This window comes from Typopeltis vanoorti, chromosome 9, assembly GCF_054136105.1.
Source record: "Typopeltis vanoorti isolate ZY-2024b chromosome 9, IOZ_Tvanoo_1.0, whole genome shotgun sequence".
NCBI lineage: Eukaryota > Metazoa > Arthropoda > Arachnida > Uropygi > Thelyphonidae > Typopeltis > Typopeltis vanoorti.
Window position 1 is genome coordinate 56763468 of NC_143557.1, and position 1153433 is coordinate 57916900.

Consider the following 1153433-nt stretch of genomic DNA (forward strand, 5'->3'; position numbering starts at 1 on the left):
AAATGCGGCTGGTAAGGCAATAACTGTTAATGGTGCTCGCTATCGCGACATGATAATCCATTTTTTTGTGCCTAAATTGCAAGATATGGATGTGGATGACATGTGGTTTCAACAAGACAGTGCCACATGCCATACAGCCCGAGAAACAATTCAATTACTGCACGAGTCATTTCCTGGTCGTGTAATTTCCCGTTTTGGTGATCAGAATTGGCCGCCGAGATCATGTGACGTAACGCCGTTGGAGTTTTTTCTTTGGGGTATTTTTGAAGTCTAAGGTTTATGCCTACAAGCCCACAACTACCCACGCCTTGAAGGAAAAAATTGAGAGCTGAATCAACGAAGTTCAGCCACATTTATGCAAAACGGTCATGTAAAATTTCGACAAAAGTGTGCGTATGTGCCAGCAAAGCCGTGGAGGCCATTTACCCGATATGCTATTCCATGCATAACCCTATACTGTATACTTTATGAATCAATAAGAAATTACAATTTTTAATTAAAAACCTGTATTTTCTATCAAAATTACTTCTTCCGTGAATTTTGGGACACCCTGTATATATATATATATATATATATATATATATATATATATATATATATATATATATATATATATATATATATATATATATAAAAAGAGAGAGAGAGAGAGAGAGAGAGAGAGAGAGAGAGAGAGAGAGAGAGAGAGTATGTAGCGCAATTGGAAGAACGACGGTACATTGCGCTTGCGCCCTTCGACTGGAATAGGTCTAAGTTTGACTCTCGTCGCGACGGGAGGAATCTTTATCTGGACGATTTTCAATCGAAGGTGAGTTAGCCGATCTCATACGGAGTTGTAGCAGGGTTTTTTCTCCCGGAAACTCGAGTTTTTCATCATGATTCGTAGTAGAGGTTCGGTGTAGTGGTTGAGAGAGTTGTGTACTCCCGCGATGAGTCTTCAGACTCCTTGGAGGTGTCAGGAATAATAATAATATACATATATATATATAATTTATTAAGTAATAAAAGATAATCAAAAACAAAATAAATAAATGCAATAATCCATTAGCGTATTTTTGTTAGCAAAATTAAGTTGTCTAGTGGGGGAAATTACTGGTGGAACTTTTCTAAGCCTTTCTTCGACCAGTTCCCGAATTAGTCAATATTTGGCATGGGGAAGCGGTTTTTTTTTTTTTTTTGAAAACTCGGGTTTTTCGTCTCGTAAACTCAAGAAAATCGACCATAGAACCCACACTATTTCAAACAAGAACATATCATATTAGAGTTAAATACCAAGAGATGGCAGAACCTCTTTGCCAGTCTCTTCATTGGTTGTGGCTTATAATCAGTGATTGTCTTGGGCCAGCTATCTCTGGCTACCAGTAGATATTGAAGTGTCCACTTAGTCTGCAACAGCTAGACAGGGTTAAAAAAGACCCTCGCATTCTCCCTAAAAGGGAGTATGTATATATATATCTTTTTTTTTTTTTTTTTTTTTTTTCTAAGGAGATTTTTCTAAGCATTTCTTTTACAGGATCCGGAGTTAGTCCATTTCGGAGGCGGGTTAGCGATTTTTTCCTTTTGAAACTCGGGTTTTTCTTACGGTAAACTCAAGAAAATTGACCGCAGAACTATTTCAGATAATAATATTGCCTTAAACTTAGAGACTGAGAGACAGTGGCACTTATCTGCGACTCTTCGCCGGTTGCCATTTAAAATCAGAAATAGCCTTACTCTAGCTATCTCTGATTGGCTACGATGGAGACTAACGGCCTCTCAGTATTCAAAAGTTACGGTTAAAACGGCCTCGCCTACTTTCTATGGAAAATAAAATATGTTAGCAGATTCACACACCCATCCATCCCTACACACATACACACAATGAGAGAGAGAGAGGGAGAGAGCATTAATTTACTCAAAACCCGATTGTTTAATTCTCCTGTTTATTTTGAAAGTGATTAAATATGGAAAATCCAATAATAATTGTTCAATAGCCAAGGTATTCTTCGGTTAATCAGAAAAGAATAAAAAAAAAATTAAAAAGAAAAAAATCTGGGAAAGTTAGAGAAGACGAGAAACAAGAAATGTAGAACGACATCTAGTTGCAGTGGGTGTCATGAATGGCGTGAATTTTGATTTCTGTTTCTCTTCAAACTAATAAATTTAGCGCTATTTTAAAAATGGACGAGGCTAAAACAAAGTTAGAAAAGGTTCGTCATATGTGTAATTCGGTATTATGAAAAGAAAATTATTTTTATGCTACCATAATAGAGTTACTTGCAATGCAACTCGGTACACTAACAGCGTTTTTGACTATACAATGTCGGGAATCTCATAATTTCACGAATATAATCAAAATTTGGGCTCTGTGTAATGGTATATATGCGGTATACTCCATGCATAGTTAATCAAAATTAATGTCACAATTAATTATCTAGGCTTTGACTTCAGACAATATTTGTAGTGATGATAACAATAATAATATGACATTTCAAGTAGATCACGATGCTGATGTGTTGTGATGGCGTGTGAGTTGCCAATATTATTATTATTACCCCAAGACCTCATGGAGTCAAAGACTCATCTGGGAATCGGGGAATATTAACAGGGAACAATTCAAATCTCTCAGCACTGTAAATAAAATGTAATAAAGCTGCTGCAGTATTACCTTTTAGGAGATACACACAACAGAAACACTACAACTATCATTGAGAACAGTTGCTAGACTTTTTTTTTTTTTTTTTTAAATATAGAATTATTGCATATAGCAAATAATACTGTTGAGAATTTTACTTGAATGAGCTTCTTGATATTATTATCAGGATATTTACACCCAGGAAATATTATATAGTAGGAATGTGAATTTAAAGTAGCATCCTGCAATACTCATTTGTAGCAGGCTACTTTTGTATCACACAGCCTGCAGTACAGTTTCATGATTGCATCATCTTTATCATTAGTAGTATTTTTTGTGGGATAATTGCATGTGTTCTCTGGCCATTTTTTTAGTTAATTTATGAAAAACCAAAGTCTCTAGAAAGGAAGTGATTGGCTAACTCATCTTCAATTGAAATAATGGTAATTTATTTGAAACTAACAACACTCTAAAACAATTAAATAAATGATGGAATGTTACTTTTAGCATTTGGTTTATAGTAGAAAAATGTAAATTGGTACTTGCTAGAGAGAAGAGCACAAAAGGTAAATTTGAGTACCTTGATTGAGAAATCATTTTTGAGTTGATATATGTTGTGTTGTTGCACTTGTGACAGTTTTTGCATATTCTGGAGTTTTGTATATCTACTCTTCCTAAAGTTACATTTTTAATTCTGATTGTTCTGCCTGGATGAAGGTCCAGTAACTCAGAGCTTGTTTTCTGATAATGATTAGGCAGTTATAATGGAAAGATTCATAAAGAAGGTGTGTTTTATGTTTGGGATCATTATCTTAATAAAATTTAAATGTATTCAAAATCCCAAATTTGTCACCCTTGTGTGAATTTTCTTCAGGAGGTTCGAGTTTGTAGCATGGTTATATTTCCTTCATTGAACACTAGCTCACTTAAACCTACTAATACACATCAGCACATCATGCTGCTTCCTCCAAATGAATAAAGTCACATCAAATCATGAGTTTCTTAACTTTAATCATTTGTATATTTAATTACGTCTGAACTCTATCAGTGTATATATTCACTGGAATACATTTCACTTCATGTAATATCTTAAATTGTTTTTTATACATTACTGAAAATTAATCAGATCTTATAGTTATCTACTGTATGTCTAAATAAAACTTTTCTTTGTCTACTTTACTTTCTAGATTCTTTTAGCAGTCAGTTTGCTGTTGGTAGCAATGACATGAAATGATAAACAAAAGAATTCAAGCTGAAAAGAGTAAAAGTACCTCAGGAAACAGGGATGCAGAGGGCAATTCATTTGAGGCTGTCTGGTGTGAGATAGAAGCCAAGAGGATGAAATGTATAATTGGTTGCTGCTATAATCCAGGGAATATAATGGAGAGCATAGATGAACTCATTGACAAAGTGGAGCAGCATAGTTTTGTGAAGGGTTGGTCTTCCCTTGGTAATTTGCTTACTATTTATAAAGAAGTGATAATGGAGTTGGATAAAGGAAATGGCTACCCAGTGGTTGCTGGACTTTGCATAGGCCTTTAACAAGATTCCACATAATACTCTGTTGCATAAATTGGAATAAATTGAAAGATATGAATGTGGTGATTTGGATTAAAGGGTGGCTGATGGACAGATATCAAAGAACAGTTTATGGCAGAGTTTAGTCCAGGAGAAGGCAGGTGACTAGTGGTGTAATCATAGGACTGAGTACTTGTCCTCTGTTATATTATTATTATTATTATTAAACAAGACCTCATGGAGTCAAAGACTCATCTAGGAGGTCCTTTTAGCTCACACACATCTCATCATACCGTGTCTTAAACACATTCAAACTCCTTGCAGACACCACACTCTCAGGCAAGGCATTCCAATCACTCACAACTCTGCAAGAAAAAAATCTGCCTCTCACTCCCCTACTCACACCCTCTTTATACAGTTTCCAGGGATGACCTCTGGTTCTCCCCTGATCTCCCACTATTCTCTGTAGAACTTCTCCACCATTGATCCTATAACAACCCCTTACCAACTTGTAGGTCTCTATCATATCTCCCCTCTTCCTTCTCTCCACTAGACTCTGCAAATTACATCTTTCCTCATACTTGACATTCCAGAGGTCAGAAACTACCTTAGTCAGTCGGCGTTGTTTAATTTGTACATCAGTGATACGATATAGGGAATGATGTGATGGGAAATAATCACTTGTTTGCTGATGATGAAAAACAGTTAACTGCAGTTACAAAATACATTACATCCTATTCTCACTTTTTGTAGCTTATGCAATTTAATATTTCAGTTTTCAGTGAACTGTGTATTATATTATTTTAAAAAAAAGTGAAGAATATTTAATTAAAGTTTGTTATATTTATAGTGCAGATTTTATTTTTTTAAATTTCCTATTTCCATGTTGAATTAACTCTTATCATCTTATTATTATTTTTTTTTAACATCATGGCTGTTCAGAAAAAAAGAATTATACTTATAAACTGCCATAAAAATCAGTCTGCATTTCTTAAAAGTGTATTAATATTACAATATAAAAAATTATTAAAGTTTTGTGTATGGAATCAGAGTAAAAAACATGATAAAAGTCAGCCATCAAACTGCCATCTTTTGGCTCTTTGGGTATTAAATTTCCCAGCAGTGGGAATTGCTGGGTGACTTGATCAATACCATCTCAGAAAGAGTTAGTGGGTGAAAATCGGTGAGTGCCAACTTGTAAATGCAAGTAGCATGTTAGAAAGTAAAGAGAACGAGGTGTCTATGGATTTGGCCTTGAACAGTGTGGCTGAGGGAGATGTTTAGTTACCGTAGACTTATAGCTGAAGCAACCAGCTCAAGGCTATGAAACCAGCGTGTTATGCCTGTAACTGCATGTGTTCTTCTGGCTGGTTTGCCTATTTTGCGGGGGTGAGAAACCTGAGTTTCTGGGAGGAAAAGCCCTTCCACCACTGTATGAGACTGGGCTAGTGTAAGGCGATTGACAGTAGATGTTGAGAGATGGACATGACAGACAAGGGACAGAAGAAGATATGAGAATCAGAGAGAGAGGGGAAAGAGGAATAAAGGAAGTTGAGTGTGGAAACAAGCAATAGAGAGAGATGAGGGGAAAGTGGATGGGGAAAGCAGAAGCTAAAGGGTCAGGAATGCCAGTAAGAGAAGAATGAAGATGTAAGGAGTCCTATATTTGGAGACTCAATGATTTAGAGCATGTAACTGGTGCTAAGAGTTATGAAGAGATAAAAAGGAAGTCACAAGACAGGATGTTGTGATGTGCTGCTATATTTACCAATTTTCGGATTGATACACCAAAGAAGAGAAGAGGGTAGAGGGTAGAGCTAGAGGAATGCTTGCATTGGGGAAGGATAGATAAAGTGGAAGTGAAGTGAGGTACATGGAAGATATAATATTGGTTGGTACAAATGACCAGAGATTAGGGATTGTGTATCAGAAATCTGTGAGAAATAAGATAGTGTGATTGTTGCCTTGGTATGATAATGCAGAGTTAAGGAAAAGAGCAGTGATAATGAATAAGTTGATAGTGATAACATGTAGGAGAAGAGATCTGGAATATGTGGATACTTGGAGTACATTTGTGGATGAGCTATATGCAAGAGATGCATTATATTCAAACACAGAAGGGCATAGGCATTTAGAGAGACTGTTGTTTTCTGGGTGAGTGTGTTAGATCAGGTGGAAACTAAGTGTTGTAAGGGGTGGAAGGTAGCAAGCATGGCCTCGTGAGATTGCGGGTTGAGAAAAGAGGGAGTGTATACTATATGCAAAGTCAAGTGGAGTCTGTAGAAAGTAATAACTATGGAAATACTGACAGTGCACTGATTTTTCTGTATACAAATGCTAGATGCACTCATAAAGAGAATGAGTGTGTGATATTGAGTGACTTATTCTTTCCAAAGATTATTGGTAACATTGAAACTTTGTTGACTGAGGAGGATGTCTTTACTGGGATAGAAATTGAATATTTTTGCAGGATAGAGAAGGTAAATGAGGTAGTGGAGTGTTATTCATTATTTTATGAGACAAACTGTATCTTCTTGGCATAGAGAATAAGAAGGGAAATCACCCTGACATCTTTGAGAATATATGGTGTGAGGTGAGAGTGTATAGGACAAGATATTGAATGGAATGTTGCTATAGACCAGGAAGGTGACTAGGAAGAAAGATTAGTTTGGTAAGCGCAAAGGGAGTGATCGTTATAGGGGCATCAACTATAGCAATATAAACTGGACATGAAGCAGCATACAGTAATAAGGGAAAACTGAATTTTTGCACTTCTTGAGGGATAGCTGTCTTGGCAGCATGTGGTGGAGAGGACACAAGGATCAAGAGTTTTGGAGTTGGTCATAGCCTCTGAGGATCTGATTGTGAGAACTGTAGCTCAGTTGATATCGACAGTGTCCCTTGGTTGGAAAGACCTGGGTTCAAATCATTCTGTGTAGTATGCAAAGAATCTTTATAAGAGCTTTTCAGGTGTAGGTTAGTTAGCTGGTTTCATACAGAAGTGGCATGGTTTTTGTTCTTTTGTTTCATTCTCCAAAACAGGCCAACTATCCATAAGAACACATTCAATTATACACAATATACATAATAGACATAATATTCAATTAACAGACATAATATACTTGGGCAGCAAGAGGATGGAAATCAATATTAGATTATTTTATACTAAATGAAAAGACATCAAAATTTTCACTAGATGTTAGAGTTCACAGAGGATATGAAATAAGCAGTGACCACTTCCTTGTTAAAATAAAATTAAGATTACCACCTAAATGGCTACAAGTAACAAGAACAGAAAGAAAAATTGAAACATTTGTTTATAAAACTAGACTATTGAATGACACAAATGTACAATGGCTATATGAACAAAGAATTAACCAATATCTAGACAAAATAAAACACAATGAAGAAATAGAAATAGAATGGCTTAATATAAAAATGATACTAAATGCAGCAGCAAATGAAAGCTCAGGAGAGACCAACAAATTCAATAAAAGGAAAAAACTGAAGATCTGGAACAATACAATGAAAGAAATAATCAAAAAGAAAAAAGAAGCCTATCACAAATGGTTAAGCAGTAAAAGATAAGAAGATGAAATAGAATATAAAAGAACAAGAGGCCATAGCTAAAAGAGAAGTCAGAAAAAGACATAGAGAATCATGGAATAAATTTGTTTCTAATTTAGAACATGATTTATATAAAATAAGACCCAATGTATATAAAATTTTGAAACACTTAAATGCAGATACCAAGGAAAACATAAAATTAAACACTGAATTGAAATTAGAAGAATTTCTAAATTACTGCACAGAATTGTGAACAGACAAATATTTTAAAAAAGACAACTGGCAAACAACAAAAATGAAAAGGAAATAACTAAAGAAGAATTAAAAATCAGCCTGAAAGAAACAAGAAATGGAAAATCACCTGGAGAAGATAAACTAGGTTCAGAACTATATAAATATGCAGGAACTAGATTCAAAGAAAGACTTATTATTTTTAAATAAAATTTATTCAACTGGTATCCCCCCAATAGAATGGAAAAAAGCAATTGTGATTCCATTCTTTAAAAAAGGTAATAGAGATGACTCTAAAAACTATAGAGGTATCATTATACTAAATTCCTGTTACAAAATATATAGCAGAATCTTAAATAGCAAACTAATGAAATATTCCGAAAACTTTATTTTAGAAGTACAGAATGGATTTAGAAAAGGACGATCATGTATAGACCCAGCCTTTTGCCTAAAATTAATAATAGAGAGAAGAAGAGAATACAATTTAGAAACACATATTGCATTTATTGACTTTGAAAAAGCATTTGACAAAGTTAAAAGAAACATATTATTTAACATATTAAAAGAAAGACAAATACTAGGTAATATCCTAAAAGCTATCACAAGTATATATGAAAATAATCAAATACAAATAAGATTAAATCACGAGCTATTATATACAAGAGAGATAAACCAAGGGGTCTGACAGGGATGTCCCCTCTCAGCAACTCTTTTTAATATCTACTTAAATGAAATAATAATAAAATGGAATAAAAATTTACATCAAGGAATTAAACTTTCTCCTACAGTAAACTTGAAACACTCTCCTCTTTGCCGATGACCAAATAATAATTACAAATTCTGAAGATAAACTACAGAAAGCTATTTTAGATCTAAATGAGATATCCAAATATTATGGTATGATAATATTAACAGAAAAGTCAAAAACTATGGCCTTTAAAGGACAGGATTCAGCAAGAACTAAAATAGTAATAGATAACAAGATCTTAGAACAGGTGAATTCATTTAACTACCTAGGATGTACGATCACATATGAAAATGAAAAAGATATAAACGTAAAAATTGCAAAATATTTAAAAATAACAGGTGTAATTAACTCTATATTTAAACCAAACCTAGTTCAAAAACAAACCAGACTAAAAGTATACAATACATTAGCCCTACAAGTCTTAATGTATGGAAGCAAAATCTGGACAATAAAACAAAAAGACAAACAAAGATTAACAACAGTAGAAATGAAGTTTATGAGAAAAACTGCAAAGTATACCCAATTTGATCACAAAAGAAATGAAGAAGTTATGAAAGAATTAAACCAAGAACCAATAATAGAAAAAATTAAAAAATATAAACATAAATGGATGGAACACGTTCAAAGAATGAAAAACAGAAAGATTACCAAAACAAGCCTTAAAGTACAAGCCATTAGGAAAAAGAAAACCAGGACGTCCTCTTAAACGATTCAACGATGACTTCTAAGGCTGGAACAGGCCATGCTAGGCCTAAATCCTTGATTTGCATGATGATGATGAATATACTGGTCTCATAGCATGGGATGCTGTGACCTTAAATCCAAAACAATCAACCAATCTGATTGTGAATGTGATACTTTCTGCCTAGTTGGTGAGGGTGACCATGTAGTCCTGACTTGGAGGATGAATAGACATGACAATTATATGTAATTATAAGGAATACAACTATAATAGAAAATATCTTGGAGCAGTATGACATATGAAAATTTGAAGAGAGGTAGGTAGTTCGTGGGAAACAATTAAGAAAACATTGCTAACCGTAACAGCAGATTGTATACTTCAGGTGAAGAAGATAAAATGATTTGGAATAAAATGGATAGCTAGGAAATCAAACAGGAATTGCAGACGAAAAAAGATTATTGAAGGCATATAAAGGGAGAGGTGGAGAACATTAAGAATATGAGGTGCAGACTAGGATATTGACCAGTATAGTAAGGAGAGAAAAATTAGAATATCAGAGGAGACTAGTGCTGCAATCCAATCAGAATCCCAAGGAGTTTTTTATATTTTTTTTTGCTGTGTGTACAGTAGGATGAAAAATTATTGTGGATGGATTACCTTGCTGGTTGGCGATGTTAGTTGGGTGACCAAGCAGATGACACTTGAGCTATGTAATGAGCAGACATAATATGTCTTCCACTAATGTTCCATCCTGGTAAAGCAGGCTTTATTCTTAGAGGGATAACATTGGGTGATTTGGAATAAGGGAATGTATTCCAAATACTGATCATACTAGATGTCAGTAAGGCAGGGAAGGGAGGAACTAGGTGAAATTTTATGATGTGGTTTAAAGGAAAGTGGTAAGGAACTCACTATGCTATTAACATGGCAGTTTAATGTCTTGCAACAACATGTGCTCCTGAGGAGTGGAAAGAGGGTAAGATAGTGTCATAGCATAAGAGTGATGGTAGAATGGAGGTATTTCTTCTGTGATTGTTAAAATTTGGAAAAATTGTTTTAAGAACTTATAGAGAGAATTGGGCAGGATAATATTATTTATACAGACTATTATGGATTTATTAAAGGGTGTTCTTGTTTTACTTATCTCTTTTGCCTTTTATAATAATGGAGCAAGAGCAGTGGATGAAGGTAAGGCATACATTGTGATTTTTTTTGGATTTTGCAAAGCCATCGAAAGAATGCCACATAAGTTACTTAAGTTGCAACATATGGATTTGATTAGTTGATAACTGGTTTTGTGATAGATGTATATGAAGGAGCAATATCAGGTAGTAGGACCTTTACTGTTTGATCTTTATGTCACTGAGATTTTCATTAGACTGAGGAGATATTCAGTTGTGTGTAGATGATGTTAAGTTTGGGGGGGGGGAAAATTAATACTAATAGTACTGATGTTTTGACTCTTCAAGAGGAATTGAATAATCTGGAAAGGTGGGCAAATGAATGTGGATGTCATTTTAATGCAGCTAAATGCTAGGTTTTGAAATTTGGGATCCATAGATGGAATGCTTCAAACTCACTTGGTGGGATTATACTGGCAGATGTGGAGGATCTAGAGATCTTGGGGGTCATAGTAGATAGAAATTTGAAATTCACAGGACATATAACAATAGTTGTGAAGACAATTCAGATCTAGTCACTGGGGTTCAAAGGAGACAAAGTAACTTTGGAGAGGGTGTAAAGGCAGATAGCAAAAATGATATCAGGACTGTACATGTTGGATATGAGGATGCGCTGAAAACACATGCAAACTACAGAGTTTGGTGGATAGAAGATGAGGGGGTGGGGGAGATATGATTGAGACATTTAAGCTGTTGTTTACTAGATTGACACCAATGAGATTTTTCATATGGTAGAAAGAGAGGAGGGAACACAGACATGGAACCATCTCTGGAAGTTGCAGAAGAGGTAATAAGTAAGAAGGTAAGAAATAAGTTTTTGTATGGAGAGCATAGGAATATGGAATGCATTGCCTGAAAAGTGGTTATATTTCAAATAGTGGATGAATTTAAGCAGTGGTGTGATAAACTGTGTTGTTTTATCAGATGGACCTTCTGCAATCAGTCTTATGACTGTATGGAAGTTGAGAATAATAATAATAAGCTCACTTGGTCACTCATGACATTTTTCTGGTTGTTCATTGCATGTCAGGATTGATGACTTCCCACAAATTTCCATTGGCAATGCTAGTGTACTACAAGGTCCTGTACTTTCTTTTACTCTTTGCCCTGTACATAAATGACCTCTCTCACCGACCTCATCCTGCCCATATCTTTACTGGTGACATTTTGTTCCATATCATTTGACAACCTTCTAATGCAATCATCAGAAGTTTCACAATCTTCCAATAATAAGTGGCTTATAATCTGATTTCCTTGCTATTTTTCTGTGGATCAACTCTATGACTTTAATGACACCGAAGCTTTATCCCTTGCCAGAAAGAGATTATTTCACTTCTCTTAATTCTTTAGAAGTTAATCAGTATCAAACTGGAAGAGTTTTTTTTTTTTTTTTTTTTTTTTTTTTAATAATCCACAATAGACAAACTGGCCAGAACACATGCAATTAATAGATATAATACACTGGCCCTAGTCACTTCATTTATAATTCAAAATAACATCAACCCTTACTCCTGATAATATGCATATCTCTGTAAATATATGTCGTCAGCTGCACCATTGTAAAATATTCTATTATCCAAATTAAGTGGATATTGAATCCAACATTATTTCAAAGCCGAATAGAGAAACTACAAGAGTTTCATGCTGAATATAGAAACTATATATATATATAAAAATTTCGGCATATTCAAGCGTAAGCAAACTTTTCATGACGGGGCAACTCGTAGTAAAGGTAGAGTAAGCTCTGATCACAATCCTTAGTATTTCCCATAATGTAAAACACATCTCCTAGCAGACATGTATGATGTTATACATTATGGGGGGGGGAGAGACATATATATATATATATACACACACATATACATATATAGTTTCTATATTTGGCATGGAACTCTTGTAGTTTCTCTATTCGGCTTTGAAATAATGTTGGATTCAATATCCATTTAATTTGAATAATTTTGCATCACCGAAGTGAAGCCTTTTTTTGGCTCTCTTTTTCAGTGATCTATTATCAATATTCTATCCTCAACTTTATATTGCTATCAACCGCACCTTTTATTCCTTTTACACGTGTACTTTAGGCCTAACTCATTTCTTCTACTTTACTCAAATAAAACTAAAATCTGCTTAATATAGACCTCGCTATTAATCCTTTATAATCTTCATTATGTCTGCACTGCTAGTGAGTGACCTTTGTTATTAGTCTATCCACGATAAACAGGTTACCAACTCTCAAACTATGCAATTTAGAAAAATTTATTTGTTTAATGACTGCGCTATTCTAAATTATATATATAGCTTGAGAATTTAACTATGGATCTTGCATATGTTCCATAGTTAAATTCAAATTTAAAATCAAATTTAACATACACAATCCTTTATAGCTAGTTGTGGCATTTCTTAATTAAACAGGCTCGCTGGTTTGCTCATTTTTTTGGAAGCAGTGCATTGGCAAATAGATCATTAAAGATAGTTACACAAACAAAACATTTTATTTTAACCTAGTAAAATATTGCAATGCACAAACAAATAGGAGACATTAACTCTCTAAGGCCTATTACATACACAGTAGACAAAATATGCGACTGAACATTACACACACAACACTTAGTTAACCCTTTCACACTGCTTAGATATCTAAATTAGACATGTAGATACTTCTTATGTTACACTTAGCTAAATTAGACATATAGGTTAACATCTGTTTTCCCTTTCATTACCGCAACTTGTTAACTAACTAAATACTAACAAATTCCTGTAAGCACACATACAGTTCTCAAGTGCAAGCTTTTAATTAAGACATCAATAAAGTAGTGCTTACTTACATTTTCTTTTACAACCACAGCTCAATCAACTTGGATAAATCTCAGCTAGTTTAGCTTGATGTTGAGTCTTCTTCCTGGGTACTGGATGATCCTGGCGGTTCTGCTATAGAAGTTTTCCGGGAAAGCATAGGTTGATTTTCTGTCAGGAAACTGGAACTGCCAAGGTCACTGCAATTTCTAATGAGCCACGCTCTCATAGCACATCCTTACATCCACAAGAAATGCATCGAAATAATGGCCTCCCCTCCCCCACACCTGGGGTCATGTACCTCGAACCAAAATTTGGAGATGACAAAAAAAAACCAAGCGCCTTGAACCGAAAGCCCTTTTATATCGTCACTAATCCTTTGTTCTTTTGATGTAGTTTCCAGGATTACCCACGAGCTTGATGACGTCACTTCAACTCCCTCCATTTTTGGGGGCGTATTTCTATATTTGCATAACCTTGAGAACTTTTGTTTTTACTTTCATCACTATAATCTGGGTTAATCCCTTACTTTCATTATTATTATTATTATTATTTCCCAAGATCTCATGGAGTCAAAGACTCATCTGGGAGGTTCTTTTATCACACACACATCTCGTCATACCGTGTCTTAAACACACTCAAACTCCTTGCAGACACCACACTCTCAGGCAAGGCATTCCAATCATTCACAACTCTGCAAGAAAAAAACCTGCCTCTCACTTCATTATATGTATACTTCAGTATACATTAATTTATGCATTTTAACAGTAGAGGTATAACATTCATTTTAATACATTATAATTTCTAACTTCTGTATGTTCAGAAACCTCTGTAAAATTGATCTCGAAAATTTAATCAATAAAATTTCTCGTGAGAGATTTTATATTTCCAAACATGACTGCACAAACACATATTAGTCACAGCAACTTTTCTGTTCAAGGTCACTTGTACAATTCCTAACATTGTATAAATCTCAAATCTACCCATCCTCCTCCTCATCATCATCAAATTCCTGCCATGTACCCTTAAGGGGTGTACAGGATATGATAGTATACTACATGAAAAATTTACATCATTACTAACTTCCTATCTACAATTTTCCTCCAAATCAGTCTGTTACATGTGAAGACTCCAACATTATCAGATCTTATATTTCTATTGTCAAAGGCACTTTGTACCGTATCAATCCACCTATATCTTGGTCTTCCTCTGGGTCGTTTTGCTGTCAACCTGGCAGTGAACACTGGTTTTGCTAATCTTTCCTCGCCCATTCTGTTTAAGTGACCATACCACCTGAGATTAACTCTGCTTACGCATTTCTGGATGCTGACAATGTCAAGTTCTTTCCTAATATCCTCGTTTTTAATATGATATTGCCATTGATGCCATCTGTTCACGCCTCTAATCGTTCTCAGGACTCTCGTATCTGGGGTCTCTAGCCTTTGGTCAAGTGTTTTACTTCTGACCCAGCTCTCAGATCCATAAGTTAAAACTGGTTTGAGCACTGTCTTGTATACAGCTAATTTAGTGTTCTGACTAATTTCTCTCTTATTCCATATGAATTTATTCAATTGACTTCCTACCATACCAGCTTTGTTGATTCTGTTGTCTATTTCTATATTTAATTTACCATCTTCACTAAAAATCATGCCTAAGTAACTGAAATGTTTTACTTGTTCTATAGGTTCTCCATTCAAAATATTGATATTTTCAATGCTTCTGCCTATTTTCATTGTCTTTGTCTTGTTATTGCTGACTTTCATAACATATCTTTACAACAGTTATTCAATTTAGTCAGAGAATCTTGCAGACTTGTAGCAGATTTATTTAGAAGTATAACATGGTACGCATAAAGCAGAGAGCTGACATTAACATCTCCAATTCTGATATTATGTTTAATACCACTTTCCTTCATGATGTGATCCATATAGATAATGAATAGCAGAGGGGATAATGTACAACTTTGTCTCACACCAGATTTAACATTAAACCATCTTCCTGTACTTCCTTCAATTCTAACTGCTGACTTACAACTCAAATAAAGACTAAGCAGTGCGTGATATAATGCCCCATTGACACCATATAACTGTAGTGTATTGAATAGCTGTTCTCTTGGCACCTTGTTGTATGCCTTTTCCAGATCGACAAAACTTAAGTACAGATCTTTGTTATATTCCCATGCTTTCTCAACTACTTGTCTTAAAGTGAAGATCTGATCCTGACAGCCTCTATTTGGCCTGAATCCAGCTTGTTCTTCACCCAGCTTTTCTTCCACAATTCTTCTCAACCGTTTCTCAAGTATACTGGCATAAATCTTGCCCGGAACACTCGATAGGGAAATACCTCTGTAATTCTCAAATTCAGTTTTATTTCCCTTTTTATATATGGATACTATGAGAGCTCTACTCCAATCATCGGGAATTCGTTCCTCTGTCCAGGCTGTCTGAACTATGCAGTGCAGCCACTATAAGACTTTTATACCATCATACTTCAACATTTGTGGTCGAATACATCTACTCCTGCTGCCTTTCCACATTTCAAGCCTTTGAGGGCTTTTTCTACTTCAAGTATGGATATGTCTGTTGAATGTTTTTTGCCGCTGTGCTATCATTGCTTGTTTCATTTAGCAATTTTTCGAAGTGGTTACAAAGGATATATTTTTCTGCTGTTTTCGTGTCACCTTTATCACCTCTTACTCCTTTTACAGCACTCTTTCCTCCATTTCTAAGCTTCTTCAACAACCTCCAAAATATCTTACCACCTTCTTGATATTTATTTTCTATGTTCTTGCCAAACTCCTCCCATGACTTTTGTTTAGCTAGCTTTACACAGTGTTTAGCTTTCTTACATTTGTCTCTGTATTCTCTAAGAGCACAAGCTGACTTATTTGCCAGGAACTTTTGATATGCTTTCTTCTTTTCCTTCACTGCCTCTTTATTCTTGTGTCCACCATGGAGTTCTGATTTTTCTATCCTTGCAGACAACCTCACCACATGCCTCTCTAGCTGAATCAGTCAGGGTTTTCTTCAAGGTTTGTCACTGAATCTCCAAGGTTTGTCACTGAATCTCCAAGGTTTGATTCCTGTTCTCAAATTCTTTTATTTTTTCTTCAATAATCTTTGCGTATTTTAGTCTATAGTTCACATCTGAGAGCTGCTCAACTGTTATTCGCTCTAAAACTTTCTTATATGTTATTCTTTTCAATATGAAATTCAATTTTATCCTGCTCAAGACTAAATAGTGATCACTTCCAATTTCAAATCCTCTGTACACTCTAGTGTCCTGCACCAGGGAGAAAACATCACTATCGACAATAACATAGTCAATGAGACTTTTCTTAATCCTTGCCTCTTCTCTCCATGTGAATTTGTGGACATTTTTATGTTGGAACATGATGTTAGTAATAACCAGTCCATGTCTGAGCAGAAATCCAACAGATATTTGCCATTATTATTAGCTTTGCTCTTTTCTACAAATTTTCCCAAAATATTTTTGTATGTCTCACAATCACTTCATACTCTGCTATTTAGATCCCCAACAAGGACCAACTTTTCCTCTTTCATTGTGTCAGTAGCTTTCTCTACAGCCTCAAAAAATTCCTCCACTTCTACCTTAGCCTTCTGTTGTCCAGTTCCCCATTCTAATATTTGCCCACATCACTCTACTTGTGACTGTCTGCCATTCAAGAAGATTAGCCTCGTATTTAGTGTTGAATACTATGGCTACTCCTTCTTTTCCTTGATTGTCATTGCCTGAATATAACATTTTGTATTTATTGCTCAGAACGATCTCACCAGTTTTTGTCTTTTTTGTTTCAGTCACCTGTATTATGTCGATCTGGTACTTATCTAATTCCTCAGCTAGCTCCATTTCTTTGCATTCAAGCTTCTTATGTTGATAGTACCGATCTTTAACTCTGGTGATGTTGAGTTGGGGTGTGCTTTAAGATTTGGTCCAGTAGCTGACTTTCCGCTGTTCGCCGTGGTTCCCTGGCGAAAACAACGGGGTATTTTTTTTAACCGGGCGACGCCCCAGCCGGCATGAAATTTTGTAATGTTGTACCATCATTTTGTATATTGGTTTAAGCCAGTAAGGGTACAATTTGTTCAGCTGAATCCCAAATTGCCAGCTCATTCTCATTCGTTCAGTAACCAGGTAGATACCCAACAGGGTGCACCACGAGAAGGTGAAGATTGGACATTAGGTCAGAAACCCTGGTCGGTTATCCGCATTCCTTTAAAGGCTATGTGGAGGTCTCCTCTCAGTTATACAGCTTTGATCCTTAAGCATCCCCTCCCTGGTGCTGGACACCAGAGTGTACAGAGGATTTGAAATTGGAAGTGATCACTATTTCGTCTTGAGCAGGATAAAATTGAATTTCATATTGAAAAGAATAACATGTAAGAAAATTTTAAAGCATATAAAAAACCTGTGCAGCTCTCAAATGTGAACTGTAGACTAAAATACACAAAGTTGATTGAAAAAAAAAATGAAAGAGTTTGAGAACAGGAATCAAACCTTGGAGTTTGATTTCAGTGGCAAGCCTTGAAGAAAGCCCTGATTGATTCAGCTAGAGAGGCATGTGGTGAAGTTGTCTGCAAGGACAGAAAAATTAGAACTCCATGGTGGACACAGGAGGTTAAAGAGGCAGTGAAGGAAAAGAAGAAAGCATATCAAAAGTTTCTGGCAAATAAGTCAGCCTGTGCTCTTAGAGAATACAGAGTCAAATGCAGGAATGCTAAACACTGTGTAAAACTAGCTAAACAAAAGTCATTGGAGGATTTTGGCAAGAATATAGAAAATAAATATCAAGAAGGTGGCAAAATATTCTGGAGGTTGTTGAAGAAGCTTAGAAATGGAGGAAAGAGTGCTGTAAAAGGAGTTAGAGATGATAAAGGTGACATGAAAAACAGGAGAAAAAGATATCCTTGAAGTATGGAGTAATTACTTTGAAAAACTGCTAAATGAAACAAGCAGTGATGACAGCACAGTAGTAAAAAACACTGACCAGGCATGCAGTCAGGAATTCATATTCATACTTGAAGTAGAAAAAGCCATCAGAGGCTTGAAATGTGGAAAGGCAGCAGGAGTAGATGATATTCAACCAGAAATGCTGAAGTATGGTGGTATAAAAGTCTTACAGTGGCTGCACTGCATAGTTCAGAAAGCCTGGACAGAGGGACGAATTCCCGATGATTGGAGTAGAGCTCTCATAGTACCCATATATAAAAAGGGAAATAAAACTGAATGTGAGAATTACAGAGGTATTTCCCTACTGAGTGTTCCTGGCAAGATCTATGCAAGTATACTTGCGAAATGGTTGAGAAGAATTGTGGAAGAAAAGCTGGGTGAAGAACAAGCTGGATTCAGGCCAAATAGAGGCTATCAGGATCAGATGTTCACTTGACAACAAATAGTCGAGAAAGCATGGGAATATTACAAAGATCTGTATTTAAGTTTCGTTGATTTGGAAAAGGCATGTGACATGGTGCCAAGAGAGAAGCTATTCAATATGCTACAGTTATATGGTGTCAATGGGGCATTATATCAAGCACTACTTAGTCTTTATTTGAGTTGTAAGTCAGCAGTTAGAATTGAAGGAAGTACAAGAACATGGTTTAATGTTAAATCTGGTGTGAGACAAGGATGTACATTATCCCCTCTGTTATTCATTATCTATATGGATCACATCATGAAGGAAAGTGACATTAAACATGATATCAAAATTTGAGATGTTAATGTCAGCTCTTTGCTTTGTGCGGATGATGTTATACTTCTATATAAATCCGCTACAAGTCTGTAAGATTCTCTGACTAAATTGAATAACTGTTGTATTAGATATGGTATGGAGGTCAGCAATAAAAAGACAAGGACAACGAAAATAGGCAGAATCATTGAAAATGTCAACTGTGTTGTGAATGGAGAACCTGTGGAACAGGTAAGACATTTCATTTTACTTAGGCTTGATTTTTAGTGAAGATGGTAAATTAAATATAGAAATAGACAACAGAATCAGCAAAACTGGTATGGTGGGAAGTCAATTGAATAGATTCATATGGAATAAGAGAGAAATTGGTCGGAACACTAAATTAGCTGTATACAAGACAGTGTTCAAACCAGTTTTAACTTATAGATCTGAGAGCTGGTTTAGAAGTAAAACACTTGACCAAAGAATAGAGACTGCAGATATGAGAGTCCTGAGAAAGATTATAGGTGTGAACAGATGGCATCAATGGCAATATCATGTTAAAAACGAGGATATTAGGAAAGAACTTGACATTGTCAGCATCCAGGAATGCTTTAGCAGAGCTAATCTCAGGTGGTATGGTCACTTAAACAGAATGGGCGAAGAAAGATTAGCAAAACAAGTGTTCTCTGCCAGGTTAGCAGCAAAACCACCCAGAGGAAGACCAAGATATAGGTGGATTGATACGGTACAAAGCGTCTTTGATAATGTTGGAGTCTTGACAAGTAACAAACTGATTTGGTGGAAAATTGTAGATAGGAAGTTAGTAATGATGTAATTTTTTTATGTAGTACTATCATATCCTGTGCACCCCTTGAGGGTACATGGCAGGAATTTGATGATGATGATGATGATCAATACCTTCCTATATTTCGGTAATGTTATATTGCCATCTTCTTGGAACATAAAACTATGATATGTGCATGCATGCACTAACAACGAGCAGATGAGACTGCTGAAGGCAACTAAAGTTTGTCCTAGAGTCCTAAAGGTGCCCTAGCAGGCTAAATTGGGTTGCCTTGGCTGTTGGGCTGATATTTTTAGGATGCAAGCTATCGAAATTTGGGGCAGTCTCATGCACACTTCCCAAACCTCAACAAATTTGTAGAGGTTTGGGAAGTTTTTTAGAGCTGAGGCTGATTCCAGGAATAATCTTTCATACTTATATTAGCTGTAGTGTAGTAAAGTGGCTTTCTTCCAGCATATTCTGTGGTGGCTATCTAGGGCATGGTCAGCAAGTCCTGAGTGGTGAAACTAGATGGTGAAATTCTATTGGTGAAACTGGATGTACTCCAACACCTTTACTACAATTGCAGTTATACAGACTGCTCAGTAATTGGAAATTTCTCTCCTAGAACCATGCTTTCAACTGCAAGACTTTCATTAAATAACCAGGTTGAGGGCATAGCTAACTGTTGTGCACATTCCGTAATGTGGTGATATGTCATCCATTCACACAGCTTATTAACATCTAATGCAATTAACACCTGATACACCTCTGATTCTTTTATTTCCAATTCTCCTAATACTTGCCTCCCGTCTACATATTGCACAGCATCATTTACACGGTATGATATATGCTGATAAAATGCTCATTCAGGAATTCCACTATATCCTTTGCAATGGTCACTGCTGCAATGACTATCCACTAGTGTCAACTGGCCATAATTATTATTCCTGTTGCTTGTAATATAGCAGAAGAATTCCGTTGAATTAATCTTGGCCTGACCAGCTGGTCTCCTCTCATACTGCATCTTTTCTTTCTTTACCATGCTCGTTGCTTTATGCTCTTCTTGGATTCAATTGCCATCATCTGTCTTGTATCCCTTCCATAGCATTTTCTTTTCTAACGCAGCTTGCTTGATTTCACTGTTCATCCATTTCACTCCTATTCTATTTTTGCTTACTTAACCTTTGGTATGCAGTTATTATTATTATTGTTATATATTGCTGTGTCTGGTACTGCCTTATGAATTTCTATACACTGTCATCATCTTTTCTGCACAACTCAAGTCTACCCAATGTAGTGATTCTAGTTGACTACAGAGCCTCCCACAATCACCCACCTTATAATTCCACATATAACCCTTCTGACCTGATTAAAGGTTTGGGCAAATATCCAATTTGCCCAAACCTTTGGCATTCAGTATTCTCTACACTCCCTTACCTATAAGAGCATCCTATCAGATTTAGTTGCCTGTTAATTTCAACTTCACACCACAGATTCGAAATCTGCACATGTACTGTCAACTTCCACATTTTGTGGACACAATTCCTCAGCAATCATTGACACACTCACTCTCAATCACTCCCTCTTCTCTTTTCACCTTCCTATCCTTCCAATTCTATTCCTGAGCTCACATCATCCTCAGACAACAACATTTCACTTATACCAATTACTCTTATCTTTGAACATACTGACTCAATCAATGCAACAAATTCAGCTCTGTTAATTTGAATACTCCATATATTTGTATACAAACATAATAATCCTTGTGTCTTTGAGGCCAGCTACCAGCATCAACATTCTCTACTCTAGCTGCTGTACCATGCCTATCTCTTTAGCATGACCATTCCTTTCATTCATACCTTGCTCATCCTCAGTTTTTTTCATTCCATTACCTTGTGCTGCCATAACCACATCTTCAACCTCGTATCCATCTTCCTCCTGTTGTACAATCTGTTTAGCTATGCTATCGTTCTTCACAAGTACCATTTGTTCATTAACTACATTAAGTTCTTGTAATACTCCTCCACATCAAAAATTTCCAAATTTGGAGTGTTAAAAAATAAAATAAGTGGAACACTTTAAAAGTATTGAAAATATTCAAAAAATAGTAGTTTTTCTTCTTCATCTTCTCCTCTGTCTTCTTTTATAGACACTTTTACATCTATGGATTGCTTCATTCAGCTGATTCCAAGCAAATTTGGAATATAGTTTAAAACAAAGTTCAAAAGGGTACTTTCTATACACATGTATGTCACATTGTTCCACCAAATTTTGATCATATTTGTTTATGGCCCTGTTGAAAGCATAATCAATATAATGTCTTGTTTGTTGATAATTTGAAACCATTAGGACAAAAATGAAATCACATGCCTTGCATCACTCAAGCAATTTTAATCATATTTAGAATGTAGGTTTTTTCTGGCATTACTTAAGGTATTCTAAAAAAATCAGAGCAGCTAAAGAGAATTAAAAGAGAATAAGAGAATTAAAATGAAGAGAAATTTTAATGGGAGATTACTTCCTTCTCATACCTGTCTAAGCTACATTATCAACCATTTTCTAACCAGATTTAAAATATAGTAATTTCTTATATTTTAGAAGTCTGCTGGGAAATTCATCCTAATCCCAATATCAGCAGCCACATCTCCAGGTCACATTGTACAACCATTTTCAATCAGAATTTTCATATAGTTGTTCCCTATTACTTAAAGTCATATGGGAAATTAAGCCTAGTTATGCCTGAATGAAGGAGTTTGTTAAGGAGATGACATCTTTCTAAAGGAACTGTACAGTTACAAAAACATCAAAATTTGATAAATTTTGATGTTTTTATTTGCATTTAGTTCTGAAAAGAAATAAAGTAAGCTATATAGATGAAAATAAAATAACATGTATATCATTAAGACTTGCATTATACAAGTCAGATATGTTAAATTTGAATAGATTAACTGTTGAGTGTTATAATAAGAAGAAATGAACACTCAGCCTATGTTCTTTTTATAATGTTAAATGGTCTTATCATATTTTAGTTGTGGTTATAATTTGATTAATAAGAATTTACTAATTTTTTTCAGGAATTATATAATTTAAACTTGTTAGAGGAGACTGTGAATAAAAGTGGTCAGTTAACTAAAGGAATGTGCAATATTCTTACATCTTTTGATGAACATCTGATGAGGTTAGAACAGACTATATTACCAGTGTATCAGGAAACTGGGAATCTTCAACGAAGACAAGAAAGTATCCTGTCATGTTTGTAACAAACATGGTTTACTTTTTCTTAAATATTAAATGTTTGTCTTTTATATGTACATTATGAGAATCCATTTTTAATTATTTCTATGTGTGCCTTATTGGAATCCTTTAAAATCATATATTTTACTTCTGCTCATAATATGATTTAGTGGATAAATTTAAGTAGAGGTTGATAGTATGAAATATTTTGTTGAATGTTGTTATAGGGAATGAAGCAATAGCATCAGGGAACAATGGGAAAATAAATTTCTTGAGGGACATCCAAGGCCATATTCATGGGTGTGCCACCTGTGCGATGGCACAGGGTCCTGCAAAGCGCAAAAAATTAAAAAAAAAAAGAAAATCAATTATTTTATTAATTATTATATAAATTAATATTGTAATTATTATATAAAAAATATTATTATATAGAATTAAATATATGTATATTTAATTCTATATAATTAAATATATTTATATAATTTTAGAACCAACTATTGTTGTTATAGTAAGTGAAATAAGATCATAGCGCTAGAGCGGTAGTATTTGAAACTACTCTAAGATATATAACAATATCGTACAACATAGTTAAATAGGGAAAAGTGCATTTTAAAACAGGTGTTTTAATAATTTTAAGGATTTTTTTTATTTTAGTTTATGATTTTATGAACAAGTAAGTATACACATGTACTGTCATGGCAGTTTTTTTATGTGACATTACTTGCAATACATCTTAAAAAATATATTTTGTAAACTGGTTTTAGGTTATCTGACCTCAGAATTTTTCTTCAATAGCAGTTTTCAATCTATGTTAGATTTATTTATTTTCTAATATTATCTATTTTAGATATAATTTATTTATCAGGTAAGTAATTTTGTTTTAATTTATTTACTTATTTTATAATTAAATCTATCGTATTTAATTCTAGAGTATGACTAGTCCTGAGAGAGCTTATTATGGGAGAAAATACCCAAGTGGGCATGAAAAACGAAAGTGAAAACAAGAAAAAGAAGTGGCTAAGGAATGTCAAAGAAATTCACTGTTTAAATTTATGAAGTTGAACTCATATATATCAGTTGATAACAGGAGTTCTGAAATAACTACAAACAGTTCTTCGGCTTCAACATTAATTAATTAATTAATAATGAGAGTTCTGAAATACTCAAAGGAAGCGGAGAACATGACGCGTTTGGTCAGACAATAAGTATTGAAGACCCTAAAACTGAGACACCAGAGGAAGGTGAACTATTTACTATTGATGTAACGGTATGATGATCCAGCAACATGGCCCAAAATTTTGAACAACGCAACACTAACACAAATTGTACAACGTGGTCCACCGTCTCCTCCGACTGAAAATGATTTTCCAAAAGATGACAACAAGAGATGTTTTTCCACAGCTCACTATGTTAGGACAATTGCAAACGGAGAGAAGCAAAACAGAAGATGACTTATATATTCAAACTCTTCCAACTCTATTTTTTGTTTTTGGTGCAAATTATTTTCTTCTGATGATAATTTTTTATCTAATAATGGCTTTTCTGACTGGCGACATGTAAGTGAAAGATTAAAGTCGCATGAACGAAATCCAGTGTACATCAAATGCATGTATTCATGGACACAAATGGAATGTAATTTAAAAAATCACAATACAATTGATCAGGCAAATCAAAATATCATAAAATTTGAAGCAGAACGGTTAAGAAATGTTTTAAGACGAATAGTAGCAGCAATTCTTTATTTATGTGAACATAATTTAGCTTTTAGAGGTAATTTTGATACTTTGTACACAGCCCATAATGGTAATTTTTTTTGGAATCATGGAATTAATTGCAGAATTTGATCCACTTTTAAAAGATCATTTAATGCGATGCTCAGAAAAAAAATTATAGGTAGTAAACAAAATTCGTATCTATCACCCATTGTGCAAAATGAATGAATTGTTGATATGGGAACCAAAATTCAACAAAATATTGTAAATATGATACAACAGGCAATGTACTATTCAATAATTCTCGATTGTACTCCTGATGTTAGTCATCAGGAGCAAATTTCAGTAATTTTTAGATTTTTACATATGTTTGAAGCAGATATTGAAATTCGTGAACACTTCTTGACATTTTTAACAACTAATGACACTACTGGTAAAGGTATATCTGAAAATATAAAATCACTTTTGAATAAATTAAATCTTAAATTTTCAGATTGTAGAGGGCAACGGTATGATAACAGAGTGAATATGAAAGGAGTATATAAGGGAGTCTGTGCTTACATTTTAAATGAAAACGAAAAGGCATTTTATACTCCTTGTGCCTGTTATAATTTAAATTTGATTTTAGGGGATGTCGCAAAATCATCAGTTATAGCAATAAATTTTTTTTAATGTTATACAAAAAATATATACATTATTTGCTGCCTCAACTTCACGTTGGGACATATTAAAGAAATTTGTTAAACAATTTACTCCAAAACCGTTATGTGATACAAGATGGGAATGCAGAATAGAATCAATTAGAGCTGTATGTTTTCAAATTCCAGAATTTTTAAATGCACTAAAAGAATTATTTAAAACTGCATCAGATAATACTATCAAAGTAGAAGTGGTTTCAATATATGAACAAATAGATTCATTTGAGTTTATACTAAGCCTTGTAATTTGGTATGAGCTTTTGTCGAAAGTTAATTTAGTAAGTAAAGTATTACAAAATGCAAAAATTCCCATAGACGTAGCAACTAAGCATATTAAAGAGTTAGGGCAGTACTTTGAAGTGCAGAGAATGTCAGGATTTAATAGTTGTTTTGAGATTGCTAAAGAACTGTCAAATCTATTAGAAATAGAAATTAAATTTAAAGAAAGTCGAGTACGTCGAAGAAAAGTATTTTTTGATTATGAAATGCCTAATGAATCACACATAGGTGATAACAAAGATCATTTTAGGATAAATTTCTTTTTTGTAATTTTAGATACTGCTCTACAATCTGTCAAAAAAAGATTTGAATTGTATGAAATGTACGAAAAATCATTTGGATTTCTTTATGATATGAAATTAATAAGAAAAATGGCAGAAAATGAATTAAAATTTTGCTGCAAACAGCTGTATCAAAAATTAAATATAGATATTGATGAATCTGAATTTTACAGTGAATTAATTATTTTTAGAAATATTGTTCCAGACCATGCACCCATTAATATTTTAAAATTCATAATTGCAAATAATTGTCGGATATTTATCCAAATATTATTACAGCATTTAAAATATTATTGACCAGTCCAGTTATGGTCGCATCAGCAGAAAGGTCATTTTCCAAATTAAAATGAATAAAAACCTATTTACATCTTCTATGTCTCAAGAATGTTTGTCATCCCTGGCAATAATATCTATAGAGCATGAAATTGCAAAAAATTTGAATTTTGATAGCGTTATAAGTGATTTTATTGATAAGCGCATTGGGTTAAATAAAATTTAATATATTAAGATTTCTTTTAAATCTTATAAGTTGTTATACATATATTTCATTCTTTATATCCATTTTATAAAAATGGATATAAAGTGGATATAAATGGATATAAAAATGGATATTTTTTTCACATTTTTAGATTATTATTTATATTATTAAATAAATCATTGTTCTGGTGTATTTTTATGATAATGTGTACTTACATAATAAAAGAATATATCATGTACATAAAAACACATTTATTATTTAACTAAATTTTTCCCTTTACTTAAATCGATGCTAAAGAGCACATGCTTGTTTATTTATGTGCATAAATATTTTTCATATTTGATTTAATTAATTAATTAACAAGATATTCTTCCATTTAAAATTTCCATAAATGTTTTGTCCATTGTGTTTTCCAAAATAATACATATTTGATATAACCATTGGCATTATATTATAATATGACTTGTTTTTAATTTATGTTTGTTGAGTAAGACTATTGTTAGATCGTAACTTCTTTTTAATCATGTCTTATCGTCTTATAGTTCTCTCTCGTTAGTATCTAATTAGTTGTAGGCTGATATATCATCTGAACATGAAGAAAATTTATATTATACTGCACCACTCCAAGTTCTGAATTGCATGAGTAACTTTCATAAATCAACCATCAACTGTAACTAGGTTATTATAAAGCTGATTTTAGGCCGAGGTTTCCTTTATTGTATAGAGTTCCTGCTAAGATTCGAATTATTTTAATGAACGGTGCAATGAAACAATCCGGCAAATACAAGATTCAATTCAAACAAAATTATTTAATGCAGAGTCACAAATTACATTATAACACAATATTCCAACAAGAACATTATGATTGAGCGAATATAGAGCTCTCATTAAGTCACTAGTATACTATTCAGCTGAGCTTAAACTTTATAATTAAAGATTATATTATACTGATCTTATCCTTCTTATTACAAAGAGCTTATATCATAACTCTACTCCGATTAAGGTTACATTTCAAAACAATTTTAAATATCAAATCAGTTCAAGATATTCAGCAGAATACAACTCATGAACATTCAGACATTCAATTTGTAATTCTCTAGGCTCAGTTAATCAGTTTTAGTTCATGTAAGTTCGAGATTCCTAAATCACAAAGAATAGGCTTCACAGTATTCTCATTCAGTTAATGAATACTTAATTCAATAACATAGCATTTATCATTTGAAGAGGGAAAAGTCTTAGCACATCACATATTAAATCTTGACTCGCTGAATACTGCAACTAGGAACGATTTACTTTCAGAGGAATTAATTTTCGTTACTTCTCGCTAAGTATAGTATAGGTAATCTTACCAGGATATATCTTCAACACATCATAAGTAGATCGAACAATTTTTAAGTCCTTACTGACTTTCACTATATAGTAGCACAAACTTAAAAGAATCTTCCATTTCCACGACTGATTTATAGACTCGGGAGAGTATAATCTTTATGCACTTGGTTTAGCTTATCTACTTATTTCTTCGTTTTCTCATATGTATTAACCTATTTCTTGCACTATTTCTCTGCTAGGCGTTGGGAAGTTTTGGTAAAAATCCAGCTCAGAAAAAGGTAAGTTAAAATACCAAGCAATTCCCGGTCCTTTAAATACTGTTTTCAGGATATATCTTCAACACATCATAAGTAGATCGAACAATTTTTAAGTCCTTATTGACTTTCACTATATAGTAGCACAAACTTAAAAGAATCTTCCATTTCCACGACTGATTTATAGACTCGGGAGAGTATAGTAGATCGAACAATTTTTAAGTCCTTACTGACTTTCACTATATAGTAGCACAAACTTAAAAGAATCTTCCATTTCCACGACTGATTTATAGACTCGGGAGAGTATAATCTTTATGCACTTGGTTTAGCTTATCTACTTATTTCTTCGTTTTCTCATTGTATTAACCCATTTCTTGCACTATTTCTCTGCTAGGCGTTGGGAAGTTTTGGTAAAAATCCAGCTCAGAAAAAGGTAAGTTAAAATACCAAGCAATTCCCGGTCCTTTAAATACCGTTTTCAGCACGTCAAAATTCCTCTCCAGTCTCCAGCTACCATTCTCTATACTTCCATCTTCGATTCTGTTTTTACTTACATTTTCGTATCTACTCCTTCCTTTTTCCCCACCCAAAACTGGTTCTCACTGGTTTAGCTCACATCAACTTCGCCTTGGGCATAGTATAGAGTAAGCACGCACTAACTAAAAATAACATAATTTCTCATAGCAACCAATCAAGTGATACCACAAAGAATCTTCTGAATATATCAAAATTACATATATTACAGTTTCTAACATTATATTAAAGGAATTAAATTAACAAAATTAATGATATTTTAATACATAGCTTTTCATAACTGTAATTTATCCCAAACATATATAAATAAATAAATATCGATTAACATAACTTGAAGAAATTACATAAATAGCAAATTATGAGCATCAGACTATTAGGTTAAAAAAAACAAATGTTGCTCAGGGAATGGTAGATTATGTTGGACTCTGAATGATATATTAACAATTTCCATTTCTCTTCATTCGGAATCCAACACTATCCTTGTATTCAAAATTTAAAAAACAAAATCCCATTGCATGGTTGATATGAATGAAAAGAAAAGTCTTCTTCTTCCTAACATGGAATTTAGGCCATGTGGCCTGTTCCGGTCTCATGCCATCTCTTTCTTGGTCTTCCGATTCTTCTTTTTCCACTTATTTTGTATCTGTATAATATTTTTGGTAGTCTGCTGTTGTCCATTCGATTTAAGTGTTCTAGCCATTTTTGTTTATACTGTCTTATGTAGTAATTAATTGGTTTTATTTTCAGGGATTGTAAGATTTCTTCATTTGTTTTGTGGTCCCACCTGGTATATCCAGCTGTTTTTCTGAGGAACTTCATTTCTGCTGTTTGAATTCGTTTTTCATCTTTCCTTTTCATGGTCCATGTTTCGCTTCCGTATAGTAGAGTTGGTTTTGACAAGACATTATATAGTCTGATTCTAGTGTGTTTTTGTACCAGGGATGGCTTAAATATATTATTTATTATGCCGTTTACTTTGACAAAGTTTGATATTTTAGTGTCTATATCTTTTTCTTCTTCATATGATAGATCACATCCCAAGTATCTGAAAGTGTTTACTTGTTCTAGTATTTTATTATCTATCACTATTTTACTTCTTATTGGGTTTTCTCCTTTGAATGCCATTATTTTTGTTTTTCTCTGGATATTGTCATATTATATTGCTTTGAGATATTTAATGATTTTAATGATCTTTGTAAGTCATCTTCTGATGTAGCTAATACTATTTGATCATCTGCAAATAGTAGTGTATCTATCTTCATTTGTGGGGTCATTTGTATACCAAATGGGTTATGCTGCTTCCAGATTGTTAATATTTCATTTATATATATATTGAAAAGCAGAGGTGAGAGGGTACATCCTTGTCGTACTCCTCTTGATATATCTTTCCATTCTGAGGTGTGTTCTAATTTAACTGCTATTTTATTTCCTGTATATATTTCTTGAATAGATTGTAAAAGTTGGTTTGGTATGTTTAAATCGGTTAATATTTTAAACAATTTTTGTCTACTAATTTTGTCAAAGGTTTTCATAATCAATAAAGGCCACGTGTGTTTCTTTTTGAAATTCTCTTCTCTTTTCTATTAATAATTTTAAAGTAAAAATTGGATCTATGCAGGATCGGCCTTTTCAGAAACCATTTTGTTCTTCTAGTAATTTGTCTTCTACAATGCTGCTTAGTTTCTCTTTTAATATTCCTGCATATATTTTATATATCCTGTATTCAGCAGGCTAATTCCCCTATAATTATTGCAATTGTCTTTATTTCCTTTTTTATAGATTGGGAAAACCAGTGCTTTTTTCCAAGAGTTAGGGGTTTTTTCGGACATCCAAACCATATTAAAAAATTTCATAAGTCTTTCATTAAATTTTTCACCTGCATTTTTGTATAGTTCTATATTTATATCATCTTCTCCTGGCATTTTCCTATTTTTCATCTTCTTTATTATATTTTTCAGTTCTAACATTGTGATATTTTCTATTAGGTCATTCTTTGTTTTATAAAATTTTAATTCATTGTTCTTATCTTATCGAAAAGAAAAGTAAATGTATAAATTTCAAGTAGTGGGGAAAAAAGGAAAATATTGATCTTAAATTTCACAAAACAGTAGTCTGTTTTTGAATTTTTAGAGGTGTTATTCCATATGTTTTCTGCTCATTTTTTAAAAGTTTTTAATTTTGTTTTAATACTAAAATGCAGAATAAATTTAGTTTAATCCTTTATCCAAGTGTGTGCAAACAAAGTTTGCGCCTGAAAGTATCTTCAGGACTGGGGTAAAGTGGTACAACACTGGGCAACTCCTTGCAAAGGTGGAGCACGCTACCAACACTCCTATCTCAGTATCTCCCATAATGCAAAACACATCTTCTTGCAGATATGTATAATGTTATGCATTAAGGGAAAGGCCACTGCCCAGATTAGTTTCGACCTTTATTGGGGTCTCTTTAGTGGGAGCCAGGCTAAAGTGGAGATACCAAGGCAGAAGCATTGGCAAGGTCATCTCCTCCTATAGGAGCTGCCAAACAGTGTGCCACCTTTTTATTAAATTACTCTAGATGTAGAGAAAGATGTTGAAAGTTTATTTTTCACTTGGTCATTATGGGAGATACTGAGATAGGAGTGTTGGTAGCTTGCTCCATCTTTGCAAGGAGTCGCCCGGTGTTGTACCACTTTACCCCAGTCCTGAAGATACTTTCAGGCACAAACTTTGTTTGCACACACACACTTGGATAAAGGATTAAACTAAATTTATTATAGTCTGACCAAGTGAAAAATAAACTTTCAACATCTTTCTCTAAATCCAGAGTAATTTTTAAAAAAAAAAAAGAGGTGCCACCCTGTTTGGCAACTCCTATAGGAGGAGATGACCTTGCTAATGCTTCTGCCTTGGTATCTCCACTTGGGCCTGGCTCCCACTGAAGAGAACTCAATAAAGGTCGAAACTAATCTGGGTAGTGGCCCTTCCCTTAATGCATAACATTATACATATCTGCAAGGAGATGTGTTTTGCATTATGGGAGATACTGAGATAGGAGTGTTGGTAGCTTGCTCCACCTTTGCAAGGAGTTGCCTGGTGTTGTACCACTTTACCCCAGTCCTGAAGATACTTTCAGGCGCAAACTTTGTTTGCACACACTTGGATAAAGGATTAAACTAAATTTAGTATAGTCTGACCAAGTGAAAAATAAACTTTCAACACTAAAATGCAGACTTGGTAATCACCTCTCTTCAGCATAATATTAGTTCATACAGTTCACTAGATTTATGCTATACAATTTGTTTTAATTATTGTAAATATTATATGTTTGATAATAATGAAACTTTTTTCTATCTTAATCATTAAGAAGTTAATATTATACCATAGAATGCTAACCGAGTTCAATTAATGCGTGAAATCATATCAGTTGCTTTGTCAATTGGGTCAGTTTAATTAGTTTAATTTAGTATTTAGTATGGATATAATTTAATTATAATAAAAAATATGTCTTAGTAATAGGTAAATAACAATTTCAGAGTTTCTTCTACAGAACATTTTCTTTTCTAAGTATAAGTTGACATCTAAGGATGTTGTACTTCGGTGTTTTTTGGCGGATTCTCCAATCATAGATCAGATACTGTAAAAGTATCTGACTTATTAGAAATGCTCTTCAATGAAATGTATATAAATTGCTGATTATTATAATTATTTCATTTATTATTATTATTATTGTTTATTTAATTTTTGCATATAAATTTGCCTTTTGTTTTGCTCACATAGGATGACACTGTAACTATATTATGCTATGCTATGCTATACTATACTATTCAAGGCTTCTAGGTTAGTGTATTGATATCAGTTAGCCATCTTGATGAAATCATAATGTGTTTACTAACTTGCAAAGTGCTAATGTTCCAGTGTAAAGGTTATACTTTGATCATAATTGCTCATAAATTTGATGACTCCTCTGTTTTAACAAATACTTTCAAAGTACTATAATAGAAAAGTATTGTTTTTCACAATAACCAGAATGCCATATGATACTACCAGTTTCAGCTAAAAAAAAATAAATAAATAGCAGAAGTATTAAGAAATTCACATATATATATATATATATATATATATATATATAAAATTTAAAAAAAATCATAATTTTACAACTGTTTAGTGTTTTATAGTGAGTAAGCAAAAATTCTTTTCTTAACTGAACTGCTAATACTATTAATATTCATCACTATTATATGTTGCAATGTTATTATTATTGGACCTCCATAATCATTTTGGTTAGTCAAATCGAAATGTGATTGTGTCATTAATACTTTTCTTTAAATTAATTCAATGAAATGTATCTACATGCTTTCTCTAGTAATGCATTTCACTTCTTCACATTTTTCTGAAATGTTTTGTATATAGTCTTTTCTATAGCCATAGAAGTAGTAGATAGTATTAATAAGAAGGAAACGAATTATAATTTAAGTTTAAAGCCTTGGAAAATTTCCACATGATAATTTATTTTTTGTTCCTAAATATGAAAAAGATATTGAAAAAACTCTCGAAAAGCTAGATTATGTCATTCAGTTCTACAATGTTTCTAAGGAAGTTGATCCAGTTATTCATGATGGGTAAGTAATAATCAAATAGATAATGTCACATTTCAGTTTTTTTGTCCATAAACAAACACTCTTTTTTACTTGATCATTTTTTCATGTAGAAATGTAATTATTTGCTGCTTAACACTGAATAAAATTTCCATTTTAGCATTTATTATTATTATAATTATTATGTGACACTTCCAAGGACTTATCGCAGGAGGGCACTGTACTCAACTACGACAATTACACACAGCACCATTCCATCACCAAAAACAGTAGCATTTTTTGTCTGTATACTACCTGTGTTCTCATGGCTAACTTTCCTGTATATGGGATGTAAAACCTCAGTTTCCAGGAAGAAAAAACCCTTTTACCTCTGTATGAGATTGGCTAACTCACCTTCAATTATAAAAGAGCTTATATAAAGATTCCTCTTGTTGTGACAAGAAAAGAACTCAGGTTTTTTCTAATTGAAGGGAGCAATGTCCCAATAATTATATTAAATTAAAATGAGCTTGTTTGCCTGTATTTAAATATATATTAGTAGGCACATTGAAGATAATACTTAATGTAAAATTATAATTGGAATTATTGCACCTGACATTGGAAATTCCACTGGTCTGTGTTGAGATCTAAACTGTAAGGAGAATACCACCATCATCATCAATTCCTGCCATGTACCATCAAGGGGTGTACAGGATATGATAGTACTACATGAAAAATTTACATCATTACTAACTTTCTATCTACAATTTTCCTCCAAATCAGTCTGTTACTTGCCAAGACACCAACATTATCAGATCTTATATTTCTGTCGTCTAAGGCACTTTGTACCATATCAATCCACCTATATCTTGGTCTTCCTCTGGGTCATTTTACTGCCAACCTAGCAGAGAACACTTGTTTTGCTAATCTTTCCTCGCTCATTCTGTTTAAGTGACCATACCACCTGAGATTAGCTCTGCTAACACATTCCTGGATGCTGGCAATGTCAAGGTCTTTCCTAATATCCTCATTTTTAATATGATATTGCCATTGATGCCATCTGTTCACGCCTCTAATCTTTCTCAGGACGCTCGTATCTGGGGTCTCTAGTCTTTGGTCAAGTGTTTTACTTCTGACCCAGCTCTCAGATCTATAAGTTAAAACTGGTTCTGACTAATTTCTCTCTTATTCCATATGAATTTATTCAATTGACTTCCCAACTTGCCAGCTTTGCTGATTCTGTTGTCTATTTCTATATTTAATTTATTATCTTCACTAAAAATCGAGCCTAAGTAAAATGAAATGTCTTACCTGTTCCACAGGTTCTTTCATTCACAACACAGTTGACATTTTCAATGATTCTGCCTATTTTCGTTGTCCTTGTCTTTTTATTGCTGACCTTCATACCATATCTAATACAACAGTTATTCAATTTAGTCAGAGAATCTGGCAGACTTGTAGCGGATTTATTTAGAAGTATAACATCATCCGCATAAAGCAAAGAGCTGACATTAACATCTCCAATTTTGATATCATGTTTAATACCACTTTCCTTCATAATGTGATCCATATAGATAATGAATAACAGAGGGGATAATGTACATCCTTGTCTCACACCAGATTTAACATTAAACCATCTTCCTGTACTTCCTTAAATTCTAACTGCTGACTTACAACTCAAATGAAGACTAAGTAGTGCTTGATATAATGCCCCATTGACACCATATAACTGTAGTATATTGAATAGCTTCTCTCCCTTGGCACCTTGTCATATGACTTTTCCAGATCGACAAAACTTAAATACAGATCTTTGTTATATTCCCATGATTTTTCAGCTATTGGTCGTAAAGTGAAGATACAATCCTGACAGCCTCTATTTGGCCTGAATCCAGCTTGTTCTTCACCAAGCTTTTCTTCCACAATTCTTCTCAACCATTTCTCAAGTATACTTGCATAGATCTTGCCCGGAACACTCAATAGAGAAATACCTCTGTAATTCTCGCATTCAGATTTATTTCCCTTTTTATATATGAGAGCTCTACTCCAATCATCGGGAATTCATCCCTCTGTCCAGGCCTTTTGAACTATGCAGTGCAGCCACTGTAACATTTTTATACCATCATACTTCAACATTTCTGGTCAAATATCATCTACTCCTGCTTCCTTTCCACGTTTCAAGAGCTTGATGGCTTTTTCTACTTCAAGTATGGATATGTATTCATGACTGGATGCCTGGTCAGTGTTTTTTGCCACTGTGCTGTCATCACTGCTTGTTTCATTTAGCAGTTTATCAAATTAATTACTCCATACTTCAAGGATATCTTTTTCTCCCGTTTTAATGTCACCTTTATCATCTCTAATTCCTTTTATAGCACTCTTTTCTCCATTTCTAAGCTTCTTCAGCAACCTCCAGAATATCTTACCACCTTCTTGATATTTATTTTCTATGTTCTTGCCAAAGTCCTCCCATGAGTTTTGTTTAGCTAGTTTTACACAGTGTTTAGCATTCTTGCATTTGACTCTGTATTCTCTAAGAGCACAGGCTGACTTATTTGCCAGAAACTTTTGATATGCTTTCTTCTTTTCCTTCACTGCCTCTTTAACCTCCTGTGTCCACCATGGAGTTCTAATTTTTCTGTCCTTGCAGACAACTTCACCACATGCCTCTCTAGCTGAATCAATCAAGGTTTGGTTCATGTTCTCAAACTCTTTCATTTTTTCTTCAATAAACTTTGTGTATTTTAGTCTGTGGTTCACATCTGAGAGCTGCTCAACATTTATTCGCTTTAAAATTTTCCTACATGTCATTCTTTTCAATATGAAATTCAATTTTATCCTGCTCATGACTAAATAGTGATCACTTCCAATTTGAAATCCTCTGTACACTCTGGTGTCCTGCACCAGGGAGACCACATCGTTATCAACAATAACATAGTCAATGAGACTTTTCTTATTCTTGCCTCTTCTCTCCATGTGAATTTGTGCACATTTTTATGTTGGAACATGGTGTTAGTAATAACCAATCCATATCCTGAGAAGAAATCCAACAGATATTTGCCATTATTATTAGCTTTGCTCTTTTTTCCAAATTTTTCCAAAATATTTTTGATTGTCTGATACTTGCAAAATTTATGTTCCGAATATTGACTAGTCATTATAACATCATACTGGATAAAAATGAGCATAAATTTGCTTAGAGAGGAACACATTAAATTAACTTTGCTATTGTTTTGGCAGGGATATCTTAATGCTTGTTCAGGATACAAAGTGTTCAGAAATTTGAAATAGGAAGTGATCATCACCATTTAGTTTTCAGTGAGATAAAAATGAATATCATACTGAAAGCATAAATACGTATAATTTTAAAAACATTCAAACTTCTTTGGTTTTCAAGCTGAACTCCTGACTCAAATATACAAATATTATTGGAGAAAAAAAAATGAAAGAACTAAAAAAACAAGAACCAAAGCTTGGAAACTTAATGACATAATCTGAAAAAAAAAAAAAAAAAAAGAAAACGAGTTATTCCTCTAGAAAGGCATGTAGTAAAGTTGTTTGCAACATTAGAAAAATCAGAATATCTGGGTGGATTCAAGAACTTAAAGCAGTAGGCCTGGAAAAGAAGAAATTGTGAAAGGTCCTAGCAAATAACTCAGTAAGTATCTTCAGAAAATATAGAGAAAAATGTAGGAAAGCTAAGCAAACTGTAAATATGGCTAAAGTTAAAAGACTTTGGCAGAAATGTAGAACGTGGCTTGGTTTCAAGTATATTTGCCTTCGAGGTTTAATGCTCCTGTTAAACAGGTGATTTTTATCTGTTTTATTTTGCTTTTTCTTTCTTAGAATAATTAGTGTTTTATAGTTTTCATTATTAGAGATTTTCTTGTTTTTATTGTATTTGGTGTATTTCCTAATGTATTTGTTGAGATATTGCAGTATTAAAGTAATGCCTCAAAATGGTTACAAAGACACACAAAAACAGCAGCAACAAAAATGAACACTAAACTTTGAATACTGATGTTGAGAACAAGAAAGCTTTTCTTACTGAACAGAAACATGTCTATATTGATACAAATGAATTAACTTTCAAAATCTCAGAACCAAACAAATTATTAGATGTACAGTGCAGAAGTAGAAAAAAAAGTTGAGAAGCATAACATAGACAGGAAAGATAAGAGGCAGGCGAAAGACAGACAAAGCACAGAGATAAGATATTGTCAAGTAATGATAATCAGGTAAGTAGAATATCAAAAAGAAGGATGTAATATGTATAATGATTCATTTATAAAAACATGCCATCAGTGACCCTGTTATTACTTCAAGTTTTCTGGGAACAAAACTGAATGCACTTGAAAAACAGAAAATAAAAGTGAATAAGATGGTAGTTCTCACAGATACAAATGATTTTAACTAGTGATAAATACATTATGAGTGAAAATGTGAAAGGACTGGAAGAAACGAGAGAGAGAAAAATTATTGGTCTGTTATTAAGATATGATAGTGCTGAATTAAGAAGGTTTGATGACAAATGATTCACTGTAGAAGGAATTGTTGTGAGTTTTTGTATGTGTAGAGTAAGTTTGAGGGAAGAATGGATTTATATAAGAGGGATGACCTACACTCAAATGTGTTTGATATTAGGAGCTGAAGAAATGATTTATTGGTATGAAACCTAATATGGAGAATGAGAAACTAGATTATGCTGGAAGGAATAATGAGAGATATGTTTAAGAGTGACTAAGTTATGTGACTATGTAAATAATATGAATGTGTTTAATCATGAAGGTGATAATGATGAAAGGATGATTGTGTATTGGTTTGATTTGGACTTATTAAGTATGTGTAAGGATGTCTGCAAAAGTGAAGCATTAGATGTGGATAGATATGCATGTTGTCCAGCTGAGTCATGCAGACTACAGAGGTAAGTATACAAAAAAAGGCATGGAGGTAACTTGTTTTATGTCTGTATACGAACACCAGGAATATCAGGAACAGAGGGAAAAAACTTGTCTTTCTCTTCTCCTTTTCCCTCTGCCATGGAATGGGATCTCAATAATACATTTGATCTTATTGAGATCCCATTCCATGGTATTGGTTACTGGATGTGAAGCATTAAAAATACTTACATGATGCAATATCAGAATGTGTCCCTAGAGTTCAAAGAGTAAATAGGTAAGAGTGAAATTGATGTGCAATTTTACTAACCTTATCACCACTAAACTCAAGTTATCTTGAGCAGTTTATAAATGATCCTTGCTAAGATTGGTATTTGCAACCTCATTTTTGCATTTAAAAACACCACCAAAACAACTCTTAAAACACCTTTGAATTTCATAAGCGTATGGAGTTATATTATGAACATAATTCAGTTAAATTCATTTCATCTGCTATCTTAGAGGAAAATATTTGCATGTTTGCTTATAGCAGAAGAAATCTACTTGACCATGTGTCACATAGTCATTGTCTTCCCAGGGATAGTAAAAATAGTGAAAAATGTGCATGCTGACAATAAATCAAAAATTGCTTGATGTCACAAGGAGAGAGAGAGATAGACTAATCAGCCTATAATGAAGCCCCATTGTAACAGAATACCATAAGAATAACACAGGTATTTAAAAGGTCACACATGATGAGTAGTTTTGCTGAATATTTGTGTGAGAACTTGAAGTAATATAGAATCTGTTTTCACTTCCTGTACATAACCATTCTAAATTCTTAGACATTGTATGAAGTAAATATAGGGAAAAACATATTTACAGGTTTTAAAAGGACTCTCATAGTAGAGATTTTTTGAATAATCTTTAATATGGCAAGAGCTTTGGTAAACTAAAATGGGATGTGCATCACATGGTGACCCACCAGATTGAAAGGAAGACACTTTCCGATGATGATTCTTCCTGCTTTTAAATTTAAAAAAAAAAAAATCCTACTAAGTATTGTGATGTTTGTCCAAACACCTCATTTGAAGAGAAGAAAAAGGTAGGGTGGTGATGATGACACTAAGTTAGCAGGAATTGCTGACTTACAACTAAAGTATCATCATGATCATCATGGTAGGAATTGCAAAACGTATAGTGAGATGGTTTGATGTATAACCGTTTCCATTCAAGATTACATGCTGTTGTTCGTTATCCATATAGATTGCATTAGATTCCTAAACAGATTTGATAAAAGTCCTCAGAATTCTTTAAGTAAATCAACACTGAACTGATATTCTCATTTATCTGCCAAAAGTATCAACCTATTCAAATATTGTACCCCAGCTTCCTGAAATTGCTCTTCTTGATTTAGGATCATCAGACAACTGAATGTCTTACCTCAAACCTTTAAGCTGTATCACTGATACAGCTTAAAGGTTTTAGGTAAGACATTCACTTTTCTTTTCACTTTTCCCTTTTGAGACGTTGCACACTCCCATAATTAACTCATTGGCTTCTATTGACCATCTATCTTGTAACCAGGTTACCAACTCATTCATCATTCATTCCCATTCTGCTCAATTTCAACAGTTTATATATTATTATTATTGTTGTTATTGTTATGATTACACTGATATCTTCATTTAGTTAGAGGACTCGTTGTGGAAGACACACTTAATATATTAGCAAGCACTAACCATAAGTCACACAATACCTATCATATATTTGAAGGTACTTATGGCTAATTCTGGCAACCGATTTCTGTTCCTTTACCATTTGATTGTGGTGAAGGAGTAGAACAAGTTTTCCTTGCTAACAACACTCTTACTTAATATCCATGGATGACCCCTTGTTTTCTCTCTCCAAACACAAGTCATCCACTGAAAAATTTCCTATGTATCAATCCTTTAAAACCCTTTTAATAACTTATGTGTTTGAAATATCCTACTTTTCCACCTATTAACTACTTTCTGTAACCCACATATTTTCAGTTATTCTCATAAGGAGCATTCCATCAACTTGCTGCATCTTGATCATTGAAACCCAGATGACAAATGTGTTCCCAGTAGTAAAACGTGGACATATCAAAGCATAATAAAAATGTATAATAATGTCTTTATCTTTTCTAGTCAGTCTGTTCTTTAGTAACTAGGTAATCCTATGTCACTTTCAGAATATGTCCTTGAACTTCCACTCCCTATCCACCAACACCCTCAAATCCTCAGTCTCATCAATTTTCCTCCACTCACTTCCATCAGTATAGGATCCATATGTTCACTGGGCATCCACAGATGCTGTATGATTACTTTGATTCTTGGTGATGTGCCACACCAGGTCTCACCATGCAGTCCTGTTGTATGCTTTTCTGGAGGCTTCAACTCTCTGAACATCAGTCACTCCACACATACACCATCCATCCATCTCATTGACGGTCTATCCCTTCCTCTTTTTCCAGGAACTTTACCTTCTATTACAGTTCTGAGAAGTCCTCTTTCCATCCTTTCAATGTGTCCAAAATATTTTAACTTTCTTCTGTTTGTCAATAACCTTGAGGATCCTTGAAGTTCTACTGAGCTTTTCTAACACCCATTCATTTGTACACCTTTCAGTATATGATATCCTCAACAGCCTTCGCACATCTCAAAAGCAGCTATCCTTTTTTTATCTGACTTCTTTAGGTTCCAAGTCTCACATCCATAAGTCATTGTTGAAAAAACAGCTGCATTCAAAATCTTCAACTTTGTTCCCATGGAGATCTCATTTTAGAGCAGATTTTAGACAAGTCTCTGATGTTGTTTTAGCCATTCCTAATCTTCTTCTGATGTATTCTGAACTGTAATTCTTCACATTAATAATGGATCTCAGGTACACAAACTTGCTGACTTCCTCAGTTCTTTCTCCATTAATGTGCACTCGTTTCTCAAGAGGTTCTCTGTTTGAATTTCCTTTGAGAACCATAATCTTTGTCTTGCTAGGATTGAGTTGAGGTCCTCTGTTATTACTGATCTTGTTAAATTTGTCAAGAATTTGTCCTAGTTCTTCCTTGTCATTAGAAAGGAGTACTGTATCATCAGCATACCTCCGATTACTGATCAATCTTCCCCTATCCTAATTCCTGTCTTGAGCTTAACCAATGCTTCATGCTTGATGTCCTCCACACACACACACACACACACACACACACACATATATATATATATATATATATATACCAAACAAGTGAGGAGAAAGTAAACATCCTTGCCTAACTCCTTTCCCAACTTGAAGCCAATCAGTCAATCCAGTACCTGTTCTTACTGTGACTTCTTGTACAAATTGGCTTTCAACTTGATAGTGTGTTGTGGAAAACCCATTATTTTCATTACTTCCCACAGTTTCACATGCTGAACACAGTCAAAAGCTTTAGAGTAATCTAAGAAACATATTACCAGAGGAAGTCTGAATTCTTTATTTTTTTCTATAATCTGGCTAAGGCAAAGGATCTGATCTCTGCTGCCCTTACCTTTCCTAAAACCTGCTTGTTTGTCAATGTAGTAAGTATAAATCAGTATAGTGAACAGTTGATTTATACATAGATTATACGTTTTTTCATTCCAAAATGTATAATCTTATACTTTGCCACATTAAAGTGACATCCATTCTCCTATTCCAAACTGTCTGTTTGTTTAAATCAGTGTGCAACATCTTTACTAACTAATTGTTTTGGATCAAACAACTGAACATTTCCCCTCAGGTCATTTCCAGATACAGAGTCCTGTGGTGGCACACCACTAGCCATTACAAGAGTGGTCTGAAAAGTTCTCAGCCTAACAATGAAAAAACGAATTTATAATTTCAAAATTATTTTTATTTTTCAACATAATTCACCTTAAGACTAATACATTTATTCCAGTGATGCTCTAGCACCATTATCCCATCCCTGCAGTGGTTCTCATAAGATCTGCAAAATACCCCTCTACAGCTGCAATCACGTCTTGATTTGAAGAAAAACACTGACCAGCAAGGAAGAGTTTTAGTTTTGGGAAGAGATAGAAGTCATATGGAACCAAATCTGGGGAAATAGGGTAGATGTTCTGAGAGTTCATAGTGCAGATCCCATAATTTTCCCATTGCCAAAACACCTTTGTGGGCAGGTGCATTGTACTGATGAAAGATGATGTTTTCTTCTGCAAACTGGGTCTTTTCTCATGAATTTTTTTTGTCTGGTCTAGTTAAAAGATCGGAATAATATTCCCTGGTTATTGTTTTACCCTTTTCAAAATAATTAATAAACAAAATGCCTTTAGCATCCCAAAACACCGATACTGTGACCTTTCCTGTTGATGGAACCGACTTTGTCTTCTTTGGAATGGACAACTGGCTTCTGTCCATTGTTTTGACTGCTATTTGGATTCTGGTGTGTAATGGAGAATCCAAGTCTTATCCATAGTAATAAATTGACACACAAAATCAATTTTATTCTTGTTAAAATGCTCCAAGCCCTGTTCAGAGATTTTCATGCGAGTGCGTTTTTGATCTGCTATTAGCAAGCATGGCACATCTTGTGCAAAGCTTTTTAATTTACAATACTTCATGCAAAATATATCCTACACGTTCTTTTGAAATGCATATAGTCTCAGCAATTTTATGCACTTTGACTCACCATTCATCCAATACCATATCGTGCACTTGATCAATGATTTCTGGTTATAATAAATTTAGTTTAATCCTTTATCCAAGTGTGAGCAAACAAAGTTTGCGCCTGAAAGTATCTTCAGGACTGAGGTAAGGTGGTACACACCAGGGCAACTCGTTGCAAAGGTGGAGCAAGCTACCAATACTCCTGTCTTAGTATCTCCTATAATGCAAAACACATCTCCTTGCGGATATGTCTAATGTTATGCATTAAGGGAAGGGCCACTACCCAGACTAGTTTCGACCTTTATTGAGGTCTCTTCAGTGGGAGCGAGGCCCAAGCTGAGATACCAGGCAGAAGCATTCGCAGGTCATCTCTACCTATAGAAGTTGCCAAATGGTGTGCCACCCATTTTTAATAAATTACTCTGGATTTAGAGAAAGATGTTGAAAGTTTATTTTTCACTTGGTTAGAATATAATAAATTTAGTTTAATCCTTTATCCAAGTGTGAGCAAACAAAGTTTGCGCCTGAAAGTATCTTCAGGACTGAGGTAAGGTGGTACACACCAGGGCAACTCGTTGCAAAGGTGGAGCAAGCTACCAATACTCCTGTCTCAGTATCTCCTATAATGCAAAACACATCTCCTTGCGGATATGTCTAATGTTATGCATTAAGGGAAGGGCCACTACCCAGACTAGTTTCGACCTTTATTGAGGTCGTTGTTACACTTTTTTGGACGTCCTTCATATGTATTATCTTCAAGGCTGGTACGGCCATATTTAAACTTGGCAGCCCATTTCTTAATTGTCGAAAACAAAGAAGAAGAGTGCCCATAAACTTTCATGACTTAGAATGAATTTCTTTTGGCATTAAACCTTCTTTTACAAAGAATTTTATAACTGCACGATACTCAATTTTATCGATTTCAAGGGATACCGACAACACTTTTGCTTCGGATAGCTGTATAAAGCAAACTACTTGATAGAATGACTTGCAATTTCAGATGGATGCTTATGACAGATGTACCAACTTAGAAAAAAAAAATCTTGCCGATAGTGTTGCCATCTGTGGTCGAGGCCGAGAACTTTTCAGACCACTCTCGTATGTCTTATCCTGGAGCCTACTCCTTCATAATTACCCTCTGACATCTATTCATCAGCAATCCTCTTATCCATAGTCACTAGCTTTATGTTCATTCACATTTGCTCCAGTTTATGTAAGAGATTTCTGTGCAATATTTCTCAAATGTTGGGCATTTGATGCATCATATTTGACAAATTGGAAAAGTCATTCATTGTGTAGGTATTCCCTTCATCCAACTCATTTGTTACTCATATAAAAAGTGAGTTAATTACTTAGGCATGGCCTGTCCTTTAGAAAACCATCCTGTTCCCCATACAGTATTTTATTCTTATTCATTTGTTTCTAAATTTTTCCCTTAACCAACCTTGACCATTCCCTTGCAATACTGATATTGGTCTATAATTTACTATATCTGTCTTGTGGCCGCCTCTATCCACTGGAACTTTTTTTCCTCCTTGGTACTCAACCAGAACTAAGGCTGAAATTAAATAGTCTAGTTAAAGGCTCTGCCAGTTCCCCTGGTACATTCTCATAATATTGTACATGATCTGATATCCTGTGTATTTTCATGAAGGTTCTGTAATGTCAAAAGAAGCATCTCTAATTCAGCTTATATCTCTGCCACATCAGCTCATGTCACATCTGTTACAGTAATATCTCCAAGTGAAGTTACACCCATACAAAGTGATCAGTTGGCAATTCGACTATTTCGTTTACCTCCCCCACCTTCCTATGAAAGCCTTCATTATAATTATCCAACCACCACAGTCATTTTTGCTTTTATTTGCCACATTACAAAAGAACTCTTTGGGATTTTAAATACCTCCTTATCATGCATAACTTCCTTTTTTTTTTTTTTTTTTTTTAAGCTTCTACTATTAAATGATGCTGCTGTTCATGTATCATTTAATTCCCACTTAATTTATTCTACTGACTCTAGATATGCAATCTGCTACTACATTCTTCAAACACCTCTTAACCATTTCTCATGCATTACTAATATGCTTCCTCTGTAGTTTTTTCCATGATACTGCACTAATCAGTTTCCTGATCTTGTAATTACCAGTTTGTAATTCTACATAGAACTCTTCTTACCTGAAACTTCTGCATATTTTGCTACATTCCAAGTCAAGGCTGCATGATTACTTCCTTGAATTTGTGGTAATGTGACCATCTTGGTTACATATAGATCTTTTGATGCAGTTTCTAGATCCATCACTCTCAAATCCTTTGTTACTTATGATGCCTTAAGTAATTATTCCTTAGTAGCTGGATAAATTCCATTTCCTTCTGCCCATGTGTCCTTTTCTCCTTCCAGTCTGTGTCCCATAGTTGAAGTCCCCTAATAATTACTCATCTTCCACTCCAAGTTTATTTGCTGATTCATACCATCCACATCATCCTATGCATTTCATGACTTATAGCAACAACTAGCTATGTTCTGTTGGCTTCTATCTCACACTACATAGCATTGAATGCTATTCTCTACTTTGACTTCCTCTAAACTCTTACATTTTTTGGCTTGAGTTCATCTGCTGTCATCCTATTCTCTCTACCCTCCCTAAAAATACTACTACCCTCACATTCTATCCAATAACTATCATTATCTGTTGGTCACATTTCACTATTCTATCAAATGGCTTTTCAAAATCTAGAAAAATTATTGTATCAATATTTCCCCTATCTAGTACACTTATCACCCTATTATAAAATTTGACAAGGTTACTGACACAAAACCTCCCCTTAACAAAAACATGCTGTGCTCTAGAAAGATGTCTGCTCTCATCAGCACATTATCACTATAACATCTGTAATAAATGATGAAATAGCTCTTGCTAGAGGAAGGTTTGTTTTGATAAATTTCTTTTAGCCTAGAATTTATGTTTTCTGGAGCTTTAGCAGTGACTTTTCAGTAGTTTGTCATAGTAAGCAAATTTGCTATAGTGGTGGTGGTGGTGTTTACTATAGTGAGAGTTGACTCTATTAATGGGAAAAATTACTCAGTGTATTCACTATAGGCATTTCTGAAACGTGATTTGATGTGGAAGACTGACAACAGAATTGTAGTGTTGTTAGAAAAACTAAATAGGAGAGAAGAAAAAGATTCATTGTTCATGTCAGAGAACATTTAGACTATGAGAATGATGTTTATGATGAATTCCTATTTATTCAAGAGAGAGAAAACCCTGTGTTGCTTATGAAGCATGCATAGTTAAGGGTTGTATAGTGTCTGACAAAGCAGAGGAGGTAGTGATAACAATTTGGGCCAGTTATTTAGGACGACAGAGAAAAGCAAAATATTTATTGGTGATTTAAATATGGAGGATATCACAAAAAAAAAGTTTTCATGAGGAAAGGGAACTTTTTCCCCTTTTTCCTTCCACAGATAAATTAATCAGAACATACTTAACAAACATTATCTACTTGTCTTGTTTGTCTAAACTGCATTCCAGTCAGCCTATGTCTTTTCCTGTTCCTATTTGGATAACATTACTCTATTGTTGCATTTCTCTCTAAATGATTTTTTTGTTCCCAAATAATCACCAGCTCCTTGAGTAGTACTAATTCCTAAACAGCAGTATTGCTTAGGCTAAAATTACTGATTCAGGCTGGCTATTGAACTATATATAACTTTTCCATCACCTCCGTTATTTAAATAAAATTCAAGTTTTCTTGATATAATGGTGTCGCATCCTCATGTAATATCTTTTTTAGCTTTAACATTCATTAATGGCAATTTTTTGGTGCTATAGATTTTTAAATCAGTTTTTCAGTCTATTTTGTCAGTTATATAGAGGAGAATAATCTCAGTTTCCAGGAGCAGAACCTTCCCTCCTCACTTCCATTTGAAACTAGGTAAACTCATCTTCATATGAAAAGTGAGCTAGCTGTAAACATTTATGATTCTTCACTTGAAAAGCTGTTATAAATTTTTTTCTCCACATCATATAAGGTATTTGAAGTTGAGCCTTTCCAACTAAAGGATGTCATTTCTACAGAGATACTACAGAATTAAATTATTTTATTATCTGCAGTAATTATTGTCTGAAAAAGTTTGTGTGTTAGGAATAATTTTCACGTTTTTCTTTGTACTCAAAAAAGATCTGTTTGTCACAATCTGCAACCCATTTGGTAATCCAGTTTATTATGAGAGGTACAAAAATTTGAAACAAATCTACACATGCACAAACAGGTATTCATTGTTTATCTTTCTTATTTATTTTTTAATTGTTACTTTTTTGTTAACATGTATTAAAGTTACTGTGAACAAATAATTTTGATTAGTGCACTTTTGCTTATAGGCCTAGTGAATGCTTAGGAACATATCTAGACAGTATGAATAAAGTTCAGAGTGCCATTACATTTTTCGAAAAGAATAATCCCCACAGTGAAGAGCTGGATATTTTAGTAAGTTTTTCATTATTAAATGGTGATTAACACTTTATGACTAAATAAACATTGAATTATTGAATCTTGAATCATATACAACACGGTTAGAATCATCTTGTGAGTTAATGTCAGAACATACTTAACAAACATTATCTGTTGTCTTGTCTGTTCATATGACTGCAGCAACTAACACGAATAGATACCCCAACAAAAAATTATACATTGTTGGAATCATTGCCTCATATCCTGCTTTGTGGGATGGGTTTCCTGTCACTTCATCTCATGTGGAGGTGATGAGAATTTTTTGTCACTTTTGTACGAGGAGTCTCCATAGCTCAGTCAGTAATGACATTGCCCTTTAGTTGGAAATACTTGGGCTTAAATCCCATTTTGGTTCTCTTAGGTGAGTTAGCTGGTCTCATACAGAAGTTGCAGGTTTTTCTTCCAGAACTTGGATTTTTCCTGCAAAATAGGCATTCCATCCCCCCCCCCCCCTATGAAAAAAAATAAAACATTACCTGACATAATAAAATGGTCCCATAGTCTTAGTTGCTTCAGCCATAATTCTAAACAAGCCAGCCCAATTCATGTGAGATCAGAGTTAACTTTCTAGATGAAATTTTCACTCAGGTATTTCTACTGAAATATATATATGCCTTGACATCCTTGCGACTGCTCTACGGAGGCACTAAAAATAAAAATAATAATAATAAATAATTTAAGTATTATGCATTATCAGGTTAGATCACATCATGTTCTGTAATTAAAGTTGCTATGCATTGTAGTGTGGAATTAAGAGGTGAGCACAGTACCTACAGTTTGTTTATGCCACTTATTTGTTAGGTTTGTGCATGAGATTCTTCTCGCTTCACACTTAAATCTTGGGTCTGAGTTAACCATTGATTATTAGTATTAGTTTTCCTCAGTTACTTGAATCATGTTTAAACTCTCTAAACCAGGAATTGATAAACTTTTTCTGAGAAGGATAAGACAGAAAATATTTTAGGCTTCATGGGACAACAGGTAAAATCGAGGATATCATGTACTTATAAAATAGAAAACAAAATTTACATAACATTTTAATTAACAAGTAGAATAGTATTGTGTATTACTCTATAGTGTCATTGCATAGATAAGCACAATGCTTGCTATTTAATTCAGGAATAAAATAATACACATTCCACCAGTCAATCAAAAATGCAACATTCGGAGTGAACTTTTTTTCTTCTTCACTTCTTCCTTTCCTCCTCTTTTACCTTGCGGTGTCGAAGATTTTCTATTCACTTAACTGCTACCATATCGAGGATAAGGTGGTTAGTCGTATGCCTCCTGGTGAGTCCTATGTCTGTAGATGTGTGCATTTGCGGGCCGGTTTACGTGTTCTGAGGGACAAAAAACCCCAATTTCCAGGTGAAAAAACTCTCTACCTCCATATGAGACCAGCTAACCTTTATCTGGTCTCTTTTGAGACCAGATAAAGGTTCCTCACATCACTGATGGGAATCAAACCCAGGTCTTTCCGACCAAAGGGCTTTGTCTATTATGACTGAGCTACGAGGCTCTCTTTTTTTCTTATTCACTTGTTGTGGCATAATGGATGCCTACTGGTAATTAAAAAAAAGACTTTTGCTCAACATTGATCAGACTGTCTCTCAAAACTTCCAAGCTACCGAATTTGAATATAAATAAATACACTCGGTGAAAAACATTACAGATGGGGTGATGGGAAGTTGATATTTACACCCCCCCCCATGCAGAATGAAATGTGCCCAAACCAAATGCAGACGGTAAATAGGTAGACATCAGGGCTTCCGAACAGTGTATTGCAATCAATGAACATGGGTAAACGTGGCAATCTTAGTGACTTTGATTGTGGACGTATTATCAGTGCAAGACAGATGGGTCATTGTATCGCCCAAGTGGTAAGAACCCTAGGGTTCTCAAAAACAACTGTATCAAAGGTCTACATCGAGTATTCCATCAACAAATGTATACTAGTGCTCAGCGAGCAAGCGGTGGCTGACCACATGCCTTTGATGACTGTGTCGACGTATACTGTCCAGGCTCATACAGATCAACTGCAGGGCAATGGCAGCACAAATATCACATTCAATTTCAATGCATACCATGGGCTACAGGAGCTGATGCCCTAATCGTGTACCACTGTTGACAGCTCATCATTAGGCCTTGCTCTTCACCTAGTGCTGGGACCATTAAAACTGGACTTCTGCAGAGTGGACCAGAGTCGTGTGGTCTGATGAATCCCATTATTAGTTGTACTCAGCTGTCAGAAGGGTGCAGTTTCAGCAGCATGAGGTCATGGTCCTGTTGTGCCAGGTCTGCCCTGTTCAAGGATATGATGCTCTGTGATGGTTTGGGAAGCCTTCTCATGTGACACTTTAGGTCCTTTCTGTTTAGGACATAACTAGTCATTACTAACAGTATGTTTCAGCATAAAGACATGAACAAATTCACATTGGGAGAAAGAAACACAAGAAATAAGAAACATCTCATTGACTATGGTGTTGTTGATAGTAGGACTTACATGCTTTCTGAACATAAGAGTACACATTTGAAATATAAGTGATGAAATTTATTTTTGTGCAGGATATAATTAAAGATCATGTTGACAATAAAAGTGTGTAAGAAAGTTTTAAAAAGAATGAAAGCTGAGCAGATTTCAGACTCAAAATGTACAAATATTATTCAAGAAAAAATGAAAGAGTTTAAAAACAAGTTTTAAAAACAAGAACAACCTTGGCGATTCATTGGTAGAATCTGAAGAATTTTCAGTTAACATGAAAAAACACAAGGGGTAAGTAATACTGTTTATTTAAGGCCTCCTGTACGACAGGAAGAAATGGATATGAGGTTGAAAACATGGTTGCAACAGCAGCAGCACAAGATGATGAAATGCATAAAGGTGAGGATGAGACAGGTTGAAATGAAAATCAATGTCAGGATCAGGAAAGCAGGAGTGGTCAGACTGAAGAGAGAGAGAGAGGTGTGGTATAGCAGCTAGAATAGAGAATGTTGGTGCTGGTAGAATGACCTCAAGGACACAGGGACTGTTATGTTTGTTCACAAATGTAAGGAGTATTCAAAACAAGAGAGCTTAGTTTGTTGCGTTGATTGAGTCAGCATGCCCAAAGATAATTGGAATAAGTGAAACTTGGTTGTCTTAGGAGGATGTGGTGTTGTGAATAGAAATAGAAGGGTATATAATTTTCTGGAAGGATAGAAATGTGAAAAGAGGAGTGTGTTTATGTGTGTGTGTGGGGGGGGAAGTGCTGTTAATCATCACAGAGGAATCGTGTCTGCAAAGTATGGAAGTTGATAGTGCATACAATATTTGGAATCTGTGTGGTGGTGTGAAGGTGAAATAAACAGATTAGTTTATCTAATAGGATGCTGTTATAGGCTAGGAAATGCAGAGAATACCAATTGTGAAATGTTTAGGTAAATTAGTTGGGCATGTAAAATGAAGATGATCCTGATGGGAAACTTTAATTACAGGAATATAGAATGGAAGGAGGAGATAGTGTATGGGAACAAGGAGAATGCGTTTGTGGAATTTCTGAGAGATAAGTATCTTAGGCAGTATTTGGAAAGTGATGAAACAAAAAAGGTTACTGCCAAATATAGATAGACGTGGAAGTATAAAGCAGGTGATTATAGGAAGCTCTGCAGTCAGGTAGCATCAGCTGAGCAGATGGGTAGATGAGCTAAGCAGAAAAGATGTTGACAATGCATGTAAACTCAAGGCAGTATCTGAACAAAAGCAATGTATAACTGCATACCAAGTGTTAAGCAAATAAATAGAGTAGGATTGAAATGGGTGAATAGAGAAATCAAGCAAGCTATGCTGGAAAAGAAAATGTTATAGAGGAGGTACAAGAAAGTTGGTGATGATCGGATCCATGAAGAGTAAGTATAAAGTGCAGGCTAGAAAGGTGATGAGCATGGTAAAGAAAGAAAAGGTGCAGTATGAGAGGAGAGTAGCTGGTCAGATTAACTTAAAGAAATTTTTCCACTATATGGCAAGCAAGAGAAAGAATAATTATGTCAGGTTAACACTGGTGGTTAGTCATGGCAGCAGAATAACAGCTGCATTATAGAATGAGCCGTTTATCAGCATGTATCATACTCGTGTAAACGTTGGCATGCAATATATAGAAGAGAGACAAGTATTAGAAGTAAAAGAATCAGAGATGTATCAGATGTTGGTTTTGTTAGTAAGCTGGGGGAATGGATGACATATCACCAGATTAAGGAATGTGCACAACAGTTAGCTATGCCCTTGACCTGGTTATTTAATGAAAGTCTTGCAGTGGCTAGGGTCCCTAAGGAGTGGAAAGAAAGTAAAATAGTATTACTCCAGAACCATGAGACTTCTAGGACAGAAGTTTCTAACTATAGACCAGTCTGATAGACCTGCAAACTGTCTTACTTTGGCCAAACAGGCAGGACAGCAAATATCAGAATTTCAGAACATGGGACTAGTTTTCACAAATACAGTGGAAGAAAGCTACAATAATACACCGTAGCAAGTTCAAATTCGAAAGACTATTCATGGAATTAGCCTCAGCCCTAAGAAACTCTCCAAACCTCAACAAATTTGGTTGCATGAGACTGCCCCAAATTTGGGAGGCTTACATCAGCAGACCTTCAGCCCAACAGCCAAGAACACCTACATAGCTTGCTAGGTGGGGGAGGGGGGGGCACCATTAGGACTTTTAGGAGAACAATATCTTCCTCACTTCATTCTCAGTTACTGTGTTGCAGTGCTATGTGCACGTGCCTTTTTTTGTAAGTTCCTTTTGAAGGTGGCAATGTGACGTTGCCGCGATATCGGAAATATTTATTAAAGTATAATTTCATTTATATTCTTTTGTATGCTGTCAATTCCTTAAGTGATTTAGTAACGCATTACCAACGTATAAGCTTGTCTATGAGAATTACCATCATCCATGGTGATTCCATTGCACGGAAGGTCCACCAGTACAGTAAAATGAAGTTGAAGTTATCAAGACAACTAAATCGTCTGACTTTCCTAAAATGCTACCGGGATAATCAAGTAATCCCAAATTCTGTAAAATTCAAGCACCGTTTCGTTTTAAAAAAAGCTCTTCGTATCTATAACTACGCCAGCTATGCGTTGCTTCGGGAACAAATTGTCGCCTTGTGTACCGCATCAGACAAAGAATTTGAGAAAATATGGGGTCGACATATCAGAAAATTTGAAAAATTAAAAAAGAACTCTACCGTCAATCCAAAACTTCCTACCAACACCATAATCAACCTTTCTTTGGTCACCCTGAAGCCTGAAGCACTCAACGCGCTTTCTCGTAGCCACAACTTCGGCACTGCTCCCAGAAAAATACCTAGTGAGGATATTATGATCCAGATCGAACGTGGAATCCATCGCCTTCCGATTCAAATTGCCAATGTAAGACCAGATGTAGCTTGTGTCCTCTCCAAAGCAAGACCACCAGAAACCAACATATCCAATAAGGAGTATAAAGCTCTGCAGGAAATGAGGAATAATAAAGAAATAGTTATCACCAAAGCAGATAAGGTGTTATGTCGGAAGACATAACGTTATTATCGCTTAAATAAAAAACTAATAATTTACCAGAAAAGAAGGAAAATGTATAATATTGTAATATAGTCTAGTATAATTTTATTTTAGTATTGTGGAATTTCAGTATTTAAAAAAATATAGTAGTTACTTAGTCAGAAATTTGTATGTGAACAACTAACCATTTGCTGGAAAAGAGAAAATCAAAATACTATACCAAATGTGAAACGGCCAACTTCGGTATATCTGTTGTGTAGGACGGTGCTCCCCCCATTCATTCAATGTAAAGTTACGAGAGTTTCGGTAGGTTGCCGCGAGTGGCGCTATGTGCTGGGAGAAGCAAGGAGAATGTGACGCATGCGTGATTGACGACAGCAGGAAATGGCGCGTAGTTTAAAAGCAAGTGTATCGCTACGCACGGAGCTTTTTGAGACATTTTCCTGCTGCTGATTACCTGTGCCATGGAATATCCGGCTGGTAGTAAGCTTCCATGTGGATCCCTTTGTTAGTGGAAAGTATGGTCATGTGACAAAGAGGAACTATCAGCCGTAGACAAAAGAAAGCCCAGCAGACTTAATGGTGAAAAACAAGAGTGAAGAATTCCAATCGAAGTAACAGAGGGAAATTCAAGGTAGAATTCTGATATGATCTGAAGTGGCCCAGAGAGAAAATGCTGTAAACCGGTAAGGTGAACTTTATGTCTACTATTTAGTGAATTAAATGTGAAGATCTGAATTGTGTGATGAAAGACATTCCTAGAACTGTGGCCAATTATAATGAAAGAAAATATGTCAGTAGACTCGAGATATGTGTTTGAATGAGAATAATTTAAGTTTTGTTAACTTCAGATTTAGGAAAGAGATAAATGTGTAAATTGGATAGGACTGTTAAGGAAAGTTTTGAATGAATTCTTGTGTAATTAATAGTGAGATGAAACTAAGTAACTAAACTTTTAAGATTTAGTATTCTGTGATATTCTGTGATATATAATTTAGATTTAGTATTCTGAAACATGAATTTTCAAGAGTGTTTTATCTAGCTTTGTGCATGAGAGTGTGATGATATATATATGTGTTTTTTATTTGAATGATTAACTAAGCTTATATAAATGTATTTGTATGATATATTTAGTGAAATTAAATTGCTTTGTTATTATTATGAAATTTGTCTTCTCTGTGTCTAGAACTACTGCACTTGCTCATAAAGTAAAACGAACCACATAAAGGCAGGAAACAGTTTAAGTTAAGGTCACGATTGCAAGTTATAAAATTTTGCTGAGAAGAGTGAACGCTGACTGGTTTCTAACTCCCTGGTCATATTTTCAGTATATCCTAGGATTCAGAGTGGCACAGCTAAAACAAATAAATTTCTCTGAGTTTGAAAAGGGAGATAGAGCCAGAGTTGAGAGAAAGAAATTGGCATCTGCCATTTGCAATTCTTTGTCTCACAAGACCTCAGTTTCACTCTTGTCAGAGATATGGCCAGAAGAGGTTATTGAGAGTTAAGAAAGGTAATTTTAGAGAAAAGACGACACGACAAAATTTTATTACTTGCAATCGTGACCTTAACTTAAACTGTTTCCCGCCTTTATGTGGTTCGTTTTACTTTAGAAACCAGTCAGCGTTCACTCTTCTCAGTAAATATTATTATTAAAAAAAAAAAAATTACTGAGAAGAGTGAACGCCGACTGGTTTCTAACTCCCTGGTCATATTTTCAGTATATCCTAGGATATACTGAAAATATGATGATATACACACTAGTCACCCGCCAGCCTGATGGAACCTTGGTTTTCTCAGTTTATAGAAAACCCACCCATACAGGCAGATACTAATCTGTTAAAACAACAAGACCCTACTAAACACTGAATTCAATCACATCCTGAACACTTTGTCAGCCAATGGCTACCCCCCCCCCCCATAAAATTCAAAAAATATTGAAACCAACAAACTACAACCCCTCTCCCCACCTTCACAACAAGGAAGTTGAGTAATTACTCTAAATTCATCACTCATTTTAAAAATTTATGGAATTTACAGCCGTGTTAAAAAAAAACTTTTTTATTATCCCAACGTTTTGATCTTCACATCAAGATTATCATCTGGAGCATATATTAATATACAAGACAAGCTGAGTTACATTATTAACTGTAAGCTAAAGAAACAATGATTTGATCACATGTTATTCTACTGGCATGACCTCTAGTGAAAAAAAAAAAAAATTACATCAATCTAAATTCTATTTCCGATGACAGGAATAAACATTCTTTCAGATGGTTTTCTTTCAGAAACAATGATGTCCTATTTACAATTTTTATTTTTGCTTTTAAGATACTGGATTTTCTACAGTCCTGTTTATAGTTGTTCTTAGTGAGGAACGTTCTGTTGGTTGAATATATACGTTCCATATATTTGGGATTTTTAGACCATCATTGTTGTTCAGATTGGGGTGCTTGATAATTATCTCACATGCTTCCTTAAATTTCTGTTCATACCATGTTTTAGTGCGATGTAGACAGCTAGCTCTTTTCCAGTCAATTCTGTGTAAGGAATTCAGGACATGATCAGAAAGGCCAGCTTCACCATAATTATTATATTTAATGTGTCGTTTATGTTCTTTTTGTCTGATAGGAATTGTGTGTCCTGTTTCTCCTATATATGGTATGTTGCAAGTACAATAAATTCAGTATACTCCAGGGTGGGCTAGTGGAGGGAGTGGGTCTTTGGATGAGTTGAGTAAGCTTTTTAATTTTGCCGGAGGTTTAGAGGTGGCTTTGAGGTTGTATTTTCGTAGTACTCTGTTTATTTTGTCTGATATTCCTTTAATGTAGGGAATGGCTATAGTTTTACTGTAGTCTGGTTTGTCTTTGTTTCTTATTGAGGTTTTGTAGAGAATTTTGTTAATAGTGTTTTGGCTGTATCCATTTTTTTGGAAAGTATTAAAAATAATTTTAAATTCGTCTTTTAGTCCTGTTCGTTGGAACAGATCGTCTGTGCCCTGTTTTTTAGTGTGTTGATGACATGATGACATCAACACAAAAACTAGGTGTCATTTTAACAGGATAAAATATATGGTAGAATGTTAATACAGACCTGGTGGTTCATTAACTGGGAATGAAGAAATGTATTGCCAAATTACCCTGAAGGTACTAAATGAGTAATTATTATGAGTGACTTAAATTATCTGAATATTAATTGGGTAACAGAGAAAACTCATATAGGAACAAGGGAGAATATAGTGAGGTGTTCTGAGACAACTTTTTCAAGAAGTATGTGAAATAAAGAACTCGAGAACAATGAGTGTTAGATTTTATCATAGCATCAAAAGGTGTCTCAGTTAAGGATGTGACTGTTTTGCTGCCAGTTGGTGACAGTGATCATGCCATACTGATCTGGTAAGTAGCCAACTATATGGATATTCCAATCATGACAGCTTACATACTGAACTACAAATCTGGAAATTTATTAAACTCAAGGGAAGATTATTTTCCATTGTATCAGTTACTGAATAGGAAGGATATCAGCAGCATATGGGATGCTTAGCATTGAAAAGATATCTAAATTATGCAGTATCTAAATCAGACTAGAAAAAAAAAGTTCACTTCTGTCTAGGTGTTGACTTCATTGGTACTACTTTACATTGCATTAATACTTATAACAAATATTTCTTGTTTTCTCAAGGACATCAAAATGATGGCAGCATAACGTTTTAAAATTAGAATAAAATGTTAATATTTATTTTGAACATTTTTTTATTTTATTTATTTATTTATTTATTTTTTGTTCAGCATAAAAGACAGCTGTTAAATAATCACCTATCGAATTTTTCCAAGCTTTTTTGAACTATGGAATAAACCACACAAACAGCACTTTGCTGCTGATAAAAATAGTTTAAATGGTGTTTGCATTCTGTGATTTTTTTTCAGTGGTTTGTATTGTCTTTCTCTGTATGGTGTTCCAAGTTGAATTATATGGCAATGAAACATCTTATGCATGATCAGATCCTGTTTCCACTTTGTATGGAAGCAATTTACACCCACCACTGGAAGAAGTAGACAAATTTTATAGATCTGAAGTGGTTTGAAAAAGTTTCATATTTGTTCTCTAAAGTTGCAGAACTGAATTAGCAGACCTTAGCTTGCTTATGGAACTAAATGCATGAAAGGTTTACAAGCTCTCATAAAAAGGGGATTCATTTTTTGTTAAAAAAAACAATTCTCTGACTTGCATGCTATCATTCAGTGCACAGCTGTTTTGTCTGAAGTTATGATAATTCCATCCGTAAAAGGTTTATTGTTCAATATACTGTATTTTTATGAGAAGATTGTCTGTTACGACTTGTAGCATTGGCAATGCTCAATACCATTGTTTGTAAAAAATAACGTACTCCAAAATTCTTATTATGAATGCTCCTCCAAGGAGTCAAAGGACTCGTCAAGAAAGGATCCATTTTGATATGCACGCTTAAATACCTGTCATAATTCTCCTTGAATACATTCACTGAAGTCATGCTCACAACATCCAAAACTTGTCAAAATGTGGTATACAAATTTTGTATACCACATTTCATGAGAAGAACATAGACCTCTGACTAACCATAGCCTATGATTGACCATGACTTTCTTGTACTCAAACGGATTGATGCTTCTAAACAGTTATGTGTATGATGCTATACATTGACCTGCTCCAGATAGTGCCTATGATTTAATGAATATTTGAAATAATCTGTTGTTAGCATAGTGTTAATTTATATTTTGTATATACAGCAGTTAGATTAGAGCATTATTATTTCCCCCCCCCCTCATTTAGACCTCTATTTTCGAGTCTGGTGGCAATGCTTTGGAAAGAGAATTTAGATCCCTCTTGTCTCGTCATAGTCATCCTGTCAATCCAATTACTATTTTAGACCTAGTAGGAATGGATGATGGTATGTCAGTTATGTTTATTTTTTAAAAAAACATGACCTTGTGTTTGTTAATGATTTTCTACTGTATATTCTGTAGTAATTATTATATCTTAATAGTTTTTATTTCCTAAAAGGAAGTATTAATCAGATTCTAAACTATCTGAAATTTTTGTATTATGTTATTGATTAGTTATGATTGTTTGGAAGCATACTTACACACTTCTTGAAAAACAGTATTCTTATAAACAGACATATCTTTGGAAGCAGTTACCAATCCAGAGATCCGGGAGAAGATTTCTAACTTAATCTGATGTTATGTCACAATGGGAAATTGCCGCACTAATGAAGGAGATCTTCCTTACAAGAGCACATAAGGCAGCCAGCTTTATTTCTTTAAAGTTTTGACTATTATAGTGATCCTGTTACTAATCACACTGTCATCCCCCAGATATAGGAATTAGCAATAGTATTATTATAATCTGTATGTTGAGATGGATATAATGTGGTCATAGGAAGAACAATTATTTCTTTCAATCTTTTTTTTTTTATATCCTATCAATTAATAGGAAAGTATGGTGAATAAAGACCAGTTCAATATGAGGTTGAAGGCTCTATTAACAAGGATTTCTATGGTACCATATCAGTGGGATGATAGGTAAGTTTTCTATAAAGCAAGCAAGAAAGAAAGAGTGTTGTTGGGAATATGTGTAACTAGAGTGTCTAGAAAAGAGAGACTAGTGTTATTTTCTTTTTCTATAGTGATCTAGATTCTGAGTTCTGGTTATTGAGGAGGAGGAGTCTGATTTGTCTGAGCTATGTGGCCAAATCAACATCATCATCAATGTATCTTAGTCAGATAGATTTCAAAACAGGAATAACAAGAGCATGTTTTTTGAAATGCTGCATATAGAGATTGACTAGGGAGGAGAATTCATGGCTGTGCTTTTTGTTTCAAGGGGCCAGTTTTTGTTTCAAGTAGGTGATATTTTTAAGCAGTCTTTTTGATGTTTTCTTTTGTAAATTAGTGGGGTCATAATGTAAAGATTTTAAGTAGTGCAATCTCTAAGCAACACATTCATTTTTCAATTCTATTCTGAGCAATGCATTCATTTTTCAATTTTATTGGTAGGGATGACTACAGTAGCATTGCCCTTATTGGCTGTGCGAATTATTATATTTTTGCCTTTGCATAATTTATAAAGAACATGGAATTGGCTGTTGGGGACATCATTAAATGTTAGGAAACATTAAAAAAGGCTGCTTAAAAATGTCACCTGTTGGTCCCATGAATTGGTTGAAAAACTCAAACCTTTTAATCCTTTTCCTCTTCCCTTCTGGATAAAATTCATAAACCCAATAACCCTCTTCATCCTATAGTAGATGCTATGGAATCCCCCACCTTCTTGAAACTAGCTAAACAGTTAACTAAATCTTAACCTCACTTTATCTTATATTAAAAATTCCACCCACTTCAAATCTTTTAATCTGTAATTTAGTTCTAAGTAGGACTGATACCATGGTTAGTTTGACATCACTTCTTTATTCACCACCACCATCTCCTTTTCTGGCACCTTAACTTTACTTAAAAATGTTTTATCCCAAACACACTGATATCTTCAATTTTGCATTCTACTGGTTACTTCACTGGAAAAGACACTGTATACTCATATATGGTGTCTTTTCCAGTGGTGTTTATATATACTTATATAAACAAATAGAGAGGATACAGCTATGAGCTCTCCCCATAGCCAATTTCTATGTGAAGAATTTCGAAAAACATGCTCTTGATACTACTGTTTTTTTAAACATTATCTCTGGCTTAAGATAAATGGATGATGTGTTTTCCATTTGGCCACATGGCTTAAACACATTAAACTCTTTCTCCTCCTCCATCTCAACAGCCAGCACTCCAGAATCCAGATCATTATAGTAAAATGAAAACAAAAGTAGTCTGTTTCTTCTAGACATGCTGATCACACATCTTCTTAATGACACTCTTTCTTTCTCAGTTTATAGAAAACCTACCTACACAAGGAGATATGTACACTAACTGCAAACTTTCCCATCATCCCCTCCTCTCCCCCACCAATATAATATCACAGTAGAAAGTTTTTTCACTTGGTTCAAAAGTAAATTATACTTACAAAGAAATTATATGCTTGTTTAATAATTCAAATGTAAGTAAACAAAATTTGTGTGAAATATATCTTTACAACTAGAGTACTTGTATATAGAAGCTGATGACTTCAAATCAGATGACTTAGTATCCCATAATGCAAAACACACTTCCTTTTAGATGTGCATGATGCTATGTGTTAAGGAATGCACATCTGAAAGGAAGTGGGCTTTGCATTATAGGATACCAAGACATCTTATGTGAGGTTATCAGCTTCTATCTAGTTGTAAAGATATATTTCATGCACAAATTTTGTTTACTTATGTAAACTTGGATAAAGGATAAAAAAAAAAGATATAATTTCTTAGCAAGTGTAATTTAATTTAACATGATTTCATAAAAATTCTTGTTAAGAGTCTCCTCCAATCTGTCTCTTCTAACCAACCTCCTTTATCCACCATACTTTCCTATCTGATGGTTACAGTGCCAAAAAAGATTAATGAAATAATTGTTCCTACCACTTCTTTTTTTTTTTTTTTTAAATCTAAATAAATATGGTTGTATGAAACAAGACTTGGCGAAATAGTAATTCTTGGACCACCTACTCAACAGCCAAGGCTAGTTAAGACAAGCTAGCTTCTAGTCTAACATCTTCCGTTTATTGTTTGTGTTTTTTTGTGTATGTAATTAGAAGTTTTATGTTGTATCCCAGATATTTACTCTGTAACAAAGATGAAATATTGGAACTATTAAACCTATGTTTAATTATTTCATGGTGCTGTATTCAAGTTGACAAAATGTACTGTAGAATGAAGATGGCAGAAACCATATTGGTAATAACTGATTAATTGGTGGATTTCCAAGAATTAAAAAGGTTATCTATTAATGACCTTTTTCATTACTTTCTCAAAAAAAATATGAGACGATATTTTCATGACTTGCTTTTATCTCCTTTTTTTTTTTGACATGCTGGATAAAGCTTAATGTCATTCTGTTTGGTAAATAACCAGATGAGTATGACACCTTGTATAGGCAATATCAGATGGGTCTTAATTCTGGAGAACAGGTTTAGCATGTCAGAGGGATACTACATAGACAAGGGAACTTATTAATATGCTGCTGATGTTTTTTTGGGAAGTAAACTTGGATAAACTTGGTAAACTTGGACAAGGCATGCTGAGAATAGTTCATGGCATATCAAGAGGAGATTTTATGGTCATCTGTGTGTGAACTGGAGGTAAAGATTGATATCAAAAGGTCTGCCTTATGTAGGAAGTGATAGGAAGGATGACTTTAATCAATGCTGATGGTAGAAAGGTGATAGAATCAAAAGAAATAGTTGAGCTAATGAGTAATCACCTTGCAAAGATGTATTATCAGGGTGGAAATTTTGTAGTTACTAATGTGATAGAGACTGATATCAAAACTGAGGTAAATGAACAGGTGATGCTCAGTACAATGAGAATACAGCAGTGGGCCTAGATGTTATGTTGGCCATGTGCTATGTGAATGTTTAAGAGAACTGGCAGTGCCTCTGATGAAGTTGTTCAATCTAAGTTTCAGCTTTGACAAGGTTCCAGTGGAGTGGAAAGGAGATAACATAGTTCCATTAAATAAAGGTGGCTTAAAGTAGTAGTAGTAGTAGGTTATAAGCTAATTAATATCTCATGTGTGGTGGTTAAATATTGGAATAGATGGAGTTAAAATCCCATAGTGGGTGGATAGGAATATAATAAAATATAAGGGGGGAGAGAATATTGTTGTTTACTGATGATGCAAAACTAGGGAGGGCAATAGTTGATAAAAGTTGATGTAGATATCCTGTAGGATTATTTAAATAAATTGACATTGTTGGTAAAGGATAATGATTGGCAATTTAATATTTCCAAATGTAAGATTATGCACTTCGGGTTGAAAAAGTTACATACTATTTATCACGCTGATTGTACAAAATGGTAAGAAATTGATGAGGCTTGGGACTTTAGAATGTGAAAGAGTGGAACAATTTGCCTGTTTAAGTAGAAGTAGTGAGTGCATCCAGTGTGAATGAGTTTAAGAGAAGGTATGACATCTGGTGTGGGTGATGTATGGCCTCCCTCAATAAGTCTTGAACTTCCTGGAGATCTTGTAATAATGATAATAATATTTTTCCATTGTATATTTTATGTGGACGTATGTGTCAAGTTCTTCATTTTTTTTTTTTTTTTACAAATGTTCATTTCAATATCTATGGGTATATTGTGTATTTTACATAATATGGGGGGGAGGGATTATGTAAAGAATAATATTTACTTGAGACCAAACGTGTACCTTTTCCAGTCACTTACGTTAGGGCTTCATATATATTTCTTATATATATATAAGGAATGAAATAAAATCTTTCCATCTTGAATGAAAAGTATTTATAACACTTTTCATTCTTCAGTTTTATTTTCAGTGCTTAGACTGTAGTTCATGGTACATTAACAAAATTTTTTATCTAGAGATAAATCAACCTCTACACCATGAAGTAGCATGGACAATTACAGAATAATATTTTAAAATACATCAAAATAATTATTACAAGTCTCAATGACCACCTATGTATGTTGCCTGCATCTTTGGTAATGTTAGCTATTGATACCGAACATTTGAACAATATTTTGCAAGAAAAGGACTCTTTCGATGAATTATTTTCATAATTCATCCAAAAATTATTCACGAACTACTTTTTGATCAATTATTTTGCAGCAAATTGTTGTTCAATTATTTGTTTATTTGATGAGTTGCCAGTCGTACAGTTGTTGTTCAATTAATTGTTTATTCGATAAACTGTGGTACGATTAACCATTTTTAATGAATTTCATGGAATCATTGGAAAGGCACCAAGTCCCTATACCATACCAAAACTTGGTATGAAAGAAAATTCAAAGAGGCTTGTGAGATTCTGATTTATCATACCAATTTCAACAAGAATGATGGATTAGCAGTTCCAAGAATCAGGATGACCCATCTGCATAGCATTCAAATATAGAACATCATAAGATGGCAGAACTCCAACACAAGAAAACTTGATCAGTAGACAGAACTTAAAGATAACAGGACTGCAGAGAAGATAACAAGTAGAAAATGATATAGTTTCACATTTCCAATGTTAATTTTTTTTATTTATAATTTTTATTTTATTTTATTAAAATTTTTATTATTTAACTTTTTTTTAAAAATATAAATTTTACTCTTCCCTCTTTCTTTTCTTCACCAGTCAGGCTAGTGCAAATGATTAACATTAACATAATATTGTGGCTTACTTATGTGTATTGTGATGTAGCCTGTGTTTTAGTTCATTTTTACGTACTCTTGATGATAATCTTGATACAGAGGTTGAAACACTGATGGTTATTTTTCTTAAATGTAAGTAAAGTCATAGTTCTAATACATGTTTTGTCTCCATAATTTCTACACAATGAAATTGTCAGTGTTATGCAACTAATTACAGAGAATCTATTGAATGCCATTTAAACTATAATGTTGGATACATTTTTTATAAAATGAAAATAATTGATTATGTCATCATCATCAAATTCCTGCCATGTACCCTCAAGGGGTGTACAGGATATGATAGTACTACATGAAAAATTTACATCATTACTAACTTCCTATCTACAATTTTCTTCTAAATCAGATTGTTACTTGTCAAATTTCCGACATTATCAGATCTAATATTGCTATCGTTTAAGGCACTTTGTTCCTTACCAATACCAATCCATCTATATCTGGGTTCTTTTCCTGCCAACCTGCTAGAGAACATTTATTTTGCTAATCTTTCCTCGCCCATTCTGTTTAAGTGACCATACCATCTGAGATTAGCTCTGCTAACACATTCCTGGATGCTGACAGTGTCAAGTTCTTTCCTAATATCGTCGTTTTTTAATATGATATTGCCATTGATGCCATCTGTTCACACCTCTAATCTTTCTCAGGACTCTCATATCTGCAGTCTCTAGTTTTTGGTTAAATGCTTTGCTTATGACGCAGCTTCAGATCCATAAGTTAAAACTGGTTTGAACACTGTCTTGTATAGCTAATTTAGTGTTCTGACTAATTTCTCTCTTATTCCATATGAATTTATTCAATTGACTTCCCACCATACCAGCTCTGTTGTCTATTTCCATATTTAATTTACCATCTTCACTAAAAATCGTGCCTAAGCTAAAATGTTTTATATGTTCGACAGGTTCTCCGTTCACAACACAGTTGACATTTTCAATGATTCTTCTTATTTTCATTGTTTTTGTCTTTTTATTGCTGACCTTCATACCATATCTATTACAACAGTTATTCAATTTAGTCAGTGAATCTTGCAGACTTGTAGCAGATTTATTTAGAAGTATAACATTGTCTGCAAAAGCAAAGAGCTGACATTAACATCTCCAATTTTGATATCATGTTTAATCCACTTTCCTTCATAATGTGATCCATATAGATAATGAATAACAGAGGGGATAATGATGTAGACAAGAATGTACAGTCTCACCAGATTTAACATTAAACCATCTTCCTGTACTTCCTTCAATTCTAACTGCAGACTTAAAACTCAAATAAAGAAAGTATTGCTTGATATAATGCCCATTGACACCATATAACTAGCGTAATGAATAGCTTCTCTCTCTCTCTCTCTCTTGGCACCTTCTCATATGCCTTTTCCAAATCGACAAAACTTTAATACAGATCTTTGTTATATTCCCATGCTTTCTCGACTATTTATCATAAAGTGAAGATCTGATCCTGACAGCCTCTATTTGACCTGAATCCAGCATGTTCTTCACCAAGCTTTTCTTCCACAATTCTTCTCAACCGTTTCTCAAGTATACTTGCATAGATCTTGCCAGAAACACTCGATAGGGAAATACCTCTGTAATTATCACATTCAGTTTTATTTCCCTTTTTATATATGGGTACTATGAGAGCTCTATTCCAATCATCGGGAATTCATCCATCTGTCCAGCTTTCTGAACTATGCAGTGCAGCCACTGTAAGACTCTTATATCATCATACTTCAGCATTTCTGGTCGAATATCATCTACTCCTGCCGTCTTTCCACATTTCAAGCCTTTGATGGCTTTTTCTACTTCAAGTATGGATATGTATTCCTGACTGTATGCCTGTTGAGTGTTTTTTTACCACTGTGCTATCACTGCTTGTTTCATTTAGTAATTTTTTGAAGTAATTACTTCATACTTCTTTTTCTTTATAGTATATCTTTTTTTTTCTTATGTTTTTCATATCACCTTTAGCATTTCTAATTCCTTTTACAGTACCCTTTCCTCCATTTCTGAGCTTCTTCAACAATCCCAGAATATTTTGCCACCTTTTTGGTGTTTATTTTGTACTTCTTGGCAAAGTCCTCCCATGACTTTTGTTTAGCTAGTTTCACACTGTGTTTAGCTTTCTTACATTTGTCTCTGTATTCTCTAAGAGCACAAGCTGACTTATTTGCCAGGAACTGTTGATATGCCTTCTTCTTTTCTTTCACTGCTTCAATAACTTCCTGTGTCCACCATGGAGTTCTAATTTTTCTATCCTTGCAGACAACTTCATCACATGCCTCTCTAGCTGAATGAATCAGGGTTTTCTTTATGGCTTGCCACTGAATCTCCAAGGTTTGATTCCTGTTCTCAAATTCTTTTTTATTTTTTCTTGAATAATCTTTGAGTATTTTTGTCTACAGTTCACATCTGAGAGCTGCGCAGGTTTTATTCGCTTTAAAACTATCTTACATGTTATTCTTTTCAATATGAAATTCAATTTTATCCTGCTCAAGACTAAACAGTGATCACTTCCCATTTCAAATCCTCTGTACACTCTGGTGTCCTGCACCAGGGAGAAAACATCACTATCAACAATAACATAGTCAATGAGACTTTTCTTATTCCTTGCCTCTTCTCTCCATGTGAATTTGTGCACATTTTTATGTTGGAACATGGTGTTAGTGACAACCAGTCCATGTCCTGAGCAGAAATCTAATAGATATTTGCCATTATTATTAGCTTTGCTCTTTTCTCCAAATTTTCCCAAAATATTTTTGTATGTCTGACAATCATTTCCTACTCTGCTATTTAAATCCCCAACAAGGACCAACTTTTCCTTTTTCATTGTGTCAGTTGCTTTCTCTAAAGCCTCGAAAAATTCCTCCACTTCTACCTTAGTAGAACCTTCTCTGGGACCATAGGCACAAATAAGTCTCATTGTCCAGTTCCCCATTCTCATGTTTGCCCACATCACTCTACTTCTGACTGCCTGCCATTCAAGAAGATTAGCCTCATATTTAGTGTTGAATACTATGCCTTCTTTTCCTTGATTATCATTACCTGAATATAACATTTTGTATTTATTGCTCAGAAAGATCTCACCAGTTTTTGTCTTTTTCGTTTCAGTCACCCCTAATATGTCATTCTGGTCCTTATCTAATTCCTCAGCTAGCTCCATTTCTTTGCCATTCAGGCTTCTTATGTTGATAGTACCGATCTTTAACTCTGGTGATGTTGAGTTGGGGTGTGTTTTTAGATTTGTAGCTGTCGCCTTGGTTCCTCTGGTGAAAACAGCGGGGGGGGGGGGGCTTGTTTAACCAGGCAATGCTCCATCTGGCATTAAATTTTGTCATGTTGTACCATCATTTTTTATTTTGGTTTAACCAATAAGAATACAATTTGGTCTGCTAAATCCCAAATTGCCAGCTCATCCTCGTTCGTTCAGTATCCAAGTAGATACCCAACAGGGTGCACCACGAGAAGGTGAGGAGTGGACATTAGGTCAGAAGCCCTGGTCGGTTCTCCGCATTCCTTTAAAGACTATGTGGAGGTCTCCTCTCAGTTATACAGCTTTGACCCTTAAGCATCCCTTTTTATTTATTTTTATTTTTATTTTTTTATTATTAAAAATTTATATATATTATATATTAATATTATTAATTAATATTATTATGTATATGTTATATTTTCTAAAATTATGATTTTTTAAAATAAATTAATTAAATATTGCTTTGAGAAAGATGAAACAGGATGCCATCTCCATAGAAAAATTTCTGTTTTTTAAAGTTGCAATAAGTTTATATACATGCAGTGAATACAGATGTCAAACTGAGAGCATCCATTCTGATCTATCTGAAAACCATTGAAAAATACAGTCAAACATTGACTATATTTTATATACTTTCTTTGATTTCATTTACCATAGAAAATTCTGTATTGTGTAATATGACATCTCAGAAATTCTCTATTAAATAGTCACTGGCGTAATGGCCTTTGAAGTGTATATTTTGCATACATTTCACAATTTCTTATGTCCACTTTTTTTTTTATTTTCAAAAAATAAAAAATAGATGATAAGATTAGTAAGTCTTTTCTGAGGTTGCCTATGGTTGAAAGCTAGATCACTGAGAAGAGACTCCATATTGCCTTTTAAAGAATGCAGAGACCTGACCAGGACAGTTCTCTGCATTCTTTAACATTAACCCAGGACATCTGAGTTAATGTCTGATCCTCAATCCTGCACATATGTAGTAAGTTTCTCCTGGATCTGAGCAAAAGAGACTAGCAATTTGTGATTTAGCCAACTAAATTGTATTCTGTATTGGCTTAAACCAAAACAAAATGATAACATGATGAAATTTCTTGCCAGCTGCAGTGTCACCTAATTAAACAAGGTCTGTACTCTTTTCATCAGGAAACCACAGTAAACAGTAAAATTTCTGCTAGTGGAACAACTCCAACTTGACATGAACAGAATTCAAGATAACCACCATTACAGAAGTGAAGTGAAATTGGCAAGAGATTTAGAGTAGTAGTACAATGTTGATCCAATTGGCATTATGGTAAAAGAAAGACAAATAAAAAAACAGGTCATGTTCTTCTAAACGACCGTTACAAGATGTCATAGGCAGTAATGATTAGAGAAAGAAAGGAGTACCTATAGTAGTCAACACCAAACACAAGCATAAGATTCTTGAATGGCAGGCAGTATCAAGTAGAGTGATGTGGGCAAACATCAAAATGAAGAATTGGACAGTGAGTCTTATTTGGGCCTGTGGTTTCATGGAAGGTTTTACTAAGGAAGAACGAAGAACTTTTTTGTGTGAGAAGACAGCTCACATAAAGAGGAACTTCTTTATAAAGATGTCTCTTGTTGGAAGCCTAAATAGCAGAGTATAAAGTGAATACCAGACATACAGAAACATTTTGGGAAAATTTGGAGAAAGGAGCAAAGCTAATAATGATAAGTATCTGCTGGATTTCTGTTCAGGAACATGACTAGTCATTACTTTCAGCATGTTCCAGCATAAAAGCATGCACAGATTCACATGAGGAGAAAACTCAAGAAATAAGAAATGTTCTCATTGACTATATTATTCTTGATAGTGATATCTTAATGGTGGTTCAAGACACAAGAGTATAAAGAGAATTTAAAATAGGAAGTGATCACTGTTTTGTTTTGAGTAGGATGAAATTGAATATCAATTGAAAAGAAATGTATATCAGAAAGTTTTAAAAATAATTAAGTTGATCAGATTTCAGATGTGAACTGTAGAACTCAGATGTATGAATATTATTCAAGAAAAAAATGAAAGAGTTTGAAAACAAGAACCTAATTTTGGCAATTCTTTGGTAGATTCTGAAGAAAACATTGATTCGTTCAGAGTGGTATATGATGAAGTGGTCTGCAAGAATAGAAAATTCAGAACTCCATGTCAGACTCAGGAAATTAAAAGGGCAATCATGGAAAAGAAGAAAGCATATTGAAAATATAGCAACTAAGCATGTGCTCTGAGAGAGTATAGATAAAAATGTAAGAAAGTGAAGCATATGCTGTGAGAGAGTATAGATAAAAATGTAAGAAAGTGAAGCAATGAACGAAAATCATAGAAGATTTTGGTAAAAAATATAGAAGGTAGCTGCCCTGCTTATTGGAGGTGTAAAGTGGCTTGAAAAAGTTCATGCTTGGTCTCTAGAGTAGGGTTTCCAGACAAAGTAAAAAAAAAAAGGAATAAAAATACAAATAAAATAAAAATAGAGAAAAAAAAACCTTTCCCTATTCATGGTACAAATGTTTTGTAGGTTTACAAATAAATCTTGTGTGGATGGGAACCATATTAAAGTATATAAATTTAAATCAAGAAGGTGGCAGGCAAAATGTCCTGGAGGCTATTAAAAATGCTTAGAAATGGAGAATGTGTGCTATAAAAATAATTGAAGATGATAAAGGTGACATGAAAACTAGATATTTTAGATGTGTAAAGCAATTACTTTGAAAGATTGTTAAACAAAACAAGCAATGAACAGAATGGCGACTTAAGTATACAAAAGGTATAGTCACCTGACTGTATAGCTCTTGTATACTTAAAAAAGCAACAATGCTTAAGGTAAAAAAATCATCAGAAAATCTGAAACGTGGAATGAGATGTGGAGTATATAATATTTGACTCAATTATGAAGATATAAATGCATTGCATGATTCAGAAGCTTGAATTCCAGATTATTATTTTTTTATTGGAGTAAAGCTCTCATAGTACACATCCATCAAAAATCAAAATAGAAATAATGTAAAAATTACAGAGGAATTTTCCTATTAAGAAAAACAAGCTTGTTTTAGACTAAACAGGAATTATCAGGAGCAGTTTTTTACTTTAAGACCAATTGTTGAGGAAAACATGGGAATATAACAAGAAAACTTAAACTTTTATGGATCTAGAAAATACATATAACAAGCTGCCAAGAGAAAAGCTGTTAAAAAATTCTAGAATTATATGGTGTAGACACAACAATAAATTGAGCAATATACATGCTATATTTGGGTTGTAATTTATCAGTTAAAATTGAAGAAGGTACAGGAAGGTGGTGTGATTTTAAAATGAGGGATAAGACAAGGACACACATAATCTTTACTGTTATTCATCATCATCTATTTAGATTGTATTATGAAGGAAAGTGGCATTAAATTTGGTATGAAACTTGCACGTTAATCACAACGTTCTATTTTATGCAAATGAAGTTATACTCTTAAATAAATGCAATGTATGTTTATAGAATTCCTTGACTAAACTAAATAACTGCTGTAACAAAGTTGCTATGAAAATCAGCAATAAAAATAAAATAAAATAAAGACTGTGGAAACATGCAGGAACATTGAAAATGTCAGCTGAATTCTGAATGGACAACTACTTATAGAATGAGTAAACCATTTCAGCTATTTGGGCACAATTTTTAGTGAAGATGGCAAATTAAATAGACAACAGAAGTAGCAAAGCTGGTAAGGAGTCAGTTGAAGAAATTTTATGGTGTATATATATTATTATTATTATTATTATTACGGGTATCTCCATGGAGTCAGTAGACTCATCGCGGGAGACCCAAACTAGCAAAACAATATCTGTCATATCTCTTCTTGAATTCATTTACAGACGAAGAGCTCACAACTAAGTCAGGCAATGAATTCCACTCATTCACCACCCTCCAGGCAAAAAACCTTGTTCTGACACCTTTGTTAACCACACTCTTCTTTAATTTCCAGAGATGACCTCTTGTTCTTCCATCACTTTCACACAGCTGAAACATTTCCCCTGCATCAATCCTATAAAAACCTTTTAGTAATTTGAATGTTTCTATCATATCCCCTCTTCTTCGCCTATCAACCAATCTCTGCAATCCACAAGCTCTCAATCTATCAATGTAGGGAGCATTTTTTATATCACTCACCAACTTGGTCACTCTTCTCTGAACCCTCTCCACAGCCTCCTCATCTCCAAGGAATCCAGGTGACCAGACCTGAGCACAGTAATCCAAATGTGGAAGTATCAATGCTTTATAAAGGGGAATAATAACCTCTTTATCTCTGGATGTCAGTGTGTTCCTCAACAACCAAGTAATCCTATGTGCAATCTTGGACACCTTAGCAATGTGTCCTCTGAACTTCATCTCCCTATCAACCAATACCCCTAAGTCCCTAGCCTCATCAATCTCTTGGAGTACCTTTCCATCGATGTAGTACACAGCTGGTAATCTTTTAATCCCAAAATGCATGACTTTACACTTTTCCACATTGAACTGACATCCATTTTCTTTTGCCCATTTTACCAGCTTATTTAAATCCTCCTGCAAACTTTCAACATCAGCTTGATTTTTTATTGCACTACACAACTTTGCATCATCAGCAAACAACTGAATATCTCCCTTTAAGCCGTTTCCTATATCATTTATATACAAATTAAACAACATTGGCCCAAGCACAGAGCCCTGAGGCACACCACTGGTCACCTGCCTCATTCTGGACTCGGCTCCTCCATACACCACCTTATGGTATCTCTCCCTGAGCCATTCTCCTATCCATATCACCAATTTAATATCCATTCCCATCTGCTCCAATTTGCGTAACAGTGTTCTATGGGGTATCCTGTCAAAAGCCTTAGCAAAATCCAGAAGTATCACTGTGTAGCCAGTTCCTTTGTCCAACTCAGATGTTATTCTATTATGAATAGTTAATAGATTGCTAAGGCAGGATCTACCTTTAACAAAACCATGTTGGCCTCTATAGAGTATCATATCCTGATCCACCCATTCTTGAATTTTGTCTTTAACCAACTTTTCCAATACTTTTACCACTACTCCTGAGATGGTGATTGGTCTGTAATTCAATACCGCAGTTTTAGAGCCACCCTTATGCAAAGGAACCACTTTGCCTAACTTCCACTCCCTAGGGACCATACCAGAGTTCAAACTTAAGTTAAATATCCAGGTGAGAGGGGTTGACAATTCATTTGCACATTCACGCAACACCCGAGCTGATATTCCATCTAAGCCTACCGCAGTGTTTGCATTTAAGTTTTGCAATATATTTAATACCTCTGTTCTTTAGCTTCAATTCTCACATTAGGTATTGCTGTAGGTATAGAGATATCCTCACTTGGGTGATAGACTTTTGAAAAGTGATCACTCAGTAACTCGACTATTACATCTGATTTTGTCACCTCAATACCATCAGGACCCACTAAGGTTATCCTTCCGAAGTCATTCTTCCTCTTACTTGCCACATAGCGGAAGAACTCTTTGGGATCACCCTTGATCTCTTTGGCTAAGGTCTTCTCATAATCTGATTTAGCTTTTCTTACTATGCTGGTAACTTTCCTAGCTTGAGCCTTGTACTGCTCATGGGTGTCCTGATCGCCTTTCTCCTTGTAAATTCTCCATAACATTTTCTTTTTTTGCAGTTCAAGCTTGATACTACTGCTCATCCATCTAATGCCTGCCTTGTTTGACCTCCTAACCATGGGGACACAATCTGATATTGCTTTCCTCAGATACCCGCTGATTTTATCCCAAGCACTGCTAACATATTTCCCTTGCAATATGTTCTGCCATGGGATGGCTGCAAGCTCACTCCGAAGCTTGTTATAATTGCCTAACCTGTAGTTCCGTACATACCCCTTCTTAATAGAAAAATCCACAGATTTTGCAACCTCCCAAGTCAATACCACATGATCGCTTTCACCAACTGGAGGTAACGAGGACACCTTACTTATGCATATAACCTCTGAACCAATAACCAGGTCCAACACTCTCACACCACGTGTCCCTTCAGTTACGTGCTGTTTCAAGTAATTATCTCGTAGAAGATGTATGAATTCCATTTCCTTTTTGCTACGTGATATTTCCTCCTTCCAATTGATATCACCATAATTAAAATCCCCCATAATAATCACCAAGCCTTCACTCATTGCACTAAGTTGCTGATGCATGAATTCAATATCTCCCCCCGTACTCCCTGGCCTATAGCAGCATCCAACTGCATATTTGGTTGCGTTGGTCGCTATTTCGCACCAGACTGCCTCAAATGAACTCTTATTCACATGTCTATCATCATGATATACTACTTTCTTTGGCTGCAACACATCAGCTATCATCAACAGTACTCCTCCCCCTGTTCTATCTTCTCTATCCTCCCTGAAAATAGTGTACCCATCACATTCAATTCCAGTGACCACATCTTCTGCTGACAGCCAAGTTTCACTAATGCCTACAACTTTTGGTGAGATTTCACTGACTAATGCCAAAAATTCTTCTCTCTTATTTCGAATGCTTCTAGCATTGGTATACAAAAATTGCAGATTCCCTCTAGATCTTGTACCGGCTTTAGAACTGATATATAAGTCATTAACTACCCTGTATATATATACAGGGTAGTTAATGAACACCCTGTATATATATATATATATATATATACAGGGTGTTCGGGATAAATTTGACATATTTATAATTAATTATATTTTTCCGTAAGTTACATGTATTAACACACACTTCTCTTCATTTAAAAGTTTGGACCCTTCTTCATTCATATACAAGATGTCAGAAAGGATGGATAGCTGGAACCCACCTGAATCATGGAAGAGAATAACTTGTATCATGATGATTCGTGCCCGCCATCAAAATAAGGATATTACGACTGCTGCCCAATGCTCCCTGAATACAGTAAAAACAATCAGGCATGAACTAGAGACTTGCAATGGTGACTACGAGGATGTAGCAAGAAGAAAGATCCCTAGCAGACGATCTGATTGCGTTCGTACAGCAGAATTCCTCGCAAATCTGCAGGAACAGGTGTTGAAGAACCCTGGCATTGGAATTCGGGCTTTGTTCGTGGAGTTGCTAACTGTAGTCAAGCCCTGGATAACAAGGGTAGCCAATGGTAGGCCGTATGTATGGCAGCAGGATTCGGCCCCTTGCCACACCTCTGGGAAAAGTCAAAAATGGTTGTCTGAAAATTTCTACGACTTCACCAGTCCAAATGTTTGGCCTCCAAACTCCCCAGACCTTAACCCCATGGATTATTTTGTATGGGGCGCAGTTGAAAAAGACACCAATCGCACTTCCAGTAATACAAAAGCCCAGTTAATGGATAAAATTAAAACAGTTTTTGCGGCCCTTCCCAGGGAGACTGTAGCATCAGCTTGTTCGAGGTTCCGAAGCAGAATTGAAGCTGTGATCGATGCTAATGGTGGTTATTTTGAGTAAATCTTGTTGATAGTATTGTAATTAACTCTGCCTGTAATGTTTTTTTGTCAATTCATTAAATTTAATAGATACAAAGAAGATTTTCTCTTTCCTTACGAAACTGTCAAATTTATCCCGAACACCCTGTATATATATGAGAGAAATCAGTCATTATACTAAACTAGCTGTATATGAGACAGTGTTCAAGTCACTTTTAATGTATTGATCTGAGAACTGGATTGGAATTGACCAAGGACTGGAGACTGCAGATGTAAGAGATCAGAGAAATGAACACAAGGTATCACTGATATAATTATGTTAAAATTGAAAATATTATGAAGGTACTAGAAATTGTTAGCTAATGACAAATTTGGATGCATGAGACTGCCCTAAATTTAGGAAGCACTCATCCTCAGATCATCAGCCCAATGGCTGAGACCACCCAATGTAGCCCACTAGGGAGTGTCATTTAGTACTCCAGGCATGACTTTGGTTGCCTTTCTTCAGCCTCATTTGCCAAGTGTTAGTGTAACATTGCTGAAATATAGGAAAGTATTAATTAAAGTTTTTATTATTAATAGTTATTTCTTGGAAAATAATAGTTATGAGTAACTAATGTGTAAGCCTGTCTACTAGAATTACTATTATCCACAGAGATTCCATCATATGCAAGGCCTTCAATAAGACAGTCTGAAGTTGAAGATATCCAGACAACTAAAGAGATTAGCTTTTTAAAATGCTGCCAGGATAATAATGTTATCCCAAATTGTGGGAAAGTGAAACACCAGTTTACATCTGAGACTCCGCATTTACAGGTGCACTACCTTCACTCTTTTACAGGAACAGATTGCCACCACTCGCATTCTTCTGGCCAACACTAATGAAGCTATAAGTGTATTAGAAGAAGAGCTTGCTGCTGCGCTAACAGCAATCATTGGATGATCCTTTCTGATGTCTTGAACGCTTCAGCAAACAAAAAAGTTAAAAAAATATGATGTTGGCACATCAAAAAATATGAAAATCTACTAAAAAAAAACTCAGCTTCCAAGCCTCAACTATCTCCTGACACAGTAGTAAATTTATCATCCTTCACTGTGTGAAGCCTGAAGCAAATAGTGTACTTGCATGTGGCAATAACTATGCACTAGCACCTAAAAAAAAAAAATTCCTGTAGAAGAAATAATGATCCAAGTAGAGTGAGATATTTTCGGCCATCCCACCATATTGCCAACAACATCAGACTGGATGTAGCCAATGATCATTCTACCTACCTACCTATAGACTATGATCCCACCAATACACAGATCAGAACACTCCATAGGCTCCTTAAAAAGATTTCCTCTTGGCCTGTAGAAGTCACAAACAAACTAAAACCTTATCACTCTAGACTCCCTCCCCCCAGATATATGGACTACCAAAAATCTATAAACAGGCAATAAACATTGATTCATCCACATACAAATAAGCCAAACATTTAGCCAAAGTGCTCACACAATATACTGGCAACACATCTTCACCTAAAAAACTCAGCCCACTTTAAAGCCAGTATAGAAAATCTCTCACTCCAACACACTGACATAATCGTCAGTTTTGATATCTCCTCTTTATTCACTGATGTCCCACTCAAAAATACCTTACACTTCATCCAAGCCATGTTTCCTCCCAATATCTCATCCCCTGTTTCAGTTCACTATGAACTCAGACTGTTTCATTTGGCAAGGAAAATTCTACAAATAGATAGAGGGGATAGCCATGGGTTCATCCCTGACCAACTTCTTCATGGAGACCTTTGAAGAAAAATTCTTAAACTCTGCTCCACATAAAGCCACTGTATGGCTACCCTACATAGATGATGTGTTCTCCATTTGGCCACATGACCTGGATACTCTCCACAATTTCTTAACACATCTAAACAATCAATCCAGTTTACATTAAAAATGGAATACAACAGTCTCCCATTTCTAGCCACTCTGATTACATGCCAGCCTGATGGATCTGGCATTCTCTCTTTAGCGAAAACCTACACGTACAAGTAGATACATTCACTATCAATCACCCCATATCCTCTCAATAATAGAGCAAGGATTATGAATGATATGCTGGCTGAAATGTGTGATGAGAGGGGAGTACAGTTTGTTAATGTGTGGAATGAGTTTGAAGGCTGAAGTGAACTGTATGGGAGCGATTGACTGCATTTGAGTGGTTATGGTGTGAGTCGCTTGGAGAGACTGCTGCTGGAAGGTAGAGAAATGAGTAGAGAGAATGAATCAGATCAAGTGGGAAGTGATATGGAAGAGCAGGAGAGTAAGACATGAGAGATTGAAGAGGTGGTTATGAATGGGGAAGTGAGTGGTATGAGTATAGAAAATGAGAGAATTGGTGTGCAAGAGGAGCAGGGAAACGAGGAGGCTCAGGGTGGATGCTCCAACAGGAGGTGAGAGCATGTGTAGACAGGAAAGGAATAGGATGACCTGGGATCAAGAGAAAACAATTGGAATTGAAAAGGGTTCTAAAATGAATAAGCAGAAAAGAAAATGGCCCCAGTTGAGCATAGAGAGATCACATCGAGTGAGTGGTATCAATGCAACTAGCTGTAGATCCAGAAATGAGCTCTTGTATGCTAGAAGTATAAGAAACAAGGCAGATGAAATAGTTACACTAATTGCGTCTGTTCACCCAAAAATTATTGATTAAGTGACACATGGTTGGAAGAGGACGACATCCGGACAGGAATAGAGATGGAATGTGTTTTGTGAGGATAGAAGGGGTAAAAAGGGAGGGGGAGTGCTATTAATGACAGAGAACGAGTTATGTCCATACAAAGTAGAGATGCAAGAGGAAAATAGTGCCAGTGGTTTTGAGGCAGTATGATGTATCAAATACTTGGTTGGATGTTGTTATAGACCAGGTAATGTGGATGGTGGTGATAATGAAATGTATAATCAAATTAGCCAGTGATCATTATGGGCAATTTTAATTATGGCAATATAGACTGGAATGATGACATAGCAACTGGAAGTAAAGAAATTGAGTTTCTTGAGTTTTTGAGGGATAACTACCTCAGACAGTATGTAACAGTGGGCATGCGAGAATTGAGGGTCTTGGATTTGGTCATCTCATCAGAGGATGTAATTATAAATGAGGTGTCAAATCATCCACCAATTGGTTAGAGTGACCATGAGGTGATTACCTGGGTGGTTGCCAGCAGTGTGAGTTAGCTGGAAAAGAGATCAGTGCAGCTTGGGGGATTTTCAAAAACTATCTAGTAGATGCAATGTCTAAATGTATTGTTAAACTTTGATTAAACAGAATTTCAAAAATTCTGACTGTATCACAGTTTAACAAGAGGAAAAAAAAAAAAAAGGATGGAAGAAAAAAAAAAGGCAGGGGGGGGGGAATTTCCTTAGCAAAATGATTGCTTCTGAGTGTGTACTTCTACCTTATAAAAATAAAGGAAGGAAAGTGAGTTATTTATGCAAAGGTGATAATTCAAATATGGAATTAATACACAAATACACAAACAAAGTTCGTGTATTTATATAAAAAAAAAAAACTTTCTGTATAAGTGATAAAAGAGTAACTTATGCAAAGCCTGTAGGGTAGAATAAAAAAAAAAATCTATAAAATGTGTTATGTAGTATCCTGATTAGTATTAAAACTTACATGTTAGCACCATGACTTGCATTTTTCATCGCAAACAAAGGGTTGACACGTAAACGCCAAATGAAGGCAGGATCAAAGCCCCAATTGGACATGTGCACAGGCCACTTGGTGTAGTAGTGAAGAAAATTTAGCATACGCTATTGAGCGATGGCCACGTGAGTGATGTACTCCAATTCGTTGGATGAGTTGCAGAGATAGCAATGACTTGCCGATAGGGGGAAGGATATAAAAAGGTTAGCTACCCCCCTTTCGCTCTTGAATTTTTTTCATCAGTGTTCATGCAGTTCCTGGAGTGGCGGTAGGAGGTCTCGTCTTCAGCTGGCAGAAGAAGCAGCCTCAGCCGGCAAAAGTCCTAAGAGGAGTTATTGGAGATGAGCTTATACCTATATCCAGCAGACGAAGGCTGGAACAAAGATTCGTTCTCCTGATTATATGAAGGAAGAGTCAACTTCCCGCCTGGTCTGGATACAGCAGAAAGGTGTTAGCCATACCAGAGTGGTGCAAGCAGTTTGCATGGATTGAAAGAATACTTCCAGTATGAGCGCCGACCAGTCTGAGCAGTAGGACACTCAATTCAGCCAGAAGATGTCAGAGAACTCCCACATACTGTGTGAAAGCCTTGGAATGGTGTCGTTACAATTTCTTTATCCTTTTATGTGTATAGGTTTCAAACTTGTTATAAGAAGGGTCCAGAGACATTGGGGGATATGTGTTTCTGATAACAGGAAAGTTTCATGCTAGGAAAGTAGCACGCTACGGAAAGGAATGCTTGGTATATCCTACAGAGAACTCATCATCATCATCAAATTCCTGCCGTGTGCCTTCAAGGGGTGTACAGGATATGACAGTACTACATGAAAAAATTACATCATTACTAACTTCCAATCTACAATTTTCCTCCAAATCAGTCTGTTACTTGTCAAGACTCCAACATTATCAGATCTTATATTTCTATCGTCTAAGGCACTTTGTACCATATCAATCCACCTATATCTTGGTCTTCCTCTGGGTCGTTTTCCTGCCAACCTGGCAGAGAACACTTGTTTTGCTAATCTTTCCTCTCCCATTCTATTTAAGTGACGATACCACCTGAGATTAGCTCTGCTAATGCATTCCTGGATGCTGACAATGTCAAGTTCTTTGCTAATAGCCTCATTTTTAATATGATATTGCCATTGATACCATCTGTTCACGCCTCTAATTTTTCTGAGGACTCTCATATCTGCGGTCTCTAGTCTTTGGTCAAGTGTTTTACTTCTGATCCAGCTCTCAGATCCATAAGTTAAAACTGGTTTGAACACTGTCTTGTATACAGCTAATTTAGTGTTCCGACTAATTTCTCTCTTATTACAGAGAACTTAGTAAATGAATTACTGAACTGGCTAAGGCATTGCTTAAGGTGTGTGAGAGAGAGTTTTAGTTGATATATCATGATGTATTATTAACATTGAATGAATGAGTATATCATTAAAATAATGGAAGAAAGTGTAGTATCAAATTTTGAGGAGTAATTGTTTCCCAAGGAAGGAATATTTGTCCATGTGCAGACTGTAGAAATTTGCCACATGAGTGGGCCTATATGCTAAATTTTAAATAATAATCATGTTCTTGTATAATGAATGATTAATGCTTAGTATGAATTTTATATGAGTTGTAAATTATATTTGTGTGTCAATTAAATTCATGTTAAATTTTGAGAATTTGTGTTTTCTGCATGATAGAATCTGATGCATCACCTGCAAAAGAATTAGCATACAAACCTAAGCGGGAAACAAAAGGGTTAGGAGGTGTAGACCACGATTGCAGTCCATAGAGTCTTTATTGTAGATCTCTGGAATTATCTAGTGATTAAGACTTCCCAACTTAATATAATTTCCTTAGGTGGTGCATTATAAAATAAATATTCCTAAAGTTATAGGAGATGTAATTCCACAGAAGTTTCCATGCAGTGTTACCTCTATCCAGGGACAACCCTTATGCTTGGAGGTACCACGTGACTCTTTTGGACAATTTTCCGAGTTCTAAATGTAAATGTTAGTGTAAAGAAAAAACCGGGATGCAACAGTATTCCAAGGGTGAGAAGGTTAAATAAGGTAGGTGTGAGATGGATGAATAAAGAGATTAAGCATGTGATACAGAGAAAAAGGGCATTGTGGAGGCAGCATAAGAGAAGTGGAAATAACTAATTCCATGAGGTCTACAAAGACAAAGGAGGGTGACTTGGTTGGTGAGGGTAGCTAAAGAGAGGTATGAACAGCAGTTAGCTAATGAAGCCAGAAAGAATCCTAAGGAGTTCTTTCGATATGTAGCCAGCAAAAGAAAGAATGATTATGGAAGGATGATTTTTAATGAGCAGTTCATAAAGGCCCTTCAATCTTGTGAATGTGACTTCATGGAGAGATTGAGAGCAGTTGATGATGGAGAGGAGAGACTGACTGTAAGTGAGCAAGAGGTGTATCAGGAGTTGAGCAAACTAGATGTTAATAAGGCTGTGGGACTTGATAATATATCACCATGTATTCTGAAGGAATGTGCCAGGGAGTTGACACCTGCCTTGACTGCGAGTCTTGCACTCTGTCAAGTTCCTAAGGAGTGGAAGGAGGGCAAGATTGTGCCAATTCATAAAGGAGGTGATCGAACTCAAGCATCAATCTATAGGCCTATATGTGTGTGTGTCAGGTGTTGTTTTTAAGTTGTCGGAGAAGTTTGTGGGAACTAGGATCCAGAATTGGGTTGACAACAATGGTATTATCTTTGATGGACAACATGGATTTGCTAAAGGGAGGTGATGTTTTAGTAATCTACTTACTTATTACAATAAAGTGACTGCTTCCTTGGACAGAGGAGAAGGATACACAGTAATATACTTGGATTTTGCAAAGGCTTTTGATAGAGTACCTCATGATAAGTTGACAGTCAAACTAGAGCAGATGGGGTTGCATATTAGATTAGTGCATTGGATTGGAGACTGGCTATCTGATAGGTAGCAACAAGGTGTGTATCAGGGAGCGATATCCAGGAAAAGGAAAGTCACTAGTGGAGTGCTTCAGGGGTCTGTTTTAGGGCCATTACTGTTTAACTTGTATATTAATGATATTGGTGAAGATTTGGATGGAGATATTCAGTTGTTTGCAGATGATACAAAGTTGGGACGAACCATGAAGAGTAGACAAGATGTTGTGGCCTTACAAGAAGACGTGAATAAATTGAGTGATTGGGCACAGAAATGGGGATGTGAGTTCAATGTTGCAAAATGTAAGGTTTTAAAATTTGGAAAACAAAGATGGGATGCAGAATTTATGCTTGGTGAGGACATATTGTTGGAGGTGGAGGAAATAAGAGATCTTGGAGTGATAGTGAATAAGGATCTGAAATTTAGGGGACACATAGCCAAAATTGTGAAGATTACACAAAGGCTTCTGGGAAAGATGCAGAGGACACTGACTTGTAGAAGTAGGGAGATTCTTGTTCTGTTGTGTAAGGCTTTGATTAGGCCACACATGGACTATTGTGCCCAGATTTGGTTACCTGGTTTTCAGAAGGATGAAGAGATGTTGGAAAGGGTCCAAAGGCAACTGACTAAGGTAGTTTCTGACCTCTGAAATGTCGAGTATGAGGAAAGATTGAGAAGATGTAATTTGTAGCGTCTGGTGGACAAGAGGAAGAGGGGAGATATGATAGAGATCTACAAGTTGGTAAAGGGTTGTTATAGGATCAATGCTGGAGAAGTTCTACAGAAAATAGTGGAGATTGGGAGAGAACCAGAGGTTATCCCTGGAAACTGTATAAAGATGGTGTGAGTAGGGGAGTGAGAGGCAGGTTTTTTTCATGCAGAGTTGTAAATGATTGGAATGCCTTGCCTGAGAGTGTGGTGTCTGCAAGGAGTTTGAGTGTGTTTAAGACATGGTATGATGAGCTATGTCTGTGATAAAAGGACCTCCCAGATGAGTTTTGGAATCCATGAGGTCTTGGGGTAATAATAATAATAATAATAATAATAAAAACCCTATATAAAAGGGCACAATTAATCAGTTCTGATAATACTGCCCTAACCACCGAACTCGATGATATCCTCAACACTTTCTTAGCCAATGCATACAATCCCCCAAAGATATTAACCCACCCACCTTTCAGAGCAGAGATTACTCAAGATGTATCACCATTCCATATATCTGGGGAACATCCAAAAAATTGACAAAACTCATAAGGAAATACAAACTTACAACCACTTACAGACCACATAAAAAATTATACATCTCTTATCTGCTCCACCAAAGACCGGCCACATTCCCTAGACCTATCAGGTCCCTTGCAGTTACAAACTGTCCTATTATGGTCAAACAGGCATGACAGCCAATATCAGAATTTCTGAACACAAGACTCAGGACTTGCTGACCATGCTTTGGATACCCACCACAGGATACACAGGAAGAAGGCTATTTTGTTACTGTAGCAAATACAAATATGAAAGACTATTCCTCGAATCTGCATCAGTCCTGAAAAACTTTCCAAACCTCAACAAATTTGGGTGCATGAAACTGCCCCAAATTACAAAGCATTCAACCTAAGATCTTCAGCTCAACGGCCAAGACTATTCAATTTAGCCCATTGGGGGCCATTTAGGATTCTAGTGCTGACTTGGGTTGCCTTTCTTCAGCCTCGTTTGTCTAGTGTTAGTGCCTGCATGCACATATCATTGTTTTTTTGTCATCCCTGATGATGCCGATGTAACGTTGCCAAAATATAGGAAAGTATTAATGAAAGTTTTTATAATTAATATTGTATAATTATTATTTTCTGAAAAATAATAGTTACAAAATCTATATGAAGTTCTTCTTGTGTTAAAATAATAAAAGGATAATTTTCAAAAATTCTTAGAACAGATTTCACTTATCTCCTAACAGCCTATTTTGAAATAGGGTATTATATATTAATAGGATGTTTTTTCATTTGGTTATACTATAAATTAAAGATGCCAAGAAATTATATTCTTGGTTTAATCCTTTTTCCAAGTCTAAGCAAACAAAGTTTGCACATACTAAGGCAAGTGATGTGAAGTCATTAGCTTCTATATATGAGTTGTACTGTCCTGAAAATACTTCAAGTGCAAACTTTGTTTGCTTACACTTGGATAAAGGATTACAAAAATTTGTTTTTCTATGCCCCAGGATGAGGAAACATTTAGTTTAGAATGTATACTTTAGGAATATTATTTTTAGAAAACAAACAAAATAAAAAAAATATTAATAAAAATGGTTAGATGTGGATGACATCCTGACAGGAATAGAGATGGAAGGGTATGATCTGTTTTGTGAGGATAGAAGGGGTAAAAAGGGAGAGGGATGCTATTGATGACAGTGAAAGAGTTATGTCCATACAAAGTTGAGATGCAAGAGGGAAATAGTGCCAGTGGTTTTGAGGCAGTATGGTGTGAGATAGAGGTGAATGGAATGAAATACATGGTTGGATGTTGTTTATAAATGGTAGTGATAATGAAATGTATGATCAAATTAGCCAAGCAAATAAGAAAAGAATGATCATTATGGGTGATTTTAATTATGGCAATATATACTGGAATGATGAGATAGCAACCGGAAGTAAAGAAAATGATTTTCTTGAATTTTTGAGGGATAACTACCTCAGACCGTATGTAACAGAGGGCACGCGAGGATTGAGGTCTTGGATTTGGTCATCTCATCAAAGGATGTAATTATAAATGAGGTGTCAAATCACTCACCAATTGGTGAGAGTAACCATGAGGTGATTACCTGGGTAGTTGCCAGCAATGTGAGGACCTCTGTGAGAAAAGGGTATATGTGGAACTACAAGGGGGGGGGCGGTGATTATAAAGAGCTTGGGAGACAGCTTGCGGGTGTAACATGGAATGAGGAGTTAGCTGGAAAAGACATCAATGCAGCTTGGGGGATTTAGACATTGCATTTATCTAGTAGATGCAATGTCTAAAAGGGTGAGAAGGTTAAATAAGGTAGGTGTGAGATGGATGAATAAAGAGATTAAGCATATGATACAGAGAAAAAGGGCATTGTGGAGGCAACATAAGAGAAGTGGAAATAACCAATTCCATGAGGTTTACAAAGACCAAGCAAGGTAGGTGACTTGATTGGTGAGGGTTGCTAAAGAGATATATGAACAACAGTTAGCTAATGAAGCCAAAAGAATCCTAAGGAGTTCTTTTGATATGTAGCCAGCAAAAGAAAGAATGATTATTTAAAGATGACACTGATTGGAGAAAATGGTATAAAGACAGCTGTTATGGAAGGTGTGATGGAGATACTTAATGAGCAGTTCATGAAGGTCTTTCAATCTTGTGAATGTGACTTCACGGAGAGATTGAGAGCAGTTGATGATAGGGAGGAGAGACTGACTGTAAGTGAGCAAGAGGTGTATGGGGAGTTCACCAAACTAGATGTTAATAAGGCTGTGGACTTGATAATATATCGCCATGTATTCTGAAGGAATGTGCTAGGCAGTTGATGCCGGCCTTGCACTGGGTTCAAGTTCCTAAGGAGTGGAAGGAGGACAAGATTGTGCCACTTCATAAAGGAGGTTATCAAACTCAAGCATCAAACTATAGGCCTATATTTGTGTCTGTCAGGTGTTGTGGTTAAGTTGTTGGAGAAGCTTGTGAGAACTAGGATCCAGAATTGGGTTGACACCAATGGTATTATCTTTGATGGACAGCATGGATTTGCTAAAGGGAGGTGATGTTTTAGTAATCTACCTACTTATTACAATAAGGTGACTGCTTCCTTGGACAGAGGAGGAAGGATACACAGTAATATACTTAGATTTCATAAAGGCTTTTGATAGATTACCACATGATAAGTTGATAGTCAAACTGGAGCAGATGGTGTTAGATATTAGATTAATGCATTGGATTGGAGACTGGCTAACTGATAGGTAGCAACAAGTTGTGTAATGGGGAGCAATATCCAGGAAAAGGAAAGTCACTAGTGGTTGCCTCAGAGGTCTATTTTAGGGTCATTACTGTTTAACTTGTATATTAATGATATTGGTGAAGATTTGGATGGAGATATTCAGTTGTTTGCAGATGATGCAAAGTTGGGACGAACCATGAAGAGTTGAGAAGATGTTGTGGCCTTACAAGAAGACTTGAATAAATTGATTGATTGGGCACGGGAATGGGGATACGAGTTCAATGTTGCAAAATGTAAGGTTTTAAAATTTGGAAAACAAAGATGGGATTCAGAATTTATTCTTGGTGAGGATATATTGTTGGAGGTGGAGGAAATAAGAGATCTTGGGATGATAGTGGATAAGGATCTGAAATTTAGGGGACACAACCAAATTTGTGAAGATTACACAAAGGCTTCTGGGAATGATGTGGAGGACACTTGTAGAAGTAGGGAAATTCTTCTTCCATTGTATAAGGCTTTGATTAGGCTACACATGGACTATTGTGCCCTGATTTGATCACCTGGCTTTTAGAAGGATGAAAGGATATTGTTAAGTTCCATAGGTGACTGACTGAGGTAGTTTCTAAACCTCTGAAATGTCGAGTATGAGGAACAATTGAGAAGATGCAATTTGCAGACTCTGGTGGAAGAGGGGAGATATGATAGAGACCTACAAGTTAGTAAGGGGTTATTATAGGATCAATGCTGGAGAGATTCTACAGAAAATAGTGGGAGATCAGGTGAGAGCCAGAGGTCATCCCTGGAAACTGTTTAAAAGAGGGTGTGAGTAGGGGAGTGAGAAGCAGGTTTTTTTCATGCAGAATTGTGAGTGATTGGAATGCCTTACCTGAGAGTGTGGTATCTGCAGAGAATTTGAGTGTGTTTAAAGCATGGTATGATGAACTGTGTGTATGATAAAAGGATCTCTGAGATGAGTCTTTGACTCCACAGGGTCTGTCTTGTAATAATAATAATAATTGTTTATTTATATTTTGTCTTTTTGCCAAAGCAAAGAATTTTAAGGTTTTTATTTACTTTAACAGAACTGTCTAATGAAGATGATAAAACAGTTGCAGAACAACTCCCAGGTTTGTTATTTTTATTATTTCATATTGTATGTTTGTTATGTATAGTATTACTTTTTTTTTTTTTTTTTTTGAAAGTGGATTTGCCTTAATAATATTTTATCTGATTTATCAGATGATTTAAAATTTTCATGGCTGACTCATGTTTGTTTAGAGATGTTGAAACTTTTAGATGGCTTGAATCTCTTAATGAGTTGAAGTTAACATTGTTTGACCACTAAAAAAAGTTTGAATCATTTCATGCTGAAACATCAGCTCTACTCTTGCTATCCAAATTTCATAATTTCAGTTATATATAAGCAATAGATTTTTGCTGAAAATAACAGATGTTGCTCATTATAACACACCACTGAAAAGTCCCAGGTATGGTAGTGTGATAAAAGAAAATGCTATAGTGAACTGTTCGCTATAATGAGTATTTAGGCGTAGATGTTGATTTATATTCGTGTTGCACTTTAATGGAAGAATTTCAGCACATAAAGAAATAATTAAACAACAGGTTTAATTGTTTCAATATTTCGTCTGAAACGGAGACATCTTCAGGAATAGTGCTAAAATTGTAATAGCATACACAAAAAAACACACACAAGAAACAATAAGTGGAAGAAACAACAAGATTAGAACTAATGAAGACTATAGTCCTATGAGGGAGATGCTCTCTCTGGGTGCCATTGACTATCCTTAAATGTTGGTCAGGAGGCCTAAGAATTAAAGTTTCCCAAATCTTGGGAAGTTTAACACAGTTATAACACAACAATAGTTTAAGTCTGCTATTAATTCTAAAAAGAGTCTTTCGAATTTGAATTTTCTGTGTTAGTGGATAATGGTTTGCTTCCATCTGATTCTGTGTAAGGTATCCAAGGCATGGCCTGGTAGACCTGACTGATGTTGCCAACAATATCATGCCCGTTGTAGCTAACATCTTATCACAAACATTGCCACCAAAAAGAAATAAACTCTAATAGTTTATGGAGATAAACTGTGGAGTTTATCTTCATAAACTCCACAAAGACAACAGCAGCATAATTATTGCTATAGCAAACAAGGTGATGCTACCCTTGTCCTAAATTCCAATTATTATATTAGGAAATTGAATTTTCTACTCAGAGACTACACCACTTATAAACTGCTAGTTTATGATACTATTAAGTGTCAGAAAAAAAAAAAAGTTAAAAAGAATTCTAAAAAATGTCACATCTTGGCTTCTTGAAGTTGTTAAAAGTTCAAACCTTCCTAGAGTCTAATAGGAAGGTTCAAACTCTACTGACTTCCCCTCCTTTAAATTAGCCAAGCAATTAGCAAAATCATTAATTCCACTTATTGGTCACACTTCACTATTAAAAATTCCACACATTTCCAGTCTTTAATTCAGAATTTAGTTCTAAACAATAATGATATCATGGGAAACTTTGATGTCGCTTTTCACCTTTCATGGGCTCCCCCCCCCCAACCTGCCTCCTGCCAATTTCTATACTAAGCATTTTGAAAAACCTGCTTTTGATGTTGCCAGTCTCAAACCTTCTGTTTGGTTAAGATATATCGATGATGTGATCTCTATTTGGCAACATGGCTCAGACACATTAGACTTTTTTCCTTCTCCACCTCAACAGTCAGCATCCCAGAATCCAGTTCACTATTGAAAAACAAAATAACAACAGCTTCCCTTTTTTAGATATTCTAATCAAACATCTGCCCAGTGGTACCCTTTCTTTCTCAGTTTACAGAAAACCATCCACACAGGTAGATATATGCATAAACTTTCCCACCATCTCCTCTTCTCAACAATATAGGGTCATCAAAACCCTTGTCAGCAAAGCCTCCAACCTCTCTTCCATCCAAGCTTTCCTTACAACTGAACTTGCCTTTATTCACCAAACCTTCCTGTCCAGTGGTTACAATCCAAAAAGATCTACAAATTATCTGTCCCTTCTATCTTTTAACATCCTCTCAACATAAAGTAATGTCATTACTATTCCCTCTATCCAGGGCACTTCTTAAAAAATAGCCAGTATTTCAAAGAAATATAACTTCTACACTGCTTTCAAGCCTCATTTGAAGCTAGCTTCCCTTCTCCACTCTTCTAAGGATCCACTTCCTCTCCCTCTCCATTCCAGGTGTTGACACATTTCCTTGCTCTTGCAAATTATCATATCATGGTCAAACTGGGAGATCTTCTGATATCTGCCAAAATGAACACAAAAACTACATCCACTGCCACAACTATGGTCTCAGGTCTAGCTGACCATGCCTTTGGATACCTTGCACAAAATCAAATGGAAGAAAACTATTATGCTTTATTACAGTAAATACAAACATGAAACACTCTTTTTAGAATCAGAAGCAGATTTAAAAAAACCATCATCATCATCAAATTCCTGACATTTACGTTCAAGGGGGTGTACAGGATATGATAGTACCACATGAAAAATTTACATCATTACTAACTTCCTATCTACAATTTTCCTCCAAATCAGTCTGTTACCTGTCAAGACTCCAACATTATCAGATCTTATATTTCTATCGTCTAAGGCACTTTGTACCATATCAATCCACCTATATCTTGGTCTTCCTCTGGGTTGTTTTGCTTCCAACCTGGCAGAAAACACTGGTTTTGCTAATCTTTCTTCTCCCATTCTTTAAGTGACCATACCACCAGAGATTAGCTCTGCTAACACATTCCTGGATGCTAACAATGTCAAGTTCTTTCCTAATATTGTCGTTTTTAATATGATATTGTTGCCATTGATGCCAGATCTCTAATCTTTCGTAGGACTCTCATATCTGCGGTCTTTAGTCTTTGGTCAAGTGTTTTACTTCTAACCCAGCTCTCAGATCCATAAGTTAAATTGGTTTGAACACTACCTTGTATACAGCTAATTTAGTGTTTTGACTAATTTCTCTCTTATTCCATATAAATTGATTCAGTCAACTTCCTACCATACCAGCTTTGTTGATCCTGTTGTCTATTTCCATATTTAATTTACCATCTTCACTAAAAATCGAGCCTAAGTAGCTGAAATGTTTTACTTGTTCCACAGGTTCTCCATTCACAACGCAGTTGACATTTTCAACAATTCTTCTTATTTTCATTGTCTTTGTGTTGTTATTGCTGACCTTCATACCATATCTATTACAACAGTTATTCAGTTTAGTCAGGGAATCTTGCCGACTTGTAGCGGATTTATTTAGGAGTATAACATCATCAACATAAAGCAAAGAGCTGACATTAACATCTCCAATTTTGATATCAGATTTAATACTACTTTCCTTCAAAATGTGATCCATGTAGATAATGCATAACAGAGGGGATAATGTATATCCTTGTCTGATACCTGATTTAAAATTAAACCATCTTTCTGTACTTCCTTCAATTCTAACTACTGACTTACAACTCGAATAAAGACTAAGTATTTCTTGATATAATGCCTCACTGACACCATACAACTGTAGCGTTTTGAATAGCTTCGCTCTTGGCACCTTGTCATATGCTTTTATCAGATTGACAGAACTTAAATACAGATCTTTGTTATATTCCCATAATTTCTCGACTATTTGTTGTAAAGTGAAATTCTGATCCTGATAGCCCCTATTTGGCCTGAATCTAGCTTGTTCTTCACCATGCTTCTCTTCCACAATCCTTCTCAACCAATTCTCAAGTATACTGGCATACATCTTACCAGGAACTCAGTAGAGAAATACCTCTGTAATTCTCACATTGTTTTATTTCCCTTTTTATATATGGATACTATGAGAGCTCTACTCCAGTCATCTGGAATTTCAGATGATTGAAGTAGAGCTCTCCAATCATCTGAAATTGGAGAGCTCTACTCCAATTTCAGATTGGAGAGCTTCCAATTTCAGAAAATGGGCCTCTGAACTACACAGTGCAGCCACTGTAAGACTTGCATACCTCCATACTTGAGCATTTCTGGTCAAATATCATCTACGCCAGCTGCCTTTCCACATTTCAGACTTTTGATGGCTTTTTCTACTTCCATTATAGATATGTATTCCTGATTGCATGCCTGGTCAGTGTTTTTTTTTTTTATCACTGTGCTGTCATCACTGCTAGTTTCATTTAGCAATTTTTCGAAATACTCCATACTTCAAGGATATCTTTTTTCTCCAGTTTTCATATCGCCTTTATCATCCCTAATTCCTTTTATAGCACTCTTTCTTCCATTTCTGAGCTTCTTCAACAACCTCCAGAATATCTTGCAACCTTCTTCATATTTATTTTCTATATTCTTACCAAAGTCTTCCTGTGACTTTTGTTTAGCTAGTTTTATACAGTGTTTAGCTTTCTTACATTTGTCTCTGTATTCTCTGACAAACTGACTTATTTGCCAGGAAATTTTGATATGCTTTCTCCTTTTCCATCATTGCCTGTTTAGCTTCATGTGTCTACCATGGAGTTCTGATTTTTTTATCCTTGCAGTCAACCTCACCACATGCCTCCGTGGCTGAATCAGTCAATGTTTTCTTCAGAGCTTGCCTCTGAATCTCCAAGGTTTGATTCCTGTTCTCGAACTGTTTCATTTTCTTCATTTTCTCTTGAATAATGTTTGTATATTTCAGTCTACAGTTCATATCTGAGAGCTGCTCAACTTTTATTCTCTTTAAAACTTTTGTTCTCTTTTTCAACTTTTATTCTCTTTAAAACTTGCCAAACTCCTCCCATGACTTCTAGTTTTACTAGAAGTCATGGGAGGAGTTTGGCAAGAACATACAAAATAAATATCAAGAAGGTGGTAAGATATTCTGGAGGTTGTTGAAGAAGCTTAGAAATGGAGGAAAGGGGTGCTGTAAAAGGAATTAGAGATGATAAAGGTGACATAAAAAACAGAAGAAAAAGATATCCTTGAAGTATGAAGTAATTACTTACTTCAAAAAATTGTTAATGAAACAAGCAGTGATAGCACAGTGGTAAAAAACACTCAACAGGCATACAGTCAGGAATACATATCCATACTTGAAGTAGAAAAAGCCATCAAAGGCTTGAAATGTGGAATGGTAGCAGGAGTAGATGATATTCAACCAGAAATGCTGAAGTATGGTGATATAAGAGTCTTACAGTGGTTGCACTGCATAGTTCAGAAAGCTGGACAGAGGAACGAATTCCTGATGATTGGAATAGAGCTCTGATAGTACCCATATATAAAAAGGGAAATAAAACTGGCAAGATCTATGCAAGTATAGTTGATAAACGGTTGAGAAGAGTTGTGGAAGAAAAGCTTGGTGAAGAACAAGCTGGATTCAGGCCAAATATAAGCTGGCAGGATCAGATCTTCTCTTTACGACAAATAGTCGAGAAAACATGGGAATATTACAAAGATCTGTATTTAAGTTTCGTTGATTTGGAAAAGGCACATGACAAGGTGCCAAGAGAGAAGCTATTCAATACGCCACAGTTATGTGATGTCAATGGGGCATTATATCAAGCACTACTTAGTCTTTATTTGAGCTGTAAGTCAGCAGTTAGAATTGAAGGAAGTACAGGAAGATGGTTTAATGTTAAATCTGGTGTGAGACAAGGATGTACATTATCCCCTCTGTTATTCATTATCTATATGGATCACATTATGAAGGAAAGTGGTATTAAACATGATATCAAAATTGGAGATGTTAATGTCAGCTCTTTGCTTTATGCGGATGATGTTATACTTCTAAATAAATCCGCTACAAGTCTGCAAGATTCGCTGACTAAATTGAATAGCTGTTGTAATAGATATGGTATGAAGGTCAGCAATAAAAAGACAAAGACAATGAAAATAGGCAGAATCATTGAAAATGTCAACTGTGTTGTGAATGGAGAACCTGTGGAACAAGTAAAACATTTCAGCTACTTTGGCACGATTTTTAGTGAAGATGGTAAATTAAATATGGAAATAGACAACAGAATCAGCAAAGCTGGTATGGTGGGAAGTCAATTGAATAAATTCATATGGAATAAGAGAGAAATTAGTCAAAACACTAAATTAGCTGTATACAAGACAATGTTCAAACCAGTTTTAAGTTATGGATCTGAGAGCTCAGTCAGAAGTAAAACACTTGACCAAAGACTTAGAGACCGCAGATATGAGAGTCCTGAGAAAGATTATAGGCATGAAAACATGGCATCAATGGCAATATCATATTAAAAATGAGATTATTAGGAAAGAACTTGACATTGTCAACATCCAGGAATGCCGTTAGCAGAGCTAATCTCAGGTGGTATGATCACTTAAACAGAATGGACGAAGAAAGATTTGAAAAACAAATGTTCTCTGCCAGGTTGACAGCAAAATGACCCAGAAGAAGACAAAGATATAGGTGGATTGATACAGTACAAAGTGCCTTAGACGATAGAAATATAAGATCTTATAATATTGGAGTCTTGACAAGTAACAGATGGTTTGGAGGAAAATTGTAGATAGGAAGTTAGTAATGATGTAATTTTTTTCATGTAGTACTATCATATCCTGTACACCCCTTGAGGGTACATGGCAGGAATTTGATGATGATGATGGTGTATGATAGAATGAACCTCAGTAGCCCAGTCACTTTTGACATGATGTCCTTTAATTGGAAAGACCCAAGTTCTAATCCCATCTAGAATATAAAGAACCTTTATCAGGACTTCTCAAAAAAAAAAAAAAAAAAAAAAAAAAACTGAAGGTGATTGCCTGTCTGATATGGAGGTGGCATAGTTTTCAGCTCACAACAAACAGTCCAGAAGAACCCTTTCTCTTGACAGACATGTAGCCTCTATCAATAGGATTTAGTGAGAGCATTAAATAGTTTCAAACAAACCAGGTTACTTGGTCATGACAGACCATTAAAAACAATACACAAAGGATAATGGAACAGGATATATGATAGTTCTACAGTTTTGGATAGGATGTGATAGTTGATATAGGATGTACTTATTAAGTAATAAAGTAATAAAATACTTGTGAAATAATAATGTATGTTAGCTGTTATATCCTATATGTTGTCATCTCCATGGTAAAAGGAATGAGTGATAGTCTATGCATAAGTTTCTGCCACTTAATCAACTCTTAACAGTTTAGCACTATACTGAGGAATTGATAGAAAAAGAAAAGTGATGCTCAAGAACAAAACAGAATTGACACTGTAAATTAAAAAAGTGGAATTCAGCTCATATTATTAGCTACACCAGAAATAGAGAAGATTAAGCATCCTTTTATTTATAGATGAGGCAGTCCATTAAAGATGAAAGAAGAAAAAGTCAATATAAGCTCAAGTATTAACAGTGACAGTGAAAAAAGTGAATATAAACTGAAGTATTAATAGTGAAAGCTGTTTGTGATCATTTGGTCCCTATGCTTTTAGTATCTTAAAAAATCTGAAGGTAAAGTAGATACTGATCAAGTTAAGGGGATAATAAATCCCTCATTATTTTAAAGTCGGATACGAAACTCGGAGATTGAAATCTAAGAGTTTCATGCCGAAGAACTATCATATAAGTGAAACGAACTTACATATACCCCTACTAACGAATTGGTATATGTAAGTTCGTTTCACTTAAACCTTGGTATTCCATGTCTAACTACTCACTGATGAAACCTCGATAAAGGTCGAAACCGGTCTGGGTAGCGACCTCTCCTCATAATGTAAAACAGTAATACATCTCCTAGGAGCTGCGTTTTACATTATGAGAAAATATTAAGGATAATGATGGAGCTTGCTCCACCTTTGCTCTGAGTTGCCCTAGTGTTGTACTACCCAGGTGTTGACTTGTGCTTGGACTCACTGATAGTCCTTCGGCATGAAATGCTTAGATTTTGATCTTCGAGTTTCGTATCCAGCTTTAAAATAATGAGGGATTTATTATCCCCTTAACTTAATTTACACTCCCTGAAAAATAGCCTCTTGGCTCTTTATCGTAGATACTGATCTATTTATTGCAGTGTGATATTTGTATGCCAAACTTCAGACTTCAGTTCACAATTTCTTAAACATCTGTGTTTAAGTGTTGTAAACTGTATAGTTGTGTACACTCATTTTAGAAATTATGAACTTTACAACCATGTTATAAATAACTATTTAAATTTCCTGACGTTTTGACCTTCACGTTAAGGTCATCATCTGGAGTATATACAAATATATAAGGACCATCTGAGTTACATTTCACACAGTAAGCTAAAGAAACAATGATTTAATCACCAGTTATTCTACTGGCATGACCTCTAGTGAAAAAAAAAATACAGATAAAATTATAAATTAATTAATTATTTAGAAACTACATCAAAGCTAAATTCTATTTAAGATAACATGAGAGAAACTTAAATATAAAGAGCCAATAGGCTTCATTTCGGCGATATAAACATTATTTAAATTAAGAGGACAATGTGGGATTTAATATCCCCTTAATTTAAATATTGTTTATATCGCTGAAATGAAGCCTATTGGCACTTTATATTTAAGTAATTTAATGGGTGCACCTGTTTGACAACTCGTATAGCAGAGTATATAAGTTCTTTTCGCTATACCCTTTGGTATTAATTTGATCTAGCTACTCGCTGATGAAGCCTCAAAAAAGGCTGAAACCAGTCTGGGTAGTGACCTCCTGCCATAATGTAATAACAGCATACATTTCCTAGGAAATGTGTTTTTACGTTATGGAAAATACCAAGAATAGTGATCAGAACTTTACCACCTTTGCTGCGAGTTTCCTGGTATTGTACTACGTACTAGGACTACTTGCATTAGCTCACTCTAGTAATCGCCGATATTTTTATAGTTTACTATATTCGGCATGAAACTCTCTGATTCCAATCTTTGAGTTTCTTATTCGGTTTTAAAACGATGTGGGATTTAATATCCCCTTAATTTAAGTAATGAGAGAAACATTCTTTCTTATAGATAGTTTTCTTATAAAAATGATGTCCTATTTTTAACATTACAATTGTTATATTAGATTTAAGATTCTTGATTATCTACAGTTCTATTTATAATTAACTCTTAGGGAGAAAGGTTCTGTGGGTAGAATATGTGTCTTCCATATGTTTGGGATTTTTAGACCATCATTATTGTTCAGTTGTCCAATTTTTGATTGGGGTAGTTGATAAGAATCTCAGGCTTCCTTAAATTTGCATTCATACAGGGTGTCCCAAAATTCATGCAAGATTGAAATTTAGCGCCATTTGTGCGGTAAAGTGTTGCCAACGAGCAAAAAAAGACAGCGTGACAGCTGACAGTTCAGGGTTATTAAAAATGTAGCGCTACACGAAAGAACAATGCATTTTCATTGTTGAGCAATATTTTAAAAATAATGAAGGTTTGGCAGGTACAGTTCACAATTTTCGTACAAAATATGGTCGGAATAGTGATTTAACTTCATCAACCGTGAAAAGTTTAATTAAAAAATTCAAAGAAACTGGATCAGTTAGTGATCTTATACACTCTGGCCGACCTTCAACAAGTCGTTCAACAGAAAACATCGAAGCAGTTCGTGAGAGTGCTGCTGAGAGTCCAGGAACATCAATTCGGCACCGTGGTCTTGAATTGGGCATTTCGAGAAGCTCTCTACAACGTATTCTCACGAAAGATTTGCATCTTTATGCTTACAAAGTTCAATTGACTCAAGAACTGAAGCCTACTGACCACACATAGCGAAGAGAGTTTGTTGAATGGATTATGGAACAACAACAAGTGGATGCTTATTTTTCGAACAAAATCATCTTCAGTGATGAGGCTCATTTTCATCTTAATGGCTTCGTTAATCGACAAAATTGTCACATTTGGGGTTCAGAAAATCCACGAGTGATTGTTGAGAAACAAATGCATCCACGTGTCACTGTTTGGTGCGGATTTTGGGCTGGAGGCATCATCGGTCCATTCTTCTTTGAAAATGCGGCTGGTAAGGCAATAACAGTTAATGGTGCTCGCTATCGCGACATGATAATCCATTTTTTTTGTGCCTAAATTGCAAGATATGGATGTGGACGACATGTGGTTTTAACAAGACAGTGCCACATGCCATACAGCCCGAGAAACAATTCAATTACTGCATGAGTCATTTCCTGGTCGTGTAATTTCCCGTTTTGGTGATCAGAATTGGCCTCCCAGATTACATGACTTAACGCCGTTGGACTTTTTTCTTTGGGGTTTTTTGAAGTCTAAGGTTTATGCCAACAAGCTCGCGACCACCCACGTCTTGAAGGAGGAAATTGAGTGCTGTATCAACGAAATTCAGCCACATTTATGCAAAACGGTCATGGGAAATTTCGACAAAAGTGTGCGTATGTGCCAGCAAAGCCGTGGAGGCCATTTACCTGATATGCTATTCCATGCATAGCCCTATACTGTATACTTTATGAATCAATAAGAAATTACAATTTTTAATTAAAAACCTGTGTTTTCTATCAAAATTACTTCTTGCGTGAATTTTGGGACACCCTATACCATGGTTTGGTGTGATGTAAACAACTGGTGCTTTTCCAGTCAATTCTATGTAAAGTGTTCAGGGCATAATCAGAAAGGCGAGCTTCACCATAGTTATTATATTTAATGTGTCGTTTATGTTCCTTTTGTCTGATAGTAATTGTGCTTTCTGTTTCCCCTATATATGGTAGATTACAGGTGCAATAAATATGGTATACTCCAGGGTGGGCCAGTGGAAGGAGTAGGTCTTTGGATGAATTGAGTAAGCTTTTTAATTTGCAGGAGGTTTAAATGTGGCTCTGAGGTTGTATTTCCGTAGTATTCTGTTTATTTTATCTAATGTTCCTTTAATGTAAGGAATGGTTATAGTTTTATTGTAGTCTGATTTATCTTTGTTTTTTTATTGAGGTCTTGTAGAGAATTTTGTTAATAGTGTTTTGACTCTAATCATTTTTTAGAAAAGTTTTGCTGATAACTTTAAATTTGTCTTTTAGCTCTTGTTCATTGGAACAGATCTTCAAATCCCTGTTTTTTAGAGTATTAATGACACCTAGTTTTTGTGTTGGGTGGTGGTTGGAGTTTATGTGTATATCTTGGCCATTATGTGTCAGTTTCCGGGAAACAGTGAAGGAAAGAAGGATGACATGTGACAAGTGTATCTAGAAACAGAAGTGTGTTCTGTTTTTCAATCTTAATTGTGAACTGTATGCGTTTGTGTTGTTTATTTAGGTGACTAAGGAAAGCGTCTAGTGTCTGGCGGCCATGGGACCAGATCATGAAAACATCGTCAGCGTATCTAAGCCAGACTTTGGGTTTTAAAGGAGAGGAATCTACAGCATGTTGCTCAGAATGTTCCATATAAAAGTTAGCAATGGGGGGGGGGGATAATGGTGAGCTCATGGCTGTGCCTTCTTTTTGTAGGTAGAAAATGTTTTGCCATACAAAATAACCAGACTGTGATATCTGGAGGAAATTTGTTCTCTAAAAGAAGGATTGTGTCAGTGATTGGGACATTCGTAAAGAGGGCAGAGACATCAAAACTAACTAATAAATCATCTGTCTTTGGTTATGTTTATGAAGTGTTGTGTGTTTCTGATATAGGAGGGGGAATGACCTACCAACTCCTCGAGTGTTGCTGCTAATTTCTTGGCTAGTGATAATTTGGGCTGTCTATACCTTTGCCTATCGGCCGGAGTGGTGTGTTTTGTTTGTGTATCTTTGGTAGACCGTAAATTCTCGTGGAACGAGCATAGCGCGGAAGTAATTTTTTGACTGTATCTTCGGGCCATGTAGTAATTGATTTATCTGTCACACCCTCTCTTAAATTCATTCACACTATTCACACTCACCACCTCCAATGGCAAACCATTGCACGTCAATCTATGAGATAAAAATTTATAACACGGTTGTAAAGTCCATAATTTCTAAAATGCATTCTGATCACCATGTATAGTTGTGTAAGATTGTCATCTATCTTTTTGATATATCCAAGAATCAAACTACTTTAAAATATATTATTGTCACATATTTTTTAAAATATTATTACTAGAGTTAGGTGCTCATCAGGTCATGTATCAACCACACCATCTGCCACACCCTCTCTTAAATTCATTCACACTATTCACACTCACCATGGAATGGCAAACCATTCCACGTCAATCTATGAGATAAAAATCTCTCTCACTCCTTTCTTCACTACATTCATTACTTTCTTTGACTATATTCATTCTCAACTTTCATGGATCCATAAAATGAAAAATTCCCTGTACTTCTACCCTTTACATCCCTTTCAAAAAAAAAAGTTTATAGGTCTCTATCATGTGAGTGGAGTATGAGGACAAATTGAGAATTTGTAGACTGCTGTCTGTAGTCCATAAATTCTCAATCTGTTCTCATATTCTATATTTCTGTCCTGATAACTATCGTTAACATTCTCCTTTGCTCTCTTTCCACTTTGCACACTCTCCACTCTAACTGCATCACTTTGGAAATCAAGATATCAAATTTGTGCATAGTAGGCCACTTGAGGTCATATTAAGGTAATGTAAAAAGGCAAAAATACTTCCGTATTCTTATATGCCAATGATTGTTTCAGCATTGTAATTATTCTCTGAATTGTCTTTACAGTCTTTGCTATATGGCCTCTGAACTTCAAATTTCTGTCTACTAAAACTCCAAGATCTAGTCAGTTTAGCCTAATCAGTTTCTTCTAATATAAGTTAAGATAATATGCCATTGGAAATCTGATCACACAGAGTGCATAACTTAACATTTATTAACATTGAACTGACAACCATTTTTACATATCCACAATTCCAGCCTGTTCAGCTCATTCCTGTCTACCCTGCCTTACTTTGAATCATTGGCAAAAAGCTGCATATCTCTTGTTTAGTTCTTCTCAGTATCATTAATGGAAAGATTGAGTAACTATGGACCAAGGACTGATCCCTGGGATACACCACTGGTCACTTTGAATCTGTCATTCAGCCATCCTCTTATCCAAGCTAGTAGTTTATAGTCCAGTCCAGTACCCTCCAAATTATGCATCAGCCTTCCATGCTGTACCCTGCCAAAAGTTTTAGCAAATTCCAAAACTATCATAGAGTAACCATTCTCCTTGTCTAACTCAACCATAACATTATTATAAAATGTAAACAAGTTACTCAAACATGACCTTCTCTCATGCTGTTCATTGTGAAGTATAGATTCATTGTCAATTTATTTCTGTTTGTTAGCTCTTAGTAACTTTTCTAGAATCTTCACCATCATTTCAGATATGCTGATAGGTTTATGGCTAGACATATCAGTCTTTGCATCAGCCTTGTGCAATGGAATTATTATACATTTTTTTCACTCTTATGAAATCTTCTCTGTGCTGAGACTCAAATTATGCAGCCAAGTCAGAAGCACTGCCATTCAGTTAAATCCTCTGTTAGCATCCTTGCTAATATCCTTTGCAACCCTGTTGCCAAATTCTTAACGAATCCAGTGTTCTCCTCAGATGGTCATAATTTCCTGCTTTGTTGTTCAATGTGTAACCATTTCTGAATAGAACATCCATATACATAGCTACTTTCCAGGCCAGTACAGTATGATCATTGTCAACAACCAGAAGCAGAACTGGCACATCTTTAACCTAAATCCTCCCTACCTTATAATTAGGTCTAACACTTTTTGACTTAAAGTTTCTCCTATCATATGCTGCTTGAGTTAGTTGACTTGGAACTGTTCAATAAATTTGCCTTCATTGCATGAGATTTCACTTCTACCCAATCAGTGCCTGGGTAATTAAAATCATTCACGTTGATTACTCATTTAATACCCATCTTGTTGATTTGGTGAGCGATTTCATTATTATCAGCAAGTGATTCACTAAGTATGAGGTGATATCAAAAGGTTTCAAGACTAGCTCTGTTTATGAGAAATTACTTTATTTATCTATGTTTACACACTATCACCTTCAAAATAGTCCCCTTGTATATCAATACAGCACTTCCAGCGTTCTTGCCACTTCTGGAATGTGTCCTGGAAGTCTTCTTTTCAAAGCATGTCAAGCACCTTCTGTGATTCGCGCTGGATCTCCGCAATGGTGTCAAAACGGTGACCTTTGAGCTGGATCTTCATCTTTGGGAAGAGGGTGAAGTCTGCAGGAGCCAAATCTGGCGAGTAGGGTGGGTGGGTGCAGAAGTGAGATCGTGTTGTTTCTGGTGAGAAACTCACGTGTGAGGAGAGTTCGGTGACAGGGTGCATTGTCATCATGGGGCATCCAGTTTTTCGCGCGTCACAGATCTGGTCGCTTTCACCTAATGTCCTCCCTCAGATGCCTTAAAACCTGGCAGTAGAACTTGCTATTGACGGTCTGGCCCCTGAGGACGAATTCTCGATGCACAATGCCACGAATGTCGAAAAAGACGATGAGCATGCACTTGTTCAAACTGCAGACCTGCCTCGCCTTTTTTGGTCGTGGAGATGATGGGCTCTTCCACTGTGAAGACTGTTGCTTCGTCTCAAGGTCGTACCCATACACCCAAGTTTCATCACCGGTAATGATCCTCGAATTTCACGTTTGTTCTAACTTGCTGTGCATGATGAAATCGCAGATGTGGTAACTCAGGTAGTCAGAATAGCATCAGTTGCAGAGCTTCCAATGGACACAGGACGATGTCTTTTGGCACACTGACTTATGAAGGTTGGTGCTCCCTGTGCTGCCATCTGTTGGCGTGTTACAAACCTGGTCTTGCAACTTTTTGATACCACCTTGTATATAACATTTATATGAAATTCATAGCTCATCAAAAATCACAATCTGAAATTTGTTTCAGCTCATGATATGATACAGATCATGAGTATGCTTGTGTGGCTATAGCATGTGTGGCTATAGCATACATGATATTCATGGTCTACTTCCAGCTCGAAATATTGATATAGACATCTTAAGGCATTTCACATATTTATTGATAAGAAAATGTATTTAATAATTATTGGCGAAAGAAGTACCATGCAGCAAAACACCACTGTGTAGCATGTCAGGTTTTGTGTGTGGAAATAGAGAGGAATAATCATTATTTTACCATTTAGTTAATAAAATTTGCCTCATTTAATTGTAAATAATAAATTATTCAGTGTATTAACATTCATATTTGCTTTGAAATGACATATAATTATATCTCTTGACTATTTTATTCTCACAGCCAAAGTAATTTATGACCTTGTCTGTATTGCTCACTGGCTTCGTAAAAACAAAAATGATGATTTTGCAAATGTTTATGCTTCAATACGATCCAGCGTCCTATCAAGATCATTACAAGGGTATGCAGTATTTATTTTAAAAGTGCAAAAAAATGGTATTTTTTATACTGATTGTTTAGAATTTTTAATAGTGCTTTAGTTTATATTCAACATTTGACATCCTAATTGGAAGAGATAAGATTACAAGTATGTGGCTTATATTATTACAAATTAACTACAAATGTGTACAATGAATGATTCCTTTAAGTGCAAGAGACAACTTCACAAATTGGATTTTAAATCATATGTGCCTAAGACAAAGCTGCTTATGACTTCCAAGCAAACGGCAGCTAGAGTGCAATGGTGTAATCAAAGAATGTTGTGGGGTCAAGAGGACTGGAGAAAGGTACTTTTTTAGCGATGAAAGTATGTGTTGTGTGTCCCATGATCATCAGGGGATACATGTTTGGCATCTTAAGCAAGAAGCATTTGATAAAGAATGCCTGAATTGTTTGATGAAATTTGTAACCTCTGTCGTGGTATGGGCTTGTATGACTGCAGAGGGTCCAGGTAGGCTGTGTATTGTGTACAAAAGAGTCAATTCCTAGAAATTCTTGAGCACTTTGTTACTGGCATTGGATAATTTATGTGATGGTGATTTCATTTTTCAGCAAGATTCAGCTTCTTGTCACACTTCCAAGACCACTACTAGATGGCTCAAAGAAAGGCAAATCAATGTAATTCTTTTGCCCGCAAACTCACCAGATTTAAACCCCATTGAGAATTTGTTCAGAATTATGAAGAAACTTCTTCAATAAGTTGAAGTTTCCTCAATTTCCTTTCTTGAATTTCCTCAAGAGAGAAAAATGAACTTGTTTCTAGTCTGCAGACCATATGGGCATGTTTTGATAAAAAAAGACTGTGGACCACTAGTAAATAATATGCTCAACTGTTTATGATGGTCATAAAAGCCAAGGGGGATGCAACAAAGTACTAATTATAATGTTGTTTCCCTTTGACTGCGAATTTTGTGTATTTATTTTTGCATTATTCTAATATTTTGAACCGTGTTAAAAAGGATTATAATTTTGTGAATGTTTTTAAATAACAATTTTTTATAATTTGTATTACATTTTTATGTGTTTACATAGTTATATAATATACAAAGATTTAGATAATGCTAATTCATATTTAGTGATAATTATTTTCTATGCAATAAATTAGAATTGAAAATCATTTAGCACATTTTCTTTGATTATTCTAAATTTTTGATTCGGAGGTGTATAATAATAGTAGTACATCACCATGGATGAGCTTATTTTATTTATGTATATATATATATATATATTTTTTTTTTTACAAAATTTGGAAACCTTTCTTTAGAAAACTAAGCATAACTTTTTCGAGTCATTTCTGCCTCCAATAAGAAGAGTAGTAGTCTCACACTGAGTGATGACATTCATCTCCCTCTTTTAAAGACATTCACAAACATCCATGTTCTCCATGGAATTTGAACCCATAGCCAGTTTGTTGTAGAGTGGATATGTTGACCATTCAGTCAGCCAGGCCAGCCTATGCTGCAGAGCAGAAATTTTATTATTGAACCGAGTCTTTTTTCTCTATAATTGGACCCTTCATTGATCACCAAGTGATTCAAAATAATGATAATATTGAAATAAACTATTTCTGATGCCCTGAAACTACCAAAGCATCTTTACTATTGAGGAGCCTAGTTCAGTAAAATTCAGCTTAATATAATCAGTAAAAACATCAATTTTGTAGGAAAAACCTGGGTTTAACTCTCATTTAGGATGTGAAGAACCTTAATTGGGCCTTTCATTTGGAAATATGGGAATAAATTCAGGATGTCTGTAGGTTTTCTTAACTGAGTTTTCCAGTTTCATATGGAGGTAGAAGAGGATTTTACCTTCTGGAAAATTTTTTCATCAAACTGGCCAGAAGCATGTAATTAAGACATAATACACTGGCATCATAGCCTTAAATGCTTTGGGTATAATTTTAAACAAAACCAAACTAAATAAAAAATCTTTATATCAATAAAATTCAAGCAGGTAGAAATATATTTTGATATTATTAATATCATTAAGTGAATACAATACGATACGATGCGATCTCTATTTTTATTCATCAGCTATATGGATCGGATCACATTATGAAAGAAAGTGCATCAGGGCTGATATCAAAATTGGAGATGTTAATCTCAGCTTTTTACTTTATGGAGATCTTATTACATTCTTAAATAAATCCGGTTTCATGTGTAGATGGCAGTGTTTTTCATTCAAGAAACTTGAATTTTTCATCCCACAAAACAAACTGTCCAGAAAAATACATGCAATTGACAGCCATAATACTCTGTGCAAGTAGGATTAACTTCCCTATTAGAGTATTAAACAGATTTCAAACATGCCATGTTACTTGTCCATGATAGACTATTATGTCCAACATGCATTGGGAATACAGGAATAAATTCAGGAAGTCTGTCGGTTTTCTTAATTAAATCGAATAAAATAATCTGTACCAAAAATGATATGAAAATCAGAAATAAAAAAGCAGACTCTGAAAATATGCAGGAATATTGAAAACATCAACTGTATCCTGAATGGGAAATCTCTATAACAAATAAAACATTCATTTCAGCCATTTAGGCATAATTTTTAGTGAACTTGGCAAATTAAATATGAAAATAGGCAGAATAAGTGAAGTTGGTAGGAAGTCAGCTGAATAAATTTATGTTGAATGAGAGAGAAATTAGTCAAAACACTAAGGTATCTGTATAAAAGATGGTATTCAATCCAATTTTAACTTATGGATCTGAGCATTGGGATAAAAATAAAATAGTTGGTCAGAGACTAGAGTGAAGAAATGAAAAATTAGAGGAGTGAACAGATGGTATCATTGTAGAATCTATTAAAAATGAAGATATTAATGAAGGAAGAAACTTGATATTTAGCATTCATGAATATGTGTGAGCAGAGCCACTCTCAGAGTGATATGATTGATATGATCTCTTAAACAGCATGGGAGAGGAAAGGCTATATAAACATATCTGATGCCACAACATAGCCTTTAGGAAAAAAACCTAAAGACTAAATCCAAAATTTAGGTGGATTGATGAGTTAGTTCTACAGAGCCATGTACTCCTGCTAAAACTTGTAGGTGTTCCCCAGAGCATACAGCAATTATAACTTATGTTAGATGTAGTTTCTGAAAAACACCTTTCATGAATGGGCAATGTATTAATTTTTATTAAATTGACTTATTTCTAGAACAGTTATGTTACTTCATTATTTGTAACATTGTGTATCATATGTTTTTTCTTCATTAAAATTTATTGCATGATTTCATTGTCATAATTTCTTTCTGATATTTTTTTATGAAAATTTTCATAGGGATTCTGTGCAAAAAAAAAAAAAAATTATATAGGATTGTGCAATCCCAAAATGTTTAAGAAACACTGCCCTAGAAGACCAAAATATAAGATCTGACAGTATTGGAGGTCTGATAGATAACTTTTTCCCCCTCCTAATGTGTTGTAAAATTGTAAATAGGAAGTTAGTAATGATGTTGCCTTTTCATGTAGTAATAACATAGTATCACGTGCACCTCTTGAGGATATATACCAGGAATTTGATGATGATAATGATGATGACATTACCACACTAATAACAAGTTATGCAATGATACTTATGGGTTCAGATAAATATTTCAGACTGAGTCTTACAATCCATCCTCATTGAAAAAACAGACAGTTCAAACTAGGCCAAACATTTATCTGCTGATTAATCATAAAATAGGTGCTGTATGCTAGAAAAAGTTAAAATATGACAGCTACAGAGGTTAGCTATACTAGCAAAAACAAACAAACAAAATAAAAAAAAAAAAACATAACAAAGGTTGCTTGGAATAAAAATCTCCTAAACTTTCAACTTTGATAACCCATTGTTTAAATTTAAATTATAATGATGTAATAAGTATCCACTGATTGAATGTTCAAGGATGGGCTCAGCTAACCAAACTATACTCTGTTTTGGCTTAAACCAGAAATACATATGATGGTACAACACATGATGAGATTTCATATTGGCTGAGGCAGTGCCTGGTTAAACAAGGCCCTCACATTGCTTTTTGTCAGGGAACCAGGATGAACACTGAAAAGTCGGCTGCTGGAAACTCCATTTTCTCAACAATGAGAAGAAGAAGAACAAACCCAATGTCAGAAGAATTGATGATAGGAACCATCAACGGAAAAATTATTAATGGAAAGGAAATTGAACTTACAGAAGAACTGGAAAAGTACCATGTGGATGTAATTGGCATTACTGAGACAAAGAGACAAAAACTGATGAGACCTTACTAAAAAAGTAAATGTGGGATGTTACGTTCAGAAATTAACTGTCAAGGGAAGGAAGGAGTAGCAATAACAACCAGTACCAGATGTAAAGAAAAACTGTTTGATTGGAAGGCAGTTTTGAGTAAAGTTATGTCAGCAAATTTCAAAATAGAGAATTGAACAACAAAACTGATTTATGCGTATGGTCCCACAAAAAATTCTACTAAGGAAGATGTGGAGGAATTTTTTGTCACTAGAGGAGGCAGCCGACATAAAAAAAAATGGAAAAAGTAGTTCTTGTTGGAAATCTAAATGCACAGTAGGAAATGAATCCTACTAAATGTTTTGGGAAAATTTGGAGAAAAAGGCTAGGCTAATAATAATGATAAGTAACTGCTGGATTCCTGCTCAAGATGTGGACTAGTCATTACTCACACCATGTTCCAGCATAATGATATGCACAATTTCATGTGGAGAGAAGACACGAGACATAAGAAAAGCCTCATTGACTATGTCATTATGGATAGCAATATCTTCTTGGTGGTTCAGGATAAAACAGTGTACAGAGAATTTGAAATTAGAAATGACCACTTAGTTTTAAGCAGAATAAAAATTAATATCATATTGAAAAGTATCATATTAATATCATAATATCAATGTTTAAAAAAGTTTTAAAAAGAAGTAAAGTTGAGCAGCTTTTACATCTAAACTGTAGATTCAACAACAAACATTATTCAGCAAAAGATCAAACAGTTCAAAAACAACAACTGACATTGGAGTGTCATTGGCAAACTGAAAAAACTTTGATTCATTCAGCTAGGGGGGATATGTGGTGAAGTTGTGTTCAAGGATAGAAAAATAAGAACACCATGGTGGATGCAAGAAGTTATAGAAGCAACCCTGGAAAAAAATAAAGCATAGCAAGAGTTCCTAGCATATAAGTTGGCAGATGCCTTAAAAGAATACAGAGACAAATGTAAGAGAGCTAAGCTATGTGTAAAAATAGCTAAACAAAAGTCATAACAAGAATTCAGTAAGAATATAGAAGATAAATATCAGGAAGGTGGCAAAATGTTTTGGAGGCTATTGAAAAAAACTTAAAAATGGAGGAGAGAGAGTACTGTAAAAGGAATCATAGATGATAAAGATGTCATGAAAACTGAAAATAAGGATATTCTAAATGCCTGGAGTAATTACTTTGAAAGCATTTTAAATGAAACAGTAGAAAATTTTCAAGTGCAGTACATACAGGAGTACATGTTAATACACAAGGTAGAAAAACCATCAAAAACTTAAAATGTGGAAAGGCAGCTGGAGTAGATGATATTTGACCAGAAATGCTTAAATATGAAGCTATTAAGGTTTTGCAGTAGCTACATTACAAAATTCAAAGGGCCTCGTCACAGAGGGTCCAGATGATTGGAGCAGAGCTCTCATAGTTCCCATCTCTCTAAAAAAAGAAAAAAGAAAAAAAAAGGGAATAAAGCTAAATGAGAATTGCATAAGAATTTCTCTACTAAGCATTTCAGGTAAGATTTACGGAAGCATACTTGAAAAGAGGCTGAGGAAAAGTCATGGAAGAGAAACTTGGAGAAGAACAAGCTAAGTTCATGCCAAATAGAGGTTGTCATGATCACTTTACAACAAGTTGAGAAATCATGGGAATATAACAAGGATCTCTAGTTAAGTTTTGTAGATCTGGAAAAGGCATATGACAAGGTGTCCAATGAAAATCTTTTCAAAACACTACAATTATGTGAGATAATTGAAACATAATGTAAAACAATACATAGTTTATAATTAAGTTGTTGGTCAACAATTAGAATTGAAGGAAATGAAGGAAGACAGTTTGATATAAAATCAAGTGTAAGATAAGGGTGCATATCATCTTTATTCTTATTTTATATATATGTGGATTGCATTATGAAAGAAAGTAACACTAAACCTATTATTAGAATTGTAGATATCAAACTTAGCTCTTTACTTTATGCAAGATCATGTTGTGCTCCCACATACATGCAGTCAAGTCTCCAGAATTCTGTAAATAAATTGAATAACAGCTGTAACAAATTTGGTATGAAAATCAGCAACAAAAAGATACCAAAATAATTCATGCCAAGACACCAAAAATGTTCATGCCTATCAAAAAAGGCATGAACATAGAAAAATTCAGATGCACTTTAAATGGAGAACTTACAGAATTATGAAAAATATTTCCATTATTTAGGCACTGTTTTTAGTGATGACAGTGAATTGGATATGAAAATAGACAACAGAATAAGCAAAGCTGGTATGACAGGGAGCCAGTTGAATAACTTTATATGTAATAAGAGAGAAATTAGTCAAAACACTAAATTAGCTGTATACTAGACAATGTTCATACCAGTTTTAAGTTATGAATCTGTGAGTTGGGTTAGAAATAAAGCTCTTGATCAAAGACAAGAGACAGCAGATATGAGAGTTCTAGTTCTTAGAAAAACTAAGGGCCCCTGTACAAATGTCATCATTTGCAAAATCATGTTAAAAATGAAGACATTACAAATGAACTTGACATTATTAACATTCATGTGAGTAGTGCTAATCTAAGGTGGTATGGTCACTTAAACAGAATGGGAAAGGAAAAGTTAGCAAAACAGGCGTGTGATGCTAAGATGGCAGCGAAAGACCCAGAAGAAAACTAAGGTCTAGGTGGATTGATTCAGTCAGAAGTGCCTTAGAAACACAAAATTTTAGATATGACAGTATTGGAGTGCTGACAAGTAATATACTAATTTTGGGGAGGATCGTTGATAGGAGATTAATAATAATGTAAACTTAATCATGTTGTGCTGTTATAGTAGTTTGTATTCCCTTGAAAGTACATATTAGGAAATTGATGATAATAATGTAATAAGACCTTGGAGTTTTTGAACATGCATAAAATAATATCTGTTGATCACTACTTCCCTTCTCCACAAAGCACCCTTTTTGTTAAAAATAAGAAAGATGATAGCCTAGGACATAGATGGCAAAGGCACGAGTGCCAGAGGTGGCATGTCCGAGAATTTTGCTGGCACGTCAACGATTTACAGGTGATATCCTTTTATACACTTATAAATTATTCAACTTTTTCTTTAATTGTTACAATATGTACAAGTTAAATTTTGTTTTACACGAGAGTGCAGCTATGAGGATGTGCATATGATTGGCGCGATATTAACAAAAGATCGCGCGACCCATAGACAACTAACAATTGTTGAGTTGAAATGCTAATTCTCTTCAACCGAATTCCATAATATCTGAAACTGTCATAACAACAACAACATTCACTATATATTTCTTAGTTTTAAGACATTCACGATAGGGTGTCATTTATTGTTCCAACGGAACTTCTCAATACTGCAGGCGCAACTCACACAAAGTTTCAACCCTTGGTTGAATTTTATTGCTGCTTGTTTCCATTTGACTGACAGACAAATGCACACATGCATTATGTGGCATGTTTCAATTCATGGTAGAATTTTATTTGAAGTTAGCCTTTGTGATCTGTCATAATTACATCGAGAATTTCAAATACAATAAAACAAAAACACTGATTTCATGTAATTGAACAATACTTTTTAGTTAGATACTGTTTTTCCAATGCAACGTATAGTTTTGCTTGAATCTATATAGCATAGTTTCTGTGAGAGGGAACATGTGATTCATTAGTAAGCGCTGTTTTTATTCCAGCTTCTCTAATCGCACTATTTGTTGAGAAATATATTGCACAGACTGCAAAAGCCTCTGTACCTTATTCAGGAATACAATAAAAGTACTTGTTTTTCTTGCATCTGCAAGAAAAACAAGTATTTGGGGAGGACATGTTGTTAACGGTGGGGTTACTATCTTCTCAATGTAAACATGTTCAAACATTTTTCGTGTGCAAGGTATATGCAAAACGTTTTAATGTCTTTTTTCGTAAAGTAAAATCAGGGGTGCGATTTTATGCGAGGGCAAGTTATATTCGAGTAAATATGGTAAGCGTTTTGCCGACAAGTTGACATCCTTCTGCTGCTTCCCCTGCTCAGCTGACTTCTATGGTGAGTTACAATGCATAAATATTTTTCTCCCTACTGTTTTTTTTTTTTTTTCAAACCAACATCATTAAAATCAATTTAATAATACAATAATCAATTTTACACTAAATAATATTATAAATTCATATATAAATAAATATTATAAATAAAATAATGTTATTTATAAAATTATAAATATTTTTTATAAAATTATAAATAATTATTTATAATATTTTATAAATATATATATACATATATATTTTAAAAAATATAGATTTAATGACTTCAAAAACCGAGATAAAGATTTTAATGAGAATAATACTACTAGTTTCAGCTTATAACAGAATTCCTCAGGTATTCATAAAGGAAAAGAATAGTAATAAACATTTAAGTATCTAACCAAACTGGAAATTACAGGTAAAAATTGCCACACATCATTGATACATAAAAAAACATATTTTTTCAAGTTGTTCTAACAGGCGTGCCATTGTTTATTGCAAGTGTGCGTGCAGGCTCACGTGAACGCCAATATTGAATAACTGCAGCATGACTATCTGGGATGCTATAACTCAAATTGTTGTTTAAGTGGACAGGGTTCAGCAGGATTTCCCTTGATTCTACAATTTTTCTCTCAAACTCATCATCACAGCAAAAGATATTTTCTGATCTATCCCAGCAAACAGAGTGGCTTTGTTGATCATCATTAGGATTATTTGAAAAAAGAACATGACAGGATAATGCAGTTGCATGAGATCTTTTGTAAGAGATGTCTCCCTTATGCTCTTCTATACATTGTTCAATAGATTTGTTAGTTTGTCCAAAATAAGGGATATTGCAATCGCACCATAATTTATATACACCTGGATATTTTAGGTTGTGATGAGTAGGTTTTGGATGGCTGATTAGAGAACGGATTTTAGAAAGTGTGGTGAAGAACGTCCTGATATTGTATTTTTTAAAGACTTTAGCTAATTTTTTAGAGACCGCGCTAATGTATGGAATGGAGATGCTACCTTTAAAATTAATAGTTTCTATTGTGCACTTCCTAGGAGGATCCAGAAGAAATTTCTTAATCGTTTTTTCAGAGTATCCATTTTGTTTAAAGATAAGATTGAGGTGATTTATTTCTTTTTGTAGTTCATCTGGTTCATTCAAGAGAGAGCGTGCTCTGTGTCCTAAGGTAGATATAGTTCCATGTTTTTGTGGTGGATAATGATGAGAAATATTATGCAGATATCTATTGGTATGAGTAGGTTTTTCTGTACATAGAGATTTTTAATCTTTCAGAGCATCATGTAAGCATGACATCCAGGAAAGCTAAGGAGTTATTATTTTCTAGATCAGCAGTAAATTTTATATTAGGATGTTGGATGTTTAGATGATGAAGAAAATCTGTGAGAGATGTGTGCCCGTGATTCCAAATAATGAATATATCATCAACATATTGTTTCCAAACTTTTGGTTTAAATGAGAAGGAAGATATGGCTTTCATTTCAAAATCTTCAAGGAAGATGTTAGCTAGAACTGGGGACAAAGGATTGCCCATTGCCGGGCCTTGTTTTTGTTGGTAAACGGAGTCCAACCAGAATAATGCAATGTTTTAATAAAGTAAACATTTTTTTGGACAATCTCTCCTTTAGTAATGTAAGTACCTCGTCTGTAGGAACGTTAGTAAATAAAGATATAATGTCAAAACTAGCTAGAATGTCATTTTCATTGATGTGAATATCTTTTATATGAGAAACAAAATCTGTGGTGTTTTTGATGAAAGATGAAGATTTATTGGAGAAACACTTGAGGTACTTTGCTAGATATTTGGAAAGTTTGTACATAGGTGAGTCAGTTCCTTCCACAATTGGGCGAAGAGGGATGCTACAATATATATATATATATATATATATATATATATATATATATATTCTCTCAGGGGACCCTGTAACCCCTAGAGAGCGTGCCCCTTGGGTGGCAGATAGGGGAGCCCACCATGTGTGTGTGTGTGTGTACATGCACGTGCGTGTGTGTGTATATATATATATGGTGGGGTGGTCCGAATAAGGACTCGTGGACCAATAGGGCCATAAGGGGCAATCATCTTGATTGTAAGGGAAGCAGCACTCCCATGGACCCCTAGCTGGATCTATCCTCTCCTTCTACTTTGAAGATGATCCACTTACTTTAATCTTTCCTATAAGGCCTTATCAGCCAATTCTTCTTACTTTATGACCCCTATGCTATTAGAGTACTCGAGGGCCATGGGGTCTTTTCATTTCTGGCCTTACAACTATACCCTCTCTATAAACCTTACTATATTTCTTCTGTAATCTATTCTTTCCCCTTCAATATACCCTATTCCCCCTATGGGTTTAAATTCAGAAGAAGGCTAGTTCAGAACCCTACCACTGAACTATTCCATCGTCAGGCTAGTCCCCTGACATGGAGAACATAATCCTACTTGTAAGCTGACAGACAAAGATAATCGGACTGAATCTATGGGAAAAACGACCCTGGAATGGAAAAGGGAAAACGAAAATGGAAACGACAAAATATAATACACATAGCAAACTGGAATGTAAGAGGAATAGCACATAAAGAAATAGAATTAGACCAGTTATTAAATGAAAGAAATTTTAAAATAGCAGTAATCACTGAAACAAAAAAGAAATTAAAAGGAACTATGAGAACTGAAAATTTTAATGTGATATACAGTGGAGTGGACAGAGACCAAAGAGCACAAGCAGGAGTCATGATTTGGATTCATAACTCCCTTTCAAAACAGTTAAAACATTATAAATTATGCAATGAAAGAATAGTAGAAGCTAGAATACAAATAGATAGAGGCTATTTAACAATGATTGGTTTATATGCCCCAGAAGAATTAAGAGAACAGGATAATATTGATTTTTATAATCAGCTACAAAACATATATAATAAAATAAATAAAAATGATTACATAATTTTAGCAGGAGACTTAAATGCAAGAATTGGAAACACGAAAATTAATAATAATATAAGAATACATGGAGAACACACTCTAAACAGAAATGGTAAAAAATTGATTGACTTTGTAGTTTATAATAACCTAAAAATAATGAATTCCTTCTATAAACATAAAGACATACATAAATATACTTGGGCAGCAAGAGGATGGAAATCAATATTAGATTACTTCATATTAAATGAAAAGACATCAAAATTTTCACTAGATGTTAGAGTTCACAGAGGATATGAAATAAGCAGTGACCACTTCCTTGTTAAAATAAAATTAAGATTACCACCTAAATGGCTACAAGTAACAAGAACAGAAAGAAAAATTGAAACATTTGTTTATAAAACTAGACTATTGAATGACACAAATGTACAATGGCTATATGAACAAAGAATTAACCAATATCTAGATAAAATAAAACAAAATGAAGAAATAGAAATAGAATGGCTGAATATAAAAATGATACTAAATGCAGCAGCAAATGAAAGCTTAGGAAAGACCAAAAAATTCAATAAAAGAAAAAAACTGAAGATCTGGAATGATACAATCAAAGAAATAATCAAAAAGAAAAAAGAAGCCTATCACAAATGGTTAAGCAGTAAAAGATTAGAAGATGAAATAGAATATAAAAGAATAAGAGCCATAGCTAAAAGAGAAGTCAGAAAAAGACATAGAGAATCATGGAATAAATTTGTTTCTAATTTAGAACACGATTTATATAAAATAAGACCCAATGTATATAAGATTTTGAAACACCTAAATGCAGATACCAAAGAAAACATAAAATTAAACACTGAACTGAAATTAGAAGAATTTCTAAATTACTACACAGAACTGTGTACAGACAAATATTTTAAAAAAGACAACCGGCAAACAATTAACGAAAATGAAAAGGAAATAACTGAAGAAGAATTAGAAATCAGCCTGAAAGAAACAAGAAATGGAAAATCACCTGGAGAAGATAAGCTAGGTTCAGAACTATATAAATATGTAGGAACAAGAATTCAAAGAAAGACTCCTATTATTTTTAAATAAAATTTATTCAACTGGTATCCCCCCCCCCCATAGAATGGAAAAAAGCAATTGTGATTCCTATCTTTAAGAAAGGTAATAGAGATGACCCTAAAAACTATAGAGGTATCAGTATACTAAATTCCTGTTACAAAATATATAGCAGAATCTTAAATAACAAACTAATGAAATATTCTGAAACCTTTATTCTAGAGGTACAGAATGGATTTAGAAAAGGACGATCATGTATAGACCCAGCCTTTTGCCTAAAATTAATAATAGAGAAAAGAAGAGAATATAATTTAGAAACACATATTGCATTTATTGACTTTGAAAAAGCATTTGACAAAGTTAAAAGAAACATATTATTTAACATATTAAAAGAAAGACAAATACCAAATAATATCCTAAAAGCTGTCACAAGTATATATGAAAATAATCAAATACAAATAAGATTAAATCATGAGCTATCATATACAAGAGAGATAAACCAAGGGGTCCGACAGGGATGTTCCCTCTCAGCAACACTTTTTAATATCTACTTAAATGAAATAATAATAAAATGGAGAAAAATTTACATCAAGGAACTAAACTTTCACCTACAGTTAACTTAAACACTCTCCTCTTTGCAGACGACCAAATAATAATTACAAATTCTGAAGATAACTTACAGAAAGCTATTTTAAATCTAAATGAGATATCCAAAGATTATGGTATGATAATATCAATGGAAAAATCAAAAACTATGGCCTTTAAAGGACAAGATCCAGCAAGAACTAAAATAGTAATAGATAACAAGATCTTAGAAGAGGTGAATTCATTTAACTACCTAGGATGTATGATCACATATGAAAATAAAAAGATATAAACATAAAAATTGCAAAATATTTAAAAATAACAGGTGTAATTAACTCTATATTTAAACCAAACCTAGTTCAAAAACAAACCAGGCTAAAAGTATACAATACATTAGCCCCTACCAGTCTTAATGTGTGGAAGCGAAATCTGGACAATAAAACAAAAAGACAAACAAAGATTAACAACAGCAGAAATGAAGTTTATGAGAAAAACTGCAAAGTATACCCCTATTTGATCACAAAAGAAACGAAGATATTATGAAAGAATTAAACCAAGAACCAGTAATAGAAAAAATTTAAAAAAATAAACATAAATGGATGGAACACGTTCAAGGAATGAAAACAGAAAGATTACCAAAACAAGCCTTCAACTACAAGCCATTAGGAAAAAGAAAACCAGGACGTCCTCTTAAATGATTCACCGACGTCCTCTTAAATGATTCACCGATGACTTCTAAGGCTGGAACAGGCCATGCTAGGCCTAAATCCTTGATACGTATGATGATGATGATGATATATATATATATATATATATATATATATATATTGTAATTACGTTACATTAATATATATTAATGTAACGTTATTTATTTATTTATAAATTTATAATATATATATATATATGAAAAAATTAGTTTGAATGACTATAATACTGAGAATAAAAAGAATAAAGTTTAATGCTGAGATACTAGTAGTTTCGTTGAAAAAAATTCAACTTCTTCAGGTATCAAAGACAAAAAATTATGTAAAATAACGGAGACATAATAAAATTACATCAACAGAACTAATATAGAAGACCGAAGAACAGTTTTAAAAACAGCAATGTGTGTGCTGGAATTCCAATTAAAGTTGGCTACATGCTAGAGTTGTCATGAGAATGCCAGTATTGGACAGTGGCAATGTGTGCGTCAGAAAGATTGTAGCTAAGGCTCTTGTTTATATGGGATGAATCAAGGGATATTTCTTTAGATTCGACTATCTTCCTTTAGAGCTCATCATAACACCTATGAATATTAGAAGTTTGCGGCCAGTCTACGAGCCGTTGAAGGCCTTCATCCGAGTTAATAGAAAAGATAATGTGGCTTGAGAGAGCTCTGGCCCTGGTCCTATTGTAGGAAATGTCTCTTCTGTGTTCCTCAATACGTAAAAGGACAAATTTAGCAGTCTGACCATAATATGGTTTGCCATATTCACACAGGATCTTGTAGACTCCTGGATACTGGAGAGGGAGATATTTTATTTTAGGTCTACTTAGTATTGATCGAAGTTTTGGAAACGGCGATGTGCCAGGGTTGAAATAATTCCAAATTTCTGCGGAGGGTAGTGATGGGAAGAAGCATGAAGGTATCTGTTTGTTTGTGTGTGTTAGTTTTCTAAAAATAGAGATTTCGATGTTATCAGTGCATCTTGTGAATTTTAAGTCCAAAAAGGAAAGACATTTGTTGGATTCCAGTTATTAGGTGAAATCGATATTCCTCATGAAACTTGTTGAGATGATCTAGAAAAATATTGAGGTTATTTAAACCGTGTTCCCAAAAAAAAAAAAAAAAAAAAAATATATATATATATATATATATTATAAATTTATAAATAAATAAATAACGTTACATTAATTTTCTATTAATTTTCCCCTATTAAAAACTGCCCGGCACGTCAGCAACTCAAATGGTAAATTTATGGCACGCGCACATAAAAAAGTTCACCACCACTGGCCTAGGATTGCCACATACTACTAAAATTATTCTTAAGCATTTGTCTATTGTATTTTCAGGAATGCAGTAAATATTCTGTTTATTATTATTATACGGGAACCTCCCTGGAGTCCGAAGGCTCATTGTGGGAGATCCAGTCTATCATACCTCTCCTTGAACCCATTAACAAAAAAAGCACTCACAACTGACTGTGGCAGCCCATTCCACTCATTCATCACTCTCCAAGCAAAAAATCTGGTCCTCTCACTCCTATTGACCACACCTTTATTCAACTTCCAGGGATGACCCCTTGTTTTGGTCCTTCTAGCCAAATGCTGAAACGTTTCCCCTGCATCTATCGTATAAAACCCTTGAAGCAACTTTAATGGTTTTATCATATCTCCTCTTTTTCTCCTTTCATCCAACTTCTGCATTCCACGAACTTTCAATCTATCCTCATAGTGTACATTCCACAGGCCACTCACCATCTTGGTCACTCGCCGCTAAATCCTCTGTAGCACTTCCACATCCCCAAGAAACCCAGGGAACCAGATTTGATCACAGTAATCCAGATGCAGGCATATCAAGGCCTTATAAAGAGAAATGGCAACTTCCTTATCTCTATTTGTTAATATGCTATAATAAATTTAATCCTTTATCCAAGTGTAAGCATATGAAGTTTGCACCTGAAAATATCTTCAGGATTGAGGTAAGGTAGTGCAACACCAGGTTGCAATGTATTGTTAATGTGTTCTTTACTATCCAAGTAATTTTATGTGCTACCTTAGCAATATGTCCTCTAAACTTGCACTCTCTGTCTACCACCATCTCTAAATCTCTAGCTTCATCTATTTCCTGGAGTACAGTGCCATCAAATGTGATAAATGGCTTGTAATCTGATTATCCCAAAGTGCATAACTTTACATTTTTCAACATTAAACTGAAACCCATTATCTTTTGCCTATACTGACAGCCTATTTAAATTATATTACAAGCTCTCCACATCACCTTGATTAACTATTATTCTACCTAATTTTGCATCATCAGCAAAACAGCTGAATATTTCCTTTCAGGTTATTTCTTATATCATTATGTGCAAATTAAACTGCAATAGTCCCAGCACTGAACCTTGTGGCACACCACTAGTCACCTATTTTTGCCTCGATTCTGCCTCTCTATGTATATCACTTTTTGATATCCTTCCAGCAGTCACTCTCTTATCCAGTTAACCAGTGTTATATCCATCCCCATTTGTTCTGATTTGCATAACGGTGTTCCATGTGGTATTCTGTCAAATGCCTTTGCAAAATCCAACAAAATCATTCTGTAGCTATTTCAGTTATCCAACTTAGCTGTTACTCTATTATAAAAAGTTAGTAAATTACTAAGGCATGATGGATCCTTCACAAAACCATGCTGATCCTCATACAGCATCATATTTTTATCTACCCATTCTTGAATTCTATTTTTTACCAATTTTTCTAATACTTTTATCACCATGCCTGAGATACTGATTAGTCTGTAATTTGCTATTGTAGTCTTAGAACTTCTGTTATGCAAAGGAATAATTTTGCCTTTTTCCACTCCCTTGGAACTCTACCAGTTCTGAGACCAGTTCTTCTGCACATTCTCACAAAACCCTAGCAGATATCCCATCTGATCCCACAGCTGTATTTACATTGAAATTCTGCAATATCGTAAAAACATCCAATTCATTAACCTGTGTGACAGACACTAATGTGGGAACAGATATATATCATCATTGTATACCCTTGCAAAGTGGTCACTCAATAACTCAACTATTTTATCTGTTTCCATCTCCTCATGACTATCATCACTCATTAAGGTTAATCTTGAATAGTCATTCTTCCTCTTACTTGCTACATAACAAAAGAACTCTTTGAGATTTCCTTTGGTTCTGCTTGAATGGATTCTTCTCATAATCTGATTTTTCCTTCCTTGCTATGCTGGTCACCTTTCTCTTTATATACTCTGCACAGCATTTTCTTCTTCTGGTGCTTGTACTTAATGATATTACTCATCAATCCAGCTCCTATCTGATTAATCCTCCTTATTTTACACATACAATTTCATATCGCTTCCTCTAGATCAGTGCTTCCCAAACTTATGGATGTAAAAGCCCCTTTGGAAAAATTAAAATATTTCACTGGCCCCCATCAAAAAAAAAAAAAAAAAAAAAAAAAAAAAAAATCGTAAACAGATATATATTATTCTAATATTTATTGTATTTATAAGCTGTATGTGCTATCAGCACAGTCACTTTCTTCTGGTTTTGACATGGTTTCTTCTACCATTGTTTGTCATTTTGGTGCCATGCCAAAAATATTACAATAAATATCACAATGAAAATGCTATAAATATACTGATACTCAAAAAACACAAAAATCTACACTAATACACTATAATACTCTAATTTTATGATGAAAAAACACAAGAAAACAGATAACAATCATTAATTTCATATAAGTGCTAAATTACACAGCCACTCGCTATATAACCTCGAACCGAATCCTATTTATGACTTGTATGTATTTTAAACTAAAGTAAGAATAACATTCATTTTCGAAATTATGGATTTTACAACAGTGTTAAAACTAACTATTTTTATTATCCCGACGTTCCGATCTTCATATGAAGATCATCATCATCTGGAGCATACACAAATATACAAGACAAGCTTTCTCCAGCTTATGGTTTGTAGTGTAACTCAGCTTGTCTTGTATATTTGGTATATTTGTGTATGCTCCAGATGATGATAATCTTGATATGAAGATCAACACGTCGGGATAATAAAAATAGTTAGTTATAACACAGTTGTAAAATCCATAATTAATTTCGAAAATGAATACTGATCACTGTGTAACACTAAAAGAAAGGATTAAGAATAACATGTTTCATATAAATTTGAAAGAAACATTTATAAATGATATTAAATCATAATGAAAAGTTGGCCTGGAAAGCTTACCTGCTGTCCATTCAGTAGGATGCGGGTTGAAAACCTACCTTTCACTTGAAAATTTTGAAATGCCTTTAGGTGAAGATGAATTTCATTGACCTACGTGAGACTGCTGCACTTCTTGAAAAGGTTTCGTATTTGATCTATAGTGCAAGTATTCTGGATTATATAAAAATAAATAAATATTATATATTATATATGAATAAATAAATAATCTGGAAATACTAGAGGGAAAATTTTACGGGAAGAAGATTGCATGGTAGATCTTGATGGTATAAAGAAATGGATCAGTGACAAGACCTTTATGAGATCAAAAGGATGACAGAGGAATGGACACTCTGGCATACCATGATTGCTAACCTTCAGGTTGGTGAAGCTACTTAAGAAGAATACATGAATAAAACAAATTATATAATATAAAAAAAATTTTAGTCCCCTTATGGTACTACTGTAGGCTTTAGGTGGGAGTCACATAAAAAATGAATAACTAAATATATGACTTTACTTGCTGTTATTTGATTTAAATATGTTTCTAAATAAGTAAAGTGATTAGCAATGATTGATTTATATATAAAATGAAGTGTGGGGGGATGCAAAAATCCAAAAAAGTTTCTATTAATTTTAAATTATACTGCTTGTCTGTTGAAATAATAATAAAGAATGGATATGGATATTATGTAATATTCTGTGTCTATAGCTCCAAGAAAGCTTTTATTAATTTTAAATTATGCTAATCAGTTGAAATAATAGATAACAGATATGCATGGGGTAATATTTTGTGTTGTATGATAATATATAAATTGGTCTTTGTTGGTTTTACAAATATGTTTTCAACTGGTCTAAGAGTAGGTCTTATGGACTGTTCATGGGACAATATTGTGAATAGTTTGAAGAAGGATGTGTAGTTGTTTGCCGATAATGGAAAATTGATAAAGAGTGATAAAGAATAAATTGATGTAGTATCTTTTTGGGAAAACTAGTAGACTAGTATTGTAAGCAGAAGCAGTTGCATGTAAAGTTTTATATTCTGATATGAGGAGAATAGAGGCTTTATGTATTGATGAGGTGAGTTATAATTCATAGGAAAGAGTGCAGAAGTAGTAAAGATATAATGCGTTATTTAAAGGATTTGTATAATAATTCTGATAAGTGAAAGAATAAAGAGATTATTGTTCTTCTTTATTATTTCTTGATCTGATTGCATCTGGGCTACTACAGAGATCTACTTGGTTTCAGGATGATGTGAAAATGGTGGCGAATACAGAGGAGAGTATGATGTTTTAACTTGACTGTGAGAATGGATTAAGAAATTTTTGATTGCAGATTCTGGTAGTAAGTGGATAAATCGGGATTACAAGAAACATAAATAAGTAACAGAACATCAGTATGAATGAGATATTTTTCATTTTAAGAATAGAAATAATGAGGATTACCCTTGAAGTTGAGTAAGTGTAGTGTCTGCACAAGAGTGAGGAAAGTTTTCAAGGTTATTGAGTGATTGTTCTCACTGCTTCCCCCATTTATGAGGGAAGCAGTGAGAACAGTGATTTACATTTTATGATAGGCATTACAAAAACCCTACATTTTCCATGATGAATCTTTGTACTTCATAGATATAACTTTATAATAGTAATAATAATGATATTACAAAAGACATTGCCAAACAAAAGACTGTGTACTGCATTTGACTCCTTATCCTTACACATTAGAATATTTCTCATAGTAGCATGATTAAGTCTTTGCAGCACTTACAATATGTCCTCTAAACATCAGTCAGCTGTCAATCATCTCTCCCAGATCTCAAATCTCATCCACTTCCTGCAGTATAGTGTCATCAATATAGTATACAGGCCTTATATTTCTACACCCCAAAATGCAACACCTTGCACTTATTAAGATTAAAACTACAATCCCACTCCTTTGTCCAAGTCAAAAGTCTATTCAAATCTTCCTGAAGAAAATTAACATCAGCAATACTATTTATAATTCTCTCCAACTTTGCATCAACAGCAAACAACTGAAGAGCCCCAGTCAGTCCAGATGATATATCATTTACAAACAAGTTAAACAGGAACCCCAAGAACAGATCCCTGGAGCACGTCACTGGTTACCCTCCTTTTTTGAGACACTGCTCCATCACACACAACTTGTTGGTAATGTTCAGAGAGAGCTAATCACCAGTCTGTTATTTAATCCCATCTTCTGCAGCTTGAACACCAACTTATAATGTGGTAATCTATCAAATGCCTTTGAAAAGTTCAAGAAAATCACACTCTATGTGAATCTCCTTTATATAACACATTCACCACTTTATCATAAAATGTAAGCAGATTGCTGAAGTAAGACCTCCCTTTACAAACCCATGCTGACCACCATAGAAGATTCTATCAACCCAATCCTGCATTCTATTCCTAAACAATTTTTCCAGCACTTTGACCACAACTGCAGATATACATACCAGTCTCTCAATGGAAAGTTCTGTCCTAGAACCATGCTTGTGGAGAGGTATTAATTTGCCTCCTTTCATTTGATAGGAATCTTCTCCATTGCAAGATTTTCATTAAATAATTGGGTCAAGAGCATGGCTGTTTTGCACATTCTTTAAAAATATGTGGCAATATGTCATTCATTCCCACAGCTTTATTAACATCTAACCCAATCAACATCTGATACACCTCTGATTCTTCCACTTTTAATTCTCCTAATTCTTCCCTCCATTCTGTATGTTAGACAGCATCATTCACACCATTATGATATAGACTAATAAAGCGTTCTTTAAATAATTCCCCTACATCATTTGCTATGATTACTTTGCTGCCATAACTATTCACCAGTGTCAGTCTGCCTTAATTATTTTCCCTCTTGTTGGCCATATAGCAGAAGAGTTCCCTTGAATTAACCTTTACCTGACCAGTCATCTAATACTGCACCTTTTCTTTCTTTACCATGCTTGTCACTTTTCTAGCCCGCATTTTATACTCTTCATGGAACTGATTACCACCACCAACTGTCTTCTACCTCTGCCATAACATTTTCTTTTCCAGCACAGCTTGCTTGATTTCACTGTTCATCCATTTCACTCCTACTCTATTTATTCACTTAATCCTGGGTTAAGCAAGTAAATAGAGTAGTTATACATTGCTTGTGTCTGATATTGTCTGATGAAATTTCCTTGCACTTTTATGCACAACTCATCTACCCAACTTATTGGGTAGATGAGTTGTGTATGTTGGACATTGTATGCTAATTGGTAAGAACGTTCATGAGGTACTTGTGTGAAGTGATGAAAACAAGAAAAGGTTACTGTGGAAAAGAAGTATATGTGGAATTATAAGGTGGGTGATAATAGGAATCTCTGTAGTCAACTAGTACCTCATGATCATTCTTACCAATTAACAGCAGTGTTAATACCTCATTAACAAGTACATCTTTTGAAGTTATCATCATTCAAAACACTAAAGCTTCTAGTTGCTTTAATCACATGCCGCTTAAGATATTTATCCTTCAGAAATTCAACAAACTCACTCTCCTTGTTCTCATGAACTTTCTCCTTCTTCCATTCTGTATTCCTGTAATTAAAGTCTCCAATCAGGATCATCTTCTTTTTTACATGCCCAATCAGTTTGCCTATAACAGCATTCTGTCATATACTACCCTATTAATTTCAATTTCACACCACAGAGATTCAAAATCTGCACATGTACTATCAGTTCCACACTTTATAGGCATAATTCCTCTGCAGTCATTAACAGTACTTCCCCCCACCACCTCTTTTCTTATATCTATCCTTCCATTTCTATTCCCCAAATCACATCATCCTTAAACAATAAAGTTTCACTTAAAGGATGTCCCAGAATTCATGCAAGAAGTAATTTTGATTGAAAACACAGGTTTTTAATAAAAAATTGTAATTTATTATTGATTTATAAAGTATACAGTATAGGGTTATGCATGGAATAGCATATCGGGTAAATGACCTCCACGGCTTTGCTGGCACATACGCACTCTTTTGTCGAAATTTTCCATGACCGTTTTGCATAAATGTGGCTGAATTTCATTGATACAGCGCTCAATTTCCTCCTTCAAGGCGTGGGTGGTCGTGGACTTGTTGGCATAAACCTTAGACTTCAAAAAACCCCAAAGAAAAAAGTCCAACAGTGTTAAGTCACATGATCTGGGCGGCCAATTCTGATCACCAAAACGAGAAATTACACGACCAGGAAATTACTCGTGCAGTAATTGAATTGTTTCTCGGGCTGTATGGCATGTGGCACTGTCTTGTTGAAACCACATGTCATCCACATCCATATCTTGCAATTTAGGCACAAAAAAATGGATTATCATGTCACGATAGCAAGCACCATTAACTGTTATTGCCTTACCAGCCGCATTTTCGAAGAAGAATGGACCAATGATGCCTCAACCCAAAATCCGCACCAAACAGTGATACGTTGTGGATGAATTTGTTTCTCAACAATCACTCTTGGATTTTCTGAAACCCAAATGCGACAATTTTGTCGATTAACGAAGCCATCAAAATGAAAATGAGCCTAATCGCTGAAGATGATTTTGTTCGAAAAATAAGCATCCACTTGTTGTTGTTCCATAATCCATTCAACGAACTCTCTTTGCTGTGTGTAGTCAGTAGGCTTCAGTTCTTTAGTCAGTTGAACTTTGTAAGCATAAAGATGCAAATCTTTCGTGAGAATACGCTGTAGAGAGCTTCTTGAAATGCCCAATTCAAGACCACAGTGCCGAATTGATGTTCCTGGACTCTCAGCAACACTCTCACGAACTGCTTCGATGTTTTCTGTTGAACGACTTGTTGAAGGATGGCCAGAGTGTATAAGATCACTAATTGATCCAGTTTCCTTGAATTTTTTAATTAATCTTTTCACAGTTGATGAAGTTAAATCACTATTCCGACCATATTTTGTACGAAAATTGCCAACTGTACCTGCCAAACCTTCATTATTTTTAAAATATTGCTCAATGAAAATGCGTTGTTCTTTTGTGTAGCGCTCCATTTTTAATAACTCTGAACTGTCAGCTGTCACACTGTCTTTTTTTTCTCGTTGGCAACACTTTACCGCACAAATGGTGCTAAATTTAAATCTTGCGTGAATTTTGGGACACCCTGTATTAGCTTTCTATTATTTTTTATGTATTTACTCAATTAATGCAAAAAACTTCAGTTCCCTTCTTTCAAATACTCTTTATATACAAAAATAACAATTCCTGTCTTTGAGGTCATTCTGAAATCAGAGAGTAATAGAACTAATAACAAGGAAGATAATGAATCAAATGGACAGTGGATTTTTAAAGTTAAAAATTGTTTAATAACTAAAAAATTAAGAAACAAAGAAACTTTGCAAATTCTAAGATTATTACACTTTGAGATGAATAGATTACATACTGTATATCACCTTGATGATACTGGATTGCAGAAAATTGATGTGGAGCTATGCCTCAACTCTCTCGCTCTCTCTTTGGATAGAGAGTTGAAGTTTAGAGGGCATTTCAGAGGATTCCTTGGATGTTGAAAAAAAAAAAATAAAGATAGGGAGGTTATATCCCTCTTTTTTAAACTATGATTCAGCTGTATCTTGACTGCTTTGCTCATATTTGGCCACCTGGGTTTCTTCTCAATCAGGAGGTGGTGGAGAGGATCCACCACCTCCTGATTGAGAAGAAACAATAAGTAAGAAAGCTGGTGATAGGTCTATGGAATGTGCCCTGTGACAATAGATTGAAGGTGTGTGGGTTGCAAAGTTTAGTTGATAGACAGAAAAGAAGGGACATGATAATAACTTATATATTACTAAAGGGATTCTATAGATTGACACAAAAGAAATTTTAAATACATAACAGAACTATGGGTCATCCCTTGAAGTTGTATAAGAGTGTGGTTAGTGAGGATATGCAGATTAGATTTTTTCTTGAGAGGTGAATGAATGTAATAGATCCAGTATATGTGAGTGTCCTGATAGTGATTGAGTTTAAGGAGAGAGATGATAGGTATTGTATAAAGGTTAGTGTGGATCTCCCACAAGGAGTCCTTTGACTCCATGGAGATATCCAATTAATAAGAATTGCATTTCTTTCTATATACTGCAAAAGATAGGCTGTTGTGATCAATAACTGAGATTAGAACATCTATCAAAGGACTTGTTCTGCTTTGTTGTACTTCCACAGTGAATTTAATTTTACAACTTAAGTTATTTATGAAGTGTGTAAAGATGAAAAATTTTTCCTCCAGACCTAACCAGATTAAGAAGGTGTCATCAATCTATGCAAGCTATATTTTAAATTTTGTGTGGTATTTATCGAGTGTTATCTTTCTGAAAAATATAAGGAGGTTATATCCCGGTTTTTTAAGCTATGGTTCAGCTGTATCTTAACTACTGTGCACATATTTGGCCACCTGGGTTTCTTCTCGATCAGTAGAACCTGTTAATCACTAAATGCGGAGAAATAGTTGCCTTCCATCTATAAAAGTACCTATAGTGCTAAGAATACCAACAGTCTCATTAACCACTTAAGAGACTAGAAGTATACAAAATTTTCTGTGCATACTACCTCTGCTACATCAGACAAACAGGAAATATAATGAGATTTGAATGAAAGAACACATTAGGGATATAGAAAAATGATAGGTGCCTAAATTTGGCCTTAACTTATCATACTAATAATGAAAAACATTAGGTACTTTGACAAGTCATAAGAATGCCATGTCAGATTGAATTCAATAGCTATGTGTATAAATTCAAAGAAGCAACTGAAATAACATGTCACTGAAAGGAAGGAAATAACATGTCCAATTCAGTGCGATAAAAACCCAAGGTCTTATTTTAAACCAACTATGGTCAAAGTACATTAAAGACTAAACAAGCTGAACTAGGTCATGATAAACATTACATAACACAGTTCAACATTGAGCCATGTGTTTGATATCTCAATGCAGTGTTTACCTTGAGTTTTAAGCCTGTTCTATGTATATGGTAGTTATGTTAGAAATCTATCTGTTAATACAAGTTTTTTCTAATTATGATGTGTTTCTAATGATGTATGCCACAGAACATAGGAAAAGGAACTTGGTTGAATGAACATTTTTTTATAATTTTTTTTTCTTTTGTGATCATATACTGGATACATTATAATGGATAATTCACACTACAGAAGCTTAACTTCATAGAGGGAGAGAGAATTTTTAAATACAGTGGTATCTCGCTAATCCGAACCTCTTTAGTCCGAACCCTCCATTAATTCGAACTGCGGTTTGAAAATTAAAAAAAAGTTTTATTTATTACATATTATTATTTTAACTATTATTATTTATTTTATTATTATTACAGTACAGTATTTTTTTCATACTGTCGATTGTATGGTTATACTGTACTGTAGGCCTATTTTGATTTATTATGTGTTCTCGTTTGCTTTTTTGTATGTACTGTATTGTTGCATGAATCACCGCTGATGTTAATGAACTGATTAGTCACCACTATTGCACAATGTTTGTGTATCTTTACGTCCCTTCAACAATGACGACGACTTAGCCTAAAGCCTGGTTGTATATAATGCTAAAGTTTTTCTTTGGTTATTGAAATGAAACATTGTCTGAGTTGTGGTTTATTGTTTTGTGTTTTCATAAGTTTTCAGTGAATGATTATCGATTGTTTTAGTTTTTAATTTTTTTTTTTCAGTTTTTCATTAACTTCATTTTTTATTTTATTCTTTTTAACACTAAAATTTATTTCATTAAAATGGCTACCAGGTCGAAGCCTACCAAAAGAAAACACGTAACATTATCATTGTCGGATGAGTGTAAAATAATTCAGCGTCTAGAAAAGGCTGAAGCAGCCATACAACTTGCTACTGAATACGCTGTCGGCAAATCTACAGTGACATGAAAATAAAAAAATAAATAAAAGACAGGATTTTAACTTATATTTCAACCACAGAAGAAGGGGCAAGCCTTGCTTGGTCATTAAGAGACAAACTCTGAAAACAAGTGATTTTTCTTTACTTGATTCTGCTGTTTACACATGGTTTCTTCAAGAAAGAAGTCGTTATACTCCCATCTCTGGAGACATTTTAAAGCAGAAAGCTAAGCATTTCCATTCACAAATTTACCCAGATCAGAAATTCAAAGCAAGTGATGGTTGGCTAGAAAAATTTAAGAAATGCCACTGTATTCGGTATCTATCAGTATCAGGAGAAAAACCGTCTAGTGACGTTTCCACCGTAGAACCATTCCAAAAAGCTTTTTTTAGAAAAAATTTTTCAATTAAATTTAACCGATGATCAAATTTATGATGCAAATTAAAGTGGTCTTTGTTCGAGGTTGTTACCAAAGAAAACTCTAGTTCACAGAAATGAAGCCTCAGTGCCCAATCGAAAAATGTCCGAAGAGAGTGTCATGATCATGCCTTGTGCAAATGCCTCAGGAAAACATAAATTAAAGTTACTTATGACTGGAAAATCAAAAAATCCAAGATCATTTAAGAACTGCTGCCTTTCGGTTTTGTACCAAAGTCAACGTAAAGGATGGATGAATATCAAACTTTTTTCAAACTGGTTTCACAACGATTTTGTACCATCTGTTAAAAGTTATTTAAAATCCCAGAATTTAGAACAGAAAGCACTTTTATTATTGGATAACTGTACTAGCAGATGAATTGATTAGTGAGGACGGAAATTTTACAGCTATGTTTTCGCCTCCAAACTGTACTCCATTGTTGCAACCAATGGATCAGAACATAATACAATCCATTAAATTAAAATAACATAATGACCTGCTTTTAAATCTAATTTCCCAAAATTATGAGTTACCACATCAATAAAAAATATAAATTTGAAGAATGTAGCATTCTCAGTTGCTGCTGCTTGGGAAGCCGTCGAACCTAAAGCAATTAGAGCATCATGTGGCCTTCTAGAATTTACTAAGATAACTATGGTGATACACAAAAAGAAGAAATTCAAAATGTGCATAATTTGGTTAAAAATATAAATCCATATGTTGAAATTTCACAAACAGATGTCACGGAATGGATTACAGGTAGAACCGAAAGTGAATTCGAAATCAAATCAGATGCTGAAATTATATGACGCTGCAGAATGAATGAGATGACGAGAAAGAACTCGAAGAAAAAAAAAAATAAAATGTGATGTGCATAGAATGGGATAAGCAGAATGATACGCCATTCCACAAAATTTTATTGCTAATGCAGCTCCGAGAAGCATTCGAAAAAAGTTAAACTTCCAAGAAGCAGAAAAAAATCAGTGACTTTTTTATAAAGAAATAAAAAAAAATATTTTTTGTGTTATTTTGTGAAACTTTATTTTGTGTTGTGTACAAGAAAGTGATAATTTTTACGCAAATTAAATTATGTAATGAACTATGCAATTTTATTAAATCAGAATCCTCAACAACACAGGTTGTTGAGGATTCTGATTTAATTCAGCAATTTTTCAATAACAAACTAAATTTTTTACTAAAATAAACTGGTGTTATGTACTGTATTATTTTTTAAGTTTTGCATTACAGTACAGTAGCTTTTTTTCTGTCATTTACTTCATTTATTTACAGGATTAAATTGATGTTCGATTAGAATTTGATTATTTTTGTCTTAAACGCTAGTTGTTGTTGTCTCTTGGAGGAAATTTCGCTACTCAGAACGAGCACAGTTTTTATTTGTTTGGCTTAGCGAGATACCACTGTACTATTCTGCATTGTCATTTTAACACTTAGTAAGTAGATCACCTATCTTGATGTAATTCATATCGAGGTTTGAGTACGTTGATTTGCATGTACAGCTTGATATTATTATTATTACGGGCGGCTCCAAGGAGTCCCTAGACTCATCAAGGGAGGCCCTGAACATCATGTCCATCTCAACTATTTGACATTCACACAGTACCTATCATACTTTGCCTTGAACTCATTCACTGTCACAGCACCCACAACAGACTCAGGCAGCTTATTCCACTCATTCACCATTCTAAAAGTAAAAAACCCAGCTCTAACACCCTTATTAACCACACTCTTGTCCAACTTCCATGGATGTCCCCTAGTCCTCCCACCATCAGTCCTGTTCCCAAAAATATCCTCTGAATTAATCCTATAGAAATCCTTCAGCAATTTGAATGTCTCAATCATATCTCCCCTCCTCTGCCTATCAACCAATTTTTGCAACCCACAGATCCTCAACCTGTTCTCATAAGGTTCATTCCACAGACCTGCTATCATCTTGGTCACTCGCCTCTGGATCCTCTCCACCTCCTCCCCATCAAGAAGAAACCTAGGTGACCAGATCTGGGCACAGTAATCTAGATGGGGTCTTATCAAGGCTCGATACAGGGGAACAATAACTTACTTATCTCTTCTCGTCAAAGTATTCTTTAGCATCCAAGTGATTTGATGAGCTGATTTAGCCACTTTTGCAATGTGCCCCCTAAACTTCAATTTCCTATCCACCAACACTCCCAAGTCCCTGGCCTCATCAATCTCCTGGAGTAGAGTTCCACCAATGTGATATACTGCTGCTAATCTTTTCATAGCATATTATCATCTTCATTTGTAACCTCTGCTAATTTGAAAATATATCAACTTATCGTAATCATAATAATCTTTTTTTACTATATGCTGAAGTGATGCAAAATTGAAAGTTTCAAGAAAGTCTTTGCTGGTCAACTTTTGTCTTTAAATACTTTTTGTGTTTAAGTTCTTTCATTAAATCTTGCATAATCTGTGATCATTTCTTGTATACATTTAATTTCCTTCAAATGTGCTTGCACCTAAACATACTACTGTCAGAACCAGGAGGACTCGTGGATCATTTTTATGTCTTCTGCCACAAGAGTGAACACCAAAAAATTCCTGGAAAAAACCCAGAAAATGAAGGGCAGATATTCCACTCACCCCTCTTCGATCCTGGAATAGAATTGATGCACAGTTGCAGCTACACTTTCAGGGAGAGATTTTTTTCCAAAACCGTTCTTTTACAGTCCAGAATTCCTGGTCCTAAAAAAGCAAAGGAAAGATATGAAATTCTGTTCACTTTGAATGATCTAGATCATCGGTTACCAACTGGGGGTACATGCTGGGCTGTTCAGGGGTACACGAAAAATAATCGGTAGTGGTGGAAATGGCCTCATTTCCACTATTTTACATTAAGATAGGCACTGAACAAAAATATCAATATTTAAAAACAGCTGTTTTAAAAACAAGGGGTACAGTTTATAGAAATGGGTTTAAAAGGAGTATGCAAGTGGGAAAAGGTTAGGAACCACTGATCTAGATGACAACAAACCATTCAAGAAAGAAGAAGTGAAACTGCCTTGCTTCAGTGCCGACTGATATGACCATATCCATTATAAGATTGTTAAAATCTGTTACCATCCTTATTTCATCAGGTGCGCTATCTGTTCAATAGAAATTCTGTGAAAATGTATTTTTGGAATTCTGAAAAAAGTTTTTATGATTGTTTTTCCAAAGCCAGGTAAAGATATAATATACTACCCGAGAGTAGTATATATGGTGGGGGTACCATACCTCAGGGTTCTGTACTAGGGCCACTACTCTTTAATTTGTATATCAGTGATATTGGGAAAGATTTAAAAGGGGATATTCAGTTGTTTCCTGATGATGCAAAACTGGAGAGCAATAGATTGAATAAATTGGCATTGCAGGCAAAGGATAATGATTGTCAATTTAATGTTGCAAAATATAAGGTTGTGCATTTTTGGTTGAAAAGATTGCATACAGTGTATTATACTGATGGTACTGGATTGCAGGAAATTGATGAGGCTAGGGACTTGGGGATAATAGTGGACTGAGAATTGAAGCTAGATGACATACTGCAAGAGGTGGTAAAATGGCTGAAAGAATTACTTGTATGTTAAAAAACGTACTAACAAGTAAAGATAGGGAAGTTATTATCCCTTTTTATAAGACTATGATTCTGCTGCATCTTGACTATTGTGCACATATTTGGTCACCTGGGTTTTTTGGACACCAGGAGGTGGTAGAGAAGATTCAGAGATGAGTGACCAAGTTGGTGACAGGTCTGCAGAATGCTCCCTATGAAGAAAAGTTTCGTTGATAGGCAGAAAAGAGAGGACATGATAAAAACTTTTAAGATTTTAAAGGGGGAGTTTATGGAATTGATGCAAAGGAAATTTTTCAATATATGACAAATAGTCAAAGAATTAGGGGCTGTCTGTGGAAGTTGTGGAAGTTGTGTAAGAGTATGGTTAGTAGGGGTGTGCAGACCACATTCTTTGCATGTAGAGTGGTGAATGAGTGGAATGGATTGCCAGAATTAGTTGCGAGTTCCATGACAGTGAATGAGTTTAAAAAGAAGTATGATAGGTTTTGTGTGTGTGATAGTTTGTCAACCACGATAAGTCTCTGGACTCCATATAACAATAATAATAATAAGCATATGAAACAGCTTGGAGGGTTGGCATATTGAAAAACTTATCTAACTTTGGTTTCAGAGGAAACCTTCATCTCTTTATTAAAAAACTTTCTAACTCACTTTTCCAATGCAAGTGTGATCAGCCCTCTTTTGGCCCTTTCTTCAAAAAGGAGTTCCACAAGGTTTTGTATTAAGTGTCATGCTGTTTGCTTTCATAGTTAACTCGATAACAAAACGACTTCCTTCAGCTATAAGTAATGCCCTCTATGCGGATGGCTTTACCATCTTTTGTTATTCTTGTAACATGAAGGCCATATGAGAGAGAGAGAGAGAGCAGGAGACAGTGCTATAAGCTATTGACCATGTTTCAAACTGAGTGCTTTCAAATGGGTTAAGATTTTTGCTACAGACAACTGCTTGTATTTTTTCTCATATGTAGTGTTCATTCTGGCCAAACTATAACTAGACCAAACAGTAATCCCAGTTACTGCTGAAGCAGAGTTCTTGCTACCAGTAACTGTAAATTTTTTTTTACATCCACCAGTAGCTGTGCAGCAGTAATTCGGTATGCACATGAATATTTCCGTTACTGTATGGCACTGCACTCACATAGAGGGAACATTGATGCAGACAAATGTTCATTGCTTCACTTATATCGAGTACTTATCAGATCACAACTTGATTATGGGTCTTATGTCTATGTTTCCGCAAGGGAGACTACACTTCAATAGCTAGATCTAATCCACCATTCAGAATTGTGACCAGAGCATTTTGAACATTACTATTCTTAGCTTTACATTGAAGCAAATGAACCACCTTTACCACTTTGACATCAGCAGCTGTCCTTATCATATACAACCAAAATAAAATTCCTGCAGGACTATCTGATATGACCAATAATTTTTTGTCTGCAGCAAGAAACGTTGTGCATCCGTCATGCCGTGTGTGCTTTTTGTTTATAGTGAATAAAACATTTCTATGAGCTCTCTACATTAAAGGTAGCCAATATTGCACAGATGCCACCAAACTACCATCATTTCACAGCTGCATCCATTATAAAGCTTCTCTCTCTTCTGTGCAGATTAGTGAAACATATCCCCTCTCCCCTCACCAGCAACATTTTTTCAAAACACAGAGTAGAATACTCTAATTTTGTACCTGTCTGTATAGACAGTTCAAAACTAGTCTAGTGGAGTCCTAATCAGATTCCACTAAAATGTACAACTGTATTGCTGAGCTGCAAGCAGTACACCTTGCCTTAAACTCCACAAAATTGAAACGCTCCCAAAGGTAAAGTTCAGATCTGATCACTAGAAATCAAAGAAGAAGCTGGCTTAAATTTCACTTGTTCGTAACTTTGAGTTTCTGTGATTTTATGTGTAAATTTGGTGAAGAAACATTGTTTGTTTTTTATGTCGCTCCCATCCACACGAAGCTATTTGAAGACTATAGTACAGGGGTTCCCAACCCTATGCCCGCGGGCACCATGGCGCCCGTAGACCAATTTGTGTGTGCCGTATAGTTTAAAATAATCACGCAACAATTCATGGCATGCTATATGATGCATGCTTTAATGACACATGACGAGTATTAAATGCATACAATGTAAAGTAGACCCTCATTCGAAGTTGTTCATTCCAGTTTAAGAACTGGAATATCATCATATTCTCCTAATTATAAAGCACTGGCCAATGAAATGGAATGCCAAGGATCACACTAACTTACATATATATATTTACATTTTTTTATAATGTAAACTTTTAAGTAATAAAACATTTGATTATAATGTAAACTTTGTATGTATTCATTTAACAAACGAATTCAAAAGGTTTGTTGAAAAAATAGATGGTGCCTATCGGTATTTTAGAATGTGCTCTAGGAAACAAAAAGCTTAGGTACTACTATAGTACATTTATACCATGAGTGGGCTAAGGATATGTTTTTTCTATTTTTTATCAATTTTATATATTTTTGTATATTTAATTTATTTTTTACATAGTCCATAAATCCTGCTCTAGAGATCAAACATGGAACATTTTAAAGCCACTTCAGGCCTTCTATAAATGGGTAAGTGGTCTCACACAAAGTGATGAAATTTATCGTTCACCTGAACACAATCACAAATATCCATGCTCACGCAGGATTTGAACCTCAGCCTTTTGGTTGGAGAGCAGGTACGCTAACCACTTGGTCAACTGGGCCAGCAAAGTTTACCCAAAATGTATATAAAGTTATTCCCAACATTTGAAACAGTATAATGCAATAATGGATCCATTGTGTGTGTGTGTGTATATATATATATATATTTTTTTTTTTTTTTTTTTCAGAATTCATTTTTACTTGGTTGGAATATTATGAAAAAGCTTTAATGACTGATACCGAGAGATAAAAAGAAGACATGATACATTTGAAAAGATACTACTAGTTTACAGTTTCATTGAATTGATCAACATCTTCAGGTATCACAATCAAAGACGTATATAAAGAATTACAGAGACTTAAAATTGTAATAACAGAACAAGTACAAAAAGACAGTAGCGTGTTTGAAAACAAAATGTGAACTTGAGTTCCAAACAAACATATACTACGCGCTGTCGTGAGTGCGCCAGTACTGAACAGAGGCAATGTGTGCATCAGAGAGATTAAAACTCAGGCTGTTGTTGATATGAGAAGAATCTAGAGAAATTTCCCTAGATTCGACAATCTTTCTCTCGAGTTCATCATAGCACACATGGATGTTAGAAGTTTGAGTCCAGTTCACAATGTGTTGGCGGCCTTCGTCTGAGTTAGCTGAAAAGAGAATGTGGCTAGAGAGAGTGCTAGCTCTAGTCCTGTTATATGAGATGTCTCGACGACGATGTTCTTCCAAATGTAGAAGGATGGATTTAGCAGTCTGGCCATAGTATGGCTTTCCACAATCATATAAAATCTTGTACACTCCTGGAAACTGAGTTGGAAGATGTTTCTCTTTAGGTTTGCTAAGTATTGAATGAAGTTTTGGAAGCATAGTGAAGCAAGTTTTGAAGTTAAACTTCTTGAGAATCTTTGACAGTTTTGGTGAAATAGAGCTGATGTAAGGCAAAGAAATGAAAGCTCTTGGGGAAGAGGGATCTTCAGAAGTAGTTGAGTGACTGGGAGAAAGAAATTTGTCAATTTTCTTAGGAGAGAAACCATTATTAATAAAAGTTTTTTTAAGAAAAAGGAGTTCATTTTCAATTTCTGTTTCTTCTGTAAGTAATGATTTGGCTCGGTAAGCTAAGGTGGAAATAATACCAAATTTTTGTGGGGGGATAGTGATGGGAGGGAGCATGAAGGTATCTATTAGTATGGTAAGCTAAGGTGGAAATAATACCAAATTTTTGTGGGGGATAGTGATGGGAGGGAGCATGAAGGTATCTATCAGTATGAGTAGGCTTTCTAAAAATTGAGATTTTAATACTCTCAGCACATCTGGTAAGTTTCAGGTCTAAAAAGGGGAGGCAGTCATCTGATTCCAGTTTGAAGGTAAAAGAGATTTTTTAATGGCACTTGTTTAGGTGGTCTAAAAATAAATTGAGGTTGACACCATCTTCCTAGATGAGGAAAATATCATCAATATAGCGATACCAGAATTTTGGTTTAAGATGGAAGGAGTTAATAGCTTTTTCTTCAAAATCGTTGCGAGAATCAGAGAGAGCAGGCTGCCCATGGTCAGACCTGAGTTTTGTAAGTAGATCTTATTGTCATATTTGAAGTATCTTGGGGAGAGAAGAGCAAAGAATTTTTTTGATAATTTGTTCTTGAGAAGATCGAGAACTTCTTGAGCAGGTACATTTGTAAAGAGAGAAACAATATCGAAACTGGCCATTAAATCTGTTATTTTAAGTTTGATATCCTTGATTTTAGAAACAAAATCTGCAGAGTTTTTAATATGTGAAGAGGAAATTCCAGAAAGATTTCTTAGAAACCTCGTGAGATATTTGGAAAGGTTAGTTATAGGTAGAAGAGTAAGAAATCTTACAAAGAAACATTCGTCTTTCTCTTAGGTCACTACATCCCTTAATCCCACGATTGTATGGGCTCCCCAAGATTCACAAAACAAACTGCCATCTATAGGTCTGAGTGGGCAGTTTGTTTCTTGGGGAGACTATACAATCGTGGGATTAAGGGATGAAATGACCTAAGAGAAAGACAAATGTTTCTTTGTAACTCCAAGGTGGTTTTTAATAAATTATTAGTTCTATTGTGTAGTTCAATTGTAGGGTTACTATTAATTTCTGAGTAAGAAATTAATAGTGAAAATTCCAGAAAGATTTCTTTTTTAAGAAATCTTTCTGGAATTTCCTCTTCACATATTAAAAACTCTGCAGATTTTGTTTCTAAAATTAAGGATATCAAACTTAAAATAACAGATTTAATAGCCAGTTTCGATATTGTTTCTCTCTTTACAAATGTACCTGCTCAAGTAGTCCTCCATCTTCTCAAGCACAAATTATCAAAAAAACTCTTTGCTCTTCTCTCCCATTGCATGAAGTCAGGATACTTCAAATATGACAATAAGATCTACTTACAAAACTCAGGTCTGGCCATGAGCAGCCCGCTCTCCAATTCTCGCAGATATATTTCTCAATGATTTTGAAGAAAAAGCTATTAACTCCTTCCATCTTAAACCAAAATTCTGGTATCGCTATTATTGATGATACAGTAAAAACCCCTTTTTTAACACTTTTCAGGGGACTGATGGAAAAAAGTGTAAATAGCAGGAAATGTAAAAAACATTTAAAAAAGGCTAAAAGATGACTTACTGCTAGTATGTGAGTCTACATACTAGATTATAAAATTTAATAACTGAAAATAAATGAATTTACAATTACTTACATTTATCTGTTGAAAAAAATCTTTAATAGTTGATTGTTTTTGCTTTTCGTTTTTTTTTTTTTTTGACATAGCGCCTGGTTGCTTTGCATTGAGTTCGATCCTTGACCTGTTTTTTACTATCGTGTTCAAAGTGGACACGGAGAGTCCAAAATCTTTTGCTAAATGCACACGTGTTCTGGCATGCCAATCTACACGTTGCATAATTGCCATCTTTTCTTCTACTGAAATACATTTTCTGTCTTTTTTTTTCTCCATTTTACTAACATGGATAATCCACCACCGCAACTTGAAAGCAACTTTCACACTCTAAATTACGTAGCAGAAATTCTTCAATATTAATTCGTACTGTGATTGAAAAATCACGGTATCGCTCATTACTACATTACTGCTGCAAGCGTGCAAGTCACCATGATGCCGGAAATGAAACTACAGCCGAAAGCAACATCATTCTGGAAACATAAATGCGCAGATTTCCGCAGAAATTGATTCGAAAATCAGTATTGCCACCAGAGAAAAAAACGCAAATCACGGGAAATAACGTCCATATCAAGTTGTTAATGGCGGGAAAACAATACATCGTAAGAATAGGCCTTAAGACGGGACCAACGGAAAATGATGTAAATGGCAAGAAAACGTAAATTGCAGGAACATAAAAAAGAGGTTTTACTGTATTTTCCTCATCTGGGAAGATGGTGTCAACAACCTCAATTTATTTTTAGACCACCTAAACAAGTGCCATGAAAAAATCTCTTTTACCTTCGAACTGGAATCAGATGACTGCTTCCCCTTTTTAGACCTGAAACTTACCAGATGTGCTGAGAGTATTAAAATCTCAATTTTTAGAAAGCCTACTCATACTGATAGATACCTTCATGCTTCCTCCCATCACTATCCCCCACAAAAATTTGGTATTATTTCCACCTTAGCTCACCGAGCCAAATCATTACTTACAGAAGAAACAGAAATTGAAAATGAACTCCTTTTTCTAAAAAAAACTTTTATTAATAATGATTTCTCTCCTAAGAAAATTGACAAATTTCTTTCCCCCAGTCACTCAACTACTTCTGAAGATCCCTCTTCCCCAAGAGCCTTCATTTCTTTACCTTACATCAGCTCTATTTCACCGAAACTGTCAAAGATTCTCAAGAAGTTTAACTTCAAAACTTGCTTCACTATGCTTCCAAAACTTCATTCAATACTTAGCAAACCTAAAGTGAAACATCTTCCAACTCAGTTTCCAGGAGTGTACAAGATTTTATATGATTGTGGAAAGCCATACTATGGCCAGACTGCTAAATCCATCCTTCTACATTTGGAAGAACATCGTCGAGACATCTCATATAACAGGACTAGAGCTAGCGCTCTCTCTAGCCACATTCTCTTTTCAGCTAAACTCAGACGAAGGCCGCCAACACATTGTGAACTGGACTCAAACTTCTAACATCCATGTGTGCTATGATGAACTCGAGAGAAAGATTGTCGAATCTTGGGAAATTTCTCTAGATTCCTCTCATATCAACAACAGCCTGAGTTTTAATCTCTCTGATGCACACGTTGCCTCTGTTCAGTACTGGCGCACTCACGACAGCGCGTAGTATATGTTTCTTTGGAACTCAAGTTCACATTTTGTTTTCAAACACGCTACTGTCTTTTTGTACTTGTTCTGTTATTACAATTTTAAGTCTCTGTAATTCCTTATATACTTCTTTGATTGTGATACCTGAAGATGTTGATCAATTCAACGAAACTAGTAAACTATATCTTTTCAAATATATCATGTCATCTTTTTATCTCTCGGTATCAGTCATTAAACTTTTTCATATATATATATATATATACATATATATGTTTATATTAAATATTAACTTTTTTATATATTGAGCTCCATCCTTTAATTTATAACATATTAATGTTATCACTAAAAACACACATACTAACCACAGTAATGACTAATTAATTCATAAATATTTCATCCCAAGTATCTTGGGACATCATCAGTACAGTAGTTCAAACGATACTAGGAATAACATACAGTTAGGGTGCATGATTACAATGGAATCTCAATATGCATGCAGTAACGTGTTATAGAAGTAAATTAAATATAACTGGAAAAAAAAAAACATATATATATATATATATATATATATGTATGTATTCATGAGCATTGACTCGGTTACTTTGATACATTTTGAAAGATATTTAATGACTAAAAAACCGAGAATTAATCAAAAGCTTTAATGATGAAAAACACAACTAGTTTCGGCTGTTTACAGCCTTCATCAGGTATCATTTTAGGAAGAGGAAACAATACTAAAAACTGAAGATTCTGATGAAGGCTGAAGATTCTGATTGTGATGCTTCGGCTTAGGATGGCTTATAAGAGATTGGATTTTTGGAAGTGTAGTAAATGACGTCCTGATGTTGTACTTCTTAAGGACGTTAGCCAATTTTTGGGAGACCGAACTGATGTATGGGATTGAGATGCTACCTTTAAAATTGGTAGTTTCTGTATTGCAGTGCCTAGGAGGATCTATAAGAAATTTCTTAATGTTTTTTTTATAATATCCATTTTGTTCAGAGAGATGTGAGAGGTGATTAATTTCTTTTTGAAGTTCATCTGGATCGTTTAAAAGAGAGTGTGCTCTGTGTCCAAAGGTGGAAATTGTTCCGAGTTTTTGTGGTAGAAAATGATGAGAAAGATTGTGAAGATATCTATTAGTATGTGTTGGTTTTCTGTACATAGAGATTTTAAATTTTCCAGAGCAGCATGAGAGTTTTATATCCAGGAATGGTAGGGAGTTTTCGTGTTCTAGTTCGGCTGTGAATTTTATATTTGGATGTTGGTTATTGAGATGATGAAGAAAATCCATGAGAGAGTTTTTGCCGTGGCTCCATATAATAAAAATGTCATCTACATAACACGTCCAAACTTTTGGTTTAAATGAAAAGGACGATATAGCTCTTGTTTCGAAGTCCTCAAGGTAAATATTCGCCAGAATAGGGATAATGGGTTCCCCATCGCCAAGCTCTAGTGCTGTTTATAGATGGTGTCTTGATATCGGAAGTAGCCAGATTGAAATGTTTTTTTTTTTTTTTTTCTCTCCAGTTATGTACTGCAATTTATCTGTGCTTCTCAGTTTTTCAGAATCTTCAGTTTTTATTATTGTTTCCTCTTCCTAAAAAGATACCTGATGAAGGCTGTAAAAAGCTGAAACTGTTGTGTTTTTTATCATTAAAGCTTTTAATTAATTCTCAGTTTTTTAGTCATTAAATATCTTTTTAAATATATATATATATATATATATCAAGATTATTTTAAACAATTTTGTATGACAATTTCCAATATATATTTTAGGAATAGTAAGAATGTCGTTGCTGTTTAAATGTGGTCTGTGTAGTAGGGCTTCAGCACTTTCTTTATATAAACGTTCATATTTATATAAAGATCTATGTAAAAGTTTCAGCTTCTCCCAATGAATCCTACGGTTTGCATTTCTGAACAGACCTACCTGTCTGACCATAGTAAGTAAGACAATTTGCAGGTGCATTGGATCTCATAAACACCAGGTAACATCAGAGGTGAGAGTTTGTCCTTAGGAGAAGGTAACAAGTTATAGATTTGGTTGATAGGTGTGTTAGTAGTGGCAAAATTGTATTTCTTCATAATTTTTGAAAGACGTTTGGTGATGCCTATGATGTAAGGTATCGGAATCCTATGGACTTCTTCTTGCCTGGGTTGATGTGTGGGAAGGTGACTGATGATTTTTCGAGTTGTTTTAAGATTATATCCATATAGTATGGCTGTATTTTTAATTATTTTTAGTTCTTGGTTTAGAGAATCTTTAGAGGAGCAGAATTTGTGTGCTCTGGAAACTAGTGATTTAATGATGCCAAATTTGTGAGCTGGATGATGAGCAGAAGAATTGTGAATGTAGCAACCTGAAAATGTAGGCTTGCGATAGACAGATGTGACGATGGAACCATCTTCTTTTCTTTGAATGTATAAATCCAGAAATTAAGATTTTTATTTAATAAGGTTAAAACACCTTATGGCAACTTGTTCTGGTAAAATACTTATAAGCTCTGTATTACTAAATCTTGGTATTTCTACCCTAGCTCCCACTGACGAGACCTCAATAAAGGTCGAAACCGGTCTGGGTAGTGGCCCCTTGCCTTTAATACAAAAAACATCATGCATCCCCTTCTTGGAGATATGTTTTGGCATTAAGGGTAAATATTAAGATTAGTGATCAGAGCTTATGCCACCTTTACCACGAGTTGCCTTGGTCTTGCACTACCTGTAGGATCAGCTAGAATTGCATCACTTGCAGGCACAAACTTGACTTATTTGTCTGTTTGCTTACTTGGGTAATGGAGTAAAACCAGGTTTAAAATTGCTTGGTATTTTTAATATTTATTCTACCCAAGGTAAAATACCTTCTACACACACACACACACACATATATATATATACAGGGTGTTCGGGATAAATTTGACAGTTTCGTAAGGAAAAAGAAAATCTTCTTTGTATCTATTAAATTTAATGAATTGACAAAAAAACATTACAGGCAGAGTTAATTACAATACTATCAACAAGATTTACTCAAAATAACCACCATTAGCATCGATCACAGCTTCAATTCTGCTTCGGAACCTCGAACAAGCTGATGCTACAGTCTCCCTGGGAAGGGCCGCAAAAACTGTTTTAATTTTATCCATTAACTGGGCTTTTGTATTACTGGAAGTGCGATTGGTGTCTTTTTCAACTGCGCCCCATACAAAATAATCCATGGGGTTAAGGTCTGGGGAGTTTGGAGGCCAAACATTTGGACTGGTGAAGTCGTAGAAATTTTCAGACAACCATTTTTGACTTTTCCCAGAGGTGTGGCAAGGGGCCGAATCCTGCTGCCATACATACGGCCTACCATTGGCTACCCTTGTTATCCAGGGCTTGACTACAGTTAGCAACTCCACGAACAAAGCCCGAATTCCAATGCCAGGGTTCTTCAACACCTGTTCCTGCAGATTTGCGAGGAATTCTGCTGTACGAACGCAATCAGATCGTCTGCTAGGGATCTTTCTTCTTGCTACATCCTCGTAGTCACCATTGCAAGTCTCTAGTTCATGCCTGATTGTTTTTACTGTATTCAGGGAGCATTGGGCAGCAGTCGTAATATCCTTATTTTGATGGCGGGCACGAATCATCATGATACAAGTTATTCTCTTCCATGATTCAGGTGGGTTCCAGCTATCCATCCTTTCTGACATCTTGTATATGAATGAAGAAGGGTCCAAACTTTTAAATGAAGAGAAGTGTGTGTTAATACATGTAACTTACGGAAAAATATAATTAATTATAAATATGTCAAATTTATCCCAAACACCCTGTATATATATATATATATATATTAGGATTATCAAGTAATTTTATAAGCTTGGTTATTTAACTCCTAATCCCAAATATGCAAACAATTAAGTTTATGCCTGAAACGTAGTTCAAGTCTAAAGATGGTACAACATCAGAGCAACTCATTGTAAAGGTGGGTAAAGCTCTGATCACTATTCTTAGTATTTTCCATAATGTAAAGCACAGCTCACTAAAAGATGTGCTTTACATTATGGAAAATACTAAGAATAGTGATCACAGCTTTACCCACCTTTACAATGAGTTGCTCTGATGTTGTACCATCTTTAGACTTGAACTATGTTTCAGGCGTAAACTTAATTGTTTGCATACTTGGGATTAGGAGTTAAATAACCAAGCTTATAAAATAACTTGGTAATCCTAATATACAATATCCCCAAGTTAAAAAAATTAATTTCATATATATATATATATATATATATATATTTTTTTTTTTTTTTTTTTTTTTTTCAGTTATATTTAATTTACTTCTATAACACGTTACTGCACGCATATTGAGATTCCATTGTAATCATGTGCCCTGACTGTATGTTTTTCGTAGTATTGTTTGAACTACTGTACTGATGATGTCCCAAGATACTTGGGATGAAATATTTATGAATTAAATAGTCATTACTGTGGTTAGTATGTTTGTTTTTAGTGATGAATTCACCACAGGTTTCATTATATAAAAACATATTAATGTTAATTTTGAAGTCAATATACCACTAAAGGTACAACTCTGAAATATCTGAATTAACTAGTAAGCAAGAAAATTGATTATAGATGACTACATTTCCACAGCTAATTATTAAGATTATAGGTTAGTGCATTTTGAATGAAGAACTATATATAATATATATTTTTTCCAGTTTGAAAGATCACCAGAAATCTTCCAGTGGCAGTAGCAGTACTTTAACTGTGCAGAGTTCTCCTCACTTGGTGAGCAAATTTTATTTACAGAATTCATAGTTGTCCTCTGCTGATAAACAAAAAAAAATGAAATGAAATGAAACAAGTACTATACATTTTGATTAGTGAAAATAGCAAAGAAAACTACTTTTCTTATAGGTTCTTACAGTAGGTTATATACCATATCCAGAAAGACTATTTGAACATTATTGTGGTTAAAAATTATCTGTGTACAAAGATAACTGTAGATAGTGAATTTCATTCCTTCCCTCCTCTTTTTTTTTTTTTTTTTTTTTTACTGATTTATAACGTTCACATTTCTTAAGAAGAAAATACAACCAAACAAAAATTTACATATATTCTTTTGAGCATTTCTCAAAGTGTGGGTCCATGACCCAGTTCACAACAATTCAAAAATGGCATGTAAGCTACAGTAGAGAAATTCAAACTATAAACAATAATAAGGAACAGAATGCATAAGAATTGTTTATTCAAGTTAATAACATGTGCACACACTCTCTCTCTCTCTCTCACACGCACACACATGCACATTGAAAATATGCACTTAGTCTGTGCCCAGTGTCTAACATCTGATACCAGTAAAATTATTAGATATTTTTATGGGCACTGCAGATCTACTTATTTATTTCAGCAAACTATATATATATTTTCATGAATACATGCATCATGTATGTTCTTCAACAAGCTGTTCCCCAGATATGTCAAGCCTGTTCTGTTATTAGTATTATTTCCAAGCCTCCATGAGTCCTAAGACTTACATGGATAGTTGCATACTCATAAACTGTGATAACTATTATGCCTTACCTTAAAGGCATTCAACATTGGAGCACTTGCCACTCACTTCAGCAAAACATTCCACTTGTTCACCATGCAAAAAATCTCCTTTCCACTTCCTTACTCACATGACCTTTGTACAATGTCCAGGGATGACCTTTTGTTCTCCCATTACCTTGTGCAGTAATTTCTCTGTATCTATATGATAGGTTTCTCTCATCAATTATATATCACAATCATATCACCTCTCCTTAATATACCACAATCTACAGACCATATTCCCTCAATCTGTTTCACACTCAACATTACAGAATCTTGAGACAGACCTCTGGAATGTTGAGTACGAGGACATGGAACATTATTAAACATGGAAGAGGCTATTAAATATAATTTATATGCAGGTATTTTTAAACATTACACATGCATATTTTATCTTATTCCTTACTCCCACTGTAATGTGATATATCACTTACAGTGATATATCACATTTTTCGTGATATATCACTAGTCTTCAAATCATCCTCATCTTTTTTAAAAATTTTCCATGTGACTGGAATACAGTAACACTAAAATAAACAAAACAAGGAATTCAAATCCAAAAACCATCTTTTACTATGTTCTAGCAACTGTGAATTACAGATAAGGCATATACATCTATTTACAGGTATAGCAGATGGGTGGTATTTATTATTTATTTAAAGAAAATTATTCTGCTTTTATTGTATCTGAGTACAGTGACTCTTATTCGTATGTCTTCACACTTATGAAGGGTGTAAAATTATAGTACGGTTAGTACTGAGAGCAGGCTAAGGATTAGTTGAATAATTTTTATTTATTTATTTTTGTATTTTTTATTTATTTATTATTTTTTTAAATAGCTTAAGGAAGCCCTTGTTCTAGAGATAAGCAGAGCTTTATCGAGTCACTTCGGACTTCCTGATGTGGGATGTTAGTCTCACACCAGGCAATGAAACTCACTTATCGCCTAAAGACAGGCATAAGCATCTGAGTTCACAACAGGATCTGAATCTTCAGCCTGTTGGATAGAGTGCAGATAGATTAACCACTCAACCAACCAGGTCAGCCAGTTGCATAATATCCAGTCACTTACTACTAGAGATGACTCATTGTAGTATTAGACAGATCATAAGTTGGTATTTAATGACCATGTAATGTCTGCAGAAAATTTTTGGTGTTGAGACATGTTTGTAGACATATGAGTTTAATAACAAGTTTTTAAGTTATCAGACTTACATCATCTGGGGTAGTAACAAAAGTTATACACAAAAAAAAAAGACTAGAAACCATTAATTACACATAGCAGATGTTATCAGAACTTCACTGTTGGTGTATACAACGTCTGATAACGTCTTCTGGTGTAAATACTGATTACTAGTCTTTTTTTTTTTTGTGTGTGTGTGTTTATAAATTTAGTTGGTATTCTTGACAATGTAAGTGTGATGACTTACAAAATTTGTAGGGTTATATTGTTCATTTTATTCAACTTGTTATATGTCTACAAACATGTGGTCTCGGTACAGAAAATTTTCTACAGGACTGCTAAATCACAGAAACTTGCATATTCATGTAATATCAGTATTAACTAAAATTTGATTATTTGATTCATGCTATAGTTATTTAAATAGTATTACAAATATCTCTTTTTGAAATGATTCATTAGGGGAATCGACGAAATATAATGCGAGACACTCCTCCTCGTCATGCTCCTAGAAAAATTCAAAGAGCGTGAGTATATTGAATTAAAAAAAAATTGTGTGTGTGTATATTGATGTTTGTTGCTGATAAAATTGCATTATTTAAAATTTTACCTTAGATTTATAAATTACCTTTTGTAGATACCTTAAGTATCATAATAAAAAAAGAATTTAAAAGTTGTTTTAAATGTAAACATTAATATTATCTTATTATATTTCAAGGTAGATCACTCAAGAGTCAAAGTTAGATAACTGGGGGGGGGGGACCTCTTCATAACCTCTAAGGAATATGGAGAACTAACTGAAGCTAACCAGAGTCCTTCTCATAGTGTATTCTATTATTAGTTATCCACCTGGATACTGAAAAAAAAAGAATGGACTGGCAATTTGGAGATTAGAACTAAAACTGTATTCTGTTTTAGTTGGCTGTAAAAGATCATCACTTTTTTTAATCAAGAAACTAGGGTGAACAATGAAAAGTAAGCTGCTGAAAAAAAAACAACGTAATGAAACTGAAGGTAGGCATCATCAACATAAAAAGCATCAGTGACAGATAGGCGGAGTTATCAGTGGAATTACAGAAGTACCGTCTTGACATAGTGTTACTGAGATCAAGAAGACAAAAACAGATTAAAATTCTTCTAAATAATAATTACAAGGTGATTTTTCAGATGTCTGGGATTACAGAAACTGAGAAGTAGATAAAATATTCCATGCTAAATGTGAAGATAAAATTCTTGAACAACAGTTTTGGATAGAGTGACATGAAAATAGAAAATTAGCCATTGAGACTTATTTGTGCTTATGATCCCACCGAATGTTATACTAAGAAAGAAGTAGAAGAATTTTTTTAAGTCATTAGAGAGGGATTCTGACCTAAAGAAAAAAGCTGGTTCTTGTTTAGAGATCTGAACAGCAGATTAGATCAGCTCATGTTTGATCACGTGAGTTTCTTATGAATGAGGAAGTGGCGGAAAGGATCAAGGAGTGAGTGAGTGACGAAATGAGCAGTCTGCCCCTGTGAGAGTAGACTCAGGGTTTGTGGGTTGCAAAAGTTGCTGGATAGGGGGATAAAAGAGAATATGATAAAAACATTTGAGTTACTAAAAGAGTTTTATAGGATTAATCTAAATGAAATATTTCAGCAGTTGGCTAGAGGGTAAAGAACAAGAAGTCATTCCTAGAAATGAGTAAGAGGGTAGTCAGCAAGGGAAGGTGTGAGGATTAGATTTTTCATTTGGAGAGTGGTGAATGATTGGTTCTGTTGATTATTCATAATAGGACACCAGGTGGCATATTAGGTGTGTAGAGTGGAATTATCACTCCTGAAGGATAAGTAACTTTTTTTTGTATTTTATTTGAGAATATTAGAAGAATATGTCGAAGGAAATTGAAACCGAAGAGAGAGTGTGTATTAAGTGTTTCAAAAGTGAGTGTCTGTTAGGTGATGAGAACACAGCAAATATTAGTAGAGTTCAACATTAATCTCAATTAATGTTGAACGTGTGGCCGTGGAAATAGAGGAGAATAAAATGGATATTAATAAAGAAATTGCACGCTTGAATGTTATCCTTCATAGGACAAAGTGCAAAATTGAAAAATTGCAGAAGCAGCAAGTGATTAGCAGGGCTGAAAAGAGAAAGAAGTAACCTGTCATTAGGAATAATGAAGACCTACTGAACAAACAAGAATAACAAGTTAAGGAGAAAATTATGTATGGAGACTCAATCATCTGGGGAGTACTTAACAAAAGTGTGACAAAATTGTGTTTTCTGGATGCAAAAATTCACAATATTTGCCACACCATCCGGATGCAAAAATATAAGTGGAAGGATTTGAGAGGTGAGAGTATTCCATGAGGAAGAATGTAAAGGAGTTGTTAGAAGAGGCAAAAATGAAGAGCGTGAAGGTGAAGATAGTAAGTCTCCTGCCATGCTATAATTGAGGCGAACTGAGGAGGAGGGTGTTGATAGCCAATGAGTATATACATAGATTGTGCACAAGAAATGATGTAAGATTTGTGGATCTGTGATCTTTGTTTGACTGAATGAAGGATTTGTACAGTGCTGATGGACTGGATCTAAATGGTTTTGGTGTTTGGAGAGAGCTTTGTTCACTGAGCATGCTGATGTGCAAATTCAGGTTAACTTAAGCAGTTAGGGTGGAAGCAAGTGAGTTTGTCTGGAGCCACCCATGAAGCTAGTGAGTGTGAGAATTACTAAGTGAGGAATCTAGTCTCTCAAGCAAAAATATTGAATAGGGTATTCAGTTCAGAAAGTAAGTTTGTTGGGGGCCTAAAAGGATGCTGAGTTTCTATATACAAATGCGATAAGTACTAGGAACAAGAGGGAGGAGTCTTTGGTTAGTGCACCCTCGCCAAACGTTATAGATATTAGTGAGACTTGACTAACAGCAGATGATGTAGTTACAGAGATGGAGTGTGAAGGGTTTAGTATTTTCAGGGAAGATAGGATGGGAGAAGGAGTACTGCTGGTGATAGCAGATGAATTGCAGCCAAAAAGAATAGGAGACAGGCAAGAGGGTGGCTGTTCATTTGAAACAGCCTGGTGTGAGATTAAGACCGTAAGACAAAATATACAGTTTGTTGTTGCTATAGACCAGGGAGTTCCACAAAGAATCTGGAAGACATGCATCGGCAAATTATTATAATGAGTACAGGTCGAGTGATTATTATGGGGGACTTAAACTATAGGGATATAGACTGGAAGGAAGAAAGATCACATGACAGGAAGAAAATAGAATTTATACACATAGTAAAAGAGATAATTAATTAAGGCAGCATGTGATGGAGGAGACTAGGGGTGGGAGAGTATTGGATCTGGTCATAGGATCATAAGAGCTATCCATAATCAAGGTGACCACATTGCTTCCAATTGGTGAAAGAGACCATGTCTTGACTTGAGAAATTGTAAAACATGAGGAATATTCTGTCAAAAAGGGGTATATGTGGAACTACAAAGCATGTGATTATGACAAGCTTAGGAAGAAGCTTAAATCTGTGCCATGCCATAAAATACTGTATGGTAAGGATGTTAGTGGTGAATGGGATATTGCTAAGGGTCATCTAGAGGAAGCAGTATTAAATTATATGTGTAAGGTAAGGAGGGATAATCAGATAGCTAGATGGATGAGTAATGTCATTAGCGCAAGCTGCAGAAGAAGAAAATGCTGTGCAGAGTATATAAAGAGAAAGGTCTTGTACTGTTCAGGAGTTTGCTGACCAGTACAAGACTCAGGCAAGAAAGGTGACCAGCATGGCAAAGAAGGCAAAATCAGATTATGAGAAGAATCTTGCCGAGCAGGCCAAAGGAAATCCCAAAGGGTTCTTTTGTTATGTGGCAAGTAAGAGGAAGAATAACTATGGAATATTAACCTTAATGAGTGATAATGGCCACAAGGAGACAGAAGCAGATAAAATAGTTGAGTTTCTGAATGACCACTTTGCAAGGATATATCACCCTAGTGATATTATTTCTTTAACATGTGTGATAGACTGATGTGAGAACAGAAGTGGATGAATTGGAAGTTCTTAGGATACTGCAGGATCTCAGTGTAAATGCAACTGTGGGATTAAATGGAATATCAACTAGCGTTTTGTAAAAATGTGCAGTGGAATTGACAATGCCTCTGATTAAGCTCTTTAATTTAAGTCTCAGCTCTGGTAGAGTTCCAAGGGGGTGGAAAGAGAACAAAATAATTCCTTTGTATAAGGGAGGTTCTAAGACTGCAGTAGCAAATTATAGACCAGTTAGTATTTCCAGGTGGTAGAAGTACTAAAAAATTGATCACTTTGTGACCAATTTTTTAGTACTAGGAGATCAACACTCTCTCCCAAAGAATGGGGTAGATAAAAATATGATACTGTATGAGGGTCAACATGGCCTTGTGAAGTGTTGGTCATGCCTTAGTAATTTACTAACTTCTTATAACAGAATAATAGCAGAGTTGGATAAAGGAAATGGCTACACTTTGATTTTGCTGGATTTTGCAAAGGCATTTGACAATCCACATAGAACTCTGTTATGCAAATTAGAACAAATAGGGATGGACGTGGTACTGTTGCTTAAGTGGATAAGAGGGCGGTTGCTGGACAGATATCAAAAAGTGGTATATGGAGGGGAAGAATCAAGATGAAAACAGGTGACTAGTGGTGCCTCAAGGTTCAGTGCTGGGACTATTGCTGTTTAATTTGTACATAATGATATAGGAAATAACCTGAAAGGAAATATTCAGTTGTTTGATGATGATGCGAAATTAGGTAGAGTAATAGTTAATCAAGGCGATTTGGAGAGCTTGTAATATGATTTAAATAGACTGTCAGCATGGGCAAAAGATAATGGGTTCCAGTTTAATGTTGAGAAATGTAAAGTTATGAACTTTAGGATAAATAGATTACAAGCCATTTATCACATTGATGGTACTGTACTCCAGGAAATAGATGAAGCTAGAGATTTAGAGATGGTGGTAGACCGAGAGTGAAAGTTTACAAGATATATTGCTAAGGTAGCGCATAAGATTACTTGGATAGTAAAGAACACATTAACAAGTAGAGAAAAGGAAGTTGTCATTCCTCTTTATAAGACCTCAATATGCCCAATCCTGGATTACTGTGTTCAAGTCTAGTCTCCTGGTTTTTCTTGGACAATTTTTCTTAGTCGTTTCTCAAGTATGCTTGCAAAAAGGGAAATAGAACTGAATATGAGAATTACAGAGGTATTTCCCTACTCTGTATTCCTGGTAAGATTTTTGCAAGTATACTTGAGAAACGACTAAGAAAAATTGTAGAAGTGAAGCTTGGCGAAGAACAAGCTGGATTCAGGCCAAATAGATTTTGTCAGGATCAGATTTTCACTTTAAAACAAATTGTTGAGAAATCTTGGGAATATAACAAGGATTTGTATTTAATTTTTGTTCATCTGGAAAAGGCATGAAGAGGCTTTTCATTTTGAAGAGCTTTCAAGAGGAAAGCTCTTCAAAATGCTACAGTTATATGATGTACAAGGGTGTGCTGAAAAGTTCTTGGCCTCAAACATAGATGGCAACATTATTGGCAAGATTTTTTTTTCCAAGTTGGTACATCTGTCATAAGCATCATCATCAAATTCTTGATATATGAATTTGATGATATATATCAAGGGGGTGTACAGGATATGAATATGTTCTACATGATAGTATTACATGAAAAATTGCATCATTACTCTAACTTCCTATCTACAATTTTCCTCCAAATCAGTCTGTTACATGTCAAGACTCCATCATTATCAGATCTTATATTTCTATCTTCTAAGGTACTTTTTACTGTATCATTCCACCTATATCTTGGTCTTCCTCTAGGTCTTTTTCCTGCCAACCTGCCAGAGAACACTTGTTTTGCCAATCTTTTCTCTCCCATTCTGTTTAAGTGACCATACCACCTGAGATTAGCTCTGCTAACGCATTCCTGGATGCTGACCATGTCAAGTTCTTTCCTAATATCATCGTTTTTAATATGATATTGCCATTGATACCATCAGTTCATGCCCTTAATCTTTCTCAGGACTCTCATATCTGCAGTCTCTAGTCTTTGGTCAAGTGTTTTACTTCTGTCCCAGCTCTCAGATCCATAAGTTAAAATGGGCTTGAATACTGTCTTCTATACAGCTAATTTAGTGTTGCGACTAATTTCGCTCTTATTCCATATGAATTTATTCAATTGACTTCCAACCATACCAGCTTTGTTGACTATTCTGTTGTCTATTTCTATATTTAATTTACCATCTTCACTAAAAATTGTGCCCAAGTAACTGAAATGTTTTACTTGTTCTTTAGGTTCTCCTGTCAAAATACAGTTGATATTTTCAACGCTTCTGCCTATTTTCATTGTCTTTGTCTTGTTATTGCTGACTTTCATACCATATCTATTACAACAGTTATTCAATTTAGTCAGAGAATCTTGCAGACTTGTAGCGGATTTATTTAAAAGTATAACATCGTCTGCATAAAGCAGAGAGCTGACATTAACATCTCCAATTCTGATATCATGGTTAATACCACTTTCCTTCATAATGTGATCCATATAGATAATGAATAGCAGAGGGGATAATGTACATCCTTGTCTCACACCAGATTTAACATTAAACCATCTTCCTGTACTTCCTTTAATTCTAACTGCTGACTTACAACTTGAATAAAGACTAAGTATTGCTTGATATAATGCCCCATTGACACCATATAACTGTAGTGTATTGAATAGCTTCTCTCTTGGCACCTTGTCATATGCCTTTTCCAGATCGACAAAACTTAAATACAGATCTTTGTTATATTCTCATGCTTTCTCAACTATTTGTCTTAAAGTGAAGATCTGATCCTGACAGCCTCTATTTGGCCTGAATCCAGCTTGTTCTTCACCAAGCATCTCTTCCACAATTCTTCTCAACCATTTCTCAAGTATGCTTGCATACATCTTGCCAGGAACACTCAGTAGGGAAATACCTCTGTAATTCTCACATTCAGTTTTATTACCCTTTTTATATATGGGTAATATTAGAGCTCTACTCCAATCATTGCGAATTCGTCCCTCTGTCCAGGCCTTCTGAACTATGCAGTGCAACCACTGTAAGACTTTTATACCTCCATACCTGAGCATTTCTGGTCAAATATCATTTACTCCTACTGCATTTCCACATTTCAGGCTTTTGATGGCTTTTTCTACTTAAAGTATCAATATCTTTCCTGACTGCATGCCTGGTCAGTGTTTTTTACCACTGTGCTATCATCACTGCTTGTTTCATTTTGCAATTATTAAAAGTAACTACTCCATACTTCAAGGATATCTTTTTCTCCTATTTTCATGTCATCTTTATCATCTCTTTCCTCCATTTCTGAGCTTCTTCAACAACCTCAAGAATAGCTTGCCGCTTCTTGATATTTATTTTCTATGTTCTTACCAAATTCCTTCCATGCCTTATGTTAGCTAGTTTTACAAAGTGTTTAGCTTTCTTACATTTGTTTCTGTATTCTCTAAGAGCACAAGCTGACTTATTTGACAAGAACTTGTGATATGCTTTTCTCCTCTTCCTTCACTGCCTCTTTAACTTCCTGAGTCCATCATGGAGTTCTGATTTTTCTATCCTTAAAGACAACCTCACCACATTCCTCTCTGACTGAATTAATCAGTGTTTTCTTCAGGGCTTGCCACTAAATCTCCAAAGTTTGGTTCCTGTTTGCAGACTCTTTCCTTTTTTCTTCAATCATGTCTGTGTATTTTAGTCTACAGTTCACATCTGAGAGCTTCTCAACTTTTATTCTTTTAAAACTTTCTTACATGTTCTTCTTTTCAATATGAAATTCAGTTTTATCCTGCTCAAGACTAAATGGTGATCACTTCCAATTTCAAATCCTCTGTACACTCTGATGTCCTGCACTAAGGAGAAAACATCACTATCAACAATAACATAGTCAATGAGACTTTTCTTATTCCTTGGGCTCTTCTCTCCATGTGAATTTGTGCACATTTTTATGTTGGAACATTGTATTAGTAATAACCAGTCCATGTCCTGAGTAGAAATCCAACAGGTATTTGCCATTATTATTAGCTTTGCTCTTTTCTCCAAATTTTCCCAAAATATTTTTGTATGTCTAACAATCATTTCCTACTCTGCTATTTAGATCCTCAACAAGGACCAACTTTTCCTTTTTCATTGTATCAGCTGCTTTCTCTAATGCCTGAAAAAAATCCTCCACTTCTACCTTAGTAGAACCTTCTGTTGGACCATAGACACAAATAAGTCTCATTGTCCAGTTTCCCCATTCTGATATTTGTCCGTCCACATCACTCTACTTACGACTGCCTACCATTCAATAAGATTAGTCTCGTATTTAGTGTTGATTACTATGGCTACTCCTTCTTTTCCTTGATTGTCATTGCCTGAATATAAAATTTTGTATTTATTACTCAGAAAGATCTCACTAGTTTTTGTCTTTTTTGTTTCAGTCACCCCTATTATGTCGATCTGGTACTTATCCAATTCCACAGCTAGCTCTATTTCTTTCCCATTCAGGCTTCTTATGTTGATAGTACCAATCTTTAACTCTGGAGATGTTGAGCTGTGGTGTGTTTTAGGATTTGTTCCGCTGACTTTTTGGTTTTTTGCCCTGGTTCTGTGGCTAAAACAATGGTGGCCTTGTTTAACCTGGCGATGTCCCAGGCAGCATGAGATCCTGTCATGTTGTACCATCATTTTTTATTTTGGTTTAAGCCAATAAGAATATAATTTGGTCAGACAAATCCCAAATTGCCAGCCCATCCTCATTCTTTCAGTATCCAGGGTACACCACGAGAAGGTGAGGATTGGACATTAGGTCAGAAGTCCAGATCTGTTCTCCATATTCTTTTAAAGGCTATGTGAAGGTCTCCTCTCAGTTATATAGCTTTGATCCTTAAGCACCTCTGTAAGTCATTGTATCAAGTAGTTTGTTTTATACAACTGTCTGAAACAAAAGTGTTCTCTGTATCCCTTGAAATGGATACAATTGAGTATCGTGCAGTTATAAAATTCTTTGTAAAAGAAGGTTTAACGGCAAAAGAAATTCATTAAAAGTTAATAAAAGTCTATGGACACTCGTCTTCTTCGTTTTGACAATTAAGAAATGGGCTGTCGAGTTTAAACATGGCTGTATCAGCCTTGAAGATGATTCACGTGAAGGATGTCCAAAATGTGTAACAACACCAGAAATCAATGAACAAGTGCACGATATGGTATTGGATGACCAGCGAGTCAAAGTACTTGAAATTGCTGAGACTATAGGCATTTCAAAAACTTGTAGGATATATTTTGCTGAAGAATTGCAAATGAAAAAGGTTTGTGCAAGATGGGTGTTGCACTTGCTCACAGCAGATCAAAAAACATACTCACATGAAAATCTCTGAAAAGTGCTTGGAGCATTTTAACAAGAATAAAACTGATTTTATGCATCGAGTTATTACTATGGATGAGATTAGGATTCACCATTACACACCAGAATTCAACAGCAGTCAAAACAGTGGACAGAAACCAGTTGTTCAGTGCTGAAGAAGACAAAGTCGATTCCATCAGCAGGAAAGGTCATGGTATCGGTGTTTTGGGATGCTAAAGGCATATTGTTTATAAATTTTAGAGGTATTTTGCAGATCTTACTGAGAATCACTACACGGATGGGATAATAGTGATGGAACATCACTGGAATAAATGTATTAGTCTTAAGGGAGATTATCTTGAAATATAAAAATAATTTTTAAATCATATATTCGTTTTTTCATTGTTAGGCCACAAACTTTTCAGACACCCTCATAAATTGATTATATCAAGCAATACATAGTCTTTATTTAAGTTGTAATGGGGCACAGGAGGAGGAGGATGGAGTCTGCGCAGTTAGCCTAGTGGCAATGCGCTTTGCAACCATATGCCTGTGGAAGGAGTATCCTAGGTTCGATTGCCGTCGATGACATGAGGAGCTTAAGGATCTTCCTCAGTCATAGCCAAGTTAGCCGGTCTTGGGCGCAGACAGTAGGATTTTTTCCACCAGTTTATCTGAGGTTTTTCATCCTACAAGCAGGTAAACCGTCCCCCTGAACACACAGGATATAGTGTGGCAAGGAAGGCAATGGGAAACTTGCTTTCCTATATACGGGCACTTTGAGCATGCATGTCTCCTATAAGGTTCGGTTAGGGCAACCACACTGATACTTCTATTCGGCTTTGAAATTATGTTGGATTTAATATCCATTTAATTTGTATAATTTTGCATCTCCGAAGTGAAGCCTTTTGGCTCTTTGTTTTAGATGTACTGTTATTTCAGTATGAAATATATGTACTTTCATTTCATTAAAGTTAATCACTGTGGTTAACATGTTATTTGTTGTTTATAAGACATCGGAGGCATCCCCAACCAATGACAAATTTCAGATCACAAAATGATGCTCTTAAATCTTAACCTGGTCAACAACATAGACACATGTTCCAGACCTTGTTGCCTCACTCCATCTATCTTATGCTCTTTCAAGACAAAATCCGAAGACTGTGTCAGAAAGTGGGATCGCATTTCAAGACTGTCATGCAAAATAATTTCAAGGAAGGAGAAAGGCATCTGCAACATTGTCTGAAACATCATCAGCTGTATCAAGAACTACAATGGTATATCGACAACAAGAAATCAGGCATGCCATACCCCAGACTGATACAAAGCATGCTAACTGACGTAGTTCTAGAGAATAATAAGAAAACTTTAAAGTAAGGATCTGATTCAGGGAAGCAGATGCTCCTTCCATTGTCTTTTAGAAAAAGCGACTGGACAGCTAAGAGAAGAAACCATTGAAGAAATCAAGCTGCAGGGCAACACTCAGGGAATTCTTCAGGCTTTTACTGACTGCTACAAGTATGATTTCTTGGATAAGTGCACAGTGGTCATTCTAGGTGTGTAGAATCCAGGTGATTCTCAAGTCCCATAACTCTGGGTGAAATCAAACTACAAGCCAGGAATATGGTCTGGGAATAGAATTTTATAGAGCAACATGGAACATCATCTTACCTATACTAATCAGGCTCTTTAATAAAATCTACAGATTGGAAACATACCAGCAGATATAACCCAGAGTTACACAATATTCATACACAAGAAAGACCGAGATAAGAATCATAGGCAAGTGGCATCCCATTGCACTCAGCAACATAGACTATAAGTTATTCACAAGAATAATTAACAACCAAATGAATGTCAATCTCTCTCAAGTATTTTTTTTTTTTTTTTAACAAGTGCCCAGACCTGCAATATCCTAGGTTAGTGAATAGGCAGCAGGAAGAACTCAACTTCTTCTTACTGCAGGATACTATACATCTTTTCAAGAATAAATAATGCCCCTCAGGGGTACTCAGCATAGACTTAGAAAAGCATTTGTCCAAGTTGACATGAATTTCTCTTCCATATTTTATATTTTGCTGGGTTTGGTGAAAGTTTATGTCAGGCAATCAGAGGAATTTATGCTGAAGCCAAAACCAGTTTGATTATCAATGGCTACATCTCAGACCTGTCACCTTTTGCAAAGAAGTGCATCAGGTTGTCCTTTGAGTGTGCTGCTTTTCTCTAGTATTAGAACTGTTTCTGAGATGAGTGCATAATACTACTGTGATAAGAGGAATATTATTACCATCAATCCGACAAGATTGATGATTGAGAGGGAGGGTCTTATAAAATCCTGGGCAAGAAAGCCAACTCAAGACTGGTTTAACCTCAGGGGATCCAACCCAGGTATGGATTCCACCCAACCCACCAAACCATTCCCTCTTTCTTTCAGTAGCAACACTGCAGACCAAGGCAATTGAGATATCAAGAGCTTGGAATGAATTTATGACTGATGCTTTTTCACTGCATTCTTGGTTATAGACTTGTGATGTTCTTTTTGAACAAACTGAATTGTCTGGTTTCTGATGAGAACAAACAAAATAGTTCTCATCGAAACAGTTGTCAGGACAGCAAAACCATAATTAAAAGCACTAATAAATGGCAAATATGTGAATATAGTATTGAATAATATAACTACTCCTTTCTTTCTCTGATCAGTATTGCCTGAATATAACATGTTTCATTCTGAGCAGGGTAGAATCATGAGGAAATTAACCACAGAGGACATAGGAGGGGATGGCTTAATTGTGAGTGAGCAGGAGATATTTGAGGAAATAAATAACCTTGATGTCAATAAGGCAGTAGGATTTGATGACATATCACCACACATCTTAAGGGAATGTTCCAGGGAATTGGCAGTAGCATGGCATGCCTGTTTAATAAAAGTCTTACAACAGAACAAGTTCCAATGAAGTGGAAAGAGTGTAAAATTATTCCACTGCATAAAGGTGGTGATAAGGCTGTAGCTTCAAATATAGGCCGGTCTGTATATCTGGAGTTGTGGTGAAGGAACTGGAGAGATTGGTGAGAAGTAGGATACAGAAATGGGTTAATAACAGCAGCATTCTATGTAGTTATCAGCATGGGCTTGTTAAGGGGAGATGATGTTTCACTAACTTATGTACTATAAGAAGGCAACAAATACCTTGGACAGGGGAAATGCATATACAGTGATGTACTTAGATTTTGCAAAGACTTTTGATAAGCGGCCACATGACAAGCTATTAAATAAATTGAAACAGATGGGATTGAATAACAGATTTCTGAGTTGGATCAGTGACTGGCTGTTTAATAGGTATCAGACAGTTGTACAGGACCCTGCTTAATGCGAATTCGATATGCATGATAATCAATTAGCGTGATTGAGTGAAATGATACTATTTCCTGCTTTAAGCGAGCGATTAATCAGTTAATGCAATTTTTTTACATTATGCGAAATTTTTTGTCGCCAATCTGCAGTGAGCAGATTGGTAGTGTAGCTTGTTTTCTGTGTATAGTTGTATGCTCCAGAAGATGACCTTGATATAAATAAAAGTCTAAACGTCAAATATAGATTTTAGTTATATTAAACTAAAGTTTTTATTCAGACACAGTAGTTGTCTCCATAATTTTCAAAAATGTATCTAAAGATTGTCTTATACTTTTATTAGGAGACGGTGCAGAAGGCGACTTTAAACTCAAGCCTATGTTAGTTTATCGTGTGCAAAATCCAAGATCTAACATTATTTAAGATATCAGCACAATTGGAAAAGAACTTGGATTTAATTAACTGGATAATGAAGATGTGAGAAACTTCCTCGATTCCCATTCAGAACAGTTAGGCGAGAATGATCTCCTTCAACCAAGAAGAACAGCATGCATATGAGGAAGAAGAAAATAAGGAGTGCAAAAAACAAGAGAATGTTACTACTAAGAAGCTAAAAGAACTTGAGCTAGTTTCAATCAGATTGAGTATGCTAAGGAAATTTTGTTTGATGCTGATCCTGATATGGAACAAAGCTTCAAAGTCTGTCAAAATCTTGATAAAGCAATCACCAGCTATCGCAAATTGCATGACAAGATGAAAAAGTCGAGCATGATTCACTTTACCTAATTTTTTTATAAAAAAGTAGCTCAGTCAAATGTTTAGACATTAAATAAAAATTTAAGCAATTGATTTTTATTAACTTTTATGACTTTTTTCTCTAATATAGCTTATACTGTATTTTTTTTTTTTTCCAAATTTATGCTGATGGATAACTAAAGACCATAACATATGCAGACTCAAGCATATGTTATGGTCTTACAAGAGGACTTGAAGAGATTGCATGAATGGGCAAGTAAGTGAAACTGTCAGTTCAGGTTTTGTCAGGTTTTGAGATTTGGTAAGTAGTGATGAGATGCAAAGTATACACTTCTCAGGGAAACTTTAACAGAGGTGGAGGAGATGAGAGATCTAGGAGTGATGGTGGACAAGCACCTGAAATTCAGTGGTCACATTGCACAAGTTGTGAAGACATCACATTGGATAATGGCAGTGATGCAGAGGACCCTGACATGCAGAAATAGAGAGATTATGATAGTATTGTATAAAGCCTTGATCAGACCTCCTATGAATTATTGTGCATATTTGGTCACCAGGTTTTCATGGTGATAAGGATATGTTGGCAAGGGTCCAGAGAAGAAAAAAGAAGAAAGGTGGCCAGTGGTCTTTGGAATGTGGAGTACGAGGACAGATTGAGAGAATGTAAGTTGCAGAGCCTCGTGAATAGGAGGAAGAGGGAGGAGATATGATTGAGACATATATGCTAGTCAGGAGTTGTTATCAGGTTGACATGGAAGAAATTTTTCATAGAATGGGAGAGAGGGTAGAACAAGAGGCCATTGCTGGAAACTGCATAAGGAGGGTGTGAGCAGAGGAGTGAGGAGTAGCTTCTTTGCATGGAGAGTGATTGGTGAGTGGAATGAATTACCTGAGTGTGTGTTGTGGGTGTAGACACATTGAATCAGTTTAAAGCACAGTTGGATGAACTTTGTGTGCAGCAGTAGTATATGCCTCCCACGATGAGTCTCTGACTCCATGGAGGTCAAATAATGTTAATAATAATAATAACATCCTGTATTTGTTGTGTAGAAAAATCTCATCTTTTTTTTTTTTTTTTGTCTTCTTTGTTTGTGTCAGTATATTACTAATTTTATTCTTTTTTTGATAATTCTATTGTATGTTTCTGTAGTCAGTTTTACTGTCTTAACAAAAAATTGGGCCTAAATAGCTGAAATGTTTCACTTGTTCTGTTGGTTTTACATTTCTAATGCAGTTTATATTTTACATGTTCACACTCATTTTCATGGTTTCTTTTTATTGCTGATTGTTATACTACATTTGTTCTAGCAGTTATTCAGTCTAGTCAGTGATGACTTCCCTGGATTTATTTTAGAGCATAACATTGTCTGCATAAAGTAAATAGCTAAGTTGAATACCTCTGAGTGTGATATCATTTTGATATCTAGTGTGATATCATTTTCTTTAGTTATGTGATCCATATAGATGACTAATGAGAGTAGAAATTGTGCTTGTCCCATACCTGATTTTACATCAAATTATCATCCTATATCTCCTTCAGTTTTAACTGCTTACAACTTTGTTATACAATATGTATTGCTCAATATATAATGCCCCATTCATACCATATAATTGTAACATTTTGAACAGCCTTTCTCTTGACACCTGTGCTATTTAGGCTTTGTCCAGATTTACAGAACTTAAATAAAGATTCTTGTTATATTCTCATATCTCAGTTATCTCTGCTAAGGTGAAAAACTAATCCTGACAACTGCTGTTTGGCACTAACTAGCCCGTTCTTCTCTAAGTTTCCGTTCCAAAATTTTTCTTAGCCTCTTCTCAAGTATGCTCATATAAATTTTATCTGAAATAGTCAGTAGTTAAATTCTTCTATATATTCTCACATTCAGTTTTATTTCCCTTTTTTGTAGATGGGTAATATGAGATCTCTAATCTAATCATCCAGAATGCAGCCCTCATCCATTCCTTCGAATCATACAGTGCAGTATGTCTCCATATTTCTGCAATTCTGATAAATCATGTACTCCAGCTGCTTTTCCCATATTTACATTTTTGATGTTTTTTTTTTTTATTCCCGAAATACTGATATCTTTACTCCTGACTGCCTTCCTATTGAATATATTCCACTATTTGAAACAGCACCAGTTTCAAAGTAATTATTCTAGAATATCTTTATCATCAGTTTTTATATCACCTTTATCATCTCTGATTCCTCATGCAGTATTTTCTTTTTCCTCCATTTCTAAGCATTTTCAACTGCTTCCAGATCATTGTGTCATCTTCATATTTATCTTCTGTATAGTTACTAAATCTTCAAATTATTTGTATTCATTTCTGTTTATACACAGCTTATCTTTATTACCTTTTTTCCGTGTATTCTCTTTGGGTTTCTGCTGACTTATGTGATATGACTTTTTGTATGTCTTCTTCTTTTTCAGGACTGTCACTTTAACTTCTTGAGACCACCATGAAGTTTGTTTTTTTTTTCATCAAAGAATATTACTGACAGTATAAGGTTTGATTTTCGTTTTCAGACTTGTTCATTTTCTCTCCAGGTAATCTTTGTATATCTGGTCTAAAGATCACCTATTAAAGCTGCTTCAATTCTTGATTTAATTTCTGAAATTCCTAATTTTGTTATATATTAGAAGAGTGAAGGATAAGTACATGTAATCATCATATTGTACTCCTTATAAAACATGAACCTTCAGAGAAGTATATTCACTATATTAGTATTCTTATTTTGTTTTTAATTTTGCTATACTGACTGTTATTTATAACTATGGGTTCTCATTGAAGCCAAAGTAACTCTAGTAGCTCATGATAATCCAAAATTTCAAAAAACACACTTTACCCTTCTTGGTATAAAAAAGATAAATGTTTATTATCTTTCTTTTTTATCAATTTCTTGTCCAGTTGGAATCCTTTTTTACTTTTTAGACTCTTTTTTTTTTCATTATTATTATTAAGAGAGACCTCCAGGAAGTCAGGGACTCACCGAGGTAGGCCACATACTAGACATACCAGCTGTCATACTTGTTCTTAAATTCATGCACACACAACATCCAGTGGCAATCCATTCCAGTCATGCACTATGAGAGAAAAATCTAGATCCCATCCATTTCTTGCCAGCATTCACTCTCAGCTTCCAAGAATACCCGTGTTCTTTTCCCACCCTCCATAAAATGGAAACTTCAATCAACTGAAATCCTGTATGAACCTTTTAGAAGTTTGTTAGTCGCAATCATATCACCGCTCTATCTCTTGTATGCTAGTATCTGCAGTCTACAAATTCCCAATCTGTCTTCATAATCAGTATTTCACAATCCTGATATCATTTTAACACTTTCCTTTGCAGTCTCTCTCTCTCTCTTCACTGTATCAGAATCACCACTGAAACAAGGAGACCAGACCTGCACACAATAGTCCAAGTGAGGTCTTTCTAACAGATAAGCTTAGGTGGTGATGGTTATTCATGACTTATTTTTCATGGTATTAACAACACCACAAACACTTTTATCAACAAAGATGTTTTATTAACGCTTATATTTCGCTGATTTTCAACTCACCATCATCAGAGCACAACACACTTGTAAGCACAACAGTGAGTGAGTGAAACAATATAATTGCAAAAGGCAAAAAATCTAAAGTCCTATTTTTTGGTGCCCTCTAACGAAAAAAAAAAACAGCAGTTATCCAGGAGTTTTTCTTAGGATAACCGTCTCCCAAATTTTTGGCAAATTAATGCAACCATATTTGTTAAGGTTGGGAGAATTCTTCAAAGCCATTGCTGACTCAAAAAAGAATCTTTCAGATCTATAACGACTCCTAAATAGTACATTCGTTTTCCTCCATCTAATCCTGTGTGAAGGAGTGTCCAAAGCGTGGTCTGCCAGTCCCGACTTGCCATAGTTAGTAGTAGCGAATGTATCTTTCATGTTCTTCCAGGCGGATGTTCACTGATCTTCCTGTTTGCCCATAATAGGCCAAGTCACAGTCACAGTCACACAGCACTTCATACACTCCTGGGTGTGCTAAAGGGTGAAGTTTATTCTTAGACGAGCGGATCAGAGTTGCCAGCTTGACATGAGGTTTGAAAGTGGTGCGAAGGCCATGTTTCAACAATATTTTGGCTATCTTTTCTGATGTACCTCTGATATAGGGAATAGAAATAGTCATGTTGTATTCTTGTGTATTAGGGAAGGGCAGAGTAATGGGTCTATGTAGTATTTTATCTATTTTGTAGGGATTGTAGCCGTTGGCTAAGAATGTACGGCGCAGGTATTGGAGTTCAGTAGTCAGAGCTGTATCGTTAGAGCAAATGGCTCTGGCTCTGTGTGTAAGTGTTTTTAAAATGCCGTACTGTTGGACTGAATGATGATGTGATTGTTTATGTAGATATCTACCTGTGTGTGTAGGCTTTCTGTAAATAGCAAAGATAGTGATCCATCTGAAAGGTGGGTGACTAATGTGTCAAGAAATGGAAAACAGTTATTTGATTCTTTTTCTACTGTGAAGTGAATTTTGGGGTGTTGGCTGTTTAGGTAGGTGACAAAAGCATCCAAAGTGTCATGTCCATGGGGGCCAGATGGCAAACACATCATCTACATAGCATAACCACACTTGTGGCTTGTATGTAGCTGTGGTAAGTACTTTATTTTCAAAGTGTTCCATGTAAAAATTTGCTAACGGGGGAGAGAGGGGGGAACCCATAGCTGTACCATTAATCTGTTTGTAGAATTTTCCCACCCATGTAAAGTAACCTGCATTCATGGTAAATTGAAATAATTCAAAAATATCTGGGGGAAATTTAGACTTGATTAAATCAAGGGTGTCTATAAGTGGTACATTGGTAAATAAGGAGGTGACATCGAAACTAACCATTATGTCTGAATCTTTTAGGATTAGATTTTTAACCAGTGTTTTGAAATGGATTGAATTTTTTACAAAAGTAGAGGAGTTGCCAGTAGAGGTGGGCGAGCGACTTGGCTAAATGCCGGGCTAGTTTATATGTGGGACTATCTATGCTATCAACTATGGGTGTAGGGGAATATTAGTTTTGGGATTTTTGGTAATCCATAAATACGGGGTGGTTTAACATGAATTGGTTTTATTTTCCTGATGATTTCTTTGGGCCATGATGTCACTTTTTTCAGTAATTTTCGGACTTTTTTCTTTTGAGACATTGTAGGGTCTCGATGTATAATTTGATATGTGGAACTGTCACATATGAGATCTTGCATTTTTCTGTTATACTCTTCTTTATTCATGATAACTGTTGCATTTCCTTTATCAGCTTTTGTAATAATAATATTTTTATTATTATATAACTTTTTTAGGGCAGTTATTTGCTTACGTGGCATAGTGCTTTTTGGAGGCTTAGCCTTGTTTATAATACTTGCTATATCTAGTCGCACGTTATTGGCCATTGCTGGCGGTAGATCGTGGATACCCCATTCTACTTTCATCATAATTTCAAGTTTAGGAATTTGTTTGGGCGTGACAGCAAAGTTATGTCCTAGACTGAGAGCGTTCTTGGCTTCTTCAGTGAGTGTTTCCAACGATAGGTTTACGACCACGTGGTCTCGTCGAAGTTGCGGTCGGGACGGGACTTCGTATGTTGGCGCTGTTGTAGGAGTTCATATTTCTTTAGGTGTTTGCTTTTTACTTTTGTGAATTCTTTTTTTGCTGCATCTTCAGAGATGTGCTGTAGGACAGTCCATATTTCAGGATTTAACACATCAATTAGTTCTTGTTGTAGAGCTGTGATAGAGCTGTTTAGCTTACTAAGCTCTATGCAAGTAGCAGCGATTTGTTCTCGAAAAAAGCGCTAAGCTCGCTCGTCAATAAATACAGTATGCCTTTGCTGATTGCAACTTTTCTTTGAATTTCAGAAGATGGAATTATATCGTTGTCGCGGCATCGTTTAAGGAAGGCTAACCTGTTCAATTTTCTGGACAATTTCAGTTTCAACTTACTGAACCGTCGCGCTTTGTATACAATATCTTCTCCGTGCAGAATCATCAATCTAACAGATAAGCTTAGGTGTTGATGGTTATTCATGACTTATTTTTCACGGTATTAACAACACCACAAAAACTTTTTTTGCACTGATTCTGGAACACTTGCATTTACATGGAACACTTTGAAAATAAAGTACTTACCACAGCTACATACAAGCCACAAGTGTGGTTATGCTATGTAGATGATGTGTTTGCCATCTGGCCCCCATGGACATGACACTTTGGATGCTTTTGTCACCTACCTAAACAGCCAACACCCCAAAATTCACTTCACAGTAGAAAAAGAATCAAATAACTGTTTACCATTTCTTGACACATTAGTCACCCACCTTTCAGATGGATCACTATCTTTTTCTATTTACAGAAAGCCTACACACACCGGTAGATACCTACATAAACAATCATATCATCATTCAGTCCAACAGTACGGCATTTTAAAAACACTTACACACAGAGCCAGAGCCATTTGCTCTAACGATACAGCTCTGACCACTGAACTCCAATACCTGCGCCGTACATTCTTAGCCAACGGCTACAATCCCTACAAAATAGATAAAATACTACATAGACCCATTACTCTGCCCTCCCCTAATACACAAGAATACAACATGACTATTTCTATTCCCTATATCAGAGGTACATCGGAAAAGATAGCCAAAATATTGTTGAAACATGGCCTTTGCACCACTTTCAAACCTCATGTCAAGCTGGCAACTCTGATCCGCTCGTCTAAGAATAAACTTCACCCTTTAGCACACCCAGGAGTGTATGAAGTGCTGTGTGACTGTGACTGTGACTTGGCCTATTATGGGCAAATAGGAAGATCAGTGAACATCCGCCTGGAAGAACATGAAAGATACATTCGCTACTATTACTATGGCAAGTCGGGACTGGCAGATCACGCTTTGGACACTCCTTCACACAGGATTAGATGGAGGAAAACGAATGTGCTATTTAGGAGTCGTTATAGATCTGAAAGATTATTTTTTGAGTCAGCAGTGGCTTTGAATAATTCTCCCAACCTTAAACAAATATGGGTGCTAATGCACCCATATTTGTTTAAGGGAGACGGTTATCCTAAGAAAAACTCCTGGATACTGCTTTTTTTGTTTTATTTTTCCCGTTAGAGGGCGCCAAAAAATAGGACTGTAGATCTTTTGTCTTTTGCAATTATATTGTTTTACTCACTCACTGTCGCGTTTACAAGTGTGCTGTGCTCTGATGATGCTGAGTTGAAAATCAGTGAAATATAAGCGTTAATAAAACATCTTTGTTGATAAAAGTGTTTATGGTGTTTAATACCGTGAAAAATAAGTCACGATCAAGTGAGGTCTTAGCAAGTCCTTGTAAAGAGGCAAAATGACATCCTTATCTTTACATGTCGACGTTTGTTTCAGCATTTCAATTATCCTCTGAGTTGTATTTGCAGTATTTGTTATATGGCTCTTGAACTTCCTGAGAAGGTGAGGATTGGACATTAGGTCAGATGCCCTGGCAGTTCTCTGCATTCCTTTAAAGGGTATGTGGAGGTCTCCTCTCAGTTATACAGCTTTTACCCTTAAGCACCCCTTAGTAAAACAAGTGTTCTCTGAGAGGTTGGCAGGGAAAAGACTCAGAGGAAGACCAAGATATAGGTGGATTGATAAAAAAAGGGCCTTAGAAGACAGAAATATAAGATCTGATAATGTTGGAGTCTTGACAGGTAACAGACTTGGAGGAAAATTGTAGATAGGAAGTTAGTAATGATGTGAGTTTTTTATGTAGTACTATCATGTCCTGTACACCTTGAGGGTACAGGAATTTGATGATGATAGCTTTTTCTATTAGTTGGTTTATAGTATGAATATGGTCTCTGTAGAAAAGTTTTTCCTAAAACCAGCTTGCTCTTCTGGTTGAGCTTCATCCAACTTTATCATTAATCATTTAGCAATATTTTTGAAGACAGTTTATATACTTTTAATAATAGGTGTATTGGTCTGTAATTATTTATTTATTTCTTTATTTCCTTTTTTTGTGGATTAGGACAAACAGTAAGTTTTAAAGAAAAATAAAATAAAGAAATCAACATAAGGATCATTCAAGGTAATAGAGCCTTTAATATACTGAAAGAACATATAACAGAAGAACTACCATTGTGTTTAAAAAGGAAAATATTCAACAGCTTTGTGACACCAGTGTTTACATGTAGTAGCGACATGGAGCATAACAGAGAAATAATGTGAAAGAACTGAGGATAGCACAGAGAAAACTGGAAAGAAGAATGATGAAAATTACTAAAAAGGATAAAATTAAGAATGAAGAAATAAGAAAAAACAAACAGGAGTAAGAGGGATAATAGAAGTGATAAAAAATTCAAAATGGAGTTTGGCTGGTCATGGAAGAAGAATGAGAGAGGAAAGGTGGATTCATGATTGATAATGGAATGGAACCAAGAGAGAGGAAAAGGAGTAGACATGGAAAAAAATGGAGAGATGATATCAACATGGAGAGGAGTGAATTGGTGGTCAGAGACAAAAGAGAGGAAAAAATGGAACATGTTGGGGGAGGCCAATGTCTTGCAGTGGACAAAGAAAGGCTAAGAAGTTTTTCCTATTAATTTGTTTGAAAAAAAAAAAATTTAATATGCAAAAGAAAGTGATTTTTTTAACATTTAGACAAGCAGCTTTTCACGTGTGTGTGTGTGTGTGTGTGAGAGAGAAAGTTTTGTTTAAGGACAACAAAATGAATTCCAAGATAAATAAGTATTAGTTCTCCAGTTCTCAACTAGTTTCATGCAATTTGATATACATTATTTAGATTTTTTAGATATAGGCTAAGGAAGAAGAGATTTTTACTATATCAAAGCTAACAGGAATCAAATCAGTGGATGAAAATACTTTCACCTAAAAAAAAAATATTCGATTTTTTTTTTTTTTTTTTTGTACACATTGGGGAAGTTTTTTAGATATTAAATGACAAAGTAATGAAACTAGCAGAGATTTAGTGAATTTTTTTTCTTTTAATTTGGTATATGGTTCTTATACTGAATCTCTCAAAAAATTTTAGCATAACTGCAAAAATCACAGAAAAACAATTTTGTAACCCTAAAGCAAAAATTTTCTTGCCTGCATTTAAATAACAAAAATCCCTTTTAAACTTGATTTAAGGTGTGAGAAAAAAAAAAAATTATTCAAGGATTGGAATCTTTAAATTAAAAATGTGTAGTCTTGATTATCAAATTATAAGCAGTAATGGTTGTTTGAGAGTAGATTACTCTCTTTGACTAATTTAACCCTATAGTGAGAAATTGTAGAAAGAAGTTTATGCTAAGAGAAAGAGAAATCTGTTTTTTTCTTTTTATAAGTATCACATTAGCTGGTTGTCACACAGGCTGCATCTCTAACAAACATGCATACATCCATTCAGTAGTATATCCTTAAGATTATGATTCATTACTAATAAATGCCTGTATTCAAATAAGTTCTCTGTTGATAAAATTTATTAATTTAATAATCAATAAATTTTTGCATGTGAAGAAATTTTGAATTTCAAAATTTCTCCACAGAGCTCTAACCACAGTCACATAGTTAAACTTCTAGTTATGGAGAACATGCTATCTTAAATAAAGGACTTTATGTCTTTTAAACTTCTAAGTCCATTGATGTTCTTGATGTAATTAATTACATCATCAAAGAAGAAATTGCTGGTGTCAAATCTTTAATAGTGAATAAAGATATAATAAAATTAGACAAAGGAGACATCATTATGCCTCTCCAATCCCAAAAGGCATAATGGTGTTCTAAAAAAATCACTGCAGTAAAATAATCATCCATTATAACAAACTATTCCTATGGTTCTCCATTGTTTGCTGTAGTGAGAGTTGACTGTATTAGACATTTTAATCTATAAAGAAAAAGCGAAGGCACTGGTTTCCAACTACAGCACCTGTCAGGCTGTTAATTATGATTGAATTAAATGGCTCAAGAGGTAAATCACTTAACTTTCAAGCGCGAGGAAGCCAAGTGGTTTACTTCCTGGCTAAATGGTGTAAAAACTAATCCTGCAGCAGTATTATTGTCTTTTCCATAGAATTATTAGTTACCCATTATGCATAGATTCTCAAATGGTTTGTTCCTTTTAGTCATTGCAATCTAAGATCTAAGATGAGTCAGCATGTTATGAATTTGTGAATAAACATGTTCTTTGTTAGCTGCTAGTGACTATATGCTTATGTCCCCCCCCCCCCCCCCCAAAGTGAGTTATTCACAAAAGTTCATAGATTAAAAACCTTTAACAATTTTATATTTTAATATATTTACTTTGCTTCTTTTTGCATTAGCTGGCATTATTGATACCAGCTTATTAAAATTTTAAGCTACCTTGAATTAGCTGTTAATAATTTATCATTGATCCTTTACTGTTTTATTTGAATTATTTCTGAGTGTTTTAATGCTCACAAAGGAATCACTTTGGAAATCCTAATTATAATTGGCTTTCATTTCCTATGCCTCCTGTAAAATATTTTGGTATTGGCATTTGTTTAAATTTTGAACATAGTATACATTTTTGTTTTAGGTTTGCAAATGCAACTGCTGCAATAATGAAATATTCACCAACTGTGGAAAACACTATGTTAGGTAAGGTTAATTTTTTTGTTGTTTTTCATTTTATTAAAAACAAATTAGGATAAAAAAGAACTGATGTGGATAAGATACTTTTTAATTATAGTGATTATGATTTTTTTTTCCCAAATATATTAAGGAAAAATACTAACTTCTGTTAGCTCACTTGTTATAGATGTTGCTACCCCCTCCCTTTTTTTTTTTTTTGGTTAGAAAAACTTAGGTTCAAATCCAAGTATTGTATATGACAAAAATCATACGAGTGTTGAATTGGTTGGATTTACAGCCACATTAGCTATAATGGGATATTAGTTTATTAATTCTATTAATTGTACATATTCTTTTGCCTAGTTTCTTGTTTTCTGGGGTGAGAAACCTGAGTATGGAAGTAAAAACCACTGCTATATGATTCCTAGTTGGATAGTGCAAAGGATATTCACTTGGCCACCTGCTGCTGACATTTGAATCCCACTGCACAATGGATACCCTCTGTAGCTCGCTCAATATAAGCACCCTTTGGTTGGATAGACCCTGAGTTTTCAAATGCAAAGAACTTCTGTGAAGACTTTTCCACCAAAGGAGTTAGCTGGCCTCATATGTAGATGGCAGAGTTATTCCTCTCAGAAACTGAGGTTTTCCATCGTGTAAGACAAACTGACCAGAAAATGTACACACAATTGAAACTAATGCTTTTTTATATTATACCAAAATAATTTCTCTGGCAGTTAGTATGAATATCAATGAAATTTGTAGGATTCAATGACTGTCGTAGAATACTCAAATGACATTCTTCGACAGTGTAATATGGAAATTCTTGAGAATTATCAGCACAAAAATTATGATAATGAAGCGATAAAACTAAAATCATTAGAGAAATTATTGATGAAAATATATAAAATATTTTGCTGACTCCAGATGATGCGACAAAGGAGATGACTAGAATCAAAAGCTACACATTGTTGATTGCACAAAACTTAACTTTAAATGTATGATGGCTAGAATCTAAATTTTATTATAATTTTGTGAACAAGAAGTTTAAAAATTCAAAACAAATGTTGAATGACAGCTATTTTGGCAAAAAGTAGAATTTTTTTGTATCTGAGCATGTTTTCCCAAGTATATTCTCTACATGTGTATTTTGTTGATTGTGTGAGCAATGTGGAAAAATAAACTTATATCATCAAATTTATGTCTGTTCATTAAATTTCAGAAATCTGGAACCTTGAAAATCAGTACTAGTTTTTTTAGTTTACTGAGTAAATAGAAATCAAGGTCTTACTCTGTATGTGTATATATATATACACACACACACAGGGTAGGTTCCAAAAGTTTCGGCTTGACATACAAAATTCGTGCCATTTTAAAATGCCATGCATGACAGATAGTACCTAGTACTGTAGGGGAGCTTAGTATACCAGTTTCAACTCTCTACCTGCATCGTTCAGTTGGAGGCACTCATTTGACTAACACATGGCATTTTAAGTGGCTGTAATGTTAAAAATTCACTACTGCTTTGTGATAAAGTTTTTCACCAAAGAAGGGCTTTCACCAAGTGCTATCAAACAGTGATTGAATGGTGTTTATGGGGAAGCTTCTCTTTCATTATGTGAAGGAATGTGAAATAGTTTCACCTAGAAAGAGACAGCATTGAAGTTGATCCTCATGATGATGATCAACCTGTGTGAAGCGATGACTAAGAAAAATGTCTCTCTTGTTGAGGAGGAACTGCTCAATGACAGATGGCTGAAGCTCAAAGAAATCTCAGCATGGTTGGGGCTTTCTATAACAACAATCTTTCGCATCATTTATGAGAAGTTTCACATGACGAAGGTCATTGCAAGGTGGGTATCCCAACTTCTCTCTTCAATTCAGAAAGAGCATTGTGTGACCTCCTTTCGCAAGTTTTTATAGCTTTGCTAAGGGAATCAAAGAGAAGTGCTTGAACCATTGTCCTTTATTGTGATTCTCTTTCCAAAAGTGAATCCATGGAGTTGGCAAACTAAATGAAGTACCACCGAGAAAAGCCAAGGTTACTCAGGCAATCTTTTGGGATTTTTGAGGAATTCTCTTGATTGACTTTAAGGAAAGGTATACCACCATGAATGCAGAATGTGCTTCGCAACTGCACAACACCATAAATGAGAGAGATGAGGAATGCTGAGTCACAGTGTTTGTCTGCTTCACGACAATACTCTAGTCCATATGGCTATTGTTGTGAAGGTTGTAGTGAAGCACTGTGGCTTCCAGGAGATTAAACATTCATCCCCACAGCCCAGATCTAACACCCAGTGACTACTACCTCTTCTCAAAACTGATGAAAGACTTTTGAGGAAGAAAATTTGCAGATGACAATGAGGTGAAAGATGCAGTTTTAAGCCATTTTGCAGACAAAAGTACAGACTATTTTTTTTTTTTTTTGAGAGCATTGAAATGTTAATTCAAAGATATGAAAAGTGTGTTGAAGTAAAGGGAGATTACGTTGAAAAGTGACACAGTTGTTTTCTTTCTATCACCTCTAAAAGTTAGTCAGGTTGGAAACTTATGGAATCACCCTCATACATATATCAATGTTTAGAATGTATATATATATATATTAAAGATACCAAGTTATTTTAAACTTGGTTTTTACTCCATTTCCCAAGTAAGCAAACAGACAAATAAGTTAAGTTTGCGCCAGCAATGTTTAGAGTGTATGTGTGTGTGTGTGTGTGTGTGTGTGTGTGTGTATCAATGTTTAGAGTGTGTATATATATATACTCTGGTGCCCAAAAGCTAAGGACAAACTACATTTTTACCTGTATATGAAAATATTTTCATGACTACAACCAAATATGGACATAAATTTATTGCCAGTATACTAATAAATTATATTACACAAAAATGTGTTATAATATTCATGCAAATTAAATTGCGATATGTTTTAGGCAAAAGTTGCAAACTTCCTAAGGTTGTAGTTAAGGAATTAATGTACAGTGCTTACAAAAAACTATGTGGAGAGACGTTTCAGTATGAAATATATGGCAACCCAAACTGCACCAGCTCTCAAAATGTCATGCCATGCTTAGCACGAAATAATTCAGGAGTTCTTGAGGCAAACTGACCCATTCTCCTCCTTCAGAGCAAGGATAAGGCCTTGTTTTTTTCTGGAGGGGAATTTTGAACAGCAATGCCTCTTTCTATTGAATCCTAAATGTGTTCTATGGGATTGAGATTCTGGAGTATGCTGGCCACTTGATTCAATTAATATCATCGGTCTCTAGAAGATCTCTCCTGCTCATTTACAATGTGGTGTGACATTGTCATCCAGAAAAATGAATTCTTTGCTACAGCACCACGGAACAATCAAACATGACATTGAATAAACTTTATTGCAATGTCATTCACCAGTCATGGTTCCTTTTTTTTTAGCACTTGTAGCTCAGTGCGTCCATTAAACATGATTCTTCCCCATGCCATGACCCAAGCAACGCTATATCTATCCCTTTCAAGAGCATTCTTGCGATGGTAAGTAGTGCCACTTTCACGTCAGATCAAGTATTGTAGAATTAAAGGAAAGGCTAAAATGACTCTCATCTCTAAAGAGTACATAACCCATTGGTGTCTTGTCCAATTTTTATGGATACATCATCACTGAAAATGTGGTGAGCTGTGGATAAAGGAATGCAGACTAGAGGCCTTCAGGCATATAGGTCTACTTGCTGCAGACATCTTTCCACAGTTTGTGGAGATATCTGCATACCTGTGCTTGAATGGAGCTCACTTGCATGCTTATCTGTTGTTTTGCTGGGATGTGTACCCACTTTCTACTTGAAATCATCAGTTGTACAAATTGCCATAAGCTGATTTATCTGAATTTGTGTTTGTAATCTTCAGAAATAGTGTTTGCCTTAGATTTTGGATACCAGTGTGTGTGTGTGTGTGTGTGTGTACTGTGTATATATATATATATATACACACACACAGAGTATACCCACACACACACACACACTTTTAGAGGATGTATTTTTTTGAAGTATAGTATATACTTAGAGAAATTTAGTCGTGATCCCATAAATTTCACTAATGAAGTGCTGTGATAAATGTATATGCGCAAATTCAATTTGACTAAAACAGATTATTTTCTTATGCTTGATTTGGAAAAGTATAAAGCTGCAACATTTTTATATCTTATTAAAATAATGTATGTAATAATCTACTAAATTAAACTTTGTATCTACATTAATAATCAAAATATATAATAAATTTAATCAACAGGACAGCGATTTCAAACAGCCCTTTTACCTGAACCAAGAGATGAAATTCCTGAACAGGAAATTTTTGCATATCTCACTTCTGTGAATGCTCTTTATAAATTAATGCAGGTTAGTTTATTTTTTATTTTATTTTCAAGAAACATTTGATAAATACAGGTATACATACATACATACATCTTCAAGGCCCACTCTTCCTAATTGGGTTGTGGGGGCAACAGCTGCAAGATGAACTTCCAATGGTCACGATCCTCTGCCACCAAGCTCAGGTGTTCTGGTGGGATTCCCAAAAGTGTCCACCCAAGGTTTTGGATATAGTCTATCCAGCGAGTCCTTGGCCTTCCACGTGGCCTCCCACCCCCTGGCTTGGCAAAGAGGGCCTTCTGAGGGAGCCTCTCTTGTGGCATTCTGACCAGGTGCCCGTACCAGCGTAACTGTGATCTCTCAACACGGAGAAGCAGCAGTTGAGTATTGAGGGTTTCCCGAATTGCAGAGCTTCTGACTCTGTCGAGTTTTGTCATCCCCGCAACCCCCTCGAAGGAACCTCATTTCAGCCGCTTGGATTCGAGTCTATGTCCCCATCCTCACCTATGGTCATGAGAGTTGGGTAATGACTGAAAGAATGCAGACACGAATATGTCTTCAATACAGTCTGTATTGAAGACAGCCAACTTTGCCTTCTGGCTTAACTCCTGCTTCAATACTGCCGAACGGCCAAGCTCCTGCAATATTGAGCTTGCTAAGCCAATTCGAGTATCTAGCTCTACGTCCCATTTTCCATCATCCGTGAATATGGACCCAAGGTATTTAAACTTCTCCACCTGTCTCATTGGGACTCCACTTACATTTAGAGTGCACTGGGGTGGTTGTCTTGAGACCACAAATGTTTCAGTTTTGGCCACACTGATCTTCATTCCGGCGTCTGCACAAACAGCTACAAACCTATCCGGGGTCCACTGGAGGTCATCTGTGGAAGAGCTAAGCAGAACTAGGTCATCTGCAAAAAGCAGACGTCCAATGCTACATTTTCCAATTCTGACACACTCACTGCCTCGGCTGTGCCTATCGATCCAGTCCATAAATATTATGAAAAGGAGGAGTGACAGAACACACCCTTGGTGGAGGCCAACGTAAACTGTGAAAGGTTCAGACTTTGTGTTGTTTACCCTGACACAAAACTCTGGGCATTCATACAGGGACTTGATGGCAGCTAATAGTTGACCATCCACTCCATACTCCTGTACTACTTGCCAAAGCTTATCCCGAGGAACCCGATCATATGCCTTCTCCAAGTCCACAAAACATGTGTAGACATTCTTGGCATATTCCCAAGATTTCTCAAAGACTTGCCTTAAAGTGAAGATTTGGTCAGTTGTGCTTCTACCAGGACGAAAGCCACATTGTTCTTCCTGGAACTTTGACTCAACTATGCTCCTGCACCGTCTTTCCAAGCACTTAGCATACACTTTCCCAGGCAGGCTGAGCAGAGAGATGCCACGATAGTTACTGCAATCCTTCTGGTCTCCCTTCTTAAAGACTGGTATTATTATGCCTGTCTGCCATTGCTGTCGTGCTCGCCCAGATATCCAAGCACACTCGAGTCAGCCAGAGAACGCCGTCTCGATTTAAGGCTTTTAGCATTTCGGGCCGAATTTCATCATCGCCAGCAGCCTTGCCCGATTTTATTGCTAAATGGACCTCTTCTGCTGTGAGACTAGTCATAGCCCCGATCTGCACTTCTTGGATGTCCACAACTGCTGAGCCACCCGGGTTAAGAAGGCTCTCAAAGTATTCCCTCCATCTGTGGAGGATATCCTTCTCGGTTGTTAAAAGTGCACCATCAGAGGCCTTAATTGCCCTTGCTGTGCACGATTTCCTCCCTCAAAGGCGGCAGATAGTCTGCCAGAATATTTTGTTTGCATTTGCATAGGATGAGTTTAAATACAGGTATTATTGGAGAAAAAGTGAGTTTAAAAATAAGAACTAAATTTTGTAGTCCCATTGGCAAAATCTGTAAAAAAGCACATTGATTCAGCCAGGGATGTAGAGAATCATTGATGAAGTTGTTGGCGAGGATATAAAAATTCTTTTTCTTGGTTCCTTATTTATTACCCACATTTCAGATCCATACAGCACATGCTAAAGATGCATGTTTCTAGTACTTTTAATTTCATTTGCAGGCTGATCGCTTTACTTTTCCAGATGATATCCATGGCCTTCAGATTTGTTCTTTCCTTTACAATTCTGTTCTTTATTTCTTTTTAACAGTCCAAGTCTTATGTCATTTAACTTCCCAAATATGTGAATCGTTCTACATTTTCTATATCAATTCCATCCATTGGTATCTTTTGTTTCATATTATTCTCATTATTCTCACCAAATACCATTGTCTTTGTTTTTTCCAAGTTCATAACAGGGCCGAATCTCTTCCCTTCCTCATTTAACTGTTTCAGTGTTTTTTGTAGTTCTTGAAGAAGATGAAAGAGAACTCTTTTGTCTTCTCCAATGAAAATACTTGGTGATATTAGGTCCCCACCTCTTTCAAGTACCTCTGCTTGTTTAAACTATTTTCCCAAATCCTCACCTATTCTAATTTCTGCCATTGCATTCTTATAAACATATTTTAATATGGCTATTAGTTTATCTGTCAATTCCATAGGATTCTAGCACTGCTAATGTCACTTTCTGGTCGATGCTGTAATACCTTCTGAAAATCAACAAAGCAAGTATATGTGTTTTTGTTTTTTCTTCTAGCTTTCTCTGCTATTAACTGCATTGTCAAAATTTGTTGAATTGTACTTCTATCTTTCCTAAATCCCGCTTGCTCATCCCAATTGTGTTCTCAATCTTTCTGTCAATATCATCATCATAACCTTACTAAGGTGACTTTTCAAAACAGTGTTCTATAATTTTTACATCCAGGCTTATTTCCTTTCTTGTATAATGTCACTAATATCAATTTCATCCACTACTCTGCCATTTTCCCTTCCTTCCATACCATATTATGTGGTGCATTTCTGTAACCGCACTTTCGCCACTATATTTAATCATTTCTCCAGTGATGTTATCATTACCAGGACTCTTTTATCATCCTATTGCTTTTTCTATCTCTCCTCTTAAAATGTCCATGTCATACTCATTACCTGGTGGTGATATCTACTTCAATTCTTCAGTTAGTTTCCCAACTCCATCTAAATCTAGTTTTTCTTCATATAGCTCACTATGGTATCTTGTCCAGTGCTGTACAGTTTTATCTGTATTCATCAAATGCTTTGCCTTTTTCATCTCTAATTGTGATCTGTTTGGGTTGCCACCTTCTATTAATGGTTATAATCATTTTTTACTCCTCCCTAGTTTTGTGCTCTCCATAATGCTGTTCTGTATTACTGCATTGAGCTTCTAACCATTTCATCTTATCCATTCTGACTGCTTTTTTCATCTCATTACACTTTCTTCTATATTGCTCCTCTATTTGTTCTGATATATCCCTTCTTATCCTCAACATTCTCTTCTCTTGTACTAACTACATGTTTCCTGCCTAATCCACTTCTTCTTGATCTTCTCTTCTTCTGGTACTGTTTCTTCAACTGCATCTTCTATCACCTTCATTATTCCTTTCACTCTTAGATATGAATTTTTCAAATCTAAGTTTTCTTTTTCCATACTTCTTAGTTTCTCCTCTAACACTCTTCTGTACTTTCTTCCTATTTCTGCTTCGTTTATTCTTGCTGTATCTCTTTGTTTCTGATGATGGGATTTATATTTTCTTTTTAATTTCAACTTGATGTTTGCAATCACTGAACTATGACCTGAATCTATATCTGCTCCTTGAAAAGTTTAATACTGCTGTACTGATGTTATCCATCTTCTTTTAATCATAACCATGTCGATCATATTCTTGGTTTTCCCATCGTTTGATCACCATGTCCATTTTCTACACTCCTTTTGCTGGAATCTTGTGTTCACAAATTCTAACATTTTTTCATTTCGTTCATTTCTTTCTCCAAAACCATATTTTCCTATGCCGCTTTCCCAACCATCATTTTCTATTCTAACTTTAGCATTCCAGTCTCCTTCAATAATTAGTATGTCTTCTTTTGGTATTGTTTTTATTATCTCTACAGTCTTCTGCCAGCTGTTTAAAAATTAATGGAAAAAAAAAAACCCTTAAAAATGGAGGAAAGAGAACAAGAAAGTAGTTCAGTTTAGGTTTGACACAGAAGAAATTTTTTAAATATCAACGCAGAATGTAACAAGGAATAATCAAGAAAGTTGTGTAAGAATTGTTAAAAAGGACATGAAGACTGGATTTATTGCTTGGAAAGTGGTCAATGAGTGGAATGAATTGCCAGAAGTCGTTGTGAGTGTATTTTCAGTGAATGAGTTTAAGATAAAGATGGTTGCTATGTGTAGATAATGGTCATTGTAGGCTGAGCTTCCGTTGAGTCTTCCAACACTATGGGGATTTCTTTGTAATAATAATAATGATAGCATTTAGCAGTAAACATGACCTTCACCCTGCAAATAGTTTCATCATGTGGTTTTGCAGAAAGAACTAATTAAATTATTTGAATATTTCATACTGGCCCAGAGTCATCATCATGATAAAATAAGACTGTTACAAACACATCAGCAGCAAAATGGATTTCTTGAATTAGTGTCACTTTTATAAGCATGATGTTGACACATTTCAAAAGGAAAAATAGCACAATATAACTTGCTTGTGTCTGTGATGTGTAACTAAGAGCAACAGTAGGATAAAAGTAGAATTCTTCTAGTCATTAGAAAGAATAACTGAAAAACAAAACAAAACAAAAGTTCTTCCTGGGGACTTAAACAGCAGGGTAAAAAGTCTTGCAGCCATTTTTAGAGAAAATTTTATGCTTATAAACTGTGTAAGTTATTTTCAATTTTTAGATCCCCACCTCAGAATTTATCTGGTTTTTATAATATAACATCAGATGTATTATTTTAGTTAAGCATAAAATTCTTCTTATTATTATTAAAACAGTAATATAGAACCTTTGGAGTTGGGTTAATAGTATTGAACTCTTTGGCTTGATATTTCACATCCAGGATGTAAAGAACCTTTGAGGACTTTTTAAGTTATTTTCTGCTGACGGTGAGTGAACCAGTCTTATACTGTGGTGGTAAAAATTTTCCTTCTAGAAACTCATGGTTTTCTTTTCACAAAACAAACAAAGAATACAATTGACAGGCATCATAGACTATGCAGATAGGATGAACTTCCTATCAGAATATTAGGATTATTCTTGTAGTCTCACATAATCTGATTTATTTATTATGTTCATTTTTTACAGTATTATAAATATTAAGTATAAATTTTATAAATAAGTTTGAAGTTATTAGTTTTGTTATATGATAATTTTGTTTTTATTTTGAAATTTATGTGTTTGCATTTGTTAGTATTAATAAATGGTAGCTTATTGTATTATTAGTATTACTTCCAAGTCTCCATAGAGTCTGAAGATTCATTGCAGGAGGCCGATTGCTCTCCTTTATGCAAAAGGAGAGCAAGCAATCGGCTCTTCTTTATGCAAAAGGAAACTTACATTTAAGTTTCCTTTTGCATAAAGAATAATGTATTTAATACTCAGCTTCTTTATAATAATGTTATGAAGTTACACAGAAATAATGTGTGCAGGAATTTGCTGTTTATCTGACCACAACTGGAAGCCAGTTTGATGTTCTAATAAATGGTCAGATAAGTGAAGAAAAATTGCATTGTTCTGCACCAGAATTCAGTTGACATGCAAGTGTCAGACAATCGAAGGATCATTGTTTTGAAGCTTGGATAAATGGTAGCTTATTGTATTATCTTATGTCTGTTTATAGTAGTTTTCATTTCCTAGTCCTCAACACTGATTTTCAGTTTTTGAGACATTAAACTTTTACAGTGGTTGCACTTCATAATTACAAGGTTCAGAAGGTTTGTATTCCAGATGATCAGAATCAAACTATCATATTGCCTATCTCTAAAAAAGGTAATAAAACTGCATATAAGAATTACAAAGGAATTTCATACAGTGTGTTCAAGGTAAGATTTATGCAAGCATGCTTGAAAAGAGACCAAGAGAAAGTGTGGAAGAGAAATGTGGGGGTTTCAGGTCAATAGGGGGTTGTCTAGACCAGATTGTAGATTTGAAAAAAAGCATGAGATAAGATGCAAAAAGAACGAAGCTATTCAAAACATTACAGCTATATGAACAGAACATATAGTTCTTCTGTTCATATATAAATGGGACATTATACACAACAGTAATGTCCTGTTTACATACAATGCCCTGTTTACTTAAGTATAATATCTATACTAAGTTGTAAGTCAGCAGTGAGAAAAGAAAACATTATTATTATCATCATCATCATCCCAAGACCCACATGAAGGCAGAGACTCATTGTTGGAGGTCTCTTTGTCATACACACAGCTCATCATACCATGCCTTAAATACATTCAAATTCTCTGCAGACACCAATACTCTCATGCAGTGCATTCACAACTTTCCATGCAAAAAACCTGCTTCTTACTCCCTTGCTCACACCCTCCTTATACAGATTTCAGAGATGACCTGTAAGCTGTATGAGGAGGGTGTGACATCTCTCACCATTTTATGAAAACCTCTTCGACGTTGATCCTATAACAACCCCTTACCAACTTGTACATCTCTATCCCCCCCCCTTCCACTAGACTGTAAATTACATCTTCTCAACCTTTCCTCATATTCAACATTCAAGATATCTGAAACTACCTTAGTCAGTTGCCTCTGGACCCTTTCTAACATCTCTTGGTCCTTTTGAAAACCAGGTGACCAAATCTGTGCTTCTGGTTGGTGACAGTGATCATGCGCTACTTACTTGGGAAGTGACTAATTTTATGAATGTTCCATTCAGAAAAGGTTACATGCTGAACTACAAAGCAGGAAATTATGACCACCTGAGGAGTATGCTTGGCTCCATGCCATGGTATTAGTTGTTGGATGGTAAGGATATCAACAGTATGTGGGAAGTGTTTCAAAAACACTTAAATGATGTGATATCAGAATGTGTCCCTAGAGTTCAAAGAATAAATGGAATAGGAGTGAAATGGATGCATAATCTAATTAAGAGAGAGATTGATAAGAAAAAGATGATGTGGAAGGAATACCATGTGCCTAAGGATGATGTCAGTTATGATAATTATAAGTAGCAGGCCAGAAGGGTCACAAGTGTTGTACAGAAAGCTAAGTCTGAGTATGAAAAGAAACTGGCTCTGTAAGTTAAAGACAACCCAAAAGAATTCTATCATTATGCTATACTAAAAGGATGAATTTGAAAGAATAACTTTACTGAATGAAGATGGTATTGTGAATGAATGATGCAGAAGTGATTGTTCGAACATTTTGCTAAAAGCTGTTGACTTGGTATATGCAACATTGTGCTCACCACTACCTCTTCACCGTATGAGGAAACTCATGTATGAGAAGGAAGTACTAGAGCTGTTGCACAAACTGAATAAGAATTCTGCAATAGGAACCAATGAGATATCAGCATGGATATTAAACGAGTGTTCAATTGAACTGGTTATTCCTTTGACCAGGTTGTATAATTTGAATTTCAGAACAGGGAAGATTCCAAAAGAGTGAAAAGAATGTATAGTAATTCCATTGCTCAAAGATCGATAAACTGATACATACAAGTATCGACCAATCAGTATCACAGGAATGGTTGTGAAGATTTTGGAAAAGTTGGTTATGACTCGCATTCAGAAATGGGTTGACAGAGAATTTCTACTTTGCAATGAAGAGCATGGGAAGGTCATGTTTTAGCAACTCGCTCCAATTCTCTAATAATGTTACCATTGAAATAGACAATGGAAATGGATACACCATGATACTTTTGCTAAGGCTTTTGACAGAATACAGCATGGAAGACCTGTTGCATAAATTTTAGAATATGAGATTTGATTGTGGATTGTGGCATGGATAAGAAGATGGCTGACCGACAGATATCAAAAAGTTGTGTATGGGGAGTGTGAATCTGTAAGATTTAAAGTAACCAGTGGTGTACCTCAAGGATCAGTCCTTGAACTATTGTTATTTAATCTGTACATTAATGACATTGAGAAGGACTTGACAAATGACATACAGCTATTTGCTGATGATGTAAAGATAGGTGGGGTAATCAGGAATAGTGCTGATATGGAGTACTTGCAGAATGATTTTTAATAGGCTGGAATTGTGGCCATGTGAAAATGGATGTCAGTTCAATTTTAATAAATGTAATGTGTAAAGTGTAATAAATTAAATTGGATATTTAATCACACTTTGTGATTAAATATCCAATGTCATGTTATATTGGCAGGATTATGTTGAAGAAACTGATCAGGCTAGGTATCTTGGAATTTTAGTAGACATGAAGTTGAAGTTCAAGGGTCATATAGCAAAAATTGTAAACACAATTAACAGAATGATTGCAATGCTGAAACGAGCCTTGGCATGTAAAGATAAGAAAGTCATTTTGCCTCTTTACAAAGCCTTGATAAGACCTCACTTGGACTATTGCACTCAGATCTGTCGCCTGGTTTCCATGGTGATTCTGATACAGTGGAGAGAGTGCAAAGGGAAGGGTTAAAAATCATATCAGGATTGTGGAATACTGATTATTAAGATAGATTGAGAATTTATAGGCTGCCAAACACTAGCAAACAGGAGAAGAAGGTGATATGATTGAGAGTTACAAACTTCTGTAAAGGTTATGCAGAATTTCAGTAAATGGAATTTTTTATTTTATGGAGGGTGGGGAAAGGCTGTGAGGACATTTTCAATTTCCTTGGAAATTGAAAATGAATGCTGTCAAAAAGAGAATGAGGGCTAGATTTTTCTCTCATAGAGATGCAAGATTGGAATGGATTACCATTGAATGTTATGTGTGCAAGTAGCGTAAATTAATTCAAGAACAGGTATGACAGCTGATGCAAATGGTATTGCTGCCTTCAATGAGTTCTTGATTAATATTATTATAAATAGTAAAATTACTCCCAATCTTAACCTGTGGTTGTGAGACATGATGAGTGACAGAGTGAGATAATAGAAAACTTATTGCATTTCAGAGGAAAGTATTATTATTTTTATCACATAGGCAACTCTATCGAGTCAATAGACTCACTGAGAGATGTCCTGAACATTATGCCAAGCCCTACCAGTATACGTACAATATCCATCATATTTCGCTTTGAACTCATTCATGCAAATGGTATGGTCATGGCACCCGCAACTGACTCTGGTAACCTACTCCATTCATTCACTACTCCCCAAGCAAAAAACTTGGTCTTCACATCCTTGTTAACTAGAGTATTTCTCAATTTCCAAGAATGACTCCTAGTTTTCCCACAACAGACCTATTCTGAAAAATTTCCTCTGTATCAATGCTGTAAAAAACATTCATTATTTTGTATGTCTCAATTATTATATCTGTATTTTACCTATCGACCATTTTCTGTAACCCCCAAATAGAGATTTGGGGGTTACAGAAAATGAAACCCGTGTTCCGGTAGGTCTGCAGAATGCACCTTATAAGATGCATTCAGTAGACCTTCTGTGTACACACACACACACACACACACACACACACACACACACACAAACACACTGATTAGTTAATCAGAACTAATCAGTGTGTTTATTGCACTGATTAGTTCTGATTAACTTTTACTATAATGGATGGTTAATATAGCTGGTTGATCACCCTGTTAATCAGATACCATGTGACTTTCTAGAGTTAATGTAATGAAAGTGTGTAATATTCACAATCACATGATGGCTGTTAATTTTATAATTATTGTTTATTTATTATTTTTTTTTTTCAGAGTGAATTAGTACTTATGCATGATCTTATTCCTCCAGAACAAGAGAAAAAAGTATTTGAACGTGTTGTACAACAGGCTCTAGACAATTTAATATCAGAAGGAGAGGTAAGATCATAATTACTGGCAGTATATATATATATATATATGTATAGGGAAGTTTTCTGAGAACACACCTTTTTTAGGAACATATCTGATATGTAAAATATTCTTTGTTTTTGTCCTCAGCATCAGTTATAATCGATTGCCAAGATATCGTTCATATTTTATATTTCCTTAAAAGCACCACATCATTAACTTAAGTAGTACACAAAAGGCTGTTTAAATTTCTCATTTTTCATTCAGTTTCGATCAGTTGTTATTATTATTACCACTACACAGTCTCTCCACAGTGTCAGATGACTAATCTTAGGAGGGCAATGATAACTAGAGTGCCTATCATACCTTTTCTTAAACTCATTCACTGATAGAGCACTTGCAGCCACTTCTTGCAACCCATTTTGCTCATTCACTGCTCTCCTTATAAAAAATCTGGTCCTCACACCATTATTAACCACATCTTCCAAGGGGCCTTTGCTTGTTTTTGTCTGTCCAGTCATTTATTGAAAAATTTCTTTAGCAACCTATATGTTTCCCTCACATCTTCTCTTTCAGAGATACTAATTAATTTGTAATTTGTTTCTAGTTCCATCCTTTCATAATGGCATTATTTCTAGCTCCATCCTTTCATAATGGAATTATCTTGCTCTCCTTTCTCAGTACATACATGATTTGGAATCATGCATTTACTGAGTTGAGACCCAAGTTGAACAACAAGAGGCATTACTGTTTTGCACATTTCTTTAGCCCCCATGTCAATGTCTTATCCAATCCAACTGCTGTATCCAAGTTGTTCTTGTAATAGCTTTAATGTAACTCATTTATCTCTATTCTTTTGTTTTTCTCTCTCAGCATCCAAAGAGCTAGTGGGTCTGCCTGGAATAGTGCCTTATTCAACTGAATAATCTCAGCTGTTTCTTGCACATCTGATAGTTTGCTATATCTGCATTCACTAAGGTAATTTTTCCATGATCATTTTTCCCTTGCTTTCTGCATAGTGATAAAATTCTCTCTTGGATTTCCTTTGTCTATTCAGTTAACTTCTTTTCATAACCTGATTTCACCTTCCCCACTGTAGATGTCAATTACTAGCATGCATGCTCCTGAGACTTGTCATCACTCTTCTTATAATATCAGATCTACAGCAATCTCTCTTTTTTGTGTGCAGCTGTTGCTTTAAAGTGCTATTCATTCAAATCCCACACAATTAATTCTCCTAATTCTGGGGATTCAATCAGGTATTGCATAATTAGAATAACAGTCATTATTGTTATTCTAATAGGACATTGTGCCCTTCAATTGAAAAAGATCTAAGTTTAATTCTCGTCATGATGAGAGAAATTTTTATATGGGCTTTTCAATTGAAAGTGAGTTAGCTGATCTCATATGGATGTAGCAGAGTTTTTTTTCCCTCATGGAAACTTGGATTTTTCATCCTGCATAGAGCAAAGTGCCAGGAGAACATATACAGTTTACAGACAAAAAAATACTGTTGGTGGTGACAGGCAGCAGATGGTGTGTGTTGATGGAATTTGTGTTGTTGGAGGATTAAGTAGGAAATATGGTGAGTTGTGTATACTGGAGTAGTGTTTGCCCTCCCACAATGAGTCTTTGAACTCCTTGGAGGTATCACATAATAATAATAATAATAATTCACTGTTGATTATTCTTCTATATCAGGGCTGTCCAAAACACTGCTTGGGCTGGATGTGGCCTGCCTGTGGGCTTTGATTTTCACGAGCGAAAAAAAATAAAATAACAATTTGAATCAAATGTGTATTAGATATTTTAATTCTATCACTAATCGATAATCTTGATGTTGGTAATTTTATTTGGTGTTTTTACATCACCGTGTACCCAATCATACCCTTTTTATACTAACAGAAGTGAAAAAGGAAGATATTTTTTTAAAATTACTACCAGTAGAGAGGTACCTGAAATTGAGGAACTTTTGGACTCAAGATGTGCTCAGTGCTCAGGAGCATATCTTTGCACAAGCACTTTTTCAATGATGAAATTCATTAAATCAAAGTACAGATGTTCATTGACAAATAATTCTCTTTCAAATTTACTGTGATTGGCAACTACAAGCATCAAAATATATAGGTACTTCAGTAAATGAAATCGAACTACCTCAGAACTCTTGCTAAACAATTATTGTTTCAATAAAATCTTTTATAAGCACCATGACTTTTCTTACTTATGAAATTTTCAAAGTTCTTGCTAAATCTAACTAATAGTAGGACTCTCCAAGTAATTTAATATATGTACTGTATTTATTATTATGGATGTGGCCTTTGGATAATTTTTTTTAATGCGGCCCTCGGATTACTTAAGGTTGGACAGCCCTGTTCTACATACATTTTTTCATTCCAAGAGACTGTCTCAGGCTGCCTTTTCAGTTTATTATAATCACCTGTCTATTGTTCCACATGTGATCCTTAGTCAAAGCTCTTGCATGTATTATCATTATTATTAAGTGTCATCTCATTTATAGACAGATTCTCAGATATTATTACTAGATCCAGTGTTCATGTACCATGCATCCCTTCCATCACGTGCTGCTTATCCTTGAGTTACTCTATAAATTCTCTTTTCCTCATTTTGTATGCTTCCAGTGTGTATTCCATAGTCGAAATTTTCAATAATTATAGTCTCTTTGGATTCCATATGATTTATCTCTCCATGCAGATCACATTCTTCCTCATATGAATCTGTTCTGTGGCAGTACCCAATTGTGTATTTTATTATGTTATCCTCTATTTGACACCAGACAGCCTCAGACTATTGTCTGCATTACTCATACCACCACCACAACTGAGGTTTCTACTTTTTTGATATAATTCCTCTGAAGTCATTAGTGATACTTCACTCTTTTTTTATTTTGTTTATCCTCCCTTGAATAAACTGAACTCATCACATTCTATTCTTTTTAACGATAGCCTTCTCTGTATGCCAAATCTCACAGTTGTAGTCTCACTACTGCTGTGAAACTTATAGATTGTAGTCTCACTACATCTACCATTGCTAAGAACACCTTGTCTTTATTTATCTGCATAGCAGATGAATAAAGACAAGGCATATTCACTTTATTCATCTGCATGACTGCTGGCTGCTTTGCAGATGAATGTTTAGCAAACTCTATTAAGAAATGGTCATTTTAAATAGGAAACAGGAGTTGATCTTGAACCAAATTCCTTACCATATTTACATAGTTTCACTTTTCTTTTTTGACACAAAACTAGTTTACCATTTACAGAAACCATCCCTAGCATATTGTTCTTTTCTCTCTTTCATTCTCTATGTCATTATATTCAGTTTCATCCTCTTAATTTAATGCCACTCAGACACATCTAGTTTCCCTGACTATGCCATTTCCTCTTTCAGTGAACAAAAATTTGTCCAAGCACATGCTTGAACAAATTATTACATCATTTGTTGATCCACCTTTGCTACGATTTGCCCAGTATTGTACTGCCTTAACCCCAGTTCTGAAGATATTTTCAGGCACAAACTTTGTTTGCTCATACTTGGATAAAGGATTAAACTAAATTTATAACTTGAATTGTTCTGACAAATCAGAGTAATTCAAGTGTAACCCATCTTACAAGAACAGATCCTTTCAACTATCAAAATTATCCATACATTAGCATAGTATGCACTATTTGTCCTACCCAGCCTACTTTCTCACTGAATCATTTGCAATCATTGCTTTCTGATCCAGCTTACTCCTATCATGCTGTGGCAAAAAACTCATAATAAGCTTGACTTTTTCTCTTTTGCTCTCTCTCTCTCTTTTTTTTTTTTTTTTTTTTTGCGCCTCACTTAACAACTTTTCATGTCTTCTCTCATACCATATTTATATTCTTTCAGATCATTTGTTCTAACAGAGTCATATCATCCATTTGTTCTGCTTACATATTGCCTTGATCATAAATCTTTGCTCTTGGAAAGCACACTTTTGTTGCTTATTCATGAGACACACTTCTGATCATGGAATTGCCACAAATTATAATTTTTTTTTCTTTTCTATTTCTTCTTTCTTGAAACTTCCTTGTTCACTTGTTTTATTCCTGTTGTTTGCTAAAGTGTTCTTCTTGTCTCTCCAACTCCTATGGGGCAGTACTCATTTAGCCTTGACATTCCTGACATTGTGCTGCAGTCTTTTTTTTTTCTTTCTTTAATGTCATCCTTGCTAACACCATTATTGCCATCCTACATTCTAATGCCTTCATTCTTGCTCATATTCCATTGTGCATGCATCACTACTTGCCATGCCATCTCATTTGCTGGCTCATTTGAAAATTTTCTCATATTCACTCAATTAATATAAATAATTATAAACAGTCATCTCTATATACTGTTAATTATTAATTAACAAAAAGCACTCAGTAAATCTGAAGTATTTGATATTCTATCAGAAATGCTTCAGGTTGGAAGTATAAAAGTTTTACAGTGGCTACACAGCATAATGCAGAAGACTTTGTTGGTAGGTTAATATTTCGATGATGGAAGTGAAAATGGAAGTCTTAATTGAAAATTACAGAGAAATTCTCTGTGAGATTCATCTCGATAACTATTTCATGATATTATTCAGGTAATGGAAGGAGTAACTATTGCATTCAATACTAAATCATCTCCATTCAAATCACACAAGCATCAGCTTCTTGACTAGCATGCAGTATCAAGCAGAGTGATCTAGACAATATCAAAATGGGAATTGGAAAATGAGACTTATTTGTGCCTATGGTTCCAGAGGGAGCCCTACTAAACAAGTGGAGGAATTTTCGAGTCATTATTATTATTATTATTATTATTATTATTATTATTTATTATTATTATTATTACGGGCAACTCCAGGGAGTCATTAGACTCATCGAGGGAGGCCCCAAATCATTTTCATCACAACTATTCGACATTCATACAGTATCTATCATACCTCGCCTTAAACTCATTCACTGTCACAGCATCCACCACAGACTCAGGGAGCGCATTCCACTCATTCACTACTCTAAAAGTAAAGAACCCAGCTCTAACACCTTTACTAACCACACTTTTGCCCAGTTTCCATGGATGTCCCCTAGTCCTCCCACAACCAGCCCTGTTCTCAAAAATATCTTCTGAATTAATTTTATACAAACCCTTCAGTAATTTGAATGTCTCAATCATATCTCCCCTCCTCCGCCTATCAACCAATTTTTGCAACCCACAAATCCTCAACCTGTTCTCATACGGTTCATTCCACAGACCTGCTATCATCTTGGTCACTCGCCTCTGGATCCTCTCCACCTCCTCCCCATCAAGAAGAAACCTAGGTGACCAAATCTGAGCACAGTAGTCGAGATGAGGTCTTATCAAGGCTCGATACAGAGGAACAATAACCTGCTTGTCTCTGCTTGTCAACGTATTCTTCAGCAACCAAGTGATTTGATGAGCTGATTTGGCCACTTTTGCAATGTGTCCCCTAAATTTCAATTCCTTATCCACCAACACTCCTAAATCTCGTGCCTCATCAATTTCCTGGAGCACGGTTCCACCAATGCAGTAAACTGCCTCCCATCTTTTCACCCCAAAATGCATAACCTTACATTTTGCCACATTAAATTGACATCCATTCTCCCTAGCCCAGACCTCCAATCTATCCAAATCATCCTGCAAAATTTTGACGTCATCTGCATTCACTATTGCCCTACCCAACTTCGCATCATCCGCAAACAAATGAACTGTTCCTCTCAGATCCTTTCCTATATCATTTATGAACAAATTAAACAGCAGTGGTCCAAGAACAGATCCTTGTGGTACACCACTAGTCACAGGCCGTCTAGTGGACTCTACTCCTGAGTAAACCACTCTCTGATATCTCTCCGTCAACCACCCTCCTATCCATCTCACCAACCCTATGTCCATTCCCATATGCTGCAATTTACTGATTAGAATTCCATGTGGTATCCTGTCAAAGGCCTTAGCAAGGTCCAGCAGAATCACTGTAAACCCATTACCCTTATCCAGTTCAGCCGTCACTGTGTTATAATACGTGAGCAAGTTACTGAGGCATGACCTACCCTTCACAAAACCATGCTGTCCCCGATACAGTATCCCATTTTCTTCTATCCAATCTTGTATTTTCCTCTTGACTATTTTCTCTAAGACCTTGATAATGATTCCTGTTATGCTGATTGGCCGGTAATTTTCAACAGCAGCCTTGGAACCACCTTTGTGCAGTGGAACTATTTTCCCCTCTTTCCACCCCCTTGGGACTGACCCAGTCCTGAGGCTCAAATTAAACATAATGGTCAAGGGCACTGACAATTCTTTGGCCGCTTCACGTACGACACGAGCTGGTATACCATCCAATCCCACAGATGTATTGACATTGAGGTTCTGTAATAGACTAGTTACCTCTACCTCATTCATCACAATTCCAGTATAAGCTGTTGGTTCCTCCATTTCCGCAAAGCCACCACCTGGATGATATACTCTTGCAAAGTGCTCGCTCAGTAATTCCACAACATCGACTGATTCAGTTACCTCCCTACCCTCAGCATTTTTTAAGATCATTCTACCATGAGCATTTTTCCTTTTACTTGCAACATATTGAAAAAACTGTTTGGGATTCTCTTTAGCCTGCATGGCCAATTTCCTTTCGTAATCTGCTTTTGCTTTTCTTACCACCCTTGTTACCATCCTGGCCTGAGCTTTATACTGTTCATGCACCTGATGGTCACCCTTCTCCTTAAATTCCCTCCACAATTGTTTCTTTTTTTGCAGCTCAAGCTTAATAGTGTTATTCATCCATTTAACCCCTACCTGATTTATTATTCGGACTCTTGGTATACAGTCAACCATTGCCTCCTGCAAACAGTTCTTAACCACCTCCCATGCACCATCAACATCCAGCCCTTGCAGTTTTACATGCCATGGCATTGAGCCAAGCACACACCTAAGCTTGTCATACTTACCAGCCCGGTAATTCCACATATACCCTGTCTTAATTGTAAATTCGACTCCTTTAGCCACCTCCCAAGTCATGACCTTATGGTCACTCTCACCAATTGGTGGCAACATGGTCATGTTCGTTACAGCTACATTCTCAGTTGCAATTACTAGGTCCAGCACTCTCTGCCCCCTGGTATTTTCCAATACATGTTGCCGTAGATAGTTGTCCCTTAATAACTGCATAAAATCCAATTCCTTCCTCCCATGTGCCCTCTCCTCTTTCCAGTCAATGTTACCATAATTGAAATCACCCATAATAATTACCCTCCTTCCATTCATTTCTTCTATTTGCTTATGCATACTATTCCCACCATCCACTCCATCACCCGGTCTATAGCAGCACCCAATTGTATATTTTGTTCTGCTAGATTGTATCTCACACCAAACAGCCTCAAATGTGCTTTTTTCCCCATCCTGCAGTTCAAATTCTATACTCCTTGGCTGAAGCTCATCAGCTATCATCAATAACACTCCTCCCCCCTTTTTATTCACCCTGTCACTCCTGAACACGCTATACCCATCGCATTCAATCCCACTAGCTTTATCATCCTCTGTCAGCCATGTTTCACTAATACCGACAACCTGTGGCCTGGAAGTGCCAACCATGGCCAAAAACTCTTCCTTCTTGTTCCTAATACTCCTGGCATTAGTGTACATGAATCGCAGAAGCCCATTTGTCCCATCCCTACTTTGATTCCTTATACTAATTATCCCATTCTGATTTGTTGTCCGTCGTACTCGCCCGGGCGTAATATACTCATTCATACACTTAACTGCCCCCCCTAAAGTCTGCATATCTACTCCCCCCCCTCTTAATAAATCTAGTTTCCCTGAGTCTGTACATCCACTTCCACATCATTCATCAACACTCTTTCAAGTCTCCGTACACCAACTCCATTCAAATGTAACCCATCCATCTTATATAAGTCCTTTCGCCCATCGAACTCATTCCACACATCCACAAATTCCACACCACTCTCCATGCATAACCCACGCATAAAGTCATTGGCAATTATGGCCCTCCTTCTAAACACTTCGCTGTCATACCGCGGTAAGATACTCACCATCCTAACTCTCTCACTCTTCTCTTTTGCTACCTCAAACAACTCCCTCACATCCTCTATCATTTCCATTTTGTCCTCTTTCAAATCATTCGTTCCTGCCACTATTATCATCTCTTTCACCCTCTGTTTTTGCAGTCGAATAGATTCGCTGACGTCCTTTATGTTCGCACCCGGCTGGTATGACTTCGTTAAACTCTCAATTATTACGCCTCTTAATAGCGAATCCCCATACAGCACTCGCTCCTTCATTTTATTGACGTTTACGTACATTCTATTTTTTGCCGTCACAGACTTCCGCCGGTTATTTGTCGGCACGTTCAACACACATTTTTGCATACGCTCCAGTTGTCGTTTGGCTCTGTGTATCGCGCCATGTAAACGGGCAATTTCGCTACTCGCATTTATCTCACCATTTTCATTATCGATCAAATCATCCATTCCTTCGGTGTTTCTACCTTCATTTACACTTTCAGCGACGCTCTCACACATATCTGGCACTACCACGCAATTCTCTAGGTACACCGCCATTTTCTACATTCTGACTACCGTTAACAATATCAGTCTCGATACACGAAACACGCTTGAAGTCCTCATTCTCTTTACACTTTCTACACATATTAACTCCACTATCACTTTCTAACCAGACTCCTACCGCTCTTCGCAAGGCATACATCTCACAGACAGCACATTGCATAAATTCTTTTACATCAAAACTCTTAAGCAAGCATGGCGACCTGGCCGCCATTTTTTTCTTTATCGGTGCCATGTGTACGCTATCTTTTCTTAAAAATAATAATTAAAATAACAGAAAACACGCAAAAATTTCACAGACACACCAAGAATCAAAAAGCAAACAATACTACTTAAAATTCTGGTAAAATATCTAATGTTAACACAAAATAATACTGATCTTTCCAGGAGCTCTCGACAAGCCGACGATCTAATCCGTGCGACACCAAGCGACCAACACTCCATCATTAGAGAAGGCATCTGTCACAAAGAAAAAGGAAATGTTGATCTTTATTGGAGAACTTAAGAGAACATAAGGATTAAGTACCAAATGTACAGAAATGGTTTGGGAAATCTATTTAGGATGTGAATAATTATTACCAATATATATTCCAGCAAAAAGATTTGCACAAATTCATGATGACACAATTAATTCAAGAAATAAGAAATATCCTGAACTACTGTGATTATCTTCACACTGGACTAGTTTTGAGCAGGATAAAATTGAATGTCATATTGAAAAGAAAAAGTCTGTAAGAAAGTTTTAAAATCAAGCAAAGCAGAGCTGCTTTTCAGAGGTGAACTGTGGAATCAGATATACAAATACTGAAGAAAAATTGAGAGTTTGAAAACAAGAAACAGACATTGGAGACTCATTGACAAAATTGAAGACAACATTTAATTCAAACAAGAAAACACGGTGAAGTACCCCCCCCCCCCCCCACCCCCCCCCCCCCCCACCCCCCCCCCCCCCCACCCCCCCCCCCCCCCACCCCCCCCCCCCCCCACCCCCCCCCCCCCCCACCCCCCCCCCCCCCCACCCCCCCCCCCCCCCACCCCCCCCCCCCCCCACCCCCCCCCCCCCCCACCCCCCCCCCCCCCCACCCCCCCCCCCCCCCACCCCCCCCCCCCCCCACCCCCCCCCCCCCCCACCCCCCCCCCCCCCCACCCCCCCCCCCCCCCACCCCCCCCCCCCCCCACCCCCCCCCCCCCCCACCCCCCCCCCCCCCCACCCCCCCCCCCCCCCACCCCCCCCCCCCCCCACCCCCCCCCCCCCCCACCCCCCCCCCCCCCCACCCCCCCCCCCCCCCACCCCCCCCCCCCCCCACCCCCCCCCCCCCCCACCCCCCCCCCCCCCCACCCCCCCCCCCCCCCACCCCCCCCCCCCCCCACCCCCCCCCCCCCCCACCCCCCCCCCCCCCCACCATACTCCAACTGTACATTACTTTCTGATACCTATCAATCAACCACCCACTTGTACAAATCATTAACTTACATTCCAATCACCAAGAATACAAGTACACTATGATGGAGCATCATGTGTACTTGGTACAAGGAAAGTACCGATGCATACAAGGAAAAATGGCAGCCAAGGTTAGTATGAGGGATTTTTATACAATGCATTGTATATTCTATGTATTTATTTACAAGAGTGAATAGATTATGGAAAGGGGCATGGCAAGATAGAAGTGGAATTTATACAGCTGCTAAGGTATAATTAACTGAAAGTGAGAGCAGAGAGAGAGAGAGAGTGTCATAAATGTTTTGTGTGTGAGTGCAAGAAATGTGAGTCATGTGGAAAGCAGAAAAATGAAGTGATGAATATTAATAATGTGAAGAAAATGGCAAAAGTGTTCCGGAAAATGTGCAAGTAGTCAAGGTTAGTGAAATGAGAACCTGAAAGAAGTGGCTGAAAGTAATGTGGATAATGACTTGACAGTAAGGAATGAAATAGCGCATTTAAGCTGCAGGTGGAAGAATGAAAGGAAAAGTGAATGGGGAAAGTATGAAAGTGAGAGTAATTGGAAATATGGAGAAGGTATTGTATGAAGATTTGATAATAAGAGGTATATTTAATGAGAAAATGACAAAGCATATTTCCCAGCTGCAAAGATAAAGGATGTTAGTGAAGCTGTTAGTTTGCAGAAAGGAGAAGTGAAAGAGTTGATTGTTTTGGCAAGAACAAATAATTTGAAACAAATAGATGAAAGGACTTGTATATGCCCAATGGACTACATTTGAATGATTTGAGTTAGATGTATGTACAAGTGTTGCTTAGTGAGTTTGGAAGTGTAAAAACTAGGGAAACTAGATATATTAGGGGGGGGGGAGAATGCAATCAAGCATGTCTGGTCACCCCTGAGTGACTACAGAAATGATTATGTAATGCTGAATGTGATTTCACACATTTCAGATTTGAATTGCTTGGTAATGATATTACACAAGGGTAATTTTGGTTCCAAGGCTTTGGTTCCTTCTGGCATGTACGTGAATGTCAGAAATAAGGAAAAGGAGGTTTTGGCATTGGTTAGCTCGACTTGGCCAAAAATTACAGGCATTGGTAAGACCTGATTGACAGAAAATGATATAGTTACAGGGATAGAATGTAAAGCATATTGTATTTTCAGGGAGGATAGAGGATAGGAGAGGAGGTGGAGCAGCTGATTATAGCTGAACAACTACAACCAACCAAATTAGAAATAAAGAGGATTTTAAGTCTGGGGAGAGATAGTTCATTTGAGGCTTTCTCTCCCTAGAGATAGAGGCCAGTAGGACAAAATATATTGTTGTTTGTTGCTATAAACCAGGAGGGTCCACCCACAGGAAGATGTAGATGCCAGCATCCTCAGATTAGCCCAATCAGTGCAGGCTAAACAAATATTATATGGGATTTCAACTATGGAAATATAGATGATTGGATGGAAGAAAGGGGCATGTTGAGATGTAAGTGGAATTTCTACAGCTGCTAAGGTATAATTACCTGAAAGAATATGTTAGAGAGGGGGACCAGGAATTTGAGAAGGCTGGTTGCAAATTCACATTGAGTTTGTCAATGTGAATAGCATCAGAAGATATATCCATGACCAAAGTAGACATTCTGCCTCCAGTTGGAGAGGACCATGCATTCTTGTTCTGGGAAGTTGTTAAACAAGAGGTTAAACCAGTTGTTAAACCAATATCTTGGTACAGAAAGGGTTTATGTTGAAACTCTAAAGGCGGTAATTATGACAGACTAGGCACATCTTGGAGCTGTACAATGGCTTGAAAAACTACAAGAAAAGAATGTCAGTAGTGTATGGGAGGTGGTCAGAGATTGTTCGAGAGAAGCAGTATCAGACTGCTTACCCAAAGTCAAGAGGATAAACCAATTGGGAATTTAGTGGATGAGTGGAGATATAAAGCAGTAGCTGCAAAAAAATAGAAAACACTGTGGAGGTGAGTATAAAGAAAAAGGTGATCAGCATACTCATGAGCTGTACGGAGTGAAAGCAAGAAGGGTGACTAGTATGATAAGAAAGACCAAATCAAATTATGAGAGAAATTAGCTAAGATGTCTAAAGTCAATCTAAAAGAGATTTTCATTATGCAAAAAGGAAAAATGACTATGATAGGATGACTTATCAATGCTGATGGTGGGAAGGAAGTGACAGTGGCAAGAGAAATAGTTCAGTGGCTGATTGATCATTTTGCAAATTTATATCATCCAGGTGGAAATTTTGCAGTTGCTGATGTGACAGCTTCTGATGTCAGAATTCAGGTATATGAACAAGGTATATCAATGTGAATACATCAGTGAGACTGGATGGCATGTCAGCCCATGTACCACATGACCATGTGAGAGAATTGGCATCGCCTCTGATGGTGTTCAATCTAAGTATCATCTCTGGCAAGGTTCCAAGGGAATGGAAAGTGGGTAAGACAGTTCCATTATGTAAAGGTGGGTCCAAGAGCAAAGCAGCAAACTACAGACCAATTAATATATCAGGAGTGGTTGTTAAAGTATTAGAAGCAGTGACGTATTTAGGTATAGGCCATATAGGCCTGGGCCTAGAGCAGCAAATTTTGAGGGGGCGGCTAAAATTTCCAGGCTCTCATTTTTGTAATTATAACATGTTCCTTATATGCCGCATCTACTCACAAGTAGAGAAATATTTTTCTTTTCCTCATTATAAGTTTAGTCTGCAAGCATATTGGCATGTAATCGGATTCTGCATAACTATACAGACCGATATATATATATATTTATATTACGAATTTATGATATAAATAGGTTATGCATGTAAATCAACATGTTCATTAAATATGGGGGGGAGGCACTTTCTGCAGGCCTATGGGCAGGAAATACCTAAATACGCCACTGATTAGAAGAACTGGTTAAAGATAAAATTCAACAGTGGGTGGATAGGCATGCAATACTATATAGTGGGCAGAACTGCTTTGTAAAGTCCTATCTTAGTAATTTATTCACATTTTATAATAAAGAGATAGTAGAATTGGATAAAGAAAATGGCTACACCATGATAATGCTGCACTTTGCAAAGGCATTTGATAGAATAACACTTAGAAACTATTATGAAAGTTGGATCGAATGGAAAGGGATATGAAGCTAGTAGCATGGATAGGTGGGTGGCTGACAAACAGATACCAGAGAGTGGTATATGTGAAATGGAATCTGGGAGAATGAGAATGAGGATGACTAGCAGAGTACCTAAGGATCCTGTACTAGGGCCACCGTGCTTTAATATATGTATCAATTATATAGGGAAAGATTTAAGAGGGACCCACTCTGCTGTGGGCATGGATGTTTGTGATTGTCTGTAAAAATACTTGTGGTGGTGGTTGGTGGTAGATGGCGTTGGTGTAGATGATGAAGGTAGTTATGTTTGGTGGAGACGGAGAGTTGTAGAGTAGGTGCTCTCCCTCACTGAGTCTTTGGACTCCTTGGAGTTGTCATGTAATAATAATAATATTCAGTTGTTTGCTGATGATGCAAAACTGGGTAGAGTAATAGTTGATAAAAGTGATATAGATATCCTGCAAAATGATTTATATCTAGCCCAAATGAATTGACAGTGGTAGCTGGAAGAGTGAATGAATGCTTGTTTATAAATTAATAAACACATCATTGATTCTTATCTCTCTTTCTGGCAGGCCATGAAAGATAATTGTTGGGTTTGTCACCGTTGATAATTACATTATCTAATAAAAATATTACAATGAAAACAAGACTAAATATAAACTAAATATATGACATTGGTGATTAGCATGGTCTTTACTGAAGGTAGCAAACTGATGGTAACATTTGTTTTCACTCAGAAAGACCTGGATTTGAATCCTCTATGAGAACTTTTCAACTAAAGGTGAATTAGCAATCAGATATAGAGGTTGCATAGTTTTCTTCCCCAGAAACATGGGTTTTCCATACTGCCAAACAGGCAAACTAGCTAGAGAACATGTGTTATTAATGGACATAATACAGTTGACCCTCACTATAGTAAACACCATTATATCACTCAATGTAATAAACTTCTGAAAAGTCCCAATTCAAGTTATTTTAAAGAATGCTATTCTAAAGAAAATTTGCTGTCAAACTATCAGCTGCGGTCCCTCTGAGTTTGTTATATTGAGAATTTACCCTGACTGCTTGCCTAATATTTTTGTAGCCTTAGGTGCTGCCAGCTAAGCAAGCAGCATGTATTCTTGAGGTTGCATATTTGATTTGTTACATCGAATTTGTTACATTCTTTGTTCATTTAAATTTTGAAGTACTTAGTTTTAGTCCACTTTTGTTGGTTTATTGATGATAATTCATATGATAAACTTAAAAAGTAATGCATAGAAATAGCATTGAGAGCAAACAAAGTTTGTGCCTGAAAATATCTTCAGGACTGAATATAGTGTTGTACTATCTTACCTGGGTAGGTAGTGCAACACCAAGGCAACTCGTAGCAAAGGTGGAGCAAGCTACCAACACTTCTATCCCAGTATCTCCCATAATGCAAAACACATCTCCTTGTGGATATGTATACTGTTATGCATTAAGGGATTGGCCACTACCCAGACTAGTTTCAACCTTTATTGAGGTCTCTTCAGTGGGAGCCAGGCCCAGAGTTGGAGATACCAGGCAGAAGCAGTAGCAAGGTTATCTTTACTTATAGGAGTTGCCAAAAGATTTGCCACCTTTTTTTTAAATTACTCTGGATTTAGAGAAAGATGTTGAAAGTTTATTTTTCCACTGAAGAGACCTCAATAAAGGTTGAAACGAGTCTGGGTAGTGGCCAATCCCTTAATGCATAACAGTATACATATCCACAAGGAGATGTGTTTTGCATTATGGGAGATACTGGGATAGGAGTGTTGGTAGCTTGCTCCACCTTTGCTACGAGTTGCCTTGGTGTTGCACTACTTACCCAGGTAAGATAGTACAACACTATATTCAGTCCTGAAGATATTTTTAGGCGCAAACTTTGTTTGCTCTCACTGGGATAAAGGATTAAACTAAATTTATTATAGTCTAACCTAGTGAAAAATAAACTTTCAGCATAGAAATAGCTTTTATTGCACTCTTTTACAATAGCATTAAATTAAATCAGTTCAAGTCAGTATGTTTGAAGCATAATTGACTGTTTTAAAGTGCAATAACTACAAATGCCTGGTATTTGTAGGTCTGAAAATGAAAGATATAAAGAGTAATATTTTATGCTGATGCATCAATATGATTAGCAATGAGTATTAAAATTTCAAGTAACTGAGACTTAAATGTTGAAATAATATTGTTGGAAAAAAATTTCTTTGTCTGTAATTCTGGTGTCTTCTCATAGAAAGCCATATTTACATTAATGTAAATTTGGTGTGCTCAAGCAGATTTAGAAATTATTTTATTCTCAAGAATATAGGAATTTGTTACTGTTTTGCAGTCTGGCTGCATGGGAAAAGTGATTTAAAGAATTTTGCAAAATTTCTTTAAATTACTTAAAACTATTAAAGAAAGAAAGAAACTCATTTTTTTAAATACTTTAATCATAATAAAGATGGGAAAAAACATTTCTTCTCTATACTTGTGCATCTCTAAAGTTATATAGTGAGCATATATTATTGTTTTGCTTTTCTTTTTCCTGCATCCACTCAGGTGATGTAATCATTTTGTGTATGTTACAATTTTTACATCATCCCATTATACTGTCAAACATGCAAATATTAAAATGATGTCTTTGTGCAGAATTATGGTTCTTTAAATTTTTAATTTTCTTCAGTGCCTGTTTTTATTATTTTCAGCCTTTATTTATTACAATTATCATATATTGTTGCTATGATGACATTCAGTAGCATGTGAAGATGTCCACTAAAAGTAATTTCATGGGTATTATTATTTGTGTTTTGTTTTGAAGATGATGTCCGTTAAATTATTGTTTTTTTTTTCCTGTTATTTTTTAACAGCTAAAAAAGAGTATCATATCCTGTACACCCCTTGAGGGTACGTGGCAGGAATTTGATGATGATGATGATGAAAAAAGAGTATGAGATTGATTTTACTGGAAGGAAGGAGGTGAATTTGATCATATTCAGATATCTCTCCTTATGACAAGAAATTCACTGAGCATATCCTTACTAACCTGTCATGCACATTATATACAGGATACAGAAAACTCTCGATTTACACGGATTTGCTTTTAAATGTTTTTTTTTTCTGCTACTGACTAATCATTGCTAGGCACTTGCATCTATGTACTGTGCACAACACGTTATCTCATATCTGTGATTCAATGCTGATTTAAAGATGAACTTTAAAAACAGAGGTATGTAGACATCATTTCAATACACTTCCGATGCTATTGTTTCCACACACACATAATTTATTACCAGTTTATGCACACTTATTAAACATGTCAATAAGACTGCTGACAGAAAGTCACAACAATGAGGATAGTTTGGCACATAAAAAGAAGTGTACTTGCTATCAGGTTGAATACAAAGCTAAAAATCATACAAAAACTCAAGTCCAGTTTTAAGATAGTTGGCTTTGCACATCACTTTAAATTAAGCAAGTCAACAATAAGAACAGTCTTTAAAGATAAGGATAAAATTAAATAAGTTAAATAAGCAAGTAAAAATGTTACTCCCTTCTTAGAAAAGCGAATCATCCATGCTCATAGTGAAACCATCTGAGCGATTGGAAAAATTGTTAATTTGCTTGGATCACAGATTTAAATAAAAAATCAATCCCTGTGAACATGCAAATAATAACAAATAAGGTTCTCAGTCTGTAAAGAAATAGAAAAAAAATCAATCAATCAATAAAAACTGCCAAAAGATGTTAAAAAAATGATATCGATACCTCATTAAATGCAGAAATTCACTTTACATGGATTTCTGCACCCCACCCCATGTAAAATGAGGGTTACCTGTATACAACCAGTTAGTAATAAATGGTAGGACATTTCTTGTATTTTTGCACAAGTGACACAAAAGCAGTATATAACAAGTGTATTTTAGTTTTTTTTTAAGTTTTAGGCTTTATATATATATATATATAAAGCCTAAAACTTAACATTAAAATTGCAAAAAATCCTGAATAACACAAGAAGAGTTTTTTCTTCATCTTTATCCAGTATTTTTATAAATGAATTTATCCTCTTCTAATTATTTTCTTTGATTATGCAAACATTAGTAAGGTTTTTCCCCAGTTTATCCTGGGATTTTTCATCCTGCAAAGCAGGCAAACCAGCCTTGAGAACTCAACACTATGAGACATAGGACAAACTATGTGTAGGGCTGACCACCTTATTCTGTGAACGGTTTGAGGTCTGATGATTAATAAACCCTTGACACCGCAAGGTAAAAGAGGGTATAAAGAAGATGAGATGACACAAACATTATATTTAATTTAAAAATTAAATGATTAAGTTGCCAGTGATTACAAACAAAACAACTAATTATCAGATTTCCAAAAGAAATCCTAAAAGACCTAAACAGTAGTATTTTATATTTGATTGCTGGTCTGGTTGGCCAGGTAGTTAGTATATCTGCATTCCAAGCAGCAGGCTGCCAATTCTAAATTTATTGTAGGTATGGATGTGTGTGAATTCCTTTATATGGGAGACGAACTTCATTGCTCAGTGTGACCATTGCCTCACTTACTGGAAGACCCTGGTTGAAAATGTTCCATTTTGCCTCTAGAGTAGGGTTTTCCAATTATGTAAAAAACTACAAAAATATATATAAAATTGTTAAAAATAGGACTCACACCTACAGTACTAATGTATTCTAGGTTTACAACCCTTCTTGGGAAGAAATCATGTACAAAAAAACTTTTGCAACCAGAACAGCTATAACACCATTAATGCTATTGCTTTCAGACTTAACGAAAATAATGATATTGATGTGAGTTTATTTTTGTTTGGTATGTTACTTCACTATTAACAAAATTATTTCAGACTATCATTATGTGCAGATCATAATCATTCATTATTTACACATATTTCAGATTCTTTATTTAATATTCTGGCCTCCATGGAGCATAAGACTCATCATGGGAGACCCATCTTAGATAACACAAAGTCTGTCATACAACTCCTTAAACCCATTCCCTCTCTGTACATTCACCACTATCAGGCAATGAATTCCATGGTCTAACCATCCTCCCTGAAAAAAAAAAAATAAATAAAAAGTCACTTGTAACCCTCCTACTCATCACCTCCTTTTACAACTCCCTGGGATGGCATCTTGTTCCTCCCCTTTATTCTACTATATGAAAAATCCCCATTTCAATCCTGTAAATACTTTCAAGTTTAAATGTCTTAATTATTTCACTCCCTTCATCTTCCATTCTCATAACTAACATTGTAGAGTCTGATATAATTTTGGTAATCTGTCTCTGCACCCTCTCCAAGTTAATTTATCCTCTTCAAATCCCAGTCATCAGATCTGGGCACAATAGTACAGATATGGCATGATCAGGGCTTTGTACAATGGAATTACCACTCTTATCCTACTTGTCTTCTTAGCATTGCCACACTCCCCTAGGTTTTCCTCAACACCTAACAATATCTGTTGTAAATTTCATTTTTTTTTTATTTTATTGATATCCCAAGTTCCCTCGCTTCATCTACTTTTCCTGTAGTATAGAGTATGCAATATTCCAAATTTCAAGATCTTTCGTTTAGTTGCATTAAACTGATATCTCCATTCATTTGTCTACTTTTCCAGCATATTCATGAGCCTGTGTAGCTCAGTGGAAGTGGCTTTAGCATTCTTTGGTGCTTGATCTCTCAAAGAAAGAGCTAGGGTGAAATCTAGTCACCAACTAGAGGAACATTTTTGCCGGCCTGGTTGGCCGAGTGGGTAGCATATCTGCTCTTCAGCCAAAAGGCAGCGGGTTGAAATTCCACTGTGGGCATGCATGTTTGTGATTGTCTGTGGAAATACTTGTGGTGGTGGTGATGGCAGTAGATGGCATTGGTGTAGTTGATGAATTTGAGTGGTGGACAGAGAGTTGTAGAGTAGGTGCTCTCTCTCGATGAATCTTTGGACTCCCTGGGGGGTGTCATAATAATAATAATAATATTATTATTATTACCCTCATCTGCCCAATTTTGTATATGTCTCCAAAACCTTAACAACCACAGAAGAAATACAAACGGGTCTATAGATTGATGCCTGCATTCTACCACTACTCTCATAGCATGGCACTTTTACTCTCCTTCCATTCATTGGGTTATTATTAGTTGTTATATTGTTGGAAGTTTTTTCCACTTGGTTAGACTATAATAAATTTAGTTTAATCCTTTATCCAAATGTAAGCAAACAAAGTTTGCACCTGAAGTATTTCAGGACTGAGGCAACTCGTGGTATGGACCAAGCTCTCATCTCTCCTTGTCTTAGTATCTCCCATAATGCAAAGCACATCTCCTTGCGGACATGTATAATGCTATGCACTAAAGGAAGGGCCACTACACTGACCAGTTTCGACCTTTATTGAAGTCTTGTCAGTGGGAACCAGACCCAGAGGTAGTGATACCAAGGTGGAAGCAATGGAGAAGTCATATTTACCTGTACTAGTTGCCAAAAGGTGTCTCATATTATTATTAAATTACTCTGGATTTAGAGAAAGATGTTGGAAGTTTTTTCCCACTTGGTTAAACTATAATAAAATTAGTTTAATCCTTTATCCAAGTGTAAGCAAACAAAGTTTGCATCTGAAGTATCTTCAGGACTGAGGCAACTCGTGGTAAAGTGGATCAGGCTCCCTCTGATGAGACCTCAATAAAGGTCGAAACCGGTCTGGTAATGACCCTTCCCTTAATGCATAGCATTATACATGTCCGCAGGGAGATGTGCTTTGCATTATGGGAGATACTGAAACAAGGAGTGATGAGAGCTTAGTCCACCTTTACCACTAGTTGCCTCAGTCCTGAAGATACTTCAGACACAAACTTTGTTTGCTTACACTTGGATAAAGGACTAAACTAAATTTATTATAGTCTAACCAAGTGGGAAAAACTTCCAACATCTTTCTCTAAATCCAGAGTAATTTAATAATAAGGTGAGACACCTTTTGGCAATTCGTATAGGTAAATATGACTTCTCCATTGCTTCCACCTTGGTATCACCACCTCTGGGTTTGGCTCCCACTGACGAGACTTCAATAAAGGTCGAAACTGGTCTGGGTAGTGGCCCTTCCCTTAATGTATCACATTATACATGTTCGCAAGGAGATGTGCTTTGAATTATGGGAGATACTAAGACAAGGAGAGATGCTAGTTTGGTCAACTTTTTTTTTTTTTTTAACCACGAGTTGCCTCAGTCCTGAAGATACTTTAGGTGCAAACTTTGTTTGCTTACACTTGGATAAAGGATTAAACTTAATTTATTATAGTTGTTATATTGTCTGTTGTTCTCCTCAAAATAGGAAGAAGAAGATACTTTCAACAGGAAATTTACAAGGTTCATACTACTGTTCTGTATTTTGTACAACTGACATTGTGCTCCCATAATTGTTAGCTCCATTCATGGTTCACCTGAAAGAATGATGTGTTTGTGTGTCCTTTTAAAGACCAAGAATTGAAATTTGCCAGATACAAACAAATTTTTTCTGGTCCTTTCAACTGAAGCTGAAGAATGTTGATCTCGGAGACAAATGGTGAGTTATTTACCTACAACAGATAAACTGGCCAACAAATGTATATATTTGACAGACATAACTCACTTATATCATGGCGTTTACTGCTTCAGCATTAATTTTAAAAACCTCAGTCCCTAATTTTTCATGAGTAAAATCATCACTTTCCTATGCAGATTCAGATTATTATCATTTTCTCTTTAGATAGTTTATTAAGATGTCTGTCATTCTTTAGATCAGAACTTTTTCTTTATCCATTTTTCCATTAGTCCATTCTTTCCTTTTAAAGTGGCTACTCAAGAACAAGAATTCAAAGAAGAAATTAAAGAAACAAAAATAATTAAAATTTGTTGTCCACTGTATTTTTTTTTTAATGTAACTCCCACCCATGAGAGGTTGTAAATCTGTATTATATTAGTATACTGTGAATGAGCTAAGAATTTTTTAATGTTATTTTATACAGATATTTTTAAATATTTATTTATTTTATATAATTTAGAAACTCTGTTCTAGAAACCAAACATGGAACATTTTTACCAAGCAAGTTCAGTCTTCCAGTAAGCAGTAGTTTCACACTGATGAAATTCATCTACCACTTGATGGATTTGCAAGCATCCATGCCCATTGTGGGATTCAAACCTGCAACCTTTTGTTGGAGAGTTGGTACATTAATCACTCAGTCAACCCGAAAGTACCTGATGTGATAATTACTTATTATTAGTATTTTAAACTTATTATAGATTAATTAAAAATTCCTGAAAAACTCAGAAGGGATTGTAATAAGAATTTTGAAAATATTAATCATATTGTCAGAGAGCATTCAGAAATTACCAAACCTCTCTGTTATTCTCAAATGTTTGGTGGAGATGCGTTGACTGGATTAGGTACCAAAATATAGTGTCTTGTTTTTTTCTTTTTCTTCTTTGTGTTTGGGCTTTAAATTTATCATGTTTACATTTATCTTTTAGGATTGTTCAAAACCAGTACATGACAAGCTACTGGGGCTCATTACAACTTTGCAAGTTACTGTGAGTATAATTAAGCATCTGTCTGTCTCTCTCGCTCTCACAGTTTACCTTCTTGTGCAATTTGTAGGTTTATATATATATATATATATATATATATATATATATATCTGTGTGTGTGTGTGTGTGTGTCTTTAATAAATGCATGATAAAATTTATATAACAGAAGAGCTGTGAGAATTTGATACTGTGTGTCAAATTTTTTAAAAATCTGTAATTGTTCTCATTTAAAAAATTAATGAATTTAATTACTGGTTAACTGAATGTATATCATATACAGTCAGTGCAATGGTTAAGGTTAAATCTAGATGACCGGGAGGAGATCTCCGTATCTTTTGCAGGTAATTCAGAGAACTGACCAGAGCTTGCTTCAGAACTGACCAAACCTTCTTTATTTACCTCACTTTTGTGTGTTGCGGCTTTATACAAGCTATCTACCAAGATACTGACTGAACAAGAATATATTGCAATTTGTGATATCTGGCCAAGTTGTATTCTGTTTGGCTTAAATCGAAAATACAATATCATGATACAGCATAATCAAATGTTATGTTTGCTGCTGCATCACCACGTTAAATGATACCTTCACTGTTTTTGTGAAGGAACCAGATCAACAGTGAAAGTTGTCCAGCATCTTGGCCTTGACCATAGACGGCAATACTATCGGCAAGATTTTTATTTTTCTAAGTTGGTACATCTGTCATAAGCATCCGTGTGAAATTGCAAGTCCTACTATAAAGTAGTTTGTTTTATACAGCTGTCTGAAGCAAAAGTGTTATCTGTATCCCTTGAAATGAATAAAATTGAGTATCGTGCAGTTATAAAATTCTTTGTAAAAGAAGGGGAAAATGGCAAAAGAAATTCATTCAAAGTTCATAAAAGTTTATGGCTTCCTTTTTGACAATTAAGAAATGGGCTGCCAAGTTTAAACATGTCCGTACCAGCCTTGAAAATGATTCACGTGAAGGATCTCCAAAAAGTGTAACAACACCAGAAATCATTGATCAAGTGCACGATATGGTATTGGATGACCGGTGAGTCAAAGTACTTGAAATTGCTGAGACTATAGGCATTTCAAAAGAATGTGTAGGATATATTTTGCATGAAGAATTGCAAATGAAAAAGCTTTGTGCAAGATGGATGTTGCGCTTGCTCACAGCAGATCAAAAACACATTCACATGAAAATATCTGAACAGTGCTTGGAGTGTTTTAAAAAAAATAAAACAGATTTTGTGTGTTGATTTATTATTATGGATGAGACTTGGATTCACCATTACACACCAAAATCCAAACAACACTCAAAACAGTGGACAGAAGCCGGTTGTTCAGCGCCAAAAAGACCGAGTCAGTTCCATCAGCACGAAAGGTCATGGCATCAGTGTTTTGGGATGCTAAAGGCATTTTGTTTATTAATTATCTTGAAAACAGTAAAACAATAACCGGGGAATATTATTCTGATCTTTTAATCAGACTAGACGAAAAAATTCGTATGAAAAGACCCAGGTTGCAGAAGAAAAAAATCATCTTTCATCAGGACAGTGCACCTGCCCACAAAGGTGTTTTGGCAATTGGAAAATTAAGGGATCTGCACTATGAATTGTTGCAACACCCACCCTATTCCCAGCTTTGGCTCCTTCTGCCTTCTATCTCTTCCCAAAACTAAAACTCTTCCTCGTTGGCCAGCATTTTTCCTCGAATCAAGAGGTGATTGCAGCTGTAGAGGAGGATTTTGCAGATCTTACTGAGAACCACTACAGGGATGGGATAATGGTGCTGGAGCTTCGCTGCAATAAATGCAATAGTCTTAAGGGAGATTATGTTGAAAAATAAAACTAATTTTGAAATTATAAATTCGTTTTTCATTGTGATAATCTGATATAATTTGGATTTGATTAATATACCAAGAGTTCGCTTACTAAAAATACACCTCTCCGACATTTCAAGTTCTTTAGTACTGAATGAAAGTTTTTGTTCTCTTAAGGTTTCTCTCTGGTCTCTTAAGAGAACCAACCAGTTCGAAACAGCTGTCAGGCCAGTGAAACCTTATCAGAATGGACTAATAAAAGGTGAATATATAGATGCTTGGACAGCATTTATGTCCTCTATGTGGTCCACACTAAGGCAATTCGTGAATGCCAGTGAGTGTATTCCCATATGCTCTCTGGTCATCTTTTTTACGAAACTTTTAGTTTCTACATTCGGCTTTGAAATAATGATAATAATTATTATTATTATGTAACACCTACTGGGAGTCCAAAGCCTCACCGAGGGAGGGCACCTACTCTACAGCTCTGTCTCCACCAACTACAACGAACAGCAAATACCATCATCTACACTAACTCCATCTATCGCCCATCATCACCACTAGTATTTTCACAGACAACCACAACATCCATGTCCACGGCAGGATTCAGACCCGATGCCTTTTGGCTCGAGAGCAGATATGCTAACCACTCGGCCAACCAGAACGGCTGGATTTAATATCAACTTTACTTATATAGTTTATTTTTTTATTATTTTTTTTATTATTGCATAAAAGTTCTTAGTTTGTTAAAACATGATAAAAAATTCTAAATATTTAGGATTTAAGTATTAACTTGTTTTTATTCATATAATTATTATTATTACTGTATGGAAATCTCCATGGATTTCAGACTCATTATGGGATGCCCATACTATCTACATGATCTATGTTATATCTACTCTTGAATGTATTCACTGACAGAACATGCCAAAATGAACAACTTCACAACAGACTTGCATAATCCATTCCACTCATTCACCATTTTCCAGGCTAAAAATCTAGTCATGAGGCCTTTCCTTACCACACTTTATTCAATGTCCAGGAATGACAGGAATGATCCTATATTATGCCATTCTAGCCTAGTGCTAAAAAATTTCTTCTGTATCAATCCTGTAAAACCCTTTTAGCATCATAAATGTTTCTATCACGTGTCTCAACCACCTTCTGCAACCCACAAACTCTCAGTGTCCTTCTAGAGAGAATTCTACAGACAGTAATCCATATGATCACATCAAACCCATATTAAAATAGGAATGACAACTAACTTCCTTATCACTGCTTGTTAGGATGTTCTTCAATAACCTAGTAATCTTAAAAGCTGCCTTAGCCAGTTTTGTAATATGCTCTGTGAACTTAACTGACACCCACAAATGCTTAGCTTCATCAGTTTCCTGCAGTATAGTTCTGTTAATGGAATACACAACTTATAATCTTAGCATGCCAAAATGTACAACTTTTACCACTTTTGACATTGAGTTAATAGCCATTATCTTTTGCACATACCATTAGCCCTGTTTAAACCATTCAACAAAATTGTGTAATGTGATAGATAATCATTCAAGTAACTATTGCACTACCCAATTTTACATTATCAGCAGACCACTCCATATTTCTCTTTGAATCATTATCTCTTTGATGTAAGATTAAACAGCAGTGGTCCAAGTGCTGATCCCTATAGTACACCTCCATCTGGTCATCTGCCTTTACCCAGATTATTCTATTCCTCCATGGATTGAGGAGGGGGGGGGGCTGAAAAGTTATGATAAACATTTAGAACAAAAATGATATTAAAGCAACTGATATAGCCACAAGAAAGAACATATCTTAAAACCCTTTAAACCCCATGTTTCATCAAATTGTAATAATTTGATGAAACATGGGGTTTAAATCAATTCCTTCGTGGTGATTATCACAACTTTTCACCACACCCTCATACTACTCCTAGATATACACCCTCTGTCCAAAAAGAAACCAAACTTTTAATAGGAAAAAAAACACAGGCAAATTATAATTATTCAAATCATTTATTTCAATCAATATACTCTCCCTCAGCTTCGATACAGCGTTTGGCACAGTCAATTAATTTGTTAAATGAGGTTAAATGAGTCACCCCCCCCCCCCTTGTAGTTCCACAGGGTTCCTTGCACTGCTGGCAACCACCCAGGTAATCACCTCATGGTCACTTTCACCAATTGGTGGATGATTTGACACCTCATTTATAATTACATCCTGTAATGTAAGGGTCTTGGATTTGGTCATCTCATTAGAGGATGTAATTATAAATGAGGTGTCAAACAGACAGTATGTGCCTTCTGTTACATACTGTCTGAGGTAGTTATCCCTCAAAAACTCAAGAAACGCATTTCTTTACTTCCATTTGCTATCTCTTCATTCTAGTCTGTATTGCCATAATTAAAATCGCCCATAGTGATCACCCTTTTCTTATTTGCTTGGCTTATTTGATTATACATTTCACTATCACCACCATCCACATTACCAGGTCTATAACAACATCCCACCAAGTATTTGATTTTATTCACCTCTATCTCACACCATACTACCTCAAAACCACTGGCCCTATTTCCCTCTTGCATCTCTACCTTGTATGGACATAACTCTTTCTCAATCATCAATAGCACTCCCCCTCCCTTTTTACCCCTTCTACCCTCACGAGACATATCATACCCTTCCATCTCTATTCCTATCAGGATGTCGTCCTCATCTAACCATGTCTCACTTATTCTGACAATCTTTGGGTGAACAGACGCAATTAGTGCAACCATTTCATCCGCCTTGTTTCTTATACTTCTAGCATTGGTATACAAACAGGACAGCTCATTTCTGGATCTACAGCTAGTTCCACTGATACCACTCACTCGATGTGATCTCTCCATGCTGGACTGGGGCCATTTCCCTTTCTGCTTCTTCATTTTAGAACTTTTTTCAATTTCATCTGTTTCCTCTTGATCCCTGGTCATCCCATTTCTTTCCTGCCTACACATGCTCTCACCGCCTCTTGGAGTATCCACCTTTCTCACGTTGTGTACCCCTGTCCACCCTGAGCCTCCCCATTTTCCTGCTCCTCTTGCACACCCATTCTCTCATTTTTCTATACTCATACCACTCACTTCCCCATTCATTTTCACTTCTTCAATCTCTCCTGTCTTACTCTCTTGCTCGTCCACATCACTCCCCTCTCGATCTGATTCATTCTCTCTATTCACTTCTCTACCTTCCAACAGCAGTCTCTCCAAGCGACTCACACCATAACCACTCAAATGCAGTCCATCGCTCCCATACAGCTCACTTCTTCCCTCAAACTCATTCCACATATTAACAAACTGTACTCCCATCTCCTCACACATTTCAGCCAGAATATCATTCATAATCCTTGCTCTCTGCCTCATTTCACCACGATCATACCTAGGCAACACACTGACTACCCTTCCTGTCACACTATTCTCTTTTATCTTTCCAAGCAGCCTCCTGACATTCATTCTGACATGCTTTTTGTTCTCTCTCAAATCATTTGTACCAGTTAATACAATTAACTCTTTTGCTCACTCCCGCCTCATATCCAATGGCTCAATCACTCTACTCATTTTACTGCCTGGAAAACATACCTTGTGCATTTTATCCTCTAGCACACCTTTAATAATGGAGTCACTATACGCCACTCACTCATCTTTCGTTAACTCTTTCATGCCATCATGATTTATTTTAATAGTTTTGACCTGAATTCTCTTAATTTCATTCCACATCCATTTCATTTCTTGCAATCCAATTCACTTTCCAAATCTCGCGACACATTCTCTCTATCATTAAATCTTTCTAACTCTCGACTCCCTCTTCTCACTTTCCCTCTCATTCATCCTTTGTTTCCGTACTTTCGGTCCAGCATACGTCCAACTTTCACTGTCATTCTTCTCACCTTTACTCTCATTCATCTTTCTTTATTTCATTACTTTCAGTCCAACATGCGTCCAACTTTCGCCATCATTTTCTTTTTTCGCTATCATTTATTCTTTCGATTTTTTTCACTTGCGATTTCTGCGTCACGCCATTTCTATTTTCATTTGTTCTCTCAATTTCGTTTCTTTCCGCCACTCTCGTCTCACTTTCATCCCTTTTAACATCTGTTACGGTTTTCAAATTGCTCTTTTTCTTTTTTCTTGATTTTTTAACATCCTTTCGCCTCTCTTTCTCACCATCCATCTCTTTCAAACGTGCACTCGCGACACAATCGTTACTAACACTTTCTGTCATCAATTTCATATTTGCATTCATCAGTTCCTCATTCAGGTCACACTTCGCGCACACACCCTTCTTCCATCCACACTAAACATCCACAAATCATTTATGTAATCGAAGGAATACATATAATAGACCTCACATTTAACGAAACTACTGAAACCTAAATTAAAATCATGGAATGACAATGCAGCCACCATTTTTTTTCCCCCCTGAAGGTTACTAGGTCTAATAATAATGATTTGTAATTAAGTTTAGGCAAGAAAAATCCCCCACACTAATAATACCGGTAGTGCACAACGTTTACAGCCACTCTTACTCAAACAATTATGCATATATAATTAATTATTCCTAGAATAACTTATCTGAATCAGGTGCTCTTCTTAGGTACGTCCACAGTGCTTGGCTCACTAGTGCCCTCTTTCAAATGGTAATGGGTTTTCAGTGATACTGCTGGACTTTGCACAGGCTTTTGACAGGATCATCATCTTAAGTGGTATTTTCATATTAAAGGTTTGCAATTATGGATCTATCCATAAAACAACACTGGGGCTAATACTCTACAGTTCCCCAAGGACCAAGTGCAGAGGAAAAATTCCCTATTTATTTTTGACTGTAGATCTGTGTGTTCACTGGGCCGGTTTGCCTGTTCTGAGAGATGAAAAACCTGAGTTTCGGGATGAACCCCCCCCCATCTCCATATGAGACCAGCTAACTCACCTTTAGTTGAAAGAGACCAAATAAAGGTTCCTCACGTCATAGAGGAATTGAACCCAGGTCTTTCTGACCAAAGGGCTTCATCTGTACCGACTGTGCTAAGGAGGCTCTTTTCACAGGATACCGCATGGAATTCTAATTAAAAAAGCAGCACATGGAAATGGATATAAAGTTGCTGAAGTGTAAGAGGGTGGTTGATGGAGAAATACCAGACAGTAGTTTATTCAGGAGTGGAGTCCAGTAGAAGGACTGTGACTAGTTGCATGCCACAGTGCTCAGTTCTTGGAATGCTACTATTTAATTTTTACATTAACAATATAGGAAATTATCAGAGAGAAACTATTCAGTTCTTTGCCAGTGATCAGAATTGGGTAGAGCAATAGCCATTAAAGATGATGTTTAAGTTTTGCAAGATGATATAAATAGACTGGCAGTTTGGGGGAAAAGAGAATGGATTTCAGTTTAATGTGGCAAAGTGTGTGATTATGCATTTTGGGGGTGAAAAGTTTACCAACTGTGTCCCACATTGATGGAACTGTAGTTCAGGAAATTGATGAAGCCAGGGATTTGGAAGTGTTAATGGATAGAACACACCGAAGAGCAGAGGTAAGAAAGTTATTATACTTTTTTTTTATAAGGCCTTGGTAAAACCCCTTGACTACTGTGCACAAATTTGGTCACCTGAGTTTCTTGGGGATGAGGAGGAAACGGTAGAGAAGATCCAGAGGCGAGTGACCAAGATTGTGGCAGGTCTGTGGAATGCACTTTATGATGATAAGTTCAAGATTTGTGGGTTACAGAAATTGGTTGAAAGAAAAAGATTGATATGATTGAAGATATGGAGAAAAATTTTCAGAACAGGTCTGGTAGTTGGAAAACTAGGGGCCATCCTTGGAAATTGAGTGAGAGTGTGGTTAGCAAGGGTGTGAGGACTATATTTTATGCTTGGAGAATGGTGAATGAGCAGAATAGGTTGCCAGAGTCTGTTGTGGGTGCCATTTTTGTGAATGAATTCAAAGCAAAGCATGATAGATATTGCATGAATATTGCATGATATTACATGAATAAGCATAATGTTTAATGTCTCCCTCAAAGACTCTGTGACATTGCCCATATAATAATAATAATAATAATAATATCAGTTTTCTTATGGCTTTTCTACTTCTAGTATTGATATGTACTCTTGATTGCATTCCTCTTGAATATTTTTCATCACTATTCTGCCTCCTCTCTCTCTCCTTGTTTCATTTATTTTAAAAGTCATTACTTCAGACTGCCAAAATATCTCTATCTATTGTTTTCATGTCATTTATCATCACTTATTCCTTTTACACTATTTTTTCCTCAAATCCTTAGCTTTGGCAATAGCTTCCAGAACATTTTGTCACCTTTATGATATTTATCTTTGCATAAACATATTAACATCTTCCCATGACTTTCATTTATCAAATTTTACACACAGCCATATTACATTTTCAATACAATTCCTTCTTTTCCTGGGCTGCCTCATGATGAACTTGCTAAGTTACCATGGCATCCTGATTTTTTTTTTGAAAAAAACTTCATCATATCTTCCTGGCTGAATGATTGAATGTTTACTTCAGATTTTGTTCTTGTATTCAAATGCTTAATTTTTTTTTCTTCCAGTAATATTTGATTCTACAATGCACCTCTGAAAGATGCTTGCTTGATGTTGATTTTTTAAAACTTTCGAACATATTTTTCTTTACAGTATGATATTCTTTGTTATCCTACTTAAAATTAAATGCTGATCACTTTTTTGTTTTAAATCCTCTCTATACTCTGCCCTGAACATGTGTGAAGATAGCACCATAAGTAGCAGTACCATTTCTTATTTTTTTGTGTGCTCTCAATTTGAATTTATTCACATCTTTATATAAAGTTAGAGATTCATAGTGATTGGTCCATGTTCTGAACTGAAATCCAGCAGGTTTTTAATTATCTTCCCACTTTTTCCAAATTTTCACAAAATGATTTTATAGTTTTGGTATTAATATCCTATTACGCTATGTAGATCTCCAACAAGAACCAGCTTTTGATTTTTTTGCTTTATGTTAGCTGCCTTCTCCAGTGACTTGAGAAAACTCTTGAGCTTCTTCCTTAGAACCCTCTGTTGCATCTTGGACACAAATAAGTCTCATTGTCCAATTTTCCATTTTAATGTTGCCTTCACTTTATTCGATATTGTCTTCATGTTTTACTGATGACTACTATAGATACACTATCCTTATTGCTTTGGCTATTGATAGAATATAACATTAGTTATTATTCTTTATCTGTCTCAATAAGAAGAAAACTTAAATAGGTAAGCCTGTTAATAAATATGACATTATATTTGGGCAATAGGATAGAGCTTGGAGCTATAGCATGGAATGAGATCTTAAGCAGGAGGGAGATAAATGCTGCATGGAAACTGACCTAAAAGATATTTAACATCAGTCTGTGAATGTATTCTGAAGATCAAAAGACCAAATAAAGTAGGTGTCAAATGGATAACTGAAAGGGTAAGTATGAAATTTGGAAGAGGATACTATTTAGGCAGCACAAGATGAATAATGTTATCATTCAATTACATCAGTTGCATGAGGATCATAAAGAGCAAGCCAGAAAGGTGACTCATTTGGTCAGAACAGAAATCAGCAAAAAAAAAAACAGTACAAGCAGAAATTTGCAAATCAGATCAAGAAAAACCCTAGAAAGTTTTTTCAGATATGTGGCAAGTAGAAGGAAGAATGGTTATGGAAAGAAGATTTTAATGAATGAAAATGGTAGAATGGTTACTGCTGCAGAAGACATAGTTGAGGTATTCAGAGAACAATAAGGGTGTTATATTTTATCCTCATCAGGGTGAAATCATGAGAAACTAGAGACTCGAGTGTAGAGGAAATAGGAGAGGATGACTTGATTGTGAGTGAGCAGGAGGTATATGAGGAAATAAATAAGCTTGATGCCAATGAAACAATAGGATTTGATGACATATCATTATGTGTATTAAGGGAGTGTTCCAGGAAATTGGCAATAGCATTGGCATGCCTGTTTCATAAGAGTCTTATAACAGCTCAGATCCCAAGAGAGTAAAAAGAAGGTAAAATTGTTCCAATGCATAAAGGTAGTGATAAGCCTGTGGCTACAAATTATAAGTCAATGTATATCCGTAGTTGTGGTTAAGGTATTATAGAGATTAGTAAGAATTAGGATACAGAAATCAGTAGTATACTCTGTGGTTGTCAGCATGGGTTTCTTAAAGGGAGATCATGTTTTGCTAAACTAACTTACTTATATACTATAACAAGATGAAAGGTCCCTTGGAAAAAGGAGATTTATATATAGTGGAATAGATAGATTTTGCAAAAACTTTTAATAAACCACCACACGACAAGCTATTAAATAAACTGAAACCGATGAAATTGGATAACAGGCTAATGAGTTGGATTGGTGACTGGCTGTTAGATAGCTATCAGAAAGTTTTATATGGGGGGGGGTGCACTATCCCATAAAAAGAAAGTCACTAGTAGTATGCTCCAGTTTTGTCTCAGTCACTGAGACATCATCAGGGAAACATTAAACTTTAGCAATTTTGATACTGTATCCCTGATGATGTCTCAGTGACTAAGTCGAAACAGGATTTTGTCTGAGTCACTGAGAAATATAGGATATGTGGTGTATTTATTCCATTAAACCTTATAATGAGTATATTCATGATGTTGTGATGGGCTTAACTGATGATATTCAACTGTTTGTATATGATGCAAAATTGAGGAGAACAGTGCAGAGTCGAACTGATGTTATGGTCTTACAGGAGGACTTGAATAGATTATATGAATGGACAGGTAAGTGGAACTGTCAGTTCAATGTTGCAAAGTGTAATTTTTTAGATTTTGTAAGTGATGATGGGATGCAAAGTATGTGCTTTGTGGGAGAAAGTTTAAAGGGATAGAGAAGATGAGAGATCTGGCGTGATGGTATACAAGGACCTGAAATTCAGGAGTCACACTGCACGAGTTGTAAAGTTGTCACATCAGATAATGGCAACAATGCAGATGACCTTTGACATCTACAAATAAAAAGGTTAGTATAAGGCCTTGATCAGGCCTCATATAGATTATTGGGTACAGAATTGGCAACCAGGTTTTCATGGTGGCGAGGACATCACAGAGGTGGCAATTGGTCTTTTGGAATCTAGGGTATGAAGTCAGATCGAAAGAATGTAATTTGCAAAGTGTCATTAATAGTGTGTGTGAGGGGGGATAATTTGAGCCATAAAACTTGGTCAGGGGCTGTTACAAGATTAACATGGAAGAAATTTTTCATAGAATGGGAGAGAGAGAGAGAACAAGAAGTTTCCAGTTTCCATCCTTGGAAACTGTATAAGGAGGATGCGAGCAAAGAAGTGAGGAACAGATTCTTTGCATGGTGGAATGCATTGCCTGAGTGTGTTATGAATGTAGACACATTGAATAAGTTTTAAGGCATGGATGGATATGCTTTATGTGTGATAGTGTACACCTCCCACAATCAGAGTCTGACTCCATGGACATCACATGTTAATAATAATCATCATCAAATTCATGACATGTACAGTCAAGGGGGGGGTGTACATGATATTATGATAGTACTACATGAAGAACTTACATCATTACTAACTTCCTATCAACAATTTTCCTCCAAATCAATCTGTTATCTATCAAGACTCCAACATTATCAGATCTTAGGTTTCTGTCTTCTAAGGCACTCTTTACTGTATCATTTCACCTATATCTTGATCTTCCTCTGGGTCTTTTTCCTTCCAATCTGGCAAAGAACACTTGTTTTACTAACCCTTCCTGGATGCTAACAATGTCAAGTTCTTTCCTACTATCCTTCTTTTTAATATGATATTGCCGTGGATGCCGTCTGTTCACATCCCAAATCATTCTCATGACTTTCATATCTATGGTCTCTAGTCTTAGGTCAGGTGTTTTATTTCTAACCCAGCTCTAAGATCTATAAATTAAAAAAGGATTGAACACTTATATGTCTAATTTAGTGTTTTGACTAATTTCTATCTTATTCCATAAAAATTTATTCAGTTGATTTGCTGCCATACCGGCTTTGTTGAGTTTGTTGTCTACTTCCATATTTAATTTACCATCTTCATTAAAAATTGTACCTAATAGCTGAAATGTTTTACTTGTTCTATATGTTTTACTTGTTCTCCATTCACGATGCAGTTGATTTTTTCAATGTTTCTGCCTATTTTCTTGTCTTTGTCTTGTTATTGATGATTTTCATACCAAATTTATTTCAACAGTTGTTCAGTTTAGTCAGGGAATCTTACAAATTTGTACTAGATTTATTTAAAAGTATAACATCATCTTCATAAAGTTAAGAGCTGAGATTAACATATCCAATTTTAATATCAGGTTTAATACTGCTTTCCTTCATAATATAATCCATATAGATAATGAATAACAGAGGAGATAATGTACATCCTTGTCTGATACCAGATTTAATATCAAACCATCTTCCTGTACTTCCTTCAGTTCTAACTGCTGACTTACAACTCAAATAAAGACTAAGTATTGCATGATATAATGCCCCATTAACACCATATAACTGTAGCATTTTGAATAGCTTTTCTCTTGGCACCTTGTCATATGCTTTTTGCAGGTCTACAAAACATTGATACAGATCTTTATTATATTCCCATGATTTCTCAACTATTTGTCATAAAATGAAAATCTGATCCTGACAGCCTATTTGGCCTGAATCCAGCTTGTTTTTCACCAAGCTTCACGTTTACAATCCTTCTCAACAGCTTCTCAAGTATACGTGCATAAATCTTACCAGGAACACTCAGTAGGGAAATACTAGGGTATTTCCTAGTATTTCCCTACAAGGCCGAGAACTATCTGAAAAGTTCTTGGCTTTGACCATAGATGGCAACACTATTGGCAAGATTTTTTTTTTTTAAGTTGGTACATCTGTCATAAGCATCCATGTGAAATTGCAAGGCCTTCTATCAAGTAGTTTGTTTTATACAGCTGTTTGAAGCAAAACTGTTGTCTTTATCCGTTGAAATGGATAAAATCAAGTATCATGCTGTTATAAAATTCTTTGTAAAAGATGGTTTAACGTCAAAAGAAATTCATTCGAAGTTCATAAAAGTTTATGAGTGCTCTTCTCCTTCGTTTTCAACAATTAAGAATGGGCTGCCGAGTTTGAACGTGGCTGTACCAGCCTTGTAGATGATCCACGTAAAGGATGTCCAAAAAGTGTAACAACAATAGAAATCATTGATCAAGTGCACAGTATGGTATTGGATGACCAGCGAGTCAAAGTGTGTGAAATTTCTGAGACTATAGGCATTTCAAAAGAGCATGTAGGATATATTTTGCATGAAGAATTGCAAATGAAAAAGCTTTGTGCAAGATTGGTGCTGCGCTTGCTCACAGCAGATCAAAAATGCACTCGCATGAAAATCTCTGAACAGTGCTTAGAGTGTTTTAACAAGAATAAAACTGATTTTGTGCATCGATTTATTACTATGGATGAGACTTGGATTCACCATTACACACCAGAATTCAAACAACAATCAAAACAGTGGAAAGAAGCCTATTGTTCAGCGCCAAAGAAGATAAAGTCAGTTCCATCAGCAGGAAAAGTCATGGCATCGGTGTTTTGGGATGCTAAAGGTATTTTGTTGACTAATTATCTTGAAAAGGGTAAAACAATAACCGGGGAATATTATTCTGATATTTTAACCAGACTAGACCAAGGGAAAAGACTGGGTTTGCAGAAAAAAAAAATCATCTTTCTTCAGGACAATGCATCTGCCAATAAAGATGTGTTGGCAATGGGAAAATTAAGGGATATGCACTATGAATTGTTGGAACACCTACCCTATTCCCCAGCTTTGGCTCCCTCTGCCTTCTATCTCTTCCCAAAACTAAAACTCTTCGTTGCTGGCCAGCGTTTTTCTTTGAATCAAGAGGTGATTCGAATTGCAGCTGTAGAGGGGTATTTTGCAGATCTTACTGAGAACCACTACAGGGATGGGATAATGGTGCTGGAGCATCACTGGAATAAATGTATTAGTCTTCAGAGAGATTATGTTGAAAAATAATTTTGAAATTATAAATTCATTTTTTCATTGTTAGGCCAAGAACTTTTCAGACTACCCTTGTACCTCTGTATCTCACATTCAGTTTTATTTCCTGTTTTGTATATGGGTACTAGGAGAGCTCTACTCCAATCATCTAGAATTCATCCCTCTGTCGAGTCCTTCTGAACTATGCAGTGCAGCCACTTGCAAGATTTTTATACCTCCATATTTGAGAATTTCTGGTCAAATATCATGTACTGCTGCTGCTTTTCCACATTTCAGGCTTTTGATGGCTTTTTCTCTTTCATATATAGGTATGTGTTCCTGATTGTATTCCTATTAAGTGTTTTTTACCATTGCTTTCACTGCTTGTTTCATTTAGCAATTTTTCGAAGTAATTACTCCAGACATCAAGGATATCTTTTTCACCAGTTTTCACATCACCATTTTGATCTCTGATTCCTTTTACAGCACTCTTTCCTCCTTTCTGAGCTTTTTTAACAACCTCCAGAATATTTTGCCACCTTCCTGATATTTATTTTCTATGTTCTTGCCAAAGTCTTCCCATGACTTTTGTTTAGCTAGTTTTGCACAGTGTTTATCTTTCTTACATTTGTCTCTGTATTCTCTAAGAGTACAAGCTGAGTTATTTGCCAAGAACTTTTGGTATGCTTTCTTCTTTTCCTTCACCTCCTCTTTAACTTCCTGTGTCCACCATGGAGTTCTGATTTTTCTCTCCTTGCAGACAACCTCACCACATGTCTTCTGGCTGAATTAATTATTGGTTTCTTCAGGGCTTGCCACTGAATCTCCAAGATCCTGTTCTCAAATTCCAAAAAACATTTTGGGAAAATTTGAAGAAAAGAGCAAAGCTAATAATAATGGCAAATACCTGTTAGAGCCTCCATAGCTCAGTCAATATCGACAAACCCCTCTGGTCGAAAAGACCTGGTGTTTGATTCCCGTCAGGAATCAAACACCAAAGGTGAGTTAGCCGGTCTCATATGGAGGTAGGGGTTTTTTGACCTAAAAACTTTGGTTTTTTTCATCCCCCAGAACAGGCAAACCGGCCCCATGAACATATGGGATTACAGTCATGAATGTGTCCCAGCCATATGCCGGTCCTGTGCCCAGATAAAAATTGAGGGATTGGAGAAAGCAGTGGAGAACTATCCTGTAAAAATCTCAATAGGAATACTTTGTGGGCAATGCCTACAAAGTCACCTATGGTTGGAAATGCTGAAAGGGAAAATCAGTCAGTCAATACCCTGTTGGATTTCTGCTCAGGACATGAACTGGTTATTTCTAACACCATGTTCCAACATAAAAAGGTGCACAAACTCACATAAGAGGCAAGGAATTAGAAAAGTCTCATTGACTAAGTTACTGTTGATAGCAATGTTTTCTCACTTGTGCAGAACACTAGAACGTACAGAGGATTTGAAGTTGGAAGTGATCGCCATTTAGCCTTGAGTGGGATAAAATTTAATTTCATATTGAAAAGAAGAACATGTAAGAAAGTTTTAAAGGAAATAAAAGTTGAACAGCTTTCAGATGTGAACTATAAACTAAAATACACAAACATTATTCATGAAAAAATGAAAGAGTTTGGGAATATGTTAATAATACTGATGTCTGCCAGTCAACTGTTATCCATGCCATCAGCTTTATGTTCCTTTCCATTTGCTTCAACTTACATGATAAAGTTACATGCAATCCTGTCCAATGCCTTCGTGAATTCCAGCAATTTCGTGGTAGTCATTTCCCTTGTAATGGATCAAACAAATATTTTGTGACTATCATGCACATAGTTTTGTGATTATCATTGGAAGAAAAATTCAAGCTGAATTTTCCTAGAATATATAATTCAAAATTCAGAACTACTTCTATCATATAGAAATTCCTTTTTTTTTTTTAAGTTAGTTCATGGGTTTGTTGATTAATAAAGAAATATTCCCATTTGCAAATACAGTCGGGTCTCTTTTTATGCGGTAGATACGTTCCACAGAAAACCGCATATAAAAATTCGCACAAAAAAGCCTAATTTACTTTGAAAAATTAGGGATACGTTTTCCATAATTTTATAAAACCGCATAAAACCGAAGCAATGAATTAAAATAAACCTAAAATTGCATGAAAAAAAGGTTATGAAAATTCAGGAAAATAAGAATGCCTAAGTTTGTTTTAAAGCTTTATTCATTTATAATTTTATTGAAAAGTAACAATTTTTTTTTTTTTTACATTTTGTCATCAGAATTATCATCGCTATTAGACAATATTCGGCAACGTTTACAAACTGGTGCAAAATCACTTTCATCATCAGAAGAGATAGTCAGTGCATGAGATCTGTATGGTAAAGGCAATGATTCTTCACAAACAGAATTAGCTTTACCCTTGTTCTGTGGTGATTTTTTTCTCCTGACAATGTAATCAATGATTAAACTTTGAGATAATGATTTTACTAATTTTTTATACAGCTCGCGATATCCAGACATACAGTTCTTCAGCTCACGTTGGAATTTAAAGGCTCATTCAGAATTTGTGTCATTAACAAGAAAATGATTTTCCAATTTATTGCATAGTTCTCGAATTATATTTGCAATGAGGGGGATAAATTTTTCTTCCGCTTCACTATTGTTTTCTGGATCTCTGATGATATCCAATAATATCATCGTCACTTAAGGCATTATCCACACAATTCGTCTACATCATTCTGGCTAAATGTATCAAAACCTTCTCCACCAATTTCATGTGCCAAAGTAATGATTTCAGCTTATATGAAATCATTACTTTGGCACATGAAATTGGTGGAGAAGGTTTTGATACATTTAGCCAGAATGATGTAGACGAATTGTGTGGATAATGCCTTAATTGTATTTTGTTTGCAACACATTCAGGCCAAGCTGCTTTCCAGCAGGCATTTAAAATTTGTGGTCTTATTTCAGCAATAGCAGATGCAACATGAGTTAAGCAGTCCAAAATTTTTTCCAAATGTCAGTTATTGTTAATGATTAATTTTTTAGTTTATCCAATATCAATTGAAGAGTGTGCTTAACATAATATTTTTTAAAAGTAGCAATTATGCCTTGATCAAATGGCTGAATAATGCTTGTTGTATTGGGTGGAAAAAACTACCTTCACATTTGGGTATTCTAAATGCGGATGACTTGGTGCATTGTCAACAATTAATAAAACTTTAAAATCAAGAGCTTTTTGCTTCATATATATTTCCACTTCTGGTACAAAGCAATTATTGAACCATTCAGTAAATACAACAGTTGTTACCCAGGCCTTTGTTTTAGCCATCCAATACCGGCAGCTGTTTTAGATCTTCGCCTTTTAGAGCACGTGGTCTTAGAGATCGATTTACTAGGAAGGGTTTCAACATTTGATTCCCTGATGCATTGCTACAAAGTAACAACATTACTCGATCTTTGTTTGCTTTAAACCCACTTGCTTTTTTCTCAGAATGTGCGATGTAAGTTCGACTAGGTATTTTCTTCCAAAACAATCCTGTTTCATCAGCGTTAAACACTTGATTGGGACAGTATCCACCATCTTCAATAATTGTGGCCAACTTCCCTTGAAAATTTTTGGCTGCTTCTTCATCTCCTGCTGCAACCTCGCCTGTAATCTTCACGTTATGAAGTGCATTCCTTTTTAAAAACCCGGTTAACCATCCTTTGCTAGTCGAAAATTCTTTATCAGCCTCAGAAGCAGAAGTAGACGGCTCCAGTTGCTTCATCTGTTCATAAAACCGAAGAGCTTTTTGTTTAATTAAATAATCACTTATAGGAATTCTTCTTTGAGTTAATTCTTCAATCCAAATTACGAGCGCTCGTTTCGTGTTTTCTAATAAAGCATCTCTTGAGTACGATGATAATTTGGCACTTAGTTTTGTGTCAGAAATGACAGATTTTCTTATTGCGACTTCATTCTTTTTAATTGCCCTTGTAGTAGATTCGCCTAAATTAAATGTTTACCAATTGCCATAGATTCCTCTCCTTTTGCTAAGCGATCTAAAATTGCAATTTTCATTTCCAAAGAAATTGTTTTTCTTTGATGCTTTTTTTTCTCCATTGGGCCAAATTAAATCTTTAAAATAATAATTAGCAAAATTTAGACTTTCGATAATAAAAAGACAAACACTTACTCACATGCAAAATTAAGCTTCACGAACACTCACTGCTTACACATTATCACGTTAAGCCAGAATGTGTTGCAACACGCTGTTCATTATGTACAACGCCGATGAACGAATTGTCAACATGTGAAATCACATGCATTATAGGTAAAATTTTCAAACTATTATACAAGCAAAATAGTTACTACTTTAAAAACTGCAATGATCATAAAAGAGAAGTTAATTTTCCGATGTGTAATAATAAACAACTCATCGCACAATACAGATTGATTATCCCAGGATTTCTCAAACTGTGTTCTGCAGAAGATGAATAAGTGTTCCGTGAGAAGTTTTACTGGAATTTGTCATTTTAGTTTTCTAAGCATTTTTTCATGAATAAATATGTTATAGTGGAAATATTCTGAGGAGAATAACATTTGTGAATATGTTGAAAAGCTCAGACCCAGAACGTCTAAATAACATCTGTGTAGCAAATGTTAGTGACCAAGCCATGTATTTTTAAACGTGGAAGTATTCATGAATTATCATTAATTTTCACACATTCAAACCTTTCAACATTCGGGAAAGGGAATACTGCTGTTTATGACCGGTCATAAAAATTGCCTGCAAGCAGATTATAACAATGTGCAGCGTATCCTCTATTCTCAAAACTGAACGAAATAGCATCTGTGTTGCAAATGTTAGTAACCAATCAGCAAAGAAGTATAAAGAAAATTTTTCCACTGAAATTGAAGATCAAGATAGTCTGCATCTGGTTCTCAGATCTAGTAATACTGAATACTTTCTTCATAAGTTCATATTGTAGGGTGAAAGTGCTTGTTTTGAAACCATAGTGCCATGATTTTTTAAAAGTAATATGCCTACAGATTTAAATTTTAATATGAATAAGAGACAAGGGACTTTGTTTAATTTTGGTGTTAAGAAATCTCTCATTGAGGGTGTTTGTGATGCAACAAATGGTGATTCATCCACCTCCAGCCTACAAAGCAATCTCCAGGATGTACAAAAGGAGGGGAAAACTATCAGCGCACAGGAGAAAAAGTGTGCATTCACTCGTAAGTACAGTAGACTCTCGACTATCTGGCCTTTGTACTATCTGGAGCCCAGATTTTATCATGGAGAATTATAATAATACAGTAATTCTCTGTGATAAAATGAGGAAGACATACTGTAATTTACTTTGCCAAGGCGATGCAAGTGGGCATCTGCTACAATCCTCCTACGTGCCGTGTGCATAACACAAGTTGAGACATGCAAAGTGCGGATTTCCTCGCTTCATCAGTTGTGTATCGGATGTCCACAAGTGCGGAATACGTTCTGCACTTGTGGACATCCACTGAATACCACTGTTCCTGGTTATGTTAGTAAAGAGATTTGAAACATATCACTTGTAAAGTCTTGGAAAATTCTTTTGGACCATGAAGGTGAACATTTCAACCTTGAACCCGTGTGTGAAACCGAAGTGGAAGATGAAAACGATAAACTTGTTTCATTGTTCAAAAATGTACTGAGCTGTGACAATGTCAGTGTAGAGGACATTACAGAATGGATGTCAAACGACGAAGCTGATAAAATAACTGACAACGATATTATGGAAATGGTGACACAGGGAGAAGAAGAAGAGGAAGAGGAGGTGGTGGCATCCTTAGATGACAGAAAAAATCTCTTCCCACATTCAGAAGGGTTTAAGACGATTGACGCAGCGCTGCAGTACATTAGTGAGCAGGAGGAAGCGACGCCAGCTGATATCATCTGCTTGCGTAAGTGGAGGGACATTGCGTCACGGAAGAGGGCTAAAAGGGTGAAGCAGTATCAAGGACTTTTTCAAAAACTAAAAACTGTGAGTTTTGACTTTTTCATCTTAGGCCTACCTTTTGACATTTGTGTGAAAAGGTAGGCCTAGAACCCCGGCCTATCCAGCTTTTGTGTTATCCAGCCTGTCCTTCCACCACATTAGGCCGGATAGTCGAGAGTCTACTGTACTTATAATAATATTATAAATTTTTGGTCATCAGAATGGGATATGTCAATGAAAATCAGCACAAATTAATTTAATGAGATTCATGTTTAATTGATGTTTAATTAATTAATTAATTAATTAATAATTAATGATTACTTATTAATTAATAATAAAAATCAGCTAAATTAACAATTAATTATTAATTAATACATTACAAAATAACCAAGGTGTTCCATGACAATTTCAGGATTTGTGAAGTGTTCCATCCTAGGAAAAGTTTAGGAAACGCTTTATTATCCTATTATCAGAATGGATTCTCCTTCTGTTGACATGCGCAGAAGTGTCAAAAGGTCTCATATCTGTGGGTGTACTATACCGCATAACTTCAAATCCGCATAAAAAGAGACCCGAGTGTACTTAGAACTTGTGACTACTCCAATTGCCTTCCTCATGTAACCCAGTTAGTAAAAGTTGTTCTTTGTTTACTGAAAAGGTTGTGTGTTTATTTCTTGCATAAAACATGGATGTTTGTAAAAGCTTCCCTGGATAAGCCTATATAGCTAGTTGTGTCAGTTATAAGGTTTTTTTACCCCCCCACACACACACACACTACTGTTGCAGTTGATATTTAAAAAAAAAAAAAATTCTGAATAACTTCTCCATCTTTGATTGTGGTAAATATGTGTGAATCATATATATTTTCAGAATTCTTACAAGAATGTACTACTTGTTTTTCTGTTATGATATCTCTAGCATTTTCTTATCTAAGTGGCAGCTACTTTTAGCCAATTTGCATGCTCTTCCCTATGTAAAATAAAACAGTCATAACATGACTAGCATTATTTCACACTGAATATTTTCTTCACTGTGAATAGTTTATTTATTACAAGATTATAGTTTTAATTTACATCAACTTTTTCTCTATGCAAATGGCAAGTTCTGTACTAATGGACATCATTTATTAGGTCTTATACAAAAAAAAAAAAAAGGAATATAATTTATTTAGACAAAATCTAAATATGGTTTTGTACCACAACTTTTCCCTTTAGATCATTTTTGGATCATTGTTGGCAAACTCTTTACACCATTGTTCACACCCATCCAGAGGTACATATTCATATAATGTTGGAATTAAGCTTTTCTATTATTTTGTCCTCATGATCTTATACATAGGTGATACGGTTTTCCTCTTAGAAACTCTTCCTCTGTCTCACTTTCTTTCACACACACACACACACACAGTAGAAAACAGTCATTCCAACTGAATAACACAACATAAATGGCAGGTAAATGCACTCTGTTCATAGCCTTAGTTTGTTTCGATGTAATCTTTAACAACAGCACCATCTTATCAAATTCAAAATCTATTCAATCTCAATTTTTATACATTCTTCATTTAGCATTAACTTTTATGTTTGCACTACATCCTTTTTTATGTATTGATTGAGATAACATGGCAGTGTGACATCATAAAGAGAAGTCAGTAATGTCTCATTCATGAGTATTTCTAATAAATTTGATTACTGTGTGTATATATATAAATCCATATTTTTATTCATAATAATTTTATTTTTATTTTATTCGTGTAGGGTTCCCCCATTCCTCGACCATCCCTTAGGATTGGTTGAGCCCTCCTAATGAGAGATTAAGTACTATATCCTATGACCATATCCTGTGTGTTCACAGGGCCTGCTTGCCCTGTGAACACACAGGATATCTGCTTGCAGGATGAAAAACCCCAGATAAACTGGGGGGGGGGGGGGGACCCTACTGTCCATGACCAAGACCGGCTAACTTGGCTATGGCTGAGAAAGATCCTTAAGCTCCTCACGTCATGGGAATCGAACCTAGGACACTCCTTCCCCGGGCATATGGCTGTGAAGCGCATGACCACTAAGCTAACCGCGCAGACTTTCATTATAATAATAATAATAATGATGTTCTTTTGCAATAGTGTTTGCTGTCTTTCTGAAATTATCCAGTTGTTATTTGTATGCTTACAAAATTTTTCAATATTATTATGATATAAATACATATTTTCCTTGTTTTACACTTTTAACATGCTATATTATTGCATTTTTTCCCTAGATAAACAAAGCTTTGGAAGAGTTTGTGGATAGCATTAAAAATGATCCTGATACAAAGTTGCCTAAGGATGGCACAGTACATGAGGTAACTAGTAATGTAAGTACTTCTATACTTCTATTTATTTCTTTTGCAGTTACATAACTGAGGTGTTTTATGCAAGATACTTTTTTGAATGACCTCACTTTCAGCAGTTTCTGCATTAAACAATGCATATGCCCTTATAAATTTCAATATGTTATTTCAGAGATGCTTCAACAGATATGTAATTCAGAATTTCAGGAACTGGTATTTTTAAGGCATGTAAAATATGCTTTAACCTTCTTTGCTCTCTCTCTTCCTACTACCATCCTTTCTTAGTCTGAATCCTTTCTTTTAGTGTTGCACAGTAATAAGCATTCATATTAGAAATTATGGACTTTGACAACCATGTTATAAATAACTCTTTTTATTTCTTTATGTTTCGATCTTCATATTAAGATCATCATCCGGAGCATATACAAATATAACAGGACAAGCTGAGTTACATTACGTACAGTAAGCTAGAGAAACAATGATTTGATCATAGGTTATTCTACTAGCATGACCTCTAGTGAAAGAAAAAAAAAATATTTAGACACTACATCAAGCTTAATTCTATTTATGATAACATGAATAAACATTCTTTCTTATAGATAGTTTTCTTTCAGTAACAATGATGGCCTATTTTTAGCATTACAATTGTTATTTTTGATTAGGATCCTTTATTTTCTACGTTCTTGCCAAAGTCCTCCCATGACTTTTGTTTGGCTAGTTTTACACGGTGTTTAGCTTTCTTACATTTGTCTCTGTATTCTCTAAGAGCACAAGCTGACTTATTGCCATGAACTTTTGATATGCTTTCTTCTTTTCCTTCACTGCCACTTTAACTTCCTATGTCTACCATGGAGTTCTGATTTTTCTATCCTTGCAGAAAACCTCACCACATGCCTCTCTGGCTTCTGGCTGAATCAATCAGGGTTTTCTTCAAGGCTTGCCACTGACTCTCCAAGGTTTGGTTCCTGTTCTCAAACTCTTTTATATTTTCTTCAATAATCTTTGTGTACTTTAGTCTACAGTTCACATCTGAGAGCTGCTCAAGTTTTATTTGCTTTAAAACTTTCTTGCATGTTATTCTTTTCAATATAGAGCAGGATTCAATTTTATCCTGCTCAGGAACTAAATAGTGATCACTTCCAATTTCAAATCCTCCGTACACTCTGGTGTCCTGCACCAGGGAGAAAACATCACTATCAACAATAGCATAGTCCATAAGACTTTTCTTATTCCTTTCCTCTTCTCTTCATGTGAATTTGTGCACATTTTTATGTTGGAACATGGTGTTAGTAATAACCAGTCCATGTCCTGAGCAGAAATCCAACAGATATTTGCCATTATTATTAGCTTTGCTCTTTTCTCCAAATTTTCCCAAAATATTTTTGTATGTCTCACAATCATTTCCTACTCTGCTATTTAGATCCCCAACAAGGACCAACTTTTCCTTTTTCATTGTGTCAGTTGCTTTCTCTAAAGCATCAAAAAATTCCTCCAGTTCTACTTTAGTAGAACCGTCTGTGAGACCTTAGGCACAAATAGTCTCATTGTCCAGTTTCCCCATTTCCGATATTTGCCCACATCACTCTACTTGAGACTGCCTGCCATTCCAGATGATTATCCTCGTATTTAGTGTTGAATACTATGGCTGCTTTTTCTTTTCCACGATTGTCATTGCCTGAATATAACATTTTGTATTTATTGCTCAGAAAGATCTCACCGGTTTTTGTCTTTTTTGTTTCAGTTACCCCTGTTATGTCGATCTCGTACTTATCTAATTCCTCAGATAGCTCCATTTCTTTGCCATTTAGGCTTCTTACTTTGATAGTACCGATCTTTAACTCTGGTGATGTTGAGTAGGGGTGTGTTTTCAGATTTGTTCCAGTAGCTGACTTTTTGCTGTTTGCCCTGGTTCCCTGACAAAAAACAATGGGGAATGGGGGGTTGTTTAACCAGATGATGCCCCAGCCATCATGAAATTTTGTCATGTTGTACCATCATTTTTTATTTTGGTTTTAGCCAATAAGAATACAATTTGGTTGGCTAAATCCCAAATTGCCACCCCATCCTTGTTCTTTCAGTATCCAGGTATATACTCAACAGGGTGCACCACGAGGTGAGGATTGGACATTAGGTCAGAAGCCCTGGTCGGTTCTTCGCATTCCTTTAAAGGCTATGTGAAGGTCTCCTCTCAGTTATACAGATTTGACCCTTAAGCACAAAAAATATCAAAAGAATATTTATAATCACTTGCTTAAATACTAATTTGAAAACACTATTCTCTGGAGCCTCATAGCTCAGTCATTTTTACAAAGCCTTTTGATTGGAAAACCTAAGTTTGAATACCATTCAGGATGTGAAAAATGTTTTTCAGGATTTTCAGTTGAGGGTCATTTAGCCTGTTTCATACAAAAGTTGTATTGTTTTTCCTCCAAGAAACTCAGGTTTCTCATCCTGCAAAACAGGTATACTGACCAGAAAAACATATGCAATTGACAGCCATAATATACAGGGTGGCCATAAATTAACTTTCACTCTTTGGAGGTCTCTATAGCTAAAACTAATACATGGAATGAGACCACATTTTATATTGAGGCTTTCGAAGACACGAGGAGACGAATTCCAAAAAAAAAAAAAAGATTTAGTACCAAAAGTCACCGATAGAGGAAATATTGGCACTGGTGGAGCCGAAAGCAGTCAGATATTTGCAGTAAACACAGGTAAAAAGGATTATGCAAATTTTACTGTGCGTACATGACATCAGCGCCACCAATTCCACTTTAAAAGGGATTGGGAATGTTCAGGCAGTTATTCGAATGACTGATGAATTGTGCTCAATATGCGTCCTGCTTTGCCTCAGTGTGCTTTACTTGTTAAGTTGTTTTACCTTAAACAGTGAATGTCGTAGCAGCCCTTCAGGAATTTAGAAGGCTTCATAACCTGCATTCAGGTGCTATATCAGCTGTAGTACTGAGAGCTATGATTAAGAAGTTTGAAGAAACTGGATCACTAGGAGTTAGACCTGGCAGAAGACAGCGGTGTAACATCTGTTACACCACAGTAGTAACAGACCTTACTACTGTGGTGTTCGTTGACACAGGGACCAGTACTGGTACAGTCTGGAAAATCTTAAGGAAAATACTTCACTTCTATCCGTATAAGTTCAGTCAGGTGCAAGCACTAACTACCTCAGATTATGATAAGTGCATGACCTTCGCGCTAACGTTTCTTGCCCGAAGGACTGGCCTTGGAGAATATTGTGGGACGATTAGGTTCATTTTTATCTGAATGGGTCGGTCAACACGCACAACTGCAGAATTTGGCCATCTGAACATCCCCAAGCGAGCCAGCAAGTACCACTGCATTCTCCAAAAAGTAATCGTGTGGTGTGGCTTCACAGCCAATTTCATAATAGGACCATGCTTTTTTTGAGCATATTACCCCTACAGGTCCTGTAACCTGCTCCATTACTGGAGAGATTTATCGACGAATGCAGAAAATTTTGTCATTCCTGCATTGCAGCAAAGACAATGTTTGGACTCCATAATTTTTATGCAGGATGGAGCACGGCCACACATTTAATGTTCAGTACAGCGCCTTTTACTCCAGCATTTCAGTAATGAGAGAGTTATCAGTCAGTTCTTTCCGACGATCCCCGGACATCCCTCCATGTGACTTTTGGCTGTGGGGGTATTTGAAATCCATTGTGTATGTTGGTGGCATTCTCAACTTTCATGTCTTGAAAGAGAACATAAAATGAGCTGTTATGAACATCCTATCTGACTCCTTATGCTCAGCTGTAGAGCATGTCGCACACCGGATGCAATTGTTGTACACAAGAAAGTCATCAGATTGAAAATTGTTTATGTGGTCCAGGGGACCCTGATTCTGATGAATAAAACATTATTTCCTGTGAGTTCAATCACTACATTAATTTCTGTGTCTCTCGCAAGTTGTTGTTTTAGTTTAATAATTATTATTATTATTATTATCATTGTAATGCGCCACATATCCAGCTGGAATGAGTGACGTGGCTGTCACTTACATCATCGAAATGTTATTATTCTATTTTATTTGCCTTTAATGTAATTATCCGCTTGTTTTCAGCTCCTCCTGTGCCAAAATTTCCCCCACCAGCGACGTTTTTATCCCAAAACATGCTAAAATGCCAGATTCATCATTAGTTTCTTTAATCTGTTACACATTTATATCATTTGGCTCATTATCGAAACCGTTGAAAAAATATTTATTATATTCTTTATATATGGTTAGTCTAGAGCAGGGGTGGACAACCCTTGGCATGCCTGCCAAATGTGGCACACCAACGACTTTTCCAGCACGTAACCCAGGGCTCATCTTAAAAAATAATTAAATTAAAAAATACATTTCAAACATCTTCGCTGAATTGTATATTTTAAATTAATATAATACAATTTTATTAAATACAGCGATACCAAATAAAAATGCAATAAATAAGTAAACCCTACCAACTGTTTTATTTATAATAAGTAATAAGAAAATTAGAAACAAACATCCTATTTCCAAGCCATCTATATCTTCGCAATATACTGATGTATACAAGTTTCGTCCAGTTCAGTTGTTGCATCATTCTTCAGGCATCCAAACGTGGCGTGACTCCTTTACATCATTTGATATATCTTTTCATGATTCGTAAAGAACATATCCATTTTCTAAAGTCTGTGTATATGTGGATTTGGATTTTATTAAAATGTTAATAACAGTCATTAAAATATGGATTGGAAGTATTTATTGTCAATTAATATGTTTAACTTATTAGATATACAAATTTGCTTTACATTGCCATAAACATACCGTATTTACTCGAATATAATTCGAACTTTTTTTTTCCAAAATTAATGCTAAAAATCATGGTGCAAGATAAATGTGGGGATTTTCGGAAACTAAAGTTTTCAGTTTTTTTTATTTTATTTCCTGCCTTGAGAGCAGTTTCCTTCTGTGCATCCTACCCAAATAACACCATCTTCTTTTCCATTATTTCAAGCAAAAATTACCAGTAATTTACAAGACTTGAGATACTTAATGAATAATCCTTCACAAATGACTAATGAACAGACAGCTATGGTACTAGGCCAGTAAAGATATAGTGGCTATGAAGATATGCATATGACCGGTGCGGTATTAACAAAAGGTCACGCGAGTCAAAGATAAAAGCCAGCAGAAAGTTTTGAATTGAAATGCTAATTCTCTTCAACCAAATTCGATATCTGAAAGTGCCATAACAATGTTCACTACATATGTCTTAGCTTTAACACATTTATGAATTTTAACACTTTCCATTGGTTTAATTGTTGCTTTGCATTTGAACAGGGGGGGAAAGACTCCCACACATCTAGTTTTTAGTGTTTGCTGGTGCAGTATTTGGTTTTGCTTGAGTCTAAATAGCATAGTTTCTCTGGGAAGGGGACATGTGATTCATTAGTTAGTGCCATTTTTATCCCAGCTGTCTCTAATTGCACTATTTGTTGAGAAATATAATACACAGACTACAAATGTCTGTACCTTATTCAGTGATACAATAAAACGACCTGCTTTTACTTGTGTCTGCAGTCACTGTTGGCTACTGGGGAGAGAGCATGGTTTGCCACAAAAAGCAAGTCACTATCGCCCTGACATGAATTTGATTAAACTTTTTTTTTCCTGTGCAAGGATACGTGAAATTTTTCAATTTCTTTTTCCTAAAGTAAAATCAGAGGTGCGAGTTATACGCGAAGGTGAGTTATATTCCGTTAAATATGGTAAGTTATTTTTAAAGCTATGAAATGTATTATACATATTCAGGATTATGAAGTGTTATCTGCATGTGATTAGATTGCATGCTTACCCTTCTCTTTCATTAGCATGTGTGTAGGTCGGCTTATAATTGGACTAATTTTTGGCTTGCTTAAACTTGGTTGGTATATGCAGAAAGTGATTATGATGAGATTTTCTGAGTCCAAATTATAATTTTTGTCAGTGTCTATATGTCCCTGTCCACATTTTTACACCCCATAATCCAATTTTCATTAAAGTTAAGAGCTCTATGAATAAAGCAATTATTTAATTGCTTTCTTATATATATATATATTTATTTGCTTCCTGCTCTTTACAGATTGAGCAGAAAGTCACCACCAGCCACAAAGAAACATAGACATTCAAATGAAAAGGATATTAGACAATTTAAAGAATACTGGACTGAAAAATGTGGCATGATTAAGAAAGATAATAAAGCATTATGTATTTTATGTTCCAAATCAGTTGTTTGTAAGACTTCTTCTGTAAGAGACGAGACATTTTGAAACTGTTCAGAATAAATTAAATAACAAAAGTGAGCAAGAACAAAGAGAATTAATTTCTCGTGAACTGAGCAAGACAAAAAAATAGTCCGATACTTTGAAATTTATTTCAGGTAGGCCTAGTTGCAACTTAGTTGCTGTTAGTTTTGAGGTTTCAAAAGTTATTACCCAAAGTGGAAAACCACTCAGTGATAGAGAGTATATTAGGGAAGCATGGCTAGAATGTGCTCCATTTTTGACAATTTTTCAGAAAAGGTAAAAATCATTCAGCGCATTAATGAATTGTCTGAGTAGAAAAACAATTAAGGATAGAATACTTAAGTTGGAAAAGATACAGCAAGCAATTAACAAAAGATTTGGCCTTCATATAAGTTCTTTCTATTTGTGTTGATGAGAGTACAGACATTACATCATCAGCTAGGTTGGCAATCTTTGCTTGATTTTGTAGGGATGACGAAGTATGCAAAGAGATGATTAACCTTGTAACACTACCTAAGCATATGTGGGATTGAAATATGTAAAGCAGTTAGGAATGAATTATCTATTCAGCAAATTGATACTTCAAAAGTGGTATCCATCACAACATATGGTGCACCCTGCATGATTGGTAAGGATGCAGAATTTGTAAATCTGTTTGCAAAACATGTTGGTCATCCACTAATAGTTTTTCATTGCATCCTACATGACAAGAATTTATATGCAAACGCTGGCCTAAAGGAACTTCAAGACCTGATGCAAACAGTAACCAAGGTTGTTAATTACATTTCTGCACTTGCTTTGAATAAACTACAATTTCAGAATCTATTGAATTAATTGGATTTGGTGTGCAAAGGACTAATAATGTACAACAGTGTTCGTTGGCTTAGTTGAGGTCTTGTTCAGAAACGATTTATTGAATGTCTGGATGAAATAAATCTCTTTTTGACTAATCAACAAATGTCTTATAAAGAAATGTATGACATCGTGTGGGTTTGTAAACTCATGTTTATTACAGATTTTTGCAAACATTTAAATGACTTGAATCTCAAACTACAGGACACGAAAACATCTTCAAATAAACTTGCAGATGTTTTCGTGGATAAATATGTATGATTTTGAAATGCAGTTCATTGATTTTCAAAGTTCCTACACCACTCTATGAGAGAAAAATCTAGCTCTATTCCTTTCTTGACTGCATTCATTCTCAGCTTCCATGGATGCCCTCTCATCCTCTCATAGCCCTCCATAAAATCAAAAGATTTCATCTACTTATCCTGTATGATTCTTTCAATAGTTTGTATGTCTTTATTATATCACCTCTCTTTGTCCTATCTGCTAGTATCCACAGTCTCATTATCATCTGTGACACTCTAGTTGTTGAAAGTTTTTCACTTGGTTGTATTATAAATTAAAGATAATACCAAGAAATTATATACTTGGTTTAATCCGTTATCAGTGTAAGCAAACAAAGTTTTGCACATGAAGTATCTTTCAGGACTGGGGCAACTCGTGGCAAAGGTGGTATAACTTCTCATCACTTGCCTTAGTATCCTATAATGCAAAGCACATCTCCTTGCAGACATGTATAATGCTATGCATTAAGGGAAGAGTACTGCCCAGACCGGTTTTGACCTTTATTGAGGTCTCATCAGTGAGAGCCAGACCCAGAGGTGGTGATACTAAGGTGGAAGTAATGGAGAAGTCATATTTTCCTGTGAGTTGCCAAAAGGTGTCACACCTTATTATTAAAATACTCTGGATTAGAGATAGATAGTTGTTGAAAGTTTTTCACTTGGCATAGCATTATACATGTCTGCAAGAAGATGTGCTTTGCATTATGGGTTACTAATACAAGTGATGAAAGTTATACCACCTTTGCCATGAGTTGTCCCAGTCCTGAAAGATACTTCAGGCACAAACTGTTTGCTTACACTTGGATGATGGATTAAACCAAGTATATAATTTCTTGGTATCTTTAATCTGTAACACTCTCCTTTGTACCCTCTCCAAAACCAAAAGACCAGATCTGTACATAGTAGACCAAGTGTGATCATATCAAAGCCTCGTAAAGATGCAAAATGACTTCATTATCCTTACTTGTCAAGGTGTTTCAGCATCACAATTATCCTAAAAAATGTAAAACTTTTCTGTCACGTGACAGAGGACACATAAGTTTCTCACCCTTAACAGTAAAGGGAAAGCTTTCCTTCCATTCCTGCTTAAAACCCCCATTTTCTTCTTCCTATTTCCGTTTCTTATACTTTTTGTTCTGCTGCTTTAAACAACTAAGGGGATATGCAACTTTCACTTAAAAATCTGAGAAAAATAAACAGTATTTCTTCTTAGAAATCAATTTTATAACACACTTACTCATCATAGCACACATGTAAGTTGAGTGTTACTGTTGGATACTCGTAAGTGGCAGTTGTTAATTACATTTGCTCCTCGGTGCCTGTCACACAGAACAAAATGGCATACACATGACATATTTTATTGTCAATTCATACTTTCTTCATTTTTTTATATTATGTGAATAAAAAAAAAATATATATATATATATGTCTGTGAAATATATTGTATATATGTCTTGAATTTTTGTCTTTTATAATAAACACAATAAAAACCAAAATTGCCTTGAGAGCTGTAGCAGACAACTTTGCAAGCTGCATTTGGTGAGCTGGGATTTGGCAGCTGCTGTAATATATCATTGGGTATCTCATTATGCCAAAATTCATAACTTTACATTTACTAATATTGAAACGATAGCCATTTTCACATGCCTATAATTCCAACTTATTCAAAATTATTCTGTAAGTATCTCATGTTAGTTGCATTCCTGATTACCCTGCTTACCTTTGCAGCATCAGCAAATAGCTGTGTGTCACCTGTTAAAGATTGAATGACAATGAACCAAGGAATGATCTCTGTGATACACCACTGGTCACCCTAAAAGACTCTATAGCAAGATTCTATTTACTGATATGCCACATCGACAACGTGATGACGTCCAATACATCAGTACAATTACAATTCCTTTTGTCAACCCATTTCTTTATACAATCTCTTACCAACTTTACTTTTTCAAAATCTTCATCACCATTCCAGAGATACTGATAGGTTGATAATTAGACACATCAATCTATGCACCCTCTTTGTGTAATGGGATTATCATACCGTAGTGCAGTGTTTCTTAACGTGGGCAATTTGAATATTTTGGGAGGCAATTAGAAAATGATGTTGCATTCGTCACCTCATCACTGATATACTTAAAAAACACTCACAATTATGTTGAATTTTTTCTTGACAATTATTCATAAGACTATTACACTTTTTTATAAAATCTTTATCAAGTAGCTTTATTTTTATCCTCCTACATGTTTCGCCAATCTGTTTCTATTGGCATCCTCAGGGAATACAAATCAGTAAGCACAAAATGAAGGTTACAGACTAGGTTATAACCGATGGTTCTAAATCATACAAAAATTGGTATTGTGCATGACAATGTGCGTGTCTCGTTAACGTGATTTATTCGTGATGACTCATGACGTAATTGTTATGAAAGTTCATTTCTTTGATATTTAATGATCTGATAAAAGTTTTCCAAATTTCTGGTAAAATTAGACCTTGATTCTTGTTTAGGTTTTCAGTTTTACGGGCGACTGTAGCTGCTTCTTTAAAGGTTCTTGAATGGTAGTTATCTTCTATGTATGGCATAAGGCTCTTATCCCACTCAATGTGATGGTTAGTAGAGGCAAAGTGGCATGAAAGGCCTGAAATGTCTTGTCTGTTATCCTATGTGTTCTTTCTTTCTCGTTTCGAAGCTTCTAGATGTCTGACCTACGTAACTAATACCACATGAGCAAGGAATATTATATACTCCAGAGTATTTGTAGAATGGGTGAGGATCTTTCGGTGATCTTAAAAATTTCCGAATAGTATTGATTGGTTTGAATGCCACTCTGATCTTGTATGGTTTTAAAAGGTTAGCTAATTTTTTGGAAAGGTTGTTGACAAAAGGAATTGTAATTGTACTGATGTATTGGACGTCATCACGTTGCCGATGTGGTATATCAGTAAATAGAATCTTGTTATAGAGTCTTTTAGGGTAACCATTTAAAGAAGCAGCTACAGTCGTCCGTAAAACTGAAAACCTAAACGAGAATCAAGGTCTAATTTTACCAGAAATTTGGAAAACTTTTATCAGATCATTAAATATCAAAGAAATGAACTTTCATAACAATTACGTCATGAGTCATCACGAATAAATCACGTTAACGAGACACGCACATTGTCATGCACAATACCAATTTTTGCATGATTTAGAACCATCGGTTATAACCTAGTCTGTAACCTTCATTTTGTGCTTACTGATTTGTATTCCCTGAGGATGCCAATAGAAACAGATTGGCGAAACATGTAGGAGGATAAAAATAAAGCTACTTGATAAAGATTTTATAAAAAAGTGTAATAGTCTTATAACACTCACAATTGTCAGCAAGCGGGGGACATCAAAATCTTTGAGGCATTGACGTGGAGCATGATCCAAAAAACGTTGGGAAATACTGCCTTAGTGGGATTCTGAACCACTGATTCATAATCTCACTAAGGTATGATTTATTTCTGAAGATGGTCACACCCCATAAAGTAACTAACTTCAGTATCCTTCTCCCCTCTTTATGATGACTTCATTCTTTAGCATTACTTCTAAATTGTACACACTTATATTTTTAGTAATGTTTTTCACATTTTCTGTGTTTAAAAAAAATCACGTTTTTACTCCAATACACTTTAATTCTGGTCTGTCTCATGATATTCTCTGTTATTCCCATATTTTAGTTATTGTCTCATGATTTCAGTACATTTTCATATATATCATTTATATGTTGGTTTTACTTTTTACTTATTTATTATTATTTCCATGTTCTGAATTCATTCACTATTTTATCTCATTTCATTGTTTTTAGTACATTTCAGCTTCATTGTTTTCTTTTTACTTTTTTTTTACTTTCTTCTGCATTTGCCACCTGCATACCATCCACATTGACAAGAGTTATTCTTTCACATTCATTCATTCTTTCTTCTTTTACTCAACATCTTAATATAATTCTTTTGGGTTGTCTTTAACTTCCAGAGCCAGTTTCTTTTCATACTTTCACTTAGTTTTCTATACAATAATTTTAACTCTTCTGACTTGAGCTTTATATTTATATTATTTCAAATGATTAATCATTTAGTTCCCATTAGGTTTAATTGGCTATGCATTTAATTATTACTTGCAGCTGATCCACTAGGTCTGTAGCAACACCCCACTGTGTATTTCATCTTGTTAGACTCCACCTCACACCAAATAGCCTCAAACTTGCTATTACATGAAAAGCTATTACTAATATTACAGTCAGTTATATATCCCAACTTGATTATCATTATCATCACACCCCTTCCTTTTCTATCTTGCCTGTTCTTCCTAATATACTGTACTCTTTACTCAATAACAATTAATACATCTACCTCTGTGAGCCAAGGCTCACCACTGCCAATAATCTGGGTGTATAACATAATCACTAAGGCAACAAACTCAATTTCTTTGTTCCTGTACTCCTGAAATTTTTGTACAGACATAATAAGCTATCTCCATGCTTTTTATTATTATTATTATTCCTCTGTAGTCTGCATGACATTGTTGGTCAACTTTTAAATTTGTTTTCAAATGCTAATGTTTTCAAATATCTAATGCTCCATTTATGCAGATATCTTTACACATACTTAATAAGTCAGATGAACACACACAGTCATCTTTTCATCATAATCATCTCCATTATTTGATCATCTTTTATCATTAATCTACTTACATAACTTGGCCTCTTTTATACACAAATTTGCACCATTCCTCCCACCATAATTTGACTTCCCTGACTCTCTGTATTAGGTCTCATATCAATAAACAAGTTTTTGAAACACCAAATGCATTCAAGTGCAGGCCATCCCTCTTATATAAATCAATTCTTCCTACTCACTCCACACATCAAACAACTCGCAACAATTTTTTCTATACTGCACTATGGTACACAATCTATGCATTGAATCATTTGCTATCATAGTAGCCCTTATTTTTAATTCTGTGCTATCATATCTAGGTGATATACTATTTTCACTTTCTCACTCTTCACTCCCACTTCTTCCAATAGTATAATAAATTTAGTTTAATCCTTTATCCAAGTGTGAGCAAACAAAGTTTGCACCTGAAAATATCTTCAGGACTGGAGTAAGGTAGTACAACACCAGGAAACTTGTAGCAAAGGTGGACCAAGCTAACATCACTCCTATCTCAGTATCTCCCATCATGCAAAACACATCACCTTGCAGATATGTATAATGTTATGCATTAAGGGAAAGGCCACTACCCAGACTAGTTTCAACCTTTATTGAGGTCTCTTCAGTAGGAGCCAGGCCCAGAAGTGGAGATACCAGGCAGAAGCAATGGCGAGGTCATCTTTACATATAGGAGTTGCCAAAAGGTGTGCCACCTTTTTATTAAATTACTCTGGATTTAGAGAAAGATGTTGAAAGTTTATTATGGGAGATACTGAGATAGGAGTGACGTTAGCTTGGTCCACCTTTGCTACAAGTTTCCTGGTGTTGTACTACCTTACCCCAGTCCTGACGATATTTTCAGGCGCAAACATTGTTTACTCACACTTGGATAAAGGATTAAACTAAATTTATTATAGTCTAACCAAGTGAAAAATAAACTTTCAACATCTTTCAACAGTCCTTTCATATCCACTCTCATACTGTATTTATCACTACACAAATCATATGTTCCTACCAGAACTTCCATCTCTTTTGCTTTTCTTTTTTGCTTTTTGCTACATTTATTAAATTTTTGATTTCAGCACCCAGAAAACTTCAAGTAGTAACACTATTATCAATCGTATCTTTAACAATTGAATCTCCATACCATATAATATCCTTCTTTATGTAATTGATTTTATCTCCCTGAATATCATTTCGAAATATCTTACCTGATTTGGTGCTTTCTTGTTTCTCCTTTTTACTTCTTACCATTCATGTCCTTCTGATGCCTCTTTAATTGCTTTTCAAGTTTATCCAATTTCCTCTTCATCCACCTAATGATTTGCTTTGGTCTAGATTATTCCAAGGTTACTTCATACTCAATATCTTTGTTACTTTCCAAAATGCCATGATTATTTTTAGTGTTATTAATAGTTTCCCCACATTCCTCTTTGTTATTACTGCTGTATTGTTCTTGCAAGGATTTGGCATATTTAATAGTACTTTAATGTTACAGTATTATATAACGTTTATCTTATATAAAGTATATCAAATACTATAAATAACAAAAATAAGCAGTAATATTACTATAGAAAACTAATTATTCTAAGAAAATAGCACAATTGTGACTTTAAGCAACAATGTCTTATAAAACAAATACTTTTAAAAAAAAAAAAGATATTCCTCTCTGCTCAGATTGTATATTGTTGGAAAGCATATGCATTCCACTCACCAACCATTCTCAATGCAAAGAAACTAGTCTTCACTCTGCTCACACTCTCCTCATACAGTTTCCAGCAATGGCCTCTCCCATTTTATGAAAAATCTCTTCCATGTCGACCCGATAACAACCCCTGACTAGCTTATATGTCCCAATCATATCCCCCCCCCCCTCATTCCTCCTATTCACAAGACTCTGCAACTTACATTCTCTTAATTTGTCCTCATACTCCACATTCCAAAGAGCACTGACCACATTTGTGAATCTTCTCTGGACCCTTTCCAACATATTAATTTATATTATTTAAAACTAATTTTAAATCAAATTTTTGAAACTAATTAGTATTAGTATATGAGTGCTACCCAAAAGTTTGAAATATTTGACTTAATTACCCTAACTTCTAGTTTCCACCGTGTCCCTTCAGAGTAGTCCCCTTGGGCATGTTTTCATTGATTCCAGCAGGTTTTCCATAATTCGATACATCCCTGGAAGTCCTCACGTGTGACTGTGCACCTCCTGCATTTCTGTCTGGATCCCCTCATTCATGTCAAAATAACACCCTTTCAGCCAGAATTTCATCTTCAAGAACAGAAAAAGTTGCAGAGGGTGAGTTTGGAGTTTTGATTTTAAGGAACACAGATTCTGTGCTCCTTAAAATCTTAAAATCTGTAATTTCAATTGGAGAAAAAATTTACCAAACTATTAAAAACATGACATTACAAGCATTCACATAACCCAAGAATGCAGCCTCTCAGCTTGCCAACTGTTGGCATACTGATTAACAAAGGGTGGCCTTCCTCATACTCCATGTGGTATGGCCTTCCCCTTATAGCAGCGGAAGGCCATACCATACTACATCTGGTTGGCACTATTCAAATTCACTGAACTTTTGAGTAGCACCTCATAAAACAAATTTTATATTAATGTATCTTGATACCATATTTCATAATTTTTTATTATAAAATTTGTCATTAAGGCTAATATTTGTGTGTTTGTAATAGGTAATTACACTCTTAGAACAACTTCAAGATTACCTTGATACACTTGGAACTGTACTATGTGAACCGGATGGAAATCCACAAAGTTCTAATAAATATGCCTTCGCACAGTATATCAGTATGTATTGTTCTTTTAAAGAATCTTACCATTTCTGTTATAAACAACAAATTTCTTTATTAGTATGATTTGTTTTCCAAATATATTATGGAATGATGATCTGATTTCCCTTTGAACTCTTATGCCAGCAATTAGTACAATAATATGACATCTCTTACCATAGAAGTGTTTAATCGACTTTTATTATAGTAAATACGTTATAACAAACTGCCAAAAAGGCTTGTCCAAAGTCCCACACCCACAGTGTATTTGTTTGGGAATAAAGGAAATTCACCACTGTCTATCTGCTGTAACAAAATATATTTTTATCTCTACAAGTTATAGTGAAAGTCCATTGTGGTAGTTTACTGCTTACAAAAATATTTATTTTGTAATTAATGAATATTGCAGACTCATTCATTTCATGTTTTTACTGAATAAAATATAATCTTTGAAATTTTTACTTAAGGTTACTTATTTATATTAAAAAAAAATGGATGAAAATGTAGAAAAAATATTTTTGAATGGCACTAGCTGAAGGGAATATATACTAAATGAAAGTTTGGATTTGCTAGGATAAACATTTAATTTCAGTATGCTGTTGTAATAAAAAAGTGTGTGAAAATGTGTTAGTCATATTTTATTACCAAAAGATAATGAATTATTGATGGACCATAAATAATTTTGTATGTTGTATCTATTAGATTATTTTTCTGTGTTAAAATTCAAGGTTACTTTGTATTTTAGATAAAGTCTTGTGCATTTTATCATTATGTGCATCTGAATAGCATGGAGTAGCATTGTTAATATTTAATTTTTATTGTTAGTCTGCCTTTTAATTATCTAAATCGATGATGTCCAATCATTTTTGGGGCATGAGAATTAAATTTCAATAAAAAGTAATCAGAGACAACATTCATATCCAAAATGACACTGACAGAGGAGAAGGGGAGGGGGTATAAACAAAGAAAACACTAATGTGCACAATAATAGAAAATGCAATATTTTCTTGGATTAATTAAAAAATGTTATTTAAAAATGTTCAAAATAGCGTTCAAAAGTTAACTCTGTAGTATTGTGTTACTACAAAAAAAATACTTATATAAGGGATATGTTTAAGGATTATATATATATATATTTATTTTATTTTTTTTTTTTCTATGTATATTAGACAATATTTTTTAATTCCTCATATACATATTTGCAACAAATGTTGAAGATTGTCATCTAATATTCTATTTATAGTTTTAGATTTGTTCAATTTCATATAAACAAGTTTGCAAATTACTATGACAGTACAATACAAAACGTTTAGTAGAATTTAGAACTAAACTAGAGGTAACAGTCATTTGGGTGGCAAGCTAGTGCAAATGCTAAGCATATTTGTTAGTGTTAAACAGTTATATACAGTTCATGGCTATAGATGCTCAAATACATGTCTGCATATCTTTGATCATTTGAATTGATGTTTTTAAATCAATTTGTTGATATAAATTAAGTGGATATTAAATCCAACATCATTTCAAAGCCGAATACAGAAAAATAAAAGTTTCGTGCAGAAACTATAAAAGTTTCGTGCGAAAATTGACCAGAGACCTAAGAGTCCAAAAACCTAGCTGAACCTAATAGGAAAAGCATGAATACTAAAAGTGCCCATATATTGCCTTCTATTGGTCCATTTTTGGGCCAATAGAAGCAAGCAATATACGGGCGCTTTTAGCATTCGTGCTTTTCCTATTAGGTTCGGCAGTGGCAATTCGTAGTATGGCGGTGGTGTATTCCCGCAAGCTCTCTAGTCATTTTTCGCACGACTTTTATAGTTTCTGTATTTGGCTTTGAAATGATGTTGGATTTAATATCCATTTAATTTATATAATTTTGCATTGTCGAAATGAAGCCTTTGGCTCTTTATTTTAGTAAGTACTTTATGCACCGACCTAGAGTTCACTTACAGAAAATACACCTTTCCGATGCTTCAAGTTCCCTAGTACCGAGAGTTTTTGCTCTCTTAGGTTTCTACCTAGTCACAAAAACCAATGAATTTGAAATAGCTGTCAGACTAGTGAAACCTATCAAAATGGACCAATAGAAGGCAATATATGGGTGCTTTTCCTATTAGGTTCAGATAGGGCAACTCACAGTATGGCGACGGTGTATTCCCGCAAGCTCTCTGGTCAATTTTTGCATGAAACTTTTATAGTTTCTGTATTTGGCTTTGAAATGATGTTGGATTTAATATCCATTTAATTTATATAATTTTGCATTGTCGAAATGAAGCCTCTGGCTCTTTATTTTAGTAAGTACTTTATGCACCAACCTAGAGTTCACTTACAGAAAATACACCTCTCCGATGCTTCAAGTTCCCTAGTACCGAGAGTTTTTGCTCTCTTAGGTTTCTACCTAGTGACAAAAACCAATGAGTTTGAAACAGCTGTCAGACTAGTGAAACCTATCAAAATGGACCAATAGAAGACAATATACAGGTGCTTTTAGTGTTCGTGCTTTTCCTATTAGGTTCAGCTAGGGCAACTCATAGTATGGCGACAGTGTATTCCCGCAAGCTCTCTGGTCAATTTTTGCATGAAACTTTATAGTTTCTGTATTTGGCTTTGAAATGATGTTGGATTTAATATCCACTTAATTTATATAAATTTGCATTGCCAAAATGAAGCCTTTGGCTCTTTATTTTAGTTAAAAAATTTGTTGATATATTCTTAATAAATGTTGAGGACCATATGAAAATTATTAACAGCCTGCAGAATGATATTAAATAATTTATTACTTACCAGAAGTTTTATTAATTTGATTAAACTTCTGTGTGTGTGTGTGTGTGTGTGTGTGTGTGTGTGTGTGTGTGTGTGTGTGTGTGTGTGTGTGTGTGTGTGTGTGTGTGTGTGTGTGTGTGTGTGAGCGAGGGAGGGAGGGAGGGATCTGCTGTGATTGCTTATGCTAAGTAAGATTATTCCTTTTCTAGTGTGAGAGTTTTTTTTTAATATTTTTATGTTTAATTTTGCCTATTTTCGCTAAGAGTGTCTCTTATTTTAAAAACAATGGCTTTTTACTCAAGAATTCGTAGGGCATTTTATAGGTGTATTTTAAAGATAAATATATGCATACTAGTAGAGGAAGAAATTTTGCACATACCTTGTTTGGATGTTAGGTTGTCTTCATTCTGCTGTTAGACTGTTAAAGGGGGGGAGGGGAGAGTTGAGGCAAGGCGGGAAATTAATTTGAAAAACCTGGATTTTTTTTAAAATGTATATACATATGTATATATTATAATATTTAAGGGCACTTCTTTGGGGAAGGGAAGGATTTTATGGAAATAGGCAGGGGAGAGCGTTAGCGAGGTGTGAACCGTTTCAATTGTGCTATCATCATCAGAATATTTCGGGATAAGTGTAGGGCTATGTTATGTTGGCTTGGGTTTCTGCCATTGAGGTGCTTGTGTTATCGCCTATTGGTCGGAGTCATGACCTAATTTTTATGTTGTGGGACTTCCAACACTCGGAGATTAAGTAGGTTCGGTGGATGTTGATTGAGTTTTCATCACATTTTATGGCTATCGTTTCCGATATTCTAAGCATTGTTTCATTTTCTTGTTTGTCTATTATTATGGACTTGTCAATTTGCAGGGTGTGTTTCTGTTAAAGGGCGTGAACTGCTATTTCTATCTTCCCTGTACTCTGTATTCTATTTTTCTTTTCGATGTTTTTTTTTTTGTGTTGAAATGTTCTGGAATAGGGATGTTACTGTCACGGAAGTGTTCTTGTAGTCTAACCCATAAAGACCTGATGGTAGAACCTATGTAGGTGATATCACGGTCTTTTTGGCAAGGAAATTTGTAGACTACATTGTGGTGTTCTAATATTTCTTTGTGTGTGAGAGATTTAGTGGGTTTTAGGCGAGTTGTTAATTTTTGGTTCGTGGTGAATACTAGCTTATAGTTCGTGTGTTTGAAAATGTATTTGTAGGGTATGTATGTGTTTTGGATGTATGGAAGTTTGATAACCTTTTGTGTTGAGAAGTCTGTTTTGGTTGTTGGGTTGTTTTGATGGGTTTTTGCTGTTCTGTTTGCATAATTTATTAGTTGTGTGGGTAGTTGTGATTTTTAAAAATCTGTGTTAAATTCTTTAATTCCGTGTTGAGATAATTACGGTTAGTTGAGAATTTGTAAGCATTTATAAATTGTGATAGGATGACCGATTTTTTAACTGAATATGGATGGTATGAACTGAAATGGAGGTAGTTTCTGATATGTGTCAGTTTGTGGTATATTTTCGTGGCTATTTTGTTGTTAGTTCTGATTAATGTCAGGTTTAAGAAATTGATGGATTTGTTCTGTTCGGTTTCTGTGGTGAATTTTAATCTGTTGCTGTAATTGTTAAGGGATGCTTGTAAGGTGGTGATGTGTGTTGATTCTCCAATGCACAGAATGTCATCCAAGTATCTTCCATAAAAGGTGATGCTGGGGGGGGGGGTGGAGTAGGAGTGATTCTATGTGTGCCAGGAATAATTCCACTAGTTGTCTGCTGATGTTTTGGCCCATAGGGAGACTGACTGAAAATTTGAACATACATGTTGTTGTTGAACTTAAAGAAGTTAGCTGATATTATGAGTTTGATCAAGTTTATGATGTCATTAGGTGTTAATTTTGTGCATGCGTGCAGGGTGTGGTCTTCTGTGAGTAGTGTGTGTATGATGTCTAACGTTCTGGGGATGTCCACATTAGTGTATAATGAAGTTGCATCCAATTAGGTGAAGATGTCTTCCTGGGATAAGGTTATGTTATTTATTTTCTAGAATAGGTCGTCCGTATTTTTTATCAAACCACTTGTAAGTAATGGTTTGATAAATTTGGCTATGAATTTCAATAATGGTGCTGTGGTTGTGCTCTTGTAGGAGACTATAGGCCTTGGGTAACCATCTTTGTGGGTTTTGATGTTCCCAAACATACAAGGGGTGCGTGTGGTGTGGGATGTTGTGTTTTTCATTGTGGTTTTGTCTATCTTGTTTTGATTTTTTAAGGTGTGTAGGGTGATGTTGATTTGTTTTATGAGGTCGGGGGTGGGATCATTTTGGATTTTTTGGTAGGTGTGTTGGTCGTTTAAGATGGCCGTTATTTTGTTGTGGTAATTGGTTTGGTTTATGGTGACTGCTGTATCCCCTTTGTCTGCTTTTGTGATCATTATATTCAGGTTCAGGTTTAAAAATAATAGGGCTTTTTATAAGTTGGGAGTAATGTTGGGTTTTACTATTATTTTGCTATTTATGATGTTTATTTTCTGAAATGTTGTTTCTCTGTTTGGATCATTTTCAAGTTTTGCTTGGACTTCAATAATGATATCTTTCTCGGTATGTGTTTTGGGGATACAGCGAAGTTTAGTCCTTTGTTCAGGATGGTGATTTCGTCAGGTGTGAGATTATGATGTGATAGATTTATGATGGAATTGTCTTGTGTGGGTTGCAAGGTGGTAATATCCAAAGGGTTGAAAGCTGCACATATTGTGTATTGAGTGCCTGTTAGGGCATTCCATTTTTTTGCATGTCGGGCTTCTATTAATTGCGTGTAGTCATTGATGTGTGTTTGGGTACTTTCAAAAAAAAATTGCCCATTTGTTTGGGGTCAGTAAAGTTTTCAATCTACATTTTGTTTTGTGAATGTATGAATGTGCTTGATTATTCTTTATAAGTCTGTTACGTATGGCTTGTTCGATGAGTGCGCGTGATGCCCGGTAGCAAATTTTTTTATTTCCGGGAATTGAGCGGTTTCCATGTGCTGTCGTGAATTTTGGTGTGATGTTGTGATTGAGGCAATTTTTAAGAAATATTATGTGTATTTTTTGTGCGGGTATGTTAGGATGGTTTTCTGGTATATTTCTTTTGTAAAACTTTTCCATTCATTGAATGCATGATATGAGCCCATGACATAGGCTTGTGTTTGGTACGTGCTCTAAAAAGATCTTATTTTAAAGTGTTTTTTGTGATGGAAGGGGGGGGGGAGTTTGAGTATAGGTATTATTTCTGGGAAAATTCCCATGTTACTCCTCTTAAAAACTATTATTTTTATGGATATTTTTGCCTGTTTTCGTTTAGGAGTGTCCCTTATTTTAAAAACATTGGCTTTTTACTCAAGAATTCTTAGGGCATTATAGGTGTATTTTAAAGATAAATATGTGCAGACTAGAGGAAGAAATTTTGCACATACCTTGTTTGGATGTTAGGTTGTCTTCATTCTTCATACTTCTGCTGTTAGGGTGTTAAAGGGGGAGGGGGGGTTGAGGCAAGGTGGGAAATTAATTTGAATAACCTGGGATTTTTTAAACATATGTATATATTATTATATTTAAGGGCTTTTTGGGGAGGGGAAGTGTTTTATGGGAAACAGGGGTGGAGGAGAGCGTTAATGAGGTGCGAGCCATTTTGATCATGCTATTGTCATCAGAACATTTCGGGATAAGTGTAGGGCTATGTCATATCGGCTTTTTTTTCCTGGGAATCAAACAGTTTCCACATACTGTCACGAATTTTGGCGTGATGTTGTGATTGAGGCAATTTTTAAGGAATATTATGTGTATTTTTTGTGCCTTGTATGTTAGGATAGATATATATATATATGTATGATAGAAATGTGCATTTTTTTTAATGATTCACAAACATGATCAATTGGCCTATAGTGTTATTGCTTTAGCTTCACTAATTCTCCAGCATTACTTCTCAAAGTTCAAAAATATCAGTTCATTAGCTTATAAAGCATACGATTTAATTATTATATTTTTAAATCATTATCTTAATGTCACTTAATGGTCAAAGCTAGTTGGAAAGAGACCTTCACATAGCGTTTTAAGGAATATGGAGGACTGATCCAGTCTTCTGACCTAACATCAAAACCTCATCTTCTTGTGATTGCCCTTTTAGTAATTATCTACATGCAGTCACCAAAGGGTGAGGCTATATTCATACATGTTATGATGAGTAGCAAAATAAAGATAAGTTTTGCTATTATTTCCCTTCCCTTCTCATCCGTCTCTTTGGCTGGGTAGAGTCCCTTAATAAGGGGTTTATGATGAAATAATGCAGCTGACATGTCACTCTTCTGCTGCAACCCCTAAAGGCAAGGATTCATGACTGTAGATCCATGTGTGTGTTCATGGGGCCGGTGTGCCTGTTCTGTGGCATGAAAATCCCAAGTTTCCAGGTGAAAAAAACCCTCTACTTCTATATGAGACTGGCTAATTCACCTTTAGTCAAAAGAGACCAGATAAAAGTTCCTCACGTCATGGACGGGAATCAAACCCAGATCTTTCTGACCAAAGGCTTCATCTATACTGACTGAATTACGGAGGCTCCTTCATTATTATTAATTAGATATTTTACTTTAAATTACAGGGAAACTAAGCTAGATACAACATATAGTCTGTGGGTAATTTACAGTTGTGGAAATTGTACTTAAATGTGATATTTCAGTATAATTTGTAGTATTCTTTTTGCAGTGTTTAAATTATGATGGCAATCATAGCTCAGTTTGCCAGTGGCTTATCAATATGTCCTCCCCCATTTAAGGACTACATTTTACTTAACATACTCTGAGATTTTTTGGTATGTGGTGCTTGTGACATGTATGTATGTATGTATGTATGCATCCCAGCAGTTGGAAATGTGGCAGGTGAGAGATTACTTAAAATTATAATAACGGAATTAACTCACGTAAAATATTATTTATTAGTAGAATTTTCACCTAAGTATCACAGACATCTTCAGTACACGTAAAGAGGCTAATTAAACAATAACTGACAATTCCAAAGGGCACCACCTAAGTAGCTCATGTAAGATAACTAAAAAAGTCATTAAAGTTTCCTAACTGCCCTCTCAGTCTCCAAAAGTTAGGGCTAAACAGCCTCGCTTACTCCCTATATGGGAATAAAAAGGCATTAGCTGATTCTTCTTATCTCACACAAAGGGGATAGACGTAGACCATCAGATCAGTTTAAGTTGGGAGAGAGTGAAGTAAAGTTTCACATGTTTCTTTATAAAGCCGTTCCATGAGGAACCAACTTTTGCAAAAGACTCTTGCCTTGTTCCAGTGAACTCTATATCTAGTGTTGATAGCATGCTCTGCAAGTCCAGACTGTTCAGGTTCAATGTATCGAATATATGACTTGTGTTCTTCTATCCGAGTAAAAGCAGATCTTCCTATTTGTCCAAAATAAGATAACCCACAAGAGCAAGGAATTTGGTAGACACCTGGATGACTTAAATGTGGAAGCTCTTCCTTTGGAGAAGTGAGAAAGACGGCGATTTTTCCAATGGGTCGGAAGCCAACAAAAATATTTAGTGGTTTTAAAACTTTCGCTATGTGTTCACTAATGCCTTGCACATAAGGGATAGGAATATGCATTATTTCTTCTGTATTTGAAGAGAAGGATATATCAAACTATTTAAATCTCTTTCAATGAAAGAATTCTTATATCCATTAGATAGAAAATAGGAAGTAATAGATTGCAATTCTTTCTATAATAGTTCCTCTGAAGGACAAAATGAGTGGGCCTGATGAACCAGTGTTTTAATAGTTCCTGCCTTTTGACTGGGATGGTGATGAGATTCAGCATGGATATAATGGCCTGTATGAGTCTCCTTCCTATAGACCAGTGGTGTTCAACCTTTTTTACTATGAGAGATACTTTTCTATAAAAAGTTATTCAGCGATCTACTCTCTTATATAGATCACGTTCCCCCAACCTGATATCTGATTATGCACAAATAAACAACTAAAAAAAATACACAACTAAAACTTTATTTGTGTATTTAAAAATTTATTTATCACTTTTAATTATTTTAATACAACATATATTTTAATACAACAAAAAAAAACAAATATATTGGAATAAAATTTTATTTCTCTATTTTGGAAAACCAAAGTTAGAAAAAACAACAGATTGATTACAAACTGACAAGTTACAGGGGAAATGCTTGTTGATTAAAAAAAAATAAAAAAAAATTAATGTTTGGACCTCGCAATATTTTCATAGTCAAGTTGATATGAAGAAGTGGCCAATCGCAGACAATCATCCAAACGATCATTTGTAATTTGGTTTCTTAATTGATTTTTTATGACGGTCATATTTGAAAAAGCGGATTCTGACAAGTATGCAATCTGAAACACAACACAATTTTTTGACTATGTTGTTGTTAATAGTGATGTTTTCTCCCTGGTACAGGACACCAGAGGGTACAGAGGATTTGAAATTGGAAGTGATCACTATTTAGTTCTTGAGCAGGATAAAATTGAATTTCATATTCAAAAGAATAACATGCAAGAAAGTTTTAAAGTGAATAAAAGTTGAGCAGCTCTCAGATGTGAACTGTAGACTAAAATACAGAAAGATTATTGAAGAAAAAATGAGAGTTTGAGAACAGGAATCAAATCTTGGAGATTCATTGGCAAACTCTGAAGAAAACATTGATTGATTCTGCCAGAGAGGCACGTGGTGAGGTTGTCTGCAAGGATAAAAAAATCATAACTCCATGGTGGACACAGGAAGTTAAAGAGGCAGTGAAGGAAAAGAAGAAAGCATATCAAAAGTTCCTGTCAAATAAGTCAGCTTGTGCTCTTAGAGAATATAGAGACAAATGCAAGAATGCTAAACACTGTGTAAAACTAGCTAAACAAAAGTTATGGGAGGACTTTGGCAAGAATATAGAAAATAAATATCAAGAAGGTGGCAAAATATTCTGGAGGTTATTGAAGAAGCTTAGGAATGGAGGAAAGAGTGCTGTAAAAGGAGTTAGAGATGATAAAGGTGACATGAAAACGGGAGAAAAAGATATCCTTGAAGTATGGAGTAATTACTTTGAAAAACTGCTAAATGAAACAAGCAGTGATGACAGCACAGTGGTAAAAAACACTGACCAGGCATGCAGTCAGGAATACATATCCATACTTGAAGTAGAAAAAGCCATCAAAGGCTTGAAATGTGGAAAGGCAGCAGGAGTAGATGATATTCGACCAGAAATGCTGAAGTATGGTGGTATAAGAGTCTTACAGTGGCTGCACTGCATAGTTCAGAAAGCCTGGACAGTGTGGACGAATTCCCAATGATTGGAGCAGAGCTTTCATAGTACCCATATATAAAAAGGGAAATAAAACTGAATGTGAGAATTACAGAGGTATTTCCGTACTGAGTGTTCCTGGCAAGATCTATGCAAGTATACTTGAGAAATGGTTGAGAAGAATTGTGGAAGAAAAGCTTAGTGAAGAACAAGCTGGATTCAGGCCAAATAGAGGCTGTCAGGATCAGATCTTCACTTTACGACAAATAGTCGAGAAAGCATGGGAATATAACAAAGATCTGTATTTAAGTTTTGTCGATCTGGAAAAGGCATATGACAAGGTGCCAAGAGAGAAGCTATTCAATACGCTGCAGTTATATGGTGTCAGTGGAACATTATATCAAGCAATACTTAGTCTTTATTTGAGTTGTAAGTCAGCAGTTAGAATTGAAGGAAGTACAGAAAGATGGTTTAATGTTAAATCTGGTGTGAGACAAGGATGTACATTATCCCCTCTGTTATTCATTATCTATATGGATCACATTATGAAGGAAAGTGGTATTAAACATGATATCAAGATTGGAGATGTTAATGTCAGCTCTTTGCTTTATGCGGATGATGTTATACTTCTAAATAAATCTGCTACAAGTCTGCAAAATTCTCTGACTAAATTGAATAGTTGTTGTAATAGATATGGTATGAAGGTCAGCAATAAAAAGACAAAGACAATGAAAATAGGCAGAATCATTGAAAATGTCAACTGTGTTGTGAATGGACAACCTGTGGAACAGGTAAGACATTTCAGCTACTTAGGCACGATTTTTAGTGAAGATGGTAAATTAAATATAGAAATAGACAACAGAATCAGCAAAGCTGGTATGGTGGGAAGTGAATTGAATAAATTCATATGGAATAAGAGAGAAATTAGTCGGAACACTAAATTAGCTGTATACAAGACAGTGTTCAAACCAGTTTTAACTTATGGATCTGAGAGCTGGGTCAGAAGTAAAACACTTGACCAAAGACTAGAGACCGCAGATATGAGAGTCCTGAGAAAGATTAGAGGCTTGAACAGATGGCATCAATGGCAATATCATATTAAAAACGAGGATATTAGGAAAGAACTTGACATTTTCAGCATCCAGGAATGCGTTAGCAGAGCTAATCTCAGGTGGTATGGTCACTTAAACAGAATGGGCGAGAAAAGATTAGCAAAGCAAGTGTTCTCTGCCAGGTTGGCAGCAAAACGACCCAGAGGAAGACCAAGATATAGGTGGATTGATAAAATACAAAGTGCCCTAGATGATAGAAATACAAGATCTGATAATGGTGGAGTCTTTGACAAGTAACAGACTGATTTGGAGAAAAATTGTAGATAGGAAGTTAGTAATGATGTAATTTTTTTCATGTAGTACTATCATATCCTGTACACCCCTTGAGGGTACATGGCAGGAATTTGATGATGATGATTGTAACTCTAAATTTAAATTGCTTAATTTCATACAGAAATCTACTAAAAATGATAAGTGTAACAACCATCTTTTATCACTCAATTGTGGATAAATATCTCCTTTTTCATCAAGAAAAATTTTTATATCGTTAATGAATACAAGAAATCTTTCAAAAAATTGACTTCTGCTGAGCCAGCGAACATCATTGTGCAACAGAAGTTCCCTATCTTCATCTGCCTATAATTTAAATTCGAGGAAAAGCCCTGCAATGGCTGGGCTTTTCCTCGAACTGAATTTACAATTTTAAATGTAATTTTAATTTGCAATTTTAATATCCAAAACATCTTTTGTGTTTAATCTTTTACTACATAGTACTTGTTGGCGAATAATACAGTGATAAGTTAAAAAATCTGGATATTTGTCATCGTTTTTACATAATGAAATGAAGCCATTCATTACCTATGATTGCAGGAGCACCATCAATAGTAATAGATACAAGTTTACAAAGCGGAAGTTTTGTGTTGTTTCCCAAATTCATCAAATGCTTAAAAAATTTCTTCTCCCCTAGTCCTTCCCAATAATGGTATAATTTTCAAAAGTTCTTCTTTACTTGAATAATCTTGAAATGCCATGCGATTAAATACCATTAATAAATTTAGTTTAATCCTTTATCCAAGTGTTAGCAAACAAAGTTTGCACCTGAAAGTATCTTCAGGACTGGGCTAAGGTGGTACAACACTGGGCAACTGGTAGGTGGTATACCGTTTGGCAACCCTATAGGTAGAGATGACCTTGCTAATGCTTCTGTCTAGTATCTCCACTCGGGCCTGGCTCCCACCGAAGAGACCTCAATAAAGGTCAATACTAGTCTGGGTAGTGGCCCTCCCCTTAATGCATAACATTATACATATCCGCAAGGAGATGTGTTTTGCATTATGGGAAATACTGAGATAGGAGTGTTGTGAGCTTGCTCCACCTTTGCAACGAGTTGCCCGCTGTTGTACCACCTTACTCCAGTCCTGAAGATACTTTCAGGCGCAAACTTTGTTTGCTCACACTTGGATAAAGAATTAAACTAAATTTATTATAGTCTAACCAAGTGAAAAATAAACTTTTAAATACCATTAACTGAGCAATATCAGTGAAGTCGTTTGATTCATCAAATTGTAATGAAAACGCAACACACTGGTGAATGTCTGACATTAACCTGGCCTGGGAACTTTTCCTTTTTGCAATTTGAAACCTTGTCTGTGGCCTAGAAGTAGTCTTTCTCTAGTGACGTTTCGAACCGAGAAGCTCCTTTCTGGAAGCATGGAACTCCTCTCTCAACCAACACAGATCCAGGCAGTCTCTCTGCCGGCAACTCTGGACCAGGCACCCTCCTCTCTGACAGCAATTCTGGAACCGGGACCCCTTCTGCTTGCTTCAGTTCCTTTTTATTAGGCCTCCTCTGAGACCTCGCATGAAGTTTGGCAACCCTCAAAGAATCGCTATGAGTCTTTCATCTTAAGTTTCAAGTTCAGCACGCCTTTTGTTCTCCTCCACTTTCTTTTGATTATAAGTTGCCGGCCATCGGAAAGATGTTTGAACTCTTTCTGACTGACTTCAGAGATGTTTACACTTAGAGCCTGCAAGCCTTTCTCATACATACAAGTTTCAATAACAATCTTTCTAATGCCACTGTACAGCTTCGGTGACAAAAACATTGCCTTTGTTTTTAACACTCTAACATATTCTTATTAAAGCAGTATATATACAGTTGCTTCAGAAGAGTTATTTACAAAAACATCTAATATAAACTATACTGAGACAAACAAAGTTTATTTTTTTACAATATTCACATGGGACTTAACCTAAGTAAAAAATCGATGTAATGGGCTTTGGAATATTTAATATTTAAGTTACAATCATGTTTTTACACTTTGCTTAGAATTGTATTTACTCGGCTCGCTGTTTGACTTCCACTGATTTCCAAATTAATTCATTTATCCGGGCTTATAAGAAAATTACTGATTTGACAATTTTAACGAAAAATAAATAAACAATAGCAATACACTTAAAGCGAATTAAAAATAATACAAAACACTGATAAATAAAATATTATGTTTTCAGTTTTAATTAAATTTATAAGTAAGGCGGAATACATAAGAGATCGACCAAAAATCGCTCCGCGATCGACGGGTTGAACACCCCTGCTATAGACTGAGAATTGTAGGTTACCATCTGGTTGGCAAAGAATTAAAAGACCTAAAAAGGCTAACTGCTTATTTACTATTACTTCTAGGTTGAACTGGATCCTTAGATAAAGTGCATTTAATTTTGAAAGAAACTTGTAATTCATCAGAAGAGCCATTCCAGATAGCAAAAATGTCATCTACATATCTGAACCAATGAGTACGGTCTAGGTGAAATGTTGTCAAAAATACATTGTTCAAAGTACTCCATATTGAAGTTGGCAATAGCAGGAGAAATAGGATTGCCCATTGCTGTTCCTTTGATTTGTTGATAGAACTTGTTTTTAAAGGAAAAATAACCAGAATGCATTACAAAATCGAATATTTTAACAATGTCTGACGGACATTCTTGTTGGAGGAATTCAATGGTGTCAGATAAAGGAACATTAGTAAATAATGAAACAATCTAAACTAATCATAATATATGAAGCGCCTAAATGAAGATCTGAAATTTTATTTTTGAAATCCAAAGAATTTTTTATATAAGTAGCAGTTCTTCTAGTTGAAGAAGTCAGCAAATTTGATAAAAATTTTGAAATTTTATAAGTGGGACAACCTATACAGTCTACAACTGGTCTTAATAGAATGCCTCATTTATGAACTTTTGGAAGACCGTACATTCTAGGCGGATGACCGAAAGAGGTTTTAAGTTTTTTCTTTTGATCTTCATCCCATATAGATATATTATCTATAAGAGAATTAAGTCTTTTTAATTGATTGATTATCGTAGGATCCGATGTGAGGGGCCTGTAAGTTGAATAGTTGCGGAGCAGTAGAGACATTTTTCTCTCATATCTTGAATAAACATTAGTAAATAATAGCGCAAATAATAGTGGCAAGTGCAAGAAGAATGATTGTTATGGGAGATTTTAACTTCAGTAGTATAAATTGGAGAGAGGAAGATGCATGTAGCAATAGGGGAATGGAATTTCTAGAATTCTTGAGGGACAAATGTCTTAGGCAACATGTAACAGAGGGAACAAGAGGTTCAAAAGTTTTGGATTTGGTTATAGCATCAGAAGAGTTGATAATAACTGAGTTGACGTCTCTCCCACCAGTTGGAGAGAGTGACCATATGGTGTTGGCTTGGAAAATGAATAGACATGCAGGAGTATCAAAGAGACGGGAACTTATGTGGAATTATAAGGCAGGTGATTATAATAGTCTTAGACGTCAACTTCGGGAAGTTTCATGGAGGGAGGAATTGGAAGGCCGGGATATCACTAGTGCGTGGGAAATTGTGAAAGAATATTTGTTATCAGCAATGGTAAGTTGTATACCACGAGTGAAGAAGAGGGCGCAATTTGGAGTAAAGTGGATGACAAACAATATTAAACAGGAATTGCATGCGAAAAAGAGGCTATGGAAGAGATATAAGGAGACAGGTGAAGAGATGCATGAGGAATATAAGACACAGGCCAGAAGAGTGACTAGTGTGGTAAGGAAAGCGAAACTGGAATATGAGAGGAGATTGGCCCTAAGATCCAAAGAAAATCCTAGGGAAGTTTTTAGCTATGTGGCCAGTAGGAGGAGAAATGACTGTGGGATAAAAATGGGAATAGAGTGACTGATGCAGAGGACATAGTGGAATTGTTCAATGAACACTTTATTGGAGTATTTCATCCTAGAGGAGTCAGTTTTAATGCTAGAGGGATAGGACTGGTTCGAGGTCTGGAGGTACAGGAGGAGAGTGTGTTTCAGATACTGAATACTCTGGATGTCAGTAAAGCTGTGGGACTGGATGGTATTTCACCACGAGTTTTGAGAGAATGTGCTAGGGAATTGACAGTGCCTTTAACGTGGCTTTTCAATGAAAGTCTGACTTTGGCAAAGGTGCCCAGGGAATGGAAGGAAGGTAAGATAGTGCCATTGCATAAGGGTGGTAACAGACCGGAAGTGTCTAATTATAGGCCAGTCTGCTTGTCATCAGTAGTTGTTAAGATCTTGGAGAAAGTAGTAAGGGACCGTATACAGCATTGGGCAGGTGAAGGTAATGTTATCTGTGAGAATCAACATGGATTTGTGAAAGGACGCTCTTGTTTTAGCAATATGCTAGCCTTTTATAATAAAGTTACAAGAACATTAGATGAGGGAAAGGCATATACTGCAATTTTCTTAGACTTGGCGAAGGCATTTGACAGGGTGCCACATGATAAGCTGATATTTAAGTTGCAGCACATGGGTCTGGATGTCAGATTGGTCAACTGGATTCAGGATTGGCTGTCTGATAGGTATCAGAGAGTTGTGTATGGTGGAGCAGTTTCCAGGAGGCAGAGGGTTACAACTGGGGTCCCACAGGGCTCAGTACTAGGACCTATATTGTTTAACCTTTATATCAATGACATAGCCAGTAGATTGCAGGGGGATATTCAGTTGTTTGCGGATGATGCGAAGCTTGGAAGGATTATTAGTAATAGTGCAGATGTGGTAGCCCTGCAAGAGGATTTAAATAAGCTAGATAGATGGGCAAATGAATGGGGGTGTCAGTTTAATGCAGCAAAATGTAAGGTCTTGAGGTTTGGAAAACATCGATGGGATGCTGCATACTCTATGGGAGGAGTGATACTGGAGGAAGTAGGGGAGACAAGAGATCTGGGGTTGATGATTGATAGAAACCTGAAGTTTAGGGGACATATTGCAAAGGTGGTGAAGGTAACACAGAGGATTGCTGCTATTATGAGAAGGACACTGACCTGCAGAGACAAGAGGGTTATCATTCTGTTGTATAAGTCTCTGATCAGACCACACTTGGACTATTGTTCTCAGATTTGGTCCCCAGGATTTGAAGGGGATAAATTAACTGTGGAAAGGATACAAAGACGGATGACAAAGATGGTTTCAAGACTGTACAAGGATAGTTATGAGGATCGGCTGAGAGAATGTGGACTGCAGAGTTTGGTGGATAGAAGAAGGAGAGGTGATATGATTGAGACTTTTAAACTGTTGAGAGGTGGTTACAGGGTTGACACTAGGGAGTTCTTTCGCTTGGTTGAACAGCGGGAAAGAGTGATGACAAGAGGCCATCCCTGGAAGTTACGAAATGAAACTGTGAGCAAGAGGGTAAGGAGTGGTTTCTTTGTGTGGAGGGTGGTTGAGTCGTGGAATGCATTGCCAGATGGAGTGGTGGGAGCGAGAACGGTCAGTGAGTTTAAAGAGTGGTATGATAGACTTTGTGTTTCTCAGGGGGGGGACCTCCCCTCGATGAGTCTTGACAGACTTTATGTCTTAGGAAGGACCTCCCTCGATGAGTCTTTTGACTCCTTGGAGGCCTGAATAATAATAATAATAATAACTAGAGTGAGCTTTCATAATAATTAAATTATTATTATTTTTCAGTGCTTTTAATTCCAAGTAAGATAGATTAGGACGAGGAGGCTTGCCATTAAAAAGAATTTTTGCACACTCAAAACGTGTCTTGTTAGCTGTTTTTTGGGGATAAGGATTGAATGCCTCTGTTTATGCTATGAAAAAATCCTTCAAAGATACCTTATTCGGAGCAATTGCGAAATTATGTCCTTTTGATGAAACGAGGTGGGTGAGAGATTGGGGAGTGTATGTCTGCAGAAAATGTAGAAAAGATAGTATTAATTGGGAGAATGAATGTTAAGCAAGAGTAGGTAGCTTGCAGAGATAGATGTGCTGAAAGAAGAAGTGGAATATATCAGAAATGAGTTGAGAAGCAGCATAAAAGTCGAGATTAGGCAACTGGACACAACAAATGCAGGAGAGTTACTAATATGGTAAGTATATCAAAAATTCCTAGCATGTAAGGCAACAAATGCCCTAAGGGAAAATTTAAACCAGAGTTATGTGTTTAAAAGTAGATAAACAAAACTATTGGAAGATTTTCGTAAGAATATAATTAATAATAATTATACACAACACCTCCAAGGAGTCCAAAGACTCATCAAGGGAAGGCACCTAATCTACAATTCATCTACCATCTACAGCGAACTGCATCATCTGAAAGATAAATATCAAGGAGGTAACAAAATATTCTGGAATCTATTGAAAAAACTTACAGATGAAAGAAACAGTATCGTAAAAGGAATCAGAGATGACAAACTTGACATGTGAGCTGAATCCCATCTTTGGAAGAGTTACTTTAAAATATTGCTAAATGAAGAAAGAAGTGATAGAACAATGGTAGAAAATGTTCAAGAGAAATGCCAGCAGGAGAACTTTTTAATATTGATTCTATACATGGGAGATCAAAGAGCCGATAAGCACATCTGAGTCATGTGGGATGCAAGTAAGGATTGAAAAAGAAGAAGTTAATTACCATTGTTCTTTTTGAGTTACAGGTGATAATTGTTTGGGAATACTTATTATTATTACAACAGGCTACTCCATGGAGTCTTTAGACTTGATGAGTCTAAAGACTCCATGGAGTCTTTAGACTCCCTTGAATCTTTAGACTCCAATCTAAAGATTCAAGGGAGGCCCTGAATCTCATGCCAAACACTATCCAATATTTGCACAGTATCTCTCATACTTTACTTTTTGAACTCATTCACAGTCATTGCAACCTATTCCACTCATTCAGAACCACTCTCCAAGCAACAAATCTAGTTCTAACAAGTTTTCCAAGGTTTCCAAGGTGGCTCCTAGATTTCCCACCACCAGACCTGTTCTGAAAAATTTTCTCTGCATTAATCTTGTAAAAATCCTTCAGTAGTTTGTATGTTTCAGTCATATCACCCTTTTTGCGTCTCTCAACCAATTTCTGTAACCTGCAGATCTTCAACCTGTTCTTGTGAGGTTCATTTCATTGACCTGCTACTATCTTGATCACTCGCCTCTGAATCCTCTCCACCTCTTCCTCATTGCCAAGAAACCCAGGTGACCAGATCTGCATGGAGTAGTTAATATGGGATCTTATCAAGGCTTGATAAAAAGGAATAATAACCTACCTGTGTCTGCTTGTAAAAGTATTTTTCAGTAACCAAGTAATTTGATAGCTGCTTTATCCACTTTTGCTATGTGCCCTCTAAACTTTAACTCCTTATCCACTAACACTCCCAAATCTCCTTTCTTCATCGATTTACAATTTCTTAATAGAAATGATCTGACGTTAAAATATTTGTACACAGAGAGAGAAGGTTAATAGGGAAAAGTGTATGGTCATTCACTTTAGGATGGAGAGATCACAAGCTGTGTGCTATGTTGATTTAACTAGACTGCAGGAAATTAATGTAGCTAGGAATTTGGGGTGATTATGGACAGGGAGTTGAAGTTTAGAGCATATTGCAGAGGTTGCCAAAATAACTCATCAGATTATAATTAAGAACACACTGAGTAGTAGGGACAGGGAAGTTATTTTTCCTCTCTTTAAGGCATTAATAAAGCCAGATCCACATATTATTACAAGTGGCCAGGATTGTGATAGATCTGTGGAATGATCTCTATGAATAGTATTATTCATATAATAATATTATATGAATAATATTATCTTTAATACTATTAAAGACTATCAACTAGTCTTTAATAGTTTTAAAGACTAGTTGATAGATAGAAAAGAGGGGATGAGATAATAAAAACATGTTATTAAATGGGTTTTATAGGATTGAAGTTTTTTTTTAACACGTGGAAAGAAAGGAGAGAATGGGCGACTCCTGGAAATTGTATAAGAGTGTGAGGGCTAAATTTTTTGTTTGGAAGGTGAATGGTTGGAAGAATAAGTTGCTGGAAGCATTTCTGAGAGACACATGCCTCCAGCAACTCCTTCATTGGTGAAGGACTAGTTCGAGAAGTATTATAGGTATTGTGTGAATAATAGCTGGTATGGGCCTTTTTTCTTGGGCATCTCCATGGAGATGCCCAAGAAAATAATGCTTGCTAATAATTATTGTATTAATTGATATAATTGCTTACATTTAATATACTTATATTTATATGTATATTTTATCTATATTTAGAAATATGCTCTATGTGGATTAACAAAACTGCTCTGTCAAAAGCCAGTGAATATTTTCCTTCACAGAACTGACTTTTTGGTGTTACTTTTAACTGGTGTATTTTGCAGCAGCAAAATACACCAGTAATCTTGAGTTATTTTTCTCTTGGTTTTCCAACAAAGTTTATCTGCACAGTTTAGTTTATAAATGGATGACATAAATTTAGGTACTGAGAGATCTGGGAGCGGTGGTGGACAAGGACCTGAAATTCAGGGGTAACATTACACAAGTTGTGAAGTTGTCACGTCAGATACTGGCAATGATGCAGAGGACCCTCGTACAGAAATAGACGTTATAATTGTTGGCCAAGTGGTTAGCATATCTGCTCTCCAGCCAAAAGGCTGTGGGCATGGATGTTTGTACCTGTGAAAATACTAGTGGTGGTGGTCGGCGGTAGATGATGAAGGTAGTTGCAGTCGGCAAAGAGTTGTAGAGGAGATGCCCTCCTCGATGAGTCTTTGGACTCTCTGGAGGTGTTAAATAATAATAATAATAATAATAATGATCTGACTGAAACTAAAACTGAAGTGAATAGACATGTTTTAGTGAACATTTGTAAATTTCAAATTCTATCCACCCACAGCGAGGTTATTGGATATACTCTTGAAAATGGTCATATTGAAATGAAAATTGAGTTGGCATGACAAATTTTTTGTCAGTTAATTCAGGCATTTCAATATGGGTCCCAGACAAAACAAATCTGATAGTTGCTTAATGCATTTATCCGAAGATTCATCGCATCCTCCTGCGATGAGTCTTCGAACTCCTTGGAGGTGTCACGAATAATTATAATAATAATAATTTTGTAGAACACATCTACAAAATATATCGTATATATGTGTTCATAGATGATCGTAGTTAAAAGATACTGAGTTGATATACTTATTATATCACTTGATTAGCAACTAAGAATGTATTAAATGATTGGATAGTAAATGTATAACAGATTTTATTTTTTAATTTGATTTTAATTTTATTATTTGGGACCTTCATAGAGTCAACAGACTCATCGTGGGAGGCCATCATAAACAACACACCAAGTCTATCCTACCATTTCTTAAACTCATTCACTGTTTCTGCTCTCACTACCCTCTCAGGCAATGCTTTGCAACCACCCTCCATGAAAAAAAAAAAAAAAGCCACTCTTCACCACTTTCATTTATAACTTCCAGCAATAGGCCCATGTTCTTGTTCTTTTCTTTTGATTTACCATACAAAAGAACTAGGAGTCTTTCGTGTGGTAAAAACAGGGCTGACACTAGGGTTCTAGTGTCATCTCTGTAACTGCCTCTCAATAATTTAAATGTCTCAATCATATTGCATTTCCTTCTTCTATCGACCAAACTCTTCAGGCTGCATGTCCTCAGTCTACCCTGATTGATAATGTTGTACAGTCCTAATATTTTGTTATCCGCATTTGCGCCTTCTCCAAGGTTAATTTATCCACTTCAAAACCTGGCAACTAAATCCGAGAACAATAATCCATGTGTGTGATCTGATCAGGACTTTATACAATGGAACCACAACTCCTCTGTCTCTGCTAGTCAGTATCCTCAGTATTGCAGCAATCCTCTGGGTTACCTTCACCACATTTGCGATATGTTCCCTAAACTTCACGTTTCTATCAATCATCACCTCAAGGTCCCTTGCCTCCTCCACTTCTTCTAGTACAGTTCGTCCAACAGAATATGCAGCTTCCCATTGATGAATCCCAAACTTCAAGACCTCACACATTTGTTGAATTAAACTGAAACCCCATTTATTTGCCCATCTGTCCAGTCTGAGGGGCTGCACATCCTCACCATTACTAATAATCCTTCCCAGCTTCACATCATCTGTAAATAACTGAATATCACTCTGCAATCCATTGACAATGCCATTGATGTAAAGGTTAAACAAATATGGATCACAGTAAGCCCTGAGGGACTCCACTTGTAAACTTCTCCATCCTTGATACTGCTCCTTCATACACAACTTTCTGATATCTATCAGATATCCAATCCCCAACTTAATTATCAGTTTATCATGTGGCACCCTGTCATATGCCTTTGTAAAATTTAAATTAAAAATAAAAATAAATGACAGTGTGTGTGTGTGTGCGTACACACACACACACACACATCTCCTTTCCCTCATAATGTATTTGTTATATTGCATTTAATTAATATTTTATATTACACTGGCCAGTGCTCAGCCGTATCATGCTAATAAAAGTTTTCAGTTCTATACTGCATATGCACTGAGAACCATACCATGTAGTACTATTGTAGATTACCATAAAATATACCCTTTAGGCAGTGGTGTGTTGGGACCGGCTTGTGCGAGCCGGTTGTTAAAATTTTTCAAATTTAGCAAGCCGGTTGTTAATGTTTTTAAGTCGGACGAGCTGGTTATTAAAATTCTTTATGAAAGGATAGATGATGAATGGTGATATATACTTTTTCTCGTAAATATTTTGAAATTGTATAATAAACACTTACATATATTATTATTATTATTATTATTATTATCAAAAATAAATGCATAAAGGAGAATTCACAAAATACAAACTCAATTTACGAACGAGAATTTGGAAACGATTTTATTTACTAAACAATGTGTGTATTCATTAAAACACAAACACATTATCAAAACTCCCGAATTGGGTATTTAAATAAATACCCAATTCGGGTATTTATTCAAATATGAATAATTACCCGAATATGAAATTTGGGTAATTATTCATATTTACCTGAATATGAAATTACCCGAATATGAAATTTCCGATTTCATATTCGGCTAATTGAATAAGAAATTCGATACAAAATGTGCAGCGGCAATTAGAGCACCTGCAAAACTCTTTCCAGAGTGATTCGGCTAACGTAAATAAACAGCGTAAGAGTGGGAGAGTTTCTGAAATGAAGGAAAGAGTGTTGTATGGTGACTCATTATTAAGAGGAGTGATAGATGGGAGTGTAACTAAATCGTACTTACTGGGTGCGAAATTTAAGGATGTAAGTGAGAGTATTAGAGCGCAAAAACAGAGGGTGAAAGAATTAATAATCGTGGCGGGTACGAATGAATTGAAAGGTGATAAATTTTTTATGAGAGAGGACTTGAAAGTATTGTTAAAGGTAGCAAAAGAAAAGAGTGACAGAGTTAAAATGGTGAGTCTGTTGCCCCGGTATGACAGAGAGGAGTTTAGAAGGAGGGCCATAATCACAAATGACATTATGCGCAGGTGTGGAATGAGTTTGATGGGCGAAAGGACTCATACAAGATGGATGGCCTGCATTTGAATAGACTTGGTGTGCGGAGACTGGAAAAAGTGTTGCTGAATGAAGTGAAAATGGATGTGCAGAATCAGGGAAACTAGAACTACCAAGGAGGGGGGGAAGTAGATATGCAAACATCAGTGAGACAGTTGAATGTAAAAATGTATATAATGTACCCGAGCCAGCACTAAGGACAAAAAATGGGAATGTGACATTTAGAATAATGCATCAAGATAGGGGTGGGACAAAGGGATCACTGCATTTATGTATACTAATGCCAGGAGTTTTAGGAACAAGAAGGAAGAATTTTTGGCCTTGATTGGCTCTTCCTGGCCACAGGTTATTGGCATTAGTGAAACATGGCTGACAGAAGATGATATAGTTAGTGGGATAGAATGTGTGGGTTATAGTGTGTTTAGGAGGGACAGAGAGAATAAAATGGGGGGGGGGGGTATTGATGATAGCTGATGAACTGCAGCCAAGGAGAATTGAAGTTGTATTGCAGGATAGTGAAAGGAGCTCATTTGAGGCTATTTGGTGTGAGATTGAGACTGGCAGAATAAAATATACAGTTGGGTGCTGCTGTAGACCAGGTGATGGAATAGATGGTGGAGATAGTATGCATAAACAAATTGATGAAATGAGTGGAAGGAGGGTAATTATTATGGGGGATTTCAACTATGGTAACATTGATTGGAAGGAGGAGAGGACACATGTGAGGAAGGAAATGGATTTTATTCAATTATTGAGGGATAACTATCTGAGACAGCATGTAATTGAAAATACTAGGGGTGTGAGAGTGCTTGACCTGGTAATAGCATCTCACAATTTGACTGTAATGAATATGACCATGTTGCCACCTATTGGTGAGAGTGACCATAAGGTCTTGACCTGGGAGGTGGTTAAAGGTGTGGAATTTTTGATTAAGACAGGGTATATGTGGAATTACCATGCTGGCAAGTTTGACAAGCTTAGGAGATTGCTTGGATCAGTGCCATGGCATGTACTGCAAGGGCTGGGCGTTGATAGAGCATGGGAAGTGGTCAAGGAGCATTTACAGGAGGTTATGGCTGATTGTATACCTAGGTTCCGAATAGTAAAACAAGTAGGGGTTAAATAGATGAATAACACCATTAAGCTTGAGCTGCAAAAAAAGAAACAACTGTGGAGGGAATTTAAAGAAAGGGGTGACCTGCAGGCACACGAATGGTATAAAGTGCAGACCAGAAGGGTAACGAGTGTGGTAAAAACAGCAAAAGCCAATCATGAAAGGAAACTAGCTATGCAAGCAAAAGAGAATCCCAAACAGTTCTTTCAGTATGATGCAAGCAAGAAAAAAACTGTACATGGCAAAATGATTTTAGGGAATGACGATGGTAAGGAGGTCACTGAACCAGTCGATATAGTGGAGTTACTGAGCGCGCACTTTGCAAGAGTATATCATCCAGGTGGTGACAATGAAAAAATGAAGGAACCATTAGTTTATATGGGAATTGTGATGAATGAAGTGGAGGTGAATAGTCTATTACAGAACCTTAATGTGAATACATCTGTGGGATTGGATGGTATACCGGCACGGGTCTTGCGTGAACCGGCTAAGGAATTATCAGTGCCCTTAACCATGTTGTTTAATCTGAGTCTCGGGTCTTGCTTAGTCCCGAAGGCGTGGAAAGAGGGGAAAATAGTTTCACTGCATAAAGGAGGATCCAAGACTATGGTGGCAAATTACCGACCGATCAGCATATCAGGAGTCGTTGTCAAGGTCTTGGAGAAAGTAGTCGAGGGAAAAATACAGGAATGGATTGATGAAAATGAGATACTATACAGGGGACAGCATGGCTTTGTGAAGGGTAGATCATGCCTCAGTAACTTGCTCAGGTTTTATAACAAGGTGACGGCTGAACTGGATAAGGGAAATGGGTTTACAGTGATACTGCTGGACCTGGCAAAGGTGTTTGACAGGATACCACATGGAATTCTAATCCGTAAACTACAACATATGGGAATGGATATAGGGTTGGTGAAATGGATAGGTGGGTGTTTGATATCAAAGAGTAGCTTATTCAGGAGTAGAGTCCAAAAGACGGCCTGTGACTAGTGGTATGCCGCAGGGTTCTGTTCTTGGACCACTGCTGGTTAATCTGTTCTTAACGATATAGGGAAGGATCTAAGTGGAACATTTCATTTGTTCGCTGATGATGCAAAGTTGGATAGGGCAATAGTGAATGCAGAAGATGTCAAAGTCTTGCAGGATGACTTAGATAGATTGGAGTTCTGGGCTAAAGAGAATGGATGTCAATTTAATGTGACAAAATGTAAGGTTATGCATTTTGGGGTGAAAAGATTAGCAGCAGTATACCACATTGGTGGAACTGTACTCCAAGAGATTGATGAGCCCAGGGACTTGGGAGTGTTGGTGGATAGGGAGATGAAGTTTAGGGGACACATTGCAAAAGTAGCTAAATCAGCTCATCAACTCACTTGGTTGTGGAAAAAATACCTTGACGAGCAGAGACAAGCAAGTTATTGTACCTCTGTACCGAGCCCTGATAAGACCTCATATCGACTACTGTGCCCAGATTTGGTCTTCTCAGTTCCTTCTTGATGGAGAGGAGGTGGAGAGGATCCAGAGGCGAGTGACTAAGATGATAGCAGGTCTGTGGAATGAACCATATGAGAACAGGTTGAAGATTTGTGGGTTGCAGAAACTAGTTGATAGGTGGAAAATTGGAGATATGATTGAGACATTCACATTGCTAAAAGGATTCTATAGGATTAATTCAGAGGATATTTTTTAGATCAGGACTGGTGGTGGGAGAACTAGGGGACACCGATGGAAGCTGGGCAAGAGTGTGGTTAGCAGGGGTATTAGAGCTGGGTTCTTTACTTTTAGAGTGGTAAATGAGTGGAATAAGCTGCCAGAGTCTGTTGCGGGTGCTACTATGACAGTGAGCGAGTTCAAGGCAAGGTATGATAGATACTGTGAGAATGTCAAATAGTTGTGTGGACATGATGTTCAGGGCCTCCCTCGATGAGTCTAAGGACTCCCTGGAGTAGCCCAAAATAATAATAATAATACCCCCCCCCCCTCACAACAATATGGAGTTATTAAAACACTATATAACAGGACAAAATTAATCTGCTCAGATGACGATGCCCTAACCACTGAACTAAACTACAGCCAGTGGCTACAACCCCCCCCAAAAATACTAAAACCAGTAAACCACAACCCCCCCCCCCCACTTCACAATAAAGATTACACTAAATCTATCACTATCCCCTACATTTTCTGTCTCAATCTCAGTAACTGTCATATCTCCTGAGAAAATAACAAATATCCTCAAAAAATATTACCTAACTTCTTGTTATAGACTATATAAAAAGTTGGTATCCCTTATCTGCTCTATCAAAGACCAACCACTTCCCCTAGACCTACCTAGTATATAACAGGTCCCTTACAGCTGTAAATTGCCCTACTTTGGGCAAAAAGGCAGGACAGTGAATATCAGGATTTCAGAACACAACGACTATATACGGTTTCACCAGTACAGCCACTCTGGGCTTGCAGACCATGCCATAGATACCCACCATAGAATTCGTTGGAAGAAAACTAAAATAATACACCGCAGCAAGTTCAAGTACGAAAGATTAGTCACGGAATCATCAGCAGCTCTAAAAAACGTTCCAAACCTCAACAAATTTGGGTGCATGAGACTACCTCAAATTTTGGAGCCTTACATCTTGAGTGAGAACTTCAGCCCAACGGCCAAGACAACCCAATTAGCCTGCTAGGGGGCATCATTAGGACTTTAGGAACAATATTAGTTTTTTGCCTTCCTCATTTGCTTTTGTTAGTGCCTGTGTGCACATACCATATTTGTATGTTCCTGAAGATGGCAACGTGACGTTGCCGAAATATTGAAGGTATAGTTTCCTTTAATTAATATCTGTTTTATGCATTGTAAATTCCTTAAGTTAATTACCAGTTTTATAGTTGGTTGATTTATATTTTATTTATGTGAATGAGAATTCTCAGTAATTTCCATTTACTAGAAAAGGAAATTGTTTACTGATCTGTTCTAGGTGATGGTACTTTCTTTATATCAGCACACTATTGAGACATCATTTCACTTATTTATTTTTTTTATTTTTTATTTTTATTATTTTTTTTATTTTTAGAGACAGCTGCAATCTACATTCAGTGGGATGAAACTGTGTTATTCTTTAAATCTCATGAAACTAATGTCATTTACATAATACTAGTGTAAACAGTTTTTGTTTCTATCTTGCTATTTTTCTGTCTCAAGCTCAGTAATTGTCATATCTCCTGGCTTGTATAATATCTGAAGATGTAATGTGTTTAATACACATTTATTGCAATATAGTTTCTGTAATTGCTCTTCCAGATCATGAATATTTGACTAGTTTACTTTTTTTTCATACTAGATATTGTGTATATAAATAATAATCATTTCTCAAATGAAACATTAAAAATACTCCATACATAAATTTATTATTATTGCATTCATTTATTAAACTTCTTATAATAGATGTATATTCAGTGCAATATGAACTGATTGCAAATAATTTTTTGCAAGGTAGCACAGTTGCTCTCTTGCTGTAAGGAAGGATGAAATGAATACTACTGAATAGGAGTTAATGTTTCCACTTTCATAAGGGGGACAACATCATGTAACACTGAGCCCAGTGGAATCTACAGGGGATAATGCTGGGTATAGAAACAACGGCATTTATATGCTTTATACTAATGCCAGGAGTATCTGGAATAAGGGAGAGGAATTGATGGCGCAGATAGCATCAGCCTGGCCAAAAATTATTGGGATCACTGAGACATGGTTGACAGAAGAGGATATAGTAACAGGAATAGAAGTCGCTGGATACTGCATTTTTTGGCAGGATAGGAAGGGAAAGCGTGGTGGTGGAGTACTGCTTATGATAAGTGATGATCTATGCCCTTGAGAGTGGAGACTTTGGAAGGCAGTGACACTAATGATTTTGAAAGCATATGGTGTGAGGTAGAGGTGGGCAAGACAGGATATTTAGTTGGGTGTTGCTACAGACCCAGGAGCACAGAGGGTGTGTGTGTGTTTCAAATACTGAGTAATCTGGATGTCAGTAAAGCTGTGGGACTGGATGATATTTCACCACGAGTTTTGAGAGAATGTGCTAGGGAACTGACAGTGCCTTTGACCTGACTTTTCAATGAAAGTCTGGCTGCAAGAAAGTTGCCCATGGAATGGAAGTAAGGCAAGATAGTGCCATTGCATAAGGGCGGTAGCAGACTGGAAGTGTCTAATTATAGGCCAGTTTGTGTGTCACCAGTAGTTAGTAAGATCTTGGAGAAAGTAGTGAAGGACCATATACAGCATTGGGCAGTTGAGGGTAATGTTATCTGTGAGACTCAACCTGGATTTGTGAAGGGGCGCTCTTGTTTTAGCAATATGCCAGCTTTTTATGATAAAGTTACAAGAGCATTAGATGAGGGAAAGGCATGTACTGCTCTTTTCTTAGACTTAGTGATGGAATGTGACAGGGTGTCACATGGTAAGCTGATATTTAAGTTACAGCACATGGGTCTGGATGTCAGATTGGTCAACTGGATTCAGGATTGGCTGTCCAGTAGGTATCAGAGAGTTGTGTATGGTGGGGCAGTTTCAAGGAAGCAGAGAGTTACAAGTGGGGTCCCACAGGGCTCAGTACTGGAACCTATATTGTTTAACCTTTATATCAGTGACATTGTCATTGGATTGCAAGGGGATATTCAGTTGTTTGCGGATGATGTGAAGATGTTAAGGATTATTAGTAATACTGCAGATGCGGCAGTCCTGCAAGAGGATTTGAATAAGCTAGATAGATGGGCAAATGAATGGGGTGTCAGTTTAATGCAGCAAAATGTAAGGTCTTGAGGTTTGGAAAACATCGATGGGATGCTGCATACTCTATGGGAGGAGTGATACTGGAGGAAGTAGGGGAGACAAGAGATCTGGAGTTGATGATTGATAGAAACCTGAAGTTTAGGGGACATATTGCAAAGGTGGTGAAGGTAACACAGAGGATTGCTGCTATTATGAGAAGGACACTGACCTGCTGAGATAAAACAGTTATCATTCCGTTGCATAAGACTCTGATCAAACCACACTTGGACTATTGTTCTCAGTTTTGGTCCCCAGGATTTGAAGGGGATAAATTAACTGTGGAAAGTGTACAAAGGCAGATAACAAAGATGGTTTCAGGTCTATACAATAATAGTTATGAGGATCGGCTGAGGGAATGTGGACTGCAGAGTTTGGTGGATAGAAGGAGAGGTGATATGATTGAGACTTTTAAACTGTTGGGAGGTGGTTACAGGGTTGACACTGGGGAGTTCTTTCGCTTGGTTGAACAGCGGGAAGGAGTGATGACAAGAGGCCATTCCTGGAAGTTATGAAAGGGAACTGTGAGCAAGAGGGTGAGGAGCGGTTTCTTTGCATGGAGGGTAGTTGACCAATGGAATGCATTGCTTGATGGAGTGGTGAGAGCGAGAACGGTCAATGAGTTTAAGGAATGGTATGATAGACTTTGTGTTTCTTAGGGGGGGGGGGACCTCCTTTCGATGAGTCTTGATAGACTTTGTGTTTCTTAGGAAGGACTTCCCACGATGAGCCTTTTGACTTCATGGAGGCCTGAGTAAGAATAATAATAATATATTCATATTGATTAGTATCTAGCATATGAGAATTTTTTCTGAAAGAATGTATTTTATGTTAGTTTATGATATTTGCTAATAACAAATTACAATTAAAAAATTTCAATTCTATAAAATTTCTATGAAATATAAATTCTGTATGAAATGACTTGTGTTATTAAACCATTTTTTTTTTCCAGCTCGTGTACTATCTGCATTAGGGTTAACATTGCAGAATAAAAGTGAATCATACAGTGATCCTTATTTGAAAGCTATTTTCCGCATCAATAACTTACATTATATTCTGAAATCATTAAAAAGGTTGGTGGAAGATAATGGTATGCTTTTAGGAAGAGTTTTTTTTTTTTAATTTAATTTTAATTTTAATTTTTTTGATTTTAAGAATTCTTTGAATAGTTATACTATAATCTATTTTTAGTGAGCACATCATTTCACTTAATGTATAAATTATTAGTGTGATTAGAAAGTTAAACATTGCCTTCCAGTAATATTAGTGCTACTAGCTCTAGGAATTGACAAAGGGGACACTTGCCCTGAATAAAATTGTATTTATCAGAAATTTAAAAATAATATTTAAAATTAGATATATTAGTTTTTTTTTTTTCTTATTTACTAAGTATCAGAAAGTTTTCTCACCTGGCTTTAAAGTGTTAGTACATTATTTTCTTATTCTTGATATCTGAAAATGTTACTTCATTCAATGGTTAACATCCAGGACAAAAATCTATTTTCTTTCCATGAACTTTGGGGGGGGGGGAGGAGGGGGGATTTTCCTTTCAGATACTCTTGATGTCCTTATTTTAACAACTGCCAATAACAAGAGGGGTCTGATTTTTTTTTTTTAATCATGTTTTTATTTTTTAATAATTTTCACTTAGTAATTGAATTATAGTTTAATTATAATTAAAAGATTATAATTATGGTCTACAAAGCAAGGAGTGGAAGTAACAAAACATGGAAATTTAGATAAAATAATGTTTAAAAATGAATAGCCAAATTCAGTTTCATTAGTAACTGAAATTGAAATAAAAAATAAAATAAAGAATAATATTACAAAATTAAAAAAATTAATAAAAAAGAAGATATCTCTGTCAATTCAGAATCATTACAGTTCATTATGAACTTGGGATTGGATTCCTATGTAATCCATTCAAAAAAGCAAAGCAACTAGAAAGGACATGAATTTCTCTCCCTACAGTTTGTAAAACTTATCATACCTTAGAACTGCAGGTTAGATAAAATTTAGATAAAGGCTGGGCTAAAGGTTAGCTGATTCAGAAAGCCTGCTCAAGGGACTAAACATCTCTCTCTCCCTCTCTCTAAATAGACTCAACATGGCTCTTTCAGGCTACTTCAGGCCTCTAATAAGTAGGACAATGGTTTCATATCAGCCAGCAAAAACCATTCACTACTTACAGACATTTGAAAAAAAACCATGCCACAGTGAGATTCAAACCAACAGCCTATTGTTGGTTAGAATACAGAAATATTATCATATCTGCTAAACAAACAGGATCAGGAGGTGGACAGGTAAGTGACCAAGCTGATGACAGGGCTATGGAATGTTTCTTATGAAAATAAATGAAAGATCTCCCTATGAAATTGCAAAGCTTATTTCATAGGCAAAAAAGAACAGATATAATAGAAACTTTTAAGTTACTCAAGGGTTTTATAAGATTGACAAAAAAGAAAATTTTCAGTACATGACATATAGAAAACTAGGGATCATTCCTGTTAGTTGTTGTGTAAGAGTATGGCTAGTAAGGGTATGCAGATTAGATTTTTTTTCTTAGAGAGTGGTGGATGAGTGGAATAAATTGCTGGAAGCCGTTTGCGCAGTATACATTTGAATGGTATGAGAGATAAATGAAATGTAATAACAAAACTAAGGTAGAAGTATTACTTAATATTTATTGAACATTACACTATTCAAGTCCAAAAAATTCTTCATCAGACTCAATATTGAAAGAATCAGTTGCATTAAAAATTTCGTTTGGTATTTCTTCAGCTTCATAATCATTGTCACTGGACACCACTGCATTCCCTTGTGCTTTAATGAAACCATTTCTTTCTACAATCCACATAACTATATGACATTCTTTTCATCTGCCCTGTTTTGTTATATTCATGGATGCTATTCATCATAAAGTCTTCCCACTTAGCCCGCAAATTGTCTTTGAATGGTTTATTTACTGCAAGATCAAGGGGTTGGAGTTTTTTTGTTAAACCACCTGGAATGACAGCCAATTTGGAATACTTACTTACAATTGTTTTAACTTCTGCTGTCGTGTGTTCCCTACACAAAAATCCAAGATAGGTAGGCCTTGAAATCCTTTATATTATTGTTTTGTGCAATTCTTTTCGATTCCAGAAACACACGGACAGTAAATATTCTCATACCTTTAGCTCTTTCACTAACAATCCAATCAAACAGTTTTTTTTTTTTCCTATGGTTAGCCACAAGCACCTTCTAAACCTCACAGCACATTTCCTCGTATGTAAACATTTCAGGACTGTTTCAGCCTTTCGCCATTCATGAACACTACTTTCTCCAGCACTGAACAATCAACCAGATTCACGATTCCCTTTTTCCTTTGCTACTTCTACCACTTCAAACTTGAACTGCTCTGTGTAGGATTTTCTCCGAGAAGTACTTCTGTCTTCCATGGGTAATTCAGATCTAATAACAATGCAGCTAGTTACAAGAGAAAGATTACTAGCAATGCACATGCTTTTAAAGAATTCCTCCATCCTCTGTCTGTACTTCCTAACTCTACACTAGTTGACGCATGCGTGTTATCTATCGAAAAATATGGTAATTTGTTGGTAGAACTATACTGGAGGATATGGAGGAAGCAAGAAATTTTTTGATTAATGACAATAGAAAATTGCAATTTAGGGGGACATATTGCAGATAGTGAAGACAACTCAGAGGATAACTGCAGTAATATAAAGGATGTTTGCCAAATGTTGTATCAGACCACATCTGGATTATTGTACTCAGATCTAAATTAAATTATACTTGCCAAGAAATTATATTCTTGTTTAATCTTTTACTCAAGTGCAAATATCTTCATGACCTGGCCACTTGTGTATAGAAGCTGTTAACTTCACATCAGTTACTTCACTATCCCATAATTCAAAGCACACTTCCTTTCAAACGTGTATGTTATTATTATTAGTATCATCCTCATCATCCCCAGACCTCCATGGAGCTAGACTCATCATGGGAGGTCTCTCTGTCATGCACACAGCTCATCATACTGTGCCTTAAATGCATTAACATTCTCTGAAGATTCCATACTCTCAAGCAATGCATTCCAATCATTCACCACTTTCCATCCAAAAAACTTACTTCTCACTCCTTTGCTCGCGCACTCCTTATACAGCTGTTTTGTTCTCTTCCCATCTCCCATTCTTTGAAAAACTTCTTCGACATTAATTTAATACAAACCCCTTACCAGCTTGTACATCTCTGTCATATCACTCCTCCTCCTATCCACTAGAGACTCTGTAAATTACATCTTCTCAATGTTTCTTCATATTCAGCGTTCCAGCAACCACTTTACTCAATTGCCTCTTGACCCTTTCCAATACCTCTGCTTCCTTTTTTTTTAAAAACAAATCTGTGCACAGTAGTCCATATTTTGCCTAATGAAAGTCTTATACAGTGGAACCAGAATCACCTTACTTCTACAAGTCAGTGTCCTCCACATTGTTGCCAAATTCATTGTTTTGTCCTCACAATTTTAAAAATGTGTCCTCTGAATTTTAGATCCCTATCCACCATCACACCCAGGTCTCTTATTTCCTCCTACTCTGCTAATATATCCCTGCCTAGTGTATACTCTATATTCCAGCTTTGTTTTCCAAATTTTAAAACCTTACACTTGGCAACATTCAACTGGTACCCATGCCCATTCACTCAATCTATTCAAGTCTTCTTGTAAAGCCACAACATCTGCACTACTTCTCATGGTTCTTTCCAACTTTGCATCATCTGCAAACAGTTGAATATCCCCATTCAAACCTTCCCTAATATCATTGACATACAGATGAAACAGCAATGACCCTAAAACAGATCCTTGAGGCATAGCACTATTGGCTTTCTGCTTCTGGAATGTTGCTACCCCATATATAACTTGCTGATACCTATCAGAAAGCCAATCTCCAATCCAATGCACTAATCTAATATCAAACCCCATATGTTCTACCATTATAATTTAACTATTGGCTTATCATGTGGCAATCTATCACAGACTTTTATAAAATGCAAGTATACTACTGTGTATATGTGTGGGTGTATATTTTTTACTTACTTCCTTACACTCCAAGGATCATATAAGGAATGTGCTAATGAATGTGCTGTCCCTAACTGGGTTTAATTCAATTCTCAACATGAATATGATTCCTAATGAGTGGAAGGAGGATAAGATAATTCTATCATATAAGGATAGAACTAGAAATAATGTAACCATTATAGAAAAATATTTAGCTAGCTCTCTCAAGTAGTTATTAAGGTATTAGAGAGGCTGATGAGCGATAACATTCAGAGCATAGATGATACTTTGATCTTTTATAGAGGACAGCAGGGCTTTGTTAAAGATAAGTCTCTTATTACCTGTCTACTTTTGTTTTATAGTAGAGTGACCACAGGTAAGGGGAATGAATACACTATGATTCTGAAAGATTTTGCCAAGGCATTTGATAGAATTCCATGCAGGAGGTTAATTATACGAACTCAAAGGGATGAGTATGCAAAATAGGCTTTGAGTATGTATGGAGGAGCTGAATATAAGAGAATGAAGGTGACAGTGGAGTACAATAGGGTTTTGTTCTTAGACCACTCCTGTTTAACTTGTATATTAATGACATTGGGATTGGTCTGGAGGGATTAATTATATGCAGATAATGCAAATTTGGGTTAGGTGACCATGGACATTTCATACAGAATCCTTGCAAGTACTTGAACAGACTGATTCTGTAGACAGATGTTAATGAGTGTCAGTTTAATGTTGCCAAGCAAAAGGTTATGCATTTTGGGCTGAGAAGGTTGATGAAGCTAGAGACTTAGGTGTGGTGGTGGATAGTGCATTAAAGTTTAGAGGGCACATTGGCAGAGTGATAACGACATCATATTTGATAACTGCAATGTTGAAAAGAACGTTAACTGGTAGGAATAAGGAATAATTATTCTCCCACTTTACAAGGCCTTGATAAGATATCATCTGGACTACTGTGCTTAAGATATACTTTCCTGTGGTCCATGAAGATGAATAATCAAAAAACTCGGTACTAGATAACTAAAATCTGGCCTGTGGGACTTTATGTGAAGACAGACTGAATGAGTGTAGCCTTCAAATTTGAGAAATAGGAGAAGAGATATAATAGAAACCTGCAAGCTGGTAAAGGGTTCTTACAGTATAAATAGAGGAGAAAATGTTACAGCTCTTGGCATGTAGGGGAAGAACCCAGGGTTACTCATAGAAGCTGAGTAAGGGTGTAGTCAGAAAGAATGTGAGATCTAGTTTCTTTTCATGCCATGTAGTGAATAAATGGAATAACCTGCCAGTAGACATTGTGAGTGCATCTTTACTGAATGTTTTTAAGGAGAGATATGTCGGGTATGTACCAAGGAATTACAGTTTCCAGGACTCTCTTTTGCCTTAATGAGTCCTTGATTCCTTGGATGATGATGATGATAATACTAATAAATTATATCTGAGCGCTGCATCATAGAACTAACAATTGAATTATTGACTTATATTTTGTTAGTAATAGTATTATTGTTCTTTTAATTAAAGCTATACAGGGTGTTCGGGATAAATTTGACATATTTATAATTAATTATATTTTTCCGTAAGTTACATGTATTAACACACACTTCTCTTCATTTAAAAGTTTGGACCCTTCTTCATTCATATACAAGATGTCAGAAAGGATGGATAGCTGGAACCCACCTGAATCATGGAAGAGAATAACTTGTATCATGATGATTCGTGCCCGCCATCAAAATAAGGATATTACGACTGCTGCCCAATGCTCCCTGAATACAGTAAAAACAATCAGGCATGAACTAGAGACTTGCAATGGTGACTACGAGGATGTAGCAAGAAGAAAGATCCCTAGCAGACGATCTGATTGCGTTCGTACAGCAGAATTCCTCGCAAATCTGCAGGAACAGGTGTTGAAGAACCCTGGCATTGGAATTCGGGCTTTGTTCGTGGAGTTGCTAACTGTAGTCAAGCCCTGGATAACAAGGGTAGCCAATAGTAGGCCGTATGTATGGCAGCAGGATTCGGCCCCTTGCCACACCTCTGGGAAAAGTCAAAAATGGTTGTCTGAAAATTTCTACGACTTCACCAGTCCAAATGTTTGGCCTCCAAACTCCCCAGACCTTAACCCCATGGATTATTTTGTATGTGGCGCAGTTGAAAAAGACACCAATCGCACTTCCAGTAATACAAAAGCCCAGTTAATGGATAAAATTAAAACAGTTTTTGCGGCCCTTCCCAGGGAGACTGTAGCATCAGCTTGTTCGAGGTTCCGAAGCAGAATTGAAGCTGTGATCGATGCTAATGGTGGTTATTTTGAGTAAATCTTGTTGATAGTATTGTAATTAACTCTGCCTGTAATGTTTTTTTGTCAATTCATTAAATTTAATAGATACAAAGAAGATTTTCTTTTTCCTTACGAAACTGTCAAATTTATCCCGAACACCCTGTAGTTGATCATTGATTTTGAGATATATTATAAATCTTTTCCCCTTTACAGGTCAAGGTTGCTTGATATTGTTCATATATATAATGAAAATTTTGAAAAGTATTATAATGACCAAATTCGAGATCAAAAGAGGATCTATTCACAAAGGTAAGTGTGCTAATATAAAAATTAAACATAATTAAATGAATCATGATCTGTGCATTGTTTGGCCTTGTGTTGTTTTGCATAAACTTTGTTTCATTATATTGTTTTCTGTACTTACTTAATATTTATAATTAATTATTAAAATGTTTATTATTATTATTGAATTGATTGCCTGTTATAATTAGATGGACCACAAAAGCCTTATATTAAGCATCTTTTAGATTTTTTGCAGTAGTGAAATTCTCCCCCCCCCTCCCCCCACTTAACATGTATTTGAATTGGGAAATCATCTTCAATTCATGATTTGCTTGTCAGAAAAAAAAATACCTGTCATTACAAATTCAAATAATTTTATATCTGGAAGAAAATCATTAAATAACTCTTATCTATCAGAAAATATTTGTAAAGAGTGACACTACATCAAAACTGATTTAATAGTCATTAATAATGTAATTCCAGAAATCTTATTTTTGAGCAGAGTATTCTATAAATTGGAACTTTAAATAAATGTTTAGAAAGTTTGTAAATTGGACAGCCAATAGAATCTACTCAAGGTATTAAAGGAACATTTTCTGTGTGAAGTTTTGTAAGTCTGTATAATATTATTCGAGTTTTATCATAATGTACACAAATCTTTTTTTTTTATTTTCTTCATCCCAAGACTGTACTTTATCCAAAGGTTTATTGAGCTGATTATTTATGATTTTATAATAATATTACCATTGAATTAGACAAGGGGAATAGATACACTATGATACTTTTAGATTTTGTTAAGGATTTTGACAGAATACAGCATGGTAGACTGTTGCCTAAATTCGAGAATATGAGTTTGGATTATAGAATATTAGCATGGATAAGAGAATAACTGACTGACTGACAGATATCAAAAAGTGGTATATGGGGGATGTGAGTCTGCAAGATTTAAGGTAACCAGTGGTGCACTACAAGAATCAGTTCTTTGTTCTCTGTTATTCAATCTATACATTAATGATATTGTGAAGGATTTTGAAAAGTGACATACAGCTATTTGCTGATGATGCAAAGATAGGTAAGGTAATTAGGAATGCTGCTAATATGCAGTACTTGCAGAATGATTTGAATAAACTGGAATTGTTGGCATGGAAAAATGGATGTTGGTTCAATGTCAGTAAATGTAAAGTCATTCACTTTGGCATGATTAGATATCTAATGTTCATTGGATATCTAATCATTCAATTGGTGGGATTATGCTAGAAGAAACTGATGAGACGATCTTGGGGTATTAATAGCTAGGTATTGAAGTTCAGGGGTCATGTGGCAAAGATTGCAAACAAAAGATAATTTCAATGCTGAAACGAATGTTCACATGTAAAGATAAGGATGTCATTTTGCCTCTTTACAAGGCATTGATAAGACCTCACTTGGACTATTGTGCGTAGGTCTGGTCTCCTGGTTTCCGTTGTGATTCTGATATATTGGAGAGAGTACAAAGGAGAGTGTTAAAAAAGATATCAGGATTATGGAATACTGATTATGAAGATAGATTGAGAATTTGTAGACTGCAGACACTAGCAAACAGGAGAAAGAGGGGTGATATGATTGAAACTTACAAACTTCTGAAAGGGTCATACAGATTTTCATTTGATGAGATTTTTCAATTTATGGAGGGTGGGGAAAGGACAAGAGGGCATCCTTGGAAGCTGAGAATGAATGCCGCTAAGAAGGGGGGGTGAGGGCTAGATTTTTCTCGCGTAGGGTGGTGTGTGATTGGATGTTGTGAGTGCAAGCAGTGTGAATGAATTCAAGAATAAGTATGATAGCTGGTATGTGTAGTATGTGGCCTCCCTTGATGAGTCCCTGGCTCCCTGGAGATCTCTCTTAATAATAATAATAATAATTATTATTAGGAAGAGGTGTCATGAGTAAACATAGCAGTATATTTGAGCTGTGTTAAAAACAAGTGTTTTTAAATAGTGTATAGTGTGACTTTTTATCATAAATTATGCTACATTTTTTTCATGCTTGATACAAGTGTCCTTCAGTAGTGTTTCTTTTTGGTTGTTTGTTTGTGTACTGTGTTTTTGCTACTTCTTCCTGTTGCTTCATCCCTTCTGCATTGTTCCTATTGCTTCTGAAAATGGCATCTGTAAAGAACTGCATGTCGGCAGCATGAAGATCAAGTTCTTGCCTGGATTTTTCCCAGTGGATGCATTGTGAAAATTGCTTCATGTATCCACCAAAAAAATGCGAAAGATTTGTGGACTGTGAGAGTGAACAAAAAGAAGGAAAGCATTAATGTATGTAAAAAATGTATTGATAGGTTAGAGTGATTAGAAATCAGAACCAGAATCAGTGCTGTAGTAGAAGAGCTTAGGCAAGAGTTAGTGAAAATGAAAAGTGAAATGAAACATTTGGAAGATGAGTTTAAATACCTAAAGAAGAGATTGGCTGATGTAAATGAGAATGAGGAAGTTAGTGTTATGAAGAAGGACTCAAAGGATAATCATATATCATGGTGTGGGGACTCAATCATTAGAGGGTGTCCTGACTTAATAAAGTACACAAAACATGCTTTCTTGATGGAACAATGAAACAAATAACTGATACTTTTTAGAGAAAGAGAGAAAGAGCACGCATCAGAATGAGTGGTGGTTGTGGGCACAAATGACTTAGTTGGTGAAAAAAAAATGTTGATAGAGACTTGAGGAAGTTGTTGCAGCAGATAAAGGATAATAGTGTTGTTGGAAAAGTTGTTAGCATGTTGCCCAGATATGACAATAGTGAATTGAGAAGGAGAGCAAAAATAATGATTTGCAAGATAGTTAGAGTTGTGTGAAGCAGAGGGGGTTCAGTTTGTGAATCTGTGGAGTGAATTTGAAGGAAAGTTGGAATGACTTAAAGCTGATGGATTGCATTTGAATGAGTTAGTATTGGGCATTTAGAAAGGCTACTATTTACTAAGAAGGCACAAAATCAAGGGTACTGGTGAAGCAGGATAGCACAGCTAAGCTGGTTGTACAACAGGAGGAAGATGGATACAAGGCTGAAAATGTGGTTGTAGCAGCATAAGTTGATGGATACATAGAGGTAAGGATTAAGACAGGTATGAATGGCAATCAGAAGATCAGAGAAATGGGAGTGGTCTGACTAGAGAGAGAGAGAGGTGTAGCATAGCAGCTAGAATAGAGGGTGCTGGTAGCAGGCTAGAAAGGTGATGAGCATGCCAAAGAAAGAAAAGGTGCAGTATGATAAGAGGAGATTGGCTGGTCAAACGAAGGATAATTCCAGGGAATGCTTCTGCTATATGGCAAGCAAGAGGAAGAATAATTATTGCAGATTGACACTGGTAGATAGTCATGGCAGCAGAGTGACTGTTGCAAAGTATATAGTGGAATTATTGAATGAGCACTTTATCAACATATATCATAATGGTGTAAATAATGTTGTGCAAGATATTGATGGGAGGCAAGTATTTGGAGAATTGGAAGTGGAAGAATCAGAGCTGTATCAGATATTGATTGGGTTAGATGCTAACAAGGGCTGAGGGAATTGATGACATATCGTCATCATTCTTAAGGAATGTGCAAACAGTTAGCACATTCCTTAACCTGGTTATTTAATTAAGGTCTTGCAGTGGGTAAGGTTCTTAAGGAGTGGAAAGAAGGAAAAATAGTACTACTCCACAAGCATGATTCTAAGACAGAAGTTTTGAATTATAGACCAGGCTGTATAACTACAGGAGAGATTGGTTAGGAATAGAGTATAAGATTGGGGTTGATGGACATAGCATTCTTTATGATGGTCAGCATGGATTTGTAAAGGGTTTCTAGTAATTTACTTGCATTTTTTGACAAGGTGACAAGTGTGTTAGATAAGGGCAAATCACTTACAGTGATATTCTTGGACTTTGCAAAATCATTTAATAGATTACCACATGATAAGTGGTGTACAAGCTGCAGACAAAGGGAATAGACAGTATATTGGTTAGATGGATTGGCGATTGCTCTCTGAAAGATATCAGCAAGTTGTGTATGATAGAGCAGTGTCTCAAAAAAAGGTGGGTAACCAGTGTTCTGTTCATGGGTCCTTGCTGGTTAATTTGTTTGTAAATGATATATCATGTGGGCTGATTGGGGATCTTCAGTTGTTTGCTGATGATGCAAAGTTTGGGAGAATTATAAGTAGCACTGCTGATATTAATTCCCTTCAGTAAGATTTGCATAGACTTTTGACTTGGACAAAGGAATGGGGGTTGTAGTTTTAATATTAATATGTGCAAGGTGTTGCATTTTGGAGTGCAGAAATATAAGGTGGTAGTATATTGAAGGTTGGGTCACCTGGTTTTCAGTGTGATGTAGAAACATTTCAGAGAGTTCAGAGAAGAGTAAATAAGACAGTATCAGGACTCTGGAATGCTAGCTGTAGAAAGAGAGAGAGAGGTTGAAGAAATGTGATTTGCAGAGTTTGATGGATAGGAACAAACAAAGTGTGACATTTAAGTTAGTGAGAGTATTTTATTGGATTAATCCAGATGGGATTATAAAAAGAGTAGAAGGCAATAGGGAAAGAAAGCAATAGGGAAAGTAGAAGGCAATAGGGACTTCCACAACTTCCACTGATGGCCTCCTATCCAGAGGCCATCAGTGGAAGTTGTGTAAGTTTGTGGTGAAAAGGGGTGCGAGGAGTAGATTTTTTCCATGGAGAATTCTCAATTAATGAAATGAATTGTCAAAATATGTTATCAATACTGGGAGTGTTAAGGATTTTAAGATTCAGGATGATAGATTTGTTGTCAGTTGAATGAACCTCCCACAGTGAGTCAGCTGACTCTGTTGGGAGTGTAATAATAATGATAATTATTTTTATTTTATTTATTATTATTTTTTCTTTAGTAGTAATTTCAGTTTCATTTTCTTTTAACTCTAATGATTACAGATTTAGCTCTGTTCGTGCTGGTTGTAGTTGACAACAATTATGGTGATCACAGGGGACAATACAAACAGGTAAAGAACTGGTAAGTAGCCTGTATAGAATGTTATATTCGGGCAATAACAGTCAGGAAAAGGAAGGAGTAGTGATAGCATTCAACACCAAACTTGAAAATAAACTTTTTAACTGGGAAGCAGTTTTTCAAGTAGAGTTATATGGGCAAACTGGAAAATGAGGAAATGGACAATGAAACTTATTGTGGCTATGGTCCCATAGAAGGTTCTCCTAAAGAAGTGGAAAATTTTTTGAGTCATTAGAGTAGACAACTGACATAAAGAAAATGGAAAAAATTGTCCTTGTTGGAGATCTAAACAGCAGAGAAAAAAATAAATCCCACCAGGGATATAGGAACATTTTTAGAAAACTTGGAGAAAAGGGTAAAGCTAAAAATAATGGTAAGTATCTGCTAGATTTCTTCTTAGGATCTGGACTAGTCAATACTAATACCATCTTCCAACATAAAGACGTGCACAAAATCACATGGACAGAAGACACAAAAATGAGAAGAGACTCATTTACTATGTCATTGTTGACAGTGATGATATCTTCATGCTAGTTCAAAATAGAAGAGTGTACGGAAGATTTGAAATAGAAAGTGACTATCACTTAGTTCTATGTAGGATAAAAATTAATATCACATTGAAAAGAACAATATGTAAGAAAGTTTTAAAAAAGAATTAATGTTCAGCACCTTTTACGGGTAAACTGTAGACTCAAGCATACAAATATTGTTGAGGAAAAAATAAAACAGTTTGAAAACAAGAACCAAATCTTGCAGTCTTGGTGGCAAACTGTGAAGAAAACATTGATTGATTCAGCTAGGGAGATATATGGTCAAGTTGTCTACAAGGATAGCAAAATTAAGAACACCATGATGGACACAAGATGTTAAAGAAGCAGTCCTGGACAAGAAGAAAGCATACTGAAAATTCCTATCAAATAAGTTGGTAGATGTCCTAAAAGAATACAGAGAAAAATGCAAGAGAGAGCTAAGTTATGTGTAAAAACTAAACTAAACTCATGAAAGACTTTGGTAAGAATATAGAAAATAAATATCAGGAATGTGGCAAAATGTCCTGCAGACTATTGCAGAAGCTTAGAAATGTAGGAAAAAATACTGTAAAAGGAATCATAGATGATAAAAGTGACATGAAAACCAAAGTTAAGGATATTCTAGATGTCTGGAGTAATTACTTTATTACAATAGTAGAAAATTTTCAAATGCAGTGTAGACAGGAGCATGTATCAATACTTGAGATAAATGATATTCAACCAGAAGTGCTTAAATATGGAGGTATAAAAGTTTTGCAATGGCCACACTGCATAATTCAGAGGGTCAAATTCTGTACAGTTGGAGCAGAGCTTTCATAGTTTCCATCAATAGAAAAGGGAATGAATTTGAATTAAAGAGGAATTGCTCTACTATGTGTTACAGGTAAGATTTATGTATTTGAAAAGTGTTTGAAAATAAATTGTTTTAGAGAAATTTGGAAAACAAGCTGAGTTCAGGCCAAATGGAGGTTTTCAAGAATAGATTTTCACCTTACGAAAAATAACTGAGAAATAATGGGAATATGACAAGGATTTGTATTTACACAAGTTTGCAATAGTAATTTAAATAGTTATAAATTTAAATACAAATTTGCAATATGAATTTAAATACAGTCTGTATTTAAATTGTCAGTTAGCAGTTAGAATTGTGGGAAAGAAATACAGGAAGATGGTTTGATGTAAAATCAGTGATAAGATAAGGATGTACATTTCCACTCTTATTCATTATCTATATGGATCAAATAAAAGAAAGTTGTATTTAGTCTGATATTAGAATTGGATATGTCAAACTTAGTTCTTTGCTTTATGCAGATGATGTACTTCTAAACACATTGAGTGCAAATCTCCATGATTCTCTAACAGAATTGAATAACAGTTGAAAGGAGATCTTATAGAACAAGTAAAATATTTCTGCTATTTAGGCACAATTTGTGAAGATGGCAAGTTAAATCTGGAAATAGACAACAGAATAAGCAAAGCTGGTATGATGGGTAGCCAGTTGAATAAATTTATACGGAATAAGAGAGAACTTAGCCAAAACACCAAACTAGCAGTATACAAGACAGTGTTCAAACCAGTTTTAAGTTATGGATCTGAGAGTTGGGTTGGGTTGGAAATAAAGCACTTGATCAAAGAATAGAGACTACAGATATGAGGGTTCTGGGAAAAAAAAAAATTAGAGAAGTGAAACAGTGGCAGGATTATATTAAAAATGAAGATATTAGAAAGGAACTTGAGATTTTTAGCATGTGAGAATGTGTCAGCAGAGCTAATATAAGGTGGTATGGCCACTTAAATAGAATGGGTAAGCAAAACAAATGTTTTATGCTAAGATGGCAGGAAAGAGACCCAGAGGAAGACCAAGGTCTATGTGAAATTATTCAGTCAAAAGTGCCTTGGAAGCACCAAATGTTAGATATAACAATATTAGAGTAAAACTTAATCATGTAGTGCTGTCATAGTAACCTGAACACCTTAAGGGTAGATATCAGGAAATTGATGATGAAACTAAGAATAACTGGATATTCTGATGATGTAATCTTAACACCAGAAAATGAAGATGACTTACAAAAATTAATAAATACATTCAGTGATGCAGCAGAAAAGAAAAATATGAAGATATCAACAAACAAAACTAAAAAGTGACAGCTGCACCAAGGAATCCATAAGATGCGAATTAGAAATTAAAGGAAGAATATCGAACAAGTTAGTAAAATTAAATATTTAGGAATAGAAATAAACAGTTATGGCATCACACAATATGAAGTACAAGAAAAAGCATTAAAAGCTTGTAGAATATTTGGATGTCTCAACAGCCTCATCAGGAAGAATAAGAACATAAGTAAAGAAACAAAACTAATAATCTATAAAGGAGTAATCAGACCAGTACTGATATGTGCAGCAACTAAAAAAATTTTGACAAATCAATGAAACTATGGAGATGAAAACATTAAGAAAAATTGAAAATGTAACAATGCTAAACAAAATTCAGAACTCACAAATCAGAGAAAATTGTAAAATACAGCCAATCCATTTTTGGATCATACCAAAAATGGAAAGAAGAATCACACAATTATATAGAAAGAATGCAGGATTACAGATGGGCAATAAAAATAAAGAACTTGGTACCAAAGGGAAATAGAGGAAGACCAAGAAAGAGATAGTGGGATGATCTTGTGAAAGAGGAGGTACTAAAAGAAGAAGATATATATAATATGTATCTCCATGGAGTTAGAAGACTCATTGTGGGAGATCCATTACTTGCACAATACCTATCATACCTCTCCTTAAATTCATTCACTAATGAAGCACTCACAACCAGCTCTGGTAACCCATTCCACCCATTCAGAATCCTCCAAGCAAAAAAAAATCTAGTACTACATAACCTTGCTAACCACTACTTTCACTGGTGACTGCTTGTTCTCTCTGTTCTTGTCTACCACATTGCCAAAGTTCTGTATTTATGCCATGTAATCCATTTGCTTTTCTCGTTGTTTTTTTTTTATATATACCTTTATTGCTTTATTTCTTTACTGTTATTTTCTATCAACAAATTTGGGTCATATCATAAATTCTCATGTTTTCCGCATATTTGCCTATTTCTTCTGTGTGTGGTAGGAGGGGGGGGGGAGCTCTTCTATCTCCATATGTGACTGATTAACTCACTATTTAAAAGCATGTGTTCCTTTTTCAGACAAAATTTACATCTTACCCAGTAATTCCAGGTAAAAGACCTGGAAGGAATTACTGGTCTTTTCACTTGGGATATTAAGTGGTTACATAAGAGGCCGACTGATAGATAGGCATTAGTGAGTAGTATATAGTAGAGATAAGTCTAGGAAGATACAGGTGACCAGTGGTCATGTTACCCAGGTCTGTGCTTAGACTACTGCTGTTTAACTTCTGTTTTATTTTTAACTTTGACTATCATTATCATTAATTAGGAATAATTGACAAGAATATATCCAGTTGTTTGCTGAAAATACTAAGCTGGGGAGGTTACTAGTAAATAAAAGTCTTGGGAATATAGCAAGGATTTGTATTTAAGTTTTGTTGATCTGGAAAAGCCATGTGACAAGGTGCCAAGAGGAAAGCTCTTCAAAAAGCTACAGTTATAATATAAATGGGACATTATATTGAGTAATACATAGTCCCTATTTAAGCTGCAATTCAGCAGTTAGATTGAAGGAGATACAGGAAGATGGTTTGAGATAAAATCAGGTGTATGACGAGGGTGCATATTATCTCCACTGTTTGTTATTCATTATCTATATGGATCACATTAAGAAAGAAAGTGATATTAAATATGATATCAAAATTGGCGATGTTAATCTTAGCTCTTTACTTATGCAGATGATGTTATACTTCTGAATAAATCCAGTACAAGTCTGCAAGATTCCCTGACAAATTTGACATGACAAATTTGGCATGAAAATCAGCCATAAAAAAGACCAAAACAACAAAAAATAGGCAGGAGCATAGAAAACTTCAGCTGTATTCTGAATGGAGATCCCATAGAACTAGTGCAATATTTCAGAGATTTAGGCACAGTTTTTAGTGAAGATGGCATGTTAAATATGGAAATAGACAACAGAATAAGTAAAGCTGGTATAGTGGGTAGCCAGCTGAATAAATTTATGTGGAACAAGAGAGAAATTAGCCAAAACACCAAACAAGCAGTATACAAGGCAGTGTTTAAACCAGTTTTAAGTTATGGATCTGAGAGTTGGGTTAGAAATAAAGCACTTAATCAAAGACTAGAGACCACAGATATGAGGATTCTGAAGAAAAATTAGGGGAGTGAACCGATGGCATTAATGGCAAAATCATATTAATCGATATGATTATATCGATTAATATGATAAAATGTTAACTTGCTTCCTAATTAAGATGTCTAAGAACGGTAGTTGTTTGTCTTTTTCAAGTTCTAGAGTAAATTTAATAGAATGGTGAAAGGACTTGATTTTATTGAGAAAATCAATTAAGTCATCTTTGTTGTGGTTCCATACAATGAAGATATCATCTACATATCTCCACCAAATTATTGATGGACTTAATTGATTTTCTCAATAAAATCAACTCCTTTCACCATTCTATTAAATTTACTCTAGAACTTGAAAAGAACAAACAACTACCGTTCTTAGACATCTTAATTAAGAAGCAAGTTAATGGCCTTATGAACCTATCAGTCTACAGGAAGCCTACGAATACAGGACGTTATCTACATTTCTGTTCCTCACACCACATTTCTCACAAGCTAGTACACATACTAAAGAAAAGAGCTGTCCGCATTACAACAGATGAAAAGGACCTTCAAGATGAATTAACATTGATATCTAATAACCTCGCCTTGAATGGCTACCCACGAAGACTCGTCAACAAAATCCTTTTCTCTGAGCCACCACAAAAAGAACGAGAAGACGCTCAATATATTACAACAATCGCCATTCCGTATGTGAGCAGTATCTCTAACAAGCTCGCTAATCTCCTCAAACCACACAAAATAAGAGTGACATTCAAACCTATAGAAACAATTCGTAAACTACTACGCTCCAAAAGATACCCATCCTTTTTATAAGTATGCTGGAGTCTACAATATTCCATGCTCGTGTGGTTCAAGTTACATCGGCCAGACTTTGAGAAGCCTCGAGATTAGACAGAAGGAACACATCGGTTATGTTAAAAATAACAGACAAGACATATCAGGCCTGTCATCACATTTCTCCATAACAAACCATATCATTGAGTGGGAAAAAAGTTGTATCACTTACATAGAAAAAGACTACCACTCTCGAATGTTTAAAGAAGTAGCTACAGTCGCACGCACTACAGATAACCTTAACAGGAACCAAGGTTTAATACTTCCAGAGATATGGAAAAACCCTAATTAGATCTCTGAAAACACACAAGAAATGAACTTTAATGCTAACTATAGAACGTTCCTTAGCAACAACTAGTAAATCATGTACACGCGATATGTGTATTATTCACGTTCAATGCTATTTTAGTTTGTAACTATAATTTTTAGAATTTACAGTTAAGATCTATTTTGTGATATGTTTTAACCTCAGTGCTTGTACCTGACGATGCCAACAATTTAAGTTTGGTGAAACTAGTCAGTATTAAAATACTTATCTGTTTACACTTGATCAATGTTCCCAAATAGTTATTTATATTAGTTCTGTGATCAAGAAAATACACGTTCATTATTATGTAGTTCTGTCATAGTAACCTGAACATCCCTTTAGGATACATATCAGGAAATTGATGATGAAGTTATTGTCTATCATTATAAAGTTTTGATATGGCTACATCTGTACTACTGTGCTCACCTTTGGTAACTTAGCTTTTGTTGGGGGAGGGGGTAAACAGTAATGATAAAATGTAGATTTTATAGGAAAAATAAAATATAGCAGAAGAAATTTTCAATTCATGGCAGGAGGGGAAAGAACAAAGGGCCCCACCTCTAGAAATTGAGTATGACTAGATTTTAGCTTGGAGAGGTGATTGCCAGAGAGATAAGTGAATATGCTTTATCGGTGAATTGATTAAAGGAAGTACCATAGGGCATTATATAAATAATGGTCAGTGTAGACCTACAATGAGTCCTAGGACTAGAGTCTCATAACAGTAATAATAATATTGTTACATTTATTGAATGTGTTATTTTTAATTTGTTCTAGTTGGAGTCGTGTTCTACACTATGTTATGGAAGTTGACAAACCTATTAGTCAACAGCGGACATCACCTGCTGTGTTGCAAGTAGCAAGCATGAAGGTAAAGTCTCCTTAAAACTTTTTTTAAATCTTTAAAACTCGGGTTTGGAAATTGTTCAAATTTCCAAATTGCAACAATTTCATCTTAACTGTTACTCATATTCCTATATAGGAATCTAAGTAATAGTTTAAATTATTGAAAATATTGAACTTTGCAGATGAGGTGTTTATGTTCTAAAGTTTAGGATATAAAGGCAAATTACTGTAAAAAAGGCATTATAAAAATATTTGGCTTCAACAGATATATTTTTACAAATGTTCCACATTTTCTAGCAAAATTAATAATGAAGAATTTTAAACTTGTTAAACTTTTAAATGTTAAGATTGCTGGTTAATTTTTAAATAATTAATGATAAATAATGTAAGATATTGAAGAAAAATAGATAAATTATATGTATTTTTGTTATTTAGATATTATCATCATCAAATTTCTGATATGTCTCGAGGAATGTACAGGATACTATGATCATTACAAACTTCCTCCTTACACTTTTCTTTCGAATTAGTTTGTTAGTCATGAAGGAGACTCCACCTAAGTAAACTAAGGAACTTCTCTCTGCATTAATCCACCTTGAACTTGGTCTTGCTCTGGGTCTTTTTTACTCCCATTCTGGCACCTGTTTTGATAACCTCTCCTATCCCATTCTGTTTATCTGACCATACCGTTTAGATTAGCTCTGCTGACACATTCTTGAAATTCTAACGATGCCAAATTTCTTCCTAATATATTCATTTTTAATATAATTCTGCTATTGGTTGATGTCATATATTCACCACCCTAATTTTTCTCAGAATTTTTATATCTGTAGCTGCTATTCTTTGATCAGCTATCGTATTTCTAACCTTGCTCTCAGATTCAAAAATTAAAATTTGCATAACACAAACTTAAATGATGTACATCATCTCTTACAAGTCTAATCTCTTGTTAAATGATTGTGTTATTATTTTCCTAATCCACATCGAAGTCATAAGCCTCATCATGAGAAGTCAGTGCCAGACATCACAAAGTCTGTTATACTGCTCCTTAACATTGTTCACTGTTTTCACTTTTAGCACTCTCTTATGCAGTGCATTCTATGCTCCTACCACTCTCCATGTATAAAATGTACTTCTTACTCACCACTTCTTTCTTTGCAACTTCCAAGTATCTAATATATAATAACCTTTCAACATCTTAAATATCTGTCATTGACATTTTATAGTCGTGATATAATTTCATTATATCTGTCTCTACACCCTCTGATTATTTCATCCCCTTCAAATCCCAGTGACTATATCTGAACACAGAGGTCCAGATGTGGTCTGATCAAAGCTCTGTATAATGGGACCACCACCCTTTTAACTCTTGTTGTCAGTGTCCTCCTCAATATTGCAGCAATTCTCTGAGTTGTCTTCACAGCCTTTGCAGTATGCTCTCTGAACTTCAAATTTCTATTTGCAATCACCCAAAGATCCTTTGCTTCCTCTACCTCTTCTAGTGTAACTCCACCAAGTGAGTATGAAGCATCCTATCTGTTGATCCCAAATTTCAAAACATTACATTTAATTCTCGTAGACAGGCTTATATGTTGGTTATGCATTACTAAATCACTTAAGGAATTGACAACGTAGATAAGAATATAAATTAAATTACACTTTAATAAATATTTCCGATATTTCAGCAACGTCACGTTGCTATCTTCAAAAGGAACTTACTGCAACACAGTAACTGAGAATGAAGTGATGAAGCTATTGTTCTCCTAAAAGTCCTGATGGTGCCCTCTAGCAGGCTAAGTAGGTGTTCTTGGCCGTTGGGCTGAAGGTCTGCTGATGTAAGCCTCCCAAATTTGGGACAGTCTCATACAACCAAATTTGTTGAGGTTTGGAGAGTTTCTTAGGGCTGAGGCTGATTCCATGAATAGTCTTTCGAATTTGAACTTACTACGGTGTATTATTGTAGCTTTCTTCCACCGTATTCTGTGGTGTGTATCCAGAGCATGGTCTGCAAGACCAGAGTGGCTGTACTTGTGAAAACGGATGCAGTCCTTGTGTTCCGAAATTTTGATATTCGCTGTCCTGCCTGTTTGGCCAAAGTAAGACAGTTTACAGCTGCAAGGGACCTGGTATACACCAGGTAGATCTAGGGGAAGTGGTTGGTCTTTAGTGGAGTGGATAAGGGATGCCAATTTTCTGTATGGTCTGTAACAGGAGGCCAAGTCATGTTTTTTTAAGATTTTGGTAATTTTTTCTGAGGTGCCTCGGATGTAGGGAATGGTGATGGATTTAGAGTAATCCTTGTTGTGGAGGGGTGGTTGTGGTTTGTTGGTTTCAATATTTTTTGGATTTTTTTTGGAGGGGTAGCCATTGGCTGAGAAAGTGTTGAGGATGTGATTTAGTTCAGTGTTTAGGGTCTTGTCGTTAGAACAGATTAGTTTAGCCGTGTTGTATAGTGTTTTCACCACTCCATGTTGTTGTGAGGGGGAGGGGTGATGGGATTGTTGGTGAATGTATCTGCCTGTATGGGTGGGTTTTCTATAAACTGAGAAAACCAAGGTTCCATCAGGCTGGCGGATGACTAGTATGTTTAGGAAAGGGAGGCTGTTGTTTTCCTCTTTTTCCAGAGTGAACTTGATTATATTTAGTTGCATTAAACTGCTCTCCTCACATATTTGCCCACTTGTCTTGCTTATTCAAATCCTCTTGAAGAGCCAGAACATCAGTGTTATTACTAATAACTCTCTCAAGTTTCATATTATCTGCAAACAACTGAACATCTTCCTGTAGTCCTGTGACAATAACATTAACAAAAAATTGAATAGTAATGATCCCAGTACTGAACTCTGTGAAACTCCACTCATGACCTTCCTTCCCCCCCCCCTCCCATTACTGCTCCACATATACAACTTTATAATAATCTGTCAGAAAGCCACTTACCTCTGCTTACCTATTATCCAAACCCATATGCAACTTAAAATACCAATATTTGTCATATGGCACTTTGTCAAACGACTTTGCAAAAAAAAAAAAAAAAAAGACAGCATATACCTTATCCTCATCCACTGCTCTTGTTACTCTGTTGGCCTGTATAAATACAGGCAGTCTCCAGGTTACAAATGAGATATGTTCCTGAGAATGTCTTTAAGTCAGATTTGTATGTAACTCAGATCTTTGATGAATAGATCTGAGTTACATACAAATCTGACATATATAGTAATAGTAATAATAATAATACCCTGTACTGTAATAATAAGTTACAGAAACTATTGTGCTCTTTCTTTTAATTCAAACAGAACATAAAAACAAACTCTTACAAAAGGTTTGGATTGGAGATTGGAGAAATTTCAAAAAAGAATATTAAAGGTTACATCAATGTCTTGCTTACTGGAAGAGGCATTTTTTTAAGCAAGAAGGTAGGCTTACATTAATTGGAAGATGATGATGGAGATGGTGTTGGAAAGGATGAAGTGGGTGCTGGAGAATCAAGATTTGATTCTATTACTGGAGGAGGAGGAGGAGTTTATCACTGAAGTCGATTTCTTGAAAAAAAGGTATCTAGAGTTGTTTGCACAGCCTTATTCTGTTTTTTTTAAATCATAAATGGTCTTGTAGCAGTTAATGTTCTCACTAACTGCATGGTAAATATTTGTAAACCACTCACTGTTAGGATCTTGCTCCTCAAGCTTAGCAAATCCTACTTCAATTAGACAAAAAAGCTTCAGCTAATTCTTTTGTCATCGACTTTTTTGGCTCTGGACCTTCGTGTTCTTGTGTTTCTATCAGCTGCTTCTCTATCTCAATAAGGTCCTTCATTGGTTAATTCTTGTGAATGGGACTCTAGTAAGTCAGTGACATCATTTTGGTTTGATGTCCAATTGCCACTATCCACCACAGCTTTTCTGGGTTTGGCTATGTCTTCTTCTGTGAAGCCACGAAAATCACAGAATTGAGGGCACAGTTTGTTCCACACCCCTTTAATTGTTGATTGTTTCACTTCCTCCCAAGAATCAGCAATGTTTTTGATGGATGCTATAATTATTCCGGAACTCTCTCACAGTCATCACATCATCTTCCGTAGCCCTGACAGCTTGCGGGAAAGTATGCCGTAAGCAATAAGCAGAAATGGCTCCCTGGTCTATTGGCTATAGTAACAATGAAGTGTTGGGTGGTAAAAATACGACCACCTTTACATTAGGATGAAGGTCATCTAAAGATGTTGGATGTCCAGGAGCATTGTCCAGCACAAGCAGAATTTTAAAGGAATTTTCTTTTACGAACAATAACATTCCAGAGCAGGAATAAAACAGTTCAAGAACCAATCTTTAGATATGGCAAGTGTGACCCAGGTCCTTAAATTTGACTTCCAAATAACAGGAAGAGCTGCTTTAATAATGTTGCAAAGTGCGGGTTTGTTTACATGCACGAAAGAAACTAATTCCCAAATTATTAATTTAATTATTTAATTATTAATTATCTTTATGGGGAGCCCGTTTGTAAGTACGGAATGCCATAAGTTGTGTTGTCCGTAACCCAGGGCCTCCTGTAATATTTTCAAGACGGCGTATGCCTTATCCTCATCCTCCACACTTGTTACACTGTTGGCCTACATAAATAATATTGTCCTCACCTGCCCAATCTCTGTATGTGTTCTTACCAATTTGTCCAAAATCTTAACAAACTCAGAAGAAATAAACAGTATACACCTGTTTATTATGTAAAAACTATACACCTGTATAAAAATATAAACAGGTGTATAGTTTGGTACCTCCATTTTACAACCACCCTTAGGCAACGTGCAACTGTAAAATGTAAACAACTAAAGACATGGTCATTCCACAGCACATTCCCTTAAAACATGTGGCAAAATTCCATCTAGTTCTCCTTCTTGTTCTTCTAAGAATAAAGCTGTTTTATCTAAGAATAACTCTAATAAAGTGATTATTTAATAGCTCAGCTGTGTCATCTACCTTAGTCACCTGAGTCCTATCTCCACCCAGCGAGGTTATTCTTTTCACAAACATTTTTCCTCCTACAAGCAACATAGCAAAAGAAAAGAAAAAAACACTCATTGGGATTCTCTCTGGGTTACAGTGCTAGTCTTCATCTCCTCTTTTCTAATTCTAATTTTCCTCTCCTTATTATACTAGTCACCTTCCTAGCCTGTGCCTTATATTCCTTATACTTTTCATGCAGCTGTTCTCCACCTCTTTCACTTTATATGTCTCCCATAATCTCTTTCTATCTGCAATTCCTATTTAAATTCTCTAGTTATCTGTGTGACTCCAGATCACTTGATCTTCTTTCCTCGAGATATACAATTTCCCAATTGCTGTCAACAAGTTTTTCTTAAGTATCTTCCATGCACTACTTGACCTTTCTTTCACATTTTTTTATCCATTGTAGATTCCAAGTTGGTGTCTGAGTCTGTGATAGTCACTGCCTTATAATTCTGCATAAATTCCTGAGACTGACATTTGCTGCCAATAATAACAGAAACTGACCATCCTTGACTATACACAGAGGACATCAGGATGCTAGTTTGAATATTACTCTTATTTTGTTTCTGCACTGTTTGCTTATATGCACATTGAAATTGATGTAACCTTTAGAATGCCTCAGTAACTGGAGACAAAATATTGGTATTAAAGTACTTGCTTCTTTTACCCAGTGTATTGTGATAGTCACTTTAAACATAGTAATAAGTTAATGTGATATAATAAGCCAAAAGGCTAATTTACCGGCGACATAAGTTAAGTTTAAAGGGAGATGGTAAATCCTGTTTTATTTTATAGCTGGGTATGAAACTCGGATCGAAATCCATCGAATCCATAGAGTTTCTTGCCGAAAAAACTATCACCGAGCCCAAGTGTAAGTGATCACTTACACTTGGGCTCGCCAATATTACACTTAAAACCTTGATGTTCTGGGTCTACCTACTCACTGATGAGACCTCAAAAAAGGTTGAAACCGGTCTGGGTAGTGACCTCTTCTCATAATGTAAAATAGTATATATACATCTCTTAGGAGCTGTGTTTTACATTATGAGAGAATATTAAGGTTAGTGATGGAGCTTACTCCACCTTTGCATGGAGTTGCTCTGGTGTTGTACTACTGAAGTGATCACTTACACTTGGGCTTGGCGATAGTTTTTTCGGCATGAAACTTTATGGATTCGATGGGTTTCGATCCGAGTTTCGTACCCAGCTAAAAATAAAACGGGATTTACCATCTCCCTTTAAACTTAAGTTAATGTGATATTATATATCCTTTGGGTCAGTGGAGGTAGTGTCTTATTAAACAATAGAAATTAAGATGGCAGTTATTAATGGCCAAAGAACCTATAGTTATTTCGAATATATGGTTATTTACCTATAGCTTGCACGAACCTAGAATTATTGCAAATTAATCTGGTAGTTGATTTGAGTTTTTTGAAAATCATTATTTCATTTGCCTTGCAAGATGTGTATGAGTTCTTGATGACTGGTCTTAAGTATGTTCCAGTTTTGATATAAGATTGCAGTTATGAATCTTTGTGATTATGTGGTTATATATTTGCTGTAGTAAAGGCTATTGAAATAATTGTTTAATATGCTTACATAGGGTCTCAGTTTCGTTATGCATGGAATATTGTATAGCTATTAAAGAATCGGTTTAGTGGTTTATGTCTGTTTGGTCTTCAAGAGCACTGAGGAAATGATTTTTTTTTGTGCCATTTCTAATCATGACAGTGACTGTTTGCAGTATTATTGTAAATTGTGATGTCATGCCTTAGTATATTGTTTCACAAGAGATATTATACTTTTCTTAGTGCTCATGAAATATGATATCTTTTATTAGAAGATTTTTGCAGCATGATTAAAACAGTTTGTTATGAAGATATGCTATGTATTTAATCTGTTTAAAGCAGCAGTCTATATAAAGATCCAAGAAATTAGCATATGTAATGATAAATAACATTGGCTGAAGTAAGGGAAAAATGATAGATCAACGTGACATCCTTTTTACTACATTTTCACTAATCAGAGATGCCAAAAAGATTCTGAATTCCTTACTAGTCCTGGCTGAGTTAAGTTGTCCATATTAATAATTTTTGCTGAGGTTAAGTTAATCTGTCAGTGTCTCTGCTGCCTTAAATAGTCTTTGGTGTCATATACATCTAATTCACCTTGAATTAGAGGAAAATAGCCCTATTATTTTTGGACACTTCATCCATCTGCCATCAAGCCACCTTTTCAGTATACATAGGATATATGTACCAGTATGTATACCATTTGACTTCATACCAATCCTCATGAACTGTGAGTCATCAAAACCTTAACAAATAATAAAGCAAGGGAAATTTGCTCTACAAATGCAGCTATGCATTTGTAAAACTTTTGATAGACTGACACACTACAAGCTGTTAAATAAACTGAAAAACAGATGGGATAAGATAACAGACTAGTGAGTTATCCAATTTAGGTATCAGAAAGTTGTGCATGGGGGTTAGGTATCCCAAAGGAGGAGGGTCACTAGTAGTGTTGTGGGCATTGTTGTTCAGTTTGTATATTAATGATATTGGGATAGATTTAACTGGTGATATACAACTGTTTGCAGATTGGGTAGAGCAATGTAGAGTTGAAGCAGATGTTATGACCTTACAGGAGGACTTGAGTAGATTGTATGAATAGGCAGGTAAATTGAACTGTAAGTTCAATGTTGCAAATTTAAGGTTTTGAATTTTGATAAGCAATGTTAGGATGTAAAGTATGCAGTTAGTGGAGAATTAAAGGAGTAGAGTAAATGAGAGAGATCTGGGATGGTGGTGAACAAGAAACCTGAAATTCAGTGATCTCGTTGCATGAGTTGTGAAGTCATCACATCAGATAATGGCAATGATGCAAAAACCTTGATGTCTAGAAATAAAAAGGTTTCCATTGTATAAGGTCTTGATGATGTTTCATATGGAGGTGGATGGAATGAAGGAAGCTGCTGAGAAGTCTGTTGCATTAAATAAGTAAATAACACATATACATCATCATTATTATTATTATGGAAGACTCCAAAGAGTCCTTAGACTCATCGAGGGAACCCTAAACATCATATCAAGAACTATCCAACATTTGTGCAATATCTATCATACTTTGCTTTGAACTCATTCACAGACATAGCACTCACAGCAGACTCTGGCATTCTGTTCCACTCATTCACTACTCTCCAAGCAAAATACCTAGTCCTAACCCCCCTTGCTAACTACACTTTTACTTAGTTTCCATGAACGGTCCCTAGTTCTCCCACCACCAGACCTGTTCTGAAAAATTTCCTCTGAATTAATCTTGTAAAAACCCTTCAGTAATTTGTATGTCGCAATCATATTACATGCATACACAAAATGAAAATAACATCAAAGTTAGAATAAACCCAAAAATTAAAAATGAAAAGATAATGTTCACATTATACTCCATTTGTGTCAATGTAGATTACTGCTTGAACAAAAGAAATTGAACTTCAATTAATCCTTGAACTCTGGCAAAGAACCCAGAGTTCAAGGATTTTGTAATTTGATTTCCTGTCACTGAATTTGTCATTGAAATCTCTAATTATTTGTGAATTAAAGTTTTTTAATTTATACTCTAAGAAGCATGGATTTTAGAGTCTGCTATATACAGATTGTTTTGATTCAAAGAAGCAATCACTGATAATATGATAATATTACTACTAGTAAGCCTCAAATCCTTATATCAAGCAATAAGAAAGCTTGAAGTCCCTGTGTTTAATTCCGTCCTTTGTTCTAGTGGTTGTTAGTGCACTTGGTGGAGTAAATTAGTCCTGGAGCAGTTATGATCTCCATATTCGTGATAATTATTATTATTGTTTTCTCAGTTATCTCCAGAGAGTCAAACAGTCATCTTGGGAGGTCCACACTTACCATTAATCACACAATACCTATTGTACTTCTTTTACTCATTCACCAATGAAGTATTCACACCCTTTCAATCACAACTTTCAATCAGTTCTCATAGGAAGCATTCCACAGACTTGTCAGGAACGTAGCCACCTATCTCTGGATCTTTTCCAACATCCCTGATGAAACCAGGAGAATCCAATCTGTGTATAGTAATCCAAATGTGGCCTTATAAAGAGGAGTAATAATTTTCCTATATATATAGGACTGGACCTATCTCTCATATGAGGAATGCAGCAGAGAGGCTCAGAATAGGACATGGTGGAGACACATGATAGTCAATCTCCTGGAGGGAGAAGACATCTGACAGGACAGGAATAATTTTCCTATCTCTGCTTTGTCAGCATATTTTTCAACATCCGAAATAATTTCATGAGCTGTTTTAGACACTTTACAATATGCCCTCTAAACTTCAACTCCTGTCCATAATCATGCTCAAATATCTGACCTCATCAATTTTCTGTAGGCCAAGAAATTTCTTGTAGTCATTTCCATCAGTGTATTATGCAACTTGTTTGTGATCTCTTCTCCAAGTGTGTGACCATTTGCCACATTAAACTGCAGTTGCCATCTTTTGCCCATAGTGTCAGCCTATTTACCCAGTATAATATATGTATGTGTGTGTGTGTGTGTATATATACATACACATATATATATATTAATGTTCATTATTTACTCGGTAGAACTGTATATAAAAAAGGAAATTAAATGACTTTATACCGAGAATGACAAATTTATTGTTAAGATACAACTAGTTTCATTGAAATACAACTTCTTCAGGTATCATTGGTAAAGAGTAAAATAAAAATAACAGACACATGAAAAAATACATTAACAGATCTAGTAATAAAACAAGTACATTTAAAAACAGGAATGCATACTAGAGTTCCAACTGAAGTTGATTACGTGCGTGAGCTGGTATTAGTGCGCCAGTATTGGACAGTGCAATGTGCGCATCAGAAATATTACAGCTAAGGCTGTTATTAATATGAGATGAATCAAGTGATATTTCTTTAGATTCAATTATTCTTCTTTCCAGTTCATCATAGCACACATGGATATTACAGGTTTTTTGCCAATCAACGATGTGTTGGCGGCCATCATCTGCGCTGACGGAGAAGAGAACGTGGCTAGAGAGAGTGCTGGCTCTGGTTCTGTTGTAAGAAATGTCTCTTTGATATTCCTCCATGCGTAAAAGGATGGATTTAGAAGTTTGGCCGTAATATGGCTTGCCACAATCACACAAAATTTTATAGACTCCTGGATACTGAGTAGGAAGATGGTTCATTTTAGGTCTACTTAGTATGGAGCGAAGTTTAGGGAACGTAGTGAAGCAAGTTCTAATGTTGAATTTCTGAAGCATTTTTACTAGTTTTGGGGAGAGAGAGCTGATGTTATGGTAACGAAATAAAACCTCTTGGTGGAGAAGAATCTTCAAGAGCAGTTGAGTGGTGGACAGAGAAAAATTTATTAATCTTTTTAAGAGAGAATCCATTGTTAATGAAAAACTTTTTAAGAAAATTGAGTTCATATTCAATTTCTGTTTTATCTGTTAATAAAAATTGGCACGATGTGCCAGGGTTGAAATAATACCAAACTTTTGTGGTATTATTTCAACCCTGAGGGTAGTGATGGGAAGAAGCATGAAGGTATCTGTATTAAGTCCAGAAAGGGAAGACATTCGTCGGATTCTAGTTCACAGGTGAAGTTGATTTTCTGATGAAACTTGTTGAGGTGGTCCAGAAAAAGGTTGAGGTTGTTGATACCGTATTCCCAGATGAGAAATACATCGTCAATGTAACGATACCAAACTTTAGGTTTAAGAGGTGAGGAATTAATAGCTTTTTCTTCAAAATCTTTAAGAAATGTGTCAGCAAGAATCAGAGAGAGTGGGCTACCCATAGCTAAACCTGAGTTTTGTTTATAAATCTTGTTATCATATTTGAAGTATCCTGAGTTTACACAGTGAGAAAGTAAGGAGAAAAATTTCTTGGATAGTTTCCTCTGGAGAAGGTATAGAACTTCTTGAGTAGGGACATTCGTGAAGAGAGAAACAATATCGAAACTCGCCATTAAATCTGATGTGTTGAGTTTGATGTCTTTAATTTTTGAGACAAAATCAGCAGAATTTTTTACATGAGAAAAGGAAGTACCACAAAGGTTTTTTAAAAAGGATGCGAGGTATTTTGAGAGGTTGTAAGTAGGGGAGTTTATGCCTTCAACAATAGGTCTAAGAGGAGAGTTTAATTTATGGATCTTAGGGAATCCATATAACCTAGGGATTAGAGGATGAAACGACCTAAGGGAAAGACGGATGTTTCTAGGTAACTCTAAGGTGGCTTTCAGTAAATTGTTGGTCCTATTGTGCAGTTCTTTAGTAGGATCACTATTTAGTTCAGAGTAAGTGTCAGCGTTTAGTAGTTCTAAAATTTTGTTATGATAATCTGATCTATTTAAGATCATAGTAGCATTCCCTTTGTCTGCAGGGAGAACAATGATGTCGTTATTGTATCTCAAACTTTTAAAAGCTGATCTCTCAGAATGAGAAATGTTATCAGAAGGTGGTCTTGCATGATTTATGATGAAAATAGCTTCCATACGAAGAAGGTTTGCTTCTTGGATTGGTAATAGGGATGCAGCTTTATCTATCTTTGTTAAGAATAGTTCTTTAGGTATTGAAGTAGGAGCTATAACAAAATTGAGACCTTTAGCAAGTACACTTTCTTCTGCCGTTGAAAGTGGATGGGAAGAATTATTAATAACAACTTTTTTTAAATAGGCAGAATTAAGATTGGAAGTGTGACGATCCTGCATACATTTTAGAAAATTGAATTTTCTGACGAGAATAATTTTGTTAGAGTTCTGGCTATTAGAAGCTTTTAGAGCACAGAAATCTTTTAAATTGTGCCAAGATGAAGAGTCTAGAGAAGTAGATAAACGGACTTCAAGAGCGTTCTTCTTAGAAAAATAAGCAGCTAGACTATGTTTTGTATCAAAAATCCGTTCCGATAAAAGTTCTAGTTTAGCTCTGTGGAAAATTCTTTGAGCTCTGGCGGTTGTAATGGATTCTTTAAAATTAAGAAATCGGGGAATAATAGAATGGAACTTACATCTTTTATATACAGTTCTACCGAGTAAATAATGAACATTAATATCAATAATTTTCCTGATGACGAGGAAGTACATCTGCTTATCAAAGATTATCAGAAAAATCTCAGGTCCATTGGATTATTCATTAACAGGCTAGTATTTCTCAAAAGATGTAAGTTCCATCTTTTATTTCTGATGTGCACATTGCCACTGTCCAATAATGGCACACTAATACCAGCTCACACACATAATCAACTTCAGTTGGAACTCTAGCATGCATTCCTGTTTTTAAATGTACTTGTTTTATACTAGATCTGTTAATGTATTTTTTCATGTGTCTGTTATTTTTATTTTACTCTTTACCAATGATACCTGAAGAAGTTGTATTTCAACAAAACTAGTTGTATCTTAACAATGAATTTGTCATTCTCGGTATAAAGTCATTTAATTTCCTTTTATATGTATATATATATATATATATATATTTGTAAGTTTTTTATATGATGAAATTAATGGTTTCCTTATTGTATTCAATCATCTATCTCATAATTGCTAAAAATCCAACAAAGTTTGTCTCCTGTGAAAACACTATTACTGATCTCAAACTCAAATATTAACTTATTCAAAGAAAACATAATTACTGTCTATAATAGTTGAAGTCAGTTATTACTCCAAATGTAATAAAATTAAAAAAAAAAACATTTTAATAAATCAATACTATTTGTAGTTATCATAAACATGATGTGCAAAGACATTAGATCAAGAATTAAAATATTAAATCACTCTAACACATTCTCTCAATTAAATTGTACAAACAATTAGAGATAAATGTAATGAGTTTAACTAAAAAGTTTTGCAAACTCATAATGACAAATATGTATACCAAGTTGTTCCATCACGCTAATCCATCAAACTACACTTTAAATAACTAGAAACCTTTCAGCAGTTCTTATAGAACTAAACAGACCAGATAGTTAAACCAATTGCCTTTTCTGTTAGTAACCATCGATTTCACCTTCACCATGAGAGAAGAATTTAATTGAAGAAACAGAACAACTCTACCTTCCAGTAGTAGAGAGAAAATTCTGCTTCCATTCCAAAATGTTTTAAAAAATTCCAATACAAGTTCTTATATGACAGAGGAAATACATTAGTTTCTTCTATTCCAATCACTATAGGAATCATCAACAGTTCCTTTATTTTAATGGAACCAATTCCTATATGAACTGGCTTGGAAATATTGGCATACACCATTTGTCATTAACAGACTGTATGTCAGTGTACTTCTTAAATAAAATCTCCACCTAGTATTTGCCTAAAATTATGAAACCCTTTCTGGTCCATGGATGAATTTTCTTCAGCTGCCTTACCATCAGCACCTGACATGTGGAGAGAACACTGATCCAACAATCTTCCAACAAATGGTTTACTGGTTGAAGATCCCTGTGCTCTGCAGCCTGGTTTTGCCCTTCCTGGAAGATTTGGTCATCTATCAACAGGATCATAACTAACCAGGGTAGATGTGGCTACCTACTGCATAAATGAAGACTGTCAGACCACCCTTATTGTGACTGTTTCCCTGTGGCCCAGATGATCATTCATATTGTGATTGACTGCCCAAGGCACCAATTTCATAGTGGTGGCCTCCAGCACATCCACGAGGTGACAGATGAGGCCCTGGATTGGCTTTCTGGTTTGGACATTGACCTGTAGCTGCTTTTGCCATAAGAATAAATAAATGAAAATTCTGGATCCAATTATTCTATACTGAATACTTGAACCATGCCTTCCTTCTTCTCAGCTCTTTAGCTTTTATTTTCTCAGCATTCTCCATTGCTAGTAAATGAAATGCTGCATGATATCATACAGATTGATCAATCATATATAGCTATCAACATGAGCTTTTGTCCAAAGGTCAAAATCTTCCATAAACTTCAATGAAATATCATTATTCCACACTCCTTTTCAGTAATGTCTTGCTTTATATGTCTAAAATTTCTCTATGCATATTGAAGAAAATTAGTTTTGGTTTTGGAAATGCTCTGCTCTGATATCAACAATGGTAACCACTGATCTGGGCCAATTCTGATCACCAAAACGGGAAATTACACGACCAGGAAATGACTCGTGCAGTAATTGAATTGTTTCTCGGGCTGTGTGGCATGTGGCACTGTCTTGTTGAAACCATATGTTGTCCACATCCATATCTTGCAATTTAGGCACAGAAAACTGGATTATCATGTTGCGATAGCGAGCACCATTAACTGTTATTGCCTTACCAGCTGCATTTTCAAAGAAGAATGGACTGATGATGCCTCTAGTCCAAAACCTGCACCAAACAGTGACATGTTGTGGATGCATTTGTTTCTCAACAATCACTCGTGGATTTTCTTAACCCCAAATGCGACAATTTTGTCGATTAATAAAGCCATCGAGATGAAAATGAGCCTCATCGCTGAAGATGATGTTGTTCGAAAAATGAGCATTATTTTTAAAATATTGCTCAACAATGAAAATGCGTTGTTCTTTCATGTAGCGCTCCATTTTTAATAACCCTGAACTGCCAGCTGTCATGCTGTCTTTTTTTTTCTCATTGGCAACACTTTACTGCACAAATGACGTTAAATTTAAATCTTGCGTGAATTTTGGGACACCCTGTATATCACCAACTTCATATTCAACCTTGTTTGTTCCAATTTATGTCAAAAGCATAAGCAATAGCCAGTAGCATCATCACTGAGTAGCCATTTCCTTTATTCAACTCGGTGTCATTTTATTATAAAAAGTGAGCAAATTACTAAGACGAAACCAACTTTTAAAAATCCACGCTTCCATCTTCCCCCCGTACATACACACACACACACACACACCACCACCACCACCACCACCGAGTACCATATTCCTGTTCATTGATTCCTAAATCTGCCTTTTACCAATTTCTTCCATATCGTAACCATCACTTCCATGATACCAGTTGGTCTGTAATTTGCAATCTCTGTCTTGGAGCCTTCTTTAGGTAATGCAGGATTTCCCAAACTGTGTTCCATGAGAAATTCTCCTGGAATTTGTCATTTTAGTTTTCTAAGCATTTTTCATGAATAAATATTTTATAGTAGAAATATTCTGAGGAGAATAATATTCATGAATATGTCGAAAAGCTCAGATCCAGAACACCTGTTAACATCTGTGTAGCAAATGTTAGTGACCAAGCCGTGCATTTTTAAATGTGGAAGTATTCACGAATTATCGTTAATTTTCACACACATCGAAACCTTTCAACATTTGGGAAAGGGAATACCGCTGTTTATGACCGGTCATAAAAATTGCCTGCAAGCAGATTATAACAATGGGCGGCATATCCTCTGTTCTCAAAACTGAAGGAAATGACATCTGTGTAGAAAATGTCAGTGACCAAGTGGCATATTTTTAAACATGGAAATATTCATGAATTATCGTTAATTTTCACACATTGAAACCTTTCAACATTTGGGAAAGGGAATACCGCTGTTTATGACCGGTCATAAAAATTGCCTGCAAGCCGATTACAACAATGAGCGGCGTATCCTCTGTTCTCAAAACTGAAAGAAATAACATCTGTGTTGCAAATGTTAGTGACCAATCAGCAAGGAAGTATAAAGAAAATGTTTCCACTAAAATTGAAGATCAAGGTAGTCTGTATCCAGTCCTCAAATCTAGTAATACTGAATACTTTCTTCGCAAGTTCGTATTGTTGGGTAAAAGTTTCGAAACTGTAGTGCTGTGATTTTTTAAAAGTAATAGGTCTGCAGATTTAAATTTTAATATGAATAAGAGGCAAGGGACTTTGTTTAATTTTGGTATTAAGAAATCTCTTATTGAAGGTGTTTGTGACACAACAGATAATGAGTCATCTACCACCAGCCTACAAAGTGATCTTCAGGATGTACAAAAGTAGGAGAAAACTACCAGCACACACAGGAGAAAGTCTGCATTCACTCGTAAGTACTTATATAATAATATTATAAATTTTTGGTGATCAGAATGGGATGTGTCAATAAAAATCAGCACAAATTAATTTAATGATGTTTATGTTTAATTGATGTTTAATTAATTATTAATTAGTAATAAAAAACCAGATAAATTAACAATTAATTATTAATTCATGCATTACAAAATAATCAAGGTGTTCTGTGAGAATTTCAGAATTTGTGAAGTGTTCTGTCGTAGGAAAAGTTTGGGAAACGCTGATGTAATGGAATATGTTTTGCCCACTTTTCACTCCCTTGGAGCAAAACAAATAATTTGGTCAGTGGAGCTGCCAGTTCCTTTGGATATTCTTGTAACACACTGAATGATATGCCTAATCCAATGGCTGTATATGCATTAAGGTTCATCAATATCCCAAGTATTTGTTAATCTCTTATCTCACATTCTCTGTTATCTCTACCTTCAACACTTGTTAATGCTATTCTTCCTTAGTTGTCCTTCCTCTTACTCTTTCCACATAGTAAAAGAACTCTTTGGGGTTTTCTTTAGCTTGGCTTTCTTACCATACTAGTCACTCTTCTTGCTTCTTCCTCCTATTGCTCATGAGTTTGTTAATTACTTTTTTCTTAATATACCCTTCACAACTTTTGTTATTCTGCAACTTCTGCTCAATGATGCTATTCATCTGTCTAACTCCTAACTGGTTTATTCTCCAAACTCTGTGTATATAGTCCAATATTGCTTCCTTCAAACACTACTTGACTAGCTCCCAAACTTATATCTTTACCCTTCAGATTCTTATGCTGTGGGACTACACCAAGCTGGTTTCTCATAATCACCTGTGTTGTAATTTTCCATCTAATAAACTCTCGGGGCAATACTGCGTGATTGCCCTCATCATAAGGACAAATGTTGCTACCCTGGTTATACATTCAAGTTCCTCTGATGCTGTCGTGAGATCCAGCACTGTTACATCTCTAGTTCTCTCAATTACCACTTGTCTCAAGTAATCATCTCTTAGCAGCTTATATAAATTCTATTTCCTTCCATTTCCAAGACCATTTCTCCTTTCAATCTATGTCCCCATAGTAGAAGTCCACCTTGACAACTACTCACCCTGCGCTCATTGTGCTAATTAGTTGATGCATGCTTTCTGCCTCCACACTTCTGGCCTATAGCAGCAACAATTGTTTTACCCTATTGGCCTCTATCTCACACCAGATTGCCTCAAATGCACTGCTCTCTGCATCCCTGTCTTCCTGCTAAATTTTAAGCAATCATTTTTTGTTGAGGTTAGATTGATGTATTAAGACCTGTTGCTTCTTCATTAATCTTCTTTAGTTCAGTTAGTATTATTATCTTTAATGAGATATACAGATGTTTTTCCATTCAATCTTGTGATTAATATGTAGCAGGACTCAACAAATTATGCAAAACTCTACCTGCCATGTAAAAATTTACTTGTCCAAACTTCCATTTTTTTTAATGATATATAAGTTAGTATCCAAATAAGTCAATAGGAGATCTTTATAGTGATTAATGGTGCTGGACCATGGTTGAAGAAGTTATTTTTTTATTAAATGAAGGATATTTAATTTTGTAGTCTGCTAATTATTCTTGTTGAGAGGCTTATACGCTGGTTAAACATGATAACTAATATTTAAGGAATTGACAGCATATACTAGAAATATAAATTAAATAAACTTTAATATATACTTTCCAATATTTCGGCAAACGTCACGTTGCCATCTTCTTGGGAACTTAATACAAAGACACGTGCACACAAGTACTAATAACAGCAAATGAGACTGAAGCTAGGAAGCTAACGTTTTCCTAAAGTCCTGATGGTGCCCCCTGGCGGGCTATATTGGTAGTTCTTGGCCTTTGGGCTGAAGTTCTTCTGATAAAAGTTTCCCAAATTTGGGGCAGTCTCATGCATCCAAATTTTTTGAGGTTTGGCATGTTCCTAAGGACCGAGGCTGATTCCATGAATAGTCTTTCATACTTGAACTTACTGCGGTGTATTACTGTGGCTTTCTTCCATCTTATTCTGTGGCGAGTATCCAGAGCGTGGTCTGCAAGCCCAGAGTGGCTGCTGGTGAAATCAGATGTAATCCTTGTGTTCTGAGATTCTGATATTTGCTGTCCTGCCTGTTTGGCCAAAGTAGGACAATTTACAGCTGCAAGGGACCTGGTATACACCAGGTAGGTCTAGGGGAAGTGGTTGGTCTTTAGTGGAGCGGATAAGGGATGCCAGTTTTCTATGTGGTCTGTAACAAGTGGTCAAGTCATGTTTTTTTAAGATTTTATTGATTTTTTCCGAGGTGCCTCGGATGTAGAGAATGGTGATGGATTTAGAGTAATCTTTTTTGTGAAGGAGAGGGGGGTTGTGGATAACTGGGTTAAGTATTTTTTGGAGGGGGTAGCCAATGGCTGAGAAAGTGTCACGGATGTGATTTAGTTCAGTGGTTAGGGCTAGATCATTTGAACAGATTATTTTTGCCCTGTTGAATAATGTCTTAATAACTCCATATTGTTGTGAGGGAGGAGGGGGTGATGGGATTGTTGGTGAATGTATCTGCCTGCATGGGTGGGTTTTCTATAAACTGAGAAAACCAAGGTTCCATCAGGTTGGCGGGTGATTAGTGTGTCAAGGAAGGGGAGGTTATTGTTTTCCTCATTTTCCAGGGCGAACTTGATTCTAGGGTGTTGGTTGTTTAAGTGTGTTAGGAAGGAGAGGAATGAATCCGGGCCATGTGGCCAAATAGCGAAAACATCATCAACGTAGCGAAGCCGTATGGTAGGTTTTTGTGGGGCTGAGTTTAAGGCTTTCTCTTCAAACGTCTCCATGAAGAAGTTGGCCAAGGGTGGGGAAAGTGGTGAACCCATGGCTGTCCCCTCTATCTGTTTGTAGAATTTTTCCTGCCAAACGAAATAGCCTGAGTGTATTGTAAACTGAAATAGGGCTGAGATATCGGGAGGAAATTTAGCTTGGATTAGCTCTAAGGTTTCTTTGAGGGGGACATTCGTGAATAGGGAGGAGACATCAAAACTGACCATTATGTCATTATGCTGGAGTGTAAGGTTTTCTATACTGGCTTTGAAGTGGGCTGAGTTTTTTATGTGTGATGGTGTGTTGCCAGTATAGTGTGAGAGCGCTTTGGCTAAATGCTTGGCTAGTTTGTAAGTGGGGGAATCAATGCCATCCACTATGGGACGTAATGGCACATTTTCATTGTGTATTTTTGGGAGCCCATATATGCAGGGGGGGGGGGTCTAGAGTTATAGGGTTTTAGTCTGTTGGTAATCTCCACAGGCCAAGAAGTGACCTTCTTAAGGAGCCTATGGAGTTTTCTAATTTGTGAGTTGGTGGGATTGTAATCAATGGGGAGGTAAGTGGAACGATCTAATAGTAAAGCCTTGAGCTTACCTGTGTAGTCTTTAAGATTGAGTACCACAGTGGCATTCGCCTTTTCCACTTTGGTGATCACTATTTCTTTGTTTCTCTTCAATTCTTGTAGTGACTTGTATTCACTAATGGATATGTTGGATTTTGGAGGTTTTGCTTTATTGAGAACACAGGCTACATCCAATCTGATATCGTTGGCGAATCCCGCGTTCAATTTGGATCATTAATTCCTCGACCGGTAATTTCTTAGGAGCAATGGCGAAGTTGTGACCACGTGACAAAGCGTTGAGTGCTTCAAGCTTCAAGGTAGCTGAAGAAAGGTTAACTACAGTGTTGATTTGTAGTTTAGGTTTGGACGCCGAGTTCTTTATTAATTTATCAAACTTGTTGATATGTCGGCTCCGTATTCGTTCAAATTCTTTTTTAGCTGCAGTACACGAGACATCATGTAGGATGGACCAAAGCTCGTGATTAAGCGTATGTGAAAGCTCATTTTCTAGCACTAAAATAGCTCTGTTTATGTCGGCAAGGGAACCGTGTGTAGCGGTAATTTGCTCCCACTGTGGTACTCAATCTTAAAGACTACACAGGTAAGCTCAAGGCTTTACTATTAGATCGTTCCACTTACCTCTCCATTGATTACAATCCCACCAACTCACAAATTAGAAAACTCCATAGGCTCCTTAAGAAGGTCATTCTTGCCTGCGGAGATTACCAATAGACTAAAACCCTATAACTCTAGACCCTCCCCGCATATATGGGCTCCCAAAAATACACAATGAAAATGTGCCATTACATCCCATAGTGGATAGCATTGATTCCCCCACTTACAAACTAGCCAAGCATTTAGCCAAAGCACTCTCACACTATACTGGCAACACACCATCACACATAAAAAACTCAGCCCACTTCAAAGCCAGTATAGAAAACCTTACACTCCAACATAATGACATAATGGTCAGTTTTGATGTCTCCTCCCTATTCACGAATGTCCCCCTCAAAGAAACCTTAGAGCTAATCCAAGCTAAATTTCCTCCCGATATCTCAGCCCTATTTCAGTTTACAATAAACTCAGGCTATTTTGTTTGGCAGGAAAAATTCTACAAACAGATAGAGGGGACAGCCATGGGTTCACCACTTTCCCCACCCTTGGCCAACTTCTTCATGGAGACGTTTGAAGAGAAAGCCTTAAACTCAGCCCCACTAAAACCTACCATACGGCTTCGCTACGTTGATGATGTTTTCACTATTTGGCCACATGGCCCGGATTCACTCCTCTCCTTCCTAACACACTTAAACAACCAACACCCTAGAATCAAGTTCACCCTGGAAAAAGAGGAAAACAATAACCTCCCCTTCCTAGACACACTAGTCACCCGCCAACCTGATGGAACCTTGGTTTTCTCAGTTTATAGAAAACCCACCCATACAGGCAGATACATTCACCAACAATCCCATCACCCCCCCCCCTCACAACAATATGGAGTTATTAAGACATTATTCAACAGGGCAAAAATAATCTGTTCAAATGATCTAGCCCTAACCACTGAACTAAATCACATCCGTGACACTTTCTCAGCCAATGGCTACCCCCTCCAAAAAATCCAAAAAATACTTAACCCAGTTATCCACAACCCACCACCCCCTCCCCTTCACAAAAAAGATTACTCTAAATCCATCACCATTCCCTACATCCGAGGCACCTCGGAAAAAATCAATAAAATCTTAAAAAAACATGACTTGACCACTTGTTACAGACCACATAGAAAACTGGCATCCCTTATCCGCTCCACTAAAGACCAACCACTTCCCCTAGACCTACCTGGTATATACCAGATCCCTTGCAGCTGTAAATTGTCCTACTTTGGCCAAACAGGCAGGACAGCAAATATCAGAATCTTAGAACACAAGGATTACATCCGATTTCACCAGTACAACCACTCTGGGCTTGCAGACCACGCTCTGGATACTCGCCACAGAATAAGATGGAAGAAAGCCACAGTAATACACCGCAGCAAGTTCAAGTATGAAAGACTATTCATGGAATCAGCCTCGGTCCTTAGGAACATGCCAAACCTCAACAAATTTGGATGCATGAGACTGCCCCAAATTTGGGAAACTTTTATCAGAAGAACTTCAGCCCAAAGGCCAAGAACTACCAATATAGCCCGCCAGGGGGCACCATCAGGACTTTAGGAAAACGTTAGCTTCCTTGCTTCAGTCTCATTTGCTGTTATTAGTACTTGTGTGCACGTGTCTTTCTATTAAGTTCCCAAGAAAATGGCAACGTGACGTTTGCCAAAATATCGGAAAGTATATATTGAAGTTTATTTAATTTATATTTCTAGTATACGCTGTCAATTCCTTAAATATTAATTATCAAGTCTGCTACTTGCCAACTAGCAAAATCTTTTCACCACAGGTGAGTGGACAAGCATATCTGTCAAGCCTGATATGTATGTAGTTTGGGTGTGGTCTGATAATCTTGATGAAATATAATGAAGGAATAGACTAGACTGCAAGTATAGTTCATATGTAAATTTTTGGTTCAAAAAGTAGGAAATTGATCCTTTGCTGCTTTGACAATATCATTCTTATTATCATGATCATCATTACAGGCCACGAAATGAAAATCCTAAACTGTTACTAGAAGAACTAGAAATCTGGTTGATAAAAATAAACATCAACATAATGAACCTATAATTATAAACAGGAAACATTAATATTAACATTCTAAATACCAAATCAATTATAACTACTGTACTTACATACTTGGATATATTGTCAAACTTTACCTTAAGAGTAACCATTATATCTTATATCGATGAGCAGTTCTTTTTTTTTTGAGAGAGTATGCAACAGCGTGGTGTATTGGAATCTTTATTGATATATGACAAAGGGATGCAGTACATTTAGAAAAGTTTAATATTCAGTAATTTTTTACATGTTTATCTAGCATTTAAACAAGCTACTTATTTAATTAAATTTGCATTATCGCTACATTATGTAAAGATATTTGTTATATAAAACTTTATTATTATTAACATCTAACCTCCATGGAGTTAGATGCATTGGGTGATGTACACACTATCATACACACAAAGCTCATCCAACCTCTTTAAATTGATTAAATATATCTATATTTACAACACACTCAGGCATTGCATTCGACTCACCAGCCACTCTTTGTTCAAAGAACATTCTCCTCACTCTTTTGCTCCCACCCTCCTTATACAGTTTCCAGGGATGGCCACTTTTTCTGCCTCCCTCTCCCATTCTACGAAAAATTTTTCCATGTTAACCCGGTAACATCCCATGCCCAACTTACATTTCTCAATCATAACCCCCCCCCCCCTGCCACTTTCTATTCATCAGACATTGCAAATTAGATTTTATTTCAATCTGTCTTCATACTCCACATTCTAAAGACCAATTACTACCTTTATGAATCTTCTTTGAACCCTTTATGACATATCCTCATCACAAATATCCTAACAGATAGCAGCAAATATCGCTATCCTTTAGGATAAAGATCAGTAAGATTAATGTGGTATGTAGGCACAAGTCATTGACACCTTGTTAATGAAACATTGAACTAATAAGGTTATATTTATTCTCTCAAAGTATTGTGAATTCTTCTTCAGACCGTCAAGAATTATGTTTGATGAATAGCTAATTACACTCAGGTTGACAAAATTTAATAGTTAATTCTTAACAACTTGTGTAGGGCTAAAGTTTGTTAGAAAAAAAAAAGTTTACATAATGAACTTCCTATAAAATAGAATTATTGCTAATAGGGCTTTGGTTTTATTTGCTATAGGCATGCAAATCCACTATACTAGTGCTTGCCAAAGTGAGAGCCAACTGTTAATAATTTATTAATATTCTATCATAACAGAGACATGATTATATATATATATATTTACAGTAACAAATTCAAATATTATTAGTTATTTTACTTTGTGATGCAGCTCTGAAAGACATTTTTTGCATCATTTTTTATACACTCATGAGCAGTTGAATTAGAGATGCCTGCCGTATTGGTGAAATGGTGCTGTGGTCGCCCCGGCGAATGGAATAGTGACGGGGATGTCATCAGACCTTGTACTGACTGTCTGAGTAATAGTCGACCACAGAATGGGGAAGACTCAAGATCTCAGCGAATTCAATTGCAGCCAAATGTATGGGCACTCCATCTCCGAAGTCGTACAGGCACTGGGCTTTTCATGGGCAACTGCGTCAAGAGTGTACCATAAGTATATAGAATCGGGTAAAACCACAGCCGCCAGGGAAAACTGCTGTGGTGTAGGTGACGATGACAGGGGATGCTGTCGGCTAGCTCGGATGGTAACAGAGGATAGATGGGCTACAGTGCCGCAGATCACTCGCCAATTCAATGCTGGACAACAATGACGTGTGAGTAGCCACATCATCCAGAACCATCTCCTCGCTATGAGGTACAGAAGCCACCACCCGACTAGGGTACCTCTGCTCACCGCACTTCACAAGTCACAATGATTAGCATGGGTGCAGGAGCACCGCCATTGGACCCTCGACACATGGAAAAAGGTCACCTGGACTGATGAGTCAAGGTACATGCCAATGGCAGGGTACGATGCATCGCCAAGCACATGAAGCGATGGATCCTTGTGCCAGCAGGGTACAGTTCGGGCTGGTGGTGGTGGTATCCTTGTATGGGGACTATTTACGTGGGATGAAATGGGTCCCCTCATACATCTACCATCGTCCCTCACCGGCGAATGATACACGGACCTGCTGTCAGATCATGTGTACCCATTTCTACACCTACAGCACCCTGCAGGAGACCAGTATCTACAGCAAGACAGTGCACTGGCCCACCGCTTCCGAATTGTGGATGAGTGGGTGGATGAACACTCCACGGACATGAGGATGCTTGGCTGGCCCCCTCGAGGTCCCCTGACCTCAATCCTATTGAACACATCTGGGATGCTGTCGAGAGAGATAGCCGCATCCTGGACCCTGCTCCGACCAATCTCCATGCATTGTGGGAGGCTGTGCAGTGGTCATGGATCAGTTTGGCTCCCCAATGCTTCCAGCGCCTTGTTGAGTCCGTGCCATGCTGCGTTGCCGCCATCATCAAGGCGAAATGGGGTGCTACCCGCTACTAGGCAGTTATCTCTAATTCAACTGCTCGTTAGTGTATAACATAACAAAACTTTTAGTGTTATATTTTATCAATGTAATTTATCAATAGCACACTTATTTTTTCTCTTCATTTTCTTATTTTTCTAAACAAAGATGTAATCATGAATTTTATGTGATGCATTGTAAATCATGAATGATCTTTTTTTTTTTAAAGTGATTACAATTTCTTTTTCAGCTAAAGGATAAAGACAGACAGAACATTAAAGACAAATTCACAGTGAGTATCATGTTTTGTTAAACTAGAATTCAGAAGTGCCTGTGTATAATTTGCATTCGTTAGAAAGGATTAAATTAGCCATCTCCGTTGTCTCTGCATCACGTTCTCTCTCTCTCTCTCTCTTAAAGGAACCTTGTAAAATTTAATATTTAAACATGGTGTGTGAGCCAAATTGGCTGTTTAAACTGCTATATTTAAATTTTTCTTTCTCTTATCTGAGAGCTTAATAGTTGCAGTATATACACCGTTCATTTATATATTATTTTTAGTAATTAGTAATTAATTTGATAATTAGATAATTATCAAAATATCTTATATCTTAGGTAATTTTTATGAATTATATGTTCATATTCATAACTAAGTAACCAGTGTTATTTAAAAAAAAAAAACAGTGATCAGTTAGTGCAACGACAACTGTAGATATGCAAGCATATCTACGGTTGTCATTGCGCTAACCGAGTTTCTCATACTTAAGAATATTTCAGTACTTGAATATAAACTGTACAGTAAAACACTTCATATTAAAAAGCCAAACACTTAAATAATTATTTACTTTTTCTTGGAAAAAAATCGCATTGCAAATAAAAATATAAAATAAAAGATTACATGAAAAACATCAAATTGGTATTGCCAGCAGTCAACATGATTAGCAAAACAAGAACACTTGTTTTGCTAATCTTTCCTCGCCCATTCTGTTTAATTGACCATACCACCTGAGATTAGCTCTGCTAATGCATTCCTGGATGCTGACAATGTCAAGTTCTAATATCCTCGTTTTTAATATGATATTGCCATTGATGCCATCTGTTTGTGAATACATCAATATTTCTAATATATATTATTATGAAATGAAACATTTCATATTACTATAAAATTAATTATTTGCAAGTTTATTCTAATTCTCCTGTCTAGTTATTCTTCTTTAATTTTGGAGTTGGTTTTGAAGTCCTTATTAGTGTGGTTATTTTTTGTTGGTGTGCTGGTGATAACTTTTATGCCAAACTTTCATAATTGCATTTGTTTACAGTGTCATCTATAGAACAACTGTTTGCAACATCCCTTAGGTAATAGCTGTTTAAATTGTGATGCCTATAGGTGGGTAATGGCATATCTAAGCAATAAATGGTTCTTCCTGATGGGTATACCTAATGCTGAGTGTTAAGCTCTCAAGACATTATTCAAATTATATGTATAAAAGGAAATCAGAGATATCTTAATAACACATGGTCCCACAAGTAGGTGACATCACAAGAAGACTCTTATGTGTACAAACAGTGTTAAATGATGTAGTAAGGTGTATACTAAAAATATGTATTTTTAATTAATAAACAGGAATGTTTATTTGGCACATGAGGTCCTCCCCTCCTGATACCAGCAGAACAGTATCCAAATGCAGTCTATTTGAACACTGTTCTGACTAGGTGTATCGCTTCATGCTGAGCATGAAGCGATACACCTAGTGGTACACCTGAAAAGAAAATGCATTTCACTGTGGAAAGCCTCAAGGAATCCATCCCTGGAATCATCAACTAATTTGTCTGCTTCAGATGGCTCTGCAATACGACAATGGTCTGTATAGGAGCACATCATCATCATCAAATTGCTAGTATATACCCTCAAGGGATGTACAGGATATGATAGCACTACATGAAAAATTTACATCATTACTAACTTCCTAGCTACAGTTTTCTTCCAAATCAATCAGTTACCTATCAAGGATCCAACATGGTCAGATCTTATATTTCTATCTTCTAAGGTACTTTTTACCATATCAATCCACCTTTATATCTTGGTCTTCCTCTGGGTCTTTTTCCTGCCAACCTGGCAGAGAACACTTGTTTTGCTAATCTTTCCTCTCCTATTCTGTTTAAGTGACCATACCACCTGAGATTAGCTTTTCTAATGCATTTCTGGATGCTGACAATGTCAAGTTCTTTCCTAATATCTTCGTTTTTAATATGAAATTGCCATGGATTGATGCCATCTGTTCATGCTCCTAATCTTTTTCAGGACTCTTCATATCTGCAGTCTCTAGTCTTTGGTCAAGTGTTTTACTTCTGACCCGGCTCTCAGATCCATGAGTTAAAATTGGTTTGAACACTGTCTTGTATACAGCTAATTTAGGGTTTTGGCTAACTTCTCTCTTATTCCATATAAATTTATACAGTTGACTTCCTATCATACCAGCTTTGTTGATTCTGTTGTCTATTTCCATATTTAATTTATCATCTTCACTAAAAATTGTGTGTAAGTAGCTGAAATGTTTTACTTGTTCTATAGGTTCTTCATTCACAATGCAGTTAATATTTTCAATGTTTCTGACTATTTTCATGTCTTTTTAATGCTGACCTTCACACCATATCTATTACAACAGTTATTCAATTTAGTCAGAGAATCTTGCAACTTGTAGTGGATTTATTTAGAAGTATAACATCATCTGCATAAAGCAAAGAGCTGAGATTAACATATCCAATTTTAATATCAGGTTTAATACCACTTTCCTTCATAATGTAATCCATATAGATAATGAGTAACAGAGGGGATAATGTACATCCTTGTCTGAAGTATAGGAAGATGGTTTAATTTAATATTAAACCATCTTCCTATACTTCTTTCAATTCTAACTGTTGACTTACAACTCAAATAAAGACTAAGTATTGCTTGATATAATGCCCCATTGACACCATATAACTGTAGCGTTTCGAATAGCTTTTCTCTTGACACCTTGTATGCCTTTTCCAGATCTACAAAACTTAAATACTGATCTTGGTTACATTCCCATGATTTCTCAACTATATGTTGTAAAGCAAAAATCTGATCCTGACAGCTTCTATTTGGCCTGAATCCAGCTTGTTCTTCACCAAGCTTGTCTTCCACAATTCTTCTCAACCATACTTGCATAAATCTTGCCTGGAACACTCGGTACGGAAATACCTCTGTAATTCTCACATTCAGTTTTATTTCTCTTTTTATATATGGTACTATGAGAGCTCTACTCCAATCATCTGTAATTCATCCCTCTGTCCAGGCCTTCTGAACTATGCACCAGCCACTGTAAGACTTTTATACCTCCATACTAGAGCATTTCTGGTCGAATATCATCTACTCCTGCTGCTTTTCCACATTTCAGGCTTTTGATGACTTTTTCTACTTCGAGTATGGGTATATATTCCTGACAGCATGCCTGCTCAGTGTTTTTTACCACTGTGCTGACATCACTGCTTGTTTTCATTTAGCAATTTTTCGAAGTAATTACTTCATACAAGGATATATTTTTCCTCTGTTTTCATGTCACCTTTACCATCTCTAATTCCTTTTACAGCACTCTCTCTCCACTTCTGAGTTTCTTCAACAACCTCCAGAATATCTTGCCACCCTCTTGATATTTATTTTCTATGTTCTTACCAAAATCCTCCCATGATGTTTCTTTAGCTAGTTTTACACAGTGACTCAAGCTGACTTATTTGCCAGGAACTTTTGGTATGCTTTCTTCTTTTCCTTCATTGCCTTTGTCCACCATGGAGTTCTATCCTTGCGGACAACCTCACCACATGCCCTCTGACTTAATTAATCAATGTTTTCTTCAGGGCTTGCGACTGAATCTCCAAGGTTTGATTCCTATTCTCAAACTCTTTCATTTTTTCTTCAATCATGTTTGTTTATTTTAGTCTACAGTTCACACCTGAGAGCTGCTCAACTTTTATTTGCTTTAAAACTTTCTTACATGCTGTTCTTTTCAATATGAAATTCAATTTTATCCTGCTCAAGACTAAATTGTGATCATTTCCAATTTCAAATCCTCTGTACACTCTGGTGTCCTACACTAGGGAGAAAACATCACTATCAACAGTAACATAGTCAATGAGACTTTTCTTATTCCTTGCCTCTTCTCTCCATGTGAATTTGTGCACATTTTTATGTTGGAACATGGTGTTAGTAATAACCAGTCCATATCCTGAGAAGAAATCCAAACAAATATTTGCCATTATTATTAGCTTTGCTGTTTTCCCAAAATATTTTTGTATGTCTCACAATCATTTCCCACTTTGCTATTTAGATCCCCAACAAGGACCAACTTTTCCTTTTTCATTGTGTCAGTTGCTTTCTTTAAAGCCTCAAAAAATTCCTCCACTTCTACCTTAGTAGAACCTTTTGTGGGACCCTAGGCACAAATAAGTCTCATTGTCCAGTTCTCCATTCTCATATTTACCCACATTACTCTACTTGAGACTGACTGCCATTCAAGAAGATTAGCCTCGTATTTTGTGCTAAATACTATGACTACTTCTTCTTTTCCTTGATTGTCATTGCCTGAATATAACATTTTGTATTTATTGCTCACAAAGATCTCACCAGTTTTGGTCTTTTTTGTTTCAGTCACCCCTATTATATTGATCTGTTACTTATCCAATTCCTCAGTTAGCTCCATTTCTTTGCCATTCAGGCTTCTTATGTTGATAGTACCGATCTTTAACTCTGGTGATGTTGAGTTGGGGTTTGTTTTCAGATTTGTTCCAGTAGCTGACTTTTCGCTGTTTGCCCTGGTTCCCTGGTGAAAACAACAGGATTCTTGTTTAACTGGGCGACACCCAGCCGGCATGAAATTTTGTCGTGTTGTACTATCATTTGATATTTTGGTTTAAACCAATAAGAATACAATTTGGTCGGCTAAATCCCAAATTGCCAGCCCATCCTCATTTGTTCAGTATCCAGCAGATATCTAACAGGGTGCACTACGAGAAGGTGAGGCTTGGACGTTAGGTCAGAAGCCCACTTCTGTTCTCTGCATTCTTTACAGGCTATGTGGAGTTCTCCTTGCAGTTATATAGCTCTGACCCATAAGCATCGGAATACAAAATGTTATTATATATCGGAAATGGGATTATAATGGCAACAACCTGAAACAGAGGAGTTCTACTCCTTTCAACTAAACATGCATTTATAAATACAGTGGGCACAAAATTGTGACTGTGAAAATATGTGTGAATCCATTTCCATTGTTCCACTCTGATGACAGGAATAGGATATGATACGAAGTAATACACTGCAGATTGGTAATAATAATTTTAAGGAATGTTTATTTGGCACATGAGGTCCTCCCTTCCTGATACCAGTATATGAATGCAGTCTATTTAAACACTGTTCCTGACTAGGTGCTTCTATGCTCAGCATCTGGAGCATAATCAGATGATATTCTTTGGTAGGAAAACTCTCATTGAATGAGAAAGAGATTTTGCAACTAAAGGTGAGTTAATTTCATATGGAGGTAGCAAGGTCCTTCCCTCTGAGAAACTAGTAATTTTCAGCAAACCAGTCAGAACATAATTCATATAATTTACAAAAATGATCCAAGGTGCTGCTCAGAAGTAGTTTCAGAACTAGATGAAAAAAAAGTATAGCCTAAATTTTAATGAAAACCTTCTTCAGGTGCATAAGCACAGCTAAGTAATTTAATATTGTTGTTGATGGTTTGGCCTGAAAAAATGAATCCGCTAAGGATAACTTTTTCACAGTCTAGCACTGTTATGAGTGTGACTCGAAAATGAATGGTCTAAATGGTTTGGAATTCTCAACTGATTTATGTGTTTTTGAACTGAGAAAACCACAAAAAGTCTGTATCTTTCCTGTTGCTTTATCTTAAAATGCTGTTTGCAACATCTCAAAAGTCTGTTAAGTAGTTTTTGCTAAATTTAAAACAAAAATTAATGTCAACTCTTTTGCTCCTTCACATCACTCATTTTGAAAATCACACAGCACACTAGTTGGTATGAGTTAAACATCAGTCATCATGTGGGCTACCGCAAGGTAAGTAAATTTTATATTTAACTGTGTGTCGATATTGTCTAAATTATAGATTAATTATTATACTGTGAGATATTTGAGTGTGGAATGCAGTGTTTGGATAAATTTCTTAGGTGATATTGTCATTAATTCATTGTTTTTGTTAGCACACTGATACAACATGGTGGTGAAAGGCAAATCATGGCATAGGTCTGCACAAAAGACAAATAAAGTAGATGGTGCTAATTTCTCAAAAATGGTATGTTGCAGTGAATGTAATATGTATGCATGAGAAGATGTCACATACAATTATGTAGGGAGGCTGAATAAGAGAAAAGAAACGTGGATGTGTAATAAATCTGATATTCTGATAGACTGTGCAAATGTTCAGAGAGTGCATGGAAATAATAGCATGGAAAAAAAGATTTTATTGATGATAAAGCGGGCAATAATTTATCTGATGTTTAAAAACAGAGTGAAATTAACGATAAAGTGGACAATAATGACATTTAACAAAAAAAACAGTGGTTAACGGTAAGGTGGCTAGTGGGATTAACGGTGAACAAATGTGGTTGACTGTCAATAAAATAGTGAGAGTGAATGATAGTGAAAAAAAGGATGCAAGATTTGAAAGCTGAGTTGGTGAAGATGAAGCAGATGTAGAGTGAAATGAAGAAAATTGTAGATATGTATAGAAGATTGAAGAAGATGAAAACAAATGATGTCAGTATGAAAATGGTAATGAAAGACTTGCAAGTGGCATTGTATGGCAGTTTGATTGTTAGAGGTGTGGTAATGAGAAGTTTGTTTTCTTTGAGCTAAAATGAATAGAGTGATAGGTTTGATTGAGGCATTTGGATATGAGGACTAAGCAAGCAAAGGAGTTGGTAGTGGTATTAGGAACAAATGACTTGACTGGGAACAAGGAGAAATAAGATTGGATATCTGGAGGTTGTTGAGAAGTACAAAAGATGTGATAGAAAAGGTAGTCAGTGTGTTGCTCAAGTATGGCAGTGATGAGATGAAGCGGAGAGCAAGGATTATGAATGATATATAGCAGAAATGTGTGAAGAGAAAGAAGTGCAGTTTGTTAATGATTTTGGTGTGAGTCATTTGGAGAGACTGATGCTGGAAGGGAGAGTAATTGTGCAGAGAAAGAATCTGAGCAAATAGAAGCAATGTGAAAAAGCAGGAGAGTAAAGACAGAGAGATTGAAGTGGTACTTATGAAAGAACAAGTCTGCAGGGAAATGGGTACACTCAGGATGGACAGGGGAACAGCGTGAGAAAGGTTGATGCTGCAAGAGGAAGTGAATGTGTGTGTGTGCACGTGCATGCATAGACAAAAAAGGGAAGAGGATGACCTGGGATGTATGGAAAACAGTTGGATTTGAAGAAGATTCTGGGACAAGTAAGGAAAAAAAGAAATGGTTTGAGTAAAGTATGGAGAAGTCACATGTAATAAGTGATATCAGTGAAACTAGGAATGAGCTGTTATGTTTGCATATGATTGCTAGAAGTATCAGAAACAAGGGAAATGAAATGATTGATCGAGTTTGTTTGCCCAAAAATTGTTAAACTAAAGATGGAAACGTATGATGCATTTTGTGAAGATAGAAAGGGTAAAAAAGGATGTGGATTGTTATTGATGATAGAAAAAAGTTATGTCCATACAAGATAGAGAGGCAAGGAGGAAATAGCAGTATGGTGTGAGGTAAATAGAATGAAATACTTTGTTGGATAGACCTGGTAATGCAGAGGATAGTGATCAGGAAATGTATTAGCAAATTAGCCAATCAAATGGGAAAAAGGGTGATCATTATGGATGATTTTAATTGCAACAATATAAATTGGGATAATGAGATAAAATAGAAAGTGCAATAGTTCCACATTATATGGTGATGGTGCATGCACTTCAGCTTTAGGCAAAATCTACCAAGTATAGCTTACATACTAAAACACTGTTTAGAACTTTTGATCTAATGAGAGAAAGGAAGACTATTGGAGTGAACTTGGGAATTGATCCACATAAGAAATGAGATCTCTTATCAGTTTTGACCCTACTAGATGCAGATTGTATGATTTCTACAAGCAGCCATGTAAGGGAGTGTGACAAACTGCAGGACTGTTTGGAAATGGATTGTATATCTTTTTTTTTCATTTCTTTTTGCTCCATAGTCCTGTTTTTTTCTTTTCATTATATGAGCAAGCTGATAAGATAATATTCCATGTATGACATTTTTTTGTTAGCTTCAACGATTGTAAATTGAAAAATTAAGTTGAGATGAATGAGTAAAGGCTGAATTTCTTCTTTTGTGATACTTTGTGTTCCTGTTTTTTCTTATATGAGCATGTGGAGGATGTTATAGTATTCCATATCTATGAGAAAATTTGGAAAATTTCTGCTTTTATTTTATTACTTTTATGCCAAATGAAACAAAGTTACAAAGAAAAAAAGGACTGTTCTAATTAACCATTTTCAAATAAAAACATCTCTATTTGAGCAAAACATGCTTTTTCATAAGCTTGAGAACATTCATATACAAGAATACTCTTCTGTAAAATCAGAAAAATGCACATATCTTAATACACAATTTTCAGTTGTTGTTCTTTTGACCGTGCACATTGAAAATGGTCTTGAAACTGAAAATTCTACTCATATTAAATATTTATTGCCAGTGTAATATCTAAAATTTATTTGCTTACAATTTGTTTTATATACTTGCTGAATCTATGCACATTTTTCTTTTCAATTAGATACTCATTTTAATTTTGCCCAACAATAAATAGGACAGCCATTTCCTAATTCTATTATCATTAAGATTTGTTTTGCATGTTTGTTGAATTTCTGTATATTTTTACATTGTGTTAGTTGTAAGCAGAAATTTAAGGTATACTTGTGATTATTATTAGCTCTACTTTTCTTGAGATTTTCCCACAATATGTCTTATACACAGGAGACTGATTTTTTTTCTCTGCAATTTATGTCTCCAACAAGAACTGCCCCCTTTTATATCAGCAGTCCTCTCCTCTCTGATTTTTTTCCCCTGTGGTATCTTCCATGGGATCACAGACACAAATATCTCAAGGTAAAATTTCTCATTCGGAAATTGGTCCACATTACCCTACTTCAAATTGGCTCCAGTTCAAAATTTATCATATTCAATGAAATTAAGTTATTCTCCCGCTCTCAAGCTCCCTAGTGCCTGAATAAATAATCTTTTTATTTAAAGGAATCTTGCCTGTTTTTGTCTTCTTCTCAGTAACACCAATTTGTTGGCATGCTACTTATCTAATACTTTACTTCTGTCAGCATTGCATATTTTCCATCGATGATGCCTCTCTTCATTTATCCTGAGGTTAATGTTATTCCAGTACCTTAATTTTTCATTCTGGTTTACTAACAGAAAAGACTTTTGTATAACTGGTGCTTCTGGCATGATATCTGATTGTGCTCTATGATCATGTATATTGTACTTTCAGTTGATACAGAACAATTTAATTAGCTAAATACCAAAACTGCCAGCTTATCTTCATTTGTTCAGCATTCAAATGGAAGCCTTCAATCTTCATGTTTCTTAAAGTTATGTGGCGGTCTCTCAGTTATCTAGCTTTGGACCTTAAACAACTTCTTCTTATAACTTTTTTTTTACTTTTAGTTTTCCACAAAAATAATATCTATTGTTATAAGATTTTCTCATAGTGCCTACTACAGTACCATTGGTAACAACATATCCTTTGGTTTGTAAAGACCTGGATTTAAATCTGGCAATTTTAATTGCAGGGAAAATCATGCACCCTCCATATGGAGACTTACTGATTTTTCCTTCCTTCAACTCAATTTTTTTTTTTTTCACCCACCAAAACAAACACACACTTGCATCGACTGGCATAGTATACTATATAACAGAATTTACATAATCATAAGTTTATGAAAAAGGTCAGAGTGCTTGACTACAACAGGCACATTAAAGGAAGATTCTGATAATTTAAATGATCATAGTTATTATTTCATCATATCATAGTTTTTATTTCATTTGACTTTTTTTAAAGTACATGTTACTCAGAGAGAGAACTGAATTGTGACATACTTTTTTTTTTTTTGAATGATATTCTATTTTTTGTTTACATTCCGGTGTAAAATTAGATCATTAAAATGATCTAATCATTTATAAATATTTGTATTAGGGAACTTAAAATATGTTTTATATTTTAGGGTTTTAATAAGGAAATGGAAGAAATCCATCGCATACAAAAGGCATATGCTATTCCCGATGTTGAATTGCGAGAAAGTCTAAAACAAGATAATAAGGAATTTATTTTACCAAAATATACCATGTTTTATGAAAAGTAAGTATCTCATCTTCCCTGAGTCGACTACAATTTATTGAACTATTTTTTCCATATGTTAGCCAGACTGTCATTAGCATGCTTGTTAATTATGTTTATAGATGCATGTGTTTTTGAACTGTTTTGTAGAGAGAAAAACTGAAATTTGCCAGAGAGGAAATTGCACCCTGCCTGAAAAAGGCTTAATAAAATTCATTCATTGAAGATTGGGCAAACTTTTGTTAAAATTACAGGCATACTGCATGTCATTATAATAGTTGACTTATTTTACTTTCTCCCTGATTTCATGGTGAAAGCAGCATACCCATCTAGAGACTTCTGATTCTTTGGTATTAGATATGCTTTGATCTCAAACAAAAAATATAATGAAAAGATCTAGTTTCTATGGTTAGGTTCTGTAGGCTGATTTAAGAAATAAAATAAAACAATTACAAGACTGCATTCATATTTCAAAAATTTCATTGGCATAATGAAGGTTTATTTTCTTGATCCTGAGAATTAGTAATAATATTTTTGGTTTATAGATCAAGTGTTGATGAATTTTATTAACTTAATCAACTAGTTTCGCCCAACTTTAACTGTTGGCATCTTCAGGGCACTTACATATAGGCTGAAACAATCTCACAATTATATGTAACTATAAAACTGACAAAAATAATTACAAATAAAATAGTATCGAACATGCATGAAACACATATCGCATGTACAAGATTAGCTAGCTGTTGCTAAGGAACTTTCTGTAGTTTGTATTAAAGTTAATTTCTTTGGTTTTTAAAAATTTGATTAGGGTTTTCCATATTTCTGGGAGTATTAGGCCTTGATTTCTGTTAAGGTTGACAGTAGAACGGGTGACTGTGGCTGCTTCTTTGAAAATTCTTGAATGGTAATCTTCCTCTAAGTAAGGGGAACAACTTTTGTCCCACTCGATGACATGGTTAGTTGCAGAGAAATGAGACGATAGGCCAGAAATGTCCTGTCTGTTGTTTCTGACATAGCCAATGTGCTCAATTTTCAAAGAAGCAGCCACAGTCACCCATTCTACTGTCAACCTTAACAGAAATCAAGGCCTAATACTCCCAGAAATATGGAAAACCCTAATCAAATTTTTAAAAACCAAAGAAATTAACCTTAATACAAACTACAGAAAGTTCCTTAGCAACAGCTAGCTAATCTTGTACACGCGATACGTGTTTCACGCACGTTCGATACTATTTTATTTGTAATTATTCTAGTTAGTTTTATAGTTACACATAATCGTGAGATTGTTTCAGCCTATATGTAAGTGCCCTGAAGACGCCAACAGTTAAAGTTGGGAAAAAAACTAGTTAATAAAATTGATCAACACTTGATCTATAAACCAAAGACATTATTACTAATTGTTCATTGGCTTTTGTATATGAGAAGATGAAAATGTTAGTGTATAATATATTTTCACATGTAGAGACCTCTCTCAATACATATGATTAAAATTTTGTAGTCCTTTAAGCTAGAGGATAAGAATAACACATTCAGTTTATTATTCATTCTCATGATTGCATTTCTGTTTCTTATATAGGTATGTGCACATGCCATTCACCAAGAATCCAGAAAAATATTTGAAATATACACCAGGGAATGTCTCAGAACTAATCAATAAGTTTTTTGATGCAGCTGCATGATGTAAATACTTTAAACAAGAATGTGTACACTGTATAGTTATTTATCAAAAACTAATTAATAGTTGTAAATTTAAATTCTGATCCAGTTATATCATGATTTTTCTTCATTACAACTGAATTCAGAGAAGAATTTACTTATGTAATTCCATTTTAACAAATGCAACCAGAAAGGTGGCATTCAGACTGTCAGTAGGCAAATATAAACATCTCATTGTTGACTAAATAAAAGAATAAGTATATATTTTAATGCTGTTATTGTGAGAATACAGTTGATTTAAAGAAAGAAATATAAAATACAGAATAATAATGTTGGGAGCATCCATTGTCAAATAAATATTTTTATTATTAACAGTGGGAATGTTTATTATAAATATACAATACAATAAAAGACATCTGACAGTTATTCTACTGTATGATATTTAAAAATGTTAGCATCTGTTACAAAAATCCATTTTTTCATATTCAAATTTTGGCATATATATAGTTTTATTTCACGTATTATTCTAGTACTATAAAGTTCTACTAAAAGGAGTTGCAAAACATTTTAATGGTTAAAAAAAAAACAAAATTATAAAATTTACTTTTTTTTTTTTTTTTGTAATTAAAAGTTGCAGTGCAGTATTAAAGACAGTTTGGAAACTTATAACATTAATTATATAGACCATATAGAATACATATCACCTGCACTTCTAATTCTAGCAGTCACTGTAAATGTGTAAGAAAAATATTTTTGTACCTATATGTATAAAGTCATCTTCTGTATTTGAAAATTTTTGCTTTTGTCGACTTTGTGCCAAAAATAAAACACCATTTCCACTGTTTTAATTTTGAATCAAAGATTTGTCTTTTTACAGTTATGAATATTTTACATAATCAATCCTGAGTGCAGTCACATTCACAATTGGAGAAAAAAACTTCCCCTTTCTTTGAATAACAAAATATTTAACAGCACATACACAGTTTGCTATCACTGAAATTTTGTAGTGTGCATAAGTTCATTAATTTTACAGTCATGAAAAATGTTTTGCATCCATAAATAGCTTAAGCACACATCCAGCATGTATAAATATTATCAAAATATGTGGACCATTTGACTAGAAAAATAATGAACATAGTTGGCTATTTTCTGTTTGATGCATTTGATTCAAGTAGTTTCCGCATTTCATTTTTGAAAGAGTCATGACTATCAACATCAGGAACTACTTTGGTATACTGTAACATTTCCTTATCATGTTCATTCTTTTTGTTACTTACACCTATAACATTTTCCATTTGTAAAGGGTGAATTTGAGGTTTATGAGAAGTAATTTCTGGCCTTTCATGAATATCACGTTTTTCTTCTACTTTTACCTTTTGAAATTTATTCATGTCCTTAATATCCAGCTGCATCTCTTTTTTTAAGGTGTCCATGTTCTCAGGATTATCATTATTCAGTTTAATATCAGATTTTTCTGCTCTGTTTTGTACATTTTGTTCTGCTGGAACTAATTTTTCTGGATAGCTTGTATTTAATACAATATGCATTTTATTCTTCTGGCTGTCTGATGTTTCATCAGCATGGACTACATTCTTGCTTCCACTATCTGGGACTTTTATTTTGTTTTTTTCCTCTTTTTGTGTTTCTTTTACACTCAAATTGTTTGAATATTGATTTGCATTTATAACTTCATTTGCATTAACAATTTTAAGATCTTCTGACTTCTTTGCAGGGGGAAGATCTGGCTCTTCTATTTGTTTAAGCTTCATTAACACTTGATGCACTTCCTTTTGATCTTTATCATTATCCAAAGGTTTGGAAATTTTGGGAACCTGAATATTAGGTGGTTGTACCTGAACAGGCTTCTGAATATCAGGATATAAATGAGGAACTTTCTGTAATGAGTTCTGATTATCATCCTTCTCTATATTATTGCTTAAACTGTCACGTATCAGATTTTGATTTTCTTGTGCATTTTCATCAGGACTATGATTTTCTTTGTGCTGCTTAAGTTCTTCCAAAAGTTTTTTGTGCTCTTCTATTATTTTTTTTTGCTCTTCATGTTGGGCTTCTAACTTCTGAAGTATTTCTTTATGTTTTTTATTTAAATCATTTTCCTGCTTTACTTCTTTTTCTTTATTCAGCTTTTCAATAACTTTAGTTAATTCTTTCTGATTATCAATTTCCTTATCTTCTTTTTTGAATGCATCAGGATCTAGATCTCCATTCCCATGGTGTTCCTGAAATATAAATTAAAATTAATTAGAATTATATTTAATGTCATATAAATATTATTTTTAACTAGAGATAGCACTGTCAAAAAGCATTAATATAAGATTTTTTTTTCTAAAACTACCTTTATATGGGTAGCCACAAATTTGCACTTTGCTTTCAAGAAACTGTACATCTTTCATTTGTCAGATGAATTTCATCACTTGCTATGAGAACCACTAGACAGGCTTAGATATTGGATGTTATTCATCTCTTTTCACATGGTATTACAACACCAAAACCAATAAACTGTGTGTGTGCTGTAACAAGTAGTTACAGCACACACAATATTAAGTACAGGAAGCAATTAGAATAATTATAGAAGATGTGCTGAATGATTTGCAATTCTAATTTATTGCATAGAAAATAATTATGAAATATGAATTAGTATCATCTAAATCTACGTACTGTGTAGATTATATAACCATAAAAATATAAAAAATCTGTTATTTGAAAACATTCAAAATATTAGAATAATGCAGACACAAATTCACAAAAATTACAGTCAAAGGGAAACATGATAATTAGTACTTTGTTGCATCCCTCTTAGCTTTAATGACCATTTGTAAACAGTTGGGCATATTATTTATTAGCAGTTCACAGTCTTTTATAAAACATGCTCATATGGTCTGCAGACTAGAACAATTTCGTTTTTGTCTCTTGGGGCAATATTTTGAAGACAATTACCACCTTTCATAAATTCTCAATGGGGTTTAAATCTGGTGAGTTTGCCAGCCAAGAAATTACATTAATTACTTTGAGCCATCTAGTAATGGTCTTGGAAGTGTGACAGGAAGCTGGATCTTGCTGAAAAAGGATATCACTATCATGTAAATTTTCTGATGCCATGCCAGTAACAAAGTGCTCAAGAATTTCTTAGTACTTTGGAATTGACTCCTTCATACACAGCCAACCTGAACCCTCTACAGTCATACAAGCCCATACCATAACAGAGGTTGTAAATTTAATGAAACATTTCATGCATTATAATAAGTTTAGTTTAATCCTTTATCCACGTATCTCCACGTCTGGGCCTGGCTCCCACTGAAGAGACCTCAATAAAGGTCGAAACTAATCTGAGTAGTGGCCCTCCCCTTAATGCTTAACATTATACATATCCGCAAGGAGATGTGTTTTGCATTATGGGAGATACTGAGATAGGAGTGATGTTAGCTTGGTCCACCTTTGCAACGAGTTGCTCGGTGTTGTACTACCTTACCCCAGTCCTGAAGATACTTTCAGGCACAAACTTTGTTTGCTCACACTTGGATAAAGGATTAAACTAAATTTATTATAGTCTAACCAAGTGAAAAATAAATTTTCAATTTCATGCATTCTTTATCAAATACATCTTGCTTAAGATGTAAACGGACACACAAAACATACTTCACTAAAAAAGCACATTTTTCCAGTCCTCTTTACCCCACAACAGTCTGCTTCCACCATTGCACTCTAGTTGCCTTTTGCTTGAGAGTCATAAGCGGCTTTGTCTTACATGATTTAAAACTCAATTTATGAAGTCGTCTCAACGTCATAGATTTAGACACGTTCACACCTAGTTCTTTCCATCTCCTGTGAAAATAACTTGCAATTCAAAAGCGGTTTTTCTTCATGATAGTCTTAAATCTCCTCTCGTCTCTTGATGTAGTTATTACCTTTTGACCGCTATTGCAGTGATTATTTTGAAAACTCCAGTTATTAGAATATTGTCTCAATACTCTACTCATACTTGCTTGAGAACATTTCAATTCCTTAGCTATAAACTGTTAAGTTTCGTCTTCTTTGTGTAGAGACACCATATGAAACTTCTTAGCTTCTGATATGTCACTTGTTTGACCCATGTTTAACAAATAATTAACTGAAATCCACGTGCAAATGATTCCTCTCACACACAAATTGTATTTGAGGAGAAATATATGCTATTTCTCCTCAAAACCAATCGGAAAAAAATTGGAATATTTTGAGCCACATTAAAAATTATTTTAATCTTGTGAATGTTTTCAAATAACAGTTTCCTTATAATTTATATTACATTTTTATGTATTTACATGGTTATATAATCTACAAGGTATGTAGATTTAGATAATTCATATCTAGTAATAATTATTTTCTATGCAATAAATTAGAATTGCAAATGATTCAACACATTTTCTTTGATTCAGAAGTGTATTAATGGACAAAAGACCTGAAGTCCTAATTTGGTACTCTCTAATATTGCATGGAAGAAGTTTTTACCGTTATCAGGTTGAAGCTGATTTTTTAGATGACTCCCAAAATTTTGGCAGATTATTGCAGTCATACTTGTTGAAGTAGGTCATAGCCATTGCTGAACTAAAAATTGAGTCTGACTTGTAACAACTTCTATCTTGGCACACACTGGTTTTCTTCCCATCTGATACTGGGTAGAGGCATGGCACTCTGCAGTCATGACCTGCCATAATCATAATAGCAAATGTATTTCTTGTATTCTCCAAGGCAGATCAAGATTAGAGGATACAATTTTCAGAGTTGGCAATAAAATAGCTATGAAACATTCTCCTAACCTCAAGATTAACCTGCCATAAATTTCAAAGAGATCATCTTAAGATCAACCCAATCTGATTTTCCTACACTCTCATGTGTAAAAGAAGCCAGTTAATAAATATCTTTGTATGACTTGCTGTGTGGAACAGTGTGGAAGAAAAAGAAAACCATCTGAATAACTGGAGACATGTTTGGAGCAATATCTAATAAAGGGGGAAAAAAAATGTTCTGTTTGGTTTCTAGATGCTCTATTCCCCATCTCTCCCATAGACTAATGTACTCGTTTATGCTCATTATAACAAACTACTGAAAAGTCCTGACCATATTACAGCTATGCTAAAAGAAATTCCTAATAGCAAATCATCCACTATAACAGTTCCTGTGGGTGCTAATTTTCTGTAGTGAAAGTGAAATTAGTAGTATTTTATTGTATGGTAGTGTGCTGATGGTCAGAAAAAATTCTCAAGTTCTTACATATACTACAGTAGGTGGCTGTATTAAAGGCATTTGAAGGAGTATGTTCAATTCATGTACAACTTCCTAAACTTTGATTAGCAGCTCAGATTTCTAGACTTAATGCTCATATTGATAGTTTTTTTCAGTTGGTTGTAAATTAAAGATGCCAAGAAATTATATTCTTGTATATAGAAGCTAACGACTTCACATTAATTGCCTTAGTATTCCATGATGCAAAACACATATGTATAATTATTATTATTATGGGCAACTCCAAGGAATCCTTAGTTGTATAGCCTCCATTTCCATGGATGGGCTTAGACTCATCAAGGGAGGCCCTAAACATCATGTCAAGAACTATCCAACATTTGCACAGTATCTATCATACTTTGCTTTGAACTCATTCACAGTCATGGCACCCATAACAGACTCTGGCAACTTATTCTACTCATTCACTACTCTCCAAGCAAAAAATGTAGTTCTAATACCCTTACTAACTACACTCTTACTCAGTTTCCATGGATGATCCCTACTTTTACCACCACCAGACCTGTTGTGAAAAATTTCCTCTGAAGTAATCCTGTAAAAACCCTTCAGTAATATGCCTCAATTATATCATCCCTTTTCTGCAGCCCACAAATCTTCAACCTCTTGTCATAAGGTTCATTCCATAGACCTGCTACCATCTCGGTCACTCGATCTAGATCCTCTCCATCTCCTCCTCATCACCAAGAAACGCTGGTGCCCAGTAGTCAAGATGGGGTCTTATCAAAGCTCAATAAACAGGAACAATAACCTGCTTGTCCAAGTATTCTTCAGTAAACAAGTAATCTAATGAGCTGCTTTAGCCACTTTTACTATGTGTCCCCTAAACTTTAACTCCCTATCCACTAATACTCCCAAGTCTCTGGCTTCATCAATTTTCTGGAGTACCGTTCCACCAATGTGGTATACAGCTGGTAATCTTCTCACCCCAAAATGCAACCTTACACTTTGCCACATTAAACTCGCATCCATTCTCCTTTACCAATCTATCCAAATCATCCTGCAAAATTTTTACATCATCTGTATTAACTACCCAACTTTGCATCATTGGCAAATAACTGAACAATTCCTCTCAGATCCTTTACTATGTCATTAATAAGCAAATTAAACAGCAATGATCCTAGAACAGAACTTCCCATAATGCACACAGCATTATGGGAAGGGCCACTACCCTGTGTCAACCTATTGAGGTCTCATCAGTAGGAGTCAGACACAGAAGAGATACTAAGGTTGAAGCAATGCAGAAATCATATATCTCCCATATATAAGTAGTGAAAAAGATAACACCTTATTACCAAAATACTCTGGATTAGAGCTAGATGTTGAAAGTTTTTTCACTTAATTGTAAATTAAATTAAAGATGCCAAAAATATAATTTCTTGGCATCTTTAATTTAGTGTTTCCCAGATTATTTAACCCTTAACCTACTTGCAGTACTTAAAAAATAACACTTATCAAAATTTTGTGTGTATTTCTCACACTCACATCATCAGAATTTCACCAGTCAAGGGAATTCATGCATATTAGAAACATATCCCACCCACTTACTGCATGCTCTGTAATCAAATCATTCTCATTATTTTATTGCCAGACCTCAATTTCATAGCACTGTCTATTGAAACACTGAAACTTTCATGATTTAAACCAAAATTAAAATTACTAACTAATTTTGGTAAAGAACCTAAATACCAAAATTCAGCCAACCAGAACAGCTTGCCCTACTCTACAGATAAGTACTTAGACACACTATTATATCTTTTCTAAATAACTTAGGGAATTGAAACAACGTAGATCCGAATATAAATTAAATTATATTTTAATAGATAATATAAAATTAAAATATAATTATTATTAAAATATAATTTAATTTATATTCGGATCTACGTTGTTTCAATTCCCTAAGTTATTTAGAAATGCATAACCAACGTATAAACCTGTCTACGAGAAACACTATTATATCCTTTATACTTGAAAGTAAAGCATTTTTAAGTGCATTCTGGATAATGATAACAGCAGCTCCTTGTCATAATTCTCAGATAAGAATGTGTGAAGTAAATATCATTAATTGTGATACTTTCTTCAACATTCTACATGAACTCAGCTATATTATATATATGGCAAAAAGAAAAAAAAAATTTTTTTTAAATAAATAAAGTTGTTTACAAATTGATTTTTTTTTTTTTTTTTTTTTTTACTCATATTCTCTTTTTTTGGAATATCTTGTCAAAAAGAGATAGGAGAAAAGTCTAAATAGGATCTTTCTAAAACAAAAGATATGAGAACCCCTCCCCCCAAAAAAAATAAATTGTTAAATTATTTGTCATATATGGAATTCTAATCAATCAACTGCAGCATTTAGGGATGGTTGGTGAGGTGGTTAGTGGAGAGATATTGGAGAGTAGTTTATCCAGGAGTAGAGTCCAGAAGAAGGCCTGTAACTAGTGGTGTGCCACTACTGTTTAATTTGTAGATTAATGATATGAGAAGAAATGTTCAGTTGTTTCCCGATGATGCAAAAGTGGGTAGAGCAATAGTTAATACAAATGATGTTAGAATTTTGTAGGATGATTTGGATTGACTGGCAGTCTGGAGAAAGGAGAACAGATGTCAGTTTAACAAGGTTATGCACTCTGGGATGAAAATATTATTAGCTATATACCACATGTGGAACCGTACTCCAGGAAATTGATGAAGCCAGAGATTTGGGAGTGTTAGTGGATAGGGATTTAAAGTTTAGAGGGCACCAAGTAATCCGATGAGCTGCTAAAGTAGCTCATTGGTTACTGAAGAATACTTTGAAGAGCAGAGACAAGCATGTCATTTTTATTCTTCTATATCAAGCCTTGCTAAGACCCCATCTCGACTACTGCACACATCTGGGTCACCTTGGTTTCTTGGCAATGAGGAATCCAAAGGCGAGCGACCGAGATGGTATCCTTTTGAGAATAGGTTGAAGATCTGTGTGTTACAGAAATTGGTTTACAGGTGGAAAATGGGTGATATTATTGAGACCTACAATATTATTATAGAGGAAATTTTTCAGAACAGGTCTAATGGCAGGAAAACATAGGGGCCATCCTTGGAAACTGAGCAAGTGTATTAGAACTAGATTTGCTGCTTGAAGAGTGGAAAATTAGTGGAATAGGTTGCCAGAATTTGTTGTGGGTGCCATTAAGCAAAGTATGATAGATATTGCACAAATGTTAGTGGTTGGTAGGTTGTTTAGGGCCTACCTCAGTAAGTCTAAAGATTCCATGGAGTAGACTGTAATAATAATATTTTAAGCTCTGTGTTTTCCATCTTCTGTGTAACATTTTTTGATCACACTAGTCTATTGTCACTTATCCATATTAAAACTATTTATCATATCTCTGTTTTGGAAAATATACTTTCTGTTGATTAAAATATAGTCTATTTCATTAAACAACTCCCCATTTGTGTTTCTCTTGATTTTTTGGCCTAGTCCATATTTTCCAACTGCTGCTAGATGTGCATACTTTGGCATTAAAATCTATCATAATTATAAAGGATGCGTCACTGTGGTCTGAAATTGGTGCAAAAAATTATACAAGTCTCAGTCTGTAACATTTATTTCAAATGTAGCATTCCTATTTGTGATGTACAGGTAACCCTCGTTTAACGAGGACGTTAGGTTCCTTAGAAATGGCAATTTATGCGAGACTTAGATCACATTGAAAAAGTAGGGTTAGGTTCCAAAATAGTGTTTTTTTTTTTTTAATTATATAAACAATGACATATCCAACAAAAACAATATTTTTATTTAATTCAGGTAAGTTAAGAAAACAAACTATGAGACAAATGCATAGTATATAATTATAAAAATTACAAATTGTACATAAATTCATTGCACATAATGCATAAATGTTTTAGACACAATAAAATAAAGCACATATTTTACTCGTCATCACTGTCTTCAGAAATAACATTTCCTAGATGTTCTTTAAGTGGTCCGAGGTCATCACCACTTGAAATCTCTTGGACATCATTTGTATAATTCTCATTGCCTACTTCGGCTGGTTTAGTTATCAAGAAGTAAATAGACATTGCTTACCACTATGCTGCAATTTTTTATTAAGTTCATAATATGGAGCTAAACAAATATCCAATTGTCTCGTGAATTTTCCCCGAGCGCTCCATTGAGGGATTATTATCCTTAAAATAACTTCCTAACTTTCTTGCCAAGTCCAATCCCTCTGCTAATTTCTTTAAACTGAATTCTTTAACGGATTCATCACAATCAGAATCTTCAGCAGAACTTTCCCTGCCATCTATTAATTGTACCAGTTCCTCCTCATTTAAATCTGTTTCTTCATCAATTAATTCACTAATTTCGTTTTCAACCATATCGCAAAAGCCCTCTCCACCAAAAATGTGTGCGACGTTTATTATATGACATAGCTTGGCATCCACTGGAGGTACGAAGAAATTTTGTTCCAGAATGGCTTCAGGCCATATTTTTTTCAAGCAAGCATTCAGCGTAGAGAGTTGTAATTCCTTAATGGACACAGAAATAATTTTCACACAATTCATTATTGAAAACTCTTTCCACGCTTGAGAGTGTCATGTTTGGATTAGATTACATTTTTTCCAAAATTAATTGAAATGTTCGTCGAATATAATATGACTTAAATGTTGATATTATTCTTTGGCCGAGTGGTTGAATAAGTGTAGTAGTAGTAGTATTAGGTGGCAAAAAAACTTATTTTAATATTCGGATGGCTTAAATTTGTTACGTGGCCTGGTGCATTATCTAAAATTAGTAGAATTTTGAAGTCCATATTCTTTTTCTTTGTGTAACTTTCTACATCAGGTACAAAACACTTGAAAAACCAATATTCAAACAGCTAGCTGTAACCCATGTCATTTTGTTGGTCCACCAATAAACAGGTAGGGTGGACTTGTCGAGCCCTTTCATCGCACGAGGATTTTCGGATCAGTTAATAAACATTGGTTTTGTCATGTAATCACCTGATGCATTACTACAAAACAGTAGAGTAATTCTATCTTTGGAAACTTTGAATCCAGGAGCTGATCTTTCATTTTGCAAAATATAGGTGCGTTTTGGCATTTTTTTCCAATATAACCCAGATTCATCAACATTCAACACCTGGTCTATACCTTCTTCAATAATTTTTAAAAGTTCTGCTGGGTATTTCCTGGCAGCTTCAATGTCTGCTGATGCTGATTTTCCCTGGATTTTAAGATTATACAACAAAACCTGCTTTTTAAAATTTTCGAACCAACTGTTACTGGCACAAAATCCATGCTGAGAGATTTCTTCTGAAGAATCTTGATCAAGTTCTTTTAAATGTTTATAAACTTTGAGAGCTTTTTGCTTAATAAGGTCCATCCAAAGGCATTTTCTTTTGAGTGCAATCTTATATCCAAATCATTACAGATTACTCCATTTTTTTCTATTAGAATATCGCATACACGAGCAACGCGCTTGCACTTACTGTTGACCCAGCAATAACACTTTCTCGGATTTTATGTTCATTTTGTTTGATCGTTCGAATTGTTGATTCATTTAAATTCAGAGTCCTTGCAACAACTCCTGGTTTTTCTCCAATTTTCAACCGATCCAAGATTTTAATTTTTTCTTCGAGAGGAATGAATTTCCTCTTCAATGTTGTTTTTTTTCTCCTTTCGTTGCAGTTTTAGTGGCCATTACAATAAAAATAAACTTTTACATAAAAAAAAAGCATTAGATATGTATGTAACTCACCAGAAAATAAACTGCACAGCTTGAGAATAACACACTCATGATTTTTAATGTGCTTTCCTGGAAGAAAACGAAGACAATTTTCAACAATAAACACTATAGATGGCAAACCTATGGCACTCTTGCCAGAGGTGGCACGTCTAAGAATTTTGCTGGCATTCAACGATTTACAGGCGATATCCTTTTATACGCTTATAAATTATTCAACTTTTTTTTTTAATTATTACAATACGTACAAGTTGAATTTTGTTTTACACAAGAGAGCAGCTATAAAGATGTGCATATGATTGGTGTGGTATTAACAAAAGATTGTGCCACCCAAAGACAAAGGCAACCGAAAAGTGTTGAGTTGAACTGCTAATTTTCTTCAATCAAATTCCATAGCATCTGAAACTGTCATAACAACATTCACTATTAGTTTTAACACATTCACGACAGGGTGTCATTTATCGTTCCAACGGAACTTCTCATTACCGATTGGCTCAACTCACACAAAAGTTTCAATCCTTGGCTGAATTTTATGGTTGCTTGTTTGCGTTTGAGGTGGCAGCTGAACTCACACTCATTATATGACATGTTTCAATTCTTGATAGAATTTTATTTTAAGTTAGCCTTTGTATTCTGTCATAATGACATCAAGAATTTCAAATGCAATAAAACAAACACTTATTTCATAATTGAATAATTTGACAATAGTTTTTAGTTAGATACTGTATTTCAGTGCAACATATGGTTTTGCTTGAGTCTATACAGCATAGTATAGGGGGACATGTGATTCATTAGTTAGTGCCGTTTTTATTCCAGCTGTCTCTAATTGCACTATTTGTTGAGAATTACACAGACTGCAAAAGCCTCTGTACAGTACCTTATTCAGGGATACAACAAAACTAAATTCAACACTTATAACTACTTGCGTGATATGGGCAAACACAAATTTAATGAAAATAAAATTTTATTTTTAAGTCCCAGGGTGAAAAATATATGAAAAAAAAAAAGGGTTACTAGAAATTGTAGACCACATTATATCGAAACTGCATTATACGAGGGTTACTTGCATTTTATTTCATGTGTTTAATCTTTTATGGAGTATTTAATTATGAAACTGATTCCTCTCTGGGATCATCACCATAACTGCAACTTAATAGAGCAGAAATGCAATGAAAAGTAACTCACAACTGGCAGAAAATATTTAAAATGACTAAAATGGTTCCTTCTATTTTCCATTAGTGGATTCTCTCAACAAGGAGTTCAGAGCATACACAGCTGTGAAAGTTTTTATCAGAATGTTGTATATTGAGCTGTATAGCCTCCATTTCCATGGATGGGCTTGTACTGCTTACAAATCAAGTATCGTCCCAACATTTTTCAATATTTAACAAGCATATTTACATAAATATGAATGCTGATCACCATGTAACCTTAAAGAGCCATTTAACAAGCATGGCACAGAGCTCACCATGACTGGATAACGAACTACTAGAAGGCTGTAGTGTATAGGAAAAACACGATAAATACGTGATATAATTTATCGTGTTTTTCTTATACACTACAGCCTTCTAATAGTTCGTTATCCAGTCATGGTGAGCTCTGCACTTGTTAAATGATGTATAACCTTTCTTTTAAGGTTATACAATGATCAGCATTCATATTTATGTAAATATGCTTGTTAAATATTGAAAAATATTGGGACGACACTTGATTTGTAAGCAGTACAATCCATTCCATGGAAATGGAGACTGTACAGCTCAATATACAACATTCTGGTAAAAACTTTCATAGCTGTGTATGCTCTTAACTCCTTGTTGAGAAAATCCACTAATGGAAAATAGAAGGAACCATTTTAGTCATTTTAAATAAATATGAAGAGGATTCTTCAAATCAGATGGATGTATTGGGATATGGTGGCTTCCATGAATATCATTTACCAGAGTATTGTTCTTGCTAATATATTAACCACACACGAGTCTCAAGAGCTATAACAGAACAGTGCTGTGGATTTGGCAGAAGTGAATAGAAAGATGAAACAAATCTGTTAAATGTGTTTCTTGAACAATCAGAGGTTGCATACATTGGGGAAAACAGTATGGGGAATTCAAAGCATAGAGATTTGTGGAATAAAGAAAGAGGATAAGAAGTTGGTTTGGTGAGTCCAGAGCTGAACAGTATGGATGTTGACCAGCAGCTGCCCATGTTCATACATACAGAAAAGACAATGCAGAAACAAAGCATCTGAAGGAGTCAAATGAGAATAGGGTCGTCTCAAATAACTCTCTTCTAGATACAATCTGAGCTACAGATTGTATAGATGAGCCATTCAGTTGGAAAGGCACAGGTTCAAATCCCATATCATGTCATGTTCCCTCTAAGCTACATGCATGCACTGACGTACACCAGTCAAAAAGGGAGCACACATGCCTAGTACCTAGGCACACACATTTTTTTCGTTCAGAATTTCTAATTTACAGTCAGTAATTTTCAAACATACTGTAAAAACGAATTATATAATGAATCATACTTGTCACTTATTTTATTGAACAGTTTTTCTGCTATCTCCACTACAGCATTATTCTAATCCTTTCCAACTTAATATACTTTGTTACTTTTGTGGGGGAACTAATGTTGATGGCAGCAAGTTGCAGAGTTGTTAATTTAGTACTCACAATTTTAGAGGTTATAGCTAGATGAAAAAAAGAGGACAACATTAATATGAGAAATATTCCATTAGTGCACATTGAGTATAAAACTGGAAACTTGCACACAAAATGTTTTTCATGCACAAAGACCAGCAGAAATTAGAGGGAACATTATATGTGAGGAACTTTTATTGGTTCTTTTCAATCAAATGGTAAGTTACTTTCATACTGAGGTGAAGGGTTATTTTCTTTCTCAGAACAGGCCAGCCAGTCCAGTGAACACACAGATCTACAATCAAAAATACTTATCCTTAGGGGGATGCATCAGAGGAGTGATGTGCTAGCTGCATTAATTCATGACTCCTAGGGATTCCACCCTTCCTAATGGATGGATTTGGAGAAGAAAAGAATACAGGTCTAGCATTCTGAGGGAGGTTTTTGTGATGTGCCACCCCAGATGTGAGAACAATATTCTAAAGTTGGATAGATTTGGGATTTGCCAAGTTTTAGGAGTCAAGCAGAATAAGTAATGTTTGAATTAAAAAGGATGCCATTTGCATTAAAATTCACTAAATTATCTTCACTCCACTTGGGTATAGATAGAAGATAAGTGTTTCAGGCATTGGTCATAGAATATCTTGAAGTTTAAGTCATTCATCTGAGTACTACAAGATTTGGTGAATGATGAAGTGGAATGGAGCATACTGTCATCAGCAAAGTTATTAGTATTGGAAGTTAGTAATCACTGACCTTTGGGATATTCTGGTAGTGATGAAAACAATCCACATGATGCACAACCAGAGAGGAAGCTGGCAATCCATTCACAAAAGGATTGGAGGTAGACCATAAGATGGCAGGTCAGAAAGAAGGCTGCAATTACAGATCTGATCCAATACCTTTGAAATATCATGAGTGATATTTCCAAAAGCTTTCTTAGATGCTGTTGGATAGATACCAGATGAGCAGAACAGCTTTTAAAGGTGACACAGCAAAGGCATTGCACAAGCTCTTAGTACAAGTGGTGGAATACCATCTTGGCTGGAGGACTGACTTATCACCTATTCTACTATACCTTATCTTTATGAGGACAAAGAGGTAGAGAGATGGAAACATAGCAAGGCAGTTTTGCCCAACAGCCTTGGAATGAGACCAGAAGACTCAAAACTGCACTTGAGCTGGAGGTAAGCTTACTGTATTTAGCACTTACAAACTCTGCTTTAGATTTGCTAATGATATTTTTGTGGTTATGAGCTGTAGTGTAAACAGCATGAAAGGATGGAGCTTTTAGCATGAGCCATTTAGTGTATGCTACATTTTTAGTCTGGACTGCTTTGTCACATTTGTTGAAAAACAAAGGGTGGGGGATTTTGGGCGGAATGAGAAATAATGCCTATGCTGTAACAGTTTATTGGAAATGATCTAGCTGAGTAGCAACATTAACATACAGCAATGTCATAAAGCAAACACTATGACATATGGTTTGAAAACATGGAAAGAAAGATTAAGGTGACTATCACAGTCTTAACATGAATCTGATATACCACTGTTGGAAAGAGTCATGACACTGACTAAGGACAAGCTCAACATGCACACACCTTTTGCTGTTTGACTTGAATTCTGGTGAGAAATGAGCCTAAATACGTATGTGCATTTATCCAGTGTGTTAAAATGTCTATTCAGAGATTGACACTTGTAACAGCATCCAGAACTATTATCAAAATTTGCAAAAAAAATAATTTTTTTTTTTTTTTAAATAACGAAACCTGTGGTGCGTTCATAATTAGAAGAAACACACGTATAAACCACAGTGAAAATTATTTAATTGTAAATATTTCATCCTAAGTATCTTAGGACATCATCAGTACAGTATTTAAACAAAATTAGGAATAACAAACATTTAGGGCGCATGATTACAATAGAATCTCATGAAAACGTGCATAACGTGCTAAAGTAGTACACAAAAAAAAAAAAAAACATTAATTATTTAACACAATTTTGTATGATAATTTCCCATACTTTAGGAATAGTAAGAACGTCGTTGTGGTTTAGGTTTGGTCTGCATAGTAGGGCTACACAGACCAAATCATTACTAGAGCTGATAAAGGAAATACCATGGTTCTTGATACCAATTCATATGACCGAAAAATGAATTTACTTCTTCGAGATCGTAATACTTACTCCAAATTGGATTTTGATCCTATGAATCGTCAACTCAGAAAATTAAATAAGCTACTTAATAAAACTTCCTCCTTAGATGAAGAAACAATCAAAAAACTTAAGACATACCATGCAAGACCTCCTAGAATTTATTGCTTACCTAAGCTACACAAAACTAATGTTCCACTTAGACCCATCGTAGACTGTATCAGCTGTCCAACGTACAAGTTATCAAGATTCTTATCTAACCTTCTCCGCCCTCACATAGGCCACTCAGTCTCTTCAATAAAAAATTCTACTGAGTTTCACACAAAAATTAAAGACATTCAACTATCAAAAACTGACTTGTTAATCAGCTTCGACATTGTCTCCCTCTTCACAAACATTCCCCATAAAGAAACAATAGAATTACTAACTCAAAAATTTCCATCTGATATAGTTGAATTGTTCAAGTTTGTTATTGCATCAGGTTACTTCACCTGGAAAGGTCAAATTTACAAGCAAGAGGAAGGAACAGCAATGGGATCTCCTTTATCACCAAACCTAGCAAATTTGTTTCTAGAACACCTTGAGGAAAAAATATTCACTTTTGAACCCAAACCAAAAATTTAGCTAAGATATGTCGATGACGTATTTGCAGTCTGGAAACATCCCGAACCTGAATTACAACTGTTTCTGGATAAAATTAACCTTCTTCATCATCGCATCAACTTTACGTTAGAAAAAGAATCTCCACAGGTATCTCTTTTTTGGATTTACACATCCAAAGAAAAGAAGAGACGGTTCCATCGCCACGTCTGTCTTTCGCAAGCGTACATTCTCAGGTCGCTACATTCACAATTCTTCTGCTCATCATCCATCTCAGAAATCTGGCATTATTAAATCACTAGTTTCCAGAGCGCACAAATTCTGCTCCTCTGAAGAATCTTTAAACCAGGAATTAGAAGTTATCAAAAATACAGCCAAAGATATGAGTTCCAAATTTCACCAAAGGCAACAAACTCTACCCTTTTGTTTCCAATACACCTGGCATTCACGTACAGATATAATAAGCTACTTGTAAGCTTTTTTGCATAATCTTCTCTATAGTCTGCATGGCATAGTTGGACAACTTTCAGATCTCTTATCTAGTACCCTACTTATGTAGGCATCCTTGCACATGCTTGATAAGTCCGAACCAGACAAACAAAGTCATTCTCTCCTCATAATCATTTCCATGATAAAGCATTCCCATCATTAACAGAGTTACATAACATTATTGCCTCTTACTCTTGCCATTCCTTTCATCATAATCTAGTTTCCTTAACCTATAACCTAGGTCTCGTACCAGTTAATAATTTCTCAAGACTCATGATACTAAATGCATTCATCCCTCAAATTCTCTCACACATCCATCTGTTTCTAAGATTTCATTACACACCAAAATAACATCTAATAGTAAACTGCATTACTTTCTAATTTCCGTTTATACAGTTTAGATTGCACACACAGAGTTGTAATAATATAATACAGAGTTGCATTAGTGAAACATGGCTGATAGTAGATGATATAGCTAGTGGGATTGAATGTGAGGGATATGATGTGTTTGGAGTGACAGGGGAAATAAAATGGGGGGAGGAGTGTTATTGATGATAGCTGATGAGCTACAGCCAAGGAGAAGAGAAGTGGAACTGCAGGATAAAGAAAGAAGAACATTTGAGGCTATTTGGTGTGATATTGAGGCTAGCAGAACAAAATATACAGTTGGGTGCTGCTATAGACCAGGTGATGGAACAGATGGTGGAGATAGTATGCATAAGCAAATAGAAGAAATGAGTGGAAGGAGGATAATTATTATGGGAGATTTCAACTATGGTAACATTGATTGGAAGGAGGAGAGGACACATGGGAAGAAGGAATTGAATTTTATGCAGTTATTAAGGGATAACTATCTGCGACAGCATGTAATGGAAAATACTAGGAGTCAGAGAGTACTTGACCTAGTAATTGCATCTGAGAATTTGGCTGTAACGAATATGACTATGTTGCCACCAATTGGTAAGAGTGATCATAGGGTCTTGACTTGGGAGGTGGCTAAAGGTGTGGAATTTATAATTAAGACAGGGTACATGTGGAATTATCGGGCTGGTAAGTGTGACAAGCTTAGGCGTTTGATTGGTTCAGTGCTATGGTATATAAAACTGCAAGGGCTGGATGTTGATAGTGCATGGGAGGTGGTTAAGAAGTGTTTGCATGAGGCAATGGGTGACTGTATACCTAGAATCCAAATAATAAATCAAGTAGGGGTTAAATGGATGAATAATACCATTAAGCTTGAGCTGCAAAAAAAGAAACAACTGTGGAGGGAATTTAAGGAGAAAGGTGACCGGCACGCACATGAACAGTATAAAGTGCAGGCCAGAAGGGTAACAAGTGTGGTAAGAAAAGCAAAAGCGGATTATGAAAGAACATTAGCCATGCAGGCTAAAGAGAATCCCAAACAGTTTTTCAATATGTTGCAAGTAAAAGAAAAAAATGTATATGGCAGAATGATTTTAAAGAATGCCAATGGTAGGGAGGAGAGCGAGCACTTTGCAAGAGTATATCATCCAGGTGGTGACATTGCAGGAATGAATGAACCAAAAGCTTATACGGGAATTGTGGTGAATGAAGTGGAGGTGAATAGTCTATTACAAAACCTCGATGTCAATACATCTGTGGGATTGGATGGTATACTACCTCGTGTCGTACGTGAAGAGGCTAAAGAATTATCAGTGCCCTTGACCATTTTGTTTAATTTGAGTCTCAGGTCTGGGTTAGTCCTGAGGGGATGGAAAGAGGGAAAAATAGTTCCACTGCATAAAGGAGGTTCCAAGACTGCTGTTGTAAATTACCGACCGATCAGCATATCAGGAATCGTTGTCAAGGTCTTGGAGAAAATAGTCAAGAGAAAAATACAGGATTGGATAGATGAAAATGGGATACTGTATGGGGGACAGCATGGTTTTGTATAGAGTAGATCATGCCTCAGTATATTGCTCACGTTTTATAACACAGTGACGGCTGAACTGGATAAGAGTAATGAGTTTACAGTGATTCTACTGGACCTTGCTAAGGCCTTTGACAGGATACCACATGTAATTGTAATCAGTAAACTGCAGCATATGGGGATAGATATAGGGTTGGTGAGATGGATAGGAGGGTGATTGATGGAGAGATATCAGAGAGTGGTTTATTCAGGAGTAGAGTCCAAAAGACGGCCTGTGACTAGTGGTGTGCCACAGGGTTCTGTTCTTCGACCATTACTTTTCAATTTGTTCATTAACGATATAGGAAAGGATCTGAGAGGAAGTGTTCATTTGTTTGCTGATGATGCAAAGTTGGGTAAAACAATAGTAAGTGCACAGGATGTCAAAATTTTGCAAGATGATTTGGATAGATTGGAGGACTGGGCTAAGGAGAATGGATGTCAATTTAATGTGGCAAAGTGTAAGGTTATGCATTTTGGGGTGAAAAGATTAGCAGCAGTATATCACATTAGTGGAACTGTACTCCAGGAGATTGACGAGGCTAGGGATTTGGGAGTGTTGGTGGATAGTGAGGTTGAAGTTTAGGGGGCACATTGCAAAAGTGGCTAAATCAGCTCATCAAATCACTTGGTTGCTGAAAAATACTTTGATGAGCAGAGACAAGCAAGTTATCGTTCCTCTGTACCGAGCCTTGATAAGACCTCACCTCGACTACTGTGCCCAGATTTGGTCACCTAGGTTTCTTCTTGATGGGGAGGAGGTGAAGAGGATCCAGAGGCGAGTGACCAAGATGATAGCAGGTCTATGGAATGAACCTTATGAGAACAGGTTGAAGATTTGTGAGTTGCAGAAATTGGTTGATAGGCAGAAAAGGGGTGATATGATTGAGACATTCAAATTACTGAAGGGTTTCTATAAGATTAATTCAGAAGATGTTTTTGAGAATAGGACTGGTGGTGGGAGGACTAGGGGGCCATACATGGAAGCTGGGCAAGGGTGTTAGAGCTAGGTTTTTTACTTGGAGAGTGGTGAATGAGTGGAATAAGCTGCCAGAGTCTGTTGTGGGTGCCATGACTGTGAATGAGTTCAAGGCGAGGTATGATAGATACTGTGCGAATATCAAATAGTTGTTCTTGACATGATGTTAGGGCCTCCCTCAATGAGTCTAAGGACTCCTTGGAGTTGCCCGTAATAATAATAATATACAAATTTTGAGTTTTAATAATTCACGACTTCACTCATAAAACAGCAATGCATGTCTGATATGCCCAACTGACATGAGAGAAGCGAAAATAATTTGAAGCTCACATGTAAAAGTAAGGAAATAATTTCACATGTAATTTGTTTTCAGTATTCTCACAGGTAAGCTTTATGACCTCACCAGTGAAGTGAGGTCATAAAGCTCTTCCCTGTGGGAAGGTTACAAGAAACATAACTGACAGATATAAAACACAGAAGCATAATGAATAAATGGCATCACTTATATGACACTGCTCTTCTATTATCAGTTTTCTGTATCAACTTCACACTAACATCTTAATGGTTTAGTATAATATTGCAGCATCTACTGTAATAATTTAGTATCATTCCTTACAAGCAGATTTAAGGCTCTGTCCCTCTCAAATCTCACCATAATCACTACTTCGATGACATTCTCCATTTGGCCACACATCAAGGATATGTTATGATACGATACCTCAACAACCAACATCTGAGGATTCGTTTCACCACTGAAAAGGAAAACAATAACTGTCTGCCCTTCCTTGACACTCTAGTTACCTGGCTGCCAAAAACAGATCCTTATCCTTTTCTGTCTACAGAAAACTTACCCACACTGTAAAGTACATCCACCACCTATCAACACCAACATCCCTTCCCAGCAGTATGGTATTATCAAAACATTGGCAAACAGAGCTAGAATTAGCATCTCTGCTGAAATCAATCAGATGCAGGACACGATTTTCGCCAATGCTTCTCCCTTAATAAAATTAACAGGCTCTCTGCCCCTCCTCACTAAAATCCAGAACACAAAAAAATCCATTGCTATCCACTATATCTGGAGCACCTCAGAAAAAATTGCATGTATTCTTAAAAGTATAAACATACAGATCTCCTTTATGCCATACCAAAAATTAGCTGCCTTTATACACTCCCCTAAAGATCCTCCCCCCCCTCCATCCAGACCATCCTGGATCTACAATATCCCTTTTCCTGCATAAATACATTAAACAAACAAGAAGAACTGTGAATATACATTTAGAATACAAAAAAATTGTCCATCTTCACTCCAGTCATTCCAGGGTGGAAGATCATGCCATGGATACAGATCACTGGATCCAATGGAAAACCGCCTGCCTATACAGAAATAAATTTAAAACAGAAAGACTATTTCTGGAATCCACCACAGCAATACAATTCCCTAAACTTAAAAAAAATTTGGCTGCATCGCACTGCCAAAAATCTGAGAGGCCATCATTTTGAGACTGTCAGCAAGTGTCCATCATAGCACCCATAGAAGGCACAAATTAGGACTATAAAAGCCTGAATTTTTAATCAGATTATGTTTGCCTTCCTACTAGTGTGTGTCTGCATGCACGTGCTTAATATATTTCTTTGCACCCATGAAGATGCCTTGGTGGCAAGGCAAAATATTGGCTTATTAATCTAGTTAGCTAAATAAATTTAGTTAGTTAATGATTAGCTTTAGATGTCTGTTTTTTTCCACTAAACATTAACATGAAGGAAAAATTATTTATTGAGATGAGACCTAATACAGAGATCAAAAACTAGAGCATCACGGCAGGAACAGTGAGGAAGTACATATAAGTGCAGCTAAGGCATGCAAATATGATGTATAGTTCCATTACATAAAGGTGGCTCCAAGACAGAAGTAGCAAAATTATAGACTAATTAGTATTTCTGAAGTGATGGTTAAAGTATTTAAAATTGGTTAAAAGTATCATATTCCTATATGATAGGAATATGATACTCTATAGTGGGCAGCATGACTTTGTAAAAGGAAGGTCCTGCCTCAGTAATTTATTCACATTTTATAATAAAGTGACAGCAGAGTTGGATAAAGAAAATCGCTACACTATGATACTGCTGGACTTGGCAAAGGCATTTGACAGAATACCGTATGGAAAACTGTTACATAAGTTTGAGCAAATGAAGATTTGAGGTTGGTGGCATCGAATCATATCACCAACCTCACATTTTCATTTGATGGAGTGGAATCAAGACGAACGTGGGTGACTAGTGGAGTGCCCCGGAGCTCTGCACTAGGACCATTACTCTTTAATTTGTACATTAATGATATAGTGGAAGATTTGAGGATGGGGGGGAGGTATTCAGTTGTTTTTGCTGATGCAAAACTGGGGAAGGCAATAGTTGATAAAGGTGATGCAGATATCTTGCAGGATGATTTAAATAAATTGGTGGTGTGGGGATGTATGCACTAACAGAACAGTTGAGATACCCTGCTTTTACAGCTGTTTTACAGGTGTATCAAAGGACATTGGTTGTCAATTTTGACGTAAAATTGTAATGTACTTTGGAATGAAAGAAAACCGATGAGGCTAGGGATCTAGATCTAGAGGTGATGGTGGATAGAGATTTGAAATTCAGATGACATACTACAAGGGTTGACAAAATAACTCAGAGGATTACTTGGATATTGAAGACCACATTGACAAGTAAAGACAGGGAGGTTATTATCCCTCTTTATAAGGCTGTGATGAGATCACATGTTGATTACTGTGCACAGATTTGGTCACCTGCACATATCAGGGACTGGGAGGTGGTGGTGGAGAGGATTCAGAGACAACTGACCAAGCTTGTGACAGGTCTTTGGAATGTTAAGGGGATAAAAATCCCTTATTGTTTTTCAGCCAGTAAGCGAAACTACGATCGAAAACTATGATCTGAACGTTTCATGCCGACGAACTGTCGGCGGATCCAAGTGTACGTGACCACTTGGTAGTACCACACCACGGCAACTCGTTGCAAAGGTGGAGCAAGATCCCTCACTATTCTTGATATTTTCTCATAATGTAAAAACACACAGCTCTTAGGAGATGTAGTACTGTTTTACATTATGAGGAGAGGTCACTACCCAGACCGGTTTCAACCTTTTTTGAGGTCTCATCAGTGAGTAGCTAGACCTAGAATATCAGAGTTTAAGTGAAAAGAACTTACATGCTTTTGCTATACGATTGCCAGAAAGGTGTGTCACTATATTCTATTATAACATATTATAACTAAGATGAAAAGCCAAATGGCTATTTTATCCCCTTAACTTATCAACCTTGCCAGAAAAAAATAGCCGTTTGGCTTTTCATCTTAGTTATAATATGTTATAATAGAATATAGTGACACACCTTTCTGGCAATCGTATAGCAAAAGTATGTAAGTTCGTAGTTTCCCTTACTGGCTGAAAAACAATAAGGGATTTTTATCCCCTTAACTTATCAACCTCGCCAGAAAAAAATAGCCATTTGGCTTTTCATCTTAGGTCTTTGTAATGTTCCCTGTGAGGATAGACTGAGGGTATGTAGGATGCAGAGTTTAGCTGAGAGGCAGAGGAGAGGGGATATGAAAGAAACTTATAAATTACTAATGGGATTCTATAAGATTGACACAAAAGAAATTTTTCAATACATTGGGAGTAGGGGGGAAAACAAGGGTCACACTTGAAAGTTGTCTAAGAATTAATAAGGTGAGATTAGTAAGGGTGTTCAGACTAGGTTCTTTACTTGGAGAGTGAGGAATGAGTGGAATGGATTACCAGAGGTGGTTGTGAGTGTCACAACAGTGAATAATTTTAAGGAGATGCATGATAAGTATTGCATTAATGGATACTGCAGGTCTCCTGCATTCAGTCTTTTGACTCCATAGAGTACTTGTATAAATAATAATAATAATGTCAATGACAGAGCCTCCATAGCTAAGTCAGTATAGACGAAGCCCTTTGGTTGGAAAGACCTCGGTTCAATTCTCATCAGTGATGTGAGGAACCTTTATCTGGTCTCTTTCATCTAAAGATGAGTTAACCAGTCTCATATGGAGGTTAACCCCCCCCCCCCTGGTAACTCAGGTTTTTCATCCCTCAAAACAGGCAAACTGGTCCCATGAACACCCAGCTAGTCATAAAATATACTATGGCAAGGAAGGCAACAGAAAACCATCTTCCTCATAATCATCTCCCTAGTATGGTAGCATACATCTACCCCCACCAGCCGTATAGCTGAGGGAATAGAACAGGATAGGAATGTCAATGACATGGTTATGAATCTAATGAAGTGGACCTATATGCATTGGGTTCAGACTTTTGGGGGGGGGGGGGACAGGAACAAATGGGTTGAGTTTGTTGCCTTGATGAATATGTTTTGGTCTGAGAGTTCACATTAGTGAAACTTTGCCTCTCAGTGGCAAGTATAGCAACTGGAATTGAGTGCATAATAATTTTAGGAAGGACAGAGAGGATAAGAAATGGGAGGGTAGGATTAATGATATAAGATAATTTGATTCCAGTTATGACAAATTCATGAGCTGTTGCTAAATTTCCTCAAGCAATATGTGAAAGAAGTAACTCAATGGCCTGCCTGGTTGACCAAGTGGTTAGTGTATCTGCTCTCCCAGCCAAAAGTTGCAAGTTCAAATCCCACGTGGGCATGGATGTTGTCTGTGGAAATATTAGTGGTGGTGGTCGGCAGATGGCATTGGTGTAGTTGGTGGATTGAATGAGTGGTGGAGACAGAGTTGTAGAGTGGATGCCCTCCCTTGATGAGTCTTTGGACTCTCTGGAGGTGTTAGATAATAATAATAATAATGCAAATATGGGGGGGGGGGAGTTCTGATAAACACCTAGAACAAAAATTATATTAAAGCAACTGATATAACTACAAGGCATAATCTTAACCCTTTAACCCCCATGTTTCATCAAATTGTAATAATTTTTCTTTTAGGATACATAAGAAGACATGTCAGAGGTTTTGAAGAAATTCGAAGACAGAGGTGCACACCATCATCAAGATTTTCATGCCTCGAGAAAAGTCTGCAACTGAAATTCACCAAACTTTGTGTGAGACTTGAAAGTTGTCTAAGAATTAATAAGGTGAGATTAGTAAGGGTGTTCAGACTAGGTTCTTTACTTGGAGAGTGAGGAATGAGTGGAATGGATTACCAGAGGTGGTTGTGAGTGTCACAACAGTGAATAATTTTAAGGAGATGCATGATAAGTATTGCATTAATGGATACCCCAGCCTATCCAACAGTTGCCAGGTGGGTGACCAAGTTTAAAACTGGGCATCCTGAGACAACAGATGCCTCCAGGTTAGAAAGACCTTCCACAGTGATAACATCTGAAAACATTGATGCACTGCACCATGATCCTTAATAATAGATGAATACCAGCCAAAAACATTGCAAAGACTCTGGGGATATCTAGGGAATGAGTTGGGGTCATTATCCACCAATATCCAGACATGCAGAAACTCTCAGCAAAGTGCCCCCAAATGTTTGAATGCTGACCAAAAGAGAGAATGGTGTGCTGTCGTCTCAAGGGATCATTTTGAGAAATCAGGTCAAATTTTTTGGCCTACACTGTGATTGTTAAAGAAACATGGCATCATCAGTATAACCCAGAGACCAAACAATAGTCAATGGAGTGGAGACACAAAGGTTCTCCACAGCCAAAGAAGTTCTGAACCCAAAAATCAGCAGGGAAGGTTCTTGCCATTGTCTTTTGGGGTATTGTTTGTGTAATCATTACCAAGCACCTCAGAAACGATACAACTGCTACAGCAACAGCAGCAGCTTATTCAACAGCTCTGAAGGAAATGAAAAAGAAACCGAAGGAAAAACGCTGTGGGAAACTGTGTTGCTTTTGCAGGACAATGTACTTGCTCACAAAACTCGGACAATACACAAGTTGGACTTTCAATATCTGCCTCACCCACCTATCCTATTTGCCAGATCTGGCCCCTTCTATTTCCTATTCCCAAACTTAGAGAAACATTTGAAAGGAACAAAATTTACCACAGATGATGAAATCATATCTGCAGCAGAGGACTGGTTTGTGCAACAAGGGAAAGACTTTTTTCTCAGAGAATTGCAAGATGCAGCAACATTGTAACAAATGTATAACACTTTGTGGGGAATATGTACAATAATGTGTAAGTTACATGGTTCTACTCAATTTCTTCATAGTGATTATCACAATTTTTCAGCACACCTTCATATTAAATTTGATCATACTGTCAGAAGGGATCTCAGTTAAGGACATTACTGTTTTTCCACCAGTGCAGTAATCCTGCCAAAGAAGGGTGGATGAAATGAAAGTTGATAAGGATGAGAAGTTCACTTGGTATATTTGGAGTTGGACAGTGTATGACCAGTGGCTCTAGTTCTTACATGATTAGAAGATGCATGATTTTACAAGGAAAAAGCATTGGTTTACTAAAGGAGATCATGTTTTAGTAATTTGCTCGTATTTCATAATTGGTGAACATATTTCATTGTTGGTGCAGCTCATTATTGAGCTGCACCAACTATGAAGTATGGTATGGAAAGAAGAGAAAATGCCAGAGGAGTCGGTGAAATCAATATTGGTGACATTATACAAGAAAGGAAATAAGCTAGAATGTAAAAATTATAGAACAATTGCATTGACAAGTCACCTTGGTAAAGTGATGATGATGATACTGACAGATAGATTGAGAACACAATTGGAAGCATACCTTGCAGACGAGCAAGCACGGTTTAGGAAGGACAGAACTACAATTCAACAGCAGAGAAACCTAGGAGAACAAACAAAAACATATATACTTGCTTTGTTGATTTTCAGAAGGCATTTGACAATATTGACCAGAAAGTGACATTAGCAGTTCTAGACTCATATGGAATTGATAGAAAACTAATAGCTATATTGAAAGATGTTTATCGGAATGAGTTGCAGCAGTTAGAATAGGTGATGATTTGGGAAAATGGTTTAGAACAAGCAGAGGTACTAGACAGGTGGACCCAAGATCAACAAGAATTTTCATTGCACATTTAGAAAGAGCAATGGACAAAATGAAGGAAGATGCAAAAGGAATATCTGTACATGAAATGAGAATTAACAATCTGAGATTTGCAGATGACATTGTTATTACTGAAGAAGACGAAAGAGAACTACAGAAAACACTGAAACTGTTAAATGAGGAAGGGAAGAGATTTGGACTTGTTATGAACTTGGAAAAAAACCTGAAGACAATGGTATTTGGTGAGAAGAACATGAAACAAAAGACACAAGTGGATGGAATTGATATAGAAAATGTAGAACAATTCACATATTTAGGAAGTAAAATGACATATGATTTGGACTGTAAAAAAGATATAAAGACCAGGATTGCAAAGGGAAGAACAAATGTGAAGGCCATGGATAACATCTGGAAAAGTAAAGTGATCAGCCTGCAAACAAAACTAAGCGTACTGGAAATACGCATCTTTAACAGTATACTGTATGGATCTGAAACATGAGTAATAAATAAGGAATCAAGAAAAAGAATTTTGGAATTTGAAAGAACTTGTTACAGGAAGATTGGGTACAGAAAATCACAAATTAAGAGCTCTATCGGAAGATAGAACCAAAAGAGAATCTAATGCAGAAGATTATAAAACGGAAGCTGCAATTATTTGGACACATCTGTAGAATAAGTGAGGACTGGAAGATAAAGGCATTTATGTTTAGTATTATGGATGGTAACATCCATAATACTAAACAGAAGAAATAGATGAGATAAACATCTCATCTATTTCTAACAGAAGAGATAGATGAGATGTAAACAGAAGAGATAGATGACACAAACGACTGGTGTGGAATGGGTGTACAGAAACTGCGACACTGTGCACTGGACAAAGAAAGGTGGAAGACAATAGTGAAGGAGCATCAGACACCAACGGGCAGTGAGTTCGTGATAATAATGAGATTGATGAACTGGATATGGATAATGATACTGGACTTTGCTAACATATTTGACAGGATATCCATTGAAAGGCTGCTGGATAAACTGGAGGACACAAGACTGAAATAAAAACTAAATGGGTAAGTGACAGTTATCAAAAAGTGGTATATGGGGAGTGTTGATTTACCAGATTTAAGATGACCAGGGATCAGTCCTCAGACCACTCTTGTTCAGTTTATGTATATGTTAATGTTATTAGAATGGACCTGACTGGAGAAGTTACCAGTTATTTTTTGCTGACTATGTAAAGTTAAGCAGGGCAATCATTGATACAAGTGATATGCAGCACTTACAAAATAACTTGAATAGGCTAAAACTGTAGACCAATGATAATGGCTGTGAATTTTTTTTAATTTTATTTTTTTATATAATGATCCCACACAAGAATGGCCACAAAACCTCTAACAAAGCATTGCCATGTGTGGGCAACTGATTAAGGAGAAAGAAGTAATATATTAATATGTTTCTTAAAGAGTTGGAGAGTGTACTCATCGGGAAGAACAATATAGAGAGACTGTTCTCCCCATCTAGTTCTCACATGATTAGAAGAAAGTGGAGGAATGGTAATGGCCAGTTCAGCCAAAGCAAGGTACTTACAGAAAAGGCAGAGAATGGAAACAGAGTGCCTATGGAAAAGTGACTGAAGGACCTACTAGGTGAATCACATGTTTTTGGGAGAAAAAAATAAAAATGTAGTAATGCAGATGTTTTTATTAGAATTTTGTTACTTCTTTAAAGACATTATGGAGTCTAAGCAGTCTACAAACAGAAAACAAGTTTAGACTATTTCTATTTATAAACCTCATCAAAAGAAACAGATAAGGTATTTAATGTGTTGCTAATATTTCACTCATTTTAACACACACAGCTTAACACAAATGCTTTCATGAAGCAGAAATGGTTAGCTTTATTACAACTACATGAATGCATGAGTTGTAATGAAGCTGAATTTATGACTAAAACCATCGTTTTATACATTTTAACCATCATATCTTGTTACCTGTAAAAGCATGTTAAGCAGTAAGACGATATGAAATTAATAACAATAAAATAAAAAAAATTAAAGATAAATGACTGTTGGCAAAAAAAACATTATTGCATCCAGAAAAAAAAAATTTCTCTTTACTTTTTCTTCAGTATTATTAATATTAGGTACTTAAATAAGAAGATTACTACTACCAATCAGTTTATTATTTATTTTTATGAGTGAAATTGGTTTTTTATAGTACATAGTTTTATTTACCTTATGTATTTAAAAAATATCAATATTTTTATTTTATTTCATCAGTTTGTATAAATTACATAAATTAACAGTGACACATGCAGCTAATTTGTATGCTAAGAAGCAAAAAGCTACTTCCCATTTCACAATGCAGTAGGTACCAAAACAGCTGTGATAACTACTGCCTTTTTTGGATTGTTGATAGGTAATTAATGCTTGCGAAGTTTATGGAAAATGGAACAGTCAGTTCTGACTTGAACTGAGCAATGCAATGGCTTTTTTCAAGAGGTCATAAGAGAAAGGGGGGGGAGTTTTCTTTAAGTTTAGTTTCTGTAGTGCTCTGAAGATTCTGGATAGAAAATTGGCAAAATATTGACACTGATATATCTCATTTGTTTCTTTTTGTGTTGTGAATTATACTGAAAGCTACAAATGAATAAATACCAATACCTAAGCTTATCTACAGAATACCTATTTAACCCTCTGAATAAGCATCTTGATGATCAGAGATTTGAACTTAATCAACTTGTGAATGTAAATTACAACATCAATTATGCAAAAAAAAGTCTACATAAATGTGAATTTGATTTGTTTCAAATAAAGTTCTCTTTATTCTGCACAAGCTTAACACAATACTCAGTTTACTTTCAACATTAAAAAAAAAAAGTTTAATTTGTTTCATAGAGGAAGTATTCCATCCATTTAAAAACCACTGCCAACTGTCTTGGTTAGAAAATTATCATTTTCTATATAGAGTATGGCATTATATGAATTATTATTATTTAAAAATTTGGAGTTAGCGCATGCATGCACACACAAAATATGCTCAACTTAGAGATCATTAGATAAAGATGGATTACAATCAGTCAATACTCACCACAGCAAATACCATTATAGTGAATGGTATTTGCTGTGTGAACTTTCTATGAGAAACAACCAAAAAAAGCCATAGTCAAAACTCCATGTTACCAATGGTGTTTTATGAAGGCATTTGCTATGGCAAACCTTCCAACATAAGAAACTATTCCTCTGGTCCTTAAGGTTAGGTGTGAGGATCACCATTGTAACAAACTACTGAGAAGTTCTGAAGGAGGTCTGATAAGCACAGTACTATTCTAATGAAAATTTGCAACAGAAAACTAACCACTATAACAAACCACTTCTGCAGTCCCTATGAGTTTGTTACAGCGAGGAGTTGGTTGTTTTGAATTTATGGCTGAAGCAACTAAGGCTAAGAAGCCAGCATATTATGTCTAAGTTCCATGTATTCTTATGACCAGTTTGAGGGATGAGAGTTGACCATATTTAACTTTCATGGCTCACACATCGCAAAAATTATATACACTTTTATTCCAAAAACTCCAATATATTTCATCAAACATTATGTGGACATCATCAGGAAGACAGACCGTTAACTACATTCAAGACATTAATCAAGATCAAAAGCTTCTGTCTCAATTAAATCTAAAGTACAGGCAGCCCTCGGTTTACTCCTCACTTCTGTTTCTCAAAAAACGGGCGTAAACCGAACCCAATTTTAATGGGAGGTACAAAGTTATGTTCCACGCAGTCAAAAAATATGCACATAAAGTATGTGTAACATTATTATATTTAAAGCTTTGATAATACATATATATATATTTGTTAAAATAAAATTATTAATAACAAAAACAAAACTAAATTATGAAACCAAAAAATATGAAACTTCGAAAAGATATTACATGTTTCTATGTTGAAGTTCATGGTTTTGGATCACCTGCATTTTTTTTTTGAAAAAAAGTATATATATGTTAACTGCCTAGATTTCCTTTTTATTTCTTTAAGGAGTTCAGTGTAAGGTTGAATAGATGCGATTACACTCCTTTTTTACGTTCGCACTCTGTTTCCTAATCGTGGTCCATTTCGCAGAGTTCATCAGTCAATGTCTCTATGCTTGCAAGGATATGCTGTAAATTGGCCATTTTTATATCTCTCAGAGGACCTTCTTCGTTTTCTTTCTCCTCCTTTGGATGTTGACTTAACAGTTCGGCTAATTCTTTTTAAGTCTTCATTGGAAACGGTTTATCATGGCTCTCTAAGACTTCTGTCACATCTTCAGCTGTAATATCGTCCAATCCCACTTCTCGCGTAAGCTTGGTAACGTCTTCAATAACATTCTCCTCTTGCTCTAATTCCTCGATGTCGTGCATAAATGCTGGAAGAAGCTTTCGCCATGCTCCTTTTAAACACTTTGCTGACACACTTCGTTCCAAGCTGCCTTAATGTTATTAATGTCCTTCAAAATGTCGAATGACCACCAATTGTCTTTAATAGTTTTTCCTGAAGTGTCCAAGACTCTTACCATTTCCATAAATGTTGTACGGAGGCTTTGAAGATTGATATAATCCCCTGATCCATTGGTTGCAAAAGCGATGTTGTGTTTGGGAGCATGTAAACAACCTTGACATCCGATGGTGTTCTTACTTCAGCAAGGTTTTGAGGATGTCCGGGGGGGACATCATCCAAGAGAAGCAATGCCTTGGCTGGCAAATCATTTTCTTTATGGAAGCGAAGCACAGTAGGAAATAATTTGTGTACCAATCTATAAAAACGTCTTGTGTAACCCAAGCTTTCTTGTTCCATTTCCAATAGACTGGCAGCATGGCTTTTATAGACCCTTGAAGGCACGTGGTGTCTGTGAATGGTACATCAACATTGGTTTAAGCTTCAAAGTTTTAGAGAGCACAAGTCTGTCTTTTGCAGCTTTAAAAGCTGGAGTGGAATGTTCTTCACAGGAAATGAAGGTGCGTGATGGCAATTTTTTCCAGTAGAGCCCAGTCTCGTCAACATTAAAAATGAGATCAGGAGGATAACATCCTTGTTCTACACAGTCTTGAAATTCTTTAGGAAAAGCTCCGCTGCCGCAACATCTGCACTTGCCGCCTCGCCACATAATTTGACACTATGGCACTTACTTCGAGACTTAAATCTCATGAACCAACCTTTGCTTCCTAAAAATGTTTCTTCACCTTCATCTGTCTTTTTAAGATCCTCAAAAATGCAAGCACAGGCATCCACCGTTATTGTGAATCGCCGTAAATTGAACTGTCGTAAACTGAGGGCTGCCTGTATATGATATTCCACTACTAGAGTTTAAAGGAACAATTGTAGAAAGTTGCACAGATGAGAGTTGACCATATTTATAATAACCTTTTATACTTAACTGGGATTTTATATGAACATACATTTCCAGCAAAAGGAAATGATGAAAAGAAACCATAAAAGTATAATATAACTTATTTAAAATAAAGAGCCAATAGGCTTCATTTCAGAGATGTAAACATTATTTAAATTAAGGGGATATTAAATCCCACATTGTTTTAAAACCGAATAAGAAACTCAAGATTGGAATCAAAGAGTTTCATGCATACATCTCCTAGGAGATGGGTTTTACACTGGGAAATATTAAGAATAGCGATCAGAACTTTCCCCACCTTTGCTACGAGTTGCCCTAGTTTGTACTACATACTTGGACTACGTGCTTTAGCTTACGCTAGTAGTCGCCGATACTTTTATAGTTACTATATTTGGCATGAAACTCTTTGATTCCCATCTTTGAGTTTCTTATTCGGTTTTAAAACAATGTGGGATTTAATATCCTCTTAATTTAAATAATGTTTACATCGCTGAAATGAAGCCTATTGGATCTTTATTTTAAATAATTTATGGGTGCACCTTTTTGACAACTCATATTAGCAGAGTATATATAAGTTCTTTAGTATTACCCTTAGTATTACTTTGGTCTAGCTACTCACTGATGAGATCTCAATAAAAATCGAAACCGGTCTGGGTAGTGAGTGACCTCCCACCATAATGTATAACATCATACATCTCCTAGGAGATGGGTTTTACATTATGGGAAATATTAAGAATAGCAATCAGAACTTTCCCCACCTTTGCTACGAGTTTCCCTAGTTTGGACTACGTGCTTTAGCTTACACTAGTAGTCGCCGATACTTTTATAGTTACTATATTCAGCATGAAACTCTTTGATTCCGATCTTGAGTTTCTTATTCGGTTTTAAAACAATGTGGGATTTAATACCCCCTTAATTTAAATAGTATAATATAACCTTTAAAAGTAGATAATAATAATACTCACAGCTAGTACTTTTTTTTCATTTGGCTCTTCAGGTATTGGGGGCTCTTGTCTTTTGCTGTCTTTTGATTCTGCAAAAAAAAGTGGCTCCATTTTTTCACAGATAAAGTACTAAAATATATTTCAGTTTTTTTTTGCATTTTGCTGAAAAACAAATCTTACAATTTTAAATGTAATGCAGCATTGACAGTTGCTCTATTCTAAAATGTTGCATGTAATTCAAGTGAATACTTTTAAGTATTTTTTTCTTTAATAGTCTGAAATCACATTATCTATTTTCACTTCCTTTTAACAAGATAATTGTCATGGTCATAAACAATAATGTTAGTGATATGTAATAAAAATGCAAATAATCACAAATGTATAGTTTATTTATATAATTTTAAATATAATTATTATAATTATATTTATATAATATAACCATTACAATAAAAATAATATGGACAATTTAAGATGAGAACATTCGATCTTCATATTCTTGTGGCACATCCCATTCATTATTTGGTTCATCTGAATACTGAATGAACAAGGCTGGGCTGACAACATGGGACTTGGCCAACAAATATTCCACTTTGTCTATTTCATGTACTCCATTCCATGAAAGAAACGGTATTTGGAGGGGGGGGGGGCTTGTATAATACAGCGGTGTCCAACTAGCATGAATGATATCTAATTATGTTGTTCTGTGATAATGTATGTGCAAAACAACATAATCAGATGTTGTTCTGAGTGAAATTACAACAAGTCCCCCCCCACACACACACACACAGCACCAAGGAGAACAATGAACAGACAAAACAAGGAATTTCATAGTTGAATTACTTACCATAGATTTTCCATCCTTTCCATGATTTTTAATACTTCTAAATAATATATGCAAGATGATTTATCGAGTTACTAAAATAAAGACCAGGGAAAATGTGAATATGTTTAGCGCTATTGAGTTATTTTGATGAGATATTTTAGCCCAACTTATTAAAAATTTTTAGTAAATAAATGAAAAAAGAAGGAGCTCTAACTGGTTCAATGCAAGATAAACTAAATCTACCTGAAATGCATGAAACTAGATATAATTTTTGCTGGCCATTCACTGAAGCTTCAGAAATAATTAAAACAAGAGGGGATAACAGAATAAATTAAGCTTGTAGAAAGCATATTGGTTAACGTAAAACTAAAGCTACTAAACCGAGATATACTACAGAACAAATGTTACTTAACGATATGGATACTATTCAGAATTCAACACAACATACAACTGGAGAAAGTAAATCTAGAACCCTTATAAAACCAATCATAAAAGGTAAAAAGATGTGTGAATTAGGACTGATTTCAGAGAAAGGTTTGAACCATGCATTACATTAGTGTTTAAAATGTAAAAAGCCTACAGACCAGAATCACTCATGAAGCATTTCAAAAAATAATGTTGAATGCTTAAAGGAATACATGCAATTTGTGGATCCTAAAAAGAATCGCTTCTTTTAGAAATATCACAGCTGATTGTATAGGATCAAGTTTATTATAGTTCAAAAGAAGGACATTGTGAAAGTAATGAGTTACACAGAAAATATACATAGGAAGTTAGTAATGATGTAAATTTTTCATGTAGTACTATCATATCCTGTACACCCCTTTGAGGGTACATGGCAGGAATTTGATGATGATGAAAATTAAATCTGGAGTTGTTGAAAGATTTAATACAATTTCAAAGACTAAAATGTAGAAATATTCTACAGCTAATAATACTATAAACAAGATAGATGTCGGACATCTATTTTCTTTCTTCTGTCTGATATCAGACAGAAGAAACAAGAATGTTATGTTTCCCACTGGTTCAGGACACAAAAGTATACAGAGGATTTAAAATGGGAAGTGATCACAATTTAGTTTTGAGCAGGATAAAATTGAATTTCATATTGAAAAGAAGAGTGTGTGAGAAAGTTTTAAAATGAATCCAAGTTCAGTGGCTTTCAGAAGTTAACTGTACACTCAAATACACAAATATCATTGAAGAAAAAATGAGAGAATTTGAAAACAAAAACCAAACCTTGGAGATTCAGTGGCAAATCCTGAAGAAAACATTGATTGATTAAGCCAGAGAAGCATGTGGTGAGGTTGTCTGTAAGGATAGAAAAATCAAAACTCTATGGTACACTCAGGAAGTCAAGAGTCTATTGAAAAAGCTTAGAAATTGAGTAAATAGTACTGTGAAAGGTATTTGGAGGAAAATTATTGATCAGAAGTTAGTAATGGTGTAACTTTTTCAATTAGTACCATCATACCCTTACATCCTCTGAGGGTACATATCAGGAATTTGATGATTAGAGGCAAATGAAATGTAAATGACTTTGCACAATGAAAAACACCCCTCTTCCCTCAGACATTATATTGCACACACAAAAGCAAAACAAAGTTCTTATGCCAACTGAAGTATATAACTAATTACATTGTTCTAACATCCTTTTTCAAGTTTTCCATTGCAAGTAATACATGGCGACACTTGTTTATAATGCAATCAGCAGGTGCAGAAAACAAATGATTTAGGTAAAGCATATTTTCAAAAGCAAATAAAGATTTATAATATACATACATATTTTTTTTATGTGGCTCCTATCCATGAAAGTGTTAGAAAACTTATAGCACATTTGTACCATGGGGTAGACTAAGAATTATTTTTGTATTTTTTTCAAGTCCCTAATAAGCTGATTCACCTAAAGACAATCATAAATAATGTCTTTAGGTGAACCCATGACAGTATTCAAACTCATGACTACTGGTTGGAGAGCAGAAAAGTTAACCACTTGGCCAACCAGAATTGCATTTAAAATTTTCAATATTGTTCACCAGTAATTTTACAAATAAAATTTAACTAAAAGCATTTAAACTAGCATGCTGTATACTGTATGTTGAAAATGTAAAAATATCCCTGTCCTACATGCGATATATAATATACTATTGTTAAATATATTTATTTTATGTGATTTACACTTAATTAGTTGTTACTTGATTAAATCCTTTCTCATTTAAAACCTTACTCAATTAAAATCCTACCGGCTGTTCTATTGTTATCTCTTCCTATTCTATCTTTCTATCGCTATTTTACTTCATCAGATATCAGGCCTAATATGCTTACATCTAGGATTATTTCCTCTTCGGATACTGGCGAATTTATATTTTGCTGCGCCAGCCAGTATCCTATAGCAGAAAAGGATCCTTGCTCAGGGAGACAATACTAGATTCTGAGGCTTTCTTACACAATATCTTACTTTAACACTGCTGTATAGATTCAGATTATTGCACTCGTGGCCTAAATCTATAATTATATATGCTTTCTAATTCCTTCCTGCCAAAATTGGTTCTATTTTTATAAGTGGTAGTTTGGAATCGTAATCAGGCATGACTCAGGTTTAGGTAAATATGACATGTTTATTGGAATATCTAAACAGAATGCAAAATTCATACACTCGATTATGACTCGATACTAAAAGAAACTCGAGTTAAGAGGTTAACATATTCTAAATTAATTAAAGGTCATAAAGCATGCAAAACACAATAACTGCATATTGGGATAGATAGCAAATGATATGAAGTTAAACTAAAATTCCTTTCTGTAATGCTATTTATAAGATAATATAAACAAACATTCTAATGTTACTCAGTTACTAAAATGCACAATTCTAATCTCATTAAGTTAATCCTATCACATACAATACTAAAGATCTCTTCTAAACAATTCATCTTACTCTCAAAGGAAGTTAACTTTCTAATTAGAGACTGTCCACAAAGTTCTTTAGAGTACTGTTCATAATTTTTGCATTCACGAACATTCTTCTCTCTTCTAATGAATTTTATACACAAAATAGAGTGATTTTTACCTTACTGAACTTTTTCCACGTCTTTCAGCACCACGTGTACATCTGGTTACTTCTTGTCTATTGGCTGTCCATACGCCAATGTAGGGGTTATGCTATCTTCGTTATTTCTGCTGAAAACGGACTTAAATCTTGCGTTTCAGGAACAACTCAATGGGACTTCTCAGCGACGGCTTGATTCTGCTAGGACTGGAAATTTTTACCTTCAGCTCTGCGTAGAATCCTTCTCCATTTTCAAGAAAGCCTGCTGTCTGACATCTTACCTTAGCGCAGACGCTTCATCCTCCCCTTTACGCAAACTCCCGCTAACTTCCGAGCCACCTAACAGGAAAACGATACGACAAGACATATCCGATACGACGCTCGTCCCCTTATATTCTTCGATAGAGCACCCTCTTTTTCCTCAGTCCCCTTTGCACACGACCCATATCTTTTTACCTCTTGGGTTCATCCCTTGCTTGTTCCCGATGCTGTTATGCTCTTGAATTCGTGTCAATATATGTTCCACTTAAGCAACTGCCGCCAGCATTACACTGTACATGTGTGGTTTTATACCTTACAAGAATTATTATTTAGTAACTATTTGATGACTCACAGTTAATTTTACACAGCTTAAGTGAGGCTTAAATTAAGTCAGATTATCTCTCTTATAAAACATACTCTAATAAAATCTTAATATGAACACAACAGATTGAATATATCGTACATGAAATAAGGAATGCAAATTTTATACATAAAGTGAAGAAGTTTCACTTTTAATTTTAGCTGATGTGCAGGTATTTCTTTTTTTTTCTGTAAGTTTAATATGTTGGATTCTGAATGAATGATTTCTTTGCAAGATTCTTTCATTCAGGATCTAACACTATCCGGCAAATTCCTGCTCGAAGCTAAATACACAGAGGACGCTCCTGGTTTTGAACTAATTCACGGTGTTTTTGCCTAGAGTTGCTTTATAATTTCAAATGAAACTTGACTTCATAATGATGGAGTGTGAACGTATATACTGCACCTATACATGCACCTAGGAGCAGAATAAGCACTGTGGTTCAAGCCCGCATTAAATAACCATGTGTTGACTAACTGTCTACTGCCTTATATAAATATAAAAAGTTATCCTTCAACATTGACTATGGATAAAAGAAGACAAACGGTGAGTACCAATGATAAAAAGGAGAAAAAAAGTTATCATTTTAGAGCAAAAATTTGAATTTATTTAGAGATACGAGTGTAGTGATAAGAAAGCAAAACTTGCACAAGATTTTGTACTGAATGAAGCAAAAGCAAGAACTCTTGCCTCAATCAGTAACTGTTCAGGAATTATTTAACTTGCATTCCAAAGAAATGAGTGATAATGATGGACAAAATTTTAAAACTAAAACAACTCAGGGATACTGACCCTATTTTTGACTGCAGTACACAAGCCTACAGAAATGTAGACAAAGCTATGAGATGCTACCATGAGATGCACACAGAAAAGAAAAAGAAATTAAACTAAGTGCAAAATTACCTGTTCCAATATTTCTCATAATTTTTTTTTTAAATGCATTTTATTATTTTTTTTTTCAAAATCTTTTATTATCCTTTACATTAAAAATATTATTAAGATTTTGAAAGCTCATGAGTCACAGTTCTTTACATTGCTTATTATATTTGATTGTTTTCACATAGCACAGTGTTTTCATGGGATACAGTAAGCGTAAAGTCCTTAACAAGAAAGGAAATAAAAAAAATTCAGATCTTGTATTGGTGCATTTATACAATTTTCTGGTAAGTCTTGTCATATGGTCTTAATGCTTATTGAATGTTTTTTAGAATATCCATTTAGAATAAATGAAACAATGGACACATACAAGGCATTTTTCTGTCGCACAGAGAATACGACACTCGTGCATTGAATGGACTGTACACTAATGTGGAACGATGTAATGTGTTGCATATTTTTTTTGGGGGGGGGGAGTGTTATTGATGATAGCTGATGAACTACAGCCAAGGAGAATTGAAGTTGTATTGCAGGATAGTGAAAAGAGTTCATTTGAGGCTATTTGGTGTGAGATTGAGACTGGCAGAACAAAATATATAGTTGGGTGCTGCTATAGACCAGGTGATGGAATAGATGGTGGAGATAGTATGCATAAACAAATTGATGAAATGAGTGGAAGGAGGGTAATTATTATGGGGGAGTTCAACTATGATAACATTGATTGGAAGAAGGAGAGGACACATGTGAGGAAGGAAATGGATTTTATTCAATTATTAAGGGATAACTATCTGAGACAGCATGTAATTGAAAATACTAGGGGTTTGAGAGTGCCTGACCTGGTAATAGCATCTGAGATTTTGACTGTAATGAACATGACCATTTTGGCACCTACTGGTGAGAGTGATCATAGGGTCTTGACCTGGGAGGTGGCTAAAGGTGTGGAATTTACGATTAAGACAGGGTATATGTGGAATTACAGTGCTGGCAAGTATGACAAGCTTAGGAGATTGCTTGGATGGGAAGTGGTCAAGGATCATTTACATAGTAAAACATAGTAAAACATGAATAGTAAAACAAGTAGGGGTTAAATGGATGAATAACACCATTAAGCTTGAGCTGCAAAAAAAGAAACAACTGTGGAAGGAATTTAAAAAGAAAGGTGACCTGCAGGCACACGAACAGCATAAAGCGCAGGCCAGAAGGGTAACGAGTGTGATAAAAAAAACAAAAGTGGATTACGGAAGGAAACTAGCTATGCAAGCTAAAGAGAATCCCAAAGAGTTCTTTCAATATGCTGCAAGCAAACTGTACATGACAAAATGATTTTAAGGAATGACGATGGTAAGGAGGTCACTGAATCAGTCGATATAGTGGAATTACTGAGCAAACACTTTGCAAGAGTATATCATCCAGGTGGTGATATTGAAAAAAATGAAGGAACCATTAGTTTATATGGGAATTGTGATGAATGAAATGGAGGTGAATAGTCTATTACAGAACCTTAATGTGAATACATCTGTGGGATTGGATGGTATACCGGCACAGGTCTTACGTGAAGCAGCTAAAGAATTATCAGGGCCCTTGACCATGTTGTTTAATCTGAGTCTCGGGTCTGGTTTAGTCCTGAAGGTGTGGAAAGAGGGGAAAATAGTTTCACTGCATAAAGGAGGATCCAAGACTACTGTTATTACAAATTACCGACCAATCAGCATATCAGGAGTCATTGTCAAGATCTTGGAGAAAGTAGTCGAGGGAAAAATACAGGAATGGATTGATGAAAATGAGATACAGTACGGGAGGCAGCATAGCTTTGTGAAAGGTAGATCATGCCTTAGTAACTTGCTCAAGTTTTTAAAACACAGTGATGGCTGAACTGGATAAGGGTAATGGGTTTACAGCGATACTGCTGGACCTCGCTAAGGCATTTGACAGGATACCACATTGGAATTCTAATCCGTAAACTACAACATATGGGAATGGATATAGGGTTGGTGAGATGGATAGATGGGTGGTTGATGGAAAGATATCAGAGAGTAGTTTATTCGGGAGTAGAGTCCAAAAGATGGCCTGTGACTAGTGGTGTGCCGCAGGGTTCTGTTCTTGGACCACTGCTGTTTAATTTGTTCATTAACGATATAGGGAAGGATCTAAGAGGAACAGTTCATTTGTTCGCTGATGATGCAAAGTTAGGTAGGGTAATAGTGAATGCAGAAGATGTCAAAATCCTGCAGGAAGACTTGGATAGATTGGAGTTCTGGGCTAAGGAGAATGGATGTCAATTTAATGTGACAAAATGTAAGGTTATGTATTTTGGGGTGAAAAGATTAGCAGTAGTATACCACATTGCTGGAACTGTACTCCACGAGATTGAAGAGGCCAGGGACTTGGGAGAGTTGGTGGATATGGAGATGAAGTTTAGGGGGGCACATTGCAAAAGTGGCTAAATCAGCTCATCAACTCACTTGAAAAATACTTTGACGAGCAGAGACGTGCAAGTTATTGTACCTCTGTATCGAGCCTTAATAAGACCTCATCTTGACTACTGTGCCCAGATTTGGTCACCTAGGTTCCTTCTTGATGGGGGAGGAGGTGGAGAGGATCCAGAGGCGAGTGACCAAGATGATAGCAGGTCTATGGAATGAACCATATGAGAACAGGTTGAAGATTTGTGGGTTGCAGAAATTAGTTGATAGGCGGAAAATTGGAGATATGATTGAGACATTCAAATTGCTAAAAGGATTCTATAGGATTAATTCAGAGGATATTTTTGAGATCAGGACTGGTGGTGGGAGAACTAGGGGACACCGATGGAAGCTGGGCAAGAGTGTGGTTAGTAAGGGTGTTAGAGCTATTGTTTACTTTTAGAGTGGTAAATGAGTGGAATAAGCTGCGAGAGTCTGTTGTGGGTGCTATGACAGTGAGTGATTCAAGGCAAGGTATGATAGATACTGTGAAATTGTCATACAGTTGTGTGGACATGATGTTTAGGGCCTCCCTCGATGAGTCTAAGGACTCCCTGAAGTCACCCTTAATAATAATAATATCTTATGCAATACGTGTGTTGAGGCTTAAGTGCTGTGCAGAATTCATGTCAGAGGTTTAATGGAATAATTATCAGCACTGAGAAAGGATTTAAAATAATTTTAATACTTCCAATATTTCATCTCTGTCACAGAGACAACTTCAGGGATTACTAACAACTTTTTGTAACAACACACACACACAGAAAAGCAATACAGTAGTGAGTGAAACCAAAGTCCTATCTAGGTAGTGTGCACTCTATGGGCATTTGCAGCTGGCCTAGGATGTAAAGAGGGATCCTAATAATTAATGTTTTCCAAATTTTTGTAAGTTTAATGCAACTGTATTTGTTTAAATTAGGTTGATTCCTGAGTGCCGATGCAGATTCAAAAAATAGTCTTTCTCTTTTGAATTTACTATGGTGGAGCATGGTCGTTTTTTTCCAGGAGATCCTGTGGGTAATATCCAAAACATGGTCTGCAAGGCCAGACTGACCCTGATCGTGATTGCAGATGTAAGATCTGTGTTCTTCTAACCAAATGGATGCTGACCTGCCTGTCAGCATCCATGAAAAACTCTAACCAATAGAGCCCACAATTTTTGTTCCAGTGAAACTGCCCTTTCAAATGAACTCACACACATACACAACACCTTTCTTTCCAATGGCTACAATGATCATAGGATTAAAAAAATAATCAAATCCTTCCCCATTCCCCGACCACCTCTTCAGAAGGACTACAGAAATGCCATCACCATACCTTACATCCATGGTACATCAGAAAAAATAGCCAGATCATTAAAAAAGTACAACCTCCATACAACTTTTAAGCCATACCATATACTTGCCACCCTTATCCATTCCACCAAAGACCAACTCCCTCCTCTCTCAGTGCCTGGAGTATATAGAGTACCTTGTGCCTGTAAACTGGCTTACTTCAGACAGACAGGCAGGTCAGCATTCATTTGGTTAGAAGAACACAGATCTTACATCTGCAATCACGATTATGGTCAATCTGGCCTTGCAGACCATGTTTTGGATACTACCCACAGGATCTACTGGGAAAAAACCACCATGCTCCACCATAGTAAATTCAAAAGAGAAAGACTGTTTTTTTGAATCTGCATCGGCACCCATGAATCAACCTAATTTAAACAAATACAGTTGCATTAAACTTCCCAAAATTTGGGAAACATTAATTATTAGAGATCCCTCTTTACATCCTAGGCCACCTGCAAATGCCCATAGAGGGTGCACCACCTAGATAGCTTGAGTTTCACTCACTACTGTATTGCTTTTGTGTGTGTGTGTGTGTGTGTGTGTGTTGTTACAAAAAGTTTTTTGTAATCCCTGAAATGTCTCTGTGACAGAGATGAAATATTGGAAGTATTAAAATTATTTTTAATCCTTTCTCAGTGTTGATAATTATTCCATTAAACCTCCAACACAAATTCTGCACAGCACTTAAGCCTCAACACACGGATTCTGATCATTCATGGTGAAGAAATAGTATGCAAAGCAAAACAATACGGTAAATCGAAACTACGCTTATCAAGGCAATTAAATCTGCTGGCTTTTTTAAAAAGATGTCAGGACCCAAGAGCTATTCCTAACTGTGTTAGACAAAACCAAATTTACATCAAATAAAGTCCTCTGGATATACAAATGTACTAGTCTGTCACTATTATGAGAACAGTTTACTGCAACTCACGCCAGCCTCGCTACAACAAATGCCACCACTGGCTCGTTACAATCAGAGCTCTCCACTATACTCAATCCTGAACTTTGGTCCATTCTCTTTAGCATATCAGAAGCTTCCGCTCAGAAAGAATTCCAAATAATAAAAAATAAGCACATCAAAAAGTTTAATAACCTCTGTAAATCTAAACCGCCAACTCAAGCTCAACCGCTCTATACAGCAGTCACCCAATTGTCAAAACAACTCAACGAAGATGCCGTTAGTGCCCTAAGCATCAGACACAAGTTTGCTTTCACACCTAAAGAAGTTTCGGTATTGGATATTATGTTCAACATTGAACGCAGAATATGTCACTTAGCTCCAGAAACAGCCAATAACATTAGACTTGACAAAGCTAAAATTCTCTCCCAGTCGTCACCTTCGAAAATGAATTTATCTTCCAGACAACTCTCTGCCCTCAGAAAGTTACGGAAAGAAACAAGTATTGTCATCACCAGAGCTGATAAGGGTAATGCCACTGTCGTTCTTAATGCCTCAGAATACAATCAGAAAATGGGTATTATTCTCCGTGACTGCGCTACCTACATACCACTTGAACACGATCCCACAAAAACCCAAGTTAAAAAATTAAAAAAATTCTTTAAAATGTGTCCTCCTGACATTACAAAAAAACTCAAACCATTCGGTTCTCGTCCCCCACCCATATATACAGTTTGCCTAAAATCCATAAACCTAATTCTCCCCTAAGACCTATAGTAGATGTCACCACTTCACCTTGCTACAAACTGTCAAAGCAGCTAGCTAACTCTTTAAACCCCCCACTGGTCTTACCACATCTTATGTAAAAAACTCTACCCACTTTAAAATCTTAATTGAAAATCTTACTTTAAATAGTACAGATATATTGATCAGCTTTGACATCATCTCATTGTTTACCAATATTCCCCTAACTGACACCTTAACACTCTTAAAAAACGTTTTTCCTTCTGATATCTTAGATCTCTTTTCCTTTTCCATCAACTCTGGTTATTTTTTTTGGAAGAACAAAATCTACCAATAGATAGAAGGAACTGCCATGGGTCATCCCCTCTCACCCCCTCTTGCCAATTTTTACATGGAAAATTTTGAAAAACGAGCCATAGACTCTTCCCCTCTAAAACCTTACATCTGGCTAAGATATGTAGATGATGTGTTCTCTATTTGGCCTCATGGGCCCAGACACATTAGATTCCTTCCTCAGTCACCTCAATAGTCAACATCCAAGAATCCAGTTTACGATGGAAAAGGAAAATAACAATAGTTTACCCATCCTGGACACCTTAATAACACGCCTTCCTAAAGGTAACCTTTCTTTCTCGGTATATAGAAAACCTACTCATACAGGCAGATACATTCACAAACTCTCCCACCACCTCCACCCCTCTCAGCTATATGGCATTATTAAAACTCTAACCAACAGAGCCCACAATCTTTGTTCCAGTGAAACAGCCCTTTCAACTGAACTCACACACATACATAACACCTTCCTTTCCAATGGCTACAATGATCACAGGATTAAAAAATAATCAAATCCTTCCCCATTCCCCGACCACCTCTTCAGAAGGACTACAGAAATGCCATCACCATACCTTACATCCGTGATACATCAGAAAAAATAGCCAGATCATTAAAAAAGTACAACCTCCATACAACTTTTAAGCCATACCATATACTTGCCACCCTTATCCATTCCACCAAAGACCAACTCCCTCCTCTCTCAGTGCCTGGAGTATATAGAGTACCTTGTGCCTGTAAACTGGCTTACTTTGGACAGACAGGCAGGTCAGCATCCATTTGGATAGAAGAACACAGATCTTACATCTGCAATCACAATTATGGTCAATCTGGCCTTGCAGACCATGTTTTGGATATTATCCACAGGATCTCCTGGAAAAAACGACCATGCTCCAGCATAGTAAATTCAAAAGAGAAAGACTATTTTTTGAATCTGCATCGGCACCCATGAATCAACCTAATTTAAACAAATACAGTTGCATTAAACTTCCCAAAATTTGGGAAACATTAATTATAGAGCTCCCTCTTTACATCCTAGGTCAGCTGCAAATGCCCATAGAGGGTGCGCCACCTAGATAGGACTTCAGTTTCACTCACTACTGTATTACTTTTGTGTGTGTGTTGTTACAAAAAGTTTTTTATAATCCCTGAAGATGTCTCTGTGACAGAGATGAAATATTGGAAGTATTAAAATTATTTTAAATCCTTTCTCAGTGCTGATAATTATTCCATTAAACCTCCATCATGAATCTTATGCAATAGTTACATACATATTGTGTCATCTCTTGTTACCTAAAACATGGTTGATGCAATAACAGCAGAATGTGATTGCTTCACAATAGGCAACAATAGCTCATATTGTTTTTCTCCAGACTGGTACATGTTAGAAAAATTTTAAAAACACATGTGAAATCAGTGCAAAAAAAACTGATACAGAAATTCATTTTCTTGCAAAGAAAACAAACATGTGTCAGGCATATTTCAGACTGGACATATTCTCTGTCAGATGTGTGTCTGATCAGGACAAGCTATATATATATAGTTTGTGTTGTATTATTTGTGTGACAGAAAAATGCCCTGAATGTGTCAATTCTCCTAATTTGTTTTGCTATGTGTGCAGGGGGTTCACCCTGAAGAAGAAGCAGCAGAAACCAATTATAAATTAATGAAGAAAGCCTACAAACATTATTTCAGTTGTAAGATAGGTGAATAAGATAAAAGCTGAACTCTGTATGTGTGTTTTGCAAGTTGTGTGATTAATCTGAAAGCTTGGCTGAAAGGAACCAGTCCCAAAATACCCAATACCTGCAGACATTCAGAGTGGTGATGAAGAAACAGAGGAAATATCTGACACACAACATGATTTCAAAGTTGAAAACGACGATACACACTTAATCACCCAAGAAGAATTGAATGATCTTGTAAGAGATCTTAATCCTACAAAGAATCATGCACAACTGTTAGTGTCACAGCTGAAAGGACAGAATCTCCTAGCTGAAGGAACTAAGGTCACATATTTCACAATCAAAGTGAGTACATCAGTTATTTCAGTGAAAGTGATACCCCAACCATTTGTACTAACATAGATGGGCTAACGGAGTCCTATGGCATTGAACACATATCATCTGAATGGAGACTTTTTATTGATTTGTCAAAATCTAGTCTGAAAGCTGTTCTTCACAATCAGGGCTTATATCCATCCATTCAAATACTATGAAGGAAACATACAAAACGATTGCCAGTTTGCTTTGGTAACATAGGATACACTAAGTACTGTTGCTTCCTATGTGAATTGGACAGCAGGTCCAGGAGTAATTATTATGTTGTTAAACAGTGGCTTTTGCATACACATTTCACACCTAGAGAAAAGAACATTAAAGATGTGCCATTGGTAGAGACAGAAAAATATCCATTTGTCACCACTTCACATCAAACTTGGACTTTAACTATGTGAAAGCATTGAATCAGGAAGAAGTAGAGTTTCAGTATCTGAAACAAAAATTAAGTGATGCAAAAGTAAAGGAGGGCATTTTCATTGGACCAGAAATTGGATTGTTAATGAATGATCCCAAATTTGAACAAGTTCTAAACCAAAAGGAAGCTAATGCACAGACACATTTTAAGTTAGTTGCAGAAAACCTTTTGGGCAACAACAAATCTTCAGATTACAGAGAAACTGTTTCTTCTATACTCAAAGTATATCATGACATGGGATGCAAGATGTCTCTGAAAATACACTTTCTGGAATCACATTTAGACTTTTTCCCACAAAATCTCAGGTCCATAAGTGATGAAACAGAGTGAGAGGTTTCATCTGCAGATTATGAGGATGGAAAGCAGGTATAAGGGAAAAGTGGAAGACGTGCTATATTAGCTGGTTACTGTTGGGGGTATAAAACAGGAAACATCAAATTCATCTTATAAACAGAAGGCATCAGGACAGTCATTCCAGTTGACTTTCATTCTGCATGTATGATGCTATTAATAGTGTTTATATCATAAAAATGTATAGACTTGATTCACAAAAACTATACATGAGATAGGAAAAAGTTAAAAACATATTTGAAATCAGCATGAGAAATTGAGTAAGAATCACACATAGCTGGAAGGGAAAAAAAAAAAGTTTAAATTTGTCAAATGTTTAGGGTGGATTTCTAGGTGTGGATTGATCGGTCAAAAGTGCCTTAGAAGTATGAAATGTTAGATAAGACAATATCAGAGTCCTGACAAGTAATACACTAATTAAGAAGAAAATTGCTGATAGAAGATTAATAATAATGTGAACTTAATTATGTAGTGCTGTCATAGTAGCCTGAACACTCCTTGAGGATACATATCAGGAAAGTGATGACAATTGAATAATAAAACACAGGTTGCTTTGCAATTTCACTTAATTATTTAAATGATTCAATTTTGATGTTTGTTAAATTGCTTTGTCACTGTGCTTGCTCTAATGTGAATGCTTGCACCACTAGAGAAATATCTGTAAAGGTCTAACAAACTGAATTATTTAAAAAACAGTGTCATTTATCCAATTTACATCCAGAGAACTCATCTAAGATGGTAAGGTCACTTAAAGAGAATGAGAGATGGAAAAATAAATGAAACAATTGCTTCAAATAAAAACACTGGGAAAAATGCAGAGATTACAACAAAGATTAAGTCAACTTTTATTACAGTGTACTTGTAAGAGGTCACAGAAATAGTTTTATTGTAGTTAATGATTTGCTATATTGAATTTCCTTTAAAATATTCATGCTGTCTCTAAGCTTTTCAGTAAATTGTTATAGTGAGTAGGGTTGTTATAAGAATGTTAGCTATAGTAAAAGATGAAGTGGGCTGCTACAGTTAAGAGTGCTTCAGAAAATCAAAATGCAAATACTGATCAAATAATAGACCAAATTCTTGAGAGCTTCTGCACAAAGACAAAACTTACAAAATTTAAGACAAAACTTTATCAGTTCTGTATATCTCTACTAGTTTTGTATACCTTTGATTTAAGAAAGAATCAGGTAGCTGTTATTGCTGGAGGATATGTCAATGCAAGCATAATAATTATGTAATTTGGCAATGTTCAACATGTTGGTATTGTTGTGTATTTGTGTATAAATACATATCAAAAAAAATTAAAAATTGAGGAGAAAATGAATGAATGAAAGGGAAGTTCAGTGAACACAAATCAACTTGTATGTGGGTGGTCAATTTCATAATATACATACACATTTAGCCACAGTGGTCATTAGTCAGCATATGGTTTATAGTATGCCCACAGATTCGAGATTCTTCGACACTTCTGCGCATGTGAAAAGAAGGAGAATCCATTCCCATTATAGGGTAATCAATCAGTCTTGTGGGATGGGTTGTTTATTACTACACGTTGGAAAATTAACTTCTCATTTATGATCATTGTTTTTTAAAGTGATAACTATTTTGTTTGTATAACAGTTGGAAAATTTTACATATAAAGCACATAAATTTGGGTGTTGGTGACCAATTCATACATCACCTTATTTCTTTCTCCCCTTCAACATGAATGGACTCTTCTTGGCAGCCTTCCAACGACAGCTCTCTATATTGTGGGCGGACTATACCTGCTTTTTTTTTTTTTTTTTTTTGTTGTTGTTGTTGTTTTTCCTTTCCCCAATGTCTCCAAACATGACTGAGATTGGTTTATCTCCAGGTTCTCTCATTACACATATAAAACTGAGCTTGAACAAATTTGGTAGTACTAGTTATACATACATCCTGGGTATTTTGTGAGCCTCATGTCATTACCACCCCCACATCAGAGGCTCTCACCACAGGGGAGGGGGAACCCTTTCAGGGAAATCTACAAGGTCAAAACTATTTTTGTAATAAAAACACTAAGACATTTGTCTTTTCACTCTCACAAGTGTACAGTGAAGTTTTCCAGGGCTACATGTGTAATGACACTGTCATTGCAGTCATATTTACGAATTTAGGGACACAAAACACACATGTTGAAATGAATATTTTACTTATTATTAGTAAAATAACACGATGTTTCAACCCCTGTATTGAGGTCATCATCAGAAAGATAAATGTGTATAGGAAACCAAGTTACATGCTCTTGCACTCTATAAAGGTAAATTAAATCTATGCTGATAATTGATCTTTTTCTTAGCCTGATCTTTAGTGATAAAATAAATCATCATCATCATCAAATTCCTGCCATGTACCCTCAAGGGGTGTACAGGATATGATAGTACTACATGAAAAAAAAATTACATCATTACCAACTTCCTATCTACAATTTTCCTCCAAATCAGTCTGTTACTTGTCAACACTCCAACATTATCAGATCTTACATTTCTATCGTCTAAAGCACTTTGTACCGTATCAATCCACCTATATCTTGGTCTTCCTCTGGAAGAGACGATGATAAAATAAATAAATAAATAAATAAATTAAAAAAAAATTAATAAATAAAATAAATAAAAAAACTACAATAAACTCTGCTAAAGTCCTCCTGTACTAAGATTCTTCTGGATTTGCACAGTTCATGTTGCTATTGAATGTTAAGGAGAAAAAAAAACAAAACACCTCACCAAGTCTTCTTGTATTGAGATTTTTCTTTTTTTCTTTGGCTTGTTCTGGTTGCTATAAAGGTTGCAAATGGGTCCTCCACATTCTAAGAATCGTTAGACCATCATTTCTGTTCAGATTTGGATGATGTTTGATAATTTCACATGCTTCTTTAAATTTCCTCTCGAACCAGATTTTGGTGCAGTGTAGGGTCTTGGTACCTTTCCAATCAATTCTGTGGTATGTTTGGAGTGCGTGGTCACAAAGGCCAGTTTTTCCAAAATGAAAATATGAAGGTATTTAATGTGTCGTTTGTGTTCGTCCTTCCTAATTGGGATGGTTCGCCCCGTTTCCCCTATGTATGGTAGGTTACATGTGCATTGTATTTTGTAAACCCCTGGGTGGGCTAGGTGTGGAAGAGGATCTTTGGAAGAACTGAGTAGGTGTCTTAATTTTGTCGAGGGTTTAAAGGTGGTTTTGTATTTGTGTAGTGTTCTGTCTATTTAAGAAATGCCTCTAACATAAGGTATGGCAATAGCATTCTTGAAATCTTTTTTGATTTTAGTGGTATCTCTGTGGAGGATTTTATGAATAGTTTTTTTACTGTATCCATTTTTTATAAATGTATGGTTGATGATCTCGTATTCCTGGTTTACAGCTTGTTCATTTGAACAAATAGTTTAAGCTCTGTGTTTAAGGGTGCTTATGACCAGAGCTGGCGCTAGGGTCTTAAAGCGACTTCACTTTAATTGTTGAATATAATGATACAGGGATTATAGCCTCCTCGCCGACCCGAATCGCTAACAAAATTAAAATGAATTTTAATTAAAGTTAAAATTTATTTGAACTAAAGTTTAAAAAATTCTTGCATTTTACAAGTTACTAAATCCTTACTAACTTGTAATAATTTTTATAAGTGGAACTATCTTTTAGGAAATTAAAAGAAACTCAAGATAGATGAGAAAATAAAAAAAGAATTCAGAAATAATTAGAACATTTAATGTAAGTATTCAAAAAATAATATCTTTACAGAATAACAGAAAATAAATTAAATTACATAAATATACTTGAAATTTTTTTTATTAAAATTTTAAGGTTTTTGATTTCATATTCACAAAATTAGAAATAATGGTCTTAACGTCTAATTCCGCACATATATCATTTTCAATAGCTGTTAATGCCAAACTAACAAGCCTGTTTTGTGACATACTTATTCTTAAGTAGGTTTTAATTAATTTCAACTTGGAAAAGGAACGTTCACCGCTCGCTACACTAAAGTTAAGGTTAATAGTATTCTTAAAGCAATTGAAAAGTTAGGGAAAGATAAATTATTGGACATTAGGGAAAGATAAATTATTGGACACAATAAAATTAAGAATATCGAAAGGGCTTTTGAATATTTAAATTATCCATCCGAAAAATATCCCGGAAAGCACATAACTCTTCATATAGTTCTATTGCATTTATGTTTTATTGTCGCAGTCCTTCAAGAGAATCTCTAAATCGTCACAAATTTTTCGTAAATCTTCGTTATTAATTTGTAGTAATCTATACAAGAAATTGAAATTATCATATCTTTTAGTTGTTCAAAACGTTCTATTAATGACACATTGCAACATCTAGAAGTGTATAAAACACATTCACTCTAAATTTATCTTCTGGTGATTGTGGCGTTTCGTCACGATGCTCGTAGTTAAATTGTCGTGTCTTCTTTAGTTGTTGAACTTCCGTACCAGTTTTAAATTCTTGTTCTCCATCCACCTCTTCACTCAGTTATTTTGCCATTTTTAGAACTTTTTTAAAATTTGTATCTGATCAATACTCTTGTAAGAATATTTTTAAGTTTTCGATAGATTCTAAAACAAGTGTAATGTTCATATTTTTGTCTTGAAGCATTTTACTCACAGGGTTTATTCTGTTAAGTAAATCATACCAAGTTATAAGAGAGCAAATAAATTTGTACTCCTTTATTTTAGCACATAATGTTTGTGCTTCATGCTAACTTTCTTTATTAAAATTTTTGTTATTTAAAATTTCAAAAAGTGCATCATAAATTTCTCCTAATTCATATCGTTGAGGGCGGATTGCATTAATTTTACTATCCCATTGCATTTCTGATGGCTGTTTCAATGTTAATTTTTTTACGAACTTTAAAAGGATTGCCCAATCTTTGTAAGAGAATGAAAAGAATTGTATATTTCTTGAATAATTGCAAAGAAACTAATTGCAACTGCATTCACTTTGGCTGTTTAACCAAAGAGCCAAAGTGAATGTAGTATCTGAGCCAAATTTTGAGATTTAGACATGCTGACTCTAGAGCTCGTTGCTCAAAGTCTTCCATATAAAAGTTAGCTTGGGGGGGGAGTGGTGAGCCCATGGCTGTACCTCTTTTTGAAGGTAAAAACTGTTTTGCCACATGAAATATCCGGAGCGGAGTACGTGGGCAAAGAGGGTCGTGATGTCTGGAAATATGTTCTATAAGAGCAAGATAGTATTATTGATCGAGGCATTGGTGAAAAGGGAAGTTATTTCAAAGCTGACTAATAAATCTTGATCGTTGAGTGTAATGTTTTTAATTTTGTTTATGAAATGTTGTGTATTTTTTATGTAGGAAGGAAAATGACCTACCAAGTCCTTGAGCGTGGCCGCTAATTTTTTGGTAAGTGGTAATTCGGACTGTCGATTCCTTCACCAATCGGACGTAGTGGTGTGTCTGTGTTGTGTATTTTTGGCAGGCCATTGGGCATAATGAGGTATTAGTTTTTTTAGTTGTTTCTACTGGCCATGTGTTAACGGATTTAATTAATTCAGTTGTTTTCGTTTTGATGCATTTCATGGGGTTGTAGTTTACCATTTGGTAGGTAAACTACAACCCCACGAAATGGGTATTTGGTAGGTGTTGTGGTCTATCATACCCGATACCAAATGGTTCATTTATTCTATGTAAGTTGTCCAATTTAAAACAAAGTGGCATTCTCTTTGTCTGCTTTTGTAATTATAATGTCCTGGTTATTTTTTTTTAGGGGTTTGAGGACCAGTTTTTCCATTTTGTTTAGGTTGCTGCTTAGTTTTTGTTTGAATTTAGTATACAAGATGTTTCCACGAGTATTTTGTCAGCTAGATTGGCAGGGAGGGATCTTAAACTTCTCTTGATATGATAAATAATATCAAGTTTGTTTACCGACCTCGGCGCAATTGCATAGTTTAGACCTTTCTCCAGCGGTGAGAGTTCACCTTGGTTTGATTTGTTGATAATCAGGCTGTGGTCCAATGGTTGTTCGTTGCTCATAACTTTGTTTGTAAGTGATTGGCTGCCCCTTGTGGTGTCAGTTTGTGATTGGCTGCTCCTTTCGTTATGGTGTCCTGATTGTCTTGTGCTTTCATGTTGTTTTAGTGCTTGAAACTTCATCATTAATTTTTCCTTGTTTTTTTGAGTAACATCTGCTTGTTTTGTGTCCCTAAATTCATAAAAATGAATGCTGATCACCGTGTAACCTTAAAAGAAACTGTCATTGCAGACATACACAAGTACATTCCATTGTACAAGTTAATGGAATGTACTTGTGTATGCTTTTATTTTCTGTAAGTTTATAAGGTAGCATATGTAGGTTTAGAGTATAAATGTATGCATTTTCAGAGCATTAACTCAGTTTGTTCTCAGTACTTCTACTATGTTCTTACAGCTATCTTTGGTTATACCTGCTATAATTTCTGTAATCTCATTATTATTATTATCTGAGACCACCAGGGAATCAAGGATTCATCAAGGTAGGCTATAAATCACTCAAACTAGCTATGATACCTTCCCTTAAATTCATTCACACTAGATGCACTTGCTACTCCTCCTAGGGGAAAATTATTCCATTCACTCACTGGGAGAAACCTTCACTCTTATCACCTTTATTGACTGTGAACAAACTTAATTTCCATGGATGCCCTCATGTTCTCTACCCGCCTTCCATATAACGAAAAATTTCATCAGTTGATATCCTATAAAACCCATTCAAAAATTTATAGACCTCTATCATATCACCCCTCTTTCTCCTATTAACTAGAGTCTGCAATCCACATACTCACAATCTGTCCTTATAATCTAAATCCCATAATCCAGATATAATCTTGGTAACTCTTCTTTGCACCCTTTCTGCAGTTTCTTTATCCCCTTGGAACCTGGGAGACCAAATCTGTGCACAATAATCCAGGTGTGGTCTTATCAAAGCCTTATAAAGAGACAAAATTACTTCCTTATCCTTACATGCCAAAGTTTGCTTCAACATTGCAGTTATCCTCTGAGTTGTATTTGCAACTTTTGAACTTTAAAATACTTTTTAAATTTCAAAGACCTTTTTAATTTGAGCTTTGAACTTTAAATTTCAATCCACCAATACTATACCAAGATCCCTTGCCTGTTCAGTTTCTTGTAGCATAACCCCGCTAATATAATATGCCGCTGGAACTCTAATCATGCCAAAGTGCATAACTTTACACTTACTGAAATTAAACTGACAGCCATTTTTGTTTGCCCAAATTTCCAGTCTATTGAAATCATTTTGCAATTGCTGAATATCAGTAGCATCACTGATATTGCTCTGCCTATCTTTGCATCAATCATCGGCAAGCAATTGCACATCTGATGTTAGATCCTGACTGATGTCATTAATGTACAGATTGAAAAATAATCGCCCAACGACTGAACCCTGAGGTACAACACTGGTCACCTTCAATCTGGCAGATTCACGCCCACTGTATACCACTTTTTGATATCTGTCTGTCAACTACCCCCTGATCCAAGTCAAGAGTTTATATTCCAATCCCATATTCTCCAGTTTATGCAACAGCCTTTTGTGTGGTATCCTATCAAATACCTTAGAAAAATCCAGCATTATCATAGTGTATCCATTCCCTTTATCCAATAATAAATTTAGTTTAATCCTTTATCCAAGTGTGAGCAAACAAAGTTTGTGCCTGAAAGTATCTTCAGGACTGGAGTAAGGTGGTGCAACACCAGGGCGACTCCTAGTGGAGTCGTCCAGAGTAATTTATTAAAAAGGTGGCACACTATATTGCTAAAACATGACCTTCCTTTAGTAAACCCATGCTATTCCTTCATTTATTGTCCAATAAATCATTATTTTGAAATGCTGAAGTTTTCCTCGTACCTATGCATTCCTACATATTTCTAATGGAAAAATATCAATAGAAATAATCCACATAAACAAAAGCTCTTTGGGGTCCTCAATAATTTTTTTTCAGTGTAAAGGGGTCCTGAGACCAAAAAGTTGGAGAACTGCAGCTGTAGATAAACTTATTTCTCCTGGTGGAAGGCAAAAATGATATAGTTCTTATTTTTTGAAATTGACACAACAATGCAAAAGTGATAATGTACATTAATAAATTTCACTCATATCTTTCTCTTGTCTAAGTTGAGTTGATTGTTTTGTGTTTGCAAGGTAATCAGAAGTCACAAGTCATGTATTTTATCACATAATTCACAAACTACTAAAAATATCGTGGCCAAAGTCTCATAATATCAATGCTACCCTCAAAGAAATAATCCACTACAATAAACTATTCCTTTAGGGATTTGCTCTAATAAAACTTTGTGTGAAGTCCATAAACAGATATTTTTCATAAACTGAAATCATATGCCACTTTTAAGAAAAATGTTCAATATATATACTCAGAACTTGCTTTGATCATACATTTGCTCTCCCCCACACACACAAACACAGTGTGCAAATTACACATGAAAATATGTTATCTTTGCAATGACTCTGTTTTGTCTGTTTACAGATAAAACAGTCATTGCAATTGCTTAGATAGCAAATTGAAAAAAAAAAAAAAGAAATTCAATGCAAAATCACCATTGAAAATAAAAAAATATGTCTGAGACATGTACCTCAATCTTGCTGCTAAAAACATACCTTTTACTGCCTGAATTTTATCTTGGTCACTATCTCTTTTTTCTGATTTCTCCTTAGGTACCTGTCCAGTATCAAGTTTCTGCAATGAATTCACTATTGAAATGAAAAATATTAATGAAAACATCATTTTATTTCTATAAAAGTTACAACATATATATACACTTTCACAAATAAATTCAGACACCAGTAATGCTGAAGAAAATAATGCACAGGTTAATTCTTGTTTTAATGAGAGGCAAGAATCTGTCATAGAATACTTTCAACAAGTTAATAAAAGTATCTACTGAAATTTACTCATAAATAGTAAGCTATTAAAATTTTCCATACTACTTTACAACAGTTACTACTGCAGCAGTCAAACTGATTTATATTCCTCTTAATATGAAATCTTAGCTGTCTCAGAGATGGCAGGCCGTTCAAGGAACAGTATTTTCCTGCAACTGATTACTTATAAGCCTGCATTTATATAATGAATCATGAAAGACCATTTTCATAGAACTGCTAAATTGTGGGAAATAAGTATTTTCAAAATTTTTGTCCTGTCTATTGGGCAAAGCCCCAGTTTGGTCTCCTATGGAGGTATGGGTTTGAATTCCACAGCAGCATGCTTCTTTGTCAATGTCTTATTCTGTTTATCCACTACCTCTAAGGCTCTTGAAATAGTTATGAAAATCTTATTTTGTCTTCTAAGCAAGGTTCTTGCCTTAATCTAACTCTTAACCCACCAACAAACAATGTGCTTTGGATTCATGCCTTTTTTGTGAGGCTGTATTTCTGTTATATGAGGTCTATTCAAAAATTTCTGGAACATGATTTATTTAAAATATATGCAAAAAGTTATAAGGTATAGGAACATATCTCTCCTTCAAAATATTATCTTCAAATCCTGCTTCAATGCAGTGTTCTCAGCATTTTTCCCACTTTTGGAAGCATCTCTGGAACTGTTAAAAAAAGAATGGTTTTGAGTTGCTCTATCACATTCTGTTTAATTTCATTTACATCTTGAAACATTCATCCTTTAAGTACAGATTTTAGCTTAGGGAATAAAAAGAAGTCATCACAGCAGGCCAAATATGGTGAAGAGGGAAAGTGAAGTACAACTGTGATGTTCTTCTTTTGAGCAAGCAACATTGCAAGTTGAAAGAACTAAATGAGCTAATGTGTTGTTGTGATGCAAAAACCACAATCCACTTTACCATTGCTCCTCTGGGCATTTTCAGCAATTCAAAACTTCTTTGTAGAATGCATAGCTGACAATATGACCTTGTGCAACGAATTCAAAATGGACCACACTTCCAAAGTCAAATCAAACAATCAGATCATTTTGACATTTTATCATACTCTTTTTCTTTTTTTTAGTTAAGGAGAGTTCTTTGTCATTCATTGAAATGACTGTGCCACCAAATTGTGGGTGCAGAATGTCAATGGTCATCCAGAGTGAGGATCACCTTCAATCAAAGTTTGACTATCTTTAAACTTTTTGAACCACTAAATGTTTTAAGTATTTCATAAGTGCCTATGGCATTTTTTTTTTTTTGCCAAGTTTAATGCAAAATGATATGTTAGCATGCCCAGTTTTTCTTTATAATAACTGTTCTTGAACTTTTTGAATAGACCTTGTATGAACAAAACATGATATCACTGAGGGCTTTCAAATCTACAAAAAGGTGTCCCAGTCCAAATCAGTCTCAAAATAGGGCATGTCTAAGATTTATTAATAGAATAATGAACTTTAGTTGCATTCCTCAAATCCAAAGTTCAAGTCTGAGCTATGGGATTGAACCATCAGATCTTAGCATTTATGCTGTATGGTTTAATGACGCTATAGGACCTACTCGCAAAGTCTAAGGTACATAAAATTCAATTTTCTTACCTTCAAGATAATTTCTTAACTGTATGCAGTGGACTTTCACTATAACAAAAACACCGAGTCCAAACGAATAGTTTGTTATAGTGGACGATTTGCTAGAATGAATTTTTCTTTATAATAGTATTATGACTATGAGGGCTTAAATCAGGACTTTTTCAGTATTTTATTAAAGTTTGTCATAATGATTGCTGTTTAGTGAGAGTAGACTATATTGCCCTTCAATTTTCTATCTTTCCACAGCATTAGTTAACTAAAAATTGTCCAGGAAGTTAAAAAAGATCCCAACCAATTACTTGCACACAAAAATCAAACCCCTTTGAAACTAAGCTCCTACCACAACCCATTTTGCTGCTAAGGGATATCTCTGGTATTTCTTGCATACTATTTTCAAAGCTATGCCCAAATACTTTTGAGAATATCATATCTAAACAAAAAGTGTTTACTATTTTCAAAGCAATGAAAAGAAAACATTGTTATAAATCTCATATGGCAGAACTTAAATTTTCTAGAAATTCTTTAATGTCATATCATTAAAGGTTATACAGTTATAAAATTATTCATTTCATGCTCAAACTAGATATACTACTATAATAAGTTTAGTTTAATAATCCTTTATCTAAGTGTGAGCAAACAAAGTTTGCACCTGAAAGTATCTTCAGGACTGAGCTAAGGTGGTGCAACACCAAGGCAACTCGCGTAACAAAGGTGGAGAAAGCTATCATCACTCCTATCTCAGTATCTCCCATAATGCAAAGCACATCTCCTTGCGGATAATACTATGCATTTAGGCAAGGGCCACTACCCAGACCAGTTTCGACCTTTATTGAGGTCTCGTCAGTGGGAGCCAGGCCCAGTAGTGGAGACACCAAGGCAGAAGCAATGAGAGGTCATCCCCACATATAGGAGTTGCAAAAAGGTGTACAACCTTATTAAATTACTCCGGATTCAGAGAAAGATGTTGAGAGTTTATTTTTCACTTGGTTAGACTATAATAAGTTTACTTTAATCTTTTATCCAAGTGTGAGCAAAAAAGTTTGCACCTCAAAGTATCTTCAGGACTGAGCTAAGGTGGTGCAACACCAAGGCAACTCTAGCAAAGGTGGAGTCTAGATATACTACTGTGAGTAATATTTAAGTTTAACAGGCACAAACATGTTCACAGAGGTTTCCTTTCAAGGCTATTTTCGAGCATTTTCATAATCAAAATGATACTAAATATGCCATAACCAGGTAGGCATCAAGATGACCAAGATCTATTAGTCAGCTTTGACATAATTCCCTTTTCACCAATGTCCCAATCAATGATACTATCTTACACTTACAGAACATATTTCCACACGATATCATGGCCCTCTTTACCCATGTACTCCGCTCCGGATATTTCGCGTGGCAAAATTTTTACCTTCAAAAAGAGGGTACAGCCATGAGCTCACCCCACCCCCCATAGTGAACTTTTATTTGGAAGACTTTGAGCAACGAGCTCTAGAATTGGCATGCCTAAAGCCCAAATTTTGGCTCAGATACATCAACAATATTTTCGCCATTTAGCCCCACAGCCACGAAGCACTAGATACATTCCTTAGCCACCTGAACAAACAACACAAACACATCCAATTCACCACTGAAACGGATGAAAACAACTCTCTTCCATTCCTAGACACACTTGTCACACATCTTCCTTCAGGCTGTCTCTCCTTCTCAGTTTACTACAAACCTACACACACACACACACAGGCCAGTACATACACAAAACCACAAAACTTCTTATCACCACCCAACACAAAAACTAGGGGTCATAAGCACCCTTAAACACAGAGCTCAAACCATTTGTTCAAATGAACAAGCTCTTAACCATGAATATGAGACCATCAAACATACCTTTATAAAAAATGGATACAGTATAAAAACCATTCACAAGATCCTCCACAAAGATACCACTAATAACAAAAAAGATTTCAAGAATGCTATTGCTATACCATATGTTAGAGGCATTTCTGAAAATATAGACAGAACACTACACAAATACAACATCAAAACCACCTTTAAACCCTGACAAAATTAAGACACCTACTCAGTTCTTCCAAGGATCCCCTGCCACACCTAGCCCACCCAGGGGTTTACAAAATAGATTGCACATGTAACATACCATACATAGGGGAAACAGGGCAAACCATCCCAATCAGAAAGGATGAATAGAAACGACACATAAAATACCTCCATTTTTGAAAAACCGGCCTTTCTGACCACACACTCCAAATATACTACAGAATTGATTGGAAAGGTACCAAGTCCCTACACCGCACCAAAACCTGGTTCGAGTGGAAATTCAAGGAAGCACGTGAAATGCTCAAACATGATCCGAATCTGATTAAAAATGATTGTCTAACCATTCCAAGAATGTGGAGAACCCATCTGCAACCTTCATAGCAACCATGAAGAAAAATCTCAATACAAGAAGACTTGGTGAAGTGTTTTTTTTTTTTTTCTCCTGAACATCCAATAGCAACCTTTACTGTATAAATCCAGAAGATAATCGTAGTATAATAATATAAACTGTATAATTCCAGAAGAATTCTAGTATGTGAGGACTTTAGCAGAGTTTATTGGTATTTTTTTTTTATATCACTAGAGGGCAGGCTAAGAAAAAAGATTAGTTAACAACCTTGATGTAATTTACCTGTATAGAGTGCAACAGCATGTAGCTTGGTTCTTATACACATGTATCCTTCTGATGATGACCTCAATACAGGGGTCGAAACGTCAAGTTATTATTTTATTATTAATCAGTAAAATAATCTTTTCAACACATGTGTTTGTGTCCCTAAATTCATAAATATGAATTTCTTCAATAATGTTTGCATAGTTGACTCTACAATTTACTTGTAAAAGCTGCTCACATTTAATTCTTTTTAAAACTTTCTTATATACTGTTCTTTTCTGTATGATATCCATTTTTATCCTGCTTAGTAGTAAGAGATGGTCACTTCTAATTTCGAATCTTCTGTACACTCTTGTATCCTGAATTAGCTTTATGATATCACCATCAAGATTATATAGTCAATGAGGCTTTTCTTATTTCTTGTGTCTTCTTTCCATATGAATTTGTGCTATAAAAAGTTAATAATGATACTGAAAGGCTATCAGCAGCATTGCTTTCTCAATAGATTTTCAACTTATAAAACATCCCCTAGTTCTTCATCAGGGACAAGGTAAAGCCAAAATAAATTTGGATTTACCTTGTCATATATTCTACCACTGTCATGTATTCTCCAATTTTGTTTATTTATTCATATTACTGTCATTTTTATAGTTTTGTTTATTGATTGATTAGTTACAAGTTTCTTTTGTAATTAATCAATAAATAAATAAAATAATATAATATATATATAATATATATTATTTATTATATTATATATATATAATATATAATCTCATCTCATCTTCCTTTTACCCTCTTTTACCTTGCAGTGTCGAGGGTTTATTAATCATCGGACTTCAAACCGTTCACAGAATAAGGTGGTCAGCCCTAAGCCCTGGTGTATCCTATGTCCGTAATGTTGAGTTCTCAAGGCTAGTTTGCCTGCTTTGTGGGATGAAAAACCCCAGGATAAACTGGGGAAAAAAAACTCTACTGTCCACACCCAAGTTCAGCTAACTTGGCTATGGCTGAGGAAGATCCTTCAGCTCCTCACGTCACCGACGGGAATCGAGCCTAGGACACTCCTTCCCCAGGCATATGTTTGCGAAGGGCACAGCCACTAGGCTGACCGCATGGGCATAATATATAATATAATAAATAATATAATCTTATGAGCTTTTAAGGCAGGAAGAGGAGGCACAGTGTCACATTAAATTACAAAAATGACTTAATATGCAGTTTGGCTTGGCACAATAACAGATAAATAGTTTAATTCTATCATGTGACACTAATAATAACTCAACATTTTTTAAAGCTTAGAATGAAGTTAAAATACTCCATAAAGTAAAATACTACCTTTTACACATTATTATGCATAATTCATAATATTTTAATGTATCAAGAGATCAACTCTGTTGACAGACTTCACAGAAATTATTTTGTCACAAAATGTTCCATAGATAAAGAAAACTTATATATATTAAACATTTCACTAAAGAAAATAAATTAACCTAATTCCATTCAGGCTCTGAATTTTTTTTTTTTTTTTCCCCACATTTGATGTCTGTAGACACCATATGGTCACTGCTGTACCTCACATGGTTTTGGAAATGATGTCTTCTGCTAGAATAAGTGGTAGGGTTGCAGATTCCCTTTCCACACGGAGTTTGTAGGACAATCACAAACATCCATGCCCATGGTGGGATTCGAACCCACAGCCTCTTGGCTGGAGAGCGGACACACTAACCACTCGGCCAACCAGGCTCTGAAAGAATTCCAAATTCAGACCAATTTGACCAGAAAAATTAAGCAAACCAAGATTAATTTATGTGTGTGTTGTAGTTGATAAGCTGCTATTTCTTCTAGGGGTGAAGAAGAAAAGGAGTGGGCAGTACCCTATATGAATCAGTATACCAAAAGCCAACAAGCTGGAAGGCTGTATTCTTGCAATGGTGTATTTTTAATGATTCAGTGATTTTTTTCTCCAACTGAAATGGGGGATTTTAAGGAGCAAAGAATCTGCATAAAACTTTGCTTCAATCCCAAAAAACCTGTTGCAGAAACTCAGTGAATCTTAAGGAAACATTTAGTGATAATGCTATGAGCCAGAACAAAACTTTTTTGTGGTACAAACGCTTCAAGAATAGACAACCGTCTATTCCTGACAACGATGAGCATTCTGAATGATCACTGACACCGAAAAACATTGCAAACGCATGTGAGGCTATGCTTGCAGATTGTAGGTGAGCTATTCATGATATGTTGAAGACAAGTGGAAGAATAATAACAGGATTCTCCATCATGACAATGCACTCACCCACACATCATGCGTGACAGTTCCTGGCTTCCAAAAACACGAGTCATTCTTCCCCCCCGCCCCCTTTCCCTGACTTCTTCCCTGGTCAGGCAAAAGGGAGGGGCTGTTGTTCCCCAAAATGAAATTCAAGTTGAAAAGGTGTTATTTTTACATGATTAAGGAGATCCAGGCAGAATTGCAGGCAGTGCGCAACACAATCACACTTAAGGACTTCTAGGGATATAAGGAATCATGGAAAAACTGTTGGAATCCCTGTATAAATGTCCAAGGGGACTATTCTGAAAGAGACGATGGAAACTAGTGGTTAGGATGAGTAATTTTTTTATGGTAAAATTCCACAAAATTTTGGGTAACACCTCATACATAATATATGATGCCTTCAGGGTACTAATTTTAAGGATCCCGGTGGTTCACATATAATTTCTTATATCATGAGACAACAACACAGGTATGAATTATATGATTAGATATAATAACCCAGGGTCACTTAAAGGCAAAGCTAAATAAATGAGAGGAGACCTTAACACTGCCTTTAAGGAATGTGGAGAACTGACTGGGACTTCTGACCTAATCTCCAATCCTCATCTTCTTGTGGTACACGCTGTTAGCAGGTACCTACTACCAAACAAACAAGGATAGGCTGGCAATATGGGATTTAGCTGATCAAATTTTACACTATATTAGCTTAAAGCCAAAATAAATATGATGGTACACCATGAGATTTCATGCTAGCTGAGATAGACAAGGCTCCTGCTGTTTTCAGCAGCAAACTAGGATGAACAGTGAAAAGTCAGCTACTGGAACAAGCTCTAACTCAACATCTAAAAGATGATAGACAAATACAACATCAGAAGAACTGAAGAGAGGAACTATCAACAATGGAAAGGAAATCAAACTTGCAGAAGAACTCAAAAGTACCCTGCAGACATAATGGGCATTACTAAAACAAAGAAGGCAAAAAGCAGGTGAGATTCTACCAAATAAGATGTTTTATTTTATATATATATATATATATATATATATATATTGATCCCATACATGAAAGGCTGAGAGACCTAGAAGGACATCAGTGTCATGAGTGGGGTACAGATGAGGATTGAAATAGAAGTTTATTTTTTTTTTTAAGAGCAGCTGCAGATTGTAGTTTGGGAATACTTCATGAGGAAGGCTGTTCCAGAGGACAGAGGTGGGTGGAATAAAAGAAAACAAGAGAAACGAGAAAAACAGGTTTGGTGTTTTGCCATTGCACAGTAAAGGGATGATTGACAACTGCTGCTCTGGTATTAACAGGTGCAACAAAAAGTAAACAAATGATGGTTGCCAATTTATGGAAGCAGCAACCATGAAAGTACCTGTAGAATAGACAAAGGTTATAAAATATTGCATCTCTGAGATAGAGGTTGAAGTTAATCTGTAAAAAGTGATCATCTATGAACCTAATTGCTTGCCTCTGGACAGCACTTTCCCAAATGTGAGCAGTATTTTAATCATGGGCGAATATTCAGGCAATAATGATTAAGGTAAGGAAGGCAGCAATGGTATTCAACACCAAATAAACTTCTTAATTGTAGAATTATGTGGAAAAACTTCAAATGGAGAAATAAACAATGAAACTGATTTGTGCCTAAGGTCCTACAGACTGAATCAATGGAAGAGGCAGCAGGCAACTGATAAAGAATATGGAAAAAGTGGTCCTTGATGAAGACCTAAACAGTTTTGGGAAAATGTGCAGAAAAGGATAAGGCTAATAATAATGGTAAGTATCTACATTATCTCTGCTCAGGATAAGGACTAGTCAATACTAACATCATCTTCCAACATAAAGATATGTTGGGCATATCTTTATGTTGAAATAGAAAATGACCACCACTTAATTTCAAGTAGAATAAAAGTGAATATCACATTGAAAAGAACAACACTATCTTAAAAAGTTTTCAAAAGAATTAAAGTTAGCAGCTATTACATGTAAACTGTAGAACTCAACTATACAAACAATATTCAGGAAAAATTGAAACAGTTTGAAAACAAGAATCAAAACCTGAAGTCTCGTTAGAAAACTCTCAAAAAAAAGATTGATTTAGCTAGGGAGACGTGGTGAAGTTGTCTGTAGTGACAGAAAAATAAGAACACCAAGGTGGAAACAAGAAGTTAAAGAATCCTAGAAAACAAGAAAACACACAGAAAGCTAATAGCAAATAAGTCAGCATATATCCTAAAATAATATAGAGAAAAATGTAAGAGCTGAACTGTGTGTAAGAGCAGCTACACTAAAGTTATAAGATTATCAATATCTACTGGTGATAGTGAAAGGAAATGAACTACACATTTATTACCAGTGGCTTTTGTCACACAGTTTGTGGCTTAATTCAATTATGAACACAATACACACACACACACACACACATACACACACACACACACACACACACACACACACACACACACACACACACACATACACACACACACACACACACACACACGTCGGTGGAGGGGGGCTGAAAAGTTCTAATAAACATCTAGAACAAAAATGATATTAAAGCAACTGATATAACCACAAGAAAGAACATATCTTTAAACCCTTTAACCCCCATGTTTCATCACATGTAATAATTTGTTCTTTTTCTTTTAGGATAAATAAGAAGACATGTTGATTCCTTCATGGTGATTATCACAACTTTTCAGTACATTCTCGTATAGCGCAAAAACATTAGCAGGATCCAAGGTTATGACTGTGAGCCCATTAGATATTACGATCATGTTATATTATTCCAAATTTGTAAATAAAGCCCGAAAAACACATAGGAGAAAATGTTATACTGGAATGCTTTGCAAGATACAATTAAACTATTGATTTTTCCATAAATAAAAGTTTAAGTTGAATTTATCATCCTTCTCTCATCAATCTCTTTAGTTTGTTGACTAATTTTACTGCTCAACTGCTCAAATAATAGACTAACATGATTATTAATTAACTTAAGGAATTCACAACATACACTAGAATATAAATTAAATTAAACTTTAATACATATTTCCAATATTTCGGCAACGTCAGGTTGCCATCTCCAAAGGAACTTAAAATAAAGACGTGCACACAGGCACTACACACAGTAAATGAGGATGAAGCAAGGAAGCTATTGTTTCTTCTAAAAGTCCTGATGGTGCTTTTAGGAGCTTTTACATGGAAATTAAACCAAGTATTTAATTTCTTGGTATCTTTAATTTAGAGAGAGGGGCATGATTTATATACCACAGATCATAATGCATGTAATAAATTTAAAGAATCTGTGTAAATAACTTTGTGGAGCACATGTGTCCCAGCAGTATAATTAAAAGTATTATACATGTTTTACAAAACATGTATAATTAGACATGTCCATTAAACAAAATATAGTTGTCCATGTTGGATGGTCTGTCACAGATTTTAATTGAATATACTGTACAAAAATTGCTGGCATTGAGATAATAAAGGCTCATTAACTTTCACATGAAGACTAGGAACAGATGATGTTCTAAACATACCAATTGCAGTTCTGATTGTAAGCATGATTCAACCATCAAAGAATACTGCTTCAGGCACAGATATGTGACCTAAGACACAATTTGAATAAACAAGAGCTATGGAGAGAGACAGAACATAAGTCAGTATTCCAAGAGGTGAAAAAACACAGGGTGCAAAGGATGTTTGATGGTCTGGCAAGGAATAAGGAAGTCTGGTGCTCTCCAACTCTTAACCCTCGGTTGTGTCCCCTCATATGACGTAAATTTAATTGTTGGTCAAGATGAAGATTTTTATTTTTTTATATTTTTTTGGCAAAAGTGCACATAAACGATCTTCTATGGTAAAAACCTGAACCAAGTGACCAAGAAGAACAATGGTCTATCAATAACGTGCTGGAGCTGTATAAGACCCTCACACTGCAAAATATGAAATATAATAAAATCATTCAAATAGAGAGGATTGCTTATGGCTGGAAAATATATGTTACTGAATTATCTTTAACAGCGAACAGTTTAACACTTTAAAAGGAACCTTCTCAGACTCACTCTTCTAGGAGAAAAGGTCGGGGGGGGGGGATCTGTGAGAAACTAAAACGGGAGGGAAGGACCCTCTAAGACAGAAGTTGCATAGATCTTTTAGTATGGTAGCTATGTTTTAAACTTTTACTTTTCTGTCAAAGAAAACTGCTGCTGAAAATGAAGAGTTCATTTTCTAAGAAATATATCTCTGATGAATATTCTGGAGCCTCTGTAGCTCAGTCAGTATAGACGAAGCACTTTGGCCTGAAAGATCTGGATTCAATTCCCATCAGTGCCTTGAGGAACCTTTATCTGGTCTCTTTCAAATAAAGGTAAGTTAGCCAGTCTCATACAGAGGTAGGGAATTTTTTCACCCAGAAACTGGTTTTTCATCCCCCAGAACAGGCAAACCAGCCCCTGTGAACACACATGGATTACAGTCATGAATACATCCCAGCCATATACCGGTCCAGAGCCCAGATAAAATTAGGGGGGGTTGGGGAAAGCAATGGTGAACTACCCTGTAAAAATCTCACCAGGAATACTTTGTGGACAATGCCTACAAAGTCACCTACGGTCGGAAACGAATGAAAGGGAAAATCAGATCAGATGAATATTCTAGCTGGATCCACCAAGATCTTAGTCTTTTTCTCTGGGTCTCTTTTCTGTCATCCTGTCAAAAAAAAAAAAAAAAAAAAAAACCTTGCTTCTAACCTTTCCTCTCCCATTCTGATTAAGTGACTATACCACCTCAAATTAGCTCTGCTAACACATTCCTGAATGTTAACATCATCAAGTTTTTTTTTTACCAGCATACTCATTTTTAAAATGATTCTGTGACTGATGTCATTTGTTCACTCCCACAGTCTTTCTTGGAACTCTCGTATCTGTGAGTCTCCAATCTTTGATCAAGTGTCTTATTTCTAACCCAGCTCTCAGATCAATATTTTAAAATTGGTTTGAATATTATATTATTATCATCATCAAGCCCTTCATGAAGTCAGCAGACTCACTGTGGTAGGTTCATTTGACTGACAACATATTTATCACACTGAATATTAAAATCCTTACAGCCTCTGTGTTAACAACATATTCTAGTAATTCTAGTAATTGTGGGTGAATGTGTTCATTCACCCACAATTCTCTGTGTAAAAAAGATCTACTCCACGTGCCACTTTTCACCACACTTTTACACAACTTCCAGGGATGGTCTCTTTGCCTCTCACCTCCTACTCTTTTTATAATTCCTGCTGTATTCATCCAATAAAACTTCTTCATTAACTTAAATGTCTCTATCATATCACTTATTTTTTCTCCTATTCACAAACTCCACAATCCACATTCTTTTAACTCCTTTCTCCATAGCCAACATACCAGAGTCCTGATATTGTCTTAGTCACTTGTCTCTGCACCCTTTCCAATATTTCTGCATCACAATGAAATCCAAGTGACCAAATCTGAGCACAATAGTCCAAGTGTGGTCTGACCGATGCTTTTTACAGTGGCATAACCAACTCCTTATCCCTACATGTTAGTGTACTTATCACCGCAGCAATACGATGTGCAGTCTTTGCAATATTTGAAATATGCCCCTAACTTTGGTCTACTGTTAACCAACACTCCCAGATCTCAAATCTCATCCACTTCTTGCAGTGTACAGTTCCATCAATATAGTACACAGCCTTATATATCTCAGCACTCATTGATATTAAAACTACAACCCTACATATTTGTCCAAGGTAAAAGTCTATTCAAATCTTCCTGAAGGGGATAAGGCTAAAATGGTTTTGCCTACACTGGGAATAAAAGCTGTTTGAGGAGCAAAGGCCCAAGAGCAGAACCCTGGGGCACACCACTGGTTACCCCTCTTTTTTGAAACACTGCTGGTATCAAAAATTTAGGGGACACTGGAGACTGAACCAAGGACCTCTCAATATACAGAATGCTCTACCACTGAGCTACAGCCCACTCACCTATATGCAAGACAATTTTAACTCTCTAGTGCAGGGGTCAGCGAACCAGGATAAATTACTCCAAGTGGGGTAAAAATGAAATTCTTGGTGGTAATGAGGCCTCAATAGACATAAATAAAATTATATAAAAAGTTCCTTGTTACGACAGAAATTTTATACGTAATATACGTATTTAGAAGACGTCATGCCATGTTGAACTCCAAACAATTTGGTTGCTAAGGCGTTGTCAATGGCTAAAACAGATATTATTTGTCAGTTATCTATTACCCGCCTTAACCTTATTTTTTGACACATGTTTTTGCTTTGTTTAAGTCGATTTAAGTAGTTATTTAATTTAATTTATTTCAATAGTTCTATTTTAAGTGTAAGATTTTCATTTATTAACCATATTTTAGTTTTATGTTAGTTCGATAATTTGATTAATATATTTTCTCCTTGCTTGATTAATTTTCGATGGTCAATAAAATAATTAAATACTGCCTTCATCTTGAGGACATGTCTTAGTGCCACGTTTACCAATTAAATTATTATAAATTTAAATGAACTTTAAAAAACTTAAATTCAATCACTGTCTTTTTTACCTTCAGATGACATCAACTAGAAAAAGAATATACCAGGAAGAGTTCCTCAATTATGGGTTTACACAAATAGAAGCCAAAGGAATAATGAAATCACAGTGTGTTGTCTGTTTGAAAGTACTGACTGCAGAATCTTTCAAAAAGAGTCAATTTCAACTGAAGAAACACTTGGATAATTTGCACACACATCTGTCTTCCAAACCACAGGAATACTTTGTAAATTCGAAAATGTCTGTCAAAAGACAAAGACTGGACAGCAACTTGAGGGGTACATTCGATCAATGTTCAGCATCAAAGGCTAGCTTTGAAGTGGCCTGGTTGATTGCGAAACAAGAAACCATATACTATTGGTGAGGAATTGGTTAAACCAGCAACTTTGAAAATGGCAGAGATTATGTGTGGTCAGAAAGAAGCCAAGAAACTAAATTCAGTGCCCTTGTTAGCAAAAGTTGTGAAAGAAAGAATTTCTATTTTAGCAAAAATGTGAGGGAACAAGTTATTTCTTCAATAAAAGAGAGTAATTGCTTTGCTATTCAGCTTGATGAGACTACAGATGTCAATAGTAATTCGCAGCTGATGGTGTATGTTCGCTACAAAGATTTACATGCAATTAAAGAGGAATTGTTGTTTTGTTCTCCTCTCGAGTTGCGATCTCATGGAATTGATGTCTTCAATAAAGTTAATGAATACTTTAATAACGTTAATTTAAAGTGGGAAGACCGCATTGCTGTGTCTGTTGATGGAGCTCCAGCTGTGTTGGGTCATGTAAGTGGTTTTTCAGTTTCGGCAAGAGAGAATAATCCAAAAATTGAAGTTAACCACTGTATGATCCATCGCCAGGCACTGCTTGTGAAACATTTGGAACCTGCACTGGAAGCCGTCATGCATGATGTTATCAAGGTTATCAATGTTGTCAAAGGACATGCATTAAACACGCGACTATTTCATGAATTATGTAAAGATGGTGAGGCTGAATATACAGACCTACTTTGTCATACAGAAGTGAGGTGGCTCTCACGTGGAAATGTTCTGAACTGAGTGTGGGCTCTCAAAACTGAACTTGAAATTTTTATGGTTGATCAAAAGCATGTTCTCGCAGATAAGTTTACAAACTCCTTGTGGGTTGCACATCTCGCATATTTTGCTGATATTTTTGAGTATGTGAATGCATTGAACAAAGAATTGCAAGGAAAAAACATCAATATAATTTCAGCCATAGAAAAGATTTTAGCATTTACAGCTATCTATTTTGTTAGATAGCTGCCGTTGCATTAGAAATGGCAGCTATCTAACAAAACAAGATAGCTGCCGTTTCAAAGTTAGCTTTGTTTTTGGAAGATTGTGAAATATTACTTTTGACGACATCAAGGATACAGTTATAAGGCATCTTACCAAACTCAAAGAAAGGTTCTCTGATTACTTTCCAGATCTTGATTCACATACTGTCAGTTGGGTTGTAGATCCCTTTAAATGTGAAATTGCTGATGTACCAGAGAGCCTCACTTCAATCCAATAATGAAGCACGTATTGAATGTGAAAACAAAGCAGATCTGTCATATTTTTGGATGTCAATAGCTGCAAAGGTTTTCAAAATTGCACATGAGGAGGCAGTCAAAAAATTGCTGCCTTTTGCAACAACCTACCTTTGCAAACAAGGATTTTCCACTCTAATAAACATGAAAACAAAGCAGAGAAATCGATTGGACCCCGGAGACAGTATCCAAATTGCTTTGACATCAAAATGCCCCAATTTTGATGTTATTGTATCAAAAATGAAACAACATCATTTCTCCAAAACCTGAAGTGAAAAAGTTTTCAAAGAAATCCTTTTGTTTCATAATGAGGATATTAATTTATTTTATCGCATTTATTTTATACTTTTTATATTTATAATTGTATTCTCCGTATAAATAGATTCAATAAACCTTTTGAATTTAAATAATCTATGATTTTCTCCCTTTCAAATCAAGGGGGTAACATCGGCATAAATAAATACATTTTGAGGTAATAGGTAAAAAAGTTCCCCGAACCCTGCTCTAGTATCTAGTTTAGCATTTTGGCTAATTTCTGTCTTCTTCCATAGAAATTTATTCAGCTGATTTTCAATCATACCAGCTTTACTAATTGCATTGTCTATTTCTAAATTTAATTTGCCATCTAAAAAATTGTGTCTAATTAGCTGAAATGCCTTATTTATTATACAAGTTCTCCATTCAGGATGTAGTTGATGTTTTCAATGTATATGCTTATTTTTATTGTCTTTGACTTTTTTGTTGATGATTTTCATACTAAATTTACTACTGCAGTTATTCCATTTAGTCAGGGAATCTGGCAGCCTTCTAGAATTTATATTTATGAATATAACATCACCCGCAATAAAATAAAGAGCTGAGATTGACATTTCCAATTATGACATCAGGTTTAATGCCGCTTTCATAACATGAACCATATAGATGATAAATAATAGTGAAGATAATTTCTTCACCCTTGTCTCACATCTGAATTAAAAGAAAACCATCTTCCTCCTTCAATTCAAATATAGACTATGTATTGCTGCTTAATATGATGTCCCATTTACACTATATAGCTGTAGTATTTCAAATAGCTTTTCTATTGGTATACCTTGTCATATTTCTTTTCCAGATCTACAAAACTTAAATACAGATCTTTATCTTATTCCCATGATTTCTCAACCATTTGTCTTAAAATAAAAAGCTGATCTTGACAACCTCTAATTGGCCCAAACCCGGCTTGTTCCTCTCCAAGCTTCCCTTCCACAATTGTTTTAGCCTTTTCTTGGATAAATCTTACCAGGAAAGTTGAGTTGGGAAAATCCCTCTGTAATTCTTACATGTGGTTTTTATTACATTTTTATAGATGGGTAAGTAAGAGAGCTATTTCAATTGTCTAGAATTCAACTCTCAGGCCAGGCCTTCTGAATCTTGCAATATAGCAACTGTAAAAGTTTTATCTCCATATTTGAGCATTTCTTGTCGAATATAATCTACTCCAGCTGCCTTTCCCCATTTCACGTTTTTGACTGCTTGTTCTGCTGAAGTATTGATATTCACTCCTGTTGAATGTTTTCTACAACCTACTGTCACTTGTTTCACTTAGCACTTTGAAAATAATTACTCTAGACAACCAGAAATTCTTTATTTTCAGTTTTCATGTCACTTTATAATCTCCGATTCTTTTTACAGTATTTACAGTATTTCCTCCATTTCTAAGTTTTTCAATAGCCCTCAGAAGATTTTGCCATCTTCCCTATATTTATTTAATAAGTTCCTTCCAAACTGTTCCCATGACTTTCATTTAGCTAGTTTTATTATTATTGTTACAGTAACCTCCATGAAGTCAGTAGACTCATCGTGGGAGGCCCACTCAACCAGTAACATATCTATCATATTGAACTTTGAAATTATTTACACTCCCAGCATTCCCAATGCACTCCAGCAATGCATTCCACTCACCAAGAACCCTCCATGTAAAAAATCTACTCCTCACATCCTTCTTCACAACATCTTTATACAACTTCCAGGGATAGTCTTTTGTTCTTCCCATCCTGTCAGTGTTTTTATAATTCTTTGTGTATTAATCTGGTAGACTCCCCTAACCAACTTGAAAGTCTATTACATCTCCTCTTTTCCTCTTATCGACTAAACTTGTAGTCTGCATTCCCTTAACTGTATAACCATCACTCAAGAGTCCCGATATCACTTTTAGTCTTTTGCCTTTGGTGATTCTCTCATATTTCCACTTCACAACAAAAACTAGGCAACCAAATTTCAACAAAATAGTTCATGTGTGGTCTTGACCAATGCCATATTATAGAGGCTACCACCTTATCCCTACATGTCAATGTATTTTTTTTTATCATAGAAGCAATACAATGTGCAGTCTTCATAACACTTGCAGGTGTTTTGCTTTCATCTTTCTTTAATATGTTGTCTTCTTTTCCTTGACTGCTTCTTTAACTTCTTGAGTCCACAATGGAGTTTGGATTTTTCCATCCTTATGAAGACTGCAAATTGTATTGCTGCCATGATGAAAAGTACATTGACATGTAGGGAGGTGGTAGTCAATCAATGGCTGAATCAATCAACGTTTTCTTCAGGGTCTGCCAATGAATCTCCATGGTTTGGTTCTTGTTTTCAATCTTTTTCATGTTTCTTGAGTAATATTTGTGTATTTGAGTCTACAGTTCAACTCTGAAAGCTTCTCAACTTTGATTCATTTTAAAATTTTCTTTTCATGTTTTTTCCTGCTCAAAACTAAATGGTGATTAGTTAATTTATTTTTAATGATATTGATGAGAACACAGACTGATAAGAAAATAATTACTATATTTATCAACTTATTTGATGATATTTCGCTGGTATTATATATCCAGCATCTTCAGAGCACAAAAACAGTTTGTCACAGTACATGAAACAACAACAATCTGGTATAACAATGAGACTAGTTTAAACAATTGCAACAGGACAAACACAAAGACTAAAGTCCTAATCAGGCACCATTTATGTCGAAAAAAAAAAAGAAAGAAAAACAGAGAGAGAGAAAGCACAGGTATTAATTCAATCTTAAAATGACTGTCTCCCAAATTTTAGGTAAATTTATACAGCCATACTTGTTGAGGTTTGGAGTATATTTTGAGGTTTGGAATATGTTAAATGGTGATTACTTCCTTTCTAATGTACGTACTTGTGTCCTGAATCAGCATAAAGATATGGTTATCAACAGTAACACAGTCGAGAATTTTTGTTATTTCTTGTGTTTCAAATTGTATGCAAATTCACTCTCCATGTGAATTTGCATACAATATATTGGAACAGGGTGTTGGTAATAACTAGTCCATTCCTGAATAGAAATCCAGCAGGTACTTTGCCAATATTATTAACTTTGCTCTTTTCTCCAAATATTCCCAAAGCATTCTGTGTCTGGTAATCATTTACTACTGTGCTGGTTAGATCTCCAACAAAGACCAACTTTTTCATTCTGTCAACTGCCTCAGAAAATTTCTCTGCTTCTTTCTTAGTAGAACTTTTTGTAGGACTCTAGGCAAAATAAGTCTCAATGGTCAATTCTCCTTTCTAATATCTGCCCACATCACTACTTGATATTGATTGCCATTCAAAATTATCCTCATATTTAGCATTGAATACTATACTAATCTTATTTTTCTCTGAATGCTTGAATATAACATTTATATTTGCTGGTTAGAAAAATATTACCTGTTTTTATCTTCTATGCTTTGGTAACATAACTGTTTTTAAATCAGCAGTTATACAGTCAGTGTGTGTGTTCCAGGAATCAACATGAGCAGGTAGTTCATTTTCATTCATTTTCTGGATCTTGTACAAGACCACTAATATTGGCTGACCTGGTTATCAAAGATGTAAACTGGATCTAAGAGTCATGGCTGTGGCAGCATATTTTCTGTGCTCACAAAGAACACATTTAGGAGCAATTAAATTTCTCGTACTTGGGAATCTGCAAAAGAAAGCCTCGAGCTTTATTTTCAGCCTTCTGTGTTGCTGCTTCGCATTCATTATTTTATCACAGCTTGGATAAAGGTAGAAATTGAGTTGGTGTTTTTGGTATTGCAGTTATGGTAGCTTGTATCATGCATTTTGTAACACATACTGCACTAGAATCAAATTTTGCAAAAGATGACAACATTCTAGCCAAGCCTTGCCTATTTTAGATGGTAATAACCATAATGATGTACATGCTGTCCATGTAAAACAGAAGATATCATGGAAAAAATTATTGCTTTCATAAATACTGTTTTCCTTTCCTGCTTAAGCAGTGGGAAGAATAATGAATGGAGATGTTGCTTTTCTGCTGAATTTATGAAGAAATTATTGTCATCAGTATACTAACAATAACTGTTTCCATGATATTAGTTTTCGCACCACCCTAAAGAACTCTGTACTCATTTAAATTTCCCATACCAAAGATGGGAGATGATAAATGCCAAATAAGATCAAGGTTGTTCTGGGAAACATCTTCATTAGGAGAAAGATAGACACAGCACATTTTAATAAGAGGTCCAACCAAGAGGAGGATGGCAACTGCATTCTATACTCATTAAAACTACTACAGGGACTACCATACAGCTTTCTTTAGTTGGCACCATATACAATTTATTTTCTTCTATTTGTTATTGTAAAACCAGTATCTCCTTAGGTTTGTTTATGGAAGGTGGAGAAGGGACAAGAGGGCATCCTTGGAAGCTGAGAATGAATGCCACTAGATTTTTCTCTCATAGCGTGGTGTGTAATTGGAATGGATTGCCATTGGATGTTGTGACTGCAAGCAGTGTGAATGAATTCAAGAATAAGTATGACAGCTGGTGCATATAGTATGTGGCCTCTCTCGATGAGTCCCTGACTCCCTGGCGGTCTTTCTTAATAATAATGATACTGGAAATGGACTAGAGGGAGATATTCAGTCATCTGCAGATGATACTAAGTTAGGATAAGTGATAAGGGATGTGATACAGAAACCTGATGATGTCATCTTGCAAGGCTAATGAGTATCAGTTTAATGTTTCTGAATATAGAGTTATTAGATTATGAGCACAGGATGCTGTAAGGCAGAATATCATATAAATGGAAATTTCTTATTAATCACATGCTGCAGATAGTCAATGAAGCTATAGATTGGGATTTTTGTGGACAGCAAGTTAAAGTCTGGAGATCCCATGGCTAAAGTAGGTCAATTGCATTGGTAACTATACTGTTGAAGAGAATAGTAATCTGAAAGAAAAGGAAATTATTCTCCCACTTTACAAGGCTTTGACAAAATCACATCTGGACTATTGCATGCACAGAGAGTCAACTAAGTTCTAAAGTGATGAGAGACAAGCGACCAAGATGATAACTGGTCTGCAGAATTGCATATGAGAACAGAGTGAGGGAATGCGATATCCAAAGTTTGAGAAATAGATTAGAGGAAATATAAGAGAAACATACAAGTTAGTAATGGACACTTGTAGTATAGATGTAAGTGAAAATTTGGAGTTTATGGCCAGTGCAGGCAGAATTTTGGGTCATCCTTAGAAAATGGATAAGAAGAATGTGAAGTTCAGATTCTTTTTCAAGGTAAGTGTGTTAATGGACTACTGTTAGATGCTGCAAATGTCTTTGGTGAATCATTCAAAAAGAGGTATAATACATATTTAAGTGTAGGTAACTAAAAATAATATTTCAACGATTTCTGAATGTGGGTGGGCTTTTATGAGTATCCTCTGATCCTTCATCTACAAATTTATCCAGAGGATCCCCATAAAAGCCCACTAACATTCAAAAATTGAAATATTATTCTCAATGATTAGTGCTCTCCACCCACCCCAGAACTATACCTGGATTGCCCTGTATCCAGCAAGCAATGCTTTACTTGGAAGTGCCTGACCACACCAGGTGTCACACTAGCTGGCACCATAGCAAGCCTTGAACTATGGGCAAAAGGAATCTTACTGTGGCAGTGTTGGTCTTTGCGAGCAAGTAGACTAGCTGAATGATAGTAGACTAGTTAAACCACCCAGGATGAGCATCTTGTCAAAGCAGTGATTGAAAACCACCAGGGTTCCCATCACACAGCAGCAACAGGAAGATGGAGCCCAATGATGGTGGTCTGTTACATCTAAGAAACCATTACACCTAGGAGACATCTAAGGTACAGTTACATGTAAATACTACTTAAATTAAGGGGATATTAGATCCCACATTGTTTTAAAACCGAATAAGAAACTCAAAGATTGGAATCAGGGAGTTTCATGCCCTTAATATCCCCTAAAATATCTCCTTAATTTAAGTAATGTTTATTCGCCAAAATGAAGCCTGTTGGCTCTTTATATTTAAGTAACATGTAAATACTTTTTTTTCCCTTACCTACTGTTGAAGTTAAAACCACTACAGGGGCTACCATACGGTTTTCTTTAGTTGGCACCATATACAATTTATTTTCTTCTACTTGTGGTAAAATTGGTATCTCCTTAGGTTTGTTTGCATCTTGTAAGGTAGAATATGTGCAAGCCACAAAAATAAAGATACCTGCTACTAGAATAAGCTATTAAAATAAAAATGAATTATAGTTATGTTTCATGTTTTAAGATTAATAGAATATTAAAAACTCTCCTAAAAAATAACTGCATGCACATTAACCTTTAAATTATGTAACCTTTAGTCCATCCATAATTGTAAACCAATAGTGCTTACTACTATAGGTTTTCCACTTTTTTGTAGGTGGGATTTGCATAACAAATAAATAAAAAAAATACACATTTCCAAAAGAAATACAAAGTTTCCTTTATCATTTTAGTGATTATGAAATTAACTTTTTTTTTTTTAAGTGATCCACCAGCATTATATCTGAGAATAGCTCTGGTCCTTGACGTAAACCAATTTAGCCTGCAAAAAGATCAATGCATTTTGTGCAACTATTTTTTTATATTATTATTATTTAAAAGATTTGTGTGATTTATGTGAATGTTATATAAAAAGGAAAATTCTGCACCATGAAGTTATATTATGAAAATAAAAGCATGGTATTTAAACTTTTAATCTCCATTCCTCCGCTCTCAATTGTTAGTTCTCACTTTTCTAATCTTAAATACAGTAATTTCATTTCCAGTCCCTTCCTGAATAAAAGAGTAGTAGCTCTTGAGTACAGATAATCTGGCCATCATGGGAATAGAGAAAAAATGACCATTCCTATATCCAATAATAGAACAATCATTCTACATTAGATGTGCAGTATAGTGAATACCACCATAACTCATGAAGGTAGTGAATTTTGCTATAGTGAATACCACTAACAAAATATGTGCTATAACGAACTAAAGGAAAAGCCTCTGCTAGATGTAAGCATTGCTTGTCTTTGGAATGTTTATATACAGGATGAATCAGGAGAAATGTGCATAATTTAGAGAGTTTATAGCAGAAGCTTTGTTAATAAAAATAATCATATGAATGTAGTATCAATATCAAATGATTATTTAGCACTAGTTACAAACATTATATGTAATAACGTGACAGCAAATAACAATGTTCCAACAAACATTCAGTAACGAATGTTTCAATTTTTTCAATGTTACAGTTAGAAACATCTGATGGACTATGAATGTAATCTTTGTTAGTTGTGTTTAACTTTTTTTATACACCAATGCCCTGATGATGCAAGTCATACGACTTACGAAACTTGTCGGGTTTCACGTATCCTGTTCGTATTTAATAAACACATGGTTTCAATACCAGAGTCTATCTCTCGAACTAGTGAACCACAAAAACCTTCACACACATGTGGAAGCTCACGGTGAGTGCCTATGGTCTAAAGTTACACAACTAGAGAAATTACGTATTAAACATCAGAACTACATCAACCGTCTAATTTTTTTGATCCAATGCAGAGATAATGAGATTATTCCAAAGTTCATTAGAATTAAATATATTCTCCTCCACTAAAGCAAAAGAATATACCATAGAACAGAACTAGCTCTTTTGAGAGAACAAATCACTAGATCTGAACTTGCGATGATAAGCCATCATATGTTTGCTATACACAGTGAATTAGCCACTTCACTATCGTCAGACCTTTGGAATAATATCAATAACATTACACACAATAAAGCTACATCGGTTGCCAAACAGAAAAAATAAAATTTAAGAAGGAAATTCAATTTACTTCAGCAAGAAAAAAACAACAACAAAAGCATCTAGATCACTCTAAAGTAGTGACTAACCTATCTTCACAATAGGTCAAAAGTCAAAACCTGTCGAAAGCAGAAAACAATCTTCTAATGAAAGGCTTCAATTTCGCTTTAACACCGCAGCACATTCCAAAAGTAAATATCATTGCACAAATTGAAAAAGGAATCCGCAATCTGCCTAGCGATACAGAAGACCTCATCCGCATACAAAGTTCTACATTACTATTAAAATGCAAAATATCATGCAAGAATTTATCAAAACCTGAATCTGCAGCACTTAAAAAATTAAGACTTGACAACAACATCGTGATAATTAAAGCAGATAAAGGGAATGCAACAGTCATCATGAACTCCAAAGATTACACAAGAAAGATGAACATCCTCTTAGAGTATTCCACCACCTATTTGCCTATTACCAGAGATCTCACATGGTGAACACATAATAAAACTAATGGCTTAATCAAGAAGATACCTAACTGGCCTGAAGAACTAAAAAGAACTCTATCATCTAAACACCCATTAGTCCCAAGAATTTATGGAGCCCCAAAAATACATAAAATAAATAAGAAATGAGGCTATAACGTATCAACTGAGAGTAAGCCTAAAGTACTAAATGGCATCCCTCCCCAAAGGGATAAAATTGCATCCTTGGCTGTTTGGCTGACATATGGAGGATGAGAGTTTCCAAAATTTGGGGCAGTAACTACCTAAACCTCAACTAAATTATTGGCCATTTCAGAATCAAGGAAAAGTTCTTCGTATTTATATTTGCTTCAATAGAATAGAGTGGCCTTCTTCCAACAAATACTATAGCTAGTGTCAAAGCATGATCAGCAAGTCTTGAGTGGCAGTAATGGTGGAAACAGATATAATCTTTATGTTCAGCAATTATGATATTGGCTGTCTTGCTTGTTTGGCCATATCTGCAAGACCTGATAAACTCTTGGCAGATCAGGAACTGTGGCTGGTATTTGGTGGAGTGGATAAAGGATGCTAATTTTTTATATGGCCTGTAAGTGGTTGTAAGGTTATATTTTTTTAGGATTCCTACATAAGAAATTATGATTCAGATTGAACATGGGATTCTTAGCCTTCCTAAGCAATATCAGACTGGATGTTGTCAATGTACTGACACAAGCAAAAAAAAGTAATCTCTTCTATAAGGAATGTGAAGCACCACTGGAAATGAAATGCAAAATAGTAATTACTAAATCTGAAAAGGGGAATGCTACAGTAGCTAAAGGACACCTGCCCCCAGTCGCGCATACGTGCTCGATCTGATTCAATCTTCCCAGAGAGAACAAAGAAGCCAACTCCGAAGACAATTAGAAAAAAAATGCCAAAATGGAGACAACAGTTGGGTGATAGACTACAAACAATCCAAACCAGTACAAAAACTAAGTGACGCCACTAGCAGCCACGAAGGACACCAGTATGCAGGCACTGCATAGGAAATGTGCAAGACCCTTGGAGTCAAATCCATGCCTAACAGAACCTTGCATATCCACTTCACCAACATCCATGGTCTCAACTCCAACCTTAATAGCATACACTACCATCTGCAGTCCACCAAAACCCCACCTACTCTTTTTAACAGAAACTCAAATCTCACCTTCCCCCAGCACTATTCATCTCAACCTTCCTAACTATACACTATTTAACTCCTTTCAACCCAAGGGTGGCATCTGTGCATATATCTGCTCTGACATACCCTGCCAGAGAGCAACTAACTTAGAATCACCTGACTTCAACCTTCTTTGGCTGAAGATATCCCTCTCCCACTCAGTCAAATTCATCTCCTGTTTCTATCGCTCTCCTAATACCACCATTCACTCTAAACTCTTCCATTTCCTCTCCTTAAAAGTTGATTTTCTACAGTCTCATGCTCCTAACAGCGAAATCATCCTCCTGGGTGACTTCAACGTCCATAACACCAATTGGCTTTCCTCTTCCAGTTATACAGATCCTGCAGCCAGATATGCTGAAACATTTGCAGTCACCAATGACCTCACACAAATTGTTCAAAAATCGACCAGAATACCAGATAACCCAAACCAAATGACCCCCCCCCTCCAAATATGCAGTGAATGTAGTGAGTCCCTGGGAAATTCTCCCCACAACTTAGTACTCATCTCCTCCCACATGCAACAACGCTTACACGGTCACCCCCAACATAATAGTTTGGCATTATAACACTGCCAAATGGGACAGTCTCCGAGACTACTATGCTTCATTCCCATGGTTAGCCTATTGTTTCCGGCCTTCCAGTCCAAACATATGCACTGAACGCATCACCAAAGTGATCTTCACTGGCATGAAAACATATATTCCCCACACTACTCAGATCTGCCATCCCCTAACTAAACCCTGGTTCTCCAAAAAATGTGCCAAGGCTGTACAAATGAAAAATCAGGCATACCACAACTGGCTCAAATCAAGAACCCCATTCTCATTCAATGCCTATACTGAAGCCCAAAACAAATGCAAGAAAATTATCAATACTTCCAAAACAGAATTTGAGGGCCAAAAGCAGGAAGCCTGCAGCCTGTCCAAATGGCAGCCGTGCCTTTTGGTCTCTTGCCAAGTCCCCTGGGTTTCTTGGGGATAAGGAAGCAGTGAAGAGGATTCAGAGGCAAGTGACCAAGACAGTGAGTGGCCTGTGGAATGTTCCCCATGAGGATAGACTGAAGGCGTGTGGATTGCAGAAGTGGATTAATAGGAGAAAATGAGAGGATATGATAGAAACAAATGTTTCTATCATATCCTTTCATTTTAAGGTTTTATAAGATAGATGTAGGGCAAATGTTTCAGTACTTGGCTAGAAGGACGAGAACAAGGGGTCATCACTGGAAGTTGAGTAAAGGTGTAGTTAGTAGGGGTCTAAGGACTAGATTTTTTGCTTGGAGAGTTGTGAATGAGTGGAATGGATTGCCAGAGTCAGTTGTGAGTGCTTTGTCTGTTAATGGGTTCAAGGAGAGGTATGATAGATTGGGTCTCCTGCTGTTGAGCGACATCAGTGTTTTTACCACTGCGCTATCGCTGCTTGTTTCATTTAGCAACTTTTCGAAGTAATTACTCCATACTTCAAGGGATATCTTTTTCTCACATTTTCATCTCACCTTTATCATCTCTAACTCCTTTTTACAGCACTCTTTCCTCCATTCCTAAGCTTCTTCAACAACCTCCAGAATATTTTGCCGACTTCTTGATATTTATTTTCTATGTTCTTGCCAAAGTCCTCCCATGACTTTTGTTTAGCCAGTTTTACACAGTGTTTAGCTTTCTTACATTTGTCTCTGTATTCTCTGAGAGCACAAGCTGACTTATTTGTCAGGAACTTTTGTTATGCTTTCTTCTTTTCCTTCACTGCCTCTTTAACTTCCTGTATCCACCACATGGAGTTCTGATTTTCTATCCTGGCAGACAACCTCATCACATGCCTCTCCAGCTGAATCAATCAGGGTTTTTTTAAAGGCTTGCCACTGAATCTCCAAGGTTTGTTTCCTGTTCTCAGACTCTTTCATGTTTTCTACAACAAGCTTTGTGTATTTTAGCCTACAGTCGACATCAGTGAGCTGCTCAACTTTTATTTACTTTAAAACTTTCTTACATGTTATTCTTTTCAATATGAAATTCAATTTTATCTTGCTCAAGACTAAATAGTGATCACTTCCAATTTCAAATCCTCTGTACACTCTGGTGTCCTTCACCAAGGAGAAAACATCACTATCAACAATAACATAGTCAATGAGACTTTTCTTATTCCTTGCCTCTCCATGTGCATTTGTGCACATTTTTATGTTGGAACATGGTGTTAGTAATAACCAGTCCATGTTCAGAGCAGAAATCCAACAGGTATTTGCCATTATTATTAGCTTTGCTCTTTTCTCCAAATTTTTCTACTGTGTATATTTTGTATATCTGACAATCATTTCCTGCTCTGCTATTTAGATCCCCCAACAAGGACCAACTTTTCCTTTTTCATTATGTCAGTTGCTTTCTCTAAAGCCTCAAAACATTCCTCCACTTCTACCTTAGTAGAACCTTCTGTTGGACCATAGGCACAAATAAGTCTCATTGTCCAGTTCCTCATTCTGATATTTGTCCACATCACTCTACTTGAGACTGCCTGCCATTCAAGAAGATTAACCTTGTATTTAGTGGTGAATACTATGATTACTCCTTCTTTTCCTTGATTGTCATTGCCTGAATATAACATTTTGTATTTATTGTTCAGAAAGATCACACCAGTTTTTGTCTTTTTTTGTTTCAGTCACCCCTATTATGCCAATCTGGTACTTATCTAATTCCTCAGCTAGCTCCATTTCTTTGCCATTCAGGCTACATATGTTAATAGTACCAATCTTTAACTTTGTAGATGTTGTGTTGAGTTGAGGTGTGTTTTCAGATTTGTTCCAGTAGCTGACTTTTCGCTGTTTGCCCTGGATCCCTAGCGAAAACAACGGATGCCTTGTTTAACTGGGCGACACCCCAGCCGGCATGAAATTTTGTCATGTTGTACCATCATTTTGTATTTTGATTTAAGCCAATAAGAATACAATTTGGTCAGCTAAATCTCAAATTGCCAGCCCATTCTCATTCGTTTAGTATCCAGGTAGATACCATCTTTATCATTAATTCTTAATTTTTTGTATTTCCTTTCTTTGTTATTAAAAGGTGTGTTCACAATCTGAAAAGCTTCTGTGTCTTATGTTTCTATGATAATAGAAACATAAGACCACAGAAGTTTGACATATGTTCTCCTAAGTTTGACATATGGTCTGTACGTGGAATTCTTTGTCTTTTTTAGGGACTCATTATCTCGAAGTTTTGCTTTATCTGTTCACTGTTGAGTTGTCTCATTCTTTGCTTGAGGATATTTCTGTGATTAATCAGTTTTATGGAATTCTGTGACACCCAGTTTTCTGCTGTTTTGGGGATATATTTATCCAGTGATTCTGTTGCAGTATCTTTGATCAAATTATTTAAGTTTTTATTATTTTCAGGGTTATTACTCTTAAGCACTGGGTTTTTTAATTGTTTGCAAATGGCTTCTTTATATTTGTTTTGGGTTGAGGAATCTTCTAAACAGTTCCATTTTATATATCTTGTTGCTATTTTTCTTTGAGTTGATAGCTATTAGTCAAAGCCTGATGTCAGCACTGAATTTTTAATGGTTGTATTGTTGTGTTGATGTGTTGCTTGGGCAGAGCATGTTGTGTGAGATGTCAGAATCAAAAACAATCTTGGATCCAATTTACCTCATCGGTTAATCAAACAACCAGTGCAAAATATGGGATGAAATCTAAAAAATGAAAGGTAGATACAGAACACACCATTTGTCTACCTTAGACCATAATGGATGTGTTGTTGCTGATCCCAAAGCTATTGCAGACACTCTTGGAGAACATTTTGCCAGATTCTTAACAACAGCCAACAAAATCATTAATAGCTTTAATACAACCTGCTTAAGACTGTTACTCGGTTACTCTTGGAAGGATCATATTCATAATTCCACTATTTTATAAGAGGGAAACCAAAATCCTTGATTGAAACCCAACACAGACGTCAACTTGATTGGCTTGGACATCAACTGAGACATCCTCCTTCTCCATACTTTGATATCTTAGTTTTATGTGCCCCCTCAAATGGACATAGATGGAGAGGGAGACCAACTAAACAATTCTGGCAGTATATTAACCACTTTATCAGCACAGATACTCCTCCTCACGAGAAATAACTCAACTGGCTCAAAACAGAGAAGCCTGGAAAGCTACATATAATAATTAACTGTTTATTATTCCTATTTATTTAGTTCATTTCCCTATTTACAAATTGTAAATGAACCATGATGATGATAGTAAGAGAAGGGGATTCATAGAAGATGATGCAAGATGTTTTAACATTTCATAATGAATGTCATCAGGTCCTACTGCACTAGGGTGAGACAGCAAAAGAGCTCTTTTTAGTTCTGCCTTAACAAGTGGTCAATTGTAAGGCTCAAGTCCATCGGTATAAAAATTTAGCCACTGTTTTTCTTCTTGCTGTTTCAATATTAAAAATTCAGGGGTAAGGGGGGAGGGGATATCAGGCTGTTGTTGAGAATCTGGCAAAATTTTCTCCCAAAGTGTCTGCAATAGCTTTGGGGTCAGCAAAAAACACATCCATTATGGTCTAGGGTAGACAAATTTTGTGTTCTGTATCTACCTTTCATTTTTCAGATTTTATCCCATACAATGTTTGCACTGGTTGTTTGATTAATTGATGAGATAAACTGGATCCAAGGTTCTTTTTGACTCTGACATCTCGCACATCATGCTCTGGCCCAAGCAAGTCGGATGTGGTGAGGTATCTACAAAATATACCCTACACTTTGTGTTGATCTTTTTGGCCTGCTGGCATTCTAGGTTCCACCGAGGCTTGGAAAGAGTGGAAATCGAGATGATGTTTTTGGAATTGAAGCTGTTGTTGCCTGGACAATGTAGTCTACTACATATTTTAGTGCTTCACTGATAAGTGTTTGATTGACTGTATCAGCATTAAATTTTGCAAGATGGAAAAAAGTATTGAAGTCAGTTATCCATTTTCCACATGGGTATCCATGTAGGAGAACATGGTTTGTGTGAAGACATTGTACAAATACAAAGAAAATTATCACTTCCATAGATGTCTTTGACATCCCACGTGAGCAGTAGGAAAATTACAGGAGAGCAGATTGTAAGATCGAATGCAGAATATAAGCCAGTAGGCATATGGAAGAAACTACTGAGTCTATTATTCAAAAGGAAGAGGTCATTATTGTAAAGGATTCATGCAATAATACAACTGTTATTTTTAATGTATATTTTATATATATTTCCCTCTTTATGTATATTATTATTCTCTCTATATACTTATGAGGTGATTTATTATATAAATCTCTTTTACTAACAATTATTTTTATTTTTGGCTCCGAGTGTCCCTATATGTTATTGTATTGCACAAAAGTTCACTCCAATTGGTGCAATGACTTTAACTCATTCTTTCAGAATCCAACTAATTATTGACTCAAAACCAAGTACAAAATAAACACATTTAATAAAACTAAAACAATATATATACACTTCTAGCAATAATACATAACTATAACTACAGATTAAATGGATCCAAGGCCTTATTTAAAAATATAAACTTACTCTTAAGACTAAACACTTTTTCTTTCACAATCACAAAAAAATGTTCATAGTCTTTTTCTCTTTCTGTTAAGGCTCTTTTCCAGAAGTTATACAGCTCTGTACTTCATTTTCAGGATCCTTTTCATCAATCAATATAACACACATAAAGTCTTCTTGACTATATTCTGTTTTCCTTTCAGTAGTAATACTCATCAGATTAGGCACCTTTAATACCTAAAAATCTTCTTAATCAATATATTTTCTAAACTTTCACTTTCAGGCATTCTTAATACTTATAAAACTTCCTTATCAATATTTTCTCTAAGAAAAACATTCACTTTAGAATGTAAGCAACAAGTTCTCCTTTCCTTCACAATACTAAATTGACAGTCTTAACTTATTTCACCATAAAAACTTACAGTTTCAAGATTTCCTTTTATTCATTACTTATTTCTCCTTGAAACCTAATATTTCCACTATTCCCTTTTTGGAATACATTATGAAATTTCCATCTGACTGCCGCACAAAAAAATCAAGTTCCTCCCAACTTGAATATATCTCGGCCAGTGTTCTAGAAAACTTCCGAACGCTCTCTTGTTTACAACTGTAACTTGGATACGCAACGCTTTCCTTGTCAGCTGTCAATCACACATCAAGTTCTCTCCGGGAGCATGCGCACTCTACAAAAGTCAGAAACTACGCACTACAATAAAATGGCTGACTCGCTGTATCCATCAGCGCTAAGAGAAAGTCTTTCACAAAACACAAAATTCAACATTTTAAAATACAATAAACTTTCTTATAAGTAACACAAATAATCAGTTTAGTAAGTACTTCAATATTTTTACTTCTTTACATATTACCTCTAATATAATATTTTCATAACGAGCACATCACAATTGCAGACACTGCATGTATGAAAACAAAAACTAACAAGCATAATTAATACGTAAAAATATTCAGAATTTTTAATATGATTATTTTTACATCAGTTTCATTTTTCTGTGAAAAAATTTTTTTTTTTTTTTTTAAATTTTTTTTAAATACTTAACCTACATCCAAACAAAATTTTAATATTTATTTCTAAATCTTAAACTATAACGTGATTCTTGCTGATCATTATGTATACCTTCTGAATCACTAGTTTCAGAATCATCTGACGCTAGAGATAATTCTGAACTTTCTTCTTCCAAATTAGTACACTTAGAAATTTCATTTTTATACCTTTCAAACATTTCATTTAAACTACTTGAATTATGTCCTAAATCTATAGAATCATCACTATCAGAATCAATTTCTACAGGTTTTTGAGATTCTACAAGTTTATGGGATTCCTTATTCTTACTAACTAAATTTGAGGTATCTTTAACTTCCCTTTTTTTTATTTAATCCTATATTTATCAACCTATGAAATTCTGCTATACTTTCATCAATGTTAGAGTCAATTTGATTATCATTATTCCTACATTGTACAACATCTGAAACATGTGTCTTAGGATTTCTAAAATTTCTTGTATTTTGGTTCATTTTCCCAAAGTTTAATTTTTTCTTTCGCTGCATATTTGAGTTATGAATATTAGATCTATTCCCTTTTCTATCATTTAACCTTGAATAAGATTCACAATTAGTATTAGGAAAACTACATTCATCCTTCAATATTTTATTCATATTGTCACCTAAAGTAACTAAATTTTTATTTCCCAAAAAAATACCTTTTTAATCTATCAGAATGTACATTTAAAATTTTACTAGGATTATTGACATTTTGAATCCTAAAATTTACAGGAGAAAAATTGTCTAAAATTCTAAATGGACCTAAGGCTTTTTTTTTCTAATTTCCCAACCCTTTTAATACTAGATTTATCATCTAACAATACTAAATCACCTGGTACAAAAGATTTATATTTTCTAAAGCGATTTATATATTGTCTAGTTTTCTGAGCACTTAATTTACTTATCTCACCTACTAGTCTATGAGTAGTGGAAAACTTATCTATTACTAATTCTAAATATTCATTTATATCACTGTATCCTGTATTAGGAATAACTGAAACAAGTTCATTAGGAAAAATTGGATCAAAACCATATAAAGCAAAAGATGGTTTTTCCTTGATAGCAGAATGAAAAGCAGATCTACATGCAAATAATGTTTGAGAAATATGTGTATCCCAATCATTCATTTTAGTGTTTGCCAAATTTGAAAGTATTTGCTTTATGTTTCTATTCAGTCTTTCACACATACCATTACATTGCGGATGATAAGGTGTTGTAAAAATCTTCTTAACATTAAGCAATTTACATAACTGTAATAATAGTTCGGATGTGAAATTTGCTCCTTGATCTGAAAGTAAGGTCTGAGGAGTTCCATATCTACAAACTATCATATTCAAAAACTTTCTTGCAATAGTTTTTGCAGATTGGTCTTTCATTGATACTGCTTCAGGAAATCTAGTTAGCATGTCTATGATTACTAGAATATACCTATTTCCTTTTTTAGTAATTGGTAGAGGACCTACTACATCAATAGCAACAGCTTGAAATGGTCTAGTTGGAATTGGAAATGGTTGTAAAGGAGCTTTTCCTCTAAAAGGGGATCTTATTTGGCACTTATGGCATGACTTGACATACGTGAATATATCACTCTTCATACCTTTCCAGATGTAACGATCCTTTATTCTTTCCAAAGTTTTAGAAAACCCTTGGTGTCCTGCTAAGTCAGAATCATGGAAAGTATACATAATCCAAGGAATCATTTCAGTTGGTGCCAATATTTTCACCTTCAATTTTCCATCTTCCATTTGTCTAGATAAAAGTAACCCATCCTTATCTAAATACAAGTTTTCCAGATTCAAAAATGTATCTAGTTGAGTTTCCACTTTCAATACTGCTTCATAAATAGTTTGTAGTATGAGATCATCCTTCTGAGCTTGGATAATCTTATCCTTTTCCCAAATTTGTAAACTAGGATCTTTATTCTTTAGAGTTTCAATATTAAATACTTGATCATCATCACTAGTATCCAAAAAAACTTCAGGAGACTGCTCTACTTTTCCACTGTCACCTGATTTTCTGTCCAAACAACATTCTATTCCACATAATGATACTGTATTATCAATAAAATTACACACAAACCCATGACGTTTCAGAAAATCAATTCCAAATATTATTTGTACATTTGGATTTGAAGATTCTGGAAGAACAATTAATGGATGAGAAACTTTCAATGGAAAACAAGGAATTGAAATAAAGACATTGATTTGCTTATAAGCTGAAATTTCAGATTCAAATATTCCTTTTAATTTAATTGGATTGCTTAAAACTGAAATATCATTTGGAATTAGAGATTTAATTTTGTTAAATAAGCTATAAGAAAAGAGTGAAATATGTGCACCTGTGTCAAGTAAGATTTCACAAGGTACATCTTCAATAAATCCTTGTAAAACTGTCAAAGGATTACTTTCATTAGCATAAGGAGCTAATGCTACATCAAACTTTCTTTTATGGTTAGAGCTGTCTTTGGCTTTACCCATGTTTAGTGAATAGTTTGATATTTCTGTCCTTGCCAGTATAATATTGGAATAATAACTAATTCCAGATTTACTTTTATTCTCTGATTTCTTATTTTGAAAACAAGATCTATCTCTAACATAACAATCTTTAGCAAAATGACCCTGTTTGTTGCATCTAAAACATTTTGGAATGTATCTTCTATGAGATGCTTTATTCCTGTTAATGTCATCAGATTTACAAGAAAAAGATTGATTATCTGTAAGATTTTTGGATATTGTTAAATCCGACATCATCTTAAACAGAAGTTCCTGTCCTTGTACTATGGGTCTCTGTTGTCTTTCTATTTCTTCCCTCATAAATGTTTTCAGTTCCTCATATTTTTCCAAATCATGTAATTTTACCCTGGAATCAGATTCTGGAATATCTTTAGTAAAATTCACAGAAGTTTCCTTAGACTTTTTCCTTTTATTTGCAACTTTACTTTTTTGAAGCTTTTCTTCTCTCATTCTATCTGTACCCACAATGCTAGGAGAATGAGTTTGATTATGCTGAAAAGAATTTACTTGCTTATTGCTTGAGGAATGAAAAATATCTCTAAATCTTTCTTCCTTTTCTTTAACAAGTTCAAAACATTGTTCAAGATTTCTAACTTTTTTCTTATATGCTGTTTCTTTTAAATTATTCTTAAGGCCAAGCCTAAATTGATTAAAGAGCAACCATTCTAAAGAGGATTTCTCTTCAGATGAAATATTAAATCCATGAGCAATGCTCCACAATCTATGATAATATTCAGAAACAGATTCCTTATTACCTTGGATACACTGTTGAATCTTCCAAATGTTAGGACCTAATTCTCTTACATTTGAAAATTCTGATATTAGCAAACTTTTAAAGGTTGCATAATTGTCAGTATCTCTTAATAAAGGAGATGTGTTTAAGAATGTTTTGGCTTTTCCCAACAATTTATTACAAAGTATAATTAACAAGTGAAAATCTGACCAATTTCCTAAATCTTTAATTTTTTCTGCATACCTAAAAAATGTTTCTATGCTTTCACTACTATCACCTGAGAAAGATGGATTTATTAACCTAAAAAATTCTTCATCATTAACTGAAGGAACTTTACTACTAATATTATTATTTTCTGTAGCCATTTTTTTTTTTTTACTTGAGTCAAGATTTGCCTTTTGGATTCTAAAATAGTTTTGTCATAACCAATCCTGTCGTCGACTGCGCCATTGTTATTTATAAAATTGTTTTTTTTTTTTTTATATATTATTCTCTTTAGTTCCCTCAATTGTATATTATCTATTTTTGTCTACAGGCTGTGCCTTTGTTAATAATTATACTATATACTTATGAGGTGATTTATTATATAAATCTCTTTTACTAACAATTATTTTTATTTTGACTCCGAGTGTCCCTATATGTTATTGTATTGCACAAAAGTTCACTCCAATTGGTGCAATGACTTTAACTCACTCTTTCAGAATCCAACTAATTATTGACTCAAAACCAAGTACAAAATAAACACATTTAATAAAACTTAAAACAATATATACACTTCTAGTAATAATACATGACTATAACTACAGATTATATGGATCCAAGGCCTTATTTAAAAATATAAACTTACTCTTAAGACTAAACACTTTTTCTTTCACAATCACAAAAAAATGTTCATAGTCTTTTTCTCTTTCTGTTAAGGCTCTTTTCCAGAAGTTACAAGGCTCTGTACTTCATTTTCAGGATCCTTTTCATCAATCAATGTAACACACATAAAAGTCTTCTTGACTAAATCTTGTTTCCTTTTAGTAGCAATACTCATCAGATCATGCATCCTTAATACCTATAAATCTTCTTAATCAATATATTTTCTAAACATTCACTTTCAAGCATCCTTAATACTTATAGAACTTCTTTATCAATATTTTTCTCTAAGAAAAACATTCACTTTAGAATGTAAGCAACAAGTTCTTCTTTCATTCACAATACTAAATGACAGTCTTAACTTTTTTCACTTTAAAAAAACTTAGTTTCAAGATTTCCTTTTATTCATTACTTATTCCTCCTTTAAACCTATTATTTCCACTATTCCTTTTTTGGAATACACTATAAAATTTTTCCGACTGCCACACACAAAAAAAATCAAGTTCCTTCCAACTTGAATATTTACCGGCCAGTGTTCTAAAAACTTCCAAACGCTCCCTTGTTTACAACCGTAACTTGGATACGCAACGCTTTCCTTGTCAGCTGTTAATCACACATCAAGTTCTCTCCGGGAGCATGCGCACTCTACAAAAGTCAGAAACTACGCACTACAATAAAATGGCTGACTCGCTGTATCCATCAGCGCTAAGAGAAAGTCTTTCACAAAACACAAAATTCAACATTTTAAAATACAACAAACTTTCTTATAAGTAACACAAATAATCAGTTTAGTAAGTACTTCAATATTTTTACTTCTTTACATATTACCTCTAATATAATATTTTCATAACGAGCACATCACAATTGCAGACACTGCGTGTATGAAAACAAAAACTAACAAGCATAATTAATACGTAAAAATATTCAGAATTTTTAATATGATTATTTTTACACAACCTCTTCCATTTGTTTTGGCATTACTACTTATGGATGGCTTTAATGGGTCCTCTGTGGAGTAGTGCCCATTGGGGTTCAGGAAGTTGCAAGGTAAGGTTATAAAGGTCAGTTTCATTTAACTCAGCATCCAGTGGCAAATAAATTGAACATAATATAATAAGAAATCCCAGGGATAAGTGAATTGCTACTACTTCCAGAGCAATATTGAGCTGGACATAATGGAAATGAGTATGAATGCCCACTAGGATAAAACTCTATGAGCAGGACCATCTCCAGTTCTGTCCTTGCATACAACAGTGAAATTCCTTAAGGTAGGGTCCTCATTACATCTTAAATGTTTCCTGCAGACAGAAACAGAAAGATTTTTCAAGTTTCTGCAGTAAAATCTTGATGTCATCAATATTCTGGCAAAACTCACAACAGTTCCATTGAAAAAAATTTTCCTATTGTTTAGGCTTTGTAGACTTGTCTGATTTCTGGGAGTTTCAGGATTTACGCTTGTCAGGTTTATATTTCTTATTAGATTTTGGGAAGTATGGATGACCAGTGTCCATCTTTCTCTGGATATTCAGTGCATCACTAAATATGTAAGGATCGCTGGAAAGATCAAGTTATTTTCAGCAGCTACTGAAGTATACATTTTTTCTGTACAGGCAGGTGTCTGGTGGTTTATCTTTAATCAGCATTTTTTGTTGACATTTTCTTTGCTGCCACCTTCTCAACATAAGAGTATCTTAAGACAGGTGTAGTGGTGGCTAGCTTCCTTTTTGCATCCTGATATCATATATTTTTGTCCTACTTTAATTTTTGTATTTTGTTTTCATATTTTCATTTCTGACATGCAAGGAAGTAAGCTGGGTGATTTCCCTGACAGTTGACATATTTAGCTTTCTTTACAGAGAAAGGTTTGTTATCAGTCTCTTTACTACCACATTGGGCGCAGGCTGTAGAGATACCTTCTTTTACAGAGGATGATGTTCAGAAGAGACCATCCCTACATACCTCACACCTGTCAATCCATGATCTGAGAAGAACCCATGAATCAAGAGAAGAAGCTGCCCCTTCTTCTCTTGATTCTGCACACACAGCAAGATGTCATTCGCATACATTGTCCAAAGCATGTCTTCTCTCACCTCCTCCATCACAATATTAAACAGGAATGGACTTAATGCTGACCCTTGATGCAAGCCAACTATAACAAACTATCCACTATAATAAACTATTCCTGCAATATTTAAGTCTGCTATAATAAGAAATGACCATATATATTTATGTTGAAATTCTTTGCGCCTAACTTATTTCACTCAAAAATATATACATCATAAATTTTTTATTCCTAGATAGGAAATAAATGTCTGCTGTTTGTACTGAGAACTAATTAAATGTAATAAATAACAAAATCAATTTACCTGAGCCAGCATCCGTTCATTAGTATTCTTGCTTGATGCATGAATAAATATTAAAGCCGGAGATATCAAACATATCATTGTACCTATAGTGGAACCCATGATACCTAAAACTATCTCTATGTTTGGAAGCATGATGGCTATTCCTATGGTAACAGTAACCAGAGTAATAGTAAGACCTTTAAAACGATGATCTGGAATGTAGTTTGCTGGCATATCATGATACCCAATGCCCTATAATTTAAAAAAAGAATTCTCTTAACTGAGTTATAAAATTTAAAGATATTAAAAATTATTCACATTTTTATTTTCCTATTTATTTCATATCATATTACTTCAATGACATATTATTTTCAGTAATTTAAGTCATTCAAGTTGTCCAAGGACATATTGAAACATCAGCTAGTGAGAAGAATAACAGTGGTGTTATGAAGTCATAGAAAAGGGAGAAATATAATTCTAAAGTTGTTGTGTGGTACACAAGCAGCAAAGATGATGTTAAAAACTTGTGATTAAATAATCTAAATTGGACTAAGGAGGAGGAAGGATGGATTGTTAGATAACTTAAAAATGTTGGTTAATAAAAAAACCCAAAAAAAACAAAAGATATATGAAATTCAGTACTGCATGACAAAGCATATTAAAAACAAAATATGTGTATATAAAATACAAAATTGTTATGAATAAAAAAAGAACCAAAAATAAAATGGAAAAAAGTGTTACTTTGACTATTATAAAAGAGTATTTTTCTCATCAGTTAACCAAGGATCACTTGTGATTCTAATGAAAATTGATTTAACAATTTTTGAAGCAAACATTATAAAGCCAGATCTAATGATCTGATGGAAGACATGCTAAATGACAGCCATTATAAAAGAAGCATCCTCCACTCCATAAGCACCTCTGTAGCGCAAGTGGAAGAACAACAATATGTTGCACCCTTTGGTTGGAAAAGGACTAAGTTTGATAATTTGATTCTCATTGTGAAGAGGGGAATCTTTATGTGCATTTATTTAACTAAATGTGAGTTAGCCAATCTCACATGGAGGTAGCATGGTTCTCTTTTCCCAGAAACTTGGGTTTTGAATTCGATACAGGCAAATTGTCCTTGAGAATACAAGCAATTTACAGACAAAAATATTAGTGGTTATGGGCAGTAGATGGCACTGTTTGTAGATGATGATGGTAGCAGTGGTTCTGTGCAGTTGATGGATTAAATAGTGGAGATGCAGAGTTCTATAGAGTAGAGTGCCCTCCCTCGACGAGTCCTTGGAGGGTGTTATGTAATAATAACAATTCCACTACACCCAACAGATCAGATGGCACATGCGGATTCCAGTATATAATATAACATTCTTTCACGATTTGTCATTCCAAACTGGAGCTTTCTAATCAAATAATGTTCTGCATCACACAAGACAAACTTAAACATTGGTGGGATAATATTTGGTTTGTATACACAGCAATCCCACCACAAAAACTGAGGTTATGGATTTAGTGTGTGATGTTCTGAAAAAAAATCTCTACAACTGTAAATGCCTTGAACACCTGGTTCGAATAACCCATTGATCCATGTTAGGAGAACACAATAATTTTCAGCCATCTTTCATTTTTATCAGTTTTTCTATGATCATGCCTCACTGTTTCCTTTTTTTTTTTCCACCACCAGTGAAAATAGCGAATTTAATGACATCAAGCCAAAGATGATCCCGAATGATACAATGCAACTGTTAATAGCATTAACTGCATAATATCAGAATAATATCATTCTGCATAGCAAGGTGTTATCATTGATGCCTATGATAACACCTTGCTATAAGTTAGTTAAATCTAAACCAGTTCCAGTAATAGTACAAAATTACAGTCATATACGAGAGTGGTCTGAAAAGTTTGCAGCCTTGACCATAGATGGCAACACTATCGTTAAGATTTTTTTTTCTAAGTTGGTACATCTGTCATAAGCAGTGCTTTTTTTTTTTGGCGATATGCAATGGTACGCAGTACTGGCACCTTTTTTCTTAAGTTTTTCAAAATTTGCAATTTATTGATAGCAAAATGTATTATAAATATTCCAGTATATGGTACTGTGTTCACAAATTGAATTTTCAGTTTTGATTACTCATAAGTTGGTACCCTGCTTTCCTGTTTCATAGGCTGGTACATAACCGGAAACAGGAAGTTGCGTTCACTTCTGATTGCTTCCAATATCAGTTTATCAGTTCTATATTCAGTCTGCAACAGGCAGGTGTTCATGTGAGTTTTGAATTAATCTAAATTAAATCAGTGCAATCATTGTTCAAAATGAGTAAAATAAGTAGTTACTTTATGCCAATGAGTAAAAAAAGGAAGCCGGAAGAAGAAGAAATTGTTGAATCAACTTGTTATCCTGTAAAACAGAAAACTAGCACCGAAAATATATTTGGTGAAGAGGATCAAAACCAAGACCGAAGATCAATGTGGTCACAAAAGGAAGCAGATTCTGATAATGATTGGCCTGAATGTTGGACACTTTTACAGAAATATGACATCTGCGAGAGAAACGAGTGGCTGTATGTCAAGAATAAAATGTTGATACCAAAAGCAAGAAGCAATCTAGAGATGACAAGGGTATATCGGAGGATATGTTAAAAGTGTGGAAGTTGCTGTAATAACATCTTCATCATGGTAAGTACCAGCAGCACCTTTTTGTCCAGAAAAAAAGCACTGGTCATAAGCATCCATGTGAAATTGCAAGTCATTCTATCAAGTAGTTTGTTTTATACAGCTGTCTGAAGCAAAAGGGTTGTCTATATCCCTTGAAATGGATAAAATTGAGTATCGTGCAATTATAAAATTCTTTGTAGAAGAAGGTTTAATGGCAAAAGAAATTCATTCAAAGTTCATAAAAGTTTATGGGCACTCTTCTTTGTTTTCGACAATTAAGAAATGCGCTGCCGAGTTTAAACATGGCCGTACCGGACTTGAAAATGATCCATGTGAAGGACATCCAAAAAGTGTAACAACACCAGAAATCGTTGATCAAGTGCACGACATGGTACTGGATGACCGGCGAGTCAAAGTGTGTGAAATTGCTGAGACAATAGGCATTTCAAAAGAATGAATAGATATATTTTGCATGAAGAATTGCAAATGAAAAAGCTTTGCACAAGATGGGTGCTGCGCTTGCTCACAGCAGATCAAACACGCACTTGCATGAAAATCTCTGAACAGTGCTTGGAGAGTTTTAACAAGAATAAAACCAATTTTGTGCATCAAATTATTACTATGGATGAGACTTGGATTCACCATTACACACCAGAATCCAAACAGCAGTCAAAACAGAGGACAAAAACCAGTTGTTCAGTGCCAAAGTTGGTTCCATCAGCAGGAAAGGTCATGGCAATCGGTGTTTTGGGATGCATTTTGTTTATTAATTATCTTGAAAAGAGTAAAACAATAACCGGGAATATTATTCCAATCTTTTAACCAGACTAGATGAAAAAATTCGTGAGAAAAGACCCGGTTTTCAGAAGAAAAAATCATCTTTCATCACGACAATGCACCTGTCCACAAAGGTGTTTTGGCAATGGGAAAATTAAGGGATCTGCACTATGAATTGTTGGAACACCCACCCTATTCCCCAGATTTGGCTCCCTCTGACTTCTATTTCTTCCCAAAACTAAAACTCTTCTTTGCTGGTCAGCATTTTTCTTCGAATCAAGAGGTGATTGCAGCTATAGAGGAATATTTTGCAGAACTTACTGAGAACCACTACAGGAACAGGTTAATGGCACTGCAGCATCGCTAAAATAAATGTATTAGTCATAAGGAAGATTATGTAGAAAAATAAAAATAATTTTAAAAATAATAACAATGAAAAAACGAATTATAAATTCATTTTTTCATTGTTAGGCCAAGAACTCTTCAGACCACCTTCGTATCAATACACACGTGTTGATACGAGGGTGGTCTGATAATCATACTGCATCACAGTGTGCAGTATGATTAGAAATAATCATACTGCACACTGTGATGCAGTATGATTATTTCTGGCTTCTCCCCTATTTGATTCTATGGGTGTGCTAGAGCATGGTCTGCCTGACAAATGCCTCAGAGAAGGTAAGGTGAGGGCAAACATATTTTTTGGTGTTCCTTTAAACACTCTTGGATTTGCCTCCAGTTCAGCTATTGAAAGTGTTTTTAGGGAATGTAATGTTTGTTTATCCCCACTTTCTGAGTTTTCAGGAGAGACCTTTGGTAAGGTCTCTTCTTCCACAAATGAGACCAGCTAACTCACCTTTCACTGAAAGCCTTTATAAAAGGGATGGTATGCCCAATTTTTAAATAAGTCATACTTAACATTTTAAGATTTTATGGAAACCATTAAATTATTTACCAATAAGAATACCACATATCATTTAAAACAAGGTACATGAGGCACTGTGACTGCTATGGAGAAGCTTATAATGAGTCATGTGATCATGGAAACCTAGTCTATAAGCGATCTTACCTGAATATCATCTTACAATTATTACTGAGAAAGAAGTGATCTCTTTTGGCCTTCTTCATTGCAGTAACATTAAGCTGCTTAATGTTACTGTAATACCCTTTCAGCTGCTTCTTAAATTAAGCCAAAAGAAATGGAGGCTATGAAGATAAGTATATTATGTCCATAAATTGTGTATATTCTTTAGCCTGTTTGCATGTAATGTGGGATGAAAAACCTGAGATTACAAGGGAAAAACCTTTCCACACCTATATGCAACTGACTCACTCGCCTTTAAGTTAATAAGCCTTTATAAATATTCCTCCTGCACTCTGACAAGAATGCACCTCAGGTCTTTCCAACCAAAGTGTTTGTCACTACTGAAACAACCACCTGAACTTAAAATAAATACATTTTTCCAGTAGTGCATTTCTTTCTCTCCATTCTATGGCTTAGTTTGTTAATGAAACCATTAAAGAACTTTGTTTAACTAGTGTCATCCCATCTCATCCAAAGAGCTCTGATTAAACTGAGATGCCATCAATTTAGTTGCTAGTCAATGCAGAATATAATACAATCTTGTTAGCTAATTCCAACTTGTTGGTCCACCTTCATTTTTTCAGTAACTGGCTGGTTGACCAAGTGGTTAATGTACTCACCCTCCAATCAATATGCTGTGGGTTTGAATCATATTGTGGATATGGATGTTTATGATTTTCTTTAGGTGAAGATGAATTTCATCACTACCTGTGAGACCAACATCCCAGTTGTTGGAGATTTTTTATTTTCTTCTCATTGAAAACAGTGCTAAATATTATGGTCTCACATGTAGAACAAGAAGAGGCCAAGGCTCCCAACAATATCCAACTCCAGATCTGGGGATTTGCAAAATCATTCTCTGGTAAGTTCTCCAAGATGCCAGTGTGCCCAGCAAGGCCTACAAAGAGAGTATCTTAAAGCCAGCCTGAGAGAATCTAAAGCTTAGTAAGCATATATAACTCTGCTGACACCATACACCTTTAAACGATACAGTTGTAGAGGTAAATTTTGGTATGATGTGGTGTTCTTCCTGAAGTAGCCGTACCAAGTCTTGGATTGTAGCATAGTAGGCAGCTTTCTTATGATGAAAGGTAGTGAACTGTTGCCCAGAACCCACAACTTGTACATCAATGATGACTTACTCATCTTCCCTATTTACTATAAGATCAGGATTCCTTAATCCAATGTTAGTTCTATAGTGGATTCTACTGCTGTTATCCAACCTTTCCTTTAGTTTTACACGGTGATCAGCATTCGTTTTACACAAATTATGGACTCTACAACCATGTTATAAATAATTATTTTAATTTCATTTAATTAATTATGATTAATCATTATATTTTAATATTATTTTAACATACTTTTAATATTATTTATTTAATTAATTATATTTTAATTTAAAAGTTATCAGCAATACCTTCCTAAAAATGGTTAGAGTCAAAATACTATCAACAAAATTCTGTACAATAAATTTCTCTGTGGCTAGTAATAGCAGCTTGCATCATTCTTCTACGCTACTAAATTTTTGTGTTGGGATACATTTCCTCAAACAACTGAACTGAACTGCCTTATTAACAGAGTAAATGCCTCTGCCAAATTTTTCATTGTAAACTTCTGTGGCGACTCTGCTTCGTCGAGAAATTAAAATAATTATTATAACACAGTTGTAGAGCCCATAATTTGTTCTTCAACCTATTCTCTATAACTCTCACTATTGCATTGTGTCTTCTGATACGTACTCTATGTGTATAATAACAACATGAGCCAAAGTTTCTTTCTACTCTGACAGCTAGCTCTACAGTTGTCATCACTCCCACACACACACACACACACACACACACAGTTGTACAAGCTCGAGTCGACAAAGCATTGATTATTGTCCTAATCCTGAAGACACTGAAAAAAGTTCCATGTTTGGTCTGTAGAGTAGGATTTCTAGACTATGTAAAAAAAAGAAATAAAAATAAAATATATCCTTAGTCCACCCATATGTGTACTATAGTACTTATGTACTATTGTACTATGTATTATAGTACATAAGTACTATAGTACTTATGTACTATAGGTTTACAATTCTTCATGGATGGAGAAGACATTAAAACAGTAAATAAATAAAAAGTGGAGACTTGTTAATGGATTACATGGTGAAAAGACTTATTGGTTATTTTCTTTTACCCCTAAGCAGAGGCTGCTTATGGCAATTATCTAGGAAAATAAAAAAAATGTTCAATTTAATAGCAGGATTCTTAAGAGACAATATAATTCAGCTTGTTCAAAGTTTAGAAAATGCAAAATATACATTACAAACCTGCTTAAAAATAAGAGAATGGAGACTAGTTCTGCATGGGAAAAGACACAAAGGAAAGCTGATCACAACTGTTACAATAAATCCCAGCTTTATTACTTCTGTCACTAATGACTGAGTCATTCTAACTAGTATATTTCCAGTTATTGGCATATCACAAAATGCTATGTATCCAAATACTCCCACCTGAAAAGGATTATTAAAGGCTTATTATTAAACTTTGAAACGATATATAGTGATGCAATGTGACATAAAAAGTAATTAGTGTACGAGCATTTTATTAGTTTTATTAAGTTTTTCTACTCTTTTTTTAAAGATAGGGAAAAAATACACACACACACAGTCCATCCTCAAATTACAACCACTTAGAACATCCCATTAATGCGTTCACTGAATACTGCCTCACTCCTGCAACCCATGATTTTGTTAAGTTCTGAATTTAACTGAAAATTAATTAATTTATGTTACCTTCAGACTTAACGTGTGTTTGCAATTTTGAACATATATTGACATATCAGATGTGCTAAATTACTTGTGACTTACAGTAACATTACTAAATTGAGGTTATTTATCCATAATTCATGTTGATATAAATATCATGAATTGTTTGTGATTTAAGCTATGTTACTTTTGTGTAAATGCTTGTAAATTTGCTGGGAGACTAGTTAATCGGATTAGGTGCAGATGGCCAGAAGCTAAACACGTGAAACAAGTACACATGCACCGAGTATGACAAGCATGAAATCCCCCCCCCCACACACACACACTCAAATCGAAAAGCACGCTAGGGGAGAGCACTACATACTAGGCGACGTAGGGTGACTCATGCAAAGGGGGGGGGGGGGGGCAATGACGTAGAAAGAAAGGATGGCATGCAATTTAAAAAGGGTAGCAGCGCCTAAGAGAGGGCTTTTTGGTTGTTTTTCGTTTGGTTCTGGAGCTTCCTTGTGGCACCTTCTTGCCCCATGCTTTGACGAGGTCATTGAGACAAAGACTGAAAGAGCATGCCGTGATGTTCATGAAAGCTTGCCGGTCAACGTTTAGCCCAGTGGAAGGCAGTTTCTGATTCCCCAGGAAATAGCTGAGCCATGTTGAGCCAGATGACAAGAAAACAACGGGCAATTACTTTCGGCAGCGGAGATATGTCCTGTCCAGACCACCAGTGGAACACTACAGATAATATAGAATGAGCCAGGAATCAAAAAGAGAAAATTCAGTCACAATGAATGAGAAAGCCAAGAATAGTCTCCCCAGCAAATGGTAACGTAAACTCTATGTCTTGTTAAGTAACTGCGTTATGGGAGAAAGATTGTAAATTTAATTTAATTGTAGATTGTAAATTGTAATTGTAAATTTGAGGTTATTAATTATGCTAAGGACTTTAGAGATAGATTTTGAAGTAGCTATAATATAGGAAAATTTGAAGGAATTAGTGCAGAAGCACGTGGAGGTTATTTTGTGATTTGATAAGTGATTAATCCTTAGCCATGAAGTGAAGTGTATAAAAGTGCATGGCTGTTCATAGATAGAACTGCATACTTGAATTGACATGTGCTGCATGCTGTGAGAAATCTAGAAGGTTTTGATTATTATATTCATTCTTTGATATTAGTGAAATTATATGTCAGTGTCTGTTTATAATGTGTAAATGTCTGAATTGAAATTAAATGTTCTTTTCTTTAAGTTTAATTTGCCTGATTTTATATTTCTATTACACCTTCTCATAAAATTCGAACCACAGCGGGAAATAAATTGTTAGGGAGGCTACGACTGCAAAATAAGCTTAAGTGATTTAAGATAGGGTAATAAACTGAGTTCTGGTTCCTTGATTTTGCACTATTCAATAATCTAGGATTCAGGGTGGCACAGTATAATAGAAATTTTCTCTGAATCCAAAGGAGGAATCAGAACCAGTACTGAAACAAAAGGGATTGGCATTGTCCAGTAGTAACCCCTTTGTCTTCAAAAACCACGTGCACCAAAGAGTGAATAATGGCCCTGAGTGAATCTTAAGATGGATAGAAAAATAGAGCATATTATTTAGACGAAACTAAAGCTAGAGAGATTTAAGAAAAGAATTAAGTAAGAGTTATTCAAAGAAATTAAGTAAAAGTAATTAAAGTAAATAACATATACTAAAAATAAACACGTATATTTAACAATGGTGTAAATATAAACATAATAATTTTATTGCTGTCTTCAAGACATTATTTAAAATTTCAAATGTACTTCTGTTCAGGTTATTGCTGCCACTGAGGGAGAGAAAAACCTCAAGAATTTTAGAAGGAACATAATACCTTGAAAGTAGAGCAGGAGTAAAGTGACAGCAGAGTGGATGAATGAAGTTTACAAAAAGGTGTTGAAAATATATGATCATACATTCACAGGATTTGATAAAGACAAAGCCTTACAAGGGATTGGTAACATGATGGTGCTGCTAGCTAAAGAGTTGAAGATTGACAATGAAGATGCAAAGTAGTCAGGGAAAGATATGAAAGAAGATGGACTTGCAAATGAAGACCTTATAGAACTAGAAATAAAGTTGCAAAAGAGAGAAAGAGGAGAAGAGGAAGCAGAGTCCCCACAAAAGTTTACAGTGAAAAATTTGGCAGAGGCATTTACTCTGTTAATAAGGCAGTTCAGTTGTTTGAGGAAATGTATCCCAACACAAAGATTTACTAGAATAGAAGAATGATGCAAGCTGCTATTACTAGCTACAGAGAAATTTATGAAAAAAACAAAACATGTACAGACTAAGTTGGACGTAATGTAAAAATTTTAAAAAAAAGCTCACTCCTGCTGTCAACTCATCCCCTGAAGATGAGCCTAGACCTTCCACAGCGTATGCATCTGGTGAACATCCACAGAACGCTTTGTTTCAATTCCTGAGTTTGAAAAATTTGTTGTTGATTGCCTGGCTTCTCTAGCCTCTTCGTGAAATGTCCAATTAATAATGAAGCAGCTTTAATTAATTACTTTTGCTGCATATATTTACAGCTGATTATTTTACTGGTGAGTACATGAAGCACTCACCAGAAAAATTCTGCTTCATGTACTCATGCACTTAACATTTGATTACCAGTTTTATATCTCTAAGTCTTTTGTCTGACAGTTTTGCTTCAAACATTTCCCCTCCCCCCTTGCTAGTCTTAGCAAAATCTCCCATTCTGTTTTAACTGTTTAGACTAGCTTTGGTGACATTTCTTGATTATTAAAAACATCAGCATATTTTCTGATTTCTGCATTGGTTCCATCTTTTCAATACCTGAGGCCTCTCATATCTGTAGTTTGATTAACTTTTGTTTATAATCTGAATCTCAGATCCATATTTCCAAATGACTTTATGACAGTGGACTATTAACCACCATACTGGCTTGGATATGCACATACACATCCATAATTACATGGATGCAAAGTGTCCCTTATAATCGATATAACCATCGGATATTATGGAAAAAAGGATTCAGACACGAAACGTATATTTTTGATATATTTTTGATCCATGTGGCCGATTGGATTGGGTAGTTAATATCACAAAAACTGAAATTTTAGCATCCTTAAAAGGAAGTGAAATACACATAAAAGTGAATTAAAAATAATAAGACACCTGAAAAGTTTTGCAACCAACACTGGGTAGCTTCTTCAGGGATAAGAATTACAAAATGCAAAGAACACAGCTTAAAACTAAAAGTAACCTTTAACACTAGAAAACATGGAAGAATGTTGAGAGGCTTAGTAGAAATGTTGTATACAGATCTCTACTGAACTAAAGGTGTTAAGCAAAAGAAGTTCTTGTGCTTATCAAAAATCTTTTTTTATGAAATATTTTCCAGACGTAACAGAATTATTCAAATATCATTTCCACTAAAATTTATTAATTTGAAATGTTGGTTCTTTAACCATCATACCAGTCTTGACGTATATATGCATCCATAACTACATGAATACAAAGTGTCCATTGAAGTCAATATAACCTTTGGATATTATAAAAATAATATGGATACAAAGCATATATTTTTGATTTATTTAATCCATCTGGCTATTTGGGTAGTTAATCAACAATATGGCTGCCAATGGGTAGTCTATCTTCACCAGTGGATAATCTTTTCATGAAAAAAAAATATGAAGAAATCGTTCTACTTCAAGCTTGTTTTTACAACCCTCAATTTGCTAGATATATATATAGAGAGAGATGACTTTTTTTCTTTTTTTTTTAAATCTAGAAATACAGTATTTCCAACTTAATGTTCTTCACCCTCCCAACTCATATCACCAAAACTAAAATTCACTATAGAAGTGGAAAATAACAAAAATAACATCCTTTTTCTGGATAGATTGACTAACAAAAAACCAGAAGGTGGAATCTCTTTAGGAATCTATTTATAAACTTCTCCATAGGATGACACCTTAAGGTGAAATCCCTATATCATCTTACTCAGATCATTTAACATCCCAGGAGACCAGAATAAATGGAGGGACAAACTAGACTTATTTTTTTTAACCAATTTATCCTCAAATTCATGCTCTTCTATACACAGATAAACCTCCATGCTCAAATATTGATGTACAATACAGAGACTATATCTCTTTATTAGATTGACAGACTGCCTATTCATAGTGACATTCTTGAAAGAATGAAACATTAGAGTGACTTATAAACTGATTCAGAGAATTTGTAGCCTTTTTGAGGTGTCTCAAAGACAGCAAACTCTTCTCAAAAGAGGTCATTGTTTTTCTCCTGCTAGTGAAATGTCTTACATTGGTCAGACTAGGGAAAATTCTGATATATAAAAACATCTTGGCAACATTGCTCCACAGAAATCATAAATTAGACCTAATACATCACTTCCACTAATTACAACAGGAGTGGAATACAGTAGTCACTAGGCCTTACTTACATTATACATAATAAATAACTTTCTTATGCTATAAAAAATAATGAAAATGACTGAGGTGTCAATTCACGTGGTTCCTCCATCAGAAACACAAGAAAAACTTTGCACAACATGTGGAAGCCTTTGATTTGATTTCTAAATACAATTAATATATATTAATTATGACAACCAATTACTTGAACACAGTAATAGTGCTTCACAGTATAAACATCTAAGAAGGAAAAAAAAAATCAATTTATTGAACTGTCTAATATTTTGCTGGTTTTCTACCCAGAATCTTCAGAGCATAAATTTTAACTATGACATGCATACAGACACTATACTAAAACATTAGAAGCAATTCAATTTGTAACTGATACAGAACTAATGTCCTAAGCATATTCTATGGACCAGTTTACAGCTAACTTTTAAACCTCTTGTGCAGCTAGCTACCTTCATCTGCTCTCCTAAAGATCAACTTAATCTGCTTACACATCCCAGAGTGTATAAAGTTCCTTGTGCCTGCAAGTTTAGCCTAATTTAGACAGATTGGTAAATCAGTTAATATTCACCTTGAAGAACACAAAAATTACATCTGTGATCATCTTAATGGCAAATCTGGACTAGCAGACTATGATCTGATTGAATTACATGTAGGATTAAATGGAGAAAGACCTAATAAGTATGAAAGACCATTTCTAGAATTAGCATCTGCTATGAAGTATTACTCCCTTAACCGCAACAAGTATTGAGCTTAAGGTTGCATTAATTTGCCACACCAACAAGGTTGCATTAATTTTCCAAAATGGGAGACAGTCATTCTGAGACTAGATAGCCTGATTTAGACAAATTAACTTTATTTTTTAAATTGTCAATAGAGGATGCCTTGGACATCAGTTCGAGTTACAAATTTAAATGTTTCTAATTATTTAGTGTAGTGCCTGTGCTGTAGACACAGTTAAATTTTGTCGTCTGAATATACTGGGATAGAAAACCACTAAATATTATTAAGTTCAATAAAGTGATTTTTTTTCCCTTTCTTGGTGTTGTTTATGCTGTGAAGTACTTTTATGAATAATCAACAACACCTAAGTCTTTCAATGTGTATACACAAATGCTTAATTTGCAACACATCATTCTTCCATGTTTTTTTTAGTGTTAATGGTTTTAAGATGTACTGCCTGCATCTTGTAATTCAGATTTAGATCATTAAGAAGTTACTAGCCAGTGAATCTTGTCGGTCATCTTGTTATTTTTATTCTTTTTTTCCTCCCCCTTTTAATTACAATAAAAATCCCAATTTTTACAATATTCTCAGGTATGTCAAAAAACAGTTTGAACAGTCTAATTTGTTGTTTTGTTATACAAATTTATTCAAATAGTCCCCCCCCCCACACACACACACCAAACCAGCATTACTTATTCCATCATCAAATTTCTGATGTATGCCCTCAGGATATTATGTACAGGATACTATGATTTTACTACATAGTAAGTTTAATAATCATTAGCTTCTTATATCAACTGTTTCCTTCCAAATACTCTCTGAATTTACACTACGACTTCTACGGTACTATTTACTGTATCAATCCACCTTGATCTAAATCTTTCTCTGGGTTTTTCTTTTCTACCCATTAAAGACCTGTTTTCCAAACCATTCCTCTCCCGTTCTGCTTACGTGGTCATACAACCTTAGATTACCTCTGCTCACACATTCTTGGATGCTAGGATTGTCAAGTTCCATTCTAATATCTTCATTTTTTAATATGATTGTGCCACTGATGCCATCTATTCACTCCTCTAATTTATCTCAGAATGCTAATATCTGTGGTCCCTAGTCTTTGATTAACTATTTTAGAACACTCTAAAGAACACTCCGGTGTAGTCCTGTAAATTATGTTTGCATCCATACAACTAGGCTGCCTAAAGAAGGACTATTCTGACCAACTAGAGGAACGTTTTCTAAGTCTTTCGTTGACTGGTTCTGAGTTAGGTGATCTCTGGCAAGAGTAAGTGGGTGTTTTCTCCAAAAAACTCAGGTTTTTTTATACCATCAACTCAAAAAATTGACTGTAGAATGCACACTATTTCAGACTAATATACAGTTACAGTTTTAGGGTTAGAGACACTAAGATGGCAGTACTTGCCTGCCTCTCTTCACTGGGTGCTAATTTCAATTAATGATAGTCTTGAGCAAGCTATCTTTGATTGGCTACCAGTGGAGACCAAACTTCTCCCTCAGTCTCCAAAGGTTAGATAGGGCTAAAACAGCCTTGCATACTTTCCCCACAGGGAATAAAAGGCATTAGTGAATTTTTATTTTAGAACTCTCAGATCCATAAGTTAAAACTGGTTTGAACACCATCTTGTATACTGCCAGTTTAATTTGGCTAATTTCTCTCTTAATTCCATATAAGTTTATTCAACTGGCTCTGTAGCATATCAGCTTTATATATTCTACTATCTTTTGCCAAATTTAATTTGCTATCTTCAATAAAAATTGTATCCTCCACCGAGTATGCAGTAGATGTTTTCCATAGTTTGGTTATTTTTGTAATTTTTGTCCTTTTAATTGCCAATTTTCATACTACATTTTTTGCAGCAGGTTTTCAATTTAGGTAGTCCCTGAAAACTTGTAGTCAATTTATTTAGCTGTTGAGTATCTGTAATTCTACTATCAGAATTAATGCTTTCACCTTATCAGTTTACTGCAAATCAACTTTCTCTGAACACTATAAACACCAATCTTCTGCTCATCATCTGTCCCAAAATTTGCTTTTCACAAGAAACTCTCCAAATAAATAAATAATATATAGAAAACTTAACTATTGAGCAGATCTCTTTACTAAATGACTATAATTCAAAAATAATTTCAAAATATCTGAATTTTTGCATATGAAGAAATTTGTAGAATTCTTATACCATTAGAAAAAGATACCTCAGAACATGCTGGAAGGATTCTCAAGAAACTAAATTCATCAACTACCTCACCTAAAGACAAGCATTCTCCTTTGTTGCCACTGGTGTTTATTAAGTTGCATGCTCCTGTAACTTAGCCCATTTTGGTCAAACAGGCCAGTGAACTGAAAAACATCTATCTGAAAAACATTACACTGTTGATTAACAAGCCTATAAATCCAGAATATGAATATGAAACAGACACTAGCCACAGAATCATCTGAAACAATAGCTACTGCACAGAATTTTCAAATGTGAACATTTGTTCAAAGAAAGTACTAAAGCTCTATCGCACATTAGTATTCCAGACAGGCTAAGGATGAAATAATCTAGAAATTCTGCTCTCGAAATCAAATCTCTAACTTTTTCAAACCACTTCAAACCTTTAATAATTAGGGTAATGGTCTCTCACTAGACAGAAATTAATTTACACCCAAGAAAAGTGTCATATAAAAATATACCTTTTAAAAACAAAACAAAACAAAACTGAAAGACAGCAGTATAAAGAGATGCTTTTAATAATCAGCCAAATTAAAATAATGCCACAAACTCTCTCAGTTTTGGGAAATAATCTTGCTAGACACACACACCATTGTCACCGTAGTTTTGTAATTGTGTTATTATTTTTTTAATGACATTACAGATTGAGCTCTCCTCAGACTTCTAACAAATCATCACTGTGACCTGCTTTTTGCTCACCTGTTACTCTATTCTCTTTTTAGTCATAAATTGATAATCAAAATAGTCATGAGACGAATTTTTATGTAAGTATTTTTTCTGTTTTTATCAATAATTGTTATTTCCTTGTTATACTCGTGATTTCTTGACTGTATGATTTAAGTAAAGAATTGATCCTAATAACCATTATTTGGCCTTAAATCAGTGCTTGTTCTTCCTGAAGCTTCTTTCTACAATTTTTCTTAGTCTCTTATCAAGTACACTTGTAAATTAAGAACACAGAGAAGGGATATGTCTCATGTAATTATTGCATTCAGTTTATTTGTTTCCCTTTTTATAGATGAATACTATCAGAGATCTGCTCCAATCATCTGGAATTTGAATTTCTGAGCAAGCTTTCTGAATAATTAGATTTCAATTACATCTGATTTTAAAATCTCCAATTCTAATATCAGGTTTAATACCACTGTCTTCATAATGTGATCCATATAGATGATGAATAAAAGTAGAGATAATGTGCATCTTTGTATTACACCTGATTTTACATCAAACCATTTCCTTCAATTCTAACTTACTACTTACATACAGGCTATGTACTGCTCTGTATATTTCATTTATTCCATATATTTGGAAAGTTTTGAACAGTTTTTCTCTGGGTGCCTTGTTGTGTGCCGTTTCCAGATCTACAAAATTTAAGTAGAGAACCTTGTTATATTCCCATGATTTCTTCACTATTTGTCATAAAACAAAAGAGAATTAGTAGAGAAATTCCTCTATAATTCTCACATTCAGATGTATTCCTTTTTTTTTTTTTTTTAAGATGGGAGCTATGAAAACTACTCCAATCAACTGAAATTCAACCATATGGCAAATGTCCTCTGAATTATGCAGTATAGCCACTGCAAAACTTTTATACCTCCATATATGAACATTTCTGGTTGAACTCCAGCTGCTTTTCCAAATCTTAAGTTTTTGATGAACTTTTTCTACCTCAAATACTGATATGTATTCCTGTTTGCATTCCTCTTAAAAATTTTCTCCTACTCTTCTGTCACTGCTCATTTCAAAGTAATTACTCCAGACATCTAAAACATCCTTCTCTTCAATTTTCATGTTATCTTTATCACCTTTGATTCCTTTTTTTTTTAGTACTCTTTCATCCATTTCTAATTTTTTTTCAATAGTCTCCATAACATTTCCCCACCTTCCTGATATTTATCTTCTATATTCTTACTCAATTCTTCCCATGACTTTTGTTAGTCTACTTCTGATTGCAGAGGAGTTAAATTCAACCAGAGTAGAAATCTCCAACATTGATGAGAGTATGAGTAACACAGCCACATGAGTTCTAGGCTGTTTGGCATGAGATTGTAGTTAACATGACAAAATACATAATTGGATGCTGCCATAGACATATCATCTGTGAACTGCATAGACAAATTTTATGGATACAAGGATGATCACCATTATGGAAAATTGCAACTATCAAGATAAAGACTGGAGAAAGAAAGGTATCAAAGTTGAGATGAAAATAATTTAGAAAATTACTCAGGGTTTACAGTTATGGTTTATAGTTTATTTGGCACAAAAACAACAAAGGTCATACTGTGCTATACTAAAGGTTACAAAGAAAATTGCAAACAATATGCCTGTACAAAAATTAAGTTCCACAAAGCAACATCTACAGATAAACAGAATTGCTGCAGAAGGCACAGCAACACAAGGTCAGAAGCTATTACAATAGTACAGAAATAGTCAACAATACAAATTAATAAACAAAATGCATGTACAAAACACCAAGCCAAGGAATGTAGTATCTACATATAGATAAAATTATAACAGATGCTTTTACAGCAGTACAAAAATAGGCAAAAAGGGATTATTATACAATATGAATGCATACAAATTAAATTTAGCAATGTGGTATCTACATATAAACAAAATTACTAGACGATTACACAAATACACACACTAGTAAATAAAATGTATGCACAAAGTTAAGCAATGCAGTATCTACATATAAACATAATTAAATAGAGGTGTTTCAGCAGTATATAAATAGACAACAGTACAAGTTAACAAATGCATATACAAAACCGAGCCAAGGAATTCAGCCTACATAGAGATAAGATTACAGCAAATGTTATTACAATAATACATAAAGAATCAAAAAGGAATTATTATACAGCATGTATGCATAAAAATTAAGTTTAGCAATGTGATATTTACATATTAAAAAAATTACAACAGGAAATGAAACCCTTCTTTTATATTTGTGTAGGGTTACACAAATATACAAGATCAAAGGCTATGACAATACATAATTGGTCAAAATTTAAACTAATGAATAATATATATGTATAAAAGTTAAGCTAAGCAATACAGCATTTACATATAAACAAAATTACAGTCAAATGTGTTTGTACAAATTAATTATTTGTAAAAAATTAAAAGCATCATGCAATCTAACTGAGTCTGCTAGCATCTGCCTGGCTTGGTTAGGCAAAAATTTCATCCCTCTCTCGTGTAAAGTGCTGGCACTCCTCCAGAATATAACATATAGTGAGATATGTATTGCATTTTTCACATATGGGAGGGTCATCAGCTCTCAGTAAATAAGAATGAGTAAGATGACTGTGACCTAGCAAGAATAACTTCCTACCTTCTCTTTATATGTTACTAGAATGCCAATGCTTAATTTCAAGTTTAATGTCATATAATTTGTTTGTCATGCTTTCTGCCATGTGACTCCCATCGAGCAATTAGCTTTGATCTTATAAGGTGTCTGTAGTCTGTATATGGTACAGTCAAACAGTATGTGGAGAAAGTATGAGCTGATTTAGCAGCTGCATCTGGAGCCTCATTTCCCTTAATTCCGATGTGGCTGGGAATCCAGCAGAGCTGAACATCAAAATTAAAGATTTTCATTTTGTGAAAAAGGTGTAGAAGTAACTATGGATTATACATAGGAGAGAAGATAGCCTGTAAAGAGCTCAATGAGTCTGTATAAATTATACACTTTTGGTAGCAGTTTTCTTTTATATGCACAAGTGCAAGCTGAATGGCATGTAACTCTGCTGTATAATTACTGCAGTCTGGTGGGATCTGGTTGGAGATAATAATGTCAGGAAACACAAAAGCACAGCCAACAGAGGTATTAGTTCTTGAACCATCAGTATAGATGGACAAGAAATCAGCATGTGCTGCTCTGTATGCATTAAACAATTGCAGACAGACAGATGGAGTATGAGACTTCTGTAGCTGACAAAAGTGAGAGGTTGCAGGATGGAGTGCAAACCTGCCATGGAGGGATGCTGTTATGTTTAGTGTAGCAACAACATGCATAGGCTGTTTGCATGTTAAACTCAATAGAGGATAGAGTGCAAAGGAGGTTCAACGTTCTCTTGCACCTTTCTCTTAGTTGACGAATGTGCGCTAGAAATGTAAGTTTTCTGTCAAAGATGAATCCCAAGAACTTTGCTTCTGTAACTAATAACAGTGCTTCCCATTCTTAATTCAGGATCTGGATAATGAGTGTGTTTAAACAGAAGTGTACACAGACACTTTTCTGTTGAAAACCTTAACCCATCACTAAGAGCCCACAGGGAAACATGATCAACTGCTTGCTGAAGTTGTCTTTCAATTACCCTCATGTTACATGAGTGACAGTAAATTGTGAAGTCATCAACATATAGAGCATTGTCTACAGCGGGAGGAAGCTGTTCAGTGATTCAGTTAATTTTAATAGCAAAAAGGGTCACACTTAAGACAGAGCCTTCGGGAACACCCTGTTCTTGATGATATGGTCAAGATCGGACACTTCCCACTCTGACTTGGAAAGTTTGCCTGGACAGAAAGTTTTTAATAAATACAGGAAGGTGTCTTTCGAGACCTAGGTTATAGAGGTCTTTTAATATGCCATATCTCCAGGCTGTGTTGTAAAGCTTTTTACATGTCAAAGAAAACTGAAACAAGGTGTTTGTTCTTGCTTCAGAAATGCATCTTTTACACAAGTTTCTTAATGAACCAAATGGTCTAAAGTTGATTGATGCCAAAGAAAGCTACACTGTGTATTAGAGAGAAGATTGTTGCTCTCTAAATACCAGAGAAGTCTGGCATTAACCATTTTCTCTAGTATCTTACAAAGACAGCTGGTCAGAGCAATGGGTTGATAATTATTTGCTTATGTTGGATCTTTTCCTGGTTTTGGGATAGCAATGACAATTGGCTTATGCCAAGAATTTGGAAACTCTTCCTCTGCAAGTATTTTATTGTATAATAAGAGCAGGAGATCCATAGAAGATGAAGGTAGACGTTTTATCATTTTGTAATGGATGTAATCGGTCCTTACTGCACTAGGGTCAGATAGTAGGAGAATACTATCTTTTTAGTTCCTCCTTAACAAATGGCTGATTGTATGGATCAAGAACATTGGTAGAAAAATTTAGCCTTTGTTTCTCTTTCAGTATTAAAAATTCAGGAGGATATGAAGCTGTTGCTGAGATTCTGGCAAAATTTTTTCCCAAAGTGTCTGCAATAGCTTTGGGATAAACAATAACACTTCTATTATGGTCTAAGGTGTACTATATCTGCCTTATATAGACAATGTGTACTATATAAGGCAGGGTATCTCAGCTGTTCTGTTATTATGTGCATCCCTAGCCCACTGAGATGCTTTATTATTATTATTCTTGACACCTCCAAGGAGGCCAAAGACTCATTGAGGGAGGACACCTACTGTACTCTCCGTTTCCACCACTACACTGAGCCATCTACTATCAATGATCTACATCAATGCCATCTACTGCCCACTACCACCACAACTGGTATTTTTTGTCTGTAAATTGTGTGTGTGTTCTGAATGGACTTTATCAGCGATATGGACATGCCCCAAACTGCCTGTCATGGGTCTACTACCTGTGCCCGATGTGGTAGTAAAGAACATGATAACAAATCTTGCTGTGCAAAAAAAAAAAAAAAAAAGCTGTACATTGTCTATACTATATAGACAATGTATAGCAGATATAGACAATGTGTACTATATCTGCCTTTCATTTTCCAGATTTTATCCCATACAATTTTTGGATTGGTCATTTGATTAATTGATGTAGTAAATTGGATCCATGATTGTTTTTGACTCTGACGTCTCACATAATGTGCTTTGGCTAGAGCACATTTGAAAGTGATTAGGTTTGATGTGGTGGGGTATCTATGAAATATACCCCATACTCTGTGTTTATCTTTTTTCGCTGTCTGACATTCTGGGCTCCACCAAGGCTTTGGATAGAATGGAAACCGAAAAGATGTTTTCAGGATGGAGGCGGTTGCTGCCTGGACAATGCAACACTAATAGACGATCTTGTCTATTAGTGTTGGCACTATCCCACAGAGTACTGTGACCATTAGAGACACCCATCAAAATGTATGGGTTCAGGCAGTTGCAAGATAAGGTTATCAAGATCAATTTCATTTAACTCAGCACTCAGTGGTAAATAAATTGAACATACTGTAATAAGAAATCCCACGGAGAGCCAAATTGCTACTGCTTCCAGAACAGTATTAAGTTGGACATGATGGAAAGGAATATGACTGCCCACTAAGATAGCTACTCCTCCATGAGCAGGACCACCTTCAGTTCTGTCATTATGTGCAACAGTGAAATTCCGAAAGGTAGAGTCATCATTGGGTCTTAAATACGTTTCCTGTAGACAGAAACAGAAAAGTTTGTGTTTCTTCAACAATATCTTGATATCATCAATGTTCTGGTGAAACCCATGACAGTTCCACTGTAAAAATTTTCCTGTTGTTTTGGTTTTTATAGATTTGTCTGGTTTTGGGGAGGTTGAGGATTTACCTTTGTCAGATTTATATTTATTAATTGTTTTAGTGAAGTACAGACAGCCACTGTCTATCTCTTCCTCTGGTAAAGTGTTCAATACATCGAATGTGTTAGGGTCAGTTGGTAAGTTTAGTTTACTTTCTGTGGGCACCGAAGTACCCATTTTTTCTGTGCAAGTGTCTGGTGGCTTATCTTTGTGTGATATCTTTGCCATATTTCTTTTGATAAGTGGGACCATTTTTGAAGTTGTCTCTGGAGTAAAGCCATGTCATGGGATTGATGGTCTCAACAGAGAAGCACTCGTGATCATAAGATACAAGTATGGTGAAATTATCAGATGGTGGGACAGACATACAGGTTTGAGTTGCTGTTGGCAACTTTTTAATTGTTATCTTCTCAGCATAAGAGGATCTCAGAAGAGGTGTAATGGTGGCTAGCTTTCTTTTTGCATCCTGATATGTTGTTTTGCTCTGTTTTTATTTTTTGCATTTCTTTTTCGTCTTTCCACATTTAGCTTTTTTTGCACAGCAAGATTTGCTATCATGTTCTTTACTACCACATCAAGCACAGGTAGTAGAACCAAGACAAGCAGTTTGGGCATGTCCATATCTCTGATAAAGTCCATTCAGAACACACACAACTTACAGACAAAAAATACCAGTTGTGGTGGTAGTGGGCAGTAGATGGCATTGATGTAGATCATTGATAGTAAAGGCTCAGTGTAGTGGTGGAAACGGAGAGTACAGTAGGTGTCCTCCCTCAATGAGTCTTCAGACTCCTTGGACGTGTCAAGAATAATAATAATGAAGCATCTCAGTGGGTTAGGGATACACATTCTAACAGAACAGCTGAGATACCTTGCTTTTACAGATGTTGGAGGCCTAGGTGTATAAAAAGTAAGGATGATGTTCTTGGTTGAAACCAGGCAACCATCCTTACGTATCAGGATGTGCCTCATACCAGTCACTCCTTGATCTATAAGCTCTGAACATATCTCCTCATCAGGAGATACCATTCTGATATCACTCCTCTACTGGGAATGGAGTGTTTTATGAAGTGTTATTACTATTATTTGTATTCCACCCATTGTCGTTGCACTCAGTAGTTTCTCGGAATGTTGCTGACACAATCCTTCTACAAGGATATCACCAGAACACAATTTGTTAACAGTTTTGGGAGGCCCTACTAGTCCTGAATCCTTCTGAGTAAAGAAGGATTTCATTTTCCCAATTGGAATTTGAAATTGATGTACTTACTAGATTCTGATAGTTGTGTTACTTTCAAATTTTTTATTGTAATTTAAAATTGGTAAGTGTTGAGATATTTGTTGTGTTTTGTAAAGACATTCTCGTTACGCTAACGGAGACAACATGTTGGCCATTATACGTAGCTTCTTGCTTGCTGAGGAAATTGATGGGTAACTGCTGACAGAGAGAGTGTTCGGTATCCAGGGAACAAAGAAAACAAATCGAGAGCTAATGGAAATTTGAGAACACCAACCAGAGAATTTTGTTCTTAGGAAGTTTGTAAGTTTTACGTAACAGTCAGGAGAATATTAATAGAAGATCCCGAAAAGGAATCATAGAACTGTGAGTCTTTAAACTGGAGGAGTTGAGACTGTCAACAAATATTTATTAAATAAAATAAGATATGTATTTGACGTTCTCATTGAATGTTAAAGGAAACGCTGAATGGGAAGTTTCATCTTCTGCCTTAAGGACACTGGATTACTATGGAAAAGGCAATTGATGAAACCTGAAACTGTAGAAGTGGCTTAACATGAAGAGCTCAACTTAGATATGTTGTTTAAAAGCAGCAGTAGAAGAAACTTCTTTCTCTGGTACAAATATTAGTAAATTGTGTGACAAATTGAACAAATATACAAATATGTGTATGGAATGGACTACTTAAACTACATGAATATATCTTCAGTGAGGCAGATAATCTAAGTATGATCACCAAAATGGCCTTCCCTCAATGAGTCCTTGATCGTTGTGGAGGAACATAGATAATATTAATAATGATAATCTTCCCATTGTTGATAAATGTAGCAAAATCTCATAACTCTAATACTGAAAATTCTAAAACAAATGCAATGATCTTTAATGATTATGAGGAAATAATTCTGTTTCTTTTAAAAATATTTTAACTATAAAATTACTTCAATGCATATAAAATTACTGAAAATAAATAAAATTACATTCTCTTAGCATTATGAAGAATAACATAGCAGAAAACTCAAGCCTTGAACACTTACTAATATGTACAACATAGAGCAGACATGAACTGCACCACCAATCACAGAATTCATCCTCTTCAACGATGGTTCATTCATTGTATCAAAGAATTCAAACAGCTGTCTGTAAAATTATTATATTACACGTGCATATCTTATTGTAAGTGATATATATATATATATATAAATATAAAATTTTAAAACATTTTTTTTTTAAATACACTTACGTTTATCCAGAAGTTAACTCTGTTTATAAAAAAAAATGGAACCAATTATAATGTTAAAAAACGTTTAATTTTCTTGACCAAAAAGCTCTGGAAAAACTTTTATTGGGATTATATTGATCAAGTGTATATAATAAACAACTAAGTTATAGCAACTAGTTTCACCAACTAAGTCTGTTGGCATCTTCAGGGTACATAACTGATGTAAGGCACTGAAAAGTAAAAAAACTGTTACAAACTAAAATCAACCGATTCCAATTATATTAAACAAAGAACAGAGCACGTACAATACATTCATAGAGCGTGGATGATCTCACTTGTTGTTATTTAGGAACCTTCTATAGTTGGCACTATAATTCAGTTCTGGCGAGTTGAAGGATCTGATAAGGGTCTTCCAGATCACAGGCAAGAGTAGTCCTTGGTTCCTGTTAAGGTTTTGTGACAGAGAAGTAATGTCCCACAAGACATTACTTCTCTGTTCCGTCATTGTTTAACATCAAACTTTTTCTTATGGAATAAAACCATATATCAGCAATTGACTGGCCTTGCAATGGGTAGCCCCCTCTCTCCATCTTGTGCTGATCTCTTTATGGAGGATTTTGAAAGTAAAATCTTAACTCAAACAGACCCTAAACCTACAGTATGGTGGAGATACGTGGATGATATCTTTATCGTTTGGAACCACACAAAAAAGGACCTGTTCGACTTTCTTAAGAAAATCAACTCTCTACACCACACAATCAAATTCACTCTAGAACTCGAAGAAGATAACCAATTATCATTTCTGGACACTTTAATTAAGAAGCTTCCGAATGGTAGTATCAACCTCTCAGTTTACCGCAAACCTACCAATACAGGACGTTATTTACATTTCACTTCCTCACACCACATTTCTCAGAAACTTAGTATTGTGCACATGTTGAAGAACCGTGCCTCTCTCCTTACAACAGATCAACAAGACTTCCAGGAAGAACTATCCCTGATATCCACCAACCTTACCATGAATGGATTTCCTCGAAGACTCGTCCACAAGATACTTTTCTCTGAACCCCGACAAAGACAACAAGATGATGTACGTTATATTTCTACCATCGTCATTCCATACTTAGGAACAGTTTCCAATAAGATTGCTAGACTCCTTAGACCACATAAAATAAGAGTGGCCTTTAAACCCACAGAAACGATTAGACAATTCTTAAGATCCCCAAAAGATAGCCATCCTTTCTCCAAATATGCTGGAGTTTATAACATACCATGCTCGTGCGGCTTGAATTACATCAGCCAAACTTCAAGGAGCCTTGAAATTAGGCAAAAAGAACATATAGGTGACGCCAATAATAACAGAGAAGAAAAATCGGGGTTAGCATTTCATTTCTCAAGAACAAACCATACCATAGAGTGGGATAGAAGCACAATTCCTTACATGGAGGAGGACTTCCGCTCCCAAATTTTTAAGGAGGCCATAACAGTTGCCCGCTGTACACAAAACCTTAACAGGACCGAAGGACTAATCTTGCCTGTGATCTGGAAGATCCTTATCAGATCCTTCAACTCGCCAGAACTGAATTATAGTGGCAACTATAGAAGGTTCCTAAATAACAACAAGTGAGATCATCCATGCTCTATGAATGTATTGTACGCGCTCTGTTCTTTGTTTAATATAATTGGAATCGGTTGATTTTAGGTTGTAACAGTTTTTTTACTTTTTAGTGCCTTACATCAGTTATGTACCCTGAAGATGCCAACAGACTTAGTTGGTGAAACTAGTTGGTATAACTTAGTTGTTTATTATATACACTTGATCAATATAATCCCAATAAAAGTTTTTCTGGAACCAATTATAATTTGGAATAAGTAAGAACTCAGTTTTGAGGTGCCATTTCTCCTCAAAGAAAACCCTCTGAAGCCTTTTCATTTTCCCAATAGAAGTAGATAGCACTCTAAGCCTGAACTTTTTGGAAATCCATAGGCAGCCAGCCTCTGCCTTTCACAATCAATGAAAGAGGTGACATTCCCTATCCTAATTATTAGTATTATTAAATAAATATCATGTGAGTTCTATCTTCAATTTTATGAGTTGTGAGGTTAAAAACAGTTTTCAGGTATGGTAAAACCTATCTGACTTGAAGCAAAGATCAACTAACTCTAGAACAGGCTGAAAAATAGCACAGAAAAGCTTCTTTTGCCAATGAAATTGAACCTATGAGGTCTTTCTTCTGTAGACCTAAGATAATGGAAGTTACACAAGGCTAAAAAGGCATCCCTGTTGTCATTCCTTATTTACTTAATAAATACAGTGGATTCCAGTTGATTGGTCCACCAAGTAATTGGGGTAGCCATTTTATTGGGACAAGCTGGTAGAACAAAAACAAAATGAAAATATAACATGAATTTGCTTGTTTATTTGGGACACAATGCCTTTTAAATGGGCAGACCAGTAACCTCTGCCACATGGAGCATTAGAAAAATTACGTAATCTTGATTCAAAAATTTAGTGCTGGTAACACTTGCAATACTGATAAAACAGAGCTATTTTATCATGTCATCACATCGGATGATTCCTTGTGTTATATAACACAATACACTGTTTGGATCAATGGAAGTCATAGATTGTATAACTGCACTATGCTGTTCAAATTTGCCAGGAAATTAGTTATTGGGAAAAGGGCCAGGATTTGATGCTTTAAGGGGATTAAGAGGAACATAAATACATAGATGATGTCTAATTTTTTTTTAAGAATTGGCATATGAGTTGGGACATGGAATTACAATGGGATCAAGAAAAATTTTACTGGTTCTTGATAACTGCTATAGAGGTTATCGCAAAAGCTAATCATTTACAAGCAATACAATTTATGATAGTTGGAGAGAAACAAGTAACAAGACCATTCAAAACTGTTTTGCTTAATGTGGTTTCAAGCATTCAATCATGGATATGCCAGATATGGCCAATAGTGAAAATAATGCTCCATTAGATGTGAACCACATCAGAAAATATGAAGCATTTACATCCATTGATGTTCACTTTCAATACTTTAATAAAAATGAATATTTTGAGGAGAAAATTGAAGCAAAATATCAGAGAACATTAGAAGAAAAAGTAAGTGATGAGGATCACACTCCCAAAACTGAACAAGTGACTACCCATGATGCTAGAAAATTTATTACTGGCTTACGACTATTTCATACAGGAAGGAAATATTATATCTGCACTAAATACTTGTGCTGATTTAATTCATCATCACGAACCATGAGCACACTGCCTGTTGGTGTCCAATGCCTCTTTCACTATCTTCTTCCACCTTTCTTTGTCAAGTGCACAGTGTCGCAGTTTCTGCAACCCCCATTTCACACCAATCCTTTATGTCGTCTATCCATTCTCTGCATGGTCTACTTCTGTTTAGACCATCCATAATACCAAGCACGAATGTCTTTATCTTCTGATCTTCGCACATTCTGCAGATGTGTCCAGAGGAGAATTCAATGATCTTCCTTAATCTTCCGATTGAGCTCTTCATTTGTGATTTTCTGTACTCATCCTATTCTTAGAATCTTCTTGTAACAAGTTCTTTCAAATGTCAAAATTCTTTTTCTTGATTCCTTATTTATTACCCATGTTTCAGATCCATACAATACACCACTAAAGATGCATGTTTCTAGTATAGCCTAGTGGCTATGCGCTTCACAACCATATGCCTGGGGAAGGAGTGTCCTAGGTTAAACTCCTCACATCGATGATGTGAGGAGTTTAAGGATCTTTCTCAGCTATAGCCAAGTTAGCTGGTCTTGGGCATGGACAGCAGGGTTTTATCCACCAGTTTATCTGGGGTTTTTCATCCCACAAGCAGGCAAATTGGCTCTGTGAACACACAGGCTACAGTCATAGGATAGAGTACTTAATCCCTCATTAAAAGGGCTCAACCAGTCCTAAGGGGCAGTTGAGGAATGGGGGGAACCCCACACGAATAAATAAATAAATTTCATTTGTAGGCTGATAGCTTTATTTTTCCAGATGTTATCTGTGGCCTTCCGATTTGTTCTTCCCTTTACAATCCTAATCTTTATTTCTTTTTACAGTCCAAGTGATATGTCACTTTACTGCCCAAATATGTGAATCATTCTACATTATCTATATCATTTCCAGCCACTTCTATCTTTTGTTTCATGTTCTCACCAAATACCATTGTCTTTGTTTTTTCCAAGTTCATAACAAGTCCAAATCTCTTCCCTTCCTCATTTAACAGTTCCGATGTTTTTTGTAGTTCTCTTTCGTCTTCTTCAATAATAACAATGTCACCTGCAAATCTCATATTGTTAATTCTCATCCCATGTACTGATATTCCTTTTGCATCTTCTTCCATTTTATTCATTGCTCTTTCAAAATGTGCGATGAAAATGCTTGGTGATATTGGGTCCCCCTGTCTAGTACCTCTGCTTGTTCTAAACCATTTCCCCAAATCCTCACCTATTCTAACTAGGCCATTGCATTCTTATAAAGATCTTTTAATATGGCTATTAATTTTCTGTCAATTCCATAGAATTCTAGCATTGCTAATGTCACTTTCTGGTTGATGCTGTCAAATGTCTTCTGAAAATCAACAACGCAAGTATATATGTTTTTGTTTTTTCTCCTAGTTTTCTCTGTTATAAACCACATTGTCAAAATCTGTTTAATTGTACTTCTATCTTTCCTAAATCCTGCTTGCACGTCTGCAAGATATGCTTCACTGGTTTAATTGCAGTCTATAACAAAATTAATAAAAAAAAAAAAAAAAAAAAAAAAACTGAGGCTAACCTCAATCGATTCCTACGTCATTAATTGCTAAAAACTGCATGCATGTTTAATTTTACTTTAATTAAAGTCAATTGTTTAAGTTTATCTGTAAGTGATTAATTATGCTATGCAATAAATGAAAAACTTTTCTAAAGTTGTATTTTGTCTTCCGTACATGAAACACTTCTTAAACTCTTGATTTGTAACTTTGTTTAATTGGGGCAGCTGCTTAATTGGGACAAATTATGCTATTTCCAATGTAGTCCAATTAATCAGAATCCACTGTATTACCTAGCATGAAAATGCCTCGTGAATAGATCAAACTGATCAACCGAATAACTAATTCTAGTGAATGAATAATGACTAAAAGTTGTTCACTGAATGTTATGTAACATGACTCAAAAATGATGAAGATTCATTGTCAAAAGCTCAATAATAATTCAAAGTTATCAACTTAAATCATTTTTCTAAAATCTCACACTGATTTATAAAAAAAGAGATGAAACAAATATTGAGAGAAGGGAGTAAATGTTATCCTAGTACTTTTGTCACTTGGGCAAATAGAGTTTAACAGATTTAATAGCCAACAACAAGGGCAATTCCCATTTTAAAAGTAAAATGGCAATTATTAATTTAATTATGACCTAAAAAAAATCAAATGTATGTTATGTGTGAACATATACATTTGATTTGTTTAAAGTAATTAGGCTCAATACATTAGTTCTAATTTAATATATCAGGTTCTCCCTCTGCTTCAGCCAAGTAATTCACCTACATAAGCTTAACTAACGCTATGATAGGAAATTAGATCTGCTAACTTATCTTCATGCATATGTTCTACCTGAATAAATCTCTAGGTGAAAGCCAAATAACCTGTTTCAAAACATGGCATGTGTCTTACTGACTGCAGAGTGGTAGTACTTCAGAAGGATATCAGTCTGTGAAATTAAGAATTTTATATAGGCACTATGATAATAATGTTCTGGATCTATCTGGGGTGAGTCTACAATGTAGACCTATTTCAGGTAGATCCAGAGGATATAGCTAGTCTTTAGGAGAGTGGATAAGGGATGCTAATTTTTTGTATGAGTGGCTGTGCCCACTATTTGTGGGAACAGCCATTCACTCCCCTCCCCAAAGTCTACCATCTGACTATGCTATGTTATAGATGGCTGTGCCCTCTATCTGTTTGCCTTTCCAAATGAAATAGCCACAGTTTGTGGTGAACTGAAATTGGACTGAGATATTGGGAAGAAATTCTGCTTGGATTAGAACAAAGGAATCTTTAAAGTAAGTCATCAACTGACCATTAAGTAAGTGCCTCAATATAATACTAGTCAATAAAATCCTTTTCTCTGAACCACCACAAAGAGAACAAGAAGAGATTCAATATATAAAAACGATAGCAATTCCGTATGTAAGTGGCATCTCCAACAAGCTCGCCAATCTCCTCAAACAACACAAAATAAGAGTAGCATTTCAACCTATAGATACTATTCGTAAACTACTAAGATCTCCAAAAGACAACCATCCTTTCTACAAATATGCTGGAGTCTATAATATTCCATGCTCATGTGGCTCTAATTACATCGGACAGACTTCGAGAAGCCTCAAAATCAGGCAAAAGGAGCATATTGACTATGTCAAAAACAACAGACAGGACATTTCTGGGCTATCGTCTCATTTCTCCACAACTAACCATGTCATCGAGTGGGACAAAAGCTGTTCCCCCTACTTAGAGGAAGATTACCATTCAAGAATGTTCAAAGAAGCAGCCACAGTCGCCAGTTCTACTGTGAACCTTAACAGAAATCAAGGCCTAATACTGCCAGAGATATGGAAAACCCTAATCAGAGCCTTAAAAATGGAAGAAATGAACTTTAATACAAACTACAGAAGGTTCCTCAGCAACAGCTAGCTGATCTTGTACACGCGATACGTGTTTCACTCACGTTCGATACTATTTCATTTGTAATTATTCTAGTCAGTTTTTATTCTTGTCAGTTTTGCAGTTATGCATAATTGTGAGAGTGTTTAAACCTATATGTTAGTGCCCTGAAGAAGCCAACAGATAAGTGTGGCGAAACTAGTTGGTCCAGTTAATTAATTAAAATATTGATCAACACTTGATCGGTTAACCAAATATTATTATTTACTATTTATATTTATAGAGGTAAATACATTGAGGCACATAAAAAAAATTTTGACCAGGATTTTTATGATGTATATCATAAAAATCCTGGTCAACAGGACAAAATTAATCTGCTCTAATGATAATGCACTCACTACACAACTAAACTAATATGCATAATAGTGCTGCTGAAGGCTACAATCCCCACCTGATCAAAAAAATATTAACACATACCCAAACCGTCCCCTTCCTCCCTCCAAAGACAAACTACAATAAATCCATCACCATTCCATATATCCATGACACTTATGAAAGGACAGCTAATATCCTTAAGAAATACAATCTTGTGACTACCTTCAAACCACACAAGAAATTAGCACCTTTGAATCTACTTGGGAGTCTACCCTGCTGCTACAACCTTTCTTACTTTGGCTAAACAGGCAGAACAGCCAACATCAGTATCTTAGAGCACTGACACTATATCCAATTCCACCACTACAGCTACTCACTTAGCACTACTTAAGCAGACCATGGCTTATGTATCTACCACAGGATCCACTGGAAAAAAAGGCCATTACTCAAGTGTAAATATGAGACATTTTTCTGGAACCTGCTTCAGTCCTCACACACACTACTTCAATCTCAACAAATATGGTTCATCAAACCAACTCTCATCTGGAAAATTCTCATCCACAGCCAATCAGCCAAGAGCACACAACCAAGCTCAACAGGTGATACTATTTAGGATACTGTACCCCTCTATACTTTTGTCTTTTCTCAGTCTCACTTACTGATGTAGTGCTAGAATGCATGCATCTGTACTCGTGTATGGCTCCCCAATGACACCAATATTGGAAATATCAGAATTGATAATTACTCATTCAGTCTTCTATTTTGTCATTTCCTAAAACAAACACTATAAAGTCTAAACTTGGTATCAAGAAAATTTCATTATCAAGACCAGGCTTGATATTGTGAAGGGACCAAGCTACTTGCACAGAAATGGATAACAACAACAGAATATCATGGCCTATATTCCATAGAATCTGCAGGAAGGAAGGAAGGAAAAGATTCTGCAATGAAGGATCAACAGCGATAAGCAAGTTGATCCTAACACTGATTCAAATCAGTTTTTCTGATTTAAAAAAAAAATGATTTGGTATTAAAGCTAACTTCTTTCTTAGCAGAAACTTGTATCTAGTTTTCTTCTGTTTCCCTTCTGTCCATTACTGCTTGCAAGATGATGACTATTTTTACCCATCAAGTTCTCCACTATACTTTATACTTAACTTACTCAAAAACTCTTTTTTTCACAAGTTTGCCATAATACAGAGAAACAAATGAGTATTCTTATTAGATTTCATTTGAGAAATTCAGTGTAACTTGCATAATACCTATGTGCTTCTCCTGAAATTTGTTAATGCATTCTTCAGGAATTCTATCTAAGATCACATGAACAACTGACTTTATAGGGTCTACATGTGTTACTAAGGAGACACAAATAAAATCATTGAACCAATAAAAAATTATAAAATGTTTATCCAGATATATCTCCAGTAAACTAATTGCAACAATTTAAATATATGGTACACAGCAAATGAGAATTATTAAAACCATTACATGTATTTTTTATTGAGATAGGTATAATACCATTATACCTATCTCAATAAAATCATTATACCTCAATTGTATCTCATTATACCTTGCTTGAGGTTCAAGCAAGGTATAATGGGAATTTCAAGCAAGCATACATGTCCATATCCATATTATTTATTCCCATACTACAAAAGATCCCAGATTCATTAATAAATGAGTTACATCTATTATAGATTTTCTAAAGTGATTGAGAGTAGATTATTTTTTACTATCCAAGATTGATGGACATTTACTAACCCTCACTACCATCAATTCTCAAAATAAGCAAGAACATGACTGCAAACAATCATAAAAATAATGTATGTTATACCATCATTACAGTACAATGATAGGATTCATTATCACAATAAGTGAACCTAGAGCTGTTTTTGACACACACACACACACACAAACACTTGTAGAATTTAATTCTGCTATTAAAATGCTCCAAGTGAAATGACTTAACAAATTTTAATAGTGATCAAGTATTAAGTGACAAAAGAATTAATATCGTTTTGAATTGTTTTGCTAATAAAAACAAAATTATACTAAAAAAAAAATTCATCAACTAGTCTTGAATCTAGGATTGGTTCAACAATAAAAATCGCACTATCACAACATACATATAATAACAAATAAACATCACATCATACTGGCATTCTCTTAACTGTTTCTTTATAATATGGTTTGAAGTTGTTCAGAGTTGAACTTTTTACTGTTGATATTTCTGTTGTTTCTGCAAGAACCATTGCAATGTTTGTCACAAATGTATGTTACTCAAAGAATGCTACTGAGCATTAATATTATTGAAAATCAAATGATCATATCAAAAACTACGACCTATTTATATTCATTTTTATAATTTATTACCTAGACCCTATTTATGTATCATTTGTGTACAGACAGAAAAACAAAATGAATATAACAGATACAGACAATAAAATAATATCTAAAAGAGTGTGCATCATCATGGCCTAAGGTGCCAAAGCAGAACGAACTCCAATATAAACTATGCTAGATGCAAAATGAATTTCCTGATATAAACCTTAATCACTATAAAGATGATCACAAAATTTCTCCATTCGCAGTATTTAACAATGATCAAAAATATTATATGGACTAAGCTATTACTATATTTGAGAGAAAAGAAAGAGAGAGAGAGCAAAATAAGGAAAACAAGTAGAGTATTTACTCCTTATAATAAACTCTTAGCCCATATTAGATCAGTTACAATGTATCTATTAGATCAATCTATGTATCTACCTAACAGAATCATTTGCAGTTGTCATACCCCTCACAAACAGCTGACCTGATTTAGTGCAATGTAGTACGTGTTTAATGTATTTGTTGTCAAGAGTGAATGGTTTGTAGTATAAAAGTAAGAATGGTGAAAATATCTGTTGGAAATGTTTCATAAGGAAGTATAAGAAATGCAAGTCATGAAAGAATGAAGTGACTGATAATAAAGATACATACATACATCTTCAAGGCCCACTCTTCCTAATTGGGTTGTGGGGGCAAATGCTGCAAGAGGAACTTCCAATGATCACGATCCTCTGCCACCAAGCTCAGGTGTTCTGGAGGGATTCCCAAACATGTCCACCCAAGGTTTTGGATATAGTCTATCCAGCTAGTCCTTGGCCTTCCACGTGGCCTCCCACCCTCTGGCTTGGCAAAGAGGGCCTGCTGAGGGAGCCTCTCTTGTGGCATTCTGACCAGGTGCCTGTACCAGCATAACTGTGCTCTCTCAAGTTTTGTCAGCCCCGCAATCCCTCGAAGGAACTGCATTTGAGCCGTTTGGATTCGTGTCCGCATTCTTTCGGTCATTACCCAACTCTCATGACCATAGGTGAGGATGGGGACATAGGCTGTATTAAAGACAGCCAGCATTGCCTTCTGGCTTAACTCCCGCTTCAATACTACCGAACGGCCAAGCTCCCGCAATCTTGAACTTGCTAAGCCAATTCGAGTATCTAGCTCTATGTCCCATTTTACATCATTCGTGAATATGGACCCGAGGTACAGGGTGTTCGGGATAAATTTGACATATTTATAATTAATTATATTTTTCCGTAAGTTACATGTATTAACACACACTTCTCTTCATTTAAAAGTTTGGACCCTTCTTCATTCATATACAAGATGTCAGAAAGGATGGATAGCTGGAACCCACCTGAATCATGGAAGAGAATAACTTGTATCATGATGATTCGTGCCCGCCATCAAAATAAGGATATTACGACTGCTGCCCAATGCTCCTTGAATACAGTAAAAACAATCAGGCATGAACTAGAGACTTGCAATGGTGACTACGAGGATGTAGCAAGAAGAAAGATCCCAGCAGACGATCTGATTGCGTTCGTACAGCAGAATTCCTCGCAAATCTGCAGGAACAGGTGTTGAAGAACCCTGGCATTGGAATTCGGGCTTTGTTCGTGGAGTTGCTAACTGTAGTCAAGCCCTGGATAACAAGGGTAGCCAATGGTAGGCAGTATGTATGGCAGCAGGATTCGGCCCCTTGCCACACCTCTGGGAAAAGTCAAAAATGGTTGTCTGAAAATTTCTACGACTTCACCAGTCCAAATGTTTGGCCTCCAAACTCCACAGACCTTAACCTCATGGATTATTTTGTATGGGGCGCAGTTGAAAAAGACACCAATCGCACTTCCAGTAATACAAAAGCCCAGTTAATGGATAAAATTAAAACAGTTTTTGCGGCCCTTCCCAGGGAGACTGTAGCATCAGCTTGTTCGAGGTTCCGAAGCAGAATTGAAGCTGTGATCGATGCTAATGGTGGTTATTTTGAGTAAATCTTGTTGATAGTATTGTAATTAACTCTGCCTGTAATGTTTTTTGTCAATTCATTAAATTTAATAGATACAAAGAAGATTTTCTTTTTCCTTACGAAACTGTCAAATTTATCCCGAACACCCTGTATTTAAACTTCTCCACCTGTCTCATTGGGACTCCACTTACATTTAGAGTGCACTGGGATGGTTGTCTTGAGACCACAAATGTTTCAGTTTTGGCCACACCGATCTTCATTCTGGCGTCTGCACAAACAGCTACAAACCTATCCAGGGGCCGCTGGAGGTCATCTGTGGAAGAGCTAAGCAGAACTAGTCATCTGCAAAAAGCAGACGTCCAATGCTACATTTTCCAATTCTGACACACTCACTGCCTCAGCTGTGCCTATCGATCCAGTCCATAAATATTATGAAAAGGAGGGGTGACAGAACACACCCTTGGCGGAGGCCAACGGAGACTGTGAAAGGTTCAAAACTCTGGGCATTCATACAGGGACATGATGGCAGCTAATAGTTGACCATCCACTCCATACTCCTGTACTACTTGCCAAAGCTTATCCCGAGGAACCCTGTCATATGCCTTCTCCAAGTCCACAAAACATGTGTAGACATTCTTGGCATATTCCCAAGATTTCTCAAAGACTTGCCTTAAAGTGAAGATTTCGTCAGTTGTGCTTCTACCAGGACGAAAGCCACATTGTTCTTCCTGGAACTTTGACTCAACTACGCTCCTGCACCATCTTTCCAAGCACTTAGCATACACTTTCCCAGGCAGGCTGAGCAGAGAGATGCCACGATAGTTACTGCAATCCTTCTGGTCTCCCTTCTTAAAGACTGGTATTATTATGCCTGTCTGCCATTGCTTTGGTGCTCGCCCAGATATCCAAGCACCCTGACACACTCCAGTCAGCCAGAGAACACCGTCTCGATTTAAGGCTTTTAGCATTTCGGACCGAATTTCATCATCGCCAGCAGCCTTACCCGATTTTAGCGATTTTATTGCTAAATGGACCTCTTCTGCTGTGAGACTAGTCATTGCCCTGATCTGCACCTCTTGGATGTCCCCAACTGCTGGGCTACCCGGGTTAAGAAGGCTCTCAAAGTATTCCCTCCATCTATGAAGGATATCCTTCTCGGTTGTTAAAAGTGCACTATCAGAGGCCTTAATTGCCCTTGCTGTGCACGATTTCCTCTCTCAAAGGTGGCGGATAGTCTGCCAGAATACTTTGTTCACATCTGCATAGGATGAATCTAATCTTTCTCCAAAGGATTCCCAAGCCTTCTGCTTTGCTGTCTTTACTGCCTTAGCAGCAGCTTTTCGTGCCTCAGCATACCGTAGACGCATCTCAGGTGACCTGACTCTAAGTCATGTTAGGTAAGACTCCTTTTTTGCCTGGACAGTTTTTTGGACTTCTTGATTCCACCAAGGTGTCCTTTTCTCACTGCCCGTTGCCACGCCGAGCCGCTTTCTGCCACACCATGAGAGTGCAGAGTCAGTGACAGCTGTTCTGAACAGCTTCCATTCCTCCTCAACATCTGCAGTATGCTTGGGAATCTCTTTAAACCTGGAGGAAACGTCATCTGCAAAATTCTTCCTCACAGCCTCATTTTCTAATGTCTCCCATTTCACGCGGTATAGCTGCTTAGGCCTACCAGCATTGATGGTAGCATCTGGTTTCTGAAGCCGTAGAGTGCACACAACAAGGTGGTGGTCAGTTGACAATTCTGCCCCTCTTCTCACACGAAGTCCAACACTGAGGAAAATAGGTCTGCTGAGACTATAAAGAAGTCAATCAGAGACCTTTGTTCTAGTGTATCCCTGTACCAGGTATACTTATGGACTTCTCCGTGCTGGAAGAAGGTATTCATTATTGACAAGCTGTTAGTACAGCAGAAGTCCAATAATTTCAACCCATTCGTGTTAAGGTCAGGTGCATCGTTCCTCGCAACAACACCCCTCCATGTCTGGTCATCTGTTCCAACATGTGCATTGAAGTCGCCCATTAGCAGGACTGATTCCATGTCTGCCACCCTGTCAAAAGCAGCATCCACTTCCTCTAGGAAGGCAGAGTATTCTGACTCCAGATTAGGTGCATAGGCTTGCACCACAGCCAAATCATGGTTTTTAATCTGAAGTCTTAACACACATACCCATCCCCCCCAATGGGATCCACTCAGCAGACATTGTCGGGCTCACACCAGACTAGTAGAGCTTCCACCCCTTATCCAGGTCAACAGTTCCAGAGCCTCTCGTTGAAGAAAGCCCGACTAAGTCTAGCCGGTAGCACTTGGCTTCCTCGACCAGTTCCAACTCCTTCCCTGTCAGAGAGATGTTCCAGTTGCCTAAAGCCATAGTCTGGTGCCGTTGTCGTTGCCATTTCCGTCCTTTTGCAGAACCATTTCTTTGCTGTCCCTAAACACCTCCCCAAACGGGCAGCGGGCCCATTGATGAAGTTTCCTCTAGCAGAGTGCTGAGGAGTGGTGTCTAAGGGAGACTGTAACATATTTTTCGAACGGGTCCCTCTGCCTAAAACCCGAACGCGTCCCTTGGTAACCCGCGTGACGGACGATGCGCTATGAACATTTTTTGATGGCCTGATCATGTTACAGTGTTTGATAATGTCCTGTTAGCACAAGACAAAATGACATAGAAAAATAGGAAAGATTCCCCCCCGAATACTCTAATAGCATTCGGGGGAAGGAGCAAGAAGAGAAGAAAGAAAGAATCAAGGGAGGAAGAGGAGGGACCAGTCTACAGATAATATAACAGATGTATATTACATGAAGTAAGGCATGGTCCAGCATCAGGTACCTCGGGTTTGCCACACCCGTACTCACTAAAGTGAGCCCCTGAGGATTGATAATAAAGATATAAGGTACAATTGTCAAAGTGTTGTGGAGAATGTAGTGGAAGCAGTTATAAGACACAAAGTACGAATGAGAGTTTGAAGGTCAAAGATCTCATGTCTTTGGGTTCTCAATGATCTCAATAAACACAAAAGAGATATTCAATTACTTAATTACACCTATTCAATGACACTGAAAGAGCAGCAACAGTCTGTAATATTCTTCAAAAATCAGGTAAAAGGAGAAGGGAAGTATTTCACCATTCAAAAAATAGTACTGTAGATGAAGAACAAGAGCAAACATTCTGAAGTGTTCATCTTATCTGTAAAAAAAATAAAGATATGTACTTTAGCAAAATCTGGAATGTGTTTCTAAATAGTATTTCAAACAGTACATTCCTTTAAGACCTCATATATATATATATATATATATATATATATACACACACACACACACAGCTACTCACTGATGAAGCCTCAAAAAAGGCTGAAACCGGTCTGGGTAGTGACCTCCCTCAATAATGTAATAACAGCATACATTTCCTAGGAAATGTGTTTTTTTTTACATTATGGAAAATACCTAAGAATAGCGATCTGAACTTTCCCCACCTTTGCAACGAGTCGTCCGGTATTGTACTACGTACTAGGGTCACTTGCATTAGCTCACGCTAAGTGTTCGCCGATACTTTATAGGAAACTCTCTGATTCCAATCTTTGAGTTTCTTATTCGGTTTTAAAACTATGTGGGATTTAATATCCCCTTAATTTAAGTATATATATATATATAAAACTGAACTAACTAAAGAGTAATTTATTTGGCTCTTAGAAACATTTCACCATAACATGAAGTACCTTGACACTAGTGGGGTGGCATTAGGATGGCATTTTGTTTATTTTTGACTGTATAATTAAGTAGTGTTGTTTAGTCAACTATTATTAAGTCATACTTTTCAAAATCTTTTTTCATTTTGGCACCTATACATACGAGAAAACTAGTGATCAAGACATCAATTGCACTAAATCTCGCATGTTGACTGATATCAACATGCGAGATTTAGTGCAATGTAGTGTGTGTGTGTTTAATGTATTTGTTGCCAAGAGTGAATGGCTTGTGGTATAAGAGTGAGAATGGTGAAAATATTTGTCAGAAATATTTCATAAGCAAGTATAAGAAATGCGAGCCGCGAAAGAATGAAGTGACTGATAATAAGGATATAAGGCAGAATTGTCAAAGTGTTGTGGAGAATGTAGTAGAAGCAGTGATAAGGCACAAAGCACAAATGAGAGTAGGAAGTAGTTGAAAGTAATAATAATATGGATGATGAGATGATAGCATGGAAAGAAATTGCATGCTTACGTGGACTCCTTCACAGGATAAAACATGAGCTTGAGCAACTGGAGCAACGATTAGCGTGTGGTACAAAAGGACGGAGAATGGAAAAAAAAAAAAAAAGTGGGTGGGAAAAGCATAAAAGAGTGCAAGAAACTGGGAGAAAAGAGATAGTATCATATGGGGATTCAATGATACGAGATATATACTTAATAAGAAAGCGATGAAAGCATGTTTTCCAGGTGCAAAGATAAAGGATGTTAGTGACTAAGTGTGAAGAAGAATGAACTGAATGAGGTAATTGTTTTGGCTGGCACAAATGATTTGAAAGGTGAGAAATATGCAATTAGAGAAGAAATGAACGAGTTGTTAGTTGAAGCAAAAATGAAGAGTAAGAAAGTAAAGACCATGACTCTGTTGCATCGGTATGACAGGACAGAAATGAGAAGTGCCATGACAGCCAATGAGAAGATTGTGCAGGAGAAATGGTATGTAGTTTATTGATATAAGGAGAGAATTTGATGGCCAAAAGGACTTATATCTTATATGTGCCCGATGGACTACATTTAAATGGAGTAAGAGTTAGATGTTTGAGAAAGTGTTGATTAGTGAAAGTGTGGTAGTGCAAAACCAGGAGGAACTAGAGATATTAGGGAGGATGAAATCAAGCACATGTCTGGCTATCCCTGTGATAAATGAGCATGTATACAGTAATAATTATGCAATGCCATGGGATTTCACAGGTGTCCAATTTAAATGGGTTGCTAATGACATTACAGAAGGTAACCATGGATTCAAAGGGATGTTGAAATGCATGTACATGAACAAGAAGTATCAGGAATAAGGATGAGGAGTTTTTGGCATTGGTAAGCTCCACTTGGCTGAAAATTATAGGCATCAGTGAGACCCAGTTGACTGAAAATTATATAGTTACAGGGATAGAACGTAAAGGGTATCGTATTCTCAGGGAGGATAGAAGGAACAGGAATGGAGGTGGGATATTGCTGATGATAGCTGCAGAATTACAACCAATAAAATTAGAAGTTAAAGAAGATTTTAGGTCTGAGGGAAATAGTGGCTCCAAGAGTGAAGTAGCAAACTACAGACCAATCAATATATCAGGAGCAGTTGTTAAAATATTGAAAAAAGCTGGTCAAAGGCAAAATCCAACAGTGGGTAGATAGGGATGCGATACTCTATCGTGGGCAGTATGGCTTTGTAAAGAAAGGTCCCATCATAGTAACTTATTACTCACATTTTATAATAAAGTGATAGCAGAATTGGATAAAGGTAATGGCTACACCATGAAACTGCTCAACTTTGCCAAGGCATTTGACAGAATATCACATGGAAAACCATTACAAGCAAATGTGAATGGACATGAGGCTAGTACATGGACAGAGAAGGAGGGAGGGAATGACTGATGGACAGACACCAAAGAGTAGTTAGTATATGATGGAGTGGCATTAAGAAAATGATAGTGACTAGTGGAGTACCTCAGGGTTCGGTACTAGGGTCACTATTCTTTAATTTGGTCCGTTTGTCTAACTTATAGGATGAAAAACATGAGTTTCCAGGAAGAAATACCCTACAACCTCTGTATGAGACCAGCTAATACTGACCTCCATATGAAAAGCCCTTATAAAAGTTCTTTGTGTCCAAAATAGGATTCAAATCCAAGTCTTTCCACACAAAAGACATCATTGTGAGTGAAGTGAGGCTCAAAAATATACAAAATAATATTTTTTAAAATGTAGAACATGGTGAAAATAATTTTCAATATGGTATGTCCTCAAATATGGTCTTATTCCCAATTTCTTTTAGTAATTATTATATATTATAGGAATATCATATTTCTATATCTATCATTCCTATAATATATAGGAATATACAGAGTAATTACTTAATACCGAAGTTAAGAACTCAGTTTACATAGCCTAAAGAAAGATTTCTAGCTTGACAAGCTAGTTAATTTAGCTGGAGAAAAATTCTGGCTTATAGACAATGCTTGAAAGTTCTTTTATTTAATCTAGTTCAAATTAATATAGTTATGAACTGTTTGTTACACACTTTTTTTTTTTTCAACAGTTCTTAATAAATTAATATATCAAAATATTCCTGTAAGTAGTAATTCAGCAGCCATAACTTACGTCTGACAAGAAAGTGCCATAGAAAAAATAGGAAGGCAGGAAAGAAGACCTGCTGGTCGCCACCAATTCACTTGATGGTACCATTGACTGCTGGCCAGCTTTGGAAGAGCTTCACCTACTGTCTATAAAAAAATTTCTCATCATAACAATGATCTTTTGAATTGAAAGTGTTATGCATATGGTATTATAATTTAAAATCCAGATTAAATAACTGGACTATCCTTTATTTTACTTTGCTAATTAGGTGCAAATGAGAAAACTAAATCTCTAGCAGTTGAAGCATAGGGGAAAAAAATTACCTAGTAATGAATATTCATATGGTGCAATTTCAGGAAATATACATGAAGGCAAATTGCTCTAAGAATAGAAATAGAGGGAATAAACAAAGAGATGAAGAAAATTCAGAAAAGGATATGAGTTTATGTGAGAAAATATGCATCACAAGCAAGGTCATTCAAATGAGACTGAAAATGGATCATTTAAAGGCATGTAACTGTGTTTACCCACATGCCTTCCAAATTGAAAGGCACACAGTTATTTGAATTTTTTTCTACTATGAAGTGGATTTTTGGATGATGGTGGTTTAAATACACTAAAATATATCTAATGTGTCTGGGAATATGCAACTGAATAATGAACACATCATCCACATCATCACATTCTTCAAAGATTTAGACCTATTATGGCCTATTCAAGCTTCAGAAGCCATTCAGTTAGCCTTTTCAATGGATGAGCCATCTTTTTTTCTGATGGTTTATAATGAAGAACTTGAATAATCTTTCCATTTGCATTCTTTTAACATGTTCCACCCAAATGTATTTATGTTTCTTTATTTTCTCTATTATTGGTTCCTGGTTGAAATCTCTCATTATTTCTTCATTTCTTTTATCAAAGAGGGTATATTTTCTTGCTTTTCTCAAGAATTTCATTTGGTCTGCTATTAATCTTTGCTTTTCATATGTTTTACTGCCCAAATTTCACTTCCATATAGTAGTATTGGTAAAGCTACGGTATTATAAACTTTTATGCAAGTCTGTTTTTGGCAAACTGGCCCCATGAACACATGCTGCTACAGTCAAAAATACCCCCCCTCCCTCAGCGGCAGGGGTTGCACTAACAAAGTCATATCTATGTAATTCTTGTAGGAAAGCTTATAAGTTGGTTATACATGCTTACTAAATAACTTAAGGAATTCACAAAGGGTTGTAGTTTATTGGTTTCAATATTTTTTGGATTTTTTTTTGGGGGGGGGGTAGTCATTGGCTGAGAAAGTGTTGAGGATGTGATTTAGTTCAGTGGTTAGGGCACTGTCATTTGAACAATTAGTTTAACTCTGTTGTATAGTGTCTTAATAACTCCATATTGTTGTGAAGGGGGGTGTTGGTGGATGTATCTGCCTGTATGGGTGGGTTTTCTATAAACTGAGAAAAACCAGTTTTTCTGGCGACTAGTGTGTCTAGGAACGCGGAAGGCTATTGTTCTCCTCTTTTTCCAGGGTGAACTTGATTCTAGGATGTTGGTTGTTTAAGTGTGTTAAGAAGGAGAGGAGTGTGTCAGAGCCATGTAGCCAAATAGCGAACACATCATCAACGTAACGAAGCCATATGGTGGGTTTTTGTGGGACAAAGTTTAAGGCTTTCTCTTCAAAAGTCTTCATAAAGAAGTTGGTCAAGGGAGGGAGAATGGTGAACCCATGACTGTCCCCGCTAGGGGCACCTTCAGGACTTTTAGGAAAAACAATAGCTTCCTCGCTTATTCCTCATTTACTGTGTGTAATGCCTGCATGCACGTATCTTAAGTTCCTGTGAAGATGGCAACGTGACGTTGTCAAAATACTGGAAATATTTATTAAAGTTCAATTTAATTTATATTCTATTGTACGTTGTGAATTCTTTAAGTTATTTAGTAAACATCATATCTATGTAACACGCAGACTCTTGCAATGGAAGTAGGCAAAACGCACAGAGGAAGAAGAAGAAGATGCAAGTCTGTTTTTGGTGGTTTTAGCACAGAATGTATTACACCTATTATGTTCAAGTATTTTGTCATTTTCATATTAATATCGTTTTCATCTTTATAAGAAATTATGCATCCTAAATATGTAAAAGAATTAACTTGTTGATAAAATTTTGTTATATATTATTATTTTACTTCAGGTAAAATGAGAAGTTTTTGATTTTTCTATTAAAATTATCACCAAAAAATCTTTCGATGTTTCTTTTAGATTGAGAATAGCTTTCTGAAGATTACCCACAGAATCTGTAATTATGACCTAGTCATCAGCAAAAAACCAGCTTATTTAAATTCATGTTAGAGAATGGTTTAATACCTTGGGTTTTTTCTATTCCATTTTATTATTACTTCATTTAAACAAATATTAAACAGAGTTACATCCCTATCTAAATCCATGGTTTATTTCTCTCCAAGAAAGCAATAGCATGAAACTGGAATGGGCCACTTGGTCTAAAATCCATGATAGGAAGAGAATGCCATTTGGTATCTGTCTTTCTTGTAATATGTTAAATAAAATGTTTCTTTTTACTTTATCAACTGCTTTTTCAAAATAAATAAATGTGGTTTGAGTGCTTGGTTCTGCAAGTGTTCTTTGCAGAAATTGCTAAAGTGGATGGGAAGGGGATCAATGCTATTCCATCCATTTCTTTGTATGCTTCTATTGCAATGTTTTTTTTTTCTTTTTTCCTCCTGCCTATTTACATAATTTTTGTCTTTTAATTGCTGACTTTCCTTCATAAATGTCTTTCATATAGATGCTAAACAACAGTGGAGATAGTGTGCACCCTTGTTTTACACTTGATATTACATCAAAAGCATCTTCTGGTAGTTTATGTGATTCAAACTGCCAACTCACAACTTAAATGTAAACTACCATATAATATCCAATATATATATAAAAATATAATATATAATAATAAATACATATATATAACTGTAATGTTTAGACAACTTTTCTCTTGGCATCTTGTTATGCTTTTCACTATCTACAAAATATAAATACAAATCCATAATATACTCCCATGATTTCTCACTAGGAGGTGCTTAAAGTTTAAGGCTGGATAACTGGGAGACATCTACACAGCCTTTTGGGGAATGCAGAGAACCAGCCATGGCTTTTGACCAGATGTCCAATCCTCACCTTGCAGTGTACTCGGTATCTAACTGGATACTGAACAAATGAGAATGGAAAAAAGACCCAAAGGTGCAGGGTGGATTGATACAGTAAAAAGCACCCTAGAAGACAGAAATATAAGATCTGATAATATTGAAATGTTGACAGATGACAAGATAATCAGGAGGCAAATTGTTGATAGGAAGTTAGTAATGATGTAACTTTTCATGTAATACTATCATAAGATTCTGTATACCCTCCCCCCACCGAGGGTATATGTCAAGAATTTGATTATGATGATTTCTCAACTAAGGTGAAAATTAGATCCTGATAACAGCTATTCTGCCAGATTCCAATTTGTTCTTCAAAGTTTCTCTTACACAAGTATGTCTGCATAAATCTCACCCGAAACACTCAGTAAGGAAATTCCTCTAAATACTCACAATCAGTTTTATTTCCTTTTTCACAGATGGATACCATGCATGCTCTATTCCAGTCATCCGCAATTCAAACTTCTGACTATGTTTTCATAATTATGCCTAGTGCAGCACTACTGTAAACCCTTTATACATCCATATTTAACATTTCTGGTCAAATATCACCTACTCCAGTTGCCTTTCAACATTAAATTTTTTATGGCCTGATATAACTCAAATATATTGATATGCACTCCTATATTCCTCTTTAATGTCTTCTGCCCTCTTCTTGTCATTTACCTCATTTAACAGTCTAACAGCCTAACTACTCTAGACATAAAAACTGAAAATAAAGAGATTTTGTAAGTCACCTTTATCATCTCTTTGATGATCCATTTCCAAGCTTTTTAAATGACCTCCAGAATATTCAGCTATATTCTTGATATATGATAATATATGATATAATCTTCATCAATTTCCTGATATGTACTTTCAAGGAATGTGCCAAATATAATGACAATGCTACATGATTAAGTTTCCATTATTACTAATGTACAGTCAACAATCTCTCTCCAAATTATTCTATCATTTATCAGTACTCCAACATTACTGGATGTTATATTTCTCTCTTCTAGGGCACTTTCAACCACATCAGTCCACTAGATCTTGATCCTCCTCTGGTCTTGTTCCTACCATCTTGGCATCGGACACCTGTTTTGCTAACCTGTCCTTTCCCATTCTCAAAGTGCCATAACATATCAGATTAACTCTGCTCACGGATTCTTGAAAGCTAACAATATCAAATTAATCCCTAAATCTTTGTTTTTAATATGATTTTGACATGATGGCATCCGTTTTACTTCCTTAATTTTTTGCAGAACTCTCACATCTATGGTCTCCAATATCTGATCAATTGTTTTATTTTTGTAACCCAATTCTCAGATCCAGAGGGTTTGATTTAAACTCCAGACCTCTGGAGTTTGAATCAAATCTTATTCAACACTACCTTATAAGTATACACTGCAGTTTAGTGTTTGGCTAATTTCTCTCTCATTCCATATAAATTTATTCACCTCTAACTTCTCCACCATACCAACTTTGCTAATTCTATTTGTTATTTCCATATTAATTTGCTAACTTCACTAAAAATTGTGCCTAAATAACTGAAATATTTTACTTGTCCTATAGGTTTTCCATTGAGAATGCAACTGAAATTTCTATGTTCCTGCCTATTTGCACTGCCAACTGGTCTTTATATTGTTAATTTTCATGCCAAATTTGTTTACAGCTGTTATTTAGTTAAGCTAAAGAATCCTGATGGCCGGATTTATTTAGTAGTACAACATCATTTTGCATCGATCAAAGAGCTAAATTTGACATCTCCAATTCTGATATCATTAATGCTACTTTCTTCATGTGATCCATATAGATAGAATGAGTAACAGTGGAGATAACGTGCACTCTTGTCTAGATTTGCTGATTTTACTTCAAACCACCTTCCTAAACTTCCTTCAATTCTAACTGCTTTCACCTAGACTACATTATACTAGCATTTTGAAGGGAGTTCTCTTGGTACCTTGTCATCTACTTTTTCCAGATCTACAAAACTTAAATAAATATCCATGTTATATTCCCTTGATTTCTCAACTATCTGTATCTGTTTTGAAGTGTAAATCTGACCAACAACTTCTTTTTGGCTTAAACTCAGTTTCTCTTTCACAATTTTTCTTAGGCTCTTCTTAAGCATACTTTCATAAATCTTACTGGAACGCTTAGTATTCATCTGTAATTTTCACAGTGTTTTATTTCCCTTTTTATAGATGGAGACTATGAGAGTTCTAATCCAATCATCTAAAATTCAACTTGACCAGGCTTTCTGAATTATGCAGTTCAGCTAAACTTGTACACCTCCATATCTGAGCATTCTGATTAAATATCATCTTTTGATATGTACTCCTAACTGCACATTTATCTTGAATATTTTCTACCACATAGTTCTATAACTACTTGTTTTTTTATTGTCTTTCCAAATAATTACTCCAGATATCCAGAACATCTTTAGTTTCATTTTATGTCACCTTTATCATCTGATTCCTTTTTATAGTACTATTTTCTCCATTTTTAAGCTATTTAATAGTGTCCAGAACATTTTGCCACCTTCCTGATATTTATTTTTTATATTCTTACCAGTCTTCCCATGACTTTTGTTTAGCCACTTGTACATAGCTATCTTACATTTTTCTGTGCACTGTCTTAGAGCACTTAGACTTGGTTGTATGCGACTACCCCAAATTTGGGAGGCATACATCAGCAGACCTTCAGCCCAAGCCACAAACACCTACTTAGCCCACTAGAGGGCACCATCAGGACTTCTAGGAGAACGATAGCTTCATATCTTCATTCTCAGTTACTGTGTTGTAGTGCCTGCGTGCACGTGCCTTTTTGTAAGTTCCTTTTGAAAATGGCAACGTGACGTTGCCGAAATATCGGAAATATTTATTAAAGTATAATTTAATTTATATTCGAATCTGCGTTGTTCAATTCCCTAAGTGATTTAGAAATGCATAACCAATATAAGCCTGTCTACGAGAAGCACTTAGACCATCTGCCAACTTACCTACCTACTTCTGATATGCTTTCTTCTTTTCCAGAAGAGCCTCTTAAGCTTCTTGTATCCACTGTGGAGTTCCAATTTTTTCTATCCTTGCAGACAACTTCAACACACATCTTTCTAGCTGAATCAATCAGTTTTCTTCAGTTTATCAATGAGACTCAATGCTTTTGTTCTTATTTTCAAGCCATTTCATTTTTAGTAGAATATCTGTATGGCTGAATTTATATTTCCTGTAAATGATGCTCAACTTTATTCTTTTTAAAACTTTCTTAGATAATGTTCCTTTCAATGTGATATTTAATTTTATTCTACTTAAAACGAAGTGATGGTCACTTCCAGTTTCCAAATCCTCTGTATACTTTTTTTATCCCAAACCAGCATGAAGATATCGCAGTCAACAACATAATAATAAGGCTTTTCTTATTTCTTCTGTCTTTTCTCTGTGTGAATCTGTTAGCATTAATAATGACTAGTATATGTCCTGAACATAATTCCAGCAAGTACTTGTCATTATTACCATCTCTGCCTTCAAATTTTCCCAAAATGTGTCTGAGATTCAATTCTTACTTTGCTGTAATCTATAAGGACCAGCTTTTCCTTTATATCAACTTCCTTCTCTAATGATTTGCAAAACTCCCCTGCTTCTTCCTTAAAAGAAGCTTCTGCAGAACCACACACACATACACAAATATACTTCATTGTCCAATTCTCCATTTTGAAGTTTAAATCTATCTGAAATTGCCTTTTAATCAATTAGTTTATCTTCAAGTTTACTGAATGCTATCACTACTCCTTCCTTTCTTTGATCATCACTGCTCAAATATAACACCTCATATTTACTGTTTAGAAGGATCTCACCTGTTTTAGTCTTCTTTGTCTCAGCAACATCAATTATGTAAACTCTGTACTTCTCAGGTTCTGCTGGTTCGAACTATTTTTCCACTGATGGCATTACGTTGATTAAGTTGATGTGCCTATCTTACATTTAGTTTGTTCGAGTAATACAATTCTGACTGTCTGCCTTGGTTCTATAATGAAAATAGCAGAAAGCCTCGTCTAACTAGGTGGTGCCCAGATGGCATGAAATTTCATCATGTTTGTTTGTTTGTATTTTAGCTAACAGAATACAATTTGGTCAGCAAAGTCCCAGACTGGTAGCCCATTCTCATTCCTTAAGTTTACAGTGGATACCTATTAATGAAGCACACCACATGACAATGAGGATTAAACATCAGGTCTGAAGTGCTAGTTGGTTCTCCACGTTCATTAAACATTATGTGGAGATCTCCAGTTATCTAAGCTTTGACTCATAAACAACCATCATCATCAAATTACTGACATATACCCCAGGTGGAGTTTACAGGACCATATGATAGTACTATATGAAAAGTTACATCATTACTAACTTCTTATCAACAATTTTCCTCCAGATTAGCCTATTACTTGTCAACATTCCAATATTATCAGATCTTGTATTTCTGTCTTCTAGGGTGTTTTTTACTGTATCAATCTACCTACATCTTGGTCTTCTTCTGGGTCTTTTTCCTACCATCCTGGCAAAGAACACTTGTTTAGCTAATCTTTCCTCTCCCATTCTGTTTAAGTGGCCATATCATCTGAGATTAGCTGTGCTAACACATTCCTGAATGCTAATAATGTCAAGTTGTTTCCTAACATCCTCGTTTTTTTTTTTTTAATATGATACTACCATTGATGCCATCTGTTCAGTTCCCTAATCTTTCTCAGGCCTCTCACATCTATGGTCTCCAGTCTTTGATCAAGAGTTATTTCTATCTCAGCTATCAGATCCATAAGTTAAAATGGTTTCAACAATGTCTTGTATACAGCTAGTCAACTACATTTATTCAGTTGATTTTCTACCATACCAGCTTTGCTAATTCTGCTGTCTATTTCCAAATTTAATTTGCCATCTTCACTAAAAATTGTGCCTAAATAGCTGAACTTCTCCATTGATTCTGTAGGTTCTCCCATTCCTGATATTATTCTTCTGTATTCTTATCAGTCTTTTCTGATTGCTTTCAGTACTCTTTTCTCCATTTCTAAGTTGTTTTTTCATTAGCTTCCAAAACATTTTGTGTCTTCCTGAGATTTATCTTCTATATTCTTACCAAAGTCTTCTATGACTTTTGGGTTAGCTCCTTTTAAATTTAAAAAATAAGTTGGATATAGCTGCTTTTTTTTAAAAAAAAAAAAGAAGCAGGTATATCTCACTCTTTGTTCTCTCAAGTCACTTTACTAACTTACCTGCTAAGACCTTTTACACTTTTTTCTTTTCCAGGACTATGTCTTTAAATTATTGAGTCTGTCATGTAGTCCAGATTTTTTTTTATCCTTGCCAACAACTTCACATATTCCCAGCTGAATCAATGTTTTCTTCTATCGATGAATCTTCAAGGTTTAATTCTGTTTTCAAACTCTCATTTGTTTCTTGAATAGCATCTGTATAATGAAGAATGTCAAGTATAGCAAAAGTCTGAGGACTAAATTTTTTTTTCTCCTTGGAAAGTTGTGAGTGATTAAAATGGGTTGCTAGAGGAGGCTGCAATAAGTAAGTACTGTATGTACCAGGATGATGTCTCCCACATGATGTAGCAAGAACTTGCTTGATAGCATATCAAATCTCTTCCACATCGGGTTGGTGTATTTTTACAAAGTTTTCAATATATATGGCATGCTAGTTTAAATGTTTTCAGCTAAATTTCTTATATTAGTCTTTGTGAACCATCTTATGAGAGAGAAAATCTCACATGCAATTCTGATTTCAAGTGATATATATAAATCTTTATTTGCTTTTGAAAATTTCATCATCATCATCAAACTCCTGATATATACCTTCAAGGGGTGTACAGGATATGATAGTACTACATGAAAAATTTACATCATTACTAATTTCCTATCTACAATTTTCCTCCAAATCAATCTGTTACCTGTCAAGACTCCAATATTATCAGATCTTATATTTCTATCATCTGAGGCACTTTTTACTGTATCAATCCACCTATAACTTGGTCTTCCACTGGGTCTTTTTCCTGCCAACCCGGCAGAGAACACTTGTTTTGCTAATTTTTCCTCGCCCATTCTGTTAAATGATCATACCGCCTTAGATTAGCTCTGCTAATGCATTTCTGGATACTGACAATGTCAAGTTCTTTCCTAATATTCTCGTTTTTAATATGGTGTTGTCATTCATGCTATCTATTCATGCCCCTAATCTTTCTCAGGCTTCTCATATCTGGGGTCTCTAGTCTTTGGTGAAGTGTTTTACTTCTGATCCAGCCCTCAGATCCATAAGTTAGTGTTTAGGCTAATTTAGTGTTTTGGCTAATTTATCTCTTATTCCATCTAAATTTATTCAGTTGCCTTCCTACCATACCAGCTTTGCTGTTTTGTCTATTTCCATATTTAATTTACCATCTTCACTAAAAAGATTATTGTTCCGGGAAACTCCAAGGGTCGACAGACTCATCGAGGGAGGCCCTAACATCATGTCAAGAACAACTATTCAACATTCACACAGTATCTATCATACCTTGCCTTGAACTCATTCACGATAGTAGCACCCACAACAGACTCTGGAAGCTTATTCCACTCGTTTACCACTCTCCAAGTAAAGAACCTAGCTCTAACACCCTTGTCAACCACGCTCTTGCCCAGCTTCCATGCATGGCCCCTAGTCCTCCCACCACCAGTCATATTTTCAAAAATATCTTCTGGATCAATCTTATAAAAACCCTTCAGTAATTTGAATGTCTCAATCATATCACCCCTCCTTCGCCTATCGTACAATTTCTGCAACCCACAAATCTTCAACCTATTCTCATAAGGTTCATTCCACAGACCTACTATCATCTTGGTCACTCGTCTCTGGACCCTCTCCACTTCCTCCCCATCACGAAGAAACCCTGGTGCCCATAGCTGGGCACAGAAGTCCAGATGGGGTCTTATCAAGGCGCTCGATACAGAGGAACAACAACTTGTTCGTCTCTGCATGTTAAAGTATTTTTCAGAAGCCAAGTGATTTGGTGAGCTGTTTTAGTTACTTTTGCAATGTGCCCCCTAAACTTCAACTCCCTATCCACCAACACTCCCAAATCCCTGGCCTCATCAATCTCCTGGAGTATGATTCCACCAATGCGATATACTGCTGCTATTCTTTTCACCCCAAAGTGCATAACCTTACACTTTGCCACATTAAATTGACATCCATTTTTCCTAGCCCAGTCCTGCAAACTATCCAAATCATCCTGTAAAATTTTGACATCTTGTGCACTCACAATTGCTCTACCCAACTTTGCATCATCAGCAAACAAGTGAACACTTCCTCTCAGATCCTTTCCAATATCATTGATGAACAAATTGAAAAGCAGTGGGCCAAGAACAGAGCCCTGTGGCACTCCACTAGTCACAAGAAGTCTTTTAGACTCCACTCCTGAATAAGCCACTCTTTGATATCTCTCCTTCAACCACCCTCTTATCCATCTCACCAACCCTATATCTATACCCATATGCTCCAGTTTACTGATTAGGGTTCCATGTGTTATCCTATCAAAGGCCTTGGCAAGGTCCAGTAGTATCACTGTAAACCCATTACCCCTATCCAGTTCAGCCGTCACTGTATTATAAAACGTGAGCAAGTTACTGAGGCATGATCTACCCTTCACAAAACCATGTTGTCCCCCATACAATATCCTATTTTCATCTATCCAATCCTGTATTCTTTTCTTGACTAATTTCTCTAAGACCTTGACAATGATTCCTGATATGCTAATCGGTCGGTAATTTACAACAGCAGTCTTGGAACCACCTTTATGCAGTGGAACTATTTTCCCCTCTTTCCACCCGCTCGGGACTAACCCAGACCCGAGACTCAAATTAAACAAAATGGTCAAGGATACTGACAATTCTTTAGCTGCTTCTCGTACAACACAAGCTGGTATACCATCCAATCCCACAGATGTATTGACATTGAGGTTATGCAATAGACTACTCACCTCCACTTCATTAACCACAATTCCCGTATAATCTACTGGTTTATTCGTTTCTGCAATGTCACCACCTGGATGATATACTTTTGCAAAGTGCTCACTCAGTAACTCAACTATCTCAACTGATTCAGTTACCTCCCTACCATCGGCATTCTTTAAAATCAATCTGCCATGTACATTTTTCCTTTTACTTGCTACATATCTAAAAAACTGTTTAGGATTCTCTTTAGCCTGCATGGCCAATGTTCTTTCGTAATCCTTTTTTGCTTTTCTTACCACACTCGTCACCCTTCTGGCCTGCGCTTTATACCGTTCATGTGCCTGCCGGTCACCCTTCTCCTTAAATTCCCTCCATAGTTGTTTCTTTTTTTGCAACTCAAGCTTAATGGTGTTATTCATCCATTTAACCCCTACTTGATTTATTATTCGGACTCTAGGTATACAGTCAGCCATTGCTTCATGCAAGCACTTCTTAACTACCTCCCATGCACTATCAACTTCTAGTCCTTGCAGTTGTACATGCCATGGCACTGAACCAATCAAACTCCTAAGCTTGTCATACTTTCCAGCCCGATAATTCCACATGTACCCTGTCTTAATTGAAAATTCTACACCTTTAGCCACCTCCCAAGTTAAGACCCTATGATCACTCTCACCGATTGGTGGCAATGTGGTCATATTTGTTACAGCCAAATCCTCAGATGTAATTACTAGGTCAAGCACTCTCTGACCCCTAGTATTTTCCATTACATGCTGTCGCAGATAGTTATCCCTTAATAACTGCATAAAATCCAGTTCCTTCCTCCCGTGTGTCCTCTCCTCACTCCAATCAATGTGACCATAGTTGAAATCTCCCATAATAATCACCCTCCTTCCACCCGTTTCTTCTATTTGCTTGTGCATACTGTCACCACCATCTTTTCCATCACCTGGTCTATAGCAGCACCCAATTGTATATTTAGTTCTGCTAGCCACAATCTCACACCAAATGGCCTCAAATGTGCTCTTTTCTCTATCCTGCAATTCAACTTCTATTCTCCTTTATCCAAGCAGCTGAGATGTTCTATAGGTTCTCCATTCACAATGCAGTTGATATTTTCAATGTTTCTGCCTCTTTTCATTGTCTTTGTCTTTTTAATGCTGACCTTCATACTGATTGACATAAAGTGGTTAGTTTCCACACACAGTGACTGCATCAAGAACAGATGTGACCACATATTTTCTGCAACTGTAAATTTGAAACAGGTTGTTTGCACGGTGTATTTAGTACAATAATTGTTTTAAAACTGGAATGCCATGCTAGTAAGCATACTAATAATACAGGATGGAAGACTTGTGGAAAAAAATCTTGATATTTAATTGTAAAATTTTCACCTGTGTTTCACAGGCATTTACAGTACATAAAAGGAATGCACTTAAACAATTTAAAAAAATTCTAAAAAGCTAACAATAATGGTCAACATTTCCCTAACTTCAAAAATAAATAAATAAAATAAAAATAAATAAATATAAACAGACACACACACACACACACACACAAATATAATTACAAGTTAGGAAATATTAGCAGATTGAAAAAGTACTATCTCCGATAAAGGAGATAACAATAAATGTTTAGTAGACTATCAGATCTATTTAAGCTTCGGCAATGAAGTAATATATCACAAGTTTCTTTATAAACACATTCCATAAGAAATCGAAATGAAGGATTCTTGTCTTATTCTTGAAAATTCTAAACCTGATGGAGATTGCAAGTTCAGCAAGTCCTGACTTTTCAGGTTCATGGTACTTGATATAAGGCATATTCATCACAATGAATAAAAACACATTTTCCATATTATCCATAATAAGATAAACCACAAGAACAAGGAATCTAGAATACTCAGGAAACCAATAGAAGGAAGTTTGTCCATAGGAAATGCAAGAAAAATTGAGATTTTTCCAACAAGATGAAAGGCCACAAAAATGTTCAGAAGATTTAAAATTTTCACAATACATTCAGAAATTCCTTGCACATAAGAGAGAGGAATAATATGAGTGATTTCCTCTTGAACATATATTGCCTCTTCTGCTTGAGAGGAAATCACTCATATTATTCCTCTCCTTTAAAGAAAGGTGATTTAACATGTTGCAAATCTTTCTGTAGAAGTTCGTCTGAAAAACATTAAGAATGAGCACAATGTATTAAGGTCTTGACAGTCTCGGTTTTTTTTTTCTTTACTAGGATGATGGTTTGTGATTCTGCATAGACATAGTGGCCTTTATGAGTCCTCTTCTGAAATACTGAAAATTGTAAGTTGCCATCCAGTTGATGAATAATTAGTAGATACATAAAGACTATTTGACTGTCTTATTTTCTAAAGTAAACTGGAACCTAGGATGAACTGCATGTTATTTTGAAGATGAACTGCATGTTATTTTGAAGATAAACTATTCTAAGTCAGAAGAAGAGCAATTACAAATTGTAAGAACACCACTGATATATCTATAATAATGTGTAGGGCTCAGTGAAATATTGTTGAAGATACATCTTTCAAAGTGTTGTTCTAAAAATCAAAATGTAAGAGGAAGAATTCATCATAACATTAATCACGGAATCACCTACATTAATTTAAATATCTTTATTTGTATATCAACTAAGGTTTCATAGCACTCTCAATACAATTATAGGACAACAAAAATGCAAATTATTTATTTCATATGATGATTCAACAGCCGTGAACCCCTTTTAGGGGGAGGTATGGCACCATCTCATCCTCCCCCCCTTATTGTTACCTGGGCTTGGGACCAGCATAGCTGACGAATCAGACCTATGGCTGAAGGGACCATCTTAAGTATTCCTGAATGTAATCTGTGTGCGCTCACAGGGCAGGTTTGCCTATTTTGGGGATGAAAAACCTGAGTTTCTGGATGAAAAAAAAAATCCTACCTCCATATGAGACCGGCTAACTCACCTTTCACCACTGACAGGAATTGAACCCAGGTCTTTCTGACCAAAAGGCTTTGTCTATACCAACTGAGCTACAGAGGCTCAACAATTCAACTGAAAATGAGTGATATTATATGCACTATCGACTAGAATAGCTCCATCTGCATTAACTGATATACAAAATAAATTACAATAAAATAGTTTAGTTAATAAATTATTTTTAAATATAAACAATAAATTAATTACAAATTAAGGAACATGTTAATGGTGAGTATTAGTCAGTATAACTTCCCAAAATTGATAAAGTTTTATGAAATTATTTTTGTTCAGATTTGGTTGTGAATGTGTGCTTCACAGCTTTCTTTGTACAGTCTTTCCAAAAGAAAATAACTTCTTTATAACATTGTGGTTTTATTCCACTGAATTATGTGTTTTGTAGATACTGCATGGATTGCTAAACCAGATTCTTTATTGGGTTCTAGATTGAGTTCTTTAAGTGAAATGTATTCCAGATGTTCTTCAAGACAAATTTGTGCAGAATGACCAGTCTGTTCATAATAACATAAGCCACAAGAGCAGGGGATTCTGTAAACTCCAGGATAAGAAAGAGGAGGATATTTATCTTTAGAAGAAATAAGGAAGGAAGGCATTAAGCTTACAAACTGGATGGAAAGAGACTTGTAAGTGAATATGTCGAAGTAGCTTGGCTATTTTTTCGGAAAGTTCTTAAAATACATTCTATAGATTCTCTTCTAAACAAAGAACTGTTTATGATTAAAACTACCTTTATCTCTAATGGTTATAATACAAAAATTATCAATAAAGCATAATTATGGCTGTCATCTTATTAATCTTTCTCAAGAAGAAATTACCAGAATACAGCAAGACTACTCCAACTACTCCAACAGATGGAGTTAACAGAATTCCCCTGCTCTTGAGGCTTATGTTGTTATGAATAGACTGGTTGTTCTGCACAAGAGCAGAAATGCATTTCACTTAAAGAAACACAACAAATCCGGTTTAGCAAGCTACGCATTATCTACAAAACACAGAATTCAGTGGAACAAAACAAAAGTGTTACAAAGAAATTATTTTCTTCTGGAAAGACTAAAGAAAGCTGAAGCACACATTCATAACCTAGACCTGAACAAAAACGACTGCCTAAAACTTTTTCAATTTTGAGAGACTATACTACTTACCATTCATGTGTTTCTTAATTTGTAATTAATTTATTGTTTATATTTAAAAATAATTTGTTAACTTAATTATTAAATATTTTATTGGAATTTATTTTGTATATCAATTAATGCAGAAGGAGATATTCTCCTGCAGCTAGCAGTGCACATAATATCAAGTGCTTTCAACTGAAATGCTGTTCTTTGTGTTCTCCTATAATTTGATTGACAATGGCTATGAAACTTAGCCAAAAATTTTACAGATGAAGACATTTCAATGAACCTAAGTGATTCCACTATTAATATGTTATGATGAATCTTTCAAAGCCTTAAGAAAGTTGACAATAGTTGGAGAAATAGAACTTCCCATAACCATCTCTTAAATCTGCTGGTAAAATTATTTTTGAAAAGTGAAATATCCAGAGTGAATAACAAAGTCAAAAAGTTTTACAATATCAGTGGAAAGTCTTGCTGGAGTAATTTGATGGTATCTAATAAAGGAATGTTATTAAACAAAGACACAATATCCAAACTAATCATAACATCAGAAGAGCCTAAATGAAGATCATAAATCTTGTTTTTAAAGTCCAAAGAGACTTTAATATAAGCTGAAGCATTTCTTGTAGAAGCAGCTAGTAAAGTGGACAAATATTCTGAAAAGTTACATGTGGGACATCTGATGTAGTCAACAAAAATATTATCAGAGAATATTAACTTATCAATTTGGCTACAAATAAGATTAGAAGAGAGAAAGGCCTATAGGTAGAATATTCATGAAGCATTAATGAAATCTTTCTATGGTACTCTTGTTTATTTTGAGCAACAAACAGAAGGCTGTCATGTTGAAGGAAATGTATAATAGGCATTGTGTGAATAATGTTTATTGAAGGCCTCCTGTGATGATTCTTTAATATGGAAATGCCTATGTAATGATAAAATTATGACAATTATACTATATCTTAAATTCATTTAAAGCTACTTCATTTGAAAGTTTCTTTGGCAATGCATTAACTCACTCCTTTATCTCATTCTCCACCCCCTCCAAAAACATTTACTTTTCAATCTCTCTCTTGCCATTATATTTTCATAAAATATCTCGGAATGGCTTCTCATTCTCTTCCTCTCTCCCTCCATTGTGAATAATACCTCTTCCACTATAGGAATAATTACTCTCCTCATTAACTTCAATGTTTTTACCATACACTGCTTCCTCACCTATTGTCAGGGAGTATTGCCTTGGTATCTCCAAACTGCTTCAGTCGCCTGGTCACTCACAGAACCAGGCTAACAATTTGTGTGCAACAGTCCAGGTAAAGCCTGAAAAAATATCTCTTTATATAGTAAGTAACAATTTCATCTTATGTACTTGTGAATGTCCTCTTCATCATAGCAGCAATGCACTTTGTCACCATTTTAACTTTCGCAATATGGTCCTGAACTTCAAATCTTGCCCACCATCACCCACAGATCTCATCTACCTCCTGAATGCTCCACAAATGCAGTACACAGTTTTACACCTTTCTACTTCAGGGAGAGGTGTAAAGCTGTGTCAAGTTTTCCAATGTAAATTTTGCATTGGGCAACATTAAAATACCAACCTTCACTCATTTATCCATGCTCTCAGAGTAGACAAATGAGCAGAACTCCTTGCTCTTGTACTCTCTCTCTCTCTCTCTCTCTCTCTCCAACAAATTAACAACATCTTATCCATGTCTATCTTCTTCCTATTCTTCCACATCTGTATCCATGTGCTTTGGCTTCTCATACTGCTTTATTCACATGGTCAATCTTTTTCACTTTCTCTCAGTCAATCAATCAACTAGTTGCTTGAAATATCTAAATCAAACCCATTCAAATACAACCTATTTTCTTTAAATGCACTCCATACATCAACAAGTCACATATCTGCACTGGGTCGAGTTCCAAAGGAATGGAAGGAGAGCAAGATTGTGCTGCTTCATAAGGGAGGTGATAGAACTCAAGTATCAAATTATAGGCTGATCTGTGTGTCAGATGTTGTGGTTAAGTTGTTGGAGGAAGCTAGTGAGAACTAGGTTCCAGAATTGGGTTGATAACAATGGTATTATCTTTGATGGACAGCATAGATTTGCTAAAGGGAGGTCATGTTTTAGTAATCTACTTACTTATTACAATAAGCTGATGGCTTTCTTGGAAAGAGGAGAGGGATACACAATAGTATACTTAGATTTCTCAAAGGCTTTTGATAGATTATCGCACGATAAGTTGATAGTCAAACTAGAGCAGATAGGGTTGGATATTAGATTAGGTACACTGGATTGGAGACTGGCTATCTGATAGGTACCAGCATGTTGTGTATGGGGGAGCAATATCTCGGAAGAGGAAAGTCACTAGCAGTGTGCCTCGGGGGTCTGTTTTAGGGCCATTGCTGTTTAACCTGTATGTTAATGATATTGGCAAAAATTTGGATAGGGATATTCAGTTGTTTGCAGATGATGCAAAGTTGGGACGAACTATGAAGACTAGAGGCCTTACAACAAGACTTGAATAAATTGAGTGAATGGGCACGGGAATGGGGGATGCGAGTTCAATGTTGCGAAATGTAAGGTTTTAAAATTTGGGAAACAAAGATGGGATGTAGAATTTATGCTTGGTAGGGATATATTGTCGGAGGTGGAGGAAATAAGAGATCTTGGAGTGATAGTGGATAAGGATCTGAAATTTAGGGAACACACTGCCGAAATTGTGTTGCCAAAGACAACACAAAGAATTCTGGGAATGATGCGGAGGATGCTGACTTGTAGAAGTAGGGAGATTCTTGTTCTATTGTATTAGACTTGATTAGGCCACACATGGACTACTGTGCACAGATTTGGTCACATGGTTTTCAAAAGGACAAAGAGATGCTAGAAAGGGTCCAGAAGCAACTAACTAATGTAGTTTCTGACCTCTGAAATGTCGAATATGAGGAAAGATTGAGAAGATGCAATTTACAGAGTCTAGTGGATAGGTAAGAAGGGAGATATGATAGAGACCTACAAGTTAGTAAGGGGTTGTTATAGGATCAATGTTGGAGAGATTTTTACAGCAAACGGTGGGAGATCAGGGGAGAACTAGAGGTCATTCCTGGAAGCTGTATAAGGTGGGCGTGAGCAGGGGAGTGAGAAGAAGGTTTTTTGCATGCAGAGTTCTGAATGATTGTGTTAGATTGTGATAGAGTGGAAATTTATGAACTCCTATCTTATCACAGTCTAACATGCTTTTCCAAACAAAAGAATGAGATAAATACAGTAAATTGCCTCTAAGTGTAAAATAAGTAATATGTATATGTATCAAGCATGTTCTGCTATAAAAGGGTAAATAAGTATGTATTTTGTGCCATTCACGAATATGATTAAATTAATATTGAAGGTATAAAACAGTAACAAAGCATTATAAAAGTTCATGTATAAAAGAATTATAGAATGTAAGCACAAATTCAACAGTTGGGGGGGGAGTGAAGTTCAAAGGTCACAGAGCCGTACGTGAGGAAGCGGCTCATCCCAAGCAAACAATGTGATGTCAGCATACGTGCGATAGCAGGGGAGAGAATGGACGCTGTGATGTAATAGCATGGGAGAGTTCGCTGAACATCGAATAGGGCTAGAAACACTGAGAAGAAAGGGGAAAAATATAAGGATCATGTGACCCTGAAACAAGGCTTTTTGTTCCTGGATCTCCTGTGTTCCTCTCTCTGATGGTGGCGTAGAGTGTGAGTGCCCTCGGTATCGGAGGGATCCCGATACTCCATAGTTTCCTGTGGAAACTATGGAGTATCGGGATCATAGTTTCATAGTTTCCTGTGAACCTATGAAGCACTAAAGAACCGAAAAGGGAAGATAAGTAAACTTTATTTGTGTTTCACAGAATATGAATGAAAGATATGTGCCATGTTAATGTGTTATGGAAAAGGAACATTAATGATATAGAATAAGATTGTATTGCTATCAGTTTAGAGGGATATTGAATTTAATCTTACTATCTGTCGTTGTGTTTAAGTTCGCTTTTATATTGAATGAAGTTAAGGATATGTTAGAGTAAAGAATTGGCATAATATAAAGAGATTGTGAAAGATATGAATGTTATCTTGTGTAGTCTGACAGAGCTATGGAGTTTTAGATTGATTGTGATAATAGTACATGATTAATGCATTAGCGAAGGTCAATATAATTCTTACTTTAGGAAGCTACTGTATAATATTTTGTCTAGAATATACCTCGTCTGGAATATACCTCGTCTGGAATATACCTTGTCTGGAACTCCCTTAAGATGGGATTTTAATTTATGTTATTATGTGTATCAACTTTTGAGTATAATAAACCTTGCTTTTGATTCTAACAAAGACTTTCTGTGATTTCTGGAATCCAATGCACCGCTTATAAAATATTAATGCGAACCTATGCGGGATATTAGAAACGGGTATATTTTGGTCACGTCTGCAGAGTTGATAGGTATCATTAAGTACTGTCCTGAGATTACCTCTTGGTTGTTAATATTAATAATTTAATAGCGCTAAGTGGTGCAGCGAAACAAATAAATTTCTTGGCGTTTTACGAGAGGTAAATCTCAGACACTCTGACACTCTGGTACTGCCTCGTTCTCGAGGAAATCTCATTGTCCCTCAGAGGTACCACGTGCTACCCGATAGAGTGTATTACGGAGATATAGCATAAAAGGCTAAAATAGTTGTGATAAGGAAGAAAGTGATACAACAATTGGAATGCCTTGGCTGAGAGTGTGGTGGCTTCAAAGAATTTGAGTGTGTTTAAGGCACAGTATGATGAGCTGTGTGTATGACAAAAGGACCTCCTAGATGAGTCTTTGACTCCATGGGGTCTTGGATAATAATAATAATATCATTGGCTTTCCACAGCTCAACTATCATATCAACTTACACTAACTACTCTCCTAACTACATCATTCTTACAAATTATGAATGTTTTTTTCTCCAACTCCCTGTAATGCACACTTTTCAAGTCATTTGTCTCCACTACTAATTCCAGTGCACATACAGTTGTGCATTGGAATCAGATGAATTACATTGTGCATTAGCTGAATACAATGTGAACTGGAAATGTGATGACTGAATCCCCTATTACAAGGCCTTCTCACGTCCTCTGGGCATGTTTCATGTAAACTGCCACTCTGTCAATTTCATTCTGCCAAAGGATTTTTTTTTCACCCTTGCACTTTATTTCAGAATCTCTGAAATCACACCAATTTGTCTCATCACTTCCAAAACACCACTCGAAGGCGAAATACGTTAAGATGCATCTCATCAAACTCAAGAAGCTACATGAACTCATCAAAGCAAGCTGTTGCAAGCAACATCTATGCCTTATGCAGAATTCAAGTCCCACAGCCTTTGCACAGTACACAAACAGTTGCTTTTATCGAATGAACTAACAAGGCATAACAAACATTTTCTTTTGAAAAGTACTGAGACAATTCAAGTAGAAGTAGAGCCACTATCTGAGATTACCGTCTTAGGTCAGAAGTGTAAGTTTCTAATTATCTGAAGTCCGGTTAATAGCTAAAAAGCTCTCTTAATTTATTAGATTCTATAACTACATGACCTGAGATTTAGAATTTTTCAAAATCTTTATTTATCAGAGAAATCTAAATGAAGAATTTCAAAAAATTTCCAAGGAACACTTTAAAATATCACATAAAAATGATAATAAACTGGTGAATCCATTAAAGTATTTAAACATTAAAAAATACCAATAGGGATGCTTAAGGGACAAAGCTGTATAACTGAGAGGAGACCTCCACATAGCCTTTAAAGGAATGCGGAGAACTGACCAAGGTTGCAAAACAATAGTTTTGCACCCTGTTATCTATCTGGATACTGAACGATCCAGGCTGGGCTAGCAATTTGGGATTTAGCTGACCAAATTGTATTCTTATTGGCTTAAACCAAAATACAAAATGATGGTACAACATGACAAAATTTCATGCCATCTGGGGCGTTGCCCAGTTATTGACTGCAAAATGTATTATAAATATTCCGGTAGATGGTACCGTGTTCACAAATTGAATTTTCAGTTTTGATTACTCATAAGTTGGTACCCTGTTTTCCTGTTTCATAGGTTGGTATGCAACTGGAAACAGAAAGTTGTGTTCACTTCCGATTGCTTCCAATATCAGTTTATCAGTTCTATATTCACTCTGCAAGAGACAGGCGTTCACGTGAGTTTTGAATTAATCAAAGTTAAATCAGTGCAATCATTGTTAAAAATGAGTAAACGAAGTAGTTACTTTATGCCAATGAGAAAAATGGAAGGCTGAAGAAACAGAAATTGTTGAATCTACTTGTTATCCTGTAAAACAGAAAATTAGCACCGAAAATACACTTGGTGAAGAGGATCAAAACCCAGACCGAAGATCCACATGGCCAAAAGGATGTAGATTCTGATAATGATTGGCCCGAATGTTTGACACTTTTGCAGAAAAATGACTTCTGCGAGAGAAACAAGTGGATGTATGTCAAGAATAAAATGTTGGGCTGTAAAGTGTGTCGTGATGTTGGAAATCTTGCCATCGATAAACACATGGGAACAAAAATTTAAGCGGAATAAGCGAATGGTAAAAGTCATTTTGGAGAATCTTGCAAACAACAGTTAATGTCGTTAAGAAAAAAGGTTTACAATCATAAGGAGAGTGCAGTACACAAAGCATGCCAAAAAATAAAATCTGAAGCAAAAAACGAAACATTAGAGAGAGTTTTCCTAAATACTTTGTCTCATAATAAAGACGTAACAGGAAAAGTGTTTCGAACCGTACAAAGTTGCGAGGAAAAATTAATCATTTAACAACTTTAAAGACAAAATAAATTTACAGGAACTTAATGGCCTAGACATGGGATACATTCTGCAAATGCTTGCATTAACATTGTGAGCCACATTGCAAATGAAATGAGAAAAACATTAATAGACAATATAGTGAACTCCAAGAACAAAATAGCATTACTTATTGATGAATTGACAACTGTGTGTAATATATCAACATTGATTGTTATTGTTCGTGTAGTTCTTCCTGAACTTTCAGCTCCTGTGAGTGTCTGTAATTTGCGATGGTGCAGCTGTGTTGTTTGGTGTACATAATGGTGTAAGGAGGCTAATGCAAGAGAAGTTTCCTAGTGTTATTTTCTGGCATTATGCTAGCCATCACCTTGAATTGTCTGTTAGTGACACAGTGAACAATGTGGCAGGAGTGAATCGCTTTAAGAGTTTCATGGACAAACTTTATGTGACTTACCATGCTTCATCTAAGAATGCTAGGGAACAGGAATGTGTAGAGACTCTAGAACTTCAACTTCTTAAAATTGTTAGAATTTTAAGCACTCGATGGGTTGCATCTAGCATTTGCACTGTTTCTGCAGAGTAGCAAGACTTTGAAGCCCTCGTCCATCACTTTCTGGAGACAAAAGAAGACAGCAGAAGAAGCAAAACAGATCGCTTTCTTTATGAGGGCCTTTTAAAAAAAATAAAGTCATGCGAGTTTGTTCTTGATTTGGGCTTTATTCAAGAACTTAGTGAACTAAGTCTAGATTTACAAGAGAGAAATATTGATTTATACAAAGCAAACAGGAAGATAAAGAACACAGTTCAACTTTTTGAAGAAAGAATTGAAAATCCTGGTCAGTACTACAGTATTTCTCTTCAAAGTCAGAAGGACATAAAGTTCAAAGGGAATTTTTGAACTTCATGCTCCACAAAAATTAAAAACACAGTCATACAATAAGTTCATCTGCTTTCTATAAAAGTCTGAAAGAAGCTGTTAGAAAGCATCTGCTTGATGGAGATGATGCTGATTTGCCTGAATGTGCTAAGATTTTAGATTCCAAGTATTGGCCAGAAAATCCTGGTAAACATCTGACATTTGGTGAAGCTGTAATTAAAAAGTTATCATGCTCTAAAGCACACTTTAGTTTATATATTGGAGGATATGTTAAAAGTGTAAATGTTGCTGTAATAACATCTTCATGGTGAGTACCGGCACCTTTTTTCCAGAAAAAAAAGCACTGACTAACACCATGTTCCAACATAAAAATGTGCACAAATTCACATGGAGAGAAGAGGCAAGGAATAAGAAAAGTCTCATTGACTATGTTATTGTTGATAGTGATATTTTCTCCCTGGTGCAGGAAACCAGAGTGTACAGAAGATTTTGAAACTAAAAGTGATTACTATTTAGTCTTGAGCAGGATAAAATTGAATTTCATATTAAAAAGAATAACATGTAAGAAAGTTTTAAAGCGAATAAAAGTTGAGCAGCTCTCAGATGTGAACTGTAGACTAAAATACACAAAGATTATTGAAGAAAAAATGAAACAGTTTGAGAACAGGAACCAAACCTTGGATATTCAGTGGCAAGCTTTGAAGAAAACCCTGACTGATTCAGCCAGAGCGGCATGTGGTAAGGTTGTCTGCCAGGATAGAAAATCAGAACTTCATGTGGTGGGCACAGGAAGTTAAAGAGGCAGTGAAGGAAAAGAAGAAAGCATATCAAAAGTTCCTAGCAAATAAGTCAGCTTGTGCTCTAAGAGAATACAGAGACAAATGTAAGAAAGCTAAACACTCTGCAAAACTGGCTAAACAAAAGTCATGGGAGGACTTTGGCAAGAACATAGAAAATAAATATCAAGAAGGTGGCAAAATATTCTGGAGGTTGTTGAAGAAGCTTAGGAATGGAGGAAAGAGTGCTGTCAAAGGAGTTAGAGATGATAAAGGTGACATGAAAACGGGAGAAAAAGATATCCTTGAAGTATGGAGTAATTACTTTGAAAAACTGCTAAATGAAACAAGCAGTGATGACAGCACAGTGATAAAAAACACTGACCAGGCATGCAGTCAGGAATACATATCCATACTTGAAGTAGAAAAAGCCATCAAAGGCTTAAAATGTGGAAAGGCAGCAGGAGTAGATGATATTCAACCAGAAATGCTGAAATATGGAGGTATAAAAGTCTTACAGTGGCTGCACTGCATAGTTCAGATGTCCTGGACAGAGGGATGAATTCCCAATGATTGGAGTAGAGCTCTCATAGTACCCATATATAAAAAGAGAAATAAAACTGAATGTGAGAATTACAGAGGTATTTCCCTACTGAGTGTTCCTGGTTAGATTTATGCAAGTATACTTGATCAACGGCTGAGAAGAATTGTGGAAGAAAAGCTTGGTGAAGAACAAGCTGGATTCAGGCCAAATGGAGGCTGTCAGGATCACATCCTCACTTTACGACCAATAGCCGAAAAATAACAGGAATATAACAAAGATCTGTATTTAAGTTTTGTCGATCTGGAAAAGTCATATGACAAGGTGCCAAGAGAGAGAAGCTATTCAATATACTACAGTTATATGGTGTCAATGGGGCATTCAAGAAATACTTAGTCTTTATTTGAGTTGTAAGTCAGCAGTTAGAATTGAAGGAAGTACAGGAAGATGGTTTAATGTTAAATCTGGTGTGAGACAAGGATGTGCATTATCCCCTCTGTTATTCATTATCTGTGTGGAACACATTATGAAGGAAAGTGGTATTAAACCTGATATCAAAATTGGAGATGTTAATATCAACTCTTTGCTTTATGCAGATGATGTTATACTTCTAAATAAATCCACTACAAGTCTGCAAGATTCCCTGACTAAATTGAATAACTGTTGTAATAGATATGGTGTGAAGGTCAGCATTAAAAAGACAATGAAAATAGGCAGAAACATTGAAAATATTAACTGCATTGTGAATGGAGAACCTATAGAACATCTCAGCTGCTTGGGAAAATAATTTAATTTACCATCTTTTTAGTGAGGAGGATGGTAAATTAAATATAAAAATAGACAACAGAATCAACAAAGCTGGTATGGTAGGAAGTCAATTGAATAAATTCATATGGAATAAGAGAGAAATTAGTCAGAATTTCTAAATTAGCTGTATACAAGACAGTGTTCAAACCAGTTTTAACTTTTGGATCTGAGAGCTGGGTTAGAAGTAAAACACTTGACCAAAGACTAGAGACTGCAGATATGAGAGTCCTGAAAAAGATTAGAGGCATGAACAGATGGCAACAATGGCAATATCATATAAAAAACGAGGATATTAGGAAAGAACTTGACATTGTCAGCATCCAGGAATGTGTTAGCTGAGCTAATCTCAGGTGGTATGGTCACTTAAACAGAATTGGCGAGGAAAGATTAGCAAAACAAGTGTTCTCTACCAAGCTGACAGGAAAACGACCCAGAGGAAGACCAAGTTATAGGTGGATTGATACAGTAAAAAGTGCCTCAGATGATAGAAATATAAGATCTGATAACGTTGGAGCCTTGACAAGTAACAGACTGTTTTGGAAAATTGTAGACAGGAAGTTAGTAATGATGTAATTTTTTTAATGTAGTAGTATCATATCCTGTACACCCCTTGATGGTACATGGCAGGAATTTGATGATGATAATGATGAAAATTCCAATATTATTTGGATTAGTTGTAAATTCATTGTGCCATCAGCATTAAAATTAGTTACAGTAAAAGGACAATGTCATTTAAATAAAATTAAAAAAAAAAAAAAAAACTTATCAAATATTGGGATGTTCTATAATAAAAATCATAACTTCTGTAGCGATTAATGTGAAATAAGTCAACCAACATAGAGTTTACTTCCTCTAAAATCTTTGGATATTAAAAAAAAATATAGAGATTTTATGTTTATAATGGCCAGAAGAACAGTTTAAATAAATTCAAGAAAAACAATAGAAAAACAACTTTTTTTTTTTAATCAACTGAGTTAAGAAACAATAAAATGAGTAATACTGAATTACTATTATTTAACAAAAAAGTAACTTACTTTTAGAACTAAGCACACATAAAAAGCTAATGATAATGCACTTAAACTAGTTAAGCTGTCCACTTTCCTTAACATACCAAGTGGCAAAGCCACAAACACTCCTAAAAACACCAATACTTCAGCTCTCAAGTTAGGAGTATTCTGCATATAGATGAATATACATGAAAAGGGAAACAAAAATTGCTGTTAAGATAAAAAATATATACAAAAAAATACATTTAATATTTAATGCACCAATAAACTTTTATATGGCATATATAAATGATATAACCAAAAATTCATTAATCAATAAATAGAAAACTATTGTTTATCTTCATAATCCATAATCTCTATGTAAGTGACTATTTCAATAAAGATGTAATTTTGCAAAAACTAGGCCTTGGGTAAATTATCCTTCCTGTTGGTCGTGTTTTCATTTTTATTTTATTCTTTTGTGGTTCTGAAAGAAGATGAGTGCTTACACTCATTGTTCAATTCAAATCAGCCTCCAATCAATTTGTGAAAAATCTTCCTCTTCTTTTATTATTCTGAAATATCTCATGCATATTGAATTTAAAATAATGAAAAAGAATCCACCATAAGCACATTGTATAAATTTTATACAAAGAAACTTGAAATGTTACCAAATTGCACCTATGGGCAAAAATTACTTGAAAAGTAGTATTGTTGATCTCTACCACCATCTCCACAGACACTGGTAGACAGGAGAAAGAGAGGGCAATATGATAGATGTTAAGTTTGTGTGTGTGCAGTTAAAGGGGTGAAAATTGGATTTTTCTCTCAGAGAATCATGAGTGAGTAAAATAGTTTGAATGTTGAAGTAGAGAGTGCATCTAGTGTGAATGAGTTTAAGAAAAGGTATGACAGCTGGTGTAGTTGACACATGAGCTCCCTCAATTAGTCTTCGTCTTCCTTGAGGGTTTAATAATAATAATTTTAAAAATAAGATCCTGAGTTTTGCCACAGGACATGACTAATCTGTAAGTGGCAAATCAATACCTGAATTATAGGCAGCACAGCATAATATATCAAGATGTAGATTAATTATACTTAAAATTTTGTGCTATTCTGGAAAAAAAAAAAAAATTTAGAAAGGCATACAAACCCCCCCCCCAATGCAATATATAGCAGTATAAATGAATCTCCAGCTTCTATTAACATAACTAAATAAACATATGCACATTATTAATTGAATATTATTTGTCCTTGATTTATTTGTCTTTGAACCAGTTGAATATTAGGAAGTTTATGTTCTTAGTTTAAAACACCATATAATTTTTTTTTAAATGTAATTCCTTCATGTACTGTAGGTTGAACAACCCTTTATTACTATTATCATCATCAAGAGAAACCTCCAGGGAGTCAGAGACCCATCGAGGGAGACCACATATCACACACACACACACACACCAGCTATCCTACTTATTCTTGAATTTGTTCACACTGCTTGCACTCACAACATCCAATGGCAATCCATTCCAATCACGCAACAGCCTCTGAGAGAAAAATCTAGCCTTCGTCCCCTTCTTAGAGGTCTTCATTCTCGGCTTCCAAGAATGCCCTCTTGTCCTTTCACCACCCTCCATAAATTGAAAAATACAATCAACTGAAATCTTGTATGACCCCTTTCAGAAGTTTGTAAGTCTCAATCATATCACCCTTCTTTCTCCTATTTGCTAGTGTCTGCAGTCTACAAATTCTCTATCTCTCATCATAATCAGTATATTCCATAATCCTGATATCATTTTTAACTCTTTCCTTTGTATTCTCTCCAATATATCAGAATCACAACAGAAACCACGAGAACAGACCTATGCACAATAGTCCAAGTGAGGTCTTATCAAGGCCTTGTAAAGAGGCAAAATGACATCCGTATCTTTACATGCAAATGTTCATTTCAGCACTGCAATTATCTTTTGAGTTGTATTTGCAATCTTTGCTGTATGACCCTGAACTTCAACTGCCTATCAGCTAACACTCCAAGATCCCTAGCCTCATCACTTTCTTCTAGCATAATCCCACCAATGTAATATGACATTGGACGTCTAATCACGCCAAAGTGAATGACTTTACATTTACTGAGATTGAACTGACACGCATTTTCTCATGCCCACAATTCCAGCCTATTCAAATCATACTGCATATCAGCAGCATTCCTGATTATCTTACCTATCTTTGCATCAACAGCAAATAGCTGTATGTCGCTTGTCAACTAAATCCTTCCCAATATCATTAATGTTCAGATTGAATAACAGTTGACCAAGCACTGATCCTTGTGGTACACCACTTGTTACCTTAAATCTTGTAGACTCATATCCCCCTGTATACTACTTTTTGATATCTGTCATTTGGCCATCCTCTTATTCATGCTAATATTCTATAACCCAAACCCATTTTCTCCAATTTATGCAACAGCCATGTTGTATTCTGTCAAAAGCCTTAACAAAATCCAAAAGTATCATGGTGAATCCATTCCCCCTTGTTTAGTTCAATGATAACATTGTTATAGAATGTGAGCAAGTTGCTAAACCATGACCTTCCCTTAGTAAACCCATGTTGTTCAATGCAAAGTAGAGATTCACTGTCAACCCATTTCTGAATGCGAGCCCTGACCAATTTTTCCAAAATCTTTACCACTCCTGAGATACTAATTAGTCGATAGTTGGATACATAGGTCTTTGCACCACCCTTGTGCAATTGAATTACCATACATTCCTTCCATTCCTGCAGAATCTTACCTGTTCTGAGGCTCATATTAAAAAGCCTGGTCAAAGGAATGGCCAGTTCAGCTGAACACTCTTTTAGCACACGTGCTGATATGCTATTGCTGAATTCTTATTCAATTTGTGCAGGTAGCTCTAATACCTCTTCCTCATACACCTGTGTTTCATCATCTAGTGAAGAGGTAACAGTGAGCTCAATGTTGCATACACCATGTTGATAGCTTTTAACAAAATGGGCACTCATTAACTGAACAACCTCTTCTGCATCTGCAATCCTCATGCCATTTGGATTTAGAAGAGTTATTCTTTCATATTCATTCTTTCTTTTACTTGCAACAATTCTTGTGGGTTGTCTTTAGCATGCAGAACCAGTTTCTTTTCATACTCAGACTTTGCTTTCCGTACAACAGTTGCGACTATTCTAGCCTGCTGCTTATAACGTTCATAACAGACATCATTCTTATGCACATGGTATTCCTTCCATAACGTCCTTTTCATATGAATCTCTTGCTTAATAAGATTACATGTCCATTTGACTCCTACCCTATTTATTAATTAATAAAGAAACACATAAAAACTATAGTGATATCTATAATTAGTAAAAGGACAAATATATCGTACTAAAATTAATAGTACATCTTCAGTGTCTGTTACAGTAATAGGAATGGAATCCAAGCAAAACGTTCGGTGGATCACCTATTAAAATACAATTGTTACTGCGTGCTAGGAAATAATAGAAAATAACAAATTTAATCTATTAAGATAAATGGTTTTTTACATAAGATAAAAGTCTCCCAGATCTATGAGAGAGACAGACAGTCATTTCTATTTAAATTCGGTCGGTGTAAGATAGTTTCACAACTTTCTTTGAATAAGCATTCATATTTGAATCTGTATCTATGGAGGAAAACAGCTTTATCCCACTGGACACTATGAGTAGAGTCAATACTGCGCTGCGCCAGACCAGACTACGGAGGTTTGTTATAATCAATATAATATTGATGTTCTTTTATTCTTTTTTCCAAAGAACAGCCAGTTTGTCCAAAATAAGAGACATTGCATTTACAAGGTATTTGGTAAATGCCAGCCAAAGATAGAGATGACAGTCTATCCTTTGTAGAAGGTAATAAAGAAGAAATTTTGTTGATAGGAATATATGTTGGAATCAATTGATACTTTTTCAGAATTCTGTTGGAATCAACTGATACTTTTTCTGAGATTCCTGGAATGTACGGAATAGGAACTCTGCGGACTGTTGAAGAAACTATAGGTATTGGAACATAAGAGCCAAGTATCTGATGGATTTGATTGGAGTTGTAATCATTTGATTCCATTAACTTTTTAATGATGGAAAATTCTTGTTGTAAGATTATTGGGGAAGAAGCAAACTTTATGTGCTCTATGAATTAGAGATTTAAGAATGCCAAATTTTTTAGATGTGTGGTGTGAAGACTTTTTGTGAATGTATCTGCCAGTAAATGTGGGTTTTCGAAAGACACTTGTTGATAAGGTACCAGAAGACATTCTAGTAAGAAGGATGTCCAAAAATGGTAAAGTACCAGAGTTTTCATTTTCCATAGTGAATTGGATGCGTGGGTGAAGGTTATTTATCCGTTGTAAAAAAGTGGAAAGTTCATCTTCAGTGTGTGGCCAAACAGCAAAAACATCATCGACGTAACGGTACCAAAGAGATGGTTGAGGATGAATGGATGAGAACATGGTATCTTCAAATTGTTTCAAATAGTAGTTTGCCAAAGGTGGAGACAGAGGGTTACCCATGGTAGTACCTTCAATTTGATTATAGATTTTGTTTTTCCAACTGAAATAACCTGAGTGGATGACATATTTGAATATCATTGCAATATCTGGAGGGTAATCTTCATATAAAGAATTGACTGTGTCGGTTAATGGGATATTGGTGAACAGAGAAATGATGTCAAAACTGAATAACATTTCAGAATCTGTAATTTTAATATCCTTGATTTTTTCAAGAAAATCTGTTGAGTTTTTTATATAGGATCTGGAATGACCAGTGAGAGAGCACTTAAGGAACATGATAATCAGTGGCAGCCCGTGAAGCTTTAAGTGGGGGTGCTGCCTACACAAAATAATTTTAAAAAATTCTCATTTTCCTAATCAGTAACCAATTTATTAATAAATAAATCTACAGATCTTATATCTCTAATTCATAGAGCACATAAAGTTTGCTCTTCCCCAATAATCTTACAACAAGAACTTTCCATCATTAAAAAGTTAATGGAATCAAGTGATTACAACTCCAATCAAATCCAACAGATACTTGATTCTTATGTTCCAATACATACAGTTTCTTCAACAGTCTGCAGAGTTCTTATTCCGTACATTCCAGGAATCTCAGAACCTACAGGTAGAATTCTGAAAAAGTATCAATTGATTCCAACATTCATGTTAGAGGTTTAATAGAATATTAACAGCACTGAGAAAGGATTAAAACTAATTTTAATACTTCCAATATTTCGTCTCCGTCACAGACACATCTTTGGGGATTACAAAAACTTTTTGTAACAACACACACACAAATACAATACAAAGTGAAACTAAAGTCCTATCTAGGTGGTGCACCCTCTATGGGTATTTGCAGGTGGCCTGGGATGTAAAGAGGGGATCTCTGATGATTAAAGTTTCCAAAATTTTGGGAAGTTTAATGCAACTGTATTTGTTTAAATTAGGTTGATTCCTGAGAGCAGATGCAGATTCAAAGAATAGTCTTTCTTTTTTGAATTTACTATGGTGGAGCATGGTAGTTTTTTCCCCAGGAGATCCTGTGGGATGTATCCAAAACATGGTCTGCAAGGCCAGATTGACCATAATCGTGTTTGCAGATGTAAGAACTGTGTTACATCTGCAAAGTTTACTAAAGGTAGCAAGTTTATGGTGGGGTGGTTTAAAAGCTGTATTGAGGTTGTACTTTTTTAATGATCTGGCTATTTTTTCTGAAGTACGACAGATGTAAGGAATGGTGATGGCATTTCTGAAGTCCTTCTGAAGAGATGGACTGGGAATTGGGAAGGACTTGATTATTTTTTTAATTCTGTAATCATTATAGCCATTGGAAAGGAAGGTGTTGTGTTTGAGTTCGGTTGAAAGGGCAGTTTTACTGGAACAAAGATTGTGGGCCCTATTGGTCAGAGTTTTAATAATGCCATATTGCTAGGAGGGGTGGTGGTGGGAGAGTTTGTGAATGTATCTGCTTGTATGAGTAGGTTTTCTATATACAGAAAAAGAAAGGTTACCATTAGGAAGGCATGTTACAAAGGTGTCTAGGAAGAGTAAACTATTGTTATTTTCCTTTTCCATCGTAAATTGGAATCGTGGATGTAGACTATTGAGGTAACTGAAAAAGGAATCTAATGTGTCTGGTCCATGAAGCCAAATAGAGAACACATCATCTACATATCTTAGCCAGATAGAAAGTTTTACAGGGGAAGAGTCAATGGCTCGTTTTTCAAAATTTTTTCATGTAATAATTGGCAAGAAGGGGGGGGGGGCCCATGGCAGTTCCCTCTATCTGTTTGTAGATTTTGTTCTTCCAAAAGAAATAACCAGATTTGATGGCAAAGGAAAAGAGCTCTAAAATATCAGAAGGAAAAAACGTTATTTAAACGTCTTTAGTTTCACTTTGTATTGTATTTGTGTGTGTGTGTTGTTGCAAAAAGTTTTTGTAATCCCCAAAGATGTCTCTGTGACGGAGACAAAATATTGGAAGTATTAAAATTAGTTTTAATCCTTTCTCAGTGCTGTTAATATTCCACTAAACCTCTAACATGAAATTTTCACAGCACTCAAGCCTCAACACACGTATAAATGATTCCAACATATATTCCTATGAACAAAATTTCTTCTTTATTATCTTTATTACCTTCTACAAAGGATAAACTGTCTTCTCTATCTTTGGCTGGCGTTTACCAAATACCTTGCAAATGCAATGTCTCTTATTTTGGACAAAATGGCCGTTCTTTGGAAAAAAGAACATCAATATTATATTGATTATAACAAACCTCTGAAGTCTGGTCTGGCACAGCACAGTATTGACTCTACTCATAGTGTCCAGTGGGATAAAGCTGTTCTCCTCCATAGATGCAGATTCAAATATGAACGCCTATTCAAAGAAAGTTGTGAAACCATCTTATACCGACCAAATTTAAATAGAAATAGCTGTCAGTCTTTCTCATAGATCTGAGAGACTTTTATCTTATGTAAAAAAAGCATTTATCTTAATAGATTAAATTTGTTATTTTCTATTATTTCCAAGCATGCGGTAACAATTGCATTTTAATAGGTGATCCACCGAACCTTTTGCTTGTATTCCATTCCTATTACTGTAACAGACACTGAAGATGTACTATTAATTTTAGTACGATATATTTGTCCTTTTACTAATTAAAGATATCACTGTGGTTTTTATATGTTTCTTTATTAATTAATTTACTGTGCCACAGGTTCCTCTTAAAATCGGTACCCTATTTATTCTTTGAACTCTCAGGATGCATTCTAATATCACATCGTTTAAGTATTGTTTAAATACTTCCCATGCACTGTTCATATTCTTTCCATCCAGCAACTGATCCCATTCCACATTTCTCAGGAGTAGACTGAACTCAGTCTACTCCTCAGCTGATCATAATTTCCTGCTTTGTAGTTCAGCATGTAACCTTTTCTGAATGGAACATTCATAAACTTAGTCACTTCCCAAGTGAGTACAGCATGATTACTGTCACCAACCGGAGGCAGAATTGTTATGTTTTTAACTGAAATGCCCTCTGATGCTATAATCAAATCTAACACTCTTTGACCTTGAGTTCCTTCTGTCATATGCTGCTTGAGGAAGTTGTTCTGCAACAGCTCAATAAATGCATTTTCATTCTTCTCATGAGATTCTACTGCTACCCAATCAATATTTGGATAATTAAAGTCTTCCATTATGATTACTTACTCTTATCATGCTCATCTTTTCCATTTGGTGATGCATTTCTTCATCACTAGCAACCGATCCACCAGATCTGTAGCAGCACTCCACTATGTAATTGATCTTGTTAGATTCCACCTCATACCAGATGACTTCAAACTCGCTGCCACGTGAAATACTGTTAGTAGTACAATCATAGGTCTCAACTCTAACTGGATTCAAGTCATCCGATATCATTAGCAGCATGCCCATCTTCTCCTATCCTCTCTATCCTTCCTAAAAATACTGTACCCTGGACACTCGATACCAGTTAGTATGTCTGATTCTGACTCAACCCCTTTGTTTCTGATACTCCTAGCATTTGTGTACAGACACAATAATCTACCTGTTTATTCTTTTGTACAGTCTTGTCTGCAGTCTGCCTGACACAGTTGGATAACTTGCAGATCTCGATTGTTTTCTAATGCCTTACACATCTAGACATCTTTGCATGCGTTTGATGGGTCGAAACAGGGCGAACACAAAGAAGAAATCGTTCTCTTCTTATCAACATTTCCATAACAAAGCCCATTCGTGTCATTAACACAGTTAATGATGGAATGGACTTTGTCACTCTTAAACTCACATTCACTCTATTCCTTTATAATTTTATAATTTAGTTTCCTTGACTCTCTGTATTAGGTCTCATACCAGTTATTAGGTTTTCTAGACTTCTGATACCAACCCATTCAAGTGTAGGCCGTCCTTCTCATACAAATCCAATCATCCCTCAAACTCACTCCACACATCCAAAAACTCGCATCCATTCCTTCTACACAGCCTCTGCATTGAATCGTTTGCTATCATAGTCCTTCTTCTTAATTCATTTTTATCATAGCGAAGTAAGATACTGACTATTTTCACTTTCTCACTCTTCACTCTCTCTTCTTCCAACAACCCTTTCATGTCCTCTCTCATACTGTTTTATTATAGAGTCACCATACCAAATAACTTCTTTCTTTTTATTGACAACATCACTTACCTGATTTCCATTTTTTCCTGACTTGCCTGTTTCCTTGCTTTGTTGTTTCTTATTTTCCTGTTTAATTTTCTTTTTCTCTCTCTCTGTTCATTTAAATACCCCTCGACTTTTTGCAATTCCCATGTTGTCTCTCTGATGATTTACAATTTTGCTATTTTGGAGGTTAATTCATTTTCATTAACCTCCTCCATGTCTCTGATAACCTCGTTAACAGGGCTAACCTTCTTTTTCTCGCTTCTGGTGCTTTTTTTGCATTATATTTCTTGCCTTTTTGTGGCACCATTTTAAACATAACTAAATATTGAAATATCTTAATAAAAATATGTGATAAAATACACTAAACAACACTAAAATCTACACTAGTACAAAACACTCATTTTCTAAGGGAAAACACAATAAAAACAGACAAAAATCACCGATTTTACAGGAGCAATATATTCACCGACCAACCACAATGTAATCCTCAAACCAAAATCCTTCATGAAGAGTTGTTCAACCTACAATAAATTAGTACCATGGGCAGAAAGAAGAAACATGTTAACCTTACATTGAAGAAAAACTTGTAGATTGTATTCTTTTAGAAAATACATCAGCAGAAAGGTAACAGTTGAAGGAATAAATGAAGAGGAAGACAAATTCATTCTGTGAGTCTGGAGTGGAACTATGAAGGTATGAAAGGATGTTGAATAGCTGCTTCATGTATTTCAAAAGATTTAATACAGGATGGGGAGGGAGACTTCTTCCTAAAGACTGAACAAAAAATGAAATACTTCCACATAATATAATAAACAAAGGAAGACATATTTCTTCACTTACGTTGCTTTAAAACCACATGCATTTTTCTAATATCTATTCCAAAAATTAGGTCCACATATATACATCTGCAAAAATAGATAACGAAATTCTGGTAATTGCTGTTCATAAGAAAAATGAGACAGGTATAATGTCACTGGATGAAATGAAACTTTGATTAACTGTAAGATAACATCAGATTCATCCAGGTATATCATATTTACTGGATGACTAAACATTCTGTGGAAAGATCAACACAAAATTGTAGTAATTCATATAATTGACTTTCATTTCCTAACAAATTACTCCCTTTAAAGAATAAAAGACAATGTAAGATTTATTGAATAGTTTAAGTTATTAAATAAAAAATTACTGACATGGTTCAGTATATAAACAATGATATACAATAGGATATAATGATTATTACAATACATAATATTATGAATTTAATGATAATATTTATTAATCATTTTTATTATATAATTATTATATATTAAAGTAAAATATTAAAATAATATGCACTATTTATAAAACCTGCTGTTCACATATACATGCATATTTGGTGCATAATTTTTGAGGGAAAGGAGCTATTTTAATCTATGACAAAGGGGAGGGTCAAAAATCCAGAAAACAGCATATGTAAACTATAAACAAGCACCAGTTCGCAACTGAGAACAAGATGTGATTTATACTCAAGTCTAGCTAGGCTTGACTTATCTACATAAGATATATGGTCTTCCTAAAATTCAAAGCTTGAGGTACTACTGTGTTCCATTAATACCACTTAGAGACTGTCAATGGTTAATATGAACCTTCCTTTGAATTCCTGCTGGCCTAATCAAATCACATACCATGTCTTCTTTGGGTAAGAATTAGATTACATTAAAGTTACTTTGATGCACAATGAATGATCCTTAAACTATTAAAGGGATAAAAATCCTATGTTTTTATATAGCCAGTAAGTGAAACTCAAGATCGAGAACTACGATCTATAAGTTTCAATACCGAAAAACTATCGGCGAAGGCGATTCGAAGCAACGGTGGAGCAAGCTCCCTCACTATTAAAACTCATAGATCGTAGTTCTCGATCTTGAGTTTCACTTACTGGCTATATAAAAACATAGGATTTTTATCCCTTTAATAACTATTAAGTTGCCAGAAAACTAGCCGTTTGGCTTTTCACTTTAATTACGATCCTTAAACTAGTTCAACATTTTCTTCATTTCTTTTAAACAGGTGTTTGTTTCAAGATATCAGGCTGGAAGAACACAAAAGTCAGTAGGGAAGAACATAGGAGCTACATCAAAGTTTCTCAATCATCAGATCTAGCCAACTATGCAATCAATGCTTAAAGTTCTTTGTAGAAACTTAAGCTTTTTATAGAGCAGTTTCTATAAATTTCTTTATAGAAACTATCAGATATAAATCTCTCTTAAAACACAGTTGCAAAGCAACATGCAGTCAACTTAACTTAAACAAGAATGAATGCATGCCCCCTTTCCAAGATCAGAAGTAGTCATTCATCATGCTAATGAAAATATATACACTATATATTTCAGCATCTTTGTTTTGCAATTAAACCTAATAATATGTTTCCATTGCACTTTAATAGTACTGTCTGACAAATTTAGTAATGGCCAGTACATCAATAATACAAACATGTGGTTTCATAAATACTGTTCTGCACTGAAATCATTCTGACTAATGATATTAATGTAGAACACAAAACATAACTCAATCTAGTTATTATTATTATTTTTTCCCACATTATTATTAATATGGGGGAGAAACACTAATAGTGGATTAATATCTGAATAATTCAAAAGCAGTCATTCTTATTGGTTTAAATTACTTAGAAGGATCCAAACTGCATTAGAAGTTTTAGATTAGGGAATGAAAAAAAGAAGAAATTACGAAATAAAAATATTCAAAATTAAGTGGATATTCAATACCACATTATTTCTTAGCCGAATAAGAAACTCAAAGATAGGAAATCTAATCTAAGAGTTTCATGCCAAATACAGAAAGCTATATAAAGTTTGGCAAGTCCAAGCGTAAGCCAACACCTGGTAGTGCAATGCTAGGGCGACTCGTAGTAAAGGTGGAGCAAGTTCCGATCACTGTTCTTAGTATTTTCCCATAATGTAAAACACAGCTCCTAGGAGATGTATTACTGTTCTACATAGTTTTCTGTATTCAGCATGAAACTCTTGGATTAGATTTCTTATCTTTGAGTTTCTTATTCGGCTAAGAAATAATGTGGTATTCAATATCCACTTAATTTTGAATAATTTTACTTCGCCAAAGTGAAGCCTGTTGACTCTTATTTTCAGTAATTGTATTTGTGCACCTTTTGGCAACTCGTACAGTAAAGAAATAAGCTCTGATTATTGAAACCTTAGTATTATATTTAGGTCTACCTACTCACTGATGAGACCTCAAAAAAGGTCAAAACGTCTGGGTAGTGATCTTCTCTCATAATGTAGAACAGTAATTCTAGGAGCTGTGTTTTACATTATGGGAAAATACTAAGAACAGTGACCGGATCTTGCTCCACCTTTATTACGAGTCATCCTAGCATTGCACTACCAGGTATTGCCTTATGCTTGGACTCTCCGAACTTTATATAGTTTTCTGTATTCGGCATGAAACTCTTAGATTTGATTTCCTATCTTTGAGTTTCTTATTCGGCTAAGAAATAATGTGGTATTCAATATTCACTTAATTTTGAATAATTTTACTTTGCCGAAGTGAAGCCTGTTTGCTCTTATTTTCAGTAACAAAATAAAAATTTTGCTCATGCATTTTCATTGAGGATATTTACTTTTATACTTTATCATGAAAAAAAAATTATTTGCATTAATAATTGATTTTACATTAATAATAATGTAAATTAAATCATGTTGTGCTGCCATAGTAATCTTAACACCCCTTGTAGGTTACACATCAGGAAATTGATGGTGCACCTATTGGCAACTCGTACAGTAAAGAAATAAGCTCTGATTATTGAAACCTTAGTATTACATCTAGGTCTACCTACTCACTGATGAAACCTCAAAAAAGGTCGAAACCGGTCTGGGTAGTGTTGAAAGTTTATTTTTCACTTGGTTAGACTATAATAAATTTAGTTTAATCCTTTATCCAAGTGTGAGCAAACAAAGTTTGCACCTGAAAGTATCTTCAGGACTGAGGTAAGGTAGTACAACACCGGACAACTCATTGCAAAGGTGGAGCAAGCTAACAACACTCCTATCTCAGTATCTCCCATAATGCAAAACACATCTCCTTGCGGATATGTATAATTTTATGCATTAAGGGAAGGGCCACTACCCAGACTAGTTTCGACCTTTATTGAGGTCTCTTCAACGAATTTCCCGGTGTTGTACTACCTTACCCTAGTCCTGAAGATACTTTCAGGTGTAAACTTTGTTTGCTCACACTTGGATAAAGGATTAAACTAAATTTATTACGGTCTGGGTAGTGATCTTCTCTCATAATGTAGAACAGTAAAACATCTCCTACGAGATGTATTACTGCAATTATAAGGGTACATTTGAACTTAGTGAAATTCCAGCAATTAGAGTGGAAAACTGCATCAAACAATGTCAAACCTCTAAGTGGAATGCAGTCACTGAATTCCTAAAATGAATTCATTTTAAAAAAAATTACATAAACTGCTTAAATGCAGAGCAAAAACTTCATGGCTAACTGTTCAATATATTGCTATTAATATAGATGATAACAATAACAGAAATAGCAGCGCATGTTAAAGAAAAAAAATACCTATATATTATTTTTTTTAATCAACATATAAATGTACATGCATGCATACCTGAATCATTAAGAATTCAGATGCTAATGGTGGACCTAAATCTCCAATCACTACAAAAAATGCAATGCAGACACCAATAAGAAATCCAATTATCCTAAAAAAAAAATTTTTTTTAATGTATATTTAAAATAATGCTTTACTTTGGAATAAAATATCTAAACAAACAGCAATAATTTATCACTATCATTGTTATTACCTTGTTAATATGTCTATTCAAGAATTAAGAAATTTCTATTTGTTATTTCTAGATTATCATTATTACTGCATGGAAATCTCTGGGCAGAAGACTAATCATGAGAGGTCCAGTCTATCCATGCAATATTTATTTACTTCTCACTAAACACATAAGAAAAAAGAATGAATATTTCCCCTTCAGCTTATTTCCTATATCACTGATGTATGTATGAGTTAAACTAGCAGTGATGCAATCACAGAGCCCTGTGGCACACTATTAGTTCCCTGTCCTCTCCAGGATTCCACTCCTCCATATACTACTCTTTGGTATATGTCCATCAGCCACCCTTGTATCCATATTACCAGCTTCATAAATCTTCATAAAGCTGATGATATAGATATGAGAGTGGTTGATGGAATACCAAAGAGTAGTATGTGAAAGAGCAGAATCCAGGAGAAGGCAGGTGATAATGGTATGCTGCAGGGTTCTGTGCTTGGAATCAGTACTATTTAATTTGTACATCTGTGAAATAATGATTTGAAGCTAAATATTCAGTTGGTATAAAACTGGTGTTTATTCAGCTGGAGAGTGCAACAGTTAATTGATGCAATTAGAGAGAGAGAGCCTGTAGAATTATTTAAATAGGCTGAGAGTATGGGCAAAAGATAACAGGGCAAGTTTAACATGGAAAAGTGCAGTTATCCATTTTGGGATGAAAAATCATGTATAACCCACACCGTAGGAAGTGTAGTTGAGGAAAATGACAAAGCTAGGGATTCAGAGCTGTTGGTAGATAGGAAGTTGAAATTCAGAGGACATACTGAGAAAAGTGGTTAGCTAATATGATTATTTATTAAAGAACATACTAGCATGAGGAATGTAAATTTATGCCACATTTCCTCCATCTGTTTTGCAGAGTTCCACGTGATACCCTATTAAATATCTCGGCAATATCCAGCAGCATCACTGAACAGCCAGTTCTTTATCCGGTTCAACTGTCACTATTATAAAAAGTGAGTAAATAGCTAGGGCATGACCTACCCTTCACAAAGCCATGCTATCTCTCATAGAGGATCACATTCTCATCTGCCCATTCTTGAATTTTTGATCTGGCCAACTTCAATACCTTTATCACCACTCCTGAGATATAATTTGCTTTATGTACTGGGAATTGTTTTATCCTCCTTCCATTCCTTTGGGATTTTACCAGAGTTGAGGCTTAATTAAGCAACGCATTGTAGTACATTCTAGTAACACACAGGCTGATATCACATCTAACTCATGATTTGTACTGAGATATTGCAGGATACAGTGGTATCGCGCTAATCCGAACTAATAAAAACCGTGCTCATTCAGATTAGCGAAAAGTTCGGATTAGCAAATTTTCCCCCAAGAGACAACAATAACTAGCGTTTAAGACAAAAATAATCAGATTCTAATGGTACATCAATTTAATTCTGTAAATAAATGAAGTAACTGATAGAAAAAAAAGCTACTGTACTGTTGTAAAACTTAAAAAATAATGCAGTATACACAAGTTTATTTTAGTAAAAAAATTAGTTTGTATATACCTGTATTGTTGAGGATTCTGATTTAATAAAATTGCATAGTTCAGTACATAACTTAATTTGCATAAAGAATATCACTTTCTTGTACACAACACAAAAAAAGTTTCACAAAATAACACAAAAAAAGTTTTTTATTTCTTTGTAAAAAAAGTCACCGATTTTCTTTTGTTTCTTGGATGCTAAACTTTTTTCGAATGCTTCTTCTCAGAGCTGCATCAGCAATAAAATTTTGTGGAATAGTGTATCATTCTGCTTCGCACATTCTATACACACATTAAAACTATCAACTGCCTCTTCATGTTTTACTTTTTTTTCTTCAAGTTCTTTATTGTCAGTATCGTCTTCTAATTCATTCTGTAGCGTCACATTTATAATTTCAGCATCTGATTTGATTCCGAATTCACTTTCAGTTCTACCTATAATCTGTTTGTGAAATTTCAACATCTGGATTTATATTTTTAGCCAAATTATGCACGTTTTGAATTTCCTCTTTTTGTGTATATTTGTGATTCATGCCGACAATACAGTACGTGCTGACAGTATAAAAAAGCAAACGTGAACACACAATACATCAAAATAGGCCTCCAGTATAACCGTACAATCGACAGTATGAAAAAAATACTGTACTGTAATAATAATAAAATAAATAATAATAGTTAAAATAATAATTATTAAATAAAAATAATAGTCCACAAAATAATAATACGTCATAAAACCTTTTTTCTTTCAAACAACAGTTCGGATTACTAGAGTGTTCGGACTAAAGAGGTTCAGATTAGCGAGATACCACTGTATTTCATTAGAATTACACCCAATTCATCAAGCTGTATTCCCACATTAGTTCCTGTCACATCTGTCACTGTAATATCTTCACCTGGATGACAGATTACATAGTGATTACTCAGTAACTCCACTATTTCATCTTCTTCTGTCACCTACCTATTACAAGCACTCATTAAAATTATCATTACATATTCATTCTTCCTTTTACTCACCATATAGAAAAAAAGAATGCTTTGAAATTTTCTTCGGCCTGCTTGGCTAATTTCCTCTCATAATCTGATTTTGCCTTCCTTATCATGTTAGTCACCCTTCTTGTATGTGCCAAAAGCTTGCTGTTTCACCTTTCTCATTATATATCCTCCATGATTTTTTTTTTTTTTCAGCTCCCACTTAATGATACTACTCATCCATCTAACTCCTACATGATTTATCCACTGGCTATACACAGTCCAATATTGCTTTTTTTCAGAGAGACATCCCTTAACCATCTCTCATGCACTTATAACATTCTTCCCTCGCAGATACTTATGTGATGGCTACTTCAAGCTGCCTCTTAAGCTTATCATAATCACCTGCCCTATAGTTCCATATATCCCTGCTTGAAGTGAAAATTCTACGTTTGGCAACTTCCCAAGTCAATACCACATGATCACTCTCCCCAATCTAAGGCAATGTGACTACCTTGGTTATGGAAAGATCCTCTGATGCTATCACCAGATCCAGCATCAAACCCCGAGATCGCTTCCATCATATGATTTCAAGTAATTATCACTTAGTAGGTGAATAAATTTCCATTTCCTTCCGTGTCATGTGACCTTTCCTCTTTCCAATCCATGTCCTCATTGATGAAGCCAGCACACCCACCCCCATAATGATTACTTGTCTTACATTCATTATGCTAATGAATGTAGGACAATTGTTAATAAGAACCTACTGAAACAAATGCATGTCATTCATATCTTCCCTTATGCTTCCTGGCTTATAGCAGCAGCCAACTTATATTTTGTTTGCCAGACTGCCTCAAATTATTACCTTCTGTATCAATCTTTATGGTGGCCTACTCTTTTTGGCTGCAATTCATATGCTATCAGCAATATCTCTCTCCCCATCCTATTCTTTCCTTCCTAAAGAAGAATTAGAAGAAATATACTTCTTTCATTCCATCCCTATTACTACATCAACTGCTGTCAATCAACTAACTCTCACTAATGCTTTTAACTTCTAGCATATATGCAGTAACCAACGACAAAAAAAAACTCCTTCACTCTTATTCCTGATGCTTCTGGTACTTGTATACATAAACTTCAGTATTTTCTTAGGCTCACAACTAGTGTACCTTTCCACATTGTATTGACCACTCTATTCAATTTCATTACTTGAGAGACTACACTGCATTTTTTTTTGTTTTTTTTTTGGTCATTCTCAAAGCCTTCATGGGTGACTGTCCACACACACGCATCTCCTCACAACTGTTCTATTTCAATGGTATTCTTCGACCTCTCCAACACTTCAAGCCTTAGTACTGAAAGGGAGTTTTTGTTCTCTTAAGGTTTCTGCCTAGTCTCTGAAGAGCACCAACCAGTTCGAAACAGATGTCAGGCCAGTGAAACTTTATCAAAATGGACCAATAAAAGGACCAATATATGGACACTTGGGAAGTGCTCATGTCTTCTATATGGTCTGCACTAAGTTAACTCATAAATGCTGGCAAGTGTATTCCCATAAGCTCTCTGGTCAACTTTTTTTTATGAAACTTTCATGGTTTCTACATTCGGCTTTGAAATAATATATAGTATAAAGTAGAGAAGCAAAAACAGCTGAATTACTGAACAGCCATTGTATGATACATGGGTGGAAATTATCAGAAGTGATTCACATACCTAGATGCTGGAAAGTGAACAGCAGAAAGAATAGGTAGATGGGATCAAGGCACTAAAAATATTACAAAACATGATATAAATGAGAGAATGTATTGCGATGCAAGCTAAGAAAAAAAACTTTCCCTCAAATAGAGCAGTGGGAATGAATGGGCTGTGTGTGTACAATCAAATTGGAAATTCTTTCACTTGTTTAATATGAGTCCCAATACTGGAAGAAGTGGAGAGAATGATAGTCTGCTTTCACTCTCTTTCACTTTCAGTCTGCTTTTCAAGAGTAGTGCCAAAGAGAAAGTAGCAAATTATATAGTCTGATTAATATTTCTGAAGTGTTGATTAAGGTCTTTGAACAGTTCATTAGGTTATGAAAGCAGCCCATATACAGCCCTTATCTGCTCATATCTTAAAAAAAATTACAACTGAAAATAAATAATGTCAGAAGCAGGAGACAAAGAATGAAAATAGGCAAAAACATTGAAAATATCAAACGGAGAACCTATAGAACAAGTTAAACATTTCAGCTACTTAGGCACGATTTTTAGTAAAGATGGTAAATTAAATATGGAAATAGACAACAGAATCAACAAAGCTGGTATGGTAGGAAGTCAACTGAATAAATTTAAGTGGAATAAGAGAGAAATTAGTCAAAACACTAAATTAGCTGTATACAAGACAGTGTTCAAACCAATTTTAACTTATGGATCTGAGAGCTGAGTTAGAAGTAAAACACTTGACCAAAGACTGGAGACCGCAGATATGAGAGAGTCCTGAGAAAGATTAGGGGCATGAACAGATGGCATCAATGGCAATATCATATTAAAAACAAGAAAATTAGGAAAGAACTTGACATTGTTAGCATCCAGGAATGTGACAGCAGAGCTAATCTCAGATGGTATGGTTACTTAAACAGAATGAAAGAGGAAAGATAACAAAACAAGTGTTCTCTGCCAGGTTGGCAAGAAAAAGACCCAGAGGAAGACCAAGATATAGGTGGATTGATACTGTAAAAAGTGGCTTAGAAGATAGAAATATAAGATCTGACAATGTCGGAGTCTGGACAGGTAACAGACTGATCTGGAAGAAAATTGTAGACAGGAAGTTAGTAATGATGTAAATTTTTCATGTAGTACTATCATATCCTGTACACCCCTCCACTTGAGGATACATGTCAGGAATGTACCATTTGATGATGATGAATAAATAAGGGAAATGGATATACAATGATATTACAAGACTTCACAAAACCTCTTATATGCTTGAGAAACTGATGCAAGCCATGATAATTGATAATTCATTAAACTTAGTATAGATTTTATTTATGTAATTTTTATTAGATACAATTTTCATGCTAGTGTCAAGGGCATATTCAGTATGACTTTTCAATTAAACAACTAAAAAACTGGAAGATTCAACTGAAACCGCATGCACTATACATACATGATATAGTGACACATTCTAAATACATTAAGGTCCTAATAAAATACCTTCAATTAACAAGGGATTATTAACAACGAAACTTATTTTTTGTGCATTCCTTCCTTGCAAATTTATGCACATTTTGTGCTGAAACGTGGTATAATGACTAGCCCATGTTCTGAACAGAATCTAGCAGGCTATTTATTTAGTCTCACTGCTCAATTTCCCATTTTGATATGTTGAATACTATAGCTAATCTTTCTTTCCTCATATCATTATTCCTCAAACATTATAATTATTATTTAGACACAATATATCTATTTTTGTCTTCTTCATCAAAGTAACACCAATTATAATAATCAATATGGTATTTTTGTATTCCTCTTGCTAGCTCTTCTTCTTTTCCACTAAACATAATACAAAACATGATTAACTCCTCATATGTTGACAGTACCCATATTCAATTCCACTGAGGTTTTGAAATTGTTATAAATAACTTTTGCTACTAAATGTTGCCAACGTTATATTTCAAGCACTGATTCTTCACTAATAACATCTGAAATTTAAATTACAGTTTAAAAAGGCAACAAAGCAATTTACTTCTCAAAGTTAAAACATTAAATGAAAATAAATAAATAAAAATTGAAGGGAAATAAGTCTGTATTTATACAAAAATTATAATCTGCAGCTTTCCAATCTAAATGCCTTGTTTGTGTAACTTTAGCATGGAAATAAAAGCAAGAATTTTTTTTTCAGTAAACTTTCTTTAAATTTTACTTGTCAAAGTTTAAATTTCAAGTGTCAAGTTGTTTTGGATCTGAAATTATTTAAACTACCTTTTCCTAGCCTTTTTTTTGAGCATCAGTATTTTTTTTTTTATATCAAGGTTTGGCACATATGTTAATCCTATCCACTCACTGACCTGGCTCAAAGTAGCAGGTAGTATTTGTAAATGAGTGGGTTCACAGGGCTTGTAGAAAGAAACACCTATGTTTGCTTCTGAGAGAACACCCTACTGCCTCCATATGCACTAGCTAACTCACTTTCTTTGAAAAGTCATTATATAGATTCCTTTTACCATCACCAGAATTTGAATACTGGCCTGTCTCCAACCAAAGGAGATAAACATTGTAATATCCTTCTCAGTGAGCTCTGAAGACACTATCTAATATCCTTTAAACATTTAATACTAATTTTTAATACTTTGAACTACAAATTTAGCATGTATTAAAGACAGGATCAGCCACATTAACTAAAAAGAGCACATAACATGCAAATATGAAAAGTTTCACCTTATCATTATATGATAAGCAAATGATTTTTTAAGTATCTCTTTAACACCAACTTATAAATCTGGATAAAAAGAAATGTTTATAAATGAATTATGTTTAATTCCTTTTTACCCTTTAATTATGGTTTCAATAAACCACAAATGAATTTTTTCAGTGCATCTTCAAGTGGATAAAATAGCTGACAACATTCTCAAAAATTGTTTGTCTTTAAATTTTACATTGCAGGTAAAAAGCGATCACTGCTTGTGTTTGCAATTTATAATGATAAAGGTAATATATTATATTTCTTTTTCTGGATACCTTTTAGATACCCAAAGCAAGCTGTCGGATATTCCAATGCAAAAATACTCATTTAACACAACTTTTTAAAATTTATATTGAAGTACTTTATGTACTTACCCTATCTCTACTACCAACTTTCCTGTAGAACCAAATACATGAAATGCTAAACAAGATAAATTTAATCAAAATTAGACTCCTATGCAATAAACATCATAAAATAATCAAAATATTAGAATAAATTTATGTGCTTGTGTGAGCATTACACATGCACGCTTATTAGTGTTTGTGTGTATATATATCTAATGCATATCGACGTAAATATATAACTAAACGTATGCACCAATATTCTGCCGCCAAGCATGAACCTTCAAAGTATACAGTACTACAGTGTGATATCACTCTTGGAGACCAACTGATTCTAGATATCCAACTGCAAGCACCAAAAAATACTACATGATATTAGTACTCCAATGAAAACTGTCATCTGCACCAGATTTGCAATGTTAAAATATTCTCTACAAAATTACACTAAAACAAGTTCAGCATAGTACTAATGTCAGTGGAACTTTTTCTTAAAAAAAAAATTATCTGTAATAAAACCAAACAATGGACCAACCTAGATGAAAAAGTACTTACTGTTCAGATAAGAAACTAGCTCGATAGCAAAGTAGTTTTCTTTTGGTCAAATTTCAAAGTCCACTTTGAGCTGGTTTCAAAAGGGAACACAACATCAATAATTGACTATTATAAGCCAAAAGGCTATTTTACCGGCGACATAAGTTAAGTTAAAAGGGAGATGGTAAATCTCGTTTTTTATGTGCACATTTAGAGAACAGATCCCCTGAGAATGAGATACAAGAATGGTCAGTGTTTGATATCTCCTCTATTTCACATCGTGATTTCTCATTTGGTTGTGAACATGTTAATGCCCTTTGTCTTAAATATCATGATTTTCTGGATGACACTACAGAAATAATTAGTCAGTTTAATGATTGCAAATTTTCTGTACAAGAAAAAATTAAATGCAAAATGATATCAAATTTTATACAAATGATTGTATTTGCTCTCGGATCGGAATCGATCGAATCTATAGAGTTTCATGCCGAAAAAACTATCAGCGAGCCCAAGTGTAAGTGATCACTTGAATAGCACAACACCAGGGTAACTCCATGCAAAGGTGGAGCAAGCTCCATCACTAACCTTAATATTCTCTCATAATATAAAACACAGCTCCTAAGAGATGCATATATACTGTTTTACATTATGAGAAGAGGTCACTACCCAGACTGGTTTCAACCTTTTTTGAGGTTTCATCAGTGAGTAGGTAGACCTGGAATATCAAGGTTTTAAGTGAACTGAACTTACATATACCTCTACTATAGAATTGCTGAACTGGTGTACTCCTATATTGTTATTACTACTATAATAAGCCAAAAGGCTATTTACCTTTTGGCTATTTACCAAAATAGCCTTTTGGCTTATTATAGTAGTAATAACAATATAGAATTGCTGAACTGGTGTACTCCTATATTGTTATTACTACTATAATAAGCCAAAAGGCTATTTACCTTTTGGCTATTTACCAAAATAGCCTTTTGGCTTATTATAGTAGTAATAACAATATAGAGTACACCAGTTCAGCAATTCTATAGTAGAGGTATATGTAAGTTCAGTTCACTTAAAACTTTGATATTCCAGGTCTACCTACTCACTGATGAGACCTCAAAAAAGGTTGAAACCGGTCTGGGTAGTGACCTCTTCTCATAATGTAAAACAGTATATATACATCTCTTAGGAGCTGTGTTCTACATTATGAGAGAATATTAAGATTAGTGATGGAGCTTGCTCCGCCATTGCATGGAGTTGCCCTGGTGTTGTACTACTCAAGTGATCACTTAGACTTGGGCTCGCCGATAGTTTTTTGGCATGAAACTCTATGGATTCGATGGATTCCGATCAGAGTTTCGTACCCGGCTATAAAATAAAACAGGATTTACCATCTCCCTTTTAACTCAATAATTGACCTTTATGCTAAACAAAAACAAAAAGAGTAAGCACATCCTGTTCTACAAAAGTACTTCCCGACATAAGTTTAAATGAAAGTGCATGTTCTTTCAACAAGACAATACCAAAAAATTCTGGATGCACAAAAAAAAATTAAATAAATAAACAAAAATAATAATAATAATTAAAATAAAAAGATATAAAAAATTAGGAGACATATACCATTTGTTCCAAGTGACGACTCATTTCCTCCTTTCACTAATAATTCCATACATTTCACCTCTATGTGACACAGGAGGGCAAGACCACACAACACAATTGCTAATATTTTGTTACATGATAATTCTCAAATGCAAATTTAAGAAAAAAAATATCCTCAGAAGTAGTGGTTGGTGTGCTATTGACCTTTTCCACAAGCTTTCAGAGGGAATTACTTGAGAAACTGATTCCTCTTTCCCAAACACACATAAAATTCATAAGTTTCATTCAATTAAAGGAATTTAACTGCATAGCTTCACAGCATAGTTGTTAAAAGCGGTTGGATTTACTTCAAATTCAATCTCTTTTTATATATCAATTCTTCTTGAGCAAATGGAAGGTGCAGTTGTAGGGAACACATTGTGAAGTCTTTTCTACAACTACACCCTAGTACTTGAGAGCATGGCTGCTCAAGTCGTTAGTGTGTCTGCTCTTGGACCAACAGCCTGAGGATTCACATCCCACCAAGAACCAAAATATTTGTGATTGACTGTCTTTAGGTGTGAGATGAATTTCATCACCTGCCGTAAGACAACAGCTCTCCTTGCTGAAGTCTAAAGCAGCTTGAAACAATTCTATGTTTAATCATTGAGTAGCTTTCTGAATTATTTAAAAATTATTACATTAAAAATACAAAAAAAGATACAAAATTAATAAACAATAGAAAAAAAAAATTTTCAGCCTACTCATTGTGCAAATGAACTGTAGGTTTGTAACCCTTTTTGTGGATGGGAATCACATAAGAAACTTTGATGCAAGAGAAAGAGGAGAAGCAGGTTCAATGGATATGCAGTTTGGCTGTAAAAGTATGTTGGATAGCTGCTATTGTTCATGTTTCAGAACACTTTTGGTGGAAAATAGAGGAATGATGGATACCAGCTCTTTAGAACAGTACCCATGAAAGTGCATGTAGCAAAGACATAAGTGAGAAACAGCTACCTATGACACAGCAAGCAAAGTGATTCGATGGGGAACAAGACAGATATCACTGATTAGTCCAACTGTCCTTTTCTAAGCAGCAAAAACAATTCAAGGTTTTGATACTTCACCTCAAACATAAAAACATTATTCAAGTTTGGATAGATTTTAGACTTGTGCTGGATAAGTAGCTGAATAGGTGAAATATCATATCTTGAGAGGAAAAGGATGCCAAGATTTTAGAAGTGTCAGAAGTAATGAAATGATGAGTCTGTGAAGGAGAAGCTAGCAGCAAATGTCAGTCTAAGAAACGAGATGTAACAGTGAAAGCAACTAGGTTACCCTTGCCTCATTTGAAAAATGGAATGGAATGATAGGCTGTGTTCATGACAAGATGTAGATTTTGAAGCTTAAACATTTGTGCACTGTGTTATGTCGGAAGACATAACATTATTAGTGCTAAAATAAGAAAACTAATAATTTACCAGAAATCAAGGAACATGTATAAAATTGTAATCAAGTCTTGTATAATTTTATTTTAGTATTGTGGAATTTCAGTGTTTAAAAATATAGTAGTGACTTAGTCAGAATTTGTATGTGAACAATTAACCATTGGCTAGAAAAAAGAAAATTAAAATACTATACCAAATGTGATATGGCCATCTTCGGTATATCTGTTATGCAGAACGGTGCTTTCCCCCCCCCCTTCATTTCAATGTAAAGTTACGAGAGTTTCGGTAGGTTGCCGCGAGTGGCGCTACGTGCTGGGAGAAGCAGTGAGCGTATGACGCATGCGCGGATGACGACAGAAGGAAACGGCGGGTAGTTTAAAAGCGAGTGTATCACTACGCACCAGGCTTTTTGAGACGTTTTCCTGCTGCTGATTACCTGTGCCATGGATTGTCTGGTGGGTAGTAAGCTTCCACATGGTTCCCTTTGTTAGTGGAAGGTATGGTCGTGTGACAAAGAGGAACTACCAGTGGGAGAAAAAAGAAAGTCCAGCTGATTTTAATGGTGGAAAACAAGGGTGAAGAATTCCAATCGAAGTAACAGTGGGAAAGTCGAGGTAATAGTCTGATGAAAAAATTCTGAAGTGGCCCAGAGAGAAAATGCTGTAAACTGGTAAGGTGAACTTTGTATCTACTATTTAGTGAATTAAATGTGAAGATCTGAATTGTGTGTTGAAAGACATTCCTAGAACTGTGGCTGATTATAAAGAAAGAGAATATGTCAATGTTTTAATATGTGTTTGTAAGAGAATTATTTAAGTTTTGTTAACTTCAGATTTAGGAAAGAGATAAATGTGTAAATTGGATAGGACTGTTAAGGAAAGTTTTGAATGAATTCTTGTGTAATTAATAGAGAGATGAAACTAAGTAACTAAACTTTAAGATTTAGTATTCTGTGATATAAGCTTTAACATTTAGTATTCTGTGATATATAATTTAGATTTAGTATTCTGAAACATGAATTTTCAAGAGTGTTTTATCTAACTATGTGCACGAGAATGTGATGATTTATATGTGTATTCTAAATGAATGATTGACTAAGCTTTTATAAATGTATTTGTATGATATATTCAGTGAAATTAAATTGCTTTGTTATTATTATGAAATTTGTCTTCCCTGTGTCTAGAACTACTGCACTTGCTCATAAAGTAAAACGAACCACATAAAGGCAGGAAACAGTTTAAGTTAGGGTCACGATTGCAAGTTATAAAATTTTACTGAGAAGAATGAACACTGACTGGTTTCTAACTCCCTGGTCATAATTTCAGTATATCCTAGGATTCAGAGTGGCATGGCTAAAACAAATAAATTTCTCTGAGTTTGAAAAGGGAGATAGAGCCAGAGTTGAGACAAAGAAATGGGCATCTGCTATTTACAATTCTTTGTCTCACAAGACCTCAGTTTCACTCTTGTCAGAGATATGGCCAGAAGAGGTTATTGAGAGTTAAGAAAGGTAATTTTAAGGAAAAGTCGACACGACAACTGCAAGGTTTATCAAGTGGAGGGAAATGTACTATCATCACAAAACTATGCATAAGATTATAGATCAGTGAGAAAAGATAATCTACATATAACAAAGAGACAGGTAATAAAACAGCATTCAGAAATATAGCAGAGATTCAGAAACTCTAGTAGAGATGTCTGATTAGAAAAACATAATCCAGAACTCCTTCTCTGGAAACCCCAAACATGGAAAACGCCACTTATTCTGTAAAAAGCAAGGCAGTAGCATTTCACTGGGTGAAGATCATCATCATCTACCCCTAGCTGGTCTATTTGCTCTTATTAAGAAATATCACTTTATTAGGAATACTTGCTGAATTCACTATTTCATGAAAACAAGTTATCACATAATCCATTAAAAGGCCTAGACTCAACTAAAATTCTTATCATCTTTTCATTTCTTATTTGATATTATTTCCAGACAAATAATTAATATACAGTTGACCCTTGAACAACACGGGGATTAGGAGCGGCAATCCCTGCGCAGTTCGAAAATCTGCATATAACTTTTGATTCTCCAAAAACTTAACTACTAACAGCCTACTGTTGATCAGAAGCCTTACCGATAACGTAAACAGTCGATTAACACATATTTTGTATGTTATATTTATTATATACTGTATTCTTACAATAAAGTAAGCTAGAGAAAAGAAAATGTTATTAAGAAAATCATAAGGAAGTAAAAATACATGTACAGAAATGTACTGTATTTATCGATACCATAAGTTGATGTTATCTGTTTACAAGATGAATTGTCTGTCAGTACCTACATCGATATTGTCTTATGTGAAAGAAAAACACTGTAGATGTTATAATATTAACAACAATAGACATCATAAATGAAAAGATAATGTGAAAAAGAAATTCATATTTATTTATAGGTACAACGATTCATGCATCGATAACAAAGAATCAGTAATATGATTGCTTTATGGTAACATAGTGCAACCGATACAATTACTTTGCAGTAGCCTAGCCTATACACTAATAAATGAATCATTAGAAAATCTTTATTTTATGCAGTTATGATTTAATACTGCATCTTTATGTTTGCTTACATTTCTCTCGACTGAAAATAGCACTATGTTTTGAAAAAATTTAACTTTTATAATAGATTTGTGTACAAGTAGTTTTCCCTTTACGAATTCCCGCTTTAAAAATTTTTATCTTTATGAATTTTTCGGACCAGAATTTTTATTTTAAATTGTACGCGGCAAAGGATGTAATGATCGTATGAATGTTATGTCAGTTAGAATGAGCCTCAGTCACTCATGAACCTTGGAGACAAGAGTGTGTTATTCGTAGTTTTCTTCAATTACACCTGAATTTTTATTTTGTTTTCTTTTTAACTATAATCCTTTCATTGTGATTGTGACAATTAAAGCACATTATCTCAAAGAGACTTTTGAAATGTTAACAGAAGCAACTAATAAAGATGGAAACTTTTCTATCAAAGAGTTTTGGAAGCGATTCAACATTTTAGATGCAATTCGGGTAACACAGAGTGCCTGGCATAAAGTTTCAGAAAAAAACTATGAAAGGAGTATGGCATAAACTTTGTCCTCAGTTTAATGATAATTTCGAAGGATTTGGAGACCCAGTAAAAATTGTGAATTCTGAAACTGAAGCAATATTAGGTATGGCTAACCAGCTGCAAATGGAAGTTTCAGAAGGTGATGTTAATGAGCTGCTTCAATCTCACACTATGGAACTCTCACCCAATTATCTCCTTGAATTAGAGAAACAAGAAAGAAACGAAGAAGAAGACAAAGAAGATAACGAATATGAAGCTCCAACTCGGTTTTTTACTTTAAAAGGCCCAGAAGAAGCATTTTAACTTCTCAAAAAAGCTCACACAATCTTTGAATCACAAGATTCAGACTTTGAACACGTTAATAAATTTCCCTGCGAAATGAATAATGCTTCGGCTTGCTATTGAGCTCCTTGAATAAATAAAAGAAAAGAAGTGAAAGTCAATGAAGCAGATGACACCCGAAGCCTTCTTTGAAAAAAACGATGCATCAAAGCTTCCTAATATATCTCCTACTACCTCGATGGCTGCCGATTCACCTGGTGATCGGCAGTGATATAGAAATGAGCTCATTTTTTTTTTCAAAGAATCTTTTTTTAATTTAAAATTTTTCTTATGTTATTTTTTTAAATATTTAAATCTTTGGACAGTAAAGTCTTTTCTTATAATTTAATATTCATTTTATATATTCCTTCCTATGAACATAACTCTCGCTTACAGCATTGTATATCGCCATATGCCGGATGCCACTGAATAAGAAGACAACCAGGAACATCCTACAAAGGTATGTCCAAAATTATTCTTCCCATATATTCTTCATGTATCTGTCTTTAAAACATTAGTAATGCCCTAAAACAATGAGTAAAAAGGAGTACTCCTAAACAAAAATAGGTAAAAATAGCCATAAAAATTAATATATATTTTACTGCTGCTAGAGCTAATGACTAAATAAATATCAGTTTCTTTGTCTCATATAAAGGATATTAATGTCAATATTTGAAGGATCCATTCTAACTATGGCAAACCCATTCTGTAAGCTCACAAATTACTGAAAAGTCCTAGTAAAAATCTCATAGTTAATAATATGCTAAAGGAAATTCACTATAACGAACTTTCTATTATAATAAACTAGTTCATTATAACGAGAAAGTTAACTAATTCTTTCTCTTTTCATTCAAAGCCAGAAGAGTAGCATGTGAGTGAAAAGCTAATTAAAAGGTGCTCATAGTTATAACCATTGTTTCATATATTTTATATCAAAAATAAATGTACAACATTATCTTTTATTATTATCTGAAGTAAAAAATACACACCTAGAAACTCAAAATTTCTACGACGAGCCATGATGGTTGCTTTCAGAAGTAAATGGCATGTGGACCGTGTCAAAAGACCGCTTCCAATAATCAGCAAGAGACTCAACAATATACCACACTAAAACAGAAAAAATAAATAAAAATAAATAAACACTAGAAAATCTCAATATTATTCTCATTACTACTACTATGATTAACAGTATGTCAATGGGCAGAAGTTGGGCATGATGGTAACATTTTTTCAGTGCATTTTCTTCTTAGTGTTACCACCAAAATCGGGAAACATACAAAAGCTAATGGAATTCTAATTTCTAAACTATACCATATCAAGGAGAACCAGCCAGTTCAAAGCAGCTGTCAGGTCAGTGAAACCTTATCAAAAATGGACCAATAAAAGGCAAATATATAGACACTTGGAGCGCCACCTATGTCTTCTATGTGGTCCATACTAAGGCAACTTGTGAATGCCAGGGAATGTATTATCATAAGCTCTCTCTGGTCAACGTACCTTACAAAACTTTCACAGTTTCTAAATTTCACTTTAAAATAATGCTGGATCAAATATCCACTTGATTTATATAATTTTACATCGCCGAACTGAAGCCTTTTGGCTCTTTATTTTATAGTAAATACTATACGTGAGTTGTATACATTATATGAAAAAAATAAACATATGGATGATAACCATTGAATTTATACATAGAAATGCAAGTTATTTAACAAACTTAAAAATTATTAAATATCAGATTTTTTTTCCCCTTCCATTTCTGAAGCTAATTTGACAATAATTGGTTTGTATTCTGTCACCTTTAAAGCAATACAAGTTCCTAAATTTTAACAGTTGATCTATTTTTTTTAAAATTAAATAATTCGCATTCAAAAGTCTCATAAATGTTCAAGAAAGATTGTTAAAAGAAAAAGGCTTAATTTTTTTTCATTACTAAATTGATTTGGTATTTTTTTCCCAAGTTTCAGTGTTTTGTCATCCATATTAAAATTTTCATCTTCATTCTGTTCACACTTTCCACTTTCTTCCTAAATTCAATAAATTTGTTTTTTTCCATATTAATATAGACTGGAACTCAGCTAATTCAAATTCAGTATTAGGTAAGTTTAGCCAGGCAGATTTGGATAACTAAAAAATTTGAATGGAATTTTCCATCTATCTAAATTTATTTAAAATCTTTAAATAAATTTTCCTCAATTAATATTAATGTTATAGTCTCACTCAATTAATTGATGAAGTGTTCCAGAATTTTCTGATTCAACAATAAATTTCTTTAAATTTTAAAAATACTTAGATTCCCTAGTTTCTCTTTTTTTTTTTTTTTTTTTTTCATTACTAGTTTTTGTTTTAGTTCAAAACCTGTCATACGTTGATACATATCAATACTTTTCCATATCCTTGCAGTTTAAAGTTTACAAAACTTAAACAAATTGTCTAAAACAATTAAAATGCCAGACAAGTCTTTAAATTCTTTTTAGCAGCTGCTAAAAATTACAGTAGTTAAAGTTTACAGCTGTAAATATATCTTTACTTCTTGTTGTTTCTTGTAAGTTCCCAATTTTAATAATTCTTCCTTCACACAGCTTTTTTGTGCTGCATCTGACAAAAATTGCTAATCTTGAAGCTAAATTAATCTCCATGCTCTCATCTATACACATACACAACACAATCCACATACATCACTATTTTTTAATCACTTTTTTAAATGATTACCTATATCCAAATGTATTTTTAGTATCCGATTTCTTCAAGTATTTTGGCTAAATTGTAAATTATAATGCTTGTTATTATTTTATCATCAAACAGAACAGAGGTGGTTTGCAAAAATGCTTTTAAGAATTCTCTATTGCTGAATGATTTGTCATATTTACCAATTTCATAACTTTTGAAATTGATAAGTAATTTTTTTAAGTGAACCTATTTGTGTAAAAACAATTTATGAAATGCTTCCATTGCAAATATGTACAAAACTTTGTCTTTGCATTTTTATAACATATATCTTTGGCCCAATAATTTTGAAAAGATCTTAATCTTGTTTGTCTTTTTAACTTGCAACTGCAGGTTTGTATTTAATATTTTTTTCCAAATGAAGTCAAATAACAAAATAATAATGAAATTATCACTAATTAATTAATTAGCATAACAAGTTGTAAGTAAAAACAATAAAAACTGATTTCCAATCAATTTTTCCCAAAGAGATTTTGTCGTTAGTTGAAATTCACAAGATAAAATATTTACCATTTATCTCATAACAATGTAAAGGTACCACCAATAGAGCACACCACATGCAGGTATAGATGTAAAACAAAAAAATTAATGACAAAATCAAATAAAATAATAAAACTCTAATAAAATAAAAAGCTGCTTTGAAATTTGCTGATGAAATGTGGCAGTAGTTTTTGGTTTTCATGTTTTCATGCCATGTCAAAACTGGCATGTATGCAACATATTTGCCATCATTGATCTATATCAAGGGTGGGCAAACTGTGGCTCGCAAGCTGCATGCAGCTCCCAAGGCTGCTGTGTGCGGCTCCTGAGACAATATTGGTTTTCACTGCCATTTTTTCTAAACTTTATATTAATAATCTATAGTAGTATAGTATGTACCAATATTAGAGTATTTTATTTCGCAAATGCTTTAAAGATAAGTAAAAAACATATATTTTGAAACTTGACATTTTTATCTTTTAAATGGTACCGGCCAAAAGGGTTGTTAATGTGGATTTTATTATCATATTTGGTTGGTAAAATATGTTTCGATGTTTTATGGCCTGTGTCACTCCTGCCAAAATTAGTTCCAAAAGTGACTACTATGATCACTGCATTACCCACTGCCTCCATTGCCTGGACTCTGCATCATCATTCTTCATGCAGTACACACAAGTTATGTGCTTGTGGTTGTAGCAGAACATAACTAGTGAATTTTAGTGTAGATAAGTACTTTTCTGATTAATAAATAATTAAGATTGATTTTAGTGAAAGTTATAAAACCCTTGTTTAAAATGACAGAAGAGTATAAAACAGAAATATGAACAAGAAATGAAAGTGTTTAACCAACAATAGGAGGATGATTTTAACTGAAATAATATGAAGGAACTTAGAAACACTTTAATGGAGGCCCACTGCCTCCATTGCCTGGACTCTGCATCATTATTCTTCATGCAGTACACACAAGTTACGTGCTTGTGGTGGTAGCGGAACATAACTAGTGAATTTTAGTGTAGATAAGTACTTTTCTGATTAATAAATAATTAAGATTGATTTTAGTAAAAGTTATAAAACCCTTGTTTAAAATGACAGAAGAGTATAAAACAGAAATATGAACAAGAAATGAGAGTGTTTAACCAACAATGGGAGGATGATTTTAACTGAAATAATATGAAGGAAACTTAGAAACACTTTCCTGTTGAGAGGCTTATACGCTGGTTAAACATGATAACTAAGATTTAAGGAATTGACAGCGTATACTAGAAATAGAGATTAAATAAACTTTAATATATACTTTCTGATATTTCGGCAAACTTCACGTTGCCATCTTCTTGGGAACTTAATACAAAGACACGTGCACACAAGTACTACATAACAGCAAATGAGAACTGAAGCTAGGAAGCTAACGTTTTCCTAAAGTCCTGATGGTGCCCCTGGCGGGCTATATTGGTGGTTCTTGGCCTTTGGGCTGAAGTTCTTCTGATAAATGTTTCCCAAATTTGGGGCAGTCTCATGCATCCAAATTTGTTGAGGTTTGGCATGTTCCTAAGGGCTGAGGCTGATTCCATGAATAGTCTTTCATACTTGAACTTGCTGCGGTGTATGACTGTGGCTTTCTTCCATCTTATTCTGTGGCAAGTATCCAGAGCGTGGTCTGCAAGCCCAGAGTGGCTGTACTGGTGAAATCGGATGTAATCCTTGTGTTCTGAGATTCTGATATTTGCTGTCCTGCCTGTTTGGCCAAAGTAAGACAATTTACAGCTGCAAGGCTTTGCTATTAGATCGATCCACTTACCTCCCCATTAATTACAATCCCACCAACTCACAAATTAGAAAACTCCATAGGCTCCTTAAGAAGGTTACTTCTTGGCCTGTGGAGGTTACCAACAGACTAAAACCCTATAACTCTAGACCCCCTCCCCTGCATATATGGGCTCCCAAAAATACATAAAGAAAATGTGCGATTACGTCCCATAGTGGATGGCATTGATTCCCCCACTTACAAACTAGCCAAGCATTTAGCCAAAGCGCTCTCACACTATACTGGCAACACACCATCACACATAAAAAACTCAGACCACTTCAAAGCCAGTATGGAAAACCTTACACTGCAACATAATGACATAGTGGTCAGTTTTGACGTCTCTCCCCTATTCACGAATGTACCCCTCAAAGAAACCCTAGAGCTAATCCAAGCTAAATTTCCTCCCGATATCTCAGCCCTATTTCAGTTTACAATGAACTCAGGCTATTTCATTTGGCAGGAAAAATTCTACAAACAGATAAGAGGGGACAGCCATGGGTTCACCACTTTCCCCACCCTTGGCCAACTTTTTTATGGAGACTTTTGAAGAGAAAGCCTTAAACTCAGCCCCACAAAAACCTACCATATGGCTTCGCTACGTTGATGATGTGTTTGCTATTTGGCCACATGGCCCGGATTCACTCCTCTCCTTCCTAACACACTTAAACAACCAACACCCTAGAATCAAGTTCACCCTGAAAAAAGAGGAAAACAATAACCTCCCCTTCCTAGACACACTAGTCACCCGCCAACCTAATGGAACCTTGCTTTTCTCAGTTTATAGAAAACCTACCCATACAGGCAGATACATTCACCAACAATCACATCACCCCCCCCCTCACAACAATATGGAGTTATTAAGACACTATTCAACAGGGTAAAAATAATCTGTTCAAATGATCAAGCCCTAACCACTGAACTAAATCACATCCGTGACACTTTCTCAGCCAATGGCTACCCCCCCCCCCAAAAAAAATCCAGAAAATACTGAACCCAGTTATCCACAACCACCACCCCCTCCACTTCACAAAAAAGATTACTCTAAATCCATCACCATTCCCTACATCCGAGGCACCTCGGGAAAAAAATCAACAAAATCTTAAGAAAACATGACTTAACCACTTGTCACAGACCACATAGAAAATTGGCATCCCTTATCCACTCCACTAAAGACCAATCACTTCCCCTAGACCTATCTGGTGTATATAGATGTATATATAAGATCTGCTATAGATCTAGAGGGACAAAATTCATACTGATAGACCACCAAAGCAGTGAAGAAGGTGACTGTTGATAATTATTTTCATTTTAAGAGAAAAGTGAGGTGAGAACAATAAGTCAGTAGTTCGACAGCTGACTGATTCCCTATTTTTAAAAAAATGTAATACAAATGAAAATTAATATTTACAAGTTTTAGTGATTAACATAGTAAATAGTTTGGTGAATAACACTATTTTATTCAAATTGGTTATGAGCAAATATTAAAAAAGCCACTTTGAAATTTCAATGAAATTACATTCTAAATAGTTCTGCATGAATTTTTTCAAGTAACCTCTCCACACTCCCCAAATTGCAAACATTTTATTGTGTCTCTGTTTAAAAATAATAAATAATGTTTACAAATAATTGCTGTAATAAATATTTATCTGATATGCATTTATAAATGAATAAAGTTTAGAATCAAGTAATAAGATATAGAAAAAATCTTAATGCAACAAACCCGAATTCGATATGTGCAATTGAGTGAAATGATACCATTTCCTACTTTAGGCGAGTGATTAATTTCACATAACGATAAAATTTCACGTTATGTGAAATTTTACATCACAAGAAATTTTTTTGTCACCAATCTGCAGCGAACAGAAAAGCTGGAAGTCATTAAGAGACATGAAAGTAGTGAAAGTAATACAATGATTGTGCAAGACCTTGGATACAGCAAGTCTACAGTTTGGACTATATTAAATAAGAGCAAAGCATACAGAGAACAAGGAAAAGTTGCTATTGCTTCTTTAGGCATGCAGATCACCCAAAATAGAAGCCATTTATTGATTGAGATGGAGCATCTTCTATCACTCTGGATTAAGGATTATAATCAAAAAAGAATACCTCTTAGCACAGGGAATATTCAGGCAAAAGCTCTCTATATTTTTACCTCATTGAAAGAGACCAAATTTCAAGAGGAATATGAAAGCTTTACTACGAGTTTAGGATGGTTTGGCCATTTTAAAAATTGAACTGGACTGTATAACATAAGAATAACTGGGGAATTTGTGCTAGTGCTGATAAAGATTCTGCAGCCAAGTTTGCTGAAGAATTGCAAAGAACAATTCAGAAAAGTGATTATGATGATCGGCAAATATTCAACGTCAACAAAATTGGTCTCTTTTGGAAGCATATGATAACAAAAACTTTCCTAGCTAAAACTGAAGCATCTCAACCAGAATGCAAAGTATCTAAAGATTGTCTTACGCTCTTATTAGGAGACAATGCAGAAGGCAACTTTAAACTCAAGCCTATGTTAGTTTATCATGCACAAAATCCAAGATCTAATATTTTGAAGAAATCATCACAATTGAAAAAGAACTTTAATTTAATGAACTAGATAATAAAAATATAAGAAACTTGCTTGATTCCCATTCAGAACAGTTAAGCGAGCATGATCTCCTTCAACTAGAAGAACAGCATGTATATGAAGAAGAAGCAGAAGATGAATGTGAACAAGAAGAGAATGTTACGACTAAGAAGCTAACTGAGAAAGAACTTGAGCTAGTTTTCAATCACAATGAACGGAGCTTCGAAGTCTGAAATCTTGATAAAGTGTCGCCAACTATCGCAAGAGCCTCCATAGCTCAGTTAGTATAGACGAAGCCTGTTGGTCAGAAAGACACGAGTTTGATTTCCGTCACCGACATGAGGAACCTTTATCTGGTCTTTTTCAACTAAAGGTGAGTTAGCCAGTCTCATACGGATGTAGGGGGGGGGTTCATCCAGAAACTCGGATTTTCGTCCCCCAGAAGAGATAAACTGGTTCCTGAACACACATGGATTACAGTCATGAATATGTCCCAGCCATATACCGGTCCTGAGCCTGGATAAAATTGAGGGGTTGGGGCGGGGCCTGCTCTACCGACAGTGCAACATGTGTATTTGCACGGGGCAGCAATTTTTTTTTGGGGGGGGGGAAGCAAAATGAAAGTGGATAAAATGAAGATGTGGAATAAATAATAATAATATTGTGTAAGATCGCAGTTTTTATAAGTTGACCAGTGACTTATTATGCCCATGATGCTGTTTCTATTTCCGACAATCCGTCGACCAATGTTACTCACGTAATGCTCTTCGGTAATCGAAGCTATGCAAGTCATTCTTCGCTTACTCTCTTTCCCTCTCACCTCTCTATTCCTTGCATATGCAACAATGGAGTCTGCAATAAAACTGCATTTAAAAGTTCATTATGCAATATTATATTTCCATCTTGCACTTGTTAACTTACTATGAATTGAATTTCCCACTGTTAGCTGGTGTTAAATTCTGAATGAGAAGAATTATAATATAATAATATCTCATTCAGAGTTTAACATAATCTGCCATTCCCAAGGCCAATTTTGTTCATCAGAATAAATGTTAAAATATTACCTACTGTTGTGTGTCACTATTTTGTGTAATATATTGTAATATATTTGTAAAAACTTGTAGTTGTTAGTTGTATTAATCATGCTAATTCTTAGTACTGGGTATGCATACATTGTGAACTAAACACGGGAACTTGGAACTTAATCCGATTATATGAATTACTGCCTAAGGCAAGACACGTGTACTAGAAAATGAGTCATATACGAAGTAATTGAAATTTTCACTAGAGCCCTTCTCTTAGAGTAACGGCCGTCGATACTGTAATCTCCAGAACATTTCACTTGTTTTCGAGCGTATATTAAGGAAAGTTGATTTTGCTCAGTGTTAGTGACTGTTACAGTGATAAGATTTTTTTTGAGTTTTATGTAAATTAGTAGTTAGTACAGTGTTTCAACCTCCATTAATTACTAAATAATACCATACTAATAATAATATTTTATTGTAGGGTTTAAAACAATTTTAATATTCAAATAGATTACAATATCCGATAAAAGGAAAAAAAACCATCAGGTGCAGAATATCGCAAACAGAAACTGGAAAAAGAACGTGATATTCAAAAACATAGCGGGACTTTACTTAAACATCTAAAAACTGAATCAGCTGATGTAGGGCAGGAGGAAATAAACAAATGTACCGAAACCAATGATTCTGAGCTCATGGCAAGTACTTCTAACTCGGATCCCAGTAACATAGACAATGCAAGGAATCTCGAAAATGAGACTGATATGACAATTTCCGAATCTAGAGATTTAAGTGATGAACTTGATAGCTACACTGATCCAGCTAGATGGAATCCTTCTTTAAGCCAAAAGACTGGAAATCATAAAAAAGGGCCCACCAGAGAAACCAAACAGTGATTTCATTTTTCCCACGCAGCTCTAATGGTAGGAAATTTTCATTAAATTTTTACACCAGGGAACTAAGCAATGGAGAACATATTAATCAATCATGGTTAGTGTATTCAAAAGAAAAAGATTCTGTATTTTGTTTCTGCTGTAAGTTGTTTTCTGTAATATAATGCCATTCACTACTGATGGGTATAATGATTGGGATCATTTGTATGTGTATCTTAATGAACATGAGAAATCCAAAAACCATTTGGAGTCCTCCCATAAAAAGTGGATTGAATTATAGTCCAGGCTTAAATTAGAACAGACAATTGATTCAATGCAGCAAAAGTTATTAAATTCAGAAATTCGGCACTGGAGGAGCATAATAGAATGCCTAATTGCTGTTGTCCAGTTCTTGGGTCAACAATGCTTACCATTTCGTGGAACATCTGATAATTTATATGACCCTAATAATGGAAATTTTTTACGGCTTGTTGAACTGATTGCCAGATTTGACAGTTCTATTCTATGTCTGAACATTTAATGAGAGTAGCTTATGGTTTGGCCCAACATTATCTTGGGAAAAATATTCAAAATGAATTAATTGCTCTCCTCTCTGGAACCATAAAAAAACAAATAATTTCTATGGTTGAGAAAGCTAAATAATACAGCATAGTTGCGGACTGTACTCCCGATGTAAGCCACATTGAACAATTAACATTAATTGTAAGAGTTGTTAATACGGATCCAACTGATATCAACATTCATGAACATTTTCTTGGTTTCATTCCTGTAGAAGCCACTACAGGCTCCGCGTTAACCGAATGTATCGTAAGAAAATTATCAGACATGAATATTCCAATCGCAAACATGCATGGCCAGAGTTATGACCTAATTTCTGATTCTGCAAATATGAAAGCAAGAAAAATGTATTTTTAATCAGTAGATACTAAAAACAATATAAATTCTAATTAAAATAATGTGAAAATAGTGCTAAAACTATAACGTGTACATTCTATAGTTAAGTGTAACTCAACAGGTCACCATTGTACAAGTGAAGATCATTCCATATATGTAAGTAATAAATTATTACTACATTTCATTTAATTGTCAATCGATGAAGTCAATGGTTTATTTTATGAATATGCAGTATTTTAATCACTTTATCAGTGCATTATTATTAATGGTACTATATTTAAAATTAATGGTCATGAAGCTAATGTTGAACATAATGGTTTTCAAAATTCCAAAAGTTAATTTGAGGTTGGTGCTGGGGCGGCAAGTAATGGATTGCACGGGGTGGCAAAAATTCTAGAGCTGGCCCTGGGTTTGGGAAAGCAATGGTGAACTATCCTATAAAAATCTCACCAGAAATATTTTGTGGGCACTTCCTATAAAGTCACCAACGGTCAGAAACGACTGAAAGGGAAAATCCAATCAGCTATCGCAAATTGCATGACAAGATAAAAAAGTCAAGCACGATTCAAACATCTATACTTAATTATTTTTACGACTATTTTGCCTGCTTTTGTTTAGGAGTGCCCCTGTTTTTAATGTCATTGGCTTTTTACTCAAGAATTCTAGGGCATTGCAGATGTATTTTAGAGAAAAATATATGTAGCATAATAGAAGAAAATTCGCACATACCTTTTCTTGGATGTTGTTGCCTGTCTTCTTTCTGCGGTGCGCATACTTCTGCTGTTATGGTGTTGAAAAGGGAGTGGGGGGGGGCTTAGGCAATGTGGAAGAATTAATTTGAAAAAACCCAGTTTTTTTGTATAATATATACATATATTATTTTTAAGGGTTGGCGGAACACTTTTTTTTGTAAGGTGGGAAAAAGATGAAAAAGGGGGCTGAAAATAGCAACTGGTTTTTAGAGGAAGGGGAAGGGTTTATGGGAAAAGAGGGCTGGGGAGAGGGTTGATGGGGTGCAAGCCGTTTCGATCATGTGGGTCATCGTCTGAACTCATGGAGGAAGACATGGAGGAAAATAATAGTTTTTAAGAGGAGTAACATGGGAGTTTTCCTTCCCAGAAATAATACCTATATCTTTACTTAATTTTTTTGTAAAAAAGTAGCTCGATCAAATATTCAGACATTAAATAAAAATTTAAGCAATTGATTTTTATTAACTTTAATGACTTTGATCATCAAATATAGCTTATACTGTAATTTTTTTTTCCAAATTTAAGCTAACTGATGGATGAATTAATATTATTCCTATTGTTTACTGCATTCACTTAACACGATTTTGCTTAGTGCGCATTAATTGTGGATTAATTAATCACGTTAAGCAAGGTTTGCCTGTATAAGAGTAACCATCGTTTATAGCAATTCTTCTTTTAATCCTTATATATATATTCTTGTTTTAATCCTTTTAACTATTTCCACACCATGTTAGACTCGATGGTCTGTCATACCCAAATTAACTTGATTTCTTTGAAATGTAATTAACGATCTGTTAGAAGTTTATTTTAAGTGCATAGTTTCACGTCATCAATTGTGTGTCCTTCCAGCAGTTAGATTGTTTTGCAGTTTGAAACACAAGAGTCTCTGGGAGAGGAAACCCTGCCACCTCCACATGAGATTGGCTACCTTTCAACTGAAAAGACCCGATAATGATTCTTCACATCGAAGATGTGAGACAGCTAGAGAGGCTCGTCCTTTACCCAAATAGGAGTAAACACAATTTTGCATGTGAAGAAGTATCTTCATAACTAAACTACTGGAATATAGAGGCTGTTGACTTTGCATCAAATTACCTCAGTATCCTATAATGCATAGCACACCCCACCATTTTTGGATGTATATATATTGCTATGCATAACAAGAATGGTCACTACTACCTAGACTAGTTTCAATCATCAGTGGGAGCTAGACCCATGGAGAATGAGACAAAAATCAATGCAGAAGTCGTTTTCTATACAAATTGTGTCACTATATTATTAAAATCATCTGGAAGACAGCTGTAACAACATTTTTTGATAAGTAGAAAAATTAAGTTTTTCTGCTTGGTCAGAGAGTATATTACACTAGAGAAAATATTATATTCACTTGTTTTAATTCTTTACCCAAGATGTGCGCAATGAAAAGTTTATTCATGAAGTATATTCACCATACTGTTTGCTTTGCATGCTCTCTTAATCATGGATAAGTATCCATGTGTTAAGGCTTAAGTACTAGGAGGAGATCATGTTGGACGTTTAACCACGCTACCGGCCAAGACATCTATAGGCGTCAAGGTTATCATGGATGCGAAGTGCATATTAAAATTTTAATACCATTGATATTACATTGAAATATGTGATGGATACGAAGCATATCAGTATCGGTATTTGATCCATAATGGCCAGTAAGGTGGTTAATGAATGTTGGCATACTTCAGACAAACAGGTAAATCAGTCACCATCCATTTAGATGAATTTGAACACAAAACTTACATATGTAATCAAGACTGTGATCAATTTAGTCTTGCTAACCATGTATCAAATACCACTCACAAGATCTTCTGAAAGAAAACCACCATGCTCCATCACAATAAATTAAAAAAAAAAAGTTGGGTAGGATAATAGTTAATCAAGGTGATGTAAAGAGGCTTGCAGGATGATTTAAATATGCTGAAAGTATGTGAAAAACATAATGGAAAACAATTTAATGTGGAAAATCATAAAATCATAAATCTTTGTATCCCAAAAGTTATCCATTTTTGGATACAAAGAATACAATCTGTGTATCACATAGAGGGAAATGTACTCTAGGAAATTAATGAAGCCGGGGGGGGGGGGAGTAAAGAGCTGAAGTTTAGGGGGCATATTGCTCAAGTAGGCAAGGTAGCTCACAGGATTACTTGCTTATTGAAGAACATTAATAAGTTGAGACAGGAAGTTATCTGACCACATCTGGATTACTATGCTCAGGTCTGATCACCTGGATTTCTTGGAGATAAGTGATGGAGAAGATCCAAGGACAAGTGACCAAGATAATGAGTGATATGTGGAATGGTTCCTATGAGGACAGACTGGGGATTTGTAGATTGCAAAATTTGGTTGATAGGTGAAAAAGGGAAGGGGGGGGGTATGATAGAAACATTTAAGTTACTTAAAGGATTTTATAAGACTGATGAACAGGAAATGTTTCAGCACTTAGCTGTGGGGGGAAGGGAACAAGAGGTCATCCCTAGAATTTAGGAAAAAGTGTAGTTAGCAAGGGAATGAGGACTAGATTTTTTTGCTTGAAGAGTGGTGAATGGATGGGTTGTCTAAATCAGTTGTGAGTGCTTTGATAGCTTGGGTCTCCCATGATGAGTTTTAGGACTCCATAGAGGTGCCCATGCAATAATAATAGGTCTAGAATAGTACTCAAAATAACACTCAAAAGCAGCTATTCTTTTCTTATCTGATTTCTTTAGGTTCCAAGTCGTACATCCATAAGTTGCTGTTGGAAAAACAGCTGAATCTACAATACTCAACTTTGTTCCTGTGGAGATAAACTTGTCTAAAATTTGGAAGGATGGATCTATCTGTTGTTTTTAGCCATTCCTAATCTTCTGATATCTTCTGAACAGCAATTCTTCACATTAATAATGAATTCAGGTACTCTTTCCTGCTGACTTCTTCGATTCTTTCTCCATTAAAGTACACTTATTTCTCAGGAGCTTCCCTGTTTGTATTTCTTTTGAGAATCGTAATCTTAGTCTTGCTAGGATTAACCTGAACTCTGCTGTTCTTACTGATCTCATTAACTTTGTCAAGAATTTGTCCTAGTTTTTCCTTGTCATTATAGAGGGGTATACATCAGCATATTCTTCCCCTCTCAACTTCCACTTTTTTATAATCCCATCATTAACTTAAATGTCTCTATCCATCAAATTCTGTAATTTATATTTACTCAACTTCTCCTCATAACCAATATTCCAGAGTCCTGGTCTCATCTCTGGACCCCTTCTCCAGTATTTCCAACCTTAATAAAAATCAAGTAACCAAATTTGAGCACATTAGAATATGTGTTGTATAACTAATGGTTTAATACAGTGACAACCACATGCTTATTCCTACTTGTACGAGAAATGGTACAAGTAGGAATAAGTAGCATACCAGAAATGTAGTCTTTGATATTAAGGCTAAAACCTCACTCATATATTCAAGATAAAAGTTATTCACGTCTCCTGAAAAGAATGATCAGCAACATTCCATATCCTTTCCCAACTTTCCTATCATGCCAACAACTAAAGATCCCCCAGTCCATCCACGTAAAGGATCGTTAACAAATAAGTTAATCAGCATCCCTAGAAAAACTCCTGGATATACTGGTTTATCTCCCCCCCCCCTTTTTTTTTTGAGACACTGTCCCAGCAAGACAACTTGTTGGTATCATTCAGAAATCCAATTGCTAATATATAACTTATCTATTCTCATATGTTTCAGCTTGTAAACTAATCTATCAAATGCCTTTAATAAACTCCAAGACAAGCACTCCATATGAATCTCCCCTTAGCTAACACATGATCTTATCATAAAATGCAAGTAGGTTGCTAAAGCAAGTCCTGTCCTTTACAAATCCATGCTGACCATCACAAAAAATTCGATGGTTATTAGCATGGGTTTGTCCATCAAACTAAATGATATTGTATGCCAAAGGTTAGGAAAATCAGGTATGAGTTCGATGGATGAGCTGCAAACAAAGAAAATGTTGTGGAAGGTATATAAGGAGGAAGATGACCAGATAACTCATGAACAGCAAACGATCAGCAAAGTAAGGAATGCAAAATCAGATTATGAGAAGAAATTAGCTAAACAGGTGAAAGGAAAACCTAAAGAGTTTTTTCATTATGTGGCAAGTAGGAGAAAGAATAACTATGGGAGGATAAATTGAATGAGTGCAGATGGTAGAGAGGTAACGGAGAAAAACAAAATTGTTGAACTACTGAGTGAACATTTTGCACCAAGGGTATTTTCATTTGGAAGATAATCCAAATGAAAATACCCTTGGTGCAAAGTGACAGGGACTGATGTGAGAACAGAGGTTGAAGAATTGGAGGTACTTACAAGAATGTGCAGGGAAACTAGTGTTGCCTTTGACTAGACTTTTTAATTTAAGTCTCATCTCAGCTCTGGAAAAGTTCCAAGAAACTTTTGCAAAATTATTTATTCCTTTGCATAAAGGAGAATCTAAGTCTGTAGTACCAAATTATACACCATTTAGAATGTCAGGTGTGATGATAAAAGTAATAAAAAGAGAATTTGGGAATGGGTGGATACAAATATGATACTCTATGAGGTATGAGCAGCTTTATGAAGGGTCAGTCATGCCTTAATAATCTAATAACTTTTTATGATAGAGTGAAAGCTGAGTCAAATAAAGGGAATGGTTACATGATGATACCGCTGGATTTTGAAAAGGCATTTGACAGAATACCCCATGGAACTGTTATGCAAACTACAACAAATGGGTATGGATAGGAATGGATAAAAGGGTGGCTGGCTGACAGACAGATAGCAAAAAGTAGTATATGGAGGAGCAGAATCCAGGAGAAGACATGTAACTACTGGCCACAGGACTCTGTGCTTGGACTACTGCTCTTTAATTTGCACATAAATGATACAGGAAACAATTTGAAAGGCGATGTTCAACTGTTTGCTGATGATGCAAAGTTGAGGGGCAATTAACCAATGTTATGTAGAGAGCTTGCAGGATAATTTAAATAAGCTGTCAGTATGGATCATAATGGATGTCAATTTAATGTGAAAAAGTGTAAAGTAATGCATTTGTGGATACAAAGATTACAAGCTTTGTATCAGGTGTACAATCACCATGTGTATTTGTTGGCCTGGTTGGCCAAGTATTTAGCATAACTGCTCTCTAACCAACAGGATGTGGATTCAAATCCCACCATACAATAATAATAATAACCTATTATAAGACTAAATTTAAGTATACATGAATATAAATGCTGCCATTTTTAAGTTACTTAGACATCATGGGAAAAGGAATTAATATATATAAAAAATTTTGGACATTTTATCAATGTTTGTTGATTCATAAATTCAGTGCAAACTGATGTGTGTGTGTATACACACACACACACACACAGTGGTGCATCCAGGGAAGCCAAGGGGCCTGTCTCCCCCCCCCCCAAAAAAAAAGAAAAAAGGAAAAAACACTAGAAAATTTTCCAAAAATCTTTTCCTAATTAAAATTCATTTTTTTATTTATGTTGTGTCGTGTCTTCAATTTCTATACTACTTATGAATTAGTGGTCACATAAGGTGGGAATACCCTATAGCTCTCAGGAATCATGGCCACTGTAAACATAAGGCAAAAGAAGTAGTGCTCGGGCAGGCCGAGCACTACTTCTTTTGTGTTACTTCATTTGCCCAAGATGGGCCAGAGGAGATCACGGGTATCGTGTATTGGCGATCACTGCAGATGCTCAGTCATAGGTCGTATGCAATGCATAGTGTGTATTCGCAAATCGTCTACTCAAGTACTCTACTCACGAGTGCTCGCCCCTCTCCCAAGATTAAATCCTGAGCATATACATACATACATATTAGTTTGCACTGAATTTATAAATCAACAAACATGCGATAAAGTGTCTGAAATTTTTTGAAACAAGATAAATTTTCAATTCTGTGTTTCAAAAACAGTGAATCAAAAGATATGATTTGTAACATATCTTGCTTAGTTATTATTAAATTACTTAATTTAAAAATGTATTATAAAACATCATACCTTACTAAAACAGTATGGCATTGCAAGGATGCTAACACCAATAATGCTATTTCCCAGGTTGACAACATTTCTGAGACAGCCATATGTACACGTAGCCATCTTTGAGGATTCCGAATAGAAGTCACTAATCTGTTTATAAAAGAAAAAGAATATATATACATGTAATTTAAAAGTACTACTGTAGTATATATATATATATATATATATATATATATATATATATATATATATATATATATATATATATATATATATATATATATATACACATACACACACACATATGTATCCCAGGGCAAGCCTCGGCTGCTGGGTGGGTCTGCAGGTGGTGGATAGCAGAACAGCTTGCAGATATGTAAGCTAGCTGCAATGAGGCTAGCTGCAATGTCCTATTAGCACTACCGCCTCGTTTCAGAGCAGCTCTGAAACGAGGCAGTAGTGCTAATAGGACACTATCAAACACTGCAAAATAGTCAGGTCATCATATAACGATCATACTGCATCGTACGTCGCATAGGTTACCTATGCGTTCGGGATTTAGGCAGAGGGACCCATTCGAAAAATATGTTACAGTCTCCCTTAGACACTATTCCTCAGCACTCTGCTAGAGGAAACTCCATCAATGGGCCTGCTACCTGTTTGGGGAGGTGTTTAGGGGAAGCACAAAGAAATGGATTTGTAAAAGGATGGCAATGGCAATGACAACAGCACCAGACTATAGCTTTAGGCAACTGGAACATCTTTTCTCTGGTCGAGGAAGCCAACCGCTACCAACTAGATTTAGACGGGCTTTCTTTGACCAAGAGGAGAGGCTCTGGAACTGTTGACCTGGATGAAGGGTGGAAGCTCTGCTACTCTGGTGTGAGCCCAACAATGTCTGCTCAGGTGGGTGTGGGGATACTTACAAGCCCTGGCTGTCAGACTGTGTTGCTGAGTGGATCCCATTGGGGGGACGGATATGTGTGTTAAGGCTCCAGACGAAAAACCACAACTTGGCTGTGGTGCAAGCCTATGCACCTAATCTGGAGTCAGAATACTCTGCCTTCTTAGAGGAAATGGATGCTACTTTGGATAGGGTCGCAGACATGGAACCAGTACTGCCAATGGGTGACTTCAATGCACATATTGGAACAGATGACCAGACATGGAGGGATGTGGTTGGGAGGAACAGAGACCCTGACCTTAACGCAAATGAGTTGAAATTATTGGACTTCAAACAAACAAACAAACAACTTGTCCACAATGAATACCTTCTAGCACCGAGAAGTCCATAAGTATACCTGGTACAGGGATACACTTGGACAAAGGTCTCTGACTTCTTTATAGTCTCAGCAGACCTATTTTCCTCAGTACTGGATGTTCGTGTGAGGAGAGGGGCAGAACTGCCAACTGACCACCACCTTGTCTGCACTCTATAGCTAAAGTAACCAAATGCTACCATTAATGCTGTTAGACCTAAGCAGTTATACTGCATGATATGGGAGGCATTGTAAAATGAGGCTGTGAGAAAGAAATTTACAGATAACATCTCCTCCAGGTTCAAAGAGATTCCCAGACATAGTGCAGGAGGAGGGGGAGGAGTGGAGCTGTTCAGAACAGCTATCACTGCCTCTGCACTCTCATGATGTGGCAAAAAGTGGTTTGGCATGATGACAGGCAGTGAGAAAAGGACTCCTTGGTGGAACCAAGAGGTGCAAAAAGGTGTCCGGGCAAAAAAGGAGGCCTACCTAACATGGCTTCGGGTCAGGGCACCTGAGATGCGTTTCCGGTACACTGAGGTGCAAAAAGCTACTGCTGAGGCAGTAAAGACAGCAAAGCAGAGGGCTTGGGGATCCTTTGGAGAAAGTTTAGACTCATCCAATGCAAACAAGGTATTTTGGCAGACCATCTACCGCCTTGGAGGGAGGAAATGCAGAGTAAGGGCAATTAAGGCCTCTGATGGTGCACTTTTAACAACTGAGAAGAATCTCCTCCACAGATTGAGGGAATACTTTGAGAGCGTTCTTAACCCAGGTTGCCCGGCAGCTGTGGACATCCAAGAGGTGCAGATCGGGGCGATGACTAGTCACAACAGAAGAGGTGAATTTAGCAATAAAATTGCTAAAATCGTGCAGGGCTGCTGGTGATGATGAAATTCGGCCCGAAATGCTAAAAGCCTTAAATCGAGATGGTGTTCTCTAGCTGACTAGAGTGTATCAGGCTGCTTGGATATCTGGGCGAGCACCAAAGCAGTGGCAGACAGGCATAATAATACCAGTCTTAAAGAAGAGAGACCTGAGAGATTGCAGCAACTATCGTGACATCTCTCTGCTCAGCCTGCCTGGGAAAGAAGCACAACTGACCAAATCTTCACTTTAAGGCATCTTTGAGAAATCTTGGGAATGTGCCAAGAATGTCTACACGTTTTGTGGACTTGGAGAAGGCATATGACCGGATTCCTCGGGATAAGCTCTGGCAAGTAGTACAGGAGTATGGAGTGGATGGCCAACTATTAGCTGCCATCAAGTCCCTGTATGAATGCTTGGAGATTTGTGTCAGGGTAAATAGCACAAAGTCTAAACCTTTCACAGTCTCTGTTGGTCTCCGCCAAGGGTGTGTTCTGTCGCCCCTACTTTTCATAATATTTATGGACTGGATTGATAAGCACAGCCAAGGCAGTGAGTGTGTCAGGAAGATGTAGCATTGGATGTCTGCTTTTTGCAGATGACCTAGTTCTGCTTAGCTCTGCCACAAATGACCTCCAATGGACCCTGGATAGGTTTGTAGCTGTTTGTGCAGAACCCGGGACGAAGATCAGTGTGGCCAAACGGAAACATTTGTGGTCTCAAGACAACTACAACCATCCCAGTGAACTCTACACGTGAGTGCAGTCCCACTGAGGTAGGTGGAGAAGTTTAAATACCTTGGGTCCATATTCACGAGTGATGGAAAGTGGGACGTAGAGCTAGATACTCAAATTGGATCAGCAAGCGCAATATTGCAGGAGCTTGGCCGTTCGGTAGTATTGAAGTGGGGAATTAAGCCTGAAGGCTGGCTTAACTCCCACTGTATTAGACTGTATAGCCTTTATAGTTGAACACAGCCAGAAGCTGGCTCTCTTCAATAAAAGTCTGTCCCCATCCTCACCTATGGTCAGGAGAGCTGGGTAATGACTGAAAGAATGCAGACACAAATCCAGCAGCTGAAATGAGGTTCCTTCGGGAGGGGGGGGGGGCTGACAAGACTCAATAGGGTCAGAAGCTCTGCAACTCAGGAAACTATCAATACTCAACCGCTGATTCTCCGTGTTAAGAGATCACAATCACAAGGGTACGGGCACCTGTAAGAATGCCACAAGAGGGCTTACCCTCTTGTGGCATCCCAGCAAGCCCTCTTTGCCAAGCCAGAGAGTGGGAGGCCACACAGAAGGCCAAGGACTCACTGGATAGACTATATCCAAAACCTTGGGTGGACAGGTTTGGGAGTCCCACCAGAACACTTGAGCTTGGTGGCAGAGGATCGTGACTACTGGAAGTCCCTCTTGCAGCTGTTGTCCCCCACAACCCAATTAGGAAAGGTGGGCTTTGAATACGAATGGATGTATATATACACATTGCTCAAAACAATTAGGGGATATATTTTAGTTTCTGTCAGATAATTATAAATTTCTGCAAATAATTATAACTATTGGGTACTTTATACATGAATAAATATTTTTTACTTATGGATAGGGTGCAATTGATGAGATATTGTTTAAATAATCTATATTTATTACAAATTTAACAAATTATACATTTTAGCATGAAATAATTTTAACAAGAATAGCCAAAAACGCTTTTGTTAATTTTTAATTGGGCATATGGACTCCATTAACAGCCAAAACAGCAGTACATCTTGACTGCATGGACTGGATAGGATGATCAAACAGTTCATGTGGGATATTTCCCCACTCTTCTGTGAGAGCAATTTCGAGCTCTTGAAGCGATCGTGGTAGCACCAGTCAAGCAGAAATGCACCTACCTAAAGCATCTCAGGCATGTTCGACTGAATTGGCATGTTCTTCTGGGAAGTAATGACAAATACTGATCATCTCTTGGAGTTGTTGTTGTTGATGGGTGACCTTGTTTTTGACAAACATTTCCAATTTCCAGAAAGCGATTCCAAAGTTACGAAATTACGCTTTGAGATACATGATACACGACACACTTGAGCGACAATTTGCTGCGTTTGTCCAATGGCTCTCCAAGCCATAGATTCCGGGATATCATGTTAGTCCCATTATTAACAAAATAATGGGTGGTAGGTGACACAAGTTTACAATTGAAGTGACAATTATGCACTGTGGAAGTGAGAGCAACAAGCCACGCTTTTATACCCCCCACATGCTAATACGGCTAAGACACGTTTCGAAAAGTCTTGACATGATTTTGTACGCAGTTCCATGTTCTACACTGTTGTATATTAAAAACATTTTAAAATAGATGTGTCACATCTATTTTAAAATACCTGATCTGATTCATTCTCTCTATTCACTTCTCTACCTTCCAGCAGCAGTCTCTTCAAGTGACTCACACCATAACCACTCAAATGCAGTCCATTGCTCCCATACAGCTCACTTCATCCCTCAAACTCATTCCACACATTAACAAACTGTACTCCCATCTCCTCACACATTCTGAAAAGCTGACAATCTGTCAGTGGATGTCAAAATATTTTCATTTTTCCCCTGGATACTTGTATTAATGCTATTTAAGTAATTAAAAAATATTAGCCAAATATGCCATTTTAGCACACTAAATATCATTTCGAAGGCATTTAAAAAAAGCATCTACACCTTCATTTTGAAGAAAGGCAATAATTCATTCTTAAGTTCTGAAATTCAGAATAGCACTTTACCCCTGGATAACCATCTTATTTCAGTGTGCAAAAGCAAAGATTTATACTTGGTTTCCATAGATGTGCAAAGTTTTTTTAAAAAGACGTGCTTTTAAAGATCTTGACTTGATGTAATTTACCATATTTACAACTTGGTCTAGTACAGGTTTTAATATTGCCAGGAATGTTTTTGAAACTAGAGATTCTCTGTGCAAAAAACAGTGTGTAGATATCAGTAGCGCACTCAGGATTTAATCTTGGGGGAGGGGGGGGAGCCAGTTGAGTAGACGATTTGAGAAACACTATGCATCAGATATGACTTAGACTAAGTATCTGCAATGATCGCCAATTCATTAGTAGTATAGAAATAGAAGACACGACACGACATACATAAAAATAAAATTTTAATTAGGAAAAGATTTTTGGAAAATTTTCTAGTGTTTTTTCCCCTTTTTCTTTTGGGGGCCCCCCCTCTGGGCACACACTGGTAGATATAATATTTGGGTTTATTTTCTTTGCAAGGGTAATAAATCCTTTAATAGAGCCTACCATTGACCTATAACAATATTCTGTTGGTTTAGAAGTCAACACGCATAGCAGGCTTCAGTTGCTAATTACACTCAGAACTATGTTATGTGACATCTTTCACCGGCGGAACACAAGAGTTTCAGGGAAACACCGATTAAGAACCACTGCTTCAAACCAATCAGTTACACTGACAACAGTCATGAAACATGCCCAAAAATTCTATATTTGTGATAAAACTTTATAGACAGAGGAGACTTATGTAATTTTTTTTTTTTATCATAGAAATAGAAGGTTTGGAATTTTGCAGAAAAATAGGAGTGAAAAGAGGGAACACAATGTGGAAGGTAATGTTGGAAATGGTTTTGAAGAAGATGAGAAGAGATACACTTCAGCAGATCATATAACAAAATATTAATTACATTTTTAATGTAATAAGTTAGGATTTAATTAACTTAATTAAGTCTATGTAGTTCAGACCTTATACTTACAAATGAAAATAAGAAAAAATATATGAAATGCAAAGAACACATAACATAAAGGAATACAAAGAAAAATATAAAATATGCATAAAACACATATTGATCTTTTCATTTGTATTAAAATATAAATAAATATTTATCATAGTCAACCTCACCTCACATATATGTGTGTGTTGCTATTTCAGAGTGTCAAGTCATAGTTTGTAAGATGAAAATACATAAAAATTATCCCACATAACATGCACAGATTGAATTATGTACAAAGTTCAATAATTTTTCTGTAGTACCTTGTGATTTCTAGAAAGACATAAACATCTCTGATATCGTTAATAACTGGACGATAGTCTCTACAAAATGTCTTTTTTTTTATATGGGTGTTAAAAAGTTCTAACTTAAAATACTTTAGTTTTTCAAATATCCTATTAGGCTAAAATCTGAACATTCCATTTCTCATCAATTTATCAAAGCCTAAACTCAAAACTATTGTCTTTTTATTAAAAGCATTCCAATTCTTTGGAAATTGATATATGTATCAGAATCAAAAATTCCCCTGAAACCTATGTATAGTACTTTTTATTTCTAAACAACCATCTCTTGATGTTTATGACATGTAGACAGAAATGAACAATATATAAACAAGATGTGATGCAGGCAATATCCCAAATATTCTGAGAAGCTCCCAAAGAAACATTCTGGAAAATAACAGCTAGATAGGAATGCAAAGATTGATACAAAAAGCTTTTATAGATACGTTAAAAAAAAAGGGCTAAAGATAACAGAAATGAACTTATCATAAACAGTTCACTGGGAACAATTCTGAATAATCCAAGTGTTGTTGTAGAATTTAATAAGTATTTTGCAAGTGCATAAGTGAATAGTGGTTAGTCATAAGTAAAATTACAGCTTGAAGAACAAGTTTTATCAAATCATATAATATAGGAGAAAATGTTTGATTCATTAAAATCACTTGGTAATTGTTAAGATTGGAGGTAAGGATGATATTATTCCCTTTGTAATAAACAGATGTATGTCAGCATTAATAATCCTCTTTTAATCATGTTCAAAAAAGTCACTGAGAAGAAACAGATACTTCTGAATGGAAGTTTGCAAGGGTTATTTCATGAGGATGGGTCATTACATAAAGTGAACAAATATAGACCAGCAATTCTTCTTACTGTTAATAACAAAGTAATGGGAAAATTAATTAGGAATCATATCTAGAATATTATCGACAGGAATTAGGTGATGAGCATGACAAAGCATGTTTTTTTTTTTTAATGAACGGGTTTTAAGAGAAAGTGGCCGAGGTAATGGATATGCTGTGATTTATTTGGATTTCAGCAAAGCCTCAAATAGTATTCCACATCAGTAGTTTCTGATGTGGAATACTATTGGCAACTGTTAGATGTAAAGTTGGGCAGAGAAGTTCTTTATAGGTTCTTAATGTACCAAATAAGTACTGATGATTACTGTTAAGTTGAGTGGGAAAGTGGATGACTGATAGATGACAAGAAGTAGTGTATAAAGGAGAGTCTTAAAAGAGTCAGAACGTTAAGATTAGGATACCACAGGAATCAGTTAAAGCACTTGTTGTTTAACACATTCAGAAATGATTTAGGTTTTCAAATATTAAGAGTAGAATTTTTCTATTTGATAATGTAAAATTGGGCAGAGAAGTTCTTTATAGGACGATCTTAAAAGATTAGAAGAATAAAAACTGAATAGGCATGCTTCAGAAAAAAGTTAATACAAAGATTTCAGTACTTTAATTGATAGGGATTTAAGTTCAGGAATCATATTCAATTTTAAAATTTGCACTTGCCAAGAGAGTCACCACTTCTAGTTTCCCGGGAAAGAAAATTAAAAATATGACAAACATAATTGAAAACCAAAAAAGAAAAGTAAAAGAGATTGTAGTTCTGGTAGGTAATGTAAGTAGTGACAAATACAGTATGAGAGAAGACAAATATAGTATGAAAGGTCTGTCGGAAGAAGCGAGAAAGAAATGTGAGTAAAAGTTGTAAGATTGCCACCCAAATATGACAGTACTGTTACACCTGATATCTTAGGAATATAGTATTCTCAGCCATCATGGTGTAACATGAAGAATAAATACCATAAATTAAAACCCCTGCATAAAAAAATGAATTATTTAATGGAAAATTTCTTGCATCCAGTAATATGTATAAAACATAAGGGTTGTTGTCAAAGTAGCTGATAAAGGAAGGAATGTATAAATATTGTAATATGACTTAAAATAAGGAATTCTAACTAAATAAGTAACTAACAAAGGAAAGTATAGATTAATATTGTAATACGATTAAAAATGAGAGAGTTAAGTAAATAAGTAGAAATGGGCAATTCATAAAATACGTTATGTGAGAGATTAAGTTACTAAGTAGAATTCATAGATAAGGTTTGAAAGGGGATTAAGTCAGGCTAGCACAAGAAAATCAAAGCTATCGCTTAGGGCCGATCCCCGGATTGAAACATTGAGAATGGGCTTGCCGATCAAATGACGTTTGGCAAGAAAACGCCACCCTAATTGGTCGATGATTAAAAAACAAGTAGAAGGAGGAGAAAGGAAGTAAGAAAAGGTGCCGTTAGGAGAGCAGCTATAAAAGGGTTGGTAATCGCCTGGAGAGGACTCTTTTTGGATAGTCGCTTTTGGCCTTGGAGTTTGGTTTTGGTTCCGGTGGAGTTCACGGGGTTTTCCTGAGTGGCGACAGGGGTGATATCTCCTCGTCACAACACAGAAACGAAAGTGAGCGGGATTTCGATTCCCGTTTTCCCGAGTAGGAAGCAAAGGAAAAATTGCCACAGAGTCCTAGAAAAGGAGGGATCTTCTTCGTTTCGATGCTAGTGATAACTACGCAAAGCAGAAAGCTGTAAAGAGATCGATGTCCTCGTTGCTGATAGTAGAGCAAATATACGTGTGTTAAAGTATTCTAGAGTTACGAGAAGTTATACCAGAGGTCCGTTTGGAAAAGAATAAAGGCCCATACGAAGAGCTCAAGAAAGGTACTGTAAATCATAACCTATGTTAGCTAGAAATTTGTCTGTGAGAAGTATCGTGATTCCAATACAGAACTGTTGAAGTCATACTAGGACTTTAGTATATGACAGAATGTGTTATGTGTAGATTGACTAGTGTTAAGGATTTGTGAATGATTAAGAGTCCTAAGGTATTTTTGCATGTCTATTATATTGCACAAGATATTTAAATGACATAATTGTGTGTTAGTGCAAATAACGGTATAATGGAATAGTGTGAATTAAGTAATTACGTATCCTAAGAATTGGATGCCTAATGTAATGTATAAAATAATTGAAATGTCACAAGTATGTGCTAGCAGTGAATGATTTGTTAATCTACTTCAGTATGAATAATCAGATAGTGTGAATTGATCTAATTTGTTCACATCAGGTGAATTTATGAATTAACGTGTATGGCAGCATAATCACAAATAGCCATATTGCTTGTAATGATTTAATGTTAGTCTATAAGTATTTTAGTTTAGTATTTGAATTGTACCATGTTTAGAAACTTAATAAACCTTTTGTTCAATGATAAAAGAGTTGTCTGATGTTGCTAATCCAATGCACCGCTTAAAATCATCGTACCTAATCACGCGGGAAATTTAATGTTGAGGAAAGAGATTAAGAGTCACGACTGCAATAATATTTAAATACTAAGAGATATATTCGAGATTGACTTTCTCCCTATTTATGACAACATAAATGGTGCAGTTGATAACCACTTGAATATATTGTACTTAGTCACGTGGAAAATTTAAGTTGAGAATCGAGTTAAGTGTCACGACTGCAATAGTTACACTTTCAGATATATTTGAGTTCTTTCTCCTTGTTTATGTATGTAATATCCTAAACTAAATATCCCAAAAGGCGCAGTATAAATACAAATATTAGGGGTACTACGGGGAGCAATAACTTGGATATGGGTATAAGTTTTGGTAAAGTCTCGGGCATAAAAGTTAGAAGAATAGAGATAAAAAGGAATTTGTAAGATTAGAGTAGAAATCGTAAATTGGGACATAACAGTACTAAGTTAAGAAGGAGGGTTATGATAGCAAATGGCATCAGAAGCCTGGAGAAATTACTTCTTGGAATGAGACCTAATGCAGAGAGTCAGGAAAACCAGATCATCAAGGGAGGATTGGGGAAAATGTGTGTGAAAGTTCAGCTATGGCATGCGAACGTGATAACAATATGAATGTCTTCGAACATGGTTATGTATTTGGCGAAGGAGTGGAAAAATATGGTTTGGGTTCAGTCCTTTTAAGTATGTCTGGGGAGGGAAAAGAGAAAATTCTAAAAGAAGACCAAACAGATTGCATATCTAATTATAAGAATAAGCAAGGTGGTAATTAATTATGTCTATACACAAATGCCAGGAGAATTAGAAACAAAGGGGTTGAGTTCATTGCTTATTGAATACGATGTGGCCTACGATTGTTGGCATTAGCGAAACCTGGCTATCAGAATCAGATATGGTAAGTGGGATCGAGTATAATAGATATACTATATTTAACAATGACAGAGGAGATAGGAGAGGAGTGCTACTAATGATATCAGATGACGTAAGTCGAGTTAGGGTAGAAATACAAGAAAACAATGATTTCACAGGGCCTCTGTCAGGGTCATGTCAGTGAGTGCTTTTCTATGGAATATGAGCTTCTCTGCTCAGTGGTAGGGTGAGCCTGTCACTGAGTGGAACCAATGCTGAGTTGGACGAAAGGGGTTGAGTTCGTTGCTTATTGAATACGATGTGGCCTACGATTGTTGGCATTAGCGAAACCTGGCTATCAGAATCAGATATGGTAAGTGGGATCGAGTATAATAGATATACTATATTTAACAATGACAGAGGAGATAGGAGAGGAGTGCTACTAATGATATCAGATGACGTAAGTCGAGTTAGGGTAGAAACACAAGAAAACAATGATTTCACAGGGCCTCTGTCAGGGTCATGTCAGTGAGTGCTTTTCTATGGAATATGAGCTTCTCTGCTCAGTGGTAGGGTGAGCCTGTCACTGAGTGGAACCAATGCTGAGTTGGACAAACTCTCAGTCACTCATACGGAGTGGTTTGGTGAATTGCCTAATTTTTAGAGATGGCTTTACTTATATAGTGAAGTGGTTGCTGCTCTGAGATATGAGAGGTTCTGCTTAGGTTTTTGCATGTCTCTGAGTCGGGCCACCGCTGAGTTTATGAGTTTCTTGGCTCTGCTCGGTGGTGGGGATGAGCCGGTCATTGGGCAGAGCCAACGCTGAAGGTTCCTTTTCATGCAAGGGTGGGCCTGTCACTAAGTGGAACCACCACTGAGTAAAATGATCCTTCAATTGCTCACACTTGTTAAGTTTAGTGATCTGAGGGACTGCCTGAGTTTTTAGTGAAGTGGTCGCTGCCCTGAGATATGAGAGGCTCTGCTTAGGGACAGGTTTTTGCCTCTCTCTGAGTGGGACCACTGCTGAGTTTACCACTGGCTCTGCTCAGTGGTGCCTGCCACTGGACAGAGCCAATGCTGACAGTTCCTCTCTATGGCAGGGTGGGCCTATCACTTAATAGAACCATCAATGAGTACAATGATCATTCGGATCGCTCACACATGCTGAGTTTAGAGTGATCTGGGAGATCACCTGAGTTTTTGGAAACCTGCTTTCACTTATATAGTGAAACCAGTCCAGGTGGTAACCCTTCCCATAATGCAGAGCACAGGTGATGTGAAGTCACTTGTGCTTAGCTTTTTTAGAGTTGCCCCAGTCCTGAAAATAGTTCAGGTACATACCTGTTTACTTAGACTTAGATAAAGGATTAAACCAAGAATATAATTTCTTGGTATCTTTAATTTATAGTATATAACCAAGTGGGAAAACTTACAACTATCTCTAATCTATCTGTATTTTAATAATAAGGTGTGACACCTTTTGGCTTGTATATGAAAATATGACTTGCGCATTACTTCAATCTCAGTATCACCTCTGGGTCTGGCTCCCACTGATGAGACCTCAATAAAGGTCGAAACTGGTCTGGGTAGTGACCCTTCCCATAATTATACAAGTATAACCAAGTGAAAAAAACTTACAACTATCTCTAATCCAGTGTATTTTAATAATAAGGTGTGACACCTTTTGGATACTCGTATAGATGTCTGCAAGGAGATATGCTTTGCATTATGGGATACTAAGACAAGTGATATGAAGTCATTAGCTTCTTTATACAAGTTGCCCAGTCCTGAAAATAGTTCAGGTGCAAACTTATTTGCTTACACTTGGATAGAGGATTAAACCAAGAATATAATTCCTTGGTATCTTTAATTTCTGGGTTTAATCCTTTATCCAAGTGTAAGCAAACAAAGTTCACGTGTGATGTAACTTCACAACTGGGCGACTCATATATAGAGGCTAATGACTTCACATCACTTGCCTTAGTATCCCATAATGCAAAGCACATATCCTTACAGACATGCATTATTATTATTACACCCTCCATGGTGTCAGCAGACTCATCATGGAAGGTTCATTCAACTGACCACAACATATTCATCATATAGAATCTTAAAATCCTTAACACTCCTTGAATTAACAGCACATTCTGGTAATGCATTCCATTCACTAACAATTCTCCATGTAAAAGATCTGCTCCTCACACCCCTCCTCACCACACTTTTACACAACTTCAAGGAATGATCTCTGGTTCTTCTCCTCTCACCATCCACTTGTTTTATAATCCCCTCTGGATTAATCTGATAAAATCCTGTGCAGCCTTTGCAACACTACAGCAGTGAACACTAGGGGAAGGGTCACTGCCCAGACAGGATTTGGCCTTTATTTAGGTCTAACCAGTGGGAGTCAGACCCAGTAAAAGGTGTCACACCTTATTACTAAAACACTGTAGATTAGAGATAGATGTTGAAAATTTTCCCACTTGGTTATACTATGAATGAAAGATGCCGAGAAATTATATTCTTGGTTTAATTCTTTATCCAAGTGTTAGCAACAAAGTTTGTGCATAAAGTAACTTTATGACTGGGCAACTCTTATAAGGTCGAAACTGGTCTGGTTAGTGACCTTTCCCATAATACATAGCATTATACATGTCCATAAGGATGCGTGCTTTGCATTACAGGATACTAAAGGCAAGTGATGTGAAGTCAATAGCCTCTATATACGAGTTGCTCAGCGCAAACTTTATTTGCTTACACTTGGATAAAGGATATAATATAATTTAACCAAGAATATAATTTCTTGGCATCTTCAAGTTATAGTATAACCAAATGAAAAAACTTTCAAACCCTGGATAAAGATGTATGCCATTTTCCCAACTGGATGTTTATCCACTGCATATATAATACAAGATTGTATATTTTGGTGACTCAGATGTTTTTTTTTTTTTTGTTGTTGATGTTATATTGATTTTTGTACTTAATTGGAGCTTGTCAAGGGACCTGATAAACATTGGAAATGGTCATTCTCAAAATGAAGGGCAAATTCCTCATGCAGTCACACATGAACATCTGCTAATTGGCAAGCAATGACTGCATGCTGAATGCCAGTAGTACCCCAGACAACAAGATACCAGCACCACCACAGGTCTTGGGACATGGGGAAGGAGACTCTGCAACACCACCATTCCTTGGAGCAAGCCCACTAGCTGAATGATACTAGTCAGCCAAGTCAAAGAAGCCTGCCTTGCATAGCAGGGACCAAAGCAGTGCAAGACTACCAAGATCCAAGACCCACCTTTCTGGATAACCATGGGTTGCACTGCACTGCACAGCAAACAAGGCAACTAGGTCTGGAAAATAGGACAGTAAAAACAATTCAGAAAAAGTAAAGCAAAGAGTTATAATAAATAATTATGGAAGTCACTTACATAAATGAATTATTTATTTCTATAGAATTTTGAGGAAGAATTTTAATTTTAAATAAATTAAAGCAAAGAATATGAAAAGAATAAACAAAGAAGGTGCAAAATGAAAATGGCCCAGTATTGTCACTGGGATGTGAGGTCCCCTCCATTATGAACATGTGCCCCACTTCAAGGGATTAAAGAGAGGATTTGCTTCAGTAACCAGCTGATGGTAGCATGGAATGAATATACTAAAATACTTCTGAATTTTGCACAAGGCATAAACAGTTCCTCCTGAGAGGTTGTTGTGTCATGATAGAAGTGAATGACTGACAAGTATTAGAAAGTGATGTATAGAGGTAATGAATCTAAAAGAAGGTGAGCGATCAGTGATATACCACACAATTTTGTACTTGACAATTTTTGTTTCTTCATTTTTTCAGGCTTCTCCACTTGTCAGCTTATGCCTCTTCTCAGATTTCCTCTTGCTTACACATGGCACTAGTGTGCTATACGTCTTGTGGCCTTTCATATATAGACCAAATATTTAAAAAAAAAAAAAAAAAAAGACTGCTATGTCAACTTCACACTGGCCAGACTGATCAATCATGGAGCCAATACATTTAAAAGTATCCAATGATTTTTACAGTTCCCACCTTTAAAGCAATTTTTGTTTAAATTGTATATTATTAATGATACTGGAGATGGTGTAGCACAAAGGATGGAAACATATGGTCTATGGGAGTGGCTCTATAAGTCTCACTAACAATACTGACACTTATAAATAACAAGTGAGTAACTATTAACTGAATTTATTTTCTACTGGTCTAAAAAAGGATGTGGTCAGACCAAATTAATAATGACTGGGAATTGATTATTATACACCATATTCTTCTATAAGACCAAATGAGTATGTTACCTGAGATGTTGTGCAGTGAAACAAAATATTTTGATCTTAGCTGTTCAAGTGTTTGAGCTTGGCGATAAAACTTGTTCTGCCACTATCATCACTGTTGCACCATTTTTCTAGTCTATACTCATTTTTTCCCCTTGTGAGAGGAATCATTTATTAAATTAAAATTGCTAAAACTTTAATTCTATAATGGCAACATAAAGAAAAAGGAAAACTGATTCGGATAAAAGAATATTTAACACTTTAACTGCCGCGTACTAATTATTTTTCCGTCTTCACAGGCCACTGCACTGAATCGTCATATTATGTTATTCTAGTGATTATTTCACTTAACCACACTGTGAAAAAAACAAAATATCAACAGAAAGTGGCAGAAATGTTGCAGCAATGAAAGCAGCATCGACTTCTCGGTGGAAATGTGAGTATGAAAAACATTACTGTGTGACATGCTTTTGTGAAGCCCATGATTGCACCATTCAGCAATTAGCTATTTTTTGTTTCATTTATTGACTAAAAATAATAAAAATAACGTTTCATTTATTGTCTTCAAGCTAAAATCAAAATAGCTTTCGTTTCTTGCCTTTTTGAAATAAATACTTCAATTTATCTCCTTTATTTTATTGAAACACTTGCAAAAAAATAGTAATAATATATACATATATTTTCTTATTTTTATACATGAAAAATTTCAAGTATTTTGATGGGCAAAGCTTGGTTTCTAGTGCACCAGGCCATGCTTAAATACAGCCAATGCATTAAAAATAGCTGCTATGAGACACAGCTGTTTCACTAAGGAATAATGACAAGTTAGCCTGTGAAACAGATACATATCACATGGTGCTAGTGGAGAGTGTATGCGTGAGGCACACTTGTTGCATATGGCGAAGTGTTAAGGAACATTAGCTTTTTTTTTTAAACAGAGGATAAAAGGAAACCCTATATGTCACATGCAAAAAAAATCAGTAGCTGTTAAAAAAGAGTATCAAACTTTTATATTTGTTTCTTTATACTCTCTACCAATAAATGTAGGTTGATATGTGGTAGAATTTCCATTAATTTAAACAAGTTTTTAAATTTCATCTTCCAAGTTAAGGTTAAAAGCATTCTTTTCTCAAAGTCATTAGTAAATTAATGTCAGTTTATAACACTTGCTGTACTTCTTATATGTTCTGTATAATTTTGTAATAAACAGACGATTTAAAAAACCAGATAACTGTACTGCTGAAGAGAACAATAACAAGTAAAAAAAGGAAGTTATTCCACTTTACAAGGCTTGGATACAACCATATCTGGCCTAATTTATACAAATATTCCTTGTCAACCAAATGCATACATCATCATCACTGAGTGATTTCTAATGTATAAACATACGACTTCAGTGTGGGCTATTTACAAACCCCAAAGTTGCTATATGGCAAATCTCTTGTGTAAAGGGCAGTAAAGTAATGTGGGTATGAAGCGCCTGTGGCAAGTGTCTAACTTGCCCCCCCCCCCAATCCAAAAATGACAAAAAGTTTGAAAAATGTAAATATAACAAGTTAAATTTTACTAAATGCAATATGTTAAATACTTACTATTAACCCCATCAAAATGAGTTGCAGCGTGTTGCAGAATTTGTGTCTAAAGCGGCATATTACCGAAATTTAAAAATACAATATAAAATAGCGGACTTTTATATCTAATTATTTATTTTTAATGTTTTGCGCCACAAACTTTGTTGCGCCCATGGCAGGCACCTCTTTCGCCATGCCCTTGTTACGGCACTGGTAAAGGGGGGGGGGTATCCAGTTATTTGCTTATAAGTTGGGGGTGAATGACTATAGAGTGATTTGAACAGATGGATTATGTGGGCATATGACAATGTACATCAGTTCAATCTTGCAAAGTTTTAAGGTTATGCATTTTAGATGAAGGACACTGGAAACAGAAGAGCTACTGAGATGTGACTAATGGATTCCAATGTAAGCATGCACACTAACTGTTCCTTTGAATGTAATTCCTAGTATTGTTTGTAATAACTGTACTGATGATGTCTTACAGACAAATTGGCCCTTCAAAACACATGCAATTTACAGACATAGAATACCAATTGTGGTGGTGGAGGGGCGGTAGATGGCGTTGATTTGTAGTAGAGGTTCTGTGTAGTGGTTGAGACAGTTGTATCAGTTGAGACAGTTGTAGGTGTCCTCCCGTGATGAGTCTTCAGACTCCTTGGAGGTGTCAGGAATAATATTAATAATGTCTTAAGATACTTAAGATGAAATATCTACATATTATTAAAATTTAATTACTGTAGTATATGTGTGAATTTATAGTTATGAACGCTCCACAGGCTTCATTATATAATATAATACTGAGAATTTGCTGCAAGTGGTCAAAGAATTCCACTGCAAGTGGAATTCTGCCTCTAAACAAATTGGAAAAAAGATAATTTGTAAAGGGGAAACTGCTAATGTGGCTCTCACTGCATGAGATAGCTATACTGCTGAAGAGAACAATAACAAGTAAAAAAAAAAAAGGACATTATTATTCCACTTTACAAGGCTTGGATACAACCATATCTGGACTAATGTGTACAGATATGGGAGATAGTGGAAAAGATCCGGTGGCAAGTAAACAAAATTAACTAATATTTAATTATTAATTTCACATTTCACCTTGATCACAGCATGGTCAAAGGTATACATAAGTGATTTTAAATGTTGGACTGATGGTATCATAATAATGGTCACCCACAAATTTTCATAGTTTGGGAAAGCTCTAATAAGAGGAAAGGTGTAGAGCTATAACATATTTCAGAACAATTTCCATAGTTTTGGAATCTTCCAAATTCCACGGAATGCACTGCATATGAAGATTGTTCATGCACTAACATGACTGGGTCTGAAGTAAGTTATTGCTGTCACTATGATTATTATAGTTGGCCAGTAATACCATGGAGAACTAAAAATATTAAAATAGTTTTGGTTAAAATTATTTCAAGATAAAAAAAATTAATCTCATTATACAAGTTTTTCAATTAATACACTGGTATCCTGCAACACAAAAAAATTATAAACAGAGAAACTGAAAATAATGAACTTAGTAAAGCTTATGAATTATCCTTAACTGATACTACACTCTGATGATTAGGAAAATCCCTGGAAAATGTTAGCAATTTGCACATATTGTAAAGAAGACAAGATATAACCAGAATGATTCATGATGTCAAAGAATTTTAACAAAATGCAGAATTATTCGTATTAAAAAATAGGCCCTTAAGTCTTAAAAATGATTCTTCAAAAACACTTTTAGGACTTTCTGTTCATCAAACTACTGAAACCACCCAGGCTAATTACGCATTATATTAAATCAGGTATTAAATAATTATATATAACTGTATTAATTATTACTAAATTAGACATGACAGCTTTGAGAAAGGTTTTTCTAAAGGTGAAATGTCATGAAGAAGCTTTATTTAATAAGCTTCTTATTAAATAAGAAGCTATTGCCTCAGTATCTTATGATGGTGAGATAGAAAGAAAAAAAAAAAACTTCTTTTGAATAATCTCCTATTCGAATTTAGCATAAAGCATTAAACGTTATCTCCGCTTTCCTTTCTTACGTGTCATTATACAATTTGAAATTCCACTCGATAAAAACAGATTAAATTAGTTTTTTCATTAAAACAGAAGAAGAAAGTAAGAAAAGGAATCCTATATGTCACAATTCAATAAGTCATTGGAACCTACAATCGCTTTCGTCCGAATTCTAACTGTAGACAGTTCAATGTTTTCACAATTCTAACTTAAAATATTACAATATAAAAAATAGACACGCACCTTAACACCTAATTACGATAACATTTTAACTTTGCAGAGTTGAATGTATAATATTAACGTAATAAAATTATTTTGAAAGAACATTTGCTTTATACTTAATGCTAGCAGTCAATACATTTAATGCCACTATTTATTTACTACGAAACTCGTTTTTCGTTTACTTTTTTGTTATTGTTATTGGTGGCTTTGCGTACTTTTCTAAGCAAGTATATCTATTATCAAACATCCAGTGCCTCATTCTTCAACAACCTGCGAAAAAAAAATAACAAATTAATTTAATTAAAATTTATAATTAAAAATTTTAATAGTGAAAAACAAATATGAAACAAATTTATTATTACTCAAAATATAGTAATTGCAGATAAACTTTATATATATCCGTTCCATCAGGTACGACGTAAGTCGATACATTAAATGAACAGAGTTACAGGGGTTAGGGACTTAACGGTAATAAGTACATATATTATTATTATTTGACACCTCCAGAGAGTCCACAGACTCATCGAGGGTGGGCACCTGCTCTACAACTCTATCTTCACCAACTGACCGCAACTACACCAACCACCACTGGTGTTTCCACAATCACAAACATCCATGCCCACAGCGGATTTCGAACCCACAGCCTGTATATTGTCATTCCACTTTTGGGTGGAATGACAATATACACTGACCACTCGGCCAGCCAGACTAGCGAGTGGTTGACGTATATTGTCGTTTTAATTTTTAAACCTCATTATAAAATTATACTATGTGTTACTGCCGCTATGGAACAGGAGAATAATCGCCCAATTATTTACTGTGGTAAATAATTTTCCTCCGTAATAATTTTATCCGATTTTTCCACAAACTCCTTGGCAGCCTTCTCAGCACTTCAAGATTCCCACACATTTTCACATTATGCGCAAAACGCTGCTTGAATCTCATGAACCAACCGGATGAAGCGTTGAATTCGTAGTCATAATCGGGTTCTGCTGTCTCCTTCAACATGTTGAAGAGACTTAGTGCCTTAGCAGTTATGGTCACAGTGCTAAGGGGTATGCACTTTTGGTTCAAGTCCACTATCCATGATGCAAGTAGCTTTTCCATATCACCAACAGGACCTTGTCGTTGCTTCGTCACTACCGTCGATTTAATGGAAGCAGATCCTTTCACAGCCTCTATGATTTTATCCTTATTTTTAAAACGGTCGTCACTGTAGAATAGACCATCCGAAGTCATGTACGATCACACTGACGGGCTTACCAACTTCATGTTTCTTTAAAACTTGCAACTTCGTTTAAAAAAGATCAATTGCTTGCCTCTTTTTCTGTGATTCTTCGCCAGGTTTTTTTATTGGGCGTATAGGGGTCATGTTGCACAAAACTTTGCGAAATATTTGACCATAAATATTCAGATCGCCCATTTCTCACACACAAAATCAACAGAGGACACGTGAAGATACGTGCCCACTGCCGAAGAGGTTGTCGCTGAAAGCACTGTTGCCACTACTGTGTATGCTCTACCTTAGGCTCGCTTGCGTCTTGTTCTCGAATGTATACCCGAAAATGTCATTTATTCCCTTATGGGATCACAGACGTATCTTCGAAAGGACGTAACTCGAACGGACGTGAGTCGAGGGATGACTGTATATATATATATATATATATATATATATATATATATATATATATATATATATATATATATATATATATATATATATATATATATATTCAGCATCAACATAAATTCCCTAATATACCCCAAACGGAGTTCAGGTTACTATGATAGGACTGCATGAATAAGAAGTTTACCTTATTATTAATCTCCTATCAATAATTTTCCTCCAATTAATCTATTATTTGTGTGCATTCCAGTATTGTCATATCTAACATTTCCTACTTCTAAGGCACTTCTGACTGAATCAATCCACCTAGATCTTGGTATTCTCCTGGGTCTCTCTCCTACCATTTTGACATCAAATAACTGTTTTGCTAACCTAAAAAAAAAAAAACAGCTAACGCCTATGTTGTTCCTGTATAGGGAGTAGGCGGGGCCGTTTACCCTATCTAACTTTTGGAGACTGAGTGGGCAGTTCAATCTCCACTTGTAGCCAATCAGAGAGATAGCTGGCCCAAGGCTATCACTGATTCATTGGTACGCAGTGAAGAAGTGGTCTCGTGGTCCACTTCTTCACTGCGTACCGTGGTGTCTAACCCTAACACAATATTTTTAATGTCTGAAAATATTTTGGGTTCTACGGTCGAATTTCTTGAGTTTACGGGACGAAAAACCCGAGTTTCCGGGAGAAAAAACCCGCTAGCCGGTGCCAGAGATCGACTAACTCGGGAACCGGCCGAAAAAACGCTTAGAAAAAGTTCCTCTAGTCGGCGACTAGATTTGAACCACCAAATCCTTTCTTCGTGCGGTCAAGCGCTGTAGAATGCAAACGTCACTTCTACTGAGCTACACAGGCTCTTTTCCTCACTTATTCTATTTAAGTAGCCATACTACGCCACTGGGTATTGCTACTTAAATAGAATAAGTGGGGAGGGGGGGTGAGGAGAGAGCGGCCCGCCCCGGGCGGCACTTTGAACCTTTTTTGAACTTTTGCAGTTAATTCTAAAATACAGTCTTGAGAACTCGTTTCCAAATGTTGTAATACTACTGCGAATTTTCCTCACAATTGCTGTAAGTGTTGCTAGTTGTGAGAGGAGTTTTTCTAAATAAAATTGATTAATAATTACCTACATTACTATGAAATAGACTTCGTCAATGTCATCGACGATTTTGGTAACAGAAAAGCAAGAAAAATAATATTTTAGAATGTTGAAATTAAAGTTTTACTTCAAAAATAAACACAGTTCATTAATTTATTTCCCTATACGTCGTTTTGATGTTTTGTAGTATTTTTGGTATGCATTGAGAGGGGCGGCAAAATCAGGGACCACCCCTGGCTGCAAAAGCTCGAGCTACACCACTGGCCATACCACATTAAATTAGCTACATTGACACATTCTTGAATGCTAATAATGTCAAGTTTCTGGCTAATATCTTCATTTTTAATATGATTTTGCCAATTGATTCCATTGGTTCACTTCCCTAATTTTTCAGAACCCTCATATCTGTGGTCTCTAGTCTTTGATCAAGTGCTTTATTTGTAATCCAACTCTCAGATCCATAACTTATAACTGGTTGAACACTGTCTTGTATACTGCTAGTTTGGTGTTTTGGCTAATTTCTTTCTAATTCCACATACATTTATTTAGCTGGCTATCCACCATACCAACTTTGCTTATTCTGTTTGTCTATTTCCAGATTTAACCTCCCATCCTCACTAAAAACATGTGCGTAAATAGCTGAAATATTTCTTGTTCTATAGGATCTCCATTCAGAATTCAGATGAAGTTTTCTATGAACCTGCCAATTTTCATAGTTTTGGTCTTTTTATGGTTGATTTTCAGGCCAAATTGATTACAGCTGTTATTCAATTATTTAGAGAATCCTGAAGACTTGCACTAGATATGTTTAGGAGTACATCATCTTCATTAAGCAAAGAACTAAGTTTGACATGTCCAATTCTAATATGAGGCTTAATGCCGCTTTCTTTGATACTGTGATCCATGAAGATTATGAATACTAGTGGAGATAATGTACATCCTTCTCGTATCCCAGATTTTACAACAAACCATCTTCCTTTATTTCCTTCAATTCTAACTGCTGACTGACAACGTAAATATAGACTATGTATTGCTCTGTATAATGTTCCATTCACCTCATATAATTGTGGCGTTTTGAAAAGTTGTTCTCTAGGCACCTTGTCACATGCTTATTCCAGATTCTTGTTATTTGGGTCTCCTGCGATGAGACTTCGAACTCCATGACTCCATGGAGATACTTGTATATTAATAATAATAATTATTATTATAATTTTTTGACAGAGTTTATTATCCTCTTCACATATACCGAATATTTACAAACATACAACTGAAGTATTAATATTACATTTTTGTTCATTACAAATATTCAGTACAGAATGTTAAGTAAATATCTTATTAAAATACATAAATAATAATACCAACATGTATTTGGCTTTTTTTTTGTCACATACATATTTACAATGACTAATTATAAATATACATAATTTTTTCTGCATTTTATCATTTACATTTATATTTCAATCTGCAGTTCAATCTGCAATAATAATAATAATTTTTTTTTTCAAAGTTTGAGAAAGAGTGATTATACAAACAATTTCTGCATTTGTTTATAAGGTTAACTTGCCTCACTCATCTACAAGTGTGGGGATACTCACAACTAACCCAAGCTTCGAAGCAGGTGTTAGCTGTTATGGAGAGAGTGGGATTTAGCCTTCACTATTTATGTTGTTGCTACTGTTTATGTATGGTATGTAGGCATTGGATGCTAGTGATTTATGATGTGTATATTAGTGTTAATGGTATCTTAACATTGTTGGTATATTTTCCAGAATTCGTTTTGTAATGTTCTGTAGTTATCTACGTGTTTTAAATTTCTTGGTAGGTTGTTGAGTTGCGTGGGTATCTGATGTGATCTCACAAAAGAACCGTATGAGTTGTTGAAGGGTGGAGGGATGTAGAGAGTTGTTGTAGGTCGTGTTATACGATATGTGTCTCTGTTGTTTCGATAGATGATGTTGAAGTAATTCCTTGTTAATGTCATGTAGTATTTCAGGTTTTTAATGCTCAGAATTCTGTGTATCGCCATGTGCTTGTCAGATATTGGTCGTTACGTGTAAGGTGTCCAGATCACTGCTGACACGATTTCCTCTGTAATGTTTCTAATTTTGTTAGGTGGCTGTTTGATGTATTTGCATACATTGTTATTTCGTATCTGAGTAGGGATTCGCAGATACCGTGATATAGGAGTTTTTTATGTTATGGAATAATGTCTTTAACTGATGATCCGGAGTTTGGTATGTAGATATTCTATATGTTTTGCCATTTAAGGTGGGAATCTATATAGAGACTGAGGTATTTTGCGTGTATTACAGGTTTGATTTCGGAACATTGGCAGGTATTTTTGTTGTTAATGCAGCGATATGTGTGACAATGTATCGATAGTGATGCGGAGCGTATGATTCTTTGGTTGTGTATTATCAACATCTGTGTTTTGGTGCCGTTGATTAGAATTACGTTATGGTGGAGGTCTTGTTGTACTTTGCAGAGAGCTGTGTTTAATGTCTGTCTGGATTGTTAGTAGTGCAGTGTCATCTGCGTATTGAAATATTTGACTTCTTATGGATATGTTATGAACATCGTTAATGTATATGTTGCATAGAGTGGGTGATAATATGGCACCTTGAGGTACACCGTGTATTATTTGTACGCTCCGTCTGTGAAATGTACCTATTTTTGTTATTTGTGTTCTGTTTGAGAGGTAGTTCTTGAACCATGTATGCAGTGTTCCTCTTATACCTATTGAGTATAGTTTGCTGAGTAGTATGTCATGCTTCCCATAAAACTCACCTAGTACGCTTAGTACTAAATTACTCTGCAATTCTCACATTCAGCTTTATTCCTTTCTTATATATATATATATATATATATATATATATATATATATATATATATATATATATATATATATATATATATATATATATATTAAAGATACCAAGTAATTTTATATAATCTTGGTTTTAATCCTATTTCCCAAGTAAGCAAACAGACAAGTAAGTCAACTTTGCGCTTGCATATACTGTAGTGCAAGTCTGAGGCAAGGCAACTCGTGGTAACGTAGTGCCAGTCTGACTCAGACTGGTACTACATGCAGGTGCAAACTTCACTTACTTGTCTGTTTGCTTACTTGGGAAATAGGATTAAAACCAAGTTTATATAAAATTACTTGTTATCTTTAATGCATAATATACACAATTAAAAAACTTTCTACATCTATCTCTCATCCTGAGACACCCTGGAATAACATAAGGTCAAAGAAACCTTACATTATGTATCAACTTGTTTAGGTAAAATTCATAAGCTATGTATTACTTCAATCTTGGCATTTCTAGGTCTGCCTCCCACTGACGAGACCTCAATAAAGGTCGAAACCGGTCTGGGTAGTGACCCTTGCCTTTAATGTATAGCATCATACATCTCCACAAGAGGATGTGCTTTGCATTAGGGGAAAATTCTAAGCAAAGTGATCGGAGCTTATACTACCTTTACCATGAGTTGTCTCAGACTGGCACTATGTTACCACGAGTTGCCTCAGACTTGGACTATATGAAGGCGTAAATTTGACTTGTCTGTTTGCTTAGTTGGGAAAAAGGATTAAAACCAAGTTTATATAAAATTACTTGGTATCTTTAATACATAATATACCCAAGTTAAAAAAATCTTTCTACATATATATAACACTCAGGGGCTCACTTTAGTGAGTACGGGTGTGGCAAACCCGAGGTACCTGATGCTGGACCATGCCTTACTTCATGTAATATACATCTGTTATATTATCTGTAGACTGGTCCCTCCTCTTCCTCCCTTGATTCTTTCTTTCTTCTCTTCTTGCTCCTTCCCCCGAATGCTATTAGAGTATTCGAGGGGAATCTTTCCTATTTTTCTATGCCATTCCGTCTTGTGCTAACAGGACATTATCAAACACTGTAACATGATCAGGCCATCAAAAAATGTTCATACCGCATCGTCCGTCACGCGGGTTACGAAGGGACGCGTTCGGGTTTTAGGCAGAGGGACCCGTTCGAAAAATATGTTACTGTCTCCCTTAGACACCACTCCTCAGCACTCTGCTAGAGGAAACGTCATCAATGGGCCCGCTACCCGTTTGGGGAGGTGTTTAGGGGCAGCGCAAAGAAATGGTTCTGCAAAAGGACGGAAATGGCAACGACAACGGCACCAGACTATGGCTTTAGGCAACTGGAACATCTTCTCTCTGACAGGGAAGGAGTTGGAACTGGTTGAGGAAGCCAAGCGCTACCGGCTAGACTTAGTCGGGCTATCTTCAACCAAGAGGAGCGGCTCTGGAACTGTCGACCTGGATAAGGGGTGGAAGCTCTACTACTCTGGTGTGAGCCCGACAATGTCTGCTCAGGCGGGTGTGGGGATACTCACAAGCCCCCAGCTGTCAGACTGTGTTGCTGAGTGGATTCCATAGGGGGGACGAGTATGTGTATTAAGGTTTCAGATGAAAAACCATGATTTAGCTGTGGTGCATGCCTGTGCACCTAATCTGGAGTCAGAATACTCTGCCTTCCTAGAGGAAGTGGATGCTGCTTTTGAAAGGGTGGCATTCATGAAATCAGTCCTGCTAATGGGTGATTTCAATGCACATGTTGGAACAGATGACCAGACATGGAGGGGTGTCGTTGGGAGGAACGGTGCCCCTGACCTTAACGCGAATGGGTTGAAATTATTGGACTTCTGCTGTACTAATAGCTTGTCCATAATGAATACCTTCTTCCAGCACCGAGAAGTCCATAAGTATACCTGGTACAGGGATACACTAGAACAAATGTCTCTGGTTGACTTCTTTATAGTCTCAGCAGACCTATTTTCCTCAGTGTTGGACGTTCGTGTGAGAAGAGGGGCAGAATTTTCAACTGACCACAACCTTGTTGTGTGCACTCTACGGCTTCAGAAACCAGATGCTACCATCAATGCTGGTAGGCCTAAGCAGCTATACCGCGTGAAATGGGAGACATTGGAAAATGAGGCTGTGAGGAAGAATTTTGCAGATGACATTTCCTCCAGGTTCAAAGAGATTCCCAATCATACTGCAGATGTTGAGGAGGAATGGAAGCTGTTCAGAACAGCTGTCACTGACTCTGCACTCTCATGGTGTGGCAGAAAGGGGCTCGGCGTGGCAACGGGCAGTGAGAAAAGGACACCTTGGTGGAACCAAGAAGTCCAATAAACTGTCCGGGCAAAAAAAGGAGTCCTACCTAGCATGGCTTAGAGTCAGGTCACCTGAGATGCGTTTGCAGTATGCTGAGGCATGAAAAGCTGCTGCTAAGGCAGTAAAGACAGCAAAGCAGAAGGCTTGGGAATCCTTTGGAGAAAGATTAGATTTATCCTATGCAAATGCAAACAAAGTATTCTGGCAGACCATCCGCAGCCTTCGAGGGAGGAAATCCTGCACAGCAAGGGTAATTAAGGCCTCTGATGGTACACTTTTAACAACCGAGAAGGATATCCTCCACAGATGGAGGGAATACTTTGAGAGCCCTCTTAACCCGGGTGGCCCGGCAGTTGGGGACATCCAAGAGGTGCAGATCGCGGCAATGACTAGTCTCACAGCAGAAGAGGTCCATTTAGCAATAAAATCGCTAAAATCGGGCAAGGCTGCTGGCGATGATGAAATTCGGCCCGAAAAGTTAAAAGCCTTAAATCGAGACGGTGTTCTCTGGCTGACTCGAGTGTGTCAGGGTGCTTAGATATCTGGGCGAGCACCAAAGCAATGGCAGACAGGCATAATAATACCAGTCTTTAAGAAGGGAGACCAGAAGGATTGCAGTAACTATCGTGGCATCTCTCTGCTCAGCCTGCCTGGGAAAGTGTATGCTAAGTGCTTGGAAAGACGGTGCAGGAGCGTAGTTGAGTCAAAGTTCCAGGAAGAACAATGTGGCTTTTGTCCTGGTAGAAGCACAACTGACCAAATCTTCACTTTAAGGCAAGTCTTTGAGAAATCTTGGGAATATCCCAAGAATGTCTACACATGTTTTGTAGACTTGGAGAATGCATATGACAGGGTTCCTTGGAATAAGCTTTGGCAAGTAGTACAGGATTATGGAGTGGATGGTCAACTATTAGCTGCCATCAAGTCCCTGTATGAATGCCCAGGGTTTTGTGTCAGGGTAAACAGCACAAAGTCTGAACCTTTCACAGTCTCCGTTGGCCTCCGCCAAGCGTGTGTTCTGTCACCCCTCCTTTTCATAATATTTATGGACTGGATTGATAGGCACAGCCGAGGCATTGAGTGCGTCAGAATTGGAAAATGTAGCATTGGACGTTTGCTTTTTGCAGATGACCTAGTTCTGCTTAGCTCTTCCACAGATGACCTCCAGCGGACCCTGGATAGGTTTGTAGCTGTTTTTGCAGACGCCGGAATGAAGATCAGTGTGGCCAAAACTGAAACATTTGTGGTCTCAAGACAACCATCCCAGTGCACTCTAAATGTAAGTGGAGTCCCAATGAGACAGGTGGAGAAGTTTAAATACTTTGTGCCCATATTCACGAATGATGGAAAATGGGACGTAGAGCTAGATACTCGAATTGGATTATCAAGCTCAATATTGCGGGAGCTTGGCCGTTCAGTAGTATTGAAGCAGGAGTTAAGCCAGAAGGCAAAGCTGGCTGTCTTCAATACAGTCTATGTCCCCATCCTCACCTATGGTCATGAGTGTTGGGTAATGACCAAAAGAATGCAGACACGAATCCAAGCGGCTGAAATGAGGTTCCTTCGAGGGGTTGCGGGGCTGACAAAACTCGACAGAGCCAGAAGCTCTGCAATTTGGGAAACCCTCAATACTCAACCGCTGCTTCTCCGTGTTGAGAGATCACGGTTATGCTAGCACGGGCACCTGGTCAGAATGCCACAAGAGAGGCTCCCTCAGCAGGCCATCTTTGCCAAGCCAGAGGGTGGGAGGCCACGTGGAAGGCCAAGGACTGGCTGGATAGATTATATCCAAAACCTTGGGTGGACACGTTTGGGAATCCCACCAGAACACCTGAGCTTGGTGGCAGAGGATCGTGACCATTGGAAGTCCTCTTGCAGCTGTTGCCCCCACAACCCAATTAGGAAGAATCGGCCTTGAAGATGTATGTAGGTATGTATATATATATATATATATATATATACGGTTATTATGAGAGCTCTACTCTACTCATATTAAATTCCACCTTCTGACCAGGCCCTCTGAATTATGCAGTGCAGCCACTTCGGAACTTAAATACCTCCATACTTAAGAATTTCTGGTCGGATATCATTTAATCCTCCGACTGCCTTTCCCAATTTTTGTGTTTTTGACAGCTTTTTCTACTTCAAGCATCGATATGTATTCCTCATTGCTTTCCTTTTGAAAATTCTTATCTTCCTTATCTTATACTTATCTTCTGCTCTCATGTCAGCTTTATCATCTTTAGTTCCTTTTACAGTATCTTTTCTTAATTTCTAAGCGTCTTTAATAGCCTCCAGAACACTTTGCCATCTTCCTGATATTTATTTGCCATAATCGTACCAAAGTCTTCCGAAGATGTTTGTTTAGCTACTTTTACACATAGCTTAGGTCTCTTACATTTTTTTGTCTGCACTCCTTCGGTGCATCCGCCGACTTATTTGCTAGGAACGTTTGGTATGCGTTATTCTTTTACAGGACTGCCTCTTTAACTTCTTGTGCCCGCATGTTGTTCTTATTCTTTATCCTCGCAGACAACTTCACCACATACTTCCCTAGCTGAATTAATTAATGTCTTCGTCTGAGTTTGCCACTACGACTTCACAGTTTGGTTTTTGTTTACAATGGTTTTCTTTTTTTTTTTTTCAATAATGTTTGTATAGTAAAGTCTACAATTTACCTGTAAGGGCTGCTAAACTTTAATTCTTTTTAAAACTTTCTCACATACTCTTTATTTCAATGTGATATCCATTTTGGTTCAGCTTAGCACTAAGTAATGGTCACTTCTAATTTCATATCCTCTGCACACTCTTGTGTACAGACTATAAACAACGACGTAGTCAATGAGGCTTTTCTTATTTCTGGTGTGCACATCTGTTGAAAGATCGTGTTAGTCCATCTCCGAAGGAGACGTCCAGTAAACACATATCATTATCTCAAAATTTTCTCAAAATGTTCTTATATGTCTGCTGGGATTCATTTCCTACTCTGCTGATCAGATCTCCAACAAAGGTCACTTTTCCCTTTTCTCTATGTTAGCTGCCTGTTCTAATGATTCAAAAAATTCCCCCACTTCCTCTTTAGAAGAACCTTCTGTAGAACCACAGGCACAAATAAGTTTCTTTGTCCATTTCCTTGTTTTGAAGTTTGCCGAGATAGCCCTACTTGAAATTACCTTCCAATCAAGATTCTGGTGTTGAATGCTATCGCTACTCCTTCCTTTCTTAGATCATTATTACCTGAAAATAACAACCCATACTTATTATTTAGTAAAAGATCACCTGATGTTTGTCTAATTAATGCCAATTATGTCCACAAGGCAGTTTTTCCGATTCTTCTGGAAGTTCAATTTCCTTTCCATTAATACTCCTTATATTGATAGTTACTATCTTCAGATTCTTGTAATGCTGAGTTCTTCTTGATGGAGATGGAGCTTGTTCCAGTAGCTGAGTGTTTACTGTTTGCCCTGGTTCCCTGATGAAATCATCCGGAACGTCGTTTAACCAAGAGAATCCCAAGCCAGCATAAAATATCATCATGTTTTACCATCATATGCATTGTGGTTTAAACCAATTTGTTGGCCATGTTAACGCGGCCATGATCTCGTGAACGAAAGCTGCATATAATTAAAAAGTGAAATCAGATAGGTTATAGCTAAAGTTAGTGTTAAGATGGACTGGACTGAGGACAGTTTTTTTGTTCATTCCACAATTCTTCTCTCCAGTTCATTATAGCATCTAAAAATATTTTTTGTGATAAGTTCCAAATCACCGGATAAATGGTAGAATCTTTATCGTTTGGGCGAGCAAAATTAACCACAGGGAATAAAAAGCATCAGCAGATTTATTATTATTATTATTTCTAGGTCTTCATGGGTAAAGGGGATGCACAAGACTGTAAAAATTACAGAGGAATAAAGTTAATATCCCACACAATGAAAATCCTAGAAAGGGTTCTTGATGGTAAATTGAGGAAGGAGGTGGAGATTGCAAAGGAACAGTTTGGCTTCATGCCTGGTAGATCAACAACAGATGCTATCTTTGGGTTACGGCAGATGATAGAAAAGTATCGAGAGAAACAAAGGGAGCGACATCTGGCAATTATTGATCTGGAGAAAGCATAAGATAGAGTGCCAAGGCAAGGTGTGGAGGTGTCTGAGGTAGAAGAAGGTGCCGGAAAAATATGTCAGGTTGTTGCGGGAAATGTACAGAGATGTGAAGACAAGTGTTCGGACCTGTCTGGGACAGACAGAATGTTTTCAAGTAACAGTTGGCTTGCACCAAGGGTCAGCATTAAGTCCCGTTTCTGTTTAATACTGTGATGGAGGTGGTAACAGAAAAGGTGAGAGAAGATGCGCCTTGGACAATGTTTTATGCAGATGACATCTTGCTGTGTGCAGATTCCAGAGAAGAAGCGGGAACTAAAGTGGAAAGATGGAGAAAAGTACTGGAAGAGAGAGAGGTATGAGACTGAACAGAAGTAAGACAGAGTATATGTGTTGTACAGTGGGAGGCTGACAGGAGACAGATCTGGAGCTGGAAGGAAATGTAATCAGTAAGGTGAGAAACTTTAGATAGTTAGGTTCAACAGTGGAAGGAGATGGAGGAGCTGAGAAGGAAGTGGGATGCAGGATACAAGCGGGTTGAAGGAACTGGAGGGAGATGGCTGGAGTGTTATGCGATAAGAGGGTGCCGATCAATCTGAAAGGCAAAATCTATAGGACAGTAGTGAGGCCAACTATGACGAATGCTATAGAAACTGTGGCCCTGAGGAAAAATAACATCAGCAGGATGGAAGTAGCAGAGATGAGAATGCTTAGGTGGATGTGCAGTGTGACCAGAAAGGATCGTCTGAGAAATGACTATGTTAGGGGAACAGTGAAAGTTACGAACTTAGGAGCGAAAATACAGGAGGCAAGGTTGAGATGGTTTGGTCATGTGATGAAAAGGGAGGACGAATATGTGGGAAGAAGGGTCATGCAGATGGATGTGCAAGGAAGGCGGAAGCGTAGGCGGCCAAAGAAGAGATGGAGGGAGCTGGTTGAAGAGGACTTGAGGATGAAGAACTTGGATTTGGTGACAGCCCAAGACAGGAAGGTGTGAAGGAGACTCATCATCAACAGTAACCCCACTTAAGTGGGAGAAGCTGTAGAAGAAGAAGAAGAAGAATTTCTAGATCTTCATGGAATGCCTGTAATCATTTGGGAAGTCCTTCCATCCTATACTCAACAATACCTGTCATACTTCACACTAAACTCTCTTCATATTGATACCGTCATTACCCACTATGGCATAGCAAATAAAAAACTGTTAAACCCCTTTGATCCCCTTACATGCAGTTGGCGAGGTTGTTTTATCCTTATCTAACTTCTGGAGACTGAGGGGGAAGTTCAATCTCCACCAGAGGAGACCAATTAGAGATAGCTGGCCTGAGACTATGACCACAGTATCCGACATCCAGTGAAGAGAGACGACTAGCAAATGCCGCCATCTCGTGGTTTCTAATCATGACAGTATATATTATTATGTGGGTTCTAGGGTGGATTTTCTTGAGTTTTAGGGATGAAAAATACCCTTGCCAATGCCAGAGATCGACTAACTCAGGCCGGTCAAAGAAAGGCTTAGAAAATGTTCCTCTAGTTGGCGACTAAATTTGAACCAAGGTCTTCCTTCGGGCTCTCAAGCGCCGTGGAGTGCAAACAAATGCCACTTCCACTAAACTACATGGAAATGCAAATAATGGATGTAATATTTTAATAATTCGAATAAAAGTAATCATTTAACATTAACTAACTTTTCACTCTTTAGAGATTTCCATTGCGGTCAATCCAGCTTTGTTGGCTTTGTATCCTCCACAACATTTCCCTTCATACTTACAATTATTAATGAATCAAAAATGGTTTGGCTATTTTAATTCTTCCTTTCTTCGGCTACGCAGAATGATTTCCTATTGCAAGACTTTTTATGAACAACCTAGTCGTTACATAAAATATTGCATTAATGTTATTAACTTCCTGATTTCTGTCATCCAAAATAATACCCAAATTGTGATTATATGGTTTGCACACCACGGTGCTTGTCCGCACGAAGGAAGACTTTGTTTCGAATCTAGTCGTCGACTAGAGGAAATTTTTCTAAGCCTTTTTTCGACTGGTTCCTGAGTTAGTCGATCTCTTGCCCGGGAAAGCGGGTTTTTTCTCCCGGAAACTCGGGTTTTTCGTCTCGTAAACTCAAGAAAATCGACCGTAGAACCCACAATTTTCAAACATTAAATATATTGTGTTAGAGTTAGGGACCACGAGATGGCGGCACTTGTTGAGCCGTTTCTCTTCACTGCATGCCGCTTATTAGTGATAGCCTTGTGCCAGCCATCTCTGATTGGCTGCCAGTTGAGATTGAACTGTCCACTCAGTCTCCAATAGTTAGATAGGGCTAAACGGCCTCGCCTATTCCCTATACGGGAATAAAAAGGCATTAGCTGATTTTTTTTTTGTTAAAATAAATGATCAACATTGAAATATTTACGAAAATAAATATTCAAAAAAATTTTTACGAAAAAAAAAGTAATGTAATAAACATGCTTTTATTCACCAAGGTAGTAGGCATACCTCGTTTAGTACTAACTTGTTTTGAATATTAGCAGTCAGCCATTTTCCATTCTTTAAGCTGTTATAAAGAGCGAGTCTAGACTATCACTGAAGTAATGTTTTTCAGGAGCATTGCTTCAGCCATTATAGCAGTCAACCGATGCCACCTTGTTGCCATAAATACTAATTTTCGTATTATTGGCTGTAATAGCCTGTGATTTTCGGTCGAATTTTTTAGATATGGTAATTAAAACCCCATATCTACTTGCCCACTGCTAGTGATCTACTAATTGGGGAGCTGGTCGAAGAAAGACTTTGAAAAAGTCGTCTACCTCTAGCCGGCGACTAGAACAGAACTTAGAACATTTTTTGCTTTGGGCAGTTTTGCAATTTTAATGTCAATGCCATCTCCACAAAGACTATGGATTAGAGTTCTGAAAAAAATTAATAATACATAAACTAAGAGAAAAACGAAAAGAAAAAGGATTAGTTGAGAGCATAATCCATAGATATTCAAATCGAGCCTTAAAATGACTCGCTTCGCTTTTACTTATGTAGTAATATAGAGTGCTGTAGGTTGAAAATATTTCGTGTGCATAAATCTGTATATCAATTTTAAAACAGCTCACACCAAATTCCGCTACAACCTGATCCTATGAGATTGGTTATGTTGCAATGAAGATTATTATTATTATTATTATTATTATTATTATTATTATTATTATTACGAACTACGAACAAGAAACACGCACCCAAAATACCATACAAACTTAATTATTATTATTATTATTATTATTATTATTATTTTAACGGTGTCTCCATGGAGTCAAAAGACTCATCGCGGGAGACCCGACATTGACACACTAACCATTATTTACACAATACCTGTCATACCTCTCCTTAAATTCATTCACAGTTGAAGCATTCACAACCAGTTCTGGCAAAGCATTCCACCCATTCACAACCCTCCAAGTAAAAAATCTAGTCCTAACACCCTTGTTAACCACACTCTTACACAATCTCCAGGGATGACCCCTCGTTCTCTCACATCCTGCATTGGTCTTAAGAATATCATCAGTATCAATCCTGTAAAATCCCTTTAACAATTTAAATACCTCTATCATATCTCCTCTCCTACGTCTATCAGCTAGTTTTTGGAGCCCACAGATCATCAATCTATCCTCATAGGGAACATCCCACAGACCTGCAACAATCTTTGTAACCCTCCTCTGAATCCTTTCTACCACTTCCGCATCACCAAGAAATCCTGGCGACCAGATCTGTGCACAATAGTCCAAATGCGGCCTTATTGCCTTATAGAGTGGAATAATAACTTCCCTATCCCTGCTTGTTAGTGTGTTCCTCAACAACCATGTAATTTGATGTGATGTTTTGGCAATCTTAGCAATATGCCCTTTAAACTTAAGTTCTCTGTCCACAATAACTCCCAAGTCTCTTATCTCATCAACTTCCTGCAGTTCAGTTCCGTTAATATAGTAAACAGCATGCGATTTCATCCTCCCGAAGTGCATCACCTTACACTTAGCCACGTTGAACTGACAGCCATTTACCTCAGTCCATAGCGTCAGCCTATTTAAGTCATCCTGTAAAATATCCACATCATTTGAATTGATTATCGCTCTTCCCAATTTTGCATCATCAGCAAACAAGTGGATATTTCCATTCAAGGTATTTCCAATATCATTGATGTACAAATTAAACAATAGAGGACCAAGAACTGAGCCCTGAGGTACACCACTAGTCACTTGCCTTTTCCTGGACTCAGCTCCTCCGTAAACCACTCTTTGATATCTGTCCGCCAGCCATCCTTTAATCCAAATCACCATCTTCGGATCCAAACCCATTTGCTCTAATTTATGTAACAGAGTTCAATGTGGAATCCTGTCAAAAGCCTTTGCAAAGTCAAGCAGTATCACTGAGTAAGGATTTCCTTTATCCAACTCCACTGTTACTTTATTATAGAACGTAAGCAAATTACTTAGGCAAGACCTACCTTTCACAAAACCATGTTGCCCCTTATAAAGTATCATATTGCTGTCCACCCAGTCCTGAATTCTAATTTTAACTAATTTCTCCAAAATCTTAACCACCACTCGAGATATATTGATTGGTCTATAATTTGCAACATCAGTCTTAGAGCCTCCCTTGTGCAATGGAACTATTTTCCCCTCTTTCCACTCTATTGGCACTTTACCAGAACTGAGGCTTAAATTAAACATCCTGGTTAGAGGAGTTGCTAATTCTCTTGCACATTCTCGTAACACATGGGCCGATATGCCATCTAACCCAATGGCAGTGTTAGCATTAAGGTTCTTTAATATATTAAGCACCTCAATTTCATCTATCTCTATACTCTCATCTGTCAATGGCACATCTGACACTGCACTATCACTACGAAGATGGTACACTTTTGCGAAATGATCACTAAGCAACTCAACTATTTGATTAGCTTCAGTAATTTCCTTACCATCAACACTTTTTAAAGTAATCTTTCCATGGATATTCTTCCTTTTACTAGCCACATAGCGAAAGAACTCTTTAGGGTTTCTTTTGGATTCATCAGCTAGTTTCCTCTCATAATTAGCTTTGGCTTTCCTTACCATACAGGTTACTCTCTTTGCCTGTACCTTATATTGCTCATTGGAACGCTCATCACCTTTTTCTTTATATGTCTTCCACAACCTTTTCTTTATCTGCAACTCTTGTTTAATAGTATTAGTCATCCATTTTACTCCTACTTGATTTCTCCTTCTGACTCTGGGAATACAGTCTGATACAGCTTTCTTCAAATACTCCTTGAGAATCTCCCACGCACCATCAACATCTCTCCCCTTGAATTTCTCATGCCATAATACAGCTGAAAGCTGAGTTCTCAGCTTGCCATAATCACCAGCCTTGTAATTCCACATATACCCATTCTTATTAGAATATTCAGTACGTCTTTCAATCTCCCAGGTCAAGACCACATGATCGCTTTCCCCAAGTGGAGACATTGTAACTAAATTACTTATTGATATGTTCTCCGATGTTATGACCAGATCTAACACTCTAGAATCTCTTGTCCCTTCCATCACATGCTGTCTCAGGTAATTATCTCTTAACAAATGTATAAACTCCATTTCCGTTGTTCCTTGTGACCATTCCTTCCCCCAATCTATGTCCCCAAAGTTAAAATCCCCCATAATAATTACTTGACCTTTACTCATCGTGCTAATTTGCCAATACATGCTATGTACATTCTCCCTTATTCCCCTTGGATTATAGCAACAACCAATTACATATTTCATTATTTTATTAATGAAACACAATATATTCGCTCAGGCTTCCAGTTCAGCGACGCATCAGTACATTCTATTTATTCTGTGTGTATGGGGGGGGGGTGCGCGTGGGTGTGTGCGTGCGTGTGGGTGTGAGTGCGCGAATTTCTCAATCATAGATTCCGTAGCATCCTAACACAGCAAAAAAAAAATACATAATAACCAACTGGTGTCATCCTCAGATAAGCTTACATTTAAGCTTCGAGGATGAAAGGAAAAAAAAATTAGTTCTCATCCGAGATGTATCATATGTAACCCAATGCATGTAATGTACGTATCACAAAAAAACTTATGTATGTATTATATGTAAACCAATGTACGTAATGTAAATATCACATGTAAACAAATGTAAGTATCATATGTAAACAAACGAATGTAATGTATATAATAATTATAACAATGTATGTAATGTATATAATAACTGTAACAAATGTATGCAATGTAAAAAAAAATTATCTTAAAAGTAAATCATGAGTTTACACCGTATGTTTGTGAAAATAAGGACACATAATATTCAGATTGCATATGTGTAAATACTGTTGTATAATCACACCTTTTCAAACTTGAAAAAAAAATAGTAAACTACAACATGTAATATTATACAACTTATGTAACTCTGAACAATATAATTGTAAATTGTTATTATGATTGTTATATAAAAAAAAACTGTTATCATCATTACTATTTAAATCTCATTATATGTAGCACAAAGTGCTGAACCTATAATATACTGAACAGATGATCATTGTACATATGTAAATATTTGAAAGAACAATAAAAAAAAAATTAAAGCATGAGCATGAGCGCTAAACAGTCTTTCTTTCTTTAAGAAAGTGACACTATTATTAGCTAATATTCATCCTTAATTTAAACATTGCAAAAATAGTAGCATTAGGATCTCAAACTTCTTCAGTGCTCCGTGTCACCATTGTTATAAATTATATGCTACAAAACTCAAAAGAGCGAAGATTTGAGAGCGCATTTTGACAATTAAGGGCTCAGTTTTTTCCCATTGAAAACTATTAAGAGTCTTGTATAAGCTTTCAAAGGGACGGTTAATGTTTTGTGGGGGAACAAAAAAATAGTATGCACACCACTTACCATATCCCATTTAAAATTACGTGTATTCTGAGTTGGAATAAACTTTGAAAAATGCAAGAAAAAAACTGTCGATAAAAGGCTTAGAAAAAGTTCCTCTGGTCGGCGACTAGACTTGAACTTAAGTCTATCTTTGGTCGGTTTGCGCAGAGGAGTGCTAACACCACTTCCACTGAACTGGGACTTTTTGAGGAAGACGACATTTTATGTTCAGAAGTCAAAAAGAAAGCAAGGTCTGAATATTTGAAAAATAATAAGAAAAGTTCTATTGTATATTTGTATTGGAGGCAACACTGTAGCTTCAATTAACACATGGACAATCCCTAAAGTCAGATTCAGATGGATAATTAACTGGACGCACTCAAGTTTGGAAGTGCTTGAAGACACGAAATTAATTGCAATGAATCATTAATAACAATACATCAAGGACAATGAATCCTGCCTTGCATTCATGCAGTGATGTCGGGCGATTATACCTAAACAGGAAATTTGAACGAACTGGACTTTTGCAAGTCATGCAGATCGTAGCAGAAGAAGAGTAAGCATCGAATGATTACATCGATGTAAACGCTGAAAATACGCTCAAAATGAAAAAAAAATTTTGACTGCAGCAGATTCCAGTTACAAATAACAAAAGAAAAAAAAGTATTGTTTGTCAATAGAATTTGCAAAACGATTAGGTTTGGGAGGGGTGGAATTACTTGATGATAAATATTTTAAGAACATTAAAAGGAAATCTGGCAATGTGAAGCATAAAATGTTGAGAATCACTGGTCTATATCATTAGAATGAAGCTTTATTACTAATTGTAAGATGAAAATTCTGTTGGAGCGAACGGTCAATAGGCTGCATGCTGATCGTAAAAATTTAAACAATCTTGAAGGACAGCAGAAGAATCATTGCACAAAAAGAAATTATGAATACATGTAATCCAGCTAACAAAACAATTATGCATTGTCTATTCCCTTTTATTCCTTAAAGGGAATAGACAAGGCTGTTGAAATCTTAGTTTTGAAGACTAATGGGAAGCCAATTTCTACCCACAGAAATCACAGACAGCTAGTCAAAGGCTATGATTAGTTTTTATAGGTAACCCATGAGAAGAGTAAGGCAGACAACTGCTGCAATATTCTGGTCCTTAACCATAACCCTACATACGGAATTTCGTATTTTCTGAAATAGTGTGAATTCTACGGTCGATTTTTTTGAAATGGGAGATTAAAAAAAATTATTTGCCTGTGCCAAAGATCGACTAAATTGGGAAATGCTAAATAAAATCTAGAAAATGTTCCGGCCTGTACCTCGAATCGATCTTATAATGGCCTTTCTTCTAGTGATTAGCGCTGTGAAAGAAAATGCCATTTTCGCAGGATAGATAGCAGATACCTTTTATGCAACTCAACAAATTACTAATTTTAAGAAAGTTAGAGGAACAAACGATCAGTTCGAAACTGATTAAATGATCCTCAGAAATTCATAAGAGGAAAACCGTAAACATAACTTAGTAGCTAGGATCAGAAATCATCTTACTCCCCCAGTATTCTTGATCCAGGGGTTAAGGACGGTTGTAGTTTTTGGTGAAGACAGAATGAAGAAGACTCTTTCAAAGGCCAGATGTGGAAACTGAAACAAGAAGAAGCAAAGTTGGTTCAGTAAGTTTAAAACTGAACAGTAAATAGCTGCTGACTAACAACTATTCTCCTGTTATTGCAGTTTTGGAAAAACTTGGACGAATGATGGTACTGTTCAGCAGAATATTGTTAGTGAATATAGCAATAGAAGGGACATGAGGTAGGAACTGAACGCCTGTGAGAGAGTCAATGAAATGAATCTTAGGAGAGAGTGGTCATCAATTAATCGGATTGCCCTCTTATGAATAACATAAAGAATTCTTAGAGAAAGTATCTCAAATACTCACAAATCTGTGGCCTCTCATCCTAAATTATTATACGATATCTCTATGGAGTCCGAAGACTCATCGTAAATTTTTAATCCCACTTTCAGATCCGAATGCACAAAATATAATAGCAAAGGATTATTGCTTTTAATTTATAATAATAAATTATTAATAAAATATTTTCTGCAAAATTATTAATAAAACTTTAATAGAGTAATTAATAGTTTTAATAAAAATTGGTTGATTTGTTTAATTTAAATAAGCTGTTTACGTTAAATTATTACGTTTCTGCTGTTCCTCTATACAGTGTTGTGTACAGGGCCGTATTCATGGGTGTGCGAACTGTGCGGTGGCACAGGGCCCCGCGCTATTTGAAAAAAGAAAATCAATTAATATTTTTAAATTATTATATAAATTAATATTGTAATTATTATAGAAAAATATTCTTATATAGAAAAATATATGTATGTAATTTTACAACCAACTATTGTTATAGTAAGCGAAATATTTTTATGTATTTTCTTGGTAAAATAAACACGGAATTTTTCATGAAAATACATTAAAATTATACTGATAACGGCATGTCGTTCTTTCGTTGGCACTGCACCGCGTTTTTAAGATCAAAGGAAGCGGAGAACAGACGCGTTTGGTTAAACAATGAGTATTGAAGATCCTAAAACTCAGACACCAGGGGAAGGTAAACTATTTACTATTGATGATCCAGCAACATGGCCCAAAATTTTGAACAATGCAACACTAACACAAATTGTACAAAATTGAACAAAATATTGTAAAAATGATACGACAAGCAAAATACTATTCAATAATTCTCGATTGTACTCCTGATGTTAGTCACCAGGAGCAAATTTCAGTAATGTTTAGATTTTTACATATATTTGAAGCAGATATTGAAATTCGTGAACACTTTTTGACGTTTTTTTTTTTTACAACTAATGACACTACTGGTAAAGGTATATCTGAAAATATAAAATCACTTTTGAATAAATTAAATCTTAAATTGTCAGATTGTAGAGGGCAAGGGTATAACGGAGCGAATATGAAAGGAGTATATAAGGGAGTCCGTGCTTACATTTTAAATGAAAGGTAACAAATGGCAATGCTGTAGCCAATGAAGTTCTAACTGAGGCTCTGCTATTGCCGTTACCCAGCCATGACTAGAGCTTTTTAGCTCAATAACACCCCATCCACACAGATTTTCTTCATTCAGATGACGGGATAAAGAGTCAAGGACTCAGTCCATCGCCCAGTTCTTTTATGAACTTAAGTAAAATGATCAGAGCTTTAATAGTTCAATAACACCTTATGCCTACACTGTCCTCTACAGATAACGGGGAAGATGAAAAGCATTCTTGCTTCGCCCCTTTAAGCCAGTCCTTATAAGGGCTATAAGGATTTTAAATGAAAACGAAAAGGCATTTTATACTCCTTGCGCCTGTCATTATTTAAATTTGATTTTAGGGGATGTCGCAAAATCATCAATTATAGCAATAAATTTTTTTAATGTTATACAAAAAATATATGTATTATTTGCTGCCTCAACTTCACGTTGGGACATATTAAAGAAATTTGTTAAACAATTAACTCCAACACCATTATGAGATGGGAATGTAGAATAGAATCAGTTAGAGCTGTGCGTTTTCAAATTCCAGAATTTTTAAATGCACTAAAAGAATTATCTAAAACTGCATCAGATAATACTATAAAAGTAGAAGTGGTTTCAATATATGAACAAGTAGATTCATTTCAGTTTATACTAAGCCTTGTAATTTGGTATGAGCTTTTGTCAAAAGTTAATTTAGTAAGTAAAGTATTACAAAATGCAAAAATTCTCATAGACGTAGCAACTAAGCATATTAAAGAGTTAGTGCAGTACTTTGAAGAGCAGAGAATATCAGGATTTGATAGCTGTTTTGAGATTGCTAAAGAACTGTCAAATCTATTAGAAATTAAATTTAAAGAAAGTCCCGCACGTCGAAGAAAAGTATTTTTGATTATGAAACGCCTGATGAATTACACATAGGTGATAAGAAAGATAATTTTAGGATAAATTTCTTCTTTTTTTTTTTTGTAATTTTAGATACTGCTCTACAATCTGTCAAAAAATATTTGAATTGTATTAAATCCACGAAAAATCATTTGGATTTCTTTATGATATGAAATTAATAAGAAACATGACAGAAAATGAACTAAAATTTTGCTGCAAAGAGCTGTATCAAAAATAAAATAGAGATATTGATGAATCTGAATTTTACAATGAATTAATTATTTTTAGAAATATTGTTCCAGAAGATGCACCCATTAATATTTTAAAATTCATAATTGCAAATAATTTGTAGGATATTTATTCAAATATTACTACGACATTTAAAATATTATTGACCAGTCCAGTTACGGTCGCATCAGCAGAAAGGTCATTTTCCAAATTAAAATTAATAAAAACCTATTTGCGATCTTCTATGTTTCAAGAACGTTTGTCGTCCCTGGCAATAATATATATAAAGCATGAAATTACAAAAAATTTGAATTTTGAATAGCGTTATAAATGATTTTGTTGATAAGCGTATTAGGTTAAATAAAATTTAATATATTAAGATTCCTTTTAAATCTTATAAGTTGTTATACATATATTTCATTATTTATAGTAAAAATAGATATTGTTTTATATTTTTATATTATTATATTATTTATTTATTTATGATTTATTTATAATTATTGAATAAATCATTATTCTGGCGTATTTATATGATAATGTGTACTTACATAATAAAATAATATATCATGTACATAAAAACACATTTATTTTTTAACTAATTTTTTCCCTTTACTTAAACTGATGCTAAAGAGCACACTTTTTATTTATGTGCATAAATATTTTTCATATTTGATTTAATTAATTAATTAACAAGATATTCTTCCTTTTAAAATTTCCATAAATGTTACTAACTTTCAGGGAACGCTTTTCCATTTCGCACAGGACCCCGCAAAATGTAGAAACGAGCCTGATTGTGTAGCCGACTTATGCAAATTGCGTCTAATCCTAGAACGATTACAAGGCCACACACCATTTTGGAGTCGAATATGCTGCCATCTTGTGGCATGAATCCTAACTATATAGTTAATCATTTATTATTCTTATGCTTCGGCGAAGTCCAGAAAAACGCCATTAATAGCAGAAATGAAATAACTTTGATAATTTCTTTCATTTTTATTTATTTATTCTGTAAACCAGTCATTTCTATATCATAAACAAATAATTTATTCTTGTTGGCAACCATAATGGTTAATACTTGGTGAAAAATGAAAATAATATGTTCAGTACCTTAAACAGTAAGTAACAAGCCTATTAATTTAAATGAATTCGGTTTTAATAGTTTTTCTCCTATAACATTTCTTCAAGAAGTAGAGAGAAAATCATTTACACAGCGATGACGTAAAAGGATTTCAAACGTAATAATGATGATAATGAGGATCAACTGAGAGGGTCATTGATAAAAAAAAAAATACCACTTGACATTTAATTATTTATTATTTTATTTTTAGGATAAAATATAGGAAATTCTTTGACATTGGGAGCATCGCATTCCTCCAATTTATATCCACTACAAACACGTGACTCGTTACATTACATGATGTACCTTGTCTATGGATAGGCTGACCATACGTACCGTTTTGAACGGGACAGTACCAGTTTTTTTTTTTTTTTTTTGGCCGTCCAGTCGCTTGAAAATGTCAATTTGTCCCGTTTTAATAAAAGCTATAAATATACTTTAATATTGATTAAGCATAAATTATTATTCAGAACCTATAATCGTATATCAATATCATGGATATCAGTAATTTGTATAACAGTGATTTATTCAGAGAAAATAAAAAATACATGTTAGCAACGATTGCGCGTCTCAGACCCGGCGTCTGGTCTGCTAGCGTTAGTTTTTGTTTTGCTTGTATGCTAACCGGTGGCTCTGTTATTCAATGCCGGTGGTTAAAATTTCATATATATATTTTTTTAACTTTTAAGTCTTATTTTTTAAAGTTTTAAGTCTATCCTTGCAATGTCAAAGAGGCGAAACTGCAATTTTAATGACAATCTCCAGAAAGAATTCAAATTTATTAAACTGGACAAGCTGTGTACAAGTGATAGAACAAAAGTGGTATGCCAAAATTGTAATATCCCTTTTTCCGTTGATCATGGAAGCAGAAGCGACATCATCGAACATCTACGTAGCTAGAAACATAAGGATGCTGAAAAGATTCTGGCTTCAGTTAAAACATCATTCGTTTATGGTGAGACGTGATGGTGATAGCGAAAGTGATAAAATTGCTGCAAGGGAAGCTCTTGTTGCTAATCATACTGTGCGTCACGGCCAAAGTTTTCGCGCAAGTGACTGCTTGTGGACATTGATCAATAAAATTTATGAACCAAAGTTTTCTTCAGCACGTACCAAATCAGAAGCAATAATTACCAACGTTTTATCACCATACATATTGGATAAAGTAAAACTTTTTTTTTTATCTTCTTACTTTTTCATGAATACAGAATATTACATAACCCCCGTCCCATTTTTGCCATCCCAATGTCCTGTTTTTGTCTCAAGGAGATATGGTCAGCCTATCTATGGAGTGTCCGTTGACTTCTTTCCACGCCGTCTTCTAGCAACTTCTTTCCAAGTTGAAAAGTTAAAAACTCAGGTTTTAACACTTCAACGCAACTCAGCAAATTAAAACGTATATTTCTTTGTTAATAAACCCGTTTACACCACAACATATGTCGTTATAGTTATTCAGTACTTTTTTCTCGCCATACTATAGGTTAGGAACCCAGGATAGTGGAACGAGAATTCACATATTTCCACTTCCCTTTATTTAAAACATCGTAAAAGTTTACTCAGTTTTTATTTATTTATTTTACGCGAATTTGGCCGACTAATAGAGGTTAAAGTCCGTTCATGAATTTATCACCGTGGAAGCTAAGCGTTAAATGATCTTGTTCCCCTGCTCTTGGGTTGGAATCGCGTGTAGGACGCGAAGAAATGTTAAAAGATCTTTTCAGCTGAAGGCTAGTTATCCGGTAACATACAGAGATCGAGGATTTCCTTGAGATAAACTCGTTTTTTTTTTTTTTTTTTTTTTTTATATCCCACAGAACAGACAAATCCGCTACAGGAACACATGGAATTAACAGACAAAAGACAGTGATTTCATAGCCTTAGTGACTTCGGATAAACAAAATAGCGGTTTCCACTGGGCGACGAAAATCGTTTATTACCTAAAGACATTCATAAACAGCCATGCATAGTTTGATTGGAACCCAAGCCTGTTAGTTTGAGAGAGAAAAAGCTACCCCAGTCGGTCAATCAGAACGGCAGTGAATCCAAGGTGGCATCATAAGTACAGTACTGTTATAAACTGTGACAACAGAGGTAGGTGGCGTCCTGCTGTTGTCTTCCTGTTGCTTTGAACTACGGTAGAAGCTTAAGAGTATAAGGCCAATGTATTATGTTTGTTTGGGTGTGATCTTCTGGTCGGTTTGTCTGTTATGCAGGATGGAAAACCCGATTTTCTTGAAGGAAGATCCCTTTCATCCTTCCGTGAGACTGGATAATGCACCACTAGATTAGAGTCCTTGTAAATAGGGGATTTGAACCCCGACCCAGTCTTGACAACCAAATGGCATCATCGACATCAACTGAACTACAAAAGCTTTCATGTTTGACTTTCGAATAAAAAAATAATAATAAAATAAAAAGCAAAAAAGTTTAAAAGCATACAATCGTCTGCCTTTTATAGCGTTAGAGGATTTATTTATATACGAGGTAGAAGATGTGTTATGCTCACAGGAACTTGAGCTCCACGCTTCAATTAACTGTAATGTAAGAGACATCATTAAGAGCTAATTTTTACTTACAAAATTGCTTAACAATCTCCTGAGAAGGAGGCTGTTGCAATCATGAGTGAATCTTAATGATTTTCTGTACTAATTAGTACATTATTAGCTTTTCTGTTTATTTTACAGGACTTACCATTTCTGTGATGAAGTGGCTTCTTCCATACGTTACTTACTTGGAAATTATAGAGGAAAGAATAAGTAAACAGCAACATAATATAGTTAAACTCTGTGAGTTATTTAGTTTACTTCCTAGGACTTGAAATATGCATCCAACTAAAGAAATATAATTTCCACCTAGACGCTGTAGTTGCATCGACGTGTATCAGTTAGTCTAAGGGAATATTCCATTTATTTCGCAATTCTGGCGTTATGTAGCAATTTGAGAACGTAACATCCGTTCATGGAGACCACGCCCGTATTTACTACTCTGTAAGCGTGTGTGTGTGTGTGGGGGGGGGATTGGATTATGTGATTGTTAATTGAACGCTCTGGGGGGGGGGGAGAGTTTGGTAAAAGGTTACACTCGTTGATAGGGGTTTTCAAAGTGTTGGCATACATTTTGAACTTTCCGCATGAATTATAGCAACTTCGAATATTTTTTAAATATTGAAACCCTTTAAAAAGTAGGGAAAAAGACAGGTGATCACTCACAGACCTGATATTCATTTTACAATATGGTTATTCACGTATTATATATGTAATGACTGAGGTCACCGAAACAGAATTGAATTTACTTGGAAATTTTAAAGCAAACCATAAATTATCAAAAAAAAAATCAGCTAACGCCTTTTTGTTCCCATATAGGGAGTAGGCGAGGCCGTTTTCAAGCCTATCTAACTTTTGGAGACTGAGTGGGCAGTTCAATCTCCACTGGTAGCCAATCAGAGATAGCTGGCCCAAGGCTATAACTAATTAATCGGCGCAGTGAAGATGGCGGCTAATAAGTGTCGCCATCTGGTAGTCCCTAACCCTAACACAATATATTTAATGTCAGAAAATAGCGTGGGTTCGACGGCCGATTTTCTTGAGTTTAAGGGACGAAAAACCCGCTTGCCCGGGCAAGAGATCGAGTAACTCTGGAACCGGTCTAGAAAAGGCTTAGAAAAAGTTCCTCTAGTCGGAGACTAGATTCGAACGCCTTTCGTCGTGCGGTCAAGCGCTGTAGAGTGCAAACGCCACTTCTACTGAGCTACATAGGCTCACCATAAATTATTAAGGATTTTTTTTTTTTTTCATATTTTACTCTGTTTATTTCGGTGTTCAATTTATGTGGATTAATTTCAATAGTCGTATGTTGCCATGCACTGTCATGAAATCTAACCACTTACTTCCCTCATTCATGAGGATTCCTGAATGGACTCTAACTGGATGGTCTTTTCGTTTATAACTACTGAAAGGCTATATTATTATTATTATTATGTGACACCTCCAGGGATCCAAAGACTCATCGAGGGGGAGTGTGCCAACAGCATCGAACGATTGAATCCCTTCCTACTACTAACTGCGCTCAAACTTGCTTAACTTTCTGCTGAGCCATTGGTAGCAGAGGCTCTACCAATCGACCAACTTTAATAAGCACAAGGTAATGTTCATTTCAACAGTATTTACTCGAAGACGGTTAAAATATGCATCTACACAAAACAAGAGAACTGTTTGTGTTCTCTAAAATAAATAAATAATTAAAAAACTGCATTCATATGAAGCCGACCATCACGATTAAACTACAGTGCAATCGTATAAAATCACAAGTAGCACAAAAATATGCAAAAACCGTCATCTAGTGTTGCCAAGCATAACCATTATTACTGAATTTTTCAGTAATAATGGTTATTTTATTTTATTTTTTTAAGAATTGTGCAGGAAAGTTTTTCTCTCTCTACTTACCTGTTAAAAATCGACGAAAAATTTCTTTTGCAATTTGAAATGATGTATTACTATTACGTGACACCTCCATGGAGTCACCCATCGAGGGAAAATGTGCCAACAGCACCGGACGATTGGTATCCTTCCAACTGCTAACCGCGCTCAAACTTACTTAACTGAGCCATTAGTAGCAGAGGCTCTACCAATCGACCAACCTTTGCCTAGAGACAACTGAACTTTAATGGGTTATAGGTATTATTTCTGGGAAAATTTAAAAAAATAGGCTAAATAGCAATAAAAATAATGTTTAATTGGTTGACAAATAAATTGCTGTATGGAAAAAAAAAGCTTGTTTATCGTTATTGAAATTTACTTTAAATATAAATGAAAACAGATTCATCTTATGTCTGCTCATTTCAAATGCAAGTAAAGGTAAACTTAAGTAATCTGAGCTTCTTTCCCTGAGTGTATATATGAGAAACGCGTTAAATTTCAAGTCCTAAGAAATATATATATCTCTTGATGAGTCTTTGGACTCCCTGGAGGTGTCAAATAATAATAATAATAATAATAATAATAATAATAATAATAATAATAATAATAATAATAATAATAATAATAATATCTGTTACTTTGAATATGCACATGCTGCCATCTAGGATTGAAAATGTAAACTATGCGTATTTAAACTTACTACATTTTTACATGAAAGATGAAAACAGTTTATCATTGTGCGAATGACGTAAGCTGTGAAGTTATTAGAAACTAAATACATCCATTGAATGCAGTCTAGCATGTATCATCTTTCCATGTTTACTCAATAGCAGGAAGTTAGGTAATATATCGCGAAATTAGCCGCAATGTGGCATTACCATTTCATATCCTAACTTGTCCTTTACTGCTAAGTCAAATGGAGCACTGTCATTATATGTCAACCTCTCATCTTCCCGTTACGCGTTAGACACCATGGCTTGTTACGGCCAAGCAACTTGATTTCGCGTAAGCCTAATTAAATGCATTGCGAGAGAGAATCAGTCCTCTTTGTATTGGTCGTGAATTGCGTGTATTTGCTGACAGTTTTCCTATTCAGTGGGATGAAAAATCCGACTTTCTTGGGGTGGGGAAACTTTACCACCGCCGTATGAGACTGCCTAACTCACCTGTAGCTAAACAGGACGCGCAACCGGTCTTTCTAACCACATCGTCGTCACCAATTAAGCGATGGAGACTCTCATTGTCTTTACATCACAAACAAAATTAATATATTTTTATTTATTTATACTTTATTATTTCTGTTTATTAATTTTTATTTTTGTTTTCGAGACTGCTGTAGGTTGCTAAGCAACACTAGATTGCTTGTTTGCATATTAAATGAAAACTTTATCAGTGATTCAACATGGCTTTATTGCCATGCCCCGTTCATTACTGCTGAAACAGCATAATTAATTAGTAGTTCTCCTCTCTCTCTCTCTCTCTCTCTCTCTCTCTCTCTCTCTCTCTCTGTCTGTCTCTCTCTCTCTCTTACGTATTAGATGAGCCATTTAGGAACCATGTAGATTATCCTTTTCTCTCACAGGACTAATGACAGATGTGGTACTTCAGGAGGGCCCATGTTTAACTTCACGTATTGCAGCAAGCATCATAGTTTGGTTAGAGATATGAAAGTCATCCTGATTTTGAAATTCCTGAGCTTGGGAAAGAGAAATATGCCCTTTTTATTTCACTTTTATTAATTTCACGGATGATTATGGATGAAACAAAAATCTAGTAATAGACTACTTTTCATATCCATTGTTCTTCTAGAATGTGGTAGCAAGAAAATTGAATCAATTGGTTACTTCTTTAGGGTAAATGAGATTAGTGGGCTAGGACACCTAATTCTGAGCATGAAAATATATGTTTGTGTAGGTTGGCTTCCTCTGTATTGTCATTTTTAGATGGTAACAAATCGAATTGAGCATAAATTTTATTTTGGGATATTGGTTGTTCAAGGTTCTTAGAAGGTCCTCTAGGATTATTATTATATTATATAATTATTATTTTCTTTGTGGGATGTCCGTGTAAAGTGCAATTAACATTAAAGCTTGGCATGATCGCGCCTTTTTTTAAGAACATCTGTTACCATGGATAATGAGAGCAAGGAATGTACACCATTTTTAATAAATGAAGAAGTCAGCCATGTCAGGCCTTTAAATAATTTAGTTAAATGTCTAGACATAAGTAGAAGAGTCTTCCGGTCTCTACACAGGTGGGATATAAGTGGATGAAGACAGCTGAGCACTTGTCAAATTTCTCTCGTGAATCCGATGTCATCTTGAGTACGTCAGGCGCTCTTGTGAATCATCTCTTTCGAATTTTGAAGGAGTGTTGGTCCGAAGTAATTACCACGTTTTATAGTTATACAATAAATATAGGATTACTGCCGAAATTCCTTATCTACAAGAAGAATAACAGTGCCACTATTCTCCTTCTGAATGCATTTAGTTTTACAGAGATAATGCTATCTTTTCGTGGTCTTGCTCACATTCAAACCTCTTAAGAAGGTAAGAAAGGGGTGACTCATTCTAAGAATATCTTAGGTATATTATGTCAAACAGAGAAATTAAATGGAGCATGGAACGTTTTAATCCAATTCATGCTTACTATTTTTTGAATACCTACTCGCAAGAAAATATTTGAAATAATGCTATTAAAACAGGATTAGTATATTTGTTAGATTTAAATTTTCTTGAGTCAGTTGCTCAGTCGAATGTCATACGCAGATTTAGAAATGAATATTAGTTCTAAGGACTGCCATTAGATGGCGCCAACACGCGAATCTAAAATAAATTTTATAAAATGGCAACCAATAATGATAGACTGTTACCATACAAAATTTCCTGATTCTTACGTTGGAATAGATATTAATGTTGTTTATATAGCTGAGGCGTTAACCATATTCCAAAGCATAAAATTAAAATTTTGATTAAAAATAAATAAAAATGTGATAAATATATAAATATAATATATTTGTTTGATAGTTCTTTTTAACTCGGATGTGGATGTGTTTTAGTGTTTCCAGAGCAACAATAGTTACTGCCAGTCTATTATCGTTGTTTCTGTTGTTGTTGTTGTTTTCGTAATCGGAAATAAAAAAGAAAGAAAGAAAAGAAAAAAAAAGAGTTTGTCTTTGTTTGTTTACGACAAGATGACGTAATTGTCTCATGATGTAATATCCTGTTTAGCTCGCCCATGTTACGATCTAGGCTATTGTTTGAAACAATTGTAATGCAACATTGTGCACATGCGCAAGCAGGTAAAGCATGAAAAATGAGTAAGCAAGTAAATTACGCCATCAAAACGCTATCAGCTATGACAAACGATGGCATTTTGGCAATAGTGTGGACAAACTGCCTGTCAAGAGAAGAGAGGGTTGCATTTTTGCGGTTGTTCCTGCCACATGACGATAAAAGATATTGATTATTAATGAATGGACTAGTGTGTATATATTTCTTTACATTTTTTAGAGTTAAAGAAAAGAAAATTGCTTTTGTATAAAAAAAAAAAATCTCATTATTATGTCTGCTTAACCGGAAACTGTAAGTTTTAGTATTATAATTAAGCTTGCCGAGCCATTATGTGTCTCGACTGCATAACTCTTACAGAGAAACATAAAATAATGGAGAAATGATCCACAAATATGATTATGTAGTTTTGAAGAAAATGAATTAGTGGCACTTAAAAGGACAAACTGCATGTCTTGGGCAATAAAAACACCCATGGACGACTCAGAACGACTTTTGTTATGCTTAAACCGAGGAGATGAGGAACGTTTGGGGAGAGTAATAATTCTTGGGATCACATACTCGGCAAAGTAAATGATACCTTGTGTTCAAGAAGCGATAAGTCTTTCCATAGTTGACCAAAGAATATTTTTCTTCAGGATAGAAGAAGAAGAAGAAGATTCTGGATATTATCAAGTAAAAATAATAGTATCGATTGGTTTTGTTGAATTACAGCTGTCCATCAATTTCGTGTACTTGTGTACACTGGATTTCCGAAAAAGAAGATGAATTATAAAGAACTACTACCAGCATTCTATTTCACTGCCTTTCTTTTTAAACAATTAAACTAGTTTATACTAGTGATGATCTTTTTATCTAGATGGCGCTTCAGTGCCTTTATCTCGTGAATTCATTTAGTTCGTTTCGCTTTTGCGGTTTGTACAATGGAAATCAATTTCTCTAATTATTATTTTTTCTTTTCTTTTTTTTTTTTCACAAGTATAATTTTAACTTACAGTAGCTTGTTCCTACTCCGTTGTTTTTATTTATTTATTTATTATTATTATTTTATTTTATTTTTTTGTAATTTTAGCAACCGCCAGTCTTATTTTTGAATAATTAAACAGATTTATATTCGTGATGATCTTTTTTTTTTGTATCTAGATGGCGCTTTACCGCCTTTATTTCGTGAATTCGTTTAGTACTACTTTTGGCTTTTGCGGTTTGTACAATGAAAAATTAATTTCATTATTATTATTTTCGCAAGTATAATTTTAACTTACAGTAGCTTGTTCCTACTCTTTTGTTTTTATATTCTTTGTAATTTTAGCGACCGCCACTCTTGTTTTTAAACAATTAAACAGATTTATATTCGTGATGTTCTTTTTATCTAGATGGTGCTACAGTGCCTTTACCTCGTGAATTCGTTTAGTTCTTTTGGTTTGTACGACGAAAATCAATTTCTTGGATTACTTTTTTTTTTTTTCCCACAAGTATAATTTTAACTTACAGTAGCTTGTTCCTACTCTGTTGTTTTTAGATTCTTTGTAATTTTAACGACTGCCAGTCTTGTAGTCCGTATTCTAGTAAATATTAATTTCTTGGTTGTGTAATTAGCTGAACGGCTAACATCAAGTGCACTGTCGTGTCACTCTAACGCATAATAGATGATGAACAGCATGACACAGTCACGCGCAGCTAAGTTTAACTAAATCTTAAAAAAAAAAAAAATGTGAGTTTAACATTAGCGTTGCTAAGCTATAAGGGAAGTTTGAGGAGGGATTTCAAGCGATGTATTTAAATAATGATTTATGTATTATTGAAGGAAAGCTAAGCTGAGACAGGCCTGTGACCAGAGAAAAACAAGACCGCGTTTTGGTGACAAAGGTAACCTCTCTTCATTGAAGGATGGTAATGAGATCATTCTACCATATCCGGCGATAGAAAACTTTTATATGTCAAAATTCCTTGTCGCATTGCGAGTGCGTGTGTCAAGTTATTTAAAAAAAAAAAAAAAAAAAAAACGCTAGCAATGTACTCGCCATTAAATACGGAATTCATTAAAAGCTAAGCCTAAAACTATTTAAATGTTTAAATTTTCTGATTATGGGTGCTCCTAATGAGAGTTCTTTTGTCATAGCAAACCGGATGAAATATGGCAAGCAATTTGTACTGGCGAATACAAGAGCATTTTCATCAACCTAATGAAGGGCTTAAACTCACGAGACACGTGATTTTCCGTACAAGAATGAAACGATGCCGAAGAGCTGTTGATACACATCATTATCTATTCAATTTTCCGAGACACATTCTTGAAATTTCTCGGTCGTAAAGATGGTGTAGTTGACGATGCGGTTTTCTTGATGTTGTTTAATGAGAGACAGTTAGGATGATAATGATCTTGTCATGTCTCGAGGTCCGTTACAGAAACGAAACAACGTGCGTTCATTCGGCGAATACCACAAGAAGTTTGTTAGCTTTATATATATATATATATATATATATATATATATATATATATATATATATATATATTTTTTTTTTTTGCTTTCTGTTTTTTCCTCCTTTTTTTTTTTTTTTTTTTTGTCTCGGTTCTAGGCGAGTTGTTGATATCATTAGTGACCAAAAACCTCTAACAAAGCATCTGTCACGTGATGTATCATTTGTTCAGAAATTGTTCTTATCGACCTTAATTGGATCACGAAGAACGAGGAGGATAAAGAAACAGTTGTGCAGACATCGCTTTATTCATTAGACAATCGTGCTGATCACTCGAAGCCGTTCACCATAAGACATAGCCTCGGATCAAACTGCTGCATTTAGAATATTGCTAAGCTAACTGGAAAAAGGCTATCGACTTATTTAACTCGGTCATATATATTGCAATGAATATATCGTTTAGTTGCAATGGTTAAATTGAAATGAAATTGACTTTTTTTTTTCACTGTCTTCTTTCCAATTACTGTGGATCTTTCCATTTCATTCTTTTTCATCAAGCTCTGTCCTTCAATGTACGTATTAAGGAAGAGCGAGACCGTTCCAAAGAGAAATCACATTCTTGCGTGTGTCGTAACCCTTCCCTAATAATGAAATCTTTAAGGTTATCGAAACCATCATTGGCAACTTTGGAGATCATCACCGATTTAAGAAACTTCGCCATGACGCTAATTGGAAGGCTGCAGGGATTCCAGCATGACTTGTTTCGTGTCTGGTGTGTCATAAAAGCAAATGACAAATATTACAGTGGTACTTAGGCCGATATCTGGGCTATTACGGAACAACAGTTAGTTTTTGAATGTCCCAGTTGAATTCCTAACTTTTGTTAATCGAGAGGGACAAACAAAGAAAAAAAATGTGAAATGCCACTGAATCAGCCGAAGAAAGTAGCAGCAGAGTCCTCCTATTAGTTTTTTTTTTTTTTAGTGTATATTATAATAAGAAATCCAGATGCATCATGGGTACGCAAAGTAACAAAATATATTACTCAACCACGACAAAACTTGAGCATGTATTTTGACTGGAAGTGACAAGGAGTAAGATAAACTGATGCGAATAATTCATTAATATCCATTTCAACTCGAAATACTGCAATTTCCTGTTCTTCCAGCATGTGCTACGTCATTCAGTAATGCCTAATGGCAAACCTTCAACGTTACTGATGTGTAGATTGGAGATTTGATTGCTTCAGACACGGTCAGCTATAAGGCAGAAAGAAAGAACTTGTGTGCGTTTGCAACTGCAAGTAAAACTAAAATAATATTATGCATAATATACTGTTGTAATAACATTAATGTAGACATTGTTTATGTAAAACAGAAGTTATTTATGGTTACGAAAACATTGTCTATGTGTGGGCACTACTGTAATATGCATGCAGTTACTGTTATCCATAAAACATCCGCGTGGTGTAAAACTCTGTTTGTTTACGTTACTCTCAGTAAGTCATCTATATGTCGGACTTGACTCCCCCCCCTCCCATTTCATACGCTGTTTCTTTAGGATAAGAATCATTCATTATCAACAAAACAAAATATAGTTTTCAATGAATAATTTATTTTATTTTCTATTTTCAGAAGAAAAAAACGATTTCGTACATTTTTTTTTCTGAAATAAGGAAAAAAGATATTGAGTGTACGTTTCAAATTAGAAAGAGTAACATTTTGAAAATTATACTGAATTCTGAGAAATAAACGAAAAAAAAAAAGTTTTTTTAAAATAATTATTTAAAAATCTCTCGCAAACTTTCAAATAATTTATAAAATGGGAAAGAACTGGGTTCGAATCCCGTAGTGAATTCGAAGAACTATTAAGAGGGCTTTTCGACTGAAGGGGGGGGGGGTAGTCGGTCTCACACGGAAGTGGCACGTGTGTTTCACATGGTTATTAATTGGATTTGTCTTGTTTTTCATACTTCAAAACCAAGATAATTGGCCACATAGTTTTTGTTGCTATAATAATAAAAAAAATGTGCTGTTCGCATGATTAATATTTAGAATATTAGCATTACTGAGGAGGTAAGAATCTTGTATTATACTGTATATATATATATATATATATATATATATATATATATATATATATATATATATATATATATATATATATATATATATATATATATACATATGGAGATATTAATACTGCCTCTAATAATAAAACTTCTATATTGACATCCACAGCTTTTCTCAAAATCCAGATATTAGGAGATGCGTAGGTCTCGCGGTTGAGATTCGACAGTTACGCTTCTCTACTTGTAGTCCAGCCATTCACGACGACGGCAACTTGATCCTCTACCATCTCCCTACTCCAGACGGAAACTACGATAATTACCCACTCAGTAACCGGAGAAAGGCAACCTCGGGGTAGCAAACAGAAACGAGTCGTGGAAGGCGAACTAATGAATGCAACCCCATCGCTGTTTCTTAACTAAAGAAGGAGAATGGACAATGGCACAACACGAGCTCGGGTTAGCGAACGATTTAATACTTTAATTCTCGTCTTCGCTATTTCGATCGCAGTACGGGTGTGGGAGAGTGAACGTTCTCTGCGTGTTGGTAGCTAAACATCGGTGGAACCCTGAAAATTTCTTTGTGGTGTACACATCGATAAATCTTGGATTATGTGAGATCCCATCCTTAGAATAACCTTTGAAAATCATTTCATACAACGAAATGAAAACTGATTAGGCGCAAGTTCCATCCCCGAAAAAATAACTTCGAAGTAAAAGTTGGCGCCCATACTCAGCTTTGGCTTGTGTGACATATTCTGATTTAAAAAAAAAAATTTAAAAAAATCAAAAAAATAAGTAAGGAGAACGCGATTTTGCTGAGCCTCCGTGTATTCGGTAGGATTAAGGGTAACGGAAAAACTCCGAGGTTAGCCTATCCTTTCCGCTCCCAGGAATTTTTCAGGCTAATCGAGTTCTTATCATAATTTGGTGTGATCTTTGCTTGCACACTGGTGGGAATTCGTTCTTTCAGAATGTATGCGTGACATAGCAGACTTTGAGCCAATCTCCCGATCCTGTTGTTGGACAGGGATGCACTGCAGGAATATACTTTGTTTACGAAATAAGAAATGGGATTTTTCAACTTGATCGCAGTATCATAGTCTCAAGGATTAGTAACACGAATGAGTTTTTTGGAAGGAAGAGATCACATCCTTCTTGTCTAGCTAATACGAAACTTTATGTAAGAGCAAATAACCAACAAGCAAATAGATACGAAAATTACTTTGTCGGCTACTTCATGTAGCAAGCAGCAGTTTTCTCATGTTGAAAAACATAGAATTCCAACGGAAGAGTTAAAAGTCCGGTTTTTCTGATTTCAGCATTTTGGGTCAATTAGTTTTATTTCATTTAAAAAAAATAAAAAATAAAAATAAAAAAATTAAAGAAAGTTATTTTTAATTTCCATAATTTATTCTTTATTTTTCGCTTTGCAACTACTGTCCACCCCCTACAATTCAACGTATTGCCACAACAATCGATTCTAAGCAGAGACCTAACGTATTGTTGCGTAAACAATGTATATTTCATTTGGTTGAAATAACGACAAACTTTCATTCTGTGATGGCTTGTGCTTTGGTAGTGTCGTGAATTTATTACTGAGTGTGGCAACATGAAGATTAGCATCTTTTACAAGTACAATTATTTAGTTCTTTCAATTAATTAGTTTATAATATTTCAGTTATATACACTAAAGAATTAATTTGAATTTTCAAATTACCTTGCTGCAACTGTTGACAGAAATTCGAAGAGCACTTCTATGCCGAAATCTTGTTAGGAAAATGGCCAAATGTAAGTAATTGTATTATCTTGAATGTTAGTGCTGTTTTTTTCGGGTTTATATAATAATATGATTTGTTTTATCATTTTACGGTATTCTTCACCGAATTATCAGAGGCGAATTAGCGCAGTATTTCTGGCTGCATCCCTACATGCCGATTTCTTTTGTCAATAATTAATTTAACTTCACGGAAAAAGGCAGGGAAGGATTAAGTCGAGTTTTTCTTGTGTATCCCGATGCATGATTTGGCATCTTTGATATAGTTAACTATTTTTGTAATTCTTCCTTCTCTTTTGCTTATTCGATTAAAAAAATATCTTAAGGAGAAAAACATGATTAAATATTTTTAAAAAGTCCACTTTTCGAAAGTCAAGTCTTCTCTTTTCAAGTTAATCAAGTCTTCTCTTCAGCTCCAAGACTTTTTTAATTCGTGACATTCTTTTCGCCTGGCTATTTTTTAATGATAATGATCCCGTACCATCAGCAGAAGCTAAATATATTGAATTATCTTGTTTTCCTCCGAAGATGGGCTAACTAACAGGAAGACTTCAATACCTGAAACCTTGGTAAGTATCGCTGTATTCTCCTTGACAGCTCATAAGAAACTGGAAAGGCTAAAATTATACTTTTTAAATTACTTATTTTTGTAGAATAAACAAAAAACTTCATTGCCATTATAAGTACGAAAGGGATAGAATAATATTTTTATTTATTCTGTTGAAATAACGATAAAACTTATTTATTACTTTCCCCAAATTCCTGTTTATTATTCCTCTTTCTTTTAAGGTTACACGGTGATCAGCATTCATATTTCCGAATTTAGGGACACCAAACACACGTGTTGAAAAGATTATTTTACTTATCATTAATAAAATAAAACTTGACGTTTCGACCCCTGTATTGAGGTCATCATCAGAAGGATACGTGTGTATAAGAACCAAGCTACATGCTCTTGCACTCTATAAAGGTAAATTAAATCTACGTTGAAAATTAATCTTTTTCTTAGCCTGACCTCTAGTGATAAAAATAATAATAAACTGAACTAAAAAAAATAAAAAATAAAATAAAATAAAAATTATTAAAAAAAAAAATAAAATAAAAAAAAAAAATAAATAAATTAAATAGAAAACTACAATAAACTCTGCTAAAGTCCTCCTGTACTAATATTACTAAGATTCTTCTGGATTTGCACAGTTCAAGCTGCTATTGAAAGTTAAGGGGGGGAGGAAATGAAATATGAAGGACTATCTATTATTATTATTATTAGTTTATTTTTCCATTTGTGAAAAAAACGTTTACAGATTTGCATATCTTAAAAGACACGCACCCATTTTTGTGCTATCCAATGGCAAATACAGCATGTCTTGTGATATTAATTGGTTCCTGGAATGATTGCCTGCGTGTAATGACGTCAGAGATGTGGAGGTTGTGGGGAAAAAAAGTGGATGTTTTGAATTGCTGTTGTTCGTTTAAGTTTTCTGACCTTACATTAGCTTAGGAGGAGTTTGGTGGGTCTGTTAGGGATACAGGATAAAGACGTGGCTCTCTATGGTTTAATTGGTTTTCTGTCTATTTCTATATTCTAGTTAATGTAATTACCATAACGGATTTTTGGTTGGAAAGACTTGGGTTAGAATCCGGTCTAGGACTCAACACGACTATCAGAAGGTTTTACGTGTGTTCTTATGGCGGTTTGCCAGATGAAAAAACTGATTTTCCGGAGCGAAATCTCTTTCATCTTCGTATAATCATCTGAAGGCGAGATAATCAGTCTCACATGGCGGTAGTGGGGTTCCCCTCCCGGAACCCCCAAAACAAGCAAACAGGCCAACGGAACACATGCAGTATAGAAATAATACACTGGCCTATTCCTTAACTTTCTTTGACAGAAACCAACTTTTTTTTTTTTTTTTTTTTTTTTTTTGTAGGCTAAGAGTCCATTTCTTGCATTTTTTCCTCTCGTCAGTTCTTCCTTTGATGGATTTCGGTGATTGTGGTGCTGTCTTCTGTACACTAGTGTGCGTGTGGTGCCAGAAGTAATTAAATAGCACTGCTAAGTGAATTTCCGATGAACGAAATCGGCACAGAGAAAAGCTCACTAAAACCCTTATCGGTGAGTCCGTACTCTTTAGTAGTCGCAGAGGAATCCTACATACAAAGAACCGACACAGCTAACCTACCACAGTTGCGCAGAACGATGCGCGCTCTATTCCTTAAAAAAAAAAAAAAAAAGTTTCATTCACCAAAATTTAATGCAGAAAATTTATGTTTTAATTCTTTTTATGTACAAAAAGAATGCAAAGTATTTAGAGAGAGAGAGAGAAGGTAGGTGAAATCCGTACCTATCTTAAACCCTTATCCTCAAAACAAGTCCCTCTTTCACTTTCTTATGTCACATGACTAGCTCCTTAGTTTATCCGCAATGACAGTAAAAGCCAAAGTAATAAATGACCCACAGGTCATTTATGTTCGAGGCTCAATGGAGGGAAACAGCACTAAGAAAGGTTTAAAATATTATTTAATTCTTCCAATATTTCATTTCAGTAACTGAGATATCGTCAGGGATTACAATATGCGACTTGTAACACACATACGCACGCACACAAAGGCAATATGAAACTAACTGAAACGAAAGACAATCTTAACTAGGTGGGTCGCCCTCCGTAGGGTACCTGTTGGCGGCCTAGGATGTTAACTGGGATTTCGAAGTATTAGTGTTTTCCATATTTTGGGAAGTTTAAGGCAACCTTGTTTATTTAGATTAGGTTGATTTTTGAGAACAGCTGCAGATTCCAAAAATAGTCTTTCTCTTTTAACTTGACTGCAATGGTGGTCTTTTCCCAACATATGTATTTAAAGCATTGTCCGCAAGGCCCGATTGACCAAAGTCATGACTGCAGATGCATTTTTTGTGTTCTTTGGCTGATCTTCCTGTCTGTCTATAGTAGGCTAACTTGCAAGAACAAGGCTCTTTAACACACCCAAAGGCACAGGGAGAGGAGGAAGATGATCTTTAGTAAAACGTATGAGGAGAGCAAGCTTTCAGTGGGGCTTGAAAGCCGTTCAGAAATTGTCTTTCTTTAAGATTTTGGCTATGTTTTTATATCTTTTTTTTTTTTTAATGCTGTGGTAACTCTCACCATTAGATAAGATGTGGTGTGAAGGAAGACGAGAAGGAGTGATGAAAAGTTAGGACTCTAATCTTTCGTCCACGTGTTTCACTGTGTGTGTGTGTGTGTGTGTGTGTGTGTGTGTGTGTGTGTGTGTGTTACAAGTCTGATATTGTAATCCCTGACGATGTCTCAGTGACTGAGATGAAATATTGGAAGCATTAATTCAGCCTCGAACACGAACTTCTCCCAGCACCAACTCACAGGTCTTTGCTAAGCTTTTAGACCTACAATTATAGCTCATACCTTGATTTAAAAAACATGAAAAAAAACCCAAATAGTTGAAGTTAAAAAGGATGGTGCCAACAATTAACTCTGAATACATTTGATGATTCAAATAAATACTAATTATACATAAATCAACTATTATATTTCAGTGTATAAATTTACACTCATGTCCACCCTAGTGACTTCCATTGTGTGTTGTTGTCAACCGTCTCCAGCTATTGAGAACACGGTCCACACATTCTGTTATTTGCATGTTGAACTACAACATTCTAATGATTTTTATGTGATCCCCCCACCCACGAAAGTTTGTAAACGTATAGTACACTAGATCCCCATCTCTCTCTTCCACCTTCCTTTACAAGATGGTTCGAATGAAATATTTAATAATTTTACTGAGGAGCGCTACGTTCGTTTTTGTTTTTGTCCATGCGCGGATCGTTAAACCCTCCAAGTGCAGTGTAGTTTTATATTAAAGGACTGCGTCGACTTCTGTTGCATTTTTTATTTCATTTATTATTTAAAAGCTTCCAACCTCACAAGTTAAGTATAAGTACTTCCAGAGTGGCCGCGGTAACAGAGATTTTATTAAATATACAGTTCTTTTCGAAGTTTTCTCTCTCAAAATTTAAGGGTAAATATCAGCGATGGGAGCCAAGGGGATGGGGGGGGGAATAGATGAATATATCCCCCGCAGAGGTGTTAGGTCCAAAGGTCACGTACTTGATTTTTTATTATGGAAATCAGAAATAAAAATAACTTTGTTTAAAGTAACTTATCGCCAGAGGTAAAAAGAGGAGTGACTTGGGGGAGGGAGGGGGATGGTCTGGTGGTGTTTTATATCGTAAACCACTTTATGATCAAACAAAGATCCTTCTTTTATCTCACGTTGTTGGTCAATTTCAAATACCCTAGAGAAAGGTTAAAAAAATCCTTGTTGAGACAAGAAGTGCGGATAAGATGGTCTCAAAGGAACGAAAGTGTTGAAGAACAGCTTGCGATAAAACGCGTATAACGACCTTCAGAAGCAGCGATCGAATTGAAAGCGTATAGGGAATTGGACGGTGTTTCGAGAAGTTGCCGAAGATGACACGAAATGCTATAAATATTTAAGCAGCTAATTTCAGGAGTCAAAGAAATAAGGTCGGGTTCGCTTCGAGTGAAATGAAAGAAAAAGGGACGTTCGTTAGAATTAACTGCGAAGATGGTCGCCCTACATGCAAGCCTTTATTCGTTCGGGTTTAAATTAAAGCTGCTTTCAGAGAACAACCTTCAATTCACCGAGAAGGTTAAAAGGAATTCCAAGGGACAAAAGAATTCTACAAAGCAGCATCAGAGTTGGAACAGAATTTGGAAACAAACACAACACAACGGTGGAATTGGTTGATGTGTACACTGTTAGGGAAAAGTACAAGTATCATTTCTACTTTAAACCGAATAATCATCTAACGTTGTGTTTGCACTTGATTTGGAAAGCTAGCAACAGCTTTTTATCGACAACGTACGGAAGATTAGCACATGCAGATTACACAAATCCCATAACATATTAGTGAGCTGAGTGAGATAAGGGTTAGATAATCTAGTAACTCTTCAGAGCCACGGTGGACTACCAGTAAGAGATGTTCATCGTTCAGTAGTCTCACACCGAGAGATAAAAATCATCTAATGCGCAAGAATTTCACAAACATCCAACGGGATTAGCCTATTAGTTGGGACTGTGTTTATGTTCACTAAAAGTAAAATTAGATCTAGAAATTCTATGTACAACACTGAATCCAGAATAATTTATATGCCCCCCCCCCACTTTTTTGTTTAACGCAGCATTGTGAAATTTAAAGGAACTAATCCATTCCCAGAAAACGTATGACAGTCAATTTTAAAAAAATATTTTCTGATCATACATTTATTCAGGTTTTAATAATAACTTTTCTCACTATTGGATTGCATACATAGTTTCGGTATTATGACTGCCTCAATCCTGAGATCCCTGAGACCACTTTGCAAGAGTATATCATATAAGTGGGGTTAATGCTGGGAACAGAGGTGGATGAATCGGGGGTTCTTGGGACATTACTGAACCTCAATGTAAATAATACAACTGTGGGATTAGATGGGATATCAGCTAGGGTTTTGTGGGAATGTGCAAGGGAACTGTCAATTCCTCTGACTAGGCTATTTAATTTAAATCTCAGCCCTGGTGGGAAAGAGGACAAAGTAATCAATTCCTTTGCATAAGGGAGGCTCTAAGACTGTAATAGTAAATTATAGACCAATCGCTATCTCAGGCGTGGTGGTAAAAGTACTGGAAAAATTGGTCAAAAAGAGAATTCAAAAAGAATGGGTACATAAAAATACGATACTGTGTGAGGGTCAACATGGCTTTGTGAAGGGTCGGTCATGCCTTAGTAATTTACTAAGTTTTTATAATAGAGATCAGCTGAGTTGGAAAACGGAAATGGCTACACGATGATTTTGCAAAGGCATTTGACAGAATACCACATGGGACTCTGTTATGAAAATTAGAACAAATGGGGATGGATGCAACACTGGTTAAGTGAAGAAGAGAGTGGCTGCTGGACAGATATCAAAAAGTGGTATACGGAGATGCAGAATCGAGGCGAAAGCAGGTGACTGGTGGTGTGCCACAAGGTTCAGCGCTGAGACCATTGCTGTTTAACTTGTTAATTTATGTACAAGTTATAAATTATATTTATTATATAAATTATATAAGAAATAACCTGAAAGGAAATATTCAGCTGTTTTGCTGATGATTTAATTAGGTACAGTAATAGTTAATCAACGGATGTAGAGAGCGTACAGGAAGATTTAAATAGGCTGTCAGTATGGGCAAAAGTTAATGGGCGTCAGTTTTAATTTCGAGAAATGTAAAGTTATGCACTTTGGGATAAGCAGATTACAAGCCATTTATCACATTGATGGCACTGTACTCGAGGAAACAGATGAAGCTGGTGATTTAGGGATGGTGGTAAACAGATAGTTAAAGTTTAGAGGACATATTGCTAAGGTAGCCCATAAGATTACTTGGCTATTGAAGAACACATTAACAAGTAGAGATAAGGAAGTTGTTATTCCTCTTTAAAAGGCCTTGATACGCCCACATCTGGATTACTGTGCTCAAGTCTGGTCCCCTGCGTTTCTTTGGGATGAGGAAGCGGTGGAGAGGATTCATAGACGAGTGACCAAGATGGTGAGTGGCCTGTGGAATGTTCTCTATGAGGATGGTTTGAAGGTGTGTGGATTGCAGAAGTTGGTTGATAAGAGAAAAAGAGGAGATATGATAGAAACATTTAAGCTGCTTAAAGGATTTATAGGCTTGATGCAAGGTAAATTTTTCGGCACTTAGATAGAGGGGAGGGGGATCAAGAGATCATCCCTGGAAGTTGAGTAAAAGTATGGTTAGTAGGAGCGTGAGGGATAGATTTTTCACTTTGAGAGTTGTGAATGAGTGGAATGGGCTGCCAGAGTCAGTTGTGAGTGCTTTTTTTCTGTTAATGGGTTCAGTGAGAAGTATGATAGATTGGGTTTCCCGCGATAAGTTTTCGAACTCCATGGAGGTGCCGATACAGTAATAATAATAATCCCAACCTACTAGATTCTTTCTTTGCAGTTTGTAATGGAAACTGTTTGATAAACAATTTCTAGTGATAAAAGTGATTGTGAAAGACGAAAAACGGATTAATCATTTGACTTTTGAATCTAAAAATCTTGTAATCTGCAATTCTAGATTCCTATTTGCATAAGGGAACGCGCGCATGGGCGAATCCGACTAACAATGTTATGGTATAATTTGCATTGTAGTTCATGGAACATCGGAACTTACAATGAACTTCTCAATGCTTTTTTAAGAAATCTGGGGAATTGTTCTCCAAGGTAATATCTGGATTTTCTGATTGAGAAAATATTGCAGCCTGAATAGAAAGGAGCTCAGGTAGAAAACCTGGAGCTTGAGGGGGGGGTGACCTCGGGCTGCGAAAACACAACGGGGTTTGCCCTCCTCCCTCGTCTGTCCTTGCAGATGATTTGTTTTGTTCATTGCATCCATGCACCCATTTTTTTTTCGATCTTTTGAGGATTTCACGTTTTTCACATTAAGGCTCTCAGGCTACGTCCGAACTTCATGCGAAGAAAATATGATTACAGTTAAAGGTTTTTTACATCCTTTCGTTGGAGGGAATTCCCCACACAGAGATATTTTATTCCAAAGTAATACGGGATCAGGTACATGTATAACCTTCTTGAAACTTTTTTTTTAGTTTCAAGAAGATCGCAAGGAGAAACCCCGTTATAGGTTCGATTCGTGCCAGTCGATCTCCGGCACGGACAGGAAGATATCTCCAGAAACTAGGATTTTTAACTTGCATCTCAGATTTTTCTGTGATGCGGGTAAACATTACAGTTAAGAACACGAGGAGGCGGTAGTTGTCTGCCATTCTGTCTCCCGATGCCTTGAAATCACGAAATAGCCGAACTCAGGTAGTGGTGATGGTTAACAGCGAAGACCGGTTGCCCACTGATTTCTAAAAGATAGGAATAAATGAGCTCTGCCTATTCCTTTTGGGAAATAAAAAAGCGTTGGATATTTTATATTTATTATTTTTTAAACACGAGCCAATTCTCGTGTTTAAAAACGAGAACTGGTTTTTTTCGGAATCCTCAGAAAATCATGAACGTGTCATAAATATGATGATACATAACGCCAAAAAAAACTTATTTTGAAGGAAAGAGGTGAAGCTAGACATTGCCTCAGCCATTCAAAGTCAAAATAATATCTTTTTTTTTATTTATGAGAAAATGCTTCGTTATTTTTATTTTACATAAAAGTAATGACCGAACGAAGAGCCTATAAACAAGGATATGAGCAATAAAATTCTACTTAAATTCTTGTGAATGTCTTTTAGTAAAAGGTTTTTGTTATTGGATCTTGCAGCCTACTCCACGTGACTTCAAGATAGGTTAAATGCATTGGGAGGGCTATAATCATCCGAAATGAAAAGCAAACACTTTCCTGAAGCAATTCTCCTTGACAGGCATTATTAATATATTGCTGCGTCTCCTCACCAAATAAAATTCTTTGAAAACAAGGAACGACAAACTATTTGCATAAGTCTTGGAAATCTCAGTACCAATGGATGGATTACTTTGATTTCCATGCATCGCTATTCGGTTTATTTTGTTCTTTATTGATATTCTGCTTATTCTTTGCTGCAACGAAATATTTAAGGATCGATACGTGTACTTCGTTTATTCCTACGAGTTTCACAAAATATTTTTGATAACCACGTGAATAACTAAACACTCTTTCGGTTCATTTTTCAAGAAATAAAAGACATTTTTTAAAAACTGATTTACGTAAAATGTGTGGACAAGAAACTCAAGTATCTATCTAATCTTAGGAATTATCATATTTACAATGAAGCCCTATGACGGTTTAATAAATATAATTACTACGATCGCTCCCTCGATGTCATCTTGTTAAAAAAAAGGAAATAATTAATAGGCGTTGAAGGCAGCTGCCAGCTATAAATTGCCCGTTTTCGTCAAACTATTGTGATTTGCAATTCTGAATAGCCTTTTAAAAGAAAAATTAAATAGGAAGAAGCAAACTTTTGTAACTCTTTGGGGGAATATGGGATTTTGGGGAAGGAAAAAAAAGTTAAATTTGAGAAAAACTACGTTAAAACAACATTCTCTGCTTGGACGTAAATGCAATTTGACCTGAAAGATGTGATGGAAATCTTGATTTCCCCCGATAGCTGAATGTTGTTTGGGGAATATTTCGTTCAAAAAAAAAACAAAAACATTCGGTTTCTTAGAGAGGTTTTAATCCTTTACATTTCTACATTCAACGAAGCAGAGACTTCCTATCTAAGATCCTTTTAGCCATGTTAGTATCCTCAGAGATATCTCTTAAGCGGTTTGTTTGAAAATACTTGTTTAATGGGACATCTCTGTTCCATTAAACTTTGCGGTTTCCTTAATACTTTTAGATTAAAGGCCAAATAAAGATTTTTTCCCAACTGATGAAACAGTTGGGAGGACTTCAATATATTTTCCTTTATATCGTAGTCGACTGGCCTCCAACAATATCTAATGGCTTTTCTATTGCGTCAGCTGCAGGCAATCCATACTACTACCTTTCTTTCTCTCTCCCTTAGGCAATAATAACCAGCATGCTTTCACCTCATTCTGTTTTTGTTCTGTTTAGTCATTTGCTGTTTTGTGTACACACAAAAAAATTCTCAAGAAGTTTCAAGAAAATTAAAGGCTTTTTTTTTTTTTGATTTCAAGTTTTAGCTATAGACTCCTGGTACCCGCGTGTCCATCCTTAGAGAAGTTGACATTTGAAAAATTTCGGCTAAGATAGTTGTATGTAGGCTTAGCAGTTTTTGTAGGATTTGAATATTTCCTTTGCCGGATTATATCATACATAAATCACCCCTGTTATTAATTGTGCCACCTGCTTATATCATATTTGTAGATGAAATTGCTACTTTTAAAAAAATACCCCAGATACCATTTCTAAATATCGACACTAGTGGCTGGTGAGCACTAGTGTCAATAATGCATATGATTCAGTGTGCACACTAGTGCATATGATTCAGAAGTCTTCTTTCATTTTGAGATGACTTCATCCTTTTTTAATAAAAGTTTTTTTTTTAAATTAAACTCTTTGTTTTGAAAACACATCAAGACTGTTTCCAACTTGTTTTTTCTTTCTTGTTTTCCTTGCTTTTGCAAACAATTACAAAACAAGGTAATAAATAACTCTCTGCTAATGTTTTAAAGTCTGGAAAGACAGTCGATTATTCAGATAATCTAAGTTTATTTATAGGAACAAATTTAAACGACCCGAAGTGTAAACAGTGAAGTGGGGTTTATAATTTAATAATGCATGCTTATGAAAGTTTGTAAGAAGTTACAAACTTTTAATTTTAATTTTAATTTTTCTGAATGGACAGACTTCAGAAAAAAACGTGAATGAATATAAAGATCTTTGATATTTTGATCGATGAGGGATTAAAGTTCAGGAATCATATGGGTAAGACAACTAAAGCTCAGCAAACTGCAAACTAAATTAAAAGACGCTTTACTCGTGGGAAAAAGAAACTGATGATACCATTCTTTTGTTATACAAGCCATTAGTCAGGCCAATGCTGGATTATGGCTCCCTGCTTGGCTCACCGAAGAGTTTAATGAATGTCCAGAAAATCGAGGATACTCAGAGAAGTTTGACTAAGTGCGTAGAAGGATTACATCGTGATAGTTATTAAAAGCGATTTGGTGAGTTGTAATCTCATGAATTTATCTAGCAAGAGATGGAGAGGAGATTTAATCGGTTTAAAACTTCATTGAGTGCATGCAGAAAGATAGATAGATGGTAGGAGTTTACTGCAATGAGTTAAATCGGGCTCTGTTACATTTTTTATTTAAATTTGAAAGACTTGATTTTAAAAAAATGAAATGGGAGAATGAATTATAGGAAGAAGATAAGCCGAGTAATTATACACCTGCCAATTTAGGAGATGGCACTTGAATGGAAATCTATCTAGGAGGTTGAGTACCGTAATTTGACTCATGATTAACTGCTGGGGTTACGACATGCGGTGAGGACCCCATCTCTTCCACACTGTTGCAAATTCATGGCTGTAAATCAGTGTGTCTTCACGGGATTGGTTCGCCTGTTCTGGGAAACGAAACACGCGAGTTTCTGGGCGAAAAAAAAAAACTTATCCCCGTATGAGACTAACTAACTCGCCTTTAGTCGAAAGAGACCAGACTATACCGACTGAACTATGGAGTTCGTTCCAACTTATATTACGGATCGTGAATATCGTAGTACGCGTATCAGTTTGATTGGCCACAGTAGTTACTAGTTAGGTGTACTGTCAGCTCTTTTTTTTTTGTTCCCCCCCCCCCATTGAGTGTTAGTTGGTTTCAGTTAGCGGCTGTGGTTCAGGAGAGATCTATTTTCCATTTAGAAATATAAAACTAACCTTGAACACATCTGGTATCAGATAACGTACGCATCCAGGTATGAATACGAATTTTGGTACTTTGTTGCGTTCATGCTATGGACCCCAGATGGACTTGCCTTTCTTAGTTGAAGGCTAACAATAATAATAAGTGAACGAAGAACGTTGCATTTGTTCATATAAAAAAGTAGCCAGATAAGTCAGAGAACACGCATATACACTTCTTGGAAAGAAGTCAACGGACGCCATAGTGTGAGGAACAAACAGCCATGGCGCCCACCTTAATAAGATGTAGGACAACCTTTCGCTGCGATGAGTGCAACAACTGTACGGAGCATACTTTCCCGAAGCGCACGATAGTGATCAAAGGGAATTAGAGACCATTCTTCCTATACTCATTAATGCGGTACCAGATAGTTTCGGGGAGGACGTCTCTTCACCTCACCCAATGCTCCAGATCTTCCCACAGATGTTCAATGCTGTTGAGATCCTCTGTGGAGGCCAGTCAAGTGTGGTGACGTTCATATCCACAAACCACGCAGTTACAGAAGCAGCCCTATGACTGATGCACTAGCTTGCTGAAAGAGACCAATGTCACCTGAAATAGAGGGTCGGAGGTCAAACCAGGACCATAAAATCACAACGCCATCTCCAAATTTCATAGTTGGGGTTCTGGTAATAGACGTTCGCCGGACATCCGCCACACACACACACACACACACACACACACACACACGCACACACACACACACCTATCTATCTGCTCGATAGAGGGTTTAGCGTGATTCGTCGTTCCATAACACAGCTGTCCAAGCTTCCACGTTCCGCTGTACACGCTCTTTGCATCACTGAAGACAACACTGCATGTTGGTTCAGGTAATGTGGGCTTGCATATTACGGTCCTGCTATGGAAACCCATGTTGTGATCCTCAGTTCTGAATGTTTTCGTGCAGATTTGTGTTCCAGTCGATGCGCCAGGAACCCCGCATTCAACATGTCAGTCGACGAATGGTGGTTTTTATATAACTTCATAGCACCCTACGATCACGTTCGGTGATCGTGGTGGTTCGTCCACTGCAGTTAATTCCTGCCCTTCTATCTCAGCATAGCATCACTAATTGTTGACCTGGAATGGCCCAATTTGTCAACAAATTGACGAACACATAGGCCTGCAACATAGCATCCTATCACAACACCTCTTTCAAACTCCATCGGTTCTCTTCTCACAGCAATTTCACACAGACACAGTGGCACTGACTTGGGAGCATCATATTCCTCCAATTTATACCGGCTACAAACATGACTCGTTACATGCACGATGCACCTTGCCCATGGAGGTGGGGGTGTCCGCTGACTTCTTTCCAAGCAGTGTAATCCTTGTTGGAACGTAAGTCTTCATTTCCCACTCGACTCCAAACCACTGACCTGTATTTAAGCCCTTTCTCAAAAATATGCCTCTGCAGTCCATCATAAAAATGCAGGTTATGTTCAATGGCTTAATTTAAAAACTCCAGGTTCTCATTCAGATTACAAAACAAGTGCAAAAAAGTTATAATCGATTCCAAAGCAGACTTGAAATGTAATAAACATGCCTCCTGCTCAACTGGCAATCAAGCCTAATGGTCCCTTGCTAAGTCTGTTGGGCGTAACTTCTTCCCTTCGCTGTTTTCACCTCACTTTTGCATCCTGAGCACCATGATAACCTCTCCTCACCAAAGGAAAAGGCAGATCTCTTTGCATCATTCTCCCCCCCCACACCCAACTCTTGCCTGGACTGTCAAAGCAAATCACCTCCCGTACTTCCAGAAACTGTCCACTGCATGCCTCCTCTGAACTTCTTCATACTAGCAAGGCTCCCGGCCAGATGGCATTCCTCCAGTTGTGTGCTGCAGAATTAACACCCACCTGTTTCACCTACATAAACTATCATAATCTACTGGTATCTATTCAAAATGCTAGCAAGCCCATATCCAGCCTATATTCATAAAGGGAGAAAAAAGTCAGCCATCCAACTATCGACTCATTACTGTCACCTCAGTCATTTCAAAGGTGATGAAGAGGGTTATCAACAACCAACTTCCTTACGTGTAGACTCACCAGTTAATTAGCGATCACTAAAATGGATTCCGCCATTCTCGTTGTACAGCTGACCTCCTAACTAATCTGAACCTACCTTTGGACTCAGGCCATGGAATGATTTAGAGAAATCCATGTTATCGCTCTAGATATTTCAAAGACATTCGATCGTATCTGGCACCGAGGCTTCCTGAACAAGCTGTCATCTTATGGCTTCCCTCCTACACTCTGTGACTGGAACAACCAGCTTCCCCATTGTGTGTCATGGTGGATGCCGTCCTCTCATCAGATTTCTCCACCAGTGCTGGAGTACCGCAGAGTTATGTGCATTCACCTACACTCTTCCTCATTTACATCAACGACCTCCTTCTCTGACTTCAAATCCTATTCACGGCTTCGCGGATAACATTCCTCTTCCTCATTCGAGAAATCCTATAGTACTCCATTGTGAGATGCCTAAAGATCTTCCATAATCAGTGACTTAACCACTGACCTCCTCAACATCTTCAACTGGGTGAAGACAACTTTGTTAGTTTTCATGCCAAAAAAGTTCCTGCCTGCCTTATTATTCGCAAGAAAAATCCTGCTTCCCCCCACTTTTTTATAATGTTCCAGTTTCGTTTCAAGATCAATTTTCTCTTCTCTGTTGACTGTCACATCCAGTTTATACCGGCACAAATATATTACATAAGTAGCCTTCTTCGCCTCTAAAAAGCTTGGTGTTCTTTTCCATTCTTAGCATTACTTCTCTTCCTCTCGACTCCTAACACTTATAAGTCTCAAATCCATCCAACTTTGAACTGCTGTTCCCACATTTCGGGTAGGACCTCTCTAAATATTCTTGATAATATTCAGAAGAGGGTGACCCGCTTTATTGACGACCTTTCCCTCACAGACTCCCTTGAGCCACTATCATATGCCCTCTGTTTCGGTGCCTCCTCTTCTATGAGTACTTTCATGGGCATTTCTCCGAATTGGCTTCCATTCCTCCACTTTCTTCTAACCATAGAATAACTAGAGCGCCCATACACTGTCCAGCTTTGAACACACCGAACTAACTTCACATCAGTTAACCTCCCACTCTTTAAGAAACATATCAACAGGCTACATTTTCTCCTTAATCACTTTCCCTTACGTAGAACGGTAATGTTATAAGTCTTGTGACCTTTCATGTGTAGGGTAATCATAAAAAAACCGAAACTTGACCTCCTGAATTCGTTGCTACCTTCCTATTAAAAACCTTGTTTCTCCAGTTTAGGTTTTACTATCTTGACAGATGCCATCTCAGTTATAACAATGTTATAAGTGAGATGGCAGTTATAACATTGTTATAACTGCCATCAGTTATAACAATGTTATAACTGATGGCATCATCAGTTATAACTGATGAACCATCAGTTATAACAATAACAAATGTTATTGTTATAACTGATGGTTCTCAGAGACCATTCACATTCATCGGACTAGCTATTCTGAGGACTCTCAGAGATTCTGAGAGTGTTTCCTTTCAAAAATTGAAAAATGAATTTAACAAATTAGAAATTTAATTTACTTAATTTAATTCTTAATTTAAGAAAATTTCTTTAAGGTTTTGTGCGGTTACTGCATTCTTTTCAGTCTTGTGATAATAGATTCGTGAACATGCAGTCCGATTTTCCACTTTGTTGATCACCTTTCTCTCCCCTCCCCACATTTGCCATTCAGTGACTTTTTAACATGCATTCATATCATACGTCTTTCTCTCAACAAACCTAATTTTGTTTAGCAAACTACACCTTAAGTAAAAATCCGTGTCTGCTGGGCCAACTGAACAAGGATGGTGAAACAACCAATCTGCTTCTATCGATCCATCACAGGGCAACATATGATTCAGAAAATGCAACACTTTATTATTTTAGTATATTTTATCAATAGAAATAGAGAATATTTAAAAACAAAATTCTAAAATATGTTTTATTAAGCGATTTACCGCTCAAACCTGCCTAGCATAGGTGTGCTAGGCAGGTTTGAGCTGTAAATCTTTCAACTGAAAGGACCTGGATTCGAATTCTAAGCGGACGCGAGGAATTTTTAAAGGGCTTTACAGATGAAGGTAAGTTAACCGATCTCAGGCGGCCGAGTTTATCTTACATAATATACATTACCCTCGTAGCTTTAGTTGCTTTATCGTAATTACAATCTATTCATACCATTCGTAAATTGGTTCTCTCATGCTTATACACAATAAGCAGTTACTCACCGAAATGAGAGTTACACCATGTCCAAAATCTAAAGGATATGGTAACTATCATTTCGGTGCCATCCTGTAATTCCATAATTCCACATTAAATATCCTGTAATTCCCCAGAATTGTACTTACAATTATAAATTGATTTTTAATGGTACGTCTGCTATTTTCCAGCTTTTAATTCACGCCCAAGACGACTTAGCTACAAGTTCTACGACCATAACACGCAAGCGATTGTTGTAAACAAAACTTCAGCAGCGAAACTTTGTTAATGATTAAAATATGACCACAGAATCCCATTCCTTTACATCCTGGTAGCAGATTTAACTTTCAGCATATTTCGCTCACAGCACTCTCCCAGAGGAAAAACAAATTTTACTTTTGTATTTTCCATTGTTGCTAGTTTATAAATCATACACGCGCTTTCATTTTCAGTCGCATCTATTGGCTATGACGTCACTGAGTTATTTTGCATAGCGTGACCATTATTATTTATTTATTTATTTAATGTCAATGTGCACATGGTATTTTGTTTAGTTTCCCACTGACGTTTCTACGAATAGTTATATTTCATAGAAAGTACTGAATCAATGAATAAAACTCACAAGAATCTTATTAAAATGAAAATCCTTACAATGAAATTTTAGACAAATTATATGCCGAACATTTGCCGATATGTTTAAAGTATCCACAAAACAAAAATTCCGATGACAGTGAATTTCAATTTCAGAGTTGTAAATATAAAACATTAATCGCAACGAAAAATATTTATTTTTTTTTTTCAATTTGCAGCTGCATTTAATATTACACGAAATTTTTCTTTCACTAAAAAAAATTGCTCTCTAAGGAGGAGACACGGTATCTTGTTCGCTTACTAATAGGAAGCCCACCTGATCCTGAGCATCGAGAATGCTCGGGCTAGTCAAACAGGAATCATTTATTTATTCAACGAAAACAATGCGATGTTTTTACGCATACATACTATAGATAGAAGCAACAATAAATTGTTCAACCACAGAGAGAGTCGTGCCATTGCAAATTCTAGTTATTATACTACCTCCGGCAAGGTCTCATTATAGTGGCTTCCATCTTTTCAAGCATGTACTTAGATAGTATTTTATACAAACATAGCATAGCAACGAGACCTTTACTGTCAGAATCGAGATGAAGGTTCCTTCGCCTAACTCCTTACAAGGCTTTTCTTCGAGTTTAGAAAGAGTACTTCTTGGTAAGAATACGGTACATTAGAGATGTTTGTGTGCACCCGAGATTTGATATTTCGAGAGAATATTTATGCAACTACACTCTCTCTTTCTCTCTCTCTCTCTCTCCTTTGAAAGAAAGTTCAGTATCGTAAATAAGATGCCGGAATAAAAATCAAAAGAATGTATCTTTCTGGTGTTGCAAATCCAGTGTTCAAGTGCTTTGGAAAAATAAAATAAAAATAGTCAAGAATTCATTTTTGTAAAAGAAAACGAAGGACATTGTACATTTAGATCTCTCTCTCTCTCTCTCTTACTTCGGTTTTTTTTTTTTTTTAATCTTTATATTCCTACAGAAATGCACGTTGCATATGACATCTATTGTACTTTCATTTTTTTTTTTTTTTTTTTTTCACGGCAGATTTCCACAATTTTTCTATGATGTTCCCACTTTGTTCGGAACCATTAATGCAATTCTTTATAATGTCGGGTTGTACTACATAAGTTTTCTTTTTCATCTAGCGACGTAGTGTTCGTTTTTGTTTAGCTATGTTTATGATTTCAAAAGTAAGACGGCAGTCGTCTTTCAGATGACTCTTTAATTTACATAAATTCCTTTGAGACATTTGATGAAAAGGAGAGTGAAACGCAACGCTTCTTAGTCAAAAAGCATGCATATATATCTTGGTTGAAAAAAATAACAAGAACAAAGGGGATGAGGAGTTTTTGCAAGTTGATTTTGCTAGCATTACAATTACTGGCTAAAAATATAGAACACTGCGTATTATACATGTAACATTTAGCTGCTAGATTTTAATACACTAAAATATTCGAACCTTCATATAGAAAAATAATTTTTAAGAAAATCCCACGTAAAACTACTCTAACGTAAAACAGCTTCTATAGTGCAGTAACACACGTTTATAAATCTAAAGCTATTGAGTGGGTTTTTGTATTTGAATAATTTACTACCCATAAGTTTACTAAACCGATTTTAAAAATGTTATCCAATTTTAAGGATCACGTAAAGATTTTTTACAAACTGGAACATTGTCATCATCAGAGGCCACTCGTGACTCACTGAGGAAGACCGTAGATCACTCACCCCAGCTGTCATACCTTCTCGTAAACTCACTCACACCATATGTGTATGAAGCTTTCTACTTCAACAGGCAAACTCTTCCACTCACTCACCATTCTATGAGAGAAAAATTTAGTCTCACTCCTTTCTTAACTGTACTCGTACACATTTCCCACGGATGTTCCTTATGTTGTCCTCTCCTCCACCATCCATATTATGAAAAATTCCATCAGCCGGTATCCTCTTTCAGAAGTTTATACACTTCTATCATATCCCTCGCTCTTTCTCCTGTTTGCCAGTGTGTGCAGTCCTCCCACCTGCTCTTAACTTGGCCCCATAATCTACATTCCATAATCCCGATGGATCATCTTCTTTGCAACCTTTCCACGGCTTCTTTTTCCCTTCCGAACGGAGACCAAATGTGTACACAAATAATGCACGTTGCTCTATATTATATACAGAATATACTGTATATAAAAGGTACATTTTATTTTGCCAGTATTTTAGCCTATTGTCCAAAACGTTATTTTATTAAATAGTGAATAAAACTAAATTGAAATCATAAGAAAATGAAAGAATTCTTATATACTAGTAAAGGTTTATTCAGTCTTTGTTAAATTCTTTTTTCTGCTTGTTTTTAAATGACCGTTCTTCAGTCCTTTCTCTTGTGACGCATCAGGAATTATCCCTTCTTATACGCCATCAGTAATATGCCAATTACGTTGACATTCCAGCTTCAAAATCTTTCTATTTTACGCGTATACATCCTCAGCACTTTCTCAGGAAAATATTCCCAAATGAGAGTGTAAAATGAATCTTTAAAGATAATATTACAGACCTAATTTTGTAAATTTATTGAACATATTTCTAATTTTGCTGTAAGGATATATACACTATCTTGACAAACGTATTTGGACTCCTTACGTGCCATGCAGACTTCGGATCCTACCACGTGCAAATATTCAGGGAGTGTCTACGTAAGTTATGTAATAAAAGGTGGGAAGGGCTGCATGTTTCGCACTCTACTCGATGTCAAGATGTCACGTTCAGCTGAACTGACAGACGTCCAACATGGGATGGTAGGTGGGTGTCACATCAGTGGTCTTTCTGTCCGTGACTTTGCTATCCGTCTCAGTATGCCGAAATCCACTGTTGCTTATGCAATTTGTGGATGGAAAATTGATGGTGCTACCACAGCAGGAAAACGTCCTGGGAGGCCAGCGACACTCACTGACTGAGATTGACGAGCTCCGTCTCTGAATATTCAAGCATCTCAAATGTCATCTGGTTGACTGCGGACCTTGCAGTAAACCTGGATAATGTCCAGAGACAGCCCAGTCAGCCCTAGAACTCTCCGCAGAGGTTACCACACCAGAGGTGCTGCGAACAAGCAGCACATCATCATGCGCTTTCAACGCCAAACAACGTTTGGATTGGTCTTTCACATCGTTCCTGGACCTTAGATGATTGGAAAAGAGTCCGTGGAGCGACGAATCACGTTTCCAAATGTTTCATTCTGATGGTCGTGTTTGGATTTGGAGATTACCAGCGGAACGGTTCCGGCAGGACTGTCTCATTTCAACTATCACGTTTGGTGGAGGCGCGGCATGGTATGGGGGGTGTTTCAGTTGGGTGGGACTTGGTCCATTGGTGGTCGTGCCCAAAACAATGACCTCTAATGGCTACCTGGACAACTTCATGCTTCCAACGATGTGGAAGTACTTTAGCAGTAAGCCCTTGCATGCTTCAGCAGGACAGTGCTCCATGTCATATTGCACTGCGTGTCCGAGGCTGGTTTCCACAAAACAACGTTGAAGTGTTCGATTATGCGGCTAAACGAATTAGATGGCCGAAATCGCTCCAAACCACAGCAGCTATCATCAGCAAGGGGGAAGGGGTAGCTTTACGCGAGGATAGGAAGAATATTCCTGTTGCGAAGTATCATAAATTGGTTGAAAGCATTTCCCGAAGGATAATAGCTTTAATTCAGGTGGTCCCACTCGCCACTAGAAATGTAATTAAAATGCATTTTTTCACGCGAAAGGTTTAACGTAATCCCAAATTTCGCCAGAAGATATGCATAATAGATATTTAGAAATCTGCCATGTTTTGGCTATATTGCACTGCGAAACGTTTTTTATATTTTTACATGAATCACACCTCAAGACATTTACAAATATCCCTACCCTGCAGTGTTGACTGGAGAGTGGATACGCTACCCACTCAGCTAACCAGACCAACTTTTACACCAGCTGGTCTTAAAAATAACGCCACCTATAGTTTTTTTCTCATTTAGGTTTTTAAGGAAAACATCTTAAATATTTCAATAAAAAAATATTGTTTTAACGATTTTATGCAAATATTTAAATTACTCGTGAGGAATTTGTACACGACCAGTGGAAAAATATCTCGGTGTAATATAATTATTACTAAAGGATATTTATATTTGTCTTTAGTACAAACTGTTTCATCCAATAGAAATGCCAGACAGGTTGGCAGAGTAGATAATGTCTCCGCTCTGTGGGTTCGAATCCAGTCGCAAGAATGTTTATGCATGTCTTAGACAACCAGCCTAAACGTTATAAACTCCGACATTTAGGACTATCACACATTAATTGTCCTCTCGATTCGACTCCAATCATATTACCAACTGTGTAAGGAGAGGAACAAAATATGTGATGTCTGATTTCATTCCGTGCTGAACTATACAGCAATCCCTCGATTAGTGCGCCTAATGCGTTCCTTAAAATAGGCGCATTAATCGAAACGCACTAATCGAATATATTAACCTATGGGAAAAAGTATAATTCGTTCCTCAGATTTCTTTTTTGACCCTTAAGTTTTTTTTATAAAAGAATTGGGGTATGTCTCAGGGCCTAGTTAAAGGAAAACCATGAAGCTGAAACACAATAAAACATATTCTGAATATAAATTTATTATTCTGCTTCTTAACAGAGAATTGAGCTAACGTAGTTTGGCGGGCATTCTGTTTCTTTTTTTCATACAACCGATGGTATGGCCCTATTGCCTCTTCTGCAAATTTTACTGGTTCTCTCTTCCCCAGGGTCAATCTCTAAGCATTGCTGCTTAAAACTTCGATTGTACGAAAAATGTTTTCAAATTATTTCTGTGCAATCACTTTGGGCTTGTCATTGATTAAATTTTCTTCATATTCTTCAGGATCTTCCCGCTGTGCATCTAAATTTAACAGGTCGGAATCACTCAACTTCTCAGAATGAGATTTAATTAACTTAGATTCATTTGAAAAGCCTCTAAAATCATTTGCACCATGTAGAAGAATGTGCTTCCAAACGGCTCGCATATTGCTAGCAGTAATTTCATTCGACTTTGCGACTTTATAACCAGGCTGAGATTTCTCTGATTTGGCTAGAAAAGTCTTGAAAGGCATTCGCTTCCAAAAAAAAGGCCGGTTTTATCGACATTAAATATTTGTTGATCACAATAGTTCCCCATTCTTACACAATTTTCTTCAAAATCTCTGGATATCTCCTTATCTGCACTTGCAGCTTCGCCTGCGATTAGAACATTATGTAGGCTATTTCTCTTTTTGAAACGCTCAAACCACCCAGCACTAACGTGGAATTCTTCTTTTCCATCATTGATAGCCCTTCTTTCAAGGTTACAAAGAGACAATGCTTTTGATTTAATAAGGCCAGTGTTTAGCGGGATCCGTTTTTGGTTACAATCTTCGATCCAAGTAAAAAGAAGTCTCTCTAATTCAATCTTTATAATACTTTGATTTCGAGTGCATGCAGGATGAACTTGAAGCAGCCTTACCTTTCTCTTTGTATTCAGCAGTTGATTCATCCATTTTTGTGTTCTTGTGCTATCTTTGCTTTGGACTCGCCTTGTTCGTTTTTCTTTATTATTTCAAGTTTTTCTTCCAATCAGATTACTTTTCGAATCATTTTCACGCTTCTATTATTTGCTTATTAATTCCTTTACTCGTGATTAAAGGTTAGGAAAATAATTTAAAATAAAAAAGTAAGGAAAACAATTGCACGAGATATGATCAACAAAATGTTATATAAAGCAGACGACATAAATTTTGGCCGTAAATTTGGAACATAGTGTACATGGAAATAATGTAGTCTGCCATTAAAAAATAACTTTATAAAATGTTTCAAATCGGTAACTAAATTATTTCATCCTGGTGAGTGATTTTTTAAAATAGTTAGTCATAAAAATGTATAGATCGAAAATTAAAAAAACCTGTAACATTTATTTTTAGATAGGCGCACTAATCGAATTTGGGTATCGAAAAAAATGACGCACTAATCGAGGGATTGCTGTATTTCAAAAATGGAAACATCTTTCTCACCGAAGAAATTTCTGGGTGTGTGTGTGGGGGGGGGGGGGGGTAAAACCTGTGTTTATGAAAGGGAAACTTTTCCGTCTTCGTACATGAGCGGCCAACTAACCTTGACCTTGTGAAGATTTAGATGCTTGTAGGAGTTACTGATGCTAACAGAGCCATGCTTGGGATGAAGGAAGGAGAAATTGCTGAGTCTCACAAAACGGAACTAAAGCGCCATATCTGGCTGAAAAACTATCGTAAAAAACGTGATACGAAGCATTTTATAAAAGACAGTTACTGACTTTTTTCCTGAAAGAAAACAAAGGGGGGTCTTTGCTAAAACAGCTCTCCAGGCAATTACATTTCCATTTTAAGTTTGAAACCACCCCTAATTAGCTTAACTAATTAATTACTGATTCTGAAAGTGTCTTCTTCTTGCTGTCTAATTGTGTTAAGTCCTTTCTACAACGAGAAGAAATTGACAAAACAAATAAACGAACTCACCTTAGTATAGTAATGAGATCGCGACACCAACTCGACTGCTTGGTAGATTGAAGCAGAACCTATTGCTGCCATGGAAACGTGGAAGCATCATTCCACGCGTTTTAGTAAAAAAAAAAAAAAAAGATGCTATTCTAAAGAGAGGGAATAACTACTAAAAAACTAACTTTAAATACAAGCATCCATCTTGCTGATACACGCAAAATCTCTTCCTCAAACTTATGACACGGTTGGAAGAACGAAAATTACTCCCCCCCATAGGGATTTTTCGTTGCCAAGTATTGCTTTAAAATAAATCAGAATAGATCTACTCCAATTCAGTCCGAATGATAAGAAGTAATACCACATCAGGATAACGTTTTTTCCAAACAACCCTGCTGATCGATACTCTAGGAGATTCTTCGCACCCAAACACAACCGTTACATTAGATCTTGTAACACCGTTTTGCACTCCTTAAGACCCTCCTGTAATATTATGACCGCTGCGTCAGTACAATGTGAACTGGTATTCCACTGCAGTCGATGTTCTGGGAATTCCTACGCTTGCACGTGTTCTCAAAAGTCTCTGCTTTGTTTAGGAAGAAAAATATTACGGACGAGATATCAGACGGTGTTTATTTTCTTTGGAAATTATCATATCGACTAACATAGGTTTTAAATAATTGAATTTCATGGTAATATTTGTACCCAACAGGAAAGTCTCGTTAATCTTATGCCATATATATAATATTTTCAATTGAATGTTCAGAGGATAATGTTACGAGGTATAACCTAAACTATATTAAGATATCTTTCGCATCATATTTCATTTTGACGTATACGACTTCTTCTTTCCAACTATGATCAAAACACACCCCCCAATGAAGACTATTGTGGTATAAGAAAACTAATAATAAAAGTGCCACAGAACCCGAGGGAACCGAAGATTGAAGAGAGATTATGTGTAGTTCCTTGCACGGAAGTATGGATAAAGATGAATGAACGAAGAGGTAAAAGACGATAGAGAATCGAAAGATGAAGGCTTAGAGGGATAAAAACTCAGTTTGTGACAATAGACGCAGACATTCGATCTTTTCTCATCGAGTTCCTTATCATTTCAGTACCTGGGTTCTTTTATAACGAGGAAGAATGATTGATTACATATTGATAAGAAAGTCGAAACGGCTTGAAGAAAACTGTTATGGTCCCGGAAGAAAATTTACCGATTCTAGAGGATGCATTCTCTCTCCCGTAGGGCACTGCCGATAGCGAGATTGACGAAAGTAGTAAAAAAAGAAACAACTATTATATGTTAATGGATTTTCATTTGAAAAGGCTCCCCCCCCCTCTCCCTATGTGTGAGTGCGTGTGTGTGTTTTGTCAATCTATTCGTTTGACAGGAAATACGGAAGGATGAAGTTTTATAGACACTATCTTCCCCTATCCTTAAGACGAATGTGAAATCATTTTTTAAGGACTGAATGACGTAGAAAGGACTGACAAGAACTGGGTTCGTTAAGGTAAGCTACTGCCACCATTTTGTTGTTTACGTGTGTTTAAAAATATGACAAATAGGAGAGCAAAGTAATGAACAACTTGCTTTTTTTTAACTTTGGTTCTTGAATACCCTCGTGAGCCTCGATAGCTCAGTCGGTTTCACAATTTTGACTTGAAAGACTTGGATTCGAATTCCATCTCACGACTTTATCAGAACTTTTCAATTGGCGGTGAGTTAACCTGTCTCATATGACGATGGAAGAGTTTTCCACTCCCGGAAACTCCTGTTTTTCATCCGGCAAACTAGTCAGAAGAACACACGCAAATGACAGACATAGGATACTACGGGAATGAGGATTATCCATCCTGTTCGTTTGAATCTGGTTCCAAGGTCTGCGTGGTGTATATATAAGCATAAAGCAGGACGGAAGGAATATCCCCGTGGTGACTACTCTGACAAGACAAAATTTTACACTTATCTCCACTCACTGACCAGAACATTTTTTAGGCTCTCCTCCCTTCCCCAGAAGAAACTAGAGTTTTTTTTTTAATCTCGATACCGAGCAATATCGGCCGTGAAACACACAGAAACAAATCCTAGTTAGATTCATGAGCGCCACCTTTGTTCTAGCACGCGCCGTATGATTTCCAAAAACGTTAGTTATAACAGTCCCCCCCCCCTCCCACACACACACACGTACATTCACACTTTCGGCATATATTGCTATCAAATGCGCATTATAGGTGTTTTAATGGTAGATCGAACCATATAAGATCAACGTTTTTTTGGAATCAAAACTAATCACGTGATCTATTTTTTTCATTTTCAATCAAAGATGAATTAACCACTCTCATACAGAAGTGAAGGTTTTTTCTCCTGGAAACTCGGGATTTTAATACCTCAAAACAGACAAACCGGCCCCTAAACACACATATTTACAAATATTAATTATTGTTGGGCAAAGAAAGAAAGAATGCTACGGGAAACCACCTTTCTCTATAACTCCTATTCCCTAGTAAAGCAGCATTGCTATTCCAACAAACCAATCTTCGTACTGACCAACAATAAAATAAAAATTTATGTTAAATCTAACATTGTACCAACAACACGTTGGTGTATGTAAACAAATTTTGCGCGTGAAATATCTTAACGACCAGACTACGTGGGTGGATGTCTTCTACCCATCACCAAAGGTTGTGAGTGGGCTAAGAATTTGTTAAAACGTTTTTTATTATTTTATTTATTTATATATGCATTACTATACAAGAATCTTAATCCTAATTCATTTCTAGTGACATCTTTGCTTATCAAAACTGAACTCGGCCATTTTTCGCTTAAAACAGATTTATTCTTATCTTGTTTTAATTCAAATCGTTGAGCAATTAAAAATGATAAAAATGAGCTAACTCGGTAGATATATTAACAGAAATTGCAAATACCATACCAGAAAGGGGATGGCAAAGATTAAAATAACAGCGAAGGCAAAAACTAAGGCTTTGAGGTTAATTATTATGTTTGTTAGGTGTATGTATGTGCGCGTTAGAATGCACTATTTATAAATTATTTATTTTTCTTAAATACATTAAAAATTAAATAGGAAATCATTCTCGATGTAAATCCGCATTTTAAAAGCATACGGAAGTGAGGTTTGGATTCAAAACGGAAATTTTTCAAAGGACGCAGTTTTCAGAGGCTATAATGAGAATGTCGGTAGTGAAAATCGATCCAAAAAGCTAATTAAAGTCCGTTGTCATTCACCAGATGCATAACTAGACTTAGCGAACGATCGTGTGAATGCTCACAATCCGGTGTCGAATGGTCCTTTCTCTGTATGAGTTACGGAAACTGATAAAAGGGTCTGTCGATGTATCAGTTCACCTGATAAATCACAGAGCCAGAAATTCATGCACACCACAGCAGTCGACAATTTGAATACAACAGAGAACCGGCACTTCGTCATTTGAATGAAGATTATTATTCTAGATAACGTATTGCCATTGTATTATCTCTATTCGGGATTGAGACAATTTGTACGAACATATAGTAGATAACTGGACAGACTCAGTTACCAGTTCAGAGGAATAGAAACTCTTAGAACTTTCCAATATTAGAAGTAATTAGGAGAGAGAATATTGTTAATATTGTTAACGTAATATCAGTTTAAACTGCAATCCGTAGATTAATTGGGTTAATAAAGTGGACTCAGATACAGCGATATGCGAGTTGATGCCCAAGATTTCAGACAGATATTGTGTCCCACTACTAGCTCCACCTGGTGTCAAATGCAGCTACGACAAGGAGTCAATGGCGTGAAAATCTCCTTATCTCGAAAATGGATTGAGAGCGAATTTGTCTCTATGATTAACTGCTTCCTGCACGTTATGGTCGCTCACAATGTTTATCTCGTGCAGCCAAACACCCACATGAATGTCTGGCATTCGCTGAGTCTGAGGAGTGGTCGAACCGCACGTTTCCTTCTCATATTTGAGATCCACTGACAGCATCCACGATAAGAATCCGGGGAGGGGGGGGGAGGAGACTAAAATGGGAAAGCGTTCTCTTTCCCCTCACCTAACAGTACTTTGTGAGTAGACGATGAAGAACTGGGATGGCGTTGACCTGACAACTCGCTGCCATTCATACTTAACCGCAGACACTTTCACCCCGTCCATTTGTCTCCGGCAAACAGAGAGATCAGTGACCTTTCCGTGACGCTAGAGGTGATGTTCCAACCTGTAATGGACTGTAAACTGTAATGGTGCAGTTAAGGAGAGTCGGTACGTATGACGAATTGTTTTATATACTATCTCTGATTGGAGTTACTCGGTGATAAATGTACACTTTCTCTGCTACAGCAGACGGCAAAAGACATCGTCGTTACACTCCACTGTGATGACACACAATACACACGTGGACAATCGAAAAGATAAAAGAAATAAAAATGAGATTGTGTTGTGTCGAATGCGAGTAGTCAATTGAATGACATGCGTATATATAATTTAAGGGATGACAGTGCGCAATGTGAATATAGAAATCATGTAACACACACATGAGAACTATAATTATGTGTACTTAAAGATAGATCACTATAGAATTCTGTATTGTTAAATAAAATGTGTCTTTATTGAGATTGGGATGCGTCAGTCGATGACTAAAGATACTTTAAAAAATTATACGAGTTATGAAAGCAATATTTTAAAGTAAACCCATCAATTGTTATGAAAGCCAGCGCTACATTCATTGAAATAATGCTTATAAATATGAAAGATAATCCAAGAAAGACGTTGGGGCATATACTGCTGATGTGTTACACGTGTAGGAATATCTACCGACGTTGCCCACCCAATCGTTTCAAAGGCTTGTTTACCAAAGGAAATTATCTCCCTCTAAGAGAGAGGATATATTTAAACCTTTCAAGTTCGGATGGTATTCAGTGACATTTTTATATACTCGTTTCCATGACAACAAATGGAGTTGCAGTTCTAATGAAGTGCCTCAATAATTAATTGAGGCACCTCAAAAACTTATCGCTGGGTGAAAAACTGTGAGGACTTCTGTTGTCATCGAAAATTTATCAATATCTTTGATGAAGCACTTCACATGAAAGGTGAGATCCTCTCCTTGAAAAACATCTTTGGAGACCTGGAAAAGTTTGGCTACGAGAAGATCTAAATTTATGCGCAGAATTTTATACTTCAGCAGATTATACGAATCAATATTTTATGATGAAGTGTACATAATTAGAGTATGAATTCTCTGGCTATATTTCGAATATCGGATTAGGATCGGAATATAGGAAGAGGATCCCTTCATCTGGCATTGTCCTACACCATTTTTCTTATGTTCCTTTTTCATATATAATTTCTTTATTATTTATCCAACACACGTACATACAAATGGTTACAACCGAAGTTAGATTCGAACACAACCGTTTTAAAAGTAATAGCGAACATTCTACCATTGGCTATTAATGGCGGCCTTATTGCTTTTTGATGACGTAAGGGGAACCTACTGTTCCCATGGGAACATGACGTCACATCTGTAAAGTATCAAATGAAATTACTTGGCTGTACCGAGAGTCTACTGGTTTGGGGACGCATTTCACCCTTTACTACACTCCCTACACGCCAGTGGGGGGGGGGGGAAGGTTGGCTATACTTTACTGCTCTCATTCCCGTTTCGGATTCGTACTTCTCGTCGCTGCTCATATTCTGTGGCGCCCTCTATGCTTCATTGGATCCTGCACGTTTTTATGATATACACTGAAAAATGGTAGGATAGTTCTTCTGTTCTGCAACAGATGGCGTTAAAATTCTTGTCACTCACTGTTATTGTATTACACAGAGCAAACTTTACTTATTCTTAATCTTCATTGATCTTTCATCATAAGGATTCCTACGTTTTGACTGTTTCTTTCATGATTGCTATTGCGTCAGAAGTCTAATGGAATTCCTTAGTGCATTTTACTGGGCTTAGGCAGTATTTTTTCGATTAACACAGTCATATTCGTTCCAGAAGAGCAAATATTTGTTTGCCTTTAGTTACAGTAAGCGTAGGCGTTGTTCTTTTAGTGTTGTCATTATTCCAAAAATGTGAAACTGTTCGTCTGCTCAGTGCGCATGTTTTGTTAGAATCAAGTGTTAACAATGAGAAGGAAGATCGCTAATAATAATAACAATAATTAATCAATTGCACAACCGATTAATTCGTTTGGAAATGAAATATGTATTGCTTAGCACCCATTTAATAATAGTTTTCTTTGTTAGGAATCCATTTATTGTTTCTTTTGTAGACTAATACTATTTAAAGTACGATTATAGCACTAAATGTACACAAAAATCTTGGAGAATTTACATCCAGGAGTAGAATCTGTTGTTTGAAAGATGACCACCGTGTCTAATGATCTTTAATCAACAGTAAATGATTTATGAGAGTTAATGACCTTTCTGCCTTTGACAGCTGTTTGAAGAGATTGAAATTTCGTGTAGCATCTTCAAGTTTGCGCACTTTCCTAATATTGTCTCATCTGTATTCTAATTGGTTAAATGGCACGTGACATTAACTTAATGTTATTAGAGATATTATGTTATGATGATCGGATTCGAAACCTGTGAAGTGGTTGTCGTAGTAAATCGACAAGTTATTGGTTCGCTTATTGTATTGAGAAATTTGAGATGAGATTTTAGTTCCCGTAGACGAAGGCTCCATTTTGAATCATGTCAAAATGTGACATCTGACTTCGAATAATATGCCTCCCAAAAAATACCAATTTCCCTGTTGAGTAAGATTTGAACCAATTTTGCCATCTCACTGAAATTGACATTATGTCGTAGGCTGAGAGAATGGAAAAAGAAATAATAATAAAACGAAAGAAAGATGAACCAAGTCAGACTAAAAGAGAACTAGCTTTCAAGGAGATGGAATGTAAGATTCGAAATAAGAGTAACAAGGTGTAAAGTTATAGAATCGAATGCATTACCACGATCCTAGTGACAATGTAATGCCAAAGTGATTCTTCGCCTGATGTTCCTAACGAAATCTTGTCATGTGACGTTTCCTCTTGCTAAGGGTGTCGGAGTAATCGTTGAATTTTTTTCCATGCTCTCATCTTCCCTTAAGAGTATGGAATCTGACCTAATCAGATCGATTTACTAAGGTCTTAGTACATTCTTTTGAATCAAATATCTTACAGTCCTTTCGTCCTTGGTAATACATTTAACAGAAATTCCCACAATAACAACGTTGGAATTTTGATTTTAAAATGACGAATTAAATCAAAAATATAATTAAATTTAATTCTTAGCTTAATAGAGGTTTTTAAATTCAGTTAATAGATCATTCGCGTTTGTTTTGAATAAGTGGAATATTTATCTACATAAGCCAATATTCGTTCCATTTCAACTGTACAATGTTGATGCTATATTCATATAATAAATGAGTCTATTATAATGCCAGTAGATGGCAGAACAATGATCCGTTGTATATACTGTCTATATTCAAAGTCGATTTATTAAAACACAAATACTTAGCTTTCCATTAGGAATGGTATTGTAATATTTCGTAATTTATATTTTAGTTATATTTTATGACGTTGCTTTTTTTACTTCTATGTATCTCACCTTTTACTTCGTAATTTTTGTGGTTGCTTGAGCTTGCACGATATGCTTTAATCTCTAACTCATGTATTAATACTGTACTATTATTTGACTTTATTCCTTTAGTAATCTACTTAGCTTTACTCCAATCCCCCTAGTCTCACACGTGCTAGTATCATAAGACTTAGGAAAAGACTCTGGCTGGGGCCAAATCCTTAATCTACGTTGCTATAATTCAAATGCATTAATCCTTAAAAATTTGTTTTTGTTAACGACTGCGCCATTAAGGATTGTGTAAAAGAATTTTCTCTTTCCTTTACATACAAGAGAATAATTTAGCTAAACACGAAAAATAACCCTTAAATTAATTTTATCTCAAGCAACTCGAATTACTCGGTCGTGGCTGTTACTTTACTTAGGTCACACAGGTTTTTATGAGACAATGCATTGGCTAACAAAGATCAGGTAAGCTATTAACAAACCCAAACATATTTATTCTAAATAAGACAAATTAACATACAAAAGTACTGGGACGTATCACGTGCCAGATTCTCCACATATTCATTAAGACAATTCACTTAAAGCATTAGACAAAGAAATTATTTACACTCATCTTATTAGACAAGTGGATGGATTTTAGCACACATAACCTCGCTCTCATTATTATTAATATAAGGCAAAATTATACTTAACACGTTCTAAGCATTAGATAGCACAAGCAATATTCAAGATTACAATTTTCTATTATACACATTCAAACTGACGTTCGGCTATCTGACCTCTTCAACGCATTGTGCCATTAGTTAAACAGAATCATCTATCGTCTGTACACACAATCTAGACTATTAACATAAAGCAGATTACTTACAAGCTCACTATTATCATTGTACAGTCCTTAATCCAAAAAAGTTAATTCCGCTGTCTCCTTTCATTTTCTTGCGCTACGGCTGTGATTGGGGACTATCCGACAGTAGTCGTCTTCAAATTTCTTCCTTGTAACTTTAATGCATTTTTTTCATTGATGTTAGGAACTTCGTCGGCAGCTACAAATCAGCACAATCGGTACATTCGTCGAAAAATTTCACGGAAGGATATCTTGTAATACTACTAGCGACCTCCCCATGATCTCCAGAACTACTGCTCACGGGACCACGACTCCTCGAAAAGCTTGCCACAGGAACAAAAAATAAGAGAGAGAGCCCCTTTTTTTTTTGAGCCTCAATCTCTGCCTTTTATATCACATCAAAAAATTTCCTGGATTTACTGGAAGCGCCCTTATCACCCATGCTTACGTTAGGTTTTGGCGGCAAAACTCATATAATCCAGTGACCTTTGAGACTGTTGTTGACCTTCAGCTTACTAGCCTAATTACTTTCTACATTCAGTTATTCTTACATTATATTACAAAAATGTAATATACAATAAAAAATTAATTATACATTAAACAGGTTACATGCATTTCTAATTATATGTATTTTATGGCCGATGAAAAATCGATATAGGTGAAAAATATTTCTATTTTTCACCACAAGAGATTTTACACGCTCACGCTCTTCAACTGTGAACTGCTAATATTGAGTCCGGTGCAGTTAACTAAAAAAAAAAAAAACCTTGATAATAATAATAATAATTATTATTATTTGACACCTCCAAGGAGTCCAAAGACTCATCGAAGGAGGGCACCTACTCTCCGTCTCCACCACTCAACATCATCCACCAACCACATCATCTACACCAACGCCATTTACTACCCACCACCACCACTAGTATTTTCACAGACAATCACAAACATCCATGCCTACGGCGGGATTCGAACCTACAGCTTTTTGGCTGGAGAGCGGATACGCTAACCGTTCAGCCAACCAGGCCATAAAAACATTATTCAGACACACCAGCCTATGACAACACTGTTCTTCTTGGGCCTCAAGAGTTGAATGCATTACAAGCATATCAAACCGAGATAGGCAAATATTGTTTTTATAATATTTATATTACTTCGCTCGCGTCAAAAGAGGGCGCTCACTCTCTCTCTCCTCACACACACACACACACACACACACACACATATCAGACACTGCCAAACAAACTTTTTTATTTCTCACTGTCTGAGCTAACATTATCCGTGAGCATGTAGGCGCTGGTTTAAACGCATGAAACCCTATCTAGCACGCGATATCCTGAGACACTCTAGACGTGTTTCAAGGCTGTATATTGGTTTAAGAAAGCTTAAAATTTGAGAGCTGCATGGCAGGTCGTATCTTTTTTTTCATAGCAAGAACTGCGAACACAAACAATGAATTGATTGTTTAGTTGCCACCTATGTATTGTCTCACCTAGTTGAGGAGAAAAACGAAAAAAAATCAATAGTATCCGAACTGATTACATCGCAATACAAGGCGCGAAGATGAAAAGTTTGATCTTTTTCTTTGAGAGGCACAGACAGAGAAGAAAGGAAAAGAAAATATGAAGAAAAACTTTACTTTTTCTTTATCTTGTTTGTTTTGTTTGTCTGTTTCATTTCTCTCCTTTCTACGCATGCTCAGTTCATACCATGACTTCATCACTAAGCTACCACATCCGCCATTTTCAATTTCCTCTAAACAGAACAGGAACATTCTCAAATGAAAATGTTAAAAAAAAAATGTAAACATTTTCTGAATCAACACCAGATGTCGCCTTTATACAATCATCTATTGCATTGATTTAGGATTTCTGATACAGTTGCCTGTGGCACCGATTTAGCCTTCCTTTTATGGTATTCATTTTTTTCCCATCTTTTTATTTATTTTTTCTCTCCTTACGTTTATCTCTTTGGAATGTTTATAACTAAGCATCTTTCACAGTTTATTATATATTTGAGATGACGCTAACAGTCTTGTCACGGTTCGCGCAGCTAACCCGCACAAGTTTGTTATTGACGAACCTGCGAGTTTATCACCCGATACTGAAAAATCTGTACCTTTCTCACGCGCGTTCTATGGATCCCAGTGTTCCACCGAAGAATGCCTACGGTAAAGTGGAATTTTCTATCAAGAAACTCGTTATGTGGCTACCGCACAACTCCTCTAAGTGGATAAAATCTCATCCCATCCAGAGTCATTCCGCGTGTGCGTGTGCGCGCGCGCCCCACCTCATTCACCAGGTGAATATCAAGTGAGTGAATTGGATGGAAAGTAAGGTCTCGAGTGTTTTCGACCATTTACGATGAAAACTGAGGTTGAATTAAATCGCAACATGCCCATTTGCCCCCCCCCCCATTCCAGAGATATTAAATCACACGAGACTGCAGCTGCCAAGAGGTTAATTTTTATCTTTAGAGCCTTTTTATCTGTATTTCAGCTTATATTCCCATCACATCGCTATCTCGTCTCTCAATGTATATAATCAAATTTCTCTGGAGTTGCTCAAATGCAATTTGAACTGTTGAATTGAGATCTTTTTCTGCGCATAATGCAATTTGAAAATCATCTACAGTTTTCGGCGTTATCTCAGTGCCAAAAAAATCAATCAATAAATGTATGAAATAAAATAAATAAATAAAAAACGGACAAAGCGTCTAAATTAATTCCGAAAAAAATATTTTAAAAAAATTAAATTTATTGTTTGTTTTGACCATTACTTGCATTTTGTTCATAAATTTAAATTCTTTGACCTTCCTAGAATGCCTGCAAATTATAATAACCTTTTAAGTTTCTATCTAATAGTTATTTTCTTAAAATGGAAATGGCAAAGTTATCTTTATGTTTCCTGATTATTCTTTTACCAATGCAGACAATTGAGCCTTGGAACACAGAAAATACTAATGTCTCTTGGTCTCTTTTATCACTAATTGAAGCAACACAGTGTAATTCATTTTAAATTCTTAGATCAAAATGCATTATTTTGTGTCCTAGTTAATTTAAACAATTAACATCTACGCGCGCACACACATACCCAGTTATTATAGGCATGGATTCATATTAATGAGAGATTTTGTTTTCATGTCTTTTTGTTTGCAATCGGTTTCCGAATTAGCCGATCTTTGTCAGACAAGGAAGGTTCTTTATTTCGGAAAAATCGGGTTTTTAATTCAACTATTCCATGCCCCTTAACTCCGACAATGGTAGTGTCTATAACAGCGTGAGTTCCGAGGTCGATTTTTTAAGTGAGGAATTAAAAACTGAAGTATTCATCATCTTTGATTCGTTGACAGTTTGAACTCACGACTGAAGGCTTCAAAGATGTAAACTTGGCTGCCGATCTATTTTATGGAAGTCGTTTAGGCCTAAGGTGCTGCCTACTTCCTTTGGGAAATAAAAGACATTGAAGGAATTATTTAATTAATTTAATTTTTTTAAATTATAATTTACTGATAATGCATGGCGATATAAATCTATAACCTTCTAATTCTAGGGGGTTATATACACTATTGCCTCAATACACGCACAGGTATGTGTGAACGAGTATGTATGTGGGCATGTTTTAAAATACCTCAAAGTGAAAAATACCATCATAAAATCAGGTGCTATTTGTTCGTTTTGCATTACGTCTTATGGACAAATTGCTCATTTGTGCTTTCAATTTATCAGTAAATTTCGATTTAATCAGTAACTTGTAGAAATGTTTTCAATTTATCAGTAAAACTTATAGAAATGTAACTATTGTACAAACATCCCGATCAGATTTAAGTCCTCTCAACAATGAATCGAAAGATGTATGAAGCATATTGTAAAATGATTGTTCATTCTTATGCAGGTTTGGAAAACACAGAATAGAATAATACATTTCAAAGAATATCAGTTTCATTGTTGTAACAATTAAATAAGAACTAAAATACACCAAATGCAAATGAATAAAGACTAATTGAGCTCTGATTTGGATTCATATTTTCAAAGACTTACTGCGACGGCAGAAAGCCTATTTATTTATCAGAGAAGGGATGATTTACTTCTCAATAAACCGTATGGGAATAAAGAAAGTCTTTCATGTAAGTGGAACACGAAATATCTTAAGACACAGCGTAGCCAACGACAGTTGAATTATAAACGACGGAATCTCTACGTTTCTAAAGAGAGAAGTCAAATTACCCTTTCAACGAAGATCTGTCGCACGAAGAATGGAGCGAATCCCCCTCGGAAACCATTAGCAATACGTCACAGGGATGCACAAGCGCACGCGATGAGACCCGCCAAAGTGATATTTGACGTGTGCCGTGATGTGAAATATGAAATCCAATGGGTCGTGGCCGAGCTGCGCATTCGGAAGGTGACGGTTTTGGAATTCAAGTAGAAAAACGCAATCACGAGAAACTTCAGAAACACGCTGCAGTGCAATGTACCACATCACGTGACTCAATCTGCCCACCGCAAGAGATGTCGAAATGTCTAACGAGGGAATGAACTGGGCTGTAGTAATGAAGACATTCAGTTGAACCAAAATGGGCGTTATTCACAATGATTGCCCTAAAAGTGACATTTTCTCTACAGTAAGCAGGCAGTACAGCTTTTGTGAACTTCCCCTCTTCATTTCTGATATTTTAGATAATAATTTAGGCTGGAGAGAAGAGCTAGCATGGAGATAACGTTTACAGTTATCTCTAACCATGTGTTATACCCAGTGGTGAGCTATGGAAATTTTAACAAAGGGCTCGCATCGTCGAGCCATAAAAAAAAAAAGGGAAAAAAAGAGGGGCTAACTTAGCCCTTATAATACTTATATTGCGACTTTGTAGAGCTTCTGACAGATATGATAATTCCTGTAGGATATCAATCATTAATGCTAGATCTTTTAAAAATTCCAAATTGAGAAGTCGGTTAAAAAGCTCTTATATCAATCGTTCGATGCAAAATGCTTGCATAAAGCTGGGTAATTTCTCCACAAAGCAAGATCCGTTCGTAAACCGCGAGCTGCCCACCGTGGTCCAAACACACTCCGATATCTTTAAAATTTCGATACCAAGGTCTTTTGCAATCGTGTTTAATTCTCGTTGATTTTTTGGTGATTGGTGATAAAAAGCATATAATTTATCCATAAATATTTCAAAATGATTTATTTCTTTAATGTTTTTTATCGAATCGTCTAATGCTAAGTGTAAACGATGAGCTACACAATGTTAAATCACAACGTTGGGAAATTTTTGTAGAAGTTTGATTGCAACACCTGATTTGTTTCCTAACATTACACTAGCTCCATCAGAACAAAATGCAATGAAATGATTTTTTATATAGTTATCAGAAAATCCATATGAATTTAAAGTAGCAATTACAGTAGGATGTATACATTCCGCGGTGGTATTTACTAGTTCTACAAGATTATTAAACAAGAAGAACAAGGGGATCGCAAATTTGAGAAAAAATTAACAAAGGGCTCGCGCCAGCCCCCTTATAGCTCACCACTGGTTATATCCCTGATCGCGAGTAACTCAATGTACTCGCGATCAGGGATATAACACATGGTTTTAATATCTTTTATATATATATAGCAAGATCAAATAAGCGCAGTTCCGCTTTTCGCATTTTTAGAGCTCATCTCGAGTTGTGAAGCTGTGTTATATCTCAGGACCATCTTCATCAGAGATCATCCAACATGGCGAAACTCCTGCGACAATTTCTTTGTTGTTGGTTTATGAACAGCAAGTTTCGACGTCAACCATCAGTTTCTTTTCTTCTGTGCGTGTGACGCAAGTAGCTTTTTCCAACTTTGGCATCCTCTGCCTTGTCAAAAACTATTTCGTTGGTAAATCTTGGAATGTGAAGTTTCCCATTCGACGTGCTGTCGGTCATTCCGAAACTCGCAACATCGTGAACACATTCGGACCATTTTTTTCTTCTTTTTTTTTGCGTGAAATATTCGTTCAAACATGCATAAGGAACTTCGGTTACGTAGCAACGTTGACAAGGATGTGACAGCCCTAGCAAATGAACAGGATTTCTTTGCCGACTGCGTAAATGTAATATATTGTGAAAAAATAAAATATATATATATAGCAAGAAATTTCAGATTAAAAATGTTTGCTTGTCGAGAGACAGTCGTACGGTAGTGAAAACGCTTAATGAACAATAATTGCGTTATATGAGGAGTTTCACTTAACAACGAATTAAATCATTTTAATAACAGCTGCAGGCAATGTAAGAAATAATTGCTACAAACATTTGTTACACAAATATATTCATTGTTACAATCATTCTTTAAAGATATAATCATTGTTGCAAATTCTTCATAACGTATTCATTATTACATTTTGTTTTCAGGCGTACTCATTTTTATAAAAATGTTTACAGATATTCCTAGCAACATTCTTTACAGATGTATTCATTGTTTCAAACAACTGTACGACATATTCATTATTATAAATAATTTTACAATGCATTCATTCACTAACATTCTTTAATGACGTATTCTTTGTTACAAACGTTTTTTTATAGACATGTTCATTACATTCTTTATAGACGTATTCAATGTTGCGAAAATATTCACGATGTATTCATTGTTAAAGCAATCTCATTGTTACCAACATTCTTTATAGAAGTATTCATTGATAAAACATTCTTGACCACCAGCCCTTATTCATTGTTGATATTCAGAATATGGTTGACTTGTGAATGCCAGAATTTAGAATAATTTTGAAGAACACACTATGGCTAATTGCACTGTTTAAAAAATAATATTTAGAAATTTAAATATATAAATATACATATTAAAAATGTGAATTGATAAAACTACAAATAAAAATTTAAATCAATAAACCTACATAATGAAAATTTAAATATATGTTGAAAATATACATGAGTTATATATATTTAAAATTAACATTTAATATATTTCAATATATTTAAAAATATATTTCAATATATTTTTAAATATATTGAAATATATGAGGGGAACTGTATTGTCCCGGGAATTCCCTGGACTTAGGGAAAAATGTCCCGAGTCCTGACAACAGAAAAATACCCGAGAATCAGAAACCCTGTTTACTACGTATTCTTTGGATCAAGCATTCTCGTTGTTACATCCTTCACTGACATACTCATTGTTACGCATTGCTTACAAATGTATTCATTGTTACAAAAACTTCTGCAGAAGTATTCGTTGGTACAAACATTGTCATTATAATAAATTTAGTTTAATCCTTTATCCAAGTGTGAGTAAACAAAGTTTGTGCCTGAAGTATCTTCAGGACTGAGGCAACTCGTGGTAAAGGGTGGACCAAGCTCTCATCACTCCTTGTCTCAGTATCTCCCATAATGCAAAGCACATCTCCTTGCGGACATGCATAATGCTATGTATTAAGGGAAGCGCCACTACCTTAATGACCTATTCATTGTTACAAGTTTTTTTTACAAATGTGTTCATTGTTACAAAAACCTCTGCACAACTATTTATTGGTACAAACATTCTCATTGTTAAAGGCTTTACTGACATATTCACTGTTACAAGCTTTCTTTACAGATGTATTCATTGTTACAAAAACCTCTGCACAAGTATTCATTGCTACAAACATTCATTGTTACATTCTTTACTGACATACTCATTGTTGCAAAAATTGTTTACAGATGTATTAATTGTTACAAAAATTACAGATATATTCATTGTTACAAACATTGTTTACAAATATTCATTGTTAGAAACATTTTCACGATTTATTGATTCACACAACCATTCTTTACAGACACCTATTCCCTATCAAAACTACATTGACAATTGCTTTCCAGTATAATTAACGACGATCTGTTTTATTATTAATAACATCTACAAGTGATACTGTAAACATGTTTTCATCTGACGAAGACCTTTACAAGTGAATAAAATTTTCATATTTCCTTTTCTGCGATGCCAAGCGACTGTACTTTTAATGGAAACAGTGACATCTCGTTCATTATTTCCTAACTGGCATGTAGAAAAGTGTTTTTGAAAACGCCGAAGTCTTCTTTGTCGTTTTGTAGTGTAGTTAAAGTATTTCTTGGCATAAAAATGGACCACTAGAAAGATGGAAAGGATGTTTATCGTTACGATTATTGATCAGGTGACAAACGCGAGAGTTCCTGTACTGTCAGCAGTGTCACAGCGAAGGGAAGAACCTTAAAAAGGAACGTCGCATGACACAATGGTTCTTTATCGCTGGTTGTCGTTGTTCTGTCGCTTTTCATCTTCTGTCACCGCTTGTGACAAAAGTTCATGTGTATTGGACGTGAACTTTTGTCCCAAAGTATAGACGTAGTCCGTAATGACTGCTTGACAGCTGAAAGTGTAAAGAGTGGGCGGTTCGATAAAATCGCTACCAACAGGAACATTAAAAATACATGTTGACTCGGAGATATTTCTTTCTTTCTTTTCTATGACATTTCAAGGAAAAACAGAAAAGTTCAAACGCTGACCTTCGGCTTTCAGTGCTTTATTCTTTATAAGCTTAAAGAGATATTTGTTTCACTGTAAAATCATTACATGCAGATAAGTTTGTTGGGTTCGCTAATAATTTCGTTTTACGCGAATTAAATTCGTTTTACGCGACGGTTAAATTCGCTTTATGCCATCTACTTGGCATTCTATAATTTAGTCCACCTGTCAGTGCTATACTGTTTTATCTCGGTCCAGGCTGTAGCAACAGATCACCTATCATAACTTTAATGGTTGACATTATCAAGAATGATGGGAGATTGTTAGCCTGCGACAACTGTTTCATCATGCAGCGGGAGAAATGAGAAATTGCAGCGTTTCTCGTACACTGTACACTCATGAATAACTTCCATCGCGTTTATCGATTAGTATCGTCTCGATCTGGGGTGATGCGTGCGTTTCGCTTGAAGATGTGTCATTTATGCTGATAAGAATTAGAACCCTCTCACTATATAGATCATTTTAGAATGTCGTAAGCCAAGTTGTGACCATCTCTAAAAGAGTCCTGTAGACCGAATATTAGTTTTTGGATTGAAAACAAACAGCGAGACAGTGACTAGGATCAAAGATCTTAGGCAGTCGTAAAATGAAAGAGACAGGTTTATTTGGAAATGGTTGCATTTTTTTTAGCATTGAAAGTGCTTACTTTAGTACGCCAAGTGAATTTCTTTTTTGTGATTTATTACGAAGAGAGAGAGAGAGAGAGATGGAGTTCTGAAAATCCTTCCGAATCTATTTTCTGTCATAATGCTTTGATCTATCGAGTGATATATTTATTTGTTTCTATTTTAAAGTTGAGTAAAATGTTTACAATACTTTAAGTATTGTACAATACTTTAAGTATCTGTTGCATCGTTGTTGAATTACGGACGAAGCAATAGAGGCTCTGAGACCCATTTACCGTGTTACGTAAATTGTGTGTATATTTTTTGGTTTCTATAAGGAATTCAACGCTACTAGAAATTACATTTTTAACAGCGTGATGATTTTGACCGACAGATGGTGTCCGTCTGTTGTCAGAAAATGTGGTCCTTCTGGACATCGAAAAGTAGACACGCACTATTAACAACGCCATGATTTTGACCCGTCGATGATGTGTTATAATCGATGAAGATGCGGTTTTCTGTAGTATATTAGAAAATAATTCCATCCGATTTTGCGAGTAAGTTTGCCAGTCTACGAAGATGCAAAAATGCAAATTTTTGAAAAAAAGCAAAATATTCAACAGCAACAGGAGAAAAAAAAAAAGTGTTATTGACAGCAAATTTAACCTTACGTTTGAGTTAAAGTTTTGAATTAATAATTTAACAAAAACATGTTATTGCATACCCAGGCTTGATGAGTAGAGAAGTATTTCGGAATTTTACGGGAGGTGAACTTATAAGAGAGTATTCTAATATGCAAATATGCGCATTCATTCCTTTTACTAGCGAGAGAGAGAGAGAGAGAGAGAGAGAGAGAGAGAGAGAGAGAGAGATGTTGGGCGAAAAGTGCTTTAACTCACTGGCGAATTTCTGCAAGGAGTCGCATCATCAGCTTGTTTGTTCGTGTGTGAAATAGAAACACGTTTCTCTCATTACCCACGAATGCACTACACCCTGAAGAGACTGCAACACGTCGTGTTCCGTCCTACGGACAGAGTTGCTGAATAAACAGTGACAGCCACGCACCGCTGCGAGGGGTTTGTCTCGCAGAAAGAGAAAGAAAACGAATATGGGGGAGAGAAAGAGGGGAGAAGAAATGTCTGTCGATAGATGAAGATATGAAAGATGAACGACTCACATCATTTCTGGGTCTTTTGTAGACCCAAATAAGGGAAAGAAAAGAGGAGGTGGCGCAAAACAAAAATGCTAGATTGAAAAAAAAAATAATAAAAATTGGAAACACTAATAGAGAGAGAGAGAGAGAGAGAGAGAGCAACCAAAGGGCGCTTCAAACGCGTATTGGTGTTTAGTATAGATTAACAGTAATGAAACAGCACGAAGTGCCCAGTTTTACATAACTCAAGTAGCTTTTTTGACGTCTTTAAATTCAGAACAGTACCGGGGGGGGGGGGGAGAGTACGGGACGAAAAGTTGAGTGTAACGAAATCATTCGATGAGGTTTGTCTTAATAATTTCTAAAGTATTAAAGGTAGCCAAACCAAACTTATATCATTTGATAGCTGAGGGAATAAAGATTCGTCAGTGACCTTCACATAGCGCCTCGCGGGTGGCAGTGGGGCGCTCCGCCATTTTGTGTACGATCGGAAATTCCGCGCCTCGGAAACTTAGCACTCTGTCGTGTTACGACGCTCGTTTTAGTGTCAATCAACAGCTCTCGGGATCTATCGATTTAAGGCATAATTCGTAAATTTCAATACAGTGTTGGTGAAGAAAATGTGGATTGAAGTTGAAAAATTTTAGAAATTTCACAATGTCCGCCTATACTCGCCGGAAAGCCAGCCAGAAATATGCCGAACGCACACGACGGAAAAGAGCAGCTCGTCAGCTTTCCAATAATATCCCAATGTCTGGGTCGGAACGAATAAGAAAGTATCGGGAGCGAAAGAAATTGGAAGCGGAGCAGCGCGCTGCTGACGGCGTCAGTACTTCGGCGGCGGCGGCGCACGAACCCATGGATGTAAATGACATAAGCGAATATGCCATCGTTTCGGAAGATGGATTGAACGAAATGGATGTGGATTTCGGGAGATCGGTGACAATGGAAGAGCCCTGGAGGTCGGCGAGCCCGCTTGTGCCATAACGATTCACAAATCTCAAGAAGGCACTTTCGATGGAGTCGTCTTTCAGTACGACAAGTTTCAACAAAATCAACGGGTGTTCGTTGCACTGAGTAGAGTCACTTCTATCGACGGACTGTATCTGACTAACGAGAGAGAGACGATTATAAATTTTATCACGGTTACGGAAATTCAGCACCCACTGTCAGGGAGATACGCGACGAATACGAGAGAATGAAAAAACACCACTTGCCGACGCTGGTTAAGCGAATTGACAGTTTCTGTGATCGACGATCGTCGACTGCTGCAATCACAGAGGAGGCCCAGATATTAAACGTAGATGATGATGATCATGACAACGGCTAAAACTCACGGCTGGGAGTCTTACTTGTCTCGGCGATCAACGCACAGAGTTTGGTGGAGCACGCCGAAGATATCGAAACTGAGTCCATTATGAACAGATCTGACTACTTGGTCATCAGTGAAACCTGGATGGATGATGCCACACCTGTGAATGCATCTGGTTTCGAACTTAAATCATGTAAGAATACAGCCATAGAAAGGCGACGCAATCAACCGTCAACTTCGTCCAAACGCTCCGCCGGTGGAGTCGCCATATACAGGAACCTCAACAGCTTCACCGATTGTCAACGTATCGTTACCACTGATGTCAGCCCTAAGCTTAGAGTCGAAGAACCATCAGCTGGAGATATATGCCTGGACGACGTAACGATCAACGGTGTATCTAAATTTGTCCTCGGAGCTGTGTACATACATTCATCCGCACGCTTCATCGTCAGCGATAGTATGTTGTATCTGCCGATCCCTGCTGCAATACTCGAAAAGCATAAAGAAAATAATCCCCAGTGTCGAGCCAGACCTGCATACGCCCATCATCATCACCGGTGACTTCAATGTCGATGTGTCGTAAAACCGATCACTGCAGGACTTTATAGAACGCGAGTTTAATCTCACTTACGTTCAGACCACGGCGACCACGCTAGGTAACACTTGTATTGACTTTCGCCAGAAACTTGGATGTATCTTGTCTGCCGTTTGTATCTTACTTCTCTTACCATAGACCTATGATAAATAAAATTATAATTGATTATTAAACTTGTTTTCATTTATTTACAGTTCCCAACACATATATAATCCGCTAGCGTGAAACGCTAAAACCCCTCCTGCCGTGCTCCGACACAGCCACATCCGATTTTTATTTATTTTTTGCTTAATTTGGGACCTCATTTGCTTCCAAATTGAGCCTGGCTGGTCTAATTGTGGCACCTTAAATTAGCACCTTACTCCTTATGCAGTTATGGCTAGCGGCTATATTTAAAATTCATCCCTCTGTCATTTACTATTGGACATTTTTGTTTAGTTTATTATGGGTAGCCGTGGTTGTTGGTCGTGATATTTTCTGCTGCATGGACAAAAATATTTCCTCATTTTGACATAACAGAAAAAGGCAGCTCTAATCAATACTCAAATGACTGCCGTGTGCTGAAATCTGTTGAAAGTCTACAATAACCGCTTAAGCTCTGACTTGTAGTCACAGCCATAATCATTACTGTTAATCTATACTGTTTACATTCTGTATGTACCAAGAAGTATTTTGTTTTTTAAAAATTTTAAATGACATTTTAAAACCACCCATTAAGAACTAATTCAAGAGCAATCCAAAAGTTCTCCTTTATTGAACAAGGTACAACATAAATTGTCGTTCTTGTTTGATAAATGAGAAAATTTGAAGAATACTTTTTTTCTCATAAAAAAATAGTTTAACACAGAAATGCGAACATATTAAAATGTTTATTAAAACCGCAAAAGTATTAGCTAGAAGATTTAAAAGTAAAATATAAAAAAAAATTTCCATACGGAGTTTTAATAGTAATACTTCATTATATTTTATTAATGGTGCCGGAAATAATATTTATTTATTATTTTTAAAAAAGAAAATTTTTATGAAATTTGAAACTATAGCACTAAATATTATAGATCCATTAATATTTTATATAAATATAAAAACCTTTGAAAATGTAATAACTATTTTGTTATAAAAGATGGATGGATCCATACTGTCTTCCATTTTAAATTTATTTACACCAAATTGAAAGGTTTACAATAAAATATTTTAAAGATATGACAATAAAGATGAGTTTAGTGATTAGTAATACATCAATAATTAATAATAACATTATAATGCAAGAAATATGTAGAAAACGAATTAGTATGGCTTATTATTAATTCAAAAAGTGGTTTGTCTCGGAAAAAGAAATATAAAATTACTTGGAAAATAGGAAAGCATAGAAAATCTAGTGCGTCTGTTTATCTGTCTATATTATGAGTTTGAAAAGAAAATTACTAATATTGGTATTCTAATGCAAGGAATGTTTCGTTAGAATTACATTGTTTTCCTCTTTTCAGTGAAATTCCATCGAAAACAGTCAGCGTTCTCTGTTTCCGTATTCCACTCACGTCTGCATTCGTAGCGCTTTTCACTCAAACGTCAGATGTTGCAAATTGCGATGTTTTTATCTCAGTGATTCCTTTATTAATTCTAAAATTCTGCTGTGTCCATTTTTAAAAGTTTCAAAGGCTCGTTTATCCCAAGCAGGCTTAACAAGACTCGCATTTGTTTTTTTTTTTTTTCGGTCCAATGCGGACGTCTTGTTTAGCACGTACGTTGAATTTTTGGAAATGCATAAGAATGGGTGGGAGTGATTTGGTGTTTCGAAAAGAAACAAATACCACAGTTTGAATACGAAAATAGACGGCATTCTAACAGTGTCTTATTTGCATGTCCATCCAGTTTGAAATCCTTCACAAAAGAAGTTGTCAACAAACTAACGAAATACTTGAGATCATAAAAAAAAGGAAAAATATTCTTTAGAATCTCATAAGATACAAAAATGACAAATATGAAGGAAAATTGTATGTTGCGCAGTGCTATATAATTTGAAGTATGATCAAAAAGCATTGTTGGATTCAACAATATGTTGATTTCTAAATTCAGCGTACTACCAATAGCATTTGATATTAAAACGTGTTCAGTCATGCGCAAATATGACCCAACAATGAGCACGGACTCTTGTATTGCTGCACTATCAACAACGGTTATTAATTTCTAACAAAATAAATTAATTCTGTTTAATTGTTTATTTGGTTTAAGCCTTTAACTTCCTTTAGATATAGCATTGAATGGAAATTCAAGGTTTTATTATTACTTTTATTGAAGCAAAGAAAAAATTAATGTGAGTAGAGGCTTAGAACTACAACCATCACGGTAATGAAAGGACTCTGAACATCGAGTATTCAACTTAAATAAACCAAAATGCTTATGTAACCACACTAAAATCAGAAAAAAAAAGAAACTGTAGATATAAATAAAATATAAATCTGAGTTCATTGCAACTGCTGTCTCTCATCATCGTCAGATATCAACAAGCAACATTGCAAGAAGCAGTAAGCGGTATCAAACTGACAGAAAGTCTTTTACTAAACCCAAATCATAAATAATTATGGAGACGAGCTTAAATGTATAAGCAAGCCTCCGTAGTTTAGTCGGTATAAGTCAAAGGTGAGTTAGTTGGTCTAGTACGAAGGTGGCAAATTTCCCCTTCTGGAAACTCGGGTTTTTTCGTCCCACAAACAGCCAAACTGGTCCCGTGAACACACACATATACACAGATACCAATAATTACCCTTACACGAGCGCAGCAGTGGAATGACAAGCTGGCTGCATTAAATTACTTAAAACTCCTGATTAGGAGCCGTAACTGTGTAGTTTTTATGGGTTTTGATGTGCTTTTGCATTATTCATTTCTAGTAAGAGTTAGCTGTTGTTACTTTTTATTTACATTTTTTCTATTTACAATTAATATAGTATTGGCATAAACATATTACATCTGAAACTCCCTGGGCATTTCAAAAAGATCAGTTTTTCGTCTTTCATCCACTGATTTATTTTTCTTCCGAATAATTAACTCCGTAAATACCTCAAATAATCCCTTGTGTAAGTTTAATCTTTTGTGATCATTATAATCAACTTTAGTCATTTCCAAGGCACAAATAAAGGTTCGAAACCAAAAGCCATTATCAATTCAAAGCCGTTTGAATTAATGTTTCTATGTTCAGCGTGTATAAAACAGTATTTATAACCTGCCAACTCTCAGAACGTTAGCATTTCAAAAAAAAAAAAAAAAGCAGGGGGGGGGGATATGCTTGCACATTTCATATCCTTAACAGGAACTACCGAATTATAGCTCGTGGTAATGTTCAAATAGAAGGCTGCAGTAAATTTGGTTCTCGTACTAAATTATATGCATGTCTTCTAATACGCTGCGATAGTTAGAAACGTATCAATCATGACTGAAAGATCATCTAAAAGAAAGTTGGAAGATAAAGGAAATGCGGATAAAGAATAATTTATTGACGGTAATGCACCCCTTTTGCAGCACCTGTCAGACAGCGAGATATACTTATGAAAGACGAAATGAAAATGGATGTCTGTTCTTCTTTGCTTCTCTTGATGTATTAGTGGCATTAGCACAACGTTAGGAACCCATCCTAACATAAAATGGTAATATCGTCAACTGTTCACTAAAATGTGACAGCGAACGGATAATTGACAGTATTTGCAATTAAAGGATTGACAAACGCATTCTTTGACATATTTAAAGAGATAAGAAAAACTAAGTTTTTTTTTTTTTTTTTTTTTTTTAATGATTGATGAAGTTCAGCTATAAATATGCTCCCTTTTTTCAATTTTTTTCATAAATTTTTTTATTTATATTGGCAAAAAATAACTCTGTTGTTAATTGTTTCAAATAAAAGGCAACAAAGAAGAAGCGAAGATTGCATCAGACAGTCGTAGGAATGGGCGTAAAGTGTGATTGTGTTGTAAGCTCTGACGTAAACACTACTCCCACAGAATCTTTTCGCAATCGATTCATAGAAGCACGAGGAATTCGTCAAGGAATTTCGCTATTATTCGGTGATGTCGACATGAGATTGCTACAATTTTTATGTTAGTCGTTGATTGATAACGCTTCGCGAGAACTCTGTTGCAAGTTCTAATATTATATCCCAGAGAATATATAGACATGCATGTAGACGGATGGTTTCTTAACGGTTTAACTTTCTCTCTCTCTCTCTCTCTCTAAAATTAAAAATAAAACACTCTTAAAAGAACGGAGCGATGTTTAGAATTCCGCTACAAAAATTTAAATCAGTATACCTTTGACGTTGTCTGAATTAAAATCAGTTTAAAATGTTTTATTTGTGACTGTCGAAATATACACTGGTTTGATTAGCCAAATAATTAGCTATTTTGCTCTTGAATCTTAGTCTATGGGTTCGTTTCCACAGTTTTGTTGAATTTCTTTAGATAAGAAATGAACTTCCCCTAATATGAGACCACCACCCCGCTTATTGGTAACCTGAAATGCTTGAAAAAGTTCCATGTTTGGTCTCTACAGCGGAGATTTTTTTTTTTCGGATTATGTAAAAATAAATAAAAAATAGAAAAAAATCTTAGCTACCCATCAATCGTGCTGATGTAATATAGGTTTACAATCTTTTATGGGTGGTGGGAGTCACATAAAATACAAATACCAAATCTAAAATATTGTATCTTCCCCAAATAACTGTTATTATTATTATTATTATTATTATTATTATTATTATTATTATTATTATTATTATTATTAAATACAGGTAAAAATACAGATGACTCCTATAATTTCAACTCTTTAAATATACTAATAGAAAACGGTCTGGAAACTATAAAAGCCAGTTTAGTAGATCTTGTGCAAGAACTCTTTGACAAACAGAACGTACAAATAGCAAATAAATCTAGCGAATATGAAGATTTGGTCAAACATAATAATTTAGCAGTGATAGAAGTGTTGCAAACGGTAAAAGACATTATAATCAGCATTAACGCACTAACTGACAGGCAACACAATGTGATGAAAGATACATATGAACTCCGTCAAGAACGTGATTTGACAATACGAACGTTTAAATCAGCAACAACATAAAGAAGATCTTGTCATAAGCGGTCTTCCTCAAACTACACCTACAGAAAACCTCAGAGACGTAGTTTTAAAATTAGGCCATGCAATTGATATCCCCCTACAGCTCAACGACATTCAGACAGTAAATCGGATTCCTAGGAAGAGCAAAAAAAACAAGTGTTACCACGACCTGCACCAGTCATAGTTCGCCTTACAAACAAATCCACAAGAGACAATCTCATAAAAGCCAATAGACAGAAAAAAACAGTTGCCAAAGACGTGAACGTATTGAAAGACAATACACCAATTTTCCTATCCGAATATTTAACACCATTCAACCAGAATCTGTTGTACCAAGCAAGAAAAGCAAAAACAGAAAAAAAATTACCAATTTTTGTGGATCAGAGATGCCAAGATATTCTTGAGGAAGTCACACACCTCAAAGCCGATACTAATTAAAAGCTCAGAAGACATAGAAAGGCTGCCACAGTGAAAAAAAAGTTTCCTAATTAGTCCAAAATGAAGATCACAATAAAAATTAGTGTGAACCATTAAGACAGATGCAATAACACCAGAATATACTGGCAATTTCACTTTGATCAGACCTATCATTTCATTCATTTGACCCTCAAGCATCAGCCTACTTCCAACACAGCAATCAAACCGATAAAAATTATCTAACCGGTGTCATCCTCAGATAAGCTTATTATAAAATTTCGAGGATTCAAGCCTAGACATTATATCTCAACCGAGATCAACAGAAAAAAAATACACGTAAAAATTGCCGATCACTACTTACGTTTCCTATCTCCCCTCTCACCACCACAAAAGTCGACAAAACTCGATCATACTAAAGAGCATTGTCGATAATCAAGTAAAAAATACAGACTGGAATTTCCTACTTAAAATAAACGATCCTGTAACATTATACGAGAATTTTCAACTAAAGTTCACAGAAATATACAAAAAAGCAACAAAACCTAAACAAACGAGGCGACAAACAGACAACAATCCATGGATAAATGACGACATACTAAATACTATTACTGAAAAAGAAAATCTATGGAAAAAACTTCAAAAGTCACCCAGTAACGCACATTTACAAACCTTATACAAAAACACAAGAAATAAACTAACAACAAAAATTCGTAGGGCAAAAAGACGCTACTACTTCCAAAATGGAATATAACGACAACATTAAGCAAACATGGGCTAACACTCAACGAATTAGTAACCCGAAAAAAGAAAACTTCAGCACAAGATTTTATTGCAAAAAGCTTCGGTCAGGACACAAACCAAGAGGAACTAGCAGACTCATTCAACCATGCTTTCACAAACAACATCACACAACTCAAAAAAGACAAACTATCAACGATCAACAAAAAACTACCAACACAGAGTCAACAACAAACGATGTATTTTCCACACATAACAAAACAGGAACTGAAAGAAGCACTCCTAAAACTAAAACCAAAGACCACTCCGGGAATAGACAAAATAAGACTCACAGACCTTATAACACACTTTGAACAAATAAATCCAATACTTTTGAAACTCGTGAACATAATATTCGACACAGGCATTATTCCACAACAACTAAAAACTGCAGTAATTACGCCAATATACAAACACGGCAAAAGAAACGATACTCAGAACTACAGACCAATAGCTACACTACCAGTCATCTCAAAAATTCTAGAAAAAATAACACACAACAGACTACAGAACTATTTACAGAAGTACAACATCATCTCACAAAACCAATAAGGCTTTCAGAAAACAAAAAGCACCATTACTTTATTAGAAGACATTGCCGACACAATAAACAAAGCTCTCGACAAAAACAAGTACGCCGTCCTTATACTGCTGGACCTAACCAAAGCATTTGACACACTTGAACATGATATACTACTCACTAAACTATACTCAATAGGTATAAGATGAACACTGCATACATGGTTCAAGAACTACCTCTCAAAGAACACAAGTAACACAAATAGGTACATGTCACAGTCGGAGTATACAAGTAAAACACGGTGTACCTCAACGTGCCATATTATCACCCACTCTATTCAACATATACATTAACGATGTTCATAACATATCCATAAGAAGTCAAATATTTCAATACGCAGATGACACTGCACTACTAGCAATCCACACAGACATTAACACAGCTCTCCGCAAAGCACAACAAGACCTAAACGAAATCACAACATACTTCCACCAAAACGCAATTCTAATCAACGGCACCAAAACACAAATGTTGATAATATACAACCAAAGAATCATACGCCCCGCATCACTATCGATACATTGTCACACATACCGCTGCATTAACAGCAAAAATACCTGCCAATGTTCAGAAATCAAACCTGTAACACACGCAAAATACCTCGGTCTCTATATAGATTCCCACCTTAAATGGACAAAAACATATAGAATACCTACACACCAAACTCCGGATCATCGCAGCAAAACTCTTCCAAGTTAAAGACATTATTCCACCCAACACAAAAAACTTCTATATTACGGTATCTGCGAATCCCTACTTAGATACGGAATAACAGTCTATACAAATACATCAAACAGCCACCTAACAAAATTAGAAACACTACACAGGAAAATCGTGTCAACAGTGATCTGAACACCTTGCACACAACCACCAATATCCGACAAGCACATAGCGATACATAGAATTCTGAGCATTAAAAACCTGAAACACTACATGACATTAACAAGGAATTATTTCAACATCATCTATCGAAACAACAGAGATACATATCGTATAACACGACCTACAACAACTCTCTACATCCCCACACCTTTCAACAACTCATACGATTCTTTTGTGAGATCACATCAGATACCCACGGAACTCAACAACCTACCAAGAAAGTTAAAACACGTAGATAACTACAGAACATTACAAAACGAACTCTGGAAAATATACCAACAAAGTTAAGAAACCATTAACACTAATGTACACATCACAAATCACTAGCATCCAATGCCTACATCCCATACATAAACTAGCAACAACACAAATAGTGAAGGCTAAATCCCACTCTCTTCATAAAAGCTAACCCAAGCTTCGAAGTAGGTGGGATTAACTTGCCTCACTCATCTACAAGCAATCTTTATAAGCAAATGCAGAAATGTGTATGTATAATCATTCTTTCTCAAACTTAAAAAAATAATAATAATAAAATAAAAATAAAATAAAAAAATAAAAAATTATACAAAAAATTCTGTATAATCTTCATTGTTAATATTAGACGAACATGCGTTGTAAATACATAACACAAAATATAAAGGCAAAAAAGTATTATTAAAAATTTTAATTGAAATCCAATGTAGGAATTGCAGCATTTAGTGCTGAACTCTGTAAAATTATAAGGTGCAATGTCACACAAGATGTTTAGTGTATGTATACATATTTTAGCAATCAATAAATTATTATTATTATTATTATTATTATTATTATTATTATTGAATGTATGTATGTATGTAATTTATCTGAGATATAATAAAATGTAAAAAAAAATATGTTACGTAAATGTATATAGATATATACAGAAAGAGTATATATCTATATAAAAAATTATTATTATTAAAAAAATATATGTTAGCAATACATGTAAATACCCGTATGCTGCTTAGCGTGCAAGTACGTATTGTAAATATTATATGTGAATAATGATAAAGTTATTATTATTATTTAAAAAATTCTATTATTATTACTATTACTTTTTTTTGATATGATAATATTTTTTTATTGATTTTCTAAAATATTTGCACACAATAAACATCTTGAGTGACATTGCAACTTATAATTTTACAGAATTGTGCACAAAGTGCTACATTTTCTACAGTGGATTTCAATTAAAATTTTAAAAAATAGTTTTTTGCCTCTATATTATGTATCTACAATACATGTTCTTCTAATATTAACAATAAAGATTATACAGAATTTTTGAATATACAGAATTATACATAATAATAGTAATAATAATAATAATAATATTTTTTATGTCTCAGATAAATTGCATACATAGATGCTGTAATAATTATATATATATAATATTTATAACACATTACAATTGTGAATAACAGATACTTGCAAGTTAATAATTTTCTTCTTCGAAGCTTAGCAGACCTTATCTGTGGAAGATAATAGATGATAGATGGTGGTGGTTTCATGGTTATGTTCCTATATCACAAGCCAGGTGTTTATTTTACTGTTTGTTGGTACGTACTTGGAAGACTTCGACTGCTATTACAGTTTAACTCTTTTTTTTTTTTTTTGCAAATAGGGTTGGATTTAGACATGGTGTGTTTGTTTCTTTGTGTTCTTGTAGTGATGGTTTTTGAGAGGAGGTTTGTCATAAGTTTGTGTGGGGGGGGGGAGGGGAGCGAGAAACAGGAATTGCTCTAATTTTCATTCTCGCTATAATATTTATATAGCGCCTGTTTCAGCTCTCTGTATGTTCCTAGGTTTCTGTCGTCGAACGGCAGTTTGTTTATCATGTCAGGTATGTAAAAGTTTCGGATGGCTTTGCCACAGTGATTGTTGTACTTATATGTTATGTAGTTTGTTGACTGTGGTCTTGTTATGTGATATGTTGTTCTGGTTAGTCTATAGGTTGGGCTGTAGTAATGTTTTAACATGACTGTGTAGTGGCCTAAGTGTTTCACCTTAAATATTTTGTGTTTTGTCCGTGCTTCCTGCATAAGTGTGGGTTGTTCCCAGCATATCAATTTTACAATAATAATTTTTTTATTGTTCTTTCAAATATTTACATATGTACAATGATCATCTATTCAGTATATTATTTTACAAGGTTCAGCACTTTGTGCTACATATAATGAGATTTAAATTGTAATGATGATAACAATTTTTTTATATAACAATCATAATAATAATTTACAATTATATTGTTCAGAGTTACATAAGTTGTATAATATTACATGTTGTGGTTTACTATTTTTTTTCAAGTTTGAAAAAGTGTGATTATACAACAGTATTTACACATATGCAATCTGAATATTATGTGTCCTTATTTTCACAAACATATGGTGTAAACTCATGATTTACTTTTAAGATAATTTTTTTTCTTTACATTGCATACATTTGTTACAGTTATTATATACATTACATACATTCGTTACAATTATTATATACATTACATTCATTTGTTTACATATGATACATTACTTACATTTGTTTACATGTGATATTTACATTACGTACATTGGTTTATATATAATACATATATTGGTTTTCTTGTGATACGTACATTACATGCATTTCGTTACATATGATACATCTTGGATGAGAACTATTTTTTTTTTCCTTTCATCCTCGAAGCTTAAATGTAAGCTTATCTGAGTATGACACCAGTTGGTTATTATGTATTTTTTTTTTCTGTGTTAGGATGCTACGGAATCTATGATTGAGAAATTCGCGCGCTCGCACTCACACGCACCCCCCCCCCCACACACAATAAATTGGAATGTACTGATGCGTCGCTGAACTGGAAGCCTGAGCGAATATATTGTTTCATTAAGTTTGTATGGTATTTTGAGTGCGTGTTTCTTGTTCGTAGTATGGCCTTACAGCTCTTTTCAGGCTATTGTAGTTTGTAAGGTTTCTGCATTCAAAAGGTAATTTATTTATCATGTCGGGGATGTAGAAGTTTCGCGTGGCCTTTCCGTAGTGATTATTGTATTTACAGGGTGTTCGGGATAAATTTGACAGTTTCGTAAGGAAAAAGAAAATCTTCTTTGTATCTATTAAATTTAATGAATTGACAAAAAAACATTACAGGCAGAGTTAATTACAATACTATCAACAAGATTTACTCAAAATAACCACCATTAGCATCGATCACAGCTTCAATTCTGCTTCGGAACCTCGAACAAGCTGATGCTACAGTCTCCCTGGGAAGGGCCGCAAAAACTGTTTTAATTTTATCCATTAACTGGGCTTTTGTATTACTGGAAGTGCGATTGGTGTCTTTTTCAACTGCGCCCCATACAAAATAATCCATGGGGTTAAGGTCTGGGGAGTTTGGAGGCCAAACATTTGGACTGATGAAGTCGTAGAAATTTTCAGACAACCATTTTTGACTTTTCCCAGAGGTGTGGCAAGGGGCCGAATCCTGCTGCCATACATACGGCCTACCATTGGCTACCCTTGTTATCCAGGGCTTGACTACAGTTAGCAACTCCACGAACAAAGCCCGAATTCCAATGCCAGGGTTCTTCAACACCTGTTCCTGCAGATTTGCGAGGAATTCTGCTGTACGAACGCAATCAGATCGTCTGCTAGGGATCTTTCTTCTTGCTACATCCTCGTAGTCACCATTGCAAGTCTCTAGTTCATGCCTGATTGTTTTTACTGTATTCAGGGAGCATTGGGCAGCAGTCGTAATATCCTTATTTTGATGGCGGGCATGAATCATCATGATACAAGTTATTCTCTTCCATGATTCAGGTGGGTTCCAGCTATCCATCCTTTCTGACATCTTGTATATGAATGAAGAAGGGTCCAAACTTTTAAATGAAGAGAAGTGTGTGTTAATACATGCAACTTACGGAAAAATATAATTAATTATAAATATGTCAAATTTATCCCGAACACCCTGTATATGTGATATAATTAGTAGTCTGAGGTCTTGTTATACGGTATGTATTTCTAACTGTCCTGTAGTTGGCATCGAAATAATGTTTTAGCAAGGCTGCATAGTGACATAAATGTTTTGCTGTCAGTATTTTGTGTTCTGCCATTGCAATGTTTATAAGGTCATGATTTTCTCTTTGTTCCCAAAAGATCAGTTTTGTAATTTTGTACTGTAGTGACATTAATCTATTTAATGTGTAGGGTGCACAGAAAGCATACGTTGTTATAGCGTATCTTAGTATATTTTGGCATAGTGCTTTGTATATTAATGTTTTTAGGCGTATGGGAACTATGTCTTTTAATTTGTAGAGTTTGCCGCTTATTGTTCGGAGTTTGTTGTGTAGATGTTTTATATGGCTGTTCCAGTTCATATCTGCATCGAGGTAAATTCCAAGGTATCGTATTGTTTCAACCTGAGTGATTGTAGTGGTTTTGCTCTTCTGTGTGTTTTTTGGTTGGAAAGTGGATGTTGGATGGTTATATATTTGTTATTAACTGGTCGAGTCAGTGGATTTCTGAATATCATTAATTTTGTCTTTTCTGAGTTTAGGAGTATGGAGTTTTTCGTGAGCCAGTCTATGATCAGATTTATATCATGTTGCATATTTGTTTGGGTTATGCTTGCGTTATTCTGGATGTGATATTATTGCTGTATCGTCTGCGTACTGGAATATCTTACCTTTGAGTGGTAACTGATTAATATCGTGTGTGTAAATGTTGAATAGAGTTGGGGAGAGTACAGCTCCCTGTGGCACTCCACAGGTTATTGGTAGCTCTCTGCTTCGGTTTGATCCGATACGTGTGATATGCTTTCTATTTTGGAGGTAGTTTGTAAACCACCTGTGAAGAGGCCCGTCTATTCCAACATGCCTCAGCTTTTCTAACAAGGTTTGATGTGTAAGTGTATCGAATGCTTTGGTTAGATCTATAAAGACTACCATGGCTATTTTGTTTTTGTCTAAGGCGGTATTAATTACGTCTGTAAAGTCTTCCAAGAGAGATGTTGTTCCCTTATTTTTCTGAAAACCATATTGTGTTTTGGGGATAATATTAAAGATCTCAGTGTATGCTGTGAGTTTCTTCAGTATGATCCGCTCCATAATTTGATTGATAATTGGTAATGTTGCTATGGGTCTGTAATTGCTGATTAAATTTCTTTTTCCTTGTTTGTATATGGGTGTAATTATGGCGGTCTTTAGCATACTTGGTATCTGTCCTGTTTTAAATATTTTATTTATTAGTTTTAGTAGGATAGGACTTAAAATAGTTGCATGTTGCTTTATATCTATAGGTCTGATACCATCTATTCCTGGGCCTTTGTTTGGTTTGATTTGATGTATTGCTGAGAGAAGTTCTGCTTCTTTTATGGTTGGGAACCATAATGTCTGTTTTGATCGCGGTCCAAGTGGAGGGTCTCGTTTTGTGATTGGGGGAATATTTCTGTGAAGTTCTTGGATGGAGTCTGCAAAGTATTGGTTAAAGTCATTTGCTAGTTGTTGGATAGGTTTTGCGTCTTTCATGAAGCTGTGTTTTATGGTTTCGGAGGCAGTGGTGTTGGAAACAGAATCTAGCATCTCATTAATCAGATGCCAGGTTTGTTTCATGTTGTTTTGTTCGGAGGTTAGTTTGTCTCTGTAGTAGCTTCTTTTTGCATTTCTGATTTGTGTTGTAAGGCGATTCCTTGTTATCTTATATTCAGTTTTTAAAGTTGTGTTATTTGGATATCGCTTTAATTCTTTCCATAAAGCGTCCTTTCTGTGTATTTCTAGGATTAAGTTTTGTGTTATCCAAGGATTTTGTGCTGTTTTTGATCGAATTCGGACTTTCTTTGTAGCTTTCTTATATATTTCCTCCAGTGTGAGTTTAATGTTGTTGTTGCATAAGATATCTGCTGAATTTGATGCCAGGTGTTCCCAGTCTGTTTTTCTTATTTCGTGGTTGACTATTTCCTCGTCTATTATTGTTTTCTGTCGTTTTTCTTCTGTGGGACATTGCATGGGTATTGTCTTGGTGTGCAGGTTTAGAGCGGTGAAGTAATGGTCTACTACTTTGCACTTTATGACAGATGCAGTGTAACTATTTGGTGATGCTCGGACGTTTATATGGTCTAGACAGGAGGCAGTGATAATATTACCGACTATTTCTTCTCTAGTACATGATGTTATTGTTGGTATTAGATTGTACATGGATAGTGTGTCTAGGTATTGTACAGTGTTGTTCTGGTTTTCATTTGCAATATTTATGTTTATGTCGCCAATTATCATTAGGTATTCGGTTGAGCATATTTCTTGGCTTGAAAGCCAGCAATTGAGTTCGTGCAAGAATTTTATCATGTTTAGGTTTGGTGGCCTGTAAATAGCATTTAGTATTATGGGATGCTGTGTATTCGTGGTATTAATGATTTCGAGGCAGAGGGTTTCGGCATGCTCAAACTGATAGGCCATTTCTTTTGCTATTAATTTTTGTTTGATAAATATTAATATTCCACCCCCTCTTCTTGTTTGGCGGCATGATCTATGTTGTTGGAAGCCTGGAATTTGGAAAGCAGTCGCTTCGTAATTAGTTATGGATACTTCTGTAAGAATCAATATATTAATAATATCAGTGTAATTCCTCAGATAAGCCTGTAATAATAACCAATGTTTTCGGATGCTTCTGATGTTAATATGCAAGATTGTGATACCTCTCGCTTGTACTGTGTTTTGTTTCCATGCATCAAGCGATTCGAAATTACAATTACTGATGTATTCTGGTGTAATTACATCTATCTGATGGTTCACATTCATTTTTGTTGTGTTGAGATCTTCTTATTGAACTAAGAGTCTTTTGTTTCACTCTGGCAACCTGTCTATATCTTCCGAGCTTTTTATTTGTATAGACTTTGAAGTCTGTGACTTTCTCAAGAATATTTTGCCGTCTTTGATCCATAAAAATTGATGCTTTTTTTCTGTTTTTTCCTTTCTTGCTTGGAACAAAAGATTCTGATTGAAAGGTGTTAAATACTCAGATAGAAAGATTGGCGTATTGTCTTGCGATGCATTTAAATCCTTGACTACTGGTTTTTTCAGTCTGCTGGCTTTTATGAGATTGTCTCTTGTAGCCTTGCTTGTCAGACGAACTATGACTGGTGCCGGTCGTGGCGAACCTTGTTTTCTGTTCTTCCTGGGAAACCGATTTATGGTCTGAATATCATTATGCTGTAAGGGGATGTCAATTGCATGGCCTAACTTTAGAACTACGTCTCTGAGATTTTCTGTGGATTCGGTTTCTGGAAGACCATTTATGACAAGGTCTTCTTTATGTTGTTGTTGGTTTAAAACTTCGTATTGTTGTTTCAGGGAATTAAATTCTTGACGGAGTTCCGATGTGTCTTTTATCAATTTGTGTTGCCTCTCAGTTAATGCGTTAATGCTGGTTTTAATGTCTTTTACCATTTGTAAGACTTCTTCGACTTTTGAATTATCAAATTTAACAAACTCTTCATATTCGCTAATTTTTTTTGTTATTTCTTTATTCTGTTTATCAAATAGTTCTTGGACAAGATCTACCAAGCTGGCTTTTATATTTTCTAAACCTTTTTCTAGTAATAAATTAACGGAACTCAAATTATAAAACTCACCGGTGTTTTGTTGTCTGTTCAGTTCATCGTCCGATTCTCCCTCCGGCGTAATCAGTTGCGTCATGGGTGGTGGCGTTTCTTTGTTCTCTCTACAGTTTAGGCACTTCCATTCTTCTCGTTTGGCATTGGATTTGCGTTGCCAGGTTGTTTCAGAAAGTCCGGAACATGTAAAGTGAAGATTCCTATGGCATTTCCTGCAGGTTATGTAACATCCGTCGGACGGCAATTCCTTCTGACACTTGTTGCACTTCATGACTCTTCTTTCTTCCTCTGGACAGCTGCAAAGATGGCGACGTCCTTTGTTCTGTACTCGTTAGCAACCGTGGTGTACGCTTCAATTTTTTTAGCACACTCAGATTTTAAATTCCACTTGGCCGATTTCGATGAATTATATGTCACTGTCTTCAGCGTGACAAGTAGAGTTTCTTTATGACACTTTTAAATTAAAAACAGGAGTTAGAACCACATTAAAACTATAAAAACGGGACGAGCGATAATAATAATAATAATAATAATAATAATAATAATGTTATTATTATTATTATTAAAACATACAGATTACCGAAAAATTCAACCAATATGAGGAATTTATTAAATTTAATAACAACTCGGTAGAAGATGTATTACAAACCGTCAGAGAAATTAAAAACTGCGTTAAAGAGCTAACGGAAGGACAGCATAATCTAATTAAAGAGACAACGTATAAAAATATAAAAATGTATAAAAGTATAAAAGTATAAAAATGGTCTCCTGATAGATGGTCTTCCGGAAATTGCAACGGAACATCTAAAAGACACCGTAATACAACTAAGCCAAAAAAATTGGCGCTCCCATTGATTCAAAAGATATCCAGTCAGCGCATCGTTTACACAAAAGAGGAAAAGAGAAACTAATTCCCGTCCTCCTCCCGTCGTGGTGCGACTCATCAACAGCCCAACAAAAATTAGCCATATATAATTTTAAAATCACTTATAAAAGCTAGCAGGATTAAAAAAAACAGTAGTCAAGGATCTGAAAGGAGCCTACGACAATACCCCAATATACTTGTCCGATTACTTAACGCCTTATTATCAGAAAATATTCTGATAATTAGGCGAATAAGATTATATTCTACCAAAAAAGGAAAGTAAAAACAGAAAAAAATTACCAGTTTATATGGATAAGAGGCAAAATATTCCTTAAAAAGACACAAGAAGCAAAACCAATCCAAATAAAATCCGTAGAAGACCTCAACAGGCTGCCAAATTAAAAGGAATATTGACGACTCGTAAAGAAGGGAACAGCACACCAACCTACATGAACGAAGACCACCAAGCAGATGTAATCACCCGGAATATGATAATTGCCACATTCTGAAATCAATAACAGAATGGAAACAAGTGACCCATAAAAGGACTGTCCATTTTCCACGTCAACATCAGAAGCATTCAAAAATACTGGCTGACCCTGCAAGCTTATCTGAAGGAAGAAGATATAGACAACATAGACATTTTAATACTGACTGAAGTATTTACGACATACGAAGAGGCAATCATCTACCAAATGCCAAACTTCCAACAAAAAAAACACTGCAGACAAACTAAACGAGGAGGTGGCATAATAATATTTACCAAACATAAACTAGAAGTAACAGAAATGAACTATAAACTAGAATAAGCAGAAAACATATGCATCGAAATTAAAAACGTCAAACAAGAAAACTCCTTGACATTAAACGCAATATACAGACCACCCAACTTAAGCATCACAAAATTTCTAAATGAACTAAACAGATGGCTTTCAGCCACGGAAGAAGGCACCTCAAAATACTTGATAATAATAGGAGACATTAATATAAACATTAGGAACATAAATAACAACACAGAACAATACCTAGACCTATTATCGGCATATAACATAACCCCATCCATACAGTCGTATACACGAGAAGAGATAGTCGGAAATATACAACAACCTTATCCTGCATTGATCATATAAATATAAGGGCCCCTCCAAACAGCCACACAGCAGCTTTCATATCATGCAAACTGGCAGATCACTACTTCACAGCATTGCAGTTACACACTAAACCAGAACCCATAAAACTCACTGAGACTACAGTATTATAGCATTCTAAATGAAACAATAGTAAACGACGAAATCAGAAAAACAGACTGGTTGGAGATAGCATCTTTAGACTCTGCTGAAGCTGTCTATAATAATCTTAAACTTGCATTTAATAAAATATATAACAAAGCATTAACACAAATAAAAATACGCTCCCAAACAAAACAAAATCCATGGATAACGGACAACATATTAATAGACATACAAAGAAAAGATGCCCTATGGAAACAACTTAAGAAGTCGCCAAACAATATCGCTTTACAAGCTGAATACAAAAGAAAACGGAATCTCCTAACAACACAGATTAGAACGGCAAAAAGAAACTACAGCAACAAATTAACAACAGCGCAGAACGACATAAAGGAAACCTGGCACCTGATTAATGAAATGCTGGAAAATATTCGACCACTGCCTCAGAAGCAATAAAACACAGCTTTGCTTGCGAACAGAAATCCCTCAAACAGTTGGCAAACAACTTTAATCAGCACTTCGTGAACTCTGTCCAAAAACTACAAGAAACAACCTTTCCTCACACAAACGAACATTCTCCACTAGGTCCACGAGCAACCCGGTCGATGTGGTTCCCCACAGTAACAAAATAAGAACTATCACTGGCAATTCAACAAATTAACCCTAACAAAGGACCGGAGATAGACAGAATCAGACCAAAAGACACCAGGAAGCACTCAACCAACCTATGTCCAGTTATACAAAAACTGTTAAATAAAATCTTCGAAACGGGACACATACCTGAAACAATAAAAACAGCATTAATCATATCCATACACAAACATGGAAAAAGAAACATAAGTAATTACAGACCCATTACTACGTTGTCTGTAATCAACCAGATCATGGAACGCATCGTGCATTGCACACTCTCCGCATACACTGAAAAATTTCAAATCATACCAAACACAATATGGCTTTCAAAACAATAAAGGAACAGCAACACTCCCGGAAGATTTCACAGACCTAATAAACGCTACATTGGATAAAAATAGAATAACATTAGTCGTATTCGTTGACCTAACAAAAGCATTTGACACACTAACACACAAAACCTTGTTAACGAAACTAACGCATATCGGAATCGGAGGTCGTCTACTCCAGTGGTTTAAAGCATACATGAAAAATAGGAAGCACATCACACGTATAGGATCAGCGTACAGCAAAGAGGTACCAGTAACCTGCGGAGTACCGCAAGGAGCTGCCCTATCTCCCATTCTATTTAACATATACACACACACGACATAAGCCATCTTCCCTTAAAAGTAAAATCTTTCAGTACGCAGACGACATGGCCATAGTATCCATTCACAACATCGCAAATATCACTTACACAAATATGCAACACGACATCAATCAAATCACTAACTGGTTAACCGAAAACGACATATATATAAACCCTGGAAAAACAAAGCTAATGGTATTCAGAAACCCCCAATCCCTGGCCATAGAAACTAAATATCTCACTATTCAACATTCATCCTCCTATACACAAAGCGCAGAACCTAAAATCACAACCATCACACAGGTGAAAACAACACGCTATCTCGGACTTCACTTCGATGCTGATCAAAGTTGGAATAGCCATACAAACTACCTACACACCAAGCTTAGGATAATAGCAAGCAAACTATACAGATTAAAAGACATTGCCCCAACCCACATAAAAATACTAATCTATAAAGCATTATGTGAAAACATATTAAGATATGCAATCACATCATATGCATTCTGTGCAGACTACAGACAACAGGTTGCAATGGTTGCAAGATAAAATGGTAAAACTGATATTCTGAGAACAACCCACTCTTATGCAGGAAGTACGGACAAAACACAAAATATTTAAGGTGAAACACTTATGCCACTACACAGTCATGTTAAAACATTACTACAGCCCAACCTATAGAGTAACCAGAACAACATATCAAATAACAAGACCAGAGTCAACAAACTACATAACATATAAGTACAACAATCACCACAGCAAAGCCACCAGAAACTTCTACGTACCTGACATGATAAACAAACTGACGTTCGACAACAGAAACCTAGGAACATACAGAGAGCTGAAACAGGCACTATATAAATATTATAGCGAGAATGAAAATTAGAGCAATTCCTGTTTCTCTCTCTCTCTCTCCCTCCCTCCCCCCTCACACACACACACATTTGACAAACCCCTCTCAAAAAACACCACTATAAGGATACAAACAAACACACCTTATCCAAATCCAACCCTACTTGCAAAAAAAAAGGAAAAAAAAGTTAAACTGTGTAATAGCAGTTGAAACCTTCCAAGCACGTGCCAACAAACAGTAAAATCAACACCTGGCTTGCGACCAGTATAGAAACATAACCACGAAACCACCGCCGTCTGTTATCTTCCTCAGATAAGCTCTGCAAAGCTTCGAGGAAGAAATCAAAAATGCCTCCCAAATTATTATTATTATATTAGTTATTCACTAAACAAAAAATTTAAAAAAATAAAAATTTGTATAATCATCACTGTTAACATTAGAACATGTGTTGTAAATGCATAATACAGAGGCAAAGAGTATTATTAAAATTATTAACTGAAAAAAATATTATTTTGTGTGTGTCAATGCCAGCCTGGTCAATATTTAGTTGCTATCGAACCATTTGGACGGATTAATATCAATGTATTACATTGATGAACATGAATTATAGAAACACTTGCAAGGTATTTGAAAACAAGGGATTGCTATTCTTCACAATCTCGAAAAAAATATTATTTTGTGTGTGTGTGTGTGTGTCAATGCCAGCCTGGTCAATATTTAGTTGCTATCGAACCATTTGGACGGATTAATATCAATGTATTACATTGATGAACATGAATTATGGAAACACTTGCAAGGTATTTGAAAACAAGGGACTGCTGTTCTTCACAATCTCTTTTCATTTTGTGATGGTTGAAATACAATTATGATAAAATTCTGTGTTTTATTTTATACATTTAGAGCTTTTAATAATTGAAAAATTTTCATTTTTCAGTTATATTTTTCAGTCATCTTGAAAAACTAAAAACTAAAATACTAAGTTAAAATGAAAAGAAAACGGGTGTTGCTATGTCATGCAGAAATTCAATATTTTTAAAACGAAGATTTAAGTATTTGTTTAAATTATCATATTTTACATTAGATTTGCTTTTAAATTATAGAGAAAGTTTCAAAATATTTTTCAAATATTCCTAAAAATTTGTCTCATACGACAGCAAGTGTGAGACAACAAGAAAAATATGTAGGTTTTCGTTTTGTTTAATTGTACATAATGTCTGATGCATTTTTCAAACACTAGAAATGCAAAGATATATAATTCATGTAATACTAACTAATATTTCATAACATTTTTGTTTGTTGTGGGGGGGGGAGGAAATCGCACTTATCTCTCTTATCCACCGTCGCTCATAGTGCTTTATTTTATATGAATGCTTTTTTATAGTTATTTCTTACGTTAGCTTCCCTAGTGACTCCTGTTTTAAGATTGCTAACGTTTGTGTTGGTTTTATCAGTAACGTAGCAAAAAAAACTGCAAAGACCCACGTATTTTGAATGTGAAGCATACACTTGCATATAAGCGAGGATTTAGTTCACTGAAAAACAAAAAAAAATCATACAGAACAAAAGACGTAACATGACTAACTATGGAAGAATTTTTTTTACGTTTTTCTTTTTCATTGGAATCCTTTTAGCATCCTATTACAAGCTTTCTATTTGCATAGCTTTAATCTTCTTTTCTCCGCATCTTCTTCATCTTCGAGGCCAAACAGAAAATACAAAAGCAGAGCTTTATACCAAACTTTGAATAAATCTTTGAAATCTAAGATAACTTTAAGAAACTTACGATCCATTGGATCAAAGTCAGAACAGGAGTTTAACTGTTCTGATGCAAATATATATACATCGTTAAAAGAACACATCTTTCAAAACATTGAATAATTTTTTGTCTAAAATTTATTCAGTTCAATCAAACAGGGCATCCGCTGCCATTTTCCTATCTCAATTATTTATTTATTTATTTTGGCTAGATGGGTGAAGCTGTATAATATATGGATGGGGTAATATAATATATTATATATTATATAGAGCTATATAATATATTATACACCCTCTGTCCAAAACGAAACCGAACTTTTGATAGAAAATAAAACACAGGCCAATTATAATTATTGAAATAATTTATTTCAATCAATATTCTCACCCTCAGCTTCGATGCAGCGTTTGGAACGGTCAATTAATCCGTTAAAGAGTTTTTTATATCGGTTTTTGGGATACTGTTGAGGTTCGTGGTTACTGCCGCTTGAACATTTTCAATGGTGTCATATCGCTTTTCTTTCATCAGTAAATGAAGCCAGGGGAAGAGAAGGAAGTGTTAAATCAGGTGAATACGGCGAGTGATCCAAACACAAACTTGGTTTTTGCTCAACAACTGTCTCGCAATGTTCGAACATTATCGTGCAGAAGTGACCAGCTGCCTGCATCACGATATTCCTGCCATACGCGACGAATTCTCGCTATCAATCGCTTCAAGACTTCGAGATAAAACTCACCATTAGCAGGCCGAACGAATTATTTGTGGGTAATGCTCTTGGAATCGTACAACCAAATCAGCATTGTCTTTACTTTTGACTTCTCCAAGCGACTTTTTTCGGATGCCCCTCTTCTGGTGGTCTCCACTCAGCACTCTGGCGCTTTATTTTGGGCTCATACTCAAAACACCATGTTTCGTCACCAGTAAAACCGCTCGTTTTACGATCGTTTCAAGGAAGTTTGAGTCCTTACGAGCGGTTTTAATGAGGTCCTTGCAGTGTTCAATTCGATACATTTTTTGGTCGTCGGTCAACTTGTGGGGAACAAATCGCGAATTCAATTTACGAAAGTTCAAACTCTCGGTTAAAATGTTGTGCACAGTTGATTTTGGAATCCCTCAATTCATCTTCAATCAATCTCACGAATGATTTCGGGTTTTCTTTGATGAAATCACGCACGTTTGGATGTTAACTTCGCTCAGTACAGTTTTTGGACGGCCCGGCTTTTCGTCGTCCTCAAGCGTCTCACGATCACTTTGAAATCACTTAAACCACTCGTGAACTTGAGTACTGGATAAGCATTCATCACCGTATGCTTTTTGAAGCATTTGATGCGTTTCGGTAAAATTTTTACCAAGTTTGACACAAAAGTCAATCGCAGCTCTCTGTTTGAAACTCATTTTTCCGACGTTCGTCAAAACACATTGTCACTCTTGGCACTCTATAACTCGGCTTCCAATGAAACAAACGTCATAAACAGTTGATACAACCCTAATGAAGGTTGCCGCTTTCGACAACAAAAAGATACAACAGGTGGCGCCACTAGTTTCTTCTATTTTCGAAAAGTTCGGTTTCTTTTTTGGACAGAAGGTCTATATAGCTATTGCCTCCGATCATAGCAGGAGGGTGGCAGCCATAGCCGGGCCTAAGTTAGAACTTCATTGGCTGCAGCAGTGTAATCCATTATCCTCCCTGGGTGCCCATTTTGGTCGCCTCGTACGACATTCATGGGCTGCAGTGCGGCTATTCTTATCCTGGCCACCACACTTGTAAGATTTAATTTATTGTTATGTTATTAATAGCGTTTATTACATAAAGTGTAAATATAAAAAATCTTAAACCTAATGTACATTAACTAAAAAGCTCAATAAATAAAAATAGTATATAATTTTTAATGCATTCATATTATGTAGCAATTATGTTGCTTAAATGCAGAACTACAACAATAATGAGCATAGCCCGAGTATTATAATTAGGCACTCATATAATGATATTGTAAGTGTAAAGTTGATTGATTATATTATCTAATACGGAGCAAAACTAAATTTTGTCGATATTTTCATAGGGATCCAGATCTTCTCTAGAAATTTCATTAAAAGTATCTTAAGCAGACTGCAATAAGGATAAGTGCACGCAAATAAAGATAGTAACAGGATTAGCGCAATGCTCACAAAAAGTGGTTCAAAGATTGCTGACTTATATTAAAAACACTTTACATCTTTTTTTTTTTGGTAGGCACTAGTTTATATAGTTAATAGTGTACACTAGTTACGAGATGGGGAATAATAGCATAAACATGAGAGTTGATAGCATCTCGTAGGATTAGTTTAAACCTTTAATTTGCAGTAGTTCAACTAAGATGACGAACTAAGAGAGTGTTTCAGGAGCAGACACACTCCGTTTTCTCCGTCACGTGGAAATTTTGCAAGGCGACCTGTAAAATTACTTTAACATCAGTGATCAGGAAGAGATAGTGAAGAGTTAAGATAACAGAGAGAGGGAGAGAGAAATTGGATTAATGGGAAGACTGGAGAGAAACTGATGTAATTATGGTAAGAGAGAGAAAGAGGGAGAGAGAGAGAGAGAGAGAGAGAGAGAGAGAGAGAGACTGAAATGTTAGTGTACTCCGCTCGATGGGTTCAGAGAGAATCCAGAGTGTAGATAGAAATCAGGGATGCAGTAATGAGCAAAACCCCTTAGCAACTGAACCAAATAAGTTCAGTATAAACTCTTTTCAGAAACTAATTATATTTTCGATTTGATTAATTTTGCGCTTTATTCGAGTTCGTTATCAGTCTGTGACATTGACGAAGAACAACTGAAGAACAGTATTAATCACAACAAAGTATATGACACCGAATATTAATGGATTGAATATCAGCGTTTTATTTTTAACTCAAGTGATCATTTTATTTTCATTTAAAAAAAATAAAAAGTTTTATTAAAATATCTTAAAATATTCACAGATATTACGCTTTCGTTCACATGCAAGATATTCCGACATGGCGTTAAATGATCTGTTTTGGCGCGTATAATGTATTCGTTTGGTTCGCCCGTCTGGCTCTCAACATATGCGTGCCTTTCTGTAGATAAAATATTCGCCATTCTTGCTGGTACATACTTTTGGAAGACGTGACAGTAATAGCGAACTACATCAAGCTTTATATTTATCAAAATGAGGCATCGATGGAATTAATGCGATGGATGCAGGCTTTATTGAAAAATTGTTCACCAAATGACACGTGGAACGGTGCAACCTTTGTTTTGTGAATAGCTCCCTCATGTCCGAAAACGTGTCTAGATATTGCAAGAAGTTAATATCAATCCGAGTGATAACAGTTAAGCGATATTGACTGCAAGATATCGGTCCGTTCCCTTCCCCCCCATAAGTATTTTTTTTTTCGAACTTTCATCCTTTCATATGATAACGTAGGTATTTTGTCATTATTTTCGGATTACTTGCTACATCCCGAGAAATCCTTTTTCTTATTCATAAGAACAGGTCGAAACATAATTTAAAAGTATTACCTGCTGTCTTGCTAGACAACTTGGAAATGGAAGTTTGAAAAATTACGTACGATAGCACATAACGACTTCCACTGAATGGTAATCCGATGCTGCGCAGAGTGAAAAGACTGCGTGCAGTGTAATGGAAAGCTAATATTGTTAGGGTTCCGTGGATAGACGAGGGAATGCATTACAATGCATTATTCATTATTTCTTTGGTCGATACCAACATTTCATACATTTTATCATCACTCCATTCAATGTAAGCCATAACTTTTGAATGCGATGGAAAAAAATAAATATTAAATGATTTTATTTTCTTCGTCAGAAAGACCCAACTAGCCAACATGAAGCATTATGTTTCTTTTTTTGTTGTTCACTGTTAGAGGGAGACACTATCGGCTGTACACTTGCAGTTAATTCATCAACCCCGATTAAATTAGCTGCATTGAATGCTACAAAGTGAACTTCAGATAATTAATTGGAACCTTAAAGATACGAAACGAGATGCTAAAGGAACATCGTTTGCGTAATAAACACTGCGATCATGGAACGCTGGTCACATACACACAAAAAAGTCCACCGGAAGGCATGAATTTAGTTCGTAATTAAGATGGGAATCAAACGCAACGCTTATCATGCAGAACTAAGCTGAGTGCATTCTAGGGAATTAAGATACCATTTCCTGTCATTTGTTTTCTGTTAATTGCCTTTACAAAATGAAAAAGACTTTATACTGGACTACGTCAGATATTTCCCCACTTTTATAATTCCGTAAGCTACTACTTTTGAGGGAAAAACAATAATAAACAAGGAAACAACATTAATTAAATGCATGATGATGAAACCCAGATTTATACACGGGAAAGAAAAGCAATTGTTTGTATTGATCTCTTCTGTTATTTTAAACATAAATGTTATGATTGTTAGTAAATTATAAGGATTTATAATTGTTAACTCGTCCGATATTGTTGCCAACTTTTTTCATATTCAACGCAAACCATTACAAACAACAATGACAAAATAAGGACTATGGTCGCTAAGCTACAATAACAGTACTGATAGCAACAATAACAAGAAATATTGTTCTACTATCGGAATAAAAAAAGATGGCAACAATATTATTAGCAACTTTTTTGTATTGTCAACAATATGTTACCAACTTAAAACAGTACTGTTGTAAGAGTATTGGGAATCACATTGTTATTTTACGCCTACATATTGTCAATATCATTATTGCGAAAAAAGTGACAAAAAACATCTTATGATTTTGGTTCGTATACAGGAAGTGTGATTTATATATACACTTGGAACTGGAATATTTGTTTCGGTAAAGTAAATAGATTTCAAGTTGTCAGGCGTATACCCATATTACCTTCATAACAGTTGAAGTGTTTTTATATATCTTACCAGAAAGTTTTTTCCGTTCATATTTAATACGTTTCCCTTCAAAGACTTTTTTTTATCTGAAGAACCACTTCGAATGGGATTATAAAGTTTGTTTTCAGTTTTTGAAATACTGGTTAGGAAATAACGCAATTGCATTGAGTTGTCTTTGTGTCTTTTCACTTAAAGTAATACGTTAGGCAAGGCACCCAAAAGTTTATGAACTCTTCAATGCTAACTTAAGAGGGTTTTCCTCCGCCACGAAGCTACTCTAATCTCCAGTGAGGTGTAAAGAAAGAGAAAAAGCAGTGAATGATGAAAGAAAAATAAATCCCTTCCCTCAAAATGACCTAGAACACATTAATAGAGGTAAGAGACCAAAATGAAAGTCAGAAGAATAAAAGAAAGAGAAACAGAAGAAGTAATATAAAAATTCTTATACGGAACTCAGAGCAATATTAACTTCTAGACGGTGAAAATAATTGGAATTTCTAGAAAAGTCTTCAGGGGAAAAGGATTTTTAAAAATGACTACAAACAATGACATTTCGCGCAGACAAAAATCTTCAACTTTCTTAAGCAGTTTTAGTCGCGAGTTTTGTTTGCGAACTTTCAGTCAGGAGGAGGGTTTTCGAGTACTTAAATCTTTCTCTAGAGATGTCGAAGTGTCATTCTCACAATAATTTCCTGGACCGTTCGTATCAACGAAGAGTTATCCCTATGCGCGTATGATAATCGCAACACAATGCATGTGATGAACCATAAGACTAACGGGATGAAGAACTCCGTCTTCTCTTAACGCTGTAATAATGAAGCAAGTCACGGAAGGGTGTTGTTTGTCAAGCGTTGCCGACACTCTTATTGTTCGAACTTTATGATACGAAGAGATAGAGACATGTCAGGGATTATAGTTTAAGTGCCCAAACTTGTAAACTGGTGCTTTGTTGTGGTGGACGATATCAACGTTGAAGGGAGTTTGTTTGTAAAAGTAAAACAAACAACTGGAAATTTTCCATTCTAAAAGAATGAAGTAATCCGGTATTTATGTTTTCGACTTTTAAGAGAAGATAAATACGACGGCATTTCAGGGAAAAAAAAGGGAGGTGAAGAGAGCGTTTGCATTGTCTGTTTCCTCAGACGACCACAAGATGGCATCATATTGTCAAAAGCTATATCACAAAAACAGATCTGTGTTTGCTATAAAGGTCTGTAATAAGTTGAAGTTCTGAGCCACTCGACGCAAAAATCCTGAGTGAGTTCGTGTCTGTAGACTATTAATAAGAGCACTTGGCTGGCAGCCTATTATCATTTTCTTGGTTAAAGACCCTTATCTCCGATTAATTCTATTAGGATAAACGACCTGGTAACAATGGAACGACTGCACAAACATCTTTATCAACTGTGTGGAAAACTAATGTTTACCAAAGTTGTCGTGGGTGCATCCATATCAATAGGTATATAGTAAATAATAAAATAGTAAAAGTAGAGTTTTAATATGGAAGTTAGCTTCAACTAATTAATTATCTTAATGCAGCATAACCAATTTAGCGCCTGTGAAAAATAAATGAATATGCTTCCTATAGAATAGTTCATTTGTCTTACTAATCGCAATTGCGCTCTGTCTTGTAACGGCCTTGCCTTGTAGAAGGCATTCCATGAAAACCCTGCTTAGCACTTTCCGTAAAACGAAATCTTACAACATTAATGACCTTAAGGGGTGAAGCAAATGCTTTTCATATTCCTCACTATCTGGAGAGAAACTGTGAGTGGAGAAAACTTTATGAGCTAATTGCTCGCCCTGAGTGGGCTTGAAGATTAGTCCTCAGTATTGTAGTTTAGGATGGCTTTTGGTCTTTTATGTTTGAAATAATCCGTTGTGCGATAATTCGCAGCCAGTTGAATCAGTTTGTTAGGGTGCACAGATGCTTTTTGAGAAGAAGTTGTTTGCTATAGTCTAAATGAAAGTCAAATAAAATCATAACATAACATCATTGGCCAGAAGGGTGAAGCAAGATGCTTTTATTCCCCGTTGTCTGATAGAGAGGCCGAATTGAGCTGTGAGCTCGCCCTGGGGGGGGGGGGCACGGAGATTAGTCATTGTTGCTAGTATTAAGGATGGCTTTTGGCCTCTTGTATTTGAAGAGGTCAGTTTCGTCATAGTTTACTGCCTGTTTCAATAGATCGTTGAGGTGTGCAGAGATCTTTGAGAAGAATTTTTCTGCTGTAGTTAATAGGAAGGAGTAGATGTAAGGGATGTTTGTGTCTCTATGCAGTTGGACGTTCCTTACAAACCACGGTGCATCCAAGATCATGCGTGAACACTTATTTTGCACTCTCTGTAGCCTGAGGATGTTGGTGTTGGATGTGTGGCTCTAAGTTGGCGATGCGTATGTCACTATTGGGCGGATCGTCACCATTTAGAGGAATACTTTGATTCTGGTATTTAGCTTGCATTTTCTATTTATTAGAGGGTAAAGTTGTGCGATGGTTTTAGATGCTTTCGTGCATAAGGCTTTGATGTGTGGGTTGAACGTTAATCTTTTGTCTAGAATTACCCCAAGATATTTTGTATCTGTTTGCCAGGGGATTTTGGTGTTGAATAGATAAAGGTCCCCTTTTGAGTTGCCAATCTTCTGGTGAAAAGTATCGCTATGCTCTTTTGGGGATTCACTTGTAATCTCCATTTGAAGAACCATTGTTATAGTTTTTAGTAGGTTTCTTGCAGCGACGAGATGTGGTTGTAGGGATCTGGCAAGTATTGCTGTGTCATCCGCATAGAGTGCTAAGATGGCTGACATTGGGTTGTGTGGGATGTCTGCCATATATATCAAGAATAAGATCGGTGGCAGTAGGGAACCTTGGGGAACTCCCGCAGAGATCCGTCGCTCAATGGAAATTGTACCGTTTATATTTTGACTTGTATGTGTCTGTCCTGGAGGCAATATTTAATTAGGTGGACAATTCTTGATGGTATGCCTGCTGAGATGAGTTTGTGTAGTAATCCGAAGTGACATATCTTATCAAAAGCTTTCGCTATGTCGAGGAAAACTGCTCCAGTGTGCTGGTGCCAATTGTAGCCGGTGGTGATGTACTCAATTATCCTATGAATTTGTTGAGTACTGTGATGTTGTCTAAAACCAAATTGTTCCTTTGGAAGAATATTTAACTCGTTTACTGAGGCTTGAAGAGGAGTTTGAGTTTGGAGAGGATGATTTTTTCGGCAATTTTGCCCAAGTTTGAGATTAGGCTGATGGGTCGATAGCTATCAGATAGGTGTGGATCTTTATCTGGTTTATGCACTGGGACCACATCTGCGACTTTCTAATAGCTGGGGAAATAGTTAAATCGGAACATGGCGTTGATTATTGTGGTGAGATGTACGACAGCTCTTCGGGGCAGCAGTTTAATTATTCTATTTGATATGGCATCTGGGCCAGGGGCTTTTTTATTCTTTAGCTTCTTTAGAACTTCATAGATTTCCGCTGGTGAAGTGTTTGCAGGTATCGGTGACTTTCAGTGCATGTCTGACATGGAGGTGGATTTTATAGACATGCTTGATGTCTAAGTTGTCGTATGTAAGGCTACACTATTTTTCTAGGTTCTTTGCTATTCCTTCAGCTTTTTCTGCATCCGTGTGTACTAGGCCCCTGTCTGACGTGAGTGGGAGAAGAGATTTGTTTTTGTTTCTGAGGTTTCTTAATATGTTCCAGATGGAGTGTTCGCCGGGTGATATAGAGGCTAGTTTCGCTTCCCACGTTTCGTTCCTGTGAGCTTTAAGTGCTTCTCCAACTTCATTGTTCAATTTGTTGAGGATCTTTTTTATCATGAGGTGCACGGGTGTTGTGGTACCTTTCCTTGCTTTAGTTTTGTCCCTAATTAAATCCATGATGTCTTCGGGTAGTTGGTTTGGCTTAAGAGTGGTTTTGGTAGAGGTGACAACCTTTATGGCTGTGTTGATTTGCTGGGTCAGGCTTTTCTCAGCATTTTCAATTTCTTTTATGGATCTGATGTGAGAGACAGGCCAATGTGTTCCGATAGTACTTCTGGTAGTTTTTTCCGTGAGGTGAAGGCGTTTGGGGGGGGGAGGCAGCAGTTGTTCTTGCTTTCCCAGCTGGAGCAGGATTGGATTGTCATCGGATGTCAGCTCGTTTAAAGAGTCTAGGCTATACTGTAGAGCTTAATATTTTGTAGGATAGCAATGTCAGGTATGTCGGCTGTGCCATACGTACTATGATGTGTTGGTTCTGCAGGACTTGCAGAACCACTGCATAGTTTGAACTGGAGTAGCTGAAGAGTGTGTAGCCGTTTCTGTTGGTGGTTTTGCTATTCCATGCAGGGTGTTTCGCATTTAGGTCACCGGCAATGATGACTTGTTCTTTATTGCCCAGGACTGCATCCAGATCTGAATGGACTAGATTCTTTGATGGAGGGTTGTAAGCTGCATAAAGTGTTAGTTTCCCAGCTGACGTAGGGGGTACTACTATTCCTGTGAGCTCTAGATTTCTGGTTGAGGGGCTGGTTACAGAGTGGTGATCGATGTGGCTTTTTATGAAAATGGCGGTGCCACCTCCTCTGTAGTTTATTCTGTCGTTTCTGTGGAGGAGGTATCTTCTAACTTTGGGGTTGTCTGCTGGTCTTAAGTGGGATTCGTTTATTAGGATAATGTCTGGGTTGTATCTCACTGAGAATTCTTGGAGTTACAGAATCTTGTTTCTAAGTCCGTCCGCGTTCCACGCGATGATCTGTAGGGAAACTGGGATGCTTTTGTTTTTATGCATTTATGAGAGCTGCCAGGATGGATTGGGTTTCTTGTAGAAATCTTTTTCTGGAGTCCGATGTGGGGTTAGATTTGCTGAAGTCTTGCAGCATATTTGCGAGGGAGTTTGTGATGACGGCTGCTAAATTTGGGTGGTATTGTTCCTGAGTGGCCTTTGTTGAGCGGACTACATTTGCGTAGGTTTTCGTCTGCCGTTTGAGGTTTGCTTCGATCGGGGCTTCTGGTTGTGGCAGTTGGTTCTGTATCGTGTTTTGTCGACCTCTGGGGCTACTGCTACTGGTTTTTGTAGATTAATAGAGAGAGAAGATCGTCTGTTTTTTGGGTGTTGTATACATCCTTTGTAGTTTGCTGGATGCGGGCCCCCGCAGCTTTACTAATTCGGCTTTACATAATCTCTGGGCATGACCATACTTTTGGCACTTGTGGCACTGTCCTGATGGGGTCCTTTTTCTTAGTGGTTCTGTGCTGATTTTTAGCCCGCAAATTGATGTTAGGTCATATATGTTTCTGTATGCCTGGTGGATCTCTACTAAGACGAGTGGCATCGAACTTTTGTCTGCTCTGGTCATTCTGCTGACCTTGATGGGTGGTAGGTGTTGGTAGCAGAGATCGGCGGCTATGTCTTCTGTATGTATGTGCTCTGATACTCCACGGAGAACCACCTTCAGACTCCTCTCGGAGTCGAGGGTGAAGGTGTGGTATTGTACACCTTTATTGTCTAGCTCCTTTGTGAGTCTGCAGTATTCCATTATAGTGGCTGGTTGGATTTTGATGCCATCGTCTAAATTCTTTGCTGTTGTGTATGCTATCTGTAGACTAGTCATAGTGGCCCTTAGTTCCGTCTACCTGTTCTTTTCTCTTAAGATAATTGGAGGCAGTTTCTTTTAGTGGAGGCAGGAGGGTCAGAGTTGTGTCCATCTTCCTCCATACCTTCATCTGTGGGTAGTTCTGTCGTCTGTGTTTTGCGTTTTTTCCGCGGGTGGGTCTCTCCTTGTTCCTGGGGGGGGGGATTGGAGACCACCAAATCCAGTTTTTCCTCTGTATTAGCAATTTCCTGGCTTTCCTCATCGTCCCTCGTTGTGGAGTACAGGTTCAACTAGCCTGGGCATTCCACTTTAAATTTTTTTAGTAATTTTTTGAGTAGGCTTAGTGCCAGACCTTTGTCTAGTGTGTCTATCAGGGTGTCGGTGTCTATTTCGGTCATAATTACGTCTAGTAGGTTTTGATGGGGTTGATCAATTACTAAAACTGAAAATTAATAGCGAAACCTTACCTTTCGCTGAGAAAATCTCAATCAAAATCCACTCCTTTGTATCGAATGCACCTGGTAAAGTTTTCCACAAGTTTGCTTTCTGCGATAGCTACTGTTAAAATCCAATGACGTATTTTCTTTTTCAGAATTCACTACAATTCCTAAATTACATCTAAATCAAAGTCTTACCTCTATATATCAATCAAATTGCATCTAAATCAAAGTCTATCCAATTCTACCTCACTCTTTGAATCAAATCGAATTCAAACCATAAATATACTTGCGCAGCAAGAGGATCAGATCAAAATAAAATCTTATAGTCCTTATAAGGACTGGCTTAAAGGGGCGAAGAAAGAATGCTTTTCATCTTCCCCGTTATCTGTAGAAGACAGTGTAGGGATAAGGTGTTATTGAGCTATTAAAGCTCTGATCATGGCGGGGGATAACAGCAATAGCTGAGTCTCAGTTAGAACTTCATTGGCTACAGCATTGCCATCCATTACCCTCCAAGGGTATTATTAATAACCGCATCTCTCGGTCGATTAACCACCATAAAATAAAATCACTGTTGATTGAATATTTATATAACTAATATATACAATATACAATAATTAAATTGTGTATAATGGAACAATAATTATTGATATAAAGTTTCATTTTATTGTTTTGTTATTAAATATTCTTATATATTATAATATATTATAATATATACTATATATTTTATAACTAGTTTTTGTAAAAAAACATAAAAGTTTTGTTATAATCTGAGACAGATTTTTGAAGTCCTCCTGCCGATATGAAATGGATATGCCATTTACTAGCTTCATCGTATTGATGGGAAGATTAATGTTAACGTCTTGTGTGTGTAGTCAAATAGGAATTTACCGTGCCCTGCCCTGCAGATATTTTTGAATCTTTCCACATGACTACACTTAAAAAATGTATGAAGTGCATTACACATTAAGTGTATTAAGGTGTTTCTTTATTTCGTCGAGTATTACTTAGTTACTAGTATTACTTAGCAACCACTAGCGGTTGCTAAGCTGAACGTTTTCTTATTGTTACTTGAGTTCTAATTGTTGCCATCGACAAGGATTTCATTAGTAAGTGACATTTGCCATTAAGCGAAGGAGAAGATTTGTTAAAAAACAATTACGCAACTAATGCGACGATTGCCACAGGCAAATAAAGGAACGTGCACTTTGTGAGAAAGACATATTTTTTTTTCCCTTCTTGCTTTCGACATGTCACCAGATTGTTCTGAGTTAGTCTTAACTCTAGCAACGCATCATTGTCACGTACACTCTAGGGGAGAAACGCATGGCGACAAGTAATTAAATCTAATTGTGTATAAATTCCACCCGGGTTTTGTTTCCTAATTCTTTATTTAAGTGCATTATTGCTAATTATCGTTTTAAATAATTCTTTCAGTTGCGTTCAGCTTAATAAAGTCAAAGGCGCCTCGATTCATATCAGCTCCTAAATCACGGTGATTGTTTTTCAACCTTTGTTGTTATTATTATTATGAAATTGTATATAAATAAAATAACAATATTATTATTATTATTATTATTAAATTTATAAAATTATCACACAAAATTATATAATTTTAAAAATTATAAAACTATAAAATTATTAAAACATATAAAAACAAATTTATAAACTTAAAATTAAATCATTAAAATTATTTTTTCAACGCTTTTGATGAAATGAAAAAAGACTTAATATCTGTATTTTTTTCGCTTCCATAACGCTTTTCAATTTTTTTTTCTATAAAATGCGACGATATATATCATTTCAGAATTTGCTGAGTTACGAAATATTTCATGTCACTGGTTCATGTAAAACGGTGATAGGAGCTTATGGCAAGATTTATTTGTAATATTTTGGGAACTTGTTTTCTAAAGAAAAAAAAAAGATTTCTGTCAAGTATTACTTTAATAGTTGACAGGTTAACTGTAATACTTAGTGACAGGTTCCAAAGGAAACTAGTTGCTGTGTTAGCGTGTTACTTTGAAGGATTTTTACACGAAGAAAAACAGATGGCAGTCATGCATTATGGATTAGTTTTCTGTGAGTTGCTGACTCATCTTTTCATTCTGGAAAGTTTTTCTAATAAAAAAAAAAGGTCACAAATGTAAGGTTAATACACTTGAGCTTACTACACATGGGAAATAGTGTAGATAGAAATGTGTATCGGAATGTGCAAAAAATATTTTTGAGTCCATTTGATTGACATTAAAATTCATTGTTTGTTTACGGGCGTAAACTGCTAGACGTGAGTTAAAATAATCATCCTATGTTCATCTTACAAACACATCTAGGCTTTTACAGTTATTTATAATATTATAAGTAGCTGCCTAGAGGTACTCTTGCACATTTAAGAGCATTTATGATTGTTCAAGGCCTGAAAAAATTATTAAATTCTTTTCAGTTACATTATTATAGAATAAAACTTCCAGAATCGTTTGGCATCTCATGTTTATTGCAACGGCATTGTTGCAGATATTTTAATTGTTGAAAAAGCAATGTTGCAGATTTTAATTACTTTGAAAGCGTTGTTGCAGATATTTTGGCATTGTAATTGTCGTAAAGGCATTGTTGCAGACAATTTGGCGTTTTAATTGTTGTAAAAGAGCATTGCAGCAGGTATTTTCCCATTATGATTGTCAAAGTTCAGACAAATTACACTGTAATTATTGTAAAGGCATTGTTGAAAACAAATTGACACTGCAATTGTTGTAAAGCAGGGGCGAATGCTGGTCTTGAAATTCACTCTGGGTCTTGTTATCATTCGGGGAGAGAGGTGTGATTGAAGTCTGATTAGCGGAATAATGAATTACTGACCATTTAAAACTATATATTTAGAAATGTATGTACATTTATTCATACAAATACAACATTTATTTTACAAATGATATTCTATCTTTTTCAATTTAGCTACTTGAATACAAATTCTACCTTACGGTTCTTCTTTATGAACTGGTCAATAACATCGTCATAAAAAGTTGGTTGTAACTTAGTTTTCACAAGCAACACGCACACTTATAAAGGCTGGCTGAAGCTCACTGGCTAGAGCTACTTTGACTGCGTATGGGCTTGTATTTAAGCAACAGAGTGGGACGACGTGAAATGGCTATGCGCGTGCATGAAATCACAGTGCTGCTGCTACGAGGACCTGGAAGCTCCTACAACCGAGCAAGCCAAGGTAGCTTTGACTAGACGAGCAAGCATTGGCCTTCGATACACACCGCAAAGCTCAATTATTGACGCGCAAGCTTAAGACGTCTTCTGTCTACAAAAATAAAAGCCTAAATGGAATGCTTATAAATGCATGCACATCTTAACAAATAAATATTACTTCTTTCTCGAGAAATGAGCTTGCGCAGCAAACATAGCAAGCAAGGAGAATTCGGCATTGTTGAAGACATTTGACATTGTAATTGTTGTGAAGGCATTGTTGAAGACATTTGACATTGTAATTGTTGTGAAGGCATTGTTGCAGAGATTTTGACATATTAATTGTTGTAAGTGCATTGTTGCAGACATCGTGGCATTTTAATTGTTGTAACGGCATTGCTGCAAACTATTCGTCATTTTAATTGTTGTGAAGACAATGTTACAGACAATTTGGCATCATTCTCACTTTTGTAAATGCATTATTTCTGATATTCTGACATATTAATTGTTGTAAAGACATTGTTGTAGACTTTTTAGGTGTCATTTCAGCATTATAAACAGGTGTATTTTTTGCTTATTAATTTCATTATTATTGAGAACGTATATTTCTTGTTGACCTTAGATATGTATTTGTTTGTCGGTTTTTATCAGTTAATTAGTTAGAAAATAGTTCTACTTGTGTGTGTGTGTGTGTGTGTGTGTGTGTGTGTGTGTGTGTGTGTGTGTGTGTGTGTGTGTGTGTGTGTGTGTGTGTGTGTCACGTGGAAAGAATAACATTATAACAGGACCAATACTCCGTAAGTGTACACAAATGTGACATGTAGGAGGCGGAAGGTGTTGTTATATTTATTTCCCTGGGCTTAGCTTTAGCCATCTTATACGAACGTCACGAGAACTGCTGTGATGATTGATCGCTAGAAGCTGGGCAATATGATAAGGTAGCTCATCTCCTCTTTCATTATTCTCCGCTGCAGGAATGCATAATTTATCACAGCATTAAATACTAGTGAAATACTTAAGAAAGGAATGCACGTTTCGGTGTTAAATCGTTAAGTCACTTCTCCTATGGGTGGATGCAAATGCTGTTAGGCTTAAGTTAAAAGCTTAAGGATTGGAACTCTAATAAATTACTCGATTCGCGATGGAGTTCATGCGTTAAGGGGGAAAGCATAAATTATATAAAACACAAGTTCAGGGTCTGAATTTAGAGATAAAACTTGAAGTGACTCTAAAAAAGAATGAGGGATGAAGGCTTTGAAAAATCTGACGGTATTAATTCTCAACTTAATTCTAGTGTCAGAATTAATCCAAGAAGTCTTTGGAATTACATAAAAAAGAGAGAACAGAGAGAATAATAATAAGTACTAGTGTAAAACCTTGATTTATTCAGATTTACAACAGAATATTCAGGAAACGTTGCGATCCGAAAAGGGAGTTTCTCTGTAATGCATTTGTAAATTCATATTTGCACTTACCAACGGTTACATTATAAAACATTGATGTCATAATAAGTTGAATATATTACCACTGCATCCCAAGATCTAATTAACAAAGATTCTGTTTTCTAGTTTGTAAAAAAGTGGTTGACTAACAACAAGTTACCATTTTTATTGCTAGTCATGAATAAACAGAATTAGTTGAAATTATACACGTCTCATGAATTACTTAAAACCTCTGTTTTCTATTTAAATGTTTATTTTTTAACCCTGGAAACTATTTAATTGAATGTAAGGATAGTCAATTAGTTTTTTTGTGAGTGTGTTTGTGGATTTTCATACAACTTGATAACAACTGAATGTATTAAGTCGAGATGTCGCCTTCCATTTACTCGCAAAGAAACTCGAGTAAGGTATTAGATTTTTTTTTTATTCCTTTGTTTAGGACATATCTTGAGAGGAAAAAAATTGTTAAAAACAGACCGAGGCAATGTTCGTATGCAAATTCGAGGTAATGAGATTTGCACTTTGTATAAGATAGCTACGTTATTGATTAAAATCTTTGAAATCCAATGGAAAGTTTTTAAAAAATTGCTCTAGTTAAGAGCACATTTTATTTTATGCAACCACACAACAAAAAGATAATTAGATAAGTCTAAGAAAGCTATAAAGTTTTTTTTTGTTTTTCAAGATAAACGAACAGAATCCAAATGTTTAGTTTAAATCTAAGAATGCATCTAAGCATAAATCATTCAATAATATGCTTTTTTAGCTCTTACTAACATATATATTATGATTGAAAGTATTTGACCCCAAGAAAAACTTCGGACAATACGGACTCGATGTTTCATTTGTTTACAAGACTGCGGAGTATTTGCAGTCTTGTTCTGACCTCAGACATCACGCAGCCAAAGTCATTAGGATTTAGTCATCTACCAAAGGTTTTTGTAGTGCTTTCAGACACGACACTCGGAAATCTTAATTATACGCCCCATGCAGACGCCGGAGTCCTTAAGTCAATTGGATGACATCCCAGTGTTCTTCCTTGTGTGTCGCTGATTGGTAACAAATAAGACTGTCTACTCTTTCGCGATGATTTCCATAAAACCCTCATCCTATTATATATATATATACTGTATATATAGTGTTTTTTCAGATTTGTCTGAACTTCACATCAAAATAAAATATTTTTAATTATAATTATTTTAACCCCCGATCAGTTACTTTGTATGCCAAAGTAATAATTTAGATTGGAGACTTTTGAATGAAAAATTATAATTAAGATGTCTGTAAACTACATATGGTTGCTTTGATTAATTTTCTTAATACTACCAAAGATTTTTGTAGTATGCAGATTCGGAGCGTATAATTAAGGTGAATTAAGGTAATTAAATATCAGTGATTTTATTTTTATTGAATACTTAAATTCGATATAAATATATATAAATTCTTAAGTACTCAGGTTTTATTTATATCGAATACTTCAATTGCTGCGCTAAATTCGTTGAATTGTTGCGCTCAACTTAAAGATGAATTGTTGCGCAACTATATTACTCAATATGAAATGCAATCCAATGTAACTGTCACCAAGCAACAGTTACTAGTGAACAATAACTTTATTGTTGATTGATGCAATATGAAATAATAATAAAAAAAACTGTAATGAAATGTACACGTTTTAAGGTCACGCGCTTGTATCATATTGTTGGTCTGTTTATTTAAATATCTAAGCTCAAAAACGATATGTAAATTTCACCAAGCAATAATTGCTAGGCAACGAAAGCATTGTTGGTGCAAAAAAAAATTAGAATGAAATATATACGAGATCTCGGCTGATATATTGTTTTGTCGTTTATTTAGCTCAAAATTCAACTTTTGATTCCTTCGAGAACTCAAAATCCAGCAGTGAAAATGCAATATACTTTCAGACAGTTGCTTTTATTGACAAAAAGCAACTCATACACGTATACCATTTTCATGTTTGGTAGTTCAAAAAAAAAAAGTGGGATTTTACAGTCGTAAACGTAAAAGTAATAAAAAGTTTTCCAAATCGCAAACCAATATTTCCGTTTCTGTCTGAACAATAGGAAAGATCTGTTCCGTGTATCATATTTCTCGGTGAGATTGATCGAATCGATATCCAACTACCTTTGCCAACGCTTTAAAAAATAAAGTACTTCAATGTTTTCAAAAGCACTCTCGAACAATTTTGGGATTTTATTGCGTAATTGTGTAAAATAAATTTATGTTACTTCCTAGTTTATTTACAAAGCTGGTAATAATTCTTTCGGAAAAATTGTACGAACAGTCAAGAAATGTTTGCTTTAGAAAATCTGAAAGAAAAAAAATTCTGAAAGAAATTGTTTATGATTTAAACACGTAAACCATAAATTTTTCCATTAAATGAAATAAAATTCTTTATCCACAAAGATAATTGTTTATCTTTCTGTCGTGGATTGTTGAAGTTAAAAACTGTTATATTTCTATTTTTGTTACATACCATTGTTGACTGTTTCTATTGTTGCACGTTAATGAAATCTACTGGGAAAACTAATTCTTGTTTGTGTTAAGCATCGGTCGTCTGCTGGCATCTCGACAGTTTGGTTTCGTCCTCAAAAATCTTTTATATTTTGCATTTCTAGGCGTCTACTGAATATTTCTACTGAAAGTAAATAAAAAGGGCTAAGACAAGTTCTGAAATTTTCTGTGACGTTTTGTTGTGCTCTTTTAAATTAAAGGAGAATTCTGTGAGCATTATTTCAAGTCATTATTTACAGCTAACATGTCGTTATTCTTGCATTATGATTTTCCAAGGGAATTAAACAATGGGAAGTGGTTGCATCTGGTTTTTGTGGCAACCTGCAATGCAGTTCACGGCAAACTCTCAACTGCATTTACAGTTGAAGTTAAAAAGTAAACATGTGATGTAAAATTAAAATTTATCCATCATTATATTCGAAATACACCCAAGAAAAAAAAATGCAAACCGATATTGCAAAAGTGGCTTAGGAAAAAAAGTGCTAACTAGCTTTCGTCATTGGAAAAGGGGAATTCCCGGATCCCTCTAACCAATAGGCTGCGAATACGAATAAAACCGTGAGTTTTAATACGAGAAAATACATGCAACAAGAAAAAGTAGAAATAAACAGTTCATTTTTTGCTGCAAATAATGGAGCAGAATCAGATTAAATCTGTTTATTGCGAAACAGGACTAAAAAACTTAAAACGTACGTTACTCTAACACTTAATGAAACAAGACACACTTTGTGTCGTGTTTTGTAATCAGAAGACTAAAACTGATGGTTCAAGAAAGGAAATGGACAATTGAATTTACTGAGATCATCTCGTCAGTCATTATTCTAATGCCGTAAAAGAAGAGCTACGAGGGAACCTTCGGGAGATATCAGCATCCGTTTGGATCTGCCTTTTTTTTTTTTTTTGCCTTTAAAGGTTGAATGACCTCCGTTATACTAAGAAGTCTTATTGTTCAGTGGAGATGGTTTACAGCTGTCTTCAATTTATTTCTTTTTAGGAGGCTTTTTGAATCTGGAGAAGACAAAGGAGTTATTGCAAAAACAACAGAAATACTGACAATGGATATTCCATTCTGATATAATATTTTATTGTGTGCAGACGATTATAAGAGAAGTTAACCCTAACGTCACTGAGTAGTGTTAGTTGCCCGAGTATGGTCTTCCATAATTTCGTTTTTATTGGATCACAAAAGTTTGAAATGATATTTTTTTCCGCTCTAATCGGACCACTTTAGAGAGGAAAATGTAGCATTAAGCACACAAAAAGGGTTGTGTTTTCATTACTTTCAGGAACTGAACACAGCCCCCACCCCCCTTTTTTTTAAAGTTATCGGTCATTTGTGATGTAACCAATGGATCATTGCAGATGTCACAAATCTCCTTAATATTTTCTTTAATTTTATATTTGAGTTGGATATGGAAAAATTCTGTACTAACTACAAATGACGCATAAGTCACAAAATTGAACATTTAATTATTTTTGTATCTCTTTTAATTTATTAATTATTTTTATTATTTTTTTGTGTTATAATGATATTCGAACCTGGAGATGTTTTTATTAATGCTGAAAAAAATTTGGTTCGTTATTGGATCGTGAACTTTTCCATGATTAATTTTCCAAATGTTGCTTCGAACACCTGAAAAAAACACATAAAATGAAAAAATTAATATTCAGAAAAGTTATTCACATTTTAATCCCTTTCGTGACTTATCGGCCACCCCTGTATTAGAATGCACAGCTTCTAGGCTTAAGACCAACGTGGCATAGTTAGAAACAAGCATATTTATTTATTAAAGTTATCGTAGTTGAACTTCTGTGCCAGCCAATAAAAAGTATCTCCATCTGCAATGAAAAAAAAAGTTTTAAAAAGCAGTGGCTGAACAGTCATTGGAACTCTTTCTGGCATCGTTCTTTTAACAGGATATTTTTTCTTTTATACTTCGGAATTTCATAAATACTAGACTATTGTTAGAGTGCGTAACGCAGTATCACTCACTTCCATCATCTGCAACAAAAATCAGCAGACAAATTTGCGACAGGATGTTGTTCGTAATTTCGTTTATGGTGCCTCCTTACTGTTGGCAACATCATCAAAGCAACCGAGTGAATATAGTTGTGTTTAAAGCAATGTTATAAACTTCGTATACGCAATTTAAATCGGATATGACGTCACAGAAATATGGCGTAAAATCCGTATCGAAGAACTAGATAAATTACTGTTTTTTTTTTAAAAAAAAATACATATAAAAATAAGAAAAAAGTATACATTTTAAAAAAGTATTTTAAAAAATTTAAAAAGTATAAAAAAAAGAAAACAGCAGTTAGTGTGTTGCACTTCTTTAGAAGCTTTACATTTTCTTTTTAATTCATCGTCTCTAATGGCTTTACAGGTGTTACACCTGAGCTGCATCACTCAGCTTTCTGACACCTCAGTGATGTGTGGTTGAAAAATGGCCTCAGCCAGAGTGTACTCAATGAAGCGAAACTTTTTAAGAATCTTTTTAACTGAGGGTGAGTTACACAATCTCGGCTGAGATGAGAATGCTTTTTTATTCTTTCTTTTTTTTTGGGAGGGAGGAATTTTTGCAGTAAAAATATGCAACTCAGCTGTAATTCCAAATAACAGTAACAAGTGATAAGAGCGACCCATATTGGCATTGATATCTTTTAATATTAATAATTCAGTTGGTAATCTTTCTAATGTACTTAAAATCTGCATTAAAGTAACACATTTTTGAGAATTGTGAAAGATTATTGGCATTTATAGAAAACACCTTTTAAAAATATATATATTTACTCTTTTAAGATATTCACTCTTGCATATAAAGTGTAGAATCGACCGTGAGATGCGGTGATTGATTCATTCAATCCAATATCCTTGGAGGGTAATGGATGGCAATTCTGTAGCCAATGAAGTTCTAACTGAGGCTCGGCTATTGCTGTTACCCTCCTGCCATGATCAGAGCTTTAATTGCTCAATAACACTTTATCCCTACACTGTTCTCTACAGATAACGGGGAAGATGAAAAGCATTCTTACTTCGCCCCTTTAAGCCAGTCCTTATAAGAACTATAAGGATATAAAGTGTAGGTTGATAGGTGTGGTAAGTAGTTTTTTTTTTTTTGGAGGGTAATGAATGGCAATGCTGTAGCCAATGAAGTTCTAACTGAGATTCGGCTATTGCTGTTACCTCTTGCCATGATCAGAGCTTTAATAGCTCAATAACACGTTATCCCTACACTGTCCTCTACAGATAATGAAAAGCATTCTTGCTTCCAAGAATGCTTTTCATTCTTGCTTATAATAATATAAAGTGTTTATTTTTCAAAACTATTGTTAATCTGGCTGAATAACAATCTATATATAATGCCTTGAATTAGCGCTCTCTAAGTGACTAGCTGTCAGTTTTGAAGCACATTTCCAATTCTGCTCCGTGGCAGCGAGACAGAATGTTAAATTCGCTGACAATTTCCGCTTTATTGCGAATTCTTTGCATGAAGTTATAAACCACATTATTGATTTTAGCTTAATTCATCATGAACTGTATAAGGATTGTCACCGATAACATCACAGCCTTGACATTATCCGAAAACGACGTACCTTCACATTAATTATACAATTGGTTTAAAACTTTGAGGTCCGGGTTTGTAAGCTAAGAGCGGATTCAAAAGTTCTTTGGATAACGCTGTGTATTAAGAAGCAGTTTTAAATATCAGGGTCTCTGCTGCCGTGTTACGATCTGCCTGTAATCAATCAGTCGAACTTAGTATTACTTTTGTCGACTTCTGTTTAATACTGGAAGCAAGATTCACCCTGTAATCATTTCTGAAGGCGTGTGTGTGTGTGTGTGTCCTCAATCTAATGGTTGGTAGGGTAACAATGTTACTTTATTTTGGTATAATTAGAGAGCAAGGTGATTTCCTATTATCTTCCTCGTCCAATAATACTCTATCTCTGTAAATATATGTGTTCACAGGCCGGTTTGACTGTTTTCAGGGACCAAAAATCAGAATTTCCGGGAGAAATCTCCCCACCCGGATATAATACCAGCTAACTCACCTTTGACTGAAAAGTCTTGATAATGGTTCATTGACGGGGTTCGAACCCGGGTCACTCCAACCAAAGAGCTCCGTTGAAACCAACTAAACTACAGAGGCTCATGAAAGGTGATAGCAAGTGTTCAATGGATTTTAATCATCATATTCTGAAGACGTTTACATCAGTCCCTCGTATTGAACTTCCTATGCAATGTCGACTTCTTGTTTTAGACTGATATTTTCTTTTAATTTTAATCTTGGTCTTTCTAAGCATCCGTACGTAATTTCTCTGAAGATTTCATTTTCTTTGTACCCGACTGCAAACAAATGACTATTAAGTCAATTAAAAAAAGTAAACTTTATTCCAAAGGTTATATTTATATACCCAGGAGTGTGTTCCACCACACGCATGCTATTTTAGAGGGCCCAAGACACCCATAAATTAAATTGTTTAATAGGAATTAGACCGCACGTGTTTTCCTTTGTTATATGGGTAGAAAGTTGCAATCTATTTTATCTAATTAAAGAACTTACTGAGGCGAAACTGAATGGCAAAGACAGCATCATTAATTTTACCAAATAAATTCACACTGATAATGCTAATAAGAGAAGCACCAAAAATGATTGCTCTATTCATGGAAATGTAAACTAGATTTAAAATCATTCTTCAAAATTATATGGATCTTAGTTTGGTTCTACCGGTTAAATCCGAAGTATTTTTCTGCTTGGTAAGAAGCAAGTGTGTTATTGAATAAAGTAATTTCGACAAAAATAAATTGTTACGGAAATAGAAAAAACTATCTGAATAAATCATGGATAGCCAATGCACATAACATCTTTAATCTTGTACAAGATACTGCTTAGTTTTGAGGACAGGTTAAAATATGCGCAGAATCGGTGCAACCAATCTCTGTGTGTTGTCTGTTTATCAAAAGATATCCCATTGTTGATAAATAGCGGATTACTGAAATGTTGTTGGGGATGCTTCGTTTCAGTCCAATTCGTATTGAGGGGGGGAAAACGAATACATTTATCTGAATGCATCCCGTTATCCAGAAATATTATTAATAATTATACGTAAACTCACATCAGAAAACTAATAACCAATATAATCCAATCACCAACTGAACCATAAAAGGCATCTTACAAATAACGAACCAAAAATTACAAATATCGAAATAAAGCAGTTTCATTCTAAAATATTACTAAAGGGATAATTTGTACCTAAAGAAAATATCCCCAAGGGTAATAAATAATGAGATCCTACGGGGTATTAAACACAGATCGCCAATTTTGCATCTATAGCGATTTTACTAAGCTTCGAAATTCCAGTTCCATTTTTCTAATTCATTCTGACAACAAACCTGTATTTCTGCATGCATTAACATCTCAAAGGTATTGCCAACTATTCACTTTTATTATTCCTTATTTGAAATAGTGTATATTTTTTTGAAATTTTCTTTACGCTTTTGTAATTTGCTCTTTCTAAGAAACGAATGGATTGTTAGAAATATAGTTTCTTTTTGGACATTTGCAACAGTTGAACATCTAAAGTGTTTTAATATGCATGGCCGTTGACGTCATAAGCGCATTATTTCGCTTGATTATTACCTTCTTGCACACTCTTGACATTCTTTTATACTAAATCTCCAGGGAATAAATCTAATATGGGTAAGGTTTTTTTTTTTGTATTTTAAAATATGTACAAAAGCACCGTGCATGGATAAACACATCATGTCAGCGATAGAAGTCAGTGTTTGGTTGTTGAGAAAAAGAGAGAGAGAGAGAGATGCTTTTGATCTCTCAAAATGAAATTCATTCTGGAACAAACAAAAATTAATCAAACGACAATTTTTTTTTATCATTCTTGTAAATGGCACAATTATTGCGTCACATACATTATTATTATCATAACAGTACAATCTTCAACATGTTTACTACTAAGCTGAGTATCTGCAAATAAATTTTTAAATAGATTAGATAATTGATAGAGATAGCTTTTAGCTAATATGGAGACGTTTCGAAGCCTTTAGAAATAACCTTCATCAGATCTTAAAAAAAATACGCAGCACTTCACTTCTGCCATAAATAGTTTTCACCAATTTAATTTCTTATTTATTCGATTGTCATTGTTTTTAATGGATAAATACCTATAATTTATATAACGTTTAGCGGTAATAAATGTTGCTTACTCCCAAGTGTTTAAAACTCACCAGTCTGATTTTGTAATTTCTTTCTAGAACAGTTGTGCAATTACATGTAATATAAATTATACTCTTGTTTAATCCTTTTATACAAATTCTTAGTTCATACATGATTTTCACAAATAAAAGATTAATAAAAAATATAATTACTTGATAAGTAAAATTTACTTATAGAATAACTGCAAAAATATCCAAAATTAAAAAAATTCTTGAATATTTTAATAATAATTTCTTACACCTTTTTATTATATTTATGAAAAATATATTAATTCTGCATTAAGAGTATCTTTGCATATAAGGGATGGAATAGGAATCAATCGACCGTGAGATGCGGTGATTGATTCATTCAATCCAATACCCTTGGAGGGTAATGGATAGCAATGCTGTAGCTAATGAAGCTCTAACTGAGGCTCGGCTATTGCTGTTACCCTCCTGCCATGATCAGAGCTTTAATAATAGCTCAATAACCTTATCCCTACACTGTCCACTACAGATAACGGGGAATATGAAAAGCATTCTTGCTTCGCCCCTTTAAGCCAGTCCTTATAAGGACTATAAGGACTTTGCATATAAGACTATAAGACTAACTTGGCATATCATGGTATATGCCATGATTAGATTATATCATGGTATATATGCCATGATTAGATTATATACTATACTAAGGCAAAGTGTTGTAGAATGAACACTATGTATACAAGTAATCTAATCATGAAGTTATTTCAAGCATAACTTCGTTCGCTAAACAACGACAATTTATTGCGGAAATATAAATCTGGAGTAGTTATTTCTATTACTGATTTGTTCATTGGACGACCATTAAAATATAAATTTGCTACCTGCTTACTCCGATCTCTGAAAATATGTTCTTTATACTCTCAATAGAATTAAGGCTAGCAATAGACTGTTTCAAACTTACTACTCGAAAAGAAGATTCAAATTAGTTGTACTGCGCGCTTATTCGTAACAAGCGCCTCAGCTTCTGCTAATTGAAGCACTTTGTTTGCTGCCTGCAAATTCGATTGTTGTACATTGCGAAGTTCATTTGTTTGCAGTGCTGCAGATGGTTGGTTTAATACAGTTCATTGCATTCGAAGTTTGGTAATTGTTTCTTTTCAAACACAGACCGTGATTGAATAGAATCTATTCTTTAGACAGTTCAAAGACTCGATTCAACGAACAATAGATCTGTGTACTTTGAGAATACAATATGGAGATTATATTGTAAATTGGATAAGTACAAACCTCAGTTTGTTCGTAAATGAATAATAATGACTCTCTTGGCGGCTACAGCTGCCTTTGTCTACTGCAGGCTTCTCATAAGTTGTTTGCTGGCCCAATAATCCATCTGCAACGAAGCCATTGTCGATTAAGTTTTAAATTCTGAAAGCATATGAAATATTTTTAGAAAAATTGACTTTCGTTGCTTGTTGTTTCAGACAGGATAACTAGATACGGGAAGATGTTACAAATAAATAACCGCACGCTTTATTATTATTATTATTATTATTATTATTATTATTATTATTTAGCGTGCAAGCGTTATTTCTTTTAAAATTATTATTAAACAATAATAATTTGGAATTTTAATCGGTATAGTTTGCTATTATTCTGTGTTTGTTATTCCAACTTAGATCAGCATCGAAGTGAAGTCCAAGGTATCGCGTTCTTTTTAAGTGCGTGATGCATGTGTTGTGGTCACGGAAGTTCCTCCAAAATTTCCTAACCCCCGTCCCTTAGGACTGTATGAGATTGTGCTGTCCAACGAGGAACTTCTAAATATGTTTTTTTTTTTTTTTTTACTGTAGAATCCGCGTGTGTTCACGGGGTCGGTTTGCCTGTTCTGAGGAACGAAAAATCCTCTGCCATAGGAGACCGGCTAACTCACCTTTAGTCGAAAGAGACAGGATAAAGGTTCCTCACGTCATAGAAGGGAATCGAACCCAGATCTTTCCGGACCAAAGGGCTTCGTCTATATATCGACTGAGCTACGGAGGCTCTGATGCTTGTGATTTTAATAGGATTGATGCTTTACGTATTAAGGTGATTCGTGAGATGTTATGAATATTATTAACTTTATTTTTTCAGAGTTTATGTATACCGTTTTCAGGTAGCTAACTTGTGACTAGTTAATGTCATCTCGCATGTTTGTGTAATCTGTGTTTATATTATTATTAATGGACACACTATGGTCGTGTCTTCTGCGTAGAATATTTATTTTTAAGGGAAGTTAGTTAATGTCGTGCTTGTATATGTTAAACAGAATGTGGAGTACCACACCTGCTTGTGGCACACCACAGGTTACCGGTATCTCTTTGCTGTGCGCTGATCCTATACGTGTGATGCACGGTTCTGTTTTCCATGTGCACTGAAGGACCACAGGAGAGGTCCTCCATTTCCAACATGGGTTAGTTTATCTAACAAGGTTTGGTGTGTTAGTATGAAGAACTCTTTTATTAGATCAATAAAAACAACTAATACTACTCTTTTTTTATCTAATGCAGAGTTTATTAGATCTGCAAAGTCTTCCAGGAGTGTTCTTGTTCCTTTATTCTTTTGCAAACCACGTTTGCAGAATGAATGAAATATGGAGAGCTTGTGATTGCAATTCTCTCCATAATTTGGTATTTTCGACAGTGTAACGATGAGTCTAGTTATTTATATGTATTTTTTTTTCTGTGTTTATGTATGGTTGTGATTAATGCAATCTTTAGTATATCAGATATGTACCCTGTTTTCTAATATTTTTATGAACAGTTTTAGAATAACCAGGGATAATCTAGTTAAGTGTCTTTTGACGTGATTCTATCTGTATCTGATCCTTTGTTGGGTTTAATTTGATGAACTGCAAGTGACACTTCTTCGTTTGTTACCTTTGGGAACCTCATTGACTATATTGTTCCTGGTCCTAGTGGATAATATTGCTTTGTGTGGGAGGCGTTCACAAAGTGCTAATTAAAGTTGTTTATCAACTGTTTAAAGGATGCAGGAGCGTAAAGTTTGCTTGCGAGCCCGTTTTATCACTTCAAAGGCTCTATGTGTATTACACAGCATCTTGTTGATCAGATGTCAAGTTTCTTTATGTCACTCTGAGTTAGTTTGCTTCTATGACAATTTCTTTTTGGAGTTCTAATCTGTGTTGTAATATTATTCTGCTTTCTTTTATATTCAGCTTTTAATACTGTGTTGTTAGGATATCTCTCAAGTTGTTTCTATAGGACATCCTTTCTTTGTATATCTGTTTATATGCTATTACAGCATATAAATTGATATACTGATTATATCTCCGCTAGAACTCAACTAGATCATAGACTATGTTATTGATTCAGTGGCAAATAACATATCCAGAACATCATTTGGGATAGGTTAACCTGTGAACACTCTCCGCCATAAAATATGCGATATTATTGGCAAAACATTCCAGGATATATACAAGAAAGCAATCAAACAGCCACAAAACAATTGAAAAAAAAAAGATAATCACACTGGACTAAGAATGAAAAATTATTCTCTTGATTCAGCAATAAAATGCACTTTAGAAAAAAAAAAAGTAAAAAAAAAATCTTCTCAAAAGACGAGACTATAAATATGTCTTATGAGAATTCTCCAGCATGCTCAAAAACTTTAAGAACGGCTTCGTTTCATGACGTCGCCAAGAGTACAACCAAAAGTTAAGCTTTTAACTTTATAAAAAAATAACGAGAGTTTGGAAAGTAACGCAGATGTGGGACATTCAAATCATTTACCAACCACAAGAATGAAGATCTGATTGTTCTGATGAATCTTGATTTTCGAGCAACCTCTCTTTACTCCCAAATTCATGACGACTGATTTCTACATCATGACAATGCACCTGCTCACTCTGTATTCCAAGGACATCAATTTCTTACGTTGATGGTAACGCTCATCTACCATTCATATACACTCGATGAACATCTTCAGACTTTTTTGTTTGTTTGTGTGTTTCTGACAATGAAAACCGAGAAATCCAATAACCCTTAGTCGGAGTTCCATGCTGTTTTCAAAGATAACTGGACAAATCTCATGTAGTCAAGTGGCTAGATTACATGGCTTACACCGAAGAGGTCGGCGTTTGTTTTCCACTATGCGATTTTTTTTATTTATTTATTTTTATTTATTTTTTATTTTTTGCCTACACACGACACTGATATACTATAGGTCTCGAGACTTATGGTTTGTGGGTTAAGATATATAAAAACGTGCCTATGATTGAAATAACGTTTAGTGGTTCCTATTGTGCGAATAAGACTATAAATAATCCTCTTTTCTTTTAATTTCGCCTTGGATACACAAGTAGTTTAATCTTCACAATTAATAAACATATAGACATAAAAGTTTCTACATCAACAACTCAAATCAAAAACAGTTATCTTCTACCATATCTGCTTCCGTACACTAGTTTGGAGTATATAGTATTGTGTTTAATGATTGAGTATATATGTTTTAAGATGGCTCTATAATCGATTTTAAAGACATTACACAAAAGTAAAATTACGTTTAAATCCTTAAGTAAAATTAAACATTCCTCAAAAATAAAATAGTATAAAATTTCATTTTATTAAAAAATTTTTTAGTGAATTTAAAAATTTTAAATATTATAACATAAAAGTTTGAATTTTAAAATACATTTTATAAAAACACCTTTTTATTTAATAAATAAAATGCAATTAAATTTGCTCATACTTTTTTTTTTTTTTTTTTTGATATTTGAACTTCAAGATGGCGGCTCGCGTGGTAGTGTTTAGTGTCGTGTATTATTGATGGTGAATTGTGAATTTGACGGTTATGATTTAGTGATTTATGCGTATTCATCAGTAATTTCAGTTAATTGCTTACTGCCATAAACAGGCACTTTATTTATTTTCCATCCAGGTAAGTCAATTGAAGTTATAAGGGCGATACGCTAGGCCTACTGCCGTTAGTATCGCCATTGCTGTATTTTATATCGCGACATCTTATTGCTGGTAGACACCTTAGGGTGTCTACGGGATTTGCTAGTGGACCCTCAAAAGTCCACAGGATTACTTTTACCTGCTCGGAACACCAGAGCAATCTCTACTCTTTCTCCATCCGTGACTTAACACATTTCCAAATATTGTCATGGCAAAACTTCTGAATGAGGCCAAATTCGAAGAAGTTTACTTTGAATTCCTCAGACTGGGAAAGCTGCTGAGTGATAATTGGCCAGGAAAAGTCAAGCTCTTTGACACATTCCCCCCCACAGCTGTCACAGAGGATATTATGGTTGACATGATTGAAGAGCCCACAACTCAGACGCAATCAGATTTAGCACACTCCCCAAGTGTGGAAGATGCTACATCCCAAGACAGCAGTTATCATACCTTGGTAACTGATACCGAGTTCCAACTGGTGAAAAAGAAGAGGAAAATCTCTACCAGTGTGGAAGAACCCAAAACAACAGGGATAGAAGTACTCAATGGTCCTAAAGAAAAGATACCACCAGTCATATTAAGGGATAAAGAAAAATGGATCCCTTTCACATCAGCCCTAAGAGAACAAAATATCTCATTCTCATGGGCTAAAAATACAGATGAAGGAGTTAAAATACAACCCTCTACTGTCTCGGATTACAGACAGATGACCAGATTTATGGACAATGCTAGCGTCCCATACCACACCTTCACTTTACCTAGCGAAAAGAACCTGAAAGTTGTTCTACGTGGGATAGCTGAAGGTATCCCTCCTGAAGATGTGTTCACTGATCTCTACAGACAGGGCCTGTCCCCCAGTTAAAGTGAGCAGAATGCTCAGAGCAGACAAAAGACCAATGCCTTTGGTGCTGGTAGAAATAAACAACACACAAAAGCAGATCTATGAACTGACTGTAGTATGCGGTCTCAAAATTACAACTGAGCCTCTAAGGAAAAGAGCATCTGCAGGTCAGTGTCATAGATGCCAAAGATTTGGACATGCTCAAAAATTATGTAAGGCAGCCTACAGGTGCTTGAAGTGCGGCGAGGGACACCAGACCATCTCTTGCACCAAACCTCGCACAACTCCAGCATGCTGTGCAAACTGCAGAGGACCTCACCCCGCCAACTATAAGGGATGCCTTTCCAATCCAAAAAACCGAGGAACAATAAAAGTCAATCTTTCTCCGCCACGTAACAATGTTTCAAGCATCCAAACAAATTGTCTTCCAGTCCGAAACACCTTGCCTTCTACCTCACAAGAAGGAACAACCAGGGACAAAACATATGCTGAAGCTGCAAGAACTAAGCCTCCTACATCTTCCGAGCTAGAATGCTCCAACATAACATCTGTCTTAACAGCCTCACTTGCCACTATGCTGCAAGAATTCAGCAAGACATGCCCATCAACATCTTCCAGAAAAAGATTCCTGCAAAGCACTCAAAACATTATAACAGCCATCTGTCATGAATAATAAATTCAAACCAAAAGCTCTTAAGATAATAGCATGGAACGCTAATGGACTAATGAACAAGATATTGGAACTAAAAGAATTTTCAACTCGTCTCAGTGCAGATATCATCTTGATTGGTGAAACACACCTAAGACCAGCTAATAACCCAAAAATCCGTGGATATACTATGTACAGAAACGACAGAATTGGCACAAGAGGCGGAGGCACAGCCATATATATTAAGAGTTATTTAAATCACAACACAATAGACAAGCCCAAAACACTAAACCTGGAGGTGACTGGTGTGGAGGTGCATACCTTCAATGCCGGGAGTCTCAAGATCTATGCTGCATATAACCCTCCAAGCATTCCTCTGCTGACAACAGATCTGGACTCCATACTTAGTCCAAATGACTCCATAATAATAGCAGGAGATTTCAACTCAAAACACACATCTTGGTACAGCTCATCTACTAATACCAAAGGTCACACACTTTTCAACTATGCAATGCTCAACTCTATTGTAGTGACCGGCCCTACTGAGCCCACCCATTTTAGCCCTTCGGGTGGCTCGGATGTGCTGGACATTGTCATCTTTAAAAATTTAAGATACCGATACAAATTGGAATCAGTCAACGAATTATCTTCTGACCACAGTCCAATAGTGCTTAATCTAGGTTCATCAGATCAATTCTCTCCTCTGCACACATTCATACCATGGGACAAGTTAGCCAAGGTTCTTCCTGATCATATTGGTCCGGTACCCAATATCAGTAAAAAGGAAGAGATTGACACAGCAATAAATAACTTAACTATACAAATTCAGAAAGCAATTGAATCAGTCAGACAATCCACTGCCTTCAACCCAACTAACCGAATCCCTGAAGAAATCATGGATCTAATCAGAGCAAAAAATAGAGCCAGGAAGAGATACCACAATACCAGAGCCCCACAAGATAAAAAAGTATTGAACAATCTAAACAGGCAGGTCCGAGAAGCTCTTCAAAAACACAGAAACCAACAATGGGAAACCAAATTGACCAACATTAACATTGATGATCATTCTGTATGGAAATTCTTAAAAGCAATCCGCACCAAAAAACAACTCATACCCCCTATCCAAACCAAGAAAGGAACAGTTCACAAAGATGAAGAGAAAGCCGAGGCAATAGTAGATAATCTAGAATCTCAGTGCAACCCATCGTATACTAATTTAAATATCAACCTTATATACAAGATTCATCGTCATGTTAGGTCAACCTTAAGACAGAACAATGTCAACTCAGAACTTATCACTCCTACTAATCCAACAGAAATGATAAATATCATCTCCCATCTAAACAATAAAAAAGCCCCAGGACCGGATGGCATAACTAATAGAATAATAAAACTACTTCCAAGAAAGGCCATAGTCCATCTCGTCAACATTACAAATGCCATCTTTAGATTCCAGCATTTCCCTTCTACATGGAAAACAGCCACAATCATGCCACTGAAGAAGCCAGGAAAAAATGCTCACCTACCTGAAAGTTACAGACCCATAAGCCTATTATCCTGCCTCGGAAAGATAACAGAGAAAGTGATCCTCTCAAGATTCCAAGCAGAAACAGATAAGTTAGGAATTTTGCCTAATGAACAGTTCGGCTTCCGTAGGGCCCATAGTACATCCCAACAAGTGCACCGGCTGGTAGAAATCATTACTAAAGGTTTCAACTGGAAACTCAATACAGTTGCCATCTTCATCGACGCAGAGAAGGCGTTTGATAAAGTATGGCATCAAGGTCTTCTCTACAAACTGATAAAATTTAATTTTCCAGTCAGGCTAATAAAGGTAATACATTCTTACCTGAAAGACAGATACATGCAGGTCAGGGTAGGCGAAACGGTTTCGACCAGACGCAGGATCTCGGCAGGCGTACCTCAAGGATCTCTTCTGGCACCTCTACTGTTTTCAATATATGTAGCAGACATCCCTCTGAACCCAAGAACAACATTCACTGCATTATATGCAGATGATACTGCACTGATGGCAAGATCACTGAGCCCAAAACTGGCAACTAAAAGATTACAAAATAGCATACACACCTTAGAAAAATGGATGGCAGACTGGAGGATCCAAGTTAACCCCCAGAAAAGCTCAGCCATACTGTTCACTAGAAAGAAAATTCACACCATGGAGGATATTTATTTATTGGGAGTAAAGATTCCATGGCAGACTGAAGTTAAATATCTTGGAGTGATTCTTGATAGTAAACTCCTATTCAGCAAACATATTAGTTACATTACCTCTAAGACATCCAACGTCTTAGCACAGCTCTTCCCTATGATCAACAGAAAAAGTAAACTGGATATGCAAACAAAAGTAACAATCTACAAGATGGCAATTAGACCGGTTATCACTTACGCATCCCCAGCTTGGAGCCACACCGCAAATTCAAACATTCTAAAACTTCAGAGATTACAGAATAAGAGCCTGAGGATGATTCTGGATGCCCCCTGGTACATAAGAAACACCCAGATCCATAGAGAAGTTAATATCCCTTATATCTCTTCCCTTCTCAAAAATCTAGCTGAGAAGTTCTTTACCAAGACAAGTAACCACCCAAACCCTTTAATCAAGGAAGCCTCGGAATATAATGAAGAAGAAATCTACAAATATAAAAGACCAAAGTCTATATTAAGTTCAGCTGAACACAACTAACTTCACTGCCCTCAATGGGCGAGCATAAAGCTCACAAACATTCCATTTAAAGTCCTACCATTACAAGACAAAGGGGAATATGAAAAGCAATTTTGCTTCACCCATCTAGCCAGAAATGTTAATGTTAATTTTTTTGATTACTCGAAAGAAGTAGGAATATTTCACTCGAGTAAATGCATTCAATGGTTCGATTAGTTCTCTAGATTGAAGTGTGAAATAAAATTTTTTAAAATGAATATTTAACGATGCACTGTGCTAGTACAGTTGTTGGCGGCTTACTTATACATGATGTAGTATCACCACAGTCCTCGGTGAGATTCATATTTCCGACAACAACAACATCCTGCTTACCGTGTGTGTGTGTGTGTGTGTGTGTGGTAAAGCAACGATAACTAATCCAATTAGTGTTAAAATATCAGCTTGAATTTATGTTTCTTTCTTTCGACTTTAAATCATTTCATGCATTTTAGGGATGAATAGCAAGTGAAACGATCTAGTGTGGAGTTCAGTTCGCGGCTAACACGGTAAATAACCAGCGCTGTCAGAACAATGGCAGTTAGACTAAACGCTAACAGTAATAGATGACCACGACGAATATATAATAAATGCCGACAGTGCTATGAAAACGGAGTGTAATCAGAATGAACGGAGTACTTCAGCGGACCGTTTTCAACGCTGGCGGCATTCATTGTCGTCCGCGCAACCTCACTAATCCGAGACAATCACGGTAATATTCTCAAAGGCACGCGGCTCGGTGACGTCTTTTGCCGTTCAAGACAAATTGAGGTTGCTTCAAATTTTGTTAAACTGCACATTCATGCAAGCAAACGATTTCGCATTCAGTTCGGTTGTTATCACGGATAAAATAGTGCGGTGTATGTGGATGCGAAGGTCGGCTCTAATTGTTCTCAATCTTCGCTGCTCGAAGTGTACAGTCGTGGGCTCTCTCTTGTATTTATGTACTACTAGCGGTCATGTCCCTAAATTATGGCTGATTAGGGGAGGGGGGGTTGGCTGACGTTATTCAGTTCGTTTTACACTTCTCTTAATGAAGGACATTTCACTATTTAAGAATGTATGTTTTAAAAGAATGTATAAGCCATTTTATGCCCCCCCCCCAAAAAAAAAACAGTGCTGGCAATGCTGTATGTAGCCAATGAAGTTTTAACTGAGGCTCGGCTATTGCCGTCACCCAGCCATGACTAGAGCTTTTAGCTCAATAACACCCCATCCACACAGATTTTCTTCATTTAGATGACGGGATAAAGAATCAAGGACTCAGTCCATCGCCCAGTTCTTTTATGAACTTTAAGATTATTCGAAGGAAGTAGGACGTACTTCGTTAATACTTTCTTGGCACAAGTCCGTAAATAAATAATATAAATAATAAACTGTTTGGAACGAGCAGGATGTCACTGAAAAACACGATTTTTAATAACCGCAGAATGCTTTCTTGCCCTCCATAAACGACCGTTGGGGTCAAGCCAAGAATATGCGTGTTGCCATATTCTTCGCTTGACCCGAGTTTCCCATTGTACATTTATATTTATAACACACTACAAAGAATTAACCAATTCTAAACTTGGAGTTGCGTGCACTCACCATTAAATTGGATGTTTGTTTACATGACCGAATGACTTGCAGCTATTTCTACGCTTGGATTCGATTGTAAGCCTAACGATGGCAACCATAATACGTAAATACAATTCATATTAGTTTCGGAATTTAACCTTTTGATCCTAGATGAAAGAAATGAGATCACTTAGTGGAAGAAACTGTGAGTTCGAATTTTTTGGGTGGACTGAATTCATCATATTAGTCTTTTATTAAGCGTATAACAGCTTCACTTTGGGTGGGTGAATTTTGATAGATTAGCATAATTGGTCGTGGTATTTGTACTTGGATAAATTTCTATCTAAACAGTACGTGTGAGGAATCACGAACCTGTTTTAATAAGCAGTCCCCTTATTGGTGGCTGATGACTGTATCATTGTTGCTGATGTCACTGCGCAACAATACAATGGCGCTGCTAAACAATAAATGTTGAATTGAAGTTATACTCTCATAATATTAAAACTGGCAGCACTCTTAGACGGATATAAACAGGTTGATTGCAGTAAGATGAGTTAATATTCTATGACCGTACCGTGCGTTATATCATTTGTTTGTGTTCTCAGTCCGGTTTGTCTGTTTGAAGATCGAAAACCTGAAATAGAAGCATATCATTTGCAATTGTCTTCCTTAGTCTCGCTAACGTATAGAAACATTAACAGATAAATAATTCACCTTTTGTAAGAGCCATGGATCCTTTCCATGCATCTTATTGATATAAATAGAATCCAAGTCGCAACAGTGTTTGTATTCCGTTACAGTAACATTTGGCCCATTGATGGGGAACGAGGACATTTCTATACTGTTATATTACGAAATAATCAGTCAAATTGCTGTCTGGTTCTGTGTGCATTTACCAGTTTCTAACTTTCCCAACTTGATAGCGTCATGACGGAACCGGAACACACTTCACGCGGAGTAATGAATATTATTATGGACACAAACGTTTCACGATTTGCACTCACGGTAATCTAATAGCCGTTTTGTGCTCTGCTTTTAACATACGCATTATTAAATGAATATAATTATCTACTTGACTGACCACATTAACTCTCGTTTGTTAATACTTGTTCGCATTTATTGCCGGTTTTGTCAGGCATGTTTCGTTTTAGATTCATTGAAATCGCGTGAACAATTTTTAAAATTGATTTTCTTTATTATTTTTCTTTTGTCCATCTGCTCCTAATAAACTCTCCTACTTTTCTTCTATTAATACTTTTAAAATTAAACCATTTTAAATTATGAAAACATTGACTAGTCAGGAAAGCTGACGTAAATATCGCTTGCCTAAATGCAACTGGAATTCCATTATCACAGAGGAAAGTATTTTGCTATTTAATTTAATAATAAATAAATATAATATAATCATATATAAATAATAATTTAATATAATATAAATATAAATTGATATATAAATACTTATATACGTAACAACGGGTCTCCACGTACGGCTTTTGAAATAATCAAAAATCCTTGTGCGTTTTTTATTGTTTCCGAATCTGTGTTTTGTGCGGACAAAAGTCGTTTGGTAACTGTTACTAGCTTTAGTTTGTTAAAAGTTTTATTATCTCGTCGTTTGGCGATTGTTGTCTACTTTGATTTCACACGCGACTAATTGTTATTGCATTTGGTTTTTCTTTTTTTTTTGTTTTAACTGGAATATTCGTATATAAAGGACATCTAAAATATTCCCCAGATTTCTTTTAAACATTATTTATATTTCTTTTAGATTTTCATGTTAGTTTTCATTTAATAGAGTTCTGTGTTAATATAAGAATTTAAAAGTGCGAATTCTTGTAAACGCACTTGTCCAAACTGTAGTTGAGATGAATGGTACATAATCTTTATGATTCTAGCACAACTCTGGCATCTCACATCCGTAAAAAAAAAAAAAAAAAAAAAAAAAAAAAACAGGTGGAGTCGTGCATGACGGAGTGACAAAACTAATTATTCACTCCGCGTCACACAAAAGATATAAAGATAAGTGTGAAGAAACCGTCTCAAAGGAATATTTGTCACGAGGAACGTTACAAAGGTATGTGTAGTAACATTACGTTAGTGTAAAAGTTAAAGCCTTTTATCCTTAAAGCTTCTTCTGAGACATACTAATCGAGTTTAAAAGGGCATTTCTTTTCATTTGTAATAGGAGGAAAACGATATCTCGGCCATCAATCTTTATCACGTGACATACCTAACACTCTAGAGCTTAACGCGTTCGCTATTTCTTCGTTTTTCACGCTTTTAGAGTGCAAAATTAGTTCTAAAAACAATTCCTTGTCAATCAGGTTCATTAATCATACAATAACGATTCAATAAACGAGAGATGGTTTAATTACTCTATTCTGTAAATAATCTTATAGGAATATTTCTTTATAGACTACCCGTGTGTTTATTTTTAAAGGATTTTAATAAGAAGTTAGCTTAAAATAATATACTTTTAGAAATTTTGTACTTCTTATCAATTGTGTCGGAAGCTTAGTTTTTTGAGGGATTCAACGCAGTCTTTCAAATCCAGGAGAGGATTGATTTTGATTGGTCCTAGACATTCAATGAGAAATAAAACAGGATAGATAATAGATACAGCAGAAAGAAATTGTCTCTCAAAAATATTCAAGAAAAAGCCAAAAAAAAAAAAAAAAAGATCGATGGCAGTCAGGAAAAAGCAATTTTTGTACTCTTGAATAACAACAAACATTATCACAGCTATTGGACCTAAAGCCGATGTTATAGATTATTTATTATAAATTTGTACCATGTACTTTCCAGACAATGCATTTTTACACTGCATCCAATGAAATTCTTTTGCAAATTGTGGCATCGAAAGGCCTCCTTCTAAACTACCATTGAAGTAGACATATTAGCCTCTAATAATATCCAGTCCGTTCGTACGCTTGTTGTGATATGCGTACGGACAAACACGAAATACAGGAAACGAATTCAATAGGTACTTACGAAATTTGCGGTAACACAAATCTAAAAGAAAATCTAATATTTTAATTTAACGTTCAGTTAGAATCCGTAAACATTTCTTAAACTTCTTTTTTTGTTCTCTCTAAAAAAAAAATTAAAGAAATTAAAGCAATGAGTTGAACAAAAATGATATCAAGTTATTAATGTACGACGATCTCTGCTGCTAGCAACACCCCCCATTTAATCAAGTAAAGCACATTTAATTATTTCATAATATGAGTAGATACTGATGACAAATCAATATGGTGTTCTCTTAGAAAATTCGCTTTTTCTTTCTTTTTTTCTTTTCTTAATAAAGCGTGATTAAGTGAAAGAGAGCCTGCTTCGGTAATCTTCTCGAAAAAGAAGAATACATTGAGCTCGGTGCAGTTCACCGACCTTTCCTGCGTGAGATAGTGCGATACATAACTGGAATCGTAATTTATGCCATTCGTTCTATCGGTAATTACACCAATCGTAACCTCAAGAGTGTAGTTTGAACCTAAAGTAGGCTAAATATGCTTCACTAACGTATTGAGCATGCGCTCGGTTCTCCCACACCCTATCGATTTTGGAGTAATCTTGGTAAGCAGAGAAAGAACCAAAGAGCTATACTTTAAACGTCTTCTGTGAGTTTTATTAAAGTTTGATCTTCAAATTCGTTCGTTTATTTTCTCAAGAAGTGCATTTATTGAAACGTGGGCAATGAAGTTTCTTGAAAATGTGGTATTCGTAGAAACTGATATAATTGGCAAAGTTCTAAAAGGATTTAAAAATAAAGTCATTGATTAGAATCTAAGATTGCATTTATGTATTGTTGGCTTCTAAACAATGCATTGCCAATAGTCATTCAGAAGAGTGATTGAATAAATGCAAAAAATAAACAAAGAAAATAAAACTGATAAGGATTGTTGTCTATTTTATTACGCTTATGTATACCCAATGGACTATGACTTATTCCGACATCTGTTTACTTTGTCTATCGTTCATATGTGTCTCAAACCAAAGCGAAGCACTGTTAATGACTCCAAAAGCAAATCTTATCACGTGACGCATGTAGTTTGTTCAGGTTTAGTGAGTGGTTTAAGGATTGTAACTCAAAGAGAAACCTGTTATGCGTGACTTTTAATGCTACGTATTGAATTTCTTTAGGATATATATCAACGTTTATGCCTTCCGTTTTTCAGTTTTATATTGTTGAGGTAATAAACTTATTTTTTGTTTCAAGTATATTGGACGTGCTTCGTTAGTTTCATAACATACGTCAATGTTGGGTAAAATAAATAAAATCTGATAAAAGAAAACGCACACGGAGTAATCCAGTGAATGTCTTAGATTCATGCTTCGTCAGGCAGTAGCTAACTGTTTAAGAATTTTTTTTCTTACGTTTACTTCAATCGGTATTTAAGTTACTTTTTTCCCTAAGACGTCAGTAGGCTTTTATGAAGACGTCGTTACTTAAAAAAAAAAAAAAAAAAAAAAAAAAAAACTAGAAGGATGTCAGACAGCAGACTAATTTCAGAATCTCCTGTTGCGCATGACGTCATTAAATGTCGTTCTTGGTGGCTTGGAAGAAAGCGGTTTTGAATGAAGGGGAAAAAATAGATTGACGATTTCACATATCAATAAACCCCGACAGGTCGCGTACATTCAAGTAAAACCGAAACATACCACATCACAGTTCGTATATTATTGAAACGGGTATTCAGTAGTCTTATCGTGTTCTTGATAGCCTCGAAGCAGGGGTTTTTCTGTAAATGAATTTCGGAAGTCGATAAAATTCTCTCATCACCTCTGAGCTATTAATGCAAGGGTGCGATGACCTCCGTTTTTTTTTTAATATGTGGCTAATTCCACGCACTCTCTGGAATTGATGGCTTGGTGCAGCTGCCAAGAGGAATAAAGGAAAATTACTTAACCCGAAAGAAGAAAAAAAAAAAGTAAGAAATTTTGCCAGAATGACAACTGCTTAATACGTAATAAAGATGAATGATTCTACTCCGTATGCTATTCGTCATTTCGTGGCTTTCATGTTTGGATTTAGTGTTTAATTTAAGTCTAGCCGTCGTCTTTTGTGAAAATGTAATTAAAATAAAGAACTTTAATCTAGTCGATGAGTATTACAATGAAATTTTCAATCCTTTCCCGGCACTTCAAGTTTATCCAGTTCGTGGTTTAATCTACATTCAGGAAAAAAGTAATTTTGCTAAAGAAAATACAATTATTATTAATTTTTTTAATATCCACACAAGATTAGACATTTTTGAAAGTGATTATGTTGTGCACACAAGCTTTATTATTTTTATTTTTTTTTTTAATTCGGGTACATTTTTGAATAACTCGTTGCAATTATTTAATGGAATTGCAATCATTTTGCAATTCTCTGGTAAATTATAGCCTTTTTTTTTTTTTGAAAAAAAAAATTTTAGCAGAGCTGCAGGTAAACAAACGTCATGATGATTTTAACCACGATCATACAGAACTGCTAAGTTGACGGCGAAAATATCAGAGGCTGACATGTATTATGCATATTCGTTTTCTTCACAATGGAAACAGTCACATCTCTTGTCACGTGACCTTATTCTATGAAGACCATGTTAGAGCCATTTTGCAAACACGCGATTGTTGATTGACCATAATCAACTTAAGAAAGATAAAACGCGCTTATAGGTTTTCTTTTCCCTTATAAATAAATAAATCCACTACCGGAGACCTCTTTAAGTCCTTTTGGAAGGTCTCTACTCTTAGCCATCACTGATAACCGAATTCAAGACTATTGGTGATTTCATAGGTATCAGGGAAGAGAGATTATTTTATCTTTTTGAGTTGCTGGATTAAAATCCAGAATTTCCGGGATAAATAAATAATTACTTATGTCAAAAGTGGCCTATTTTGGGAATCGTCTGAAAGGAGGTCTACTGCTATGATGGCAATTCCCATTTGCCTTATCTCATTTTTTTCCCTTTTTTTTAAATTTAGTTATGTTCTTGGATGTTTACGGTAAGATATAGTAAGAACGGCATACTATCAAAGAGAAACACAGTAGACAGCATTCGAAATTCTAACCACTAAGTATCTATCTCACGATGTTTCTGTGCGGGTCGAATAACGTTGTTACAGTAAATTCATACACATATCGTCGCCGTTTGGATTGCACTTGGACGAAAGAAAAATAAACAACTTCATTTCTGTTGTATTTGCATTAGCTAGCATTGCGCTACTCCAAGCGGTTGTTGGTCTTTGTCACTCAGAACTAATAATTAATATTTGCAGTCAACCTTCAGAAGCAGCCGGAGGATTGTCCGGAGGGATCGCTAACGAAATGAACTGGAGAAAGAGAATCTCAGTAGATTAAAGTATCGGTAATGTCACGACCACAAAGCTTAGAATGATGGAATTGTGTTCATCCCTACAGGCCACAGGAACACGATACTCAGGATCGTTAACATACGACTGAAAATTTCTGTATTTTCAGTATAACCAATTATGACTGGGATGTTCTTACAGCCTTTTTAAACATGCCTGCGGTGTAAGTACAAATCGTGTTGACACAAGATTATTATCGAACGGCGCTGCATGTTGAAAAGCTTTGATAACTACATTCTGAATTTATATTTTTCTCCTTGGAGGAACTTAAGAAATTTTTAATTTCATTGACTAATGCGACTCTTCCATCCTTATTGATGTCCTCTATTCTGTGATAGCAAATATTTGCCATTATCTCTATCATATATTTTAGGACTGACAATTTTCCCTATTAAAACAGTTGGAAAAAATCGAAAACCCAATCACAAAAGCCCTTCTTTACAATAAAGGAGTAGAAAATTTAAGTACCGATGCACCATCAACTGAGAAGCGACGACATCAAGAACTACGACCTGAAGCGGAGTGAGTAGAAGCGCAGCATTGTGCAGCACCAATTTTTCCATGTTATTGCAATTACTCCGCATAGTATACACCCGTCACAATCTTCTTTGGGGTATTTCTCTCGATAAAAATAAATAATCAGTAAATAATTCGGAGTAAATTAAAAACAATAATAAAATTGAAGCTCTCTGAATGCAAATTACCTTCAGCACATATCCGAGATAAAGGTTTAAATCTAATACTAGTCCCGAAGAGTGAAACTACGAAAAGCCTCTGATCTAAGCCCCTTATTCTTTGCACTGTCTCAAACTTGGCACAGACGTCTGACATTACACGAAACTCAACAATTTTTAGAAGCGCCACGAAATTTTAAATCACTTGCGAGTGGCTTTGCCATTTCTTTGATGGTGTCTTCGACAAGTTTACATTAGCAGGATGGCAATTGAGATGAGAGTTCTGTGTATCACAACTTTAATTCCACTCAGCCTTGAAGTAAACAGGACACGTGCCGAGTATTACGATTTGTAGTAGAAATTTCAATAATGATTTCGATCAGTCCATTTTCATTGTTGATTGATTCAATCTCATTTGAGATCTGAACATATTTTGTTGTATGTTTCCTAAATCCAGATAACTTTATTTATTTATTTCGGGGAAATGAATATCCTATAGATCTCAGATACAAAAATGTAATCAGGAAACTTTGGGATCCAATTTAATTACGAAATATTTAATGTAGTCTAAAATAGAGTACTCGTTCCAAACAAAAAGTTTAAATACCATTTTATTATTATTTCTTCAGTCCATTTTTTTATTATGGAGATTAAAGTAATCATAGCAGCTATATGCTAGTGTAGAAGAGCAAAAGAGAAAAATATTATTTTCACACAGAAAAAAATCAAATTAAGGTACGGATGTTAATGTTCAGATTTCCGGTGTGCCAACGCAATAACTCAATGTGCAGCCATTGTTACGAGTCTCCTATTGTATAAATGCAAACCACAAAGAAATTGGCAACTTGCCAAATGAATTTTGACAATAACAGAAGTCCACTAGAATTTTTTTTTTTTTTTTGCAGAAGTTATATCACGAACTTATCTCTCTTATAAGTTTCTTTTCTCTTCTTCATTCTTATTTCTGCTTTATTCACAAAAGTTAAACTCCTAACCCAGTGACCCAACAAACTATGGCTTTTTTTTTATCCTTCCCACTGCACACAATGGGAAGTTTTTCAGTTTTCTTAGTAGAAAATCACATACAGTGTCTACTTAAAATATCCACGGATGGTAACATTTCTTTCATGTTTTATTTATTTTTTTTATTCTTATACGAAAGGTTTTTCAAATATTTCAGTAGTCCAAAAGAATTGTCATTCAAAACTACAGAACTTTGTGCATGAATGCAGTAATTCTTCCGTAAACGAAGTGCGGATATAGACGTGATGTTAGGGTGCGCTGGTGAATAGGAAATTGTATAAGTTTCAGAGAGAAAAGTTAACTTTAGTTTTCGAGACTCTACTGAACACTACAAAAACCAGTTGGTGAAGGAGGCAAAGATATTTTCAAAAATAATGAAAACTTTTAAAGAAAATAAATAGATAATACTCATAAAAAAGACGATGGATGTCTACTGCATTGATATTATTTTTAATTATATGATTTTGAATTAATAAGAGCTATTACATTAGCCGGTTTTCTATAATTGGCTAATGCAACAACACTTATTAATTAAACTCTTTATTCATCTTCCCACACGAAACAACTCGAAAACAAATGAATAGTTTAATAAAAAGTAAATAATATTTACGACATTGAAGAAACGTTTCGAGAAATTTTGGTTTTTGTAAGAACAAAATACATTTTTAGTACGCCATTGATACACGCGGTAGATTCACCTTCGGGCGTCGAGGATTTTGATTGTCATCTCTTACGATATATTATACGCAGCGACCACCATACTAATCATATCCTGTCATTTCCAGTGAACATCGTATCGGCATACTCTCCTTGCGTTTGGTGTAGTGAATAACAGTCGCTAGGTAACATATCACAGCATCGCGAACGAGCCTGCATTATTACATTGTACATACCTTATATAGCATATTGTCTTTATTAATAATAAGTGAGTTTAAGGACAAAGAAATGCTTTCTTATAAATGGGAGCTTTCTAGGAAAGTTACGTCATCATTTATTGAGATTATGAAAAGACATTTTGAGGGAATAAAAACCCAATCTCTAAGTTTCAACTGTAAAGTTAGTGGAATCCCTTCTTTCCTCCCCACACAGATAATATTTACCCATTCAATATAAACATTGAATGACAAAAACGAGCAAATAACAGAAAAGAAAAGCTAAACTGAAATATCGGCATCGCATTCAAGACACGAACGTTTGATGCTTACTAAAAGGAAAACAAATTCCACTCTTTGAGCATGACAACTAACAAACATTCTTTTCTTCAGGTATGCGACAAGGAATGTCTAGAATATCAAGATAGATAGACATCAGTATGCTTACTGCAGTGAGAGTATATAGCTATTGAGTCACCAAAATAGTCGAAATCGAATTGCTTCTCGCTACCTCAACTGCATCGATCGAATTGAAATCGAATACACACACAAGCAGTGATTCATCTGGTCAGTTCGGAAGACGTTTTTGCACTGGAGAACATGATACCACGTGTTCGGAGTCTTCTTTATGGAATCTAATTTAGAAAGCCCTTATTTTGATTATAGAAAACATACCAATAGGCTATTCCGTCTATTGGGTACTTAAAACTAGAATTTATTAAGTCTGAACACTGAAATACCCTTTTCTGTTGAATATTACAGTATTGAATACGTGTCGTATACATTGAAATTTAATTGTTGACATTGTTCTTTACAATGTATATAATGATGGAAAGCGTTTATTCTTGGAAACAATGGCGTTTATTGTTGACATATTTTTTATTTTTTGAAAGAATAGTGTATGTTGTCGGAGTGTTTTTTATTTCTTGAAATAATGAGACATACTGTCGGAACTTTTTAATCTTTGAAACAATGGTACAGGCTTTATAATTATTTAATTTTTAAAACAGTGGTAGATAACTGTGGAAAATCTTATTTTTTGAAAATAAGTAGTGTTAATTGTAGAATCCGTAGCATTGAATTATTTGTAAAAAATCCAAAAGGAATTTTAAACCTTGTGTTCAGTTTATGTTTTTTTCAACTCTGAATACTCTTCATTAGAAGGGTATTCAGAGTTACAGAAAAACAAAGAAACTCCCAAGCTGTGGGAAAAAAAATTGCAAAAATAGCAGCTACCGTCTCTCTTCATTGAGGTTAGAACAATCGTTCGTTAGAAGGCATTCACCCTACGGAGTTCGAGCAGGGTACTCGCGAATCTAACCTCAGCAATTAGAGGCAGAGCTTTATTTTTATATTTTTATATTTTTTCACGGTCTAGACTTATATGCTACTTGAAGCCAGTATTGATAAAGAAATTTTCAACGTCACTAGGCATCGAAGCCCAAGATCAATTTATTACAACTTCAACATGGAAAAGCGGCTCATCATATCCCTTGATATTATCAGTAGATGGCGCTCCAACACATGGTACAAGTATAAAGGATAAAATTTCTTTAAGCGGTTTTGTGTGTTTGGACTTTTTTTTTTTTCAATTACTTTGTTGATGATTTTTCTTTGACGTCAAAAATACCTTCGGAACATACCGCAAACCCCCAGTAAACCCAAGGAACGTGATAACATTCAATACTTACGGTCGTCTGAATTTCCTTTCAACACTTGAAGTTTAATAGAAAATTGTGAGTCTCCTAAAAACGTGTCACGTCAAGACGCTTCACTGTGACAAACATGGCTCTGTTTCCCCCCCCCTGTGATTTATGACTGATGCTATTCACCGAGCGAAAGTTTCACCGCACTGGTTTGATTTATTACTTTTATACGTGGTAAGCTGCCAGTGGCCATCTCTTAAAAAGTGAGACAGATAATAGAGAGAGAGAAAGAAAAACGTTTATGGCCACCCGATAGGTGTGGTCTTGCGATAGTAATCGTGCACTGACAGAAGGGAGTCAACATAACTCGTCTAATTTCGACAAGAATTCTCCTTTCACGGAAGCAAGTGTCAGTATTTCGACACCTACTTCATAAACATGCTAGTGCGTTGCTATGGAAACATGGTTTTTTTTTGCTGTAAGAAAATGTCTAAAGTTTGAACAATGGCATTAATCAAAAAACCAGCAGTTAATCTGTGCATTTATTCGCAACGTATCATTTCCGTTTTAGAGAAAGTAGAAAGGAGTGAAAAATGACTAAAAAAACAGCAATGGTCTAGTGAACTCTGACTTACTTCGCCAGTCTTTTGTGTTCATTATAGAAGTCGCTAATGATGGCTAATCTCTAAGCAACTAGTCATTCTCTTAACAAGAGAAAATCAACGTTATTTTCTTAACATTGCAAATCAATGTTATTCTCTTAACAACAATAGAAAATCAATGTTATTCTTTTAACAATGGCAAATCAATGTTATTTTCCTAATAACAATAGCAAATCAGTGTTATTCTCTAAACAATACAAATCAATGTTATTCTCTTAACAATAGAAAATTAACGTTATTCTCTTAACAATAGCAAATCAATGTTATTTTCTTAACAATTGCAAATCAATGTTATTCTTTAAACAACAATAGAAAATTAATGTTATTCTTTTAACAATAGCAAATCAATGTTATTCTTTAAAAAACAATAGAAAATTAATGTTATTCTTTTCACAATAGCAAATCAATGTTATTTTCTTAACAATTGCAAATCAATGTTATTCTTTAAACAACAATAGCAAATTAATGTTATTCTTTTAACAATAGCAAATCAATGTTATTCTCTTAACAACAATAGCAAATCAATGTTATTCTTTAAACAACAATAGAAAATTAATGTTCTTCTTTTAACAATAGCAAATCAATGTTATTTTCTTAACAATTGCAAATCAATGTTATTCTCTTAACAATAATAACGATAGGAAATTAGTGCTATTCTCATAACAACAAATAACTGTACAATAATTCTTTCGTTGACAATATTATTCTCTTAACAGCAACATACTATCAGTATTATTATTTACATAACAGAACAAAGAGGAAGATTATACTGGTATTAACCATGGAACAGCGAGAATATTCTTTCTCAATAACAATAGCGAGCAAAGTTCTTGTAAAGCACAAAAAAGCAAGACTACTTTCCAAAGAGCAACCTAGTTTGCTATTAGGAACAGCAGAATTTTTAGACGGTAACCACAATGAATTTTGCAGCAGTCTGGAAGCCCAAACAAGAGAATAACGAAGGCTGTCAAATACACTGCAGTAACCATAAGATATCATCGATCATGTCAATAATAATGCGATATTTCTTGTAAGCAGTTTTTAAGTGAATACTTTGCTTAACACTGGAGAATATCATTCAGAAATAGTGAAAGTTAGCAAAGAAGAGGGAGGTGTATTCGCTCTTTCAAAAGAATTCTTTGAAAATCTTTTCTTATTTTTATCTCACCACGCACGCGCACACACAACAATGAACAGACACACAGAGAGAAACGCAGGGATGATTTCAGATAATCGTTGGTCCCTAGGTGTGTCCTCCCCCTCCTTACAAACTTCCCTTAACTATTATTTTTTATTTCATTCATTACTCTCAGCAAAGTTCTCAAGTTTTCTTTTTTTTTTTGGCAACCCATACGCGGTTGATCGGTCATTTTTTATCGTATAAAAAGCGAAGTATGTAAAGTGTGGTGAAGTGAAGTATGTTAAGAAAGCAATGTTCTTAAAAACATTTTTTTTTCCGTCTGTGGGTGGCATAAACACCGTCGCCAGAAAGTGGAGAGATTAATGTAAATATGGAGAATTTGTAAAAGAAAGTTTGGAAAGTATTTAAATGGGATGCAGCAAAAACATTATTTGCTAGCTTGCAAAGGAGAAAAACGTTTTCCGAATCGCATTACCGTAGAAAACACACACACACACACACACACACACACACACACACACACACACACACACACACACACACACACACACACACACATGGCAAGCTAGGCTGCAACTTTCCTTCAAATAAAGTACCGTAAACTCAATGTTCGATGGAATAATTTGTAGAAAAAGATGGCCCATTCCCTTACTAAACTCGTATTTAAGAAGAGATGCCATATATTTACTGAACACAACGTGCCACTTTATTAAGATGCACACTTAGTACCAGAAATAACTTCCCCATAGAAGACACCTCATTTCTAATAGCATCATTTTGTTGGCATCCGAGACAATGTTGTAGTCCATTGAATCATTTTCGATCATCAATTTTAAGGCGATTCCATCGTAATGTACTGACGCACTGTTGTAAATATTTACCTATCAGCAAACTTAGTAAATTATCAAAAGTTTCCGATCCAAAATAACTTGGTGCAGTTTAAATCAGAAGTTGTTTGCCATGGCTTCGATACGTAGACAAACAACTTGAGGTTGTGAGTTGTCTAACGATGTTTCCAAGTGGGTGGGTGGGTGACCTGTGTGGGCGTAATCAGATTTTCACAGTGAAAACTCCTAGAGGTTATTACACGAAGTGGTTGGTGCAGTTAATAGAAGTTTTCCAAAATATATATAACGAGTCAATTTATGATACTTTTATAGAATGATGAAAAAAGATAAGACTTTCGAGATTACCCTAGCGAGCAGTATTATCTTTGCTGTTTTTCTACTAAGATTCCTTAATCCACTCTCTGAAATTCTTTGTTCCCACAGTAATACATTGTACTCTCTCTCTCTCTCTCTCTCTCTCTCTCTCTCTCTCTCTTTCTCTCTCTCTCTCTCTCTCTTTTGTAGCATTCTCACCACCTCTCCTCTTTGACGTTATGATGCACCGCACGCACACATACCCGCGCATTCCAAGCTGTAAGAGTTGTGTTCTGGCTTCTTTAGCAGAGTCTAAATTGGATTGTTATCCGTCTACAAACTGAACAAATAGGATTGGGACGAGTTGCTCAAAGAGCGCTTCGCCATTACACATCAAGCAAAGGAAATTTTATTGCTTTATAGATTTCGGCGAAAATAATAAGAAGAAAAGTATATTATACAGTGGCAGCATACACGCGCATGGGTACCATCGTTTTATCTTGCATTAAGGGACATACCAAGAATAGATGCACGCGTACTACCCACACATAGAACAATAATGATACATTTTTTTAAATCGCACAAACTTTATTATTCATACCTACTGTTTACATTATTATACATAAGCTTACAGCGGAAAGCATAAGCTATGTGCATATGTTGTGTAACATTCTCAAGATATATTGCAATTGCAACATATATTTTACAACATATCATAGTATAACATTAAATATTACAAATGTTGCCTTAAAGTGTGTATTTATTTATTTATTTTAACACATTCAACTCTATAGTTGCAATAAATGGATTTTTTCTTTGTGTTGATCTAAGTTGGGATGTAATGTCCCAGCTTGCATCCTCGAAACTTTATATGAAGCTTATCTGAGAATGACACCGGTTAGTTATTGGTCGATTGCTGTGTTGGAAGTAGGCTGACATTTGATACCACAGCCTTAAGATAAGAAATTCCATGCGCGCACACACACACACGATAATTAAACTTTCTTATATAGTGAAACCTGTGGAGTATTCATAACTAAAACTTATTCTTATGTTACAGTAATTAACTTTTTAATATGTAAATATTTCGTCTTAAGTATCATAGTATCATAAGATATCATCGTACAGTTATTAAGCAACAATAGGAATTTATTTTTACATTACATGAAAAAAAAAAAAAACATTAGCGCGCGCTTACATTGGAATCCCTCAATGTATACAGTAGCGTGCTTAAGGATTAAACTATTGGGCTGTAATTAAATTAAATTAAAATATAACAGATACCTTTATTCAATACAATTGAGGATAACGATTTCCCAGACTTTTGGAACAGTGAGACAGTTGTTAAGGTTAAGATTGGGTCTATGACGTAAGGCTTCAGCTCTGTTGGTTTTGGGTCAAGAGTGCGAAAATTCTATCTTCTAGATGTTCAAGAAAAAAAATTTGGCTAAGTTGATAAGGGTGAGCCCACTGCCGTTCCTTCCTATTGTTTATGTATTTCATTTTTCCACGTGAAGTAACCTGATGTGATTGCAAATTTGAATAATTCCACAATATAGTATGGAAATTCTTGTCCACACTGGAATAAAACACATTAAACTGTCTTCTCTTCACTCATATCCCTCAAAAAAGAGCAATAGAATTGTTAACCCAAACATTTCTTTCCGATATTGTGGAATTATTCAAATTTGTATTATCAAATTTGAATAATTCAAATTTGATTCAAATAAGTTAGGTGATAAGGGCTCACCCTTATCACCTAATTTAGCCAACTTTTTCCTTGTACACCGAGAAGAAAGAAATTTATCTCTCGACCCAAAACCAACCATATGACTACGATATGTTGATGACGTCTTTGAAGTCTGGAGTCACACGAACAAGAACTCTACTCATTTCTAAATAGTATCCACAACCTACATCCTCGCGTCATATTCGCACTAGAAAAATCACAGGGTATTTCCTTTTTCGATGTACACATCCAACATAAACAAATTGAATCCATATCCACTTCTGTCTATCAAAAACCAACTATTTCAGGTCGTTATATCCATAATACGTTGGCTCACCATCCATCTCAAAAATATACCATCATAAAATCTTTAGTATCCAGAGCACACAAGTTTTGTTCCTCTGAAGAATATTTAAAACAAGAATTGGAATTATTAATGATACAGCCTTACTAAATAGATATAATCCAATAACCAACCAAAAAATTATTCGCCACATCAACCCAGACAAGAAGAAGCCCATAGGACTCCTATACCATATATCAAAGGCATCTCTGAACGTTTGTCAAAAATTATGAAGAAATACAAACTCTCTGCTACATATAAACCCATCAACCAAATTCACAATTTGTTATCTTCTCCAAAAGACAACTCTCACAAATGTTGCTGCCTGACGTATACCAAGTACCATGTTCATGTAACTTTTCTTACTATGGACAAACAGGAAGATCTGTAAATAAACGCATCTCTAAACAATAAGACGGATGTGATCTGAACAATAAGACCTCTGAAATCTGGCTTTGCACAACATGAATTGAAAATGCTAACCACAGGATCCAATGGCAAAACACCAAGCTCCTACATAGATCCACATATAAGCGTGAACTGTTATATAAAGAAAGAAAGAATGCTGAAGCCTTACATCATAGAACCTAACCTTAACCGTAACTACTGTCTCACTATTCCAAAAGTCTGGGATATTGTTATCCTCAATTGTATAAAATAAATTTATCCGTTATGTTTTAATTTTATTACACCCCAAGAATTTTTAATTCTTAAACACGCTACTGTATACATAAAGGGATTCCAATTTAAGCATGCGTACTAACGTGTTTTTTTTTTTAATGCAATTCTTATTGTTGTTTAATAACTGATGATGTCTTATGGCACTTAAGACGAAATATTAACATATTAAAAAGTTAATTACTGTGGCATACTTGTGATTTTTTTAGTTGCGATAATTAGGAATGCCATGACGCGTTACTAAACTGAAAATCTGGAACGAATATATTGCATTTCCCTAAGTCTGTAATGTGTGTAGGGTGCGTAGTTTTTGTCCTTAGGGCCATTTAGACTATTGTAGTTTATAAGGTTTCTTTCTTCAAAACGTGCTTCATTTAGCATATCTGGAATGTAGACGCTCCGAGTGAACTTTCCGTAGTGATCATTATATTTATATGTGATAAAATTAGCTGCCTGACGTCTTGTTATACGGTGTGTATTCCTGGCTATTCTGTACTTGACATCAAAGTAACATTTTAGCATGGCTGCATGGTAACAAAAGTGTCACAATAAATTTTAACCAATCAGTCGAACTTTGTTATATATATATATATATATATATATATAATATGCTTTATTATAATTCCTTGTAATATATGTTATATGTTGAGGTCTCATTTGATATGGAAATGTCACCGTTTTTGGTATTTTCTGGAGAGGTAGTGTCTTAGCACGATAGTGCTAAGATTTGTTACAATCAGAAGTTGACTGTTTGTGTGTGTTGATTAATGAAAAAGAGGAATAGCAAAACAGGCTTAAAGCAACAACAGCTCTTGAGTGCCAAAAGAGTTGTTGTTGCTTTAAGTCTGTTTTGTTATGTGTTTAGTTTTTTCATTAAGTATTGCTGTACAAACCATACCAAGATTTACCATATCTCAGTGTAGACTGACCTAGGGATTTGGAGATGATTTTCCTAGTCTCTGAAGGTAATACGTCTTGTGCGTAGTGCATTTTAAAGAGTAATATTCGCAGTTTTTTGGATATTAATATCTGTGTTTCATCGAATATTGTAGTCAAAGTACAGGCCAATAATAATAATAATAATAATAATAATAATAATAATCTTCGGTACTTACAAGTCCTTAAGACTCACAACTTGTCCAGATTGTTGAACGCCGTCTACAAACGGAATTGAGACCTTACTCAATAACAAACCCGGAGTTTTCCGAATAATTCTCCCTTAGACGTTACTGCAAACCTAGATCATTCACATTGGGTTAAATACGGGTTTTGAACATCTTCTAGAGGTTCGAATCCTGTATTTAACCGAAAAGATAGGCCATTAATGTGGAAGAATGAATGTGATGAATGACACATCTTTCAAAGTCTGTAACTTGTCATTCATATGGTTGTTTTTGAAAGTCTTTAGATGGTTTAATTTTATCGACTATTGAGAAATCAACAGCTTGCTTATTTTAGCATCAGTTAGCCTTTAGAAATACCACATTTGGTCATGCAGAACAAGGTTGGCAGAATATATACTGCTTGGTCCGCTCGTACTCTAGGTTACCAACCTTTGTGCGTGGGATTCATATAAATATATACAAGACAAACAGATGTTTACCTGATCGGTAGTAGTATGAGGCACGCGAGGTGACACAGGAATATTCATATCGGTATGTTTTATACTAGGCGGTGATGTACCAATACTTACTTCAGCGTAATGTGTATATAAATCATTATATTGTAAACTATGTTAGAAACAACATCGGCTGTATCGCCAAAGCGCGGCTATGGAGAGATAGAAAGTGAAACTAGTCGATAATTCATGCGATATTGAATATTTTATTTACGGTCAACGAGGGACTAATTATCGGGGAACATGCAACTTGTAAAAGTACATGCCACAATGAGTTACGTCACAAGGTACGGCATTCTTCTTTTCCTTTCCCTGCATGGTAATCAAGTCAGCCCGTCTTGTTGAAGACCACTCAGGTGAGAGGATGACCTATGAGTTTTGATTTATTAATGCTCACCTCGTTCGCTCGCCTAACAAGTGCAAAGTTTTGTGTGAGACGAGAATAGAAGTGATGTTTTTTTTTCTCTAAAGTATATCGCTGTCTGAAAGAGAACCAGCAGACTAGATGTCACGTGTAGAGCCTTATAAATGCGTTTATCATTCGGAAGCAGATAAAGATTGTAAATAATAGCTTTGGATGCTTTGAAAAGGGCGCCCGATCGAAACCCTCTTGATGTTATTGCAAACTTCCACTTGTGAGGATGGGGGGGGGGGTGTTTCTAAACGATCGAAGGCATGTTCGACTAGCAGAGTATTCCTGTTAGTGTGCCTGAGGGTTTCCCATTTGGACTACAAACGCGTATTGATTGAAGAAGTCGGAGTTTCAATCGGGAATAAGTTTATGAAGAACTCTTTCTCCCACTGGTCCACTATTTGATATTGGATTTGATGGATAAAGTGTCAAGAAGTGTCTAATACGTTTCGTGTCTATTGAGTATTTGTATACAATATACGTGATTTAATCCAATAAAAAAAAGAATAGTTCTACAATAAAATGTTAGCACTATTTGAACTGTACTATTTGAAAAGATAGATTGTATTTCGGGTATATTTTTAAGCCCAAGGTCATCATATACACACTTCATTTCTGTATCTTACAAGACTTAGAAACATGGAATATATTTTTCAAGTCTGTTTAAATATATTCTTCTTAGAAAAAATCAATTGATTTTTGAATTGTTATTCATGACTTGAAAAATATGTTCGTTTTTTTAGTCTTGTGAGATATCAAGTGCCCTAAAGAGCAGTAAAAATTCCCCACAGTTTTCTCTCTCTCCTATCTTGCATTGTCATGATAAAATATTACGGATCCTTATCCTGTTGTTAGGGTCATACCGTTATTCTTGCATCCTTACATCGTAACACAGATCCGTATTCATTACTCTATTCCATTTTTGTTTTCAATTATCTGGAAAAGTAATGTTGTCGCATTCACTTTTGTTGGAGCTTCTTGGATACGTACGGCGCCTTCAATGGTATTTTACTCACTCGATTTGGTCAGTGTCTAATACATAATACATTCAAATACGTTCCTTAGCATAGATGTGCCACAATCATTTGTCCAATTGTTGTACGTCTATTGGATTTTACGCTCCTGTCGATCCTTCATCTACCTCTGATATCGATCAACTGCTAATATCTAATGTTGACTTCATGTTTATCACACCATTCGCGATGTATCCGAGATATTGTTGCACTGGACTATTCTATCAGGTCAACGGTTTCCGAAATACTCTTATTGGCGCCTTTGGCTACCTCTATCGACTCCATTTAAAATCACTCAGGTTACGGACGACCTTTGTCTGTTATTACATATTTGAACGAAGACACTGTCTCCCGGAGGCAATCTACTGCCTATTTATAGTTGATATCCGCACGTGTTGTTATTCTCCTGTTTTACTATGAGAGCATCACCGAGTGTAGTCAAGTGAATAGATAGTCAAATAATACGGATAAAAAGGTTGTACCTAACTAGAGAATATTACTGCAGTATTCATCGATATATTTCATGAAGCATTGAAAAAGTAAAACTGTATAAAAAAACTAAACTATCAAATTAAATCTAATAAATATTTTTACGTAAATTAGAAGCACACATTGATCATTTAAAATATCTTTAAAAAGGCCTTGCCTAAGAATTATCTTTTTAAAAAGAGACATAATTTTTCGTAGATTCCTCACAAATGAATTTATTATCTTTCTTCATAAAGACGATGTCTGGTCCAGCTTCTTAAGTATTTTAAAATAATTATTATGTAAGAATGTTTTGAAATAAAAAAAAAATTACCACCCACTTTCAGTTTGGCTAACAGAATGACTTTGTGTTTGTTAATAAGTGATGCCTAGCATCTATCACTAACATCGAGACTGTTCCTGACATCGAATATAATACGCAGCAAGAACACCTGCTGTGCCTTCTATTCGGTGGCAGAAACTTCCTAAATGCATAATGTTAGTTACTTAACATCTCAATCAACGCTAAGATACAATAAATACAAGGAAATGGGAAAAAACCTGGTTGTTATTATGGACTGTTGTTATGGTTATTGCCTTTCGACTGTTTAAGGGCACCGATATACGAGTAAACGCCACCATCTAGGGAAATGACTATGCGCAAGGTGGTTTCCCGTTGCCTTCCTTGTCGTACTAAATCCTATGACTGTATCCTGTGTGTTCACGGGTTCGGTTTGTCTGCTTGCGGGATGAAAAACCCCAGATAAATGGGGGGAAAATCCTGCTGTCCACGCCCAAGACCAGCTAACTTGGCTATGGCCGAGGAAGATCCTCAAGCTCCTCACGCTATCGACGGGAATCGAACCCAGGAGAATTTTTCCCCCAGGAGTGTCTTCTTCCCCAGGAGAGATATGGTTGCGAAGCGCAATGCCACTAGGCTAACCGCGTGGACTATTAGGGATTACGGCCAAAGTATGTAAGGATATGAAGCCATTATATCTGTGTTCTTTTGACCGGTGTTACCGTTTCAGCGAGAACTTTACCCTCCGTATGAGAATTGTTAACTCACCCTTTGCAATAGTAGGAGCGTAAGTCAAAACGTTTTCCTCAATGTTTTATTTGCATTTTTGTTATTCGATTGGCCTAATTGCTGAGTGTCCATGTACTCTATTGCCTCCTGTTGATTAGTCTTGAATAACTGAGGTATTATCAGTGAAGGACAGAAGACATTAGTTCCTATTCCGCCTGTTATTTCGTTCACAATGGGCTTCACGCATGAGAATAGACAAAACAGTCGTAAATCTGTAACCATCGATGTTCGTTAGGAATATCTGATCCATAGCATCTACCACAGCACCAAACTGTAGGTTGACAACCTTAACGTAGGCACCTATTTTTTAAAATAAAATAATTTTCAACGCTGCGTTAAAATCACTTAATATTTTGTTATAGTTATTAGCAACTATAGACAAATCTTCCTCCATTTTTACCTATATTATGTTAATTTATGTCTTTAAAACTTTCCCGGAATATTCTGTTTTTTTTTTTTTTTTTTTTTTTTTTTTTTTACAATTCTTTGTTTTCTGTTTGTAACAGCTATGTAAGGCGAACATAGTCCGTAGTTTTTTTCGTTTCAGAGGTCAGGATTACTGGTAAACTCTTGCCAGATTGCATTATGGAGAGACACTTCTCCCCCCCCCCCCCCTCAGCTGAAAAGCACTCAGAGACTGTAAGATATCAAGTAGTACATTGTTCCTTCCAAATCTCAGGTCTATTCGGGAATGGAAAATGTACTGAACGATGCTGCATCCCATTATTTCGTGTATGTGCCGGAAAGGTGCTTTAACGTGGATCAAAAAATAAAAATTACAAAAGAGAACTTATGTTAGAAGCATCCTGGAGCTTTTCTTCCAGAGGCAGGTGACACAAACAGCAAAATGTATAATTTGAATGAGAAGTTTTCGCTGTCCTTAATGCAACAGACCAGAAGAGACATCTGGTGACAAAAACAAGAATGACATCATTCAACAAAAACTAACATACATATTTTTCAATCTTAAGTTCTGGGAGATGGACTGGGTCCTTGACTCTTATATAGTCCTTATAAGGACTGGCTTAAAGGGGCGAAGCAGCAAGAATGCTTTTTATCTTCCCCGTTATCTGTAGAGGACAGTGTAGGGATAAGATGTTATTGAGCTATTAAAGCTATGATCATGGCAGGAGGGTAACAGCAATAGCCGAACCTTAGTTAGAACTTCATTGGCTACAGCATTGCCATCCATTGTCCTCCAGTCCTTATAGTCCTTATAAGGACTGGCTTAAAGGGGCGAAGCAAGAATGCTTTTCATCTTCCCCGTTATCTGTAGCGGACAGTGTATGGATAAGATGTTATTGAGCTATTAAAGCTCTGATCATGGCAGGAGGGTAACAGCAATAGCCGAGCCTCAGTTAGAACTTCATTGGCTACAGCATTGCCATCCATTACCCTCCAAGGGTATTGGATTCAGTATATCTTGTCCTCCAGTGGTATTCTGTACTTCCTATGTATAATATTCATTCTAAAATTATTTTGGTGTGTAATGCTTTAAAGATAAAAAATACTATTACAAGAATCTTTCCTCAAAAGTTTCATTTGATCTTGTGAGTCATATTAATTTCCATATTTTTTCTATCTTTTCATAAGCATTTCTTGAAATACTTGTAGAAATCCTTAGTAAATTAGTCTGAGTTGTTCGGAGTATGCATATTTTATTATATCGCATTACTCTAATTCATATTTGTCGCGACAACTTTCTCACTGCACCGAAATCGCATTCATAGATTGGTTAGGTAATGAATATTATGTATAAATGAAAACAATGATTTTAATTTCGTTATTAGTTAATGAAAAGACATAAATAAAAGTCATATTTCATAGACTTTTTTGTCTGCATTGATCGATCTGGGATGGTTGAGTTGTTCTGTCAGGTGGGGTTTAATCTGGCAATGAGTATCTAATCCCCGAGATTTTTTTTTTACTCATGTTGTCCACCCAACCCGAACGTATGTGATCCTACTATGAGTGGGAAGGCAGAGCAGTGGGGAGGACACTTGTTTCATTCTGTACAAAGATTTGTTCCGAAGCCCTAGCGACACAACAAACACCAAACTATAGATGGATGGATGGTAACGTGTGTTAAGGAAACACATTTCAGAGACAGATGGATGGGAAGAGACTGCTTCGCTGTAACTCTGCCTATTACCTTGTATGAATAATTTTCCATTTTTAACTAAGAAAGCTTAGAGCCATCGAACGAAGAAAAAAAAACGACTTTTCCCAAAAGCAAATTACAATCACGAGAAAGCATGTCCAATGTCTTGAAAAAAAAAAGAAAAACTTCGTTTGCCCATCTGAGTAGGAAATTTGCATTACATTGTCTTTCACAGCGTTCACAGCCGCCTGACAAGTGAACAACATCACACAGAACGAACTTTGCTACGAAATCTTAGTTCTTTCTTGCGGCAACATTCAGCCGTTCGCTTAATCTTATTTTATTTCTTATTTTTTTTAATCCCTCTCTCTACTTCGATGCCACTCGCTGCATGTAGATGAAGAAAACGGTACATCTAATTAAAAAGCGTTCTTTCACTTTTTTACTCTCATTTTGCAGCCGAGTCACAAAAAGTACCCCCAGAAAATTAAATTTTACCTTTTTTAAAAAAAGTAATTTGCCTCGCTAAAGTTTGGATGCCTGAAGGTCTCCAAAACTTCAACTATAAGTTAAATATCAATTAGTTGTTGCTTTTAGTCCTCTATTGAAGAACTTACTATCGTATTCGGTAAAGGTTGGTGCATATTGAAGAGCAACTATACATTTCCGTGTTAAAATATATTGATTCACCGGGTTATTCAGTCATTTAATATTAATCAACGCTAATATTCACGTGAGAGTAATTACCTACTGATTAGCATACTCATAATTTAATTACTTCTTAATGTAGCCATAATTACTTCGATAATTAACTCGCATTAGAAATCAGTCCCTGTGAAACCATTTTTTTAAAAATATCTCATGATTGGCTAATGCATATGACGTAACATATTGACATCATTGATTCATAATTACAGCAAGTTCACCCTTTCATTTGAACAAACTGTTCATTTTAAGATTTAATGCAATACCTCAGCCTATCAAGAAAGATTTAGATTTTGGAACAGTAAAATGTGGATCAAAATTAAAATCGTTTAATGTGGTCCACATTTCATAAAAATTTGTCCATCCAAAGCAAAGTTCTGAATGAACGAATTATCTTTATGGAAGGACTTAACAGCAGGACTAATACGTGGATTATTTAGATGGTAATTGACTTATAGTAATGGTTTTTCAAAACATGTTTAGAGAAAATCTAATACTGGCTTTACCATCTTTTCAGAACGCTAAATGTATAACAATAAAAAAAGCTGAATGTGGTATTTCACTCAAGGCACACACGCACATAGGGTAAGACAAAAGGTAATGAACTTCACAATGCAGGACTGAATCAAAATGATATTTTAATTCAGTTTTGTAATCTCTTTTGTTGATACTAGAGAAAGCATATTTTTGTGTATTTGGTTGATATTAAAACTATCGATTTGATGCAGGATTAAGTGTCTATATGTGTCTGATAAATTTCAGATACTGACCTTGCTTTTTTCCCTGCTTACACTGCATAAATCCCAAATCCTCTAAGCTTTAGCGTACTGTTCTCACCTTTTTTGGGAGTTGATGTACAAGAAATCTTATAGAAAGCTTGTAAATCATGAGTAGCTTCTCAAGGTCAGCATTCCTTCAGTCTATTTGCATATCCTCCAAATCAACCTCTCCCCATTTCTCTCCTGTCTTATATAGTTTCATATTTTCTCTGGATCATTTCAGCTTACTTCATATTCCCTGAGGATAAACCAGTTCTTTCGAAAATTATCAGTTCATAGAATTTTAAAAACCAATCTTAACTGTTTTTACTAACTCAAAGTACGTCTGCAATATTATCAAAACTTATTTTCCAACTAATAAACGTATATATTTGATGTAATTGGAAATAAGGAACTCAAAGTTTCTAGCCATCATCGTGAGACAATAGCCGATTTAATTATTATATTTGACCAAGACTGGACTGAAATGAATTTAACAATTGGCTTCCCCAAACTAAGTCTTTGATAGCAAAACTATAATAAATATGAGTACCCTAAGTGTTTGTTCAAGTGTGTTCAATATTTACACGCATGGACGATATTTATCCTGCTAATACCGTCATGAAATATTGATTACTTGGGATGTTTCAATTCTGGTTAATTAGACGAACACCCTCTTTGCCTTCAGCAACGCTAGCGAAAATTTCTGTGTGCAGGATTATGTCATGTTAGAGGAATCTGTGTCTGCAGAACTCGAACGACGTTATCGTATTATCAATATTTACTGAACATACGGTCAGTTAGAAAGCTGATGAATATATACACGTGGGAGAGAGAGAGAGAGAGAGAGAGAGAGAGAGAGAGAGAGAGAGAGAGAGAGAGAACTATAGAATGAAAAAAGTAAACAGTGCATTGAAACAGTCTACAAAATAAGCGATTAAAACTTTGTAAGTTTTAATCGCTTATTTTGTAGAAAGTCTGTAGAAACCAAACGAACTCAGCTATTCATTCACACAAGAACTTATATCCATTCAAACATTATTCAGCTCTGATTAAAAGACAACAATTTTAAACTACTAACATTTCTGGTTGTTTTCAAATTTTAATTGCATCACCAATGTCGATAATTGTATTGAGAGATTTTCTTCAAGAATTCCTAGTTTTTTTCAACTAAGCGGCTGTACCAACATCTGAGAGAACTGTTTGCAATTACAGAAATTTTAATTAGTGGCCGCGGTTGTTCATGTATTGAGTAAGAAGACGAAGTTCACTATTAAACTTAGCATTCCTTTTACTTGAGCTTTAACGATGTCATAAATCTTATCTATTATGGAACTGAGCCTTCTTTAAACACTGCACGCTAACAGAAGCGAAATGTTGGTAGGTGGAACTCTCCTACCAAAGGGACTACGATATCAAAATGCATTAATTTGTTGAATTGGAGGATTTAATAATTATAATGATGACTATGACCAGTTGATATTCATTAGTTAGTCGAATGGGTGATGATAAGATTACTCTCGGAGATTAATTTCTCTTTAAATCAGCCTAAGGAATACAACTCCTCAATATAAATATTCTTAAGATAATACGGTCGAATCTTTTCCTCCTGTTTTCTTTGCACATCGTCCAAAATAGGATGCATTTGTGATTTGCAGGCGTACCTACAAGATAAACATAGGAAACGAATCTGTGAAGATGTTAGCGTTGTGCAGCTAATCGTTATGATGGAAGCGCTATGGTAGCGTTGACAAGACTGCTGCCGACCGGAAATAACGAGTTCGTTCAGGCGAACTACTAACTTGCGACATGCCGAGAAAGAAACTGGATGAGAAATGGCAAAGCAGGTGAGTCACGAGCTCATAATCAACATGTGGAACTGTCAGAGAGTTCCAGTATCACCTTTTCCTGTTAGGCAACATTGTCATTTTATTGCTGTCTTTATTAACAACATAAATACGCTAAAAAGTGAGTGGCCGTTTATCAGTACCAGCTATTGCTAATGTTGTCTGAAATTATATGCAAAATAAATTTAACGTATATGTATATATCAACCATATCTGCATAAAAGACTATTTAAAATATTTTATGAAATATAATAAATATTTTAAATAAAATTATTTTTTGATTATTCATTGATTGTAATTTTTAAATATAATTTTCGAATTTGTTTTTTCATTATTTATAAAAATCATTCTAACACCTTTTTTATTAATTCATAATAAATATACTTTTCCATTCTAAAGCCCAAACAATGAGAAGGACAATGATGTTATAAGTCCTTTTTAGGACTTCCCGGGTAACAAATGGCAATGCTGTAGCCAATGAAGTTTTAATTGAGGTTCGGCTATTGCCGTTACCTAGCCATGACTAGAGCTTTTTAGCTCAATAACACTCCATCCACACAGATATTCTTCATTCAGATGACGGGATAAAGAGTCAAGGACTCAGTCCATCGCCCAGTTCTTATAAGAACCAATGAGAAGGAATGTTATTCTCATTGGTTATGAATTCACTGTTGATTTTTGATGTGATGGGGGTGTTATTTTAGGCTGTACCTGATTGAATTTTATATATATATATATATATATATATAAGGTTTTTCGGGAAACTCGCATTGCACTGGAGTTATCACAGTTTGAAACCCACTGTCTCCTGCTCTGCATCAAAAATGCACGAAGTCTGATGGCCGTGTAGGCTCCACCCGCTATGAGGACCAGTGGTGGATGTATGGTATTTTAGGGAGGTAGGTTGTCACTCTGTGGCCAGGTGAGTTCTTGACACTCATTTTCCATGTTTTTAGGGCATACTAAACTATAATATATTGTTCTGCTGGTAGACACCTGTGTGTGTGTGTGTGTCTACGGGATTTGTCAGTGGACCCTCAAAAGTCCACAGGATTATCTGTAATTTGCTGAGCAATCTTTATTCTTTCTCTATCTGTGTCTTCACACATTTTTCAGTTCTTACTATCATGGAAAAACCTCTGAATGAGGCCACATTTGAGGAGGTATATAAGGAATTCCCCCAGACTGGGAAAGCTGCTGAGTAACAGTGTCCTGAAAAAGTTAAGCTTTTTTTTATACATTCCCCCCTAAGCAGTCACAGAAGACAAAATGGATGACATAAATGACGAATTCATTACACAGACGCAATCAGACTTTGTACACTCCCCAAATCTAGAAGATGCTACATCCCAAGACAGCATCTGTCAGACCTTGGAAACACGTTCAGAATTCCAAACGGTCAAAAAGAAGAGAAAAATCTCTGCCACCACAGAAGAACCCAAAGATGGAATCAGGCAATGTACCACCTAACGAAAAGGTACCAGTTATCTTAAGGGATACAGAAAAATGGATTCCTGTCTCATCAGCCCTCAGGGAACATAACATCACATTCTTATGGCTAAAAACGCCGATGAAAGAGTTAAAATTCAATCTGCCACAGTCACGGACTATAGACAAATTATTAGATTTATGGACAATGCAAATCTCCCATACCACACCTTCGCTTTACCTAGCGAAAAGAACCTGAAGGTGGTTCTTCGTTGAGTTGTCGAAGATATCACCCCTGAAGATGTGATCACTGACCTCTCCAGACAGGGCTTGTCCCCGGTTAAAGTGAGAAGGATGCTCAGGTCAGATAAAAGACCGATGCCTTTGGTGCTGGTAGAAATCAGCAATATACAAAAGCAAATCCATGAACTGACAGTTGTATGCGGACTCAAAATATCAACTGAGCCGCTCAGGAAGAAAGCATCAGCAGGATAGTGTCATAGGTGCTAAAGGTTCAGGCACGCCCAAAAATTATGTAAGGCAGCCTACAGGTGCTTGAAGTGCGGCGAGGGACACCAGACTAACAACTGCACCAAGTCACGATCTAATCCTGCCTGCTGTGCTAAATGCAGAGGTTCTCGCCCCGCCATCTACAAGGGATGCCTTTTCAATCCAAAAAATCGAGGGACAGCAAGAGTCAATCTTTCTCCTCCTCACAACGACGCCATAAGCAACCAAGTAGGTCGCCCCTAGTCCGAAACACTTCACCTTCAACCACACAGGAAGGAACACGATCCACAACCACGACCAAAACATATGACGAGGCTGCAAGAACTAAGATTCCTACATCTCTCGAGCAAGCAAGCTCCAACCTAACGTCAGTTTTAACTGCCTCGCTTGCCACCATGCTGCAGGAATTCAGCAAAACAAGCCTTCACCATCTTCCAGAAAGCGATTTCTGCAAGGCACTCAAACCATTATAACAGCCATCTGTCATGAGCAAAAAATTCAAATCAAAGTCTCTCAAGATAGTAGCATGGAATGCAAATGGATTGATAAACAAGGTCCTGGAACTTCAAGAATTTCGCAAATATATATATATATATATATATATATATATATATATATATATATATATATATATATATATAACAGTTATATTCATTAAGCACCGAAATATGCAGGAAGCCAAATTTGTGAACCAACAGCAATGTGTGAGTTTTTCCATTAAAATATAAAAAATAACAAAAAAGAAATAATAAATAATAGAAATTAAATACGTTTCTTTTAACATTAAAAAAGAACTACTTAGTCTTAAAACATTTTAAATTTGTTTTCATTATTTCACGGTCCCCCCTCAACAAAACTTGCGACCCCCAGGAGGACCTCGGCCCACAGTTTGGGAAGCGCTGACCTAAATCATAATACAATACCCAATCCCCACACTGTAAACCTGGAGGTGACCGGCGTGGAGGTGCATACCAGCAACGCTGGCAGTCTCAAGATCTATGCTGCTTATAATCCTCCGAGCATTCCTCTGCTGACAACAGATCTGGACTCCATGTTCGGATCAAATGACTCCATAACAATAGCAGGAGACCTCAATTCAAAACACAGCTTGGTACAGCTCTTCAGTTAACACCAAAGGCTACACACTATTCAACTACGCAATGCTCAACTGTGCTGTTGCGGCAGGACCTGTCGAGCCCACCCACTTCAGCCCATCAGGCAGCTTGGATGTACTAGACATCGTTAGTTTTAAAAATATAAGATACCAATACAAATTGGAAACAGTTAATGAATTATCTTCTGACCATAGTCCCATATTGCTTAATCTAGTTTCATCAGATCAATTCTCTCCCCCCCCCACACATTCATACCATCGGAAAAGTTAGCCAAGGTTCTTCCGGATTATATTGGTCCGATGCCCAACATCAGTAATAAGGAAGAGACAGACTCAGCAGTAAATAACTTAACCATCAAATTTAGAAAGCAATGGAATCAGTCAGGCAAACCACTGTCCTCCACCCAACCAACCGTATCCCAGAGGAAATCATGGATCTAATTAGAGCAAACAGCAGAGCCAGAAAGAGATTCCATAATACAAGAGCCCCCACAAGACAAAACAGTACTGAACAACCTAAACAGACAAGTTCGTGAAGCTCTTCAAAAACACAGAAACCATCAATGGGAAACCAAATCGGCTAACATCAATGCTGAAGATCACTCCATCTGGAAATTCTTAAGAGCCATCCGCACCAAAAAGCAACCCATACCCCTTATACAAACAAAGAAAGGGACAGTTCAAAAAGATGAAGAGAAAGCTGAAGCACTAATAGATAACCTTGAATCACAGTGCAATCCGTCTTATGCAAATCTAAATCCTTGTATACGAGATTCATCGTCATGTTAGGACAACTTTACGACAGCATAGTGATAATTTAGAACATATCACTTCCACTACTCCGGAAGAAATAATAAATATCTTAACTCCCCTAACCAGTAAAAAGGTTCCAGGCCCAGATGGCATAGCCAACCGAATAATAAAACTACTTCCAAGAAAGGCCATAGTCCATCTCGTCAACATTACCAATGCCATTTTTAGATACCAGCATTTTCCCACTTCTTGGAAGACCGCCACCATCATGCCATTGAAGAAGCCAGGAAAAGACCCTCAACTCTCCGAAAGCTACAGACCTATCAGCCTGTTATCCAGCCTTGGAAAGGTGACAGAGAAAGTGATCCTCACAAGGCTTCAAGCAGAAACAGATAAGTTAGGAATTTTGCCCAACGAGCAGATTGGCTTCCGCAATGCCCATAGCACATTTCAACAAGTACATCGGCTAGTGGAGATCATCACAAAAGGCTATCACTGGAAACTCCATACAGCTGCCATCTTCATCGATGCTGAGAAGGCGTTTGACAACGTATGGCATCAAGGCCTTCTTTACAAACTCATAAAATTTAACTTGCCTATGAAGTTAACAAAAATAATCCACTCATACCTGAAGGACAGATATATGTAGGTCAGGGTCGACGAAACGGTTTCGTCCAGACGCAGGGTCTTCCTCAGGTGCAGGCGTACCTCAGGGGTCTCTTCTGGCCCTCTTCTGTTCTCAATGTACGTTGCAGAGATCCCTCTGAACTCTAGAACAGCATTCACTGCATTATATGCAGATAATATTGAATTAATGGCAAGATCTCTGAGCCCACAACTGGCAACTAGAAGACTTGAAAGTAGCATACATATACTAGAAAAATGTCTGGCGGACTGGAGGATCCAAGTAAATCCCCCAAAATAGCTCAGCCATACTGTTTTCTAGAAAGAAAATCCATAGTATGGAAGACATTCATCTTTTGGTAGTTAAGATTCCATGGCAGACTGAAGTCAAATATCTTGGAGTGATTCTTGATAAGAAAAAAAAAAACTCCTATTCAGCAATCATATAAGACACATTGCCAAGATATCCAAGGTAATTGCACAGCTCTACCCTGGGATCTACAGAAAAAGCAAACTGGATACACAAACAAAGTTAATAATTTACAAGGTGGTAATACACCGCGAATACAAATATTCAAAAACTACAGAGATTACAGAACAAGTTACTGGGGATGATTCTAAATTCCCCTTGATTTATTAGAAACTCCCAGGTCCATAGAGAAGTCAACATTTCATACATCTCCCTTCTCCTAGATTTAGCTGAGAAGTTCTTTACCAAGACCAGCAACCACCCAAACCCGTTGATCAAGGAAGCTTCGGAATATAATGGAGCGGAAAGCTGCAAATATAAAAGGCCCAATCTTACGTCCAGCTGAACACAACTAATTTCACTTCCCTCACTGGGCCAGCTTGTAGCTCATAAACCCTCCATTCAGAGTTCTTCCTTTACAGACAAAGGGGAATATGAAAAGCATTCTTGCTTCAACCAACTCGCCAGAAACGTTATTCGTCGCTTCGCAATAACTAACTGAAAAACCAAAAAATGGTTTTAGCTATTGCAGATAAAATACTTAGTGAGTGAACATAGGTCACTTTTGTTTCAGAATTGTAACAGATATAACCTAATTTGGCATCAAAAGAAAATAGAATTCTCGGATAATACCTAGAAGACGCATACATCCAAGTTGATTTCAGTTTTTCCGCATCAGTGAATGTGATATTTTTATTGTTTCATCATTCAAAGTAGAGAACGTTGAATAATTAGGGCATTTTGTTCTAGCACTGTTAGTTAACTAGGGAACGAGTTTGCTAATGAGAATGCTTTGTTTATCGAAGTACAATTTTTCTCTTTGAATGAACCACGTGATTCGCAAATTATTATGTAAATAACGTTGGAAGGTTTAATATTTTGAAGCTAGGTACATCTCTCTAATATTTTTTTTTTACATTTAAATGCCTGGAAGAAATGAAGTTATTAAGATTTGTCGAACTTCCAACACTTCCTACAGTTTACGGAAATAGCGAGAGCAAGTGGTGTACGCTATTGAGACAATCAACAGTATCACCGATATTAAACTAGATATTTTAAGTGAAAGGGGGTATCGTCTAAAGCGACTTATCTTCGGAAGCTCCTACAAAATGAAGTTTTTGCATCAAATCTTAACGGAAAAACTCTCATTTCTTCCTTGAAAGAATAGAACTAATTTTATGTATTATATTTAAGTTGAGCTAAGAGAATAATGCAACCAAGTTTGATTTATGAAGAGATAGCATGTAGGCGAAGATTATATCTAAAGAAACAAGAATTAAATAACTTTCTTAGATTTAAGTAGTTGGTCTTATCACTGTGCTGTGCTGTTCACGTTGGTTTATAAAAACAAAAATCGTTTTTTTTTTTTTTCGTATTCTTTACGAGAATTTTGTACGGAAAAAGAAGCTGGGATTAGTTCGTAGATTTGAAGGAATTGTTGCCTTTTTTGTTGAGAAAGAAGGGAGGGAAACTCTAATAAAAGGAAAAAAACACTGAAATAAGAAAGAATAACTTCGTAAGAAAGAAAAGTTTGGGAAGCAAAGAAACACAAAATCCAAGAGAGAGAGAGAGATGCAATTTCCCTTTGCAACATCCGAGTAGCGAAACAGACGAATAATAAATAAATGTGCTCTTACGGCGGTCACCTTCTGTCTGCTAATGGAAAGGGGTGGGTAAAGTGACCTCGTTGACCCTTTCTTTTTTCTCCCGAAACATCATTCTCTGCTTTGCCACTCTGCGATGCTTTTGTTACAGTCGATTCTGTTCTACTTTTATGTGTGAGTTTCTGTACGTTAGGGTGTATTTTCTTTCATTATTTATCGACTTTTGTTGACCGAAAGATACTGTATCTTGAAAAACAAACCAAATTGATAAGAACTTAAAACGAGGTTCAGTAAATTGCCTTTGAAAACAATTTCGACTCGATCATTTCAAAAGTTCTTTAAAAGGATGATCTAGATCGAGAGGTGTTGGTTTTATTCATAGCAACATTCTTGAGTGGCAAAAAAAAAAAAAAAAAACGGAAACTACTTCCATCCAAAGCCATATATTGTGTCACGTTTGACGTCACATCCGGAAAATGTTCTGACGTGATACATTTCCTGGCTACTGTGAACAATCGTAGCCGTGCTTTCATTGTAATACACTTTAATGGGTTTCCTAATCACACAAAGAAAACCTACTATATGAAAGAACTTGCTATATTAATTTTTAACAACACTTTCCTCTCAGTAAAGACACGAGAAGCTTATAGAAATGCTCCTTAATCTCAGATGACGGTTACCTGATTAATTACAATACACTTTCGTGGGGGATTTTGATCGCGTTTAGCGGACATAATCAATCTTTTAGCCTCCACAGGTAGAGTAAGATGAAAGATAAACGAACCCCCTTTTGTTTCCTTTTAAAGCTTCTATTTTATGAGTGATGACGTCAGTTTTTTTGAAGGAAGTGATGGAGACAAGGCGTGCAAGGTTAGATGAAGGTGAATACCGAGGTTATGGTATTTGTTAACCGAACAGTATTTCCGAGTTTTTTGTATGATTGTTCTGAATATCACAGTCATACCATTCTTGGATTAATAATATTCTTCTTTGTTAATCTTGCAGGATCATTGGTATTCCTGGTGCTATTAACATTGGCAAATAATGTAGAAATAATAATTAAAGCATACGATTAATGAAATGGTTTAATCTAAAGGTTTAACAATACCATGTTTCTATGGTAGCCTACTGGATTGATCGGACAACAATCATTACAAGATTCCACCGTCTTTGACTCACCGTTGATTACAATTTGTCTTTAATTGTTTTATTACTGACGACTTCCTAAATACACTTAAATTTATGTAAATACGTAATATGCAAATTAGTTCATCGCATCACACTGAAAATCAGTGCAAAGTTTGTCTCATCTTCAACTTTTCTAGTTAACTCCAAAGTATTAGTCATTGATAAGTCCAAATCCAACAGAACCAATATGAGTCATCAACGATACAGTTTCCAATTTAAATAGTTCTTTTAATACTACCAAAATGGAAAATATATTAAAACGACTGCATATTGGACACTTATCAATACGACGGAAGTGGGCATAAATACAAAGAACAAATATTTAGAAAAGTGAAAACTATCCAGGAGTAATTTCAAATACATTTTTGTTTACAAAATTAATCTTTATTTCACTGTCCAAATAAAGCAATATTTGTGAGGGTTGTTTTTCTTCTGTTAACTTTAGTTGTTCCTTTTTCCCCTTTGAATTTTATGCATACTTAAAGGAAATATTAATCAATGATGTAAAACATGTAAATCATCATATGTGGCTGTTGACCAATCTGAAACTCGTCAAAATAACGTCGAAACTGGTTTTTTTTCATTTAATTTAAAAGGAAAAGATTTGAGGAATCATATTTATCTACAGTACATCTATATTCCTAGGAAAGCCTTCGCCATCCCTTAGACGCATTCAAAACCAAGCGGGTTGACGGGCGCAAGAGAAGGTCATGAAAGCAATGCAACTGAGAATTGGATATATTCTTCACTGAAGTAGAGTGTTCGTTTATATTCGAAAAATAGTTTAAAAAGTTGACCGGCAATGGAATAGTTGTTGACCGAAGAACGAAGTTTATGTACTCTTGTCATCGTATTCACGAAATACTTTTCATCGAGTAATCCCTCAAACGCTATGAAACCTTTTAACGCGCTAAAGGGGAAAAATACAAAATAAAATTTTACCGATGATAAGAAACGTCAGGTTGTGATACGATCTCTGAAGTACCACGTGTGTAAAGGAAATTTTAATTAAACGATTTAGTGATGCCTGGAAAGCATCTTTTGAAACGTTATCTTAATTCCGATGAGACAGATGGTGAACTCTTCACCTGAGCATGATGGAGTGACAGAAGATAAAATGCAACATCCGGAAAGAGCCTAAAGCGTTTCGCTAGACCGTGAAATAACTCCAAGCATGGCAACATCCGCGTGTGTGTGTGTATGTGCGTGCACTCGAAGTTTACACTTTAATCTAGAAGGATGGAGATTTCTACAAGTCATGATTTATCCTTTCCAGCTGAAGTTTCATTCTTTCTTTCCGTTCCCCCTACTCTGATAAGGTATACAGGGGAAATAGAACTTCCAGAAATGTCCTATTACATTTCTTGGACTTTTATACCCATCCACATTTGTCGCTTCTTACGTTTTATGTTGTCATGGTAGCGAGATCGCAAGGAGAGAATCAGGCTCAAGGAAGGTTGTGTATGTGAGAGGGGGGGGTGAGATCGTTCAAAATGATATAAAGGATATGCAATTTAATCCTCAAGAGTTCGTTTTTGCCAATAAATGTGTGAATAGTTAAGAAATATGATATCGGTAAGGCTGGTGGTTTTTTATCTTCTTCTTTGACGCACTTTTGATAATGTGGTTGAGGTAATTTTATCGTTGAGTTTATTGCTTGTTTGTGGTAACATGATATGCATAAAATATTAACTCTTAATTATGCGATTATTAACTGCGATAAGGAAAAAGCGAACGAAGGATAATTACTTCTTAAGATGTATCTTAGATGATTAAGTGTAAGTTCTTTATTCCCTCATCCTATCGGAAAATGTTTACAGCGCAATCTCTGACTGATGCTTACTTTAAGGGGAAGTTTAGTTTAAAAAATCTATAAAAATTGGTCTTATGAACAAAATAATTAGAAAATTTAAATATCCTGGTTCTTTTGCTGTTATTTATTTGACAGATTGTACTTACTCAGCGACAAACTCTATACTTTATCTTAATTAAAATATTATTTATGGATCTCTGGGTGATTTAGACTACATTAGGGTTAATCTTAAGATAGCAGTAGCTTGGTTTTTGTAAGGTATCGCTATTTTGCTTCTAAAGTAACCCAATGTATGTAGTTAATTTGATATATTTAGATATAAGAAGTTTTAAATTTAAAAACAAAAGTTAAATTATTAAAATAATTTAAATTGTTAGATTTTTATCTAATAAAAACTATTTTGTTCTTATATTTATCAAAATATAATTAACACCATTTGGAATTTTGCATACATTTTATTAGGTATCACTTTGTAGACCATAGTTTTACGGTTAGGAGTCTGGCTAAAAAGTACCGGCATTTTTAATAGATTTCTTGCATTTGATTCTATTGACAGGAACAACAAACCTTGATTACGAATTATTATAAAAATATTAAATTAAAGCAATTGTAAAAGTTTATAAAACAAATGCAAAGTAGAAAAAGGAGTCATGCAGGGCTGCCTGCTCTCACCAAATTTATTTACTATCTCGAAGAAATATGAATAGCCATAGCCGAAGAGCCAGATCTACAATTAAACGGCGCGAATATCAACCATATTCAATATGCAGACGATATTATTATTCTTGCAGAATATAAAGCACAATAAAATTTTTAAATGAATTTTTGAGCTAATGTTACACACAGTCCACGTATCCAATTTAGTGTTTTCAAAGTAAAGGGATAATGTACACTCCGAGTGCTTTATGACACAGTCATAACTAGATTTTTACCTTAAATACTGCTTATATTTTTCTATAATATTCTTCCCTTGATATTCATCCTTGTAGAATATTTCCTCCTCATTTATTAAATCACACAGCAGATGAAATCTTCTGGGAGCTTATTAAAACAAATATTTCTTGTGATTTTGGCTTATGTAAAATCGAAGCCGATGATTTTAAAATATTCATTATGTTCATTCTTTGTTTTCCCATAAGACATAAGCCTTTCTTCAGTGCAAGGTGTTTGAAAACATATGGTAATTGGTTCGTTACTATGACAACTTGAAGTAGGAGTTTCATCGAAGTTAGTAGATACCCTTGTGAGATCCGACGCATAGTGGAATTGCTTACTAGGATCCTGCGTCTGATGAAAGTGTCAGAAATGAAATTTTCCATTAATTATTTTATATCCCTCTTGCAGTTTTTCTACTTCTGGATTCTGTTTACTCGATTTTTACCATTTTTATTGGGAGTTGGTTTCTAATTAAAAACATATCTACATTAGCGATGGATTTAATAATATTGCATAAGTCGTGAAGAGTACTGGAGCAACCAGTTCGAGAATTTTCATTAAAACTTAAATGGGCTAACGAAAGAATTTCAATATTCGTTGAAAATAATTAATTTTTAGAATTTCTGCAAGACAGTTTTTCCTTCAACCTTAAATTACGGTAGTTTTGTGTTTGTATCTGTGCTCGATATGCGGAAAGCTAAATATTCTATAAGCCATTTCACCTCGCTGGTCTTTATATCGAAAAATCGGTGGCATCTTTGGATAAGGTGATTGATCGTGACAGTCGCTGCTGACCTTGCATTGACCTTTTGTCACACAATCAACTTTGCTAGATTCTTATTGCAACATTGCTTTCAGTCCGCTGGAGGAAATGATCATATAGCCCTAGATAAGTTTCAGACAATATTTTGTTCAGTTCAGAGACAAATGCCGTTTTTTAATGCATTTCCCTCCCAAAGCAATTAAATGAAAAATGTTGATATTAAAAATAAATTTACAAATTTATGAAAGAACATATACGAAACTATAAAAATAACGTGTCATCACATGATTTCGTGTTATTATATTTCTATAAACTTTTAGTCACGTTTGTTTTGCAAAACCCAATTACTAGAATAAATACTTAACAGAACAAATACAACAAAAAGCAGTGTTGAAATTATGTGCAGTATATAAGGGATAATTACAATCCTCAAAACTGCAACTATTTCAAAATTTGTAAAAAATAGTTTAATGAATTTTATAGAATATATTTCTAAAAAAAATAATTTTTACAAAAATTTAGAAATGAATTAATTTTTACAACAAAACCTATTTTTATATTGAATAAACTTATAATGAATAATAATCACGAAATGGATTTTGATGATTGAGATTTCCAGAGCGTAATGCTGTAGTCAATGAAGTTTTAACTGAGGTTCGACTATTGCCGTTACCCAGCCATGACCAGAGCTTATAGCTCAATAACGCGCTATCCATATATTTTCTTCTACAGATAACGGGAATATGAAAAGCATTCTTGCTTCACCCATCTATCCAAATTTTATTTTTTTTATACTGACTAAGATACAATGACGAAAATACTGCATTTGTGGATGTTTTCTAGCAAGAACAGATTTCGTTCTTTTATCTTATGTACGTTCACTAAACTAAAGCCTGCAGTTCATAAAACGAAGCTGTAAAATGTCTCGCGTTTTGATTATCTACTAGTCAAAGGCTCAGATCCCGACTAGAACACGAAAAGCATTTATAAAAGTTTTTCTCTTCTGAAAGGAGGAGGTTTGAACCTAATGTAAACAAGCTTGAGAAATTGCGTTCCTAAATGTTACAGCACAAAACAACAAAGTTAATTCCAACTATAGATACAGGTGAACTTGAACACTTTACGTTAAGCCGTTAAGGTGGATGGCTATTCTTAATGAACAATAACGGGGATAGCATTCGAAAAACAATAATGATTTTGATGGCTGGAAAATTTGTGCAACTTCTTATATGACGAGTATTATTATATTGTGCATTCGCTTTAGCTTGCAAGTTTGGTTGAATCATATTTTGCACGAATGACTGCTCTGCAATATAGACAAGTAGTGCCGGAAAGAGACATGTGTAGGGGCAGGCTCTCCATTAAACTACCATCATTATTATGACACGATAGAACTAATTGTAACGTAATAAATATATCGACTTCTATATTATAATAAAACTTAACAGTTCAAAACGAGAAGAAATACTTTCCCCTTCTACATGTTTATGCAATTATTGTATTATTAATCGATCTGACACCGTCAACACTATTTTATCTCTTCATTCTCTCATTCTGCTTTAAATACGAAAAAATAAATAAATAAAAGTAAACAAGCCTCTTCCCGTTGTGTATAGCAGGTTGGGACTACTCTGAACTATAGCTTTCCAATTCAATCTATCTGTATCCAAGTTATTTAAATTTCAATAAGAGTTCAGGTCAGTTGTACTTGAATGTTTTCTGGCCACTTCCTTGTAGTGTGTGGGCAGTTCTTCCCGGCGATATCGTTCCTTGTACTTTTCCGTATTGGATTCGATTCCCGTCCATGACGTGAGGAACCTTTATCTGGTCTCTTTCGACGAGAGGTGGGTTAGCCGGTCTCATACAGAGGTAGAGGGTTTATTTCTCCAGGAAACTCTGGTTTTTCGTTCCTCAAAACAGGCAAACCGGCCCCGTGAACAGACTCTACTACAGTCAAAAATACATACTTAATCCCTCATTAGGAGGGCCCAACCAGTCCTTAGGGGTGGTCGAGCAACGGAGGAACCTCACACGAATAAAATAAAATTATTACTAAAATAGTAGCGTAATTTTGTTTCCGATCTCCCGACTAGTTTTTACTTCTGTCCATGATGTTTGATTTATTTTCCCGAAACACTTGTTTTCAAAGCCTGTCAAACTTTGTTCTTCCTTCTATTTGATAATCCAAGTCTCTGCACTATAAATAACTGTGGGGAGACCATTAAACTAACTATATACTTTGATTTTAAGTTCTTTGTTGAGATGTGTATTTTTCCATATATATATATATATATATATATATATATATATATATATATATATATATATATATATATATATATATATATATATATATATATATAATGATAAGTCTTTTTATGTAACTTTTTTATGTCACTTTTTTGTCAAGTTATTTGAAACGTTTTGAAACTCAGGGGCTACCCCTGAGTGTCGAATCTTCAAAATTTGAGTCATCAGAATTCAAGGAGAACTGCCCGGAACTCGGGGGGGGGGAGGCGCCGTAGGCGTTCAGGGAGAGGAGCCCCCTAGTATATATATATATATATATATATATATATTATCTGTAAACAATAAATTTTCTTATTATCTGTAAACAATACTACATCGCCTATAAAAGCGCATGTTATAGAAGTATACTAGAATTATTATAAGTTTTGTGTGGTGTCATGTAAAAGTGAACTTGGAGAGACATTTAATTTCATAGTAACCTTTTTTATTTTCATTTAAATTTTTCTAGTAACCAGTACGACTTGTCTTTTTGCTTTGCTTTTTTCTTTTTATGCTTTTATCTTATTAGTCATCGCATCGTAACTCATGTATTATCTTTGCATTATCGATACGTTAGTCTCAGTAAATGATCCATCGTCATCTGCATATATCATTGTACACTAATAAGCAAGCCTTCTTACAAACTAAAATGCTATTGTTACACGTAAATGGTAGGTAGTCAAAAAGTTTTAATTAATTCTCCATTAGTAACCAAGTAGTTGCAATGTTTCACTTGCTATTTTAACCCCCCCCCCTCCGATATCCATTAACTTGTCGGAGACTGATTAATGTTAGATGACCCAGCGTAGCATCTGACGTGGTTTGGCAACATCATGTGGTGCTCACTTTTTTTCTCATTAGTCCCTTTTGATACATTCGCATGCGGTAAGAACAGTGTATGTACACGATGGAGATGGGTGTAGGGAAACAGAAGTGGGGAGACGGAAAACATGGATAGGAACAGAAATCACAAGTGAAAGGTAGTTATAAAAATAAGCGAAATGAGTGGTTTATTTGAAATATTTCAGTCGCCGATTAATTTCAAATAATAAATTTAAATAATTAGGCTTCTTTATATAGGAAAATAAGAATAATGGATGGCATTCCTTAACTTAAATACAATACATTCTGTTTACTTGATGTATATAACAAAAACGTGTATAGCAAAGATAGTAGCAGAACATCTGAAGACAAACATTGTAATTACTGACTTATTATTATAAGAATCATTATGTTCTGTATTCGGAGGCCTACAATCTCGAGTTCAAGGTTATACAGGATGTTCGGGATAAATTTGACATATTTATAATTAATTATATTTTTCCGTAAGTTACATGTATTAACACACACTTCTCTTCATTTAAAAGTTTGGACCCTTCTTCATTCATATACAAGATGTCAGAAAGGATGGATAGCTGGAACCCACCTGAATCATGGAAGAGAATAACTTGTATCATGATGATTCGTGCCCGCCATCAAAATAAGGATATTACGACTGCTGCCCAATGCTCCCTGAATACAGTAAAAACAATCAGGCATGAACTAGAGACTTGCAATGGTGACTACGAGGATGTAGCAAGAAGAAAGATCCCTAGCAGGCGATCTGATTGCGTTCGTACAGCAGAATTCCTCGCAAATCTGCAGGAACAGGTGTTGAAGAACCCTGGCATTGGAATTCGGGCTTTGTTCGTGGAGTTGCTAACTGTAGTCAAGCCCTGGATAACAAGGGTAGCCAATAGTAGGCCGTATGTATGGCAGCAGGATTCGGCCCCTTGCCACACCTCTGGGAAAAGTCAAAAATGGTTGTCTGAAAATTTCTACGACTTCACCAGTCCAAATGTTTGGCCTCCAAACTCCCCAGACCTTAACCCCATGGATTATTTTGTATGGGGCGCAGTTGAAAAAGACACCAATCGCACTTCCAGTAATACAAAAGCCCAGTTAATGGATAAAATTAAAACAGTTTTTGCGGCCCTTCCCAGGGAGACTGTAGCATTAGCTTGTTCGAGGTTCCGAAGCAGAATTGAAGCTGTGATCGATGCTAATGGTGGTTATTTTGAGTAAATCTTGTTGATAGTATTGTAATTAACTCTGCCTGTAATGTTTTTTTGTCAATTCATTAAATTTAATAGATACAAAGAAGATTTTCTTTTTCCTTACGAAACTGTCAAATTTATCCCGAACACCCTGTATATTAGTGATATTGTAACATCAACAGAGGACAAATGACTAGAAAAGTGAATACAAAAGTAAGTCAGATCTAATTAATGAGAAAAAAAAGGATTCATTTCCTCTCTTTTGACCAGATAAGGAATATAACCAGTGAGGCAGCTTGAGAATTTCACTACTATTAGATCAAAATGGAAAAGTTGCCAGGGAAGTAAATTGACTTCGCTTCATAGGTATGGTTGATTTAATTTTTACCAAATGCTGAATACAGTTGTATTGCATGTCGTTCAAGATTCACCGAAGGCCAGTTGAAGAATAAAAAGAGGCCGTAGGTACTGTGAAAAAAGCAGAAAGAAACCGCACTCTATTTTATTAATTAATTCATCCAAATTAGATCAAATTTGAAATTGGGTGTCTCATGCAGTAAATATGGTCTTGAATTGTCTCCTAAAGACAAGTCAAAGGTTAATAATGAACAAAACAACAAGAAAACAAGAGGTTGACCGCAATTTAGAATTAATTAAACAGATGACATTGCTCCACGTTTGGAATTCTAGAAGCGCATATGTTCATTCTTCACAGTTAAGACAATATCAGTTAAATAATTGCTTCTAAATTGCAGCTAATTTTCTTTCTCGTATTTATTCATAAGACACATTTAAGAATACAGAATGTAAATAAAAAGACCACTCGTGCACATAGTTTCATGATTGTTTTCCCTTCAGTTTGAAGTGCTGTTTTATTTGTATGCTGCTGTCACCCCACTTTGTCTTTGAGTTATTTTCCCTATTCTCACAGTAAAGCAATTGCGATATAACGATGATGTGCGATTGTTTCCAATCACATATGTAATACATCGGTAAATTAGGGGTGGAACCTTGTCTTCGAGATATAAACACAACTCAACTCTTTTCCTTATCTTCATGAATTTTTCAAAGTCATTAGGAAATCAAGTTTTCTTTCAAAGCAGAGAAAATTTCCAAGAAGTTTATTGGGATTATTTCCATTTAATTAAACTTCAACGGCAAGTAGAAAAGTCAGTTTTGCCCGAGGTTGTCATTAGAAAGGTTTTCCAGACACTATAAAGATCAAAATGGATCACCCATATAAAGATCACACATAACAAGATATTACATCGTCCAATGAGGAAAACTGCCTTTAGCACCGCTCTATGTGGGAAGGCAGATGCGATCGTGACGACATCTAGTTAATTACACGACCGCTGCTTCATCTAAATAGGGGCGTGTGTGCTCCTACACATGCCGAAGAACCAATTCGGGAGCTATCTACTTCCTTAATACTGGGGAGCGCTCTGTAATCAGATTACAATGCAAACTTTTAGTTTAAAAGTATAAAAAGACGGAATGAATAAGAATTACCTCAAGGCCGAAACAATATTCATTGCTTTTCCGGAAAAAACTGATAAGAAAAACAGGAGAGAAAGAGAGAGAGAGAGAGAGATATTAATGGTGTCAGAAAGTATTATAATGGTAGAGAGATAAAAATAAGCCAGAAAATGGGACAAGTTGTACGGAAAAAAGGTTAAAAGGTAGAGTAAGAGAAGGAAATAGAAAAGATAACGAAGAGATAGTGGATGAATAAAAAGAGAGAAAGTGAAAGAAGCCACAGAAAGAAAGAAAAAAAAAGACTCAAGATAGTGATGCACTAGGGTGGCATCCGGTTAGAGGTTTTATTTATTTCTTTAATCCTTCAGTGATGCTATTCAAGGATGTCCTTCAAGTTCATATACAAAGGTGTTAGTTAACTAGTTCTCTGACACTTTCTTCAGCACTTTTCCGATAGATTTACTTCATCCGTCCCCGGGTGTTGCCCACTTCTCTTAATGCTGCTTCTCTAATCATGTTAGGACAATTTCCTCATTACATTTGCTTATTGGATGCCCTTTGGGATTGATGCATTAGGCCTCTCCGTTCAATAGCTAATACTGGCTGTTTACCTTCGTTCATTCCCGATGGATTTAGTTGAAGAAACGTCTTCGTGCAGTTTGCTTTTCCCAGTTAGACCTTCGTGTTTGATTTATGTGCAGCTAAGAATGCATTTCTTTGCAATAGGCAGTTACATTTGACATTGATTCCTACACTACTCAAATGCATAGCAAAATTGGATAATATTGCTACTCATATTATATTAAGCTTATCAATAAAGAAAAAAGGTGGAGATAACTTTTTCTTATTTTATATTTAAAATGTAAAACTTAACAGCAAAATTGCGTACAATTAATTTATAATTCATATTCTATCGTTACTTTAAAACAAAAAAGTAATTATTTGTTGATAATAAACTAAAAACAAAATTTTACGTTAACGTTTTATTACCAAGAATAAAATGAATAGCTCTTTTTAATTAGAGGGAAAGTAATCTATACGTATTTATTACGTAATTAAACATCAACTAATGGAAAACATTTTAGAATAAAAACAAAATTTTATATTTTTTATTTACCTGATCTGCGGTCAATATGTGCGGTCAATAACTCCATGAAATATGGTTAAGAAGTAAAATCATCTTCAGAATGGAGTTTCCCGACCACAATACAATACGTTTAATGGAAGGTACCGTAAAGCAATCTTTACCAATCGATTTATTTTTGAGTTCGCTCATTCCCTTCGGTATTGGATTAGAAACTTCTTGGAAACATACATTTAAATCTTGACGTAGATTCTTTTTTCGATGCTTGTATTTCGTTTTTCTGGAATTTCAAGAAAATACTAACGTTGTTATTACTGTTTCTCACACGAGAGCACAATTAATAGTTTTAGTGACATCAGTTGATAATTAAAACGTAATCAGATGCGTAAAATCGAAATAATTTTCACTGATCTTTCAAAGTATCGAAGAACCAAAGACAAAAGAAAAATAACATTTTCTTTACATATTTTAAAACAGAAACCGTACATAAACTCGCCATTTACAAAGATGAAAAAGAGATTTTCGCTTCACTGATATTTCGGTTGATGTCAACCCATTTTCTCCTTCCGCCAAAGTATTTCTTGCTGTAGTCATTTGGTGGTGACAAATGATGACAAATTATAGTTATTACAACAGCAGCAGATCTGGTTTCTTTAATGTATTTATCCAAATGTCCCCCTTGGGATACAACACACTTATACACTCCATTTTATCTTCGATTTTCTTGTCTTTACTAACATCTTTTGTTTAGGAAGGAAGTTTGGAGTTCAGGCATTAATAATAGCACAATCTGATGATGCTGGGTTTACATTTTTACACTTCTCCTGGGATCCAACAGTATTTACTATTACTCTTCCTTCTTAAGTGTCCTTCACTGCATCACCAAACTCAAACCCGATGTTGTGTAAGATCTAGGCTAATGATAATTGAGTTGTCTTAATGTAACCCAAACAAAAGTCGTAGGTCATTCTTAATACTGTAATATCCATCCTGGAGTTTTATATTTAAGATATAAGAGACAGCCATCCTTTTTGTTAGTATACTGCAGTGTTTCCCAACGTTTTTTGGATAATGCCCCACCTCAACGCCTCAAATATTTTGATGCCCCCAACCCAGCAAAATAGTCAGCCAAGTTCTGAAAAAGTATAATATAAATATGTACTTTAAATAAAAAAGGCAAAACTGTTTTTAATTTCACTTTCTTCAATGAATATAAATTTTATATTACACTTGTATATTATAAAACATAAATCGAACTGAACTCGGGAAAATAAAATGCAAGTTAATGCGATCCTTGAGCTTGATGTTTGCTGCAAAAGTTTTTATTTGAGGTACTAATTTAGTCAATTTCAATCTTAAATCACCATATCACCATGGGTTGTGATATCCAGACGATTTTTTTTTCAGTAGCAAGTGAATTACAGCACTAAAGCCACATTCAACTAAATATGACGACGGGAAGGGCAACAGTTTGTTTTGCAAAACTAGTTGAATTTCGGTATTTCGTTTCTGTCTCGTCAGAAAGCCATGCTGTTGTTCCTTTAATGTTGAATAAAGTTCTAATCGACTCATCATTTTGCTTTTCTGAGAGTTCTTCTTGATACTGTATTTATGTTGACTGCTGTACTAGTGATGTACAGTGATGTACGTGAACTTTTTGAGTATGTCGGTGGTGAGGTGACGAATGCAACATCAGTTTCTAATTTTCCCCCAAAATATTCAAATTGTACCTCTGTGGGTGTACAGCCCACGTTGGGAAACACGGGTATACTGTCAGATAGTCCTTTTATAAGTATACAGCGGACATTCCATTTTGCTATTTCCAACTTGGGATTTTATGCCACCTGTAGAAAAATGAAACTGCAAATTCTGCCATATTGGATTGAATTTAACCGTGTTTAATTATAATGTTGTAATGAGATGCTCTTCATAAATATCCTCAAAGATTAGGACTCTTAAAGAAAAATTTTAGCCTTAATCAGATCAAAAAATATTGGCTACTCCTGAGCATGTGACATACGTCTTTATCCACGTGACTAATCTTTTACCATTCCTAGTAATATTTAACCAGACAGGTGATAGTACATTGTAGATAATATCTACTGTACTTCAGAGCCTTCGTAGCCAGTTACTGGACATACAATGATTACAAATGCAGTTTGATGGGAAATTGCTAAAACTTCAATGCCTGCTCAACATGAAAAACTCAACACAATATCTTCACCACTGAAACAGTAAAAAATGGAGTGATTTGTACGATAATAATTAAAAATCCAGGACCTCCTCAGATGGTTCAGTAGAATAGAGTTTTTCATGGTGTAAACAATGAAGACCCCTATTATATTGTCTCTAACTAAACTGAGGTTTCACAAGGCGTTTTGTTTAGTACTTTATTTTGTAATATTTACTAAAGCAGTTGTAAAATATTACACTTGTAGGCATTCTTGTGTTTTACACGGTAATAATTTCATTTCTATTTCTTAGAAAAAAATCAATGCAATGCAGTGTTCTAAGTCATTCATCTAAGTCTAAACATCCGAAAAATGAACACATTGGACACAAGCAGTGGACCGAAAAACACGTGTTAGGTTGAATCGAGTTCCTTGAAAGGCAGGAATGGTTTTTTTCTTCATCCATCCTTTCCGCTTGGTTGTTTGTGTGAAATGTAATCAAACATAGAATGTCATGTGTCATAAGCAACCCACACAAACCATTATTATTTTTTTATTATCTTCAGAATCTGGGATATGCCAAGAATTTCGAAGTATATTTGGAACTTAGTGTAACAACGTAATCCAAATACTTGTGTTTCATAAAATGATGTTTTGTTTATATCGATTTAATACATCGCAAAACACTTTGGTGACGATCATTTGCATATACGTAGATAGATTTTATATTTGCTCTCATTTGTTCTTCAAAAGTGACCGCAGAAATATTCTGCATCATGTAATAATATTCTACTAGTCCAGATGCTACCTAAATGCCATCTGTTGGATAATCTGAAGCACATTCCTTCAAAGTGTTATTTTCTGATTTACTTGGTTCTTTTAAGAACTGAGGAAGACAGGCAAGTAAGAACATCTCATAAAACCCCGCACTCAGAGAAATAGAGAGGATGCTCTAAGAAACACTGAGTGCTGTGGCGTCACTCGCATATCGTTGTGTAGACACTAGAATGCGGCTCGCTTAACAGGCTGCAAATGACTAAGAGTAAGCTCCATCATAGTGCCATAACCATCTGACTTGATCAACGGCCTTCCTAATACAGTACTGCAATATCTCATCAGTATTTTCTATTAAAATCATACTTTCCATAATGAAAAAACACATGCAAATTACTGAAAATCCTTAAAATGTCAGGTTTTTAGAATTGTAGATTAGTAAATGCGTTTAACGATAGACAGATCTTCTCTGTGGGAAAATGGACTTGTTTGCACCTCTTCATGGAACCGCTTGAAACCCTGAAGTAAATTTTTATTAATTAACACAGAGCAGGAAAGGGTTTGTTAAGTAGAAAATCTAAGGAAAATAATCAGTAAGATAATCAGTAAGATTACGCTGAACAGCTTGAAACCCAATTAATAACGTTGCAAGTACTACTTAATAACGATAAATTAACTCCTTATAAGGACTGGCTTAAAGATGCGAAGCAAGAATGCTTTTCATCTTCCCCGTTATCTATAGAGGACAGTGTAGGGATAAGGTGTTATTGAGCTATTAAAGCTCTGATCATGGCAGGAGGGTAACAGCAATAGCTGAGTCTCAGTTAGAACTTCATTTGCTACAGCATCGCCATCCATTACCCTCCAAGGGTATTAATCACCGCATCTTACGGTCGATTTCCTCTATTTTGAAAAATTAACTGAACTAGTTACGCATGTTAAATATTATTCTTTAAAAGAAGTTAGGTGTGAGAACTAATTTATTAAAACATTATTAATTTTCTGGTATCTGCATCCAGAAGGGAATAATATTTTATTCATAAACCAACTCTTCCATTACTTAATTACGAGAATATTTGAAAATTATGTTTACTTCGTTATTTTTTCCGTTGGAAAAATTCCAAGCATATAACATACGTCAACGTAAGCCATTTTTATTCATAATTGATGAGAGATGAAATGGGACGTCATTCAGTTTAAATAAACATAGGAATAACTGTATGTAAATATTCTTTAAAAATGCATTACTAACAGTGCAAAGCAGTCAAAAACAAGTGAAGAAAACATTAATTACATATGAATATGGAGAAAACAGCATTATCTCATTTCATATGTAATTAATACGGAGAAAACCAAATAGGTTAATTAATTCCGAATATATAAATCTAAACAAAATCAAAATTTTAAATGTCAACTAGTATAAATAACGTATTTTTGAGCACATTAAGTAGATAACGTATTAAGTAGATAAATTAGTTCTCACACCTAACTTTGTTTTTAATAATAAAATATTTAACAAACGTAGATCGAATTTATCTATTGTTGAAGATGAGAAACCACCGTGAGATGCGGTGATTAATACCCTTGGAGGGTAATGGATGGCAATGCTGTAGCCAATGAAGTTCTAACTGAGACTCAGCTATTGCTGTTACCCTCCTGCCATGATCAGAGCTTTAATAGCTCAATAATACACTATCCCTACACTGTCCTCTACAGATAACGGGAAGATGAAAAGCATTCATGCTTCACCCCTTTAAACCAGTCCTTATAAGGACTTATCTATTGTTATTTACGTATGGTTAACGATATGGACTGATTCCATCAAATAGTACTCTTTAAGAAGATTGAAATGACATCCGTACTGATAGGAAACATATATTTTACAGATATGGCTCGAGGCTTTGGGGTTTATCCATAATTTTTGAAAATGACTAAATTTTAAATTAAAAAAAAACACATAAAGACTAATTTGTATAAAACATTTCTTGATTTAAAATATTACATTTAAAACAGCGATTAATTTTATAACAGTACCCTTCAGTTGATATTAGAGTAATATCTTCAAATCTCTCTCTCTCTCTTCCTGCTTTCGTAGCGAGCCTCTCTATTGGCCTCCTCGAGCAACGAGACGCCTTGATCGCCTACCTCTAATTTCATTCCTGTCCAGGAAACAGAAATGCAATAATGTAACCTATAAGGGCACTAGCAGTGAGGCATATTGGAATAGATAGCCGTAGGAATGTAATAAAATCATCTTTTTGACGCGACTTTCTCGTCTATGATTTTTGTGTATGAAAACTGCATGACATGTTCTTGATAATAAGTCAGTATGTCTCTGAATTTTGAAATAGATTGTATATGGAATAAGTAACCGTATATACACAAGGACCGTAGTTTTAGATTAGAAATACACTGACAGAATATTTGGTTTACGATCATCATTCTCATCGGAGTGCAACGAGCTCATTCTATTGCACATTGTGCCAGAGTGTTAAAGTTGCAACCCTGACAGAAGACGACGATAGCACGGAGTTCAGAAAAGGACATGGTCGCCCTCACATCATGTTTATTCACTGCTCACCGCGGTTGAGGTGTACAAATGTGAATATTAGTATACAGGCGAACCTTTCTCTCTGTAACTAAACTGTAAAGAAACATGGAAAGTAAATGGATAAGCTTGTAGTAATTGATCTAAGCTTAAAATTATAGAAATGTTCGTTAAACCAACCATTAGCTATTTGTAATGTAGCATATTCTGTTCAGAAGTACAGCCATGTGCTGAAAATTAAGCTTAAAAGTAGCATTAAAAATAAAAGATGAATTTACAGAAGATATCCATCTTTTAATTTGTTTGCAAATTAACCTAAATCCTAATATTTTCATATGAAATCAAGCTTAAATATTTAAATTCTGATTGATTTATTACAGCAATCATAAAAATACTACTAATCAGACAAATAATGAGGATTTGAAGTAAGACACCTATTTGAAAAAGATATCTTATTGATACATCAGCGAATGGCAATGCTGTAGCCAATGAAGTTTTAATTGAGGCTCGGCTATTGCCGTTACCCAGCAATGACTAGAGCTATTTAGCTCAATAACACTCCATCCACACAGATTTTCTTCATTCAGATGACGGGATAAAGAGTCAAGGACTCAGTTCATCGCCCAGTTCTTTTAAGAACTATTGAATGGAACAAGTGATTTATGTAATTGGTATTCTTCTTGGAGTAAGTAAATAAATGTAAATGTAATTAATTAATTTAGTTTCGTAGTGAAAATACTGCATCTAAAATGTGAATTTTATGTGAAGGTTATTCCTGCATTTATTATGTGAAATAATCGGAATGCATGTAAGGATAGAGTAGATAGATGAAAGGGCACCTTTTGCCAAGAAGTGTCCTTCTCACAGGAATTTCCACTAAATTGGAAAGCATCGAAATTGTAAAATTTTAACGAGGAAAACTAATTAAAAATGCGAAACGCAGACTGCATTGTCGATGTATTCAAATGTGAAGAGTGTCTCTTGGGGGTTTCCTACTTTTCTGTTTATTTTTCCAGTACCTTTGATGAAGAGAAAGATGCGTTTATGATTGCCGCTCTCAGTTGAAATTTTCAAAGAATTTTAGTTATAAATGGATCTCAAGTGAATACATTTTATTTTGATCGGCTGAAAAACATTTCGATTCAGATAATCTTCGTAGTTTTGTATTGCATGAGTAAGATTGTCTTGGATGTTTTGAATTACAGTAGTTAATTAGCATTTTTAAATATATTTAAGTATCTACAAAACGTACCATGATTGGCCAAGATAACAGTGTAAATCTTTCGTCGAAATCGTCATCTTCCTTTTCTGTCTTTTCTAGGAAAGTTAGAAATAGTAGTAGAAAATAAATTGCAAAAAAAAAAAAAAGAAATTATATGAAAAGATAAAATATCCAAGCATATGTTTGGATATGTTGTTACGTTTACCTATTCCACTGGTATTTATCCTAGAGTAGGAATTAGCCCAAATACGTCTGCAAGAAGGGAATCATAGCCATTTTCGAATCAAATTTTTTTCTCGTTTTTTTTTAAATAAAAATTATGAATAAATCTCCCAACATACACTACAAAGAGGTCTTTGAACTAATCCACAATTTTCAGTGTTTAGTTTCCTGAATGTAAAATGATTAGGGTCTTCTTACTCACATTACTTGTCTAAGGACAAGTTCCATGACAGTCTGGAGACACATTTGATATCCCACAGGCATACAACCAGTTAGAAGACTCTTAAATAAGCTTTCCTCTCATGATCTTTCTCTTTTGTAGCTGGGTTGATAGCGTTTCTTTAGTCGTACAGACTTTTTTTAAACTCTGACTTCATAGTTAATGCTGGAGTTATAAAATGCCCGGTTAGTTAAGAAGTCTTTTTCTGCTTTAAACGACCCTTAGTTGAATGCACAGTTAATCCAATTCTTGTATGATCATAGTAAACGAGCATTTTCTTCACGCGCCCTGGCTATACACTAATATAACACTTATCCATTCTATTCTTCTAGAAAGACGTTCTGTTTCTGATGATTGCATTTTTTTAAATGTTTCTGGGGTTACTATTCGTTAGAATTTGACATAAATCATTCGCCAGTTTTCTTTTGAATTCGGCAAAACACTTATTGGGACTTATTCAAAGCTAAACTCCAAACTCAAATGGCAAATCTTTCTTCATTCTTTTTTCTTTTAATTAATCCGTATATTTCCCTAAAAGTGAAATTTCATCTTTTCAAATACAGTGTATTTAAAACTATTAGATTTTCGCTATAAAAACATATAATATAATATAATATAATATAATATAATATAATATAATATAATATAATATAATATACACTGCTTGGAAAAACGTTAACGAGTACCCCACGGGCAAGGTTCAACGTGCCATGTAATAAGCCATGTGTTCGTTGCTGGTATAAATTGGAGGAGTATGATGCTCCCAAGTCAGTGGAATTGTGTTCGGGTGGAATGGCTGTGAGAAGGGAATTGATGGAGTTTGGAAGAGGCGTTGTGACAGGATGGTATGTTCCAGGCCTATCTTTCGGCAAATTGCACCCTCTCAGGTCAAAAATCAGTGACACCATACTGAGATGGAATCGGAGAGAATCAACTGCAAGTACTACCTGCAGTGGACGACCCACCACAATCACGTTTGGTGAATCGTAGCGCTACCAAGGATAATATATAAAACCGCCATTTGTCAGCGTACACGTTAAATGCTCAGTTCCGGGCATTGACTGGAACACAAGTCTGCGCAACAACATTCAGACCCAAGGCTCACGACATAGGTTTCCATGGTAGGATCGCAATATGCAAGTTTCACATTACCCGAACCAACATGCAGCGTTGCCTTCGGTGGTGCAGAGAGCGGGGACAGTGAGAAGTGGAACACCGTGTAATGGAGCGACGAATCACACTATACCCTCTACAGAGCAGATGGACGGGTATGGGTATGACGGATGCCCGGCAAACTTCTGTTACCATAGTGCATAACCCCAACTATGAAATTGGAAGGTGGGGATGTGATGGTCTGGTCCTCTTTTTCCTGGTTTGGGCGAGGACACCTCTGTTTGTGGTGCTAGGAATAATGACTTCCAAGCGGTACTGAACATTTTGAACAATCGATGCTTCCTACTTTGTGGCGTTTCTTCGGATGACCATTTCTCTTTCAGCAAGACAGTGTCGTAAGGCCGCATGATGTAACTGCGTGGTTTATGGTGGGCATGAACAGCACCACAATTGACTGGCCACAACAGAGCCCTGATCGCAATCCTACGGAACATCTGCGAGACGAACTGGAGCGTCGGGTAAGATCAAGGGACGTTTGTCCCACAACAGTAGAGGACCTCATTATATGCTTACAGGAAGAATGGTCCAAGATGCCCATTGATCGCTATCGTATGCTTGCGAAAGTATATCCCGTAGGATTGCTGAAGTTATCGCAGCGAAAAAAAAAGGTCCTACGTTTTATTAAGGTGGACACCATGGCTGTTTGTGCCTCACACTATAGTGACGTTTGACTTTCCAAGCAGTGTGTGTGTGTGTGTCATAGAATAACGAGTAAAACATATCTAATCAAGGTTTATTTCCTTTGACTGAAAGAATGGGGGGGTGATGTGGGTAGGAAAATTTGTTTGGAATTTTTCCGGCCAAGAAGAGTATGAAGTGTAATGATGACGTCACTGCGTTTTCCCTCACACTACAAAGCTTTTCTTTTAAAATTACAAAAAAAAATTTAACTCAACTTTTAGTATTTCCTGCAGCAACAAAGTACGAGGAAAGGTAATATTAATCGCGACTGTGACTTAAATGTGCAACATAAGGACAGGTCCGTTAACTCAACTCGCAACTTAAACATTCGGCTGCTCCACACTCCAAGCCAGTAGCAACCCGGGAATTTGAAAAGAGTCCACACTGGCGATAGGCTGCACGCCACTCTTCAGCTACGGACCGGCTGAAAGAGGTGTTATCTACCTTACTGACAGAAGTAAATTAAAAGGCAACCAACCATGAAGGAAGTGTCATATCACCGTGGCAACGACAGTGCGAACTGATCCCAGTTGCATTATTGGTATCGTAGGTGATTGGCACCCGAGGCGGAACCGTCACATTCACTACCTGTGCCCAGCTTCGTTCTTTTGGTAAGCTCGATATGCTCTAAGGTGAGTAGCGCCCTCTAACGTCACTTGAAGATTGTAACAGGTGTTTGGAATATCAGGTGGAGTACTGAGCGTGTAAACTTAAAAGAAAAGAGAGAGAAAAAGTAAACAGTTCCGGTTTATTTGTCATTTCAATTTTATTCTTCTTCTATACAAATCTTAATGTTATCTTAAAGGCTGATTCGTGAAACCTTACTTAAATGAACACATTCGATTAATGACTGTATAAATGTAATTAGCATTAATTAAATTAATAAAAATTTGAAGTAAAAAATACTAAAAATCCTCAGCTCATTCACGGTAAGAATAGAGGTTTACAACGCATTTCGTGGGTAGGTTATCATAAATGCAACTGATGGCATTTATTCAGTACAGGTTTTCACCTTCCAGAACTATTCAATGGGTTTCAATGTAAACAGAAGCTGAGACAAAAGATTCATTTAAGTTAGGGGCTCTTCCATAACTCTGTCGTGAAGGAAAGACGCCGGTTTGCGGTTCGTTTGGAAAGAATAGAATTTCGTCTAGGAGGAGAGGAACTTTGAATTTTTGAAATGAAAGTGAGTTAGTCAGTCTTATACAGAAACGAAAGGTTTTCTAATTGAAATTAGAGTTTTTAATGACAAACATAGGTGAAAATATAAAGAGGCATTACAGTTTTATAATAGTTTGCGATGCTTTGCAAATAAAACAGTCTCATGTAGGTAGGTAGGTAGGTAAAAAAAATGTGTAGACAGTTGATAGCAATGTTTTTTTATTTAAAGATTGCGAGAAAAGGAAATAATTATGAGATTCTCATAAAATATTGAACGATAAGCACAAATTAACTCCGTCAAATTGGAATCAGAAGAAATTAAAGTTGAACTCTGGCGTCCAGTTTTTTAAAACGTGTGTCGGGGAGAGAGCGACTACAATTTATAATCTGTATGACTGTTCATTCCCTGGTACAGAAGTTCAAAAGAACTTGAAGTAGATCGAAAGGTCCCTCAGGACATTCCAAGTAAAGTAACTGAAGGTGACTTTTTCGATTGTAAACAACTTGATGTAGTTAGTAAAAAAATAAAAGCGAACAAATGAATACTTTGTTGTCATTCCTTAAAACTATTAGCTCAAAGTAGACTGCGATCTTACTGTACTCCGAACAAATTCAGAAACTACAAAAATACACAGTTTCAAATCCTAGCTATTCTTTTCACGTTGGATAAGATCCGTTTTTTTGTTAACTCCAGATAATTTCTAGAAACACGCATCTGCTTAGCAAACACGATACTTGATCACCATAGTTGCCTCATAACTAATGTAACCATGACAACAGTGTACGTATTTCAAATTCCGCGTGAACATTTACCCTTTCTGTTTCCTTTTTTAACATTTTCCGTTTCTATCCATTACTCAATATATCTTTTTTTTTCATGACTTTTCTTATTCTTTCCTTCTGTTCCAAATTCCTTCTGATCTCTTGTGGATATTTTTCAAATTCCAACTCTAGTCCTCCGCTCCCCCTCCTTCTACCATTATCCAACCCCCATGAAATATTTCAGAAGCAACGAAAACTGCCGTCACTACAAATAAGTAAGCAATCAAACATTATTGTCCCCATATGTTTCTCTAGAGGCCGACATAACAAGAGCAGAAGCCATGTTGATAAAACAGTTGTTTGTGATCTCTTCTTATTATGTCGTGTGGACATATCGACAAAATTAATTTCCGGTTGTAACGGAAATTGAATAGAGAAAGCTCTTCTGCCTTGTTGTGTTAGAATTCCATCAATACAGAACGAAGCTGAGGGGTTTTAAAAACGACATAACAGATAAGGACGTCAAATTTCCAGTAGAAACCTTCTGTCTTGTTGCTGAAAGCAAAATATATATCAAGGGATTAAAGATTTTAGATAAAAGATGTTTCGCTTTATAGAAAGTTCAGACGACATCAATGAAATGTTAAAGAATGTTCCAGCTATGGAATAATATTCCTGAAGCATTACAAACGGCACTTTTGCAAAATATGAAGAAAAGGAAATCTACATAAGGTAACAAAAGATATTGAAATGGAAGATATTATGGATGCATTCATATTTTAGAGTCAAATATAGAAAGAAATAGCGGATTCGAAATTTACCAGATAGTTTATGAAATATAACTTCACCATCGGAGTTGCCTTGGTTTGCATGACTTAAAATTGAATGAGGATGACAGACTAAATGTAACATTTTAAAATTTGGGATCCACAGATCTGATGCTTCCTTCTCACTTAGTGGAGTTATACCGAAAGAGGTACCAGAAATAGGAGCCTGTACATTCGACTTCTATTATTATTGTATCCTTTAGGTATTCTTAAGTCTCCTTATAAGGACTGGCTTAAAGGGGCGAAGCAAGAATGCCCGTTATCTGTAGAGGACAGTGTAGGGATAAGGTGTTATTGAGCTATTAAAGATCTGATCGTGGCAGGAGGGTAACAGCAATTAGCCGATGAAGTTCTAACTGAGCCTCAGTTAGAACTTCATTGGCTACAGCATTGCCATCCATTACCCTCCATATGTTAGGGTAAAGCCGTCTCTAAAAATTCGGACGATCCCTAGGCCACTCAATCGTGGGCGAAAGACCGTCCATCTCAGCGTTGGCTTTCCACCCACCACCACCACCGAGCAGAACCGCTCATATTCCGAAGAAAAGCATTCACCGAAAAGCCCCTCAGCGGGCCGTGCCGGAGACTCAAATTGCTACCTTAAGGCAAAAACCTTAAGAGAGCGAACTCAAACTCTCAATCTCTGTGCCCCAGGGGGTAACAGCAACAGCCGAACTTCAGTTAAACTTCATTAGAACAGCATTGCCATCCATTACCCACGAAGGGTATTAATCTTAATCACCGCATCTCACGGTCGATTCAACCTTAAGTTCTTAAAAGAACTGGGCGATGGACTGAGTCCTTGACTCTTTATCCCGTCATCTGAATGAAGAAAATCTGTGTGAAAGGGGTGTTATTGAGCTAAAAAGCTCTAGTCATGGCTGGGTAACGGCAATAGCCGAGCCTCAATTAAAACTTCATTGGCTACAACATTGCCATCCATTACCCACCAAGGATATTGGATAACGCATAACGGTACTGACTTGATGGGTGAAGCATAAATGCTTTTCATATTCCCCTCCATCTGAAAAGGAAAGTTCTTTGGGTGGAGAATTATTGAGCTTTAAGCTCGCCCTGAAAGGGCAGTGAGGTTAACTCTGTTCAGCTGAGCATATAATTGACTTGGGTCTCTTGTATTTGCAGAAATCTGCTTCATTATAGTCTGAAGCTTGCTTGATCAGTGGGTTCGGATGATTAATTGTCTTATTGAAGAACTTTTCAGCTAGGTCATGAAGAAGAGTTGTGATGTAGGGAATGCTGACGTCTCTGTGGATTTGGGAGTTTCTGATAAACCATGGAGCATCTAAACTCATTCTCAGACATTTGTTTTGTATTCTCTGCAGCTTCTGAATATTTGTCTTCGAAGTGTGACTCCACTCAAGAGATGCATAAGTTATGACTGGGCGTATTACCATCTTGTATATGAGCAGTTTGTTCTGAGTATCTAATTTACTTTTTCTGTTGATCATGGGGTAGAGCTGCGCTATTGCTTTAGATGTCTTTGAACTTATGTGTTCTATATGGTTGGTGAATTGTAATTTTTTATCCAGAATTACGCCAATATATTTGACTGTATTCTGCCATGGGACTTTAACACCTAGTAAATGTATATCTTCCTTGATTTGAGGCTTTTTTCTAGTGAACAGTATGGCTGAGCTCTTCTGTGGATTGGTTTGAATTCTCCAGTCCATAAACCATCTTTCCAGCGTGTGAATGCTGCTTTGGAGTCTCTTAATAGCCAGTTTTGGGCTGAGAGATCTGGCTAATAATGCAGTGCCATCAGCATATGAGCTTGGGTTTTGAGGGACATCAGCAATATAGATAGAAAACAGCATGGGGGCCAAGAGTGAGCCCTGCGGTACTCCCGCCAGAACCTTGCGTCTGGTTGATACAGTTTCATTTATTTTGACTTGCATGTATCTGTCTCTGAGGTAAGAGTGAATTATTTTAATTAGATTAATAGGTATATTGAATGTGATGAGTTTGTAGAGAAGACCTTGATGCCCCACCTTATCAAAAGCCTTTGCAGCATCTAAAAAGACTGCAGCTGTATGAAGATTCCGGCTGAAGCCTTCGGAAATGTATTCGATCAGCCTGTGGATCTGCTGAACGGTAGAATGGTTTTTTCTGAATCCAAATTGCTCATTTGGGATTATATGTAGTTGGTCCGTTTGTGATTGAAGTCTAGTAAGGACTACTTTTTCTGCAATCTTTCCAAGGTTAGACAGAGGACTGATAGGTCTGTAGTTTTCAGGGAGTTGAGCGTTTTTTCCCATCTTTTTGATTGGCGTGACATCTGCTATTTTCCATGTTAAAGGGAAATACTGGAATCTGAGGATGGCATTAATTATGCTGACTAGATGTACAATGGCTTTTCTGGGGAGTAGTTTAATTATTCTGTTAGTAATTCCATCTGGGCCTGGAGCTTTATTGTTGTTCAGGTGGGTTATAATGTTTATAACTTCTGTTGGAGAAGTGGGTGTGAGAGATTCTAGATCATCTTTTTGTTCTGTTATGGCCTGCCTAACTCGGCGGTGAATCTTGTAGATAAGATTGATGTTCAAATTTTCATATGAGGGGTTGCATTGACTTTCCAAACTGTCAGCTAAAGCCTCTGCTTTTTCCCCATCATTGTGAGCTATTCCTTTCGAGGTTTGAATTGGGGGTAAAAGTTGTCTTTTGGTGCGGAAGGTTCGCAGAAACTTCCATATGGAGTTGTCCTCAGGGTTTAATTTTGTTAGCTTAGATTCCCACTCCCGGTTTCGATGTGTCTGGAGGGCTTCACGTACTTGTCTGTTTAATTTGTTCAAATTTGCTTTATCTTGAGGAGCTATTGTGTTATGATACCGCTTTCTGGCTTTGTTTTTCAGTCTAATTAAATCCATAATTTTCTCGGGGATCCGCCCACTAGGGTGGAAAACTGTGGTTTGGGTAACTGCCTTTATTGCATTTTTGATTTGATTGGTAAAGTTGATTGCAGCCATTTCTATCTCCTTTTTAGTATGAATAGTAGGGATTGGGCCAATGTGATCAGGTAAGATTCTGGTGAGTTTGTCCCAAGATATGAAAGAGCGAAATTTGCTTTATCTTGAGGAGCTCTTGTGTTATGATACCGCTTTCTGGCTTTGTTTTTCAGTCTAATTAAATCCATAATTTTCTCGGGGATCCGCCCACTAGGGTGGAAAACTGTGGTTTGGGTAACTGCCTTTATTGCATTTTTGATTTGATTGGTAAAGTTGATTGCAGCCATTTCTATCTCCTTTTTAGTATGAATAGTAGGGATTGGGCCAATGTGATCAGGTAAGATTCTGGTGAGTTTGTCCCAAGATATGAAAGAGCGGGGAGGGGAGAATTGTTCTTGTGTACCAAGTTTAAGCAGAATAGGGTTATGATCTGATGAAAGTTCATTTATTGCTTCCAGCTGGTATTGGTATCTGATGTTTTTGAGGACAACTATGTCAAGTACATCTGAACTTCCAGTTGAGCTATGATGGGTAGGCTCTGCGGGTCCGGTTACAACAATAGAATTTTGCGTTGCGTAATGGTTTAGAATTCGACCTTTATCGTTGATTGTGGAGCTATTCCAGGCTGTATGTTTGGCATTAAAGTCACCAGCCATGATGATGGAGTCGGAGAAGCCGAGAATGGGGTCCAAATCGTATACCAGCAATGGAATGCTGGGTAGATTATATACAGCGTAGATTTTGATATTGCCAGAGTTGTTGGTATTAACTTCAATGCCTGTTATCTCTAGGTTCTTGGTTTGGGGATTGGTCAGAACATTGTGGCTTAGATAGTTTTTAATGTATATAGCTGTTCCTCCTCCACTTCCGGTTAGTCTATTTGTTTTGTACATAGTATAGTTCCGTAATTTGGGATTATTAGCTGGCCTGAGATGTGTTTCGTTTACCAGTATTGTCAGGATTATGCCTGTGAGAGAACTCTTGTAGTTCTAGGGTTTTATTGCTGAGTCCGTTGGCATTCCATGCCATGATCATGAGAGAGTTGGGATGGAATTTTCTTCTATTCATTGTTGAGGGCTGTCAGAATTGAGTGGGTACCTTGTAGGAATCTTTTCGTGGAGGACGGTGAAGGATTCATCAAACTAAATTCTTGTAACATGGTAGCTAGTTAGGCAGTTAGTACTGAAGTTAGATTTGAGCCTATATGGTCATGAGATAGAGTAGCCTTTGTTCGTGCTGCCTCTGCATAAGTTTTAGGCATTTGTTTCCTTTCTTGAGTTGTTGGGCTACTGATAGTTTGGGCTGGGGTATGATTAGCACGGCTGGCTTGAGCATCGCTGAATTGTGTTGGAGGGGTAGTTTTTTGTAACCCTCGGTTATTTGGGTGTGTAATGCATCCCTTGTAGTTTGCAGGGTGAGGTCCTCCACAATTTGCGCATTTAGCTGGAGTGCATCTTGGTTTTGTGCACATGACTGTCTGGTGGTCCTCGCCACATTTTAAACATCTGTAATTTGCCTTGCAGAGTTTTTGGGCATGGCCAAACCTTTGGCACCTATGGCACTGCCCAGCCATCGACTTCTTCCTTAGTGGTCCAGTAGAGATTCTGAGGCCACATATCGTTGTTAATTCATAAATCTCTTTCTGTGTCTTATCAATTTCTACGCGTATTAGTGGCATTGGTCTTTTATCTGCCCTGAGCATCCTGCTCATTTTCACTGGTGTTAGGTTCCGACTCATGAGATCAGTGGTGACTTCTTCACAGGTGACGCCCTCGGTCACTCCGCGAAGCACAACCTTGAGATTTTTCTCGCTGGGTAAAGCAAAAGTATGATATGGGAGACTTTTGTTATCCATTAGTCTTGTTAGCTGTCTGTAATCAGTGACTGAGGCTGGTTGGATTTTGATTCCTTCATCTTGATGTTTTGCCCAGGAATATGCAATTTTGTGTTCTCTAAGGGCTGTGGTGACAGTGGTTCATTTGTCCTTGTCCCTAAGTATTACTGGTGGAACCTTTTCGGTGTTCTTTGGACTTCTAATGTACATGTGTCTTCATCCATCTGGTCTTCTATGATTCTTCTTCTTTTGTAAGTGTGCTCCCCTTGAGAGATATTTTGACAGGGGGATTTTGGTGACAGAGCAGCAATGAGATCCTCTTGTGAGATCTCATTCTCCTCCTCCTCTCCTTCATTAGAGTGAATGTACTCTTTTATGAATCCTGGCCAGTCAGTTTCTAAAGGATATTGAATCTCTGCCAGATCGAAGGTTCAATTCATTATAAGTAAACTATTAATAGGTGCCTGATTAAATATTAAAATATAGAGCTGAAAATCAAAATTTGTTAAAATTAAGCAGTTAAGAGAGAAAAAAATTATTGATCCATCTATATTTTATAGTAATAACTTAAATATTAAATAAATAAATATAACCAGATGGTAAGAGAGAAATCACGTTAAATGCTCATAATTTTTTAGTCGAAACAAACCAATTAAAATTAGCCAAGTGTTATGACTACCCCTGCTATGTGCAATAGCTACTGAATAAATTCCAGTGACTCTCACGAAGTGTTTAATTACAAAGAATTCGATTTGATAAATATCTTGATAATAAATCTAAAACCTCACTAGTAATTAGCATACGATAATGATAAATTTGGCAATTTAGATGTTGTGCAACGCTAATTATAATGTACAAAGCACTTAATTAATCCGGATAATTTAATTACTTATTCTATCAGTATAAAGTAGGGAAAATATTAATTACCAGAAGTTTGGTCTTACTTAAACGTCGTTCTCAATGAAAATCACGTACATATAGACTATGTTTCGAATATACACCCACTGTCCAAAAAGAAACCGAACTTTTCGAAAATAGAAGCAACTAGTGCCCAACCTATTGTATCTTTTTTTTTTTTCGAAAGCAGCAACCTTCATTAGTATTGTATCAACTGTTTATGACTTTTGTTTCATTAGAAGCCGAGTTACAGTGCCAAGAGTGACAGTGTGTTTTGACGAACGGTCGGAAAATGAGTTTCAAACAGAGAGCTGCGATTGACTTTTGTGTTAAACTTGGTAAAAGTTTTATTGAAACGCACTAAATGCTTCAAAAAGCATACGGTGATGAATGTTTATCCCGTACTCAAGTTTACGAGTGATTTAAACGATTTCAAAGTGGTCGTGAGACGCTTGAGGACGACGAAAAGCCGCACCGTCTAAAAACTAGACTGAGCGAAGTTAACATCCAAAAAGTGCGTTAATTCTTCAAAGAAATCCCGAAATCGTCCGTGTGATTGATTGAAGACGAATTGGGGGATTCCAAAATCAACTGTGCACAACATTTTGACCCTTCGTAAATTGAATTCGCGATTTGTTCCCCACAAGTTGACCGACGACCAAAAAATGTATCGAATTGAACACTGCAAGGACCTCATTAAAACCGCTCGTAAGGACTCAAACTTCCTTGAAACGATGGTTACTGGTGACGAAACGTGGTGTTTTGAGTATGAGCCCGAAACAAAGCGCCAGAGTGCTGATTGGAGATCACCAGAAGAGGGGCATCCGAAAAAAGTCGCTTGGAGAAGTCAAAAGAAAAGACAATGTCGATTTGTTTCTACAATTCCAAAGGAATTATCCACAAAGAATTCGTTCCGCCTGGCCAAATGAATTTTATCTCGAAGTTTTGAAGCGACTGATAGCGAGAATTCGTCGCATACGGTAGGAATATCGTGACGACAAACCGTTTGTCAAATCTTGGCACTGTCAATCTTGGCACTATAACTCGGCTTCTAATGAAACAAATGTCATAAACAGTTGATACAACACTAATGAATGTTGCCGCTTTCGACAACAAAAAGAAGCAACAGGTGGCGCTACTAGTTTCTTCTATTTTCGAAAAGTTCCGTTTCTTTTTGGACAGAGAGTGTACATAAATATTGTTGATTTGTTTAAAACAATCCAATATAATAAACAAAGAGAGAAATTTTATATTGTTGCAGTTTAATTGTTATTAATGGCGTTTGGTAATATGATTGTTATGAGTTCTGTACTATTTCAGATTGATAATGTGATTGTTGCCATTTTAGCACATTGTTTAAATAGAACTGACTACAAATTGTACAATCGTTCGTGTTATTATCTTGTAATTAACAGTAATACATCATTAACTAATGAATTGTTTCATTACTGTTGACTCTCGTCATCTTCCACTACCTAAATATTCTTTATTTACGAACGAACTATTTGTTCAAGCGTAGTTGATTCAGTAGAACGCACAGTTTTTGGAGTTTCTTAATGTACGGTGTTCATCTAAAGTAGTTAATCAAACAGATGTTCCTCACTAATTGAGGAGCATATCTTTTTAAGATGTGCAGTTCTCTCGATAACAGTGGAGAGGCGTGATTAATCGATAACACATACAAATCGCTTGTCATCACCCACGTTGCATAAACCATGTAAGTTTGACATTTAAATAGTACGGGAGATGCTGAAAAGAGTTTTTTTTTCTTGCTTTCAATTTGCAGCCAGAGTAAAGAACGAAATAAGATCGTTGAGGAATAATTCAAGTGAATGAATGTCTTTAAAAAAATCAGTTAATCGGTTGCATTTACACGCCCACAATCGAATAGCTGAATATTCCAAAGTTACACGTGATTGCATTCATTTTACATTAATATTCGAATTTATTTGCAGGATTGAAGTTTCTCAAGTGTAATGCGATAAATCTGAAAAACGTTGACATTGTACCGTACGTGAAATAGGATAAAATGATCATGGAATCTACAGAGCAGGATTCCATGATTATTTTTAATTCCCATAGTCTCTCCTTGAGGTGTCTGACGAGGATGGCGCATTGGAAAATGAAATTTATCTTCCGTCTAAAGATAATTACAAATATTCATGTTAAAGTGGACTCGAACCCACAGTCTATCCAATATGTTATGAACTCGACTGGTATACTAACCTAATAATTGTTCTTTTAAATAACTTCTTTTAAAAAAACTTATACGAAATACTTTAATACTAATCCAATTTATATCGCAGTGAAGGTGGAATTATGTAATTCGTAGGCTATGACTACTAAAGCGATCGTATTGAAGTATATGAACTTCTTTCTTAAATCAAAACAGAGTAATTCAGTTCAAAACAACCTGGTGTTTACTGAATTGCTTGTAATTCTGGAATATGCACTCATAAGCCAGACTATTATGATATGGACACGTAGCTAGTAGCATGTGGGCCCTTCTTCGGCCAGGATAACCGCATACACCTGTCTTTGGCATTGACTCTTTTCTGAGCCAGATTTAGGCATAAGCTAGGCAAAGTATAGCTTAGAACGTCACATTACAAGGGCCTCCTCCTTAGTAGAGATAATTTTACTAAGATGAAATTTACTGGTAGAGAGGGCTCTTAGAAATTACAGCTTAGAGGCCACAACAATCTGAAATCCAGCTCTGACTCCACTAGGTCAAGGATGTTCTTAGATATTTTGGACCATCTAGAGAGAATCACGAGGTTCAACATGGTCCTACAGTTGTTGGATGGAATTCCAATTACGAAAACTAGGCAGCCATGGAGTGCGCACTTATGCCTGGATATGCTCTTCAAACGATTCTTGTTTGAAGCACTACATTGGCATCCATCTTCATAAAATAGGGCTGAATATTCTCCGATAAACACGTATGCTTGTACGTAAGGTTACAAATGAAAGTTCATGCTTTTATTATCCCCCACAAACCCCAAATATACTCTTCAGATTTTGTTTTTGCTTAAACTAATAAAAGAAGGCGAACATTCATATCGCACACCCACACACACTATACAGCCATAATACATCGTCCTTAGAGGATACAACACAACAACAACAAGCTAGTTGTAAACTCTTAAGCAGATAGAAGAGATGAATAAAAAATTAACGTTAGAAAGAACGTAGAAGTTGCATAATAAAATTGGTTAAGGCCAGCACTTCTTTAAACAAATTATGTGTTAATATAATAATAGCATTTTTGGAAAGAAATGAGATTAAAGTCAAGATTTGGCGTCAAGTGGCGGCGTAACTCCCGTCGCAGAAATCACGAGAGTTTTTACGGTAAAATATATTTTAGTAAAATGGGAGTTCAAAATAAACTTACAACAAACTACCATGATTGTCCTAATTATTACTGAGGTTAGTCAGTGACTAACTATTAAAATTTTAGTTTAATCCTATATAATCCAACAGGTGAAAATACTCATATATGGACCAAGTCAGCAGCATTAAAACAAACCATGAATTTAATAGCTTGAAGGTATATAGCAGGTCCGGGATTGGCAAAATTTCTTTCCTGAAAACAAAGAATTTATAACTGGTTCTTATAAATGATTTCTTTACTCGTGAACAAACCCAGTCGGAATTGTAATGGCAGAGTTAGTTTGCATACCATCGGATACGATAACGAGCATGTTTTTATCCCTTGTGGATATAGTCTGGATTGTTTCGGAAACAGAAGTCATAAAAGCTCCATTTAGCAAACAGAACAATTATGTTGCTTTATGTTGGCCTACATTTCTTGACTCAGCTCGTAAAGAATCCGGAGATTGTTAACATTTTCATTTCAACCGTTCGTTTTTAGTAGATGACCATCCCTGATTTTTGTGTTTAATGTACATCGCTAGACTTTGTAGTTCAAACAAAAAGAATTCAATACAGAATTAGTTTTCATACACTGCTATGCATTATTGTGTGTTATACATTTCAACAATTAGACAACAATTAAATATTCAATTTGTTGTTATGTACATGTCGTTTTTCAATTAAACGTTACAATTATTTTTTAGTAACAATACAGCACGTGATAGCTACATGTAAAGCTCAATTTAATTTCTTTTCTTTGTTGTTGCTGGAAATGTTTGATAACAATTTAAAAATAGCAATTTAAGGAAACTAAAATGCAGGCAATGTGAAACGTTAGAATTTGAATTCCTTTATAAGCAGACGGATTCCATTTAAAATACATCGCTAACATAATGCAATTTATTTGCTGTATAATTATTTACTTACAAGACCAGCTTTTCATAATAAATTGCTTTAAAACATGAACAATAGAAAATAAAATATTCGGACAAAAATTTTGAGTTCTAATTTAATATATTATTATTATTGGCGATTAATTATTTCGGTTTAATTTACTGAGTGGACACGAAATAAATTTCTGATCTTAGAGCACATATCGAGTTACATATCGTAAGTTTATTAAAAGTAAGCTTAAGTTTACGACTTTTTATTCTATAAAACATTTTAAACGGCTGAAATCCTTCTTTAAATCAAAATCTGCGGTCACGACTTTCATCCCTTCATCTAACGTGAATTTATAAGGATTCAAACAGATTTTTTTCTTCATAAAAATGAGCAGAAGAGATGTCATTCATAGTGTCTACCATCAAATGGATTTTTCCCCCATAGGGCACACAGGACTCCGCATGAAGCCATATCTATATGTAACTATCGATCGAAGTGCATAAGACCCTGCACGACATCAAAGCCAACATCTCTCGTAGAATATACAAAGACATACTTTACCATGAAATATGCAAAAGATGTGAAAAGCCATTCTGAAGGTGAACGGCTGTACGAGTGTGTGTGTGGGGGGGGGAGGTAATAAGCTATTTTTTCGCTAGGTACTAAGAAAAAGAAAAAATAACTTTTTTTTTTGCTTTAATAACTAAAGGCTATACAGAGGTTTTCAACATACCCTGTTAAGCAGATAACATTTTCGTTACTATGCAAATAGCACATGATATTGCGTGTACAATGGCACAGGTCATGGATCCAAGGGAATTACGGAACTTCACCACAGGCTGTACGAAGTTATAGGAACGGTTCTTTCTTAGTGGTTGTTTCTTAGGTGATGCGGAGAATTTGCCTGCACTCAACAGGGTTATTCATTCAAGTACCCAGCAGACAACTCGCCTAAGAGAAGACGTTATAATGGCTTCTGTCTTCCATCTCTACGGCTCCACGGAGCCATATTGAAAAATACGAGTAAAAACACCTGCTTTAATAACAGGACAGTGCAACTTAATGCTGTTATCCGTGACGAATAGGGTAAGGTTTAGAATATACAGGGAGTTTTAACTTTATTAGGTGCAACTTACTAAAATGGGATGAGAATGATTCATCGGAGACATTTACTTCCATTCTTTGTTTATCTACACATTCAATGCATTCTTTACTTACATCACATTACATTAAGGCTTAATTCCTCTTCGGAGGTATATAAGCTAAAATATGCACAAGAAAAATATTAATTAAAAAAAAAGAAAAAAAATTCGAAAAAATTAAAGCGAGAGACTCGTAGTTAAATAATACGTAAATCAAATATAGTGGTTTAAATTTGACCATGTCAATATTTCCTGAACTCTCAAGTTAACGTAACCTACTTCTCTACGTAAATTCAGTTTTGAAATTAGTTGCGTTTTTGATATGTCATCTCAAAATATGACATTGAGTCCAACATGGAAGTTAATATCGGTTGTCAATGAAATTTAAAATATTTTACAGATGTGAATTTAAGTATTCTTGGAGTTATAGAGGTTTCATATACTGTTTTTGAAAAGAGATTAAACATTTTTATGAACTGAAAAAAAACAGAAGATTATACTTTACAATAAATTGTATTATTTTTTTAATATTTTATCTAAGTGTACGCAAACAACAGTATCCAGTCCGTTTATACCTTTGAAGCCTGTGAATGTGTGCATCGCATTATAGGATACCAAGGCAAATCGAAGTTAACAGCCTCTATATACAAGTAACCTAGCTGTAAAGATATTCCACGAGCAAATTTTGTTTTTTCACCTGGATAAAGAATTGAATAATAATACAATTTATTGTAAAGTATAATTTAGTTTGTAATAAAGAGAAAAATCTTTAAAAGGTTTAAATATTGTAGAATATTCTAAAGATAAGTTAATATACCTTTTAATTATTAGTATAAAGAAAATATGATTTTTCCATTAATTGATGTTGAAGTTTTGCTTGTCACTGAGTGGAGCGACCACTAGGTGTTCAGTCTCGTAGTAGTAATTATTCCGGGTCACTCTCAGTGAAATTTAGAGAGATCGTATCATCACTTGAGCCTCTGGATATCTTTGGCTTTAACAGTACTGTACTTCAATAAAAGTGGAAACCGATCTGGTTAGTGACCCTTCCCATTATGCATAGCAATATATACCCTTCCAAAATGCGAGCTTTGAATTATGGATTACTAAGTCAATTGATCCGAACTCAACAGAAACATGAGATGTTTATTTTATCTCTAAAATAGATTTAATGGATATAATACAACTTAAAACCCAAGCATTTGAATAAAGGACGCTCATAGTACTGGTCTTGCATCACATAATATAATTATTGTACATAATTTGATACGATTTAATACTTTAATTCTTGTTTATAGAAATTACAACAGAATGATTTATGAAAAGCATACATTTGGGGTCTCTCTGAACGAGTGATATGACATCTGATTAAGTCACAAAGCATAATATTTTTCCAATATCGACATTAATTCTTTAAAAGCGTTACTAGCCGCAGCTAATTATAGAACTCTTGTAGATAATTAGCCGTCCAGTTATTTGTAGTCGACTAGTTTGTATTCATGTCAGCGCTTAATGCGTTTAAAAACAAAGTAGAATAACTGGACTGACAGACAAGCAGATTAGACTTTTAAAACTAGGCAAAGGATAGCTTTCTCGGAATAAATTAAGAATGCATTCTACTCGCCAAAGTAATGGGATTCTCGACCAAATGAGTTGGTGACCGTCTGGAATTCCCAGAGATAGAGAAGCAAACCAATTAGAGAGCATTACCGTATCCCATTTAAAGCTCCGGAAACAAGTTCAGTGTGTAAGAAGATAAACAGTGGACTAGCCGTGTTCAATTGAATTATAGATAATTAAAAGAGGGGGCTCGTCCACTAATGGAGTGCAACTTAAATGTGCATCTGTATGCACGGGGATAAGCAAATAACACCCATCCGAAGGAAGGCACGTGCTTGATGGACGTAGAATTTGTGCCGAGAGACCGTGTGACTATCGTCTTAATCCAGTTTCTTAGACTTCTTAGTAGCTAGAAAGAAAGTTGGAGAACTTCTAAGGTTTCTTTCACTTTTTTTTTACTTATTTCAGTTCATTTTCTTTTTTCTTCTCTCTCTCTCCTCTCTCTCTCTCTGAAACTAGTTTCTCAATCTCGAAACAGACCAGCTGTCGAGCTCATACAATTATATGACAGAATGTACTTGCGTCATTGAGTTGGTGGCTTTTGTATATATATATTTACAAACTAATCTGCTTTGTTCTTTCATTTCTCTTTCTCTCTCTCCTTCAAACTTGTTCTTATCCTTTCCTCTTGTAGATTGTTTGATAAAAAATTATGTCAATAACCTTACTTCTTTAGGTTTTCATGTTATTCTACAGGTGTTGTCCCGATTTGACCCTTCATGAAACCAGCTTCACAACAAACCCGAGCATTTACCATTGAAAGAGTTTAAGGTTGCTTGTTGACTGGTTTTTGATCAGTAGTCTGGTTTAGAATCACGCCAAGGATGCAAGAAATGTTTATGACTGATTTTCGACCAAATCTAAGTTAGCCATCCTCAGTCGGTGGATAAAGGTTTTTACGGCGTTTCATTCGTATAATTTTAATTTCATTAACAGGCAATTGAAGAGAGTGCTTCATGAAATCCTCGATTTTATGTTTTCAACGATTTGTGGAAAATCCTTTCTGCGTTTAAGTGGCAGTTTCGATCGATCCAGAAAGATTATTAATTTCTTCTCAAGGACACCGCCTTTGATCGAGATAATGTGGCAGCAAATCGTCCCCATTAGACTCCCTTTGATCGTCGTGTTCACTGGAAGTTAATTAATTTTCAGACCTCATTTAAAATGGAGTTCTTTGCGTTAGCTGAAGTTTTCTTCAAGTCATTATAAGTCAAGAACAGATTCGAGTTTCAGCATTAAGCTCGGCGGTCTTTGTGGTTCGTTTTAAATTACACAGAACGGTACATTTTCTGGTCTACTGACTGCCAAGATGAAGAGTGAGGCAAATCCTCGTTTATTTACTCTTCAACTCATTACGTACGCGATGCAATAAAAGTGAGAAGGAGGTTAGTGGGTTGTTTTGTTGTGTCTCTTTTTATTTCTGGCTGTTCTTTAAGTCTTTGGCTTTTAAAACAAGAACTAAGTCATGTTTTAATTCCTTATACTAATGAATTGAAATTGTGCTCTCTATCTTACTAGTTTCGTATTACACAAACTGAAATATTTTTGTATGCATTGCTTCATAAAATATGAAGCAATGCATACAACACCTTACTTTTTGTGCAATTGTGTGAGCTTGTTTCTATACTTCTTTGGACATGCGTGTTTTATTGTTGTGAATGCACTGTTTTCACGTGCATCAATCTACTGAAGGATGTAACGTATGATTCCATCTACTTGAAGTGGTATTGTTTGATTTATCATGTGATCAAACCGTTAACCAATTCTTTTGATCAGCATAACAGAGTATTTTTCTTTCAGCTATGATTCGGTTCGATATGTTTACATATTTTATAATAATGCCTATGTTTATATTTGATCATTTGTTTCAGCGCACAGCAATGAAGCGCCCTCTAGCTGTGGTTCTAGTTGGCACTGTTTGTTATGAATTTGCTTTCATTGTTGTGTGTGTGTGTGTGTGTGTGTGTGTGTGTGTGTGAGCAATATTAATGAGATTTTTCTTTTATTCGACAGCTCTATTCACATATGGTTTCACAAGAATATTTTCAACAATACCAAGGTGAGTGGATTATTAAACAACCAACCTTTGTTTAACTTTTTAGCATTAAATAAGGATCACATTACCGAGATAGAATAGCCATTCTCTGCTTTAAATATTTAATAATAATCTACAACTAATACAAAGCTTCTGATTCTTCTTCGGCGTTTTATTATACTTTTTTATTTACTTTCTAGTATTTATTCCTATTTGCTGTTGAGGTTTAGAGCAGTTCTTTTAAAAGCTCGTGAAAAAACGACTTATAAATTAAAAGGAAGATAAAAAGTACCTTTTAATAAATGCATATTATACATATTTAATAAAACATACTTTCTTTTTTTTTTTAAATCGAAATACAGTTTCGAAGAGATTTTAAAGCTATCACTATTTATATCTCTGGAATAATATAATCTAGTTTTGTTTATTTTTGAATCTTATATTTAAATACGAATTATACTCGAAAGTATTCTTCAGGGATTTAGATTATTTTTGTTTCTTTTAGCTTTGTAATTAAACTACAAGTTAATAAAAGCTACAAAAGTAAAACAAGCAAAATGGAATGCTGGTTTTACAAAAGTAAAACCAGCATTCCATTTTGCTTGTAACGGAAGCGTATTAGGGAACGTTTTCAATAAATATGCTTTATAAACCATTCTGAAAGCGGTTACAGAATATCTAATTTCATTATTGTATTATCTTCACGATGTATTGTTAACAAAGATTAAAAAAAATCCAATTTACTGGAATGTCAGTAAACTCATCGAATGATCGGAATTTATGGATACAATGTGTTTAAATTTTATATAAATATTACTATATAGAGCCAGAAAAGGCTTACATCTGGCAGTTAAATTAAGATATCTTATTGGTTATTAATGGGAACCAAAAATTCCAAACAATTATCAGGTTAGTTAAATAGCAGTGAGAGAAAACTCTGATGCCGAAGGTTTATATTGTCATAAATTGTATTGAGTTTTGAAACTTTTTAGTTTTATTAATAAAACAATGATGAATTAATAATCTTCTTCTTAATTTTAATTTAAAATTTACCTTTAGTTTAGGATAAAATCTTTTAGAACGAATTTAATTATTTATACCAAGTTTCCATATTCATATTATGATTATTAATTTAAAGAAAAAATTCACCATCTTCGGAGGTAAGGATGAATCAATCGACCGTGAGATGCGGTGATTGATTCATTCAATCGAATACCCTTGGAGGGTAATGGATGACAATGCTGTAGCCAATGAAGTTCTAACTGAGGCTCGGCTATTGCTGTTACCCTCCTATCATGATCAGAGCTTTATAGCTCAATAACACCTTATCCTTACACTGTCCTCTAGAGATAACGGGGAAGATGAAAAGCATTCTTGCTTCGCCCCTTTAAGTCAGTCCTTATAAGGACCATCTTCGGTAGCTGATGCTGTAGCCAATGAAGTTCTAACTGAGGCTCGGCTATTGCTGTTACCCTCCTATCATGATCAGAGCTTTATAGCTCAATAACACATTATCCTTACACTGTCCTCTACAGATAACGGGGAAGATGAAAAGCATTCTTGCTTCGCCCCTTTAAGTCAGTCCTTATAAGGACCATCTTCGGTAGCTGATGCTGTAGCCAATGAAGTTCTAACTGAGGCTCGGCTATTGCTGTTACCCTCCTATCATGATCAGAGCTTTATAGCTCAATAACACCTTATCCTTACACTGTCCTCTACAGATAACGGGGAAGATGAAAAGCATTCTTGCTTCGCCCCTTTAAGTCAGTCCTTATAAGGACCATCTTCGGTAGCTGATGCTGTAGCCAATGAAGTTCTAACTGAGGCTCGGCTATTGCTGTTACCCTCCTATCATGATCAGAGCTTTATAGCTCAATAACACCTTATCCTTACACTGTCCTCTACAGATAACGGGGAAGATGAAAAGCATTCTTGCTTCGCCCCTTTAAGTCAGTCCTTATAAGGACCATCTTCGGATCTTCGGTAGCTGATGCTGTAGCCAATGAAGTTCTTACTAAGGTTCGGCTATTGCTATTACCCTCCTGCCATGATCAGAGCTTTATACAACTTAACAACACCCTATCCTTACATTGTCCTCTACCGGTGAATATGAAAATCAGTCCTTTTATGGACCATCTTCGGTACTGTTTAGAACAGCAGAGGTAACAAAGTCCTTTTTAGGACTTCCAGGGTAACGGATGACAATGCTGTTGCCAATGAAGTTTTACCTGAGGCGCGGCTATTGCTGTTACCAAGCCATGACTAGAACGTTTAGCTCAATAACATCCCATCCACAGATTTTCTTCATTCAGATGAAGGGATAAAGAGTCAAGGACTCAGTCCATCTCCCAGGACTTTTAGGACCATCTTTGGTGATCAACTCCTTGTGGTGGCCGGGATAAGAATAGCCTCACTGTAGCCCATGCATGTCGCACGAGCCGACTAAAATGGGTACCCAGGGAGGGTAGTGGATAGCAATGCTGTAGCCAATGAAGTTCTAACTGAGGCTCGGCTATTGCTGTTACCCTCATACCATGATCAGCGCTTATAGCACTATATTACCTCATCCATACATATTCTTCTCCAGATAACGGGGAATATGAAAAGCATTCTTGCTTCGCCCATCTAACCAAAAAAAAAGGCCATCTTCGGTCCCCGTGTGGTGGCCGGGATTAGAATAGCGACTAAAATGGGACGCAGAGTTTTGCTCTCTTAGGTTTCTTCCGGAATTTTGCTCCCAGTGGAGAGGAGGTGCCCTGAGAGAGCTTTTTGAGTCTCTGGGGAGAGTGCTCTCCGACGTGGCCTTGAGGGGGGCCTGGTCGGTGGATGCTTTTCTCTGGAATTTGAGCGGTTCTGCTCAGTGGTGGGGAGGCCCGTCACTGAATGAAACCAATGCTAAGTTGGACGATCTTTCGGCCACTCGTGAAGAGTGGTCCGGGGATCGTCTTAATTTTTAGAGAGGGCTTTACTTACATACCAGCCCATGCATGTCGTACGAGGCGACTAACATTGGATGCAGAGTTTTGCTCTCTTAGGTTTTTTTCGGAATTTTGCTCCCGGTGAGGGGGCTTACATTTCGGGAGGTTTGCCTGAGAGAGCATTTTGAGTCTCTGGAGAGGGTGTTCTCCGGCGTGGCTGCTTTGTCGGTGGATGCTTTTGCCTGGAATATGAGCGGTTCTGCTGAGTGGTAGTGGTGGGGGGGATGTCACTGAGTGGAACCAACGCCGAGTTGAACGATCTTTCTGTCACTGATAAGGAGTGGTCCGGGGATCGTCTTAATTAATAGAAAGGGCTTTACTTACATATCAGTCCATGCATGTCGTACGAGGCGACTAAAATGGGTACCCAGGGTAATGGATGGGAATGCTGTAGCCAATGAAGTTCTAACTGAGGCTTTGCTATTGCTGTTATCCTCCTGCCATGATCAGAGCTTTATATAGCTCAATAACACTTCATCCTTACATTGTCCTCTACAGATAACGGGGAAGATGAAAAGCATTCTTGCTTCGCCCATCTAGCTACAAAATATATATTTTTTGCCTATATAGGCAAGTCTATCACGCAATATTGCTAGTTATCTTGAAGTGAATTTTCGAATATGGCTTAGCCTCTACATGTGGAATCATTTAAGGCGAAATGTACACACATATTTGTGGTTTGAACCACAAACCCACTCTTACTTTAACCTGGGCGGTAAGAGTCCACTGACTGAACTTACAGTAAGCCTTCCACTGTTTTTGATATTAAACTATCCATTGATTAGTTTATTTCTTGAATCGAAAAACCATGTTTTATTTAGTTTTTTTTTTAAATTCGTCACCAGAAAAGTAGCTGTGTCCTTCGCACAAAAGTTGCTTCTCCTAATTATCTCTGCGTTTATAATAAAGATCTGCCAGAGATGTATGGAAATAGACAAATGTAAATAAATAAATGTCTAAGTGAGCAGAGCTGCCCTAGTAATCCCCAACAGACACTGTTGATGGAAACGCTGACTTGAAAAATAAACCTGTCACGGAGGGAAAGATTAATGGACTAAAACAGTCATCTTTTCATTCGCTTTCTCTTGTACACGTGCTCCATTTAAATGTGCTTTAATGAATGCGCCAGACATTATTATAGATTTTTCAGTTCAAATACATTGTTTCTGTTTTCCAAAGAACGAGAGAATTCTTGGCTGCATAATTTTACAATTTCTAACTCCTACTAATCTGATTTTATAATTCAGGGTAAGTGTATAAATTTGCTATTGGTTAAGTAATGTTTTTCATCTTGACGCCCTCTGGTGTGAAGAAGAATCGCGAAGTCTATCGATTAAATGTTTTACGATAATAAAAATTTGAAAAGCCGTTGATAGTAAATAAGTTCTATAAAGATACGGACAATAAAAGAAAATCAACAACAGTACTAAAATTGTATTCCCTAGCACAATTTCCCATCCTTCCCCTACACCCTCCAAGCTTTGAATGATGATTGGACAGTCGGTGGTAAACACGTGACTGGATTCTTCCTCTACCATATTTCGTCGCTAGAGGACATTTCTAAAGTAATCTTCAAAACTGGGAATCATAACTTCCCACCCTCTTAGCACTCCTGCTATCCGCGGACTTCTTTTTTCCTTTATTATTCACACTGCCTTCTTCAGAGAAGCTCGTGAGTTCTCCTGCACGACGACCACCCTTTATTCCCTTCATAATTTACCACACTCACTTTGGCATCTTTATTTTGTTGTTCTTTTCCCAAATAATATTAGCGACCACCTTTTACAAGCACACATTGTTGTATGATGGGCTCTGACTAGTCTCCAAGTAATACGTTGATTTGCCATATTTTTAACAATCGATGTTTATATTTTTTTTTTTTTTGGAAATGCTCCATCAGTATTCTGCTTATTGTCCTTACCAGTAAACAGAGTGGGTATTATGCGGACATGTTGTATTATATTTTAGTGTAATTTTACATTCAGAATGTAAAATTTCGCACTTTAATTTGAATGTGACTTTCAAAACAATCACTTCATTTACTAGAAAATTAAAAAAAAAAAAAAAAATCCGACGCGCATAACTTTACTAAGTTTACTTTTTTAGTCAGATGCCTTTAATTGAGCCTCCTGTCTTGTAATAACAAGCATCGTCCCAGTTGGCCGAAATGAAAATAAACTACTTTCCCCCGAAGAACAAAGAATGCAGGTTAGGAAAAAAAATCTTATTAGGAACATACGTTGCTAGTATGTCAACAATGCTAATTACATTCTCTTCTAAAAGCATTAGATAACAATGTACGCCTCGAAAGAAAACAAAAGACAATAATAACAAACTGCTAATTAAATGTGTACATTTCAGATTTATTGCGTTCACAATTAATTTGTCATGCGTTTTTTTAAGTGGCTCCCTCTATGAAAGAGACCAAACTTACAAATTAGGCGCCAGAGAGTAAGTTTACTTAAAAGAGGGTCTGAGATCATTATTTTAAAATGCAATTTAATACAAGTATTTTTCCGAAAAGAAAGTGTGACGTGCCAGAGACCTTATTTATTACAAACTGGTAATAATATTCTTCATAACAAATATCCGGTAAAAAATACTCTGTTAGGATATGAATAAAAATACACTTAAAGTCGTAGTTTCGCGTATTGTTATCAATACTGATGTGGTATCCTCTTCCAGTTCGGTATTATGGTTCTTGTGCTTCCACTGCATTTTAAAGTCGTCAATATTGTTAATCATATTCGCAAAGTTGCAAACTTTTAGTTAGATACTAGACAAGCAGACTCGTAAAATTCCCATTCATGCCACCTGTCACCGGTATAATAACTACGTTGATATGCGTCGTTAGCCAGTTTAGTGTCATCTAATTATTCATATGATAATTCATGTTTCATAAATTGAGGAACTGCCAAACAGCACAGAAGATTTTGCAGTATGTGCGAGCGTGAAGAATATATTCAGTCCTGCAATGCGTTGTCTCCGTTCTTTTTGAAGTAAATGTTATATTAATTCTTTAAATTGCAGCATCTTTTTTATGTTGAATTTTCGGGTGCATTAATTAAAGTGCAGTTAGGTCTGCTTCGTTAGAGAAAAATCAGATTTAAAAAGAAATGATTTTTATGGAAATTAACTAATTAGAAAACGAAATTATTATTTATTTTAGTTCATTATAAGGTATAATATTTTTCAAGTCTTCAATTTAGTTTTTGTAATTGTTGTGCTTTAAGTCGCTGATTCCATTTCTTTCCACAGAACGTTAACATCTTCGCAATATAGGAAGATTATTGGATAAATTAATTAAAATATTTTTGTAATTTTTTAATATTTAGAAATTATTAAAAAAGAATTTTAAACCGAAAAATGTATATTGAATTTTATCAGAAATTAGCAATACACCTTTTCTTATTTTGCATATAGAAAAATATTATGATTTCAACATCACGCTGTCACTTAGAAGAGAGTGAAAAGACCGTGAATTGCGGTGATTAATAACCCTTGGAGGGTAATGGATTGCAATGCTGTTACCCTCCTGCCATGATCAGAGCTTTAATAGCTCAATAACACCTTATCCCTACACTGTCTTCTACAGATAACGGGGAAGATGAAAAGCATTCTTGCTTCGTCCTTTTAAGCCAGTTCTTATCTTATATAAGGACTGTAACCAAGTTCTTGTTTATGTTTATATGTAGGATTTTGCGTGGTATGTACTAGTTTGGATAATGTTGACAAAGGAGATCGTTTCTTAGTGTAATGAGGTAATCATATCGTATTAATTATAATAATGAAGAATGCATTGGCAAAGGACGGTTTAATCAATAGATGAGGCAACGATATTGATCTGTTGATAATGGTACGGTGTAGTATTTAAAAGCCATTTACAATGAACATCGAAAGAGCTGAATGGCGAGAAAGCCAAAAATAATGATTGAGTCTAGGTACTGTATGGAGATACGTATTCATTTTATTTATTTAGCAAAAATAAAACAGTTCATTAGTGGAACAAACAAGAAATTACATTATTATGAAAATGATACTGTAGCTGCATTCCAGACATCAAGATATCACTTAATATTCAAAAGAAAACAAAATTACTCCCATAAGATGAGTGTATGAATTGTGTGGGCGCTAGTAATATCATCCACACCCAAGAGTTACTCTACTGCGTGCGTTTCTGGAGTAAGCAACGAAAAATATTCTAGTCTTCTTGCCAAGAAGTAGTTATTGTTGTCCGATTTTAAAATTGACAAAAATGAAGTATTTTCCCTTTAGTTTAAGTAGACGTAATGAAACTAATAATTGTGGGAATAAGTTTGCTTCCCCGTAACCAGAATAATGACAGTGTGGAGTTGGTTTCTTAGGATAATATTCCTAGAAAATTAACAGTCAGCACATGCATGAACTCGGCTGGTTGCCGGTATTCCTTGAGTTGCAAAGTCCTTAGCGGGCAGCACCTATAATTTTCACCAATAATTTATTCGCAGAAATATTACAAGAAGTGTGTTTCTCCCTGGCAGATGGCTAGCTAGTAGTTGCTTTTAACTCTAAGAATGTATTAAGGAATGCAGTTTATTTAAAATTCGGTCTACTGAGTTCAATAAACACCATTTATTCTATAACTATCTCGACTTTCGACAAGGGAGGATATGCTGCATTTAATTTTTAATTACTGTATGTATAAAAATTGATATAAAATGGGCTCATTCATATGTCCAAAGATAACGCCTTTTTCGTATTACACCGTGCATAGATAAATATGTTTATGCAAGATAAATTAACTCATGCGTGAATTGCAAGACAACAAATGAAGTGTTATAACTGTTACTTGCATTTTTAATTCGATGGCTCTATCCAAGTGATAGAAGACAAACAATAAAAGGTGAGCGGATGGAATGATATTACTCTTTTTAGAAAGGAAATAACAGCTTTTTTTTTCCATTCCTTTTTTATGTTGAGAATTCCAAGCAATTCTCTGAACCTTCTTAAAAGAAAGACAGCAATCTTTTTTTTTTTTTCAAAGAGCATTTTTATAAGAAGCTTCTTAAATTCTTTCTATTCTTTTTTTTTTCTTTACATTGCTCGGTACGGTTCAAAGATAAAAAGAAAATCAGATTTTTTTTTTTTATTATTTTTTGCCTGCACTTGTGAGTTTCATGTTTGTTGACTGCGTAAGACATTGAAAGCACACTTACACTGATTACACTTGCCCTGAGTTCTTAGCTATAGCGCCTGAACGAGAAAACAACTAAAACAAACATGGACACGACACACGCATGCATCGAAATAACCCAAGTCGGTAACTACTTTCTCAAATATTTACCGAATTCTTACGTTAAAACAGTGGATACACCCTTATGGACGATGTCAAACCAAGGTCTTCGTTTACAGCCGTGTAATTCGGATTGTCTTCCTACCTAAGAGGATGTTATTGCTTGACAAGCATCGCATATCGACCCCTTGACAGTAAACAAAATACTAACTTCTTCTTCTAATACTTGTTAAAGGAAAGTTTGTTGAATTGACTTGTACTTAGCAGAATGGGAAGAGGATTCGTTTAGCAAACAGTGGATAAAACTAGAGTAAGTTAAGTTTTTCAAGTAGGAATAGAAATATATATGACAACTGTTGTTCAAGGATGTGTTGCTACACGGAAAACGTTTTAGATTGTCTGTACAAATTTATTAAACAATATCAACAGTATACTATTAAGTTAATAAGTGCTAAGTTTCACAATGCGACAGTATGTTGTTGGACAGCCGCAGTTGTCTGCATTGAACCAAAATGACAACGAACATTATAATAACTGCAATACTCTGCTTACCAAATACGGACGAAGATACCTAAGAAACGAAACTCACTGATAATCCCATCTTTTTCCAGTTCGAAACGTCTTAATATATTCTACTACGTTGTTGTAATCTAAAATATTCACAAGGTATTATGGGGTGTCTATCGATTGTTTCAATAACTAGTTACATGGGTATGTTCTCTGATGGTTTAAGACAACCGAAATGCATTGACCTCCATGGTTAATTACTACTGTCTATTTTCATTCAGGCTGGTGTTAGGTTAATGCCTTTCATGGATTACTCATCATAGCTTTGATAGATAACGAACGGAGCCAAACTCTGTTAAATGACAACGAGATAACCTTTAACGAACTGCGAACGACTCAACATGCGGAATCATCAACATGGAGGATCAATACCAAGTACAAATACACTGGGGAAACCTTTTAGATTGCTGAGTGCTCATAGATTCCTTGTCTCTGATATGTCAAGATCTATTTGTGTGTTTACTTCAGCAAACAAAAGAAAACGAACAGCTGATAATATTTACATTCAAATAAGAAAAAATTGAAGAGACACGTTGAATTTTTTTCTGGCCCCCAAGGCCACTTATCTTTTTCTTTAATATATGAGTAAGTTTTGTGAAATACTTTTTTGATTTAAAACACGTTGCGTACATACGACTTTAGGGCACACGCTTCCTATATTTTGGGGTATAGTATACTTATTTATAACCAGCAATGAAATTCAGAAATTTTAATTTCGAAACATCCGGAGTACTTGGCCAAAAACGTCACTACTCAGGCCTTCCAACCTTTGAATGGATTCAGCTTATAACTCGAGTTGGAGCTGTTGCTCAGAGATGTTCTTTGGATGCCTATGTTATCTACAAACATTCCCAATTAAATGTCATTGCCTTTATCCCATTCGTAACTTAGTGGAGGCTTAATTACATTAATCATCACTATCGCATCATCACGTATAAACAGCTCTGTCATTTATAATGCTGCATTACAAGGAGAATAGGCATCTCTCACGCAAACCAATCATCAGTTTCTGTCCTCTCATAGTAAACATTCAATACTGAGGCCAAGAACTGGTTGTTACTAGAGTCTGTATTATTCCCTTGATAATATTGGCGCCGATAATTAACATCAATTATAATTTTAATTATAAGATGACAAAAAGTTAAGTTTTACACTTGTTTTGAAAATGTGTTAATTAGTTTTGTCCTCTTATCGAAACTCTCTTGACATGCAAAGTGTATTATAAGCACTTCACATCTAATAAATATTAATTAGATTCGAGTACCTTTTATATTGTGATCATAGGTACTGTTTCCATGTACTTATCATATTTTGCAATAATGCACCGGCGTAATAGAGAACCTTGTAAACAACCAATCAAGAAGGTCAAACAATTTAATTGAGCCTCAAACAATCTTCTCATATGAATGTTTACTCTTTGACTTGCATTTTTAATTAGCTGACTACACTTGCTCTAATATTGAAATGAACATGCCCAATAATGTCATCACGCCTCGGTTGGATATTAAGACGTATCTAGAACTAGAACTTTACTATCTTTAAGGGTGAAGCATAATGCTTTTAATCCCCGCTAAATGATAGTGTAGGGAAAAATTTATGAGCCACGTGCTCAGCTCGAGTTGGGCAAGTTATAGGTCCTGAAAAGGAACTAGGATGGCCTTAGGTCGTCTATATTTGCATAATTCCAATTTATCATAATTTGCTGCTTGTTGAACTAATTCATTTGGATGTGAAGACGATTTTAAGAAGTACTTTACTGCTAGAGATTGCAGGAAAGACGTATCTATAAGGACTGGCTTAAAGGGGCGAAGCAAGAATGCTTTTCATCTTCCCCGTTATCTGTAGAGGACAGTGTAGGGATAAGGTGTTATTGAGCTATTAAAGCTCTGATCATGGCAGGAGAGTAACAGCAATAGCCAAGCCTCAGTTAGAACTTCATTGCCTACAGCATTACCATCCATTACCCTCCAAGGGTATTAATCACCGCATCGACATCTAATTTGAAAATACTAATATGAGATATTAAAAGGTGTATAATATATTTTTGAAAGCTTTTAACAAAGTTTTAAATATTTAAAAATTATTAAAAAATTTTAAGAGAAAATATAAGTTACGTTATTCGTTTTTTTAAAAAAATATAATTAGAAATTTGAAACAAATAATATGAAACTTTTCTAAATGTTTACACGCACACCATATCTTTCCAACAATAACAGTAACCTGGTTTGCTAAGTGATAATGACATTACCCTTTCATATTGTGTTCGAATCTCGCAGTAGCATGATATCTTGTGAATGTGACTGACTCGAAAAGTTCCATTTGTATTTGTATTGTAGATTATCCAATTCCATCTACAGTATTGAATGCACAATACGGTTACGAATATTTTTCCCTAGGATTCACATGAAAATATGATTGATCGTATTATAGACATGGATGTGGCATGACCTGCTTCCAGTCTAATAATAATTTTGGCAGACTTATTGATTAAAGGATGGGATGATGATATATAATGATGATATAAACATGGGTCAGGAATGCAGGCTGATGCAAAGTTAATAAGACTACGAACAGTCGTCTGGGATGACAATTATCAAGAGTGCTGTGCTCAGCTGTTAATTAATTGAACTTTTAAGTGAATTTTGTTTTCCGTGGCAGTCAATTTTGCGAAGTTTCCAAACCTTCCCGGTAGGTGGAGCAATGGCTCATCGACGATGTGGCCTCAGGTCCTTTAACATAAACTGTTATACTGAGAGAGAGAGAGAGAGAGAGAGAGAGACTGAAATGCATAGGGATGCCTACGTTCAATTAGTTTAACATTGTCGGCAGCGACACGCAAGCAATCCCGGAACAAAATCTTCGAACTCCAACTGGGAGGCAATGTAGCAGGAAATGTGAGGAGATGGAGACGGTTGTTCGCACTTGCGAGACGTGATCGAACGTAGATTTCATTAGTATTGCAGCCGGTATGTTCGTATACGGTTGGCAATGACGATGTCGTGCCACTTTGCAGCAGTCTGCGAAGCATTTCGCATCGCTTAAATTGCTCTTAGTTCGGTGTATCGCAATCAACTACTCCATCGTAATCTTACCTTAAAGCTGTATTTAATCAAGGTCTGCTTCGAACAGGTAAAATTGTCAATGTAAATCCACATTACACTTAATATCGTGAAAACCACATGCGATATTTAAAAAAAAAAAAAAAAGATTCTTTACCCTCACAGGAACATTATCAGTTTAACTGATAATCGTCATGTGATGAGATACGATATGATATGATATGTTATTCATACGCCACCTATTAATATTTTATTATTATTATTCTCAATAAGTTTTAAAAGAGGTGTACCGTGAGTAGACATATCGATACAAAATTAATAACGGAAAACTCACGTACAAAGATTATTTAATAGCATAATTTTCGCCTGCGTGTCACAGGCATCTTCAGTACATTTTAAGCTCAAATTAAACAATAACTGACAATTCCAAAAAGCGCCACCTAAGTAGCTGGTGTAAGATAACTACAAAGGTCAATAATACTTTCCTAAAAATAAAAATAAAAAATAATAATAATAAATAAAATAAAAAATAAATAAATAAAAAAATCAATACAATAAAAATTTAGGAAAGATTAGCTGATTTGTAAAGTACTATCTCCCATAAAGGGGATAGACGTAAGCCGTCGGATCTGTTTAAGTTTCTCATGGAACGCCTTTATAAAGAAATATGTGAAACTACTTCATTCTCCTAACTTAAACAAATCCGACGGCTTACGTCTATCCCCTTTATGGGAGATAGTACTTTAAAAATCAGCTAACCTTTCCGAACTTTTTATTGTATTGATATTTTATTTATTTTTATTATTATTTTATTTTTTTTTATTTTTAGGAGAGTTATTGACCTTTTTAGTTATCTTACACCAGCTACTTGGGTGGTGCTTTTTGGAATTGTCAGTTACTGAAGATACCTGTGACACACAAGTGAAGATTATACTATTAAATAATAATCTTCGTACGTCAGTTTTTTCCGTTATTAATTTTATATCGATATTATTATTCTCTTTACTTGGTGTACGCGAAAAGAGTACAATTTTTGGAAAAATATTTATTAATATTTGAATATTTTCATTAATTTTACTTTTTTTTAAAGTTTTCAATTTCTTTTAAAAAAAATTAATTTCTTTTAGATTATTAACAGGATCGAAAAATGATTTTCTAATTCTCACCGATTAAGCAAAAATAAACTGAAATCTGGGAGTGAACATATGTTGTTAGCAAACGCACAAATATATTATTTTAGCTTTAAAAAATCTCATTTTAATTAGGATACTGTATGCAAAAAAAATTTTTTTTTTTTTTTTGCATACAGTATCCTAGAACTGTGAACAGCTGTACAAGAAATATGAATCGGCCATTTGATCCATTAAAACTGCAAATTATATCCTCTTCTATGTTGTGCGTTTTGAGTTGTCTATCACTCAGAAGATGCCAAGTAGCTATAATTATTAGTCTGGACAAAAAATATGTACTTACCTTGAATCATTGACGTGTGGCAGTAACCAACAATCACACACATGCTAGAGAAATAAGATAACTTTATTCAACAGGTAAATAAAATTTGTTTTTTAATTAAAATGACTTAATATGGGCAAAGATATATGTTTAAATGTAATGAAACAACTTGAGAGACATTTAAGTAATTACTATTACTTCTAACACACACACACACACACACACACACACACACACACACACACACACACACACACACACACACACACACACACACACACACACACACACACACACACACACATCAGTACAAAGCTATGTCGATTAGCATTGCTACTCCAATCAAGTTTGGCTTGGTCGTTGGTCACAGCTGATGAACCCGAGAAACTTCCTGCTCAGTGTTTAACAAACCGAGTTGTTAATCGCTGTCACGACTGCTGTGATTTGTGTGTGTATTTAAAGGATAGACTGCGTTTCCTCCAATATCGAACATGTATTGTATTTTTTTTGTACGCAATTCAATTAGTTGACATCTAAAATTTCTTTACATCTAATTTGAAAATACTAATATTAGATATAAATGAGATATTAAAAGGTGTATAACATATTTTTAAAAGCTTTTAACAATATTTGAAATATTTAAAAATTAGAAAAAAAAATTTAAATATTTAAAAATTCAATTAGTTTACATTCATAAATTCAATCTAATACCTACGATCATTTCTAATTATTAGGATTATGCTATGTATACCTGAAAGTTTCCTATTTGGATACAATTTTGTGTGATATTAATATTTTAATATGCATCAGTGTCCATTGATAAATGGGAAGAAACTCCCGTAATAACACCGATAAAAGCATAAAATCGAAAATTGGATGCAAGAGTCACATATGTTCTATAGTGCATTCGGTATTTGCAGACTACAATAATCCTTTTTACGAAACACGAGGCACTAAATAAACTGGTGGACACTAAAACTGGAAAAAGGCCTACCGAAACCATGGCATGCTCCCTACCAGGATATTTATAAATAGCTTCCAGCCGTATACTGTTTGAAGTATGGTCTTACAATAAGCCGTTAAAATTTCCGGCCAGTTAATGAAGACGTATTGCATGATTTGAGATGAGACTGCTGGTTGCAAACGCAGATTCATATTTCTAAGAATTAAATGCTGTTTGAAGAAAAGGACAATGTAACGTGACCCAGTCTTGATTTGGTGGTACTCTGTGGTACTTGGTTTCTCCATGTACAGTATGGATCGCTGCCGATCAACAGGGGATCTGCTCACATATATCATCCTTCTCTGCACAAATGCGATGAAGAAGTTTGGCGAATCTCAAGTAGTTGCACTTGATATCTCCAAAACGTTTGACGGAGTCTGGCACAAAAAAGCTTACCAATCAAACTACCATCGTTTGGTCTGTCTCAGGACCTGTAGTTGGAATGCCAGCTTTCTGTCTGTAAGGAATCATCCACAACCACACATTATGTGTGGTTGTGGATGATTCCTTATCTTCTCACCATTGAACTAATGCCAGGGTTCCACAAGGTTCTGTACTCTCACCAACCCTCCTCCTGCTATATATATCAGTGTTCTACTTCAGTTGACTTCCGACCCAATACACAGTTTTGCAGACGACAGCACACTCCTCCCTTTCATTTGGCAAACCTTACTCTACACAAATCACTTCAACCCACAGAACATCAAACACCTCTGCCCTCAATTCTGATCTCCAAGCCATCTTCCGATGGGGCTCAGATTGCCTTATCAATTTCAATGCTAGATAAACCCAGTTCTGCCTTATTTCTCAAAAAAAGGAATCATTTTCTCCCAGTATTATCTTTGACAACACTCAAATTTCCAGATAAGACGAGATTTCTCTTCTTGGAATCACCCTGACATCAAGCCTCCCAAGGCATAAACACATCCCAACCATTGCATCCTCAGCTTCTAAAAAAACTTGGATTTCTCTTTCGCTCAAGACGTTACTTCACTTCTAAACAGCTTTTAACCTTATACAAATCACAAATCTAACCAGTTTGTTGAATAATGCTCTCACATTTGGAGTGCCCCCCCCACAAAGAACTCCCTCAAAATGATTGACTCAATACAGAGGAGAGTAATTAGACTGATAAATGACCCATCTCTTACCAACTCACTCCCGCTACTTTCACACAGAAGTTTGGGTTCTGCAATTGTGACACTACAAATATTTCCATGGAAAATGCTTATTTGAAACAGCATCAATAATTCCTCGACTCAGTACTAAGCCCGTTGGAACACGTACAGCTGCTCTTCACAGTACCCCTTAAAACCCACAGAACAAGTTTCTTTCTTTCTCCTTCATCCTGCAACTTCCTTAATGTGTAACAGTCTTGTCCCTGTTTGTGTTTTCCCAAGAAATACAATATACGTCGTTTAAATCAAACGTAAGGAAGTTTCTACTTTCGCAACCCACTATAGGTTGGTTAACCAACCTCTCGTGTATAGTTTCAGCATAAAAAAAAGAAAAAAAAAAAAACTCATGTTATTCCAGGAAAGGGGGGGGGGGTGTTGACAGGCGAAAATTCAGGCATGACCCCAGCTTTCATGCTCTTTGGTATGTCACAGGACAGGTTTTTCTTTAGAAAAATAAATGGATAAGAGTCTGCTAGTTTATGTGATTTAAACATACCGTGCGAATTGTATTTATATTCAATTTGGGCTGTTTTCAGATATAACCACAATATAAGAGGTAGAGATTGTTTATGATCTCGCATGTCCTGGGAGGGAGCAAATATCTATTCACAGGGCGGGATTTGAACCTGTAGATTCGAACGGGTACGTTAACCACTATTAGAATAGAAGAATAAAAGCTAATTTTCCATGATTTTAAAAGTTTTGAAAATTAAATGCATTTTCTATGACTTTAAGGACGGTTCTCATACAAGTGGAAATTCGTATTCATACTACGAACTACTGTACCAACATTTGTGTATATTTTTGGTCCTGTAAGCCTTCAGCATAATAGGGAATTTTTGTGGACAAGAAGTGTACCTTTTTGAAGATAAATTTAGCAATATGTCCGTGCTATGTAAAGAGAATATTTACACCACCACCTACACACACACACACACACACACACACACTCCAAAAAGTATAGTTTTTGTGTGTTTAACTCAGTTAAGCCTGTGAGCATCCAGGAAGATGTGTTAGCATTTGTCTTGTAATCACAAGAAATATTTTTTCAAAAAATTTTTCAAAACATTTTTTGAAAAAAATATTAAAAAAAACAACAAAATAAACAAGTCTGTTACGTTTATTATACTCCAATTTATTAATATATATAATTGTAATAATTACTTGATGTAGTATTATTTTTAATTAAATTTTAAATAAATTTAAGAAATTTAAAAAAATTAAATTTTATATTTCACTTGACAATAAATTATATTATATTCATTGTATTTAACCATACTATAAGAAAATTAACAATACTATAAATGAATATAATAAAACTGAAGAACGATACAGGTAACCCTCGTATAACGCGGTACTTATACAACTCGGTTTCGATATAACACGGTCTACAGACTTCAATAACCCTTTATCTTTTCGTATATTTTTCACCGCGCGCAACTTAAAAATCAAATTTTATCTTCGTTAAATTTGTGCCTGCCTGTATCCCGCATGTAATTATAAGTAGGGAATTTATATTAGGGGAAATACCCTTTAGCACGCATGCACCTCAAGTGTTTACCGTATAAAACGTTTATTGTTGAAAATTGTCCTCGTTTCTGCCAGGATAGGGCTTTAAAAATTATGAGTGTGTTCATCTCAAGCTGAGCACTTTATTTTCTGGTGAGTTACATACGTAATTAATATGTAATGCTATTTTTATGTAAAAATTTTATTTTCATAGTAATGGCCACTTAGAGGACTTTTGCGAGTTGCTTGCAAAAGAAATTAGTGAATTAATTGATGGGGAAATAGATTTAAATGAGGAGGAACTGGTACAATTAATAGATGACGTCGAACCAAGTGGCGGGGAAAGTTCTGCCGAAGACTCTGATTGTGATGAATCCGTTAAAGAATTCAGTTTAAAGAAATTAGCAGAAGGATTGGACTTGGCAAGAAAATTAAGAAGTTATTTTACGGATAATGATCCCTCAATGGAGCGCTCCGGAAAATTCACGACACAATTGGATATTTGTTTAGCTCCATATTATGAACTTAATAAAAAAATGGCAGCATAGTGGTAAGCAAGGTCTTATTACTGCCTTCTTGATAACTAAACCAGCCGAAGTATGCAATGAGAATTATGCAAATGATGTCCAAGAGTTTTCAAGTGATGATGAGGTCCAGTCACTCGTAAATAAAGAACATCTACGAAATGTTAGTTTTAAAGAGAGTGATGACGGTTAAAATATGCGCTTTATTTTATTTTGCCTAAAACATTTATGCATTATGTGCAATGAAGTTTACGTACAATTTATATATTTTTTTATAATTTTATACTATGTATTTGTTTCAAGTTTATATGTTTTCGTAACTTACATGAATTACCTACATTAAATGAAATTTTTTTTGTTGGATATGTCATTGTTGTTTATATAATTATTTAAAATAAACGATTTCGGAACATAACCTTACTTTTTCTATGTAATCTGAGTCTCGCATAACGCGATTTATATAACGCGGCATTTCTGTGGAACCTAACATCCGCGTTATACGAGGGTTACCTGCACTTTAAATCAGTGTTTCCCAACCTGGGGCGTACGCCGCACACGGGAACAATTTGAATATTTTTGGGGGAAATTAAAAATGATGTTTCATTCGTCACCTCATCACGATATAGTCAAAAAATCACCATTGTCGGCGATCAATTGTCGATGTTGCAACCCTGACTTTCCGAGAGAAAAAAAGCTGACATCACTAGTACAGCAGTCGACATAAATACAGTATCAAGAAGAACTCTCAGAAAAGCAAAATGATGAGTCGATTAGAACTTTATTCAACATAAAAGGAACAATGGCGTGGCTTTCTGACGAGACAGAAACGAAATACCGAAATTCAATCAGTTTTGCAAAAAAAAAAAAATACCGTTGCCCTTCCCGTCGTCATATTTAGTTGAATGTGGCTTTAGTGCTGTACATGACTTGCTACTGAAAAAAACAAATCATCTGGATATCACAAACCATGGGGATTTGAGATTGAAAATGACTAAATTAGTACCTCAAATAAAAACTCTTTGCAGCAAACATCAAGCTCAAGGATCGAAATTAACTTGGATTTTATTTTCCCGAGCTCAGTTCGATTTATGTTTTAGAATATACAAAGTGTAATATAAAATTTATATTCACTGAAGAAAGTCAAATTAAAAACAGTTTTACCTGTGTTCCTTTTTTTATTTAAAGTACATATTTATATTATACTTTTTCAGAACTTGGCTGACTATTATGCTAGGGGGGGGGCATCAAAATCTTTCAGGCGTTGAGGTGGGGCATGATCCAAAAACGTTGGGAAACACTGCTTTAAATGAATATAAGAAAATTAAAGAACAATACTTTAAATGAATATACTATGGTTAAATGCAATGATTATAATATAATCTCTTGTCAAGTGAAATAAAAACTTAACCTTTTTAAAAATTTCTTTCAGTTTCTTAAATTCACTTAAAATTTAATTTAAAATAACATTACACCAAGTAATTATTTCAATTCTATACAAACTTATACACTAATTTATACAAAATTTATTTTAATTTATAACTAATTTATATACTAATTTATACTAATTTATACACTAATAGATTTAATAAAAGATTTTTCGCAAAGTTTTTTATTAATATATTTATAGAATAATTTAATGGTGGGAGCTAAATATATGGGAGCACAATCTAAAATCACTTTTCATTTCCTCAGTTTTTTTTTTATGGTGAGCCAGTAGATTTTTATTCGCTTAGTCGATAATAAAGAAGTTGACCTCTTTCCGTTGCAATAACAGATTGGAAGACGAATCCTGTGATGAAAATATATGGTGTTTAGATAAGTCCGGAGGAAAAAAGATATCAGCCAGCCATCACCATTTGTGTGTCTCACACAAAATTCTTCCGAATTCTTAGAGAAAAGGCGCCTGTCCGAGAGATTAATATTTCTTCCCATTGTTCTGATTATATCTCTAGGGAACTGAGAGTTCGTCTGTTCGCCTTCATTAAGCCTTTGGGATGAAACGAAGATTTCTAAACTACTCTTAAGTCTACACGGGATTCAAAAAAAATCGTTTGTTGTTTTGAAGATGGTGAATAAATATTTGCGCCTCACGAACAATCACAACAATTGGAACGGACGAATGAATCAGTAAAGAAGAGAACAGAATTACTCTTCGTAAAGTTTTATTTCCAAGGGAGGTTGATTTTTGTTGTGGATTTGTGAAAACGTTTTTCCATCAGTGGAGTAAATCCACTTTTTTAAAAAAAAAAAGTCTCACTGTGGAAGATAAAACAATAAAAATTCAAGTAGTATGTAAACATTTATTCTACTTCCTGATTTGAAAGATTCAATTCTTCTATCCCCATACCCCATAAAAATATCCCATTTATCCCATTCGTCATTTGGAGCTATAAAACACATCCTGCCAATTCAACCTGCAATTTATCGAGGTATTTTCTTAACCCTTTAATAATTTAATTTAATAAAATATTTCACGGTATTTTTAGTTTTTAATATATAAGTTGCATTTAAGAAATAAAAGGTGCCCCTAATAAAACTAGTTATATTACCAAAAATCTTTTTTAAAATAAAAATTTAAATAAATTTTATTTAATTTATAATATTTACAATTATTTTATATAAAAAGATTGTTTTAATTTTAGTTTTTATTTTAATATATACCTGTTTTGTAAACTCGATTGTGGTGCCATCTTGAGGCACCGCTTGAAAATTTGAATTTCTTCATTTTTGTTTCAGAGAGTATAGTCATTTGAATTATTTTAAAAGCTTCAGTGTTAATGTCTTAGCCCATCCAACATAATGATATGGAGACAACTTTCTTGCAAAAATAAATGGTCTTCGTTGAGAGCTTTAATCGACACTGTGAGTGACACCTCAGTGAGCAATTCTCATGGTAATAAGTCCTCATTTTAGGAAACATCTCCTGAGGAGCTGTTGCTAATTCTGTTTCCTAACGTAGCCTTTCTGGAAGTTAATTTTAAAAATCTCTAACTTAAAGGTATTCCTTTAATATTATGTTCAGTAATTTGCTACTTGCTAGTGCCATCCCGGTTCTCTCATATCACTTACAAAAATCCATTAGATATTGTACACCGTAAATTTTTCCTTCGCTCCAGCTCTTTAGCTGCCATCATTAATTCTGCCTTACATGCGTGTTTGAAATGTGATGTGACACCTTCATGTGCACCTTCGCCCTCTCCTCCCTGTAGACTTGCGTAATGAACAAGTCAAGACTACCCAAGAATGCGTATTAGTTTGACTTACTTTCATGCAAATGAGTTATGTTAAAATTCCTTCTGTGGAATCATTTTAATGTTTTACTACATTTTTCTCTTCAGTTCCCCCCATTCAACGCACTTAGTTGGTTTTACACTTTTTCAAATACTTTGTCTGAATTCTGTACCATAAATTTATTTGTTGAATCACAATATTTGAATATTCATCTAAACAATTAGGATTGTTTAATTGAACATTTTTTTTTTCATTCTATGATTGTTTTTATCGCGTAATTATTCTTTGTGCTAACATTCATTTTATTTTTGATTTACGTCACAGTTAGGCTTTTTCTACATTATTGTTTTTTGTGTTTTGTTATGTTAAAATATCTTTTTTTTTTTGTTTGTTTTGTGTTCTTTCCTTTATGTTCTTTTTCTCAAACTCGATTCTTTCATAAATTTTCACTTCTCTTTTTATATTTTTTCCCTGAGAATTATTTTTCTTTGTATTACGGTAGATCACTTCAAGTATTTTTATAAAATCTTCCAAAATGAATAAAAAATCTCCTTAATTATAGGGAAGCATACGTTTCCTCGCAAGTCAAAACAAGAATTGTGCCCTAATACTTTTAAAAAAAAATCACTGGGCCACTTAGTTCCGAATATTCCTTTAAGTGTTCGGTCTAGACATCTTCACGAAAGCATCTGAGAAAGACGATTATGTTATAACCAAGCTATTATACTACACAATGTCATTTTTCTTTTGATATAATTTAATTCCGTGGTTAGTGGAACGTCGTCAAAAAAAAAAGCATCACACCAAGTTGAAAGAAACAAGAGATCATTACCTAATTATATATATATATATATTTTTTTTTTTTTTAAATTTAAAAAAATAAAATAATTGTTATAAACTCTATATGATTTCGAAGAATAAACCTGCTTACTTTTGTATATTTAAAGTTATTTAATGATTTTCTTACAATACAATTACATTTTCTCTTCACACCATTTATTTAATAAAATCTAGTACATTAGAATAGTTTCATTCAGGAATAAGTTCCTGATGAGGAGCTGGGAAGTTTTTTAGGACTTCCAGGGTAACAAATGGCAATGCTGTAGCCAATGAAGTTTTAACTGAGGCTCGGCTATTGCCGTTACCCAGCCATGACTAGAGCTTTTAGCTCAATAACACCCCATTCACACAGATTTTCTTCATTCAGATGACGGGATAAAGAGTCAAGGACTCAGTCCATCGCCCAGTTCTTTTAAGAACTTTAAGAACTAAGTTCCTGATGATAAAGATAATGAACAATCGACCGTGAGATGCGGTGATTGATTCATTCAATCCAATACCCTTGGAGGGTAATGGATGGCAATGCTGTAGCCAATGAAGTTCTAACTGAGGCTCGGCTATTGCTGTTACCCTCCTGCCATGATCAGAGCTTTAATTGCTCAATAACACCTTATCCCTACACTGTCCTCTACAGATAACGGGGAATATGAAAAGCATTCTTGCTTCGCCCCTTTAAGCCAGTCCTTATAAGGACTATAAGTTCCTGATCCTGATATAATCTCAGGTATAATCTTTATCCCGTCATCTGAATTTTCGATTCAGATGACGGGATAAAGAATCAAGGACTCAGTCCATCGCCCAGTTCTTATAAGAAGTTAATTTGAGGAGAGAGGAAAATCGACCTTGAGATGCGGTGATTAATACCTTTGGAGGGTAATGGATGGCAATGCTGTAGCCAATGAAGTTCTAACTGAAGCTTTGCTATTGCTGTTACCCTCCTGCCATGATCAGAGCTTTAATAGCTCAATAACACCTTATCTCTACACTGTCAAGTTTCTCATTCAAAATTTCAATTCTTCATTTTGTTAGATTTATATGCTGGTTTTTACCGCCCTCTATCTGGTAACTACTCTGGTCTCTTTATCACTAAAGGTTGAATTCCTGAGCTCCCTTTACCTTACCATTAAGGTTATCTTTCTTGAGGACTTAAATGCTCACAACTCAAATTGGTTTTCCTTTTCTTACTCCATTGATCAAGCTTGATTCTATGTTGAGTATGTTAGCAGTGATCATCCTAACTGTTTGCCTTACTTATCAAAATTCCAAACATTTCTTACCATCAAATAACCCTTCTTTTCTTTCCTTTTCCAATAAAGCCGTCTCGACGAACACGATAACATCAAGCTTATTCCTTATAGGATGATCAGTGCGATTTCTGACCTTTATCCTTTATGGCCTCATTGCTGTTATTGCACTCCTGATCCAAACACCTGTTCTGACCGAATAACTGGAATATTGTTACAATAAAGGCCTTCATGCTACTCAAAGTGTTCACCCATATGGATCTCCTACGGCATTTCCACGACAGCATAAGCAAACATGCTATAATATCACCTAAAAGTAGGATAATTTCTTGACATTGTTCTTTATCAACTGCTGTGTGTATGCATAAGTCGATCATCTTTTGAAGTCCGTAATATGGTCTACAGCGTGTGTGAACAATCACATATTCCACACATTGGCTTTTTACTGCGGTTAAGACATTGATGATATGTATTTTAAAACATATATGGAAATTATGTAAAGAGTAATTTAGTAAAGAGTAAGTAAAAAGAATATTTTTTGACATACCTTTATATAATCTTCATATTTACTTTAAAATGTTTGATGAAACGGCATCAGAAAATATTGGTAAAAATTATATAACTACTCTAAACAATAAAAACGAACTATAAATAATGAACTGTGAAATGATTTTTAGGATTGTCAGTTGGATTATTTTTTTCGGAAGTGGGTAGAATAGAGATAAAAAAATATGTGGAAATTGAAAATATGGAAATAAAAAATACTAAAACTAAAAACAGAAGGGACTCTTACGAATAGTTAAAAATGAAAGATAAAAAAAAAAAAAAGGAATTACGGGGTATGAGCCATTTCGACATAAGAGTCGTGTTCAGAGCTTAAAGGGAAATGGGACCTATGTCATGTGGGGTTTATGTTTGTATCCAATTTCCGGTGTTGCTTTCTATTGGCGAAAATATGGGCTTAATGAAACGAAATTTGGAAGATCCACCACATTTCATTTGGTGGAGCTTCCAAATTTCTGAAATTAGGTAGGGTGGTGGACATTTATGGAATTCTTGTCACACTTTATGGCTATGGTTTCTGCAATTTTTAACATTGTCTCGTTGTTTTGTATATCAATTATAATGGCCTTTTCAATCTTGGGGTGTGCTTCTGTTCGAACGAGTGGATCGCGATTTCAGTTTTTTCCGGTATTGTGTATTTTCTGTTCCTATGGTAAACTTTAGTCTGTTACTAAAGTTGTTAAGTGAAGCTTGTAGACAAGTCATGCGTGTTGGTTTTCCAATGCATTAAACATTGGCCATAAAATGTAATGCCAGTGGGGGGGGGGAGAGAAGGGTCCAATAAATTAGATTCTAGGTGTGACATAAATAGTTTGGCCAACTGTCCCCTAATATTTTGGTCCATCGAGAGTCCGAAAATTTTGATATCATTGCTGAAATGATTAAAGTAGGGTCTTCTAGGAGTAAATGTGTGAACGATGTCTAATGCTCTAGGGAAGTCAACATTGGTATATAGTGCAGCTGCATCAAGTGAAGTTAGGGCGCCTTTATGAGATAAAGTTAGGTTAGGTTGGATATTTTTTGGAATAAGTCTTCAGTATTTGTAATAATAAATTTAGACCCGATTAATGGCTTGAGTAATTTTACTATGAATTTCGATAAAGGTGACATGGTAGTGTTTTTATAAGCTGTAAGTATCGATATCAATTTAGAGGAGTAATATGAAAAACAAATTAAAAACATAATATCTAAATATATTCAACACATTTCTAAAAAGAAAAGTGAGTCAACGAATTGTCCAATGGTCCTCATATTAGTGCTTTCAAAAATGTTCAATAGTCAGCTTCTTTGCATAACAATGACGACCAATAACAGTTCTACACTTTGGATCTGCAGAGGTTTTTAGTCAACATTACATAACTCCACTAACATCATCATTATTATAGTTCTGCGTGCTTTTTCTAGGGTCAGTGACGCTTTTTCCTTTTTTTTTTTTTTTGAGCAATTGAAATCTGTCATTTTGTCCGCTTTCTTTTAAGCTTGTATGAACTTGCTTAGCATTTATCCGCCTTTCAACATCCATACTGAACGAACATCCTCTTTCCTTCCATCTATTTTACGAACAGTCTAGCTGACTATATTTTTAACTAAAGGTTTGCAGCCTCTATCTGTTGAAGGAAAAAAATGGATGCCTTATTTCATCTTAGTCGCTTGTTCGTATACATGATGTTTTTGTAATCCTTCTTGCGAGGGTTAACATGTAATTTGCTTGTTTGTTTGTGTAAACTTGTAAGCGACGACATTTGTTGCATTTCTGGTATTCACCAATTAAACCAACTTTCTTTTTTAATAGCTAACATCACAAGACGTCTAAATAGGTGTAATATAATGAACAATCAAGAATTAATCTCGTTCTGTATATCACAGTCAGCCTTTCCTCGCGCGTCTTTATGTGGGGAAAGAAAGGTAGAAATCTTTTTGACAGAACGAAAGGACATTGCACTATTAAGATGTCTTAGAACTCTAGCAATACGTTCAGAAATTCCTTTAATATACAGAAGTGGAATTCCAGAGATATTTTAAGTAGATCTTGACCTTCTACAGCAAGAACTGAATTGAGGCTGATCTTACGTACGCTGTTGTGGCGCTTTTAAAATTAATTATTTTATTACCTTTCATTTTGTGTCCGCTGTTAACGTACCGGAGACACCCTCGATACTTAGGCGAAATCTTACGTTTATTAAATTTACTTCCAGCCAAGTTTGAGTTTCCAACTTTTAATGTATAGAACATCACGATACGCGTATATTCCGAAGCACTTGTCTGTTAGCTGTAGTTCTAACCAGTACCAATTCTGTTAGGATATTTTTGTGTAGTTTCCTGTGTCGCTTCTCCTTTTTAAGATTCATTTTTTATCTGAATGAACTACTTATATGTTTAGACAGAAGTGGTTAGCTCTGAGCAACTTACGTTTACAGCAACAAACAAAGTAGGATACAATTGGTAGACCAATTTAGAAGAAACATATAATGTTTAGATGTACCTAATCATTATTAATTTTGCATTTGTTGCTCTCTCTCTCTCTCTCTCTCTCTCTCTCATCCTTCCCAAAATACCAAACGAGAGTTAACCGCTGAGTTACCAGGAAGTTTTCATTTAACCGGTCATCGCCAGCATGGATATCTGCTGCAGGATAGACATTGCTTATATCACCAACTCTTTGGACAAGTGCTACAGAAGGCTTTGAAGAGATGGTTTGCTCGGGACATTTCCAAATATTTGATCACATACGACACAAAGGCTTTTTGAGAAAATGTCTGTTTTATGGTCATTTACCTGCCTTATGATTGTTTAGTTTGCAAAAAGTTGCAGTTGTATAGCACATTATGTTGCTTGTGCAAGACAACGTTTGACCTTGGATCGCTCTCAGTATTTTCCCCTAACTGTAATTTGCATTCGCATCATTGTCGATGACAGTACCCTTAGTTTTGCTTCTGATTTAAAGTCGTGATGTTTTGAAAGATAATAACAGAACTAATTTTGGCTCCAAACTGTTATTCACTTGGGAAGTGTAACATTAATCAGACATAATCATCAATTTAGATGTAAAGCAAAGTATAACCCTGCTTTTCATCTAAAATGCTGAGGGCTTTCTTCACTTGATATTGTTTATCAGTTGAACTTCTTATCCTTCACTAATCTCATATTATGGAACGATGGCATATTCTTTTTGAAACCGCAGCATTTAGAATACCAGAGAGATCCTGTAGCGGATCTCAAATGAAATACTTATGGAGGGAATTTTACTTAAATAGTATTTCTCATATCTGTTCATCGACAGTAGTAGAATCTTGGTTTCTAGTAGATAGAAGTTGTAATTTGATAGTGAAGAGATTTGCCACCTCCGTAGGTTGAACATAGGTCAATTACCAAGCTTCAGGATACATAGACAAAACAAGAACCCGCCTATGGGGTACATACCTTCAGACTAATTTTCAGAATGTCGACAAAATCTGGACTCTTTGGTGATGAGAAAAAGGAGAAAAAACCTGCCTAAACCGCCATTTTTCTTCCAAGCGATACTGACTTATTCACATTTCGCATAGCAATGTCACGTGATAATTATCTATGCGCGTTTATGCTCATTTCGGTTGAATCTTAGCGATTTCAAAGTAAATTTTTTCTGTTCGTCTCACAGCTGAATATGATTTATTATTGGGCATAATGTCATGGCCGTATCCAAATGAGTTATCTGGTGTTCAACTCAACTGAGATGAAACAAATTTAATGAAAAAACGTTAAAGACTAAATCATTCTATAGATACACATTCCGAAGAAATATCATTGCACAATTGTTTTGCAATGACAGTGAAATCCTTATATAGTCCTTATAAGGACTGGCTTAAAGGGGCGAAGCAAGAATGCTTTTCATCTTCCCCCTTATCTGTAGAGGACAGTACGGATAAGGTGTTGTTGAGCAATTAAAGCTCTGATCATGGCAGGAGGGTAAGAGCAATAGCCGAGCCTCGGTTAGAACTTCACTGGCTACAGCATTGCCATCCATTACCCTCCAAGGGTATTAATCACCAATGTTTAAGTAAAGGCGAACTCTAAAAATTCGGACGATCTCTAGACCACTCCATTGTGGCCGAAAGACCGTCCATATCTCAGCGTTGGTTCCACTTAGTGACGGGCTTCCCCCCACACCACCACCGAACAAAACCGCTCATATTCCAAAGAAAAGCCTTCACCGTCAAAGCCCCTGACTGGGCCGTGCCGGAAAACACCTTTCCCGGAGACTCAAATTGCTCCCTTATGGCAAAAACCTTAAGACAGCGAACTCAAACTCTCGAATCTCTGTGTCCCAGGGTGTAACAGCAACAGCTGAGCCTCAGTTAGAACTTCATTGGCTACAGCATTGCCATCCATTACCCTCCAAGGATATTATTAATCATTGCATCTCACGGTGGATTAAATTCACTCTATGAATTATACCTTAACCTTATAAGGACTTAAAGGGGCGACGCAAGAATGCTTTTCATCTTCCCCGTTATCTGTAGAGGGCAGTGTAGGGATACGGTGTTATTGAGCTATTAAAGCTCTGATCATGGCAGGAGGGTAAGAGCAATAGCCGAGCCTCAGTTAGAACTTCATTAGATACAACATTGCCATCCATCACCCTCCAAAGGTATTGAATTGAGCGAATCAATCACTGCATCTCACGGTCGATTGATTCCTTTCAAATGAAGTGTCTTAAGTTCTTAAAAGAACTGGGAGATGGGCTGAGTCCTTGACTCTTTATCCCGTCATCTGAATGAAGAAAATCTGTGTGGATGGGGTGTTATTGAGCTAAAAGCTCAAGTCATGGCTGGGTAACCGCAATAGCCGAGCCTCAGTTAAAACTTCATTGGCTACGGCATTGTCATTCGTTACCCTGGAAGTCCTAAAAAGGACGATATCACTCCAAATGGAGCGTCCTTATCCTTATAAGGACTGACTTAAAGTGGCGAAGCAAGATTGCTTTTCATCTTCCCCGTTATATGTAGAGGACAATGTAGGGATAAGGTGTTATTGAGCTATTAAAGCTTTGATCATGGAAAGAGGGTAACACCAATAGCCGAGCCTCATTTAGAACTTCATTGGCAGCATTGCCAATCCATTATTACCCTCCAAGGGTATTAATCACCGCATCTCACGGTCGAGATAAAGATATCCCGATTTTGAAATGGAGTGTCAACATTATTAATTTCATCATTATTTAATTAAATATTTGGTGTTTTTAATAAATATTTGGTGTTTTTAATAAATATTTGATGTTTTTTATAATATTTCCAGTTAAATAATTATTTTTAAAAATTTAATTTTTTTAAAAACATATTTTAGTTTAATATTCTTTTTATTTATTATATTATTTTAATAATCACAAATAGGAGTAATTTGTTTCCTTTTGTAACTTCAGCTGTTAATTGTAGTAGTATTTGTGGCTTAGTTGTGTTGTAGTAGTATTAATGACGTTTGGTGAAGAATTCTATCATTTAGTTTGAAGAAGATGAAAATTAAAATATGGATTCTCAAGAAGAGATGTAACAGTAAGAAAAAGTAAAAACAGTACAGTCTTCTATTTATAAGTAAATATGCATAAACATAATCTAGCTAAACATTGTAGTAACGCAAAAAAATCCGTTGGCCGCAGAATAAACATTATGTTTTTACGAGATATTCAGGCTCGTTCCCCGCTGCCTTAAACTGGAGATAAAATACATTTTAAAAACAATCTCTGGGGATGTGCACTCACTGGAGAGAGATGTCAATGTTAAGGTCTGTGAAAGGATGCTAATTAATGAGAGGAAGCGAATTAATTAAAAAAGTTATTTGCAGTTCGAAATGTTTACCTAGACTTAGCTGATATTTCACTGTACAAGTTTTTTCTATTTAATGCATCTTTTTTTTTTCTGAACCTATCAGTAGAAATGTAAATCTCTTTATTTACAGTTCCTCTTATCTACACGTTTTTCAACATCTTTTGTCAACATTTGTCCAACTTGTCATGCAAATATACTCTGTTCTTTGAATAAAGATTTTGTCCACATATCTTAAACGAAGCACTAGAGCTTTCATGCACACTGGAAGCTGAAATATTGTAATGATATTTTCTTACGATATACATAATATCCTCTTCCACCCGATATACGCAAGCAAAACCTATTGTTGTCATGAAAATGTATAATAATTTCCATTTAGCATACGAAATATGATAAGAGTAGAAAAAATGTATAATAATTTCCATTTAGCATACGAAATATGATGGGAGTAGAAACAACACTCATAAAACAATATTCTTGAGAAAAGCTCCTAAAACCCAGTCAATAAAATCAATCATTGCTATACAGTACATATGACGTTTCAAACAATGAGAATACAGTTGCACCATTTACATATAAAACGGATTAAATTTGCAATACTGAACTTTTGTGAAGTAAAGATAAAGCTTTAATTCATTATATTTAAAATGAAATAAATGAAATTATATAAAATCATATTTTAAAGGAAATATTTTTAGTTTTTAAAGAAAAATTAAAATATTTAATTTTTTTAAAGAAAAATATTTATATATGTTTTAAGACAGTAATAATAAAATTATATATAACTTTTATATAAAATTTCATAAAAAAAGTAATCATTACTTTTTTTATGAAAAAAAGTAATGTTACTTTTTTTAATACTTTTTTAAAAAGTAATATATTTGGTGGAAAATACATGAATGATTTTCGCTAATTTACTAATTTAATGTTTTTCGTAACTGACTGCTTTTAAGTGTTATTTTAATATATTTATTTTTAATCCAACCAACTTCAGTCAACCAATTAGAGAACACTTTTTTAGAGACCAACACATTGAACTATTTCAAACAACGTCTGGCCATATTGTGTAGAAAGCGGATAAGCTAACCAAGTTGGCAAATTTAATGTAACTGACTGCTTTTAAGTGTTATTTTAATAACTGAAAAAGTAATTATTTTTAATATTTTATTTTAAAACGATTTAAATGTTTATTTCAATCTTCAGGCAGTATTGTTCATGGTAGTGAGTGTTTCTTAATAATATAACGTAAATTATATTTGTATGTTGTATTATTAGAGAGATTCTATCAAATGTTTGTTAATGAGTTATTCTCTAGATTAAAAGAATAACAGCATCCCTTCTTTTGATATTAATAAACACTAAAAGAGTAAATATTTAAATAATTTAACCTGCGATTAAGAATAATTAAACTTAATGTACTTGTTGTATACTAATTTCTATAGAAGATTATATATGAGAAAAAGTCACCAGAGTGTCTTTAATTTTTTTCCCATCGACATCTTTGTATTTCGAATAGCCGAATCAGATATTTTTCATTTAGTGCAGTGATATGTGGAAAAATATCGAGTTTATTTCCACAATATCATTAACGCTTACACTCTAGATTACTAGAATGTATAGCTCCATCAGTAACAACCAAAGAAAGAAAAACCAGAGATGTCCATTGATCCATCATGGTGTGGATAATCATTTTCAACTATGAGTTTGTCTTCAGATTTAGAACGGAAACATCGTTAGTTTCAAGAATTTTTGGAAATCATTCACTTCCAGCATACGTCTCTTCCCCCCCCCCTTTAATGAGAAATATGTTGAGCGAGAGATGACAGCTTATCTAAATGAACTCAGTGTTAAGAGACAGTGGACTTTCCACTCATCACTAGTGATGTATGCCGACAGGAAATATTTATTTTTCCATTGATTTAAAATGAATCCAACCAGGAACTGAAATCGAAAATTTCAAATAAAGCACTCTATAATAGACTGTAATGAATATAAGCAAAGAACTTGTGTTAGAGGTTTTTTTTTTTCATTTCCGATCTGATGGTGCAGAGATGCGATTTATTAACACACTAAGAAATGTGAATAGTTTTCAACTGATATTTTATTGGCACGTTTTTTTTAACAGCATGCCCGTTTCGTCTTCAAGAACTTCTGATTAGTTTTTTTTTTAACCTCTCTAAACATACAGATGAGAAATGTATTTGTGATCAGAGATCAAAGTAAGTGCTATTTATTTTGCTGCAGTATATTCGGGCAGAACTGTTTTGACTCTAGGGTTACTAAACACGCAAACGGTGATTCTTTTAAGTTATTCCAATATTTTTCTTGCAGAACTTTAATAAAAATGAGTATATTATAAAAGAAAGTAAAGACTATCTATCTACTAACAGAAAAAGATAAACAACAGAATTGCTTAAAAAAACAATTTAACTCAGTGTACAGAGTAGAAATTTCATTAAATTCATTTTCTTTATGAGTGCACTGGTTTTCACATTGCTAGTTAAGCTATGTTCCGTGTACAGTTTTAGTTCAAATCGAACGTAGTGCTTACTGACATCTCGATCTTCACTGGTTACACTTGCCAGTTCCTTTTGGCAGAGTTGTTGGTGTACGCTAACTACTCTCCAACGAACAGGCTATGAGTTCCAATCCTGCCATGAGCACTGATGTCTGTGGATATCCTGATCTTTTATTGGAAGCCTGAAAAAAGTTTTGTGCTTAGTCTCTAAATCAGGATTCTTGACTTTAACTTCGATCATGGTAGCCATACCTCATATACTAATAAATTCGGAAGATTCCATTTATTTTATTTCATGGGAAATACACATGAATTCGTTGCGTTATCGGTTGTATTACCACAGTTTAACGCAAACGCATGGGAAATTTTACCACCCAGAAATCGAAAATATTTGTTTAATATTTTCGATTGAACTTAACTTCAATGAATCCTTATAAGGACTGGCTTAAAGGGGCGAAGCAAGAATGCTTTTCATCTTCCCCGTTATCTGTAGAGGACAGTGTAGGAATAAGGTGTTATTAAGCAATTAAAGCTCTGATCATGGCAGGAGAGTAACAGCAATAGCCGAGCCTCAATTAAAACTTCATTAGCTACAGCATTGCTATCCATTACCCTCCAAGGGTATTGGAATGAATCAAGCTCCCCTTAACTTCAATATGTATTGAGAATAATATACATATTTTCTTTATGTACAATAATTTTTGGTGTACTAACATTATTTAGTCGTTTGAAGTAGATAACTAAAATATATAAAAAATGTTCTTGAAAACTAAAAATGTTATATAATTTGCTCTTTGATTTAGTCTTTCTTTATTACGCACTGAAAGCAGATTACTGGTCGTTTTGCTTTGCATTTTATATCTAAATATCTTCAATATAAAGTACTCTTCATGGCACTATATCATCTTGTCTGAACCAAGTTTTTACAAATATCCATGACTTCCACGCGATGCGAACTCTCAGCTCGTGATGTATTCAAGAAGTGTTTTTTTTTTAACTAACTGAGCTACCTAGAATTTCTTCTAAAGTCATTTTGTTCTTAAAATAGAGATATTATTAATCCATCCATGTTTTATATCCATATTTTATGTTTTAAATAGTGCAAACCAAGGCAACTCCGATTCATAAGGTCTATGGTAAATTTTCGAAATCTAAGTTTTTTCTTTTATATTTTGCTATAAAATATGAATGGATCTATAATATCCTCCGTTTTAATACCTTACTTGTATCAAATTGAAGCCGTTCAGTTTTTTATTTTGGTTGTTTGTTTTTCCCTAGAAATAAGTTGTGGAAAAGTATGTGGATATACGTAATATTTAAAAACATTGCAAATGCATGAATCTACTCTCTTCGTGAAGTCAAATTCACATTCAAACCCACTAACAGTACAAGCTGTCAATTACAACGAGACTGATTACTACAAACACAAAAGACCGAAGGCTATTCTCTGTCAACCGATCATAGCTAACACAACTGCCCTCAGAGGGCGAGCTTAATTGCTCAGAAATCTCCCATTCCCAAACAACTCTCATTACAGATAAAGGGGAATATGAAAAGCACTTGTGCTTCACCCATCCTGTCAGTAATGTTACTGGTATTATTGGTATGAATCTACTCGAACATTTGAGAATATTTTGTTTTTATTTATTTTGAGTCTCAAATGTTAGACCGTTGGATTGCATGTATCATAAGAAATAGTACACTGAGTTCGTGGAATGTAATCTTCATATAACTTTAATTAAACTTGATATTCTGTATTAAGTGCTTTAATTTAATACATATTTTTCGATAAAATAAACATTTAATATTTGAATGAAGTTCGCATTCTACTGGAAATCTTTAAACAATCACATTTTGCTTATGAATTAATTCGACAATTCGAATCCTAAAAGAGAGCATCGTAATCTTCGTTAAATCAATATTTCCATAACATAGAAAGGTTTAATTTTTAAACCAAAACTAAAAGCAATGAGTTGACATTCTATCATGTTAAAGTAAATTTCCACTTTTCTTTTAATGTTAGGGAAGAGGGCGTTTACGATAGCACTGATCATCGCGTTACACTGCATGAACAGAAGACTGTTTAATGAATGAAAGAGAAAGAATAAGTTCTCTTTTCCTTCCTCCGAACATAGAGGAGAATATTTACTCATCTATGCAATATTATACGGTGGTTATATCGTTCTCTTCACGTAGGGTGCACGGCGTACAAAATTAATGACAGCTTCATTAACAAACGCTATTCTTGTGTCAGTAGGCCTACTCGCTATGATAATGAGGAGTCTGATTTCAGAAACGCAATATAATGAGCACAATTCCTCTTTTCTTTGTGCCGATGCTGATTACATTAATTAGAGAATGTCATAAACGGTTTCCTATTAGCGGTATTTATTTTTGTACTTTTGACATTATTGTACAGCCGTGAGCATTTGCCGTAGGAACCATCGCCATTGAGTTCATCAACCTTATTTTTAAGCATTTTTTTCTCTTTTAATGCAAGCACGAGCGATGTGGAGTTCGTTTCTCCGAAGATGTTTCATTGCTGCCACGCTAAATCTTTGTCCATTAACGAGCGTAGGAACTAGAAATTCCACGCGAACTTTTCACCAAATGGCTATTTATTTTATAGAGCGTAAAACCGTTTTGAGTTAATTTACTCGCGCCCATTGATCGCCCTGTGTAATAACTCTCTGGCTAGTCTACGGTGATGGGTCTGCTAAGTCGTTTCTACTTGCTGTGCTATTTGTGCTTCAGAGTTTGCCACTTTTAGGGACTTGGCAAGGGATTTTATGACTATTTCCTACTCATATATGTGTGTAGATAGCCTTACTTAAATACAGAAGAAACTCAAAAAAACATATCGGCTATTTGCCGCAGTACTGCAAATGGCCATGACTTTGAAATACATAACATTTAAATGACGTTATAAAAATATACAATGCATTCAGCTACTTTGTTTTATTTATTTTTAAGTTAATTTATTTATTATGCAAGCTAAAGGTTGTAGTTCTATAGTACATTACTACTATTGGTGGACTAAAGACTTCTACATTTTTATTCATTTTGTAAACTAAACGTTTTGTACTTTTTTATATACATTTTGTACATAATCTAGAAACTCTTCTTAAAAACAAAAGAATTAACTTTTATCCCTCTTTAAGCCGCCAGTATTGTTGTCTGAAATTCAAGATGCGAGGGAGGGTAATGGATGGCAATGTTATAGCCAATGAAGTTCTAACTGAGGCTCGGCTGTTGCTGTTACCCTCCTGCCATGATCAGAGCATTAATAGCTCAATAACACCTTATCCCTATCAGAGCTTTAATAGCTCAATAACACCTTATCCCTACACTCTCCTCTACAGATAACGGGGAAGATGAAAAGCATTCTTGCTTCTCCCGTTTAAGCCAGTCCTTATAAGGACTGAAATTCAAGGTTGTTGCGAAGAATGTTTTTGATTTCAGTGGTTATTGGTGAGTTTTAGATTTTGTGAATCTTCTTTGATAGCGGAATACAAGGTAAGACTTTGACTTTTGATGCAGATTTTCGGCCCTTGCCCGTTCTCTTCGCCATTATAAATATTTCTCAGGTAAGCATATTTGAATACTTTTAAACATGAACAGTTTAAGTCCCGACGACTTTGTCCAATCTCTGGATAAGAAGCTGGCACTCGACCACCTCAAAAAACTGTTGAAGAAATTTGAGGTAGAGTGGCCAGGGTTTCTAAATCTATATTCAGGGACAGATGACTCCACAGAAGGGGACAACTCACCACCAGTGGAAGAAGGGAAGATGCACCTGATAATCTCTGCTCCCACACCAAAAGACGATACAGAAACCCATGCTCGAAAAAAGCGTAAAACAGCGGAGACTCAGGTAAACGAGGGGATGGAAGAAGATGCCCCCAACACTGACCTCCCCACACCCAACAATGAAAAAGTTCCTCCAATTGTACTACGGGAAAAAGAAAGATGGATGGCCCTCAGGCCTATTATGCAAAACCACCAAATTGCCTATTCATTGGCAAAAAACGTAGACGACGGAGTTAAAATCCAGCCTGCCACAGTAGGCAACTACAGACACCTCACAAAAACCATGGATGAGTTAGATATTAAGTATCATACATACATACTCACTGAAGTCGGAGAAAAACCTAAACGTTGTACTCAGGGGAGTAACAGAAAACATCTGCACAGATGAAATAACTGAAGACCTCCGCCTCCACGATCTCCCACCTGTCAAGGTCAGCAGAATGTTACGGGCCGACAAGAGTCCAATATCCCTAGTACTCGTAGAGATACCCAACACACACAAGAACATATACAACATAACAGCGATCTGTGGTCTGAAAATCACAACTGAACCACTAAGGAAAAAGAGCCTCGTCGGGCCAGTGGCACAGATCTTATCTTATCAAACCATCTTATCAATGCTTGTTAATGAACAAAACTAGATTACTCCCAGACTTACTACAGATCGCCGCTTGGAACGCCAATGGCCTAAAAAACAAGACACTGGAGCTTCAATAATTCTCTCATAGATACAACCCCGACATCATCCTAATTAATGAAACTCATCTAAGACCTGCAGACAATCCAAAACTGAGAAGCTACACACTGTATAGAAATGACCGACTGGACTACAGAGGCAGTGATACAGCCATATTTATCAGGAACTGCATAAGAGACAATGGAATACTCCCCCTCCCAACCTCCAACCTAGAACTCACCGGTGTCGAAGTCCACACAAACTCAACTGGAAAACTTAAAATCTACTCCGCCTACAACTCCCCCGCTAAGACCCTGCTATTTTCTGATTTGGATGCTGTACTAGGCATAAATGAATCCATCATCGTCGCTAGGGACTTAAACTCCAAACATCCCTCCTGGAACAGCAGAACCACAAATAAAAATGGCCGTATCCTCTTCAGCTACACAGGATTAAACAACGCTATCGTAACAGAACCTACCGAACCAACCCACCACAACCCATCTGGCACAGCCGACATCCTAGACATTGCCATCCTACACAAAATCAAATACCAGTACAGCATTCAAACACTGAACGAATTATCATCAGACCACAACCCAATCCTACTTCACTTAGGGAACAAAGACCAGTCACCTCCCCCCCCCGCACCACCACCAAACCTTCATTGTCTGGGAGAAACTTAGGAAAGTGCTACCAGAACACATTGGTCCGGTTCCCTATATAAAAGCCAAGGAAGAAATAGACACGGCAATAAAGAACCTCACCAATCAAATCAATAAAGCAATAACGGCAGCCACAGTATCCACGATTACCCACAAACAAAACCGTCTGCCGGAAGAAATCATGTACTTAATAAGTGGAAAAAACAGACAAAGAAAAAGATACCACAACACTCGTACTCCCCAGGACAAAACAGTCCTCAACAGATTAAACAAATCTGTCCGAGAAGCTCTCCAGAACCACAGGAATCAACAATGGGGCAACAAGCTCACCTCCATCTCCACAGCAGATCATTCCATATGGAAATTTCTAAACAACCTCAGGAACAAGCGCAAATCCCCCCTCCCCTCTCCAAGCAGAGCAGTACCTTGCATACACAGATGCTGACAAAGCCGAAGCCATAGCAAGAAAGAATGCAGTCCTGCATATGAGAACCTAAACATCAGCCATGTGCAAAAGATCCATCGTAAAGTCAGGTTCACAGTAAATCGTCTCGATGACAATCCAAGTCCTATAATGCCTACCTCACCTACCTAAATAATCGGCATCATCAACCATCTCAAGATAAAAAAAAAGCCACAGGTCCTGACGGCATCACTAACAAAGCCATCAAGGCACTACCACGCAAAGCCATAGCACATCTGACAAACATCATAAATTCCATCCTCAAATGGCAGCACTTCCCCCAGTCATGGAAAATAGCTGACATCCTCCCAATTCACAAACCAGGCAAAGATCCACAACTACCTGAAAATTACCGTCCCATCAGCTTGATATCCAACTTAGGGAAAATAGCAGAGAAAACCATCCTCATCAGACTCCTAGATCATGTCAACCAATTAAATATCATTCCACAAGAACAATTTGGCTTCCGTCAAAATCACAGAATCACCCAACAGATCCATAGACTGGTAGAATACATCATCACAGGATTTAATTGGAATCAACACACTGGAGCCGTCTTCCTAGACATCTCAAAGGCCTTCGATAAGATCTGGCACCAAGGCCTCCTCTACAAACATCATCGCTAACCTTCCACTAAACATGATACACCTGATCAAATCATACCTCTCAAACAGGAGGATGCAAGTCAAAATCAATGAAACAGTCTCAACCCAAGGAAAATCCTAGCTGGAGTTCCTCAAGGATCACTGCTAGCCCCGATCTTTATCAACATCTATATGGCAGACATCCCTCAAAAATCCTCTCACATCCATCATCGCCCTTTATGCAGCTGACGCGGCTATACTAGCCAGATCCCGCCAACCACATCTCGTTACCAAAAAACTACAAGACGCCATCCTGAATCTAGAAAAATGGTTTACAGACTGGCGACTACAATTAAACCCCCAGAAAATCACAACGATACTCTTCACAAGAAGACGAGCATCACCCAAAGGAGACATCACCCTGTTCAACTCTAAAATTCCCTGGAAAACTGAAGCAAAATACCTCGGAATACTTCTCGATAAGCGATTATGCTTCAACAGCCACATCAAGAGCACATGCACCAAAGCTTCAAAAGTTATCGCCCAGCTATACCCCTTGATCAACAGACACAGCAAACTAAGCTCAAGAAACAAAATTCTACTGTACAAGACAGTGATCCGTCCCACAGTTATATACTCCTCCCCAGCCTGGAGCCATACCTCCAAGACAAACATCCTCAAGCTACAAAGACTACAGAACAAGTGCCTGCGAATGATACTGAACGTCCCGTGGTTCATCAGGAACGCCAAGATCCACTGAGACATAAATATCCCCTACATCTCTCCACTACTACGCTCTCTAGCAGAAAACTTCTTTATGAAGACATCCAAACCAACTAATACAGCAAGCCGGAAACTATGACAGTAATGACCACTGGAAACATTAAAGACCGAAAGCCATCCTAACACTCAACGACGAATAACCACTTCTGCCCACTCAGGGCGAGCTAAAATAGCTCAGAAATCTCTCCCATCACTGCTCCCGAAACAGACAACAGGGAATATGAAAAGCATCAAGCTTCACCCTCTGCGCCATGCCTGTCCTGCGTCTTGAAATTCAAATGGAAAGAAAATTCAAATGAACAGAAAAAGGTAGAAATAACAAGCATTAGAATTAAGCTTAACTGGCTGTTCGTGATATTCCTGCTCAACATTGGTCAAGTTATATTTAGTTTAGAAAATGAGTCAGATAAATCGCAGGTATAAATACTGAAGATTAGAACAAAAACATTACCTAATTATGATACTTAAAATTAAGTAGTCGTAACCAAATAACTTGTTCTAGGGCCTTTATGTTTTTCCTTAGTGAAAACAGCACTTATTTTCGTGTGATAATATATATATATATATATATATTTTTTTTTAAGTGCTTATGATGGAAAAGTTGTTTTGCATTGATGTACTATATATAAATAAGCAAAATCTCTGTCCTTTTTCATAAGTTTAGAAGACATCAAAAATAGACATGTTGTGTGAAAGTCACCTTATATATAGCCAGTCAGAACACTATTGGAAACAATCAAAGCAATTAGCAAAAATATCATCGAGTACTGAGCCTTCTTAAAAGGTTTCGATGGATTTGTTTTGGTGAGGTTGTTTACGACATAGCCGAAACACCTGCTGCTCTATTTATAAGTGTGGCTGCAGCCTTGCAGATAGGCAAAAGGAGAGACATTCAAGACGGAGAAATACACCCCAGCCGGGAATTCCCAAAGAGGGGAAGACATAAACAGTCGTCTTTCTGAGGTAATTGAGGCTGATCTCTGAAGATGCAGTTTGTTAAGGCCATTTAGAACTTTGACTCTCCAGTGCGTAGAAGTTACTTGAGGTAGAAGACTCCTGCTATGATTAGCACTGGATTGATCTGGATTTCGTAACACTGAGTGTAATTATGTCAGGCTTTGATATTTTTTCGGCTGTTTTTTGTTTGTTTCTTTTTTGTTTTCAGTTTCAAGTGTTTGACGTCTGTTTTCTGTATCTAGTTCTTTTCTTGTTTTCTTATTTTTTTTAACTTACGATTAATTTTAATCTGTTTTTTTTTTATTTATTTTTAATTTTTGTTGTCAAAGATTATTTACTTCAGTCTATACCAAAAATGTTTAAAATGAGTTGTGTGTGTGTGTGATATTAAAAATGTTGGTCATTCCTCAATATTACCGAAAAGTAAGTTACATTTTGATATTTATCTCTGCTTTTTTCTTTTTAAACCGGTTTACGATCGTTTAACTCAATTTTTTTTATACATTTATGTACGTAAATTGGCACAATTAAGCTATCTCCTTGTTCAAAACCAAGTTAAAATTCTTGGCGTTCTGCAGAGATTTGACTGTCGAACCATGCGAGTATCCCCACATTCCTCCATAACAGAAGAATGAAACCAAATTATTATAAATACAAACAAATGTTAAAAAGTTAAATAGTAATTAGAATTTATTTTGGATTTTTTAAAAATAATATTAGTATTTCTTCATTTTAAAATTAAACACAATTGAAGTATTGAAATTAAATTTCAAACATTTAACATAATCATCTCTGAGCATCATATAATTACATAAGAGATGCCACGTGCGTGCGTGCATTCTTCAGACAATAACGAGAAAGAGACCTTGATGACAGTCTGCGTTTTTGTCAACAACCGTATCAATAGTGCAAAGACCGATTCCTTCGAACTAATTGAACATTTCTTTTTCGTTCGCTAGCAAAGCAACAATCTTTTTACCGACACGGCAGAAGTGTCAAGTGGAAATGCAGGGCGGATTTGGGCAGATTAGTCGCAATGTACAACTACGTAACATCACAGTGTAACCGATTAAGAAAGTACGAAAGTAAAAACTATAACCGAACGTTTTTATATACTTCTGGAGGTAGGAGATAAAGAGAAAAATCGAAGATGTCTACTGGATTGTAGTTTTCTTCACGCATGCGTCAGTTTTGTAGGTTTCAGAAACACAAAAGATAGATTACGAAATGTGCTTGCTAATATATTACAACAGGTACAAAATAAATACGAGTTATCTTAAAACAATTGCCAATAAATGACATGAAAAGTGAATTAGTACATGCACTGAAAGTTGATTGAGGGGTATCTATACCTCAGTCGATAACAACAATGCCTTTTGGTGGGATAGACCTGGATTCAAATCTCTGACGCGGAAGATGAAGTTTTTTCCTGGAAATTGGGGTTTTTTGTCCCACAAAAAAACGAAGCAAACCAACCCGAGGAACATACACAGTTCACAGACAGTATACTTTGCCCTCACAGCTTTAGATGCTTTGGTTATAATTCCAATCTAACTGAGTATAACACTCACGATAATGTGGTTTTCAAATACTACACACACAGAAGTTAGCAGTAAGATAAGACAAAGTTTGACATCAAGAAATTATCGGAAGTTAGGCTTACCAAATAACTACCCTGCATGAATCAATTTAAAAAAATGCGAAATTGATCCACGAGGTGAAGAGTAAATCAGATAGACTCTTCATAGAAGCAGCTGTTGTGATCTGAAGAATAGAAATTTCCATTCTAATGGCAAAGATACTATAACATAAACACGTATAGAAATGATCGTAGACAATTATGGGCGTGTTTTTGCCTATTTGTTTTTGCCTTTTAGATTTCTAGTTAGCATAAGGCGCAATTAAATTCTTTTTATATAAATTCATGAGTGCAACTGATGACCATCTAAAATAATCTTTCTCATAACAACTTGAGATTCACAACAATTGAATCTTAATTTTATATATATATATATATATATATATCTTCTACAGACAGCTTATTTTCATGCGTAACTTTTCATATCACACTGAATTGTCTGCTTGATTTTCCAGTTGGATTTTTAAAACAAATTGAGATAACATGTCAAATTAGAGTAGAGATTCCTAAATATCTAATGTCTTATCTATTCAGAGCGGAGATGCAGATGAAGAACAAAACGAATCCTAACATCGAATTCTTATGAATATTTAGAGATTTTTTGTATTTAACTTAAAAATCGGGTTAGTAATGTGCATAATTGATAGCAGCATTCATCTTCTCTTGCTATAAGTTGGCTGCCTTTCTTTCAAACAAAAAAAAAACAATTTTTTTGCCTTTTAGATTTCTAGTTACCATAATGCGCAATTAGATTCTTTCAATATAAATTCATGAGTGCAACTGATGACCATCTAAAATAATCTCTTTCTCAAATGGAGGAAATTAAAGACGAACTTCTGTTTCCAACTCTTTAAATATTAAGATTCTTTTTAGTCCTTAAGCATAAATGGAACCAGCTTTTTTTTTCTTACGAAGTAATTAATTTTATATTAAAGAGAGGAAACTGTAGTTAACATTCTATTCCATTAGAGAATGGGGTTCTGGTTTAAAGAGAAACTCTTTTTAAGTTCTATCGTCTTTGCTACTTAAAGACGGAGGTCTAATGAAAATTTAAAACAGAGCAGTTGATGTAATACCGAGAAGTGCATCGATAACAATAAAAATGGCTAAACTGATGAATATTTTAACAAGGAAAATGTAGAAAAATTCTCATTGCACCACAGATTTTAACTTTTAAAGCCTCCGTAGCTCAGTCGATATAGACGAAGCCCTTTGGTCGGAAAGACCTGGGTTCGATTCCCGTCTATGACGTGAGGAATCTTTATCTGGTCTCTTTCGACGAAAGGTGAGTTAGTCTATCTCATAGAGGGTTTTTTTTTCACCCAGAAACTTAGGTTTTTTGTCCCTCAGAACACGCAAACCGACCCGTGGACACACAACAATCTACAATCAAACATACATAAGTAATATCCCTCATTGGGAGGGCTCAGCCGCTCCTAAGGGAGGGATGAAGCAAACTGGGAGAATCCCACACGACAACAACAATTTTACCTGTTTCGTGTTTAATTATACTTTTCAAATAACTTGCTGTAATATGATAAAAACGATATTTTGTGTTTCTAGGATATTCTCTTAACTTCAAGGTCGGTTCGCTTATTTTTCTAGTTGAAGATTTTATTGTATACGAAGCAGCGCATGCGCCAATTCTGATAAAGCACAGATTATGTATATGTCTTTCTTCATTTGAAAATGCAAATATCTGTATAATTATGATACCAAACTTTGTTCGGGAGAACTCCAAAATTATCCAACATCGTCTCGTTTTTCACTTGACTCTATGGGATCATTCCGAGGGGGGGGGGTTGCTCAATAATTTGCTCTACACTAAGTAAACATAATCTTCTTATTGGAAGGTTTTGGGAGAAATCCTACAGACTAAGAGATTCAATAGAATTTTATTTCTGCAACCAAACTTGCCGATAAGAAAAGATTCATGTAAACACTGTAGCAATAGATTTTCCATTTATTTTCAATTAATTAAAAAAAAAACCTTAGAGGACAATTCGTATCGAATGCGTAAGGGAATTATGTGCGCGTATATAGTCATTAGTAAGAAAAGGCAATCTGCAAATTACTTTGGTAAACGGAGGGCTAGCAAGGCTACATTTAGTGTAACTAACTCAAGCCCAAGTTGCTGCAAATCCCACTGATGTGCTTACCGCATAAGTGTAGGTTAATTTTCCGTCTGGTTGTTTGGCTCTTTCCTGTTCAACCAAGCAGCTGTTTATGCTTTGTTATACGACGAAAGACGTTTTATATTCTCAATGCATGCTCTCCTTCTGCAGTTATAATAACCTCCTTCTGCTAATGAGGAGAGGATTACTTTATCTAAAGATCGACTGGCCTTTAGCCGGGTTTAACATAAGGTTCGTTCTCATCAGCTGTGCTCTATCACACTCACTCTGCATTAAGAGGGCAGAACTCTCTTTTGACAGGAAGGGTGTGCGCAATCGAGGAGTTACACTGCCAGTGCTATTAATCATAAAGTTATTAAGATGGTCTAATAAGGAAGTTTCCGCACTTTAGATAAGTACAAGAGGCAAAGAATTACCTACGACAATCATCCTTAAGGATAGCCACAAAATACGCATGCGCGCAATAGTGGTTTTGATTTAGTTCGAAACGCCAACACAAGATGAAGCAATGATGAATGTTTTATTTTCTTGTTCCACATTAGAAGGGATCAGAACTGAAACGAAACCTTGTACACCCTGCGTTACTGCATAACGAAAAAGATGCAGCTCCTCTTTATCTTTCCACATCAGCTCTGTAGATGATACCGTCAGATGTTTGTCATTACGCGTTTTCTGTGTGTGTGTGTGTGTGTGTGTGTGTGTGTGTGTGTGTGTGTGTGTGTGTGTGTGTGTGTGTGTGTGTGTGTGTGTGTGTGTAGCCTCAGTTCTCTGCTTACAGAAAATCATTCCCGTACATAAACGATAGACACATACACACGCGTGTCTTGTATCCTTTAGGGATTTGGGAAGCTGTTTGATTTGTACCGCTTTCTTATTACCCTAAGGATGCTTCGTTTTCTGATATTACAGCCGAGGCTTCACACATGAAAGGCAGTAACGTGCTTGGGAGTGCATTCAAGACTTTATCGTTGATGAAAGTTAAATGCAAATGTCTGTTCAAAATTGCCAACCACTGTAATGCACGCTTCAGTATCTCCATACGGTTTCTATTACTCACGAATGCTTATAACTGGCCAGCATTTCAACCACCCACACAAAGCATACACGTAATAGATATTAATGAAATTTATCCGTCATCTGTTTAACTTATGTACTCCGTACATACCCAGTGCGTAAAAACATGCTTTAATAGACCCACCGCCCGTCAGTTCGCAACTTATTGCAATTTCGCTACAACAAAAAATATGAAATGTTAATAAGAAAAAAAAAGTAAACAAATAACATAAAGAGCCATATAAGAAAATGTTGATTATTGCAACCTAGCATAAGGAACTAGTAAAATAAAATTACGCATTCTCAGAAAGTACACCTACGACGACCTATAACGATATTAGTTCCTAAACTAATTTCTTGTAGAATCCGTTGAATAGAACGATATCACTTCCGCATGCGCTCAGACTCCCATACATGGTAGCCTAATACCACACTGCTAACGTTTCTCTTCTGTTGCTTGGATAGAATTTCTTCCGTTAGCGAGTACTGAAGAAAATTACATTTAGGTAGAAAGGAGGATGCTATCACCATAGCAACCAAGTTTGCAATTTCCGTCTCCTCATACCAAATTATATATATATATAATTTTTTGGCATTAAATATTTAGGCGTTGATTAAAAAAAAAGAAAAATGCGACATTGACGTAATCTCATTTTCTCAGACCTAAACCAGATGGCAGTAGTAGTTGACTGCTTTAAAAGTCCTCTTGAGAAAATAGCACTTACCCGTATTTTACTTCTATTTCTTGGAAAGTATTGACTGTTAGTCACATTTCCAATTTTCAACGATACAGTTCATACCAATCTCCTCCCCCCGAAATATACATCATCTGACTTTCATTTATTAACCAAATATAAAAGTTTAGTAAACCTTTTAAATTTTATTTTATATTTTACTATAAAATACATATGGATCTATAATATTTTCTATTAATATTGAGAGATTATTGCTAATTACTGTATTTCAATACTATAATTGAGTATTTTATATAAACACTAGTAATTATTTTAGATAAAAATTTCCCATTAATTATTTTTTGGACGATCATTATTGAAAACAGTATAACTGGACTTTCCCCGTGTCGTGGCCGGGATAAGAATAGCTCCACTGCAGCCCATGCATGTCGTACGAGGTGACTAAAATGGGTATTCAGGAAGGGTAATGGATGGCAATAGCAATGCTGTAGCCAATGTAGTTCTGAGGCTCGGCTATTGCTGTTACCCTGCTGCCATGATCAGAGCTCATAGCTCAATAACACCCTATCCTTACATTGTCCTCTACAGATAACGGGGAATATGAAAAACATTCTTGCTTCACCCATCTAGCCAAAAAATATATAACTGGTAACTGGACTTCATTTTTTATTGAGTAATTCGCTTTAATTTGAATTAAATATTATTAAATATACTTAAATGGTTGTTTCTAATTGAAAAATTCAAAATTTTCTAATAAGATATTTAAAAGTCTGTGATGAAGCATTTCTCCGTCTTTTGATAAAATGTAATAGTCTTCGCTTCAAAAACACGGAGCAAGCTTTACAATGATTAGAGTTTAAAACAAATAAAGGTTCTCCACCGAGTATGTTGTAATCTACTTTCTTAGACAAGCAAGAAAACATCACCTGAGAATTACCCTATATCAGTCTTAAAGTGGTATTTTGTACACGGCACCATCCGACCGAAATATTTGACTACTGATACTTGCGTACTCTTCTTTGTATTCTTAGAGGTGAGAAGGGCCTAATTTAAGTTTTTGTAACTCACATTTGACTCTCTAATTTGAGATGAGCCTTATACATTCTAGAAGAAAAACACACTTCAGCAGATTTTTTTTACAAACATTTGTTTATTAAGTTAAATGTGTAGCCTTGCTTTCTTTCTAATATTTCAATATTACAAAGGTCTGACATTTTAAAAAGAGCTATTTCTAATATAAAAAATAAGAGAATTCTCAGTGCTTTGCGACAAATCTTATTGCAATTGCCTCTTCTTAACTGCATTTTTTATATTTTAATTTTTATAAATTAAATATATTATATATATTTTATATATATTTTTATATAATCTATAAATATAACTCTAAAAACAAAAAAAAAACTTTTAAAATTATTTTATTTCTTTAATAAATAGAAAGAAATTATCACACCATTTACTAAAATTCATCTTTCATTTAAAATAGGATGTTTGATATATTGTGAATGGTTCTTATGCGTAATTGTGCAAAACCTAGTTTTGCACAATTTTGTTTCATTTAGTCAATCATAAATCACATATATTTCAAGAGAATAACGCCGAAATGTAAAAAAAAAAGTGCTCAAGTGCAATAATTAGCGGCCGCATAAACATTAATAATTAAAATCTGATAACTACTGATAAAGAAAATAGATTTGACTTAGTACATTAAATTCTTTCCTCTATTGTGCGTGCGTGAAGTGCTATTCATTTTTTCCCGAACCCATTTCACTTTTACATTATGCTCCTCGGCCAATGCATTCACTCATGTTTTTCTAACAGCGAAAACTCTGAAACGTTTGATTGAAAAACACGTCTCCGCAGCGGAGGCGTATTTTTCAGTCATAGGTATGCGGTCAGTTACTTACCGTATATTATTAGCCACAAAGGATGCATAAGGTAGATTGCCTAAGACCAGCCATCCTAACCATCGCTTTCATAACAATCGTAGTCACTCCGGCTGTTGAAAATAAAGCAATTGACTGATAATTCCTAATTTTAATAATATTTGTAAATTAGTATCTATTATATAGAATGACATAAGTTTTATATATTTACTCATGCTGTTATTTTTGTAACGTCATTTTCCTAACATAGTTTAGTACTGATTATTTTATTATATTTTAGGCTTTCTGTTCATTGTAGTGTCTAGTAGTGTAAACCATTGTAGTGTAAATCTAAAGTGTATAAATGTAGCTGGGATTAGCCAAGAATTTTTTATTTTTATATTAGTTTTATATATTCCGATATAATCTGTAAATTTTATTCTAAATTCAAAACAAATAATTCTAAAAATATTTTAGTCATACAATAAATAAAGTGTGATAATTACACCATTTACTGAAATTCATCTCTTACCTAAAATAAGATATTATGTATGGGAATCGACCGTGAGATGCGGTGATTAATACCCTTGGAGGGTAATGAATGGCAGTGCTGTAGCCAATGAAGTAACTAAGGCTTGGCTATTGCTGTTACCCTCCTGCCATGATCAGAGCTTTAATAGCTCAATCAACCTTATCCCTACACTGTCCTCTGCAGATAACGGGGAAGATGAAAAGCATTCTTGCTTCGCCCCTTTAAGCCAGTCCTTTTAAGGACTATATATATATATATATATATATATATATATATATATATATATATATATATATATGATTCATGTGCTGTTGCTGTTACCCCCTGGGGCGCAGAGATTCGAGAGTTTGAGTTCGCTCTCTTAAGGTTTTTGCCTTAAGGGAGCAATTTGAGTCTCCGGGGAGAGTGTTCTCTGGCACCGCCGGGTGAGGGGCTTTGTCGGTGAACGCTTTTCTTCGGAATATGAGCGGTCTCTCTTCGGTGGTGGTGGTGGTGGTTGGATGGCCATCACTGAGTGGAGCCAACGCTGAGATGGGCGATCTTTTGCCCACGATTGAGTGGGCTAGGGATCGTCGGAATTTTTAGAGACGGCTTTACCTTAACATATGGCAATGCTGTAGCCAATGAAGTTCTAACTGAGGCTCGGCTATTGCTGTTAACCTCCTGCCATGATCAGAGCTTTAATAGCCCAATTACACCTACACTGTCCTCTACAGATAACGGGGAAGATGAAAAGCATTCTTGCTTCGCCCCTTTAAGCCAGTCCTTATAAATCCTATATATGATTCATCGATGCTGAGAAGGCGTTTGACAAAGTGTAGCATCAAGGCATTCTTTACAAACTCATTAAAAAAAATTTTAACTTGCCAATCAAGTTAATAAAAATACTCCACTCATACCTGAAAGACAGATATATGCAGGTCAGGGTCGGCGAAACGATTTTGTCCAGACGCAGGGTCGTGGCAGGTGTACCTCAGGGCTCTCTTCTGGCTCCTCTCCTGTTCTCAATCTACGTAGTAGATATCCCTCTGAATTCGAGAACAACATTCACTGCATTATGTGCAGATGATACTGCATTAATGGCTAGATCTCTGAACCCAAAACTGCAACTAGAAGACTTCAACGCAGTATACATATACTAGAGAGGGGTGGCTGGAGAATCCAAGTGAACTCGGAAAAGAGCTCAACCATACTGTTTTCTAGAAAGAAAATCCATAGTATGGAGGACATTCATCTTTTGGGAGTTAAGATTCCATGGCAGATTGAAGTATCTTGGAGTGATTCTTGATAAAAAAAAAAAAACTCCTATTCAGCAATCATATAAGACACATTGCCTCGAAGACATCCAAAGTAATTGCACAGCTCTACCCTGGGATCAACAGAAAAAGCAAACTGGATACACAAACAAAGTTAATAATTTACAAGGTGGTAAGAAGACCAGTCATCACTTACGCGTCCCCCGCATGGAGCTACACCGCGAATACAAATATTTAAAAACTACAGAGCTTACAGAACAAGTTCCTGGGGATGATTCTAGATTCCCCTTGGTTTATTAGAAACTCCCAGATCCATAGAGAAGTCAACATTCCTTACATCTCCTCGCTTCTCGTAGATCTAGCTGAGAAGGTCTTTACCAAGACAAGCAACCACCCAAACCCGTTGATCAAGGAAGCTTCGGAATATAACGAAGCGGAAAGCTGCAAATATAAAAGGCCCAATCTTACGTCCAGCTGAACACAGCCAATTTCACTGGGCGAGCTTGAAGCTCACAAACACTCCATTCAAAGTTCTTCCTTGACAGACAAAGGGGAATATGAAAAGAATTTTACTTCACCCAACTAGCCAGAAATGTTATTCATTATCTTATATGATATCTTATGTACTAAAGAATCCCGTGTGGTGGCCGGGATAAGAATAGCTCCACTGCAGTCCATTCATGTCGTACGAGGCGACTAAAATGGGTGCCCAGTGAGAGTAATGGATGTCAATGCTGTAGCCAATGAAGTTCTAACTGAGGCTCGGCTATTGCTCTTACCCTCCTGCCATGATCGGAGCTTATAGCCCTATATTACCCCATCCATGCATTTTCTTCTACAGATAACGGGGAATATGAAAAGCATTCTTGCTTCGCCAATCTAGTCAAAACAAAATCAGTCAGAATGAGTGGAGCACTGAATCAGGGTGACGGATGGCAATGCTGTAGCCAATGAAGTTTTAACTGAGGCTTAGCTATTGCCGTTACCCAGCCATGACCAGAGCTTTTAGCTCAATAACACTCCATCCACACATTTTCTTCAATCAGATGAAGGGATAAAAAGTCAAAGAGTCGGTCCATCGCCCCTAAAAAATGTACTAAAGTAGCCATTTATTAGATAAATGATACTTTAGACTCTCCATCATTTACCCGTATAATAATTTTAGGATGTTTTATTTGTATACATTCTACATTTCATTAACGCTACGATATGACGGTTAATTCTATCATGTTTCAGCTGTAAGTTGCTCTTATTATTTGACACTTTGTGTGCTTAGTAAATTGAATGTTTTAATCGAATGTATTATTTTTTATGTATGTAATAGCCACCGACGATGTTAAAATCGCAATGAGAATAGAACGAATCTGATTAAAACCAGAAAAAGGAACGTGAACCATCTGGATTTCTCATTAAGTCATGATTCGAGTAAACAAATATACGATACGTACAGATTCTGCCTTGCCCTTCGGCCTGTTTATATTACTTCTGTTTATCTTTCACCGAACTAGCATTCATCATATCCTCCGTTTCTACTAAGCTTACAATAACACGAACTGCAGTCGACATGCATTGACAGTTCAGCTGCTAAACCATTGAACCTGCTTCTCTTTCGTGTAGTTTCTGAAAAACATGAAATGTAAACGGCTGCACCAGAGAAATTCAAAAAAGAACATTAACGGATATTTTCCAATTTTAATGTTTTACCAACACATGCATCACTAATTCTCTTGTATACGAAATTGATCTCTCTCTCTCTCTCTATCTCACACACACACACACACACACGCGCGCGCGCGCGCGCGAACAGCTTGAAAATATCAGAGGCATCATGTCCGTACACGAAGTGTAGGCTTAATGCACTTACTTATTCGAAAGTTTGCTGGAGGTAGTCCCTCCCCATAAACCCGAGGAACATTATGTGAGGGATTTTCCACTGAAGGTATGCGTATTTCGACGGTCGCATGCTTCTTACAAAAAAAAAGTGACCAAAGAAACACGGAGTTGACAAAATATTATCTTCTATTGATATGAGATATGTCAGCTCAGCTGACACTGGATACTAGTAGCAACACAGAAATATTAATTTGTTACTTTCTTTCAAATGACGTTGAGAATGCTGAGGATAACATGCAGAACCAAGTCAGGTGTTCGTGATTGTATATGAATTAAATGAAAAATTTAATGCAAAATGAATATCGACTTACCTGGTTTGTTTTGTTTCCTATTTTAATAATGCAGTAAGACTCGAAACAATAAAATGCCAATCCCATTTCTCATTTAGAATAGCAATCATCTTCTGAGGAAATGCCCAGAATAAATACTTTTGGTGGACAAAACATACATCAGGAGCAGACAGATTTAAGGTAGTTAATCAGCCTAATAAATCGCTAAAATGTCGCAAAAATGGTGTCAAGAAATACCAAAAGGAAATTGGGAATACGATAAATTGTTTATAATTATTGGCTGGATAATTATCTTACCTCCACTGCATAATTCACATCCTGCATGAAGCAATTATGCGTTCAGGCCCATCCTAACATGTGGATGTTTCTCTGTTTTCAATCAGATAACAATATTGATCTTAATGTTAGTTTTTTCAGTAAACGAGAAGCACTCCTTTCTCTTTAATGAAAAGCCTTTTAACCCCTCTTTTCTTCGCTAATTACAATCGATAATCAATTTTATGGAAAAACAGGTAACTTTCAAACATGAGCTACCGTCATAATCCATCTCTGATTTTGATAGTTTTAAGTAACGATATTACGACAACCCATGCAGAAGCTTACACATATTAAACTGTCGATCACTCTCGAAACATTTTTTTTAAATTATAAAACACGAACACTGCTTGCTTGTATAACACAAAGCGTTTTTATTATCCATTCATACACCTGTGTAGATTCGTGGTAACTTCCATGGCGCTGGATTGGTGTGATGGGTTCATTTCTAAGTGGAGGTATACTTTTTTCTAGTTTGTTTCCTATTTTTCCAGCTGGTTCTCCAATTAGTCGATCTTAGGAGCAGGAAAGCAGATTTTGTTTCCTAGAAGCTATAAACATCAACTGTAGAATTGCGAATTAATCAATGCGAAACTACTTCACAGTAAAATCAGGTGGAAACTAGAGGTGACCGATGTAGTCAGCCGTGGAATTGTCCCCCATAAGTCTACATCGATAGAAATGAACCTAAATTTCCTAAAGAGTTTATTCGACTTTCTTTGTGGAACAAATAGGCGTATGATGAGTTTTATTCAATAATGAACCGGATATCAGAGTATGCGAAATGTTGTAATTACCATATGATTTAAGTCTTTTATAGAAGTGAGATTAAACACATACTTGATAATAATTATTATACAAATTTATGGTATTCATGGTCGCTCTACTGTCGTCCAGAAAATCTCGTAGTTTACTGGCTATTCTCTATTTTATGATTCTTCACAAATATGAACCTTCATTAGTAACAGTACTACAGAGGCCTTTCATTCGGATTATATTTTCCCCAGATTATTTTTAGACCACCTTTATATGCATTGATTTTTTTCTTTTAGTATTCTTCCAGTCCTTGGACATTCATGTTGGTTGGCACTTAACCGATACACAGACTTCACCTAAAATTGGAGACAAATGTCTTCATCTAATCATCTTCCCATTACTCTACCAAACGAAGATGGATTTTCAGAGTAGTTCTCTCTTAATGAATTTCTTATACTTCAAGATCTGCCCAGCAATGAGACTCAGACGCAAAGACTAGTTGACATTTTCCGTTCGGTCGGAAAGAATTGGATTCGAATTCACCACGTTATTTTAGTGAAACTTGTTTCTAGAAAACGCCTAAAGACAAACCAGCCGCAGAAGCCACGACGAAGGTTTCATCTATGGATGCACATGGAAGTCAAGAACAGTCGTGTTGCTACAACACACTATCAAACTAAAACTTTCTTATATTCTTAGCCATTTGTTCATGCCTCTAGTGATGTATTGTCGTTCCTTAACCTTTCGTGCGTTGGATTATTATATTCAAAATCTTATTCTTTATTGAATAAACAATCACAAAAGGAACCTGGTACTAAATGCTGGCGTATACTAGAATTTTAACTTTCATGCATTATAATCAAATTTCCATACCTTTATTTTCTCTCTTCCCATCCTTTAACCCATCCATGGATTAAATACAACCACTTACACTGAATTTGCAGCTGAACACCATCTTAAAAATATTCAAGGTTTTTTTTTTTTTAAGATAAAATTATTTCTTACAAGTGCTGTAGTCATAAAAGAAACAAGCTGTTAAGGATTACGTTCATGATGCCTTGAATACATCACAGCATCCCAACGATCGTCGATTCCCATCAAGTTTTAGTTTACTGCATTGCAGGAGAATCATAAAATCTTTGCTGTGTGTGCGTGTACGTGTCAGCTTTTTATGGCAATGCCAGCTGGTCCTCGTTCACATTGGTCCACTAACACTCGCCTAGTAGTAAGCAAACATTAAAAAAAATTAAGAGTCTTGTCAGAAGCAAACAGCGACCTCCTTTTGCGTTGCGGTTTTAAGGGATGTTAGCGTACTTCTAGAAGTTTGCAAAGAGGGGTCGCAGACATTTGGGTACGGCATTAACAACTGTGCGTCGAGAGTTGTTTTGTTTGTTCTAAATTGCCTGCTCTACCATTCTTCATACGTTCGCCAATGGGATTTCTTATCCTTTAAGATGTTTCCTTGTTCGATTACGTTGTTAACATTATTAAGGAGAGATTTCTTCAGTCGATCATTCAAAAGAATCTTTGTTTCGTTCGTCCAATTTTCCAACTGTACTAGTCATTAACGATTATCATACTTTCGCTCTTTCTCTGTACCTCGATCGTTAATCGCTTTCTTTTCAAAGGATTTATCCCCAATAATTGGGGACTTTTGCGAACAAAGACTTCATTAAGAAGGTATTAGGATGGAAAAACGTTCGAAGCGCAACACCTTCCAGTTGGTCCCTAATGGTTCTACAACATCGGTCCATCGAACTACGCAACCATTAAGAAGTCTCACAGCTATTTTAGTAAATTGCGTATGGAAAAAAAAAACACGTTCCATTTAAGCCTTAATCTATTATCATGTGCACTGGCATTTGCACTTCTTTTTAAACACGGGAATCGGAAAACTGAAGATAATTATCGAATTGATCTAATCAGACTCATTGGAACTACTCTAAGAGTTCACTAATTTTACATTATCTTACATCAATACTCACAAGTGTAAGTAGCGAAAAGTACCTCTTCGTAATAATAATCTTTTTCAGCTGACCTCATCCTCACATTGCTTTTCCTTTGCGTATTATCTTTGTATCTCGACAGACGAAATATTGCTCTAATCTTCTACACGATCACTTATGAAAACAAAAAGACTAATTCTGTGGAACAGTTAATACAACAATCCAATGAAACACTAAAGATGTCTCTGAGTGTCAATATGTTGCAGTAACTAATAATTGAAGATCGTAAAACTTCCGCTTTCATGAGGGTGGCTTGCGAACAGATGATACTTGGGCTTACAAAACAGAAATTATTCAAATTGGCATGATGAGCAACAGATCTGTTGTAAAACCCAGGAAGGAAATTTGTAGTAAATATTTATAAGACTCTCCCAAACACATGTCATTAGTGAAAACAAATACAAAACATGTTAGGTTGTAAGTTTCCTCTAAAAGTTATTTTGAGAACTTGGGTCTTCTGTAGAAGGAAATAATCTTAAATATTTACTCAACGAGTATCTCCTTCACTCAATTTATGTTACTTAAAAAATATTGTATGCTGAAACGGACGAACCAACCTTCAGAACACAATTTACACGTGTGCTTGGCCAATTATACCCAGATTGTCTATTCTTATCGAACTCACTCTCAACTATCTTTTTTTTTCTTTCTATTTTTCTTTGCCCTCTGCTTTCTTCAGATGAGAAATCACAAACTGTCCAATAAAAAAAAAGGAACGTCTCACATAAATCACTACTCTAACTATACAGCAGGAGATAGTGCTTTACTGTGTGTAAATCACAAGTAAAACCCTGCAGATCTAAAGGGCTTTTCGGCCAGTATTTTACTTAAAACCATCGAAGAGCTAGCGTAGAGTGCGTTGTCACCTATTACTGGAGATCAATAGCTTCCAAAACGTATATATATTCGCCTCTTAGCAAGTAATCGGCTCTATGACGAATGACAGTGACCATTTTATTCTAGCAGACGATGAAAGACTATAAATAGCACAACAATACATCATTGAGCAACAAAACGAAAAGCTCTAAGCTTAAATCGGCAACAATGAGAGGATACTCTAACAATGAAGAAGAATTGACTAAATTCGCTATAGACCAATGACACCTCCAGATTTTTCCTAGTTGGGATGAGCAACAAAAAAACAACAACAACCAATTCTTAATAGTTGAATGATGCAAAAGGTTACATCTGATGGAGACAATGCGGAAAAACGAAAGCCGGAAGTACGGATTAGTCTCTGACAGTAAAGAAATTCTAGATGGGTGCTTTTTTCGGATCACTAGAGATAAAACAAAGCATTTGTCAAGGAAACAAAAGTCATCTTTAAGAAGAAGAATCTTCTTAGACATTCTTAGGGACAGTCCTTTCTTTTGAAATAAAAATAAAATAAATTTATTATTCAAAAAGTGTCGGACATACAGAATCGATATAGAATAAACAATATTACATTTAAAATGTAGTTATCTTTATTTATAATTAATTAACTGTAAATGTTTTATTAGAAAATTGAATAAAATGAAAATGAATGGCCAACATTGAAATATTTTGATTTTTCCCCATTTTTTATGATAAACAAATTTTTATAAATTGATATAAATCTAAACTTAATTTCGTAAACGCATCCAAGTGTAAACATCTAAATTAAAAGTCCGACAGTGCTCTTCCCTTAGGAAATGATGCAAAGTAAGCCACTTTACCGACACAAATTAAATCTTTTAAATGTCTTCTGGCTATTCTTTCATCCATGAAAACCATCGGCTGTTCAGTCATTTAATTCATCGTCTAGAATAAATATGTAAAGTTGCTGGAGACGTTAAACACCGTAGAATAGTCCCCTTCTTTTCCTCGTAACTCCAGATTATTTCCCTGGAAGTTATATTAATGGGAGTACGATGTTAATATCCCCTATGTCTTTGTTATTCATGTCGAAATTAATATAGCTAATATTCGTTTTGTACATCTATTGTTTTAAATTAAATAGCTGTAGTCAGTCCTTAATAAAGATCTCTTATATTGATTTTAGTCTGCTAAAAGGCGATTTGTTCTTGTTCCACTAAGTTAAATGCTTCAGTCTGTCCATCTATCAATCTCTATATGTGCAATACCTTCATTGATGTTAACTTCGGGCAGTTTAGTTTCACCAAAACGTAATTTAGCTACTTTAATAATGTCTTAAACCGCTCAGTAAATTTAATTAAGTGATTCTGGTCTGTATATAAAATTATTGGCTTTTCAAAACGTTTCTCATCAATTACAATATTATTTTTAATTCTTATATAGCATCCATTGTTCATTTCAACGTGGTTGCTAGGATACTTGCTCGGGATATTACGTCATTAGAGGGGAAAATGATTTAGCATTGTTGTCAAGCTTACTAGTACCTTAAATCATAGCAGGTAGAAACAATGTCCACGTTGATATGGTTACGTTGTCAGCATTTTAAGTTAATCACTGTTATTAATGCTTACAACAATATCTACAGATTACTATGATGTATTATGACGTTGAGAAAAATTAACTTTGTCATCTGATAGCCTGTCATTTTTTTAATTAGGTTTTCTTCATTTTACAATTAATCAAACGATCACACTTGATACAACGGAATTCATGTTTAATAACATATATACATTTGATTTTGTAAGTTATTAGCATTTTACCAAAACAATTTAAAGATTTTTACTTGAAAAACATTCGGGTAATAAAAACATTTACCGAACAAGTTAAATTTTTTTTGCTTGTGTTCTTTAAGAGAATGGTGATAAAATCTGAGTGAAAGAAAGTGGGCACCATTATTGTCAGCGCTGATAAGGAGACAAGTTATAGATTGAGCAAACCTCATTCCTTACATCTAGTTCTTCTTACCTCGTCTTTAACACATGTAACCCTGGCTCTTTTTTTTTTATTACTTGGACTATTAGCGATCTAAACTCTGAAAAAGAGCGTCACCAAAATAGGAGAATATTCAGTCCACACATTCTCTAAAACATCGTTCCATCGTTACCATTCGATAAAAAATAGCGTGACTTGTTGAAATGAGCAATAATTGTTTTGAAAGAGAAACAAACAATGAAAAGTTCATCTCGCGCCAAATGTAGCTTTCAACAATGAGTCTTGCTCAGCAAGTTCTCGCATCTAATCGCCAATATTTAAACTAACTCGATTTTTATACTTGGGTTGGCTCATTTTCAGCTGAATGTTTGCTGAATCCGTTTCTAACAGAGAGATCTTTGTCGGTTGCTAGTACGATATTTGAACGCGACGTGAGCGTTATGGCTGTTGACTGCTCCGGTTCTTGATTCTTTGCCTGCTTGCTCGCTTCGCGTCGGGGTTGTGAGCGGGAAGAACCACCGCGAGTGGTCCGAGGAAAGACACTATTCTCGACATGTAACTGAGCGTTCAGATCTTTTCCCGCAGCACAAGTGAACGCTTTGGCGAAACTCTTCTTGAAGTTGTCGCTCAGGAATGCGTACAGGATTGGATTCATGGCAGAGTTCGCGTACGACAAACAGCCGGCTAACAGCATGATGGTGAAGCCCACTTTCGATTGACTCTGGCGGGGTGGCGTGAAAGGGATGCACACCTGGGTGATCCAGTAGGGCAGCCAACAGATGACATAGACTGTAATGACCGTTAGCACCAAATACGTGACTTTTCGGTGAGAACGTTTTTTCTCTCGAGATTTGTTTTTTGGACCTACCTTTCTTAGCTTGCAGATGACCAGGAAGTAGAAGAGCAGAATTAAGACTAAGGGGATGGCGAACCCTAACGTGAACGAGTACAAGGTGAAGGCCTTCTGTCCATCCATGTATTCACTCTCGGGCCAGTAGATGTTGCAAGACATTCTGTCACTGGTCCCGAAAATACTGGCGTAGATGTAGATCGGTACCATCAGCAGAGCGGACACTGTCCACGCCGTGAGACAAATGAACTTGGCGATGAATGGAGTACGGTATCGTGGCGACGATATGGGATGACAGACGGCTACGTAGCGATCCGCGCTCATAACGGTCAGCAGAAGACTGCTGGTAAATTGGTTGATGGAGGTGGTGGTCATGTAGACTTTGCACATGGCGGACCCAAAAGGCCACGACTTGAAGGTCATGGTGGCGATGAGGAAAGGCAGTCCGATCAAAAACATCTCGTCCGCTATGGCCAGGTTGAAAATGTACATGTTGGTCACGGTCTGCATCTTGGAGAATCGCAACACCACGTAGATGACCAGGGTGTTCCCGCAGAGGCCCACTAGGCAGACGATCCCGTAGAGTATCTTAGCGAATTCTAGCACCAGCACAGGGTGGTTCCCCATCGGATATTCTTCCTCTTGCAGGTCGGAACAGTTGGATCCGTTGACGATGCTTCCGTTGAAGGTACAGTTCAGAAACAAAGAAGAATTCAGAGGCAAACTCTCCATGAACTCCGCCATGGTAGCTCAAGACACTTGTTGCTTTAACAGCGACGGCACCAAGGAAGGAGACGCATCGTACGGTGAGCGACAGAGGTTTCTTCCGGCGATATCACGCCAATGTCATTAGTGAAATTTATGTCTTAGGGGCAAGGATGGAGGTAAGAACCACCTCGTCTTCCTACGTCGAGAGAGACAAACCGCTACCAACGCCGATAAACCGTTTCCTGAAACTGACGGACTGTTCACGTGCGGTAACAACGACCCCGACGTTTCGATCGCGTACGGCAGGCGACGGACGCGCCACCACTACCGCTTCAAAGTAACTGGCCGTATATCTCGTCGTCCTCCTCCTCGCCAAAGTTTTGCAAGAGTTTAGCGAATGCTGTTTGTTGGGCGTTTGTCTCTTCCTGTCCTTCCGAAGCGAGTTCGATCCGGTTAATTGATGGAATGGGTTTGGCTCCGATCTGTTTCCACATACGGGATTTTTTTTGTTATTGTTCCTGTGTTGTTAGGAGTTTTTTTATTTCACGCACTAACTTATTTCACGATGGCAAAATTTCGGTGGTGAACTGAGAATAGAGGAGGAGAAGTGATTTATTGGAGTGAGGCACGGATCATTGTTTCCTCCGGGGGGTGATACGACGCACGCGAGTATCGCACGCCTAGTATGATGAGACTACTTGAGATGATGTATGGCTGCTAGCTCCTTTCCTGATAAAGAAGACAACGAGAGAAGAGTGAAGAAGTTTGTCTACTTAAGTCACAATTCTTTATTAAAAAGACTGTTTATGCAACGATGTCATCTAAATATTTCAAGAAAAAGAAAATCTTCTATTGACCTACGGTACACCTTATATGAATATTCTGAAAAAAAGAAAAAAATATATAAATATTAGTACACTTCCCCAGTAACTAATAAATGGTAAATACACCAATACATTTAGTTAGCACAAAAATTATTTATAAAGAAGGTAACGTAATAATGATGTTAGACAGTGACGTCATCATCGTTTTGCTATTTCAGCGTCTAACATCTCGTGCATCTTTTTCATTGTTGACTTTTGTTATCAGAGCAGTTAACAATATGAAGCATTTAAAAGAACATTCAATTTGCAGTCATTGTTTAAGCTACAATTTACAAGCTAGGACAGTTTCTATCAAATCATGTTCGAATTTCACAATGTATTTTATCAAAAAAGAAAGAGGAAATACAAAATGTCTGTGCGTGCTATAGATAAGTTGCGAAAAGTACAGGCAAGAACTTTTACTCAAGTATGACACAACCACCTGTGAAGGGACAACAAAAAAATACGACTCGGTTGATCGAGTGAACTGATGTAGAGAACAGGATGGAACTGCTGCGCGTGACAGTACAGATTGGGCATTTCTCTGTTTTCTCCTTGTATATTGAGGAAAAAAACAACAACAACCTATACTATAGGTTGTTTTTCTATTTTTTTCCTACAGTTGTACTTGTATGTCTTTTTTGGACATTATAGATGTTTGTAAAGTTATTTGAGTATGTCTGGTTTTTGATCCAAAGAGATTTAAGTAAATGAACGGTTAGGGAAAAATGTGTCAATGGAGTCACATGCTTTTCATAATTTTTGTTCTGTAATTATGAAACCTTTTTTTCCCCTCGATTATTTCTGGAAAAAAAATCAATGACCGGTACAGATGGAATAGTTTAGCGTGCGGATGGGATTCATATAAATATTCATCTAGTCATTAACAGAATGTAATCCTCATGGGAATATGTAGATTTCTAATAGACTAGACGAGCTTTTTCTAGGCCAGGTTTTTTCCGAACAATTCTCAAAGTAATCGATCAATATTTGTCAAATAGAGCAAAGTAGGGTTTTCTCCTGGGAGAAAAACTGCGTTAATCCACAACTCAACAACACACACACACAAAGATATATACAAAATAATACACTGATTAGGATGAGGAACACAAGATGGCAGCAATTGTGTGTTTTTAGCTTGTAATCATCTCGTCGAATAAATGATAGTGAAAGATTGTAAAGTTTCCGAAATGTAAGGGTAAAAGAAAGTGGTGTCTACTCCCTTTTGGTAAATAAATAGACGCGAAAGGATTAATTCTGCCCAGAAGCACATTCGCATTGATGTTAGGGTTAACAATTATTCTAATTCGTGTGGGTAAAGCATTTATGTTGATCCGAGTTGAATTTTCGACTGTTAATGTTTTTATGAGGGCTATCCTGACGTCTGTAACAATTCTACGTTTTTTTTTGTTATTATTATTGTTTGTTTGTTTTCTAAATAAAGCAATTTTACTCTTCAAATAACGTGGTTTGCATACATAAAGGCGGTTAGACGAATTGTTTTGTGATTAGTGTGTACTGATTGAAACTAAAATTGGAACACAAGGATATTTTCTTTTGCGAATATTACATTCCAAATTTTAATAAATGTCATTTGGTTAAAGCTGAGTCCTGAACTCAATATCAGTTGTTGTTTTTTCTAAAAATATAATCTGGGTTCTTCATCATGTGACATTCTTCATTATTAAAGAGTGACACCTTTTGAATCTTCTCCTCCTGCCAAGGGTGTGGCATCATTTCGTGACACTAAAGTTGACTGAATTAATAAAATTAAAATGGTTCGTTACTCATTGAACTAATTCATTTTTTATCCACATCGTTTTCTAAATTATTCAACTTAATATGAAAAATTATCAAAGCTTCAAATAAAATATTTGAAGATCAATTGCTATTGTTACTGAGAGAAACAGAAATATCGAACCCCTCCCCCCGTTAAGATTTTCTCCCCTTGGTTTGAGAAGGTTCACAATACTGAAAGAGTGGTCTAGAACAGTGCTTCCCAAACTTATGAATGTAAAGCCCCCCCTTGGAAAAATTAAAATATTTCACGGCCCCCATCGAAAAAACAATCGTAATACAGACATATACTGTTATAATATTTATTGTATTTATATTCAATACAATTCAGAATGACCAGCGATTGAAAGTTGGATTCGATTAGTTTGGAAATTACTGCTGATGCAACTAAGCCTGTATTTGGTCTGTTAATTTACAACTGCTGTAAGGCTAGGGAAAGCTTAATTAAGATGCACTAACACAAGAAGAACACAAGGACGCCTTAAGCAGAGCTCGTCTTTTAAGTAACACCGAAGGCAACTCTTAATGCGAAGATTGTTTCCTCATGTAAGTTCTCTGCTCAATTCCGAAACTAAAGTTTTACATTTTTGCTTATGAAAGAACGATGGATATCTCACACCCTTTCGTTGAATGGTTAAGGGGAAATATTCTGTATTCAGCGATATTAATTTTTTTTTAAATAATTTAAATTTTGAGGATTTTGTTTTTCTTTTAGGACTCTTAAATATATATTGTTAATCATTAAAATTTCAAAATTTCTGCAGTATCTCAAAATATTTAAGAAATTTATATAAAATATAGTGTAATTTATTATTATCCATAGAATTTACTTAACAAATTGTCTTTTTTAAAAAAGAATAGTTATTTCTTTATTTTAAAATTCCAACACCATTTACAAAAAGAGAAACTGAAAATATTTATAAAACATTATTGAGGGAGGAATGATAGAACATCAGGTCGACCGTGAGATGCGGTTATTAATGCCTTTGGAGAGTAACGGATGGCAATGTTGTAGCCAATAAAGTTCTAACTGAGGCTCGGCCAATACTGTTATCCTCATGCCATGATCAGAGCTTTAATAGCTCAATAACACCTTATCCCTACACTGTTCTCTACAGATAACGGGGAAGATGAAAAGCATTCTTGCTTCGCCCCTTTAAGCTAGTCCTTATAAGGACTAAGCAATCTGAAATTTTATGTTGCATGATTTTCTATTATGTAAGGCGTTGTTTCTAAATTTTAAAATAATGATACGATTTCAAAAAAAAAAAAAAAGTTAAAATGTGGATGATAATTGTTAAGCACAGCAATACGGAATTCTAATATTCAGTTATTACCATCATAAACAGAAAGAAAACAAATTAGATATTTCTTTTTTTATTTTTTTCATATGCGCAACAAGATAAGACCGCTTAATTTCCGTTTTTGTAGTTCTCACACAATCATCGGTGCTCACAAGTAATTATCTCCACAGATACGTCTATTTTCTCTTGTTTTTCGCTGCAATGTATCTCAGACAATACAGAGAAGAAGCCTCTTACTGTATTCTTATGCACACACACACACTTACTTTTCTTACCTTAGTGAAGAAAAAATATCCACCAGCTTTGAGAAACCACATAAGTTAGTAGAAACAGGAAACGTACGTGATCATATTGAGAGAATTGGAGCCGCAGCATTCAGTGATATAACAAAAGACTGGGATCAACAACAAATGTACAAAGAAGAGGGAATGAACAGCTGGTAGGTAATGGAATCCTCTAATGTGCAATGATGGCATTAAATGGAAATATTTTCCTACTCAAGAATACATTTCCGTCTTCCGTTCTTCATAATACACTCAAAAGCATGATAGTAAATATCTTGGAAGGCTTGCGGTACGTAAAAGATAACACTGAGAACTTGTTCGTCTTACAAGGTGTTCTTAAGTCATTCCAAGGGAATATAAACTTCGATTTACTTATTTTCTGTATCAATTGTACAAGAGGGAATATTATGTTAGCAACAATAGAAATTATCACACTTTATATTCTGCCATATTGCAGATCTAAACTCAAAAAACAAGGAGAAAATACATAATGAATGCAATGTAGTTGTTCAAGACATTTCACAGCATTGTTTCAATTTTGTGGTTTACAAAATCTCATATTTTTATTCTTTACATTCGATTTTGTCCATTTTTGGATTAGAATTTGATATAAATTAATCTGAATGCATATTGCATGGATATACATGCTGTCCAGACAACATAACCCTGAACGAACCAATCAGGTGGCCACTTCACCAGCGCAAGTTTGAATGTATTAGTGTTCAATATTCACTCATTGTGTTCTTTTTAATGATAAGAAATAGTTAGAATTTATAAATAATACATATATAGCATTTTTGTACTTACTATAAATACATAAAATCTAAACATTTGATTTATTATCCTAATAAAATAAAAAAAAAAACATAATTGATTTTAGGCAAAACACCAAACAAAAAATTGGATACTAGTAAAACATAAGGAGAGTGTGTTTTTAATTTTAACAAAAGAGGGGGAGGGATCGTGGAATTGGTTTTCTCTTGTTCTTTCGATGTGTTATTATGTTATTTTCGATTGAGCCTGTTTAGATTTCATATTTCATACATTTCATACAAGGTTTTTCGGGAATCTCACATTGCACTGGCGGTGACACAGTTTGATTTCCACTCTTCCTCTCCTCCCCGCCCCCACGCATGAAAAATGCACGAGGTCTGATGGCCGTGTAGGCCCCATCCGAAATGAAGACCAGTGGTGGAATTATGGCTTTTTTAGAGATGTAGGCGTTCATCCTGTGACCAAGTGAATTCTCGACACTTCCCCATTACTTAGGGTAATTTATTTTAAACGAAAATCAGTAGACCCTCTAAAGTCTACAGGATTATCCACAGAAACCGGAATATTCTTCAACAATATACGGTGAACAAAAATGGAAAGATATCAAGGACGCCATTCAAAATCTAAACGGAGATCTGACCCTCGACGTTCTTAAAATTTACCTTAAAGAAATTTGAGGCAGAATATCCCGGCTTCCTGAATACTTACACTCAGGTTAACGACACGGAAGAAGGTGATGTGGACACTGAAGGGGACTTCACACCTGTCCCACCACCAAAGACTCACCGACAATATGATTGTTCTCCTAAGTTGATCCTCAGTCTCCAAGGAACTTGAGACTAAGGTCCCTAGGAGAACAAAACATCAACTTCTCCAGGGCAAGAAATACTGATGAGGGTGTAAAGATTCATCCTGCTACTGTTTGAGATTATCGTAAGATGACGAAAATGCTGGACAACTCCAAAATGCCCTTCCATACCTTCTCACTAGCAAGCGAGAAAAATGTTAAAGTGGTGTTTAGAGGGGTTGCTGGGGTAAGTCCTTGACTGATTAGGTCGGCAGTGATGTCCTCAGCAATCCCTCTAAACACCACTTTAACATTTTTCTCGCTTGCTAGTGAGAAGGTATGGAAGGGCATTTTGGAGTTGTCCAGCATTTTCGTCATCTTACGATAATCTCAAACAGTAGCAGGATGAATCTTTACACCCTCATCAGTATTTCTTGCCCTGGAGAAGTTGATGTTTTGTTCTCCTAGGGACCTTAGTCTCAAGTTCCTTGAAGACTGAGGATCAACTTAGGAGAACAATCATATTGTCGGTTAGTCTTTGGTGGTGGTTTTTTGTTAGCAAAATGCTGAGATCTAACAAAAGGTCAATGCCGCTGGTGTTGGTAGAAATCAGCAACACACAGAAAAGGATACATGAAGTGACAGATATTTGCAGGCTCAAAATCGCAACCGAGTCTCTAAGGAAGGAGGCATCGGCACGGCAATGCCATATATGCCAAAAATTCGGGTACACCCAAAAGTTGTGCAGAGCTGCCTACAGATGCCTGAAATGTGGAGAGGGACACCAGACCAACACCTGCACCAAGCCGAGATCTACACCTGCCTGTTGTGCTAACTGTAGAGGACCACATCCTGCTAATTACAATGGGTGCCTTTTCCACCCAAAATATCGTGGATCAGCAAGAGTGAACCCTGCTCCCCCATGTAACGACACCATAAGCAACCAAGCAGGTCGCCCTCCTGTTCGAAATACCTCACAGCACAGGAAGTTAACAGCACAGAAGGCATGCGACCTTCATCCATGACCAAAGCATACGCATAGGCGGCACGAACTCAGATTCCTTCATCTCAAGAAGAAACACGCTCCATAGTGGCAAGTGAAGCAGTTCTAACTGCTTCACTTGCCACCATACTGCATGAATTCAGGCAAACACCTCACCATCTTCCAGAAAGAGATTCTATCAAGAAATCCAATCCATATTGACAGTTTTCTACATTGTATAAAAACTTCAAACCAAACTCTCTCATGATTATAGTATGGAATGCTAACGGCCCGACAAATAAAAATAGGAAACTAAAAGAATTCGCAAACAGATACAATCCGGACATAATCTTGATCAGCAAATCACACCTCAGACCATCTAACAACCCAAGATTAAGGAGATATATAGGATGGACAGACCTAATTTTAGTCGTGGTAGCACAGCCATTTTTAATAAAAATTATTTAAACCACAATGTTTTAACCAACCCTCAAACTTTAAACCTTGAAGTGACACGTGTGGAGATGCACAACAACAGGGCAGGTGGAATTAAAGTCTATGTAGCGTACAATCCTCCCAGCATTCCACTATTGACATCGGATTTAGACTTCATTCTCGGCTCCACGGATTCCATAATTATAGCAGGGGACCTCAACTCCGAACATACCGCTCGGTTCAGTTCGTCAATCAACACCAAAGGCCGTACTTTATTTAACTACACGTCACTCAACTCATCAATAGAAGCTGGACCTACTGAGCCCACCCACTACAGCCCATCAGGAAGTTCGGATGTACTAGACATAGCCACCCTCAAAAACATCAAATATCAATATCAGCTGGAGACATTAGAAGAGCTTACTTCAGATCATAATCCCATCCGGCTCAAGCTAGGTACACAAGATCAGCTCTCTCCTCAACACTTTTTTATAGCATGGAATAAGCTCTCTAAGGTTCTCCCTGAGCACATCGGACCACCTCCTGTTATTCGCCAAAAAGAAGAAATAGACTTAGATGTAAGCAACATAACAAGACATATTAACACAGCAATAGCATCAGTCACAAACCACATTCGTCCAGTTGGATTCCGGAAGAGATTATGAACCTGATCAGAACTAAAAAAAGCCAGAAAGCGATACCACAACAGTAAATCACCGCAGGACAAAACAACCTTAAACAACTTGAACAGACAGGTTCGAGAAGCTCTCCAAAAAACACAGGAATTCAGAATGGGAATCTAAACTTACGGAAATCAACCCAGAAGATAACGCCATGTGGAAATTTGTAAAATCTTTTCATACCAAAAGATAACCCCTTCCCCTTATAAAGACCAAACTTGGAATTGCACACTCAGATGAAGAAAAAGTAGAAGCCCTAATTGACAACCTGGAAAATCAATGCAGCCCATCTTACGAAGACTTAAATATTAATCTCATTTATAAAGTTCATCGTAAGGTCAGAAAAGCCTTAAGAAATCCTAAGGATAATTCAGATCTCATCACCTCCACTACTCCAACAGAAATAATCAACATTATATCTCAATTGAAGAATAAAAAGGCTCCTGGTCCCGACGGAATCACCAATAGATTCCGTCGGGACCAGGGAATACCCCCATGGAAGGCCATAATTCATCTAATTAATATAACCAATTCCATATTAAGACTCCAGTACTTTCCCACAGTTTAGAAAGCTGCTGACATCATCCTTCTGAAAAAGCCTGGTCATAACCCACAACTCCCCCTAAGCTACAGGCCCATCAGCTTTCTTTCCTGCCTCAGGAAAATAACAGAAAAATTCATTCTAACAAGGCTACAATTAGCAGTGGACAAACATAAAATAATCCCAAATGAGCAATTTGGTTTTTGCAAAGCTCACAGCACAGTGCAACAAATTCACCGATTAACAGAATTCATCGTCCATGGTTTCAACTGGCACCTCCACACTGCTGTTGTGTTCTTGGACGTTGCCAAGGCCTTTAATAAGGTCTGGCATCAAGGTCTTATCTTCAAACTTATTGAAAACAACATCCCAATTAAGGTAGTAAAACTTATTAATTCATACCTTAGTGAAAGATACTTGCAAGTAAAGCTTAACGGAATTGTTTCATCAAGGCGCAAAATTCGAGCTGGTGTACCTCAAGGTTCCCTTCTTGCCCCACTACTTTTCACAATTTACATATCAGACATCCCTCTAAATTCAAGAACAACCATAACGGCCCCTTATGCCGACGACACCGCTATTCTATCTAGGTCTCTCAGCCTTGACTGGCAATCACTAGACTCCAAGGAAGTATCAACGCACTAGAAAAATAGTTCACCAACTGGAGGATTAACGTAAACCCCCTCAAAAGCTGAGCCATGTTATTCTCTAGAAAAAAAAAGTCTGCATTAAAGAACACATCTTGCTCTCTGGTCAAAAGATCCAATGGCAATCAGAGACCAGATATCTTGGGGTACTGCTGGATAAGAAACTCCTTTTTAACAAGCACATCAATCTCATTGGCTCCAAGACATCCAAAGTAACTGCTCAACTCTATTCAGTGATCAACCGCAAGAGCAAACTGAACTTACAAAATAAATTACTACTTTACCGGATGGTTATTCAACTAGTTATTACCTACGCCTCACCAGCATGGAGTCACACTTCACGATCAAACATTTCAAAACTGAAAAAGAATCCCAAATAAGTGCCTAAGGATGATTCTAGATGCCCCATGGTATATCAGAAATTCACAGATTCATCGAGGAATTCCATACATCTCCTCCCTTCTTCGTGATCTCGCAGAAAAATTCTTCGTCAAGTCAAGTTCGCATTCAAACCCGCTGATCGCACAAGCTGTCAATTACAATGAAACAGAGTACTACAAATACAAAAGACCGAAGACTATTCTACTCCCAGCTGATCATAACTAATACAACTGCCCTCAAGAGGGCGAGCTTAATGCTCACAAAATTCCCTTTCCCAAATAACTTCCTTTACAGACAAATTGGAATATGAAAAGCATTTTTGCTTCACCCATCCTGACAGTAACGTTATGCGTTAAGAAAAGAGAGAAAAATTCCACTAACTTACTAACTTACTAAAATGTTAAAATAACACCAAATTTGAAAGTGATAACGAAAGATCTGATTATCAATAAGGCTCACAATCGAAGTTATTTGAAATTATGGAAAACACAGAAAAACGACTAGCAGAAGTAAATTGTGTTAACAATGCCATTTGATACGTAATATTAATGCGTGAATTTTAATGATCCAATTACATGGAATTTCAATACACATCAATCAGTCCCTTATAATTTAACACAATCTGGAAGATACAGCATTAAGTACGTATTCTGTTACTAATGGCTGATTTTTCAAACAATTCTTAGAAATATAAGAATTGCTAAAACAAAGATGTAATGCATTGTTTTTTACTACCTCGTATTTGTTTCTGGCACAAATAATTTTCTCTATTGCAATTCAAATGGATCTAATGACTGGAAACATTTAAATCTAACATTCTTTTTAATGAGAATTCGTTACAACACAAACACTTTCGCGAAATGGAAACTATTGCAAAAAGATTTTCAAGAAAAGAAAAAAAAACGAAAAAAAGTGGATAGATTGACGATGTTGGAAAAAGAGTACTACGAAAGAGTAAAATTTCGAAATTGCACCAAATATTGAAAATAATATTAAATATATTAAACTTCGCTGTGAATTTATCATTTTTAGACGTTTGTTGAGAATCGACCGTGAGATGCGGTGATTAATACCCTTGGAAGGTAATGGATGGCAATGTTGTTGTCAATGAAGCCCTAACTGAGGCTCGGCTATTGCTGTTACCCTCCTGCCATGATCAGAGCTTTAATAGCTCAATAACACCTTATCCCTACACTGTCCTCTACAGATAACGGGGAAGATGAAAAGCATTCTTGCTTCGCCCCTTTAAGCCAGTCCTTATAAGGACCATTTTTAGACGTGGTGGGAAAGATGGAAACTTCCACAGAAATTTAGGAAAACTTAATTCAAGACTGGCTTGTTAATTCAAAATATAAATAATTTAGACTACGATAATGATGCAATATGGTGGAATGTACAAGGGTGTTCAAGTTATTTTTCAAAAAGAGATTCCCTTAGCTCGGTATATCGTATGTGGTGCGCATTGTCTTAATCTGATAAGATGTGTTTGCGACCAGTATTAACGCTGATGCGACATTTTTGGAACTATATCATCATTGTACAATTTCTCTTTTTCGTCCATTATCAGTTGGGAAAACTACCATCGGTCATTAATATGAGCCTAAAGATGGTGGTGTTCAAACGTAAATGCCATAACTGTTGTATATTAATTTTGGCGCCCCCCCTAGTTGGCCGAGTGTATTCGCTCTCCAAGAGCTCCAAAAATCCAGCTACGCTACTGATCCCATCCACCGAACAATCACCTAAACCTACCCACGCTGGCGTAATATTGGTTTTTAACCTTCCATACATGAGATCGCTTTATAAAAGCAAAAAAGTAGACGTTTTTGATTGATCTTGTGTCATGTTCTTTCACCTATAGTATGAAGAAACGAAAGTGCGCTGCAAAATTTCTTATTGTGCAGAAAAATCGCGTGAGGCTGATTAAATTGTGGCAGTTGTTTTGCACGGCATTCCTTTTCTTGTGTCCATCATTTGTGATTGCGTTTTTTTTTTATTGGCTACAAAGTGATGCGGAGACTGGAAAAAAAAAAGATAGTTAACATACCTTCGGAGTCATGATGACTCTTTTTTTTTAGTTTATAAATAATTTAGAAAGAAAAAATATTTTTAGCTCATCCAATCCTAAACTAGTTTACAACATATTTGCATTTTCAACAATGTTCGACTCGTGTGACAAGTTGAACATTGTTAGAAATACAAATAGATGAGAACTAGAGTGAGGGAAAATAAAAGGATCCAAGAAAACTGAAGACAACGACCTATAATTAAATTTCTTTAGGTATATGGCGTTCATTTTTCAAACTCAGACCACACACACACGCACACACCTCTATTTTCGTCCCCTCTGAACTTGTACCATTAACAATACCAGACGGCTTTAAACGTGAAAGCTACTCATGGCGACAATGCGATCTATGCAATGACTCTACTGGACGGCAGAAAGGATATTATCTGTTTCCTGCATCCATCTCAGAACAGACAAAGGGGAAATTACTGTAGGCTTGACCCCATTCCCTCGTGGACACCAATTGTTAAAGTGCATTTTGTTAGTTACAGTTGTAAGTGAAATATATGATGACAAGGGGAAAACAGGAAGCGAGATTTAACTTATGGGATAAAAGGAATTATAAATTGTGAGTAGCGTGAGACTACTTTCTCGTGTTTTCTGTGTTAGGGGACGCCGAAATGCGAATATTTTCGTGTGCTTGCAGAATATTTCATTCCTGTACTTTTTTTTTTTATACATATCTATAATAACAGGTATAATAATCTATCATACCAATATAATCATAAATTTTTTCACTCTTTGTAGGTAAAATGCGCGAAAATGTTTTTTACATCAATGTTTATTCCTTTATACCAGCAACTTGTGGCACACCAGCTGAAAATCGTCTAGCATATATGATATGACGGCAGTTTGAAGTATATTACGTCATATGCAAATCAACATTAAAGCTCTGATCATGGCAGGAGGGTAACAGCAATTGCCGAGCCTCAGTTAGAACTTCATTGGCTACAGCATTGCCATCCATTACCCTTCCAGGGTACCAATTTTAGTCGCCTCGTACGACATGCATTAGCTACATTGGTACTATTCTTATCCCGGCAACTACACAGGGAATCTCCTGCCCATTATCTTCGATAAGACGAAAGTATATTTGTCATATAAAAAGAAAAATGGTTTACAATTATACTTTAGAAAGTATTAATAAAAAAGGAAAATTACGATCATATTTTAATTAAAATTAGATAGTATATTATATTTTACGAAAACTTGTATATTATCTTTACCCACAACTGAAAAAAAATTAGTATAATTTATAATTGAGTTGAATAAATTATTCTTATTCGATTTCATTATCAAAAGACAAACAAAAACCAGGAATATTTATGATTATTTTGAATTACGCCTTCCATGCCGCTCCCTTGTAAGAGATGAATAACCTACTCGATTTTACGAAAACCCAAATCTCATTATGTTCCTTCAAAAAAAAAAAAAAAAAAGAATTCAATCCACCTGATCTCAGTAGATTTTAGCAGCATTTAGGACTCTTTCGTAATAGCGATAAACTTTTGCATTAAATATATTATTTCTATAGCTGATTCCCCAACCGTCTCTGTTGACCCTACCCCCCTCAACACACATGCTGTTTTAGTTGTTTGCTTTTCTATGGATATTTCTACATAGCTGTTAACATTGACAGCCACAAGTTACGGTTAACATTGACCGACCGAACTACAAGCGGTCGCTACCAATTTACACCCCAAATTTGAACTCACCAAACAACCCTCTTAACTGCACACACCGAATTAGAAACCTTTATGTAGATATACGTAAATATCACTTGCGCAGCGTAGATTCAAAATACTTGGTCATGCGCGTCACTACGTGGTCTAGGCAACTGTTTAAGAACCAGCGACTACTGCTGCTGATCAGTAACCTTCAATAGTGTTGATCCCAATGGGAAAAACAAAAGAATTTTAGCCGTTCGATAAAGGGCTTATTGTGAGTGCCCGTCTGGCTGGAGCTACGATTTTTTAAGCAGCAAGGCGACTGGTTTCTCGAAAGGCAAGATATCCCGAGTGTTTAATCAGTGGGAAAATAACTCACATGGCTTATCTAAGAGGTATAACTGTGGTCCTAAGACAGTCTGTCAGGAAAACACAGAGCTTCCTGTGCGCAGCAATTGACCGAAATATTTAATGAGGCTGTTCCCGACCCATATCTCAACGAATTGAAGAGGATTGGTATTGGCAGTCGTATGCCTATATGGAAATAAGCGATTTATGCGAAGAACCGAAAAGTTATCAGGAACTCCCTGACTGGATACTGGAAGTCTGAAAAACAAATTTCATGTGGTGCGCCGAATCACGGTACACCCTGTGCTGTACGACGGTAGGCAGAAAGTTTGGCGGAAGCCCCATGAAGCAATCAACTCATCTCGCCTTGTAAGCACAAGTCGAAGTTCTGGAGGTGGTGTTATGGTGTGGAGAATGTTTTGCTGCTATGAAACAGGTCCCTTGATATTGTTAGAAGGTCGGTGACTTCCTAAGAATATCTGAACACTGTTGCCAATCAAGTTCATCCTACAATGTTGACTTTTTATCCAGCAGGTGACGGCTGTTTCATGGACGACACTACTGTCCATCGTGAAAGAATTGTTTAGCAGTGGTTCTGTGAGCATGATAACGACTTCCACCATCTTCCCTAGCCACTACAAAGCCCAGATCTGAATCCCATTGAGAAAGTATGAGACGTCCGAAAAACAGATTCGGGAGCAAAGTCCTCTTCCATCAAATTTGCGCAGTCTGTCTGGTGAACACCTGATATGTTGTAGATGCAATGCAACACCCTGCGGAATCCATGTCAAACCGCATATATGCTGTAATTAGGGGTAAAGGAGGTCCAACTCGGTACTAAATAAGTTTCTAATTCAATGGCAGGGACGTGTAGATTCTCAACATCTTAGTCTGTACCATGTCGAAGTTTTGGTGTATGGCACCGTGGATGATATTTTATTTAATATTTGTTCAGTAGGGAAAAATACAGTACGAATATTTAATTTTTCATGAGATTTTCATCTTAATAGGATTTTTCTTCTGTTAGAATAAAATATAATCTTTTATTCCATAACCTAATAGACATTTTTTGTTCGTTCACTTAAACCCGCAAACACTCATATATATTTCAGTTTATTCTTAAATTTTGATGTATTTTCCTTCGCTATACAAAACCGTATATAAAAGAAAACCATTAATTATTAAAATTGTATTGAAACTTGATTCAAATTACACGTCAAAGTAGTCATAAGAAAATATTGTCAAACCCAAATTTCATTTTACTAAATCGGATTCTTTGATGAGATTTGGATTTAATAAAAACATTGAACGAATAAAGGGGGAGGGGTTGTAAAGATGAGTAGTACGTAAACATTCTGTCTAGAATGTTTACATACTTCTAAAGAAAATAATAATAATAAAAGCTTCGCTTCCATTTTGAAAGAGATTGGGAAATGAAAGCGTGGTCTGATGGAGCTGTTTTAATATTCTAATTTTTGTAAGGTATTATATTTCTCTCTTTCTCTGTAGAGTTAGAAAAATAGGCCGTAGAACTGAGAAATGTTATTTCTTTTGTGTATTCTTATTAATTCAAGTCTGACGTGTTTAGAATGCTTTATCATATCCCTGTGGCTAAAAGGCATTTAGCGAGATGGCTCGAGAAACCATCATAATCAATTTTCGTCACCGCATTCCTACTCAAAACCGAAGAAAGCATCTTTTCTTTGACAACCCTACACACGCACGAGGACAAAGATAAGTAAAAAGACAAAAAAAGAATCATAGAAAAATATTTTCGACAAATAATCCTTTTATGTCGCTGATAATTTAAATAAAACCTTGTGAAATAGAGAAATGTGTCCGTAGTAATATGCATGGACATGTAGATTTCCATACAGAAATAACACATGAAAAAGATCTTTCTATCATTCAAACCTATATAGGAATTCAATCACAATACCGCAGTGTGTGTGTGTGTGTGTGCATCTAACCAATAATATTTTCAGAAACACGTACTGACAGCTGTTACAGTAGAACAGATAGACTGGTAAGATAGATAAAACATCATTGTTGAGAGGTGTACTGCGACCTCTAGTGTCGTTCGCTGGAAATAACCAAGAATATTTTCTTAGAATGCTAATCAATGGATAAATTGTCTCCAAAAAATAATCTATCGGATTTATTATTTTTTTTTCTCGCTATCAAACCAGGCTAGTGAAATTATTTTCATAATTTTTCTTACAATATTATCATCAGAATTCAGTGTAATTGTGTCCTAGAATCTATTTAACGAGTGTGTAGTTGCGAGATATTAATTACAAACGTAGCAAAAAAGAGGATGATGCGGAAATATCAACGTAAGTTTAAATTTAATCAAATCTCATTTCAGAAAAATGAAATAATAAATTGAAAACGCAAAGCTACATTAAACCGAGAGACAAACCATCGCAGGATGCACGTCATTAGGAAAGGTTCGTTCTACTTGAAATATTGATTTTATCATCGGTGGTTGGAACGATTGTATATGGAGAGAGAGAGAGAGAGAGAGCAGTGAATTATCCGACTCCTATAAAGAGCTTTCTTAAGATGTAATGGATTCTACAAGATAATTCAAATTACATTGTTCACTGGAAAATTTCCGGAAAACTTTTTAGATGAAATACGATGTTGCATTTGCTGTCACTACGAAACGAAATGGACCAAATCGCCACTTCATCGAAGTCAACAAATAAAAAAAAAGGGAGTTCGTAATCCAACAGTTTGAAGAGGATGCATTTTTTTTTATTCCGTTTTCAGCGTGATTTGTTCTGTTGGGCGGATGTCATGCGTAAAGCTAATCTGAAGAGGAAACAGATCTCCGCGTGCTATCTATGACTTGTCCACATGAAGAAATTTTCACAATAATTGGATGTTACCAGAAAGGCAACATCTACTAAAGGCAGAAAGAGAGAGAAATCGAAATGATGAAACGTCAAGAAATAGAACTTTGTATGAGATGATAAAATGAACAGTGAAAGATGATAGAAATAGAAAGTCAAAAATGGATGGATGGGAAGACAAGATACTTGAAGTCGAGATGCAAAGATTTTGAAAAAGACAGAAAGATTGGTAAATAAAAAAAACGTAGCTCAATTATTTAGAACCGTTTTTAGGAAGTATCAGGTCGAACTGACCTTAGTAGTCGATTATTCAAGGAATAACCGACCGATAATTCATTAATAGGGTGTAATGCGTCATAATTAACAGGCTGTGTTGTCCTATTGAATACCGTTATAAAAAAGGATCAAAGGATAAATCGAGTTAAAACCGGAGTTAGCAGATTACATTTGATAAGAGTAGTCAATACTTCTGTACAGTACTTACCTTACGTCACTGCCACAAACTCGTGATAAATACACGAAGCGGTTAGTTTATTAGAGATGTCCACCTCAGCGTGATAAACCACTATGAGTCTTTTAAACGACGTTGATGAGCAGTACCCTGGGGGATCGACTCCACGAGGTTTCGAAAACACTTGAGAGGCATTCTTCCCCTGTGGATGATGCAGTTCATTAGGCTGCACTATTCATACTTTGCTCTGCTGGTATCAAGGGGTGGTCCTGAGGATTGCAAGAGAAATATACCGCAGACTATCAGACACGTATGTGTTGTGATAAGCATGGTGGGTTGTATTAGATAAGAACAGGAATTTGTCACTCCATACAATTTCTTTCCAGTCCTCCTGTGTCTAATGTTGATGTTTGTTTGTCCACTTCATCAATAGTTTTTCTCTCTTTGTTGCTAGGCAATCACAGCGTTTCACTGATCGTGATATTTAGATCCCCTTCGCACTTCTTTCATCGATTGTAGCAGGTTTGTTTGGACCTCAGGATGCTGTGGGTGTTTCGCGTCCATCAAGCAGCTGTCTCTATCTCCATGTCTTGTTGAGTATCTTCTGTTTATTACAACCTTTCTTGGCAGGTGAAGTCTTAAAATAAATAATCGCACGAGGTAATTTTATAAGGGCAACGACTTTCGAAATAGGTTTTCTAGTTGGACTGACTCTTACTATCTGAGGTCACGACCTTTGCCCATTATTACGTACTTGAATGCAGTTATTATACTCATTCAATTAATGCAATAGGATACCTAATATTTTGGGTACTAAGGAAAATATATTTAATTGCAACTGGATTTATAATTTTTGTTGTTGTTGTTGTTGTTGTAAAGAATGATGGAAACTCGTAAGGGTTATTTCCAGTAGGCAGGATGGTAATATCACATCGGGGTAATAAAAGTCATCCACCATCTACTTATTATAAGAATTACCTATTATAATATATTACTTTATTAACTAATAATTATAATTTTGATAATTAACAATTGTAAATAATCATATTTATTATTAATAAATATGATAAAACAAAACATTAAAAAATCCTTCTTTGAGAGAGAACTGCTTAATAACTCCCCCAAGATGGATAGATTCCTATTCATATGATAATGCCTCTTATTATTATTATCATTTGCAGCGCAAAAATGGTTTCATACTAGAGTTGGTTGTTCATAGAACGAGCTTCTGTGATGATTTAGTACCAGCACACAATTAAAGAGAGGCTCATTTACAGGGAGAAAATGCATCCGATTATGAAGTTTACCACTGGTTTTCTCCATCGCTGTTTACCGAATATTTTATGCACTGAATTTATATTTGCATCCATATATTAATGTACAGCTGGGTCCAACTTTGAAGAACGATGTGCTGCTCTATTCCATGATTAAGAAGCAAAGATTATGGCATAATAAAAATTCCAATAATTCTCTTAGTGAAGAAAAGGACCATCAAAATGAGTGGCTTCCATTTTTTTTTCCTGCCTTAGACCTACCGTTAAGCAAACCCAGTTCCTAATTTTGTAAACTTGTCAAGTAAACATAATAAAGAACTGTCAGATACTGCAGGTATTGGATCTACTTAATTAGAACGTCATCTTGATATTCCAAGTTTCTTTTCATTATTTGGTGAGAAAACAGCGATTGGTAGTTCCGAAATAAATTGAGAAACATATTAAAAACTCACCAGGTGAAACATTCTCCCATAAGAAATGAAAAAAAAAAAGTTTCGTATGTGCCAGAATCAAATTGATTTTATGCAGATGAAGAATTATGAGATTACACAGAAGGTAATTCTTTTTACAATTTGTATTTTTTGGAACATCGGTTGATTACTTACATTGGCAATAAAGGCTGTCGTGTATGCATGTGCTGGATCAATACGGATGTACATCATGAGTACAAAACCTGCGCATTTGATCATCTCTCTTTCTCTGTACCGTAAAGTGATGGATTATATAGCGGAGCGGAAGGATATATACCCAAAGAGCATGAAATGTCTGTTTAATGTTCGTCAAGTTGAAGTTGATTGATTGCCTAGTATTCATCTAGTATCGAATTTACATCCGCTTCTGTTTTGCTTAGAAACTTGCTTTAAATTGTTACTATGATTGATATTAGGCAAAAACAATCACTTTACATAAAAATATATGTGCGGCGCCAAGAGCATCGAGTATGGATGGTGTGCAGTTACTTTCTTTTCAAAAGTTCATACAGCTAAAATATATTTTATGCTTACGGGATGTTTTATGTATCCTGGGATTGAATTTCTGTCGTAATACAAACATTTTATAGGAACTTTTTTTCGACTAAGTATGAGTTATCTTTCCCTTATGGAGGTGGAGAATATTTTTCATCAGATTAAAAAAAACACACAATTAATAGACATAACATATTAACCTCATGGCTTTAGTTGTTTTCGAGTAATCTAAACAACCACACCGAATGCCTCATGGAGAGTTTTGGTACAGTCTCGTCTGCCTTAATTTTTTTTTTCCTGACAGAGGAATTCTGATTTTTACATAAAGAGCTCAATAAGCCTTGCGAATCCGAACAGCTGATGTCATAACGGGAGAAAAAAACTTCGGACTTCAAACTGTTGTAGTTAAGATACAAATGACTTCCAATAGGAGAGGAATTTTATAAGATCTCATTAATTTGCAAAATAAAAAAAATTGGATAATTAATGAAAACAGAATTTATTTTGCAAGCTAAAAAGACATTAGTCACAAGAATGGTCGAGCTAAGTATAATATCGCAAAGAGTCTTTTGTTATGTTGAATAAAATCGCAAATTCATATTTTATGCGTGCGGATGGAAGTTGTCAAAAGAATGGATGTGGATAAAAGAATGCAAATTTCTTTGAAAAATTGTTGTTTGTCATCGTATATTCCACAAAGAAAATATTTCTTTGTGCTTCCGAAATGCGTTACATTTTAACTAACCTTAGACAGATGGAACAGCTCTTTGAATCCAGACTATTTTTATCGCATTGTTCTATTATACCATTTTGCAATGATTAGATGCAATTTCTAATACTCTTCCGTTTTTCAATGGTACTGAAATTTTGTCATTATGGATATTTAACTGGAAAGTTTATTGGGGAAAAATTTGTCCAGAAACTGTATCTTCTCCGTAGAAAAATAAATAAATAGGAGTAGTTCAGAAATGCACCTATAGAGGGCAGCATAGTATCACTCATAAATGAAATGACCCTATAATTTAAGTCATTTCAGTCTATAACGGTAAAAACTCAGCAGTCAACTGGTTTGTAATTCAATACTACGATCGTTTTCAAAAATTATTATTAATAATTCGTAAAAAGAAAAAAAAAAGCACACTAAACATTTTTCATCTAATAGAAATGCGTTCCCCATCGTAATATTTATTTTCAATTGTGAAATCTTGTGTCCAGATCCTACGACATGAGTGACAGAAAAGCGGGACCTCTAAATATATTTACGTTGACATTCGTAATGTACAGTACAGATCAAGGGTCAGAAACATTGTTGACTCGAACTGGGAGAATATCAAATGGATATTTTTATATTTCTTTGCTTATAAATCTACAGTAATGAATAGAACTTTGACAACAGTTGCGAAAAGCTGAAGTGTGTCTGTTCGTTAGTGAAACACACAAACAAATTAAGAACAAACTGAACTGCTCGATAGAATTCACAGATTAGTAATTATAGCATGAGGAACGATCTGAGTTTGTGCAGTATGCTTTGATATAAAAGCAGGTGACAGTCACCTTCCTATCAAGTAATTCGAAATTAAAGAAATATCGGGAAAAACAACCTAAAAATAATCATGCGCCTTATGACACTGTTTTTAAATTATGAATTTAAAATTTAAAAATAAATGCGCTAACACCTTTTTCATTGTCCAGATTATAATTTATGTAAATTAATTTTAATAATTACTAAGGGAAGGTGGAAGCTGTTAAGACCTAGGTTCCAACCCAACTAATATTTTGTTCCCAATTGCTGAGGGCATTCTCATGGTGAAAGCAATTATAATGGGATCAGGGAGGCGTTAAGTGTCTTTTTAGGTGTGACCGGTTTTTTGTTGTTTTTTGGCTGAGTTTCCGTAATCTTGGCAGGTTTGAACAACAAGTGTATGTAAGTGTGGATATCGACTCCACGATTCTTCTACTCCGCTGTTTCGTATTGAGTCATCAATATATAATTTTATTGTTCTTTTTAGCTGCGGATCTTCGATACTGCCCATAAAACGTCATCTCTAAAGAATGCAGAAACTTGGCCGTTTGGAATAAAATTTTTAAATCATATACCACGTGTTGCTAGTCTAAACTATATACCCACCCATCATATACAGCTCCACCCATAGTTCATAATTCAAATAGCTCTGCGTACAACTTGTAACGTGAAGGTCAGTTAATTGAAAATAATTAACTCAGCGAAATAAAATGAACTACACAATTCTGGACTGCTAATGTTTCGATGTCACTGCAGCTGTTAATGAACAAGTAATAGAAGATCCTAATTTAGAAAATAAAAAGCTACCCACATGTTAGTAATACATTCAGATTATGACGCAGAACAAATACAATTTTCGCTCGCCTTCTCTCCGACACGCCAATTTTTATGAGAGTTTTTGGGGTGTAGGGTAGAAGGAGAACCCTGTGCTTAGCTACACTGTAATTCTCTAGCTGTATTACCATTTTTCTATTTAGCCACACGGCAGAATACGTTAGGCTGTTTAAGCGTATTCAAATGTATCTAACTATACAATAATTAGTTAGATCCTATAGAAGGCAGCATAGTATTACTGAGAAATGAAATGATCATATAATGTAAGTCATTTCAGTCAAATAACCACTGCTTACCTTTCTAAACACTTTAATCATCACACTTCCAGACTGCTCTATGATGCTACCTGTAAACCCGCACACTGGCAGATGTGTAAATATTAATTTTCAAGCTATATACGGCACAGAAATACGGCATTACAAAAACATTAACACAGAGATAGCGCTCTAGCTCTGCTGGGTCACTTGCTTTAATGATATTACACTCGAACATGAAACAAAGTGCATCTGAGCGAATGCCATCCTACAAAAAAAAAAAAAAAGAGATCACGGAACAAATACCAGGTTCAAACCTGCATATAAACCAGTAATAAAAACATCCCTCTTAACCAAAGATGAAAACCACCCATCATCAGCAACAGAGGCGTATACGATTACCGCAAATTTCCATGTTAGAGACAGTCTGATAGATTTGATGCTTAAAAAAAGGAACCACCAAACCTACAGTGTTTAAAATCAATATGGAAAAACGAACCATTAGACTTCCTTCTTAGAGTAAGATGGAGAAAAAACACAATCTTAAAAACTCGCCACTTCAAAAGCGGAAGACTGTTGTGGGCATCAACAGAACAAGAGAATTGAAATTAGTTTGGCTGAAAGAAACTGGCAAGATATAAAAACTATCGTCATTTCCCCTAAGATAGCAGATTTTTTAAAAAAATGGCCCCAACATAATCTTGATTATTTCGTGGGTTCATGTGTTGTCCTCGTTCTGCGTGTCTCTGCGATCACACAGTAATTGCTTTAAACCTTGAGAATGCCTCGGTAATTGGAGGCGAAATATTGGTAATAAATCGCTTGCGTCTTTTGCTTGTTACCATGAGATAATCCACTAAACCTTCCGTTTTTAACTAAGTTTGCTTTAAATCGAATTGTACGCGTTTGTAATACGTTAAATCCCTTAAAGACAAGTTTCACTTTGTCTCCTTAAAGATTAAATCTTACGCTATGACTCATTTGAAGTTGAAGGGAAGGAAAGTGTAAAAAGGTCAGCAGTTCTTTAGTACGCATTTCAGGTTATCTTTAATTAAACGTGTTATTAATTTAATTAACTCTTCCATGATGAGGTTTCGTTCTGAATAAACGTCTACTTTCTGTTAATCGAATGCCATTCTCGGCGTTTTTTTAAGACTGCAGTTCAAATCGCGTCTTGAACTTTTTATTGTCCTTATGAGAGAAGGAGAGTTAGCCATTCTTTTCCCTCTTAGACACTAATGTTTTTAATCTGTTGAATTAGAAGAAATAATAGACTGGCCTCATAAACTTAATGCCATAATTTTCGTACACCCAATTCCCCCCCCCCCCCTCTCCTTCCTAATCATTAGCCTTTTCAACCGTAGTAATCTTCGCAAGTTCCTCCTCATTTTCTGGCCATAACAATTAGTAAATTGTCTCCTTAGTTCTGCAATTTACGTAATTGTTTACCTGTGATCAATTTTACTCTAAAAGCTTCCTCTCTCTGCCCTCTTGCACTTTTATTTTCATTAGGCTATTTCGAAACTACAGACCTTCTGGTATTCCTTTTGCCTTTACAAGCTTTCCATTTCATGTAAAACTGTAGGGATGTTCATAGTAGATTTTTATTGCGAAATATTTTAATGATATTATTCTGCATAGATTCCTGCTTATTATACGATCAATATAGTTTTTATTATTTCTACTCCAGATTATTATTGTTCAGTAGAAAATCAATGGATAGAGTTTCGACTGCGAATTTTTAAAAACAGAAGACTCGGATTTCACGACAAATTTCAAACGACACGTTGTTTATGGTACAGTATAGGGTCGGATGGTAATTCTTAAATGGTTTAGTCCGAACTTTGAGGGGGGGGGGATAAGGTAGCAAAATATTATCTCTAATTCCTTGCATGCTCGCAAATATACGAACTATTTGAATATTTAAAGGAATCGAGTGGAGTATTTAAATGAAGACTATTCTTCATTTATATATTAGCAGAAGGGTTTTTCACACCTGAGCGAAATACTAATAATATAAGGAAGGGAAAATCGATGATAATTATAAAGAAGAAACTCCCAAAACTCCAAAGGGTTTGGTGATAAAACACTTTCCACGTTTCGTAATGCGTAAAATCACAACGCGATAAATACCGAGATATCCTCTCCTGCGTGCCCAGAATAAATCTTATTTATTGCGTTTGTGAAATTTACACTTTACGAAACCCGTAGAATAAACAAGAAGATGGATAGAATTCTTTTGTTTTTATTTTCTTCATATAAATCTTTAAGACAGAAGTTTTTAGCGAACAGTATTAAAGTGTCAGAGACTGTGCATACTGTGTTTATCTTATTGTAGTCTCGAGAATAAGGGGAATGGCGTATTCCCAAAGCATGTGACATGAGATAGTGACTGAGGTTTTCCAATCTTGCTGCTCCCTTGACAAACCACCCGACATAAAAATCTTTACTCATACTTATGATATATCCATGTGTGGTTTGTTTACCCAGTGAGGTAAACATTGCTGTACCGCAAATAGAAAGAATTCTTAAAATGAGTTTTTATAGTTTATGTGGGGGGAAAGAATCTTTTAAAGCAGGGGTTAGTAATCTTCCAGAAAAATAGAGTAAATACTTAAAGGATTTTTTCAAAAAATGAAAGAAAACAGATACGCACGTACATACGTGAAAATATTCAAACCTGGTCGCAGCCTTCTGTCTATAACAATAAAACGCAATCTATTGGTACATTTGGTTCGATTTTTCCTTCTGAAGAATTTTTCCTTCCTTTTTTCTCCTATCCCCAAAAGACAAATCACCCCGAAAAAAAAACACGTAGTTGACAAATATTAATAGGTATCTCATAACTTTTGTCGCCTTAGTGTATTTCTAACCAGTCAATTACCAGTCAGGTGTCTCTTTCTTTGTTTGTTAGTGACTCCTCCCCTCCCCCCCCCCCCAAAAAAAACCCCTCAGGATGTAGCAGTTGTGTATTCTATTAGGATACATTTCTGTCGGATGGTTTCTTTCAAATGGACCGTATTCTAGTATGAAATTTCTTATGTTTCTAAATTTGATTTCTACAGTCTGAAGTAATCCATAGCAGGGAAGGAGTGGGAAAGCAGTGTCAATCAGAGGAAGGCTACTGAAATCCACAAAACTTGGTCGAAAATTGTTTACGTTCGCCGTCTGTCTTTATCTTTTTTATTATTTCGACAAAATATTTATTTTATCCTGAAAAGTACTTCTAAAATCCTGCTTGTGTGTGTTTCTTTCCAAAATAAACTTTTCTCAAGGTTGAAAATGTCTTTGGTTATACTGTATTCATCGCTTTGTTTTTTAACCAAGTAAAATAAACAAATGATAAATCATATCAAAATAATGTTGTTGACATCGAATTTACCAAAAACAAATGGTATTCCACTACAGTTTGGTTGCAGTAAAGTACAAACAAAAAGACGGCTAGATGTACTCCTCCTCTTCCTAATTTAACAAAATTCATTGGGCGTAAAATTTATTTGGCTTGTTTGTGTATTTAGGGAATAAAAGGCATTTAACTGTGGTGAATAAAGCACTCGATACTATGAGGATACTGCAAAGAATGCAGTAATATGTGTAGATATATAAAACCAGCTAGGTGAGATATTTCTGCAGGAAATGGAGGGCCAAGAGGGAATGTTTTCTCTGCACAGTATCAATGACAAAAGGGGAAAAGCGGTTACCATGGTAACGATGACAATAACGAAAAAAAAATAACCTTGATGCACAATTTTTATAAGAAGAGATATCGTTGTCAGAAGAGAGCTTTGATGTTTTGGCTGGAGGGCACTTGAAAAAAAGAAAGAAAGAAATAGTATGCGAGTTATTTTCATAATAACAGAAGAAATTTTACACTTCACAAGAGTCAACTTCTTTACTATTTCTGTGGGATAGTATCTGACAGGTCTGTTCGGATTTCGTTCGAAGCTAAAGATAATCATCTCTTGCGTCAGTCACCTGTTGGACTGAGTGTGGACGCATCTCTGTGGGCGGTTTCAATTTGCGATGGTTTCTGACATACGCCGTAGAAAATCCTTGGGATTTTCTGGAATGTCGGCATTGATCCTTGTGCACACCAAACTAGACGAATGATTTCATAATTACATTTCTGGGGAAATCAATCGGATGTTGACAGAATGTGTATGTGTGTAATTAACGCAGCGTCGACCTTCCTCAGAAGTATTTCGATAATATTAAGACATAATTAGATATTTGGAGAAGGAATGTTTAGAAAGTGAAATCGGATTTAACTGCCCATCGGCCTGTACGTTTACAAACTGTTTAATTTTAAAAAGAACGTTAATAAAGTTGGTTTCAGTATTTTCAAAACCGTTAAAACGAAAATAACATTCAGTGAATATTCAGTGAATGCTGTTTTCAGTGGAATTGCAAGGTTTCACTGAATTCCGTGGTGTTGTTATTATCGTGTGGCTTTCCTCCTTTCATTTGGCTTTCGACAGCATCTCTACAAAAGCAAACTCACTTCGAAGGTTGTTTTACCTCCAAAGTCTTAACATTAATTCTGAACCAACGCACGCTGGGTCGAATTCAATCACTTCACAAGAGAAGGTGATGTTTATGCAGTGCGGATGAGATTTCATGGAATAACTTTCAGCTCTTTAGTGAATTTTTAATAGGCGTAGAAGATCTCTGTTGTCAGGAATCAAGCGATGGCATTGTAGGATCCATTCAGACTTTGGTTTTGTGTTCTTGTACATTACCTTTAAACTTTACATTAAAATACAGATTTTCCACGTGTTTTAATGTTTATTTTTCATTTTTATTGTTTTTTTTTTGTTTTCAGTTTTTAGTACTTTGGGATTTTAATATTTATTAGTGTTTTGTTTTGATTTTTAGTGTTTTTTTATTTTTATTTTTTGTTTTTAAATTTTAGTATTATTTATTTATTTTCGTTCTGAATTTTAGTATTTCTGATTTTTAGTGTTTTTAGTAGTTTTTAGCGTCTTAATGATTTCTGTTTTTGATTTTTATTGATTTGTGGTGCTGATTTTTAATGTTATTTTGTTTTTTATTTTTAATATTTTTGTATAATTTTTAGGTTTTTTGTTTTGATTTTTGTGTATTTTTGTTTCTGTTTTTTATTAATTTTTGGTCTTGATTTTTGTGCTTTTTTGTTTTCATTTTTATCATTTTTTGTTTTTATTTTGATCGTTTTTTTGTTTTGATTTTTGTGTATTTTTGTTTCTGGTTTTTTATTAATTTTTGGTCTTGATTTTTGTGTTTTTTTGTTTTGATTTTTAGCGTTTTTTGTTTTTGTTGACGCATTAATTTTTCGTACATAATTATACACATCACGTAATTATAGCAGTTAATACAATCTTGGGTTCAAATAAGCAAATAGGAACTTATGGGCTATTCTACTACAAGAAAAATAAAATTTTCTTTATCACACAATGATCTTGTGTTAAAATAGGTTTGTTTATATTCTAAGAAAAACTATTTTAATGCAAGATCACTGTTGTGATTTCGAAGTTGTAGAGTACACTCCTATTTCTACATCCCTCCGTATATCTGAGTATTGGGAAAGATATATTCAACTTAGTCCAAGATAAACAAGGCCTTACATTAAATCATTTCTACATTTGCTTGGCGAATCAAATAGAAATTATTCATAAGAGAATTCGGTGGTATAAGTTGAGAGGAATGTTTATTTTACGCCAGAAGAACTCGATGGAATTTAAAACACGTAAATATTAATTACACCATTGCTTTTTTACAAGAAAAATAAAAAAAAAACAAGCGAGAGAAGAAAGTTGAGTGTTCATCGCACGTTTCGGCATCCTAGAGGGCGCTCACTGCATTAAGTAAGGTTCATGAAAATTTCAAATTACTCCCATAGCTCAGTCATCATTTGCATTTGACGTTTAATTATGAAGATATCCGAGATAGCTAATTAATTCAAAAGAGGAAAATACGCCGCTATTAAAGTGAATGAGAACAAAAAAATTCTGCTGGGAGATATTTTTCATCTGTTGCTGACGTTGGTGAGATTTTTGCCATACCCACTTGTCACATCCAGCTGAAGTGCATTCTTACTCATCTCGATATTGACTGCTTAAGCAATCTCAAGTCAAAATTCTTTCGAATTGAAGCACATAGAAGAGTACTTAAGGCAAGGTTAAGTTAAATAACTTTTCGAATCTTGTCTAGTAGGACATTTCTATAGAAATATAAGTTTAAAATACAGTTTAAAGAAGGTCAGAAGTACTGATTTAAATAATTATACGTTTTAGATGTTCTTTTAGATAATCTCCTCCTCCTTACTGATATTTGTACTCACCTGACTTCTTTTTATAGAACTAATAGAACTAATTACGCATCCTGCTGTGTAATTGTAAGCCTGTAAGTTAAGATTATCTACATTTTTCATAAAAATAAGAGGTTCGGGAAAAATAGAAAAAAAAAAGGTCAATCTCCAAACATACTAAGTCTTACAGATTACATGGACGTTGAAATAAATTCCTCATTAAGATAGCAAAAAAATAATTAATTACTTCAATAAGCAGAGATGGTTGCCGCAAATTAAAATGTACCTTTTGTAAAAATTTCCAGGTTTTGTTAACAGGAAAATTGATGATGGAGAGTAAAAACATAATTCTTAAAAGGATTAGGACATACAAAAATAAAATGCTCCCCACCTTCTCCCTTTTGGAAGATGTAGCAGTTTTTTTTTTAAATGTATGTTGGTGTCTTGACATTTAATTTTCTACGATATTCGGAATGTTGTTTGCCTTAGAGAAAACAGGAACTAAAGCAGGGTAGGATAGCTTTCAAAACTGCCAATTTTGAAGACTCTTTGGTTGATATCTCTAGCTACTTGTCATCCAGTTGATGCTGGGATCTCAAAGGAATGTTTGAGCCGAAAGAGCACTGTCTAGATCCTTTCCTAGAAGAATTAAAAATAGTTTAGATTTGGATGAGTAGTTTAAGTCAGATGACTAAAGTTGTCGAAGTTCTTTAGTTTAAATTTATTATTATTTTTCTTACTCTTGGGTAAGACTTCACTTCAAATTGGATTTATCGTTAACTACAACCAAATCTGATTCTTTTGGACTTCTTCTGCTGTAGATACTATGCGATTAACAGTTTCGTTATTAATTTTCGCAATAATAGTGCTTTTTTACCTCAAAAATGCGGTTATTTTTGCTCAACGTACGCAATCAGCCTCACAAACATAGTTAGGTTCTGCATAAAGTGATTCATCGAGCGATACAAACCTCTGAAACTGTTTCTTCCTACTTTCCACATTTATGTTGTTTCTGAGTACGATAGTGTTTCGTGATTTAAAGACCGAGCAGATAAGGAATAGTTTCGATGTAGAAATATCTTTGCGATCGTTATTATCTGAGTGTGAATCAAGCAACAACAGCGGTTTCAATTGAAATGAAACACTTTAATTACATGCATGGAATAACCCAATTTATTTGAATGAAAGACGTAAACAGATCGTTGCAAATGTAGGCAAGGGATTCGCAAACAAATACCGCATGGATGTAGAGAGTTCGGATACCAAATGAAAAAGGAAGCGAAGGATTTTATATGAATGAAAATAATCTCTTTCTCTCTCTCTCTCTCTCTCTCTCTCTCTCAGTTTGTATGAACCCAAAAAGCGGAATTAATTTATTGAAATCAATAATTTATTGAAATAAAAATCAATCTCTCAAACCAACACTTACTTCAGATTTCCCCATCACACGAATACATCGTCCACACTGAATACATACATGGAAACATTTGAACAGACTGTAATGGCGAGAGTTTTATTTCAACAATTTTATTTCTTAGTCTGCACTTTAGAAGTTGTAGTTGTTTCAGCAAAACGTAACGAGTTCTGAAAGTCCATAATTAAGCCATGACAGGCGTTTCACCTTTCTGTTGATCCGTGCAAGTGTCTCATGTTTCCATCCTTCTTGAACAAAAACAATTTTGGGAATATGTGCTATAACCGACGTTATCCACATGAATTATTTGAACTTCTTATGTCTGTCTTCATTTTCTTTACCTAAACATACGGCTACATATGAAGCCATCTTTCAGAATGTTATAACCGAGCGGTAGATAAATAAAAAAACTCATTAAAATAAGACATTTTCTGTTAAATAAAGAAATGGTGAGCTCACAAGTTAGATACGTGGAGTAGATATTAAATGTAATAACTAAATTAGGAACATGTAAGATTAATTGACAGATTTACACGCGCTCGTAAGCAGACTCTCCTCCTCCAAATCATTTTCTCATAGCCATTCTACTTCTGCATTATACGTAGGTTGTACTGTTAGCATTGTTTAGTTTTGCATTACATAGTTTAAAATGTTTTCCTCATGTAATATTCCCAGTTACAACTTCCCAGCTGTTCAAGAAAATCATCAATAAGTCCAACCTCCCTTTTTACTTGCTTGTCCAGATATGCGTATGTAGGGTAAATATAAAAAGAGTCGATATTATTAAATTAATTTAGATAGATATTATGGAGAACATACGTATTTTATAATTATTACACTTTTGCAAACATTTCTAATAAAATTAATCTTTCGGCAAACATTAATTGAACATCATTGCACTAAAAGAAGCTTTGTTGTTTGTCGCTCCTCTTTTGATGCTAGTAACGATAGATGCCATGTCCTTCCGTTGGAACGGGTTCAGATCCCGTTTAGAAGATATGAAGCCTTGACAGCTTTTTTTTTTTTTTTAGTTTTAGGTGAGCTAATCGGTTTCATATGGTGATGGTGGAATTATTTTCCTTTCAGAAATTGTAACACTTTATTGATATTGTAACACTTCCAATGGACAAACTAGCCATGGAACACACCCGCGTACATATGGTCTTCCAAAGCTTCATCCGCTTCGATTTTAATTGCAGTGAAATCAAACTTCTCTGAAATTATTAGATTTCGCTCATTAATAATTCATATATTTAATTCTTTCCTTGTATCTCTACTGTGTACATCATAATTTACTTTTACAATTCTTTCCGTCGTGTAATTTCTTAAGCTGCTTACAGATATTGTCCTGTACGGAAAAAAAAAGTGAAAATTAATCTCTGTAAGCAGTTACTTTGTAAGCTAACGTCAGACAGATGCTAATTTAATTAATATCAAATACGAAATGTATAAGTCCTACCTAGATATCCTAGCCAATTACCTATTTATCTAAAATGGCCCAATTAATTGGAGAACAACGTTTTTCTATGAGATGAAAGGCTGTATATAAAGACCTAAAATAGAATATCTAGTAGAGAAAAGACTTGTGAAAGCTTAAGTTTGAGGCTGTTGATATGTAAGCTAGAAGTAATGATACACCTTTATAAGAAGATGTTTATTTAACTAGCGTAATCTGCTGATCCTCTTCCCCCTACCTTCATTAACATGATGAGGAAGTTGGATAACAACACGTCCATCTTCGTGATCTTGCCCTTAAATCATTTCACCTCCTTGTGTACCAGAAGCCTGCATAGCAACTGTTAAACCCAGATCTAAACGTTTGGAATGTTAACCATCGGACGTATAGGTGGGCGAGCTATCTCCAGTACTGGCAAATGGATGTTTACCATCACGGTTGACAGACGCTAATCAGATTTACGTGATAAGTCCATCAAACTGGGATGCCGGTCTTGCACTAGGGCCTTCCCTCGGAGAACGTTACTATTTGCGACTTGCCAGTGACCTCTCTAATGATTCTCTTAAGTCTTTTGTATGCAGATAGCCCTCGTGATAATTCTTGCAGCGTAGTAGACTTTGAATGGACTGCCAAATATCTCACACACACATACGCGTTAACGAGTGTTGTATTGTGCAGAAGCAGCTATGACACGCACTACTTGGCCAGTGATGGATTTACCCATTTAGAATAATTACGGCAACTACTGTAGAGCCACCCAGTGGTAGAACTAGTAATGTGAGTTAATCACTCCATAGTCAGGTCATATAATTAATTATTTCCGTACACAGATGAGAAGGAAGTGTCTGATGTGCTATATCCTGCAGGTCGGCAGCATTGGAGATGTTCAGAGGCGGATCCTGCCCTGCTATTGTGTCCCCAACTGCTTCTTGACACAGTCAATGCACAGCACTGGTAGCATGTAGACGCATCTTCGGTTTACATTGGCGAGCGAGTCGTGTTTGTTCAAACTCCAGCTGCATTCATGTTCGAGAAGCGCTGACCTTAGTTGACATCACAAACTTAAACAGAACAGAGTTAAGAGATGGAGATGAATGTGTGTTTGAAATATTAAGGCCGGATAAAATTCCATAAAGATTTCCTGTTCACCCCGTTATAAAAGATTCGTCAATCCCACATCTGGGAATCGATAACCAATTCCTCCATCTTAAAATAGGAATTCACTAGCTTCAGTATCTTTAGCCGTTTTCTTGTAACCGAGATTGAACTTTCTATTTATAACTTTTAGTTCCATGGCATAGTTATGTTCATCACGCGAAACACAAACACAGGCGGTAGATTATTGGAATAATTCTTTAGTTTTGATTTTACGATACGTTATTTCTTGTTCATGAAAATATATTGTAGAGACAGCCTATTAATGGGTGAGCTTAATTAAAATTTCGTTAGATGAAAGTATGTGGTCTGAAGAGGTTGATAAATAGTCCCTGCCAATTCGCACGCAAGCGTGTTTTAACCTTTCCATTCTTCTTCTTGACTTAACTTGCACAGAATTAAGATATAGTGTGGATCCGACATCGTTAACTTGTCTCGGTAATAATCCAACCAGCTACAACTGCCTTGTAATAAATAAATTCGGAAGAAACGCAAGTGGCGAATATGCAATAAAAAGAAAACCAGTTCGTGTAAGAGTCCCCACGTAATGAGAAACTTGGGACCTATTTTACGACGAAAACAGGACCGAGTTGGATGCATTGCGATCCCAAGTTACTTAATGATCTAATTGAATGCAGTCGGAAGAGCCGGTATTGACTCCCAGAGCTTATATTTGTAGGCAAAAGAAATATCAACTGGATCCAAATATGTGGAACGTAATTTTAATTTTTACATGTGACAATAAAACTCACGTGTAACTCCTATGCACACTCACTTACTTATTATAGAGCTGAAGTAGTTACACGTTTCGATTTGTGGAGTCTGTCGTCTGGCTCCTTTAAGAGGAGACCAGTTATAAATAGAAAATTCATGATTTCTTTAGGACTGTTCTACATTGAGCTTTATTTTATCCATCCTGGGTCAAGCGGGTAACATCTTATCCTGACAGCAAACATTCTCTGAGTTCGTTGAATCTATTCCAGTATGGATGTTTATTTGATGACAGAAAAAAAGATGTTTGGTTCCTCAGTGTACGGATTATGTAGCATGATCCAAGCACGTTTCAAAGTTGCTCTAAGCTTTAAATGCCGTTACATGAGATTACCACAGTTTCAAGACTGCAATATAGTTTCGAGTGAGCCCTAAAAAACAAACCTTTCTTGGATATTCATGCAATGATGTCGACTACAACTGCGTCAGTAATGATCTTTAACCTTGAACTCATAATTTTGCCTAGTTTCATAAAACCGGAAGAGGTAAGAAAAGTAATTTTGTCTCGTGAGGGTCATTAATAATATAAACCCACAGTTCGCATACATCGTGATTTTAAAGTATTAATTTCTATCCATTACCGGTGCTTGTGGGAGTGGAGAAACGCTATTTCGTAGAAGAGCGATATATGAGGTGGAAGACGTGGATAACGAGTTATGTACTTAAAGAAGTGGCTTAAGCCAGTTCAGCAGAAGTCCCAAGACAAATATCTTGAAAAGAAGTACAAGAAAAAAAAACGAACGTTTGAGAGTGATTACGTTAAGTCTTGAGGAGGGAGAGATCATCTCGTAAGGAGACTTCCGTCTTCTTCCATTAACATTTTTATGAAGATTTTTGGTGCGTAAATCTGTGTTTGAATCACGTGGGTTTAAATCCGATTTTTTCCAACAATTGCGAGATTAGTTCTCAACTGTTCGCAGAAGCCGGGAGTGAAGTGAGGTCGTTCTTGTAAGAAATCCAGTAAACTATTTACTTAACCGTTGAATTATTTAGAAGTGAAGCTTTTAATAATTTAAATCAGTGCCTGCAGATGAATGAATCATTTAATTAATCGACTAGTTAATTTTAAGAATTTGATTAATTCAGTTAACTCCGAGTCACAAGGTATCTACACACTAGAAATTTTCTTTATTGAGATTACGTTCTTCGTCTTGTCTAAAGAAAACCACGCAGATACTCAAAAAATGAGATTTTAGCGTAAAAGCCAGTAGTACGAAGTTGAAAGTATTCACAAATGACAGGCCGTAGTTTTAAGCTGCGGAACTTAAACCGTGATGTGAAACTACTTTCATAAGTACTGGTTGATCACTGGGGAAAACGTACCTGAATAATTCAATAGAATTACGATAGATATTCCTTAGAAATTACATTAAAAATAAACTGTCCTAGCAGAAGTCATGGGACATGTACCCAATCAAACAAACAGAATTGAGTGGTGACAAATTTCCATACCGCCTAGTCGCATCTTTCTTCTGTCAGATAAAGGAATGTCCCATAACTTGTCGTAGAATAGTGTATACCAAGTAACATACCGATTCACTCCAGTCTCATAGATGTTTCTCTTGATGGAGTTTTCTACGGATAATGGTGGTCACTATTCATCATAGCCTTACGGATAATTCCTTCACTTTCCCGTAAATCGTGATATTTACGCCAGCAGCGATTACCCATCATAATTAGAGTTCAAACAAGATTTGAATAATTTTCGATCAATTTTTCTTCGATTCGATCATGGAACGGCTTCCCTTCTGAATATCTAAAGTACAGTTTTCATGTATTATTCAGATATAATATTAAAATATTATTCTTTCTTACTATACTTCCTTCCAGCCATGAAAGATGATGGTATTCTGTGTTGTTCAGTCTCTCGTAGTTTGGGATCTTATCAAATAAGAAAAAAACTCACCAGTTTCTCAAACTCAGTCCGTAAAATTTGATCAGCATTCCATTCTCACTGGTCCACTGTAATCATTCAATGATTACGGTGGACCAGTTTATCCTTCGAAAGCTGGTTTATGCCTCATTTATCATAAAAACGAACCCCGTCTTTCCGATTTTATATTTTATAGCACCTTGGTCGTCAAATAAGAAGTCTCCTTCCTTGGAATAATGACAATCTCGGACGTCTCTTGGCACAAACAGATGATATTTTATAGCTTCCCGTGCTTCCAAAAAATCTGACTTTTTTGCATTGTAATGGATAAATGCTCTTCTGAAAGCCTTTTCCAGTTTGAAGTGGTTCTTCTAAAAACACTTTGAAATTCACAGACTGTTTAGCAGTCTGTGAATTTTAGATTGTTTCAATTAAATCAAGGAATATCCTTCTCGTATTGATCATCCCATTTCTATTCTTCTGATATTAATTCTAGCACTGTTTAGAATGAAGAGCACGTCCAGCTACCTCCATTTGTAGATTACAATTGTTTAACTTGCAAATCTGTGTTAGTAGAATGGGCAATCAAAGGGAGTCACTACATTAAATGCAGAATTACTGTACATTACACAAAGTTCATATAAGGAACACAATCGAAATGCAACAGAAATAATGGAAGACGGTTAGTAATATTACCCAATAGGACGTCTTCTCTATAAACGTTAGTGCTGTTACCATCGAGTTGAGCATAGATTGCAGTCTTCTATGGTTTTAATAGTACAGTGTCGAATATTAAGAAAATGGTAGGGGTAGTTTAGAAGCTTAGGGAAATCGATGTTGAATGTGAATAATTTTCTTTGTAAACATTATTTATTGGTGCAGCAAATATATATTGAGAGCGTGAGGTTATATAATCTATTTAATAAATTGCAACTACACATTTTGTTTTGTTTTTGTAGTTGCAAAAATGTTTTCGAAATTGAAAAACAAATTGAGACAGTTCTTATAACACTGCATTGTGAAATGTTCTTGTATGCTTATCACAAGATGCGCAGTAAATATCTTATTGAGAGTAAAATACAAACTAGACATGATTCGTTCGAGAAATTTGGTTCAAACAGAGGTACGATCATTCCCAAATTCACTCTACTATTTCTAGGAGCTTATATTCTGTAGTCATCAGAGTTTGTACATTTTAAAAGACAAACATCCAAAGAAAGTATTCATAAAATACTTAATAACTATAGTATATTCTACATGTTCCTCAGATTAGTACTCTTATCTTGAGGGGAATGCATCTAAGTAGTCCGTCTTTTATCTTACTGTGGCAATACAGTAAATCGCTAGGTTATCCCGTGACGTATGTTGTTAATCTTAATTAATTAAACAGAAATTGAGTACTTAATAATGTTAATGAAATGCACTCGACAGGTTCCAGTCTCATATCATCCTTGAACAGTCCACTAAACTTGAAGTTGTTAATACCATCTTGTGGAGCTAATTGCATGTAGACTGAACATCCAATTTGAACTGATTGGCCTTTCCTCTGAAAGATTTGTTGTATTTTGTAGAAAACTATAGCATTTATAGTAATTTAAATAGGGGATGATGTTTGAATATCATTGTGATAGTTTTTTTATGTGTTCACGTATTATTGAGTGCTGTTTGGATTATAACGGTCTAATCAACATTTCTAGACTGCACTTTTTGATGAATTCGGCTTTAGCGAGATCCAAATAAGATTCGAAACTTGGTTGGCGAGTGGTTAGCGTATCGGTTCTCTAACTAACAGGTCAAGGTTCAAATCCCGCCTTAGAAATGGATGATGGTGATCGTCTGGTGAGTTTTGAACTAGCTTCAGTGGTGTCGATAAAAAACGCTCCGAAAAATCCGAATGTGCTTATAATATTAAAAGGTTTTTGATTTGGTAATTAAATATGCGAACACCGTGAATAGCTAAAATTATCCTAACAGCTGGAAGGCATCTGATCTCTACTTAACAAAGACAAGACTGTGTTTGTACTGAAAGACTTTTATTTTACTTTCCAAGTAGGATAAAAAATTAAGAGATCGAACTGGTGTGTTAGTTAACAAACAGGTTTCTTTGTTAGCGAAAGATAATTGGAATCGCAATCTGGTTTGGCGAATAATTTGAGTCACATCGAAGTTCGCTTTAACATCATTGTGAGGTGCATAAAGTGTGGAACTTTGGAATAAATTTGCTGCTAAGTAGCGCAGCGTACGTCATCCTCTGGTTTTATTTCCCAAGATAAAAGATGAGTTTTGTTTAGTTTAAATTAAATTATCTTGCTGATAGAAATTAGTAAACAGTCCAAACTAGATATTTGAGTGCTCAGTTCTTGGAAATTACGTTGAGAAGTTGACAGATTGAATCCTTCAGACGAAAATATCTTCCTGTACTGTACTGACAACGTGATTATGGAAGATTAACGAAAATCTCCTGCAAAGCTCTGAAAGACGCACATGCTGTGTTCCTTCACAATACGTTGTAAATGACTAAATATTTCCGCATGCCTATTAAAATTTTCGATTATTTTATTAATAACGTGTGGATACTGAAATAATTTAATGTACCTTGAAGCGCAGTAGTTTTAGTAATCCTGGAATTATAAATCGGAGATTGCGTACTAAGTATTTTGCTCATTTTATCAATTTAATTAGTTATCTGGCGAGTTCTTTCGAACTAATTAGGTTATTAACTGTTAATGAGCGCCTAAATGTATTGAAAAGGCTGCTTCAAAACACATGTGTTCTAAGGATTGAACTGCATATTACAAACAGTAAATCCAACGACTTTATTACGCTAATGATATTTGCATATACAAGCGATTCTTGAGAATAATTTCCGAATGGAGAAAAGGAAGACGAAGAGAACTGATTTCACGTACAGTTTGAAAAACTTTCTGATCGACGCGAAGACGTTTTCTGGTGGATGTGAACGTGTTTTGAATTGAACGACGGATAATCCCCTTTTCGTATGAAGATCAGCATCTCCGCTGCAAAGTCTATATCTTAATATTTATTTTCATTTTTAATAAATCAAGTATTCTTGACGTGAACGTCACCTATCACTCTGATTTCAGACTGCGCTGCACGGAATTGTTTTTGATTATTTTCAACCAAGTTCTTCCATCATTCTTCATGCAATGGTTTCAGCAAAATGAATTCAATAGCAATTTTATTTCTACTTTATTCCATCCCTTTAGCTTCTAAATTGACTCTATTAGTCGAGAAAGATTCCTTTCGGTACCAAAAGTGTCCACAAGGATTGCTGGTCATTGCGAAGTCTATTGAATTCCGCAGTTGATTCGGATTGAATCACGTACAACAGCTATCCAGTCATCTCACAGCTGTCGGCAGTCATCTTTATGATGACAAAGCCATACCATTCTTGGACCTTGTCATATGGTGAGTTATCATTGCTAGATTTACGAGTAATTTATTAGACGAACAAAACTTTGCACATATACATCTCGATGACAGTTGTGTTCAAGAAGTCATTTAAATGTCGCTTCGCAGGTATTGGGCGAGTCCAGCGTGTGTATCAGAAAACCTCCTCACACCATCACACTTCTCTCATTAGTGTGACGTACTGCCATCTAACAGACAAGTGAAACATGGATTCATTGGCTCACGTGATATTTATTACCGCCTCTGACGTGTTCCAGTAAGGTTCCTATGCTCACTGACTTAGTCAAGCGTTTTTTTTTAAGTTAAAGGTAAAGTTTCTTGGTAATGTTTTCAGCAAGCGGTACGTCCCATCCATGACACTGTGCTACGTAACTGAGTGTCCCCTAGACTACATGATACTTGTTACTCTTCGTTAGTTTCTTATATCAGGCTATCTCTCCAGCTACAAGACTCCGCTGACCAGGTGTTGAACTTAAGCATCCCAATTAGTCGGTGATTGAATAATGTAGAACTACAAGCACTCGTTTCAAAAACAATCGAATATTTGCCTGCCTTCTTTATCTATTATCAGGACAAACACGTCATACTAACGAAGTGACCGGCTTAGTGGTTCTAATACAATGACTAGTCACTGTATAAATCACAGCATCAGTAACCGCATACCATACTGTTTGCAGCACGATATTTCGCACCGAATCACTGCGCCATATTTACCCATTCCTATATCAATTCGATTAACGGATGGCAATATATATTATTTATTTCATTCTCAAGTTTTCATTAGGGAATTCTCTGTAAAACATCTTACAGCAATTTTTACACTGCATTGCTGTGCATTAGTAATATCCCCTCTCTCGTGCAAACTCATTCTTTAAATACCCATGGCAATACCTTGAAAGAATGAGTCAGCAGTTTCTCCACTTATTTTTAAATGTAAAGTTAGATTGCCGAATGATACGTATTCAGCTGATGCGTTAAAAGTTTTACGATGGGTGTCTTATGACGTGGTCGGAATATCTACTGTATAAGCTAAAGAAAACTCATCGTATTCAAATGGTTGAATACAATTTTATTTTAACCATTTAATTTTAAAGGAATTTAAAGTTTGTGTGATTTTGTTGAACTTCTGCGTTCTTTATCTATCTTATTCCTTTCTCAATAAAAGCAACTTGAGTAGTGCCTTACAAAATGCGTTTTTTTTTTAATTTCTTTTCCGAGTTATACGACGTTGTCTTTAAGTAAGTTTTTCAATTACTGATTTAAAGATTCAATTATCTTGCCTGGACCAACCTTGAATTACCATTATCAGCTTTTAACCGAGCTTAACTGACTGAGAAGTCGTTATTCCAAAAAAGCTATTTTATCTTGCTCACTGAATGCCATGTTTAACTAGTTCCGTAGATCCTCGGCTACTCATTCAGCCATATCCATTTATCGTAATCCATTCTGTGATGAGAGGGCAAAATGTTTTTTTACCGTAACTGGGCTTTACACTCTTTCTGTGATACACAAAATGGAGTCTTAAATTGCCTTGGTGTTTTATCACCTAATTATATCTTGAAGGAAAGACTGTTCCATCATCCGATAAATCTAATAGTAATGTCTTTTTCCATTAACAGTCCTGTGCATTCTGCATTTTCTTATCCCTCCCTGCCTTTTATTATGCTAACAATCAAACTACACTTAAATATAACCCTCCCGCCCCTTTACTTAAAGAGATGATAACAAAAAACGTGACCAAGTGTGAGGGAAAATTGGTTTTATTCCATAATTGGCATAGCAGAGGAAACAAGCACCTTCAGAATAGAACCCAATGCGCGCAAATTGAAAATACTCTCGACAGCATTCCATTGTTTGCTTCGGTAAGTTGCCTCTCCTTCCTGAGGAAACTGAAGTTTTTTGTTATTTTATTTATCCCTTTCTCTTTGCACAGCTCCGTTCTTATCTTCGCTTGTTTCTATGCTATTTCGTTTATCTGTTTGCTGTAATTTATTTGTTTTCAAATTTTGATGCATCCAAATATTCGATCTGATGGATCCTATACTCTTTCTTAGATGCCTCCGGGTACGATTGCTAATTTGTTGAGAAGTAGACTAAGAAAATGAACTCTTCGTTTTCCATACTCTCAAATAGATAGCGACTCCCCACTCCAAAGATGTAGTTTGTGGGTTGCACTGTGCCATGGATCTTCATTGAACGTCTACAAACAAGACCACCATCCTCTCTGCTTATTAAAGGAAGATATAACTCCAACAAATCTTTAGAGCAGTTTTTTTCGCATTATTATATTAGTTCTTAAAAGAACTGGGAGATGGACTGAGTCCTTGATTCTTAATCTCGTCATCTGAATGAAGAAAATCTGTGTGGATGGAGTGTTATTGAGCTAAAAGCTCTAGTCATGGCTGGGTGAAGGCAATAGCCGAGCCTCATTTAAAAGTTCATTGCCTACAGAATTGCCATCCGCTACCCTTGAAGTCCTAAAAAGGACTTTTCTTCCTCATTCAGAACCCCTTTCTCCTTATAAGGACTGGCTTAAAATGGCGAAGCAAGAATGCTTTTCATCTTCCCCGTTATCTGTAGAGGACATTGTAGGGATAAGGTGTTATTGAGCTATTAAAGCTCTGATCATGGTAGGAGGGTAACAGCATTGGCCGAGCCTCAGTTAGGACTTCATTGGCTACAGCATTGCTATTCATTACCCTCCAAGGGTATATTAATCATCGCATCCCACGGTCCCTCTTTCTCCTTAAGTTCTTAAAAGAACTGGGCGATGGACTGGGTCATTGACTCTTTACCCCGTCATCTGAATGAAGTGAATCTGTGTGGATGGAGTGTTATTGAGCTAAAAAGCTCTAGTCATGGCTGGGAAACGGCAATAGCCGAGCCTCAGTTAAAACTTCATTGGCTACAGCATTGCCATTTGTTACCCTGGAAGTCCTAAAAAGGATTGATCTCTCCACGCCCTCTTTCTCCTCTATTATTATTAAAATAAATATTTGTAATTTATCAATTTTTAAATAGGTGTATGTTTATTTATTCATTATTTTTGAAAATTTTGAAGATTTCCTTCATTAAAATTTAAATCTATATTTAATTTTTAAATTTTTGTAATATTTTAAAATGAATGTTGTTAATTAATTTTAAAATTATCTCAAATATATTTCCCCTCAAAAAATTCTCTGCATCTTTTTTAACTGTCTTCTTAAATCTTCGAACTTTGTTTTGTTTTTTAATTAGCACTTCTTACTTAATAACATTTCAGTAAATTGTGGGGGTTTTTTTTGTTTAGTGCGCAAATTGTTTTTAAGTTCATCATTAAAGTTAAAAAACAACCCAACTTATATCCCTTCCTCCCCCCCCCCCAAATCTCCTATTTCAAACTTTACAAAGCTTTCGTATTTACTGAAGGTGGCTCACATGCATGGAAATCTCCTTTGCAACAAGTGCACTCACTGACTTAGAAAGCAAATTACCCATGATGCTCTTGAACGATGGGTAATTTGCCATTCGTTTGTTGCAGCCATACTGCAATATCCCCACATTGAGAACTGCAAGTCCTCCTGAAAATAAACCTACAGGAACTCGTGTGCAGAATTGATAATACGAATATCTCATTAGGTCTCCTCACACTAAGGCACACCACATGGAATCTAACACTTCTATTAAGTGAGCCTTAAGAATCTTCTTAGACTCGGTCCCATCTCTTTCTCTGAAGGTTTAAGAAACAGATCTTCATCAATCAGTCTCAACTAAAGTTTAAAAATTGCTCGGAAAGTTTTGTCGCAAGCCATCTTGTACATGCTGATAAGAACTTGTTTGCACAGAGGTTGGGGTATGACAGTCCAAACGTAAATTTAGGGAAAATATCCCCTGTGGCCACGCTGCTGTCATTTGCGCATGCGTCAGTCATTATGTTCCTTAAAACGACGTAAACATCATTTGCGTGTACTTAAATTAGTTCGTAGCGAACGAATATCTATTCCCCCACTCATATTATTCGCTGCTTCAAACCTCTCCTTGGGATTATTCTATCAGTGAATTCCAGTCCCGTGATCTTCTATGGATTTGCATCGCTTGTTATCTTGTGTATTTTCCATCTCTTTTGGTTTCATTTATTTTTCAAGGTTCCGTCGGCATTTCAACAAATCAGCCTAATTAGAATTTGCCCGGATGAAAAATTTGTGAAAACTAAAGAGGGCGTAGTTGTTTGTTGAATAAATAAAATAATGAAATCAATGGCTGTTTGCTAAATAACTTATTAGTGAGATAATCCGCAATGACTTAAATTCCATTTAGGAAATCGACTTTCTTACTAAAAACTTAATTGAGAATTTTTGTTTTCGTATCGATAATGCCGAGAGAATCTTGAAGATGACTGTAATGAGAAAGGAAACTTTTAGTGGTTTTAAGATATTAGAGCTTTCCAATAGAAAATGCAAATCGCATTTATTCTTGTTTGTGTATTAAGAAATTTAAATTTTCGCTGATACTTACACCACTTTCCCATCCAACTCAATTGGTTTAATGGGAAAAACCTAATTGCTTATTATACTTACGCAATTACCGTATCATATTCAAGAAATTTACTCATCTTCATTTATAAAAATGATATTGTAAGGTGGTTTTCTCATGAATGTAATCAGCATTAGTCAAGATAATAAAATTTAATTACTAAACTATGCACAACATCAAAAAAAGGTAACTTGGTTTAGTTTCATAAACATGTTAATCACATAGAAAATAAAAAGTCAGATACTAATTTGTGCAAATGCTGTTATAACATAAAGCAATTTATTTTTCTCCATGAGTTTTGTTACAAAATGTCCTCGTTATAATCCCCTAAGGAAAATCAGACTTCATTATAACAGTCAATAAGAGTCCATGTTTCTTATATGATCCTTAAGAGTTTCTAGACGTAATTACGCAGACTTAGAATGAGTGCTGTGCTCTTTAAATTAATAAAAGAATGTATATTAGGCGGGCTTTTGGTCGTTTTATTACAATTGAATCTCAAGTAAACTCTGTAACTAATAGAAGAAAAGTCTGAGTTTCTTTTTTCCATTTAGAAATTAAAAGAAAAGATCGCCATTTAAATTTTTTTTTTCCTTTTCATCTCTAATAGAGTAAGGGATACCAATTTAAATATTTTTGAAGCCTTTAATATGCCCTTCATTCGACCTAGGTCTTACTAAAGCGGTCGAAAGATCCGACATGTTCTTTGGTTTTCGGATCGGGATTCTACTGTTCGCTAACACCGTTTTTGTTCCCAAAGGGGATAGGCAGGACTGTTTTATCTTTAACTAACGTTTTAAAAACTAGTAACCAGTCTGTACCCTTAGTCAACGACGACAGCCGAGTTCAAGGCTATTGATGATTTCTTAAGATCAGTGGGGTGAGAGTACGACAGACAAGTGCCGCCATCTGATAATCTAAACCCCAACACTGGTATTACTGTTTGAAACAGTATGAGTCCTATAGTCGTTTTCTAGAGCTGTGGTCCCATGTGGAATTAAAATCCAAATTTCGGGGGAAAATATATACATGCCTGTGTCCAAGATAATCAGCTGAATAAAATCAAGCCTATAACTGTCTTTTTTCTAGAAGTTAAACAATATGAGCATTGTTACAATGCTTGTATTGTTAAACAATACAAGCATTGTAACAATTGGAATTAATTTCATAAATCAACAGATCAATATCTCAACAGCGAGATGCCTTTACATCAAATGGTTAATGATTTCGAAAGTAATTTATTAGGTTATGTTCGTTGCATTTCTTTTCAATGGAGGAGTACGAATGTCAGCTTTCGTACAGAGGAATTGGAGAAATTAATTAATAAAAATCAGCGCATCTAATTTGATCTGTTTCAGTTAACAAAATTGTTACGTTCTGCTTTACAAAAGTCCTACGTTCTTAAAGAATCTGTTTAATCACATGAAATGCACCAGAACTTAGTAATGAATGAACAATCTATTTCAGCTATTCCAACGTCAACATCGATCCAAATATTAGAAAGTTCGCCAAGCAACGAGGGATTAAACAAGTTCTCTTCTGATAATTAATATCAGTTATAACGTTAACTCTTTTACATTTAATGATATTCAGCCCATTGGCACATAACGAAGTTATTGTTGATGACGTGGATAACAAAGACATCAGAAGATAGAAATCCAAAAGTTTTCTGCTTACTTTCCCAAACTCTATGACCTGGAACACTTAGATATATCATTCGACAGACGAGAATTCTTTTCCCTGGAGAAATGTGAATAACTGTTGCTAGGTAATGTTGGTGTGTGTGTGTGTGTGTGTTGTTGCCAAGCGCTATTGTCCGTGTACTTATATCGATTTTCCAATTATACAAAGTTCTATATTTTATTGCGTTTAATAATTTCTGAATATCGGCTTCCCAATTATGAGAGAGTGCATATTTTCTCGGTGTGTGTTTAGCTTCATCCTCACGACCGACAGAGAAACACAGAGGTCGCTATGGAGCATGCGTATACAAAATTTTTCACTTAGCATTGTTTGAGTTTGTGAAGTAATGCGCTTGAAACATAGATTTCCCAAACAATTTAAATATTTCGTATATCTATTTCGTTTTGATTAAGAGGTTTTGAATTAACAATATTCAAAGTATGAAGACTTTATTTCATCGGAAGGATGGCTGAAGGATATGTTATTCTACGAACTATGATACTTAAAATTTGTTAAACAAACTTGGATTTCCAATTTAATATGAGAATGTGGAGTATGATCTTCTATCAACTGACCTAATTAAGTCAATGTTATGCAGCTGCGTTATCCGATGGTTTGGATGAGGTTAATTACGTTTGCAGATAGAGCACATGTTCGAAGTTGGTTATTTCTCATTGGCATCTGTAGTAATCGTCCGATTAAATGAATCGGGAGAAGTAATTTCATCGATGTTCGTAAACTTCGAAGCGATTCGAAGTCTATCACTTCGCAGTCATTTCGAGAACAAGCTGGAGTTGTGTGTAGACTCCATTGTGACCCGTATTTATTGAGGAGCCAGTGGGTTCTGCGTGAGAAATACGAATATCAGAAAAACAGGGGCTGCAGATGGAGCTTGTCCCTCGCCTATTATGTGGTGTAGACCTAGCAAAATCTCGTTATCACTTCTTGGGAACAATTCCTTCTTCGTATTGACCAATTTTCAAAATAAGAAAGTTGTATCGACAGTTTTAGGACTGGTTTTAGATTCCAGCGAGAGATCGATTCGCTTGAAGAGATGGACCAAGGTCGGTGAGCATAAAGACTTGCATTCAGGTGAATAAATCAGAATTCCTTAAATATTTGGATCAAAAAGGATCCAAAATGTTTAGAAATTCTGACTTCTGTTGAAGATGTAACTGATTTCTTTTAATTCAGAGATTAACACGTTCATCGCCTATCACGCGATATCGCGCGATGCGAGCTCTCACCGAAGGTCGATCACGCGTTATCGCGTGGACGTCGCTAACTAAATAAAAAATATAAAAAAATTTGCCCACCACACGAAATTCCAATTTTCAGCTTGGCAATGAAAGTGTTAAAAGCGACATTCCATAGAACTGTACACTTTTTACATGATTTTCAGAGTATCTGATAATAACTAATAAGTTATTGGATGGTATTTAGCTAAAAGATTTAATAATTCAAAATAATATTGGTGAGTGATTTACAAAAGAAAGACAAACGTATTGCGGGCGACCTAATTTCTCAACCTGTGCACTACACTACCCGATGGTTTCATAGCAGAATACTTGAGAACTGTCGCTTCGTTGTTAAATTCACCAATTCGTTGGCGCGCCTTCGAAAACAAATAAATCTCCGAAATACCAAGGCCATAATACTCCACATATTTCACAATACCTTTCACAAATTAACGCGCTTTATATATTTAAAAGAGAGCCCTCATTTCACAATATCCAGTCGATTTTGTACATCAGTCGACCATCATTATTGCACAAAGCCAACGAAATATTCAACACAAACCAAATAAATACATAATGGGATGTTCACTGCATTTGTCTGGCAGATAACGAATAAGACAGAAAGTCCAAATGACATGACGCAATCTGATATAAATCCTAGATCTAACTGGCGGGAAATTCTAGGGTAAGTTTTCGCCCACCCCCACCAAGCCTTCCTTCGCTAATGAGATTTCATAAGCTGTTCTTCTGATTGCATGAAGACGGGATGTGGAGATGTCATCCTCTGGGGAATCGCTTCGTCCAATAATTACACTGAATGCAACTTTGAAGAAGGATTGGGTTTCAATTATTTCCTTCGCGTTCAGGGAATGTCTCAGATTGCTGATGTATCTTCTTTCTTATCTTGACAGAGCCTTTAATGAATATTCGTTGTGTTCTTCGGGAATATCATGAATGCTCTTGATATTAAATCAAATTATGGTTTGGATGATATCCGTGCTTGAGTCTTGAGAAATGAGAGCGATAGAGAGAGAGAGAGAGAGAGAGAGAGAGAGAGAGAGAGAGAGAATAAAATTTGACTGGTCAGAATCATACAACTCAATGCTCGTCCTAACTTTTTTATCAACTATTCAAATGCAGCAAAATAGGTTTGAACTCTTGGAAGTTTTTTTCCACTTGGTTAGACTATAATAAATTCAGTTTAATCCTTTATCCAAGTGTAAGCAAACAAAGTTTGCGCCTGAAGTATCTTCAGGACTGAGGCAACTCGTGGTAAAGGTGGACCACGTTCTCATCACTCCTTGTCTCAGTATCTCCCATAATGCAAAGCACATCTCCTTGCGGACGTGAATAATGCTATGAATTAAGGGAAGGGCCAGTGTCCAGACCGGTTTCGAACTTTATTGAGGTCCCGTCAGTGGGAGCCAGATCCAGAGGTGGTGATACCAAAGTGGAAGCAATGGAGAAGTCATATTTACCTATACGAAGTGCAAACTTTGTTTGCTTACACTTGGATAAAGGAATAATAAAGGAATAAATACACTTGGATAAACTAAATTTATTAAAGGTTTGGACTCTTTCTAATACAATTAGTTAGAACCACATTGTTCAGACTTACTGACTACAATCATTACAATTTTGCTATAAAATGAAGGTCTACATTGGCTGAGTGGATAACGCATTAGATTTTCAACCAGCAGGTCGTAGTTGAATCCCATTGTCTGTAAGTGATAGATGATTTTTAACGTCCGATGTGAGATCACCACTTCGATTACTAGAGGTATGAAGCTTGACCAAATTCCATTTTGTGTCTATAGAACACGGTTTTTGGATTAGTTATCTCTCCGTCCATAATGCTAAAGGCGCATTTGCTTTGCACATTTGCACAGATGGAATTCAAAAGAATTGCGAAAATGAAACAATAATAATCAAGTGCAAACTGTTACCGCGTATTGAAAGCAAGATATGAACAATAAGTTGCAGATGTAAACAACAGATTGTACAAGAGATGTTCATAAAACATAAAATAATCATAATAACGTTTATCAACTATATTAATAATTAATAATATCGTAATTGTGACCTACGGTAACAACTTAAAATTCTTCGCCACTGCACTTAACGAATTCAACCATCCTCTGACCCTGACAGCTGTCTCGTGATAGCTATGTTGACATTCCAGGTTACTTACGAGTTTCTTGTTTCCTATTTTTCCAGTAAAGATAACCCATCGAGGATGAAGACGAAGATATCGTTGAGAGTGTAATAAATCCATAGATTCATCTTCAAGGTAACACTGAACATTCAGTGAGACAACTAACTGAATTTTTATTTAAAAAAAAAAAAACGTGGAAAGAAACAAAGGTGGTTCACAGCGGTGTGATGGTGAACTTTTTTGTTTCTTAATGCTGATGTGCAACTGCGTGAAACTAATCTAAGAAAACAAAACTTCAATCTTTTATTTGTCAGGAACCGTCAGCCATAAACTCCAAGCTGAATTTTATATCCCAACTTTTACAGTTTGTCCCGAACCTGACTTGCTCCTATACGTTTTCGTGATCACTTAACAACCTCTCCAGTTCATTGCAGCTGCATAACAAAAGAATCCTCGGAATCAAAGCTGCTGTTTACTGTTCTAAATATTTTAAGTTGTTTGGAAGAATATTGGAAAAGAGAAAAGTTTCAGCAAAAATGCCATAAAGCATCTAATAAGATGTATCTTCCCAGACAGCGTGCGCTTCTGACAAGATTCTTCGTTACTATCTTTCAGAGAAACCATCGTTAGATACGAAACTGTCAAAAATTTCTCTGTTAATTAAATATGTAACCATGCAACAATAGAATGTAATTATGTCTAAGTCAGAATCGGATAAAATTAATTAAACTGATGACAAATAAGGCGCAATTAATTGTCGGAAGACAATAAATAAAAGGAAAGTTAATTATTGTTAGTTAGCCGACATCCTTTTGAGATTTATCAATTTTCATTATTGAGCCCGGGAAGAATAAAATAATCTATCCGGGTTATTAGTGCAAAACCCGCTCTCCAAAAGGAACTAAACCGATCGTTAACTTTATTGCATCCGCATCAGGTTTTCCTTTTGCAAACTCTGTTGTTATTTTCTAACTTACTATCTCTTGTTCTACAGAAATTGATTTCAAATAAAACGAGCAAATGACTAGTTAACTAACTAAAACACTTACTTATTCATCAGTGGATAACCAGTTTTCATCGCCTGTCACATATCACACAGCATGCCTCGCGCTCAAGTTGTTCTCTTCCATTGTTGCTTCGGAAGACAACAGACGTGAATGAAGTACAACCAGCTACTCTTCGGCTTCAGCTATTTGTTCATTATCTGATAGTTGGCAGTAGCGCTACCTGTCGGTCGAAGTTGAAGTGTAATGTTCTTGTTTACGTATGTCTATTAATAACAAATTTGCATTCTATTTTGTATACCGGAAAGAAATCGAAAATATTTACAAGCCTAACAGGGCATACCTTGTAAAGATTGTATCGTAGGCGTATTAGAATCTACGTTGCCTTAATTATAAATTCACGGAGATCTTTGAGTAAGTGAATTTTGATAAAAAGAAACAAAACTGTGTAATGAAGTGACGTCCTTTTTTTAAGTAGTTATAAATTCTTATTATCATCATTGATAAGCGTAATATTTTCCCGCTAGATGTCACCAGTAGTTCCTTCGCGAAAACAGTTGATTTAAGAATCATGATTGACTTTGCAAATTAATTTCAGATTCTTCAGTTAAATACGCAAAAAAAGAGAATTTAATAAAATGAAAATCTAATTAAAGATTGCAATCCAACTTCCTTGTAGCCAAAACAATTACTTTAAAATAACCTCGGGTCAACTATGTGATCTAACATCGTTAAATGATGTTCTGTTGTTTCTCAGTTAGTTTATTATGTTTTAGGATTTTCTGTTCTTTTTTTAGCAGTTGAAATAATGGAAAGTAAAAATCTTAGCGCTTAAGGCGGTTTTCCCGTCTCTTGAGCATCAACATCTCCGAGTCTAAGAGGAGGAGGAGGAGGAGGAGGAGAAAAAGAAAACAAGAAAATGTGTGTATAGCTTATCTAGGCCGATGACCTCCCCAACAGTAGATGTCTTCGATACTTTAACATCTTTAATGACGCTATGTTTACGACACGGGAGGTCAGATACCTTGAAACATATTTTGAAAGTAAAATACATGACAATGGAGTCGCAATAAAAGCACGAAATGGTATAATAATGTTTCTGTTGTATTTTAATGTTCGCTTTCCTTGTAATAATATCCCGAACATCGCTTTGCACTCGCAGTATTGGCAGTTTGAACACTTTTCTGTTAAGCGTTTATTTTATTCACATTTTTCTAGTTTATTTCATTGTTACGTCATCCCAGACTTCAGATAACAATGTATTTGCCTTTATGCAATGCGCAGCCTATCGGTGGATGTTATTTTGCGAAATATGAATCTGTTATCTTTAGTTTTATTTGATTTCCACTAGTGACTGGTTGTAAATCTACGTTACTACGGTACTATTAATACCGTAGTTTATGTATTAATAATATTGATTTAGCTAAAGTTTTTTATTAAAAATTTTTTTTAAATAATTTACATAATCGATAACTATTGCTATAAAAACTAAACCGGGAACTTTTTCAAGACACTTGAAATCTCTAATAAGAGAAGCATGTGGTGTCACATAGCGCCTCATTTGGTATAGTTCAAAACTAGAACAACCAAAAAATAACACTTTTTGGTCACAAAAATTCTAGATTCTAATTTCGAATTAATCCAATGAATACACAAGATCTGGGACATTGTGTACGTGGTCCAACGTACACTGAGATAAACAGGCTTTTAGGAGATCATCTTACAGCAAATGTGATTTCCAGACCAGAGGATGGTTTGTGATCACACAGACGAGTCATTCCAATCATGCACCGTTTTAAAAGAAAAAATCTAGCTCTCATCAATTTATTTACTGCATTCATTCTCAATTTCCATGGATGTTTTCTCGTCCTCTCCTCACCTTCCGTAAAATTAGAAATTCCGTTTGCTGATACCCTGTATGACCCTTTCGGAAGTTTGTAGGTCTCTATCATATCATGTCTCTTTCTTCCATTTTCTAGTGTCTGCTTGCCAGTCCACAAAATTTTTAATTTGTTCTTATACTCCACATTGTATAATCCCGACATCATTTTTGTAACTCTTCTTTACATCTTCTCCACAGCTACTTCATCCCCTCAGAACCCAGGAGACCAAATCTATGCAAAAATGATCAACGTGGTTTCGTATCTAGGACTTGAAAGAGACAAAATGACTTTCTTATCCTTACATGTCCACGTTCTTTTAGTCAGTTATCCTCTGAGTTGCATTTGCAATCTTTCCTATATGGATCCTGAACCGTCTATCTACAAAAACACTATCAACAGTTTCTTCTAGGATAATGCCATCATCATAATACGTCATTGGATATTTCATCCCACCAAAGGTCATGAGTTTACATTTATTGACATTGAACTGACATCCATTTTCCCATTCCCACAATTCCGGCCTATTCAAATGTTTCTGCAAGTGCTGCATATCCGCCACATTACACTGTCTATCTCTGCATCATCAACAAATATCTGTATGTCACCTGTCGAATCCTTCCCAATGTTATTAATGTAAAGACTGAATAATAGTGGACAAAAGACTGAATAATTTTAGATCCCCGTGGTAAACCACTGGTCCTTCTTAAATTTTGAATATTCATACCCCCCCCCGTACACCAATTTTTTGATATGTCAGTCAGCCATCCACGCTAATAGTTTATAATTCCAGACCATATCCTCCACAGTATTTTATGTTTATCCTATCAAAAGCAGCAGCGAAGTCATCCACTTTCCTTGTCTAACTCAAAGTTATTACAAAATGTTAGCAAATTGCTCAAACACCACCATCCTTTAGTAAACCAGTGCTATTCACTCCAATCAATAGATTCTCTTTCAACCCATTTCTGTATGCGAACCCTTACCATCTTTTCCAAAATATTCACCATGAGATATAGAGAGTTAGACAAGTACTTCGGAATTTACACAACCCTTGTGCAATGGGGTTATCATGCATTCTTTCGAATTATACAGCTTAGTTTAAAGCAAAGTTGAACACTCTTTTAGATAGTTGCTAATATCCTACTAGTCCTGTTGCCGAATTAGTATTCAGTTTATGCCACAGCTCTAGTACCCGGAGTTGAGTTCAACATTGAGCGCAATGTTGTTGCGTACAACATGTTGATAGTTTTTAGAAAAGTGGGCACTCATTACCTGGACAATGTCTTGTACATCTGCCACTCGCATACTCCGTTATATTTCACATCTTAAACTATGTCTAGAAGCTAAAGACAACCCTGTAGAGTTATTCTTTACACTATTTCTTTTACTTCCAGCAAATATGATAAAAATTCTCTTTAGCCTCTGGATCTAGTTTATTTTTATACTTTCTGTACAATAGTGGTAACTCTTTTGGGCCTGCACCTTATAACTTCCATAACTGATATCATCCTTATGCATATGGTATTCCTTCCACATCTCTTTCTTACGAATTTCTTGCTTAATAACATTGCACATCCATTTCACTCCTACCTCAATTATTCTTCAAACCCGGAAGAAACACGTTACAGTATTGCATCATTGAAGTATTTTAAATGATTCTCACACACTGCTGATGTCTTCTAGCAACCGACACTATAGAACCGAATCTGAATCTAGAATTCTTCTTAGATTTGTCATCATTTCCTTCTTTGTGCTTCAGCATGTGACCTTTTCTGAATGGAACATCCATAAACGGATCCACTTCTCAAATTGGTACAGCATGATCACTGTCACCAAAGAGAGGCAGAACAGCCGCAAAGAAATCCCCTTTGAATAATCAAGGTCTACCGTTCTTTGACTTCGAGTTCCATGCTACTCAAGAAAGTTGTCTTGCAACAGCCCAATAAATTCAGTTTCGTTATTCTCATCAGATTTCACAGTATTCAATCAATGTTTGGATAATTAAAGTCACCCATAATAATTTCTCGTTTAGTACCCATCAGGCTAATTTGGAGATGCATTTCATCACAATCATCAAAACCTGATCCACTCGGTCTGTAATAACACCCCACTATGTAATTGATCTGATTAGGCTCCACTCACACCAGATGGCTTCAAACTCACTGCTACAAGAACAGTTGTTATTAATACACACTAATAGGACTCAAACAATCCGATATCATTAGCATCACTATCTCTTATATTATCTGTCCTTCCTGAAAAGACTGTACCGTTTGCACTCGATCCAGTTTCTGTGTCTGCTTCTGATAGCCAGTTCTCACTAATGACAACCATTTGAATCCACAACGTATTTACTAAGGTGACAAACTCACCCCTTTGTTTCTTATACTGCTGGTATATGTGTACAGACATAATAAGTTACCGCCATACTTATTTCTATAGGGGGGGGGTTCAAATTTTCACGTACAAACTTTGAGGGGAGGTAGAGAACATCACAATCAACCATATTCACATAGGAAAGCATGACCGGAAACTCTACCCCAGAAAGTGATAGGTGGCGCTGTTCGCCAGCGCTCCAGTGAGCAATTGGGGCTTCCTCATTCAAGCTTTCGACGTCGTATACGAAGAACATGCGTCGTTTTACGAACGCTGAGATGGCAGACATGCACATGTCTGCCATCTCAGCGTTCATAACTCGTTTACGGGTTAGCTGACGATAATGGACGAGCCGCTGTACGAATGTATCGCGAAAGGTACCCAAACAGACGTGTACTGCATCATCAAATGTTTGCGCATTTGCATCAGAATTTGTGTGACTATGGATCATTCAGGGATCGCAGGTATGATAGTGGGCGGCCACGATCGACGCGAAATCCCGCCATGGAAGAGGAGGTGTCCTATAGCAGAAGCAACGGCACGTTGCTTCTGCTATAGGAGTATCTCGATCCAGTGTATTGTGCGTTTTGCATTCTGAATCCTTACATCCCTTTCGTCTGCAACGGCCCAGTTACTGATGGCCGAAGATTATCCTCGACGTGTGGAATTCGCGCAGTGGTTTCTGCAGAAAAGTGTAAACCTTCATCCGTGTTCTGTTCACGGATGAAGGTTCATTCACCCGCAAAGGGATCTTCAATCACCACAATGCTCATGTGTGGGGAGCCCATGAGAACCCACACTCTGTGCGATCACATGCTGCACAACAACACTTCGCCATTAATGTATGGGCAGGTATCGTCGCTGATTGTTTAGTCGGCCCATACCTGTTCCCACCCCGACTGGACTCCCAGAAGTATCGGACCTTTCTGGATGGGGGTTCTGCCGGATTTAGTAAACAATGTTCCAATGACTGTGTGTTGGCAGATGTGGTTCCAACACAACGAGGCTCCAGCCCATTTCGGCATTTCTGTGCGTAAATATTTGGAAGGTCCTTTGGGGCTCGATGGATTGGGCGTGGTGCCCCCCCCCCCCACGCTCATCTGATTTATCGAGCATTGATTTCTTTCTGTGGGGGACCCTTAAAGCCATAGTGTACGAAACGCCTGTTGCCTCTGACATGGACCTTGTAGCAAGAATCACTATCGCCGTGCTAATATCCGGGAAACTCCAGATATTTTCGAAAATGTACGGCAATCAATGCGTCGTCGGTGTCAGGCATGCATCACTGCTAATGGTGGTAACTTTGAGCACCTGATGTGAAACCATATTATGTATCCAACTGCTATTGAACTGTTCAGTTACGCCTAATAAAGTTTTTTAAACTACTTGTTGCCTTGTGTTATTTCTGTATCTTTGTGTCCCTGTTAGTACCTTCCGGTGGCGTTTCCAGTCATGCTTTCCTATGTGAATATGGTTGATTTTGATGTTCTGGAATTTTGAACCACCCTGTATATTCTCCTCGGTAGTTTGCATGACCCAACTGGACAACTTTCAGATCTATATTCGTATTTAGCGCCACCTTTATGCAGACATCATTACACTCACTAAATAAGCCCGAAGCAAATGAACACGCAATCAACTTTATCATAATTCATTAAGCATATTCGTATCATTAACATAGTCGCATAACTCGGTCGCTCTGAGGAATAAATTCCCATCAAGATCTAGTTTCTCTGATTCTCCGTATTAGGTCTTACACCGATTAATAATTTCTACACAGTACTGATACCAAGCGCATTTGAGTGTAGAGTGCCATTTTTATACAAATCCATTTTCCTCTCAAACTTCCTTTACACATTCAAACACTCTCAAACATTCTTTCTACACAGACTGGGCATCGAATCGTTCGCCATCTTTCTTCTTAATTAATTTCTATCATATCTTGGAATATACATTTTATGACATAACTTAAATATTGCGATATTTTAATAAAATATCAAGAAATATACCAAATGCAATACAAACACGAAACTCAGAAGTGAAATATTGTAAAACATTATTTATTCTAAGGAAAAAAACACAATAAAATAGATAAAGCCATCTACGAAGCTGGTTTGAAACGTTCTCGGCCTAACAATGAAAAAACCAATTTATAATTTCAAAATTCTTTTTATTTTTCATCATAATCTCCCTCCCTTAAGACTAATACATTTATTCCAGCGATGCTCCAGCACCATTATCCCGTCCCTGTAGTGGTTCTCAGTAAGATCTGCAAAATACCCCTCTACAGCTGCAATCACCTCTTGATTCGAAGACAAACGCTGACCATCGAGGAAGAGTTTTAGTTTTGGAAAGAGAGATAGAAGTCAGAGAGAGCCAAATCTGGGAAATAGGGTGGATGTTCCAACAATCCATAGTGCAGATCCCTTAATTTTCCCATTGCCAAAACACCTTTGCAGGCAGGTTGTACTGATAAAAGATGATTTTTTTCTTCTGCAAACCGGGTCTTTTCTCACGACGTTTTTCGTCTAGTTTGGTTAAAAGATCGGAATAATATTCCCCGTTTATTGTTTTACCCTTTTCAAGATAATTAATAAACAAAATGCCTCTAGCATCCCTAAACACCGATGCCATGACCTCTTCTGCTGATGGAACCGACTTCGTCTTCTTTGGCGCTGAGCAACCGGCTTCTGTCCACTGTTTTGACTGCAGTTTGGATTCTGGAATGTAATGGTGAGTCCAAGTCTCATCCATAGTAATAAGTCGACGTACAAAATCGGTTTTATTCTTGTTTAAACGCTCCAAGCACTGTTCAGAGATTTTCATGCGGGTGCGTTTTTGATCTGCTGTGAACAAACGCAGCACCCATCTTGCGCAAAGCTTTTTCATTTGCAATTCTTCGTGCAAAATATATCCTACACGTTCTTTTTAAATGCCTACAGTTTCATCAATTTCACACACTTTGACTCGCCGGTCATCCAATACCACATCGTGCACTTGATCAATGATTTCTGGTGTTGTTACACTTTTTGGACGTCCTTCACGTGGATCATCTTCAAGGCTGCTACGGCCACGTTTAAACTCGGCAGCCCATTTCTTAATTGTCGAAAACAAAGGAGAAGAGTGCCCATAAACTTTTATGAACTTTGAATGAATTTCTTTTGGCGTTAAACCTGCTCTTACAAAGAATTTTATAACCGCACGATACTCAATTTTATCCATTTCAAGGAATACAGACAACACTTTTGCTTCAGACAGCTGTATAAAACAAACTACTTGATAGAATGACTTGCAATTTCACATGGATGCTTATGACTGATGTACCAACTTAAAAAACAAAAATCTTGCCGATAGTATTGCCATCTATGGTTGAGGCCGAGAACTTTTCAGACCACCCTTGTATTTCACTGAAACTTTAAATAAACAGACCTTTGCGATTTAACCACTACCCCAATCGTTCCTAATATTTGAATGTTGGAAAATGATATTTGTGGAAGATAGAAGTATTGTATCGAATACAGTTGAGAATCGTTGATCTTAACAATCAACAGTGCAGTATCGATTTTGTTGTGTTGTTCATTATCATGGGACAAAATATCCATGTTTACAACCGTAAGCATAATCACTTACACTTCCCTAATATGGCGGTAACTTATCAGAGAGTGTGTAAAGTGTCTTGTTCGGTTTCTGACTGCGATACGTATTCTACACGAGCTAACTAATGAAACTGCCATCAACTTAGTTTTCAAAGAAGATTAAAAATATAACTTTAATTCATTTTATGCACATGCAATGGGAGGATACGACTTGCCTTTCTTTTTAGGAAATGCAGCTCTGACTAATCTGGATAAAAAAATATCTTCTCTTCTGTCACTTCTGTCGCATCCGAAAGTATGATAAAAATATTTAATCAGAGAAGCTCCGGTTGTGTTAACGAAGTGCGAATCACAATTAATTATTGACATGAGTCGCAACTTCTTTGCCGAACTCATTTCATTATAAGGAAATGTGTGACAACAAAAGAAGTCTTTTCAATAATTCTAAAGGAAACGCCCTTTCATTAAAATCTTGGAAGATATCAAAGCACATAAGATATTTTTTTTTAAAGAAATGCTTTCTTCTTGAATGATACGAAGACATTAATTATATGCCCAGTAAACAGACATTCTGTCGTTCGTTTAATTACAAAGCTATTTACATTAAATTTAGAAGGCCGTAAAAATTGATATTTTTGTGTGTTTATTAATTAATTTGTTTTGTTCGAGCGCCGACAAAAACAAACAATTGAGAACGAGATACTTCTTTGTGGCTATGGTGCACATACGCCTCAACAAACAAACAAACAAGGCAAACAGTCTCCTGGGTTATATTCTCTTAAGCTTGCTGGTAAAATTTCGAATCTCGTTTAAGTTTCTTTCTAATATTTAGCTATAAAATATGACTGGATTCATAATATCGATCTTTGAAATATCACCAAATTTGATTTCTCATTTAGCATACTAGAAAAATTGTCACGTCACCATCTTTTTGTATACACGTATGAAGAGTAAAGTCTCTTATGAATATAGTAAATCTCAGACTGAGATTTGACGATAGATTTCTCTTCAACTAATGAAAATAGCACGTGAATAATAAGATCTATTTGTCAGTTTAAAGGTATATTAAGTAACGTTTCTATTATAATCTATTCGCGAGGAAAAACACCACTTTCCAGAAATAATAACATGGACCCCTTGTGGTGGCCGAGATAAGAGTAGCGCCGCTGCAGCCCAAGCATGCTGTAAGAGGGGACTAAAACGGACGCAGAGTTTCGTCTCTTAGGTTTCTTCCGGAATTTTGCTCCCGGTGAGGGAGGCTTAGATTTTTTTGAGGGATTGCCCTGAGAGAGCAATTTGAGTCTCCTTGGAGAGTTTTCTGGCGTGGCCCGTGTGGGATCTTTCCCTGGAATATGAGCGGCTCTGCTCGGTGGTAGGGTGAGCCTATCACTGAGTGGGCCAACGCAAAGTTGGACGATCTTTTGGCCACTATGGAGTGGTCTAGGGATCGTTCTAATTTTAAAACAGGGCTTTACTTAAACATCGCCGCTGTAGCCCATGCATGTCATAAGAGGCGACTAAAATGAGACGCAGAGTTTCGCTCTCTTAGGCTTCTTCCGGAATTTTGCTCTCTGTGGGGGGGCTTCAATTTCGGAGGATTTGCCCTGAGAGAACATTTTGAGTCTCTGGGGAGAGTGTTCTCCGGCGTGGCCCGTGAGGGGGCCTTGTCGGTGGATGCTTTTCTCTGGAATATGAGCGGTTCTGCTCAGTGGTGGTGGTGGGGGGGGGGGCTGTCATTGAGTGGCACCAACGCTCAGTTGGACGATCTTTCGGCAACTTAATTTTTAGACAGGGCTTTACTTACCTACTGTAGCCCATGCATGTCGCACGAGCCGACTAAAATTGGTACCCAGGGAGGGTAGTGGATAGCAATGCTGTAGCCAGTGAAGTTTTAACTGAGGCTCGGCTATTGCTGTTACCCTCCTGCCATGATCAGAGCTTATTGTCCTATATTACCCCATCTATATTACCCCATCCATACATTTTCTTATAGAGATATCGGGGAATATGAAAAGCATTTTTGCTTCACCCATCTAGCCAAAAAAAAAAAATATATATATATATATATATATATATATTTCGAGCGTATGACTGGAATTTAGTTTTGCTCTACTCATCCAAGAAATTGCGTGAAATAGGAATTTAAATATTTGAATCTTTTTTTTTTTTTTTCAATTTGAAAGTCATTTCTATAAACGTTTATACGTATGTTGGAAGTTTTATTTGAGATGTTTCCATAAATATAGCACTACTGATTTCGCTGTTTTCCTTTGCAACGTATCCATCACTGATTGCACAAGTGGTAGATTTTAGATCCCCGGTAATGTTAATATTCATAAAAAAATATTAAAAAGCAATAATCGTTGTAAAACTTTATAAGGTATTAGTTTATAACATTATTCGTTAACGTGATCTATGCAAACAATATGCCATTATTATATTTGTTAGCATAACCACCTGGAGTTAGAGATTAATGATGTAAACTCATCTTAATGAGTGAACCACATACCGGAGTAATAGCACAACTCTTGTGTTTGACTGCTATGAATGATTTATGTACATGCGCACTGTAGGCCAGTTTCCATAACAACTCTTTCAGTGTGACAAGCTAGATTAGATTAGTCGCAATGACTAAACTCTGTTCCAATGCAGATTTTAATTCGGTGGTGATGTTTTTTCCTTCTGACTATTTTGCCACTTGAATTAGACGCTGTTCAGAAGATCATTTTTCCTTATTTGGCTTCCTTCGTTGCACGAGCGAATTTTCCCAGTTACTGAAGCAAATTACGCTTCTATGATCATCTATATTTATGCAAACGTTTGACTCAAATTATTTCCTTGGCGGGTATTGATCTACCCCGTAGCGTAGGACTGTTCTACGTGTTGGTGTCAGCCATAAATCTTTTACTACCTTCATAAAAAAGAACTTTGGCTTTCGGTGTGCTTGAGAAGTAATTTATTGTCCTTCCTCACCAGTATTGATTAAATAAGAGCATCTAAGGAAATGAGAAACATGAGAGCAAATGCAGTTCGTATCGATTGCTTAATACCAATAAACCGTCAAATGCTCACCGTGTTGTTGCGTTCAGATAAGCCACCATGAATTCGGTTTTAGTTTGTCTTATTAAATATTATATTATGTCTGCAATTGGATACCGAGATGTGCAGCTGATTTGGAATTCTTTGGAATCCCACACGAAAGTTTTCTTATTACCCACGTGGCATTTTAGTACCATGGACCAGTGAAGGATTGCACCATCCTTGACTGAGTTGTAAATAATCATTTTTAGTCGTAAAAATGGTCCAATTTTGATTTTAAATGCACCAACGAAGAATATGAATTTCTTTTCCCCTAAAATATTTTCTATATATGGTTCTTCCCATCTTCTTCTCATTTAAGAGCAATGCTCAACATCTACACTGCTCTTAAATTACAGCTCCATGGAATTCAACATGGATGTGGCCAACTTATACTGTTAAACAATAGATTACAAAAAAAGTTGCTTTGAAAGCATCGATAAAAATCAAATCAAAAATTAGCATAGTTGGGGAGACTTTTCCACTTTGCAACTGTGATTGGAAGAATAGTTGCTTACAATTTGAATTATAGTCGAAACAACTAAAGCTATCAATCCAGAGTAGTCTCTCTGTTAATTGTGTGTGCGTGTTCTACTGGCTAATTTCTTCGTTTTGTGAGAAAACAAATCAGATTTTTCGGGAGGAACAATCTGTCACCTTTATATGAGACTTAACACATCAAAAATAAAGGTTCCAATTGTCTTAGGATTTGAGCCCAATTTTTTTTTTTTTTGCCGAACGAAGGACGAATGTCGCGAGACTCTCGCGACTGTACAGAACGCTTCATTAGAAGAAGGGGAATCATAGTTACACGTTCTTTTCGGGTTAAAGTACATATGCTGGCCACTGAATCAGAAACTTTTATTCATGTGTAAGTTGACGTCACTTATGCAGCGTACATGCAAAATACTTGGTCATCACGTGCGTTTCCAAGTGTTCTAGGCAACTATTTAAGAATGCTGCTGGTCAGCCAGCAATCGTCATGGAAAAAAACAAAGAATCTTCGGAGTTCGATAAAGGGCTTATTGTGGGTGTCCGTGTGCGTAGTGTCACGATTTTGAAAACAGCAGAGCCGAATGGTTTCTCAAAAGGTGAGATTCACCTGCTTGTCTAAGAGGCGTAACTGTGGTCCTAAGACCGTCTGTCAGGAACGAGATCGCCGTTCGGAGAAGCCTTGTACGGGTAAACAGAACTTCCCGTGTAGTAATTGACCGAAGCATTTAAGTGAAGGCAGTTTCCGACCCAAATCTCACCAAACTATGTGAAAGGAATTGAAGAGGATCGGTATTGGCAGTCGCATGCCAATCGGAAAGCATCCATTCATCCATCAGTGGCTTTAACAGGCACTTAAGCGTCCACACCCTTCCAAGTATCCTTGGATTTCCCAACCGTAATAAGAGGAGATAAGGCGATTACCCCTCTGCCTCCAAGTATTCTTGTATGTAAATTGTGTGTGTTCTACTGGTCCTCTACCCCCTCCCATACCTCTGTATGAGACTAGCTAACTGACTGTTAGTCGAAAGAGACCAGATAAAGGTTCTTCACATCATGGACGGGAATCGGACCCAGGTTTTTCCGACGAAAGGGTTTCGTCTACACCGATTGAGCTAAGGAGGCTCATACGGAAACCACTGTTATTACATTAAAGCTTCTAATTCAGTGGTCGGCATGTGTAGAACCATTTTACTAACCTTATTTACTTCTAAAAACATTATTTTAGTATAAAGTTCTTTAAATAGACTTTATTACTTTCAGTAACTATTTTCTAAGAGTCGGTGGTTAGGAGTGGAGTACAGGGTAGTTATTATTATTATTATTTACAACAGAGAGATTAGATACAACAGAGACACATATCGTATAACACGACCTACAACAACTCTCTACATCCCCACACCCTTCAACAACTCATACGGTTCTTTTGTGAGATCACATCGGATACTCACGCAACTCAACAACCTACCAAGAAAGTTAAAACACATAGATAACTACAGAACATTAAAAAACGAATTCTGGGGAAAATATACCAACAAAGTTAATAAACCATTAACACTGATATACACATGACAAATCACTAGCATCCAATGCCTATATCCCATACATAAACAGTAGCAACAACACAAACAGTGAAGGCTAAATCCCACTCTCTTCATAAGAGCTAACCCAAGCTTCGAAGTAGGTGGGATTAACTTGCCTCACTCATCTACAAGTAATCCTTATAAGCAAATGCAAAAATGTGTATGTATAATCATTCTTTCTCAAACTTAAAAAAAATAATAATAAAAATAAAAATAAAATAAAAAAATAAAAAATTATACAAAAAATTCTGTATAATCTTTATTGTTAATATTAGAAGAACATGTGTTGTAAATACATAATATAAAGGCAAAAAAATATTATTAAAAATTTTAATTGAAATCCAATGTAGGAATTGCAGCACTTAGTGCTGAACTCTGTAAAATTATAAGGTGCAATGTCACACAAGATGTTTATTGTATGTATAAATATTTTAGCAATCAATAAATATATTTGTTTATTTAAAAAAAATTAATAATCCGTCCATGACAAGTTGCTTAGCTATATAACATTTAATAACATATCCGGTCTAAGGATTATATAATCAAGTTCCCCCCCCCCGGTTTTGAAACCAAATGTGAAGCGCTTTAAATCCACTTCAGTCATCCGATGACGTTCATCCCCCATGTGAAGCAATTTTCAAAGATCTATGTTTGCGATGGGTTCCCAACCGAAGACCTTTTGGTTGCAGTGGCTGTGCCATCGACTCAACCAACCAAGTCTTACAACTAGACGTGTGTTAGGGTTTTTGTTTAATAAATTCATAAATTCAAATCAATAAATTTTACTCTGAATGTTCAGACATTCAGAGTAAAATTTCAATGACAATGTAAAGCCTAAATAGAAACGTAAATAGGGTTTTGTGACCTAATTACCTTAAGGATGATCTTAAATAGCACGATATAAATCTAATATTGATAAATACCTCTGACAAACCGTGCAGCGCTCAGATTACCCACAATCAGCGCCTTAAACACCGATCTCCATACCATCCATCAGTAGGGCGAGGACAAGCTGGTCACTTTCGTTTCTCTGCCAAGACAGATTTCTGCTCACCTATCGTTACCCTCAGTAATACATAAATAGCAAAACTGCATCCTCTCTCTCTCTCTCTCTCTCTCTCTCTCTCTCTCTCTCTCTCTCTCTCCCTCCCTTTGGATGTGATATTTACCTCTAGTGTCTCGTGACATAATCCATCATATCGCATCAATGGCTTTCTTAGCCTCCAAAAACCTAGGCATTCTTCATTGTAATTTAACGAAAAGTAACATTTTGAGTGGGAGGGGGGGGTTTAATATTTCCCATAAACCTTCAGAAAGCATAAAAAACGAGTTATAGGAACACTGAATTTATTTAGCTTTAATAACGAATTAGATGACTATTACAGATGGAGATTAACGTAATTTTTAATTATCACATTAAGACAGTTGAATATAATCAGCAGTCGAATATGCTGGTATTGTTTCTGTGCATATAAATATATGTAACGTTATAAAAATAAATGAATTAAAAAATATGTGTTTTCTATTCTTAAAAGGGAAATTCGTGCGTGTTCGTGTGTGTGTTTTTAGTTCTTTATTAGCCTTTAAGTGATAACTAAGACCTAGCACAGTACTTCACTGAGACCACCAATCTTTATCATTACTCAATGCCATATCGCTTATTGTTAATTTCGTTTTTATTAATTGCATTTTCATTTTGCCATTATTTCAGCTAATTTGCTTGCTAATCGTCACGGAACCATAACCAAGAAAATTTGTACAATAAATGATTATTTTGACAGACGTAATTCATTTTAATCATCATTATTAACTTCAACTTTTGATAATATTAAAGTTCGCATAGTACGTAGAGAGAAACAATGGAAAAGAGGATAGAAAAAGCGAACAAGAGAGAGAGAGAGAGAGAGAGAGAACGACGCGAGAGAGAGAGAGAGAGAGAGAGAGAGAGAAGAACGTAAAATAAATGCATCGTTCAACAAGTAATACTGAAAACAAAAGTCTAAAAAAAGACTTGCTTAGAAGTGCATTACAAAGAACGTTACTTTGGGCTTCCTGGATTTACTCGCTGTGATTTTTTTTTCTTCTGCCATTGCAAACTTCCGGACCGCATTGGCTGCGTATTTTGAGATTTCGGACACGTCGGGTTCTTTCCTATCAATTATTCAAATGAAGAAACGCCATTCGTCAACTTCGTGTGTCTGAAAAGTTCAGTGAGATCCGATGATTGGCCATTTTGCAATGACACAAAAGGATGCAGAGAGTGTACTGAAGTTGAATACCGTATATTTATAAGGTCACATGAATGTCGACGAGTTTAAATTTGACAGTGTTTAACAGCTTTCGATGCTCGCTTAGTATCATGCAGGGAGACGAACTTAATGCCGGGAAACTGGATGTTCCGAATGCTGCCCTTTCAATTCAAAAACCCCACTCTGAATAACATACGTTCTTGCAAGTAGATGTAAAGAACAATTGCCAATAAATTTTCTACCAGTTTGGGAGAATTCGTTTTTATTCACCACATAAGTGGTCTTCAGAAAACCAAGCTATTCCATCAGAAACACTATCAACTTTTTATTTAGTTTGATGCATGTACAATACGTTGTCATTTGTATTCGTTTTCAGTATTAATTAAATAAAACAAATGTACTTAATCCAGTAAACAACGAAGAATGAAAAAAAGTTATCTTGCCCAGCGCGCGCAGTAGATATTCGTACTAATGAAAATTAGGGTTCTGTTTAATGAGAGGCAACATTAAGTCGGTGCCTGCAAATGAGCAAAAGACAAAATTTATTATGATTAACAAAACGTATTGTTAGAGAGTCTGTTTATTGTTTCGATTCCAATAATTGCTGTTCCTTTAATTATTGCTACTCCCGTTATGGTAATGAGATTTGTTAGATATCATTCCCGGTATTACATCTTTCAGAAAATATATTTACTATATTTCAGCGGATATTTCAAACATGTCTGAGTTAACATCGTGCACGCGCCAATGTTTATTTTCAGCAGTTTGGTACCAGCTTGAATCAAGAAAATTCAAACAAGGCAATACTACTATTGCCTCTTACAGACTCATTTCGATTGGTAACAACATCAGTGTTTCTTCAAACGATGCAGTTGCAGTCCACGTGACTATGTTGTATTAGTGTTTGCCATCTCTTGGGTTCGGCTAGAATATATACACAAAAACTTGTTTTCCCAATCTTACATCCGGGACAATTAAAAATAATCCAATCACCATTACATCACAAACTCCCAAGGCTTCAAAAGTGCTTTTTATTGAAGAACGTCTGTTTTCGGCATTTTCATAATTTCAAAATCAAGGGATTAGGTTCGGTGTTTCCAATATTAAAATTCAGACAACTGGTAAGTAGGTCTAACAAGCACATATATAAACATCAAGTCGCCAATCGATAAGGTTTTGTATTGTTAATGGGAATAACAACCAAACGGTAAGTCGCCGTATGTTTAAAAATTAATTTCCCAAGGCAAAGCGCTTCGGCAAAACAATGTGGGAGTTAAAAACACAGTTTTTAAAAATAAAGGCTATTAAAAAAATTCATGCCTCATTAATTTTCTTTTATTATGATGTATTGTTCATTGTGAAGATGTGTAGATAAACAAACTCGTCCAGAAATAACAGAAAAACATAAAAGATTCGACACGAGTACGGTTTTTAGTTGCTAAAACTTGCGCTACTTTTCGGACATGTAATCACACTTGATGCTTACTTAATACACCTACCAAACACGCACTGGAAGCAACCAACTTGTTGCTTTTTAACTCCGATACAAGTAATATCACTATCAATCATTTCTTAAAAATGTTTTTACTAGGTAAAATAACTACTTATAGCCCGAAGTCAGTCTGCCTCTAACTTTTTTTTCTTTTTGCTTTAAGTGATTTTTTTTTTTTTTTAAATTTGGTTTACCTGTTTCGACTTAATTTCTTCTCTATATAAGCATATTAATAAATTATGTGCATTGAATACTTAATGAATACTTACGATGTTTACGTTATATATCTTAAATATATTGATAGCAAAATTAGGTTTACTGTTTTATAAATAATGCATTTAGATGGTAGCAGTGCTAAATAATTCAATTGAATGACGTCAACAATAGAGCAAAAAAAAAACATGGATGTCGCGAGTCACGTGAAGTTGTTATGTGAATTTTGTGTCAGTTCTGTATTTTGGCTTGCAGTAGATACTGCATGTTCAATATCTAGCTTTTGAATTAAACGGGGCAAACGAAACGTAAAAAAAGTCAAGATTCGGCAAATAAATCGGTTTAGAGCAATAGCGTCGTTCTGCTTTTGAGGATCACTCAAGATATATAAATGGAAGTGCATTTTCCTCTCTAGAGGTAACATATTTGCTCAGATAGAGCTGGTATCCATTTATTATTTATATAAGCTTCTCTCTCTCCTGTTTCCATTCTTGAAAGTTCCAAGGAAATACTTAGAAAGGAAGGACGTCTTTTAATATTTTAATTAGACAGCTTTCATGCTAGTGCAAGAGTGTTGCCATTTTAAACCTTCCTGTTTGTTATAAATTAAACAACTTAGTAAATATCTTAAGATGTAAGTGACTAAGATCCCTTTTCGCATCATAATTTGAAGCCTTTAGATCGGCAGCGCACACTTCAAAGCAGCGATAAATGCCGTACCTTATTTCCACCCCAGTTCAACTTATCAAAGTGCAAATAAACAAGTCGTGCGAATTGAAAATAAACTTTGATTTTCTACTGTGTTAATTCTTGAAATTTGGGATTTTAATTGTGTTATTTATAAATTTATCCTATGTGAGAAAAGCTGACTGACTTTCCCTTTTCATTCGTTGCCGATCGTCGTGACTTTGTAGGCATTGCCCACAAAGTATTCCTGGTGAGATTTTTACAGGGTAGTTCACCATTGCTTTCCCCAACCCCCAAATTTTTATCCGGGCTCGGGACAGGCATATGGCTGGGACGTATTCATGACCGTAGTCCTTGTGCGTTCAGGGGGTCGGTTTGTCTGTTTGTGGGATGAAAAACCTCAGATAAATTGGTGGAAAAAACCCTGCTGTCCACGCCCAAGACCGGCTAACTTGGCTATGGCTGAGGAAGATCCTCGAGCTCCTCACGTCGTCGACGGGAATCGGAAACTAGGACACTCCTTCCCCAGGCATATGGTTGCGAAGCGCAAAGCCACTAGGCTAACCGCGTGGACGTGAGAAAAGCAACTAATTAAAATCCGAATGTTTCATTTTCATTGATTAGCATTTATATGAGAATTAAGTTCGTTTTTGTTTCAGTTAGGATTGATGTATTCGTCCTTCATATTAGTTGAAATCAAAATACGCAGCACAATAGGCATTTTACTATTCATTATTCAAAATTATTCAGCTAATCCCAATGTGTTTCTGTAAACCATGTTTCTTTCCTGTTAAAACCCTGTTTTTAACTGCGGATCGCTGCATATATAAATAAGTAAATGCAGTGATGTTATTGTGAAACTGCAACAGCATATTTACTTTATCAGATAAGTTAGCTGCCTATTGCAATTCCGTTGTCATGGAAACCGGAGAAGGAGATGTAATTATAGATTCCGGACGTGTCGATACGCAAATGGTAAAATAAAAAAAAAAAGAGAAAACTTCATAAATCTCTCTCTCTCTCTCTTTCTCCAAGAGTGACTGAAAGTACGATTTTGTAAAAGGTTCGAAAGAATCAAAGCAAAAGATATTTTTGTGCATGTTTTCAGATGATATCATTCTTTGTTTACAATTCTTGGAATAACTCAAGTTAAGGAAATTAATGAAGATTTTTCGAATGCGCGCATACCGCAAAGATTTCAAGAATGTTAATTAGAAAATGCAATCGGCTTATTCAGATGCATTGGAAAGGCAATAGTTTTGAATAATTTATTTGGCTGAACATATTTGAAGCGGTACACTGTCTTTAATAAAAAAAAAAAATAAAGTCAATGTAGACTTCTTAAATAGGCTTTAGACTATGCTCGAGGAAGTAAATGAACGAAGAGTAAAATTAAAATTAAATTATTATTTTTTATTTAAGAAAATTAAATGAAAAAATAACGACAATGACAATAAAATAATAGGATGATGATAATATGATAGTGAAATAGGATGTTGGTCAATGGAATATAGTGAAGTATGACGGACAATATAAACAGGTGATGAAGGTTAAAAGGAAGATAAGCAATAGAATATGGTGATGAAGGATGAGTCTAAAATAGGATGACAATAGAATAATAGGATGCTAGAGCATCATGGGATGGTAATAGGGTGAAAACGAAATAATTGGAGGATGATGATGATAATAGAATATGGTTATAAACGATAATGAACAATAGGGTGGTCAAATTCAATAGGATGATGTACAATAGAATACGCTGATAAAGGATGATGACGGAAAATATAATAGGGTGATAAAGGATAATAAAATGAACAGTAGAACAGAGTGATAAAGGAGAGCTATAGGATGATGGATAACAAAACAGGGTGATAGAGGATGATAAAATAATGGAGAATAGTCTGAGTTGTAAAGGATAATAGTATAGGATAATAATAGGCTGATGAAGGGCAATAGGGTAATATATAGGATAACAATAAGATAATGAAGGACAATATAATAATAGTATAGGACAATAAGAGGATGATGAAGGACAATAGAATAATAGTATAGGATAATAATAAGATAATGAAGGGCAATAGAATAATAGGAACAATAGAAATAGGAACAATAATAAAACCAAGGAAACTAATTAAACGAAAGTTTAATAAAAACCGAATAAATGCAACGTAACGACGCATTATAATAATAATTTTCACGAACACATCTAAAAGTATGATTTTATTTTGCAGCAACTTGTTGACCATAAAACTGTGGAATTGGTGCAGGATGATAAAGCCCATCTTGGCCGGCGCTTACTTAGCTACACCACGAGTTTATAGTACTGGAGCATAAGCTAAACAACATCGCATCAGTTTTCCACTAAATTGAAGCTATTTCTGAAGAAGGCAACGCCGTTGCTATCCTTTCACTCATAAAACGTATTTATGAGTTCGGGGGATAAGGACTATAATTTGGCGTCTTGTGCGAAATCAACGGGTAAGAATGGGCAACATCGACACACTGCTTAAGTGAAAAAGTCCTGGAGAACTCCCTCCCCAATCGATACTGAACAACCAGAAGTGGAAGCACTCGAAACTAAACATCCGAATCACACGAGGCTGTGAAAATGCCTGCTGTGAGCTATTTGCTGCTCTGTAATTACCTTCAGGCCTCTGCCGGGTTCCTGCTATTTGGCGGCGTTGGTCATTCGGGAACTGTGCGAGTGGCGATTCGAACGCGGATAACCCCCTAGATATCCCTCTTTCTAGCTTGAGGAGGAGTGCCGTGCGAAAGGTAACAGCATACGTCATGTAGGTTCGCCATTCGTGTGGAATGCGTGACGTGGTTGTTGCGTAGCTTCCCCGTGTTTTCTGTGTTGGCGCAAACACGAGCCGTTGATGTAAGTGGGTGTCACTACGTATGCGATGCGTTCTCGCCGTTCGCATTGTAAGACAGCAGAAAGAGCGTGGAGATCGAACAGCTAAAATTCAACACTCTTTCAAAACAGCTATTATTGATACGCACCGAAGCTGCACTCTTGCCAGAAATAATTTTTGTTCTTGAGTTACGCAATAACCCTTTCTTTGAAGTAGTTAGAAAGTTTTCTGGTTTTTTTTTTTTTAATTGCTTTTCTTTACGCAGCGAAAGTATTGACATCTGTGCTCAAACAAGGAGAATGTTTCAAGTGACGATATTGGACATGTGAAATAATCTCACTTCTTGGATGAAGCCTGAAGTTTTTTGCATAATATCGAATATGTTACGTTTCTATGACGACCGCCTCGTCGTGTGCAGAACGAAAAGGTGCCATATTCTAGTTTTCGCTCCGGTTATTTCATTCGCGCGTGCTCACAAACGCAGAGAATATTACTAATTATTTTCTTTACATATTTCGCGTTGTTTTTCTTTTACCATCTTTCCCGCACAGAAGAGGCTGCAAAAGAAATTCGTAGCACAAAAGTACTGTATATGAGAGGTAGTTAAGCAAGTAGGAACCCGTCGATATTTCTTGGGTCGTCGGTTGTACTAATTGAGAAATATGGTGTGTGGAAGGATGTTTTCAAAGAACAGAGCTTGATGGAATGGAAAAGGAAAACTTTGTTTTGTAAGTTCGAAAAGCGTGTACATTTTGGCCTAGAGCTACTTGTGTATTTCAGTGAATTTAGGGGAAAATGTGGAGGATTGATGGTAATGGGTTCAGTTAAACGTTTCCCATGAAAGTACTGAAGGCATGATAGAAAATAAACGGCTCGGTAAAGAGTCTCGCCATGGAATACCCCGGTATTGAAGAGGGAATCTGAAAGCAAAGAGGTCCTATTTCAATTATAATGTATGTCAGTACAGTTAGGATAGTTGTCCTTTTTTTAGGGTTAATACTCGTCAGGGTTCCCGGTTGGGTATGTTCAGATATCAAACTGTAATGTTCTATTGAACAGACAAACGACAGTTTCTATCCTTCCTTTTACCGCGCAACAACTAGCACATTTGCATTCCATAGTCAATCAATCAAAGTGGTCTCGCATGTGGTCGATTGTTGATTCATCTCATCCATCGCTTTGAGACGGGTAGAGTCCCCTAATGAGGGGGTTCCCGAAGAATGTTTTTAATGCAGCCGGTTCGTCACGCCTCTGCTGCATCCCCTAAGGGCAATTCATGACTGTAATCAGCGTGCGTGCGTGCGTGCGTGTGTTGTGTGTGTGTGTGTGTTCACGGGCTGGTTTGTCTGTTCTGAGGGACGAAAAAACCCGAGTTTCGGGGTGAACACACCCTCTACCATCGTATGAGACCGGCTAACTCACCTTTAGTGGAAAGAGACCAGATAAAGGTTTCTCACGCCACAGACGGGAATCGAACCCAGGTCTTTCCGACCAAAGAGTTTCGTCTATACCGAGACGAAAGCTAAGGAGGTTCGGTCTCGCATGTACTTCAGTATAAAAATCTTCCGCTAGAAACATATCCGGATAGTAATAGTAAAGCTAGTTGGCCGAGTGGAGAGCATCTGTTTTGCAACCAACAAGTACAGTACAGACGGACAGTAATTTTGTATCCCAATGAATCATGGATATTTGGGAATTATATCCAGTATATACACTGCTTGTAAATAATTCAACGGACACCACTCTGGGCAAGGTACATCGTGCCATATACCGGCATCAAGTGTTTGTTGCCGGTATAAATTGGAGGATTATGACGCTCCCAAGTGAGTGCAAACTGCGTTGTCCAGATGAAATGGCGGTGAGAAGGGAACTAACGGAGTATGAAAGAGGCGTTGTGATAAGACGTCATGTTGCAGGCCTATCTGCTCGGCAAATTGCTCACGCACTGGGCCATCCTAGGTCAACAATCAGTGATACTGAGATGGAAGTGCAGGGAGTCAACTGCAAGTGCTACCCGCAGTGGACGACGATACATCACACGCACCGAACGTCACCATGCGGTGCTACGAATGGCGATATGTAACAACTACTATTTGTCGGCAGACACGTTGAATGCAAAGCTCCGGAGGATCAATTGGAACGCGTATCTGCCAAAAAAAAAAAAAAAAAAAACATTCAGAACCGAGGCTCACAACATGGGTTCCCGTGGCAGGACCGCAACATGCAAGCGAACCAACATCGTCTTTAGTGGTGCAAAGAGCGAGTGGGAAGTGGAAGCTTCTAAAACTGTGTTGTGAAGCGACGAATCACTACACCCTCTACTGAGCAGATGAGCGGGTGTGGGTGTGGTGGATGCCCGGTGAACGACGTCTTTTACAGGATTGCGTAACCCATCTATGAAATTCGGAGGTTGCATTGTGATGGTATGGTCTTGTTTTTCTTGTCTGACCTCGGACCTCTGTTTGTGGAGCCACGAACATTTAACAGAGAGAGGTATCTGAACAATTTGGAAAATGCACTGCTTCCTACTTTGTGGCGTTTCTACTAAATTGACCTTTGTGTCTTTTAGCAAGACGTGCACCTGTCATAAGACTACTGCTGTAACTGCGTGGTTTGTGGACATGAACATCACCACACTTAACTGGCGTCCACAGAGCCCTGATTTCAACCCTGTTGAACATCTGCGGGATGAATTGAAGCGATGGGTAAGGTCAAGGGACGTTTGTCCAACAACTATCCAGGACCTCATTACATTCCGACAGAAAGAATGGTCTAAAATTCCCATTAATCGCAATCGTACGCTTGTGGAAAGTATGCCCCGTAGAATTGCTGCAGTCATCGCAGCTAAAGAGGCCCTGCATCTTATTAAGGTGAGTACCATGGCTGTTTGTTCCCCACACGTGGTCTCCGTTAACTTCTTTCTAAGCAGTGTATAATTCAATATTGAACTGTTACGATTTTGCTTCAGTTCTTTGTGTTGAATGTTGATAACTCTGCGCATAAGAGTTACATAGAACTCTCGGGGAAATACAAACCACCGGCAAGACACATGAGTAACTTTTCTCTCTTTTTATATACTTTACATATATTTCGAAACCTAGTTTCATTTTAGTTTTAAGTTCTGCGAAGACGATAACGATTGCTTAAGATTTACTCTACTGTCGTACCAGAGAACGGTTGAATTTATTTAATAAAACATTCAACTAAATTCCACCCGAAGAGTAAGGCCTGCGATGTTCTTGTATTCCTTAATGATTTGCAGTCAGTTTCCTCTGACGATGGCCTTGTTTTTCCCATCGTTGAAAACTAATCATTAAGTAATGTTATTCCATTTTTTTCTTAATATGTGAATAAAAGGAAACAATAACAAACTCAGCAACTCGTTAAATTGCAACATTACAACCGAATTTTGAATATAAGTCACCTTGTCAATCTCTTAAATCTGAAGCGAAATTTTGTCGTGAGTTGATAATATCGTAATGCCCAAAATTCAATCGATTTAAGAGAAGATACCAAAGACGTGGAAAATAAACGCATAGTATATAAATGCACCAGGTTTTTCTGTTTTAGTTAGAAAGAAAGGCCAAGAATAAAGTGCCCATTTGTTGGTTTGCACTCGTACCAACGATTCTCTTGCTTCATATAATGATAACTTTGCTTAATGGGGAACATTCCACGAAACACAAAATAAATTAGTTATAAATGGAAAGAATCTCTTTCGAGGATGCATTAACAGTGAATAATTGCATCAGACGAAATGGAGCGTTGTGGACATTAAAGGAATACGATATTATGACCTTAAATATGACATTTCGGAGAGCTGAAGAATTGGAATAAAAATACATTCTTGGCACTCTCGAAGGGGTGTATTACTTGAGTGTGCACATGCCCCTTAAAGATCTTGAAATGATTTAAGATAATATTTCATAACAATTGCGTATTATCAAATTAGTTTAGATATTTATGAGTAAATCTAATAAATATAATCTAATATTGCTCCACTGCAGCAAATCAAGAGCATTTTCTGACTAGAAATGACGTCGTTCTGTCCTGTCTCAGATGCAGCTAAGTTCAGAATTATAATTTGTCGACCAGACATGTTTTTATGTCACTTAGACCTCCAACAAATAAATGTACTACACGAAACCCATAGAAATTAACGATTACTGGATTCATATAAACAAATGAATATTTATTAACTAATATATTTAATTGTGTATAATGTACTTGTATTACAAAGAGAATCTGTATAGATGAAAAATGATAATACCTATTTTGCCACGATTTATATCTAGGAAAGCCTTGTTTTGGATCGCATGGATGGTTTCCATTAGTAGCTGACCATTTAAGAATAAGAAAACTACTAATCCCCCTCCTTTCTCCCTCTTACGTACACCATACTCTCCTGAAGAACAAAGTTCCTCTCCCTTAGCTCACCCTACAGTTTAATGTTGTGTGCAACCCTCGTCATGTAGTGCATTGCAGCTCCCTTAGAAAGCACTGCAGATAAACTTGACTGCTTTACGAGATTGATTGGACTTCTGTCGCTCTCACTGAAGACGTACTTACTCTCAAACAATGTCGGGGAAGAGGAAGCCGAAAGAATGAAATCATCTCTCCCTTCTTCAACGGAAAAACACACACTATCTTTATTTTCTAACACAACAGGTGAGTTTTTTGCTAATTTCGGGTGATTGTAAATTGTCTGAATCCGCATATTCAGACACTAAACTCCAGCAGTTCCTTGAAACAGAAATCTTGTTTCAATTATATTGGAACCCTGTGGATAAAATATTAACGAGACCCCCAACAAACTTTCTTTTCAAATATCTTGAGAAAAAACATTTTCAGATAACGACGCTGATATTTCTCCAGTTATCTGCGCGGTTAGCCTAGTGGAAGGATTGTACTGGGTTCGACTCTCGTCGGCGACGTGAGGACTTAAGGATCTTCCTCAGCCACAGCCAAGTTAGCCGGTCTTGGACGGGAACAGCAGGGTATTTTTCACTAGTTTATCTTGGGGTTTTGCATCCTCCAAACAGGTAAACCGGCCCATGAACATACAGGTCACAGTCATAAGATATAGTATGGCAAGGAAGGCAACGGGAAACCACCTTGCTCATAGTCATTTCCCTAAGTGGTGGAGTATACATAACTGCCCTAAACAGCCGAAAGGCTATAACCACCACCACAACAACATTTATCCGGTTATCTTTAAAATAGGTGCTCTATCTCTAATCCATATTTTATTTTGCCTTTTTACCTTCCTTATTCCTGGTGTTATTCTACCTTGGAATGTTTTCGAATTTCGCATATTCTAAGTAGGTTCAGAGAGCCCTTTCTAACATAACGAAGAAATTCCTTAAAAAAAACATCTTTTCCCACTTAGAAACATTCAATACAATCGTGTGTATCCGTTCTCCTTCTTTCTCATGTGACTCACATTCTATGGCTTTGGGGGGGGGGGGGAAGTCGCATCTCTAGATGACATACGAAAACATTTGCAACATGACACGGCATGTACACATCTTGTTTTTCCAAACCTCACCAGGAAAACACGCCATGGCGAGGTCTGACGAAACCTAGGCAGTTAAAAACAGATATTTCTAGCGAAACTGATCATGTATAACACAAGCAACTCCTTAGCAAGTTACCATGCTAACCTCTTCCTTCTATCACACACCGTTTTCTATCTGGTTACTTGGTGTTTGTGTGGAAGAGAATGTTTTTTGTCATCTAACTTCCCCAGTTATGGAAAACCTATAATTCCAGGCATTTCTTACACTAATACGTACACGAAATAAGACTTGGTATGGAATACTATCGTACGTATTCCTTGTGTATGAAATCTGCGTAAAACTTCTCGACTACATCCACCGAAAACTGACTGAATTAATAATGTCTGTTTTCTAACTCACCCCCCCCCCCCCACACACAGACGTTCATTGTTCATTTGAATTATTTTCTTCCCTCCCAAAAATCATCAATATAAGTTAGGCTGAAGGTAACAATAGTAACTGCTCATCCTGTAATTCATCACTGATATTCAATTGCTCTGAGAGATACCAGAGAACCACCAGTTCCTAATGCGCATGTTCATTATCAGCACCTACGGCGAATGCATCGTTGTATTATTAAAACAAATTCGTTATGACTAGTGTTTGTCATATTTTGCAGCGTGTGATCTTATTAATATTATATTTCATTCCAAACTCGTGCTATGATCCTTTTCAATTTATTTCGTCCCGTAAAAGCAAAGAAAACATTACTTTATTGTCCCAACACCTTCCACATTCATGCTGTTGAAGAGCTGACATATCAGCCTTGTTTATCTGCTAACATAGCCCATCGTTGAAGTCCGCAGAAGCCAATAGCTATTCTAAATATGCTACGCGGAAGCTCTTTGTCAACATCGTAGCCCTCTGTCAACACCATCTTTATCTTAGCGTGTTTGGCGAATTAAAGGTCTTTCTATCTTCCTGTTCTGCTAATAAGGTTTTGTAATTAAGTTACACGCCAAGCCTTTTAGCTTTCCGCTTAGGTTTTATCTTCTTCGCCGATGCCTGCTATTGACATGATTCCAATGGCTGTTGATAGAACGAAAACTCTCACCCCGATGACACAACACCCCTTCCCCTCCAAATGTATACAGGCAGCGTGTCAGCGATGAAACTGGTGTTTAATCAAAGGCTTCTCGGGTCGAGTTGGATATCGGAGGTGTTTTTATTAGGAAGCTTTTCAAACCACTTCAAAGACAGTACTTGAACTTTGACACGTCTAGTCTTTTTCGTGTGTGTTTAAAGATAACTGTCGCCTTTTTTGTATTAGTTGTCACTGAAGCTTACCGATTGTTTTTAGAGAGTGTGATACTCTTGATCAGACTTCAAATAGCAATGAAAAAACTGACATTTTGTGTTGTTTCGTTCTTCTTTTTTTTTTCAAGAAGAATTAAAGTGTTTACTCTAAAGATTACCTATAAACAAAGTTTAGAGTGTCTAAAAAAGTAGCTAACAATGACTGGAGTTCATAATGTAATTAAGGAAGATTTAAAGTATTAATTATAAAATACACTTCAACGTATTACAGAAAACTCTCAAAATATGCCCAAAGTCTTTTAAATTAATCGGCAAAAAAATTCAGATTTCGGAGGTGGGGAATGGCTTTTAAAAGGGCTTGGTTATACTTAAATGGTGTTTTATGCTACTTAACAAAGGCGCTATTTTCTTGTCGTCTCAGTATTGAACAACTGTACGGAAGGAAGGCAGCCACATGTATTACATCTGTCTTTGTCAGCAAACGCGTAACTCTTTTGCCTAAATCGTGATGGGGTAGAAGATGAGCAAATAAAAAAGTAGGAAAGGATTATTTAAGTCCATTTGGGGTTTAACTGTGCGAATTCCAATTCTTGCCTTTTTAAGAGATACCGGAGCACCCAGAGGAAAACAAATCAACTCTTAAAATCAGTCAAAACGAATAACTCATACTAGAGAGATAAAACTAAATAAATATATAATTAGTAAAAGTATGAGTAAAGCATTATTAGTATTAGTAAAAGTGCAGTACGTCATAAATATTTCTGTTTTAGTTCTATAAAAGCGTCGCACATTAGGAGAAAGGTTTTCTTAAAACAATTATGGAAGAAGTACTTTATTTCTTTTAAAAGATACCCGAATAGAAAAGATTTTGCGGACACTTCGTCTTGTTATAGAAGAAGCAAGGAAGGGAAAAAAAAATGTGCCAAAAAACTTCTTCCATTTCCTGCACGACCGGCTGCTAATCCTTGTAAAGGTTTTGCCAACACTTCCTATGTTAAGATCGCAAATCAGAATCCTGAAGGCAATATCCGAGTCGGTGACAGTGGAAGATGACGGAGTCGGTGATCGTAAAAGGATTTACGTCGGGTTTATATCAGCTGGTGTCAGACATTCAGGAAGCTTCTGAGTATGGTCCGCCTAAGAAATACAAAGTGTGCTGAGAAATGTGTACAGCACCTCGTGCGTGCGGAGTCAGATTGGGACCACTTGGTGACGTACAGATGTATTGGAACGCTGCGTTTGCTGTCCCCGTTTTACTGAACGCTCACATAAAAAACAACTACCGAAACATGGTAGGCAGTATCCGCCTGAGATTCTTTATTGACAGAGTTGTATCTTTGAGTGTAAGTTTGAGTCTGTTCCTCTATCAGACTTTGTAAGGAACCATCCTGGTTCCTTACAAAAACAGCGGGTTTTAGTAAGGAACCACGATTATTGGTTGATTATTGGTCGATTATTGGTTGATTTAATACAGAATATTAATACTTTTGTGTTAAAATTTTGGTCTTTAATAACAGTTATTTTGACGAAAAATAAAATTGTAAAGTAATTATTTTCTCTTAAAATTTGAGAAACAACAAATGCACACTTCAACAAAATAAAGTTAAAAATATATCAGCGCAAGTTTTTCAAACATCTCGCGTGTATGATTTTAATATAAAGTTGGAAAAAGGTTGTCGACCTTAGGCTTAGACTTTCTCCAATTCGCCACGTAGCGGATGAAATAGAAAATATTTAAGCAAAAAACAAGCTTAAGGGATTTGAGTAAATTCAAACAGGATTGTAATACTATGTGATCATTCATAGTTCGCTGACGAAGATATTACCAATGGATTTTATTTTGGGAATTCTCTACAGAATATTGAAACCACACCTAATGGTCAAACAGTTATTTCAAAGGGCGGTTCAGGAAATGGACACTTGCATTAATAAATGCAATCTCTTCTTCCAGGAAACGCCTAATCCTCAGGGACCTTTTGATTACCTTTCTTTCCTCCATTTTTCGATGTAGCATTCAAAGTAATTGCCTTTTACGAATTGCATGGGACGTGTTGGAGTACTGTGAAGTTCAAAAACCTCCTGTGAAGCCAAACATGCTTACAATCCTGAAGTATAATGATTCGTTTATTTAACAAAATGCGCTGATTGGTTCTCTTAACATTCACTTAAAGTCCATTGTAGTGGATATTTTAATATATAAAAAAAACTTAGCCAATTATTTAAAAACTAAAAATACAATCCTTTTCATTTCTAGTCATCCTAAACTCATTTATTTAATCTATAGTCAATATTTATTTTTTAATCTCCCAATTCCCACTGAAGTGGGAGATTCCCAAATTCAAAATCCCAAATGTATTGGGATATTTCCCAATTCATTTGGGATTTTCTCCATTCGTTCCATGATTTTTTTTCAGCTTTTTCAGACTTTCATCGTCTATTGTCTACGTAAATTTAGTATTTCTTTGTTTTATTCTATTCATATTTTTAAATGGAGGGTACTTCATATTTGATACTCATATTCACATAATTTCTTTTATGATTTTAACTACTTCTGCATTATTTTTCGAATCCTTAAATACAATGCGTACTGTCCGACCACAGATGAGAGATCCCTCGACACTTTTGCACATGGCAGAAGAAGGCGAATCCATTCCGATAATAGGGCGTTTCCTGGTATGAGTGTTTATTATTACACATCGGAAAATTAACTTTTCTTTTATGAAAATTCTGGCTTTTAAAGTATAACTATTTTGCTTGTATAACAGTCGGATGATTTTACGTATAAATCACGTGATTTCGCGTGCAGAATTCGTAAATCGCCTTATTTCGTTCTCCCCTTCAACATGAATGGACTCTTCTTGGCATTCTGCCAGGCATAGGCCTCACATCTGTGGTCGGACAGTACATGCCGGATTCTGGAGTTTCGTCAAGCTTGTCTCCCGCGGGCTTCACTCTGATGCAAAGTACGTTCTTAGTTGAAATAATCCTGTTTTTTAAATTAACACGTTTTTACTAATCGTTTAAAATTACACCTCTCGCAGATTCAATGTAATGAACGTTATGGGTAGGGACTGCATAGTGAAACGTAGTGATCAGGCTACTCCTTTATCTCTCTCTCTCTCTCTTATATATATATATATATATATATATATATATATATATATATATTTCCTACCCCTTCGTTTATTCCCATCAAGTTTATATTGGAACGATACACACACAGTATAAATTTGTGAGAATAAACGAAGGGTAAAGTGTTCGACAGAGAGAGAGAGAGAGAGAGAGAAAGAAAGGACAATGATGTTGATGTTGAAACATTAAAGGAACTGAAATCAAAGAAATGAGCAGTCTTTGTGGAAAAAGTCTAATATTCGCCTCCTTGTGTCAACAGCGCTGTCCCAATGTCGGTGTGATTGTGTCCCGAACATCTTAACGGAGTCCTTTAAGAGGTGCTTCCTGTTTTGTCTCGCCAGCCGTATAATTATAAGCCCAGTAAATTTGCTTTGCTGTTTGCTTCACTATAGGGAAGATCTAATTTGTGTCGTCGGAACACAAGTGTCTGCGACTTTGTGTGTGCCGTGAAACGGCGTCCGTCCTTATTTCCTTTCAGGCTCACTCGAGAGACAGAGGACGGAAACATGTTCTAATTAGTGAGCAGTCTCCAGCTCATTAACGCCACCCGTCGGAGGAGATAAAGTAAAGATGTTTAACATGGAACGATCCGTTACCAAAGCGTTGGAATTGCAGGTCTTCTAATTACTGTGCCGTGTAACACGAACGGCTATTCGAAACCAGTCAGGTTTGGCTGAAACAGCAAAATATGATATTTCACTCTCGATCGATCACGTGACTTGTCTCCACCCCAAAAGAAGTTACTCGAGCGCTAACCAGCAACGCAGATTTAATTATGTTAATTTCTGAAAATCCCTTTTAAACGCCTTAATTTATTAATTGCTACATACAGCAATTTAATACACGTCGTCAAACAGCATATTTCATTTTTCACTGTGAACGACGCCAAAATGTCTACAGAGAACTGTAGTTTGCGCAAAGTTGACTCTCGATTAAAAACGGATTCTTTAACAAATTCTTCGACAAATGCTCTTGTGAAAGTTGCTCAACTTTTAAGTTCTAAATGAAAAAGGACGATTTTAAAGAAATATTCCTTTCTTTGATATTTTTAAAACAGTTTTCTATCAGAATTTTTAGAACAACCCATTTTATATAGAATTTTTCAAACAATACTTTTTTTACAATATTTTAAGTCAGTATATAATTTCAGTTGCTAAAATGTACATTTCTGAAATAAGTAAGCATTAAACTGCTTTTCCAATATAGCCAATTGTTGATTTCACAGTCAGTTGGCAATTCGCCAACTCGTGACAAACAATGAAAATGGAAAAACAATTGTTAGTAGCTTGCACAGTGGGTGACATCTGCATGTTATGTATTAATAATGACAACCTACAGCCTTAATCTCTCGTCAGCTAGGCGTTACTTTCAACAGCTTCCATGAAAACAAAGGGCAAAAAAAGCTTCTGGCAAAGCTTTCTGCTTACTGTGAAATTACCCTATCAGGTGGGAGGGTAAAAAAAGGAACGAAGATAGGAACAAATGAACTCCTAAGAAAGAAAATCTCAAGGAGTAAGACTGAATCAACGCCTGCTAAATAAACAACACCATCGCTCTTCCTATGCAACCTGTAAATTTCGAGAATATATACGGGAAGCGTTTAGTTAGCGAAACCTGATAAGAAGCAACTAATCGGTCACTGGTGTAGCTGCGCATGCGCAATGACTACGAAGTTGGAATTGCATGTTTTTCACTCTAGATAAGGATCTCCTAATTCTAAGTTCACACCAGAATTCCTAGTCTAGTAATGATCCGCAATGTATTGCTGTTGAACATGGGATTAGTTGAATGATATTTTAATATATTATATGAAAATTAAATTTGAAAATTAAGAAAAGTGTATATACGAAATAGTGTTGTTTGGTTGAATCCTATGGTGTCAAATAGTTATTGTTGAACCCCTCCTGGTATTCCAGAGTGTTGATTGCAAACAATTTTTGTTTGATTAAATTTGTGAACGATGCCTGTACCATTATTCTTTTAAAACAATCGGCAGGGTTAATGAATGTGAATACGCAGTAGGTAACAATGTCGATTATCCATTGTTAGCTGGAGCAAAGTTTTCTACGGAAACCGAAAATGAAAACATCGACTTTTGTAAGTTATCTCGAATCAAAGAGTGTTAGAGGTTTATAATAAAGACAACATTTTTATAACACGTAGTAAAAATAGGAATGTTTTCACTGCTGAAAGAGTACAATGATGATAGTTAAGTACTCAACTTTTAGAGTTAGCTAACTATTGATATGGCAAACTAACGTTCGTGGCACATCGCCTTTTAAAACGAAAAAAAAAAAGTTTTAGAGTTCCAATTATGGATAATTAACTATGACTACAATTAGGATCCCATCAGGTACTTAGCATTTCAAAAGCGAAGAAACAAAGAAATTCTAATTACGCTTCTTTTTTGCATATTAAATACTTCGTGTAATTAGAAACCTCCATTAAGGGCCGCGTAGTTTATCTTAAAAGTGAATAATTGGAGCTTGGAATTCGAAAAAGCCTTGAGAATCTCGAGAACGAAGTAAGAAAATGGTTATTATGTACTTTGAGACATTTTTCTTTGCAAATATTACGAACATACACACACAAAATTAATGAATGAAAGAAAAAGATATGATAGCTTAGCGTGTATTAAATTTCTTCTAAGATGAATTCTGAATTAATATTTATATTCTGGACCAATGCAATTAAAGAGAATTTTGAAGTCATTATTTCGGAGAAGATATTCTTTAGAATTAAGATAAATTGCAAAGCAAACGCTGATTTTTTTTCTGATTATAGTGGGCTATTAAAAAAGTAAACTGTCTGGAACAGTGAAGAAAGATCCTAACTGAAATGTCAACTGAACCCCAACGTTTCTCAAAAAACAGTTGATCCGTGCCTCATATGATGTTTAAAAAGATGATGGTACCTACTACAATATCAACTATGAACTTCGTTAATTAATCAACCCAAAAATATTTATTTTAGATTGCATTAAGCAAACAAGAATATTATGAATCCATCCATGTTTTATAGACAAATATAGAAAAAACTTTAAAAAGTTTGTTTAAGAATTAATAAAGGCGAACATATGGACTCTTGAACACTCAAGTCTTTTAAGTAGAGCATACCAAGACAACTTCGATGCCAAAGGTATCAATCTCATAAACTCTGATAATTTCGAATATTTTTAAGTTATTTTCTATATTTAGTTATAAAATATGAGTGTTATAATATTTTCAATTAACCTTAATTAGGTCTAATACTAAACTTAGATATTCACCCATATATTTTTATATTTAATTATACACCTATTAAGAGTTTACTTACGATTAACTTAAGTATTTGATATAGAAGTAATCGGAGAAACGAGGTGACACTTATGAGTCCTTTTTAGACTTCCAGGGTAGCGGATAGCAATGTTGAACCAAGGAAGCTTAACTGAGGTTCGGCTGTTGCTGTTATCCTGCTGAGTTTCGACAGTTTGCTCTCTTAGGGTTTTTGCCTTAAGGGAGCAATTTGAGTCTCCGGGGAAAGTGTTCTCCGGCACGGCCCGCTGAGGGGTTCTTGTCGGTGAATTATTTTCTTCGGAATGAGCGGTTCTGCTCGGTGGTCGAGTTTCACTGAGCGGAACCAAAGCGGAGATTTAGACGGTCTTTCGCCCACGAATGAGTGGCCTAGAGATCGTCTGATTTTTTGAGATTTTACCCTTTACTTAAAAATCCAGGGTAGCGGATAGCAATGCTGTAGCCAATGAAGCTTTAACTGAGGCTCGACTATTGCCGTTACCCAGCCATGACTAGAGCTTTTAGCTCATAACACTCCATCCACACAGATTTTCTTCATTCAGATGACGGGATAAAGAGTCAAGGACTCAGTCCTTTTTAGGACTAACTTAGGCGATGCATTCTGTGATACATATTTTTATATTCCAATTTTAATATCTTATTTAGGCCATATTGAAGTATTTCGGTTCTACCCTTCTTTAATATAATGTAGAAAGGAAACTTCATAGCTGCGTGTTTTTACTTCTTACCTCTGTTGGTATCAATAATGCGCCTCGTCTGGGAAAGACCCGAGTTCGAATTCCGGCTTGGAAGCAACGAAACTTTAAAAACTTCTTTTCATTCGATGATACGTTACCATTCTTATATTGAGATGGTACGGATTTTTTTCCTCCGCATCCCCCAAAAAACAGGCAGACTGGTCATTAACTTCCAAGAATCATAAATTTCGCTTTCACAGGGCAATTATTTTCACTTGATAATTTTCTTATGCCTTTAAGAAATCACGTAAACCGACTTTAATAACAGAACCCTTATGTGTGCGTTTTTACTGTCCTATAATCTTTTATTATGGACTAACTTTTAAAGTTTTTAAAAATAAATTTGCTTGGATAATGAAACGTATTTCACGGATGTGTTTTATGGCTTTTGTACGAACTTGAAAGACAGTAAAAAAGTTACTAGTGTACAAAAATAGAAAAGTATCAGGGTAAAATGGTGGGCACGAGATAATATGCACAAAGCACGCAATGCAAGTTGAATTCCTGCTAATTAATTGTTGTGAAAAGTGATACCTCATTGTTACATCAATGAAACTGAAAGTCAATATTGCAAGCGCTGATCTATATATAAAACAGAAAAATACTACTTAATATGCACGACAGTTCTTTTTTTTTTTGCTTTCGGTTGTAATACAGACAAAATAGTATTGACTAGATATTCCCGATGACAATCGTTATATTTTTCTTTTTTCCTCTTTTTTACAAGGCCGTGTGATCTACAAAAAGTACGTACAGATATTTTAAAAATCGAGCGCAATTCTCTATTAGGGATTACTTTTAGAGAACTGTTAGAAAGAGTCAAAAAAAGTCATCGATCATATCCTCCATTCAAAAGATTTATCTCTTCATCCCTTTTCAAAGTAACTTCATATCAGAGTTCGCGTGGGATAGACTTATACATAGAGATGATAGATGCGAGAGAGAGAGAGAGAGAGAGTACTAAACTGTTCGCAGGGCTTTTCGTAAATGGCTTAGTTGCTTTTTTTTTATTGGACGTTATATTTTTTCCTTTAGCAACTTCTTTTTCGAGTGATGTTTAAATATCTCGATGCAGTGATGTGTGAATGTCTTACAAGGTACACCGAATCCTTTTTCCCTAGCTTCGATCACCAACTTCTTTTGCGCATGAGCTAAGTTCCAGAATCTTCAAAACGTACTGATAGTTTAGATAGCGAACTACTCGTGGGATTCTTTCTGGTTTTAGTCTATTATATCTGTAAGAAATATTTCTTCTTAAATACATCCTTAAAACTGATTTGCTAATTTTTTTTCAATTATCCTATCTTAAAATGTGTTTTAGGACTAATATTGCCATTAAAAAAACCGCCAGTGGAAGCAGTTTTTTTTTTATTTTCGAGAGCGAGCTTAAAGTTCTCCCACCATAAATTTTTCTCTGATACCCTTTAAGATTTCCTCGTTCATGTTTTTTCTCATTTTTTCTCTTAAATATTTCCTCTAGTTTTAAACTTCGACAGCGATACTGTTGCAAAGTTACAGAAAATACTAGTTTGGAGACGTGAATGTGATAATTCAGACAACTAAAATAATATTTATAAGAGCCTAGCTACGGAGTCGGAAATGCGAGATATGCCCCCCCCCCCCCTGCAAAACACAAATCGCGGTCAGGAAACGCATGAAATTTAGAGACATAACACATTGATCTTAGTTGTTTTAGTGTAATCCAAACAACCCTTATCTCCTGGATTGTTCTATGTATTCTACATACAAACAACTTTACGAAGTATTTAACATCGTAGGTCATCGTGAGAGAACTCTGGATCATCTGAAGGGTACGCTGAATAAATCCAACCTAATGGGAAACATTTCGTAGTAGATTTGCCAGATAATGCCTTCAGTGGTGAACAGCAGCTGTGCTTAATGTTCTTTAATTGTACTTGTCCCAATGTCTTAAAACACAATTAAGAAAACTGTCTTACAAACCGCGTTAAACTATTGCAGTTAAAAAGAAGTGTGCAACTAGTTAGCATTCTAAGTACGTTTCATTGTTGAATTGTGGCTTGAAGTGCCCGGATTTAATGCTTCAAATTTTTATGTTAATTTCGTTAATTGTTTGTTTAAAACTAGCTACCGATTGCAAAACAGTCTTAATAAATTCTAACTAGGTGTATTTAAATAGATAAATGACATTTAGTTACAGAGGAGAAATTACACTTCGGTGGCGCTGGTGTCGGAGATGACGAATAAAGGAACAGTCAAACAGATTGTATTTAGGGGGTGGTAACAAACAATTTGCTGCTGAAAAACATTTCGAATTGCCATAATTATGATTATTATTGTAGTTGCGAGTTATAAGGATGCGTGGTGAAAGTCGTTAGCGCAACTTACAGAAGCTGGCGAGCCATATTTGGATCGCGATGCCAAATAGAATAGAAAGAAGTGGGATGGGCAAATGGGGGGGGGATTCCATTCACCGAGTACTAAAATCTGAAGACAAAATTAGTTAATGAATATCATAAGTCAACATCCCACTCTGCATCCTCCCTACCCTAAAGCAATGGGAGGTGCAAACGTCATCCTCCGGGTCGTTCGCCTCGTGACGATGTGAAGTGCAATCAATACGGAGCGTACAATCTCAACAGAGTGATCTCCAGGGGATCTTTTCTTAAACAGTCTTCTCTCTCTCTCTTTCTCTCTCTCCGAACTTAATTTTCTTACGTTCTTGGTTTATTTCTTCGACTCACCAGGCTACCTATAATTTAGAATGCGTTAACCGCTTCATTTCTCCCTAGAATGATAGCAGGCGGCCTTACACACATAACTAGTAAATGTTACACACCGGTGACACTTTTAGATACGGGAGATCCGAGAAGAAAAGACAGTGGGAGTCACGCATCCCATTTTTCTTACTTAAAGCCGTGTAGGTATTCTGAAAAAAAAAAAAAAAAAAAACATAAAACGGAATTAAGTTTTTTTTCCAATACCGCGCGTGTAGTACCAGATAATACCACTAGGTGGCTTTACGATTTTATGTTAATGATGTAACACTCAAACAGCAGTGGTAGTTCTCTGCTAGTCCAATGTAGCAGGAAATAAGACTACGTAGTTAATGAGGATCTTCGTAGAAAAAATGAAAAGACAAAGAATATATTATCTAAGTGAAAAATTCATTATCTTTGGCCACACAAAAAAATCCGAAGCTAATTTTGTTTTGGTTTTTCTCCAGTGTAATTTTTACACAGTAGACCCAATATTATACCACAAATATTTGCGTTTTTTAAACTCGATCTTCGAATGAATATGATGATATCTCTGCACCTATCATTTGTTGCGTCTCATATTATTGTTTGATTCTAGCACATCTGCTTTCGTTACATCACTGGCTTTTAACAAATACTGCTAATAGTATCACATTAGCTCAAGTAGAATGAAACAATCAGACACTATTTATTTATCGAAAGAATGAAAGCAAAATATGATTCATTTACCCAAGAAATAATCGATTGTTAATTTCAACAATAAAAATTGTGCCCTATTGTTGATGAATGTTCATTTCATTGAGCATTTCATTGTTTAAGACATTCAAATTGTTTGCTAAATCACATCGTTTGCATTCCGGTATGTTTAAAGTAGAAATATTTTTAAATAGTAGAAACATATTACTTTAAATGAAAAAGAAGCGATTAGATTAGGAAATTGTATTGGAAAACATCATGTGAATCGGTAAATTTGGGAATCGGTAAATTATTTTTACCGATTCCCAAAATATCAAAAGAACGTCATACGAGCGCCATCAAATTATAAATCAGTTTATTTTGCATGCTAGCAGAAATACGTTTCTCAGTGGATCTTTTGGTTGTGATTTAAACGTAGAAAACTCAAATTGCAACTTTTCTGGAAGCGGTTTTCAACTAGTAGTTCTTTATTGCTTCGTCGTTACTCTTTCTCCATAATGCCTGAGCGTTTTTATTTCTCGAAGTCGCCTGTAATAGCGATAATCGATCGTTTGTTTCTAGAAGGCTGGCAATAAAACAGAATGAAGAAAACTAAGTTAAAGAAACACTGTTTTAGCTGATTGTTAGCTAAATAATATTTATCTAAAAAGTTACTTACATGCGGCTTTTCTTCTAAAGGCAACCCACTTTTTATGTTAATAGGAAATTCCTATAGAAAAAGAAACGACTATGGCTACAAGACAAGGTTGTTATGTTCTGCCCACTGTTGTGATCTTTGATCAGTTTGTCCCATTTTGTGGACGCTTAAATTCCAAATTCCCGGATGTAACTTCTAGCCTGAGTGACTAGAAGAGATATTCAGTCTCAAACGGAGGTGGAGGGTTTTCAAGACGAGCTTAATCAGTGATATACGCCATTGATGTATAAAGTATTACGTCACCTCCGTCTTAAAACAACAAAGTATTATATAGAAGGGGAGGACTGAGCATCATAAAGACGCGTAATTAGAAGCATTATTGCTAAAACATTTGGAAAATAATAGACTTAAATTATTTGAATTATAGGGCGTCGATATTTGATTGTAGCTTACTAAAAAATAGTAATAATAAAAAAACAACAAAAAAATTGGTTACTTCATATTATATAAATGTATCTAACGATATTTAAAAAGATTGGGAAATTTTCTCTAAAAATGTAAAGTTTGAATGTATAAATGTAATGAGCACAAGAATAGTATGCATTTCTTGGACAAAAGATATTCCAACAATACTTCGCCTCTCTACTAGCGTCTGTATAATACTATCGAAATATTAAAAATATTTTATACACTTATACCTGTATAGAATGAATCCTGTATATAAAATACGCCTATAAAAACAGAAATAATATTGTAATTATGTATGCATGATTAGTCTTGGAAGACCTCGTACTTCTAGTTTTGAAAGTTTTAAACTATTAACTGCACAGGAACTGCTTTCACTTGATGAGAGAGTAAAATGAATTTTAGACAGGAAAATTCTTCGAAACGCCACAGCCAGTCACGTGAATCATTACCATAGCAACTTGGATGCCCTAATCAGTAAGAGCATCCAAAGTTATATTTATTATAGGGAATAACGATCCTCATAGGAATTATGGATGAAATAAAATGGTAACTAGCGCCACCTTTCTGCGCATACTTCAGCACTATATGACGTAACATTCATAAAATGTTATGTTTACATGAAACCTGAAAAAAAAGCTTAATGGCAAATAATAAATCCTATAAACATATTCGTAATTTCTTAGGATTCCATCTGGTATATAAATCTTTTTATAACATTCGAACGAAGCATTTTAATATTAGATAAAAACACTAATTAGTGCTTACACGTTATCATATAGGGAGAATACAAATCAACGTACCTTTGTACTAGCAGGGATCTCCTCGTAATTATATAAATACCTTTTGCATCGATAGCAGGAAGACGAGGTGCGTCATATGACAAATATGTGCGCATCTGTCAGAAACAGATACGCTTGCACGCGACCAGACTACGAAGAGCATCATAAAGAACAAGACGGGCGAGCGAGGGGGGGGGGATGCATAAGTTCTGCGCATCACACCGTGATCTCGGTGTCACCTGCCTCTACGTTTCAAGGAGGTTAGGCTTAACAGTGTTCAGTTGAATAGCGGACGTCACAGTGTGAGCAGCGAGCGGTCGTTGCCCCGATCCGTTTGTTCTGGCTAACGTTTTATTGCAGGACAGCAGCGCCACCTGAGCGTAGAAAGAAGCAACTACCACGTGTGTGTATGTGTGCGTGTTTTTTTACTAAGATTGTTCAGAAGACACGCATTCATTATTTTATTCACAATTTTTAAATATGATTTATATAAACATCAGTAATATTTTGGAATTAGTATTTTATTTGACATTTGAAAAAAAAATACTTCAATGCATTTAGAAAGAGATTTAAAAGAAAATATGAATCTTTAAACTTCCCAGTAATCAGACAAACGTTTTGTTGTCATGACAACGAAACAATACCATTATAGTGATAACGATGTTAATTTAGCTCCTGTTCAGAACAACTGGTAAAGAATAAAATCAACAAATCTAAATTTTTGATCGTAACGAATATGTGCATCTGAAAACAGATGATAAAGTAGGTGCTGTGTCGGTCCTTATCCTTCCGTCATCGAGACAAAAATTAGGATATTGATGCTGCCAAGAAATATTTACAGATGAAAATGCACAACGAAAAGTATTGAAAATGATGACGTACCTAGTTGAATCTCTCTCTCTCTCCCTCTCCTATTTTGATATTCAGATGCTTACAGAAAATACAGACGAAAGCATCCCCTTGATGTTATCAAGGGAGAAATAAAGCAGGCAAATTGTTGCTGGCATTTGCGAAGGAATGTATCCGAAACAAAGCCGGATGCATACTGCATACAAGTAGCAGGATTTCGAGGTTCACTACAAAATATATCCGTTTCTAGCTATTGCTATGACAAACTGATTTCTTTTAACTGTTAATTTATTTCTCTTTGTCCTCGAATGGATTAAATACTCTATGAATGAAACAGCTAGACGAAAAATAGAACAAGAACTGGTCAACGAAGTGTTGAACCTCTGCTAAAGTTTAAAACTGTTAGGATACCACTTAATGTTGATACACACCGATTCTGTATCAATCTTCCAATAATATATTTCGCGATAATGAGATAGGGAGTTGATTTAGTTGAGTTGATCTTAAAGCCTATTCAGATACCATGTGTAATTACAGATGATAGAACCAACTAGGACCTTAGGTATCACTTATTCTTCGAAATATTCATGACCCTGCTTAGTTCCATTACCTTATAGAGTAGTTGCCAGCACCCCGTATACAGTCGACAGAAATTTCATGGTCTATCGTCAGCATGTTGAATTGCAAATACAACAGAATTGATAAGCTCCAGCCATATGATTGTGTTCACATAATTGGAATATGGTTCGTTTGTAGACTTGTACAACCTTCCACCATCAGTAGAGCTTACAACATGTTGATTATACTAAAGTAAATGTTTGGTCTTCTTATATTTATATTTTCCATTGAAATGGATACTTCTGAACTTCTGGGATCCTTGGACTTTAAAAGTCTTAGAAGCTTGTTTATTTGCAAAGGCAATTCGTCTAAGATGTGGATGGCACCTTTCATACACCGTTTGTACAAAGTCATTGTTGTTGTACCAAGTATGAAGAATGATCGTTCGAACTATCATTTATTGAATGACAATTGATCAATCAACAATGAATCGAAAAAAGTATTTGATCAACAATTACTCGAAAACGCCATTGTCACATATTTATATTGTTTAAATTTTGCGATGTGTTATCATCTATTACAAATTGTATTCTTTTAATTAAGTGTTAGTTATTTTTTAAGCAAAGACCTTTCTTACAGTTGTATTCTTTGCTTTTCTCGTTGCAAAGGCATTTGTTATCTTACGTCAGATAATTAACAACTCACCATTAATGTGTGCGTTTTTTTGTTCTGCCAGACGAAAAAAGAACTAAGCAAAAGAAAGAGAGGGAAAAAATGAAGTGATCAGAATACACAATCCGATTCTTTTTTGTTGATGGCAAATGAAAAAAAAAGAGTCTGGATTATTCAGAATTACTCATTTTGCCGACCAAAAGTGCACACGAAAAGATACGTAATTAATTATAATAAATATTTAATTACTAATAATTTTCATACAATAAAATATACACTTAGTTGCATATTTAACTCATACTAATTCTAAACAATTAAGTTCTAACAATTAAATCAAAACAATGGTGTTTAGTGCGCCGTAGTCACAAAGTGCATAAGTTGAAAATAAAAGTAATGTCGTTGATTTATAATGCAACTCATCCAGTTATTAATTCTTTGTGCGGTTAAGAAAGATAATCCTACATAGCAACAACGCAACGGATTACTGTAAACAGTGCAATAATCTCTGTATAGATCGCTAGGAATAATGAGAAAAATATCTTCAAATATAACAACTGGATGCAGAAACTTCCAATTCTAACAGTATTTTTAAATTTTTCTTTCATTCAGAATTAATCACTGCGTCGATACTGGCAAAGTGCTGCTGCAGCATCTTCCCATTTCTATAGAAACATTCCAAGGCACGTTCATGCAAAGAGACCCATTTCGTAAGTGGAATAACAGTAGCGTCATTATCACCCCTTCATTTATATGCCTTACAGCTCACGTGGTAAAATTCTCCATTTGTTCTCACTCACAGTGCCATATTCCTCCTGGCGGTCATTTTTGAACTAATTTTTGGTTGTCAATATTTTTCACGAACTCAAAAAGGCCGCCAATGAACAACTTGCAATGTATTGTTTACGTCAACCAAATCTCGGTATATTATAAAATTGGATAGGATTGAGGAGTAACACAAAGAATTACGGAGACGAAGCACGTGGTCAAATACCATCGAAGAAATTTGAAGTTTGTAGCGAGATTCAGGTTTAGGCTCCTTGATTATTGATTTATATTTGCTATTTTTTTAAACTTTTTTTCCTCTATGAGCATTTGTATTTTATTTTATTTCTAGTATGTTATTTCCGTTTCTTTGAAAGTCAATATCTTTGGTCATATATAAATTGACTAAAGATAGCCGGAATGCTAACAATATATCTATGTGTGAAGTCTGCTTCCCAGACAGGATTTTCTGTCATACAGAGAAAACACATTTACAGGGTAAAATGTAAGCATATTTTTGTCCTCATGTTCCCTGATACATACTCAGAGGGACACCTCCATTGAAGTAGTTGAGGGACGAACTCAAGGCTTTAGCATACTTCACAAGACATATTTAAAAAAAGAAGAAAAAATGTAATAAAGTATAGTCTGGCTATGAAAGGAGTGTATACATTTAAGTTGGTAGTTTAAAATTATAGTGGTAATGTCTATATTTTAAGGTACATTTGCGGACCGGCTCTTTGTAATGCCATTAAGTCAGTTGCAACATATTTGTCAAAAGAATAGACGACATACTGAAGTTTCTGGTAATAAAGATTATTTATTTCCAAGTCTGAAATGCACTTTTGACATCCTAAATGGTCAACATCACCAGCTACTCTGAGTATCAATATGTATTTTGAAGAATTTTTGGCCTATTGGTAGAAAAATTGAGCCATAAAGAGTTAATATATTCTCATCTTAAGATGTTTTGATTCCTTTCGTTTGACGGTCAAAGAAATACGGATTAATGCTGAGTAAAACTGTGTCAAAATATCTACTTTGATGGATGACATCCTGCAAAATAGATGTTGCTCTTTTATTTCTTTAACAGACCATCCTTGAAGGGCGCTTTTTATGGAATAAATAATGGATGCTGGGATCATGAAGCAGAGTCGAGATTGCCGAGAATGACTTGCCAACAAAGTCGGCAACAACTTCAAATGTGGGACTCTTCATCCCTCAGTTTTAGATCACCGTATTAGTACACACTGTTCATTCATTATTTAAAAGAGCTCTTTCTTATTCTTTCTAAACCTTACAGAAAGATTCAACACACACACACACACACACACACACACACACACACACACACACACACACACACACACACACACACACACACACACACACACACACACACACACACACACACACACACACACGTGTGATATTCATCGCAACTCTCTATACGGTGAATCAACTTTATCGACCATCCCTTATTTTTGAGGGCAAGTTTAATGATATCATCACCGCCTTCCATAACCCTCCTGATTCATATTTCATTTCAAGAACCCTCGTCCATTTCTGCGAATCTCTGCTAAATATTTGAACAGCTGAATACTCCCTCGTGCAACGTAGCCATTCCCCTCCCCTCTCTCTACTATATTTCTTCCCCCCCTGGATCCATTTATCTGAGCTGCCGCCTTGTCGCCAAGCCCTCACTCACCAAATACTCAAACACGCCAATCAATCACCTCACCTCTCAAAGCCACCCCTCTCCATCCCGCCACGTTTCCGTATTGGCGATGAAAGACATCATCTTTCTGTATACATAGTGGTCCTCCAAACACAAGTATTCTTCCATTTCTGGTGCGTGCACGTTCACGCGATATTTTTCTTTTATATTTAGCATCCCCTTTTGACTCTTCTTGAGGTTACATCTTAGATAAAAGTAGCTTTACCTCGAGATGCATCAAAAGCTATCTGTCGACTCTCGCCTTTATGTATACATTGGCAAGTTCACCAAAGAAATCTTTTTTTTTTGGTTAAGCCTGAAAAGGGCAAAGTACTGCCTTTTTAGCCTTCAGCTAAAAGAGCAGTACTCAATTGGAACTCGTTTTTGTCTGTGGTTGAAAGATGAAGTTATTTTTAAGTAAAAAAAAAAAAACAGTTTTTCGAATAAAATTCACGTTTTTAGAATTAAATATTCATTTTTAGGAAGAGGAGACGTCTTTTATAAATTCAAATCTGGCACAGAAATCAAATAATTAGTAATAACGATATATCTCCCTTACAATATGACGCGTTTTTATTTCTAAAACAACTCCAACCCGGAGAGACGGTATCAGTTCTTTGAAGTGGTACATAACATATTATATGTAATGCTCTGACGTCATCTGTAATGACATCTCCTTATTTGTGTGCAAATTTTCACGAATGGATTCCTGGAAACAGGTACAACACAGTACTAGCAGCAATGACGCTTACAACCAAAGTTAATCTCGTGTCTTATAGAAATGATTTGCCTTTTTTATCCAGGCATACGCACTTCCTATTATACTAACAGTTGTGACAATAACACGCTATAAAAATATAGGGAGAAATGTCGTATCATCACTATAGATAAACATAATATAACTCCATCTATTGAATAGCATATTGGACGAGGTTATTACTAATTTTATGCTATTTTAGATAAATAAACTTTTAATATTAAGTAGAAAAAATAAAAGTAATTTAAATGTTGGAAAATTTTAATTCTTTTATTAGAGTAAATAATTTTTAAATAGCAAAATGCAAAAACACCATTTTTAAATTACTATAATACTTGTATATTTTATCTCTAGCAGAGGAGTTCATTTATGAGATAAGAATACTGAAACAAAAGTCCTTTTTAGGACTTCCCGGGTAACAAATAGCAATGCTGAACCGAGGAAGTAAACTGAGGTTCGGCTGTTGCTGTTATCCTGGATGTGAGTTTTTGAGTTCGCTCCCTTAGGGTTTTTGCCTTAAGGGAGCACATTGAGTCTCCGGGGAAGGTGTTCTCCGGCAGGGCCCGCTGAGGGGTTCTTGTCGGTGAATTATTTTCCTCGGAATTTGAGCGGTTCTGCTCAGGAGTCGGGGAGACCGTTGGGGTGCTTGAACGGGGCGGCCGACACTGAGTGGAACCAACGCTGAGCGGTTCTGCTTAAACGGGGTGCTTGGACGGGGCGGCCGTCAATGAGTGGAACCAACGCTGAGACATGGACGGTCTTTCGCCCACTATGGAGTGGCCTAGAGATCGTCCGATTTTTTGAGATTTTACCCTTTACTTACTAATCAGGGTAACAAATAGCAATGCTGAACCGAGGAAGTAAACTGAGGTTCGGCTGTTGCTGTTATCCTGGGTGATGAGTTTTTGAGTTAGCTCCCTTAGGGTTTTTGCCTTAAGGGAGCACCTTGAGTCTCCGGGGAAGGTGTTCTCCGGCAGGGCCCGCTGAGGGGTTCTTGTCGGTGAATTATTTTCCTCGGAATTTGAGCGGTTCTGCTCAGGAGTCGGGGAGCCCATCGGGGTTCTAGGATGGGGCGGCCGACACTGAGTGGAACCAACGCTGAGCGGTTCTGCTTAAACGGGGAGCCCGTCGGGGTGCTTGGACGGGGCGGCCGTCAATGAGTGGAACCAATGCTGAGACATGGACGGTCTTTCGCCCACTAAGAAGTGGCCTAGAGATCGTCCGATTTTTTGAGATTTTACCCTTTGCTTACTAATCAGGACTTCCCGGGTAACAAATAGCAATGCTGAACCAAGGAAGTAAACTGAGGTTCGGCTGTTGCTGTTATCCTGGGTGTGAGTTTTTGAGTTCGCTCCCTTAGGGCTTTTGCCTTAAGGGAGCACCTTGAGTCTCCGGGGAAGGTGTTCTCCGGCAGGGCCCGCTGAGGGGTTCTTGTCGGTGAATTATTTTCCTCGGAATTTGAGCGGTGCTGCTCAGGAGTCGGGGAGCCCATCGGGGTGCTAGGATGGGGCGGCCGACACTGAGTGGAACCAACGCTGAGCGGTTCTGCTTAAACGGGGAGCCCGTCGGGGTGCTTGGACGGGGCGGCCGTCAATGAGTGGAACCAACGCTGAGACATGGACGGTCTTTCGCCCACTATGGAGTGGCCTAGAGATCGTCCGATTTTTTGAGATTTTACCCTTTACTTACTAACCAGGGTAACAAATAGCAATGCTGAACCGAGGAAGTAAACTGAGGTTCGGCTGTTGCTGTTATCCTGGGTGTGAGTTTTTGAGTTCGCTCCCTTAGGGTTTTTGCCTTAAGGGAGCACCTTGAGTCTCCGGGGAAGGTGTTCTCCGGCAGGGCCCGCTGAGGGGTTCTTGTCGGTGAATTATTTTCCTCGGAATTTGAGCGGTTCTGCTCAGGAGTCGGGGAGCCCATCGGGGTGCTAGGATGGGGCGGTCGACACTGAGTGGAACCAACGCTGAGCGGTTCTGCTTAAACGGGGAGCCCGTCGGGGTGCTTGGACGGGGCGGCCGTCAATGAGTGGAACCAACGCTGAGACATGGACGGTCTTTCGCCCACTATGGAGTGGCCTAAAGATCGTCCGATTTTTTGAGATTTTACCCTTTACTTACTAATCAGGGCTTCCAGGGTAACAAATAGCAATGCTGAACCGAGGAAGTAAACTGAGGTTCGGCTGTTGCTGTTATCCTGGGTGTGAGTTTTTGAGTTCGCTCCCTTAGGGTTTTTGCCTTAAGGGAGCACCTTGAGTCTCCGGGGAAGGTGTTCTCCGGCAGGGCCCGCTGAGGGGTTCTTGTCGGTGAATTATTTTCCTCGGAATTTGAGCGGTTCTGCTCAGGAGTCGGGGAGCCTGTTGGGGTGCTTGAACGGGGCGGCCGACACTGAGTGGAACCAACGCTGAGCGGTTCTGCTTAAACGGGGAGCCCGTCGGGGTGCTTGGACGGGGCGGCCGTCACTAAGTGGAACCAACGCTGAGACATGGACGGTCTTTCGCCCACTATGGAGTGGCCTAGAGATCGTCCGATTTTTTGAGATTTTACCCTTTACTTACTAATCAGGACTTCCCGGGTAACAATTAGCAATGCTGAACCAAGGAAGTAAACTGAGGTTCGGCTGTTGCTGTTATCCTGGGTGTGAGTTTTTTGAGTTCGCTCCCTTAGGGTTTTTGCCTTAAGGGAGCACCTTGAGTCTCCGGGGAAGGTGTTCTCCGGCAGGGCCCGCTGAGGGGTTCTTGTCGGTGAATTATTTTCCTCGGAATTTGAGCGGTTCTGCTCAGGAGTCGGGGAGCCCATCGGGGTTCTAGGATGGAGCGGCCGACACTGAGTGGAACCAACGCTGAGCGGTTCTGCTTAAACGGGGAGCCCGTCGGGGTGCTTGGACGGGGCGGCCGTCACTAAGTGGAACCAACGCTGAGACATGGACGGTCTTTCGCCCACTATGGAGTGGCCTAGAGATCGTCCGATTTTTTGAGATTTTACCCTTTACTTACTAATCAGGGTAACAATTAGCAATGCTGAACCAAGGAAGTAAACTGAGGTTCGGCTGTTGCTGTTATCCTGGGTGTGAGTTTTTGAGTTCGCTCCCTTAGGGTTTTTACCTTAAGGGAGCACCTTGAGTCTCCGGGGAAGGTGTTCTCCGGCAGGGCCCGCTGAGGGGTTCTTGTCAGTGAATTATTTTCCTCGGAATTTGAGCGGTTCTGCTCAGGAGTCGGGGAGCCCATCGGGGTGCTAGGATGGGGCGGCCGACACTGAGTGGAGCCAACGCTGAGCGGTTCTGCTTAAACGGGGAGCCCGTCGGGGTGCTTGGACGGGGCGGCCGTCACTAAGTGGAACCAACGCTGAGACATGGACGGTCTTTCGCCCACTATGGAGTGGCCTAGAGATCGTCCGATTTTTTGAGATTTTACCCTTTACTTACTAATCAGGACTTCCCGGGTAACAATTAGCAATGCTGAACCAAGGAAGTAAACTGAGGTTCGGCTGTTGCTGTTATCCTGGGTGTGAGTTTTTTGAGTTCGCTCCCTTAGGGTTTTTGCCTTAAGGGAGCACCTTGAGTCTCCGGGGAAGGTGTTCTCCGGCAGGGCCCGCTGAGGGGTTCTTGTCGGTGAATTATTTTCCTCGGAATTTGAGCGGTTCTGCTCAGGAGTCGGGGAGCCTGTTGGGGTGCTTGAACGGGGCGGCCGACACTGAGTGGAACCAACGCTGAGCGGTTCTGCTTAAACGGGGAGCCCGTCGGGGTGCTTGGACGGGGCGGCCGTCAATGAGTGGAACCAACGCTGAGACATGGACGGTCTTTCGCCCACTATGGAGTGGCCTAGAGATCGTCCGATTTTTTGAGATTTTACCCTTTACTTACTAATCAGGGTAACAATTAGCAATGCTGAACCGAGGAAGTAAACTGAGGTTCGGCTGTTGCTGTTATCCTGGGTGTGAGTTTTTGAGTTCGCTCCCTTAGGGTTTTTGCCTTAAGGGAGCACCTTGAGTCTCCGGGGAAGGTGTTCTCCGGCAGGGCCCGCTGAGGGGTTCTTGTCGGTGAATTATTTTCGTCGGAATTTGAGCGGTTCTGCTCAGGAGTCGGGGAGCCCATCGGGGTGCTAGGATGGGGCGGCCGACACTGAGTGGAACCAACGCTGAGCGGTTCTGCTTAAACGGGGAGCCCGTCGGGGTGCTTGGACGGGGCGGCCGTCAATGAGTGGAACCAACGCTGAGACATGGACGGTCTTTCGCCCAATATGGAGTGGCCTAGAGATCGTCCGATTTTTTTGAGATTTTACCCTTTACTTACTAATCAGGACTTCCAGGGTAACAAATGGCAATGCTGAACCGAGGAAGTAAACTGAGGTTCGGCTGTTGCTGTTATCCTGGGTGTGAGTTTTTGAGTTCGCTCCCTTAGGGTTTTTGCCTTAAGGGAGCACCTTGAGTCTCCGGGGAAGGTGTTCTCCGGCAGGGCCCGCTGAGGGGTTCTTGTCGGTGAATTATTTTCCTCGGAATTTGAGCGGTTCTGCTCAGGAGTCGGGGAGCCCATCGGGGTGCTAGGATGGGGCGGCCGACACTGAGTGGAACCAACGCTGAGCGGTTCTGCTTAAACGGGGAGCCCGTCGTGGTGCTTGGACGGGGCGGCCGTCAATGAGTGGAACCAACGCTGAGACATGGACGGTCTTTCGCCCACTATGGAGTGGCCTAGAGATCGTCCGATTTTTTGAGATTTTACCCTTTACTTACTAATCAGGGTAACAATTAGCAATGCTGAACCGAGGAAGTAAACTGAGGTTCGGCTGTTGCTGTTATCCTGGGTGTGAGTTTTTGAGTTCGCTCCCTTAGGGTTTTTGCCTTAAGGGAGCACCTTGAGTCTCCGGGGAAGGTGTTCTCCGGCAGGGCCCGCTGAGGGGTTCTTGTCGGTGAATTATTTTCCTCGGAATTTGAGCGGTTCTGCTCAGGAGTCGGGGAGCCCATCGGGGTGCTAGGATTGGGCGGCCGACACTGAGTGGAACCAACGCTGAGCGGTTCTGCTTAAACGGGGAGCCCGTCGGGGTGCTTGGACGGGGCGGCCGTCAATGAGTGGAACCAACGCTGAGACATGGACGGTCTTTCGCCCACTATGGAGTGGCCTAGAGATCGTCCGATTTTTTTGAGATTTTACCCTTTACTTACTAATCAGGACTTCCAGGGTAACAATTAGCAATGCTGAACCGAGGAAGTAAACTGAGGTTCGGCTGTTGCTGTTATCCTGGGTGTGAGTTTTTGAGTTCGCTCCCTTAGGGTTTTTGCCTTAAGGGAGCACCTTGAGTCTCCGGGGAAGGTGTTCTCCGGAGGGCCCGCTGAGGGGTTCTTGTCGGTGAATTATTTTCCTCGGAATTTGAGCGGTTCTGCTCAGGAGTCGGGGTTCTAGGATGGGGCGGCCGACACTGAGTGGAGCCAACGCTGAGCGGTTCTGCTTAAACGGGGAGCCCGTCGGGGTGCTTGGACGGGGCGGCCGTCAATGAGTGGAACCAACGCTGAGACATGGACGGTCTTTCGCCCACTATGGAGTGGCCTAGAGATCGTCCGATTTTTTGAGATTTTACCCTTTACTTACTAATCAGGACTTCCAGGGTAACAATTAGCAATGCTGAACCAAGGAAGTAAACTGAGGTCCGGCTGTTGCTGTTATCCTGGGTGTGAGTTTTTGAGTTTGCTCCCTTAGGGTTTTTGCCTTAAGGGAGCACCTTGAGTCTCCGAGGAAGGTGTTCTCGGCACGGCCCGCTGAGGGGTTCTTGTCGGTGAATTATTTTCCTCGGAATTTGAGTGGTTCTGCTCAGTAGTCGGGGAGCCCGTTGGGGTGCTAGGACGGGGCGGCCGTCAATGAGTGGAACCAACGCTGAGACATGGACGGTCTTTCGCCCACTATGGAGTGGCCTAGAGATCGTCCGATTTTTTGAGATTTTACCCTTTACTTACTAATCAGGACTTCCAGGGTAACAACTAGCAATGCTGAACCAAGGAAGTTAACTGAGGTTCGGCTGTTGCTGTTATCCTGGGTGATGAGTTTTTGAGTTCGCTCCCTTAGGGTTTTTGCCTTAAGGGAGCACTTTGAGTCTCCGGGGAGGTGTTCTCCGGCACGGCCCGCTGAGGGGTTCTTGTCGGTGAATTATTTTCTCGGAATTTGAGCGGTTCTGCTCAGTAGTCGGGGTGCTAGGACGGGGCCGCCGTCACTGAGTGGAACCAACGCTGAGATATGGACGGTCTTTCGCCCACTATGGAGTGGCCTGGAGATCGTCCGATTTTTTGAGATTTTACCCTTTACTTAAAAATCCAGGACTTCCAGGGTAACGAATGGTAATGCTGAACCAATGAAGTTTAGCTGAGGTTCCGCTGTTGCTGAGTTTCGAGAGTTCGCTCTCTTAGGGTTTTTGCCTTAAGGGAGTAATTTGAGTCTCCGGGGTGTTCTCCGGCACGGCCCACTGAGGGGTTCTTGTCGGTGAATTATTTTCTTCGGAATGAGCGGTTCTGCTTGGTGGTCGAGTTTCACTGAGTGGAACCAACGCGGAGATTTAGACGGTCTTTCGCCCACGAATGAGTGGCCTAGAGATCGTCTGATTTTTTGAGATTTTACCCTTTACTTAAAAATCCAGGACTTCCAGGGTAACAAATTGCAATGCTGTAGCCAATGATGTTTTAATTGAGGCTCGGCTTTTGCCGTTACCCAGCCATGACTAGAGCTTTTAGCTCATAACACCCCATCCACACAGACACAGATTTTCTTCATTCAGATGACGGGATAAAGAGTCAAGGACTCAGTCCATCGCCCAGTTCTTTTAAGACCGTAGGTTCATTTATGAGATTTGGTGATTGATTCATTCAATCCAATACCCTTGGTGGGTAACGGATGGCAATGCTGTAGCCAATGAAGTTCTAACTGAAGCTCGGCTATTGCTATTACCCTCCTGCAATGATCAGAGCTTTAATAGCTCAATATCACCTTATCCTTACACTGTCCTCTACAGATAACGGGAAATGAAAAGCATTCTTGCTTCGCCACTTTAAGCCAGTCCTTATAAGGATAAGTTCATTTATGGGAGGGAGACCAATTATTGATCGACCGTGAGATGCGGTGATTAATACCTTCGGAGAGTAATGGATGGCAATGCTGTAGCCAATGAAGTTCTAACTGAGGCTCGGCTATTGCTGTTACCCTCTTGCCATGATCAGAGCTTTAATAGCTCAATAACACCTTATTACTACACTGTCCTCTACAGATAACGGGGAAGATGAAAAACATTCTTTCTTCGCCCCTTTAAGTCCTTACAAGGATAAGTTTATTTAGGTTTAACTTGCAAGTCATTGTCAGTTTCCATCTAATTATAAGTAATCCTACGGGCGAGATGTGACCGTTATCCTTAGCTTAGCCATCTAGTCCTATTCCTAATCCCAGCGCCATCCAGACTTCGCCATTGTTCTTCAGAGGTCAGCAGACGTGCCAAAGATGGCGCCACTGTCACAGTTAAGCGAACAAAGATCGTCTACGCACACAAAGTCAATTTATAGCGTTCCCTGACGACCAGTGCAGTTAGTGCGTAATTACGACCATGTGAGAAATACGAACCAGCCCTTAAGGCCGCACGTGTCTGCTTGCTTTATAGACGAGGGTCAGTTCGATTGATTGCCCCAAGGTAATCAAATACTTTTATGGCTGCGCTTAGCGAGTTCATTTCTCTCTTGTTCTGTCATGAACAATGGACCAAGTTTCTGTCCTATCCCGGGAGTTTCATATGCGAGTTCAACAATAGTCTTCACTCCCCACCTCCCCTCTACCCGGTGGAGATAATAACAGAGGCGCACTATCTTCAAGAATGCATCCAGTTACATGGAGATCTTTCCACATTGTTGTGCAGCTATTTCGAGATCCCAAATGTCATTTTTATTATGATAATAATTCTGTAGATTCTGATAACGGAAGTTACATCACGACGATGCATTGTTTCCTCCTATTGATGATTGAAATACATTAAGAAGCGACTTAACAATGTTTGCTTGCTATATTTTTATTTTCTTTGAAATTTTAGATACTAAAATATTTATAATCTAGAAGATAAGAAACACAACGTTCTAAAAGTTCCTAGTCTGGAGAGATTTTATTTTTGTATCGAAACAATAAGAAAATGCTTTGTGTCCTTGAAGTTGGCAAACGGAGACCTTCAATTTGTATAAAAAGTAATCCTAACGCCATGTTTTCCCGAAAAAGGGTGTTAACTTTAAAATAAGAAAAGCACTGCGTTCTCAGATGATGTTTTCTCCGGGTGTTCCGGTTTTACTTCCATACTTGTTTTGTAAACAAATTATAATTTCCTTGAAATACATTAATATTTAGCAGGTTATGAAAAAAAAAGTTTTTTTCTTAGTCGAATCTAAAAATATGTTTCTAATACTGAAACCAAGAGATTGGCATCGAAATAATAATGCAAAAACCGTAGAGAGAAACGTCAACTAAGCAATCTCACCGGAGTCAAATAAGAAATATTAAAAGTTCGTGTGCGGTAGCTACCATTGGGGCATTTTTATTCACTCTTCAATGTCCCGTCTCTTTGACATTAGTCTATTAAATTTTCTACTTGGTTTCCCTTGCTGTTCCTAAACCAAGCATGTGTCTCCTTTTCTCGTATATATGCAAATAGGAATCCCCAAGGAGACGCTATTATTGGTCTAAGGAACTGTAGCTACTGTTACGGAAGGATTTCTGAAAGCAAAAATCCTTCTGGGCACACTCATATTCGTCTTTCACGATTCATTAGCTTTCTCCACACACAGTTGAATTCAGGAAGAAAGGACGTATTCAAAAATAAAGTATGTCTTAGAAAGTTTTTCTTAGAAATGTCTTAAATTGAATACCCACCTTGATTTAATAGTTTCTCTCCGACATCAAACTGCTTTGACAACCTTTTTTTTTCCCTTTCCAAACTTTAAGTTTCTTTTAATTCAAGAAATTTAACGCTAATCAGTCTTTTATGTTAATTGAAAGGCGTTGACAACACCCATGCGTAGCGATGGCCCAAATATTCCGCCCCTCCCGCGTGCATCATCTTTCCGAGGTGTTTGATGCTTTTGGTGTCACTGACTTCATCTTTTATTAAGAGAATTAAAGGGTAATGTCCTGGAAATAGACAGATAGAGAGAGTGTGTGAATGATCGACATAATTATATCTCCAAGCTAAGGGGGTGAGACTTGTTACGAAAATCTACGCGGATGACGTCATTCACTGACGTCCACTGAATAAAATGAGAACTTCAAAGGATTTTCAGAAGCAGTTGGGTAATGATCACTAAGAATATCGGCATTGGCGTGAGAAGGGAGTTAATTAAAATCTGCATAAAAATAACGCCTTTATTTATGAGACAGCGAGTAGCTTATTCTTTATCGGTATTTCAAAGTAATTCGAATCTAACACTACTGAAGTCTTAATCGAACGGTTGCCATAGCAACAAAAACAAAGACTTGTTTGTGAAGATTGCGAATTAAATTATTAGTGGTCTATAAGAATCGAATGCTCTCTCTAGGATAATGTCAGTATATGTTAATGTTAAACTTACTAAACTTTTATACGATCACGATGCTTCAAAAGATGCAGAATTTATTAAAATGAAAACAATGAAATCAGAAATATGTTGTTTAAGTTACAAGAAAACAAACCAGTGTTTGAACAAATAAACATTTTATTTTTTAATAATTTAAAAACTACTTCATTTTTAAACATTATAATAAATAATATTATAGATCCAGCTATATTTCATAGCTAAAACATAAAAGAATCTTTAAAAGGTTTAAAAAATTTAACAGCCGTTTTATCAGAACATCGGAGTTGTTTTGGTTTGCTATACTTCAATATTTTAGAGTTAAATTATTTTAGTGTTTACTTTACCGAACAGCGTATTATTATTATTATTCAATTAAGCAAGGAAATTAATCCTTTTTTTATTTCCGGCATTATGAAGTTATAATAACTGTCTTAGAAAAATCTCCAGTTTCTAAGTCCTGGAATATCTTATATTTTATTTAATATATTATAAGAGAGTTTCGTAGTAAACAACATTAAGAAAAATATTTCAGAATCCGAGCGTTTAAAAGCAATAAAACTAAAGATGTCTAAACTTAGAAACTCTTAAGACTTAGATCAAGAAATTCTGCTGTTTTCAAGTATAAATTCTTTGGAGTCGCCAGCATCGTAGCTGAGTATTTGATCCCTTATTGTCTAATGTGTTTACTTCGGAAAGTCTTAGGAGCAGTCGAAGTTAGCCTTGAAATGCATTTGTATTCGAAGAGTACCAGAAAAAACTCAGGGGACTTTTTTTTTGACAGCAGAAACGCTCAAAAATGATCACCGAGCCAGGTCTTTATAATATGAGAAGCGAATCACTGAAATCAAAAGTTCAAAAGAGTTTTTATTGGTACAAATTCAGTCCTTGTAGTTCGTTTAATTTCCTCTCAGCCAATCATTGCTTCAGACTCACATTAACCGAGTCTGTTGACTTTGGCATTGTTGCTTCAACAATCACTGATAGCCTACTTTTAGTCTGCGTAGAGAAGACGGCAAACAGCTGTGTTTGCTAAGGCGCCATGCCGAGTGTCAGTCGTACGAAAACATAATGGCACCATGGGGAGGGGAAGTAAATATGGCGCGTGACTTATAAAACGAAAATTTCCCTGACATTAGAAGATCCGTTGTTCTAAAATACAACTCGCAATCTGCGTGTATTTAGATTCGTTCTAAATACACGCAGATTGGAAGAATCCTGTGTGGTTTTGTTAGAAAACCCAATCGCTCCTCAAGTTCTAATTTGTGAATACAAAAATAGAGTTAAAGCGAGAAATGACTTGGTTCAAATCCGATGTAAGATTTAAACATTATTTGTTCGTTTTCAATTGAGAATGAGTTGGAAGTTCGTTTATTTTCAATCCATTAAGTGAAGGAAATAAAAATTAAAGCAAACTGCATAGTTGGTACTAATACTGCTGCTTTGGTTTGTGTGTCTTTGGAGAGATGTGGGGGAGGGAGGAGGTATTTTACTCGTGATTGAGCTCTTCCTCAGGAATACGTTTACAGGGGGAAGAAATTAAAATTTAAACCTTCTTCGAAATATTCATAGACTAAAAAAGCAATGCTATAGTATGGCAATGTCCACATTTCTGGAGCTGTACGAAAGCCAGCAACTAAAGACCATTCTTTGTCAGCTTTTAATTTTACAAAATCGAATTAAAGACACATTTAATTTAAACATGTTTCAGTTTGGTACAATTTACAAATGGCAATAAATATTAGTATAGATATATTGGTACAGAACTTTAATTATCCAAATATTGATTGGGTAGCAGTCGAATCTCATGAGAAGAATGAAAGTGCATTTACTGAGCTGTTGAGGAACAACTTCCTCAAGCAGCACGTGACAGAAGGAACTCGAGGGCAAAGAGTGTTAGATTTCATTATAGTGTCAGAGGAAGTTTGTTCAAGACATGACTATTCTGTCTCAGGTCGACAACAGTGATCATGTGGTATTTATTTGGGAGGTGGTTAACTTTATGAATATTCCACTCAGAAAAGAAGGTTACATACTGAATTACAAAGCAGGAAAATAAGACCAAATGAAGGGTATGCTCATCAAGTAAGAGATTCGTAAGATAAGATGATGTGGAAGGAATACCGTGTGCATAAGGATGACGTCTGTTATGAACGTTATAAGCAGCAGGCCAGAAGAGACACAACTGTTGTACGGAGAGCTAAGTCCGAGTATGAAATGAAACTGGTTCTGCAAGTATACGAAACCAAAACGAATTCTATCTTATGTTAAAAGGGAAAGAAACAGTGGATATGAAATAATAACTCTTCTGAATGCAGATGGTGTGAGCGTGACAGATGCAGAAGAGATTGTTCAACTAATGAGTGTTCATTCTGCTAAAAGCTGTAAACCTGGAGCATGCAGTAATGTTATCTCTTCACTGGATGAAGAAACTCAGGTATGAGGAGAACGTACCAGAGTTGTTGCACAAACTGGATAGTAATTCTTCAATAGGGACTGATGGAATATCAGCACGTGTGCTAAAAGAGTGTTCAGCTGAACTGGCCATTCCTTTGACCAGGCTGTTTAATATGAGTCTCAGAACATGGAATATTCCACAGGAATGGAAGGAATGTATGATAATTCCATTGCACAAGGGTGATGCAAAGACCGATGTATCCAACTATCGACCAATTAGTATCTCAGGAGTGGTGGTGAAGATTTTGGAAAAATTGGTTAGGGCTCTCATTCGGAAATGGATTGACAGTGAATCTCTGCTTTGCAATGAATAGCGTGGGTTTACTAAGGGATATGAAAGTCTTATCATGTGTTATCAAGTTGCTCACATTCTATAACACTGTTACCATTGAACTAGATAGGGGGAATGGATACATGACGATACGTTTGGATTTTGCTAAGGCTTTTGACAGAATGCAGCATTGTAGACTATTGCATAAATTCGATAATATGGGTTTGTGTTATAGAATATTAACGTGGATAAAAGGATGGCTGATTGACAGATACCAAAAAGTGGCATACGAGGGATGTGAGTCTGCAAGATTTAAGTTCGAGTATATTGACCTTATCAGGACGAGGATCGATGCCCTGCCTACTCGAGCCCGCACAGCTCGACGGGGTAGTGACGACTCCAACTGTAGGGCTGGCTGCCACTACAGTGAGACATTGTCTCATATAGCCCAGTGTTGCTTCCGCACCCATGGGATCCGCGTGAGGAGGAGGCATGACGCCGTGGTCTCCATTCTGAACAACCGCTTTAAGAACAAAGGTTGGGAGATGCGGTGGAACCACATTATACGACTTCCGCGGGTTGGCGTAAGCCAGACTTAGTGATTAGAAGAGATGGTGACGTTTGGGTAGTTGATGCCCAGGTGGTGGTAACAGGGTGCCCACTAGCCTATAGCCATAATAATAAAGTAAATTATTATAAAAATAACCAAGTTACTAGTTAGCAAGATTCGGGAGGAGCATGAGGCAACTCCGAGGTTTACCAGCGTCACCATCTCTTTACATGGCGTATGGAGTGCAGATAGTTATAAGGACTTAAAACAGCTTGGGCGTACGCAGAGGGATATAAAAGTTCTTTCCTTGAGGGCCCTACAGGGCACACTGGTGGCATGGCGTTGCCACCAGAGAATGACTACAATGATAACTAGAACAGACAAACACTTGTAAAGGCTTAGGCCTATATCAAGTCTGGACGAGATGTCTGGACGTGATGTAAGGGTAGTACTGCCCATAACCAGTACAAAGATAAAAAAAATAAATAAAATAAAAAATAAACACGTGATGTACCACAAGGATCAGTGCTTGGTCCACTGTTATTCAATCTGTAAATTAATGATATTGGGAAGGATTTGATAAGAGACATACAGCTATTTGCTGATGATGCAAAGATCGGGTAATCAGGAATGCTGCTGCTGATATGCAGTCTTTGCAGAATGATTTGAATAGGCTGGAATTGTGGGCATGGGAAAACGGGTGTCAGTTCAATGTCAGCAGATGTAAAGTCATTCACTTCGGCATGATTACTATCCAATGTCGTATTATATTGGTGGGATTATGCTTGAAGAAACTGATCAGGCTAGGGATCTTGGTGTTTTAGTAGGCAGGAAGTTGAAATCCAAGGGACCATGTAGCAAAGATTACAAATACAACTCAAAAGATAATGCTGAAAAGAATGTTCACATGTAAAGATAAGGATGTCGTTTTGCCTCTTTACAAGGCCTTGATAATACCTCACTTGGGCTACTGTACTCAGGTCTGGTCTCCTGGTTTCCGTTGTGATTCTGATATATTGGAGAGAGTACAAAGGAAAGAGCTAAAAATGATATCAGGATTGTGGAATACTGATTATGAAGAGAGAGAGAGAGAGAGAGAGAGAGATCGAGAATTTGTAGACTGCAGCACTAGCAAACAGGAGAAAGAGGGGGTAATATGATTGAGACTTACAAACTTCTGAAAGGGCCATACAGGATTTCAGTTGATGGAATTTTTCAATTTATGAAAGGTGGGGAAAAGACAAGAGGGCATCCTTGAAAGCTGAGAATGAATGCCACTAAGAAGAGGGTAAGGGCTAAAGCAGGGCCGGTGCGAGAGTGTCTGATGCCTCTAGGCAAAGAAAATTTAGGCACCCATATACATTGTGTCTATGCAGTAATTAGTGCGTCATTTTTTCGATACCCAAATTCGATTAGTGCGCCTATATACATCTTAAAAATAAATGTTACAGATTTTAAAAATTTTCTATCTACACATTTTTATGGCTAGAGATTTTAAAAAATCACTCACCAGAATGAAATAATTTAGTTACCGATTTAAAACATTTTACGAAGTTATTTTTAATGGCACACTACACTACTTCCATGTACACTATGTATACAAGGGTTTTCCAAACTGTGTTCCGCGAGAAGTTCCTGGAATTTGTCATTTTAGTTTTCTAAGCATTTTTTATGATTAAATATTTTATAGTGTAAATATTCTGAGGAGAATAATATTCGAGAATATGTCGAAAAGCTCAGCCCCAGAATGCCTAATATTTGTGTATCATTAATTTTTGCACATCGAAACCTTGCAGCATTTGGGAAAGGGAATACCGCTGTTTATGATCGGTCATAAAAATTGCCCGCAAGCGGATTATAACAATTCGCGGCGTATAATATTTTTCGTACAAGCGAAGTTTTTAAGCGGCAATGCAGAGGCTCGCCCTGATGAAGAGAGAGGCAGTAAAATTTGCATTAGAGTAGAAGAGGCAATAGGGCCATACCGTCGGTTGTATGAAAAAAAGAAACAAAATGGCAGCCAATCTACATTAGCTCAATTCTTTGTTAAGAAGTAGAATCTTCTTCTTCTTCTTCAACCTTCTAGTTCTGTCCACTGCTGGACGACGGTCTCCCCCATGATTTTCCAGATCACTCGGTTTTCTGCCTCTCCCATCCATCTCACTCCTGCAAACTGTTCCAGTTCATCTCTCCACCTTCTTCTCGGTCTTCCTCTTTGTCTTGCTCCATCCATTGGTTTCCACTCTGTTGTTTTTCTAGCCCATCTCCCGTCACTGCGTCTGGCAATATGGCCAGCCCATCTCCACTTAGCCTGTTTAATGTATTTTACAATATCCATGATACCTGTTTGAGACTTTTGCCAGATATTTGTCTTTCTATCTCTTAATGTTATTTTTAGCATAGTTCTCTCTATGCAGTGTTATGTTGCTCTCAGCTTTTTGTGTAGGGCTTCTGTTAAAGTCCATGTTTCTCCTCCATATGTTAGGACAGGAAGTATGTAATGGTCGAAAGCTTTCCTTTTTAGACTCATAGGGATGTCACTTCTGAATATGTCTCTCATTTTCCCATAAGCCCTCCAGCCAAGGTGAATTTTTCGTTCAATCTCTTTTCTTTGGCACTCCTCAAAGGATAACAATTGGCCTAAATATACATATAAAGTAACTTGTTCTATTCCATGGTTTTCAATTTTAACAGTTCTATGGTTTATGCATTTATTCATAATTATTTTTGTTTTATCTCTATTTATTTTTAATCCAATTACTCTGGAGGCTTCATTTAGCTGATTTAGTCTTTCTTCCAGATCTTCAAGATTATCTGCTATCAGGACAATATCATCTGCATATTTCAGATGATGTAGCCTTTCTCCATTTATGTTTATTCCTTTTTGATTCCCAATCAAGGCTTCTAAAGACTTCCTCTAGTGCAGCTGTATATGATTTGGGATATATGGTGTAGCCTTGCTGGATGCCTTTTTGTATTGGAACTTTTCACTGTTTTTATATAATTTAATTACAGAAGTTGCATTATTGTAAATATGTTTTGGTGTTTCAATATATAGTTTCTCAGTTCCCTGGGTTTCAAGTGCTTTTAGTGTTGCAGATGTTTTAACTGAATCAAATGCTTTTTCAAAGTCTATATAGGCCAGATTTATTTATTGATTGATTGATCAATGCGCCTGTTTTAAAGAACGCATTAGGCGCACTAATCGAGGGATTGCTGTATATATATATATATATTTTGTCATACTCAATCAAGCACACGTACACCTACACATGTGGATATTTATAAAAATAATATCATTATGAACATTTATATATAAAATTTATTAATCAAAACCAATACATTTGTATACATATTGATTGTAGATGCAATTTTATGCTCTATAGATATTATTGCTAGACCAGTGAGTCGTTCCTGAGCCATCGTAGGGCGAGTGTAAGTTTTTGTAAGTTTTAATTTCGAGAAACTTCTTTCTGAACTTGCTACCGATACTGGCAATGTCGAAAAAATTCTCAGAGCAATAAACACATTTGGAACATTATTTTCTAAATTATTTTTGCATATGTATGACAGGACATCTAATGAGAAAGTATTTTCTCGAATTCGCGTTGCTATTATTTGTAATTCACTACATAAATCTGTTCCGTCAATATCTCTAGAATTATCATGTGTTAAATAATTTTCCAATATCAAACATTTTTTAAGCAGTTCTGCTGAAGTAATTTTTTGAAATTCATATATATTTAAAAGAAAACCAAACTTTTCGTTAATTGTAAACATGTGCTTGACTTTTTCGTCAACAGATGCAATTGCAGTATCAATAATTGAAAAATAAAAATCTACCTTAAATTTTTGTTTAAAATCTGTTATGAATTCATCCTCTTCTTCATACACAAATTGTTTCTTTTTTTTTTTTTTTTGTAAGTCTAACTGCTTCTTGTTCAAAATTAGGCTTTACACCTAAGACCTCAGCTATTTTTCCCGCATCTGTTAACATCTTTTCAAATTCCTCATTTCGGATTTTCATTAAGAAATCCTTTGTATCATTAATACAATTTATGGCACCATTTATATCAAGGCTTGTTTTCTGAAGTTGTTTACTTGTAAAGTTTATTTCAAAAAGTATATTATACCACATTACTAAGGATGCGATAAATTTGAACTTCCTTAAAGTTTTAAGAAGATTTAAGGGGCTTTAATGAGTCAATTCGAATCTCCCATCGTGTATCACAGACTGGTTTGAGTGTAAAATTACTTATGTGTTTTTTGAGGTATTCCCATCGACGAGTCGAACCGGAAAAAAATACATATAGACGATACCGCGTCAAAACATGCTGTGGCATCTAAAGTATTAGCAGTGCAATTCACTACTAAATTAAATGACTGTGAACTATAGGGTACATACATTGCTCTCGGGTTAATTCGTCGCTGCACACCTTTTACATCACTTTTCATATTACTGGCGTTATCGTATCCTTGCCCTCGTAAATCTTGTATTGGTAATGAAAATTTGTCTAGAGTTCCTGGTATTTCATTTGATAAAAATTCTCCAGTGGTATTTTTTATTTCTATAAATCCCAAAAAGTGTTCTTTTATAGAAGCTGTGCTATTACTAGTGTCTACGAATCGAAGTACTATGCTCATTTATTCCGTGTGACCAATGTCGGACGTACAGTCAATAATTCTGGAAAAATATTTTGCGGCAATAACAGATTCTAAAATGTTCTTTTTTATCGCATTGGCGAAGATGTTTATTATTTCATTTTGAATATCTTTTCCAAGATAATGCACATATGTATCTTTATCTTTTATTCTTCGAAGATGTTCATTCATTATTGGATCAAACTTGGCTAGAAATTCGACAAATTTCAAAATATTTCCGTTTGCATGCGAAAACAATGTCTCATTGGTTCCTCGAAATGATAATTTTTGAATAGCTAACGTCTGAACTAAAGCAAAGAGTCCTCCTAATACTTGCGCCCAATGTTTCTCCTCATTTCTAATAACAAGCAAGTTCTCTTTTCTTTTATTCGAATTTCTAATTCTTTCCATTTATGGTAATTTTCAACGTGTCTTTGACTTTTTTCATGCGCAGCTAAAATAGAAGAAGCATTTTTCCAGTCCCTCAATCCAGAATCAGCAAGGTTAATCCGCCATTGATCAAATAATAAACAGGAGAAGCAAAATGCAGAATCCGTGGATTTTGAGTACAATAACCACAGACGCCGCATTGTCTCGCCGTTAAATAGTCTTCGAGTATAATGAGTCATTAAAAATCTTCTATTATTGTTATCTTTCGGAAAATCAAAATTAGGAATCTGTTCAGGTCCACGTTCAACTAATAGTTGACGTAACTGATTGATACTGGAAAATTTTACAGGAAATCAAGCTGCTGGATCATTATAACTTAAATTTGTAAAATCAAATCCTTTTATGATTGGATCTGTAGAACAACCAGCTTTAGAATCAACAATACTCGTGTGATCTGTGGATTTCTCCTCCGATGTTTTAATCCAGTTTTTGGTATCTGTAGAATTCTCCTCCAATTCATTAATCGAAATTAAATACGAATTATCCAAAGAATAATCTTGAAGATTTTATTCTTGTATGCGATTACGATCTTCTAGGCAAAGATATTTTAAAAATGCACCTTCTTATTTTTTTTCAAACTTTCTTCCTTTTCCGCTTTACGTTTGCGATATTGAAAACCCGATTTCTTTTTATCCATTTTTTTATCCAATATGGACTTTAAACTATTCGGTAGTTCACAAATAAATTTTATGCATGTACTTAATGAAGTATTTATCAATTATATATACCTTATAAGTTATAACTATATAACTTATCTATCATACATTTATAATCTACTAATTCAACAATATCGTTTTCTACGATAACAAGCCAAAAGGCTATTTTACCGGCGACATAAGTTAAGTTTAAGGGAGATGGTAAATGTACTACCCAAGTGATTACTTACACTTGGGCTCGCCGATAGTTTTTTCTGCATGAAACTCTAGGATTTCGTTCCGAGTTTCGCACCCGGCTTTAGAATAATACGGGATTTACCATCTCCCTTAAACTTAATATCGTTTTCTATGAACATTATTGACAAATTTCTCAAATGCATCTGACTTAACGAATTGTGTAAATATTTTTAACGCGTTTAAGTACAGAAAATGAGCGTTCACCGCTAGCATTACAAACAAGCAGTGCCCAGGGCCGCATTTATACTTTTGGAGACCCGAGGAGCAACAACATTATGAGGCCTCAAAAATAAGCACTTTTTTAGTTTATTGAAAATAAAAGTCAACATTTCCATGATCACTTATTTTAATAACACAATACAACATTGGTATACATATATTTGCATTTTTTAAAAAGAGTATAAAAATAAATCAGTTCAAATTTAAATAAAAAAAAATCAATAACTAAAAGTTTTTTTTTCTGGCTTTGGTTTTAGCAAATAAATCTATAATGTCATCATAATTAATCGAGTCCATTATATCTGATTCAATGCAATATAACGACAGGTCACTTGTTTTATTTTGGTGCAAGTTGCTTCTTAAGTAATTGTATAAGGATAAAAGTTTTTTTTAAATAAAAAAATAAAATAAAATAAAAGAATTGAAATGCAATCCAATTAAGCTTGTTAATCAAGGTTAAAATAGGAACCTTCATCAACTGTAAAGTTCAGATATTCTCACTAAAAATAAAAATTTTGAATTTACGGTAATAAAAATTGTAGCAAAAATCATTATAGGATTAATTCAGTTCCAACTTTATCGCACAATTATTAAGATTTATTCAACTCCAGCTTTGATTTTTTTTTTAAGTTGTAGTAATAAGCATAATAATTCCAGCTTTAGTTAAAACGTAGAAGCAATCAATAGTAACGATAACTTGCAATGATCGCTAACATCCACTTTTTTACTCGACATTTTATCCTAAAATAACTAGAATCTTGATGCACAAAAAAAAATGAACTGAAAAATCAATTTAATTTATAAATAATAATAAACTTGAAAATCAAATGCTCTGTTTATGTGATATAGAAACTGCTCTTACCCAACTAATTAATACAAATAGCAGCAGCACACAAAAAAACCTCTGTTGTCTCAGGAACGTGTTTCAAAATGATCGCAAGTTCAATACTCAGCTATCTGTTCTTTCTTAACAGGATTCTGGGAAATCACAGGGTGAAATATTCTTAAGAATGTTATGGATTAAACTGACCATATATTTAATCTCTGGATTAAACTGCTGAGTCACTCAATGGTTAGTCAATACAAGTCGAACATTTACTAAGAGTAAATTTCCAGAGGAGATTGGAATTTAGTAATATTGATAAGAACAATAGACCAGGTAGTTCAGAAGCGAAACATCTGTAACAAAATCAAACTAGTTTATTTAATTAAAAATACAAAAATACAACCATTTATTAAATATATCTTTATATATTTAATATTATATAATAATAATAATAATAATAATAATAATAATAATAATAATAATAATAATAATAATAGATTTCTACATGTGTGTCTCATCTTGTTTTGGTATTATCAAAATTATCAAGTTATTCTGAAGCATTATGAATTTTGCTATTTTATTATTATGCTGCTAGCCGCTAATATTTCTGCAAATGTGCGGCACTTTTTACAACAAAACTGGCTAAGTTATGTTGAATATGTCTGTTCGCAAATATGCTCAAAATCCCTTTGACCTAATAAAAATGCAGAATGCTGATAAAACTTCATTAGCATTCTATCTGTTAAAATGCAATTACCCCCCCCCCCGTAAACGGATTATTGTCTTTATGTGCACTGTATTACTTCGACTGTTTTACGATATTTGACCCTTTTTTGCTGCACAATTGATTTATTGTGTCTCTTCCCAAATAAAAACGAATTTCACATGTGCGAAAATAAATAATCAAAACGTTTGTTTACATTGGAAATATGTCAAATATTTATATTTTTTAAATAACATTTATTGAAATAAATACGACATTTTGCTTTCTTTCTTTGCAAAATAAAATTATATGGGTCGCACATTTCAATTTTAGGAACGCTTTTTTTTTAATGAACAACAAATGATGTTAAACTGCATTACTCGGGGTTTCCGACTGTGAGTCTTTTTAATATCAAAAATTTATATCCAATGGTATTTTATCAGAGATTCTTCGCCTTTGTCTTTTGCTTAAAACTGCAACAGTACAATTACTTTGGAAAAATAACGAATTCAAACAAAAAGAAAGTGCGCATATGTTATCTAGCAGTATTTTTTTTCGTGTGTGTGTGTGGGGGGGGTGATAATTTTGGCAGGGCGTTAGCCATTAAAGGCGAATTAATTCTGTTATGAAAATTTTGGAAATAAAATTTCATTTTGACGCATGCACCTACACATGTTTCGAAGGATAAAGTGTAGGGAAAATATCGCTACTTCAAAACTGCCGCAAAACACCGAAAATATGTACATAACAGTTGACTTCATAACTGCCGTTTATTTCGATTTGTAGGGAATGATTGGGGGAAACCAAGAAAGTTGAAATGCAAAAACCTACAGATTACGTTTATAAAAATTATGCGTTACATGATATGTTTCAAGATTTACGTATGCTTCTGTACAAAGCAAAATTTAAAAGTGCGAATCTTCGCGCAATCTGTGAACTAACCTTCGAACTAAGATTATGAATAAAAAAGAAAACTTAATTAGGAACAGATGGAGGCTGTATTCATTTTTAGTTTCGGATTTTCATGAATTTATGAAATAATTGTTTCAGAAAAATAATTATCTTCAATCAAGTTCTGGGAGAATTTTAAAATGTATTGGTGATGAAAATAATTAGCCACAAGATTGATAGTGATATTGATCTTCCAAAGTGATACAATATGAAGTGAAGAAAGTATGAAAGGATTTCTAATTTTACGCTGGCATTAAAACTATAATTATACGATAAAAACAAGCAGCAAAATGAATATAATTCATAGGTATTTAGTCTGATCTAACTTAGATTCCGGTTACCGAGCAAACGGCAAGCAACCGAGTTTCTTGCTGTGGGCAACTTAACGTAGCTACTACATTCGCCAAGTAATCTGGTTAAGTGTTCTTTTCAGAGTGAAGGATTATTGTCCCTTCTAATCGACATGACTGTCAAATACACTTCTTATTCCTGTTCTTTCGGCAGATGGACAGAATATTATCCAGGTGTGCTGGACATGTATATACGTCCAGCAAAGAAATGGTACGCTTACTTACATGAATTTTATGGAATATAGGAGTTCCTGTTAGTTTTATATAATTTTATATGTAGCAAAATCTGGCCCCCCCAAAGTCTTCGCGGCCATAGGCGATTGCCTAGGTTCGCCTAATGATAAAATCGGCCTTGAATTCAAGAATAAGTATGATAGCTGGTGTGTGTGTGTGGGGGGGGGGTGTTGGAGGTTTCTCTTAATAATAATCACTTAAGTGAATCTTATTAACAAAAGAATTTGGTATAAAAACTTCATATTTCAGAATCGATCTGTAATGTTTATAATTCTTCACCCTAACATTTGTCAGTCGCTTCCTTAAACGTAAATGTCTGCCTTAGTTGCAATTGTCTCGATCTACGTCATCGTTTTTCTTTTGAATGATGCAGATTTATTTGAGACTGAGAGTAAAAGATTGTGTTGGTACAGTCTGTTGTTGCAGAAACCTGATGTTTTTCGCTCCGTTTGTTAAAAACTGCATGAAAACATGTGCGAATTTGACTCTTACTTAATTCTCTACGACATGATTACAATTCGTTCTTTTTCTTACTCTCCTCATTTTCATTATATAAAAACAGAACCACGGTACGTCAGTCTCTTTCACAGAAAGAGGTTGCCTAACGCTAGCAGTGAGCTAGCTATCGTAGTCGGCGACAATTCCCTTTCCCTTGATACGTCCGTGTGGATATATCAAGTCAAAGATTGATAATTCTCATCTAGGCTGCGAGGAATCTTTAGGAAACATTTCGGGGGGAACACGAAGTAGCTTGTCTCATACGGAATCGGAAAAAAATCCGTATGAGTGCCCCACCTCTAAGCAGAGTTCCCCTGTCGGTAAATAGTCAGATTAGCCAGAAAAACACACTCAATTAACTGACGAAATATGCAAATCTCACGGCTTTAGTTACTTCGGCAGTAATCCCGAATAACTAACACATTATTGTGTCTCGTTTGCGAGAAGAAGGATGTTACAGAGAAAAGATGATCACCTTCTTCGTTTTGTGTTACTGGTTTATTGGAGAATGAAGCTAAGAACACTGCAATTGGAGTTGATCGGTGAGAGGTCATCTGTAAAGCACAGTGTCGGCGTCTGGATAGCATCAATCGTTTTGTGGAGGTTTAGGAGCATCGCTCCAAATGTAAGAATAACATGCTAAGGTTATGCGGTTTTAGGATTTACTTAAAATTGTAGAATGTGCCTTGGACTGAAGAGAAGCGTGTTTTTGGTGACTGAAAAACTGTACCGTATGACGTATTTGTGCCTGGCAAAGTAACTCAAGAAGAGAATTTTAATCATCTTTAGAAGTGCGGATATTACGAGAAAGTGAAATCAGATTTTCATAACATCAAAGTGGACGAGGATTTGTTTTCCCACTAAAAATGGCCCCAAAATCAGTAATTATTAATCACAATAGTTTTGGAATGAAGCTCGTACGTTTGAAACAAGGTTCGCTATATGAAGAAGATGGATGGATACTGTCTTCCATAACAATGGGTTGAATTCGAGATTATTTAGAGAATAGTTTTTAGAACGTTTGACATTATTTTTCGGTTTCTTCCAGTTTGGATAGTCCCTGTCAGTCAAGGCTGGTTACAATTTCTTTCAACTTGACTACGAGTTCAATTTGTTCCATTGATCCTCTTGTGGTTTACATAAACAGAATGATATCAGATCCATGTGAATAAGCCGCAACAAAATGTTGCAGTTTAATTGGATGACATACTGCTTATTTTTAAGTGTCAAAATTTCAGAATAACAATCGCCATTATTTACGGCTTCATACGTATGCCATTTGCATTTTCTGTTTTTCCCGGTGACGTACTTATATTAACAACCTTGTTTTCATTTCAAATTTATGCATTGGCTATATATTTATATAAATACTGGTAAACAAATGTGTTTAATTTTGCGTGGATGAAAACCATTAGCAATTGATCACCAAATATTTGCCCATCTTCAAGGAGAACGTGTTGTTATATGCTTTATCATGATGAAGTTCGACATTGTTGTGAGCGAGATTTAATTGACTCACAGAAAGAGTAAATGAGTCATCTTATCAGTAAAAAGACATTGCTTTATCAGTAGATTATTTTTATCTCTTTGTCTGTTTTCCCTTAATAAAGACTTCATATTAAAACATTAATTTTTCAAAAAAACCTGTTAATTATGAGGGGATTAGCCTCATAATTAAAATTATTCAGAAAGCAATTAATTTTTAGCCTTTTTATCTTTCATAAGTGAAATGTCCGTCTAAACGTTTTCCAAACTATTGCTTATAAATCTAATAAACCATTTTTTAAAACTCCTGAGAACTGCCTACAGGTTTAATGTATCATTTGTGTGTTGCCATAAAGTTTTTATATTGTAGCAGATAAAGAAAAAAAAACTTAAATATACTTTAAGAAGAAGAATTCGAACTATTTCGTAAAATACGTGATTTTTAATGGTTATTTAGAATTAAAAAAAAAACAGTTAACACATTTTGTACGTGATGCTTTAGGTTTGCTAAGAAAACATTTAATGATCTCTGTGATAGACGTAAAACTCTCTAAATGGAAAGGTACCAAATAATAAAGAAGATCTTCTGGAAGCATGGATGAAGAACGTGTACAATAAATAATGAAAACGAACGTCATGATCCTTTAGAATATTAGAAAATAACATATTAACAAATATTAATCAAATAATAGAAGAATTAAAAGATTAAGAAGTTTAAAAGTAAGTACTATATTAGATGTAAAAATATTAAAATCGGAAATAGTAATAACACAAGTTGGACAGAACCAAACCTCGAATTATCCTTTCTGAACTTTAAATGTACCGTTATGTCAAGAGGATCATCAGCATCAGCCATTTCCTGTTCCACTGCTGGACGAAGACCTCCTTCAGAGTTCTCCATTCATTTCTATCCTCAGCCATCTCTTCACTCCTGTAACTCTCTTTCCATCTTTAGGGTACCATTCAGATGTCCATTTTGAGTGTTACTTCTGGCGGTATGACCTGCCCTGCCCATTGTCGTTTGGATCTATTAATGGCTGTTCTCATCCTGGTCTGATCTCCAAGTATTGCATCTTTCCATCTAGAATGGCAATACCGAGTAATGAGTTTTGCACTTTCCTCTGAGTAATCCTCAGCCTGTTGGTCGATTTTCCAAAGTCCACGTTTCATTTCCGTACGTCATGATCGGAAGTATACAGCTGTGGAATATTTTTCTTTTAAGGCAAACCGAGATGTTTCCCTTAAGTGTTTCACGGTGGTGTTTTTCAAACAAGAAAGGATCATCATCAGAGATGAATTCTACGCATAATTTCTTCAGTCTCCGTCTACTGCGATCTTTTGTTCTAAGTAAACAAAGAAGGTCACGACATCAATTTCCTGATGTTTTATTCGAACTAGCTTTTTGCTTATTTCTTATACATTTTTGTTTTATCTTTTTTATAGTTAATCCTTTCTTTTCACTTTCTGCATTCAATTCATTAATCATTTGTCTACAAACTTGGAGTTTCCTAAGACAACATTGGCTAATCGTAGGTGATTTAGAGCATATACTTCATTTCGGAATTATTGAAAATTCAATATGTCAAGTTAACGATATTTAGCATAAAGTACTTATTTCTAAATTCTAACAAATTTAGTTCTTTAAGAGTACCTTCTCTCAGAGAATTCCCAAAAGAAATTAAACATACAAAAGTCAATGATTACATACATGGGAAGTGTGTACATACATATTTGAAATACTAGGCATCACTAAGTACATACATATTAACATACATATTTGAAATACTAGACATCATTCTGTACATAAATGTACATAATAATGTCTAGTATTTCAAATGGACCGTGTGAACTGAGTGAACTTCCCATGTATGTAAATGTCTACAAACTATGAATAAACGAAACAGTAATTATCATCAATTTCCTAATATGTATCCTCAACGGGCATATAGGATAATATAACAATACTAGACGACGAGTAATGTGTTCAAAATTTCCACCAAATGAATATTTGTCGCCAGTACTCCAATACTGATAGGTCAATATTGGAGTACTGGCGAAGTACTGACCCAGAGGAAGACCAAGTAAATATTGACCTGGTCTTCCTCTGGGTCGTTTTCCTTCCAACCTGGCAGAGAACACTTGTTTTGCTAATCTTTCTTCTCCCATTCTGTTTAAGTGACTATAACACCTGAGATTAGCTCTGCTAACGCATTCCTGGATGCTGACAATGTCAACTTCTTTCCTAATATCCTCATTTTTAATATGATATTGCCATTGATGCCATCTGTTCACCCCTCTAATCTTTCTCAGGACTCTCATATCTGCAGTCTCTAGTCTTTGGTCAAGTGTTTTACTTCTGACCCAGCTCTCAGATCCACAAGTTAAAACTATTTTGAAGACTGTCTTGTATGCAGCTAATTTAGTGTTCCGACTAATTTCTCTCTTATTCCATATAAATTTATTCAGTTGACTCCACAATGAAGAACAACTAGTAAGTAAAAAAGGCATATAGCGATTTCACTTTCGTAGACCAGTTACTGACTCAGAATTCGTTAACAATACAGCTGTAATAGGATATCCAACTAAAAACAAATTAACCTTAATTTAGATTCAGGAACTAAAACAGTCATTCCAGTTGTTCAGTAACCCTGAGTAGGCTCATTAAATGATATCTACATCGCGAATGGCACGAAAAAAGCAATAAAAGCGGGGAATTTGAAATCTCCAACTATTAAAAACCTTCAAAAGAGCGATTTCTACGATTTGAGTGCATATGGCAGAACGATAAATATTCTTAGATTTTACGGAGAGGAAAAAATAAGATATTTAAAAGGAAATGTATCAGAATTTAAAATTATTAGAAAATTATTAACGCCTAAGATGTATAAGTTAACAAATTATTACGATGTAACAAAACTAAAACACAAACGGATGATATTTAGTAACATCCGATCTTTTACTAAATATTGGAACAATCACCGATGCTCGTGTCAAAGAATATTGTCAAGATTTTAATTCCTAATAAATAAATAATTATATTAAAGTAAATGTTCATTAGAATGATAAACAAAATGAAATCGGCTGAGGATAAATAATGACAAATATCTGCGAGAAGATGTTAGTTTTAAAATTAGCATATTAGGCCAGTTGTTATCGCAATTTTTATTGGCTGGATGTAGATACAAATAACACAGAAAGGGGGTTGTTTATTAAATCATATGGATTTCATTAATAATATATTATTGTCTAATCCTACAGACAATAATATTGAGGGATAACAAATCGATCATTCTCAGATGTGAGACAAATGCCACAGAAAGAATTATTCACAAAGGGCAATAATACTGACATTTTGGGGTTAAAATATTGGATTTGGTTCGATTTAGTTTGGCCTGAACTTTTATATAGGGACAGTATTCTTTAAATAGAGAAGAAATTCAAGGGTTGAATCTTACGTTAAAGGGAAAACTTTCAAGAAAATAGATAACACGTAAGTGGTGCAGCTAAAGAAAATGAAATTGAAAATTCCAGGAGATGTAAAATGCATGCATTCGCTGTGTTCTGCAAAACTCCCCTTTGACTGAGAATATATCAATTGATTCGAATAGCAATCGATATCTGGCAATCAACTCCACTGTCGGTAGAGTAGCGCAGATATTGAATGCCCGAAGGCATCATCACCAGTAATATGGGCATTAAATACAGGGCTACATTACCTGACTTGATGGAAAGATTAGGGGGAAATGTGGTCATTACATAATGCGAAAACTCATTAGAAACAAGATACGGAGACAGCAAGAGTGTGAGTTTGAAGTACGGTGGCTTCTGGGCAATATTCAAGGACACATAACCAATGACAATTTAAACCATAACATGAGTTTGCAGGTACTTTAGCCAATTATTGTAATTAAACCTCATTAACGCATTATGAAACAGAATGGGAAGCTGCGAATCGTGCATTGGTCTCAATATTGACATTTAAGAAATGGGTGAGTGAACAACTGTGACCTTCCGCAGTTCTAACGAACTCGCTCTTGAGGCTATTCTTAGAGCTCTTTGTCATTGTATGATTGTTGTAGTACGATACCGAAACCTAAGGGTGTGTATAAAGTGTTCTTAAGATTTTATGCTACCTGTTATTGAGATATATAAGGTGAGAGATGAGATATTCTACTTGGTTATAAAAAGGCAGGCACGTTGCTATTAGCAACAGAATAACCATCGAAGATTTACAACTTAAGCTCTGAATTCATCCTTTATAGAACTAATGAGTGAGGATACATAAAATTGCGTATTATCATTATCAAACGTGTTGTGTTGAGAATATCCCCTCAAGAAAATCTATGGACTTTCGATGCAAAAAAAAAAACTGTAAAAAAAAAGACCATTCCGATAAAGTCTCATTATTTAGTTTATTTTTCTTATATTTATTATTTTTGCTTTATTCCGATCTGTTTTTTTTTCTTATATGCCCATTTTCGAACTATCCTTTCAGAATTATGTGGAATGATCTACGTGCACATGTCCCAAATTATTTCGTATTAAATTGCTTATTATTGTCTTAATTATCTCAGTGTATCCCTCATTTTTGGACTGTTTTTAGATATTTAATTAATACTGATTGTGAAATTCTGTTTAATTTCTTTGGTGATGGTCAATGAAGCCATAGCTTTTGTTGCAGCGAAAGCCCATAGACAATTATCTTCACAATTTAAATTATTATTATAGACTCATCGAGGGAGGCCGTAACATCATGTCAAGAACAACTATTCGACATTCACACAGTATCTATCATACTTTGCCTTGAATTCATTCACAGTCATGGCACCCACAACAGACTCTGGTAGCTTATTCCACTCATTCACCACTCTCCAAGTAAAACACCTAGCTCTAACCCCTGCTAACCACATTCTTACCCAACTTCCATGTATGGCCCCTAGTCCTCCCACCACCACCAGTCCTATTGTCAAAACTATCTTCTGGATTAATCTTATAGAAACCCTTCAGTAATTTCAATGTCTCAATCATATCACCCCTTTTCCACCTGCCAACCAATTTTTGCAATCCACAAATCTTCAACCTGTTCTCATAAGGTTCATTCCACAGACCTGCTATCATCTTGGTCACTCGTCTCTGGACCCTCTCCACCTCCTCCCCATCAAGAAGAAACCCTGGCGCCCATATCTGGGCACAGTAGTCTAGATGGGGTCTTATATATCAAGTTCCTCTATTGTTCCTCTGTTATTGTTCCTCTATATCAAGGCTCAATATAGAGGAACAATAACTTGTTTGTCTCTGCTTGTTAAAGTATTTTTCAGCATCCAAATGATTTGATGAGCTGATTTAGCCACTTTTGCGATGTGCCCCGCTAAACTTCATCTTCCTATCCACCAACACTCCCAAGTCCCTGGCCTCATCAATCTCCTGGAGTACAGTTCCACCAATGTGATATACTGCTGCTATTCCTTTCACCCCAAAATGTATAACCTTACACTTTGCCACATTAAATTGGCATCCATTCTCCTTAGCCCAGTCCTCCAGTCTATCCAAATCATCCTGTAAAATATTGACATCCTGTGCACTCACAATTGCTCTACCCAACTTTGCATCATCAGCAAACAAGTGAATACTTCCTCTCAGATCCTTTCCTATATCGTTAATGAACAAATTGAAAAGTAGTGGTCCAAGAACACAACCCTGCAGCACACCACTAGTCACAAGCCGTCTTTTGGACTCTACTCCTGAATAAACCACTCCCTGATATCTCTCCATCAACCGCCTTCCTATCCATCTCACCAACCCCTATATCCATTCTCATATGCTGCAGTTTACTGATTAGAATTCCATGTAGTATCCTATCAAAGGCTTTAGCAAGGTCCAGTAGAATCACTGTAAACCCATTACCCTTATCCGGTTCAGCCGTCACTGTGTTATAGAACGTGAGCAAGTTACTCAGGCATGATCTACCCTTCACAAAGCCATGCTGTCCCCCATACAGTATCCCATTTTCATCTATCCAACATTGTATTTTCCTCTTGACTATTTTCTCCAAGACCTTGACAACGACTCTTGATATGCTGATCTGTCGGTAATTTTCAACAGCAGTCTTAGAACCTCCTTTATGCATTGGAACTAATTTCCCCTCTTTTCACCCCCTTGGGACTAACCCAGACCCGAGACTCAAATTAAACAAAATGGTCAAGGGTACTGACAATTCTTTAGCCGCTTCACGTACGACACGAGCTGGTATATCATCCAATCCCGCAGATGAATTGACATTGAGGTTTTATAATAGACTATTCACCTCCACTTCATTCACCATAATTCCCGTATAAGCTGTTGGTTCTTCCATTTCTGCAATATCACCACCTGGATGATATACTCTTGCAAAGTGCTCGCTCAGTAATTCCACTATATCAACTGATTCAGTTACCTCCCTACCATCGGCATTCCTTAAAATCATTCTGCCATATACATTTTTTCTTTTACTTGCAACATATCGAAAAAACTGTTTGGGATTCTATTTAGCTTCATAATCGGCTTTTGCTTTTCTTACCACACTCGTTACCCTTCTGGCCTGCACTTTATACCGTTTGTGTGCCTGCAGGTCACCCCTTTTTTTAAATTCCCTCCACAGTTGTTTATTTTTTTGCAGCTCGAGCTTAATGGTGTTATTCATCCATTTAACCCCTACTTGTTTTACTATTCGGACACTAGCTATACAATCAGCGATAACCTCCTGTAAATGCTCCTTGACCACTTCCCATGCTCCATCGACATCCAGCCCTTGCAGTTGTACATGCCATGGCACTGAACCAAGCAATCTCCTAAGCTTGTCATACTTGCCAGCACGGTAATTCCACATATACCCTGTCTTAATCGTAAATTCCACACCTTTAGCCACCTCCCAGGTCAAGACATTATGATCACTCTCACCAATTGGTGGCAACATGGTCATATTCATTACAGTCAAATTCTCAGATGCAATTACCAGGTCAAGCACTCTCAAACCCCTAGTATTTTCAATTACATGCTGTCTGAGATAGTTATCCCTTAATAACTGAATGAAATCCATTTCCTTCCTCACATGTGTCCTCTCCTCCTTCCAATCAATGTTACCATAGTTGAAATCCCCCATAATAATTACCCTCCTTCCACTAATTTCTTCTATTTGCTTATGGATACTATCCCCACCATCTATTTCATCACCTGGTCTATAGCAGCACCCAACTGTATATTTTATTCTGCCAGTCTCAATCTCACACCAAATAGCCTCAAATGAGCTCCTTTCACTATCCTGCGATACAACTTCAATTCTCCTTGGCTGCAGTTCATCAGCTATCATTAATAACACCCCTCCCCCCCATTTTATTCTCCCTGTCACTCCTGAACGCACCATACCCCTCACATTCAATCCCACTAGCGTTATCATATACAGTCAGCCATGTTTCACTAATGCCAATAACTTGTGGCCTGGAAGTGCCAGTCAAGGCCAAAAATTCTTCCTTCTTGTTCCTAATACTCCTGGCATTAGTATACATGAAATGCAGAAGCCCATTTGTCCCATCCCTATTTTGATGCCTTACATTAACTATCCCATTCTGATTTGTTGTCATTCGTACTCGCTCGGGCATATTACACACATTCATACGCTATCTCAACAATTAAAATTATATTAACAACAATAAATCTTTGCGTTTGTTGCATCGAAAGCCCATGGACAATTATCTTAACAATTAAAATATTAACTACAACAATCAACAACGCTATCGATAAATATTAATGGTGCTTTCACTCTACAACAATAGACTGCGGGTGCCAATCCTGTGGGCATAGATTTTCTTTGTGTGTATGGGAATGTATTTAGCTAGAAAGTCAAGTCCATATAAAGAGTTGTATTGTAGCCTAAACTGAAAACTGGAGGTGCCTTTTAAATTGGATACAGCCGTATTTATTCACAAAATCATTCAGATTGGTGATGCCATCTAGTACAAGTCAAAAGAACTAATATAAATTTTCTATTTCTCAACAGATGGAGCCACTTAATAGACGCATCCGTGTCTAAACGTAGTCAATGTGTTCATGACAATTCTTAATCCATGTATATTAATTAGAATTACGACTAATTTGTAGAATACATGAGAATTTTATAAGAGAACTGATTAGTTCTTAAATCGGATTCTAACAAAAAATATCAGGTGGCCCACTTGTGAAATCAAATTAAAGTTGGGCATTTGATTCATAATGAAATAAAGAAAAAAACAGTGTAATTGTTAAAATATTTGCAAAGCCAAATTAGCCGTTAAAGTATTGAATAAATTTAAATAAATGCTTTTAATAATATAATTTTTTGAAAAGTCGTTTTTATTTCATTTATTATTATTTTTGGAAGATATTTTTGCTTGGTTATAGCAGGAGATCTTGGACACGTAAATTATAAAAGGAGAACACTAGAGAATTATAGTATTTCACACTTAATGGAAATCAATTAAATCAAGTTTAATTAAATGCATATAAAATATTATGTAAATAACGTAACTGGGATTTTTATGAATTCTAGGAGCACAACAATGAATGTACAAGTTTACAGACTAACACGATAAGTTCAACAATTAAAATTATAAAAGTAATGAAACACGAGCGATTTTGTCATGGTAACCACGCTCACATACGCTGAAATAAAACTTTTAATGTTCTAAAAGCAATTAAAGGCTTTTATTATGTTAAAATAACATTGAATACTAAGTTTAACATTAACATAAATATTACAGAAAGGTTTTCTTTATGCATAGAAACATTTTATAATATTATCTAATACACGAAGTATCTTGGGAAAAAAACTCGAATAAAATTAAAAAGATAACAATTGCTGAAAAATTAGAAATACTTCAGTGTAATAATGCGAATCTCCAAGGGTCGAGCTAATAAACAAAATACATGTCAGCTGCAGAAGTTCAATTGAATTACTTAATAAATTCTATTTCAATTTAAAGTTGTCTTTTATGTATATTTCGAGATTTATTGAATTTAATCGCTAGTTAAAATGATTCCGCATTTCAAGTACAGATGGCAGTACTGCGCTACCGAACATCAGAGATTTACTGAATAATTCTTCAAAAAATATAAATTTACGACGAGACATTGATACGATTAACGTTCCAACGTTCACACAGAACAAAATATTCCGTTTTAGTTTCTTATTTCGTAAAATAGCAAACTTGGGATCATTTTAATTAATATTTTCAATGGTAAAAGCGAAATGATTTGAAGCGATTCAAATCTGTACGTTAATAATGACAAGAAAGAGTCAACAATGTAATCAGTCATAAATGGCTGCAGTTTCGACTTGTGACGTCACAATACAAGGATGATATTGCGCAATACCCTTTGATTTTTTGAGAATATTTCCATATTTGTTATTTTTCGTTTGGTTTAGTTTCCGTTCGCTCGTAACTTTTGACATTTTTGTACTGGCATTCACTGAGTTTCGTTTAAAATCATAATAGCAAAAAAAGTATGGCAGACAACTGTATCAGCTAAAATGAAATTGGAATTAACAAAGTATGCACTTTTAGTTTATGCAGAAACACACAGTTAATAATAGCAATTAATTTGGCACGTTGCCAATTTTTTTCCTGAGTGTTATATTTCTCATTGTTGAATCGTGAGAATTGTATTTGAACGAATTAATTGTTGTTAGTAATAATTCTGTGAATAAACAGATTATAATCAGATGCCGTATTTTGCTTCTGTTTTTATTTCTTTAATTCAAGAGTAGAAACGTAATAACAGCCGCCATTAAAGATCTCCAAAGCACCGAACTTTTCTTTTTGACTGCAAAACTTCCCATCTGTCTGTCGTGTTATGTTCAAGGGCTATTCAGCTGTTCGTAAGCGTTGTTTAGATAAAGCCACGTATAAAACCTTTCCATTTTTCATCTAAGATGTACACTTCTAAACTTACTCTCCAAATCCCCTACCACCTGGTGATATTTTAGACGCGGAACTCTGGAAAATGTCTGTAACAGGAAAACGGGATCGGTCGTACTTTGTTGCGAGAGATCTCATCATCCGCAACTTCATCAAATCAAGCTAAAAGGTTAAGACGAAAGTGAATGATTTCTGAAAGAAAAAGAAAAACACCTCCAAGATGATTCAAGAAAGCTAACCCAGCAGAACATTCCCAGTCCGCAAGGGTGTATTAAGACCTGCCGTTCCCCTTTGTCCACCCCCCCCCCTCCAAAAGCCAGTCGTCGGAAAGGAGGCTTAGCGGTAATCTCTTTTCCAACAATAGCTTCCGTTTTCGTATATACGGAGGTCAAAATGGTCAACCGGAGACACTCAGACACAGACATTGGTTTAATAGGAAGTGGCTGGCAAGGCTTAACTTGGAGAGAGATTGGTTATAAGAACATCTAAGATAGCATTTGTTGAGTAAGCATTCGGATTATATTTCTAAAGCAAAGGTTTCTGGGAATTATGGAAATTAATAACAAAGGTATGCTTTTCTTATATTTCGTTATATTCATCAGTGAATAGCACTAGTTTTGTTTCTGTAGATAATTGTTGAACAACAATAGCTTAATATTCAACAATTGCCATCATTGAAATCCATAACAATTTGTAATAAAACTTCGCATGGGTGTCTGCATTTAGAATGTTTATTATTATCCCATTGGAGTTTTTTCCCCTCAACTTACGATAGAAAGCGATTCCTCTCTCTCTCTCTCTCTCTCTCTCTCTCTCTCTCTCTCTCTCTCTCTCTCTCTCTCTCTCTCTCTCTTTCATGCAAACTAAAGATATTAGCATTTTCAATTCTTTTACATAATAATGAAACAGTCTCAGACAGGATGTGATTGTCGCAGGTAGTCGTTTTAGATAACTAATCATAACATCTTACTTTATGACTGAATTTTCTGATTGCTTGGAGTGGATTTTAATCAAGCGTATCTTAAGGACTTATAAATATTGCTTCTTTATTTTCATTAGCAACATTTTTGTCATAAACTGCTTCAAATTCCGACTATAAGTTGCACATATCGAGTGGTGTGTAAAAATGTATTAACTCTGTCAGTTCTGACGACTCGCTATTCAATTTATTTCCCCCTAAGAATTAAGTTCATAAAAATTAACTTAAAAAGACTCAATATATATACAGAGTATTAGCTACGTTTTCGAATAATAAAAATAGCTTGTAAAAACCAGTAAAAATAGCTTGTTTCTGGAATAATAACAATAACAATCGGGAACAGCTCAAGCCCGATACGTGTTTGATATGGTTACCGGCGGGCATTGTCTCGACAGCTGTGATGTTAGGACTTCTCACTCTTGTTAAAATGAGGGTAGGAAAAGATGTCATTGGAGTTGTTTCTAAACAAGGACAAAGGTCCTACGATTTGATGAAAAGGTGGACCACAAGAAATGAATGATCCATTTAACAAAAATCTATTCGAACTCTGGAGCTAATTAATTATCAGATTTTAAGTCTGTCCCTGTAAACACACAAAGGTGGTATTCAGGAAATGGGAAAACACAAGCACACTTCCTGAAGCGAACAGAGTAAGGAACAAACTGACAAATCAAACACGCGCTAACTTTGTTATGAAGTTTACTGCGACTAATTAGTTGGTATTAAAGCGGAAAATTGTACGGGAGTTATCGGAATAAAGACAATTAATTAGATAGTCGAAAGCAGGTGAATAGATAATGAATGTTGTAAGAAGAAAAGAAAATAAGATTTCAGTGGGTTATTTTATATTGTTTCGAAAGTTAAATTGTTATTATTAAACGGCCCCCTCCAAATAAAAAATAAATAAATAAAAGAACCTAATAGGAAGTAAGAACGACGTTTGTTATTTTGAAGGCGATTATGGCTGCTATACGTTCATTATTGCAAATCTGGATCATAAAATCAACAATCGCTCAGTGTTACATTTTCAACAATTGTTCGTTATTACAAATCTGCATAATAAAACCAACAATCGCTCATTGTCACATTTTCAACGATTGTTCATTGTTACAAATCTGGATCATAAAATCAACAATCGCTCATTGTTGCATTTTCAACGATTGTTCATTGTTACAAATCTGGATCATAAAATCAATAATCGCTCATTGTTACATTTTCAACAATTGTTCATTATTACAAATCTGGATCACAAAATCAACAATCGCTCATTGTTGCATTTTCAACAATTGTTCATTGTTACAAATCTGGATCATAAAAATCAACAATCGCTCATTGTTGCATTTTCAACAATTGTTCATTGTTACAAATCTGGATCACAAAATCAACAATCGCTCATTGTTGCATTTTCAACAATTGTTCATTGTTACAAATCTGGATCATAAAATCAACAATCGCTCATTGTTACATTTTCAACAATTGTTCATTGTTACAAATGTGGATCATAAAATCAACAATCGCTCATTGTTACGTTGTCAACAATTGTTCATTGTTACAAATCTGGATCATAAAATCAACAATTGCAAGTTATTCCATTCATTCTTTGTTGAACTTCATTTGAATTTCTAATATGTCTATTAGAAATCTAACGAGAGACTTAAACACTGAACTTCCTTACTGATTGTTACGTACATGAATTTAATTTCAAATTCATGTACGTAAATTCATGTATCAGAATTATGACTAGCCTATCAAATTAATAAAACCTTCCGTCAAAGACATTCAATAAAGTTGGTTGTTCCCCATCTTTGTGTATTAACACACTTTCCAAAGCTGTTATTGAGTCTCTGAGAGTGTACGATGTTTGCGGTGGTTACCTGTAGGCACTTGAGGGTGTGATGGAGTTTCGTAGAAACAACCAACCAGTGTTATTGATGATCTGGTTGGCCAAATAACACCCTTTGGTAGTCTGCTAATATCTGCCTTTGTTTAATACATAATGTTATTATTTCGGCGCTGTTAGTAGCTTAAGTGCATTTATCTCGTGCATTTTCTAGGACCCGAAGCAAGTAATTATCAGGAAGAGCTGCTCTGTAATGTAGGAAATATTTCATCATTTACGTAATAAGTGTTGTGATGGATTTTCCACCGAGTTTCCCACATGCATGTCATTGTTGTGTTATCGAGTCACGGCTAGCGCGAGATTATCGCAACAATGCCTCTAATACTATAAAATACAATGGACTTTTATTATAGATCTTTAGAATGACAGTTTTGGTTGGCTGAGAATGTATATTTTTGAAGTATGCGTATCGATTTATCGGTCAAAGCTAAGTAGTAGTTATTCGCTGGCATGCAGTCTACATTTTGTAACATCTATTGACAGGAAAATCAGTAAACATGAAGGATAGCGTATAACAGAATATGGTGCGTTAGAGTTTTTGTTTTTGTAATTTTATTGATTTTATAACCCATTAATAGCTGGAGTTAAAACGTAATTGGTTTCAGATGCTGAAAACTAAAAACTGTATAAATTGTTTATTAATGTTTCTAAGTATTTGTTACACTTTGATTTTATCAATCCGATTATGTTCTTTTAAAAGACTGATTTTTTTAAAAATAAAATTGCTGTAGCTGCAAAACACTTGGGGAATATATGATTCTAGTTGAACTTTGTAGCTTAGCTACGCATGCGCATATTTCTTCTTTTTTTATAATTAATCTACTTGATATTTGCTGCGACATTTGATAATAATTAAATTAAACTTTCCAAGAAATTATATTCTTGTTTATTTCTGTCTGTATCCAAGTGCAGACAAACAAAGTTTGTATACACTTAACGTGTGAAGTATCTACGTAATAACTGGGCCACTTGTGTATGGAGGATGATGAATTCACATTACTTGCTTCAGTAGACTCATTAACCTATATATACAAGCAGCCGAATCTTGAAGATATTTCATAGGAAAATTTTGTTTCCTTACACCCTGGAAAAAGATTAAAGAGAAATATAATTTATTAAAAACTTTAATTAAATTTAAAATAAAATAATTTTTTTTTCTAAATCTTCGGCAATCCAGAATAATTTTATAATAATATAGTAAACCTTTTTATTATTTGTATAAAAGAAGTATATGAATTCTGTATTAAGTGTGATAGAAGTATAATGGAAGAACGAATCAATCGACCGTGAGATGCGGTGATTGATTCATTCAATCCAATACCCTTGGAGGGTAATGGATAGCAATGCTGTAGCTAATGAAGCTCTAACTGAGGCTCGGCTATTGCTGTTACCCTCCTGCCATGATCAGAGCTTTAATAATAGCTCAATAACCTTATCCCTACACTGTCCGCTACAGATAACGGGGAATATGAAAAGCATTCTTGCTTCGCCCCTTTAAGCCAGTCCTTATAAGGATATAAGGATGATAGAAGTATAATGGAGTATGGAGATGATGATTTAGGAGTCTAAAGTCCTTTTTAGGACTTCCAGGGTAACAAATAGCAATGCTGAACCGAGGAAGTAAACTGAGGTTCGGCTGTTGCTGTTATCCTGGGTGATGAGTTTTTGAGTTTGCTCCCTTAGGGTTTTTGCTTTAAGGGAGCACCTTGAGTCTCCGGGGAAGGTGTTCTCCGGCAGGGCCCGCTGAGGGGTTCTTGTCGGTGAATTATTTTCCTCGGAATTTGAGCGGTTCTGCTCAGGAGTCGGGGAGCCCGTTGGGGTGCTTGAACGGGGCGGCCGACACTGAGTGGAACCAACGCTGAGCGGTTCTGCTTAAACGGGGAGCCCGTCGGGGTGCTTGGACGGGGCGGCCGTCAATGAGTGGAACCAACGCTGAGACATGGACGGTCTTTCGCCCACTATGGAGTGGCCTAGAGATCGTCCGATTTTTTGAGATTTTACCCTTTACTTACTAATCAGGGTACCAAATGACAATGCAGTAGCCAATGAAGTTTTAACTGAGGCTCGGCTATTGCCATTACCCAGCCATGACTAGACCTTTTAGCTCAATAATACCTCATCCACACAGATTTTTCTCATTCAGATGACGGGATAAAGAGTCAAGGACTCAGTCCGTCGTCCAGTTCTTTCAAGAACTGGACGACGGACTGAGGAAGTCTTCGTTCCATATCTTAGGGTAACGGATAGCCAAGGAAAATAGAAGTACAGTAATGAATTCTGCATTGAGTTTTATATCGTTTCTAAGCCTAACTCCTGCTGATGCGATGCACTTTTGTGCGGATGGGGAAGTTGGCAGATGCTTTCCTAGAATGGAATATGAGCAGTCAGCTTGGTGGTAGGGCCGACCTGCGACTACTGAGGATTCTGCGTGGGATGAGCCTGTCGCTGAAGGGAAGCTCTGCTGAGTATCTTTTGAGTGATCGAGATTTTATAAGATACTTTCGGTTACTCAGTGAGGTTGGAGTGATTTGAATTATCGCCTTGTTTTCGAAGACGATCCTTTACTTATACAAAGGTCAAAACTGGTCTGGTAGTGGCCATTAGTAATGCATAACGAGCATTAAACTCGTTTGAAAGAATGTTATTTGTATTACGAAATACGAAATCAATTAATGGGAAATCATTAACCTCAATACACAAAATAGGGTAATCGTGATGGTACTTCACTTGCAAACTTTGTGTGCTTGCATTTCGATAAAGGTTTAAACAAGAATAATTTAATGCTAACGATAATTGACAGCTAGCAGTAAATAAATAAAAATGTAACGAATCCAAGTATCGAAATTACAATAATAAACAATGTACAAGAATTCAGTTGCAACAATAGACTTCGAACCTCAACAATGATCCATCAACAGTTTCAAATCACATTATTATTGTAATAATGGTACTTACATCATAGCATGAATGTTTATTTGCATTGGTTATTATCCCATCGTTGCTATGATTGTTTACTTTGTTAAAGGAAACAGTATTTTTCTACAAAGAAAATCATTCAGCAACTTTATTGTTCGAAACAAATTTTGCATTGTCAAAAATGCTGTAATATCACCGATGCCAGATGATGACATTTTGGCAATAGCTTAATGTCAAATCTGTATGTTTTTTTAAAGAATAAAAAACTAATTTTTAAACGATAAAAACAATAGATAAACTGTAGTCATTATTGATAATTATTCAGATTATCTTTAGATAATTATCGCAGATTCTCGTTGTTTAAATTACGTGAAAGTTTGGCTTAATGATAATTAACAAATTATTTGGCTAATGATAATTACATGAGGATGATTATTATCTTCACGCAATCCTTAGCAATTTAACTACAGCAGTATTACTCGTGACGATATTCAAATATCTTTGATAAGCCTCCTCACTAACAGGTAAGGAAGTCGAAAATAATTCTCGGTAACTAACGTCTGGGTGTTAGAACGTCACCATGGTAACGTTTGCCTTCCTGTTTTGGCGCAGTGTTATATTTCGTTGCTTCGTATGGTAATTTCCGGTTTTAGAAATTTACTGGAATCCACACGGAAGTTCTTAAATTACTCATTACTTTTTAATGGCAACTTTAAACTAAATTTCCGTTGAAGAAGTTCATTAGGATTTTACCATCTGAAAACCCGCAAATTACTTGGGTAATCAATGCACTGCAATTGAGTACTCTAGCATAATCAGTGTGGGAAATTATGGCGATATCACACAATAATAATATTCAGTAGCGAGTAATCTATGAGGTGGATCATAATGACACATTCTTTCTGGATACACACGGATGTCCCGGTTTTGAAACTTGTGCAAAACCCACAGGGTGGTGTGAGGGTTTACACGCGAGAAATGAACTATAAGATTGAAGCATCTTGGAATTAAACTATCTAAAAATTGAATTAATCTGTTATATTATCGCTACCGGGAAATTGTAATTTTTTTTTTAGCCGATGCTACACTTGAAGTCTTCGGCCATCCAAGAAATGGCTACGTCGACTAATTCATAAACTAGCTTCGTACTCCATTTTATAGCACTATTAAGTCATGAAAAGTAGTAGTTATTTCCAAAAATGATATCCAGTGGGTGGATGTTTATTAAATTCTGTTACAAGATGTTGTGGGAGTTTGTAAAATCACGATAATCTCCCAGGTAATGACATTTCGGCCGTTTAAACAGATGGTATCCAATTACTCCATCAGGTTGAACTGTTATGACTCCGGGGATAAATCTGTTGGCTCTGAAAAGTCACTGACCTCCTCGGCAATCACACTTAAAGCGAGTCAGTCTCGTTGCACATTTTCAGAACGAAGCTGAGATTAAATTATGTCTTAGGAATAATAAGTCTATCCAATGGTTTTGGTAAACACCTTCGACAAAATATTAGTGGCTATTTTTAAGCTACGAAAAATTTATTTCGAACTAATTAGTGAATCGTAAAATGATCGTTTGTAGTTGCAGTTATCTGTAATCTTAAGTAAACTGCGTCTAAAAATAGCTGTTATTCAGATTTCGTAAATATAAGTATCGTATGCTTACTGTTATTTACTAAGTTAATTTTAGCTCCTGTAAAGGTCGCTGTACTGCATGAACGCTATCGTTGGTTGTTCTGCGGGAAAGTGTGATCTACAGGGAAATCAACTCATTCTTAACTTGATGGTTTTGAATATCTTGCAGGATACAGAACAGGAATAAGAGGTGATTGGCGTATGGTTTGGAAGAGAAGTTAAAGAAGCAGAAGAAGAAGAAATTTTATTTTTATATAAAAGGTTACACAATTTATCAAATGCATCGAATGGAGCGTTGCTATAGAAATACTGTTGTACTTGTTTACAAAATAGAGAACGAATGATTACGTACTTTACGAATTTAATGTTCCTAAATTTTATGTCATTTATTCCCGCACATAACTCCATCAGTGTCTGGTACCTAATTAATCTAGATCGGTTTATGTTGTCATTTCCAAAACTGTCTCTTACATCATGATGAATTTTGGCTTTCCACTACGCAAGCAGCTCCTCCATCTGTCCTGCACGGTCATCCGTAGTATCCAGGGGGCGTTTAAACTTTATCCGCGGTCGTTGTTTGTCTACTAGGTAATAACGCATTAGACTCGAATCGCATTGGATGACATCTAATTCACCTTAACAACAGCAGTTAGCGAAACAAGATGCCATCGCAGCCCGCACACCAGAAACACATCGAGGAATTCCTTAAATGGGCAGCCTTGGATATAATCTCCGTTGGAACGACTCCTAGATCGTAATCGGAATCCGTATAAGAGCGCATTTCAATGCATGGATGCGGTCGTAAGAACGAATCGCAGTTTTCGGCTGCATCGTTCGTGACGCCGGAGAAGAAATCATAAAAATCCTTTGTCGTCTGATTCGGAACTCATTTGTCGGTCTGAAAGGAATTCTTGGAAGAAATAGCAAATGAAAGAGACGGATGAAGAAAACAAAATGGAAAGCTGGAAGAGTAAGAGCAAACTTGACTCTTCTGCGCATGCGTATACATAATTATCATACGGCAGTAACTTTTTATGAAACTTTAATCTGATTTTTTGGGGGGGGAAATTTCCAAATTACATGGAAATGTCATGCCCTTATTAGATCTTAATCGATCGTTGAGGTCGTTTACGAGTCTCGGAGACCATTCCAGTAATCAGAGCTCCGTCGTTTAACTCTATTACAGCTTTTCCCCGCTACTGCCGTGTGGCAGTAAAAGGGGAAACACGTGCGTTTCGGAGACGAAGACTAGTTGGCAGGGAGCCAACGCTCTTCCTAAGGGATCTAATCCAACAGCGGGCAGACGTGACTCGCGTGCTGTAGATGAGACCCGTTCGCTAACCACTTGTCTGTTAGCAGACTGAAGGAAGCTGCCCCGCCTCGGACCAGCTGATACAAGCTTGAGACACTGCAGATACGTTCGATTGGATTAAGTAACGTAAACTCTCTCTCTCTCTCTCTCTCTCTCTCTCTCTCTCTGTCTCTCGGCGCTTCTTTTATTGTCTATCGACAAGCTGAGTTCTAATTCGGTCAAACATGTGGCAAATACCATTGAGCCTTTTCAATGGTGGGTTAGATCCCCCCCCCACATCGAATCAACTGTCATTTCTTCTAGCCTTTCCCCTAATATATACTTCGATATAATATCAGATGACAGCATAAGACTTACGAAGCTAAAATGTCACCTTCCTGACAAACACCGTACGCCAGTCTAGAACGACACATTTTGACCTTCGATTTAAGAAGAGAAAAAAAAACGAATTTAAATCATCTCTGTATTACATCTTCTTCCACCCATCCGTCTCTCTTAGGACGGGTAGGGTCTCCGGATTGGGAGTCACGGCAAATTAATGCAGCCATCACGCCTTTCTGCTGCAAGTTTTTATGTCTGTAGATGTGTGCTTTCGTTCTGAAGGACTCAACACCTGAGTTGCCCGAAAAAAAAATCAGTCTCCTTATAAGACTGGATAACTCGCCATTTGGTTGTTCGTCTTATAGAAGGAGTCTTTCCAGATATTTCAAACCAAAGAGCTCGTCAATACCAACTGAGCTTTCGTTACAAATAATGTTTCAACTCAGGATGAGCAAGCAGCTTTCGTACAGAAGTGAAAAGGTCCCCCCCCCCCCCCGCTAAGAAACTCAAGTTTTTTTTTTCTCTCCCAAAACAGACAAATTGACTGGTCAAAAATAATATACTGACATCATTAATAGTTCTAATGGGACCGATTTATAAATAGAAAACACACTTGAAATGTTTGGAAAAAATATTCAAAGCAAACATCGTATTCGTGCTCAGCAGGTTGGGGAACTTACTAGAATTTCATCAAAAAGTTCTGTAGTATTGTATAAAATAACTGGTCATGATTTTAATTGCACACTTTAATTATAAATGCAGGATATTTCATTTGATAATTTCATGACAATAAACTTAAAATATTTTAATCGTACATTAATAAAATGTAAATCCAATCATTACTGCAGTCTGAAGAGCAAAAATCAGTTGTCGGATAAGCAAGATGGATACCGCTGACTGGCTCACGATTCTTCTGTTTTAAGGAAAGCAAATTACCGCTTCCTCCCTCCTCTTTTTGGGAAGGGGATGGGAGAGAAGTGATCACCCAGCGGTATCCATCTTGCTTTTATTCTTTTGTTATAGCTCTTTTGTTTCATGTTAGCACGATGATGGTAAATGTCATTGTAGGATTGCTATCAGCTGTGTCATTAAATGAAACCAATTCTGCCTTGGTACCATACATGGGTTGAGAACTGTGGCTAAGGCGATTACCCTTGCTCTAGACTCTAAACGTCAAACTTTTCCAAACCACTTCAAGCCTCCAGCAATCAGAACAGTCCCTCACATAGAGTGACGAAATTCATCTCCCATCTAAAATCAATCACAAACATCCATACCTACAGCGGAATTCGAACCGGCTGCCTGTTCATTACACAGCATGTACGCTCATCCAACCAAGTATATGTAAAATCCCCCCCCTCCCTTGTCATTTTCTCGTATCATCTACGGAAGACTACCATTCGATTTTGTGTTTTTACGTCTACAAGTACACTGCTTGAAAGAAGTCAACGGACACCACAGTGTGAGGAACAAACAGTCATGCCGTCCACCTTAATAAGATGAAGGACCTCCTTTTCACTGTAGCAATCCTACAGCGCATACTTTCCACAAGCGCACGATACGATCATTCGGGATTTTGACGTATTCTTCTCGTAGCCATGTAATGAGATCCAGGACTGTTGAGGGACAGATATCACTTGACCTTACCCAACGCTCCAGTTTCATCCCACAGATGTTTAATAAGGTTGAGATCAGACCAGTCGATTGTGGTGATGTTCATGCCCACCATGAACCCTTATGACACGATGGGTTTGTGTGAAAGAGGCGATGGTCATTTCCGTAGAAATGCCACAAAGTAGGAAGCATTGCATTGCATTGTCCAGAAGTCTGAGGCCAAACCAGGAAAACAGGACCGCACCACCACACCGCCACCTCCGAATTTCTTAGTTGAGGTGACGCACTCTAGTAAGAGACATTCGCCGGTAATCCACCATACCCATAGCCTTCCAACAGCACTGTACAGGGTGTAGCATGATTTTATGAAGTTATGAAGCATGTAGCTTCATAACTTCATAAAAAAAGCTGTTATGACTTCATAAAAGCTGTTATGAAGCATGTAGCTTCATAACAGCTTTCTAAGCTTTTACTCCCCACCTTCTCTTTTATGTGGGAAACTATGTATTCCATCACTGATATCATATCCCTAGCAGAATTTGACTTTGCAACGATAATCTCGTCTGTCAGAGAAGTAGTTAAATTCCCTTTGCAAGTGAGCTGATGTGACAGCCTTTTGCGCCACTGAAGATGTTGGTTCGGGTAATGTGGAGTTTGCATATTGCGATCCTACCAAAGACATCCATGTTGTGAGCCTCGGGTCTGAATGTTTTTGTGCGGATTCGTGTTCTAGTCGACTCCGGGAACTCTGCATCCAATGTGTCGGCCGAAAAATGGCAGTTTTTACATATTATCCTTCATAACATCCTACGGTCGCGTTCGGTGAGTGTGGTTGTCCACCCCTAGTAGTACTTGCAGTTGACTCCCTTCGCTTCTATCTCAGTATGGTATCACTCAAATCTTTGACAATTTGCCAAATCATATTCCTCCTCCAATTTATACCAGCTACAAACACGTGACTCGTTGCATGGCAGAGTACATCTGGCCCATGAAGGGGTCCGTTGGCTTCTTTCCAAGCAGCGTATGTTGGGCGACAGTGTTCCATATCCGAACCACCACATTATCCTTGGTTGCTTCTTTCTGTTACTTCCACGCACTGTAATTTGTAACAGCATCCAGATGTTGCCGATAGAAGCAAGAAAAACTTATCTCAGCAAACATGGTATAAAGGCAGTCTTTGTTCTTAAAGAATTAAGTATTTTGAAGTTTCCGATGACGGGAATTTGATCATGGGTTGGAGAGTACCTTAAGCTATCTATGTACCATTTAGTTAAGAAAGAATGATTATCTTCATTAAATAATGCTTTCTGGATCTCGTTCTGTCTAATCTATGAATACTTTATTAACCTAAACTCAAGTAGAAAATGCGCTAATTAGAAATCTAACATTTGATAAATGGAAGTAACTGTACTCTTCGGCTTAGAATGAATCTATAATTTGAGAAAAATCTAAAAATCTTAATATTTTAATTTTAATATAAAAGTATGTTAATAATTATCATGTAAGTACATTAAATTTAAGAAATATTTAAAAAAAATAAGTTATACTTATAATTCAAAAATAAAATTATGTTTTTATTTATATACCAAACGATATTAATCATATAATATATTTAAATTAATCATTTAAAGTGATAGCTAAAGAAGGTTGGTGTGAATCAATCGACCGTGAGATGCGGTGATTGATTCATTCAATCCAATACCCTTGGAGGATAACATATGGCAATGCTGTAGTTAATGAAGTTCTAACTGAGGCTCCGCTATTGCTGTTACCCTCCTGCCATGATCAGAGCTTTAATAGCTCATAACACCTTATCCCTACACCGTCCTCTACAGATAACGGGGAAGATGAAAAGCATTCTTGCTTCGCCCCTTTAAGCCAGTCCTTATAAGGATTAGCTAAAGAAATGCGTGAATATCATATAAGTTAAATTATATTATATAATTTATTTATAAATTGTTGGAATTGAAAAATATACTTTTATCAGTAATTTACTTCGTTATTGTATCATTAGATTAGAGATCGAGAACGACTGGAAATAATGAACTATTAATTTTCAATAGCAACAAAGTATAATACAAAATGACAGCAGTTACCAATCTCTGCATCTTCGATATCTGTCCGAGTGTTGGATTATATTACAAATCTGTCACGTAGTTTATTTGAATCGATGCCTTTTTCTTTTTTTATTTTAATATTGTTAGAACTTTAAGTGTCACTTTCTTTTACTTTTAAAAGTTGGTTGATTTGCATGACCGCATGAAAATAAAACTCAGAATTAAAAAAGGAAACGATCATTTATAATAGTAAATATTGGCTTATTATCACTTGATGACAATAGATGATGACGTCTGCACCTAATTTATCTCCGTTTCTGGAAGATGTTTGGTGACAGCAAGAAGACAAATGAAAAAAAAAGTAAAAGACAGAAACATGATACATTTCTCTAGATAACTGTTTTTATGATAAATGTGTTCAATGAGAGCACTGCAACAAAAAGACGGAGAGCGTCTGATGCAATGGAGAGGAAAGAAATGTCTGATCGAAATCTCAGAGCGTTTTTAAGCGACCGAAATCAGAAAAACGTTTTTTAACTTATCTTGGTTGCAGATTGTACGATTTTTTGCCTTCAGATTTCTTTTGTGTGGAAGCAGCTCCATCATCAATCTTTTCTCAGATTTGTATTATCAGTGTTATTGCATGCATTCGATGCATGCTGAAACTGCCTCTGATAACGGCATAATTACAATCTGCTGTGAGCACCTTATACGCCAGCATCATTTGCTGTCACTTCGTTAGGCGGCGCTATAATGAATAAAAATGACAGAAAAGAAACAGACTGCTCGCTTTGCATTAAAATTATACGTCCCATATGGATGTCAAAGTTATCTTCTTCAACAGCTAAACAGACCGTTTAGGTCTCATAATGTCATCATGTTTCTCCATCTGGAGCATCTCGAATAAGGTGTTCATCCACTTATTTTAGGTCCGTCATTACTACACCCATCCATCTTACTCGTGGCCTTCGAAATTAATACGATTTCTGCTATTAGTTAAATAAAATTAAGTACATAAAGCCTCTAACGACTCTTTAATTCTCCAATGATAATGAATGGGTCTCTTAGCCCTTTTGTTTTGGAAATCGGAAGACTTTTTTGATCTCGATCTTCAGCCTTCATTCAGTTGAGCCTCTGTTTATTAATAGATTCAGGCATCGTAGGGACTGTTAAGGACATTTCGTGATCCTAAACCCTAACACTCATAAACAGTGTATTCTACGACTAAGTTTGTTATTTTTTGAGGGTTAAAAGCTGAGTTTTTGGAAGACAAATCCTTACCTGTGCTGGAGATCGACTAACTCGGGAATTGGCTGAAGACAAGTTTCAGTGGAATCGAACCTATCTCTCTCTTTTTTTCGAGAAGCATAGCATTAGAGTACAAGAAACAGTGCCGCAAGATCAAATACGGATGGTCCTAACAGTCATCGAGGAAAATTCGCTGTATCTTTATTTGACGCTAGATGGCGCTAAATACACTAAAGAATGTTTAAATCAACAAAATATTAAAATTACGCATTAAAATTTAATACTTTATATCAAATATGAGATAAAATAAAATATATAATTAAAATATCTAATAAAACTTTATATATCTTAAAGTTTAAAATTTTTAAGAATTTTTACTAATATACCTTTTTTGTTGATATAATTTTATGTACTAATAGTTTGATCTGAGCTAGAATAATTTTATTCTAGCTTCAAAATAAATTTTTCTTTAGAAGCCATCCAAAAGAGATTTTCTCTTCAGCTTCAAAAAACATTTTCATTTTATAATTTGAAAAAAAAAAATAGAATCTTCCAGAAAAAAATTTATTTTCATCTCTTCCAAAAATTATTTTATTTTGAGCCGTTAAAGACACTTCTTTTTGAGCTCTTCGAGAAAAAGATTCTTTTGAGCCTTTAAAACATACTTCTTTGGAATCCCCCTCAAAGTTTCTTTTGTGCCTTTATTAAAATAATTTTTTAGCCTCGTAATAAACGATTCTTTTAAGCCTTTTCGAAAAACAGCACTTTTTGAAAAGGATCAAAAGAACTTCTCGTAATAATTCTTTTGAGTCTTTTAAAAATCACTTTTTTAAGTGATTTCTAAAATCACTCTAAAAATTTTTATTTTTAGCCTTTCAAAACACTTCTTTTTGAGCTCCTCACGTCAAGATTCTTTTCAGCATAGTGACTTGAACCTAGAATGTTTTCCACAGGGTAACAGATGGCAATGCTGTAGCCAATAAAGTTTTAACTGAGGCTTGGCTATTGCCGTTACCCCGCCATGATCAGAGCTTATAGCTCAATAATACTCTATTAATACATTTTCTTCTATAGATAACGGGGAATATGAAAAGCATTCTTGCTTCACTCATCTAGCCAAACAAACAACAACAATAAAAGTATCTTTAATTGTTGTATCTTTAAACGTTATATTTTGGATGCAGATTTATCAATTGGAATTCCTGATATCTATCTCTTCCTGTTATTATTGTATCATCTTGTTCAATGTCAAAGGCCTTTCATTTTAATTAAGTTACTCAACACTTTATAGCATGAGTAGCTTCTGTCAGTTGGCTTGTTTATTGTCTTGTGATGAAGCTCCTTTTATCTGGAGCACAACGTCCGTTCCTTTCGTCGGCGTACTTTCGCAGGTCGCACTCAAATGATCAGAACGCCGAATACCACCTCTAATGCTAAAGGTGGGACAAAGAAGCGCGTGCTATAAGGAGCTTAACATTCCTTTCAGAAGTTCTGTCGAGTGGAACAGATGTCTGGCAAATCTTCTTAGCTTACCAGCCTGCTGTAAGCCAAGATCTATTATCCCACTCTTCTCTTCATGGATCGATACTATCAACAGTATCGAAAGGGTGTATTGCAGATGTATGAGCTTTTCGCGGAGTTTTGGTTAAGGCTTGCCTTTTTAATCATCTAAACGCTAACATTTGGAATGTCTCTGTGTGTGTAGTTTGAATTTTCTGTCACTCTTCCAATACTATATGTTTTTTTTATTAAGGAACTCTCTCTCTCTCTCTCTCTCTCAAAATAAATTTTTCTTTAGAAGCCATTCAAAAGAGATTTTCTTTTCAGCTTCAAAAACATTTTCTTTTTAGAATTAAAAAAAAAATTAGGATCTTCCAGAAAACACTTTATTTTGATCTCTTCCAGAAACGATTTTATTTTGAGCCTTTAAAAACACTTCATTTTTGAGCTCTTCGAGAAAAAGATTCTTTTGAGCCTTTAAAACATACTTCCTTGGATTCCCCTCAAAGTTTTTTGTGCCTTTATTAAAATAATTTTTTGCCTCGTAATAAACGATTCTTTTAAGCCTTTCGAAAAACAGCACTTTTTGAAAATTCTCAAAAGAATCTTTACGTCTTTTAAAAATTCTTGAGTCTTTCAGAAATCACTTTTTTTAACTCTAAAAAATTTATTTTTAGCCTTTCAAAACACTTCTTTTTGAGATCCTCACATCAAGATTCTTTTCAGTATTTCAAAAAAGGCTAATGTTTGAACTCTTGAAGAAAATGTTTTCTTTTTTAGCCTTTCAATAAACACTTATTGTTTAAGCTTCAAAAAATATTTTAAGTTATTTTCTTCGATTTTGAATTTTGATTGCTAAGTTGAAGCATCAATTTTTCCTTTTTTGCAACGTAAGTTATGAGGGGAAACAACCTTACAGGAGAAAACTTAGTGCTCATCATCACTTACGTTGTGTACAATTCTAACTCCTCTACAGATTGATCCAAGCTTCTTCTGTATATCCTAAGTATCGCAGAATATAACCTGCTAAAAGAGGGGGGGGGGAGATGTTTTCACTGGTTTTGGTAAGAGCTCCACCTTTATTTTCTGAATGTGATTTTTTTGTAAAGACTGTACTGATCTGCTTAGGTTAACTAACGCAAGTTAGATGTACAAGTATGAGGAAATAAAACCTAATGCTTCTAGTAGCTCATCGAGATAATGCGTATCCTATGAGTTGATAATGGCTCCATTCCACGTCTTTAAATCCCTTAAGTGCCATCGCCACTTTCTGTAGGTAATGTAGCGGAAAATTTTGGACGATCGTAGACACGCTAAATGGTATCTTAAAGATATTTATCTGCCTATTGCAAGGATCGGATAGACGAATTTTATAGATAATACGGTACAGATGAGGGTCACTTTATGTAAGTGTAAAGGATGGTGTAACCTTACAAGACAACTTTATTACTCAGTTGACGCGTGCGTATTTAGGTAGCTTCTTATAAAATTCTACTGAGCTTAATCAATGGTTCTCGCTTTGGTACTTGGTAAGTTCCCAAAGTTCATTTCTATCCGTTAGTCAGTGAACTGCTTACCAATGTTCCAATATTTCAAATAACGTAATTATTCAACCGTGCTTTTCTGCAGGATAATTAGCGGTAAGTTAATTATTCTGGTTTCCTTTTCCCATCTTATTCGTTGCTATCTCTACTGAAACGAAGTGGGTTAGCTACCAAATTAATATTACAGCGTGTAATTACTCCATACGATGAACTTGTTGTGCAGTTTTTATTTAGTTAGTATTAATTAAACAGAAACGAGCATAAAAATTAAAGATATGACGTTTGATTTATGTAAGAAAGAGAATGAAAGAGGAAGAAAAAGATGGCTAGAACTAGAGAAATATTTCAGATGGATTAGAAGTGATCTTTAGGGGAATTTTCCAAGCAAATCAACACGCTGTTCATATTACTGAGAAGATGAGAAGTTCGCTTAAAGAGCAAAGGTCATGTGTTTCTCCTTTTCCGAGACGCAATGTGTAATCGATCTTGACGTAGGCGTGGGGTTTTGATGATTGGAGAAAAAATATTCCGCTTTTTTTTAAAAGAAAGAATTAACGCCAGAATAGCTGACACCGCAAAAGACATACGAGTTAGCCTCATGAAGAAAAACTGCTACAAATGATGCCGACAGCGAATACTGATAACAAATTTACTTCTGGTCATCCCTTTGGTGGATATAATCCCCCCCCATTCCCCCAGAAAAAAACAGATACCAACACTGCAGGCTACAAATTGGAGTAGCAAGAAACGTTTCCGTTTGCAGTTAAAGATAAAGAAAATAGAAAAGGCAAGAAAAGGACAGTTTTTCAATCCCTTTTCCAACATTTATGTTTAATATTCTAAATACATTTTGTGTGCATAACTGTTCTAGTACAATTCTTCTCATTTGCAATGAAGTAAGGTGTCCTTATTGTAATGTGAATGGCTTCCTCCTTCTTAAAGAAAACCAGCGACATATATTATTCGTTGTGCTGCTGTACCGTTTTACCTGCTGTTACGTAATTTGTTTTCCTTGCCACCATTTTATTTCATTTGCATGCAGAAATAAATCTGAGTTTGTCTGGCATATGACGGACTGTTGTGTTCTGTATTTACAAGCAAAATGACTTGCTGGTTGTTTTTGGAAACTTAATTTAGACAGAATTAGTTTATTATTTCTGTGAATACAGTGCATTATATCTGTTGCAAGCATGTTTTCAAAGGGGGAAAGAAATAAAAATTCCTCCCATCACAAAGGGAGAGAGATGAGAACTCGGATCACTTCAAACCTTCCGGAGAAATACAAGGAACTTCTTGCAAAACTGTTCAGGCAGGAGAGAGTCGTATAGTGAATGACAAGTATATTTAAGTATCTAAGTATAATGATACGATTAAAAGAAATCCTAACTTTTAAACTCATCTATCTCTTTGTATCTGAACGCAGATTTAGGTGTGGGAAAATAATTTATTCCGATCACTTCTAGGATGTAAATTCATTTATACGTTTCCTGGTCGAAGTTAAGGCAGTACGTATTTGGATTGTTTACAGAATGAATCCTAATTTAGTGATGTCGTAATAGCGCTTTGATAATGATATTTTTTCCTTAAGGACAGTTTTAATGCAACAGCATAGGCGTTAAGTTTTCTGAAACACTTCAAGAAAGGATCAGTTAACCAGTCTCAGAAGAAATATTTCCTCCCATAGATTTTTTACTTTTTCCTTCTCTCATGAACTAACTACAACATTTATCTTACCACCTAATGACATTCACAAATCCATGTTCACAGTAGGATTTGAATCGACAACCTATTAGTTGGAGAGAGAGAGAGAGAGAAAATGTCCTGGAATATTTTGGGGATATTCCCTCCTTAACGTACGTACGTACGTATCCATTATGAGGCAGCCTCTGCATATTTCTGAACATGTTTCCGACTATTTGAACCATTCCCGTGTCAACCATTTTAGTAGTCGAAGAGGTCCTTGCTAAACCAGATCTCCCGACCCTTTACACGCTGTGTATGGAGTCACATGGAAGCATCTGTGTACAAGCAAACAGGCGATGATTCATTGGAGAATTTTGAATACAGCAGACTTCATTGAAATGACTAACACAAAACCAGAGGGAACAAAGCAAGCAGCTCCAACTAAAAAGGCAGACATTTTGAGTCAAGTATTGAGATGTATTTGTTGTAGAAATATTTCCATCACTTAAGGTAGGAATCTGATAATTGGAAAACTTACCGATAAATGAAACCATAGTGTGAGTACTCTGACACGGAACTAATATTTGCATTGGCGTTCTCGCTGATGGGTCCGGTCTAATTACTATGTGTTTGCCAATGGTGTCTTAGATTGTATGAAAATATTTTCGTTAACTATAAGGTACAGTAACGATGAATCGTAGCTCTTTTTAAGCTTAGGCATCTGTTTAAACAATTAACTGAATATTTATTTCATGCTATTAGTTTATTCCAAAAAAAAACAGATTTACCAGAAGAAATATGTATCTTAATGGAAAACATTAAGTGCTCTGTCTTCCATTAATTCTTGGTTAATAAGTGAATTTCTATCCCCCCATTCAACGGACACAAATTAGTAAACAAGCAGGCGAATATAATTTAATTCCTTGTAATGCGTGTTTTGCTGAATGTCGGGTCGCTTTGGTTAATATTATTTCACTTAATGGAAATGGTGAACAATTATTTCAATGTTATCGTTTAAAAGTCTTGCAAATTACTGTTTAAATCTTTTTTTTTTCACTTTATGGATACAATTAAATGGAATATTAGCATTTACTTCGCAATAATAAACAGCTATTTTAAAAGAAAGGATTTCATTGGATCTACCATTAATGTCTGCATTTTATAAGGACATACAAAGGAGACTTGTTTACAGAGAATGGAAATGGAAATTAATAAAAGTAAAAGAGACTTATCTCTTTTCCGAAATTCTTAACCTCACCTTGTATGAAAAATGTCCATAAATATACTTGGAAAAGAGACCCAATACGGAACATTTAGGTTTATTATTTGAAACAACTTATTTGATACAGTTCAAGTATTGTTAATGCAAGCCTTCTGCTGGCATTATGCCAACAATGAAATATATGACACGTGGAACATTTACTGAATGTTATCATGAACATCTAGTTATCATGATGACAAGACAGTAAATTACTGGTAATCATGTTCTGAAACTGAGTGTGTGGTGAGTAGATAGATTACTACACGTTGCATGGTGACCTTCTTAAGTATGACAGACGGTTGATGATCATCAGTGGGGTAAAATATGTTCATAAAACTAAAATAAACTAAATCGTTTGAATAGATAATTACAGAAAAAATTCGATTTACTCGTGTATTTCCGAAAATTCTGTTTACGCGCATATGAATAATTTCAACTGAAAATGCATGGATAGAATAATCTGCATTTTTTTTATTAATTACAAGCACCACTCTAACTCCACCTAATATGCCTGATTATTTTCGTCGATAGCATTCTTTTGCACCCAGATACAATTAATTCCTTTATATCTCCACTAAGCTACGAATATAATTTCATCTCATCTATCTCTTTTTTTTTTCTTTTTTTTTTTTGTCATCATCTTTCTTTACCTTCTAGGGCTCATGTTAATTTGGATGATACTGGTTAAGTCTCTTAGTTGCAGAGGAGCACTCATGTTCTGCACGTATCTACTTTTAGAATATTAGCCGCTTGTCATAGTTAATTATTCGAAGGCAAATTACAACACATGATTGCGCAGTGAACCTGTCACAAAACATAGCAAAAAAGTTAATTAAGTTGGAGCTTTTGTGGTGTTACGTACTTAATTTATTTCCGGAGATGGTTGGGATTTAATTGTTAATCCGTTTAGAGGTCGCCGAGGCTTTTTTGTTTTGAAAAATATAAAAAATGGAAAGAAAACCTTCTTAAAAGCTACCTTAAATGAAAACGGGACAAGCCTTCCATGACTAGAGACTAATTTAGTGAGAATGGCCGGTGATATTTGAAAACAAAACCTACAAGTGTAAAGGTTAAGTGGATAGCGTGCTCAGAAAGTTAAGGTGACTAATAAATGTCTGTCAAACCACGAGCGAATACAGTACCCAGATGGAAACATAACACCGCCATAACATTCTACTGAAAATAATGGTTTGAATACATGAGAATACAAAAAAAAACAGTTTCATAGCAGTAGAATTAAAAACAAACCTAATTAGAATACCTTGTAGCATCAAGGATATTCTTTACAGTGTCGGAAAGAAAGAAGAGTGCATTACAAAACTCTTTTTTTCACCCACGAAAAGAATAACAGTTGAGAACACAACCCTTAGTTAAAAACGTGTGTAATAGTCTGTCATACACTTGTTCTGCAAATGGGCTTAATAGCTGCGAGCTCTGATAATAAAGATAATTATCCTCCCTATGTTAATGCATTACGTAATGACATCATTGTCTACACTATCCTCCGGCTAAGACAACATTAACTTACCCGATGTGTTTAAACAGTGACAACAAGATGGGTGGAGTATAAAATAGCCTGGAATATATTAAAAGTGATCTAGTGTGCATTCACCTAAGTAAGGTGCCATATAAATTCGTTTATCCTAATGTATCTTAAATAAATGTTTGAAAATAACACGCTCATGTATTGGCATTACTCAAGAAAAGCACTTAAATTAATTCAAATTATTTCTACGGATTAACATCCGTAGAAATATTTTACGGACAAAGTATCTATCTGAGTGTAAAGTTGGCACATTCGTTTTAAATGGATGTCTACCGATGCAGAAACTGACCACAAGCTTTCTACTATATATACGCAACTCTATATAAACATATTATCTCCGAAAACCCTACCATAGCAAATAATGAACACGATTCTTTTGCTTTGTCTGTGTCAATAGAGACCTGAGTACATACAGTTGCTTTGATTGCACTATTGAGATGCAGAGAACGAAGATAGGGTACCATCTTTTATTTTTTTCCCCTTTTTTCTTCTTTAACTCGTGATGCATTCTAAGCACTATCCTTACGATAACATGATTTGCTACGGCTGTGCATGCATGGCTGGTTTGTTTGATGTGTTCCAACTACACCAAACTAACTTATAACTTCTTATACTGTTCTTACAATTCACAGTTTGGAAGTGAGCAAATATTTCTAAGTACTCACCCAATGACTGGTGAGGTTTTTTAATTTTTTTCTCCATCTTTGGTGAAAGGTAACCATCTAAGAAATCGTTCGGGTATCTTTCTTTGTCAGTGTGACCCAAGGGAACTGTCTGCAAACAAAGGAGGAACACATTCTTTTACTCAGTGTGTGTAAATAAAGAGTAGCTAACTGAATGCAAAGAGCTGATATTACGGAAACAGGTAAAAGGGATCTCACTTTTGTATACGACACCCTTGCGTGATCCCGGATGTAGTCATCGCGATTTAGAGTTTGCTTTGCCCTTTGCACTAGAAGCGCTCGACCATTACATTTAGAATTGTCCATATTCCTAGAGATCCTTTTGTTTGTGACATTATCCGCTCCAGATACCTACAAGATGGGAAGAGATTATCAATCTATACATTATCTTAAGAGCGTTTTGGGGCCGTTTTATTTAATAAATAGATTTAGAAGCCTGCTTCATTTACGATGACCTATAATGTTCGAATCTCCTCCAACATCTCTCTCCTTGGAGTAACTTCAGCATGTAATCTTACTTGACAGTATTCATAATTAAAGTATTTCTATTCAGAGTTGTCTCGAGCATCTCCTGATGGTCGGAGCGAAGGAAGAATTGGCGCCTCTATAATGCTAAACGTTAGGAAGCGATGACAACCACCAAAGTGTACTCTTTTACCGCTAGGGAAATATTGAGTTGCTTGCTATACATTAATAAAAAGAGCTCTTTTACTATGGATTAGTATTATAAAATTATATCACATAAGACTCGTTTTAATGAAACATCATGGAAAATATTGCATGTTTTTATTATCCTTATTTTTTTTTATTTTCCGATGGCTACAGAAGTGGGCAACACATGCTTTTACAAAGTCAGAATCTGAGATATTTCGATGATTTAAGAATCATCCAACAGTAGCGATTTGGCTTTTCCGTGACAGCTCAACTTACCACAGTAATTCTATCAAACGATGATTCACGACATTGCGATCGCCACACACTCACGCAGTATCAGGAACATGAGTTTAGCGTGGTGGTCATTGATGGAACGGTAATCGCCAAACTACAAGAGAGCACTGGTGCAGAAGAGTCAGGAATCGCTAGGATAAGTTCCTCTTTACTCAAGCATATAGGAACCACAAACAGTTGAATGTAACCCAAAAGCTGTTTCTGGAAGTTTACGATCGATGACAGGCAGATGAGTACTGGTCATTATATTGTTTGTGTTGTTTAAATTATCAAAATGATCATGAGATTAAAATAGTCGTGAAATACAGTGTGGAGAGTATCTTGTTGTAACGTAGCAAACAGTGCATATTTCCACCATTATTTAGAATCTAATAATGTAAACAAAATCTAACAATGTAAGTTTCTCCAACAATCGCATTCAACAATGGATCGTAACCTCATCATAAAGTTATTGTTAATAAACATACCATTAAATTAACTTTCTTCTTAAAGGATTCCGAAATAAAAAATATTAACTAAATCCATGGACTTAGTTAATAGTTTAATTTAATCTACGGAAGGTAATGCTAAAGGATTGATTTGATGGCGGAATAAAAATAATATCTTAAGAGAACGATGGAAAATATTGAGGCAGATAGAAGAACAGAAGCTATCATTAAAGAAAACATTCTCTGAGAGAAACATCTCCGAGTTCAGCATCCATGTACACACACACACACACACACACACACACACACACACACACACACACACACACACACACACACACACACACACACACACACAGACACTTTAATAGCTACGGTCTTGTAGATTACTTCGCCTGGCCTGTAATCACCGCCATGTGGATTAGCGAGCATTAGGACGCACGAAAACAGCTCTGAGTTATGAGCAAGTATGATTGCTATTGCCTGATCAACAAGAATATGGCATGGAAAAACGAGGAGGAGACAGAGCACTGGTAGGAAGTAATTTGCAGTGTCCAGAATAGCTGTCGTCTAGTTTATAAACAGGGCTTAGAAAATTAAGGAAACACATGTAATCCTCGTCGTCTTCAAATTAATAACTTACATTTTATAGGAAAGTGAAGACAAATTTCGCATCGTAACAAATATTGTGATTTTATAGATGTTTTAAAAGTTATACATAATTCTAATTCGCTCTCTCTCTCGTATATATATATATATATATATAGTCCGATCTCGGACTGAGAGTTTTCCTTCCGGGTTTTTCATCCGCGTTTTCACCTACATCGCAGCAACACAGGGATTCACAAATGAACCTTGTAGTTAGATGCCTTCAGTTCTAAACAACAAAAAGGTTACATACTGATCGAAAGGTATTTTACAAGCGACATCTAGCTTATATTGTACGACCGGTTTTCGGAAATTTTGTGATCCGACTTTAGAATAATTATAGGGATCGTTAGAGGACAGATAGCTGATGCTACACTAAAATGTTTATAACGACTCTGTGCTCATGGGGTTCTTCGCTTCGCTTCGCAACAATTCCACCAAACAGAAAACAATCTGTTTTAGAAACGTATCTTTCACGATACATTACAATGATTGAAATGTACTTATTGATAAAGTCAGTGTTTATTCTGGTTAAGAGTCATCCTGTTCAGTTACCATTCGTTGAAATGTCGTTTTTCATAGACTATCCTCCTCCTCTTGAGATGGTTCTCCTGCTGTGAATGTTCTTTCTTGGTTACATAAGAAAATGTCGGAATACAAAAGATCCTACGGAGTTATTTTGTCTCCTATGCCAAGTGATGTCACTCGCATCCTCTCTTCCTTACTGTAGCAACATTTGACGGTTCTTAAGCCCATTATTCTCGAGATTTTATGATTTTTTGAGACATCAAAGATAGAGAGGATTAAAGAGAAAGAAAAAATATAAAGTTTCATTATATCAGTTGACGTCAGCAGCACCTGCCAGTTGCAACCATTGTTTGAAAGCAGACGGGGTTACAAAAATAACATTCATTGTTGGATTTTATACTCGAAGACCACTTCTGACAAAGCGTTCGCTATTTTAGCTTCAGCTGAAGGAGTTTTTAGAGTGTGAGTCCGTGCAATACGTTAGTCTTGATTTAAAGCATCTTATATGCAACGTTTGAAAACAAACAGAAAGGAAAAAATATCAATACTAACCAATAAAAACCCAGAAACGTTGTTTATAGGACACGTGGAACTCTTTGACCCATTTAAGGTCTGCACTAAAAAGGGGTTGGTCTCACACTGGGGGGGGGGGGGCAAAGCTTCATTGATTAGAATATGGCACACATTGATCACGTTGAATTTCAGCTATTGAATCCATTTTAGTTACGTGTCTATTGAAGTATTTTGGAAACCAAGAGATTTTAATGGACATCGATGGAGAAGATATCTATCTATACAATGATTCTACAATAATGTTTCTATTTTAATTTCTTTCTCGATTAAGCGATAATATCATGTATTAGGCGGTATGTCGTATGCTAGAGAACGGAGTTTGTTTTGAAGTGAAATTATTTTACCAGTCTACGAGTGATATTTCTTTTCACAGTTAAATTTCAGTCCAGTATGCGATAAAAAAAAACAAAAAAACTAGAGATTACTTCAAGTTTGAAGTGAGTGGGTGATGTGCTGCAGAATAAGAAGTGTTGTCGGTAAAGAGGAAACGGTTGAAAATATTTCCTGTATTCAGTAGGGTGCCGGAAGTCTGTACGACAGCTTTGTAAACAGGTGGAACTATTGGGAATCGGCAACACACAGAAAGAACGGGCTGTTCGAGAGGATGTGAAATTGTCGTTTCAGAACTGCGGGGATATTTTAAAGATCGATAAAGACAAGGGTGTCGATCACGTTGGGTATTTCTGAAGGCAGGAACATATGGAGTTCTACGAAGCATGTGGTTTACTTGTCGGCTCATAAATATATTTTTTTTTATTGGAATGGATACGTTAAAATATTGAAGTGCCTATTGGGCTAATGAAAATGTGTGTCACTTAAGTCTGTTTTTCAGTTTAACATTTGATTACTAACACGTGATAATATTATGTATTAGACGGTGTCCCTTTATTGAAGAATTCTGTTCCTTTTCGTTTCTTCTAAAACCGACAAACCATCCTCAGAACACACCCACTTAACTTTAAAACAACAGAGAATATTTCCGTGTAATGCTTTTTACCTGTGTCTTGTACATTCCACTGGGGATATTATGCAGGTGTTGTAAGCATGTAGAAAATATATAGAACACCTTGAATATCAGTCAACCTCTTAGGTTTTCAATCAGATCTTAATTAACAAATCACTCGAAATCCAAAGCAATCTTAGCATTCCACTGTGCGTATATACACTGCATAGTTACCCCCCAGGCTATCAGATTCTGTAAATCCCTTTAATCTACATTCAACACGTGTTCCAATTAGGTCAACAACTGAAGATATTGAATGAGTATTAAGATGGACTGGTTTGCTGTGTGAAGCGTTAGCTAATAATACCTTACAAAGCATTCTTCCAATAGATTTTGTAATCCCAATCAAAATACATTAGATGATCTATCTAAAACTTTCTTACTATTATTCAATTTCATCGAACTCGCGAACTCGCGTCTACCTTTTCTAAACATCCTTTGGACTCCTACAAGTGATCCCAAAAACAATAAGACTCGACAAATATCTCATTTGAAGAAACCCCATTTAGTGAAAGTTCTAAAATAACTGGTGTGCTGACTCACCAAACGAATCTTAATAGCTCCTGGAATGAATCAACAAGTTAAGCATGTGTACTTGTTGATTCATAAGAGTTAAAACTAAACTGTACTCAGGAGAGTGTATTAATATCACAGAAATCAGGTGGGTTTATTGATACTGATGGGCACATTGCCAGTAATAAGTCTATTGTTACACACACACTTTACAAATGCTAATTAATTGGGTCTGCTCCAGGATGTATTGGCATTATTCGCGTGGTATTTCAATGGAAATTGAGTACTGATTTAAAAGGTTTCTTCAAAACGTTTTGAATTCGTTTCAAGAAAACGAAAACTAATTTAAAAGAATTGAATCTCAAACTAATTGCCATTAAAAATCAAATAAAAAATTTCCATATTCTGGTGGAATATATTTTATCCGCATTCATACATAGCGGTATTAATTTGGAATACTTTAGTTGGTGATAGATTATTGTCTGGGTCTTCCTGTCACTCACAGCCAAATGATGAATGATTTCCCCATAAATGCATCGATAGTAGAGATGGCAGAGATCCCTAGCAACGGAGGAGTTGATATATCATTATAGGTTTAGTATTTAACGCATAAGATCATCCAACAGAAAAACATGATCCTAAATGGCTTACCCTAAGCGGCTATGAACACATACATCTGATTTTCTTTCTCTCATTACACGCGCCATCCGACTCTTCATATCCTCAATCACTGTCGTTAGACCACCTTCCTTTCTGTCAGTTTTTCTAAGCCACGGATTTCTTTGTGTGAAAACATTTTTCATATGAACCCAATAGAAAGCGTCCAATGGAGATAAAACCAGCGCGAGAAGATGTTGCTGAGGATCTACTGAAATGGAAATTTTATATTCACTACTTCCTGAACTGGGAAACTAAAACATGGTGCTCTGTTTTCCTAAAAGAAACACGCATTTCATCATTCGCAGTGTCATGAGTCAGTGTAAAAGATGAAGTTTTAGTTTTCAAGCAGGGGTGGCTCGTGCATAGGCACTACAGCACCCCCAATTTTTTTCGATATATAAATTTATTAATTTATTTATATTTGCTTGTAATATTTAATTTTATCATCAACAATCCTATACAATTCTCTTATTTTGTATAAAAAATAATAAAAATCCATCTTGTAGCACTTAGGAGGACGAAGGACGCTAGCAGCACTGTGTTTACCACAGTGTCATATTGCATATGCTTGCGTGCGTAGCAATATGACATGTGGTAAACACAGTGTCATATAAACACTCGATAAACACTACGAACACTAGTAGAGTGTTCGTAGTGCTTATCGTGTTTACTCCGTCTCTTTAAATATTTGGACATTACAATTAAAGACAACATTTGTTATAGTTTTTATTTTGGAACATTATTGGGGTGATGATAATGGATTTTATTTTTAAGTAATTTTGAATTATACTAAACTGTATAATTTTATCGATAATAAACAATATTTTTTCATAATTTTCACCATAATATTTTCATAATTTTTACCATAATTTTCATATTTTATCCAAAACACGTATACACTGTACTTATAGTGTGTATGTATATTTCGAAACATTGCAAGTATCCATTTTTTTCGGCAATCATAAATGCCATGTCCGTGGCTAAAACCAGCGCAACACTTTTTAAAGGCGTAACTGCTCGCTTAATATGAATTTGCAGCACTGATATTTGTTATCTATTTGTTCCAGGGTGCTTAAATCAATTTACTGTTCTTTCTCTCTCTCTCTCTCTCTCTCTCTCTCTCTCTCTCTCTCTCTCTCTCTCTCTCTGATTACGTGAGTGCACATATACAACATGATGTCTTATGTTATGTACACGGATACTGTACTACAAAGCTAAGACTACTTACTTAAATCAAACGAAAAACTCCAAGCAGAAGCGGTGGTTTAAAACACCCAAACTCTAGCCTGATACGAAACTTATATTTCACGCATCAAGAAAGTTAAGTTCCTTAAAGCGACATGCACACACCCACACATCCACACTCACACCAACCTCTATTCTTCGTTTACTCTATTCGGGTTTATTTTTCCAGAGCCACCTTGTGTTTGCATAATAACTTTGCCTTCGCACGAACCACACACACACAAAAAAAAAAACATTTGAAGCACGTGCGAACGCCCGACACTTAACAACAGTGGGTATTCAGAACTTAGTAACGGTTTGCATGCATGCAAGGTAAACTGGGCCATCACTCAAGACTGCGGAGATTTGCAGGAAAGCTGTCAGATTGTTTACTTCTTTGGCATCACTAACTCAACGTTACGCCGTGTGCGTGCGTGTGTGTGTGTGTGTGTGTGTGTGTGTGTGTGTGTGTGTGTGTGTGTGTGTGTGTGTGTGTGTGTGTGTGTGTGTGTGTGTGTGTGTGTGTGTGTGTGTGTGTGTGTGTGTGTGTTTCATACACACGTATTCAATTTAACTCAAGAAGTCCCATTCGGTTGAGTTGCATAAAGAAAGATCTCTGAAATATCCTAATTCATCGAATAAAATCTTTCATAGGCTCCTCCCTATTAAATGACATCTCCCTAAATTGAGAAATTATAGTCCTACCACCAATTAGTAGTTTAATGTATCGTTTTCGTTTCCACATTATTTGTTTGTGTGCGTACCTTGTGAATGAATGCCATAAACACGTTTGTATTTGTGTTGCATGCGTGTCTGTGTAGTGAAAGTGCGCATAAGTGCATGCAGACAGACACAACGCAGTGGAGAGTGTGTGTTTGAGAGTGAGAGGGGCGCTGCGGGATCTCCAACCGATAAAAGACCGCTACACGCGCGTGCAGACTTCACCGGCATGTTAGTCACGCCACGCGACTGGCGGAACAGCAACGTCAAGTTATACTACGCGAGCATTGTGCTACGAATTGCTTTTAGTCCTGTGTGGGTGTCCGTTTTCCCTACTCCCGTAAGCCCCTCTAGTATCCTCAACTCAATCCCTGAATTTGCCTTTTCTCATTTATTCGAGCCGCGCGACGAAGTTGTGTTTACTTTTTGCTCATGTATTACTCTAGTTTTCGTGTTGTTGCATAAGGGGTCAACGCAAGGGGTCTTCCACGAAACGGAGTGAGTTCATAACTCCTTCAGCGTCTGTGGTTCATTAGCGAAATAAACTCGATGACTGTTTCGTGTAAATCATCTAGTTTGGGTCATCCTTGTTATTCGTCGTACATGAATGGACGCTCGTAGCGCGCGTGCGTGGCGATAACGTTTTCGGACCCGCGAGTTTAAGGATATGACAGCAAAGATTGCGATGCAGGACGAAAACTTCGAAGCGATTCTCCTGCCTACGTAAGCGAAAAGAGAGACAGACTCGCGATGGCATTAGCACGTGACCTCTCCCGCACCATGACCGGCGGAGGGATGCTTTACTGGTGCTTGGGATTCCTCCTTTTGGCGAAGGCCCCCGTGCTCATCGGAAGAACCTTCACCATGGGATACATGACGGGATCGGAGAGGAGGCCCGGCGACAAGAGCTATCCCAGACCGGGACTGACCATCTCCGGTGCTATCAGCGTGGCCGTGGACGAAATCAATAACCAGCGTCCGTTGCGGGACAATCACACGTTGACTTTCGCGGTGACGGAGACATACGGCGAAGAAACGGAGAGCATCCTCCAGACGGCGGTGCTTTGGACCAAGAATGTGTCGGTGTACATCGGACCGCAGGAGACTTGCGTTCACGAAGCTCGTATGGCAGCTAGTTTCAACCTGCCCATGATATCTTACGTAAGTAGCCTCTTTTCAAATATTCTCTGTTTTACCTGAGACGTGTTTCTATGCAAATGTCAAATGATCTTCCAGTGGACGGACTGAGCCTCTTGCAAAGAATTTGTCTCCGATATTCTGGTGTACATTTTTTTTTTCGAAATTGTCTATTAAACTGCGACACTTAAAAAGAACTTAATACGTTATCATAAGGAGTGATCAAATCAAGATTTGCCAGTATTGTGGATATACTGGGCACATCCCCTTCCCCATAATTGTTTTTCGATTATTTGATTCATTGTGATTTCTTCTTGATGAAAGATGAAAGAAAAAAATTACTTGCATACCTACATGAGACGATGCATTTTACATCTACACCTATTAGATTGGGTTTGTCCGTCTGTACAAAAGAAACTCTGGCTAGACGGATTTGATTGCAATTCTACAATCTGGACAAAAAATGGTCGAGTCTTTTACAAGTTTTTGTTTAATTTATTTGAAAAATTAGAGGAAGCAAAATTATGTATACGCTGCATAGGCCAACTATGGCTATAAGTTTAATTGCTGTGTGTGAATGCTGCGAGTGTAACAAATAGTTCAAAATCATTCTGTTGTATGTTAAATCCCACCGTACGTTTTACGCATCAACTAGAGTTTATTAATACTATTTTTATCACTGCCTTTCTACTCCCATATTCCTGGTTGTTATTTCTCTCTGTCTTTCAGTGATAAATTATTTTCAGTTCTAATTCAACTTTACTTGAGATTATCCAAAGAGATTTGTCACCCACATATTAACATTTAAATGGACCCTCTCAGTAAATAAAATCCGTTAAGAGTTTCGTCTCTTAAGATAGGAAAACATTAACAGTTATTCTTAGATGTTGGCTTAGACTGAAAAAGCACACACCGTTTTCTTACAAGGGTAAACAGTTCCGAGACACGCTATATTTTCAAACAGAACTATTAATAAAATAAACAATTTCCATCCTCATCGTTAGATGTAATCATTATGATAGAAATAAGAATGTATGTTGCCGAAGATATATTGCTGAGACTTCATCATTGTTATTTGTTTTATAAAAGTGTAATCAATTAAAGACACAAATGTCGTTATCCTTTTGAATAATACTGTGGGTAATAATCCCTACTTCGCGTATTAAATCAGATGTTAGCATTCTCGGTTCAATCAGTTCCTTACTGTGTTTCCGCCTTCTTGAATACCTAAAGACAAATGATAAAGACACACAATTATTTTCTTTTATTTTAAAGGATTACTTAAATGAAATGTTACTTCGTTGCAGTACTTTTTTAGATCGTTGAGAAAGAATCCCAGTGTCTTAGTACGGAAAGAAAAAAAGATGTTCATATGGCGTGGAGAAGCCCATCGTAAGGGCGATTTGTATCAGGTAGTTAGAGATTGAAAGATTGCTCTGTGGATCTCCTTACCGGTCAATTTTCTTAATAGAACGTTGCAGTATATTGGATATCATCAATTACTTTTTTGTCTCATAAATTTCAAAATACATGTAATAATGTTGGGAGATATTACCAAATGATATACTATTATAAGTAAAATCGCTGTACTCATGCGTATTGCGAAATTCGGTTTTTTTATCATCAATTTACTTAGAACTCTTCCGGTTGTTGTGTAAGCTTCTCAATAGCGTTACTGTGAATTACACCCATTTTGAAGCTATCAGAGCAACAATGATGGTGATAGCACGCTCTTCTATGTTGTTATGGTAATGTATGTTATTGCAACAATCACAATAAGAACATGATTCGTTCTTTCACCAATGAAATTTCATACAGCAGATAATATCTTTGCAACTATTTTCGAGCAGTATCACATACGTTTTGCTTATCTGATTCTGTCCGAATAAGTTGTTTTTAAATTATTCGAACCTGCTTCAATTTACTTGTTGCGCAAGCTTCTCAATAACGTAACTGTGAATTACACCCATTTTGGAGCTATTAGAACAACAATGATGGTGATAGCACGTTCTTCTATGTTGTTATGGTAACGCATGTTATCGCAACAATGACAGTAAGAACATGATTCGCTCTTTCACCGATGACATTTCATGCAGCAGATAATCTTTGCAACTATTTTCCAGCAGTATCACATAAGCTTTGATTGTCTAAAGCAGTTGTTTTTAATAAATTCGAACCTGCTTGAACATATCTGCGGCTGTTTGGTTTTTGTAGCTTCTTAGAAACTTCAAAGAAATCACCATTAATATGAAACCCCAAGAAACTTTAAAGTTTCTTGGGGTTAAGAAACTGCACGATAAGAAATATTCAGCTATTTTTTGCAAATACATAACAGATAAGAGCCTTTATTTAACTGAACTTTTCAGCTGAAGGTAGGATAACCGGTCTCGTACGGAGGTGGCGGTTTTTTTTCCCTCCTGGAATTTCAGATTTTTGTTTTTCAAGCAAAGTAGACAAACCGGTGAACATACAAGTTTGTAGAAATACCGGTATAACACTTAAAAATCCCATTCCTTCAGTTATTCTTGAGTCCGGGGATGTTGTAATTAATAGTAAAAAAAATGCGTCAATTTCTGTGTGGATTGAAATTAAACGTAATTCGGAGTCACGTCCATAACTTTATTACTCGTTTTATGTTCTCTCAGGGTGGATTATACGATTTTCGTTTTGTAGTCATAAACACATCCCGCTTCTTCGCACTCTTTAAGTAAAGCATTATTTGTAATAGCATTTCCAGTATAGAGGCTAGGAAAGTAGTGAAATTTGATAGAGTAACGATAAAATGAACAAGAAAAGTCTTCCGTAGGCCATTTCATGGTGCATATAAAAGGAAAACGAATACACACATAGCCTGTTAATTTTGTGCCAAGTACCTTATTTCTCTCTTCTTTCGATTCCCACCTTCACCTAAAACTCATCCTAAAAGCACATTCAGAAATATTTATTACAGGATATTCCATTTGTAGAATGATGTAATACTTCACCTAGCAACGTGTGGAATATTAAGTGCATTTTCAGTGTTGGGATTGGAGAAAGCCAAACGAACTAAGGTAACAATTGCAAAAACGAACTCGCTTTCTCGATTGTTGAAAAGAAATATGATTTTGATGCATGGGCACAAATCTATTTTCTAAATGCATGCTATGTTTTATTTAAATATTTTCTTAGGTGGCGCTATTTTGCATTGATCACGAGTCGTTTCTGAAGACAATATCCAACAAAACGACGCATTGGACCGACTATTGTCAAAACAATTTCTGTCAGTTGGTGCATTTGGTTGGTTTTATATTTTACTAGAAATATTTTGCTATGCGAGTGCTCATCTGTTACTATTTATTGTTGCATTATTTCCATGCTTCAAAGCACGTGATTGATTCCTTTTGTTGGGTGTTTAGCATGGCAAAACATGGTGTATGACAATGGAAGTTTTTCGATATGAAACACGAGACAAATATAGACACACGCAATAAATCAAAACCAACAAGGAATGCATAATATGGCCGAGAGAAAACACGAGGGATGGAGAAGAAAGAGAGAATAAAAAATATTGGAAAGAATGAAAGAGGAACTAATAGTGATCCGATATCAAAAGTATAAATAACAATTTACGGTATTGTTTAACTACTATAATAAATAGTGTAAGTCTGCACTATTTAATAATAAACAATGCAATTCATGTGATCGATAATAAGAATAAAAAAAACTAATTTAGCACTGATTGTTACAGCTAAATAATACAACTAATTCAGCATAGTTTAAACCTTATAAATACAACTAATTCAACAATGCTCTTCAACAATACTAAACAATACAACGAAGTTCTGTTTCTTTAATAATAGTGCAGCTAACTCAACGCTTTTTAACATTTAGAAATATTTCTAAATTAAAATGAGCTTTAAACGAATGTAGAGAAAACTTAGAGACATGACAGTGATTGATGTGAAACTTTAATTACATTCTGTGTCCAGATAAGAATACTATTTGTTATTCTGCACTCAGGCGCTGTTTCGGTCTCTGCTGATCAACCAACACTACAACAAAATATTCTTTTCCTTCACCGTGCATACAAATCTCGCATAATCACTGAGGTTTTCGTGGAACTCGGCTTCGTTTTTGATATGAATGCGTACTGTGGATTGTACCATTGGAAATCGCTAAGGGACAGTGAACGTGACACTTAACTTCACATTTTCACAAAATAGATCCATATTTTAACCAGTTACGTCCATAGATGAGTTTTTTTCTTTCAAATATTACTCAAGTTGTGACGTGTATCGTATTTTATTCTTATTTTCGCTAGTCCTAATAGAGGAAAAAGTTTTATTTAAATTCTCGTTCCAGTTTTGTTATCTCATAACTGGGGTGTGTTCGGAAATCATTGGATTACATTGTCAAACCAACATTCTTTTTGACCATTAAAATGATTCTTTCTTCCTATTGGCTGATTGCTCCAGTGACGTCATGTTTGATCTAAAACTTGCTTCTTTAAGTAAGTTTTTCTTTTCCCGAAAAGAAGTCAAGCTTCTTAACTTCTCCCGAACCGCTTTAGCGAGGCATCACGTCTTCATCCTGTTTTGAATAACATCTCACTAGAAAAAGAACCAGAATTAGAATTTTTTTTTTTTTTCACTTCTAAAATCTTCAGCTAGAATCCAAGTAATTTTTGTGTAACTTTCTATCTCCTGCCTTTTTTCTGAAGTGGCAATAGGTTATATCAGCGTTATTATTTAATTGGAGTCTGTTCCTGTCCCATTGCTGTGAAGTAATGTTAACATAACATAGTTTACAGCCACAGCCATATATGGATGCTTAGTAGTATGACGGAAGTAATACATATCAAAATAATCTCTGTGAAAATAATATTTTAAAAACTTAACATCTATACAATTTGTCAAGTATTAAATATATTATTTTGGAAGAAAATTAATTTTTTAACTGTTGATAATAATAGATTATTTTCAATTTTCTAGATATATCAAAATGTTACAATAACATTTATATTTAAATTTAATCAATTTACAATAATCCGTCTATTCCTTGTGGTGGCCTGGATAAGAACAGCCCACTGTAGCCCATGCATGTCGTACGACGCGACTAAAATGGGTATCCAGGGAGGGTAATGGATCGCAGTTCTGCAGACAATGAAGTTTCAACTGAGGCTCGGCTATTGCTGTTGCCCTCCTGCCATGATCAGAGCTTATAGCCCTATATTATCCTACCCATACATTTTCTTTACAGATAACGGGGAATATGAAAAGCATTCTTGCTTTCACCCATCTAGCCAAAATAATAATAATAATAATAATAATAATCTATCTTTGTACCCATGATTCTCATGATAACGGAGGAGACATTAATGGATGTGGCCAGTATTGGATTAATTCTTAAATATTTGGATGTAACTGATTTCTAAAAAAGGCTGACAATAGAAGGAACTCTTTCATGATCCAGCTGCATTTCAGAGAAGTCTTTTGTGTATACAAATTTAGAAGCTCATTTTTTTCAAATGCGCATTTTTATCTGTTCACACTCTAAGCACGTAAAATCTGAACTTAATCTCAAATAAAAATGTATTCACGCTCCTACATGCTATGCGTAATTTATCAAACCTATTGTGACTAGCAGGAGAAAGATATTAAGCAAATCACGTGTTTTACATTCTTGTTTAAGCAGTACTATGCAAATCCGACTGCCCTTTCTTCCTTGCGTAATATAGGAAGTCATAATATCTCAGAGATGCGGTCTCGTTGCAAAATACCTTTTTTCCGGCATGTGGATTTATATCAAATCCTTGTCTTGCATACAGAATACCTCATTTCTTACATGTCACACGGGATTCATACTTAAAATAACACGTACTGAAACAAATGTAGATTTTTTTGTTTCCTTGACGTACTTAAACCTTATTTAGAGGTTTTCAGAGCTGCGTCAAGAATTAAATAAGATTAGAAGCAAAGAAAAACAAGACGGTTATATTCTTTTTGTAATTATCCAGGTTAAAAATCTTCACAACATTCAATTAGATGGCTTATGACCACACGTGTTTAAAGTATCAAAGCACATCCCTCAATCTATCAGAAATGCAAACAAAAACGATGTATTGAAGATAAAAATTAAGCGAAAAAAGAAAAATAAGACATCGGTTACGTGATATCAATAAATTACTCATATTGGTTAATGTGAAGTGGTGGGATGACGTCATCGAGACGTCATGCATTACGTATCTCTCTAGATCCATATCTTTCTCGAATTTATTATTTGTTTGATACTTAGCTGGGGAAAACTGCATTTGATGAAAGAACGATAGTAGATAGATAGATAAGGATTAAGGCACAGAGGGGAGAGTGAGATTTCAGTAATTACATGCACAAGCAAGCAACGCTATCCCATATGGACTTAAAGAAGAGTAATAAAATTTTCCCTTTAAAACTAATGTAAGTTTTAAAACTTTAAATCATACTAAGATATTTTATACATGAAAATGACAATCGATTCTTCTGTGTGCTTAGTAGCAGTAAATGCCATCTACTTATTTATCTTTGGTCTTATTGAACAAATGTATAAAAGACATTCTCCACTCTATCGTTATAACGACACGCACTGGAAAAGTTCAAGGATTTTAATTTGAGGATGGAAAAAAAAAAGCGGAAATCATTAAAATGCACCTTTTTATGTCACAATGCAATGTCGCTCGTTATTATAAGCGGGTAGAGTACAACTACATTACGAAATACCCCTATGTGAACTACTTATGGTTAAATAATTTATTCTCTCTGTGTGCAGTCCGTAAAAGTTGTTCTTGGATAACATGCAGGAATAGTTCTGTAGCAAAAGACAACAACTGACAATTTTCAACGATGTTAGTTCACGGGTTTCATCTTAACAATGCGGTTTTCATTATTGACGTACTTCAGTTGTTGAAACAATGTGAATGTTGTTATTCAAAGAATATCCTTTACCAAAATGGTTTCATGACTGAAATAGATTTTCTTGCTAATCATTGTTCAATTTTTATTGAGATATATATTCTCAAAGATCTGTTTTGTATTATTACGGTTGAGTATTGTGTACATTCTATTTCTAAACTGATATTTTACACACAAAATGAGATTTTAAACAGAAATCGCTTTTTAATAATAATACATTCTTGATATTTTATCATCACATCAAGTAGTTTACTGTGTACATATCGTAGATTTTTATAATTATCAGAATTCGCTATCGATAATTTTGATGGAGAAGAAAAAAGCTAACTTTTTTTTAATTTAATTTGTAAAAACAAAAGAAATATGCATTAGTTTTAGTGATTGTGTAGAACATAAAATTTCGATTGAAGTTTGAAAAGATTTTCAATGGACATAATTTTTTCTTAACTGAAAAAAAAAAAAAAAAACGTAAAATAGAAAAGTCTCATTAATTTATCATTCGATGATGTCTTTAAAAAAAAAGATAGAAAGTACCTATACACAGTTCATCTTGCTATCATTGTACAGAGTTCATTTTTTCCAAGACTTTCATCTCATTAAATGAAAATTCATTAGAAATATCTGATTATCTTCTTTGGTTCTCTTTTTATGAACTTCTTACTTCAAGTAGATAGCGGGAGGGTCTGCTTATTGATACATATGGGAGTAAATTCATGTTATAAGCAGAAACAAAAGAGCCGGAGTATTTATCAAGAAAGAGACTTCGCAGATAAATAAAAAAAGCAAAAACGAGTTCGTTGATCTTATTTACTTTGCATTTGTTACTGTGGTAACATTAAAAGATACAATGAATGTTGCTAAACATTCATTAAAAGATACAATGAATGTTGCTAAACTAGAACAAATGAATTAATTACATAAAAAAGCCTGCAATCATTTAACAGATGTTGTAAATTCATTAATTTCCAAAGAAAAATCTACAGTTGCAAAAATGGATAAACGCGTGTGTGTGTGTGTGCGCGCGTGCGTAACTGAGTCAGCATAATTCAGGGTTGTTTTATTATTATTTTGTTGAGAATACCAAACGTAATAATAACTTCGCTTACAGTATGGTATTATACTTTGCTGTTTTCGAGATATTTTAATAAAAAGACTTGAAACTATATTCAGTCAAATCTGAAACCTTCAGGTGCGTACATTGCAAAGGAAGTTTTTCATTCTATGAGAAGGCAAGCAGCCGGAAGACAGCTCGCAAAGGAAGAAAGTCTAGTTTGTGTTATTGACAAATTTTATGAAAAGGTTGGTGAGGGAGATTTTGAATGGCGTGCCATGTGATAAACAACATCCTTACTTTATAAATAATGTGACGTTTAAGGCTATGATCAACATAAACTTTGACGCAAGTAGGTTTTTCTCTCATAAGATGGAATTTTGGTAAGGTCGAAATGTTCATCCTCAAAATATTTTCAATGATGAGGATAAGCTCATGCAACGTCAGTTAACCACTTTTCTATTTTTCCCCAATCGTCCAGATAGCATTTTAAGTGGAGTTCGTTGATATATATATATATTTTATTTATTTTTTTATTGTAAACATAACAATCTTATTTACAGGATTAACCGGTTTTTGGTTCTCTGCAGTCAGACAGACAGGTTACATGCTCATACTCTTGTTGAGGTATGTTACATCGAAGTCACTTATAAGGCTAATTACTTTTTTTTTTTTTAAATAAATTAAAGCCATTAAGAGTTATTTTAACATGATAACATAAGATCTTATTTTAACATAAGAACATAAATGTGGAAGAACATAGAAGTTACTATTGCACAATATTATCTATTAGCATGAGAGTGCCAGCTGATTAACTTTCGCAGTGTTAAGCACAACAATCCTTCTTTCTTCCCCCTTTCTTTTTTTTTTTGGGGGGGGGGGTAAAGGTGTCACTTCTATGCTGGAAAGTGGATTATAATGCAGTCGCCCTGCTCATCCAGGAGTTGATTCCGTGGATTCCATTCTTGGTGGAAAAGATCTAAGGTGTTGTTTTGCCTATGGTGGTGATGCTCGTGTAAGATCCGACATCTCACCTTTTGTTGGAAGGCTGCAGTGAGTTGGTCAGTTGCCTCTCTCTGTGAAGTTGCTGTGCTGTCTGGTCTTGTATGTCTGAGGTAGAAGTTGTATATTACCGCTTTTGCGGTGATGAAAAGGTAATTGCAGAATGAATGGTTATTTGACTCCACATGGAGGAGATTGAAATATTCCTCTTCTGTACGAAGATTACCACAGGTAAGAGCTGCCGTTTCCCGAGTCAAACTGATTAATTTAGTGTTGACTGGGCATTCCAAGTAGATATGCCGGACCGTTCCTAATTGGTAGCAGAAGAGGCAGTTATCTGAGACGTTTGAGTTAAATTTTCGTAATATAGTAGGAGTGGGTAATATATTATGCCACATTCTCCACTGAATATCTGCGTCAGGTTTGATGGCTCTTGTGCGATATGGTAGATCCCATTGAAATAGTGTTTGATCAGATGATGCAGGATTTTCCAACAAAGTGCTTTGGTTCGACTGTTGTGTTAGTGTGCTGTAGATCTTGTTGGTGTTGCTGGGTGTAAGTTTCTCCCATGAGTTATTGGTTTTTATTAGAAAGATAGGCGCCAGAACTTCTGAGTTTGGAGGGCAAAGCCCCACTTCTGTTATGTTATCAGGCATAGCGGCTTGAAACGCGCCCTTTACGGTGTCTATGCTCAGCCTCATTCCCATATTCTAGGTTTTCGAGCGAATTTGGAAAGCGCCAGGTGAGGCTTGGAGAAAGAATGTCACCCAAGATCCTCACGTTTCGCCAGCTCCATGGAGGAAAGAAAAATTCTTTCTGAGTGATCGGGCTTCTTACCATCGTGTTGTGAAAGATGGGTTCCATGAGGATTTCAGGTAGGGATGCTGTCTTCACTGTGTGCTGGAGGTTTAGCTTCTTCCATCGTCGAAGGGCATCTTTGTAGAAATTTGTTAAATTTACAGGCACTTGAGCTGTTGTCATTCTTAAGGTGGTGGAGAGAGAGAGACCTCTAGTGGCAGAAGTGAAAATGTACTCAGTGGTGCATTTGTGTGATATTTCCTGTTGTAGGGCATTTATGAGAAATCGAGCGCGGAACGTTGTTATCCTGTTGTCAATGGAGACTAACTTTTGTCCTCCATCTTTGAGAGAAGTACATAGCTGAGAGTAGGAAAGCCAGTTTGTTTTATTCCATATGAATCGATATATGGTTGACTTTATTTGTTTGATGAATTGCACTGGTGGCGTAAGAATCTTTAGTGTATGCCAAAGGACACTGGTGGCTATTTGGTTAACGATTATTGTTCTCCCTCTTGTGGAGGCAGAGGCTCGTATTGCTGCCCACTTTCCTAGAACTTGCTTGAAATGCTTGTTTAGTGTTTCCCAGTTCTTATCCACATAAGAGGGTGTGTTTCGTAGGTAAATCCCCAGGTATTTGTTTCCCTCTGTGGACCAGGTACCAGACATTGGGGAATCGGTTCGGTTTTTCCATTTGCCACACCATAGTCCTATGGTTTTATGTGTGTTTAGTTTGGCTCCTGAAGCTGCCTGATATTGTTGGTATGCCTTTTGTATGTTATGAAAGTCCTCTTCTTTGCGGGCTATGATTGTAACATCATCAGCATATGCTGTCAGGCTTATGGTTTGTTAGGGAAGTTTAGGGCGGCATGCTTTGAGCAGCATGCTGAGTCTACACAAAAAGGGTTCGATGGCAATTGTGTAAAGAGGACCGGAGAGTGGACAGCCTTGTTTAATACCTCTGCTGTATGGTGCAGTTATGGTAAGCCTGTTGTTTATTTTCATGCAAAACTGTGCCTTGGCATACAACATTTTAATAGAGTGAATGATGCCTGAGCCAAAGCTAAATGCTTTCAAGCAGTTGAAGAGGTAAAGGTGTTCAACGCGGTCGAAAGCTTTTTCTTGGTCTAGTGTTACAAGACCCATTGTTTCACTGTTGTTGTTCGCTATGCTTATGAGATCCCTTATGAGATGTAAGTTTTCGTGGATAGATCTTCCAGGGATGGAATAGCTCTGATGCCTATTTATTATTTCGCTCAGAGCGGGTTTAAGTTTGTTGGCAATGGCTTTGGATATAATTTTGCAGTCGGTGTTTGTGATAGAGATGGGTCTCCAGTTTCCTAGTTTCGTCGCGTCTCCTTTCTTTGGAATGAGTTTGATAACTGATGTTTCCATTATCTGTTTTAATAGCAGATATAGTGGTGCACTCTTGTTGGCGTTTTTCTAGTGAAAAGAAATACTCTGTAGAGGATAGAGGATAGAGGAAAGAAAATGATAGATAGATAGATAGATAGATAGATAGATAGATAGATAGATAGATAGATAGATAGATAGATAGATATTTTTTTTTTAATTTATTTAACTTGTTAAAATAAACATTACACGATAGGTAACAAGGACTATTTACATATTATATATTATAAGTTTATAAGTATATATATATTTCAGAGAAGAAACATTTTTTTTTCCGGGTGTACAATACAGAATGCAACAAATGAATTAAAAAATTTACAGTTCAGTTTCAGTCTGAGTTATCTTTCAGATGAAGCACATTGTCGTCGTCAATCCAGAAGAGGGTACCAGTCGGATTCCACGCTTCTATGAATTTCGCGACAGTTCTTGTTTCTTTGAAGTGCTCAAGTTCCAATATCAGCCTGCTTTTTAGTTTCCGACGGAGAATATACATGAGGGTTTGTGCAGCTTCAGTGATGGATGGATGCTGGTTACTTCTTGTCTGTTTTAGGTAGAAGCTGTAGATGACGGCCTTAGCGCAGATGAAGATGAAATTGCATGTTCTGTGTCTGTTTTCTTCTGTGTGGACTAAATTCCAGTAGTCTTCTTGGCTGTGTGCTTAGTTACAGGTGCTCGAGGCAGTATTCAGGGCATAGGTGATTATCATTTTATTTGCTGAACAGGTCAGATATGTGTGTTCCAAGGTACCTGAAACGTCACAGAATAGACACAGATCCGTTTCTCTTAGCTGAAATTTGTACAGCTTAGAAGGAGTTGGCAAGATGTTGTGCCATAGTCTCCACTGTATATCGGAATCTGGTTTGGCACATTTTGATTTATATGGCAGATCCCACTGAAAACTGTGTGGTATATGTGGTATATTTTCTTGTAGTTGAAGGGAAGAATTGGAAGTGAGGCTTCAGATTGTACAAGATGAAATATTGGCCCCGAGCAGTTTCTATGAGGAATACGGATTTCCTGAGGTGTAGCAATATCTGGATAGGCTTTTATAATGGAGGCTTGCAGCTGTTGATATTGCTTTTCAGTTTTTGGGTTCTTCATTGGTAGGCTTGTGAATGCTTTCCACTTTAGGTTGTGGGTTAGGAGGTCTCCTATGACTCTTATTCCTGCCCAGTTCCATGTAGGGAAAAGAAAAGGCTGGCCCGTTGTGAGACTTGTGAAGTTTCTGTTCGCAAATAGTGGTTCTGTAAGTACAGCTGATTCTGTTGATCCTGTGAGTGTGTGATGAAGTCCTGTGTTTTTCCATTGCTGTAGAGCGTCTTTGTAAAAATGAGGTAGTTTAAGAGGAATGGTGCAGGACTGGCCATTCGAAGGATTGTGGAAAGTGTAAGTCCTCTGGTGGATGATTTCGTGATGTAATCGAAGGTGGTCACATAAGTGTGATTGCATTGAAGTGTTTTTAGGAGGAGGATTATCCTGAAAGATCTAATCTTGTTTTCAAGGGAAATCAATCCTTGACCTCCCTTGCTGAGTGGCTTGCAGAGTTGAGGGTATGTTGTCCAGTGAGTTTTGTTCCAGAGGAAACGTTTGATTTCCTTTTGAATGTGGTGGAGAAATTCTTCAGGAGGTGTGAGTACTTTGAGAGTATGCCATAAGATACTCGCGGCCATCTGGTTAACTATTAGTACTTTTCCTCTAAGTGAAGACATGGAACGAACGCTGTTCCATTTACCTAGCACCTGTTTAAAACGATTGTGCAGCTGTGTCCAGTTCAGTGTGTTATATATTTTGGTGTTGCCAAGGTGTACACCTAAGTATCTTTGTCCTTCGCTTGACCAGGTACATTCGATCGGAGAGTCATTTCTAGACTTCCATCTGCCTGATCACAAGCCCGTGGTTTTGGCAGAATTTAATTTGGCTCCTGAGGCTTGTGCATACAGTCTGTGTGCTTCTTCGGTTACTGTCATTTCTTCTTCATTTCGTACTATTACAGTGACGTCATCGGCATATGCTGATAAGGTAATTTTTTGATGTGGCTCTATTATTCTGGTTCGTTTGGAGATGATGGTGTCGTGTACTCTTTTTAAGAAGGGTTCTATGGCCAGTGTGTATAATTGACCGGAGAGGGGACATCCTTGCTTGATCCCTCAAGAGTATGATAAAGTGCGAGTGAGCCTGTTGTTGATTTTTAAGCAGAAGTGTGCATCTCTGTAAAGCAATTGCACTGTTTCAATGATGAGAGGACCATACCCAAATGCCTTTAGAACTTCATAAAGGTACGCGTGCTCTACCCTGTCGAAAGCCTTCTCCTGATCAAGGCTGACGAGAGCTAGGTCTTCATGTTGGCTGTTTGCAATGTGGATGAGATCTCTTATTAAATGGAGGTTATCATGTATTGATCTTCCTGGGACAGAGTACGTTTGATGTTGGCCAATAACTTCGGACAGTGTTGGCTTTATTCGGTTTGCTATAACTTTGGAAATTATTTTGCAATCGGTATTAATTAGGGAGATTGGACGCCAGTTCCGGATATCCGTGTGGTCTCCCTTCTTTGGTATCAATCGTGCTACTGAGGTCGTGACGGATTGTGGGAGGCCATTGATGTAGGCTTCTTGCAGTGTTTTGAGGAGAAGTGGTCCGAGTTGATTCCAGAAGACTTGGAAAAACTCTGACGTGAGACCATCAAGGCCAGGAGATTTGTTCTTTGGCAAAGATGTGCATGCGGTTTTCAGTTCATCTAGCGTGATTTTCTTTTCTAAGTGGTTCCGATCTGTTGCAGAGATTTTTTTTGTTTCTTTCAGTATTTCGTGAATGGCATGATGGGATATTCCTGTAGTACTGTATGCATTCTTGTAGTATTGTAGGATTTCAGAGGTGATTTTGCTAGGATCTTCTGTGATGCTGTCATCTTGAAGTCTGATAGCAGAGATGGAATTTGCTGCCTGGCATTTTTTTTTCCAAAGAGAAAAAATATTTTGTGGGGGCGTCTGAAAGATTTATTTGTGTATGCCGCGATCTAAGTAGGGCACCTTTTGCCGATAATTCTGCCTGTCTTTGCATGGCTTGTAAGGCAGAATGATGTTCAGGGCTTTCTTCTGGGAGATACTTGAGCTGTTCTTCAAGTTGTCGGATTCTAATGTTCCTCTGTTGATTTTTCTGGTGACTGTAGATCTGCGTAAAGGATTTTATTCGTGATTTTAAGTGGGGCCACCATGTTTTCATTGGTTCTGTATCCACTTTCGAGTGAGTGAGGTTGGTTATTAAAGCCTGAGTGTTTGTTATATAAGCTGGATCTTTCAGGAGAGTATTGTTGAAGATCCAATAGGCACTTCCTGATTTGGATGCTTCCCAAGATAATGAAAGTTGCAGCTTGACGAAGCAATGATCTGAAATGTAGGAAGGGATGTGTGAGATGTTTCTAACTAGAGGCAAGGTGTGTTTGGAAATGTAGTATCTGTCCAGTCGTGCTTGGTAGAGTGGCCTGTGTATGTTTCGTTAATTTTTATTAACAAGTGCTATGCCAAGAACGAAACGTCAGTTAACCACTTTTCTATTTTTTCCCCAATCGTCCAGATAGCGTTTTAAGTGGAGTTCGTATATATATATTATATATATATATATATATATATATATATATATATATATATATATATATATAGATATATATGTGTGTGTGTGTTTCGTTACTTTTTATTAATAAGTGCTATGCCAAGAACGAAATAGGTGATGATATTTCGTTTTAGTGCATGATGGACTCCGAAGTTATAAGAGTAAATAAAATCACCATTAAGCGGTATTATTATTTTTAAAAAATAATACCAAACAGTCACAGAAAAAGGAAACTACCCACAATATTTACAGAAAACAATAAGATGAAAAACACTTCGGAATTAGAGTAAGCTGAAAGTGAGCCACCCATTTTCAAAGTAGATTAAAACTTCTAGTCAATTCTTTTCTCCCCAGAATAAAACTCCTTCGCGACTAGAAACCAAACAACAACAACAAAAAAAAAACACTGTTTCAATGTCTATAGAAAATCACCCAAAAAGAAAACAAGAATGCCAATTCTCACACACTCGTGTCGATTTCTCTTTATATATCCATGCAGGTTGCTCTTTCTAATGAATTATAATATGCAACTATCTTTGGAACACAGTTGTAAGCTTAGATAAACCACTGATTAGGTATGTAAAGGGAGCCTAATTATAATTTCCAAAAAAAAGGATTTATGAAATAAATATTTTGTGACTGATGATAGATATTTCATAAATAATAGAACAAACTGTAACAATTGAGACACGTTATTGTTCACTTCGTGTCGTAAAAATATTTCTGATGATATTAACTTGCACGTAGCAATGTGTTTGCGATGTTAGTTTAGTCTATTACGTTTCAAAGCTACGCTCAGTCTATTACGCCAACACTATAACACAACTACTTGTAAAATCATTCCTTTAAGCAATATACATGCTATAATTATATTGTTCGTGTTATATGACAAAGAACCTTTACTTTTATTAACTGTTGTTATTAATGTGCCATTCAAATGAGCGTTTAAATAACTTCTTGGTCCCTGTTTGCTTTTCATCCTTCAAAAAAACCGAAAGTGAAATACCACCGACAGCCAGAAAAAGAACCAAGAACAGAAAGAAATTGATACCGAAGAAAGTAAGAATGAGAAATAATTGATACGACAAGTAAGGAGCGAACGAAAATCCAAATAAAGATACACATAACGCACAAATCTCCGTAACGAATGGAAGCCTTCAGAGATTTAACTCCGACACCGCAAACACACCAAAGAAAAAGGTGACAGTTGATATCTGAATTCTGCATGGAAACTTCAGGCAGGCAGTCTACAGAAAAATGTCTTAAACAAATTAAATTACTTCCGTTGCAACGTATGTATCTGAATTCTCTCGCATGAAATATTCAAACAATGCGTCACTTTTAACTTAATTTAGTTTCTTACATTTCAGCTGCACATGCGATAGAAGACAATACGACTGGCTTGGATTATATGCTTTTAAGAGATGCGCAGGGGTGTTTTCGTTGTTTAGATTTAGTGATTTACAAATGCTTAAAATGTGTAATTCATTTAAATTATAACACTGTCATAATATTCATTATAACGCTTCATTTAAAACCTGAATCAATTTTGATATTTAATTACTTTAGTATTTAAACAAAATGCAAATCGAATGTAAATTGAAACGCTAATTTGAATCATCAAGTAATTGGCAACTAATTATTCTAACAGGCTTGTTAATTTATTCGTAAATATTCCGTAGCTATTATTTAAAAAAAAAAACCAAGAGTACTTCTCCGGGTCCTCCGATTTTGTTGAAATTTATTATAAAATTAAAGAGTTCTTCCTCTGATTAAAAACGAAGTATTTTGATTGATTCAAGGGTAAACTGGGGTCATGTTTGCATTTTAGTAGTTTAGAAGAAACAAATTACATTGGGTTTAAAAAGTTACTTCTAATAATAAAAGTATATTTTAATTTAAGCTTTTTTATAAGCCAAAGATCGAACTGTTGCATTATCTGCACGGGTTATTTTTTTCTGACTGTAAAACGAATAACAAAAAAAAAGGAATGTTTGGATTCAATTACAATAAACGTAAAAATAAAGTCAGATGTTTTTGTAAGGTTTAATATACTCTGGAAGAGTGTTGACGTTACCTCTATTGCGAGCTTGAGAAAATAGCATTTGACTTGATACTGGAAGACAATCGCAATTGATTTTACGCGATGACTTTATGCACAGAAGCGCTTATCTTGTGGGCTGTTTTTTTATTTTTTATTTTTTAGATGTCAAATATTCTTTCTACTTTTAAGGAATTAATAAGAGGATGTTGTAGAGAAATTTTGTCGGATAATCAGGGGAATACATTAATTTTTAAAATTAATTTTTTAAGTGTCACGTGGATAATCCTTTTGAAAATTGCTACGTAGCTTTCACCAAATTAAATCCTTTTGTTGCGATGGTAGAAGGATCAGTGTCAGAAACTTGCTAAGCAGTGGATTAGTGAGGCTTCGAGTTTTAAACTTGATAAAGATTTGATTAAAAAGAAATTTAATTAAAAACCACGTGGGAAGTAGATTAAAAAATTGTCTAAAAGATGAATGTCTTTCGCTAATGTTAGCTTAGTCTACTGCAAGTATATAAGAGGTATAACGAATTGAGTCCCAATTTTTATGTGTGTGTGTGGGTGGGCGCGCGCATTAGATGCGTATGTATTCGGTACACTAAACCAACTCGCGTGACATTTGTAGATAACGAGTAATATATAGCCTGACAACACGTGATAGGTCTTAGAGTCTGTTTTCATATAAAGAAACATGACACACACACACCTTCACTCGCTGCACGTGTCGGTATTGGAATATGATGAGAGGAACGTGCTTCCATACGAGAATTTCCAAGAATACGTGATGAGGTGGAATGCAGAATACGTCTTAAGTTCTGCGACGTAATACAAATGCATCCTTATCGTAAGACGTCGGCAGTTTAGGCACATCTACCTTGTCTTCTTATTCGCACATGACCGAATAGAGATCACTTAGCTGCCAGCTTTTGCTAGACAAGAGTATTGACTTATTTTCCATCTATTAGCCACTGTATTGGCGATCAAATCACCGCCGACTTTATATGCTTCTCACCATACAAAGTGAACATTGGGGAAAATCCCAATTAGGAAAAGTCGTTAGACATACACCTCTTAGTTTCGTTAATGAGATGAATACCTAACGATAACAATTTTCTGGGAAGTCACATGACAGAAGCTGGTCAAGAAACGTTGATAAACGAGGTTGATGAAGCGCTTAGTACTCATGTGCTAATTGGGTGTATTCTGAGCAGTCCAGGTCAAAGGGCAACCCTGAAATCACTGGTCGTACCGACATCTATCGTTCGCTGATTAACGGGAAAGCCCGATGTTTCGACATTTACTGAGTTGGCTTAATAAGACTTACGCCAGCCATCGTAAGTGTAATAAAAACAATTTATTCTACTTGTTTTCAGTCCAAACAGAACAAGACAAGAAATGAATTATTCTGAGAAAACATGTCGGTATTTTGTTTCTGAAAATCAAATTAGATTTTATTATAAACTTTCTAAAGATATAGTTTGTAAAGATTACAAACACTGTGAGCCAGCAATCCCAATTAGAAATGAAACAATTAATTAACAAACATACAACTCTTATATAACCGAAAAACGCGATGAATTCCACCTATTCAATTAGCCTACCGAAGCCGCAAGTTACTGCTTCAAAACCGGCATTTAAAATTTCAGAACATAAAACGAATATTAATTTGTAACTATTTTTATACGACCCACTTCTACGAAAGGTTGTAAGCATACATTAGAACCATTGCAGTTGATGAACATTTAGATCAAGAGATATCGAGAAAGATTTAAACATTGCCAAAGTGTTTTCACGGTGTAAGTAGTTTTAATCTGAGCGGTCCCACTGAAGTGGAAGCTTTTGATTAACAGACGTTTTGTCCACTTAGTTATGTAGCAGAGACGTGGAGATCAACAATAAGAGACGTAAGGTAGGATGCAGGCAATGGACAATCCATCGCTTTCTATTGACAAACCATTCCTAATGGTCTACTGCTCTGCTGCACAGCGGGATTCGAACCCGTAACCAGTCGTTTGAAGAACAAATATGCTAACCACTCTTCTAGTAAAGAAATTAATTTTTAGAAGATATTCTCGACTCATCGTTTGAGTGTTTATTTACAATTAACAGTATTTGCCTTTCATTTCTTAAGTCCTACCTGGTTGGCCGAGTGGTTAGCGCACCTAACCAACAGATCGCGGGTTCGAAACCCGCTGCCGGCATGGATGTTTGTGATTGTCTTACCTTGTACACTACTATAACCTTTGATATGACTCAGCATGACCGTGCACCATTAAGTACATAATTCATTACCATATCTTAAGAAATACAATGCGAGCTCATACATGAAAAAATGTAATTAAGGTTTTCACTCTTTCTTCCCCATTTTTAGTTTCCGTAAAGGAATCTTGGCATGATAAACGTTGAACGTAGTTGAAAACAGCATTTCTAAAAGAGGCGATGTTCTTTGGGAATAGATTAGCTTCGATAATGTCAATGGTGATAATGATTTGTAAGAGTTGGTTCTAATGGTGATGTACTGCTTCCCTCCTTGCCTTGACTTCGGATTAACAGGCGCTGTTACGAGAGACAAACAATCAGTGTGTGTGTGTGTGTGAACTGAAGTTGACATGTTTATTATTTAGGAAGGAAGATTAGGAAGGCGATCGTTCAAAATTTGAACGATCGCCTTCCTAATCTTGTAGAATAGTCTCGCATTCTTTTTTATGGGGAAGTGAACTTTGCTTTTGCACCATGTTGTAACGTCATGCATCCCTCACTTTGCTCCAGAATTGACCCCCCCCCCAGTTTCATTGCTGCTACAAACGGTTTCTACGGAAGGTGTTCCTATTAATGTAACTTCTCTATAAGTGGATTACTTGGATTTTCTTATAAGGTAATAATTATCTAAGATGGTTTGCATAATTTCCTTTTAAAGACCTTGCGTATATTTTAAAGGGGAAAAGTCATAATTTATCTTAAAAATCAAGTATTCTCAGGAGGAGAGATAATTCTGACGCCATTAAGTGATGGTTGCAATATTATAAATGCATTGCAATCAGTTCGTTATAAAGCGGTAACGAATAACGAAACTGGATTTAGTACTAGCTCTGTTCGGCAAATCTGAATTAAAGGGACGTGAACGAAATATGGATGTCATTATGGACGGATAGTTCCCATGAGACAGCCATAATACCCCTTTAAGCCAGTCCTTATAAGGACTAAATAAATAAGGTTTCAGTCATATGCTGGAGAATTCCAGTTTCGTTTCTGTTATATTGTTGGCACAATTTATTAGACCTCTGTTTATTAACTTTCTCAAATCAAGTTATTTGACGTATTCCAAGATACTGCGAACTGATATTAATGTAATGTCCATAGGAGGTAAGTATAAAATTATTGAAAAGGTTAGAAACGATTGCGTGCTAAGAATCTTCGTGCCAACCCAGTCCGTTCTCTTGAGAGCTGCTTTATTATAAGGATTGGTGTGATGAAAGTCTTCACGTCGTTACTTAACACTGCCAACCAGTTGTTATTAATAATCATTATTATTATTATGAATATTACTTAAATTTGTTCTAATTACAAAAGCATAGAACTAATTTAAGAAAATCTATACACTCACTAAATAGCTATAATTTTCAGGAATATGTGTTTCCAAATTTCATAGAAATCTGTCTATAAATAGCTATTGTGTAACACAGGAGTACTTTATAACAAATTACATATTTGCAATATGTAAGATATTATTTCTTCTTGATGCAGCGATTCTTTTTAACCTCCTCACACATCAGGCCATCGGAATGTTTAGTTTCTAAAAGATGTGGTACTCAAACTCACACATCTTTTAGATGTTCTTTGTGGTTACATGTCAGACAGCGTATAAAATTAGAAAATATAAACTAGAACTAGCAGAATTATTCTGTTGCTATTAACCCTAACGTAAACTAAACTGAGACTAATTTCCGTTCTTTTTAAAAAGCCAAACCGCGGGAGAAGCCATGCACTTACTTCCGGTAATGCAATGATTTCATAGTTAGTTGCTGCGGACGCCATCTCCAACAAACTAATCTCCTTGATCATATGTTCTATATAATATTTAAATCAAATACGGGAGTTGTGAATGCCTAGATTCAAACGAAGATAAAGATTTGATCTTTAGAGACAGCTAGTTAGTAGTGTTACTAAATAATTTCTTTTGCAGAGGAATTATTTGTCATTATTTTGATCCATGCATTTGGTCTGAGATTGTTCTGTTACCATTATATTTTCTGAAGGCCCTTTTATTAATATAGTGCAGTATTATTGCCTAAAGACTTGAATATCGCTTATATACCTTCCATCTTTCATATCAAACGTTTACATCACATCTGTTAAAACAAAAACTAACATATTCGTTCACTTCTTTAAAACGATTATAAAGAATGCATACCTGTCATATTTGAAATCAAAATCCATCACCTTCTACATTCTTCGGCACAGAAAACGCAAAATCATCTCGTTCCCAGGATTTTTCATTTGTATTGAAAGAACATTTTACTTGTATTAAATATTTGTGTAAAATGCAGATATACACAGAGGCTGTTTGTGTTATAAGAATTTCAACGTATTTGTAGTTTCAATAACTTCGCTTCGAACCCAGAGAACTTTTTAAAATATGAAGGAAGTTTTAGTTGTCTAAACTTTGTATCATCGAATTCTGAATCCTCGTTATCTAGAAGAGTGTCTAGTTCTTTTTTAAATACTTGCCTTTTTCAGTTAACTGATTCCTGTATTCATCTTCTCGCTGTAGTTTTTCTCTCTCCCCAGTTTCATTAGCGCTATACATAGTTTACGGGAAGGTATGCTTTATTAATTTCGCCTCTCTCTCGCTCTCTCTCAATAAGTGAACTATCTATTTGCATGATTTACGTTTAAAATATTCACATATATTTTAAAGAAAGAAAGTCCTTATTTATCTTAAGTATATTACTGACGTATTCCTAGAAATAGAAAGAATTCTTAAGTTTTAAAAGAGGTGTACCGTGAGTAGACATATATAGATACAAAATTAATAACGGAAAACTCGCGTACAAAGATTATTTATTAGTATAATTTTCGCCTGCGTGTCACAGGCATCTTCAGTACATTTTAAGCTCAAATTAAACACTAACTGACAATTCCAAAAAGCGTCACCTAAGTAGCTGGTGTAAGATAACTACAAAGGTCAATAAATTTCCTAACAAAAAAAAACTATATATACAATAAAAAGTTAGGAAAGATTAGCTGATTTATAAAGTACTATCTCCCATAAAGAGGATAGACGTAAACCGTCGGACGTGTGTAAAGTTTCACATGTTTCTTTATAATGGCGTTCCATGAGGAACCGACTTTTGTGAAGGACTCTTGTCTTTCTATAGAAAGAAGACTCATACAGGCCATTATATCCATGCTGAATCTCGTCACCATCCCAGTCAAAAGGCAGGAACTATTAAAACACTGGTTCATCGGGCCCACTCCTTTTGTTCTTCAGACAATCTATTACAGAAAGAACTGCAATATATTACTTCTTCCTTTCTATCTAATGGATATAGGAATTCCTTCCTCAAAAGAGCTTTGAGAAGTTTTAATATGTCTCCCTCTTCAAACACAGAAGAAATAACGCGCATTCCTATCTCTTATGTGCAAGACATTAATGAACGTATAGCAAAAGTTTTAAAACCACTGAATGTTTTTGTTGCCTTTCGACCATTCAGAAAAATCTCCACCTTTCTCACTTCTACTAAGGACAAGCTTCCACATCTTAATCATCCAGGTGTCTACCAGATTCCGTGCTCTTGTGGATTATCTTATTTCGGACAAACGGGAAGATCTGCCTGTATTCGGCTGGAAGAACACCAATCTTATATTGAAACCTGAAAAGTCTGTACTTGCAGAACATGCCATCTTCACTAGACACAGAGTTCATTGGAGAAAGACAAGAGTTCTTCACAAAAGTCAGTTTCTCATGGAACGTCTTTATAAAGAAACATGTGAAACTTGACTTCATTCTCCTAACTTAAACAGATCCGAGGCTTACGTCTATCCCCTTTATGGGAGATAGTACTTTACAAATCAGCTAATCTTTCCTAACTTTTTATTGTATATATTTTTATTTATTTATTTATTTTAAGGAAATGTATTGACCTTTTTAGTTTTCTTACACTAGCTACTTAGGTGGCGCTTTTTGGAATTGTCAGTTATTGTTTAATTTGAGCTTAAAATGTACTGAAGATGCCTGTGGCACACAAGCGAAAATTATACTATTAAATAATCTTTGTACGCGAGTTTTCCGTTATTAATTTTGTATCTAGAAAGAATTCTTATTCCATTAAGTGATGAACTGGTATTTTAAATATTAAAAGAAATAAAAAAACTTTTATGTAACTGGATATAAATGCAAGCCTTGGTGTTTTATGTTCGCTTTGATTAGGGATTCTGATTTTATTAGTACGTTATAAAAGAGTGTCGAGCGAACAGAATTTTGAACCGTATATGAATTATAGATGTCATTTTGGACGGAGAGTTTCCGCGAAATAATCATAAAAAACTGCAGGTTCAAATAAGGATCTGTACTAGATGCAGCGAACCAAACAGAGAGAGAGACCGGACCACCAACTCTTCTTAAATGAGGTTATAAAAACGCCATTTCACATGCGTGAACAGTTTTCTAACATGGCACTTCAGGAAGAAGTCTTCAAATTCCTCTGTCTGATATTAAACTGTTAATACCGCTGTATTTGAATTGCCAACAGAACTTAGAGAAGTTTCTGAATCAATTTAGCAACGAAATCCGTCTATTTAATTTTACCAAAAAAAAGTTGTCACTTTATAGACAAGAGCAGCATAAATATTATAACAACGCACTATTATTATATATAACATTTCACAAATAAAAATGCAGCATATAATTCTTTTAAGTTGCTTAATTTTATTATTATTTTTGGATTTAAGCTTTGCATCTCTGCAATACACCCTTTATTTTTATACATCGGTTAAATATAAGTAAATCGTATCGATGACTTGCTAGTAACATGAGACATGAGGATAGGGAAGATCTTAGTCCTTTTCAGGACTTCCAGGGTAACGAATGGCAATGCTGTAGCCCATGAAGTTTTAACTGAGGCTCGGCTATTGCCGTTACCCAGCCATGACTAGAGCTTTTTAGCTCAATAACACTCCATCCACACAGATTTTCTTCATTCAGATGACGGGATAAAGAGTCAAGGACTCAGTCCATCGCCCAGTTCTTTTAAGAACTTAAGAACTTGCTAGTAACATACCTGTTGGCAGGATATGTTCTTTGTGTCTTCACCATTATAATTCAGAAATGCTAATGAAGATTGTAATGTAAAACTATCGAAAACATTTATATTACGACTGTTGGAAACGAATGATAATAATAAATGCGTGTAAGCATTTTCGTGCTGCCAGCCATTCCATTTATTGCTGAGAGTTACGTTGTTATAAGGATTGGTGTGATGAAAGCCCTTCTGTTGATCAACTATTTGACTCTGTCGGCTAGTTATTATTAACAATTATTGTTTGGGTTGGCATTGAACCTTTTCTCGCCTTCTATTTAATTCTTGTATTTAAAAAAAAATGAAAAACAATATCTAGGATAATCGAAGTACAAACATTTTGCATCAAAAACTGGAAATCGTAACTAAAATCAGGATGATTTTCGGAAATTTTTTAATCTCCAAATTTCATTAAAATCTGTCTACAAATAACTATTCTATAATGTACTTTGTAATGACAGCTAATCTAATAATGAAAAATGTTACCTTTGATATCTATGCTATATTAGCGGACGTAATAGTTAGTCGATTCGGTTGCAATATCAAACTAATCAGTCTCTTTGATAGAATGTCCTATAGAGAATTGAAATAGGATATAGACGTTCAGAATGCGTCATACAAACAGAGATGTGATAGTGACAGTTGGTTAGTAGTGTTAATAGTTGTTTTGTAAAAGATATTATTAGACGTTTGAGCTGAGAATGAACATAGATCCACTCGAATATATTAAAAGAAGAAGAAGAAGAAATAGTTCGGCTAATTTTCCCCCTGAAAATGAGATATTTTATTGTGTCGTGTATGATAGACAAACACCTTGAGTTGTTGGTCATGTGCGTTAACTTCTCACCCAGTATAGGACCTAAACCATTCGATAAGTGTCTATAAAAATACGACTAAAACATTGCTAATAAGCGAGCTAAACAGTTATCAGAATCCCACATTTATTAGTATTAATCATTTTCAATTCAGTTTAGACCTTTGTTGAAAATGAAAAGCGATGCAACTAAAGAAAGACAAATCACTTAAAGATGTTGCTGTTCTAACCTCGGAAATCAATATTTCCGGCAAAGCACTGAGTCTATCCCGAACAGCGTCAAAGTGAAATTCTGCAGTAGTGGATGGAGAGAGAGAGAGAGAGAGAGTTAACGCGCATATGGTGCTTCTGTTCTGCTGTGATAAGCTTGTAACCCATCGGTCAACTCGGCTCAACTTTACTTAATTAATTTATTACCTTTAGAAAGGTTACATTGAGTATGTCGAACATCGCTAGTTCGTGATTGATGATCAGACAACCAATTCGAGAAGACATCCCCCCACTAATATTCTATTTTATCCTGTAAAGAAAAAGTACTAGGCAGGGAACACTAGACAACGTTGTTTATTGTCTACGAGATTTAACTTAGTGTAAAATCTCGTGATAAGTTTTTCCTGCATTAAAATAAGGTACGGGGGGGAGACAACATATATTTAAAAAAAAAACAGTTTATGTCTTTTTTGATTTCATTTTCTCTTACTTTTCAATTCACTATCCGAACATTTCACTCAAAGGCCCTTAAAATGCTATTCTACTACAAACAAACAAACAAAACTGCAGCTATATATTTAAGTGCTCTTTTGCACAGCAATAAAAGCGCCTGCAGTCTTTGCTTGGAATAAGAAGTGTTTCCTTTAACTGTTTAGCTGTCTGCGATAAACGGAAACTTCCTCTAGGTGAAGTAAAGTGTATTGTCTGAGAGGAGTCCATTACCTTAACAGTATTTTCTAAAAAAAAACTCCTAAAACTTCTCTATGTGCGATAGAAATATATTATCTCCATCACAAAGAACGAATTTTTTAAAATTCATTCTATTTATCATCTGGCCTTAATTTTTTTTTTTTTTGGGGGAGGGAATAAAAATAAACATAAATTATATCTCTATATTAACCAACGTTTTTCCACAATGGTTATTCTTATTAGGGATTTCTCCACTTTAGAATATCTTTCTCGCATTGGACTTTGTCTTTATTGATTCTCCATCTGTCACTCACTGAAACATTGGTGCTTATGTGCATGGCAGGTGAGATTGCTGTCCGTTTTTCATATAATTCACGATTCTACTGTCTCAGAATACGAAGCTATTGACGAATGCCACTCTGCGATCATATTTCAAACGATTCGGGTTCGATTTAATGTAGACATCCGAGGAATATGGTAGATGGAAAACGCTGGTATTACTATCCAACATTAATGCTGTAGAATTATGACAAAAAAGAAACAAAACTATCTACAACGTTTTGTTTGTTGCATAACTTTACTATTCAAACTGTAAGGCATTGGTTTTCCTAAAATTTATCTAGTGAAAGCTGGCAAGGATATGTGACTGTTGATAAATGACTTGGGTACATCTGTTTCACCCGGAGCGATTTCCATAGGCTGTGTGTCCAAACTGACTGCTTCTAGTGCTGGCATGACTCCCTCTCTAGTGATATATTAACTGGTTAGCTCTGTCAGAAAGAGAGTCTGTTTTTCTTGATTATCTGTTTAAGTGTCTACTGTCCTCCTCTAGTCATCCATTTTCTGGATTACCACATCATTTTTCGAGTTCACTGTCTCTTTTATGGTGATGGAAACCATGTGAAGTTCTATCGAATTTATAATATTAAATTATTGCTGAAGTTATTCAATCCTTTGATTAAATAAATGCATGCTATATTATATAGCATTTAGGTTTTATAAATAGTTACACGAGCGCTGTAACTATTGGTGTAAATAATAGTTACACTATTTGTGTAACTATTAGTGAATAATAGTTACACGGATACTTTATTGGTTTTAATACATTCAAGATTGTTTTATTCAAAGAAGTTGGTAATCTCCGAAATTCTTTTTTATACAGTGAACGTGTAAAAGGTTTAAATAATTATTTGCAGGTCGGATCTTTTTCTTTAACCTATAAATGATAACGTAGGAAGAATTCCACTTACTTTTTATCCTTCAGTAAGTCCTAGTCGCTGTGTACTCCCATAATACCTTGAAATCCTCTTGTTTTCTACTACCAGCCATCCATCTTTTAACAGGATGCGTAGAAAGAGAGAGAGGTTTAGGAGAATAGATACTGAAAGTTTTCTACGTAAAGTTTACTTAAGCGTAAAGGCTTAAGGAGACTTATGTCAGAAAGAGAATGCGTCGCTGTTTTATAGCATGTGTCCTTCAGTGGAAATCCTGAAATGTAAACACCTCCAAATAAAAAGAAAGAGAAAGAGAATCACCTTGTCCTTGTCACTTTATTGTATCAAATTAACCTTGTTTTTAACTATAATTCGGCAGTGATCAAGTTAAAAAGGAGAAAGAGAATTTCTAATGTATATTATTTTGGCAACATACACGTTTGGTAGTGTAAATGGAGCAATAAAGTAATTTTATTTCCATAAGACTAGCAAAATTATTGGGTGTTGAGAAAATCTTTCAGTGCAAAGATGTTACTGACTGGAAGACAAGATTATTATGACAACTCAACGCTTCAACAGACCCGAATAAGCTCAACCAGACATCAACAAAATAAAGACATTTTTGGAAAAGTTATATTTCTTTTTTGAAATCTTAAAAAATAATAATAATGGAACGAAATCTAGTTAAACACTTCTGTGATTCTGTCAATCGAAACTACTGGCGTCCTTTTTCGGTTTGAGTGACCCATCAATCGATCTATCATTCAACAAATATCAGAAGATAATCGATTTGCTATCAGTTTATGCTATAAGTTTATTCTAGTCTTGTACGGGGGACTGTCTGACTCAGACAGCAACATCAAATGCACCGAACATCAAAGAAAATTAGACAAACAAAATGACGAGATGTTTTTTTATTATTTAATGCCATTAATCTGTAAAATTATTCTTTTTATGGAAGCTTCCGTTTCCTACACTAAAGAAATAAGTATGGAAATAAAAAATAGTCCACAGGAAATACAAGATTGACATGTAACAAAAAAAAAAAATAGATGTTTGACGGAATAATTTTGGTCTCCTGTTTCCGGTCATAATTTTTAAATTAGTAAAAGAATAACGCCGAGTTCAATATAATCTAGTAAGAAAGTTACAAGCACTCATATAATCACGTGTTTTCTGCCATCTCAGTGTCCGATTTCTTTCTAATCATAAATGACCTTTGCTGTCCTCAAGTGCTAATTTAAATGCTGACTTCTAAATCATGTTAAAACAAGAACTTAACTTCCAAACATTTTAAATTACTGTGAGCAACGTTTTAATTATTACATAATGCATTTTAAATTGTTTACTTAAACTAACTTTATCCTGGAAATTGTACGCATTCCAAATGAGTCTGTTGAAAACGATTCCCGGAGAGACACACACAAGAGGGGGCTACTATGTAATCAACAGTGGCATCGTTCATTACGTTCATTTCTATGGTAATTGAAATGGCACAGAACAATACAGGGAGATGTCCGTTTGCTGCAAACACAAGTGACAATGAACTGACAATGACACTTGCCCCTGTTAAATTATTCTGGAGGATATCAGGGGAACAACCATTATGACGTGCGGACTGTATTAGAATGAGTGTCGTTAAACAACTCATGGGTTATCTAATGCATCATCAAGTCCTATCGCTGAAGAGGGTCAAACTTCTACGAATGGGGGCCCCTACAAACTAGGCTCTTGATAGTTTGAAATAAACGAAGGAATGCCCTTTATATAAACAGAAAACAGGAAGTTCCATCAACGATATGACGTTGGGATTTCGTGACGTCATACCCTGTTTATCGTGCGATTGGAATTGGAATATGGGCATTGATTAGTCATATTTGTTAATTAAAAATAAGATGATCATGGGATTCCTTAGGAAACGGGGGGAGACTCCACTGATAAGAAGGAATCAGCTGCTTACTGGGATCGCACCAAAGTCGTTTGCTAAAATGATCCACACAAGTAATTAATTTCCCAGACCAGCGTTGCAGGCAACGAAAAATGCTATCCCATCCCAACTTGATAAATTGATAGTTGGTACTTACAAGATAACGGATTCCTAATGGATCTGTGCCGGTTTTGTACCCCAATATGCACCCACAATAAACACAATACAAGCATTATAAGCTACTGCACGGAATGTAATTTGAATTAACCAAAAATGTGAACGAAAAGACTGTCCACATGAACTCAATATATCCTGTAAGCCCTAGTTTAATCCCAAAAAGTAATATTCAAGACTACTGCTCATTGCTATGAGTGGAAAAGTGACCTGTGTGTTAATCCACAGTAACAACTGAAGTTGGCTCTGCTGCAACGAGAGTCTAATTTGCTTGAAGGTGGATGCGATAGCTAAACTAATCTGTACTCAAGTGTTGGTGCATTCAGTTGGAAATGCAATTTCAGTCTGTAGGTTGCGCTAATGATGTCAGTAAGGTGTTAGCACGAGGATGATAGAGACACCCGTTTCTCCAGCAATGGTATAATGAAGACTTATGAGAGACGGTAAAAGTTTGAATCAAGTTAGCCTGCGCCTCGCTTTCAGTGTCTGTATTGGAATAAATATTGCGTTCAGTTTTTTCTGCCTTACTCCTTTTTATCTATTCCTCTCCCTCTCTCTGTCTTTCCTTTTATCTTCTTTTCTTGCTCGACTTTTCTCTGATTGAATAGATGGCGGCTGTAAGCATCTTACAATACTCGTATGGACAAACACGCCTTGACTATCGTATTTGCCAAATTAATATAGACTAGGTCTACAATTATTGTACTTTATTTACTACCTAATTCAAACGTTGTATACAAAACAGCTTTTGCAACACGTACAAGTTTCTGACACGTTTTGCTGGCATTGAGTTTCCTGTTGTACTTTACCTCAATGACGTGGCAAGCGAAAACAGTCCAAACACTTCAAAATCACGTTCTTGGCAAACATTATAATCCTCTTTATCTCGCGCTTCAATTGTTTATTCACAACGTTCCCTAAATTGGCCATCTTGTTGCGAAAATATTTAACGAAGCATTAACAAAACGAAGACCTCACAATGACCTCGTACACGATAATTCAAAATCACCATCAATTTGGGACAATTTTCCTTCTTAACAAATGAATACATAATCCATATTTTAAGCATGGTTTATGATGCCTTCTCTGCTGTATTCTCTAAACAAATAAACGTGACTAAATTCATCTTTCTTGAAACCTTAAGACAGCTCTCGGAATGAAATTTGATTTAAAGTGACTGCTGCCATTTCATTTAAAATTTCATCTCTTCTTCTTTCTACCTTATATCAAATTCAAGACCATTGCTATAATGGACTTTTTATATTTTTCTATCTTTTTTTTATTTTATGGCTCTTGAGGACTTCTCAAAGAAAATAACAGTTGAGGTTTTTCATTGCCCAAAGAAAAGCTTCTTATATGAATGCACGTCGTGTAGAGCTCCGTTTTTATTTTTGAAGTTTTTCATCTTTCCTTTTCTATTCCTGATGCAATAATGTAAGACCTAATAGATTTTGGGTCTGAAAAAATAAATTTTACATTTATTGAACTTTGAGATATAAAGAATAGAGAGAGAGAGAGAGAGAGAGAGAGAGAGAGGATGTATTGAATTTGAAAAATTAGTAATACAGGTAGTTATAATATTTGGGAAAAGTCTTAAACATATAAATATCTATGTAAGCCACTAGTATGTTCAAAGGACGGTTTATCTGTTTGCGCTCCAAACTAAAACATGTAAAGGACTTTATTCTCATCGTTAAATATTTGCTTACGAAACATTATTACGTTGGTTGATTGCAAGTAAACTGGGAAAGAGAAATGTAATAATTAATGCACTAATTCAACGATGAAGTCGAAGTCATTAAGACAACAGTTTGATGGCATGGAATTCTGAATTAGTTTATCTCAGATATTTACTTGCTGATTTGAAATCTTAGAGTATTTTCGCAGTATTGGAGAATCTTTTTATAAAAAAATCACTCAGCCTACTTCCTTTCACTTCCTCTCATTCTTATATATAGTTTTTCAGTAAGGCTTGGGCTGTCAAAATATGAAATCCCAACACTCCATCTCTTTTTTCGGTTGTTATAACCACTGGACACTTTTCTTATTTATTTAACTTCGTGAGCTGAAGTTCTTTTCATTCTTTTTTTTTATCTCATCACAAGTACACGGGGGAATTTAGCAGACACTACTTAGAAGGCGGGTCTCGAACTCACTTACTGAGATGAAACAGATTTTTTTTTCTCCACTTTGTTTCCTTGTGGCGTTGAAAGTAACACCAGCGGTGGTGTAGATCCTAAGAGAATACATTCAATTGCTGTCAAATTTATAAATGTAATAACGAATGATGCATTTGCTAACATCCCTATTCATAGGAGTAATGATTGCGAAGATACAAAGAACTATTAACCAGTTCGCTTTCTGTTTATATCGATAACAGTGTTGAAATATTAACTCAATTAGTATCTGTGTATATTATAAGTTTGAGGAGATTTTTCTTAAACTCTTCATAATTAATCACTTTAAAACTGTTATATAAAAGAAGAAATTCTACAAAGTACTTAAAGAGTTAAAATCTGTAATGGAGTACGTCTTACTTCCTCATTTTCTTGGACTTTTTAATATTGATGAGATGTTTTGTCAATTAGGCGCTGGAACAGGAACTAGCGGTTTAAGCCATTATTATTTTTTGTTTGTTTTTCTTTTCAGACAACCATAAAAGTTCGTTAATGCACGTGGGATCGATATTTTCCTTCCACCTGACTAGTTGCGTGTAATGTCTTCTTTATGTTGTAGTCTCTAAATCTTTTACAATACGCTAGAAACTATTTAAGTACCTGGAAATTAAAACAGAAACACGATCAGGATTAAAAACTATCTTAAAAATATTTTTAATGAATCTCAGGGTGAAACTCAATAAAAAATAAATTGATGAAATGCAATTTTGGTTTGGTTTATCGAACCTGTCAGTGTCCATAATGAAGATAGGATTTTAGGATTATTAATGAGTTTATGTTCAGACTTTGCTAATGACTTTGGACATTTGCAATCAATATTACCACATTTTAATTAATTGTGCTTCATCGTAAGCTAAGGTATGGTGAACTTGAAATTTTTTAACATAAAAATAATGCAGTTGTCTACTGCACAAGCATTTTTAACGATAACCAATACCTAAATTTTTTTGAACTTCTTGGATGAGGAATGAAATTACCTACAACAGTTATGAAGCTATACACACTCTTATAGTTCGTATAAGAACTGGGCGATGGACTGAGTCCTTGACTCTTTATCCTGTCATCTGAATGAAGAGAATCTGTGTGGATGGAGTGTTATTGAGCTTAAAGCTCTAGTCATGGCTGGGTAACGGCAATAGCCGAGCCTCAGTTGAAGCTTCATTGGCTACAGCATTGCCATTTGCTACCCTGGAAGTCTTAAAAAGGACTTTTTCACCTTAGCTGTAAAAGCTTTTATTTCAAATAGTGGAGTATGGAATAATTTGTGGTGTTGCATTTATACTCTTGCATCTTTCTGATATATTTTACTTTAATTATTCCACTTTATTAAAAAAAATCTGTTATTAATTGTACATTTTCGGTCAACGATGCATTTATTTACGATAAATAAATAGAGTAAGTTTATATAGAGATGTTAATATTGTACAAATCTATATAGAAAGCCTGATTGAAAGCCTGATTGAATGGAGGATGTATACATTGAGGAATAACCCTGCAAATGTGGCAGAGATCTTCATTGCAAAAGTGAGACAGTGTGAATGGTAATCAAATCTTAGCAACTTGAATGTGTGTGTGTGTGCGTGCGTGCGTGCGTGCGCACGTGCTGCGCGACCCTTTCACAGCCTTATATGGTGCACTAGACCTCTCCTGTGTCCGTACTCATACTTTCCTATCTCTTCTCCAGACCGGAGTTCACAAGAACGTCCTAGTGAGCCACCAGCTGTGTTTTCAGCACCCCCTATGATTTAGGGAAGTGTTACTCGCTCGCTGCAAAGAAACATCACGGCGCCTAGGTCACTACAAGAGCCATTAGGTAATGCCATAATTTTAGTACGACTGAAGAGTGCGAGGTCAACGTTCTGAATGCACCCGCATCACCGGTACTCTGTCTGATGGAGGGTGTGTGTGTGTGTGGGGGGGGGGAGATTAGTGTTGTTATTCTCAGTACTTTTACTCCGCAGATGAGGTTGTCGGTTTTCCTGTTTATTTTACCGAACGTTAAAAGACTAATGGACAGGGTTTCTTCTGTCATCTCAGAACTGCTCGGTGTTAAGATACTCCAGAAGAGATATTGAACAAACAAAATTAATTATCCTTTCTGTATTGTGCTGTGAATGAGATTAGACGTACAGAAATGCACTAATGTTGCAAAGTGGTACGTAAATCGAATTCAGTGATAAAAGCCTAACCGGCACACTTCTCATTTAGTTCACATTAATCTTGTTCCGCCAATGGTATTTAGATTACGTATGTGTTTTGTATGTCATTGCTCGTTTCAATTAAATTAGAAAATACGAATTATTGAAGCAAAGAAGTATAAATGGCTTCAGAGAAATGAGATGCATTTAATAGTTCATTACTCCTCCGAATGGGGAGCCACTTGTGACATTAAGTGGCATTGAAAGTACATATCAGAAAGAATGGCTGTCACTTAATTTAGTTTAACAGCGTCCATTTCATGAAGAGTTTCGCGAAGGGGGGGGGGGGACTTGGGAACGCAGCTTTATAATGTTTTAACAGAAGGAAAGTAGTTTATGGGAGCTAAATTAGGTTTTTCTCAACCAATTGTTTTGATTCCAGGAAATTTTGGTTGTAGGACTGAATACGAATACATGAAGGGTTGAATACGATTTGGCCTGGTGTGGATAGTCTACCAGAAAATATATTCATTCTCTTGCAGAATCCTGCCGTTTTGAAATGCCATCGATCAGCGTCTGTTTCCTTTAATATAAAGTAGACAATACTGTGATTTTCTTTGGCAGTGACCTCAGAATTCGCCAGAGAGGCGACTAAAATGGATCAAGCTGGTTATATTGATGACGGTGATGATAACCAGGCAAAAGTCAAACATGACCACGTGTCCGCTTCCTCAGAAGTCACTAGAGTATAAAATGATTGGATTACGACGTTTGAAGGAGATAGGATACACTCGGTAAACAGTGTAGAATAAGATTAAGGAATAGATGGAAACATGCGGTGAGCAGATAGGTTGATTTCAGTCTGATAAAGGGAATCTATGCAGAAAATTCGAAGTTTCAGTTAAGATAAGGCTAGTTCATGAAGTACGCATGAAGGAGATGGCGCCAGTGTGGTTATTTTTTTTTCTGAAAAATTGTTTACATGGGATATACAACACAAACGGTGCAAAACCTCTTTATGTAAAGATGAAACTGAATGGAGAATCCAATATATATATTTTTTAATTCTTAATTCAATGCGATGGTGAATAAAGTTGGAAATCATGATGCTCTGATGTAAAAAAGCTGAAAATAATGCTCTGATATCAATGAAATGTAAAGGATGATAATATATGTGAAACTATCCGAATTACATGAAGATACAAGTCGGTACTGATTTAAATGAAGAAGCAAGCGATGCATCGAATAGTAGATGAAGAGTCAAGTGATGCACCCAATAGTAAATGAAGATAAATTTTATCTACGGAAGCAAGATAATAATTTGTCTTGCTTCCTGAGATAAATTATTAAAACGTAAACGTTAACTTATGTGTTTTCCACTTGCTTTTAGGCGAGTAGTTTAGAGCAAATCAAATTAGTTATGAACAATTTAATAAAACAACAGTATTTGCATTTATTTGTATATACCTTCTTTTATATGGAAATAAGAATCTTAAAAAAGTACCCGAGAGGGAACCACATTTTATTGTATATTTTATGCATCAGATGACTAAATGAACAAATTGATGGACTGAAAACAAATGAAAATAAAACAAAAAAGGAATGCTTAAGTAATTAATCATGACGTGACAGTACAAGATGAATGGAACGGATGGACCAAAATACAAATCTATTCTCTGTTTCTTTCCTGTTTTCGTGTCATCAGTAATATCTCAATGGCATATAAAGATGAATTTTGCAATTTAAGAAATGATATTGTTGAATGGGATGTTGCGATAAAACAGGAAGGAAGCTAATGTTTGACTAACTTATTAAAAAGTGCTTTGTTGAGGGAATTATGATAACATCTTCATTCTGTTGATAATGCAACCTCGCAACGAAACAGAACCAAATATTGGTTTAGTTCATTTAATAAAATGAAATAAAGGATTTAGATAACTTCAAAAAATTATTAAAATACAATGAACATAATTCCTTTTATTAGTGGTTGAATAAACTCCGTTTAAAAAAAAAAAAACCTTCAGAAAACAATAATAATTCTAATTCAGTTCAGATGGCGCTACAGTCACATAAAGGAAACTTGTTTCAAAAGCTATTGAACAACTAAAGTTGTTATTAAAACTTCCAGTGTGCCAATACTTTCTACGAAACGATTATTTTTTTTTTCCACCGAAGTAATTCTAATTTTAGACGCACGCGAACACCAACATCTGCTAGCAGTGTTACGCTCCATTAACCAGACGACCCTATATTTGTCAGATGTCTCTTAAGGTTTTCAACGCAGCATTTAAACATTAACAAACAACGCAATTGACACTTAAAAAGGCAAACATAAGTGGTCTCTTTAGATTTTTATCACTTGAGTGCTTCAAAATTACTTTTAATTTAATTATTAAAGAAAAAATTAGAAAAATAATAAATAATAAATAGTAAATAAAAAAATTAAGTATTTTTAATATGTATCTTTTTAATAAATGAAAAAATAATAAAATAATCTATGCATAATTATTTTTACCATTATTTGTATTTCATATCTAATATAGAAGTTGCAATTAGTAATTAACTCAAAAATTATGGTGGTTTTTGTATTCATATTCATGTTTGTTTATTTTTGTTATGCACGGATTTTCGAATTTGGTATTATCTTCTTCTTTTATCTTTGTTCTTCTGACATTTATGGAGTCCCTAACATAATAAGTAAAATCTTACTCTGTTGGACATCGCTTTAGTTCAGCACTTCAGCAAACCTGGTAATACTTCTTGTAAAATCTACTGAAATTGTTTACTTCCATCAACCTACTCTAAAATGCAGAATCAACTAAAAAGACAGTAATACGACTATATATTCAGTTCCTGGCTCTAATGTACTTTGACTGCTTGTTATACTAGTATACGACTTTCTTTTCTTTTGCAAACAGAACATTGCTGACTCGCCATCTTAAACCTGCTTTGCTTCTTGGCTCTACAACATAACGGATGTTAGGAAGTTTTCTACATAAGAAACAAATTGAACCTTTTATGACATAAAATTCATGCTGTACTTCAAAGAAATTTATGATAAATTTATGACATAAAATTCAAGAAAACGTTTTACGGTTTGTAAATTTGAAAATTGTAGATAACATCTAGGAAGACCTCATGGAAAAGAAAACACGATCTTCAATGTTCTTTAATGTACTAAACCTCCGTAGCACAATACTAGAGAAAGGGACATCCTTATTCTTCGAATGATCAAATCAAATAGATTCAGACTTAGTTATATTAATCATAAACACAATTTAATGTTATTATGAGCTATTCACGTGTTTCTACGAGGTCTTTGGGAAAGCCCATTTATTCATTAAGTAGCTTCGAGACCTGAGCTTCTCCACTGTTTGTAGATAATTAGTTTTCGATCTGGTTGCATTTATTAATAAATGCAAAATGATCTCAATAGGACAATGAAATCAAACCGTACTGCTGAAGTGATATTCGTCGTTTAATTGTTTTTAAATGAACTTAAAATATTCAAAACTTGCTGTAGATGTGCACGATGCATGCAGTTATTTTAATTGCATCTAGACTCCTGATGAATATTCAACGAGCGATACGAAATGAAACCCCCCTGACATTCTAATTACATTTGGTCATCATAAAAATTTTATAACAGCGTTAGGAGTTTGCTCAGAATCTTTATTCGCAAATAGTTTTCATCAACTTAAAATTCCGGACAAGAAAAAATTAGGTAATTGCTCTATTTTGGAAATATCAGAAAATTCATAGTTTTGGCTGCTTTTATGAAAGCCATTAAGTGAAATATCAGTATTAGGTCGTCGTCTTTTAAATGTGCAGTTTATAGAATGTAAATGACTTTAATGAATAGAATTCTTTTTTTTTTTCAATTAAATAATTTACTTAATATTAAATTATTATAAATCTAACAAGTCAGTAAATGACATTGTACGTCAAAAACAATTGTGAGTGTAATACATTTCGACTTCGGAATAATAATAAATTTCATTAGAAGTAAATATAACGAAGAGATGAACTACGTCTTCGTAATAGAACACACGCGCGCGCGCGCTATAAAGAAATCCTGAGGCATTTCTTCATTATCGTGTTTCTGAAGACATTTTAAAAAGAACGAAAAGATTGATCCAGAAGCGAATTTTATTATTTCACAGTAAATAAACTAAGTAAAGACCTGACAAGTAAAAATCAAAGATGGCATTTATTTATCTTCTTTTATTATTTTTTCCTTCTCTCCTCCTCCTTGCTGATTACCTGCCACACTCCTTTTTAGCTTCTAAACTCTTAAGGTCTACCTTCCGGGGATCACCGTTTCTTATTTCTTAAATGAAACTAAAAAGAAACGATCCTAAGAACAGTTCAAGTGAAGTTGTAATGTGATTCTCGAACTAAGATTGCCCAAGAAAAAATCAATAACTTTCCTATCAGATAAAAAAGTTTCTTGGAGACAAAGATCTCTTCAGTCCAAGAAACAAAGAAATTTTTCCATCTGCTAAATGAACTTTAGGGAAAACATCGCCCCCTTTAACGTATTCGATTACCGTTAATCAATAATAAGCCCTTCCTATTAAGTCAATAAGCGAATGTTATCTGCAGATGTCATTAAGCTTGAATCGAAATTTAAACATGGCAATCGCATTTTTTGCTGAAAGTCTTTAATCAAAACCTATTGAATAAATGCACCTTTATTTATATTTTGTTCATAACGTTGACAGAGAAGATTTTTAGTGTCCGATTTTTTTTAACAGAGAAGTCGAATCCATGACGATTGTCTCTTCCTTAGAAATCTCTTTGAAGACCTCCAGTTTAAATTTATTCAACTCGAAAAGAATTTGAACATTTCTTTATTGCGACTTTTATATTTTTAGAAAATCTCTTTGAATAAATTAGTAAAGTTTCGCGGTCGACTTTTCCTGGTACATATTTTCTTCAATCATCAACAACTAGTCCAACGAACCAGTAGTCAGGCGAGGAGATCAGAGTTGTCCGTCTATCTTCCCTTGTTTCTTCAGGCATACGATTCCAAACGAAGTTTATTTTTTCTAAATCTTTCCATTCTGATTTTTCTTATATTATTCTCTGCCTATTAGTCTCTTCTGAATGACATAAAATGTGAGAAAAGTAACATCTGCTAATCAAAGGCCCTCAACTTCAATGGGACCTCACTGTACCAAAGTAGACTACTTACATACTACTAAAGAAGCTTTAGTCATTGAAATCCTCCTCAATGTCTAATGAATTACATTAACTTCATTATAAATCACCTCCTAAATATTTACATTTTCGTTTCTCCTTCATTCTTCTTACTGTTGGTTTTTCATCCATAGTTATGAGTTCCACAATTCTATTTTTCCTGTTTATTCTTCTTCTAAAAGCGCCTAAAACACTGAATATCCAGCTGTTCAACTTTTCGGGGGTTGTTGATGATATCTGTGGGACACTGTTACACCATTGTTCATTGTAATAATAGCAGGGAATCAGATTGTTCTTTGGCGAAGCACATCGTTAAGTGTAAATCACTCAGAATTAACCAACTACTCTTCATACAACCTACATTCTTCATCCTAACCATTTCCTATGCATATTGTTTATAAACTTTAACAAATCCCGAAATTTCTCCCATTCTTAATTTACATCTTTTGTAATTAATACTTTCGTGCTTGGGCGTGTCTGCATTTTGCGCGCTAGTTAACATTAGACACAACCTCGCGTGAAGGTGTTAAACTACGAGACCTGCGCTGATCTTAACGGAGATAACTTTTGCTCTCCATCCCAACTATACCTTGCAACTGAATGACTTTTCTTGAGCAGCCATTTTAAGATTCTTCCTCATACAAAACTCTAACACAACAGCCTTCGCACTTTATTTCTTCGACCGAAACCAAATGGGCCCCAAAGTTTCCCTAATCCCGTTCTATCTTCAGCAACCTGTACATTAAGATGAGAAAGCTCTTGAATTGAACAGTTTCCTTCCAAATGCTTCTCAAATATTATTTCGTACATATTTATATCTTGTCTCTCAAGTATTCTATTATATTGAAAACCCGTCTCGTTATCCTATCACTAATTCCATCACGTTTCGTAAGTTTGCCTTAAGCAAAAGATAATCTCTTCTTAAATTCCTCTTTTTTTCTAATTTATTTTCATCCGATTTATCTATTAATAGTGGCATATCCCAAGACTCAGAGCTGATACTTACACCCTTCCTCCTGTACATCGATGATCTCTCTCTCTCTCTCTCTCTCTCCCTCTCTCTCTCTCTCTCTGACATCAATCCTGTTCATAATTTTGCTGACGACAACACTCTCCACTCCACCTTTTCATTTTCAAAATTTTGTAGTGCTTAGCTTCAAGACGTTCTTTAACCAACGTCTTAAACACTGATCTCCTTAACATTCTCAAGTGGGGTGAGAATAACCTGGAGAATTTTAATGCCACCATTATGCAGTCCTGTCTCATTTCTAGAAAGAAATAATCCCCCCCTCTCTCTCTCTCTCTCACTTTTAACAATATTCCTCTTGTCTTTTCTTTCTTTCAAAATTCCTTTCTAACCACTTGTCCACACACGACACTGTTGTGTCATAGGTCTTGGGACCTGTCGTGTGAAGTTGATATTAAAAGTGTCAGCATGTTCAATATTCCTATTTCACTTTCCTTTTCAGTCCAGAAGGAATCAAAGCTATATGAATGTGAGTAAATCCTCTGCGGCCTGTCACAGCGTCAGTCCTTGATTATTTCAGAAAGACTTATAAATATTGCATCCCTAATGAGTTTGAGACATACCGTTAATACTAATAAAACTCTACTTTAATACTTTGTTAGTTCTAGCTTTGAATGTTCTCTTAATAACCTTAAAAGCCCTTTTTTATTAAGATTTTTGAAGACATTCAGTCTTCTATAATCTGAAAAGACTTTTCTTTAATATTTCGATAAAAAGCGAGAATTCACAGGGTGTAAACCGGTTCGGTATTCTACCTCGTAAACTGAGTTGCCTCATCCGTCTGCACTGACACTTTTAACATATTGTACGCCCCGGGGTAATGGAATTTCCAAGACTTTTGCGTTAATCAATTATCATCCACTCACTTGGGGGTAAAGAAAATCTCAAATTATGGACATCAGTGTAACATAATATCGCAAACATAAAATATCGAAGTAACTTCGTAATGCAGACAAACATTTGCAAAATATTCGATGTCAAGTTGTTAAAAGTAAATGTAAATGCGTTATCTTGTATGAAGTCTCCTCGTGCTCATATAAGCACAAATACTTAATTAGTTGCTCAAATTGACGTTCTTTATCTTCTTTTCTTTTACTAATAGGAAAGATAATGTACTTCATTCTGATCAACTTATGAAAATTCAAGTCTTCTGTATGAGTTGTCTTGGTATTGCATTATTTCTCTACGTTAATATGAATATTTAATTTATATTTATTTGTATTAAATGCTTAGATGGCTTATTAATGCAAGTTAGTTTTGTGTAAGGAACAGCTTTTTGATGTAAGAGCATCTTTTGCCTTACTCCTCCATCTATTTGGTGTCGAGTGCTCTTTTTCCACTCTTTCCTATCTGGTGCCATTTCTTCAGTTGCTCCACACTCTTCTACGTCTCTTCTCTCCATGTCTTTCTCGGTCTATCCCTTCCCAACCACACTTGTCACACTGGCTTTTCTCCACTTTAAAATCTAGTGCTAATTCTACAAGTCACCTCTTCATCAATCTTACCATCTCTCTCTCTCTCGGTAACACTGAGCGTAAATACCTAAACGTTTCTTCTTTTATCCCCTCCAAAATATAGTTTTAGATCATTAGTGAGGGATTCTCTTCATCATTTATTTCTTCATTTCATCATTTATTGTAGCCCGACTCTCACTGAGAAATACTCAGTGTCACCACAGGAACTTCTTACAGATGTTACCGCCTTATTGTGCATATCTTGACTGATGATGCTGACATAGTTAAATGAGACTGATTTTCGTTGAAAATGCTCTCCAGAGCACTTCTATTGGAATTCTATCGTATGCTTTCTCAAGATCTATGAATATCATGTGCAAGTCTTTTCTTTTTTTTCTGTACTTCTCCATTAGTATCTTAAGCAAAACATTGGTTCAATTGTTGACCTTCCGGACATAAAGCCAAACTGATTTTCTGATATTGACGTTTCCATCCTAATTCTTTTCTCTATGACTTTCTCCCAAACCTTCATCTGACTCGTGAGCTTAATACATTTATCTTTTCTTCTTTTAATATTTTTTTTTAAAAAGTTCAACCAACCAATCAATTCCTGTCTTTCCCATTATCTTCCAAACTTCTTACGGGACTCCATCTGGCCCCAAAGACTTATTTGGTTTCATTTTCTTTCAAGCTGCCTTTACTTCAAGTGCTGACACTTTGTTAATTACTCCCATATTAGGTATTTCATGTTCCACTTGTTCTTTTCAATCCCTTAAAATACCTTCCCCACCTATCCTTTATATCATCCTTCCTAGTAAGGGATTTGTGGTTTTCATCTTTGATGCTTTTTTGTATCTTTTTAAATTATCACAGTTCCGCAAGTTATCGCCAATGCTCTCTTTACTTGAAAAGACCTGGGTTCAAATAATCCCGTCTTGCAACCTTGATAAAGGATTTTTTTAACTGAAAGTGAGTTAGTTGGTCTCATTTAAGGAAATGATGGGATTATTCTGGATTTCTCGTCCCTTGAAAAAAAGCAAACTGGCCAAAAATCACGCAAGAAAGTAAATAATAAACCAACACTCCCCACGATATCACACAACTCATAGAAATATCAGGTGACTATTTTCAGCTTCTATACAAAACAACAACAAAAAATAACTTGGGAAACCTTCCAATGAGATGCTGGCCAGACATCGTAGTCCCTAGGCGACATCTATTAAGGCAGATACATAGACAATCTAGATTTTATAAAATGCTGTTATCATCATTCGGTTTCTGAAAAAAAAATTTAACACGTGACACACACCTCTCACAATATAAACTATATTATTACAAAACTGTTCTTATCTGGACACTATCCCATAAATAAAATACTAATATACAACACATTTATCTGACCGCAAAAGAATACCGTTCGTCTCCCATCACAACATTAAGAAAGAACGAAAATAACAATCTGAATATGAAGTTATTTTCAGAGCGAACGGAAATCCAAGTAATATACAGATACCGATCTTTTCTTCCTCTAAAGCAATTTCATGTACTCCAATATAATGCCGCTGTCTATCATTACACTTGCCAACAAGATATATCACCCCATATGTCCTGGGGTGATAACAATTCTCTATTTCAAACGAAGAAAACCAAAGAAATAATGGCTGACAACAGCAGCACAAACGGAACACATTACTTCATTTCTGGCATTCGATCAAGTGATTATTATCGAAACATCAGTCATAAATGCAACATTGTTTTCCACTCTCACGCTGAATACTGCGGGTATCTTATGCGTTATCATATTCCAGACATTCCAAGCCGAACATCCCAAAGAGCCTGTTCTGCATTCTTTTACACTGGCTGCTACATAGTCAAGGTATGGGATATTCTTTTCTCTCTCTCTCTCTTTCCCTCCCTCGAGGATAGTGAAATATATATATATATATTTCATTTTTGATATATATATATATATATATATATATTTCAAAAATGAGTCCAATCTATTTATATTGCTTCTCCTTGATTCCGGTTGTCGTTCTTTCTCTATTGACGACTCTCATCTTCTTCTTCCCATCATTTCCAATATTTCTATTGACTTGCTAGATGATGAAACTTTTTCTTAGCAACTAGTCCAGATCCATCAATCGTTCAATCAGAATTTTGTTAGTAAATTATCGCTTTGTATAGAAGTTTTAAACAGCCATTAACTAGCTAAAAGCAACATAACGAGTGACGAGTGTTTTCTCATCATAAGCTTGTTATCTCTTGTCTACTCAAGTATCTCATTTACGCAATCAGATGTCATATATAGAAATTTGTTTTATTTTTCCGATTTAATATTTAAATTTATAATTTATTTTAAATATTAAATTTTTTAAAAATAGCTTTCTAGATTAACTATTTTTATAAATATATAATTAAAATATTGTTCTAAATTTATAAAAATATATTACACAGTTTTAAATATTCAACATCATTTTATTATATTATAAAATTACAGTAATAAACAATAATAAATGTTAAAAGGTTTGAAAAGATAAAGATTAGTCTCGGATCTCCACTTCTGGGTTGCACTGAATTGCATTGTGAGACGTTATATCAACAATTTTATACAAAGTCTAAGGAAAGTATTTCTATCCGTTATTACAATTAACTTCAGCTGATTCTTGATAACGAAATCCCTGTACTACGCGTTTTCTACGCATGGGTTTTACTTTAATTCATTCTGTCTATACAGATTAAGAACCTTTTGAAATAAACGAGATCTCAACTGATCTCCTAAATCGAATCTGCTGCCAGTCTGCATAAATATGACAATGGAACATGTTTCCTTTTATTTACTACACCCAATAGTGTATCTTTATTAACATCAAATGCTTAACATCACAGAAGTCTGCTCAGGAAATCGATGCTAATACTCGTTCTAAAGTGTACAATAGGTTTATCGTGTAAGGACAATTTGTCTCCGGTCTCTTCTGTATGCTAATACTTCTTAATTTGTTTAAAACAGTGTTCATCTCACACCGTTACTACACTATGTTGCCAACAGTATTGGAGCACTTGGGAGGAAGACTCATCATATGAAGAATATACAAATTAAAGCTACGCAAATGGTGTAGAAGAAGTTATGATTTCCACCACTTCAAATATAATTTATTCAGTCGCCATTCTTGCTGCATATTGAATACATTTTTGTAGTATAGTAGAAGGAAGATGATGTTTCTAATCCTAAATATTATTGTGCACAACATTACCCATTAATGGAAGGCATTTCCTTACCTTTTAACTCACAGATTAAGTGGACAGATACAAAACTCACTTCACTGAGAAATATGCACGTGTTTTAATATTCAATCCAGTAATACTCCTCCGGAGAGACTTTGCGATTTAATGAGTGATTTTAGTGTAATGCCTGCATTTAAATAATTTCATCAGTAGAAGCGATTGTAATATTTTTCATCTCCCACTTTATTGACTTGCAGAAGTGTTAATGCACGATATTTACACTTTCTGTTTGAAAGATTTTATATATTCACAAATGTAGTTTAAAAAACACTTTTTATCAATATATTTCATTTTACTGCCTGTGGTTTGCCCACTGACTTGCGTCCAATTATTTTAATAATTTACAAGAATTCTCTAAATCTAAATACAGTAAGTTGATATTTGACAATTTCATATTGGTTTATCATATATGATATGATATAATACGATATATCATATAGTTTTTTTTTGTTAGATGGGTGAAACAAGAATGCTTTTCACATTCCCCGTTATCTTTAGAAGAAAATGTATGGATGGGGTATTATTCAGCTATAGGCTCTAGTCATGGCTGGGTAACGGCAATTGCCGAGCCTCAGTTAAAACTTCATTGGCTATGTAGCACTGCCATCTGTTAGCCTCTGGAATTTCGTCTCGTCCTTAAAAGGACTAGCCTAGATGGGCGAAGCAAGAATGCTTTTCATCTTCCCCGTTATCTGTAAAGGACAGTGTAGGGATAAGGTGTTATTGAGCTATTAAAGCTCTGATCCAAGCAGGAGGGTAACAGCAATAGCCGAGCCTCAGTTAGAACTTCATTGGCAACAGTTATTGAGCTATTACCCTCCCTGGATACCCATTTTAGTCGCCTCGTAAGACATGCATGAGCTATATTGGGGATTATATTTAAGTAAAGCCGTCTCTAAAAATTAAGATGACCTCTAGACCACTCAATAGTGGCCGAAAGGCCATCTAACTCAGCGTTGGCTCCACTCAGTGACTGGCCCCTCCGCCACCGAGCAGAACCGCTCATATTCCAGGGAAAAGCGTCCACCGACGACGCCCCTCACGACCACTCCCCCCCGCGGAGACTCAAAATGCTCTCCCAGGGCAATACTCCCCCCCCCCACCTGAAATCATCAAGCCCTTCCTCATCGGGAGCAAAATTCCGGAAGAAATCTGAGAGAGTAAACTCTCGAAACTCTGCGTCCATTTAGTCTCCTCTTACGACATGCTTGGATTTGCATTGAGGCTATTCTTATCCCGGCCACCACACTTATAGTCCTTATAAGGACTGGCTTAAAGGAGCGAAGCAAGAATGCTTTTCATCTTCCCCGTTATCTGTAGAGGACAGTGTAGGGATAAGGTGTTATTGAGCTATTAATGCTCTGATCATCGCAAGAGGGTAACAGCAATAGCCGAGCCTCAGAACTTCATTGGCTACTGCATTGCTATCCATTACCCTCCAAGGGTATTAATCACCGCATCTCACGGTCGGTTTTCCACCGGCCATCACACAAGAATCCGCCTGTATATATATATTTCACACACACACACACACACACACACACACACACACACACACACACACACACACACACACACACACACACACATATTGGAAGTAAATATCTCATCAAATAAAATTTTATTTCCTTTTTAGTTAAAATATATAACTGTTTATATAAATTAATTTTAAAATACAATATATAGTATTGAGATGCATTTAATAACAATATCATTTTCAATTAATACAATTAATACAAATCACAAATGTAAATGTACATTTAACCCTTAAATATGTACTCGAAGAGATAAACAAAGCGAGGCTTTGATTTAACATTTATTGAACATCAGATTTAACTTAATTTTGCTGTCATTGGGGGTGGGGGATATTTTCCAGCAAGTGCAACTAATCTTGTGTTGAATCTAGCATTCGAAACGGAAATGTCATCGCATTCTTGTTTAATTACATGCATTAATTCTAATTGTATTTAATCATAATTATTTTTCATTAAAAATACAAAATAATTATTTCAATGGTTAATTATTTTGATAATTAATTCATTATTTTATATTTTATTCATAGAATTTTAATAGTAAATCTTAAGACACCATAATATTTTAGTCATCACTTTTATTCTTATTGAGTTGTTATTATATTGAGATGCGGTGATTAACATTCTTGGATGGTAATGTTGTAGCTAAGGAAGTTCTGGAAACTGAGGCCTGGCTATTGCTGTTACCCTCATGCCATGATCAGAGCTTTAATAGCTCAATAACACCTTATCCCTACATTGTCCTCTGCAGATAACGGGGAAGATGAAAAGCATTCTTGCTTCGCCCCTTTAAGCCAGTCCTTACTTATAAGGACTATAAGGCATATTTATTTAGAGCCAATGAAGTCCTAACTGAGGCTCGGCTATTGCTGTTATCATCCTGCATATTTATCTATTCGCAAATTTAACTAATGGTTTGTGATTGTCTAATATGCGGTTAGGTCAAAGTATGCTCAAAAACTTCAGGTTATTGCATTCATGAAGATAACATAGAATTTCTATTGAAAATTCTCGATGTTATTTTCAACAGCGACAGTTCTATTGCTTGGCCACAGAGCTCAATGGTTAAGTCAAACGAATTATTTCGACAGAATGCGAACACTGGCTTAGCAAGAGCACAAATACTGAGATAATTTATGAAAGAGAAAGAACGTATCAGCTTTCTACTGTAATGTTGTTTAGCAAAGAATGTGCGAAGGAAAATAGCAACAACCTTTAGTATAACACAGCTTTCCAATGATGAATTTGGAGCCTCATCTACCCGAAAAAATAAATAAATCTACGCTCTTGTTATCTGTTATTACTGAGTTTAGAATTCATAAACTTTGAAGGTCAGAAATCAAGTAATTTAAGAATATGAAGAGAGAAAGGTCTTCAAAGCGACTCAATATTGCGCGCATCATAAGATAGCTTACGAAATTTAAAAGCATAATAATGCAAATAGTGTCGTACATAGTTTTTATGCTATTTATGAAATAACCAAATGTGTTTTAAGATGGACACTTCGTAAAGTTTGTTTGCTTCCAGTCTTAACACACCTTATCTTTGAACGCCCAAGATGGGTGTTTTCTATATGAGATATTTCTCAAACAATTGGCCATTCACATTCACCGTTTTTTATCCTTCAACAATAACGTTGTTACAAATTATCTTTCATTGTGATAGTTCGTTTTTCGTTCCTTCTTTCCTCGTATTTGACCTCTCGTTCATACATTAATTAAACTTCTCATTGGTTATTGTTAGGATAAAATTTATTCGCCTTTTTTTATTCACTTCTAATAATGAAATTACACTTTCTTTCTTTCTTTTTTAATCTTTGGGATCGCCAAAGATTAAAAGTTTTGAATTTAAATTACTTAACTTTATTTTGTGGGTTTTTTTTTTCATCCAACTGAAGAAAGCGCAAATCGTTGCCTGAACGTTTTTGTATGCTTGTGATAAAATAAAAAAAAAAGTCGAATTTAAATATTAATACAAGACGAGAATATTTTAATAAAAACAAACGTTTTCTTTGTTTTCCAGATGTAGATAGCTAGCACAGAATTTAACTAAAACATAAAAAGCATCTCGTTAATAAATTAAAGACCTGTTTAAACCGCTTGCCTTGTGATGTGATAAAGAATATTTAATAAAATGAAAATTAAATTAGTTAACATAATTTGCAATTTTAACCAAATACTTATAAAACAAATGCTATGTATAAAACAAAATTTGGTCAACCAGTATGTTTTTCTTTTTTTTGTTTTTCATATATATATTTTTTCTTCATTATTTTCATACATATTTATACACTTACACATAATACGAACAAATGGAGCTGTGTCCTGACTAGATAATAATTATACAAAAATTTTAATTAATTATTCCCCATCCATAATAAGCATTTCTTTAAATTGTACATAAATTTATTCTAGAATCCATTCACGAACGGCATTCCTAAAACTGAACTTTGTATATTTGCTCTAAATCTATGTTTTCACCACCTCACTATTTATATTATATCGTCTATTACAGCATGATTCATACAAATACAAGAAACTCCAGGTCTCTGATATATTCCTTGAACTAACTTATAAACTTCAATTAAATTTTCCCACCATCTCGTACTAGACAAATTCATCAGGCTGCAATTACCCAACCGGTCTCATAATTATCATAATAGCCAATCCTTGTACAAGGATATATATTTCGGTTTTAGTTTTAACTTCAAATATGCTGTACATTAAATCAATGAATTTTACTGACCCTTTTCAATAATTAGTATACACTTTATTCCACTCCGTGTTTTATGTACTACTTTTCTCCTATGGAATGCATTTCTTTTGAACTTCTTTTTTAGCTTCATATAAGACATATTTTATGCAGAAAACACAGTAGTGTATACAATTTCGAAACACCATCAGCATTTGTTTTCTTCATTAACACTTTTCTTTTTTTGGGGGGGGGGCTGGTGGAAAGGTTAATTGTTCTTCATAAACTATGAATTGTTCTTCAATTCACCTATGGCAGTCACGCAAATCCTCTAGTAAGCACATACCACAAAACTAGTCTTTCGTTAACCCATGAGAACTTTCGCTCCCCGCTTAGACGCCACCCTATCCCACAAAAATAAAAAATAAATAAATAAATTCGAAATCGTTCTTAATTTCATGGTACGATAGCTTGGCCATTAAATCATGGTCAGCGAACTGTTTAATTTACACTTGTGGGATTACCACGATAGATAGATAGTACAATAGAAGGAAGACAGAAGGAGAATAGCAGGCTGCAATCCATTCTCCCGAGACTGAACTTTTTCTTTACTTCATTTCAGTAATGATTTTTTTTTGACTGCCATACGTTACTTTTATATAGTATAATACCTAATACGTTGCGAACATGAATTGATTGAAGATTTTTGCTGCTACGAAATATTCTATTTGTTCCTTACTTTGTTCTCCCAATTGTTGCTCAATGTTAATATTATAGAAAAGTTATCTTTGGTTTTTCATTTGATATAAATACAATTTAGTAATGAGCGACATGTGGATGGAATTTTCTTTTAATTCCAGGTTTTCAGTTAATTACGTTTAGATTTTTTTTTTTTTTTTTTTTTTTTTTTTGGCTAGATGGGTGAAGTAAGAATGCTTTTCATATTCCCCGTTATCTGTAGAAGAAAATTATCTGCAGAAGAAAATGTATAGATGAGGTATTATAGAACTATAATCTCTAGTCATGGCTGGGTAACGGCAATAGCCCAGCCTCAGTTTAAACTTCATTGGCTACTGTATAAGTAAAGCCATCTCTAAAAATTAGGACGATCCCTAGACCACTAGATATTGGCCGAAAGACCATCCAACTCAGCGTTGGCTCCACTCCGTGACGGGAGATGGTTGTGATGCTTAGAATAATTGGAAATAAACGGAAACTTCATTCATGTTTATTTCTTCTTCTTTTTCCTTCCCTCCTCTTTTACCTTGCGGTGTCGAGGATTTTTCTACATTTAACCGTTACCGTATCGAGGATAAGGTGGTTGGCTCTCTTCCTCAAGGTGTGTCTTATGTCTGTAGCGTGTGTTCACTGGCCGGTTTTCCTGTTCTGGGGGACGATAAACTCCCTACCTCAGTATTAGACCGGCTAACTCACCTTTAGTCGAAAGAGACCAGACAAAGGTTCCTCACGTCCTCATTTCTGTTTATAAACTAATTAAAGGATAATTATAATAATCCCCTAGGTATTACGCACTGAGGTACAAACTTTTAAACTAATAAATGGCTACAATGTGTTAGGTTTAAAAATAGTTTAACTATTATGAATAAAATAATGGTTATCACACGTAAACAATTACAGAATTTATTACGTACTATACAATTATTTCTTGTTACAAGACGTCATCAGGGAGAGAATAAAAGATGGGTTAAAACATTCAAAACTGACGTGTATACCACGTACCATGTGTTTACTTACTTGCATCTAGGCCACAACTCAGTAAACAGGACACACTGTTAAAGTTCAGCAAAAACAATTGTTTTCCAAATTTATTACAGGGTTAAATAAATCATTAAAAACTAGGACCATTTAATCGTAATTACTTTGAGATACACATTCAGTCAGAATAGTTGATATTCGGACAGTGTTATAGAGTTTAAAGAAATAGGCGATCAAATTTCAATCTATTCGAGTGCAAGAGCATCGTTCGATTCCAAAAATCTCAGCGTTAAAGACATGGTAAAGAAATCCAGACTTGTCCAATTGTAGGAATTTGATGGATTGATGTAGTCCTGATGTTCTCGGATTATTATATCAGTGGAACATTCGTGTGTCTGAAATAACAAAGTGTCCGAAACAAGGTTCGATACGTATTAGAAAAGGTTTGAATATAGCGTATAGATTAAAGTTGTGAAGGAATTGTGCTGCTTGTTCGGATGCTCCTTTATGGTAGGATATGGAAAGTCTATTATTTTATTGAAAAAATAGTCGAAAAATCAACCGCTGGAATTAAACATCTGGAACGCATTGTAGTAGCAGATAGTTTAACTATTAATTATTTACATGAAAACACAAGGAATAGTATTTTAGATAAAGCCACATATTTTGGTCTGAAAATTACAGACTAAAATACTTGTTATAAACTTCCCTTGCCACCCACCGAAAATGGTCTGTAAGTTTCAGACCGAAATATGTGACTTTATCTAAAATACTATTCCTTGTGTTTTCATGTAAATAATTAATGGTAACTCTATGACACAAGTATCTCTAAAAGAGCAAACAGATAGAGTCTAGACAAATATTTAGAAATAATTAACTTAGTGTAACTGGTATTATCCCTTATTCTGTTTTTTTTTACTGAATAGGGTTCGTTTATAACAGTTACAGTACGTATTACAATAGTTATTTTATTTATTCAGGAGTAATCTCTTTAATGTGAAAAGATGACCTTCGAACATTATTCCTTTAGTATTTTGATTTTATATTTTTAATGGCGGTAGGAGACCATCAAGAGCATTTTACTCTTAGGGATTTTTTTTGTTGTTGTGATTTCGATGTTATATAAACTTTACTTTCTCGGATCGGATATTATTGCTAATAAGCTGTGTTTACTAAGTCGATTATGCTGGTAATGAAAAATATACAAAAATTTGTAACACACAAACACGTACACATTTGTTAATCCCTAAATTTATATTTCTTTGTAAAATGAACGCTATGTAAACTTCATATAAAATCGTTCTTTTTTGTAAAATACAACAAAAACACAAAAAAAAAATAAACAGGAAAATCCAAAAATAAAAACGTTCTTTCAATTCTGAATTCAAATTTAAGTTTTTCTTCTTAGGAACATTATTGTGTTTCACAAGAAATAGTTGTCCACCTTGAAGGGTTACATTTTTCTTGACAGGTTTGTTCCACATTTATATCTCGGTGGAATCTTTCATTTTGTTCATAGCACACAAGGGAAGAAGTCCACAGGAGAATGTGTTTTGAGTGGCATCTGACATACTAAATTTTGATATTTAAGCAGCTCTTTTTTCAGAAGATTTTGATGATTCTTTTTGTTGTTATTACCCAAAATTTGTAGGTTGAAGGAATTTTCTTGCAACTAATTACATGCAGTCCAAATATGATTCAGTCTGCGGACCAATAATAAAAATTATTTGGAACCTTACGTCGCAGAGTTTGCAAATCTCCCATTTAAATAATTAAACCATCCACCTTTATAAAATTCATCATTTGTGTGTGTGTGTGTGTGTGTGTGTGTGTGTGTGTGTGTGTGTGTGTGTGTGTGTGTGTGTGTGAGAGAGAGAGAGAGAGAGAGAGAGAGAGAGAGAACACTGTCAAGGGCAGTAAATATATTGCATCGCCTTCTCAAAGGTATATAAAAATCTCTGTCTTATATATAAAACCTATTTTCATAGGCTAATAACTCTCCATCATGAACAGTGAGCTTGGAAGTGTGTATTAATAACAAAGTAGGTCTCTCTGTTTCGAGAAGGCTTCAGTATTCAAGTCGCGATGTTAATTTCATAAGCTGAATCCCACCCATCCTCCTCCCAAGCCAGATATCGTCTGGTAATTATTAAACATAAAATGCTATTCACGTAATATTGTAGGAATTTTCATTAGGCTACCACTTTTCACCATGTAGAAAGTGATTCAAGATAAAATAAGCAAATTATCGATTACGTTCTCTTGTAATTAACAATAACGCTTTTCTCAAGGTATGTTGCGTTCGCGAGTACACAGAGGGATTTGAAGGTAGTTGATTGGTTGGTTGTGGTATGAATACCAAAGCAGTTTTTACCCGATACAAAAGTGTGATCGGTCTTATGGGACTAGCCGTGATAAGGTATCGTGGTTTGTTGACTTTTAATGATGTTAGAAATGTACCGAAAACGTTAAAAAAGAATTATACACTAATCAACGTACTGACGTTACAAGAAAAAAATGCTAACTAACAAATCTCATTCGTTTTCTCATTGGAATTATCACGTGTTGATTGCGAGATTTGTCTTAAAGGGACACAGACTGTGCACGGCAGAACTACACAAATAAGAAAACCAAGAATTTCATTAATTCTTATTTTATTTATTTATTTTTTTTGGGAAATGGACTGAGTTCTTGACTCTTTATCCCTTCATCTGATTGAAAAAAATGTGTGGATGGGGTGTTATTTAGCTATAAGCTTTGCTCATGGCTGGGTAACGGCAATATCCGAGCCTCAGTTAAAATTTCATTGGCTACAGCATTGTCTCCGTTACCCTGGATGGATCAAGAACCTAAACCCGCAATCTTCATTACGCAAGACGTTTCTGACTATAAGGGTGAAGCAAAATGCTTTTATAATCCCTGCTATCTGATAAGGTTGCTGTGTGAGGAAACGTTTATGAGCTAAGTGCTCTGTCTCAGTGGGTGCGATTTGAAGATCTTCATTTGGAAGTAGGATGGTCTTGGGTCTCCTGTATTTTGAGAAGAGTCTGTTTCATCATAATTTGCTGCTTGTTGCACTAATTCATTTGGATGTGAAGAGGATGCTGAGAAGAACTTTACTGCTGAAGACTGCAGGAAAGAGTAGATGTAGGGGATATTTGTATCCCGGTGGAGTTGGACATTTCTAATATACCATGGTGCGTTGAAGATCATGCGGAGACATTTGTTTTGCACTCTCTGTAGTTTGAGGATATCTGTATTTGAGAGGTGGCTCCAGGCTGGGGACGCATAAGTAATAATGGGTCGAATCATCAACTGATAAAGGAGCAGTTTTATTTTGGTATCCAGCTTGCTATTCCTATTGATAAGAGGGTAAAGCTGTGCAATGACTCTTGATGCTTTTGAACATGAGGCTTTTATATGTGGACTGAAGGTTAGTTTTCTGTCCAGCAGTACACCCAGATATTTGCCTTCTGCTTTCCAGGGAATCTTGGTATTAAATAGGAAGATGTCATCTTTGGGAGCTATTGAGTTTTTAGTGAAGAGCATGGCGATACTCTTCTGAGGGTTTACTTGCAATCTCCATTCCGAGAACCAGTGCTCTAATCTCTGCAGGTTTTCTTGCAGTTTCTTGGTGACAAGGTGCGATTTAATAGATCTGGTTAGTATAGCTGTGTCGTCTGCGTATAGGGCAATGATAGATGACATTGGATTGTGCGGAATGTCCGCCATGTAAATCGAGAAAAGTATCGGTGCCAATAGGAACCCTTGAGGCACTCCTGCCAAGATTCGTCGTTAGGTAGATAATATATCATTTAGTTTGACTTGCATTTGTCTGTCACTAAGAAATGACTTTATAATTTGGACTAGATCTAATGGAATGCCAGCTAAAATCAACTTGTATAGTAGTCCAAAGTGCCATAATTTGTCGAACGCCTTTTGTAAGTCAAGAAAAACTGCTCCGGTGTATTGGTGCCAATTGTAACTTGTGGTAATGAATTCGATTAGTCTATGAATTTGTTGGGAAGTACTGTAAAATTGGCGAAAACCAAACTGTTCTGAAGGAAGGATTTTTAATTTTTTTTACTAAACGTTGAATTCTGGAAAGGGTAGCTTTTACTGCAATTTTGCCCAAATTAGAAATCAGACTATTGGGACCATAACTTTAAGGCTGCTGAGGATCCTTGCCAGGCTTGTATATAGGAACTACTTCTTCCAACTTCCATGCAGAGGGGAAGTACTTAAAGCTGAACCTAGCATTTATTATTGTTGTAAGATGTACGATGGCCTTTCGGGGTAGCAGTTTAATAACTTTGTTAGATATGCCGTCAGGCCCTGGAGCTTTTTTATTCTTTAAGTTCTTTATAATGTCATAAATTTCAGCTGGGGAAGTAGGTGTGAGTTGGCTGGTACTGGTATCAGGCCGTTTTAACACGTGTCTGACGTGGTGGTGGACTTTGTAAATATGATTGAAATTTAGATTATTGTATGAAGGACTATACTGTTTTTCTAAATTTTTAGCTATAGTTTCGGCTTTTTCTGCATCTGTGTAAACAATGTTCAGGTCAGATTTGAGAGGAGGAAGATATTTATTTTTGTTTTGATGTTTCTCAGGAATTTCCAGACAGTTTGATCACCAGGTGATACGGAGGCTAATTTGTCTTCCCATAGTTGTTTCTGTGGACTTTAAGTGCATCTCTCACCGCACTGTTCATTTTGTTGAGATAATTTTTGTCTTGGGGTGCTCTGGTGTTGTGGTATCTTTTTCTTGCTTTATTGTTTTCCCTGATTAAGTTCATTATGTCATCTGGTAGTCGTTTAGACTTTAAAGCAATTGAATTTAAGGTGATAGATGCTATGGCTGTGTTTATTTGATCAGTAAGTTTATTGACTGCAGAATCAATTTCTTCCTTAGAATTAATATGAGGGACGGGATCAATGTAGTTTGGAAGCATTTTGGATAGTTTTCCCCAGGGAATTAAGGTGTGAGGCGAAGGGGGAAGTCCCCTCTGATAACCCAGTTGGAGCAGAATAGGATTGTGGTCTGATGATAATTCATTCAATGATTCCAGGGTGTACTGTAGATTGACATTCTGAAGGACAGCTATATCCAAGACGTCGGATGAGCCAGTGGGACGGTGGTGAGTTGGCACTGAGGGTCCAGCCACAGTTGCGCAATTTGAGCTTGTGTAGTTAAAGAGGATGTGGCCATTCCTATTTATAGACCTACTGCTCCAGGCGTGTTGTTTTGCGTTTAAATCTCCGGCGATAATAAGCGGTAGTTTAATGCCGAGGATAGTATCCAGATCTGTGGTCAGCAATGTTTTTGATGGTGGGTTATAAGCAGCATAGATTTTTATGTTTCCGACAGAGTTTGTGATGACATTGATACCTATGACTGCGAGATTAGTGGTTGTAGGAATGGCTACAGCATGATGGTTGATGTGATTTTTGATGAGGATGGCTGTACCACCACCTCTGTAATCCAGCCTATCATTCCTGTAAAGTTGATATCCTTTGAATTTAGGATTGTCAGTAGGTCTCAGGTGAGTTTCATTAATTAATAATATATCGGGATTATATCTGTCATTGAATTCCTGCACTTCTAGTATTTTATTTTTAAGGCCGTTGGCATTCCATGCAATAATCATTAGAGAATCTGGGGTAATTTTTTTCCTATGCATTTTAGAGTGCAGATAAAATGGACTGTGTTTGCTGCAAGAAACCTTTTGTAGTGCTTAGTGATGGATTTACGGTACTGAAATCCTGTAACATGTGATGATGGCTGTTATATTTGAATGTGGATTTGGCATATTCTGGTCATGGACTGCTTTTTTGGGGAGGGCCACGTCAGCATATGTTCTTGTTTGGTGTTGAAGATTTATTTTCTTGGGGGAGCTCAGTTGATGGTGGGTGAACACCTGTCATCTTGTTCAAACTAATAGGAGCCTGATAAACTTGAGCTTCTGGGGCTCTCGTTTCTTATAGTGAGATAGATTGACTGATTAAATCAGTTTGCCTGTTTTTTGGGCAAATGCACCCTCTGTAATTTGCAGGGTGGGGGGCCACCACAATTAGCGAATTTAGTCGGGGTGGGTTTTGGCTTGGAGCAGGTATGTGTGGGGTGGGTATCACCACATTTTTAACATCTGTATTGAGCTTTGCACAACTTCTGGGCATGACCAAATTTTTGGCACCTATGGCACTACCCAGAAGAGGCCCTCTTCCTAAGTGGCTCCGGTGAGACCTTAAGCCCACAGATTGTCTTCAAGTTATAAATAGTTTTATAGATATTGTGTATTTCCACCAATACCAAAGGCATAGGGGTCTTGTTTGATCTGTATATTCTGCTGACCTTTATGGGAGGCAGATCTTGCATGTTGAGGTCAGCAGCTATTTCAATGTCTTCAGATACTCCTCGGAGTACCACTTTTAAATTTTTCTCCGAGGTAAGCGTGAAGGTATGGTATTGTATACCTCTTACATTCAACTCCTTGGTTAAATTTCTATAGGTCAGCCACTGCAGCGGGCTGAATTTTGATGCCCACCTCTGTGTTCTTGGCAGTGGAGTAATTTATCTGCAGGTTGGCCATGGTGGTTCTTAAGACTGTCCATCTCTGCTTTTTCCTAAGAATGACCTTTTCATTGGTGGAGGCAGAGGAATCTGTGTTGGGGCATCTTCATCCATGTCATTTTCGTTTGCTGACTCCGAGGCGAGAGTTTTGCGTTTTTTGCGCGCGTGCATCTCTCCTTGATCTGAATGAGTAGATTCCGAGATTAGTAGATTTAATATTTCCTCCATTTGAGGAGCGTCTTCATTTTGATCTTCATCAGTCTCGGGTAAAGAGTAAAAATTTAGGAAGCCGGACCATTCAAGCTCGAACTTCTTAAGGAGTTTCTTTATGAAGCTGAATGGCAGGCCTTTATCTAGAGAGAGTCTATAATGATGTCAGGATCTATCATGTTTGATGGCCATTTGAGCTTAAACTTCCGTTGAAGTTTATTTACAAGAATAAGCGCTGGCTCTTCATCCAGAGAATCTGTGAGGGTGCCCAAATCTAACACATTCATCATTAACGATTTGCGTATAAACGCAAGTAATTCCTGCAAATATATGGATCTGAAATAGATGTGTGCTAACAATGGCGATTCTAACGGCTGTTAGGCCTAACGAATCGCCCTCGTTGCAATTACAATCCACTTACCTTTGCTGCTGTTCTTAAATACAGTATAATCCGTAATTTAATAACTTTAATCACGTCTCTGCTAGTTAATCTAGCTGCTACACTACAAAACCAAAATTTCTCATATTTGATTAAGACGTTCTACCGAGAAGAAAATCCACAACCGTCATCAACGAACTCTGATCCTACACCTCCAATATTCATTAATTATATTCTATTTTATTTTATTTATTTTTAATTAAAAAAAAGTATGGTGTTTATTTTATCCTGTACTCTTTTTCCCACCAAAGTAAGTATACTTAAAAACATCTATTTTTTCAAAAATAAAATTCACTTTGCATGAAATCTTTTATCTCCTTCTTTTATTTTCGTCTATTTTACCTTATTTCATTTTATCTTATCACTTCTTATTCCACCATAACATTCTTATTTATGTGCATATCTTATTTTAATTTAAATTGTTTTATTGTAAATTATATTTTCATTTATTATTAATTTTTTTACTTACTTAATAAAATTTTAATTTTAAAATTTAATATTAAATTAATTAATTCCAATTTAATTCAGATTTACTAAATTTACTATATATACATATATATATATATATATATAATTAAATTAAATTTTAAAAAAATTTGTTTTGAGTCTCGTTCAAGTAATTGGTGAACAGGACCTAATTTTTTTAAGTTAGTGTCCTCTGGAACAGAGGGTCTCCAAACTACGGCCCGCGATATGATTTTATCCAGCCCGCCAAATGGACTAATTTTTCAATAAGAATCCACAAAAAAAAAAAAAAAACAGACACGGGGTGTTGATAGATTTCAAATGCACTAATTAAAATTGTGTTCAAAATATATTCCCGAATAGCAAAAAGTAACCGTAATCCAAGTTACGTCTTTCTGAGTGTAAAAGGTCGGTTAAAATGGACTAACGAAGAAAAAAATTTAAAAGAATTCAAAACGAAATAAAAAAGTTATATCCGAATAAACTTTTTTATCAACAAAAAAAAATTCATGTCGCACGAAATAAGAACACTTAAAAAAGTCGGTAAAAACACGGTTAAAATGAACTAACGAGCAATAAACGAAATAAAAACTAAATTTCTCGATCTGTATTCATTGACAAAAAACTCGAAGTTATACGAAATTTAAAAAAAAAAAAGTTACACGTAAATTGTCGGTGTATATTCGGTTGAAAAATTAACGACTAGCAAAAATTTAAACAAATTGTTTCCCGAACGGAAAAAAATGAATTCGGGTATTTCAAAAAAAAAAGTATCAGTTCGAGCGTAGAAATTGTCGTGATAAGATTTTTTTTTGGTAAATTTTGCAAAAAAAGTTTTCTTTAAATAAATAAAATAAATAAATTTTTTAAATGAAAGATTTTTTTTTCTTCTGTTTTGGATATTTTGGGTAAGTTATTAGCCGAAATATCCAAATATTTCGGTTAATAACTTACTAATAACTTCCAGCTGCTCTAGAAGAAGTGCGATCATCAAGAAACATGATAAACAAGCAACACAGGAACAGGTCATAGAAAGGGTGTGTAATGAAAATTAGCTTAGATCCGCTATATCTCGTAGCCAAATAAATCAATTAAATAACCATTTTTAAAAATAATTGTCCAACTATATACGTTGTTGCTGATTGTTATTTTTATAATGCATTGATTCTTATCTAATACTGGAAAAAAAAAGAGAATTAAATGTGAACATATCACAGATAAACACTATGAAGATAATATACTTCCGCAACCATATAAATGTTTCCAATAATATTCGGGAATATTACGTAACACATCCATTATTGGAAACATTTATAAAGGAAATAGTTAACTATTTTACCAGAAGTGGATTTTTGTCAATAATTTCTTTATTGCGTCATTCTCTGGTAAGACTTAACAAAGAGCGTTTGGAGAAAACGTAATAATCGAATATGCAAATGTTTAAAAATTCTGTTGCATTCTGATTTCCGTGACCTTTGCGAAAATTTTACGAAGTGCAGAATTAAATCATCCGATAAAAACAAATGAATCAAATTTTGTGCAAAGCTTCTATAATTACAAATGTATCTGCAGTGTATTTATACGCACAAAATAATGTTAAATAGTGTTCATCCTATACTCACCATGGAAATCATCATTACCTATAATAAGGAAGAATATATATATATATACAAAAATCCGGATTCTCATATATATTTCAATTAAGAAGCCAGATGTTTACAAGATACCCATCGTGCAGCATCTGCTAATTAATTCAAACTAAATAAATGTGCTAAAGAGAGCCTCATAGGATTCGAGTAAACAATCAAAGTAATAATAATTTGTGAGTTCAACGTATCTCATCATTGGCCTGTGGAGTAAGATAGGCTGAGGTTCAGCAGGTAGTAGGAGAGGAAATAAAGATAGAGTGCATAGTAGTAGAGTAGAGTAGATGAATGAGGCCTCAGCTGACCTGTTTTAGCTGTTGACCCCCCAGGGGTGCTTCTAAAACGGTCGTTGATTTTTCACTTTTAAAAGGAAAAATCCTGAAAAGGAAAAAAAAGGAGAGACTAAGCAAATTTAACAAGTGTAAATAAATCTAAAGACTATGTGGAAGACAATTCTATAGAGGAATGAGTTTGCCGAGCAAACCCAGAACAGTATAACCAGGAAAAGAAGGGAGATGACCTGGCCTAGAAGACCCCGCCGTGAAAAGGGCTTGGGACCACCTCGATGTTGGCCTTCGCAGTCCGGGTTTGTTCAGGTCAACCCCAACCTGGGGACAGAAAAACTTTCAACTGCGAAAAGACTAGACATCAGGAAAAAATGTGCTAAATGTGCTAAAGAGAGCCTCATAGGATTCGAGTAAACAATCAAAGTAATAATAATTTGTGAGTTCAACGTATCTCATCATTGGCCTGTGGAGTAAGATAGGCTGAGGAGACCTGTGGGGTAAACGCTGATCAGGAAGGAAGATCGAGATAGCGTCAACACCTACAACTTGAAGGTGTTATAGGAGCAGTCACAACCGGATTCCCCCCTGTATGATCTGGCAGATGGTTGGTGGATCGCACCATCTCCTCAGGAACCGCTCTTCTCCCCGTAAGTACCTTTCCTGCTCCAGGAAGCGGCGGAGGTAGGCTGAGAGACAGTTCTTAACACGGAGATAGATGCGATCCTCCTCGTTAAGAAGGTGTTTTTTCCTGATTTTCCAAATGTGGTGTTTAATCACATTTATTAGGAAAATCAGATGTTTCTTGTTTTTGGTTACTGGGGGAGGAAACTGTAGCAGGACTACTTCGGCGAATGTGAGCGCTTTGATCGCAAGCACCAGTCAGCAAGTCTGAGCCAAACACGCTGTGCTGGCGGGCAGTGAAAGAAGAGATACCCTACGGTTTCTATCGCACCGCAGACGTCGCAGAAGGGGTTGCATGGTCGCGGGTCGTAGGCTGATTTTACCAGTTTCACCGGGAGTCTGCCATAGGCGATTCTCCAGGCTAAGTCCCTGTGAAATGGTTGCCCCCAGCTGTTTTTTATGTTGGTGAACAGCACCTCTTCGTTTGTGCCCAGATCGGGCTTTTCCCAGTCAAAGTGGTCAAAAATTTTCCAGTACAGCTTGTTTGGGCTGAGCTGAAGCACTCGAACTCCATCCGTTGCCAATTTTTTGAAAAGTTTGCATATTGTGTAGTACCACTCAGGCACCGTCTCCGCACATGGCCCGAAGTAGGGTAGGAAAAATCCTAAGAAGTATTTAATCAGATTTCCGGAAGGGTGATTTGATGCCAGTGCTTTCCGTATGGTCTGAGCAGTGTTGGTTAGGTGGCAGTATTTGAGGATTGGCAGGGAGAATCCCGCTTGTGTGGGGGGAAGATGGAGAAAGGTCCTGCGCACCTCTTGTTTCCTGTTGTTCCAGAAAAAATTAGTGATATGTTTGTGAATGGCGTTGTCTTGTGTGTCTGTGATGTTTGTGAGGTTAATGGTGTGCAGTAACATCGGTTTTAGGACTGTTTTGATAACTGTTGCTCTACCTTCGAATGATAGGTAGTTGGGACTGAAGGGTTTGAGTTTTTCGCTACACATTTCTATTAAGTGTTGTGTTTGCAACACTGGGGTCTCTAGGAAGGGAATTCCTAGTATTGTTAATGGGCCGGTTGTGGGTTTCAGACCATACGGAAGACTGGCATGGCCGAATTTCCCATAAATTTTGATTCTTGTTTTTTCTGGGTTGGTGTGAAGACCACTGAGCACGCTGAACTCTCGCAGTATGCCGAAGAAGATGTAAATCGATTCGGAATCCCTAAGGGTTCCGACAATATCATCAGCATATGCGACAGTTTTGCTCTGTTTGGAGCCTAAGGGTAGCGGTATTCCTCTTACTGCGCGCGTCTCATCAATTTTTTAGAAGAGGCTCTAGTACTAAAGAGAAAAGAAGGGGGCTAAGGGGGCAGCCTTGCCGAACCCCTCTGCGTATGGGAATGGGTTCTGAAAGAAGCCCATTAATCGCAATGTGCGTTGTTGTTTTACCGTACATGCTTTTGATTGCTTCCCTTATGCAGGCCGCCACTCCGACTTTCTCTAGGATATAGTGCAGGAAGTTGTGCTTTGCACTATCGAACGCTTTAGCTAAGTCTACCGATACGAGTGCAAGTGGGAGTTCCTTGTTCGTCACAAAGCGAAGAAGGTATCTTATCAGGAAGAGGTTGAGCGCCATCGATCTTCCCGGAACTCCGTATACTTGAGTGCTGGTTAGCACACTCCCAGTGCCCAACTTCAGACGGTTACAAATCACTCTTGCGAATAATTTGTAGTCTGTGTTAGTCAAAGAAATGGGCCTCCAGCCACCCATGCTATTCAGGTCTCTCCCTTTCTTGGGGATGAAAATTGTGTACCCGCTAACGAAGTCAGCAGGTACGTCACCAGTGAATAGGAATCCGTTGAATAGTGAGACCAGGATAGGCAAGATGAAGTTCCAGGCTGAGCGATAGAGCTCAACGCCTAGCCCATCCAGGCCAGGGGTTTTCCGTAGCTTAAACTGTTTATAGACTCGAGTAATCTCTTCCGAAGTGATTGGTCTCTTTTGAAGAGTTCTGAGGTGTTCAGGCATGTTGTCAATATTCCACACTCCGAAGTCGCCTGTCTCCTCAGCTTCGTCGGAATAGGTTCTCGTGTAATGCTGGGAAAATTGCTGCAGGATGTCTTCCGTGGTTGTGAGTGTTTGCCCGTTAGCATGAATTTGCTGAACAGCTTTCTCGTCTTGTGCTGCCGGTTATAAAAAGCGGCCGAAGGTGTTTCCGCCTGCCGGAGAAACACTCTGGTGAGAAAATCGAGCTCGGCGACTTTTTTTCGTCGAAATGCCTCGAGTTCGATTTCCACGGCTTTAATAAGCGAATCGCTAGGAATACTGTTTCTCTGGTTAGCCCGGTACCACCCTAGCTCTCGATACAGCTCTCTCATTTTTTTCCTTTGCGCGTGAGCTCTTTCTCTGGAGATGTTTTGGAAGCGCTCTTTTGCCTCTGTTTTGAACTGGGCCCACGCGTCCCAGTCCCATTTGGCCCTTTTCCTTCCTTCGCATAGCAGCTGTAAATCCTTGCTATAAATTTTGGGGAAGCTTGGAGGCATTTTCCAGTTTCCAGTAAGAGATAAGAGATATAGCATCTCAGACAACAAATGATTTGGAGAATAACATAATTATATTATAATGATATTAAATATTTTAAGGTGTATTAGAATTAGTTTTAAAAATTTAGAAAATTTTCTAAATTATTTAAAATATTAGAAAATTTTTAATAAACTATATTTTATATTATTATTTTTTATATAAATAAAATATATATTTGTGAAGTATATAAACTTCGTAAAATTAAAGAGATTACGTTACTTCAGTCTCAACTTGTCTTTCAATATACAGAGACAACAGAATTTGATGTATGAGGCAAAGTAAGATATCATCATCGGAATTGTAATATGTGGCAACCATCAGAGTGTTATAACACCAGCAAATAAATCAAGAGATCAAACTGAAAAAATTTAACTGTTCATAATTAGAAAACCAATTACAATGGATGATGAACTTAGTAAAGTTTCGTAATCGAAATAGTTTTGTTTTAGGGCGTTTTATTATATTGTGGTTGAATAATTTGTTCACATTATAATTTGTTATAATATCAATGTTAACTAATACGTAAACCTTTCAATTGTGTGTGGGTGTTCCATACATGTATAATTATCTCCGTACCTCTTTCTTTTTTTAGTTTTGCGCCCATTACGAAACTTCCGACAAGAACTTGTTCCCAACCTTTGCCAGAACGCGACCACCCGACACCCAGATCTCAAAATCTGTGACCTCTCTACTACTGACGTTCAAGTGGCACAAGATAGCGTTGCTGTACTCTGACACCACAGACCGGGACTTCCTGGGAGTAGCGAAGATAATCAATAAAACAATGCAAGAGAATGGAATCGAAGTCAGATACTCCGGATGCTGGACTGAGACTTACCATCATGGATACGGAGAAAATCCTTTTGACACTTTAGTGGAGGAATCCTATGCGAACGCTCGAAGTAAGTGGAAAGTCTTTTAAGGGTGTGTTAAAAAATTATTTTAAATTTCTCCGATACTGGTTATGCACTTCATTTGATCGTGATTTTCATTTCTGCATGGATATATCTTAAACTTTCTTAGATATTCTTATCTAAGTATGCGAATATCTGGTTTGTAATAAAAAGTTCATTAAGATGGATTGTTGTAGGAAATCTTATATGCAGAAACGATTTATAACGAGGATAGCAAAAAAAGTGAAGTAAATAGATACCGTTTACGTTATTAAAAATGACTAACAGCGTGCTTAAAATAAATAAATAAATAAAACAAAATTACACGACCCACACCTCAGCGCAGTTAATTGAGTTCCTGGGTTAATAGGATTTTTCAGCATAATAAAAAAAAAAGCATCGTAAGATGGTTAAAATTGTGAAATGACTAAATCGAGAGAAAGTAAAATTAGATCCTTAGGAAAGAGTGATCAATTTAGGAAACACGTATAATGTTCGTTGAATCTAACTTTCGTATACACGTTCATCGAAAGTTTAATTTACTTTCATCACAGAATTAAAATTTTACAGTTCATCCGTTTGTTTCCATCATATACTTTACTAAATATAAATAATTTAAACTGGTGTTTAGTGACTCCCTTTATTAATGATGAAATTAATCCTCTACTAATTTATAAAAATGTAATAATAATGTTTCATTCTTCAAATATTTAAACGTATGAGGACAGTGAAGATATGTAATATTACAAAATTAATAACTGATCTTTGTATATTATGTGGCTTTATTTTCTGTCATTTTATTGAAGGTCCAGATGAAGAATTAAAGATGCAGAATACCGTAATGTTAATGTTAATACATCTTTCATGAGATTGATACATTTCTCCTTTTTGTCTCACTTGTAGAATCAGATTTCGTTTCAGACAGTCCAAACCAAACTTGCTCTCACCTGATAGGTGAAATACATTCTATGACTGAGATGCTGGTAGTCTCCATCACCAAAATATATTCCGGCCGAGTCAAATCAATTAATAAAATCGATAGCATCAAATCAGTGATTCTACACAGGTAGTTTAATTGATAGCACAGAGAGCCAAACTATTGCATAATCGTATTAAACTTCATTATTAAGTTGGGTTTGTTAACGAGATAGAAAACTATGTGAATTGACCAGAAAAATTACTGGAAATTTACATGTTGAACAACGGACCCTTTAGGGTTGTGCAACATGCGTTAATTCTTATTTTATTCGGCATGCTGTCTCCATATTAGATCGCCTTGTTCTTATATAAGACAAATAACAGCCTTTCCAGCTACCCCTCCTGTCCGAATGTTTTTCTTGATCAAGAATGACGTACGTCTTGCTTACCGTGTTACTGTCAGCTGCTTAGAATGCTCAGGCTGAATGGAAGTTGTCATATATCGATCTGCTCATCGCATAGCATCAGCGGGAATTAGTTTTAAGATTCAGGATAATTTAATAGTAAAATTTATAAAGAAATCTGCAGTCAGCGTTCGATTGATTTTAATCAGTTTATATTAGTGGACTTTAAAGTCGAAAAGAATTAAGAATCCATCTCTTCCTTGTTTTTAAAATGCCTTTAAATATTTCTGTCTGTTAAGATAAAAAGAAATCGTTCTTTACAAGTGACAATGCTATTTTAAAAACACACACATGAGAAGTACGCATAGTATTAATAAAGATATTATTTTGTCTCATGGGACAAAACTTTCTCCATAAAGCCAAACATTGCAGAATCGGATATTTCCTGTTGGTTCCTCTATTCCGTGCTGATCGATCAGAAAGACATATTTATGGGCGGCCAAAGTATTAAATGTCTCAGACAATAAAAGCAGATGGTCAAGACAATATTCTTCTAAAAATCCTTCCATTCCCAGAGGGTTTCTGCTACAGACGAGTAATTCCTCCATTAACTACGAAACGGTCGTGTCAAAACACAATCTATTTTTTAGGTTTCTTTGTCTTGTTTGATAAAACAAGCTGTCAACTGAACTGCCTGAAGTAAAAGGAGGCCTTGCGTTTGATCTGAACTTTATCATAAGTTACCGAAATATGAGTGACGATCTCGGCCTTTAGTAACATATAATTACTTAACAATAATGTTTATATATAAAATTCGAAACGCACCTCAGGTCTTTTAAAATATACTTTTTTCTGTATTTTGCTTTTTTGTTTCATATATTTTACACATTTACATTATTACATTACATTAGCCAGGCGCTATCAGCCCGGGGGGACTTTTGGCTTCAAGCACCACATGTCGCCACTGGGCACGGTCCTCTGCAACTATCCGCCACGTTCTGGTCTCCAGCCCAACAGCCTGCAAGTCTTCCTTCTCCTGATCCGCCCATCTCTTTCTCGGTCTCCCTGACGACCTCCCTGATCGAGGTCGGGCCTCCCACACTTGTGTCACAGTCCTGTTGGGGTCCATACAGTACAGGTGCCCCAGCCACTGAAGACTCCGGGCTCGCAGTTCCATCAAGACTTCTGCCGAGTTGTATAAAGCGTGTATGGCGGCATTGGACCGCCTCCTCCAGACCCCTCCATAGATACGTCGTAGCATCTTGTTCTCGAATACTCTCAGGTGGTGGGCTTGTCTCACCGTGAGAGTCCACGCTTCAGCACTGTAGAGGAGAACAGGCCTGATCAAAGTCTTGTATAGTCCCACCTTTGTAGTCTAAGACAGCAAGCGCGAGGCGAAACGGAAACGCACCTGATAATAGGCCACATTCGCAGCATTTACCCGACTCTGGACATCCGCCTCAACTTTGTTGTCTTCAGTCACGAAAGAACCCAAGTACCTAAATACCTTCACCCTCTCAAACTGTGCAGCTCCCTCTGGATCTTGAGCAGCATGGCGACTCATAAAAAGGTATTTTTTCTTCTCGGCATTTATTTTCAGGCCATCTCTTCAATAGTAGTAACCAATGCCACCGCGTCGTCCCGTTGATGCGCCATAATGATCAGGTCGTCAGCGAAACCAAGAATCCTAACTTGCACCCCCATGTCCACTCCACTTGCCACTTGCTGTGTGTTTCTAATTACTTTTTCCAACACTAGATTGAAGAGAATCGGAGGAAGCCCATCACCCTGCTTCACACCGGTCTGTACTTGAAACGGGTCCGAAAGGTCACCATCTGCTTTCACTCTTGCTCTCGAACCAGCTACGCACAACTGCACCATTTCTCGGGGTTTTCGAGGAATTCCCAGCCCTTCTAACACCTGCCATATTTTTGGGCGTATCATTGAGTCATAGGCTTTAGAAAAGTCTATGAAATTATTATGAACTTCCCGGTTATATTCCCAGCACTTTTCAAAAACTTGGCGCAGCGTGAAGAGTTGGTCTATTGTAGAACGGTTCCTCCTGAAGCCCGTCTGGTAGTCACCAAGGCACTCTTCTGTGGTGTGAGGCGCATTAGCATGATGTTAGACAGCACCTTGTAGCCAGTCGACAGCAGTGAGATGCCCCTACAGTTGCTGCATTGAGTGTTATCTCCTTTCTTATATACTGGGGTGATCAGCGACTCCTTCCACTCGTCCGGCAGCTGTTCTTCTCGCCAGATCATCAAGATGAGTCGGTGCAGCTGCTCCAGCAGGACGTCCCCACCATTCTTCAGGAGCTCCGCCGGTATGCAGTCCACTCCTGGAGCCTTATTATTTTTCAGCATGCGGATAGCACGAGTAATCTCACTAAATGTCGGCTCTTGAATAAATGGTTCAACAGTTTGATAAGGAGTATAATCCTCCGATATTGGCGTTCCAGCATTGACATTCAGCAAGTTCGCAAAATATCTACCCTACCTTTTACACATTTAATACACTAAAATCCTGAGGTCACCAAACGCATTTAAAAGAACGCCCCTCAAGTGTTCAGCTTTATCTTCCACGCTATTCTCCTCAATCGTTTCGATAGGAGAATAGCGTGAAGAATAGGCCACATTTATTCAAATTAATTCAATAATTAAACATTCCCCAGACAAATATATGAATTATATAATATTTCGTTGAAATGAATGCTGACCAGAATCAACAATTAAAAAAAAATCAACACATCCTTATATATTCTTATAAGGACTGGCTTAAAGGGGCGAAGCAAGAATGCTTTTCATCTTCCCCGTTATCTGTAGAGGACAGTGTGGGATAAGGTGTTATTGAGCAATTAAAGCTCTGATCATGGCAGGAGGGTAACAGCAATAGCCGAACCTCAGTTAGAACTTTATTGGCTACAGCATTGCCATCCATTACCCACCAAGGGTATTGGGTTGAATGAATCAATCACCGCATCTCACGGTCGATTGATTCAGCCTCTACCAAAAATCAACACATACACCATTGAGTTTTGTGAAATACAAATATTATTAATAAAATAAAAAGATTTATTTCTTTATAATGCATTATTTGAAAAAATTCTTGTTTAAAGATTGTTAGATAAATTATTAACAGTTTTTATTTGTTACTTAAAATATATTATATTTTTTGTTATATAGAATGTAAGAGTCAGTAAATTGATTAGTAACGCTGTGCAGTGAACCTCTCCCTGCTGATCAGCTGGATGTGTAAACATGCTGACATCCAATATGTTCATTATATAACCTAAGGCGTCCACCGAATATTAGCAGGATGATATTGATTTCTCTGTTTACCCAATGCTACACAGATTAAACAAATATCACATTTACTATATCTAACTATTGAGTTAATGCATGCTAAAAAGAACTTAAATCTTTTCAAAAAACTTCGCACACCAATACAAAAAAAATATTTGCTCCCATAGAATTAGGAGCTGCTTATTCGCCTATTCTCCCTCTATTCCTGGAGCAGGAAAGATACGTCTTGGGGGAGAAGAGCGGTTCCTGAGGAGGTGTAGACCACCAACCATATGTCAGATTACGCAGGGGAGAATTCATATATTTGTAAAATCATTATTTTTATGACCTTTTAAACTCAGATTTTATTAGTTTTTTCATTTATAAATAATTTCATTGCAGTCCAATGTAGGGATTTGGCCTGAACACACCCAGACTGATAAGGCTGACATCAATGCCGTCCTGAGCCCTTTTAGGGCGGGATCTTCCGGTTAGGTGTTCAAACTCTTTTCACATGTTCTTGTTTGTTTGTTTTTATCCGTTTATTAGGTTCTACAGGTGTTTTAAACTTCTTTTACTGGTTTTTATAGTATTTTAAATATTAGTTTTATGTTTACTCTTGTTAGGTTTTAGGGGATTTTTCTTCCCCGTTTTGGGACTTTTCCTTTAATGAGTGAAAAGTCCACCGACCGTTTTAGAAGTACCGGTGGATCAACAGCTAAAACCGGTCACCTGAGGCCCCTTTCTCTCCTCTATCACTATTTCACTCTATCTTTTTTTTATCTTCCTCTCTCTCTCTCTCTCTCTCTGCTGAATCTCAGCGCGCCACGTTTATGCTCAAAAAGCCAAAGAAGACAGACTTGAACTCAAACAAAATTTATACATAATTATATTATACATACGTACTTATGTATTATATATAATTATATACATTTTTATAATATTTCATTATAATATTATATATGACATTAGTGGAATTTTTTCCATGTCTGTATTTCTATTTCAAGTTTATGTCGTTCTGGGATTCTACTACGAACATCTTGGACTGATGGTAAGCATGCAGAAGAAAGGCCTGTTCGAGCAAGGAGAATATTTCGTGGTGGGAGTCGACATTGAGCAGTATGATGTGCAAAATCCACAGCGCTACCTTAAAGGTAAACTGGTTATTTGTACGTAATAATCAATACCGATTTGCAGTGCTTGAACAAATTAATAATTATTTATTAAACTTATATGTATTAGCGTTGAAAATTCATTTTGTGAGTAATTTCTAATATTCTGGAAGGTCAAGATGACTTGAGTGAATGGATTATTCAGAGCACATCTTTAAATTAGGGACGTTTGTTTTTCTTCCAAGGTCATACACCACAAAAGAGAGATAGATAGATAGATATAGAGAGTTAAAATACATTACCTCTAGTGAAATTTCTATCCCTTTGCCTACTTTAAGCCAGCCATTACTAAGGCTAATTTACTTAGGAAGTCTGCTGAGTTTTAGAAACTTTCTGTAACCTTTCATGTAGCAAGTGCAGTTACATTGTGGTCCTGCTATCCCATTAACAGCTTAAACCGAGAAGATGAAAGGGGCATTAAACCTTTACTTCCAACACTATCTCCCATTATCGTAGTTTCAAACGGAACCGCAATCATACAGAAGTATTTCAACTCGTAATGTGGCTCAGCTGTTAAGTTGTACGAAGTCGCGATAGAAAAGGCAATTAATGTTAGCATTCCACGGGGTTGTTCAGATAATCGGATCACACAGAGAGGACTGCCACAGTGAGAGAAAGAGAAATTAAGATCATTCGGACAATCACTGCTGCCTTTTTACACCTTCTCATTACGTTTTTTATCTGTGTTTTAATTTTCTCCATCTATTTTTAAATTGACTTTCCTGTCTTTATGTCCCACCTATAAATATATAAAGAAGATATTCAGACCTTTAGAATACACTTGTTATCCGTATTTCACTGTTAACGTTTATGGCAAGATGGATGACAATCCCCTGGATTTTTATCCCTTCATCGCTAAGCAGTTAACTAAATGTATAAAAGATTATCGCGCACCTGGCTCACCCAAATTAGGGCCGTGTGGGAACGCTTGTACTGATGAGCAGAGCTGCCTTCGGGCGCTTGTGTTTCCATCTGTCGTTCTCATCGTAGTTGGATGACTCTTGAATGAGTTGATTGGGGTGGAGGGCCTCCTTAGTGAAGTATGTAGAGGAAGTCCCGTGAAGAAACGTGGGTATATCCGGTATGTTAGCATCTCGATGGAGGAGAGCATTCCTGACAAACCACGGAGCATCAAAAATCATACGGAGACACTTATTTTGAATCACTTGTAGATTTTTTATGTTGCTGGGGGAAGTGTGATCCCAAGCCGGTGATTGGTATGTTAGAGGGGGGGGTCTGATGATTGATTTGTAAATCCGTAGCTTGTTTTCAGTGCTAACTTGGCTTCTGCGGTTGAGAAGAGAGAAGAGCTGGGCAATTGCGGAATTGGATTTATTGCATGCATAGACGATCTGAGAGTTAAAATCGAGGCGGTTGTCTAATTGTATTCCGAGATATTTGATTTTGGATTGCCATGGAATAGCTGCATTGAACAGTTTAACTTCTCCGCAGTGGGATGTTTTCCGTCTTGTAAAAGGTATGGCGGTGCTTTTATCAGCATTAACATCTATCCATCATTTCTTAAACCATTTTTCCACGTTTGTTGCTGCGTTTTGTAATCGCTGCGTAACTAAGTGCGGCCTGAGAGATCTTTTCAAAATTGCCATATTGTCTGCGTAGCAAGACATTGTGGTTGATGCCGTGCTTGGGAAGTCTGTAACGTAGATGTTGAAAAGCAGCGGGAGATAGCAGCGAGCCTTGGGGTACACCTGCAGTGATGCTTTTCATAGAGGATCTGAGTTCGCGCAGCTTAACTTGGAATTTCCGGTCTTTTAGATAAGAGTCAATGAGTTTAGTAAGGTAAAGTGGAATGTTGGTTGTAATTAATTTGTAAATAAGGCCTTTGTGCCAAACCTTATTAAAAGCTTTTGCAACATCAAGAAAGATAGCTCCTGTATGTTGTCTCCAATTGAAACCAGTTGTTATAAACTCTATCAGTCTGTGGACTTACTGAGTTGTACTCTGCCCAGTACGAAATCCGAACTGCTCTTTCGGTATAAGGCTGTTTTTGTTGGCCTCATCTTGCAGACGATTGAGAATGATTTTTTCCGCAATTTTTCCCAAGCATGACTAGGGAATTAGAGGCTGATGGGCCTATAATTTTGGGGGAACTGAGGTGCTTTCCCAGGCTTGTGAACGAGGATTATATCTGCTTGTTTCCGGCGAGTGGGAAAATAATTGAATCTGAGCATTGAGTTTATAATGGCTACCAGATGCATAACTGCTTTATGTGGGAGCGCCTTTTTGTTAGTAATCTCGTCAGGACCTGGGGCCTTTTTGTTGTTGAGTTTTTTAATGATAGAATAAACTTCTCTAGGCGAAGTATGACAATTATTTTCACGGTTGCAAGGCTGACAGAGCGCTCAACGAACATGCCGGTGGATTTTCTCGATAAAAAACAAATCCGCATGCGTGTAGTTAGGGCTACACTGAAGCTCCAGGGCGTTCCCCGAAAGTTCTGCATTTTCATCATCTCTGTAAACTTATGCCTCTTTCACCGTGAATGGGCTGGATGTTGGAACGATCCGTACGGACTTCCACAGCAAGTTATCCTCAGCCTTTAGGGGGACGTGAACAACAACAACACAACAGAACAGAACAGATACTTCAGGATTAACCCATCACTTCTCGATCTCTAACCGCACCATCGATTGGGATAACAGCTCCATGCCTTATATAGAAAATATTCGATGTAGAAACTTCAAAGAACCCCCCGGCTGTACTCCGTTCTGGAGAAAATCTGAACAGAAATCAAGGAATGATTCTGAAAGACATCTGGAAAAGCCTAATAAATTCACTCAGCTTAGCAGAATTTCATTTCGCTAAAAACTATACAACGCGCTCAATGAACAATGACCGAGACACCACGCTCCACGCTTGTGATGTCACGCGTCAGTTTTGATTTTAATTTATTTGATTGTGTTACTCCTTTTTTACTAGTAAACGTTATTGTACCGTCATACTTGTCCTGAAGAAGCCAGACAGACTAGCTAGTGAAACTTGTCGAGAATTGGTGTATCTCATTTATTAATATATGGTCAGCGAATAAAACCAAGAAAAAACTCAAGTTTTAGCACAAGGTATTGATAAATCTCTTTTCTGTCACATAATCAGGACAAGTAATGTAACTTGTTGTGTATATAAATACCTTAATGCTCTACGAAAGGTGCAGAGAGCGCAAAAAAGACTACTAAAGTGATTTCTCCACGGGTTATCTAACAGTCTGGAGATCCCTTACGTGGCGCCTGCTTCTCTTCATGTCCAGAATGGTCCGTTCGCTTCACATTTACCATGCATGCCCGGAAGAATGTCTGAAAGATTACTGACATTTTTCTGGACGGAAACTGCCGATACGGCAAGATGTTTTCTTCTTTGATGAATATTTCCTGTCTAAAGCGAATCCCCCCTATTGGTTACAGCTAACGGAATAGAACTATTTTCTGCGAGTGTGTCACTCTTTGCACTTTCCTCCTTCAAGTTTAATGCTTGTGTTCCTGTTTACTGTTTGAATTGTGTATGGGGTCCAACAGATCATCCCTTTAATGCACTTTCTGGTCTATCATTTCTATCTTTCCATTTATTCTCCGCTGATATAACCTATCTGCATAATTACGTCATCCTTTTACCGGCCTGCGCTCATTATCGGAGGACTGAACTGATACCGCAATTATATTGTGCTGTGCATTTTCATCCTCACTGTGCTCATTTTCACTTAATAAGCTGGTTACTTCATCTTTCTACATTCCGTTAGTTGCTTCATTTGTCGCTATTGTATTCTTAGTTCTCCGTCCACTTTCTTAAATCATTTTTTTTTTCCCTTCGATAAATGCATTTCTTTAACTTTGTCGGTCTGAATTTTCCTCTTTACAGTCTTATTTTGTTTCTCTTTCTTCCTTCTTACTTCTACTTTGGCGTGTTTCTCTAAATGAATACACGCATTTTCGAACTACACCGTAACTTGCAACAGCTTGACAAAATTTAATGAAATTTGGTATCTGGCTGGTTTTTATTTTTATCAAAATGTCGCCAATCCTTTAAAATTTTGGTTTATATGGTACCATGTTCATGTTAAAAAAAAAAAAAAAAAACCATGTACACTTGCTGAACATAATTTAATCCTTTAATTTCATTTTAATTGGGCACTTTTTAGTGCCACAATTCGAAAAAAAAAACGATTTGAAACTATACATAAAACAAATGATAATAAATGATCTTTCTACCGTAAAGGCCAACAATGGATTTATTAGTTCAATCGTTTTAAAAATGACGTCACAATACAGGAATACTATTACGAAACCTGTGTATTGTTTCCATCATTGTTTTTATTTCTGATAACTTACTTATATCAGATTGTCCTCGATAGAAAAGTGAAAGAATGACCATGAAGATTACTTGGAAAGGACGTACGAGTAGTAGTTTTAATCTCTTCTTTATAAAGGTTTTATGGCTGTCAGTCTTGTGCTGAAGCGACAGAGTTCGCCTGTCGGTAACTTACTTATACCTCTCACTCACGCGAAACGAAAAAAAAAAAAAAAAAAAAGAAAAGAAAAAAGAAAATACGTAATTAACAAGCGTCATACTTGTCGCCTGTTACAACCCATTCTGTATCTGTTTTGTTGTTTTGTCTTCCACCCTTTCTTCATATCGACCTTTCCTCTGTTTCTTTTTTGTTGTTGTTGTTAATTTCTTCCCAGATATTTATCAAACTTTAAGAACTTCTTTCAGTCATCGACTTAGCCTACAGTTTCACTTCACATTAAAACGTAATTTGTCCTGATCACTGGAAGTCAAACACTCACATCCCGGTAGCATTTACCAAAGCAGTGTTTTGTGATTATCTACGAAAAATAACTCTGAAGACAAAAATTCCATTTTTTTCTCGATGATGTGAAATGCAACAGCATAATTGCAGATTCAAAACGAAAGCGATTCTTTCAAAGCTAAAAGAACATCATCGATAATATTAGCTTCTATTTTACGTAGAAATTGCAGGAGAACTAACATTTTGTAAGAACCGACAAATACATTTGTCGATTCTTTACAAAAAGTATTGAAAAAAAATTGAATGACTACAAAACATATTTTGAAGTCATCAACCACATCGACAAATGCATTTGTCGATTCTTGCAAAAAAGTTCTTTGCAGAAAAACAAATAAAGGAATCGAACAGACTGCCATCTAACGGCAGATTTAAACTTTATTTATTCAACAATGCGCTCCCCATAACATTGCCATACGGCTTAAATTCCACGAATTATGTCGTTAACTTTCTTGTTTCATAAAAATTTTCACATTCTAAAACAAATATTGTTCTACAAACTAAACCTTGTCATTCTTTGAGACACCTTCACACCATCATTCGATAGTGAAATGAATAATTGCTACAGTAATTTCCTTTTAATTATCTTTTCGAAAAGCCGGCTTAATAAACATGGGTTAAAAAACGGAAAAAAAACTATTGCTCCAAACGAGGAGTTAGCCCTACAAAGAAATAGATAGTTAATGAATTTTTCCAAGAAACGATCTACTAGGCCCAGCTGTTGCAAGATCATGTAGCAGCTGACTAAACTTCTTCCCACACCCAAACAGAGCAACCTTAATCAAGAGTGATATAAATGCAAAATAGAAGATATCCATCCGAGCAAAAAAAAAAAAAATAGTACTTTGTTTTTGCTTAAATACCGATGAAAGCTTTTGCTAGATTTAATTGAAATTCCCATCACTCTACACACTCAGCCATTTAGATCTTTACTTTTCATTAATCTACAATTAATCCTTCATTTTCAAATATTTTTTCCTCGGAATTAACTAAAACAGTTCGATAATACACTTAGCCAGTTGTACTGTTTTTATTACATCTCTACAGGAACTAAATCATTCTTCAAAATGCCTTTGGTAGTTTAATTCTGTCTAGAAATACAAAATTCAATTACTTTTTTCTTAAACATCTTCGGAGCGGTGATGTTTAAGAAAACTTGATTATCGAGACTATGTTGTGGTTATTGTTTCTTTCGTAATTAATTGTGCGCGATGTCACTATAGGAAAATGAAATGAAAACAAAATACTAAAGTTATCGTTTATAAGAAAATATTTTTGATTAGCGTTGTGAAGAGTATAATTTTATTTAGCATTTTCTTTCGACAGCGTCAGTTAAAAAAAATAATAAGAAAATACCATTTATTATCAAACAGTATGTGCTATTTAATTTTTTTTAATTAAATTTCTTTAATTTTAATTGAAAAAATATATACCCAAACCATTTTGTTATTCGTATATAAGAAATATGACTACTGGCTAAGACGAAATTGATTTTGTTATTCATATACACTCATGAGCAGTTTAATTAGAAATACCTGTCGTGTTGGCTAAATGGTTATTTGTAACTGAATAAATCATGTCGAAGAAAATAAATAAATATTTTCTTTATGCTTTATATCAAATGTGGTTATAGCCCAAGACAGGAAGAAATGGAAGAGACTCATTAAAAACAACGACTCTATTTAAGTGGGATAAGCAGAAGAAGAAGCTTTTTGATATCAAAAAGACTATAAAAGTTATGAAATCTAAAATTGTTTTATATTGTTTTATATGAAAAATAGTTTTGGCTGTTGCTAATGTATATAAAACATTTTCTTTCAATATTCTCGAGTAAAAGAACAAAAATAAGAATCTAAAAGTAGCATTTATTGTCAAATAATATCTGTTTAATTTTTTTTAAATCTTTTATTTGTTTTAAATTGGAACAATAAAATATACTTATACACCATTTTATTTTTTATATATAAGAAATATGACTTCAGCCATCGAAGTAGTTAAATTATTTATCAAAATAAAGTAGAAAAGTTGGACAATGTAATAAAATCAATGCAGTATCGGATAACTAAGATTAATGTATAAAAACTTTATAGCATTTAAAATAAAGTTGGCATGTATTTAAAATGGATATTGATATAATAATGCTGCTGCAATGTTTTTTTTAAATTACTTCACTTATATTTGATTACAATACTGTACAATTTACTTCTAGAGAGTATTTTTAATAATTAATTATTATAGGTTTGTTGAGAGACGAAATCGATGACACTGCAAAAAGAGCATTCCGATCTTACGTTGGAGTTGTTGGATCGCCTCCAGTTGACTTCGAAGAGTTTAGAGTAAAAGTTAATGATTACATGCAACGGGAGCCATTTAACTTCACCAACCCCGTTAGCATACTTGGAGGCCTAAAGAGGGTAAGTATTTTGTTTAATTTCAATGGATTATTATCAGGTTATTTTAGTGCCAATGCTAAAGATCTAAAAACAGCAGCTTAATATTAAATAATTCTCATTTTGCTTGATGTCATCCACATGGCTTAAGGCTAATTTCTTCTAAAGAACTAATAAACATCTAAGATGTCAACCTTGACTATATTTCTTCTTCTTACCGTTCACCGGGGACAGTTTTCTCTTGGCCCAAGAAGTAACCTTCGGGCACATATGACCGGCATTCACTTATACTCCCTCGAGCAAGGTAGTCATCTTCTTTACCGTTGTCTAGCGCTGCAAGTTCTTCAGCAACTGTTCTGCTTTCATGCAGGTTAATGTGATTAAACTTCTCTCCCTGGTGACCTCCGTCTTTCAAGATTGTACTTCTAATTTTGGTATTTAATAAATCCCATTATATTGGACTTGAAGATAATAATTCTAAGATTAAAACATACAACGAAAGTGAGATGGGAAAGGAATTACATTCGTTTATTATTATGAAATCACTGTGGAGAAAATTGGACATCTCAGCAACTATTAATCTTTTAATTATCAAGGGATTCTGCTAATTAACTCAGCTACAGTATGTTGTATTAATTACATCAAAGATTTAATTCCCAATTCAATTAGTCTTGTTTATTCTTTCGAGGTATCTTTGCAGCATCTTTTAGTAGTAATTCCCTCTGACTTCGTTAGTGGAGGCGGGATTTCGTCACCTATCTACCCCTCCCTCTCTCCCTCCCCATTGAGGATACATTTAAAGTATTCAGATAATTAATTGCATTAAAGTAATTGATATTTTCATTTACCTTAAATGGATAATATTTGCATTTTTGATTAGCCTTTCAACTCTAATTTCTACCGTTAACGGCTTTGTGTTTGAGTACATTTCTGTATTCTGTCACTAGTGGTAATTGTCGTTGATAATCTCGCCGTAATTGTACTTTGTATAATTGTTTTGCCGTATTAATGAGCATTACATAGATTCCTAATTGTACATCTAATTGACGTTAAGTTTAGGTAATGTAAATGTTTGAATCGGTATTAAATTAAGAGGTTGGAGCCTGTAAAGAAATATACAGAATAATTACATATTTGTTTGCTTATTTTACTCTTTTTTTTTTTTTAATTTAATCGTTGAAAAATGACACTTTTTCAACGATTAATTAAATATTTAAATTAATAAAATATTTAAATAAACTAATGTTTATTTAAATATTTATGGGTTTTTTAACCACAAACCAAATCTACACCAGATGGCGCTTCTCCTCTCTATGCATGATCTGACTTTGAAAATTTAATAATAGCGAACAGAATTATTAAACAACAGACGCTGTTTGCAACAGAAGTTAAGCAGAAGATAAAAAAGTATTGTTGAAGGAAAAGTCATCTAAAATTTAACACACAAATAGCATAAACACGTGTCGCGTTGATAAAGTAACATAAAAAAAATCAGAGCCGAAGTTAATCTTCTAGCAAAGCCAATTTTTTTCTTATAAACAGAAAAGATTTTTTTTTCCTTAGTGATTAAGTTCCGCGTTTTCATGATTTCAATCTGGCAAGTAAGAAATTAAAATAATGCAAGAACGGAGATTGAAATAAAAAAAAAACAGTTCTGCCTAGGAAACAGTAATCTTTTATTTGTAAATGTTTCTTATGTTAATTTGATCATTGATGCATTCAAGAATGACTTTTTTTTTGTTGTCCGACCGACAACTAAGCCCATCTATTTTCTGGATAAAATGCTGAATCCAAGTGGACTATCATTAAGCCGCATGCATGGCTTATCAACAATAAATTCGTGATCACCGCCCTCTAATTAGTTGAACGACTCTCATTAGCTTAATTACACAATCTTGTTGAATAACGGGAGCGGCTTTTTTACTCTGAAATGGAGGATAAAATCAAGGCATTTAACACGTGAGATGGACTAGCTTGCGGAACTAAAGAGTGGGGCTCAGTAAATTAAAAGTCCTTCGATAAAGGGACTTTTATTTTATTATTTTTTGTTAACCGCATTTTTTTTCCTTTGTAGAGAGGTATATCCTTATTCACTCGTCGACTTTTCGGTTTATTTCGTATATTTTGAAGAGCATGTGAACAACACCTTGGAAACCTGTGACACACGATTCATTTATAATGACGCAATATGAAACCTGTCTTCTAATTATCACTGAGGACACATTCAAGAACAAACCAGCCATGAGAGAATGTGTAACAACGCACTGTGTTTACCATGTTCTGGATTTTTAATGAGTTCCGAAGTTTCTTTAATTAAAAGGATCACACGAGGCCTTACATCGCTGAACAGAAATATCACTGCCAGTGAAATAGCTGTGGGAGGTGAGAGCGGGATTGAGTACTGTCGGTCGCATCTAGGCAAACGCATCAAAACCAAGCGGGGCATGTTTCCTATTAGTATGATAACAGAAAGAGCGATTTTTTTTTTTTTTAATTTGGGGGCTTTTTTTTTTGTTTTTCATTTGGCCTTAACATTCCCAGCTAAACTGCTTGTAGGAGCCACACGTGATTTTTAGCACAAAATGTTGAAGATAAGAATTTTATGTTATTATTATCTTCCCATTTAACAGTAAGATTGTCTGACGTCTACAGTGTGTTTGAGAGAGCGACCGCACGTGCACTTAGAAGAGGTTTTCTTTTTTTATACTTGCCTTATGGCTAAGCCTTTTTTAATACCAGCTTAATAGCTTGTCTCGATAGCAGAGACCTCAAAGCATACGTTGAAGTAATGGCAAAGTTCATCTCTCTCTCTCTCTACTTAAAACAGAATTATTACTATATTATGTTTAAATTTGGAGAGATTAATAACATTTATGTGTATAACTTTTTTTTTCTTGCTGCCATATAACTTTATTAAATGTTTGAATAAGGCCGAAGACCACCATGTTGAACGTGTGTTCGTAGGAGCGTAACATGAGTTAGTTTATCTGACGCAGTAATAATTCTCCATTAAGAGAATGGGAAGCGGACGGTATAAATCTTACTTTTGCGTTATAATGAGATCGGGGCTAGTAGAAATGAGTTATTCTCAAAGAGGAGCTCAGATACCAGGGTTTTATTTTTATTGTTGACTATCATATTTTTGGTAAAAAAAAAAAAATTATTTACATTAAGACAGTTTTGAATAGCTATACGGATCTCTAAAAGGTTAAACGACCTTGTTTTTGTTTCTGCCTCCATGGAGACTTACTTAAAGTACAAAATTCACAATTTGAGTACATAAATTTTAAACTCCAATGGAAAATGATGAATGCCAATCTCTCGTAGATACCCGCCGTCCACTAAATGTTAGGAATTAAGAGTTTATTTTATAACAAGAGATTGGAATAAGTTAGAATTATATTCATAGCAACTAAATACTACGAGACTAAAATATTCTATCCACTGAATACATGTTATTGTTTGCCGGTTTCTTAGTCTTTGTTTTAAGAAGAGGTAAACCTAGGTGTTATTTCCTGAATATATCGAATATCTTCCTGAATATCTTGTGTTTATTGCTTAGAAATATCTCCCTTTTTTTTCACCTGTTGTTACAAGTTTTGAAATGAATAAAAGTTGAGCAGCTCACACAAACAGTATTGAAGAAAAAATGAAAGAGTTTGAGAACAGGAACCAAACCTTGGAGATTCAGTGGCAAGCCCTGAAGAAAACATTGATTGATTCAGGAAGAGAGGCATGTGGTGAAGTAGTCTGCAAGGACAGAAAAATCTGGACTCCATGGTGGATACAGGAAGTTAAAGAGGCAGTGAAGGAAAAGAAGAAAGCATATCAAAAGTTCCTGTCAAATAAGTCAGCTTGTGCTCTTAGAGAATATAGAGACAAATGTAAGAAAGCTAAACACTGTTTAAAACTAGCTAAACAAAAGTCTTGGGAGGACTTTGGCACGAATATAGAAAATAAATATCAAGAAGTGGTAAGATATTCTGGGGGTTGTTGACGAAGCTTAGAAATTGAGGAAAGAGTGCTGTGAAAGGAGTTAGAGATGATAAAGGTGACATGAAAACGGGAGAAAAAGATACCTTTGAAGTATGAAGTAATTACTTTGAAAAACTGCTAAATGAAACAAGCAGTGATGACAGCACTGTGGTAAAAAACACTGACCAGGCATGAAGTCAGGAATACATATCCATACTAGAAGTAGAAAAAGCCATCAAAGGCTTGAAATGTGGAAAGGCAGCAGGAGTAGATGATATTCGACCATATATAATCTCTATTTGAGTTTTAAATCAGCAATTAGGGGTGAAGAAGGTACAGGAAGATAGTTTGAAATAAAATCAAGTGTGCGACAAAGATACACATTATCTCCACTTTTATTCATCATCTACGGGAGGAGAGGTAGGAAAAGTTTTGATAAACACCTGGAACAAAAAATTATATTAAAGCAGCTGATATAACCACGAGAAAGAACATAAGTTACTTCGTAACTCTGCTACTAGTATATTCTTTCTTGTGGATATATCAGTTTGCTTTAATATCATTTTCGTTCTAGTTTATCAGAACTTTCCAAATCTCCCTCGTACATTGACCACAATCTGAAGGAAAGTAGCATTAAATTCGATATCAAATTTGGCGATGTAAATCTCAATTATTTACTTTATGCAGATGATGTTATACTTCTGAATAAATCCGCTACAAGTCTTCAAGATTCCCTGACTAAAGTGAATAACTGTTGTAATAGATATGGTATGAAGGTCTGCATTAAAAAGACAATGAAAATAGGCAGAATCATTGAAAATGTCAAATGTGTTGTGAACGGGGAACATGTGGAATAAGTAAACCATTTCAGCTACTTAGGCAGGATTTTTACTGAAGATGGTAAATTAAATATGGAAATAGACAACAGAATCAGCAAAGCTGGTATGGTAGGAAGACAATTGAATAAATTCATATGGAATAAGAAAGAAATTAGTTCGGAACACTAAATTAGCTGTATACAAGACAGTGTTCAAACCAATTTTAACTTATGGATTGAAAGGCTGGAACAGAAGTAAAACGCTTGACCAAAGACTAGAGACCGCCGATATGAGAGTCCTGAGAAAGATTATAGGCATGAACAGATGGCATCAGTGGCAATATCATATTAAAAATGAGGATATTAGGAAAGAACTTGACATTGTCAGCATCCAGGAATGCGTTAGCAGAGCTAATCTCAAGTGGTATGGTCATTTAAACAGAATGGGCGAGGAAAGATTAGCAAAACAAGTATTCTCTGCCAGAAGAAGACCAAGATTGATACATAAAAAGTATCTTGGAAGAAAGAAAGAAAGAAGACCTGTTCTAAGCCAATGATTTTCTTATACAGATAGTAGGCTAATCTGGAGGAAAATTATTGACAGGAAGTTAGTAATGATGTTACTTTTCCTGTCACTATCATAAGATCCTGTACACCCCTCCCCTGAGGGTATATGTCAGGAATTTGATGATGTTGAACACCTAGGTTTCCATATGGGGAAACTCCTCCACCTATAAAACTGGATACCGATTTTTCAAGTGAACAGCATTATAAAGGCTCTGCGTACTAGATGAGTTCGAATCCTTCCCACCGAAGGATTGGTTTGGGTTATCTGGATTTTATGGCCGAAGCAACTCAGGCTATGAGGCCAATGTTATTATGTCTGTTAATTGGGTGTGTTCTTTTTGGGTGATTTACGGGATGAAAAAGCCGAGTTTGAGGTGGGAAAAACTCTGCCCTAGTAATGTACATTGCAATGTAGCAGACATTTGCGAATTGGGTAACTGAAGTTAGTAGACACTATGTCTAAACCCCCCCCCCCTCGAAAAACAGATCCTCTAGACTGAACAATGAGTTTTGATGACGAGCAATATAAAATCATTAAAAACTACAAAACCGAAACGGAAAGACTCCGGAACTCCTGAAGGAATTCCTGCTCACTGGCCTGACAAACATGCTGAGAAAGTGGGATTTGTAAGCAACGCAACTTGTTGCACTATCGATCGTGTGTAATATCGTGGTGCCAACTCGCTAATAAAAACTCTAAGATAAGCATTATTTCTGTATCAAATGTTGTTATGGTTAATTTTATTGCTTAATAAAATGCAGCCTCTTAAAACAGTGGAGTCTGTAATGGGTACTCGCGTATAAAAGGGGTCATAAATCAACTCTGATGCTGAGAAAACTGGAATCAAAATAAACCATTTTTAACGTTTTGATTTATTATCTTTATCGATGTTGTTTATAGCGTTTTATTTTAGTTTTGTTTAGTATCACGTGATTTAATTTAAACGGAGTCTACGACAATTCGCAAAAGAAAGACACCCACGTGCGTGTGAATTTGGATGATTGTGAGAATCCATACCGCGCGCGCGCGTGTGAGTATCGGAATAATCTTGGCCTGAACGTAGTGTGGATGAGAATGAAAGAAACAAATTATTTCTCCGATTCAGTTTTTTTTTTTTAATTTCTGAAACTCTTGACATGTCTGTAATCATTAGTTCTAAGTGATAACCATTATTTCACAACGCACGTGGCGTTAAGAAAGGACTGACACCCAGTCCCCCGTAGTGAATCACAATCGAATGTTCTTAATATCATAACAACATAATATCTTTGTATTTGTTCATCTTAACATGATGAACAAACGTTAAGATGAGTAAATGATTTTGTTCTCTCTAACTTTGTAATTTTCGTATTCAAAAAACTGCATTTTATATAAATCTAGTTTTGTAACCATGGATACTTTGGAAATGAAGAGAATAAGCAGTTAAGTAGAAATGTATTTAAACCTGCAGCTCGGCTTTGGTTTAGCTTTAAAAGATGTAGAATTAAAACAAATTAGATATTCTAGAACTTTTATGACTTCATATCGCGATATTTAAAGGCATATCGAGGTGAGGAAATTTACATCTGAGCGTAAGCGAAAATACACAGAAACAGTGAAAAGAGAACAACCAGAAAATCATAACACATTTCTCGAGATACTAAAAAAAATAATACAAATATTGCTACCCCCATTCAACGACATCCGCCGTTTCAATTGATGTCAAATCACGGGTGGGTCATGATTATTAAATCACTTTAAAAGAAGTATTTCTGAGACTTTTTGTGTCTGTCACGTAAAATTCGAAATCACGTTAGACTTGATATCCAAATAGGTGATCAACACACACACACATACAGAGAGAGAGAATGGAGTTTAAGCAATCGGAGATCATTGTCTGTTTTCAATTTTCATATCGTTAAATTATTGAAGAGCTTCATCCCACAAATGGACAGATGAATGGGGAGAGCCCAAATGGAAAACTACAGAAATGGATAAGTGGAGACAGGCACGAGATAATGATTTTCTTACACGTAATCCTCAGAGGAAGCACCTCTCTCTCTCTCTCTCTCTCTCTCTCTCTCTCTCTCTCTCTCTCTCTCTCTCTCTCTCTCTCTCTCTCTAGTAAGGGGCGCTTAAATCCACTATTATCTTGAAAGTCTTGTTAGAAAGAACAGCAGGAGAACTATCTATCATTCCTTTTACCTCCGTGTATCTTGCGAATGATCGATACAGGGCAGATTCATTTCTTCTCTACCAAGTGCTAGCTCTCTCTCTCTCTCTCTCTCTCTCTCTCTCTGAAGAAAATAGTTTCTTTGATAGGATCCAAGTAAGCGATCGTATCTCAGGTAACTGGTGGTATCGACTCATAGCTGTTATTGATTGCAATGATAGCATCTCCGATAAATCTATAGAAGAAAACTAATGGGGCTCCCATTGAGCCTTCTTGTCGTTCGTTGGAATGGTGGGAAAGCCTCGTGATGATTACATGAAAGGGCTGCAATAATGATCATAGAAGTGGACGAATCAATCGATCCACTGGGAAAAAAAAACATTGAGATGTCGATTAATTACATCTGAAAATACAACAGTTTCATATAATTTTTGTAGGTGCTATACTATGCAGCTAATAATACATACTGTTATGAGTGGGAAGGGTTGACAAAACAGGTCTCGGCTTCTTCTCCTTCAGGCGAATTCTCCATTCGAATAGAAATTTATAGAAATGTGGAATATTTCCATGTATGGATGAAGTATCTTACAAAACACTAAAGATTCCTTTGGTTCCCCTTGAATCCCCCATCACAAAAAATACCTCCTGAGGAGAATTGAACAACTTAAGAGAAAAACAGGGTGTAATCACGTGTTCTTTATAAATGGAAGGATCGATTTTGGGATGAGTCACTCAGCATCCCATTGCCGCAAAGGATTTCATTTTTTTCGTCGTGGGAAATCTTTAACAGAAGCCCTTTTTTTTTCGCAGCTACACAAACAATCATTTCAGATAAAATATGACCTCCGCCACAAATACTTCCTAGCTGTACAACCAAGCGTGTCGACCGGAATACCTCTTTATATATCGGTGAAGAGGGAGTTCTTCAGTTGAAATGCAGACAATTCTTACCAAGTCAGTTACATTTGTTCTCTCTACAGCCTTTTGTTCTTTTTAGAAATCTTAATAGTGGCATTTTCCGATTATGTTTTCCTTTAACAGAAACGAAACCACACTCTGTGACAACTCAAAGAAATAATTCGCTTTTAGAATGCATTATTCCAACTTTAATGCCAAACCTCTTAAAATGATGTTTTATTTTTATCCCATATTTTCTAGTGATGTTCTTAAGATTGGTATTAAACAGAAATCTATCCAAATGCATTAACTGCATTGCCTTATTTTGTACAAGAAGCTTCCGATCGCTGACAGAAGCAGCCATTTATTTATTTGTAAGCGAATCCTCTCTTTTTACGTTGAAGCTTTGGGGATCTCGGCGCAGAAGCCCAAATGTTGTAAAATCGTAATCTCTTGGATCTTACAAGCCACGAGTACATGATTCGTGAAAGAAAATTTTCTATTTCCAACAGCGAGCATTGCCCTCAATTGTCATGAATACCAATATCAGGTCTGGATAGTCTTTTGAAAACTCATGTTGCCCCTTTATTTATTTATTTTCTATCACCCAATATCAATCACGCTGACAGGATCTTAAATAACAACCTTCTTACAGAGTTTTCTGAATCTCTAAGGAGAAAGCATGATTGCAAAGTTGCGTAGGATTCCTACCTAACCTTTGAGACTCTTGTATATTTAATAGTACTGAGACGTTATTTATTTTTTTCTTATATTCAGTTACGTTTCACAGAAACCAAATAAATAGCTTACACTATAGACACGTTATTCGTTTTTATATTTAACAACGATAATATAGCAGTTCAAAACAAATTTATCTATTGAATAATAGCTGTTTAACAGTAATTGTTCAAAATAATTCTCATTGTATTTTTTGTTCAAAATTGTTTGTAATACAACTATTTTATGCAATGGTGAAAAGAACTGTTTATGCAACAAATAAAATGAACTATTTTATGCAATAGTGAAAAAGAACAGTTCGTGTAACAATTAAAAACAACTGCTTTTTATTCAATAATTCTAAAACAAATGGAACAATTAAAAGAAAGAATAATTATGCAAGAGTTCAATTAGTTTAATTGTGTTCGACAACAATTAAACTTAAAGAGATAATATAATTTGAAAATTAACATTTAGCATTGCATTTAATTTGAGTAGTTTCCCAAATTTAATAGCTATCTAAGTAGCTATTCTAATTTATTTAGCTAACAATAAAGCATTAAAAATGAACTACGAACCGTCATTAAAGTTTGCGTATCACGTAACCACTATTCATCATCATTAGTTAACTTCGATAAGCTAATTGTATCCAAGAAGTAATAATTATATTAGATTCACGCACTACTCTGAAAGATATGCATTCGTAATGTTTGTCAAGAATTATCCCCCATTGTTTGGCCAGTTTCCTTCCTGTTTACCCACAAATGCAATCTTCTCCAAACAAGAGAATCAGCTTTACTATGATGTATAATTAAAGACACGACTGTTGTCAACTGCGTGCAAATTGTTACGAATATATTTTAGATTAGCGTCTTACTGTCTACTTGCTTATTGTCTCGTGTATTGGATTATTAAGATTTATATGATCAATTTTGAAAACAGTAAATATTCCATGTATCCCTTAAAGACTCTCTCTACTTTGCAGGTTAAAATGTCGTATTATAAAATACTTACAATAAGAGAATGCATAAATCCAACATAATTACTTTAGTTTTTTTTTATTTTTGATTTTTCAAATAATACTTACGATATGCAGCAATGTTTTATACCAGCGTATAATTATAATTGTACCTATGAGAGGACGGTTAATAGATATCCTTTTCAGGATTTTTTTATCAAATTAATGAATCAATAATAATAATAATAAAGAAAACTAAGCATAGAGATATTAGGTTTGCAGGTTTTAATAATCTATAACAAATATTCATGCTTTTTCCTCCTTTTCTACAATTTATAGATACCAGCAGAAGGTGCGTACTTGTATGATGCCGTCAATGTATATGCAAGGGCAGTGAATGATTGTCTAGCCAACGGTGAAGATCCAGAAGATGGCAGGAACTTGTTTAAATACATAAAAGGAAGAACATACAGTAGTAAGTCATATGCAAGCTATTTTATTATAGTTATTAAATGTTGCTTTGACAGCAGAATTTCAAAATGTGTTATATGTATGTCGTATTGGTCTAGTGATATGAAAGTGCTAGCTGCATTTTCCTCGATTATTAACTTAATTTAATTAAAATAACTATGTGAAAAATTAACAACCTTCATTACAAATAATACGAGACTCTTTTGGCAAAGAATCGTCACGCTCATTATTATGACAGAGCCAAACTAGTCTGCGCAAGTTCAGACAAGTTAATGCCAATGTGTAAAATTCCAATGGATTGGAATTTTAAACAGTACGGAAGCCATTTATTTAAAATGTCATTCGAGCGATGAGTTGTGTGGAGCTAAATACTTAGGAATCATTTAATATAAAGGCATGCTATTGATTTATTAAACGTGAAATGTCACTTAATATTCATGAAGGCAATTAAATAATGTGTTGTCATAGAGAAATCGCTGCATAAAAATTTAAACCAATTTATTCAGTATTTTTATTGCTCGCAGTCTTAACGTTCTTCGTGTATTTACAGGCGCAATGGGCTACATGGTATTCATGGATGAAAACGGGGATGCAGAAGGAAATTATACCCTGATTGGCAGGAAAGCTACGCCAAACGTCCCTGGAGTTTATGGACTCTATCCGGTTGGAGTATTTCAAATTCCGGAGAACAGCTCAGCGATGACAGTAAATATTTTGTTACGTTCAACTAAGTAGCCAATAAGTAAATATATTATCAGTTCAAAGCCATATGTCTAGTGAGCATAAATCAAGAATTATCTTGGGCGTAAATCCTCAAGATAATTCTTGCTCCCAGATGATTACTTGTTCTCTAAACGAGCTCAGTGCTAGAACGGCTTCTAATTGCATACATTAGTTCTAAATGCAGTCATTATTGTTGTAGCTTAATTTATGAGCATGCGTAGTAGCACGTTAGTAAACAATTGCATGTGTGTTGTTTCTGTCTGCTCAATATTCTACCGCTCATATTTTTTGTTTTAGGTTCTGAAATTTTTTGATGATATCGAGTGGGTCGGTGATGAACCCCCTTTAGATGAACCTGCATGTGGATTCCATAATGAAAAGTGTTCTTGTAAGTAATTGTTCATATAGTTAATAAAAGACAAGTTTGTAACGTATCAGGTTCATTTGGAATAATTTTTCCCCCAGAAATGGTCCGATTAAAAAAAAAAAATCCTAAAATACCGAACTTCATTATTATTATTATAACAATATGGCTGCGGGGGGAGGGGATTATTGTTGTGTATAACTTAAATTATTCATTGATTTAAACATTCAGGGATTTGGAAACTCCAGTAGAAGTTCTACGTTATATTAGTATTTGGAAGCAATGGCAGAACCATTACATGTGCATGTAATGCACGTGAGTTTGTGGTTTGACATACGGAAGGTGGTACGGTAAACCTGAGCTTGCGTTTAGTTAGCAGGATGTTTCCGGTCAGCTGAGGTAAAGGGAATGTGTCTGTTCGGTGTATGCAATTTAATATCATTCATGGTTATCGATCTAGCAAATATAACTACGCTGTTGAACACGGAGGAGGGATTATAGAATTTAATAAATCACTTGCTGGGGAACTAAAAGCTGGTGTATACATCTGACCTCTCAATTTCGTAAATTGGAGTGGGGGGGGGACAAAATTAAAATATATTTCACACGCTGAAATATTATGAAAATATCTTAAAGTGAGTCGTAAAATATTATAAAAGCATATTGTAAATAAAAAACGCAGAAGGAAATGTCTTGAAAGTAAACTTTTTTTTTTCTTTGTACGCGAAGTTTTCAATTATTGTGAATTCTTGCAAAACAGGAAGACATTGAAACTACGAACGTGTTGTGTTTAATGTCTTTTTTCCATTTTATTCCACGCATCTAAGAAATGAGTACTCAACACCTTAAGGAAAAAATTTGTTGGCGAACTACTAATTCTTTCTTTCGTTTCTTGAAAAGAAATATCGAAAATTTTATGAAATTCCTGTATTCGGAAAACGTCCGCTGTCTGAAGTCTCATGACACTTTCTTTCTAGCTGCGAGACACTGTGTTGGCTTTCTTTTATAAGTTCGTTTCCTCCCCCTTTGTGCGTGCGTAAGTGTGTGCGTGTGTGTGAGAGAGAGAGAATCTTATATCGGAAGACAAAGTAAGACGTGCCTGAATAAAATCGTAAAAAAAGATTCGGGTCCTGAAAATGCACAAGTTTTACGGCATAAACAGGAAAATGCAATGGAAGAGCTCGAAATGAAATTCTGCATAAAACAGTAACGGCATAGAGAATACATCCCAGAAATTTATTCTTCGATGTGAATTGTTATCGAAGTTTTCTCTGCCGCTTCGATGTCTTCTGCTTCATATTTTGATGTTTGTCGCAAGAATATACATAGATTATAGATACTGTGAATTCTTATTATGGAATAACATTATGCACTGTATTTCAAGATACATGAAATATATTGTAATAAAGTTTCGAAGTAAGCTTTATTGGGGCTAATAAGTGGCAATAGTATAATATATAGGTTCACGATTTCACATAAAGAATAATAAAATCATTTATTTAATTAATAAAATCATTTAGTAGAAATTCTTCAAACAAGTAAATGTTGACCTTTTTTTTTTTTTTTTTAGACGGACCGAGTTCTTGACTCTTCATCCCTTCATCTGATTGAAGAAAATGTGTGGATGTGGTGTTATTGATCTAAAAGCTCTATTCATGGCTAGGTAACGGCAATAGCTGAGCCTCAGTTAAAACTTCATTGGCTACAGCATTGCCATCCGTTACCATGCAAGTTACCTCTCTTTTTTCGACCATTCTTTTTTTTTTTGGGGGGGGGAATGGACCCAGTCCTTGACTCTTTATCCCTTCATCTGATTGAAGAGAATATGTGGATGGGGTGTTATTGAGCTAAAAGCTCTTCTCATGGCTGGGTAACGGCAATAGTCGGCAATAACCGACCCTCAGTTAAAGCTTCATTGGCTACAGCATTGCCATCCGTTACCTTCTGACTAATAGCATTCACATCGAATTGACCATTCTTTTCTTGGTATTAGTATAATTTTATATTTTTTCTTCAAGATCTTATAAATGGTGTTTTTATTAAATTTCATTTTGCATTTAATCTTTTTTGTTCTAATTCAATTATATCATAAATTTTAAATCTTAATTTATGAATGAATAACAAGCACATTTAAAATATTCGTTAATTTTTAATTATCGAAATTGGAAGTGTAAAATATTTTCCTTAAATATACTTTATATATACAGGGTAGCTGTAATTAAACTTTCCCTATTATGTAGCTCGGTCTAACAAACCGAATGTCACCAAATTTGGTAGGAAGAGTAATTAAGACATGAGACGAAGGATTCCGCGGGGGGGATTAGTTCGAAAATTCGCCGATAGGGGGCTTTTGTATGGCGCTGTTGTAGCCCAGAAAGTCGACAGTATGCACAAAATGAAGTTGAACACCAGCTTTGCTGGCATCATAAGAGCTGTAAAGTAAACGGAAATCTTTACAAATTCATTCGTATTGCTAATCGTGTTCAACGCGCAAGGTAAAGTGAGGCACTTTACCTTTATAGCACGTTACGTTTAAAGTTATTTCACCTTAACGAGTGCAATGCATCAGCCGCTCTTCGTGAGTTTAGAACCAGCGTAAAGGTCCTCTGTCACCTAAAGCAGTTAGATCGATGATTTGGAAGTTAGACATTGCAGAGAACGTAAACCACCACGGGCAATTGAAGAAGTTGCCACCGCGATTGTCGACAGATCATACGAAAATGTTGCTGGTAGTAACAGCGCAACAACTGGATATTAATTATTCCAGTATGGAAAGTCTTACAGAAAATTGTTACATTTTATCCATACAAGATCAGCCGCGTATATCAGCTGCTACACGATGATTATGACAAGCGACTAACATTTGCTCTCACGGTCCTGGTCACCTGGAAATCGATGACAGGACCTTGAAAATTTTTGTGTGTGTGTGTGGGGGGGGGGGGGGATGAGACACATTTTGATCTGAACAGGCTTCCGAATCATCCCACGAGCTCCAGGAACTCCCATTACATCCCCCCAAAATAACCGTTCGGTGTGGTTTCACAGCAGCTTTTATAATAGGGCCATTCTTTTTTGAGGACATCACTCTGACAAGACCAGTAACTTGTTCCATTGCCACACGGAAATATCGCGATATGCTGAACATTTTTTGTCATTTTGTAACGATGATGTCTGCACGAGACCATTTTTATGCAAAATGGAGCACCTCCCCACATTGTACGACTGGTACAGCAGCTTCTACTCCATCACAAAAAAAAAAGAGTGGTTAGTCGCTTCTTTCCAATTGCGATGGCTACCTCGTTCCCCTGATATTACTCCATGCGATTTTTGGTTGTGGGGTTACCTGAAGGCCACAGTCTATCGTGTCCTTTAAGGCTGCCAGGTGTCTCGAACCTGGCAGCCTTAAAGGACAACGTATCACGGACTGTGACGAAAATTTCTTCAGACATATTACGTTTTACCGTTGAGAATGCAGTGTACAGGATACAATTTCGCGGTTGCCACATTGAACCAGGTCCTCTTTCCCATCGGTGACCTCTAATGTGCTCGAGTTGGGCAACAAGTCTGTGACAACACATACGCTCCAGTTACCGTAATACAGTGTGCTAAATTAAAGCGATGTTCAATTTTTATTGCCATGTTATAAGCGCGACACATAAAGGTTATCTTTTATTTCAGTTCAGTGTTTATTATCCATTCGTCTGTCCAGTTTAATGCTTTTTTATATTGTATAGCGCCATATTTCCCCCAGTCTGCGACTTCTCAAACTAAATTTTATTTTCGCAGAATCTTCCCACGTCTTCATTAGCTTTCCAAATTTGGTGACATTCCGGTTGTTAGATCGAGCTATATAAGGCTCTGAGTAGGGGAAGTTTAATTATGGCCACCCTATATATATAATGTGATCTCTACAAATATATTTCAGTTTGGAAGGTTGCTTCTGGTACTGCAGGCGGAGTTGGTCTGATCCTCCTCATGATAATTCTGGCAGCTTATAGGTAAGAAATGATTTCTCAGTATCCATTGTCGTTAAGCGGTGCATATTAAAGCAAATATTGTAATCTTGTATTATTATTAAATACATTAAAACACTGAATAAGTAGTACAAATCAAAATATAAATATAATACAATAGATGCAGCAAGTACTTCGAGCAACACAAGTAATGATAATAGATAGTAAACTGCATATATTACTAATACTACCTATAATTATTGTCCAAGTGGTAATATAGAGATTGATGGTAAAAAGAGACTTAGGAATAAAGAACAGAAAATGGAAATAGATTAGAAAGAACTGTAGAATGAGCTGTACCCATACTGATAACTATAAAAATACAGTGTAGGTGATACAGTCACTAAAAATTAATTAATTATATCTGTGAGGGCATACGAATACATATAGAAAATAATATTAGACATAATTTATATTTTTTTTGTGTGTCGGAACAGTTCATAAAGAGATTATTTGGTCTTTTTCGAAGGTTCCACCTATTGCTGATTTATTGTTATATTTGTAATAACTTACTCCTATTTGCAATTTTATTAAGCTGTGTAAGCTTTCCTGGTATCATCAGAAATCATGCTAAAGTTCGTTTTTTTTTTTTTTTTGGTTTCCATGGCAACATCGTAACAATGATAATCCGCATTTCACATTTAAATCTGAATACATTCTTATCCACGAAGTCTGTGGGTAGGTTTCAGATACAATTTGGGAATTCATCAGAAACTGCCGAAAGGGTTAAAAACGGAGTTTGTGAATGCTCGAGCCAGAAGTAAAATGTTTTCATTCGTACCAAGTTGCTTCATTCGCTATGGAACATGTCGGATTTTCGATAGTGCCATAATTCAGATAGTCGGTTTCCCGGCTTGCTTATAACTCACTAAAGAAATCTACCGTAATCAAGTTGTCTGCACAGAAGAAATAAAAAAAAAAAAAAAGCGAAAGTTTATGTAAGCGGGAACTATTCGCGTGATTGAAGAGCCGGATGAATTACGCACAGCAAACCATGTCACGTCCATGTTAGGAAGGGGATATGGGGGGGGGGGGAGATCTCGGAATATTGCGGCTGTTCTGTCGATCGACCAATTTCTCATAAACCACACTCCATTTGTGCTGACTTGGACAAATGTCAGTGCTGGCTGTCCGACAGTGACGCTGTTATATGAGACCGAAAGAAATATCGTTACGTATCTGTCAGAAGAGGAAGGATGTGTTGTTAAAGAATCGCGCATTCTGTAGATGGGTTTCAGAATTCATGTTGTATTCCCGCAAGGAATGGCTAAGAAAAATACTTATTTCTGCTCCACAAATACCTATACGAAGGATTTAATTTAATAAAATGAAATAAGATACTCCATTCCTATTCACAAAATATTCCTGAGTCCTTATAAGGACTGGCTTAAAGGGGCGAAGCAAGAATGCTTTTTATCTTCCCCGTTATCTGTACAGGAGAGTGTAGGGATAAGGTGTTATTGAGCTATTAAAGCTCTGATCATGGCAGGAGGGTAACAGCAATAGCCGAGCCTCACTTATAACTTCATTGGCTACAGCATTGCCATCCATTACCCTCCCAGGATTTTAATCCATTCAACCTTCAATATATTTTTCCTCGAATTAATGTTTCTATAAATACTTTATCTATTAAGTACTAATCTAGTTTATAATAATTTAATATAAATAACATTGTTATAGAGGATTTCATTGCTATTTCACAAATATATTAGAATAATATTATTAATCCATAAAATTAGTATATATGAATAGTTTTTTAATACGAATCTCTTGTTATACATTAGTAACTGTGGGCGAGCTGAATACACCCATTTCGTGTATTTTGGTAGGGAGAGCTATTATCATTACAAAATATTATCAGTCTATCTTGAAGCTGTTACAGCCTTATGACTACTTACTGTTCAAATTATAAGCAGTCAAAACTTGTTCCATTAATTCTAATATTATCATAAAATTAAGTGAAACAGTTACTCTTTTTAGGAACTGGTCATATGAACAAGAACTCGATAGTCTGTTGTGGAAAATTGATTACAAAGACATCCAGATTAATGAATTCACCCCAACTACCAACACAGGGAAAACCACCAGGGTGAGTGCATATGTATATATCGATAGACTATAGTAGAAAAATAATTAACAAGTATTATATTATTATAATGTTAATGTAAATTTTAAGTTGGAATTCATTTTAGTATCACTGGTGCGAAAAGTGAGTATTTACGGCCCATCTAAGATTACTTAGCATGCTATTGTCCATTAATCCCATATGATTGCACATCCACTCACAACAAATGAAACACTGCAGTTTTCCTTCGCTCACAATAAACACTTAGGTGAAAAGATAAATTATTGCACACTGGATTTTGCATTTATTGGAAAACTGGCATCATTCTGTATTTATTTGTGTCGCTCGAGGATAGACACTTCCATGTAATTATTTCTTTTGTCTTTGTTGCCGTGCAACAAAATCCTAACACACTAGTTCTTAAAAGGACCGGCTAGATGGGCGAAGCAAGAATGCTTTTCATATTCCCCGTTATCTGAAGAGGACACAGTGTAGGGATAAGGTGTCTTTGAGCTATTAAAGCTCTGATCATGGCAGGAGGGTAACAGCAAAGCCGAGCCTCAGTTAAAACTTTATTGGCTACAGCATTTCCATCCATTAACCTCCCAGGGTGGAATCATCATTCTTCAAATTAATCTTCGTCCTAACACACTAGTACTTATAGTCCTTATAAGTAAGGACTGGCTTAAAGGGGCGAAGCAAGAATGCTTTTCATCTTTCCCGTTATCTGTAGAGGACAGTGTAGGGATAATGTGTTATTGAGCTATATATAAATAAAGCTCTGATCATGGCAAGAGGGTAACAGCAATAGCCAAGCCTCAGTTAGAACTTCATTGGCTACAGCATTGCCATCCATTACCCTCCAAGGGTATTGGATTGATTGAGTCAATCACCGCATCTCACGGTCGATTGATTCATCCTTCCGGGCCCTAACACACCAAATATAAGAAATAAGTCTTTAATACCCGAGGAGTAAGATTTTTTAAATGGTGTATTTACTAATAGTGAAAAATAAACAGGAATCATTGAAATAATAATTTGTTGAAAAGTAAAAAATAAATAATAAATTAAATTAATACAGTGCATTTTATAGAACTTGTGAAAGCAGTTATTATTGCAGTGATGAGGTTAAAATTAATATTTTATACATAACCGAGCCTCATTTATAATTTGATATTATTCCTTTTTCTAGAGCCTTCATCCGCTAATAAGATCAAGTCAGGTTTCTTTGAGTTCCAATCCCGAAGCCGACTTCCGCTATTCCACCATCTATACTCAAATAGGACTCTACAAAGGACGCATTTTTGCAATAAAAAGTCTTCGAAAAAAGTGCGTCGATATAACCAGAAAGATGAAAAAAGAACTGAAAGCGGTGAGTAGTTCGATAAGATATTTATTATGAGAAGCCCAAGGAGGATTTTTTTTTATTTTTATCTATTGGCAGAGATGGAATAAATAAGATTCTACGATAGAAAGAGAGAGATTCTAACAAGAGGGGGATGCTGAACAATGGAAAATAAGAATAGAAAGCTACAAAAAAGAAACAATGATGGAAATTATTATTGGTACATTTTAAAATTAAGTATTGTTATATATTGACGTCATTTATTCATTGTCGTAAAAAATGAACAAGCATTTTTCCTTTGTTTATTTTCGTTTGTAACATTAATGTTTTAATCCTTTGTCTATTTTTACAAATAAATATGACATTTAAGTCGAAACAAATAACACTAATAGCGCCGAATATTGGCAACAAATTCAAATAGGCGACTGGTGGTTGAGAAAAAAAAGTAATTTTGTGTTTTCTCAATTGACAATCTTTAACAATGTCATTCTGTTGTTCATTCAATCAAATTACCAAGCTGTTTCTTCATTGGAAATCATTAATTCTCATCCCTTCCCGACCAAACTTATATTTCAGTTGCATCTTTTTATTCCCGAGGGCATGCTTTATATTGCTAACCTTTCAACTCCGTATTCGGATGTTGAAGATGATCATCACACAACCCATCGCTGTTCGTCTAGAACTGCATTTAATCAATAGTCGCCATTCCTGCAAGACTCGAAGAACAAATCGATTGAGAGCATAAACCAAGCAGTGATTGAACACAATTAAATAAAAAAAAATAAATAGCAAGAATTCCAAAGTCATTTTGGATATTATGTTTGTTATATTTCTTGCAAAATATAGATTTTAAATTATAACAATAAATTAAGTTTCATTTCTAAACAGCTCTGGCTTCTCTTCCAGATGAGGGATCTTCGTCATGACAATCTGAATCCATTCATTGGAGCATGCGTAGATCCACCAAATATTTGCATCATCACCGATTACTGTTGTCGAGGTAGCTTAAAGGTATGTGAATTCTGAGCAATAATTGACTTTTAATTCTTGTCTTTCCTATAAGAACAAACTGTAACGATTGCATTTATACCGATGCCTTGGTGTGACAGCTAATTACATTAGTCTACGAATGCTGAGAATCAGTTTATATTGATTTTTTTTAAACTAAAAAACGCTGTCTTCTCTATTCGGTACTAGTAATGGTTTAAAGAGAATAATTCACTTTTTCAACGTGTAAATTCAAACAATCGAAAAGTGGATTATTCTCTTTGGACCATTTTTTTGTCTGACGATAGTCACGTTTCGAACAAGAGCATCTATTATGTTCCATTACACTGTGTAATCAATAACTTTGTTTACTTCATGGTATAACTTTTTTGGAACAATTAGGATGCAGTTTAAGAAATTCAGCAATGGAGGTATCACCTAACGGCATGGATAAGATCACTAGTTACAATCAAATTATCACGAGATTAAATAAACTATGCTGTGCACGTAATTGGACTGTCAATATTTAAGTAAAGCCAGTGAGATTGATAATATGCAATTTTGATTATTGGATTACAGCAATCATGGTGCTATAAGTAGCATTTTAGTGGAATCAACACGTGACTGAAAGGAATCTTGCCATAGATTTCGTCGTAAATGATTCTTTTGATACTCTTTATAGAAACAATGCGTTTGCACTGTAAACATGTTGGATCTGTTCCCATCAGAGAGGGAGGTTTTTTCTATCCACACACATCATTGATATTGCGACCTTTCGTGTGTGGGTCAGATATTAAACAGTTAGCCTAAACCTATTTTTGAGTATTTTCTGTGAACAATATTGTCGATAGTGAAACGGGGGAGGGGAGCCTAAAGCGAGAACAACCAACTATTGTCATTTCTATTTGTTGACAAATTGGATCGTTGCATGCAAACTCCGTATTTCAAGCCTATTGGAAAAGTTCGTTGAATAGTTCTCGCTTTATTAAAAATAAATAAATATCAAGTATTTATTGATAGACTGGTACATGCATATTGAAGCTTGTTAATCGTCTCGAGGCGTCCAATGATTCAGATGTTATATTCGTGCTCTGAATTGACTGGCCGATGGGAAATTGATTTTTCCGTGTGTTTCTTTAGCATCGTTGACGTTGTGGGAAAATTCAAACAAACCAATATGTCAAGGAGTAGATAACATCGATTAAACGGCCTAGCAGCAAAGCTTGGTTTAGAAATATCGAACGAGACCGTAATGTCTTGACAGATGGGCGCAGTTCACTAATAATCCTTTGGATTAGAAATTTTCTTTCGTCAAGGCAGTGTGAAGGATGATGTTTCCTTTATCCAAACTCACGAGTTTTAAGTTATTTTAAGGGTAATAATTCCTTATTGGTAAAGATATTACGTAGAATATATCAAACAGTATTAATGCCTTGAAAAGAATAATTGGAATATTTAAACATTTAAGTTAATTTTACTTCGATCGATGTCTCGTGATGTCAAATCCTACTTCGACAAGTCTGCTGACTTGTCGAAGTAGGATTTGACAAAGCTTTGTTACCGTCGTGGATAAATTATTGAACCTTCTTATTAATATTTTACGATATTTTTTCGCAGTTCTTTTCTCGGTTTTGAATGCAAGTAGACTAGTCGAGAAATCGTAGGAATGCAAATAAGGATGACGACATACAAATTAATGGCATTCGGCGCTCAGAATTCCTTGCACAATCCAGTGCTACCGCTTTCGCCTGACCGAACATGCAACACGTGGATGTACCATGCACCTGCTCCACGTATTAGTCGTCGGGTCACGTGTGCAACCAAGCTATCATTAACAGGATTGTCTTCTGCGATCATCCTCGCGGGAAGCATCAGAAAAATCAAATCAGATGTGCATCAGTATATATGATTATAGCAGTTATAAAACACGTGCAGCTCATTAATACAGTTTAACAGTATTTCATAACAATTCAAAGCTTTTTTTTAAGTTCCTTCTAACACAGTGGTGCTGCAATCTTTGTAGAAAATTTGATATTTCTACTCCAACACCTACGAGGCAAATGTGACGTCACCTGTTTATAATCTAAAAGCCAATTGGAGCATCTCGGGTTTAACCGAATGTTTGAGGTTTGCAAAAAGGCAGTTTTGCAGTATTTTTGTTGCAAAGTAACCATTATGGTGTCAATAAATACCCAGAAATGAAACCCAGAGATGGAGAAGGATATAATATAAACAGATTTCTTTTATTTCGTATATATTTAAGCGATATCAATGGAGATAACTATTCGTGTGTGTTTTCACAAACGTCCGCTAGAGGGCATTAGCCTAGCATAAAATATTCTCGCGAAACACGCAGAATGATAAATGACTAACACTGCTAAACTCATTTCACAGAAAGATTGCCTTATTTGCATTCCCAGGAGCTAATTTCTTCCTTCAGTCTTTGCGCATCTTACACTGAATAAGCATCCTAACACCAGCTAAGTGTGGTCGTGTAATTGTTTACAAGAAAGTCTCGCATAAGAATCTCCTCATAATTAATTGGACACTTGACTCGTTTCTTCCCTTACTTCCCCCCCCCCTCAACTCCTTAATGACGTCATTTTCAATTATGCGATTGTAATTTCGCTATTAGTAATAAGCTAATTTCCTGTATTTAGAAATTGGAGACTCGGGGTTTAATTAAAAGGTGTCATCTGCGAAAGATTGCTGTTGGAGGTCAAAAGTCGAACAAAGATTCGTTTGAATGGCGATATAAGCTTGGTAATTTCATAAAAGGAAGTGCCATAATCCAAGTTTGTGTCGATATTTGAAGCAGGGTTGTACTACAAAAGGAAAATATTTAATTGAAAGATTCTTGATTCGCCGAAGTTAGTTAATTTTTTTTCATAATGTTTAAGTAATTCCATATTATGAGAAAATTTAGCAGTCAACCGATTTTGTTCGGTGGTTCTTCGATCTTAAGTATTTTGATACAGATTTAAGAAAGTCCAGAAATACCGCACAGTTTGGTCATATTGTAACGTCGTAAAACTTGAAACAAGTTCTAGAAAACAAATAAAAGAACCAAGTTTGTAGACTTTTTTTCTATTAACTTCATGACTTTAAAATAACTGTATGTAATATTGATTCTCACATTAAATATTCAAAACTGAGTAGTTTAGCATGTTTCCTTTTAGGTAATTTCCGATGGAAGGTTCATAATAACATAAAAAGCTTCAGGAAGTATTTAAATTTTCATTGAACTGTAAAAAGAAAATTACTTTTGTGCATAAAAATTCTTGTTTCTGTTATAAAGAGCTAAAAACAAGCAGTAGAATGAACTGTTAATGCTTCACATTTCAATTAGTATAATTGTTGTTTCTTCCTTAAGCGAAAAAAAAGACAATTAAAAGATAACAATAAACTATTTTTCTCATTGTTTCATTTAATTGTTGTTTTCTGTCGATAAATTATGTTGGCAGGAAACAATTTCCAGAGCACCAAAGCAAATGTATTTATTCAGAAGCGATTAAAATAGTTGAATGTAATTTTCACGCTATCAATTGTTTCATGTTACCTAGACAACCATCATTTGCTGCTTTTGTTAACATAGTATGCACACCATTTTCATTAAATCATTTTATTTCTTTTTTTCTGTTAATTCGTTATGTTTTCTCTATTTAGGATATCCTTGACAATGAAGATGTGAAGTTAGATAACATGTTCATTGCGTCTCTTGTTGGGGATATTGTACGAGTAAGGAACATTTTTTTTATTATTAATTTCTAATTATTATATATTATGGAATCAATTTCTAAGAGAAAATACGTTTTATTTTTTACTATTTTGTTCAGAATTTCATTTATTTGAAAGGATGGGCTGTAGTTTTTTTTTTTTTCATTTTTTTAAAGTTTCTTAAGGAAATAGTTAAAAAATATTTCATTGAAAAAAATTAAAAATAAAAATTTCTTATTCTAGGGAATGATTTACCTTCATGACAGTTCTGTTCGTTCCCATGGTAACCTACGATCAACCAATTGTCTCGTAGACAGCAGATGGGTCCTTAAAATTTCAGATTTTGGTTTGCACGAATTAAAAAGCGGTGCAGAAACAGGAGAAGAGACTGCAGACTTCGAAAAACAATGCGAAAGTAAGTATTACGTTTTGTTAAATTAAAAAAAAAAGTTTCATATTGAAAAATATTTAGTTTAAATTAATCCGAAATATGCAAAGTGGACTGTATTATTTGTATGATAATTCCAATCCGAATGTCTTATTTTCACAGGATTGCTTTGGAAGGCGCCTGAGTTACTTCGTGATCCGAATACGCCACCTGGCGGAACGCAGAAGGGAGATGTTTACTCGTTCTCGATAATTCTTTACGAGATCATTGGAAGACACGGACCGTACGGAAAAATTGACATGACGCCATCTGGTGAGTGTTAAACGTAACGGACAAAGAATGTTGATTTAGTTCGCATTTTCACAAGTTTTAACAATTACATTAAGGGGCGGTTTAACACGACTCCCAACTAGAAACACCGCATCAATTTAACGGCTGGTCAGCGTATAAATTACTACAGCATTGTGTACAGAAACGTTAGATATTTATCGATCGTAACTTGGCAAACAGCGCCGCTTATGAGTAGCACCCTTCACACGTAAAGAAAGACTTTTCACTACTTGTTATCGCGATGCCGTTGTCATGGTAACGGAGATATTTCGGTGAGTGCGCGTGAGATATTAATAGAAAGAGTAATCAGATATGGAAATCCGTTTAGCTGGGTTGAAATTACAGCGAGATTGGATGCTGAGGAAGGCACCCATGTGATTAACTGGTGACTTTTGCTTTCTGATCAACTGACTTCTTGTTATAACATTAATAAAAAGATTGTAATGGTAAAACGTCTCTAAATTACTTTCAAATATAACTAAAATTTTTAAAATCTAAATAAAAATTAATGTATTCCATATTCCACCTTTTTTAAATTAAAATAAGTTACTTATAAATTTTAATACAAATAGATGTTTTTCAGAAATAGATTTTATTTCAGTCTTTTAATGGTTTTATTAACTATGTTTATGTTCATCGTTATTGGTAATTAGGTTAAAGTAATTTTCTTTGCCCTTCTGTCAGTCTGTTCCTGACTATACGTTTCTTCTTCCTATTCGTAGAGATCATCAAACGAGTTATGCGTAAGAATAAGAATTCTCCGCCATTCAGACCTCATACGGAATTACTAGAAGATCCTTTCGAATGTGTCTGCGAATGTCTTAAGGAATGTTGGACGGAAGAACCCGAAGAACGACTGGACTTCAAAATGATCCGAGCCAGGCTTCGGCCTTTGAGGAAAGGAATGTACGTTATTTTGCTTTTCATAATTATGTAATAGATGAATTTAAATTATTTTTAAGTAGATAATGTATCCGATTATAATGATTTTTAATATATTCCATAAGAATTAAAACGTCGAAGAACAATATTTTTAATTTTTAAATCCGATCAAAAATCAAACTCGCTTAAATCCGATCAAAAATCAAACTGATAGTAGTGGTCCGACACTGCGGACCACTACTATCAATGCCGAATCATATCGAAGCATGTACTAGCGTTTTCCGAATCCCAACCATGAAAAATTGGAAAATTGTAGTACTTAGTCTATCGTATTTATGTGTAGTGTAGTATCTGTAGTTCTTAGATGGCTACTCTTGTTTAAGAGAGAGAGAATAGAGTTGTACAACTGTTTTATGTGCTTTTGTACTGACAAACGCGATGCGTATTTAAAATCTAAGACATTCGTAAAAGCGAATTATTTTCGGAGCTGCACGTCTTCTTGTGAAACGAACTTCATTTTGAACTCCTTTTGGGATTGGTGTTGATGCGCAACTTCATGGACCAATTCTCTGACTCCAGAATACCCGTTTCTGCATTTTTTGTTTGTTTCTGCTTCCGGTCTTAGTGTAGAACAGTGTGAATAGCGTAGTGGACCCCGATATTCGAACAACTGCGAGAAAGATCAGCCATAAACATGGTGAAAAGTAAGGGAGATAGCAAGGACTCTGAAGGACACGCCCTCAGGACTCCAAAAACCCACTCGCCAAGGGTGAGTTATCAGGAACAAGTGGAGAGCGTATTTTTTTTTTTTTAAATGCATCCCAAACGTATTGCGTTATATCTTCTCATAATTCAAAGTTTTTTTTTTTATTTTAAAACATCTTATTCACTGTCGAGGTATTTGATCGTAGGCTGCCAAACAAGTTTTATTTAATTTAATAAGTGAATTCCTTCCTGGTTTGGACTGTTTGGTCCTGACTAAAGGTGGTTTGTACAAAGATATTTTCAAAGATATGCTTCGCTGCTGTTTACGAAATTCCAGGACAGTTGCCACTATTTATCTCTCCCTGTGTTATTAACTTCTGCCTATCTAGCATCCGTAGGTTAACCACGAAGTAGTCAAGAATTCTTAAAGAATAGTTTATCTTGTATAACTCGCAAGCCATCACCATTCTTATAAAAACAGATGTATATACCATTAAAGAAACAAACAAAAAAAAAATTTAACGAGATCGATTTTCATTCATATCATTATATATTGAAAATAAAAGTGGGCTGAGATTCAACATAAAGAGAGAGAAAAAAATAGAGTGAAATAGTGATGGAGGAGATAAAGAGGCCTCAGTTGTAGCTGTTGACCCACCGGGTACTTCTAAAACTGTCGCTTGACTTTTCACTAATTAAAGAAAAAGTCCCAAAACGGGGAAGAAAAATCGCCTAAAACCTAAACAGATAAAAAGAATACTAAAACAGCAGTATAGGAAGTATAAAAGCCTAAAAGGGTTCAGCACCGCCTCGAAGTTGGCCTTCGCATTCCGAGTTTATTCAGGCCAACCTCCACCACATTGGAATAAAATGAAATTAGACTAAAATTACAAAACTAATAAAATCTGAGTTTAAAAGATCATAGAAATAAAGTGCGCAAATATATGCGCACTTTAATTCCCCCTGCGTAATCTGACATATGATTGGTGGTCTTCACAAGGCCATTGACGACATTGCGATTTCACCCGCAGTCTGACGTGAGCGATTTTCCAAAGCAAATCCCGTTGAAAAGGTTGTCCCTACCTCTTCATTCTTGCCCAGATTAGGCGTATCAAAACTAAAGAAATCGATGTTTCTAGTACAGCGACTTTGGATCAAAATCAAAACCTCTAAGCTGCTTTAGGCAAAGCTGAAGTATCCAATCCCTATCTGTAACAAATCTTTCTAATGTTTTAAAACCACTCGGCACTATCTCCGCACATAGTATAGCGGTCCCGAAACAGGATATAAAATATCAAATAGATTGCCAGATGGATGATTTGATGCCAATGCTTTCCATATGATTCGAACAGTGTTAGTGAAATATAGTGAAATATTCAAATACTCCTAAGGAATATTTGAAGATCCAGCAGACTAAATTTTAAGTCACATATACAAAAGAGATTAAGTTACATCCCTTTTTCCTTTCAATTGACAAATGACATGTCTTTAGGGGTGAAGCAAGACGCTTTTCATATTCCCCGCTATCTGTTGTGGTTACAGTGAGGGTGAAATTTACGAGCAGTTTGCTCGCCCTGAATGGGCATGGAGATTATGCATCGCTATAGGAGACAAATATAGCTTTTGGTCTTCTATATTTGAATATGTCCTTTGCCTCGTATGCTGCAGCTTGCTGAACCAAATCGTTGGGATGTGTGGACGTCTTTAGGAAAAACTCGGATGCTAAGGATTGCAGAAAAGAGAGAATATAGGGAATATTTATATCTCTATGAAGTTGATTGTTTCTAACATACCACGGGGCATTCAGAATCATTCTCAAGCACTTGTTCTGCACTCGCTGTAGTTTGATGATGTTAGCATTAGAGGTGTGGCTCCAGGCCGGAGAGGCATAGGTGATTATAGGACGAATCGTCATCTGGTATAGCTGCAATTTGATTCTGTTGCTGAGCTTGCTATTTCTATTAATTAGCGGATAGATCTGAGCTATGACTTTTTCCTTTCCTTATAAGGATAAGGACTGGCTTAAAGGGGCGAAGGAAGAATGCTTTTCATCCCCCGTTATCTGTAGAGGACAGTGTAGGGATAAGGTGTTATTGAGCTATTAAAGCTCTGATCATGGCAGGAGGGTAACAGCAATAGCCGAGTCTCCGTTTAGAACTTCATTGGCTACAGCATTGCCATCCATTACCCTCCAAGGGAATCACCGCATATCACGGTCGATTATGCTTACCACTTTTTCCTTTCACATCATCATTGATTTATTAATAGGCTTGTGATCGTAATATAATATTGATGTAATTCTATTTTAATAAATCGCAAGATAATTTTCAAATATAATGATCTCATATATTCATTATAATTATATGTAATTATTACATATTTATTATATATACTTTGTTATATATTTGAACAACTTCCATGATCAAAAGGCTTTTTAAACATTTATTTAAACATCACGTTATGTATATTAGTATTGTATCAGGAAACGTGACCCTCGTTCCGTTGTAATTGGTAACTACTCTCTTGCTGTTTTCGAAAACTTTATTGAGTTTCCTATTGAATCGTTGTTCATAAATAATTTATATAAATTCACCCATTTTGAATAATAAATGAAAAGAAACACATTTTAGCTTGGTGAAATGGATGCAAAACAGGTATATTGTCAGTTATTGCTGATGTCGTTAAGGAAATCAAAGACTTCCGTAGTGAGGCTTCTAGATGATTCTGTAGATATTTGAGATGAGGAGAAAATCGTTCATAATATGAGATGCATCGATAGATTAGAGGATGAGGTGAATAAGTTTGTTGCCATATAAGACTTGTAATTGGTTAGCAGGCATTGGAAAAGATGTAACATGCTGGAGAAAATAACAATGGCTTGATCTTAAAATGAAAAAGACTGAAAGAATGGAGAAAAGTAGCAACAATGCTATACACAAAAATATTCACGTGTCTGCATGTAATAAGATGAATGTGTTAGAGAGTGGGAGCGGTACTTAGAACATAAAAAGAACTTTTATGTTCTCAATGAATAATTAGGAGAGGTTTATATTTTTCTCAAAACTAATTGAAATTGTACCAAAAAATCACGTGGACGAGATTTTAGTCAAATGAACCTGATACAAAGATTTAATGAAGAAACACATGAGGGTCCTTTTTTGCAGAACTTTATTCCAGATAAATCAATGGATTATGAAACCGATAAAAGACACTTTAGGGGACATGAAGAGTTCTTGTATGAATGAACTGTAAGGGTCAGCGACGTACATTTCGAACTCGTGTAAAGTAAATGATATTTCTGTATAAGTATACGTAAGGTAGAATGGATCAAAGACTGCATTACGTTTTTGTTTTGTCAACATAACATTTGTCGTGTGCACGCGCACTAAGTGGATTTATATTGTATTTCTGGAGCTCATTCTGTCGTAATTATTGTTTCTGAAGGACCCTTGTCAGAAATTTGATATCAAGGGAAATTGCTGCAGAGCATTTTCGTCAGTCATGTCCTAATTCTAAGATTGATATACACTGCTTGGAAAGAAGTAAGCGGACAAGGTACATCGAGACATGTAACGAGTCACGTGTTTGTAGCCGGTATAAATTGAAGGAATATGATGCTCCTAAGTGAGTGCAACTGCGAAATGGCTGCGAGAAGAGAACTGACCGAGTTAGAAAGAGGCGTTATGATAGGATGGCTATCACAACAATAGGCATGTTGCAGGCCTATTTATTCGACAAATTGCGCCATCCCAGGTCAACAATCAGTGGTATCATACTGAGATGGAAGCGCAGGGAGTCAACCGCAAGTGCTACCCGCAGTGGACGACCGCAGGATGTTACGAAGTATAATATATAAAAAGCGACATTTGTCAGCCAACATGTTGAATGTAGAATTCCAGGCATCGATAGGAACACGAATGTGCTCAAAAACATTAAGAATTGAAACTCATAATATGGGTTTCCATGGTAGGACCGCAATATGCAAGCCCCGCATTACCCGACCCAACATGCAGCGTCGTCTTCAGTGGTGCAAAGAGCGTGTACAATAGGATGTGGAAGCTTGAATAGCTGTGTTATGGAGCGGCGAATCACGCTACACCCTCTTCCGAGTAGGTTGTCGGGTTTGGGTGTGGCGGACGCTCAGTGAACGTCTTTTTACCATAGTGCGTAAATCCAACTATGAAATTCGGAGGTGTCGGTGCGATGGCATGGTCCTTTTTATCCTGGTTGGCGTCAGATCTCTGTTTGTAGTGCAATGAACGCTGAGAGGTATCTGAACAATGCAATGCTGTGGCATTTCTACGGAACTGACCAGTGTCTCTTTCAGAAAAATAATGCACTGTGTCATAAAGCTGCTGCTGCTATAACTGCGTTGTTTGTGGACAGGAACGTCACCACACTGGACTGGCCTCCACAGAGCCCTGATCTCAACATTACTGAACATCTGTGGGATGAACTGGAGCGACGGGTGAAGTCAAGGGACGTCCTCACCACAATAGTCCAGGACCTCATTACATGCCTACAGGAAGAATGGTCCAAACTTCCTATAGATCGTATCATACGCTTATAGAAAGTATTCCCCGTAAGATTGCTTAAGTCATCGCAGTGAAAGGACGTCCTACATCTTATTAAGGTGGGCGCCATGGCTGTTTGTTCCTCAAACTAAAGTGTCCGTTGACTTCTTTCAATATGCTCAATTGAAATATAGATATATATTCAATAACTCTGCATGTTTAAGTCGTTGAGCCAGCAGGTGTAGATGAAAATTAATCATGTATATTTGTTTTTATATCCCTTCTGTAATTTCTATCATCATAATTCAGAGATTGGTTCATTGGCGTTTACTATCTATCCAACATACAATTGGCATAAGGTTAGAGACAGAATTAAGATTCTAGTTTTTATATAAAAATATCAAGGCAAGTGACTAACTTTGAATTTCGTTATATTTTTAAAGAAATAAAACAAAATAAATGTTACAACCAATTTACATCTTGATCGTCTTCAATATTAGTCACCCCTTATTTTGTTGGGAGCGCTCCTCACCTGCTTCTCCCTCATTCTTATTCGGTCTTTCTTCAGCCCCCGATAACACCACTTCTTATTGCTTTTACGGGTATCACTGTTAGTTCCAAAGTGAGCGACAGAAATTATGGGTTATTTTAGTTATTAGTAGCATCGTTATTGACTTACATTTGATTCATCACCGAATTATTATTCTTATTGTTAACATGGAGAGAGGTTCCCATAATTAAGCTTTGTCTTTACCATGAATTATCAAAACATTAATGCATTAGTCAGACAACACTAGGAAGTTGAGGCATTACGAAACACCAACTCTTTAGCCGAGAAAATGAGAATTTTTTTTTATGCAGAGAGAGAGAGAGAGAGAGAGAGAGAGAGAGAAGCGGATAAGCATCTGTATTCTACTTTACGTTCAAATCTCACTTGTTCGTAAATTTATTTAACTGGTAAATGATTTTCATTGGCCATGATTATGTTGTCTTATTCTTAGTCTTCACACTTTATTAAATATGTACTTTTTTGTGAATGGAATTAATATAAATAAAAAACTTTCTGGTAAATACGCCGCAGAAGATAAAATATTTATTTTTAGATAAAACATGCTTGTAATTCATCCTGACAGATTTGATGCAAAGTTTGCTGATTTAATTATAACTTACTTATTCAAAACGATCAGTGTCAATGAATCATTTAGAGTGAATTGGAGAAGTCTGGGAGTGCTGCTTTTCTAAGTTGCCAAGCCAAGTTGACTCATTTCTGTCGGAGTGTCAAAAAGAATCGTAACAGCGATTAAATTCCACAGTGCATTGAAACACACTATGGAATTTAATAATTCCGATTACCAATTCACTTCCTATATATATATATTTGTTATTTAATAATTCCGATTGGGGTGCTTAAGGGTCAAACTGTATAACTGAGAGGAGACTTCCACATAGCCTTTAAAGGAATGCGGAGAACCGACCAGGGCTTCTGACTTAATGTACAATCTTCACCTTCTCGCGGTGCACCCTGTTGGGTATCTACCCGGATACTGACCCAACGAGGATGGGCTGGCAATTTGGGATTTAGCTGACCAAATTGTATTCTTATGGGCTTAAACCAATATAGAAAACGATGGTACAACATGACAAATTTTCATGCCGGCTGGGGCATCGCCCGGTTAAACAAAGGCCCCTGTTTAACCAGGGCGAACAGCGAAAATTCAGCTACTGGAACAAATCTGAAAACAAACCCCAACTCAACATCACCAGAGTTAAAGATCGGTAGTATCAACATAAGAAGGCGGAATGGCAAAGAACTGGAGCTAGCTGAGGAATTAGGTAAGTACCAGATTGACGTAATAGGGGTGACTGAAACAAAAAATACAAAAACTGGTGAGATCTTTGTGAGCAATAAATACAAAATGTTATATTCAGGCAATGACAATCAAGGAAAAGGAGTAGCCGTTGTAGTCAACACAAAATACGAGGCTAGTCTTCTTGAATGGCAGGCAGTCTCAAGTAGAGTGATTTGGGCAAATATCAGAATGGGGAACTGGAGACTTATTTGTGCCCACAGAAGGTTCTACTAAGGTAGAAGTGGAGGAATTTTTTGATGCTTTAGAAAAAGCAACTGACACAATGAAAAAGGAAAAGTTGGTCTTGTTGGGGATCTAAATAGCAGAGTAGGAAATGATTGTGAGACACAAAAATATTTTGGGAAAATTTGGAGAAAAGAGCAAAGTTAATAATAATGGCAAATACTTGTTGGATTTCTGCTGAGGCCATGGACTAGTTATTACTAACACCATGTTCCAACATAAAAATGTGCACAAATTCACATGGAGAATAGAGGCAAGGAATTAAAAAAAAGTCTCATTGACTATGTTATTGTTGATAGTGATGTTTTCTCCCTGGTGTAGGCCACCAGAGTGTACAGAGGATTTGAAATTGGAAGTGATCACTATCTAGTCTTGAGCAGGATAAAATTGAATTTCATGTTGAAAAGAATAACATGTAAGAAAGTTTTAAAGCGAATAAAAGTTGAGCAGCTCTCAAACGTGAACTGTAGACTAACCCAGATTTGTTGAGAAAACCCAGATTGATTCAGGAAGAGAAGCATGTGGTGAGGTTGTCTGCAAGGATGGAAAAATATGGACTGCCTGGTGGACACAAGAAGTTAAAGAGGCAGTGAAGGAAAAGAAGAAATCATATCAAAAGGTCCTGACAAATAAGTCAGCTTTTGCTCTTAGCGAATACAGAGACAAATGTAAGAAAGTGAAACACTGTGTAAAACTAGCTAAACAGAAGTCATGGGAGGACTTTGGCAAGAACATAGAAAATAAATATCAAGAAGGTGGTAAGATATTCTGGGGGTTGTTGACGAAGCTTAGAAATGGAGGAAAGAGTGCTGTAAAAGGAGTTAGAAATGATAAAGGTGACATGAAAACGGGAGAAAAAGATATCCTTCAAGTATGGAGTAATTACTTCGAAAAACTGCTAAATGAAACAAGCAGTGATGACACCAGTGGTAAAAAAACACTCAGCAGGCATACAGTCAAAAATACATATCCATACTTGAAGTAGAAAAATCCATCAAAGGCATGAAATGTGGAAAGGCAGCAGGAGTAGATGATATTTGACCAGAAATGCTGAAGTATGGTGGTATAAAAGTTACAGTGGCTGAACTGCATAGTTCAGAAAGCCTGGACAGAGGGACGAATTCCCGATGATTGGAATAGAGCCCTAATAGTACCCATATATAAAAAGAGAAATAAAACAATGTGAGAATTACAGAGGTATTTCCCTACTGGGTGTTCGTGGCAAGATCTATGCAAATATACTTGAGAAACGGTTGAGAAGAATTGTGGAAGAAAACCTTGGTGAAGAACAAGCTGGATTCAGGCCAAATAGAGGCTGTCAGGATCAGATCTTCACTTTATGACAAATAGTTGAAAAATCAAGGGAATATAACAAAGATCTGTATTTAAGTTTTGTCGATTTGGAAAAGGTATATGACAAGGTGCCAAGAGAGAAGCTATTTAATACGCTGTAGTTATATGGTGTCACTGGGGCATTATATCAAGCAATACTTAGTCTTTATTTGAGTTGTAAGCCGGCAGTTAGAATTGAAGGAAATACAGGAAGATGGTTTAATATTAAACCTGGTGTGAGACAAGGATGTACATTAACCCCTCTGTTATTAATTATCTATATGGATCACATTATGAAGGAAAATGGTATTAAACATGATATCAGAATTGGAGATGTTAATGTCAGCTCTTTGCTTTATGCGGACGATGTTATACTTCTGAATAAATCCGCTACAAGTTTGCAAGATTCCCTGACTAAAGTGAATAACTGTTGTAATAGATATGGTATGAAGGTCAACATTAAAAAGGCAAAGACAATGAAAATAGGTAGAATTGTTGAAAATGTCAACTATGTTGTGAACTTGGAACCTGTGGAACAAGTAAAACATTTCAGCTAATTAGGCACAATTTGTAGTGAAGATGATAAATTAAATATGGAAATAGACAACAGAATCAACAACGCTGGTATGGTAGGACGTCAAATGAATATATTCAGATGGAATAAGAGAGAAATTAGTTGGAACACTAAATTAGCTGTATACAAGACAGTGTGTCAAACCAGTTGTAACTTATGGATCTGAGAGCTGGTTTAGAAGTAAAACACTTGACCAAAGACTAGAGACCGCCGATATGAGAGTCCTGAGAAAGATTAGAGGGCACGAATAGAATGGCATCAATGGCAATATCATATTAAAAACCAGGATATTAGGAAAAAACTTGACATTGTCGGCATCCAGAAGTGCGTTAGCAGAGCTAATCTCAGGTGGTATGGTCACTTAAACAGAATGGGCGAGGAAAGATTAGCAAAACAAGTGTTCTCTGCCAGGTTGGCAGGAAAACGACCCAGAGGAAGACCAAGATATAGGTGGATTGATACGGTCCAAAGTGTCTTAGACGATAGAAATATAGGATCTGATAATGATAATATTGGAGTCTTGACAAGTAACAGACTGATTTGGAGGAAAATTGTAGATAGGAAGTTAGTGATGATGTAAATTTTTCATGTAGTACTATCATATCCTGTACACCCCTTGAGGGTACATGTCAGGGATTTGATGATAATAATTGCGATTATCAATTCACTTCCTATATGTGTTATTTACTTGTACTTCAAATTTGAGAATTATTCATTTCTCAAAACATTTTGAAAAACCAATAGTTTTAAAATATTCATGTCTCAAACATATTATTTTAAAATAAAATATGTAATATATATTGGTTATTTACTTGTACTTCAAATACTTCAAATTTGAGAATTATTCATTTCTTAAGATATTTAGTTTTACTTCAGATTTGAGAATTATTAACTTCACAAGAAATCTCTAAAAACAAATAGTTTTAAAATAAAATATGGAATAGATATATGTAGTAGATCTTTTAAAAGTTACCCAGAACAACATTTCAATAATAATTTGTGAGTTCAACAAATCTTCATCATCGGCCTGTAGAGTAAGATAGGCTGAGAGTCAGCAGATAGTAGGAGAGGAAATAAAGATAGAATGCATGGTGGTAGAGTAGGTGAAAGAGGCCTCAGTTGACCTGTTTTAGCTGTTTGCCCCCCAGGGGCGTTTCTAAAACGGTCGTTGATTTTTTCACTTTACAAAAAAGGAAAAATCCTAAAAAGGAAACATGTAACAAAACAAAAACAAAAAAGTACACAGAAAAGCAAAAATTGAAAGTTTAAACTTAGAGGTGGAGGAAGGATCTGGCCCGAGTGATGCAGCTCACAAGGAATTGCACCGCCTCGCTGTAAGCCTTCGCCGCTCGGGTTCTCAGGTCCTCCCCCACCTGTGATAGGTGAAACTGTGTACAGAAACCCCACAAGGTGGTTACTGTGTCTTTCTTTTGTTGTGGGCAGTTATTATTCTTTTGGCCACCTCACTTCCCTTGGCCATGTCTAGTTTGCAGAGAGCTATGAAGAACGCCGAAGCTGCCTCCTTCTAAATCCTGGGCTACCTCTACTTGCTCAGGGGTGATTTTGCTGATGTCATCAACAAAAATGCCACCCCATTTTGCACTGACGATGTCAGATCCATGTTCTCCTGTGAGGTGTAGTTCAGGTTCTCCAATTTTTTTTATCGCTTATTTGAATTTTTCCGCCATCCCTGGGATATCTCTGATGAGATGGCTGAGAGTCTCCCCTGCTTTCGCGTGAGGGACTTCTGGGTGGGCGGTCTCAGATACTTTTGCTGTTTTGGGCGTTACCAACTCTTCTTCCTGTGGGCTTAATGGCCGTTTGGAGGTGTTGGTGTTCACCTCCATCTTTCCTTCTTCCCTATCTATATCATCTGTATTAGTATCTATATTGGTATTGATAGTTTCAATAGCGACTGTTTCTTCTTGTTGGATTTTACTGCTTGTGGAAGTTTTTTTCCCCTTTCGGTTTTTCTTAGATGTGGAGGTATGGATTTCTGTTATATCAGGAGCAGCCTCGAAAGGAGGAGAAGCTTCCTGTGTTATATAATTAAAGATGAATTTTTTCATCTTTAATTATATAAATTTTAAATAATTTATATAAAAATTCTTGCTAGTTAGAGAACTGTAACTGAAATTATATAATTAGGATAATTTGTGTAGCGTAAATGCTATCACATATCTCCACTGTTGTAGAGAATATGTGATAGTACATCGCCACTCATAGATGGTGTAGGCATATTTTTGTGTTAAGTGATTTATTATTATTAAAACTGATTGCATTTTTTAATATTTTATATTTTAAACTGAAGTTTTAACAAACATTTAAGAAAAGCCTATTTATTTTACAATTATCACTCACACACCCAAATCAAACTGGTATCAAAGAAGCATCATATTAAGAGACAGTCTCAATACTTACAGGAAACCAAACATCTTCGACAATATGCTGGTCATGATGGAGAAGTATGCGAACAATCTGGAAGCATTGGTTGATGAGCGAACGGATCAGTTAATTGAAGAAAAGAAAAAAACTGAAGCCTTACTGTACGAAATGCTGCCAAAGTAAGAACATTATTAAAAGAAATAATATAATAAGCAAGAAATTCAATTAATCATGCTATTTAGTCCTAGAAAATTTAATTTCAAAATATTGTATTCATGTTCAAGTAATGCTTTCTTGCCACACTTCGAAAATAGCATTATGCATTCCGAGTTGAAAGTGGAACTCTGATTAGAGTAGATGGACGAAAAAAATCCTTTGCGGCAAATGTCGTTCACAGTACTGTAAAGCATCTTTGTTCTTTTATTTCGTAGGTAAGCCACGACAGACCTTTAAGAAAATCTTTTCTTTTTGCTAGACACTTGCGTAACAGATAAAAACTTAAAAGTGACATTAATGTTATCTCTTTGTAAGAAAAAGCCACTTTTAGAATCCACTGAAGACTGTTGTTCAGTGGCTGTCCACATGACAAGAATTTCTCTTAAAAGAGGGGCCTCTAAGGCTTCCACGCTTTTAATCCATCAAACTCTGTACGTTGGAAAAGCACGTGATGTTAAAACAAGTCGCATTAAGGCTTTCCACAATCCCGTTACCTTGAATTTTCGATACTCCCGCCGACGAATTTCTCTTTTCTCTGAGTCGACCTTTGTATTCCGAAAGTGCTGATATTCACAGTAAGTTCTTTCGTAATGTACGTAAGATAAAGGATAAATATTTTTTCCAAGCATTTCTTATACTTTGCATCTGCACATATTGACTGGTTTTCTGATAGTCGTGCAGAGTTTGATACATTTTTTCTTCACTAGAAAATATTCCAAGTATAAATTTTGAAAATAAATATTTTCTTTTAATTTTATTCTGTTTCATTATGTAGTGTTTCACTTTATTAAACTAGTTTGTTTCCATTATTAAAATTCAATTTCTGAAATGATTTAATTTTATAAAACAATAATTGAATATTAGGGATTCCATAGCAAAAATTGTTTACTTCGATGATAATTTTAATACTTAAATGAGTGCAGGATCAAATAAGTAATTTTAAGGTAATATCAATAAATTAAGGATATTGTATTTGGAATAAAATATATATTTGTCATTTATTTAAATTAAATGGATATTAAATCCCACATTGTTTAAAAACCGAATAAGAAACTCAGAGATTGGAATCAGAGAGTTTCTTGCCGAATATAGTAAACTGTAAAAGTATTGGCGATTACTAGCGTGAGCTAATGCAAGTAGTCCTAGTACGTAGTACAATCTCGAGCAACTCGTCGTAAAGGTGGCAAAGTTCTGATCGCTATTCTTGGTATTTTCCATAATGTAAAACACATTTCCTAGGAAATGTATGCTGTTATTACATTATGGAGGGAGGTCACTACCCAGACCGGTTTCAGCCTTTTTTAAGGCTTCATCAGTGAGTAGCTAGACCAAATAGATACCAAACGGTATAGCGAAAAGAACTTATATACTCTGCTATACGAGTTGTCAGAATTACAATTATGCAAAATTTACATTATGGAAAATACCAAGAATAGCGATCAGAACTTTGCCACCTTTACTACGAGTTGCTCGAGATTGTACTACGTACTAGGACTACTTGCATTAGCTCAAGCTAGTAATCGCCGATACTTTTATAGTTTACTATATTCGGCATGAAACTCTCTGATTCTAATCTTTGAGTTTCTTATTCGGTTTTAAAACAATGTGGGATTTAATATCCCCTTAATTTAAATAATGTTTATATCGCCGAAATGAAAACTATTGGCTCTTTATCTTTATATTTAAGTAATATATTTCTCATTTTGTTTAGTAGTTTATGAATTATAGAACAAAATAATTTTGCCTTATAAATATTTTCTTCAAACATTTTTAATTCTAATATTCCTATAAAAACGTGATATTTTAAATAGACCTTTAATTTTTCTGTATAATGTAAGATTAATAATAAACAAATAGTAGTATTGTTTGAAATGAGGTGACAAAGAATCGACAGCGAGATGCGGTGATTAATACCCTTGGAGGGTAATGGATGGCAACACTGTAGCCAATGAAATTCCAACTGAGGCTCGGCTATTGCTGCTACCCTCCTGCCATGATTAGAGCTTTAATAGCTCAATTACACCTTATCCTTACACTGTCCTCTACAGATAACGGGGAAGATGAAAAGCATTCTGCTTCGCCCTTTAAGCCAGTCCTTATAAGGACTAATATAAGGAAATCGACCGTGAGATGCGGTGATTAATACCCTTGGAGGGTAATGGATGGCAATGCTGTAGTTCGTAGTCTCGACTATTGCTGTTATCCTCCTGTCATGGTCAGAGCTTTAATAGCTCAATAACACCTTATCCCTACAGATAACGGGGAAGATGAAAAGCATTCTTGCTTCGCCATTTAAGCCAGTCCTTATAAGGACTATTATCTTGTACTTATATATATCTTGTATAGAACACTTCGCAGCAGCTATTAAAAATTCATTATTGTATTGTTTGAAATCACTTTTTAAATCAAAACGGTGGATAGGTGCATATTTCGTCATATTTGTTATGTAATTTAAAAATAACGCAACGTAACGTGATGGACGAAAATTTATATTTTCATTCTAAGAACATTATGAATAATCTTTATGTATAACAAAGAAGTAAAAAGCAACATAGTAGAATACAAAGGTTAAGGTATATTTTGCATTTAATAAATTTTTGTAAATATATTACGCATTTAAATTGCTGTTTTGGTTTCAGTTAGTTCGCTTTTTCATATCATTATAAAATCTTCGGTAGAAACCTTTAGAGAATACTTGAGTGAATTTCTCCTCTATAATAAAGCCATAATATAAATATCACTAATATTTATAAAATTAACCGAAATAAACGCATCGTTACTACTGCTTCTTTTTTTAACAGCAAGGAAAACTATTAGAGAAACGACTTTGTTAGTTCGTGGTTTGCAGCAGTATTGCTGGCGGTCGCATTTCTTCCACGGGGTCTTGAAGTGATTTAATATGCGCGTTAACACCTGCTGAAGACATCTTTAACTGAAACTTTTCAGCCCTTTTAAAAATCTATTTATCCAGTGAACTCTTTTCGTCCACAGTGTTCAGTGTATAAGGTAGTTTCTTTGTGCGGTAGTTTTTTTTTTTTTTTTCTCCCAAGATTCACTCAAAGTAAAATTCGATTTTCTTCTCCTTTTTTTTTATTTATTTCGTCTTTCAGCTCCGTTATTTACAGAAAATTTTTTTTCTTTCTCCTTCTTGTTTTTTTTTTTCTTTTTCTTTCAACTTACAACAGAAATTACACTCAGAATTCCATACCAATTTTCTTTGTGTGTTCTCTTCTATTTTCCAATATTCAATTTCTGTTTGTGAACTCAATTCTTAGTGTTTTTCTTACCATGCGTAGTACGAAAATAAGTAATTATCGTACAACAAACTACAATATCTGCTATAAGCGGGGCAATAATACGAAGTTTCACGAATAAAAACGATGTCTAATTGTCAAATAATGCAAAAATAAATGCAATAAGTTGCGATGAAACAATCGTTCGTATCTTTCAAAAGGTAAAATTTTAAAAATATCTTTGCATTTGACGATACTTTTACAAAATACAAATACAGTCTTTAAAACCATATTTTGTTCAACATAACTCAGCTATAAAGAATACTAAAGGGAAGGAAGAAGGTTTTGAGGATTTTGATGGGATCAATCGACCGTGAGATGTGGTGATTGATTCATTCAATCCAATACCCTTGGATGTAATGGATGGCAATTCTGTAGCCAATGAAGTTCTAACTGAGGCACGGCTATTGCTGTTACCCTCCTGCCATGATCAGAGCTTTAATTGCCCAATAACACCTTATCCACACACTGTCCTCTACAGATAACGGGGAAGATGAAAAGCATTCTTGCTTCGCCCCTTTAAGCCAGTCCTTATAAGGACTATATTCTTCCTGATTGACAATCGACCGTGAGATGCGGTGATTGATTCATTCAATCCAATACCCTTGGAGGGTAATGGATGGCAATGCTGTAGCCAGTGAAGTTCTAACTGAGGCTCGGCTATTGCTTGTTACCCTCCTGCCATGATCAGAGCTTTAATTGCTCAATACCACCTTATCCCTACACTGTCCTCTACAGATAACGGGGAATATGAAAAGCATTCTTGCTTCGCCCCTTTAAGCCAGTCCTTATATAGTCCTTATAAGGAGGTTTTGAGTTCAGAGAGGATTGATTCATTAAATCCAGTACCCTTGGATGATAATGGACGGCAATGCAGTAGCCAATGAAGTTCTAACTGAGGCTCGGCTACACCTATTGCTGTTACCCTCCTGCTATAATCAGAGCTTTAATAGCTCAATAGCACCTTATCCCTATACTCCTCTACTGATAATGGGGAAGATGAAAAGCATTCTTGCTTCGCCCCTTTAAGCCAGTCCTTATAAGGATAATAGTTCCTGGCAGTGCTGTAGCCAATGAAGTTTAACTGAGGCTCGGCTATTGCTGTTACCCTCCTGCAATGATCAAGCTTTAATAGCTCAATAACACCTCATCGCTACACTGTCCTCTACAGATAACGGGAAAAATGAAAAGCATTCTTGCTTCGCCCCTTTAAGCCAGGCCTTATAAGGATTGATATAAAGAAATCGACCGTGAGATGCGGTGATTAATGTATCCTTGGAGGGTAATGGATGGCAATGCTGTAGTTCTGAGTCTCAGCTATTGCTGTTACCCTACTTCCACGATCATAGCTTTAATAGCTCAATAACCTTATCTCTACACTGTCCTCTACAGATAACGGGGATGATGAAAAGCATTCTTGCATCGCCTCTTTAGGCCAGTCCTTATAAGGACTATAAGGAGATCAGGATTTCGGTAGCGAATTGTAGTGTCGTTGGGATCGGACGTATTCCTTTAGATTCTGCCTAGTTGAATTTTATATGAGGTTTTTCTGGAATCTCGCATTGCACTGGAACTAACACAGTGCTAGATCTACTATCTCCCCCTCTGTACGAAATATCAGAGGTCTAATGGCCAGCAGGCCCCACCCGCAATGAGGACCAGTGGTGGACGAATGGTATTTTAGGGAGGTAGGTCGCTGCACTGTGTCCAAGTAAGTTCCCGAAACTCCATTTTCCTTGTTTTTAGGATAATCACCTATAATAAATTAACTTTTTGCTGGTAGACGCTTACTCAAAGCTGTCTCCGGGATTAGCTAGTGGACTCTCAAAGTCTACCAGACCACTTGGGAAACCCGAGCAACGACTATTTTCTGTTAGGCAACATTATGGACTCTCCATATGACGAACTCGACTTCAGTCAGCTATTGGCAATCTTCAAACCTGTAGGAGGTCTACTACAAAGGAAATAGCCAGGAAAGGTGGCAATGCACCAAATAGAAGAGGTTGAAACAGACGACTGTCAATCCCCTGACCCTCTCCCCAGCACTTCTCAAGATAACACCAGAGATTATGTCGCCGGTTAACGACCAGCCCCTAGTGGATGCAGATAACTCTACAGACTATCAGGTTGTCAGCAGAAAGAAGCGCAAGAAGGCGTCGCCAGCTGCAGAACCTGAAATAATACCTCAACCCTTGGAAAGAACAACTCCAATGGATTAACAGCACAACCTGATGAAAGAATACAGACCAACTCCAGGGCACAACCCAAAGAGAGGAATCCAAGAGAGGATTCTCGAAGCAAAGGTGGTGCAAGCTCCCTCATTATCCTTGATATTTTCTCGTAATGTGAAAACACAGCTCCTAGGAAATGTAATGCTGTAATTACATTATGAGGAGAGGTCACTACCCAGACCGGTTTCAACCTTTTTTGAGGTCTCATCAGTGAGTAGGTAGCCCTGGAAGATAACAAGGTTTAAGTGAAAACACCTTACATACCTTTTACTATTCGAAAAGTTAAACAATGAATTTGTATCCCCTTAATTATTATGAAAGATGCCAGAAAAATAGCCGTTTTGGCTTTCAATTTATGTTATAATATGCAAACACACCTTTATGGCATTCGTATAGTAAAGGTATGTAAGTTCTTTTCAGTTAAACCTTGTTGTTGATGATGGAGGAAGTGGGTCGTTGGATACCATACTTCTGGAGGGTAATGGATGGCAATGCTGTAGCTAATGAAGTTCTAACTGAGGCTTAGCTATTGCTGTTATCCTCCTGCCATGATCAGAGCTTTAATAGCTCAATAACATCTTATCCGTACACTGTCCTCTACAGATAACGGGGAAGATGAAAAGCATTCTTCCTTCGCCCCTTTAAGCCAGTCCTTATAAGGACCTTGTTATCGTCTAGGTCTAGTTACTCACTGATGAGACCTCAAAAAAGGTTGAAACCGGTCTGGGTAGTTACCTACGTTTCTCCTCCAGATAGCAACCAAGTACTTTACTCAAGCATCACTCCATCCCAACCTACTCATTCCTGAGTCATCAGATTACGATGAAAAAGACAGATGGAAACATAATCGCTCAAAGGCAGCCCTGATCACAGATTGAAATATTTCTACAGAGCCATGATTAGGACGAGCCAAGTGCTCAGAAAGAAAGTTTTGAGCACTTGGCGCGTAGTAAAAAAAAATACTGATTACGGGAGAAAAATTCCAAGGGGTTGATATCCATCCAGCCATAGAAGTTAGAAGATAATATATACTAAGATAAATAACAACTCATAAATGGTTTTTCGTATCAACTGCGTTTGTTTGTTCTTAACTGCACCAAAATTAGGATTTCTGTGGGTCCTGAAAAGCGAAAATTGGTTTGGTAAGCTGTAGTAGTCTTTAGTACTCTTGTTTAATTACACACACACACAGCCCGACTTGTTCAATAGCACCTTCACCTGCTGAGAATTAGAAGTCCCTTCTTATACTCAGGCATAGTACCCAACAGCTTTCATCTATTTTGACCCATTAAAAGAAAAATCTTTCTGACCAATATTTTGCATTAAAGAGATAGTAAATTAGCCCTATCACTGATGTCACTGTGTAGAGTCATATGCAAGAACATATGGAACACTAGTGAAAAAAATTATTTAGCACTTAAGTTATAAAACATAGCATTATCTTCTATTTATTGTTCGAATGTTAATTCAAAAATATTGTAAAGCTATATACGATAGCTTTACAATATTTTTTACAATATTAACCCTTAGCTCACCGTGGCTGAGCTAAGAGTTAATTTTTATTTATTTTAAAATAAATAAATAAAATATTTATTTTATTTATTTAATATAAATAAATATTAAATTCTCACAAAAGCACCAACAGAAACCTTAGGAATAAAGCACAAATGGATTAGAAAAAGAAGACTACGAGACTGGAACAAAGAAATAGAAAATATAATAAAAACCAAAAAGGGCAGTTACCAGAAATGGCTAAATTCTAAATCAATAGAAGCCGAAATAGAGTATAAAAGAAATAGTGCAATTGCCAAACGAGAAGTAAGGAAAAAAACATTGAGAAAGATGAAGCAATTTCGTAACAGAACTAGAAAAGGATTTATTTAAGCCAAAACCTATAAAAGTAATAAAATACATGAATAAAGAAATAAAAGAAAAGATAAAAATATAAACAATAGATTTAGAAAAATGGGTGACCTACTTCCAAAATCTCTGGACAGATGAGAACAATGAATTAAAATTTTATAAGACAAAGAATGACCTAATAGAAAATATCACAATGTTAGAACTGAAAAATATAATAAAGAAGATGAAAAATAGGAAAATGCCAGGAGAAGACGATATAATATAGAACTATACAAAAATGCAGGTGAAAAATTTAATGAAAGACTTATGGAATTTTTTAATATGTTTTGGATGTCCGGAAAAACCCCTAACTCTTGGAAAAAAAGCACTGGTTATCCCAATCTATAAAAAAGGAAATAAAGACAATTGCAATAATTATAGGGAATTAGCCCGTTGAATACAGGATATAAAATATATGCAGGAATATTAAAAGAGAAACTAAGCAGCATTGTAGAAAACAAATTACTAGAAGAACAAAATGTCTTCCGAAAAGGCCGATCCTGCATAGATCCAATTTGTTTTATTGGGGGAAAACAATCTTGTTTTCCCCTATTTGTGGCCTCATGCTGAGCCACAAATAGGGGAAAACAAGAGTGAATGGTTGCATTAAAAGTTTTAAATGTTCACAATAAAAATTTGAGGTGTTTGTAATATAGTAAGAAGTCAGAAAAGAATCATTCTTTTTACTTTCATTTTTAAAGAACAGCAAATGCATTTCGAATTGAAGGATGGTATTGATTTTGAATCTGATTTAATTGCCAGGTGCATTTCTTACAAATTATGCCAAGATAACTCACTCAAATGTTTGTTTCATTATTTTTTTTTTCTGTTTCGCTTCGTTATTTATTATTGTATTATCTTCCCCGTTATCTGTAGAGGACAGTGTAAGGATAAGGTGTTATTGAGCTATTAAAGCTCTGATCATGGCAGGAGGGTAACAGCAACAGCCGAGCCTCATTGGCTACAGCATTGCCATCCATTACCCTCCAAGGGTATTAATCACCGCATCTCACGGTCGATTATCTTATCTTAACCACATAAATTTTCTTAAAGTTCTTAAAAGAAATGGGCGATGGACTGAGTCCTTGACTCTTTATCCCGTCATCTGAATGAAGAAAATCTGTGTGGATGGAGTGTTATTGAGCTAAAAAGTTCTAGTCATGGCTGGGTAACGGCAATAGCCGAGCCTCAGGTAAAACTTCATTAGCTACAGCATTGCCATTTGTTCCCCTGGAAGTCCTAAAAAACACTTCCCATTCAAGATCTTCTCACATAAATTTTGTAAATCACAATTTTTAAAATACATGTGTCATTTCGTTATTTTTATGGTGTATTAATAACACAAAAATGATTTTATTTATTTATTTTAATAGTGTTGTTGTTGTCACTTCTGTATATATACACACGCACATAGATTGATGTTCATAGAAACCGCAATAACTATGTTTTTTGGTAATTAAATTTGCATGCCTATTTAAAAAGGGATAATAACGCAATAATTGTCGCAAATAATGAAGAAAGTAATATAATATTTTTATTTTTGATTAACATTTGGCTCTTTTTAGTACAAGACGCAACATAATTAGGAAACAACAACACATTTGCAAATGCTTCAAAATTGGGTGGACAGTGACATTTTCACCGGAAAAACAAATACCGGTTTCAAAATTTAGTTCACTTACACAGTTTTACTAACATTCAAAGCTGAAAATTTACATTTTGCTATTTAGTACTTCGTGGGTCCACCTCTTGCATCGGCAGGACATCGACAAAATCAATTTTCTGATCGATGCAACTATCAATTCATGGTTCCATACTTTTTTATAATGGCGTCTTGGAGCTCCCAGGGATGTTTTCGGCTTGTAGTGTATTTCATTCCACATTTGGTGCTACAAATCCTCGATGGGGTTGAGATCTGGGCTGTTTTCTGGCCACGGTAGTCGCTGACGCGAGTGTTCATTGAGCTACTTATCAACCTGCAACTAAACCTTTTTTTAAGTACAAATTCAATTCTTTTGGAAGTAAAAACATTACTTACATCTTTAGCCTATGACAACAGGCAGAGCGATCTTGAAAGATGCAGTTCTTCGTTACATTAAAGTGGTGTCTGATAGTAGGCAGCAATTCTAAAATGTTCTGGTACAGTCGTGCATTCACTGAACCTTTTGTGAAATGCAAGCGACCAACACCGTGATGCGACGTGCAGCCCCAGATCATCTGACTGGCTGAGAAAATTTGACTGTTGACACCAGACAGCCAGAGTTGAAGTTTTCCCTGATCGTCTTCGAACTGTCTGTCTGCGCGCCCAGATTTATGTCGTCAGAAAAATTACTCTTTTCCACAGGAGTTCATTGGGCATGCTCTCTGCACCAATTTAATCATGCCAATCTCATTTTTTGGTTAACAAGGGCTCTTTTTAGGGCACCTGGCTATCAGTTTCTGAGGAACGAGCGTCTCCTGACAGTTACATAGCTTGCCACAACTCCCGTTTGTTATTCCCAGTCCAGTTTCAGTTCTCCAGACAACACGTTGATTTTTGAGGCAAAACCGCTTCTTCCTTTCAGCAGATCCGGTCACCTTGACGTTCGGCAGCAGCCGTACCACAGTAGATTAACTACAAGGACACCCCTTTAGCTATTTCATGAGAGGAATAGCCTTCTCTATTGAAAGCTTGCGTCACATATTTTTCTGCGAGGTGCTAACTGCACGTAACTAGCCATAGCGATCTCAGAACGAAAATGCGTCAACTAGATCTTGCTGCCTATTTATAGCATAAAAAGATCTGACGCAATAGCAGCAGTTATTACACTCTACAGAAACCCTTGGGAATGATAGATGATGCAACACAAGAAATATCTAATGATAAACCAATGAAAATGAACATTTAACTACTTAAAACTATAGTTATGTAAGGTGATGCGGTTTCTATGAACGTGTGTGTGTGTGTGTGTGTGTGTGTGTGTGTGTGTGTGTGTGTGTGTGTGTGTGTGTGTGTGTGTGTGTATAGTAGTAGTAACAGTGATGAGTTGTTTGTCTTCTCATAACTATACCGGCCGATGTTCGTAATGTTACAATGTTAACACGAAGCCGTGAGGGGGATTTTCTTTTTTTTTTTTTTTTGGTGCAATGATGCAAGGACATACATAGGAATAAACTTTGCGTCCTGATAGTTTTCGGCCAGTTATCTGACTGGCTCCCGGCGGAGATTGAACTGATTAGCCACTCAGTCTGCAAAGGTTAGATAGGGCTAAAACGGCCTCGCTTACTCCCTACACGGGAATGAAAGGCTATTCTTTCAGCTCGGATACCTCTCTGGGAATGAAAGGCATTAGCTGATTTATATATATATATCATCATAACACTAATTACGGGTATAGACCATATTGTTCTGTTCCGGTTTCATTATACATCCAGTGTCCTTTTTTGAGGTCTACCCTGCCTTCTCTTTTCAATTGACGTATATTTTAGTATTTCTTTAGGATGTCGGGTGTTGGCCATTCGGTTTACATGTTCAATCCGGTTTTACTTATAATTGTTTAGTTTTTCTTCTATTGATTTTGGTTTTAGTTCTTTTAAAATGTCTTCGTTCCTTTTTTGATCTAATAATGTGTATTTTGCAGTTCTTCTCATAAATCTCATTTCACTTGTTTTTATTCTTTGTTTATCTTGTTTGTTTATTGCCCAAATTTCACTGCCATATAATAATGTGGGCACTGCTAAAGTATTGTATATTTTCAAGCCTGTTTCTTTTTGTACTATATTTGGGCTGAGTGTTCTATTTATCAGGCCAGTTTGAAGTTTTTGATTTTGTCTTTTTCTTCTTCATATGATATTTCACATCCAAGATAACTGAAAGTATTTATCTGTTTTTATTAATAACTATTTTGCTTCTAACTGGAGTTTGTCCACAAAATTCCATTATTTTAGTTTTATCTAAAATAAAACTAAAATAATGGCATTTTCATTCCAAACTGTTCTACTATGTTTAAATTATATATTGCTCTTTGTAAATTGTCTTCCTTATCTGATATTATTACCTAATCATCTGCAAATAATATGGCATATTTATTTTGTTATTCAAGGAAATTTCTATACCTTGATTGTTGAAGAAAGTGTTGGAGACAGAGAGCATCCCTGTCTTCCTCTTTGGTTTATAGATTGTTTTTGAGACATTTTATTCATTTATTTTTGTTTCATTATGTATATTCAATATTGCATGTAGTAAAATATTAAGTTTGCTTATTCTTTGTATTATATATCTTTTGACTTTGTCAAATGTTTTTTCGTAATCTATAAACAAAAGATGAGCTTCCAAATTAAATTCTCTTCTTTTTTCTATGAGTAGTTTTAAACAGAAAGCTTCATCCATTGTAGAGCGTCCTTTTCTAAATCCATTTTGACATTCTAATAATATTTTTAGTTTTTCATTAAGTTTCTGCTGTATATTTTGTAGCATGTATTCAATGAACTAATACTTCTGTAGTTAGCAGGTTTTGTTTTATTCCCTTTTTTAAATATAGATAATACCATGCTTGTATTCCATTATATTTGTCCATTTGTATATATTTTATTTAAAAATTTCAGTAATCTTTGATGAAATTTTTTTCCCGAAAATTTATACAGTTCGGAGTTTATCTCATCTTCTCCTGCTGATTTGCCATTTTTTATTTTATTTAGGTTGTCTTTTAATTCTTTCATTGTTTTCACATCATTTAAGGTATTTTGTAAGTTTCTGGTGTAATTATTTTGGATTCCAGTATTATCCGTCCTTAAAAGGACTGGGAGATGGACTGAATCCTTGACTCTTAATCCCGTCATCTGAATGAAGCAAATCTGTGTGGATGGGGTGTTATTGAGCCAAAAAGCTCTAGTCATGGCTGGGGAACGGCAATAGCCGAGTTCTGTTAAACGTTCATTGGCTACAACATTGCTATCCGTTAGCCTGGAAGTCCTCAAAACGACTCCAAACTATCTCTGTCAAGTCCTACAGAATCCAGTATTATCCATTCTTGTCCTTATAAGGACTGACTTAAAGGAGCGAAGCAGGAATGCTTTTCATCTTCCCCGTTATCTGTCGCACTGTGAGGATAAGGTGTTATTGAGCTATTAAAGCTATGATCATGGCAGGAGGGTAACAGCGATAGCCTAACCTCACTTAGAACTATATTGGCTACAGCATTGCCATCCATTACCCTCCAAGACTATTAATCACCGCATCTCACGGTCGATTTTTTCTTTTCAGTAATATCTGTTCCTTATCCTTATAAGGACTGGCTTAAAGGGGCGAAGCAAGAATGCTTTTCATCTTCCCCGTTATCTGTAGAGGACAGTGTAGGGATAAGGTGTTATTGAGCTATTAAAGCTCTGATCATGGCAGGAGGGTAACAGCAACACCCGAGCCTCAGTTAGAACTTCATTAGCTACATCATTGCCATCCATTACCCTCCAAGGGTGGTAATTACCCCATCTCACGGTCGATTAAACTGCCCTAACTGAGTAATATCCGTGATAACTGATAACTGATGTGGCTTGATGGATATCAATCCCATGGATTCTGATCCCTTCATCGCTGTGAATGATTCCTGGTTTAAAGGAAGAAAGTTTGGAGCACTTGGCTCGCCCTAATTAGGACTATGTTGAAAGATTTCAATCTGTGATCAGGGGCCCGTCTTTGGGCGTTTATGTTTCCATCTGTCTTTATCATCGTAATCTGATGACTCACGAATGAGTAGTTTGGGACGCAGTGATGCCTGAGCAAAGTACTTGGTTGCTATCTGGAGGAGAAACGTAGGTATGTCTGGTAGGTTTCCGTCTTGATGGAGGATATTGTTCCTTACAAGCCACGGGGCATCGAAGATCATTCGGAGGCATTTGGTTTGGATGAATTGTAATCTTTGATGTTGCTAGGAGAGGTGTGGCTCCACGATGGCGAACCATAAGTCAGCATAGGTTTGATGATTGCTTTGTATATTCTTAATTTGTTTTCTGGACTGACTTTGCTTCTACGGTTGAGTAGAGGGTACAGCTGAGCTATTGCTGAGTTTGCTTTGTTGCAGGCATGAGAGATGTGGGAGTTGAAGCTGAGATAGTTATCTAGTTTGATTCCCAGGTATTTTACTTCTTTTTTCCATGGGATATCAGTATTGAACATCGTGATTGCTCCATGATGATCTGCTTTCTTCCTTGTAAATAGTATGGCCGTGCATTTGTCTGCATTAACATTAATTCTCCATAACCGAAACCATTTTTCAAGATTCATTGCTGCGTTTTGTAGTCGTTGTGTGGCCAGGTATGGTCTGAGCGATCTGGTCAGTATCGCCTTGTCATCCGCATAAAATGCCATAGTGGTTGATGTCGTGCTTGGGACGTCTGAGATAAAAATGTTAAAGAGCAGCGGCGATAATAGGGAGCCTTGCGGAACACCTGCTGTGATACTTCTTGTAGTTGATTTGAGCCCACGGCGTTTCACTTGAAATTTTCGGTCTTTTAGGTAAGAGTCTATGATTTGGATGAGGTTTAGTGAGTATTTTGCAGTAATTAGCTTGTGGATGAGGCCTTTGTGCCACACTTTATCGAAGACCTTCGCCACATCCAGGAAGATTGCACCTGTATGCTGTCTCCAATTAAATTCGATAGTTATGTATTCATTAAGTCTGTGGATTTGTTGAGTTGTGCAGTGACCAGTTCGAAAATCAAATTGTTCTTTGGATTAGATCTAGATTGTCTGTTTCGTTTTGTAGGCGTTTTAGTATTACTTTTTCTGCTATTTTCCCTGGGCCTGACAAGAGGCTGATAGGTCTGTAATTCTGGGGGAACTGAGGCGCCTTCCCTGGTTTGTGGATAAGGATTACATCTGCCTGCTTCCAGCGAGTGGGGAAGTAGTTGAGTCTTAGCATCGCATTGATGATAGCCACTAGATGCATTATTGTTTTATGAGGGAGTGCGTTTATAATTTTGTTTGAAATCTGATCAGGACCTGGTGCTTTTCTCTTATTGAGGTTCTTGATGATTTGGTATATTTCATTTGGCGTGGTATGGATTGTGTTGTCACGGGTGGTGGAACGATGAAGTGCATAGCGTACTTGCCTGTGGACTTTTTCAATGAAGCGCAAGTCCGCATGAATGTATTTTGGTCGAAACTGCAGCTCCAGGGAGTCTGCAAAATCTTCTGCTTTATCATCATCTCGGTAGACTATACCTTTTTCTCCATGGATAGGTTTTATGTTGGGGTGATCGCTGCGAAGGACTTTAGTCATTTTCCATAATGAGTTATCTTCAGTTTTTAAGGAGTTTAGTTTCCTCTCCCATTCCTGAATCTTATGGTCTTTGATTGTATATCGGACTAGGTTTGTTGCCCTGTTAAGCTCTTGTTTATCCTGAGGTGATAGTGTTGCATGGTACCGACGTCTAATCCTGTTGTTGTTGCGGATGAGATTTAGAATCTCTTCTGGGAGCAGGTTATTTTGAGCTGGAGCGGTAACGGTGGAGGCTGTTGCAAGGCCAGTTTGGATTGTGCTTTACAGTTTATTGATCGCTATGTCTACTTCTTTGGGTGAGGAGATGGTTGGGACAGGGCGTCTGATGTTGCTGAGAGTTGAGCTGAGCTTCTTGAGATTTATGTAGGCTTGTCCGGAGATGGTTTCTGCTTCTCCGCCTAGGCTAAGCAGAACTGGATTGTGGTCGGAGCTAAGATCATTAACAACCTGTAACTGGAATTGGTGTGGGGTGTTCCTGAAAATGGCTATATCCAGCACGTCAGGTTTTCCCAGTGGTCCGTAGTGTGTTGGTTCAACAGGACCTGCTATGGTGATGTTTCTCGTCATAGCGAATTTGTGTAGGCTCTTCCCATTGTTAATGGTGTTTCTACTGTTCCACGCAAGGTGTTTTGCAGTTAGGTCTCCCGCCACTATTGTTGCTTCTTTTGTGTCAAGGAGCTGGGAGAGGTCAGAGTCTAGGAGTGGTTTGCCTGGAGGGTTGTAGACTGAATATAGTTTTAGACTACCTGTGTTGTTTGTATGTATTTCAATGCCAGTTTCTTCCAGATTTGTAGTTGTTAATTTCTTGATCTCATTGTATATTATGTTTTTTTAACAAATATAGCCATTCTTCCCCCTCTAGCATTGAGTCTATCTGCCCTAAGTAGTGTATAGTATCTTATTTTGGGGTTGTCGCAAGGTCGAAGATGCGTCTCGTTGACTAAAAGGATGTCTATCTTATATCTTTCAGCAAATTCTTTTAGTCCTAGGAGGTTGTTGTTTAGCCCGTTAGCATTCCAATAAGCAATCTGTATTGAGTTAGTTATGGTAACCGTGTTATCCATTAATCATTTAGAAGATGACGTGTGTGTTTTTAAAGAATTTGTTGGTATCGGCCTGATGGGGATTTGTTTTGATAAAGGCCGTTAACATCTCTCCTAGAGTAGCAGCTGGAATTGCTGGGGAGGTTTGGTTGCAAGATGCCGGTTTGCTATTAGTAGAGACCGCAGATGCATATGATTTCTCGGGAGTAACGACCCGTTCTGATTTCTGGTGTAGTTCGCTTCTGATTGGGCAGGGGTAGTGCCTCTCTAGCCTTCTGCAAGTTGGATGGGTGGAGTGAACATCCTTTGTTATTTGCTGGGTGTGGGCCACCGCAGTTCGCATACTTAGCGGACGTGGTTCGTGGTTTGACGCAAGTGTGCGAGGGATGGTTGTCACCGCACTTGTAATCCGCTTTACATAGCTTTTGTGCATGCCCATACTTTTGGCAGCGATGGCATTGACCAGCTGAAGCCTTTCTTCTGAGAGGTTCCGTCTTGATAACTAAGCTGCAGACTATTTTAAGGTCGTAAATTTCTCTGTGGTCTTTACTGATTTCGACCAAGACCAGAGGCACGGGGTGCTTGTCTGCTCGGTACATGCGCGATATCTTAACTAGCTCTAGGCCTTGTGATCTGAGGTCAGCAGTTATTTCTTTAGCTGGTATGGTCTCAGCCAGACCTCTGATTACCACCTTTAAATCTGTTTCACTTTTAAGCAGAAATGTGTGATATGGGACTTTCAGTTCATGCATAAGTCTGGTGAGCTGGCGGTAGTCCGAAGTTCCTTCAGGTTGAATCCGGATTCCTCCCTCTGTACGCTTGGCTGATGTAAATTTGATGTTTGCGTTCTTCATCGTCGCTGTAATTAAAGACTATTTTTCTTTTGTTCTTAAAATTACTGGTGGAATCCTCACTTTGGGTTGTGCCCTGGAGTCGGTCTCTATTCTTTCATCAGGTTGTGCTGTTAATCCATTGGAGTTGTTTTTTTCCAAGGGTTGAGGTATTATTTCAGGATCTGCTGCTGGCGAACCCTTCCTGCGCTTCTTTCTGCTGACAACCTGATAGTCTGTAGAGTTATCTGAGTCCACTAGGGGCTGGTCGTTAACCGGCAACATAATCTCTCTGGTGTTATCTTGAGAAGTGCTGGGGAGAGGGTCAGGGGATTGACAGTCTCTGTTTCAACCTCTTCTATTTGGTGGATTGCCACCTTTCCTGGCCATTTCCTTTGCAGCAGGCCTCCTACATGTTTGAAGATTGCCAGTAGCTATTTGAAGTCGAGCTCATCATATGGAGAATCCATAATTTGGCCCAAGAGGGAACAGCGGTTGCTCGGAGTTTCCCGAGTAGTTTGTAGGTGATCCTGTAGACTTTGAGAGTCCACTAGCTAATCCCGTAGACAGCTTAGAGTAAGCGTTTACCAGCAAAAAGTTAGTTTATTTTAGGTGATTATCCTAAAAACAAGGAAAAAGGAGTTTCGGCAACTTACTTGGACACAGTGCAGCGACCTACCTCCCTAAAATACCATTCGTCCACCACTGGTCCTCATTGCGGGTGGGGCCTGCCGGCCATTAGACCTCTGCATATTTCGTACAGAGGGGGAGATAGTATTTCACGAACTGTGTTGATTCCAGTGCAATGCGAGCTTCCCGAAAAATCTTATATAAAATTCAACTAGGCAAAGTCTAAATGAATACGTCCGATCACAACGACAACTCAGATGAATCCATCAAAAAATATTAGTAATATTAGTAATATCTGGCCAAAGATTGACAATTGACAATTGACATTTATGTCTTTAAGGGTGAAGCAAGATGCTTTTCATATTCCCCGCTATCTGTCGTGGTTACAGTGAGGGTAAAATTTACGAGCAGTTTGCTCGCCCTGAATGGGCATGGAGATTATGCATCGTTATAGGAGGCTAATATAGTTTTTGGTCTTCTATATTTGAATATGTCCGTTGGCTCATATGCTGCAGCTTGTTGAATCAAATCATTGGGGTGTGTGGACGTCTTTAGAAAAAACTTGGAAGCTAAGGATTGTAGATAAGAGAGAATATATGGAATATTTGTGTCTCTATGGAGCTGGCTGTTTCTAACATACCACGGGGCGTTCAGAATCATTCTCAAGCACTTGTTCTGCACACGCTGAATCTTGATAATGTTAGCGTTAGAGGTGTGGCTCCAGGCTGGAGAGGCATAGGTGATTATGGGACGAATCGTCATCTGGTAAAGTTGCAATTTGATTCTGTTGCTGAGCTTGCTATTTCTATTAATTAGCGGGTAAATCTGAGCTATGGCTTTAGATGCTTTTGCACATGCAGACTTGATATGTTGGTTGAAAGATAGCTTTTTGTCGAGAATTACACCCAGGTAATTTGTTTCTGTCTGCCAGGGAATTTTAGTATTGAATAGTAACACATCTCCTGCAGGAGACATTGGCCTTTTTGAGAAAAGAACCGCTGAGCTTTTCAGGGGGTTGACTTCCAATCTCCACCTAGAGAACCAACCCTCCAGCTTTAGAATGTTTTCTTGAAGCTTTCTAGTAACGAAGTGGGGTCTGAGGGATCTGGTTAGTATTGCCGTATCGTCCGCATACAGCGCTAAAATGGAAGTCATCGGATTGTGAGGGATGTCTGACATGTATACAGAAAACAGCAATGGAGCCAGTAGAGATCCCTGTGGCACTCCAGCAAAGATATGGCGCTGGGACGATATAGAACCGTTAATTTTAACTTGCATTGATCTATTCTGAAGATATGAACGGATTAGATGAACCATTTTTAGTGAGATGCCGGCTGAGATAAGTTTGTGCAGGAGTCCAAAATGCCAGATTTTATCAAATGCTTTAGATAGGTCTAGGAAAACAGCTCCTGTGTACTGGCGCCAGTTGTAGCTGGTGATGATATATTCCACAATTCTATGGATTTGCTGGGTAGTACTATGGTGTTGCCGAAAACCAAACTGTTCTTTAGGGAGGATGTTTAGGTCATTTATTGAGGTTTGGAGTCGTGAGAGGATGACCTTCTCTGCAATCTTACCCAGGTTGGAGATGAGACTGATTGGACGATAATTCTGCGGTAAGTGTGGGTCTTTGCCTGGCTTATGTATAGGAATCACATCAGCCAGTTTCCAGGTGGAAGGAAAATAGTGAAGTCTTAAGATTGCATTTATTATACTGGTCAGATGCACTATAGCTTTTCGAGGCAGCAGCTTGATCACCCTGTTTGAGATGCTGTCTGGTCCAGGAGCTTTATTGTTCTTAAGTTTTTTAATAATATCATATAATTCAACAGGTGATGCGGGTGCAATATGATCAGCACTGGTATCCGGGAGGTTTAGTGCATGTCTAACCTGTCTGTGGATTTTATACAGATGATTGAAATCAATGTTGTTATAAGATGGTTTGCACTGATCCTCAAGATTTTTAAGTATGGCTTCTGCCTTATCTGCATCTGTGTGGATTAGGCCCTGGTTTGAGATTATAGGGGGGAGGGATCTGTTTTTGTTTTTGATGTTTCTCAGTAGGCCCCAGATAGAGTGATCAATAGGTGAGATAGAGGCTAACTTTTTATCCCAAACTTCGTTTCTATGCGTTTTAAGTGCATCTCTTACTGCTCCATTCAATCTATTAAGCACTGTCTTATCCTGAGGAGCGCGAGTGTTACGAAATCTCTTCCTAGCTCTGTTCTTCTCTCTGATCAGGTCCATAATGTCCTCAGGCAAACGATCAGGCTTGGGAACAGGTTTCTGGAAGGTTGCAACCATTATAGCGGACTTAATCTGTTGGGTGAGGCTAGTCACTGCAGAATCCACATCTTCTGGTGTGCATATGTGTGGGACGGGTCCTATTTGATCCCGAAGTGCTTTAGACAATCTCTCCCACGATATGCCTGAATGAGGAGGAGACAGGCATTCTTGTTCTCCCAATTGCAGTAGAATTGGGTTGTGATCCGACGACAGCTCGTTTAGTGATGTAAGGCTGTACTGTAGTTTAATGTCTTGCAGGATGGCTATATCCAAGATGTCAGCAGTGCCAGATGTACTGAGATGAGTTGGTTCGGTAGGTCCAGCCACAACAGCATGGTTTAATCCTGTGTAGCTAGAAAGGATACGACCATTTTTGTTAGTGGATTTACTGTTCCAAGCAGGATGCTTTGCATTGAGGTCTCCAGCGATGATGATCGGTCCTTTTACTCCAAGGATGGCATCCAGATCTGAGGTCAATAATGTCTTTAATGGAGGGTTGTAAGCAGAAAAAATTTTGAGGTTCCCAATTGAGTTTGTGAGAACATTGATTCCTGTGATTTCGAGGTTGGTGGTAGTAGGGTTGGTTATTGAGTGATGATTGATATAGCTTTTGATAAGAGTGGCTGTACCTCCACCTCTATACCCAAGCCTGTCGTTTCTGTAAATCTGATACCCTCTGATTTTCAGGGTGTCAGCAGGCCTCAGGTGAGTTTCATTAATTAGCAGTATATCTGGGTTGTATCTATTATTAAATTCCTGGATTTCTAATAGTTTGTTTTTTATACCGTTGGCATTCCAACCGATAATCCTAAGAGAGTTTGGGACGATTTTTTTCCTATGCATCAGAGAGTGCAGATAATATGGATTGGGTTTGCTGTAGGAATCTTTTTGTGACACTTAAGGATGGATTTGAGTTGCTGAAATCCTGGAGCATGTTTGCAAGAGAAGAGGTGATAACAGCTGATAGATTTGAGTGTGGAGTATTCCGGTTCTGGGTTTGTACTATCTGTTTGGAGCGGGCCACATCAGCATATGTTCTTACTTGATGTTGAAGATTCGTTTTCTTAAGGGGCTCAGTTAATGATGGGCGAGCACCAGTTGTCATGTTCTCACTCTTGGAGAACTGAGTAGCCTGAGCTTCAGGAACTCTCGCATTAGATGACGAGGTAGATTGATGACTGGGATCATTCCATCTGTTTTTGGGATGATGCATACACCCTCTATAATTAGCAGGGTGGGGACCCCCACAATTAGCGCACTTAGCCGGGGTGGTTTTTGGCTTGGCGCAGGTGTTTGTGGGGTGATTCTCGCCACATTTTACGCATCTGAACTGAGCTTTGCATAGCTTCTGGGCATGGCCAAATTTTTGGCACCGGTGGCACTGCCCAGAAGATGATTTCTTTCTCAATGGTTCTGTGGTGATTTTGAGTCCACAGATTGATTTTAAATTATAAATGTCTTTGTAGATGTTATGAATTTCTACTAAGACTAAAGGCATAGGTGTCTTATTTGATCTAAACATTCTAGTGACCTTTATGGGGGGTAGTTCCTGTAGGTTAAGGTCAGTAACTATTTCATCTGTGTCAATATCCTCAGAGACTCCTCGTAAGACTACTTTCAGATTTTTTTCAGAGGCAAGTGAAAATGTGTGATATTGGGTTCCTCTAGTATCCAGTTCCTTTGTAAGGTTTCTATAGTCAGCCACCGTGGTGGGCTGAATTCGTATTCCCTCGTCTGCATTTTTAGCAGACGTGTAATGAATTTGTGAATTTGCCATGATGGTTCTGAGTGTTGTCCATCTCTGCTTTTCCCTTAGGATAATCGGTGGCACCTTTTCATTGTGGGAAACAGAGGGATCTGAAATGGGAACATCCTCTTCCATACCAACAACATTTGTTGATTCAGCAGCAAGAATTTTTCTCTTCTTACGTGCGTGAGTTTCTTCTTGATCAGAAGGATTAGAGGTAGAGACAACTAGATTGAGTTTTTCCTCCACTTGTGGGGAGTCTTCATTTTCCTCAACTTCAACTTCAGGTGAGGAATACAAATTTAAGTAGCCGGGCCAATCCCGTTCAAACTTTTTGAGGAGCTTTTTAATAAAACTGAGTGCTAGCTTTTTATCGAGTGACTCAATAATAGTGTCGGGGTCAATCATGCTAGTAGGCCATGTCAACTTGAACTTCTTTTGTAGTTTATCAATGAGTTCAAGAGCTGGCTCTCTTTCGAGCAGATCAGCAAATACGTCCAGGTCAGGCACGCTCATATCGATTTAGTTGCGTATGTGCGTTAATAAAATATCCCGCAGGTCTAAAGACCTGCCAGCAGAAGTTTTTGTAAAATATCCCGCAGCCGCAAAGGACTACCAGCAATATCAAGCATAGGCGCGTCAACTAGCAACAAGATGTTAAAATACAACAACGACACTAATGGCAGTAGGCCTAGCGTATCGCCTTTGCGAAGTCAGTTGACTTACCTTGTATGGGAAATAAAATGTAAAATGCCTGTTTATTGCGGCAAGCAAATAACTGATATTACTAATGAATATAAGCATAAATCTCTGAAAACTTATCAGTCAAATACACAATTCACCATCAATAACACACGACACAAAACACTAACACGCGAGCCGCCATTTTTCCACTCAAAAAACCATAATCAAATTCAGCGCCCCTGGCCAAAGATTATTATTAAATTAAAGCTCTGATCATGGCAGGAGGGTAACAGCAATAGCCGAGCCTCAGTTAGAACTTCATTAGCTACAGCATTGCTATCCATTACCCTCCAAGGGTATTGGATTGAATGAATCAATCACCGCCCTGGCCAAAGATCTGTAAATATAAATATATATATATGTATATTATATTTTATTTTATATAGTGTATTTAGATAATACAAAAATAATTTTTATAATTAAAAAGAAAAAGTTTGTTTTTTCTATTTTCTTTATTTATAATATTATTGTTATTTTTGTGTATGCTTATATATATTTGAAGTCAAAACAGTAATGAATATGCTTGTCTTATTATTACTATGTAAATATGCTCTCCCATGTTCGCTATGTTGTAACGTTTATACTTTTGATACTATGATAAACCATCCAGGGCAGCATCTAAAACCCATCTAAGCCTTACTCTTATTTTATTATTAACAGGAAAAGTGGTAAAATATATGCCACTTTAAATTAATTGATAGAAACAGAAATATTTTTGCTGTGTTTTCATCATTGCAGGTATGTGGCTGATCAATTAAAACGAGGTCATAAAGTTGAAGCGGAATCATTCGACTGCGTCACCATATATTTCAGTGATATTGTGGGTTTCACTACCATGTCTGCAGAGAGCAGTCCACTACAGGTACGTAACATGACCTCATAACACCTCAGTTATTAATATTAACCATCTCTATTTTCATATCGGACTCAAAACCCTCATTATCTAGAGCAGCGATTTTCAACGGGTGTGCCGAGAGATTTGTGAAAACAAATTAATTGAAAGAAATAATATCGTAATTTGCTCATTTATTTGTTATTGCTGGTCTTCCATTCGTACCTGAAGCTCCCTTATTTATATTTTACGAAACTTACGGTTGGTGAATCGATTTAAAATTGTGTGTTAATTAGCTTTAATCTTTTGATAAATGTTCACAAATAACTTCATTTAATTCTCTTATTTTTAAGTTAACTGGTAGGAGTCCTTTTATTTTTTTTTTCATTCAGTTAAGTTTATTTATAAATTTGTAATAAAAAAACGAAACTTTGAAGACAATGCAGAAAGTGAAGCTAGTACGTCGAAAAAAAAAAAAAAAAAGAAAGAAAGAAGAAAGTGAAGCTAGTTTTGTCCTGCACATCAGCAGCTGATACCATATCTAGTACTGGTTCTAAAACTAAATTAAAAAACGAAGGTTCGCCATTACGACGAAAATTATTTGTCATTTGGCTTTATTTCCAGTCAGAAAGATCCGTCACGTCCTACCTGCGTAGTTTGTGGCGAAAAATTAGCAAACAACGCTATGGTTTTAAGTAAATTAAAAAGACATTTACAATCTAAACATTCTCATTTGAGCGAAAAACCGGCTGAATATTTTGAAAGACTTGTACCGGATAAAACTATTCAAATAAAAAGATGGACTAAATTTGTAACTGTGTCCGAAAAAGACCAAGAAGCCAATTAGCAACAATCGCAGAAATTATTGCTAAAAAAATGAAATCTCACCCAATTGCAGAATCTGTAATTCTGTCAGCATGCTGTAAAATTGTTAATATCATTATTTAAGTTAAAGGGATATTACATCCCATATTGTTTCTTAGCCGAATAAGAAACTCAGAGTTTCATGCCGAATATAGAGACTATATAAAGTTCGGCGATTCCAAGCGTAAGCAAATACCTGGATAGTGCAAGCTGAGGCAACTCATATCAAAGGTGGAGCAAGCTCCGATCACTATTCTTGATATTTACCCATAATGTGAACTTAGCTCCTAGGAGCTGTGAACGTAGCTCCTAGGAGCTGTATTATTGTTCAATAATACAGCTCCTAGGAGCTAAGTTCACATTATGGGTAAATATCAAGAATAGTGATCGGAACTTGCTCCACCCTTTCTATGAGTTGCCTCAGCTTGCACTACCTAAAGGGTCAGTTGCTTACGCTTGGAACCGCCGAAAACTTTATTTATATATTTATATTTAAAATATTTATATTTATATAGTTTCTATATTCGGTATGAAACTCTTTGAGTTTCTTATTCGGCTAAGAAACAATATGGGATGTAATATCCCTTTAACTTAAATAAGTTATGTCGCCAAATTGAAGCCTTTGGCTCTTCATATAATTAGTTTAATATCATGTTTGGCGAGGAATATAAAAAGGAGATTTTAAATATTCCTATGTCAGATAACACCATTTATCGACGTATTCGGGATTTGGCCAAAGATGTTGAGTTGCAAATGATATCTCGCATTAAAGAAGCAGATGTGTTTGCTGTTCATTTGGACGAAAATCAACTGATGTAACTGGTAAAGCTCAACTTCTAGTGTTCAGTAGATTTATTTATAAGGAAGATATTCTCTAAGATATTATAGAACAGATTTTATTTTGTCGACCACTCCCGGAAACAACGAAGGGCCAAGATATTTTTCATGTCGTTGATCATTACTTTAATTGCCATAACTTGTCTTGGGATTCTTTCGTCCGTATTTGCACGGATAATACCCGCTCGATGTCAGGAAATGTAAAAGGATTTGTTACACTGGCTCAAAATAAGAATCCTGGAATTATTTTTACACATTGTTTTCTCCACAGAGAAGTACTAGCGTCAAAATCATTGGTACCGAGCTTAAAAAAGATGAGACTCAAAATTGTCAATTATATAAAAGCCAGGCCATTACAATCGAGATTGTTTGCAGCACTATGCTCCTCAATGGAAGCTTCTTACACGCAGTTGTTAATACATACAGAAGTGAGATGGTTATCTCGTGTAATAGTTTTATCAAGATTTTATGAACTAAAAGAGGAAATTCTAATTTTTTTGACAACTCAACAATCCGAGTTATCAGATTTTCTTAGCAACGAGCTGTGGTGCAGTAAGGTTGCATTTCTTCTTGATTTATTTCAATCTTCAAATACACTTAAAGTATTCAGGGAGACTCTGAAAACATTCTTACTTCCATTGACAAAATTAATGCGTTCAAAGAAAAACTAATGCTTTGGGAAGAAAGAATCAGAAAAGAAAATGCAGTAAATGTGTTTGAACTAACGAAAAAGTGCAAACTGAATGAATGAAAATCTAATAGATCTAATTTTGCAAACCTTAATATTACTAAATACAAATATTGAAAAATATTTTCACTCACTTGACATATCATCCTTCGATTGGATAAGAGATCCGTTTGTCTTAAGCGATTATAAATTGGGAAATTTAAAGATTATAGAAGAGGACGAATTAACAGGTATAAGAATTCTAGGACAGAGGTTTAAAACTAAAACATTCAACAATAGATACTACTTCGTTTTGGTTATCTATAAGAAGTGAATTTCCCAATATTACCAAAAAAACAATAGAAGTACTTCTTCCGTTCTCCACGTCATATTTGTGCGAATCAAGCTTTTCCGCAATGAATATTTTTAGGAACAAAAATGGATCGCGGGCAGGAAGCCTTGGAAGATGATTTAAGAGGATGCCTCTAAAATTCAACCTCGCACAAAAGACATTCTGAAACAACATCAAGCTAAGATATCTCGTTAAAATTAACTGCAAGTATGTGTATTATTCAATACATTTAATATTCATTTGAAAAAACAATAAAAAAATTTTTAAAAAAATTTTAGTATTGTTTTTCTTACTTAAAAATGTTCAGAAATATAGTTTACATTTTTTGGAGCAAAAAGGATAAGTAATTACTATTATTAATATCTTGTGTGTGTAATTTTGATTGATTATATCATTCAAAATTATGCCTGTTTTTTGAGATCGTCAAAAAAATTAAAAGAATATATTTGTAGTGTGCCGCAGAATTTAAATAATTAGAGTCTATATGTCATATTATGTAAAAGGTTGAATATCACTAATCTAGAGAATATTAAATCCTTCAATACACTCAACGCCATCTACCACCCGCCAAGAGTATTTTTGTTCTGTTAATTGTGTGTATAATGTCCTAACTCTTGAAGTTCTCTATAATTTGTAGATTCATATAAAACACGATGGTCACTCTTATTGCTGCAATGATCAAATAAAAAAAGCATTAACTATGGGGTTGTGTGCATTACCCCGAAGTACGTTTAATTATTAAATTCTCCATTTAGTACCCTTCCCGAAAATGAGATAGCAATTCCATAATATCGCGAAAATTTTTCAGCATATATTTACGATATTTTTTAATTCACTGGAGTACCTTATAAATTAATATGTGAAGCACATTTTTTCAGTTAAGGATTTTTTTTAACCTCATACTGACGTTTAAGGAAACTTTGCCTTGATTAAATTTCTAATATCCTCAAGATTCTTTCCATCGTTATCATCATTAATGATATTTGAGTCTCACAAAAACCTTCGTTTTCACTGTGAGCTTATAAACTTGTAGTTAATCTCTCTAGAAGTGAAATATTCTTATATAAAATTATTGAATATTTAAATGTTATTGTGATTTATACAATAAAAGTTAATCGTAATAAAAAAAGTTTAAGCAACTCTATATATTTTTAGCACTCCATAAATTATAAATTATAGCGAAAATAAAATAAGAAATTCCAAAACCGATGTGTGTTATTTAAATCTAAGCATGAAATTAAAATACAGTACAGTATATTTATTTAAATACAGTACTGAAATATTAGAATAAGCATTGAATCATTGAAATTAAACGTTAATTAATTGATTTAACCCTTTTTTCCCGTCATTTTTAGGTTGTCGACTTCTTGAACGATTTGTACACTTGCTTTGATTCTATCATCGAAAATTACGATGTATATAAGGTAGAAACTATAGGAGACGCCTATATGGTGGTTAGTGGGCTGCCCATTCGCAATGGAGATTTGCATGCTGGCGAAATTGCTTCAATGGCGCTCCATCTGTTGGACGCGATACGCAAATTTCAAATTCGTCACAGGCCAACGGATACTCTAATGCTCCGAATAGGTCTACATTCTGGTTAGTACCACATTACGTTTTTTCCCTTTTATTATTTATTGAAGTAATAAATATGTAATAGGAAACTAGTCATGAAATACTGTGTTGGTCTTTTTGCCAGAAGTCGTCAAAAGATGAGGAATAAACTAAGATTAAGATAAAATTACCAGACGAAAATAAAATGACCTCCATAGTTTTTGTTAGGGAAGTATAGACATACGAAATATATGAGCATCCTTGAAATAATGAACCATAACACAAGCACGAATGACAGAAGAATTAACAATGCCTATATGAAATCGCAGTAGAGAAGCAAAATCTAATTAAAACTGAAGTAAAGATGCCAAAAATGAATTAACATTGATGAGGGGTGTAATATTACTTTTAATAATGGGAATGAAACATAGTCCATCACAAATGCGTTTAACTTTGAACGATGCAGTCAAGTTTCGCCACTTTATTTGTATACTGTCTGCATACGAAATCTTTAACAGTAAATGAATTTCATTATTGAAATATCTGCATGCTTTTCAAGCCCAGACTATTATTCTGCTAGTTATACCCGACACATTACTTATGTTCTGCTAATACTCCGAAGAATGCCCTAACTCTTCAAAATAAAATCTTCCGGACCTGCAATCTTCGTTTTGCAACTTGAAGGTGAAGTGTTCTGAGTATTCCGGTTATGTGCGCAGAGATCCACTGGATGTTCCAGGAATAGGACGCATTTAAAACGTAGATTGTGCGTTCTGTCTCATGGAATCACTGGAGCAAACAAGCAAGTCGGATGAACAAGATGAGTGCTTGTAATGGCGAATTTTGACAGTGAAGTGTGTGTGTGTGTGAACCGTGAACTTTATTCGGATGGCGTTAATGTTTCGGGGAAATTCTTAGCCCTCGGTTGTTCCACCCCCGTCTTACTGCAGCAAATATCATCGACAAATCCGTATCACAATGACAGTGCAGGAAGAATGTCGTGGAAGATATGCTATGCCATCTTACATGAAACAGTGAGCCAGTTAGGGAGAGAATGGACTTCCGAGAGGTTTCCTCCGTTGTGCAATTTGACAATTGAAACCGAGTTCATTACGAATGAAACAGCTTCTTAATATCGGTAGGGAAATCTTAAGAAAATTCAAAGGCATGTTGATGAATACTGAAACAAAATCTGGGTTAATATTTGTAGATGAAAGAAGAAATTCAGATGTTTAGGCCCAACATAATAGAAACTCAACTGACTTTCTTTCTATTTATAGGATAGTCCACTGTGATTTCTTATATTGGACAATAAAAAAAAGATCATCGTATAAGTTATATGCATAATGTATATTCATATTTTCAAAATGTCCTAATATGTATCCTAAAGGGATATACAAGATAATGTTACGGTATTACAAGATTAAATTTACATTATTACTAATCTTCTCTCAATAATTTGCTTCTAAATTGGTATATCAGCACCCCGATAGTGTCAGATCCTATATTTCTATCTTCTAAGGCACTTTTTACCGTATCATTCCACCTATATCTTGGTTTTCCAAGATATAGGTGCAAAACAAGTGTTCTCTGCCAGGTTGGCAGAGAACACTTGTTTTGCTAATCTTTCCTCTCCCATTCTGTTTTAAGTGTCCATACCACCTGGATTAGCTCCACTCCCATGTTAAACAAGTTCTTTCATAAAATCCTCATTCTTAATGTGATACTACCATTGATACCATCTGTTCACTCCACTGATCTTTCTCGAGACTATCACATCTGCGATCATCTCAAGTCTTTGATCATCTGTCCCCCCCCACCCCCCCCCCCCCCCACCCCCCCCCCCCCCCACCCCCCCCCCCCCCCACCCCCCCCCCCCCCCACCCCCCCCCCCCCCCACCCCCCCCCCCCCCCACCCCCCCCCCCCCCCACCCCCCCCCCCCCCCACCCCCCCCCCCCCCCACCCCCCCCCCCCCCCACCCCCCCCCCCCCCCACCCCCCCCCCCCCCCACCCCCCCCCCCCCCCACCCCCCCCCCCCCCCACCCCCCCCCCCCCCCACCCCCCCCCCCCCCCACCCCCCCCCCCCCCCACCCCCCCCCCCCCCCACCCCCCCCCCCCCCCACCCCCCCCCCCCCCCACCCCCCCCCCCCCCCACCCCCCCCCCCCCCCACCCCCCCCCCCCCCCACCCCCCCCCCCCCCCACCCCCCCCCCCCCCCACCCCCCCCCCCCCCCACCCCCCCCCCCCCCCACCCCCCCCCCCCCCCACCCCCCCCCCCCCCCACCCCCCCCCCCCCCCACCCCCCCCCCATGTATATGGATATCATTTTAACACTCTGTCCCAATCACAGCAGAAAGCGGGAGACCAGACCCGCATGCAATATTCCAAGTGAGGTATTATCAAGGCAAAATGGCATCCTTATCTTTACATGTAAACATTCTTTTCATCAACATTGCAATTATCTTTTGAATTGTATTTGCAATCTTTGCCACATGGCCCCTGAACTTGATATCTACTAATACTCCAAGATATCCCTAGCTTTATCAGTTTCTTTCAGCATAATCCCACCAATATAATACGACATTGGATATCTAATCATGCCGAGGTGAATGACTTTACATTTGCTGACATTGAACTGACACCCGTTTTCCCATGCCCACAATTCCAACCTATTGAAATCATTCTGCAGGTACTGCATACCAGCAGCATTCCTGATTACCCTACCTATCTTTGCATCATCAGTAAATAGCTGCATGTCGCCTTGTCAAATCCTTCCCAATGTCATTACTGTACAGATTGAATAACAGCGGACCAACCACTGATCCTTGTGGTACATCACTTGTTACCTTAAATCTTGGAGACTCGCATCCTCCGGCCGTATACCACTTATAGATATGTCTTCAGCCATTCTCTTATCCATGCTAATATTGTTTAACTCAATCCCATTTTCTCCAATTTATGCAGCAGTCTGTCATGTTTTATTCTGTCAAAAGCCTTAGCAAAATCCAAAAGTATCATGGTGTATCCATTCCCCTTGTCTAGCTCAATGGTGACATTGTTATAGAATGTGAGCAAGTTGCTAAAACATGACCTTCCCTTAGTAAACCCATGATGTTTATGGCAAAGTAGAGATTCACTCTAACCCCATTTATGAATGTGAGCCCTAATCAATTTTTACAAAATCTTCACCACCACCACTCCTGAGATACTGATTGGTCGATAGTTTGATACATTGGTCTTTGCATCACCTTGTGCAATGGAATTATCATACATTCCTTCCATTCCTGCAGAATCTTACCTGTTCTGAGACTCCTATTAAACAGCCTGGTCGAAGGAATAACCAATTCAGCTGACCACACTTTTAGCACACGTGCTGATATTCCATCAGTCCCTATTGCTGAATTCTTGTTCAGTTTGTGGAACAGCTCTAAAACCTCTTCCTCAAACACCTGAGTTTCTTTTTTCTGTGAAGAGGTAGCAGTGAACTCACGTACACCAGGTTGATAGCTTTTAGCAAAATGGGCACTCCTTAGTTGAACAACCTCTTTTGCATCTTCAGCCTCGCACTATCAGCATTCGCTAGTTATTCCTTCATATGCATTCTTTCTTTTGCTTGTAACATAAGATAGATTTTTTGGGATTTTCTTTAACTTACAGAGCCTCAGACTTAGATTTCCATACAACAGTAACAGTTTTGGCTCTTCTGGCCTCCTACTTATAATTTTCATAACGGACATCATTCTTATGCACACGGAATTCCTTCCACATCATCCTTTTCTTACGAATATCTTGCTTAATAAGATTACAAATCAATTTCACTCCTGCTATATTTGCTTTTTGAACTCTAGCGGCACAATCTGATATCGCATCATTTAAGTATTTTACACAGTGCCCATGCACTCTCGATATCCTTCCCATCTAACAACTAATGCTACGTCTACTCAGTCGGTCATAATTTCCTGCTTTGTAGTTCAGCATGTAACCTTTTCTGAACGGAACATTCATAAACTTAGTCACTTCCCAAGTGAGTACCGCATGATCCCTGTCAACGACCGGAGGGAGAATTGTTACGTCTTTAACTGAAACACCCTCTGACACTATAATCAAATCTAACACTCTACCCAATCTACTGCTACCAATCAATATTTGGATAATTGAAATCTCCCATTTCAATTTTCGCGCTCACCTTTTCTATTTGGTGATGCATTTCTTCGTCACTAGCAACCAATCCACCAGATCTGTAACAACACCCCACCCCACTGTTTGATTGATCTTGTTAGATTCCACCTCATACCAGATGACTTCAAACTCACTGCCACGTGAAATATTGTTAGTAGTATTACTACAATCATAGGTCTCAACTCTAACTGGATTCAAGTCATCGGATCTCATTAGCATAATCGAATATTATGTCTGTACTTGAGTGCTAGGAGTATCAGAAACAAAGGGGTAGAGTTTGTTGCCTTGGTCATCGTATTGGGACCTCAGATTGTAGGCATTAGTGAGACCTGGGTATCCTCTCTATCCTTCCTAAAACTACTGTACCCTTTACACTCGATACCAGTTAGTAGGTCTGATTCTGATAGCCACGTCTCACTAATGCCTACAATCTGAGGTCCCAATACGTTGACCAAGGCAACAAACTCTACCCCTTTGTTTCTGATACTCCTAGCACTCGAGTGCAGACATAATATTCAATTAATTTGGTGATACATTTCTTAATCCTTAGCAACCGATGCACTAGATCTGTAACAATACTCAACTTGGAGATCTCTGTTCTTATGTAGTGTCTTATTTATGCAGACATCTTTGCACATGCCTGATAAGTACGAACCGGACGAACACGAAGTCGAAATCGTACCCTCTCCTCGTAGTCATTTCCATGATGACGCCCGTTCTCATTATTAACACAGTTACATAACATTGTCACTCTTACACACCTTGCCTGCCAAAAACAAGGAATCAGTTCTTGCATGTTGCTGTTCAATCTGTGCATTAATAATATTGAGAAAGACTTGACGGAGGATGTTCAATCGTTTGCTGATGATGCTAACTGATATTCGGCATTTACAGAACAAGTTCAATAAGCTAGAACGGTGGACAAATGTTAATTGCTTCAGTTCTGTGTTCATAATTGTCAAGTTTCATAGATGGGTATCATGAGAGTTCTACTTTAATCATTCTGAATTCAACTCTTTGACTACACTATCTGAATTATGCATTGTAGAAACTGTAAAAACATTTAGCTTTCACAAGAGCAGTTAAGATTGATGAGATTTCCAATAGCATATTATATTATATTGGCTGATTATTTTACAAGAAGCTGAGTCGTCTGAGGTCTTGAATTTATGGTAGATAGGAAATTGAAGTTCAAGGCTCACAAGAAAAATCTGCAAATGCAACTCAGAGGATAATTGCGCATGTTGGAACGAACTCTGACATGTACGGCTAAGGAAGTAGTTTTGCTTCTTCGCACCCGGACTACTGTGCGCAAATTTGGTTTCCTGATTTCAGAGGGGAATAAAGAAGCTGTGAAAAAAGTATATAGAAGAAGAGGATAGTTAAAACCGAATTGTGGAATATAGATAACGTAGAAAGAGGATGTGGACTGCAGACACTGGTAGGAAGGAGAAAAAGGAGTGTACTGCAAAGATTTATAAACTTCTGAATGGATGCTATTGGATATCGTCTGATAAATTCTCATTATATTAAAGATGGAGAGAGAACAACGGGGAATCCATGGAAGCTATCGTTGTGTGTGGTTAAGACAGTGGAGTGAACTAGATTTTTCTCTCACAGAGCAGTGAGTGAGTGGAACAGTTGACGTGGTGATGCATCTAGCGAGAATGAGTTTAAGAGAAGGTATGACAGATGGTTTGGGTGATGTAGAGAGCCTCCTTCGATGAGTCCTTGACTCTCTGGACGTTTCAGATACTAATAAACAATAATTGAGCATTTCCGGTCAAACATTATTTACGCCAGCTCCCTTTGCACATTTTAGGTTTTTATTACTTTTCATACCTCAAGTATTATATGTACTGATGATGGCATACTCCTTCCTCCATTTGTAAGCTTTTCAATAGCTTTTCTAACATTTTGTCATCAAAGTCTTCTCATGACTTTCGTTTAGCTACCTTAGCGCATTGTTTGCATTTCTTAAATTTTTTTCTCCATTTTCGCTTGTGGCATCTCCCCTGCTTGCTAGTATATGCTTTCGTCTTCTTTGCAGAACTGCCCCTTTAACTTCATAATGTATCCATTATGAAGTTAGAAGTTTTTAATCTTTGAAAATAACCTGACTACATGCATCCCTCGCTGAATCAGTCTACTCCTTTCATCAATCACTTTTACCTGACTATAACATCTTACATTTATTATTTAGCAAGAACTTGCCTCTTTTAGTCATTTGTCTCAGTAATGCTAATTATGTCCACATGGTACTTCCCTAGCTCTTACTACCCTTGTTCGACTACTTTTCCGTATGACGTCGTCCTGCTATATCATCATGCTTATTTATTGTTTAAGCCAATAAAGAATAAATTTTGGTCGGCTAAGTCCTAAATCACGCCCCATCCTCGTTTGTGCAATATCCAGTGGATACCCCACGGATGGGTCGCATCACGTGAAGATGAGGATTGGAAGTTAGATTACATGTTCCACTCGGCTCTCCGCATTCTTTAAAGGGTATGTGGAGATCTCCTCCCAAGTTATATAACAATAGCAAACCTCAGACTGAAATTTTTAGTCACTTCAGACCTAGGCGGAAATTTCACTTAAAAATTAGCCTTCGGCTACCGAGATTGTTACTAAATTACTATCCAAACTGGAACACCCTGGCTTACTCTGTATTAGCCAAGTAAATATCAAAGAGTGATGTATAAACAACCAGTTTACATAAAGTTTTGTTTTTCCGAAGAAGATTTCTTTCAAAATTGAAATGTCTGAAAATCCATAAGAATAAAATTCTGATAAATTCATACTTCGAAAAAAAATGCATCATCAAGACATTAAAAAGATCCTGATCATCGCAGGAAGTATTAACTAGCAAGGTGGCGTGTGTTTGTCTAAGTCAGCGAAATAAACCCTCCATATAAGTTTTCTTTATATGAAATATTGATCGAAGCAAATACAGAGCCGTCCCCAGTAAGCGACTTCCTTGGTCGTGTTATTCCTGAGGCGATGATATCTTCAAATATTTAATATTTCGATCTGGACATTCCTCTCATTCCTGTACGAAATAAAAATTGTATGTGAGTGTAGGTTAGGACTTTGATTTCGTTGGTGGTGTAGGGATGCTTGCCACGTTATGTGTAATGGACAAATCGGAAGATTTTTCAACCAAGCAGTTTGTTTAGTGAGTGAATAATAATAATATAATAAAAAAGTGTAACATAGGGAAAACCCTCAGAAATATAAAACCTAATATATTTATTTTGTTTGTGATGTGATTTGTTTCTTGTTTATTGGCATCGTATCTTTCTCTGTGTCAAGTATTTATTTCAATGTTATATACGAGTAATTGAGGTGTCATTGTGCAGACCTTGCCTGCTTTCAGCGGTGATTATTTGATAACGGTATTATTAAATCTTTATTTCATTTAAATAAGTTACTTAGGGCATTCAAGGCTGTACATAGCCTTGGATTCACAGCGTGTGAGATTTTAGTAAGGCTATCTTATTGATAATAATATTGAAAAATAAAAGAAAATAAAATTCGGGCATAGTTCATACAGTTATTTTCTTTACTAATAAAAAAGGTCTTTTTTTCAGTTTAATGATAGCTTTATTATATTTATTAGAATAGTTATTAGAAAATAAAATATCTGTATGAGCAAAAAAATTAACAAAACAACAATAAATTTTAAAAAAATTATCAAATATTGACGCTGTACAAAACTTGTCGTCTGTAAATAATATTGAGACTATAGATAAATCGAACAATAAATTTATTGATCGCTATAGCAATCAATAAATATTCCTCCTTGGATTAATATGAACATTTTTGAAGCTTTCTGAATTGTCTTAATTTCATTCATGTTAATTATAATTAAGGCCTTCAGAAAAGCGAGATATGTGGAGCAAGGATCTTCACTTCCATTGAATTATCGAGCAACTAATAAACTGTTTTTTAAACAATTTTCATTTGTATTCCTTATTATATATATTTTTTTTACTAGATTTCAAACCAAAATTCAGGCGTATTTTTTCCCAGTATAATACTCTTTAAATGTTTTTTAAACACAAAGAATACAACAACGTGTTGCTGGGTGAAGCATAAAATGCTTTTTGTTTTCCCCTTTGTCTGTGTCCAGAAGATTGATGGGGGTGGGGGGTGAGCCTTATGCTCGCACTTTGTGAACTATGGAGTTAGCGCTATTCTGATGAGAGCAGGATTGCCTTGGGTCTTTTATGTTTGTGATAGTCACATGGTCATGAAGGAGAGAATGGATGTCTGGGGTTCCGGTTTTTCTGTGGATCTGCGTGTTTCTGACGAACCATGGGGCGTCCAAGATCATTCGCAGGCATTTGTTTTGTATCCTCTGTAGTTTCAGGATGTTAGATTTGGATGTGTGACTCCATGCTGGGGATGCATATGTGATTACTGGTCGTACCACCATCTGATATAGTAACAGCTTGTTGCGTGTATCCAATTTGCTGTTGCGGTTGATCAGGGGAAAGAGTTGGGCTATGGTTCTGGATGTCTTTGTGCCTACGAGCTTGATGTGGCTGTTGAAATTTAGCTTTTTGTCTAGCTGTACTCCGAGGTATTTGGTTTCTGTCTGCCATGGTATCTTTTTTCCGAGGAGTTGAATGTCATCTTGGAAGAAGGCTTTGCGTCTGTTAAATAGTATAGCTGAGCATTTGACGGGGTTTACTTGTATCCTCCAGTCCGAGAACCATTTCTTTAGCTTTGTGATGGTGTCCTGGAGACGACACACAAAGAATAGTCCTTATAAGGACTGGCTTAAACGGACGAAGCAAGAATGCTTTTCATCTTCCCCGTTATCTGTAGAGGACAGTGTAGGGATAAGGTGTTATTGAGCTATTAAAGCTCTGATCATAGCAGGAGGGTAACAGCAATAGCCGAGCCTCAGTTAGAACTTCATTGGCTACAGCATTGCCATCCATTACCCTCCAAGGGTTATTAATCACGCATCTCCATTCGAACACCGGATGCTCACACAAAGAATCCTTATAGTCCTTATATATATATAGTTCTCCAAGGGTAAAGCACCAATCCATTATCCTCCAAGGGTAATGCACCACACAAAGAATTGTCCTTATAAGGACTGGCTTAAAGGGGCGAAGCAAGAATGCTCTTCATCTTCCCCGTTATCTGTAGAGGACAGTGTAGGTATAATAAGGTGTTATTGAGCAATTAAAGCTCTGATCATGGCAGGAGGGTAACAGCAATAGCCGAACCTCAGTTAGAATTTCATTGACTACAGCATTGCCATCCATTACCCTCCAAGGATATTGGATTGAATGAATCAATCATCACCGCATTTCACGGTCGATTGATTCCCACACAAAGAAGTCCTTATATCCTTATAAGGACTGGCTTAAAGGGGCGAAGCAAGAATGCTTTTCATCTTCCCCGTTATCTGTAGAGGACAGTGTAGGGATAAGGTGTTAGGAGGGTAATAGCAATATAGCAATATAGCAATAGCCGAGCCTCGGTTAGAACTTCATTGGCTACAACATTGCCATCCATTACCCTCCCTTCCCACACAAAGAATAGTTACATTCTTAAAATATATTGTAAGACTATGTAAATTAATAAAAGGTGTGTAAAACTATAAACACCAAGTCCAAAATGTAAATAAAACTCTCATAAAATTAAAACAGAATTTGTCTATAAATTTATTTCAAATGAAATAAATACAACTTGCTTTTGAGATTACTTTTTTTGGTAAAATAACGGTAGTATGTGAAACCCAAAAATCTTTAGTATCAAATATTTACGTTTCCAGTTTACTTACAGGTCCCGTATGTGCTGGAGTTGTGGGACAAAAGATGCCACGGTACTGTCTGTTCGGAGATACTGTAAACACAGCCTCAAGAATGGAATCTACAGGATTACGTAAGTAGAATGTCTGTCCAGACATTCTTTCACCTGTTAATCTAAGTTAAATCTAACAATGAAATTGTAAATATAAACGAAGGAAGCAAAATATTTAAATATTTAAATTGTATTTAGCTTGCCATAAATTGTGAATTGTGCTGCCATCTAGTGTTATATTTCTTCTTCTGATCAAGAATTTAGTCATTTTCCTGTTCCAGATTCATTCTATCCTCTAATAATAAATATTCTTTCTATATTCTGTGATGTTTTCATTTAGACTACAAATACCTGACTGCCTTCTAATATCTTAATTTTTATGAAGATATTAGTTGCCGATATTGCATAAGCTATCTTATCAAATAAAAAAAAAATATTTTTATGTTATTAAATAACGACCAACAGTCGTTATAATATTTCGAACCTGCAATGAGTTACATAATTATTAGTTTATTATTTTTTTTCATTAACATACAAGTTCTTATGTTGCTTCTACTCAAGAAAAGTTATAAAGTAAATAGTGCAATAGAAATGCAAGGCTACGGATTCTTTTTATTTTTTAAATTTTCTTATTTTTATATTATTTCATTTGATTAATTATTTATTTTTCTATTTTTTAAAAACTTTTAAAATTTTTAAATTCAAACTTATAATATTTGCAGTATTATTCTTACACCAGGTAATGAAATTCATCTTCTACATACGGGAGGATTAGTCATCAAATGCGTGTTTTGTTTAAATTCAATTTCAGTTTTGAATTTGGTTTACGGGTGGATGATTGATTATGTTTGACGGACGTGCTTATTTTCTACTGCTAGTCCCTGCGCTTCTTTAGGTTGTACTTCACCACTTACGGAGGCATTCCGTGAATCTTGCGTTGCACTGGCTCTAGCCCTGCCAGAATTCCTACTGTCTCCCCTCTGCAAGAAACGTGCATGAGGTCAATGGCCGCGTAGTCCTCATATCGGGACCAGTGGTGGATGTATGGTTCTTAGGGAGGTCGGCGATTCGAGCTGAGCCAAGCAACTTCACGGCTTCTTCCCACAACACCCATTAACTCTTTCTCACAAACTTTGCTAGTAGAATATCTCAGACTACAGAACTATTGCTAGCAGGTCCCTAGTCTTGCAGGATTGACTTGCGTTTATACGCAAATCAATCAAGGTGAACGTGTCAGATATTGATGCCATCATAGACTCGCTCGATGAAGGGCTAGCATTCAGCTTTATAAAGAAGCTTCTTCAAAAATTCGAGCTTGAATGACCGGCTTCCTAAATTTCTATTCCTTGGCCGGGGCTGACGGTGATGAAAATGAAGACACTCCTCAAAGGATTGAGGAAAACTTAATCTAGTGGTCTCCGCCTCTGATCATGAAAAGACGCAAGAAGCGCAAAACTCTCGCCTCAGAGCCAACAAATGATATTCGCATGGATGAAGATGCTCCCAATTCGGACTTCTCTGCCTCCCCCAATGAAAAGGTGCCCCCACTCATCCTAAGGGAAAAGTCTTGAGAACCATCATGGCTAACCTGCAGATAAACTATTCCACTGCCAAAAAACATAGACGAGGGCATCAAAATTCAGCCTGCTACGGTGACAAACTACAGGAACTTAACAAAGGAAATGGACGCCAGAGGTATTCAGTATCATACCTTCTTACTTACCTCGGAAAAAAAAAGGAAAGTGGTGCTCCGAGAGTATCCGAAGACATCGACCCAGATGAAATAGCTACTGACTTCAACTTACTGGATCTACCTCCTATAAAGGTCATCAGAATGTATAGATCAAATAAGACCCCTATGCCTCTAGTTCATGTGGAGATCCATAATATTTATAAAAACATATACAACTTGAAATCAATCTGTGTGCTTAAAATCTCGCCAGAACCACTAAAGAGAGCTTCTTCTGGGCGGTGCCACAGGTGCCAAAAATTTAGCCATGCCAGGAAGTTGTGCAAAGTTCAGTACAGATGCTTAAAATGTGATAAGATCCACCCCACACATACCTGCGCCAAACCAAAAACCACCCAGGCTAAGTACGGTAACTGCGGCGGCCCTCACCCTGCTAACTGCAGATGGTGTATTTACTATCCCCAAAAACAGGCAGACTGAGTTAATCAGTCAATCTACCTCATTATCTAAAACGAGAGCTCCAGAAACTCAAGCTCATCAGTCTCCCACTAGTTCGAACAGGGAGACAGGTGCTCACCCCCCATTAACTGAGCACCCCCAAGAAGATGAACCCTCATCATTAAACAAGGACATATGCGGACGTGGCCGCTCCAAAAAGACAGTCCATGACCAGAATCTGCCTAATCCACGCTCAAATATAACAGCCATCATCACCTCTTCTCTTGCAAATATGTTGCAGGATTTCAGTAACTCAAATCCATCACTAAGCACAACAAACGTTTTTACAGCAAACCCACTCCATTTTATCTGCACTCTCTGATGTATAAGAAAAAACTGACTCCAGATTCTCTAAAATTTATTGCATGGAATGCAAACGGTCTCAAAAACAAAACACTAGAAATACAAGAATTCAATGATAGATATAATCTTGATATATTATTAATTAATGAACTCACCTGAGACCTGCGGACAACCCCAAAATCAGAGGATACCAGCTTTATAGGAATGACAGACTCGAATATAAAGGCGATGGTACAGCCATCCTCATCAAAATGTACATCAACCATCATTCTGTACCCAACCCTACACACTAATCTTGAAATCACAGGTATTAATGTCATCACTAACTCTGTCGGAAACCTAAAAATCTACGCTGTCTTCAACCCACCATCCAACACATTGCTGACCTCAGATCTGGATGCCATCCTCGGAGTTAAAGTGCCGGTCATTATCGCCGGAGACTTAAACGCAAAACATCATGCCTGGAGCAGTAAGTCAATTAATAAGAATGGCCGCATCTTATTTAACTACTCAAGTTCCAATTGCGCAGTGTGGCTAGTCCCTCAGTACCAACTCATCACAGTCCGATTTGTTTCTCGGACGTCTTGGATATAGTTGTCCACCAGAATGTTAAATTACAGTACAACCTGGAATCATTGAACGAGTTATCCTCAGACCACAACCCTATCCTGCTCCAACTGGGTAATCAGAAGGGACTGTCCCCTTCGCCTCACACCTTCATACTTTAGGAAAAATTATCCAAAATGCTCCGAAACTGCATTGGCCCTGTTCCTCATATTAATTCCAAGTCGAATCTGCAGTCAATAAACTTACTCATCAAATTAACGCAGCCTTATCATCTATCACCTCAAATTCAACTGCTTCTAAGCCTAAACGACTTCCAGAAGATATCATGAACTTAATCAGGGAAATAAATAAGGCAAGAAAAAGATACCATAACACCAGGGACGTGTTATGGTATCTTTATGGACGTGTTATGTGTCAACACCCCAAGACAAAACGTTTCTCAACTAATTTAATAGTGTTGTGAGAGATGCACTTAAAGCCCACAGAAACAAACTATGGGAAGACAAATTAGCTTACATATCACCTGGTGATCAAACCATCTGGAAGCTGCTGAGAAATATCAAAAACAAAAATAAATCTCTTTCCCCTCTTAAATCTGATCTAGGCATTGTTCATCATGCAGAAAAAGTCGAAACTATAGTTAAACATTTAGAAAAACAATGCATCCCTTCATATAAAATTCACCGCTCCGTCAGATACGTATTAAAACGGTCTGATACATGTACCAGTCAACTCACACCTACTTCTCCAGCTGAAATTTATGACATAATACAGAATTTAAAGAATAAAAAAGCTCCTGGGTCTGACGGCATACCCAATAAAGTTATTAAACTGCGACCCGTAAAGGCCATTGTACATCTTACAACAATAATAAAGGCCATGTTCAGATTCGAGTACTTTCCCTCTTCATGGACGTTGGCAGACGTGGTTCCTATTTATAAGCCTGGCAAGGATCCACAGCAGCCTCAAAGTTATCGTCCCATTAGTCTGATTTCTAATTTGGGCAAAATTGCAGAAAAAGTTATCCTTTCCAGAATTCAAGTTTCTGTAAACAAGTTAAATATCCTTCCTACAGAACAGTTTGGCTTTCACAGCACCACTCAACAAATCCATAGACTAATTGAGTTCATTACCACAAGCTACAATTGGCACAATACACTGGAGCAGTTTTTCTTGACTTAGAAAAGGCTTTTGACAAGCTATGGCACTTTGGACTACTATACAAGCTGATTTTAGCCAGCATTCCATTGGATCTAGTCCACATTATAAAATCATTTCTAAGTGGCAGACGAATGCAAGTCAAACTGAATGATATATTATCTACTCAGCGACGAATCTTGGCAGGAGTGCCTCAAGGGTCTCTCCTGGCATCGATACTTTTCTCGATTTACATGGCGGACATACCGCACAATCCAATGTTATCTATCATTGCCCCTCTACGCGGAAGACACGGCTATACTAGCCAGATCTATTAAACCGCACCATTTCACCAAGAAACTGCAAGAAAACCTGCAGAGATTAGAGCACTGGTTCTCGGAATGGAGATTGCAAGTAAACCCTCAGAAAAATATCGTCATGCTCTTCACTAAAAACTCAATATCTCCCAAAGACGACATCTTCCTATTTAATATCAAGATTCCCTGCAAAGCAGAAGCCAAATATCTGGGTGTACTGCTGGACAGAAAACTAACCTTCAGTCTACACATAAAAGCCTCATGTACGAAGGCATCAAAAATCATTGCACAGCTTTACCCTCTCATCAATAGGAATAGCAAGCTGGATACCAAAATAAAACTGCTCCTTTATAAGTTGATGATTAGTCCCATTATTCCTTATGCGTTCCCAGCCTGGAGCCACACCTCAAGTACAAATATTCTCAAACTGCAGAGAGTGCAAAACAAAAGCCTACGCATGATTTTAAATGCGCCATGATACATCAGAAATGTTCAATTTCATCGGGACACAAATATCCCTTATATCTACTCTTTCCTGCAATCTTCAGCAGTAAATTTCTTCTCAACATCGTCTTCACATCCAAATGAACTAATACAACAAACAGCAAATTACAATGAATCAGATTTCTCCAAATACAGGAGACCCAAGGCCATCCTAATTCCTAATGAGGATCTATAACTCACACCCACTCGGGCAGAACACTTAGCTCATAAACTTGAGCTAAACTAGAATCGCTTTTTTTTTGTTTATGAATAAGACTGCTGTCTCAAGTGTATGTTTAGAAATTCTTTTTATTAATATGCATAGCTTTAACGCAATCTATCATATTTTAATAATTTTATATAAATATATTTGCTCTTTTTTAGCTCTAAAAATTCACTGTAGTCTGGCCTGCAAGAAAATTTTGGAAAAACTAAACGGGTACTATTTGGAAGACAGAGGGGTTATTTCGATAAAGGTAAGAGATAATCGATTAGTATTATGATTATTATATGACTGTAAATATTTTTGATTTTGACTTCCGTACTGTCTTAACCACACTATATTAGAAAAAACAGAGCAATAACTTTTTTTTTAATCAATTTCATGAATGTTTCCTCATCTCCCGGCAGATGGCAGCACTATCAAAAACGCTGCTTTAAATTTTGTCACGTGTTTTCTTTCATTTTTCCAAAATTGCCTTTAAGTATTTATTCTTTAATATGGTCAAATTAAAAGTATTAATTAATAATTGTTTCATGTTATTTCTGGGAATATACTTACAGAGATAGATGGTTTTTAAAACGATAATTTAAATATTTATTACTACGTATATTTATATTCACCATATAATCAAATTAACTTAATTTATATTTAGACGAAGGTAATTCATTCAATTTGATGTGATTGGAAAAGATTAATACATTAATATAGTTAAGTGTTTGTCGAAATTTCTAATTTACTTAATTAATTATCAATTATTTTTCAACATTAATAAATGCAAATGAAATGTTTCCTTGATTTAAATTGTATGTAGAGATTTTTTAACCCCTTCATAAAATTTTAATACCTTTCTTCCCTCATGCGAAATACATAACACACTTGATAACGTGCTGCCATCTATCGTTAACATTACACACCAATCCATTGTGTTAACATTATTTGTTTCATGTTAGAATTTTAATACTTATAATAAGATATTTGTTTCGAATTTATTCGAATAACTCCGAAATGCAACAGATTTATTTATCAGACCTGCAGTACTTCAACCAACTTATATTTCTATCATCTAAGGCACTTTGTACCGTATCAATCCACCTATATCTTGGTCTTCCTCTGGGTCGTTTTCCTGCCAACCGGCAAAGAACACTTGTTTTGCTAATCATTCTTCGCCCATTTTGTTTAAGTGACCATACCACCTGAGATTAGCTCTGCTAACGCATTCCTGGATGCTGACAAAGTCAAGTTCTTTCCTAATATCCTCATTTTTAATATGATATTGCCATTGATGCCATCTGTTAATGCCCCTAATCTTTCTCAGGACATGCTTATCTGTGGTCTCTAGTCTTTGGTCAAGTGTTTTACTTCTGACCCAGCTCTCAGATCCATAAATTAAAACTAGTTTGAACACTGTCTTGTATACTGCTAGTTTGGTGTTATGGCTAATTTCTCTCTTATTACATATGAATTTATTCAATTGACTTCCCACCATACCAGCTTTGCTGATTCTGTGTCTATTTCCATATTTAATTTCCCATCTTCAGTAAAAATCGTGCCTAAGTAGCTGAAATGTTTCTGCCTATTTTTCACAGCTTTTGTATTTTTTATTGCTGATTTTCATATGAAATTGTTAGAGTAGCTAGTTTGTGTCATTAATGAGTCCAGAAGACCCTTATTGGATTTATTTAGGAGTATAACAATGTCTATAGAAAGTACAGATTAATACATTAATAGTGTAATACCAATTCATTTCATAATGCTATTTATAATAGATGATGAATAACAGTGGAGAAAGTTTGCAATTTTTTTTCTTTCAGTTTATATTGTACATCGATCCTTCATTTATTTGCTTTAATTCTAACTACTGATTGTGTATAAATGCCTATTGCAAGATATAACTTCCCACTTAGGGACGTTATATCTTGCAATAGGCGTTGCAAGATTGAACATTGAACAGCTCTTTCTTGGCACACACTTTTCTAGCTGCTAATAAGTTTTCTTCGGAGTATACCACTAAGTCTCCAAGGGTTTATTGTTAATGCTCTTTTATACTTTTTTTCCCAATAATATTTATTATTTGATTCTATAGTTGACCACTGAAAGCAGCTCAAACCGATATTTATATTTTTATTCCGCTCAAATGTGACCTCTTCTTGTTCCAAATCCCGTGTCTGGTCTTGTATTCCGAATCAGCACTAGATGTCGCTTCGAACAATAACTTAGTCAATAAGAATTTCTTATGTCACGTGTGTTCACTCCGTGTTGAAAATGAACATTGTTAATGCGTATCCCACATTCTGAAGAGAGAAGTTCTCGCCATTAGAATTAGTTTTGCTCTTCTTCTGCATAGTTTCCTAATCTTTAAATATGTGGAACAACAAGAACCAGCTTTTCCTCTTTTATTTCAGATAACATCTATAATGACTTCTATTTCTTCGCTACTAGAATTTAGGCCTTTGTTATTGTCCCTATGGGACCATAGACACAGATGAGTCTCGTTGTCGATTGTTTACTCACCTTGCTCATTGAATTTTCCTTCAACCCCTTAATGCCCTTGTTGTTCATTTTCGTCTCAGTGTCTTCGTGGTATTTCCATGGTTCCACCTCTTTTCCATCGATTCCTCTTATGTCGATGGTGCCTGTCTTCAATTCTTTTCAGACTGAGTTTCTCCCACTAGTTGCCCTTTCACCGTTCGGCTGATTTCTTTGAAGCAAACATCATGGCCTTGTTTTACCAGGTGATACCCAATTAGGCATGATATTTGATCATATGTCCGCGCGGTTAGCCTAGTGGCTGTGCGCTTCGCAACCATATGCCTGAGGAAGGAGTGTCCCAGGTTCGATTCCCGTCGAGGACGTGAGGAATTTGAGGATCTTCCTCAGGCATAGCCAAGTTAGCAGGTCTTGGGCGTGGGGAGTAGGGTTTTTCCCGCCAATTTATCTGGAGTTTTTCATCCCGCAAGCAGGCAAACGGCCCTTTGAACATACGCTTCTACAGCCAAAAATATATTCCCCCAGCGGCACACTAGGCGACAGGTCGGTTGGGGTGGTACTAACAAGTAGTCGCATCTAAGTAACAAGCGGACCCTGCATAGGAAGCGGGAATAACGCGTAGTGAAAGAAGATTTCATCATATCTTGTTATCATATATAAATAAATTACCAAAACGTCTGTGGTTGACAGACTTTCAACAGATACTCTGAATAAATTTCAAATAACCTTTTGTGAGGACTCCGCAGCTCAGACGAGCCCTTTGGTTGAAAAGACCCGAGTTCGAAACCAATCTACGGAGTGAGTAAACCTTCCAATTCAATCGGATTATTCGTCTATCAGAACAGACAAACCGGCCCCGTGAACGCACCCTTTTACAGACATAAAATACCTATTTCGGTGAGAGCTATAAATATTAATTTCTATATTCTGATCCTGATTGTATTTGTGCAAAGTATATTGAATTTCGAAATCATTTGCTATATTGCATCTATTCTCCATAATATTTCTTTGTTTGAATATAAATTTTATTTGCTAGAATATTGTTCGTTTATAGTGAAAAACAATTCACTTACTCAAAGTTCTTTTGTTTGAATTGGTTCTGTTTGTTCACTTTGTTTATAAAAAATTAAGTTTTTTAATTATCACTAAAATGCCCAAAAAGCAATCTATCTACATCTACAAACGTGCGTATACGTATACGCAATAATGCCTTCAACTAGGGGATGGTGACCTAGTCACCTAATCCATAAAAATTAATCACCGTATGTGTAAGTAAAGGTGATAATCTCAAAAATATCGGACGATCTCTAGGCCACTCATTCGTGGGCGAAAGACCGTCTAAATCTCAGCGTTGGTTCTACTCAGTGAAACTCGAGTACCGAGCAGAACCGCTCACATTCCGAGGAAAATAATTCACCGGCAAGTACCCCTCAGCGGGCCGTGCCGGAGAACACTTTCCCCGGAGACTCAAAGTGCTCCCTTAGGGCAAAACCTAAGAGAGCGAACTCATTAACCCAGGATAACAGCAACAGCCGAACCTCAGTTAAACTTCATTGGTTCAGCATTGCCATAACATATATATATATATATATATATATATATATTCAGCATTGCCATAACATATATATATATATATATATATATATATATATATATATATATATATATGGGCATCTCATATAAAATATATATATATATATATATATATATATATATATATATATGGGCATCTCATATAAAATATATATATATATATAAAATATATATATATATATATATATATATATATATATATATGGGCATCTCATATAAAATAAAATCAATCACCGCATCTCACGGTCGATTCTCCAAGTCCCATCATCCATAAATATACATGCATGTGATGGAGAATTTGAAATAATTTCAATAAGAAAAAAAAATTATGGTGTAAGAGAGCATCGTTGTTCTTTTTGTAATTAAATTAAATATCTTTAATCGTTTTATTTAAAAAGTTTAATTATTCTTAATTGGATAGCTTTAATCTATTTTGTTTAATTGGCTTTATTTTGTTTATAATTGATTTTAGTTTATTTTTATTAGTTTAATTTCTGTTTTCACGTTTCTTAGGTTAGTAATTTAATCGCTTTTCTTACGGTATGGTAATTACAATTTTATTGCAATGATAACAACCATTTTATTTTAATATACATAAAATAATTCTTATTAAATGATTGAAACAAAGCAATGTAATAAAAAGTGGAACAAATAAATAATTAAAATATTATTCCAACACCATTTATTTTTTTCTAAACAAATAACTGAAAATGAAAATAATTGAATGAGCCTGAGTGTGTTATGTTATTTGATATTTGATATATAACATAAATGGCGACGTATTGTCTATATTAAATTCGATTCTTCACTTTGTTGTATGGAGAGGGCACCTTAACCAGCAGGCTAAGGCTATAATTTATATAACTATAGCAAAACAGTTTCACATATCAGCAATATTACTTGCAAGTGTTATGTTATAAGACATCATTAAATCATACAATGATCACAACAGTTCTGATAAAGTTAAATGTTTATGAACTTTAAGAGGCTCTTTACTGATATTAATTATTATATTAATGGCTTATAAAAACTACACACGCAGGATTTATTCCTTAGGATCTGTGTTCTCACAGTGACGTTAGACTAAAATTTGATTCGACCAATGCCATCATAGGTCACGCACATCCTCTGTCTTCTTAAAAAAGTAAATATTAGTAAGATCTCCAGGGAGTCAAGGGCTCATTTAAGGGAGTGCTGTTATCATTTCCTTACTGTTCCATCTTATTCAAATCATTTTGTAAGCTTTGTGTATCAGTAATATTGCTGATTGCCCTGCCTATCTTCGCATAATCAGAAAACAATTGAACTCAGTTGATATGCACACATCAGTGAGGCAGTCAGTGTAAGAATATGTATAATATACCCTAGCTAGTACGAAGGACAAAAAAATCAGAATGGGACAGTTAGTATAAGGCATCAAGATATGGGTGGGACTAACGGGCTTCTGCACGTCATGTATACCAATGCCAGGAGTATTAGGAACAAGAAGGGAGAATTTTTGGACTTGATTGGCTCTTCCTGGCCACAGGTTTCTGGCCTTAGTGAGACATGGCTGACAGAAGATGATATAGTTAGTGGGATAGACTGTGTAGGTTATAGTGTGTTTAGGAGGGACAGAGAGAATAAAAGGGGGGGGGGTGTTATTGATGATAGCTGATGAACTGCAGCCAAGGAGAAGTGAAGTTGTATTGCAGGGTAGTGAAAAGAGCCCCAAATGAGCTCTTTTGTGTGAGATTGAGACTGGCAGAACAAAACACATAGTTGGGTTCTGCTATAGACCAGGTGACCAGGTGGAGATAGTATGCATAAGCAAATAGAAGAAATGAGTGGAAGGAGGGTAATTATTATGGGGGATTTCAACTATGGTAACATTGATTGGAAGGAGGAGAGGACACATGGGAAGAAGGAATTGGTATGCAGTTATTAAGGGATAACTACCTGAGACAGCATGTAATGGAATATACTAGGGGTTCGAAAGTGTTTGACCTAATAATTGCATCTGAGAATTTGACTGTAATGAATATGACCATGTTGCCACCTATTGGTGAGAGTGATCATAAGGTCTTGACTGGGAGGTGGCTAAAGGTGTGGAATTTTCGATTAAGACAGGGTATATGTGGAATTACCGGGCTGGCAAGTATGACAAGCTTAGGAGATGGTTTGGTTCAGTGCTATGTAAAACTGTAAAGGAGCGTTTGAAGGAGGTTATGGCTGACTGTGTACCTAGAGTGCGAATAATAAATCAAGTAGGGGTTAAATGGATGAATAACACCATTAAGCTTGAGCTGCAAAAAAAAAAAAAAAAAAAAAGAAACAACTGTGGAGGGAATTTAAGGATAAAGCGCAGGCCAGAAGGGTAGCGAGTGTGGTAAGAAAAGCAAAAGCGGATTATGAAAGAAAATTAGCCACGCAAGCTAAAGAGAATCCCAAACAGTTTTTTCGATATGTTGCAAGTAAAAGAAAACATGTATACGACAGATTGATTTTAAAGAATGCCGATGGTAGGGAGGTGAGCGAGCACTTTGCAAGAGTATATCATCCAGGTGGCGATATTGCAGGAATGAAGGAACCAATAGATTATACGGGAATTGAGGTGAATGAAATAGAGGTGAATAGTATATTACAAAACCTTAATGTGAATACATCTGTGGGATTGGATGGTATACCAACTCGGGTCTTACGTGAAGCGGCTAAAGAATTATCAGTGCCCTTGACCATTTTCTTTAATTTGAGTCTCAGGTCTGGGTTAGTCGCGAGGGGGTGGAAAGAGGGGAAAATAGTTCACTGCATAAAGGAGGTTCCAAGACTGCTGTTGCAAATTACCGACCGATCAGCATATCAGGAGTCGTTGTCAAGTCTTGGAGAAAGTAGTCAAGAGAAAAATACAGAAATGGATAGATGAAAATGGGATACTGTATGGGGGACAGAATGGTTTCGTGAAGAGTAAATCATGCCTCAGTAACTTGCTCACGTTTTATAACACAGTGACGACTGAACTGGATAAGGGTAATGGGTTTACAGTGATTCTACTGGACCTTGCTAAGGCCTTTGACAGAATGTCACATGGAATTCTAATCAGTAAACTGCAGCATATGGGGATGGATGGATAGGAGGGTGGTTGACGGAGAGATATCAGAGAATAGTTTATTCAGGAGTATAGTTCAAAAGACGGCTTGTGACTAGTGGTGTGCCGCAGGGTTCTGTTCTTGGACCACTACTGTTCAATTTGTTCATTAACGATATAGGAAAGGATCTGAGAGGAACTGTTCATTTGTTTGCTGATGATGAAAAGTTGGGTAGGGCAGTAGTGAATGCACATGATGTCAAAATTTTACAGGATGATTTGAATAGACTGGAGGACTGGGCTAAGGAGAATGGATGTCAATTTAATGTGGCAAAGTGTAAGGTTATGCATTTTGGGGTGAAAAGATTAGCAGCAGTATATCACATTGGTGGAACCGAACTCCAGGAGATTGACGAGGCCAGGGATTTGGGAGTGTTGGTGGATAGGGAGTTGACGTTTAGGGGGCACATCGCAAAAGTGTCTAAATCAGCTCATCAAATTACTTGGATGCTGAAAAATACTTTAACAAGCAGATACAAACAGGTTATTGTTCCTCTGTATCGAGCCTTGAATAGATCCTATCTAGACTACTGTGCCCAGATCTGGGCGCCAGGGTTTCTTCTTGATGTGGAGGAGGTGGAGAGGATCCAGAGGCGAGTGACCAAGATGATAGCAGGTCTATGGAACGAACCTTATGAAAACAGGTTGAAGATTTGTGGGTTGCAGAAACTGGTTGATAGGCAGAAGAGGGGGAGATATGATTGAGACATTCAAATTACTGAAGGGTTTCTATAAAATTAATTCAGAAGATATTTTTGAGAACAGGGCTGGTTGTGGGAGGACTAGGGGCCATGCATGGAAACTGGGCAAGAGTGTGGTTAGCAACAGTGTTAGAACTAGGTTTTTTGCTTGGAGAGTGGTGAATAAGTGTAATAAGCTGCCAGAGTCTGCCGTGGGTACTATGACGGAGAGCGAGTTCAAGGCAAGGTATGATAGATACTGTGAGAATGTCGTATAGTTGTGTGGACATGACGTTTAGGGCCTCCCTCAATGAATCTTTCGACTCCTTGGAGTTGCCGTAATAATAATAATAATCTCCTGTCATATACTTCCCAATATCCTTAATGTATAGATTAAACACACTGGACACCTCCAATCTGGTAGATTCACATTCCGCATTCTGGTGTCTATTTATCAGCCACCCACTTATACAAGTCAAGAGTTTGCATTCCAATCCCATATTCTCAAATTTATGTAAATTCCTTTCATGTGGCATCCTATAAATTACCATGGCAAAGTCCAACAGCATCATGACTAACAATTCGGTAGATCTACATTGGAAATTTGCAAGGAAAAGCTGTCTCCCCCATCCCTCCACAACTACATCGTCTGCCGAAGAAACGAGTGACGATTTACAAAACCCTCAGCCTCCTCTAATACACCAAACAAAGAAACAACCCTTCAGTGAAGGGGAGAGAGCAATAATAATCCGCCCCTTCTGGGGAACATCTGCTGCAATGGAAAGGCTCCTCGCCACAATCGACAGGTTTGACGAACCAGTATTTTACACTTTCAACAAGAAAGGTCAGGTCGATCCCTGTGTCAACGGGTAATGGTCCACTCTCCCCGTAACCGATATACCAACTGTCTCAGCAGACTCATTTAAGAACTCCATCTCAGCTTCAAGCATAGGTCTTCATGAAGAAGACATAACACGCTTACATTAGACATTAATTGAAATAGTAAAAGGTTTCGGGGGTTACCATACTATAAAAATTTTAACATGACTAACAATTCCGCTTTTCACGATGTCACCTTGAATACTAACGGTTTGCGATATATCCTGCACAGCGCGCTGTTTGGAGACTATTTTGACTTCATCAGGTTTATCTACTATTTCTGCAGAAGACGCATTTTTATCAGTTCTGGGACATTGAAAACTTTACCAGAGGCTTCTCTTTACCAAGCTTCTCGTGTTTTGGATAGCGCTGCGCGAAGAGGGGGGGGGGGGGGGAATCTATGTTCTTTAGCCTATTCTAGGCAGGTTTTTCAATTAAAAAAGATATCGCACGAAGTCTAATCTCTATAGACTGGACTTTTGTGGGTAGAACCATTTGCTTCCTCATTGTCTATGGCCCTGGCAATACCCACCAGCGATGTAGGTTCTTTACGTCCCTGGAACCTTTTTTAAGGGGCTCGATATATCATTGCGTGGGGGGGATGGAACTGTATCGCAGACACATGATATGACAAGATGGGTGGTAACAGTAATTCTAGTACCAGTGGGTCTAGGGAACTGCAACTCTGCAGTGATAATGTCGACCTCATTGACATCTGGAGGGAGCATAATCCATGCAGAGTCAGTACCACATTGTCGCGAGGCGGAGTCTCAACCAGACTCGACCGCGTTTACTTTTCCAGCAACTCAGAGCCGCGAGGTGTTAGAGTAAGGCATTTAGCGGTTGGCGGTTCAGTAGCAGACCACAAAATGGTTTTGTTAGCTATCGAACTACTCGATGTCGTTGATACATCCAAAGGGCCTTGGAAACTTCTTCCAAACGTCTCGAAAATGTATAACGGGGATTTACGACTGTTGTGCGACAAATGGAAGAACGCTCACTGGGACTGGAACGATGGGCCACCTTTAAAAAAGAAGTAAAACCGTTCTTTAAGAATTGCTCGAGAGAAAGTGCTTATGTACAAAGAAAAACAGTGAGAGATTTGTACTGAGAACTAGGGTGGTACCGTGAAAAACCAGAGAAACGGTATTCCCAGTGATTCTCTAATTAAAGACGTTGAAAATCGAGCTACAGACTCATCGACGAAAAAAAGTCAACGCGCTCGATTTTCGCTCCAGGTTTTTCCTCCGTTATGTGGAAACTCCCTCGGCTGCGTGTTACAATCGGCAGCGCACAGCAACATATGACGAGAAAACAATTCGGCAAATCGAAGTTGCGGTCAAACTTTCACTACCACGGAAGATGTCCTGCAACAGTTTTTTCATCATCATTCGAGAGCATATTTCGATGAAGCTGGGGAAAACAGGCGATTTCCACGCATGGAACATAACAAGTATGCCTGAGCACCACGTGCACTGCAAGGTAGAGCGATAACATCGAAAAAGGTTACTCGAGCTTACAAAAACTAAATCTCAGGAAAACCCCCGGCCTAGATGGACGAGGGGTTGAGTTTCATCTTGCCTATTCTGGTCTCGATTTTTAATACGTTTTTATATACCGGACACGTGCCTGCTGACTTTGTTAGTGGATGCACGATTTTTATCTCCAAAAAAGGGGAGAGGCCTGAATAGGGGGGGGGGGGGTATCTAGAGACCCATTTCCTTGACCAATACGGATTACAAGCTATTTACAAAAGTGGTGTGTGATCGTCTGAAATCGGGAAATGTGCTTACCAGCGGTCAAGCACGGAGTTCCGGTTAAGTCGATGGGACTCAACCTGTGTCCGAACAATTCGTCGCGGGAAAATTGATCGCCGACAATTCATTGCGAGAAAAAAATCATCGCACGAAAATTCTTTGCGGATAAATAGGAAAAAAAAAAGAAATATTTTAATAAAAATTTCTGTTAAAAATATTTTTTAAAAAATGTAAGAAATATTTTTAAAAATTTAATATTTCGATTATACTTAGCTTTCTGAAATGTTTTATTCCGTATGAAGTTATTAATATTATTTCTTGCTACAGGCTCTGTAGATGGAATAAATATTAATTGTTACAGAACTGGGATAGGATGGTGAGGGAGAAAGAGCACCATATTTAGGGATAATAGTTATATCCGACTAGTATTTATAGTTAGCTATTTACATATTCCTATTAACTATTCTATTAATAGTTAGAATAGTTATTAGGGAGAATAATATATTTAAGATAATTAAGCAGAAAGGGTACAATATTTAAAAATATTTATTCGTCTAACGGCTCACTATTTCTCTGTTCTGCGCATTTAGGCACACCCATCCAGGTCTGATATTTTTTTTTTATCTAAACTAATTCAGAAAGTGACGGGTTTCGGTTATTGAATACTCTTTTGAAAATGACTCCACTTTTCCTGCATACGAAAAGTGTGTTGTGCGCTGTTTACAGAGCTAATTTAAGATCACATGATGCACTTTTGAGTAATTATATTAAAGAAAACGATAATAAAATTGCGTAAATCCTCTCATCATTATGCAAATCAGCATAAGTAAATTGTCATCTGCGAGTGCAATACCATTTTTTACCTTTCTCTCCAATACTATACTAAGAAATTTTATATTTAGTCTATAGATGCATGCACCCAAAGCGTTCAAAAAAGTTAAACTGTAATCAGAAATATCATATCGTTAGCAACCGACTACATAGCGTATCCTCTCCCACCAAAGAATAATGGATTCGAAACTTGTAATGAGCAGGAATGTTCGTAATTGTTTTTAGTGAGAGATGAATTTCGTCGTCTGATGTGAGACCACAGCACTGCTTATTAGAGGTCTGAAGTGGCTTGAGTGGTTTACATGTTTGGTCATGTAATTTGAGCAGGATTTCCGAACCAGGTTAAAATGAATAAAAATTACAACGAAACTGAAATTAGGAAAACTCACCGATCAATGAATATATTACTTTCATTATGTAAGAATAAAAATATTATGAAAATCTAAACAAATAATACATAAATAAACTATAGTTTGTGAAATTTATCTTGCACTGCCTTTACTTTTTATATCTTGGTTTCAATGCAATATCATTTCGATTTTCTAGCGAATTATCTTTTCAGCGAATATTCCTCTCGATGCGTGAAGCGACTCAACCTATTTCTGATAAGAGATCCTATTCGCCTCGTCACGAACAAAGAACTCTCACTCGTGTCAGTGGATTTGGAGAAAGTGTTCGATAGTGCTAAGCACAACTTCCTGTACTACATCCTAGAGAAAGTGGGGGTGGATTCTTGCGTAAGGGAAATAATCAAAAGCATCTAAAATAGGACAACAACATCTATCGCTATTAATGGGTTTCTCTCTGAACCCATTCCCGTACGCTGAGGGGTTCGGCAAGTTTCTCCCCTAAGCCCCATTTCATTTCTCTTTAATAATAGAACCTTTTTTAAATAAAATTGACGACTCTCACGCAGTGAGAGGAACACCCATGCCCACAGGCTCCAGACATAGCACGACTGTCGTGTATACTGATGATATTGTTCGAATCTTTCGTGATTCCAATGCCATTTACATTTTCTCGGGCGTACTGCGACAGTTTAGTGTGTTGAGTGGTCTTAGCACTAACCCAGACAAAACTAAAATCAAAATTTTTGGATAATTCGGCGCTGCTAATCTTCCATATGGTTTGAAACGCCAATTAACCAGATCATTAAGAATATTAAGAATTCCCTTCCTGTCGTAAAAAAAAAAATCACCCTTTTGAACCAAATTATTTATCTCTCAACGGAAAATCAACACCCATCATAATACCAATGCCTTCAGAAATATCACAGACGCGCAAGCTAGTTATTTTCAGGCAACTTATCGACTTCTTCTGAAGCCACAGGAACCACAAGGCACACAGGGCTTTTCTCCATTCCCCCCCTCCCCCCCCCCTCACACACACACATGCAAGGAGGAATTTCCCTGCAGATCCTGAAATATTCCTATTTCACTAACACTATTCGAACTATACGTAAAGTATTAGCATCAAATCGCAATCTAATTGAATACTTTATTGGATATTTCCTACCCCTGTTATTTGGGACTGCTGGACCATGTGCGGAGATGGTGTCAGAGTGGTAATATGTAAAACACTAAAAAGATTTGTTGCAAATGGGATTCGAGTGCTTCAGCTTAGTCCAAAGCAGTTGTACTGGAAACTTGTTGGTTTCTTTGGTTTTGTGAGGCCTGATCTGGCACGAATGAAGAGGTGATCTTTACGAATATCAGACACAATTGGGGACAACCTCTTCACCGGGGTCTGGCTTGGAGTATCGCGTACGGTCGACTTACGGTGAAACTAATGAAATTACAATATCGCTCGCCTCCCGACCTTGTGACCCGCCTTTTGCGAAGTCTGCCATGCAATTGAAACTGTACGACACCTCTTCTACCAGTGCCCACCAGTGCAGCGCAGTTGGCGAAGGCTGGCTGAAGTGCTTACGATTCCGTTGCCCACTTTCTCTGAGGTGGTGTTAGGAATTTCTCCGCCTATCTCCCTCGATTCCTGGATCAGGAAAGCCACCTCTTGGGTGAAGGACCGATCCTAAGGAGATGGTGTAGGCCACCATCCATATGTTAGATTACACAGGGGAGAATTAAAGGGTGCATATATTTGTAACATCATTGATTTTATGACCTTTTTAAACTCAGATTTTGTTAGTTTTGTCATTTTAGTCTAATTTTATTGCAGTCCAATGTAGAGGGGATTGGCTTTCGTAAACCCGGGTTGCGAAGGCCATCTTCGAAGCGGTTCTGAGCCCTTTTAGTGCGAGATCTCCGGTCCAGGTCTCCCCCAATTTGTTCACTTGATTTTATTGCTTTTATCCGTTTATTAGGTTCTACAAATTGTAAATATAAACTGCAGCTCCAAAACAGTAGACTACAGTGTACCACAAGGATCTGTCTTGGGATCAATTTTATTTAATATTTATATCAATGATTTCTGCAATCTTAAACTAAACAGCAAAATAAATACTTTTACAGATGATACAGTACTAACGTTCTCTACAGACACAGCCGTACAAATGAAAACCATCGTGAATGCTGATATTTTAAAGGTAACAAGTTGATTCCAGTCAAATAAACTCTGAATGTCTCAGAAAGTAAATATGTAAATTTAACTTGCGAAATACAACTGGCAAAATGAACTTCACTGCACAATTAATTTTGCATGATTGGAATTGCAGGACAAATTCAAATTGCAATTGCGAGAAAATAGAAAAAGTCAGTGTAATAACTTACTTGGATTAAAAATTGATAGCAATTTAAGCTGAAACCGCATATCACCGATGTCGTAAGCAAAGTAAGGATTATGTTAAACAGACTTTACTTATGTTTACTTATATACGTAAAATATGTTAAAAATATTATATTCTGCCTGGATTCAAAGCGCACTACAATATGGTATAATAAGTTGGGGAGGAATCTATCTCGCTAGGCTGAAACCTTTAGTCTCGACTCAGAATAAAGTTATTAAAATTTTAACTAGAAACAAATATAAGGATATTGCAATGTGTAATAAATACACCATACTAAACATACTACCCTTTAGATATACGCCTATAATGTACTACAATTCATAAAAAACGACAACGAATACGCAAATATCAAACAAGATGCCTTCCTTAGTAGACATAAGGGCCTAAAACATATAGTTCCTGAAGCAAATAAGGAAGTAATACAAAAACATTACACTTATTTAGTATGCAACACAAAAATATGCAACACACTACCTTTAACAATAAGAAACTAACCCAAATTAACCCAAACAAATACAAAACTCGAAGGAAAGAATATCCATTTTCACAAAAACATGAGGATCTGTTCAGAATAATAATATAAATGATTGGTTTTTGCATATTGGTATTAAAAAGATCCTGTTTCAGGTGTAAAACGTAAAACATTTAAATGCTATTTAACTACTTTGATTTATTTTGTTCCTAATTAATGTTAGCATGTCTCCTGCGATTATATTATGTTAATATATTATAATAATATATATAATATAATATGTATGTTATATGGATGTACATATGTGTATATAATGATAATACATTGCATAACGTTTTATAACTTTATGCATATCGTAACCTGGACGAGTTGTTGCTCTTAGGTTACACATATGAAAATTTTGTGCTAGAATATGAAGATTACAATTTATTATAACAGTAAAAAAATAAATAAAATACAGGCTTTTGTATTTCGTATACTAGTTTTGATATTATTTTTAATATTATCTCTCTCTCTCTCTCTCTCTGCTGAATTTAGGCGTTACTTTTATGCTCAAAAGGCCAATGATGAGAGACTTGAACTCCCATAACACCCACCCACCCACCCACCCACACACACACACACACACACACAATTCAAACTTAACTTCAGTTTACGTCGTTTATTATAATGGTACAGTGTTTTTATGGTTTTGTTAATTTGCTTTAAGTGTTACCTCACCTGAAGGAGTCATTTTTGACGAAACATATTGTTAAAGATGCCAAGCTATTTTAAACTTGGTTTTACTCCATTTCCCAAGTAAGCAAAAAGACAAACAAGTCAAGTTTGCGCCTGCACGTATTGCAAGTCTAGCTGACTCTGTAGGTAGTGCAAGACCAAGGTAACTCATGGTAAAGGTGGAATAAGCTCTGATCACTATTCTTAATATTTACCCTTAATGCAAAGCCCATCTCCTTGAGGAGATGTATGATGCTATGCATTAAAGGCAAGGGGCTACTACCCAGACCGGTTTCGACCTTTATTGAGGTCTCATCAGTGGGAGCCAGGCTTAGAAATACCAAGGTTAAGTAATACACAGCTTATAAGTATTTTACCCAAACAAGTTATCATAAGGTGCTTTGACACCTTATTAAATAAAAATCTCAGGATGAGAGAAAGATGTAGAAAGTTTTTTACCTTGAGTATAATATATATATATATATATATATATATATATATATATATATATATATATATATATATATATATATATATATCCCAAGTAAGCAAAACAATTAAGTTTGCTCCTGAAATATATAGTTCAAGTCTAAAGATGGCACAACACCAGGGCAACTCATTGTAAAGGTGAGTAAAGCTCTGATCACTATTCTTAGTATTTCCCATAATGTAAAGCACATCTCACTAGAAGATGTATACTGCAATGCATTATGGGTGGGGTCACTACCCAGACCAGTTTCAACCTTTTTTGAGATCTCCTCAGTGAGTAGCTAGACCCTAAATACCAAGGTTATAGTAATACGGAGCCTTATCAACTTTACCTATAGAAGTTGCAACAAGGTGTTTTTATTAAAAATAAAATATTATTTCAAAAAAGGTTGAAAGCGGTCTGGGTAATGACCCCACCCATAATGTATTGCAGTATACATCTTTTATTGAGATGTGCTTTACATTATGGGAAATACTAAGAATAGTAATCAGAGCTTTACCCACCTTTACAATGAGTTGCCCTGGTGTTGTACCATCTTTAGACTTGAACTTTGTTTCAGGCGCAAACTTAATCGTTTGCATACTTGGGATTAGGAGTTAAAATAACCAAGCTTATAAAATTACTTGGTTATCCTAATTTCTCCTAATATATCCTAATATCTTAAAAATTCATTTTCATTCATATATATATGGAAATACCAACACATTTGATATTTCAAAATACTCAACTCGTAATAGAAAAATTCCACACGAGGTTCTGGTGAGACTGTCAAAAATGTCTCAACATCCTAGATTTTGATCGTAGACTTTAATATCACCCTGATATTCGAATTCGAAATAGTCATTTATCTTGACAATATAATTTCAACTGAAATTATCTTTGTAATGTTCAGTCTTTGTGTTTTAGATTTACAGTATTTCCTAAAATAATGCTGGATTTAAAATCCTTTTGATTTATATAATTATAGTATTTCCTTTTAAATCTTCCAATCGGATCGATTATCCTGAGAATAGCTCTTCAGTGAAATCATTCGCATATCAATAAAAATTTTAACTCATTAAGTTTTTTTTTCTCTTTAAATTTAAGAATGTGACAAAATTGTTTGATAATGTTTTTAAAAAATAGGGATTCTGTAACTCAACACAATTATTAGCTCCTTTTCTGCATAAAGGTTCGATGGCTAGATGAGGAGTGTTCACAAGCTGGTTTGTTTGTTTGTTTTGTAAACAGAAAAATCCAAGTATTCGGAAAAAATCGAGCTGTTCTATACAAAAACAAAGTACGTTGTTTCGGAAATGATTGTCTTGTCTTTAGTCCAATTCAACCCCGTGAGTTTTTACTCAAGATTAAATAAAAATCTAACAAAAGGTGGCTTTTGCAATAACTGGAAACCTTTCTATTTCTTATCAAATATCCAGTTTGGTTTCTTCACCATTCATGAACCGACAGAGGATTTTCTGACTTGCATTATCTACTTTTTAGAAAAATGCAGTAATTGCTTAAGTATTACGAAGAGTCTTTGATGGAACAATGACTTTAAAGATCATGCATTCAAAGGTGGTACATTTAAAGATTGGTACTTTCATCTACCGTCCAATTTGTAGCCAATTTCCTTTGCCAAAAAAGTCTAACATGTATGAAAGAAATAACTCATGCTGAAAAGTATATGATATATTATTAAGCTGCATAAGTTAGATATTATGAAAAGAGATAGAACTGCTATTTGATCTTGGCTGCACCCAAATTAGCAAACTACCCCTCTCCCTTTGACAGAGAGAATCATACAAGGATTGGGGACTGATATTCACGAAGGTTCCATTATATGGCACGATTGCTAAGAAGGGTCTTTTTCCAATGCTGATCCAATGCCTTGGAAATTAAAAAAAAATGTTTTTTTTCCTGGTTGGTTTGATTTCCTGGTTGCCAATATAGTTGGACAAGTAGTTAGCGCATTTGCTGTCCATCCAAAAGACTGCTAGTTAGAATACAGCCTTTGGGTCTTTTTTTTTGATATCCTTCATTGCAATATATTCATACATACAAGACGGACTGGGTCATCATAGAAGACGTAGACGAAGTCTTCTCCCAATTAGGGAGTGAGATGCCTTTCTCAGTAATGCGCAAGATCAGACGCAACTCATATAGAGATCTACAATGCTTGGAAAGAAGTTAACCGCCACCATAGTGTGAGGAACAAACTGTCATGGCGAACACCTTAATAAGATGCGTGGAACCTCCTTTCGCTACGTTTACAAGACATACACTTGTGGAAAATATGCCCTACCGGGCATATTTTCCACAAGTGTATGATAGCAATCAATTGAAATTTTGTACCATTCTTACTGTAGGTATGTAATGAGGGCTAAATTCTTGTGGAGTGGACGTCCCTTGACCTCAACACCGAAGCTCCAGTTTACTCCACAGCTGTTCTGAGGGATTGAAATCAGGGTTCAGTGGAGGCCATTAAAGTAGGATGACTTTCGTGTTCACAAACCACGCAATTACAGCAACAGGAACAGCCTTATGACACGGAGCATCGTCTTGCTGAAAGAGGCAATGGTCAGTTCCGTAGAAACGCCACAAAGTGGGAAGCATTGCATTGTTCAGAATGTTCAGATACCTTTCGGAGTTCAACGTTCATGGCACCACTAACAGAGGTCTGAAGTCAAACCAGGACCACACTATCACATGCCGCCTCCGAATTTCATAGTTGGGGTTACGGACTCTGGCAAGAGACATTCATAAGACATTGACCACAGCTACACCATTCCATCTGCTCGTTAGAGGGTGTACTTGATTTGTCGTTCCATAACACAGCTTTCCAAGCTTCCACGTCCCACTGTACACGCGCTTTGCATCACTGAAGACGACGCTGCATGTTGGTTCGGGTAACGTAGGCTTGCATATTGCGGTCCTACCGTGGATGCTCATTGTAAGCCTCGGTTCTATACCCAGTCGATACCCAGAACTGCGCATTCAACGTGTCGGCTGAAGAATGGCGGTTTTTACTTAATTTCCTGGGTAGCCCGTACAATCACGTTCTGTGGGTCGTCTATTGCGGGTAGTACTTACAGTTGACTCCCTGCGCGTCCATCTCAGTATGGTATCGCTGATTGTTGACCAAGGATGGCTCTATTTTTCAACAGTTTGCCAAACAGATAGGCCTGCAACTTGGCATCCCATCACAACGTCTATTTCAGATTCTGTCGCTTCCCTTTTTGTAGCAATGATTTCACCCGGACAAAGTTGCACTCACTTGGGAGCATCACATTCCTCCAATTCATACCGGCTTCAAACATGTAACTCGTTCCATGGCACGATGGGCCTTCTTTCTAGAGATCTAAAGGGTGTGTTTCGAAAAAGTCATGATGTTAAAATATGTAAGACGACTGTAGAGTTTAGAAATAAAGGATTCTATTTTTGCTTTCGCAATGAAAATGCAACAGCCACTCAGGTGTTGCGCAATTGTTAAAATGATAATCGTTTTAATATGTTATCAAAATACAATATCTGGGCGATCATCACGGACATAACTAGAAGTAAAACACATTCCATATCCCCCATCTTGTGGTGGGGGATATGAAATGTGTTTCACTTCTTTTTCTATTGATCTATGAATGATTGGATGTGATTTCGACATGCATCGATATCAACCAAAACTTCAAGCTACTTCTCCGTTAATAAATGCACAAAGTGCTTACACAGGAGATGAAGTGAAAGAGACTTCGCCTGTCGTTGAGACCACGCGATATTAATGTTAAAATAAACAAGCGTCCCGTGAACAGCTTACCAAAGAAATTGGGTGAGAGAGTCAATTGGAACTCACGACTTAATTGAATTATTGATTTTCTTTGTTCGTTAGACGACAGCGACAAAATTTGTGAACTTTTAATAAGTTAATGGAAGCTCTCTCTCTCTCCCATCCTCATCGCAGATATTATTTTCTAATTTCCAATGGCTATTTATAACACTGTGCAGGAGCCTACTTTGAGGGAGTCTAAAGCTGTTATCGAGAAGGGGAAAAAGGTGTCATGCCCACCGGATGAACATCGCTGGATTGAGAAACCCGCGTTAATGAAACGATTAGTTTGTGTGGGCAACACTCAAACGTTGCTGGGAAAACTGACTCGAAACTTTCGACAGTTGTTCATAAGCATACTGGAGGGCGGGATATGAATCGAATAATATGAATAATAAAGTAAGAAAATAGATGTCGAATCTATTTACTTGTTCCCCCCCTTGTATTTTAAAAATTATCTGTCATTTGTTTGTTTGCACAGGTCAAAACGGCATAGATGACTAAGAATCGTTCTGATTTGTCCATTCTTAGAAGTGCGTTCCATTTCATGTCATTCGTTGTACAAAAAAGAGATGATGTAGATAAATCCATTTTTGTCCAGTGTCTTCTTTAATATACTCGTATGCGCAATGGTCTCTTGGTTCTTTAATTTTGCGACCTGTCTGAATATACGCTATAGAAATCTGGATGTTCCCTTTGCATGATCATGATCAAATTTAAAGTGATGATTCTTTATGCTTGTTTTTGAATTTTTTTTTTCGTGGTAAGCATGAAATGGTTATCTGAAATAATTGCTGTGAACTGGAATAAAGATAAGAAGAGATAAAGAAAGGTTAATAATTTTTAAAAAGTAATTATGTTTTGGAAATAATTTTGAGTGAGTTGATAATCTGCTGCTAAACCGATCGAAAAAGAAACAATTTTGTACTCGAATAAATAAACAATTTGTAAGTGAAATTTGCGTGATTCAACAGAATATAAAAGGGACAATTCGCTTTCCATTTTGGTATTTTAAATTTGGGTCTTGAGGCTTTATTATCTCATTAAAGTCCTCTTGAATAAAACATCATGACTGGGATTCTTGACTTGTACTGTAAGAACATTCATTTTACTTATAATTTTAAGTCCATCAGAGAACTTTTTGTAGTTTGTCAAATTTTGCTGTGCTATGGTGACAAAGAACAGAACACAGGATCCCAGGAA

At 35.8% G+C, this 1153433-nt stretch overlaps 4 protein-coding genes across 4 annotated transcripts in view; 2 read left to right on the forward strand and 2 right to left on the reverse strand.

Moving 5' to 3' along the window:
* Positions 1-2092: 2092 nt before the first annotated feature.
* Positions 2093-326117, forward strand: Exo70 (exocyst complex component 7). The gene is made up of 22 exons (XM_090398081.1): positions 2093-2189; positions 22885-23050; positions 33125-33209; positions 47086-47191; positions 57561-57678; positions 85433-85477; positions 100555-100672; positions 142057-142126; positions 144573-144637; positions 168184-168245; positions 172485-172591; positions 182343-182447; positions 203133-203147; positions 204095-204154; positions 226222-226317; positions 241098-241212; positions 271023-271143; positions 277618-277713; positions 289413-289506; positions 314253-314294; positions 324291-324424; positions 325980-326117. Exons 1-22 carry the CDS (start codon positions 2160-2162, stop codon positions 326080-326082), a joined length of 1953 nt encoding a protein of 650 aa, XP_090254207.1. The 5' UTR covers positions 2093-2159; the 3' UTR covers positions 326083-326117.
* Positions 326118-327201: 1084 nt separating this feature from the next.
* On the reverse strand, positions 327202-550429 carry LOC150103066 (uncharacterized). Its single transcript, XM_090397785.1, has 14 exons — positions 550391-550429; positions 532014-532142; positions 515798-515915; positions 507879-507924; positions 500369-500462; positions 487056-487196; positions 460930-461051; positions 443054-443156; positions 426451-426633; positions 419642-419872; positions 403145-403322; positions 381851-381943; positions 359263-359330; positions 327202-328299 (listed from the first exon to the last, which is right to left on the reverse strand). Exons 2-14 carry the CDS (start codon positions 532110-532112, stop codon positions 327202-327204), a joined length of 2574 nt encoding a protein of 857 aa, XP_090253911.1. The 5' UTR covers positions 532113-532142; positions 550391-550429.
* Positions 550430-816461: 266032 nt separating this feature from the next.
* Positions 816462-817721, reverse strand: LOC150103067 (somatostatin receptor type 2-like). Its single transcript, XM_090398082.1, has one exon. The coding sequence runs from the start codon at positions 817719-817721 to the stop codon at positions 816462-816464; it is 1260 nt and encodes a 419-aa protein (XP_090254208.1).
* Positions 817722-975696: 157975 nt separating this feature from the next.
* LOC150103068 (guanylate cyclase 32E-like) overlaps positions 975697-1153433 on the forward strand; it is a 188015-nt gene continuing 10278 nt past the window's right edge. Inside the window, exons 1-20 of the mRNA XM_090398083.1 lie at positions 975697-976107; positions 1039892-1040201; positions 1045806-1045952; positions 1053028-1053203; positions 1063603-1063738; positions 1064285-1064439; positions 1064755-1064845; positions 1068747-1068819; positions 1070815-1070923; positions 1072092-1072271; positions 1073151-1073255; positions 1076898-1076969; positions 1077192-1077363; positions 1077499-1077648; positions 1078389-1078572; positions 1090190-1090330; positions 1113068-1113191; positions 1117237-1117480; positions 1127420-1127518; positions 1132817-1132908. Coding sequence (XP_090254209.1) covers positions 975697-976107; positions 1039892-1040201; positions 1045806-1045952; positions 1053028-1053203; positions 1063603-1063738; positions 1064285-1064439; positions 1064755-1064845; positions 1068747-1068819; positions 1070815-1070923; positions 1072092-1072271; positions 1073151-1073255; positions 1076898-1076969; positions 1077192-1077363; positions 1077499-1077648; positions 1078389-1078572; positions 1090190-1090330; positions 1113068-1113191; positions 1117237-1117480; positions 1127420-1127518; positions 1132817-1132908 — 3171 coding nt within the window. The remainder of the gene's footprint in view (positions 976108-1039891; positions 1040202-1045805; positions 1045953-1053027; positions 1053204-1063602; positions 1063739-1064284; positions 1064440-1064754; positions 1064846-1068746; positions 1068820-1070814; positions 1070924-1072091; positions 1072272-1073150; positions 1073256-1076897; positions 1076970-1077191; positions 1077364-1077498; positions 1077649-1078388; positions 1078573-1090189; positions 1090331-1113067; positions 1113192-1117236; positions 1117481-1127419; positions 1127519-1132816; positions 1132909-1153433) is intronic.

Bases quoted from the DNA above. Each gene is read 5' to 3' on its own strand.
- LOC150103066 (XM_090397785.1), bottom strand. From the start codon at position 532,112: ATGGCTACGTGTACATATGGCTGTCTCAGAAATGTTGTCAACCTGGGA. The intron at 500,463-507,878 runs GTAAGTACATAA...TTTTTTTTTTAG, and splicing joins AAGTTGGTAGTAGAGATAGG to GATAATTGGATTTCTTATTG. The intron at 403,323-419,641 runs GTAAATTGATTT...TTATTTTAATAG, and splicing joins ATGAACGGATGCTGGCTCAG to CTTATTCTAGTAGCAGGTAT.
- LOC150103067 (XM_090398082.1), bottom strand. From the start codon at position 817,721: ATGGCGGAGTTCATGGAGAGTTTGCCTCTGAATTCTTCTTTGTTTCTG.
- Exo70 (XM_090398081.1), top strand. From the start codon at position 2,160: ATGGACGAGGCTAAAACAAAGTTAGAAAAG. The intron at 142,127-144,572 runs GTGAGCAAATTT...ATGATTCATTAG, and splicing joins TGCAGAGTTCTCCTCACTTG to GGGAATCGACGAAATATAAT. The intron at 271,144-277,617 runs GTTGGTGGAAGA...TCCCCTTTACAG, and splicing joins ATTCTGAAATCATTAAAAAG to GTCAAGGTTGCTTGATATTG.